The sequence below is a fragment of the Lissotriton helveticus genome, chromosome 1_1 (genome assembly GCF_964261635.1).
Source record: "Lissotriton helveticus chromosome 1_1, aLisHel1.1, whole genome shotgun sequence".
Classification (NCBI taxonomy): Eukaryota; Metazoa; Chordata; class Amphibia; order Caudata; family Salamandridae; genus Lissotriton; species Lissotriton helveticus.
In genome coordinates, this window is record NC_136057.1 from 610,400,565 (window position 1) to 611,535,944 (window position 1,135,380).

General features: G+C 44.8%; 1 protein-coding gene across 2 annotated transcripts; it reads right to left on the reverse strand.

The window, feature by feature from the left end:
- Positions 1-356,767: 356,767 nt before the first annotated feature.
- PKP2 (plakophilin 2) lies at positions 356,768-886,179 on the reverse strand. Of its 2 annotated transcripts, XR_013606919.1 has the most exons (14): positions 885,692-886,179; positions 775,856-775,968; positions 764,899-765,575; positions 676,569-676,704; positions 601,308-601,515; positions 534,625-534,802; positions 446,500-446,617; positions 426,007-426,168; positions 424,923-425,096; positions 410,185-410,338; positions 392,044-392,233; positions 370,793-370,883; positions 357,833-358,090; positions 356,768-357,749 (listed from the first exon to the last, which is right to left on the reverse strand). XR_013606919.1 is itself a non-coding variant. In XM_078674126.1 (13 exons), exons 1-13 carry the CDS (start codon positions 885,906-885,908, stop codon positions 358,022-358,024), a joined length of 2,487 nt encoding a protein of 828 aa, XP_078530252.1. In that variant the 5' UTR covers positions 885,909-886,171; the 3' UTR covers positions 356,768-358,021. The 2 variants fall into 2 exon arrangements, 1 of the variants encoding a protein (XP_078530252.1); XM_078674126.1 differs by having other exon boundaries at positions 356,768-358,090; positions 885,692-886,171.
- Between the last annotated feature and the right edge of the window lie 249,201 nt (positions 886,180-1,135,380).

The window sequence follows — 1,135,380 nt, forward strand, 5'->3', positions numbered from 1 at the left end:
AGTGTGTTTTCTCCATGAATCTGAAGTATTAGCCTCCTTGCCAAAAACGTTGTGGGCCACTTCTGATACGGATGTAGGGCAAATGATAATTCCTCCAGTACGTATTACTGTAAAGGAGGGAGTATCTCTACCACGTGTCCCACAATATAAGATTTCGAGAGAAGGTGAAATTGCTTTGATACACATTGGGAACGATTTGATTTTGGCTGGAGTCGTTGAGGAAGTCCCCTACAATGTTTGCAACAGCCCAATTTTACCGATCCTTAAAAGAGATACAGATGCTAAGGTTTACCGTTTTATTATTGATTTGAGGGAAATCAACAAGATAGTAGTGCCTCAGTACCCGGTGGTGTCTGACATCACCACGTTGCTTACGTTGGTTCCATCGACAGCAACTACTTTTACAGTCATCGATTTGAAGAATGCCTTCTTTTCGATTCCTGTACATCCTGATAGTCGATATCTATTCGGCTTTACATTGAATAATAAATCGTACAGATTTTGTCGAATTCCTCAAGGTTATACAGAAAGTCCTAGCATCTATAGTCAGGCTTTGAAAAGGCAGCTTGATTCCTTTGAATTACAAGATGGAGTGGTTCTTATTCAGTATGTGGATGACATCTTACTGGCTGCAGACACACAAGAACAATGTGAGAAAAGTACCTTTTCCTTGCTTTCCTTCCTAGCCAAAAATAATCATAAGGTTTCAAAGAAAAAGCTGCAATATTGTAGACCCAAGGTGACCTACCTCGGTCATCTTTTGTCTAAGGAGGGCCGTGCATTGACACCAGATCGAATTCAAGCAGTTTTAGATACACCAGTCCCTCGCACTCAGAAAGATGTTCGTGCCTTTATAGGTTTGACGTCTTTTTGTAGGCAATGGATATTGGGTTTTTCACACATTGTTAAACCGTTGTTGGCATTGTTGTCTAAAGATACACCGATCCCCATTGAATGGACGGATGAATGTCAGAATGCTTTTGAACAATTGAGACAAGCTCTTTGTTCTGCACCAGTGTTAGGTACACCTGATTACACGAAGATTTTCACATTATATGTACACGAGAAGGATGGGTGCGCGTTGTCAGTTTTAGTACAGACACACGGAGACAAACAGAGGCCTTGTGCATACTTCTCGGCGGTACTCGACCCTGTGGCTCGAGGATTGCCTGGATGTTTTCGAGCAGTTGCAGCAACAGCAGTAGCGATACGACAAAGTGAGGGAATAGTTTTGTCACACAAATTGTTGGTGTTAGTTCCCCATGCGGTAGATGCGTTATTGAATTAAACGAAAACACAGCATCTAACCAGTGCCCGTCTGACAGGATATGAGTTAACGTTGTTGGCGCCGCACATCACACTAAAACGATGTGCGACACTGAACCCTGCTACTTTACTGCCGGATCCTGTTGCTGAAACTCAGAAGGAAGAACAACATGATTGTGTTTTTCTGACTGAGGAACAGACAAAGGGTCGTATCGATTTACAGGATACACCCTTTCCAGATGTAGATGGGGAACTGTGGGTTGATGGATCGTGCGTGAGGTTACCAGATGGTACGACTTCCGCAGCTTATGCGATCACGACACTTAAGACAGTGGTAGAAGCAGCACGAATACCTCAGAAATCGTCTCAAGCAGCTGAATTGATAGCCTTGACGAAAGCATGTGAGTTAAGTGCTGGACTATGTGTGAACATTTACACGGATAGTCGTTACGCTTTTGGAGTAGTGCATGATTTTGGCCTACTCTGGAAGGAACGAGGATTCTTGACTTCACACGGAGTACACATCATGCATGGAGAATTGGTATGCGATCTCCTGAATGCACTATTATGTCCAAAGAAAGTAGCAATAGTCAAATGCAGTGCACATAAAAAGGTGACGGACAAAATAGGACAAGGCAATGCTTTCGCAGATCGCATTGCGAGAGAGACCGCTATGCTACAAAATAATTCCCCCATGTATGTGGTAAAATCACAAGCCGAGCGGTGGCATGATGCTAGAGAAGAAATACTAGATATACAGAAATCAGCATCTGAGGCAGAGCTTACGAAATAGGCCACTGAAGGAGTATTGGATGATGAGGGTTGCTGGCGCAGTAAAGATATGGAGAGATGGAAACTACCCATGGCCTATTTACAAACAATGGTGCAAATGACACATGGGCTGGCACACATTGGAGCTTTCGCAATTACTAAATTGCTTACACGAGTTTGGGAGAATCCTGAAATTGCTAGCACGGCTAAGAGAGTAGTGCAGACCTGTCTGATATGTTTACAGCACAATCCTGGACAAGGGACTCATACTCCTAAAGGAGGGTTTGTTCCACCTACTGCACCATTCGAAGTACTACAGATGGATTACATCCAGCTGGAACGCTGTAATAATCTCAAGTATGTCCTAGTGGTGGTGTGTGCCTTCAGCAAATGGATTGAGGCTTACCCTACGAAAGACAATACAGCATTGACAACAGCTAAGGTGTTACTCAAAGAGTAATTCCCGCGCTATGGTGTTTGTAAGTTTATGTGGAGTGATAATGGTCCTCATTTTATTGGGAAAGTAGTAGAGTACGTCCTGAAAGGATTGGGAATCAAGCAACGATTCCACGCTGTCTTTCATCCCCAATCAGCAGGTTTGGTAGAAAGATACAATGCGACTTTGAAGCTAAAGCTAGCAAAGATTGTGGCATCCACATCTCTGAAATGGCCGGATGCTTTGCCTCTGGCATTGCTGTCTATTCGATCAGTGCCACATTCTCGATCTGGCCTCACACCCTATGAAGTGGTGTTTGGAAGGCCGATGAATATTTGGGGAGTTCCTAAGCCTCGTTTGATACATGATGTGCCTTGTATAATGATGAACGATTATTTGGCACGATTAACAAATGATTTGCTTTCTATTCATCAACAGGTTCGAGAAGCGCTCCCTGATAACTCCACTGGTGAGGCTCACGATCTTCGTCCTGGCGACTATGTCATGATCCGAGTGTTCGAGCGTTCCAGCAGTTTGGAACCGAGATGGCATGGTCCTGAGCAAGTGCTGCTGGCGACTCGGACTGCTGTGAGAGTCACCAATAAGAAGCGGTGGATACATTCAACGCACTGCCGACGTGTCTCTCCGGATCTGGTGAGCCCTGTGGTGCTATCCGACTACAGAAAGATTTTGGAGGCAGAAAAGAGCCCAGCTGTCACGCCTGATGAATTGGAGGGAGCCTTCCCGGACCACGCTGTTTCTGATGAAGTGAAGTACAATCTACGTCCCAGGAAATAAGATTCCTTTTTGCATTTTTTTAACTGGTTGGTAACCGCTCTGAGGTTTGTGAAACGGAAGCCGGGAATATCAAGGGGGGGGGATCAGTTCTGCCTAGTGTAGCGACACCCGTCTTGAATCCCGGAGAACAAATCAACGGCAGCCTCGGTCCAGAACCATCGTTTTATTTTTTCGTTTAGTGTTGTTCTTGAAGAGGATTGTTTTGTAAACTATGGCATCTCCTTCGATACGAAAAGGGAGAATTCTTGGTGCTGTTTTGTTTGTCTTGACCGTAGTGGTGATCGCAGTATTAGCTTGGACTATAGAACAATTGTTTCCTGCACGAGAACATTTGCTGGCCACCACTCCAAGCCCATCTGAACATTTTCATTTTACTTTGCCTTTTCACGAAGAAAGACATAGGCAGACTTATTTGAATAACAGCTTTATTCAGATTTTGCATCATACTCATAACATGACCAACACGTCCAATTGTTGGGTATGTGGAATGTTGCCCGGACATCAGAAGAGGGGAGGAACTCCACTCATTCCTCTCCCGTTTTCTCATAATGGTTCTTGCCATGCTTGGTATACTCTTCTTTTCACTCTGCGATGGCCAACGAAAGGTGGATTACTTTTTCGATTGAACAAAATATGCTATAACGACAAAGATGGTTATCCACACGCTGAAGGAACTAAATTTGAATGGGAAGAGTATCGTCCGGACAATGTCTCTGCACCTCGTGTATATACGAATCAAAGACTTATAAATGTGACGAGCTTGCATATGATAACAGTTATTGATACAAAAGCAGATCTGTGTATTAGAAATAAAGGTACAATCCCTGTAGGCCGCAGTGAATGTAATATTACACTTACCTTTGATACGCCAACTGGAATTGCATTCGTAGCTTCACGTAACACATATTTCATTTGTGGAAATAAGGGATACCATCGTCTACCATTGGGATGGTTAGGAACGTGTTACATAGCTTTTGTATTACCACCTGTATTTATTGCTCCTCCTATGTACCACAATGATTACGTGCTGTACCATGATTTCGTACTGAACAGAGTTAAACGAACATTAGATCTTGATGAAATCGACCAAACTGATACCACTTTACAACAATATGTAGATTTCAACTTGGGTTTATTTTCATTTGTAGGAGCTGCACTGAATAGCAGGAAGATAAGGCGGCTTACACGTGTGGTGGAAGCTGTCGCTAATGAAACTGCCTCTGCTTTAGGGAATATTACTGAGGAATTGCAAATTACCAGAATTGTAGCGCTCCAGAACCGAATGGTTCTAGATGTGATACTAGCTGACAGGGGCGGAGCATGCCGCATCATCGGAAGTAGTTGTTGCGTGTACGTGCCAGATAACTCACCTTCCGTGTATGATTCTATTACGAAATTACATAAGATAGCTGCTGAGATCCACCCAGAAAATGGAGCATGGACCTTTTCTGGTTGGTTCTGGACCCTCTTTAGTACTTGGGGTTGGAAATTATTAACGATTCTATGTATTTTTATTGGAGTACTATTTTCCCTTTGTTTATGTATTCAATGTGGCCCTACATTATGTTCTGTATGTATCACAGCCTGTATTCCGTCTAAACGAGCTATTGTTAAGCAAGAGAAACTGATCAATGATGAAGTATTGAAAATAATGGCTATTAACATTGATGATGAACATTCTGATTACGTCCATTATGAGGTAGCTTTTGCTAAACGCTAAAAGGGCTGTCTGTTGTGTTTTGGCAGCTCCTGAGTTAGCGTTTAGCACAGCTACACGGTCTTTTCGTTAACTTGACCAAAACGAACGGGGGCCATTTTGAATCCTTCTGGCTTCCATTTTCTATGAACATGCTGCCTCGTGGTCAGTGTGCCCTTTCGTCCTTTCTCGATACCCATGGTCACCTATTCTGCTCGGTAACAGGCTATTTTTAGTACTGGTCAAGCGCACATGCGCACTATGCATCAACTGGTCATTCTTTAGGAATGTTAGCACTAACTGACCAGTGTTATTGAACTCCTCCCATATGCTGGCTGTGTTCCAAAAATGACCTTATATGTACCTAAAATATGTAACTTGTAACCGCCTATCTTTTTATTGCTATTAAACTGTATAAAAGAGGTCGCGCACCGATGTTCGGTGTGCTACTTCTTACATTGCCGAAGGGTGCTGTAGGAATGTATCACCACCCCATGGGGTCTTAATAAACTTGTCTTTTGCCTTTTCCAGTGTCCGTGCCAACTTCTATACTAAGGTGTATGAAAGTTTAGCAGAGTATGTAGGCCTGATTTGAACCCAACACCACACCTGGTGCTGCCGTCCACCTCGCGCTACTCTGCTGTTGTTCCTAGAGTCCCTATGAAAGTATGTTATGTTAAATGAGGCTTCTTAAGCGCGCTAACACCCGAAGGTTTCTTGGCGCTGACTGGAGGGACATGTGAATGAGCGGAGAAAAATTTATTCAGGAAGGGTGAACAAAAAAGTCTTAAGGAGTTTCCTGAACTGAAAAAGGGAGTTGCTGGATTTAATAATCAAAGGGAGGGAATTCCAAAACTTAGGGGCAAGGAAAGCAAAACGACGGCCTCCAAATTTATGAAGTTTAAATTTGGGGGTGACAACCAAGTGATGGGAAGCTGAACGAAGAGAGCGAGCAGGTTGATACAGGGTAATCCGAGATTTCAGGAAAGCCGGACAAGGACAGTGAAGGGATTTGAATACCAGGCAGCCCATCTTAAAGGCCACTCTCTCCTTCACTGGCAACCAATGGAGCCTGCGGAGCAGAGGCCTCGCCGATTGCCACTTAGGGATCTTAAATATGAGGCGGGCTGCCTGGTTTTGTACCACCTGGAGACGATGTAAGAGAAAGCGTGGGAGTGCATGATAAAGGGAATTAGAAAAATCCAGGCGCGATATGACAAGGGACATAACGACCTGACACAGGGCCGCATGAGGAAGTAGGTGCCTGATCTTCCTGATTTTTCGGAGTTGGAACATACACGAAGAAATCGTGGCACCCACTTGGGCCTTGAGTGACAGTTCGGCGTTGATTGTCACCCCCAAACTCCTGACAGACTTGAGAGGTGTCGGGGGGGGGCCCAAGTCGGGAGGCCAAAACTGCGGACCCCAAAAAGCGGCACTGGAACCAGGAAGGAGTAGCTCAGTCTTTCCAGGATTGAGTTTCAATTGATTCTGATTCATCCATTGATGGATATGGATCATAGCGGCGTGGAAGTTGTTAGTCGCCTGAGGAGAATCAAGTGGAAAGACGAGCTGCAAATCGTCAGCATAATTAAAGACGCTGACGTCCCAGTTATGAAGGGAAAAGATTAGAGGGCGCAAATAAAGATTAAATAATAACGGGGAAAGTGAAGAAAAGTATCAGGCTCCCATCCAATCCCCTCTCTTGCGAGCAGTAAAGGGGTTGGCCAGAGTGGGCTGAGAAGATGTACCGCTCAGGTCAGGGAGTCTCTGGGGTTTCTCCAGCCTGGATGCTCAATGCAGCCGGAGTGGAGAAACCTAAGTGGGCATGTGTGTTAGGCCGGCCTCAGACAGCCGGCCAAACACACATGCGCACCTAAAAGTGCACCTGTGCACTCCTCCTCCTCCCTCCCATGCCCCCGGGCCCGCCCCTCCATGCACAAACTGTCTCAGAGCTGGCAAATGAAAAATAAATCAAAACTAAGATATTGTTTTATTTTTCACTTGCTTGCTCCGAGCCAGTGGGGTTACGCTCCTTGGCCATTGTGGAGGAGCCACCCCTGGTAATAGTGTATTACCATACTAAGTAGTTTGTGGTGAAAGCTGTGGAACAGGTGAATGCGGCTAGAGTGATTCAATTTCTAAAAGACATGTTTATGAAAGAAGGAATACCAAAAACCATTGTTTCAGACAATGGAGTGCAATTCGTCTCTAGGGAAATTACTAGTTTTTTAGCTAGGATAGGAATTGTCCATGAAAGGGTAGCTCTTTTCAGGCCACAGGCTAATAGATTGGTAGAAAGAGTGAATAGGTTGATAATGGAGAATATTCAATTGTCCTTGGCTAACTGTCTTCTGTGGAGGAGAGTTAGGAAGGATGATTTGGGCGCATAGGACTGCTCCTTATGCTGTTACAAGATTGTCACCTTTTGCATCTCAGAAAGGAAGCGTACCAAGAAGGAAGTAATGGGGTGAAGGAGTAAAGAGAGGATTGATCGTGAGGAGGAAAGAAAGAAAGTTGAGGAATCACAACGGAAGAATATACAGCATTACAACAGGAGGAATTGTGTCTAGGAATGTCATGTTGAGAAGGGAGATTGGATTGTAGTGAGCGAAGGAAGTTTTGTATGCAAAGGAGATAGTAAATATTTGAATCCATGCAAGGTGAAGGAAATTAGGAGTGTGGTAATTTTGGAAGATGATCCGACGTGGAGCATGGGAGATGTATGTAAGATTAAAAAACTTAAGTAATAATCTTGTGGACATGGAGGGAAATATAATTTATCTGGAGTATATTTGTTCAGTGTACTATTTATGGGTGCTTAGTGCTTATTTTCATTCTATAGTGAGGTATGTTTGATGATGTTTGTTAGCTTGTTATATGACTATAATTCAAATGTTATAAGGAGGGAGATGTGTGGTGATCTGGAGGGTGGGATTCCAGGATGGGTAGAATGTGATGATGTGTGTGGGATGACATCAGGATGGAAGGCCAGGAGGCGTTAAGAAGATGAGGAAGAAGGACCGATTGGTCAGCTGGAGATGCCAATGATTAATGTTAACAAAGAAGTTGAATTAACAGAGGTGTGCGAACCCTGTCTTTACATAAACGCATTGCTGCAACAGACTGATCCACTGCTTTGCTTTGTTGGTTTCTCTAGGCCACAGCTACCAGGGGTGGTTGGCCGTGATCGGGTGAGTAGGCGTTCGGGAACCTAGGGCCCGATTCACAGAACTAACTTAAGACAAAATCCTAAACTTACTACTTTTGGTATTCACAGAAGTTAGGATTTTGTCTTAAGACAGACTTAAGACAGACTTAAGACAAAATCCTAACTTAAGTCTGTCTTAAGTCTGTCTTAAGTTTGTCTTAAGTCTGTCTTAAGACAAAATCCTAACTTCTGTGAATACCAAAAGTAGTAAGTTTAGGATTTTGTCTTAAGTTAGTTCTGTGAATCGGGCCCCTAGTTTGTGTGTATGTGGGGGGCTGGTCTACAGACCTTCAGGTTTCCTGTCGAATAGTTGTTGCTGTGTTATGGGGTTCTGCACTCTCAGGGATTTTTGCTGGGTTGGGAGGGAAAATTTATTTGAGGGTTCTAAAAGATTTAGGTTGAGACATGACAACACAGACACAGCAGTTCATAAATAGCCCCAACAGAGGTGACTTGCCACACTGCCCACTAGTCAATAGAGAAGGGCATCATCCTCTTATACACTCCTTCTCTTGATGGGTACATCATAAGTGGATATTAAGGCCTTCTCTGGACTATCATGGAACGTGAATGGGCAAGGTGACAAGATCAAGAGTGGTCTGGTAACAGTGGTGGCTCGCATAGGGCGTGCTGCAGGGCGGTGAGGCAGGGCGGGGAGGGGCAGGGGGTGGTAGTAAACTCGGACATACGATGGAACATAATAAATACTTTCCACCATTCCATCATATGTCCATGTTTACTACCGCCCCACCCTGCCCCTACCCTGCCCCACCGCCCCGCTGCACGTCTCACCGCCCCGCAACACAACTCACCGCACCGCAGCCTATGCGAGCCGCCACTGTCTGGTAATCCAATACATTAAGCATTTGACCCCAGATGTGATACTCTTTGGAATCTCATACCCGTGTGGGGAGGACTACACGTTACACCCACAAGAGCTCGCGACGGCAGCCACGATCTGTACACGGTACCTAACTTACTTTTACGCATCAGTAACAGAATTAAGTCCCCTGATGAAGGGCGAACACCAGAAATGCATTGGGCTGACAAGAAATATACGTTTGAATACATTATGAATTAATAATGTGAAACATGAAAATCATTGAAAAAGAATAAAAAGACTACGCACGAACCAATTTTAAGAAATCTTTATTAAGCAAATTCAAAGAACGTGTTCTTCGGAGTGCATTGAAGGGACGCTGCTCTCGAGGGAAACAGCGTTAACTTTGCAATTTTACAACCTTCAGAACAGGGGTTTTTACTTCAAAGCCCCACCCAACTTATTAACTGATCTCACCTTTACTCAACTCGAGTGCGATTTCCACACTCCATTTTTTGGACTCTTACAAGAGACTCATTTTAAAGGCAGTGTAAATTCTTGGGTAGAGGTGCCTACACTACACTCGCTCATGTGGGATACATCTCCGGGTCCAGAGGGGTAGCCATCCTGATTAAAGAAAAGCACTGATCTATATACTGAAGCACTGGACAGACATGTTGGGGAGATATGTAGGAGTTCAGGGGCTCTGGGGCAGAACTGAGGTTATGTTGATTAGTGTCTATGCACCTCCCTGTTTACAGACCTTCACTTTGGAAAAGTTTACTGAGTGGTTGCCGGAAGCAAACTCACCACTTCATATTTTGGGAGGATATTTTAACGATGTAATGATGACTGAGAGCAATTGGTCCGGTCCCCGCAGGGCTGGCACACACCCCACCCCCTCTCCCTTTTTGCTGGAACCCTGGGCCTCTCGGGTTTATGGCGGCGTGTCCATCCTTCTGAATGCAAATATTCATACTTCTCAGGTGCACATAAAGCATGTTCTTACATAGATTATATTTTTGCTCCACCTTGAGAAGTGTCCTGATTACCTAGCTTGGGGCCTGTCGGATCACTCCTCTCTGCTGGTGAAGTTGGGACGTACCTCTAAGGGGTGGATGGGCTGGAAACTAAACACATGGGATTTGAGGGATCGGAAGGTAACAGTTGGTTTGAAAGTGGATTCTGAATTATATTTTCCAGAAAAAGAGCACTCAGTCACTTCCAAACTAACACTACGGGAGCCATATACAATGATCCTTTGTGACAGCGCCCAAAAACTCACAGCACATAAGAGGAAGAAAGAAGTGTGAGCCATGGAAGAGGTGGAACATAGCTCTTTTTGGATGTCGAGGATTATCTTGGCCTAGACCCTGACCACTCCACCCTTTGCCACTTAAGCCTTCTACAGGAGGAGTTCAAGACTTTAGCGCAAGAGGAAGCTAAAACTCAGATGTTGGTCTCCCTGCACCGCCTCTACGACATTGGAGACAAAGCTGTTAAAAATCCTGCGTGGCTTGGCAGACAGGAATTAGAAGTCAGATGGGTACACCAGATTAGACTACCCAGGGGTGCTTATGTGAAAACAGATGAAGCGATTGCAGAAGCCTTCGCTCAATATTATGAGAATTTTTATGAGTTTCAGCCGCCCCAGACCCAGCACCAATTACTGAATTCGAAAATCATGCCAACCCTGGATGCTGAGGTGAGCTAGACGCTTGATGCCAAGATCACCCTGACGAATGTACAATCCAAAACCATTGAGACCAAAGGGATTCCCGCTGAATTCTATAAAAGGTTTTCTGGCCAATTGGGACCCCATTTCTTAAATATGTTTCTTGAAGCAAGTAATCGGGGCACTCTCCCTCCAGATCTATGGTGGGTGGTCATAGTGGGTATACCTAAATAGGGCAGGCCCAGAGATTGCTGTAGTTCTTACTGCCCAATCTCACTACTTAATATCGAGGTGAAAATATTGGCCACACTACTACAAGTTATAAATGATTCATAGAGACCAGTTTGTATGCAGTGCCTTGATGCGAATTCACAACTCAAAGTGCTACAATGTAAGGATTGTAACATATGAACTTATGAGCGCACTGATCTATCTACAGAAAAAAATAATTTGTGATCTACAGGTTACACGTTTTGATTTGCAGCAGGCACATTAACTCTCCGTGCTAAATTATGATAAATCAAAGATTTTACCAGATAAAGAACAGATCTTTCCTGAAAGTACCTTTGTCATTGTCTGAAAAACAGGAACATGTGCAGCTAAATAGGTAAGTGAATTATTGAAGTTTAGTCCATATGGTTCGAAGTGAAAATGCCCCAGTGGCCTCAACACCTGCCCTGGCCTCCCAGCGTGGCCTCTCAGCTATTCACACTCTCTTCTCCCCGCCCACCATGGCCTCAGTGTGACTGCCCTGGAGAGGAGAACAGCAAAGGCACTGCTTCTGTGCTGAGCTGCTGCCACCCTCCACAAGCCCCCTGGCCCCACAAGGGCCAAGGTGTGAATAGCGTAACGGTCAGAGCTACATCTGTTTCCTCAGGGAGGCCGTTGCATTCATACCTCCCCCTCCCATCCATCATGGTCGCAGTGTGACGGCCTGGCAGGAAGGAGTGGGGAAAACACTGATTCTGGAGTCTGGACCAAAGACAAGATCGCCCAGCTACAGCCACAAAACCGGCCTCTCAACAATGCCACTGAATGCTCACTCGTTCCAAACACTACCTCTTAGCACAGCACTGTGTACTTGCAACCAAACCAGCCTGCTCATTCCTAGCTTGTATAACAGTGCTTTGAGCTTGTGCACGTGGAGGGGGCTGGGTGGCCAGTAGGACATTTGGGCTGTTGCCCTCCAAGAAACCGGCACACAGCTGTCACTCAGCAGGCCCCGGCTGACTGCCCGCTTTGCCAATCCAACCCTGGAGAAAGGCCTGCTTGGTATGCCTTTAAAACCCCAAATTGAAATGCTAGGTGTGGCTTACGTAGTGCTGCATGAGCCATGTTTGTTCCGCGTGCCCTACAGGTTTCTTTGCCAGGACCGGGCATAAGGCCAGGGCATCGAAACAGAGCCAGATAGGGACCCGCTTCGATGCCCCGCTGAGCACCAGCAGAACCTGGCCCACTTAAAGTCGATATGACAGTACTACTGGAGCTACTGTCGCACAGTGTCTACTGCGGAAAGAGGTGGGCCTTCAATGCTTTCCCAACGTTTAGGTGAATACTTTCTTCCTGGTCGTGCCTGGGGAGGCAGTATTGCAAAGTTCTGCAAGTGGGGCTTGTAAAGTCCTCCCTCCAACTCTGGCGAGTGAATGGAAGAGTAGTGTAGTTTGGTAACACGTGCATTCAGAAGTTTGAAAGGAAGGCCAATTCATTAGAATGGTCGGTTGGAGTTAGAAAGGGCCTTAAAACTATTTTTTTAGAAAGACAGTCTGTGAAAATATTTAATGGCTGGTGACTTTTGCTGACATTAATAAGGTCCACCTACCAAAGGGTGGTGGTGACTCCTGCCAGCAGAACGGCAGGCCATACTAGATACTGCTGCGTCAGTCTGATCCAGCGTGTTACCAGCAACAGGTACTCTAATACCATATACTCTTCTTGGCTCATAAACACACATACACACTACCTGGTAATAAACCGCTGGGGTCAATTGTTTGTACCTCTTTAATCCTTCAAGATTAGTCACTTCTTATTCTTAACTAATCTTTCACTGATCAAAAAGTTATTTCCTCTGGTCAATGGACCAAATTAGTTGAACTAGTTGATGGTGAAATAACATAAATATAATCTTCTTACATTTGATGAAATAACCACAGACTCGGGAAATATTTTGAATCTTTATCTAAATTAATTTCATGTGAACCACTTACAAAGTACAGTACAGCCACCATCACTCATAGGAAGGAAGATTCAATTAATCAATCAATCAAACAAATATATATCATTCTCTGCAATGACGTTGCTCAGAAAGGAGAGGATAGAGAGAAAAGCACATCTGCACATACACGAAAATATAGTTACCAAGGAAGGTGTGAAAATCAGCCCCCTGGCCAAGGAGCTGGGCAGTGTCCCCTGGGAAAGATCAAGCGACAAAGTCTTCAGGACAGGAATCAGGACAGGATAGATGACCTCTCTACCACCGGTGCTTGAGTAGCACCCCTCTCTGTCACTCTCTTCCTCCGCGATCTTCTTCTAAGTAAATTGGCTCAAGATAAAGTAGCTCTACATTCGATTCTTCTTTAGCTTCTCGTGTCACTCCGAAAGCATGCCGAGCTCTGCAGCATTCAGCATCGACCTCTCTCTCTTGGGTAGCATCCCGGTCTCATGCTTACTAACTAGCTAAGAACTACCTCAATTATACTCTACAATATTCATGTACCTCCCAATAATGTTTCAATATCATGAAACTCTTAACTCTGATTGGACAGGCAAGGGGGATGATCATCACACCATGCTTATTTTCCAATTTAATCAATCAGTCCATTGTTTAAAGATCCCACCACTCAATATTTATTCACAACTTTTAATTCCCATCTATATTCACATCACATTAGAAACAAAAGTATAAACTTCTTCCATTTCCCATTCATCCTATAGGTTCTCAAGCTGTTTCCCAGGGTATGTGCCCTTTTTGGCCTTGGACGACGTTCAAGAATCACATTACTTCTTTCAGCTCGGTCATTCACGCATGCGTGAAGAATCAGGTGACCCACAGACATTAGTCTCACACAAGAGGCCCAAGACGCGGACTAGTAAAAGAATCAAAAAGATATATCTTAAATTTGAACATAAATGGTTTCACTGTATACCACCTATCTCTACTCTAATCCTATTAATTTATTTGTACTTTCCCTGCACTAGCCGTAGTAAATAGTGTGTTTTAGTTTCGGCAAAGCAGATGCTGAGCATGTGACCTTTCAGGCAACCATGTTTATCGCATTCGCAAGAAATTCCCTCCAAGCGACAGCTCGTCATACTGCGGAGAAGCAGCTGACGCATGCGCAGTACAGTTTTTCCGTTAGCAGCCATTTTAGAAATACACTTGAGTTACTTATTAGTAATACACATAGGCAAGCTACTCTTTCTTGTATGTATAATGTTGTGCATATTAATTTACACAATACATGGTTAATACAACATTAGAAATTAAACAAGAGGATTATTTCTGAGCAAGTCTCTTTGCTACGAGTCCTTGCTCCATTGAGTCCATTTTACTTGCAGTAAAGACGCTAACAGTGGTGGTCCGAAAGGGAGGAAGGGGGTAATCGGCCTAAGTGATAAAGCAGAAATCTCCTCAAATGTTTTAGTGTGATAAAACACGTGGGCACTGGATAGATGAGGAAAGGGAGGCACAGATGTATCGAGGGCATCAGATTCTGATGGCTGGGGCTGATTTAGTGCAAGAGCCCATGAGGGTTTACCAGCTTCAATAGTGCTGCAACAATGTTCAGGGCGGGGTGGGGTGTGTGGGGGTGCTGCCCATCAACATCATCGCAGTAAAGCATAGAGGTTTGAAAAAACACAACTGACACTTAAACAGCAAACACCCCAAAGGGGCCAAACACCTTTAGCAGTGTGGGAGTGAGGGGGAGGGAGTGGGGACAAATGGTGCATTTTGGAAAACACTTCCACAGATAAATAGCCAAATGTGGGGTGATGTGGTAATGGGTCTCCTACATAGCACATGCTCAGAGAATTAGCTAAGTGTGCCCTGGAGGAGACTCGGGTACCCCGGGACTGGCAATGGAGGTTTGTATTGTTCAGTCTCTGAAACAGTTTGAAGCAAGGAAGCCATGGCGAACTGTGAGGGAAGAGTCGTTTGTTATTGCCACAGGGACTGTGGAAAGATACATGACACGCTGGTGGAGGTCTAATAGTTCAGTCCTCACTATCCGCCTGAATGCACTTCTCTGTAGTTCCAGACACCTTTATATTTCCATTAAAACCTTTTTTGCCAAGATTCATGTCGTTTCAGAAGTTGTCTAATTAGGAAAAACTGTGCCAGAAATAGTAGCAGCCCTGAACATTGTTATGTTAATGTTAAAAAAAGCTTATTGTTGCAGCCAAATCCTGTCATCAGAAGCACTTCGCACTCAGTAAAAACAATGCCCCTGGTGCTGCTCTGCAGTGAGACAATAACCCCGACTACAGGGTGATGGAAGAGGTCTTCTCGGAATCTGGGCCCCAGGCTAAGCAGGCACAGTATTGCGTCAGGAGCACGGCTTGTTGATCGCAGCCATGTCATGCCCCCTGCCTAGGGCTGCGAAATTACTGTGTGTGAGCAGGGCGCCGTGTCCTGCTGTTCCGATGCCCTTTCCTTTTGCACATCATTTACTGGTGGTTTAATGCATCTGTGCCGTGTTACTGTGAGTGCATTTTGCAGCTGACAGTAAAATGGGCAGATATAGCGCTTCTGCACACATTGAGTGGCACTCTGCGCTACATAAGCATCTATGTATGCTGAAAGGCTAACAGCATTGTATGCTAATAATGCACTGCACTTGTCTATTAGTATAAACAGTTGTTAGTTTTGTATTTGCATAAGAGTTAATTGTAAATGAAAACAGGACATAACTAAAAAAAGAAATAATAAATAAGGGCGATTTTCACTTGTGTACCTCGCATAAATTAAAAGTAATGGGGCTTATTTACAAGGCCCTTGCGCCGCCCGTACGTCACTTTTTCCCATGTTAAAAGTGACGCACCGGCGGCGCAAGTGGCTTGTGAATAAGCCCCAATGTGTCTTGGCAAGCTCAGGGATTAGGAGCCAATACTGAGCACATTGCTGGCTCCGCTGAAAATGTCCGTAACGTTTAGTTTGTTAAGCAAACGTTTTATTTATATATTTATCTTTTGTAGAAACCCTTTATCGTGCTGTAGTCGCCCTCCCTTTTTTTGCACACTCTAGTACCCCTATGACAGTATCAATAAATCACTCGCAAAATTCTTCCACTTAGCAGTGAAAGAAAATAAACTAAAACAAAGGGGCATATTACCAACAACTAGCAATAATTATCGCTATGTTGGCTTAGCGGCAATATTTTTATCGCTGAGCTGCGGCGATTTTTATCGCTTAGGAACCTTGCTATTATCAAGGTTTATCTCCTAAGCGATAAAAATCGGCCGAAATGCATGAATATCGCTGAAAAGTCAGCGATATTCATGCATTACCGAGCTAATGCTCCTAGCCATGTTATCCACCTACCATTGGATAACATGGCTAAGAACTGCTCAGGGGCAGGTTTTAGCTTTTGGAGATATTTGCGCTTAGCGCGAATATCTCCAAAAGTTGGCAATAGGAGATAGCGATGTTAGCGACTGTTTCCAGTCGCTAACATCTTGGCACGCCCACTTTGCATGTCATTAGTGATAAATTTCACTGACATGCAAAGCGGGGCCCAAGATGGTCGCTATCTCCTACTTAGCGACAGCTAGGTAATAGGGAGATAATTTTATCTCCGCTTTCTTGGCTTTTAAAGCCAAAAAAGAGGAGATAAACCCCCTTGATAATATGCCCCAGAGATCTCCAGGTTAAAATAAGGGCTACAGTTTGTAAGAATATGCTGCGATATTTGATTGTTTTTGTAAAACATAGAAAATGTATCTGGAAGAAGCAACCTGTGTTCTCTTTATTTGCTAAAACTCCAAGGGTATCTAGGGGCCCTGTAGCACCAATAGGACCCCTAGTCCCAGGTCGCATAGTCAGGGTCTAGAACCCAAAGCACAGAAACTGAGAATTGGTGGCAGAACCATTGTTCTTGAAGGCATGGTCAAAGTGGGCAATTGCCTGGGCCCCCACCTTCCAAGGGACCCCCTGAGGAAGTGAAATGTCTTTATAGTTGACTTTTGTCTCTCTACCCAGTGTCATCTAAGGATTTTTGGGCTCCTGGGCAAGAATTATATGAACTGTTTTTTATGATCCTGTGAAAATGTAATATATAATGTAGTATTGTTTGGCATCTTGCAGTTTTATATTAGCAGGAAATTGATAATAAAATTCCAATTTGTTCTCTACAGAGGCCCCCAAAATAAGTCTTGCCCAGGGCCCCAAAAATCCTTAAGTTGACACTGCTTGCAGGGTTTATAGTTTGAAATGTGCCTTAAATTGATCAAAGAATGTGAGATTTGATCTTACGGGTGCCAGCAAGGTGTTACTACCTTATTTAAGCCGAGGAGGTTTTATGGTTGTCGTTAGAGAACATAAAAACAATTACATCAATGGAGGGATGCAACCAGAGGATGAAGATGGTGATTAAAAAGCAGTGCAAAGAGAAGGTAGTCTACAATAGATGAAACAGGAGGTAAGATGACCACTCAGAGTTTTGACATGAAAGGTTCTGTCCATGTGAGAGCACTGGTCATAAAACAGAGGGGCAGATTTACTTCGGGTTTGCATTGTCATTTTGTAATGCAAGTCGTCGTGGAGAAACGCGATTCCATAACTGGTATTTACTAAGCCACGCAAAGCCAACTTGCTTAGCTCTGTGTGGTTTAGTAAATCTAAAGTAACGCATGACCGCACATTTTGCTGCCTTGCATTGCCTTGCATTTCCTTGCGGCAGATAGATGTTCCATGGGTGTAGTGTGGGCGCTCCCACACATTTACCCACAGTTTTTGACACTATATCAGATTTATTCGGGTATGTAAACCTGGGATTGCACCAACATGGTGTACCTCCCCTACCTCAGTGTAACAAAGAGAAATCTCTTTGTTATTTCCTCTTTGCATGCCTGCTGCATTCAGCAGCACCCACACAAAGGGGAAAATGAATGTCTTTCAGGATTGTTTTTGTGCAGAAAGGTATTCCTTCCTGCACAAAAACAATCCTGCTCTTAACGCAGCCACCTTTGCACAGTGGCACATCCTGCAGCACACATGCAAAGAGGAAGTAGCCTCAAAGGATACTTTTTTTGTGCAGGAAGGTACATAGCCTTTCATGTAATAAAACTTCCTTACCACAACACACACAATCTTGCACTATGGCACCAAAGGGCCTGTTTCGGTGCTAGGCAGCACTAAGCACTCTAGCACAATGAGAGAGCAGAGCTGTGCCATTTAGTCGAGGATTTGGCAGTTCTGCTCTCGTCGGGTGAGCAAAACACGGCACAGACACTCTGATTGCTGCGCTGTGGTGCACCACCAGGCCCTTTGATTTTGTAAGAGACAGACAAGCAGAGCCATCTTCTCCTAACAAGATGTCTGCCACCAGAACTAGACTTTATTGGCATTTGTAGAGAATCTCGGTCAGGACATGGAGCCAGATGTCGATGACTGTTTGTCAGGAGTGAGTGTGTCCCTGTTTGTGGTATCCGCATGGCCAGACGGAAGAACAGCAGGGAGGCGAATAGTGCAAAGCCCTACCCAAAACGGATGGGGAAGACAAAAACTGAGGGGCTTATTTATGAGCCCTTGCGTCACATTTGCGCTGCTGGTGCGTCACTTTCTTGTGACACACCAGCAGGGTAAATAATGCGCCATGGTGCGTCATATTTACAAAGTGATGCATCTATGCAGATGCATCACTTTATAAACCCCTGCGCCACATTCTACCTGCGCCAGATATAATGCATGCAGGGTGGGCATTCTGACGCAAGTAAGCCTCGTAGAAGTGACGCCGTGAGACTTCACTGCGTCACTTCCAGGATGCAAATGCGTCAATATCTTACGCCTGCCTCATAGCAGGCGTAAGATTGATATAGGCACATTTGAAATGGGGCTTGCCCATGTGAAATGAACCATTGTGACACACTCCAGCAATGCGTCAATTTTGCGCCTACAGATACGTCAGAAATACTGACATATCTGTAACTCCTTGCGACATGATGTGTCATACTGTAAACATGACGCATCCAGCATGTCGCAAGGAGGATGCAATGAAAAGTGCTGCATCACTGTTTTCACGCAGCGATGTGTCACTTTTCATAAATGAGGCCCTAAATGTTACATGTGAAAATGCAGACTTTAAAAGTGGGTGGCAGCAAAGCTTATGTGAAAAGCAAAGAGCAATAATTTCAGTTAAAATCTTATGTTGTTTGCAATAACCGTGCTATTCAGAAATGAACACATTTAAGGTTCCTAGAGCTGTAGAGCAATATAATTCCTAGCACCGAAGTTAAAAAAAAAAAAACATTTAGGAATGTTCAACTGTGTTTTGCATGCCTGTGCTACCAGCAGCGGCCACTTGGTGGCAACAGAATGCCATGCATGTTGTTATTTAGCTGAAACATATTGAGCCATACCCCTGCCGATATAATGGCAAGTGAATGACATGTGCCTTTGTTCCATGTACCCGACCATGTACTGTACGGAACTCATTATTCCATGGAACAGGCATAGAAGGCTGTCTGTAGCCAGATGCCTAAAAAAGATAAACATGAAAGCAGCGTTTATCCTCGGAGTGGAAGAAAACATTTGCTCACCACCCTCAAAAGAGTAAAAGCGATTCAGTCAGATGCGTACACCTCTCCCAACACTCTCTGTAAACTATGACAGCAGATTGACAACGATGAGAGAAAAGGAGCCATTTGAAACTGAAGACTAGAATCAAGAGGCTGGAGATGGCGCGTGCTGTGCTCTAATATTCAACTGCCGGTAAATGACAATGTCCTACACGCTCCTGGATCTGAAAGAGTATTAAGTGTAAACAGTTGCACTGCCAAGCCGGACCTAAACGTCCTTATAGGTCAATGAGTGCCCTCCCCCCATCTATGCTGCAGCCAGAGGACAAAAAACATATTCTCTAGTAATCTAAGACACTATAATAGCATTGAAATGGCATGTGTTTGCACCCGACAGCTCAAGCTCATGCAGCTGAATAAACAAACAAAATGATCACAGTTGTGAGGAGGGCAAACACTTTTTTTGTGGAAGCGCACAGCTTCCGCCCAATCAAAACAGGTACTCGAGCTGTGCTGTCAGCCAGACCATAACTAGTACATACGGCGTGCAACAAAAAAAACGTGGCAGTGCCATCTTGTCCAAAAAATACAAGGGATACCTGTGGACTAGGGTGAAAGTGAAAGAACTGCCTGGTTGGCCAAAACTCGAGATGCCCTAATCTGGAAATGCTTGGGGAAAGCGAACTGAAGAAGCAGATAGCTTAGGGTGACCAGATTCTCAAAACAAAAAACAGGGACAGGTCATAGACATAGAAGTAGGACTACGGGTTTTCAGTAACCATCCAACATAAAAGTATGCCTATTTGACAGCTGTTGTAGACATAGAAAAAGGACTGCAATGACAGCTCCCTCCACAGACCGAGATGAAGCATTACAGACAACACATCCGAGGTCTTTTATTGACACCCCTATCCTTTACACAGCAGCATTAGTACTTTTTATTACATTTACACTTTTTAGGACCATACCATATATTTGCCAAAAATCAATAAAACATTACAGGCTAGCAAACACCAGTGCAAAGAGAGCATGCGCGCGCATGATCAACCAGAATAATGAAAAACAGGGACATTTCTGTGTTTAACTGGGACACTGAAAACGGGGACATTTGAGTCACTTGGAGAAAAGTGTCGGGACACGGGGACACTTCTCCAAAAACGGGGACCGTCCTGGGAAAACGGGGACGTCTGGTCACCCTAAGATAGCTGGTGCCCAGCAGTCATAGACACATGTTAGATGCTCCCTGGAAGTTAGGGAAGCCATGTTCAGAAGACTCCTAAACGTAGAGCAAACAGACACAGACATAACGTAATGCAGCACAGCTGCTGCAAAGGTTTAATAAATATGGCCAGATATTTAAGAGAGCCAACAGATGTTGACATTGAAGGGAATGCATGAAAACAATACCATACAGACGCATGATATGGAAATGCTTGTAAGCAGTGGGGATGTGGAATATAGTATGAGCGATGGCAGACACGTGTCTGCCATTTACGTCTGAGACCCCTATTAGAAGTTTCGATGGATTACCAATTTGGGTGAAAATGGAAGTTTCCAGCTTAATCGATACTATATGAAATGCAGTATAGACGTGCCATTGGGGATTTTCTTTGACATATCTTAACCGAATATGTCCATGGAATAATGACCAGAATGTTAGAATTACAAGTGGAAAATTAAGGGCTAACTCTGATTTCTGCGCTTTTTTTTCTGAAGCCTTAGGGGAAAATGTGTTATTGTATATATGAATGCTGCAGTTGTGAACTATGGAATTCCCTCGAATCGATAAATCTGAGGGCAGAAATATGAATGTGGCGTTCTGCAACACTAGGAATGAAAACAGCAGGATTACGGAGATAATTGTTATGGAGCTCTCCTTGTGTATAGAAGGTGCAATGTTTTTTTCTGCTCCCTATGCGTAGGTTCTGCAAAAGATGCCGTGTTACATGAATGGGAAAAAGGGTGATAGCATTGTTTTTCTCTCTCCCTGCACTGATTCACTTTAGGCTGCCTTGCACCTATGTACACTCCATTGTAGAGTACATCAACATGCAAAGTTAGAAATTTGGGAGCATATCAGCAACAGCCGGCGATAATTATCGCCAAGCACTCTTAGCGCAAGGATAATTATCACCGGCTTTGCTGGATTTTATCGCTGAGATAGCACGATATCAGCAACTTTTATCTCAAAAGCGATATAAATTCCAGAGTTAGCTGCAAATTGTGAGATTATCGTTGGAAATCCAGCGATAATCGCACAGCGAAAGGCAATACTTTGCTGATAGGACAGGGTGGACTTAGCCATAGTATCCACCTTCCATTGTAAACAAGGGCTAAGTCAAATTGAGAGCAGGTGTAAGGAAAGTAGCGATAAGCTGGGTTAGCGCTACTTTTCCATCGCTATGCAGGTTAGCGGGAAGTTTGCTGAAAGGGGAAATGTCTGTTTACGACATTCCTCATGTTATTTTGGTGTGGAACGCCCACTTTGCATCTCATTAGAGATGCAAAACTGGGCGTTAAGGGAAAGGGCGCTGAGGCATGGGAACCCGCGTTAGCGTGTCCTTGCTGATAGTGCAATAGAATTATTGCAGCTTTTCGCCCGAAAACAGATGCTAAAGCGGCGATAATTCTATTGCAGCCCCTTGCTGATATGCCTGTTAGGAGAAAAGAAAGCCTTTCTCTAACGATAAACTTGCCTTGAAGAGGCATATTTTTTAGGCCTACCTATGGTGGTAGTGTTAGAATTAGGGGTCTCTAGTTGGCACAGGTAGGTACTTGTGACAAATAGGGACCCTCTCCTCTAGTCAGAGTAAGGGGGATTACACTCCTAAAATAACCCCTGCTCACCCTCTAAGTAGCGTGGCGCGAGCAGTCCAGACTTATTTCAGAGTGCTCCATGTATTTAAGGAAGAGAAAGCACCCACTCATGTTCTATTATCATGATATGAAGTTGGAACTCTAGTTCTCTAGTACAATCCTGTAGGTGCACTGTAAAGGTGTACGGCAGAGGCAGCCCTATTAGAGCTTGAAGCAGCTCCATTATATTGTTCCTCGCTGTGATGCTTTCCATTTAAGGGAAAGTCGAGGATCCAGGCGCGGGTGCCTCGACATACTGTAACCGGAATCCATTTATTGTGTAGTGTAAAAACTTTACGACATTGCGTACCAATTATCGGGAATTATATTAGATATCAGCATTGACATAGGTCCAGTTTGCTTAGACGAGGAATAATAGACGAGTACAGTGGGTGACCGTTTTGTAGCCTGTTCATGCCACAAGCATGCACAGTAGTGTCTAGAGCTAGTTTTGCAGGCAAGGGTGGTAGCCATTATGTGACTGGCGTCACAGAATGATTCTCGGGAAGTTGGTGCGCATGCACTGCCTCCATTTTAGCACCTGCAACGTCAAAGCAGCAGCAGTCTGAAGAGGTTAGGACTGACTCTCCGCTTCCAGTGCCCCATAGTTTCCAAACAAACGACACACCCCATGCACGTGAGAGCACCAGTAGAACTACGTGATAGAAATTAACTCATTTGTGGTTACTACTTATTTTAAACGCCTTCTTACGCAAACGTTTTATAACAGCATTCTGCGGATTTGAAGTGGGCACTTCAATAAAATTGGACAATTGAAGAGATGTAAAGTATAAAAACTGGTAATAAATACAATCACAATTGAAAAAAGTAATTTTAAAGTTCATATAACATTTAAAATATCTGTTTCTGATCGTCAAATCAAAAGGGCAGTGTCTGCAGTGACCCTCCAATATATTCTACCCATAAGAAGTGCAATAAATGCCAGATCGTGCACGGAGTTACATGTAAACTGCCCGTCATTATGTGGTAAGGCTTTCACAGCATGCGTGCTCCCTGATCAGGAGCCGAGCAATCACGTATGCTCCTCTGCATTTCTGTTCTCTTTTTGCAATGTATCACTGCCCAGAATACAATGTGCCCAGGCAATATATTCATGTATCATTGCATGGAACAAAGAACACTGCGTTCACATCTGCCATTCTGTATCGCAGCATGGCATAAAAATAGTTTCTTGTAACTCGCTGCTTGAAAAACAGAACAGTCTCCGGCAATATATTTTATTCTTTGTGATTGTGTGGAATTAATAACAGCACCCATTTCATTCTGCCTTAAAGCATGCAGTAAAGAACATCCAAGACAAGTGTCATTGTGTGAAATACATAAAATAATCCTGTTCTAGCAGCACGTAATAACTCTCCGGACACATTGCCCTATATTGTACTTCTCTGTGGCATCCTAGGTGGTGTGTCTCCTAGATTACAGTATCACTGCACAGTATCTCCCTGTCTCAGTGCATAACTATAGACGATAAACGTGTACTCCCTGCAACTTCGGCGTGTACCCGCAGGGAATAAAGAGCACTCATATAATGCTCCATATAGCACACCCTATTTTAGCTTAGTGCATCACTACACAGGATGAATGGTATCCCATACACCTCCACGAGAACAAGTTATCGTGTGGCAATGATGTTCTTGTGATTAGCTGTTGTATTGTATTGTAAGGGGAATTTGTAAAGCGCGCTAACACCATGGGTTTCTTGGCGCTGGTTGAGTACTGAGGGACCAGAGGGGTTTAGCCGGATTGAGGGAAGAGCCATGTTTTTAGGGATTTACGGAAAAGGGTAAGAGAGTTAGAGATTTTGAGAGAAAGGGGAAAGGAGTTCCAAAGTTTAGGGGCCAGGAATGCGAATCTCCGGCCTCCGGATCTACAAAGTTTGACGGGGGGGATGGAAAGAAGGTGGAGGTGGGAAGATCTCAGATTCCGTGAAGGGCACCTGATAAGGGACCTGATAAGGGTTTTCAAAAAGGCGGGACAGGAGCCAGATAAAGATTTGAAGGTGAGGCAGCCGATCTTGAAGGCCGCCCTCGAGATGACAGGGAGCCAGTGCAGTTTAGAGAGAAGGGGTTTGGCGGATTGCCATTTCGGAATCCCAAGGGCCAGTCTCACCGCTTGATTTTGAACAGATTGTAGTCTGGAGAGAGATGTTTTGGGCAGACCGTGGTAAATAGCGTTCGAAAAATCTAAGCGGGAGAGGACAAGGGCCATGATTACTTGCAGAAGAGCTTCAGGAGTGAGGAGATAGGCCACCTTCCTGATCCTGCGCAGCTGGAACATGCAGGAGGAGACTACTGTCCCCACTTGGGGCCCGAGGGAGAGACCGGAGTCAATAGTGACCCCTAGACTTTTTACCGAGGCCACAGGGGTGGGGGGGGGCCAAGTTCTTTCGGCCAAAAGTGCGGGCCCCAGTAGGTAGAGCTCCTACCAGGAAGAAGGAGCTCCGTCTTTCCTGGATTCAGTTTGCACATGGTACAATGCATGCCCGAGCAGTGATCGGGCGCATCTCGGTAGCTGTCCAGGCTGGCTCTGAGTTGGACCTGTCTTCCATTTGCAGTTAGGCGTGAGGTGGCTACTGCCTTGGGGCCGCAGAAGGGTTTGAGATGGGGGTGCCCCATCATCAGTTTTGGAGATATCTGTTAGGGAGTGAAGGTTTGTCTTTGGCAAGGTGTCTGAATTCACAGCACAAGCACACCCTAGAAGCCCCGCATTGGTGTCAATAGGCCCCTTTACTCAACTGTTTGTTAGGACGAGCCTAGAGTCAACGTGCATGCGCTGCTCTGCGAGGTATGCTGTATTGGAGTATACACTTAAAGCCCCGCCCACTCTCCGCCCATATTTGTCATTGGCTTGTGTCATTGTCCTTCGTAAATGCTGGCTTCTGATTCATATTAGGCTAGTTAGTCCCTCCTTAGTACCGCCTTGTCTTCATTTGTAACCTCCCATGAGGACTGACCCTTTCACTTCGGTTGTTACACTGTACGTCTGTAAGCACTATTTTCTTTAATGAGTTTCTCCTACTGCAGGCACGACATGCTTTTCTGCAACATTTAGCAGGCCACGCGTGCTTTCACTTTCTGAGCAGCCCGGTACAATGGCGGCCACTTTTTTAAATAGCTCTCGGATTTACAAGAGTTTGAGCTATTAGCATTGTAAGTGGCAATGCATTTTATTTATGTGTTAATTAGCAAAACAGATAAATAAAAGGCATTGTCATTTATAAAGCCAATAGCTTAAATTCTCACAAATGCGAGACCTATTGCATTGCAAATGCTTGTTAATCCTATGTCACTGAAGGTAAACCTACAGGCACACTCACCTTTTTAAAGGTTCTGCTGTGCTTAACTCACCCTTGGCATATAACAGGTAGATTTGGAGTGAGGAGTAGCGAGGGAGTAAGACGTTGCGCTGGATGCAAGTGTCCCTGGGAAGCATTCAGTACAGTATAGGGATTACAGCAGTATTCAAAAATACTTTATTCGGTTAAAAACAAAGAATAACCATAAAAGTAGCATGAAAAGGTACAATTTACATGGGTCAGGTGATCATTAGAAAAAGAATAGAAGAAACACATAAAAAGACACCCAAAATAGATACATATGTACAGCATAAGAAGAATTAATTGATTTGGATTGATTTACGACACTTAAGAACATATTTAAAAAATTCAGCAAGAGATGCTACCATAAAAACAGTTTCCATTTTCTGACACTCTAAAAATGCTAAGCGGCATCTAAAAACATTTAACTCTTTGAGAATGGGAATGATAAGTTTTCTTCGATGGAATAAATAAAATTTACAAAAAAATAAAATATGCATATCGGATTGTGGGGAGACATCATCACATGGGCAAAGACATAGTTCTTTCTTCCAACAATTCATCACAGGAAAAGATAATAGCCTAAATAAAATGTTAAATCTGAACCGGGTCAAAAGGAAACGTTCATGATTGGACATATATAATGATAAGTATGGCTGTAATTTCTCTCCGTTTATAATTAATTGGTGAGCAGAAACCGTCTTTTTTTTCACCTCCTCCGTTTGTCTTTTGACCCTGAGGTGGGCAATACATAGATTTTTCAGACCTCTTCTTGATATATGTGCCATTGATGACGGGTCGTTAAAGTATTGGGCACAGTTTAATTCTTCAAAAAAGTTTCTGACATAGCATATCCATTTGAAGTTGTTAATATTGTCCAGTGCAAGAACGTCCTTTAAAATAGCCCGGTTAACCACGCATTCTTCATTTGTCCAAACCCTGTGCCAAAGTAAAATTGGCTGAATCATTATTATGTCAGTCACAAACACCACACCCAGTTCAGCATGACATATATGGGTCGCAGTGCTCTCAGGTACGGACAAAATGTGGCGTAAAAACGTATTTTCCATAATTTGAATTGCACTAACATTCGTATAGCCCCACAGTCCTGAACCATAGGTGGCTACAGATATACAGGTAGCATTATAAATAGTTAAAATTTCCTTTATGGGTTTTTTTCCTAGCTTTTTCATGAAACACTGTAAAGCCATGATAGTTTTGGAAAATAACAGGGTTCTGGCATTAATTGCAGACGTCCATGAGCCATTTTCATGAAACAAAATGCCCAGATATGGGAAAGTAGCAGTCTTCTCTAAGGGATTGGAGTTTATAAAAATTGGCTTCAAATGCCTGGTTGTTCTTGTCCCACAATACATAGACAGTGTTTTGGAGCAATTAATTTTTAAGTCCAAACTAAGCATGAAGCTATTAAAAGATGTAACCAAAGTTTGAAGTGCCATTGGGGTGCGTGCCATCAGGACTGCGTCGTCAGCGTACAGCAGGGCAGGGACGGGCCTTCCCCCCACCATAGGCATGTCCCTGCCCTCCTGCACGAGGCGACGCTCCAAACCATTTGTATATAGCAAAAATAAAAAAGGTGCTAAAACGCACCCTTGGCGTACACCACGACCAATCCCAAAGTGTCTGCTACATTCTCCCTCTTTCCCATACCGGACAGTTGCCGTAGCCCCGGAGTATAATTCTCTCAAGAAGCATATAATAGCAATGTCTACCCCCAATTCAGCCATAATTACCCACAATTTATTGTGTGACACACAATCAAAGGCTGACGATAAGTCAACAAAAGTGAGGTATAGACGTTGTTTTTAACCCTTATATACTTCTGTTGCAAGATAAACAAATGTAAGCCTTGCTCTATAGTCCCTAAACCCCTTTGGAACCCATATTGAAAATCACTTAGCACCCCATTTTCTTCTGCCCAGCTTTGCAACTTAACTAAAACCACTCTCCCAAGAATTTTTACGGAGGAATCCAATAAAGAAATTGGCCTATAACATGTGCAGTTCAGCCTATCGCCTTTCTTAAATATCGGGACTATAATTGATGTAAACCAGGTGGGGATTAAAACTTTTGCCAAGGCTACATTAAAAAGCTGGACTAACAATGGCCCCCATAGTTCAGTATTAGCCTTGTAAAGGTCGGCTGGTATACCATCCGGTCCTGCCGCCTTGCCCCCCTTAGTCGCCTTCAGGCTCACAAGAACCTCAGGTAACGTCACTGCCAATGCTTTAGATGGATGTAGCATAGGGTCATAGCCTGTCTCGGGCACTGAATCAACGGCCCTATAGAGGGAAGAAAAATGAGTAACCCACTCATCTTTTGTAACGGCGATCTCCATGCGTGCTCTTTTATCGTACAGGAGAGGAGTGTTTATGACCCTCCAAAAGGCGGCCGAATCTTTTGATTGTGACGCTAAACATAATTCGTCCCAAGCATCCTTTTTAATCAGGTCCTCCCTCTCCTTCAACACTGTGTTATAATCCCTCCTCAATTCTCTAATTAAAATTACATCCCGTGGTCTTTTGTGAATCGCATGTCTAAGCTTTGTTAAGGCTTTAGTGCATGTTTTGTCAAACCATTTCCTGTTTGACTTTAGGAAAGTTTTTCTTGTGACCCACAAAACCTCCTTAACTGTAGTAGCAATAATATTAAAATGAAGTAAAATTTCATTACTCTCCGCATGTTCATTCAGACAGATCGAGAAGCTATCTGCACATTTACTCATCAATTTGGACAAAAAGTCATACGGGACCACTTTACTCCATTTAAGAGAGTAACCATTTTTGGAACCTAACTTCACATCCTGGGCCATATGCTTAGAAGTTACTACATTATCGGGTGGAACGAATAGGTTCTCCATTAAAAGTACCTGTGGAAAGTGGTCACTCAGAGGTAAATCCATTATCCTAGAGCTAATCAATCTTCCAGCAGAGCTATTTGTACACAAAATAAAATCAATAATAGTTGAAGCCCCCCTTATTCTCACAAATGCGAGACCTATTGCATTGCAAATGCTTGTTAATCCTATGTCACTGAAGGTAAACCTACAGGCACACTCACCTTTTTAAAGGTTCTGCTGTGCTTAACTCACCCTTGGCATATAACAGGTAGATTTGGAGTGAGGAGTAGCGAGGGAGTAAGATGTTGCGCTGGATGCAAGTGTCCCTGGGAAGCATTCAGTACAGTATAGGGATTACAGCAGTACTGTGTAGTACATGTGAGATAAGTGCATGTGCTGAGAATATGTATGCCTGCGAGGAATACATTACGTGAAAGATGTAGTTCTGTACAGTGCATGCTCAATGAAAAGCATGTGCTGGCTGTATGTGTGCTTGCTTGAAGCAGAATACTAAACTGTGCAGTGTTGTGCAGTGCCCACATGGTGAGTGTGTGCGCTGGCAGTGTGCGTTTTTGCAAATAGCACACCCTGGTACAATAGAAAAAAGCTAAAGAAGCAGAACCCCAACGTAAAATTTCAAAGACGCAGACTCTAAATCACATTTGGTGTCTGTAAATGGACTCTAAGAAAAGGAGATAGAGACCCCAAACGTTATCATCTGCCAAGCAGCCAGAGTGGCGGTGTGAGAAGAAGAAGCTCTGCAAGACTCCTGCCTGTGAGCAGGACTGGTGGCAAAGGCCTGCTGGTCTCCCTGCTGGGTGTGGAAAATCACCCACCTGCCCTGGATCTGGAACACCAGCACCTGCCTGCTTGTCAGGAGTAAAAGTCCTCAATCACCAGATTGCGCCCAGTAACCCCTGCGTGCCCAGCGGCTCTCTGAAAGGGGTTCTGACACCATATTTAAACTATAATAGCCTACAGTATAACATTATTTAACAAAGAATAATAAAGTGAAGGATTCCACCAACACCCACACTGATACTGAGTCCTCCCTCCATCAGTACATGGCTGGAACGTGGCAAAGCTACTGAAGCCAACCCCACATTCTTGCTGTGGTACCTCTATGGCAGATAAGACAGTAGGATGTCCTTGTCTCCATCAGGACCAACCTCGCCCTCCTTCAGTTCATGAAACAGTTGAAGGCACGCCTCTTTAAAACAAGCATTGGAAATGCAATAGGTCTCGGATTTATTTGAGTTAGAGCTAATGGCATTGTCAATGGCAATGTCTTTTAGCCATGTGTTATGGAGTGTATGCATGTGGTGTGTAGTGGAATTATGTGGGTTGGATTGGAATTGTAGCAATGGTGACATGCTGCGCTTTAGATGAATATGTTTAAAAGTAAAGTGCACCATACTGCGATTGCTACAATAGTTTATTGTGGATGCGTTAACAATTGATGTGTGCACTGATGGCTGGTGGTGTGTGTGCCTGTAGAAATTGTTCACTGATGGCTGGTGGTGTGTGTGCTTGGTGGAAGCGTGCACTGCCGGCTGGAGGTGTGTGTGCCTGGTGGAAGCGTGCACTGACGGCTGTTGGTGTGTGTGCCTGGTAAAAGCGTGCACAGACGGCTGGTGGTGTGTGTGCCTGGGGAAAGCGTGCACTGACGGCTGGTGGTGAGTGCGCCTGGTGAAAGCAAGCACTGACGGCTGGTGGTGTTTGTGCCCGGTGAAAGCGTGCACTGATGGCTGGTGGTGTTTGTGCCTGGTGAAAGCGTGCACTGACGGCTGGTGGTGTGTGTGTGTGGTTGCGTGTGTGGTGGTGAGTGTGTGGTGGTGAGTGTGTGGTGGTGACAGAGTGGTGTGTGTGTGTGTGGTGTGTGTGGTGTGTGTGTGTGGTGTGTGTGTGTGTGGTGTGTATGTGGTGTGTATGTGGTGTGTGTGTGGTGTGTGTGTGTGTATGTGGTGTGTGTGTGATGTGTGTGTGGTCTTATGTATGTGTGTGTGGTGGACTTAGTTCAAGTGTTCGTACCCTGCACACTCACACACTGCTCACCCTGCACACTCACACACTGTTCACCCTGCACACTCACACACTGTTCACCCTGCACACTCACACACTGCAGTCACTGTCACTCTGCAGTCACTGTCACTCTGCAGTCACTCTGCAGTCACTCTGCAGTCAGTCACTCTGCAGTCACACTCACTCTGCAGTCACTCTGCAGTCACTCTGCAGTCACACTCACTCTGCAGTCACACTCACTCTGCAGTCACTCTGCAGTCACTCTGCAGTCGCACTCACTCTGCACTCACTCTACACTCACTCTGCACTCACTCTGCACTCACTCTGCACTCGCACTCACTCTGCACTTACTCTGCACCTGCACTCACTCTGCACCTGCACTCACTCTGCACCTGCACTCACTCTGCACTCACTCTGCACTCACTCTGCACTCTGCACTCACTATGCACTCTGCACTCACTCACTCTGCACTCTGCACTCACACTCACTCTCACTCTGCACTCACACTCACTCTGCACACTGTTCACCCTGCACTCTCACACACTGTTCACCCTGCACACACACACTGCAGTCACTGTCACTCTGCAGTCACTCTGCAGTCACTGTCACTCTGAAGTCACTCTGCAGTCACTGTCACTCTGCAGTCACTCTGCACTCTGCACTCACTCTGCACTCTGCACTCACTCTGCACTCTGCACTCACACTCACTCTCACTCTGCACTCACACTCACTCTGCACACTGTTCACCCTGCACTCTCACACACTGTTCACCCTGCACACACACACTGCGGTCACTGTCACTCTGCAGTCACTCTGCAGTCACTGTCACTCTGAAGTCACCCTGCAGTCACTCTGCAGTCACTGTCACTCTGCAGTCACTCTGCAGTGACACTCACTCTGCAATCACTCTGCAGTCACACTCACTCTGCAGTCACTCTGCAGTCGCACTCACTCTGCACTCACTCTGCACCTGCACTCACTCTGCACTCACTCTGCACCTGCACTCACTCTACACTCTGCACTCACTCTACACTCGCACTCACTCTGCACTCACTCTGCACTCACTCTGCACTCACTCTGCACCTGCACTCACTCTACACTCTGCACTCACTCTGCACTCACTCTACACTCACTCTACACTCACTCTGCACTCTACACTCACTCTGCACTCTACACTCACTCTGCACTCACTCTGCCCCTGCACTCACTCTGCACTCACTCTGCCCCTGCTCTCACTCTGCACTAACTCTGCCCCTGCACTCACTCTGCACTCACTCTGCACTCACTCTGCACTCACTCTGCACTCTGCACTCACTCTGCACTCTGCACTCACTCACTCTGCATTCTGCACTCACTCTGCACTCACACTCACTCTGCACTCACACTCACTCTGCACTCACTCTGCACTCACACTGCACTCACACTCACTCTGCACTCACACTCACTCGGCACTCTCACTCTGCACTCACACTCTGCACTCACACTCTGCACTCACACTCTGCAGTGTGTGGGTGTCTCCCTGAAAAAGATGGGGAGCCACAGGGAAGAGATAGTGTGTGCTTGTGAGAGCCGAGGGTCCGACGGGTCTGTACAGAGGGCACTGCCAGAACTAAGTATGTCCCAGTACTGTAATACCTGACGCTGCGGCGGGTCAGGATTGGTGTGCATCGGAAGAGCAGAGTGTGCGTCAGTCGTGTAACAGCAGAGGCTGCCAAGGTCTGGGTCGAGGTACTTTGGCACAGTGTGGTGGTGCTGTAACAGATGCTGTGCTAGTCCCGACTGAGATACGTTGGCTGAAGTGAGTGCGCCCTGTATTGCACAGCAGGGGGGGCGGCAGCTCTGCATTAAGACACATTGGCAGAGCTGCGGCGTTCCGGGACTGCTGGAGCCCAGGGTGCGGTCGGTCTGGATTGAGGTGGGTAGGATGCACCTCAGTACAAAAATAGCAGAGGGTCAACAGTTCAGGACTGAGGTACACTGACCGAGTTGTGTGCGCCCCGGACCTAAAAACAGGAGAAAATGGCGCTGTGCACCCCTGTACTGAAAGAGCAGTGTGCATGGCATGTGAGAATTGAGGTACACTGCCGGAGCTATGCTCGCTCCGCAACTGAAATAGCAGAGGATGCGGCAGGTCGGGATTGAGGTGCACTGACAGAGCTGTGCACGCCTGGTACTGAAATAGCAGAGGATGCGGCAGGTCGGGATTGAGGTGCACTGACAGAGCTGTGCACGCCTGGTACTGAAATAGCAGAGGATGCGGCAGGTCGGGATTGAGGTACACTGCCGGAGCTAAGCTCGCTCCGGAACTGAAATAGCAGACGATGTGGCAGGTCGGGATTGAGGTGCACCGACAGCTGTGGTGTGCGCGCCTAGTAATGAAGGAGCAGAGGGAGTGGCTTCCCTGGAATCAGAATTGAGGCCCAATGCCTGAGCTATGGCGCCCCTGTACAATGATAAGGATGCGGGGGGTCAGGATAGAAGCCCACGGAAGAGCAGTCGGAGTTCTCGGTACCTGACACAGCGACGCTTCTTTACACGCAGGGTTAAGGTGCATCTCCGGCGCGCTGGCAATAAGCTCGTGCTCACTCACATGCCTGGTCCGCACAATAGAGTTATCCGAGTGCTCACATCCTGTTAAACTGCTCCCATGTACTTCATAACAACTCGGCATGTACCTCCGATGAAAAACTGAACGCGCGTAGAATCCCCGAACAAACAAGCTTCACAACGCCGGACCACAGATCGCGAAAGCGATCCAATTGTAAAAAAAACAAGAACAAGGAAGCTGCGCGCTGAGCGCTGCAGAATTGTGAACGCGCCCGGCCATCTGGATTCACTAACGGAGGCACCCTGACAGCTCCTAATTATAATTTATGTACTTCTTTGCGCGAGCACGAACGAAATATGCCCAAAATGGCGGAACAAAACTACATTTACCCTATCACTTCAAGCCTATTAAAACGAAAACACAAGGAAGACGAATCACTGGCCAGATGACAGAAAACGCTAAGGAATGTGTGGAATTCCTCTCGCCAAGGCCCTAGGAGATACTTCTTTTTTTTCTTCTAACATTAGGATCTCGAAACTCCTCCCCCACTTACAGTGGGGAGGAGTCCGAGCCCTAAAAAATAAATCATCAGGTTGTGATGCATTAAATAGTCCCCCATGGCCAGAAGAACCCAGGGCCTTCGTTTGGAATCTCTCGCGCCCTGTACAGCGCCGCGCCCCCTTGTGGCTAGGGTTGTAGGCCTGCCCTGATTGTATCTAGAAGGGCTCAGAGCTGGACGCCGAGTGCCCTGCACCGAGGGAGGAGAGAATGAAGCAGCAAAGTGAGGAAGGGAAGGAGGGAGCTAAGAGAGGGAGGATTTGGAGGAAGGGCAGGCTAAGCAAATATTGACTCAGGATTACAGGAGAATGCAAAGTGAACAGAAAAAAAGAGAGTATGGTTTATTTCCATACCTGCTACATCATACATATGCCATTTTTTTAAGTAAACATTTAGGGAATAATTCACAAAGGATTGTTTGTGGAAAGCATGTGTAAAAAAAATGATCTGTGGGTTTGAATTCTAATTCCGGGTCATATCAAACAAGCAAGACACATTCATGCATGCTTACAGGACGGTCTATGAGTGTGAGCAAACGGGACTAGGTGGAAATGTGGGCGCTGCGGGGTGAGGGGTTCTCACCCTAGGAGCGCACCCATATATTTACTCATATATAAGTGAGGCGTAAATGCCTTCCTGTGTTGGGAAAGAAAAGGGTACAATCCTATAATTTGCGAGGTGATAAGAAGTGACTTAAAATGTACCAGAACTTATATATTCCTGTGAATTTTCTGTCGTATAAAGTACCACTGAGGTGCCCAGGGAGGATTCAGAAGGCGTCCGGAAGCATACATACTCTTGATGGGTTCGGAGTTTCACAACCAATTCCTAAACACGCATACATCGCAGGCGTTAGCTCGTCGTACACATGTACACAGTCCTTTAGAAATACAGCAGTAGTGGTGATTTGCTGGGGGTTCAATCGCTGATAAGCATCGTGCCGCCTTCTGTGGGTGCTGCTGACTAAGGAGTGGTCTGTGTCTGATGAGTCAGAGGCCGCTGTTTTGTTTGTAATCTTGTTGATATGGCGCCGGGAGCCGCCAAGAATCCTCCCTCTGGACAGGGGGGCGCTCAGCCCGGACACAAAGCAGGCTCGCTCCATCAAGAGCCCTTGAAGATAACCTTGTGAGGGCGCATTCCTCGCGGCGGCGCTCCGAGCCTCCCCTGATGGGGTGATGCACAGCCGGAGCCCGCTTTTCACCAACCTCAGGGCCTTGGCGTTTAATCGTATCAGTTATTATAGCGAGGCTTGGAATGTAGGAAGAACTTCAGGAAGTTTAACAAGTTTCCCAAACTATGCAACATCCCCAAACCTCTAAGTAGTAGGGTGACCAACTGGCATAGTTGCAAATTCAGGACAGTGAGTTTAAAAATTCAGGACAAAGGGTCAAAATTCAGGACAAAAATTCAGGACAGAAGGTCAAAATTCAGGACAGAAATTTCAGACAAAAGGTACGTTTTCAGACACATCAGAGGAGGTCGTGCAATAGTGTATAAGTAAGTAAATAAACAAGCAACATAAGTACACGTTAAAATAAGTTTATATTAAGTTGAGACATTCGTGAACCTCACCGTTTTGATATATGCACAGCTTTGAGCAACTGTGCAGGTCTTTTTGTGGTATTTCATATGATATTTTGTTAACAGTTTGGAGTTCCTTTGAAGTGTTGTCCCACCCACACTGCAGGGGAGGCAGAGGCCTTTAGCCTTCATTACACCCCTTCACCAAAGACCTCCTTCTGCACAGATTTTCTCACTAACTACCTCCCATGGTGCCCCTCATCTCTATATAGACCTACCCTCTTGTATATGTCATTTATTTTACGATGATGCTCAGCCCAATGTAGAGTGTTATGCGCTTTAGATCACACACTTATTGTTCAGAGACAATGACTGATATAAATATGTAAATCAATATATAGGAAATTGTTACTTAAGACAAGGAGGGCTACAAGGTGCATGAGCCACATGGCAGCCATACTGGTAGGTATATACAGGGCCACTGGAATTATGTGGCAGGGATGGCCAAAGTATGCTGCAGGGTTGACTAAATTATTTGGCAAGAAAAGGGAATTTATGCAGTGGAATGCTGTACATTTTGTCATAGTATTACCATATTAATTTCTAATTTGTGCACATTTTAACACTTTCTGGTCATAGGTTGCACCTCATTAGTACCCATATAACACCCAACTATAGTAATATGCAAAGGAAGGTGACCAGTCAAACTTTACATAGGGCCTTTGCAACACATCACTGCCTTTTTAGTTATTTTTTAACCATTTGAGGAAGAAACTTTTTAAATTAGAATCTTCAGCTATATTCCGCTAATGATGGATTATGTGGCACGGTGCACAGACATAATATCGACTCCAAAATATCGTTTGGACAGAATATCGAGTCAAAAATATCGTTTGGACAAAATATCGACAGGACAGAATATAGACAGCCAAAATATCGTTTTTAAGGTAAGTGAAGTAATATCGACTGTAAATAATATAGAAAGTGAAAATATGTAAGTATATAATATAGATAGTAAAAAAAATCGTTTTTATTTTTAGGGTTCAGGGTCAGTTTTGGGTTTTTGGGTAAAGGGGTATTTTTAGGGTTTATTTATTTATTCAAAGTTTTATATAGCGCGAACAGGATCCTTACAGATATCAGAGCGCTTCACAAAGACAGGGTAGGGGCAGTAGGAGTCAACAGAGATAATGGGAACAGTATAAAAGTCAATAACATGGTAATAACATGGATAATAAAAAAAACATACATAGAACCAATCCATATACAATCAGGTAAGGAAGTAATATAGGACAGCACAAGTCATTGATCCCAATGCAGAGGTGTTCAGGTGGATCAGTAAACCAACGTGTATCATATCTTGGTCGGTAGTAAGAGAGTAGCGTAGTAGTGCCGCCAACAAGTAGAGTGTAGTACCAAGGGAAAGGGTGAGCAGTGATACAAAGCAATGCAGAGTCTCTGAACCAACATCTATAGCGATCAGGAGATCTTGGCCAGAAGGATGGTTTTCACCTCTTTCTTGAAGAGTGCCGTGGAGGAGATCAGCCTGGTTTCAGGAGGGAGCGCATTCCAGATCCTGGGTGCCATTCCTGAGAAGGAGCGCTTGTAGGTTTTCGCTTTCCGGAATCTACGAGGTTTCAGGAGTTTTTGGGTAAAGGGGTATTTTTAGGGTTCAGGGTCAGTTTTCAGTTTTTGGGTAAAGGGGTATTTTTAGGGTTCAGGGTCAGTTTTCAGTTTTTGGGTAAAGGGGTATTTTTAGGGTTTAGGGTCAGTTTTCAGTTTTTGGGTAAAGGGGTATTTTTAGGGTTCAGGGTCAGTTTTGGGTTTTTGGGTACAGGGGTATTTTTAGGGTTCAGGGTCAGTTTTCAGTTTTTGGGTATTATTTTATTATATTTTGTTACTATATATATATGTTTTAATAAATATGAAATAAAAAAATATTTATTTAACTTTCATTAATTATTTAATTATTATAAGTTAATTTAAGTAATTTTAAGTATATTTTAGTAATTAATTATTAATATTAATTTAATTTAACACTGTTTTTAGTAAATACGATATTTTTTACAACTATATTTTTGTAAACGATATTTTTAACTCGATATTTTTGTACTTACCTGTTTGTAGATAGAAACTCGATATTTTGACTGTCGATATTTTGTCAACGATATTTTTGATGGTCGATATTCTGTCCCTCGATATTATTTCAGTGATCCATGTGGCACATGTGGCAAATCCATAATCATGCGGAAACTGTTGAAGCCACACAATCACATAATTCCAGTGACCCTGAAATACAAACTGTGGGTATAACACATAACATAGTGGTTAGGGTTGTCTTTACAATTATTATACAAATAAATACTTTGCTCTGAATGCTACACTTTGTGCTTTACAAGAAGCGCATTATGCCTCTTTGCTTCTTTACGATGAGTCAAAACAGGGATTAGTGAAACATCAGATCTCTCCAAGAGATACATTAATCACCAGAGTTAAATAGACATTGTTGTTATGGCCCAAAAATTGCAGGCGCACAAAGCACTCTGAAGGCTTTGCCTTTCTTCCTGACGGATATTTAAAAATGTAGCTAGGTCCTCCAGCATGGCTTCTCCACAAAAGCAGCATGCTGTGCCCTAGAACTATGCAGAGGATGGCACGCCACATGCTGTAACTACACAAGAGTCCATTGGAAGGCAGAGGCCAAAAAACTAAAATACCCCCGCTTTATATGGCACTAAATAAAGGAGCAAAGTGAGCTATCCCGGTCTTTCCTTTTGAAGTCTGTGAAAATTGTTCCCCTGATGAAAATTTGGAAAAATAATGCAAAAGTATGCTTTTTACAGCAGGAAAGAAACTTGGCCAAAAACTGCATTTACCTATATTGACGTTTGTCTTTTATTCTGTCCATCTTTTCATTTTCTTTCCTCATGTCCTTTCTATCCACCTTTGTTCTCTACTTTCATCTTTACATCCTCCATTTATTTTTCTTTCCATCTTTCTGTCCGTGCATCCTTTCATTTTGTCTCACTCTATCTATTCTTTAAATTCATATTTCATTTTCTTTTCATATTTCCATATTCCACATTAACATTCATTTTGTGTTCCTTTTTTTCCATTTGATCATCCTCTTGTCCTTCCTTCCACTGTTAAATCTAAATCTTTCTCTATCTTTCCAGCTTTCTTACATTATTTGTTTCTATTCTTCTTTCGCTTTCTCACTGCATTTGTCTTGTGCTTCTTTTTGATTTACCAAGAACCAGATACCAGACATTATCATTATTTCTCTTTCTGTCACTGCTTTAGGCTACTTCTGCACCCTCTGCCCCCCCCCACACACACACTTAAGCTGCATCACAGTGATCATTCCTGCTTTTATTTGTTTGTTATTCTGCCCTGAAGCTGATCTGCGAGTCACGGATCAAAGTTAGGAAAGACCATGGAACACTGACCTGACCCCCCCCCCCCTCACCACCCCCTTGCTTCTCCACACCTTTGGCCCATTGTCATTCTTTAGGTGATAATCAGCCACATCAGAATGACAATGGGCCTGGTCAAAGACTGAGCGCCGTCGGGGAGTCGCTGCTGCAGCCTCAGAGAAGTGCGAGCTGGCTCTGATTGTCCCAGGGGAACAACACAGCTGGCTGCCATCCCCAAAATTACGGACAAATGGTGTCCGTGAAAAAAATGCTCACGGACAACGGACAAGCGGCCCATATAAATGGCAGTCCGTGAAATTTACGGACTGTTGGTCACCCTACTAAGTAGTGTATTGCACAAATCAGAGTTGGTGTTTAACGGGGTCATTCCGGACCTCTGGGCAGAACGCCGTGCACACTTCCAGCCCTCGTTTTCATCTAGGGTACAAATGTATGCATTCCCGTCTGGACATAGAATTGGCCTATAAATAGGGTTCTCCCTGTCGTTCAATCTTTCAGTGGAAAGGTCAGCTTACCATCACCAGGTCGATGGAGAAAGACCAACACACCATCGGCCTGGCCGCAGACCCTAGTGCAGACGCCTCGCAGGGAGGTTAGATGGGACAAAGCTGGCTGGCTTTGTTGCCCTGGCGGCGGAGGCAGCACTGCATCTGACAGTGTGATACTACAGTGGGTGCTGCGTGGGGGTGGGGGCGGCAGTGTATTCCTCCCCACAGGCTGTAACAAGGCTGCGAAGTGGGAGAGCACAAAGGAATGGGCAGCGCACCTAGGCTGCTGCAGGGGTCACTAGAGAGAAGACCAGTCCCACCATAAGAGAGAGGAACACACATCACTCGAAACAGAATCCCAGGCTGTGAGTGGGGAGTGCGCCAGGGAGCATGGGTGGCGATAGATAGCCCCAGGGCTGGTGACTGGAACGTTTTCTCTCTCCCCACACTCCCATTTTAGGCTGACCATAAGATACACATTGAGGAATTAGCGTCTCCTCCGCGCCAGAGCGCGCGGAAGGAGTCTCAAATGTTAAATTCCATTGGCCCATTTGTCCCCTACCTCCCCTCCCCCTAAGGTACCCAGGATGCCCCAGGCCACATATGTGCTGGAGCAATGGCTTTACAAAGCTAATGTCACCGTTTTGGTCCCTGGGGGATGGTGTGACATCATGGAGGCAACAGAGTCTGAGAGGTTTGAGGATCTCCCACCCGACCCTTTACAGACGGCATAGGCAGTTGACCCTTGGTGCATGCCATCCTCTGACGGCCCACGCACCAACGATCAAAGACTATTCTTGCCTTCGTTGTGTTCTCTCGCCGGTCATCTCGGAGCAGCAGTGATACATGCACCATCTTAATACACCATGCCTGCCGGCCGATAAAGAGATTCTGGTGTGTGTGCAGTGGACATCTCTAACTGCGTTGCGCGTGGTGTTAATGCTGGGCGCTATATTGACCGTTGTGTGTGGTTGGCCATCCCCTATAATAGCATGTAGTGTTATTGCACCAGTTTTAAAACGCAGATTTACCTTCTTTATTTACCTAAGTCAGTCGTACAACTCTGCTCTATATATGGCTCCGTTTAGAAATGGGGGTCTCTAGTTGGCAGAGGTAGGTACCTTTGTCCAAATAGGTACCCTTTCTTCTAGTAAGGGTAAGGTGGATACACACTTTAGATAACCCCTGCTCACCCCTGGGTAGCTTGGCACAAGCAGACAGGCTTATCCCAATGGCAATATGTAAAGTATTTGTACTCAAAACACGCAGTAATAAAGTTATAACACCACACCAGTTTAGAAAAATAAAGTATCATTATCTATACTCAACAAGACCAAAACGACAAAAATTCAACATATAGGTAATAAGATATGACTTTCGAACTGTTATTGCAAAAATAAAGGTTGTAGAAAACAAATAGCTCCACCTGGGGCTATTACGACGTTGTGACAGCAATAAATCCAAAGTACGGTGCCGCCCGCGAGGAGCGCGGCATCTGACAGGGAGTCACACGGACGCCCAAACAGTACCTTGGAAACAAATTCTATGACGATGCATGGTGTCATGGAGGTGAGGAGTCGGTGCCAAGGTCGAGGCCTGCTCCCAGGCTGCCACAGGAGAGGTGAGGCATGTTATCCATGAGGAGGCGACTTGTCGTGTCCAGGACAGGGGAAGATGGTTGCGTCAGCGGTGAGGCATCGGTTCCGGTGATGATGCAAACTCGGTGAGTTTGTGGCATCACCCTCGGCGGTTATCGGGGCAGCGATAACAGGGTGCAGGTGCTGGTGATGAGAGAGACAGTGCAAGCGCTGGCCTCGGGCACAGCCGATAACTCAAGGCGTTGGCAGGTGTCAAAGGGTGTCGGAGCTGTGGTGCAGGCTGGGCGGTGCGTCGTTCACTTCACCAGTGTTGCCCAGGGCCCAGGTGCAGGTCACGGCATCACAGCGGCATCACTGATGGCGTAGGAGACAGGTTTTCTTACTTCTTTCAAGTTGCATTCAGCTCCTAATAGCAGGAACAACCTCCAGAGGCCTAAAACTGGAATAGGCACCCCCTGGCAGTTCAGAACACTAAGCAATAGAGTTCAGGAGAGCTGGGGTTAAAGTCTTTGTGGCCTTCAGACTTCAGAACAGGTGGCCAGCACACACAGGCCCTTGGAGGTCTTCTTCAAGCAGGTTCAAAGCAAAGTTCCAGTCTTTGTCCTCTCATTGGCAGAAACAGCAACTGCAGGCCAACTCCACACAGCACACAGCAAAGGGCAGTACTCCTCCTCACAGGTCTTCAGCTCTTCTCCTTGGCAAAGGTTCCTCTTAGTCCAGAACTGAAAACTGACACCGAGTTTGCATCATCACCGGAACCGATGCCTCACCGCTGACGCAACCATCTTCCCCTGTCCTGGACACGACAAGTCGCCTCCTCATGGATAACATGCCTCACCTCTCCTGTGGCAGCCTGGGAGCAGGCCTCGACCTTGGCACCGACTCCTCACCTCCATGACACCATGCATCGTCATAGAATTTGTTTCCAAGGTACTGTTTGGGCGTCCGTGTGACTCCCTGTCAGATGCCGCGCTCCTCGCGGTCGGCACCGTACTTTGGATTTATTGCTGTCACAACGTCGTAATAGCCCCAGGTGGAGATATTTGTTTTCTACAACCTTTATTTTTGCAATAACAGTTCGAAAGTCATATCTTATTACCTATATGTTGGATTTTTCTCGTTTTGGTCTTGTTGAGTATAGATAATGATACTTTATTTTTCTAAACTGGTGTGGTGTTATAACTTTATTACTGCGTGTTTTGAGTACAAATACTTGACATATTGCCAAGTTCTGGGGTTTTAGGTCTAATACTTATACCCCATTTTGTCTTTGTTCTCTGTTCAAGGGTCTCTGAGCCCAGTCCCAACCAGTTCTGTCCTCACTGGTGCAGCATGAGCACAGTGGGTGGAGGCAGCATTGTGCAAGGTAGACAGGCCCTATTCAGGTGCAAGGAAATCTCCTCCCACTTCTCTAAATTCAGCCAGGGTCTATTCAGCCCAGCTCTGAGTCATCCAGGCAGGGCCAGGCACACCTCAACCCCCCAGTGGCTGTCTACAGTGAATGCACACCCCCAGTCCCTGTCACTCCAAAACCCAATAACAGGCAGAGGCAAACAGAATGGTTAAACAAGAAAATGCCTACTTTCTAAAAGTAGCATTTTCAAGCACACAATTCAAAAACTATCTTTACTAAAAGATATGTTATTGAATTCTGAGTTCAGAGAGCCTAAACTTTATTTCTCTATCTTGTCCCAGTGGGAAGTTATATTTGTAAGATATTATAAAGCATTTCCAATTCTATCCTATTGGGGAAGATAGCCTTTCAATAGTGAAAAATGAAATTGGCAGTATTTCACTATCGGGACATGGCACACACACCGGTACATGTTCTACCTTTCACATACACTGCACCCTGCCCAGGTGGGTACCTTGGACCTACCATAGGGGTGCCTTACATATGAGAAAAGGGAAGGGTAGGGCCTGGCAAGTGGGTACACTTGCCAAGTCGACATGGCAGTTAACAAACAGCGCACAGACACTGCAGTGGCAGGTCTAAGATACCTTTTCAGAGCTACTCATGTGGGTGGCACAATCAGTGCTGCAGGCCCACTAGTAGCATTTGATTTACAATCCTTGGCACACTCAGTGCACTCTACTAGGGGCTTACCAGTCAATCAAATATGCCAATCATGGAAACACGAATCCATAAACACAATTTATACAGAGATCATGTGCATTTTAGTACTGAATTGCAGTGGTAAAGTGCCCAGAGTCCTATAGCCAATAAGCATAGGTTAGGAAACAATAGGAGGAAGGAGCAAAACGTTTGGGGATAACCTTGCAAAAAGGGCCAAGTCCAACAGTTCCACTATCAGCCATCAAGGCATATCAAAAGTGCATTCTTCAACATTCTGTGGTTTAAGGATTATGTAGAAGGCATCTCAAAAGTCTCTCCTCCAAACCTAATGAGAACATTCTCTTCTGACTGTGATTTGAATTCTCCTCAGTCAATTCCTAGTTGATGGCCCTTCCTTTTGAATCTAGGAGAAGCATTCTTGGTGGCTAGTACATTGCCCTTATGGCTTGGCTAAGTCATTCCTTGTGTGCCTACAAGCTTTAACTCTCCTTTGGCAGTGCTTTCTACTCAAAGGGCTAAATAGACGGATCCAGGCCATGTGAGTCCCAGAGGAGGAAGGACCTTGCCAGATGAAGATAACCCAAGAGAAGATTCAAACAAAACCATGAAGGTGTATTGTAAAATTAAGAATCAATACAGAAAGCAAAAAGATGAGTCGGCAATTCAGTAATTCATAATAAGCAAGAGTATAATATAGCGGGCGTAAGAGCGTCAACCCCCCCCCTTCCAGCAGCAAAAAAGAAAAGAAAAAGAAAACAATAATAAACCGTGGTTTATTATCATTTTATTTTGGGTCCCGGGGTTTTAGGGGCGGGGCCAGGGTGGAATAACAGGCACCCACAGGGAGTGGTATGCACTGTTATCAGTGTGTATGACTGTTTGGCCGGCGCTCTGGGGCTGGTGGAACAGTCATGCGCACTTTGCATGTTCTCCACACAGGCTGCATTACAGCCTGGGTGGAGAATATGCCCAGGCCCCCAATCCCTGGCTGTGCGCCAAAAAACAGCGCTCAGATCATATAATGCTGCATTGCAGCCTTGTGATTGGCTCAGAGGAGCCGCAGTGCTTACCAATCACAGCGCTGCATTGCTGTGATAGGCTATGGGGAGCCTTGGTGCTTCCTGACAGAGCAGAGGGACGACAAGGAGGGACAATGAGAGACTGACGATAAGATACGTTTTTAGGTCGAGCGTAGCGAAGGGACCTCTAGTATACTTTAGTATACTTTGTAAATGGGACAGGGGAGGTGCACGCGCTTTCCCTCTCGGATTTGACCTCGTGGGCGCGCATGTGTGCGAGCGCGACTCTGCCATGCGCTTTGTAAAACGAAACCTAAGAGCCGCGCGACGTGAGCTGTCTACGGTAGAAGCTCACGCGCGCGGCTCTTAGGTTTCGTTTTGACTTGTTTGTTTCCCTGCAGTCTCGATCTGAATATAGGTGTATGATGGGAGCGCCTTCTTGCGCACAGCGCTGCGCGCCGCCTCTGGGCGCTGCAGGACGTACTCTTTCATGGTGTGGCGCCGCTGCACGCTGGCCGGCGCGTTCTTGCTGCGGTGCACGGCCAGCAGCATCTCCGCGTGGATGTCCAGGCTCGTCGGCTTGGGGCTGTAGCGGAATAAGGGCATCGCCGCCCTTGAGATGTCCTGCTCCCGGAGCTCCGATGCCTCCTGCTCTCAGTAACTTAGGACTAGAGCTCCTCTGAATGCCGAGTCCGCCTCAGGAGTCCTCTGCCTCCAAGGGCGGGCTGTGCATAGACTCGGCGCTGCCCAGCGGGGTCAAAGGCGAAGATCCAGGCGTGCCAGTCGGCCCCTCGAACACATGTGGTGCAGGAGCCGGGATGCGACAGGCTTGGGGTCCGCTACAATGTGAGGCTCTCTGTTAGGACGCTAGAAGTTTTATAAAGTGCTGAACAGCTGTTTCCAAACTCTTTCAAATCCTGCAAACAAGGCAGCTGGGTGACAGTGAGATTAAATGATTTGCCCAGGGTCACACAATGCGCTTGGAATCCCTGTCCACGGCCGATGACTGGAGCACAGCCTGCATGCACCGGACCCGAGCCCGCTATGAAGTAAGACTGCTGGCACGGCTACTTATCATGACTGCTCCAGCGGTTGCCATGGCAGCCCCGCACAGACCGGAAAAGCAGCAAATCATAGGAATAGAGGAGCCTTTCAGGAGAGCGAGAGGGAGAAAAAAGTGCCAAAAATGACGCCAGGCTATTTTTGAATGCGAAACATTTTCTGAGGGGAGGAGGGCAAAACTCCAACAGCACATGGCCTGAGAAATCCGTACCAAAGGGAAGGAGCAGGGGGCGGGCGGCGAGCAGTCAATCAGGGGGCGAGCTGCAGAAACCAACTGCACACTGCATTTATACAAGTTAAGAAACTTTAGTCAGGCTCTGCAGCGCTGAAAGTGCAGCAATGGTTTCAGAGTTCAGATCAATACGGACGTCACCTCCTGACCTACGGGGGGGGGGTTGCTTTGTTACCTGCAGATCAGACAAACTCCACCAGAACTCCTGGTCTGACTGGGAAAATGCCTGGAGCCACTGCTACCCAACTTACGCGCTGTTTACCTCAATGACAGGTTAACATCGCATCTGCGACTGGAAGCTGCGACTTCAAGGGGTCTGTGGGCGCCTGCAGTGGTGAGGCGACCCACAGACCTCCTGAAGTCGCATATTCAGTCGAAGATGCGACGTTAACCTGCCATTGAGGTAAACAGCGCGAGGGTTAGCCGATGAACGGGAAACCAGGACATACCACACGCACACAACTAATGACAGATGTCACTTAAGTCACCGACAACCCGCACGGCACTATGTGCTTCACCTCCGACGCAACGGAGACCACCTGAGACAGGAAGGTACAAAGTGGTACGCCCCTCAGGCTAGCAGACCGCAGCAAATCCCGGCCGAGAGCACAGATATACAATTAATAACAAATGCCACGCTGAGGCTCAATTTAGGACCACCATTTATACTATGGACGCAACTTTACGGTTCTTAAAGCAGTTACTGGTCTGACACTGACCGCACTTGACTTCACAGCAGCACGGCAAACTTGAAGCAGGGCCCTGCCGACAAGCCAGGGGATGGCCGGCACTTCTCAGCAGCAGAGCAATACCTTAAACGGGGCCTTGAGGCAGCATGGGCCTTTTGAATTGTTGACCTATTTGAAGGCAGTGGGGGCGTGATGCAGAGCCCTGCTGGGGGGTCAATACAAGGTTAATTAGATCTGTGATATATATGAGAGACTCGCGGGCCCCTCCTCAGATACTGCAGGGGGCACCATGATTTTACGTTACGTCACTGGAGGGCAGGCCAGGTGCTGACAGGCACTTCACAGCAGCACCGCAATACCCGAGACGGGCCCTTGGGGGCAGACAAGGTCCTGGCCTACCCTTCCCATGAGCCGGGCACAACCTGGAACAGGGCCTCGCTGTCAATCATCCCTAACACAATCACACTTTGAATGAGACAGTGCAAGTGCCAGAAGCACCACCATCTACTTTACGGGAAGTGTCTGCCCCTTTCCAGCAACACTGGTGGTTGTTGCACTTACCACAATCTACCTACCTACCTCTGCACACTGCAATATACTAAAGGTACCAGCACTGGCAATCTCCTGGGGCATTGCAATACTCCGAATGGCAAAGTGCAAGCAGCTCTCAGCATCAATACCCTACCCTGGACAGAGCTGAAAACACTCAGAGGGACAATACCAGCGCTTTTCACCCCACATGCAAACTACGGATATTTGTCGACGGCACTCAACATGAGGATCCTAAGTTAATCAGGAGTAACACTTCTCTGCAGTTCTGGAATTGAACATAATGTGAATGAGAAGCACTGCCATACTTAAATGGAACAGTACTGACACCTTTCAGCTGTGCTGCTGTACTTTCAAGGAAACAGTGAGTTACACCTCAGCAGTGCGGCCACACTTGGAAAGGTCAGTGCTGGCACTATTCTTCGTCATCCCAGGAGCACCCTCTCACCAGTGCAGTGCCTTCTATGAGTGGCTCGCTATATATGCAGGTCAGGCCGATGTAACTATCCAAGCTTCTGAAATAATGTAAAGTTCACCTTTACACCACCCTACTCACTCAAGTCAGCTGGTTCATTCTTGGCGATCAGTTTCCGGAAGAGAGTGTTTCAGCCCGCTGTCTAGATTGCCATATTTAGCCGTGGATTTATTGCCATTATAAATTACAATAACTTCTATTTAAGTATTAGTTATTTAAAAAAATTAAACGCCATTGTTATTTGTAATATCAATACATCTAAGTCATGTAAATACAAAACATATTGCATTACAAATGCTATAGGTATCACATTTGCGAAAGTTATAACTATTGACATTGAAAATGACAAAGCTATTAATTTCGCTATTTAAAAAAAAAAACATAAATAAAAACTTTGCCATTTACAATACCAATAGCTCAAACTTTCCTAATGCGAGACCTATTGCATTGCAAATGCTTGTTATTTTTATTTTACTTCCCCTTGGCCCCCCAGCCCCGATCTGTGCCAGCTGTCACTGGTATAATATAATATAAGGTGAACCTCTGTAAGTAAAGAGTTAGAGAGCAAACAGGGCTGCTCGGTTTAGAAAGCAGAACAAGTTGTGAAAGCATCTAAGTACAGTCTGTAAGAAGATTAATATAAAGTCTGCCTACAAAGAATAGATTAAAAGGTCTTGCACACATCCCAAATAGGGCACTTTGTATAGGCTGACAGGGCTTGAAAACCATGCCCTCCACATAATGTGAGGTGGTAAAATGAGCTGTAGTAATATGTTATCTCACACAAACCAATCAACATTTCCGAAATTCTGCCACATAAAGAAGGCTATCCTAAGGGTGTGACTGAATGTTAATATTCGATCATCTCCTTTAACCTACATACAAGTGGAAATGACCATGCATAGTTGAACAATAAACCATTAATATGGTGTTAGACTTTGGCATCTTTTGAGGTGTTTCCCCTGTCTTTTTGATTTCTGACCTCCTGGTTTTGACTCTGTTTTTGCTGGTTTATTGTCTCTGCACACTTTCTTACTGCTGTTCAGTGTTAAAGTGCAAGTGCTCCTGTGGTAAATTGTGTTATGGACTGGTGTTTCCATGATTGGCATATTTGATTTACTAGTAAGTCCCTAGTACAGTGCACTCAGAGTGCCAACGCCTGTAAATCATATGCTACTAGTGGGCATACAGCACCGATTGTGCCACCCACGGAAGTAGCCGTGTAAAGGTAACTCTGACCTGCCACTGCAGAGCCTGCACGCAGTTTGTCACTGCCATGTCGACCTAGTAAGTGCACCCTATTGCCAGGCCCTAATCTTCCCTTTTCTTACACATATGTCACCCCTAACCTAGGCCCAAGCTACCCCTGTGGGCAGGGTGCTGTGTATGTTGAAGGTAGGACATGTACTGGTGTGTGTGACAAGTCCTGTTAGTGAATTACAGTGCATTTCGTTTTTGACTATTGAAAGGCTATCTGTCCCATAAGGTAGAATGGGAGTTTGTTTATAACATCTTATAAATATAACTTCCCATTGGGACAAAATAAGGAAATGGAGATTAGCATGCCTGGACTCAAAATGTAAAAATGCATCTTTTAGTAAAGATGATTTTTATTTTCTGTGTTTGAAAATACCACTTTCAGAAAGTAGGTATTTTCTTCCTTAGCCATCCTGTGTGCCTCTGCTGGGTTTATGGATTGACTGTCAGGCTTTGGAGTGACAGGGGCTGGGATGTGCATTCTCTTTAGACAGCCATTGGGGGGGACAAGGTGTGTCCTGCCTTTCCTGCATGAGTCAGGGCTGGGCTGAATAGACCTGGGCTGCATTTAGAGTAATGGGAGAAGATTTCCTTGCACCTGAATGGACCTGGTCTGCTGTAGACAATGCTGTCTCTGCCTCCTCCTGGGAAGCTGGGCCAGAGAGGACCAAACTGGTTTGGACTAAGCACAGACACTCTCTGCCTGAGAGAACAAAGGAATTTGGAGTATAAATATTGGTGCCAGACCCCAGAACTTTAGAACTCTTTTGGAACCAAGAAGACTGCCAAGAAAGAGAGCTGGAGAAGCTGTGAGGAGGGACTACCACTTTGCTGTGTGCTTTGCTGTGTTGGCCTGCAGTGGATGCTTCTGTCTTGGGCAGTGAAAGGTACAGCTTGCCCCCTGTTCAAGAAGTCTCAGGAATAGCAAATACTTCAAGTTCATCTGTTACCAGCACTGGGGACTGTGTGTTTTGTGCTGCAAAAGAAGAAAAAGCAATCTGATGCCATCCACGATGCCGCTGTTGACCACGTGTCCTGAAGGCACCACAGAGGGCACCACAGAGGGCACCGCCGCACTTTGCACAGCAACCCTGGTCTCACTGACAACGCCACTTGACGCTGCCACCAAGCCGCTGCTTGCACCGCGACCTGTGGGCACCGCTCTCCGCACCGCCTCGCTTCACGCCGCAACCCTGGTATCACCGATGAGGCCGCTCCACATAGACATGGCTGCGTGCACCGTGGTTCGAGGGCACTGCTTGTAAGTTAAACGATGCACATTCATCCTCCTACACTGCAGCCATGGCCTACCGACGCCGGCACCATCAACTCCAGATCGCCAGGTGATGACAGCGCTTCAGCAACGACGCCACCGCTGCTTGCACCGTGACTTGCCTGCACTGCGACAAGCACCGCATCACTTCACACCTCAGCTCTAGTCTCACCGACATCACTGGACGACCGTCACTGAGCCGCCTCCTGCACGGCGACCTGAGGGCACCGCACACTGCACCGCTGCCCCGATGCCTGCCGAATTAAAAAAATTAAAAACGTGACTCTCTCCAAGGCGCTACTCTCTCACCCTATACCTCTCTCAATATATCCTCTACCTTCACTCTCTGACTCATCCCAAACCATATTCTACTAATATTCACTCCAAAATAAACCTTTGTACACTCCCACCCTCCCCCAGCCCCCAATCCTTCCTTGGCTGACCGAAGCCTTATTTTTACTACTTTGATCTCCCAAACAGCCCTTTCTAAATTCTTCCCTCATGTATACCAAACCTAATTTTAGTATTATCATTTCCCTAATCCCTTTCTCCAGACTCTTCTCTCCTCTGTATCTCCTTTTACTTATCCGAAACCTAATCATACTACTATGATCTCCCAAATAACACTTCCTTCTTCTATCCTCTATTATTCTATTCAAACCAACTAACAGATTCACATGACCACGCACAAATGAACACATATTTCCTATACTGTCTGTTTTCTTTATGCCTCAGCGCCAAGAAACCGCCAGGTGTTAGTTGCGCTTTATAAGTTCTTTTTACATTACATTTTACATATACTAACCCACCACTAATCCTTTTTGGGTTGGGGAGTAGTGTGCTACTCGCCGAAAAGCTCTTCAATGCCTCGTCAGCGGTAGTAAGTGCTATATAAATACAATTACAATTATTTTGGACAGGATGCTTCTGCAAGGTAATAAAATATTGCCCAAAATCGCCTCTTAAATTTCGTTGCCGCTATAGTGAAGCCTGCCTACAGCGGTGTTTGTACTAAAGTTTAGGAGGCAGGCAATTTAGTCTGGGAGGCTCTACGAAGTTGGAAGACACCATGTAACATCCCCGGGAGCCTTAAATACAAGTGAATTAATGTGCGGGGCATTGTTGCAGTGCAGTTCTATATATTGCTGTTTTATGAGGTTATACATAAATAAGTAATATAATTAAACAAGAGAACCGAGTAGATACAGGTGTTTTACCAGGAAAGGCAGTAGCGGGAATTAGTCTTGAAACTGAACAATACAAAAAATGTAACGATTGGTAAATGCCAGTTTTTAAAATGTGCTTCGCTTGGCAATTTAATAAGATCGCTGCTGGCGTTCATTGTCAAACAAATTGTAAATCTATAATAAAGTGCAGGGCGTAGCCAGTCTATCGTGGGCACTAGCGCGAGGGAGGGAGTGGGCCCCGCAGCCGCTGCATAGATTTTAAATGACAGCAATAATCAGGGCTCAGTGGGCCTCTCAGGCCTCAAGGTTCCGGTGCCACTGCACCTGATGCACCGACGGAACCTACGCCCCTGTTTTAGAGTTAGGAGCCCTCATGCTATGTCTTCTAAATTGGTGGAACTATAGTGCTCTCAGGACCCTAAATGCTCCGGACCTTCATTGGTGGCATTTTCTAAAGTGGGGGTAAAACCTTCCACAAGATATTAGCAGGCACTGACCCGCTGGTCTGTGCACGGTGGCAGACAGCGGCTGCCAATCAACATCACCACCTTGCCTGCACGTCTTTTCCCCCATTAACGCCCTTATACGTCTCCGTGACTACAGACGGGTTCGCGGATTAGCTGCATTAATATTTTTATTACATAGTTTCCAGGGTTGGCAGGGTAGCACTAAAGGCAGTGGTTATGGCTCACATTACCATTGAGTCACTTTTCTGCCTTACTCTGACGCCTTACTTATTCACTTAGTCATTACTTGAATGTTCCATTTCTATTTATGATGAACACATGGCCTGATGTGACGTGACGTGGACCTTACAAAGAGCATAGAGTGCGACGTACTCCACAGCAATTTGAATTAAGCAACTCAATCGCTAATCCATGTGGTTCTTTTTTGTAAATTTTACGTAGAACCGAGAAAGCTCTGGTTAATTCCAATTTTAAAATTTTTAGGCTAACGTCAATGTCATCCTGCCCTTATCGTACTGCAACTCGTGGAGACAGAATGCCTGGTGACAAATGTTGTTAAATTTCTGAAGTTCTGTATCAGCCAAAGGACTAATTTATAACAGAAATACTGTCATACTTGGTAACATTTTGGTAACTTGCAGAACAGTGCACTGAGGTTATATTGAGCTGTTATGTTTGTACTAGTTGATTCAATGCCTATTAGATTCCCAATGTTAGACTGATGTTCTGATTTGTTACCTTAGCCTCAAACTGTAAAGCGCTCTGATATCCTTCGGGATCAAGTTCGCGCTATATAAAACTTTATAAATAAATAAACAAATAAGGATTAAACCCTCCCACTTTATACCGGTCAACTCACCAGCATTTGTAGGGTGTTAACGCCTTCAGAGACTTTCCTAAATTCGCCCGCTTTTTAAATAGCCAAATAAAACCCCCAAAATGTTAAGTCCCTTTTTTACCTTGATGGCATCACCCTCTGAAACATTAATTCTGATAGCGTCGTCGGGTCAAGCTTACTGTCAATGGAAACGTTCGCTACTTACAAGCCCTTCTATCAGAAGTAGTGATTGCCAACTTTCTTTTTACCTTTGGAAAATGCAAATTATCTCCGAGCTGTTGTAATAGTCATTCTGCTTTGAATGACACAACTTCCAAATATCTATAACCGATTTATTTATGTGATTGCTGTTTCAGATTTATGTTAAAATACCGAATTTCACTGCTTTCTGAATATTTTATTGACCTAGTCCTAAGAATACAGACAAAGCCCGTGCTAAAAACAAAAGTCCTTACCATTAGGCAGCAAATACTGGGAGGAAGGTCGTGTTCCCCTGCATCTGTGCTTTACAAACGGTTGTTTTGAGTCGTTCAATTTTGTGTCTCCTGATTAGGTCGAGCCAAGGCAGCGCATGTGCTGCTCTGCTAGGCATGCTGTATTCAGGTATGGACTTGAAGCTATGCCCACTCTGCGCCCATCTTTTCAATTGGCTCCTGCTACTGTCCTTTCTAAATGGTTGCTTCCGATTCGTTTAGAGGTTTGTTAATCCTGCATTAGGAATGCCTTGCCTGCATTTGTTAACCCCCCATAAGGACCGGACTTTTTACATGTGTTGTGCTACAGTCTGTGAGCAGTATTTTCTTTAATGTCTTTAATCTAGCTCCTTTTGCAGGCACCACAGGCAGTCCCTAACCCACCCTGTTTTCATGACAGAGTGGAGCCCGATCAAGGACGCTGCACTTTATCTTTCAAAAATGCTCCCTGTAAGGAGCAGCACTTCTGCAAATGCAATGCTGCTTAACAAATGCTTTTTATTTTTAAAAGTGCTCCATACCGCGCTTTTACTTTAATGGCATCCGCAACTTTCTGTAGACGAGCCACGTCTTTAAGAAAGGGGCATGGCGAACATCAAAGTAAAAGCCCGGTATGGGGTGCTTTTACAAAAAAAAATGTGTCAACTTGACAAACTATTTTTTATATGTAAAAGCGCCCCATACCGCGCTTTCATTTTAATTGCAGCCGCACACCTTTCTTTACACGAGCAGCATCTAAAGAAAGGGACGTGGCTGCCTTTAAAGTGAAAGTGCCGCATGGGGAGCTTTTACAAAAAAAACATGTTTTGACAACTTAAACAAATGCTTTTTTTTGTAAAAGCGCCCATACCGCACTTTCACTTTAATGGCGGCCGCGCACCTTTCTTTGGATGAAGGTCGTCTAAAGAAAGGGGCTTGGCTGCCAATAAAGTGAAAACGCAGCATAGGGCGCTTTTACAAACAAGCATTTGGAATGCAATAGGTCTCGCATGTGCAAGAGTTTAAGCTATTAGCATTGTAAATGACAATTTCTTTTATTTTTATTTTAAAAAACAAAACATTTATAAAAGGCATTGTCATTTACAATGCCATAGCTCAAACTCGCGTAAATGCGAAACCTATTGCATTGCAAATGCTTGTTCAGTTTACAAGAATAGGATGTTTTCTTTTGGTGTACCATACTTCTATCCCAGATAGGGTTACCACCTGGCCGGTTTTGCATACCGGTTCCAGTGGTACAATGCAGTTTTAATACACAGTTAGTACTTAGCATAATAGCAATTACAGTAGTTGAGGGAATTAGAGGGGATGATTGAAGGAGAAGCAAGGCTCATGGTCAAAAGTTATTTTGTATTTTTGAAACAAGAGTTTCCATCAATATATACATTCTGTACACATAGTGTTGAGGAAAAAAGTGCAAAGTGTCCCAAGTGTTTTTTGTGAGAACCAAGAAATAGTTGAGTGACAGTACGTGAATACATACAAAGTTTCTACTCGGGGTATTTACAGGAAAAAAGGAAAATGACCATAACAATGATGTAAACAATAATTTAAACAATGGCTATCTTCAATTATAGGCACTGTTAGCGTGGTTCATTTCCTATGGCGTCGACGGCGTTTCGACCCGTGGGATCAGGGGTCTCATCAGGACTGAGCGTTATGGGACATCTTATGATCAGTGCGGTGTTCAAAAAACGCAACCCATGCGTGGTGAAGGAACGGTAAAATGTACTTACAGTGGACCCAGCCAGGTACACTGTTGATAGTGATCAGGGTATGTATAGTTGGCGGAGGATGTACGTCGTTACAACGCATGCTTTTACAACGCATGCCTTTACGACGCAAGTTTTACAACGCAAGTCGTTACAATGACTTGCGTTGGGGGGCGCTGGATAGTGAATAGTTTAATTTACTATTCCAACTCCAGTCCCCGTGGATAGTAGGGAAGGTGTTGGATAGTAAATTAAAACTATTCCCTATCCTAGGGCGCCCCCCAGCGCAAGTCGTTGTAAAAGTTGCGTTGTAATGGTTGCATCGTAAAGGTACTTCGTTGTAAAAGTTGCGTTGTAAACGCTGTTCCCCGGTGGCGGATATCCACTCTCGGACTAGGCGGTCGCTGCCGTCCGTATGATGGTCCGTGTCGATGGGAATTTAACAGGGCGATGCCTGGGGGATGATTACCGGCGCACCATCGCGTCTCTCAGTACGTCTGCCTCCGTCTGAGAACTCGGTGTTCTCAGACGGAGGCAGACGTACTGAGAGACGCGATCGTGCGCCAATAATCATCCCCCAGGCCTCGTCCTGTTAAATTCCCACTCGACACGGGCCATCATACGGACGGGACCGACCGCCTAGTCCGAGAGTGGATATCCGCCAACTATACATACCCTGATCACTATCAACAGTGTACCCGGCTGGGTCCACTGCAAGTACATTTTACCGTTCCTTCACCACGCATGGGTTGCGTTTTTTGAACACCGCACTGACCATAAGATGTCCCACAACGCTCAGTCCTGATGAGAACCCTGATCCCACGGGTCGAAACGCCGTCGATGCCATAGGAAAGGAACCATGCTAACAGTTTTTGAAACAAAAGGAGGAGTATCCCCTACAGAATATAAGACGAATAGTCTGGAGGGTAGACTGATTGGCAAAAAAGGAAAAATTTATCCTTTTATTTAAAACCCCTCACTCACCAGCCTAGCGGTGACATGCTTCATCATCGGGGTCCACCCTGGTGGCCTAGCGTCACCAGGGTGTGCTTCGACACCTGAACTACAGTGGAGCGGGTTGTGACTGTAAGTGCAAAAAGAAAATATGTTAAAAATTGTCCTGGTTTAACTCAAAAATATAACTTTATTATAGAGCAACTGAGCAATGTTAAAAATAGTGGCGAGATGTTGGTAGGCAAGTTACGACCGACTCATCTCTATATGTGTTGGTGTGTATTGGTCGACATGTTTCTACCAATGGGCGAGTGCCCGGTTTCTTCAGGACCAAAAAACAGGTAGACGGAAGGTGTGGGCCCCCTAAAAGGCTCACCCTGTCCTGATCCCCTGTTGACCCACAGGCAAATTGCTCGGGGTGTGTGTGCTCAACTGAATAAGTGAGCAGGCAAAAAAATGAAAAAGAGACCTGTGAAGGAAAAGGATAAAAGCAAATTTCAATTATGATCATAATTACTCTCCTGTAACGTCGTGGAGTGTCTCTATATTGTGAGAATACCATGCCATAGAGGTATCAAACCCTCCGGGTGAAGAAAGTGACATCCGAAGATGCTAAGCATATTTATTGATCAATAAGTGCGTGCATAGCTGCATGCGTTATGCTTATCGTTATTATATGCCAACTAGGTGACGCACTCACAGGGTGCGTGCAACACAACAATCGAGTTTGTGGGGCTATGCTATGTCTGAATGATCACCTTAGAGCGCGGAATTAATAGTGGCTATCAGGAAATTGTGCTATGGTAGCGTGCGCATAAGTCGCACGCTACCTTTTCGTTCATTATCGTGAAAATGACCGTAAAAATAAACGTACATGACTGACACACATATAACATTTAGAAGTACACATGGGTTTAGTGGCATGAGTCGAGGCGTACTTAATTAAGAGCTCTGTTGTGCTTCATCGGGCAGGGCGTAGGCTCTTTGCATCAGAAAAACATATTCTGCAATGGCGGAATATATGGAGAGTGAGTTGAGCATTTGTCAGGGAGGGCCGGGGTAGGGGAAAGAGAGGCGCCGTGGGGAGCCGATCCGAGTGGGAATCTCGGATGGGCCAGCGCGTCCGCTTAAAAGGGTGAAGCTCATTTACTTACAGTTGGCCGGCGAAGCGATTACGCTGTAACCTACTGCCATGGTTCCCTGCTCGGCTAGAATTGCCGTTCACTGCTGGCTGTAATAAGAGGCGTCGGCCACTTCCGGGGTGGGTGCGGCTGAGCGCTCGTCAAGGGGCGTGGTTACGTATTGAACACGTCGTCATGACGCTACTGAATGCCTGAATACGGCAAACCCCTTTGAAAAGTGAATGAAAATAAACAAACCCTCGTGCTAGCGTGTGGTAATGATAGAATACTGGAAAACGCGTAACACACAAGGAGTGTTAGACAGAAAAGGAGGCAAATATATAATGGGATTCCAATTTAAGGCAGCGGCCAAAAACCTGTCTAAGAAAAAACATATATAGACAGGGGGTGCCGTCATATGTTTTGACAGGATGGTATAATAGGAGTGACTGGGAGCATGTTACATCGGGAGAGAGGGTAGTACGTCTCTCTGCTGGGTTAGGAAACTACAAGGCAATCTTTGAGTGTCAGGTTAAGGGGCCCATGTCATGGTCCTTGGAGATAGAATGATGAAAGGTTTTAAGGACTTTTAAGGACAGTGGACCATGGGAAATGGTTATTTGAGAACGGTGGCCCATGGAATATTATCGTTAAGGCCCGTCTTGTGGCTGGAAAGTCTGTAGATCCAACGCTGTTCCTTTTCAAACAGGCGTGCTTGGGCATTGGGACCTGGTTGGATTTGTTCGATGACAGTCCATCGCATGTCATTGGGGGTATGGTGTGCTGTTAGAAAATGGTCTGTAAGTCTGGTGTTGTTCTTTTTGCATCTCACTGTGCTTCGATGTTCAGATATTCGCAGTTTTACTTTGCGTGTTGTCATTCCTATGTAAGGAATTCCACAGGTACATTTGATCAGGTATATGACATTGGAACTGTTACAGTTTGTATGTGATCTCTGTTCCCATGTTTTTCCTTGTTCAAGATCCAAGGTTTTTGTGTTGGCAGTGAGGTGGCAGACACTACAGTCCCCGCATCTGGAGTGTCCAGTTACTGGTGGGAGACCCCATATGGCAGTGATAGTAGGGTTGATGTCGTTGGCATTTGTCTTTGGCCGAGTGTTGACCAAGCTGTCTTTCAGGCTGCGCGCCTTTTTGTACGAGAAAATAGGTTTTTCCCATTTGTATTTGCCAGTGCAGAGTATAGACCAGTGTTTACGTATGCTTTTGCTGACCTGGTTTGATACTGCATTGTATGTTGTGACACATGTGAGTGGGACGTCTTCCTTGTTTTTGGGTGTGTGCTCAAGTAGGGCTTCTCGTGGTTGGTTCCTTGCTCGTTTCTGGCATCTGTTGATGATTGTCTGGGGGTAGCCTCGATTAGTGAGTTTAATTGTAAGGTCTTGCGCCTGTTCTTTGTAATCAGATATTTTACTGCAGTTCCTTCTTAATCGTAAGTACTGTCCATATGGCAAGTTTTCCCTGAGGGGGCGGGGGTGGAAGCTGTCAAATCTCAGGAGATTGTTTTTAGCAGTTGGCTTGAAGTGTGTTTTGGTTATCAAGCTCTCATTTTCTTTTTGGATTTCTATGTCCAGGAAGACCATCTTGTTTGTGTCTATGCTGTGTGTAAATCGTAAGTTTGGATCACAGGTGTTCAGCCAAGTGATAAATGACATTAGTGTCTCTTGTGGCCCTTGCCATATGGTGAAGACATCGTCTATGTATCGCCGCCAGAATTTTATGTGAGAACCAAAGGGATTGTTCGCTGACAGGACAAATTTCTTCTCGAAGTCGTAGACGTAGAGCCCCGCTACACTGGGGGCAAAAACACTGCCCATGGAAGTCCCCCCAACTTGGAGGTACAGGGTGCCCTCATATTCGAAGAAGTTCCTTTTTAGGGCAAGGATTGCGCAATTAACAATGAATTCTTTGGGGGTGCGATGGTTCCACTCAGAATTGTCAAGTGTTTGTCTCAGTACCTCAATTGTCGCATCTTGTGGTATGTTGGTATAAAGGCTTTCTATGTCAAAGCTTACCAGAATGTAGTCTTCTTCTACTTTGATGTTTTCCAGAAGAGTTAGTAAGCTTTTTGTGTCCCTCAGGTATGTACTTGTGCCCTGTACGATTGTTTTCAAGAAACAAAATCACAAAATCTAGACAGAGGTTCTAGTAATGATCCTATTCCTGATACGATGGGCCTACCAGGTGGAGGAAGTTTGCCTTTGTGCATCTTGGGTACCACATAGAAATATGGGATCTTGCCCTCAGTTGTGCTCAGATAGTCAGCTTCCTGTTTTGAAATGTCTCCAGCGGTCTCTGCTGTTTCTACCATATTGATAATTTCAATGCGTAGGTCTTCGGTTGGGTCCACTGATAGTGTTTGATAGTTGTTGGTGTCACTCAGTAGGCGTTTGCATTCTGCATCATAGTCACTTTTGTTCATGACCACTAGGCCTCCGCCTTTATCGGCTGGTTTGATTATTATGTTGTCATCGTTTTTCAAATCAGACAGTGCTTGGTTCTCAGCTCTGCTGTTGTTCTTGTACTGGGCATTCTGTGTTAGGGCTTCAATATCATTGAATACCGCCTGTTCAAAGGTGCTGATTTCCACCGGGACACAATGTGGTGGTGGTATGAAGGTTGATCTTGGTCTGAGACCTGTTTCGTTGATGATTTCATTTGGTTCAACCGGGGTATTTTTCTCAAAGAATGCTTTAAGTTTGAGTTTGCGGAAGAAGCCCGCTAGTTCGCAGTGTAATTTGAACTTATCAAGAGCTGCTGTGGGCACAAATCCTAATCCCTTGTTAAGGACCTCGGTTTCTGTACTAGTTAGTGTGCGTGAGGATAAGTTAGTTACTAACTCCTCACATTGCTGGGGCCTGCATTGTTTGCTGCCGACTTGCTCCTGGTGATGCTGCCCATTGTGTCTTCCTCTTCCCAGTGGACGTTGTTCCCTCGTTTGTTGCGTCCTCTTCCGCGCCTGCCTCTGTTCTGAAAAGGAGGACGGAATTGGTTTTGTGGAAAAGGGAATTGTTGGAAGGGTGGTTGCCATCCATACATGGGGAAATGTGGTGGTTGTTGAAAAGGGTTCATTGGGGGATGTTGAAAAGGATGTTGCAGAGGGTGATTGTACTGTGGCCACTGGTAGTGTCCTCTGTATGTCCCTTGCTGTCTTTGTCTTGGTGTCCCGTTGTTAGATCCAGCACTGCTGTTGGAACTGTCAGCAGTTCCAACAGCTTTGACATAGAAAGCCTTTATACCAACATACCACAAGATGCGACAATTGAGGTACTGAGACAAACACTTGACAATTCTGAGTGGAACCATCGCACCCCCAAAGAATTCATTGTTAATTGCGCAATCCTTGCCCTAAAAAGGAACTTCTTCGAATATGAGGGCACCCTGTACCTCCAAGTTGGGGGGACTTCCATGGGCAGTGTTTTTGCCCCCAGTGTAGCGGGGCTCTACGTCTACGACTTCGAGAAGAAATTTGTCCTGTCAGCGAACAATCCCTTTGGTTCTCACATAAAATTCTGGCGGCGATACATAGACGATGTCTTCACCATATGGCAAGGGCCACAAGAGACACTAATGTCATTTATCACTTGGCTGAACACCTGTGATCCAAACTTACGATTTACACACAGCATAGACACAAACAAGATGGTCTTCCTGGACATAGAAATCCAAAAAGAAAATGAGAGCTTGATAACCAAAACACACTTCAAGCCAACTGCTAAAAACAATCTCCTGAGATTTGACAGCTTCCACCCCCGCCCCCTCAGGGAAAACTTGCCATATGGACAGTACTTACGATTAAGAAGGAACTGCAGTAAAATATCTGATTACAAAGAACAGGCGCAAGACCTTACAATTAAACTCACTAATCGAGGCTACCCCCAGACAATCATCAACAGATGCCAGAAACGAGCAAGGAACCAACCACGAGAAGCCCTACTTGAGCACACACCCAAAAACAAGGAAGACGTCCCACTCACATGTGTCACAACATACAATGCAGTATCAAACCAGGTCAGCAAAAGCATACGTAAACACTGGTCTATACTCTGCACTGGCAAATACAAATGGGAAAAACCTCTTTTCTCGTACAAAAAGGCGCGCAGCCTGAAAGACAGCTTGGTCAACACTCGGCCAAAGACAAATGCCAACGACATCAACCCTACTATCACTGCCATATGGGGTCTCCCACCAGTAACTGGACACTCCAGATGCGGGGACTGTAGTGTCTGCCACCTCACTGCCAACACAAAAACCTTGGATCTTGAACAAGGAAAAACATGGGAACAGAGATCACATACAAACTGTAACAGTTCCAATGTCATATACCTGATCAAATGTACCTGTGGAATTCCTTACATAGGAATGACAACACGCAAAGTAAAACTGCGAATATCTGAACATCGAAGCACAGTGAGATGCAAAAAGAACAACACCAGACTTACAGACCATTTTCTAACAGCACACCATACCCCCAATGACATGCGATGGACTGTCATCGAACAAATCCAACCAGGTCCCAATGCCCAAGCACGCCTGTTTGAAAAGGAACAGCGTTGGATCTACAGACTTTCCAGCCACAAGACGGGCCTTAACGATAATATTCCATGGGCCACCGTTCTCAAATAACCATTTCCCATGGTCCACTGTCCTTAAAAGTCCTTAAAACCTTTCATCATTCTACCTCCAAGGACCATGACATGGGCTCCTTAACCTGACACTCAAAGATTGCCTTGTAGTTTCCTAACCCAGCAGAGAGACGTACTACCCTCTCTCCCGATGTAACATGCTCCCAGTCACTCCTATTATACCATCCTGTCAAAACATATGACGGCACCCCCTGTCTATATATGTTTTTTCTTAGACAGGTTTTTGGCCGCTGCCTTAAATTGGAATCCCATTATATATTTGCCTCCTTTTCTGTCTAACACTCCTTGTGTGTTACGCGTTTTCCAGTATTCTATCATTACCACACGCTAGCACGAGGGTTTGTTTATTTTCATTCACTTTTCAAAGGGGTTTGCCGTATTCAGGCATTCAGTAGCGTCATGACGACGTGTTCAATACGTAACCACGCCCCTTGACGAGCGCTCAGCCGCACCCACCCCGGAAGTGGCCGACGCCTCTTATTACAGCCAGCAGTGAACGGCAATTCTAGCCGAGCAGGGAACCATGGCAGTAGGTTACAGCGTAATCGCTTCGCCGGCCAACTGTAAGTAAATGAGCTTCACCCTTTTAAGCGGACGCGCTGGCCCATCCGAGATTCCCACTCGGATCGGCTCCCCACGGCGCCTCTCTTTCCCCTACCCCGGCCCTCCCTGACAAATGCTCAACTCACTCTCTATATATTCCGCCATTGCAGAATATGTTTTTCTGATGCGAAGAGCCTACGCCCTGCCCGATGAAGCACAACAGAGCTCTTAATTAAGTACGCCTCGACTCATGCCACTAAACCCATGTGTACTTCTAAATGTTATATGTGTGTCAGTCATGTACGTTTATTTTTACGGTCATTTTCACGATAATGAACGAAAACTAAGACTTATGCGCACGCTACCATAGCACAATTTCCTGATAGCCACTATTAATTCCGCGCTCTAAGGTGATCATTCAGACATAGCATAGCCCCACAAACTCGATTGTTGTGTTGCACGCACCCTGTGAGTGCGTCACCTAGTTGGCATATAATTACGATAAGCATAACGCATGCAGCTATGCACGCACTTATTGATCAATAAATATGCTTAGCATCTTCGGATGTCACTTTCTTCACCCGGAGGGTTTGATACCTCTATGGCATGGTATTCTCACAATATAGAGACACTCCACGACGTTACAGGAGAGTAATTATGATCATAATTGAAATTTGCTTTTATCCTTTTCCTTCACAGGTCTCTTTTTCATTTTTTTGCCTGCTCACTTATTCAGTTGAGCACACACACCCCGAGCAATTTGCCTGTGGGTCAACAGGGGATCAGGACAGGGTGAGCCTTTTAGGGGGCCCACACCTTCCGTCTACCTGTTTTTTGGTCCTGAAGAAACCGGGCACTCGCCCATTGGTAGAAACATGTCGACCAATACACACCAACACATATAGAGATGAGTCGGTCGTAACTTGCCTACCAACATCTCGCCACTATTTTTAACATTGCTCAGTTGCTCTATAATAAAGTTATATTTTTGAGTTAAACCAGGACAATTTTTAACATATTTTCTTTTTGCACTTACAGTCACAACCCGCTCCACTGTAGTTCAGGTGTCGAAGCACACCCTGGTGACGCTAGGCCACCAGGGTGGACCCCGATGATGAAGCATGTCACCGCTAGGCTGGTGAGTGAGGGGTTTTAAATAAAAGGATACATTTTTCCTTTTTTGCCATTCAGTCTACCCTCCAGACTATTCGTCTTATATTCTGTAGGGGATACTCCTCCTTTTGTTTCAAAAACATTCGTCCTAGGGGAATAGGAGTAATCCTGGTCCCATTTGTTTGTGGACAATCCCTGACTCTCTCCTTTGATTATTACACACCATGCTAACAGTGCCTATGATTGAAGATAGCCATTGTTTAAATTATTGTTTACATCATTGTTATGGTCGTTTTCCTTTTTTCCTGTAAATACCCGAGTAGAAACCCTGTATGTATTCACGTACTGTCACTCAACTATTTCTTGGTTCTCACAAAAAACACTTGGGACACTTTGCACTTTTTTCCTCAACACTATGTGTACAGAATGTATATATTGATGGAAACTCTTGTTTTAAAAATACAAAATAACTTTTGACCATGAGCCTTGCTTCTCCTTCAATCATCCCCTCTAAATCCCTCAACTACTGTAATTGCTATTATGCTATGTAATAACTGTGTATCATAACTGCATTGTACCACTGGAACCGTTCACCCTGGTTCCGTTGTGAGTAGGGTTTCCTTGTTTCTGCTTTGCGGTTTTGTATACCAGCATGACCAGAATATTAAATGCCCTGTACACATTTTTTACATAAATCACCTTTTTTCATCTTCTCAATACAAACTTTAAACACAAATGTTAGAAAAAGACACTTTAAATGTGTGCTACAGCTGTCCTAATGACCACTGCCTGATAATTAAGGTAAACAAAGACAGAAAGACCATGTTAAAAAAAAGAATACAAAGTTCTGCTTAAGACCATGCCTGGGCCTTTTCAGAATCTTTCAGTATTTTTTCTGGGAAAGGTGCCACCCGTAATCCCGGGTGCTCTGGAAGAGTATAGTGCACAGAGATGTTTTAAGATATGGGCAAAGTGGGCAATGGCCCAGGGCCCCCACCTTCCATGGCCCCCCCTCACTCTGCCCATAACTATATCTGAACATCTCTTCTTTTCTCTGCCTACATTCACGTCTGGCCCTCTTTGCCCCATTTCATCTTGATGATTTTTGGGGTCCTCAGAAAGACATGTTTCAACTTTGTGTGTGAAACCCATTTCTGAATGTTTGTTTGGCATCATGTGGGATATAACTAGCACAAATGTGGGAAATAAAATGTAACGCGATTATTGACAGTGGGCCCCACAGTATGTCTTGCATGGGGGCCCCACAAATCCTTAAGACAACACTGATAGTGCTTGATATATCACTCGATTATTAGGCCCCGGGACCACTTTAAGGCGCAGCAGAGCAGACTGGTGCGGCCATCTTGTAAATCCCCATGTGCTGTGGTTGGAAGGAAACCGCTTTTAAATGTTGAGTTTGCAAGCCTTACTTGGGATGCTCATGGTGCCATATAACGAGGTAACGTTTCATATTAGACTTTCTACCTTTGGCCTGCTCCACAATGCTAGATCTGGGGAAGAGGATAAGACCTACCTGTATAAGCCCAGGTAGCTGGTTTAGTAGAGCTTAAACCACGCTTCTTGCATGGTTAATTGACAAATGGAGTACTGTAAGGATTGTTATTTTATTTGAGGCGAGTCTGGGTCGTAACTCTCATCAGATGGAAGCTATCTGGGACATACATATTGTAAGGTGACCCTTTAATGATTTCTTTGGAACCCTCACTCATGTTGGCTTGGTTCTCTTACTGCTGTTCCATACAGATGTCCATGTTCAGATTCTTTGATTGCCACTTTCTCTGGTATCCATCCTTGCTGCTCCAGCTGCAGATTACAGCAGAGTCGAATATCATTTCACAGATGTACCCGCGTTGCCTAGTCAGATGTTGCACACGGCAATACTACTCCAACAATGAGCAGACAAAAACAAATTTGCAATTAAGGTTCAAGGACGCAGTTTCTCAGAAGCATACAGTAAAAGTGTTAGGAATGTACCATATTCTCATATTAGGGACCTGCCAAACAGCTTTACTACTCAGCTCAAATTAGGATGATTACCTTGCAGACCTGATGTGTTCTATTGTGGGGATGTGGCAAGGAACAATAAATATGTTAATAGCGTTGATTCGGTTTACTTGGCTACAACTACTAATGCTTTGCTAGTTAACAAAGCTACCTACATAATTACAGTCTCACTCTTCTCCTCAGCTGCAAGAACTGTGGGTGAGGTGCACATCATGCTAGGTGGACTGATGCACCCACGTAAATAGGCATGGTTGATCTCCTGGGCATTGGTTTGGGTGCCAGCAGGTTTGCTTAGCTTTTCAAGCTCACAGGGATCAATCAATTAACCAAGTAGTACTTGTATAGGTCAGCTAATCACACCGGAGGGTTTCCATGCATTGGATAGACTGAGTACATTTGTGAGTTTGGCGCCAATACTCTCTAGGGATAAATGGGCCATTCACAAGTTTAAGGCAGGGTTGGTTACCTACGATCCTAAATTTATTTGCAGGCATTCCTCTGGCACTCTGCTAGCTCATCTTGCCTGCACTGAAATGTTCAAGTTTTCAACTGCAGTTATGCTGGAAACAGCCTAATATGGGTGCTTGCTTGGGTAGCTGGAATGTCAGGCAAATAGAGATACCTGCTTTCTTTTAAGTATGAAGCTGGTCGACAATGAGTTTCAAAGCAGACAAACTCCCCTCTCTCTCTTTTGCCTCAGAGCCCATTCAAGGAAGCAGAGGGATGGTGGATAGTGAGGGGAACTGGCACAAATTAGGCGATGTCCTACCAGGCACTGGATATTGGCATTGTGAGCTATCACTTATAGCATGCACCTAGATCAAGAATCTTGCCCTGTGCAGGTGTGAAGAGGGTATGCTAGCCCATTGATCATCAAGAACAACACGCATGTCACAAAGTAAAAGGCTTTGTAGTAGAATATATATCAAGAGCTGAGATAGTAAAGAAAAATCAGTTCACAGCATTGCAGGATTGATACTGGGCGAAATATCGAGAGGCCAGCCAGGTCTTGAATGACAGATATTGGCGACAGATTTACTTGAATGGGTACAGAAACTTAGGTATTTACCCATCCAGAATGTGGCAATATTGAACAGTATGACAATTTCTAGAAGTAGATGTTGGTACCTGATCTCTGACCACTATCAATCAATATGTCAATATCAATCAATAAGTATTTGGGGAGCGCGACTATTCACCCGCAAGGGTATCCAGGTGCTATGTTGCTGTGCTCAGTCGAAAAGCCAGGTCTTGAGTCTCTTCCTGAAATCCACCAGAGAGGGTCCTGACCGGAGGTGGAGGAGAAGGCCATCCCAGGACTTGGCGGCCAACTAGGAGAAGGAATGGCCTCCACTGAAACTTCAGCAGATGGGTGGTGTCTGTGCGAGGGAGGCAGGGCGAGGTCTCTGGGGTGTTGGTGGAAGTTCAGGTGGTAGTTGATGTATGCTGGTCCTTTGTTTTGCAGGGCTTTGTAGGCATGTATTAGCATCCTGACTTGGCATCTTTTCTGGACGTGGAACCAGAGGGTTCTTAGGTGGGGGGTGATGTGGGTTCATTTGAGCAGGTTTAGGATGAGTCTGGCCACTGAGTTCTGTATCGTCTGGAGCCTCTTAATGAGGAGTTGGGAGGTGGTTCCTGCGTACAGTGCATTGCCGTAGTCCAGCCTGCTAGTGACTAGGGATTGACTGACTGTTTTCCTGGTGGTGACTGGAAGCCATTTGAAGATCTTTAGGAGCATGCAGAAAGTGTGGAAGCAGGTGGCAGAGACTATGCTGATCTGTCTTTTCATGGTGAGTTTGTTGTCCAGGATAATGCTGAACTCGCAGGTGTAATCTGTTGGTGTGAAAGTAGGCCTGAGTTCTCCGGGCCACCAAGTGTCATTCCACAGGGAGGCTGTTATAAATGAAGATGTAGGGTAGCCAGTAGTATAGTAGGTGAAACAGCATAAGGTTTATTCTCAAGGTAGGAGTCTCTGGGTACAGGTAAAGATGGTAGTAAGGAAATAGGAAGGATGAAATCCATATGAGTGTGTTTCCCTGTACCTCGGTGTGGTGCAGTCTCTTGATGTGTGTGTGGTGGGATACATTGTTGAAAGCTGCTAAGAGGTCGAGGAGGATCAGGGCCACTGATTCTTCCCTGCCTAGGAGAGTGCGGATGTCTTTGGTGTCGGTGAGTGGGGTGGTCTCGGTGCTGTGGTTGATGCGCAAACCGGATTGAGAGGAGTCTAGCAGGCTATTTCTCTCCAGGTGTTTGGTGAGCTGACGGTTGATGACCTGGAGATCCTTGGCAGTGAATATGAGCAGCGAGATGGGATGGTAGTTCTTGAGCTTGCTGGGGTCAACTGAGGATTTCTTGAGAAGGGGCCTGACTTCTGCGTGTTTCCATTCATAGAGGAAGGTGGCTGTGGTGATGGATGTTTTGAGAATTGGCAACTCATTTCCTTGCTTCCAAGGTTGAAGAGACTTTTGCAGCAATGGTCTATGTGTGCTCCGGAGTGGATGGAGTTAATGATGGCTGTTATCATGCACCTGTGGAAGCTGGTCCTCATGGTGGAGGGCTCTTCTGATAACAAGAGAATGAGCTGGGTGTCGGCGGCATATGATTTGATTTTCATCCTGGATGTCAGCCAGGGGGGTCATGTAGGTGTTGAACAGGGTTGGACTGAAGGATGAACCTTGAGGGATGCCACAGATGATTCTTTTGTGTTGGGGGCGTGGCTTGGAGGCCGATGGAGCTGGCTGCATGAGTGCTGAGCTCCGTGATGGTCCCCATGTAATCCTGCAATAGTGAAGCCCTTCGGACCCTGCCCTGGAGCCTGACCGGTGACACATAAGGCGTGGTGTGGGGGCTTCGGGATGTTTTCCTAGCCTGTGGCTAGCAGTGGGAAGGAGGCACAAAATGGCGGCGAAGCTGGCGTGGAGCACCCGAGCCTCAGGCTGAGGCACTATGGAGCCACCTGAAGTTTGAGACGACCACTGCCAGGGCTGATAAGGAGCGGCGGAGAGGGGCCGGACGAGCAACGGAGATTGGCTGCACCCGCGCGGAACGTGCCCTGTGAAATCCAACGCTGCGAGTGACCTGGAGTGGGGCACTCGATGTGTGGAGAGACAGCGGTCTAGGACGGAGCGAGCTCGGTAGCCGGGAGATCCCACTGCGGCCCCCTGCGATCGAGAAACTGCACGGAGGAAAGAAGCTGAGGAGCCCTCCCGCCTTCCTGCCTGTCTCTGTGAGTGGGGTGCGGTTTGTCCCGTGGCCTTGGCTGTGGAGGCGGTTGTGGGGCCGGGGGCGGCTCTGGCCTGCAAGCTGGGGCAGAGGGAGGCGCGGGCCGGGAGCAGAGGCGTTGCGGAGTGGCCGCTTGGAGGTCGACATAAGGGAGCTCCAGTTCCCACATGGACACCACCTGGAGGGGAAGCCCCAACGGTCCGGGAAACACTAGACGGAGGTGCGCAGCAAGTTGCGGGGGTTTAACGCCGCTGCCCTGAGCGAAAGGACCGGCGGGCAGGACAATAGAAGACGACGCACATGACACTACTGTGCAGGAGGAGAGGAAGCACCCTTGCCGGCGATTATTGAGTGGAGGTGCATAGGCTGTTGGGAGCAGAGCTTGGCCTGGCACCAGGAGAGGAGCGCTCACTGAGCGGTGCTGTGGGCAGTGCAGCAAAGTAACCTTGGCTTCCAGGGAGGACCGGGCCATGGCTGTCCCCCCCGACGCTGCAGTCGCCGGGAGCTGATGCCCACTATTGAGGATTGAGGACTGGGGAGAACCGAGTTCGTTAGACACCAATTGTCCTCAGGTTGTGGACGGGAGCGGCTGAATCACACGTTGAGACATTGGGGCTGCTGGGGGTGGTCCTCCCTGGTAGGCAAAGCACCTGAACTCCTGTGAGGCGGAAGCGGGAGGTGGTGTTATTCCAGGGGGCCTGGAAAACAGCGGCGAGCGCATTAACACCCCGTTGGTAATAAGAGACGCTGACCATGGGGAAACCTAGAGGAAAGCAGGGCGGAGCGGCCCAGCCGCTGGAGGGCGAATTGCAATCCCAGGCTGAATCAGAGGGAGCAGAGGAGGCCCAGGACCCTCAGTTGCAAAGACAGTTTGATCGTATACTAGCGGCGATCGCGGATTCACGCACAGCTCTGCAACAGGACATTGCGCAAGTAGCGACGCGGCTGGAGCTACTGAGGGCAGACCACTCTAAGCTAGTGGACAGAATGAAGCAGGTGGAAGTGACATTACAGGAGGTGATGCCGGCCCAAAAGATATTGGAGAGCAAGATGGTGGATGCGCTAGATAGCATTCAAGCATTGGAGAAGCGAGCGGAGGATGCCGAAAGCCGTAATAGGCGAAACAACATTTGTGTGGTGGGCTTACCTGAAAAAGTGGAGGGGTCAGATATGGTGCAGTACCTGGAGCAGTGGTTGAAGACAGTGGTAGCGGCGGAGGGTCTATCTCCCTTCTTCACATTGGAACGCGCACACAGGGTGCCTGCCAAGCCACCGCAGCCTGGACGTCCCCTGCGCCCGGTGGTAGCTAGACTCTTACATTATAAGGACAGGGACTTACTGCTCCAGAGGGCGTGGAAGGATGGGCCGTATCAGGTCGATAATGGTAGAGTGACTATATTCCCGGATTATACACTGGAGATCCAGCGCCGCCGCACTTCATTCCTGTCAGTAAAAAGAGAGCTGAGATCGGAAGACATTCAGTATTCATTACTGTTCCCAGCGAAATTGAAAATAATGCTTGATGGTGGCACTCATTTTCATGACACCCCGGAAGACGCATGGGCGTGGCTGGAAACACAGAGCTGGGACAGATCGGACGGAGCGACGATTGCAGGAGCTCTCTGGAGGGCTGCCCCAGCGCCAATCGCAGCGCCTTCGATGAAGGAGACAAAAAGTGCATAAACCGTCGCAGGCCCAAACTGAGCTGGGAAAACAGGACGCAGTGTCGGCGCTGTCTAGCAGTCAGACTTTGCAGTCACCAGAGAGTACAGACACGGAGAAGGTCAAAACGCAGTCGGACACTGAGACGTCCGAGGTCGGGAGTGTTCGGATGCCGCAGGTCCCCCCAGCCACAGCAGATAGACTCATGGATGAGTGATAGCTCGAACTTCTGGGTGCTGGGGCTGGGGGGCGGCTGAGTGGGTTGTACATGGGTCGCGTATTACACTGTGGTAGAGCGCTGGTAGTGAATGGCGGACAGAGAGGGTGTTCTGGGAAGTGGCCCTGGGGTGGGGAAATGCTTCAATGCATGGTGCTTTGTTACATTGCTGACTGGTGCACGGGTGGGGTAGTAGGCTGTGTTTTATTGGGGGATCACAGCGGAGTTACTATGTAAGTGAGAGCGGTCACCCGTTGGCAATAAGACCCCCCCCCCATTGCCCTTAAGGCATGCCTGTGGTGGCTACTGCTGGGCTTAGGTATGAGGTGTGTGTTAGTATGGTTTGGATGGGGACTAACAGTTTTGTTTTAGGACCTGTTCTTGGGAGGGTGGGGGGTGGGGGAGTTGGGTTCTGGGTTGGGTTCTGGGGTTCACCGGTGTGTTCAATATTGACAGTAAAAGGAAGAAGTGGTTGAATTGTGATAATGGGGGCAGTACCTGATTTGAGATGTATTACGTGGAATGTGCGGGGGCTACATACAATGACAAGGCGCCACACGGTTCATGCATATCTGTTCAGGAGGGGGGTGCACATAGCATTGCTCCAGGAAACACACCTTACTAAATCAGAGGGCTTAGCGCTGCAGTGTAGATGGACGGGACAGGTTTTTACCACATCTTATTTGGCGTTTGCAAGGGGGCATTGATTTGGACCAGGGCCGGGGTCCCCTTTCAGATGCTTAAACAAACAATAGATGGTGAGGGCAGGTTTGTTGCGGTCGAGGGGCGCCTGTATGGCAGGGAGGTAACCTTATGTAGTATTGATGCCCCTAATGTGGATCAGGCGCGATTTCTGGACCGGATGTCTGGTACTCTGGCACAGTTCCTGGCGGGCCCGATAATATTGGGAGGGGATTTTAATTCAATAGCGGATGCGTTCATAGACAGGTCTCACCCCCCTTGCCAGAGTCCCCAGTTCATAGATTGTCCAAGTATAGGCTTGATTGGCAGGCTAGGTGGCATCTGGTAGATGTGTGGAGGTCGCATCACCTGCAAGTTAGGGATTATTCCTATTTCTCAGCACTACACTAGCTTCATGTTCAGCTAGATGCCATTCTGTGCTCCCCATTGGTAGTGTCTTCCATAACCCACTCTGAATATCTCACTAGGACCCTGTCCGACCACAACCCGTTGCTGATCACCTTGCATTGGACGAAGGACAAAGCTGAAATTCCGATTTTGGAAAAAGGGGGTGGTGATGGACAGAGTTTCTGAATGATGCAGAATACTCTTACCAAGTCAATAGATCATGGTTTTAATCCATCACCGTTTTTTAGCTCACTGCACCATTCCAGCTCAGAACCTGGCTATATGCAAATTAGTCTGTTCCTGTCCCAGTGCATGATGGGAACAGGGCAAACCAAACTACCAAGCCAATTCTTATACTGGGAAGGAAACAAGCTTCCGGGGACCGGTTTCTGGCATCACAGCCTTCTTCGGCCCGGCTTGCTTGAATCCTGATGGTGCAATGAGCAAGGGACTCACGTCTGAGTATACCCTCCCACACATAGTGTGGATAAAACCGATTTTGGAAAAAGGGGGTGGTGATGGACAGAGTTTCTGAATGATGCAGAATACTCTTACCAAGTCAATAGATCATGGTTTTAATCCATCACCGTTTTTTAGCTCACTGCACCATTCCAGCTCAGAACCTGGCTATATGCAAATTAGTCTGTTCCTGTCCCAGTGCATGATGGGAACAGGGCAAACCAAACTACCAAGCCAATTCTTATACTGGGAAGGAAACAAGCTTCCGGGGACCGGTTTCTGGCATCACAGCCTTCTTCGGCCCGGCTTGCTTGAATCCTGATGGTGCAATGAGCAAGGGACTCACGTCTGAGTATACCCTCCCACACATAGTGTGGATAAAACCGATTTTGGAAAAAGGGGGTGGTGATGGACAGAGTTTCTGAATGATGCAGAATACTCTTACCAAGTCAATAGATCATGGTTTTAATCCATCACCGTTTTTTAGCTCACTGCACCATTCCAGCTCAGAACCTGGCTATATGCAAATTAGTCTGTTCCTGTCCCAGTGCATGATGGGAACAGGGCAAACCAAACTACCAAGCCAATTCTTATACTGGGAAGGAAACAAGCTTCCGGGGACCGGTTTCTGGCATCACAGCCTTCTTCGGCCCGGCTTGCTTGAATCCTGATGGTGCAATGAGCAAGGGACTCACGTCTGAGTATACCCTCCCACACATAGTGTGGATAAAACCGATTTTGGAAAAAGGGGGTGGTGATGGACAGAGTTTCTGAATGATGCAGAATACTCTTACCAAGTCAATAGATCATGGTTTTAATCCATCACCGTTTTTTAGCTCACTGCACCATTCCAGCTCAGAACCTGGCTATATGCAAATTAGTCTGTTCCTGTCCCAGTGCAAGATGGGAACAGGGCAAACCAAACTACCAAGCCAATTCTTATACTGGGAAGGAAACAAGCTTCCGGGGACCGGTTTCTGGCATCACAGCCTTCTTCGGCCCGGCTTGCTTGAATCCTGATGGTGCAATGAGCAAGGGACTCACGTCTGAGTATACCCTCCCACACATAGTGTGGATAAAACCGATTTTGGAAAAAGGGGGTGGTGATGGACAGAGTTTCTGAATGATGCAGAATACTCTTACCAAGTCAATAGATCATGGTTTTAATCCATCACCGTTTTTTAGCTCACTGCACCATTCCAGCTCAGAACCTGGCTATATGCAAATTAGTCTGTTCCTGTCCCAGTGCATGATGGGAACAGGGCAAACCAAACTACCAAGCCAATTCTTCCCCGGAAGCTTGTTTCCTTCCCAGTATAAGAATTGGCTTGGTAGTTTGGTTTGCCCTGTTCCCATCATGCACTGGGACAGGAACAGACTAATTTGCATATAGCCAGGTTCTGAGCTGGGATGGTGCAGTGAGCTAAAAAACGGTGATGGATTAAAACCATGATCTCTTGACTTGGTAAGAGTATTCTGCATCATTCAGAAGCTCTGTCCATCACCACCCCCCTTTTCCAAAATCGTTTTTATCCACACTATGTGTGGGAGGGTATACTCAGACGTGAGTCCCTTGCTCATTGCACCATCAGGATTCAAGCAAGCCGGGCCGAAGAAGGCTGTGATGCCAGAAACCGGTCCCCGGAAGCTTGTTTCCTTCCCAGTATAAGAATTGGCTTGGTAGTTTGGTTTGCCCTGTTCCCATCATGCACTGGGACAGGAACAGACTAATTTGCATATAGCCAGGTTCTGAGCTGGGATGGTGCAGTGAGCTAAAAAACGGTGATGGATTAAAACCATGATCTCTTGACTTGGTAAGAGTATTCTGCATCATTCAGAAGCTCTGTCCATCACCACCCCCCTTTTCCAAAATCGTTTTTATCCACACTATGTGTGGGAGGGTATACTCAGACGTGAGTCCCTTGCTCATTGCACCATCAGGATTCAAGCAAGCCGGGCCGAAGAAGGCTGTGATGCCAGAAACCGGTCCCCGGAAGCTTGTTTCCTTCCCAGTATAAGAATTGGCTTGGTAGTTTGGTTTGCCCTGTTCCCATCATGCACTGGGACAGGAACAGACTAATTTGCATATAGCCAGGTTCTGAGCTGGGATGGTGCAGTGAGCTAAAAAACGGTGATGGATTAAAACCATGATCTCTTGACTTGGTAAGAGTATTCTGCATCATTCAGAAGCTCTGTCCATCACCACCCCCCTTTTCCAAAATCGTTTTTATCCACACTATGTGTGGGAGGGTATACTCAGACGTGAGTCCCTTGCTCATTGCACCATCAGGATTCAAGCAAGCCGGGCCGAAGAAGGCTGTGATGCCAGAAACCGGTCCCCGGAAGCTTGTTTCCTTCCCAGTATAAGAATTGGCTTGGTAGTTTGGTTTGCCCTGTTCCCATCATGCACTGGGACAGGAACAGACTAATTTGCATATAGCCAGGTTCTGAGCTGGGATGGTGCAGTGAGCTAAAAAACGGTGATGGATTAAAACCATGATCTCTTGACTTGGTAAGAGTATTCTGCATCATTCAGAAGCTCTGTCCATCACCACCCCCCTTTTCCAAAATCGTTTTTATCCACACTATGTGTGGGAGGGTATACTCAGACGTGAGTCCCTTGCTCATTGCACCATCAGGATTCAAGCAAGCCGGGCCGAAGAAGGCTGTGATGCCAGAAACCGGTCCCCGGAAGCTTGTTTCCTTCCCAGTATAAGAATTGGCTTGGTAGTTTGGTTTGCCCTGTTCCCATCATGCACTGGGACAGGAACAGACTAATTTGCATATAGCCAGGTTCTGAGCTGGGATGGTGCAGTGAGCTAAAAAACGGTGATGGATTAAAACCATGATCTCTTGACTTGGTAAGAGTATTCTGCATCATTCAGAAGCTCTGTCCATCACCACCCCCCTTTTCCAAAATCGTTTTTATCCACACTATGTGTGGGAGGGTATACTCAGACGTGAGTCCCTTGCTCATTGCACCATCAGGATTCAAGCAAGCCGGGCCGAAGAAGGCTGTGATGCCAGAAACCGGTCCCCGGAAGCTTGTTTCCTTCCCAGTATAAGAATTGGCTTGGTAGTTTGGTTTGCCCTGTTCCCATCATGCACTGGGACAGGAACAGACTAATTTGCATATAGCCAGGTTCTGAGCTGGGATGGTGCAGTGAGCTAAAAAACGGTGATGGATTAAAACCATGATCTCTTGACTTGGTAAGAGTATTCTGCATCATTCAGAAGCTCTGTCCATCACCACCCCCCTTTTCCAAAATCGTTTTTATCCACACTATGTGTGGGAGGGTATACTCAGACGTGAGTCCCTTGCTCATTGCACCATCAGGATTCAAGCAAGCCGGGCCGAAGAAGGCTGTGATGCCAGAAACCGGTCCCCGGAAGCTTGTTTCCTTCCCAGTATAAGAATTGGCTTGGTAGTTTGGTTTGCCCTGTTCCCATCATGCACTGGGACAGGAACAGACTAATTTGCATATAGCCAGGTTCTGAGCTGGGATGGTGCAGTGAGCTAAAAAACGGTGATGGATTAAAACCATGATCTCTTGACTTGGTAAGAGTATTCTGCATCATTCAGAAGCTCTGTCCATCACCACCCCCCTTTTCCAAAATCGTTTTTATCCACACTATGTGTGGGAGGGTATACTCAGACGTGAGTCCCTTGCTCATTGCACCATCAGGATTCAAGCAAGCCGGGCCGAAGAAGGCTGTGATGCCAGAAACCGGTCCCCGGAAGCTTGTTTCCTTCCCAGTATAAGAATTGGCTTGGTAGTTTGGTTTGCCCTGTTCCCATCATGCACTGGGACAGGAACAGACTAATTTGCATATAGCCAGGTTCTGAGCTGGGATGGTGCAGTGAGCTAAAAAACGGTGATGGATTAAAACCATGATCTCTTGACTTGGTAAGAGTATTCTGCATCATTCAGAAGCTCTGTCCATCACCACCCCCCTTTTCCAAAATCGTTTTTATCCACACTATGTGTGGGAGGGTATACTCAGACGTGAGTCCCTTGCTCATTGCACCATCAGGATTCAAGCAAGCCGGGCCGAAGAAGGCTGTGATGCCAGAAACCGGTCCCCGGAAGCTTGTTTCCTTCCCAGTATAAGAATTGGCTTGGTAGTTTGGTTTGCCCTGTTCCCATCATGCACTGGGACAGGAACAGACTAATTTGCATATAGCCAGGTTCTGAGCTGGGATGGTGCAGTGAGCTAAAAAACGGTGATGGATTAAAACCATGATCTCTTGACTTGGTAAGAGTATTCTGCATCATTCAGAAGCTCTGTCCATCACCACCCCCCTTTTCCAAAATCGTTTTTATCCACACTATGTGTGGGAGGGTATACTCAGACGTGAGTCCCTTGCTCATTGCACCATCAGGATTCAAGCAAGCCGGGCCGAAGAAGGCTGTGATGCCAGAAACCGGTCCCCGGAAGCTTGTTTCCTTCCCAGTATAAGAATTGGCTTGGTAGTTTGGTTTGCCCTGTTCCCATCATGCACTGGGACAGGAACAGACTAATTTGCATATAGCCAGGTTCTGAGCTGGGATGGTGCAGTGAGCTAAAAAACGGTGATGGATTAAAACCATGATCTCTTGACTTGGTAAGAGTATTCTGCATCATTCAGAAGCTCTGTCCATCACCACCCCCCTTTTCCAAAATCGTTTTTATCCACACTATGTGTGGGAGGGTATACTCAGACGTGAGTCCCTTGCTCATTGCACCATCAGGATTCAAGCAAGCCGGGCCGAAGAAGGCTGTGATGCCAGAAACCGGTCCCCGGAAGCTTGTTTCCTTCCCAGTATAAGAATTGGCTTGGTAGTTTGGTTTGCCCTGTTCCCATCATGCACTGGGACAGGAACAGACTAATTTGCATATAGCCAGGTTCTGAGCTGGGATGGTGCAGTGAGCTAAAAAACGGTGATGGATTAAAACCATGATCTCTTGACTTGGTAAGAGTATTCTGCATCATTCAGAAGCTCTGTCCATCACCACCCCCCTTTTCCAAAATCGTTTTTATCCACACTATGTGTGGGAGGGTATACTCAGACGTGAGTCCCTTGCTCATTGCACCATCAGGATTCAAGCAAGCCGGGCCGAAGAAGGCTGTGATGCCAGAAACCGGTCCCCGGAAGCTTGTTTCCTTCCCAGTATAAGAATTGGCTTGGTAGTTTGGTTTGCCCTGTTCCCATCATGCACTGGGACAGGAACAGACTAATTTGCATATAGCCAGGTTCTGAGCTGGGATGGTGCAGTGAGCTAAAAAACGGTGATGGATTAAAACCATGATCTCTTGACTTGGTAAGAGTATTCTGCATCATTCAGAAGCTCTGTCCATCACCACCCCCCTTTTCCAAAATCGTTTTTATCCACACTATGTGTGGGAGGGTATACTCAGACGTGAGTCCCTTGCTCATTGCACCATCAGGATTCAAGCAAGCCGGGCCGAAGAAGGCTGTGATGCCAGAAACCGGTCCCCGGAAGCTTGTTTCCTTCCCAGTATAAGAATTGGCTTGGTAGTTTGGTTTGCCCTGTTCCCATCATGCACTGGGACAGGAACAGACTAATTTGCATATAGCCAGGTTCTGAGCTGGGATGGTGCAGTGAGCTAAAAAACGGTGATGGATTAAAACCATGATCTCTTGACTTGGTAAGAGTATTCTGCATCATTCAGAAGCTCTGTCCATCACCACCCCCCTTTTCCAAAATCGTTTTTATCCACACTATGTGTGGGAGGGTATACTCAGACGTGAGTCCCTTGCTCATTGCACCATCAGGATTCAAGCAAGCCGGGCCGAAGAAGGCTGTGATGCCAGAAACCGGTCCCCGGAAGCTTGTTTCCTTCCCAGTATAAGAATTGGCTTGGTAGTTTGGTTTGCCCTGTTCCCATCATGCACTGGGACAGGAACAGACTAATTTGCATATAGCCAGGTTCTGAGCTGGGATGGTGCAGTGAGCTAAAAAATGGTGATGGATTAAAACCATGATCTCTTGACTTGGTAAGAGTATTCTGCATCATTCAGAAGCTCTGTCCATCACCACCCCCCTTTTCCAAAATCGTTTTTATCCACACTATGTGTGGGAGGGTATACTCAGACGTGAGTCCCTTGCTCATTGCACCATCAGGATTCAAGCAAGCCGGGCCGAAGAAGGCTGTGATGCCAGAAACCGGTCCCCGGAAGCTTGTTTCCTTCCCAGTATAAGAATTGGCTTGGTAGTTTGGTTTGCCCTGTTCCCATCATGCACTGGGACAGGAACAGACTAATTTGCATATAGCCAGGTTCTGAGCTGGGATGGTGCAGTGAGCTAAAAAACGGTGATGGATTAAAACCATGATCTCTTGACTTGGTAAGAGTATTCTGCATCATTCAGAAGCTCTGTCCATCACCACCCCCCTTTTCCAAAATCGTTTTTATCCACACTATGTGTGGGAGGGTATACTCAGACGTGAGTCCCTTGCTCATTGCACCATCAGGATTCAAGCAAGCCGGGCCGAAGAAGGCTGTGATGCCAGAAACCGGTCCCCGGAAGCTTGTTTCCTTCCCAGTATAAGAATTGGCTTGGTAGTTTGGTTTGCCCTGTTCCCATCATGCACTGGGACAGGAACAGACTAATTTGCATATAGCCAGGTTCTGAGCTGGGATGGTGCAGTGAGCTAAAAAACGGTGATGGATTAAAACCATGATCTCTTGACTTGGTAAGAGTATTCTGCATCATTCAGAAGCTCTGTCCATCACCACCCCCCTTTTCCAAAATCGTTTTTATCCACACTATGTGTGGGAGGGTATACTCAGACGTGAGTCCCTTGCTCATTGCACCATCAGGATTCAAGCAAGCCGGGCCGAAGAAGGCTGTGATGCCAGAAACCGGTCCCCGGAAGCTTGTTTCCTTCCCAGTATAAGAATTGGCTTGGTAGTTTGGTTTGCCCTGTTCCCATCATGCACTGGGACAGTAACAGACTAATTTGCATATAGCCAGGTTCTGAGCTGGGATGGTGCAGTGAGCTAAAAAACGGTGATGGATTAAAACCATGATCTCTTGACTTGGTAAGAGTATTCTGCATCATTCAGAAGCTCTGTCCATCACCACCCCCCTTTTCCAAAATCGTTTTTATCCACACTATGTGTGGGAGGGTATACTCAGACGTGAGTCCCTTGCTCATTGCACCATCAGGATTCAAGCAAGCCGGGCCGAAGAAGGCTGTGATGCCAGAAACCGGTCCCCGGAAGCTTGTTTCCTTCCCAGTATAAGAATTGGCTTGGTAGTTTGGTTTGCCCTGTTCCCATCATGCACTGGGACAGGAACAGACTAATTTGCATATAGCCAGGTTCTGAGCTGGGATGGTGCAGTGAGCTAAAAAACGGTGATGGATTAAAACCATGATCTCTTGACTTGGTAAGAGTATTCTGCATCATTCAGAAGCTCTGTCCATCACCACCCCCCTTTTCCAAAATCGTTTTTATCCACACTATGTGTGGGAGGGTATACTCAGACGTGAGTCCCTTGCTCATTGCACCATCAGGATTCAAGCAAGCCGGGCCGAAGAAGGCTGTGATGCCAGAAACCGGTCCCCGGAAGCTTGTTTCCTTCCCAGTATAAGAATTGGCTTGGTAGTTTGGTTTGCCCTGTTCCCATCATGCACTGGGACAGGAACAGACTAATTTGCATATAGCCAGGTTCTGAGCTGGGATGGTGCAGTGAGCTAAAAAACGGTGATGGATTAAAACCATGATCTCTTGACTTGGTAAGAGTATTCTGCATCATTCAGAAGCTCTGTCCATCACCACCCCCCTTTTCCAAAATCGTTTTTATCCACACTATGTGTGGGAGGGTATACTCAGACGTGAGTCCCTTGCTCATTGCACCATCAGGATTCAAGCAAGCCGGGCCGAAGAAGGCTGTGATGCCAGAAACCGGTCCCCGGAAGCTTGTTTCCTTCCCAGTATAAGAATTGGCTTGGTAGTTTGGTTTGCCCTGTTCCCATCATGCACTGGGACAGGAACAGACTAATTTGCATATAGCCAGGTTCTGAGCTGGGATGGTGCAGTGAGCTAAAAAACGGTGATGGATTAAAACCATGATCTCTTGACTTGGTAAGAGTATTCTGCATCATTCAGAAGCTCTGTCCATCACCACCCCCCTTTTCCAAAATCAAAGCTGAAATTCCCACATGGCGATTGCGCCCTGAGACATTAGATGACCCAGTGTTCCGCAGGGAGGTGGAAGAGGGGATAGCACACTACTTTACTGAGAACGCAGGAACTGCTACTACTAGGGCGGTGGAATGGAACGCCTTTAAGGTGGTAGTACGAGGGATATGCATAAGCAAATATGCTGGAGTAAGGAAAACCCTGCTGCAGGACATTGAGAAAGCGGACCGACGATTGAGGTTAGCGGAACAGGCAAGACCAGAGCACCCGGAGCTCCAGAAAGAAGTAATAGAGGCTAAGGAGATGCTGGCCACGGAGGTAGAGTGGCTGCGCTGCTTTGATTACAGGAAGTATACTGAGAAGGCGCATGCAGAAGGCGATAAGGCGGGAACGCTGCTGGCCTGGTTAGCTAATCCTATAACACGGGGCTCCCCGATCTTGGCCTTAGGGGCGGGTGAGGGTACTATGGTCTATACTCAAAGTGGGATTATGCATGAGTTCCGGGAGTATTATGAGAGGCTTTACGAGAGTACATTACGGCGGGCGAGGCTGATATTGAGTCCTTCCTGGAGAGAGTGACACTTCCACAACTAGATGAGGAACAGGCGAAACATTTGGGCCGGAGCATTACGCTTGAGGAGATTAGAAGTGCCATTAAACAGATGACACGGAATAAGACCCCGGGAGTAGATGGGTTACCAGTTGAATTTTATTTGAAATATATAGACATATTGGCACCAAGGCTACTAGAGGTCTATAGTGAGGCGCGGGAATTGGGACAGCTGCCGGGGACGATGCATGAGGCCCTCATTGTCCCATTATTAAAGCTGGGACGTGATAGTACGGACACGGCGGCGTATCGCCCGTTATCAATGCTGTCCACAGACTATAAGATCCTTAGTCGGATCCTGGCGTCGTGCCTGCTGTAGCATATGACTAGCCTGGTACACGAGGATCAGGCTGGGTTTATCCTTACCAGGAATACTGCTACCAATGTGCGAAGACTGCTGAGGGTCTTGGGAGAAGCTTGCGAAGGCTCGCCCATGGCGGCAATCCTCTCTGTGGACATAGAAAAGGCCTTTGATAGCCTAGAATGGATGTATTTGTATAAAACTATGGGGTGCTTTGGGTTGGGCGAGGCGTTTGTGGGGTGGAGAAGGTGCTGTATACCTCGGCAGTGTCAAGAGTAAAAGTAGGGCAAATGATTTCCCCCCGCTATGCGGTAGCCCGTGGGACGCGGCAGGGTTGCCCACTCTCTCTGCTGTTATTTACTTTGGCAATAGAACCTTTGGCAGCGCGGGCTCGGTTGGGACAGTAGTATGGGGGCCTAACTTTTAGAGGGGAACTGCAATACATCTCGTTATACGCAGATGATTTTTTTTTTTTTTTGGCAAATACGGATGACGCATTGACGGGAGCAGTACAACTGTTATCAGACTTTGTGATGGTGTCAGGATTGAGAGTTAATTGGCCTAAAACATGTTTATTCCCAGTGCAGCCAGGGAGGGTAGCACCTAAGATGCCACAGACTGTGGGGTGGGAACCGTCTTGTTTAGCGTACCTCGGAGTACATATCTATCATGGCGTCAGCGATATACTAGAAGGGAATATAGGGAGATGCATACGAGCCCTAAAGGGGAGTATGGCATTTTGGAGTACCCTTCCAATATCAGTGATGGGGAGGATAGCCTTGCTGAAGATGGTGGCACTTCCTCGACTGCTATCCTTTTTAGGTCTCGCCTGTCGATGCGCATGCGCATCGAGCTTGCGAGACTATTGGGGCTTAAACAGTCTTTAACCAACTTGCAAGGAATCGTGGCGATTCCTTGCAGTGCCCGTGAAATTGAAGCTTAATGCGCATGCGCTTAAAAGCGCGTGCACATGCCCCCAGCCGCCTGCCTGCCCCTGCTGCTTTCACACCCTCTCGCCGTCTGTTCCCCCTGCTGCGTCATCAAAGGCTTTCACGGCGGCCGGCCATGCTTTCAGTTTCACTGCCGGCCGGCCGTGTAAAGTGCACTTCAAAGGCCGCTCTCCCTGCTCCGCCCCCTGTAAGTGCTCTTGTTTTACTCGTTTACTTGTTTTTCGAACATTTCTCCCACCCGTCTTCCTTCTCTGTAATCCATCCCGCCCCCTCCAGCTACACGTTCTTTGTTTCCCAGCCTCTTGTTTAACTTATCCCATCCCCTTACTGTTTCTTCTACCCTGTCCCTGTTTTTCCTGCCACCTCCTATACGTGCCACATCCCCCTTCCCCACTACAGAGCGCCCAAAGCAAAGAACCATTTGCCACCCCCTCCCTGCTGCTGCTCTTCCCAGCGCGTGCACTACACCCCCTTCTCCCAACGCTCTCAGCTCCTTGGCGCAGGTCACGGCTGAGCACACAAGCAACAGACCCTCTGTATTGTCCGTTTGATGCTGGCCTCTGGCTTTCCGTCTCACTTGTTATGTTTCATTGCCTGCTTACTCCTGTTTATTTAATCTTTTAAACTATCTACACTTCTAAACTCCTGCTACATTAACGTTTTAAATTACAAATTAAAGCGTGCGCTCTGCCTCAGGCATCTGAGCCGTCCCTACGCTCCCCACCCACCCCCATCCTTCACACCCCCTGCTTCACAGCCATCTGTTCCTCTCTCCCCGTACACAGCCTCTCCGACTTCCCCTCTCTGCTGCCAGCCTTAGGGCCGCCTCTGGGTTCCCATCCTCGGCTCTGCTGGCATCTCGTCTCCTCTTGCTCCCACCGCTCCTTTCCCCCACTCCTTGTTACTTCTGAATTCCCCGATATTACTGCAGCATAAAGGAGGTGTCTGTCACACACAACCATGAAGGGGCTCACTCATTTTTCACTTGTTTAACTTATCCCATCCCCTTACTGTTTCTTCTACCCTGTCCCTGTTTTTCCTGCCACCTCCTATACGTGCCCCATCCCCCTTCCCCACTACAGAGCGCCCAAAGCAAAGAACCATTTGCCACCCCCTCCCTGCTGCTGCTCTTCCCAGCGCGTGCACTACACCCCCTTCTCCCAACGCTCTCAGCTCCTTGGCGCAGGTCACGGCTGAGCACACAAGCAACAGACCCTCTGTATTGTCCGTTTGATGCTGGCCTCTGACTTTCCGTCTCACTTGTTATGTTTCATTGCCTGCTTACTCCTGTTTATTTAATCTTTTAAACTATCTACACTTCTAAACTCCTGCTACATTAACGTTTTAAATTACAAATTAAAGCTTCCCCGTGCGTTTTAACCTCTATAGAATCAGAAAGATTTGCCTGCCTGTTTCTTTTATGTTTTCACCTACCTCTCTGTTTATTAAATATCCTTCTTCCCCACATGGTTTCGCAGGTTTGCTGTTAATATAGTTTTACATCATAAATATTTGCTTTCCCGTCCTGGTTCATTTGTGTCCTCCGGCATAAAACCTTTGTCTGTATGTTTCTCTTTAATTTCCACTGCAGCCAGGTAATTTCTCATGTTTCCTGTTGATTTAAACTTTTACATTATAAACATTGTATTTCCGGTTACATGTCCTCCTCCTCACAATACCAAAGCAGTGCCTGCATCTTTTCTTAACTTTGAAGCCTTTGCTGCATCTTTTGTTATTGTTTTTACTACTCTCTGGGCTCTTCAACCACCAATCTGCGCCTCTTCTGTTTATCACGTCATTTGTGCCCTACATATTCATTAAAGATGGACATACCTGCTATGTCGTACGCCCATTTACTACTAAACATAACACATTATAAATCACAGCCCTTGCCGCCCGGTTTCCACTCCATCCATCCCTCCCCCCACTCCATCATCCCCCCCACTCCATCCATCCATCCCCCCACTCCATCCATCCTCCCACTCCATCCATCCATCCATCCCACTCCATCCATCCATCCATCCATCCATCCATCCCACTCCATCCATCCATCCATCCATCCCACTCCATCCCACTCCATCCATCCATCCATCCATCCATCCATCCCACTCCATCCATCAATCCCCCACTCCATCCATCCCCCACTCCATCCATACATCCCCCCACTCCATCCATCCATCCATTCCCCACTCCATCCATCCATCCCACTTCATCCATCCATCCATCCCACTCCATCCATCCATCCATCCCACTCCATCCATCCATCCATCCATCCATCCCACTCCATCCATCCATCCCCCACTCCATCCATCCATCCCCCACTCCATCCATCCATCCATCCATCCATCCCCCACTCCATCCATCCATCCCCCCACTCCATCCATCCATCCCACTCCATCCATCCATCCCACTCCATCCATCCATCCCCCCACTCCATCCATCCATCCCCCACTCCATCCATCCATCCATCCCCCCACGCAACACCACTCACACATGCAACACCACTCACACACGCAACGCCACTCACACACGCAACGCCACTCACACACGCAACGCCACTCACACACGCAACGCCACTCACACACGCAACGCATCCACGCAACCCCACTCATCCACGCAACCCCACTCATCCACGCAACCCCACTCATCCACGCAACGCCACTCATCCACGCAACGCCACTCATCCACGCAACGCCACTCATCCACGCAACGCCACTCATCCACGCAACGCCACTCATCCACGCAACGCCACTCATCCATTTGCAAAACGAAAAACGTCAAACTCTTCTATTGCGAGACCTATTGCATTTTCAATGCTTGTTTACAACATTGCCTATATGGGTGCCATACTCAGTGTTCGCCAACCTGAAGTTCATGATAGTGGGGTTCATTTGGGGGTCAGGGAGGCGCAGAGTGGCTCTAAAAATATTGATGAGACCAAAGGTGGAGGGTGGATTAGTGGTTCCTCACCTGGAGTTGTATTATATAGCGGCGCAACTACAGGTTCTTACACAGGCGGTGGCCATGGAATTCAGGGGCTCTGACTCCGCAAGAGGTGGTGGAATTCCGAGACATGTCCTGTCCTTTATAGTACTGCAGCAGCGATTGTACCTTAGAGATCTCACCTTGGAAGAGAAGACTCTGAGGTTGTGCTGGAATAGGAGCAAGCGGAGGGCGGGTGTGCAGCACCCTTACGCGCCGGAGATACCTCTGGGGATGCTGACAGCATTACCTCATGGAGGAGACTGGGCATTGTTGTGGGAATGGGAGCAGGCAGGGATCCAAGTGCTGGGCGACTTATATGAGGATGGGGAGCTGTTGACTTATCAGGTATTACAGGAGAGGTTTGATCTCCCCAGGGGAGGTTTTCTGATACATGCAGCCCTAGTGCAAGCAATTCAGAAGCATTGGAAGGGGGGATTGATAGAGCCTAAAATAACGATGGCATGTCAATATGTGGTGATGGCAGTCGGTATGTTTAAAGCAGTTACATGCTTATACTCGAGGATGTTGAATGACGGTTTAGCCCCTCTGGACAAACTGCGCCTAAAATGGGAGGGTAGCATTGGGAACCCCATACCGGAGGACACATGGGGGCACATTCTGCATAGGGCATGGAAATACACTAGAAACGCGCGATTTCAACTGGTGCATATCTTTGTAATACATAGAGCATATTTGATAACTGGTAAGATCATGGAATATTATAATGCTAGCAATGTGATGTGTCCTAGATGCGCTACAGTGGGAGCAGACTTGGAGCATATGTTATGGGGATGCCCAAACTTGGGGAGCTATTGGGGAGAAGTGGGAGACCTATTACATTTAATTACGGGGCACCAATCGGACTTTGATGTGGCTATATGCATACTACACTGGTTCCCTCACACCTCCAAGACGAAGATAACTAGTACGTTTGTAGATATGGGCCTAGTGCTAGCGAAAAGGAAAATTACGATGCGCTGGAAATCAAAAGAGGGTTCCAGTGGTAAGAGGTGGAGGGCTGAGCTGCTTAAGTGGAGTAGTAGTGAGGGAGCTGTTCGCTGCCAGCGGGCGCGACGTCAGAATAATGAAAAGGCGCTGAACGTGGCGAGAGCATGGGAGGAACTGGTTCAGACGCTGATAAGCCAATCAACCGTGGAAGACACGGAATAGAGTGATGGGACGCATAGGGGTAACTGTAAAACCCAGTAAGAGCATCCTGGCCTTTTGTCGACACAAACCTTATCTATGGAATTGTTGCGATTGTATAGAACACACCGGGGGAAGGGAGGGGGGGGAAGGGGAGGGAGTTCTCATTTGTTCATTTGCTTAGATATAATATGTAAACAGTGTTGGTTAGCTGCCGCAATGACGGTGGATTGGTGGTACGCAGTAGCTTCTAATTGTAATACAAGGGGAATACTGAACATGAACGTCACTTAGCAGAATAGTTAATATGTAATTGAACCCATTGATTACTGATTAAAGGGGGCAGGAATGTTTATTGCATGAGATGGAAAATTTCCGATTGCTGCAAAGAAAATCAATAAAGTATGTTTACAAAAAAAATGATTCTTTTGTATTCAGAGGTGAAAAGATACAGGTGCATTCTCTTGGTTCTTCCAGTGAGGAAGAAAGCGATCCATCTGAGGGCGTCTCCTTGGAACCTGATGTGGTGGAGTCTCTTGAGAAGGGTGTGGTGGAATAGGATATTGAATGCTGCTGAGAGTTCAAGTAGGATCAGAGCTGCTGTTTCTCCTCAGTCAAGGAGTGCTCTTATGTTGTCAATTGTGCCTATGAGGGTGGTTTCCGTGCTAAGGTTGGTGAGAAATCCAAACTGGGAGATGTCTTGAAGGTTGTTATTATCCAGGTGTTCCCTGAGTTGGCGGTTGATGACTTTCTCAAGGACTTTGCTGGGAAAGGGTTGCAGAGAGAGGGGACCAACGTTTTTGAGTTTGATGGGGTTGGCGGACGAGTTCTTGAGGAGGGGTTTGACTTCAGCTAGTTTCCATTCCTCTGGGAAGATTGCCATGGTGATGGATGCTTCAAGATGGTGGTGATTTTGTTGCTAATTGTCCTGCTCCTAAAGTTGAAGATGTGGTGTGGGCAGGGGTCCGTCGGTGTTCCTGAGTGGATGGAGTTCATGATGGAGGTAATGGTTTGGGTGGTGAGCTGGTCCCATGTCTTTAACAGGTGGCCTGTGTGGAAATTATGAGGCTGAGGATGTCAGCAGCGGTGGGTTGGGGCTTGAAGATTTTGTAAATGGCAGAGACCTTGTCATGGAAGAAGTACGCCAGGGCGTCGCAGAGTTCCTGGGAGGTGGTGATGATGCTTTCGGAAGCCGAGGGTTTGAGAATTCTCTGACAACGCTAAATAGCTTTTTCCTGTGGTTTGCAACATACTTGATGCGGTTGGAGAGAGCACTCCTTTTCGTCCTTTTCAGGAGTTGGTGGTACTGGTTGAGCAATGTTTTGTAGGATGTTCAGTCTGTGGTGTCCTTTCTGTTATGCCATCTTCTCTCAAGTTGCTAGCAGATGTGTTTAGTCGTTCTAAATTCTGATATGTAGCTGCTGGTCTGTTTAGAGGGTCTCTTAGGTTTACTGGCGACTCGGTGGGCGCAGTCAGTGATCCAGGCAGAACATTTCTTGACAGCTTGCTGTAGGTTGGTTGAGGTGTCTGGTGGGGTTGAGGGTGTTGGTCCATTTTCTCCCTGATAACTTGCTTCAGCTTCAGTGAGAGTTACTGGGCTGTTTGATGGTGGTCCAGGAGCCCCATGATGGTGAAGTGCACAATGGCGTGGTCTAGCCAGGTGAGTTTGGTAATGTGGCTATACTTGACTCTGTCACTGACTGTGAAGATGGGGTTGAGTGTGTATTCTGCGATGTGCGTGGGGTCAGTGACTAGTTGGGTGAGGCAGAGGGTGTTCATTCTTTTGAGGAGGTTGGTGGTGTTGGTGTTTTCAGGGTGGTCAGGGTGAAAGTAGAGGTCTCCGAGGAAGATGTAGTGCCTGGAATTGATGGTGCACAGTGCGATAAGATCAGGGATGGTGTCGCAGAAGCTTGTGAGGAGGCATGGGGTCTGTAGGCGAGTGGGCTTATAATTGTTGTTCAGCCATCAGTGTGGAGTTGGAAGTTGAGATGCTCCATGTACGGGGTGGCAACATCTGTGGTAGTGGTGCAGTGTATGGATTCTTTGTGGATGATAACGATTCCACCTCTGTGCTTGCTGATGCAGTCTTGGTGAGTTATTTTATAGCCATCAGGCATAGCTGGGACAATGTCAGGTGCAGGGTTGAGCCAGTGAGTAAGATGACATTGGGGTAAGGGAGGAGATGGTGCCCCAGATCTCAGTGCCATGCTTGCAGAGAGATTGTGCATTAAGCAGGAGGCAGTGGAGATTTTCTGGGGTGGTAGTGGCCGGCATGGTGGTGGTTGCCACATGAGCTGAGGCTCCAGTGTTGGAGGCAAAGAGGCTGTGCCAGCAGGGAAAAGGCCCTACCATTGAATGAGGTGAGGTGTGGCAGCTGTTGGTGTTGGAGGGTCCAGGGTCCAGAGCTCGGTTGCTGTGAAGCTTCTGGTGGTGGGAGAGCCAGTCTCATGTCCTTTAGGGTAGTCCCATCATGTACATACTGATTATATATATTGTGTCCCATCCACATGACATAACGGTCTTACACAGGTGACCTTTTACCTAGTAGCTTACGTCTGTCTCTCTGACATCAGGCTCCATGGCCAACAGTCAGCTGTGCTTGATCAAATTTGTTTAGAAAAAGCAGGGGATTAGCGAATGTTTTCAAAACATATTAATTCTAGAAACCCCCTGAAAATACCACTTTAGTATAAAAGACCCTCACTCCCCCTTAGACAGACATAGGAGAATTTCCTTCCAAGCTGAGACGAGGCTCTGCCAGCGGATCCTTTGAAAAGCAGAGATCTGACAACCCTTGCGGGGTGCCATCTTGGATGCAGAGATAGGGTCCTTCATTCAGAACCATCAGGTGAGGGGTTATCACTTCCCAGGGAATTCTTGGCTCCGTTAGGTTCCATTAGGACATATCCTAGCACTTATGCAAACATGGTTCACCTACACCTCTAGGTTAGGCACGGTTAGGTTGGCTACGCATTGTAGGAGAACGCCATTGCTATTGTTTTATGTAATATGCTTTTATTCATCTTGTTAGCACTATGTAGAAATGTATCTAATTTTTACAATATTGGTACTAGCAATTACATTTGTCTGCTCCTGTCTTTTGATTGTCGCAGTTACTATGTTTCATACTAGACTGACGCTTGACCAATAAATAATTATTGAACCCATTCCAATCGTCGTTCTATGCATTCTGAGAAAAGCAAGCACGAGTGACTGAGTGAAAGATACAGTGTGGTTTCCACGATACCTAAGGAATCGGGGTTGTCATTTTCAGAGGTTGCCAGAAAGTACATACACCACTGTAAGAATACAGGGGGCTGATAGTGGCACCGTAGAGCTAGCTGGTCTAATGGCTGACTTAGCCTGTGGGGGAGTCCTGAGTCTGTCTGCACACCAAGCCCTCAGTTTAGGTCATCCAAAATGCACAGGTCCTTTGGGGTCCTAGGAACTACACAACACCAGGGTTCCTGGCGCTGGGAGCGGTTCAGATGTGGACGGGCAAAGACAGGCTTCAGTGGCTGTGCTTTCACCTCCATTAAGTAGGTCCTGGGAGAAGGGAGGGGAGCTGAGTGAAGGTGGGCAGGGCTGGCAGAAGGTGGGAAGCATGAGGGAGAAAAGTTGGCGAAAATGGCAGGAAAAACAGGCAGCTTTGGGGTAGCAGCGAAACAAAACAGTACAGCAGAGAACAAATATGACAAAATAGGCAACAGCGAAGTGGACTATGAAGCTAGGTTTTTACAAAGATGCAAATAGAGCACCGTTAGTGGATAATCACAGGAAAGTTATCAATAACAGCAGTGAAAACAGTGTTGCGCAGAGAATACAAAGTAACCAGTTAACAGCAACAAGATAGTTACCTAAATCATGGCTATGCAAAGAAAACAGTAGTGTTAGCAATTACACAGTATTTGAAGAATGTGGCAAAGAAAAACCACACAGTAAGAGGCAAGCGGCATGCAGCAGTGTGTGGGAGCTGGCAGAAGGAACTGCATGCACCAGGCATCAAGGTGCATCATATGAAGAATCATGCCTTTGCAACCAGAGAACAATGGTTTTGGGCTGTTTGCGGAAATGCAGCTGACGTCAGTCAGATTGTGAGGCAGTTGACTGAACAATACTAGGCGAAGGCTATGTGGGTCAACAGTAAATGGTTATCCAAACTGATGAATATGTACTTGGGAATAGATGTATTAATTGACCAATCAAATAGGGGCTTGGACATGGATTAACAGTCTCAAGTAGTGCCATGGTTCATGGTCTGTATCGAAAGTGAGCATGACAAATATATCAAAATGGCCCATATTTATAAAAATATTCACACACTGCAATGCAGCAAGTCATCTGCCCTTTCCTTTTCATGCAATGCATGAAAGGGAAGAAGCAAGACTGTGCTGTATTTACCATTACGCAGCATATTCCTGTCTTTTCCTAGGGATAGTGCACGTTGGCTGCCTAGCCCTAATGCAGGCACCCTTGTGTCATGTTGCAAGGGAGCCTGTGTTGCAGGCAGAACTGTTTTTGTGCAGGAAGGTGCACCTTCTAGCACAACAGCAATCCTTAAAGGCATTTTCCTCTTCCTATGTGTGCTTCAGAATGAGGAAACTACGAGGTAAAATAAATATATTTCCCTTCATTGAGCCTCTGGTGGGGGAGGCGTACCACTCTGATGCATTCCCAGGTCTACCAGTGTTGGTAAATCTGGGAATGTGTCAAAATCTATAAGTGGATGCATGGGAACACCCACGGTCCACCCATTGAACACCTCCCTGCCAAAGAGTAACACAAGGCAGCGATTAGCAATGCCTTGTGTTACTCTAGATCTATCAAGCCACACCTTCTAGGGAGATAAAACTATTACCAGCTCTAATGGGCCACTGCAAAATAAGTTGCACAGAAATCATCCTATGTAAGGAATGGTGTAGGGGGAGGCAAAATTGACCCCTGCAATTGAACTGTCAAAGAGGAGGATTAACCTGACAATGCAATGTCAGCTTCATTACGCAAATTTCCCTGAATCGACAGCAAACCCAACCTGTATAATCAATAAACCTGCAACACAATTCTATCTACAAAAAGTTGTAAGTGTCAATTATTGTATCTTGTGCATGGTGGTGTAAAATCACCTTTGTTCTCACATCCTTCAAGGGCTAGGGGGAAGCAATGCTATGTCCAGGCAACAAGATCCAGTATTTGGGAAGAGGTTCAAGGGGACAACATGAACAGGCACATTCAATTTTATTTTTCTTAATGTGAAAGAATTATATTTCCCAAATCAAAGGCTCAGGTTCTGGAGATATATGGGAACCCATGACCCAGGCAGTTTCTTCCTTCAGGAAACACACCTACTACACAAGGGCCAATTCAGACTGAAACATAGAACACATCCCTCTCAATTTTGTACCTTTGCACTTAAAAAAACTTCAGGGGTTATCATTCTAAGTAAGGGTCATCTGGGAGGTGTTAGACCCAAGGTGATGAGCAACCCGAGGCAGGTTTCTGAGATTACAGATTCAGATACTTCACTAGTCCATGACATTGATAAATATGTACACCTCCAACAGAGTGCAGGACTAAGTTCGGAAGGGTTTCCTCGATAAGGTTACACATACAGAACTATGGAAGGTGATCTGGGGGGGCTAGATGAATATCATGCAGGACCATGACTTAGAAAGGAGTGGGGTTGGCAGGTGTAAGAAAGGGGGTTATATAAGGGATGAGAGTGCCGCTCAAGTAACAAACACAATCTTTGTCCCGGTGAACCACATAAGTCACTAAATAAACCTGTTCTTAACCCTCTGGTAGCATGGCACAAAAGCAGTCAGTCCACTCACTGAGCCTCTGCTGGAGCTTTGTGTTAGCGCAGGCCATGAGGAGACCAGTGTCTGCATGAGGAGCAGGTCCCCGCTGGAGATTTGCGTTGGCACGAGAAACAGGTGCTCGCTGTTTGGCTTGAAGAGCAGGTTGCCATTGTAACTTTGCATTGTGGAGGACATGGTGATTGTTGTTGTTAATATGAGGAGCCCAATTGAATTTGCGAAGATCCCCAAACGTCTGAATTTTCACTTGAAGCACAGTTTTGAAGCAGGAGGAATACACACTGATGCCAGCCAAGGGTCGAAGATCATTGAGGCACCTCTTGGGGGATCAGGACTCACTCCGTCAGGGGCTAGCAGCAGAGCTCAGGCAGGTCCCGGTGGTGCAGGCCAGCTGGGCAATTGCAGGGAATGCCTCTGAAAGGGAGCTGTGTCCCTGTAGCTCAAACAGGCTAGCCAACTGACCATTGGGGTTGTGTCTGGGGATCCAAGGTTCAAGGCAAGCAGAGCCAGTATTCATTCTTCAGTCTGCAGGGCAGTCCTTCTTCAGCTTCTTCTACAGTTCCTGGATGAGAGGTTCTGCGAGTGCTATTCTTATACATAATGGCAAACTGTGGGTGGAGGTTGCCCCCTTTATCTAACCTTCCCCCTTTCCTGGGTTTGGCTCCAATTTGTCTAGGTGGACAAAGAAAGAGAGGCCAAGGTGCCGGCTGCATTTGCCAGTCGCAGGCCAGGGATCTTTAGAAGCCAGAAAGATGGTGGTCACAGGCCCCGGGCTTCTCTTTATTTTAAATTCAGGAAGAGATGAGTACAACTCACCATGTCACCCTATTCTGGAAAGGAATACTCTGCACCACACCCAAGGCTCTTCTGTCCCCATGTCTGGAAGGAATACACATCACACCACCGAAAAGCCATTCACATTCATGTGATACTGGATGCTGGCAGGAAGACCTATTTGGTTTACACAGAAAAATGCTAACTTTATAAAAGTGAAAGAGAAAACTAAGACTCATGTCCTAGACACAAGGTGCACTACTGTTATTCACAGGAATAGTGTAAACCATTTACATTGCATAAGTAAACGGATTTCAATACTAAGGGGTCCATTAGGATGGCGGGGGCAATCCGCTCACCATCCTTCCCTGTATTCCCCCCTGCCATATTAGTATGGCGAGGGGACCACGGCGGAAGAAAACACCGCCCGCCACTTTTCCGCCCCGGTCGCCTTGCGGCCGGGGCGGAAAATGTTTAATATGGTGGCGGTGTCTATTAGACACCGCCAGCCATATTATGATGGCAAGAGTGCAATGCCTTTCCGTGCCGGCAATGCCACCACGGAAAGGCAGGCGGTCTTCGCTCTGGGGGCCCCCAGCGGGCCCCCAGAGTGAAGGTGAGTGGGGGGGTGCACACGGGGGGTACCTGTGGTATCCCCCTTCATTTTCATTTCCAAAGCGGCAGGCACCGCGCGGTGCCTGCCGCTTTGCAAATGAAAATGCTGTGATGTATTGTCAGCATTGTGGCGGGCGGTGCAGAGAGCACCGCCCGCCACAATGCTGAGAATACAGGATGTGCCAGCCACCTTGGCGGGCACATCCTAATGGCACCCCCGGGACCCCCGCCCTTAAAGTGGGTGGTCCTGTTTTCTGATAGGGCCCGCCCGCCATCCTAATGTGCCCATTATATGTCCAAAAACTGAATCCAAGAGCAACAATCACAGTGTGAAAAAGTCCATCATCCAATCATCACTGAGGTGCGGAATGCAGCTCATTGATTTTTACTGTGCAAACACAGGCACATCACAGCAAGAAATTGTTCTGCATGGGCTAGATGGTGATTGAACAGTTCCCACGATAAATAACCAAATCCCATTTCGGGCCGGGACAGTTGCCCTTCGTCAGGGGAACCTACAAACAAATAATTGTTACAATGAATATTCAAAGTTCAATGTTTAACAAAACCAAAAATCAAGAACGGCCAATCAATTCCATGAGTTGGACATCAGAAGACTGAACCAGAGAAAATAAAAACTTATCGTTGAAAACAATGAAGGCATAGTTGCCGAAATGTCAGCCCTCAAAAAACAAAATGCGAAAACACAAAAGAAAAGCTTTAGAAGAGTGAGCCATCACCAGACTGGATGAGTGCGTGGATAAAACAGCTAAAGGCCATGGGTAATGTAAGTGATTCACCTCCGAACCACAAGAGTGTCACAACCTGAGTGTTTAAGGGCATGCCGTGCATGAACACTGAAAGAAAGCAGTGGCGGCTGGTGGAATTTGAACCTGGTGAGGCGTATGAAGAAGGCATCAACGAACGGGTGCGTGCGAGCAAAACGAGCGCGCCCGACGGCAATAAGAGGGGTTCAGGGGGGTTCTCCCCCCGTGAAGAAATTTTTTAAAAATTGCCATTTCTTGGTGCAATTTTCCACACTATGTCTGTGATAAATGGACTGAAAAATCAGTTCTTCTAGGCATTCATAAAAGAAAACTCATACATTATTTCAGAGAATTTCTGTGTTGCCAAGCAAGACTGACTTCTGAAGAGGGCCAGGGTACTAAGCCAGGTTGCACATCCACAAAGAAACACACTTGTAATTTTGTTCCTACCAAAAATGAAGGCTGGCCACTTCCTTTTCTGCATCAGCTATTCAACGTTGATTGCCCAGTAATCTTTATGACATATTAAATAGCTACATGTATAAGAAATATCAATTTGAAACAAACATTTAATTTTTAGGAAGTCAGCAAAAGCTTTGCATTTTTGAGCAAGGCAATTTTGCAAAATAATTAAGTAAATATTGTATTTAAAATAGTTCAAATAGCGCTCTGAAGCCCTTAGGTCTATCAGTATTTTAGAAAACCACTAAATAAAAATAAGTTATGAAATGAGTGTAATATGCATTGCGTAAAATATTAGAAATATCCATTAAAATTCTTTCATTTATTTAAGAAAGAAAGAACAAAAACGTTATATGCATAAGCAGGCTAGGTAAAAACGTTTTACTTTATTTTTAAATACTTTGCATGCCACTCTCAGGCCCTTGTGGCAGTCAGTATAGTAGAAAATGGCTACATAAAAATAAAATATGAAAATAAATAAATGTATATTTTAAGAAATATCCCTTCAAAACCAATATGATATTTGTAAACACATACAAAATTATTTTAAATAATACTATGTAAATTGTTTGAATGCTACTCTCAGGTCCTTGTGCCCTTCAGCCAGCACAGCAGAAAAAGTTAAACAAAAAGAAACTATGGAAATAAATAAATGTACATTTTAAGAACTTTCAAAACCAATATGACATTTTTAAACACAATTGACAAAATAAAAATAATATTTAAATACTTCGCACGTCAATCTCAGGTAGAAGGGTTCCTGTCCCTGTCAGTACAGTAGAAAACGGTTAAATAAAAATAAATTAGGAAAATAACTAAATGTTGTACATAAAAAGACATATACCCTCAAAACACTAACAACAAAAATATTTTAAATAATATTAAAATATGAAAACACATATATATAAATTCACAGATACATAAGCACACATATATAAATACATATCTACTGTACAGGAGTTGTATGAATATTAAATGGAATGAGAACATTTCCAACAGGACTTCCTAATGTTATCAAACAAAACAAACTGAGCTCTAAACACCTGACACTATGATCACACATCAGATTCATATTTTCTATTTATATAGAAAGTTTGCTCGTCGATCTTTAATATGGACAAACTTTTCGATTGTTCTTTTGTTGAATACTGGTATTTCCTTTATTAGCTCTTTTTCCATTGACAGCATAGCCAAAGAATTAAGTCTAGCTTGAGTCATAGTGTTTCGCAAAAACGTTTTTACCCTCTTTAGTGTGGAAAAACATCGCTCAGATTCTGCTGTTGTCATGGGTGTAGTAATGACAACTACTAAGAGCTTTATGGTCTCAGAAAAGGATTTCTCTAAGTTGTTTTCACACAAAAAGCTAAATAAAGCCATGGCACCACCAGTAGTTTGACGGAAGTCTCGTCTTCCATACAGGACCGAAAGTTCTGTACTCAATCTGGCTTTGTCTAACATAGGATAGGCTTCTACCGTTTCTGCGAGTGCCTCAGCTGGGAAAGATTTGTCATGGCTTTCAAAAAGGTCACTTCACAATAGTGTTGCACTTACAAGATGCTTTGTGAAAGCAAAGCGCTCTCTGGCATGGACCACCATAATGTCACAGACTTCTTTTTTTCTTGTGGCAGTGTAGAATCCAAACTGTCAATGGATTCTCGTACTTTGGTGATGCTTCTCACAAAGTCTGTAGTGGCTTTCTGGACAGACACAGTGTCAACGTCTCGCTTTTGCAATTGATTATATAAAATGTCTATCTGGGGCATTATTTGGAAAAAAAGAAACAGAAAGAATATAAACTCTCTATCATCTAATGTTCTACTAAATCCCTTAGCTTCACATATAGTATTCGACTCAAAATCACCACTGTTTGCAATGGTTGACATGCATTCAAGAAAATCTTCTCTGAATTTATAAATTAGCAATATTGCTCGAATATTGAAGTTCCAGCGAGTTGCAGACCCTCTTGGAAGTCTTCTTAAAACTATTTGTTCAAGAATTTCAGTCCTTTTCGGGGAACGTGCAAAAAATGCTGTTATACCACCAATCTCTGAAAAGAAAATTTTAACTCTAGATATTTTGGAGGAAGCCTGTTCCATAATTAGGTTAAGTTGGTGGGAATAGCAGTGAATATAATGTGCATTTGGGTAAACATCCCTGATTTTCCTTTGCACCCCACCTGTTGCACCACCCATGACGCTGGCACCATCGTAGCTTTGAGTAATTACTTTTCCATTAGCACATTGCTCAGGGAAAACAATGTTTAATTCATTAAGAATGGCTGAGGCAATTGTTTCTGCAGATGAGCCTTTTAGATGTGTAAAACAATAAAATCTTTCAGCTACCTTGCAATTTCCATCAATGTAGCGGAAGACCAGAACTGACTGTGTCTTAGTAGAGACATCAGTTGTATCATCAGCTTGGATAGCTACATAATCAGTGGTTTTCAACTGCTGTATAATATAGTCTCATATTGCTTCCAGCATACAGTCTAGCAATTCATTTTGAATAGTTTTAGAAGTGCCTTTAAACACGGTGGCTGTTTTTAAATGTGTTTCCATAGCACTGTCAATGCTGGAGACAAAATCAACAAGGCCCCTGAACACGCCAGGATTTAGAGACTCTTCAGTTTCATCATGGCCTCGTAATGCCAATTCAAAGGCACCACAAAATCGAATACAGTAAATCAATTTTGATAAAAATGTATCGGTTTTATCCACTTCTGCATTATGTTTTCTTACTCCCACAGGGTATGCTTCATTTAATTGCTGTACAATGTTCGATTTTCCAAAAAGAGATAATTTCAACATATTTGTCAAATGGGATTTACAGGAATCATGTTTTTTATTTTTTCAGCCTGATGCTTTAGGTCAGTAACTCCTTTTTTGTCCAGGTAACTTCACCTCCAAAGAGTAAGCATGGGAAACAGAATAAAGCATTTTTAGAAGCGCTACCAGTAAGCCATTCAATCCTATCATACCATGTACTGGTAACGCGACGTGTGTACCCCTTTCCCCTATCTTTTGTAGACTGCTCAATTTTTTTATTTTTATTTTTTTTACATTTTTTATTGAAATAAACAACAAATAACAAAACATAGTTCGCAAGGCAAAATTACAGTAATGGTGATCCTGAGTTCATACGGGAGCAGCTCCGAATAGTACAGTACGCACAGTATGGTTAAAAGCAGTAACGAGGAGGGGGGCAGCGAGGAAACAATGCAATATATATATACAGTCGATACAAAACATTGGGAATGCCAATTAGGGGGACAAGGGAACATCAGAGGTAAAATCATGTGGGGGAGTACATATATTTCCACGATAAGCATTCCACTGTGACCAAATTCTGTTCCACTTTCTGGGCCTGCCCCGAGACAAATACACAGTCTTTTCCCTAAACATGCACCAGTCCATGTTCTCCTTCCACGCCAATACAGTGGGCGGTCTGTGGGAGCCCCATAGCTGTGCACTATCTCTCTTAGCAATCATGTTGCCGAGTGTCGCCCAGCAGATCTGAGCAGCATTATAATCATTCGGTTCCCACACATTCAAGAGACAGCGCCGGGCCTCGGGTAGAAGCGGAACCCCCGTGACCCTCTCCGTAATCGCATGCACTCGGGACCAGAAATCAGCCACCTCGGGACATTCCCACAAAATGTGAAGGAAGGTGCCAATCACACCGCAGCCACGCTTACACAGCCCATCCAAAGAATAGCCCATTCGAACCAGACTCGGACCAGTGACATACACACGATGAAGAAACTTAAGGTGGACGAACCGAAGGCGGGCAGGTATGGCAACCTCTTTAGGCGAGGACAATGCAGATTGCCAGTCCCCGTCGTCCAATTCCAATCCGTCGGCAATCCATAAAGCCCTGAGGTGCACAAGCAGGTCAATTCTAGTATTGATCAGTTTTTTATAGATCAATGAAATTGTACTATCAGGTACATAGCCGTCCAGGATACGGTCCTCGAGAGGCGAGGATTCGGGAATAGCAGTCCCCACAGCAAAGACTGACAGCAGGGCGTGACGTACCTGAGCGTATCTAAAGAATTCCCTGTCTCCAAGCTCATATTCCGTCTTGAGCACCTCAAAGGTCTTCACATTTCCTTTAGACCAGAGGTCACCCACCTTGCTTAGACCAATCATATCCCATTTATCAAAGCCTTTCGTCCGCCACAAATTGCCCAAACCTTCGGAAACATACAATGGAGTGGCACGCGTCAACCTATCACACCATCCCAATGCCGCATTCGCATCGTGCCACACTCTTACAGCGATTTTTGTGGGCCCGGTCAGTGTCCTATGGAGCCCCTTAGAATATAGCGCTCTATTAAAATTCCCACCGGGCAAGAGGTGTTTGTCCATTTCAAAGGCCGGGGTAGGACCGGAAGCGTAAGTTGCGTGGTTGACCGCACTTAGTTGAGAAGCCCAATAGTAACGCTTGATATCTGGGAGGGCAATGCCCCCATCATACCACGGAAGCGTGAGCTTAGACAGAGCAATTCGCGCACGCCCGTCCCAGATCAGCAGCCTCTGCAGGTGCTCCACTTCACTAAAATAACCGGATGGAATGGGGTAAAAAAATTTTTGGAGTGCATATATTAAAATCTGGGCAGCGACATCATTTTGAAAAGAACCGCGCGACCCAGTGGCGACAAAGGCAACTGACGCCATCGTGCAACGTCTAACTTGAGTCGGTGAAGAGGGGGTAGCAAATTGCGTTCATAGCGAACTGCGGGATCCAGAGAAATATAAACCCCCAAGTATTTAAAGCCAGTATCAGCAACTTGAATTGGGAATCTACGAGGCAGTGGAGGAAGTTCACCGGACAAAACGTAGACGCAAGATTTAGTCCAATTAATAATGAGACCAGAGTTTTTCCCGCAGAAGGTCAGAACATCAAAAAGCACATTAAGGGATTTCTGAGGAGATGTGAGGTATAGGAGGATGTCATCCGCGTATAGCGAGATTCGATCCTCAAAGTCGGGAGTCCACCGAATACCTTTCATTGAAGGCTCCCAACGGAGCCACTCCGCCAATGGCTCCAAAGCAAGGGCAAAAAGCAACGGGGACAGTGGGCAACCCTGCCGTTTGCCTCGCCCAAGTGTAAAAATACCAGAGACCTTCCCGTTAACAACCACCTGGGCGAGGGGCTGTTCATAAAGAAGCTTCACCCAGGCGATGAATGTCAGACCAAACCCAAATTTGGAAAGGGCCGCCCACAGATAAGGCCATTCTATAGTATCAAAAGCCATAGTGGCGTTCAAAGAGGCCAAAATGGCCGGCTCAGTAAAGTGTGGAATAAAGCCGGATTGATCCGGATGGATCAAGTCGCTAATCACCGTAATCAACCGATTAGCTAGCAATTTGGCCAGTATTTTGGGTTGGGCATTGAGTGATGAAATGGGCCAATACGAGGAGCAGCGATCGCGCGGCTTACCCTCCTTGTGGATTACAACGATGGTAGTTAGTCGCTGATCGACGGGGAGGGAACCAGAATCGAAAGCCTCAAGAAACATACTCCTCAAGTAGGGCGCCATTTTGTCGGGTCGCAGCTTATATAGTTCAATGGGCAAACCATTGGGACCCATTGCCTTGCCAGAACGGAGGGAACGTATGGCAACAGCGACTTCATCTATCGTAAAAGGCGCATCCAGTAGGTCTCTATCATCAATGTCTCGCAACAACAATTGGGAATCCTCCTCGTCCCTATCACTGACCGAAGCGTACACAGTTCGGAAATGGTCAACAAAGCACTCAACAATACCAGCTGGGTCAGTGACACACTCACCATCCGGCCTTTCAATCACAGGGACGACACAATTCACTCTCTCTTTCTTGTCCAGCCACGCAATCAGTTTACCAGCCTTGTCGCCCAAATCATAAATCCTGCCCTGTTGTTCTCTGTTCATCGCTTTTGCCGCATCGGTCACAAGGGCACTATAATCAGCTTGTTTCAGACTGAGGGAATGCAATTTAGAACGAGTAACATCACCTGCAAGATCACTCTCAAGCACAGTTATGTCGGTTTCGAGGCGTACAAGTTCCTCACATTTAGCCTTCTTAGAAGCAGCAATCAAAGACAAAGAATGTCCATGGATGACCGTCTTGAAGGCCTCCCACAGTGAAATAGAAGAAGAAACAGACCCCACATTTTCATTGAAGTAATGGTCAATAGATTTCAGCAGTTCAGAGCGGGTTTTAGGATTGCGGAGATACCAGGGATTTATGGGAGCCACTCTACCCCCGCCACCCACTCAGCATCAACACAAAGCCACAAGGGGGAGTGATCAGAAATGCCCCTGGGAAGGTGACGAATCTCTCTGATTGAGGATGATTGCGCTGCAGGCATTAAGAAATAATCTAACCTGGAGAGACTACCATGGGCCCCCGAATGAAAGGTGTATTGTAGCTGCGTAGGGTACATCAACCTCCAACTATCTAGAAGGCCAAAGGTTTCCAGCAGGTCAGCCAGCCACAGTTGAGACCTAGCTAAATCCCTAGGAGGGTAGCGATCCAAAGTGCCAGAGACCACAGAGTTAAAGTCCCCACCCAGGATCAGAAGACCCTCAGGGAGCCCCAGTAAGAGCCACCCAAGGTCAATAAAGGTCGACGCCTGCAGGCCCGGAGGGACGTACATTGTGAGTATGGAAAATGTCTTACCCTCCCATCTACCAGTGATCGCAGCATAGCGCCCCCTGTCGTCGAGTATTACCTCATCAATTTCAAGGGGGAGAGAGGACCGGATTAGAATACCCACCCCTCTGGAGCCGGAAGTGAATCCAGAGTGAGCGACTAGTCGGTAGCCACGTCTATTCATAGCCTGGCATGCGTTACCAATTAAATGCGTTTCTTGCAAAAGAACAATATCGGCGGAATGACGTCTAAGGAACTGCAGCACAACCCCTCGTTTTATCCTGTCTCCCAAACCATTGACATTCCAGGACAGCAGTCTCAACTCACCACCTCCCATCCCTAGGATGGAAACAGAGCACACCCCTCATAGGACCCAACGATCGACATGGACGAGAAAACAATACGATGCCTTGTGAACAAAAACAGACACACAAACACCCCCCACCACCCTCCAACGTAAGCCCGTTACAACGCCCCCCACCCTGCACCCCTTCGTACGACTCAAAAGCCACCCCAACTTGCAGTGTGCCTGTCGCCCTATCAGAAAACTAATCTACACAAAGAACCCAGGAGGAGGAAGAGTCCCCTTACACCCCCGCCACCCTCGGGCCAACCTAAAATAGAATGAAAGAACCATTATCCAAACTCAGCTGACAAACAGGTGGAAAGTTCAGACGTCGGGAACCACAATGTCACTCTTGCTCCGGCGAGCCACCGTCGCCGCCGCCGGAGTGTTCAGTTCGATCATCTCTTTTTGGCAAGGAATCAAGCCAGTCACTGACATTGTCCGGATGATCGAAGAAAAACGTTCGTTCCTCATATTCGATCCGAAGTCTGGCTGGAAACAACATGGCGTACTTAAGGTCCAAATCGCGCAGCCGTCGCTTCACTCCCTGAAACCCCATTCTCTGCCGCTGAACCAGTGGAGTAAAGTTAGGATAGAAGTTCACAGTGGTGTTTTCAAATTTCACAGGGCCGCTCTCCCGAGAAGCTCGAAGGTTAGCGTCTCTATCCCGAAAGTGGAAGAGTTTGGCAATAATGGGTCTCGGGGGGGCACCCGGCTTCAACTTCCTGCCCGCAGATCAATGGGCCCGTTCAACCGCAAAGAATTTACTGAGTCCGGCGGGGGCGAGGTGATTCAGGATCAGGTCTTCCACCAAAAGGTCGGTGGCAGCGTCCTCGGGATTTTCCGGAACACCTATGATGCGTACATTATTGCGCCAGGCCCTATTTTCAGAATCCTCAAGCCGACGGGCCATCAAGTCCTGTGAAGAACGCAAGTTGCCGATCTCAGTCTGTATGTCCGTGACATCAGTAGTCAGGCTGGAGGTCTTCAAATACAACGCCTTGACCCTTTCATTAGTCTTCGCCATGTCCTCTCTAATCAGCGTGACATCGACAGCCACCGTATCAATCTTGGAGGCGAGGGCCTCGTACTGTTGTCCCATGGAGGCCTTCATACTGGTGATGGCGCTCATGACGTCCTGAAGCGATACCTCCGTAGGCGCAGCAGGATCCACCATGGGGTCTTCAGGAGTACGGCCAGTGCCACAGGGGGATCCCTTAGGATGGGTGTAGCGATCCATCACATTGGTTCGAGTTTGTCCCCCTCGGAGAGGTGTTTTTGCCTTGCTCTTCTCGGTGTCCGGTCTGGTGGCCATATTGGAAATGGTGCCCCGGAGGGGCCCTCGAGACCTGGTGAAAATGGCCGATCTCAATCAAGCCAAAAGTATACGAAAGTGGGCCAAATTGACGAAAATGCCAACAGGGCTGGAGGCCAGAAGCCCACGGAAGAAGGCACTCAGCAGTAGAGCGAAATCAAGCCGGATCCGGGGTAGATCTGAGAGAATGCCAATCAATCAGAACCCGGAGTAGGAAAGTGAAACTGAAAGTTGAAGTGAGGCTGCCTGGGGGAAGACCCCTCTGGCCGTTGTTGTTCAACTACTCCTCGGCCTGAAGATCAGCAGAGCCCCCGGCCCTGTCCCGGGGCAGGCCGTAAAAGTTTGAGTCGATGAAAAGCGTCTCCCGACGTCCGATTTCAAGTTTGAAAAGAATATTAAGGTCAGCCAAAGGTCGCCTTCAAAAGCCCATCTTCAGAATCAGGATATAGTCAGGATATTTGCGAAGGGCGGCGCGGGTCTAGGGAGCTCTGTGCTCACGCGACCATCTTGGATGCCCGCGAAGCTCCTCCTCGACTGCTCAATTTTAATTTGAGGTTTATCAGCTCCTAATGTTTTCAATTGCAGTTTATCCTCATGTGTCAAACCCAAAAATGGGGTTATGAGTAAACTGTCAACTGTGTTCATTGTGTCCAGCAATATATCAGATTGGAAATAGAAAACCTAGTCTGTTTTTTAAAATTCCCTTGGTTGAAGACACAAAAACGATATTAAGCAAAATACTAAATAAACAACAATATAAATTGTCATGCACACACAAGTAACAGCAATTATTCATCCACATCCATCTTCAGTCTGACAGGAATGCAACTGCAGCAGCACGTACAGCTGTTCCCCAAGCGGTATAGCCTTGTAAATATTTGCAGAATTCCTTCTGGGATCCTGTTAATAATTAAAATATGGTTTGTGCTTCGAGGCTAGGTGCCATTGCATGCACAACACTAGTGGTGATTGAAAAGCTTGAGCATGTCAATTCAGTGATCTGCCTAGAATTTAAAGGGTGTGCTTATAAATTTTGACCTGGCTTTAGATGGCAAATAATACAAAACATATTGAAAAATGTCTTCAAAAGAATGAGAGACTAATTGAGCAATACCCTTTAAAAGGGTTCTAGGCAGATGTCTGATATATCCAGTACTCATCTGTACCCAACACAGCAAAATGAATGCATATTTTTTCAATTAAGAGTTTAACATTGCAGTTAGACCATTTTGATATTCTACACATTGATGAAATTACCTATTTTACACACAAGACAGACTAAAATTACAGCCTATAGACAGTGCTAGTCCTATCAGTGATACTATTACTAAATGGACAACAGTCACAACTGTCACAACACATTAGATCGATTTTATATATCCAACTCACTGTACATACTCTGTGTGCAGTAAAAATATTGTGTGCAAAAAATAGGCTGAAAAACATTGCTGTAAAAAATATTGTCGACTGAAAAAACTAGAATGAAAATAAACAGTGGCCTAAAACATGGTTAAATGCGATGCATTATAGAGCAAAGATGAGTGTACTGGGATCAGGGATAAAAGGCATCCTCCTAAAGTAGACAGGAGCATTTAAAATGAGGTGGGGTAAAGGGGCCGGAGACCAGCAATGCATTTTAATAATTCAAGTATAGTTAGCTTTAAGGGATAGTTAGGAGATTTAAGGGTAGCACTAAGTAGTAGTAGAGGGCTATAATGAATTAGAGTAGTACTTTTTTAAGGAGGAAGAAAGGATAAAATGTATGGGCAGTTTGGGGTTTTAAGGCTTTAGGGGTGGAAAGCATTAAGGGATAGTAAGGGATTATCAGGGCACAGTTAAATAAATGAAAGTGTATAAAAATAAAAGATTTCAAAATCAACATTTTGGGAATTTTCATAGTTCATGATGAAAACCAAAAAAATGATTCCCTTGAACTTTCAACTCGCTACAAGCTCACACTCTCTGAGCTGTTCTGCTAGGATAAGCCAACAGGCAGTCCTCCAGACATAAAGAGCACACAGTTGGCATCCATATACAGCTGAATGTGGACCTTTGCCGTAAATAGAAAACCATGTCCTACCTTGTGGCCTGAGATTAAGGACCACGAAGCTGAGTTTTGATCAATGGCCTGTTACAGCACAGTCAGAACTACCACGTGTCCTCTTTCGATATCTCTCAGTACTGTTCTTGAATGTGATTATATCATGACCAGTTTTAACTCCAATTTCTCATGTGCTAAAAGAATTAAAACAATAATTATTACCAGCCATTACATTGCATTCATGTAATGTTTCAAGCCAATGTGCTTCCTGCACAATAATGTTTTACACAAAACAAATAAAAATAATAAATTCAGGTGTTTTTTAATGGAATGTGCATGAGTGCAAGTGAGCTCCTGGGTCTCTGCAAGCATGGTGATGTATGAAATTTTGTGTAGAGTTGAATGTTTCTACAAAGAAGTGCATGCCCATGTTTAAACATGAATCTATGTGAACGAATGTGTGTGTGTGTTTGAGTATGTGAGCATTGCAGTGAGCACCTGTGCCGCTGGCCCGAACTCTAGAATCCTGTTAAAGTAGTGAGCAGAGTTATGGGAACACCTCATGTGTCTAGATGAGGGATGGTGAGTTAAGGTTTTACACCGGCTACATTCAGCGGGCTAGAGAGTCAGAGGACAGATAAGCCAGTGATCATTTCCAGCAACCAGACCCCAAGGTAGAAAACTTTCAGCACCAAAGCCACTGCCACCTCTAAGTAGCCTATAGTCCATCGCCTTTCTGGAAAACAACAGTTGGCATAGGGCGACCCCTTGGTTCTACTTGGAGCACTCTCTGCCAGCCGGGCCAGGAATTTTTTTTATTCATGACTTGCGTTAACTGAAGAAAGTGTTTTACACTGTGGGAAAGCAGGCAGTTTGGCAAGAGAGTGGTGATTATTTTTTCCAGGCAGTGCTTAAATGTGATTGTGCCAAGAAAATGCTTATCACGACCACGATGCACTTACTGCCAGCGTGCTTGCTGCCTAAATGCAGCTACTCAGAAAAGCATGCAAGGTGGTTAGGGCCCAGGTGTGCTATAGCTTGAATGAATAAAGCATTCTAGTGTGGTGATGCGGACACCAGCACTAGTTTGACCACTAATGAGTGGTACTTGAAAGGACTACAAATGTGAAAAGTGAACGCTCTTCAAAATTTCAAAAAGTGTATCTTTTTAACATTTGAAAGCTTTGACATTATCAAGTCAAATTATAGCACCGCACTAAGACTTCATTAAACATAGAAGGAGGTAGGGGCTGACACCTCCACCTGAATAGGGCTATGCCTATTCCAACACAAATAGCTGTATAACCGCCTGTAGTGTGCCTGGAGCCAGAGAAGAAAGGGCAGGGGCCTTTTGAGGAACAAAGACAGCCGTCTTTTGTTGTCTCCCCCACTTCAAAGACACATTTTGGTATTAGTACTGGACCTCGCTGTGACATCCCCAAATTAGTTCACTTTGGGGTCTGGAGGAGACTCTGCAACTATGAGGTACAACGCTGCTAGGAAGGACTGCCCCTTTGTCACTTGCTTTGCTGTACTGCCTATGCACTCTGCTCAGCTATGTTGGCCTGCTCCCTGCTACCTCTGCAATGAGGGACAACTGGGCCTCTATATCCTACAAGTTCCCAAGAACTTGTTAGCTTTCCTCCTGTTATGGAAAAATCAGGGCTATTTGTATGTTATTGGGCCGAAGATTCACAAGACTGCATCTACTGTGGCTGAACACCAGTCCTGCCTGCCTCTGTACCTCTTACCAACACGAGCTCCATGTGTGAGGCCCACCAACACAGCAGTATGGGGCCACAGACCTGCCTGTGCTCCTGCAGCCATGCCAGAGCCCAACTCCTCTTCCTACCACGTGAACCCCGTGTGCGAGACTGCCGACAACGAAAGCAGTGACTCCAAGCCCCAGGTACTGTCCCGAAGGCCTGTGCAGGCTGACTTCAACCCCCACTGCATTGAAAACCTTTTCGAGGTGGAGGAGGCCGGTGGGCTCATTTGAGGATTACTGTAACTCCCTTAAAGGTTCCTGAGCACTGTGATGAGCTATTAACGTTACTAATACTGGCATAACTATTGATAGACTATTAGATTGTTGTCCTTTAGGCCTGGTTTTAATTACATAAAGATGGTCTATTTTTCTAGAACTAGTGTGGAGTGTTTTGCTTTGTCTTTCACTGTGTTACTTTACTATGCGTTGCAGAAATACTTTACACATTGCCTCTTTGATAAGCCTCCTCTGCGCCAAGCTACCAGACGAGGAGCACAGGTAATCTTGCATCTGAATTAACCTGAGTGGTGGTGGGTACTGCTTGGCTTAGGTGTATACCCTAGCCAAACAAAATCCCCATTTGTAATGGACACATTCAGCAGTGCCTGCTGCTGCCCGTTGCCTGCTATCATTCCGAGCTGGAATGTGCAAGTGGAGGGGGGCAGCAGCTTATCAGATTTCACCTGGGCCCATAACAAAGGCCGAAGTTAAAGGGCTTTCAGGCCTCCTTCTGTTCCAAGGAGATATCTGGAGCCTCAAACCTAAAAGCAAATGCCTCGACCAATGGGAAAAAGCTTCCCTCTTCCTGCTGGACCGCTCAACCGCCTTCAACACCGTTTCCCACCACACCCTCTGCACAAGATTCCACGATGCCAGCATCCGGAACAAAGCCCTGGATGGATCTGCTACTTCCTCACCGGCCGAACACAGAGAGTAAGACTTCCATCATTCAACTGAAACCCCACTGATATCAGCTGCAAAGGGTCTCAAGGCTCCTCCCTGAGCCCCAAGCTCTACAGGCCCCATTTGCAGCCATCGTCAAGAACCACAGACTCAATGTTGTCTCCTACGCCGATAACATCCAGCTGATTCTCTACCTCACAGAAGAACCCACAGCTGCCAAGAGCAACTTCCATAACAGGATAAATGCAATCACCACCAGGATGAAGGACAGCTGCCTCAAGCTTAACTAACTCAAACAAGACTTAAGTCCTCAACCTGGGATCCACCCCCAAGTGTTGCCACCCCCTCTGCCTTGGTTGACTCTTGGGGACACACTGGAAGATTTTATGAAGTAGATGGAGCATGTGGAAATAGGAGGAATAAACAACGTTGATTTGGTGGTTTATTGAGAGAGAGAAGTCCAGGAGGTTGCCAAGGTTTCGCACGTAGTCAGTGGGCGTGTGGGGTGGGGGGGGTTCCAAGTGCTGCAGACCCCCTCTACCTGGGCCACTAAGAGTCAACCAAGGCAGAGGGGGTGTTCATTCAAGCTATTGCACACCTGGGCCCTAACCACCTTGCATGCTTTTCTGAGTAGCTGCATTTAGGCAGCAAGCACGCTGGCAGTAAGTGCATTGTGGTCGTGAAAAGCATTTTCTTGGCACAATCACATTTCGGCACTGCCTGGAAAAAATAATCACCAATCTCTTGCCAAACTGCCTCCTTTCCCACAGTGTAAAACACTTTCTTCAGTTAGTGCAAGTCATAAACAAAAAAAATTCCTGGCCCGGCTGGCAGAGAGTGCTCCACGTAGAACCAAGGGGTCACCCTATGCCAACTGTTGTTTTCCAGAAAGGCGATTGACTATAGGCTACTTAGAGGTGGCAGTGGCCTTGGTGCTGAAAGTTTTCTACCTTGGGGTCTGGTTGCTGGAAATGATCACTGGCTTATCTGTCCTCTCACTCTCTAGCTCCCTGAATGTAGCCGGTGTAAAACCTTAACTCACCATCCCTCATCTAGACACATGAGGTGTTCCCATAACTCTGCTCACTACTTTAACAGGATTCTAGAGTTCGGGCCAGCGGCACAGGTGCTCACTGCAATGCTCACATACTCAAACATACACACACATTCGTTCACATAGATTCATGTTCAAACATGGGCATGCACTTCTTTGCAGAAACATTCAACTCTACACAAAATTTCACACATCACCATGCTTGCAGGGACCCAGGAGCTCACTTGCACTCATGCACATTCCATTAAAAAACACCTGAATTTATTATTTTTATTTGTTTTGTGTAAAACACTATTGTACAGGAAGCACATTGCCTTGAAACATTACATGGATGCAATGTAATTGCTGGTAATAATTATAGTTTTAATTCTTTTAGCACATGAAAAATTGGAGTTAAAACTGGTCGTGATATAATCACATTCAAGATCAGTAATGAGAGATATCGAAAGAGGACACGTGGTAGTTCTGACTCTGCTGTAACAGGACATTGATCAAAACTCAGCTTCGTGGTCCTTAATCTCAGGCCACAAGGTGGGACATGGTTCTCTATTTACGGCAAAGGTCCACATTCAGCTGTATATGGATGTCAACTGTGTGGTCTTTAGGTGTGGAGGACTGCCTGTTGGCTTATCCTAGCAGAACAGTTCAGAGAGTGTGAGCTTGTAGCGAGTTGAAAGTTCAAGGGAATCATTTTTTGTTTTTCATCATGAACTATGAAAATTCCCAAAATGTTGATTTTGAACTCTTTTATTTTGTATACACTTTCATTTATTTAACTGTGGCCTGATAATCCCTTACTATCCCTTAATGCTTTCCACCCCTAAAGCCTTTAAACCCCAAACTGCCCATACATTTTATCATTTCTTCCTGCTTAAAAAAGTACTGCTCTAATTCATTGTAGCCCTCTACTACTACTTAGTGCTACCCTAAAATCTCCTAACTATCCCTTAAAGCTAACTATACTTGAATTATTAAAATGCATTGCTAGTCTCCGGCCCCTTTACCCCACCTCATTTTAAATGCTCGTCTACTTTAGGAGGATGCCTCTTATCCCTGATCCCAGTACACTCATCTTTGCTCTATAATGCATGGCATTTTACCATGTTTTAGGCCACTGTTTATATTCATTCTAGTTTTTTCAGTCGACAATATTTTTTACATCAATGTTTTTCAGCACACAATATTTTTACTGCACACAGAGTATGTACAGCGAGTTGGATATATAAAATCGATCTAATGTGTTGTGACAGTTGTGACTGTTGTCAATTTAGTAATAGGATCACTGATAGGACTAGCACTGTCTATAGGCTGTAATTTTAGTCTGTCTTGTGTGTAAAATAGGTCATTTCATCAATGTGTAGAATATCAAAATGGTCTAACTGCAATGTTGAACTCTTAATTGAAAAAATATGCATTCATTTTGCTGTGTTGGGTACAGATGAGTACTGGATATATCAGAGATCTGACTAGAACCCTTTTAAAGGGTATTGCTCAATTAGTCTCTCATTCTTTTGAAGACATTTTTCAATATGTTTTGTATTATTTGCCATCTAAAGTCAAGTCAAAATTTATAAGTACACCCTTTAAATTCTAGGCAGATCACTGAATTGACATGCTCAAGCTTTTCAATCACCACTGGTGTTGTGCATGCTATGGCACCTAGCCTCGAAGATCAAATTATGAACAGGTTCCCAGGAGGAATTCTGCAAATATTTACAAGGCTATACCGCTTGGGAAACAGCTGTACGTGCTGCTGCAGTTGCATTCCTGTCAGACTGAAGATGGATGTGGATGAATAATTGCTGTTCCTTTTGTGTGCATGACAATTTATATTAGTGTTTATTTAGCATTTTGCGTAATATTGTTTTTGTGTCTTCAACCAAGGGAATTTTAAAAAACAGGCTAGGTTTTCTATTTCCAATCTGATATATTGCTGGACACAATGAACACAGTTGACAGTTTACTCATAATCCCATTTTTGGGTTTGACACATGCAGATAAACTGCAAGTGAAAACATTAGGAGCTGATAAACCTCAAATTAAAATTGAGCAGTCTACAAAAGATAGGGGAAAGGGGCACACACGTCGCTTTACCAGTACATGGTATGATAGGATTGAATGGCTTACTGGTAGCGCTCCTAAAAATGCTTTATTCTATTTCCCATGCTTACTCTTTGGAGGTGAAGTTACCTGGACAAGAACAGGAGTTACTGACCTAAAGCATTTGGCTGAAAAAATAAAAAAACATGATTCCTGTAAATCCCATTTGACAAATATGTTGAAATTATCTCTTTTTGGAAAATCGGACATTGTATAGCAATTAAACGAAGCATACCGTGTGGAAGTAAGAAAACATAATGCAGAAGTGGATAAAAACCGATACATTTTATCAAAATTGATTGACTGTATTCGATTTTGTGGTGCCTTTGAATTGGCATTACGAGGCCATGATGAAACTGAAGAGTCTCTAAATCCTGGCGTGTTCAGGGGCCTTGTTGATTTTGTCTCCAGCGTTGACAGTGCTATGGAAACACATTTAAAAACAGCCACCGTGTTTAAAGGCACTTCTAAAACTATTCAAAATGAATTGCTGGACTGTATGCTGGAAGTAATAAGAGACTATATTATACAGCAGTTGAGAACCACTGATTAAGTAGCTATCCAAGCTGATGATACAACTGATGTCTCTACTAAGACACAGTCAGTTCTGGTCTTCCGCTACATTGATGGAAATTGCAAGGTAGCTGAAAGATTTTTTTGTTTCACACATCTAAAAGACTCATCTGCAGAAACAATTGCCTCAGCCATTCTTAATGAATTAAACATTGTTTTCCCTGAGCAATGTGCTAGAGGAAAAGTAATTGCTCAAAGCTACGATGGTGCCAGCGTCATGCGTGGTGCAACAGGTGGGGTGCAAAAGAAAATCAGGGATGTTTACCCAAATGCACATTATATTCACTGCTATGCCCACCAACTTAACCTAATTATGGAACAGGCTTCCTCCAAAATATCTAGAGTTAAAATTTTCTTTTCAGAGATTGGTGGTATAACAGCATTTTTTGCACGATCCCCGAAAAGGACTGAAATTCTTGAACAAATAGTTTCAAGAAGACTTCCAGGAGGGTCTGCAACTCGCTGGAACTTCAATATTCGAGCAATATTGCTAATTTATAAATTCAGAGAAGATCTTCTTGAATGCACGTTAACCATTGCAAACAGTGGTGATTTTGAGTCGAATACTATATGTGAAGCTAAGGGATTTAGTAGAACATTGATGATAGAGAGTTTATATTCTTTCTGTTTCTTTTTTTCCAAATGTCCCAGGTAGGCATTTTATATAATCAATTGCAAAAGTGAGACTTTGACACTGTGTATGTCCAGAAAGCTACTACAGACTTTGTGACAAGCATCAACAAAGTACGAGAATCCATTGACAGTTTGGATTCTACACTGCCACAAGAATGTACATTTGTAAATTGGAGACTGCAAATAAATACTTTGACCCAAGAAGCAAATGAAGTCTGTGACATTATTGTGGTCCATGCCAGAGAGCGCTTTGCTTTCACAAAGCATCTTGTAAGTGCAACACTATTGCGAAGTGACCTTTTTGAAAGCCATGACAAATCTTTCCCAGCTGAGGCACTCGCAGAAAACGTAGAAGCCTATCCTATGTTAGACAAAGCCAGATTGAGTACAGAACTTCCGGTCCTGTATGGAAGACGAGACGTCCGTCAAACTACTGGTGGTGCCATGGCTTTATTTAGCTTTTTGTGTGAAAACAAGTTAGAGAAATCCTTTTCTGAGACCATAAAGCTCTTAAGAGTTGTCATTACTACACCCATGACAACAGCAGAATCTGAGCGATGTTTTTCCACACTAAAGAGGGTAAAAACGATTTTGCGAAACACTATGACTCAAGCTAGACTTAATGCTTTGGCTATGCTGTCAATGGAAAAAGAGCTAATAAAGGAAATACCAGAATTCAACAAAAGAACAATCGAAAAGTTTGTTCATATTAAAGATCGACGAGCAAACTTTCTATATAAATAGAAAATATGAATCTGATGTGTGATCATAGTTTCAGGTGTTTAGAGCTCAGTTTGTTTTGTTTGACAACATTAGGAAGTCCTATTGGAAATGTTCTCATTTCATTTAATATTTATACAACTCCTGTACAGTTGATATGTATTTATATATGTGTGCTTATGTATCTGTGAATTTATATATATTTGTTTTCATATTTTAATATTATTTAAAATATTTTTGTTGTTAGTGTTTTGAGGGTATATGTCTTTATATGTACAACATTTAGTTATTTTCCTAATTTATTTTTATTTAACCGTTTTCTACTGTACTGACAGGGACAGGAACCCTTCTACCTGAGATTGACATGCAAAGTATTTTAATATTATTTTTATTTTGTCAATTGTGTTTAAAAATATCATATTGGTTTTGAAAGTTCTTAAAATGTACATTCATTTATTTCCATAATTTCTTTTTGTTTAACTTTTTCTGCTGTGCTGGCTGAAGGGCACAAGGACCTGAGAGTGGCATTCAAACAATTTACACAGTATTATTTAAAATAATTTTGTTTGTGTTTACAAATATCATATTGGTTTTGAAGGGATATTTCTTAAAATATACATTTATTTATTTTCATATTTATATTTGTGTAGCCATTTTCTACTATACTGACTGCCACAAGTTCCTGAGAGTGGCATGCAAAGTATTTAAAAATAAAGCAAAACGTTTTTACCTAGCCTGCTTATGCATATAACGTTTTTGTTCTTTCTTTCTTAAATAAATGAAAGATTTTTAATGGATATTTCTTATATTTTAAGCTATGCATATTACACTCATTTCATAACTTATTTTTATTTAGTGGTTTTCTAAAATACTGATAGACCCAAGGGCTTCAGAGTGCTATATGAACTATTTTAAATACAATATTTACTTAATTATTTTGCAAAATTGCCTTGCTCAAAAATGCAAAGCTTTTGCTGACTTCCTAAAAATTAAATGTTTGTTTCAAATTGATATTTCTTATACATGTAGCTATTTAATATGTCATAAAGATTACTGGGCAATCAACGTTAATTAGCTGATGCAGAAAAGGAAGTGGCCAGCCTTCATTTTTGGTATGAACAAAATTACAAGTGTGTTTCTTTGTGGATGTGCAACCTGGATTAGTACCCTGGCCCTCTTCAGAAGTCAGTCTTGCTTGGCAACACAGAAATTCTCTGAAATAATGTATGAGTTTTCTTTTATGAATGCCTAGAAGAACTGATTTTTCAGTCCATTTATCACATAATAGTGCGGAAAATTGCACCAAAAAATGCCTATTTTTAAAAAATGTCTTCACGGGGGGAGAACTCCTCTGAACTCCCCTTATTGCCGTCGGGCTTCGCTCGCTCGCTCCCGTTCGTTGATGCCTACTTCATACGCCTCACCAGGTTCAAATTCCACCAGCCGCCACTGCGGTTGATGCTAGTTGCTGGCTGGCTGTACTTCTCCTTTTGTTGTCCAGCAGCTACTGGTTCAGAGAGAGCTGAAATAGTAAAGCTTTCACTTTCAGGATGAAAGTGAAAGCTCTACTCTGTGCAGCATGTGACACCACGTCACCGGGTCATGAGTTAAGTCTCATGACTCTGTGACATAAATAAAATGCTTACAGCATTTTTTTTTTTAAATAAAGTTAAAATCTTATATACAATAATCATTCAGTGTAATGATTATTGTAATTTAAAAAATGACCTTTCCCAAATGAGTCGTTTTTGAGAGATGGCTGGGGTCAGTTCAGTGCTTAATTTGAGCAGGAGCTTTCAGGTGCTCAGCACCTGCACTTCTTTCACAGGGCCGGGACTACAATTTCTGACCCTGCAGGTGGTGGTCTCAATATTAATTGTTCAAATTAAAAATAAAAAGAATAACATACATTGCATGGTTTCTGGCTGGTAAATGTTCACAGACAGGCCAGCATACGCCTGTCCAGGCAGGCATGATTGTGTATCACCAAGTTAGTGGTGATGTCATCTGCCGATCACAAATCCAAGAAGTCATCGACAAACTATATCTTGCATTCTATTCCCAGAGTCTGCTGCACCATGCCACTTCCTGAGCCTGAGCCCTCCATTGGATAATTGTAGCTGGGGGCTGGCTCAAGACGGAGTTGAGACAAAGAAGCTGCAAGAGCGCATTTGGAACTTAGGAGTGAGAGCTTTTGAGGAAGAATAAACAAACGTAAGTGTGGACTTTCCACTTGCTGTGTAGCCAGAGAAGCTTATCCTGCAGCCCTGCATTGCTGCTATCCTCAACGTGCTGGATGCGCCTGTGGCCCAACACAACTTTTGTGCGCCATGGCGTCACTTGTAGAATCTGTCCGCTGCACCCCAGCATGGTAATTGCTGAGCGTGCATGAGTCCAGTAGGCACCACAGCCATACTTACTGGCATTGGTAGCATTACGGCTGGGGACAATGCCTATGCTGTAGCAGGCAGGGTCACACACAGCAAGCTAAGCAGTGGATGCCAATGCCATCTCCTTCCCTGGACCTACTAATTACAGGCAGCACTAGTAGTGACATCCCCTGCTGTGCTCGAGCAGCTACCTGTTCTGCAAATAACCAAGTTATACTGCACTGACTAATATATGCAAACAAACAATTTTCATTTGGTGTACATTTTGTTTTTGCACTGGGTGTAGGTAAGAAAGTAAAATACATGCCATCTTCCTCTTCTTTAGGAAAGACAACAGGAAAACGCAGAGTTCAAAATAACAGGGACATGTACAAGCTGACAACAGGGGTCTCAGGCGGCAGCAGCAGTGTTATAGATGAGAGAGAGAGCAGGAGTAAAGAGGAGAAAGAAACAACAGGAGAGGAGAGAGATAAGACGGAGCTAAGTAGAAGAAAAGGAGAGCAAATCAGATACAAAGAGAAAGCAGCCATGATGTGAAGAAGAGAGCATTAAGAAGAGAGAAGATAAAATGAAAGGATGTAGTGGACAGGACAGAGGAACAAAAGCAGACAAATTATGAAACGGAGACACAGCTAATCACTGCTAGAAGAGTGATTGTAAAGAGCCAAGATCGAGGGGAGAGAGAGCAGAGCATGGATAAAAGTGAAGAGAAAAAAGGGCAGGGGTAGAATGAATAGAGGGCAAATCAGAAATGCAGGGAATAAGGTAACACACCAGGTGTGGCTAAGATGATAGAAAACAATTAGAGAGGTGAGAAGATAGAATCTTTTTTTTTTTTGTGTCCTCATATATGCCACCAGATGGAATGACTCTAGATGGAAAGTCTCAATTCTGCCAACATAATACCTAACTGTGCGCCCTGGAATACTTTATTATTATGTTGAGCTTTCAAGAGATCTCCCAGAGGTAGGTTCTCTACCAGTCCAACTCCCCTGATCGATGTCTCTGTGCCTTGTCTTGGGGAGGACCGGACCACAAACCCCTGGCATAATCATTGGACGTTTGTTGTCTAACTGTCCGACCATCTTATCAGCGGGGCCCAAATCTTTGCCGCCTCCTCTCCACCACACAAGAGGTCTATTTTACTAATGATCATAATATTTTTTAGGCAGTCTGCAAACCTCGGGGGGGGTTGGGGATTTCCATTCTCTGCAGATCTCTCTCCTGGCAATAACAATCACATAGAATATAAACTGGGTGATACTATCTCTGATATCATATTCCTCTAGCAAACCCATAAAAATCAGTCTGAAGTTACACGTGATTGATCTAGGCAGTACCTCTTCTAAGAAAATACAGACCGATGACCAATAGTTTTTAATCTCTATGCAGTCTGCAAAAATATGTACATCATCTGCCTCTGTATTTTTGCATCTGGGGCAGAAATGTGGTGTTCCCGATATTTTTGCAAGCTTGGAGGGAGTCCAATAGACCCTGTGTGCCGCGTAGAAATGATTTCTTCTGAGGTTGGCGGGTTTTACTATTTTTTTAGATATTGCAAATGAGTCTAATCAAACCTCCGACTGTTTCTCTGGGTCATCTCCTATTATATCCCCCCAGAGTTTCGAGATCTCTTCCTCCTGCCTGTCCTTTGCACCGATTAATAAGTTATACCATGCTGAGACCTCACCCTTCCACCCTTCTTGTCTATTGACTAGCTCTAGGAATTCGCAGCCCACTGTTTCTGACACCCAATTTTGGCTTCCCCACCATGATGATATTTGATAGTATTTAAACCTCGCAAGTGACCCTCCCGTCAGAATATATATAGATGTCCAATCTAATAATTCTTGATTTACCTGGACATCTCCCCATCATTTCAAACCAGCCTCTCTCAATGGAAGGGAGAGTCGATCTCGTAGACATTCAGGTATTCCGGGGGAGTCCCAAATTGGTGCCAGAGAGTTATAGTAGGGGATTTTCCAAATTTTGCAGGCTGTTTGCCATAGTTTTAAGGCTGATAGTAGAATTTTAAGGCGGACTTTTTTATAGAATTTTTGGGCGCCAAATTTAAACAGAAAAAATTCAAGACCCTTAGGAAGGTCAGATAACAAAGCTTGAAACAAACGACCATGTGATGATGAGTCTAACTTATTGGCCAGGAGTCTGAAATTTTTCAACTGAAATGCATAACAGTAAAATAACAAATCTGGGAGAGCTAGTCCTTCTATTTTTAACCCCCTCCTCAATTTCTTCCATGCTATTCTTGGTGACTTAGATGCCCAGATGAATGAGCCATTTTTTCCCTGAAGATTTGAAATGTCTTTATTACAAAATGTTAATGGAATACTATTGAATAGGAAGGTCACTTTGGCTAATATTACCATTTTAATTAAATTGACTCTTCCATAGATACTGAGAGGAAGGTTGGACCATCTCTGAAGAAGTTTAGTTATCTCTTTGACCACGGTCTGCCTAGATATGTTGGGTGTATCTTGTAGTTTCTGAGTAATGTGTATACCTAAATATCTGATCTTTATTTTTGTATCTGGTATAGGAATGGGACTATTCCAAATCATTACATCTGTTTTATTTTTGTTAATACCATAACCTGAGATTGCTCCAAATTCCTCTGCTAGATTGAATAGCTTCGGGATAGCATCTAAAGGGTTAGTAGTGTATAGCAACAGATCATCAGCAAACAATGCTGTCTTCAACTCCAGCCCACCCATATTAAAAGGAATAATTGTTGGGTCAGATCGTATCACTGTCACAAAGGGCTCAATATATAAGTCAAAAAGAAGAGGAGACAGGGGGCAACCCTGCCTCGTCCCTCTTGATATCTCAAACCAATCTGACAGGGCCCCGTTAATTAGAACCTTAGCTCGTGGACGCCCATATAGATTTTTGACAGCCTGAGTAAAGAGTGGTGTAAAGCCAAACCTTGTTAAGGTGTTCCACAGAAACACCCAGTTAACTTGATCAAAGGCTTTCGCGGCGTCTATTGCCACGATGGTGAGTGGCAATCTCTTTGCTTCGGCATAATCAATTGCACCGATGACCTGAAAAGTCAACTCGTTCAATTGTCGTCCTGGGATGAAACCCCTTTGATCAGAGTGAATGACAGTTTTGATAACCTTGGATAGTCTCTCAGACAGAATTCCCGAAAATATTTTAAGGTCCGAATTTAAGAGAGATATGGGTCTGTATGATTCTATGTTCTTTGGGTCCTTGTTTGGTTTTGCTATTAAAGCAATGGTTGCTTCAAACCAGGAAGATGGAATATCTCCTCTTTGATGGTAAATATTATTAAAAAGGGACAGTAGGTGTGAAATAATCACCTCTTCATTATCTTTGTAGATCTCAGTTGGCAGGCCATCAGGGCCTGGGGCTTTGTTCTTACTCATCTTTTTTAGCTGGACTCTAATTTCCCCCTCAGTAATGTCTCTCAACAGGGTCTTTTTATCATCTTCATTCAGTTGAGGTAGAGTCCTTTGATGCCACCACTTCTTCAGATCATCTATTCCAACGTTGATGTTTTCCCGATATAGTTCTTCCATAAATCCTCTTGCTTCCTCCCTGATCTCTTCTTCCTTGGTTAATTGATCTCCAGAAGACCTTTGATTTAGAGTCTCAATGTTATTTCTGGTTCTGTCTGCTCTGGCCTTCCACGCCAAGAGTGCCCCGCACCTCTCTCCATATTCAAAGTTTTTTAATTTACTAGTCTCCCATCTGTCATGTATCTGTTTGTCAGCTCTAGCTTTAAGACTCAACTGTAATCTTTGAAGTTCCTTTTCTAATTCTGGAATCTTCCCCCTTTCCTCCAGGGCTGCATGCTGAAGTTCCTGCTCTTTCTTTTTAAATAGAATCTAGTTCCTTCGTTTCTGTGTCTTTTATCTCTTTTCTTTTTAGCCTCATGTAGTATCCCAGTAAACCTCTTAGGAAGGCCTTAAATGATTCTCAAACAGTCTGCTCTGGTGCCGAGCCCACATTAAATAAGAAAAATTCCCTTATGCTATTTCTGATTTTAACTCCAATGTTATCATCTAAGAGAATAGTTCTATCTAAAGTCCATCTTCGTTCAGTAGCAATATTTTCAAAATTAATGATAAGTTGTACTACTGAATGATCAGAAAGGCCCACTGGAATGTGAGTAACAGATGTCAGGACTGAATCCAAAGAATGATCCATCAAAAATAAGTCAATTCTCGAGAATTGTTTGTATCTTTTACTGTAAAAAGAATATTCTCTAAGGTTGCCGTTCTTTGCTCTCCATGCATCCAACAAATTATGTTCTTTCATTATATTTTTAAGAACAGAGAGGGATTTTTTAGGCAGAATGGGGCAGATTTATGAAGGCCTTGCGCCGCCGGTGCGTCACTTTTAACATGGGAAAAAGTGACGCACTGGCGGCGCAGGGCCTTCATAAATCTGCCCCAATGTATTTTTCTCTGGAGGTACGATCCAATTGGGTATCTAAAATAAGATTGAAGCCCCCCCCCCCAAGAATCAGAGGTGCCCTACTCGAGATTAAGACCCTCTCTAGTTTGCCCAAGAAAGTTTCATTGTCCTCATTCGGGCCATAAAATACAGCAAAAGTATACGGTGAGCCAGTGATTAGAAGTTCAGCTACCAACCACCTCCCAGTCTGGTCTGTGTCCCATCTCTGTACTTTAATGCCTTTGTTTGCTCTAATAATTATTGCAACTCCTCTGGATATTCCCTTTTGCCTTGAGCATAAGATGTCCTGCACCCAGTGCCTTATCTCAAACACCTTTTTACACTCTTTTTCTTCGAGATGGGTCTCCTGAAGTAAATATATACTGGCTTCAAGATTCTTTAGGAAATCACATATTCTCTGTTGTTTCTTGAGGCTTCCTATTCCGTTAAGATTCCAAGAAATAATCTTACTACTTATATGAGGGTTCACTGCCATGGCCAAATTTTACTCGCCCAATTAATCTCTAGGGTACTGTCTGGATGTCTATATACATGTTTATGAGTCTGTATTTGTCTATGTATGTAAATATTAGTTTTAGAGTTTCTACGCATAAATGAGGACTTTTTTCTTTTCCCCTTGGCTTCAAGGAGTCTTGATGAGAAGGAAGATTCTCGGAGGGACTATTAGTTTTGTTACAGCTTGTTAGAGTATCGTTATCTCTATTAACTGGACTCTCTGAGTCTTCTGAAATTCCCTCTGTTAGAGTCTCAGCCAATAGGGAGTACCTGTTAGCCAAGACTGGACCAGGTAAGGAGGGGTGCGCCATACTTTGGGTGGGCCGCCGGACATCTTCCATATTAGCTCCTTCTTCTGAAGAATTCATTTTCTCTAGCACCTTAAAGTAACTTTTGAGAGAGGGAGTACTTTTTTGCGTTGAAATCTGTTGGGGAGGTTTACCACAAATAGCTTTCTTAGAGCTCGTTTTCTTCTTACTTTTATGTGGAATTAAAGGAGAAGGTCTCACATTCTCACCGAGTTCAGCTGAATCTAGAAGCCCCTGCTGTTTTAACTCTTGTTTTGACCTCAACTGATATCTATTCTTAACTACCTCTCCTCGACTTTTAGCCTGCTTACTGTTTGCCCGGTCTTTTCCCTTACACTCTAGGGTTCTAGTGACTTTGGCTGAATATGATTTTACTCGCGTGGAAATATCAGTATGAGGCACAGTATCTGGGCTCCCTTCCCTCTGGTTCAACAAAACTGGCGCTACTATTTCTGTTACAGGTGGAGCTGCCTCCATACGAGCCCCACCCTTTTCAGGAATAACTGAAGTAACTTGAGAGAGGTACCTGCTAATGGAGAAATGCCCCCAACAGACAGGTCCTCTATAGTGTTGCAGTGGAAAAACACTTCTCTTGCGCTGCAAAATATCCCACTTCCAAATACCCCCCTCCTGAATTCCTCCACAGCGTCTTAAATGGGCACTTATCTCAGATATACAGGGGTGTCCTGGAAAGATCCCCGTGTTCGTGGCAGGCACCTCCGCTGTGCTTCCCAGATCCGCTTTTGCTGTTCTCGCCGTTCTCACCGTTTTCACTGCCTCACCTCTCGCGTCCTGCGTCCACCCGTCCCCGCAGCTCACGCCTGCTGCAACCATCCCCTCGCTTCAGGGTCCTAGCGCCGGCCGCCGACCGCTGCTCCCGTTGTTTTCCACCACCTCGATTTTCCTCCTCCGTTAATTACATGTAGATAGAAAAAACAAACCCTCGTTTTCCGCTGGAATGAAGCACGCAATCTTCGCACTATCAGTTCTTACCAGAGGGGTTCTGCCGGGACATCCTATCAGTCAATCTGATGCGCTCGGGTGAAGAGCTCCGCGACAGCCGCTAGCCTGCCGCCGCCATGTTCCTTACATTTCTCAATGTAGAAATCAGAAGATAGAATCTTAGAGCAAAGACATAGGGGACAGAGAACAGATCAAGGTTAAAATATAGAGACTGAGGCAGTGAGAGTGTTGAAAGTGGAGATCACCGGAGGAAGAAGTGAGCTGTGGCCTCCTTGGCAAAATCTTCAGCACCTGCACTTCTTTTTTTACAAATTAAGCACTGGGTCAGTTATGCATGACCCCACCCCCTCCAGTTACGACTGATCAAAGGGTGGGGTAAGGGTGTACTCGTCATCATGCCCCAGCCTTCATGAACACTAGACTTCAATGCAGCCTCGGGCTTACATCGTACCCGTCCGAGGCTGCTGTAAATTTATGACGCTGCCTTGCGTCACTTGTGGGCGGGCCCCAAAAGGGCCATTCTTTATATTCCCGGGCTGGCACCTAGTGTTTACACTCACCGGCAGTCTTTAGCCTTAAATTGTGACACATGCGCAAACCCCACACGCTGCCTCCATTTCCTGCATGGCCTGCCTGCTGCTGCAGTGACGCTCGCTCGAGTGCGTCCTAAACTGCTGGCACTGCAGGCAGGCAGCAGGATGTCAGACGGCCCGGGGCTTTGATCAGCAGTGCGGCTCGGGATTTAAAATGGTAAGTAACATTGCAGTTACTTAGCATTTTAAATCCCTGGCTTGCTCTATGCCGGCTGAGTCGATAGGGAGGGCGGAGCCCCGCCACCCTTGAAAGAAAACCGCAGCTGAAAGAAAGAATGACCCGTGACCGATACCTCCAACGGCGTTGTCGGGAAACAAACAGTCTACCTGTCGGTCACAGTAATCTCAGTGAATGTAAATTCTGTGAAGAACAAGTGAAAACGACGGTGTCAGGAATAGGAAACAGGTTTGCAAGTCCCACAATTAAAATGTAATCCTGAACTGGAGCAGCACAATACGCATGGACCTTGGAACCATGGCAGCCATGAATGTTTCAGGGAGACAGCGCAAGTACTTTAACACTTGTTACCAGGAGTTAAGTGCACAGAATCCTAAAGCCAACAAAAACGATTTCAGCATAAAGAGAGGGGAGTGGAGGCAAAATGTCTGGGGGAATATCAGGCCAAGGCTGTCAGATCTAAAATCAGGGCTGCCATGAAGGTAATGTTCAAAGTTTTGCATGAAGCAAGGGCTATGTAACGTAGTGGAAGGGGACATTGCAGAGATAGCAGTATCAGACCATGCACATTTTGAGGTGATATAGTCCGGGACCTATAGACATGATTGGAGAGAGTCATGGAATGAACATGGGAATGTTCTGAGACTCCAGGTGACAAGGCTGAAATAGTCATCTACATAGAGGAATAATTGTAGCTTGAATAGAAGGGCGACCCTACCATAGACACAATGCTATGGGGCTTGTTTATGGCAATAATAGTAAACCAGGTGAGAGAAAGATAGCTCTCAGGGATCTAACTAGAGGAAATGAAAGCTTTGGAAAAGAAGCTCAATCAACTCGCATTACATGCAGACTGCGAGCAATTCTGAGGGGACAGTTGCTAGAATTCAGGACAAGTAGATCGGAGATGATGTTACTGAAACTGTGGTAGATGAAATGGGAAATGTGGAGACCCAATGCTGGCCAGACCGTCATGAATGCATAGAGTAAAAACCCACAATGGGAGCAATAGTAATCCAGTGGAAGGGGTGGAGGTTGGGCCTTAAGGGAAAGCAAAAAGCAGGACGCTTTTTTCTTTGAATCCCATCCTTCCCTGGGGATTGCATAGAGGCACCCATCATGGGTGGGTGGATTATTGGGGTCATAGATTGAAATGCCTACAGTTGCACCAGTGGAGGCTTCATCCAATGAACAAAGAAGTGGCTAATAGACACCTTCCAAAATGTGATATGCATATCAAGAAAATATAACCAATGTCCAAGCTTAATTTCTGACATATACTCAATTCTCGAAAACAGCCAATGGATGCACAAGATGATGGTCGGAGTTGGCAAAACCTCTGGGAGAGAAGGAGTGGACTTTGCATGGGACATAATCCCATGCAGATTTAGAAGTATCCCATTCAGGGAATCGATTTATAAAAAGTGGAACATTGCACACTGAGGCAAACTGAGCATCATACATACAGAAGGTAAGTATAAAACAAAATTGTTTTGAATGCTGCTGATGTAACTTTGCATGTATGCATGCATGGGGATGTGTGAACGTGCCTGAGAGTATGGATGTATGTGCACATTTGTTTGAATGTGTGGTGGTATGAATAGGTTGTGCGCATCCCAGGTATAATGTTAGCTTTGACATCACACTTTCAACCAATTTAAATACAGGAGGCAGTTGATCAGTTCAGTTTAGCTGTCAGTTGTAATTACAAATGTTTCAACCAACACACCATTTTACTTGTTGACGAATTACATAAAGATTGTTAAAATCCTCTAAAACCAAGTTGCCACAAACAGAAAAGACTTTCTGGCTACAAATTATGCTCTCTGTCCGCCAGCGCGCGGGCCATATATTTATGTGGGTCCTTAAAAAGTAAAATGCTGTATTTCCGAAAGTACTGATAGTCACAACATGATAATTCAATCAGTAGAATGCATCAATCAGGAATTGGGGATAAAATGTTCAAGCTCTAGAGAAATTCTCAAGAAATCACGAACACAAGAATTTAGGGGCATATTATCAAGAAACGGAGTGCTTTATGTTATTGTGTGAACATGGGCTTCTATTAGATTTCTCTACGGCATATTATCAAGCCCATTATCACCGCTTTACCGGCAGTTTCCTGCCGCTAAAGCGGCGATAATCTTAACTCCGTTCTTGATAATATGCCCCCAAGAGATTGTGAAACATTGAAGGTATATACCCCTACCTTCACCATTAGCAGAGGACCACATTTGCAAGCATGCCTCACCGTAATATTGATTAAGAAAAATCCCTGAAGATGCAGCTTGTGTCGTTGCGAAACACATTTTGGTTGAAAATTTTATAATTATGCCAACTGCCCACAATACTGAACAGCTGCTATTTGAAATTAAATTGATTGAAAGTTCTTTGAAATCAAGGCAACTGTTGATTTTTTTTTTACAATAGATTTTATTGAAATTTTACAACAAACGGGGAGGACCCCGGGCATATAAAGATCATGCAAGACATGGATTTCAAACAACAGAAACTGCTGATTTAAGTAGCATTTAAGGAGCAATGTCGCATTGACCCAAGAAAGCCCGCCTCCCGCCCCCCCCACCCGTGCACCGCATTACCCACTAAAAACATTGTATTGGCATAAAAACATATGAGCATATCTCCTAACTGGTCTATCCGCATCTCCAAAAGAGGATTCACTAAATAGTAAGTCTGTCTATCGGGTCTGACTCTACTTGTGGTGATAGTATGGAGAGGTCTATGGCACGATAGGCAGCCCACGCCTTCCAGATCTTCCCATGCTTCCGCGGGCAACCCCGGGCTTGAAACACCACAACTTCAGCCGACATACATTTGTCCAATGTGGATTTCCAGGCCCCCACCCCCGGGGGGGAGAGGACTTGCTCTGTTGCGCTATGTCTCGCTTGGCCAAAGTGAGTCCCAAAAATAGCAAATGTTGTTTGTATATGTTTCCACCAATGTCGTCCGTGCTATGGAGAAGAGTCAGTCGAGGGTCAGCAGGAAGGTCCCATCCCAGCACCCGCCCCAGGCAAGACAACACACGCAACCAAAAATGTTGTAGGGCCGTGCATCCCCAGACAGTGTTCAGAAAAGTGCCGTCGGCAGAGTGTCATCTAAGGCAGGCAGGGGACAGGATAGCTCCCATCTTCCAGAGTCGGAGGCGGGTGTAGTACACCCGGTGTAAGTACTTAAACTGGATTAAACGGTACCTAGAGGACACCGTGGAGCCTCTGGGGCTGGCGAGGGCCTCCGTTCAGTCGTCATCTGAAAGGGTCGGCATATCTGCCTCCCACGCCGCTCTCATCCAATGCAGGTTTGTCTTAGAATGGGTAGTCAATGTCTGGTAAAGTTGACGAATTTTATGTTCCCCGATGTCCCCCATCAACAGCCTACCCTCCAACGGATGGAATTCTGGCAATGTCGTCAGGGCGTGGCGAAGCTGAAGGTATTTGTGAAATTGAGATTTGTGTAAGTCAAACTCCTCCTGCAGCCGTTGGAAGGATTTAAGTGTGGGCCCGTGCATTACATCACCCAGAGTCGAGATTCCTATATCATCCCATCTGCGGAACCCGGGCAGGGCCGCGACCGGCCGGAGGTATGTGCCCCGCCAGAGGGGGTCTCACACGTAAGCATGCTCCACCAACCCAGGGTCCTAGAGGCACTCCGCCATATCTGTATCACTGTGCGGCAGGCCGGGGGAAGGGCCCCCAGAGTAGAATTACTATACAGGAGATCGAGCAGAGGTTGTACCTCGAAAAAGATTCTCTCCACTGCGTACGCCGGGTCGTTATGTGGGTTGTACCACCAGTCATTAATGACGAGCAGCTGGGATGCCCAGTAGTAGGACCGTACATCTGCCGCTGCACTGCCCCCACAGTATGTAGACTGGACGCAGGTCGCCAGAGCCACCCGAACCGCCCCGCCACCCCAGAGGAAGCTATTCAGGAGCGCGTTCACTTGGCGGAACCACGACGCCGGGATTGGATATGGGTAGTTTTGCAGTCTATATAGCAACCTTGGCAGGGACACCATTTTAAAAATCGGGGACCTGTCATAGAGGGACAGGGGAAGATGGGACCATACCGTCGTCTCATCCCGAACCACCGGAAGCAGAGGTGCAATGTTAAGCGACCACGCCACCGTAGGGCATCTGGTAATGTGGACTCCAAGATATCTAAACCCCTCCCGTGCTATGGCCAGCTGCGAGGCCCAGTCTTGACTACCCTGCTCGCCGCAGATAGGAAAGAGTGTTGGCTTGGATGGGTTAGCATGGAGCCCCGTCGTCTCACCAAACACCCGTAGAATTTCTAATACTCTCGGGCCGGTGACCCATGGATCCGAGAAGAAGAAAAGTGCGTCGTCCGCATATAGTGCAATTTTGTCTACACATTCTGGGGACCAAACCAGGCCTCTATAAGTCGCGTCCAGGCGCACCCAAGCCGCGAGCGGCTCGATCGCCAAGGCGAAGAGGAGCAGGGGAAGGGGGCATACCTGCCGCGACCCCCTACGGATATGAAAGGGGTCCGAACGATACCCGGCCACTCGCACAGAGGCCGTTAGGTCCGTGTAGAGTAGTTTAACAAAAGCTCTGAAGGGGGGTCCCAAATTCGCAGCCTCTAATAATTTAAAAAGATACGTCCAACCCAGGAAGTCAAAAGCCTTATCAATATCGGCTAGGAGGACCGCCGCGGGGCGCTCCAACCGGTGGGCTCCGGCTACCGCGTTATGGACCCATCGTATGTTATGTCTAGTGGAGCGTAGCGGCATAAATCCCGACTGGTCCAGGTGGACAAGGTCTAGAATACAAGTGCGGAGGCAATCCGCTAACACCTTCCCCAACAACTTCGGCTCGAAGTTCAGCAGAATATGGGGCGGTATGAGCCAGGGTCTTCCGGTGGGCGACCCGGTTTCAGGAAAATAACAATTTCCGCGTGATGCCAGTCCGGGGGCAAGATCTGCTGCTCGAGCGCCAGATGTAAAGCACCTAGAAGGTGGGGCCCGGCGGTCCCCATATGGGGGCGCAGGAAGTCGCAAGGGAACCCATTGGGACCGGGTGCGCGGCCCAGATGAACATTGGCGAGGGCTGCTTGGAGTTCGGCTAGCGAGATGGGCTTGTCGAGGGCATCCCGCTGCTCGTCCGATAGACGCTTCGGAGGAATATCCACTAGGAAGGGGTCAATGAGCGGATCCGAGAGCTCGTCCCGGGCGCTGTATAATGCTGCATAAAAATCGGCAAAGACCTGCACAACTGCCTCTGGGGAGGAGCACAAGACACCCGAAGATGACGGCAGGACTGGGACCTGTGTCGGGGAAGACCGCGCTTGGCATAGCCTGTGGAGCTTCTGACTGGATTTATCTCCCCACTGATATATCTGGTATTGAGTCGCCAACCAAGCCTCCTTAGCAGAGTGTGTAAGCAACTGGTGTAGCTGCTGCTGAACCTGCAGTAGGTTGCGGCGAGCACCAACGTCGGTCCCCCCCACCACCGAGTCCTGGAGGACACGCTGGCGCTCCTCCAATTCAAGGACCTGCACCAGCCGGCGCCTCTTTTCACCTGTGCGATAGCTAATATCGACTCCACGTAACGTGGGCTTAAACGCTTCCCATAGTGTAACTTGGGATTGAACCGATCCTACATTCGAGGCAAAATAGTCCACCGTAGCACGATACAGTGCCACTTGATACTGGGGATCGTGGAGCAACCAGGATGACATGCGCCAGCGATAGGAAGGGCGACTGGTCTGCAGGCGGAGCTTGAGCTGGGTAGGTGAATGGTCAGATAAACCTCGTGGGAGGATGGATGTGCTGACGACCCTGTATGTGTAGCTATGTGGAAGAAACATATAATCCAACCGCGACAGCGTGGGGTGTACTGAAGACGCGTATGTAAAGCCTGCCTCATAGGGATGGAAGGCCCGCCATGTATCAGTCCAGCCTAAAGCATGTGTCAGGATACTAAGTCTGGAGCTGGGGGGGAGGGGGACCGTCGGTGGCTGTGCCCGCCACCTGTCCAGAGGGCGCATGACATCGTTCCACGTTCCAGTCACCACCAAGGATAGTCAGGCCGACTGGGAGGTCTCCCCACAGCTGCGTCAATCTGTCCACGAATGTCTGACTAAGGGAGGGTGGAGCATAGATGCTCCCCATAGTTATCTGCTCCCCAGCCAAAGTAACAGACACAACCTTGAACGGGCCGCCAGGGTCTAACCACTGTCGAGTGACCTGGAAGGGGACTCTGCGATGGACTAGTATGGCCATACCCCGAGCCCCCCTAGAAAACCCAGAGTGGTAGACCGGATTGTAACCAAACCTGGAGAGGCACGGGGCCTTATTGCCCAATAAATGGGTCTCTTGTAGGAACAAGACATCAGCAGAGTGGCGTTTAGCTTGAGTCAGTACCGCCCCCATCTTAAACTTGTTGAGCAGGCCCCGCACATTCCAGGAAACGATGTTCAGGTCTCCCAGAGGAGTGTCCCTAACAGTGTGCATCATGAGCCCTAGGGGGAACATAGTGTGGATGACCAGTGGAGCATAGGAGATGATGCGGTGCAACTAGCAAACAATAGAACAACAAAACGAACTGCTCAATTCCCCTCTCTCGACCATGAAGCAGGATGAAAGGTCCTCCGCGGGCAGCAACGCCCGAAGCCAGGTGGATAGGAAACCGCCCATCGAGGGCCATTCGCAGCCCTCCGGAAAGCCCACCAGGCGGATGTTGTTGCGGCTGGCCCTCCCTTCCGCGTCATCGGCCCGTGCCGCAAGCTCTTTGGAGACCATGGCCAGCCTATCGACCTTCGTCTGGAGGGCTGATACAGTATCTTCGACCGTGGAGACCCTCGTCTCGGCCTCCGTGATGCGGTCAGCCGCCTTCCTGAGGTCCTGACGGAGAAACGCAACTTCTGACCCCACTGCGCCAACCTGAGCCTCCAGAGTGGTGCGGAATTGCGTGATGGCCTCCAGGAGCGTCACCGTGTCAGAGGAGACACCACCAGCAGCCCCCTTCCCAGCTGGGGCGGCCGTGGCATACTGGTCCATCGTCGGCTGCTTAGGCGGAGCCGCGCAAACGGTGTGCTTGCCCATGGCGGCGCGCTGGATAGTCTCTGGGCAGCCCGGGGGGGGAGCCGGCCGTGGTGCCAAGTGGGGAGGACAGCGTGGCCCGACCCCCACCACAAAGCCAGTCTGAGTGCTCACCAAGATACAATCCGGCAGATGTGACTCCCCGGCTCAATGGCGGCATCACCAAAGTCTGTAAGCAGGCCCGGGGCCCCCTTCCTCGGTGTCTTCAAAAGACCCAGCAGCCACCGTTCCCTTCACCCACCTGCAGTAGGCCTGAGTCCGGCAGCCTCCACGTAGGCCGGCTCAATCACATGGGTCCAGCAGCAGGGGGGGCGCCGCGATGACAGGCCTGGACCGGCCCCCACGATAGGGCCACAGCGGGTCCACCAGCAATCGGGCCTTTGATCCCCGACCCCAATGGTCCAGAGCGCTGGGGGAGAGCCCACAGCCGCGGCGCACTCTGCAGCGACAGCGGATTGGTCCAACCCACACCGCCGCAACATGGTCTCCTCTGTGGGCCGCTCCGTCAAGGCCCGGGCCGGCCTCCGCCGCCAGTCCAGGTAGCGAGGGGGAGGGGCGCCACTGCACCGGGACTGCAGCCGCCTCCCCTGAGACCTGAGCCCTGCCCCGCGACCGGCGGCAGGCGAGCGCCCCTCAGCAGGGGGTGAGGCGTCCCGGCTCAGCCCAACCAGGGCGCGTGGCTCCCTCTCTGCCGCCGCCGCCCCACAGCACAACAATGGCGGCCAACAATGAGCGCGCCGGCAGCCGGAGCGGGCCTCGCCGGACCGTTCACGATACACCGGCCCGCTCCCGGCACAATCGCCGTCTCCGCGACACACAGCGACGCCAGCAGGGACCAGGATCTATGGCGGATGAAGTCTCTGGCGGGAGTGAACAGCGGAGCTCTACAGAGACGCGTCCGCCATGTTCGGCTCCCAAGCCACGCCCGCAACTGTTGATTTAATTGTATTATAGCATAATGACAATGTGATATAAAATATGAATGTGAAGATAAAACCTTTTTGTAATAAACCTTAATGAAATATAATTTTATGGAAATTGTACGTCTATTTGTGACATAAATGCTTTTGTAATAGAAGTACGAGTTAGATTATATTGAGTTCTAAGTATCGTCCTGGTTAGGCACCTGTCTAGTAGAGAGCATATAATGGCAGAGCCACTATTAGCTTTGCCCTAACTTTTCCTTACATAAGCGACCTTCACCAAATGCTGCATGGCAGGATGCTGCTCATCGTTGGAAAAATGCTGGCCCAGGCTTAAATGCAAATTACTGCCATACTGTGAAGACCCACTGCATGATTTAGTGATACACGGGTATGTCGAATCTAGTAGTAGTATATGCCAGCACTGGACTAAAAAAACAAACCGAGGTTTAGGCACAAAACATGTACTTGCTAAAAAGAAAGACATTGTATTTTATAATGTAAATCGTGTTCTAAAATAAAAAATAGAAGCCTTTTCTGGGGGGATTGCTGACTTTTTCAAAATGAGCAGTGTGCTGCTTGATAGCTGCCAGAGCTAGTCTGGGATCCCTACGGCTCTGAAGGGTTTCTAGGCGTCCATCGAGTCGGTTGGGTATGTTTAGCTTTTATGTCTGGTGTATGTCCTCCTAGGGCTCTAAAACCTGAGCACCAAGTGCACCTCTTTAGAGCCTGACGGTAAGGGGTCGAGCAGTCCAAGAGTTACTCTAGGAAGTGGTATGGGGTGGAGGCTCCGATTTTAGTAACTCTCAAAGGGGCATATCATCAAGGGCCTTATCTCCGCTTTTCTGGCTTTAAAAGCCCGAAAAGCGGAGATAATGTTTTCGCCCTATCGCTAAGAGGGTGCTAACATGCATAATCGCATGTTAGCATCCTTTTTTCCTACGCCTCCCTTTGCATCTCTAAAGAGATGCAAAGTAGGCGTTCACTCCTAGAATAACTGGAGAAATGCCACTCATTTCTCCAATTATCAATGGGCATGCTAACAAGCATAGCGATAAGAAAAGTAGCGCTAACCGTGGTTATCGCTACTTTCCTTACGCCTGCTTGTAGTTTGACTTAACCATGATATCCAATGGAAGGTGGATATCATAGTTAAGTCTGCCCTGCCCTGCCCTATCACAAACGTTTCGCCAATCATTGTGCGATTATTGCTGGATTTCCAGCGATAATCGCACAATATGTAGCTATCGCTGATATTTCTAACGCTTTTTAGATAAGCGTCGCTGATAGCGCGCTACCTCAGTGATAGAAACCAGCGATGGCCGGCGATAATTATCCTAGCACTAAGTGCGCTTAGCGATAATTATCACCGGTTCTTGGTGATATGCCCCAAAATCACTTCAAGCAATATAACTTATTTAAAGAAAGCACTTTATTCTATACACATTTGGTAAAATATACTGCACAAATCAAGATAGCATAAGACTTGGTAGAAATACCACTACACTATAGGAACTGACAGATTCGGACTCACAATAGAGTAAGTGATTCCTTGACCTCGAGGTTCAGTCCATCATAAGCTTCCGGGGTCACTGTGTTCTCTTCTACTCCTATAAGAAGTCGCCCACAGATAAGCAGGTGTAGTCGGCAGTCTTTATGCTGGCACTGTTGTTATGCAGTTTGCACCTGAGGGGGGTGCATTGCTGTTTTGCTGTTGTCCAGTCGCAGCTCCATCACTCACCCATCCCGGCTCCTCTCCACTCCTGCAGGACCAAAGAGCAGTCGCCGGGCAAAGCCACGGGTTCATGTGCCATGGAAAACTGCCCCAACAGAACCCCTGCCCAAACCAGAGAAGATCCTTCATGGATGGCTCTGAGTAAGGAGGGTGTCCCAGCAGGCAATGCATCTGCAGTTCACAGGGAGCTGAAACTAACCCTGGAATGGGTCCTTGGCTCAGGTTAACTCTTTACTACTTCAAAGACCATTAACTACTAAGAATACCATGGAACTACCAACATTCGTACATTTCTGTATCCATAAAAGAAGTTCATTTGCTATTTGCAACTACTCATCGAAGGCTAGTTGCACTGAAGCTTTCTTTGCAACTGCTCAGCATTTAAAACCTTTGCTTCCTGAAACTAGATTCACCCTAGAATGAAGACACGAGTAAATAAACAGAGATTGAAAGTAAAAAGAATATGTTGAGAGAAGGTTGCAAGGAGAAAGGAGATAGATGGAAACACGAAATTAATGATTCTCAGCCAGTTGCTTTCTGACAAATATGTGCCAAAGTTTGTTTGCAGTATCCGATTGCATGTGGAAAGTAACATGAATACTGAGTACACCGCCATTTTGTACAGCCTCAAAAGCGAGCAACCAAGTGACTGGACTTCTTAAAATATGACCTTCTAGCTTACGACTGCTTGAGTTAGGATAACGGCAGGAGATATTCTTATTTCTCTTGCCAGTAGCAACACAACCAAAGCGCTCCATGGTTTTAGTATCTCTATGATGTGTGAGACAGGGTTGTTCTTGGCAGCTCCTGAACTGTTGCAGCAGTAGGGTAGCGCGTTTACCTAAGGCGCGGCCAGCAACATCCGTGCACAACAGTGGGGGTTACGCCTTCACATCCCAGCAGGCTTTAATTTTTACCCATAATAAGTTTGTTCTGTGCAAACATTGATGTTGTAAATAGAAAAGTATCAGCCAAAGTTTGATTAATGAAATATTTTATCAGTTAGATGATTTATGTCTTACTACCGTGAACTTGAGAACTGTGCACTGTCTTAGTACAACACTGAGCTGCTTCAGGGCCCTTGTTATGCTAGTTGCAAATGAGAAAATGATCAGATAAATTAAGCTCAAGAAAACATACTGTCTTGTTTGTAGCTTAAACAAACTTCAGCCTGCTCAAGTATTATATGTAAAGTATTTAAAAGAAAGATTTTAAAAACTTTTTTTCATCCTTCTGCAAAACAGGGCACATTGACAAGTACGAAACCTGCTCATCATTACCTAAAGAGAAATGCCCAACTTACCATGTTCCAATATATAGGAATGGACATTTTCCCACTGTCCAAAATAAACAAAATGGGGTTTTATGTTAAATCGGAGTAAGTACTTGTCAAAGTTAGATTTGAAGAGTGCATACCATCAAATTTCACCAGGAACCAAAACAGTCCTTGCCTTTCAAAACGACTGACCTTGTTTTCCAGCTCACTCACCTCGGCTGCGAGTGTGTTTCAGTGAATGATGAATATTATGCTTAAGGAACAGAAACACGTTTTAACCTTCCCACACAATATACTTGTTTTCATTACGGTCCTGAGAGAACCAAATTTGGTACTGAAAGAAGTCTTGGATGGACTAGATTAAATTGTGTGCAGAAAAGTTTATGTTTCTGATGGATACATCTACCCCCAGCTTCCACTCCTTGTGACTACTCCAGCTACCAGAATGGATACAGTGAATTTTATTCAGCCATTCCTCCTAATGTAGGTAGGGGGCACTGTGCGCTCCACATCAGATCCATTACGTCGGGCCCCTACATAGTCAGCACCTCAGTGCACTGATATCCGTTCCTTTCTTTCCGTGCCTTCTTACGCATATGTGATCTTGCTCCCATGAATTCTGTCAGGCTTGACAGACAATTAAAAAAAAAAATCCAGTGTGCAAGGGACATGTCCCTTTCAAAATACCACATAGTTCAAACCTTGAAAAGGCTTTGCCACAAACAAATGCAAGCGCCACAATGTTTGTCTCTGATATTTGGGATCCCCACATGCCTCAGTCTCATGTGACAAATGGGCATGGGTGAATTCGAAGACTATTGACACAAGAAGCCAAGCTCCACATTGCGGGAAATCGTCGAAAGGCATCACAGGTCCGGTCCTACTCAAAGTCAAAGAGGCAGACTCAGTCTCATTCCTGAGGTCATTCATGCGAGCGCTCTTCCTCCAGATCAAAATAACCAGGTAAGTCTAAAAAGAAGAAACATAGGAAGATGAAACACTGCTCCCCTACATCCCACCATGAGGAGTTAACGTGTCCCCCATGGTACTGTCAAGCAGCAGACTCGGTCTCCAACCTTAGAACTGATCCTGGCCCTAATCACAATGCAACCCCAGGTATTTCTCTGGTTGATTGGTGACACTACAAAAGATTCAGACCTTTAGAGAGGCAGCATTGCCCGGTATCCACCCAGATCCTTCTGGAATGCCTTTGGGTCCTACAGATCTGAGGAGGCCTCCAGTTGGTCAACGACACCAGCTGTGCCCCTCGACCCCATTCCCGGGCAAGCCCCAACTCTGGGTACAGTGCCATGCCCAATACCCCTTAAGGAGCCATGACTGATGCCAGAGCCCTGAGTGTTGACACCAGCCTTGAGGACCCCAGAGAGGGTGGAGATAGTCCTGTCGAACAAGCAGATACATCCGCAGCAACCTCCACTGAAGTCACAACCTCTTCACCGCTTAGCCTTTTCAGATTTGGAGAGGCATCCTTTACTCTACAGATTACCTAACCACGATGATGATGGTACTTCACAAATTTATGAAGATGAGAATCTATTTTTGGACCTTTGAGATGCCAGTGGCTTGGATACCTACCCTGACACTGGCATTCATTCACCTACCCCTGGCACATAAATGGAAGAGCCTGCCTCCTTTGCTATGGTCATTCGGAGTAGCAAAAGTCTCAGACCTGCGGTTCAGACAAGCATCCTAACAGTGGTCCTGCAACCTTGGCAGAACTCACAGGAATCCCTTCTGCCTTTTAACAAGGTCTTGTGTTGTTAAATTAAATTAAATTAAATGACACCGGCTCACTCTTTGATAAAGAAAATACATGCATTACATCATGAATGTTTAACAAAGAAAGCTCTTTGTCTGCACGGCTCCATACAGGTCAGGTCCTTTGTTCAAATCACAAACACTCCCCACCTCCTCCAACAACTGTCTTTTACACTTCAACTATAATAAAAACACTCACTGGTCCCCAGTAACAATAACAATGCAAAGAACCAAGTGGCAAATAAAGTTTGCCACATGAACAGCATGGCCCTTTACAGCAAGTTCTCAACAATCATATACGGTCCATGTTTTTAAAGTCAACTGTGTTTTGTTCCCAGTAAAAATGGCCGGATCATCATCAGGACTCAGAGGGTTACAACGAGCCTGAGAGAGAGATTATGAAAGGTAATGCAGTTGCTAAAGGAGGGGGTAACTGGTGAATAGCATCAGGAACAAGGTGAGCGTGGGGAATGGCCGGAGCTTGAAATATGCTGCTAGAGGGCTTCAATCAGCTCGCAGTGGGAGGCACATGTGTGGGCTGGGTCTCAAGGTTGAGTGCCAAATTCCTATACTGGGCTCAAATCAGCCTATAAATGGAGATGCGCTGGTAGCACTGACTGGCTGCATAGAGTCCTTTCGGGACAACGAGTTCTCCAATTTAAAACAAAGACATTTAAGGACCATTTTGCCACATAGCCGTCTCCTTCTTTAAAATGGAACAACATTTCCTTGTCACATCCCCAGTCTTGTTCTCACACAACCACATGCCCTGCTAATGTCTTGCTTAGAGTGTAAGAAACATGTCCTTGCCACATCCGTAGTTTCCTTCATACACAATCACCTAACCTGTTAATACGTTACTTGGTGAGTGTTTAAGCAGCATGCTCTTGACACATACACAATCCTCTCCTACTTGCACACAATCCTCCCCTACTTGCCCAAATCTACTATTCAATAGAGTTCATTTACTCAGCTGTGACTTTGTCTCATAACCTTGGTTGTTGGTAAATTGAATTGATGTACATGCCATATGATGGCACAAATCTCTTCAGAGACAAACTAGACTCTGTTTCAGCCGTTGGGCGAGAATTGCAGCGTAAAGTTTAACATCTGTATTATTGAGGGAGATGGGATGGTAGTCGACACAGTGGGGAGAGGACGGCTGTGACTTTGGAAGGACAACGATAGTGGCCATATTTGTCTAGGACGGGAATGAGGAACCCCTCTCCAGGGCCTCCGCGTACAGGAGAGCGAGGCGGGGTACAGGGGCCTCACATTAAGCTGCGTAGTACTCCTGGGGGAGACCATCCGGGCCGGGAGTCTTACTCGACGAGATGGATGTAATAGCTTCATTATCTCGGCAGGCGAGATTGGGCGGTCCAGGTCGGCTTGGGCAGCAGAGTCCAACTGAGGAAGGAGGGCACCTGTCTCACCCATCAGCTTCCCGAACGTCCGTATCGTGGTCCGTTTGGTGTAAAGTTGGCGGTAGAAGGTGGCGAAAGCGCCGGCCATAGGCATGGGGAGCGCTGCATCACATCCCTGTGATCCAGAATTTCTGGAATGATGCGGCTCGCTCTGGGGTATGTGGCCAGCCTACGTAAGATTGGGCCATTTTTGTCTCCCCACCCACAAGCCACGTCACCATCCGTGGGAGGGGAGTGCTCAAGGCGTAGGGCCTGTGCCCCTAGAGAGGTGATCCGCAACAATTGTGCCTGTTGCTGCTGCTGGACCTGACCTTTGGCGAAGCCACGAATAGTGTCTTTGACTGCCTCCCACAAGGTACCCGGGGAAGGAACCGAACCCGCATTAGTGCCGAAGTAGTGCTTCAGCTCTAGCCCCACAGCTTCTTTAAGATCTTTGTCTTGAAGAAACCAGGCATTCAACTGCCACATTGAGCGGGAGTGAGGGGGAGGAATCCCTGTACTAAGGAGCAACGGGGAATGGTCAGAGATACCTCTTGGTAGTATGCGGATGTCTTGGATTGTGGTGCAGTCCGTGGATGAAATAAAGATTGAATCTATGCGCGCTTGCGTATGATGTGCAGAAGAGGTGTTTGTGAACTGTTTAGCGTGGGGAGGCCAAATGCGCCATGCGTCCCAGAGGCCAAGGGATTCTGCCCAGCTTGTTAATTGTTTCGCCTGCGCCAGCCTGGAAGACGACGGGGTGCGTGTCGTGTCCAGAAGCGGAGAGAAGGCCCGTTAAAGTTGCCCCCAATGACAGCGGGCCCCATGGGAAGGGTGGGCAGCAGGGCGGTAGATTGTCTTAAAGTTGCAGCTAGCATCGAGGGGGGTGAGTATATGGAAACCAGGTTAAGGGGGGTGCCCCCATGAGTACCACAGACGATCACAAGTGTGCCCTGCGGGTCGTGAATAACTTGTGTCAGCACAAATGGAAGGGTGCGCTTCAGTATAATGGCTACTCCAGGTGAGCCTAAAACGTTCGTGTTGCTTGCGTGGAGGACCCCTCCAGAAGAACGGATAATCAGAGCATCGGCTGTAACATTCTAGATAAACATAACGACATACTGAAAGTCCAACAACTGCTACCCCCCCATTGGTGGACATATGTTAGAGTGTAGCTGCGGTGCCATCACAGAGTGGGAGTACGGGAAAGGTCTGAGTCCGCCTGGGCGGACGGTGGAGACCTGCCCATTAAAGTCTCAGAGGAGCGATGCCTCTTGCGGGGCGGAGAGCCCGACCAGCTGGAGGAGTCCCCAGGGTCCTGAGCCAGCGCAATCAGGGACCTGAGCGCAGGTGCCTGTGATTGACGCCCCTTGCGTGACCACGGCCGGCGCCGGCGCTGGCGTCCCGGCGAACCCATCCCCTCCAGTTGCGCCCTTCCATGGTCTGGGGAGGGGGCCCGCTGCTGGCGGAGGGGGCGCTCCTCCGTCAGCCATGTCCACTCCGCCTGGGGTGAATCAGAAAATAGTGTCTTGCCCTGGGAATCAGAGGTCCTTTACATTTTACATTCAGCGCTAGAACCCTCAGGTAAGAAAGCTCTACTGGCAGTCCTGTGTGGCACTGAACATACTGTGACCACCAAGCAGGGTAACTATTGTCATTTGACAACCAAGTGTCCATCCCTCTGTTTTACTTACTTTAAAAAGTACTTAGGTTCATCTGGTTTGCAAATCACTCACACTTTGGATGCAACTTTTGCATCTGCAGGGCTGGCACAATTAGCCCCAGCCGCGGCCCGTGCAGGTAAGAGCGGTGGGGCAGTGAGGTTGGATTGGGGAGGGATTCAACAGATGACCACGAGGGAAAATTAAATAAATAACTAATTTTCCCTCATCGTCGTCTGTCAAAATACCAACCCACCGCTCTTACCTTCATAGGCCGCGGTCGGTTAGCCTGTGCTGCAGTCATCCCTTATACTTCAGTAACCTAGTTATTTTGTAACATGGTTTCTCTGACAGGTTGGTGGGGCTAGTGCTGGGTCAGTCACATGTTTTATGGAAAAGTGGCCTGCAGGGTAACCTAGTCATTTTGTGACATGGTGTCTTAACAGGTAGGCAGGTTCCATCACATATTGGTGGGAGACTAGTCTGGGGGGAAAAGTGGAGAGTTTGCAAAAGATTGATGCAGAGAAAAGGCTGGTTGGGCTGGGTTCGAGTCAGCTACTCATCAGGGAGAGCCAACAGGGCTGTGTCATGACTGCCCCAGCCTTAAGAGGCCTGGAGCTGGTTGCACAATTTCCAATTTTTCCAGTCTGCCTCAGCTGTGGCCATCTTAAAAATAGATTAAGCCACTCCAATTTTTTTATTTAGGGACACAATTTTAGCAGGAAATAGAAAGATCCAGAGCTTGAAAATCCACCTTGTTTGTTTGCGTGTGCAAAGCTCCAGCATTGACTGGCTCTTTGCACTGCAGTACCAACTGACCTGCTCTTTGCACTACAGCAATGATACTCAATGAACTACAGCAGTATACTCCATGGACCAAGGACAAGGGCCCCCTTCGAAAAACTGTTGGTCCGGCAGGTTGAAAATACCGAGATGGAGCAAGAGCCAAAGTGCGTTTGCACTCCACTCTCCTCCCTCCATATTTTAAGAATTCTCCTTCCGCCAGTAACATTAATTCGTGTCTTGATACAGGAGATGGTAAAGATCTGAAGTCTTCTGGCGGGCGCCACGCAAGGTGGTTGGCGATTCTGAAAGGGGGGCAAGGCAAATGAGGACAAAAAAAACTACAGCAATGACAGTCTGTGACACTCAGCCTCGTCCTCACGGCCTTCTCCAACTCGAACAGAACCCCTGGCAACAAACTTAGAAATTAACTTTTCAGCGGGACTAACTGGGTCCCTGTATCTGACACGCGCTCCATCATGGTTGGCCTGAACTTGTGACTTTCTCCCAATCTAGCATGACCACATGACCACAAATGGCACTTTGTGCTTTTAGGCGCTATTTTCACTAACTTTAAATAGCATATCTTTAAATTGCATATCTTCAGTTCTACTGATGGTATTTTTGTAGTTCTGGTATAATTTTATGAAAAAGCACTCTGTTTTTCTAAACTGGGCTGGAATTTTTCTTGTGTTGGGTTTTCACTGTATTACTGTTTGCGTGCAGCATGCTGAATACATATTTTACACATTGCCTCTAAGTTAAGGCAGACTGTTTTTGTGCCTAGAGCCAGAGGGTTAAGCAAAGGTTAATTTAGTGACTTCTGTGGTTCACCTCAACAAGGATTGCAGTTGTTACCTGAGTGAGGCTTCCACCCCTTCACACAATAACCCAATTTCTTACATATGGTAGCAGCAACACTACAGTAGTATATTGTTACAACGAAGGATCCAAACAGACAACACATGTTTCGTTGCGGAAGTGGGGGCTGGCGCTTGTAGCGTGGTGAAAATGGACAGTATATGAAGATCTTGATATGTGAAGATCAATAAATGTTTATTCAAATGTACAAGGATTTGCAAAAGTGCTGAAACTTGTTTCTCACCCTCTGCAACCTGAAGCTCATCTTTCTCAGCCCTGAGCATGACTTCCACAGAAGAATGTGAGGTAGGGCAGCGTATAGTGGAGAGCCTGATTTTATCCTGTTTATAAGAGCCACAAGCTCCTCATTGCGTAAAACTTAGAAAATGGTAATCCTTTCCTTGCCAGCTTTTTCCTGAGTCTCAGGTTTATATGAGGAAGACCAACTGACATTGAAAAAAACATATATGCCCCTGGGGGCAGATTTACAAGCCCCTTGTGCCACTGGTGCGTCACGTTTTGTGATGCACCTGCAGCGCATTTTAGTGCCCCATATTTACAAGGACAGGAAAAGCCACCCTGTGTGACTTTTCCTGTTCTTGTAAATATGGCCCCTTTGCAGCCGAACTTTGTGTGAAAGGGGTGTTCCATGGGTGTTGCTGTGGGTGTTCCCACGCAACACCCATTGAACCAGACACATTTCCAGATTTATGAGAAATCATAACTCTGGAAATACATCTGAATGCTACGCCGAGAGGCACAACGAAGATGTATTGTTTTTTTCCTCTTTCTATGCGTGCTACATTCCGAAGCACACATAGAGAGAGGAAATCACATCACGTGATTGTTTTTAAAACTTTTATTTATGATTTTGAAGAGACAGCAAGAAAAAACAGGAAAGAAACACATGGATAGTTATATGCACCTATGCAACACATAGCTGACATGGCGATATAAAATAAGCACTGTAACAACCAATAATGCAGAGGCACAAAACATAAGAAGACATTGCATCAATTTACATATCGCCAGAAGCTGAAATGGAAAATAACGTCCAAACAGAGCAGTGTAGGTCTCCCCACCGTCATATATTTGGAACAAAATCTGAGGCAACGGCTCGACTTTAAGGCACTGCACATGACCACCATAAGTGACCCACTATTGGTATATGTGCGCTGGACCCTTATTGGGCAACCTTCGGAGGGCTAACAGATGACAGTGCTGGTGCATCATTTTCAGGGGAGGAATCTTTCATTTGTTAAAGGTTCCCAAATATCTTTAGTGTGGGACGCCCTAGGCATGATGCCCCAGTAATTTGCTAGTTGTTCTTGACAATAAGCAACATCTTGAATCCACGTCTTAATGTGTGGGCAGCTGGGAGCACCCCAGTGTATTGCTAAACAACGCAGTGCAAGGATCAGCAACATTGCAGTCAGACGGCGAACCGCAGGCAGGGACTGCTCCACATAGCCCAACAACATTACCAGTGGGGAGCATTCAAGGGGATGGCCCGTAATAACCTGAATAGTATCACACATCTCTCCCCAGTATCGGGAGACCTTTGGACATTCCCATGCTATGTGTAAGAATGCTACTCCCTCTCGTTTGCTCTTCCAACAGGTAGGAATTTAAAGTGTATGAGCCGTAACTTGTAGTTGGGGGACAAATGCTTCATCTGTAAGCAGCAAAATGCCCATTGATCATCCGTGTGCTGGTCTAAGAGATCCGCTCTCCACTGTGCCAATGCCCTCGGGTCCACTCATGGAGTGTGTGCTTGCGTATTCACATAGAGCCTATTGACTCATTTTTTAGGGGACGGTGTGACTAATAGGTGTTCTAGTGGATACAGGGGGCCAGGAGAGGCTGTAAAAGTGGGATGAAGTGCTTTACAGGTGGCCCTGAGTTGGTGATATAGCAGCCATTCCAGAACCGAAGTCCATTCCCCGACCTGATGAACAGCCTGCTCAAAAAAAATGTCATTTAGATAGAGGTCCCTCAGTGTCTTAATGCACATTTTGTGTGCCCTATTAATGGTACCTCTATCTAGCAAAAAAGGGAAATGAGGGTGGAATGCAAGTGGTGTGGAGGGTGCATATAGTAGAGGGGTCTGCGTACGCTTTTGCAAGCCATCCCACGCCCACTGTTTCAACTATGTTGATCTCATTGGAAGTTCTACGGTAAGGCTGATATACGGCCAGGTGCAATGGAGTGGGATCCGCTATATCCTTCTCAGTGGCAACATGGGGCTGGAAAGGGAAAGGGTAGACACAATAATGTAAAAATTGGGCTTGCGCACTCAAAGCATATAGTTCAAAGTCTGGTGCGCCCACACCTCCCCTGGACAGTGGGCGTGTCAGCAGGTCCCAACTAATTCTGGGTTGACCCTCCCCAGCCAAACCATGGAAATTGGTGCAGAATGCAGGGATTTAAAAAAAGCTGTGGGTGAGTGGAACGGGTACATTGACGAATAGATATGATAATTTAGGGAGGACGATCATCTTCAAAATGGCAAAGTTCTGCCAGCCAGTGACAAGGGCAATGCTGTCCAGAATTTAATTTTATCCTCAAACCACGTAGGCAGTCTTCCAAAATGTAAGCGCCAGATGAGCTGTAGGTCTCTGCTGAGCCAAATGCCCAAACATTTAACAGCATCTTCCGCCCACACCAACTGAAAGTCCAATCAGGTGTCCAGCGGGGCATCAGTAAGGGGCAATATGGAAGACTTGGTCCAGTTTTTATTAACACCAGACAAGCCCCCAAAATTGAGCACCTTCCTCAGAACTGGGTTTATTTTTTTTTTTTGTTTTGTTTTTTTTGTTCAAAAACCTTTATTGGAGCAAGCATAGAAAAGTACAAGAATGGGCCTACAACCTCACGGGCTGGCCGCTAATAACAAGGCACAACGCATGAAATAGAAATGTACACCCGTGGTCAGGCACAGCTCAAGCACAAAGCATTACTCTACATATATCACAGAGCAATTTAAATTTTTTATTTTACAAAAAGAAAAACAAACACTAAAAGGCGAATGCACGATAATTAAGGTCAGCCCAAAGAACGGAGGGGACGGTCCACGATCAGGAGAACACACCCAGAGCCCAGAGGCTCCAATCAAGTCGGGAGGGGGGGAGGGGAGCAGCGGGGAGAACCGGAAATATAGAAAAAAAAAAACGTATGGAAAGGTTCCGGGAACGCTCGTCTAGGGAGATAGGACAATCTCAGCAGTGCCTACAAGGGGAGGGGTGCAAATATCCCCACGATAATCATTCCACTGGCCCCAAACCTTCGTCCACGCCCTGGGTCTGCCCCTGGCCACATAAACCGTCTTCTCACGAAACATGGACCAGTCCATGTTGTCTTCCCACTTCGAGACCTCAGGGGGCCTGGAAGCGCCCCAGAGTTGCGCAACATCCCGCTTCGCAATCATGTAACCCAGGGTAGCCCATCTGGTCTGGGCCACAGAGTAGTCAGTGGGCTCCCACACATTCAACAGACATCGTCGAGGCTCCGGCCGCAGGGCCACACCCGTCACAGCAGTCATCACCTCAAGCACAGCAGTCCAGTAAGCCGCTACAACCGGGCACTCCCAAAGGATATGTAAAAAGGTCGCACTCAAACCACAACCACGCTTACATAGCCCATCTGAAGAAAAGCCCATCGTCACCAGACGCGGACCCGTGACATAAACTCGATGAAGAATCTTAAGTTGAACCAAACGGAGACGGGCAGGAATGGCCACCTCCTTGGGAGACGAGAGTGCCGACTGCCAATCCTCGTCGTCCAGCTCCAACCCATCGCCAACCCAAGCCTCCCGAAGTCGGACCAATAAGTCCGCCCGATTATTGATCAATTTCTTGTAAATCAGAGAAATAGTACTATCGGGAAGATGCCCATCAAGGACACCGTCCTCGAGGGGGGAAGATTCAGGCAGGGCCTCATCAGGAACCAAGACTGAGGCGAGGGCGTGCCGGACCTGCAGGTAGCGAAAAAATTCCCTACCACTCAAACCATATTCCGCCTGGAGGGCCTGGAACGACTTCACACAACCGTTCGAGCACACATCACCCACCTTACAAATCCCAATCACATCCCAGCGGTCGAAACCCTTGGTAGACCAAAGTCCGCCCAAACGTTCCGAGGCATAAAGCGGCGTCGCCAACGTCAAGCGATACTCCCACCCCAAACTCACATTAGCAGCTCGCCATACAGTTACTGCGATCTTGGACGGGCCCACAAGATGGCGCCCGGCCGATCGAGAATAAAGCGCTCTAGTAAAGTCCCCACCCGGAAGCTGGAGTCTATCCATCTCGAATGCAGGATTACGACCCGGGGAAAACATCACGTGATTAATGGCAGACAACTGGGAAGCCCAGTAATATCGCTTGATATCGGGGAGCGCCATGCCCCCGTCATACCAAGGGATGGTGAGCTTTGCGAGTGCGATACGCGGACGCCCATCCCATATCAATTGCCGTTGAAGGCTCTCAATCTCTTGGAAATAGGTCTTAGGAATAGCGTCATAGGAGTTTTGGAGCGCGTAAAGGAATCGCGGCAAGGACATCATTTTAAACAGGGCCGCCCTGCAGGGCCGCCCTGCCCAGAGGAGACAAAGGAAGCTTACGCCAACGGGCCACATCCAAGCGCAATCTAAGCAACGGTGGTAGGAGATTACGCTCAAAGCGGAGCGTCGGGTCCAACGTAATAAAAATCCCTAAATACTTGAAACCCGATTGGACCACCTGAATAGGAAGTCTGCTCGGCAAGGGGGGCAAAACACCCGAAAGAACATATACACAGGACTTGGTCCAGTTAATAACAAGGCCCGAGTTGGCTCCAAAGGAAGCAAGAACGTCAAACAGAACAGACAGAGATTTACGCGGGGAGGTGAGATATAAAAGGATATCGTCCGCGTAAAGCGAAACGCGGTCCTCAAAGTCCGGAGACCAGCGGATCCCCTTGAGGGAAGGTTCCCACCGAAGCCAAGCAGCCAATGGTTCCAAGGCGAGAGCAAACAGTAACGGAGACAAGGGGCATCCCTGACGGGTACCCCTACCAAGGGTGAAAGGAGCCGAAACCCTACCATTCACCACCACTTGCGCCAGAGGTTCCGCGTACAGTAACTGGACCCAACCAATAAACTCAGGCCCAAAACCAAATTTCTCAAGAGCCGCCCAAAGATAAGGCCACTCCACCGTGTCGAAGGCCATGGAAGTATGCAACGATGCCAAAATGGCCGGCTCCCTCAGAAGCCCCGCCCTCGCGACCGCGCCGTGAAGACGACGTAGGTTCAGAGCCGTGTTGCGATGCGGGATAAATCCAGATTGATCCGGATGAACCAAGTCACTAATGACCGTCAAGAGACGGGATGCCAGGAGTTTCGCCAATACCTTGGGTTCAACATTTAGCAGGGATATGGGCCTATAGGAGGAACAAAGATCACGTGGTTTACCCTCCTTGGGGATGACAACTGTTGTGGCCAGTCTCTGATCATAAGGGAGAATACCCCGTTCCCGGGACTCCAGAAACATGGCGCGAAGATACGGAGCCACCCTATCGGGACGCAACTTGTACAATTCGATTGGCAACCCGTTCGGGCCCAATGCTTTGCCCGAACGGAGGGAACGGATGGCAGTAGCTATCTCATCAACCGTAAAGGGGGAGTCCAACGCCACACGGTCTAAATCGGAAACAATGGGCAGGGCTATATCACGCAAGAGAAGGCGAGAGTCAACCACATCCCTCAAAGACACAGGGGTATACACCACACGGAAGTAATCGGCAAACCGGTCAACTATTCCAATCGGGTCCATTACACTCACACCACCCGCAGACTGAATCACGGGTACCACACGATTAGCTCTCTCCTTCTTATCCAGCCATGCCAGCAATTTACCCGCTTTGTCACCCACATCATACAAACGTCCCTGTTGCTCCCGAAACATCACTTTGGCGGCATCTGTGACCATGGACTTATAAGCAAATTGTTTCAGACCCAGGGCATGGAGCTTCTCAGGCGTGACACCAGATTCCAAACCCTCCTCCAATGCAGAAATCTCCCCCTCAAGATCAACCACCTCTCTATTCCTCGCTCTCTTAGCCTCAACAATAAGGGAGAGGGCCTGCCCACGAATCACGGTCTTAAAGGCCTCCCATAGGGACACAGCAGAGGAAACCGACCTCTCGTTATCCAGAAAATACGAGTCCAAGGACTTAAGCAAAAGGGTGCGGGTCTCGGGGGAGGTAAGGTACCACGGATTAATGGGGGCCACCCGGCCCACTGCCTCCACCCCAACCTCAAAACGAAGCCAGAGCGGAGAGTGGTCAGAGATACCCCTGGGCAGGTGCACAATCTCACGCACCGCTGGGGACTGAGCCGCAGGCATCAGGAAATAATCCAGCCGAGACAGACTCCCATGGGCCCCAGAGTGAAAGGTGTACTGAAGCTGCGTAGGATGCAAAAGCCTCCAGCAATCCACCAGGCCAAAGGTATCCAAAAATCCACCCAACCACTGCTGAGCCGCCGGGGTATCCCTAGGGGGGTGGCGATCGTGGAGGCCGGAGACTACCGAATTAAAATCACCAGCCAGAAAGAGAGTACTATCAGGGAGGTCCAACAAGACACGGCCCAAATCTGAAAAGGTAGAAGTCTGCAAGCCGGGGGGCACATAAACAGTTAATAAGGAGAGGGCACGGCCTTCATATCGACCCACAAGAACAGCATACCGCCCCCGGTCATCCTGAATAATATCATCAATAGCCAGGGGGAGGGAAGCCCGGATAAGGATACCCACACCCCTGGAACCCGAGGTAAACCCCGAATGTGCTACGAGGCGATAGCCCCACCTATTCATTGCATGACAAACATTGCCTATCAAATGAGTCTCCTGCAGGAAAACAATGTCAGGAGATAAACGTCGTATATATTTCAACACCACACTTCGTTTGATACGATCTCCCAGACCGTTAACGTTCCACGAAACAAATCTCAACCCGCTACCCCCCATCCCACCCGAAAAAGACCAAACCCCCCACCAATGAGCATGACCATAAAAAGCAGTCCAAATACAGAATAAAGTCGCCTTGAACACAAAACACACACACAACGAACTTCCCAACCACCCACCCCCCAAGTAACAAGAAAACACCCCCCACCCTGCACCCCTGCAAAAAGCTAAAAAGCCACCCCAACCTGCAGTGTGCCTGTCGCCCAAGAACCCCTATTCTACACAAAGACCCCGGAGGAGGAAAGGCTCCGTCCCACCCGCCCCCCGATCAAACCAATGACGAGAAAAAGATCATACATCAAAACACATGTGAGGTAGAGGAACATAGGCTTACATCCCTGGAGAAGTTATACAAAACAAGGCATCAGTCAAAGATGAAATGTTCAGCTCTCTACACCACCTTCAGCACCGCCCGGGTGGGCTTCGGACTCAGTCTCAGGAGGTCGATGAGGCAGGGAGTCTAGCCAGTCATTCACAGCATCTGGCCGATCAAAGAAGAAAGTTCGATCATTATACTCCACCCGCAGCCTGGTCGGAAAGAGCATTGCGTAACGCATCCCCCTGTCCCTAAGACGCTTCTTGGCACCACGAAATCCCATACGCTGCTTCTGGACCTGTTGGGAAAAGTCCGGATAAAAGTTCACCGTGGCATTCTCAAAGGCCACCGGGCCCTTCACCCGCGAGGCCTGCAGGATAGCGTCCCGATCTCTATAGTGGAAAAGCTTTGCAACAATAGGTCTCGGCGGGGCGCCTGGCTTGCCCTGGCCCCCCGGAACACGATGTGCGCGCTCCACTGTGAAAAATTTACTAAGGCCAGACGGAGAAAGGTGGTTCTGGATGAGGTCTTCAACCAGGAGATCAACCGAGTGGGGTTCTGGATGCTCCGGCACACCAACCACGCGAACATTACAGCTACGTGCCCTGTTCTCAAAATCCTCCAAGCGCCGGGTCATGAAATCGTTCACCCTACGGAGATTGCCAATCTCCGTCTGAATATCAGAGACGTCCGTCGTGAGGCTGGATGATTTGATATCCAACGACTTCACCTTTTCGTTCGTCTTGGAGAGATCGGCTCGAATCAAATTCACCTCAATTGCCACAGTGTCAAGTTTGTGGGCCAAGGTTTCGTACTGTTGGCCTATGGATTCCCTCATGCCAGAAATGGCGCCCATGATGTCCTGCAAAGAGGGCTCCGTCGACGCATCCACTACTTGGTCGGATGCAATGGGACCGGGCAGGGCAGCTCCGGGGGACCCTTTAGAGTGGGTATAACGATCCATAACATTAGATTGAACCGGACCCCCGCGCAGAGGTGTCTTCGTCTTGCGCGTCTCTCGGTCCCCTCTGCCCGCCATTTTGAAGATGCGTCACGAGTAAAGTCACCAGGTTCGACGGACCGGGCACCAGAAATGGAGGCCCCGGGACCAAAGGACTACAAGAGGGGTATCACCAGAATAGAGGCAGCCCACTCCAGGAACAGTGCAGCCAAGGGCCAGACAACCTACTCGTGTCCCAGCCGCAGCTCTGGCCCGACCCTCTCACCAATGTCCCAGTCTGAGGCAGAAACGAAACCGAAACTTAAGAAGGGGACCCACAAGACCAATCCCCCTGCCGTTGTTGTTCAACTCCAAGACGGCCACCGAACCTCACCCAGTCCCGGGCGCACTTCGAGGGCGGAGCCCAAAAGTTCAATTGAACATAATTCAGGCACCCGATGTCCAAATCAGTTTCTGAAAGGTCCAGGTAGATCAGCCCAACGTCCTCTATATGAATCCTCGCAAAAAATCAGGATTAAAGCAGGATATTAAGCCGGGAGCGGCGGGGGTCCGGGGAGCGCTGTGCTCACGCGGCCATCTCGGATGCCCGCCAAGCTCCTCCTCTCAGAACTGGGTTTAGATTATCATCTGGTCGTCTAACGTACAATGTGATATCGTCTGCATACATGGAAATGGTGCAGTTACGATCAGTAAAAACCAGGCATCGGGTAGAGTGGTGTTGGCGGATTCTGGCAACCAGTGGCTCCATAGCTACCGCAAATAAGAGAGGCGATAAGGGGCATCCCTGCCGGGTTCCACGGCATATAGGGAATGCATGCACTATCAGACCATTGGCCTGGAGATGGGAGGTGGGGTTGGTGTAAGCAATTTGACCAATTTAATAAAATTGGGACTAAACCCAAATCTGCGAAGTAGCGTGAACAGGAAGGGCCATTCCAAAGAATTAAAAACACCATAGTGGCATCTAAAAAGACTGCTACGGCGGGGAGTTTAGAGGCAATTTGGTGGAGTATAGAGAAGAAGGTATGCAGATTATGAGCCGTCGACCTTACCGGTATAAAAGCGGATTGATCCGGATGAGCAATGAGGGGCATCAAAGGCTGTAATCTATTAGCTATTAATTTAGCTAAGATTTTGGCATCCACGTTTAGGAGGGATAGGGGCCTGTAGGAGTCGCAGAGTGTCGCTGGCTTATCGGGTTTCAGCAGGGTAATAATTACGTCCTCTCTCATGGATGGAGGAAGTTCCCCGACTCAGAGATGCTCTTGATAGACATCCAAAACAAGGGGTACAAGAGTGACTGCATATGTTGCAACAGTGTCGTCAGCCCATCAAGCCCAGTGGCCTTCCCAGTAGGGAGGCCTTTACTCACTTGTGTAACATCATCTATGGTGAAGAGATGTCCAGATATTCTCTGTGCATAGGGCTCAGCCAAAGAAGTTCCAGGGAATCTAAATAGTCTGCCTGATCAGGAACTGCGTATCGCTGAGTGGCAGTGTGGAGGGAGGAGTACAATTTGGTTAGGTACTCGTGTGTGGCCACCTGACTGCGAACAGGTGTGGAATCACCGTCATCAAGCTTCACCATAACAGTGGGCGCTGTGCTTTTTTAAAGTAAATTTGCAAGGGTTTTCCCGGGTCTATCACCCTCACCATAGCCCCACACCCGTGCATCCCTGCCAAGAAATCTGGTCTCTCTCTCGGCCGCCTCCTCAAATTCAGATATAGTGCTGCATTTGGAAACCTCACGTGACTGTTTATGTACAGGAAGGTGTCCCTTCCTGCACGTAAACAATCAGTAAAACAATGACATTTTGCAAGTTCTATGTGTGCTAATGCAGCACACATAGAATTTGAAAAACACCATTCTCCCCATGACGCAGGCATTCTTGCACCATGGTGGCAATTTGAATCAGCGACATTCTACAGAGGATGCTTTCCTGGTATTGTAAACACTTAATAGTTGGACCAAGATACTGGAAATTGCTGGTTAACTATCGTATTAGGTAGATTCGAGAACACTGGGCCCAAGAGGTGACCTGTCTTATTTGTAGGGGATCCTACCAATTGCACCAATTGGAAAAACTTCAAATTCATGTAATTAGTTTGAGGGTTTGGTGCACTTTGGATTATCTAAATGGATATTGAGAAGTGGCGCAGAGGAGCGTTGCCCCACTGTGCAAAAAGGAAACATAAAATGACATATCATTATTTTCCTTTTATTTTTCCGATTGCATGCAGCTTGTGTGCAGTGTTGGGCGGGGCCGGGCTGGCCAGGGGAGGAGTGGTTTGCACTCCCAAAGTGCACATGAACTGTTTGGCCAGCCCTCTTGGACCGACCAAAGAGTTAATGCGCACTTAGTCTGTTCCTACCAGGCTGCATTACACAGCCTGGTCAGGGACATGCGCAGGCTCCTTGTTCCAGTCTGAGCGTCATTCCACGGTGCTTAGACCAATCACAAAGCTGCATTGCAGCGATGTGATTGGCTCAGGCGAGCATGTTCGCCGGGTGCTTCCTGCTGCTGCTGCGGTTAGCAGCACTGGAGAGCGGAAGAAGAAGGGGACGAAACTCTTTTGACAAATTAATCACTGACAAGCTTGTAGTTTTGATTACAAATGTTTTTCAAATTATGCACACCACGTAAGGAAGCACAGAAAAGGGGCCAAATCCATATGTGGTTTACTTTGTACACATGCAAACCTTTGCGCTTGAAAGGGGGCCCATAAATTAGTTCTGGACTTTCTTAGAGACACTTTTCAATGGTTCTTTTTAGCAGTATGAAAGTGTAAAGGGGCGATAATCATTAATACACGATCAATTTAGAACACAACTTCCGAATACATAATAACCAGAGGACAATTTAGAAAGTTTAGTTTTGATTTATTACAAAGCCGAAAATAACAGAACATAAACACACCTCAACACAAGGGTATAAAAATACGAAGCAATTAGCATAAAGTCAAATCAACGCATCCCATTCAGATGATGCAATATGAACAAATCTATAAGCTCGAGAAAGAGGATACAGATAATCAAGAAGCAGGAGTCCAAGTTTCCCTGCATTGAAGGTTGGTGAATGAAAAGCATTGAACCTATGCCTACTTTATAGCTAAGATGACATCCCTACATAAGCATGTTGAATGAGGAGGAAAGGTGTCAGAGGTGGAGTTTTCCTAAGTAGTCCCTTCACCGTTGAGATGTGTCAAGCAGCAAAAGAAAGAACTTGTTCTGAGATGCTCCCTCTGGGAAGGCAAGAAGGATGTGGGTCACTTTCCCTAGTTCCAACAATCAGTTATCCACAGGTAGCTTTCCCATGATGGACAGCTTGCACGTATTCCACAATGGGTACAGTCATGAGCGTACTTTTCCACTGTGTTCTCCATGTACATCCTTTGCAACAATTTGTCCTGATTCCCATGTCTTTTCCCATGTGAAACCAACCTTTTCCCTTTATTACCTTTGAGGCATACGATTGTAATCTCTCCTTGCATAGCTGCTAAAGCAAAGACATTACTTTGCCTAAAAGAATGCTTCTCCGCCTGCAATAGTGAGAAAGAACAGCTTCCACAATACACATGAAATTAAGAACATTAATTCTAAAACAAGAGTTTATCAAGGGCTTTCATTTGAGGCCTAGAACAATCACCATGGAGTCAGTTGCATGAGCACAGATTGAATTATTTGTGTTTTGTTCAAACGGATACAATACCAGCATTCTTCAATGCCTCCTAAAACATGATGTGCTTTGTCGGTTCTTGCGACCACTGTAGTCACACATCTCCCTACATGACTGCATCCATATACACGTATCTTGGGAGGGTGAGACTAGAATACAGGCTCGAGAAAACACCGTAATCCCCAAAATCACAGAGCAGAATGGATTTTTAGAAAGCAGGGAACATATTAAAATGCTATTAATTCGAGTCCTGTCCAAGTGCAGAATTTTAGCAACGTCTATTTTTTGCTGAAGCAGAGAATTTGACAAGGCGTGACGACACTGATAAGAATTAGCCTGGAGGTAATACTTTATGGGAGTTAATAAATTGAGGCCTTGCATAAACACTATTACTTACTATGGAGTGTTGGGAATATCCGCTTAACCAGGGTGTTCAGTGCTCTGCAACATATTGTAGAAGTGAAAATGGACATTGTTTATTTTAGATTAAACTGGTTGCAAATAGAATCATGCTCCATTATATTTATTTTAACTTTTGGTCGATCAGCGATTCTGCAGAAAGACCTAACACCTGCTGCTGGAAATATCTGCCCTGCTCCATTCCTAAGAATAAAAGACTTTAGTGTTCGAAAATCGCATTAAAATCAGAGCGGACTTGCAGCTGTGCAGAAATTTGTGTACAATGAGGATCTGGATTGCATTACAAGCAAAGGTGTGGCTGAGCACACTGGATAAACAAGCATTGGCAATGCCAATAGGTCTGACTTTAAAAAGAATGTGAAAGCATGGGAGTGGATATATATTTGTGTGGAAGCAACTAATTGTAGAATAATATTGGTGAAGATTAAAAGGTCAGATGACAGTTTCACTCTCAAGTCAAACCTAAAAATCCATGTAGGTTAATGACTGCCCTCTTCCCATCTGTTCTACTGCCAGAGAAAAACACCATAAATAATCTAGTTATGTAAGATAATTGAATAGCATTACAATGTGTGTGTTCATGAAAGGTCAACCTCAGGCAACTAGAAAAATAAATAAAATGATCATAGCAGTGTATGCGCAAGCACTTTCTTGTGGACATACACAACTTTGCCCCAGTAAAAACACCTACTCCAGGCTACCAAAATATGAGCAGAGCCAAAGCCCCTCTACTGCTGGGCTCCCATAATTGCCTTAAAAAACCTCCTAGATCTTATTGCCGACCTATTATCCCAGAAGTGTTGTCAGAAATGGTATCTGAGGAGATGCAGTTTTTTTCTTTTGAAGCTGGCAGATGAACAACAGAAAGTAGAATGGGCTGTGGAAAATGTATGGCTGGCTCTCAACAGGGGAGAGAGACATTTCAGAAAAGCTCTATAATCTCAATCGGGCCAGCTAGAAAAAGTATCACATAGTCAAGACCCTGCCAGTGGCTGACTCGCAGATGTACTAGACCAACAAAGGGGTCACGCTGCACTTCCAGCGGTAGCACTAAAAAACACAGGCCTTGTGAAGATCCAGTATGGCACAAGAGATGGCATAGTCTCTGGTGGAGCCAATATCTTTGACCACTTCTCATGAGTGAACTTCAGATGGCATGTCAAGCAGCTAACCCCGAGGGCAGATGCCCTATGTTGATATAACAAGTAGCAAACTAGAACAATTAGGGATAGACAATGAAACGTGTCGAATGAGATTGTGACTTTTTTTTTTTTTTTTGTTTGTTTTTTAAAACCTTTATTGTGAAAAGTAGGAGATACATGCGTAAGCCCACAACCATCATGGCCGGCCACAAAGACAGTCAATAAAAACAGGATAACCGTAGATGAATCTACACTCAGGATAGTACAAAATACACCAGACGTGATTGCGGGGTGCGCTACACAGGATATGAGGGTTTCATTTTAAATTTAGAAGAAGAGAGGGGGCTGCAACAACAAGGACTACACACCATACATAAGGGGATACAGTAGAAACAAGGGGGAACCACCCCATTTACCATCAGAGATAGGCTATGAGTTCGGCAAGTATAGAATTTGAGCAGCCGCAGCGGTAAGACTGGACAACAAGCAGTTTTACAGAATCAACATTTCTGGGTGTAAACCCAGAGAGCCCACCCCCAAGAACAGGAAAGAAAAGCTTGTGAAGACACAGAAAAGAAGAAGGTGTGCGACCCAGAGACAGCCAACCCTAGTAAAGAGGAAAGAACCCTCCCAAAGCCGGAAAAGAGCGACAGAGACCATAGAACAAAACAAACTAAAATAACAACCCCCCCCGCATCCTCCACCCCGCACCCCTGTAATGGCTATGGCCAAACCCACTAACAGTGTGCCTGTCGCCCCGGAACTGCCCCACAGTAGGGAAAAATATAAAGAGTGGAGGAGGAGAGAGACAGACTCGCTCCCGGGCATTCAGCGCCCCCAGCCGGCAATCAAAACCTAAACGTACAAGGGGTCATCATTGAGCAAATTGTAGACAGACGGGACTATTGCGAGCGGAGCGGAAGCAGTAATAAGCATGGAACAGGATTGGCTAAAAAAACAGCACATTCCGCCCCCCATATCAGCAACATCCACTATAGCAACCACGTTATGAAAACAATACCCCATGCAGCATAAACCAAAAACAAAAATAAAAAGCAAAGTTACAGCAGACCCTCGGCCTCTCCTCACATAATCATTATAGTCACACAGGATGGGAACCAAAGCAGCAAAAGTCAGATCAGAGTAAACAAGTCGCAAGGGACAAAATCAACCCAGCGCAGCATTAAGGAAGGCAACGTGTCGCGTAACCCTCACCGCCCCCAGCCCAAAAGACGAGGACCCGAAGGAGAGTTAGTCATCCCTGTCCAGTCTTACGTATAGCACCAGATCCAGCAACATTACCAAACTCCAGCAAGTGCGACGGGCAAGACCCAGCTTGAAAACAGACCTCCCACACATCATGCAACGAGGTAACACAGGAGAACAACATGGCAATGTCCAAAAAAGACAGGAGCAGCACCAGGATCTCCGGCAGCAGGTCGCAGGAAAAGGGTCCATAAGTCAGAGGCAGTCCAGCGCCGCTGAACTGTCCAGTGCGTCCAATGGCACGATCATGGAATGTTACGAGGCACGGTGGTTCTGATCCTCCAGCTGCAGTAATGGGCGCCATCTTAAGGCTTCTGGGTGCCGAAGACGGCGTCTCGCCATGTGCTGACGGGTCCGCCGATGTCATTCGTTGCACCGCGAGGGCCACCCCGTCCAACTTGCCCCCCAGTAATCGGGCGCCCTGAACCAAGGTGTCACGGAGGGCAGCTAGGGAAGCCATCAAATCGCCAAGATGTAGATCCGGTCCGTGCCCCCCGTGTATCACGTACCCCTTCTCCATAGTTGCACGGGGCCGAGCAGGGCCGGAGCGGGGCCGCGACACAGGCAGCAAGGCGGCAAGCGGTGTAACCAAGAGCAATTAAAAGGCACCGCCGGGGTTAGTTCAGCTGAGCGGCGGCTCGTTGGAAATTCGGGAGCCTCCCGCCATGAGCGGGACAAAACACTTCTCGGCGGAGAACTATCGAAGACCGTGTCGCACCATCCGTCCACATGGAGGCAGAATGATATGCACGGTCCTCACACTTGCGCACAGTCCGCCAATATGGGCCCGCCAGAAAAACTGCCGCTACACACCACCACGGAGCTGACCGGTCCCTCCAGGTCACCGGCGGCCGCTGTTATGCACTCAGGGACCCGCTTCAGTCCAGCCGAGGCCCCGGTCTCAGGGCCTTCGCGGGCCGCAAACTTCGCCGACCCTAACTCGCCTCCAGAAGCAGGCACGGACCTCGGGGCTTCACCTTCGGGAAGCGGACGCTTTCATGTCCCCGCGCACACCGTCTTGCTGCGGTAGTGCATACAGGATGTGGTCTCGGGATGGGATGGTGATCGGAGTCGAGGGACTAAGCAGCCATTGCGGTTGCCGGCTTGGCTCCTCCTCGAGATTGTGACATTTGACAGAAACTAGAGGGGAGACCCCATGTTCTTTATTTTATACGGTTATGGGTCTTACCAATCAATGGTTGAAGTTCAAATGGATAGGAAGGAAGAAAATCTTTAAAAAAATTAACTAGAGCTATTTTTGAAATCCTTACATGCGGCAGTGCGAAGGTGGGTAAAACAACATAGAAATATCACTGCAGTGGGTGCAGTGAGTGACTGCAACTGCCTGCAAGGGGATGTTTGGGGTGTCCATAGTACCCCTATACCCCCTTCAAGAGGGCTGCTATCAGGGGGTGCACTGACAGTGTGTCACCTTTTAAGTGGCGCACTGTCAGTGTACTTTCTGACAGTTTCTTTGCCTTTGTGACGTGTCTGTAAAAAGGCGGTAGCGCAGAGGCAAAGAGATTCCCTCATTTGCATGAGGCCGCACAACTATGCAAATAAGGGTACAACACTTGGTGAAAGCGCTGGTGCTATACGTGCGTCAACGCTATCTGTATTACAGAAAGGGCCGAACAAGCATCTGCGGCCCCTTCTGTAATACCAACGTGCCCCGGGGGTGTGCAAAGCGGGTGCACATGCACATTGTGCCCCTGGAGCCCTTTCTATAATATGGCCCCTGCTGTTTTCACTGAGGTTCCGGAAGTTAACCATCCTATCTTGAATGACTGAGTAGACACAGCTAACTATCAACTTAAGGGGTGAATAACAGATGCACTTGATCAACTAGCACATTTGATATATCACACTGGCCAAAGAGCCAAACCCTCTGCAGATTGGTTCATTGTGGTGCTACTCAGGATGAAAAAGACCTGTAAGAATTTAGAACGTTTATGGCATAAAAATTTCAATTCCTTCGATAAAGAGAGTTAGCTGATGTCCTTGAATAAATATCATAGAAAAATCAGGGCAACTTGTTGCGATTTCTATGTAAGGAAAATCGAGCAGGCTCAAAAGTCCTCTAGGGAACTCTTCTTAATTGTGAAGTCATTATCTTCTCTGGAGCGAATTTAAGCCTCTATTATTCTCTACGAAGAACGATGCAATAGGATCGTGCAGTTCTTTAATAACGTTTCTTCCATCTACATTACCATTCCTGAAACAGTTGTAGATGCCTCGGGTCTGGAGGTTTGGTTTGAACCGTTCACATATTGGATGGAGCCATCTAGCTTTAACTCTCTAACTACAGTGGAATTGCTTCTACTGCCATCAGCTGTTAAATCAGGTGCTCCATTTGATCCTGCTTTTGCCTACTGTCTTGGATGGAGGGATGGAGTCTATACTACCTGTGCTTTGCAATTTACTTGACAGCTCTTTTGAGCTGGGCCGGGTTCCTCAGAGGTGGAAACATGCCATATAGTTCCTCTCTTAGAAAAGTCCTTATTAGATCCTGCCAAGCAGAAAAAATTAGGTCAATCTCTCTGCTCTCTTTCTTTTCAAATGTGGGAGAGAATTATATAAACCAACAGCTTTCAAGATTTATTGAAGCAAAGAAACTTCTCCATGGAACTTAGTCAGGTTGTCATCCTCAGTATAGCACCGAGTCTGCGCTATTGCTAGCCTCTGAATCCATCCATCAAATTGTTGTTGTGAGCAATACAGCAGCATTGTTAATGCTGGACCTTAGTGTAGCTTTTTATACTGTGTCCCACTGCCTTCTGCTTGAACGGTTGTGGAGGTGCAGAATTGGAGGAAAGGACTTGCTGTGGTTTGCTTCCTTTTTACAGAACTGCACCTTCCAGATGGCACAAAACCCCTTTTCAATCAAGGTATTTCTGCTCTAGCAGGGGGTGCCCCAGAGCTCTACGTTGAGCCCTACTTTGTTCAATCTTGCCATGTGCCCCCTAGATGATATCATAGAGTGTTACAGTTTTAACATAGTATATTACGACAATGATACACAACTTGACATTACTTTGTCTTAGGGTAAAGTCAATACGGCTGCTCTGGAGTTCCTTATCCTGGCTAAGCAACCATCAGAAAGGTTATCTGCCAGGTGGTTGGTGTCACTCGGGCCACTACCTGACCGCAAGCCAAAAGTAAAAAAAACCTTATCTGGTTCAATGCTAAACTATCGTTTGATAGGCAGATAGCCAACCTAGCGGGTAAATGCTTTGGGTCTTGAACGTTCTAAAGAAGATACTGGGAATCCTCTGGTTAGCCACCAGGAAAGCAGTAGTCCAGGCTCTGGTTATGTCCAGCCTGGACTATTGTGATGTCCTATATCAGGGAGTCTCACAATCTAGATTTATGACACTCAGAGAGTGCAGAATGCGGCAGCTCGTTTGCTGCTGACTCTTCTGAGGCCATCACCTATGGGTCCTGCCCTGGCTAAACTGCACTGCCTGCCCTTGAAAAAAAGGTGTCTTTTAAAGCCCTGTGCTACCGTCATAGAATTCTGAATAACAAGGGTCCTCGATATCTGCATTCCTTTGTTAAACCTTATCTTCCTAGCAGAAATCTTATATCTGCAGGTGCTTTTTAAGCCTGCATTCCTATGGTGAAAAATGCCTGCATAGGAGGGTGCTCTATAGCTTTCTGGCCTCTAAGATGTGTAATTCTTTACCTTTATCACTTAGACAAGAAAGATCTGAATCATTATTTTGAAGGAAATTAAACACTTGACTGTTCAGACTGAGCTCAGCGATCAGTTTTTAGTGTGTTTATCTGGTTCTGTTCTGGGAGCGAAACCTTAGTGCAGGGACAGTTTGTTAAGAAGTATCCAGGTGCTTTATAACTTACTTTCTTATTAATATTCGTATTATTATTATTATTATTATTATCTGGGAACTAGGTTAAAGATGAGCCTACTCAGTTGGTGGTACTATAAACTTTCAGGGAGAAAATCCTGTTTCTGGCCCACAGCCACCTGTTAGCTGGTCTTTTTATAAAAGAAAAGACTGAGACAGTTATACTCAAGAATTTTCTCAGGTTAAACAATATTGTAGAAAGTGTGATATTTGACAAACAAATAGCCAGTATCAACCTCATAGAACTCATGTCCATTGCCTATGATTGAAAATGCATTTGAAAGGGTAGGCATAGATATTAAAGCCCCCTTCCCCCTTATTGCACCTCAATGGTAGATTATGGGACATGTTATCCTGAAGCAGTACATTTAAAAACAGCCCAACACCACTAAAACCCTTAATGCGATGATTGACATTTTTCCAAGATAGGGTTTCCTAAAGAAATAATAACCAACCAAGGCACCCCATTTCTTTCATGTCTAATAGCCCAATCTCTTCACAGTTAAGAGATAAAGCTGATCCGTACATCAGCTTATCACCCTCAGACTGGTGGACTTTTGGAAACATAGAACTACACCTTAAAAACCACCGTAAAAAAATACTCAGCTTAGAAGCCCACACACTGGATCATATGCTATTTCAAGCATTATTCGCTATAAGATGTCAAGAACAAAAGACAACAAGACATTCACCCTTTGAATTACTCTTTGGGAGAAAGCCAAGAACTTTGTTCAATGTGGCTGGAGAAGCATGATAGGACATCAGGAATATAGGTGTAGGATCTGGCACACCTCCTTGATGACTGTGTGACTACAGGAGTACCACCTCGTGCCAGACCATGAAGTGATTTACAACCCTTGTTAGGATTGGCTTGCAAAATTAGTGAATGTAGGAAATCCCTGTCTGACCCGGTGCTATTTGCATACACATATCAAGAAGTCAGGATTCATACATAGCCCTGATGAATGCCTATGACTATCAACATGGCACACGAATGGGTAGAAACACATTAGCACATCAAGGATAATAGGGTCATTGTACCCTTAAGCATCTGCATATAATTTATCATTTTATTCATACTTAAGGTACAACATAATAAAGCTAATCCCAGTGGTATATGTTAAGGTATTGTTAACTCTATCTGGATCCCTTTCTAATACAGGCATTAGCTTATCTTAAGAAATCCCTCATACAAGAGGTTTAGTTTAGTTTTTTAAACTTTATTTACCATTTTGGTACATGTCAAAACATTTCAGGATATAAGTTCACTGTCAGCATCAGTGCAATTGAAATAACAATGGAAAATCTCACAGGTTAATATTATACATTGGACACGTCATGTGATTTGCAGTATAAAGGGCTCAGTAAAACACCTAAACACAGTCCCAGAGGCCCCTCCTCAGCCCACACCATGTAGCCACAGTAAGTCAACAGCAGGTCTCCTGGAATATCTGCAATCCCGAGACAAAGAAAATCACATAGTCTAAGAGTTGTGTACATAGAGAAGGTGCTAGGAGGAATACATAGCTAGTAGCAAGATATGTGCAATCGATTACCCCACACCTTCAGAGACTATACCCCGGTCGAGTTGAGTGCTGGTGGCTTGTCGAATAGTTTCCACATAGGACCTGAATGGGCCCCAGATGTCTTTAGGGTGGGAGGAGCTAGGCATTATGCTGCCGTAGACTTCACTGTTAATGTTGCAGTGAGTTATCTCTTACACCGATGACACGCAACTGCTGTTCATGTGCGACAAAGGAGCAAATTTTGATGGGATGGAGACTTAAAGCTGTCTGGCAGAGGTCTTTTCCTGGATGCGGCTTAACCAACTAAAGTGCTACCCGGAAAAATCAGAAATTATCTTTTTTGTTTGCCCTTCCTGTGTGGATTGGAGCATATGGTGGCCCCGCGATATGTCTCCTCCCTCTGCTCCAGTCAGTGTGGTAAAGAACCTGGGAGTTAAACTAGATTCCAATTTAGCGATGAAGACTCAAATTCAGAAATGTCTTCCTCTGCTACCAGTGGATTACTGGAAGACCGTAGTGCAAGCTCTAATCTCATCCAGGCTGGACTACGTGAATGTCCTGTATCTGGGCCTACCAGAATATCTTCTCAATCGGCTGCAGGTGGTTCAGAACGCTGCAGCCAGAGCCATTCTTATGGTAAATCCCAGGATGCATATGACACCCCATCTGAAGGCTTTGCACTGGCTCCCGGTTAGAAAAAGGGTTCAGTTTACGGCCCTCGTGCTGGTCTATCGAGCATTTCATGATACAAGTGCCGCTTATCTAAGAAGAAGGGTCCAACACTATCGTCCTCAACGGGTCTTGAGGTCTTCCGGGCAGGCCCTCATGCTCATCCCCAAGTTTGCCCGCTCTCGGACGGGGGGACGCTCCTTTCAAGTTCTTGCGGCACGTATGTGGAATGATCTGCCATTGTATCTCAGAAAGGCCCATGACCTGTTACTTTTCAGGAAACAGCTAAAAACTTGGCTATTTCAGCAATAACTTTCTGGCAGGCATGGTTGAAGCTCCTACAGTTTCAATCTTTGGCGGTTTAGCGCCGGGACACTCTTTGTGAGTAGCCGTGCGCTTTATTAATACCTATTTTCACTTAATTAGGCTATGTAGCCAGCCGTGCAAAGTGGGAGCTGATCTGCCGTCCCAGTGTATCGCTAGTTCTCTTTTGGCCAACAGCAAACATAGGGATGCAAACCTTCTAACACTTCTGGAGACGTTGACCGTGTAGCCCAGTAACGCCACTTCTGGTATCCGGACGAGGGATAGCTTAATCATGGCGCCTAGTGTGTTGTGTACCTTCTCCCACTAAGACTGGAGTTTGGGACAGGTCCATGTGAGGTGTGCAAAATCTGCATGTGGAGTAGCTCATTTATGGCAATTGTGGGGTCTGGAGGGATCCAGTGTGTGTGCTTTGGCGGGAGTTATGTAAATCCTATGTAAGAACTTAAAATGGAGTAGTTTGTGCCTACTGTTGAGAGAGACTTCCTTTGTGACTATGCAGCACTTAACCCACTGTTTGTCTGTGATGGGGTGGCCTAGGTCAAACTCCCAGTCTTTACGGACCCTGTCCTCGTTTACTGGTCACATCTCAGTGCATGTTTTGTAGAGACTTCAACAGCTGGGCATGCGTAGAGTGAAAGAAATCAGGGGAATTCATGTTAGGGGCGTACACGCACACCAGAGCAGTTCTGTGCCCCATAAGAGATCCCGTGACTATGATGTATCTGCCTTCACTATCCCCCAAAGCCGAGCTGAGGCTAAAGGGGACCCTTTTGTTAGTAAGAATGGCATAAGTTCTAAAGTTGGCAAAATACCTGTGTGCCCCCCCAGCTAGCAGCAAAGTTGTCCGATTACGATTTAGGTAAATGCATCTCCTGGAGGAAGGAAATGTCTACCTTGTGTCCAAGTAGATAATGAACAACATGGCGCTTCTTGCGATTATCATTGAGACCCCTGACATTCCAGGACATCAAGGACAGGGCAGAAGGGCCATCAGTATTACCCAGTTGAGCCATCAGGCTGACGTGGTGAGCATGTAACTTGTACATCACTATGTGCAGATGAGAGCTGTGGCAGTGAACAAACCTGCAAACAATTATAAACATCTATACAATGATGCTTCCACCCCCCTTCCCCACTGCCACCCAACCTCACTACGACAATGGCGAGGCAAAACCAGAACAATAAGTAGAACATAGAGTACCAATTGACTTTACAGTTACGTGAGAAATCCATAAAGCAGTTAATCCGGAACCTCAAGAACAAACGCAAGGTTCACCATGAGGGGTAGCAACACCACATCAGTGGACCAGCTATTTGAAACATAACAGACGGATGAATAACACTATACCCAAGCGGTATTTACAATAAAGAAAAAGGAGGAACGATACATTGTTAGCCAGTGCTGGCACCAGAAAAAAGATCTATGCTGGTGTTGGAGCCGCTGTGCGGGGGTTGGGGGGTAACGCCTCCGGCTGTATCAGTCCTATTGTTGTTTTGTTTGTAAGTGTGGCAGAACTCCTGCACCTCGGTTGGAGAGTCGAAAATGCGAGCCCTGCCATTAACATCAGCCTGGCAGGGTACAACATTCCATATCTCAAACCTAGGTTCCTGAGGGTGGACTTGACACCATTATACTTGTGGCGGACCTCCTGCACCATGGTGGTAAAATTCGGGTAAAAAGATAGTTTGGAGCCTTGCTATGTAGTGTCGCCACGTTCCCTGGTGAGGCGCAGAGCAGTGTCACCGTCTCAAAAGTTCATAGTGCGTGCAATGATGGGTCTAGGAGAGCAACCTGGATTGGGCTGGGTCCCCAGGGTCCAGTGGGCACGCTCTATTACAAAGTCGGGGGTAAAGGAGTCTGTCCCAAACAAGTCAGTCAGGATCGTCTCAACAAAGAGGTCCAGGCGTCCTGTGGCGGTGGTCTCCGGTAATCCCAGGATGCGGATGTTGTTGCGCCTGCTTCGTGCTTCGAGATCTCGTTTTTGATCACAACATCTTTACGGATGCGCTCGACACGCTCCAACCTTTGGAGGGACTGTGCAATGCCATCTTCGATGTCAGAGATGCACACCTCAACCACATCCAGGCGTCTGTCATGGACCTGGATTTTGGCATCCATGCTGGCTAGACTCTTGTGTAGGGCCTCAAACCGCCCATACAGTGACTGGAAGCCAGCTCTCATCTCTTGTAGCAGTGATATGGATGGGGCCGAGGGGTCATCAGAGCAATCTGCACCCAGGGCACTCTCGGCCATGCTGGTGCTTTCCTCAGGAGCCTTATCCGCAAGTTTTTCAAAGGGGAGGGCCTTCTGTTTTGGGTCTTTGCGGCCCAGGCCGCGGCAAAGCAACCCAAGTGGAGCAGTGGAAAGGCAAGCCTTTTGCTGGTTGCTGTAGGAGCGTAGGCCTGAGCACAATGCAATGATCAGGAGCAGTAGAAAGCAGCGTAAGCGTTCAGCGGCCCAACTGCCGATGTCAGAGTGGAGAGAAGTGGGCTTCCAAGGAGTGAAGACAGATGTAAGAGTGTCCAGGAGCGGTGAGGCTGCCAGGCTCAGGTCCCAACTTTTAGAGGTAAAGAGGCCCTACTGAAAGAATGGGGAGTGTCAGTAGCAGGTAGTGTGCAAGGTGTAGGGCAATGCCTCTGAGCAGGCATACATGTAGGCTCATAAACACAATGCCGTGCAGTGGACGGGCCCAGGTCTCCATGTTCCAGGAAGAACCAGGCACCTACAGCAACGTGCAGGGGGCTGGAAGTAGGCGGAAAGCCAAGTGATGTCGATAGAGCTGTGGTCCCAACGCTGGAGGGATGTGGTATTTCGCTGTGAAACAACATGCCGCAGAGGCAGGGTCCTGTGGGTCGTCTGGGCCGCAGGCGCCTAGCAGTGGTCCCGGGGGCTTGTGGATCGTGAGCCACTGCATGGGGCAGCCGAGCGCCGTCTATGCCATCACTGAACACCTCCCCTTCTCCACGCCAACCCGGCTTCCGGGTGGACGCCTCACAAGCTCAACGGCTGGCCCTGTCTCCGCATTGCCACTGGGGTATGGTGGGTGTGAGCACTACGGGTTAGGAGCAGCCAGACACAGCCGTCCTCAGCAGAGCTGGGAACACATAGGGGGGAAAGGGACCGCCGCAGACCCGCGCCAGATGCACTCATCTCAACAGCGGACCCATGATCCAGCCAGGCATTAGTTTTCACGTGTTCTCTTCCATCCGCAGGCTCGCATGGAGGATGAGCCGGACTACGCAGTCAGTCACTCCGCCCCTCGGGCCGCCGAATGCCGGGAATCGCCTCTCCGCTCACAGATGATAGTGTCATGTTCAGTATGAGTGCAGCAAGTCAGTGTTGCCGGCAACAGGGCGATAGCATCAGTGCCCCCCCGGGGATAATGCGTTGAAACTGGAACAGCCGACGGAGCCTCAATTCTCAACGGCCATCTTGGTCGGTGGATTGGCCACGCCCCCCCCATACAAGAGGTTTAGTTTGCCCTGGTAGTACTATCTTACCAGGGTAGGATGAGGTCACCAATTATGTGGGTGAGGCCTCCTCATTAAAATGTACAATGATTTTTCGTCCCTATTTTTTTGTGATAGGATAGTGAAATAAACCTAGCCTCAATGGCCATTCATTGTACCTTTGTAGTGTTAAGGATGAAAGGGATATAAGGAAGCCCCTTTTTGAATATGTCACTAAGCTACAAACAAGATTAGAGTAATTAAGGGAAATTGTAATTGAAAATATGAAAAGAGATAGAGCAGAAATCTGTTTAGAATTGACAAGCTAAATTAAGAACTTTACGACCAGGGGATTTAGTTTGTCTACTGTTGCTCACATTGGAAAATAAAATGCTGAGCCATTGGCAAGGGCCATTTAAAGTAATTAGTCAAGTGACACCAGTAAAGTATAGGGTAGAAGCCAATAGAGTTTATACGGAATTACAGATCTATCATATCAATCTATTAAAAATGGGAAAGAGTTATATACCAAATCTGTCTTTTGTCAGCCTGAATTTGAAAGAGGATGTGCTGATAATCAGTTCGACATTAAGAAAACAGAAGAACTTTTGATACCCTTAAATCGGTACATCACAATTTTTTCTCTTACCCCAGACCAAAATATTATAATAAAGCATAATATAACAACTGAGCATGGCATAATAGTGTGACTAAGACCCTACAGAATTCCTGGGGCAAGAGCGAGTAAAAAATATGTTAGATCAGGGAGTGATTAAGGTCTCCAATAGTTATTGGAGTTCCCCTATAGTCTTAGTAATGAAACCTGATTGTACAATTCGATTTTGCATTGATTTTTGAGAGGTAGAAAGAAATATAAAAATTTGGTACATATCCAGTCCCTAGAATTGACAAGATGATTGTGAAAAAAAATATATCAGCACCCTTGACCTTTGTAAAGGTTATAGCAGTGCCCCTCAATCTAATAGATAAACAGAGGACACTTTCCCTACTCCAAGCGGACAGTTTCAGTTCACTGTCTTACCTTTTGGATTATATGGGGCACGGCAACTTTCCAAAGGATGATAAACATGCTCTTATGACCACATCAAACCTATGCAGACGTATATATTGATGATATTGTCATCTGTAGTTCCATTTGTGGTGAACATTTAACCAATTTTTTAGCCATCTTAGAAACATTGAGCCAAGCTGCGTTGAAAATAATTCCCAAAAAAGCAAGATGGCTTTCTGGCAAGTAACATATCTAGGTTATCTACTTGGGAAAATATATATCAGACTCTAAGAGGAAAATAGAACTGCCAAAATAGGGTACCATGTCCTAAAACAAAGAAAGATCCCAGCCTTTTCAGCATTAGTGAATTATTACCAGAGATTCATTCCCTATCTCTGAAAAAAAATGCTAATACTCTCAGCTTTTGAAAAACCATACGCTTGATATTCAATGAGCCATCTAGACCTTAGAGACAATCATCTACACTGAACCTGTGTTACAGTTGCCTAACTTTAAAAACCCTTTCAGGTAAAAAAAATAGATGCTTCAGGAATTGGGGTGGGAGAAGTTCTCTCAAAAAAAGACTAATGTGGATGAGAAGACCTATCCTATATATTAGCACAAAGCTTTTTCCTAAAGAACAGAATTAATCAGTGGTAGCAGAAGAATGTTTATCCGTAAAATACGCTATTGAGTCTCTAAGGTACTATTTGGAAAGTAGAGAATTCCAGCTATAAGCAGACTACACCCCATTGGAATGGCTGGCTATAAACAAAAACAAATTAAGCTGATGGAGCAAGGTCTCGAAGAAAAGGAGACTTGCTCGCAGCAATTCACTTTTTAACTCACTAACAAGATATTAATAACGTTTTGTGAAAACTAATACGCATTACATGAACATGTGGGAAAGTAAAGCTTGCGTATGCATGTATTAAAGCGAATAACACTGAAGTAGGACTAATACCGCTTCAAAACAGGGACATTTGTTTTGCGCATGCGTCAACTACATCTACATAGAATGACGAAGCAATGCTTGGAGGGAAAATCTTGCGCATGAGCAGAAGCTTCCAAAATGGAGTCTTGGAGGCTCGCATGCAAGGCACCTGCTTATCTGAAATAAAAACAAGCTATTTTACAGATGCTAACGTGGGGAAAAATAATAATAACGAAATGGGATAGGGTAAAGGTGGGTGGTATACAGTGCAAACACTTTATTTGAGAAATTAACATTTGTCTTCTGACTTTTATCATTATTGCGTATTTGGGCCTTTCTCGTATAACTGAACTGAACTAAGTGATGCGATGTCCGCGCATGCTCCTGGGTAGGGAACCATGAAATGGTGACGGAATGTTTTGAATAAGAGCCAAGAGATCATCCGTGGGAACACGACCGTGCAGAGTTCAACTGTGAAGAGTTTTATTCATGAATAAAGTTTATATGTTGCAAAGTAGATACAATTAATATATGGGAATAAAATGAATAAAGAGTAAGAGGATGGGTTTGCGAACAATGACTGAACTGATTTTTTGATCTGTCAGCATGGTGTGATGAAGATCCCCCCCCCTTGTCTGTCCAATCAAATCTCGTATATTCCTGATATTGAAACTATAGTGGGTGGGACATGGAGAAATGAAAGGTATAATTAAGATAGCTTTAGTTAGTTAAAGAGAGCTGGAGAGAAGAGAGCTGAAGAGAAGAGAGCCGGAGAGTAGAGAGGTGGAGAGAAGAGAACTGGAGAGAACGGTGCTGGAGAGAGCAGAGTGGAGCGGAGCAGATGCCTAGAAGAGTGGTGGGAGCTGATTGCAGAACCTGATGTAGATCTTTCTATCCTGATCTAATTGGGTTTGATCCAAAGATTGCGGAAGAAACTTGAGGAGGGAAAGAGCGTTAGAGAGGGGTGCGGCGCAACCGTCTGTATTTTAGAGAGGTGTGGCGCTATGGCCAGGGCGACTGACGCTGGACGCTGGGCATCACAGTTCGATCCCCGGCTCCGGTGGCAGTCATCTGCCGAGCACCATGCGGCTCTGGGCAATAGCTCGCTTAATCTTCCCGATGACTCCTAGCTCCGAGATACCCCTTCAGGGGTGATTTGTGCGCTATACAAGTACTGGATTTTAGAGAGGTCAACAGTCCTCTCCTGATTCCTGTCCTGAAGCCTTTGTCTCCTGAATTATCCTAGGGGACCCCTACCAGCCCTTTGGCCAGGGGGTTGGTCTTCCACACCATTCTTGGTAATTATAATTTTTCGTTATTTTGCTAATGTTCTTAATCTTGACTTTCTATCCTCTCACATTGAGCATTGATTATTGCATGAGTCCGAGGCAAAATGCATTGTGTCTGTTAAATTGAATTTTCTCTCCAATGGATGTTGGTGACTGCACTGTATTGAAATTGCTCACATGCACCTGAAATTTTTAGATACAGATTTTAAACTTACAGTCTGTGGTTGTTTTACTTTAAAAGTACATAAACGTTAAATTGATGTTATATGTCACCATCAACTAGTTCAACTAATCCTAACAGTTTGTAAAAATTATAAACTTTACCCCAACGGTTATCGCACTGTGAGTTTATGGGCCCAGGTGAGTATATGGTAGTGGAGTATCTGTTGTTGTTGAACCACTGGATCAATGCTCTGCCCCGCTCACCAGCGACTACCGACCTTACTTACTCCTAGGTGACCTAAACTTCCACCTAGAAGACAGAACTAACCCCTGCTTCACAGCATTCCTAGAAAGGCTGGGCAACATTGGACTTACCAACTCATCTCAAGACCAACATATTACACAACACTACCAGTGGCAGCATGAAATACAACTTCACTTTGCAACTTACTTGGACCAACACTCCATCGTCCACTTTTAAATCAACACACCACTAGTCAGAACACCCCAAATATCAGTCTACCAGTAGCAGCTGAAGAAAAATCTCAGAAACAGACTGACTTAGCGCCCCTTAGCATGGACCAGCCTAACCCCACAGACAATCTCAACAAGGAAATCACCAATTTCAACAATTGGATTAGGAACAGTGTGGAAATCCTTGCACCCATCAAATCTAACTGGCAAAGTAGATCCAACAAGACACCAAAACGCACTATAACCAGCTAGAAAGGAAATGGAGCGCAAACCACAAAACCGCCAATAGAACCACCTACTAAGCTGCACTCAGACGTTACCACCAGCAACTAAGGGACACCAAGTAAAGAGCACTAGCTGAGCGCATCAAAGGAATCTCCCATAACTGCAAGGTGATCTTCTCAATTGGCAAGGAATTGAACATACCCTCAGCCTCTGTCAACATCACCCCAGCAAGAACTCTGCGACACTCTGACAAACAACTTCCACGGAAAAATTGTAAACATATATAGCAAGTTCACACACCAACCTGACCCTAGCGAACTCATAGCGAACCTACCACTCACCAACCAAGACGGCACCTGACCTAATGGACAAACCTCACCAGAGAGAACACTGCAACAATCACACATACCATTCACTCAGGGGCCCCAATGGATCCATGCCCCCACCACATCTACAACGTGGAAACATCATCAATTTGCACAGCCTTCACTCACATCATCGAAACCTCCATCACGTTCGCCACATTCCCAGATGACTGGAAAACTGCAGAAGTAAACGCCCTCTTCAAGAAACCATTAGCTGACCCAAACCAACTGAGCAACTTCTGACCTATCTCCCTGTTCCCTACCTAGCCAAAGTGATTGAGGAGGCCATCAACAAGCAGCTCTCAACTCACCTCAAGTTTCACCACCTTCTGAATAACACCCAATAAGAATTCAGAAAAAAACAACAGCACCGAAACAGCACTCATCGTGTTCACCGACAACATCTGGACCATCAAGCCCTCATCCTGCTCGACCTGTCCACAGTTTTCGACACTGTCTCAGACAACATTCTCATCAGAAGACTCCACAAAATAGGCTTCCAAAGATCTGAACTCAACTGGATCTGCTCCTTCCTCACGGTAAGAACTCAAAGGGAAACAGTGCCACCATTCACTTTGAAGACCAATAATTTGATCTGCAGTGTCCCCCAGGGATCATCCCTCAGCCTCACCCTATTCAACATATACATGGCACTGCTCACCAACATCATCTGATTCCAAGGTATCACCCTCCTGTGCTACGCTGAAGACACCCAACTCATCCTCTCCCTGATGGATAAGGCAACCACCACCAGGGCCAACATCACCAATTGCACAACCATGGTGGCAAATTGGATGAGAACCAATTGCTTGAAGCTCAATTATGACAATACGGAAGTACTAGTTTTAAGAAACAGGATCTCAGCATGGGACTTAACCGGGTAGCCTTTGTAGCTAGAACCAACACCCATTGACCACACAAGAAATCTGGGGATCATCCCCAGATGATGAGCTCAACATGACATCAGAAGTCAGTGCAGTGAACACCTGCTTTCACATCCGATGCATGCTACCAAAGATCTTCAAGTGGCTGCCTGAGAACACCTGAAGACACATCACACAAAAGCTCATCACAAGCAGGCTTGACTACAGCAATGTTCTCTATGCCAGAATCTCGAAGCAACTCTTACAAAGACTTCAGACCATCCAGAATGCCGCTTCAAGACTCATACTCATAGTGGAGAAGTGTGGCTCACTGGTTAGAGGAGGTAGACCCTGAAGCAGAGGTCAGACCCGGGACCAGGGTTCAATTCCCGACGCGGCAGGGTCTTGAGCCCAAATATCCACGGACTCGATAATTCTCGTTTCGGTGCCTCCTCTAATCATGGGTTCACACTCTGCAGCTCTGGGCATCAGCTTGCTTAATCTCCACTACGGCCCCCCCCGCGGCGGGATGCCTGGCTTACACCTTCGGGATGCCCAGTACGGGTATCTCAGAGAGAAAAAGCCAGAATGGGTTCCCAAGGCAAGCGGCGAGATGCCTACGGGTAATCGAGCGATATATAAGAACGCATAATAATAATAATAATAATAATAATACTCAACCTACCATGCTGCACCAACATACACATAACACCTCCATTGGCTCCCCATTCACAAGCGCAGACAATTCAAACTTTTCACACACACATACAAAGTCTTACACAACACAACACTCATTTTCACCACTCTGCCAGACACTTACGCTCTGCCTCATTTTCACTCGCACACATGCCCAGTATTCTCAAAAGCAGAGCAGTAGGTCACTCATTCTTCTACATTGTACCCAAAACATGCAATGACGTCCCCCAACACATCAGGGCCTCTCCTCACTTATTGATATCTGCAAGAGGCTGAACACCTGGCTCTTCAAATAACTCCCTGGGATCACATGTCTAAACACTGACGGATACCCTCAGGGGTTGTAAGTGCACTCTACAAAGAATCCTAACCTAACCGTAATTGAGGGGTTTTAAGTCTCTAGACTTTCCGGCTTACCACTCATCATTGGAAAGAAAAACATCAGGTTAATGCAGACGTTTGTTCAAGTCATCTACAGGACACACTTCTTCCTGAGTGGAAGAATATAAGGGAAGGGAGATGTGAAAGATATGGGGAGAAACAAACACTTACCAGTCAAAGGCGATCTGCACAGGATAACTCTCTCACCAGCAGCAGTCTTACAGACAAGGAAAGGGCAGTGTAACAGGGAAAAGAGATTAGAAACATAAAAGAGACATGAGGGGGAAAGCAAAAGAGGAATGTTTACAAGAACAACAACTCAAGAAGGACTCAACTCCAAACAGGGCGTTTTGCTTGAGGATGTGCCATGGAAGGAGGAATCTTCAGCAAAGAGAACACCTGAGGAGGAAAAGGCGGAGGAAAACCTATTTCCTAGGCACTATGAGGGAAAACATGAATCTGTCAGAGACCCCTCCCACTCTCTTTTTATAAAACTTCGCCGAAGCAGTGTTTTGTTAAAAGGCAATATGCAAATGTGGGCCATTTTTTTAAGCGTGCCCGGGCCGATTTTTAATCCCAATCCAACCCTGACCACTATGCTGATGTCAGCTCTGCCATCCTCCAGTCATGAACCGGCCGCTCCTGTAGTCAAGTCCAAATATTGCCAGTGGTCCAGGCAGGGTGATCATGATTTTTCTGGTCCATATGGTAATGAGTGTCAAAGTGCGTTGGGTCAGAGATGAAACAGTAATGTAACAATGTAATCTGGCCCATTGGTATTACTACACCAAACCAGAGAATGGGTGACAGTGACTGTAAAATAAATCGAATGCAAAACTCACATTTCAATGAAAGCAGAAAAAAATATAATTCACAAGGATTCTGTAAGTATGCAAAATGTTTCACACTTTCACAGTAAGTGGGTTAAAACACATTTTCTAGCCACTTTCTTCACAATTCACTTCCCCAACAGGCCGATCTTTGCTTCAACTCTACAAAACGTACTATTAAAACACTTTCCTGACCACTACCATTCAAAGGCTATTAAAGTTTTATTTTGGAGCGTATTACAATTGTAGTATGTATATTGTTAATGTAATAACACTAGAATAAAAAACATAGAACGCCGCACTGCCAGTTTAACTCAGAATAAGAAATGACTGGTGACTTTTTGACTCGCTGATAGGTACATGATGAAAGTTATTGAAATTAATGTGACAGTCTAACGACAATGATTCCCTGCTCGAGAGGGCGGACCTGGAGAAAGAGCCTCTCAATGTCACAGGACTACGAGGGCCTTCTGTTCTCGGAAAAAAGGGCCATTATCATCACAGAGGCCACGGGAGGTGCGCATCAATTATAGATGCCTGCAAACAATGAGGGGGAGTTGGTGCGTAATGTGCACACCCAAAATGCGGTTGTATGAAAAGGACAAAGACATAGCACTGCCTTTATTTTCTTTCACACGGTCTTAAAAGCAACTGCGTTGCATGGTTAAACAAAAGCAAAAGCAAGAACTTAAAAGCGTGCGACGTCTACCACAACAAAGCGATATTTCCAACACACTCTGCCAACCACGCTCTCCCTCGCCGTACAGCGTGCTACTCGTCTAAACACGAGTTTCAGAACCTGCAACATGGTATTGTATTGTATTGTATTGTATTGTAATTGCATTTATATAGCGCTTACTACCCCTGACGAGGCGTCGAAGCGCTTTTTCGGCGGGTAGCACGCTACTCCAGGACCCATAGAGGATTAGTGTTGAATTAGTATAGTGAAACATGCAAGTACATTTTAAGTGGTGTATAGGTTAGTCGGTTATTTGGATATGGAATGATAGCAGAAGGATAGAGGAGAACAAAGGTTTGTATTTATTTATCGCTCGATTGTTGACGCACGCTATTCAGGAAGCCTATAATGGATTAATGGTGAATTAATATGGGGAAATATGAGGTAATTTCAGTGGTGGATATTAGTCTGTTACCTGGAGTGAGAAGGATAGCGTAGGGATAAAAGGGGAAGAAAGATTTGCATTCATATAGCACTTGTTACCCCTGATGGGTGTTGAAGCGCTTTTCTGGCGAGTAGCACGCCACTCTGGAACCCATAAAGGATTAGTGTTGAAAATTAGTATAGTATATGAAGTAATTGTATAGTAGATATGTTATTCAGGTATTTGGGCAGTACATTAGTATAGTTGAATATGGGATATGGAATTTGAGAAGTGAACATGTTAGTGTGTTAATTTTGATTGAAAAGGATAGTGGAGGGATAAAAGAGTGAAGGATTTTGTAAAAAAATGTTTAGGTCTTAGCAGTAGGAAGAGGCTTTTGGATGAGTAAAAAGGAGTTTTGGAGGGAAGGAGTCAGAGGGGAGAGTTTAGAAAGGTTTGATTTTAGGGGATTGGTATAGTAAAAAGAGGTGTCAGATGATGCAAGGAGGGGTAGAGCAGGAGAGAGTCCAGAAAGGGTTATTGTGGCGATCATAGTAGTGGTATGGGGTTTGGGATAAATGAGAGAGTGGATGTAGAGGATATATTGATAGATGTATAGGATGAGAGACAGGGTAGTGCATTGAAAGGAGTAGTAGAAAGAAGTTTGAGATGAGTCAGAAGGTTGGGCTAGAAGATATATTGAGCGAAGTATAGGCTGAGAAATAGGCTAGTGCATTGGAAATGCTAAATTAGAAGAAAGTGATAGATATATAGATCCATACGTATATTGAAAGTATATAGATACATAAAGGAAGTAAGTATATTTAGATTACATATATTGATATAGGCACAGGATGAGAAATAGGGTAGTGCATTGGAAATGCTTTTTCAGGAGAAAAGTAACAGACACACAGATCCAAGTACATGGAAGGTACATAGATGCACAATGGAAATATGTACATGTAGCCCAAAGATGATATTTATTTATTGATGAATATTATTATGATTATTATTATTTTTTTATTTTCTCTTAACAACATAGTTATTTTACATGTTTTATAAAGTAATACACAAAGATAGATACATATCTATAGTAAAAACAAATGCTTATATACAGAGGGATATGCTGTAAATTTCTGTTTCCCTATGGTGCTTATGTGGGGAAGAGCCAAATCTTGAGTAGTTTTCTGAAGATAAGGTGGTTGTCGGTGGGTCTTATGTTGGGGGGTAAAGAGTTCCATAGTTTGGCTGCTTAATCAGAGAAGGATGTGCCATCCATGTTTTTTTTCTTGTATGGTGGGATTTTGTGGCGAGATGCTCCTTTAGAGTGGAGGTACCCTTGTTGAATGTGTTTGGTGATTTTATTCCTGATGAAGAGTGGTCCTATTCCATGTATTGCTTTGTGGGTAATACAAAGCAGCTTGAACGTGGATCTTCTGGCAACCGGTAACCAATGCAGGGCTTTCAAGGCAGGGGAGATGTGGTCTTGTGGTTTGATATGCAAGAGTAGTCTGGCAGCCGAGTTCTGAATCCGTTGTAGTTTTTTCATGGTCGTTAAATGTGATCCGTGTTAGAAGCTATTGGCGTAATCGAATTTCGATAGAACAAGGGAGATGGTAGCTTGGACCTTGTGTGGAAATCCCAAATGAGGGAAAATTCGTCGCAGCGTTTTTATAGTAGCAAAGCTTGATCTTGCTAGTTTATCCACTTGGACATTCATCGACAGCTTGGAGTCCATGGTCATTCCGAGGTTTCTTACTTCCTTCGATACTTTAGGCAGTGATCCCAGTTCATCAGGCCTTCCATTTTTGAAGCATTCAATTTGAGATGGCTCCAAGTCATACACTCATCCACAGCTCTGAGACAGCTGAAAATTGGTGATTTTCCAATGTCTTTGGGGCATTCCAGTTGAAGGAGTATTTGCGTGTCATCCGCATAGTTGTAGCACGTGAGGTGAAATTTATTGATCAGTACTGGTAAAGACTTCATGTAGATGTTGAAAATCATGGGCGAGATGATAGAACCTTGAGGGACCCCTGCTTTTGTGGAGTACGGTTTGGACGAGAAAGGTGGGGTGTGGATGACATTAGTTCTGTTTCGAAGGTAGGACGCGATCCAGTCTAGAGCAGTTCCCTCTATGCCGGCTTCATAAAGTCTTTGTTTCAGAGTGTCATGGTCAACCGTGTCAAAGGCAGCTGAGAGGTCCAAGAGGAGTAGCGCAGCAACCCCGTTGCGGTCAACTGTATTCTTTAGGTCATCCCAGATGGCAAGGAGGGCAGATTCAGTGCCTCTTCCTAGACGGAATCCTGCTTTGAAATCTGGAAAGTATGTCATTCTCTTCAATGAATTGTGACATCTGGGCGAACGCTGCTCTTTCTATCAGTTTGCCCAGGAAAGTTCCATTTGTAATGGGTCTGTAGTTTTCAGGGTTCAGCGGGTCCAGGTTTGCATTCTTCAGTAAAGGGCGTATGTATGACTTTTTGAGTTCTTCTGGAACTATTCCAGTAGTTAAGGAATCGTTGATGATTCTTCTTACTGGAATGGCATCAGAGGTTGTTAAAAGAATTGTCTTGAAAATTTGTGGCAAACAGGGGTCAGAAGAGCTGCCGGTAGGCCAGCTTGCTTTGACCAGGACCATAAATTCATCGTGTGAGATGTGTTGGAAGGAATGGAGAGGCTTGATGAGAGCATTCTTGGATAGTTGTTTTGTACAAGGGTTAGTGCTGGTGCTTTGTTTCTGTTTTAAGTACGAGTCCAACGTGTCTGCTTTGTCTGTGTAATATTGAGTAACAGGATGAGTTCCTTCTAGGCAATTTCGTTTTCGAAATTCATTGAGTATTTTATAGAATTCTTTATTTGCACATTTAGCATTTTAGAATTCTGTCTGAATAGTACCTTTTCTTAGCTTTTTTGATAGCCGACTTATATAATCTGTAAACATTTTTAGGTGAAGTTTGTCTTGTTTGGCGTTTGTTTTGAGCCAGGTACGTTACAGCTTTCTAATTTGTTGTTTTATGTCTTTTATTCCTATGTTTCTCCAAGGCGCTTTTTTTCTTTTGTTCTGTTGTGTGGTTTTGAGTGGTATCAGGATGTCAAAAGCTTCCTGTAGCCACTCATATAGATTCTGAACAGAATTTATGGTTTCCAGATTTATACTGGATGTTAGTTGTGTTTCCAAGTGTTTCAAATTGAGTTTGTTCCATGGCCGATAGGTGGATGGATGTAAGGTAGTTTTAGGTGAGTCGCTTAGTGTTGTTTTATGTTGGAAAGCAAGCAAGTGGTGGTCTGACCATGTGACTGGAGTTATAGTTTGAAAGGTAACTAGTTCAGTATTAGCAAAAATGACATCTAGGATATGTCCAGCGGTGTGTGTCGGATTGGGGACAATCTGATGCTGGTTCAATGCGTCTAGGCCGGTGATTATTGTTTTTGGATGGGTCATGTTGGTTTTATCAAACCAAATGTTAAAGTCACCCAGGACGCATAGGTTGGAGTGTATTGTTATCAGGTTTGAAACTGTGTCTAGAAGTGCGTCTGGGAATGTTGCCTTGCTAAGTGGAGGTCTGTAAAGGAGCAGGAAGTTACAGGTGGAAGACGGTGTAGGATTGCATCTTGTTAGAAGAGCCTCACAATTATTTATGGAGATGTTGTCAACTTTAGTGATATGTATTGTTTGCCTGAATACAACAGCTAGACAACCTCCTCTTTTGACTATACGATTTTGGGTGATTATTTGATAGCCTAGAGGAATGGCTTCATGCAGGACTGGAGCCATATCCTCTCCCAACCATGATTCGGTTATGAAAATATGTCTGGTTTTGCATCGGTGAGAAGGTCGTAGATGTGATGCTTGTTTTTAGAGAGGGATCGAGCATTTATTAGTAGACAGTGTAGAGAGTCGCCTTTGGTGATAGTGGGACTTTGTTTTGTAGAAGAGTGATCAGTATTGTGTGGGTGTGTAGCAGGTGTGTTTTTAGTGCTGGTATTAGCTGTATTAGAATAGAAATCCTGTTCTGTATCGTGTTCCTCATCCAGCATGCTAAGAAGACATTTAGATGGGTCTGCATGTGTATGTGTTGGGGATGGTGTTTGAGAGTGAGTTGGAGTGCTGTGTTGCTTTTGTGGTGTAACATTGTTGTGAGGTAGACTTGAGGAAGCAAAGTTGTGAGGTGTGGCATGTAATTGTAATTTATTGTAATTGTAATTTATATCTATATAGCGCATTATCACCAACGGTCTCTAAGCGCTTGCTTTGGGAACCCGTCCTGGTTTTTCCCTGTGAGATAACCCGTACTGGACACCCCCAAGGTGAAAGCCAGGCATCCCGCCGCGGGGGGCCATAGTGGAGATTAAGCAAGCTATTGCCCGGAGTGTGAACCCGTGATTCGAGCAGGCACCGAAGCGAGAATTATCGAGTCCGTGGACATTTTGGGCTCAAGACCCTGCCGCGTCGGGAATTGAACCCTGGTCCCGGGTCTGACCTCTGCTTCATGGTCTGCCTCTTCTAACCATTGAGCCACACTTCTCCATGTTGCTTATATTATTCGCGTGTGTTTAAGGCGGAAGGTGTATGAGTCAGGGGAGGTGCTGCAGCATGTGGGTCATGTCGTAATGTTCTAAATTGTCCAATGGATGAGAGGCGGTTAGAAGAGAGGTGCTGTATTGCTGTATCTGTGTTAGGTGTGGTGGAAGAGTGAAAGCTTGCCGTTGGAGTTTGTTCCTTTTTGTGCTTTGAAAGGTGGGTATATGTATGTATTGTGTGATAGTAAGTATTATGAGGTGTTGCGCTCTGAAGATCTTGTTGTGCTGGTGTGTGTGATATGTTTTGATTTTGAGGTGTAGAAGAAGAAGCTTGCCAATGTATTTTACTAATAAGTAACCTGAGTGAGATACTAAAATGGCAGCTAACTGAAAAACGTTAGTGCCATGCGTCTAATGCATCTACGTAGTATGACGTGCTGTCGATTGGAGGGAATTTCTTGCCCTTGCGCAGTTGCTGACAAAATGGCTGCTTTGAACCTCACAAGCTTGGCATCTGCTTTGCGGAAAACTAAAACAAGTTATTTTACTAATGCTAACGCGGGGAAAGTATTAAAAAGTAAATGGGGTTACAATAGTAATAGATGGTAAACAGTAAAATCATTTATTCTTGAAAATAACATCTGTCTTTCTGACATTATTATTAGTGCGCCTTTGGGCCTCTCAAGTATGACAGAAGTAAGCAGAATCATGTGACTGAAATGTTCATCTGCTCATGCCTATTGAGAGTGAATCCGGAACGATGACTGCAAACTTGAATACAAGCCTAGGCCACAGAGTGTCCTGGCCTGGGAACCAAGTTGTGAAGGGTTCACCAGGATGGCAGAAGCTGTGGAAGCTATTATAAATGTTGCAAAAATAATGTGAATGCGGGTGGGAAAAAAAGTTTGAATAAAGAATTAAGGGGATGGGTTTATTAACAAAGGGCTAACTGAAAAGAGTGAGATGTAAGCCTGGTGTGATGATCACCTCCCCTTGCCTGTCCAATCAGAGTTAGGAGTTTCATGATAGTGAAACATTTTTGGGAGGTACGTTAATATTGTAGGGTATAATTGAGGTAGTTCTTAGTTAGTTAGAGAGATGTTGATGCTGAATGCTGCAGAGGTTGGTATGCTGTTGGCGTGACGAGAGAAGCTAAAGAAGAATCGAATGCAGAGCCAGTTTATATTAAATTCATTTATTTAGAAGAAGATCGCGGAAGAATCTCGAGGAAGAATAGAGTGTCAGAGAGGGTTGCTACCCAAGCGTTGGTGATAGGGAGGTTATCTGTCCTGTCCTGATTCCTGTCCTGAAGCCTTTGGTCGCCAGATCTTCCCTTGGGGACCCTTCCCAGCTCCTTGGCCAGGGGGTTGGTTTTCACACCATACTTGGTAACTATAATTATATGTCTGCTTCTGTGACTATGTCCTTTTCTCTCTATCCTCTCCTTTCCATGCATAGTCATTGCGTAGTACAAATGAATACATTAGATAATTGATTTATTGACTCTTCCTTCCTAATGAATAGACGGAGACTGTTCTGTACTTTGTACGTGGTTCACATGAAAATTATTCTTAGATACAGATTTAAAATACTTTAGACTCTGTGATCATTTAAAATTTGCAAGTGAGTGATTTAAGTAATTTCACCATCAACGAGTTCAACTAATGGTCCATCGAACAGTGGAAATAACGATTTAATTAGTGAAAGATTAGATCAGAACCAGAGGTAACTAATCTTGATATTGGTAATAAATTCATCAAAACATGACCCCAGCGGTTATCGCCTGGTTGTTGTGAATGTGTGTATGGGGCCAGGTGAGTATATGGTGTTAGATTACCTGTTGCTGGTAAGCCGCTGGATAGTTTTCTGGTAGCAGAGCTATGGTTATTATTGACTAGTTTGGTTCTTAGTATTGATTATTGATGTTGATTATTAATTTATGTTAACAAAAGAGTTTGCGTTTTGTTCCATGTTGTCCAGAATTTCCGGAAAAATTGAATAACGGGTGCTAGACTTGGCATCTTTTGGCGTGTTTCCCCTGAGTTGATGCTTTCTGACCTCCCGACTTTGACTCTGTTTTTGCTAGCGTAACGTTTCTGCGCACTTTTCGCACTGCTGATCAGTGGTAAAGTGCAGGTGCTCTCTGTGTCAATTGTGTTATGGATTGGTGTTTCCACGATTGGATATTTGATTTACTTGTTAGTCCCTACTAAAGTGCACTGAGTGTGCCAGGGCCTGTGAATCAAATGCTACTCGTGGGCCTTCAGCACTGGTTGTGCCACCCATGTGGGTAACACTGAAAAAGTACCTCAGACCTGCGATTGCAGGGTCTGCGCGCAGTTTGTAACTGCCTTGTCGACTTGGCCAGTGCATGTGAAAGGTAGGACATGCCCGGGTGTGTGTGGCATGTCCTGATAGTTAATAACAGCCGATTTTGTTTTTCACTATTCCAAGGCTATCTGTTCTCATAGGCCAGAATGGGCAGTTTGCTTATAACATCTTACAATCCTAAACTGACCCAGGGAACAAGGTTGAAATTCGGGTTTAGTATGCCTGAACTCAGAATGTTAAAATACATCTTTTAATGAAGGTGATTTTTACATTCTATGTTTGAAAATACCACTTTTATAAAGTAAGTATTTTCTTGCTCAGTCATCCCGGGTACCTCTGCTGCAATGTGGATTGCCTGTCTGGGTTTCGGATGACAGAAGGCTGGGGAGCCGGAAGGCTCCAGATAGTCAAGGTAGGGTCAGGAAAAGGCTGAATAGACCTGGGCTGCAAAAGGGGAAGGGGGAGGATATTTCCTTGTACCTCAAAAGGCCTGGTCTGCCTCTGACAATGCCGTCTCCACCTCCTGCCAGGAATTCACACCAGAGAAGGCAGAACTGGTTCTGGCTGGGCACTGACACCCTCTGCCTAGAGGATCAAAGGATTTTTGGATACAAATACTGGGGCTCAGACCCCTGAACTTTAGAACTCATCTGGATCAAGAAGACTGCCAAGAAGAAGTGCTGGAGAAGTTGTGAAGAGGAGATAACACTTTGCTGTGTGCGTTGCTGGGATGACCTGCAGCGGCTGCTTCTGTCTTGGGCAGTGAAAGGCCTGGACTGGACTTTCTGAAACCTATTTTGTAAGTCTCTCTAAGGCCTTGAAGTAGAGCTTGCCCCCTGTTCACGAAGTCTCAGGAACAGCAAAGACTTCAAGCTCTTCTGGCCGCAGCACTGGGGACTATGTGTTTTGTGCTGTATCAGAGGAAAAGCAACTCAACAACGTCTACGACGCCGCTGCCGACTCTGTGTCCTGAAGGCACCGCAGAGGGCACTGCCGCACCGTAACCTTGGTCTCACCGACGACGCCTGTCGATGCCACCACCGAGCCACGTCTTGCACCATGACCTGTGGGTACCACACTCCGCACCGCCTCGCTTCACGCCGAAGCCTTGGCACCGCAGAGAGCACAGCCGCAATGCCGCACCGCAAACTTGGTCTTCCCAAGGACGCCTGTTGACACTGCCACCGAGCCGCTGTTCGCACCGCGACCTATGGGCAATGATTTGACAGAATTTGAGGCTGCGGATGTATGAATTGGAACCAAGACCTAGATTAACTCAATGTGAGGCATTAGACGTATGGGAAACTGAGTCATTTGAGGAGACAAATGTAGAAGAGGAAAATTTACAGGATTCTATACAAGACGTATGAATGGGACGCGTGAAGAACAGATGAAACAGTGGAGAAGAGCAATGTTATCAGAAGTAATATATCCAGTACTAGAGGCTGATGAACAAACAGGGAGTAAGTGTAAAAATAAATGTAAACACTTGAATATGACAGGGTATGGAGAATCAGAAGATAAATTATTGGAGGATATTTTAACTAAAAACCTTCCATCGTATCAAGAAGGACCAAATAAAATCACCCCAAGTGCACCAGTATTAGGACCACCTTTAATTCCGCAGGTATTACATGATCGCCAGTTAATAGAGTATTATGTGATAAAGAAAAAGAAGCATTGAATAAAAATAGGGAAGAACTAATACAGAAAATAACTCAACTAAATGTAATTCCTGAAGCATTGACAATACCCGTGCCTATAGGTCCTGTTGTCCATTTGTATGGAGACAAGGTAAATTGTCCAAAGCCACAAGTTGCAGCAATTCCTTTGAATAATCCCAGAAAATAAATTATAATTACTGATGACCAAGCTAGTGAGTGTGATTCCATAATTTCATTAATGGATCTACCCATAAGAGACTCAGTGAGTGAAACTCCAAAGAGAAGTATGCTTAGTAGTTCAAAAGAAGGAAGGTCGGGGACATCTTCAGGAGACAGAACTCCAGAAGACTTAGAAAGATGGGCACCAGGAATAGAAAAACAGAGTTCACCTCCTAATGTGAGAATAGATAGATTAAACACCTACAATGAGGAAGAGTTGTTGTTTATATGCAGAAGTATAACTAGAAGTGCAAGATTGTTTCATGAGAAGTTAACAGAACGTTCATCTGAGATGGGAATAGACTTTGGGAGATCGAAAGTATTACAGAAGCCCTATCGAGTCGATTTTTCTGACAAAGATTTAGAAAATATGAATGTGTCTGGAAGGAAGTTGCAAGAAAAGGAGTTGCTGAATATTTTACAACAAGCATTGGCATAGCAAATCGGTCTTGCCTTTGGGACCTTATAAGTGTGGGAAATAACATGGCGCTTACTGTGGACCAGGACGAAGAGGACACAATTACTGTTCTTAGTCTTTTGAATATTATTTCCCATTGGGGGATACCTGTCCTTTCCTGGTCTATGTTTTTGAAAATATCTTTGAAACTGTACTGTATGTCTGAAATTTTTGGATTTGTGATGTCTCAAATGCAGTTTTGAATGAAAACTCATTCAATTTTGAGAACCTAAACTTGTTCATTGCCAGGGATATTTGGGTCAACACATAGAGTATCTCGCTTTGATTAAAATACAGAAAAAGAAAAGTCACTTTTGAGTGCCGGGATATCTGTATAGAAATATTGTGTCTCACAGTGAATGCTTTGGCAGGACCTGTGGACTTGAGCTGTAGGGTGCATATTTATCCCGAGTGGCACCAATCCCAAATGGTTATTTTTGATATCTAGTGACCTTTGAACATATTACCTTCTGATCTAATCTGATTTCATATGTGCTTGAGGTGCGCCTCCCTTACATTACTACCAGTAAGTTTTGTCTTAAAAAAAAATTCTACTGTGGCATCACATATCAAATAAGTACTGTCAGAGAAACAATTAATTTCACTTTTTTATTTGGTAATCATTTTTTATTTGCTTCCTGTACGCTTGCAGCTGCAATGGTTTAATTATTTTGGGCACAGTGGCACACGTTGGGATACTGGGCTACTTCATATGCTTTCCTTCACAACTTTAACCTTCATATCTATAAAAAAACATTTAATTTTATTAGCATGTCCATAATGTGCCATCCTGGCCTATAGCATCTGAGTGTTGTTCAAATCTGCTAACACGACAATATGTGATACATGGGATTGTATATCAAGTAGAGTAGCCATTAAACTTCATAATATAAATTATAAGATCGAAAACTACAAAACCTCAGGAAAAAACAACAAAACAAGAAGAAAGAAGAAATAATTCCAGATAAAATACAGACAAACGCCCCTTCAGTTGGAGATCCACCAGGAGTGAATTTCAAAGAGAGTTGCCATCTTCAGGAAGGACATGGGGCTCAAATCACTAAGTTATTTGCATGTATGTTTGGCTCATGTATGTAAAGGGCCATTTGTGAAGTGCAAAACCACTTTGGAATTGACAGATGTTGATTCCAAACAAGGTCAGGAGTATATCTCCTTGAGGGTTGAGAAAGTGAAGAAGTACCTCCAAAATGGAGAAAAGTAAAAAAGAAAAGAAAGCGTGTGCATTGCTTGCCATTCCTGTCCATATTAGCTGGTAAGAAAATTGACTTCATAAAGGTTTTCTAGGAAAAACCTCAGAATATGGTAGGTATCCATGTGAACTTTACTTTAAGGCATTGATCTACTGATTTTCAGAGAATCAGGCCTAGAGTATTTTATGCACCTGGAATTTTGGGACCTAGTGACATAAAAAAGTATGACTCCAAAACGTTTTTGTGTGCGAATTGTCCCCATATTTCAAGCACTTCAAAAGGGAAAGACTTCAAAATTCTACAGAATTTTTTTGCAATCTCTGTTGGAGACTTCAGGTCGGGTCACAACGTTTCTGATTTTTTTTTTTTTAAAGGATGCCCGATCTGAATGAATTTTAAGGCCTACCAGACATTGATTTGCTTATACGGAGTCAGCAGGAAGGTCTACAACCTCCACCCCGGGGTATGATGGTGAAAAAGGCTCTTATTACCTATCTTTGCATTGGGATCAATACTCAGCCCCCAAAAGGAGAATCTTGCCTTCCATTATTTAAAAAACCCCAGTCCTCCTGTCTCCAAAGGCTGCACCGGTTAGTCTGACCGGACAATCTGGGATGAATAAGTGTGGCTAAAATGCACAACTCTTTTAGTCAAGTCAAGTCAAGTCAATATTTATATAGCGCGCTACATACCCATAGGGTCTCAAGGCGCTTGAGGAAGGGTGGGGAATTACTTGTCGAATATCCAAGTTTTAAGTTGTTTTCTGAATGCTAGGTGGTTCTGAGTAAGGCGAAGGTGAGTGGGAAGTGAGTTCCAGGTTTTAGCTGCCAGGTAGGAGAAGGATCTGCCTCCCATGGTGGTTTTGTTGATGTGAGGTACAGTGGCAAGGGCTTGGTTGGAGGATCGTAGCTGATGGGAGGGGGTGTAGAAGGACAGTCGTGTGTTGAGGCATTCGGGTCCAAGTTCGTAAAGTGCTTTGTGTGCGTGGGTTAGGAGGCGGAAAGTAATCCTCTTATTTATGGGGAGCCAGTGGAGGTTTTTCAGGTGACCAGAGATGTGTTCTTTACGCGGGATGTCTAGTATGAGCCTGGCTGAAGCGTTCTGGATGCGTTGGAGTTTTTTCTGGAGTTTTGCGGTGGTACCGGCGTGTAGGGTGTTTCCGTAGTCCAGGCGGCTCGTGGCCAGTGCGTGGGTGACCGTTTTTCTAGTTTCGGTGGGGATCCAGCGAAATGTTTTTCTGAGCTTGCGAAGAATGTTGAAGCAAGATGATGAGACGGCGTTGACTTGTCTGTTCATAGAGAGTGAGGAGTCCAGGATGACGCCCAGGTTCCGTGCGTGGTCCGTCGGGATGGGTGCTTTTCCAAGGGCCTCTGGCCACCAAGAGTCATCCCAGGCGGAGGGGGAGGTGCCTAAGATGAGGACTTCTGTTTTATCTGAGTTCAGTTTCAGACGGCTGTGCTTCATCCACTCGGCTACTTCTTTCATTCCTTCGTGTAAGTTGGTTTTGGCGGTGTTAGGGTCTTTGGTGAGTGAGAGGATCAGTTGGGTGTCGTCAGCGTAGGAGATGATGTTGAGATTGTGTTGGCGGGCGATGGCCGCAAGGGGGCTCATGTATACGTTGAAGAGGGTGGGGCTGAGTGACGATCCTTGTGGCACGCCGCAGATGACTTCAGAGGCCTCTGACTTGAATGGTGGGAGGCGGACTCTCTGTGTTCTTCCGGTGAGGAACGAGGTGATCCATTCCAGTGCTTTTCCTTGGATTCCGACGTTTCTGAGGCGCTGTAGAAGGGTGCTATGACAGACTGTGTCGAAGGCAGCGGAGAGGTCGAGGAGGATGAGGGCGACTGTGTCTCCATTGTCCAGTAGAGTTCGAATGTCGTCTGTTGCTGCGATAAGTGCGGTCTCAGTGCTGTGTTTGGCTCGGAAGCCGGACTGTGAGGGGTCGAGGGATTTGTTGGTTTCGAGGAAGGTGGCTAGCTGATTGTTGACAGCTTTCTCAATGACTTTGGCCGGGTATGGAAGAAGCGAGATGGGGCGGTAGTTTTTGAGTTCGGTGGGGTCAGCTGTGGGTTTTTTCAGAAGGGCGCTGAGTTCTGCGTGTTTCCAGCTTTCCGGGAAGGTGGCGGAGTTGAGGGAGCAGTTGATGACATCTCGGAGATGTGGTGCTATGATGGAGTCTGCCTTGTTGAAGATGTGGTGAGGGCATGGGTCAGTTGGGGATCCTGAGTGGATGGAGTTCATCAGGCGGATGGTGTCCTCAGTGGAGATTGGGTTCCAGTCGTTAAGGGTGTTCAAGGGAGGTGAAGGTCCTGCCGAAGGTTGGGTGGGTTGGTCTCCGGGTCGGTTGTCGAAGCTGTTGTGGATGTCAGCAATTTTGTTGTGGAAGAAGGAAGCTAGGGAGTCGCAGAGGGCTTGGGAGGGGGTGATGTCGTTTGAGTTGGCTGATGGGTTGGTAAATTCTTTGACGATGTTGAATAATTCCTTGCTGTTGTGGGCGTTATCTAGTCGGTCTTTGAATGCGGCTTTCTTGGCAGACCGGATTAGTTGGTGGTGTATGCGGGTGGCGTTTTTGAAGGCGTCCCTGGTGCTGGTGTTTGGGTCTTTTTTCCAGGCCTTTTCGAGGGAGCGACAGAGTTTCTTCGATTTCTTAAGATCATCGTTGAACCAGGAGGCGTTTTTGCTGCCTAGTTTGTCGATTAGTCGATCTGTTTTGCCGAAATAAGCCAATCAGATAGATTTAGAGCTCGTATCATTTTGGAAGTGATATGGCGAATGCTTTCTCACGAAATAATCTGTTCATCAGCCAATGAGGACATATTCTGTTATTGCACGCTCATCTGGTTTCGCTGAATGATCTGCTCATCATCCAGTTACAGCATTCTGATATTGCATACTCAGCTGGTTCTGCAAAATGATCTGGTGATCGTCCAACTACAATGCACGTCAGATCATTCCACACTAAACTAGTTTCCAATTTTGGAAAAATATGGAGGTGAAATAAAAAAAGTAAATCAATGTAAACAGAGTAAAGAAAACACATCACAGCAACTATTGAGTTCTAAATAAAATCACAGCAAAATATGTGTGAGAACTGCAAGAACACAAACACTGACAAAAGTAAAAAGGAAATTGGAAACAGCAAATACAAGCAAAGCAGAGGAAAGGACTGCCAGACTGGGAGAGTGGGAGGATTTGGGATGATGCAGTGATCCGAAGGAATAATGGGGGGGCACATAACGCACACTGTACATCCAACAACACAAAAAACCCAACTGTGGCCGCGAAAGTTAACTGTTGTTAGAGAAAGGGGAGCAGGAGGTGAGCTCATGAGTGGTGCGCGGGCGCCTGGGAGAGTCGTCACTTTTTCAAGCACTGCATTCGAGCTCGTGGCACGCACCTGCGCTCTCCCGCAAGGTGTATGCTGCCACAAGCATGAGTGCAGTGCTTGAAAAAGAGCTGAAGGTCTCCTATGCAGAGCATGCACGCTGCCTAGGCGAGACTTAAAAATGGGGAGACATTGACAAATGGAGAGTAAGGTGGTTAAAGAAAAAGGAGGAAGCACAGGCAAAGGAAGCATCTACTGCATATTTATTGATAGAAACAGGGAAAGTAGAAAGATTGTGCCCCATGAGAGAGGTACCTGGTGGAGGATACGTTCATGTTCCATGGAGTCAACAAGATATTTTGTCATTTAGAAACGATTTTCCAAAAATGAGAGAAAAGCCAGGAGAATGGTACAAACATGTTGAAAGATTTTTAAAAGTTTCGAAGGTTCTGTTGAAAGATTTAGATGGTCTGTTTGAAATAGTGGTGCCTGCAGATTTATGGACCGAATGTAAGATCACAGTTGATTGGCCTAGTGAAGAATATCTAAGAGATTCAAACACAGGAGCACCATCGGGTGATGTAATGAAGAAATATCACCAAGTAATCACTTTCTTGAAAGGGAAAATTCCTCCAAAAGAAACAGATTGGTTGAATGATAGATTGAACGCCACAAGAGTCAACTGAATCTGTTCATGCTTATTATGAACGATTGTTACAGGTGTTTAAGCAGTACAGTGGGTTTGAGAACATTGGAGACAAGGATATGGGTCGTTTTGTGTATCGATTTGTTTATGGTTTGAAACCTGAGATTAGTGAAATGATTCAGCAGCATATGCTTTGCTGGCAAAGCAAACACATTGATGACATTTTGAAATATGCCAAATATTGTGGTGATGACATTGAGGCTAGACATAAAAAGTTAAAAGAGAAAATGATGTGGGCACAAATTAAATTGGCAGAACAGCAGGACATCAAATTAAATGGTCAAACGGAAGGTCAGGTAAAGGAACAGAATCACAGTGATAGAGTGGCAAGTGGTGATAAACAAAAGGGACGAATGAATAGAGAAAATGCAAAGAAAAGGTTATCTTGACATGGATGCAGAGAGCTTGCACATTGGAAGAAAGAGTGTAAGAATATTCAGAATAATAATGGCCCAAATCAAAATTTAAATCCACATACGCAGAATGAGGGGTTTATAAGTAAACCGCAGCAGGTAGTTCATCAGCCGTATCAGTTGCTACCCGCCCCTATGCCAAATTTTGTGTCCCAGCAAATGTAGAAGACGGACGCCAGATTTCAAGGAAGTGGTATGAAAAATTCTATGGTTTCACAATATTTTCTGCAGAACAATAACATAGAAAATAGTTATGTGCAATGATGTTGCCTGACGGGGGAGGAAAAGGAATGCGCACTTGGCGCATACTTGCCGGTAGATAAGTCAGGTCCATTTTTTGATGGGAAAGTGGAAGGCAATGATATCACTTTCTTATTAGATACTGGTGCTGCCTATTCTACTGTGAGAACAGCAGACATCCCAAACCTATGCCTCTCGGGAGAATCAATCCAAGTACTAGGAGTTTTAAACTAACAGATTATAAAACCTATGGAGGTGCAAATTGGAACTTTTAAAGATATGCATACATTTGTAGTATGTGATTCTAGTCCTGTGAATTTATTAGGCAAATATCTTCTATGCAAGATGAATTGCACACTTTATTGCACATCTGATGGTGTTGCTATTTAGACTCCAAATGAAGATATGATATACAAAATAATGTTAGCTAAACAAGGCACAGAAATTGATGAGATGTAAAAACAACTGTGAATCCAGAAGTGTGGGACTTTACTAGAAAAGAAATAGGTCTAATGGCAGATGTAGACCCAGTAAAAGTAACTGTAAAAGAAGGTGCAGTTTACCCTAACACCCGACAATACAAAATGAGTCCAGAAATTGAAGCAGGAGTAGCTTCTGAAACTGATCGAATGGTTAAACAAGGCATTTTAAAAGAAATAATGAGTAGCCCTTATAATGCACCTATAATAGGACTTAAACAGCCTAGCAGAAAATACCGGATAGTGCAGGATTTAAGGAAGATCAATACAATTGTAGTAACATGTAGTCATGTAGATCCAAATCCAGCAGTAATTCTATATCTATATACCCTGGAACGCTGGATGGTTTACTGTAGCTCATTTATGCCAGGCCTTTTCTCAATTCCTTTACACCCTGACAGTCAGTATCTGTTTTCTTTGAAATTTGAGGATCATATCTATGTATGGAATTGAGTAGCTCAAGGGCATACCAAAAGTCCATCAATTTTCAATCAGATTTTGAAAAAGTGTCTGGAGAAGCTAGTTATGCCCCGAAGTTTCGTCCTAGTGCAGTATATTGACGACTTACTCGTGGCATCGAAATCTAGAGATGACTGAATTACTGATTCAATCGTATTACTAAATCATTTTGCTAATGGGGGACACAAAGTATCTCCAGAAAAATTGTAATTTTGCCGAACAGAAGTAAAATATTTAGGTCACCAAGTATAAAGAGGAGTGAGGAAAGTGACCTCTGCGAGAATCAGAATAATCAAGAAAGCCATTAATTCAGATGACACGAAAAAGAGTAAAGGATCCAATAATTTGGGACGGTGAAAGTGTAGAGGCATTTGTAAAATTACGAAACTGTTTATGTGAGGCCCAAGCCTTAAGTATGCCTGACTATACATCAGAATTTGAACTATTTTGTTCTGAAAGAGAAGGTTTTGGACTCTCAGTCTTAACACAAAGACACAGACTAAGCCAACGTCCAGTAGTATATTTTTCTGCTACTTTGGATCCTGTGGCTTCAGCATTACCTGGCTGCTTAAAAGCAGCAGTAGATGCTACTTGTATGAGCATAGAACAAAGTGAGTTAATTGTGATGGGACATCTAGTAAAAGTTTATGTTACACATTCAGCCAAGATTCTATTAACAAGAACTCGAACACAGCATCTTACTCCTAGTTGGATGAAAGAATAATTCTGGGAGCAAAAAATGTGACTGTAATTCGGTGTCTCATGGTAAACCCGGCTACACTATTGCCAGACTCAAGATGTGAAGAAGTAAAAGATGAAGTAGAACATGATTGCTTAGATGTGACCGAGATGTGCACTAAGCCCCACCCTGACATACAGGGAGAGACTCTGAAGGAGCCCAGCCATGAACTATTTGTTGATGGCTCCTGTTTAAGGCTTGAGGAGGACTGAGTGCACATTATGCTATATGCAAATTAACTGGAGTTGTAGAAGCATCCTGTTTACCAGGAGTCAAGTCTGCATAAGTAGCCAAATTGATAGCTTTAATAAAAGCATGCAAAATTGGGAAAAGTGGAAAGTGACCATATTTACTGATAGCCAATATGGTTACAGGGTTGTGCACAACTTTGGCCAACATTAGCCTGCAGAGGGTATTTATGACTTCTTCAGGATCCCCTATACGGAATAGGAAATTTGTAAAAGAACTATTGGAAGCAATACAATTGCCAAAAGAACTAGCAGTGGTCAAGTGTGCTGCTCACTGGTCAAGAAATGACTATGTGACAGCTGGTAATAAATATGCTGACCAGATTGCTCAATATTGTGCTAAAACAGCAAGTCAATAAACAGATATGTCATTCTCAGCTATTGAGACATGGTAGGAGGTGAGACAGTTGCAGGATGAAGTGGAAGTGAGTGAAAAAGAAAATTGGATAAAGCAGGGATGTGAAAGGAGGACAGAAGACAACATTGGTACAATCCAAGGCATAGGGTAGTTGCAGAGAGAGATGTTTAATTTGTCAGCAGGTAAATCCAGGCAGAAAAACAAAGGTCAGTTGGGGAAGAATTGGAAAAGCAGAAGGACCTTTCATGAGGTTAAAGCTAGACTTCATATCATTACCTCCATGTAGGGGAATGAAAGACATCCTTGTGATAGTATGTTTGCTCTCAAAGTGGGTGGAAGCACACCCTACTAGGAGAAATGACAGTTGCCAACTAATTCCACGTTTTGGTTTTCCAGTAACTTTGGAATCAGATAGAGGACCTTATTTTCATAATAAAATAATTTGAATAATCTGTGAAGCATTCAACATTGAACAGAAATTGCACTGTGCATACCGCCTAGAGGCTTCTGAAGTGGTAAACAATTGAATGGCACAATCAAATCGAGACTGGCCAAGGTGTGTGCATCCACCTCTATGAGTTGGCCAGATACATTGCCTCTTGTACTGATGGGGCTCAGAAGTATTCCTGACAGAAAAACAGGACTGAGTCCCCATGAGATTATCATGGGAAGAGCAATGAGACAAGCATGTATACAGGACATAAATTGCTGAATATATCTGACTTTCTGGCATAGGATTTTGCAAAGGAGTGGCTGACCTAGTGCATTCTGTCTCTCACCAGATTGGAGAAGATGCAGTGACCAGGCAGCTAGATCAAGCACATGATTTGAATCCAGGAAATTGGGTGGTAGTACAGATTCACACCTGAGAGTCGTACCTAGCACCAAGGTGGGATGAACCACGGCAAGTCATATTGGTCACCATCAGAGCAACAAAGTGTGCAAGTTTGTCAAACTGGATTCATGCCAGTCACACAAAAAGGGTGCAAGCCCCTGATGAAGAAAAACCACAACTGACTCAAACAGTTGGGGAAGCTGAAGGTTGTGCAGTCGAAGAATCTATAGCACAAGGTTCAAGGGAGACTGACAGAGAACAACTGAGCACAAGTCAGGAGAATTGGATACCAGTGGTAAACATACCGGAAGTGCTTATCAAAACAAATAGTAGAACCACATTAGAGGAGCAGGAGATTAGAGAGGACCAGAATGGTATAGAAGAACATGCTCAGAAAAAAAAGAACCAAGAAAATAGTGATCCTGAGCAGGACCAGATAGGGACAGAAGAACATACTCAGGTACACCAATCAAACGAAGAACCTGAGCAGGGTCAATTAGGTATAAAAGAACATGTTCAGGTGGCAGAAGATCAAATTGTAATAAGACCTGAACAGGATCAGTAAGGCAAAGAAGAACAAGTTCGGGAAGAAGAAGAGCAGATTACCCGAACAGGAACAGTAAGAAGAAGAACAAGTTCAGGCAGAAAAAGCTACACAGATAAGACTTGAACAAGGAAAGGTAGAGAGAAACTCTGAAAATGAAGACAATCAATTTGTGCCACAACATAACGAGAATAAAAGAGCTCATGAAAAAGACGAAGAAGGTGTAAGTGCAGTGCAATTTAAACGAGACAGAAAAGGTGATAGTTGGGTAGGGGGGAGTAAAACGGTTGAAATATCACTTGAGGAAAACAACTGAAGATCCAGACAAGTAAATTAGGTTACTAGCCAAACGCAGACTGAGCCGTCAGTTACTACAAATATATGAAGAAGTCCAAAATTGAAGGTTTTTAGGTTTCGCCTCGCCGAAAGGCTGCGCAGCAGACTTTCTGCGTAAGGCGAAAGCTTATGTCTAGAGATGTGTACTCATGTCCCGCCCCTCTGTTCCATTGGCTAGCTCCATAAATGGAGGCTAGCCATTGGAACAGAGATCTGTCCGTCAATTGCGGAGCAGATTCGGGGGCGTTCCGGCCAGTTTTACTCATCCTGCCCCTTTGACAACGTAATGCGGCCGTGGGCAGGGTTTATTTTTTTTTGTCGTCCATGTTTGTTTTGGCCATTCCGCGGCCGACCGCCGCCGGAGGAAGTCCAGGTGAGTGCTTGTTTTCCTTGCCTTCCCGCCCCCCCTCCCGCTGTCCGTGTGCCCGTTCCCCCCCCCTCCTGTCCGTGTGCCCGTGCTTCTTGTTACTAATGTAAGAAATGGCGGGCTGATAACTAGCAGTTGGATCTCGAGTAACAAACTGATCTGTTTTGGTTCGATGTATGAAGTTTTGTCTAGAAACACTCCGTTGGCAGCCTGTTTCAGTGATGTTGAATAACCAGTGAGACTACGCACTATTTACTTATTTGGGGGTGGGGTCCTTTATTTTTCAAATGCAATGGGGTGACATTTTCAATCTGAGCACCTTGGCGCAACAGACCCATGTGCGATAAGGAGAAATGTAAGTTGCTCTGTTTGGGATACCCACCTCTTATGCGCGTATCGATTGCTCTCCCGACTCCCTCTCCCGCCCTTCTCCCCTTTATAGGACGTCGTTCTCACTCCCTCTCTTTTTCACCCTGTCTCTTCCATAGTCTATCGCGCCGTTTTTCACTTGTTTTTCTTCTTTCTCTTGCATTTTCCTCACTCCTGTTCTCTTCTTGTAGTTCCTGTTTTTCTCCACCCTCTCCCCCTTCCTTTATCTCGCCATATGTTATGTTATGTTATGTTATGTTAATTGGGTTCTTCTATAGCGCAACGGCTACTCGCAAAGGAGTGTCCCGGCGCTTTGGCGAAGAGGACCTTTATTGGAAAGAAAACATAACTGGGAATAAAAGACTTCACAATTCATAACTAAAAAGCCAGGTTTTTAATGCCTTTCTAAAAGACATCAGACTAGGAGCCTGTCTAAGATCGAAAGGCAATTCATTCCAGGCACGTGGAGCCAGGTAGTGAAACGAGCGCCCCCCTTGTCGAGTGCGTTTGATGGATGGGACGCACATTTTGAGCAGGGAGGCAGAGCGAAGAGCTCTGCTCGGTTTGTACAGAGCAAGCCGTTTTCTAATATACCTGGGGCCCAGGTCGTGAAGAGCCTTATAGGTTAGAGTCAGGCTCTTGAACAGCACCCTTTTGGCTATAGGGAGCCAGTGCAATTCCTTAAGCAGGTTAGAAGTACTCGCTCGTCTAGGAAGACCATAAATGGCCCGTGCAGCTGAATTTTGCACAACCTGAAGTCTCTTTACCAAATATTTAGGAAGACCTAAATAAAGGGCATTTACATAGTCCAAGCGAGACCCTACCAATGCTTGGACGATAACCCTGCGATGGTTCACGGAAATCAAAGGAAGAAATTTCCTGAGCATCCTCAGGATACCGAAACATTTCCCTGCAAGACTGGCTATTTGGGGTCCAAAAGTCAACTCATTATCTACAATGATACCAAGATTTTTAACCCTGGTGCTAGCATTGGTAGGAGGGAAAAGATCCTGGGGCCACCAACTTTTCCAATTTGGTTCGGAGACACACCCGAAAAAAAGCAGCTCCGATTTATCGGAGTTGCATTTCAGGCCGTGTCTCTTGAACCAATCAAAGACTGCTTCTAAACAGCCTCTGATACGTGTCCCATCGAACATCTCATTCTTGTTCAGGGTGAACAAGAGCTGGGTGTCATCAGCGTAAGACACGATCTGAGCGCCAAACGACTCCGCAACCTCTGCAAGGGGGGCCATAAAGATGTTAAAAAGCAGGGGGCTAAGAATAGACCCCTGAGGGACCCCCACTTCCAGGACTGACATAGCTGCGGAGTGAGGTGGCGCCCAGATCGTTTGCCGGCGGTTGGCTAGAAATGACCTAAGCCAGTTCCACACCGTCCCCCTAAGACCACAATCCCAGAGTCGAATTAGGAGAGTGTCATGGGGAACGGTGTCAAACGCCGCCGACAAGTCTAGCATGACCAACATGGCCTTACCTCCCGAGTCTAAGACCTCTCTAATGGCGGTGGTGACTTCCAGTAAGGCGGTTTCTGTGCTGTAATTCGCACGAAACCCAGATTGAGTACTGTGCAACATGTTGTTATTCTCAATGAAATCTGAGATGGATCGGTGCACATGCCTTTCCGCCACCTTTGCCAGAGCAGGGAGGAGAGAAATAGGCCTATAGTTGGCGTGTATGATGGGATCCAAAGTTGGTTTTTTAATTAGTGGAAGAATAAGAGCACTCTTCCAAGCCTGTGGAACAATGCCAGAATGTTCCATTTCCCCCTCTCTCCAGCCTCTCTACCTCTCACAGGGCCGTTAATGACCCTTGGATATGTTTTGCGGCTTTGTTCTTTCATACAGGCTCATGCACTAACCGGAACGACAGCTGCTTCCTTACACTCCCACCTGTTAATTCCCACAACAGAGTTAGTGAGGAGCTATATAATAAGAGTGTGTGCCAGCGGACTGGGCCACAGGAAGAATACGCGGGGCGCGTCTAGCTGTCATCGGACCGACATTTCACCCGAGTCTGCTGCACTTTCAGTGAAAGGCTGAGATTGTAGATATTGGAGCAGTGAGGAGTTATTGTGAAAGACAATGTGTGTTGTTGTGCACAAAACTATGGAAAGAAGAGACAACATACTATATACGGCGAGTCATATCTGGCTGAGAAATTCCTCCCGGATGACCGAGAGAGGTACTGACGGACAGAGCGGGGCCTCAATTTCCCGAGTAGGTTGCCGGGTGAGGTGAGGTCTTCTCCCACATAAAGCTGGGAAAAGAAAATTTATTTTCTCCTGGATACATTGGGGCTCCAAGGTCCATTGAGATTCTTGTATTGTAAAGTATTACACTTTTTTCCTTCTTTTTTTCACAACACTTTGTACAAATTGCAGTAGCTATTCCACCTTTGGGTCCTGAAGAAAGCAGGACAATTGTTCCATATGGCTGAAACATGTCGACCGTCCTGCACAGCGCCACTTTGTAGTTATTCCTTTCCACTACAGGGCGTGGTTTTAATTTTGACACTTTAACAATCTCCATTAAACATATTTTTTTTTCGAGTAGTCAATTTTATCTTCACCTTCACTAGAGCACTGCACCTCATCTTATTTTGTCCACTCTTCAAGCATTATCTTGGCTAGAGTACCTGTAAATGTTCCATACCCGCACCGTCGCCTGATGGTTTGGGCGGTATTTGGATCAAGCACCAACTCCCACATGACGATACTCCGCCAACAAGGGTGGTCTGATGGGAATTTCTCAGCCAGATATGACTCGCCGTATATAGTATGTTGTCTCTTCTTTCCATAGTTTTCTGCACAACAACACACATTGTTTGACCGGGTACCCCCTTTTGTGTGATTTGTGATGTCAAGTAGGGGAATGGGATACTAGGTCGATAAACTTTCCCCTTGACCCCCTTTATATAGCAATTTTTTTGTGTTATTGTGAAAGAGACATGCAGCCTGGGTCAGGCTGAGTGTGAGCTTTGCCCGGCCCCTCTAAAAAAATTATGTATTTTCCTGCCCAACACAAACTCGAAAGTGAAATAGGGCATAGTGGCAAAACATGATTTACACAGGATCACACAATTTGATCAGTTTATTAGGCTAGGAATGAATTCCATGTCTTCTAGTTTGAAACTTTGCGACTAAATGCACCCGTTGCAAATGCACAGAACCACAGCTACAAATTCTGAACCAGCACCTTTAACCAACTCCCGTCTATAGCATGTACATGCTCCAAAACAAACTGTAATTCTACAATGCCTGAGTATAATTCCCCCCACGATGATTATTTGTTTACAAGTGTGTTTCCTAAAGTCCTCTTTGCTCTGAAGCATGTGAGCACTATAGAAATAACACCAGAGTAATCTTCAATCTTTAGTGCAGTAAACAAACAGTTATTCAACGAAGGATGTGCAATGTTTAGTGCTGTACATATGATAGTTTAAGTGAAGTCATTTTTGCCGAGTGTCTCTGTCTGGTGAGTATTACCTCCTAGCTAAGACTTGTTTTTTGTATCTATCTCTAGCCAGTTTTCATCGTAGTGCAAAATGCTAACTGAAACAGTTGCAATACAAATCGCATTTGCGAAAGATTAAGCTGTTGCCATTGTAAATGACAATGCCATTTATTTATCTGTTTTCAAAACCAACACATAAATAAATAGTTTGTCATTCACAATGCCAATAGCTCAAACTTTTCCAAAGGCGAAACCGTTGCATTGTAAATGCTTGTTAATAATAAATTCAGAGGACCTGAATGGACTCATGTGATTCTTGAAGAATTCAATAATCTAGATTTAAATGAGGAATCTGACGAAGAAATAAATGCTGAACAGATTGACGAAAAGGAAGTAAGGCCCCCTTGAAGTACTTAAAGATTCTAATTCGTAGCTAAAGAAAGAAGAGGAATCTTCTTGAGACAAAATGGCTGAGTTGCAGAAAGACCAAAACGGAGTTGTATGAAGAAATGCTGTAGAGTTTGCATATGTAGTATTTTAGTATGGCTATTTTTAACAATAGCAGTTCCTTATCTCATGATAAAGGATAAGAAGAATGACACAAACACTAATGAAAAGATTGCTAACCAAAAGGGAGATAGAATAGAATTAGAAGCATCAGATGAGATAGATTACATCACACCGTAACAGATAATGACACCTCATTAAATGTATCTACAAAATTGTTGTTTCAGTATGTAGAGACAATGGAGATTAGTGATTGTTATGTTCGTATGAGATTAACTACTTCAGTAGCAGAGGGAGTAACGTACCACCATTTACCTATAACATATGGTATATCATGTAGCATATTGTCAAGTTTGTTTTATAGAACAGGAATACTACAATATTATTTTTCTAATATAGATGTAGTGTTTACAAAAATTCCAATTTGAAAGAATATGAATCCAGTACGCAGTAGTTTAGAAGCACAGTTTATGGGTGAATTTATCCTACCTATGAAGTCATTAGATATAGAAAAGGCACATAAAAACAATCTAACATGCTCATTACGTGTCGAAGAGAAAGTGTTTTTAAATTTAGTTGAAGAGAGGAGACAGGATTTCCAAAGGAAAGCTGCTGAACAGAAACACCATATTCCACCATGGGCTGACAAAGAGGGAATTTATACAGCTGGCAAGGCTCATGCTGCGATGTCCCTAGACTTTGTAAAGACAGGGAAAACATGTCTCCATAGGTTGAAAGACAGATTATAATAACGTATTAATTGGTTCCAGGGAATGTGAACATAACTTCCTAGTTTTGGGAGGTTGGGGATTAAAGGGGGAACTGTTCCAGTATTTCCTGGAGTTTACTGCATGTGTGGAAATAAAGCTTATTATAAGCTGCCTGCACGGGAGCTGGTATTTCGGAATAGTATTTCCGAAAAGTTATCATGTAAAGAGAATCACTGGAAGCAATGAAACACTAATGAACTAACGCAAAGAAAGAGAGCTAGTTTTTCAGAAATAATAGGTGATATATTTAGCGCATTGATATCTTCAGTGGGAGTTGTTCTAAATTCACATAGAATTTGTCAGTTGTCAACAGTGGTTGATCCTCTTTAGACTGATACAGCTGGAGGTTTCTTGATGATTAATACCAAAATGGTTGCAATTGGGTCTATGGTTTTACAAAATCGACTTGCGCTTGACATATTGTGGGCCAAAGTCTGTGAAATGTTGAAAGTACAACATTGTTGCACTTACATACTGGATAAAAGCACCAAAATTAAAGGATATATAAAAAATATTACAAAAATGCATGAAGAATTAAAACAACTGGAGGTTGACAGTATACAGGAATGACTAACGAAAAGCATTACTTCAGTAGGGACTTGGTTTACTAATATAGGGAAAACTTTTCTAGGACAAATAGTTTTTCCTTTAGTGGGTATAGCAATAATAGTTTTGTCAATAATAGTATGGTGTAAGTGTTGCACTAATAAGTTGAAAAGAAAAAGATATGAAATAAATGGAAAGGGAACCAAGAGAAAGTATGACGAGATGCAACTAGAAGAAATGAAGGGAAAGATATATGATAGAATGAAGGGAATGAAGGAAATAAAGAATAAAGATAAAAGCAAAAATGAAGAAGAAAGAGAAAATGAAAAATTTTAAGTTGGCATCTGATTAGGGATGGGTAATTTTGTGATGGCTTTAAAATGCCATTAGAGAGGGGATTGATGGAGCAAGGACTCGTGGAAAAGAGACGCAATACTCGTAACTTTTCACCTTGTATTAACCTTGTAAGTGTGAAAATTAATATACACAACAGATGACAATATAGAAGACGAAGCATGCCTATGTGTTTTACTAATAAGTAACGCGAGTGAGATACTAAAATGGCTACTAACTGAAAAACTTTAGTGCGCATGCGTCTACTGCATCTACGTAGTATGACGTGCTGTCGCTTGGAGAGAATTTCTTGTACTTGCGCAGTTGCTGTCAAAATGGCTGCTTTGAACCTCACATGCTTGGCATCTGCTTTGCTGAAAACTAAAACAAGTTATTTTACTAATGCTAACGCGGGGAAAGTATTAAAAAGTAAATGGGGTTAGAATAGTAATAGGTGGTATACAGTGAAATCATTTATTCTTGAAAATAACATCTGTCTTTCTGACTTTATTATTAGTGCACCTTTGGGCCTCTCAAGTATGACAGAAGTAAGCAGAATCATGTGACTGAAATGTTCATCTGCGCATGCCTATTGAGAGTGAATCCGGAACGATGACTGCAAACTTGAATACAAGCCAAGGCCACTGAGTGTCCTGGCCTGGGAACCAAGTGGTGAAGAGTTCACCAGGATGGCAGAAACTGTGGAAGCTATTATAAATGTTGCAAAAATAATGTGAATGTGGGTGGGAAATAAAGTTTGAATAAAGAATTAAGAGGATGGGTTTATTAACAAAGGGCTAACTGAAAAGAGTGAGATGTTAGCATGGTGTGATGATCACATCCCCTTGCCTGTCCAATCAGAGATAGGAGTTTCATGATAGTGAAACATTTTTGGGAGGTACGTGAATATTGTAGGGTATAATTGAGGTAGTTCTTAGTAAGTTAGAAAGACGTCAATGCTGAATGCTACAGAGGTCGGGATGCTGTTGGAGTGATGAGAGAAGCTGAAGAAGAATCGAATGCAGAGCCACTTCATATTAAATTAATTTAATTAGAAGAAGATCATGGAAGAATATCGAGTAGGAAGAGAGTGTCAGTGAGGGGTGCTACGCAAGCGTCGGTGATAGAGAGGTCATCTGTCCTGTCCTGATTCCTGTCCTGAAGCCTTTGGTCGCCAGATCTTCCCTTGGGGAAGGGGGTTGATTTTCACACCATACTTGGTAACTATAATTATATGTCTGTTTATGTGCCTACGTCCTTTTCTCTCTATCCTCTCCTTCCCATGCATAGTCATTGCGTAGTACAAATGAATGCATAAGATAATTGATTCTTCCTTCCTAATGAATCGACAGAGACTGTTCTGTACTTTATAAGTGGTTCACATGAAAATTATTCTCAGATAACAATTTAAAATACTTCCGACTCTGTGATCATTTAAAATTTGCAAGTGAGTGATTTAAGTCATTTCACCATCAACTAGTTCAACTAATGGTCCATCGAACAGAGTAAAAAACGATTTGATTAGTGAAAGATTAGTTCAGAACCAGAGGTAACTAATCTTGATAATGGTAAGAAATTCATAAAAACATGACCCCAGCGGTTATCGCCAGGTTGTTGTGAATGTGTGTATGGGCCCAGCTGATTATATGGTGTTAGATTACCTGTTGCTGGTAAGTCGCTGGATCAGGACCGCTCTCCTATCTCCTACGCAAAGGATGCTTATTTAGCTCTAGCCACCCCTAATGTGTCTGTGGTGGGCAACTGCACTCATTTTAGATTACGGCTAATTTTTTACCAGCAGACCATAACACAAAGCAAGACAGAAAGAAAGGGGAGAACAAAAAATAGAAAAGCAATACTGCAGGCAAAAAAGAGAATGATAAAAGACCATCAAGAATAAGCAATTTTAGAGTAGAAAACAAAAACGGTTACGGCAACCTTGGCATTCAGCAATAGGACCTTAAAAAAAAGTTTGGGGCTCTGCATTTATGTTTTTACAAACGAGAGACACGACAAACTATGGCCAGTAATCAGAATCTGCATTAGACTACGCTAGCTAATAAGAACTTTGCATACCCTAGACATGAAGGAGCAGCCATATGTAAGTACACATGCTCTTTCATCTCATACATATCATAACTATGAATTACATGCATCTGCCAGACATAAGAGTATTGTAACAACAAAGATAACTTGTGTTATTGTGTAATGATAGAGTACATCTCAAACTTGTCAGCATCGGTGCAGTAGGTAGGTGTGAGAGGGCAAAAAACAAGACCATCCATACCTCAGCCTGGTAACAATTTAGCAAACCTTAACACGGTCATATCCAGCGCTCTCAGATTGCCAGAGATACAAAAAAGCAACTTGCCTTCCTTTCACGGAAAACAGCTCTTCAACATTTAGTGATTGGAAATGGTAAATAAAACACATCATTTAAAATTTTCAGACATCATTTTTTATTGTGGTGTGATCGATTTAGACACTTCTGGAGGAGCAATCAGGATTATGCAAGGCAGTCCTTATTAGAAGTGAAAAATGCAGTTGCAGCATGTGCCCGCCACCCACGCTCCAACCTCATGTGCCAAGAATTAAAGAGAAAGCCTTAACCTTTGAACTAAAACAGGAAAAATATAGAGATGATCCTCTGATGGCTAAAATGAACAACGTGAAAGTGAAAACCCGGTTTCCCAGCTTGACAAAATTGTGGTTCTAGGCTGTCTGCTGTGTTCTATTTAATAGGCTTTGATGCTGCACCATGCATAATAAGAATCTAGACCACATATAGGATGCACTTTACACTTCAATTTCATATGGCTTCTGCCGGCCGGACCAGGCCCGGACTGGCCGTTGTGGGCACCGGGCAATCCCCCGGTCGGCCGCAAGGGTAGGGGCCGGTTTTGGGCCCTGGGGGCCGTTTTTATTGCAGAGCCGGTTTTGCAGCATAGCTGCAAAATCGGCCCTGTAACAAAATCGGCTGAAAAGCGGCCCTGGCAAAGCGCTCGCCCCCCTCCCGCCCGGGGGGCGGGCGGGGCCGGCTAAGCACTTTGCCAGGGCCGGTTTTGGTTCCCAGTCCGGCCCTGGGTCGGACACACTCTTACCTCATGCACCAAGAATTTAAGACACAAACATTAACCATTCATGTGAAATATATAAAATAAAGACATTTTATTTAGTGGCTGGATTGCACAAAGTGAATTTAGAAAACCTGTGTGTTGCCCATGACCTTCATATGCCAGGTGGGGGCTGTGGTGATGATTGAGGGCTGTTGGCCTGGAACAGCATGCAGCTGCAAAGTAGAAGTAACCCATTTCCTGCTGAGGGAGAGCCACGATTCAACTACTCAACAATCCAGGAGGACCCAAGACCTGCCGTCAGATTCAGGGAGGCTCACTGTGTAGGTGAAGGAGCATCTCTATGTAGCATCAAGACTTCTTCTCACCGCCGGGCCACAGATGCTTGCTGGCCACTCCAAACCTCCACTCCAGCAAGGGCAGGTAAGACTGAATACTGGGTCACCAGGCCTCTGGGGCAACTTTCTCTGATAGACACTCTACGGATTGGAGGCACTTTGACTTTCTAAGACTTCTATGAATCTAAGTCACTAGCGGGGCCTAGCTGGAATGTGGCCTCACATAAATGGGGAATAACCATGATCCTTTGCCAGGGAAGTGGGACTTCGAGAGCTGAGACAGGAAAAGCAACTATGCTACCCTTAAAAAGACTGTGTATATTATTTGTACACAAAATACATGGGTGAATGTATGGGAATGCCCATACAGCACCGAAGCGATTCCTATCAGACACACAGTAGGTGTTAGTTTTGTTTGTTTTCTTACAAAGCCACACAAAAACTATCCTATGAGGCGATTTCCTCTTTGTATGTGTGATGCAGCATATATGAAAAGAGGAAATAACAAGGAGAAAAAAGACATTTCTCCTTGTTACGCCAGCCTCAGGTAGACTCACCAGTTTGGTGCAAACATATGTTTACAAGTGTCTGTAAGTATGGGTTTGCATCAGAATACATGGGTGGATGCACGGTGACACCTAAGCACCACCCATGTAACACCTACCTGACGCAAGGAAATGCAAGGCAAGGCAATGTGCTGCCTTGTGTCTGTTTTTTTAAAGTTTATTTTTACAAAGCCACACACATAGGATTTGTATGGCAATGTAGATCCCAAAATAGATTTTGCCTCAGGGATCTGCCAGAAAAGTGACGCAATCCTGACACTAAGGGGTCGATTAGGATCTCGGGCGGAAACGTGTACCGTCCGCCGCGGAAGGTGGCAAGATACTCCGGACCTGTCCGCGTAAAATCCGCAACAGCAATTAGGATAAAACATGCAAAAAACGCAGACCGCGGCGTACGGAGCACACCAATCCCCGTCCGCGGCGGTCGGAGTACACCTGAGTCCGCGGCAGGCGGACGGAACAGAAAGAACACCGACCGCCGCGTACGCACATGACCGCGAATACATCCACTACCCCCGCGATACCTGCGCAATGTCCGTGTCCGCAATTAGGATAACTCCGCAAGTACCCCGGTAGTCACCGCCATCCACGTCCGCAGCGGTACCAATGCACCGAGAATCCGTGCTCCACAGCGGAACGACAACACAAACAACATCCCTACTGTCAAACCAATGCCATACATTGCGACGGAAGTTATCACCACACACACGAAAAAGAACGACCACCCACCGAAAACATCCAAACCAATCACAACACACAATGATCCACCGCCAAGCACCACACAATGCACACCTGGCAACACTCCCACCTAGCACCTGACTGCCAATAACCATTCAGACACGGCCAAGACACACACCATAAAATAACTCCCACCCTCTCCACAAATCCTCTGCATCACTGCATAGCTGCTAGCAGGATACACTACTGAACTGACAGCAAAGACATATATCATTCACACAACCCACACCCAAACACACCCACCACACAAAGACCCACCACACCATTCCTACACACCACACACCTGCACCTCCCCATTCACGCAAACCCACACCCCGAGCACCACACACCATGGCACCAAAAAAAAAACCAAAATTCACTGACACCGAGTTAAAGGTTATGGTAGATGAGATAATCCGTGTCGAACCCCACTTATTCGGGGCCCTAGTGCAGCAGACCAGCATAGCCAGGAGAAACAGCATGTGGGACCGGATAGTCACCAGGGTGAATGCCTCCGGGAGCGTCCCGAGGACGAAGCAGAATATACAGAGGCGGTGGCATGATCTCAAGACCCGAGTGAAATCCATTCGAGCCAAGAACTATCTCCGGGCAAATCACACAGGCGGTGGAACCCCCCCGGAGCCCTTACCCTACACCGAGTGGGAGGACAAGGTGATGACCATCATCCACCCTGAGAGCCTTGATGGACTTTGTGAGGGAGAAGAGGCTGGTAAGTACAAACCAAGCACCACGAGCACAACTACATGGTGTGCCTCACACAACTGTTAAGACACATCTCCCAGACCCCAACCCATGCATGCAGTCCACATACTCACCAACGTCGAAATCACTCCAACAGGCCCCCATGTCCATAGGGATGGTGGTGGGTGGTGGTGGGTGTGAGGGGACGGAACTACAACTCCCAACAGGCCCCCATGTCCATAGGGATGGCGGTGGTGGGTGGTGGTGGGTGTGAGGGGACGGAACTACAACTCCCAACAGGCCCCCATGTCCATAGGGATGGCGGTGGTGGTGGTGGGTGGTGGTGGGTGTGAGGGGACGGAACTACAACTCCCAACAGGCCCCCATGTCCATAGGGATGGCGGTGGTGGTGGTGGGTGGTGGTGGGTGTGAGGGGACGGAACTACAACTCCCAACAGGCCCCCATGTCCATAGGGATGGCGGTGGTGGTGGTGGGTGGTGGTGGGTGTGAGGGGACGGAACTACAACTCCCAACAGGCCCCCATGTCCATAGGGATGGCGGTGGTGGTGGTGGGTGGGGTGAGTACCAGTGCAGACAGAATCGGCAACAAAATGAAAACAACCTGTCAAGTCCACATTACTTATCCTCACATTTCCGTTTTGCAGGTCATCCTAATCTGACAGCTGGAAGCAACACCCGCCCTCCAGACTCGCCACTCACAGAAGTCTCAGGGGACGATTGGGCAGCCACCTCCGGGGCAGAGGATGATCCCGGCACAAGCAGGCAGCCAGGGCCATCTGGTTCCCAGGTCACACCTGCACCAACGACTACGGCCTCTGCCATTGTCACAACACCGGCCACTGTGACCTGCACAGCCACCACCAGCACCACCTCCACCACCACCACTACTACCACCACTTCTGCCCCTGCCACCCTGCCCAACCCACCGGCCAACGCCGTGCCAGCTCCATCCCAGCCACGCAGGGAGAGTGCGAGGCAAGGCAGAGATGCAAGGCCAGATCCGGCAGGCAGGAGCATACGCCAAAGACGACATGAGGATACCAACACACACAATCCTGTGCAACAGTCATTGGAAGCACTGGGCAGGGTGGAGGTAAGCTATCAACGTGGTCAGGCACAGGCAGACCAGGCCCACCAGGACTTTGTTGACAACACTGCTATGTTGGGGGCCATTGAGAGGCGGCTTGGCCAACTAGTGGACATTTTTACCATGACAACCAACATGCGGATGCCATGTACATCCGCCAACACCACCCTCCCCACAACCCCACAAACAACGCCACCGCCACCGCCACCTGCGGCGGATGTGGTACCTGATGCCCCAGCGCAACCAGCTGACTCCGTACCGTCACAAAGACGGAGGGGCCGTCCGAGGCTGGAAGTGGGCGAGAGCAGTGTGGAAGCAGCTGGCACACGCTCCAAGAGGAACCGAAAATGACTATAACAGTACCTGAGCATGCCATTCACCACTATCCGGTCCCCCCAGCCACAGGCCTGCTGTACTAGGCAGACACCACCCTATGTGGTGTCAGCACGGACATTTCATCTGCCATAACCTTCTACTCTCACTCCCCTACCCCTTCACTCATTTGTAAATATGCACCTACACCCATGCACAATTTGTAAATAAATGCCACTTACTCACTCAATCATGTGTTGCCTCCATGTTTATTCACATGAATGCATCAGAAACAGATGTTACTAGGTACAGGTATCCAACTGGTACAGAATCATGGCGCTGCGGGAGTGACCTAGGGAAAATAGAAACCGCAAAGACATGTCAGGAAACATGATCACACTCATCAGAACACACTGCAGTGCAACATTGAACAACCCACACGCATCACAACAGTAATGGATGAGACGACACACATCATGGAGACGTGCATTGGCCAAAAATTAACACACACACACATGCATGCATCACATAGCAGAACACAGAGATGAAGCACACCACAATGCCACAACACCAGCACACATTCACAGGGCATAACCAAGCAGCACAAGAGGAGCACACTCACAATCAAGGGAAGTAGCGATCAATGATCTGGCGCCTCTGGTCCACACCTTCCTCCTCACCACTATCCTCATCAGTTGACATGGGTGGGTCGGGAGGGCGAGGAACTTGCAGTTCATCAGGGTCCAAGAGCAGTTCAATGTTATAGCGCACAGCCAGGTTGTGGAGCATGCAGCACGCTATCACGATCTTGCATACTTTGCCTGGTGAGTAAGGCAGGGCCCCTCCAGTCTTATCCAGGCACCGAAACCTAGACTTGAGCAGGCCAAATGTTCGTTCTACCACTCGACGTGTCCTACCATGGGCATCATTGTATCTCATTTCTCCAGCTGTAGTGGGATTGCGTATGGGACTGAGCAGCCAAGGCCTGTTTGGGTAAGCCGAGTCGCCTGTGTTGGTGGGAGAGAGAGAGAAACATCACAACCTGCATTGTGGGGCACACCATGCCACACAGATATCACTCCTGTCACCACAGCATACTCACCAACAAGCCACGCTTGTGCCGGACGCAGATTAGCCATCAGTTGGGGGACCATGCTGCTCCGCATGATGTGGGCATCATGTGCAGAGCTAGGGAATCTTGCACACACATGTGAGATGAAGTTGTCGGCCTGGCACACCACCTGCACGTTGAGGGAATGGAAGTGTTTCCGATTCCTATACACCTGCTCACGTGCCCGTGGTGCAATGATAGCGATATGCGTGCCATCAATGGAACCCACAACGTGTGGTATACGACCCAGGGCATAGAAGTCAGCTTTGACCGCTGCCAACTCCGCCGCCTGAGGGAAATGTATATAGTCATGCTTGTACAGCATCATGGCTGTCAGTACATCCCGGAGTACCGTGCTGAACATGGCCTGTGACATTCCCCCGGCATCTCCAACTGTGTACTGGAATGTGCCTGTTGCAAAGAAATGGAGTGCCGCCATCACCTTTTGCGTGGGTGTCATGGAACCTGGATAGGTTCTTCGCGGCTGCAGGTGAGGAGACAATAGGGTCACAAGTTCCAACAATCGACGGCGATCCAGCCTGAATTTCCGGATCACCTCCTCGTCCACCATATCCTCCAGCACAGTGTATGGGCGATGGACATTTGGAGCCCTCCTGTGTGGGAGTAGATGGAATGGAAGTCAATTCACATACAACGCATGTGTGTGCAACTCAATCACATGTCAACACCCTCTACCAACATGTAGTATTCAGTGTATGAATGTCATATGTGTGACTCCTCTGATTGTCAGGACAACATGGATTGACGTAGCAACAATGTGCATCCACTAGCAACATGATGTTTAGCAACATGTGCAATGCACAGTGTCTCACCTCAACATTACTGCCAACCAGACATGTGACATGACCCACATGTGTAGGCCCAACATCACATGCACACATGCAAGTACATGCACACATACTAAATTAAACTCCCCCCCACCCCCCCATTTCATGAAGCACCAATGGCAACACCAGTAATGTTGGGCATACGGACATCACATGCATGGGGACACACTGGGCAACACACATGTACAGTACACAACAGAACCCCCACCATAGTCATCATCTGACACATACCACTCACTGACAACTGATTCACAGGTGCCCATACATACGGGATCTACTGTGTACATGTGAGGTACGACAAACTTGTGTAGGGTACTACCCGATGTGGACATGCACACGTGATGGACACTTGTGGCTCACCGATGGACATGGTATAGACACACATGGGATGGAGCATGACATGTGTAGCCACGCAATCACGCACACAACCGTGAGCAGGCAGCTGCAGACAATGGTACAAGGTGCATCATCAGCTAAGATGCAAACATTGACCACGCCATGGCGGTGCACTGCATCCGCTGTTTACGTCTGGGCATACGCGGCCCGCCTTCGACATTCACATTGTCTGCACGTGCACAGACCGTCACGCTCACACACCGGCAAGTGCATGTGCAAGGTTCCGGGACGGATGGTCGATTTGCAACAATGTTGTTTCACTGGCGCCAACATGGCGGGGCACGTGTTCGGCGGGGGACGTGCAGGCCAACACATCCATTAGCTGATGTCAATGCACATGGCAGGTCATGCCCCCCCTTACAGTGCCATTGCATCATCCAGCCTTCACCGGCCGGCCGGCCCTGCCCTGCCCAGGACCGCCCTGCCGGCCATGGCAACCACCGCCATTGCCCGGCCCTTCCACTACCGCCGTGCCAGGCCCTGCCCAGGACCGCCGTGCCGGCCATGGCAACCACCGCCATTGCCCGGCCCTTCCACTACCGCCGTGCCAGGCCCTGCCCAGGACCACCCTGCCGGCCATGGCAACCACCGCCGTTGCACGGACCGCCAGGGAACGCCGGTAGTGGAAGGGCCGTGCAACGGCCGTGGTTGCCATGGCCGGCACGGCGGTCCTGGGCAGGGCCTGGCACGGCGGTAGTGGAAGGGCCGTGCAATGGCGGTGGTTGCCATGGCCGGCACGGCGGTCCTGGGCAGGGCCTGGCACGGCGGTAGTGGAAGGGCCATGCAATGGCGGTGGTTGCCATGGCCGGCAGGGCGGTCCTGGGCAGGGCCTGGCACGGCGGTAGTGGAAGGGCCGGGCAATGGCGGTGGTTGCCATGGCCGGCACGGCGGTCCTGGGCAGGGCAGGGCAGGGCCGGCCGGCCGGCCGGCCGGTGAAGGCTGGATGATGCAATGGCACTGTAAGGGGGGGCATGACCTGCCATGTGCATTGACATCAGCTAATGGATGTGTTGGCCTGCACGTCCCCCGCCGAACACGTGCCCCGCCATGTTGGCGCCAGTGATACAACATTGTTGCAAATCGACCATCCGTCCCGGAACCTTGCACATGCACTTGCCGGTGTGTGAGCGTGACGGTCTGTGCACGTGCAGAAATGGGAGGTGCGAACAAGGGCGGCGTGTGCCCAATAGAATGTACCGTATGCTGTGCAGCTCAACACCAGGGCCAGTCATTGGCCCATTTCCAAACACGCTTCTAGGGCTGCCCAATGGCTGTCGCCGTATGCCACTGACATGGCCACAGGGCCCTATAAATGTGTCATGTGCAATACCACACATTCCACGATCACCACCGACTGCTGCCTGTGACCATCACCTCCAACTGCTGCTGCGGAGCTGACCACCGACTGCTGCCTGTGACCATCACCTCCAACTGCTGCTGCGGAGCTGACCACCGACTGCCGCTCTAGTGCCCTACTCCGTGACCTTGCCATGTCGAGAGGCAAAGAGATCCGGTCTCGTCCCTTCACCGCCGCGGAGCTGGATGTCCTCGTGGACGGTGTGCTCCGCAACTACGGACGCCTGTACGGCGCACCCGGACAGGTGGTAAGTGCAGTGGGGGACAAGTTGGTGTGCATGATGTGTACCATCACACCTGGGCTCTGGGATCTTGGCGGTGTGATGTGGGACCAACGCATGAACCGCAATGTGCATGGCTGCTTGAGAGTAACGTGTTGCCCCAATCTGTGTGACTGGCCAACTGTCCACTAACTTGCACCCTTTTGTCTCCCATCATGGTAGGTCAAGCTGCACCTTCGCAAGAACGTGTGGAGGAGCATTGCACGTGATGTACGAGCAGTGGGGGTGTCCAATAGACGACATACACACTGCCACAAACGCTGGGACGACATTTCCAGGCTGAGCAGGAACGTAGCGGAAGTGACACTAGGGATGATTCCAAGAACGGCACGACTGGCCCGACGCTCAATGACCCCTCTCATGCACCGTATCATAGCTGTGACGCATCCTGCCCTGTCCGAGCGGTTGCGTGTGGATGACCAGCAACGTGGCGGTAAGCATACTGTCATGAATGTTGCTTGTGAGTGCAATGCATGTTATGTTGGCCAGACACATTAGTGACTTCCGTGAATCGTGCGTCTCGTTGCAATGCCATGTTGGTGACATTGGCGCAGTTAAAAGTCACTTTCCGGTGCGGCATATTGAGACGGCACTCGCTAAGCAGTTGAGTGTTGGTGCACATGCTGTAGTGCTCCGTCACCCCATGGCAAGACTGGTGTGCAGATGTAGTTGCTCATGCCCTGTCCGCATGCTGTACATGTCGCACGGACAACGCCACTTATTTCGTGTGAGGATGACTGGTAGGGGTGGCCCGTGTGTAGGTTGGGGGATCGAAGTACATCGTCAGCAATGGCAATAGGGTTTCCGTACCAGTACTGTTCGTGAGTGTGGCTGTGACTTACACCTCTTTTCTGTGAATTTCAGCTTTGGCAGTGGACACTCAGCCACAGACCGAGGAGATGTTTGAAGCCAATGCATCCGGATCAGATGTCGGGCACACGCAGACTGACACAGAAGGGGGCAGCGCCGGAGAGGGGGACAGGACCGTCCCGGAGGACTCGCATGTGGAGACAACATCGTCAACATCTTCCGACAGTGTTGGTGAGTCAGCACTGTTGTCACAGACTGGGAGTGGGCAATCAACACCTTTGGTCGGGACACAGCACACAGGCCCCACCCTGCCGCCAACTGCACCATGTACTGTTCGTGCACGCAGGAGTAGGGGGAGCAGAGTAGCGTTCGGTGCCGGAACCGCTGCCCCGGCCTCCGTGAGCCAAAATGCTCTTTGTGCTGAGGCTGTTGATCTGCTGCAACAGCTGTGTGTGGGGCAGACCAATATGATTAATGCTTTCCAAGACCACGATAGGAAGTTGGGGCAGGTGGTAGCTTTCATGGAAGGTATGCATGGCGATCTGGCTGCTCTACACAGGACAGTGCAGTCATTGGGTAACAGTGTGTCGTCTGCCATTGTACAGTCGCAGGGACTGGGAGCAACTTCTGTTCCACCATCTACAACACTGGATGTCTCAGGGGGGAGTCAATTGTCTGACCAGGACTCGAACACAGGTCATTGCACTAGAAGCAGCGTCAGCCAGCACGTCAAGTCTCGGAGGGCTCAGACACCATCCCCTAGGTCAGCTAAATCTGTTCACAGAGACACCGTCAGAGACAGTGGAGTACAGACACGTGATCCAATAGAGGGTTTGGGTTCAATGGCAACACATGCTGCACAGGCATCCCACACACAAGGTACTCCCAAGGCAAACCTTACTCCCAGTTCCATTGACACTACCTTGGACATGGACAGTGAGAAGAGGAAGGCACCTCATGAGAGCAGGGACACTCCTAGGGGCAGGGAGACTAGGAAGGGAGGAGCCACTCCCAAGGGCAGGGAGACTAGGAAGGAAGGAGCCACTCCCAAGGGCAGGGAGACTAGGAAGGAAGGAGACACTCCCAAGGGCAGGGAGACTAGGAAGGAAGGAGCCACTCCCAAGGGCAGGGAGACTAGGAAGGAAGGAGACACTCCCAAGGGCAGGGAGACTAGGAAGGAAGGAGACACTCCCAAGGGCAGGGAGACTAGGATGGAAGGAGACACTCCCAAGGGCAGGGAGACTAGGAAGGAAGGAGCCACTCCCAAGGGCAGGGAGACTAGGAAGGAAGGAGACACTCCCAAGGGCAGGGAGACTAGGATGGAAGGAGACACTCCCAAGGGCAGGGAGACTAGGAAGGAAGGAGCCACTCCCAAGGGCAGGGAGACTAGGAAGGAAGGAGACACTCCCAAGGGCAGGGAGACTAGGAAGGAAGGAGCCACTCCCAAGGGCAGGGAGACTAGGAAGGAAGGTGCCACTCCCAGGGGCAGGGAGACTAGGAAGGAAGGAGACACTCCCAAGGGCAGGGAGACTAGGAAGGAAGGAGCCACTCCCAAGGGCAGGGAGACTAGGAAGGAAGGAGACACTCCCAAGGGCATGGACAAGGACAGTCACAAGACATACGCACCTAAGAAGAGCACGGACACTCCCAGGGGCAGGGACACACACAGGGAGAAGGTGTGTCCTGGGGATGTGTAGACCAAAGACAAGTCTGCTGCCTGGGACAGGGCACCATCCAGGGAACAGGGAAGATTCACAGACATCATTCCTCCTACGGAAATTGGACATCCAAGGGCAAAGGCATCTCCCATGGACAGTGGTGCTGTCAAGGACAGGCATACATCACCCCTTGATGCACTGCGGTTGCTGTTTTCTGGGAAACGGAATACAGATGTCTCCGCAGTGGAGTCACCCCTTACCTCCACTCCCACCAGGGTCCATCACGAGCGGATGGAGGTTGACCCTGTAGTAGCATCCCCCATGCCACATGTTGCAGAGGCCAGAAGGCAGCCACACAGCAAACGACAAGCTGGCTCAAGCACGTCCCCAGAGAGCATTCCCCCGCCAGCAGATGCACCTCCCATGGTGGGTGATATTTCTACCCAGTCAGGCCCACTTGCCAGTCCTGTCCTGTCCAGGGTGCAGTCACATGTCACCAAGAAACGGAAACACACACCATTGACACATGCCCAACCCGATGTCGGCCAATTGCAACTATCCCCCGCTCCCAGAGCCACCCTGCCTCCTGGCCCATACAGCCCTGTGGCTCATCATTTCAGTGGTCCCAGTGGCGCCGCTGCAGTTGACTCGCATGTGTCAGGTAGTGGCACTGTGTCTGTTGTTTGCTGTCATGCATCATGTAGTGGCACTGTATCAGTTGTGCCTCATCCTGTTTCAGGTGCTGGCAGTCTGTCTGGGTCTGTGGCCCATGTGTCGGTCACTCGGGCTGTGGCTGTGTCTCACACTCCTGTTTCAGGTGCTGGCAGTCTGTCTGGGTCTGTGGCCCATGTGTCGGTCACTCGGGCTGTGGCTGTGTCTCACACTCCTGTTTCAGGTGCTGGCAGTCTGTCTGGGTCTGTGGCCCATGTGTCGGTCACTCGGGCTGTGGCTGTGTCTCACACTCCTGTTTCAGGTGCTGGCAGTCTGTCTGGGTCTGTGGCCCATGTGTCGGTCACTCGGGCTGTGGCTGTGTCTCACACTCCTGTTTCAGGTGCTGGCAGTCTGTCTGGGTCTGTGGCCCATGTGTCAGTCACTCGGGCTGTGGCTGTGTCTCACACTCCTGTTTCAGGTGCTGGCAGTCTGTCTGGGTCTGTGGCCCATGTGTCGGTCACTCGGGCTGTGGCTGTGTCTCACACTCCTGTTTCAGGTGCTGGCAGTCTGTCTGGGTCTGTGGCCCATGTGTCGGTCACTCGGGCTGTGGCTGTGTCTCACACTCCTGTTTCAGGTGCTGGCAGTCTGTCTGGGTCTGTGGCCCACGTGTCGGTTACTCGGGCTGTGGCTGTGTCTCACACTCCTGTTTCAGGTGCTGGCAGTCTGTCCGATGCGGGAACTTCACGCAATCCACCTGATAGTGTAATGTAAGGTGCTGTTGTCTTCACTCACATGTAATTGGACATGGTGTGTGAATTGTCCATTGTACACAGTCTTCCACTGCTGTGGACCTTGTTACGGGTTGTTGGTGATTCGTACTTGTGGTGCCTCAGATACTGCTGTATGCCCTGTGATGTACCTGCTCTGGTTTCCACACTGCCCTGTTGGTGTTCTCATGCTGCTCTATGCCCTGTGATGTACTGCCTCTGATGTACCTGCTCTGGTGTCCACACTGCCCTGTTGCTGTTCTCATACTGCTGTATGCCCTCTGATGTACCTGCTCTGGTGTCCACACTGCCCTGTTGCTGTTCTCATACTGCTGTATGCCCTGTGATGTACCTGCTCTGGTGTCCACACTGCCCTGTTGCTGTTCTCATACTGCTGTATGCCCTGTGATGTACTGCCTCTGATGTACCTGCTCTGGTGTCCACACTGCCCTGTTGCTGTTCTCATACTGCTGTATGCCCTGTGATGTACTGCCTCTGATGTACCTGCTCTGGTGTCCACACTGCCCTGTTGCTGTTCTCATACTGCTGTATGCCCTCTGATGTACCTGCTCTGGTGTCCACACTGCCCTGTTGCTGTTCTCATACTGCTGTATGCCCTGTGATGTACTGCCTCTGATGTACCTGCTCTGGTGTCCACACTGCCCTGTTGCTGTTCTCATGCTGCTGTATGCCCTGTGATGTACTGCCTCTGATGTACCTGCTCTGGTGTCCACACTGCCCTGTTGCTGTTCTCATGCTGCTGTATGCCCTGTGATGTACTGCCTCTGATGTACCTGCTCTGGTGTCCACACTGCCCTGTTGCTGTTCACATGCTGCTGTATGCCCTCTCATGTGCTGCCTATGATGGACCTGTGCCTTGCCATGGACTGTTGGTGCACTTAGCCCCTCTCACGTGCTGCCTCTGATGGACATGTTCTGTGCAATGGACTGTTGATGCACTTAGCCCCTCTCACATGCTGCCTCTGATGGACATGTTCTGTGCAATGGACTGTTGATGCACTTTGCCCCTCTCACGTGCTGCCTCTGATGGACATGTTCTGTGCAATGGACTGTTGATGCACTTAGCCCCTCTCACGTGCTGCCTCTGATGGACCTGCTCTGTACTCCACAATGCCCTGTTGATGCTCTGATACTGCATTCTGCCCTCTCGTTTACTGCCAATGATGTACCTGCTCTGTACTCCACAATGCCCTGTTGATGCTCTGATAATGCATTCTGCCCTCTCGTTTACTGCCAATGATGTACCTGCTCTGTACTGCACAATGCCCTGTTGATGCTCTGATACTGCATTCTGCCCTCTCGTTAACTGCCAATGATGTACCTGCTCTGTACTCCACAATGCCCTGTTGATGCTCTGATACTGCATTCTGCCCTCTCGTTAACTGCCAATGATGTAGCTGCTCTGGTGCCCACTTTGCCCATGCTCACGCATACACTGTGATTATACCCCTATTTTGTACAATAAAGGTAGTCTATCAAGTCTCGTGGTCTGTCGTTGTCATTCCTGCTTGCGTACTACAAATGTGTATTCGTATTTGCTTCTCATCAGTGGTTTCGGTAACAGGACACTCCCCCTCCCTACGTCACGTCCCTTGCTGGTATTCCCCTCCAGGCAGCCAATGGTTTGTACCTTACCTGCGTCGTCGTCCATAGTGGGCCATGACTAGGACGTGGTGGATCGCGAAGAGCATCGGGAAAGCGTGTAGCGCTGGGTCCATGGTGGTGGTCAGCTTGCGGTGGGTATCTCTGCTATGTCACCTATGTTCGCTGTGGGGATTCCGCCGTGTTCAGACAGGTTGTTTTTCCGCTGCGGTTTTATGTGTATTTTCCGCCATCTTGATTTGGGGGACGGTCTTAGACGTCAGTACGTACGGCGGGGCCTCCGGATGTGTTCCGTCCGCCACGTGGTCGTGTGTAGTTCGGCGGCGGTGCGTGCTTTTCCGTCGCGGACGGAAATTTGACACGTTTTCCTATCCTGATATGGCGGACGGAGTATCCGCGGCAGGCGGACACGGAAAAGGCTTTTTCCGCCTACTCCAGGGCCGCGGTGGCTCTTCCATCCGCCATCCTAATGAGCCCCTAAATCTGGGCCTCAACTTATATGATTATTTATTTTTTTAAACTCCCACAAAGAAATTGGCAAAAAGGGTAAAAGTGACAGTAAATCTGTTCTGCTTAATTGGTTGCAAAGTCTGAATATTAATTATCTTATGGGGTTAAGGTATCTGCTGCAGAGCTCTTCGTGTTCCCAGTAAATCTGAGGGAATCGTAATGTTGGTAAGATAACTCAGGTGGTTAAAACATTAGCTGGAAAGATCAGCGTTTTGTCTAGTCCCAGTTTTGACTAAAAGTTGCATAGAGGGTTAATTTGTCTCTTGCAAAGCATATATTGTAACATGCAAATAACAGATTTTTATTTTATGTAGATAGGCAAGTAGGTTACTGCTTTCAACACAGAGATCCTTTTGTTACTTGCAGCTGCATTGTAATCCTTCTAATATAGCACAGTGAACAATGAATGATATGTGACTATATAATGTAAGATTTCATGTACAATGATTTACAAACTTGTATAATTTATTGTCAGTATAATGTGTAGGCTTTTATAAGTAAAGGGATTTTATGTGTATAGTTGGAAGTAGATCCAAAGTGGTACATCTAGTGGTGTATTGCCAGACTAGCGGCTGGATTGTATGACGGGTCAGGCAAAATGTTAGTCCCAAAATGGCCGACACGTTTTCTGATGCCCGATCACGTGGTGCCAGAATGATCATAGAGCATCTAGACGCCGCGGCTGTACTCGGTCAGTTTGTCGAGCACGAGACTGAGTAACACAGTTTTCCCCTATTAAGTTGGCAGCTCTCGAAATAATTAATATATTTGCAATAATACGGACAATTTCGGTGGAGCAATGGTGAACACCATTATAATTTCTGCTTGTTGTATTTACTTTTCATACAAATATTTGCAGATTCATTTGCAGTCTTCACGTGTGAGTATTGTGCGCTTCTGCTTAAATGCTCACATATTGATAATATGATTGAACTTTTGTTCTAACATGCATAGGATATCAAGGGGAGTGTTACTCATGGGCATATATGTGCTTTGTTTATAGACCTAATTAAAAAGTGGCGGAAAGTAAGACAAGTTGACTGTCACAAGTGGTGAATTCAGACCACTCGCTTTGTTATAGCAGAAAAGGCCACTTTATTCAGGATATAAATAATCATAAAATTTCCCAACAGATCATCAATCATGTAACTTTGGCATTTGAATGCAAACCATTTATTTATTTATTTATTTATCTCATTTAATTCAAAATTTGGACTTTATACCGAAACCATCAACTAATCATCAATAACTTCCCCAACATTTTCCTTCCATTTTTTCCCCTCCATTGTTGTGTCTAATTCCCCCTATCTAACTAATAACTAGAGGAGCCCGCTCTAGGCTTCTCTTCCCTGGGGATTTTATGCCGCAGCCATCTGTTTGGGAAACGCATCCTGAAGTGGCAACTAAGATTAGAACTCTTAACTCATGAATGTACCAGCCTTCCAACAAGTACATCATGCGTTTGGTTTTTTTTTGTTGTTTTTTTTTTTAAAAAGGGGTGGGCGGGTGGGATTCTGTTTTTACTGAAAAAACGCACTCTCTATCTACCTACGCCTGCTCTCCTCACTAAAAAACGCCGTCTAATCTGCCCTAACGCTCTCCCTGCCTCGCGCTCCTGGACCCTACCATCTGTGCAAAAATCCGCAGGGGGAGACGTCTCGCGCCGCTCGCCCCTGCGGAGCCATTGCCCATGAATTCAGACCACTCGCTTTGTTATAGCAGAAAAGGCCACTTTATTCAGGATATAAATAATCATAAAATTTCCCAACAGATCATCAATCATGTAACTTTGGCATTTGAACGCAAACCATTTATTTATTTATTTATTTATCTCATTTCATTCAAAATTTGGACTTTATACCGAAACCATCAACTAATCATCAATAACTTCCCCAACATTTTCCTTCCATTTTTTCCCCTCCATTGTTGTGTCTAATTCCCCCTATCTAACTAATAACTAGAGGAGCCCGCTCTAGGCTTCTCTTCCCTGGGGATTTTATGCCACCCAGGAAAACCAACGAGTTTTCCTGTCCCCACCTAAAATAGCACAAACATCTTGTTTATAACTTGGAAGTGCACCAAACGTTGACCTGTAGTTCTTGTGCAAGCACGTCTCTTATTTCCACTAAATAGTAGGCCATGCCTATCTGGGACAGATGGACCCCGTCATCCCGGAAAAGGTGGCTCTCGCTACCCGAGATGCTCTCATGTCGCAAAACCCCAATCTTCATAACTTTACAAAAAACTTGCATGGCTTTATTTAGTTTTCTCCTGGCCTTTTCGACTGCTCCATGGGACCTGGCCTGCCGCCACGATTGTCTGTAAACAAACTCAGTCCAAAACACACGAGTGGTCGGCCAATTTATCCTCAAAACTGTCAAGTCAAGTTGCATTTGCTTGATGAGCGTGAGTCCTGACCTTTTAACCAAGTCATTCTCACCCAGATGTATTACCAGTTGATCCGGGCATCCTCGTACGTGGAACATTTGCGATAGAGTAGGAAACAAATCAACCCACTTCATTCTTCCTTTACCCTTCCATACTAGCTCGTGCGTCGCGCTAGGGATACCCAATGACCGTCCATAAACCTGCTTCTCCGCAAACAGGGCTGCCCACTTTATAAACGAATGTCCCACCATCCAGGTCTGTTTCTTAAACTTCGAATTTGCACCCCGCACTGTACCTGGAATGAAATGAAAATTAGACCCACACAACCTATCAGTTTTTTAAAACAACAGCAAAATCATTTTCTAACATAACGTTTGTAGCTGCTAGATTTCCATCTGCCTGTGCGTTTTAGCACATCCACACCTAAACCCAACCTGCCAGCCTCTGTAGCCGCCCCTATCCGAAAAGAGTGTGTGGCAAAAAACTGCGGGTTTTCCCCCATAAAGGTCAGCGCTTTTCTTAATACCGCTAAGAATTGAGAACTTGTAATCTTCCTCCCAGATTCATGTATGAAAATCGGTCCCCTCTGAAACTTGTCCCCAGAAGCAAAATGAACCCACTCTTGCACCGGGCAACAATCTGCTACCCCACTCTTGCTCAGAAAGACCCACGTCCCTCGGCCTAGCTGATCTGTTTTCGACCTCCTCACCCAAATTCCCAATCTGTGTTCTCTTACCGAAATCTCAGCACTGTGTGGAAAAGTAAATTTTGCCATGTTCTGTGTCCCTACGTGTCCTCCATCTTATGTTATGTGTGCATGATTAAATATGCATATGTATCCCCCATGTTTGATTAAAGACGCAATTACAGTTGTGTCCATCACTAGTATGCCAGTTTCCAGTTCTCGTGAAAGCTACGAGTATCAGGCCTATGTAAAGTTACGTTGCCACGTTTCTCAGTGTGCACGTTATTATATTGTAAAGTCCCCGTTTCTAGGCCTCAAAAGGGCCCGGACACCAGATTCAGCTCCTGTCTTCTGAGTCCTCGCTGAGGAGCGATACAGCCCCCACCTGTATCCTCGACCTTTCACTTACTTCCTGCCTCACAGTGCCCGGCTCAGCCTGGCTCTGCCTCTGAGTCTGCCAAGAGTATGTTATGATTCTAGTTATCAGTCCAGCCCTCCTTCTCTGCATTCCTAAGCTACTGAATCGCATCAATAGTTTCCGTCATTGTCTAGCCTTTACGTCTCCATGTAAGAGAAATACTGCATTTAATGGTCGTTTAATATTCTTCATCACGCACTACATGTAGAGTAATGCATGCTCCAGTCTTAGAGTCCGTTAGCCTTTACCCCGATAACTTTTGGATTCTATCAACATGTTCTCTAAACATCAGATACTAGATACTGTTTAGGTACATGTCGCCCTGACTCTCCAGACTTCAGTCTCTGCTCCTAGCACAGAGTTCATAGCCCCCAGCTTCTCCTAGTAACACGTCATTGTCAGTTTGCGCGCACCATTAGGTTAGAGGTCCCGGCTCCTTAGGTAGCCCCCTCCATGTTTCCGCCCCATTTATGACATATTCTGTTACGTTTGCATCACATGTCTATGTATACGCCCCTGTTACACCCATTTTCACCCTTATCTTTCGCGACTGCTATTGACCACACCCACTGCTCCGCCTACTGTAATTCATTGTAATGTAACTGTTTTAGTATATATATTTGTGCACTGTTATTAAATGTTGTGCCGATTCTGATCCTGCCCCCGGCAGCGCTGCCATCCTGTTCCCGTGCAGGTTGTCCTGTTCCTGTCCTTTATGCTGTATTAAAACCTGCAAACTCCTACTACCTCGAATCTTGACTCTTATTTATTGAGCTATCTGTTATTGCTATGTCCAGTAAAACCTAGATCCGGTATTATTTATTTATATACCACAACTGGATAAACCTGTGTCCTCTCCCACCCCCAAAACTTCCGACACCCTGACAGCCCCAAAGAACATCCAAATCATAGCTAACCTAAAACGCCCCACCTCCCAAAGATCATAACAAATTAAACCTAACTGATCTAACAACTTCTGCAGTAAGTCAAACGTGATGGGAGCTCGCGGCTGCTGAACAACACTTGACCCCCTCTGTACCCCTTTCAACATTCTTCTAACTAATTGGTCCTCAACCGGGTCAAAACCCCAGAACAACTGACCGTAAAATGATAAACCTGACAGTTTTCCTGCTATGGTTGTATGTGACAAACCTTTATCTATGAGAGTCAAAACAAAATCACAGATACTACCTTTGACCTTCCCCACTGACTCAGCTCTGCCCAAACTCTGTGTGTACTGTACAAACTCTTGCCACGCCTGCACATAGCTTCTTCCTGTCGAAGGGGCAATGGACTGCTCGACTATCTGACGTATCCTCACTCCCCTAGGGCCCATATGTTGTGCGGCACTGATGTTTTGTGGAAATCTGCCCCTGGCGCCAGCTCGCGGAACTTCTGCCACTGAAATCGGGAAAGAGCATCAGCGATGGAGTTATTAACCCCTGGGACGTGTTTAGCCTTAAACATCATGTTGAAACTCAGACTTAAAAGCATAAACATCCTCAGTAGTTGCAACACTCTAACATCCTTAGCCTTTTGGTCATTTATCAGTTCACCACTGCCATGTTGTCAACATGAAATAACACTGACCTGTTCTGAAATTCTTTGCCCCACACTAGCAATGCTACAATCAGTGGAAAGAGCTCCAAAAAGGCTATGCTCCTGCCTTGACTCTTCCAATGTACTGGCCAACCCTCTGCACACCACCTGCCTTCCCAGAAGATACCAAAACCATTGGATCCCGCTGCATCTGAGTATATTTGAACTTGCCAAATGAAGTTGTCATCCACAAACTGTAAAGGTACACCATTAAAATTGTCCAGGAAGCACAGCCACACTCGCAAATCTTCCTTGATGTGTTTCGTCACTCGCACTCTGTGGTGTGGGAGATACGCGCCCGATAAAGCCATGCCTAGACGTCGACAAAACGTCCTCCCTGCCCTCACCACCCGGCAAGCAAAGTTCAGATAACCCAACAAACGCTGCACCTGCCTCACTTCAATCTTATTGGTATCCATAATCGTGAGGAGAAAAGCCTTAATTTCACAAATTTTACTCCGTGGTAGGCGCGCATACATCTGTGTGGTATCCAACTCTATGCCCAAAAAGGTTATGACTGTATCCGGTCCCTCGGTCTTGTCTGGTGCTAACGGGACCCCCAAAACTTCGGCCCATCTCTGAAACTGCATCAATGCCTGTTTACATTGCCCAGTGTTTGCTTTTCCTACGAACAGAAAGTCATCTAAGTAGTGACAACTGACACTCTCAGGACACGTGTGGGAAAAAATCCATTGTATGAATGTGCTGAACATTTCAAAAATCGCACAAAAGGCCGCACAGCCCATTGGCAATACCTTGTCGACAAAATAATGTCCTTCAAAGAACATTCCTAATAGTTCAAAGTCAGTAGGGTGAATTGGCATTAAACGAAAAGCAGATTGAATATCACATTTGGCCATTTCAGCTCCCTTGCCCATTTTCGTCACAAGCTCCATTGCCTCATCTACTGTTGTGTAGGATACTGATGTGTCGACTTCTGATATAAAATCATTGACAGATCCCCCCTCTGGCCAGGATAAATGCTGTATCATCCTATATTCTCCAGCAGCTTTCTTGGGAATAACTCCAAGAGGGGAGACCATCAGATTCGGCAAAGGGCAATGCCGGAAAGGGCCCGCTATTCTACCAACTTCGATTTCAGTTGCAAGCTTCTTACGGACCACCTCCGGCAATTCCTTCGCCGAACGTAAATTGTCAGCCCACCTCTGGTGCCTGGGTCCCTGGTATCCCAGTTTAAAACCTTCTTGAAACCCCCAGAACAATCGAGCTGCTGAATCAGTATCAGGATATCTATTCAACCAGGGCACTAAGTTGTTCAATTTAATTGGAGTAGGCGCCTTTCGGGAAAGTATGGAAAGGGGCACCTCTGCCTCTTGTTGCCCAGCCCCCCTGCTCTGGGAACCGCTGCTGGTCACCGCCTCTGTACCCACCGAAACTCCCTGCCGGTGCATTACATTGCGTAAGCGGATGCCGTCCCCCACAATGGGAACAGTCGTGTTTGAAACGGCATAATGGCCTGTTGCACATGCCCCTGTTGTAATTCCAGCAGGCTCCTGTACCTGAAGAGAAACCTCTTCCCCCTGTACCCGCTCCGAATTGAGCGGGACGCCATAGAAAGGGCCGGTATGGGACTGGCAAGCCACTCGCTGTATGCGTCGTAGCTGATGGATGAGATGTGGACATTCATTGAAGCCACAACTCTGAATCCACATCACCCCAAGGCTTTTCTACACAGATGCTAATACGAGCTCTAAATTCCTCATCATAATTCAGCCAAGAGTATCCACCAAAATGTGAATGTGCCTTCCTAACTATGTCCATATATTTGTACAAGGCCACAGATCTTTCAGGATACCTTTCACAGTAGATGCTCGCATAAATCAAGAAAGCTGAGGTCCAGTTCTCAATCGTGCGAGGCACCCTGGGACGTTGCGCCAACTCCCATTCTTCCTCTTTTGACCCCTCTTTGGCCTGTAGATCTCGGTGAAGCAACTTGAATATGTCCACAAACTCGTGATTCCAAATTCGCTGTTTAGTTTTTTCTGATAAGTGGGAACCCAAAGGCATCGCCAGACCCATATAGGGAAGCTTCTGCCTAACATTAACAGTTACTCTTTGATCGGACGCCGCCTCCTTCGTATTCCCTCCCACCACGACCGGTAACTCCTGGGGTAAATCTAGCGTGCCTGTTGCTGCACTGGACGGCAGCTTACCTGGAACTGCCGCGGCACGCGGTACCAAAATCTTTCTGCCCTCTCCTCCCCCCACCGACTCCACCACAGGTAGTTCCCTGACATTCACTCTGTCGCTCCTTCCCTCATCCCACACTGCCCACCATTGATGCTTACCGCATGGTAGCTGTCCTGTCCGCCGCCGTAATTCCATCGGAGCCATCCGCTCTTGATAGTCCCGTGGTGTCACATTTTGAACCGAAGAGTCCGCACTTGACCTCTGGAACAACAAAGAAGAATTCGTTGCCCCCTCCCCAATCCTGACCTCTTTCCCCACATTGCCCCCAACACTTTGTTTTGAATTTACGCTCTTTTTGCTTTTCTTGAAAATCCTAGCCTGACTCCTGGATGCCTGACTAAACTCACCACTCCCTTGAAAACCAGCACTAGTCCCTGGGCAAGCCCCGTCTCCCACCCCCCCATCAAACTGTGACCAAATCAGACTTGAACTCCGCTCTTGAGGCCTATCTGACCGCACAAAATCCGCTCTGGATTCGCTAGAGTAAACTTGATCAAGCTCCCCAGTATACCTTGACACTATAGGGGCAGCCGCATTAACAAATGGCCCATTCAAAGAATTCACCATTTGCGCTTCAACCATGTCGCTCTGTGCTCTCGAGTTAGCCACCTCTCTGTAAACATGGCGCACATCTTGTTTGTCAGTGAACATTGGGCGCTCCACCCAAAGCAACTGACCGTCTCCGCTCTCGCCCCGCGCGCTCTTCCTGTGTGGAATACCATATGGTGAAGGGCGTGCACATGGAAAAACATATCGAGTGTCCCATTGCCCGGCGTCTTGATCCCTAGACAAAAGTCCATGTCCTTGGTCCTGCTCGCATTCTACTTCTGAGTCAGTCTCTTCATAATATTCTTCTTCTACCTCAGAATCACTCACATCCTGAGTCCCCTGACCTGAGCCATCTCGCTGACCTGTCTGATGCCCCACCGCCGAATCCAATGGAGGCTTCCTCGCTCCAGTCTCCACCACTCTTGTCAACCTGGCACTATTCTGAGGTATAGGGATAGGAATCAGCTGAATGAGGGGGGCACTGGTGGGTTGCGTGTCATAAACTATTTCTTCTTCGCTGTCGCTTGAATACGCCACTAAAGAACCCAACCCACCTCTCATGATGAAGTTCTGACTGGCAGAACTCTGCATATAGTCCTTGCCCGTCGCATCCCGCACGGGAAGACAGCTAAAGGGGTGGGAAAGTAATGCCAACCCTTGTTCACCTATTCTGTCTTGCGTAAGGGCCACCTTCTTAATCGCTTTTTCTTTCCCTTTTCTCTTCGGTGCTACCTGTGTACCCTTAGTAGCCGCTCCTGAAGGTACCCCCGCCACCTGCACATTTACCTCAGCTCCAAAGTCACTTGCTGCCTTCTGCCGTGTGAGGGAAGACGCTCTTCGCTCCTCTGTACCCCTTTCCGTCTCCACAGTTCTTAAGGCTGCTTCCGCACCCGCGCTCAAGGGAGCTCTCACCTTCTTCTTCTTGACAGAAGCCGGTTGACAGGCTTCAATGGCAATTTGAACCCCTTTTGCCGCTTGTCTCCGTGGTGGGCGCTTCGGGGGAAGCATTTCCTCAAGTGCTGCTTGTGTCAGCATGTCCTCCCTGCCTTCCTGCTGTATTACCCTTAAGGCAGCTATTAAATTTTCACTCATATCCATTTCTCCCCTTCAACAAAAACCTCCCTTTCTCTCACTAAATACACTATTTTCTACCGTAATATCAATATAAACACTATCTACGCTCACTATTCTGTTTTTACTGAAAAAACGCCCTCTCTATCTACCTACGCCTGCTCTCCTCACTAAAAAACGCCGTCTAATCTGCCCTAACGCTCTCCCTGCCTCGCGCTCCTGGACCCTACCATCTGTGCAAAAATCCGCAGGGGGAGACGTCTCGCGCCGCTCGCCCCTGCGGAGCCATTAGTGATGGTTTCAGTTAGGTAGACATGGAGTCATTGATTGTTGGATGTGGTTGTCTTTTAGGACACTGCGGTTCAGGTCTTAATTACCTGACATTCCTGTGAGTAGCGTTTTTTATGTTTTTACGTCCTTTGTGTGTGCCACCAATGTAATAGGTAGTGTATTTCACCGGTGGCAGTAATAGAAATAAAAATAAAAATACATAAAATACATGAGAATTGGTGATGGATTTTGGTTGAAAGGGCTTTACACTGTTATAACCGGACTGAGTTGTAGGTGGAATGTACTAGTTCTGGTGTCTTCTACACATAGGAACACCTAATTTTCACTTTGGGTGGAGGCAGACGATACATATTTTGTACTCAAGGTTTTTATAAAATATGTTTTATGAATATGTAAATATTGTTTTATGCTAGATTCATGGTGCAACATATGTCCTGAGGATGGTCTCGTGGATTTGATTTACCGTGTATGAGACCGAAACGTCGACGCAACAGCACTTCTTTTGTGTATATAATTACCAGTGAATGCTTATTGAACTGCATTTATACGAATGAATTAATTGCAATAAATGGCTGAGTGTTTATATTCTCCATATATTTTTAAAAAAAGGTGTCAGACACTACTGTATATGTTTTAAATAATGAGGCAGTAGTCATTTGGTTGCCATACATGATGTGATTTATGGATTATTATCCTATGTTCTATTATGAAAAGATATTTAAATATGCTTTGAGATTGAGTCTAAGATAAAAAACAACTGTTTTGATAAAACTTCTTGAGTTCTATGGAATTGTGTTCACTGATGTGACAAATTTAAAACGTTAAACAAAGTTAAATGAATCCTCAAGGATCACTTATGTCCTGTTTCAAAACTAATCAAAGCGCTATATCGCAGTGTTGTCAATGTTTAGGGGAGCCTGGGTGCATACCAATCAAAATGCTGCATTGCAGCATTGTGATTGGTCAGTGGTGGCTGTTGTGCTTCCTGTTCCTCAAGCATAGCAGGAGCAGAGACCCAGCGGCAACATACGATTAATTTTTAATATTAGCCCGCGTGAATCCCCCCACGCACTCACCACCTACTAGCCTGCCGGCTGTCACTGTGTGGCTGTCAATGCAAGAGACAAAATACAGTCATCAGTGATACCTGCTCAACTTTCAAAGTGATAGTGCAGTATGTAAATAACTAACCCAAATTGCACAGTAAGCAAGCAAACATGACTTTACCCTGGGAGGCTGTGTGGTTATCCCGATGCATCTTTGGAAAGGCCCCAATTGTGTATTTTGCAATGCATTTGTCAAATAAAGTGGATAAAAATACAATGGTTTTACATGAGATTGTGATGAGAAAATCATTAAATATTTCAATGCCTTCATAGGGTGGCAAGTCAGCTAACTCTTCATATGGGGGTTGAGATGCTCACTCCCAAAAAACATTGAAAACATTGTGTTAAAACAGTGTTTGTGTTCCATTGTGATTTTCATACATTTTTTGGCAAAATGCGCTATGCTGTGTTAGTTTGAGTTGAAAGGCAAGGCAGAACACAATGTAGCTACAACATCTAATGGCCTGCTTCAGAAAATGCGAATACGTGATGTTAGTGCTGGTAAATTCTGGGTCCTGATTAAAAAAATCTTCAGAATTTTACAAGTTGGGCATCTCCTTAGGCATAAGTGGCCCCTAGAGTGGGCTTTGCAAATATGGTGAACCATAACAAAGTTATATATTTGCATGTACTTACAAATAAGTGCTGCTGTGCAAAATTGGGTTATTGGTTGAGGGCAGAGAGAACTCTTCTCATGCAACAACCACAGGCATTGTCAGGGTGAACCACAAAAGTCACTACATTAACCTGCTCTTAAGCTGCTGGTAGCTAGGAACAAAAGCAGTCAGGCTTAACTTAGAGGTAATGTGTAAAGTATTTATGCAGCACACAAACAGTAAAAGTGAAAACACAACACAAGAAAAACCCCACTCCGATCTAGAATCATAGGGTGAATTTTAATAAAGAAAATGATACCAGAACAACAAAAATCCAATCAGCTGAACCTGAGACATGCAATTTCAAAGATTTAAGTTACTATAGCGCCTAAAAGTACAAAGCACAAACGGAGGGCATCTGGTTGTGCTAGACTGGGACTAAGTCAGAAGTACACGCCGACTGTGATAACAGAGGACCAAGTTTGGCCTGCTAGGAGTTTATGTACCTTATGTCCTTTTTTCTTTTAAACTATGTTTATTCAATTAACATCGAAATCATCTAACACATAAAGAATGTGATTTTCTCAGTCTTCATTCAAGCATTTAAACAAGTCTAATGACTGTAATATATTACATAGGAATGGGCTGCAGTTGGGGATACCCAATCAAGCAAACCATACATGATGGTGCCTCCTCATACCATTGCTTGTGCTGGTCTGAAATAATCGCTGGCGTGTAAAATGGTCCATAATAGAGAAGACTGATGACCATATCCGAAACAAACCCAACCAAAAGAAGATCTCTCCCACCCTCACCGCCCTCCCCACCTCCCTCCCCAAGGTGGGGCATGTAAAACAACAACATAATAACTTCAGTAGTCAGACTCAATACATCTTTCCATTGGACAATATGCAACTTTACTTTGGATGGTGGTGTAGGTCTGCAACAAGACCATGAGTGATGACAGGCCGACAAGGGGATCCCCACACCCTCATATGCGTGTTAATTAAGTTGTCATCAGTTTTGGACAGATTGATCAATAGTGGTGGGGTCTACATCCGTTTCCGCCTCTTATGCCTTCAATAAAAGCGTGAGTGCCTCCCAAGCTCTTGCAGTTTCTAAAGCTTTTTCGATATGTCCGCGACTAGCTGCTTGAGGGCTTGAGGGCACTCGGCCCATTGGAGAAAAACACCCCTCCACCTCTTGAAGCTCAGGCCTCGTTTAGATTTCCAGTGCGCTGTAATCTCTCGCTTGGCTAACACAAGACCCAAGTCTATGAACTTGCTGGTGATCTTGGTTTTGGAGGTGTGAGGGAAACAGTGGAGCAAGCGGGGGCCCGGCGCTTGTTCTACAATCCTCTCGGTGATGTCACAGAGCAGCTCCATCACCTTCCCCCAGTAACTTGTCAGTGTGGGGCAGTCCCAGAGCATATGACGAACATCTGTCCCCTCCTTCCATCGTGGTTAGAGCTCTGTGGTCACATTAAAATATTTGTTAATTTTCGCTGGAGTCAGATACGCCCTATGCAAGATAAAAAATGGAGCGTTTCTAGTGCATTTCCAAGACCTTTCCAACAACTCAGACCACACCTTCTCAGGGATCTCCTTGCCCAAGTCCTCCTCCCACTTCCTTTGCAGGTCCGCCAGTGGAGCGAGCCTCTTTTGAGTAATTCGTCTATATAAACACGTGACTGCCTTGATAGTACCCGCCGCCAATACCACATACTGGCAAACCATGGAAGTCTGCGGCTAAGAAAGACCTTCCCCCCAGTGCTTCTGACTGGCCGCTATGAGGGCCGAATAGAGCAGATAATCCCTGCCAGGTAGATCATGTCGTCCCTCAGAGTCTCGAACGGTATATGGGCACCATCATCATATAGGTCCCCAAAGCGCTGTCAGGCCCAGGTCACTCCACTGGTGCAGTGCTGCCCAGTTACCCCCGTGAGGAAGTATCATACACCTAGTGATTGGGATTTTGGGAGCGTAAGGGCGTGAAATCTGTGCTCTCCTCTGGCTTCTGTTCAAACACAATTGTACCTTATGTCCTTGGTGTGATTTTTTTATGGAGTCGTTTTGTGAGGCTTTATTGTGCTTGGTGTTGCTTCCGATCAAGCTTTTTGCTGTGCGGCAAATCTTTGCATCACTCAAAGCTATCAGCTGTGCAGCGACTCTCTGCAGTGCTTTGGGTTGCTTCATGGTGGTTTTGATAAGCTTTCAGCTGTATGGTGAGATTTGCAGGTGCTTTATGTCGCTCAGCCAACCATGATTGGGTTGTCTTGAGGCAGGTAGCAAGAGTTATAGGACTTCTTACGGCCTGTATTCAAGCAGTTTTCCCAGCTTCTCTTCATTACCGTGCAATGCAGGGATTGAGGACTATGGGGCAGATTTATGATGACTGGCGCATCCCTAGGGATGCGCCAGTCATCCTGCGCCGCTGCTGCTCCGCCACCTGACGCATCTGTGCCGTAAAGGTGGCGCATTGCTGGAGCTGCGTCGCAAGCGCGACGCAGCTCCAGCAAGGCTCGAGGGTGCCCCATCTCCACAATGTTGCGTCAAGACCTACGCCTGCTTCAAGCAGGCGCAGGGTTTTGACGCAGCATTGTCCTGAAAGTGACTGAGTGAAATCTCATAGATTTCACTCAGCCACTTTTAGGAGGCGTTCCTGCGCAGGAAGGCCCCCCCCCTGTGCAGGAACGCCTCCTTATGGCGCAGGGCTTTACAACGTGACGCATCTCCTAGATGCGTCACGTTGTAAATAGGGCGCATTGTTTGCGCCGCCGTTGCGTCAAATAAAGTGACGCTCCGGCGGCGCAAGGCCTTCATAAATCTGCCCCTATGTATTTGAATTAAGGGGTGAGCTATTCTCAGAGAGTGCAGATAGATTCAGAGGCCCAAGAGAAGCTAGCTTGGTGGTTAGAACATCTAGAGGCATGGTATGGGAGAGCAATCTTTGGCCCGAGGATTATAGAATCAGACACCAGCCTTCAGGTTTGGGGTGCCAGGTGTGGCTCCTTGACTACTGGAGGAAAATGGACAGGTCAGGAGAAAGAAATTCATATCAACTACCTAGGGTTGTTGGAAGGTTCATTTGCGGTGAAGAGTTTCACAAAGGACCAGGTCAAATGTTGTGTGCTCTTGAAGATGGACAACATCTTGGCAGTCAGATGTGTAAACAAACTAGGAGGTCCTCATTCAAAGGCCCTAGCAGATTTGGCGAGAGAATTTTGGCATTTTTGTCCGAGCAGAACAATTATGGTTCTGGCTCAGTACTTACCTGGGGTGAGTAATTCCATTGTGGACTGGAACTCTCGACAACTGAAGGACTTTAGCGATTGGAGACTGAACAGACAAATGTTTCTTTCTTTGAACAAGAAATGGGGTCCTTTCGTGCTGGATCTCTTTGCCAACCGTGTAAATGCACAGGTTCGCAGATTTTACAGTTGGAGGCCGGACCCAGCTGCAGAGGTGGTGGACGCATTGATGCAGCCTTGGAACGAGTCTTGTTGTTACGCATTTCCCCCTTTTGCTCTGATTCAGAGGGTCCAGTTGAAGGTCAGAAGGGAAAGGACAGAAATAGTTCTAGTTACCCCATTCTGGACGTCTCAAGTTTGGTATCCAGATGTTTTGGAGATGTTGATTGCTGACCCAGTACTTCTGCCGGTTGTGCCGGACTTGCTAACCAATGCTTCAGGAGATTGTCACGAGATGGTTCTTCAGGGTCATTTAAAGCTAATGACTTGGTTGATTTCGGGAGAGCCTGGCAAATGTCGGGCTTATCTTTGGAAGCTTCAAAGCTCATTATGGAGTCATGCGCACCAGGGACCTCAATGGCCTACAGGTTGGCTTGGGGAAGATGGGTTCATTGGTGTGCTTCGAGGAGTCTGTATCCAATATCACCACCCTTAGTTGAGGTAGTTAACTATTTGTCTGAGGTTTTCCATGATGGTAAATCTTATAGTACCGTTAGTATTCTTCACTTTGCGATGTGGATATTATTTTGAGGGAATTGTCGAGATGGAATGAAAATGAGTTTCTAAATCTAAAAGATCTATCTTTGAAACTAGTTATGTTGTTGTGTTTGATTTCCTTCAGGAGAGTTGCAGATGTGAAGGCTGTAGAGATTACAGGACGTAGATTTGTTTCAGAGGGTGTTTGCTTCACTATTTCCAAAAGGACCGAGACTATGTCCAGAACGATTTTCTATCCTAATTTTGATGACTGTAGAAAGCTTGTGTTGTGAGATGTATACAAAAGGAGGACTGAATGTCTAAGAGGTAGTGCTGAAATGCACCTGGTTATTTCCTTCAGGCCCCCTCATTCGGCAATCTCCCCTCCTATCCTGGCTCGTTGGGTCAAGGAGGTCATGTTTAGAGTAGGGATTGATTTAACTAAGTTTGGTGCACATTCTGCTAGAGGGGCTATGGCCTCTAAAGCCTTTATCCTGGGAGGTGGTTTATCAGCCATCTTAACTGCGGCTGATTGGTGTTCTGATTCTGTGTTTAAGAAATGTTATTTTAAACTTGTGGATTGTCCAGTAGTGAATATTATGGCAAGGCTTTGAACATGCATAATATTGGCCTCCGTGCCTTGCCATAAAATTCAGATTTTCCACAGTCTGGTGGGTAGAAAATCATGATTTTATTAAAGACACGGAGGCCGGTATTTTCCCTCCCTGTTTTTTCCCACCCATTAATGCTTGTTCTTGACTCTTTTCAGGTGGTGACAAGAAGTATTCTGCTTTGAAGAAAGCTCTTTGGTTCATTGAAGTTTATTCCTGGTATTATAGTTTTGACATGGATTGAACTTTTGGACTTGTTCGTGCTTTAAGAAGGAATATGGTTGCTTCTCACAGGATTTTATGCAGATTGGAATGTTAAACATATGTTCTAAACTCTTTACATTGTTTGGTGTTGCTGGTGTGAGTTGGCATTTAAAGAAATATGCATAATATCATCCTCTGTGTCTTTAGTAAAATCATGATTTTCTACCCACCGGACTGTGGAAAATCCAAATTATCCAGCCCTAGATCACTAAACCATTGTAATGGTTTGCAACAAAGAAATCAGATATTCGAATCTAACCATTTTCTAGCAAATCTTCTGATTTCTGGTGTAGTCAATCAGGATAATAAAGTAGAATATTTAATTAACTTTGTATAGCTATTGATTATAGGTATTACAAAGGGTCTAAACAATTTCCCTCTTTTCTTAAAGGATATCAAAAGAGTGTAATATCGGATTCATTTAGGATATTTGGGTGTTTTCAATACTCGAGAAATCGCAGGAATTATTGAGGTGTCATAATCTTAATGATGGAACTGTTGTAGTTTTTGGACTCTTGGCTACAATATCTAACAAAGGCGCCATATAATACAACTGGATATTATAAAGTGCTAGCCCACTTACTTCACTAGGTAAAAAGAGATATTCTAAGGCCAACACAGGATGTCTTTTATTACAAATTTGCATATGGAGAAGTTTACATCTGTGAAAAAGGTTATGTTCAGCTTATTGGGGAGGCAGACATAAAACTAGCTGAAGTATTGACATTTTCACTAGAGCCACAGACCCCATAATATAAATACTGGGAGGAGGTTGCATCAGTTTAATAAGGATAACACTTTTTTAATCAGAGGATTATATTGTAAGGAGTAAAGTGCATTATATTCTTTGATGACAATTATTCCCAGATATCTCTTCAGAAAGTCCATTCATCCAGTTTTAATTGCTTCCTCGACTATATCACTAGAACAATTGAATAGTAATGATTCGTACTTTGATGGTTAATTTTATAGCCGCCTATTGATGAAAATGTCTCTATTTGTTCTACTGCTTTACAGATACTCTCTTGATCAGCTTTAAGATAAAGAGCTATAGCCTTTATGTAATTTTCAGAAATTAATGTAATGGGGAGCAAGTTTTAGGATTCAAGCAGAATGCTATTGCTAAGGTTTCAATGAGGAAGTTGAATCAAATAGGCTACAAAGGGCATCCCTGCTTTGTTCCCGCCAAGGAAGTGTTGATCATTATTCTATATTTAGCCTTTTAAAAAAGGTTAACTACAAACACGAAGTTGGATAGGATATCCAAATAATTCCAAAGTTATGAATATGGATTCCTAATTTACCAAGTTAAAAGTCTTCATGTTACCTAAAAAATAACACTCCTGCTGAAATATTTGTATTTTCTTATAAATATCTATTGCTTCCACCAAATGTTTACATTAGTGTCTAATTGGCTCTCTACAATAAAGCAATTTTGATTCTTGTTTGCTAATGTTGACACCTCTGGCTAATCAAACTGCTACAGCTTTTGCTATAATCAGGGCCTCTGCAACTATGCAGCCACTATGGATCTGCCACATTTGCCACATAATCCATCATCTGCTGCATAATCTGCAGATTTAAACAAAAGAAAATTGTTTTTTGCTCAAAATGTTCAAAAATTACCTAAATTACAGCAACACATGTTCCTGCGCAGTGGACGGCCACTTGCAAAGGTTGACTAGCCAACTTTCTATTACTAATTGCTGTGTTTGGGTGTTAAACTGTGGCCCTGGCTAGAATCTTATAGTCTACATTTAATCCCGTGATTGAGTGATATGAATTCACTTTATTTTCTTTCCTCTGTTTTAAAAAGCGAACACATTTCCCATTAAAAAAGTTGGTGAAGCTGCACCTGCAAATATTGTATTTACAATTGACGTCAGAAAGGTTGCTAATACACAACTGAGCTCTGAAATAAGAATCTGCCTTTTTCAACATTCAGGCAAGCGGGTGAATGGAGTTGCGAAATTGCATTCCTTTGTGGGTGATAAACTCAGTTTTCGCAGTCACTCACATGCCTGGATATATTATGACAGGCTAAAACCAGCATTTTTGCCATACGTACAGACAAAGCGGATGCTGATCCATTTTTGGCCAGTTACAATCACTGGCAAACCAACCGTACTGGAGGTATAGTGGTCCTCCATCATGTATGTGGATCTGAGAAGGAAAATGTCACACATTTGATCTGCATCTGGTCCACTTCAAAAGAAGCGTGAGTTACACTACTTGAAAGGCGCTTTACTGCTGGGGGCATACAAACATGCACGTCGACAATAATAAAATGTCTTGATACGGAGCACCTTCAAATGAAGTGTAACTTGATGAAATTTCTGTCGATACATGATAAGACTGTGCAAAACGAACTCGAATGAACTCTTATGCCTATTCTAACCTGCACTGATCACTTTGAGGTGGAACATGGTCACTGCTGTATTTTATTTGTCAAAATAAACTTTACAAATTGAAGCAACCTTATATATTGGAATGGTTCCCTATGCCAAAACTACCTCCTGTAGAACAGATTGATTGTATCTTTTACCGATCACTTTACGGTAAAACACAGACATTGACATATCTTATTGGCTAATATGAACTGATCACTTAAAGTAGAACATGGCCACTGCTGTATTTTATTGGTTAATATGAACTTTACAAATTGGAGTGACCTTATATATTGGAATGATTCCCTATGCCAAAACTACCTCCAGTAGAACATATTGATTTTATCTTGTACCATTCACTTTAAGGTAAAACACGGACATTGCTGTTTTTATTGGTTAATATGATCCTTTTCCTGTGGCTAATATACTTTGATGATTAAGGATGAATGACTACACTATTGTGCTTTATTAATGAAGCATTCTCTTGAATCAATGTATATGGCTGATTTATAGATCATTATATTTAAATTGAGGTATTTATTACTTTTTTTAAAAATATCTTTTTATTAACATACAGCGACATAATCATACAATTTGGCAGTCATGGCATATGTAAAGACAGTGGAGACAAACACTATTACAAATACAATAGGATTGTTCATTGGGGGTCAAGGATACGGGGCATCATCAAGAACAATATTGCGGGGAGGGGTACAAATATCTTAATGATATGCATTCCAGGGGCCCCTGTTTTGGGGCAATTTACGGGGGCAGCCACGGGCAATGTATACCATCTTTACTCTCTGCATACACCAGTCAAGGTCTCTCTTCCAATCTGCTATTTTGGGTGTGTGTGTGGCTCCCCAGAGTTGTGCAATATTTCTTTTGGCTATTGTGAGGCCGAGTGTGGCCCACTGAGTAGTGAAGGTGTTGAGGTCAGTAGGCTCCCAGATGTTTAGGAGACATCTAAGTGCTTCAGGGCGGAAAGCAATGGACAGAACTTCACTGATCACCTCATGCGCCTTTTGCCAATAGCTTTAGACTAGGTCACAATGCCAGATTATATGCATGTACGTGCCCAGTTGTTTGCATCCCCGTCTACAGTTTCCATCCATTAGTCCCCCATATGTAATAACTGGGGCCCTGTGACATAGACTCTATAAAGGATTTTCAACTGTATTAATCGAAGACGTGCTGGTATTGCGCCTGTTCTGGGTGAGGAGACAGCTATTTGCCAGTCCTCGTCATCAATCTCAATGCCATCTCCCACCCACTTTTTCCACTGCGTGTGAAGAGGATCTGCCATGTTGTTTATGAGTTTTTTATATATGAGGGAAATAGCTTTCTCTGGTAAATATCCGTCAAGGATTCTGTCTTCTAGTGGGGATGCGTCAAGGCGGAGGAGTCCTTAGGCAGGGCTGCCCGCAGGGCATGTTGGATTTGAAAGTATCGAAACCGCTCTGTATCTGCTAGTTCATCCTGGCGTTGGAGTTCAACAAACGACATCACGTCGCCGTTACGCCAAAGATCTTTTATATGCGATATGCCAATTAGCTCCCAATTGTCAAAGCCTTTTGTTTTCCACATGTCGCCCAGTTTTTGAGAATCCCATAGGGGTGTCACTAGTGTAAGCTTCTGGTTCCAGCCGAGCGACTTAATAGCCGAGGGCCAGACGGCGACTGTTTGGTGGGGCCCGTGAGTGGGTGTCTGCCTGGTTTAGAATAAAGTGCCCGATTGTATATGCCTCTGGGTAGGAGCCATCTATCCATGTTAAAACTGGGGTCATCGAGTCGGCCGTAGATGCCGTGATTAATGGCCGCCAGATGAGCGGCCCAGTAGTGTTTTCTGATGTCTGGCAGGCTGATTCCCCCATCATACCAGTTAAGTGTGAGTTTGTGTAAGGCGATGCGTGGTTTTCCGTCCCTTCAACCTCCCAGAAGTGCGCATTAGGGACTCTTTTCTTTTTTTAAATTCATGTAATAATTATTTGCAAGTTTTTTTATTAATTTTGTCACTGTTTTAATTAACCACACAAAGATTCATTTATTCATTTCATCGACAAGGGGGTGAAGTCTTCTGGAAGATGGAATGATTTAGAGATGTCATCTTGGTTCTGACATAGTAAAAAAAAATCAAATATCTCTTGCAGACTCCATATCATCACTAAATGTGGATGACGCAGTACTTTGATGATCACTTGATGAGGTTTGGTTTCACTTGGCCTGTGGTGTGTTTTATCAAATTCTAATTTTTCTGGAAATTTTAAATTCAAAAGGCTAGGTAATAAATTCTCTAGATAATAATTTTATACCTTTCAGGAAATTAAAAATTCCTTGATTATATTGCTTGTTTCGAATTTCTAGCTCTAATAAAGGTTTTCATAGTAAGCATTTTAGTTTCGATGGGCAAGAGACTGTCTGTTTTGGATTTATAATCCTGAATTTTTGATTACATTATCAGAAACCGTCATAGACAAACGTGTCATATCTTTCCGAATATTCTTACGTTCGGAGTCAATATTACCGGTGTTAGAACAGACAGCTTGAAGTTCTTCCAATAAAGTGGCCAACACAGCCAAACAAAATGTACAATCTTTTATTTAACTGGCGGAGGTGATGTTGCCTGTTTCTGCGTATTGATAATAAATGGAGCATATTTAGCTTTCATGTTGATAAAATGCCACAAAAATATAGAACTAATGGAAAAAAAAGTTAGAAATTGTCAAAAATGTACACAGACCAATATAGAGGCAGCTTCAGCAGCTAAAACCAGTTGGAGGAGGATACCAGGTCCAAGCCGTGCCTTTTTCTGTATTTAGCTCTGCCTCTCCTGAGAAGAACTTTGGCAGCAAAGCTGAGGAAAATTAATGCCAGACGAAACAGAACCACCTGCTGCAGAATCACCAATTTAAGGAAGTTACCTGAAGCTCTTTGCTTACCTACTACGGTAGACTGAGCAGGGAGACTTTGAGAAGGCTCTTTTCATTTATGCTTCATGCATAGAAGGAAGAGAAGCATTGTGGAATTGCCCCCATGTTAAGATTAGGTTATAATTTAGGAATAGCCTTCGTGCACTCACCATTTGGTTGTGGACACACCTTTTAAGGACTCCTCCAATTACTAAATGCAAAGCAAGAGGAGTTGTCACTGAAGCCTAACTCAGACACTTATTTTGCTGTCTGCAAAATGTAAGACCAATACCTCCTCAATTCTTTGACACACTGGTTAATAATGCACACCACTTTGTACCCGCATTCACATTGCTTGGACATACACAGCTTCTGTCTGATTTTAATGACTGCGTCACCCAGCTCTACACATGTTGATGTGTTGTTTCTCTTATAAAAGTGTATCATTTCAGATCACATTGTAGGCTTTGGAGCACTTAAAAAGATCCAAAGTCACTTGCAACCAATTGACAAATCATTGAAGCTATGAATAGTGTCCTGGGTGAATTATATACTGCCATCATTGACTCAAGTGCAGAGCTTTCTAGTTGTGCCATGTGTGGTTTACTATTGGGAGCACAGGGCCAACCTTAGACAGTTCACTTAGCCCAGCACACACGAGAAAGATAAAAATGTTTTGGGGATCTTGTACACAGACTCGAGTGCTGTGCACCTCAGCAACCATTGTGAAAGCCAGCAGGTCTGGATTTAATGAGCTAATGCCTGCACAATTAGCATATTCAAGCAAGACACATAGGGGGAGCCAGCAGGATTCGGCAGAGAGGGCTATAGCTGTAAATAAGTTCTGCATGCAGTTCAATGCAAGTACTTAAGGGCAGGTGGAAGGATACACCTCAATAGTCAATAGCAATAGATGAAACTATGAATGTTCCACTGGGTTGGGCCAAGACTTGAAAAACAAATTCTCAAGCCAAAGTCTGAAAGAGTCAAGTTGAAGAAAGCCAAGGTTGAAAGGGACAGACCGAAATCTAACTGTAGGTTTATTGTTAGCAATAGGTGTGCTGCCAAACCCCAGACTTAATGCAATGCTGAACAATTATGCGTGGTGCAGTGGAATCGCTGCTTTTTATCTCTGCTGCAAACTGCTGACTCTGAATGTCTACTCGCAGAAGCTGATGGGGGAGATTTTTGTTTGGGTGCGGTGCTGTGCTCAAAAGAAAATATGTGGCCCGGTGCCAGCAAGTTATTACCAAAGCAGATTATATGTTAGAGAGAATGGCCTGGGAAGGCTCTAATTTTATCTCACTTTCAATCAACCTGTCACACCTCCACTAAAAGCAAACATATACACGGTGGAATTTCTTGATTAACTGCTGCTTTGTCAACTAGACCACGAATGCACATTTTTACAGTTTTCTAAGAGCTTGTTAACATTGCAAGCTTGCCTACAAGTTACACAGTGGATTGTAACTACTTCAAGGGCTGGATACTTCCCCCAATCCATGCTGCACGTGGGGTCTGGGGACAAAGGACCAAATGCATAAAACTTTTCGATGGCTGCAAACTCTATCATTCACTAAATCAGAGGGTTTGGGGGGGCTAAAACAGCTTTTTGGATTTACTTCCCCATTGATCAATTAAGAAAAGCCTTTTTGAATTGGTAAATGGGTTTAGAAATGAAAAATGTATTGCAAGTAGGATGGGATGTGTTCTAAATTGTGATTTGTACCCGGATGCATCAATGGTTTGCAATGGAAATTGTGATCTAAAACCATTGGAAAGTTACTTAATTTTTTTTAAAGCTTAAAAAAAAGTTTCAATTTTGAAATACAAATGCAGTTTTTGTGGTCTGCTTACCCTTGCAGGCCTCCCTACTGTCTTTGTAACCAATCAGAGGGCATCACAATTTGCCGCCCAATCAATATATATCAGGCAAGCCAACTCTGATCCCTTATTTTAAGAATCGTCCTATTAGTACATAGGTAGATTTGCGAAATAAATTACTGGTTGCAAAAAGTTGATGTGGAATTTGCACCTCATTTTTGTGTCCAGTTCTATCTGGCCCATAGTGCTGGAGAAGGAGGGGCTGTGTGCTACAAACATCCTTCAAATACTTGACCTGTTTCACACAGAAAACGTCCATGAAGTTAAAAATGTAAATATCTCTCCATACAGCAGAAAAATCTCTTCAGGATAATGTTTGAGAAGGAGGGATCAATGGCACTGTTCACAACAAATTAACTAAGGGGTGCAGGTAGCAAAATAATAATGGCGAAACAGTGAAATCTCTATTTAAAGGCTCTCTGAAATTAAAAGTCATTAATTTTCAACCATATGTTCTATAAATAGGAAACAATGAGGGTTTAATGGCACTGTCTCATTCACTAAAAAATTATTTAAGTGTGCACCCTGCACTTAGCAAAGTAATAATGGAAAAACACTGAAATCTCTGTGTAAAGCCTATGTGTAATTAACAGTCATCTATTTTCGGTCATATTTTCTATAATTAAGAACAGTTGGTGAAAATCAGCATCTATTAATGAGGAGTTAAAATGCCATCCCATTTAGGAGGGCGCTATTTACTCGGAGTCACTATAGTGCATGATTAGACATGCCCGAGTGCAGAGGAGGCTGAGCCCTGCTGCTGGGGCTTCATGCAGGCTGCCAGGACTGAAGGTGAAAGCTAGGGCCTACTGTTGTAAATGAAGTAATCTGAAGCAGAGGTGAGTACAACATCTTTATTCTGTCATCCACTCTCCGTAACTGACAGGTAGATCAACATTCCAAGGTGAACTCTGGAGGGAAGTACCAAGACAGCGGAGAAGCGGGGGAGAGCGGAAGGTACTAAGTGGGAGAGGAGGGAGAAGGAGAAAAGGGGAGAAGAGCCAGGGGAGAGGGGAGGAAGATTACAACACATCTCCCTATGGACGGAAAAGAGAGGCAAGGATGGCTAGAGGGAGGAAGGGGAAAGAGAGCAAGAGGGCCTAGGAGAGAAAACAGGATAACGATTGAAGAGCATGGGAACCGTAAATCAGGAAGGTGGAGGCCTCAGCTGTAGGAAGTAAGGCAAATTGCATTATGAAGAAGACAACTATGCAAAGAGTATAGAACACAGCAAATCAGGGGGTCATAGCATTGGCAATCGGATCTCTTCCCCTGATGGAAGCAAAAGGGGTAACTCCCACTGTCAAGTTGGAAGAGGTGTGATATGCCCAAATGCTTTCTCTTAACATTTTATCAACATTCATGTTATTGGTACAAGCTAGATGGATGAGATTTCTGACCCAGAGCATTGCCATCTGAATGGGGTCACTGTCTCCTTGGCAGTATACAGTAGATTCCTCCTGCTTGAAACCCAACTCACAGAGGAATGCCTTCATTTCAAAAGAAGAGAACTTGGTATCATTGTTAGTAACTATGCAGGCCGGCACTCCTTCGCATGCAAATGCATCTCTTAAGAAGTAGATAAAGGTTTTTGTCGAGACACAGGAGACCCACTTGTATCTGATCCAGTGAGATGTGTGGTCCATGAGAACCATCAAAAATCTCGTAGGGACTCCAGTTCGTACTGTGGGACAGGTTGTCTCCAATGCCAACTTAGTCCATGGAGTCTTAGGAACTGGTGTGGCATTATCGGAAAGGTTACAATTGTTCGCAGCAGGCCAACTCTTAACAGCATCAGTTCCTGATACAGCATGAACCATCACAGGCATTTCCCTTTCTACAGGGATGTTGGCATTTTGATTAGAATTGATGTGCACCCTTGAAGGAGGTAAGTGACAGGCATTGTTATTTACTCTTTGTCCTAACCCGATGACTAATTCAGAACCATTTTTTTCATCTCTGCTGGTTTCCTTCACCCTTTCAGCTCCGAGAACTTGATCTTTATTGTTGGGGTCAAGTACAAATAGGCATCAGGACTGAAAAAACAATGCAAAACAATGCAAAAAGAAGACCAAGCCACAGAAATATAGACAACTCATATTGCAATAAAGACAAAACAAAATAGAAGCATAATGAATAAAAATTAAAAATAAAGTACAGCACCTAAAACACACAAACTTAACTGAATTATTTCTCCTTCTCAACAGTAAAATTAAAGAAAGTATGAACATATGAAAACAAACAACCCACTAACAAGCAAAAAAACTTGAAACACCCCCAAAAAAGAAATGTAAAAATTGTACATAAATAATAAAAAACTTTTTCTAAAAATGGCATAACTTTTAAAATGCAAACACAAGGCGATGATGGACGGAGCGCTGAAACTTTTCAAACACTCTCTCTCAGTCACAGATCTGGGTTGAATCCATCATCATGCTTTAGCTCACTTCGCCACCCCAGTTCAGACACAGCTATATGCAAATCAGTCTTGGCCCTGTGCCTCATGGAACCAGTCCAGCTCGAACTGCAAGTTCAAGTTGGTGGTAATTAGCGATTTACTTTAAAAAAAAGCACTTTTTTGCTTTTCTTTAAGTGCCATGTGGCACATATTCATGCCCTCACACATGCACATTTCAAGAGTGCAACAGGGTGTCCATTTGGAACCCTGGCATACTTGAAATTGCGCCCACAATTTGCGAGTGCCTCTTGGTGACCGGCAAATTGTGGGAGCAATTTCTATTCATTCCTATGGGCCTCTTGGCCCATAGGAATTGATGGGAAGGTATTCCTTAATTGCGAATCGCAATTTGCGATTCACAATTAAGGAATATTAAGGAATCACAAAAAATATTGAGATTCCTACGTACATGGCATTTTGCCATTCCTTAATAGTGATTCCCTAAAAATCACTTTAAGGAATCGCAAACATGAATTTACCTACATCTGGCCCTATATCTTTTACATTGTCAATTACTTTGGATGCTTTTAATTCGCTGACTCATCACTATCCGTAAACACCATCCATTGTTGACCCCTCACAATCCCCAAACACCATCAATTCCTACCCCTTAAAACCTCTCACCACTCCTACACTACACTCCTTGAGGCCTATAAGCACTCTTTACCACAAATATCCACCATCCCTAAACCATAAAACCACTCACTACCCCTAAGTCTTCCCATTCTTGAACTCTATAAATTCCTTTCCACGCCTAAACCCAACCCATCACATACTTCCTAAAACACCTCAGCACACCCAAACTCCACACATCCCTGAACCCTAAAAAAACATTATCACCATTAAACACCAGTCATCCATGACCCATAAGAACTCATAACCCTATACTACCCATCCCTGTACCCTAAAAATGTATTTTACACATAAAAAACGACCCATCCCTGAATCTTTAATGCCCCTCACCACCCTAAACTCTACCCCTACTGAACCCTAAAAACTCTTCACCACCCCAGCTGCAATCCATAATTGAACCTTAAAATGTCTCACAGCCCTATCTGCCCATCCATGAACCCTAAGACCCCTCAACACCCTTACAATCCACCCATCTATAAAACCTAAGAACACCATACACACCTAACCACTACTCATCCGTGAACCCTATAATCCCCAGACTAACCTTACTTTCCATCCATCTCTGAACCCTAAAACCCACTTTCTATGCACAAACGCCAATTATTGCTGACCACTAAAAAAACCTCATCACCCTAAACATCCCTGAACCCATAAACCCTGTGCTAAACTCTATAGACGTTTAATGTAATTTGGGATTGTTTCTTAAAAATAACTTTCTTTTTAAATGTTTTCTCTAATTTCGGATTATTTTGTATTTCCTTGAAATTCGTTTTCCATTATGATTTGACTTCCTCCAATGTGATTTCTCAGTATTCGTTTTCCATTAATTCACACACATTAGCTGCCCATCGATTCCAAGAGGACAAACGTTTGTGGCTTCAGCATAAATTACCAGATTCTAGACTATGCTTGTTATATTTTTTATTCTTCGTTTTGAATTGTAGTCTTGTTTACACCGACAAAGGTCTTGCTGGGCTTGTGGGGTGTGGGTGGAATGGATGTAGTGGGGACAAGGAACAAAGCTGATGCTTGGTGACTGGGAACCCAGGCAGGAATGGGTTTATATGAAGGGTGGGAAAGACTGATCAGGAGTTATGCAAAGACCATGATTATTATTATGGTTTCTTAATGACTGACCTTAAGATACTAACTCTAACTGCTCAAGGACTAAATGCACTGAAAAATGGGCTAGCAATATTTTGGTTCTCTGAAGCTCACCAGCTTTGTGGAAACTCATTATGTGCTGCATACCTCTCAGTCTGGCTTTAGGGCAGGATTCTCCACGGAATCCACACTGCTGGGTGTCACGGAAAACATCCGTTTACAGGTAGATAGAAGAGAAACTGTGGCACTTATTCTTCTTGATTTAAGTGCCGCATTCGATACTGTTTCTCATACCATCCTTTTAACCACCCTTCAATCTTATGGTATTACTCGACTTGCGCTTAAGTGGCTTTCTAGCTTCCTACTACAAAGAACCTTTCAGGTTTTTTCCTCGACTTCTAGCTCTAAAATCCATGTTTCTCAGTATGGAGTCCTGCAGGGCTCCATACTGAGTCCCCTACTCTTCAATATTTATGTAAGTCCACTGGCAAGAATAGCGGAGCAAGCTGGGCTCACGGTATACTCCTATGCCGATGACACCCAGATTATCTTCTCACTATCGGCCAAAACTAAGCACGATACTTCGGGGCTCGGTGTAGGGCTAACAAGAATTGCTGATTGGATGCATACCAACAAACTTAAGCTAAATGGTGGGAAAACCGAACTTTTTCTGTTCGGTAACAACAAGTCCCTCTGGGGCCCCCAACATTGGCCCTCCCAGATGGGACCGCTCCCACGTCCAGTGCATTCAGCCCACAACTTGGGCTTCATTGTCGATGACCAGCTGACAATGAGGCAACAAGCAGTTAAAGTAGCGTCCATCTGTTTTGTCATTCTTAAGTGGCTTAGGAAAATTCTATGGATGCTTCCTTTGCCCACCCAGAAAACTGTAGTCCATGCCCTTATATCATCTAGATTGGACTATGGGAATGTGTTATGTCTGGGTGCAAGCAAAGAAGTATTACACAGGCTACAAATTGTACAAAATTCTGCTGCCCGACTGCTATGTAAACTTCCTTATAGAACTCCAATTTCTGCCTCATTGCATGATCTTCACTGGCTGCGGATCAACAATCGTGCCAAATTCAAAGCATTGTGCTATATGCACAACATTAATTCTGGCAAAGCACCTCATTACCTAAAGGCCTTGGTTCACCAATATCGCCCTTCCCGCACACTTCAATCCTCCAATCAGCACCAATTTAAAGTTCCAAGGATCAAACGAGTCAGAATGGGTGGACATTCCTTTTCTTGCTTAGCTCCTTCACTCTGGAACTCGCTTCCCTTTCACATACGCACCGAACAACATTATTTCAAATTCCGTAAGGACGTAAAAACTTGGTTGTTTAATCAATAATTTCTTTCTGTTCTGTTCTATTTCCCTAGTTTCTGTTCCTTAGTTCTTGTGTGTTCCCTAGCGCCAGGAAACCTACGGGTAGCTGTTGCGCTGTATAAATCTAATAAATAAATAAATAACTAAAATGGTTACGCGACGATCGTACTGTATAACATGGTCTTATTACAAGCCACCTCTCCTTACATCCTTTTGGTTTGTCAATATCACTCATTCAAAATAAAATAAACTAAGGTTGCATGTGTACTACTGAGGCGAGATCTTTCATTTCATTTGGCTTCTCCTTTACATGGATGGCAGGATGACTGGTATTTGCAGTAATATTCTACACAGAGAAATTACATTCTTTTCTGTATATGGCTCCAACGATACCAAACAAAAATCCTGTCAATCACTATCTGATAGAGACTTTCAGCTGCAGATTCCTTAGCCTTTGAATTTCCCAGGCATCAGTCTGAATCTGGAAACTTTTACTGAGCAATACCCCTTGCGTGTGCCGCCGGGTGACTCCAATCGGCTCCGCATGATCTTGTTGGCAGCTTCGGTTATGACATCAAGGTGCCTATAAACGTGCCATCCAGACACGCGGATGTCAATTCTTTTCTTCACACGCTGATCCGGAGAGAGCTCCCTCTCTGTCGCTTTTTGACAGGTTTTTTCTTGACTTGTGTCGAATTCTGAAATGGTTTCCACTTTGTGTGTGAGGGAAGTCTTAGAGGAAGACAGGTTTCAGGCTGTGTGGTGCCTGCCACCGGATGATGTCGGTAACCGATCCCCAGTTTGTTTGCCTTTGGTGTCTCGAGCACGACCATGACTCAAAGATATGCTCAGACTGCCGGGCCATGGCTCCGAAGGCCTTGAGGGAGGGAGCGAGTGATGAAGCTCCTCACGGCACGGCAGTCACACCGTCGAGCGAGACTTCGCAGAGGTCCCGGTCCGGATCGAAGAAGAGGAGGTCCCGGGACCACTCCCAGAGCCCTAAGTCCTCTTCCTACCACTCAGCGTCTTCGGGACACTTGGGGAAGAGGCATAAGAAGAAGAAGACCGCCAACGAGAGAGATGAGGGGCACCGACACTCTCGGCACGGTTCCGCGGAGCTGGAGCCAGCGTCGATTTCGCGCCTCCCTCCCTTTCCATGAGCCAGAGTGACCCCCACTCAAATAAAATAATGTCATGAGGCCATGCACCATGTATTTGAGTGGGCAGACCCTACTGGTGAGCCCTCGGGCCCCACAGAGTCAGAAGGAGCCCCGTCGGGTTTAACGTAGTCGGCTCTGGCCACGGCACCGGTGGGGCCTCATGGATCCGATCCCGGATCTGGGTCAACACAGGTCGTGCTGACATGACCTCCTTCTGCGTCGGACTCAAAGCCACTGCTGGGTGGATCTGCCATCTGGGAGAGGTGGAGATCAGGGGACACTGGTCTCCGGCGGAGCCGGGGCTCCACATAAATCTGTGGGAGATCTAAGCAATTTGATTGCCATTGAAAGCATGTCTTCCCTCTGTCAAAGGGAAGCTCGTGCAGGTGTTCGCTGACAACACCACCCCCAAGTGATACAGCAACAAGCAGGGCGGAGTAGAGTCATGGACCCTTTGTCGAGAGGCCCTGAGTCTCAGGACATGAATGGAACAATAGGGCACAACCCTGATGGTCCAACACCTGGCAGGTTCTCTGAACGCCAGGGCAGATGAACTCAGCCATTGATGCCTAGCGGATCACGAATGGCGTCTCCAGTCGGAGGTGGCGCAAAGTCTCTTTCAGCAGTGGGGAGAACCTTGGTTAGATTTGTTCACCTCCAAAGAGAACGTGCAGTGTCAGCAGTACTGTGCGCTAGAGTTTCCAATGCGGCTATCGCTCGGCGACGCTTTTTGTTGTGAGTGGAGGTCAGGACTGCTGTACGCCTTTCTGTCTATACCACTCCTGTCCAGGGTTCTGAAGATGATCCGGAATGACTGGGCCCAAGTCATTCTTGTGGCTCCGGACTGGACAAGGAGAATTTGGTATCAAGAGCTTCTGAGAACCGGTCAGGCAGCCCCTTCGGGAGGATATAGAGTCTATACCAGATAATGCTTTACCGAAGGTAAGTAGCTTGTTCATTTCTCCAGATCAAGTTTATTTCTTGAGGTTTACTGATCATAATCGGATACTTTAGTTCTGTCCTGGCTAAGACCTTAGATAGGTCCATCCAGAGATTATCTACTTACTAAAAACCTTGGGTGTAATCAGAAGGTATGAACTGCTTGATGGCTTGGAGTTAACTTCATGATACCGTAAAGGCTATACCTTTTATTTTTGAGTCCTTAAAAAGACATCATACAATTAACTTCTTGTTGATGAATAGACTGGCACATGAAAGGGTGCTATCCATAGGGTTCGGAATCTGTACACTCTCAAGCCACTCACCTGTAATGTTATCTCTGGGCCTCGGGAGCTCATCTCCCAGCTATTCATACTTGGGTGAATAAATGTGATGGCAGTCAGGGGCATTTCCCTCAGATCCACCATAGCAGATGCTATTAGTCTGTATTTCATAGAAAACAACACTGTGGAAACTCCCTCTCACCACAAACTGGGTTGCTGCTTTGACAGGGGAGACCTTATCCCACATACAGATCCATTCCACTGATCAGCAAAACCGAGTCAACAAGAGTTTGAAACACCAATTTGTGCATGTGAACAACAATATAAGATTGATTGCCTTCCTCGCACCTTTTGGTCTCTTTATAAAGCTATAGTTGAACTAGAATAGATTCTAATTAGTGAAACAGCTAAGGAGATGCTATTGACAGGACGGAAGTACTATGATCGTGATGAAGTTCGACAGTCAACTGGCTTTTAAACTGCGGGCTCTCCAGACTTCTAAATACATACAAAAACCGAGAGACCCTGATGGAACTGTAGCGACATTTTGCGTAGGTTTACAGAGTACTACAAAGATTTGTATACTAGGCTCTGAACTCGACAGGCTCAGGATTCCTACTTGTTACAAAACAAACAACCCAAGCTTGGTTGAGAGACTCTCTAAGAATTGGAGGGGCCAATCACCCCTCAAGAGGCAACCGTTGAATTTTGAATTTTGAGGTGTTTGCAATACAAGGGATGCCCCAGAACAAAGAGAAATGCCCAATGGCTTTTCTATGTCTTTATATAAGGCATATAATGCCATTTTGGCAAAGCCTCTGGCTGATTAGTTCAGTTACATGAGAGCGATTTAGAGGGTCATTGGAACTATGCTGGAAGACATTATCAGAGTAAATTTAAAACCAGGGAAGTATCTTTTGAGCTGTGATCCTACTGGTAAATAGACCTTTCTCAACAACATCATCAACATCTTCACCAAAATATTGGTATCTATGCTCAACCAAATATGGCCACAACTGCTCACCTCCGATCAAACTTAAAATCAGGATTTGTTTGTGGCACCACACAAGTGGCAACACTAGATTGCATGTGAACCTCATTAATGCAGCGACTTAGAATAAAACCCCCAATGGGCTTTCTCTCACTTGATGGGGAGAAGCCTCCAAAAGAGTGGACTGACTATTTTTTGAGAGGGTGCTGTTTAAGACTTTGTAGGTCCAATGATGACCTTCTTAAACCTGGCACATTATAAATCATTAATTGCACGTATCAAAAACAGTGGAGAGCTATCACAGAACATCTGACCCACTTGTGGGATGGAGTATGCCTGCTGCCCCTCGCCCTCCCGCTACTTTGTACTCATGTTATAAACCCCAATAGATCTCCATTTCCATTCATCATTCTTACACTGTTAGAACACTGTAGGGTCTGAGTCGCACGAGAAGCATCACAACTCTCCCGGCCCACTGTCCACACTACTCTGACTTTCTGCAAGTGACCAAGATCCCTACAGGGTAAGAGAAGTCCAGGATGCCCAAGAGATGTTTTCATGGATGGAAGCCTGGCTACCATAAATGAATACGAGGCTGGTCATCCCCTATGAGAGGTGATAAGTACACAATTCTTCAGGCTGTTCACTGGGCAGGCTCATGGCAGGGACGCATTCAAAGGGGTACTGAGCTAACCACAGTAAAAATAATATGAAACCAGACCTTTAACCAAAGGAGCATCTCACAACTGTGACAATCCTGGATATCAGACCTGACCCTGTGAATCTATATGACCAAATGGAAGGAGCAGCTGGGTCTGAAGTTGGGGGAGGAAATATGGGAGGTAACATGGAAGAGGGAGGAGAAGGCCTCCAACTGCACAAAATAAAATGTAATGGCAGTTAAGGTGTTATTTGACCACTTTTAGACTTCAGGCCATGTGTGGGTCATCCAACACATGATGGAGGGGCTGCTAAGAGAGAGGTACTATGACTCATTTGGTGGTCTTGTCCACAGGCCAAGGAGTTTTGGGCGGCCCTACTGACTCTTAAGATATCACCAGAATGTCCCTTCTCTTCCAATGGACCCAGTGGTCCTACTACTGGTCCACCCAGGGGAGGACAGAATTTACGCTATGTATTCACTTATGAGATGTCTCCTTGGATAGTTCCTCTTAGCAGTTAGACTACCATTGACCAAGTGTCGGGTTTTTGTCATTTTAATCAAGTCGTCCCAACCTATAATTGTCATGGAGAGGCTCTGCAACTTTGAAAAGGAGACAGAAAAAACCCACCATATAACTCGTCTTCTTGTAGGCAAAATGAACAGAAGTTATTTAAATATAAAAATGAAAAGCATATTTTTATAAACTTTGTCACTGAAGAGAAAGGAACTATTTTTAGGCAAGTGTAAAGTTTGTGGCACAGGCATTCTGGAGTCACTCATAGTGAAGGGAGGTAATGGGTAAAGTGGTCTGACCCTTGCCCCATGCTTTATGCTTTGATGGGCAGAAGCAAAATGTGAATGACAGTTTGAAAGACCGTTTGATGAAAGGCTGTTGATGCAAAAAAACTCTATGTATATACATTATTTATGAATCTTTGGAAAAACAATAGTTTGGGGAGACAGCTAAAGTTGTCCCAAAGGTCAGACCTACAAACAGGGCAAGCGTGCTTTACAAGAAGCAGCATCTCTAATGTACGTGCATACCTTAATCATGGATGCGCTGCTTTGGGATTTCGGTGGGCCATCGTGATTTCCAACAAAAGGATACGGGCAAAAGCTTCCATGTGACTGGGTCTTGTCGTTTCTAGATCTAGCCTAGAAACAGGTTTAGCTGCCTTGCCACTCTCATTCAATAAAAAAAATCCTGCATTCAATAAATATATATATATATATATATATATATTCACTGAAAAAACCATAGGTTTCACACCAGTTATAGTTAGCTGGCAGTTTTACTCGCATAAAACCATTGAAATTCCCACGTTATAGTTAGTTGGACTCACTATAACTTGCGCGTGCAATGCACTGCTGATGACGTCACATATTACATCACTCTTGACATGGTCAGTGACATCACTCATGACATCACTGATGACACCATCCTTGTGACAGAGTGACAGACCTCCTTTCACTGTAATGTAAGCAACCGTAGCGGAGCCATCTAGCCTGACTGCAGGACCTAGTCTCACATCGTTTTTGCCATTATATAAGGTAAGACTTAAGGGGAGCCCTTATGGAGCAAGTTGAAAGCGTATTAAAAGACGAGTATCCTATTATAACAAAATTAATGGGAGGAATTAATTTTTATGCCCACAGCAGACATTATAAAATTTTAAGAGGAATCTACCCGGAAGCCAGTCTTGGCATATACGTCAAGGCAACTACATAGAAGTAAGGACCCCACATGGAGCGCTGCCATTGCATCCCCTAAGGTATGGAAAGGCTCACAGTCAAAAACTCAGAATTAGAATGTATTTAATAAAAAGAGTAGTTGTCAAACATCGTTAGTTTGATCACAAATGTGCCTTTACCCTCCATTGTATACCCAGCATCATTGAACTCGAGAGAGGCAACCTACTAGTGACTGTAGTCAATCGGTGAAGCCCCACAAGACAACATTGGAGAATGAAAGATATCTAGAACTAAGGTATATCGCTACCCAGTGTTGTGCCTATAATGATTAGAACTTCTAAGTAAAAAAGTAAAAAAATAATAATAGACCACTAACATTGGCATTTATATCATCTTTCCGTAGACAACCTTCTAATAACCTGACAGATAAGAGAAGTCAAAACCCAATTGAATTAGGAACGGAACGTCACAGCGCCCAAATCCTTAATCCAGGTAGTAATTTGTAGCACAGCATTATGTGGCTTGGGTAACTTACACACTAGGCATCTAGAGGGTAATGAATATAATTTTTTCCTCCAGGATTAGTCAAAACAGAATAGCGTGAAATTCGAATCTCGCTCCATTTTGATCGTAATTACAGCCTAAGAATCTATCTCCAGAACACAGGTATAGCATATCTTACCTTAATGTTACCATGAAGTAAGCCTCTTTGTCTCAGTAATTATTATTTAAAAATCATAAGATCTAGACTTCCCAGGTATGCTCCCCTAACCTTGCTGCTCATCAACATTAGATTATTATTTTTTCGCCTGCTCTACCCAACTGTCCAATGTTCATATAATTCCCTTTCACTCTTTTCTATATAACCAACAAAATTTCTAGGTTAATCAGCCCGTATACCAACTAAAATCTCAGCTCCCATCTGCAAGCATTAAAAACATGTAAGACTATGGTATTTAAATAACTGTTGTAAATATTGTATATATATGAAGTTGTGGTTTTAAGGATTAATAGATGAGAAAATTGTAAAAGCTTTGTTTTTGTATGTATAGTTTTAGAGATGGCCACACACTAATGTATGAAGTTTAATCCAGCCCAGCAAGTAAAGACCCCATAACAGTGGGATACCATTAGACGTCATAAGTGACATATAGATAAAAAAGAGGAAAAGTATATGTTAGACGTTGTTTGTATTTTGAAAGTTTATATTCGAATCACTAAACATAATATTTTTCATAATTGTAGAATGAAGTTCATGCGGTATTCAAAAATACAGATTTCCTGAGGAAGGCTACAAGCCGAAACGCATTGGAAGGGAATATATGCTGTATTTATAAACTCAAAATCAGAAATTGCCAATTGATGTATATCCATATATAAACTGTTATCTCCGTTGAACTGTTTTTTTTTAACAAAATTGAATCGTAATTTTTAAGATACAAATGTGTGGTTGTTACACAAAGATGAAATGAAAATATATCAACGCACTTTTTTGTACAGAGGAGAAAAAAATAGAGGAAGAAAAATAATAAATATAAATAAATAAATACAAATTTCAAATTACGCTATTTTTGTGTAAGTTAATCTATCAAATAGCAACGTCTAACTTACTTTAGAGTTACTGCACACAAAACCCGGTGTGCATGGTCAAGTTTTCAAATAATCTACATTGGAGGGTGCCAGCTATTTCACTACTTTAGACATTTTTTCGGCATATCACCAGGTTGTATTAAGCGAAGATTCAAGACACCTTACGTCTTTTGTAACTCCTGAGGGTGCTTTCCGCTATTTGAGGATGCCGTTCGGTCTGGCGTCGGCTTCCGCAGTTTTTCAACGCCTCATGGGAAATCTTTTCAAAAACACTGCGGGAGTCGTCTTCTTTCAGGACGACATTCTCATTTATGGCAAGTCTGTGAGTGAACACAATAGCAGAGTAAGAACAGCATTGGCAATTTTAAAAGATTTTGGGTTGACATTGAGAAAAGACAAATGCAGATTTCTCAGGAATAGTGTAGATTACTTAGGTCATCACATCTCAGCCAAAGGGGTAGAACCCAAAATGAAATTGTTAGATGCCATTCAAAATGCACCAGAACCGTCCAACAAAGATCAACTACGTTCCTTTTTAGGACTGATCGAATATTACGCCAAATTTGTCAAAAAATTTTCTGACAGGACTGTGTCTCTGAGAAATCTATTGAAAAAGAATGTTAAATATGTTTGGTCACAAGAATGTGCAAATGATTTTAACTTACTGAAAAATGCCATTGTACAAGCGCGTCCTCTCAAACTTTTTAATATTAATGATCAGAACATTGTAATTACCGATGCCAGCAACGTGGGTCTGGGTGCAGTCCTATCTCAGAAAAGAGCGGATGGTAAAGTAGAAGTAATTGCATTTGCCTCCAGAACCTTACGTGGAGCTGAAAGCACATACTCTACCATCGAGAAAGAGGCGTTAGCTTTATGGTGGGGTGTTCAGCATTTCAGGAACTTCCTCTGGGGTAATCACATAACACTCAAGACAGACCATAAACCCCTGGTTGATCTTTTCACTACGAAAGGTGGTGGGAGGGCCTCTCCTCGCATTGCCAAATGGCAATACAGACTGAGTGAGTTTGATTACCACCTAGAATATGTTCCTGGAATTAGAAACAATGTGGCTGATTGTTTGTCCAGATTGCCTCTTCCTCACGATAAATTAGAGCAGAATGATGAAGATTTGGAAATGGTGTGTGCAGTGAGTTCTGTATCAGAGGTTGGCATCACGTTGTCGGAGAATGAGTGGAAATTAGCTGTGACTGAAGACAAGAATTTGAGTTGTGTAATGAATTACCTGATAAATGGTTGGCCTGATGATAAATCCCTTTCTTCGGATTTGATGCCATTCAGGAGAGTTCGTGATGAATTATCTTTGATTGATGGCGTTTTACGTAGGGCTGGTTTACTAGTAGTTCCGGAAGCTCTTTGTGGAAAAGTTTTGGAATTGGCACACATTGGTCATTTAGGCATTCGAGCTATGAAAAGGAGGGTACGTGAGGATTTTTGGTGGCCTGGAGTAGACAAAGCGATTGAACATTGTGTGCGTGATTGTGGTGCTTGTGTCCTGAGTGACAAATCTCAAGTTACTAGTCCATCTCCTGTGACTCCTGTGCAAGTTAAAGAGCTACCTTGGCATAAATTGGCATTTGATATTGCGGGTCCATTTTACAATCTAGGAGCAACTCCAAAGTATGCATTAGTTTTAATTGACTACATGTCAAAGTGGCCGGAAGTTACATTTGTTGAGTGCATAAATTCTACTAGTGTCATAGAATTTTTCAAAAATGTGTTTTTGAGGGAGGGCGTGCCAGAAGAATTAGTATCGGACAATGGCACTCAGTTAGTGTCGGGTGAAATGCAAACATTTTTAAAGTCTTTTGGGATCAAGCACATTCTCACCTCTTTATATCACCCTTCCAGCAATGGATTAGTTGAGAGACTGAACCGTGTGATTAAGGATCAATTGCAGTTAGCCAATGTCAATGGTTTAAATTGGAAGAAAGTCATCTCTGACATGTTGTGGGCATTGAGAGTCACTCCCCATTCTAGCACAGGAGTCTCACCTTTCACGTTACTCAGAGGTAGAGTGGCTGGGTCAGAATTGAACAAAGATTGGATGGCAAGAAAGAACATTGACAGTACCAAACTCGCTGGAGTGGCTGATGTTAGAGCTTGTACACAAGCCAAATATGCTCAAGGGAGTTGTAGATTGTCTCCTGTACACTCGGGGGACTGGGTTAGGATCAAAAAACCTATACTTATGCAGAAAGGGTTAGCTCGGTTTTCTGCTCCTGTTTTAGTCAAGGAAGTAAAGGATCATGTGGTTGTGCTGGAGAACGGTAAAATTTGGAACAAGTCTTGTGTTTCCATTGTTCCTAAGCATAAAGTTGAATTTGTGAAAAGTAAATTTGGTTTGAAATCTAGTGTTTTACCCACCTCTGACACAAGTTTGTTGCCTACTAGTACTGTTCCTCCAGTTCTGCCCGCTCATGACCCCAGTTCTGTTCCTAATGACATGTTGACTAGACGATTTTCCACCAGACGTAAAAATGTTCCTGGAAAGTTTCGTGATTTTGTGACTTATTGAATTAATGCTTTTATTTCATTTTCAATTTTGGGGAAGGGGTGGGTTAGTTATATCATTTGTTTTTGTCAATTGTTATTAATTGAGGGAAGGGGGATGTGTGGGGATGTACTGTTTTGTAAACATTGTGCACACTGTTTCTTTAAGCACACAGGATTCTCCACGAGCGTCATGGTGCTCGTGGAGTCTCCTGTGTTCTAGTGTTTGGAACTCCTGGACGGCAGTTGCTGCCGGGAGAGCTGTGGACTGGATGACAATAAAGGATCGTGCTTATTACATTAATTAAGTATCGTCTTCTTTTCAAAAGGACAGTAAAAAATGGAGAATGAAGGGTAGTGGCGGAACCGGGATAAATGAAGAACGGTGAAGGAGGGTGAGAAAAGACCAGTTAGTGTAAGTAAAGAGGGGTGAAAGAGGGTGAAAAATTGAATTAGGATAAGACATGGGGAGTGACAAAGAGAAAGGACAAAGAGAGTAAAGGAAACAGTGCCTGAATGGGTTTGAGTGAAACAGCAAAGAAAGGTAATTAATGCAGTGTGTGTGACTTATAGGGATTCAGTGGGTGTAGGTCGGGATATGGGTGTCTAAGGTGTGTCTGTGGGTGTGGGTGTGTGGGGTGTTTTGGTGTGGGTGGAGGTGAGGGTGTGTGAGATATCTGTGAGGGGTGTATGGGTGTGGGGGGTATGTGTGTGGGATGTATGTGTGTGTATGGAATGTGTGTGTGAAGAGTGTGTGTGGGGGTGTGTGTGTATGAGGTGTGTGTGTGGTGTGTGTGTGGGGTGTATGTCAGAGGTGTGTGTATGTGTTGGGAGGGGGATGAGGTGTGTGTGTAGGAGTGAAGTAAATAATTAAGAAAAAGAGAATGAGTGAATAAGTAAAGGAAGGGAACAGAGGGTAAGTGAAGTAAAGAATGGGAACTGAAAGAAGTTGAATATGAGAGGGGAAATAGGGAAAGGGGAGTAAATATGAAGAATAAGTGAGGGAAGCAGAGTAAAGAAACAGGAGTGAGGTTCGTTGAGAAAATATTAGTGAGGTTAAAGCAAAGGGTGATGACAAACTACATTTTTTTAGTCACACTTACCATATAATAAATGTAACTTTAATTACATTTTGTTACTACACTTTGTATCTGTGAAAGAGAGAAGAAAAAATAAGTTATAATTAGTAAAATATGTATTTTAAATTAAAAGATACAAATGAAGAGGTTCAAAAGCATAACAGTGTATTTAGAAATAAAGTAAGAGTGAAGGACATAGAAAGGGAAATAAAGTAAGGTAGAAGGACAAAAAGAGAGAAAAAGAAATAGAAGGAGAGCAAATTAGTAAGAGTAAGGAATATAGATTCACTGACAGAGAGGAAGAGAAGAACAGAGAAATGAACTGAAGGTAAGAAAGATACTAAAACAATGTGAGTAAGCAAAACTAAATCAGGAAACAGTAGTAAGTAAAAAGATAATGACAGACAGAAAAGAGTCTAATTAAGGGTGCATTTAGAAGAATGAGGAATAGAAGATAACTGAGAGTAAGTGAAGAACAGTCATAGAGTGAAGGGATGAAGGGAGAGAGGATAATATACAACGATTGAGGGAAATAGAGTGAGGAAGTTAGTAGACAGACACACTAAGAGAAAAACTGAGTGAGGTGGAGTACAATGAGTGAGAAAAGGAAATGAGTAAGGGAGCAAAAAAAGGAAAGAGAGGAGAAGATGAGTAAAACAGTGGTACTGAGAGAAAATAATTTGGTGATGAAAGTAAAGAGAAGGACATTGAAAGAAAGGAAATGAGGGATAGTAATGGAACCAGAGTAAAAGAAATGGGATGAAGAACGATGAGAGAGGAGCAGTGAAGTTGTTGTAAAAGAAATGATATAAGGTAGATAAACACAAGTGAACATAACACAAGGAGAGTGACGCACTGAGGACATAGAGGTAGTGAACGAAAAATAGAGAGAAGAGGTCAAAAGAAAGGAGCAAACAAAGATAAGCAAGGGAGAGTGGGTGATTTACAGTGATAGAGTGCGACAATACTGCTGAGTGAGTAAACAGGAATTACTAAAGCAACAAAGGAGGAAAATACGGAAAAGGAAAGTAAAGCAGAGAGACTGAAAGCTGAAAAGTTATGCAAGGGAGAGAGGCGATGCAGACAGTTGAAATGAGAATGAGGGGTTGTCAAAGAAGTGGAGTAAAGGAACGGGGGTTACAGAGAGTGAGAGAAAGACATTATAAGTGAGTAAAAAGAGCTGAAAGAGGATGGAAAAAGGAAAGTGAGTGTCAGAGAATGGGAATACAATTTAATTTACACAATCCAAAGTATAGAATAATTTATACAACATGTTACATAGTTTATTTTTGCTGTTCTCAGAATATATTGAATTCCACTTAAAACAGTGAGTTCAAATTACTCATCATATGACAGCGGGAAAAAAAAACACAATCTAAAAGATTTCTTTTTTTTTTTGTTCCTCATCTCAACCATGGCAGGTCCTTCAGTACAGCGGACCAGGAACAGTGTGACTTGAGAAGTAGACATGCTGTCTCAGTGCAGGACTGGTAGGGGTCATCTTTACGGGGATACGCCAGGACCCACAGCAAAGTCAGTTTCACAGTATATCACAGGCCCTTTTATACTCCTGGAATGATGCTTGCCATTAGCCAAATTCCACCATCTACTCATACCACAAATTGACCTTAATTGTAAAGGACAAGCATGAGTGAGCAAAAGGGGTGCGACATGGCTTCGTAATCATTGGAACTGGGGCAAAAAAAAAAAAACCAGTCTTCTATTGAGACCAATCAAATTTAAGCCAGAAAGCTCTTTTTTCTGGTTTGCCACCTCTAGAAAGATCTAATTTCGATATAGAAAGTATGGAGGAACTCCAGTCTTGTAGTGTCGGGGGGGATGCCTCTTTCCAACGCCTACAAATCTCCCGTCGAGCCACCAGGATTGAATAGAACAAGAGGTTGTTATTTGCGCTGCGTTTTTTGTCCGTCACTCCGAAAATTACCAGGCTTAGATCAATATTCACAGTAGTGCCTGTTGAAGATGTTAATTTGTTGCTTATTGATTGCCAATAAGATGTTAAATGTGGGCAATCGTAAAACATATGAGCATCAGAGGCTGCCTCCTGACCACAACGGGGGCAAACTACTGGAATGCCTGATGAAAATTTGGACAACCTCTGAGGAGAATAATAAGCCCTGTGGAGAGTGAAGAGATGGTTTCTTCGCAGCCAGGCTGGTTTAATAATGTCCCATAATATAGTGAAGGATGACTTCCATAATTCTTTTAGATTTACCGCCGGCAACAATGATCCCCATAATTGGTCGGGAAGATGTAACACTCCGTCTATTTCCTCTAAAATTAGGTTATAAAAATGAGAAACCTGTTTTGTTGTTAAGGAAATATCCAGTAAGGAAGATTCTAGTTGACTATTGTCTCCCAATAATTGTTGTGGACGGCGAGTGGAGCCGGATGTTTGTGCAGTCGCCCAGCTAGAGATCTGCAGATATTTAAGTCTAGAGAGATTGGGGCCTACCTTACTCACTAGATGTTCCCAGGAGAGCATTTCCCCCTCAAAAAACAAATCTCCCCAAGTTAAGATCCCAGCATCTTTTAGCGGGCTTGTCAGAGCATCTTTAGTCCACTCCGGTGGAGCCGGAAGATCCCATATGGGAGAGCCGTTAGAGTAATAGCCTATTTTGGTAATGGTTCTAATGTTATACCAAGTTTTTGCCAGGCCTTGCAATGTCTTCAACTTAATTTTCTTAAAGAATTTTGGGTCTCCAAACTTAAATAAGAAACCAGTCTGATTTAAACCTTCACATTTTAGCAGTGTTGAAAACATATGGCCGACTCCCTGATCTGATGGAGTTTTAAATAATATTCGGGCATGTGTCAGCTGAAATGCCCAGGCATAAATTTGAATATCAGGGCCGGCCAAACCCCCCTTCTCCCTATGACGCCTCAACTTATTCCAAGAAATTCTTGCTGTCTTGTTCCTCCATATGAATGAGGTGATGTCACTCTGCATCTTTGTTATCATTTTCTTTTCAAAATATAGTGGCAAACTATTGAAAACAAAGGTCAATTTAGGCAAAATGGACATCTTGACCAGATTAGATCGGCCTAGGAGCGTCAATGGAAGATGTCTCCAAGAGTTCATTAAGTTCCTACAGTCTTTGGCTGCTAATGTAAAATTTGTGTGGGCAATCTGGTTGATATCTTGTAAGATTTTTATACCTAAATATTTCATGTTGTCCCGAGTTTGTGCTGGGGGTGGCGCATTTATACTATTCCATGCCATGATCTCAGTCTTTGTGGCATTAATTTCGTAGCCTGAGATATTGCCGAATTTTTGTGCCAAATTAATAACTGATGGGAACGTTGTGTTAATGTCCGATGTTAAAATCATGAGATCATCAGCATATAAGGCTACTTTTTTTTCCCAGTCTCTATATCTAAATGGAGCAATGTTGATATCTTCGCGGATCGATTGGGCGAAAGGCTCCATATAGATATCAAAAAGTAGGGGTGAAAGCGGACAGCCCTGTCGGGTACCTCTTGTGATGGTAAAAGGCTCAGATAGTCCGCCGTTAACCAAAACCGAGGCTGAAGGTTCATGATATAATAATTCCACAGCCCGGCAAAAAGCTCGCCCCACCCCAAATTTTTCCAAGGCCCTCGACAGGTATTTCCAATTAACCCTGTCGAAAGCCTAGGCGACATCTAAGGTAAGAATAGCTAAGGGCTGTGATGAATTAGTTGCCATGTCAATTGCGCCCATCAAGTCATAAATTAACTCATAGAGTTGGCGGCCCTTAACGAAGCCCTTTTGGTTTGGATGTAATACTGAAGGAGCTACTTGTCCCAAACGTTTGGCTAGTATAGATGCAAAGATTTTATAATCTGCGTTTAAGACTGAAATTGGGCGATATGATCCACAGGCAGTGGCATCTTTACCTGGTTTCAATATTAACGTAATGGAAGCTTTGCTCCATGATGAGGGAGGTAAATCTCCTTCTACCAGTATTTGGTTAAATAGCGTGGTGAGAAAAGGCGCAATATCTGCTGCAATATATTTATATAACTCAGCTGGAAGGCCATCCGGGCCCGCCGCCTTGCCAGATTTACTATTTAATATAGCAAATGCTACCTCCTCTACCAGGATTGGAGTATCCAATGTAGTTGCCTGTTCTTTAGAGAGTACTGGTAGGGAAATTTTGTTGAGCCAATTTGCTACATCAATAGAGGTGATGTTATTATCCTCTCTATAAATAGCCTGAAAAAAATCTTTGAAAACTGACCTTATTTCTGGGTCCGAAGATGCTGTACCAGAATCAGAGATTATAGAGCTGAAGTTATTGCGTGTTTGGTCTGTTCTAGATTTCCAGGCTAATAATTTGCCTGCACCTTCCCCAAATTCAAAATTGGCTAGTTTACTAGCTTCCCACTTCTGCAATATGCGCTGATTCAATACAGAAGCCATTTGCCCTTTAAGTTTTGTTAACTGCTCCTGTTTTGCATGTATAACATGATCTGGGCAATGATTTAAGTTTTCTAAATCTGATTGAGCTTTTAATCAATCAATCAATCAATCATGCCATTTGTATAGCGCACTACTCACCCGGGAGGGTCTCAAGGCGCTTGGGGGGAGGGGTATGCTACTGCTCGAACAGCCAGGTCTTGAGTTGTTTCCTGAAGGCGAGATGGTCCTGGATCAGCTGAAGGTGGATGGGGAGGGAGTTCCAAGTCTTGGCAGCCAGGTAAGAGAAGGATCTTCCTCCGGCGGTGGCTCTTCGGATGCGTGGTACGGCTGCGAGGGCGAGGCTGGGGGACCGTAGCTGGCGGGTGGGCGTGTAGAAGGTCAGGCGGTCGTTGAGGTACTTGGGGCCCAGGTCATGGAGAGACTTGTGTGCGTGGGTGAGGAGCCGGAACGTGATCCTCTTGTCGACGGGGAGCCAGTGCAGGTTCCTCAGGTGGCTGGAGATGTGGCTGCGTCGGGGGACATCCAGGATGAGTCGGGCGGAGGCGTTCTGGATGCGCTGGAGTCTTTTCTGTAGCTTGGCTGTGGTTCCGGCGTAGAGGGCGTTTCCGTAGTCCAGTCGGCTGGTGACGAGTGCCTAGGTGACAGTCTTCCTGGTCTCGGTCGGGATCCAGCGGAAGATCTTGCGAAGCATACGCAGGGTGTTGAAGCACGATGAGGAGACGGCGTTGACTTGTCTGGTCATCGAGAGGGAGGGGTCCAGGATGAAGCCCAGGTTGCGTGCGTGGTCGGTTGGCTTGGGTGCGGTGCCCAGGGCTGGGGGCCACCAGGAGTCGTCCCAGGCGGAGGGCGAAGATCCCAGGATGAGGACTTCCGTCTTGTCCGAGTTCAGTTTCAGGCGGCTGTCCTTCATCCACTCGGCGACGTCTTTCATCCCTTCGTGTAGGCAGGTTCTGGCGGTGTCGGGGTCTCTGGTGAAGGAGAGGATCAGCTGGGTTTCGTCGGCGTAAGAGATGATGTTGAGGTTGTGCTGGTGTGCGATGGCTGCGATAGGTTTCATGTAGATGTTGAAGAGGGTGGGGCTGAGTGAAGATCCTTGCGGGACGCCGCAGATGACTTCGGTGGCCTCGGAGCGAAACGGGGGGAGGCGGACTCTTTGTGTTCTTCCGGCGAGGAACGAGATGATCCACTCCAGTGCCTTCTCTTGGATACCGATGTTGCTGAGGCGCTGGACTAGGGTGCGGTGGCAGACCGTGTCGAACGCAGCGGAGAGGTCCAGGAGGACGAGGGCCACTGTTTCCCCCTTGTCGAGCAGGGTCCGGATGTCGTCCGTGGCTGCGATGAGGGCGGTCTTGGTGCTGTGGTTGGCTCTGAAGCCGGACTGCGAGGGGTCGAGGGATCCGTTCAGCTCGAGGAAGGCGGTCAGCTGTCTGTTGACGATCTTCTCAATGACTTTAGCAGGAAAAGGGAGGAGCGAGATGGGGCGGAAGTTTTTGAGATCGGTGGGGTCCGCTGTAGGTTTCTTCAGGAGGGCGCTGATCTCGGCGTGCTTCCAGCTCTCCGGGAAGGTGGCGGTGTTGAAGGAGGCGTTGATGATGTTCCGGAGTTGGGGTGCGATGGTGGAGTCGGCCTTGTTGAAGACGTGGTGTGGGCAGGGGTCGGTCGGTGATCCGGAGTGGATGGTGTTCATCGTGCGGGCTGTGTCTTCGGTGGTCACCGTGGTCCAGGTGCGAAGGGTGGCGTGGGGGGCGTTGGTTTGACGGTTGGGTGCGTGGGTGGGGCGCCGAAGCTGTTGTGGATGTCGGCGATCTTGCGGTGGAAGAACGAGGCGAGGGAGTCGCAGAGGTCTTGTGACGGAGTGATGTCGTTGGTGCCGGTGCTGGGGTTGGAGAACTCCTTGACGATAGTGAAGAGCTCTTTGCTGTCGTGGGCGTTGTTGTCCAGTCGTTCCTTCAGGGATTTCTTCCTGGTGGTGCAGATGAGCGGGTGGTGCTTGCGGGTAGCGTGTTTGAGGGCGGTCATGTTGTCGGTGGTCCGGTCGAGGAGCCAGGCTTTCTCGAGGGTGCGGCATGTCTTCTTGGAGTCCTTGAGGTCGTCGGTGAACCAGGATGCCTTCTTGCTTCTGGGTCTGCTGGGAGGGTTTTTTTGTGGCGCGAGGTCGTCGGCGCAGGCGGTCAGCCACTGTGTGAAGTTGCGGGCTGCTTCGTTGGGGTCCGTTGTGTTGGCGGGTGGGCTCTGGCTGAGGGAGGTGGTGAGCTGGTCTGCGGTGATCTTGCTCCAATTCCTGTGAGGTACCTGTTGCGGGTGGTGGTGGGTCGTGGATCTTTTGAAGCTGAAGTGGACGCAGCTGTGGTCGGTCCAGTGCAGTCCGGTGGCGTGGCTGAAGGTGATGTACTTGCTGGAAGAGAAGACGGGATCAAGCGTGTGGCCGGCGTAGTGGGTGGGGGTGTTGACCAGTTGCTTGAGTCCGAGGTTGGCCTCTATTAGTGTAACCTCTTTGGTGTATTGTTTCTTACGAAACGAAGTTTTATTTTTAACGATCCCTCTCAGAGAGCATTTATAAGCGTCCCATACTACACTAGAGTGCGCCGACCCTAAAAGATTGTGTTTTAAAAAAAACCTTAGATACTAACAAATGACAAATGTACACTAATCTTTGATTGACTTACTTTTCCTTGAGGCCAAATAGTATATCATGGAGGTCCTTTTTTCGTTGCAAAGTACTCTGCTGTTCACTAAAAAATCCATTTCATCGACTTTCTAGAAGAAAAGCTCCAAGAACATCTGAAATATTTTCATTATTTTCATATACTCCTTTTTTCAGTCATGACTCTTTACTCATTCCTGTACCTTTCCTTTTGGCCAAATAGTGTCAGATGTATGAGTATATTTTCAAATTAATTCTAAGAAACTCTAAAATTACCTTTTTTCCGACGTTCTGAAAGAAAGGCTCATGCAACATTTTCACAATATTTAAGTATTTGTAAAACCATCTCTGACTCACTCATGTTCATCATTTTGTATAATACTAATATCACTTACTATGAGATCCACTTACAGTACCTATATAACAAGTCAATTTTTTATATTACCTGGATCACTTTTACTCAGAATATATTTTTAAACAGCAAAATAACCTTTATTAACTGCTCCCGTCTTCATAGGCCAATTACCTTTACTTAACTTTTGGTTGTAAAAACACTAGGTATGAATTTTTTAAGCCAAAAGGCAAACGTTGTTTGAAAGTCAAATGAGTGTCGTTACAGTGGGTCCAACCTTTACAACTTTTTAAATAGCATGTGTAATGCCCTGATGTTGTAGAAGGACCGTCATGAAAAATAAAAGCTACAGTTGCAAAGGTTCTTCCTGATATTCATAACTGAGATGCCACGAACTTTTTAATAGAAGTTGTCAATTTAGTTCCATCAGGTCTACATCGTTGGAACATTAAAATGACATACTGACCATAATTTTGTAGAAATAATGTGGGCAGCATTGCAGACTTACATTGGGTACACACCATATTGTGATCCGCTGCTTTAACTAGACTATTAAAAGGCACTGTTTTGCAGTCTGGTAAAGTCAAATATATAAATCTTTCAGTGTCTATTCTAGTAGTACTTGATGAAGTACAGTTGTCGCAGTCATGCTGCCATTGATAAGAAAGGCTAAAAAGATTTTTTATATCTACACCTTCATCTTCCAATACATCAAACATATACATTAAAAATTCCTGACAATCCTGCTGAATATTCTGTGAAAATTGATTTTGACCAGAACATATGTCTAGAAGATTTCGAATTTCTGAAACACTTTCTATTTTTGCTCTATCACTGCTACATTTCTCAAACACGGAATTCAACAAACAGAATCTTTGATCCCGATTTTCAACAATCTGTTCTTGTATATTTTGAAGAAAAAAAACAACATTAACCACTACATTAGCATAGCAGTTGACACCAGAACTGTTTTCAAACTGAAATCCAACAACATCTTCAACAGAATCCTTTTTCTTTCTCCTTACAATTACAGTTTCATCTACTTTTTGTCTTTTTGCTACTACCTCACTACAATTATTCTCATTTCTTCTTTTTCGGCCTACCACACGTTTTTCAAACAGAGGATATTGAGGCAAATGTGGAGCATACTCTCTTCTTAACCTATTGTATTATTTAACACAATCTAGATCTGCACAAATCTTTGTTTCATCACACTCAATCAAGTACAATCCTGATAAAGTTCTGACTCGTGATAATGCCACATATGCCATACCCTCTTTAAACACAGAACTTCCAATGTTCACCAAAGCACTATCTACACTTAAACCTTGAGATTTATGAATTGTCACCGCATATGCCAAACAAATAAGAAACTGTTTTCGGCGAACATATAAGTCTTTCACAAGCAAAAATCTAGCTGAACAACGACAAATTTGTTCTATTTCGTCAATGCCATCAAATTTAATTTTTAAAATTTCAATTCCATCTCTATTTTTGTAATTCACAAAACCAACAACATGACCCATTGCTCAATTTACCAGACCTCTTTCAACATTTAAATTCCTTCTCAAAATGATACGACAATTTAAACACACATTCAGAGTCTTTTCAAAACCAGCAGTTTTAGATATAGTCTTCTCTAATGAATCCAATTTTGATTTCAAATTTTCAGACAAAATAATTGTTGCTCCCATATGTTCAATTTTATCTATAGCTTCCAGTTTCACTATCTCTTCATTTTCTAACTTTAACATTTTGTTGCTGAACATGGAACATTCTTTCAGAGTTGGCATCAAACATATGCCAGATTTCTTCTCGTTAATTTTCTTAAAAATATTCTCTGGAAGAATGTTTTCATTTGGGTACAAATTTGAAATTAATCGTCCATGTAAAGCTTCTTTCCCTTGATGACTTACTTTTCCGATTCTTACATCTTGTAGGATATTTTTATAATCTTCATCCTTTGCCTGCCGCATATTTTGAAGCAGTTCTGCATATTTGAAGTTTAACCATATATTAACGTTTCCAATGCTTCCAAGGCACTTCCTGGTATCTTCATGCATGAGCATTTTGAACACAGGTTGTCCTTTCACTGGAGTCAACTGCAGTAGATCTCCAAAAACAATAATATGTTTTCCTCCAAATAAGACATCATAGTCTGTTCTAAGAATCTCTTGCATTCTCAAATGCACAAAAGCAAGCATTATATTTGACACCATGCTTACTTCATCAATGATAAGAAGTTTCATTTTCTTCAGGACTCTCGAAACTTCGGAACACGCATCTCCAGATAGCTTGTGATATTGCAATTTGTTATCATGCTCCACTGGCAGCATCAGTAAACGATGTAAAGTAACCCCTTTAATATTATGTGCTGCCAGCCCAGTTGGAGCGGTAACAACACAAGATAGCGGTGATTCAGTCCTTTTCTGCAGATAAGTTGCAATTGCTTTAATCAGAAAACTTTTTCCAGTTCCTGCTTCTCCACTTATGTACAGTCGGACTGGTTTAAATGATGTACATGAGCACTCTTTTTTCTCATGAGTGAATCCATGTTCAATCTGATCTCTGAATTCGTCATATATCTGTTTCTGCTCAAGGTTTAGTTGTTTCACCAAATCTTCTAAGTTAACTACATCATCTTGAGCGTGTTCCATAGCTCTTTCCACCTCATCCATGGCAGTGGCAGCTTCATTTTGAATAATTGGTCCTCCAAGTGGATCCTGACTCAATGAAGCAGAACTCTGACTATCTTGAGAACTGTCTCTAGCAATCTCTGCAGCAATTGTGGCTTCTTGCTCTATTTCTTCGTTCAACATTTGCAGATAATTTGGAAAAACAGGACATTCTATGGTATCCTTGGTTGCATTAAAAGAATCTTCGTAACAGAGAAAATCACCAAGTAGTTCCTCTTCTGTACGCCATGGCTTAAAGAGTTGCAAAAGAGCTAAATAGTAAAATTCCCTTTTCTCTGGATTTTCGCAACTTAATTTTCGATGATTAATCAAATGGCCTTTTTTCTGTCTCACTAGACATCCTTCACATCCAATGACAGCATATATTCCATTATTGATATCTTCTCTGATGGTTCTCTTATAAATATAGTTTTGCAGAACTTCATACAAACAACTGTTCTCAAGATGACTACTTCTATTTGGATAGTATGTATCCAACATGTTTGTCTTCAAAATATCTGTACTTTCTGGTTCTTTCTCCGCCAAATACTCTATTTCTTGTACAGATTTCAAAACTCGATTTCGTGTTGCAGCAAGACCTAGACTCACCCAAATGATGGTTCTAGATTTGGCATAGAGACTTGCTGATGACAATCGATCAGAACATTCATATGCTCCAATTTCTCGATGCAACAACATCTTCAGACTGTAACTGTATAATTTCTTGCTTAGACTCTTTTCATGTGAAATGTCCTCCCACATTAACTTCAGTTCTGTCTTTTCTTTTTTTGTGATGTAAGACGTCACATATCGAGCCACAGCAATAGAGTTGTCAGCAACAAATTCAATATCCATGTTAGCATTCCACATGGACAAAATCACTGGGTTGTAGTCGTTGATGTACTTGGACTCTTCGTTTCTTTTTAAATTGTATGTATTTTTTGGTGATTTCCTCGTCACAGTATGTCGCAGAGAAGACATCAAATTATTTACTCTTCCTTTAGAAATCACTGGTCGTGGAAAGCTGAAACGACATTTTGTGTAGAACTTGTCCTTGTTTCTGAATTTTCTACGACAGTACTTTCCACAACGATGGGATTGAAAGCGTAAAACTTGTTGCCTTAAACTGTTTTCTTCGGTAGTTTTCGGAACAGCACATGTTGAATACTCTTCAATGAAGCTCATCACTGTCTCATCCGAATCTGTTCCAAATGTGGGTGCATCTTTAATCCACAACAACATATGTATGTGAGGAGCACCTCTCGCTTGATACTCCTTTCTCCAAAAGAAATCCAAAACCTCTCCAAGGGGAGGATTTTTTTTGTTGATAATAAAAGACATCATAGCTTCAAATCTATGATTGAAATATCTGCATACATTCACTGGATCCAAAGAACAAAGTTCTCCAGGTGTTTTGAATTCTATATTTTGTATATTTGCATTTGCCTCTCGTAGAAATTGAAGTAAGTCGTCCCATGCATACTCGGCACAGGTAAGAGTGAGGAACCATGTAGGAGTTCCTAAGTTTCTTAGCATACATTTCAATTCCCCATGACGACGGTACCAATACGCGTTTGTACCACGCTGACATGCCATGAGATTGATTAAATGAGATTCCAAAATATTATCTTGCAGATTCACTTTCTCCATAAAGTTCCTCGCCGAAGCATTTTGCAGATGTGCTCCACTTTTCAGTATATGGTTTACTGCATAAGAAAGCCCAGACAAGTCACTTTCATACAGTAAATGAAACAAATAGGGAATGCATTGACGAAACCTTGGATCTTCAGCATATAATCTTACAGTTCGATATTCAGATGCAGGAATTTGAAGTGGTCGATCGTCATATTGTCCACCTCGACCTGTTGGAAATAGCTGTGGAAAACTACGAGCTTCCAAACTTTCTTCCCATACACTAATGGGACTTCCTTTTGCTGCTTTCATTTGAAACAATTCAATTGCATTCCCCATTACTTCTTTGGAATGCAAAGGATGAACAGTATAATGTTCATATATTTCTTCACTTCTAGACACATCAACTTTTTCGATTTGGCCGCCTGAACAATCACTGTCTTCATCTGCAGCTGTTTCCTCTTCTGCAACACATACATCTTTGTAATACTCATTGTTTTTGACTAAATACAACGTTGCCTTTTTGACTTTCCTAACATCCACTAAATCTTGCCAGATTTTCTTACTCTTTGTCGGAACCCCATTAACTAGAATAACTAAAGGTTCCTCTTCTACTTTTTCTATACCAATTGTATCAATATTCTTTTTGAAATCTAGAGGCAAATAAACAACTCTTCCCTTTAATCCTCTCTGCAAATCTGTAGGAGGCAATTTCCCTATCTTAGGCTCCATGCGAACAATTGCCTGAAAAGGATGGACACATTGAATCAAAATAGACTCATATGTATTTAAATCCATCAATTCACGGGGAATGTCTACCAACTCCAGATTATTATGAACAGCTCTAGCAGGCATTCTGTTTTGATTTAATTTATCATAACAATATTTACAAATACGCTGATCAGAACTCAAATCAAAACAATTCTCCACCCACAAATAAGTTGCAAAATCCTTCCACTCATAATTATTTATCTTTTCACTTTTTACGTATAAATCAACTAATCTAGTTTGATGCTTATAATGACTTTGTCGACAACACACACAAGTAAAATTCGGCCTTTCACTTGATTTCACCTTAAACCTGGTAATTTCCTGCTCAAACTTTTCTGTACTTGAAATCTGTACATTGTCTTCCACATTACCTTGAATTGCTGTGTCAATTTCTACACTGTCCTCTTTTTCACCAAAATAACAAATCTCAATTTCTTCACAAATCTTCTTCACATCTAATTCAGTTCCATGCAAAAGAGCACTGTTTAATTGTTTAAGCTTAAGTGCTGGACTTTTTGCATAATACAACATTCTCACTAATTTCCTCATTTTGGTATGATGCACCGCTAACATCCTAAAATGATGAAAAACACTCTGACAGACTTTTCTAGAAAGACAAGCCAGTGAATGCCCTTGCAAACCTGTGTTTTCTCTCACTCTGCAAGGATCTAAGTCTTGCAACAACTTCACTTTCTCCTTTAGACTTTTCTTTACTATATGTACGTAAGAAATTACAAAACAAATCAATTGATTCCTGTTGCACACTACAAATACGACTACACTTCCAAGTGTACACTGGACCCTTAGTACGTCTCCCTAAAACTTCATCAGTTAACACCTCTTCTGGTTCTCTAGGCACAAGTTTCTCTTTTTCAATCGGACAACCGTCTTTCACTTCATACGCTCGACCGCTGGTGTCAACTGCATGCACTAAATCATTCTCCTGGAAGTAACTCTCCTCATTAAAAAATGGCTCACAACTTGAACTGTGCATCCATTCTCCTGAAAAAACTTTACAAAAATGTGTCCGATTAATTACTCTTTTCATCTACTGTTTGATTTGAAACCATCAATTGTCTTGTTAAGTGTCCTAATTCTATTAATTATTAAAATAAATAATTTTTTCTTAACTTCAAAAGCCTGATCAACAATCTTCTCTACACTTTTCTTTTTCTTATAAAAAGCAGCTCTCTGTTTACCTTTCCTAATGTTTTTTAACAAATTTAAAACCACCCTATTGCGAAACATTCGTTTACGAATGTCTTTAAACTGATTTTGCCTTCTATTCCTATATATATTATTCTCTCCTGCTCCAGTTGTAGGATTCTTTGAGGGTCTCTCCTTTCTTTTCAAATTTACTCTCTCATTCTCTTTTTCTACATGCTGTCCAACTTTTTTTTTGATCTACATATGTTCCATAAGAAAGACTTAGTTGTCTTACCAGGAGCTTTGTTTCTGTTTTTTGAAGTATTTGTTGTTGAAGAGTGCTGTAATTCCGTTGCTGTTTTTGTTTGTAACCGTATTTCATTTTTCCTTCTTCTTTGCCTTGAGGGCATCTTTCCTTACTCTTGAAATCTTGATTTCAATCTGGGTTAAAGAAAAAAATAGCACATTATAGACCACTATTATCAAACAACAAACCAATGACAAAAAGCAAACGGTCTATTCAGGGTTACAGATCAAGTGAGGATTCTCTAAGGGTGCAGAAGAGGTGAGACCTGTATTAAAGAGTGTAGTGGAAGAGAGGTATGTCCACAGGTACAAAGAAAGTGAGACCTGTGTCTAAGAGTGCAGTAGGAGATAAGCTTTATGAAGTCTAGTCCACTGCACTCTTACACACAGACTTCACCACCTATGTTCTCCAGGAAAGGCCTCTCTCCCACTACAGTATTAAACACAGGCCTCACCTCATCTGTCCCTCTGGACATGCCTCACCTCATCTACACAATCTACTTCCTAATCTAAGGTAACACAGGTGACATTATTGTGAAAAGATGAAATATATGTATTTAATCATGCAGACACTATTTATTCCTTCTCAAAAAACTAACAGTCATTGTTTTCCACCAAAATCGTTTTTTAAATAACATTTTAGACACACAGTGCAGGTCCTATGTACAACCATTCAGTGTCCATGACTACAGTGGAGAGGACTAAGCTCCTCTCACCCTTGGACAAGCCTTACCTCATCTCTGTCGTCTGAACAGGCCTCAATGTATTGAGTATAATTGATAGTAAGTAGGTGCAGATGAGGTGACGCATGTCCAAGGGTGTAAATAAGCTGAGGCCTGTCTAAGCATGCCAATTAGTTGAAGTCTATTCAGGGTTGCAGATGAGGTAAGGATTGTCTAGGGGTGCACAAGAGGTATGGCCTCTATTGAAGAGTGTAGTAGAAGAGATCTCTGTCCACGGGTGCAAAGAACTTGAGACCTGTGTCTAAGAGTGCAGTGGGAGATAGGCTTCATGAAGCCTAGTCCACTGCACTCTTAGACACAGGTCTCACCACCTACGCTCTGCAAGAAAAGCCTCTCTTTCACTACAGTCTTGAACACAGGCCTCACCTCCTCTGTCCCTCTGGACATGCCTCACTTCATCTGCACAATCTACTTCCTAATGTGAGGTAACACAGGTAACATGATTGTGAAAAGGTCAATTTTTTTTATGTAATCATGCACACACTATTTATTCTTTCTCAAAAATGTAAAATACATTAATTTGCCCCAAAAATGTTTCAGTAGTGCAATGAAAAGCTTATACATATGACCTTTTGTAGTGTAGTTCCTATTATCCCAATAGGCTCTGCGCATTTGAATAATACCTTCAATAGTATAGGCCTAGACCAGACGTTAACTAGGTCTTCTATTGTCGATATTAGACTTAAAGTTTTGGGTTTGCCAGCTAGCTCAGAGTTCACTAGAAACTTTCTCGAATAGGCAAGGAGGAGTTGAACCTCCCTGGATAGACAAGAAGGGATTTAGTTTCTGACAACCATAGAACATGACAACTTTGCTCTCCCCTAATCAAGAGTGTATCTCTAGAGTCGTGTGAAAACAAAAGACAACTTATTTTACTCAGTCAGTACGTGCATTCTTAGTTTCACCAGATTGTAGAGAAAAGGAAGAGACGGGCGTGTTCAATAAAAGATGGTATTTATTGATCAGTGTTTTTTCTCATACAAGAGAAATGAATCGATATTATCGCAATACTTATGGTTAAGTAAAGTGCATACAATAAAAGCAGAAGTATAAAATAATACTGTAAAAACATTTATATGGTTTCTAAGCCATAAGGTGGTTTAAAATGGATAAAATAGATACATACATATATACATTTGACTAATCGTACTCAACTGGTGTTTCTAACTACGCCTACCCCAGTGTACCTGACCTAAGCCTAATACGTGGGCGGGAATAGAAAGTAGCAGTTTAAGTTAAGTTTGTTTTGCCAAGTGACTGACTCAAGAATTCTCTGCAAGGGGTTATTCAGTTCTGTACCTGGAATCTAGGATGGTTGAGGGATGGTATCTCTCGTCTCTGGTCTCGATATTCCAAGCTGCCTGCGAGGGCTGCTCGGAAGCGCCGGAGCTGGATTTCTCGGCAGGAGAAAGCAGCGTCTCGTTCTCAGCGCGTCAGGAAGGCGGGGCTGCGCCAGCGGGGTCTGCTCTGCTCTGGGCTTCGGCAAGTCTGGCTGCTCCAATCTCGTCACCACCGCGTGTGTTTGCTTAAGGCAATACCGGTAATATTTATACCTGTAAGGTGCCGAGATTGACGTAAGGATGGACATAGATACGTCAATAAGGATGTCATACGAGCTGGTCGTTAGCACATTCTTTTGCTGAAGTTCTCGGTGAAATCAAAACAATGGCCGCAGGGTTTTTCCCAGGTTGTCATAGGTTTGATTTGTTTTGAGAACTCCGTATGCCTTATCAGGGGCTGGAGGAATATTGCTTGTCTAATTAGATGGCAAGCGTTATGACCTAATCAGATAACACGTTCCTGTGCCGTGGTGTGGCTTCATCAGATAACAGTTTCTGCATCATTGGATGGCTGCTAGTTAACTTGTTAACCAGAACAGGGTCAGGAATAGGGGGATCGATACAGAACCTATAGGAATACATCACACTTTTCTCTGTTTTTCAAATTTTAATCTAAAAAAAGATTATGAGGCCTAAGCAAGAGTGCAGATGTGATGAAGCCTGTCCAACAGAGCACAAAAGGTGAGGCTTGTGTCCAAGAGTGCAGTGGGCAGGACTAAACTGGAGTAGTGTGCAAAAAAAAATGCGCCTCATTTATAAAGCCCTGCATCAGTTTTCCACTGCTGATGCGTCACTTTTTGTGACGCATCGGCGGCATAAAACATGTGCCTTGTTGCGCCATATTTAAAAAGTGATGCATGTAGGTAGATGCGTCACTTTTTTAACCTCTGCGCCACATTATACCTCTGTCAGGTGTAATGTACACAGAGGGGTCATTTCTCCGCAGAAAGCCTCGTACTAGTGACGCAGTGAAATCTATCAGATTTCACTGCGTCACTTTTAAGACACTGTTACGTCAAAATCTTGCGCCTGCCTCACAGCAGACATAAGACTGAGACAAACGCTTTCACATGGAGCTTTCCCCATGTGAAAGGATGCATTGCTGGAGTACAAGCATTCCATTTCAGTACTGAAAACTCACTATTTTACAAAATACATTTCCTCTCTCTTGCAAACAATCCTACCAAGCATTACCAAAAAAATGACACAAACCAACAGCAAAGAAGCTCAGTGCGCTTCCTAATCTGAAGTAACACAGGTGACATGATTGTGAAAAGTTCAAATTTTTTTATGTAATCATGCACACACTATTTATTCTTTCTCAAAAATGTAAAAGACATTTATTTGCCCCAAAAATGTTTCAGTAGTGCAATGAAAAGCTTATACATATGACCTTTTCTCTGTTTTTCAAATTTTATTCTAAAAAAAGATTATGAGGCCTAAGCAAGAGTGCCGATGTGATGAAGCCTGTCCAGGGGAGCACAAAAGGTGAGGCTTGTGTCCAAGAGTGCAGTGGACAGGACTAAACTGGAGTAGTGTGCAAAAAAAGATGAACCTCATTTATGAGGCCCTGCGTCAGTTTTGCACTGCTGATGCGTCACTTTTTTTGACGCATCGGCGGCATAAAACATGTGCCTTTTTGCGCCATATTTAAAAAGTGACGCATGTAGGTAGATGCGTCACTTTTTAAACCTCTGCACCACATTATACCTCTGTCAGGTGTAATGTACACAGAGGGGGCATTCCCCCGCAAAAAGCCTCGTAATAGTGACGCAGTGAAATCTATGAGATTTCACTGCGTCACTTTTAGGACACTGTTACGTCAAAATCTTGCACCTGCCTCACAGCAGGCGTAAGACTGAGGCAAACGCTTTCACATGGGGCTTTCCCCATGTGAAAGGATGCATTGCTGGAGTTGCGTCATTTTTGTGACACACTCCAGCAATTTGTCACTTTTGCGCTTACAGATACATCAGAAATACTGACGTATCTATAAGTCCTAGAAACATGATGCATCATACATTAAATATAATGCATCATTGGTGTCACAAGGAGTACACAATTAAAAGTGACGCATCGCTGTTTTCATAAATAACGCTCTCAGTGGGCTTCCTAATCTAAGGTAACACAGGTAACATGATTGTGAAAGCTTCAAATTATTTTATTTAATCATGCACACACTTTTTATTCTTTCTCAAAAATGTAAAAGCTATTAATTTGCCCCAAAATCGATTTTTCAATAACATTTTAGAAACACAGTGCATGTACAATCATTCCATTTCAGTACTGAAAAGTCACTATTTTACAAAATACATTTCCTATCTCTTGCAAACATTCCTACCAAGCATTACCCAAAAAATGAAACAAACGAACAGCAAAGAAACTCAGTCTGCTTCCCAATCTGAGGTAAAACAGGTAACATGTTTGTAAAAGAATCAAATATTTTTATATAATTATGCACACACTATTTATTCCTTCTTAAAAATGTTAAAGCCATGGATTTGCACTAAAATCGTTTTTCAATTACCATTTTAGGAACAGAACACAGGTCCTATGTACAAGCATTCATTTTCACTACTGAAAGCCATTAATTTGCCCTAAAATCGTTTTTTAAATAACATTTTAGAAACAAAGCACAGGTCATATGTACAAGCATTCCAGGTCACTACTGAAACTTCACATTTTTACAAAATACAATTCCTCTTTCCAGCAACAACTTTTTATCAAGCATGGTCAAAAAACATGAAGAAAGTCACATTAAAAAACCACATTTTGCTTCCAAATCTTCTCCATAGAGTATACAAGTCTCTATCTATATTAAATGAATCATAACTCACCTTTACAAATGCTTTAGGAGATTCAGAACAGTGTCAGATACACACACCAATATTTCTTTAGCAGAGCAAAAGGTATGTTCTCCAGGCACTGCAACCATTAATGGCACAGAAAACCTCTGATTCTACACACATATTCCTCATGGTAACCAATCAAAACTCTTCCCTCTCTATTTTCAAATCAACACCCTTCCCCCCCTCAGCCCTTTCTACCTGTTACCATAGCAACTCCCTCCTCACTGAGCTCCCAGGGTTAAAAGTTTATTCTACAATGTTGCAAATCAAATCAGCAAGCATGTTTGACCTCTCAATACACCAGCTTATCCACTGCAATCTTTCTTTAAATGACTTTTTCTTAACCATTCAAATTACTTCTTTCACATAACAGAACCATGCACCCTAACTTTCAGTTTTCAACTATCTGAATCCACCAATCATTGCTTGTGATTCAAGAGCACTGAAACGCCACAGTTTTTTATTTGCAAACTCCTACTGTTCCAACTGCCATTTCATTCCTACACTTCATCTGACTGCACCAGAACCTCCTCTCACCATGTACTCTGTCTGGATTATTGGACATAGCTACATTCACTGGGCTCAAAGGTATGCAGCTACCAGAAATTTTCACAACCTTGATTTACCAAATGTGCACATAAAATGGATTGGCCAAAGAGGATTGAGATGTCATCAATCGATACCATTGGTGAAAACCTTTCTCCATCTGCCACACCCTGACCTTATAATTTTGCACTGTGGTGGAAATGACCTAGGCACTTTGACTGGGGTAGGTCTGGAAATGGTTTTAAAGGACACCTTTGGGCAATTGATGACACTTTTCCACAAACTGCCTTGGTATATTCCAATATATGCCAAAGGCAGAAATGGAAGTGATCCAACCAATTTTGTCCACAGATTGAGAAAGCAAGGAAACATGTGAATAAATCTGTTTCTGCTTACATGAGAGACTATGGAATGGGTTCAATATACAACAACAACTTGCGTTACAACATGCAAGATATCTACAGAGGAGATGGTGTTCACTTCTCAGATGAGGGGAATAGAATATTCCTCCTGAATTTAAGATTGTGCATTGGAACCTACTTGTAGGTACCTAATTCAGCCAGAGAACCCAAAAGGGGTGCGCGTACCGGGCGCTCCCCCCGCGAAAAATTATTATTTTTTTTTTTCCGCCTATATGGGCCTCCTAAGACCCCCTCAGAAAACCTAGAGGGTCAGGGAGTGCCTACCATGCCCCCTTATACCCATTCCCAACGTTGTTTGTCCTCCATTTTCTGTCTCAAATCTACCGAAACACAAAATGGAGGACTCCCGTAGAGCTGCCGGTACGCGTACCGGGGCGCGCACCGGTAAGCGCTTCCAAAAATTGTAAAAGTTAATTTACATAAAAACCACTGGAGACACTTTCACCAAATATAGAATAGGCCATACTACATACCAGTCCCTACCATTTTCCCAAATTTGGTGGAATTCCATTGAGCCATTTGGCCTGTAGCCCTCTCTAAATATCCTGAGGTGAATTACTTGACAAAAACACATCTGAAGTGTTAGAATTTACAACCAATTAAAATGTTACTTTCATTTTCTACTATTATTTCATGACATTTGATTAGTTATGTACATAAATATATATAAAGAAAGAGAGGGAAACACAGCCATTTTGACTACTACTTCCTGAAGTACATTTCAAAAGGATTTTTACTGAGAACTTAAACTTCTTTTTCAAAGGTAAGATGTTATTTTGAAAACTGAAGTATGTTGTGCACTTTAAGTTGATTTGGAAAACATTTTCTGATAGTTATATACTATCCCTCTGTAATAGTTATAGATTGAGATAGGCTTCTCTGTTATAGTTATGGATGGAGTTAGGCTTGTCTTCTATAATTATGAACTTACTTAGGCTTTATGATATACACTTTTTTATATTTCTACTTCCAGCCTGATACCATACACTGTCCAAAGATAACTTCACTGTTAAAAAAATCAAAACTACCTGTCTGAACTTAAACCCAACAGTGCCCTATCTCTACTGATATATTTATTTTTTATGCAAATTACAACAAGAAAATGGAAGGAGAGCAGAATATTTCCTTCAAAATTGTTCTGGAGAACAACGCTGAAAAAGTTATTGAAGACAATGATGACCTAGATTTCATGGATGAATCACGGGACTATGAATTAGTTCAATGTGTAGAAGCAGTAGATTCGCTGATTGAAAATGAGGACATTTCCGACAATGTGTTGTTAGAAGTTCTGTTAAATTTGGAAAAAGAATCAAAAAAATAAATGTATATTTAATAACCAAAAATTGTTCAAGACATTATTCATTTTTATATGTAAATCATAAACTAGTACCAAATTGATTATAATGTAAATTCAGATTTATAGTATACTGTGCAACTTTTTTATGTTACATAGTAATTTTGCTCATAGTTACTTCCTTTCTCCCACTATATTATCTCCAATGTGTATTTTAACATCTCTTTTTCATCTCCTGCCTCCATGTTCTTTCTGCTTTCCTGACAGACTATAATATGGATTCGATATACCACAATAACTTCTGTAACAACATGCAAGATATCTACAGAGGAAACGGTGTACATTAAATTTAAGACTCAGCATTGGTACCTACATGTTGGTACTTAAAACACCCAAACAACACAACAACTCTATGCACAGCTACCCTACCTCTAATCCTTTTAAATTATTATTTTCCTATTTCACTGGGTTTTCCCCGTGGTACGCTCCCCGGCACGCTCCCCGGTGCGCGTACCGGGCGCTCCCCCCGTGAAAATCGGAAAAAAAATAACATTTTTTGTCCCGCGGGACCCTTTTATGGCCCCCACATCAAACCTAGGGGGTCAGGGGGGATGTACCCTACCCCCTTTTGGTCATTTCCTCCTTTGTTTTTTGCCACCTCTTGTATCTCGATCCTACCGAGACACAAGATGGCGGCCACTGCGGACTGTTTTGAATGTTTACAGACACCCGAGAGCCAATCAGCTTTCCGTGCGCAAGTCGCGTAGCGCGCCCGGTGCGCTCCCCGGTACGCGTACCGGGGCGCGCTTATAGATATATATATTTTTTTTAACCTAAATTACTCAAAATCCTCTGGAGCACATATCTTGAGACAAAGCAAAGGCACATCAGGCTACCAGTCCCTACAATTTTGCCAAGTTTGGTGAAACTCCATTCAGCCGTTCGAAATTACCATGGGGAAAACACGTTTTGGGACCCCCCTTTTATCTCGGCCCCCGTTTGACAAATGCCCCCAAACTTTCAGGGAAGGAGCGGAGCGCCGCGAGGCAAAGTTGAGGAAAATTTCAGGCAGATTCGTCCACCGGCGCCAAAGTTATTCCCAATAGAATGTTACGATTTCCCTATGGAAATCAATCCTAACTATAACTACCTACTGGCGACCGCCAGTAGGTAATATATATATATATATATTACCTACTGGCGGTCGCCAGTAGGTATATATAGTTAGGATTTTTTCCCTATGGGATTTTTGAAAATTCTATGTCTAATAACTTTGGCGTTTGTGGACGGAATTGGCTGAAATTTTCAGGAAAATGGAACATTTTGTTTCTGAGCAGCCCCTGAAAATTTTGGGGGGGTTCGTCCAGGGGGGGCCGAGAAAAAAGGGGGGTCCCAAAACGTGTTTTTAACATTGAGTTTTCCATAGGGCGGTTAGCCTCACTTTTAGCCCGAACGGCTGAATGGATTTGCACGAAACTTGGCAAAATTGTAGGGACTGGTAGCCCGATGTGCCTTTTGTAGGTCTCAATATATGTGCTCCAGTGGATTTTGAGAAATTAACGTTTAAAAAAAGATATATATCTGTAAGCGCGCTCTGGGCAGCGCTCCGGTCCGCGGACCTTAAGCGTACCGGAACTTCGCGTAGCTAAGCTGATTGGCTCTCCGGTGTCTGTCAACATTCTAAACAGTCCGGAGCGGCCGCCATCTTGTCTCTCGGTAGGATTGAGAGACAAGAGGAGGCCAAAACAAAGGGGGAAATAACCATAAGGGGGCATACTAGCTCCTCCCTGACCCCCTAGGTTTGATGTGGAGGCTTTAAAGGGGCCCCGCTAAGCAAAAAAAAAAAATTTTTTTTTTATTTTTTTTCGTGGTTAGCGCCCGGTACGCGAACCGGGAAGCGTTCTGGGGAGCGTATCACAATGAAAAATGAATGATAGACTTTTCAAATGCTGTATGTTAATTGATTGTTGGTTTTGTTGATTATTTATTTTTTTTTTTTTAAGTTTTTTTTATTGTGTTTCATAATTTATTAAACTTTCTAACATTTCATTGTCAGAAATTTCATAATCATGGAATATAGATTGTAGTCTCTGAGGTTGTAAAATGTCCTCATTTGCAAGGAGGTTATCTACTGCTTGTACACATTGCAGTAGTTCTTGGTCCCAAGATTCATCCATAAATTCAATCTCATTTGGATCAATGATTTCTGTGTTGGACTCTGGAAGGACAATTTCAAATGAAATGTTTTGTTCACTTTCCATTTTTCCTGAAATTTGCATAAAAAAATATATATTAGTAGAGGTAGGGCACAGTTGGGATTAATTTTAGATAGGCAGTTTTTAACAGAGAATTTATCTTTGGGCAGTGTATAGTATCAGAGTGGAAGTAGGAATATAAAAAAGTGTATCTAAATTTATAAGTACTACAGAGGGATAGTATATAACTAACAGAAAAAGTTTGCCATATTAACTTAAAGTGCTCAATATACTTCAGTTTTAAAAATAACAACTTACCTTTAAAAAGAAGTTGAAGTTATTAATGAAAATTCTAATAGAAATGTACACCAGGAAGTAGTAGTCAAAATGGCTGTGTTTCCTTCTCTTCCTTTATATATATTCGGGTACATAACCAATTAAATGTCAGGTAAAAAAAGTAGAAAATGAAAGTAACATTTTAATTGGTTGTCAATTCCAACACTTCAGATGTGTTTTGTGAAGTAATTTACCTCACGGTATTTAGTGAGTTCTATAGGCTAAATGGCTAAATGGAATTCCAATCAAATTTGTGAAAATGGTAGGGATTGGTATGTAGTATGAGCTAATCTATATTTGGTGAAATTGTCTCAAGTGGCTTTTGTGTGAACTACTTTCCCACCTTTTTTGATGGTGCGCTTCCCAGGAAGCGACCCGGTACGCGAACCGGTGAGCGCCCTGGTACGCGAACCTTAAGCGTAACGGGAGTCCACCATTTTGTGTTTCGGTCGAATTATGATACAAGATGGAGGGCAAATAATGTTCAGAATAGGTAGAAGGGGGCATGGTAGACTTATCTTGACCCCCTAGGTTTTGTGAGGGTGGCTGAGGAGGCCCATATGTGCGAAAAAAAAACATTTTTTTTTAAAATTTCGCGAGGTTAGCTCCCGGTACGCGTACCGGGTAGCGCCCCAGGGAGCGTACTTTGTTGAAAATTAGTAAAAAAAGTTAGAGTAAAATAATAATTGTGAGTGATTAGATGTAGGGTAGCTCTGAGAAGAGCTTTTGGGTTTATGGTACATTTTGGTACTTATAAGTAGGTACCAATGCACATTTTTAAATTCAGAGTGAAAACTCTGTTGCCCTCATCTGAGAAGTGAACTCCATCTCCTCTGTAGATATCTTGCATGTAGTAACGCAAGTTATTGTTGTACAGGGAGCCCATTCCATGGTCTCTCATGTAAGCTGAAACAGATTTGTTTACATGCTTCCTCGACTTCTCAATTTGTGGACAAAATTGGTTTGACCACCTCCATTTCTGTCTTTGGCATATATTTGAATATACCAAGGCAGTCTGAGGAAAAAGTGCCATTAATTGCTCAAAAGGTGTCCTTTAAAAGCATTTCCAGACCTACACCAGTCAAAGTGCCCAAGTCATTACCTCCACAGTGCACAATTAACAGGTCAGGTTTGGGCAAATGCATAAAGGTTTTCACCAATGGTATCAATTGGTGACATTTTAATCCTCTGTGGCCAAACCACTTAATTTCCACATCTTGTAAATTGAGGTTAGGTAAATTCCTGCTTTCAACGTACCTTTGAGCCCAGTGAATATAACTATGACCAACAATCCAGACAGAAAACATGGTGAGAGAAGGTTCTCCTGCAGTCAGATGAAGTGTGGCAATGAAATGGCAGTTGAAAAAATGTGAGTTTGAAATGAAAAAAACTGTGGAGTTTCTGTGTTCATGAAGTAGTAACAGTGATTGGTGGATTTTGATTGATGAAAACAGAAAGTTAGGGTGTAGAGATGTGTTCTTTGAAAGATGTATTTTGAGTGGTCAATAAAAAATCATTAAATGAAAGAAAGCACTGGATATGCAGGTGCACTGAGAGTTCAGAGTTCAATTGCAACATTGTTGTGTGAATTTGCAAACACAGAGTTTCTCCAAGAGGTGGTTGCTATGGAAAATAGGCAGAAAGGGCAGAGGGGGAAGGGTTTTCATTTGAAAAAAAGTGAGGGAAGAGTTTTGATTGGGTGACATGAGAAATATGTGTGAAGAATTACACCATTTCTGTGCTTTTCATAGCTGCAGACTCTGGAGTGCATACCTTTTGCTCTGCTGAAGACAAATTGGTGTGTTTCTGAGACTGTTTTCAAACTCAAAGTATTTGCTAAGGTGAGAAAATATTTCTTTACTTTAGATAGAGAATAGTGTGCTTTAAGGAGAAAATTATGATTTATGTGGCGCAAATTGCTTGTAAATATGCTCTCACATGTGCATGGAAAATTTAGATTTTGAATGTTTGTGTTAAATAGCTATGTTAAAAGTGACCAAACCATGCTGGGAAGGCAATCAAAAAACGCTTTCATGTGTTTTAATGACATTTTAAGTCATTTTCTGATGTGCAGTGTTTAGAAATTATGATTTTAAAATCGTTTTTGGGGAAAAGGAATTGTTTATAAAATCATGACAAGGACATAATGGTGTATGGTTCTTTATAAGGCAATTGACTGTTCCTGATGTTATTTTTCTCATTTTAGTGTAAGACCTTTCTCTGTGGCGCAAATTGCTTGTAAATATGCTCTTACATGTGCATGAAAATTTTAATTATCAATGTTTGTGTTACATAGCCATGATAAAAATGAATCAACAATGCAGGAAAACCAATCAAAAAATGCTTTAATGTGTTTCAATGACATTTTAAGTCATTTTCTCATGTGCAGTTTTTTGAAATTATGATTTGAAAATCGTTTTTGGGAAAAAGGAATTGTTTTTAAATGCATGAGAAGGACATAATGGTGTATGGTTTTTTATAAGGCAATTGACTGTCCCTGATGTTATTTTTGCCATTTTAATGTCAGACCTTTCTTTGTGGCGCAAATTGCTTGTAAATATGCTCCCACCTGTACATGGAAAATTTTGATTTTGAATGTTTATGTTACATAGCCATGTTAAAAGTGACCCTACCATGCAGGAAAGCCAATCAAAAAACGCTTTTATGTGTCTTAAGGACAATTTAAGTAAGGTTATGGATACATTTATGATGACTGGTGCAATGAAGTAGAAATCACTTACTTCATTGGTAGGCATTTACAATAAAATGTTCTCCTCTGTTTTGTTCATCAAGCGTAACTTTAATCTGCAATCCTGAGTAGGCCTCACCTTAAACAAACCTCTGGATAGGCCACATATTATTGTCATCCTGATTTAATCATTTATAATGCTAGGGATAGATTTATGATAGGTGTATACCTCTTTTGTGCCACTTAGAAAACATTCTCCATGGGGAAATGACTTAAAATGTCATTAAGACACATGAATGTTTTTTTTTTTTAAACGTTTGCAAATTTTTTGGGTCACTTTCAACATGGCTATGTGTCTGCAACAGTCAAAATCTAAATTTGCAATGTACAGGTGGGAGCATATTTACAAGGAATGTGCTTCATGGGGAAACGTTTGCAATTTTTTTGGGTCACTTTCAACATGGCTATGTGTCTGAAACAGTGAAAATCTAAATTTGCAATGCACAGGTGGGAGCATATTTACAAGGAATGTGCTTCATGGGGAAAGGTCTTATAATGTAATATGGGAAAAATGACATTAGAGATACTGAAATGCTTTATAGAGAAGCATACACCATTATGTAATTGTCATAATTTTGCAAACCATTACTTTTCCCCAAAAACGATTTTCAAATTATATTTTGAAAACACTGCACATGTGGAAATTACTTAAAATGTCATGTACATATGGTGGTTCATCTGTAACAAGATAAGAAGCTTAGGGATACATTTATGATGACTGGTGCAATAAAGTGGACATTACTTACTTCATTGGTAGGCCTTTACATGTATTATCTCCTCTGTATTCTTCATCAAGCGTAACTTTGATCTGCAACCCTGAGTAGGCCTCACCTTAAACAAAGCTCTGCATAGGCCACACCTTATCGTCATCCTGAATTAATCATTTAAAATGCTAGGGACAGATTTATGATAGGTGTATGCATCTTTTGCGCCACTGTGCGTCACTTTTGTGACGCAGTGGCGGTGCAAAAGATTTGCTATGAGGCGAGAAAATTACAAATTGATGCATTTAGGCAGATGTGTCATGGTGTAAAAAAAACGTGCCACATGAAACCGATGCAGCAGTGGATGTGCCAGTCATTTTGCGCCGCTGTTCCGCCACCCATGGTGTGCTGTATTTACAATGCGGCGCAGCATGGGGCAAAAATGGCACAGATGCGTGACGTATCTGTGCTGTAAAGGTGGCGCATTGCTGGAGTTGTATCGTAAGTGCGATGCAGCTCCAGCAAGGCTCAGGGGTGCCCCATCTATACAATGCTGCGTCAAGACCTATGCAAGCTTCAAGCAGGCGCAGGGTTTTGAAGCAGCTTTCTCCTATCTGATTGTAAATGCGGCACACCATGGGTGGTAAAACAGTGGTGCACATTAACTGGTGCATGCCTGGGGATCTGCCATTTAATATAAATCTGCACTTTAACATTTGAGTATGTGCAGGGAACACAGAGTCGTTGAGGCTTATCCAAGGTTAAGAACAGATGAGTCCTGTTCAGTGAAAAATTAGACATAGGCTTCACCTGCTCAGCATCGCTGGACATGGTTAAATAATAGCTGCAAAATGTTACTCTTGTTAAATAATTTTACTATTATAATCTGTGAGATTTGTCTCTTACTCTGCAACATCTCATTGTTGTTATCTTTCTTTAAAGATAAAGACAACCTCAACATGAGCGACAATCTGCAATCAGTTGATTTTGACCTCATCATTGAACTTGTAATTGAAACATCAGTGGATGTTGATCCATTGGATGATTTAAATCCTGAGGATGAAGAAGAGCGTGATGAGGATGCAGATTTGTCTGAATTATATGATATCGGATGGGAAGCTGACTTGCTTCAGCCTTTGGAATTATAAACATTTATTTTTAAAATTTATAATCAATAAAAAGTAAAAAGGTAAACCGTTTAATTTAAAAATAAAAACACCTTCAAAAACAGGTTATGTGTAGTGTTTTCAATAAAATATTAAAATATGCTCATAAAATTAGATCAGATTCACATATAAAATAGCATAGGTAACATAAATATAAATGTCATTTCTTTTCTGGTATTTCTGTATTGTAAAAATGGCAATGACTAAAAAATCTTCAAAATAAAATGTCAAGTAGTGTGTTATATTTTTGATCACTATTAATGATTTACTGTTTGATAATAATGTTTAATAACATTTTTTAGTATCTTTTTCCTCAGATTCAACTGCAGATCATTTCAAGATGCCTACAAAAATAAGAGAGATGAAGGCTGCAAAACGTCAAAGACAGCAGGAGAAAAAAAAAATGCAGCAGTCCTCTAACAAAAAGATTTCTCAAGCCATGAAGAAAGCACCGGGTAAGAGCTCTAAATATTTCATAAGAAATATTTGTAATAAAAAAAATATTAGTACAGAAAATGTTTCAATCCATAAAATGACAAGTAAATCAAATGGAAAGAAAAGGACAAATGAAAATGTTACTGCTAGAGCAAGAGATAAATCTGTGCATGATAGTAGAAGGAAACAACAGTTTACGGAGATTCGTAAACGAATGTTCCGTAACAGGATAATTGGCAATTTGTTAAAAAATATTAAGAAAGGTCAACAGAAATTAGTTTTTTATAGGAGAAAAAAAAAAGTTGAGAAAGTTATTGATCAGGCTTTTGAAATTAAACGTAAGTTATTTATTTTGATAATCAATAGAATTAGGAAGCTAAACAAGGCAATTTTTGATTTCAAAAGAAATAGTAGATGGAAGAGAATAGTTAATCGTAGTAATTTTTGTGAAGTTTTTTCTGGAGAATGGATACATAGTTCAAGCTGTGAGGCATTTTTTAATGAAGAGAGTTATTTCCAGGATAATGATTTGGTGCATGCAGTTGACATCAGTGGTCGTGCTTATGAAGTGAAAGATGGTTGTCCAGTTGAAAAAGAAAAACTTGTGACAACAGAGGCAGAAGAGTTGTTAGGTAATGAGGTTTTAGGAAGACGTGCTAAGGGTCCTGTGTACACCTGGAAGTGTAGTAGTATTTGCAGTGTGCGACAGGATTCCATCAATTTGCTTTGTGATTTTGTACGGACATTTAACAAGAAAAGTTTGAAGCAGAAAATAAGGTTGTTGCAAGAATTAGATCCTTGCAGAGTGAGAGAAGTGACAGGTTTGCATGGTCATTCACTGGCTTGTCTTTCCAGGAGAGTATGCCAGAGTGTTTTTCATCATTTCAGGATGCTAGCAGTGCATCATAACAAAGTGAGGAAGTTAGTTAGACTGTTGTATTATGCTAAGAGTCCAGCAATTATGCTGAAACAATTATGCGCTGCTCTTTTGCATGGTTCTGAAATAGATGTGAAGAATATATGTGAAGAAATTGAGTTTTGTTACTTTGGAAGTAAAGAGGAGAATGTTGAAATTGAGCAAGAAGTAGAGGGTCATTTGGAAGATAGTGTACAGGTTTCCAGTACAGATAATTTCCAGAGGGAAATTGCGACGTTTGACATGAAATCAAGTGAGAGGCCTAATTTCACTTGTGTGTGTTGTAGACGCACTTATTATAAGAATCAGACTAAGTTAGTGGATTTATATGCAAAAAGTGAAAGGGAAAATAATAGTGAATGGAAGGATTTTGCAACATACTTGATGGTAGAAAATTGTTTTGATTTGGGATTGGATCAACGTGTGTGTACTTATTGTTGTAACAAATTAAAACAAAACCAGATGCCTGCTAGAGCAGTTCATAATAATCTGGAATTGGTTGAGATTCCTTCTGAATTGAAGGATTTAAATACTTATGAATCTATTTTGATTCAAAGTATCCATCCCTTTCAGGCTATTGTAAGAATGGAGCCAAAGACAGGGAAATTGCCTCCATCAGATTTACAGAGAGGATTAAAGGGAAGAGTTGTTTATTTGCCTCTAGATTTGAAGAAAAACATTAACACAATTGGAGTAGAAAAAGTGGAAGAGGAACCTCTGGTTATCTTAGTTAATGGGGTTCCGACAAAGAATAAGAAAATATGGCAAGATTTAGTAGATGTTAGGAAAGTTAAAAAGGCAACATTGTATTTGAAAAAAAATAATAAATACTATAAGAATGTATATGTTGCAGAAGAGGAAGTAAGTGAGGAAGAGGATAGCGATTTGTGTGCTGGTCAAATTGAGAAAGTAGAACCCTCTACTAGTGAGGAAATATATGAACATTATAGTGTTCATCCTTTGCATTCAAAGGAAGTCATGGGGAATGCTATTGAGTTGTTTCAAATGAAACAAGCCAAAGGGAGTCCCATTAGTGTTTGGGAGGAAAGTTTGGAAGCTCGGTGTTTCCCACAGCTTTTTCCAACAGGTCAGGGAGGAAGATATGATGAGCGACCTCATCAAATTCCTGCTTCTGAATACCGGACTTTGCGATTGTATGCAGGAGATGCTAGGTTTCGACAATGCATTCCTTATTTGTTTCATCTCCTGTTTGAAAGTGATCTGTCTGGACTGTCATATGCAGTGAACCACATCTTGAAAAGTGGTATACACATGCAAAACATCTCAGCAAGTGATTTTATGGATAAAGTGAATGTCCAAGATAGTATTTTGGAATCTCACCTGATTAATCTCATGGCGTGTCAGCGTGGTACTAATGAGTACTGGTACCGTCGTCATGGTGATTTAAAATGTATGCTGAGGAACTTAGGTACTCCCACATGGTTCCTCACTCTGAGTTGTGCCGAGTATGGCTGGGAAGACTTACTTCAATTTCTACGAGAGGCAAATGCTAACGTAGAAAACATCGAATTCAAGACACCCGGAGAACTGTGCTCTTTGGATCCAGTCAATGTATGTAGGTACTTCAATCATAGATTTGAAGCTATGATGTCTTTCATCATGAATAAGAAGAATCCACCTCTTGGAGAGGTGTTGGATTTCTTCTGGAGAAAGGAGTACCAAGCAAGAGGAGCTCCTCATATACATATGTTGCTGTGGATCAAGGATGCACCTAAATTTGGAACGGATCCAGAAGACTCAGTGATGAGTTTCATCCAACAGTATTCTACGTGTGCTGTTCCAAACGCAAAGGAGAAGAAAAGCCTAAGAGAAAAAGTTCTGCGTTTCCAAAGCCATCGATGTGGAAAGTACTGCCGTCGTAAATTCCGAAACAAAGACAAGTTCTACACCAAATGTCGTTTCGGCTTCCCACGACCGGTGATTTCTAAAGGAAGAGTAAACAGTTTGATGTCTTCGCTGCGACATAATGTGATGAAGAAATCACCTAAAAACACTTACAATTTGAAGAGGAACGAAGAGTCCAAGTATATCAACGACTACAACCCGGTGATTTTGTCCATGTGGAATGCTAACATGGATATACAGTTTGTGGCTGATAACTGTATGGCTGTGGCTCGGTATGTGACGTCGTATATCACCAAAAAAGAGAAGACAGAATTGAAGGATATGTGGGAGGACATTTCCCATGAAAAGAGCCTCAGCAAGAAGTTGTACAGTTTCAGTCTGAAGATGTTGTCGCATCGAGAAATCGGAGCGTACGAATGTTCTGACCGGTTGTCTTCAGCAAGTCTCTATGCCAAGTCCAGGAGTATCGTTTGGGCGAGTCTTGGTCTTGCTGCAACGCGTAATCGAGTTCTCAAACCTGTGCGGGAAATTGAGTATTTGGCGGAAAAGGAGCCAAACAGTACCGACATTTTGAAGACAAACATGTTGGATACATATTATCCAAATCGAAGCAGTCACCTAGAGAATGTTTGTCTGTATGAGGTTCTGCAAAATTACATGTTCAAGAGGAACATCAAAGAAGATACTGAGAAAGGAGTGTATGCTGTAATAGGAAGTGAGGGATGTCTGGTCAAGCAAAGAAAATGCCACTTGATAAACCATCGAAAATTGAGTGGCGAATCTCCTGAAAAAAAGGAGTTTTTCTATTTAGCACTTTTGCAACTTTTCAAGCCTTGGCGTGCAGAAGAGGAACTGCTTGGAGATTTCCTCTGTTACGAAGACTCTTTCAATGCCGCCAAGGAGACCATAGAATGTCCTGCTTTTCCCAAATATGTAGAAATGTTGAATGCGGAAATTGAGCAGGAAGCAACGATTGCAGCCGAGATTGCCAGAGACAGTTCTCAGGACAGTCAGAGTTCTGCTTCATTGAGTCAGGATCCACTAGGAGGACCTCTTATTGAAAATGAAGCTGCCACTGCTATGAATGAGGTGGAAAGAGCCATGGCACATGCTCAAGAGGATGCGGTTAACTTAGAAGAGTTGGAAAGGCAACTCAACGTTGAGCAGAGGAAAATATATGACGAAGTTACCATGCAAATTGATCATGGATTAAGTCATGATAAGAAAGAGTGCTCATGTACGTCGTTGAAGCCTGTCCGACTGTACGTTAGTGGAGAAGCGGGAACTGGAAAAAGTTTCCTCATTAAAGCAATTTCATGCTATTTGCAGGAAAGGACAGAGTCATCACTGTCTTGTGTTGTCACTGCTCCAACTGGACTGGCAGCACATAATATTAAAGGGATTACTTTACATCGTTTACTGATGCTGCCAGTGGAGCATGACAACAAATTAGAATATCACAAGCTATCTGGAGATGCTTGTTTTGAAGTTTCAAGAATCTTGAGGAAAATGAAACTTCTTATCATTGACGAAGTAAGCATGGTTTCCAATGTCATGCTTGCCTTTGTGCATTTGAGGATGCAAGAAGTTCTCAAAACAGAGTATGATGTGTTATTCGGTGGCAAACACATCATTGTTTTTGGAGATCTTCTGCAGCTGACACCAGTGAAAGGGCAACCTGTGTTCAAAATGCTCACGCATGAAGATACCAGGAAGTGCCTAGGCAGCATTGGCAACGTCAATATATGGTTAAACTTCAATTATGCTGAACTGCATGAAAATATGCGTCAGGCAAAGGATGAAGTTTACAAGACTATTCTACAAGATGTTAGAATTGGAAAAGTGACCGAGCATGGGAAAGAAGCTTTACATGCACGATTACTGACAAATTTATATCCAGAACAAGATGTTGTGCCTGAGAATATTTTTCAGAAAATTACTGATAAGAAATCTGGAATATGTTTGATGCCAACTCTTGCAGAATGTGCAAAATTTAACAACAAAATGTTGCATTTAGAAAAGCAAGAGATTGTGAAAGTGGAAGCTATTGATAGAGTAGAGCATATGGGATCAACAATTATTTTGTCTGAGAATCTGAAAACAAAATTGGATTCATTAGAGAAGAGTATATCTAAAACTGCAGGTTTTGAAAAGACTCTGAATGTGTGCTTGAACTGCCGTATAATTTTAAGAAGGAATTTACATGTTGAAAGAGGTCTGGTAAATGGATCAATGGGTAATGTTGTTGATTTTGTGAAATACAGAAATAGAGATGGAATTGAATTTTTAAAAATTAAATTTGATGGCATTGAGGAAGTACAGCTAATTGCTCGTTGTTCTGCTAGATTTTTGCTTGTAAAAGACTTATATGTTCGCCGTAAGCAGTTCCCTGTTTGCTTGGCATATGCGGTGACAATTCATAAATCGCAAGGTTTAAGTGTAGACACTGCATTGGTGAATATTGGCAGTTCTGTGTTCAAGGAGGGTATGGCATATGTGGCATTGTCACGAGTTAGAACTTTATCGGGATTGTACTTGATTGACTGTGATGTCAGAAACATTTGTGCAGATCTAGATTGTGTTAAGGAATACAATAGGTTAAGAAGAGAGTATGCGCCACATTTGCCTCAGTTTCCTTTGTTTGAGAAACGTCTGGTAGGCCGGAAACGAAGAAATGAGAACAATACTGGAGAGGTTGTAGCAAAAAGACAAAAAGTGAATGAACCTAAAATTACAAGCAGAAACAAAGAGGATTCTGTTGAAGATGTTGTTGGTTTTCAGTTTGAAAACAGTTCTGGTGTCAACTGCTATGCTAATGTAGTAATTAATGTTTTGTTTTCTCTAAAAAATGTAAAAGAAGAGATTGTGGTCAATTCTGATCAAAGATTTTGCAGTTTGTTAAATTCTGTGTTAGAGAAATGTACCACTGATAGAAGAAACATAGAAAGTGTGTCTGAAATTAGAAATCTGTTAGATAGATGTTCAGGCCAAACACAATTCTCTCAAAATATTCAGCAAGATTGTCAGGAGTTTTTAATGTATATGCTTCATGTATTACATGCTGAAGGTGTAGATGTAGATCAGCTGTTTGGGCTTTCTTATCAATGGCAGCATGACTGCGAGAACTGTATGGTATCAAGTACTACTAGTGTAGACTCAGAAAGATTTGTATATTTAACTTTGCCAGACAGTAAATCAGTCTCCTTTAATAAGCTAGTAAAAGGAGCTAATCACAACATGGAGTGTAGCCAATGTAAATCTGAAATGATGTCCACATTATTTATACGAACATATGGCCAGTACATCATTTTAATGTTCCAACGATGTAGGCCTGATGGAACAAAATTGACAACTTTAATAAAAAATTTTGTAGCTTCGCAGTTGTCAATATCAGGAAGGACTTTTGTAACTACAGCAATTATATATCATGACGGCCCTTCAATATCATCAGGACATTACACAGCTTATTTAAAGTCTAGAAATGGCTGGTCATTCTGTAATGATTCTGTTGTAATTTTCAAAAAAAAATTGCCGTATGACCTTAAAAACTCTTACCTGGTGTTTTTAAAACCAAAATTTTAGGAAAATATTCTCGGGATATGATCTGTGGAATTTCAAGAAGTTCTAATGGCTCCTACACAATTTGGCCTTGAGGATAAGTGTAGTTCAGAGACATAACTTCTAATCATAGGATTGGACATCATGGACATGTATGTGCAGTTTAAATGAGTTCAGAAAAACTGTTTCTTTTCATAAGCTAATTAAAGCAGCCAATCAAAACATGGAGTAGAGGGAATGTAAGTCTGCAATGCTGTATACTGTTTTACATTACTTTGTGATTAAAAGTGATGTAGAGAATTAAATAATTGTAGTACTCATAGAGGTAGTGTAAGTCTGCTTCATATTAAGCAGTATCAGTGTCATACGAAATGTAGAACATGACTGAGCAAGAAGGGGAAGATATTACTATTCCAGGATTGTGAAAATGATCTTCAACATTTTAATTCTGAAAGTTGCGGGAATACCAAATGATGGGATTGGCTAACAAGAAATCCAAGAGTTATACATGGCTCTGACAAAATTTGGCCTTGTGGAATCTTGTGGTAGAGAGCAAGAAGTCATTTATTGTATGTAACATGTTTTTAAAAACGATGGAGATTTTCTTTCAGAAACTGGTGGGCTGAAAGTAATAACAGCACAAAAGAGTATAAGCTATTCATAGGACATCCTTGGACGTCATGGAAAGTAAGTTAACTTTAAGGAGTTCTGATTTTTGATTTCTGATCTTGTATGGGTTTTTTAAACACAATCATTTTGATTGTGTTTTTTTTTCCCCGCTGTTACATGATGAATACCTTCAAGTCACTGTTTTTAGTGAATTTTGATACATTCTGAGAACAGCAAAAATAAACCATTTAACATGTATAATTAATTCTGTAATGTTTCCATTTATGATGTATATGTAGAACTGTGTAGAAGGCATGGAGAAGGTGAGGCTTCTGTAAGTGTCAAAGTTGTTGCATGCAGTGCTGCACTTCTGCGTATTCTTTGATATGCTAGACTACATCTGCACAATGAGATACCTAAGCAAAGGAAACAGAAGTGATGTGATTGTGAAATGAGCAAAATAAATTGCATGTATTTCAATTACATCACCTGTGTTTCCTATCATTACGAATCACATTGTGCAGATCAAGTTTAGGTCTGTCCAGGGAAACATAGGAGGTTTGGACTTTGTTGAACATTGCAGTGGACATGACTCACTTCATTGGTAGACCTTCACATGTATTATGTCTTCTATTCTCTTCAACAACTCGAAATTTCATCTGCAACCCTGAGTAGGCCTCACCTGAAACAAAACTCTGGATAGTAGACATCTTATTGGCATCCTGAAGCAATTATTTTAAATTTTAGTGTCTTGCGACACTTTTCTGAGACAACAGCAATGCAAAAGATGCACCATGTTTTAAGATAGGTCTCACTTCATCTCCATCAAGATAGTGTTACTTTAAAATGTATATCTTTAGGACTGTGTAGCTTCTGTAAGTGTCAAAGTTATTGAAAAACTGTTTGTCCTTCAATCTTTGCCCTTGTCTTTTGTAATTTTTCAATACATGTTTTTATATTTTTCAAATGTTTGTTCTCTCTTTCACAGATTGAAAGTATAAAAATAAAAAGTGAGGAATTTAACGACAATTATAAGGTAAGTATTTTGTACTCTTTTCGTTACATTTCTATCACATTGAACTACTATTAGTTCCACTGCTTCATTTCTTTAATCCTCAGTTTCCTGCCTTTGCTACTTCCCTCATTCCTTTCTCTATTACCTACTTACTCAACTCCTTCCACTTTTTTTCTCAGTCCCTCTCTTCTCATAGTTCCTCACTCTTGTTCACTCACTCCGTCTCTATTACTCTTAGTGTCTTAGACTGATCACTGTATCACTATTTGTTCATAATGCTTTCTCTGTGTAGTTGAAGCACACTAAGGGTCATATTATGAATGCAGCCAATAAAATTATTGCTCTTTTTATTGGCAGAAAACTGGTGCAAAAGCGGCTTTAGCGGCAGTTTTCTGCCGCAAAAGCAGCTTTAGCGACACATTTCTGCCTATAAAAGCTGCAAAACTTTTATTGCCTATGTTGATAATATGCCCCTATGTTATTTACATTAGGGCTATATTGTCCAGTATAACAATCAAAATTGCTCTCCAAAGACACCAGGCAAAGCAGACGCTCCCTCAAACAGATCACCAAGCGCAATTTACCCTACTTACAATCTAGCCTGTTCTCTGTCGAGACTTTAGCAATCTTTAGAGCACAAGATAAGATTTTTTTACATGGAAGAGCCATACGTATTGCAATTCTACTTAAGAAACAAGCATTGGCATAGACAATAGGTCTTGCCTTTGGGACCTTATACGTGTTTAGCCATGCAACAGTTGATGTTGCTGCACCAAGGATATTATGCTGCATAACTAAAGACTTAGAAGGTCCAAAAGTCGATACCTATTGGCTATGCCAATGCTTGTTTTTCTTTCAATTCGTTATCTATTTTGTTTTTCACAATTATACCATCTTCTGTCTGTTCTTTGGTAAATAGATCTATTAAATAGTATCTCTTCTTTACTCCCTATAGCTGTCTTTCTTGAAACATCACTCTCTGTTTACTTTCCTTATACTTACTCTTTTTTTTAAAAAAGTTTTTTTTTTGGTTAGCTCCCGGTACGCGTACCGGGAAGCTAAACCGGAAGCGAACCAAAAGAAATAGAGCTTGCCAGAGTGCTAAACATTCTAGCAATTTTTTTGGAAAGGGAAGGTAGTTCTGAAAAGAACTTTTTTTTTTATATTTTTGTTGTTTTATATTTTTTTTGTATTTTTTGAACATTTTTTGTTTTTTTTTGTATTTTTTGAACGATTTTATATTTTTTTTGGGTTTTTTTGGGGGGGGGGAACAACAAAAAACAGGCGTTGAAAAGGGCTCAACAGGAGCAAAAAAAAATTACTGGGGGCGGTTAGGGCAATTATGATTGTCATAAGCCAGGTTGATAGCATTAATACTCATGTTACCACATGATATCAACGCACCACAGTGCATACAAGTATGTTTCATGTGCCCAAAATTCTCTTGGATGTTTGGCACAGTTTCCCGTGCCTCTGCTGGTGTCAATGATATTGACGATGTTGACCTGGCCACAGGAGTTGCTGTTGGGTTTTGTTCCATATCCCGTATTTCCGCCCGGCTGTAATTAAGTGGATGCTTCCTGGTCATGTGCCGATGCATGGTATAGTTCCCATAGCTATACTTTTTATCAGTCCCTCTTGATAATTTCTCTTTGCAGATGAGGCAGGTCACATACCTCGCATTCACTTTCTTTTGCCCTGGAGGGATTGAATAAAACTGCCAGATGAAACTGGCTTTCCTATGGGAAACCCGGGGCACCTCTTCCAAGAACTGTGGTTCTTCTCTCTCCTCTTCCTCTAGGTCTTCCTCTTCCTCCTCTGTGTTGGTGATCACCTGGGGAGGTGGTCCTCTCTTCCCATGAGGAGGTGGAGGTGGTGGTGGGGGTGCACCAGCTGAAGCAAGTACTGAAGTCATTTCTCAAGTATTAATAAAGGTCTTCCTCTCACAATGATGAAAGTCAGAGTGAGGAAAGAAGGAGGGGTTTTCATCATTTGGAAAAAACAATACTTCTCAACCAATGAAAAGTGTTATTTTTAGGTCACCTGACCTAGCCTTCCATAATTATGAAACTAAAAGTGAAATGAACCAATGAAAAGCTTTATTAACAAGTCACATGACTCTAACTTTCATGTTACGCGCTGCGGAACGCTCCCCGGTTAGCTTCCGGTTCGCTGCGCTTCGCGCCTCGGTCCGCGCCCGGGGACACTTCCGGGTGCGCTAACGCAGTACGTCACAAGACGCATTTCGCGGCAACGCGATACGTCGCGCTTTCGCGCCGCGGATCGCTTCCGGGGAGTTGCGTTTCGCGCCTCGGTCCGCGCCCCGGGGCACTTCCGGGTGCGCTAACGCCGTACGTCATAAGACGCATTACGCGGCAACGCGATACCGTAACTATGTTGATTTGTTACCGGTTCGCGGACCGGATCGCGGAATCGAATTGAGCTAACGGGAAGCTTCCCGGTTCGCGGACCGGGAGCGAAACAAAAAAAATATTAAAAAAAAATTATTAATAAACATATAAAATATATTTTTGGATTTAAAGAAGAATACATTTTACAGCTATAGATATTAGCTTTTAAAAAACCAATGAAATTCACTGAAAAAACCATAGGTTATAGACCATATATAGTTAGGAATTAGCATTTACAAAACCTTGAAAATTCACTGAAAAAACCATAGGTTATAGACCATATATAGTTAGGAATTAGCATTTAGAAAACCTTATTTTACTCACACAAAACCATTGAAATTCCATATATAGTTAGTTGCACTAACTATATATCGCGCACCCGCAATCCACTGCTGATGATGTCACATATTACATCATTCATGACATGGTCAGTGACATCACTGATGACATCACTGATGACATCTCAAATGACATCACTGATGACATCACTGATGACATCTCATTTGACATCAATGACCACATCACTGATGATATCATTCATGTGACAATACAATGCATCTCCTCACATTTTAATATAACCTCTGTTTCACCCAGTGTTAAAAAGAGAGTATAATTTTTGAAACCATTGACACACCAATACTAGTTACTACATACGCACTCACTGATTGCTACGTCTACACACACCTTCACTCATTCACCCATACAATCATTCATACATACAATCACTCATCTTTACAACACTATCATATGCACTCATACACCTATACAGACACTCACAGTCTGCCACTCATCCATGGAGTTACTCACACACCTAGTCAGTCCTGTAAAGAATCAATGACACTTCCATTTTCTTGTCTATACAGTTAAACATAGAGCACCTTACATTTTCAAACATATACTAACACATACTTACCTTCTTATACAATCATTGATACAAGTACAGATTGATCTGCACAGAGTCACACACCTCCCAGCTAGCCACACACACACTCAGTCTCCCATATAAATACTTGGGCAATCAATCAATAACCCATATAGTTACTCATATAGCTACTGATCAACACATGCAGCAGTTTACAGAACAACAGACATAATGATGCACAAATTAAGACAGTTTAGTCACTAACCCATGCAGTCAGTGAGACACATTTAATCACTCACTCATACAGTCAGTCATGCACCTACTAAATCCTTCGTCCAGACACTTACACATCCACTCATTCTTCAATATGTAAGACATATTTAAACTTTATAGAAACAAAAAATCACTGGATGTTGTTATCAGTGATGTCATCAGTGATGTCATTTGAGATGTCATCAGTGATGTCATCAGTGATGTCACTGACCATGTCATGAATGATGTAATATGTGACATCATCAGCAGTGGATTGCGGGTGCGCGATATATAGTTAGTGCAACTAACTATATATGGAATTTCAATGGTTTTGTGTGAGTAAAATAAGGTTTTCTAAATGCTAATTCCTAACTATATATGGTCTATAACCTATGGTTTTTTCAGTGAATATGTATATATATATATAAATATAGAGAGAGAGAGAGAGAGAGAGAGAGAGAGGGTTTGAGTCCGTCCTCTTCATCCATTGGACTCTTCAACTACCATTCACGTTTTGCTTCAGTCCATCACAGAATGGAAAATGGTCAATTATCCAGCCCACTTCAGTAATAGATTCTCTTAACTGCGATTGACAGCATTTTTCCTAATCACATGCACATCTGTCTGATAGGAAGTGCACTTCAGTACCCGGGTTGGTGGCCCAATAGCTAATGTTGCCATTGTATTTTTTCTTTCCATTCTTTATCTTTTTCTATTTTTATAGTCACCAGTGGGTGTTTAAACAGTGTCTTCAGATTGCACTAATTCAAAGTCCAATTGTACATTTTCTTTGCCTTAACAAGAATATTTGTTTCCTTTTGTGTGTAAAAAGGTTTCTAAATATGTACTCCTACGTGCTAGCAAGTACTCACACTGAAACTTATATGGAACTGTATTTGTTTCTAATCATGGTTATTGCAATCATATGGCTATTGTGTTTCGAGTCAGCATTTTTTACGGTTTAGCCATCAAAAAAATAAAATGCTTTACCCTTGCACCAGCTTACCGCAGCCAGACCTTTTGGCATTGCAAATGCTTGCTTTTACTGGGGCGGACCAAGGAGACCTTGCAACAAAAACAAGGAGCAAGAAAATGTCAATAGTTTACAATGCATAAAACATTTGCAAGCAGGTGTATAAATAAATTCTCAATAAGGAAATCCAAAAATGTAAAATGTAATTCAGAAATTGGATAGGGAAATACAAGAACTGGAAAACAGTCTACTAATGAAAGGGAGCTAAGGCTCGCCAAAAAATGCTGAAAGAAGGAAGCATCTTACACATTATTTTAGTAAAATCAAAATGCCATGACACCAGACCTGAAAACGGGATGTATGACGTTACAACGCATACTTTTATTATTATTTTATTTATTTAAGGTTTTTGTAGAGCGCGTAGTAACCCGTGAGCATCCCAACGCTAGAACCTGGAGAATCAAGAGGGAGCAGCAGCGGAGGAAGAGGGAGATCATGGAAAAAGGAGGGTTTTTAAAGTTTTCCTGAAATGGAGAATGTTTGGTTCGGTTCTTAGTTTGCGCGGGAGACTATTCCAGTGCTTTGCAGTGTTTACCGAGAAGCGGCGGCCTCCAGACCTGGCTTTTTTCACTCTGTGGACCGTGATGAAGTTCTGTTGGTTTGACCAGAGTGACCTGGTAGCTGCGTATGGAATAATGACATTTTTGAGAATTGGAGGACCTTTGTTGTGAAGGAGTTTATGAGCCAGGCAGAGGGCCTTGAAAACCACCCTCTCTCTGACTGGAAGCCAGTGAAGTTGCTTCAAGGCTGGTTTTGCTGATGATCTTGCTGGGGTGTTAGTTAGAAGCCGGGCAGCGGCGTTCTGGATTCTCTGTAAGGTGTTGAATGTGGCTTCCGGGGCTCCCAAGTAGATTGCGTTGCTGTAATCCAGCCTGGACAGAATGAGGCCCTGGATCAGCAGTTTCCGGGAGATAGGGGGTAACAGGGGGAGCACCTTCCTGCAAGCTCTGAGGAGTCCAAAGCATATTCCCGCCGTTTTCTTTGCCTGGACTCTGAAGGTCAGATCTTTCTCGAGCCATACACCCAGGCTTTTAACTTCGTTTTTGGGAGAAGGGGCCAACGCGGTCTGTTCAATGAGCAGATTTGGTGACCGGGAGTGTGGGCATTTACGATATCGGCGCCGTTGTTAGAAGTAAGCCATTTTTCTGTGAGAAACAGAATGTCAATGGCGTAGTCTAGAATTATGAGGTTTAACTCGTTGGCGTGTTTGACAAGCGATCTGCAGTTGAGGAGGCCGAGTTGAAGGCTACGGTGTTCTGTCTCCGCGCAGGGCGGGTTGCAGAGACTGCAGCGGATGAAGGAGTCATCTCCCGTATAAGTGTAATTACAGGAGGGGAGTTTATGCGGGTTCAGAGCCAGTAGCATATCTCGGGTATAAGTAGGGCAGCGCCTTGGCAAAATGGGCATAGTGACCGGGCCTGGGGCCGTCCAGGCCCAGACGGGCTTGCCTTAGGCGCGCTGACGGCGCGCCCGCTGCGCCTGTCCGCTGCGCGTACGAGGAATGCACATATTTTATACTGGAGTTAGGGCATGGTCTTTTCAGGTGGGCGTGGCCTGAGTACAGGCTTGCTCGCAAATGGCGGCGATGTCAATTTCCTATCCCGTGGGAGCGTTCAGCTCGGCTGCACGGGTGTGATAGAGTGAGGGAAAGTGCCCCAATATAAGAACAAGTGAGAAGTAAGTGCGCAAATTATTAAAATCAATTTACATACACAATTTTTAAAATATCGTTTCCAAGGACGAAGCTCCCGGCTGTGCCTCAGGAGTACAGGTTCTCTAATGGGCTGGAAGTCAGTTCTTTAAGTAGGCGGGGGCGTGGCCTTTTCAGGTGGGCGTGGCCTGAGTACAGGCTTGCTCGCAAATGGCTGCGATGTCAATTTCCTATCCCGTGGCAGCGTTCAGCTCGGCTGCACGGGTGTGATAGAGTGAGGGAAAGTGCCTCAATATAAAGAACAAGTGAGAAGTAAGTGCGCAAATTATTAAAATCAATTTACATACACAATTTTTAAAATATCGTTTCCACGGACGAAGCTCCCGGCTATGCCTCAGGAGTACAGGTTCTCTAATGGGCTGGAAGTCAGTTCTTTAAGTAGGCGGGGGGCGTGGCCTTTTCAGGTGGGCGTGGCCTGAGTACAGGCTTGCTCGCAAATGGCGGCGATGTCAATTTCCTATCCCGTGGCAGCGTTCAGCTCGGCTGCACGGGTGTGATAGAGTGAGGGAAAGTGCCCCAATATAAGAACAAGTGAGAAGTAAGTGGGCAAATTATTAAAATCAATTTACATACACAATTTTTAAAATATCGTTTCCACGGACGAAGCTCCCGGCTGTGCCTCAGGAGTACAGGTTCTCTAATGGGCTGGAAGTCAGTTCTTTAAGTAGGCGGGGGCGTGGCCTTTTCAGGTGGGCGTGGCCTGAGTACAGGCTGGCTCGCAAATGGCGGCGATGTCAATTTCCGATCCCGTGGCAGCGTTCAGCTCGGCTGCACGGGTGTGATAGAGTGAGGGAAAGTGCCCCAATATAAAGAACAAGTGAGAAGTAAGTGCGCAAGTTTACATCGCATGCCTTTACAACGCGGTATTTACAACGAATACCATTACAACGCATAGTGCTTTGGGGCGCTGGATAGTGAATAGTTTAATTTACTATTCCAACTCCAGTCCCCGTGGACACTAGGGAAGGTGTTGGACAGTAAATTAAACGTATTCCCTATCCTAGAGCGCCCCCTAGCGCAATGCGTTATAATGGTTTGTGTTGTAAAAGTTGCGTCGTAAAGGCACTGCGTGGTAAAAGTTGCGTTGTAAAGGATGTTTCCCCTGAAAACGTGAAGGGCATCCCTTGGATTTGAACCTCATAGCTTTAGATTGCATGTTGGCATTAGAAGCATGCTCGTTAATGCACTGGGACTTGATGAACATCCACCAGTATGCACTGAATGTTCCCAGAGAACCATGCTAATGTACAAGGACGGTCCCTGATATGGTCTCTGGTCTCACATACTGTGCAACTCTATCGGGCACCGCATCTCCAGTGGTGAAGAGGACACAGTTCCTGCTTTCAAGGTGCCGGTTTAAGATTTTTTCAGCATCCGCCTCTAGAGCGCCAGACAGAGAAATACACAAGGGTGAGGGCAGGAAGTGAAATGTACTAAGATACACTGTAAATGTCCTTGCCTTGGTTCTGGAGACTGCTCTCTGGTTGATTTCATGACTTCCTGCAGCAGGTTCACTACAAGGGAATAGAGGGAGAATGGAGACCTGTCTGCAGCAAAGTAACAGGTGATTTATGAAGGCAGGTATGACGAGGCAGCCTGTCAGATCTGATGCTGCAAGGAAGCCTTCAGTCATTGCTGGTGTCAAGACCTTAAACAATCATTGGAAGGGAAGTCTGCCTGGAGCAGAGCAGATCCGGAGGAAAGTTTGCCCCACAGCGAAAGGAACCACCAATATCTACATATGTGATTTAGGGCTGTCTCAACACAATGTGGTAATTTTTATGGTCCTAGGGGCCTCATGACATCTGCTGTGGTGGATTAAGTTCTGGAGAAATTTGCTGTTTTTCATGCGGTTAGCCTTTCTGTGTGAATTGTTCCTCTATCATGTATCAGTGCTTTCAGGGAAAAAGAGGCGTGAGCTACCATTACCGTTTGATGTGCTTCCATGTGGTAAAGCCGTATTTGGCAGGTGCACCTCAATACATTTATCCATGTTGCTATTTCTGCAGGACTGTACGGTAATGCTCATGTAAAGTTTAGCTGGGCGGCGCCAAGCATGGGAGATCGCTGCAAGTGCACATGAGCGAGCCTGTCTGTCATCTGGTATCTGGCTCCTTTTCTCAGCTGGTGTGCAGAGCGTTGTTGAACCATTGTCAAGGTTTATGTTGTGAGGTAGTTAGTTGAGGAATACCCTGTGGATATGTTCCATGTACTTGTCTAGGCAAAGGTAATGTGGTGATGCAAACGAGATTAAGGGGATTATTACGAGTACGGCGGTCCCGGTCTGACCACCACCACCCCTGCGGGCCTGCCCGTCATATTCAGCGTGTGGCAGTCGCACTGCCACAGAACCGCCGCCTCCGATGGCATCCAGGATCCTGCCGCAGTGGTGGTGTGTGTGAAGCTGCAGGAATATCATGGCAGTGCCATTGCCAACACAGCTGAGCATATTCAGAGTTGCATTTCCACCCCCCATTTCACGGTGGTGAGCCCGCCATGAAAAGAGTGACGGACATGGAAGTTAAGTGGCCCTAACAAGGCCCCCGGAGAATTTGCCCATGGGGGTGCATACGGGGGGCACATGTTGTGCTGCCCTATATTTGCACCTGTGTTTCTGCATTGCGTGGCCTGCACAACACGGTGCTTGCCACACCGTGCCAGGACGTGCAGTAGGCGCTGTCACGGAGGTGGTCTGCTTGTTAGGCTCTACTATGAGCCTAACAGACGACCACCATGATAACGCCAACGTACCGCCTGCCCACACTGGATTAAACTCGGAATCGGCTAAGCGAGTGCTTGGTGGTCCTCCTGAGAGCGCAGCAGTGGTGGTCCTACAGGAGGACAGCCAAACTTGTAATCAGTCCATAAGACTCTTTTTCAATGTTCAGAACTGAAGAAGGACTGATGGTTTTTGTTGCTATAGTTAGTAGAACTACCAACTGCTTCATTGAAGGATGAATTTACACTGCTGTGGGACACTCTTGTCCTATTGTTCCTTTACTGTTGTTTAAGGGAACATATTTTGATTTGTGTTGTCAGAAACCTAGGAACAAAATAAAGGGATGACAATATGAGCAGTGAAGTACTGAAAGGGAGACAATGCTTTCAGATGTAGTACATGGAGTGTCGCAACAGTGAGTGTGCTATCAGTATCCACCCAACACATTCCAGGGTCAAGCAGCGGACAGGAGGTAATAAAGTTCATGTTCGATGTGCCCACTGTGCATTATCACTTTGTTTACATGCTGTCTCTTGGACTCAAATATAATTATTAACAAAAGTATATAAGCTTACCATAAAACTGGCAGAGCTTATATTTCAATTAAAAATCTTTGATGTAGATTGTTGTGCATAAAAATAATTTCTAGAAAAATACATGACAAGTATTATAAATGTGTGTACTCTGTCTAGATCATACGCCAAGGAAACATTTAGTCAAATGCCTAATGTGTTTCTTTTAGTAGGTAGGCCCTTTTTCATTTTGGCCTCTGTGTTCACCATATAGTCCTTCCAACATGACTAATACATTACACCTCGTGCATTGCAACGCAAGTACTCAAACAGAAGGAGGCTGGAGTTGTTATGGATCTGCACTGATCACAGGAATGATTGTCAATCTTTCAAAACAATGAGTGAAAGGTGTTGACCCAAATGACTGACGTATATTTAGCAAGGACCCCCTGAGTATATGGATCTTATAATTCCTAGGTCAGGGAAATTAATACATTTGAAAAGCAACAACCTAGGCAACTAATATTTGGAACACAGTAATAATAAGAGAAATGAACAATTGGCTAAGGCTGGCTATAAGACTTGAATTTTTTATTAAGCAGTTACAAAATTGGCAAATCATTAGCATAACACAATCTTAAGGTTAAAATTTCACACAACACATTATTTAAAAAAAAAATGTTATACACGAATAAATGAAGACACAAGTTAAAATTATGTTTATCTATAGTAGATAGGTGGCGAAATGGGTCTCTACGCGCGTTTCGGCGGCCAGCGCCTTCTTCCTGGAGTAGCCACACAATTTCTATAAAGTGAAAATATATATAGATTACATATTTGTAAAATTACAAAATGACATAGTTATACAGTTTTAAAAAAAAATCTAACATCAAGAATTTTAATTTCTGCAGCCAGTTAGTCCAGTTTCTAGTTTACAGATTATAAAACAATTTAATTTCCATTGTTCATCTTTATCCTTGTCATTTCCTTACGGTAATCTGTCTCAGTCCAAAAAGACACATGTCTTTAAAAGGAGATTAAAAAAGGGGGATAGGGGGACTTGGCAGTAATTGGCATATTAAAGGTACGTACAGCGATATCTGTAGGTTTGCCATTTCTGTAGTTATGGGAGAATCAATGATGATAAGACAATTTATAGCAGCAAAAATGGGGAAAAAAAGGATCTTTTAAGGGCTTGCTATATGTGATGTTTGATAAAAAAACAAATACATGAAAAAGTCAATACTTTAATTTTTGAGGAGAACTCAGTCTTTTAGTTTTTCAGCTATTGCTGTCTGAAAGTTTTCTCTTATCTTGATATATTTGTCTAAGGTACTTACTAGGAGGGTCTATTTTGAACACTGGTTAAATCGATTTTCTGTTTCTTGTTTGATTCTTTTTGGGTCAAGTATTGCAGGAGCTTAGGTAGGAGAGATCATACTTATTATTAGTTTTTATTCTAGATTAGAAAACTAGACACATATATTTTTAACCGTTTTTTACCTGGTTAATTAGAGGGTGAGTAAGAAATTCCCGCCGGCCGGAGCCCTTTGTATAGAACAGTGCTGGATAATATCAAAAGGTCGAATTCTTCCCAAATGGTTTCTGGATGTCTATTTTTTAGGGAGAATATAAAACCAAAAATATATCTGTTTTTCTTATTCCCAGTAGTGGTTTCAGTTAGATGCGATTTCTCATAGGATGACAAATTTGGATTATAATCATCATTTTGTCTAAACTCGATATGGTCTTACCTATTGGTTCAGATACTATTATTTTCAATTTCTTGAGCCCAGTTTGCGATCTATGATGTGATCTGTTAAAAGATGAGCTGTTTTGAATGGCTTCCTAATAGTCCAAAAAGAAGGGGGGGGAAGGCAAGAATTAGATCCATATTTTACATTTTTTGCTCAAGCGATTTCGAATAGAGGTAACAAAATACCTATGATTCTACTAGTCTTACCAAATGAAGCGGAGTCTTATATTCCGAAGGTATAGATGGTGCGAAAAAGATTTTCAAGCATTGTACATGGGGGGGTAATATTAAAAGATCTCCCTGCCTGTGGATATAAAGAAAGAGGAGTATTAAGTTCCATTTAAAAAAAGGGGGTGATTCTAATTCTGGTGTATAGCGATTTGTTTGGTCTAGTGTCTTACCTCAGGATAGTCGGCAGGGCTCACTATGTCCGGCGGCGGGATGGTCCGTCTGGCAATACAAACGCGGGAAATGATGATTGATTGCACGTTAGTGAATCGTGTCTATATACTCTTGTTAATTAGTGTGGATTATCCACACCTATTTTATATTTCTGATTAACTAGTCTAACACGACAATTTCGGGGGGAGGTTTCCAGCGTAAACAAGTAATGGCGGAATTATCGCGTGTGCTTCAATGATTGGCGGTAGAGCGCTTGCGTTGTTAGTGCTTGCAAGTGAAAAAAGACTACGTTTTGTAGTTTTAGTTAGTTGATTCTTTTTCATTGGTCTGTCATCGTATACAATTCTACGGTGGAGGTCGGGCGCTTGCATTGTCTGCGCCTACAAGTGAAGAAAGACTTTAATTCTATAGTTTACAGTTGGTTTTTTCTTTGTGGCAGTCGGGCACTTGCATTGTCTGCGCTTGCGAGGGAAGAGAGACCCGCGAAAAAGATACATTTTATTAGATGGGTTGAAATTATTAAATTATTGACGGCTACTCATTTCGTTAAGAAACAAAGGGGGGGGGGAAATAATATTTATATACTCTTTTAATCATATTTGTTTGTAGATAACGGAGTTTTTAATATTTTTATTATTTTTGGAATATTGTCATACCTAGATGGTTGTTACATCAATATTTCATTCTACTTATTAAAGGCATTGTGATTTCGGACAGAACATGATTATATTTATAAGTGGGTTAAATATGCGCATATATTTATTTCTATAAAAAGGAATTTTCTGCAGATTGCATGTTCCCACGGAATTTCATTATTCAATCCTTGGCGAAAAGTATTAAAAACAAAAATCCAAAAGACTTCCCTTTTCTTTCGGATAGCTGTACCACCTTTGGAGTCTGGGGTATGAATTTTTTCTAAAATTCTCCATTTAAAGTCATCAGCACAGTGACCCTTCTCCATAAAGTGCTTTACCATTGGGCAAGCAATCTTTTTGGTTCTTATAGCTGAGCGATGTTCGCTCAAGCGTGTCTGAATCATACGTGAGGTTTCTCCTACATATCCTAAGAGGCAAGGACATTGTATGAAGTAAACCACATTGCGTCAGGCGCAATTGTACGAACCTGAATGATTTTGATAGGCAAGCTGCAATAATGAGAACCAAATTTATCGATAGAGGCTATCCCCATCGTCTAGTGAGAGATTCTTACAAACGAGCACGGTATTATGACCGAGACTGTCTCCTAAGAACTAAATCATCAAAACCTAATGACCAAATAGTCTGTATAACAAAACACTCGACTATAAACGAAAAAGTAAAACAGGTTATAAATTCGAACTGGCATATACTAAATAGCAACTGCTCCAGTGAACAAAAATTGATGAAGCCCCTCTTTGCACACAAGAGAAACAAAAACATAAAAGAATTCATTGTTCACTCCCGCTTTAAAAACAGCATGAATAAAGAAAATTTCAGTCAAAGATCAATCTTAACAAACAATCCAGTCAAAGGGACCTTTCCATGTTCCTCATGTAATTCATGTGGAAATATTTTGCGAGGTGAAGAATTTGAACACAATGACCACAAAACAAGAGCAAAGGAAATGTGGAATTGCAAATCAACCAATGTGGTTTACTTCATACAATGTCCTTGCCTCTTAGGATATGTAGGAGAAACCTCACGTATGATTCAGACACGCTTGAGCGAACATCGCTCAGCTATAAGAACCAAAAAGATTGCTTGCCCAATGGTAAAGCACTTTATGGAGAAGGGTCACTGTGCTGATGACTTTAAATGGAGAATTTTAGAAAAAATTCATACCCCAGACTCCAAAGGTGGTACAGCTATCCGAAAGAAAAGGGAAGTCTTTTGGATTTTTGTTTTTAATACTTTTCGCCAAGGATTGAATAATGAAATTCCGTGGGAAGATGCAATCTGCTGAAAATTCCTTTTTATAGAAATAAATATATGCGCATATTTAACCCACTTATAAATATAATCATGTTCTGTCCGAAATCGCAATGCCTTTAATAAGTAGAATGAAATATTGATGTAACAACCATCTAGGTATGACAATATTCCAAAAATAATAAAAATATTAAAAACTCCGTTATCTACAAACAAATATGATTAAAAGAGTATATAAATATTATTTCCCCCCCCCCTTTGTTTCTTAACGAAATGAGTAGCCGTCAATAATTTAATAATTTCAACCCATCTAATAAAATGTATCTTTTTCGCGGGTCTCTCTTCCCTCGCAAGCGCAGACAATGCAAGTGCCCGACTGCCACAAAGAAAAAACCAACTGTAAACTATAGAATTAAAGTCTTTCTTCACTTGTAGGCGCAGACAATGCAAGCGCCCGACCTCCACCGTAGAATTGTATACGATGACAGACCAATGAAAAAGAATCAACTAACTAAAACTACAAAACTTAGTCTTTTTTCACTTGCAAGCACTAACAACGCAAGCGCTCTACCGCCAATCATTGAAGCACACGCGATAATTCCGCCATTACTTGTTTACGCTGGAAACCTCCCCCCGAAATTGTCGTGTTAGACTAGTTAATCAGAAATATAAAATAGGTGTGGATAATCCACACTAATTAACAAGAGTATATAGACACGATTCACTAACGTGCAATCAATCATCATTTCCCGCGTTTGTATTGCCAGACGGACCATCCCGCCGCCGGACATAGTGAGCCCTGCTGACTATCCTGAGGTAAGACACTAGACCAAACAAATCGCTATACACCAGAATTAGAATCCCCCCTTTTTTTAAATGGAACTTAATACTCCTCTTTCTTTATATCCACAGGCAGGGAGATCTTTTAATATTACCCCCCCCATGTACAATGCTTGAAAATCTTTTTCGCACCATCTATACCTTCGGAATATAAGACTCCGCTTCATTTGGTAAGACTAGTAGAATCATAGGTATTTTGTTACCTCTATTCGAAATCGCTTGAGCAAAAAATGTAAAATATGGATCTAATTCTTGCCTTCCCCCCCCTTCTTTTTGGACTATTAGGAAGCCATTCAAAACAGCTCATCTTTTAACAGATCACATCATAGATCGCAAACTGGGCTCAAGAAATTGAAAATAATAGTATCTGAACCAATAGGTAAGACCATATCGAGTTTAGACAAAATGATGATTATAATCCAAATTTGTCATCCTATGAGAAATCGCATCTAACTGAAACCACTACTGGGAATAAGAAAAACAGATATATTTTTGGTTTTATATTCTCCCTAAAAAATAGACATCCAGAAACCATTTGGGAAGAATTCGACCTTTTGATATTATCCAGCACTGTTCTATACAAAGGGCTCCAGCCGGCGGGAATTTCTTACTCACCCTCTAATTAACCAGGTAAAAAACGGTTAAAAATATATGTGTCTAGTTTTCTAATCTAGAATAAAAACTAATAATAAGTATGATCTCTCCTACCTAAGCTCCTGCAATACTTGACCCAAAAAGAATCAAACAAGAAACAGAAAATCGATTTAACCAGTGTTCAAAATAGACCCTCCTAGTAAGTACCTTAGACAAATATATCAAGATAAGAGAAAACTTTCAGACAGCAATAGCTGAAAAACTAAAAGACTGAGTTCTCCTCAAAAATTAAAGTATTGACTTTTTCATGTATTTGTTTTTTTATCAAACATCACATATAGCAAGCCCTTAAAAGATCCTTATTTTCCCCATTTTTGCTGCTATAAATTGTCTTATCATCATTGATTCTCCCATAACTACAGAAATGGCAAACCTACAGATATCGCTGTACGTACCTTTAATATGCCAATTACTGCCAAGTCCCCCTATCCCCCTTTTTTAATCTCCTTTTAAAGACATGTGTCTTTTTGGACTGAGACAGATTACCGTAAGGAAATGACAAGGATAAAGATGAACAATGGAAATTAAATTGTTTTATAATCTGTAAACTAGAAACTGGACTAACTGGCTGCAGAAATTAAAATTCTTGATGTTAGATTTTTTTTAAAACTGTATAACTATGTCATTTTGTAATTTTACAAATATGTAATCTATATATATTTTCACTTTATAGAAATTGTGTGGCTACTCCAGGAAGAAGGCGCTGGCCGCCGAAACGCGCGTAGAGACCCATTTCGCCACCTATCTACTATAGATAAACATAATTTTAACTTGTGTCTTCATTTATTTGTGTATAACATTTTTTTTAAAAATAATGTGTTGTGTGAAATTTTAACCTTAAGATTGTGTTATGCTAATGATTTGCCAATTTTGTAACTGCTTAATAAAAAATTCAAGTCTTATAGCCAGCCTTAGCCAATTGTTCATTTCTCTTATTATTACTGTGTTCCAAATATTAGTTGCCTAGGTTGTTGCTTTTCAAATGTATTAATTTCCCTGACCTAGGAATTATAAGATCCATATACTCAGGGGGTCCTTGCTAAATATACGTCAATTTTCCCACAGCTTGTCTGTGCAGGGCTGTTCTATAAATAGAATCTATTATATCTAGTTCTCCTTTTGTCATTTCCTTGCCTCTTTTCTGCCATTTATCCATCAATACACTCAGATTCCTATCTATTACTAAAATGGCTCTCCAAAAAACCTTTGGGTTCACGGATGAAGAATTTGAAACACTCGTAGTAACATCATCCTCTTTTGGTACTACCACCACAAATTCCAATCGACATAATGACGATACCAAAAAATTAGTAGAACTAAAAAAGAAACTTAAAAGAATTGAAGCGCATGGAGAATTCATGCTGGCCTATTTACGGTTAGGTATCATCCCCATGGGTCTCCGAGTTAGAAACATCCCTGGTCTCTTTGTTCACTACAAAGCATTTCTAGACAAATGGAGCAGAATTGCTAGTAGATGTTCAAGGGACTTGATGATGCTCATCGTCGAGACCGCCAAAGAACTAGCAGCGGAAGTAAGATCAGAAGTAGAAGACCTAGAAGATAAGATCAAAAAAATGGGAAATATAGAGGAAGCTTTAAAGAAGATTGATGAATGCAATAAAGAATTAGAATCGTTTACTAGCTATCTAGAAAAAAGGAAAAATGACAAGTTATTGAAAGATAAAAGGTTTGCCACCATTGAAAACACTTACCCTTATCTGAGACCGGATTTTTATCAACAGAATCATTACACTACTGAAACTACGGACCAACAGCAACAAAAACAACGTGTAAATACATTTTCAGAAACCTCTGACTCTGAAAATGAAAACAATGAGGGTTACTACGAACCAGATCCCATTTACAATCAAGCACCTAACAGAGGAAACCGTAGACAACCTTTTTTAGGGAACCGAGGGGGTGCTCGGGACGCCCCCGAGTTCACTTCCAAGGTCAATCGAGAGGGAACTATCAACCACAGCACCATCACCAACAGGAAGAACCGCAATTTGTCCGCGAGACCAGAAGCAGACAATATTGGAAACAAGGAATGTGATTCCAATCTTTAATCTAACGAAATTAGAGTTAGATGAATACAGTACCAACTTGTTATCCAAAGGATTGTCCTATGTCCCACACTCTAAACTCAATTTATTTGAGTTGTATTGTGATATAATCTCCTTCTTCCGCAAAATTCGGTTAAAAAAGTTTTTTGCTCTAAACATTACATCAGATGAAGAACATCCCTCCATAAAACCCCTCTGTCTCCCATCTACATTCAGCCCGGGCCTTGAGCAACTGGGGCCTGAAGTAGCTACCTTTGAGCTAGTGGTTCTGAAAAAATTAGATCAAGCCATAAGGTTTATCCCTAAACCAATTTATAATTTAGAAAAGGAAGAACACCAAGCCCTAACATCCTTTCAACTAATAAAGATTTAACTTTCAAGGGGTGCGATAAAGGAGGTGGCATAGTGATTATTGACACATCCCAATATGAAATCAATATGCTCAAAATGCTAGATGACCCAACATTTTATGTCCCCATGAGATCTTACTCTTTGATAAATCTATCTAGGAAAATGATGTCCCTAACCCAAACTGCCCTGGAAGACGGATTTATTAATGTCAAAGAATTTGACTTTCTAAACCACAATCAGGGGAAAACCGCTTGTATTTATGGTCTTCCCAAAATACATAAACATGCCCGCAACCCCCCTTACCGTCCCATTGTCTCCACCATAGGTACTGCAACTGAACCACTTTCTAAATACGTGGACAATTATCTGCGTCCATTTATCCCTAAAATTGATTCGTACATACGTGACACAGGCAATATGATACAGAAAATTGAAGGAATTGCCTTTAACTGCAATAATGAACTATTAGTCACAATGGACGTAGAGTCCCTATATAGCAATATTCCTTTGACTGATGCCATGAGAACCACTAGTTGGTTTATTGATTTACATAAAATTCCATGCCCCAAAGATTTCTTGCTTGCCTGACTAGAAATCGTACTAACAGAAAATGTATTTGAATTCGGGACCCATATTTACCGCCAGATCAAAGGAGTAAGCATGGGCGCCTCAGTAGCCCCATCGATAGCCAAAATCTTTATGGCGGCCTTCGAGAAAGAATTCATCCAGAATGAGATTGCCCCCTTTTTTGAGTCTGTCTCCCATTGGTCCAGATACATTGATGACATCTTTTTTGTCTGGACCGATGGGAGAGAAAATCTGGAGGAATTCCTCCAATGGATAAATGCAGCCAACCCTAACCTCCACTTTACTTCCCACATTAGTAATGAGAAAGTGGAATTTTTGGACATCGAAATTATAAATGATGCAGGCACTCTAAAAGTAGATCTCCACATAAAACCTACAGCAAGGAATACACTACTACATTATCGTAGCTTCCACCCAAGATCGCAAAAAAACAGTATTCCCTTTTCCCAGTTCTTGCGCGTCAGGCGCAATTGTACGAACCTGAATGATTTTGATAGGCAAGCTGCAATAATGAGAACCAAATTTATCGATAGAGGCTATCCCCATCGTCTAGTGAGAGATTCTTACAAACGAGCACGGTATTATGACCGAGACTGTCTCCTAAGAACTAAATCATCAAAACCTAATGACCAAATAGTCTGTATAACAAAACACTCGACTATAAACGAAAAAGTAAAACAGGTTATAAATTCGAACTGGCATATACTAAATAGCAACTGCTCCAGTGAACAAAAATTGATGAAGCCCCTCTTTGCACACAAGAGAAACAAAAACATAAAAGAATTCATTGTTCACTCCCGCTTTAAAAACAGCATGAATAAAGAAAATTTCAGTCAAAGATCAATCTTAACAAACAATCCAGTCAAAGGGACCTTTCCATGTTCCTCATGTAATTCATGTGGAAATATTTTGCGAGGTGAAGAATTTGAACACAATGACCACAAAACAAGAGCAAAGGAAATGTGGAATTGCAAATCAACCAATGTGGTTTACTTCATACAATGTCCTTGCCTCTTAGGATATGTAGGAGAAACCTCACGTATGATTCAGACACGCTTGAGCGAACATCGCTCAGCTATAAGAACCAAAAAGATTGCTTGCCCAATGGTAAAGCACTTTATGGAGAAGGGTCACTGTGCTGATGACTTTAAATGGAGAATTTTAGAAAAAATTCATACCCCAGACTCCAAAGGTGGTACAGCTATCCGAAAGAAAAGGGAAGTCTTTTGGATTTTTGTTTTTAATACTTTTCGCCAAGGATTGAATAATGAAATTCCGTGGGAACATGCAATCTGCTGAAAATTCCTTTTTATAGAAATAAATATATGCGCATATTTAACCCACTTATAAATATAATCATGTTCTGTCCGAAATCGCAATGCCTTTAATAAGTAGAATGAAATATTGATGTAACAACCATCTAGGTATGACAATATTCCAAAAATAATAAAAATATTAAAAACTCCGTTATCTACAAACAAATATGATTAAAAGAGTATATAAATATTATTTCCCCCCCCTTTGTTTCTTAACGAAATGAGTAGCCGTCAATAATTTAATAATTTCAACCCATCTAATAAAATGTATCTTTTTCGCGGGTCTCTCTTCCCTCGCAAGCGCAGACAATGCAAGTGCCCGACTGCCACAAAGAAAAAACCAACTGTAAACTATAGAATTAAAGTCTTTCTTCACTTGTAGGCGCAGACAATGCAAGCGCCCGACCTCCACCGTAGAATTGTATACGATGACAGACCAATGAAAAAGAATCAACTAACTAAAACTACAAAACTTAGTCTTTTTTCACTTGCACGCACTAACAACGCAAGCGCTCTACCGCCAATCATTGAAGCACACGCGATAATTCCGCCATTACTTGTTTACGCTGGAAACCTCCCCCCGAAATTGTCGTGTTAGACTAGTTAATCAGAAATATAAAATAGGTGTGGATAATCCACACTAATTAACAAGAGTATATAGACACGATTCACTAACGTGCAATCAATCATCATTTCCCGCGTTTGTATTGCCAGACGGACCATCCCGCCGCCGGACATAGTGAGCCCTGCTGACTATCCTGAGGTAAGACACTAGACCAAACAAATCGCTATACACCAGAATTAGAATCCCCCCTTTTTTTAAATGGAACTTAATACTCCTCTTTCTTTATATCCACAGGCAGGGAGATCTTTTAATATTACCCCCCCATGTACAATGCTTGAAAATCTTTTTCGCACCATCTATACCTTCGGAATATAAGACTCCGCTTCATTTGGTAAGACTAGTAGAATCATAGGTATTTTGTTACCTCTATTCGAAATCGCTTGAGCAAAAAATGTAAAATATGGATCTAATTCTTGCCTTCCCCCCCCTTCTTTTTGGACTATTAGGAAGCCATTCAAAACAGCTCATCTTTTAACAGATCACATCATAGATCGCAAACTGGGCTCAAGAAATTGAAAATAATAGTATCTGAACCAATAGGTAAGACCATATCGAGTTTAGACAAAATGATGATTATAATCCAAATTTGTCATCCTATGAGAAATCGCATCTAACTGAAACCACTACTGGGAATAAGAAAAACAGATATATTTTTGGTTTTATATTCTCCCTAAAAAATAGACATCCAGAAACCATTTGGGAAGAATTCGACCTTTTGATATTATCCAGCACTGTTCTATACAAAGGGCTCCAGCCGGCGGGAATTTCTTACTCACCCTCTAATTAACCAGGTAAAAAACGGTTAAAAATATATGTGTCTAGTTTTCTAATCTAGAATAAAAACTAATAATAAGTATGATCTCTCCTACCTAAGCTCCTGCAATACTTGACCCAAAAAGAATCAAACAAGAAACAGAAAATCGATTTAACCAGTGTTCAAAATAGACCCTCCTAGTAAGTACCTTAGACAAATATATCAAGATAAGAGAAAACTTTCAGACAGCAATAGCTGAAAAACTAAAAGACTGAGTTCTCCTCAAAAATTAAAGTATTGACTTTTTCCTGTATTTGTTTTTTTATCAAACATCACATATAGCAAGCCCTTAAAAGATCCTTATTTTCCCCATTTTTGCTGCTATAAATTGTCTTATCATCATTGATTCTCCCATAACTACAGAAATGGCAAACCTACAGATATCGCTGTACGTACCTTTAATATGCCAATTACTGCCAAGTCCCCCTATCCCCCTTTTTTAATCTCCTTTTAAAGACATGTGTCTTTTTGGACTGAGACAGATTACCGTAAGGAAATGACAAGGATAAAGATGAACAATGGAAATTAAATTGTTTTATAATCTGTAAACTAGAAACTGGACTAACTGGCTGCAGAAATTAAAATTCTTGATGTTAGATTTTTTTTAAAACTGTATAACTATGTCATTTTGTAATTTTACAAATATGTAATCTATATATATTTTCACTTTATAGAAATTGTGTGGCTACTCCAGGAAGAAGGCGCTGGCCGCCGAAACGCGCGTAGAAACCCATTTCGCCACCTATCTACTATAGATAAACATAATTTTGACTTGTGTCTTCATTTATTCGTGTATAACATTTTTTTTTAAAATAATGTGTTGTGTGAAATTTTAACCTTAAGATTGTGTTATGCTAATGATTTGCCAATTTTGTAACTGCTTAATAAAAAATTCAAGTCTTATAGCCAGCCTTAGCCAATTGTTCATTTCTCTTATTATTACTGTGTTCCAAATATTAGTTGCCTAGGTTGTTGCTTTTCAAATGTTGACCCAAATGACAACCGCTGAAAATGACTGACCCATCTCCCACTCTACATATTGGAAGAAATGTCTTGAACACAGCTGAACTGTAAAGCCAAATCACAAAAGGGAGTGGTTGAGCGGAGGGATTGGATTATGTTCTTGCTGGACCCAAAGTCAGCAGTTCCTTGTTCAAAGTAAGGAATGGCTTGAAAGATGCAAAGGCTTCAGTCATGACCTCCAAAGTGTCCAGGTGATATTCTGGTCTAGAGCTGGTAAAAAAAAGTCTCACATCCAAAGTGCTCTTTTCAGAGATGCAGATGTTTGTGCAGGCTATCTTCGATTCATTGTATCAACTGTAGTGAAGAAAGTGCAGGAGGCGTCCATTACCCGGATCGCAAAATGATAAACAAGAAAAGCACTTGGAGGTTGAGGTAATTTGCTTAAAACAGGAGATCAACTGGACAGGAAGCAGAGAACGATACAGAGAACTTCAACTAACAGCCATCTAATTTCTTGAACATTAGTTAACTGACTATTGGTATTGTTAAGTGGCATTTGTATAGCGCGTAATCACCAACGGTCTCTTAGCGCCTATGAGAGAATAGCCAAACCCCACCAGCAGTTACCCGTCAGTGCGCCTCACTAGTCGGAGCACATCTTGTCCCCAAACCTGTGTGAACAACAGAGTCTTACGCTTTTTCCTAAATGCAAGGAGAGAGGATTCCCTACGCAGAATTTCCGGTAGCTTGTTCTACAGTTGGGGGATCAGGATTGAAAAAAGCACGTCTGCCCAAGGTTCCTTTATCAAACCGTGGGCAGGACAACAGGCATGCCTCAGATGAGCGAAGGTCAAGTCCTGGCCCGTAGCTCCTTAGGCGATCTTTGATGTATCCCAGTGCCTGCCTAAAGAGAGCTTAATGTGAAATGCAGAGAACCTTAAACCTGGACCACTGCTTCATTGGGAGCCGGTGCAGTTCCTGAAGAAGTAGTGTAGCATGTGAACGTCTTGGGAGCTTGAAAATCAATCTGCCACATCGTTTATTACTACTTGCAGCTTACCTAACAGCTTATCTGGTAGCCCCGTGTATAGAGCATTGCCATAGTCCAATCGTGATATGATTAGTGCTTTCACCGCAGTGCGCAGGGTTGAGAATGATAGGAGGGATGCCAGTTTCCTAAGTTGTCTCAAAAGGCCCACACAGGTTCCTACCATAGTGGACACTTGATTTGACAGTGAAAGCTCAGCATGTAATTTAATGCCTAAGCTCTTCACAACAAAGACCGGCATGGATGTAATACCCAACTTTAGTGGCCAGAAGAGATTAGACCAGGGGCTGCCACCCGTGGTAATGGCTAATACCTCTGTTTTGTCAGGGTTAACTTAGAGCGAATTGGGGGTCATCAAGTTTACTGTATACCTAAGGATGTACACAGGATTGTGTTTGGACAGAGCTGTCGATCCGAAGGATCAGTTGAGTGTCATCTGCATAGTTAAACACTTGACAGTCCACTTGAGCCTAGGCTGCCACCAATGGCTGGAGATATATGTTGAAAAGAAGTGGGGACAGAGCAGAGGTCTGTGGGACTCCGCAAGACTGTGCACCTTTACTGGACACACAGTCCCTTTGCTGAATCCTTTGTGACCGATCCTTCAGGAAGGAGGAGATCCATTGATGCGCCACACCACATATTCCCAACTTCTGATTTCAAGCCAACAGTTGCCCATGATTCACAGAGTCAAAAACAGCTGTTAGGTCTAGCAGAATCAATGCACATGGTTTCTTCTTGTTGGCCGCAAACCTGAGCTCATCTAACACCAATAGCATCACCAACTATGTATGGTGGTGGGCCCTAAAGCCCACCTGCCGCACCAGAAGTAGCTGGTGTTTCTCGATAAATAGTAAGACTACATGAAAGGTAGATGTGAAATCTTGCTGACAGGAGTTGTAGTGAATTAAGGAGGATGTAGGAGAGTAGGATCTGCTTACTATGGTTACCCCCATTTTTTGCTGATGTTTCACTGTTTTTTGACTTTAGTCTGACTGGGGCCCTGCTATTCAGGACCCCAGCCTAGCTGCTTTCTCTCTAAATTGATTGCATGTACTTTAGGTACACTCCAGTTTGGTTACCGGGGTACCCCTTTGAGCCCCTAGTATATGGTACACTGGGTTTTAAGGGCATAGGTACCCCAGAGGCCTACCAGGAGCTGCAGCATGTATTATGCCACCCCTGGGAAGCCTTCCAAAATAACACCACAGGACTGCTACTGCAGCCTGGGTAAGGTGGTGCATGCACCCCTTACTAAGATATAGGTTACCTATATCTACCTTTAAATCACTGCACATAGAAACCTATCAGTCACCCCTATGGAATGCCTTATCAATCCTGCTTGGTTTCGTGTGAGAGGGTGCGCATGTATGAGCAGGACCACTCTGCAGCCTTCGGAATCTATTCTCTGGGGCTGTTCTGTCATGCAGCCAGACGATATACGCTTAAGTGCATTATAGCCTTCCCGCTAAATGCTAACTTTGGAATGGCTGCATGGAAACATGTCGTGTTTGGTGTCAAACACTTTGGAATCCTACCCCCGCCAGTCCTGGCAGCAGGGGTAGAATTCCACCCTTCGAGAGGGAGAGACATGTACACACCGGTATACCCGGTACTAGTTTAAAAGTGCCCTGGCATCACAAAATGGATGCTGCAGCCACAGATACAAGTCTGGCCTCCTGCTGCTGACTGAAACTCCGACAGGGGAGGCCTGGACAATAGGTTTCCTGTCACAGGGAGGAGTAACCACCTCCCAGACAGGCTTTAGTGTATTGGGGCTGGGTTGGTGTACTTTGAGAGTACTTTGAAGTCTGCACTGGGGGCACATTTGGTGTCCCTGTGAATAGCCCAGTTCAAACTAGTTCCCAGCTACCAGCCCCAGCCCTAGGGTAAAACTGGACAAAGGAAATGGGTGTAGCCACCCCACTTTCCAGACCCTCCCATAGGTGGGTCCCCACAGTATGTCCAACTCCTTTCTTAGGTATAAGTAGGGAACCCCTGGCAACAGGATTTTAGATTACACCTGGACAAAACTCTGAAACTGAATCCTGGAACTTTAACGCTCTACTAAAGACTAGAGGACAGAAGAATCTCCCTTGGGGTCAAGGAGTGACTCTCCTGCTTGGCAAGCACCAACAAAGCATTTGGCGGTCTGCATCTCCAAAGCTCCCGCTGGACTCTGGAGTATTTGCAGCCCAGGAAGAGGGTTTCCAGACTTCTCAGTGGTCAACCCTAGTTCCCATCAAAGCTGAGACCCGCAGCCCTCGTGAGTGATGTGGAACTAGAACTCCTGGACACCGTGCACAATTGCAAGTGCATTGATTTCTCGACGTCTCTTGAAGTTGTGCTTTGGGTTACTTGTATCCCAAGTCCCAAGTACCATCTGCACCAAAGATTGTGGGCCTACACTCCACGAGTGTTCCGTGAGCCCGCTTCTTGCATTTCCGTTTGAGGCTCCTTTGCGATCCCTGGTCTGTTGACTGGTGGGTCCCTGAGAAGTCCAACTCTGATTTTCCTTGGGCTTCCCTGGATGCTCCAGATGTGCCCGACTCTCCACCACGTGGTGAGTCCCTCGGAACTTGCTGGTCCACACAAAGCATTTCTTTGATTCCTGCGTGGGTTGCTGTTGCCAAGGCTTGTTGGGTCAAATCTGGGCACCTACACCGCAGCACTTGACATCCTTTGTGGGGCAGCTCGTTTCCAGATCCTGGTCATCGTCGATGCCTCCTGGTCCTCGTAGCTGAAGAGTCAAGCTTCACCTCTTTCACCTGAAATCACCCAACATCGGTGGGCATTCGACTGTCGTGCCCCTGGTCACTGGTAAGTGACCTAGACTCTGTCGCCTCTGCTTTCAGGTTCTTCACATCTTCGATCCAGGCTTGGATCACACCAGACACTTTCCACTTTGACGGCAGCAGCACTTTGAAGCAGATCGCCGTTGAAAACGACGACGATTCCCGACACCAAAAGACACCTATGCACCCAGCTTCTCTGGGTGAGGTAACTTGAGTACTCCGGTGCTCCCGTGGGTGTTGGCCCTAGAACCCCTTAAGTCTAAAAGGGTTTGCTCAAAGTCCTCCTCCAAGTGTCCTTTATCTTTAAATTTCTAACCGTGACTTTCCCCATAGAAGCTAACGGCATCTCGTGGCTGTGTTCTCACACTACATGCGTCCTCTGTGGGTTCCCTGTGTCATTACCTTGGGTGGTTCATGGAGGGACACGCGATTCTACAGGCTCTAAGCCCTGTGTCTAGTCAAGTCGTAGTTCTTATACCACTTTCTTAATATATGGTTTGGTACGCCCCTAGGGCTCAACGTATATTGTGCTAATTTACTGTGTGATATTAAGTGTACCTTATGTGTTTTGACCTCTAGCCTCATAAAGAGACTAGTAGAGTGTGTTTGGAATAAATACATATATTTTATATATATATATCTGGTGTAGTTCTTTCATTTGGTCATTCAAGAGATTATAGACTGGTAAAACAACTGCTTTACATTCCTTCAAGACTTAGCCTGAAGGCAGCTCTTCATAGCTACCACTAGGTTAGCTTTCAATAAAGGTTGTCTTTAACCTACCACCTCTAAGGGGTTGTTTGGACTGATACAAGGTGCACACACTAACTAGTGGACAGCATATGCCAGGCCAACTTCTCACAGAGGACATGACAGCTGTTTGGAAAATTGCTAGATATGTATACCTGCCATTACCAGAGCTGAAAAAAATCTATGGGTCCAAAAAACATTTGAGTGAAGATTATGCATTGTCAAGAGACAAAGGGGGACTGCCTAATGTCATTCTCGATATTTAAATTAATTGAATAACAGACACAGTGCTTTGGCCTCAGCCTTGTTAGAAGTTAAATCACTTGCTTTAGGATCAATGTTTATGATTTTAGAATTGATCCATATGAAGGGACCCTCCCTTCTTTCTAGCGAAATAGCAAAGTGGCACAGAAAGCAGGAGGTTCACTATGCCCATTTGGAATCAACAAGGTTTGTGAGCGGCGTCACCATTTCAATAGGTCTGAGGTGTCAGAACAAATAAACAAGCTAAATTTCCTTTTTGAGAATAGGATAAAGCACCATTTTAAGATCAATTATTGAGGTGGATGCCGCTTGGTGTGATATGGAAGATCATAGACATTCCGAAATCAGCTAACTGCAAACAGTTTTATCTAGTGCTTGGATTCTGACCAATGATTTTGTGCTAACATCTTTTGCATTAGACAAAATTACATGCCAAGGCTGTTTTCTGTCACCAATTTTATTTTATGTTCTGAAATCTTTACGGTATTGAGTGACAAATGATCCTCTGGGCGAGGGAGTCAATGTAAACAATATAGACAACATAGTGTTTGCTCATGAAAATAAGGCTCTTCTACTGCCAACAAACCCAGGGATATCAATGAGACACACTTTACACATTGTTAAGAACTGTAGATTAAAAACTGAAAATAAACTCAATGTGTCTAAAACAGACAGTTTCTATTCTCAAATTATTATTATTATTTTTTTTTTACAGTTTTGCTTAGGGCATTATTATAAACTGGAGACCAAAGGGGATAACATATTTTGGATGACTTATTCTACAAGACCCTAGCCAAGAGTATTCATTACTTTCCATGAAACCTTATAATTAATTAACCCCTTGCCTGCTTGTGACGGAACCGTTCCGTCACAAGCCCCGGGTGAGCTGTGCTTGTGACGGAACGGTTCCGTCACGGCCCGCACGCCGCACCTGCGCGGTGCAAATTCAGTGCCTGCGCTGAGCGTTCTATTGGGCGGGCGGGGCCGTGACGGAACCGTTCCGTCACAAGCACAGCTCACCCGAGGCTCGTGACGGAGCGGTTCCGTCACGAGCACGGGAGCGCCGCGCGGCCGCCCCGCCCCCTTAGCACTGCGGCGGAATAGCCGCCGCAGTGAAGGAGTTAAAGCTTTCTGTGAGCAATGCTCAAGTGTAAACTTTGTGCCATGGGGAGTTATCATGATCATTAATTCTTATATTTTCGTATTAATTTGAGCATATTCCATGTACATCACAAAAAAAGATTAAACACATTTATAACATTTGTGTTGCGCTTTATTGGGATGGGGGTTGCAAAATAAAATTCTCCTATACATTTCGAAAAGGGACAAGAAAGAAGGTGGATCTGTTTTTTTAGATCTTTATTACAAGAAAGTTGCTTTCAACTGTGAGACTGGCTTCTTTCCTTAGAAAGTTTAATGAAAGGATTGAAAAGAGGTTGAAGCCGCAAAGCCCTTGAATATTATCGTTATTTTAAATTCTGAAAGATAATTTTGGAAAGACGTTCACCGATGCATTTCTGAAAACTAAATCAAAAGGAAGTTTATAAATCCTCTGCTCTTTTGGGAAACACTCCTATAAGGTATAAAGGTTAGTCAGTTTTGGTCTTCTTGCATTCAAGCAAAAATCACTTGTCTAAGTCAAATCTGGAAAAATGGATCTATGATGTACTTTCACTAGTTCATAATTAAGTATAACATCAAAAAGAGCCAAAAAACATATAAAACTTTATGCAAAGTATGAGCCATAATCTATTGTCAAAGATAATCACTCAGCCAAAAATGCATTTGCTTCTCAGACTCCTCAAAATAGAAAATGTCACCCTCAAAATATAATGAGGTATATGAAATATAATTGACTGTCAACATTATTTTCTGAATTATAAAACTGAAATTAGTGTGCCTTTCATGGAATCCTTTTTCGGAAATATACCCAACCTATATATAAACACTCACCCCTAGATAAAGTCAACAGGCCCACTTTTTATATTTTGGTGTTGTGACTCTTTGACAAAGTGAGTAAGCTTGCCTGAGTGTGGCCATGACCTGCAAGACCAAATGCACACTCTACATGCCAAAAGGCTGAGTGCTGCAAGAGGTAGGGCTCTCGCAGGGTAAGGTAGGGTGCTAGCATGGGGTTAGCTGCACGTGTGGGGTTTGATAAGGGCCTGGCCTTTCGTTTGGTAATACAATATTATTTTATGTTTAAAAAGAAAAAAAACGAGAAATTTACTGGAAAAAACAAAAGTTAATGTGATGTTAGAGTTTGGAATTGTAACTATATCTTACTTTACATTAAAAAAACTTTAGAAATTCACTGAAAGAAATAAAGGTTAAAGTGACGTTATAGTTTGATGAACATTTCAGTGACATGTAACGTTTTAAAACAAAAAAAACATTGAAATTCACCAGTTATTGTTATCTCAAGTAGCTATAGCTTGTACCATAAAGTAACTATATCGTGAAGATTACATTTCCTGTGAAAAGCCTTTTTTTTGTTCGCTTATAAATTTGACGAGGTTTAATGAATCTACACAAAGCTTTAACATCAAGTAGCATAAATCACAAAGTATCCACCTGTCAAGTTTGGTGCGGAGCTGTCTAACAAAGGAATATAAAAGTGAGTATAAAAGTTTTATTGTTAACTGCTATAGAAAACATTGCTCTCCACTACAGGAAAAAACACTCAATCTAATTACACCTTGGCAGGAATCCAGAACGTTTCTCAGAGTTATGTCTTTACTTGGTATATAGATGTATTCAATAGGTTTCGAAAACTTCACATTATCATAAGTGTTGGACAGGCTAAGGTTTAAAATGAAAAAGAGTTTCATATATATCTTGTGCAGGTAATTTGTGAACTACAGCTCAAACTGTTCTCAAGCCTGAAAAAATAAAGAAACCCCAATGTAGGAAGGAGCATTTACTCACTTACTGTTACGTGTTAGTATAAGTTTTGGGTGGTCGTGAGCAGTGCATTGTGTGGGCAAGTTAAGGTTTTCATTTGGGGGTGGGTGGGTGCGAGATATGGTTTGCTCTGTTAAAAAAACACTGCCAATTTTGTGGGGGGGGGTGGGGTGGGGGGTTGTTTTATTTCATAGCCATAGCTTCACTTTTCTGTGTTTTTAGATGAATAGATAGGACCCATGATGTGTAGCTGTGGAATATGGTCCTGTATTGCCCTCCAATGATTCTGGGGACATAAACAACTAAGAGGCCAATGGCGACAGTGCATTTGTAGTTCTGATTGGGTCAGATTTTCCAAAGGTATTTTTTGTATTGCTAACAATTGTCATGTCGTTTGATGAATCTGCACAAAACTTTCCAACCAAAAGGTACTTCATGGCAAGTTCAGTGCAGATAGATTAAGGATTATTTGCTCCGCTATACACAAAAATTGCTCTACAGAATAACATCAAACTTGGCATGTTAGTCCAACTTTACTCACTAGAGTGTTATTGCTTGATTTGGTGTAAATCCGTTCAGAAGTTTCAGAAATTATCATTTAAAAAGCGTTTCAGTCTGGACATTAAGAGGTTATATTTTACAGCTCTCTGTATCATTAATCAATGATTCCTCCATGGTAGATTTGCCAATTAAATTAAAAAAATAAAGGCATGCCATTACACGAGGGAGCTTTTTTCCAATAGTTCGTTGACTGGTATTTATATTTATGATTCTGCCACTCCCTGATGGGCTGGTTGTCACAGAACAATTTCTGATAATACAGTACTTACCCCACAGAGTACACTGAGCATTGTGTTGGCGAAAACTAAAAACCAAAAATGGCATAAGGAGCAGGATGATCCTACTTTGGCCCATAGGAACTCCCCTGGCATTACGATCAATATTAAAAACTAGTACAGAATTTGCACATCCAGCCCAAAAAAAAAAAAAAAAATGAGTGGCACTAAAGCTGTGGGTGGTCAACAGCCACAATGTACAGCCTTTGGCGGTGTACAATGGGGGGATGGCCTCCTGTGGTGTATTTGGTGCAGGTTCTGAGCGAAGGGCAAGCCATGTGGCCAAACCCTGCTATGCGCAACAGGGGGATGGTCAAATACAGCAGGTCGGGTACAGAGCCTGGCTGATGACTAGTGGTTGTTTTTGTTGGCTCTCCACTATCCCTGGGCTTCCCAAGAAGTATAATTTCTCCATCCTTCCCATGAAAAGTGACTCTTGCTTAGAACAAGCATTGTCAAACCAATATGTCTTGCCTACTCAATAAATATTGCCAATGTATTTTAGCCATATTGTACACCAGTGTGGCTGCTGTTCAGCATGGCTAAACGTTGGTAGCATAAAGGGGAGTGGCAGGAAGGGTAGTGGCATAGAGTGAGGGGGGTAGAATGGAGGGGTGTAGACTGGAGGGGCGTTAAGTAAAGTGAAGCTGAAAGTTGTGAAGTGGCAAAGAGTGGAGTAGTGTGTCAGACTGGAGTGACATAGAACAGAAATAGATTAGAGTAAAGAGTAGAGTGGATTGGAGTGGCATAGTGTCGTAAAGTGGAATGAAGAGGCACAGAGTGGAGAGGCACCGAGTGGCGAGGCATCGAGTGGAGAGGCATCAACTGGAGGGGCATCGATTGGAGGGGCAAAGAGTGGAGGGGCAACGAGCGGAGGGGCAAAGAGAGAAGGGGCAAAGAGTGGAGGGGCAAAGAGGGGAGGGGCAAAGAGCGGAGGGGCATTCAGTGGAGTGGCACAGAGTAGAGTGACGCGGAGTAGAGTGACGCAGAGTGGAGTAGAGTGATGCAGAGTGGGTTAGAGTGAAAAAGTGGAGGGGCGTGGAGGGGCATAGAGAGGAGGGTCATTGAGTGTCATGGGGTGCTGTGGTGTGGCATAGAGTAGTGTGGCATTGAGTGGAGTGATGTAAAGTAGGGTAGAGTATCAGACTGGAGTGACATACATTAACGCAGAGGGGAGTGGAGGGGAGAAGAGCATCGTGGTTTAGACTGGAGTGGAGGGCCATAGAGTGGATTAAAGTGCTGTAGAATGTAGTTAAGGGTTGTAGAGTGGAGTGAAGTGCTATAGATTGGAGTTTAGTGGTGAAGAGTGGTGTGGCATAGAGTGTCAGAGTTGTGTTGTTAAATAGAGTGTCATACAGTGGAGTGGCGTAGAAATGCATGGAGTGGCGTAGAAATGCATGGAGTGGCATAGAGGTGCATAGAGTGGAGTGGTGTGGCGTAGATTGGAGTGTTGTAGAGTGTTAGAGTGGAGTTGAGTGTCAATGAGGGTTGTAGAGTGCAGGGGCTTAGAGTAGAGTATCATGAAGTTGAGTGTTGTGGAGTGGCGTAGGGGAAAGTGAAGTAGAGTGGCATTGAATGTCTTATATGGCACAGCATACAGGGGATTAGAGTGTTATAGTGTGTCGTGGAGTAGAGTGCTGTAGAATGGACTGGGGTAGAGTGACAGAGTGGAGTTGCGTAGAGTGGAGTATGGTAGTAGCGCACTGCCATTACAGACAACACATTTTCAATTTAAATGCCCATTACATTTGCAAATACATACAGTGTTTCTGGTCAAACTATAAAGAACACAAACGATAATGTGTGGAAATGGCATCACAAAGTGCGTTGATTTGTTTTGATCATATTAAAATATCTGTTTCCACCACACTTCAGAATTACAAAACAAACGTGCTTCATTTGAGCTTTCCTAATTCTGAAATAATCTGAACTATTTGCATAGTTGATTTACAGACATTTACATTACATTGTTTTGGGCTAGAAGAAAATAACATGCTACAGCCTTCTCTTCTCATAGTGGTACCTAGCAGGCTTGCCACATAAATCCTCTCACTTTGAAGTCACAGAATGAAAAGTAAGCAGCAAGCTCCTTGGAAGACAGAGCCTGACATTTGAGCTCTGTGTTTGAATGTACAGCAAATGTAACAAGATAAGAACAAAATGTAAAGGCCTGTTTATGGAACGGGAGCACTTGTTGAAGAATACACAGAGCAATGATGAACAGGCTATAATCCACGGGAGGGACAAGGACATGCTGGACAGCCTAAAACAAATAACACTAGCAAATAGAAAACAAGAAAATGTGAGTTATAAACCACAAAGCCAATGGTTAGCACTGGGCGGAATGCATTCTTAGAGAAGCTTTCAGAATGAACCCAAGATGTCTCTGTGGTAGGCTTCGACCTAAAAATGGCTGTTATTTAAACCTTTGTGACTAGCAAGCTTAACTGTTTTCCCATGACATGCTCCATGGCCATCTTTCATGATGCTTGAGCTTTCACAAACACTAGCCCGCATTCCAATGTGTAATTTACAGGCATGATGTGCCTGGTTTCATCTGGCCTGAATATCTTGTAAATAAAATATATGTCCCTTGTCACCTTAAGTCATCTGCCCAAATCCCTGCCTTTTGGAAAAACTAATTACGTATACTCTGGCTATTTATGGGATATTGGTTAAGCACAATGGTCGAAGTGGGTGGAATCGGCAGGGCACGGCGTGCCCCTACTTCTCTAATTTCATCGATTCAGTTCCCCATCTTTCTTATTTTGAACATGCCTCTCGGGCAGAAGTAATCGCCAAGGCTGATAGTTAAGGCTCGGCTTTGGGGGACTGGCAGAATGGGCAGCGAAGGAAAAGGACTCTCTTTTCCTTTGTGCCCAAAGAAGACAAGGATAGTGTCCAGTTCTCCTGCCATTGCCAGCTTCTGCCCCCTCTCTTTGTCCCCCCTCTTCCCTCTTTTTCTGTCTGGCTCCTCATTTAGTGAAAACCGAGACTTCAAGAAATGGGTATTACCCTCTCTTTCCTACTTTCATTTATTTGCTCCCTTGAGAAATGGATCCAAAAAAGAAAAACACTTTTGCTGGAAAAGTTGTCTTTTTTTAAGTGCAGCCTTGGGGTGGAACAAAATAAAACATTCCAAATATAACTAACTGACTAACTAAAGCAAGACAGAGTGGTTGCAAGGCGTGGAATGGGGCATCCCCATAAGCGACGGAATACATACAGTGTCCCTATATGCGGACGACCTGTTATTATATATACGAGATCTTCATGCTGTGCCACTGGAGATATCGGGTCTGTTCTGCAGAATTGAGGCGGCATCGGGCCTCAGGGCAAACTGGGCCAAATCAGGCGCTTACTCTTTCTGTGAGGGCGTGGCAGCAGCTGATATAATTGTTGAAAAGAGTACCAGAAACAGAAGCTGAAAGGTCTTCTTTATTTGCGGCCTCCACTACGCCACCAAGACAAAGGAAACTTCTTCACATAAACTGTTCACTCTCAGTCTTCCACTCCCCAACGTTCTAAGGTGGCCTTCAGGGACAGGGAACATTCCAACAGGGGGAGAAGTGAAGGGGGGTAGAAGGAAGGTACCAAGAGGAAGACGACAATTACAGAGGAGCAAATACCTATAGTAAGTGTAGATATTTCCATGTACAGTCTTCATATGAAAATTACCAAGCTGCATAATCTGCACGGAATAATCCTGGGATTATAACACATCTTCCCTCCTAACAAAACAAGAGCAACTCAGAGTATACAGGTATACCAACATAGTTAATACATATTGTAGTCCTTATGCCAGTTAGGTGTACTGGTAACCCTCTTGCTGTGCACTCTCAAATTGGTGGTTCCCAGAGGGTTCCTCTGTACAGGAGCCCTGGTATCATGGTATCTTGCCAACCGGTCCATGCTCCAATTTTGTCCATTCTCTAAAGTCACAGTGTTATTCTTTACCTCTACAATTCTTTCGGGCTTTAAATATTTGGGCTCATAGTTGCCAGTGAGATTAGGCCTCTTCACCACCACCAACTCTCCTACTGCCCAATTTTGTGACTTGCATCCATGTTTCACATCATACCGTTCTTTATATCTGGCCTGGTGGGATTCTACCTTGTCTTTACCCTCTTCAAACGAGTGAGAAGAAAATTCTCCCCCACCCATCCAAGAAGGGAAGAATTTAGTACTAGGTTTCCTCCTTCTGAGAGAGCAAAAAGGAGATATGCCAGTTACTGTGTTGGGTGTAGTGTGATATGCCCATAACAACTCGCTAATCGATCTTTCTACAGGGACATTGTTGGCACACGCTAACTGGATGTTTTCCTTAATCATTCTATTCACTCTTTCGATCATTCCATTTGCCCGTGGGCAGTACAATGCTGTTTTGAGATGTGTAATGTTGAGCTTCTCCAAGAATTCAGACATAGCTCATGACGTGAGCTGTACTCCATTGTCCGTAACTAATGCGGAGGGAATACCTTCGTTAGAGAATGTGTTGCTCAAGAATTCGATTAAAGATTCGGTAGTGATTACATTGGCCAGTTTTGTCACCACCCAGTGTGAATGGAAGTCTGTTAAAGTGAAGATAAATCGCTTGTTCATACCTGGTCTGTTGATAGGGCCTATGATATCCAAAGCAAGTTTATCCCATGGTTTACTTGGGATTGACACAGGGGATAATGGAGCCTTCTGAATATGTTTTGACTTGTCATTGTTTGCGCAAGCATGACAGTTCTTCACCTTACTCTCCACCCACGAATCCATACCTGGAAACCAGTAGTGCTCCCTGAGTCTATTCTTTGTAAGGCTTCTTCCCAAGTGTCCTTCATGGACAAGATCAATCAGTTTATCAATTAAGTCTTTTGGGGGTATTATTTTGTCCTTCCTCCAGAGCAAATCCTCATGAAGACTAATCTCTTGCTTTACTTCCCAGAATGTACTCAACTCTTCGTCAACATCCTTGCGATTCTCTGGCCACCCATTTATAGTTAGCTCCTTCAACCTGCTGATGGTTTGATCATTGTTCATACCTTCTGCCCACTCCTCCTTGCTAATGGTGGTAGAATGTACCTGCAAAATGGGGAATTCTGAAACTTCAAATTGCTCCACCTTGTCTAAGGGTGCTCTTGAAAGAAAGTCCGCAGCATTATTGTGTTCACCTGCCACAAACTCAACTTTGAAAATGAAACTTTCCAATCCTAACACCCATTTGGCAATCCTGGGTGTACAACTGGATGCCCCCTTTGAACTGAAAATGTACACTAAAGGTTTGTGATCCGTGCGAATGGTGAACTTAATGCCCCAAAGGTAAAACTTAAAGTGTCTCACGGCCCAGAAACAGGCTAGTGCTTCCTTTTCTATTACCGAATAGTTTTTCTCTGCACGGCTTAAGGTGCGAGATGCGAAATCAACTATTCTTTCTCTGCCTGCGATGAACTGGGACAGAGTAGCGCCTAGCCCTTTATTACTGTCGTCCGTGGTCAGGATGGTTTTCCTTGAAGGATCAAAATTACACAAATATGGGGCATTAAGATCGCTGACTTAATGGCCTCAAAAGCACTCTGGTGTTTTTCTAACCACTTGAACTGGGAATGATTCTTGGTGAGATCTCTAAGTTCTCCAGCAATGTCTGCAAAGTTTTTAGCATACTTTGCCATGTACTCAGCAAGCCCTAGGAAAGACAGTAATTCTTGCTTGTTTGTGGGAGCTTGAGCTTTCTCGATGGCCTCCAAAAGGCTAAGTTTAGGTCGAAAACCCTCTTTGGATATTGAGTGCCCCAAGTAATCTACAGACTCGACTCCAATTCTGCACTTTTTCTCGTCGAGAGTGAGCCCTGCTTCTTTGAATTTTCCAAGAACAGATCTTAGATGTGTATCATGTTCCTCATTTGTGGCACCATATATTAAAACTTCATCTTGGAAGCATATCGTATGAGGAATCCCTTCCAAGATGTGTTTCATGATCTTTTGAAATACCGCTGCCGCGGATGCCAGACCAAATGGCATACGGAGGAACATGAAGAAACCTAAAGGAGTGGTAAAGGTCGTAAGTTCCCTCGACTCTGGATGGAGCTCCACCTGGTGGTAGGCGCTCGATAAGTCCAGAACACTAAAGCAACACGCCTCACCCATGGTGCTTAATGCTTCATGAATGTGAGGAAGGGGAAATCTTTCCACTATAATGTTGTCATTGAGGTCTCTGAGATCAATGCATAATCTTATCCCATTTTTATCGGCCTTCTTTGCTATGACCACTGGAGAAACCCATGCAGTACAGTCTACAGGAAGGATGACTCCTAGCTTTTGCAGTCTGTCCAGCTCTTTGCTCAGGGGTTCACTCATGAAGTGTGGTATTGGCCTAGTTTTATGGGTGATAGGTTTGGCATTGGCCTTGAGTTTGATCTTGTGCTGGAAATTTTTGAGGAGACCTAACCCTGAAGAAAATACCTCAGGAAAATGTTTAACCCAATTATCTCTGGAACTATGTGAGTCCATGGAAAGGACTTGTTCTAGGCCATTGGGATTAAGTATTATGCTCAGTTCTTTTTGGTGCTGCCACCCCAGAAGGTTTGACCCTTCCTCCACAATATATATCTTGCCTAGGATGGTACGCTCTTTAAAGGTGATGTGAGAATTCATCATTCCTTTGACAGGGATGGGTTCTTTGGTATAGCTACTGGGATTGATATCCACCCCCAGCAAGTCTTTTTCATCACACACATTAATGTTCTTAAAATCCGAGATATTCATAAAAGTAAATGGCGAACAAGAGTCCGCGTACATTTTTACCTTCTCGCCCTCAATACTGACTTCACATTGGGGATAATCTATGTGTTTGACTACTTCTGACTCTCTTATTTAGAATACAATTGTATTAATGGATTGTAACGTACTCTCTTGAGAACTAGAAGTGGGAGAATACCTTGAACTAGAACTAGGGCAGACCCTAGTCAAATGGCCTTTTGTATTAGATTTCTTACAAATTGCTGAAATGGCCGGACACGTTGGGTTATTCGCTAGATGGTTATTACTGCCACAACGGTAACACTTTTTTTTTTTTTTTTTTTTAAAACCTTTATTTGGACAAAAAGGATATACAAATACGGGCCTACAACCAGTCAGGCCGGCCACTAATACGAGAGGGCAAGCAATAAATCCAGGATGACAGTGTACGGAATAAAACGCAGTAAATCGCAATCATTACAGCATCAAAAAAAGGGGGGGGGGAGCACAGACGGCCAGCAAAAAGGAGCAATGAAGGTTAATTTTATAAATATACAAAAAGGAATATCGCAGGCTCGACTACAACACAAGACGTTACCGGGTTCCCAGAGCGAGTCATTGACAACAATAAAGCTAAAGGGTGACAATGTGGGAGAATGGTGTAGCAACGCACATCAGGGTAAGAGCAAATATCGGTAAATCAAAGCCATAATTAGTTTCACTCGTCTCATTCAGACCCACCACCCATGAGCATATTAGAGACCAAAACAGGAACCGGAATATTGACATCGTAAGGAAAACTAACCCGCCATATTGACCTTAAGGAAAGGAAAGAAAAGAAGAAAAACAGAGCTAAAGGAGGAGAACACCGCGTTGATACCAGTACCCCACAGCAGAAACACTTAAGGATTGGGAACATTGATAATAAGGAGGGCGGGAGAGTCGCGTTCAAAATGCAGCATAGCCCCATAGAGGAAGCAGCGGGTATGCAAACCCCACCCACAGAGCCCATGGGAGACAGGGACAGACGCGGCACCCCTATAAAGAGACACAAAAGGGCCGTAGAACTAAAAAGGAAGACAACGAAAAAGTCCCAACCCACCCATCCCACCCAGCACCCCTGCAGAAGGCTACGGCCTACCCCCCCCAGCAGCGTGCCTGTCGCCCTAAACCGAACCCGAAATGTAGTAAAGACAAAAGAAAAAAGGAATGAAAGACGAAAACAAGAAACATAAAGACAAGGAGGAAATAGGAGGGGGGAGTAAAGGATCAATTAACAATACGTTCGGCCCCAATCCTCCGCCCAACCATACAAACGTAACATTTTAAAACCAAAGCGACACATTCTCAAGAATCGTAAAACACACTAGGGGGTCACCCACAACGCCATGAGTACGGGCCGGTCCGCCGCTAAGCTGTACCCCGGCGATCCGCCGGGAATAAGTTGTCTCACCCAGGCCTTTCTTAGTGACCACCACCACCCACCACATAGCGGCAGGAAATAGGCAACTCAGTATGATGACAGCACTCGAATGAAAGGATATTGGACAAAGGTGTAGATCAGGGAGGTCCATCAACAGGCAAGAGAACAGAAGTCCGGGTATATAATTCAAGTGTCCCAGGAAAATTAACCCGAGCCACAGAACACAGGAGTTCAGTCTCGCCATCTGAAAAAAACGGAGCTCCCCCGCAGCACAGGACAACGACCCCACCGAAGCAGAGATAGACAATAGTCCACCATGTTCATTGGGTGCTCGGACAGGAACAGGCCCGAGCCCGGGGTCCAAGTCTCCAAACTCCAAACAGTGAGTCACCAAAGGGTCCAGTGCCACCGGAGTGCAGACCTGTCGATAAGCGGCGACAGTAATCTTCGTCGCGACCAGGGGGGGCGAGGTAGCGGCTCCATCGAAACAAGAGGATACCGTGAATAGCCGTCCATCTAAGATGGCGGCGGACCGCACAAATTCCCCCGGGGCACCGGGGATCAAGGCCGCATGCAGGGATCGCAAGGCGTTGATAACATCACCGATAGTAGGCTCAAGCTCACACAGCAAGGTCTCCGTGCCGTCCAACATCTCAGGTCCACCGATTTGGGGATATCCACAGCCCAGGTCGTCAGCCGCCATTTTGTAATTCCGGCCGCGACACCACTCTCTACGGCTCTCGAAGCCGGCACACAGATGCGGATCACCTCCGGCACACAAAGGGAAAAAATGAAGGGGGGGGGGACCCCGCTAATGGCAGCCTTGGTGCAGAAAGGAGAGCCGCCAAAGTCGGGGGTCCGCCGCACTAACACCTGCGCGGTCTACTAACAGAGTCCGGGCGCATGGCTCCAGGAGGGATGGACGGGACAGTGGCGGGGGGCGTCCCCTCACACGATTAGTCCTCGGAGCGCCGCACCCCGCACCAGCACCACTGCCGCCGCGGCAGGCCCGGGCCGTATGCACCGGGCTACTCGCACAACTGCCCTTCGCTGTCAGGCGCCTCTCTCGGCCGGGGCTATCATCGACACCACCGCCAGGCTGAGTCCAGTAGGCGAGGCCCCGGTCCCGACTCCATGGAGGCCCCGTTCTCTCCGGGGGCAGAACTTCGGAATCACTGCACGCAGGAGCCTCCAAATCAAACGGTGAGTACGAGCAATAATTCACGCATCTTTATCCACTCGAGTGTGTCGTCTTAGGGCAGGATATGAAGCAGGATATGTGTTGCAGGCCGGATGGGTAACACTTGAGTTTGCTGGTTGCAGTAGCTTTGGATTTGTCATCCTTGGAGAGTTTCTCTCCTCTGATTTTCAATACTTCTCCCTCCTCCAAGGTTTCCTCAATTTCCGATACTAAGTTGCTTTCTGCGTTAAGTTGCTCACCATGAAGGGATTTAGGTCTTATCTCTTTCATGCACATTGCCGTGTATTCAATTGACTTAGCTATTTCGATAGCTTCATGTAAATAAGGTTGCTTTTGGAGTAACTTCTCTTGTATTCTGCCATTACTAGTGCATCTTACGATTTGATCCCTTATGAGGGAATCATTGAGGTCCCCAAATTGGCAAAGAACACTTAGACCCCTCAACACTGCAACATAGCTAGCAATACTTTCGTTCTTTCCCTGGACTCTACTAAAAAAATTGTGACGTTCTAGAACAATGTTAACCTTATCCCCAAAATGGATTCCCAGTTTAATCAAAGACACTTCGTATACATTCGATGCCTCCTCCAAGTCTGGTTCTGGTAAAGTGTCAAAAACCTTCCTACCCTGGGTGCCTAGGTTGTGGAGGAGGACATGTTGTCTTCTGAAAGCACTGAATTTCTCTCCCCCGATAGCATTAAGATATGATTAAAAAATTCTCACCCATTCTTTCCACGGGAGGTTGGGTTCCCCACATTCATTTAAAAAGGTGTAGGTTGTGACATATTCATTGCAGCCATATTGGTAGTAAAAACAAATAGTACAGACCTCCCCACAATAATAGCTCATTCTTGTAAGGCAGAAAATGTGCCCCAGAAAACATATGTCACACAAATAACAGGGAATTATAAGCATCGGAGTGCACGTCACCACATATAGAGCCAGAACAAAGCTAATCACAGGTAATTCAATAAAACTGCCCCTCTAGAAACACTCCACATATACCATGAAAAGCTGTCAAACGTTTGCGGGGATGATGCTGTGCAAACAATATTAAACCCTGTGCAATATAATCTTAGGTGCTGGTTGTCACTAGGAAAGCTGTGCCTGTCAGCGCAATGGAAGCAGGCATCTGATGCGACCTTGAAGCTGTGCCTATCAGCGTAATGGAAGCAAGCACCTTATGACCTCCTAAGGATGATACCCAAAGCGATTCCCCTTGCACCGGAACAAGGCTGAAAATGACAAGACAGGCTGTGCCTGTCAGCGCGATGTGGTGAAATGCTTAGTTCTTCAGAAATTTTCACGCACCAGGCACCCGTGCTGAAGTGGCCGAGATGGAAGAATACTACAAGACAGGCTGTGCCTGTCAGCACGAGGTGAATAGATTGCCAGAACAAGGATACGCTGCCCTCCAGCGCGTAGAACGCGACAGCGCACTCTCTCCTCAGCTGGCAGCACGATGTCGGAAAACAGCTGAAATCAAGGATAGGATATGCTGCCCTCTAGCGTGTGATTCACAACAGCGCAACTCTCTCCTCAGCTGGCGGCAAAATGAATCTCTTCAGCTGTCGAGCATAGCTGTGAAGACGCCAGGGGATGTCCCACGCTTTGTTATGGAACTTCGCAGAGCATTTGAAAATGACGTTCACAGAGCAATGAAATAATTCACTCTCCAATGCGCCGCATTAAAACGGATAGTCCCCTCGGTCCATGCGGAACCGAACTAAAGACCAAACCGCTTGGGAGATTGAAGAAGAAGAACTCCCTTAATTAGCTGACTTAAGAGAGGAGTAGTATAAATTATGATAATGGCATACACCGCAACAAAAGTCGCACTCCTCAGCACTTCTAAAATTTCAATCCGCAGATCAATGGCGCCGTATTCACACTGAGCCTCTATCGAATAACTCTGAAGAAGTCGAATTTAAGCCCTTAAATTCACCGAAGGTTCTGATGGAAATCAGAATGACAATACCTTCACCTTGCGGACCACAAGGTTTTTTCTAATTCGGTGGATGATACAAGAGGAAGTCCCACATCTGGAACTATATTATTTAGCGGCGCAATTACAGTGGGTGGCGAAGTGGTTGAGCGGCAAAAATCTGGCGGACACAGCAACCGGAGACACAATCTGGACAATGGCCCAGATCCGCGGATTGTTTCATCCGCTAGGTAAGGCTCCCCGCCCGTCACAAATACACGTCGAGCTGGCCCACAGATGTTTCAGAAGAAGCCTTCACCTCACAAAAGACATACTCCCATATGCCCTGGTACTACCGCTTCTTGGGATGCCCAGAGGCAGAGTTCCTATAACAGACACGACATTGGCGCCATGGGTTACAGCAGGTGTGGAGACACTTGGGGACTTGAACGCAGACAGTGCCTTACTACCTTTCGCGACACTGCCGGTAGAAAATGGGCTACCAGCGGGCCAGTTTCTTCTACAAGCAGCCATTATGCGAACATTCACACAAAGTGGGGCGACATGACCAACGAGACACCAACATATCAGTTATTGCAGTACTTGCATGTAATGGGGGAGGGATCGCACGTGATACACCGGGTGGTGCACGCCCTGCTCACACATGTCCTGAAACCATTATAGAGACTCCGCACATATTGAACAGAAGACAGAGGCCGTCCCTGGATGGATAAGGAGTGGGAGCGCGTCGCAGCTAGTGCCACATATGTACCACTCGCGATTCAAACTTATATATTACATTGGGCGTATCTTTCACCAGACAAAATTAATAAATATTTTAACGTCAACACTTCCGAATTCCCTAGGTGCCGTCTCCTGGGCGCTGATTTATTACACATGCTGAGGTCTTGTCCCCTGCTTCTCCCCTACTGGTGCGCGATATTGGAAACACTTGCCAACTGCACGAATAATGAGATGGCATCCTCAACGTGGGAGGTCTGCATTCTGGGGCTCTATAAGAGAACCAATACCAATGGAGCAGGCTCCAGGTTTGGCGACCTGGGCCTCATTACAGCGAAGCGCCTTATAACTAAGAGGTGGAAACACAAGGACCCGCTAGATGCATCGCACTGGGAAAAATCCTTTGAGGTATGGGCGCGGGCGGAGGGTACCACACTACACAGGGAAGAAACGGCTGTGTTGCGAAAGTATTCCATTGCGCAGGCGTGGGACAAAATATTGAGAAATCTCACACACTCGGACACCACGCTGCAGGCACCCCCGATGCAACAGGCAGGACCTGACTAAGGAGCCACATGGTTGCCGACACTGTGTTGTTTCCACATGCCACCCCAACTGCAATCGCTGGGCTGAGCAGGTACCTCACATTCCCCCCAAACAGTGGAAAAAAAAAAATAATAATAATGCCACACGAAAAGCAGCTCATACAGCGTGTCTCCTCCACAACCACGTAATCATGCAGAAAAATACAGTAGCAGCCCCCACACCATACTCCAACACCAGCCCGGCAGCGACCTCGCCCGGAAGATAACCTAGACACTTGATGCATGCACCCTCGGTAATTAGATGTCTCACTTTTTGTTTTGAATTATATTTATAATTTTTATAATGTGGTTCAACTGTTATAAAAATATAATATCTAATGCACGGACTGGACATTGGAACGTACATTGATCTACTTACTAATGACACATTATGTAATGCAATTCCTGAGTTGGACCCCATTGTGAAATGTGTTTCCCTGTATGAATCGATGTTCTTATGCACCACCATAGCTGCCATGATGGGGCGTACTTGGCTCCTTTACCCTGGCCCTCCAATGGAGATAACAGATAGTTTGGGCCGTAGGAGCCCAAAGAGTACTGTATACATATATGCGACCCCACACCCCAGAAATGGCTGACACTGAAACAATATGCAGGAAATGTTATGATTTATGTGCATAGTGTTATGCAACAAGTGATATTGTTGCCGTACTGATATGTATAGAAGTGTGTGGACTAATGTACCTGTAATGAAAAATGCAATAAAGATATTTTTTAAAAAAAGAAAGAGTGGTTGAAAGATGGTCAGATTGATTTATTCACACATAAACACATAAGCGCCACTTTATAGTGTTTGCCAGTGAAGCGCTACTTGTGTTTTCTCGTCTCTCTTTGAACAACATTGTTTTCCCTGGGTGGGATAGTGCAACATTCCTAGAGGTACTGAATTGGAAAATAAAATGTGTACATCGGCTGTGTGTTCACCAGTATGGTCTTTTTAAACCATACTGCTTACGGTTTGTAAGGATATAAGCAATGGGCATTGAAACGGGTCCCTTCTGGGCCCTGTAGTCATGGCCTTAACTTTTCAGGCAAAAGCACTCACTAAATTCTGAATAAAGAGTGTAAAAGGGAAAAGGTAACCATGTTGTCTCTGCTTACATTTCACATGATTTACTTAATCTTTCATTTCCTATGAGTGTTTGCTTTTTCTAGGATGTTGTTAATTTTTTTTTTAGGCAGTATATTGCTCTTGTCTAGTGCGTAATTTGAATTGCATCACATCCAGTTGTTTATAGCGGGTCAGTGCAGTGCAAGTTTCTCTTAGAGGGGCAGTATGGTGTTCAGTGGGGGAGAGGATGTGGCACAATGGTCAGAGCTGCTGAATTTGGAACTGGGAACCAGGTTCAGCCTTCATGACCAGTCCCCCAGACCACTCCCTTTGAGGGAGCATATTATCATGCTAGACCTTAGAAGACCCTGCAAGTCTTAAAAGCCATGGGGTCTTAACACCAGCAGGTGGACCCTAGCAGTGGCAAGTGTGGGTTAACCTTGAAGGCCTATCCACCCCAATCCATGAAGTTCACCTCCAGTCTTGCGGACAGGATTATGAAGCAGCATACCATAGAGTGACAGTGTCTCGGTCACTGAGGTCGTAGGACCCTTGAGCAGGGTGGCTCTAGGGCAGTGTGACCGCACCGGGCACTGACTTCAGGTGGGGCCGTTTTGTTTGTAAGTATAATATGGTTTTAAAAGCACTTGCTGCCTTCTTCCTGGCCTCCAACAATTTTCGGCAACAATAAAAATGCCATGATAACTCCAGTGATTAATGTTCTTAGTAGAGAGAGATGGTGTTTTGTCTAGTGGAAGTTTTGACTCATGGAAAGGAAGCGCAGAGGGTTAATGTGCCCGCTGCTAAGAACATGTACCATGCAGATCACAAAGTGCATATAATGTAAATAGGTCAGTGGGTTAATGCTTTTGTCAGAGAGACACTATTGTTAATTGCAGTTAATAATTTAAATTCCTAACATAGAACAGTGATCTATTAACTGTCATGTAAGAACTGCATGCAAACTGCAAGGTTTAAATGTAAGCATTATGTTTTCTTCCCCAGTCTTTGATTATCCTAATGTTGCAAAACATGGTTAATTGGGGTAGAAATCAATTCTGATTATCAAAGAGAACCCCCAACCATGGTATTACGTTTTAAATTCTGAGTTTGTGTTTCTCCAGACCAATCACTATTAAACTATGCTGCCTACTAGTATGGTTGCCATGTGTCTCCTATACCTTGTAGTCCTTTGTCTTATGTAACATTTCCTATACAGTGATTTACACACGTATGATTGATTGTCTCTGTGTAATATATGTGATGTAAAGTGCTCTGACACCCTACACTTGTATTAGTGGTGCTGTACATTTTCTGAGACTTTATTATTTTTACATTGTACACATGCTAACAGTCTCTGCAGAGATTTTTCCTTATTAGTACCAGTGGAACATAACTGCAGCAGGGAAGATACCTACATTGTGAGAAAGGTGACCAGTCAACCTTTGCAAAGGGCCCTCCACTTCACAGCAGCACAAGCCACATGTTTAGTAACTTTTGATATGTTTGAGCTATAAACAATTTATTAGTTAAAATTGTCAGATTATGCAGCAGATGATGTATTATGTTACAAATATGGCAGATTAAATCTGCATTGTGTGTCTTCAATGGAGCATTAAAGACATCCCTTTGGGCACACCTAGTTCTCCTCCATAAGAAAAAGAGGATTCCACACTCTTTGTATCTTTGAATTCTGTGTGTGTTTATTTGTTATTTATTTTGTTCCATTGATGTTTTACAGTTTCTTTGTAAACATACTGATTCAGTTCAATCATTCTTCATATTCAAATCAGCGACAAAATTACAATTCTATCCAATGCATTTCGGGCGTATTTATATCGCCCTTCATCAGGGAATCAACACTGTAAATTAAAAATAATAACAATCATGAGTTACGGTACGTTACGGTCGTGTTCAGCTATATCTACTGTTCACTGCATGCATAAGTGTCTAGATAACTTCACCTCAGTCACCTTATTTGCCCGTGCTACCTATTATCCTACTTAAGTGTATCCACTTACATGTCGCTGTAATCAACCTTGTAATGGGTCACTGTAACCAAAAATCCAAATAACAAAAATCAATAAAGTTTCTTCCAACGTCGGTTGAACTTAGCGCTATTATCAACTCACAAAAGTGCAATAACGTCTTCTTTACGAAACTGACCTGGTTCGTACTAACTCGGCGTTCTTCACCCTGCTCAACTTTCCTCCATTCTAGCCGGTTACTATGGTAACGAATAAACCGCTCTTCTATAGGCTAAGGCTCCGGTCATATGATCACGGACCTCGCCGATATTCTACACTTTGAACTGAAATGACAGGCTAAGTGTTGGTCTCCTCGCCGGTATGTGTCCATTGAAGACACAAAATGCAGATTTAATCAGGCGCCCAGGGACGTTGGCCGCCACCCAAGGAGCACCCAAACCGAAAAAACACAACTGTTGAACTTATAGCTGTGCACTTACCCCTTCCCCACGTATTTATACAAATATGGCAGAGCCATAATTATGTGGAAAACATTTGCAAACTAGGATATTTTGCCATTCATGTTTGAACTGCTCTTGTGGAAAAAAGGAGAAGTGCTGATGACAGAAACTCCGTGGCTGGGAGACAAATGGCTTGTGATTCCATTTTTAAGAATATTTGGGCCATTCAGTGATTGGAAACGTATCCCACTTTGTAAATGTATTTTAATGTCAATAACTTATATTAAACCTTAAATAAACATGTGTATCCACTGGTTAAATTAAATGACGTAATAAGCTGTAACCGGTTAGTGAAATGGGAAACACATACTACAAATTGGGATATTTCGCTCTTTCTGCCACACCTCTGACTCGGCCCACTGACCCAATCCACAGGTTATTTCCATCCTCTGATTCTCCGCCCACAGTTCCACTACTTTTTTCCCCCACTTCGACCACTGATTAAGCAGCATTTGTACTGGGGTTGTGCACCAGCCTGCCAATCACCGATTACTCCAATACAAGCCAGGCCAGCGGAAGCATATGTGGGAACACTGCCCATTCTGACCCTTAACATGAAGTTTGCATTGAAACTTTTATTTATATAAAATAAAAAAGCGACTCTGTACATAAACTCATATGCATTAACCCGGTGCATTGTCTTGCATAACGCGCACATATATGAATTGAGTTGTTTCTGTAAACGTGTCCGTAGATTAAGCTGGTGACAGTCTGTATATAGAAATATGTTTGCAATTTTACAAAGCATATGTGTGTCCTGCAAGGCACGAGTCCTAAAAAAAGAAGTGGGGGGGGACGCTGTCACCGGAAGTGACATCACGACAGGAAGTGACGTCACGAAAGGTGCTTGAACCATCAGGCTCATTGTCTGGGGGAGAAGTGTGAGTGCATGAGACTGTGTAGGTGGAGTGTCGGTGTGCATTGTGTGAGGTGAAGTGTGCATCAGATTGTGTCTAGACACAGTGTGAGTGTGCATTGTGTGTGTGGGTGAAGTGTGCATCAGATTGTGTCTAGCCACAGTGTCAGTGTGCATGCAAGTGATTGTGTCTAGGCAGAGTATGAGTGCATCAGATTCTGCCCAGTTGAAGTGTGAGTGTGCATGAGATTGTATCCAGGTGGAGTGTCACTGTGCCTGAGAACGATTGTGTCTGGGGTGCCAGTGACCATGAAATTGTGTCCAGGCGAAGTGCCAATGTTCAGAGATTGTGCCTAAGCGGAGTGTGTGTGTGTGCATGAGATTGTGTCAAGGCGAAGTGTAAGTGCTCATATATTGTGTCCAGGCCGAGTGTGTGTGTGCATGAGAGATTGTATCTAGGCAGCGTGTGAGTGTGCATGAGAGATTGCATCTAGGAGGCGTGTGAGTGTGCATGAGATTGTGTCCAGGCGGAGTGCGAGTGTGCATGAGAACGATTGTGTCTGGGGTGCCAGTGTGCATGAAATTGTGTCCAGGCGAAGTGTGAGTGTACAGAGATTGTGCCTAGGCAGAGTGTGGGTGTGCATTATTAGTGTGCATGAGATTGTGTTGAGGCGGAGTGTGAGTGAGACTGTATTCTGGCGGTGTCTGAGTGAGATTGTATCCAGGAGGCGTGTGAGTGTGCATGAGATTGAACCCAGACTGTCTGGCCTCGCGGCGGAGCCGGGCCTGCTGCGGTGAGTTCTCGGAGCTGAGCGCCCCCCAACGCTGCAGGCAAGATGCACCCCTGCATCTGAAAGGGCCCTCGCGCTGAGAACAGCGTGCCCGCTTTGTTGTGATCTCGCTTATGCATAGTGACCTGCACAAAAGCCCATACGGGGCCTGATGTGCCAGTCGTCATCTTCGAACAGAATAGTGTGAACTCGCGTGAAGAGAGGCGCCCCAACCCCACACTGTCAAGCATATAGACTCTTTCCACTTCAATGGTTTAGGGGCCATTGACCCGTAAGCTCACCCCTTAGATGCGATTGCATCCGAGAAGCCAGTGCGTGAGCAGCGTGAGCTCCGATTTCGTCCTTGGAGAGGCCAAAGAGTGAAGTCCAGCTGTTTGGCAGGGGCCAGGGGGGACGTCGTCCCCACTGGTAAAATAAGTGGGGGGACGCCGTCCACCCGCCTGGTACCCCGACTCGAGCCCTGGTGTCCTGAAGAGACATTTCTGGGCGCAATGGGTTGTGTTACAAGATAAGACACCAGGCAGGGAAGTGTTAATGTCGAAAGCCGAACGCGTGTTCCACATCTGACGAGTGCTCCACTCAGACTGCACTGCAAACAGGCAGGTTTGTGGGCGGGAAACAGGCGCCCTCAGACCGGAAAAACCGGCTAGTCCAACGTAAGTAAATAGTTTGCAGTCTTGTCGCCGTGCCAACGAAAAACTTGGGTAACATACTGAATTTCAGATCGAGATTAATCCCGGAGAGACAACTCACGGTCTGTATTTGCATAACTAAAACAAAATGGTTTTATAGGAAATCAGGTCCGTAGTAAAAAGGCCAACTGACTGCAGTAGTCGCAAAATGCTACATAATTTCAGTCACTCAAAAACACGTTCTGAAAATTCACAGAGCAGAAAGCCTACTTCCTCAGAACGTCAATGCAGATTTATGACAAAGCGTCCGCAGTCATGTCAAAATCCACCGTAAATCTCACAGCACGATTATCGTGACCTCTTTTCCGAACGACATCTTAAACACAAGGCTGTGGAATGACAATGAGCCTCATTAGGAGAGAACTTCCTTTGATGTGGGCCCCTACCTGCAAGCCACACTAAACAGGTGTTAATAGCAGGATTTCTAAAAAGCAGACCTGCCCCTGCTGACAGTGCAAGCCTGCAGCCTGGACAGCCGTGCCTGGTTCTGCTGTCTCGAGAGCCTGCTACTGGGCCTCCCGCTTTTTTTGGAGTTTCATTTACACAACCGGCAGAGCAGGCCGCAGCCAGCAACTGTCTTTAACTTTGAACATCAACATTCTTACATTCTACCAGATGTCACAGTTGTTGTGGCAGCATAATGCTATCAGTAGTGAGTTCACAATCCAACAAGATTCGTCACCCATCAATCTCCCCCTGGTGGCAAACAGGTTCAGGGAGTTTTGCAATAACTCTACTGCTTGACAAGTAGCGCCATGGCTATCAGACAATGCCGGCACCTCCCCAGATGTACATTATGAGCCATATGTGGTGTCACCTGGTGTTCTGACGTCAGTTCTCGTCCTCTCCTACCTGCCGTACTTAAAGGCAGATCTAGCAAGCCTGCGGAAGTGAAAGCACTGCAGTGCATTAACCATACTCTGCTCTGTGTTGTTAGTACTATACCTCCTAAGAATGCAGAGGCGGGGGACCTGCAAGTAGACAAGAGTACCCACCAGAAACATCATTGCTGATGGTTAGGTATGGCCTCTTTTGATGAATACTTTTATCTTCATATTCCTCACCCCATGAATCTATGACTAGAGTAGTGATGCATGGAGGAGGCCTGAGGACTCATTCAGACATTGTTAGAAGTTGGGTTTCTGGGTGGCAGAGGTATGCACCGTGTCCAAGCAGGAACCTCAATCATAGTCAGGGAAAGTATAGTGCACACTAAAAGTTTACCTGTGCTCACTCTGGTAGCTTGGCGCAGAGCAATTACGCTAAACTAATGAAGCAATGTGTAAAGTATTTGTGCACACACACACACATAGTAACACAGTGAAAACACCACAAAAGTACTCCACGCCAGTTAAAAAAAATAGACAATATGTTTGAGTAATACTAGACCAAAATGACAAAAATCCATCATACACAAGTCAAGATATGAATTTTACAAGATTAAATCAAAATTCAGTGCTTAGAAATCAATAGCTCCAACTGGGGCTATCATGCCAAGCTTGAGCGGGGCAAATCCCAAAGTTCAGTTCGACCGTGACGGAGCGCGGGCCAAATTCAGGAGTCACGCAGACTCGCTGACAGTACTACGATGCATCAGTTCCGATGTTGGGCAAAGTCGAGGTTGACTTGTCGATCTGAAGAGTGCTGTGCATCGGTTCCGAGACGCATATGTCGAACTGCTGAGCTAAAAGCGATGCATCAATTAAAAGCCACGCCAGGACGGGAATGAGTTGGGGTCGGGGACGGTCATCTCAGACATCGGTGATGCACTGTATAAGAATCATGCAACAGCGGTGATTTGGAGGCGCTGCATCAGCAAAGTTGGGGCTGCGTTGTAAGTCGAGGTCGTTGGGTTGCACTCGGCGAGCACCAGCAGGTGTTGATTTTGCAGGGAATGCGCCAGTAATAAACGACGCTTCGGTGTCAATACATAGGTTTCGTGGGTTGCAGCACCAAACACTCACTTCCAGGGACCCAGAACTGGTTTGAGCACCACCTGGCAGAGCAGGACTCGCAGCAGAGGAGCCCAGGCAGAGCAGGACTCGCAGCAGAGGAGCCCAGGTGCTGGTAGCAAGATAGATGCAGGTGAAGTTTTTAATATCACGGAGACTTCAGAAACAGGAGGCAAGCCCTTACAGAACTTTTAGAGATGTAGACAGTCAAGTTCAGTCCTTTCACTCTCAGGCAAGAAGAATCAGGTCAACACAGCAAACCAAGATGCAAAGTGGCAGTCGCTTCTGGCAGCACAACAGCAGACCAGAAGTGTTGTGAGTATAAGGTGTCAGAGGTCCAATACTTCTACCTATTCAGCCTTTAAAGTAGGGAAACTCCAAAGAAAGGTCTCTGTAGTTAACAAGAGAACAAGAGCCTGCTTTTCTTTGCCCTGGCTCCAGTTACCACAGGGGGGGTTCAACTCTTTGTGTGGGAACATGCACAGCCCTATTCAGGTGCAGATGTCAGCTCCTCCCCCTCAATATAGCTTAGGAAGACCCATCAGCCTGGTGATAGGCTATCAGGATATGCAGAGAGTACCTCCGCTCCCTTTGTATTTGACTGTCAAGAGGGAATGCACAACGCCCAGTGTCACCCAACCCAGACATATATTCCAAGGCAGACAGAGGCACAGAATGGTTAAAGTAAGAAAATGCAAACTTTCTAAAAGTGACATTTTCAGAACTGCAATTTAAAAAACAACTTTACTTAAAGATATGTTTTAAAATTTTAATTACAGAGACACCAAACTTTCTCCTCCAATCTTTACCCAATTAGAAGTTACACTTATAAAGTGTTGCAGCGCCAACTCCAATGCTAACCTATGGGCGAGATAGTCCTTGCTGTAGTGAAAACCAATGTAGCAGTTTTTCACTACCAGGACATGTAAAACTCAAAGGTACATGTCCTACCTTTTAAATATGCTGTGCCATCAAGTTCACTAACTTTGGACTAGGCCCAGGAAGCTGATTAGAAGCTCCAAAACAATAACAAACCATTCCAGTAAAGTAGCCACTGACATGATCCGGAAGTAGCAGAATCACCATCTGCGCCATCTCTCAAAGAACATGGGTGTAACAGTCAACAAGCAAGTAACACTACAAACATATAAAGCTATAATACCCCAGGAGAACATTTTCATGCTTACCACATTAAACCACTTATATGTCACTTTCAAGAGGTTAGATGAGGACAAAGGTGTAGAGAAGACATCAACCTTGTGATTCAATGGTGGTAGCCATACAGCATTGTTAGGCTTTAATAAGACAAACAAATCAGGGACACCAGGCGCTAGGCAGAAACACCAACAGTGGATTCCGAATAACTTAAGGACCTTCAATGCCATGTTAATGGCCGGTAAGGGCTCCAACAAGGACGCCTTGTCTAGAAAATTTCAGATAACAAGCTGGCCATGGGCAGAAGAAAATTCAAGACTTCCTGTGTATTGCTTAAAGTATCATGAATTAAAGAAATGTCATTCGAAGGGAGACCCATTCAGCTTAACCCCAGCTGTGAAAGGTCTGGGAAAAACCCCACTGTGACTTCAAAGAGCACATAAGGCCTCAATATCATCCACGACCTCTACCATCCTATCCAAAGCCAAAATGGATGAAGCCGGAAATACACACGAGTGAGCTGAGTGCCTAGTACTCCGAAACTAAGAAAGTGGGGTGTGAAAAGCTACATCCCCAGGAGCAAGCCTAAAGACTTCGACTCAGGCCAACAGGTCAGGCAACACCAGAGAGGACAGATGAGGGCCTGCGCTTGCATCGGTCAGAGAGCCATCATCGCCTTAGAAAATGAAAGCTGCCAAGGCTTTCAGTGGCAGGGTGGAGTGCATCTGGGCCGGGATGTAACTGACAAGGTGGTTAAAGAGGACTTGTGCCACAATTGGAGCCGAGGTATTCATTTTACCAAGACAAGAGAACCCAAATGGTGATCGGAGATCTAGGGTACGAACTGTTTTAAGGAACAATGGTCCTTAACGGAAGAGCTTTTGAGACAAAACATATGAAAATAGAAATGCAATAATATCAACTTTTGGCTGTCTTAATGGACATGATCAATTAATGTAAAAAGTAAAAGAAAACATACAAGTGGGAACATAAATATAACAGGCAAACAAAAAACTGTGGCCGACAAATTGCAACAATTAGGCCACCAAGGACAAGGAATACATTAGCGCATCTTAGCACATATTAATAAACAATATACAGTTATTTCAGGGTGCGAGAAGTTGACAACGTTTCGATCCCTTTAAGTAAATGCGAGGATCATCTTCAGGACAAGAAAACAGATGCCTGAGGGGATTGCCTATCGAACAAGGTTCTAAAAGGGGGCGGAATAAGAAAAAGAACGAAGAAAGGAAGAAAAGGAAAAAAGGGGAAGGTTAAGAAGGATGTATATACTGTACATTACTCGCTAAGGTAGTAATAAGCAGTAGGTGAAGCATGCTACCGTGCTTGCTTGAGTGACAATTACAATTCCGGCGTGAGATGTGGAGCATGCTTCAATATCCATTAAGGAAGTGATTGGTGATCGGTGGTGGTTAAGGGAAGCTGGAGTGTTTAGGCTTATAATGGGTGGTGGTCATAAGATGCATTTTACCTATGACTGAATTGGATGTGGGGATTAGAGCAAGGATGCCGGGTCCTGGCAATAGGACCAGTCATGGAAAGCCATCAGAGGACATAGACTCCTCGAATCACCTGGATGCACTATTGGAGAATAATATTAGGTATATTAAGATGGAGCTACCCTATTGCTCGATGCAATACAACTCAAAAGTCGGAGTGACAAAATATTTACATACCACGGGGCTGCAGGGGTGTGGTTCACAGGGATGAGGAGGAGGGACGCTGATGTGCCAGAATATTCCATATGGGCATGGGAAGGATAAGATCAGTCGGAGGCAGACGCTGATAATGCAGCTGCAGAAGGAAATGTAATTACCACATCAAAGAGGGGGCACGAGCTACACTGGAGCTATGGTCCCATATGCATGTGGCTATCTTTCCTTGAAGGACAGAAATTTTCAGTCCGAGACCGGCAATAGAAGCAATTTGTGGCACGATGGAAGCGGTTTATGGCGTGAGGGCATTGAACCATTAAACGGGAAACCGAGTGATGAGAATGACGTGGTAGTGGTGCGGGGATTGGATGTAGTGCACAGAGGAGTGTGATGTGTGTTTAGGAAAAAGGGAGCAGCCATATTGGAGCATGCTTAGATAGAAAAAGAGGAGGAAGGGGGAAAACCATAAAAAGTTATAATTTAGCATTTTTGTAATTACATCAAGGAATTTGTTCTGTGAACATATTAGTTGCATATTCATCAGGGAGATCCATCTAGCGACTTTTTGAGAAGGGACCCACGTCACCGCTTGCTGTGCTCCTGGGGTGCTTGCTGCCGCTTTGCCCACTGCCTGGTGCTCCTTGTGCTGCCTGCCGTCTCCCCCGCCGCCGCTGCCTACAAACATCTAAGGTGCGGCAACTGTGCGGGGAGACTACCTGGCCCAGAAGCCCCAGCAGAAACATCGTGGGACACGCCCCCTTCGCGCCAGGTGGCGCTTTAAAAATCAGGCTGACCTTCGGGGGAGCGGGAGATCCATCTAGCGACTTTTTGAGGAGGGACCCACGTCGCCGCTTGCTGTGCGCTCCGTGGGTGCTTGCTGCCGCTCAGCCCACTGCCTGGTGCTCCTTGTGCTGCCTGCCGTCTCCCCCGCCGCCGCTGCCTACAAACATCTAAGGCGCGGCCGCTGTGCGGGGAGACTACCTGGCCCAGAAGCCCCAGCAGAAACATCGTGGGACACGCCCCCTTCGCGCCAGGTGGCGCTTTAAAAATCAGGCTGACCTTCGGGGGAGCGGGAGAGCCATCTAGCGACTTTTTGAGGAGGGACCCACGTCGCCGCTTGAGCACGGTGCTCCTGGGGTGCTTGCTGCCGCTCTGCCCACTGCCTGGTGCTCCTTGTGCTGCCTGCCGTCTCCCCCGCTGCCTACAAACAACTAAGGCACGGCCGCTGTGCAGGGAGACTACCTAGCCCAGAAGCCCCAGCAGAAACATCGTGGGACCCGCCCCCATGGCGCCAGGTGGCGCTTTAAAAATCAGGCTGACCTTCCGCTTCGCAGGACGCGCGCGGGCGGCGCCGGGAGAAGCCCGGGACAAGGGCGGGACCATCTATGGCCATCAGGGGCCAGAGGAGGCCGGGCTGGGCCACCCCCTTGGACTTGTTTTTTCAGGTACCACTGTGTGACTTTGATCCGTATAGAGACTAATTCGCTTACAACATATTTTGGGATTTTGCATAATACCTGATAAAGCGATTGATAGGTGCTTTGTGGGATGGGCAAAAACTGATTAATTCTGTTGATAGCTCTTGCCCCTTTAAGTATTATCTTACTGGCTCTGTATTCAGCTAAGTGGGAGGCAGGAAATAGTGTAGATTACTGCCTAACCACCATGGCTACTAAACTGAAAACTCGCTCTAATAAGGACAAATCGGGAACCCCCCTTACATCCACCAAAACAGGGACTGACCCCAACAATATAGTAGGCCATAAAGCAATACCAACAGCTATTGACCTAATGCAGAAGAAGGCCATTGGGGCTGTTGCTGGGGAGATAGAGCGCACTGAGAGAAGCCTATTAATGACACCAACAACTATCCCCCTTACACCCACACAAACTGGGGGTTTAAACTCATGCGAGTTATCATACAATGGCAGTCCGGACAACTCACTTGAGGTGGTCCCTTGTGCCCAACCAGTAATAGATGTTAGGGTAGAGACAGACAGGGCCGAAATGAGAATACCCAGAAATAGAAGTAAAAAACGGGGTCATAAGAACACACATCCCAGTAAAGTGAATCAACCTACTAGGGGCGACAAGGTAAAAGAAACAGAGGGTGAAGTAGTGATAATCGAAGCCCCATGTCCTTCAATCCCCCCAGGGTGGCTGGATCCTGTAATTGCAGACCTCCAAAAACACCTGGAGGCGTTCATAGTCAGTCAAATAAAACCATTAGTTAGCAAATTAGACAAAATTGCTAACGAATTGCATAGACAGGGTAAGATAAAGGAGACCACAAACTCTAACTTAAATGGTAATGCTTCCTTACTAGTAGCTCCCTTAGTACAGCAACCCCCAGCTAACAATAATTGTGTAAGCAATGAACAGTGTACTATTGTACATGTTCACGCAGTGCCCAAAGCTGCGGCTGAGAAGTATGCAACTAGACGGGAACAATGGTAGAGATAAAACTCAGGGGCAGACAAATGTAATTCAAAAACAAATAGGGAACCCTGCAATCTCCAAGCAGACAGATTCCTATCAGTCAGGTAGGGAGTGAAATGATAGATTTCAGGGTCCTTTACCATGTGTAAATCTACCCCCGGAAGCGAGCCCTTTTGTTGTCATCTTTGCCGGGGTTCCTGAACTCAGAACGAGGCAGAGAGAGTCGCATCTGGAACTCAAAAATAAAATCATTAACTGGTTGAATATCCATAGGCCACTGCAAGGGGAGGAGCAGGGGAAAATTTTGCATGTTAGGAGGGTAAATTGGGTTGGCGGTAGAAGGAAGGATATAGAAGGAAATTGCATTATCGCAAACTTCAGGAACCCGAACCTAGTGGAGTATATACTGGATAATTATAATAGGAATGCTACCAGTACTATAAGAACCATGCCACTAGGGTATTTCTATCCAAGCAAATTTGTTACATACCCCCTAAATTTCACACAGGGTAGAAAGGGCAAAGTAACAGATGGATACTGGGCAAGGAAAAATGAATACTCTGGCCTGCTTATATTATATTAAACCAGGGTGGTTTGCAATGGACAAATAGGTTTAGTCCCCTACAATCCCTGGATGAGAACGAATGACTATCCCTATCAGGGAGCTATCAGGAGGGTATGGATAGAAGGGCACTCATGGTTGGTAGCGAACAAGGATCTCAAAGTAGTCAACAGGGGAAGGGGACTGTAGTACTCCCTCCAAGTCAGGACAGGGGTGAACAGCGGGCTGGTAGCGAACAAGGATCTCAAAACAGCCAACAGGGGAGGGGGCTGGTAGAACTCCCATTAAATCAGAACAGGGGAGAACAGGGGGTTATGCTATTGAGGAAGGACGAATGTAGGTTAAATGCTCAGAGCATTAATGTCGTGAAGGTGCCAGGGGGAAGGCTGAATATAATGTCCTGGAACATAGCAGGCTTAGCCGGAAAATTGGAAAATGTAGACTGGAGAAATCACTTACGTGGTTTTCATATACTAGCATTCCAGGAGACTTGGGCAGACGAATCCTCTCCCTACCAAATAGAGGGCTACAAGTGTTTTTTCGTCCCAGCACAAGAAAGTAGAGCGGGTAGGGCGAAGGGTGGGCTAGCATTGTATGTTGATCTTAACCTAGAAGCAAGATGGTCACTACCATCTTGGACGTCACATACCCTTCAAGCAGTAACATTCCAAGGAAGAGGGCTGAGGTTACAGCTGTTTAATATTTATAACTCAGGACCAACAAATGGGAATTATGCTGTTTTGCGGGAACTAGATGGAAGACTCACCCAAGACGCTGAACAAAGAAAGGGGGGTGAACCAATTGTGTTACTGATGGGAGACTTAAACTGCCACCTTTGCCCTACTTTGCTCCCTGTAACTGTAGATTGGGCCGCTTGTCTGGCCAAGAATGGGCCACATTTTGGACACAGCACTGAGGGCACAATACTAACCACATTAATTGAAACTCATACAATAGCACACACAATCGACCTGATAGACCCGGGGGTAGAGGGCACGCTTATTCCAACATTTAAAGGAAGAGGTTGTTCCTCCATCATAGACTTTATGTTGATATCCACTTTTGCTAAAAATCGAATTATAGAGGCCAGAACGGAATGGAGCACTTTCAGTGACCATAATCCCCTAATTTTAGAACTAATATATAATGGCCTCTTATATATGAACAAACAAGCGGACATAAGTCTGAGGCCAACCGATCAGGGGAGGCGACTAAAGTGGGCGAAAATTAATTCCCAGGAGTTTTATATAACATTAATTGAAAAAGGCAAAAAACTGGTTGAAAACTGCTTAGACCCTCTAATAGTAGATGCTGAGCTAATCGAGACATTTGGGTCGCTGACCAAACTGGCCCAGAAAGCCTATTACGCAACCACGGTGGTTTGACACAAGTTGCTCAAGAGCATTAAGGAATTTAACCCGTTCCATGCTGATGACGGAACCGCTCCGTCATCAGCTGCGGGTGCGCTGTGCTGATGACGGAGCGGTTCCGTCATGGCCCGCTCGCCGCTCATGCGCGGCGCGAATTCCGCGCCTGCGCTGAGCGTTCTATTGAGCGGGGCGGGCCATGACGGAACCGCTCCGTCACAAGCACAGCCCAACCGCGGCTGGTGACGGAGCGGTTCCGTCACCAGCATGCGGCTGCCGCGCGGCCGCCCCGCCCCCTTAGCACTGCGGCGGAATAGCCACCGCAGTGAAGGGATTAAAAGCAAGCCTTAAAGCAAACCCTAGGGATAAGGTAGAAGTGGTCAATTGTAGACAAACCTACAAAATTATGGTAAAAGAGAGGAAGGCTACCTTACAAGCGGAAGTTTGGGCTGATTTAAGAGAGGCAGGAGAAAATAGGGATTTCACAGAATTCTGGAGGATTATTAATAGGCCCTGTTTTCAGGATAGTACCCCGGTGATTAGCACTAATATCCTCCCGGAACAATGGGTTACTCACTTTGAGGGTCTCTATAACCACTCTAAGGAGACAATCCAAGATAGGGGCTGGAATGGTATCCGGAGTTCGGATATAGATTTTTCATTAAAAGAGATAACCAATGCAATTCAAGGTCTTACACCGAACAAAGCCCCAGGGCCCGATGGCGCGCCCCCAGATTTATACAGAAGTAACACGGATTTGTTGGCGCCAATCCTGACGAGGGTCCTAAATGCGGCAATCAGATCTGGTCTCCCACGATCTTGGTCTACCGCACTGAAAGTCCCTATTTTCAAGAAAAGGAATAGGGACAATCCTCAATGCTACAGACCGATATCATTAATTGACGTCTCAGCCAAAATTCTTGATCGAGTGATATTGAATCGGCTGATGGCTTGGACAGAGGAGCACCATATTATAGCCGATACACAGTATGGGTTTAGAACGGGTAAATCGACCAGTGATCAATGTCTCAATTTGTATTTATTAGTTGCTAAGTACACCAAAGCAAGTAATGGCACTGTTTACATGGGATTCATGGATTTGGCTGCGGCCTTTGACAATGTGAACAGGAACAAACTATGGGCCATGATGTACTAGGGCCACATGCATCAAGGAAAAAACCATGCGCAAATTGGTTGCAACCGGTATTTTTGCATTTGGGATGCATCAACCCAAATGAAAAAAATCACAAATTGCGATTGCATTTAAGGAATCGCAAATTGCGATGCCTTGAATGCAATGCAAGATGCCATTTAAAATACCGATTTCACTATTAGGGTCCAATAATTATCGGGATTATACCTGATGGTAATTAGTGAAAAATGCACTAAAGTGCATTTTTCAAAGTTCCAGGTTACACACACATGCCAGGGCCTTTTGGGGCTGTGATACTAGTGTGAAATTGCATTGTATGAAGGTCATGATATACAACATTCTGAATGCTACCACAGTAGAACATTTCATTAGCATCACCCATAAGGTTATGCTAATAGGTACAAATTGTAAGAGGCATGGTGAGCAGGTAGGAGGCACTAGCATAGAAACCATTTTGTAATTTCAGGTTAGATAAGGGTAGTCTAGTCTTCAGTGCGGTTTAGACCGGGGTCTAGTCTTCAGTGCGGTTTAGACCGGTATATAGACTCTTCGTCCGAAGAATCCATTTCAGTTCCCCCTTGTCAAGGATTTTTTAAATGTCTGCTCCTCTTAGTGGTGGTTTGACCACGTTGATGACTTCATAATCAACAGGTAGGGAGGAGGATTTCTGGTCCATTCAGTTCCCCAGTCTCAATAATCAAATAATCATGTGGCAGAATGGACACTTGTAACTATATAAACATAAGTTAGCTTGAATCACCTTCATAAACGCTATGTTAATTGTGCGGTGTATATCTTTTTTCCGCCCCACATACGCGTTAAGGCATTATCATTGGGTGTCCAAATTTGTGCTGTATGCCAGCCTCAACCCGAGGCAACCTCTGGTTTAGATAGTAGTGTCCAGAAACAGAGGGGCACCCCCAAAGAGAAAGAGGTAAAGGGAGTTGTGTCTAAAAACAAAATTCCACCAAAAAAATCTTTAATATAAAAAGGTGGGGTTTTGTAATTAAAAAATGGTGGGTATAGCTAGGGATCAAGTTAATGGATCTCTTTATACTACATGGTTGATAAGGTCGACATGTTTCTGCTCCATTCCACTCAGCCGGGTCTACGGAGCATTCGTCAGGACAGACAAGACAAACAACAATGTTAATTACTTACACAACTTGTGGAGTATTCATTAGTGTTAATTTTAACACTTAATTTCTAGCTTGCTCAGGTTTCCTGGTTATGGAAAACTTGCCGCTTCAACAGGGGTGTTGGGACTCTGGTCCCGAGCCGCATGTGGAACGGACTCCGCGTCTTGTGCTGGCTCTGCCCCCGTTGATGACTTGCCAGTGGATATCGTCTTCTGTGTGTCCTTTTACTGAGAAGTGATCCACGAGCGGAGCACCTGGAACCTTACAGCTAATTCGGCTTCGGTGCTGGCAAATAAGGATTTTCACTTTTTGAGAAGTTTGGCCAATGTCGATCATATTACACCGACATATGATGGCATAAATCACATTGAAAGTATTACAATTAGAGAATTGTTCAAGAGAAGTTCTAATAGCATTAAATACAAATTCCTTACCTGCAATAGTATATTGACATACGGCACAGTTGCTACATTTTGAGTGGCCAATTAGGGGGGCCCAGAGGTCATTTAGTATTTGTGTCGTTTTCTAGAGGGGGGGAAGCTAGCTCTGACCAGATGAGCCTTAATGTTTTTATTTTTGCAAAATGCAAAAAGTGGTCATTCCAAGTTGTACTCAACGGCATTAAGGACTGGCCAGTGTTTGAGAATACTTTGCTTTACTATGTTGGATATGGGGGAGAGAGTAGTGACACAGACTATTCGGTTTTGTGTGTCCTTAGTTTTAGGTATAAGAAGGCTTTCACGTGGACAGTACCAGGCTCTCTTAATAGATCTCCGCACTAACTTACGTAGGTATCCTCTGGCCTGTAATTTATCTGTTAAGGTGTTGGCTTCATGGAAGTAGTCTTCCTTAAATGTGCAGTTTCTCCTAACACGGAGCAATTGTGAGGATGGGAGCGAGTCACGTAGGGCGCGAGGATGGTGGCTGTCATGAAGTAGTAAAGTGCTCCTTTCTGTAGGCTTCCTGTACAGTGCAGTAAAAAGTTCACCCTCTGTATGTCTAATCATTAGGTCGAAAAAGGAGATTTCCTTCTTGCTGTGTGTTAATGTGAATCGTATGCCGTTACTGTTAGTATTAAGCCATTCAAGAAATTCAACAATGAAGCCTGATCACCCTGCCAGATGAGAAAAATATTATTGATATATCGCTTCCAGGTTAGTAAGTTGTTCTGGTGTGGATTTGCAGCAGTCAGTATTTTGGTAGTCTCTAAATCGTCCATGTAATGTACTGCACAATTTGGGGGGAAAACTGCGGTCATTGATGTGCCCTTGATCTGCGAGTAGAATTGGTCATTGAAAAGAAAAAAGTTATTGGCGAGACATAGGGTTAATAGTTGTAAGATGAAAGAAGTAGGAACGCTGTGTGGGTGTATTCTACTGTCGAGTATAATCTCAATGACTGTCAAACCTTCTATTTGGGGATGTTAGTATAGAGCGATTCTACGTCCAAGGTGCATAAAGTGTCTGTATGTGGGGTAAATGGGTGGTGTTCCAATTGGTTTATGTAATCCATACTATCCCTGATGTAACAATGAGTCTTGGGTACAAAGTCTTTTATAAAGAAATGTACATATTGCCCAAGGGGTTCCAAAACCAGAGAATATGGAGCATCCAGGGGGAGTCTCAGTGTTTTTGTGAAGTTTGGGAAGGGTTTAGGGGACAGGTGTTCTAGGCGAACCAAGAAATCATTCTGTGTGAGATAGCCTGTAGTTTTGCCCGCTTCTGTAATATTCAAGATGATTTCACAAATTTTGTTATTTGGATCTCTCATAAGTTTTAGATAGTGATCCGTGTTGGACAATTGTCTGAGAATCTCAGTTTTGTATGGATCAATGTGTTGGATCCCTATCCCACCGCCTTTAACGGCTGGATTGATAACCACGGTGTGATTGGCTTTAAGGCTGTCCAATGCCTGCTTTTCTTGTAGTTGTGGATTGTAGGGAATGAAAGTCAGTGTGTTATAAAGTGTCAATTTCTTTGAGAACCAATTTCTCAAAGGTGTGTATCTCTGTAGGTAAACATCCGTGTGGGCAGGTTAATGGGGGCATGGGGGCATAGGGCCAGATGTAGGTAATTTTTATTTACCGACCTCTTAAATACCGAGTCACACCGACTCGGTATTTAAGAGGTCGGAAAATAAAAATACCGAGATGTAGGTAATTGCAGATGTGCAATTACCGAATCGGAAACAGTCGGTAATTTCCGATGTGGTAAATACCGACCAGTTAATGCCCATGCATTCCTATGGGCTTTGAAGCCCATAGGATTGATTGGGCATATACCGGTCGGTATTTACCACATCGGATAATACCGACTGTCACAAGGGTGCAGGGGGTGTCACTTTGACACCCTCTGGCACCCCCAAAAGAGGCTCGGGTGCCATGTGGCAGGCATACCTGCCCTAAGGGCAGGTCTGCCTGTCATATGGCATAGGTGTGCATGCACACATGTGCATGCACACCAGAAACGGTATTTTACCATCAAGTAGTATTTGATGGTAAAATACCGATGTGGTACTGCTTGTGGGACTCAGAAGAGTCCCACCTACATACCAATTGTCCGGAATCAGTAATGATACCGACTCGGTATTTTACATACTCGGTAAATTTACCTACCGGTAAATTTACCGAGTCTGTAAATTACAGGGACCTACATGTCAAATTGCTTTTACCGGGTGGTAACGGCCGAACTCGGCCGTTACCACCCGGTAAAAGCCTACCTACATCTGGCCCATAATGAGGTGTTTGCACTACTCTGAATACTCGGTGTATCCTGGAAAAAAATTGTAACCTGATATTATGGAAAAAGAGTAATAGTTCTGTTTGAAGTTACAGAAAGTTGGACGGAGTGTCAGGACAAATGAGAGGCCTTTACTAAGTAAGGAGTCTTCATTCTCAGAGAGGAAGTATGTGGATAGGTTAAAAATTGGTACAGTCTGTGCAGTACTCATGGTTCTGTTTCTATTGGAGGATATTACCATTTGTAATACTTCTGTTGTGTTTGTCGGCCCCCTGGTGTGCTGTACCCTTGTTGTGGTCATCCTCTTCCTTGTGGAGGTGGTTGTGCCTGGCCTCCCTCTAAAAAATTCTGATTGTGTGTGTTGGTGGATGTGCTGGGACCGTCGCAATGGTCTGAGGTATCGGACGAGTCTCCTGAAGTGTCTGAAAACCCCAATCGTTTTTTTTTCTTATTATATCGTCCCAAGGGGTGTCTGAAAATGAGGTTGGTATAAGTCCTGTTGGTGTAAAAGTCGTTCTTCAGGTATGGGTATGTTTTTTCTACTGTATAGCAACGGATGTCTCTCTTTACTTTTACATTGGAGCCATTGCCAAGGGTCATAAAGTGGGGACAAGGGTCAGATTAGGTGATTGGAACCAACAGGACCTGGACAGTGGCAATCCTTGTATGGGCATGTGATGACCCCGAAAACTCTTTGGAGCCTCTTGGCTTATGACAGGGAGGAAGAAGACGTCTGAGCTCTATCAGCAGAGTCTAAGTGAATGCCTCCATTTGAGAAGGGTCAGCACCAGGTTCTTGAAAAGCCTCCAGTAGATCTGGCAGCACTAGGCATAGTTCCAGAACAGAGTAGGGGACAGATACTAGGTCATTACACATGCGGGCAGGGTCAGATTCTGAAAATCGAAAGTCAAAGTCAGAATCGAGGCAGGACCTTGAACAGATTACCTGCCCTAAGGTTGAGATCAATGTCAGACAGGAGGAACACCTCTGAATCAGATTAAAGTAAAATCTCTGGAAAGCTGTGCCCTTGACAGACAGAATAAGTGCTCAAATGTATCTTTGGGCCAAGATCTAGACCGACATTGTGTCCTACGGCGTCCACGCTAGTCACCTTGGTCCACTTTAGAAGCACCCTCTGCCCACTGGAGTCAGAAAAGAAAGAAGACTTACCAATAGGGTCCACGGTGGCACAAATCACTGGAATAAGACACTAGGGGCCAGATGTAGGAGGCCATTTACCGGCCGGTAACGGCCGATTTCGGCCATTACCGACCGGTAAATGGGTTTTTGGGATGTAGGGGCATCTTTTTACAGATTCGGTAAATTTACCGAATTGGTAAATTTACTGATTCTGTAAAATACCGAATCGGTAATTTTACCGATTCAGTAAAACCAAGATGTAGGTTGCACTGTTTACAGTGCTACAGGCCTTCAGAATTCGGTATTTTACCACACAATCCTATTGTGTGGTAAAATACCGAATTCAGGTGTGCATGCACATCTGTGCATGCACACCTATGCCATGTGACAGACAAACATGCCCTTAGGGCATGTCTGTGTGCCCCATGGCGCACATGCCTGTTTTTGGGGTGCTAGAGGGTGTCAAAGTGACACCCCCTGCACCCTTGCTGGAATCGGTATTTACCGAATCGGTAAATACCGATTCGGTAATGCCCATTGATTCCTATGGGCTTCAATGCCCATAGGAATCAATGGGCATTACCGAATCGGTATTTACAGAATCGGTAAATACCGAATCTTAACGATTCGGTATTTACCGATTCTGTGTTACCTACATCACCCCCCCTCCATTTTACCACTTCTTAAATACCGAATCGGTAAAATTCGGTATTTAAGAAGTGGTATAATGAAATTACCTACATCTAGCCCCCAGACAGTGACCAACAAGAGTGTCAGGCAGGACCAAAGCACTTCAAAGCTTGAAAATCAGAAGAAAATTCTAGAGAACAGCACATCAGATCAGGGTCGTAGAGCATGGAAAAAAGGGAACTGACATCAGAGTACCGGCCATATATGGCTTCATGACATCACATCTGATCAAATGTCGGAGTCATGCTGAGCCATGGCATTACCTACGATCTTAGGAGAGCCACTACAAAACAGGGGAGCCTGCCAGCTATGGGGACTGTGGGAGCAGGCAAACCCCGCTGAGATATAGCAATGCCACCAGCATGAGTACCCCAACATGTATACATGACGGCAGAATTGTGTTAAACCAGAGCAATGAACCTTGGAACATGAAAGTTGGTGCGGACACTCTGCCACATTCTATTTTTCCTGTGGGGCTTACAGCTGATGCTTCCCTGCTCAAGTGAAGAAACCGCTGCTGCAGCAAAATGTCCTGTTCCAGTCTGGCAACTGGGGAATATTCATAATTAGAAGAGTCTGCAGTTAGAAGCATCCATGAGAAATAACAGGCTCTAGATGCCTTCATAGTCAAAAATATTTTAGTATCATCAATGTTGCTGCTTTAGTGTGCGCTTGTTTATAATACACCTATATTATTCAACATTTATATACATTTTACATAAAATTTAAATGAGTTTCCGGAAGAGCGTAGGGACAATTTCATATCTCTGCTGATCAAATGCAGCTGTGCTTTCTCCTGTCCAGCATTTAAAGCACATTTTCAGAAGCAATTAATATGCCCACCATTTATAGAGAAATTAAAAAGGCTCAATGGTTTAATTAAAGCATAGCTCTGTATAAACTGCTTGCCATTGAATTAATCTTAATTTGAACTAAAGATAGTCTGATCTAATCATCTGATAAACAGGTGTGTCTGGAATTTCATTCATGACGGACGAAGGGACAAGAGTCCTTGGTAGTCAAAAAGGTAAAACTACAGGTAGTACAGCGACTGGAATTACTTTGTACTCAAGTCTGGCATCCGTCATTTCTTTGAGGATATAGGTTTGGGTCACTTTTGGGAGGTTAAAGATACATAGGCTGGAGAAAATGATAACAACTTTTATAATTCTGGTCGTTAACTGGGAAACATATTTTGCGTTCAATTTTTGGTGGGAACGATGGGAATGAAGGCTTGAAGTACAGCAGTCATTACTGGGTCCGGTACTAAACAATTTAAGGGTACTCTGATTATAGGTGTCAAGGGAACACTCATCCCTTGAACAAGTCTTTCGATCACCCGTACTCTGATGCTGATGGGATACAGACACTGGTGAACGGATCAAACGTTGAAGGCTGTTCATCAGTTATTTTATATGTCGAAGTTGTCATCATGAATGAGAGTCAGAGTATGATGGTGGAAGTGCTATTAGGCGCTGATGCTGAAAAGGCTCAACGTTCACATGAGCAGGAGCTGCGTATTTAAGGAAAACAGTGAAGGCAACAATGTTTGCAATGCATTATTAGCAATTTATCGACCTTTCCAGCTGAGTCTCTGAACCCACACTTTGCATTCCGAGCACACAAGTGATAAAGATGGGAACAAACTCAAGTCGGTTATTCCCAATGTTCATGACATTGGCTTTAGATATCGCTTTGAACATGGCATCTTGCGTGAGCGTCCTAGAATGAACATGTATTGCACGTCAGGTTTTTTATGACTTCGTGCGCTTGGGTACTCAAACTTTAGCTGCGGTAGAGCATTGCTGTAACCACAGGACGCGTTAGTAACTCCACCTATTGATAACAATACAAAACATTATTTTGTTCAGCACTTGGGCGAGGAACTCCCTACAGGCTCACTCAGTGAAGCATAACAAGAACTATATTTCACCCATTTTACATCACATTTTTACAAATACAAGAACCGTCCTAATCACAATGTCTCATACATTTTATCTCTGTTTGCAAGCTACAAAGAAAGACACCGTGTTAATAAAATGTTTTATTGCTTCTTTAAAACAGTGGATATGAAATTACATTACAGCAAAATGTCAATTTTATAAAGATGCAGAGAAGAAATCATTACATTACTCGTGCACATTTGTTACACACCAAACACTCCTGCTTGTACTTTTTACTCATCTGTTAATTCGTTATTTTTTTGCTGGGTAGCGAAACAAACTTTCTGGTTAAATATGCAGGCCCCAAAATGTCTACAGCAAGCCACACAGGTATAAAACAACTGCTTTTGTGCCCTGCTTACAAAGCTTAGTGAGACTGCTGCCATAAGGTAAGTTGTGTTAAGGAGCGTAGCGGGAAGTGAAGAGTGGTACAGTTTTGTTATCACTTTCTACAGGAAAATACAATTTCCCAAGCACATTGGCAAAGCGTCTACAGCTGCATCCAGTTATGAGGCCTAAGATGTTGCGCCATCTTGAGTGAGTACATCACTTCAGACCTCTTGTGAGGTGGCTGTATTCCTGCACATGGCTATTCCACACTAGCACTTTCCGCTCAATCCTATTTGGTAGCACGGCCATTCGCATGTAACTGTGATTTAAACATGTGCAGCTTGACTACATTACAGATATTCCATTGCTGCCCTAAATTATACAATCCTTAACATTCACAGCTTTTAAAGCTAGAGTGGCAACACTAATGTAAAGGAACTATGCATCGCTACAGAACGGAGCATAGCAACCAGTGCTACCTTTTTAAAACCTACCTACGCTTGTTGTTGAAGGCCTGGGTGTGCACAGCTAGTTGCCTTCCCATTAGATCTACCTCCCTCTTTCACTTGTGGAGGCAGATAGAGCGCCACCTTTCTTTTGACTGCTTTGAGTGTACAACAAAGGGTTGTTTGACATACATTGGAATGAATAACCAGGGGTGAATTGCAGGGCCTTTTAGTGTTGATGGCGATGCCAATATCACATTAGGCAAACCTGTAATGTTTGTGCTGGGACGCTCTGCGAGGCTGCTGCACCCGGGAGTGGGCTGGAGACCGTAAGGCAGTCTCCGCGGACTAGCAGTAGGGCCTTCTTCAGAAAACAGAGAGAGTTAGTAACAAAGTGCTGTTAGGTAGGAACGCTGGACATTATTTTAAAAGTGCAGATGAACACAGGAAATGCAAAAGGTTTCATCAAGTTTGCTAGTAAAAAAAGTGAGTCTGATAAGAAGCCTTAAAAAGTCTTTGTTGGACACACTGGTGTCCATTTTATGACGCAGAACACATCTTTCCTCAGTCTTTAAGTGAGTTGTAGGCTCTTGATGTCCGGCTGTTGACAAAGTCTGTCTTCTTAAACTGAGCCTGTAGGTAAACACAAATTAGAAAGAAGGATGACTAAAAACGAATGCAACTTTACAACTTCTGCTAACACAGACCACCTCCAGTATCTGGCTTGGTTGGAATGAAACCCTGTCTTTTGAAGGTTTTGCATTTCCATTATACTCGTGATTCCCTTCCACCCTCCATGCTGATAAACACATTGTATGGGTTAAAGAACTCGGGAAGACCTCACACATCATCAAAATGAATCGAAATGGGTGAGAGACTTCACAGCAACTCTGCTGTTAATTACATTATAACGTGGGAAATATGGCAGACAATGCAAGTCACATAAAATGGCATTACGTCTGTGTGATAAAGTTCCAAACAGTCGAATCCCAGACTGGTGAGACCAGAGAGACAAAACTTCAGTTTGGAGTACGTGCACAATGACAAAATGCAAATTTAATTTAAAGCTGGTGAATTTTGCTAAAATGTGCAAGACAACCGGATATCAAATTTAGGGTACAGTGGGACATATGAAACCACACCCATTCGCCTAAAATTTTAATAAAAACATACATTTCCGAAAGGTAAATTATAAATAAAGAAAAGTGGTAAAGGGAGAGCTAGAACAGGGTAAAGAAACAGAAGGGTTGCATTAATCTCTTCCATTTTTGAAATGCAAGAAGCTTTATAACAGCCTAAACCGTATCAGATTTGTTCTCAATAGAGCAATGGATGAGATACCAACCTGCCCTCCTTTGCTTGGTTAAGAGCTAAGACTGATCGTCGCATGATTATTGAATTAAGATATTATCAATGCAGACACTATTTACTTCCATTACGAAGGCAAACAGTAAAATATGCTTATTCCCCGACTGCACACTAGCAGTCCAGAACTAGCAAAACCCTTCCAGTGAAGTGCAAACTCAGAAATATGTGGGTTCGCTAAATGCTGCTATTTCCAGCCAAATTTAAGAAAATAGATGGTGATAAAAGCACATTTTTCACAGCAGCAAAAGAGGCAAGGGTATGGGGCAGATCTAAGGAGAACTGCTGGTGGAGACCAGAATTATCACACAAAGACCTTTTCAAGTAAGCAGATCAAACTAAATATCTGCCAAAAATCACAAACAATCTAATGGCACAAATTATGGCATTTCTCACATTGAACATTTGGACATTGGTAAAGCAATCAAGTAGTATCAGATTTACTGCTCTTTGAGAAGGAGGGCAGTGGATGTGGCCTTTTTGCAAGAGACACAGATGAGGTAGAAGAAGAGAAACTGACAAGTACATGGAAAGGGCAACTAGTTCACATAAGGTACTGTAAATATACAAGTGGGTCCTTATATTGATATCTCCAAGGACACCTTTCGCAGCAAACAAAGCTACTGTCGATGTACTGGGAAGTTAAGTCTTAAAGGAAAGAGAAGCTGAATAGTAGGGATACGAAGCAGATATGGCATGAATTTTGAGCCATGGTTAAATTACTGTTATGTACAGCATGAGTACACACTGGGCACCTTATTTCTGAACCACGGCGGGTGAGGAAAGGCATCAGACAAGCGACACCCTTTGTCCCTTCTACTTGCTTTGGCTATGAATCTGTGGCATGCACGATATGAGAATAAGGCATGCCCGGTTCATATTTGGTTTCTTTGAAATTGTAATGAAAAATCCTCTCTCATGGTTTAGGAGGATTTTAAATTACAATTTTGAAAATGCCACTATTAGAAATGTGTAATTTTTGTGCTTTAGCTATACAATGCCTGCAGCCTGTCTCTGGGTCACATGACTGGGTGTAGCTGACAGTTGAGCTTTGTGTATTCCTCCTAGACTACCACACACATCAAAGGCAGGATGGGAGGGTGGAGATAGGCCCTACTTACACTTGAATAATCAGTGTCCGGCCTCCTCATAAAGGGCGTTATAGCCTCTGTAGTTAGTCTGTAGTCAGGACAGGAAAGGCAGGAAGCCTGTGGACTTCAAAGAGAAACCTCGATTTCAAAGAAGCCTCAGGTATAAATATTGGACCACAGACACTAGCTCTTACATACACTTCTGAACCTGTGAATGCTCTGCCAGGAAGAAGGACTACTGTGCTGCTGAAAGGACTGCCACTCTGCTGGAACACTGCCCTCTTGCATGGGTGAGAAGAACTGCACCTGCATCTGTTGAACCCAGGACTGCAGAATGATTTCAAGGGCTAGTTGGCAGATGTCCTGACAAGAGCCTTAGGGACAGAAGGCTCCCACAACCTTCAACCCAGCATCTGGACTCTGCCCTCGGTGAGCCCCACCAGCCATGTTGTGCCACCCCAGTCCTGGGCCCTTGGAATTGGGCATGAAGGTGCTCTGCCAACCCATCTGTGGATCCAGCAGTACGGACGCATCACCTCTGGTGTGCGCCGTGATCCTGAGCAGAACGGATGCATCCTATTCTGCAAGTATTTCCAGCCACAAGGCTTGAGCATTGACCTCGCAGCCGGCATCAGAGTCGCCACCGTGCATGGCTTACCAGACACAGACCCTTGCATTGTAAATCTTTCATTGAAGGTAGCCTCTATGACTACGCAGGTAGTCACATCGTAGCCTTGTATCTCTTTGGAACTAATGCATTGCCTCCACTGTGCAACACATCCTTGATGCCAAAATTCACATCTCAGGCTCTTGTCAATGGGATTCTTGATGGCCATGCAGGACCTTGCATCACAGCTTCGCTGCTCCTCGGAACTGACGGATCACCTCACTGCACGACACATCCTCATTGTGGGACCTCACAACAATCCCCAACCAGGTTTTAAGGTACTCTTGTTCAGCAGGCCTAACTGGATCCCTGTAGCCCGCACATGCTTCATCGTGGTAGGCCTGAACTTGTGACTCTGTCCCGGTCTGGTGCAACCAGATATCCATGGTTGGTGCTTTGTGCTTCTTGGCACTATTCTCAGGGAACCCTTTAGAATTGCATATGCCAGTTCAACTGATTGGATTGTTGTTGTTTTGGTCTCATTTTATTTATTAAAATGCACTCTATTTTCTAAATTGTGTGGGATTTTTTTCTTGTGTTGCATTTTCACTTCATAAATACTTTACACTTTGCATCTAAGTTATGCCTGACTGCTCTTTACCAAGCCAGCACAGGTTAATTTGGAGTTTTTTTGTGCCTCACCCTGACAAGGATTGTGACTGCTGGTTCATTAGAGGTTACGCCACCCTCAAACAGTAACGCAATTTCTTAAAATAACATATGTATTAAAAATAGGCTGTGGACGAAATTACTGTATTGGACAACATGTGAAGGAGAAGAGATGTTTCAGTGTGAAGAACTATAAACTTGGACGAGCTTATGCTGAAATTAGTGTAGAGAAACTCTGACGATAAACCATCAAAGACTCAGAGAACTACCCACACATAACTACCAAAGAACAGGAAACCACAGCTGAAATTGGCCAAAGCTTGTAAGCCTGAAACTCAGACAACTAGTAATGACAGAGATACAAACTTATGTTTGTCACTGACCAGATAGACAACACAAAATATCAGTTCTGACATGAATCACAAAACTGTAATCCATAGAAAGGTGACCATATGGGAAACACACCTAGATCACTACTGCAGGAAGAACAAGAGCGCTTATGCTGCAGGAACAAAACAGGTTAAAAATATTTTCCCGAACCGTAATAGTTTGTTAAGTTATGTGCATATGATTTAGAAATTGACAAACCAAATTACAATCTTAGGGACATGGCTGAATAAGACTATATTACATTAAAAAAATAAATGGATCAGCACAGATAAATGGTTTAAATGTAAAGAATAAAAATATATATATTTTTTAAACTCCATGTTAATATATAGGCCTTTAATTTATCTCTGGACATGCTTTTATTTTCAAGAAGGGCTTGGGTTGGCTTCTCTAGTAGTGACTTTACCCTTCAATGTGACCACTGTCCCCTGTAGTGCATGACAATTTATAATAAGAAATTAAGTCATTTCTTAATAATTTTCAAGGGTCTCAATCTAGTCCGTTTTTATATGCCAAATCCTTCCATTTGTATGCTAAAGATCCTTTGGTCTAAGGAAATGAGACTTCTCACCCTCTCTCTAGTGTTTCTGGGAGGAGTCCGCCATTCTGAGTGGCCCATTTTATAGGTTTGACTCCGAGACGTGGCCAGTGCGCTCCCCTCAATGCTGATTTGAGTGTGCAGTGCCTTCTATAGGTCTGCTGAGTGTGCTATGTGCTGTTCTCTAGCAACACACAGCCAACTGGTTTCTCATGCTCCTTGGACCCGTTCTCCTCCAAGTTGGGTGTGCATGTTCTCTACTTTGCTCAGATCACTCCACCAACAACCTCTCTCTTCATCCCCGACTAAGGAGTTCACGCTCTGTGGACCTAAACAATGGCAATATCCTCCACCACTCATCTATCCCCCACCCCCATCTTGGCCATGCCAACGATTGTCTCTCTTAAAAGAACACAAACAAAGCCACACTAATGAGGCCAGCCAATAACTCCGACCTGGTCCATGCAAATTCAGTTTTAACCAGATCGTTCAAATGACATGGAAGGCTGCCGATTACTCAGAATCAAACAATCCACGTGACATGTGGGCTGAAAAATATGTTTAATATGGAAATATATTTTAAGGTAGCACTCTACTCAAATCACATGGTTTAAACTTACCTACTTAATTTCCTAATGCCTCCATACGTCTAAGCTAAAATTAGGGCTTTGCCAATGTGACATTGTCTAAGAGCGGTTAATCAGCATGTGTCAGATAATCTATGTTTTCTGCTTGACCTAGAAGCTTTTTCACCCAGACGGTAACCACTTGTGATCTGCTACCACCACACACCCACAGAGCACTAGCTCCGTTGATTTTTTTTTTATTTATAGAAGTTCTTTTGTTCTATAAATTGTATCGATTTTTCATAAGAAATCACATACAAGCATTCCAATATTGCAGAAGCTCTGTGATACATACAGAGACTGTACAACCTAAGAAATCATAAGATATGGAATTGGAGAAACAGATGCTTGGATAAGCTTTGTAAGTAACAGCCATCTTCAAGATAATATACATGAATGCAGACACGGTGATCATGGTAGATGTAGTTGCAGCAACTGGAAACATAACGAAGTAGAACTCTATGGAGCTGTACAAGACAGTGTAATGGAAACTCTGTGTGGCAGAGTGTCTGAGATTGCTATTGTAAGAAAGTATCACAGAGCAACATAGATTATAAAGGGCGGTAGAAGACTGAGGATGGGAAACGGAGTGAAGGGACGTGAAGTGGGATCTCTGAGTATTAAGCTTGAGATAATGTGAGAAAGTGTCAAAGCTCTGAAGATTGATACTAGTAGGTGTATGGGCATCATCTTATCGGATTCCACAAACTTGCCTAGGGATCACTAGACTTCACTAGAGATTTGAGGATAAAACTGGTGTGTAGATTGAGAGCCATGGGCTCCTCTAAAAAATGTAACCCAGGCCTACTATGTGTGAAAGCAGAGATAGATAAACTATTGCCATTCAGACAGGATCACTTTCACATCAAATTACCAGAAGGAGGTCATTGCGAGCCATGTCAATGGTTTTAAGGCCAAGTTAGTCTTTGCGGTCCAGGCACCCAACACCACCATTGGAAAGTCTACATTTATTTAAGTATCAAAAATAGCTGAGAGATGGGTTTGAATTGGAGCCTAGTAGTGATCGAGAAGTGGACATTGAAAGAACATGTGTTGGTAAGAACCAAACACCTTGTCACAATACCAACCGGAGTTCTTCTCTTGCAGATTTAGTTTATGTAGTCTACCTGGGTCCCAGTGTAGTAAGTTCATTGTGAAGAACTTTGGAGGAGAGAAGGAGATATTTTATTGCACAGAGAGAGTTTGCTAATATTCAACTATCAACTATCCTCTGAGATATGGTCAACGACTTCAGAATCAAAGTGGCTAGGCCATTTGACATATAAAATCGTAGACTTTGTTTGGGGGTGATTTGTCAGGGTTTTGTAGATCTTGGAGGCAGCTTTACAATGATTTTCAGGAAAGAATAAAAGTCCAAGTTAGAAAGGTCATACAGTTGTGCTAAGCGTGAGAAGAGCTGTGGAGATTTATTATCCGTGTATAAATCCCTAACTTGATGAATACCCTTAGAGGCCCATATGGTGGGAATGTTCCTAGCAACATCAGCGTATGTTTTGGGATTGTACCAGAATGAGGCTAGTCTAGATTCGTGGGTGGAGTTCGGCTTATGCCTATTTAATATATTTAGTGCAGCCAAGGTATCTGAATAAATAGTCTGAGACTGAGGGGCTTTACATTTTGACATTGTGACTATGGAAGATAGGCATAAGGGAGAGCAAACAGCACGTTCTATTTCTACCCATCGGGGAGGGTTTAGGGAATTTGGGAGAAGCCAGTACCCCTCCTGTGATGCTAGAAATGCTTACTGATAGAGGCTCCAATTTGGGAGACTGCATCCCCCGTAGACAAAACTTTTCCAAAGAGACTTATAGGAAACCTCTCTCTTTTGTTGCTCCACAGAAATTTAGAGCTTAATCGGTCAATCTCCTGAGAGAAGGAGGGAGATAGTTTCATCGGTAGCATAGCAGTAACATAGTTCATGATTGGAGTTATCATCATCTTGAGTGTTTGGAGCTAACCATGTGATATACTTGAGAGACCTGGTTGATAGGTCTTTAACTTTGGAAATAGTCTGAGCTTAGTTTTAATGTATGCTTCAGCTAAATCTTTGCAGAACCAAATTCCTAGGTATTTGAGATGTTTGGGCTGCCACTTAAGACCAGAGTCGCCTACATGTGAGGAAAAGCATATAGGGGTCAGGGGAAAGACCTCGATGTTCTCCTTATATAAAGTGTACCCAGAAACCCTTGAAAACTCGTGGAAAATGTTGGTGATAGTTGCAACTACCTTCTCAATAAGAAAATAAGAATATCATTTGAGTAAGCTGCACTTCTATAAGACCTGGCGCCGAATTTAAGCCCTTTTATTTCAGAGGATGTATTGAGAAGTATAAGTAAGGGATCAATGGAAAGTCAAAATAGGAGCGGGAAAAGGGGGAAGCTCTGTCTTGTACCTTGCTAAAGAAGATAGAGGTGGCACCGTTAATTCTAATATTAGCCTTGGGGTTGGCATAAAGGGCAATAATCATGTTAATAAATGACTTGCTGAGATTATGTGATTCAAGGACTGCTTAAAGAAAAGGTCTGGAGACTTAAATGAACACCTTTTCGGCGTCCAGACTGATCGGCGCTGCCGGAGAGAGAGAGAGACTGTCTTTTTCGATGATATGGCAAAAAGTGCGAGCCTCCCTTTGACAGATCCCGTTTGGGAATTATAAATCAGCTTAGGGATAGACAGGTCCAATCTTTTGGCAAGAATTTTGTCAAAGATTTTTGCTTCAATATTTAATAATGAAATTGGGCGGAATATTTTGTTTCAGAGTGGTCCTTATCCTACTTGGAGATATCGGCAATTGTGGCCTCAGAAGCCCTACCAGTCACCTTGCCAGTGAGCGCAAAGTGATCCAGGGTATTTTTAACATGTGTAATGATCGAGTGTGTAAATATTTTATAAAAGCTGATGGAAAACCCACCCGGACCAGGAGCCTTTCCAAAATGGATCGATTTTATTGCTTTAATAACCTCGCCAGAAGTAAAAGGTGCATTAAGGCGTGAGTGTATTGGACAAAGCTTTTCCTGCTCTGTTACGAAAAATAAGATGTTTAGACGTTTGGGACTGAATAAAAAGATGAGCTCTCTTACTAACAACGGTATTATATATATAGTTTATTTGCTTAATGTCCTTTAGTAAGGATTTGTCACCCAAATGTCTGAAGTCTTCTTCCTTTTGATTTCAATGCCTACGGACTGTAAGGATTCTTTGATGGGCTGTTTTGTTTGCCATATGCTTAATTAATTGACCCCTCGTGACACTTTTAAACATGTCCCAAATTGTCACAGGGGAAGAAACTTTGTTTTAGTTGTCCCTGAAGAAAAATTAAATTTCTTTCCATAGTTCCTCAACGTCTGTCTCATTATTGAGGATAGCGGAGTTTAACCGCCATTTTCTATTTTCTCTTTTAAATAGGTGATTTAGAATGCATAGGGAACTAGAGGCATGGTCTGAGACGAGCATGGGGTGAATTTGCGCATCAGAAGTGACTTTAAGAAGTGAGGCATCTACCAGGAGATAGTCTATATGAGAGAAGGTTGAGTGGGGAGGCGAAAAGAATGTAAAGTCATCACCCCCCTTTCGATTTTGCAATCTCCATGCACCTAGGAGTCGATGTGAAGAGCACAAGATTGATCATCTGTTTCTAGGCCCTGGGGGTTCTGAAACTGAAGGTAGCAAGTCTATACAAAATTGGATCCATTGGCAGGTTAAAATCTTCTCCACAATTAGCTTTGCCTCATGTGGAATTTCCATTTCGTTTTTTATTTATTAAGAGAGAGACAAAATATCAGTTCATCAATGTTGAAAGTGGAAAAAGTCACCACATACAGATCCTGTCGAAACCCAGCCTTTTCTCACCAGTAGCACCTCTTTACAGCCTATCGGCGTTTCTTGCAGTAGGACTAGATCGGCCACTACACTTTTACAATAGTCAAGAATTTTGGACCTCTTTACTGGGTAGTTTGGTCCATTGACACTAAGGGAGATTACATTTAAAGAGGGCCTTGGTAAAGGAGTCTGGTCTCTGATATGTTATCTGGTGTGTTGAGCCCTAGAACAGATATCATGTATATTAGGGAGTATACATTTTGTAGTATCATCATCCCACCTGATCGGGAGTTAGGAAAGAGCAGGGCTGGGAGGAAACCCGGGGGAAAAAACGAAATGCCATGTAAGGTACCACCGTGCCCGGGTTATGCGAATCACTGCTATGGACCCTACCCACCAGGGTAAGTCTGTAAGAGACAGAATGTACGAGTAACCGTAGTGAAGCATGAGAGAGGCAGGGCGAAACCGGCAACATGAGCAGGATGGATGTAGAGTACAAGAGCAGAAAAGTTAGTAAGCGTATGAATGTGGAAAGTGGGAATTAGTTCTAGTCTTGTGAAAAAGAGCAATATGGCCATATAGTTGAACATAATAAAAAGCAACAGAAGAAAACCTAACTTGAACAGGCCCCAATCAGATCTGGAATACTGCATGAAACAAACTGACTGTAAGCGCCATGGAAACAAACATTAGACATCATACCAGGCATCGTAGACGGAGAAACGGCAGATATGATAAGACATGATATGGTATGATATGAAAGAAGAACAACAAAGTCTATATTGGAGATCAACTGAAATAGCCTCACCACATCCAGCAATGTTAGTTAAAGTTGTCATAATAACATTATGGATGTTAATGAGTGGAACTGCTACTTTTGGGGTGAGTGAGCTTAGTTCATTACTAAGCTTGCAAAACCAAGCATGTGCTGCCCAACCCTTAGTCAAAAATTCAAGCATCCCTGTACACTCAAATGTAAGGAAGTGATCTGAGGGTCAGAAGATGAGAGACCTATTTAGCGGTCATCCCAAGGCGTTGAGAGTGTTCATAGACTACCACAGCAGTCACAAACAAAAATTAGAACCAAATTAGAACAGTTCAAATATCATTCCTACTTTACTGACCTTAGTGTAGGACAGTTTGTAAACCAAAGAAGTCCACATCGTCTCAAAGAAACATCGGGAAATATCACAACAAAGTAGGAGGAGTAGGAGGAATGTCTAAGGAATTAATGAAGACCATCTACGAGACTATAAGTACAAGTTCCTAGAGACCATGCTGATATTAATGTAACACCTCCGACAGCAGCACCAACCATAATACAAGCAGACCAAGCAGGAAAAGGATATCCCTCCTTAGCAGGGAGAAAAGGAAGTGCAAAGGAGGTGACAATGCAATACTGGAGTTGTCTAAGGTTGTCAGGCAGAAGGCAGACTGGTTGCAGTATCCAAAGGACAGTCCGAGTCCATTCGCGACTCCAATTTCTTATCCAGAAAGGACAAAACGTCCGCAGGTTCTGAAAAGAATCTCAGTGATTAAACGAGAAAAGGAACTTTGAAAAGCCCGAAAAAGAAGGGGATCTCCATGGCAGTCAGTCTTTGTCGAGGGCCACAAAACCTTTACGACAGATAAAGGTGTCCCTCGCACAGTCCTGAGATTGAGATTTTATGATCCTGCCATTTAATCATTTTGATCCTCCTCATTTGTACGAGGATTTGTCCTGTGTGTTGATGATGTAGTGGTTTGAAGAGGAGATGTCTCAAAGTGGAGATGTTTGTTGGTCTTAAGGGTGGCACCCTAAAGGCTTGTTCGATCTCAAAGTCTTTGGAAAAGGAGAGTTGAAGAACATCTGGGATTGATGTAATTAAGAAGTTGGCCACAGAATCAGCTGAGGTTTCAATACCCTCTGGGAGAACAAAAATACAAAGATTGATACTCAGGCTGCAGTCCTCCTGGTCTCCAAGATTTCTTCTCAGAGTGGATAGGGAGCACTCAAGGCATTGTACCTGTTTGGCTCGGACAATGGTGAAGTCCTCAACAGTACTTATTATTGTCTCTGAATTAGATATTCTTATTGTGAGGTATTGGCAAAGCCTGGCTACATCTACCTGGAGCAGATCTGTTGGTCTTGGTGCTCAACGCAATGTCATGTACCAAGTTCAGTTTCAGTAGAATAGCCTCCAGGGTAGAGGAGGAATCAGGGCTCCCTTTCATAGGTGACTCAAGGATCAGTGATGAGTGTTTGGTGGGCTTTAAGGCCACCTTGGAATCTCTCTTGTTAATGTGCCCTTCCTGAGTTCCACCATCCTGTGGTATTGGGGTGTAGAGGCCTTCTAGAAAAAACAGATAGGCAGAGCTATGATTGAGCTGAGTGAGGTCCCTTTAGTCCCACACCACCCACCTAGCAGCAAACCAGGTACAATGCAGACGAAGGTGTTACCTCACCTTCAGGCAAAATGTCACTGCACCATCGAGTGTAGTCAAAGACGTTTGTGTTGGGAAAGCTCCCTTTATTTCCTTCCCCTTAGCCCACAGGATATGGGTGGGTATGCGCCCTCCAACAGTGAGTAATTCACAAGATAGCCAGAAAGGTGATAAGCGTAAGGACCAGAGACTGTCAAGGTGGTGGGTGGATGTACGGAGCCTTGGTGGGCAGAACGTGTTGACCTGGACCTATAAAACAACCCCAGTTCCAGGCTTGGATACGTCAAATGTACCGAATTCATGTAGTTGCCGTCACCCTGTGGCTATTCTGACAGCCCTTCTGTGAGGCAAAAGGGGAAAGCCGGACTCCTTCAATCGACTATGTGGTAGTAATATGACAAGAGAAAGCAAATCTGGTAGTGAGACAGGGAGAAAGTGCAACTAATTTGGCCCGCAGTACATACTGCGGATCAGACCAGGTGTCTCAGGTATGCATCATCACTATCTTAGGTATCAGGTATGTTAGTGCCTAACGTGTAGAGTCACCATTTGAATAGATATCCTGGGCAAATTAAGGAGAGTCCGGAGATTATTAGGCGCACACTACCCAGCAGCCATAGATTTTGGAGGGTGATGCAAATGATCCCAGGTCAGAAGCAGGCATGAGCCGTGGCGCCGTACCTGAGGGCCTCAAGGTCAGGCAAGGAGAGACTGGCAGTAAAATGCCACTTGCCTGGATGCCTGTGGTCAAATGCGGTCTAGGCTATGTACTGCTGTACCATTTGGGATCCACAAGATATTCCTCACATCAGTCCCCTCACATTGCTCAGTAAGTCGGAGGGGCACTGAGGAGACACCAGGACGCCACCATTTTGGCACTCAGATAATTTTATAACACCCAGTCACGTGAATTGACACAAAGTCACTCAGTCACTGGAGTTGCCAGCAACACTTGCACATAGTGGTCCTCAGGCATGTCAGGCTCTCCCCCTAGATTAACACCCATTTTGCTGCATAAGCATGCTTGGGACCTCGGGCAGAGCTGGGAAAAACTGGTCGAGAAATGTCACAAATATGACCACCTTGATTCAAGCGCTTTCACCAGCGTTCACCACAAAATATTAATTGGCCGCAGGGTTAGAGATGAATAAGGTTTGTTCGCTGATCCATTAGAGTCCCACACGTATCCTCACATTGGTTGCCAAGCCATGCCCCCTCAGCTCTGTTGACTTCTAACCACAAAGTCAAGACTTGGCTTAATGATCACTTCTCTTGCAGCAGCTGAAAATAGCACCCAATGCAGCACAGCTGATGCCCTGCTGCTTCTGAACTCAAGCCACTCTTGGGTTCCTTCATTTTTAGTCCATGGTCAGACAACTACTGCTTTCAAAATTAAAGCTTCTTCCCTGCAGTATGAGAGGCCGCTCACCCAGATGGACGGGAAGCTGGTGCGTCATGGCGGCACATGTTGCCAAAAGCATGAGGCTGTTCACCACAGCGCCCTTATAGGCAACATGCATCAGTAAAAGAAGCCTGGCATCACTAGTTATATGTCAAGAAATTATTAAACGTGGAAATGGCATTTTTTCTTGCGACTATCTGTAATGACATCTCAGTCATTGTAATAAAAAGGAATTCACATGTCTTCAGAGGGAAATTAATCTTCGAAATATTGTGTTACATTACCAGCAAGCTCTGAAATTGCAATGAAAGCCGGACATGTTAGTAATATATTTCAGAACAATCATAAGGTACATTCACTGACTTAAGTGCACACCTTCTTACCTTTTTATAGGCACTATGAAGTTCACTGTGATGCCACATAGAGTAAAGGACAACTAAAGCTGCTTTTCCAGCTTTCGTTGATAGAGTTCCCCTACAACAGAAATAACCATTCTTAATATCTATTAAGACATTTAACAGTGTATTAAAAAACATTACTTCCCCAATGAAATAATCAAATAAAAAAATAGGCACTATGAAGTTCACTGTGATGCCACATAGAGTAAAGGACAACTAAAGCTGCTTTTCCAGCTTTCGTTGATAGAGTTCCCCTACAACAGAAATAACCATTCTTAATATCTATTAAGACATTTAACAGTGTATTAAAAAACATTACTTCCCCAATGAAATAATCAAATAAAAAAACAGCAGACCTATGAATCGTTCCTAAATTAAGGTGTCTATTCTTGGATGCAAGTGTGCAATGACAATGCTGCACAGCCAAATAGCCCAGAGATTTGTGTGCAACCAAAAGAGGGCGTTTTTAAGGGCGTCTGACAAATTCTAGCCTAATACTGTTTTAGAAATGCAGTCTAAATAGGGCTTTATGTAAAAGGTGGACTCCTCTGCAGTGCAGTGCCATAGTGATGGGGCCTCGAAGGCTCGGCCTGCTTAAGAACTGTCAGTTGGTGGTAATTTGCGATTTCTTATGCCAAATCTGCACAACTTAGGTGGTTTCTACATCGCATTTAAGGAATCCCAATTTGCGATTCCTTAAATTTAATTGCAAAATAGGGAATCGCAATTTTGCGAATCTCTAATTTGTGATGCCCTTTTGGGATGATACATCCCAAAAGGCCTTTTCCTGTTTGCAAACGGGCCAATCCTGAGAATCGGGCCGTTTGCGAACGGGAAAAGGGCTTGATACATATGCCCCTAAATGCTTTACCCACCAAGACCCAAAATCCACCAGTCTTAACCCCGTTGAGGAACAGAGTGAGCTGAATATTGCTTTTTACTTAGTCTAGGAAAGCGCAAGCAGTCGATTGGGAGGCGTCAAATTGCCAGGGTTTCTTCTACAACTGTCCCTTCAACAGAGAAACATATCAAAGCATCAGAGGATGATGCTTATCTACTGGGGTCTATCAGTCTCCGAAGACCTCAAAGAGAACAGCCTGCCAAGTTTCAATCTATCCCAACATTTGTGCTATGGCTATCAGGGCAGTGCAGTCAGCTGGAGGAAGAGATCTCAATTTCCACACCACAACTCGGCATACTGCTACCTAGTAGATATCTTCCAGGTCACTGTCATCTACTGATGAGGGTCACATTAAGAGCCACACTACTTTCTGCTTGTCATTTGTGAGGTTACCACCCACTACCCTGGTGTGAGATGTAGGCTTTGCTCCAGACTCTGTATGCCCTGGGTTTCCCTCAGCTTTACCTAAGTGAAATGGGCAGCTTTTATATTTCTCTAATATACTCGGATAAAGCAGTGGTTCATTTAGAAAACCTTTTTGGCAGAATCTGTTCTGCTCCTGTTTGCCAGCAGTTGACTGTATATTAGCGGACTTTTTTTCAGTACATAAATACATTTCACAAAACAATGAAGACACCACTCACCCATACACAACATTTCACTGGAAAACACACAGTTACTCTCTACAGACTACATTTGTGTGAACTTTGCATAAAACAGAAAAAGAGCTGATCATTTATTTACATGTAAAGTTGATTCCACATAAATATCTCCTAGGAAAGTGACCCACCCAAAGTGGTCAGTGCCGTATGTGGAGGTCAGTGGTGGTTTTTAATGAGATGGGACACTCATACAAAGTAATTTAGTACCAGCAAAATGCAAGAGCTGTAATGTATTTTGGCACAGGAGTGTGTGCTCGGAGGAGTTACTTATAGACTCTCCCATCCCCGACGGATTGTGATCTGGATGCACAGTGATGCTTAAATTATGTGAAACCTATGCAGTCTCAAACAATCATGAAGTGTTAAAGAGAAATATGTGTTGCTGTCAGCAGAACATTTATACAATGAAAAATGGTATAAAGGAAACAATACAAAATAATGTACGAGTAGAGCACATTTAATTACCATCTACACAGTTATTATTATTCTAAAAGAATGTATCAAAATCTATTTGTAGCACACACAAACAATAGCACCTAATCAATGAGGAAGACAACAAATGACATATCACAATATTCTATACATCAACAAAAAACAAACAAAAATACATATCACAATAACCCTAGAAAATTATTCTCACTAGTGTCCCCCTATACGTTTGGGCAAACCACTTAGAGGTAGTCGGAGTGAAACACCTAAGGCTTGTAGACTAGTTGACCTAGCTCTAGTGTAACACTACACAATTCAACAGATCAATATAGTTCCCATGACTCCTCCTAAGAAGCGTCGACGTGACCACGTTTCAGCCTGTTCTTCTTAGGCCTCCTCAGGACAGGGGTTATACATTCCTATTCCAAAAGGCCGGGATACAGGGTTGTAAAACAACGCATATATGTTTCAGCACTCAGGATACAATTACCTCCCTCTCTGTGAGATGGAGCAGCACTTTGGCGGCCGTGGGTAACAGAGGCAAAGCGAGGAGATTTGGGCATACCCCTGTTGATTATGGTCGGCTGTCAGCAGAACTGGCAATGTTACAAAGTATGGTTGATTTATTATGAGCATGTCATTAGATTATTGACAGCTGATAATGGAACAAGTAATGTTTCGTGGACAATAATTGGTCATATCCACCAGTCTATCTCCCTGTCGGGGTTCCATCTGGCCACAAGCCCAGCAATAGGATGAAAAGGAACTTGGCTAACAGAGTACTGTAAGAAATTAGCCAAGCTGGAGCAATTCAGTAGAAGCCTGGGCAGAATTATTTATATTTCTCATCAATTATCAAATGGGGCCGCAAATCATATCGCTATATTTTCCACAAAAGTAAGGATGGTTTGGTGAATTATTTTTTCAGTTGTATATGGTATTTTTGCAGTTTCACCCACGTCAGTTGTAGCTACAATTCTCCAGCATAGTTATCCTTCATTGACTGATGTTTGTGAATCGCACGCTGGAAATATTCCTGGTCATCGGTCTCTGGAAACGTGCTCCCAGCCCGATGAGGGAAAATAATTCAGGCCCCTGAACCAATAAAACATACAATGCTGGATCAAAAGGTTAGGTCGCTGTGACTACATTTCTCTACTGTTGCCAGCCACAACAGTCTAATATATAGTTGGTTAAGAGTAAATCACCCCAAGAGAACATCCACATGAAGTTATATTGAAACGTTGCCCTACACCAAGGGTACACGCATGACAAAATTTCTGATGCCATCAATCTCTACACCCATATCGCAATGCTCCAGCTCATATAGCTGATAAATATTTTGAAACCTCAATGTACAGCGAGCTAAGCTGTAGATCAACAGCATGTCTGATGTACACCAATATTGTTCATTAGACACACCTCCTGCACCATCATAATTACAACATGGCTCCAAGGAATATTGCTGCTGAAGCATCTGCTAACTCAATGGAACAGCCATTCAAGCTATTCCGACATCTACTGTCTCTCAACAATCCAAGTATCAACCAAACAGAGACGAGAACATAAACCTACCACACACGCAAACACAATGACATCAAAGACACATCCTGGGCACACGATGTCTTGAAACAAACACCTGAAGCATACAGATGTATACCCATACACTCCAGCATAAGTAAATACATGGGAATACCCTCTGGCCCATGTATCAATGCATATAATACTTCTGACAAATTCATCACTAAACAACTTCACTTTTCTTGGCCAATATAAATTATAACTCACCTGCCAACAATATAAAACACCACTTAATACATTATCCAAAGTGAATATGCTACTTACCAGTATGCATCTGTTCTTGGCATGTAGGGCTGCTGACATTCATATCTATAGCATAGATCGCCGCCTAGTGTTGGGTCCGGATGATTGCACATTGTTGTCCTGGAAGAGTCTTCGAAGTATCACGAGATAGGTGGCTCCTCCCCTGGACTACAGTGCGCATGGGCATCGACTCCATCCCCAGATTGTTTTTAGCCATTGTGGCAAAGATGGAGTGTAACAGTGTAAGCGATGGCCATGCTTAAGAGTGAATGCAAGAAAAGTCTGCAGCCGCTACGGGCGCCGGGGAGGAGGGCGGGCGATATGAATGTCAGCAGCCCTACATGCCAAGAACAGATGCATACTGGTAAGTAGCATATTCAGTTCGAGGCATGTGGCTGCTGAATTCATATCTATAGCATAGAATACATAGCAGTCCCTCCATTAACGGCGGCCGCCCGTGCCAGCTGCAGAAGTCTGAAAAAGTGTTTTAAGAACAGCCTGTCCTACAGCTGCCTGCTGTTTGGAATGCACATCTACACAGTAATGTTTAGTAAACGTATGTGGTGTAGACCATGTGGCTGCTCTACAAATGTCTTCCAAAGGAATATTACCTAGGAATGCCATGGATGCCCCCAACCTGCGTGTGGAGTGTGCCCTGGGGGGACCGTTAAAGTGCACTTAGCTTTCTGATAGCAAATCTGAATACATTTAACGATCCACCTGGCTATTCCTGCTTTGGAAATGGGGTTGCCTTTGTGCTGGGCTGAGAAGGCAACAAAGAGTTGTTGTGTCTTTCTAAAATTTTTGGTCCTGTCAATGTAGTACATTAACGCCCTTTTGACATCAAGAGTGTGGAGCATTCGTTCAGCCACTGATTCAGGGTTTGGAAAGAATGCGGGCAGTTCGATGGTTTGATTGATGTGAAACTGCGACACCACCTTAGGAAGAAACTTGGGGTTAGTGCGCAGCACCACCCTGTTGGAATGAATTTGTATAAATGGCTCTTGAATTGTGAGCGCTTGCAGCTCACTAACACGTCTGAGAGACGTGATGGCAATGAGAAAAGCCACTTTCCATGTCAAGAACTGAATTTCACATGAGTGTAGTGTTGTATAGCTCCTATATATCCATATTTCGTGTTAAGTTAGCATAGGTACATTTCAGATTTAAACGCCATTTTTCCTTTCTTGCAACTTCTGCACACGACCCTCATTTGTTGACTTAGCTTTCAACCTAGTAGTTTGCCGTGGTGAATGTGAGAATAATATGTTATTGCTCTGATATCTGCTTTGTTTAATAAAACATGTCTGCACGGAGAGTGCTGAAGTTTCAGGAGCAACACGATATGGAATTGTTATGAGGTCTGATCTCCACGCCTTCATAGTCATAACACAAGTGCAGCCTTTGCCAACTTGGGCTTGAGGCGGGATTGATATTGCTTTGCAGGAGAATAGTTAACACACACTTGATGCGGTGCACATGCAGAGAGAGCTGGTGTATGCTGATGTGATTCCTTCATGCTAGGACACTAAGGTATGGGCCCGCCCTAAAACAACCCAAAGAGACCTTCTTAGATAATAATATAATATATGTGTTAGGGAGGGTGAGATATAAGTGTTGTTAACTCTTATTCATTACAGCATGTTAACATGCTGTCACCATTCGCTTTTTATGTCTTAGTAACTATGCTGATAATTTTGCTACTGATAATAAGTATACTTGTATTATCAAAGATACTGCGCCTGAGAAGACGGCATTAGTAAATAAACATTTCAAATGCACATGTGTCTTCTTTACTCCATGTTCTGGTTTGTAATGATAATATAACGAAAGAGTGTTCATGAGTCCCACGTACCCTGAGGTACTGTAAGTTCATGTTCTGGTTTGTCTAAACATTGGGTGTTTGATATGTCCAATGAGACACTGTAGCTAGCTCGGTAAGGGGTGAGTTGGTTGCTAAGGTAAGTTTTGGGACACCCTAATTTGCCGAGGTTCCACTCCTCTGTGCACAGTTCTGTGTGAGTACAGAAACCCTGCAACATGGCGCCCAACGGTTTCGGTGGTCTTATATCATGACACTCGAGTAGTTTATCGTTCATGCCTTAACCCCTTCACGTCCGTTTCCGGAAAACGGGGTGTCGGTGAAACCTACCTATTTTTTGAAATAGGTCTTTATTCAAGCTTGATTCTTTCTTAAACGGTTTCTTTGAATTACTACCCAGTTGTGCTACAAAGTATTCTTTGTGTTTTCTTATTTCCAATTCTGTAATGGCGGCAGCGGTGGCTATTGCGCAGCATAGTCGCGTAGCGGTACGCAACCATCTTCAGACGTACCAAGTCCCAGTAGATGGGATGGCTGTGATTTTCGTGGTATGTGCAGATCCGGCGTTTCCTTACGAGTTGTTTTACTCTTGGGTTACGTTTCCGGCTGTGGACGCTAATTCTGGTTTGTTCCACTCCTACACCGCCTCGGATGTCCCAGCTGAATATACGCCGTACAGGGCATTGGAAATACCTATTGATCATTGGCAGCATCGAGTTTGGTTTGATGGCGCCCTCCCCCACTCTATGTCCCCTGCGGGTTAGGTCCACTCTCAATTCCAGGTACTAATTGGCCTGCGTTGGGTGGCTTTACCCCGCACCCGAATCACGGGGCTTGCACCCTGGCTGAAATTCGCAGGCTGCATGTAGTTTCCATTTCCGTGATTCGTGCTTTAGTGCAATACATTGGTCGACATCTTCCTGGTGGTCCCCAGGGGGGTGCGGCCGCTCCCATGGAACGAGGCGGTATGCGTCTCAATCCAGTGATGGTAAATTCGGTTTTTGGTGCGCGTCCTGTTGACAACGATGACTTCCCATTCTGGCTAGCAGAGAAGTTTGATCAACTGGAGGCGGTTTTTCCGAATTCTACTCCTGCTGATAAACATAGAATGTTAACGATTACTCTACCGAAGGATATTACTCCTGAACTTGCTGACTGTGACAGCTGGGGAAAAACATTTGCGGCAGTTTATACAAGGTGCTTCGGCACCCCGTCTATGACTGCCCTGCCTGAAATCGTTAGACGTGTTCAGAATGATCACGGTCCAGAGGCAGCGGTTGAATTGGGTATGCGCCTGTGTGGTTCTTTTGAGATTGTAAGTGATCTCATTCTCTCCAATGTTAAAGGAGATGCAGTTAACTTTCAGGTGTCGAATGCTTTGGCTGCTCTGCCCGATGCCGACAAACCCCGCCAGTTAGCAAAAATTGTGGTGGCCGCTTATAAAACGATTGGCCGCACAAGTAGGGGTCTGAAATATTTTCCAGTGAAGGAGAAAAAACAACCACAGGGACAATCTGCAGTGACAGATGCCCAGCCCAAGTCCAAGAAACAAAATTGGCCTAAAAAACAGACACAGGGGAAGCAGACAACGCAGACTCAGGGTACTTTTCCTGCAATACAAGCTCCTGCGCCACCCGAAAAAGTTTATGATTTGCGCGACCGCGCGATGATTAAATCGCCTGATCGTTTTCAGGGTTCTGATCAACGCTCTCCTCGTTCCTTTCAGGACACATCGGCCCCGAAGACCGGTGGAGGAGGGGGTGGACGTGGACGTGGTGGCCAACAAGGACGTGGCCAGTCCCGCCAGACGGACGGCGCAGTGAAGCAGGAGGATTCTACGCCTAGGCGTCCGCAGTTTGCGAAAAAGAAAGTCGCAGCCTTAACAGCGCATCGATATGCCACAGATAGTGAGAACGCGGCTTCGGAATCTGACGTGGGCTCTGACCTTGCTGGACAGCGCGGCGGAGATAACCATAGTCAGAGAGGCGCTGCGTCCACTACTGAGGGTGACAGCGACTGATGTCTACGTTGTGATAGAAACAGCGGATACGAGACTTGCTCCCCCTGAAAGACTATATGAAATTGTCCTGTTAATTGAAGGTGACATACAGCGTACCGTTAAAGGTGTATTTTGGGAGAATCTGTCTTCTACATATGATATTTTACTATCGGAGGCTGACTGGCCCCCACCTTTTGTGCTCGCGGCGCCGCGAGGGGAGGAGGTAATCCTACCCAGTTTCGCGAACACTGTCTCGAAAGAGCATGCGCAGCATTTTGCAGAAGAGTGGGCTCGGGCTCTCGCGCCGGCTCTGTACCGTAACCAATGTGGTTGGGATAAATTGTCGCCTTGCCACGAAATTCCGTTGCGGTCTCAGCCGCAGCCTCAACCTCAATATCCCATTCGGCGTGAAGCAAAATCTTCCGTCGCGGAAATCCTTGAACAATTGGAATATCAGGGAGTTATTGAAACGTGTGTGTCACCGATGAATAATCCCCTTTTTACTGTGAATAAACCTGACGGATCATATCGTTTGGTTTTGGATTACCGGCATTTAAACTCGCATTGCCGTAGCTGTGCAGTACAGAATACACACGGCTCTGCCCTAGTGGATAGTCTCGTGCGTAAGCGTTTCAAGACAACGCTTGACATATCCAATGGTTTTTATGCCCACAGATTGGACAGCTTTAGCTCCCAATGGACCAGTTTTACAAGCGCTGGAGTCCAAAAGCAATTCCGGCGTCTTCCAATGGGCTACAAGAATAGTCCTGGTGTTTTTACCGCTCGAATTGTCTCTATTCTGGAGGCACTCGACCCTGATGCTTTTTCATATGTGGATGACATATATCTCACAGACGACGATATTTGGGAGCATCTGTGTCGAGTAAATTCTCTTGTTTGCAACTTCGCAGACATGGGTTACAAATTCAACTTTGCAAAATCGCACATTGCTGAACACACAGTGTTGTTTTTGGGCTATGAGCTCAACAATGAAGGTAGAGGTTTGGCTCCTCACTTCTTGGAGAAGTGCGCACATTTGCGCGCACCAACAACTCTGAAAAAATTACAATCCTTACTGGGCTTTTTGAATTTCGGCAGAACTTACATTCCGGAATATGCCCAGCGTATCAAGCCTTTGTATGCTTTGATACAACCAACTTTCTCAAAATCTTGCTGGCTGCCTGAGCATTCAGCCATTTTGCAATCCTTGCAGGCTGATCTGCTCGCTTCTAAATATTTACTGACTCGTGATAACCACACCAACCTGGTCATAAGAATAATTCCTGGGACGGTGGGTTTCACTTACCTCACTTTTAATGAAGGTGACACAGTACCTATTGCTTACAAGTCACACTTGTACACCTCGGCTGAGATGCGGTTTCCCACCATAGAAAAGGTTTTAACTGCTGTACAGATGGCTATTCTAAAAGAACGAGCTCTGTCACAGGGGAAACGCATGCTAGTGGTAACACCCTGTCCTCATTTGGAGGCAGTCACGAAAGCCAGTGTACCAAATTCAAAAGCTTTGCACCCTCGGTGGATTCAGTGGGCTGCGTCATTGTCATCCTCGGATGTCATGTTTATTTTTGACGCTTCCTTACGGTCGCAGGAGTTCTTGCAGTATGAATTCGTTCACCCTGCTCCTCTGGCGATGCGACCTTTGGAGGACTTCCATTGCATCATTTACACTGATGGGTCGGCGCAGGTTGCGCATGGCTCTAAACATGCCTACGTTTCCGCTTGCGCCATTGTGGTCGGTGCTATGTTGAATGATGAGTTCATTTCCAGGGAAGTGCACACGATGCCCCTGGGAGATTGCACCGCACAATTGGCAGAGCTTCGTGCTCTATTACTAGCGTTAGAGTACGCAGATCCAAGTGTTACTACTCTAATTGTAAGTGATTCTTACTACTGTGTCCAGTCTTACAATGAAAACTTGTTCTTTTGGATTCAAAATGATTTTCATGATTCCAAGGGTAGCACAATAAAACATAAAAAGATCTGGGTTCGAGTGGCAGAGCTTAAGGCTGTGTTGCCACTCGTTTATGTGATTCATACTCTCGGTCATCAGCGCGTGGGAGTTCACGCTGTTGGCAACTCGCTTGCTGATGAAGCAGCGAAATCAGCAGTATCTACATACTTAGTTGCAGCAGTTACTAGGTCGAAAACCAAGATTGATAGCGACATCTTGGCAGCGATTGCTGCCTCTGAGAAGGGAAGTAAACATCCTTCGGGATTCCCTTCGAAGTATAATTACCACTTAAGTCCCGAAAAGGTTCCTTTTGTGACAATTCCCGATGTTGGGGAACGGCTGATTCCCAACTCGGATCGCAGAACAGACTTGATTACAGCGGCTCATGAAGGTGTGGCGTCTGCGCATGCGGGCGTCTCAGCCACTGTAACGCAACTACAACAACGTTTCTGGTGGCGGGGACTGTACAAACAGACGCGTGATTATGTCCTTCTTTGTGACATATGCCAGCAGATTAAACCTTCAACTGCTACGCGTCCGCCTCAGACTCAGTTGTACATTTCTAATAAACCACTAGGCTGTGTTTATTTAGATCACTGCGGTCCATTTTCATCTGATACTGCGTATAAATACATCTTAGTAGCAGTTGACTCATGCACACGCTTTGTGTGGTTATGGCCTCATCGCAGCGCTGATTCCCGGACTGTCATCAGAGATTTGCGTATCTTTATAGGGATTTTTGCCTGTGGTACCTTCCATTCGGATCAGGGTCCGGCTTTCGCCTCTAAGGCGTATAAGGATGCCATGACTTCGATGGGGGTCCAAGTCAAGTTTTCGTCACCCTACAGACCCGAGGGTAATAGTGTAGTTGAACGAATGAACCGTGATTTAAAGCAATCTTTGACAGCCCGAGTTATAGGCACTGGCAGAAATTGGCTGGCTCACCTCTATGGCGTGCAGCGTGCTCTTAATAATCTCCCTAGAAGGTCTCTGGGTGGGCGGACCCCATACGAAATGCTCTTTGGCATCAAGATGTTCGTCCCTGACCTTGACGGTCTAGACTCGGTGGTTCGCGCCACTTGCTTTGACGCAGATGAACATTGCAATGTTTTACAGAATCTACAAAAGACGAGAGACACTCTTGCAAAGGAACATTTGCCCTCCACATCGGATGATGCGTTGCAGATCCCGGTAGTTGGCTGGCTACCCCAAGTTGGAGAACTGGTTCGAGAGAAGATCGACAACAAGAAAGAGTTTGGTCCCTCCTATCGCGCTCCGGTCCCAGTGCTTGGAGTGAAGGGCACAAGAACAGTCATTTTACCACCACTTCCAGGTCGTAAGGAAAACAGGTTTATTTCTATTGACAATGTCAAGATACACAGAGTGGCCGATTCTTCTTAGCATGACACCGGCTGTTTCCTGTCCTTCCATTGTGAGAAATTCAATTATGCCCACTGCTTCTAATAATGAACCTGAGGTGGCCATCGAATTACCTGCTGTTTCCACTCCATTATTGAATACTTTACCAGGAACTAACCTTGATGAGACAGACTATACATACCCCACTGATTTGTCCATGCCTGACCTGCAAGCTCGTTTAGCCACGGAATCAAGATTTTCATTTGACTCTGCTTCCCTTGCCTCGAAAAAACCATCTAAAATTGCATTATATGCTAGCCTGTTTAAAAAACATTTTTTGATACCTCCTTGGATATACATTTGGCTGGCCCTTTTTTCAGTTTACCTTTTTATGTCAATTGGTTTTGTGTTTTATTTTTTTCGGATTATGAATGGACACTATGTCGAGGAGAGAACTTGCATTACTCATTTGAATGGAACTTTGGCCCCACTTTCCTCTTCACATTCTACACACAGATTAAAAAGAGACTTGACTTTGGTTAACATCACAGCGTGGCCTGTTCTGGATGGAATCGCGTGGGATGCAGTTCGTTTTCAGATTCATGGCCCAACGGAAGTCGTTAATGTTCCTAATGTACTAAGAGTTAATATGGGGGATGTGGTGAAACAAAACATTCGTTCTGATGATTGGGATGTTAATGCTGTGGAAAGTTTGTTTTCTGATTTGAGATATTATGCTGCTTTTGATGCTGAGGATTTATATTTAGAATCTGCTAATTATGGTGAATTGTTCTGTTACCAACATTATGGCAATCACTTCTTACACAAGACATCTTCCCGAAGGGATGCGGTTAATTTTACTCAGTGGGAACATTGCCCAGCACCAACACAAGGGAGTTCAGAAACGTTTCTTAAAAAGTATACTTATTTCACTGACTTTAATCAGTCCAATCCCGAGTCCTTTTATTTTAAATTTCAAAAACAGCCACTGTCCAAGGTTCGACTTACAAATACAAAATTGTTATATTCAAAGGCCTTCCTGGATCAATTAGTTTCTGGAGGGTATGAGTTATGGAAGGATACCATAGACCTTAAATCAGTTTGGGGCTCAAGGGCCTGGCAGGTACAAGGCACTGAGGCTTTGCACCGTGCATGTCTCATCCCAAATCATATGTGGTTTTTAAATGAAACCATTTCCCAGACCACGTGCTTTGGATTGGCTACATCTAAAAGGTTAAACACCCCGTCTTTCCCGGAGTTGGAGGAATATGAGAATTGGAGTAATTTTACTAAATTGTCCATTAGAGAAATACAGGCTCTGCTTCTGAATTCCTCCTTTAACATTTCCAGTATGAACCCCAAGGGTTGGCTGCTTTGGCACCGTGGTGCTGATTCTTGCCAAAAGAGATTTTTAAATATGACTGACGGTTTTAGGGCTGTTAGATCTGATCCCCGTTTTGATTTGAGTCATACTGTCACCTCTTACTCTGTGGGCAAGTTGTGTCAATCATGGCTGAAACATTCAACTTTACCTGCGGTTAAGTATCACCTTTCCAAACTGAATGCAGACGTGGATTTGAATGATTTCATTAAGGGCCCAGCTAGTGGCAGGTCGAAACGCTGGTTATATGGTGTTTACAATGAAATTTGGAAACTCTCACAAATTGAGGCTGCTTCACGCCTTAGGGCTATTGATCAGGCAAATCTTGAGAAAGTTCTTGCAGTTGTTGACAATAGCATTAACGTGCTTTCCTCTAGAATTTACACATTAGATAATATTGTGTCGTCTGTTGTTGATATTGTGCATGATGAAGTGTCTGTATTATACCATGGTCAAAATCAATTACGTTCAATCATGCAGTTTGCATGGACACTACAGACTCTAAAAATGGGTAAAGTTCCCTGGGGATACATGAACGTTTCCTCTTTATTTGCACCGTTTAATTTGACAGACAAACAACGCTTGCTTTCAATGCGTGATGCTTCCTTTTCTATGCTCCATATTGAAAGATTGGAATCTTTGCCTTTTTCTGTGGCAGAGACCACTGCTGCTACGTGGCTTATCCACGGTTTAATAACGCTGCCTTTTGCTTTATATAAGTTTTCAATTTGTATGAAATATGTGCCAATAGGTCGTTTTGAACCCTTAGGTAGCGGTTTTCTTCATGAGGTCTGGTCACTCCCATATACATACAGATGTTTCAAGGATGAACAAGAGGTTTATCTAACAGGGGATGAGTGTACTGAGACGCCAGATCATTCTTTAATGTGTAGACACATACAGTTACACGGTTCATGTAACAAGGACAGACCGAATATGGCTTGCGTTTTACAGGGCACGCCAGTTCCTGCTATCATCCCCACGTTTAAATTGTTAGAGAATGGTAGTTATTTAATGCTCAATAATGAAAACTGTTGTGGTTTAATTAAAGGTATAGCTTTCATGGTAACAGTTAGTGAGCGAGTTATTTGCTGCAGAAATGTTCTTTATCCTCCCACACGTGAACATAGGGAGTCTTCCATTTGGCCACAGATACCGACCTTGGGAGCAGAATTCAGCGGCATGGCTAGAATAAGAGCTCTATTGTCCCAGAAAGAGGTGGCCTTGAGCTCGGCCCGTGAAACTTTCGTGCTTCACATTGCTAACACCCGCACGGAGGTTCAGGCTCTTTTAAACACTGATTTGCCCTTGCATTTCGGAGCTATGGTCCGTTCTATCTTTAACGCATCCTCCACAACGGGCCTAGCACATTTTTTTAAAGTTGTTAGCGGTGGTCTCGTGACTTCCTTTGAGAAGATTTTTGGAGTCATCCCTGCTTTCTTCCATTCTATTTTTTCGTCCTTATTTGGAGGGTTCCCGTTTTTACTTGCTTTAGCGGCAGGCGCATTGGTGGTTTTCTGCCTTTTTAAATATGGATGCCCTTCCTGTGCAAGACCACGCACAGCTACTACTGACGCGGTTTCGCAACCGCATGCTTGATTATTATGGCACACTGCCGTTGGCGACTCTAAGCACGGCGTTTGGATTATCTTTTCGGTTCTCCTATTTCACCTGTGTCCAGCCTGTATTTCGCTGCCTGACCTGTGATTTCCTTTGGGCCATTGATTTGTGTCTCTGCGGACCAGCATCTTCTGACGTCGATTTTGATCAACTGATGAGTCCTATCATTGCTCACGAGTTGGTTTGTTCTGACGAAAGAATTATGGCCTTGGCGGTGGCACATGGACTAATGGGTCCCTGGGATGTGTTGTCGGCAGCGCGAAATTTCTTGGAACAAAGTTTTCTTGAAAACCCACCGAGCTGTCCTCTGATGGTTATAGAGGATCCGGTGCTGGAAGATCACGTATGTTCCTTTCATCTTTTAAACTGGATGGCTGAACTGTTTTCGGATGAGGACAGTGACTTCCTCCTTGAGGCTGTTGCAGCTTACTTTTCATATACGGTCTTATCATAGACACTGCCTCAGATTGGCATGCTGATTGATAGCATTTCCTTGATTTTATTGACTTTTGGTCAAGACATTTTTTTTTGCTTGCCTATTGGCTTGAGCCACATTATATTTGTGGGCTATTTTTTAGCATTAGTTTTTATAATTGAATTTTTATTCATGCTCGTTTATAAATGGATTCTGCTCTCATGTGATGGCACTTCTGTTACCTTATTTAGTCCGTTCTCGGATCATGGGGGGGTGTTGTATAGCTCCTATATATCCATATTTCGTGTTAAGTTAGCATAGGTACATTTCAGATTTAAACGCCATTTTTCCTTTCTTGCAACTTCTGCACACGACCCTCATTTGTTGACTTAGCTTTCAACCTAGTAGTTTGCCGTGGTGAATGTGAGAATAATATGTTATTGCTCTGATATCTGCTTTGTTTAATAAAACATGTCTGCACGGAGAGTGCTGAAGTTTCAGGAGCAACACGATATGGAATTGTTATGAGGTCTGATCTCCACGCCTTCATAGTCATAACACAAGTGCAGCCTTTGCCAACTTGGGCTTGAGGCGGGATTGATATTGCTTTGCAGGAGAATAGTTAACACACACTTGATGCGGTGCACATGCAGAGAGAGCTGGTGTATGCTGATGTGATTCCTTCATGCTAGGACACTAAGGTATGGGCCCGCCCTAAAACAACCCAAAGAGACCTTCTTAGATAATAATATAATATATGTGTTAGGGAGGGTGAGATATAAGTGTTGTTAACTCTTATTCATTACAGCATGTTAACATGCTGTCACCATTCGCTTTTTATGTCTTAGTAACTATGCTGATAATTTTGCTACTGATAATAAGTATACTTGTATTATCAAAGATACTGCGCCTGAGAAGACGGCATTAGTAAATAAACATTTCAAATGCACATGTGTCTTCTTTACTCCATGTTCTGGTTTGTAATGATAATATAACGAAAGAGTGTTCATGAGTCCCACGTACCCTGAGGTACTGTAAGTTCATGTTCTGGTTTGTCTAAACATTGGGTGTTTGATATGTCCAATGAGACACTGTAGCTAGCTCGGTAAGGGGTGAGTTGGTTGCTAAGGTAAGTTTTGGGACACCCTAATTTGCCGAGGTTCCACTCCTCTGTGCACAGTTCTGTGTGAGTACAGAAACCCTGCAACAGTAGAGGCTCAAACAGGGGACCCATCAATCTGGTGAGGACCACATTGAGGTTCCACACAGGAGCTGGCGGGGTCCTGGGAGGAATGACCCGCTTCAGCCCTTCTAGGAAGGCTTTAATGGCAGGCACCCTGAAAACAGAGAGGTGCTGCCTGTTCTGGAGATAAGCCGCTATGGCGGATAAGTGTATCCGAATGGAAGCATATGCCAGATTGCATTTGTAAAGATGTAACAAATAGCAGATGATATGAGGAATGGATGCATCTAGCGGGTTGATGTTGTGTTCAGTACAGTAAACGACAAACCGCTTCCATTTTGCCGCATAGCAGGCCCTAGTGGTGGGCTTCCTTGCCTCCCATATGATGTCCATGCATTCAGGGGGCAAATCAAGGTAGCCAAACTCTAAGACCTCAGGAGCCAGATCGCCAGATTTAGCTGTTGCGGATCTGGATGCTGAATGTCGCCATGGTTCTGCGTCAAGAGCCTGGGTGTGAGGTGCAGCCTTTGATGCGGTACCACGGAGAGTTCTAGAAACGTGGTGTACCATGGTTGGCGTGCCCATGTCGGAGCAACCAGGATGAGAGTCATCGAGTGTTGCTTTAGCTTCCGAGCCACCAGCGGTATGAGGGGCGCTGGGGGAAAAGCGTACGCAAATCTGCCTGACCAGTTCATCCATATCGCATTGCCCTGCGACTGTGGGTGCGGGAACTTGGCGGCAAAGCTTTGGCATTTTGCGTTTTCCCTTGTGGCAAACAGGTCTATCTCTGGATGACCCCATTGCTGGAAGTACGGGCGGAGTACCGATGGGTGTATCTCCCACTCGTGCATTTGATGGCTGTGTCTGCTGAGCAGATCCGCCATCTGATTGTCCTTGCCCGGGAGGTGTTCCGCCATGAGGAAGATGTTCCTCTAAATGGCCCACTTCCACATGCTCTGAGCCAGATGAGACAACTGTGGAGAGTGTGTACCTCCCTGCTTTTGAATATAGTACATGGCTGTCATGTTGTCCGTCCAGATCAACACGACTTTGTTGCACAGATGTACTTTGAAGGACTTGAGTGCCATGAAGATTGCCATCAGTTCTAGGTAGTTGATGTGCATCTTCCTTTGCTGCGTCGTCCATAGTCCCTGCACCGTGTAGTGGAGCACATGAGCTCCCCATCCCTGGAGAGATGCGTCTGTTGTTAGGATAATCTGTGGCACAGGCTCCTGGAACGGTCGGCCCTTGCAAAGGTTGTGTGGGTTCCACCAATGCAGAGAGTCGTATGCCCGACCGGTCACCAACACTAGGTCTTTCAACTGTCCTTGAGCCTGAGTCCACTGATGTGCCAAGCATTCTTGGAGCGGACGCATATGCAACCGAGCGTGCGGGACTATGAAGATGCAGGAGGCCATCATGCCTATTAGCTGCATGAACACTCTTGCTGGGAGTGAGTGTTGCGGTCTGAACTTCCGGAGTAGCGACTGGATGTTGTTGATCCTCACTGGGTTTGGCTGAGCCGTGGCTGCCAGAGTATTTATCGTCGCGCCCAAATACTGCCGCACATGGGCTGGCTGAAGGTGCGACTTTGGATAGTTTAGTGAAAACCCCAGACTGTGAAGGAGGTGAATGGTGTGGGACATGTCTGCGGCGCACTGCTGGGCCGACTTCGCTTGAACCAGCCAGTCGTCCAGATAAGGGTAGACATGTATGCTTTGTCTCCTGAGGTGCGCTGCCACTGTCGCCAGACATTTCGTGAACACTCTGGGGGCGGTGGTCACTCCGAAAGGGAGGACCTTGAACTGGTAATGCCGGTTCTGGATGGTGAACCTGAGGTATTTCCTGTGGGATGGATGGAGTGGTATGTGAAAGTAAGCATCCTTGAGGTCCAAGGTTGCGAGGAAATCTCCCTGGTTTAACAACGGAAGAACCTGCTGCAGTGTTAACATGTGGAAGTGTTCTGAAAGAATGTACTGGTTCAGAGGGCGTAGGTCCAGAATCGGTCTGAGTGAACCGTCTTTCTTTGGGATTAAGAAGTACAGGGAATAAACCCCTGTGCCTTCCTCCCCCAGTGGCACAAGCTCTATTGCGCCTTTTTGCAGCATCGCAAGAACCTCCTGCTGCAATAAGTGCAAATGCTCTGCTGACATAGGACGGTGTTTTGGGGGCATGTTGGGTGGAGTGGACGTTAGCTCCAAACAATAGCCGAACTGGATAAGTTTCCTGACCCACCTGTCTGTGGTGATGGACTTCCAGACCTGCAGGAACTGCTGGAGTCTCCCCCCGACAGGTGTTGGATGGTCGGGGGCAGTGACAGAGAGTCACTGTTTGTTGGTGGCAGAGGAACGGGAACTGTTGTTGCCTCTGCCTCTGCCCTTGGAGCTGTTTCCCCGGTATCCTCCTCTACTCTGCTTGGTGTATGAGGATTGCGCCCCACCTTTGTTGAACTGTGCCTGTTGTGACATTTGGCCTCTGTTAACACCTCGATTGCCTGAGCGACGAAAAGTGTTCCCTCGAAACTGTTGGGACTGGAGAGCCCCCATGGACTTGGCAGTTTCAGTATCTTTCTTAATTTTTTCCAGGGTGGTATCCACCTCTGGACCAAATAACCTGTCTGGGTTCACCGGCTGGTTGAGGATGGTAGTCTGTATCTCTGGCTTGAACCCGGAGATTCAGAGCCATGCCTGTCGCCTCAACATTACACTAGTGTTGATTGCTCTCGCTGCTGTGTCCGCAACGTCCAGCGCACACTTGATAGCAGCGTTGGAGATGAGCTTTCCCTCCTGGATAAGCATTTCAGCTCCCTCTTTAAACTGGTCTGGAAGGTGTTGCAACAGCTGCTCTAGGGTGTCATACTGTGCCCTATCGTATATGGCCAACAGTGCCTGCGTGTTTGAGATGCGCCAGATGTTGGCCGCCTGAGCTGCTACTCTCTTTCCCGATGCCTCCAGCACTTTCGACTCTTTGTCTGGGGGAGGAGCTTCACCCGTGGTTTGGGAGTTCGCCCTCTTGCGGGCATTAGAGACCACCAAAGAGTCCAGAGGCAACTGGCCCCTAATGTAGGTTGGGTCGCCAGGTGCCGGTCTGTATTTTTTCTCTATTCTAGGGTTGACAACCCTTGATCTCATGGGTTCCTTGAAAATGTCTGCTGCATGCTTAAGGACCCCTTTTAGCATCGGAAGAGTCTTGACAGTTTTTTCATCAGTGGAGAAAGTGTCAAAAAGAAAGTCAACCTCCACAGGGTCAGCATGCATTTCCACTTTATCGTTTGCATCTGCTCTTTCAATTAAGGCATTAAATGCCGCAGAATCTTCAGTGGGAGACGTTTTCACGTTATAAACCTGGGGGTCATTGACTGTTTGCTGGTCCCCTTGATCACCTGTGTCCATCCTTGAGTCCTGTTGCTCATCAGGCTCAGTGTTGGAAGGAAAGTTGTACTCCTCATCCTGCTCCTCTTCATCTCCATCAGAGTAAGTGGGTGAAGGCGTTGCACTCCTCCGAGGCTGTGGAAGAATCTGTTCAACCAGTACTGGTGTGTCTGGCGCAGGCTTTTTGCGCTTTAGAGGAATTGTGAATGACTCCAAAGGCTGTGATGTTATTTTCCTCTTGTAAAGCGTGAGCTTCCCGGTGTCGGCATCGATGAAATGCTCCGACCCTTCTTCCAACAAAGGTTGTCGATGACTCAAACTCCCACCCGGGCGAGTTGGCTTCGACACTTCAGAGGCCTTGGGCACCGACCGTGGTGCGAAGGCCTTCGGCGCCACCTTAGGCGGTAACGTGTAGAGGATCGGCATCGAAGTCTTCTTCGGTGGGGCAGACGGCTTCGGCGCGGAAGGCGTTTCCGGTTCCGATGCTGAAGCCTTTTTTCCCGAATTCGCTTGAGGGAGTCCGAGACCTGCTTCGTAAAGGAAGCGGACGGTTTCGTCGACCCGACCGACGACCTTGGGCCGCCCCCAGGGGAAGACCCGAGCGTGGACGACTGTTGTTTGTCTGCTCGAGGCGCAGGAGGAGCCGTGACCGGTGCGCTTCGACCTCCGTCCACGGCCGCAGTCGTTGACGCCGACGGCTTCGGAACGGCAGCCTTGACATTAGGCGTTGGGAGTCCAGACTTTGGCTCGGCGCCATTGGGTGACGGTGTCTCGACGGGCCGTTTGCTTTTCGGCACGACAGACCCGCCTGACGTAGGCTGGACAGCTTGCTTGGATTTTGGCTCGACCGCCTTGCCTGAAGTCGACTCGACGGCCTTCTTCGAGCTCTGCTCCTTGACCACCTTCGGCACCTCTGCCTGGTCGACAGCCTTCTGGGGCTTCGAGGTCTCCGACGACGAAGGTGTCGATGTTGGAGCAGACGTTTTCGGTTTCGATGGCGTCCCGGCCATCTTTGTTTTCGTCGACACCGATGGTTTCAGTTTCGGTTTCGATTTAGGTAATGGCGGCTCCGCTGAGGTGTCCGTAGCCGGGCAGGAAGGCGGGGCCGTGGATTTTGGTGTAAGGTCTTGGGTAAGGCCGTATGGCGATCCCTCGACCTGAGCCTTTGTAAGAGTACGAACGGGGCATAGCTCATCCTCCGAGCTATCTTCCATGGCCCCATATGCTCCGTCGTCATCCCCTACCTCCTCGACGACGTCCTCCAGGTCTTGGCCTTCGACGTCCGCTTCGTAGTCGGACACGACGTCCACCGATGGAGGTGAAATCTGCAGTTGAAGCTCTTGCTCGTCTGCTTCCGCGTCGTCGGAGATGTCCACCGGTGCTGGAGCCGATCGTTGGGCCTCGAGGCGCGCCACGCGCCGCGTCTTGATCGTTTTCTTCGATCGAAATCTGGAACAGGCCATACAGTTGGCCTCGTTGTGGTCCGGCGACAGGCACTTGTTGCACACGGGATGGACGTCAATGTGTGGGTACTTGGAGCCACACACGGGACAGTACTTGAACGGACTCCGTTCCATGCCGTGGAAGTCTTGCTGCGTCGACTGGGCATCGATCACCGAAGAGCCAAACGACTCCCCGGATATCCGACTCGACGAGTTGGAGTAAAGTCGGGACCGAACGCAAACAATACAGACGGTTCAGAGAAGGCCTTTTGGCCTTGAGAAAGTTCTATAACGATTCCGAGCAGGAGTTGTCGAAATCACATCCGAACCCAATGGCGGAAAAAAACAATCTGGGGATGGAGTCGATGCCCATGCGCACTGTAGTCCAGGGGAGGAGCCACCTATCTAGTGATACTTCGAAGACTCTTCCAGGACAACAATGTGCAATCATCCGGACCCAACACTAGGCGGCGATCTATGCTATAGATATGAATTCAGCAGCCCACGTGCCTCGAACACTTCATTAGCCCCAGTTAACGAGAATCTTGGCACTGTAAAGGGTGTCCACATTCCTTAAGTGTTCAGGACCATAAATATGGCGGGCATGGGCTATAAAAATGTGCTTGACTAGATTTTTTTTTTAACAATGCTTAGGACCTGAAACGTGTCAGAGACTTGACGTGTCTGTTGGCTCTCGTTTTTTGTTTCTTTGTTAATGCGATATGTTAAAAACTAAAGAAAAAACAATGTATTCCAAGAATTCAAATACGAGTAAAAATAACATTGCTAAAAGTAATTCTTTTTTATATATCTGAAGCGTCGTATCATTTCTTTTAGTCTATTCCTCCCTACCTACCCTTCGCTGATGCTTATGTTGAAGATCTTTCTTAGGCCTCCGCTGTCGAGAAGAGTTCGAGCACTCTGGGAGCTGTTCTGGATCAAATTGTTGATTGTGTAGCAGATTGAAGCTGTTGTGTCATTGGCAATGTTGGAATCGGGAGCAGATTCGGGTAGTAAAGTGACCAAATCAGGTAATATGTTTTTGGCTGAAAAAAAGGAAAACAAAGTTTAAAATTGTAGTTTTTCTCTTTATATGCATCCTGGAATGCTCACATCCATGACACTTAGCCCATGATTTAATCAGCAGTTCAGACTAGACTATCTGTCCCAGTATAGATTGAGTCCAAACTGAGATACATACATGACTGACATTAATAACTGTTTCACAAGTGTTGTACTCCCACCAAAGCAATTCTGATAGACAATTTGCTTTAAAAACGTTCAGAATGTTATTCTAGACTTATAAAAGCATCCTGGTTCAAAATATTTTATAGTGCAATGGGTTTAGAATGACAGCAAACAGTAGGCCTGCAAAAGTACTGACCTCTTCAAACACTGTTCGTGATATTGCATAATACTGTCCAAACTGCGACTTGCGCATACTCATCTCGTGGCTCAGTGGACTAATGCATCTACGGATAGGACTTGTGTTAAAATCTTAGCAGGGCCCCCCATCCTCCCATGGTCAATAAAATGCGTAATATTCAGTTCGGTCATAATAAACATTTGTTCTTCAGCACCAAATACCCTTCTGTGATAGCAAGCACTTTACAAATGTACGTTATTTTAAGAACAAGCATTGGCATTTGCAACAGGTTCGGCCTATAACAAAGCGCCGCTGCAGTCACTGGTTAGTTTAGTCACTCAATAACTCATTATACATAACTCTGTCAATCATCCTTTTAGTCATTATTCCATTCTTCTATCCACTCACTCATTCTTGCATTTATGCCCTCACCCACCCACAATAAAATAAGAACACAAACTCAACAAGATTATGAAAGATGAATTAAAAGAAGAAAAAAGAAAACAATGTAACAGCCTACATGTAGTGAACATATGCTAGCAACAAAGTATGTGAAGCATCAAACATAGCAGTGAATGGCATCTTGGAATGATATTGTGCATGTTTATCACTGTTTTAATGTTGTGACATGGCTGCAACATTTAACAGCAACGTGTGGCGATCTTGGATCGGTACAGTGATGATGCCCAACGCACAGTAAGTTTCCAAGTTGGCTGCCTGGTACACATTGGACTAGACAGACATCTTGGAATTGCACTGTGAATAGTACATAGTATATCATGGTTGTACCACTCCAAAACGCCAGACATGTTGCTTCTCAACATCTTCGAACAGTAAACGATTATACAATTCCATGAGGCCTGCCTGGCTCGCACGGAATGCAGTGCACTGCAGATGAAATAAGCACAAAGCAAGCAAGAAGCTGCTTTACAAAAAAATAAAACAAGCACTGGAAAAGCCAATGGGTCTCGCCTTGACAAGCCTGCAACACATTTTAAATCTCCTTTTTTGCAAATGTGCGCAATAGACACTTAAGGTGCAAGAGAAATACCAAGTAAAAATACCACCATCTGAAGGTGATGAGCAGGTGTATTTACTATTTTCTTCTTAAAAGGGCAGAAAGTGGCATCTCAAAAGTAAACAAAATGCAAATATGTAATCACTGGAGAGGCTGGCCTACCAGCCCTAATACCGACATGAACTACTTATTAAGTGAATGTGCAAACAGCTGTTGCTCACAGTGAAGACAGGCAGTGGCTGAAGTGGGCTGATTCACTGCCACATGCTATACACTCTGGTGGGAGTAAGCAAATGTAAATGTCACTTAGGGCAGTGACAGCTGATCAAATTATCTCGGTCATATATATGTATGTATTTTTATTATGAGTTTTCTTAGAAAACAAGAGGTGGTGAAGACAGATAAAGCTGTTGCTAGGCAAGAGCTAACAATAAAGGAAAGAAATGAAAGGGGGCCTAAACTGGAAATGGAATGGCCAACCAGCCTTGGCCCTGAAACACACTAATTTTCAGACAGATCTGCATGTGATAATGTAAAATGACATCCCTCATGGGCTATGGAGCCAATGGAAGAGTGGGATGACCTGTTGCCGCGTGCTATATGCTGCCATGGGTGGAGGCAGAATGTCAATAAAACTCATACAGATCAACAGCTGAAGGGGCAACCCAACGCACAAATAGGTATGTCCTTCGCATGCATTTAAAAAAAAAAAACTCAAGTGTTTCGCAGACTGCGAAAACTGTCAGGTCAGATTAAAAAAGTAATTAAGTACATACACAGATAACTACGCAATAAACTATAAATATGAACAGAATTATTGTTGACGAAATAATATACATCCCCCACTGAGAGGTTCTGCCAAGTATTATCACAATGTAAATCTATAACTTCTAGTGTATGTCAGAGGGGGTAACCAATACCAAGGCCTTGCGTACTATGGTAATCTGTGAGATTCCATGTAATAGTATACCTTTTTCATGCTTTACTACAGTGTGATATGATTTCACCCTTAAAGGCTTATTGGTCTTAATATATGTTTTTCACCTTAAATAAGTCAGCCTTACTGCCTTTGTCATTATTTTCATAAGAAACAAACAACACATTTGGCATACGACATAACTTTTTCCAACCAACCTATCAGGGCTACACCCTTTACCATTGCCCTGCCACCATAAACTACCATCATGCATACCTCCTGAGAACACATAACAAGGATTATCAAAGTGCAACATTTCTAAATTAACTGCCATTCTTAAAGGATTATTACCATTAACATATGTTTTTCACTATAGATAAGTCAGTTCTACTGCCTTTGTCATGTTTTATAAAAAAACAGTTGAATCCTACACCATTGGACATAGCTCTTCAAATGAATGGCATATAGCCTATATCAACATCCTAGAATATTGACTGGCCAAAATAACCAATTGAGGCGTAAAGTTTTGAACATAAACTTCCCCACAAGGCAACAAACAAGCACACGGTCATACATTTTCAAATATGTACACAATTACAGTTGGCAAAATAACACACCACTACTCCTACGAGGTTCTAACAAGGATTTCCACAGTGCACCTCTTCCACCCCCTAGGGTTTGCCAGGGAAGGGAGGCAGCACCAAAACACTCATCTGTGGGGGTCCATATAGCACAAACCATGTCTACAGTCTTTAACACAGAGATGAATATTAATGCACTCCTCTTGGCTTTAATATATGATGTTCTCAATCAATGTGTATGGTCTATTGCTTTGTTGTAGTTTTTCTTAATAAACAGGACAGAACAATGGCATCTGATATAACATTAACCCCTTCTGTGCTCCTGTTGGCCAACGAAGCCCCGCCCACCCTTTAGAACGCCCATACCGCGGCGGAAAAACCGCCACGGTTAAGGCCAATGAACCCATCAGGCTCACCGCCTTGATCTCCAAACCCAATTCATTCCTTCTGTACTAGTCATAAGCTTTCCAACAAGGCACAAGGTTTTCTAAAAACATTCTTCTTCCTCCCAATCAAAACCTTGGAGAGACGAAGAGCAACATGTGGGCAGAGTCTTAACTCTTCTCTCAGGATTGCTTCTCAAAGCTCTCTTTTCCGTGATCACATAAGAACAAGACAGACCTTAAATGCAATGTTTCTCCTACTGCTGTTGCTGGGATTCTGTTGTAGTTATTTCCAGATTCCGAAAAGGGTAGAGACCTAATTGTTGTTTAATTAAGAACGTTAATCAACTAAATGTGAAAATGTGTAAGTGTAACTCAGCATCCAGCACCTTGGAGTGTCCTGCAATTGCCATGGATTTGGGTGTTAATTTTGCACGCCCCTGGTGAAACCAGGGGCCCAATTAACACTGGGGGAGTGGAATTACCAAGGATTCCGAGCTGAACCCTTAATAGTCCCTGAGAAATGAGAAAATATCAGGGGAATTAGTAGGTCCCTGGTAATTCCTTAAGCTTGACTGCATTCTCCCCAAGAGCCTTTGGCTGTCTCCAGAGGAACATTTATATATCTATTGTGCAACCATAAATCTATTAACACTAATGGGGCCACTAACTCCCCTACACAGGTTCATTATCACAAGCTCAACTAGACAATTTTTATGCAAAACTGATACACTAATAGCTGCCAAGCTACTTGTTTGCGACACCCTCGGCCATGGCTTCACAGCCAGCTGTACTTACATGGTGGTAATTGTATGCCATGTTATAAAACAAAAAGTGGAAAACGATTGATGAATAAAAGCTCAGGGCCGGCTGCATTTGTCACATGTGAGATCAACATCAACCATTTTATCAAGCTTGCAGACTAAATGTCAGTGCTCAAAACCAACAAAGTCCATAAAACAGATGCTCATATGCCTGAAATTTCTGTTACAGACGATGGGCCCAGAAAATTAAGTACTTACCTATGAAGTTCAATCTTCAATTAAACAATATGTTTAGAATGCTTAAACACAAAAAGTAGTAACACGCATTGGTACACCATTCTTCAGAAGATCAACGTGAGGTGCCACAAATAACATTACTCCTCAGCTTCAGGTGTTCCCATTGCGAAGAAACACATTCCTAGTGACCAAGAGATGGACACGTGAAACATGGGGACACCCCCTGATGAGGAGAAATATTTATCCGAGGTCTCTCCTGGGAAGATCTCTTGATGAATCCATACTCCACAACTGATTGCTAGGAAGTAACTTCACAGCAGGGGAGATATTACGCTGAATTATTGGGAAACAAACTTGTCCTATCAGACTGATGCACAAAGTGTGCTTTGGTCTTCAAATTGCGTCACTGTGGTGGTGTTTGGAGAAATTAGGGGGAATGGACAAGATGGTGGTGCTATGGATTCCACAATGGACATAGGCCAGTACTGGATCTGCTTCCCAAAGTATAAAGTCCAGAACAGTAACAGACATCACTGAACGCTACTGGACGGATATAGTATTGGTGTGGACTGCGAAGCCAGCTTTTCGCATAGAAGCATCGGTTATAAACCTCTTATTTTCCAGTTTGTAATAAACACAATGTCAATCCTCTCCTCGCATCACAAATACAATTTTGTTTACAAAAGACTCTAATGAACCTGTGGAAAAAATGAATATTAATCTATAGCTTCACACGACTATCCAGTGCCATCTTAAGCACAATGCAAAGGTAAACGTGGGTAAACACGTCATGGTGGCCACTACGACTAAGATATCAGCAAGGAAAATGTGCTGGCCATTACTCAAGTGACCTCCAAAAAACAAAATATACCCTTAATACAATTCTTCAAGTTTGTTTTTCCCTTGAGGTCAATTAAGTCTTTTGTGACGGTGGACAATGCCACCTCTCATTTAAATCATTATAGAGTTGTCTTGTGACAGTCGTATAATAAAAATTACTGCATTCCAGGCGAACAGATAAAGCTGGTTTGGTCTTACCAAGTAAAGCACCCGACTGAAAGGGTTACCATTTATGCTAGCCTTCAGAAAATATCAGAAAATTAAATGAGGCTAGAGAGTGCTGGCAGGCAAAGTGCCTCAACTCCCTTGCTGTAAGTCTTTCCAGCTCCTGGCACAACTTCCACCACAGCTGCCGGAAAGCCAACTCTGCCTGAAGGCGCATACATGTAGCTGTAGATGTGGGCACCCGCACTGTGGATGTTGTGACCATGTGAAGAGTTGTTTGTGCACATACTTTCTCAGCGATGGATAACTTAAAGGAAGCCTACGTCTGTTCTGTGCTCCCATGAGAGGGAGATATGCACATTTAAGCTGGTACTCCTGATTAATTTAGTAAATAAGGAGCAATAACATCTCTGCAGCTGCAAGAATAGAAATTCTAGCAAAGTAGAGGGAAATAGGAAAGACCTGTGGCTGTATCCGGGATATGGCGCACTTACCCACTCTGGGACATTCCCTCGTGCAAATGAGGATAACATGCCATTGGGATTGCACTGGGGCACATGTAAAGTTTACACAGTCAGTAGCGACTGGTGTGCGGGCCGAGTGGCAGAGCGAGGGTATGACGACAGACGATGAAGGAAACAGAAACAAAAAGTGGAAAAAATAACTTACCTATCCTAGGGCCAATCCTGAGGCTGCTCTCAAACTTGAAAACAGCACCAAGATTTGGCCTGAGCGCACTGAATTTGAACTCCTAGAGAGACTGGGAGCCTGTACTTACTGTCTCCAATCCGGCAACACAGCTCGGAGACAGCTCAGTGCCCATGTCAGTTTGGCCGTCCTTAGACGGCTGGCCAAACCAACATGCACAATGATAGCAGTGCTCACCGCTCCCTTTCGTGACTGCCCCACTATGGTCCAGCCCCCAAGACTGGATCCAGCCCTTAGAACTTAAAAACTAAAACAATAACTAAACTGTTTTATTATAGTTTTATTTTTCAAGTTTTAAGGCTGGCGGGAGGGGGTGATACTCCTCCGCCATAGCGGAGAAGCCGCCACTGGGCACAATCCTTAGTACAGAAAGGGCTTCTCAAGTGTCTGCGGTCCTTTCTGTAACATCAAAGTACTCCAGGTACAGGAAATGGATGCACATGCCCATTGCACCGCCTGGGCAGCTGTAAAACAACCCCAGGTATTTTATGAGTGGACTCGTGGTGCAATAGAGGCAATGTGTTTAGGCTTGAAGGAGCAGTTTAGAAACAAATTAGAGGAACGGAAAATGGGAGTGTTTGTTATTTTAGAATGAGACTAAAGGTGTACGCAGAAGAGTATAGGTGTCTTCAGATGGGCTGTGTTGCTTATTCAGTATTTTACCCTAGGTGGAGTGCATGAGAAACTCTACGTCAGTACAAGAGATACTAATTATTAGAGAATAAAGAGGAGTACCCACAATGTTAGACACAGTCCGGTATCGCCACAGAGCTTCACTTACAGCTACCTTCTTGAGATAGAATCATAGTAACTTTTGAAGCAAAACAGGGTTTTCGAAGCTTAAAGAAATAAAAGGCTTAGGGGAGATCAGAAACATTCAAAGAACTTTGTTGGTGTTCTGCATGGATTAACGTGCACTAATTAAAATCAATCCTTTAACATGCTCACATCACTCATTTGGGTTGTTCATTCTGGTATTCAAGAGGAAATAGTTACTTATAACAAAACATTGTTAGCAACACTGCCTTTGTCAAATGTTAGAGAGGAAAATAATTTGAATTTGGTGTCAAGGTGTGGGAGCTTGAAGGGTCTAGCTAACATCAACCGGTGATATTATATACACATGCCTATGCTTATTAAACACACATTCTTACATAAATATATATATATATATATGCTTAAAGACTTTGCTGTAGAAATGGCAAAAGACTGTGTCCTTTTCTATCTCAGTGTGGATAGCACTTTGCTAATCCTATGCTTAAAGACTGATAGAAAAACTGACATTTGAGGTGAGCAGATCTAGAGTGTCACTGGTGTTGAGAGTGCTCTAACAGGATCTGCTTTCCACCTAAACTTGAGAACTACCCAGAGTTCTCTCCTTTTTTTTGCATAATTTATGCGTCACTCTATGCCTGGAAGGGATATATATGTGTGTGTTTATATATATATATATATACTAGCAGCCCGTCCCGACGTTGCCCGGGTATGAAATAGAATGTGTGTAATGTGTGTATTCAGATACGGTCATTCGCGTGTTCCCCCGCTTGAGGCCCAGCTGCAGCCCTGGTTCATGTTAGCAGGCGCATGTAATTGGTGTAGTGATCCGCCGCCTGAGCCCGGCTACAGCCCTGGCTGATGTTAGCAGGTGCGTGTAATTTGGTTGAATGTGATAGTTCAGTAACAGCGCGCATGAGAGGCTGCAGTAATTGTCACCACAGACATGCTCAGTCGGGTGTGCCCCCGCTTGAGGGCCAGCGGCGACCGTCTAACAATTAGAATTGTGTGAGTCTTGAATGATTGTTTCCCGCTGTTCTTATTTTTTTATGACCCACACCGACGCTCTTCGGTCCAGAGTGCTTTTTAGACGCACCCAGGCCAAGTCACACACTGCGTTCGGCCCTTTCAGACGCACCCAGGCCAAGGCACACACTGCATTCGGCACCCCCAGTATGTGTGAGACAACGGGCAGTCCCCCAAGGGAGTCTTGCGAATGGTTACTTACCACGCTTCGAGGTGAACGCCTTTGTGACGCCCCCAGCACACGGCCACAGCAGACGATCTGATTAATGTACGACCCAGATGGCATGAAGTGCAGAACGTAGCACATGCCCCCAGCGTTTATCACGCCCCCAGCGTGCCCCTTGATGCGGCGCAATTGCGTAATTGGCGCTTCACATGGCATGAAGGGTGGACACACGCCCACAGCGCGGACACACGCCCACAGCATTTGTCACAGCCCCAGCGTGCCCCTTGATGCGGCGCTATTACGACTCACATGGCATGAAGGGCGGAACGTACCACACGCCCCCAGCGTTTGTCACGCCCCCAGCACACGCCCACAGCAAAACGCAGACATGCCCACAAGGGACTACTTTGCTGGCACGGTTCTTTTACCTTTTAAATGTATATGGTGGCCGTCTGCATAGCCTATGTCCTTCTGCTGCAACTGCCCTTTCCAACGCTGTATTGGGTGTTGTGATTGGTGCTGTGGTTACTGAGATTACCCGCCTCAAAGGTTTGGGCTCTCTCTTTATAATATTAGTATGGATATGGATATGGATATGGATATATATATATATATATATATATATATATATATATATATATATATATGTATTTCAAGTAGGTCACCAGCCTTTGCTAGGTGTGTGAATATGTAATAGATTCACAGTGCTAAGCCGAGCATTTTTTGTGGTTAGCTTAATTTAGCTGTAGTCTTGTGAAAGGCAAACGTTAAATAAGGATCTATGTCTCCGGCATGGCATGCACATGTTAGATCTGAACTCTCACTATGTACTTTACATTTTCAAATAAAGGAAAATAGCTCCAGAGTTATAGACTATTTTTTGTTCTCTGCTGTTTCCTATAACTTACGTAAATATATTGATAGCTGTGTATTAATATGTAATTGCTTGATGTGAAGACTAATAGAAAAGAAGCAGAAAATCAGACAATATTGCTTAAAGTGTTAAAAGCATATCTGGGCTGATTGAAAAAATCATAGCTTTCTGCCACTGATTTACATACTCCAAAGGAGTCCACTTCGGAAATATGCTTAGGTTGTATACTTTAAGGTACCCCTCTGCTCTCACACCTGGGGTTTAGGAATTCCACTCTTAACTGAACCTTTTGCAAACATTTGCTACACTTACCATGGCAGAAATTCTTATAACTGAGGCGTAAGGATAGGCTAAAAATGATGGAATGATAACTGGATCTCGCTGTAGATTATACAAACATTTAATTGACAAATATTTGAAAGAGAACATTTCATAATGACTTGATAAATACATGTAAAAATAGATATAAGATGAAGGCTTTTTATCCTTGCAAATTGTATCTACTGAAATGGCAGGTATTGAAATAATGGTAAGAGTGGCAATTTGATATTAGTAAAAAATTGACAGTAGTGATTTTATAGGAGCAGTTAAATAAATTTTCATTGCACGTCTGCAGACAGCAACTCACACTTTACTCCATTAGAATCAACTTCTCGGTCTAGCTTCAACTCAAATCCATAGCTTTCTTTTTACACACTTAAATTCATTTAAAAACTTTCAACTGGATTAAAAAGTATTGAGTCAAATATTTTAATCTGAGACAAAAAACTGTAACTATTGAGTCACTGGCTCTTTTGGCACTGAAATTAACCTCAATCCCTCAGTCTACCTTCTTATCTTCTTTAGCAGTCACACAGCAGTCTTCTGTTTTATCAGCGGAAAGGAATATCCGCACTGGTCTCAGAATAGCTTAACACAGAACAGAATTCCTTGAGCTTAACATATTTTACAAATCAAAACAGAACAGATATTTTCAATAACTATCAAGTTGCCCCAAACAGTAACAATCAAACCTACATCATACAGTAAGTATACATCCAATACAACAGAGCTACGCTATATAACAATACTAACTACTATGAAATACAACACACAAAATATCCAACCAATATATTAGACACAAGAACTCACAAACATTCAATAGAGTTCATATATGCCAGGTGTTTGGGTATCTGCCTGCTGACAACAGTAGACACTCACCCAATACCTTAAACACCAACCAACAACAAAACATGTTTAAAGAACACTTAAGATCAACAGAACACAGTCCATGTAGGCCAGTAGACTAATATCATGTGCTATGTCCAGTTCCCAAACTTCGGTAACATGCCATCAAAAGAAGAGTAAGGAAGGCATGCTCCAGGAGAGGCACAAACATAAGAACAGGGAATGCAATCCATTAAATAAGATGTGAACACATGAGATTGACAAAGCCAACCAACAGTACACAATGGGCATCTCTAAGCCACCTGCACATTTTTGGTGAAGCCCAGAATTGTTGTAAGGATCCCAAAGCCAGAATCTATTCTGAACCCATTATAATAGCCTGTCTGTCTTTGACCCCTACTTTGCATGCTATTATCTATTGCGCAACTTGTGAAAGTGCCAAATCATCCCAAAAATGACATTGCTAACACTTAAGGCGACATAAGACTGTTAAAGTTCTTGGACATCCACATCTCAAAGTTGGACAGTGACTGTTCAAAATAAACATGTAGCATGCATTGATACATTTTTATATGGTTCATACTGTTCTCATGGTTCCTGATATAGAGTAAACGTCAGTGGTGAACCTTATAAAAACTCCATAAAGTGACCACTGAAACAGACAGACCTTCGTCCCAGGTTATTGCAAGAGGTCCTGCCGGACTGCCGGAATGCTGCAGCATCCATTCCTATGTTCAGAACTGATATCTAGCCAATGCTAAGAAGTGAGGGGCTGAGCCCAGCTGATATGCATTTTGTTTTTAAGGGAACAGTCTCTACCACCGAAATCTGATAATCACAGCCCCTCTGCTGTGAACAGGCATGCAGTGTGGTAAATCCCATGAAAACTGTAAGGGAAACCAACTACGTCATACTCTCATAGTGTAGTGCACAGAAGTAGTCTTTAGGGTGTTGGGATGCGGGGAACATTCCAAATGTATTCCAAATGTTCATATTATTCTTTCTATTAGTGGCATGCACTAGTACAGTTTTAATTATATTTGTGTGGTTATTACTCATGTATTAAATAACAGGATGAGAGTGCTGAAATAAAATGTTTTTAAACAGGGTCTTTTCCTTAGTGCAGTACTTGTGTGTGATATTCTAAAGAACAAAACCGGGTTTGAATTACCACTGCATCTTTGACCCTTTTATGGGACTGTTAGTAACCCAGAAAGCACAGACAACATAATAACAAGCATGTTAAGTGTGGTTGGGTGGGACTTTCATGCTCAAGCCTTGGTGCACTGAACTAAGTTTAGGCACATGTGAGAGGGAAAAGCAAACTTTGTAGAACTAGGCCAGTTCCCTAGTTTACGCTTCGAAATAAGTCTTTCCCAACCAGAGAGCGAATACTGATTGGCAGACGAGACCGAAAAAAGAAGCCAGGCACCAGTCTCTGCTGAAATCCTCAAAATCAGTGCTTGAAGACTTCTGCTTCCGGTAGTAGTGTAAGACAATTGTAGTAGCACAGTGCCTGTTGTGCAAGTACAAATTACATACCATTAACATGAGGAGCTATGTATGGGAAGATCTATTTTTTAAATAAGAATGTAGAAACAGAAAAGAGATCCAAGAAAATCTGACACCAAGAGCCCAGCGTGGTCATCAAACAGAAACACTGTTTAAGTGGAGTTCTCCCTTAACCATTCATTCTGCACCAAATTACTGGTAACCCTCAGGCAGGCATAGAAAATTGTCAAGTATCCATTTGTAGCCGTTATCACGATCTGTGTATTATTACTATATAAACAGAAAAAAGAGCTACTTGTCACAGATAAAAGTTGGCAAAAAAGCATGGCCCTTAAGGGTCTCAATAAAAAAGCACAGACTAACGCGAGATGAGTACAACTCAACTGTTCGGCTTATATAGGTAATAAAACAAGCCACCACAAATCCTGATCTTGAACCGGATAATCTGCTGATATGCAACAAGAGAAAATGGTTGAGTCTATCCGGAAGAGTCAACACACAGATATCAGTGTCAACTGAAATAATGTAAGTGAATCATTTGGAATGAGGAATGATTTGATCTCTCTTCTCCCCTGTCAGGCAGAAGGCATGTAAATGATTTCAGTCCTAGATGGCAGCCAAGAGTCAAGGTTCCGGCATGTGCTTATCTAGTGATTTTCCTGACAGGAGCAAAAGTACCTACGTTTAACATTACAGTTTTTTAAAGATAACAATTATATCTTTAAACATATTTCAAGTGAATATGAAAAACAAATATTAGTATAATCGACGCAAAGCCCAGTAAATTTACATTTTCATCTCTCACCATTTAGGTGTAGTCACAGTTCCACTCAAATAGTACAAATATAAAGACTCCTTAGAAGTTAACAAGGATTACATTTGACAATGTAGAATTCTTATTCCGTTTTGCTTCCTTTTTTCAGCCTGTCCAGTCTTGTTTCTGCTGAGATAAGTTCCACTGTTTGATATCCAGTTCCCCATTTTCTGATATAAACATCAAGGCACAATACATGATTGATTTGAGAAGCATCACTTTGTCAGAAACAATTACATGGCTGGAAGTGGTTTTCTTTACTTTTTCTAGCAAACCCAATTACTGTATACTATGGCTGCTGTACATAGGTTATTTGGGAATTAAAAAGTATATCTATGTCATCCAAGCAAGATGGATCAACAAAGGTCTGAGACACATCAGAACTCTCCTAGAGACAACTTCAAATCATACAGCAAGGAATTCAGTCTGGTGAGTTCAGCTTTCTTCCAGTGTCCAGAATGCAATCATTTCAAATTTTATTCTAAAAAGAAAAAAACATCTCCAAAAATCTGATCAGAAAACACGTCAGCCCATCTAAAAGTCACACTAACAAAGCATTTAAAAACATGAATTAAAACTGCAAGTATCACTTCTGTTGGAAGCATATTTCATTCACAGTATAGCGTACTCTGCACAAAAAAACATTCAGAAATTAACTTGCTCTTTTAATGGCTATTTTTAACTGCAGATTCCTCATTTGTGAATAGATGCAAAAGCAGTACCTGCCAAGGTAGTGGGTTCATGGAATGGCTCAAACCAGAAAATATTGCAGGAATGAAAGGGCAAAGTGCCTTTCCCGATGCACCTGGCTAGCAAGACAGTAGTGCATTGTGAACGTATTTAGTGACACGGATGTCGCGGCCTGACAGATGTCCAAAACGAGCACTTCATGTGCCAATACATTGATAGCAGCCTTGGCTCTGTTCAAATGAGCCCTGAAGCCACCTGTGGGTGCTTTTGCTTTTTGGGCTCTGTGAGGAGGAGAGAGGAATCAGCCCGAGACAGGGAGTTTTGTAGGTTGAAAGTTAAGCCAGTTTAAGAATGGTGATCTGGATTGATGACTACCCCTGTAAAAATATTCCCCTACTGCTTGACACAGAGTTTCCTAGAAAGGCAGAGAAATGAGCAATAAAAGGATAGGATCCAAAAGTCAGCCCGCATGGATTTTTGTAAGAAAAAGTTTATGATAGCAAACAAAAAATACAGTATAAAAAGAAAAGTGTAACAGAGCTACATAATGTCCTTCTGTGAGTTTTTAAACCCCAGGGGAAGCCCCAGGGGTAGCCCTAAAACTAGCTAAACAAACTTATTAAACTGATCTCTATTATGATCAGTGTCCATGGAAATTCAAGTTGGGTGGGTCCAAATAACACAGTTGTATTGCAATAAAAGAAAATTATATATATGTTGATGTCTTCCCAATTTGATTATTACATTTAGATGGAAAGCTGAAACTTGGGTCAGAAATGATACATTCACCAATGAACATGAAGCAGCAATTAGTCTTACCCATGAACAATACTAGAAAGGAGTATATGGATTGTCATTTTAATTTAATGAATAATGTAGCATCGGAATGTATTTCATTTTAGTACAAAGGGGGGAAGACAGCACTGATGTGCCGATACCTTCATAAGATTACATTATGGACAATAGGCTGTAAGACAATTAAGAATGTCTGGAGTGGAGCTAGAAACACCAAAGTTATTTTCAGTCTGGTAAATAAAGATCATCATACTATGAACGCGGTATTGGAACAAAAACAAATACGTTTTTGTAGTCACTGATGTTTTACCACATGCCAAGTCTGAATGAGTCTTCTGAAAACAGTTCAACATCGTCAATATCACTGCACTCACTACTTGACAAGGCCACCTAACCAACAAGCCAAAACATTCGGTTGCCTTTGCAGTTCTCTCAAAAACAACCGAAGAGCTTGCTTGCGCAATAAAGCTCTATACGGTGTTATAGGTCATCAGCATCCATTATCATTAACGTCGGCAAGCATCCATTGGGAACAGGCAACTGCTGGGAGTACACGTGGTAAGACATCCCATTACTAATCAAAGAGCCCAAAAGAAAAGCTAAGCAAGCCAAGTTGAAAAGCAGACTCTGCACACACTGGTTGGCACACTGGCATCAACAAGTTGTTTGCTACCTTGATAAGTAATTGGAGAGTAAGAAAATGTACTAACTGCGACATCTATAACTATAATAGACCCAGACCATCTGAGAATTTAACAGACAGTTATCACTTTTCTATTTAGATTCACAGGCAGGTGAAGGAACAAAAAGGCAGAATCAGGAACGCTAAGGTGGATGAAGGTAAGGGGATGTAGAGAAAGAGAGAGACACAGAGAAATGGTTGTTTTCTACTTGAGGATTTATTTAAAATGTATGGACAATACCTTGGACACTATTTGCTGAAACAGTGTGATGTAGTGTAGATAGGTGCACAGAGAACTCCTCTTTATGGCAAAGGTTCTGGTGCTTGACGGTTCACATTAACATTAGAAAACAATTAAAATGGCTGACAAATTAACTTTATCAAGTAGAGTTGAATCCTAAGTAATTACCATATACTTTGTATGCTATGCCCCTACAATATCAATCAATCAATCACATAATTTGTATAGGGCGCTACTCACCCGGTGGGTCTCAAGGCGCTGTGGGGGGGGGGGTCCGTTACTGCTCGAAAAGCCAGCTCTTGAGTTGATTCCTGAAGGAGAGGTGGTCCTGGGTCAGTAGGAGGTGGATGGGGAGGGAGTTCCATGTCTTGTCTGCCAGGTAGGAGAAGGATCTTCCTCCGGCGGTGGCTCTGCGGATGCGTGGTATGGCGGCGAGGGCGAGGCTGGTCGATCGTAGCTGGCGGGTGGGCGTGTAGAAAGTCAGGCGGTTGTTGAGGTACTTGGGGCCCAGGTCATGGAGAGCCTTGTGTGCATGGGTGAGGAGTCAGTGCAGGTCTCTCAGGTGGCCGGAGATGTGGCAGTGTCGGGGGATGTCCAGGACGAGTCGTGCGGCACTGTTCTGGATGCGTTGGAGTCTTTTCTGTAGTTTGGCTGTGGTTCCAGCGTAGAGGGTGTTTCCGTAGTCCAGTCGGCTGGTGACGAGTGCCTGGGTGACCGTCTTTCTGGTTCCGGGGGGGATCCATCGGAAGATCTTACGGAGCATGCGCAGGGTGTTGAAGCATGATGACGAGACGGTGTTGACTTGTCTGGTCATCGAGAGGGAGGAGTCTAGGATGAAGCCTAGGTTGCGTGCGTGGTCCGTTGGCTTGGGAGTGGTGCCCAGGGCATGGGGCCACCAGGAGTCGTCCCAGGCGGAGGGCGATGATCCCAGGATGAGGACTTCCGTCTTGTCTGAGTTCAGTTTCAAGCGGCTGTTCTTCATCCACTCGGCGACGTCTTTCATCCCTTCGTGTAGGCTGATTCTGGCCGTGGCGGGGTCGTTTGTGAGGGAGAGGATCAGCTGGGTGTCGTCGGCGTAGGAGATGATGTTGAGGTTGTGTTTGCGTGCGATGGCTGCGAGAGGGCTCATGTAGACATTGAAGAGGGTTGGGCTGAGTGATGATCCTTGTGGTACGCCGCAGATTACTTCGGTGGCCTCGGATCTGAACGGGGGGAGGTGGACTCTCTGGGTTCTTCCAGCGAGGAACGAGATGATCCACTCCAGTGCCTTCTCTTGGATTCCGATGTTGCTGAGGCGCTGCACTAGGGTGCGGTGGCAGACAGTGTCGAATGCTGCAGAGAGGTCCAGGAGGATGAGGGCCGCTGTGTCCCCGTTGTCGAGCAGGGATCTGTTGTCGTCAGTGGCTGCGATGAGGGCGGTTTGGGTGCTGTGGTTGGCTCGGAAACTGGACTGTGAGGAGTCGAGGGATCCGTTCGTCTTGAGGAAGGCGGCAAGCTGTCTGTTGACGGTCTTCTCGATTACTTTGGCAGGAAAGGGGAGGAGCGAGATGGGGCGGAAGTTCTTAAGGTCGGTGAGGTCCGCTGTTGGTTTCTTCAGGAGGGCGCTGAGCTCGGCGTGCTTCCAGCTCTCCGGGAAGGTGGCGGTGTTGAAGGAGGCGTTGATGATGTCCCGGAGTTGGGGTGCGATGATGGAGTCGGCCTTGTTGAAGACGTGGTGGGGGCAGGGGCCGGTTGGTGATCCGGAGTGGATGGTGTTCATCGTGCGGGCGGTGTCTTCGGTGCTGACCGGGATCCAGGCGCCGAGGGTGGTGGTGGGGGATGTTGGTTCGGTGGTAGGGTACGTGGTTGGTGTACCGAAGCTGTTGTGTATGTCGGCGATCTTGCGGTGGAAGAACGAGGCGAGTGAGTCGCAGAGGTCTTGAGAGGGAGTGATGTCGTTGTTTCCGGCGCTGGGGTTGGAGAACACTTTGACGATGCTGAGTTGTACAGAAAAAATTCTAAAGGAGCCACTTTTCTTCGACAAAGATGACTCTGGTGGCATAGCTCTGTTCTCCCTCAGGACTGTAGATCATTATGGCTGGCAGGCCCCGGTTGATGCTGGTATGATAGTTAATGTTATAATTTCCTGTTCTTAACTGTGTATTACAATGGTTACTATAGACACCTATATATATATATGATTATACATATATTGTTTGCAGCACATGGTATCAGTTAACATTGAAAAATATCACGACCAGAACGAGTGAATGCCAGTGGAGGTCGGATCTTGCATACCTGGCTAAGATGTCAAGAAGCGTCTACAGAGGGTCTGCTCCTGGTTCTTGTACTCTCAGCTGGTTAATGTTGCTCCTACAGAGCATGGGTGTAACTTGCAGGTCACAGACTCAATCAAAGTACAGTTTAATTCAAGGATAATGCACCTACATTTTCCAATTTAATTCTGCTATATCGGTGAGACTACTGAAGATACACTCATTTGTAAATTGTGGCACTGACAATGCTTAAAACTGAAATCAAAACTGGGAGTCTAGATAACATTACAAATGTTACATTGAAGACAGTTGGAATTTTATACTACATGAAAATGCTAATCACAGGTTAGAAATTTACAATTCTTGCAGTCCAATGTAAATTATTCCCTTTGCTAAAAGCTTGGTGAATACAAGTTTCAATTCAACACAGACTGAAGATGACGTGTCCCACAGTTACTTCTGGTTTCCTCCGTATTTGTCAAGCTTAAATTTACCATAGTTTACTATAAGAATCTAAAAGTGTCCAGTCTTCCACAAGGAAACATTCAGTCTTCTAAGTTGCCTGGCCAATGCATTTAATTTGTTTGCTATAATACGCACCTAGAACATTGTATGTGCGAGAGTGTTTATGTCTCATATAATGAAAACCCAGCTACAAAGCAAGAAGATGCTGTATACAGCAGGGGTTTAAAGTTCGTAGTGTCAGTAAGTGATTGAAGGGTCTGAGATACAGCATTAAGGGAAGGGTCTTACAGTAGTGGTTTAGGTTTAGATGGGAGGTTGGTGATTGAAGCTGCATATTTTATGTCATCAGTATTTCCTCAGATTAAGCAAAACTTCTGATTATCCGAATAAACTCAAATTACAATATGTGTCATAAGGGCAAATACTGAACATTATCTCCTATATCGAAAGGTTATAAAGGTCAGAGCTTATTCATTGAACATTAATAACGACTGTAATATGAGGTGATAACCACTACAACATACAGACAAACATTTTAACAAAGGTTTATCATCTTACCAATTTCACTTTGGAGAGAAATGTTGCGAGACAAGTTGCGGAGCATTGACACGGTTGTTCTTCTTACACTGGGGTTGCTTGAGTGCAGTATGTTTCTTATGTGTTGAAGACCATTTTCTTTTTGAACAACCATCTGTGCGACTGCAAAAGGCATCTGTCAAAAGATTTCAGACAGGTTATTTTAGCGCAGATTGAAAGCTATATACTGCGGCATTCCCTATGATATCTCTATAGGCATCATTTAGAGATGCCATAAGAATGTGAAATCTGCTCTCATTCATTTTATCTTCTGAGTAGGCCTACGGAAGGGAGGTGAGTGCGGGGAACCTTAATGATCTTTAACTAGGGATAAGTGCTCCTAATGATACAACATTTTTTTCAGTGTCTCCATCTCAACGAGTGATAACCACCTGAAAGTCATCAGAAACTTGGCCTACAATATAAGACCATATGAAATAAATCTTAGTCTTTCGAACTTCTACCTACAAAAGAAGCATGCTGCAGTAATCTGTGACCGTAACTAGCATCTCAGTCACTGGAGGGTAATGGCCTCTGGACATCAGTCATTCTCCTGCAATGTTCCCTCTAATTATTTTTCTTGTTTTTTCTTTTTGTGCATCTTTGCTTCCTGTTTGATTGTGTCACGGCAGCGGCGCATGTCAGGAGCAGCCTAGGTGGTGAATTGGTTAGTCAGGCAGATGAGATGCTAGTCATGATGGTTTGTAGATGATGCTGCTGGTTTTGAAGGTGGTGTGAGCTTGCAAGAGGCGCTGTGGAGCTCTGTCAGGGAGCGATGCTGTAGTTTTCTTTACACCCTTAGTGAGTCATGATCTAGGATGCAGGGTTCCCAAATGGGGGAGAATGCAGAGTCTGTTAGACAATGGGTCAGTACATTTTATGGGAGAAATGGTTTCACTTTCTTCAATTCAGAAAGTTACTATCAGGCAATCTTGGTTTTCAAGCTGATTTGTTTTGTGAGGGTGAGAATTCATGGTAAATCAGAGTGATTTGGTATTGGTGAAAGATGGGAGATTCATGTAGCTGAGCCAGGTTTTGACTACATGTTGCTTGAAGAGTAGTTGGAATTCCTTTTTGACTGAGAAAGCTTCTAACAGTGTCCTCATAAAAAAAGCCACCATCCCATATAGTGGGGCTCTTGGTTTATCTGGAAGTCTTGCAATAACCTTGGACCATGAAGATTGAAAGCTGGTTGCCATTATTGCTTCTCCAGACCAGAACCTTCACAATCCACCAAATATTGCAACCTTCCTCTAGAGATTTTTTCATCTAAAATTCCAAATACCTCATACTTATTTTCTGAATTCAGATCTAGAGGCATGAGACAGGAAGCAAGGTGTGCCTTCACAGATCAAGGTTCTATTTTTTTTAAACATGAAAAACTGGGAGTACTTTTACATACTGAGGCAACTTCAACCTAACAATAACTGGAATCACAATATGTTCTATCACAAATGGGCCCACAAACTTGGATGACAGTTTAGAAGATTTTTTCAAATGCTAATTTTGTGCAAGTAATCATACTTTCCACCTCATACTTTCCACCTACAACATAAGGAGGTGCAGGACTTTCTTTTGATCAGCGTAAGATTAAAAATCCTCTTTAGCTTTTTCTACAGTTTCTTGTGCAGATTTCTGAAAGTCAAATATCTTAGTGACATGTTCTTGACATTAAGGAACTCAGGTAGGTGCAGACTGATGGAGAGGACATATACTAGGATGATGGCCATACATGTATACGAATTGACAGCTGAGCTCTCCTTGATTGCAAGACTCCTAGCACAAACACTCCTGGGCTACATGTTTGTATATTCTATAGAGAGGTAAGTGGCATCTCCATTCCCACTTCCTGACAGGTTGTTCTCATAGTCTCATCTAGAACCGTGAAGAATCTCTCTTTTGTAGCAACCTGGTCTAATTTCAGATTACTGCGAATTTACTTTACTTATTACAAATGAAATCCACTCCTGACAAACCCCAAAGTCAAGCTTTTAATTCTTGCACTTGGAATAATATACATGCAGATGTAGCAGATACAATGCCTTCCCTCTCTGAAAATTTGGATGACTGCACTTGGAAATACCCCGAATAGATCAATTTAGCTCTATCGCCGTGCCTCTTAAAACTTTGAATTTACGGAGAGGTAAGCTCTCAGTCCCATGGTTAACTAGGAATCTTAGGTTTCAGAAGCAAGCCTGCAGTAGACAAGAAAGACTATGGAGAGAAGATTATAATAAGGCAACAAAAGGGAAATACAAGTCCTGCCAGTCCGGAAGGTTCATCCCAATTAACTTTACCTGAGGAATGCCCTAAATTGTCAATTCCTCACCTTTATTGGTAAAGCAAGTGGCCACAGTTATCGCAGCCACTACATCGGGTTCACCCATGGACCCTTGTCCTCTGACAATCATTTACTTGGCTGCAGAAACTGTGTTCACTTGCTTGACTAGTATCTTTAATGATATGCTGGAATCAGGACATTTTCCTACTCTATGGAAGGAGGCATCCATCCTCCCAATCTAAATTCCAAAGACCCAAATAACTATTGGCCTATTTCCTGTCTACCACTACATGCAAAGGTAACAGAAAAGGCTATGAACCAGCAAACAACTCAATTTGTTTCTGAGTAACAGCTGCTAGCTACCACACAATTTGGGGATAGAAGCGGGCATAAAACTGCAACAGCTTTGCTTAAAACCACCGAAGAGATTACATCAATAATTGATGGTGCCGGCATTGCTGTGCTTGTACTCCTTCATTTATAGGTAGCCTTTGATACGGTCAATCACAAGATCTTAAGCGACCGGCTCTGGGCTGTCCCTATCGAGGGGTCGGCTCTAAAACTGCTCAAGTCTTTTCTATCTGTTAGAAAACAAGTGGCAGCCCTCGATCCTTTTTTGTCAGAATCTTTCTGTCTGCCATGTGGGGTCCCGCAGGGATCCGCGCTCAGCCCTCACCCTCTTTAATGTCTACGTTAAACGTTTGGCCAGACTGATAAGATCATTTGGGATGGATCTTACCTCGTATGCTGACAATGCCCAAATCGTGGTAGCAATGTCTTCTCCCAAAAGCCTATCAGGTGCTAATTTCCATGACTGTATGGTAGCAATTTGCAAATGGCAGAACCTTAACTGAACCTAAACTGTTTAAAATTCAAATCTGGGACAACAGAGGTCATCCAGTTTGGAAACAACCATTCTCTTGGTGGTCAGAGGAAATGAGGGCCCTGCCCACCCCAGCGAGTAAGGTTAGGAACTTAGGAGTGGTAATGGACAATACATTGACATTTGGGTTGCAGGTCAATGCAGTCATGTCCTCGGCTTTCCTCATTCTAAGGATGCTCAGAAGGGTTTTTCCTTTCATCCCCACCAGATCCCAAAACACTTTGATCACTGCATTTGTCTTATCCAAAAAACCCTACTGCAATGCCTTGCATCTCAACATGCAGCATCAACACCTTAATAGGCTTCAGGTCTTACAAAATGCGACTGCCTGAATGTTGACTGGGATTCCCAAACACAAATCGGTCTCAGGCGCATTTTAAGATCTTCATTGGCTGTCTGTTAGGCAGCGCATTAAATTCAAAGCCCTTGGTCTTGCCTGCAAGGCTCTTCATGGAGCTGGCCCAAATTTCCTGAAACTTCAGGTGGTATAGTCTAGGAAGAAATCTTAAGTTCCACGGGTGCCCAGATATTGGAGGTACATAGGTTCAAACAAACTAACTGGGGAGGAATAAGCTCTGTGAATACTGCGGCTAATGAATGGAACCTACTCCCCCCATGTCAGGACTATGTTGAACTTGCTTATGTTTAAGAAGGCACAACAAACCTGGCTTTTTCCCAAGTAGAACTTAGAATGGGGCTCATATTTTTCTCACTCAGAGCTAATGCCTTTACACCTTCAAGTAATTGTTTGCGTGCAATAAGTCACCAGAACATAACACATATTTGAATTTAAAAACACCAGGTCTATTACATTTTTTCATTTTAGCTGTTATTTCATCTTGCTCTACTTTGACATTACTTTCATTTTTCTTAACAAAACCTTGAAGTAGATCTACTTACATTTTAAAGAGAGGGGTTTATAAACATATGTTATTTTTTCTCCTTCATAGAGCCACTTTACCAGTTACTATTGCTATTTTTAAAGTATGCAGATGCTGGCTTTTTTAAAGACACAACACTGTTGAAAAACTCCAAAAGAAGCAGAAAAACGGGGATGTTTTGTAAACAACGTCAATACTATCAGCTAAATGAATAACAAACAGGAGACAAAATGGAGTTAAGAACTCAAGACAAAGGGTCGGTACATGAGAGCTTCTTTAGTCTAACAGGCTTTTTTTTTTTCATTTTATGAAAAAAACATAACATTGTTGTAAACGTTTCCCATACAGATGATAATCTGCCATAATTACTCGCATTTACATCCTTGAAAAGGCATAATTTTCTTCAGATGGTACGAAAAGTTCTGATACACAAGTGACAGACAATATTCACTTAGCAAAGAAGGAATCCGGTGTTATGTCTTCAGACTCAACTGTGCACGCAAAAAGATTCACTCCGATGATAAATTTCTCCTGTCAAGAAATGGAACCTAGCTTAATTTCTTATGCATCAATTTTAACAAGAACGTTGAAAAAATAACACGCAGAGGAAGGCTGGTGTGGCGGGGTTAATTCTAGATTGAAACTTCTTGAGATTCCACATGTACAGTAACTCCTCTGATATTTATAAACTACTGGTCCTTGGCACCTTTAGACCCTAACAAGGTAATCAGCTCGATAGGTATGACAAGCCGCGATAAAAAATCAACAATGAATGCAGTCTGAAAGGTTTTTCGAGCCATCTGATCATAGTACACCCTGACATTAACGTATTTTTGGATGCTTTGATTGTTATTAAATAATTTTCTTAAAGGATACTTAACATTAATTGAAAAAATATTATTGTCCTTTGCAATTCTGAACATTTCTACTCTGCACCCGCACTTCCCGAGGTGCTCCTTTTTAGGTCTCGCCTACACAGCGCGCATGCGCTGCATAGGAGTCCTTTAGCCGTCGCTCTGTTCTTTTTGGAAGCACATACTTGTGCTTGTGGTACCATCCAACTTGCAGGAGCGCGCAGACGTGCGCCACAAGTACGAGTATGTGCTTCCAAGAAGAGCAGACTGCGCGCTCACGCACACACCACTCCCGCGTCCCCCTTAGGCACAAATGTTACCTGTGAGACAGCGCTACGCAGACAAGCGCATTCCTTATTTTTTTTTCTCTAACTTTAAGCGCAAGGCGCGCTTGCTTGTTTTGCAGGGATAGAACTATGGTTTCTAACCCTTTGTGTTACCTTAATGGACCCTCGTACCAGCCATTGATTACCCCCAAATCTAGGAGCGGTTATATTCAGCTGCAAGGCCCGCTTCATCAGGTGATGTGTTTTTTTGTTGTTGTTGCAGTAGTAAGCTTCAGGTAAGAACCAGTGTTACGCGATGCATATGATCTGTATCCTTATTTGAGATGCATAAAATCTCAGCTTGAAGCACTTTGCGAAATGACAGCTAGCGAATGCATCAGATGATGAATCTCGCACAACCTTTGCATAATCGGAATCGCGAAGCCTCAGAATTACGAGGTGGTGGTGTCCTTTCTGCATTCAGCCTTAAGATAAAGTTGGATCTCAATTTCTGTATTTTATCTCTTGTTTGTTAAATTAGGTACTTTTATCTGTTGAGATTGAGACCTTTACTGCGTATGTATGTATTTTGTTGTGTTGCTGGAACTAAGAAGGGAGCTTCAAAATATTCACCATCGAGCCGATAGGAATACGACCCATGTGAGATGTCCATAACTTGCAATGGGTGTGTTCATTTGTGGAATTATTTCTTGGGTACAACATTAAGGCTGTTTTGATTTAATGGAATATGCTTACCCATGCGTGTGATATTCGCCTTTAAATCCGTTTGGTTTCCTATTTAATCTTGCCTACTTGTACTTGAAAGCAAAGCACGCCCCCGCCCCTTTTTAGTTTTCATGTTGTACGGTAGGTCAAGGAACTCCATCTTTACGTGTGCTCCACCAGTTCATGACACGTTTGCCTTATAAATCATGCACAATATAATTTCTTTTCTAAGTAGGTACTGTATAGTTGGTTGTTTGAGACAATGCTTGTATTGGTAAAACATTGTTTTTTGTCCCCGGTGTGTCTATGGGTGTGTTTTTCACTTTATGGCAACTTCCCCTCCTACATGTCTCCTTACACTTCGAATTAATTTATCATTTGTTCGGTGTGCTCTTCTATTCACTGAATTGGTCCCGTGCTGTGAACTAGCTTCAACAAGGCCACGCTGTATTTTGTAAACACTTTTTTGCCACGTTATGGCTGTCTGGGCAGCAGAGAGCAGGCTTGGGAGGCGTGTGGGCAGCTTTGCCATACATAGCACACCGACCAAGCTCCGATTTTATTTTTAAACAGTTTTTCTGAGGCAAAGACTCGAACCCTGTTTTCCAGGTCCAAAGTCGGCAGCTCTGGAGGTTACGCCACATCCTCCCTTGCTGAGTGTAGGTGTCAGTGTTGGTGAATTTAGACAACGAAACAAGTGACTGGGCTGTTCCTAAAGGAGGGGAAGAAGGAAAGGGGAGGATAAGGTCACCAGGGAAGGGGCTAGTGCTCAAATGGAGAACCACCCCTGGGTATCCAATTTGTTGGATATAATGGCCTCACACACCCTTGCGAGTGTCATGCGTCATCATCGGCAATGCTCCTCGTTGGGCAGGCGGTGTGATGCCCAACGGGCTCACCTCAAAGAGGGGCTCTTTATCGGAGATCTTTTATCCAACTGCCTATTGGTGAAGTGGGGGTGAGGGGCCAGGACAGAGTAGATAGTGTGGGTGAGAGTAAAATGTGGCTCAAGGTACCGGAAAACAATTTTATTCTGGTGGTCCTCTGCCACAAGTAAAATCAAGGATAGCCGGTACTCATGGGAACTATGGTTTCCCAGAGTGATCCAGGGCTAAAGTGCAAAAGGCGTGGTCAACATGTTTCTCGCTTCTAGTGCATTGACTGCGATTCTTCAGGACCTAGTGGGAAACTACAATCTACAAAACATGATCTAATTAGTATCTGTTTAAATAAAGCACATTAGTTGTACTACCTGTATGACACTGCTCCTGCCTAAGGGTCAGGGTAAAGGGATGTCAGCAGTACCCGGTGGATCTGGCATCGGGCGTGAAGCCATAAAGATTAGGGTTTCATCTGCCTGTGCCAGGGACAGTTAAGCCTACCCATCTCACCGGGTCCGGATAGTGTTGGTGAATTCTCTACTGGCCCCATCCCTCTTTGCCAAACCTCAGTGCTTTGCCCCTATCCATCATCACCTTTGTGCCTTCTGCAGCAGACAGGTGCTGTCTACTCCCGGCCCTATCTCTCACACTCTGTGCTGGAGGCAGCATTGGGTTAATATTATTTATATTCCTCTCTTTCACAGCGAAGAGAGAGAGGAGGAGGTGGAAAGAGGGGAAGTAATGAGTGCCAAGTGGCCTCTTGTCACGTGTCTCCTTAAGCAATCATGGCTCTTACTTTGGAGAAAATATATACATAGACCCTCAATTTCCCCATACTTTTGCACAATCTAGTTATATGAGTCAATAGTGGTTCGTGTACTCAGCCCCACAAATTAAATTATGTTCGGGCCAGTGGTGTGTTGACTCACTCATATGACATGTTGATGGAGCGGGGGTGAATGTGCTTCCGCCATGCTCTGGACGATGGTGAATGTAAAAGTGCTACCACGCTATTATAAGGTGGCCTTCTACTTAATATCCTCTGTCATATTCGGTGTGAGGCATGATGGTCCCTCGACATACTCTGGGTATTGGGCTACATCTCAGCCATCTGTGCTCATGGGATATCTGTTCGCCCACTCTCTTGGTTGTGGTGATATGGCGTATTTACTTTGTGCTAGTGGAGAGTACATCACTTTTATAGGGTGTGGTTTAGAGATGAGCATAGTCCTGCGTGCTGAGGTTTACAGGAATGTGCAAATCCCCCTCCACCATCCGTCACTGGTGACAACAGTGAAAATGTCCTTTCCTGGCATTTTGGGAGATGTGCGTTTCCCTTCACTTGCGTTACCAATGTGCACCATCATTCTCTCTCAACATTCTTGGGTGGATGTGTTCACCCTTAACCCCTGGGCATGCTCATGGTGATAGAGAAATGTGTCCCCTTGACATCTGCTCAGGATCATCGGTTGTTTATCTGTTATGGTGAATGGTTGCGGGTGCTAGATCTGCACATGTGCATGGTGTTTGAGCTATGTGTTCCTCACCTTCCAGTGTAATGCGGTTGACGATTATCTTGTGGGCATATTCCTTGTGATGGAGATGTGCATTTCTCCTACAGACAAGCTGATAATGATGGACATGCATATCTCCCACCCACACTTTACATGCTCATGGCAGGAGTGTTCACCGTGTGGTCTGCTGTAAATCCAATTTCTTCCTGTAAAGCTCGGGGGAATTTGGAAACAAGGTGAGAGATGGCATCTACCCTGGTGTGGCCCAAACTCTTCCGGCTGATTTATCTCGGAGGGAACATCTGCCCCATAGGTCTGTTGTGTTCGGGCTGGGAAATGCCCCATGGAGAATGGGTCGTGTATTGCCTCAGTAGCAAATCTGAGGTGAAAAATCCCACCCCACCTTGTCCTCTGTTGAGGTTTGCGTGTTTTTTCGAAGGCACCTTTTTTAATGAAATGGCTTTGTCAACATTATGCTTACCTACACAACTGTTTTTTCATTTGTTTAATAAAACATACTACTGTACTTCATTTCCTTTCATACGTATGCTACTGTAATTTATTTTGTTTCTTTGAAAAAAACCTGCAACATGCCAATCTATGAAGGAACAGCTGGATGCCGATGTTTTTGACAAGATACATTAAATATACAGTAGCATTTATTTTCCAATAGCCCACAATATATCCAAGTAAAAAGCAATATGCTTCCAATATATTTGTTATGCTACACACAAGTCATTAGTCACGCGGTCATTTGCCAAATGCCCACTCGTGTGCATTGCAGGACCTTAACCAACAGAAGTTTATGCTAAAAATATGTTAAAACAGACACAGCACACACAGGTGCTGGTAATGTAAAGGAGTGGTTTTTAAAAACTACACAAGGAAAACACAGTTCTTTGCTACATCCAAAATTGGTATACGTTGCTCTTAGCACCATCTCTGTCCCTCAGCCTTATAAAGTTGATAAATTAAAAATGGCACACATTTTATTAAAACATTAAGGTGTCTGTATCGTTTTAATCCACATTAACAAGGTCTTCAATCATTGGATACATCAAACGCTGTCTTTTCTACATGGGCATATCTGTACACTTGGGTGGCATAGCTTAAAAACATTGCCAAGGCCAATAGCTCTAGCTGAACACTTATAAGGTCCCAAAGGCGAGACCTATTGGCTATGCCAATGCTTGTTTACTTTTAGCCATGCACTCTCAAAGAGTGCCTGTGTCTGTAGTCCATCTGCCCTCCCCTGCCGTCAGTGCTTTCCTGACTCCCTCCCCCTGTCTGGTCTTGCCCAAACTTCTCTTCCCCACTCCCTCTTGGGTTGCATGCCTCCAGCATCAATTTTCTTTGTGCTCTCCCATCCTCCTGTCTACGTTCCTTGTCTTCCATCAACTCCCTACCCACCCCATTCTGTTGATTGTCTGTCCTGGCCTACTACCCCCTCCGACTGTCCACCCACCCATCCATCCATCTTCGGGCCCTCTTGCTGAGCTATATGGCGTTGTTAATGTTTTTAGATATGTTGAACAGCAGTGCAGGCTGCAGTGTAACATGGATTTAGGTCAACCAAAACAAAAAATCACTATGAAACGAACAATGCCGCCCCCTGCCATAGCAATTTGTTTTTATTTCCTTTATGTCAACAGCATCCTGTGCTGCTGTGCAACACAACATTTCTAAACAACACTGACAACACCAATTGGTCTCAGATAGGCAAAATCTATTGGCTTTGCCAATGCTTGTTTTAACTTGGGTTCTCTCATTGAATTCCTGGATTGCGGCTCTCTCATTCATAGCAACTAGTGGATAGCTAGCACAGTATGAAGTCTTTGCCAATGGCCAATTCTTTAAGTAAAACAAAAAATAGATAAGTTGCACTTGAAGAGAGAAAATCGTTAGAAAATAGTGTTGCACTGGAAGTTTAAGATTTCGCACACACATGTCCAAATGTAAAACAAAATGATAACTGAGCCTTATTGCTCAAGGAATTAAATGTGATTTATCTGTCCTCTCAAAAATGGGCCTGAGCTGACCGCGAACTTGCATGCGAGTAACGGGCAGTTAACTGTTAATACCTGGACTGGAATAATGTATCAATTATGCTTTTAGCACCAGCCCTCTTGATCGCAGGCAAAGCACACACATGCACACACACATGAAGCCACCTTTCTGCTTGTTGTCCCGCGTCATTTGCACTTAGTTAGAAATATAGAAAAGCAACACTGGCCAATGCTAGCATTCATACTAGCTCAATCAATCTCAGACATCCAGACGATGCTAACGTAAATCTTTGTACACTGTTGCAATTCGAACAAACTAGAATACCTTATTGTGGGTTACCACAAATCCTTCCTAGACAAATATCTCAATTGCACTCATCTCCCCAAAAATCATTAGTCATGCAACTCCTTGGTAAAAAAAGATATTTTAAAGTGGAAAATCCCAAGCCGAAATAAAAGGTTTAGTTATGAGAAAGGGCTCTAATTTGCTTGAAACAGATTGCAGCAGAATGAAAAGAGGCCTGAAGCTTCCCTCAGTCCCACTGAGTCTTCACCTGAGTCATACATTGGACTGCAGAGTGAGACTTCAGACTAGAACCAAGGCTTGATAGACCAAGCAAATGGAGAGGCCCTCCGAACAGCAAACCGGGTCTAACTATACTCTATGGTTGTATGGTGGAATGAGGAACCTAAGGAGATGGACGTTATTAATTGTTCTGGTTTGACGAAGTAGTCTGTTTTTGCTGTGTCACATGTCCAGGTGGCAGACAAAAGTGCATGGTCTTACTTGGTCATGGCAATTAAAAAAAACAAAAGCAGAAAAATAAAACCCTGCATCTGCGTCGCATTGAGGGACTTATTTTTTCAGTGGCTGAAGTCTTGGGAGGATTTTCACAGCTTTGAAACTCTGGAAGAGACATATATCCAGTAAGCATGTTCGCCTGCCCAATGCCACCTCTGTGTAAGGACCCCCACACGTGACTTCATGGTCTGGTTGAATTGGGAAGGGTGGATGCTTCTTCAAAGCTCTCCCTCTCTTGCACTATGGCGCCTCTGGTGGCAGTGTGTGGAAGCTCAACCACTATGGATTCGAAGGAGCAGGGAAGAGCATTATTAGAGTCTGCAACTCACAATGTGAAAGACAATGGACAGGGCCATCTCCTCTGCGTTCTCTAACTGAGAATCCTGCACAAGATAAGCTGACTCTCCTACAACCTTTTCTATGTTTAAGGCCCCCTGCTGAATACTAAAACTCTCCAGCTGCAAGGAAGTATTGTTCACTTCAATAAAACTCAAGACCCCAAACCGCTGTTCATACTCCACCTTTATTCAGCCCAGACTAATTGTAGCACCTTTAACAAAAGTAGGCAGAGTCATAACCGGTGGATGATAAGTGGTCTATACGGAGGACCATATCCTAAGGGGGCGATGCAATTACCGATGAGCTACTGAACCGCTTGCACATTAGTTCCCCATCCTTGGCATTATTTTTTTTATCTCTTCAGTGTTGCAGAGGCACATAACCTACATATCAACCCAGTTTTGATGCTTAGGATACTGCTAATGTCAAGACTGAAAAGAGTTCAGAAGCAAGGATGCACAACAGATTAAAATCGGTGATCACCATGGATTAAAAGAGGAGAATTCTGTGGGAAGTTTAGTGAATTTGATTGTGTCTTTTCAAGCGAAATCTGCATCTACTGCAGACATTATGGTGGGATGTAAAGTGTCTCATCTTAGTTCATGTATTTTTATTCTAATAACGATTTGCACTCTGGGACTGTGTTTGTTTTGTACTTTATAGCTGTTGGACCGTCAATGCTTAGGGTCTGATTAAAAGTTTGGCAGTCCATGGGAGGGTGTGGCAGACGACAAAATAGGCAAAATAACATTTAAAAAAAAGCAGAACACTTACCTTGCGCTTAAGGTAAGTGGTTTTATTTCTTTTTTTATTTTATTTTCCCTTTTCCCTCATCTTTCAACTCCCCCCCAGCCCTGCCTTGTAACTGCTCCACCGCTCTTCCCTGCACAAATGGTCCTACAGTACTACTGTAGTACAAGTATGGCTGTCAGACCTTTGGAGTACAGGCGCAACCGCTAGGGATCAGCGATGCCAGTGGACAGCGCGGCAGTCTGAGGCCACAATATGCTTGGTGGTGTCGCTGCAGGACCAAGCATATTATGAGTTTCCTCACTGCCCTCTTTTCATGGCATTGAACCTGCCATGAAAAGGGTGGCGGCGAAGAAACTTAGGGGGCCGTACAAGGCCTGCTGGTGCCTCGGTGCACAGAGGTGCTTTAAAGGGGGGCACAGTCTTTATGCACCCCCAGTACCAGCACAGCATGGACTTTATAATCCATGTAGTGCTGGAATGCGCTGTGGCTGTCCCATGGCGCTGCCTTTCTAAGGCACTCCTATGAGCCGCCACAGGACCATAATTTGGCAAGCGGTCAGAGGTGGAGTTTGACAATGTGGGAGCGAGGCGTGTCATGCCACCCTGCTGCCACACCACCAAACTCATAATAAGGTCCTTAGTTCATGGGTCTTAATCTGCACTGCCCACATTGATCCCACTCTCATTGCCACAATCCAATGTATCATATTTATTTCGCATGTATACCACTATATACATTGCAAGTGACCTCATCAACAATCACAAGTGTGGCCACCGAGGTTAAAGGTTAATTTACTTATAAAGTCAAAACAGCTACCAAGCTGTTTTCTGAGAACGCTGCTCTCCTTTCAGTGAATGCTAAGGCTCGAGTCCTCAAAATGGGGCAAATGGGTTTTGTACACCAAGTCTTTCATTAGTCAGATATGAACACGAGTAAAAAGTCGGAAACCCCACAAACTTATCGTCTTTTTAGTCACTCAGTTCTGTCTCTACACACTGATCACACTACAAAGAAGTGTAGGAAGGATGCTAAGAGCCCTGTTGCAATCACGGAAAATGACCCCTTTGACTGCTGTTGGAGTAGTAGAATATAGATATTATCAGGGTTCAATGGGCCCATTAAGGTTCTGGGCCCTGGTGTCACGGCTCTGGTGCACCATTGTTAGCTACGCCCCTAACACTACACAGGTCTTATGTAGTTCCCTCAAATACAGACCATTTACTGCCATCTATCGTTACCTTTTGCCTGAATAAGTAACCCTGCCAGTGAAGGCCTGATCAGGCTCCACCCCTTTCGATCCACAATGGCTCATTCTTATCATGCACCGAAGTTACAACGCAGACACAATGAAGACACCTTAACACGGCTTGATATGAACTTGGCACAACTTCCTCTCTACACATTTGAACCATTGTGCATTCTTGGCAAAGGTACCAAGGAGTTCATCCTGGGTGAAAACTGAAACACATGACTCAAGCACCTGTCAAAAGGAGTTTGCGAAACCCTTGGCACAGGATTCTCCTCTAGTACTATGAACGCCTACCTTCCCAATGTAAACTCAGCTACTGACCGTAATACACTCCTGCCCATGTTTGCTTTTCCCATACAGCTAATGCCTGTCACCTCATTTATCTGTATTCCTATACGCAATACTTAATTTGTGCAATAAGTTTGGATGTTTTTCTCAGTAGCCTACGGCCGGTGCTGCCAAATGTCGTCATTGCTGAATGTGAAGATGTCTTTATTCCACCTAATGCTTCTTTATCGATCACTGGACAATCTATGTCTCTCTCTCTCTCAGTCGTGCAGTTTCTTTTTCATCCCTGCTTTTTACCTTTCCCATTTTCATCCTCATTTATTTCCGCTTTTCTGTCTCTCTCTCTCTTTTGTTCTGGGTCAAAGTCAGATGATTGAAACAAGTGGCAGTCCCTAAAAATTAATGCTGGTGGGCTTCACCTGCAACCACCAGTTCATAATATGCCCTAACTGTAACTACCTGTAAGGAGTACATGTTTTGATTGGGCAGAGGTTGTGTGCTTCCCCAAAAAATGCTCGCCCTCCACACAATTGTGCTAGTTTTGTTTCTTTATCCAGCTGCCTAAGGTTGAAGTTTCAGAGGCACACACGACATTGTCAAGGTGTTAAAGTTTCTTTGATAACTAGATCAGTTTTACTATGGCAGCAGCACAGATGGGAGAAGGGCGGTGATAAGCCTATGTGGATTTTTAGGTCTGGCTTGACAGTGCAACTGTCACTTGACCTTTTAACCTGCACTAATATTATTCTACAGTACTTTGCTTACACACAATTGCATATCTTTCCAATGCTATATATTTGTAAACACTTCAAATTAGCACATAACATTCTTTTAAAGCCAGACTTCTTGGCATTGCCAATTCTGGTCTTTTATTACAGAGCTCTCCCACCTTTAACTCTTGAGACCGTAGACTGTCAGTCACATTTGTACAGATATCAGTACCAAAAATCCAGTTCCACAACAAAACACTGAAGATATACTGCGGCCTTCACTTACCGGACCGCTGCCCGCAGTAAGGTTCTGGAGGGCACCCAGTGATGCTTCCTGGGTATAGGTCCGGCTGCTTTTGGCGATCAAGGAGAGGTACATTCGCATGACAATGGAGTGCCACAGCCATTCCACCCCCTTAGGGTTGCTCTTTTCTTCTGGTAAAGGAGTATCCGTCAGCGTCTATCAAAAGTGCATGTACAGTAGACAATTAGAAACTTAATTCCACATAAACTAATACATCAGATCTTTAACTATCAGCGAGGGTACAGAATTAGGAACAATGCTCAATACAAATATGCGAGCTGTAGCTCAAAATAACCAACAGGCAAGATAGGGGTAGAGTATGAGTTGAGTGCATCACGCCTGCAGCATCCTACACACACACACACAGTCTACACACTAAAAAGCTGCTGGTTAAAAGAGCGGATCTACAGAATGGTGTCCTCAGGATAATCAGGAATCGAGAATACAGTGAAGTAAAACCCACACAATAGTCAGATAATAGATAAGGTACTGATTGAGAGAAGAACATTAGGTTCAAAGCCTGACAAGGTGCTGCTTATCAATTTTACTTTAGAGGGACCCAACGACCGGTTTAAGATGCACTTCATATTTTGTGACTTCCCAAACCCTGCTAATATTACTAGTAAAAGCAATTCGAGATCTGCTGGCAACCACAAAGAAAGCTTAGTGGGTCGAGCACTCGCAGCACAAGTCTGTGATCAACCTGTAGGTCTCCGATTAGAATTGCAGCAGGCCAACCTTTGGAAGTTGAGAACATGAGTACCATTGAGATCTTTGATAAGGAAATTATCTAGTCTGTGAAGCATAGTTTTTTTTTATGTTCATGACTACCTTATCGCTACACTCACTATAGGATAACAACATTCTTCCTCAAACTCACTTAAGTCTGGTCTTTGCGGCCTTTCACCGATATTTTACACTAGTTACTTCCAGAACAAGCCTGCTTTGAAATAAATTTACCTCTAGGATTAAATATTTTACAAAACATGCAATACCGGTTTGGTTTGCAAAATGCTGCCTCAGTGACAAACCCAGCACAATACAGAATAGTGCCAGTAAGACCTACCTCTTTAATCTTTCCGCTTCGCCCTCCAAAGCAGCCCACGTTGGTTCCGCTTTCGGAGATGTTCCTACGCTGCATGTAGATGTTCTCGGCGTAGGAGCTGGGGAGCTCGGTCTCGAGCTGGTAGGAGAGGTTATGCAGGATACACACGCAGTTCTCTGTAGACTGGAGACAACATAGGTGCATGTTACGAAAGCGAGGACCAAGTCTGCGGTCAAAATATTAGCAATATGGCAATACCAACTGGAATAGGTATTGATAAAACTTTTTGAGACACAAATCACCTGCTAAGGAACAACGGTATGGGTGCGAAATAAAATATACACAAGACTTAATCATCCGTCTGAATCACTGGGTTTGGACTCCTATGTGTGACTTTAAATGCTAACTGGCCTGAGCACATTGGACGATTTTGTATTTATGTGGAACTGTATAGTGGGAAAGGAGACAGAAAGTTACTCAGTACTGTACTCTTGAGGCTGAGAACAGCACTAGCTTGGAATGAACACCATAAACCTATTCATGCCACCCAGGGATGGGATCTCATTCTTAAGAACTATGTGGTTATGTCAGGAAGATTATAGGTTTGACAATTCACTAATACCTTCATGCCTGGCAGGCTGAGTGAGGCCTGGCAACATGACAAATTACAAAGGGTTATCCTTTCTATCGAGAGCGTTTAAAGTCATGTACGTATCACTGGATATTTGGCACTATGTTTACATTTAAAAAAAAAATCAAAATATACACCCGTTTTATGATAATGCTCATCAAAACTCAATCATCCTAAGCACTGATTAGAAAGGGGTAAAAGGCACCCCAACTTCTATTATACGGTTCTCATTTTCAGAATTCACAATAGACAAATGCACATATTTCACTTTCGCTCCCCACACCCCAGCAACCAGAAGTGACTTGTGAAGGCGGTAGGCGGGTGCCACCAAGGGCCCTGTCCTTCTGGGTCACGCTACACATTACAAGTAGATTTGTTGCAAACTCTTGATTTGCAGCGTCACCTAAATAAGTGACCACCTTTATTGTTGATGGAAAACCCAACCCTGCAGTACAATTTGCAAGTTTGAAATAATAATCAAGTTCCTCACTAAAATGGACCAAAAAGTATTGCAATTGCTGTACATGGTGTGCAATGGTGTGCCAGACATTTTATGAAAGTTAACTGGACCCCTTTAGCTGTAGATTGCTGTGATTGGACATTTAAATAAGAGGTGACAGAGGTGCCCTGATACTGAGTTATCTCAATTTGAAGGGCACAGGGAAGGCCTCTTAACGCAGCAGCTGCAGGAAATGTAATTCAGACAGGAGAGAAAGATTCCTTCTTTGTCATGATTGTTTAGGTCAGGCTAGACAGAGCAGCTGTCTAGAAACCTAGTTCTACCTATTTTAAAAAATATATACATAGAGTGGGCTGTGGCTTTACCTAATGCTATTCGCTATTTGCGCATCATTCGACATTCTAGAAGCAACATCATTATATTAATAATAATCCACATTTGTAAAGCGCAAACAATCACCCGTAAGGGTCTCTAGGCGCTGGGGGCCGTCGGGAAGATTAAGCGAGCTATTGCCCAGAGTCACATGGTGCTGGGCTAACCTGCCGCCGGAGCCGGGGATCGAACAGTGATCCCCAGATTCCGGAGTCAGTCGCCCTGGCCGCGGTGCTACACCTCTCCCCATTGGAATGGTTGAGGAACTATTTTATCACTGAAAAGTAAGCCAACATTACACTGTTAGTAAAGCTCAATACTTATGTCCTATATGCATTCTACAAAGAAAGTGTAATACATCCACCTTTTCTGTATCGTCAACCTTTCTTTTTCTGTACCCTATTTTTGCTGGTTTTAGGGCCCTGCACACTGTGGTGGTGATTTCCAGTTCCACAGACCATATGTGCTGGCTGTGAAATGATACCAACAAATATCGTTTATCCCAATTAGTCTATCTAAGTTTCCAGTAAGACCATGGTAGATGGGGCGGAAAATGCACCCATGATAGGAGAGTTAACTGTTATATGTAGGCTGCTGTGTCCATTTACACTGCACACGTGACAAAAATATATGACTTGCAGGAGCGGCACTGTGCTCTGACTAGACTGTAGTTTAAAAGAAGTTACACAGGGAAAGAGAAGTGCCTTTTGCATGTAGAAAAACATCTGCATTTGTATATTTTAGTAGCTCATCCCTTAACTGTACCTTGTAAGCCCATATGGCGGGGTCATTCGGATCTTAAGATTTACATAATAAATATTTTAAATTGTGCACCTACACAGTGACTGAATGACCAAAAACTGTTTTCAGTGTTTAATTTTGTAAAAATACAATTTGTGCTGCCTGAGCCAAAAGTGGCTTAGAACCAGTTTTGCCACTCATTTCACCTCCAGAGGCGAAATACACTTTCATGGCTTGAGTTAACAGCTGTGCCCTCAAGCTAACAATGACTTGGCGTCTCTGCTCAGGAAGAAAGAGGTGTTCAACAACAAACTAGTCATTAGCACATATTAACCATCTGGGAAGTGGACAAATACAGTTGGCAGAACAAAGGATGAACTTAGCATTTAATGTTTTTACTTGAAGACCCCAAACACCCAGGGCTCTTTGAGGCTTCCAGGCTCCAACCTCAGCAGGAGAGAGAACTTGACCTAAGTGGAGAGGTTACTTCATATAAAATGGGGAATGGTTTAGTGAAAGGCAGAGACTTTTCTGGTGGAAGACAGCTTAATTATCTAGGATTTAGGGCTTCTGTGAATTTTTACAGTGGACAAAAAATCACTACTGCAAACTAAGGTAAGCGTAGTCAGAAACAGTAGACCGGTTAGGGTGGGAAATATTCTTAAATCACTAGCTAGGCACAGGATAAGACTGCCATCTCACCATCACCTCCTTAGAACAGTCCTAGACCTCTTAATACTATGTAAGAAGAAAGCCTTACTGAAAGAAATAAGACTCATGGATCCAATAGCACTCAGGAATTGAAACTGTGCTCAAAGGAACATGTGATATACTGTTTGCCCGTCCCTTGGACACAAAAAGCATACGAACGCCTGATACTAAGAGTGCCCAGCTCACCACAGAAGACTGGACCTTACAGGAGCCCTGGCTGGACACAGGCACAATAGAAGCCTGTGCTTGGACCTGAGCGCTGCAGCAGTGACCAAGAGGAACAGTCCTACCTCTGGAGTACTGTGTCAAGGTGCCGAGGCTTACCCAGGGAAGTCACACCTGGACGGCTGGTAGGAGCTCTTGTTAAGAGCTCCTAGTGCTTGGGATCCAACTTGTGGATTTATCCCTGTTAGCACCAACTCTTCAGGGAATTCAACAACCACAAGTAACTGGATCGTACTCTTACCTGAATGACTGATGTCTGGAGCCTGCTGAGAGTCCCGCGGTCACCCAGGAAGCTGTGATCATCGGAGGAGCCCGCATCCCCACCAGTGGAGACTGCGACGGATGGCTGGAGCCTGCTGAGGATCTTGTTTTCACCTGGGAGACCATGGCCTGGAATCTTCCCCACCCCCTCCTAAATGCTGCGGGACATCGATGAGCTTGTGCCTGCTGGGGAGCTGCTCTGGCCATCGGAGGTGTCTGGCTCGTTTGCGGTCACCCCCACCGGACTGCTGATGACTGTCTTCGCCTGGAGTGATCGTGCCGTTGCCAGAGTTGGGTGGCTAGTGTGGAGCCCTGGGGCAGACTGGGCAGTTCTTCACGGAGCGATCTGGGATTACACGCGGCATCTGTGGGGCTCCCGACCTGTTCCCTTGGTTGTTGCACGGCACTCCGCAGTGCCTCACGGAGCGTCCTGAAGCAACACACGATGGCAGCTTTTGAGGCGGGCTGGGCTCCTGACCCGACGTGCCCCCCTGGCTGTTACACGGCCGCCCCTGCTCCCACCGGTTGTTACACGGCAGCCCCTGCTCCCATCGGCGACGATGGTGTCCTGGCCCTCGGCTGCACGCCGCCTGCAACGATGTTCCTGACACTTGCAGCACAGATCTGACCTCTGCTCATGCTTCCGCTCCTGGTCATCTTCTTCTTCTCCTCGCGTCTCTCATGAAGCCCCCCTGTACCTCCCGAGATCGTCGTGAGCAGACCCGCAGATCGTCCCAGAAGACATTGCACACAACGTTGTTCCCCATGATGAGTGTAATAAACTGCCGAGAAAACCAGCACATTTGATGCACAGGACTATGGCAAGGTACTGTTTCTGCTCCGCTTTTAATTTCAGATTTTCAACAATTTACCCCTCTGAGATCTGTTGCCCAAAATGGCTGGGGTCATATATCTGCAACAATAAACAGCCTCCATTTCTACCAGACCCTCACAAAGCTTAAAACTTTGCCTGGCACTGCGATCCTCAAAATAGACATAGGACTCCCCACTCCCCACTCAGCAAGCTAGAAACTGGACTTCCTCGGTCTGCCCGGGATTGGAAAGTGAAACTGGTCTCAAAACATAATATCAAAAAAGGACTACAATACTTGTCTCTATCTCCCCAACTTGGTGGCCATCTTAGACTAGTCAATCCTCTTTACTTTACCATGCCTAAGGAAGCGGCCATCTTAGACTAGTCACATTCTCTACTCCTCTTTTTGCGTAACCACCTTACTCACACTTACCATAGCTCTTTATCTACACCTACCCACACAACCTCCTTCACCTACCTACACCTCTACTCCCAACATGGAACCCACAGGCAAGCACACATATAAAATTAATTACCCCCCCCGAGCTCTCAAAAAAAACCGCCAAACGTTTTAAACACAACTTCCTGAAGTCCCACCCTGAAACCCCCTTTGTAGACACCTACTTCTCACTAAACAATGGAGCCAAGGGCACCGATATCATCTTATACACTACACATAGAGCACAATGGAGAAAAGCGTTCCTCACCTTACTCACTATCTCCGCCACCAGGAAATCCGCCCATGGCTTAACACTGTCCACCACACCATCCCAACTCTTCCCAGCTAAAGCAACCATCACCATCTACAACAATGGCATTATCTTAATTCAATCCACAGACAGGAACCTTGACCTATTCGACAACTTGTTCCCCACTTTTAAAGAATATATCTCCAACCCTCAGACTCCAATTCATCTGGCCTCCAATCCTAACAACCTTGACTCCACAGCGCCTCCTACCACTAACACACACCTCCCCCCTCCCCCCAGTACTCTACTCCATCACCCACCCGCTACAGTCACCTCACATCCCTCAATTACAGGCGTAGATCACTCCTCTTCTTACATCCTCCCCACCCCCACCCCCTCTACCCCCCAACATAACACTCCCCTCCCACTTCCAACTAGACTCTCAGAACACCCCACCTCCCTTAACTGCACTCCCACTCCCCACAACAGGACCTTCTCCCATCCCATCTCCCCCCATTCCCAGTCCCCACTACCTCACCTGCACCCCCGCCACCCCTAGCCCTCACCCATTCATCAACTTCTCCCCCCCCCCATTCTCAGTCTCCACTACCTCACCTGCACCCTGGACACCCCTAGCCCTCACTCATCCATCAACCTGTCCCCCCCACTCTCAGTCCCCACTACCTCACCTGCACCCCCGCAACCCCCAGCCTACACTCATCCCTCAACTTCCCTCCCCCTCCTACCACTTACTCCCGGCACAATAACACCAACCCCCTACTAATCCTCTCACACCCCTCCCCCCAACTTTCCTACCCCTCTTACCACCAACACCCTCACCTATACCACTAACCTCCTCCCTAACTCAACCACACCCTTCCCCCCAACCTCCCTACCTTCCGAACACCAACCCACCCACTAATATCACCAAACCCTGCAATAACACCACACCCCTCCCCCCTCTACAGTAACCTAGACACTCACTCACCTTTAGTGCCCATCCCCAACCCCTTTCCCAATCCCATGCTGGACATGATTATGTCCACCCTCCTCCAAATCAAAGAAGATCTCCACACCCTCAAAGAGTTACTCTTCACACAACGCAGACACCCCCTACCCACCACCACTTCCCCCTAACAAATCCCCCACCCATCCTACTCACCCTCTATCACAAAACTCCCCACACTGGACCTCAATCCCCGCTCACAATCCCACCAACCGCTCCCGACGCACCATCAATCCACTTTCCCTTCCTCTCTGCCGCATTCGATACCGTTCCTCACGAGCTCCTCCTCGCCAGGCTGTCTGCTATTGGCATTGGTGGCGGTGCCCTGGCCTGGTTGTCCTCATTTTTAGCAGACAGAACACAACAGGTCTGGATGCCGCCTCATGCCTCACAGCCCACACCGCTCCTCACTGGGGTTCCACAGGGACCCACTCTTAGTCCCCTACTGTTCAACATTTATATCACTCCCCTGATGTACCTAGCGGAACAGTACGGGGCTAAGATTATAGGGTATGCGGATGATACAGAGCTGTTGTTTACCTGGCCTGATGATCATCTGGATACTTCTGTAGTCCAGCTATGTTTGTCCTCAGTCTTTCGCTGGCTAACTATGGCGCAGCTGAAATGTAATGAGGACAAATCCGAGGTCCTCCTTTATGGTTCTTTCCCTTCCGACTTTAAAAACTCGCTGTGGCCCCCGAATATTCCCTGCCCTAAGGTGATGGGTGACCCCGCTAAAAATCTTGGCATATGGCTTGGAGAGGACCTAAGATTCGAGGACCACATAAAGAAACTTTCGGGGACATGCTTTGCTACTCTACGCAGATTTTTTCCATTGCTTCCTAGAGAAGCAAGGGAGACAGTTGCCCGAGCTCTCATTCTAGCAAGGCTGGACTATGCGAACGCCCTGTTTAGCGGCATCCCCGCCTACCTGGTTAAACGTTTGCAGGTGATCCAGAACGCCGCTGTCCGTCTTTTATTTAATGTCCTGAGATGGCAGAGCGTTCGCTCCCAGCTGTGTAGCCTCCATTGGCTGCCAGTGTCACATCGCATCTTGTTTAAATCTTTAGTACTCGCGTTTAGAGCAACTCATGATCAAGGACCTGCCTACCTGAAGAAGAGATTCGCTCTCTACGCCCCCTCACGAGCCCTCGGATCATCTTCTCTATTCAGGATGACTCTTCCTCGCTTTAAGCGAACTAGACTAGGGGGCCAGTCCATAGCTGTTGTGGCTGCCCGAGCTTGGAATGCTCTTCCCCTCCATCTGCGTTCCACTCAAAGCATAGCCCAGTTTAAGAAAAACCTCAAAACCCATTTATTTAGGAGTGTGACATAAGTTGATTTCCGTTTGTCTTTTCTCTGCTTTTCCCATCGCGCCAGGACACTCTCAAGTAACAGAGCGCGCTATAAAATGGTTTATACATACATACATACATACGCACCCTCCTCCGCTCATATGACCCAGTTCCCCCAAACCACTTAGCTACCACACACCTCTCCATCCCCACGATTCACTCTAACCCCCTTAGGCACCCCACACAAAACAACAACAGAGGCTCCGTCCCAAATAACCTTAAGAAAGTCCCCCTCACTCTAGAACCCTCTACCACCCTCTGCACCCCCAGGCTCAAATGCATACTTCTCAACTGCAGATCGGCCCCTAGACACTCCTCCGACATCGCTGATCTCATCAAAACACTGGACCTTGATCTAACCATTCTGACTGAAACCTGGTTAACTGAATCTTCTACACCTATCATGGATATTCTAGTTCCCCCCAACTACCACATCATTAGACTTGACAGGTCCAGCACGACAGGCGGTGGAATCGCATGTATTTATAGGAGCAACCTCTCAGTTACTAGAGTCACCTCCCCCCCACTTTCCTCCTGTGAATACATCTGCCTCGATGTCATCAGCGAGAGCAAACCTGTATGCTCTCTACACGTCATCTACCACCCACCTGGGGACAACCTCATCTTCACCCAACAACTCATGGACACAATCTCAACCAATTCCGGACGGCAAAACACTCAAATTTTCCGTGGTGACTTCAATCTCCATTGGAACGATCACAATGACGCGGTGGTAAATAGTCTCAAAAACTATCTCAACGCTCTTGACCTCACCCAAATCTGCAACAGCCGGACCCACGATAAAGTCTCTATCCTCGACCTTATCATCTCCAAAGAGAACTCTACCCAGCTTGGGTCAATCCAACCCTGTGACTGGTCAGACCACCACATTATCACATTCTTCATCAATGAAAAAGTTAAACTTAACCCAGTTCAAGCCACCAAATCCAAGGTCTGGAAAAGGGACCTGAAGAAACTCAACCCAAACTCTTTACCTTCCCACAGCTGCAATCTCCTCCTTCCCCTTACCGGCGCTCTTGACGTTCAATCTTTTACAGACCACTACCTCAACTCTATGACCTCAATAATCAATGAGGCCGCCCCCTTGCAATTGAAAAGTGTCTCCACTAAGAACTTCAACCCATGGTACGATGGTAGACTCAACGAAGATAGACGGGCCATGCGAATGGCAGAGCGCACCTGGAGATCAGCCCCTTCGGCTCTACACCTTAAAACTCTGAAGAAAAAGAGAAACACCTACTTCAGGGAAATCAAGCGCACAAAATCAGATTTGTTCAGCCTCCAGCTCAACAAAGCAAAAAACCGGCCTAGAAAACTGTTTGAACTAATCAAAACACAATCCAAGGAACAACCCCAACAATCACATAGCACAATAGGCGATATACCATCCTGTGAAGACTTCTCTGCTTTCTTTAATCTTAAGACTGATAACATAAGGAGCGATCTCCGCAATGACTTAAGTCTTTACTCCAACCCCCACAGCGTAACACCCACTGAACCAAAAAACAATGCTGCATGGTCATCCTTTGGGAAAAATATCAATTACCAACCACACCCTTCTCTAAATCCTCACATTTTATGAAAAAACAAACCAGTTTTACTCCTAGGTTTATTGGGTATATCTTATTCGTACCCTTTTATTCTATTTTTTCATTTTCTTCAAAATGTTCATGTATGAAAAGAACACTAGACATTTTTACCATTTACACATAAATACAAAACATTATTCATCAACACATATATATATACACAATATACAGTTTTTCACTTTTTATACACAAACCCTTTTCTATCTGTGCTTAACAAAGTAACGCTCAGTTCCAAATTAAATAGACCGCATATAAATGCTAACAACGAAACTATTTATGAAATAGACCACAAATAAATGAATTGGTCTATAAATCAGTTAATGTCTGCCACAGGAGCCATACGTCGTCGATGTAGCGGTACCACTGTTTTATGTGTTCACTGTATGGATTATTATTATCAATGAACTTTCTTTCGTACTCTGCCATATACAATATGGCCATTTCTGGGGCATAAGGGCATCCCATAGCAGTCCCTTTTGTTTTCATAAAGAATTGCTCATTGAATCTAAAATAATTCTTTCTCAGGGCAACCTCAGCTAGCTTTAGAATAAATATAGTGGGTACTCGGTGCGGTCTCTCCCGGGCCTCTAGGTACAGTTCTATTACCTCCAGTGCTTCATCCTGGGAAATCTGAGTATATAAGGACGTGACGTCCATTGTTACTAGTAATTGTAAGGTCGAATCAAATTCAGTTTCCTCTACTTTAACTAAAAAGTCCATAGTATCTTTCAAGTAGGACTTTACCGTGCTGACAAAAGGTTTTAGAAAAAAATCAACATATTTAGCAAGTGGCTCTAAACAGGAATCGCACCCAGACACGATAGGGTGTCCTGGGGGTTCGCTCAGGTTTTTATGGATTTTAGGGAGAAAATATAGGATCGGGGTTCTTGGAAATTTCTTAATCAAATACTCTCCCTCCTTGGGGCTCACAAATCCGCTTTCCATCCCTAGCTTGACTATATCAGATATCATGCCCTGTTTACTCTTTACAGGGTCCTCTTCAAGCATCCTGTACCACACTCTGTTTTCAACCTGTGACCGGGCTTCTGCTATATATTTATCCCTAGGCCAAAGAACGACCGCACCACCTTTGTCGGCCTGTTTGATCACACGCGTTAGAGAAGATAAGTGATAAACAATAGTGCATTAAAACAAACTTTTGCTTTGTACACATTTTCTAGATAATTACAAAAGACAGAGCCCTGAAGAGAACCTGAGGACTGAAGTCAGCTGGTACGAAACGCGTCGGCACATAAAATAGACATTAACTGATTTATAGACCAATGAATTTATTTGTGGTCTATTTCATAAATAGTTTTGTTGTTACCATTTATATGCGGTCTATTTAATTTGCAACTGAGCGTTACTTTGTTAAGCACAGATAGAAAAGGGTTTGTGTATATAAAGTGAAAAACTGTATATTGTGTATATATATGTGTTGTTGAATAATGTTTTGTATTTATGTGTAAATGGTAAAAATGTCTAGTGTTCTTTTCATACATGAACATTTTGAAGAAAATGAAAAAATAGAATAAAAGGGTACGAATAAGATATACCCAATAAACCTAGGAGTAACACTGGTTTGTTTTTCCTCAAATGTGAGGATTTAGAGAATTGTGTAGTTGGTACTTGATATTTTTACGAGTATATTTATGGTCCAACCAACTACATGTCCCAGGACCTAACTCTGTCAAACTGCTCAGCACATTGAAACCTTCTAATCACCTCACAGACCCCCTTCCTGCCAACGCTGTAAAGGACTTCATCCCATTACTCCTCCCACTCTGGACCAAAATTATTAACAGTTCACTTCAACAAGGACTCATCCCCGACTCCCTCAAAGTTGGACAGGTCACACCTATACTCAAGAAACCGACAGCTGACCCTACTGACCTAAACAATTACCGTCCTATTACCAATATTCCCATCCTTGCCAAACTGTTGGAAAAATGCGTACAACTCCAATTGACAAAACACATTGATCAATTTGACCTCCTCAACCCTCATCAATCAGGCTTCCGAGCAGGGAACAGTACTGAAACTGCTATGACACACATAACTGATGACGCACTCCAAATCCTAGATCAAAACGATACCTGCCTCCTCATCCTTCTTGATCTCTCCTCAGCATTTGACACAGTCAAACACGAGAACCTACTTGAGTTGTTAAACACCAGAATGGGTCTATCTGGGACTGTTCTCAAGTGGTTCACCTCCTTTCTGCACAACCGGTCTCAGAAATTCAAGAGCAACAACTTGATGTCCCCACCAGTGCCTGTAACATTAGGCGTCCCACAAGGATCTTCTCTATCCCCAACATTGTTCAACCTGGTCATGGAACCTCTCACCACCTTGTTACAAGCATCTAATGTACACTTTCACATGTACGCCTACGACACCCAACTATATCTCAAATTACAATCCCCCAAAGACATCAAACTTCTGAACTCAACCCTCAGAAACACCCAATCATGGCTTGCCGATAATCACCTCAAACTCAATGCTCTGAAAACTGAGTTCCTTCTGATCTCACCTCCCACGAAAATCTCCACCACGCAAACTTGGCTTAAGCACCTAACTGCACTCAATGTCCAACGTACCATCGTGGACTCAGCAAAATCTTTAGGCATAACACTTGACGCCAATCTCAACATGCAGCAGCATATCAGCAAGGCAACTAAGGGAGCTAATTTCTAAATCAATACCCTGAGGAAACTTAAACCCTTCCTCCCAGCCAAGGACTTCCAAACTGCAGTACAGGCCCTAGTCATTCTTTGCTTAGACTACGGTAGCGTCGCCCTCTGCGGACTCCCCCTATCTACAACTGCATCCCTGAGAGCCTCTTTGAACGCTGCAGCGAGACTTATCACAGGATCGAAAAACACTCACATATTTCCCCTGACCTAAAATCCTTGAACTGGCTACCTTTTGAAGCCAGAATACATCTGAAAATTGCCTGCATGACACACAGAGCTGTACACCACAACTCACCCGGCTACCTCACTCAGAAGCTGACAATATCTGGTGGCTCAAGAACCACTAGAAGTACAAAGAATCTTCTTCTGAAACCTCGTAGATTCCGGAAGGAAAAAACATAAACGCTCCTTTTCAGGAATGGTACCCAGGATTTGGAATTCACTCCCTCCAGAAACCAGGCTTATCTCCTCCACTACATTTTTTAAGAAAGAAGTAAAAGCTATCCTCATGGCTAAATTCACCTGAACTTTTACTTTGGAACTGTTTAAGACTCTGCACCTATTTGTACTATTCGTTTTTCTGATTGTCGATTTGTATTATTGGTTTAGCTGATTGACTATGCTCCCCCATGTACCTACCCTATTATGCTACTCATTTATTACCTACAACTATTCTTTGCTCAAAAGTCTGTTAATCACTCTCTTGTTTTCTTACCCCTTGTTTTTGTAAAGCGCTCTGATATCTGCAAAGATCTTGTTCGCGCTATATAAAACTTTCAAAATAAAAATAAAATAAATAAACATATACAAGAAACCCAGGTTAGTCCTACTTTGAGCTGTTTTCCACACTAAAAACAGGTTCAGTGTTGTATAAAATGTATCTGACCTTATGGAGCCGTACAAAGCAAAAGCATGAAAGACTGCCCCGTTGAAGGATTTTGAGAAACAAAAAGTGACTAAGGGCCTTAGATGTCAGCCAATGGAATACTCCATCACAAACTTGATGAATATCCCGTCCTCTGTATTACGATCTCCATAGGATAAAATGGGATCATAATATGGCAGACGGGATAGCCGTCACGTCTGTGATGGAGTATTCCCCTCCTCCAAGATCTAAATCAGGTCCCAAGTCCAATGGTATATTCTAGAACCATGGAGCGGTGGTAAATGCATATCAGTTACGAGGAGCCCTCGGTGGCTATGAAATCCAGGCTTGTCCTGCTCAGAGCTTTTGGTGCCAAAACTACGGGCTTCAGCGGGAGGTTGATAACAACATTCCTGACTTTAAGGGACACTCGCTGGCTATTTGTGTAGTCTCTGGTTTTGAGAGTGACTGAGTAAAGTCAGCCACATTTTCCCGAGGCACGTAATTTCACATCTTTTATCGGATGTATGACGGTACAACGCGTACCGTCACAACGCATCCCTTTACCACGCATCCCTTACAACGCAAGTCGTTACCACGACTTGCGTTGGGGGTGCGGATTTCGAATAGTATAATTTACTATTCTAACACCAGTCCCCGTGGACCCTAGGGAAGGTGTTGGGATAGTAAATGTACTATTTTTAATCCTTTAGCGCCCTCCAGCGCAAGTCGTGGTAACGACTTGCGTTGTAAGGGATGCGTGCTAAAGGTACCGCGTTGTAAAAACTTCGCGGTAAACGATGTTTACCCTTTTATCTTATTATGAATTTTTATTTTATTTACTTATAGAGCACCCAATTCAACCCCTAAGAGGTATCTCCGCGCTGTAGGGAGTAATAGCTCTTCTCTGGTACGGTCTGTCTTTTTACTCCTTTGTGGGACTCGATTGTTGGTGGTGCGTGTAACTTGAACTAGTATCGCTACATTAGTTCATTGTTTTGAGGTTCACATTAATTGAAACCACCATCACCAATTTATGCAGATGGGAACCTAAAGATCCTTACACGTTCAGGGCTCTTAAGGAGGACAAGACAGCCTGCTTCCTAACAAAAGGAGTGGCCTTCTTTTGCTGTTAGATACACGCAAACCACCAACATTTAGAATTACAGAAATCTGACCATGCAAAGCACAACAGCAACAACTGAAAACAAGACCATGCAGGCAGAAAAAAGAAGTGAAAATCTTCTCTATAGGACAAAAGGTACCGGTGTCACAAGTGGGTCCATCTGAAGGAATAAACCAAGTCTTTATATGTGCATCTATACAAGCAGAAATCATCTGACCCTAGCAGTACAGTACACCGGTCCTCGGTAGCTTGTTTCCGGTCCAGGGAAGGCATGGCTTGGCAGTTCGGGCTGGACTGTTCCCATGAGGCACGGGGTCAGACTGATTTGCATATGGCCATGTCTGAACTGGGGTGGCAGAGTGGGCTAAAGAATGGTGATGGATTAAACCCAGATCAGTTGACTGGGGGTGAGTGCTTGTATTGTCAACGCTCCGTCCATCATTTCCTTTGGTTTTTCTAAATTCTAATTCAGTACCAACTCTTGTGATAACATGGGCTAATAAGTATTGTAGGATTCAGAATTAGCGAATATTCTAAGTTGTTTATAAAATGATAATTCCTGCTTTGTTTTGCAACACCATATGCTTAATGAAAAGCAAAACTACACATAAGAGGTGTAAAGTAGAAGGCTAGTAGAAAATAACTCACTAAATATATTATGAACATGATCAAAGCTCTTGGGATTAATAATTTCTGGATTTCCTTTTAAACATAGTCTGATTTCTGCTTTGGTTTTTTTCGTCCTGGCAGCACCACTAACCCCGTCAGGAAGAACTGAACAGACCATTAATTGATTATCTTTCTGCCCTTCTTAATTAACTGTTAGGATTTTCTTAAATCCTAAATTGAAACTTTTTCCTCATGATTTTTCTAACAATAAGGATACCAATATGCTGGTCGATAAATGTACTTAGCTACCAGTCATGTCTTGAAAGTATTTCTAAAAATGTCAACCCAAAAATGTGATCAGTTCAGAAGAACATCTCTGGAGAAGCCAACTCTGCCAATCAGGGATTTGACATGGATTCTTACCTGGTGCTGTTGTTGCCGCTGTGAAGCAAATAAGAAATTGCACTTATCTTTCCCACACATTTTTCGTCCCACAAATATCAATTCTGCTACAAATGGACTAAAGATGTACCTCTATAGAGTAAAACATCTTCTGTTAATCCGGTCACACCAAGAGTGGTCACACCCAAACTCCCTCCATTAATTAGTCAAATTGATCTCCTCTACTCAACAATGCATAATATATGCTCAGAAACTGAATGCAAGATTACCCACATTTCCTGTCCAAATATCAAACTCTGCTATTTACCTGACTGAATATATTTTGAAGCTATATACTGAGGTACATAAACAAGGTTGAGTGGGGAGCCTTTTATATACTAGTTCCACAGTTATAGAATGTTCCTCCTTTCATCCCTTGCGTCAACAAGAAAAGGAAGCTCTGTAGGAAGCAGTTTCAGTTTAGGCCCGGGCAAAACGCAAATTACGCCAGCTTAATTGGTGTCATTCTGGGAATCCTGCATTAAACTTGTTATGCGAGATTCCTGAAATTATGCCAAGTCATGTAATTATTCGAAATATAGCATAGGATAAAGAGAATGACCAAAAAGAGAGTGTCTGGCAGTTGTATTTTTAGTGCAAAATACATCCTATCATCCAACACATTTTGTACTCAAATATAGTGCCAGGCGCCATATTTGCATTTTGCTTGATTACACATAATGTTCCAGAAATCTTGTGTAATCGTGTAAAATCAAATTACGTGAATTTTGCACAACCCTATTTAAGATACGGTGGGTGCCACAAGAGCTTGTCCTTGGAAGACCAAACAACAATATTTAAAATTTCACGGCTGCTCGCTTGCTAGAGAACATGCAAATCAACATTTTAGAAAGAGTCCAATTTTTTCAGTGGTGGCGACTCTTGTAATGGCACAGATAAAAATCATGGCATGTTAGAATGTTGTATAGCGGAATCTCCAGAAGTTTAATAGAGTAGATTCAGCTGTGTCCACTCAGAAACATAACAATGACTGTCGGACTCTTCCTAATGCATAGCTTGTAAAATGACGAGCTTAATAAATGGTGGTGTGCACAGATGTAAGAGGAACCCTGAAACTGCACCACAATATGGCAGCCTAAAGGGGAACTGCCTCCTGCTCCGAGCTCTGATGCTTTAGGTAGGAGGAAAGGGTGAAGGGGTTGCTGCGTAGGCCAATAGGAGCAGCTGGGGCTGGCTGTGGACCCATGATGGCCAGGCAAGGTGATGGATTGGAATGTTGCAGCCATCCTGATATGTAGTGGGGCAGTGTTGGCAGAGGGGATGGAGACTCAAAAGTGCCCTACAACAGAGGACTCCAGAGCATTGAGATCAAATTAGGAGGCTCTATACACGACATGCAGCTGAAGCTGGAATATATAACCAAGATCGGGAAGGTGGCAGTTCTGAAGCAGAAAGGGAGTACTGAATGGGGTTTGCTGATTGCACTGACCTCTCCACAAGGCCCACGCTAGTTGCTGGAGTGAGGCCATTATTGTGCAGTTGATCCAGATTGAAGCCGGAGGGCTTTGCTTACTGTGCAGGCCTTCTTTGATGGTCCTTCTCCATCAGGAGCAGGATGAGTGCTGCCATCCCATGGAACATCCATCTCGAGCCTCAGGTTAACTCTGGTGGACTTCAATCTGGGGACAAATGGCATCCAGTGGAGACTCTTATTCCACCTCATCATGATCTGTGGTTCTTGTGCCTTCCATCCAGTGGCAGAAAGGTGAGGCATCACGAGGCCCAGAACCATTGCACTCCACAAGCTGAACAGTGGAGGCTAGAATTTGGCGAATCGGCTGGTGCCCCACATGTGGTGGGGTCACTTGACCCCGACTACAGCTTTTCTTGTTTGGATTTGTAACCATGAGGGGTGTCTAACTTAAATCTACTGGATTAAATGAGAAGGTAGGTGGAGTGCTGGTCGAAGAGGTAGACAGACCACCCACAGTGGTTGTGGAGCAGGGGCAGATTGTGTGTTGAGCTGCAGGGAAGGGTCGAAAGTATGCATGTAAGCCTCTTCGCCAAACAAGTTATTTGTAAGAAAAAGACCGGGAGTGCGTGCATGGGGGACGGGAAGCATTTTAAATGTGTGTAGTTGTTATGAGCTGTGTGTGCGTTAGGGGGTAGCAGCGGAGGAGGGACAAGAGGCTGTCGAGAAGGGGCAGATTGTGTGTTGAGCTGCAGGGAAGGGGGTCTGTGAGGTGTGGCGAAGTGGTGTGAGCTGTGTGCGCATTGGGGGAGCAGCGGAGGAGGGAGGAGAGGCTGTGGAGCAGGGGCAGATTGTGTGTTGAGCTGCAGGGAAGGGGTCTGTGAGGTGTGGCAAAGTGGTGTGAGCTGTGTGTGCGTTAACGGGTAGCAGCTGAGGAGGGACAAGAGGCTGTGGAGTAGGGGCAGATTGTGTGTTGAGCTACAGGGAAGGGGGTCTATGAGGTGTGGCGAAGTGGTGTGAGCTGTGTGTGCATTAGGGGGGAGCAGCGGAGGAGGGACGATAGGCTGTGGAGCAGGGGCAGATTGTGTGTTGAGCTGCAGGGAAGGGGTCTGTGAGGTGTGGCAAAGTGGTGTGAGCTGTGTGTGCGTTAGTGGGTAGCAGCTGAGGAGGGACAAGAGGCTGTGGAGTAGGGGCAGATTGTGTGTTGAGCTACAGGGAAGGGAGTCTGTGAGGTGTGGCGAAGTGGTGTGAGCTGTGTGTGCATTAGGGGGGAGCAGCGGAGGAGGGAGGATAGGCTGTGGAGCAGGGGCAGATTGTGTGTTGAGCTGCAGGGAAGGGTCGAAAGTATGCATGTAAGCCTCTTAGCTAAACAAGTTAATTGAGAAAAAAAAAAGCCCGGGAGTGAGTGTGCGCGTGCAGGACGGGAAGCCTTTTAAATCTGAGTAGTTGTTATGAGCTGTGTGTGCATTAGGGGGTAGCAGCGGAGGAGGGACAAAAGGCTGTGGAGCAGGGGCTTATTGTGTGTTGAGCTGCAGGGAAGGGGGTCTGTGAGGTGTGGCAAAGTGGTGTGAGCTGTGTGTAAGGGGGTCAGTGAGGTGTGGCGGAGTGGTGTGAGCTGTGTGTGCGTTAGGGGGAGCAGCGGAGGAGGGACGAGAGGCTGTGGAGCAGAGGCAGATTGTGTGTTGAGCTGCAGGGAAGGGAGTCTGTGAGGTGTGGCAAAGTGGTGTGAGCTGTGTGTAAGGGGGTCAGTGAGGTGTGGCGAAGTGGTCTGAGCTGTGTGTGCGTTAGGGGGGAGCACCGGAGGAGAGACTAGAGGCTGTGGAGCATGGGCAGATTGTGTGTTGAGCTGCAGGGAAGGGGGTCTGTGAGGTGTGGCGAAGTGGAGTGAGCTGTGTGTGCGTTAGGGGGTAGCAGCAGAGGAGGTATGAGAGGCTGTGGAGCAGGGTCAGATTGTGTGTTGAGCTGCAGGGAAGGGGGTCTGTGAGGTGTGGCGAAGTGGTGTGAGCTGTGTGTGCATTAACAGGGAGCCTCTTAGCCAAACAAGTTAACTGCAAAAAAAAAAAAGCCCAGGAGTGAGGGCGTGCAGGACGGGAAGCCTTTTAAATCTGTGTAGTTGTTATGAGCTGTGTGTGACGGGTAATAATGACCACGCCAACTGGAACCACCAACATAATGAGAAGAGTGAACACAACGCCCAAACTGGATTGCTTGCTGCTGTTCGCTTCCAGCAGCTCACGGGTCTGTAACCCTTCCCATGACCTCTCCTTTGTTAGGTGAACCCCTTCTGAAAACAAGCTCTCGTGCTGTGGAGTGCGGGAGCGCATTCCTTTGAAGTCTGAATGGGCGGATTCCTATGAAGTCTGATGCCGAGGCTCAGACAAATGGTGGTGTGCGAGCGGCTTCCTTTGAAGTCTGATGCTGATGCATGGTGTGGGATGTGGCTGGCGATGATGTGCACGCGCCTGCCTCACATGAACTATACGCAATCCGCAGTTTGGTAGACTTTTTGAACCGCTTACTATAGTCTCGCCTATTCAATCCCTAACGGGATAGAATAGGCGAGACCTAAAAAGGGGGTGGTCTCCCAGTTTATTACTAGTCACAAGTCTGGATTGGTGCTGCTTCTGGAAATGCATCTGCTAGACAAATACCAGTAGGGAGGGAGTTATATTCGAAGAGGGTGTAGCATTTTTTTTCTGCGGATAAGCCTTTAATTTACTGTAGAGTGGAAGTCAACAGACTCCAATTGATGTTCATGCTTTTGGACCTGTGGGTCAATCAGTGTCATTGAAGCTAGGGGCACAGGAGGTGCTGCAGCACTACAAGATAAGCTTGAAGAAGTCTGTCTGAACAGTAACAATGAAGAAGAATTTGCATGATAGTCTTGCAGCATGTCAAGCAATTTCAAAAACAGGAGTGTTGAACATCAAACTTTTGACCAGCGGCTGATAATTCTTTGAACATCGTGTTTCCTTTCTCTTAATCAAAAATGAAGATATTTGGGTGATATGAGGAGGGTGTGAAAGGAGAAAGCATGAGTATGTCAATGTTTTATAGCACACATGCAAATATGACTAACTGCTTGAATTCTAAACTGATCTTTTCAAGGAGTTCAAAAATAGCAGCATAAATGTATTTATTTATAAGACAAATTCAGGTTTTCCACGACAAAATTTGTGCTGATTAAAGTACGCATTTAAGCAATTACACGATTCCCGATCCAAGCACACATTTCCGGACAATAACCAACACTCCACATTGCAGCCATATATTTGTTAAATGGTGCTCCAAAATGTAATATTAGACCTTGCTCTACAGCCCCCACACAAAATGGGAATCCTGCGTTATGAGTGGCCCTTTAAAACCCCTGTTATTTCCATGTCTTGGAATTACAGTACCTGGTGTCGGGGCAATTTGGATATGGGGAAATAAAGGGTTTCATATGGAATAACATAAGGGTTTCCAACCTGATCACTACAGGTGGTCTGCGAGAATTTCTGGCAGGAGCCAAAACCAGTGACAAAGACATAAATTATGATTCTAGTGTGCATACTAACAGGCCCATCGGAATTTATAGGGCTCATATACAGAGGATCTTGCTCTTTATGAAGCATTTAGATTTTTCACAATCCTGTCTTTTTTTTGGTGGACTTCACTGGCCGGCCCCCTCCCTTTCAAAACTGTTCCATCACCACTGAGGTCCGTCAATGGACAGGTAGGACCAGATAATGGGGAGGAGTGACAACCTGGGAAGGAGGCATATGACTCAAAGAGGTTTAGTGGATTTTCAAAGGAGGTATACAGCACAAACTTAATGTATTTAATATTTCGCTTTTAAACTAGAACGTGAGGTGGTGGGGCGAATGTGAATTTTTTAATTTTTTATAAATGTTTTTATTGGCTTTTTTACAATACAGAACCATAACTGGCATGTCACGTAAGAACAACAACCCCCACCATACATCTCCCGCCTCCTCCCCCCTCCCACAAAATCACACTTCCATCCTCCTTTGCACCCGGCTTAACATTGCATCACCAAGGACCCCAGGATACCAAATCACCGGCCTCAATAAATCCGCCCCCCAACCCAGCAGCCAAGCTCCCCTCCTTCTCCGATTCACAGTCCTCCGTCCAGTCCATGGTTATGGCGCCATTTTCCCCACACTCAATGAAACTTTTTAGGGCACCCCCTTGCCTTATACGTAACACTCTCTGCTCCCATGTACAGGTCCATAACCCTTCTCCACTCATCGAGCCCTGGCAGGGTGGGGGCCCCCCATGTTTTCGCCAGAATATGTGAATTGTTGGTTCCGTCCTGCATCAGTACCTTAGTGTGAGCCCAGGCCCTTGACTAGTCACCAGGGCCCTTGGCTAGTCACCAGGGCCCTTGGCTAGTCACCAGGGCCCTTGACTAGTCCCCAGAGCGCCTGGTAAGCAGTCTCCAGCGGGTGTATACAGTGCGAGGCATACCTTGTCGTCAGGCTTGTAATCTGCAACGGTTCCTCGGACATAATGCACAAGGGAGTCGATCAGTCCGTCGCATTCTCGCATTTGCTTCCTCCCCTCGGGGCCTGCAGAGCTCATATTTCTGAAAGGCAACAATTACAAGAGTTGACAAATTGCTGTCTTTTAACGTCTCCTCTTTAGATGCAAGTGGTGTCCTGCCTCCTTCCTCTTCTGACAGAAAACGCAGAAAATTGATGTATGTGCATGTACATACATACCACGCCCACATCACACCAACTTTAAGCATTTCTTAAAACTCTTTGCTTACTTTTACACAAGCAAACACACACGGTACACACAGCAACACAACATAATTGATATGTGTTTATATTGTACAACGTACTGAAAAAAAGAGAAACAAAAGACTTTTTCTATTCATAACCGGCCAGGTTCTCAATTATTTGCTTTGGACAAAGTGTCGTGGGATGCTTTGCAGAAGTGCATGCACAGACGCATATTCAGTCTTTCAGGCTTCAGCCACTGCCACATGCTGTGATCCAGGCAGGCCTCGTTATACAGGAGCTCACTCAGACTAACTTCTTGGTACGATCTGGCAAACGTGCGCTCTATGAGGCACCTCCACTTGTTCTCGCTTTAGAAAAATAACATCTTGGAATTGTGTTGAAATGAGCTCCAAAGTAGCGAACGTAAGTCGACTTCTTCAGTAGTAAAACAGGTAGGAAGGAGTATTAAAAGCACTAACAGCCTGATTCATCAAAGACCCGTTTTGCGAGTATTTAATAGCGATTCATAAGGAATCGCTATTAAGGACTTGCAAAACGGGATTCATGTAGGAATTGGAATAAATATTGCGATTCCTACATGTTCCTTATTTGCGAGTAGCAAATTGCTAATCGCAAATAAGGAATAACTCCCCATGCATTCCTATGGGCCTACAGGCCCATAGGAATGAATGGGGAGTTATTCCTTATTTGCGATTAGCAATTAGCTAATCGCAAATAAGAATGCGATTTCAAGGGTGCAGGGGTGTCCAAAGGACACCCTGTAGCACCCCTGAAATGTAATCTACATTGGTGTTGCGCACACACATGTCCAAAGGACATGTGTGTGTGTAGCATGCAACTTAGAAAAATGCATTTAAATGCATTTTTCTAAGTTTTTGCTATTTACCACGAGGTCTGACCTCTCGGTAAATAGCGGCCCAAAATTGTGATTTCGCAATTTTAAAATGATTCATGAATTGCATTTAAGGAATCTCAAATAGAGATTCCTTAAATGCAATTCTTCGCAAATGTGCGAATTCTTTAATAGCGAATTTTGCATTTGGGATGATGAATCCCAAATGCAAAAATTGCACTCGCAAAAGGCAAGATTCTGAGAATCTTGCCCTTTGCGAGTGCAATTTAGCTTAATGAATCAGGCTGTATGTGCTCTAGTAGTGGGAAATACGCAAATTTGACACATTGCACCCAAAATCTAGAAATAAAAAATACAGCAACATTCATCTTCTCAAACTTAAAAAATCAGAGATTGAGGTTACCTGGGAAACAAGTTCTCCATTTCCCCAACTTTAAATCTGACAGGCGAGGAAGATAGCTTTCCATACATTTTGAGATTACCAGATCAAATATGAGAGGTATTTAATTTCAGATGGAGACTTAATCCTCTATTCTCGGTCCCATGTATTGCACGTAGAATGTAGCAAGGTGATGCTAAATGTGGTGTCCTAAACGACAAATGTACATGTCATATCTTGTTGGATTGACTTCTGTTTATAGCTTTGTGGCGCTAATGTTACAGTGTTTCACTTATCATCAGTGAGTCTTCTGGTCGGCACACGTTATTTGTAGCAGCTTTCAGCTGTTTCTTCACTTCAGTTCACCAACCTGAAATTGTATCCTACTTTTATTGTTTACTAGTCTATGGTCTTAATAAACATTATCACTTTTCTATATAGAACAACTCCACTGCCAACCAATGCATGAACAGCCCATAAACTGTTGCAACAGGCACAGAGGAGGCAAGGCTGGAGTTGCTATTAGACATAGAAAAATAACACTAATGTCAATAAAAAAAGTATTAAAATTTTTGTTTACACTGAACTGTCTACTTACACCTTTATTTTTACCTCCATGCTGTTTTTTAGCTTGTCTCTTCTTCTCTACTGTTCCTGTATTAAAGTCATTTCATTTGAAAAGCTTTATTTCGGTACATTGACCATAAAAGCCTATGAATGTCCACAGTTCATAAAAAGTTGGATAAAAACCTTAGTAAAAACATTAATACAGTTCTTCCATTCAATCACCGTACACATGAGCAATGGCCATTAAGTGCAAGTGCAAATAATTTGTGCAATTGTTGGAACAAAACCAAATAATTTGTGCAATTGTTGGAACAAAACCATACTAGAGACCCACACACATATAATAAAACAACTTATTAAAACAGAATCTAAGGCTTCATTGTTAATAAAATTACAATTACATTTATCCAATCATGGGACATAATTAATAAATCTTATTTTATTTCTAAAAAAGAGTAAGGGCCATATACTGGGTTCAACCATTAGGGATCGGGCTCCAAAAACTTCCTTCTCATGCACCACATGGAGAATAAATAATGAGAGACTCAATAGACAATTGGGGGGTGCAACTCAGTTTTGAGTAGTCTAAAAGCCTCATTAAAGTGTCTTGTGCCCATATTCTTACATACTTGCACTAACCAGCGTCGCCTAGGTGTCCTGTAAGAGTGGCAGTGGAAGAAAACATGCACCTCCGTTTCCTCCACTTCACCACAGGCAGGGCATTCAATCGCATCATGGACCCCCCAGTTTTTAACAAACGAACGAAGCGGGAGGCACCCATATCTAAATTGTAAAAACAATTTTTTGGCCAACGCTGGTTAAATACTATCCAAAATGGTATCGGCCCAATAGGTACTTTTAACTGTAAGAAAAGCATTAGTCAGCCGACCAGTTGAACCGTTACTCATCAGATTGGACAGCCAATGTTCCCTGTAAGCCTCAACCAGGGCCTTCCTAGTAATGGATTGTGACACAATTCGAGGCTCGCCCCACAAATCCACCCGTCCCAGTTCCACACATAGCAACTTTGAATGTCTCAACCAGGGTATTTTACCCGCCCCGTTCAGCCCCAATATCTCAGTTAATTCCTCTCTATACGGGGCTAACTCGGGAGTGCTCCATAGGCGTCTCCATAAGGTTAACGGTCTTAGTGCAGCTTCCTCACAAATGGACAAACAGCCTGATTCATCTAGCTAAATTGCACTCGCAAAGGGCAAGATTCTCAGAATCTTGCCTTTTGCGAGTGCAATATTTGCATTTGGGATTCATCATCCCAAATGCAAAATTCTCTATTAAAGAATTCGCACATTTGCGAAGAATTGCATTTAAGGAATCTCTATTTGAGATTCCTTAAATGCAATTCATGAATCATTTTAAAATTGCGAAATCACAATTTTGGGCCGCTATTTACCGAGAGGTCAGACCTCGTGGTAAATAGCAAAAACTTAGAAAAATGCATTTAAATGCATTTTTCTAAGTTGCATGTTACACAAACACATGTCCTTTGGACATGTGTGTGCGCAACACCAATGTAGATTACATTTCAGGGGTGCTACAGGGTGTCCTTTGGACACCCCTGCACCCTTGAAATCGCATCCTTATTTGCGATTAGCTAATTGCTAATCGCAAATAAGGAATAACTCCCCATGCATTCCTATGGCCCTATAGGCCCATAGGAATGCATGGGGAGTTATTCCTTATTTGCGATTAGCAATTTGCTACTCGCAAATAAGGAACATGTAGGAATCGCAATCTTTTTTGCAATTCCTACATGAATCCCGTTTTGCAAGTCCTTAATAGCGATTCCTTATGAATCGCTATTAAAGACTCACAAAACGGGTCTTTGATGAATCAGGCTGCTAATTCCCAGATCCATTCTCAATGGAATTAGGGGTGTACTTATTGGGAGGCTAAAGAGCTGTCTAATGAACGCATTCTCTGTGCGTTCTAGAGTTAATGGCGCACAATGCCCCCAAATTTCTGCACCATATAGTGCGGCACTTCTTGCCTGTGCCCTATAGGCTTCCATAGGCGGAAGAACCTGCTTTTGTGTTGCTTTTTTAAAGAATTTTTGGATGCCTCCGGAAACCTGGGTTAATTTCAAGTTGGCCTTGCTGGTCTGCACTCCCCAATCCATTTTCTCTGTCAGAGTAATACCAAGGTAATCAAACACTACAACTCTTTCCAGAGGTTGACCCTTCAGGGTCGGGTCATTACGTGAACTTTTGCCCCCATTAAATTCCATAAACTTTGTCTTTTGGAGATTAATCTCCAAGCCCCGATGTTTGCAGAAGGCATCGAAATCAAGAGTCCTCTGGATGCCCATAGGGGACTTTGCGAGCAATAATGTGTCGTCTGCAAACATCAGGGCAGGTACACTGCGCCCTGCAAGCTTGGGGGCATCAATATTGGAGCCCTTATTCAAATGATCTATGAGCCAGTTAACAAACAGGGAAAAGAGGGTTGGGCAAGAACACATCCCTGACGAACTCCTCGTTCTACTGGGATGGGGGAAGTTAAATTGCCATATTTGCCGTATCTAATTTGTGCATAATTACCCTCATGCAAACGAGCAAACATATGGCAGAGATATTCCGGGACCCCCATCTCTAAGAGAATCAACCACAGCTTCTCCCTGGGGACCAAGTCAAATGCAGATTTCAGATCTACAAAGATCAGGTACAGAGTACCACCCTCGATACTCACGATCTTCCAGTGAATCATTTGTAGTCTGAAAATCTGATCGACTGTCGAGACCCGTGCTCTAAAGCCTGCTTGGAGGCGTGTTAAGATGTATTAAAGTAAAATGAGGAGATAATAGGAATTTCTGATAGGGGCTCATCCTCCTAGTTACATATACCTAAATAAATGGAGCCCTACTCTATGGTATATGCTAAACCTTCTACATAGGCTTCTTCACGTTGGAATTGGAGCACTAGTTGGTTTATACCAGATGACGGATAAATAGGAGATGGATGGATTTTTTTATGTAAATTTAAATATGCTTGCCTGGTAGGAAAACTATGCTTTATTCCGTCTTCCAGATGGTAGGATTAAAAGGGAAGAAAATAGAAAGTAAGTGTGGTTTTGATGACCCTTCTTTCTACATGGTCCACATGTTTCAAGCCACCCATCCCCGTGGCTATTTTCAGGACCAGGGATTAACTCTCTGATTTAACTACTGATCAGAACTTTTTGACTCACTAAATATGCCAATCAAAAAGCATGACTGAGTGGCCATCTTTCATCCCACCTTTCCGGTTCATTGACCCTCGTACACTTTTGCTTTTTTCGACCCCCCTCTGCGCACCTTTATGCATCTCACTCTATCTCTTGCCAGTCTCTACTAACTCAAAAATAATCTCCAATTCCAGTTGCTAATGGCAACTCACCATTCCACATCTCGCTCCTATCCCCTTCAGGGGTCTTCATTGCTTCTACAAACTCTTTCCATTCTTTCTCTAATCCAGTCTCCATCCATTTCACTTACACTCAAACCACAAACTATATCTATCTTCAGCGACTCTAACACTGTACAGCACTTGATTGTTTTCAAACTAACTAAGAGCTTTATAAATACACCTACACATACATATCGAGCAAGTCTCAGGTCATACTGCTGATAACATAGATCGGGTGGGTAATGAACTTGCAGCATAGTTTGTGTGTAATTTCTGGTCACAGGTAACATTTGTTATAAAAACGTTAGAGGCGTCATAGGCCTGTTGCAGAGCACAGCCTGCTGAATTACATGCTTTTGTATCCTAGTAAAACAGCCCAGTCACTCAAGAATACATGCATTTCGGTTGCTACACATACTCATAAAAACAATAATAAAACGATAAAATAAAAAAATCAACTTCATATAATTAATTCTGCAAAACATTATAAATCAATACATTCCTTCTCTACAGCACAAAAATTCAATTTCAGGACAAAAATCCAATACGCATCTTGTAATGTATGGTGACAGGATAGAATAACTCACCCAATTCTTAATTTATCTGGGCCATCAAGAACTTCCCTACAGCAGGTCTAGCCAAGGGCACTAACAAGAGAAAGAAGCTAGTACTGGCTTAGCTAATAGGTGTGTCATAGGCAGCTGATATTTTGACTTTACCAATTCTTACTTTTTTTGTGTGAATGGTTTTCATCCATCCAACAGGAGACAAGAAAAAAAGGGGGGTCCCCATGCATTTTCCTAAGACTATTTTCCAGACAGGGCTACAACGAAAACTGCTGAACGGAATTGAACCAAATTCAGCAGAAGCTAGATCTTGGTCTGCAGATCGTGCTTTTTATGATTTAGTCAAAATCCATTCAATAGTTTTTGAGATATTAAGGGTAAAATATAATTTTGTATTTCGGCCGTTGGGCTAGCGAGTCTTGCAAGCGTCCCACTAGAGTGCACATTTAAAAAAATGGAGGCCTAATGGGTCAAGAGGCCCGCTTTTCCTGTGAGCCTTTATGCTCCCGCAAGCGTGAGGGGCTCCGATGAGTCTAGCGAGAGAGAGCACTCTGAATGAATGGCTGTGGAATTGTAGAAATTAGATGGCTGCTATTACTGTTAAAAATTGGAGCTGTACTGGAAATGAAGCAAAAAAGCTATATAAGAGAGCAGCAGAAAGGCATGCTGGCCCCTAACATTTAGAGTGGTGGTTCTAAGGGATACCTACTGTGAAGAAAGTTAGTTTATAGAGAAGGTGGTTCTCAATACACTCTGCTACTAGAAATGCATATTGTAGTGCTTGTGCTACCGGTACAACAAAGGATATGGTTCAAGGCAATGACGATTGCACACAAAGCGATGATAACATCTGGACCTATCATATTGCAACCCCTGTTCCAACCCTATCAGACCCCGAGGACCTTAAGGTCCAGCAGTAAAAATCTTCTTATGGTACCCAGGATAAAAAGAACCCGCTCAGGTGGCAGACGATTTTCCCTACAAACATCAAAATTCTGGAACCAGCTTCCCGACTCCTTGCGGATGGAAGCGAATTATCTGAAGTTTAGAAAACTGCTGAAAACATATCTGTTTTCATAATTCGATGAGGACTGACTGGGTTTGTCTGAAGCGCTGGGATGCTTACGGGTAGCCATGCGCTATATAAATGCGTAGTCATTCATTCATTGTTATTGGGAGGAAGTGTGTAAGACATAAGTACTGTGAAGAGTAGAAAGTTATTTTGTTAAACAAATGTTACAATCTAGCGAGACTCTCGCGTGATCGTGAAAAGTAGGAAGGAGTAGGTGATGTTTGAATACACTCTGGTATGCACACTTGTTACTGTAGGAAGAGTCATAGTGGAGATGGTGTTTATCAGAGTCTACTGTTCACGTCCATCGTTTTGGGAGAGTTGTGAGTAGAGTTAAGGCTCTGCCGACACTCTACAATGCATACCGATATCCCAAAAGCAAGGTCTCAACGGAGAGGCCAGCCCCTCCTCACACACTACTACGCACACCCTTCACAGTCCTTCCCCACACCCTACTATACACACCCTTCACCTGAGAGAGGGGTCTGAAATAAGAGGCCAGTTCCTTCCCACCCTCTACTATGCACACATGTCATCTGAGAGAGAGGTCTGAAAGGAGAGGCCAATCCCTCCCCACAACTACTATATACACCTATTATCTGAAAGGGAGGTCTCAAAGGAGAGGTAAATCCAACCAAACCCCCTACTACGCAGACCTGTCATCTGAGAGCGAGATCTCAAAGGAGAGGCCAGTTGCTTCCCATACACCCTACTATGCACACCAGTCATCGGAGAGGTCTCGAAGGAGAGTTCAGTCCATTCACACACCCTACTTTTTACAGCTGTCATCTAAGAGAGTGTTTTGAAAGGAATGTAGAGTCATTCCCAACACCCTACTATGCACACTTATCTTCTGAGAGAGGGGTCTGAAAGGAGGGACCAGTTCCTGCCTACTAGACGCACCCGTGATCTGAGAGACAGGATTGAAAGGAGATGCCAATCCCTGTGAACACCCTACTATATACACCTGTCATCAGAAAGAAAGGTCTCAAAGGACAGGCCAGTCCATCCAAACATCCTACTAACTAAACCGGTCATCTGAGAGAGAGGTCTGAAAGGAGAGGCCAGTCCCTCCCCACTGACTTCTATGCACACACTTCATCTGAGAGACAGGTCCCGAAAGGAGAGGCCAGTTACTGCCCACTCCCTACTAAGCACACCAGTGATCCGAGAGACAGGTCTGAAAGGAGAGGCCAATCCCTCCCACGCCTTATGAGTACACCTCTCACCTAAAAGAGAGGTCTCAAAGAAGAGGCCAGTCCATTCAAACACCCTACTACGCAAACCTGTCATTTGAGAGAGAGGTGTAAAAAGAGAGGTCAGTCTCTACCAAGTCACTACTACGCATATCTGTCATTTGAAAGAGAGGTTTGAAAGGAGAGGTAAGTCCTTCCACTCATTCTACTATGCACACTCACCATCTGAAAGAAACGCCTCAAAGGAGAGTCTAATCCATCTACACACCCTACTAAGCACATCCGTCATTTGAGAGAGAGGTCTCAAAGGAGGGGTCAGTCTATCTGCACACCCTACTACTCACACTTGTCATGTGCGAAAGATGTCTCAAAGGAGAGGCTAGTCCTTACCCACTCACTACTATGCACACCCATCATCTGAGAGAGAGTCCCGAGCGGAGAGGCCAGTCATGCCCCACACCTTACTTTGCATACAAGGGAGGGGTCTGAGCAGAGAGCCCCATCCCTCCCAACACCCTACTTTGCATACCTGTCTTCCGAGAGAGAGAGAAGTTTACAAGGAGAGGGTGGTCCGTCCTCACACCCCAGTACGCACACCCATTATGCAAGAGAGGTTTGTCCTTTGAAAGCATAGTCCTTTCCAGATACTATTTCCCTACAATACTGTTGCGATCTCTTGAGAGTTTCACACGAGTGGAATGCAAGCTTCAGGGAGTGTAACTTGCTGCATGAGGATCTTTTCAATCTAGTGTACGTCTCGTGAGACCCGCAAGGAAAATTACTGGGCCTGACACCAGGTGTTTTAGGATCCCGCTAAATCATATAGGGAGAAGTAGAAAAAAAAGGCCAAAGGTGAGACATTAGTTAACATTCTTATCACATGGTTGAAGAAATGCAGTGATTTGAATGGCTGCAGAGGCAGATTTAGCTCAGATTTATTTATTTTATTTATTTATTCATAAAGTTTTATATAGCGCAAACAAGATCCAGAAGGATATCAGAGCGCTTCACAAAAGGATGGAAGGAAGGACATAAATGCAATAGCGACATCAAGTAAGAATACAAAACAGGAATAATCGCATAATATAAACAAGCATTTGCAATGCAATAAGGCTCTCATTTGCGAGACTTTGAGCTCCTGGCATTGTAAATGACACACCTTTATCTATGTGTTGGTTTTGAAAACATATAAATATAAGGCATTGTCATTTACAATGCCAATAGCTTAAAATTTCACAAATGCGAGACCGATTGCATTGCAAAAGCTTGTTCCTCTGAGATTTCAGTGATGCTTCTAAACGTTCACTGTTGATCATTACTACATCATGCTTTCTGATTTAAATATGTAACAGGATAGTAAATTAAATAATCTTGTGTGATAGTTGGCCTGCATTTCGTCTGTGACACATTTTTGCTTTATATGGTAAAAAGTTATGGTATTTTAGAAGATTTAAACTTGCGTGCACTCTCTATTTTCACCTGTGTCTCACTTATGCAACTACCCTTCATTAAATGAATTACCTCGGAGCCAATGCAGAGATTGAGGGCAGTGGTGAATTCGCATTTATTCTCTGCGCACATTAGTGTACAATTTTGTGAGGTGTGCAAAGAAGGTGTTTTGCAGTTTTAGCCAGCCCGAACCCGAAGTTATTAGAGAGCTTTACATGAACACCAGTTACATTACCCAAGGACACGTTTATTTTTGGTAGGCACAATGAGATTAAGTAATTTGCCCAGAATCACAGGATGTTGAGCCGACGCAGAGACTCGAACCTGGTTCCACAGTTCCAAAGTCGGCAGGTCTGGCTGTAATGCCACATCCTCTCCCCAGAAGCTGCCTGATAGGCCCAGCTGTTATCCGCTAATGTGATCTAGCCATGGAAACAGTAGTTCCATCATACCAGAAGTCCTTTGAGACAAGACAGAAATGGCCAAATGGGTAGCTTTTCATTTATCAATTTTGGGGGTTGATAAAGTGCTGCTTGTTGCCTTGCGGGTACTTCGAAGCACTACCGTGTGAAGCAAGCAGTCTGTGTGACACAGATCATTAGTGTGTGGGGTGGACCCACATTCTTCATTCGTGACCTCTTCAGTGCTTGGGCATCCGTAGAAAACCATTGTGAATAGTTTGATTCTCAGACGCTTACTGAAGTGTGTCTAGTGCTGCGTTGCCCTTGATGTTTTGTTCAAGGCGCTCTTCAGCCATGGACCCTGCTTAGGAGTCACAGATCATGAAAACAGGTATTTTCTACCACTGATTTTGGGCGGGCGAGTAGGGAAAACTCCTGCCCCCGCTGTATCTCCCAGATTCAAGGGTTGAACCAAGAAGCTAAAAGCGCCTCCTTCCTTCACTTTTTTAAGAGGCGCCTCGATACATTCGTAGTACACAATATTAGTTGGCGGGCGAGCACCTTGCCAGGACTCACAAGTGAAACCAGCTTGTACATTTCTGATTTCTCTTTTTATAATGTGTACTATCGAGTCAATAGATATTTTACTCTGAATCCCTGCTGGTTGACCAGGTTATTGCGCATAAGAAAGTGATGCAAAGCAGTGCTTTCAAAAGGAAAATACTGTAGTACTCTATGCCTTGGGATTGGGCCGCGCGACGTGAGCTGTCTACGGTAGAAGCTCACGCGCGCGAGCCAATCCCAAGGCGCGCGTCGCAATCCGCCCCTCTGCAGACTCCCCCTGCATTCCACGAGGCGCGCGTCGTGATCCGGCTTTGTCTGCCATGCAAAAGCGCACGCGCCCAACGTTATCCTATGGGACAACGCTGCACGCGCGGCCAGGTCTTGTATCCACATTCCAACTCGTTGTCGGCTGAGCCGACAGCTATAGTGCTCTCTGCGAGAGCGCGCTTTTCGCAGCGAGCCTTAAAAAGGGAGAGGGAACCCTTGTAGTAGCCAAGGGATTAGGGTACTATTGAGAAGTAAAAAACAAATGATCCCTTGGATTATGCAATGAGCTAATAATACTAAGCTCAACTCACATCTGAGTCATACCTTTAGAAAATTACAGTTCTACAGTTAACACAATAGACTCCCACAAACCGTTATTCACATTAATATTCTGACACTCAAAGATTATCACAAAAAAATCACTTTTTATTTAAAAAGCCTTTATATACATTACAATATTTTATAAAAATCATCGCACATAAATTCATCTACAACATACCTTGTTCAAAAACCACACAATGCCTTTAGTACAATCAAAAAACAAAACATAACAAAGAGAGAGAGAAGTTTTTAGACAATATACTTTGTCTTTCTTAAAACATATTCAATGGAACAATTCAATAACTAGGCCTGGATACCCTATTTCTTTTGGTATCTACAGATCCAATTATTTCCATGGATTATGTATCCAGTGCGTCGACGCGTTTCGATGGCTTGTGTAAATATTCTATCTTTTTCAAGACAACACATTTTGCAAGTCTCTCTGTAAAACCTTGTGTTATTGCCCCTGTTAACAACCTTCTTATTTATGGAAAGACTTCTAGGTATACATAATCATTCCTCCGTCTACGGATTCCTTTAGTATAAACTTTTGTTTATACATACATCGTATTTAACTGTCCTGATTATTCAGATGCATATAGCCTTAAAATTCCACTCAGGATTAGATGACTGGTACGGCGCTGCTTATTTCTAATATAACGATCTTTTTGCTTTTATATGACCTCCGTTATGTATCAGAAAGGTCTCTTCGATTTAGACGCTACTGTCGCCTTTTAATTAAAAAGCGAGGGGCCATCAATCCTATGCCTCCTCAATCTTGATATGCTCTAATTTGCAGAAAGTCCATGCCGTAACGAGTCTAACTTTGGTGGCAAGCATTTAGCACAATGCATATCCTAAAATCATGCATTGGAAGGGGCTCTTATATATTATAACGAAGACAAAGGAAGTATGGTGAAATACAATATTTGCCCAAGATCACATAGCTTAGATAAGCCGGAAAGGTGGGACTCCTCCCAAGCCCTCTACATGAGCCATAGGCAGTCAACTGCCTCGGCTTTCAATGGCCTACCCACCACAGGTCATAAATAATTGATGTTGCTCGAGTCCCACACAACAGAAAACAATTTCAACTTATTCATTTTTTGTGGACTTTAAAGTAGAAAAATACTTTCCCTTATACTATGAGGATTCCGTTTGGGGAACAGGAGCACTAACTTCATTACGTTATTTTATTCTCCACGAGAAAAGGGCCAGAATTTACTGATCAGTACCAATCACAAATCCCCTAAGTACTTGCCAGTTCATGTTTTGAGGTGCAGAGGAGGATGGGTCAACAGAGAAGCAAAAGAAGCCTGCTCGTAGAGTGCAACTGAGCACAATGGGCTGAAATGATTCACATGCAGGCAGTGAGCAATGCAGTTAGTTAGGATGGTCCCTCCTACTAACATTGCTGAGGTCTAATAAAGCTGTGCTTCGGTGTCTCTCATCTGGCTGTGGCACCCTTTCTCTAAAATGCTATACTTGTGTGTGCTTTATAAATACCCATACATACATACCCAGTTGGTTTCCTTGTATGCTTCTCCAACTCTACGGTGGTATATACACTTATAAGTTCGTTTTCTAGAACATGCTCCGAGGCAAACAATTCCCTAAGGAGATGCAGGAAGCATGCTGTAAATGATGGGGGGGTACATTCTAAAGTCCTGTGCACCCATACACTTTCTTGACTTGGCCTCTTATTTCTGAAAAATATCAAAGATGCTCAATACTCACTACCTGACAACTGCAGGAAGTGTCCTTGGTGCTTTGGAGGAGAAGGAAGTCTGAGTTGTGCTCACCAGATGTTACTTAATTTGGAGCTGAAAGACATTGGTGTTTTCAGCTGCATTTAAGAAACAGCTTCATGTTCAGGTATTTGAGAATTTAGTTTCTGAACTTTGTTGAGAAGTGTCAGCGAGTGCACTACTGTTGACAAACTTACTATACGCAATGCTAACTGAGTAAAAACGGGTTTGTAAAGGTGTAGAATTATCAATATAGCTATTGAGCGGTAGACATTAGAATGTAGAGAAATATAAGCAAGTATTTTAAACTGAATTAAAACATTAGCTGTTCAATCTGTATATAGTTGTAAGTAAAAGAGGCAGTGTTTCGCAAATTATAAAGCAAAGAATCTGCAATCTGTTAACACAAATCTTAGTCGTTTAGGAACCTTGTTGTACACATAATTTACCAGTATGAGGCCTTTGAGTAGAGATATTGCTATTTGCAGAGTAAACCACTATGCTCACTGCTAGTAAAGGTGTGTCAAGAGGAATGTGTTACTTTATAAACTTTTATGAAACCAGGATTGATGGCATGTTATAATTTAATTGATAAACAAACAAAGCACTGTTTGAGGGTATGGAATTTTTTTTAGGAGAAAGGAATAACAATTTGGTGGTGTACTAGATATAATTATGTGATTATGGGTGAAGAATATAGAAACGTTTAGAGAATTTAGAGATGTATCACCGTTATGAATTAAATAGGAGTACCTAACTTAAATGTTTTGGTTATTTTGTCTTTTTTTTAAGGAGGCAAATGAAGAACACAGATTGTGAAGAAAAAAAACTTGCCCTGTGCAGCTGTACTTGTCTCGAACAACAAAAAATATCTGCTTACATGAGCAGTAAAAAAGAGCCATTTTAAGTGAAGGAGGATTATTGTCTTGTTCAGCAGTAAGTACTGAGCAGGCACTCTGTATCCAAGGTGAAAGGATGTGGAATCACATGAAGAGCTCTCCAGTTCAGCAGCACAAGCTAACTTTGCCCAAGATATCCTTTGAGAATGTATGAATGATAAATACTTCCACATTCATGTAATGTATACACTGCTTCTTTCTACTTTCCTGGCTGTACTTCTCTTCACAAAGTTTAAACATGTGAAAAATTGCTGAGACTATTTTGCCACCTAGCCTCATTTGGAAAATGTATGAAACTGAACATTCTTTGGCAGGCTGAGGTGGCTGAAAGAGAGCAAGCCAAGAAGTTCATCCAATACCAAAATACAATAGACAAAAAGGATGCAGTGTTTTATGCTACAAAATATATAAGTTAGTAAAGTTGGTTGTTTTGTTTGTATTATAGTTGTTGATATAGTTTGTTAATATAGTTGTAGTTTAGTTTTGTAATGTGGTTAAAATGTTTTTGTAATAAAGTTTAAAGTTACTTCCGATTTGTTTGCTTAATAGTTGTTATAGATATGAATATTATACAGTATCGTAATGTTGACTAAAACTGGCAGCTCCACTTCAGGGGGTGTAGAAGTGCTTCTGTTTGTATACATATCTATACAGTACTGTGCACATCTTTTATGCTACAGAGTGAAAGAGATGCCCCCCTTTTAGATAAGTGCAAAAGGAACAAATGTTAGAGGGAATGCTGAACAATGTACACATTCACCTCAAATCACAAAGATCTGGGTTTAATCCACTGTTCTTTTGCTCACCACGTCACCCCAATTTGGACCCAGCCATATGCAAATCCGTCTCAACGCTGTTCCCCATGGGAGCAGTCCAGCCCCAAGTCAGGTCCTCCATGGATCAAAACAAGCATCCTGGGACCGGGTTCGGGGCATCTCCCCTCATCAGCCAGGCTAGCTTGAATCCAGTGGCACAGTGAGCACGGGATCCATATCTGGGCATACCCTTCCCACTTAGGGCGACAAATGCAAAAGGAACAAATGATGGACGGAATGCTGAACAATGCACACATTGCATTGGGAGCAGTACAGCCCAAACTCCCTAGCCAGATCCTCACTGGACTGAAACAAGCATTTAATTTGTATCTGCCTTGGCCTCTTGAGGGAAAGACAGAGACTTGTACGACATCTGGTCAATCAAAGAAAAATTCACATACATATGTGGTAACATTTCTGAAACTGGCTATACATAAATTAATGGCATCATTATTGTGTATAGATTACTTGTGGCTTTAAAAGCCATAGCTATTGGAAGGAAATATATTTGAGGAGTTATCTTAATTTATGGAAAACATTTAGAATACTTGTTTTTAGTGCTAGTAACTAAGCATGGTGAACTATTTGAAGTTGGAGCATCCACTTTTTTCATGTGGACATCAAGAACAAACTCAAGTGTCTGCCTACAAAATAGGTGCATTGCAGTATACAGTACAGAATGTCTAAAATCTTAATGCTAATTTGGTGGAAGTTATTTTGTTGTATGGTCAGGGGGTACTTCTTTATAAACGTCTGATCCAATTTGCTGCCTGTGCTTTTCTAGGTGCTCCACCTGGGGCTGTGCCCCCAGTGCAGGCTGCACACGGTGGTGGTCTTGCGATTAAGCCCTGTTATTATTAATTTGGTGATGGGCAAAGGTCCTGCAAATTGTGAGGACTTGCTGTTTTGGATTACTCCGAAACTTGAGCAGCTTGTGCAGTTTTCCCTCTTACGGGTCCTGTAGAGAAGCACAGGATCCTTTCTATGTGTTTGCTTAGTGGTCTAATTCCTCCTTTGGCCGACTGCAACACCTGGGGGATGGTGTTTGCCTCAGTATATACACTTTGTAATGGCATCCCCTTGATGAGCTCTCTTTCGAGCGTTCTTAAACAGGTACAGGATGAACATGGGACAGGTCTGGGAATCCCCTAGATCTGGGGATGAAATTATTGGGCATTTTTCTTGAGTCTATGGAATGATTCTTTCTAATGTTAAAGGTGAAGCAGTGGCTTTGATGGTTTGTCAATGCCTTTTGGCGGTGCCTGACCTTGATAGGAAATGTAAGTTGCCAATTATTATTGCTGATGTTTATACGTCATTGGGACACAATAATTTGGGGGTTAGACCTTCTCCTCAGTCTGAAGGTAAGCCCCCTCTTGCAAAGGAGGAACGTCCAGTCTTTCCTAAGACATGGGCCAAAAAGTACCAGCAACAGAACACCGGATGCTTCTGAATGTAGATATGATTAACGTGATCGCTCCAAGATTAAAACTCCTGAGAGGTTTCAGGTTCTTGATCCTCTTGATCCTCATTCTCCTCGTTCCTTTCAGGAATTGTCTGATCAACAGTACGACAGAGATGGGCGGCAAGATCACAAACAAGTCGAGTCCGCGCAACTTAAATGGCACCCAAAGCACTTTTTTGACGTAAAAGTCAAGAGAGAGACACCACCACCATATAGAGCCCCATTCTAGAAGACAAAAGTTGCGGCGTTGACTGCGAAATATGCCCCAGATGGTGAGAACCCTCCTCCTGGACAGGAGTTTTTCAGTGACTCTCCTCGACAGCGCGGCTGAAGTTACCGTACTGCGCCAGACACTCCACCCGTTTCTGGAGGTGAAAGCAACTGATACCCGATATCACTGTTGAAACTGTATAGACATTCAGATTGAAGGTGACATTAACGCACCTTAAATGTTATTTTTTGGGACAACTTGACATCTTCTTATGACTTTTTATTGGAGTAAGTGGATTGCCACCTCTCCTTTGTTCTTGCTTGTCCTCGATGTGAGGATGTGTTAATTCCTTCCTTTTGGCATTACGTCTCCAATGAGACTAAGAATGTCAATGCTTCGGAGTGGGCCCTTGCCTTAGCTCCTGCCTTATATCACAACCAGGCTTGTTGGAATAAGGATTTTCTTTCACATGCTGTGCCTGTTCGCTCTATTCCTCACCTACAGCCTCAATTCCCAATTAAACGCGACGCAAAGACGTCCGTTAAAGAGATTCTGACTCAATTGGAGTATCAGGGTGTAATAGAAACCTGTGTACCTGCGATGAATAACTCTCTCTTTCCGATTTTAAAACCTGATGGTTCATATCACATAGTTTTGGATTATAGACATTTGAATGGTCAGACCCTTACTTATGCAGTGCAAAACACGCTTAGTACAACATTGATCAATAATATTGTGCGTTAAAGATTTTAAACTACTTTGGATATTTCCAATGGCGTTTTTAGTCACATCCTGGCTCCTGAGAGCTGGGACTTGTCCACATTCAACATCCTCGGCAGTCAGAGGCACTACGCGAGATTTCCTATGGGGTATAAGAATAGCCCCAGTGTTTGAGGCACATATTGTGCCACCATTGAATGAAATTGACCCTGATGCATTTTCTTATGTCAATGACATACACCCGACAGACGATGAATTGAATCCTCATCTTGCGCGAGTGAATCAGATCATTACACGATTTGCTGCTCTAGGCTACAAATTTTGAGAAATCACATATTGCGTTTCTGGACGTACTCTTTCTTGGTTATGAATTAAACAATGAGGGTAGGGATTTAGCCCCCCATTTTTTGGAGAAGTGTGCTCAATTGCAACCTACATTACCCTAAAAAAATTGCTGTTGCAGATAGTTTTGTTTTAATAAGTTCGTCACGATTTACATTTCTGACGATGCTCAGTGTATCAAATCTCTTTATGCTTTGATACAACCCTCCTTTTCTACTTCCTCTTGGCGTCCAGAACATACCGCAGTGCTGCATGCTTTGCAGTCTGAATCAGTTGCCACACAGTATTTAGAAACTAGATTAAATCCTACAAATGTGGTCATCCAGATTCTGCCCGAAGTGATAGGTTTCACACTTATGTGACTTTTAATGAGGGTAACACAGTCCCAATCGCTTATAAATCGCATCTGTATACTACTGCAGGATTGCATTTCTCTTCTACTAAAAATATTCTCACCTCTGTGCAGATGGCTGCTCTGAAAGAATGCCCTCTGGCACAAGGTAAACGCATATTTGTCGTTTCTCCTGTGTCCGTTCTGGAGGCGGTCATGAGAGCCAGTGTCCCTAATTCTAAAAGCTCTTCCTCTGCATTGGATTCAATGGGCAACGTCTTTGGCATCGGCTGATGTCAGTTTTGTTTTTGACCCTTCTTTGCAAACACAAGAATATCTCCAGTATGAATATGTTCACATTCTTCCATTCTTCCTCTAGATGAGTACAAATGTCTCATTTACACTCATGTTCAGCTCAACCTGCCATTGGTTCAAAGCGGTCTTATTCAGCAGCTTGCGCTATTGTCGAAGGTACAATGAGAAATGTAGTTTTTACATCCACCTTGGTGCACACGCAATCTCTTGGTGACTGCACGGCCATGTCGGCTGTGTTACGTTCACTCCTTTTAGCTCTTGAATATGCTGATCCTGAATTACTCACCCTTGCTGTGTGTGATTCTTTTTATTGTGTACAGTCTTTTAATGACTATTTGTTTTTTGGAAACAAAACTATTTTCAGGATTTTAAAGGTAGCACAATAAAGCAAAAAAAATAAAAAGCTTTGGGTTCGGGTGGCGGCCCTTAAGCAACGCTTGCCCCTGCCACTTATTATCCATACAATGGGACATCAACGTGTAGAAGCGCACACTGTTGATAATTTATTGGCTGATGAGGTAGCCAATGCTGCAGTAGCCACAATTAGAGTAGCCGCTGTTACATGTTCTATGACTAAAGTTGACAATGACATTTTGGCGGCTATTGCCGTGACTTGGGAGGGCACTCTTTTTCCACAGGGGTTTCCTTCTCGCTATACTTATCAGTTGACTGCTGACAAATAATCTTTTGTTTCTATTCCTACTGTTGGCAATCACTTGATTCCCAACCTTGACCATAGACACTCCCTTATAGTGGCCGCCCATGAAGGCATGGCTTCTACTCACGCTGGTGTTGCAGTTACTGTTTCTCTTTTACAACAACGCTGTCGGTGGCGCGGTTTATACCAGCAAGCTCGCAGATATTGTGATGTCTGTCAACAGATTACAAGTTCCACTGTGTTGCAGCCACAACAAACGCATCTGTTTATTTCTAATCATCCTTTTGACTGTATTTACCTTGATCACTGCTGTCCTTTGACATCCAACACTTCCTTCAAATCCATTTTGGTTGCAGTGGATTCTTGCACTAGGTTCCACTGGGTTTGACCACAATGCTCTGCTGACTCTTGTACTGTTATAAAGGATTTGAATGTCTGTGTCGGGACTTATGCCTGTGATGCTTTCCATTCAGGCCAAGGTCCGGCTTTTGCCTTTAAGGATTACAGTTATTCGATCAAGTTTATGGGAGTGCAGGTGCATTTCTAGTCTTCATATAGGCCCGAAGGCAACTCTGTTGTGGAGAAGATGAAACGTTACTTACAGCAATCTTTAACTGCAAGGGTATTAGGTACGGGCTGTGGCTGGTCAACTCACCCAATGGCATTCAACATGCTCTTAATAATCTCCCAAGAAGAAATCTAGGTAGGTGGTTCCTGTACGAAATGCTTTTTGGTATCAAGATGTTTGTTCCAGACCTTGAAGGTCTAGATGTTGTGGCGGCTGCAGCAACATTTGGCAACATTTGACATGGACTACCACTGTGGCTTTTTACAGGAGCTACAAAAGTGTTGTGATATACTGCCAAAATCTTATTTGCATTGACTTCGCCTGAAGTAGCAGCAGTTCTGATTCCTGTTTCAGACTGGCTCCCTAAAGTTGGTGAAAATCTGGCAATCAAGAAAGAATTCGGTCCCTCCTACCGTGCTTCTGTTCCAGTGATTGGTCTTCAGGGTACCCACACTGTGATTTTACTTCCTCTACCTGGAAACAAAGAAAATTGTGTTGTTTCAACTGAACATGTCAAGCTACACCATATGGCCAATACTAAATAGTATGCCTCTGGGTGTTCCAGGACTGGATATTCCTTTACAGCCTGTGTGCTCCATTCTTTCTGATTCTCCCCGGCTGCCGGTGGGGGATATTAAGCCTTCAATTGAACGGATATCTGTTTTACCTTCTACACCCACCACAATGGAAATCGTTTATTCTGATCCACACCTTGAGTCCCCTACGGGAGTACAAGCCTCAAATTCAAATCCAGATTGCCAGCCTCGGTTATTTCAGCTGAGATCTTCTGGTTACTATACTGATCAAGATAATTTTTCTTCAGACAATTCTTCATTGTCTTCAGTTTTATCTACACCACCAATGAGGATTTGTGTGATCATATCTTGGTTAAAACGCACTTATCTGCTTTGACCTTGGACATATGTCTGGATCGTGTTTTCCATGGTACTTTTGTTCAGAAGGATTGGATTCATGACGGTTTGTTTCCTCTTGATTAACGGCCACTACCTCCCGTAATGTTGTGCTGCAGAACTTGTTGACGGTGTGTTGGCCCCACATTCATCCTCACATAAAATGAAAAGAGACCAGTCCCTTGTTAACATTTCAGCTGTCCCAGTTACTGATGGGATTGTATGGGCTAAAGTACCATTCGATGTATTAGGTCCTAAAGAGACCCTACAGATTCCATATGTATTAAGTGTTTTTATGGGTGATGTGATAATACCTGCCTTGCAATCAGATGATTGGGATGTAAATGCTGTGAATTCGATGTTTTACGAATTACAATATTACACTGTTTTTGATACTGAGGATTTATATTTGAATTCTGCTAACTATGCTGATTTGTTCTGCTATCAACAGTATGGTCATCATTTTCTGCACAGATAAAGTGGACAACCTCTCCACTTTAACTATACTCAATGGGAACATTGCCCGACTCCATCTCAAGTTAGTTCCAACACACAATAGATGAAGTACACTTATTTTAGCAGGTTTAAACTTTCAGATCTGGTCTCATATTATTTTTATCGGCTTCCAATCTTAAAAAAAAATACATGCTTACTCATACCAAGTTAATTTATGCATCCCATGTTATTGACAACTCAGCACTAAAAGGATACGTTAATTGGAAAGGCAATATCGATTTGAAATCAATATCGGGTACTATGTCCTGGCAGGTCCAAAGTATTGAATCTTTATTCCGTGCATGTCTGATACCAGCTCAAATAACTGTTCTCAATGACACGGTCCAACTGACTACTTGTCTGGGGTTAGCTAAGATTAAAGAATTAAATGCTCCCCCTATTCCGTCCTTGGCCCGGTTTGATGATTGGCAATCTTATACCAAGTATACTGCAGACCAACTAAATAGTATGCTACAAAATGGTACATTTAATTCCACTGCAATGTCTCCATCCAGATAGTCATTATGGCCTCTGAACACAAACGTTTGCCATTCTCATTTCGTGAACTACTACAGGGTTTACATAAAATAGACCTGATTCACGTTACCCATTTTTCAACACTGTTATCACTTATTCTGTAGTTAAATTTTCAATATACTGCCTGCATGAAACACTTCCCTATAGGTAGATATGAACTCTCTTGGGAGCAGTTACATACATGAGTTGTGGTCCCTGCCTTTTACATATCATTGTAAACGGGCTGAAAGAGCAGTTTTTCTCACGGGAGAAATGTGCAATTACACTGCTGGCCATTCACTTGTGAGTCAAGAAGTAAAAATCCATAGCACCTGTAATGTTTTTGCCCCTAATCTGGCCTGTTATTTGAAGGTAACTCCAGTTCCCACAAATATTTCCACCCTCACATTGCATTCAAATGGCAGTTATCTTGTTCTAAATAATGATGACTGCTGTGGTCTGCAGGTAGCAATCCCATACTTAGTGTCTGTTTCCCAGTTAGTTAATTGTTGCAACAACGTCCTGTTTCCTCCTACACATGAGAGTGTAGATAGTGAGTTGTGGCCTTCCATTTCAACACTGAAAGCAGATTTCAATAAACTAAGCAGACTCAAAGTGCTAGTGTTTAAACAAGAAGTGACTATCACTTGAGTACGCAAGAACTTCAAGTTGCAGGTGGCAAGAACATGTAGTGAAATACAATCATTACTGAACACAAATCTCCTCTTGCATTTCGGAGAATTGATACATCAAATATTTAGTGCATCTGATACCATGGGCCTGGCGCACTTTTTAAACTCATGGGCTCCGGCCCCATGACTTCTTTTCAAATTATTTTTGGAGTAATTTCAGCTTTTATACATTCTATTTTTTCCAGCATAATTGGTGGGTTCACCCTGCTGCTCATTTTGATTTGCGGCATCATCGTGCTGTTTGTTCTATTCTGCAATGACTACTCTATCTTTGGTCCTGCCCGAACAGTCATTGCAGCAGCTGTACAGTTAGTAAATGCAAAAAAAATTTGGAATGGTGTCTCTAGATGCTGAGTTTCGTCTGACTTTCCAATATGCTTACTTCGCTGTGGGCAATCTGTGTCTCATTGCATCCGGTGCCCATTGTAGTGGGCCATAGATATCTGCCCGGCTACCCCATTTCATCCTTCTCTGGATTTCAAACTATTCATGGGTCCTTTAGTGGCCCATAACCAGGACTGTTCCTTGCGTATGTGGCTTGTATACAACCAAACGTTGAGGCAAGTGAAAGGAGGTGGTCTCTGTGCAACTGCACAGCGTCTCTGGGATCTCAGTTTCATCAAAGTCCACACAGGTGTTCCTTGGATGGTTCTATCTACAACTGGAAAAAAGGTGCATATTTGCGCCTTTGACCTGCTTAATTGGATGGTAGCTATTTTCAATTTGGAAGGCTTGGATATCTTACTGGAATAGGTTTCCGTCCATTTGGCATCTTACATCTTGGGTCCTGGCAAAACGCTGTAATTGGATATATTTGTGTGCACTAAACGTTCCATCACATTTGGCAATAATATTTTGCAGGTGTTCTTGATCTACGATTGCTTGTGCGTTTTAGTCCTTCTTATCATCTGATTTCTGTCGTCATTTAGTGCTACGACACTGACCAAGGTGAGGGTGTCATAAGTCCTGTGCAGGCCCATTGTCCTTTTCATTATGTTAGCATGAGCACATGGCAGGCTGACCTCTAGTTTGGGCATGTTACTCTACAGACATATATTTGCTTTGTGCCACACAGAACACGCTGTTGTTTTGAGTTCTGTTCTTTCCTGGGATTTAGTCTGAACATGTAGACAAGGTCGAACGACGATGCCCCTTGTTATTTTGTTCTGTTCAGGCCCTAGCACCTAGGCAAAATATGAAATGCAGCTGTTATTTGGGAACACATGTCTATGTCATAGAGGTATGTACAGATAAGTAAGACACACATGGAGATGGACCTTTCCAGGGAAAAGATTGTGACAGCACCTGAGATGCAGAACTTTCATCTCTGTATACTGATGTACGGCATCTGCTGTTAACGCCTAGAGATCTTCTGATATATAATCATGTTGCTTATGTAGAAGGGGAGGGAGGTTACGTTACAATGGCGTATATAATGACAGCTCCATTTATGATTTACTGACAACTTGCTTTGCTAACCATAGTTATGTTAGACATTTTCCTACTTGTTGTGGAACGTATACTGCATACTAGAGCAGACTTTATTGTGCACTAGTACGTGTGTGAGAGCAAAAGGGGTGTCCAGCAACCACGTATCCTGAGAGGGTAGGGAGCGGAATCTAATCAATTGTTCTTCTCTGAGTGAGTAGGAGGTCAAGTGAGACAATAGCTACTCAGTCCCGGGCTCATGGGTTCTCAGGTGGTAGGATGACTCAGTCCATGCCTACCTAGGTTCCATAATCCCAAGCATAGTTCTGTGACTTCGCAGAATCCCTGCAACATTGCTGTCAAGAAAAGCTACATTGTCGCTGTCACCACAACACATATTTTCCTCACAAAATAAACAGCTGGGGATCAGCAGCTTTGAAGGTATTGTTTTGGGCGAGGGCGGGGCAACTTAAAGAAAACCACTTGTGACTTCAAGAATCATGCAACTTGTCACGTCAGGCAGCATCGGCCTTCTGTGAGCTGCAGCACGTCCCGGCCTACAAATATGCATTGCCTGGCAACCTAGCAGCCCACTGGAAGCAGCTGTGTGCATTGCCTGGCACTTTCCTGCACCGTGTCTCAAAGAGCCAAAGTACCAACGCGCAGCTTAAAAGACTAATGCTTCCTTGCAGCATGTCCTAAAGCCTTTCACAACAGCATTTGGTTGACTTTCCACCTAAATTGCATGCACCATAAAAGAAACTTATGGAGGTATATTTCCCACTTTTACCCACACAATTAATTTGAAAATTGTTATCTTCAAACATAAGCAAATTTGAAACCCAACACAGCAGATACTAACCATGGAGGGAATATTGATGCCCATATTATTTCTTAATGCGCCTGGTGAACCTGTTACAACGTGGCAGGCTGTTGGTGGGATATATTCACTGCTTCTCGTAAACTGCCAATGTTAAAACATTGTTTGTGCACAGAAGGGCATAGTATCTTTAAACATCTACCACCATTACCAGAGGAAGATGACGAAGAATCAGACAGTTATGATTATGAAGTGGATATCAAAAAGTTGGTTTGAACTGTGGAAAAAGAAGAAATGAAGTGGTGGAGTTCACATTTTTACAAAGTCTCAAGTGCTTGGGGAATCTATAGATAATTTCACAGCAGCATTACAGAAGTTGGCATCAATGTGCAACTACAAAGGTTTCGTGGATGAGATGTTGAATGATCAACTGGTACAGAAGATTGCTGACAAACGCTTGCAAGAAAAACGTTTGAACACAGAAAACTTAACTTTACAAACGCAATAAACATAACAAAAAGAGTGGAAAATACTGAAAAAGCACTTACATAAATGATGTTGAGCAATGTAACAAAAGTGGACGTAGTACAAGCAAACACCTACAATACAGCTACTTCCCCAAAAAGAAGCAGCTGTTCCTGTACAAAATAAACTGGCAGGGGAGTGAGGAACATTTCTCACGTTATAAATGTCGGTTGAAAGGGCACATAGCTACAGATCCCAGTTGTCCTGCAATTGATCAGGTGTGCAGAAAGTGCATGATGGATGGACACTTTGCTCGGGGCTGCAAACGGAAGGGAAGTATCCTTTTTTAAAGTCAAGGGGGTCTGTCCACATGGTTGGTGGAAGTAATTCAGAGAGTCCTACAGAGCAATTTTTGTTACAGTTCAGTGAAGTTGGGATTTCCAGAGATAAGTTGATCCTTGTTACACCGTCAAGACTGATGGAGTTGAAGTACATGTAATGACTAAATTGGGTGCTCATTATACCTTTATTGGTGACACATATCTTGGTAAATTTCCTGATCCTAAGTTATTTTAATCAGACATCAAACTTGTCGCACACGGAAGAAACCTATTGAGTTTGTGGGGCACCTTAAGGGTTCATTAGAATTCCAAGGTGTTGAAATGTATTCCAATATGTACATCACCAAGGATGGGTCATGTTTGCTAGGGTGGCCACAACAGAGAGATTTACTGATGGCGCTAGACCCTAATTATCCAGATCAAGTGTTGGGAGCATTAGCTGATGTTAATTTGATGCTTAATACTGTGTGTCAAGAAAGATTTCATATAGTGTTCAAAAGTGACTTAAGGCTGCTCAAGGATTTCACACACAAAATTGTGTTGAAGTAAGGCGTTTTTCCCAAGGTGCACAAACCTCGTAGTGTGCTTTTGATTATAAGGGAGCCACAAAGAACTGAATTATGAAAACTATGTGAAACAGATATCATCGAAGAACTTGAGGCTTCCGAATAATTGTCTCCATTGGTCTTGGCTAAGAAACTGAATGGAGACTTCAGGTTGTGCGTTGATCAATGCGACCTTAACAAAGCTATCTGGAAGGATAGATATCTTCTTCCCAACATAGGTGATATGCTGACAATGGTCCATGGGGCAAAAAAACTTTCAACTTTGGATTTGCTGTCCGCATATCATCAAATTGCTTTACATTCTGACTCAAGGCATCTTTTTATTTACGAGTTTTATTTATACAGCGCGAACCTGACCCAAAGGTATCGGGCATCAGAGCGCTTTGCATGAGCACCAGTTGCCTTCCAGAAGGACATTCATTTTCGTAAGCCACAGGGAGATGGAGTGATTTGCCTAGAATCTCAGGATGTTAAGTGTCATTGCGGAGACTTGAACCCGGTTCCCCAGATTTGAGGTCGACTGCCCTAGCCGTTAGACCACATCCTCTCCCTTACATCTTTTGTCACCCCTGAAGGGGCATTCAGATTCAAATGTATGCTCTTTGGGCTGGCATCAGCTTTGACACTAGTCCAAAGGGTAAAGCAGCAACTATTCAAGGGACAAAGCTATGTAATATACTTCCAAGATGATATTTTAGTTTTTGGGGAAAGTGAGGAAAAACATAATGAAGGTATATCCAATATGTAGTAAATTTTACAGGAAAAAGGGTTGACCATTAAGTTGGAAAAATGTAAGATCAACGTGAGGGGAGCAGAGTATCTTGGGGACTGGTTAGATCAAAGGGGGTTATCGCCAAAGCTGAAGCTAGTGAAGGTCATTGAGGATGCCCCATCGCTATGGAACAAAGATTAGTTGAGGCCTTTTTACGATTGGCTGAATATGATTCACAGTTCATTCATATGTTTGAAGACAAAACAGAGAGCATGCACATATTAATGTTGAAAAATGGCAAGTTTGACTAGTGCACTGAAAATGAGCGGAAGTTTGTGCAGTTGAAAAAAGAAATTGCATCTGCTCCAGCACTCAAACCTTTTGGCATGCGTAATAAGAACATTGTGTGCATAGATGCCAGTGCTGTAGCTTTGGGTGCAGTGTTATTGCAACTAAGACAGGATAATGACATCATCACAATTGCTAATGAATCAAGACCATTAAAGGGTGTGGGTCGGATTGAGGGAGAAGCTTTGGCATGTCGGTGGCGGGTGAATAATTTGAAAACTTTTGCATCGGGAACAGATTTGTGGTTTGTAATGATAACTGTCCCTTAGTGGAAATTTTTAACAGTAAACAAACTTGCCAAGCTTTGTCCAGAATTTTGCATTTGGTGTTTTGAGAATGTTGAAGCTTTCATATAGAATGGAGTATGTGACTGTCAGAAAAATTTGGTGACTGACTGTTTATCAAGGTTGCCTGTGACTGACCATGTTGACAAAGATGACCGTGAAGGCGAAGGGCTTATTGCAAACAATCATTATCACTGAAGGACATATTTCTCATGAAGAGTGGGTGCAAACTGTAAAAGATGAAGTATTGCAGAAGGTCATGAAGTATATGACTGCTGGGTGGAAGGTTACCTACAGGAAAGACTTTGGATAAAGTGGAATCGTTCCGAATCCAAGCACTAAATTGTCGGTGGTAGGCGATGTATTGTTGAGGGGAGAGTTGTTGGTGGTGCCGGAGGCAATGAGGAGGCGTATTTTTTTGTTGGCTCATGAGGGACATAGTGGTATGAGTGTGACTTAGCGGAGAGCCAGGAGTCAAATACTGGTGGCCATGGATGGATAGGGATGTAGAAAGAGTAGTGAGAGGCTGCTTGTCGGTGTGCGGACTGCAAAATCGCAGAGAATGGTGGAATATCCAACCATAGAAGTTGAGAAAATGGACGCTCTGTGGAAGACAATTAGTCTAGACATTTCCAGGCCCTATAATGTGCAAGGTTCTGACCCAAAGTACAATACGGTATCACTGACTACCATTCAAGGGGGCTGTGGTTAAATTTACTAATCAGGTGACTACACAAGACGTGATAAAGTTTTTGGAGTACCTATGGGAAAGAGAGAGTATACCAGAAACCATAGGGACGGACCACGGAGTACAGTTTGTGTTTCAAGCCATGACAGATTTTTTTAAGGTTGAATGGAGTGGAACAAATACAATTGTCTGTTTATTACCCCCACAGCAATGGACTTTGAGAGATGGAATAGAACTCTTGAAGACGGCACACAGATGGCTTTGCCTCATGATGGACAGTGGAGAAATTGGTGTGGGTGCATCACACCACACTCAATAGTGTCCCCAGTAAGGTGCCTTTCGATGCCCTGAGAGTGAGAAGGGCTAGAACATGGCTGTTAACGGATGTGGAAAGGAGGAAATGGAGCATCGAAGAGTCTGGAGTGTCACATAGTGATGTCATGGAAAAATTTGCAGAGGGTGATTTGAGGCAAAACTGTACCAACACTCCAACTGAATCTAATTTCTAATACGGACATAAGATTTTTTTATGCAAACTTGAAAATGTGCTAGTTTTTTTTTTTTTATATTGACACAGTTTAGGCTGACTCCATAAGTAGGCCAGATGCAGCACTGGCTACTGGTGGGTCTTTAATTGAGCTGGTTACATAGGCATGTCTCTCACATTATTCTTCAATGTTTTTCTACAGACTCTACCGTTAAGCTCCTTAAGTTCATGCGCCCTGAATCTCTTTTTTTAACACAAACTTTATGGAGTTTTTCCCAAGCATACATTCGCATATTTCATGACATTGCCCATACATAATTGTGTGAGTGCGGTCCATATTGCAAGCTTTACAGAATGTGTCTTGACATGAATATTCACTTCTTCATAATAGTGCTCACAGTTTTATATCCTAGGTCGTCCGTGTTACCTTTGCACCCTTCCTGTATATGCAAGGTTCTGTGGTTTTAAATGAGCAATGCTTATATCCATTAAACACAATACAACCCCCTTGTATCCCTCCCCCGCCCACCGTGCCGTTAACTAACTAGGAACACAGCTGATATTCATTCAAGCATACCAACTAGTACACTTTTATATTTGTGGTACTTAACATCAGAGCAGGTTGCACAGTACACATTTCTACAGTACATTTTAAGTAAACACATGTGTAATTTTCTGTTCTCCATCCCGTTTACTTTTCAACTTGTGGGATTACCCCGGTGATGCACTTCAACAGCATGAGTGACTAGTGGCGATATCTATGTTACTACAACTAGATTGTCTTCCGCCACCTGAGTGGGCCCATCCCACGCTTTGAATGCCTCACACATCATATGCCAGGCCATCGCTATGGGTATTTTCCTCTGCCTTCACTGTTCCTCCCTGCGTATCGCAGCGCTTTCGACTAGGCTCCACTTCACAACGCCCTCCTTCCATGACTCTATTTTTGGTGGCCTTGCTTCTAGTAATGAGCCTCTTTGCTAGTATTAGTGCAAGGTTTGCAAAAAGTGCCTACACTTTATACCCCTTTGACTTTGGATATACCCCTAAAATACAGCTCTTTGCCATATTCCAGGTCTGCCCGCCAACCACATCTGCTAATACCTGCGCTATCTGCATCCAGTAGTGTGTGGGTGCTGGGCATGCCCATAGCATATGTACAAACCCTGCATCTCGGGCAGTTTGATGATGCTGTTGGGAAATTTTTGTGGATTCTGTGTGGAGTTAGTTATGCCCTTCGCATGTTTACGTATTGGATAAATTTAAATCACACATTATGTGACACTGTTTTCGGGTAGGCTAGGAGTGTCGTCCATTCTCTATCCGTCAGTTCTATTTCCATGTCTGCCTCCCACTTCTCAGGCAACGTTCCCAAAGGAGAATCCTGTGTTTCTTTAATGCCCGTGTACAGCCATGTAATCAAATGCCTACTGCTCCCCATTAAATTCTGCATGCAGACTAGTCTATTTGTTGGCAGTTCATGCCAATCGGGGGCTCATTTCCTTCTCACATAGTGCGATAACCCTGCATGGAATAGGAATAGAGTGTCCGGCAACCCATTAGCACTGTCAAGTAAAGCAAAGTTTTTTCCCAATGGGAGATCAAATGATCTAAGATTCAAACAATTACCTCACTCAGTCTGAGTCACTCACTCAACTATTTATTAGTTGAGTGAGTGACTCAGACTGAGTAAGGTAATTGTTTGAATCTTAGATCATTTGATCTCCCATTGGGAAAAAACTTTGCTTTACTTGACAGTATATTGGTGCTCTATTTCCCCTTGGGTGATACTGAGCCCCTCTCTTTGGTTTAAAACCCATTAGCACTTACAAAGTCTGCATGCGACATCAGTTTAGCCTCCTGGAACATCGCCCCAACTGTTGTTATTCCTCAATCTTCCAAACCCGCCAGTTGTCCCTGCATGATGGTTCCCATTGGTATGGGCATTCCCATAAGAGGAGTATTCGGCGCGTAAATTAGACATGGCTTTGTATACTTTACAGCATATGTCCAATATTTCAATGCTAACTGCAATAACGGGGAGTCTGTGTTATTGAGTGGGTGTGATCTATACAATTTGCATGCAATTTACCCTATGCCAGCATTCTCGGTGTGTATTTGATTTCCTTCAGATTTCGGCCTGATAGCCAGTATGAGAGCCATTGAAACTGGCTCGCCATACAGTAGGCCCTAAAGTCGGGATCTCCCATTCCTTCCTCCACTGTTGATAGTTGCAACTTCTTGAGCGCCACCCTACGCCCTCCTGCACCCCACACTAGCTCTATCAGCACTGAATCTAGTACCTTGAACACTTTCATGGGGATTAGTAAAGGGATCGTTGTAAAATACCCTTTGCAGCATAACCATCTTTGCAATAGCCAAGCGGCCCGTGGCTTATAGTGGTAGTGTTATCCAGAATGCTATTTGTGATCGTAATGAGGCTATTGCACACTGTACATTACCGTCTAGCATGTCTTGCTGCGTTTCGTGTATGTGCACTCCCAGGTACTTAAATGTGTTCTGAGACTTTTGTATCCTACTGTCCTCGAAATCGAGGGTGTGCGGTGCATCGGACTGCTTGAAGAAGAAAGCTACCGATTTAACGAAATTGATGAGGAGCCACGCCACTCTACCAAACTCTGCGACAAGTGCTACAGCCTCAGGAAGCCTGCTGTATAAATCTCTAGCGTACAATATTATGTCATCGGCATATAATGATGCAGCCTGCATCATCGCTTCAACAGGTATTCCCCAGTCGTGTGCCGGCCCGTGCAGTTTATGCCCTAGTGGTTCCAACGCTAGTATAAAAAGCATAGGGGATATCGGGCATTGATGTCTTGGCCTCTGTTAATCTTGTACTCACTAGAAATATGCTTGCCCGACCTTACCCAGGCCGTTGCCGACGCATAAGCAGCCGGATCCAGTTTAGACATTCAACTGGTATATTATATAGTCCTAATGCCACTAGCATATTCTCCCAACTCAACGTGTCAAACGCCTGTCTCATGTCCAAAGACCGATAGCCCGACGTTGGGTATTGGTCCAGGGGGACCCACATTACTTGATATAGCCTCCTCACATTATGCGCTGTACTCCTTCACGGTACAAACCTGCATTGGTCTTTAAGTAACAACTTATTGAGGTATGGCCTTAAACGTGGCGCTAAAATCTTGCTCAATATGTAGTTTTCGGTGTTTAAAAGTGTGCTATACTATCGGTGGCATCCCGCCCTGGCTTTAGCAACGATTCTACCAGTGACGATTTTTTTATCTGGGGAAGAGAACCTTCCTCCAAGGCCGCTTCATACAGCTTACATAACTGAGATGCTAACACTTTGGCATATGCCGCGTAGAACTCTGTGAGCAGACCATCTAATCCAGGGGTCTTCATCCGAGGAAGGTCACAAATAGCCACCTGAATTTCTTCCGTAGTGATCAGCGACATTAAGTCATCTTTGTCTTCTTCATCCAGCTGTGGTAAGTTCATACCGCAAAGGAATTCCCCAATTTCCTGCCTACTTGATTGAGCAATTGTGTGTCTTTTACTTGATCGCTCAGGCGCACTATACAGGTGCCTGTAATATTTTCGAAACGCCACATTTATCTTTAGTTGGGTATCTGCCACATCTCCAAGTGGGGAGTGAATCTTAGTTATAGGTGTGGCTTGGGGCTGGTTCCGTATGATAGAAGCTAACAGGGTACCAGGTTTATCCGCCTCTACATGCGTTCTCTGTACATACGTCTTATAGTCTACCACTCTTAACCTCTCCAGCAGATCAGCGTGCTCTATCCTGGCATGTTGCAGTTTGTCCGCCTTATTTGGGGTCTCGGCAGCTGCTTTCTCTAATGGTCCTAACTGCCCTTCCACTTCGGTCAGTCTGCACTATTTCTTGTCTAGCTCCCACCATAGCCCCAATAGTGGTGCCTCTCAGCACCACCTTGAAAGCTTCCCCTTCAATTAACAGGGATGAAGCAGTGCCAGCATTCAGGGAAAAATAGTCATCAATAGTGTTGGACATTTCTGCTTTTAAAGCTCCGTCCTCTAGTAGTTGAGGATTCAATCTCCAAGTCAGCACAGGTGTGGGGACATGTCCCCAGTCCAGCACCAACTCCATTGGACTGTGATCAGAAAGCGTTTTACCAAAATACACCATGTCTAAGACCTGCAGGAGAATGGCATGGGAACAGAGAATATGGTCTATTCTGGTGTGCACTGCGTAAACCGGAGAATAGAAAGAGTATTCACGCGCCGTTGCCTTCTTACTCCGCCATACTTCCAGAAGTTCCCATCCATCTACCCACTCCACAAGTGTCTTAGCTTGCCTCATTGCCAATGCTCCGTGAAGTGGCGGATGCGACCTGTCTAGGCGCATGTCGATACCGCATTGTAGTCCCCACCCAATATCCAGGGGCAGTGCGGTGCTTAGTCGCTGCAGGAACCCTTCTTGCTCCATATTTGGTGCATATACACTTCCTAATACTAGTGTCTGACCATCCATCTCCCCTTGTAATAGCACATACCTGCCCTCAGAATCTACTCTCTGCTCGAGCATTTTGAACGGGACCCCAGCTTGTAGCCATACTGCGGCACCTCTTGCAAATGCCGAGTATGTAGTGCTATATAGCTGATCCCTCCACTTTTCTCGTAGTTTGCTTGCATCAGTAAAATTCAAATGTGTCTCCTGGAGGAGAACTATACAGCTGCCCGAGGCCACCCGGTGGCCATCAAGAGGGCGGCACCTTAGTCGCCGGGGGGCTCCCCCACGCCCCCTTGCATGCAGGTACTCCCTCCTCCCTCGGGCAGAAGGGGTCCAGCAGGGAACGGGGCTGGCCCAGTGACGTGCTTCGGGGGGGCGGCAGGCCGGGCGAGGGGTACTTAAGTCCCCCTCGCCAGGTTCAGGCCTCTTTGCCGCCCCTCGCCACGGACAGACTATCCACTTGGACGCACTTCGCGTTGTAGTGTCCTCGTGGGGACACACTGGACTCGCACGGCCGCTGCCTCGCGGGTCACGCTGTCTGGTGGTTGATCCTGTGCTCGGCCGTTGCGGTGTCAGTCTTGGCGTGCTGATTCAAAGGAGGTGGGGGTCTGCTGCCTTTCGAGGACGACGGGCCTCTGGGAGCGGCCAGCTCTGGAGCATCTGTGGCACGGTGAGTGCATTTGTGCCGGACTGGCATCACCCCCGCCCCCACCCCCTTGCCCAGCCTTCCCGGTGGTTTTGCACCTAGGGCAGGGCGGTGAGCCGCCTGAAAAGGGGTCGAGTTTGGTCAGTCCTCGCCTGGTCCACGGGGTCCCCTTCGCCACCCCACCTGGCCCCCGAGCTGATCTATTTGGTGCGGGGGTTTGGGGAGCGATTGCGGTAACTAGCAACCCCGGCTTTCTCGCTCACTAGGGGGGAAGCTTGGCCGTTACCCCCTCCGCTCTGGGGGGGGAGGACGACAGGGGCCTATGGGGCATCGCCACGTGGCGGGCCTCGACGTTGAGACTTTCCACAAGCTCGGTGCCTATACGGGGTGGCGTGTCTGGTAGCCAGTACACTAACCAGTGGGCTCCTACATCCTGTCTGCGCGCGCGTCATGGCCTTAGGTTCGGAGTGCGGCAGCGCCACTGACCCCGGTGACCCATCGAAGCATCATTGAGCTGGGTTCGAATAGCGTCTTACCTAAGGGTGTACACGCTTTAGAGATTTATATTACTCGCTCTCTGTGTTATTAGGGCGGCAGCTCGGGGATTTAGAGGGGTTGGCGTGCCCTGCGCCGCAGCATGGGGGACGGAGCCTGGGGCCGCCTTCGTCTCTGCGCATCCCAGCCGGGATACTAGTAACTGTGCTGTGGTAATTTTAAGGGCGGTGGTAAGGCGAGCAGCGGTACTGCCAGCAGCGGCAGCTTCTGTTAGCCTCTGTGCCCCATCCACGGGTAGCCCTGAGAGAGAATCATCGCCCATGCACGAGGCACTTCCAAGGGATACATCGCTCCGCCCCCAACACTGCGGGCGCCATCCGGCTACCATAGATCACCGTCTCCCGCCCCCCGGGGCACGTTGAAGCGGTTGGGCATATGCTCCCCTCCCCCCCCTTTGCTGTGTGAGTTACGGCCGGTCCTTGCTCCTGCTCAGAGGATCGCGCTGCAGTCCCTGCTTTAGTGGCTTTAAGTGGGAGCTTTAATAGAATACATGTAGACCACAGTCTTCCCAAAGCCAACAACCTTGACATGCGCAGGTTTGTTGGTCTGGCTGGATCATATATCTGGATGCAAGGACAGAACACAGCTAATACTAGTTGGGCGGTCACTAGGCTTAGCACGGATTGTTTTGGCACAACCTAAGCCATAATCCTTAATTACGCCAGCCATGCCCATTTAGGAGACTACACCGGTTTAAATCCCAACTGAAATCCTGGACTGGATGTAATAGGGGTGTGCGCCCACGTCAGGCAGGGACGCTAGGCCCAAGCTCACCGCACCGCACACGAGCATGTTACAGCGACCCAGCCGGGGCCCACCGCGAGGTGACAAGGCTCGCATCAGACGCTTGTAGCAGATGGCTGAGAGCTACAACGGTGTGTACATGGGTGCTGTGAGGGGTGCGCTGGGCCACATCATCGCGCAATTTCACACCGCCAGTGACTTATGTAACCCGGGTGTTCAGTTTCCTCCACCTCGATTTGGGTAATTTGTAGGGAATATTTCACCTGCTTCACGATCACGGATCATGGGGTCAGATCCGAGCAGCTTTCCAGCCCTGTTTTAATTCTCCCAGTCTACATCCGAAGTATGTAAACCTACTAGGACAAGCTAGAGAGGCCAGGTAGGCCACGAAAACTGGAATATGATTGTGTCATTCAGTTATTGTGCAACACCTGACCAAACACGGCTCGGGTATCGCTGAGCTGCGATTCCCGAGCCGTGGTCCAACAAGCTGACTAACTTACAAACCAGGGGTAGTTAGCAGTTGTTTCAAGAAAGCAATTTAATTAACAGGCAAGCTTTAAAATTCTGGTGACCCTACTTCCAATGCTAGTGGACGAATAGGTAATCCCTTTTCGGGGCCTCGGCCCGCTGGGTGCGACAAGCGTCGGAATGCAGACGAAGGGTTTGAAGCCCATTCCATACAAGGGGGGGCCAATAGGCCCCCACGCAAGCATGGCGGGGCCCGGCCCCTCCCACACCCCGTCCCTTTCGGGGCCGCTTGCCCCGCGCCCTCGCCCCGGAAGTACTGGTGTGCTTCCGGGGCGAGGGGGCGGGGTCGCGGCGGCGAAAGGGTTAAAAGCCTGGGGAGCGCGGGAAGCGGCCTCTTTGTGCCCGCGCTCCCAGGCTTGCTCCTCGCCCCACCGTGGGGCCGTGTAATTTTCTTCGTTTATTTTTCAGGTTTCAGCCCCGAGGACTGTTTCGTGCGGAGGACGGCGGGTGTCTGGCGTTATCGACACGGAGAGGCAGCGATCGGGGGAGCCTGACCAACGGAGGACAGCGTGTGGGTTCCGCGATCTAGGACAGCGTCTGGGCGGCTCAGTGAAAAAAGAAATCTGCCGGGATCAGCTGTGAAGACACCCTGAGGCGCAACGTCGAGCGGAGGGGTTTCGGAGAAAAGAAACATTTGAGAGACGAGGTATTTTGCGGGGCGGGCGGCCGGTCACCTACTGAACGGTGAGAGAGGGCCAGGTGGCAAGAAGGTGCACATTAGATTGCCTGTAAGTGATCCGGAATATCTGTTCAGTGCTTGCGCGCCTTGTTAACGACTAGTCAAGTGAGGCGGGTGAGCGCGGTTAGTTCATACACACTTGCGGGGTTGCGCACTAAATTGAAATATATCTGAGTCTTGCGTGCCTGTTAGTGTAATTGTGTAGGTCTGAGCTCTCGAGGGGGGGAAACGCGATCGATGGGCATAATCCGCTTTGTGTAAAGATGACGGTTTGACGCTGGATTTAAACGCGAAGCGAAGCAGGGACAGCTAGGGCACACAGTGGATGGGAGACCAAAGTAGGACCGGTTAAAGGAAGACGTTTTTGCACGTTAATAAAGGGTGTGTTATGGGGGTTTCAGTGAATGCTCCTCAGTTGTAACAGATGATATCTACAGTGTTATGTTTGGGGCTATTTGATGTTTAGTGGCCTCTAATAAATTACAGGTGTAAGGAGGATATACCACCTTTGAATGTGGCGGGAAATGTGTCAATGCTAGCAAATGTTACAACGAGCAATATTTAAAGTGTTTTGGTAACATTTAACTAATTTTGTGGCATTCTACTGAATTATAGGTGAAAGGACAGTTTAAATAAGTAATTCCAAGTTTATTATTTACGATCAAATAGTTGGATCTCTGAGGGGTGACGGACTTACAAGGCACCCTGAATATTCTCATTTCTGCATTGTTTATAAGGTATTGTTGTTCTTCGCAGGTTAATAGGTAAACCACCCTGGAATTTGCATTTTGTTTACTGGTATAGGGTCTTATCTATTACATGCACCCACTATTGGAAGTGTAACGTACTTTCTTTTTCAGGACTGCAAGACTAGGTTGTGGTCTTCATACCTCAGCACAGGCGCCTTCAATTGGGTCAGGTATTCCAGCTCGTGCACCTTCAACTGGGTCAGGTAGGGAGCACGGTGTGCTCATAAAAATGTCTCAAAGAAGGGGTCGTGGGAATGCAAATGTTGGTTTAATGTTCCAAAAAATGATGCGCAGAATGTCTGCAATGGATAAGCGACTAGGGAAGTTTGATAAATTGGATAGGACTGTAGCAGAATTGGGAGCTAAGGTGGATGCCCAGGCTGGGCCATCTGGTAGACCTAAGAGTACGATAGTACCGCCCAAGCCAAGGGGGGAATTTGTGGCACCACCCAGGCGGCCAAGAAATAAGAGGGTGGGTGGTCGCCCACAGAGTCCCACGCCCGTTATACCGCCTGCTGCACCTACCCCGCCACCTCAGATCCCGGTGGGCATCCCGGCACCGGTGCCCCAGCTGCCAGTGGCAGTGCCAGCCGTGTCAGTCATTCCGGTGGCGGCACCGGTGCCGCCTGTGGCTCCACCACACGCCCCGGTGCCCTCGGGGGCGGCCCCTACTCCCATCCCCGCGTCGGGGCCAATGCCATTAGACCTGGCAGCCCAGGTGGCGGCTGTCCTCCCGTGGTTAGGGGGGGGTGCGTTGCCGGTCAATACGGCCCTCACAACAGAGCAGCAAACATTAGTGACTCAGATATTGTTGGCTAGTGGTAGGGGCGCCACACCGCCTGCACCGGTTTCTCCCCAAACAGGTCCAGCGAATGATGGAGGCGGTGCCAAGACCGCGGAGGCAACGTTACCCAACAATAATGGTAAGGAGATAGCCCTGCCTATGCTGGGCGAAGGAACATTACCCTCTAGGGGAGAGTGCTTAGCACAGCATGTGTCACAAAGTGTAAAGGAAATGATATGGGCTGACAAGTATGTGAATATTTTTTCATTGCTGATAGATAACAGGGAATGGGAATATGCAAAATCACAGAAGGATATGTTGTTGCCCAGTGAATGGAGAGCGAAGTTGTACAAATTTAGGGTGGAAGAAAACCTCATCAACTGGGTGAGGGCTTTTGCAGTGTACGGCGCAGTAATGGGCGAACGCTTTAAGGGAATGCAACCAGCCATGAACTGCTATCAGAGTAGAATAACAATGTTCCATGAGAATCATGCAGGGGATGTATGGAAGGAATATGATGTCGCTTTCAGAAAATCCAAAGAATTTGATAAGACTTTGTCATGGGACAAGGTGGATTCTATCTCATGGCACAATCAATTCGAGAAGGGTCAGGGAGCAAGCACTAGCGCAACTGCGAATAGAGGTTATTCCCCCAGGCCGCAGCAGCCGTTCCAACAGCCCTTTCGATCAGCACCAGGTGGGGAGACGGGCCAAAAACAGAGAGCAAATGGAGGGGCGAAGGGGGTATGTTGGGACTTCAACAGGCGGACATGCCACAGGGCACCAGGTACCTGTAAGTTCAGGCACGCGTGCAACGTATGTGGGCACCCTTCCCACCCAGAAACGGCATGCCGAAATAAAAACAGTGGTTCAGGAAACAGGGGTAGGAAGAAACCTGAGTAGTAAGATCCACCCCATAATAGCGCATTCACCCATTCAGTTGTCAGCTATGATCCCCTGGCTGAACAGATACCCGAATCACACTTCTGCTAGGTTATTACAAGAGGGTTTCACACATGGTTTCCGAATTCCTGCTGGGGGGTATGTCGGGACGCCACAGTGCAGAAATCAGCTTGCAGTTCTTGCCAATCCAACACTGGTGTCGACAAAAATAGGTAAAGAGGTGCGTTTAGGTAGGGTGGCGGGACCGTTTCATGTCATTCCCACGCAGAATTTTGTGTGCTCTCCTTTGGGGGTGGTGCCTAAGAAGGAGAAAGGGGAATTTAGGCTCATCCACAACTTGTCCGCACCTAGGGGTACATCATTGAATGATGCTATTGATGATGCAGTTTGCAGTGTGAAGTATGCGTCCTTCGATCAGGCAGCGGACATGCTGAGGAGTTTGGGCGCGGGAATACTGATGGCTAAATCAGACATTGAGTCAGCCTTTAGATTACTCCCGGTTCACCCAGAGGACCAGCACCTTCTAGGTTTCTCATTCAAAGGGAAGTACTACATGGATAAGTGTATGCCCATGGGTTGTTCAATTTCATGTGCATATTTTGAACAGTTCAGCTCTTTTCTGGAATGGGCATTAAGACAGCGTACGGGTCACCAGTGGGTTATGCACTACCTGGATGATTTTCTTTTTCTGGGTCCGGCGGGTTCACGGGAGTGTGCGTCAGCATTGCAGGAATTTTGCGTGCTCATGCGCTCTTTCGGGGTCCCGTTGGCGCAGGGGAAGACAGTTGGACCAGTAACATGCCTCGAATTTTTAGGCATTGAGCTGGATTCGGTAGAGGGTTGTTTTAGACTACCAGAGGAGAAGATCCAAAAATTCAAACAGACACTAGGACTGTGCTTGCAAGCGAAGAAAGTGAATTTAGGACTGTTGCAGCAGACAGTGGGGCAGTTAAATTTTGCATTAAGAGTAATTCCCGTGGCACGCCCCTTTTCACGCTCAATTGCACAGGCCATGAGGGGTCTTCGTGAAAAACATCACCGGACATGGCTATCTGCTGAGGTGCACCAGGACATGCGGATATGGATGGCATTCCTGGCGGATTTCAATGGCAGAGTGCTGTGGGGTGCACCCACGGTGTCCTCGGCGGACCTTGGTTTATGGACCGATGCGGCAGGCAGTGTTGGTTTTGGTGCCATCCCTGGCAAGAAGTGGGTGGCTCAGAAGTGGCCCGCCTGGTGGGAGGAGAGCGGGCTGACGGTGAACATTGGTTTCCTCGAGCTCTTCCCAATCTGGGTGGCACTGAAAGTCTGGCCCGAGGAGTTGGCCAATAGATCGGTAATATTCTGGTCAGACAATATGACAGTGGTCGAATGCATCAACCAGCAAGCTGCAAGGTGTCCATTCATTTTACGCCTGATCAAAGAGATTGTGCTGTGTTGCATGACAGGGAATGTACTTTTCAGAGCGAAGCATGTCCCAGGGGTGTTAAACAATGCAGCTGATGCCCTTTCTCGCTTTAAGATGCAGGTGTTCAGGGATCACTTGCCGGAGGCGGAGACAACGCCGGCCCACTTCCCGGCGACTCTTTGGCAAATTGGTGCCCCCAACTACATGACCTCGTGGCAGCCAGCCTAGCACCCAAGACCAGGACGGCATACGAAGGGGCGTTCAGGTCTTACTGTCACTTTCTGGGACAGGGCTGGGAGAGTAGGTGGACTATGGAGGCTAGCTTCAATGGGTACTTGGGCAGCTTACACAGGGAAGGGCGCACGGTGGCGACAGCCAACAGGCACAAGGCCGCTATCTCCTTTTTCGCACGTGCAAAAGGGGGCAGGGACCCTACGAACAGCTTCCAGGCCCAGAAGGCATTGAAAGGATGGCGGCGCATGCAGCCCCCCTCCACAGATTCTAGGAAACCTATAGGTTTTGAACGTCTATCAGCAGTTCTCCTTGCGCTACCAGACACATGTAGCTCTACGTCTGAGGTGGGCCTCTTTAAAGCTGCTTTCTCTTTAGCTTTTTATGGGGCATTCAGGGTGGGTGAACTGGTGGCGGCCAACAAAGGTGATAGGATAGGCGGCCTTCAGCTGCGGGATATCAGCATAAAGGGCGACATTATGTGGATCAGCATCAGGAAATCTAAAACTGATCAGGAAGCTAGGGGCCAAAGCCTGGCGTTACATCGTGCAAGGAACAATCCTTGCTGCCCGGTGACACATGTTGAGGAACTGATAAGACAGCGGGCGCAGGAGTGTGTGGGGTCACTGCTAATGCATGGGGATGGGACTCCTTTGACCAGATTTCAGTTCCAGAGGGTACTAGCCATGAGTATGGCAAGAGCTGGTTATAACCACAAAGAGTTTGGGACGCACTCCTTCCGGATAGGGGCAGCCACGGAAGCAACAGCCAGGGGTTTGACCACAACTAGTGTGCAAAGGATTGGGAGATGGTCCTCAAGCGCTTATAAACGCTACGTGCGGTTGCACATGTTGTGAGAGCTGCCGCCATGTTGAGTATTTCTAATACCTGCTGTTTTTCTGGTTATTTACAGTTTCACGGGCCTGTGACGCAGGACGGAAACTATCCACGGATCATCAAGGCAACTTATCTTCATCATGGAGGAACCAGGAGGACAGACAGAAGACAGTGGTCATCTGGGTAGTGGGGCATTCATATGTCAAGCGTGCTAACCAAATTTTTCTTGCAGGATCAGGCAAACAGAGGGTGGAGAGTAGGGGGTGCACGGTCTCCTTCCATGGCAGGGGGGGGGCTCCGCCTCAATCAGTTCAGGGACTATATGTCGGACTTACTAGCACGACATACTACACCTCCCTCGGCGGTGATCCTTCATTTAGGGGGGAATGATCTGGCAGGTCTGGGTAGAAGGGTCCTCCTGGAAGAAATTATATCAGCAGCGGGTTGGCTAGCGAAGCGGTTACCAGGTAGTGTTGTAGTATGGTCACAACTTATACCAAGGATGCAATGGAGAGGGGGAAACTCAGTCAGCGCGTTGAATAGCTCGTTAAAGAGGGTCAACAACAAGCTGGACAAGTTATTTAGAACTCCGGTCTTACAGACCATTCCTCATGGTTGCATCTGGGGGGAGCACTTCTACCTGCGGGACGGGGTTCACTTAACAGAGGAGGGGAATGCCCTTTTTATAAGAAACATCCTGGCATGGGTGGAAGTTTTTGCAGGGAGAGTATGATCTTTGTAGAAGGGGTGTGTTCTGGGGGGGGGGCCAGATAGTCGGTTAACTACCTGGCCTGTGGCGGTAAGGTCATTAATCGGTGAGCAGCATTTTAAGGTCCTTACGGGGGGGCGGACCCATTCACGAAAGGGGCCGCCCGCGGGAGGGGCCATTGGTCTCTCTCAGAACTTCAGGGGCAGGATATGATATCCAGTAATTTAAAGGGTGCGGGGGAGGGAGTCTACGCTTTCCTCAGGCTGGTAGCCACCCCTCACAACACTATGACGTCACTAAGGTGCGCGAGTGTCTGGGCCCTCCTGTTATGGTTAAATGGAGTTCAGGGAGCGCACGTGGGTGTAACGTGCCCTGGGTTGCGCATGCGCATCTTCAACGTGAGAGCGCAGCTGTAAAAGGATCTGACACCGGTTGGCGACCTTGCCGTAGGACTTTATTAAAAATATTAGAATGCAGTTTAATTTTCAGGATGATTAGATTACGTTAGGAAACACGCTGTACTAGCTATTTGTTAAGGTTAGCCCGTCATACCATGTCGAAACGGATGTCAATCTAATCTTCTGAAAAGTGTGCATTTTAATAATTGTCAGAAATGTTTATTTGATTAAATTTTTTGATTTGTTTTTATATTTTAATAAATACGGCCAGGGGGGGCCCTGTACCCCCCCTTGACTTCCAAAGACCCCCATGTGTTGTCTGGTTGAATTGGGTAATTCAGTCAGTGTTAAAGGGGGGAGGTGGCCGGCAGTCCAAGACCATGATACAAGGGGGGCCAATAGGCCCCCACGCAAGCATGGCGGGGCCCGGCCCCTCCCACACCCCGTCCCTTTCGGGGCCGCTTGCCCCGCGCCCTCGCCCCGGAAGTACTGGTGTGCTTCCGGGGCGAGGGGGCGGGGTCGCGGCGGCGAAAGGGTTAAAAGCCTGGGGAGCGCGGGAAGCGGCCTCTTTGTGCCCGCGCTCCCAGGCTTGCTCCTCGCCCCACCGTGGGGCCGTGTAATTTTCCCCACCCTCCATCCCTTGCTAGCAGACTTTGGGGCCTGGCAAATGGTAACTATCAGGTTTGTCAATGTGCCGGACTATAGGTGTAGGGGGCTTGATCAAGTAGGCCTTGAATTTCCTGTTTACTGAAAGGTAGAACAGATGTAAATATTTTGTGCAGTGCCGTGATATTTAACTAATTCTCTCCTTAGGCCTTTTTTCCCGCTTACAGGAGTATCTGTATATGTATATGTTTTGTGCTTTGCTGTGTATTAACAATTTTTCTCCTTAGGCCTTTTTTCCTTTTAGAATAGCAATGTCGTATTTATTATGTGTGTCTGGCGGTAAGGTCATTAATCGGTGAGCAGCATTTTAAGGTCCTTACGGGGGGGCGGACCCATTCACGAAAGGGGCCGCCCGCGGGAGGGGCCATTGGTCTCTCTCAGAACTTCAGGGGCAGGATATGATGTCCAGTAATTTAAAGGGTGCGGGGGAGGGAGTCTACGCTTTCCTCAGGCTGGTAGCCACCCCTCACAACACTATGACGTCACTAAGGTGCGCGAGTGTCTGGGCCCTCCTGTTATGGTTAAATGGAGTTCAGGGAGCGCACGTGGGTGTAACGTGCCCTGGGTTGCGCATGCGCATCTTCAACGTGAGAGCGCAGCTGTAAAAGGATCTGACACCGGTTGGCGACCTTGCCGTAGGACTTTATTAAAAATATTAGAATGCAGTTTAATTTTCAGGATGATTAGATTACGTTAGGAAACACGCTGTACTAGCTATTTGTTAAGGTTAGCCCGTCATACCATGTCGAAACGGATGTCAATCTAATCTTCTGAAAAGTGTGCATTTTAATAATTGTCAGAAATGTTTATTTGATTAAAATTTTTGATTTGTTTTTATATTTTAATAAATACGGCCAGGGGGGGGGCCTGTACCCCCCCTTGACTTCCAAAGACCCCCATGTGTTGTCTGGTTGAATTGGGTAATTCAGTCAGTGTTAAAGGGGGGAGGTGGCCGGCAGTCCAAGACCATGCTACCACCTGCCACATACCCCGGGACCGTTTTGGCTTAGGAGACGGGGGCGGTTGGCGAAGCCCATTCCACCTTGGCTCGTCTGTCCTGATAAGTTACCTGTTTAAAAAAAAAAAAAAAAAAAACTGGGACGCCGATCCACTGCGGGCTTGAGTTTTTCCTCCACATGGGGTCCCTGGTGTCTGTGCACAGCCTCCAATGACGTCCTTGTTACCCAGCACCAGCGTGCCATGCGGTTTACGTCTCGGGCCCACACTCCAGGCGCCAGTGTGCCACAGTGCTGTCCCCGCCGCCAGGAACTCGGGGGCGCTGAAAGCACTTTGCTGACAGCGTGATGAGTCAGCCAGCTGCAAACATTTGGTCCACGGGAACCACTGCTTTCGGCAAGTTACAAAGCTGGGCGCCTTTGCTTGCCTCGGCTTCCTGCCTCGGGGTGTGTGGCTTGCGTACGAGCCCCACCGGGCCATCATGAGGAGGCTTGACGTAAATGTACTTATGCGTTTTTGTATAGCGCGGACTTTACCCGAAGGCGTCAGGCGCTTCACAATAGGAACAGAGCTGTACACGAGGAGAACATTACACGTGAACAGATTACTAGAGCAGACGTTAAGTTACAGGAGGTAAAAGACAAGTGTGAGCAAACCAAGCATATGAGGTAGCAAAAAGTGCACAGGAGAGAAACAAAAGAAAAAAGAAAAAAAAAGAAAAAAAAATGACAAGTGGGCAGGTTACAAGAGAAAACAAAGTACAAGGTATAATAGTGCAATATATGCTAGACACTCAGGCACAAGATGAAACGCTACGTAGGCAATGGTGGCACTGGTGCAAGCATCAAAGGCAAACAAAATGTGAGAGGTAGCAAACTGTGTGACAAAGGAAAAGTGACGTGTGCATGTTACAAAGGAGTACCAAACACAAGTACAACGTCGATATTGCAAGCTATTGCAAAACATGTATAGTTAAGAATGTATTAAGCCTAGCGGATGGCCCTGCCTATTTTGCAAGATTCACAGTGGAGAGCAGCGGCGGGAGCCCCACCGTGACCTCAGCATACTTTCCGTCTAATGGTGTGCCGGTGATCAGCATAGCCACATGGGCAGGCAGTCACTTTGCCGGCTCCATTTCCGCATCCCCTTTTTAATGCCTCTCGTCTAGAATTCGTGAGAGATGCAGACACCCAAGGTTACAAGGATATGCACTATATTGGAATTTTGAGGTATGTTCAGAAGGGATAAGCCGCCTCATATCGCAACAGCACTAGGCGCTCGAGTGTGGCTAGTGTTTCGACTTGAAGTGCAGTGATTAGTGTTTTGGGAGTTTTCTGTGAAACCGTTTGAACACTTTGCTAGCATGTCATAGGAGAAAAGGACAATTTGAATAATGCATAGTGTAACGAAAGAGTGAATGCAGGTCATACCGCGACCAAACAGGTAGATTCACTGGATGATGTAATTTTATTATGGTGTGATTAGGAATCATTTTCATGGGTCTCTCCTGACAGCTGCTGGCCAAGGTACAATTCTACATTCAGGTCAGCTTGCTTAAGGATATTGGGGCAGATAATGTGTGCAGTTGCATGGCTAACATTGTGTTGGCTTCCTAGACTGTGCGGGCAATGCACTCCTGGTAAGGCTGGGAAATCACTTATTCTCTGCGGGGTTCTATGCGTCATCACCATAGGGCTTGGCCCAGGGCACATTAGACTTCTCTCTATTGACAGGATAATGAGCAATTGCTATTGAGACTGGAGACGCAGAAGCTGTCATACGAGTGTCCAGCACCATTAGCAGCCAAGAAGTTAGGGGGTAAGCCGGTGCTCCCCCCCCCCCCAAAAAAAAACAAAAAAACAAAAACAAAGGTAAACTCAGCAGGGCAGCTTACAATGGATACAGGTATAACAGAATTCTCACGGCAGGTAGGATGTTTTTTGCTGCATCGCGAGCGACATTGTCTGCACCGCGCTCAAGTGGGAAGTTGAAATATTAGTTACATCCCCTGTGCTGCTTAATTCCTTATGCAACTAGCAACTTTGACTAAGCCATCAACCCGGTAATGTCCTGTACGATTTTCTGGTAGGAGCATACATCCGCATTGATAGTAACTGCAAAAGACCAGTCAGGAGGCCCACTACCTAGAGACAGTTGAGTCCCGTCAAGCACAAGGGGCCTTGGTGCAGGTACCCCAGGGTGGTGTCGAGGTTAGGTTACACAAGGTTTTATTGTTGCAAGCACACAAATGGGGACCCGGGGTGAGTTACTCTGGGGTGGCCACGAGGTGTCTGGATCTGAAAAGGAAAGCACGTTCCCTGGTTAGAACCAGCAGGAAGGGGGGCATCTAAGTCACAAAATAAACATACAAATAATCCAATGCAAGGCATTCATTTTATTTGATAGAAGTACCTGGGCACTCGCAATGGGCCACTGACAGTACCTGTGGGTAAAGGCAGCAATTAAGGCTTTCTGACCCCCCCCCCCACATCATCCAAACGAGGCCATCATGGGCAACGGCCACGTGACTCATTTTCCACAAGTATTTGCAATAAGGGGCTGGGGCAGTGATGTGGGTTGGCCATCCAGGGCGGGGCCTGCACAGACTTAAACTGGGGGGCAGTTCAGACTCCCTACTGACACAACAGTGTGACCACTAACGCATGCATTTAATGTTGGTTCCGTGTACTCATCACTCAGGGACGCAACTACACTGGTGGTAGTACCATCAATTACCCTGGGTAGGACCCAATTGGGGCCTCCTGCTGGGTTCTGCTTGGCTGTATGTACACGGGACTGAGTACCGGCATATGAAGGGTGTGTGTTATATCATGCCATCTACCAGTGTATTCGGCTTGATACCGCTTATGTGTACATTTGCCGGGTGCCCCAGTGCAAGTGAGGTGTGATGCATCAGGCAAGCAGCAAGCTAGAACTGTATGATGTGGCTAATGTGTACATGTACCTGTGTGCCGTGACCAAGAGATTTGTGTTATTCAGGCTAGTGGTATGCTAACACTGCATGAGGTGATCAGTATGTACATGCGACCTTGTATTCAGTCCTAGGACATGTGCGTTACACCAGCCAAGCAAATGCTACTGCATAGTGTGGACAATATGTACACACAACTGTTTGCTGGTGTACAGGGGAGGCGCAGTACCCAGGCCACCAGCGTACACTCAAGGTATGATGTGGCCAAACTACATGTGGGATTGAGTGCCCATCTTGTTCCTTTTATTACGAGCCCTCGAGTTAAGGAGTGCACTAGCACGGCTCACTCGCATACCAGTGCAATAGTCTTCCAATTGTGTACCACATATAGGTTTGTCGATGGCATCAATTCTTTTGGCAAGCTTTTCGCATCTGTAGCATAGTGTCAATTTAGAAAGGGGTAACATAATCCTGGTTGGTATTCTCATCTTTTTACTGCACACCAGTAATTCCTCTTTTCAAAGTGTGTTTGAGGTCGCTGATAGGTATGATAGGCCCAGCGCTCCTTTATGTAAAGATGCTTATGGTGACCATCAGTAAACGTGGCTGACGCCCAGCCCCTCCAAGATAATTATTTCTGAGTTCTCTTTCCAGCCGTTGATCATTCCCTTGAGCAATTTTATATTGGGAGTCTTCTAGGGACCACTTCTTTAGGTAATTTTTGGCTGTACAGGCTCAGGCTGTGGTTTCAAAATCCTCCACTTGTAAGTGAACTAAGTTTAACACTGCAGGCTGTAGACTCTGCATTCCACTGAGTGGCAGCAGGTGCTCCCAAACTGATGGCACAGCAGTTGGGCTGCCTTTCAGATTCCAGAGCCTTGGATAAACAGACAGACAACGTCAGTATTCTGTCATGTGACCTTTTCTTCTCATAGGTTAAGTTAACACAGTGCAGGTCCCGGGCTTGTTCATACAACAAGTTTTTAACTGCACCCCTTGGTTAAGGCCCCAGGAGATTGACTTATGCATGGGGTTAATTTGGATCCTATTAGCGAAGGGTAAGATCTGGAATTTGCTTAATTATCCTAATTTTAGCACAGCCTAGACTGACTTCCATACAGTCAATCCTTCACCATGACAGCACAGTCAAGCTGTTACCCTATGGAACTGAGTCATACAGATTAGCTACCTAGCTTCCTGGGCCAGGCTGCACTATGGAGTATCGCAGTGATGGTAGGATAGCTTAGCACACTGTGTGATGGGGCATGCTTTTCTACTTTTCTAAGAGTAGTCTTTTGCATCAAGTTGCTATTTTTCCCAAGCACATGTCCTGGCAGGCCCCACTTGTGCAACCGCGGCGTTCGGCCCCCTTCTCTCCTCACTTCTCCAGCCTTTAAGCAGCGCTTTGGCTTTTTCCGGATTGGTTGAGGGGGGGCGTGGCTTCTAATGGATGTTTTTCTCTACAATACAGGACCAAAGTTGGAGAACTGCCCTACCCTTGGGGGGGCCAACGGAACCACCTTCCGGTGTAAGGTTAGCTCATTGGGGGCAGCCCGCCAGGGTTTGGGTCTGTCGTTGGTTCCCCACAGGTGTCATTAGGTCCATGGGGTGAGGTAAACAGGTTACACCCCTGGGAGTATTACTGTGTAGTTCACGGCCCGGAGCTCAGAGGTAGCTCCTGTACTATATTCCTATGTGTGCTCTTATAGTACATTCTAGGTGTCTGGTCTTGTGCTGCTTGACTGCATTATTGGGTCTGTTGTCGGTAAGCAGCGTTGTCTGGGGCCAAGCATGCTGACTCAGGTAGCCTCACTATGAGTAACGGAGTGTGAGGCGTCCTTGCCCGAGCAGACGGGAGGCCAGCCTGGACCTGTATATCCCCTGGGACACCACGCGGTCTTCTCCTAGGTGTACACGGAGGTTCATTTAATGCTGGTTACTCCTGTCTTTTTAGCTATTGGTATTGCTCCTATCAGCTTTTTGTAGCCCTTTCTGCTGTGCGATAAATTCCTGGCCACCTTAAATTATACATTTTCCATACTCGCCGTCAGGGCGTATTGCCGGTGGCGCTCATTTGGGAAGTGGCCCTCACACTTTCCCAGCCTTTGCGGGGGTTCTGATTGTTCAGTCTGGTAACTTTTCACCCCCTTTGCTTGTTTCACTCAGAGGGGGGGGTGGCCTTGCTCAGTGTGTTTCTTTTAGGAATTGGACGCTCGGCGTCACGAACACGTTCACGGGTGGCTTGGCCCCCCCTGGCCTGTGTCGGAACAGCCTCTTGTGTATACGGGAGTATCCTTAGATTCTCAGGGAGCCCCTCCCAATGTGAGCTGTTGGCCTGATGTGCGTTGTCTCCACTTCCTGGAGGCATCTTGTACCAGTCTAAGCAATCTCTTAAGTGGGTGGTTTTAAGTCAACTTCAGGCAAGCTGTCTGTGAGGTAGCATGGACTAAGCAGTCTACACGGGAGAGGTGTGGTGCCGCGGCCAGGGTGACTGACTCCGGAATCTGGGGATCATGGTTCGATCCCCGGGACTGGGGGCAGATTAACCCAGCACCATGTGACTCTGGGCAATAGCTTGCTTAATCTCCCCGAAGGCGCCTAGAGACCCTAACGGGTGATGGTTGGTGTCCAGGCGAAAATCAAGTGAGCATGTGGAGCCTGCTGTTTTTTCCTTTAGATCCTGTTATATCTAATGGAGGTACACCTCACTAGTTAATTGTCATCATACTTTCGTATTTTCCTTACAATAATCACCTGTATTCGTTGAGTATAGAAGCACAAGCGTTTAAACTAAAGCACAGTGTACGCCAGCCTCACCCTGAAGCAGTGGTGTCTGGGCCTCGGCCTGCGATAATGTCTGTTTACAGGAATCAGTCAAGCTTTGTGAGCTGTTTATGTGTACGAGGCTCGAGCCAGCAGGAGTACATGACGCCCCCGGCTCCCGTGTCTGACAGATATCTTGGGCTTTCTATGCCGTTTTCCTTGGAATAAGTGAGATGCCTGTGCAGGCATTCACGTTTAAAATGTAGGTTATGCTGCATATCTCTGTCATGTTAGAGATGTGTACGATGCTTTGCAGGAGAGAGGCTGCAGGTAGGAAGGAGCATAGGGGATGGGGGGCCCGGGCGGCGGCGGTAGCCACCGGTCGTGCTGTGGCGGAGTTACAGGGTGATCCGGAAGCAGAGAGGTGCAGCGGTGTACCTCAGCAGGCACATAGGGGTGCCAGAGCCTAACACCTGGACTTCATGGGAGGTCCGGGTACACGTGTCGGCACCTCAGTAGTCCTTCGGGCGGTTGTGGGCCTGTACAACCGGGGGTTGCCTAGTTGCGCTCCGCCCCTTGGGCGTGAGTCTAGTTAATTAACATATGGGGCAGCACACAGGTGGTTCCACATTGTGCTGCCCGGCTCATCAGGCGGGCAGGTGGCGAGAATGCGGCCTGCCCTTGGATTACCCGTAAGATAACCCATCTTGATTACATATGTTGTATGTAATAAATCCTGCAGCATTTTCTTTCCAACCAAACACTGTGTCCTGTGTATTATTCATGTTTGTAGGGTATCCATGTGTGGGGTGGGGGGTCCTGTTGCCATGAGGGGACTATGCAGCTGCCCGAGGCCACCCGGTGGCCATCAAGAGGGCGGCACCTTAGTCGCCGGGGGGCTCCCCCCCGCCCCCTTGCATGCAGGTACTCCCTCCTCCCTCGGGCAGGAGGGGTCCAGCAGGCAACGGGTCTGGCCCAGTGACGTGCTTCGGGGGGGCGGCAGGCCGGGCGAGGGGTACTTAAGTCCCCCTCGCCAGGTTCAGGCCTCTTTGCCGCCCCTCGCCACGGACAGACTATCCACTTGGACGCACTTCCCCTCCCTACCTCTTACCCGTGCGCCAACTGGGGGTGGGGTGGTTTGAACTTTATAATATTGTCATTTTTCGTTGCAGGCGGAGTTACAGGGTGATCCGGAAGCAGAGAGGTGCAGCGGTGTACCTCAGCAGGCACATAGGGGTGCAGAGCCTAACACCTGGACTTCATGGGAGGTCCAGGTACACGTGTCGGCACCTCAGTAGTCCTTCGGGCGGTTGTGGGCCTGTACAACCGGGGGTTGCCTAGTTGCGCTCCGCCCCTCGGGGCGTGAGTCTAGTTAATTAACATATGGGGCAGCACACAGGTGGTTCCACATTGTGCTGCCCGGCTCATCAGGCGGGCAGGTGGCGAGAATGCGGCCTGCCCTTGGATTACCCGTAAGATAACCCATCTTGATTACATATGTTGTATGTAATAAATCCTGCAGCATTTTCTTTCCAACCAAACACTGTGTCCTGTGTATTATTCATGTTTGTAGGGTATCCATGTGTGGGGTCCTGTTGCCATGAGGGGACTATGTGTGCCTTGCGCCTGCTCAGCTGTGAGTGTATGCAATATCTCTTGTGTAGTGAGCCCATGCCACATCCATTCCACGTGAGAAATGTATATGATGCTCTTGACGTCATTAACCTTTCTTGAGCTTTGTGTAGCTTTTATGCACGCCCAGTCTCTGCGTTTCTGGCACAATCTGTTTTGTTTCCAATTGAGTTCCCCTGTAACTGCATTTACTAAAACTAGAACTACCCCAATTCGCGGTCCAACCCTAGAACTGTGCTCGACCATACTGCTGCTAAAAACAAGAGCAGCTTTAACTTACATTCTGCTTTCGCTAGGGGGGAAGATAATCCAGCCGCGGACCATCTCGGCCCTTGCCGTACACTCCGCACCGTGCTAAGCTGCCACATTGCAAGGATTACACAATAATATCTTAATGCATAAATCTGAACGACATACCTACTTCAAAAGATAGAAAGAGAATATAGAAAAAGAGGCTAAGGGGAAATATTCGGTTCACCTCCTGGGCCCGGGGCACACACTCCAGCATTACATATATTATACATTTCTGAGCATCCGTGCGATACAGTTACCAACTGTTGCCAGCACCCTCAGCACTCCTTCCTGTTTCAGTCCATAATGATTCTGGTCTTCGACTGAGTGGACTCTCCTACATTTTCGCCTGTATTCGGCCGCCGTTTCCCATGTCTATCCTGCCAATGCGGTCAGTCCTCAAAGTCCCTGGCAGCCTGCAGCGTCAAAGAGGGAAACCGTGGCTGGCTAGTTTCTGAGTCCGTTGCTGGTGCACTCTCTTAAGATGATTCCTGCCTGCTGGCTTCTCCAGTCGTTCTCCATGCTGCTGCTGCTGCTCTCAGCGCCGCCCTCTTGCTCTCAATCTTCTGTTCAAAAGAAGGCGCACATTTGGCCCCTGTCTTCTGCTGCCCTGTATTCCTTGGACCTGAGCGCATGCGCCGTTGGCTCTGCCTCAGAGGCAGTCGGTGTTCTTCTAATATCGCCAGATTCGGAACATTGATCTAAATCCATTGCCACACTGCCTCTACATCTTCAAACAAATGACTTGCATTGTCATGCATTATTTTCAATGTGGCTGGAAATATCAGCGTGTAGCGCAGGTTGAGCTGTTGTAGATGCTGCTTAACTCCAAAAAAAGCTTCCCGTTGTCTTTGCACCTGCATTGTGTAGTCCGGGAACAAGGAGATCCTGGAATTTTCGCAAAGGAGTGGTGCTTTTTCTCGTGCCTGGCGGAGGAGTGTGTCCCTATCCCTGTAGTTCAGGATTTTTGCTACTATCGGCCGCAGTGGCATCCTAGGGGCCCTCGCCCCCGTTGGTACTCTGTGTGCCCTCTCCACACTAAACATTTCTGTTAGTACCTGAGGCGCAACTTCAGTGCGCAGCGAGTTTTCAATTATTCGTGTGGGGTCCCGGCCTTTCGCCAGGGTAAAAAATATCTGATAGGGTTGTTGCGTGGGTCTGTACCCTTTCCACCAGTTTTTTGTGGTCTGCACGAAGTAAACTCACATCTATTGTAAGGGTGCCCAATTTTTGTTACAACACAGTTCTGGATTCGTATATTTCCTGCAGTATGATGTCTAATTTGTTTGCGGGCTGCTCCGCCTGAAACAGGGTGTCTGGGATTACCTCCTGCATATTTGGAGAGTCGTGCAGTGGGTTGGAGCTCATTTTCCCCAGTGAGACCAGGTCCACCTGCTTTCCTTTTGGCCTCCCCATGCCGGCTGTTTCACCATCCACCAAGTCTCTGCAGTATTGTATCGCTACTACTAGGGTCCCCAGCACTTCCTGCACTCTTCTTTACTTAGTGAGCCTCTAGAGCTGACCCCACCTGGCACTGCTGGCATCCACGCCGTGTCTGACCCGTTGCTCCGTTGCGCCAGTCTCCACACCTGGGCCACTTCAGCTAGAGATTTCCACATACACTTGCAGTCTAGGCCACCATTTTGTTTTAGCCCCCCCCTCGGTCTGAGGCCTGCTCTCTCCCCAGCAGCTCCGCCTCTGATGCCCTGTGCCCCTGTTGGTGCTTGTTGCTGCACTTGCCCCCTTTTTTGTTGTTGTGCTCGTATTTTTAGCATTTTTTGTTTTGTGCCCATTTGTGCATTCGTTCTGTGCCTTGTGCCCATTGTGGTCATATTTCTAGCATTGTTTTGTGCCCATTTGTGCATTCGTTCTGTGCCTCGTGCCTCTGCTGGTGCTCATTGCTGCACTTACCCCCATTTTCTTGTGCTCGTATATTTAGCATTTGTCTGTTTTGTGCCCTTTTTGTACATTCACATTTCAGGGCCTGTGCCCATCCGTTTTGTTTTTGGTGCCTGCCTTGGTTTTCCACCCATTCCTGCTGCTGCCTCTGCCCCCGTGACCACTCCCCCCTGACCGACCCCGCTCCCGCCTCCCAGTTGCTTCACCCGCTAGTTAATGGCGGCCGCTGGCGCGCCAAAGGCCTAAGGCAAGCCCGGCTGTGCCTGACCGCGACCAGAAAGGGGCGAGCGCCAGGAACCCTGGATCTACGAGCCCTCACCGCTACAACTCCACAGCTCTCCACACACTCAACCCTGGAAGAAACAATGACTGCCAAAGATCTTCACCGAACACCACCCATGGCCAGTTCTCCTGTCAATACTGCCGACGATCCTTCACCATCGACAGCGCTCCCACGACCGCCAAACCCTCCCCGGACGCCCGCACTCCTGAAGCACTGACATGCATCCTCCTCAATGTGTGCTCCCTACACAGACACGCCATTGAGATCTGGGACCTGCTCGACACACTCTCGCCCGACATCACCTTCTTCACAGAAACTTGGACCAACGCCACCTCCGCCCCCGACATCGCCACTCCCATCCCCGACGGATATAAGATCCAGAGAATGGACCGGCCCTACCGCCAGGAGGAGGGCTCGCCATCGTACACAAGAGCTTCCTCCGACTTTCCACCTCAAACACGAGTGATCCCCTCTCCAATGCAGAACACCTCTACTTCCAATTCCAGACCAGCCCTAGGACCACACTGTGTGGCACCTTCACCTAGAGAACCTACGGACCCTACACCTTTCCGCAACCAGCATTGCCGACCTCGTTGCATCCCACGCCATCACCTCAATGAACTACATCCTCATCGGAGAGCTGAACTTCCACCTCTACATCTGCAGCGACCCCCACTCCACCGCCCTCCTTGACAACCTCGGACTGAAGCAGCTTGTCACCACCCCACCCATAGAGCCGGACACACTCTCGACCCCATCTTCGCAGGAGGGACAAACATCCACTTCAGGCACACCAGGCAGCCCCTCTGGATGGACCACCACTGCGGCCACTTTACTTTCAACACCACCGCACCCAAACTCGCCCCACGCCCACCACGATGGAACTGGAGCAAGATCACAGAGGAACACCTCAACACTGCCCTTCTCCAAGACCCACAATCCCTCCGCCACGACCGACGCCAACTCCGCAACCATAGAACTTCACCGCTGGATCTACAGCTGCGCAGACAAGCTTGCACCCCTCCTCCACTACGGCAAACAACGCCCCCCAAAGGCCGCCTGATTCACCACCGACCTCCAAGAAGCCAGGCACTCCTGCAGATGCCTTGAGAAAATGAGGCGGAATAGGAAAACCACCGACGACCAGAACAACTACAGGAATGCCCTGAACGAATACCACCAGTGCATAAGAGCCACCAAGCAAACCTTCATAAAAAAAATCCACACCAATGCAACTAACGCTAAAGAACTCTTCAACGTCATACAGCAGCTCACCAAACCCCCCCAGCCAAGTCACGGAAGTCACACCATCCAAGGACCTCAGCAACAAGCTCAGCTCCTACTTCCACCTGAAAATCAAGGCCCCTACGACAACTTCAGTGAACAGACTCCAGATACCAGCTACCATCCTCCTCTCCTCCACCGACAACCAGCCCACCATCACCTGCTGGAAACGGGCTACCACCGAAGACGCCACCATGACCATGAAGAACACCCACGCAGGAGCCCATACGGATCCCTGCCCACCACACATCTACCACAGAGCCACCGCCACCATAGCCCCCGAACTATGCTGAAACATTAACTCCTCCTTCGAATCCGGCATCTTCCCCGACGACTGTAAGCGGGCAGAGGTCAAGCCCCTCCTCAAGAAGCCCTCGGCCGACCCGACGGACCTGAAAAACTACCGGCCCATCTCTCTTCTCCCCTTCGCGTCCAAAGTCACCGAGAGATTCGTAAACGCCCAGCTGACCGCCTTCATCGAAGACAACGCCATCCTAGACCCCTCCCAGTCTGGATTCCGCAGCAACCACAGCACCGAGACCGCCCTCTTCACCACCTCCGATGGCATCCGCATGCTACTCAACCAGGGCCACACTGCGGCCCTCATCCTACTAGACCTCTCTGCAGCCTTCGACACCATCTCACATCGCACTCTCGAAACCAGACTCCATGACGCCGGGATACGAGGAACCACCCTTAACTGGATCAGATTCTTTCTCTCTGGCAGAACCCAGAGGGTCAGACTCCCCTCCCTTCCTCTCCGAACCCACAGAGATCAACTGCTGAGTACCCCAAGGATCCTCGCTCAGCCCCACGCTCTTCATCATCTACATGGCCCCCCTTGCCGCCATCGTCAGACAGCATGGGCTCAGCATAGTTCATACGCATATGACACCGAGCTCATCCTCTCCCTCACAAAGAACCCCGAAGACACCAGATGCTGCTTCCAGGAAGGAATGAAGGGCATCGCGGCCTGGATGAACAACAGCTGCCTGAAGCTCAACTTGGAGAAGACAGAGGTCCTTGTCCTCGGACCCTCCACCACCGCCTGGGACAACACCTGGTGGCCCGCCACCCGCTGGAGCTCGCCTACCCCATCAGACAACGCACGGAACCTCTGCATCATCCTTGACTCCTCCCTCACCATGACCCGCCAGATCAACTCCGTTGCCTCCACCAGCTTCAACTGCCTCTGCATCCACCGCAAGACCTTCAAATGGATCCCCCCCGAATGCAGAAAGACCGTCACCCACGCACTTATAATTAGCAGACTAGACTACGGCAACTCTCTCTACACCGGAATCAACAAAACGCTCCTACACAAGCTCCAAACCATCCAGAACACCGCAGCCAGACTCGTCCTCAGAAGCTCACGCCACAAACACATGGCCCAACACCTACAAGACATCCATTGGATCCCCGTCGAGAAGAGACTAACCTTCAAACTACTCACCCACGCCCACAAATCCATCCACAACATCAGACTCAAATACCACAACGAGAGAGTCTCCTTCCAAGTACCCAAAAGGAACTTCTGCCCACTGAACTGGCACTGGCCGAAACCCCACACATCCACAGAAAGAGAGCAGGCGGAAGAGTCTTCTCCTACGTCGCAGCAAAGGCCTGGAACGAGCTCCCTGTCAACATCAGACGCTCCCCAACCCTGAAAATATTCAGGAAGAACCTCAAGACCTTGCTCTTGGACTGAGCCGGAGCTACACCCTCCACACAGAGTCTTGAGACCCTCATAGGTGAGTAGCGCGCTTTATAAAACCCTGCTTGATTGAGCCCTGAATGAATTACATTGATGCTGCTCTGCTACCTGGGACTTGCAGGTCGGTCTCCTTGAATCTTCGCGGCCCCTACACCTGAGCTTTCACCTGTAAGTACTACGCAGTCCACAGTGCCTGGCTCTTTGTTGCACCATCTACACTCCAGCTCCTCTTCCTCAACAGCCCAATTTAGTGCCCTACTATGCCTGGGACGCAAGCCCTATCAGACATACCAGTTATCTAGGCTGGCCGCAGGAGCAGGAAATGTCTGTTCCGCGCCAGCATCGCTGACCCACCGCTCCTGGAGTGGGTTTGGGGCATTCCGCAACACAGTATGTTTTCCCCCGTGTTAAGTAAAGGACGCTGAACTTGAGTTGATTCAAGATTTATTCCATATTGAGAACAACGTCAGAGTAAGCCTCCTTCAGTCCTTCTACCTGGCTAACCGCAGAGAAGAATGCCGGTTGTCAGGAAGAACGACCGAAGAACGGAATCTACAATTAAAAACAAGTAGAAATACACATACATTCCTTGTGAGGTTGCACGAGGTATAAATTAATTTCCTTACAGTTCCTTTTTGCATGCGATTGTAAGCTTTTAATCCAGCTGGGCCAATAGAATACAAGAAAAGTGTTTTTTTTCTATCTGCTGACATTTTATTGTCCAAGTCAATAGCTTTAATAAAATTTAAAAAATAGGCTTTCCATTCCAACCATTTAATGGAGGGTTCAATTTCAGAAGACCAAAAAGGTTAAGGAGGTTGAATGGTAAAACTCGGTTGTGTTGCAATATTGAAATATGATAAGCACAAACAACGAAAATAGGAAAGAAATAAAATATATAAAAGCAGAAACTGTACTATTTTAAGTAAATAAAAACAGTACTATTGCAAAATGCTGAAAAAATAGGTGAAGGAAGTCTTACTGAAATGATGGGGAGATCGGAGAAATGATTGGAAGAAATGATCGAATAAATGCGGCTTCCTGAGATGAAATTGACAATGTGTTTTCTTGTGTGAGCTTACAATGTTTCCGAGATTCAAAATGGCATCACGTAGTTACCCCCGTATGTGTACGTGACCTCTAATGACGGAGTACGCAGTGACAGAAGCGCGTTGAGGCACAATGACGCTGGCGATTCCAGTTGAGCTTGGAGATTCTATCGGCTCGCTCCGAAATCCAATTTTGAAGAATGCTCGGTTCCAAAAAGGTGAAAAAAATGACAATAAAAACAAAATTTTGCGCAGAATCTCACCACGACGATGAACACTTGTAGTAAACAACAGTAATCCACAGGATCGAAGCCAAAGAAAGTAAATATGAAAAATGTGAATTCCATAAAAAAATCAGAAATCCATGAAAAAGATGTTCATGGGTTCTGGATATCATTGTTCAAATCGTCGCCAATTTTGTTAAGTAAAGGACGCTGAACTTGAGTTGATTCAAGATTTATTCCATATTGAAAACAACGACAGAGTAAGCCTCCTTCAGTCCTTCTCCCTGGCTAACCTCAGACAAGAATGCCGGTTGTCAGGAAGAACGACTGAAGAACGGAATCTACAATCAAAACTAAATAGTAAGTAGAAATACACATACATTCCTTGTGCGGTTGCACGAGGTATACAATTCATTTCCTCGTGCAACTCATTTAAAGGGAACACAACACCCCGATCTTAGTTGGGACCACTACATGCTGCCTCTTCTGGTCACAGCCCGTGGTGCCACGCCCCCACTCCTTCCAGCACCAGGTGGGGCCCTCTATTGTGCATTTCTCGGGTTCGTATGCAGCGTCCCGGGAAGGGAGGCACTCCGCTGTCCTCGCCACAGTCCGTTGTTGCTTGGTGCACTATTACAGGAGGATCAGCCAGCTACACCTCCATGCCGCCGAGCACAGATTTGCTGAGCACGCTATATTTCCACTGGTGTGTGCAGGCCCCAATCCGCGACCTCGCATAAATTACTTGCCAGCCGCCGGACCCGCTCCCACTTATCTGTGCTTCTGGCATGTGAGTCTGCACATGTGCGATCTCAGCTCACTTCTTTGGGCCACAGCTACACATCCGCTTCCACAGCGGCATGGATGCTCAGCTCAGGCCCTATAGCAGATTTATGGGGGTTTGCGATCCCCGGCCCGGGAGAGCTCGATTCAGGCGTCCGCCATCTTCTGCGGTTGGCCACGCCCCCATGCGCTCTGAATCTCCACTTGATCCTTGTCCCCTGCATCATATTTTGAGGCACGCAATTGATATTATTCCGACTAAGACTAGTGCAATCTTTCCCTTTACTCTGCTGTCATCCTTGAATACTGGAAGAAAGCACAGGTGGTGCCTCTGCTTAAGAAAAAAAGTCTACCGATCCCAGTAGGTTCGTGAATTTTGGTCCCATTTATTTACTTCCACTTCCTACCAAATTCTTCACTTCTACTGCTTTGAACAGAAAAGATCTGCATTTTCAAGTTTGGATGCCTTTTTCACAGAGCGGTTCATGGCTCTGCCCCAAGTATCTTTGTCAGAAGCCTCATTTGTATGAGCCTTCACAAAATCTTTTTTCTTCTCAATTGTTGCTTTCTGTGCCCAAAATCTGTAGGACCAGGACAAGAGGCAGATCCTTTTCCTACCTTGCTTCCTTGCCTGGAATCATCATACCTTCTTTTACGGCTAGAAAGATATTATCCATGTATCAGCAAGCTGTTTAAAAAGTTCCTTTTTTCCCTTTCACAGAAACACTAGATTTCTACTGATTCCTTTTTAGCACAAGAACACCATTCGGTCTACAAGTGCATATTATTGTTACGGTTACATTATTGTTAGGATTTTGTAAAGCTTTGAAGTCCTTTCTGTTTTGCTATCATCCTTTGGGAGAGAATGTTGTATTCTACGCCTCACTGTCTTTCCTTTAGCACCATAAAGCTTGTTAGGCAACAAATTACCTTCAAATACATTTACCAAAATACAAGGAATTGAAACTTTACAGCTGACTACTATGGTAGTGGACTCAAGCATAAGTATATATAAACTAGCAGCCCGTCCCGACCTTGTCCGGGAGCATTCAGGCTTCCCCTACCCCTGCCTCCCCCGACATTGCCCAGCAGCCGGTGCCCCCGCCCGCCCCGTCCCCCGCCTGCCCGACCCCCGCCTGCCCCGACCCCCGCCTGCCCCAACATTGCCTTTCCTCAGCCGATCTGTTTTCCCACCTGGCCCGACCCCCGCCTGTCCTGAGTCAATGGAGGTCGGACAGTAGTACGTGCCAAATGTTCCACCCGTCACCTTGTTAGTCCCCGTCCCCCGCCAGCCCCGACCCCCGCTTGCCCCGACATTGCCTTTCCTCAGCTGATCGGTTTTCCCGCCTGGCCCGACCCCCGTCTGTCCTGAGTCAATGGAGGTCGGACAGTAGTACGTGCAAAATGTTCCACCCGTCACCTTGTTAGTCCCCGTTCCCCGCCTGCCCCGACCCCCGCCTGCCCCGATATTGCCTTTCCTCAGCCGATCTGTTCTGTTGTAACTCCCCGTGGACAGTAGTACGTGCAAAATGTTTCACCCGTCACCTTGTTAGTCCCAGTCTCCCGCCTGCCCCGACATTGCCTTTCCTCAGCCGATCTGTTCTGTTGTAATCTGTTCTGTTGTAACTCCCCGTCCCCCGCCTGGCCCGACACCCGCCTGCCCCGACATTGTCCCCGGAGTCTTACCTCAGCCGCCGCTCCTCAGTTCACCGCTCCTCGCCGCTCTGCTCCTCACCGCCAGTCCGCCGCCGCTCCTCCTCCGCGCCATGCTCCTCACCGCCAGTCCGCCGCCGCTCCTCCTCCGCGCCATGTCCGCCTCTCCGCTGCTCGCACCGCCGCTGGCCTGTCCACTGCTCTTCACGTCACCGCTCCTCCCCCGCGCCATGTCCGCCGCTCCTAGGACGCCGCTCCTCCCCGTGCTCCTGACGTGAGCACGCACGTCGCGGCCGGCGCTACTTTGGAGGGACTACTTTTTTTTGTAATATAAATTTTGTAAATAACGTTTATTTTTTATATTTATATAGCCTATAACCATCTACACACCCTGACGATTTCAACGGTGTATCGGGTGTGTAGATTGGCACCGTGGTTCCCGAGTTTACCTGCCTCAAAGACTGAAAGTTCTTACTTTATTATAGTAGTATAGATGTGAGATTATGAGGAAACTCAGGGAGAGAAGAAAGCTTTCCAATTTCTAGCTAGAAAGCCGCCCCGGAAATCTTTTCAAAGGAATACAAATTAATAGGCACCAAGAAAAAGGTAGATGTTTCTAGTGATTTAAAGGGAGCATGAAGTACTGTTCTAGGGATTTTTTGATGCTGTTGATGAGGACGTATAAAACCTATACTTCAAAACTTGATTTACTTGTCTTCCCTCACAATTGGGTGACCCATTTCCCTAAACTAAATAACCACCAACCTTGTTTTGTATCCCAACAATAACCTATGCACCAAAACAAATTGGTTCTTTGTGACCCCACACCACCCATCCTCTTTTGCACTTGTGGAAGTTATAAATCCCTGAACGTTCATAACAGTATAGGTCCTGGTACAGAATGAGTGCCAATAAATATATTTAGATTGGAATTTGATCTATGTGGCACCTTTTTGCTCTTTTGATAATATTTTAATCCCAATCTTCTGGAAAGTTGCTGAGGTGGGAACAATATTTTAAAAAGCAGATCAAAGTCCTTCAAGAAAAGACAGACCCATCCCTTTTATTGATGCTCCAGCAAAAAGATTTTTGAACAACAATAACTTCTGAAATGCTTAGGACTAGATCTGAGATGAGGTATGGAGGGTACACAAGGATTTTACTGTCATTTAAATATGTGAAACAAGAGTGATTTCAGGACAACAGTGCATGCCCTAACCGTCTCTTATTTGGATGGAATAAAGCTCTGCTCAAGAGTCTCTTTGGTAGCATAGACTGATACCACTCTGGTATCTTTGAAATGCTGAAGGGTCTGGAGAAGTTCACAACCCCATAAAATGAAGGAACTACTACTAGCTTCTGTTACAAACAAACTCTGGTATCTTTGAAATGCTGAAGGGTCTGGAGAAGTTCACAACCCCATAAAATGAAGGAACTACTACTAGCTTCTGTTACAAACAAACATCACCTTTAAGGTTATAAGAAATGGCATCCCGGCATATCTGGCATACGGAATAATATCTTGGGAGTCCAGAGACAACTTGGGAGTCATCACAGAGTCAGACAGAGATGAAGAAATGCAAGCAGAAAAAGATCATAAGGTAAACATAAGGTAAACATGTCTCTCCACACACCTAATCTGGAACAACATCTGGCCCTGCACCAGAATTGCTCCTACATTTCTGCAATTCAGAATGTAACTGAAACCCCAGTTTTTCAAAGAGTACTACCTCCAAAGCAATATGGCCCATATTCAACTTGTTCCAGGGTAAACACTCATGAATGATATCCCTGAGCTAAAACCCTCAGTTCAGCCTTCCTTTGCCCTCAATCTAGGATCACACTAAATAACTAGCTCGCCATATACTGTCATACATACATGCTACCAGAAGGGGGAATAATACATGGAGTTTGTGAACCCGAAGGCAGTCTTCAGTTTTGTATATTACATTGTGGCAAAGGGACTATGAAAGCATCCACTGTCTCACCTGTGACAGGCTTATTGGCTTCATCCCATTAAGATAATAAGGGCAAGATATGATATTGCGGAGGAACATGGCAACCGCAGCGTGATCGGTCGTGGGCTCGCTCCCTAGGACTCCTAATGGCTGACTAGGATATTGATTACCTGTTTGCTAAATGGAAGAACCTCCCTTTGACCATCTATGGGAGGGTAAATCTTGTGAAAATGTCTGTGTTTCCAAAATTGACATATTTTTAATGCAATCCCGTTAACTTTCCCCTCAAAAAATATAAGTAGAATTCAGGGGAAAACACGTAGTTTTATTTTTTTGGCCAGAAAAATGCTAGGATGTCATGGAAAAAGCTCAGGAGGAAGCTCCTCAAAGGTGGGTTGGCCCTCCCTGACATTAACTGGTATTTGATGGCCTTTCAATTTAAAGGTATTAGGATGCTATTGACTAGTCCTGAGGAAACTGCCTGGGGTAGAGTACTTGGGGAAATAGTGTTGGTTGAGGGAGGTAGTAGGCAAGGAGGGTTTTTGTATAAATTTGGTGAACCAAGGTTTTTTAAACGGGTCCGGCTAACGGTCTTGAAATAAGCTTTGTCCAACTGGTATAAGATCAGGCGTATATGGGGCATAGGTTATTTTTCCGACTTCGCCCCAATTTGGGACTCCCCTGGGACCCCACCTTGCATGTGTGATAGCTTGGCGATACCGATTAAAAGTTCGGGGCTGGTGAGGTGGTTGGATCTGGTAGACTCAGAGGGAATCCTTCCCGTGGGAAGTCTTGCAAGCCAAGATAGGCCCCCTTTTTTCAAGGTTCAAATATCTCCAATTAAGATCTTGGTATGAGTCAGAAGTAGGTGACATCTCTGGGAGCTGGGAATTAGAGCAGTTATTGCAAGACCCCCGGCCGAGGAAGAAAGAGATATCTCTTTGGTATGAAAGAATCCAAGAAGCAGAGGAAGCTAAGGTCCTTTCCCTAACATCAGTTTGGAACCAAACGTCACTCGCCCCTCATATTGAGGAATCTTTTGAATCATCACTCAAGACACTGTATAACTATATAAAGACTGCCTGCAGAAAAATATTTTTTTGTGATCAATAGGCTATATTACACCCCATTTATTACATGCAGGAGCTCAGGGGATTAAAGTAACAGGTCGTCCCCCTCTCTATACGTGTCACAATGATAGACCTGTTACTTTAGGTGATACAATTGTCCTTGGTCAGCCCCTCCTATATCTCCGTTAGGATGGGAACATTGCCATCTATACAGGCTAGTGTTTCTAGACCAGATTCACCACTTTAAAAAAAGAGAAAGAGAACGCTGTTAACCCATCTATCTCTACCTATCTCTACCTCACCTGCCACCCACTTCTAGTGAGTAACACCCAGGAAGGGGGGTTTAGACAAATTAGTTAGATGAGGAGAAAGGTGAGAAAAACGTGTGGAAAAGAGTGGTGTCGCCTCACGGGAGTAACACCATGGAGGCTCTGCAGGAAGGTACTCGCCTGCCGCCTAGGTTCTCATCATCAGCCTCCACCACTCGGAACAGAAATTGTGGGGTGTAAAAGAGAAAGAATAAGTGAAGGTGCTAGGGTAGTTAAAAAATGAGCTAATACTCGCTGGCCGTCTCTGTTTTATTCTTGGCTGCCAGTATGCTCATTATTACACCCCAGCCAATATTGCAAAATTTGCCCCTGACCCGCCGCCAAGCTGCACAAGATGCGTTCTCGTCAATGCCAATGATACACACTTTTTTTTTTTTCAATGCCCGGAACCAACTATTTTTTGGAAAAATGTGGGAGACACGTTATCATCCATTTTTTAAATTGACATAGAAGTAGATCTGCACCTGGTGATTTTTGGTAAGAACGATTTCACCAGTGGGGTGCTGCCACAGAAACAAATGGGCCTCCTGCTATACTTAGTGCTCCTGGCAAGGAGAGAGATTTGTATTAATGGAAGGCCACCATTCCTCCGGGTAGGGAAGATTGGCTTAAAGCCGTTCTTAACATGGCACGTTTAGAACAAGATACTGGGGAGAATAATCCACCAGTATTTGGCTGCCCCGGATAGGATGGGCACGGCAAAGGCACCTGATTAACTAATGAGTAATAGATCAAAATGGCTCTATCCCCAAAGTCCTATGATTACACCAGTCCTCAAACACGTGAGGAAGGCCTGAGGGCCTAGACGGACGCAGTGAGCCGCAGTATGTCCCCCAGAAGCGGAAAAATCAGCTTGTCAAACCTGTGAAAGTCTTTGGTGAGATGAGGACAAAAAAAAAAAAAAGAAGAAAAGAATATATGATATTGCTGCAGTAGTAAAACCATATTTCTCAACTGAAGTTGTGTATGAAAGACCTGCATTCTCACATCAATGCTATGATATATTGCCACAAGAAACCTTCCTATTTTATGTTTGACAGATGATACACTGTTATTAGCTTGGCTGGAAAAAAGTGCATGTGCTCCAAGACAAATGTCATAATCAATGCTGCAAAAAGTTTCAGGTCAATGGGTCCTAGTATTGACTAACGTGAATTACTACAAACAGCAATGATACATTGGTGATGGTCTTTTGAACTGTCATTTCTTTGTTTAATTTTAGTTTTGATTATCTTAGCATCTAATGTAGTAGTTCTGGTCCTCATCCACAAGATGCTTAAAATTAAGGCTTTCGTAGGTCAGACCTCAGGAGGAATCAAAAGATTCAACCACCACTTTGTGGCCTTTAAGTCTCGGCTGTATGAGCAGTTTATGACAATAAGGGAGTTATCTAGAGTTTAGTGAGAGGGGAGCATCACTGTAAGTTGACAGTTCTTTTACCCCCACCACACACTTTTGAAAATGTATTTAGGGGACCGCTGATTTACTGCTGGTAGAGCTATGTTGGCTCCACTGGTTGTCAACAGAACACCCCTACAGGCCACAGGGTTCCAGCCTTTCAGGTTCCTGCATGGCGGTCTTATTTAGACCAGTTTTCCTTCTAGTGTATATTTTCCTTGCCTGGGAACACACTTTTGTAGCTTTCTCAGAAAAATAATCAAAAACGGTTGAATATGCCCAAGAAAGAGAAACAGCCTTTACAACACTTCTCGAACCATGCTGTGCCTTTACAACGCGGTCCGACCCACAAATGCGTCTTTACAACACATTCTTTTACTTCGCAAGCCATTGCAATGATTTGCCTTAGGGAAAGCATTGTTGGACTGATATTGGATTTTAAGTGCAAAACTTTCCCTACTGTTGCATGGACTGGAGTTGGAATAGTAAATTATACTATTCACAGTCCAGCACTTCCTCTAAGGGAAGCCATTGTAACGGCTTGTGTGGTAAAGGAGTGCGTTGTAAAGACGCATTTGTGGTTGGGGCCCGCATTGTAAAGACATGCGTGGTAAAGGAATTCATGGTTCCAACATACTTTCAGCAAAAGAAACGTAACCCTGCTTGTCATTCATCAACAAAAATGCTGAGAGAAATAGTAGATGCCCCTGGTTTTTAAGGTCAAGCCTACAGCGCGCATGAGCTGTCTGCAAGACCTGCTGTCATCAATGATAGCCCTCTATTCCCGCCTGCTACTTACCATTGGTTCAACTCCTGCGTAGTTTTTCTTTGTTGCCTTCTCACTGGTACAGACAGCAATACCTCACTTACGCTGTTCAACAGGCGAGAACCGGCTAAGTAGTGTTGTTATGTTTGCCGTGATTTTCTGTTGTTTTAACAGAACTATTTATTTTTTTATTATACCTTTCTGCCCATTGTTTTCAGTATGTTATTGCACATGTCATTGCCAAGGCTTCAAAAAACTGCAACTAAACAAATGTTCTCTTCACCTGTGACGTTCAACTGGACAGTTTTTAAGGCTATGGTAATATTTTATCTGCCCTAGAGGTCTGTTTTAGCAATTATTTAGACTAGCTCCCAATGATAAAAACCTAGAAGTTCTCTGACATTGTGACTGTGGCGTGTTTTAAAACCATGTTGGGTGTTATGATGGTTACTCACTCATAGTGAGTACTTTGCCTTATGCAAAGAGGCAAATTAAACATGCAAAAGGTGTTTCGTGTCAAACATTGATCCTCACGGAGCGCTAAAATTACTTTACTCCACTTCCCTTTTAATGTATGCAAAGAAAGCATGTCTTGGGCTGAACAGCACAAAAAACATAAGTCTTGGTGCACAGCCAGATCTACTAAACTTGCGTGATCCGGTTTTTGCATCAAACTCAAGCGTCAAGTGAAACAAACTGCAAGCAAGGCGTCAAGCACTACATCGCCTGATAAGCGTATGTTCAACATACGTGCTTTAACCTAAAACCTGCATTTTTACATGTATGACTACTGTGCTATTGTCTGCACATTGGAATTTAAACTGTAGGGTGTACTTTGCATACAAATCATATGCTCATTGATTGTGCAGCCGATGCCTATAACTTCAAAGGAAATGTTTTTGATTCGTCCGATATAGAGCAGCCATTTGTGGCAAACGATAGTCACTGCTCCACCTCGACTTCGGTTTCCGATTTTACAAGTTATGCTATGGTATGGAGAGAGCCGTTTGTCTGTTAAGAAAGGAGACTAAACAGAGAACAATGTTTCAATAATTATATTTTCAGTTGTCAGAAGGTTCTGGACTTCGAGAGAATGTTTTAGAGCTGAAATTTCATTGATAGACCCTATAAAATATATTGTGGGAATGCAAAATGATAGATCAGTAGGCCATTCTGTGAATGGGAACAATAAGTAATTACATGCTACTGTCAAAAATATAATTGAATGTGGATTCAATTTAATAATGAATATCAGGGCAACCCCTATTACCCACACACAGAAAAGAGCACAATTGTGTGCATTTGTTATAGTAACATCTGCTGGGGGATTTGGACTTAGCCACACCATCATGGAATGCTCTTGTGGTTGGAAAGTGAGAGTAGCAATCAGACTGGTCAGCAATGAATAGCAAGGCTGCAGGTGCACATTAAACTAGCCTCACTGTTGTACTTTCTTGAGTTTTTATTGGAGCGCAAACTGTTATTTAGATGCCCCAGTACAACCAGAACGAATGACAGAAAGAAGCCTGAGAAGTGTAGAAACCAATGGTAACCTAATAATTGTCTTCAATTGACCAAATACCAAGGAAAATGTATCTTTGCCAATCAAAGGTCTGAAAGTCGTGAACAGATGTACAGAGAATTCTGATCATATGTCTTTATGCACCAACTAGAAATACGAGGTAGGTCTCCCTATATACAGTTTTAGTCCTTGTGCAGACAATCTGTGCAGGAATTTGCTACTGAGCAGTGGTTTGAAAAGGTCTATTCTTAGAACCCCTACATCACCTGCAAGCCGATGGTTAAGCTGACTCAGGTTAAATAGCAAAAAACGTGGGCATGGAAGCAAAGAGTGATGGAAAGCCTCATGGATGCTGATGGAGTGCAACATCCAAAGGCACATGGATGTTGGCTGCGCACCTAATGCCAGTCAAACTGATGACATAATTGACCACGTCAAAAAGGTACCGAGTCCTGGGCCAGTACAAAGAGTGGCAGTAAACTATTGTCATATGATTTATTTTAAAACAAGCTGTGACATATACCCCAACCTTGCCAGAGTCATTGCTTGTTGAACCACTGTCAGGAGAGCTTATAAACCCCAGAAAGCAGGTAACAGTATGCATTTTGTATGATGCACGCATTTGGCAGCATGGATAGTTCACGCTACCACTTCTGCTTGTGGTCTCAGCTGACACACCTGACTCTGGAGTCTGCCTCCACCTCAGCTGGGTGTCTGCACAGGGAGAGCAGAGGTTATACAGGTGGTATTCCGGCGAGCATCGCATTGTGCAAGCATACACATTTGAATCGGAACTCCCTGCCAAGCACCCCACGGGGAATATATTAGCAATTAGCACCACACACAACTACCAAGTTCCATGAATCAGCGAGACCAGTTGACATTAGCAGTGTCAGGACAGAGTAGCCAACGGAATTTGTGTAAGTTCCAACTTAAGCATGGGGTGTGGAGAAATGGACTTAGAGAGCTGTTGAAGTAAAATAAATAAAAAACAAAGCCATCTTTTCAAGATTTTGATTTGCAGCTTCTACTTTTAGAATTATTTTGCTTAAAAACGATCAAAATTGGCACGTCAAAAGAACTATGTATCACACAATCCTCTCTCTCAGGAAAGTCTGTAATATAGTTCTTGTTAATTTACGTATAGAGATAGATCATGATTGTTACCATTGCTTTAAGATACCAACTGTGGGATTCCTCTTTAACATATGGGAATCTCGACAGTATTAACACATATGGTTTTGTCTGTTTGCATCCTCGTTGGGTAACACAAACCTCCCTCCATAAAACTTTGTTTGTCCAAACTGCTGGCTCCTGAATCTGAGCCAAGATGCCTCCTCATTAAATACAAAGAATTACCCTGTTTCACACCAACGACACAATGAATGCATTGCTGATTGCTTAATTATGTCGCAAAGCACTTAAAGTGGAGTGAAGCGCTTATCAGTTCGGAGTTTTAGTAGCAGATGACCCAAAGACAAACACCACCACTCCTATCTTAATAAACAAATACCCTCCTTTTAGCGTGCAGATGTAACCGACATAAAAATGTTAACATGGATTTCTGAATAAATTAAGTTTGGCGCACAGAATATACGAAGCATCGCCACCTCCCAAGGGCGGGGGTAAAGAATGCACTGGTCCAGATAGAGGACGATCCCAGTATGTTAAACGTTTATGTAACAAGCATTTGCAATGCAATAGGTCTCGCATTAGGAAAGTTTGAGCTATTGGTATTGTAAATGACACATTTTTTATTTATGTGTTTGTTTTGAAAATAGCGAAATTAATAGCTTTGTCATTTATAATGCCAATAGTTTTAACTTTCGCAAATGTGACATCTTTAGCATTTGTAATGCAATATGTGTTGTATTTACATGACTTAGATGTATTGATATTACAAATAACAATGGCTTTTATTTTTTAAAATAATTAATACTTAAATAAAAGTTATTGTAATTTATAATGGCACTAGCTTAAATTTTTGTAAATAACTTTTGGGAAGATTATGTTTATTGTATTTTATTGTGACGAAAATCCAAGAACAGAAGTGAAATATTAACTTTTTTTTGGTGACATTTGTAATAAAGCTTGAAACATTGAGAGAACATATTTGAACCAGTTGTTGCGTACCAGACTTCAACATCAGCCAATCGCGTTGACAAAGAGGTTTCAACGAAAGGAGGGATTCCAGCTAGTCATAAATCTGTAAAATACCTATTTTAAGTGGCTTTGAAAACGTAATACTCGTTTTCGGGTCAGTAAAGACCGCGATGGCCATCCCTCCATGAGGTCACGAGGGGAGCTGGCAAGAGGCGCTACAAAAAGGGACATTGTCGGGCGTGCCACGGCCAGATTTGTGGAATTCGGCTGACAGGAAATAAGCCTAAGACAGGAAGCAAAGCGTGGTGCAATTGTCACGATACTAAGGGTCCATTGCGCGCTGGACGTCGGCAGGGTCAGAACTTAGGGCACCTACCAATACCTTGCAATGGAAACAGTCTTAGCACTCCCGCTCTTCAAGTCCGGACATGAAAAGAATGGGAAGAGCCCTCTTTTTCAACGGGGAAGGCAGATAGAACCTATGAACCGCCCCCCACCCCGCCCCCGGCAGCGAATCCAGCTGAGAGGAGAGGCGGCCCGCTGTGACCGCGGCGGCTGGGACAGTGCACGCACAGCTAGTAGCTAGAAGGAGGCGTGCTCGCGACAGGCTGGGGAGCGCGCGCACAGGTTCCAGGCAGCCACAGAGGCCTGGCGCGCACCGCCTCCCTGTGCCGTGTCGCGCGTCGTGGGTCTCGTCCCCCTTTCCTCTTCCGTTTGGAAGACTCCGCTCCTAGTAGTGCCCCCCGCCCAGTGTGTGAACCGCGGGCCTGTTTCCTACGCTGGGGGCCTGCAACTGCCGCTCCCTGCGATGTTGGCGGAGGCTGGCAGGGATGCGCCCCCGGTCTGGGGGAAGCTGCCGGTTTAGCAGCCACTCTCGCCACCTTCTTCCCCAGCGGGAGATGATTCTATCGGTCCTTCCCCTGAAGCCGGGCCCGCCTTCCCACCACTGCCTCCTCCACCCGGAGCCTCCGGAGCTGCAGAGGAGCCTGACTCTCTAGACGGGCCGCAGTACGAGGAGGAAGAGGTGGAGATTCCGCTGACCGCTCCGGCGCCTAACCAGTAAGTACCGATTCGGGGGTATGGCAGATCTCCTGGTGCATGGGGCGGGGGTGTGTGTCTGTGTGTGCATGCAGGGGGGGGTAGGGGGCGGCGGCGTGTGTAAGCGTGCGTGTCTGTGTGTGTGCGTGTCTGTATGCGTGTGTGTGTGGGGGGGGCTCTATGTGTGCGTGCGTGCATGTGTGTGCGCGCGTGTGTGTACCTGCCTGTATGTGCATGTGTGTGTTTGTGCACTTCTGGGAATCTGAGGCAGGGGACGGGCACGGCGCCGGCCTGGGCGTGCGCGCCCACGAGGTGAAGTCGACGCTCGTGCCCGGCCCCTGTCTCAGATTCCCAGGAGACGGCTGACAATAGTTGTCGAGCTAGACATGCTTCGCATGTGGTCTAGCTCGACCTAAAAAGCGACCTCTGCATGTGTATTTCCACAATAAATCGAGTTGATTTGGGGAATGCTATTCTACAGACACCTAGCTCAAAGTTTCCTATTAGAGGAAAATAAAATAATTAAACTAAAAGTGATGAAGAGTACTCAGTGCTATCTAATCTGTATCTGAAAAGATTTTTTTTCTCTCTTTCTCTCTCTCTCTGTCACCTGTCATGAGTTGGAACCTACATAGCTAATTGGAAGGCAAAGAGGACGCTGTATGCCGAAGTAAGGAGTAAAAGAAATGCCAATATGTGGGCAACATGTCGTTCATTCAAATGACTTTATTCAATTCATTAGAATCATAAACGTTTACACAATGAAACATCTATAAACAATAAAATAATTAGCACATGTACCCTTCCATAGATCTTAATAAACCAGCAAAATTAATCAACTTTAAAATTATCATAGCTATCCCAACCTCAGTTTGTACAATTGACTAAATAGAAAATTCTTAGTAAAATGAGTAAAATTAGATTCATTTTCATGCTTCATAACGTTTCCTTATTATAAATGCAGTTATAATAAAACTAAGTACTGCGCTAGAAATTACAGCCATAGATAGTGACCTTAAATAGGCATAGCCCTCTTGATAAGAGCAGGGCCTAATAACATTCAATATAGGTTTAATAAAACTTGTTCTAGGGTACTGGTACAGGGAACAGAACACCATAAAATGCATTGTACTCTGTTTGGCCAGGTTATTACAAGGACAGGGGGCTAGTCTCTCACACCAGCCAGCCTGTTTGGGATAGGCCACAAAAAAATGCAGTGTTCCCAGTCGAAATCTGGTCAACAGAAAACGCGATTGTACATGCAAAGTAAAAGACAAATAAAATTGCTGGGGACCTAATGCCCCATCATCTAACGTTCCCCTGCCCTGGTCAGACATCCTTAATTCACTCTGGTATGCATTTTTCATAATCATTTTCATATTGGACTCAATAGTATCTCGGTTATTATGACATTCCTCTAGGCCAATCTTATAAAAAGTATCCCTAACATAACGCAGCCAAGGGAGTGACATTGCATTATCCAGGTTCATACAATCTTTAAGGATACTCCTAGTGAATGTCAAAGTCTCTGAAGACCAGATTTTTGCCCATAGGATAAGGGGTGCAATGTTTATCCTATCTTTCACGTATTCCAGGCCCACCTCTGAGTGACAAAATGAGGTTGAAGTACTACTCGGAATCATTAAAAGCCTTTTTAAAAATGTGTTCTCTAAAACCTGAATCTGATAACTCTTATGATAACCCCATACCCCGGCACCAAAAGTAGCTACAGATAAACATTTGGATTTATATAAAATTATCACTTCTGTAACCGGTTTATGTCCCAATTTACGTGCAAAACAGCCCCCTCTGTTATTCTACTGGTAGCCACTCTGTTATTCTACTGGTCTGTTGGGTCCTTGTCATAACATTACCTAAATAGGTAAAATTGAGCACCTTCTCAATGATTTTTCTATTCACAATGAACTTCCTAGTCTTAGTTTTTTCCAGACCACAAACAATAATACATGATATGCCATAATTTACTTTGAGGTCCAGTCCTAACATAAAATCAGTGAAGGCCTAACATAAAATCAGGGCCTTTGTAAACTATTGGCCATCAGGATCATTAATACCGTATCATCGGCATAGGCCAACAGAGGGACCGGTCTACCTCCTACTCTTGGAAAATCCAGTTGCTGTTTAGTCAAGAATGACTCTAGACCATTAGTATATACAAGAAATAGGAAGGGGCCAGGATACAACCCTGGCGTACCCCTTCCGTGGAGGCAATGTCCTGGTCTTCTCACCTCCTGGTCCAAAGCGCACAGCCACAGTGGTGGATTCCTGTAGCCTGCGTAATAGGGAAATAAGGGGCTCTTCAAAGCCCATTTCCCCCATCATTGTCCATAGCTTTCCCCTACAGACAGTGTCAAATTCGCTGGACAGGTCCATGAAGGCCAGGTGAATCTAGACCCCCCCTGGCCTTCATGTACTTGCCCATAATCAGGGACAGGTTAAGACACTGTTCATTTGTGCCCATCCCCTTACTAAAACCATATTGGGTATCGGCTATTCATCGGAAGCATTATCCCATGACTCCAAACGTGCTAGAATCACCCTCCCCATAACCTTACATGTGGCATCTATTGGGGAAATTGGCCGGAAACATGTGGGATAATTCCTATTTCCTTTTTTAAAAATGGGTACCACAACTGCTTCCTTCCATGAAGATGGAGTTTGACCGAGTATTGCCGCCTTAAAAACATTCAACAGCAAGGGTGCCCACAGGTGAAGATTACTTTTGATCAAATCTAAGGGTACCCCATCTGGACCTGGCACTTTCTGAGATATACCCTTATGTACTGCATCTTCCACCTCACTCACGGAAATACTTTGGCTTAATTCATTTTTATTTATTTTTTTATTGTTTTTATTGCAGAATTATGGACAAAACACCGGGAAAAATCAACCATCATCACCACCTCCATACAAGGTACCACACTTTCTCAGGGTTGTACACAGCCCATCAGCCCACATCCCGGAGGCCGGGCGGCGCAAGTTCAATGTCCAACAAAAGGTCTCCTAGTATGTTACAGAGGGGTTTCTGGTCAACAACTTAATGATGCATCTGCATTTTGTGTCCCCTCAACAACTTCCCCTCTCCCCCTAGACATCCCCTGGAGGAGCCGTGCCCACCATGCGAGCAGCACATGGACCCACTGGATCTGTGGAGCAGGGTCCCGCTAGTACACTAATATGACGACTCACCATGTTCCCTACCTGTCACTACCTGCGTTCCAGCCCTACCAGGGTAGTCAAAGAACTCCCCTATTTCACCCCTCCCCCTAACTGCTGCTGATGTGGGTTGTGATCGTGGGTATTGGACAGAATGGCGGGCCATCAATAATGATTAAGTGTTCGTGCTTCTGGTCTCATGGAACGCAGTCTCCAAAAGTCTCTCCTCCTCATCATCTGTTAAATAATCACACAAGGCTTGCACAATCGTCTCCCAAGCCCTAGCCGTCTCCAGGCCCCTCTCATTCCCCATTCTGGCGGCCTGCCGCATCCTCAGTACACTCTCGCACCTCGACCATTTCACCAACTCATTCGTCCACCTCCTCACCGCAGGGCCTTCCTTGGTTTTCCAGCGCCATGTAATCTCCCTCTGGGCCAACATGAGCCCCAGATCAATGAATTTGCTTGTGACTTTCGTTTTTGACGTGTGCGGAAACCAAAGTAATAGGCATGCTGCCATGTCAAATTCCACTTCCCTGTCCGTGACCGCGTTCAGAAGGGCGCCCACCTCGGACCAGTATGTACCCAGCTTTGGGCAGTCCCACACCATGTGATCCAGTTCAACCTCCGGTGCCGAGCACCTCGGGCATGCCGCGTCTTGCACTTGAAAGTGCCGGCGGAGCTTCCCCGGGGTCAGATAAGCTCTGTGCAAGAGGAAAAAATGTACCTGTTGGAACCTAGCATTCCTGCTACCCTTCCATGTCCGTGCTACAATGTGGCCCCACTCTGCATCTGGAATAGGCTTGCCTATACTGTCCTCCCATCTGGTCTTCAGCGCCGTGAGCGGTTCCAGCCCCTCGTGCAACATCCGCGATTGGAGACAGGTCACCGCCTTGATCGTACCCGCGGCCATCACCACTTACTGACAGGCCATGGTCGTGTCCGGCTCCGTCAGTCCCACCTTCCAGTGTTTTTGCATCGCTGCAGATATCGCCGCATGCAGGAGATAACCCCCATCCGGGAGGCCAAATTGCTCCTGCAGCACCGCAAACGGGGCCATCACTCCCTCCGCAAACAGATCCCCCACAACATGTAGTCCCAAATCCTCCCATTCCATCAGTGGAGACCAATCTCCCCCGTGCGGCAGCGCCGTCAGCATCCCGAGAGGGATCTCCGGGGCATAAGGTCGCTCCGCCCGTACCCACTTCAGGCTCCTATTCCAGCACAGCCGGAGGGTTTTTTCCTCTAAGGTGAGCTCACTTAATGCCATCCTCTGTTGCATAACAATATAGGAGAGGACGTGCCTCTGGATACCCATCCCCCGGATCCGATCAGGGCCCCTAAATTCCCTAGCGACATTCTGTGTCAGAACCTGGAGCTGGGCTGCTAGGTAGTAAGGTTCGAAATCCGGCACTGCCATCCCTCCCTCGAGTTTGGGTCTAGTCATGGTGTGCAGCGCCACCCTACGTCTGCCATGCCCCCAGAGGAACTCAATAATCATCGACCTCAGGTCCCGAAAGATCCGTTGTGGGATCCAGATAGGCAAGGTTCTGAATTAATACAGCAGTCGCGGGAGAGCCACCATTTTTAACAATGCCACTCTACCCTGCACCGACAAAGGGAGAGAGGCCCAGAAGGACATGCAGCCACGTAAGCCCCTGACACACCGCCCTACATTGCCCTCCAGGAGGCTCGCCGCATCATGATAGATCCGGACTCCCAGGTACGTAAAGCATCTGTCTGCCCAGATGACGTTTACCGCAAGAGGAGGGCGCTGGACATCCGCTCGCAGCGGGAAAACACAAGTCTTGGCCCAGTTCACCTTAAGTCCCGACAAACCGCCGAAGGAGGAGAGCAGCCCCATGGCCCCACATAAAGCCACCTCCGTGTCCTCCAAATACAGCAACAGGTCGTCAGCATACAACGAGATGTAATGAGTACTCCCGCCATAACGGATTCCGATAAATGAATCCCCCATCCTGGCCCGTGCCGCTAGTGGTTCCATCGCAAGGGCGAACAGAAGTGGAGAGAGCGAGCATCCCTGCCTAGTCCCTCTGCGCACTGGATAAGCGGATGAAATGAGTGACCCCAATCGCACTCTAGCGGTGGCAGAGGAATAGAGAACTTTCGTCCATCGCGCAAACCCCCCACCTAGTACGAACTTCTCCAGTACCCCATCTAGGTAACACCATTCAAGGCTGTCAAAAGCCTTCTCAATATCCACCGACAAGACAGCCGACGCACTGTCCGGGCTCAAGGCCCCCTGCAGTATACGGATCAGCCTACGTGTGTTAATGGCCGTGTGTCTAGTAGGGATGAACCCTGCTTGGTCATCGTGTACCAACATGGTCATATGAGGTAGCAGTCTGGTGGCCAAAATACGTCTCAAGATCTTGTAGTCCACCGTCAGCATAGAGAGGGGTCTGTACGACGTCACCTCCAGCGCATCCCTACCCGGCTTCAGAAGCGGAACCACCAGCGCCTCCCTCATGGAGACGGGGAGGTGCCCCAGAGCCATCGCCTCCGAGTACACCGCCAGTAACCTGGGCGCCAATACATCAACGTACTTTGCATAAAACTCAATTGGTAGGCCATCCACCCCTGGTGTCTTGTTTCTGGCCATCTGCTTAATAGCTCCTCGGATCTCCATTAAAGAGATCGGGCCACCCAAATCCTTCGCTGTCCCCTCATCTAGCACCGGGAGCTGTACCGTGCATAAATAGTTACTTATGTCGGAGGGCCCTGCCTCCAACTGAGTATCATAGAGGCCCGTATAATACGACTGAAAGCGCTGCAATATGGCCGTTGGAGAATGGACCACCTCCCCCGTGTCGGTTCTGATACACATAATCGGGCCACTCCTTGGTGCTGGGTTTGCAAGTTTCGCTAGCAGTGTGCCCACCTTATCCCTCTCCGCATGGACTTTGGTGAGGTATAGCTTATAGTCATAGCACCGCAGTCTCTCCGTTTCTCTCGCCATCACCTCCCTCGCTTCCAGCAGTCGACCCTGTAGATCTGGTCGTTCAGGCCTACACCTCTCAATGTCTCTCAGCACACATTCCGCCTTCTCCAGATCTGCTAGGACAGTCGTCCGTACATTCGAGAAGCCGCCCATGCACACACCTCTCACCACCACTTTCATTGCATCCCACTCTATCGATCTCGTGGCGGTCGAGCCCTCGTTCTCATTGAAATAAAGCGCTATACCCTGGTTGACCCTGTCACCAAACACCAAGTCCTCTAGAGTTTCCGGCCGTAGCCTCCATGTCGGAATCGCAGACCTCGCCCTCTGTACTTTGGCTTAATTCATGAGCAGTTTTAAAATTAATGACTATCTCATTCCTTTGCTCTTGTATTGTTATTCCCCGTGGATGAAATATTTTTAAGAAATGGGCTTTCCACACCTCGCCTGTTATGGTCGAATCAATGGCCCTTGCATCATTAGAGAAAAGCGGGCGGTTTATAATCTCCCCCAAGCTCTTTGAGTCCTTGAGGGTGCTAGCTTTCTCTAACTCCTCCCATGCTATACTTCTTAATTCATTTTTGCTACTGTTAATAGCTTGTTTATAAAACTATCTCGCTATTTTTACCTCAACCTTATTTCGGGGGACTACTTGCAGAGCTTTCCTAAGATTTATTTGCACCCTGGAATACTCTGCATTAAACCACCTAATTTCTGGGATATCCAGGTTCCCAATTGACTTATTAGTTTTTTAGCCACATCGGCACAGATAAATTCAAAGGACTGTATGACTATGTTAGAGGTGGGGGGGGAGTCGACAGTTAAGCAAGTCATAAATGTACCTACATTTTCTTTAACAAAATGGCTTCCTCAAATTGCTTTGAGTCCACTAGATTCCATTTAAGCCAAACTCCTTGATTATGATATTTTAACAGGCACGCATCCCCCATTGCTTTCTGTGCTGTAACATTCATAGAGAGAATCAGAGGATTATGGTCACTTACAGGGTTTGGTTCAACTGCGAAACTATCAACCAACCATGTATATGTACTAGTAATTACTATAAAATCAATTGTGCTCACCCACAGGAGTAAAAGAAATGCCAATATGTGGGCAACTTATTAGAATTGTGTGCCACAGATTGCGTAATAATAGGGCACACAATGATGAGGCCACGTATGCATGATAGGTGCTGACAATATATGGGACTGCTCGTTCTTTCGCAGTTACTTTCCTCTGATTATTACCTCTGAGTGCACCAAAGTACACATTCTTAGCGCACTGCCTGCTTATGTTTGCATACTTAAACAGTCTCTCAAAGCTCTCTGAAGTGGGCGAAAGGCGACATGCTATATATAAACTGCAATTCATTACATTAATGGATAAATACAACATTAAAGTGGAGCTCGGGGAGAGACAGAGATGCAAAACTGTAAACACGAGGAGCAGCCAGAGCAGAAAGCAAACATCCTGCTAACAAACAAGATTGCTTAACTTATATACGTTGTTTCGGATAGCTGGACTGCGTGTGCAAGGAATAAATGCTAATTATCTAAATAATGAAGACCAATATATGCTAAAATATTAATGAGTTTCCACAATCACAGAAATCAAAGGAACTGACCGGAAGTGCTTCCACATCTATCACATGGATATATGTGACAGATGTGATATTCATACAACACTTCGATAGGAAAGCTGTTCACAAAACTATTGTGCAAAAATTATGTGCAGGCTTGTCTAATGTCTAATTTGTTGCTGATACATGAGTCCTAAAGGACATCCGGAGGCCATTTACTGTTTGACCTCCATGTTGTTAGATTAGACATTAGAGTCTTCTTGTTGGCAATACATACCATGCAGCCCTCTGCTAAATAACTTTACCACCTTATTCCTCTACCCACCCCAAACCCTAAAAACACCCTTACCACCCGATATCCCTACCCACCCCTAAACCCACCCTTACAACCCAATACCATTACTACTCATAAACCCTAAAAATACCCTTACCACCCTAAGCCCCTACCCACCCTAAACCCTAAAATACCCTTATCACCCTATACCCTACCAAATCCTAAACCCTACAAACACCCTTACAAACCATTGCCCTTACCCATCCCATAACTCTAAAAATGGAGGATGGGGTCCCCAGGGCCATCAATGGCTCAGGGGGAAGTCGAGCGCCCTCTTCCCATTTGTTATTGCGGCCGGGCCATGGGAAATGGGGTCCGTGGGGCCAAAATGTTGCCTTAGATGGTCTGCAAAATTGCAGCAAAAAAAAATAAAAGAAATAATATTGATATGGCCCGAGATGGGTTCCGTGGGACCCCACTACCATTTATTTTGGGGGGTTTCTAGGGATTTGGGGCAAGTCCCGAAATAGCTGCCACTGAGATCTCAGCATGAGATCTGTTGGATCGATGAACTCTCCGCATCCCTAGATTTACATAAATCTTTTTTTAATTACTTAAAAAACACCGAACAGGTTTATACCAAATGTGTAATTCCGTTCAGTGGTTCGGGCTGTAGCTGTGCCTAAAATCCCTATGGGACATTGCATGGGGAAAAAACGTGTTTTAGGACCTCAGCCCTGTCTTGACGAATCAACCCGAAACTTTCCAGACAGCAGCTGAAGAGACTGACACACAGGTTTTAAAAATGTTGTGAAGCTTTGTCAAATGCACCAAAGTTATTAGCAAAAACACAAAATGCTTTTCCTATGGAACTCAGAGAACCACTCTCACACCAACTCACAGTCCCACACAGGAACTCATACACCTACTCACACAGCCACACACACACCCATACAACCACTTACACACCCATTCACAGACCCATACAACAACTTACACACCTGCTCACAAACCCATATAGAAAAAACACTGGCACACTCATTCAGCCACTCACACACCACTCATACACACACAGCCACTTATCCACCCACCCACTCACAGAACCACTAACACTCCGATACAACCACTCACACACCTACTCACACACCCATACAGCCACTTACACACCCATTCACAGATCCAGAAAACCACTCACACACCACACAGGGACAAGACAGCTACTCACACACCCACACCATCACTCTCACATCCAGTCACACACTCACACAGCCACTAACACACCCGCCCACACACCCATATGGCCCTTCACACATCCATACAGTTACTTCACGGCTACTCACACACCCACACACAGGCAGTGATACAGTAATATAAATTGGAATAACATTTGTTTGTATTGAAAGTGTTGTTTTGTATTGAATGTGTGGCTTTGGTTGGGAATCCCCTGCAACTTAGCTGACAGAACCCTCTTTTGGCAGAGGATCCAAGACAGATCCAAATTTAAAAAAAAAAAGGATTTAGAAACAAGAAGAACCCGTTTTTGCTAAAAGGGTTGGCTCTGAAAAGAGACTTTGTGTTTATGGTGTATAGATAATAAATACAATAGTTGCTCATAATCACCAATGACACAATAGTATCAGCAGCACAGTGACCTCATTAGCTTAATATAATTAGGGGATCAGTAGCCAACTTAACCTTCACAAACACAACAATAATATGTGCAAAGGGCGAGGTGGTCCCCTTCGCGCAGCTGCAGGCAACATACCAGTTGGCAGGGACGGAATATGTGAGAAAGTGGCTCTCTATATACCGGACAATAAGGCAGTACAGTGTGTATAGAGTCCACAAACCCCAAAGGTATAACAGAGGTTTAAGTCAGAACTGACCTTACTCTCCAAAGTGGTAGCTTGGTCGAGCAGTAAGGCAGTACCAGAGGACAGTGTGAAGCATTTGTTGTACACACTCAGTAAGCAAAAGGTTTCACACACTCAAGAACTGAACTCCAGGCCAATTGTTATTATATCCTCAGATATAGTTGTTTTATTTTTAGAACCAACAGTTATAAAAATATACTTTTCGAGGTACGAGTACTCTCATGTAAATGCATTGCAGAGGAGCACTAAGTTTGTACACACAATAATTACAGGATACTTAATAAGCAATACAGTTCTGAAACACACTCTAGCATTGAGCTCAATGGGTTTTTCATAGGAAAGTACAGTTGATTACTTTATGGATTACTTTGGTAGTTCCAGGTCTAGATCTTAGATTCAGTCCTGGGGTCTAAGCTGAAACCAGACTATCAAAAACGTTTTAGTTACTGTGATGAATTTTCCTGAATATAAAGCTATTTCAAAAGTTCACACTTAGAAACTTTTCAAGGTGATTCTGACAATGTTATCTAATGGGAGGAAATTCAGGTTACAGGTAAAGTACGATCGCGTTACTTTTGTAACCCAGCACTTGTCTCCTAGGGCCAGCACTGGGGGCTTAACTCAAAACAGGTAGGTAATTGCGTTTCAGTATTTTGTACGATTTTTAAAGAATATTTGCAGTTTTCAAAAGTAGACACTTAGAAGAAATTTCATAGAAAAGCAGACAATGGGTTCCTGTGGAGAAAATACAGGTTACTAGTAAACCCGCTAGGGATTACTTTTGCGGTTCAGTACTAGGCAAGTGAAGTGAAGTGGTGTGGCTCACTGGTTAGAGGCGGCAGACCCGTAAGCAGAGGACGGCCCGGGACCAGGGTTCGATTCCCGACGCGGCAGGGTCGTGGACCAGGGTCAGCGGGCTCGATAATTCTCGCCTCGGTGCCTACTCCAGTCAGGGACCACACTCGGCAACTCTGGGCATTAGCTTGCCTCATCTTCACAACGGCCCCCCAGACCGCCGGGGATGCTTGGTCGCACCTTAGAGATACCCATTAGGGACCATCTCTCAGGGTGAGCCAGGACGGGTTCCCCAGCGGTCGAAGCGCGGAGATACTCCTCCGGGAGTTGATTCTAGCGCTATAAACCCACAATTAAATTAAATTAAATTAGGCTGAAAGGTACAGTACTGGCTTCTCTCTTGATCACAGGTGAGTGTTTTCGAATTCGGACTTTGGCTGATTTTATAGGAATATTTTCAGTTTTCAAAACTTCACACTTCGAAAATTTTCGAGTCAAAATGGGTCAATGTTATCCAATGGCAGGTAAGTGAATTACCGGTTTCCAGGTGAGTACTTGATTGGTGAAGTTAGGGTTCTGGGCGTAGACTCCTGAGTCAGGTGAGTACAGTTAGTTCAGTCCCAGCGGCACAGGGGCGGCCGGGTGCAGAGGTAGGTAGGCCCAATGTTATCCAATGAGGGAAAGGGGGCCTTCGGTGGGTGGCTGCTGGCTAGCAGCCCACGCGGCTCTGGGAGCTGGGCTCCTGGTCACTTGCTCTGGGCACGGGGGGTGGAAGTAGGATAGGGCAGAGAGGTCACAGCCAGCGGCACTCGGGCGGCTGGTGCAGGGTGCTTTTGAGCCGCCGGGCGCTCAATGTTATCCAATGAGGATCTTGAAAAAGGAACAAAGGCTGCAGGCTCAGGGACGGTGACTCTCCAGGGGCGACCAGCACTTCGAGAGGTAAGTTGGGATGATGGAGCACAGGTAGGTACCCCAAAGGGAGGCACAGGGGGCCGCGGGGCGCCGGGTGCAGGGGTGTCTTTGGGGTTCGGAAAAGCTTACCCTCGGCTGGTCGCGGTTGGGGTGGCCCCTGGTTCTGAGTCTGCAGGCGTCGGCTGGTTCGTCAAGGAGGGTCTTTGGGCACTGGACTTCGGGTCCCAGTCGCCGGGGGGACGTCCTCGTGGTCTTGGTTCGGGTGGGCCGGGCCTGGGCTCGGCTGGTGCAGAGTGGGCTGGTCCGGAACTTCCTGGTGAGCACCAGGTGGGGTGTTGCAGCAGACCCTCTGCTGATGGGAGTCCAAATCTTCGAGAGGGTCAAGGCAGGCAGGTCCTCTGGGTGTCCCAAGGTTGCTGTCCACAGAGGTCGACGGGATTAGGCAGGAGCAGGTTCCAGAATCAACAGGCCGGTAGGGCTGGGGCCAAGTCAGTTGTTGTTGTCCTGTTGTTAGCAGCTGCGTGGCGCGTCTTCTTCTTCTTGATCTTCTTTCTTCTTTTGATATCGGGATCTGAGGAAGGAAGGTTCAGGGAGCCCCTCAATACTAAATGTAGGGGCATTACAGGTAGGGCAAGGGCAGGGACCAATGGGTCCCTGTCCTGGGGTGAGGACACCCCCTAGCCTGCTCCTCTCCTGTGGGAGGGGGGCAGGAGCCTAGCTGGGATTGGGCAGGGCTCCCCATCTACTAGATGGCCGGAGCCCGGGGTCGTGCTGCACCTCGCCTCCTCCACCTGAGGGGTGGAGTTAGCAAAGGTTGGCACACCCTCCTTCCTGGCGTAGTTTTTTCCGCCAGTCTTCCCGCCAGAGTGGGGGTAGAACGGGTGGGGGGCCAGTTGCTGGGTACAGCAAATGGTCTGGAGAAGCTCTCAGAGGTGGTATGCCTTTGAAGCTTACCCCTGTCCATCCTGGGGGAGGAGACATATCACCTCGCCCAGGATGTGCATTGTTGCAGGCCCAGGAGAGCGGGGGGCCCTCCACCCAGGGGTCCAGCAACACGTCTGCTGTGTGGCAGCCTCTGCAGCCACTCAGCCCAGACTTGGATTGTAGGTTCGGGTTTTGGAGGGCATCTCTAAGATGCCCTCTCGTGCATTTTACATTAAATACCACACTGGCATCAGTGCGGGCTTAATGTGCTGAGAAGTTTGGTATCAAACTTGTCAGTCTTCAGTGTAGCCATTATGGTGCTGTGGAGTTCGTAATGACAACCTCCCAGCACCATATACTCTTAAATGGCATCACTGCACCAGGAATGGCCCTGGGTACTGTAGGGGCACAGGGCTCATGCACCTGTGCCCTCACCTCTGGCATAGGGCACCCAGCTAGAGGGGTGACTGAAGTATGTCAGGGCAGTGGGTTCTGTGGGCATGGCACAAAGGGATGTGTGCCATGTCGACTCTTGTTTTAGTTCTGTACTTAGGCACTCAGCCTGCAAAAGCAGTGTGTGGGTGCCAGGGTACAGGGCCCCTGAGGGTGGCACAATAAGTGCTGCAGCCCTCAGGGGTCTTCTCTGATCACCATGCCCTGGGTACCTAGGGTACCATTTGCTAGGGCTGACAGGTGGCCAGAGGTGCCAATTGGGTATTTTGTTTCAGCATAGCTTTTCTTTTTAGGGAAGGAACACAGGCCCTGGGTACCTGATTGGCAGGGACCCAGGGCACACTCAGTCAAAGCACATCAGCAGTTCAGAAAAAAGTGGGGGCATACTAAGGCAAGAAAGATGGCACTTTCTCACAGAACAGTATCGGTTTATGGAAATACAGCACGCACTGACGGCGGCCATTCCTAAGGGAACTGACTTACCCGAGTCCTCCCCACTTGAGGATCGTTTATTGACGGACCAACTAACCAAAAAGGCTATATCATTAACATATTGAAAGCTGGTTAGCAACCAGAAAGATCCCACAACTACCCTAAAGGAGAAATGGGAGGAGGAGGTAGGGGAAATGGACGACCAGGACTGGCAGGAGGCACTGGCGTCCCCACGGGAGGTGGCAACCCCATCCAGATTAAAGCTTGTGCAACTTAAAATACTACACAGATCATACTAAACAAGAGCCACACTACATAAAATAGGAAGGGCGGACACACCGCTCTGCTTGCGGGGTTGTGGTCTCCAGGGTACCTTCTATCACACCATATGGGAATGTCATTACTCAATACTGGAGGGTGGTTATGGCCATGATCTCCCAGGTATCTGGATGCGACTTCCCCCCCGAACCACGGAGATGCCTGCCTAATGTGTGAGAACCCAATGATCTTAACCACGCAGAGCAAAGCTGGGCAACCCTGGGTATCACACTCGCGAAGAGGAATATTGCGCGACACTGGGGGACTCCGTCGATCCCCTCCCACCAGCAGTGGTGTTGCGACCTAGATGGGGCCATGGTCGCGTAAAAGAAGGTCTTTATTAATAGGGGCTGCCCCCGGAAATGGCAGCGTGTCTGGGGAAAGTGGAACACGTTTAAGGGCAACATTTGTGCCCCCCCACACGAAGACTCGGATCCGGACTTGAGAGACTAAAAAAAATTCGGCAATGTTTGTATCAGGGGACAATATCTCAGTGGAGGGGGAGGTTTCAAACTTATAAGTTGATGTGATGGTTTTAAAGATATGCTTTAATACATGTATTATGGTGTTACCTTGTGTGCTATGTCAACAACTGTACTTGTCATAATAGTGACCAACTTGACTCGATGTGTACTTTACAATAAAAATGTTTTTAAAAAAAATAATAATAATATGTGCAAAAATCAGTCACATGTAAACGTTCCTAGTAAGCAAGTGTGCTTGATGTGTGCCAGTGTTTGTTGGTGCTCGACACGGCACTTAATTGTTAACACTGGCATTTACCACATGGGGGCACTGTCTGTCTATTTTTGTACCAAGCAGTTTAACATTTAAATACACATTTAAAAATAACTGTAGAGCATCCTGATCATTACTACTGTTTTGGGAGCTGGAATCATCCAAATTGTCACATGTAATATTTAGTATGGAGTGTTTATACTGGCATGTGGCAGAAATGGCAGTTCTAGTTGGTAGTGCAACCTGCAGTGGTCTCCTGAGCAACACTTTGGGCCCTGGCACTTTTTCATTCACAAATTAAGCACTGCAGCAAGACAAGGCAGCTGCCCTCTCTAGACTAGATTATGGTAATTCTATTCTCAATGGTATTCCCCTTACTCTGCTTAAAAATATATTTTACACTGCTTCCAATCGGATCACTCTGAACAAATTACTGCCACACTGATCCCATTTAGCGGGCTCGCCACTAAGGATAGATCGACCTACAAAAATGCATGATTACTGGATGTAAAACTCTGTGTACTTTACCCATGCTAGCCAATGGTAAAGTGCATATTCCCCCCCTTTCAAACAATGTCGAAGTGCCATTCTCATAATAGTATATTTAACTTGCCTATATGTCCCTATTATAAGATACAAAATTTACCCATGGTCCGAAAGTTAAATGTAACTCGTGGACTGCAACACCTACTGTGCCATCCAATACAGTGACAGTGTAAAACATGGCTTCAGGCCTACCAATGTAGACTGATTACACTGCAATTAGAAAGGCCAACACAAACTCTTTAAACAGGTCAAAACCATCCTTTTAAATATTAATAAGTTATTAGTTAATAATAATTAATACATAAATACTACTATTAATAAGGAAAATAAACTTTTAGAAAGTTATCTTTTTCCTGCATGGAGGTTTTAAAGGTTTAATTTCTATTTTCTCACTCACTTCTGTCGGTCAATAATTAGCATCTGGAGAGGTGTGAAAAAGATGTGAAGAGCTTTCCAGAAGCAACAGGCTGACCTGAATGGGCAGAGAAGACTCCTCTAAACCTGACAGAATATGCAGGATGGTGGCTGTGAGCTTACTTTTTGATATTACAGTGTCAAATCCTACTTGACAGGTCTGTTGGTTTTTACAAATAACACTGGGGAGCGCACTTGAAAGGAAGAGAAAAAGGATACCAAAGCAATTCTTGTGTATCCCAATATTTTGTGGGTCGTGAAAGTCCAAGCAATATATGAAGATGCCTTTTAATTCTGTATTGATCTTGTAAAATTTGCTGCATTTTAAAGACAGAGGTCAAATGTCAGGCTATGTCTTCTGGAAAATAGCTAGTTATGTTTTTTAACAGGAGGATTGATGTTTACAAACTCCTCTCACTTTGCAGATAGAAAACAAATTGTAAAGTTAATTATGTGGCAGTCTTTCTGTGTACAGAGAGTGTTAAAAGGAAAGTCAGTAGGGTGTCATGTTATGTAACACACAACAAAATGTAAATACCTGTAAATAAACGCTACACATTCAGCAGTAGGACAGCAAAAACAATTAAGCATATTTATGTGTTATTCTCAAGTGTGATGGAAACAAAGATCTGAATAGGATCAAAACAAATCAAAATACTTTCCTAGGTGAAGCACAAATGATGCTTATTAACTGGAACATGATTTCCACCCATCTTCTCACTAGTGTGAAATATAGTTTTAGAAGTTAAAACTGTATGTCCATGAAAATGTAGTTGCCATTTCAATAGAAAATGTGCTGTCTGTAATTGACTGTGTGACCGTGCACTACCATACAACGCTTTAGTTATATAAAAAAAATGGAAAAGTCTTGCTCATGTCCATTAAAGCTAGGTGGGTTGCAAAAGTTTGTATTTCTAAAAAGTGGGTCGTGGTTTTAAAACGTTTGGGAAGCACTGCTGTAGCCACTCTCTGGTTGCTGAAGGACCTGCTTTGCCCCACCTGACTTTCGTTTCTTTTTTTCTACAAAACACTGGGGTGTACTTAAAAGAAAGGTGAACAGGATGATACAACAATTGTTGTGTATTCACTGTCTGGTTACTGGAAAACACTGCTTTGTTCGAACAGATTTCTTTCTCTGGGTTTATTTGGGGTTGCATTGACTGCCCCAAGCTGGTTTTCAGTGTTAGATGTGCGAGGACACTAAGACTACCATAGTACACTCTACACACATAGTGTACACACACACACACCTCAGAGCCCAAGTTTAATGTAGCAGAAGAATTGCCCAAAGTGGGTAGGGTGGACCCCAGGAACTTTTAACCCTTTGGTTAGGGTGTACCCAGGAGTCATTCCCATCCCTTAGTTTGATCCAGACAAAAATGTGGCAGCTCAAGGCACACACTTCAGAACACTCCTGGACCAGAAGAAGAACATAAGAGGACTAGATCTGCTAACTGTGACCTGAGAGGAGCCCTGAAGGACTGGGCCTGCTCCCTCTTGTACTTAGGTCAAAGTAGTGGACTCCCTTAATCATAAGGCTAACCTCTTGTTAAAGCTATAGGTACACAAAAAACTACAAGAGACCTTTCTTGAAACTATCCAGCTGACCAGTGGTGACTGGACCCTGGTGTTTAGTTTCTACCTGGCGCCCTATGAGTTTCTAAGGGGGCCTTAGAAGTGTACTCGTGGGGTGGATTGGGATGTAAAGGACTAAAGTCAGAAGGTAAAATCTTTGACCAGGACAAACCTGGTTAGTGTATGTGACCCATGCTCCATAGTGGATGGCGCCAAACTGTGCATCTGATGGTGAGCACTGACCATTACACTGACCATTATTAGCACATTATGCTTCTTGGCTCTGTTCCTTCTTACAATTTAAAAAACGTCATAACTCCAGTACCTCATATAAGAATGTCCTTTTGATGTACTTTGGTTTAAATTGTATTCTATTTTCTATTTCGGTTTGGGATTTAAATGTTTTTGCATTTCAACTGTATTAGTCTTTTTGTACATTTTAGTACTGCATAAATGTTTCACCCATCGCCCTAAGTTAAGTTTGCTTGCTCTGTGCCATAGCACCAGTGGGTTAAGCTCAGGTTAATTTAGTGACTTTGAAGGTTGACTTTGACAAGGACTGTGAATATTACTTGGGGCGGGTACATTAAACTCACAAATAATAATCCATTAAATATTTTTACAGCTGGCAACTGGTCTTGAGAGCCCTGCCACTATCTGAAACTCACAAGGGCAATTCTCGTTATTTGCTTCGTTATGAAACTTCTCAACTCTTTCACATTCTATTGCAGAAGTTACATTTAAAACACCTTGTGAAGTGGGATGGAGGCTATCAATTTAAAGTTAACAAAAATGACGATCATTTGTTATTTAAAGTTAGCAAAACAGAAAATACATATTTGAGTGTTTATATCTGATCTAAGATGGAATGAGTGTTAGAATATTTTTTGGGCCAGGATAAGCAATTACACTTGTGTCCTTTTGAACTGCAAAATAAATTGCTGTGCATTTATCACACCGGTCAGTAAACTTTGAAAGGAATGCTCTGCATAATCAATTATACATTTGAATGATGATGGTCATACGAGAAAGAATTAAGGCTCACCTAAGGCACCCTGTGGCATTATAAAATATGTCTGGATCAGATAACGCATCAATCTTCGGATAGTCCCCTTCCGTCCATCCTGAATACGGAATGATAATGTTCTCTGTCACAGTCTGGAGAGCATCCCTGATCAACATACTCTTTAATTGGTCGTTAGAAGAAAGGTTCCACAACAAGCCTAAAATACATTGTAAAAAAAAAAAAGAAGACAATGAAGGTGATAATACTCTTGAAGATGTGACTTTAAGGTAAGTGTGAATAAAGAAGTGATTCACTATAATCTGATTGCCAATCTTTAAACAATCCGGATAAATGACAAATAAACATACAGTTTGCTACTACAGGAACTGCCAACCAGGGTTTGAGAATTTGTAGACAAAGTCTGCACATTTAGTAATCTGCCCAAAACACCAAAATGTCAATGAGTGGGTCAGCTTTGCAGATCTCAGTGCTGGTCTGCACTTTGCTTTTGCAGCCCAGTTCAGACAAGCCACCTATACATCTCTTATCATGGCCAGTGTCCTTTAACACTGACAGTGACCAATGGTCAGAAACACCTGACTGTCTTGGGTCTGCCCTTACCAAGTAGCGGGAATGTTTTCATGGAGTTGTGGATTTCAGAACAGAAAAAACATATACATTCCTCACCAAACAAACCAGGAAGGTCATAATTCATAGAAAAGCTCTAACTCTAAAAGCAGTGATAGGTTGTTTTCACAGTGATTCTTCTCTAGTGCAGCATTAGTATAGTCCCACCACCTACCAACAAGTTCGTAGTGCACAAAACTCACAATGCATGCAATATTCCAAGTAAACATATTAGCTCAGTTACTGTATTCACTTGTTGTTACTAAGCTCAAAACTGGACACCATTGTGTGCTTGAAAACATCAACACATATTTTACTGTTGAAAACAGGGCTGAACAGCATGTGTGGTCAAAAATACGGGGCTGGGCCTATCAGGGAATGGAGTAAGACGTGCTCCATTTGACCTCGAGGTCCCCGTCATCCTTACTGCATCATTCCTAGCACCGGGGTGGCCATTCTGAGGCTCTTGCCGTAATGGGACATTGGTGGCCCCGTTCTGCATTTGGGGGAACGGTTTTACCCCAAGATCGACGCCCTGGCATCAGCACTGCAGCCCCCTGATCAGGGCCACGCCTGCTCGGTGCCGCCATTTTGTACAGCTGGGTCCCATATTCTGCAGTATGGGAGACGGAGGTCCATGACTGCTCTAACCGGAGCCTTCCGTTATCGCTCTAGAGAAGCTGAGCACAGCTGATGCGGGAGCTCTGAGTAATCTGCCACTCACCTACTCTTGGGCTCCCGCAAGTATTGCAGCCGGCCCCTCAGCGAAGCCTGTAGCTGCAGAGCAGCCATTCTGAGGAGGCTGACTCTGCGACTCGCTGGAGTGGAGCCCGTGCTGCAGCGCCTTACCTGGCAGGGATGACCTGCGGCAAGGGCACATTGCCACAACCTGCTTTTGGAGGCTTGGTGATTGGTCTTGTAGCTCAGCGGCTGCTGCGCACTAGAAAATTTGCAGGAGTGAGGGAACCCATAAATCCCTCTCTCACAATGCCCAAGTGCCCCGATGAGAGCTCTATGGGCCAGGTGCTGTGGCCCATCTTCTTGCGCTGCCATTCCATACAAGCGCCACATTGAGAGGGGGCCTTGAGTAGTACCGATCCAGCTTGCTCCTGTACATACCACCACGAAACCCTCAGTGTGACCTGAGCCCCGGGGGGAGGGTGGGGGGTGTCATTTGGTGTAGAGAAACATTGCCGCTTGCTGGAGCAGAGCCCCAGGTGCAGCGCCTTGCCAGATGGGAGAGACAGCGGTGAGAGTACAACACCTCAGCTTTAATCAGCTGAATTGTGACCGGCTTGGGGAGCCTGTGTATGACTATTACCACGGAGCTCTGCAGTTCCACTGCGCTGGCTCTGATTTCTGCACCACAGCTTTCTCCAGGACAGCAAGTGGTGGTGCATGCATTAGCTAGTCGTCAATTCCCCAATGGCAGCTCAGACGGCGCAGTGCCATAATGGAGTGGATGAGCATAATTGGTTCTGTTTCTGCCTGTGGGCACAATTCTGCAGAGTGGCTCAAATTGACTACCCTTGTGTGGTAAGTGGACATTGGGAGCTGGCGACGGGGTCTCTTCTGTTTCCTTTTATCCCCTCCGGCTACCCCCCTGCCCAGCACAGTGTCCCTGGGGTATCTGCATGGCAGCTCTCCCTGGCTGACTTTGAGCCTGGGCGCCTCCGACTGGGACCTGCGCAGCGCCTAGTGAGCCCGAACACTGAGACTTGCCTCTGAGGTGCTGTCCATTTTTAGACTCCTCTTACCCTCGGCAGGAGGACATGCTCCTCTGCCAGCTTAAGGCCTGCATTGGACTTTTCCTCCTTTTATTGCCACGGGCCATGAGCACTTAGGAACTGAGACCCAGAGAATGGTCTGGATTGTGAGGCACTTTCTGTGGGGACGGTGTTGAATGTTGAGAGGACACCCTCAGGAGTGGTGCCTTTGGTGACCGATGGACCTGCTTGGAGAAGGTATACCGTGTAGGTTCCGTTCTGCACCTAGCTCCCACTGGACACCCTAGGCTGTGAGGGGACTGCGTCTCCATGGTCAGGAGGTCTGCACTGGCTGCTTCAAATCTTTCTGCTTGGACTGTAGGGGGAAATGATATCCTACTCCTCTGCATTATGTTGGCCCTGTGAGTGCTGCGCAAAAATCACATTCCTTACTAGTGGGGCACATACGCAGCTGGGCTGGTTACGTGGCATCTGATTTGGACTACATCGGGAGTGACGCCCCAAGTCTATCTCAAATCTCAGCATTTTTTGCCTCTGTGTTTAAGCACCATGCAGCATCGCAAATCAACTATAGACATTTTGGTGACCTCCATATGGAACAGGACCTTTACAGTGGACTCGGAGACACCAGCTCCTCCTTGTGCACCCATGCCTGGAAGCTCGTCCACAGTACCTATTTCACAGGACTACATGGATCATTTCCTGTACCAGATCCGATCCGAAAGTGGATCCCTCAAGGCAGAATTCAAATCCTGCATCAAGGACATTCGGCGTGATATCTCTGAGATGAACCTGGAACGAGCAATGGATGCCTGTTCAGAGGATCAGGAGATGTTGTGGCATCAAGTGGCGGCACATGAAAATCAACAAATAGAGCTGCAAACTAAGCAAGAGGACCTAGAGAACAGGAGTCAATGAAACATTTGCATCAGGGGTGTCCCCAAAGGAGCAGAAGAAAATTACACACCGTTCACCGCTAAACTCCTGCAAATGATATGAGGGGATATGGAGGTCCCCCCTCCAGTCTTGGATAGGCCCCAAAGGGTGGCTTCTGCTCCTGGGCATTCTACTGCCATCCCTGCCATCCTTTTATGTGTCCACTTTTTTACAGAGAAATAAGCTATTCTGGGAGACTCCAAAGGCAAGGCTGATCTGGTGTTGCATGGCCACACAATTAAGCTTTTCCAAGGCCTGTCTCCAGTCACTCTGCTCCAATGACGTAACTTCAAGCCGATCACTGATAAACAGACAGATGGACATTCAATATCAATGGGGACACCCCTTTGCCCTGCTGTTCAACTGGGATGGTAAGCGTAGAGCCATGCGTTCTTTGACGTAGGAGAAGCATCTGCTGGGGCTCGCAATCGACATCCTGGATAAAGATCCATCACTGTCTCACATATCTCATAAAGAAGACCTGAGCCTTGCCTGGACCATGGTAAAGCCACATCCCACAGACAAGAGGCAATGTCTCAGGAAACTAAACATGATCAGTCAACATCTTCAAAGCCTGAAAAAGGACCCCGAAAAGGCCACATCCACTTCTGGCTCCATGTAGTGCAGAGAATATAGGACTCTGGGACATGTACCTCCCCTCTCTTGGGGACCCTTGCGAATCCTACGGCCTTGGACAGTGGATGCATAGTGCTGCAGGGGCCTAGGGCTTGTTCTGACTATTCCCATGTATTTGGCCGGAGACTACTCCAAATGGCTAGCTCCACACAATTCGGACCCCAGGAGTGTGACTCCTCAAGAAATAATTGGGCATGTCTGAGCCAATTTCCGTGGGAATCAGGTGACTGTGTTGGGCCTGGTTGGTTCACTGAATATGGTTTGATCTGGTTGATTTCCTTCCTTAGGTCGATTCTAAGGACTGTGGTCTGCGCATTCTTCAGGATGTATAGTGTATATCAACATTTCTCTGACGTGGGCTCCTGCCCAGCCCGCCCTCCATGCTCCATGACGGCAATTTAGTTACGCTATCCATGGTGCTGGGGGGAGCAGCTCCAATCAGGGCCCCTACCTGTCCCCCTGACCTCACCTCCCTATGTTTCCCATGAAATACTAACTCACATAGTACTTACTGATGACACTGGCAATGGGCAGTACATTGTTCTTTAAATATCTGAGGCCTCAACTCGTCCTATAAGCAAAAACAGGTATGGGGCTAAATATTGCAAGAAGACAAACCTTCTGGGGGCTGACACCCACCGGTTGGCCACCCAAAATATTAATTGCGATATTGGACCTACGCATCTACTTAAACAATGGAGGTGGGCATTCTGTTCAAAGTGGGCTTTCACTCCATTGTATTGAAGGTGGTGAGGGACAGAGAGGGTCGCTTTCTGATGTTCACATGCATAGGGACAAAGTGCACTTCTCATTATCTATCCCCACAACCATGCAAAAAATCTCCATCTACGGCGCATATTCAATCAATCAATCAAATAGTACTTTTAGAGCACTGCTTATCAACCATGAGGGTATCCAGGTGCTGGGTTGCTGGGCTTAGTCGAAGAGCCAGGTCTTGAGTTTCTTCTAGAAATCAGCCAGTGAGGGTGATGTTCGGAGGGGGAGAGTGTTCCAGGACTTGGCAGTGAGGTGGGAGAAGGAGCGTCCTCCTCTGTGGCTATGGCAGATGCGTGGTGTTTGTGCCAGGGCGAGGGAGATGGAGCAATGTTCCGGGAGGGTTGGTGGTAGCTCAGGTGGTGGTTCATGTATGCTGGTCCTTGGTCATGGGGGGTTTTGTAGGCGTGTGTCAGTAGCTTGAATTGGCATCTTTTTTAAACGGGGCGCCAGTGGATTTTCCTCAAGTGCTGGGTGATGTGGGTCCGTTTGGTAGGTTTACAGCTTTCTCATAAGTTCAATGGTGGTTCCTGCATACAGTGCATTGCCGTAATCCAGACAGCTGGTGATTAGGGCTTGCGTTGCTGTTTTCTGGTGCTTGTGGGGAGCCATTTGAAGATTCTTTGGAGTGTATGATAGCAGGCCAAGGAGAATGTGTTGATCTGCCGTCTCATAGCAAGTTTGCTGTCCAGGATGATGGGGAGGTTGTAAGTGTAGTCTTTTGGTGTGTGGGTGGGTTCGAGTTCCACGGGCCACCAGGTGCCGTTCCAGAGGGAGATATGGTTGCCAAAGATTAGTACTTCACTCTTGTCCATGATGAGTTTGAGGTAGTTGTCCCTCATCCACGCTGTGACGTTCTTCACATAGTTGTGACAGTTGGTCCTCGTTGTGGAGGAGTCTCCTGAGAGTAAAAGGATGCGCTGGGTGTCGGCATGGGATATGATGTTGATGTTGTGAGTTCTGACGATGTCAGCTAGTGGTGTCATGTAGATTTTGAAGAGGGTGGGGCTGAGAGATGAGCTTTGGGGGACACCGCAAAAGGAGCTCTTGGTTTGCGAGCTGAAGGAGGAAAATGGATACTCTTTGTGCGTCCCGTGAGGATGATGCAATCAATTTGAGCGAGTCTCCTTTGATTTTGATCTGGTTCAGTCTCTTGATGAGTGTGTGGCAGGAAACGCAGTCTAAGGCAGCGGAAAGGCCGAGAAGGATCAGGGCGGCAGATTCTCCTCTATCAAATAGGGTGCGGATGTTGTCTGTAGCAGCGATCTCAGTGCTGTGGTTGTTTCCAGGTGTTTGGTGAGCTCACGGTTAAAGGGCTTCTCCAAGACTTTAGTGGGAAACCAAAGCAGCGAGTAGGGGCATTAGTTCTGGATACTGCTGGGGTTGGCAGAGGGCTTCTTGACCTCGGCATGTTTCCATGTGTCTGGAAAGATGGCGGTGGCAATGGATGTGTTGAGGATGGTGGCTGATTTTGTTGCTTCCTAGGTTGAAGAGGAAGTGGGGGCATGGGACGGTGGGTGCCCTTGAGGGGATGGAGTTCAGTATGGCTGTGGTATCTGGTGTGGTTAGCTGTTCCCATACGGTGAGATGCTGGTCGGGGGAGGCTGCCATCAGAATGGGGAGGCTAAGGAGGTCGGTGGGTTGGGGCTTGAAGTTCCTGTAGATGGTGGATATCTTGTTGTGGAAGTGGTTTGCCAGAGCGTCACAAAGTTCCTGTGAGGGAGGGATCATGCTTTCGGTGGCTGTTTGGCAGCCAAACTCTCTGGAGATGGTGAAGAGTTTTTTGGTGTGGTTGGCACTAGCCTGGATGCGGTCTGCAAGGGCTTCCTTTTTTTCATCTTAGAGTTGTCCGTGGTATTTGTTGAGGGCTGAATTGAAGGTGGCTTGGTCTGTATCGTCTCTGTTGAAGCCCCATATTCTTTCTATTTGTTTACGGTTGCATTTCATTCTGCCGAGCTCTGGTGTGTACCAGCTCGCTTTTCTGGTGGATATGTAACATGTGGCTGGTTTGAGGGGGCATCTTGGTCGGTGACATTGGTGATCCAGGTATTTAAGTTCTCTAATGCCTCTTTCAGGTTGATTGCGGCATCAGGCTTGATAGTGTTGAGGGCATCCGTCCACTGGTTCTGTGTCACTTTGCCCCAGCTGTGGAAAAGGGTGCTGGGAAGGATGGAGGTAGTGCAAGGTGGTCCTGTGGTGGTAAAGTGGAAGATAGGGTGGTTGGTCCAGATGAGTTCCCTGGTATGGCTGTGTCTGGACGTGAAGATAGGGTCTAGTGTGTGTCCTCCGCTGTGTGTGGGGTCTTTGAACAGATGGTGAGGCCGATGTTGTCCATTCGTACCAGGAAATTGGTGGAGGTAGAGTCTGTGGGGTCGTCCAGGTGGAAGCTAAGTTCCAAGGAAGATGTAGTGCTTGGATTCGATGGCAATTGGGGCAATGAAGTCTGTGATTGTGTTGCAAAGGCCAGTTAGTGGACCTGGCCATTTGTAGGCCAGGGTGGCTTTGATATTTGTTTTGTCATCAGTGTGGGGTTGGAAATTCAGGCATTCCATGATAAGCATGGTTTTGTCTTCGGTGGTGGTGCAGCGAATTGATTCTTTGTGGATGATGACGATGCCACCTCTGTGTTTGTTGATGCAGTCAAGGTGTTTCACCTTGTAGCAATTGGGTGTCGCGATGGCCGACGAGGGGTGTGATGAATGTCATGTTGGGGCTGAGGGTAGAGATTGTGTCCCAGACTTTGTTGGTGGGTTGCAGAGTGATCCGGTGTTAATCAGGAGGCATCTGCGTGGTTCCGGGGTAGTATAAGTCGGCAGAGTGGGAAAAGTGATGGTTTCTGCGAGTACAGGCAGTCCTGGACTGCAGCTAAACCGACATTGATGGCATGTGAATGGTCCTGCTGTGTAGCGAGGAAAGTGAGACAGCAGTTGTTGCGCCATCAGGGGTACAGGGCTCAGAGCTCAGTGGTGGAGTAACTGTGGGTGGCCAGGGGCCAGGATTCCTGACACTGGGCCCAGTCCAGACGCAGAAGGGCTTGCCTTTGGCACACCTGCACTACAGCCTACATTTAGTAGGTCCTGGGAGGATCGCTGGGGAGTCGGCGGAGGGAAAACTGCAAGCGAGCGGGCGATAGCCTGTCCACAGGAAACTAGGGCAGAACCTAAGGGCTGCGACTGGCAGCAGAGAGGCTATAAGCTGGCTGTCAGGCTGAGTACCTAGGCTATCTCTCAGGGCACAAGTAGTCTAGCAGCTGCTTACAAGAACACTTAGCGGGGGTGGAGGGAGATAGGCGGTGATTGTAGGCGGTGATTTTAATCCAGTATGGGATCCTGACCTAGACCATAGCAGAGTCACATTTCAGGCCACAGGAGCTATGTCTGCCCAACTGAAGAGGGACATCACAGAACTGGGACTAGTGGACGATTAGCGGTATAAACATCCAGACTACTCATTCTAGTCACGTTCATGCATCCTATTCGGGGTGAGTGAGGGCTCTTGCTCCTAACTGGAGCTATTCCTTCTTTACCACATCTTCCTCTTATGAACATCTGGCTTTCTCTACTAGATCTCGCCAACCCTTCACTTTCCCTGAATTCCACTCAGGAACAGCATACCCTTCTCTCTTCATATGGTTCGGATAGTGACAGGGAAATAGAGTTTCTGTATATACACCTCGGACTCAGGTGGCACTCCAAGTTTTCCATTGGCATGCTTGAAAGACTTCATATAGCACGATTACCCTCGGCCACAGGTCAGAGAGTGGGAGTGACATTACAGAGCTTTTGTGGGATTTTTGTGGTGGTTAGTGATTAATTCACAAAGTGGCAAGCAGAAACGGACACATTTTAGGGCAGTCTGGAAAGTGAGGTGGTCCTGTAATGTCCTGATATGAGTTGCTAAACTATTAAACCGCAGTGTTTTTGGACAGACAACGAAGAATCTTAAGATTTATGGAAACAATGAACCTCAAACCAGAAGTCGAATTTCGAATTCACCTTAAACGTGCTACTTTCACAGCAGGAACCTTGATCCGAACTGCGATAGTGTCCAGTGTGTAATATAGACTGCTTTGCATGCAATTATCAACTGACCCGAAGTCATTAGAGTGATTTAAGAGGTGAAATGATGTGGGGCGTTAATGTGGAAAGTAGAGAGGATTCAACCATTGCCCATAAGTGAGCAGCATGACTCCAAGGTTCCTCATTGAGTCATTCAGGATGGGTGGGGAGCTCAGCTCCATGGCTCAAGATGGAATTCACTGGGAAGATGGCCAGTTGCAGCGAGTAAGAACTGCAGTCTAAACGATCTTTATTCTCAGTGACGTGGTATCAGTTATGAACTGAAAGAATACAAAGTCCAAGATCTGAGACATGCACATTTGCCACACTTCAGAATGATCTGAGAGTCATCAGAATAGGTACGGCAAGTAAGGCTTTAAGGATGAATTTTGGGAGGAAGGGGGCTGAGATGTGCCTTAAAAAGGAAGGGAAGATAGTGAAACTCTAATAGATCCGAGAAGAGGAAAGGTGAGATTTGGTGAGGAAAGGTGAAACTAGGTGAGGAAATCTTGCTCAAAGAGCAACACAACGATCCAAGGCCCTGTGTGTGATGAATGGATGATGCATATGGACAATCCACACAGGCCCACAAGACTGGGCTCCATTCTGGCCAGTGGGGGGTTCTGAGGCCATTCGTTGTGGTTAATGACTCCTTCCTGTGATGAGGTCATAAAATCTATTTGGGGATCTGAAAGGAAGCTGTTCTATTCAATACACCGCAACAGTCAATCAATCAATCAAGGCATTTATATAGCGCGCTACTCACCCAGAGGGTCTCAAGGCGCTTGGGGGAGGGGGGTCCGCTACTGCTCGAACAGCCAGGTCTTGAGCTGCTTCCTGAAGGCGAGGTGGTCCTGGGTGAGGCGGAGGTGGGTGGGGAGGGAGTTCCACGTCTTGGCGGCCAGGAAGGAGAAGGACCTTCCTCCCGTGGTGGCTCTTCGGATGCGGGGGACGGTGGCGAGGGCGTGGCTGGTCGATCGGGGCTGGCGGGTGGGAGTGTAGAAGTTGAGGCGGTTGTTGAGGTATCTTGGGCCTTGGTTGTGCAGGGCTTTGTGTGCGTGGGTGAGGAGTCGGAACGTGATTCTCTTGTTGATCGGGATCCAGTGCAGGTCTCTCAGGTGTCCGGAGATGTGGTTGTGTCGGGGGATGTCCAGGATGAGTCTTGCTGAGGCGTTCTGGATCCGCTGGAGTCTCTTCTGGAGTTTGGCAGTGGTTCCGGCGTAGAGGGAGTTGCCGTAGTCCAGTCGGCTGGTGACGAGGGCCTGGGTGACCGTCTTCCTAGTCTCGGTGGGGATCCACCTGAAGATCTTGCGTAGCATGCGCAGGATGTTGAAGCATGACGAGGAGACGGCGTTGACTTGTCTGGCCATGGAGAGGGAGGAGTCCAGGATGAAGCCCAGGTTTCGTGCGTGGTCCGTTGGTTTGGGTGCGCTGCCCAGGGCAGGGGGCCACCAGGAGTCGTCCCAGGCGGAGGGCGACGATCCCAGGATGAGGACTTCCGTCTTGTCAGCGTTCAGTTTCAGGCGGCTGTTCATCATCCACTCGGCTACGTCTTTCATCCCTTCGTGTAGGTTGGCTCTGGCGGTGGCGGGGTTGTTGGTGAGGGAGAGGATCAGCTGGGTGTCGTCGGAGTAAGAGATGATGTTGAGGTTGTGCTGGCGTGCGATGGCCGCAAGGGGGCTCATGTAGACATTGAAGAGGGTGGGGCTGAGCGATGAACCTTGGGGGACTCCGCAGATGACTTCGGTGGCCTCTGATTTGAACGGGGGGAGGCAGACTCTCTGTGTTCTTCCGGCGAGGAAGGATGTGATCCATTCTAGTGCCTTCTCTTGGATTCCGACATTGCTGAGGCGCTGTACTAGGGTGCGGTGGAAGACAGTGTCGAATGCTGCGGAGAGGTCCAGGAGGATGAGGGCCGCTGTTTCAGCGTTGTCGAGCAGGGCTCGGATGTCGTCGGTGGCGGCAATGAGGGCAGTCTCGGTGCTGTGGTTGGCCCGGAAGCCAGACTGCGAGGGGTCGAGGGATCCATTCGTCTCGAGGAAGGCGGCCAGCTGCTTGTTGACGGTCTTCTCGATGACTTTGGCCGGAAACGGGAGGAGTGAGATGGGGCGGTAGTTTTTGAGTTCGGTGGGGTCCGCTGATGGTTTCTTCAGTAGAGCGCTGAGTTCGGCGTGCTTCCAGCTCTTCGGGAAGGTTGCGGTGGCGAAGGAGGTGTTGATGATGTCTCGTAGGTGGGGCGCGATGATGGAGTCGGCCTTGTTGAAGAAGTGGTGAGGGCAGGGGTTGGTTGGAGATCCGGAGTGGATGGAGTTCATCGTGCGAAGGGTTTCTTCGATGTTGATCGGGGTCCAGGCGTGGAGGGTGGCGGTGCGGTCGTGGGGAGCGTTGACTGTGTGCTGAAGCTGTTGTGTATATCTGCGATCTTGTTGTGGAAGTAGGAGGCGAGGGAGTTGCAGAGGTCTTGCGATGGGGTGATGTTGTTGTTTCCGGCGCTGGGGTTGGAGAGCTCTTTGACGATTTTGAAGAGTTCTTTGCTGTTGTGTGCGTTGTTGTCTAGTCGCTCCTTGAATGCGGTTTTCTTGGTGGTGTGGATCAGTTGGTGGTGTTTCCGGGTGGCGAGCTTGAGGGTGGTCATGTTGTCTGGTGTTGGGTCTCTGCGCCAGGATCTCTCGAGGGTTCGGCAGTTCTTCTTGGAGCTCTTGAGTTCGTCGGTGAACCATGGTGCTTTCTTACTGCCGGGTCTGCTGGGCGGGGTCCTCAGTGGGGCGAGGTCGTCTGCGCAGTTGCTGATCCACCTCGTGAGGTTGTTGGCGGCCTGGCTGGGGTTCGCTGAGCTGGCGGGGGGGTCCTGGCTCAGGGATGCGACGAGCTGGTCGGCTGTGATCTTGTTCCAGCTTCTGCGTGCCACCTGTTGCGGGTGGTGGTGGGTCATGGTTCTTTTGAAGCTGAAGTGGACGCAGCTGTGGTCCGTCCAGTGGAGTCCGGTGGCGTGGCTGAAGGTGATGTCCTTGCTGGAGGAGAAGACGGGGTCGAGCGTGTGTCCGGCGTAGTGGGTGGGGGTGGTCACCAGCTGCTTGAGACCGAGGTTGGCGAGGTTGTCCAGTAGGGTGGTGGTGTTGCGGTCGTTGTTGTTCTCCAGGTGGAAGTTGAGGTCCCCGAGGAGGATGTAGTCAACGGAGGGGAGGACGTGCGGGCTGATGAAGTTGGCGATGTCTTCGCTGAATTGTGTGCGTGGTCCCGGGGGTCTGTAGATGAGGGTGCCTCTGAGGGTGGTCTTGGGGTCGGTGTGGATCTGGAAGTGCAGGTGCTCGGCGGCTCTGAGGGTGTCGTCAATGTTGGTCGTGATGCGGATGGTGTTCCTGTGGATGAAGGCGATGCCTCCTCCGGTCTGATTGGCGCGGTCCCTCCGGGTGATCTTGTATCCGTCCGGGATGGCAATGGCGATGTCGGGTGCTGAGGAGGCGTTCATCCAGGTTTCCGTGAGGAAGGCGACGTCTGGTGATGTTGTGTCGAGCAGGTTACAGAGTTCCACGGCGTGTCTGTGGACGGAGCGGGTGTTGAGCAGGATGCACTTTAGGTGGTTGCTGCTGGTTTTCGGCTTGGCGAGTGCGGGTGCCGTGCAGGTCCGGACGCAGGTGAACTTGCAGGAGTGGCAGCTGAAGGGTCCGTATGTGCGTCTCGGGGTGGCTCGGTAGCATCCAGGGATCCGGCCGGTGTTGAGTGCGTTGAGGGCGGCGGCATCGTAGGTCTGTTGGGTCGTCTTGCCTCGGCGGGGGCCAGGGGTCCTGGCGCTGGGCGCGGGCCAGGCGCGGACGGGCGCAGACGGGCTTGCCTTTGGCGCACAATCGGGGCACCCGCTGCGCTTCAACGCTGCGCGTGCGTGGGGGCGTCATAAGAAGGGAGCCGGGAGGGAGGGTCCGCTGGGTGGCGGGAGTGGGGGGCCAATCGGCTGGCGGGGGCGGGGCCGCAGGTAGGCAGCGGCAGGAAAGGTGAGTGCGGGCGGCTCAGCGGCGGCTGGGTCTCCTGCAGCGGCAGGCAGGCAGGCAGTGGTGACAGGCAGTCAGGCAGAAGCAGGAGGAGCGTGGGGGCGACCCGGCCAGAAGGCACAGTTTAAGGGTGCCTGGCCTTATAGTCGATCATACACGCATGCACCATACATTAATTTTGTTTTTAAATCACACTTACCTGCAGCTCTGCCTCAGATGTCCCAGGAGGTTTGGGACTTCTGCCTTTCCTCACTGGCTGCCCTTAGGTCAGCCAATGAGGGAAGGCAGCTGTCCCAACCTGTCAGAGTGGAATGGGGTTACAAGACTGCTGACTCCAACACAGTCTGTGAGGAGGTGTCAAGGATGGACACTCGGCCCTGGACACTTTAGGGCTTAAAACTGAAGCACCCAGGTCCGAGGCAAGGAGTGACGTTCCATCTGCCAAGAAGGAGAGGGCCTCGAGGACCTTCGCTGAGCTGAGGAGGACACGCCCACAGGAGTTGCAAAGGTGGATCCCAGATGTGCTGATATGCCAGGCATTGTGCTCCCTCCTCCTTTGTGATTGGCTCCTTGCTGGGTTATTGGGCTGACGAGCTCTGGGATGCACCTGTACTCTGTGAGTGATTCTAAATCTGAGAAGACTGAACAGCAACACAAGCACCCCCAAATGTCACTTGTTACTCGCACCTGAAGAAGGACAACAATTCTGAAACACGTGTCTACAGATACACAGCACTGGCTGCACCAGCAATGCTGAATACTAAAGACTTGCAGCTGAAGTGAGTGTTACTGTGCACTGTACCACAATGCATCTGGGTTACCTGTGTGCTAGTATGCGAGGCAGGGTGCTCCCTGCTCCATTTGTAATTGGCTCCTTGCTGAGTTATTTCTAGTGCTCAGCACCAGCACTTAATTGTCAACACCGGCACTTATGGCAGTGTGCCACATGATGGCGCTGTCTAATATTAAAATGAGCAATACACCAGTAATTTATTAATTCAATATACATTTTAAAAAAAGACTAATACCTGCCATCAATCCATCCTTGTATTGTTGGACAGCTGGAATAGTCCGCATGGTTATTAGTTGTGTTGGTATTGTCACTGGCAGGGGCAATGTGTGATGCAAGCTGCAGTGGCCGCCTGGCGATGGCCTGGACACCTACTGTTTTACAAATTAAGCACTGGCCGATGCACCTGTACTCTGGGAGTGGTACTAAAACATTGTGAGCAATATTACCAGCCTCCGCAAATTTCGCTTCTTACTCTCCATTGAAGGACAACAATCCTGAAACGAAAGACTTACAACTAAATTGAGTGTTATCATGCACTGTATTTACCACAATGCATCTGGGCTAATTGAGTGCTGGTATGCCAGGCAGTGTTCTCCCTCCTCCTTTTGTGATTGGCTCCCTACAGAAGTAAGCATGCATGTTTCCAAAACAGCCTGAATAATTTATTGTACAAGCATTTTCCACAGTCAGTGGCGTAGCAAAGGTGCCAGGGCCCAAAGGCAAGCAAGGGAAGTGACTACCCCCGGACTGCCGGTGTCGTAGTACAATACAGTAGCAATCAGTGACATATGGGCCCTGGTGTCACTGTACCTGCTGCAACATTGATAATAACTACGTCACTCCTGACCACAATGTTGTAGCTCAGTGGGGCTGCAAAGTACTTCAAATAGAACAGTTTCTATTCTGGGAAGAGCACTCAAAACACTAGGTGCTGTGCACAGAGCATTATCGAGTAGATACAGATTTATTGAATGAAGGCTTTCATTTGTGGGAGTGGGCGGGGAATAGAACGTACATTTGCATTCTTTGGAAGGTACAGTTTTTTTTTCAAAACATTGTACATATTTAGAAAAGGAGACGTGGGCGGCACCACCTGGAACCACAATGGTGTTGCCCACCTTATCTCTAAATGTAAATAGAGCAAGATTCCGTTTACTGATAAAATAAGACAGACACTCCCCCAACTACCAACTAATTTCTCTTAATGCAGACCGCAAACACCTTTGGCAAGACTCAGGATAAACATCTGGATGATCAGACGTCATTATTTTCTCCTGGTGAGGCCCCCGTTTACTTACAATATCATCACCGCATCTACAACCCAGCCTGAATGCGCTGTTTTTTTATCTTTTATATTGTGATGTTTCGGTTGAGCATTTCAATGCAAGAGTGAAATATTGCTTTGAGATTGGTGATTAACAAAAAGGACAGTGATAGTGCTGTGTCAAGAATAGAAAATGTTCTGGGCGCCAATGGTTGGAAATGGAATTTTATGCATGCACCCTAAAATAGGGAGGACTGGACTAGGTTCTCCTCCGCATCAACGCGAACTCCCGGTGACCTGGAGACTGCTGTCCTCAGAGGAAGAATGCTATTCCTGCCAGCCAGCATTGCGATCGCGGCATTTTTGGGGAAAATAGAGGAGGATGCTAAAACCCTTAAATGAAAAGCACTGGACAAAGAGCTATCGAGGGCCATTGTTAGTGCTGACAGGCTCGGAACGCGAGGCTCTAGCTTTCATTGTGCCTTGTATCTAGGGTGACGCGCCTTGCATTCTGAGACGCCCACGAGGTATCATAAATTTACGGTTTGGGCAGTAATGTAATTCACAACTGTACGGTTGTGCCTGTGCCCCTCGCAAAAACCGATTCCCGCGCATTTTACTGGGGTTTATGTCTTTATGACAAGTTCTCCTTTGTCCTAACATTTTCCCCATCACTGTTCATGCTGAATGGTGCTGGACATTGGGCTAACGCTCAGCCCCAGGTTATTTTTGTAGTCATCCACACTTCCCTTAAACTTAAACAGACACAGACGGGGGTCAAGAGGTCGCATTTTTCTTCGATAAGACGGCCCAGTGTCGTCGAAGTGCTTCCTTCGGTGGGAGTCTGTTTTGACGTCGGATTCCGACGCCCTGATGAGAAATAGGCTGCTTACTTCCTCAGTGATGGGAGAGCTCGTGACGGCGCGGCCTAGACCGTTTTTTGCAGGTCCAGGGCACGTCAGGTCGGCGGACTGAGGCCTGGGCTGGGATAAAATATATAATAAATCAGTCTCTGAATGCTAATGTTAGCTAGCACGGGTTCTCCTGGGCCGGGTAAAGTTGGAACCGGTTTTTGTTAAGAATAGCTATGCTAAGCATCATTAATTAGGTGTCTGTACGTGTTTACATTCCCCGGGCTTCACCTCCTCTCCTCCCCCTCACCACAAGGGCTCTGCTGTGCACAGACCGAACAGCTATCAACGACAACGGCTGTATAAAACATCTAGTGAAATGCGAAACACCCGTCCTACTACAATAATCACTGCTGGAACCCGGGTCAGAGACCACTACACAGCACACACCGACCCCTGCCTATTCCGACCTACCCTGTGCTTCTTCACTCTCTATCCTCTCTTTCTAAGCCACCAGGGGAGTGGGGCCACGCGAGAGACAATCAAACAGGTGGGGCAAAGCCTCTCTATTTTTTATTTATTTATTTATTTATGCATTTTTATATAGCGCGGACTTTACCCGAAGGCGTCAGAGCGCTTCACATTAGGAACAGAAATGAAACATAATGAGAAACATTACAAAAGAACAGATTGCAAAAACATACGTTACTTACATAAGGTAAAAGTGACAATTGTGAGCAAACAAAATACATGAGGTAGTAAAAACTGTGAGCAACCAAAATACATGAGGTAGTAAAGGTAATAGTGACAATCGTGAGCAAACAAAATACTTGAGTAAAAATTGTGAGCAACCAACATACATGAGGTAGTAAAGGTAATAGTGACAATCGTGAGCAAACAAAATACTTGAGTAAAAATTGTGAGCAACCAAAATACATGAGGTAGTCAAAAGTGCACAAGAGGAAATGAAAGTGACAAGTGTGCAGTTATAAGAGATAAAAAGAGTATAATAAGAGGTATAGTCCTGCAATAGGTGCTAGACACTCAGGCTCAGGAACAAGCGTTACGTGGGCAAGGTGGCACTTGTGCAAGTATCAAAGGTAAAGACATGTGAGAGGTAGCAGCCGTGTGTTGCAAGGGCAGAGTGGTGTGTGCATGTTACAAAAGGGCACCGAACACCAGTACATGTAAAATACTGCAAAAAGGCAGACCCTCCAATCACAGGCATACACTGGGAAGGCACTTCCATGGTCATGGAAAGTAGAAATTATCAGTAGTGGGAAGTCTTCCTCACAAATAGCAAGAGGACGTGAGCTACTTTTGGAGGTGTCTCTGGAGGAGGAGAACTTTGAGGTCCCTTTTGAAGGCCTGGGAGGAGGCGGTGGTCCGGAGCTGAGGTGGAAAGGAGTTCCAGATTCTCACTGCGTTGCCTGAAAAGGATTGGGCCATTGTTCTTTCCTTCTTGAAAGTGGGAGGTTCAAGCAGTAGATTCTCCGCATTGCGTGAACGTCTAGAGCCACCAGAGAGTTTCAGTTTATTCGCTAGGTAGCTGGGAGATGAGGAGTGCAAGGCTTTGTGGTTAATGCACGCAGTCTTGTAGATAGCTCTAGCCTCGAAGGGAAGCCAGCGGAGGGTGGATAACATCGGTGTGATATGATCGCTTCTTTTGGCCCCATAAATGAAACGAGCTGCTGAATGGAAGACAGATTTAAGTGGGGACAGGTGAGATTTGGGGAGGCCAGTAAGTAGAGAATTGCAGTAGTCTAGTCTAGAGAGGACCAGCGATTGCACCAGGGTTATAAGGTCCTGCTCCGGGAAGAAGCGACGGATTCCCCAAAGAAGGCGCAGTTGGTAGCGAGCAGATTTTGCAATAGAATTGATGTGGGGAGTTAGATTGAGTTTTTTGTCTAGAATGACACCAAGGGATTTTGCACTGTCGACAATGATGGGTTTATTGTTTAGTAGATTCATCTGATCCATCCATGATTGAACCGGGGGAGGAGAGAGTGAGGAGGAGAAGAGGAGGAATTCAGTTTTGGAGGGATTCAGAATCAATTGATGAGTTGACATCCAGTTTTGAATGGAGTCAAGAGTAGATCTTAGGATGGAGAGATCATGAGTGGAGGCAACCTTGAGGTAGAGTTGAGTGTCGTCTGCATAGAGATGATAGTGGATCCCAGATTTGCTTAGGAGGTTTCCCAGTGGTTCTAAGTAGAGATTGAACAATGTTGGTGCTAGTATCGAGCCTTGGGGAACACCTTGACCCACCGCCACAGGAGAAGAGAGACTGTTCGCTATTTTGATCATTTGAGATCTGTCAGAGAGGAAGGATGCAAACCACTTAAGCACAGTGCCCTCCATGCCCATTCTCTGTTGAAGAATATTGAGGAGGGTGTTGTGATTAACAGTGTCGAAGGCTGCGGAAAGGTCAAGGAGAATTAGCAGACAGGACCCCCCTGAGTCGAGTATCCTCAGCGCATCATCAACCACTTGCAGAAGGGCTGTTTCAGTGCTGCAGTTTTGGATGAAGCCGGACTGACAATTGTCAAGAAGATCATTGTCCTTGATATGACGAGAGAGTTGTTTTGCTACACATCTTTCTGTGATCTTCGCAAGAAAGGGAAGGTTAGTGATGGGGCGGAAGTTGTTGAGGTCATTCGCATCAGCAGTGGGCTTTTTAAGCAGAGGGGTGACCTGCCCAGTTTTGAAGGAGACAGGAAGGGAGCCTTGCCAGAGGGAGAGGTTGATCAGGGTAGTCCAATAGGAAAGGGAATGGGTGTAGAAGTCAAAGGCAATGGCACTGGGGATAGGGTCAAGAGAATGGTTGGAGGGCTTTGTTTCCCGTATGCACTTGAGAAGGGCATCTTCAGATATGGGGTCAAAGCTCTGCCAGATGGCTAAGGATTTGCGCTCCTCTGGAGGTGTAGGATGAGCAACCTGATCCACAAGTGCTTTCACTTTTCCATCGAAGAAAACAGCGAAATCCGCTGCTCTCTTTGAAGAATCCTCCACCTTGGAGGTTGGGGGAGAGCAGCTCGGAGTCTTGATGAGATCGAAAAGTTTTTTGGGTCTATTTTTGGCGGAGTCAAGGAGGGTTTTGAAGTGCGTCGCTTTCTCAAGGAAGATGTGTTTGTGGTACTTGCATCTTGCTGTGCGAAGCATGGCTAAATTGTCATTGGAGGGCAATTGTCTCCATTGCTTCTCCAGGAATCTTAGCTGCTTCCTTTCATCATAAAGGGATTTGTTGAACCAAGGTGCTGAGGGAGTGGGCCGTATCCTTTTGCTTTTGAGTGGAGCGACGTTATTAATTTCAGCTGCAAGAACTGTGAGGCATTGGGAGGTGAGATCGTCAACAGCTATGTTCGGGTCTAGTCTTGGAAGGGATAGCAAGGCTGATTCACAGAGGGGACCGATATCAATGTTTTTGGCATCACGGAACCAGGAGATGGCCCTCTTGGGTTGGCCAAGAGTTATAGAGTGTGAAAGTTGAAGGGAGAATGGGATGAGGTGGTGGTCAGACCAGTCTACATGAATTGGGGTAGTAGTAGAAAGCATGCCTGCTTTAGAGATAACAAGGTCCAGGATTGCGCCTTTGGAGTGGGTTGACTCGGTGCAGTGTTGGATAAGATCATTTGCAGAGAGGAAAGTGGCCAGTGAGTTCGCAGAGGAGTCATGCGGTGCGCCCCAGTGGAGATTGAAGTCACCCACGATGGTCTGATTGTCACTTTGAGAGTATTGGTCGCTGATGAAGTCTTTGAGATCTTCTATAAATGAAGAGCCACTACGAGGCGGGTGGTAAATGATATGGAATCTGAGCGGTGAACGGTGTTGCAATTGAAGTTCAAGAGAAAGGCATTCAAAGGTGTGGGGGGAGCTGATAGGAGACGCCTTAAGTTGGAGGGCGTTTCTGAAGATGACTGCAACACCTCCCCCCGTGTTTTCAGTTCTGTCATTCCTAAATATGGAGTAACCTGTGGGTATTAGGAGATCAAAAATAGCGTGAGAGGTATCTTTGAACCAGGTCTCTGTCAGGAAGAGCATGTCAAGATTGTGATGGGTGATGGTGTCGGAGATTTCAAGTTTGTGTTTTACTGCAGATCTGCAGTTGTGAAGCATACAGCGCAGCTCTGTCAAGACTGTTTTGGTGACGGGGGCTCTTGGGCTCTGAAGAGTGATCGGGATATTGTACATTTGCGGGGGTGCTCGGGAGGGTTTAGGTGGACGCTTTGTTCTGACAGAGGTGATGGTCGGAATAGTGTAGACAGTGGGGTTGCTAGGGTATGCCTGTTGAAGAAGGGTGGCGTTCAGGGGCTTGTGCGAGTTAACGACGTTTGCAGACGAAAGGTTGAGCTTGGCTGTGTTGGGGTGAGGGGGCGAGGTGCAACTCCGGGGAAGTTGGGAGGGAGTAGAGGTGCATGGAGGGGTGGAGATCTTAGAGCATAGAAGTGAAATGGCAACTGTAAGCTGGGAGATGGAGGTGATCAGGGAGCCTAGCGTATTTTCCAGTGAGAAAGAGGTAGAACAAGGAAGGTTGGGTGGCTCGATTGAAATAAGGGGGGGTGGAATTGGTGGTGGACGGCAGGGAGAGGTGGGGGGACAGGAGGTGAGTCGGGGGTGGCGTTCACAGGTGGGGAAAGGTGGAGGTTGGGAGCGGGAGTAGGTGAATTGGGGGTTAAGGGAGAGTTGTCATTGTTGGTGTTGCCAGAGGGAGAGGAATTAAGGATAAATTTAGAGGGAGAAAGGTGCGAAACACGTCGGTAGGGAAGAAGGAGGGGGGAGGCCTGTGTGGCGTCATGGGCATGTCGGACGTTTGGGAGGGAAAGAGGAGCAGTGATTGCGAAGGTTCTGTCCGTTAGGAGAGGTAGCCGTGAGGGAACTGTCATCTGGCCGAGTGCGGGGGGTTGAGAGAGAGGGAAATTGAGGAGGGGAAGTGGTTCTGCTGGGCCTGAGGAAGGGAGATGGAAGGGGTTACTAGGAGGGGAAAGGGGGTAGTGCGGCAGAACTGGAGGAGTAGGAGGGAGGAGAGAGATGCAGTGGGAATGTGGCAAAAGCGGGGTGAGTGACGAGGGGATGAAGGGTTGGAGAGGAGGGATGGAAGGAGGGCTAAGGGGAGCATAGGGAAAGTTAATTGGGGGAGAGTGCTGGAGGAGAGATGGACTAAAGAGGGGGGTGATGGGAAGAAGTATGGGGAGGAAAAGAAGGGGGTGATGGGAAGAAGTATGGGGGAGGAGGAGAGATTGGAGTACCGTGATAGTGCAGATGGGACGAGGAGCGTGTTAGCTAGTGGTAGGGCTGAAGTAATTTGGGAGGGTATATACTGTGGGGGGGGAGGAATAGGAGATGAGGTAGTTAGGGGGGGAGAGGGAAGAGGGCCGACCTGCGCTTCTCGAGAGTGCAGCCAACTGGAGTGAGGTGGGGTCGGCGGAGGAAAGAGGGAGTAATGGGTGGAGTTGGAAGGAGAGTCAAAGGGAAGCCCGGTTGCAGGGAGGGGGAGTAAGGAGGGGAAGAGGTGGTCAAAGAGTGAGAGACAGGAGTCTTTGCCTTGGATCATGACAGTACCGTTGTTATAGAGTGAGATAGTGAGGTAGCCATTGAAGCACCCAGAGGGGGAAATTTTAAGTTGTTTCCCATCTGGGATAGAGGAGGAGGAGGTGACGTTAAGGGAATTGTAAAAACTGTTGGACCAAGAGGGGGTGTCGCGAGTGAAGAAGATTAAGTCGTTTTTGAGCCTCCCAAGACGACCATTGTAAACTTGATCCACAAAAAGGGAGTCTGGGAAACGTTCAATAGTGTTATGCTTCAGTCGTTTTATTGTAGCTTTAGACTGGTCGGGAGGATAATTGATTTTGTAGCAATTGGCTCCAGACTTAACTCGAGAGGTGGCCATGTTGAGAAGATGAGGCGAAGGAAGGTGGGAGAAAGATGAGAGGGGTGTTACTGGGAGAGCGGTAGTGAGGAGAAATAAGAGGGCAAAAAGGGGGCGCATACTCCGGGTTAATGTGCCGTCAGGCTGTAGAAAGGCCTAAACGAAGCAGCTGGCACTACTTGCTGCGCAGCTGTAAAAGGCCTAAACGGTGCAGCTGGCACTACTTGCTGCGCAGCTGTAAAAGGCCTAAACGGTGCAGCTGGCACTATTTGCTGCGCAGCTGTAAAAGTGTAGAAATAAATACCACACAATTAAAGAGCTGTGACCTCAGTTGATACTCAGAGAGCAGCCTTTGTTATTACTTGCTGATAGGGTGATAAGGATCTTACCCCTTTCTTACATCGTATTGGAGGGAGTAGCTGAGCATTACCGGGAAGAGTTCCGATTGTTGAGCGCCATCTTGGGGGCAGGCAAGGAGGAGATCGGCTGGGATCTCTTCTCCTCGGCTTATCTCAGGTCACAGTCTATGCCCCACAGTTTGCAGCTCGATTGGTTATCCCTGTAAGTCCTGTGGAGGGAGGATGTGTGCTTTAATCCCCTCTATCTCCAAGGCAGATAGGGATAACAGAGATGTTTTTTCAGTGCGGTGTCCCGACTTGGGCGCCATTTGGGGGTCAGGCAGAATGGTGTTCGTCTGGGTCCGTGTTGGTTCGGTTGCTTTGTCCCATTTCTGACCTCGTTCTGCTCTTGGTGCTGGGTCCAGGGCGATGCGGGGGCCTCCGCCGTCCTTAGTGGGGATCTCGTAGGGCCCTCAGCAGGAGATTTCGCGCTAAATGCCAAAAGCCCGTCCTGTCCCGGGCGCCGCCATCTTAGGGTCAGGCAGCTGGGGGAAACAGATGTCGCTGGGTGGCCCCCGCCCGCCGGCATGCGATACCTCCTCACCGCTATCGTGAACGGGAGCAGCAGTCTTTCTTCCGGTCCCAGCGGTCCCAGCGTCCGGTCTATCCTCTCTTTCTAAGCCACCAGGGGAGTGGGGCCACGCGAGAGACAATCAAACAGGTGGGGCAAAGCCGAGAGAAGCCACAAGAGGAAAAGCGGACGACTGGACCTCCCCCCCCCCCCGGGGCGTTTTTGTTTCTCTTCTTTCTTCTTAGTTACTCCCCATGTATATCCTTTGCACCATGTAAATATAATTTTCAAGAAAAAATTACTGAAATAAAAAGAAGCCACTCTGCAATCCAGCGGGTCTTAAGCATTAAATGTACAGATGCAACCGAGCAAGTCTAAAGCTTTCAATGCACACGTGCAACCCAGCGGACGTAAACCATTCAGTGCACACAAGCGCAGCACAAACAAGAACAGTGCTACAGAGAGCAGTGTCAGGGTTTAAAACTTCTGCCAGGTGCCCCAGCACAATGCACGTCTCAATGAAAGCTTTTCAAAGCCTAGACAAACTTAAGTAAATACTAACATATCCGAGGAGTTCTTCGCAAGCCTGTGCTTGTGCAGGGACCCCACAGAGGCAGGCGAATCAACAAATTAACAGGTCGAGCCGAACAAGAACCGAGCCAAGGCTCCGGCTGAATTTCAATGGTTTTGTATGAGTGAAATCTGAGCCTAACTAAAACGTCCCTGTAACCTTTGGTTTTTTAGTGTATATATATCTATCTATATCCATATATTCCATATATTCCAACACAATCCTTCTGAACAGAGGGACAAACGGGTCACAATCCCATAGTTTTTGCACTTTTTGTTTTATTTTCTTACATTCTCATTTGCATGGCTATAGGAGAGATCAACGCGTTTCGGTATATACAGTTACCTTGTTCACGATCAACTGACTGTTTGTCACCGCCTAATACATATATTCAAACAGTCATTACCTCATTTCCTGTTTGATGATTCAAGCACCCTATTGCATACTGGGAGATGTAGTTTTTTAAATGTTGTACATGCATTTAAAATTCTTGGGATAATGCTTATAACTGAACAATTATTTAAAACAATTTAAACGCCATGATTATTTTTGACAAGATCTAAAAGTCCCTTTTATGAATTAACATTTTTGTTAGTATGGTGCACAATCAATTCTATATCTATATATCTATATATCTAGATATATATCTATATATCTAGATATAGATATGGATATATAGAAATATATATATTTAGGGTGACCCGTGATAGGGATTTGTTGTCTATTAACAACTTTGAACCAGTTTGATGAATGTGTGCAAAACTTTGCAGACCTGCTGCCACCGTTTCATTTTGGGAGGCCTGAAAGTTTTTGAGTGTTTGGCCAAGGGCTTACAGAGAAAAAAGGGGGATCCTTAAACATGGTTGATATTCAATGCATTTTCCATTAAACTTTGTATTTTGTGTAGAGTGAAAACCGTCAGCCTGATTTTTATGACATATGACAGTATTACATAATAGGGGGAGCATAGGAATCAGTTGTGGTAGTGCAGGTAAATAGAGTACGCATTTTTTAAGTTGTAAGGTGTTTCAACCTAGTGGTATCTTGTATCACAATACTGCTTAAAGCACCCTGAAAGCCAAAAAAATAAACTAGACTGCATAGGTTAAGTTTCAGATTTCCTACATGAACAACTGAAAAAGCCATTTATGATTACATGCTAATGGAAACCTATAAACATATACATTACGAATAGAATTGCATACCAAATTTATGACTTGGTGCAAAGATTGTTTCACGGTGCAAATAGGGTGGTAGAACTATACCATCTAATAATAGACCTATTAGCCTTATCAATAACCTGCTGAAGGTGTTTTGTCGTCAGTTACTCAACAGACTAAAAGAGTGGATGAAAGAAGCGAAGATGTTATCTCCGTTCCAAGCAGGTTTTCACCCTAGAATAAGTACTATCAACCAGGTCTTCAGTTTGAATAATGTCAGGAAATATCTGGAGCGCTATCATGATAACCTTTACATGGCATTTGTGGACCTGCAGTCTGCTTACAATTTAGTCCCCAGACAGCAACTTTGGTCTACCTTGGCGAAAGTGGGCAGTGATCCTGGGTTATTAGATGTCCTTATTAGACTTCATGACAAGAACTCTGAAGTAAGGAGGGGGCCAAGAGGGAGCTCAAGGACCGTATACCCATTGAAAGCGAAGCCTGCCAGGGATGTGTGCTAGCCAGACCTTGTTTTCACTTTATATAAATGGTGTGGTAATTTTTTCAAATACCTGGACCCACGATTCACCTAGGTTGGGGGGGCACTTTTACCCAGACTTTATTGTTCAGAGATGACACCCTGCTGCTTTCTCGTACTCTGATTTGGCTACAAAATATGCTAAGTAAATTTGTCTATTACTGTGATATTCGAGGCCTGGAAGTAAACATCAGCAAGACAAAAGTAATGGTGTTTAAAACTCAGACCATTAAAAAAAAAAAAAATGTATGGAGTTTTATATAGCACAAACTTGACCTGAAGGTATCCGATCGCTTTACACAAGCACCAGTTGCATTACATCGTTACATGAGGACACATTCATTTTTGTTAGGCACAGGGAGATTAAGTGATCTGTCCAGAATCACAGGATGTTGCATGTCCTTGCCAAGACTCGAATCGGGTTCCCCAGATTTGAGGTCGACCACACTAGCCATTAGGCCACATCCTCTCGGAGGGGCTTCATTTAAGGGGGGGGACGACAACTTGCACACAATTTGGATTATTTGGGAGTCAGGCTTGATAAACTAGTTAACTGGAAGACCAAAATAATGAAATCTGAAATGTCTCTATTGCATAGTGCGTCTGCAGTCATTGGGTCAGATTCACAAAGGTAAACTTAGATGTTTGGTCTTAACTTCGACCAAAAGTCTAAGTTTATGATTTAGGGAATTCACAAAGGGCATTTACGAGTAGTATCTTTATGTCCGCACCTGGTGTTGAGCTCTACCCCGAGTGCAGACAAAGATAGTACTCATATTGTAAATGCCCTTTTTGAATTGATCATAATATTTAATTTTTACAATGACCCATCTTCCAGTCTTATCCGCCCTACTTTCCATTACTACCAACTGAGGGTTGACTTTTATCAGAATTGCCACCCCCCCTTATAGTGAGTTGCTGCTCGGTACATACCATGTTTTGTACCCATCTCCTGCTTTTAAATACCTCTCTCATCTCATCACCAGTTAGATGTGTCTCTTAAAGTAGAATGATTTGAGCAGAAATGTCTTTTAGATATTGTAGGATCCTCTCACGCCTATGACACACCCCAAGTCCATTCACATTCCATGATAGAAATTCTAGCAATGGCATCTGATTTGCCGTAATTGTTTTCCCCTCTTTTGTTTTTGTGGCTAAACTACTACCTGGGTTTCGATGTATATAGCGGACTTCATTCACGACGCGTGATCCCCTGCCATCCCCACCCTTTGGGAAACCCTCCTATTCCTTCTTGATGGCCTAGGCCTAAGGAGGCCCTGATTTTGGTGAAACTTTATAGTCTACATAACCCCCCCAAAGTTAATAAAGTACCGCTAAAAACCCTTATCTCAACATGTCACCACTATACACCTCACGGATATAGGAAAAAAAACACACACACCTATAATACTCCCGCTCCTTATATTGATCTCAGAAATTCTTCTACCTCCTCTACCTTACGAAAAGACTGATGGTGCGATATATGGAGAGAGAAAAAGGGATCCCTAAAGAGTTTTACTTTTAATAATAAAAAATATCAGCACCAATCCATAATAGATTTGTTTTTAATTGACCAAAATATAAAAAAACAGGTTTGTGATGTAAATCATGTAGGAGCACACTTGTCTGACCACTCTGCAATAACGTTGACCTTGGCCCCTTTGACCGTAGCAACACAACGGAGATGGACTATGGATCGTTCCATATTGTCTGACGACGATGTGATGAACAAACTAGGCTTAGAGTCTCAGGATTTTTTTTACGCAATAATCTGGGCAGCGCCTCGATAGGGATTGTCTGGGACACTTACAAGGCCTTCTTGAGGGGTAAAATTACATAATTTCAGCTGTATAAAATAAACAGCGGAAGGCAGAAATTCTAAGCATAGAAAATAAAATTCAGAGTTTGGAACATAAAATACAATGCAATGAAGTAGATTATGTGGTGGGGCAATTATCGATTCAAACTCTTAAGACAAATCTGTTGGTGGTAGTAGAAAGGTGGTTGCAAGAAAGATGGCAAGCCAGCAAATTGGCCCACTTTAACTATGGGGAAGGTTGTGGCAAGTTACTTGCATGGAAGAGTGATGAGGCCAGGAGTTTTATAAAGTAACTTAATTATGGTAATGCTGGATGTTCAACTACAGTGGGGTCTAGCATATAGGATACTTTGTTAAAATATTATGAGGAAGTATATACAAAGGATCTATGTACGACAAGGAAGGAAGTTTTAGATTGCTAGATCAAAAATTACCTCATAAAGTATCCGAACTCTATCAGGTCGTCATTAATAGCACGATAACTGAACAAGAAATAGAAAATGCCATTAAAGTTGGGAAATCTCGTAAGGCAGCATGCCCCGATGGTCTTCCAATGGAGGTTTATAAGAAGTTGGGTAAATATTTAATGCCAGCTATCAGTATGCTATTCACAGCTATCTGAGAAAATGGAGAAAAGATCCCTCCTTCATGGAATGGAGCTATCGTGATCCTGAGTCTTAAACCCGATAAACAACCAGACTGCTGTTATTCATACAGACCTATCTCTCTGCCAAATTCGGATTATAAGATCTATTCGAAGATATTAGCAGACAGATTGAATGGGGTGGTGGGAGCTCTCCTTCATGAAGATCAAAAAGGGTTTGTGCTCGAAGGAGTATTAAGGATCTAACTTATAGCATTATTGGTGCTACTGACCTAGCTTCTGCGGACAAGGAGCCATTAGCCGTCATCACAGTTGACGCGACTAAAGCGTTCGACCGAGTAAACTGGTCTTATTTACAAGAAGTAGTGAGACTATCAAATTTGGGAGGAAATTTTTGTAGGGCAATAAAGCAGTTAAATAAAAACCCCATGGCAAAAATACTAATAAATGGGAGGTTATTTGAAAAGTTTAACATCTTTACAGGGACGAGACAGGGGTGCCCACTGTCCCGACTACACTGAACCCTTGGCAGAAAAAATTAGGAAACATGGGGAGATAGTTCCTTTTCAAGCCAGGGGTTGGCAAAAGAAAGTGGGAGTGTATGCGGATGATTTGGTGGTGTATACATCAAATCTCAGCCGAGCACTACCATTAGTTTATGAGATGGCGGCAGGTTTTGAGAAGATCTCAGGCTACGAAATAAACCAAGGCAAAACGGTCATAATGGTTTAGAATATTATTACACAAGAGAGTTGTGTTAAAAAGGAAATGAGGTACCTGGGCATCAAAATCACTGAGAAAATAGAAACAAATTCCCCAAACCAATTTTCAGAAGACCAATAAGGAAATTGGGAAATTGTTGTTGGGGTGGTCTCACTTGCCATTATCCATCTATGGGAGAGTCAATATCATCAAAATGACAATTCTCCCAAAAATTATCTTCCTACTCCAGAATATTCCAATGGCATTTAAGGATGAGTGGCTTAAAAAAACTCAGTCTAAAATAACCAGTTTTATTTGGGCCTCTAAAGGGTTGCGTATTTAGTGGAAAAAAACTGAGACGACAATATGAGAATGGGTGCTTAAGGCTGCCAGACCTATCTCATTATGCCTGGGTCTTTCTATTAAAAGGAGGGAAAGGATTGTTTAAGGTGCCAGATGACTCAAAAATAGGAAAGATATATATAGCAATGCTAAAGGGTGTAAAAGGGGGAGAATATGGTTTTTTTCATAAATATGGAGACCCGCGTTTTAAAAAACAAATACTTCTGAAAACCCTACAGAGCTTAGCAATAACATGGTACAAAGTCAGGAGAGAGTTAAAAATCAACTACTATAGTGGGATGGCAGCAATATTTGACTCTCCTGGATCTCCGGTATGGTCGAAGGACTGTCTGGCGCGTTCATTAAATAACGCAGGAATTACTTGAGTCAATTGATAATGAATGGAGCCTTAGTACCTTGGGAAGAGTGCCAAATATTGTTTAATGGCCAACTGTTGAAATTTAAGTATCTTCAAATGATGAGTTGGAGTCTCACAGATGGCCATGGAGCAGGACTGCCTAATAAACTGGAAGAAAGGCTGGTAGCTGGCGTAAAAAGAGTTGGCGAACGGATATTGGTTGTTATTGGAGATGGTGGATGGGGATTTCAACTTGCCATTGGTGCTGTGGGAGAAGAGCTTGCCAGGAGAGCAGATCCAAGATTCATGGCAAGTATCTTGCGACATGTTATACTCCACAGTACGACCAGCAAATTTAAGGCGGAACCACCTCTTTTGTCCCCATAGGGTATATTGGACTCCATATAAATTATCTAAACTGGGGAATGGAGCAGTGTCAAGATGTCCCAAATGTGATAAGGAGAAAGGCGATGATACTCACATGTTTATAGGTTGTCCCGTGATTCAAGGTTTTTGGTCTGATGTGAGTAATAAAATCTTCTCAATACTTGGTGAAGCGCTCCAGGTAAGCGAATCGTTTGCTTTTTTTGGGCTCCCAAATAATTATGAATCTATGTTAAAAATACTGAAAAACTGATATTTTACGTAATACTACTTGCTCGCAGGGAAATCTGTAAAAAAATGGGTCAAAGTCACTCCCCCTAGTAAACTAGAATGGTGGGCCTCAATAAATTATACTAATACATTAGATAGACTACATAAATGCAAGCGTAATGCTTTTTGGCTTCCCTATGAGAATTGGGCACAGGCATCAATCAACGAGTCCAATGATTAGGCCTATATACCATATTGCTAAAATACTCTGGCGCTTGCCGACGGATGACAGGGCAGAATAGGCACCGATGGTTGAGTACAGATGGCAAGATGTAGAGTGTACCATACCAGGACTCTTTAAGATCACTAGAGGTCGCCATTTTGGAAGTGATCAAGGAGTAAACTCCTGTGTACCTGGGCAATGAGGACAAAAAAATAAGAAAAAACCCCCCAAAAAAACACCACTCTATGCCAGTCCACTCTACGCTATTACAATGTATGAACCTCCACTCTACGCCACTCAACTGTGTACCACTCCGCCATACGCTACTCCAGTATATACTGTTCCACTCTTCATCATTTCACTGTATTCCACTCGACTCTCCGCTATTCCACTGTATGCCACTCCAATGTACGCTACTCCACTCTATGCCACCACAGTGTATGGCACTCCACTCTATGCCACATCATTGTACACTATACAATTGAACCCCACTCCAATGTAAACCACTCCACTGTGTGCTATTACACGCTACCATCACCACTGTACACCAGTCTACATTATTTGCCACTCTACTGTACGTTACTTCACTATGCACTACTTTACACTATGCCACTCCGATCTACCCCACTCCATTCTATGCTATTCCATTGGATGCTACTCCACTGTTCGCCACTCCATTGTATGCTATTATATTCTACCCCATTTCAGTGTACACCACTCCAGTATACACCACTTCACTATAATCCCACTGCACTATACACTATTAAACTTTACATCTTTCCACTGTACGCTTCTACACTATACCCTATTACGCTCTACGCCACTCTACTGTATGCTACTCCACTCTATGTCAATCCATTGTACTCTACTCACAACACTCCATGCCACTCTAAAAGACTCTACTCCAGTCTATCCCTGTACACTCCACTATCCAAATTTGCACTCAACTCTATGCCTGTGCACTCTACTGCATTATACTCTACACCACTCTGCAACAGTTACCAACACTGTACGATACAGCTCTCCACCTTACTATACGAGGCGCAACTCCAATTTCTAACAGTTTCCATAACTTTGTGCTATGCCACTTCAATGTCTGCCACACCACTCTTAGTTAATCCACTGTACCCTGCTCCACTTTACTCTACTCCATTGTGCACCACTCACTCTTTGATATTCAACTCTATGCCACTCCACTCTCTTTTAAACTTCACGGTACAGTATTCTACTGTATACTACTCCACTTTACTGTAATCAACTTTACGCCACTACAGTGTATGCCACTCAATTCTACATCACTCAATTGTTTGACAGTCTACTCCACTCTATATAACTCCACTCTATAAAAGTCTATAAAAGTCTATCACACTTTATGGCACTCTACGACATTCTACTCCACTCTCTCCATGTACACTCCACTGTCCAACTCTATACTCCAATCTATACCCGTATACTCCAATCCACAACTCTCTATTCCACTATACATCACTTTTCTATACGACACAGCACGTCACTCTACTGTGCGAGATCTCATTCCAATTTATAACAATTTACCACCTATGCAATGCCAATACACTCCTCTCCATGCAACTCTACTCTACGACACACCAATACACTTGATTGTACTTAATTCCACACTACGTTACATGACTCCACAGGGCGCTACTCCACTGTACGAGACCTTACCTCACTCTACACTACAAAAAAAACAATCCACTCTACGCAGCTCCATTGTTTCACACACTATTGTACACTATGCTACTCCACTCTACTACACTGTATGCCACTCTGACACTTGACACCTGTGTGTACCCCTTCACTGTACAATACTGTATGTCACTGTGAAACACTCTACTCCACTCTGCAATACTCTAGTCCACTACACAAAACTGTATGCCACTCTTTGTATGCCACTGCACCTCACTTTACTCTACTCTGACAGAGTACTCTACTCTACCACTCCACTGTACGCCACTTCAAGTCACTCAATGCCATTGTGCTCCATAACACTGTATGGCAATCCACATTACCACACTCTACAACACTGTACTGTACTGTCCACCACTTCACTCTACAAAAATCAACTAAACTGGATGCCACTCTAATCTATTGTAGTTTACATAACTTTATAATACTGTACGACACCCCACTAAACCTACTGTACAACAAGGTAGTCCAATTTAAGACACCTTACTCGACTGTATGCTAACCCACTCCACTATAGTTTGACACACAACTCCACTCTATGACAGGTTACTCCTCTCTACACTACCCCACTTAAGTGTACTCCACTATACTCCCCTGTACAACACTCTTCTCTACTGTATGCAACGCCACTCTACAACACTGTACTACACTGTATGACACTCAACTATATGCCAATCAACTTCCCTCTATGATTCCCTCTATGATACACTACTCCACTATCTACGATATGCCACTCCACAACACTCTGCTGCACTCTATGCCTCTCTACAGCATTATACTCGAAGACACTCCACCACATTAGATTTCATTACATTTCTATCAATGACATGCCAATGTACAACACTCAGCTCTGCTGATTGAGATGCCACTACACTGTAAAACACACTGCTCCCCTCTACGATACTCCACGATATTCCATGCCGCTCCCCTGTATAAGACTTTACTAAACTACAGACTACACCACTCCACTCTACTCCACTCTATTCCACTCTACAATACTCAACTCTATGACTCTAGATTCTATGACACTCGCCTTTACCATACTGTACTTCACTCCACTTTTCAAAACTGGAATCAATGGCGCCCTACACTGCGATTTGAAACACATTAAAAAAACATTATTATACAATGAAAAAAACCCATTAAGGATCATTTGTAGTTAGAAATACCTTATATATTATTTTCATACAAACCCAACTTAAAATACACAAACATTAAAAATTGTAAAGTAATAATTATAATTTCAATTTATAATTTATACAACACCTTGAAATTACTATACGTTGTGTACCTTCGAACACAATCTTGTCACCTCACTAACTAATAATAACTCATGCCTTTTTTAAGCACTGTTTATACCCTTGCATACTACACGCCTTATAACATGTAAAATCATAACATTCATGACAGCACTTATAACTTCTCAAATGACATTATTGGTCACAACAGCGTGCATTGTAGAGTGGGATGGCGTAGTTAGTGTTGGCTGGTTAGCGAGCTGAAAAATTTGTGAAACAAGGTCTGCTACTTATAATAATTTGAAGGTGGTGGCTAAGTTGTAAATGAAAGTTATAACTATAACTTTAGAATGTTTTAAGTTTGTATTGTTTAAACTTGGTTTGTATAGTGAAAATAAGTTTTTCCTAACTATAACTACGTTTTAACCTTTCCTCATTAAAAAAAGATATATATTTCACCAAATGCCACTATTATGAACGTCGATCATTTTTCAGATCGGAGAGCCTCTTTTGGCGTGCAAGAGGCTGCACTCAATTAACATTTCCAGCAACAATGCTCCAATAGGAACATTCAAGAGCACACAGCGAATTCCAAAGACCTTTTATTGTGCCAAGCAGAAGCGTTTCAGCGACAATTCGCCTTTTTCAATGCTTGCCTCCAACAAGGGTCTTATATTATAGCTCTTCCATATATGTAACAAAATGCACTCCCATTGGTTACCAGGTCTTATAACCATACAATTGCAGGATAGGAAATGTCGCTCACGATGACTGCAAGTTCCACATGCATCTCGAGTACTTGAGCTACTAAACAAGCATTTAAGGGTATGATACTTTTGATGTGATAATTGAGGCTGATCGAGGGGGTGAGAGAATATTACAACATTTTAAGACAAATTCGCTCATGAACTAATAACCCGGGGCCGGCTCTTGTTATCTCCCTAGGTACCCACCCTCAGGGGATAGCTGTCTGATTTTACTTTGCGGGAGCTGTGACAGCTCCTGCCAAGCGAAAGCAAAAACAAACTCCACTCCCAGCAAGCAAGAGCTGACTCCCGCTTGCTGGGAGTGGCGTTCTTATCTTTTCCCTGCCCGCTTGACAGATGAAAGGATTGCTACCACATAGAGGGAACAGCATTTATTTAAAAAAAACAAACAAAAAAAAAACATCCGGTGTATGATTGTTAGAACTGGGGGTCTCAGTTGGCTGAGGTAGGTACCTTAGTCCAAATAGGGACCCTTGCTTCTAGTCAGGAAAAGGAGGGACACACTATTAGATAACCCCTGCTCACCCCCTGGTAGCTTGGCACGAGCAGCCAGGCTTATCTCTAAGGTAAAGGGGTAAAGTATTTGCAACCACAATCCCAGTAACACAGCAAATGGACACCACACTGATTTCATAAAAATAATGATATCTTTATAAAAAAGGAATATGATGAGACCAAACAATAGAAATCCAACATATGCGTATTCGTAATATTTCGCTTTGCCGGTTATTAGGCCAGCAATCACTTGAAGGTTCTTGCGGTATTAATGAGCAATTCACGATCTCTAATGCAGTCCTAATGCAATGCTAAGCAGTTAGTCATGTAGTACTAAGACAGTCCTTAATGCAAGAATCAGGCAGTTCGTAATGCAAGAATAATGCGGTTCGTAATGCAAGAATCAGGCAGCGCGTCTAACGCGTGCAGCGGGAGAGAGCTCGGAGCACGCCTGTACTCCTCCTGCACGCCTCCCTAGGCCCCACACGCTTGCGGCTCCCGACCGGAGTGTGGAAAAGTAAATTTTGCCATGTTCTGTGTCCCTACGTGTCATCCATCATATGTTATGTGTGCATGATTAAATATGCATATGCATTCCCCATGTCCGATTAATGACGCAATTACAGTTGTGTCCACCTCTAGTATGCTAGTTTCCAGTCCTCGTGAATAATACGAATATCAGGCCTATGTAAAGCTACGTTGCCACGTTTCTCAGTGTGCACGTTATTCTATTATAAAGTCCCCGTTTCTAGGCCTCAAAAGGGCCTGGACACCAGATTCAGCTCCTGTCTCCTGAAGCCTCGCTGAGGAGGGATACAGCCCCCACCTGTATCCTCGACCCTTCACTTACTTCCTGTCTCGCAGTGCCCGGCCCAGCCTGGCTCAGTCTCTGAGTCTGCCAAGAATATGTTATGATTCCAGTTATCAGTTCAGTCCTCCTTCTCTGCATTCCTAAGCTACTGAACTGCATCAATAGTTTCCGTCATTGTCTAGCCTTCACGTCTCCACGTTAGAGAAATACTGCATTCAATGGTCATTTAATATTCTTCATCACGCACTACATGTAGAATAATGCATGGTCCAGTCTCAGAATCAAGTTAGCCTTTCCCCTCCTGACTTCTAGTTTATATCAACATGTTCCCTAAACATCAGATACTAGATAGGGTTTAGGTACATGTCGCTCCGACCCTCCAGACTTCAGTCTCTGCTCCTAGCACAGAGTTCATAGCCCCCAGCTTCTCCTAGTGATACGTCATTGCTAGTTTGCGCGCACCATCAGGTTAGAGGTCCCGGCTCCTCAGGTAGCCCCCTCCATGGTTTCCGCCCCATTCATGACATATTCTGTTACGTTTGCATCACATGTCTATGTATACGCCCTATTACACCCAGTTACACCTACTTTCGCCCTTATCTTTCGCGACTGCTACGCGTCACACCTACTGCTCCACCCACTGCTACGCCCACTGCAATGTAATGCTATGTGTTTTGCGTTATGTATATATACTCATGTATTGTTATTAAAAGTCAGCGCGCTCATCCCAGATCCAGCCCCAGCAGCTGCTGGGCCCTGCCATCCTATTCTTATGCAGGTTGTCCTGTTCCTGTCCTTTATGCTGTAATAAACCTGCGAAACTCCTACTACCTCGAATCTTGACTCTTATTTATTGAGCTATCTGTTATTCATTTATACATTCAAAAATAGGGTATTATTTATTTATTTACCACATAATGGCGCCCGAACAGGGACTTGCCCTTTCCCCACGCGTCGGTGAAGCCACGCCGACCCCCTGACCCTCTGCAGTCGTGACGGAACTCTTCTGCGCACCGGCAGATATTTCTGCTTCAAGTATCCCTCAGGCCCACGGAGGAGACGGAGGAGGCGGTCCAGCATCCAAACGAGACGGTGGAGGAACGCGGCGAGTCCCGACCAGAGCCCAAGCCGAGAGTCCAAGGTCTGAGGTATCCGGAGGCCCACCCGTAACTGAAGTCCGAAGTTCGTCGTCCGTCGTCGTAGCAGTCCAGTCCAGTCCGAGGCCTTCCGTTCTTGCTGCCCGGTGAGTACCGTTACTGGGGTAGTATCTAGACAGGGTCAATCTAATTGACTCTGGTCCGTGGGTTGGTGGTACACAGACCCACAAACGAAGTGTCCACTTCGGTGGATGCGGGTCCTGACGTGTCTCTTTATGAGACCGGTAAGTTTCGTACTGTTTCAGCAGTGCATCTAGTTCCTGTTCTAGTCAGTTCTGTTCTCGAGAAAATTCATGTATTCTGTGTTCCGTATTCCAGGTAGTACTCTGTTCGAACTGTTATTTTTAAATGTTCTTCATGTATTTTAATGTCGTGGTATGAATGGGGAATAAGTATCGTGTTTATTGTGTATTGTATTGTGTCTAAATTATAGTTCAGTCATGCCGCTCTTTTCGAAATTACGTCAGTTAAAAACCAGAAAGGGTCTGCTGGAAGCAGCAGTTCCAGTTCCGCCTAGGGACAGTCCAGGTCATTTTATGTATCAGAAGCATGGCATAAGCGCCATATTGTATCTAGATTTATGGGTAGAGTATACCAAACAGTTAGAAGAAAAGTATAGATGGCCCGTATCAGGTACATGGGATGCCGAATGCATCATGCGAGTAGAAGAGGCATTATGGAAAAAGAAAGCCAGACAATCACAGAAAGATGCCATTGAGTTATGGCGCAAAGAAGCTCATAAAAGAACCGAAAAAGAAATCAGAAAGTCAGAATTAAGTAGAGAATCCCAAGAGCGAGCTCAAGAAAAAGAATTAATCGAGATAGGTGAACAAGTCAAAACTGAACAGAGAGACAGACAGAGGAATGCCCTTATTAAGGGTATGTATCCTCTTCTTGCCGAGGGCTTGCCAAAAGCGACCCCGGAGGCATCCAGTAATTTCCCGCCACCATTAGTTCCAACCAAGCTACGTCACAAACCGACCGCAGCTGATATTTTTATTTCGTCCTATCTGGACGACACAGTCCCTGAATATGCAGATCCTGTTCGCGCTCCGCCAGTCCCTGTAAATCAGGCACATCCTGCTCCTCCAGACACCGGGGCACCCCATGCAGTACCTGCTACGGTACCCCCGGTCCAGCCAGCATTTCAATTTCCCGCTCCGCCACGAAGAATATCAGTCGATGATTCTAGTCTAGGGGCCGCAGGAGGAGGTCCTCCTCAAACCCCGCCGCCACGCAAGCGTTTATCAGCACTCGAATTACATGCTCAAGCATCACAGCGTACTCCCAAGAGTAATAAGTCTGTTGCAGAAATCAGGCAAGCCCTTGGCGAATGTGCCTATGACCCAGTCCCAGGCGAGAATAATATGGTTTTATATTCAGTACGCGTAAGGAGGGTGACCGAGTATCTAGTCACCCTACCAAACATGAAAGAAGATCTAGACAGAATATATCGTTTCATCCGTACAGGGGATGATCCAGAAAGTATTAGTGATGCCATGTCTCAAAGGAAAGCTGAGATCCAGCGTATGATATTAAAGTTTTTAATTAACTGTCTAATAAGAGAACAAGATTACCCGTCTAAAGATCAGGCCGAAATGAAAATCCTGACAAAGTGGAGTGATAATATAGCCGAGGGTAAGCACAATACCATTAGTGCCATGGAGAGTATGTACAAGAAAATCCGTAGAGAAATAATAAAGATACACGAACAACGTAAAGCAGCACAAGTAAGCGAGAAAGAAAGTAACTCTGATACTGAAGAGGTAGAGGACGAGAATCCCGCCAGAATAGCGTATGTAGGAAAATCTAGATTTCCAGATCGCCATTTACGCCTAGAACACAAGCCAATTTTCCATCATTCAGCACCAGAACAAGGTTCCCTAGAACAAGTGTTCCAAGCTACCGATCACATTCTAAAATCACGAATTGGTTACAGTGAGTTAAGTACCATGCATGAACAGGAACTAGCCCGATCAGCAGTCCGATGGATTACTGATTCTACCACTTTTCCAGACGAAATAGTGGCACAGATGTTTCTAAAATTGCCCCCAGCCGAGCAGCGACTGGTGGGTATGTATATGATCCAGCACCTCATTACTTTGTATGAGGGTCAGCATTCCGATCCAGGTCCGTTACACGATATCCTGAACGAGTTACTCCAGTATAGATGGAGAGGTCTAGGTACCGACTTAATTAGTGTCATTCTAGAGCAGCGCCACAAATATAGAACGTTTCTGAACCCGCATTTTGTTCATGTCTCACCCCCAGAAAGTAAACCATTTTACATGGAAAGACAGAACCCGTTACGAGAAGTGCATCCAGTTAAGACAGAGGACGGTGAAATGCAACGAGTGTTTGTTTACACCCCGATTATAAAGATGGAACTCCTCGAAATGAAGAAATTAATTCCCTGTCATGACAAAGATCCAGCAGGGTTCCATAGAGAATTAAAAGACATGCTCCGTATGGGAGAATACACTTACCCAGATATCATTAAAATGTTAAAGGTCCTGTTGCCCGCAGGGGTGTATGAAAAGCTAAAGGAAAAAGAATGGGAGGTGGGAGAGAAAAAGATCGATTGGGCAGTTCTAGAAGCTGAAGACAAGTCACGTGTACCAGGTACCGGTCTAGGAGAGAAATGTAAAGAATTACCAGAATTATTGATTCAAGTTTTACCCAGATTATTGACAACTAGAAAAGAAGACTGGGATGCAATCTCAGCCTGTAAACAGAAACAAGAGGAAGATATTAGTGATTTTTATTCTAGGTTTGAAAAATGCTTTAGCATCAATAGTGGCCTCAAGACAAGTAGTGAGTCATACCCTCACCTTTTTGTTACTAAATTAGTCGAGAATTCAAGCCCACAAATTAAAAATCGAGTTCTGAAAGTCGAAAGTACCTGGCAAGCTAATACCCCGTCCCAGATGCTCCAGATGCTCCAGTACCACCAGAATAGAATCAGGGAAGAGCAAGAACACGAGAGAAAACGTATGAAAGACACGAAAATGAAAGTACTAGTTGCACAATCCGTTCCTCAAGACAGTCAGAAGAGGGGTCCGAATCAAGTCAGTCATCCTGCAGCTCCCGTTAAAGGGAACTGCAACTATTGTAAACAGCCAGGTCATTTTATAAACGAGTGTGCAGTTCTGAAACACAACATAGCTACCGGTAAAACAAAAGAAAGACCACGTCCGCCTAGACAAGAGCAAGTTTCACAGACTCCTCAGCCACAGAATGCACAACAGACAGTTACAGTACCGCAGCCTATCGCTGCAACACAGCATGTTACATCGCAGATGTACCAGTATGCACAGTCTGAGTATCCAGAGTACCAGCAGTATTCATGAAACAGCCTAGAGAGGGAGGTAGGCTTGCCTCTCATCGAGATACCTGTAGATCAAGAAGGTCCCTATGTTCACAGTCAAGTATTAGGGAAAGACAGAAAGTTTTTGATTGATACAGGGGCAAGTAGGACCACAATTAGTCACGCCGAAGTTCCAGGGGCTCCGCTCTCAGGCTCAAGAAATGTTTCCCTTGGATTTTCAGGAAAACCTATCGTAAATGAGATTTCAAAGCCAGTTACTCTAGAAGTAGGTCCATTGTCCCGTACTACTGATCTGTTACTTACTAAGTCATGTCCAGAAAACCTATTGGGCATTAAAACACTGAAAGAGTTAGGGGCAGTTATATGCTGTTCCCCAGAGGGAATACGATTGTTCCTACGTGACTTTAAGGGTCACTATGTATTACGAGATTTTGATCCAAGATTGTCTAATGTTCCGCAGCATTTATGGGCGCAAGGTCCAACTGATGTAGGGTACATGCAAATCACACCCCATCGTGTGACTCTCAAACCAGGTGTAGTGTTACCACGAATCAGACAGTACAGATTGCCACCCGAGGCTGTAGCAGCCTTATCCAAAATTATTGACGAGCTCATCGCTCAAGGAGTGGTTGTAGAAACTGACTCCAACATATGCAATTCTCCGATCATTCCAGTCATGAAACGTACTGATCCAAATGCACCCCCAGTATATCGATTAGTGATCGACCTACGAGAACTTAATAAATGTATTATTCCTCAGTACCCAGTTGTCCCAGACATCGCTTCCCTATTGACAGCCATTGATTCCGAAGCCACGTTCTTCACTGTCATAGACCTCAAGAACGCATTTTTCAGTGTTCCTATTCATCCAGACAGCCAGTTCCTTTTCGGATTCTGTTTAAATGGAAGGAGCTATATGTTCACACGCGCTCCTCAAGGTTTCACAGAAAGTCCTAGTATTTACAGTCAAGCACTCAAGAGACAACTAGATAACGTTCACATGCCAACTGACACTGCCCTGCTCCAGTATGTCGATGATCTACTGATCACAGCCCGTTCTGAACGTGCTTGCGAGCGAGCATCCCTTACAGTTCTGTATTTCCTAGCCGAGATGGGGCACAAGGTGTCCCCTTCTAAACTTCAATTCTGTGTCCAGCAAGTGGTCTACTTAGGACACTTACTGTCCAAGAGGGGTAGGCAGTTGACACCAGACCGTATCCAGTTGATAGCGAGTCTTCCTCAGCCCAAGACCCAGAAGGAGGTACGTGCCTTTATCGGCCTTACTTCTTATTGCCGACAATGGATTCCTCAGTATGCATTTCTAGCCAAGCCACTGATACAGTTAACGACACAGGAGGCAGCCGTATCGACTGTCCTCCCTTGGACATCTGAACATACACTTAGTTTCAATGAGTTAAAGAAAGCCCTATGCCAAGCTCCAGTTCTAGCCACACCGAACTACAGTAAGCCTTTTACACTTTTCGTTACTGAACGTGAAGGTACAGCATTATCTGTTCTCACACAAGATCAAGCAGGACAATACAAGCCATGTGCTTATTTTTCTAGCACATTAGATCCAGTCGCCCAGGCTTTGCCTGCGTGCCTCAAGTCAGTTGCAGCCACAGCACTAGCTATTAGGCAAAGTGATTCCATAGTTTTAGGACACTCCCTGACAGTACAGGTTCCACACTCAGTAGAAGTTCTTCTGAACCGAACACAAACCCAGCACTTGACAATTGCACGTTTAACAGGTTATGAATTGACACTGTTCCAGCCACACATAGAAATCAGACGCTGCAACATTTTAAATCCTGCTACACTGTTACCATCAGTTACTTCGAATCCTGACCCACATGACTGTGTGGAAGTAGTTAACATTACGACAAAGCCAAGACAAGATCTGACAGATATTCCGTTACCAGATCCCGACCTGACACTTTATGTGGATGGTTCATGCATGAGAACAAGTACAGGAGATCTAGTCGCCGCGTATGCAGTGACTACTGACACTGAAGTTATTGAAACACACCGTATTGACACTCTGTCCGCTCAAGCAGCAGAGCTAGTTGCTCTGACACAAGCCTGTATACACGCCAAGAACCTGAAAGTTAATATTTACACAGATTCACGCTACGCATTTGGAGTCGTACACGACTTTGGAGTGCTCTGGCAGGAGAGAGGTTTCATGACTTCTCATGGAACCAAGATTCAGCATGGTCTCCTTATTCAAGCTCTATTAGATGCAATACATTTACCGACATCCATTGCTATCATGAAGTGCAAGGCACACACGAAAGTCACTGACATTATTTCCCAGGGTAACGATCTAGCAGATCGCACAGCCAAGCTTACAGCACAGACTCCAGACATTCAAGTTAATCCGACACAGACACATACTCCAGATCCGACTACATGTATGACAGTTAAGGACCCTACACAAGATGTCATAGATATCCAGTTACATGCTACTCCCGATGAAATCAAGAAATGGTCCGAACAAGGAGGGGTCCAGACAGATCAAGGATGGGTAACGAAGGGTAGAACCGCATGGTTTCTCCCCGACTCTATGGTTCAAGTCATTATTAATACCGCACATAGTCCAGCACATTTAGGAGAAAAAGCTATGTTCGACAGTATCCAGAACATTTGGTTCAACAAGCATTTACGAGCTGCAGCCAAGCAGAAAGTCCGTACCTGTATGATATGTTGTCAGTTTAATCCAGGTAAAAGTGTCCCGGTGGAACAAGGTGGATTCCAGCCCCCTGACCACCCTTTTGAAGTCCTCCAGATGGATTATATTCAGATGGAGCGATGTCGAGGTTTCAAGTATGTCCTTGTAGTTGTATGCGCTTTGTCCAGGTGGACAGAAGCATATCCAGTCCCAGATTACACAGCCGCGACCACTGCCAAGCAGTTGGTTCATGAGTTTTTCCCTCGTTATGGACTCTCTAGAGTCGTATATTCTGATAACGGCCAGCCATTCTCATCTGAACTCATGAAGCATGTTTCCCTTTTGCTAGGGTACCAGTGGAAGTTCCATTGTGTACGCCATCCTGAAGCAGCCGGTCTCGTTGAGAGACATAACCAGACTCTGAAAATCCGTATTGCAAAAGTGTGTAAAGAAAAAGGTGTGGACTGGCTAGTAGCTCTGCCAGTCGCTTTATTTTATATGCGCATGGTCGCACATTCCAGATCAGGTCTGTCCCCGTACGAGGTCGTATTCGGCCGCCCCCCTAATATGTGGGGTACTCCTAGACCCCGAAGTATTACCGATGTTTCAAGTAATATGCTGACAGATTACCTAGCTTCCTTGATGTCTGCCCTCAACTCATGTCGTTCACAGGTTGCTGCCGCATTTCCAGACAATACCGAGGTGGCACCGCACGAAATCGTTCCAGGATCCATGGTGATGGTCCGCAACTTTGACAGATCAAGTCCGCTGGAGCCTCGATGGAAAGAGCCCCGACAGGTCCTCCTCACTACCCGTACAGCCGTGAAGTTGGAAGGACGCAAAGGCTGGGTACACCTTTCTCATATTAAACTTTTTAATGGACTGAAACCCGCCTTAAAGAACATTTCCCAGGATTCAAAGGATTGCCAGAATATTGTTCTCAAGGACTGTCCCGCAAATGACATTGTTACAACCCCTCCCCTGTTAGAGAAAACTCCGCAGCAGGAGTATAAGTTAAAACTACGGTCTAGTAAATTAAGTCAGTCAGTTTGATTGTCTAAGTCCTCCCCTAGGTGAAACGGTTAGACTGTTTCTGACATGTATAAAATAGACCCCCATAGTGAGAGAGTTAGTCAAAACTCAATCCGATGTATCGTTTTTCTATGTTTCATATTGTTTTCCAGCATTATGATTTCCTGCACCAGTTATGCATTTTACCTATGTTTCCCAGTTTCACATGTAAATAAGTCTTCCAATGTTACAGCAGAGCACACGTTTAGTGATCTGCCTCCTCATGAACTCTCTTACCGTCTCGCTATGCGTAATAACTCCTTTATCCGCATGTTACATTACTCACACCAGACCAGCAATGCCACTAATTGTTGGGTATGTGGTCGACTCCCCCCTTTCCAGACGCCGAAGGGAGTTCTGCCACTCTTTCCTTATCCTTTTTCACATAATGGTTCGTGTGGAGCGTGGTCCACGTTAACGTCATCCTCAACAGATATGTCTTTTCTTAACAGTACATGTTTCCCAGACAAGCAAGGTCTCCCCCACCGAACAGGTTTAGATCTAGAAAATGAAGTGTATAATTTAGGTAACTATTCGTCGAATTTCATGGTCCTGAATGTTCAATCTGATACTACTCCAGACTTACCTGCTATTTCAGTACTGCCAGTCAAAGGCGAATTATGTGTCCGAAATAATGGTTCCATACATGTAGGACATAGTGATTGTACTACTGTTGTCAAGTATAGTGACAGTGGGAAATCTATTTTCAAAGCTTCACGTCATTCATATTTTATTTGTGGTCAAACCGCATATATTCGTCTGCCCCTCGATTGGGAGGGAACCTGTTACATTGCCTTCCTACTGCCACCAGTTTTCCTAGCCCCACCTGATTATCATAGAAATACACATCTAGTACACATTAGACATAGAAGGGAGTCCCCAATTGTCGATTATACTGAAACTACTCTAGAACAATATACCGATTTCAATAAAGGTTTCTTCTTCTTTATAGGACCTATCCAGAATAGTAAACTGATCCGTAGGTTAACCAGAACCCTCGAAGCTGTAGTAAATGAGACTGCCTCTGCTCTAGGTAATTTAACTGAAGAGCAATCTGCTATGAGATTTGTCGTTTTACAGAATCGTCTCGTCCTTGACGTCATACTGGCCGATAGGGGCGGGGCCTGTAGAGTCATCGGATCTAGTTGCTGCATTTTCATTCCAAATAACGCGCCGTCTGTTTATTCAGCTATAACCAGACTCCATAAAATTGCCCATCTGATACACCAAGATCCAGGCACCTGGACATGGTCCGGTTGGTTCTGGAATATAATTTCCGCCTGGGGATGGAAAGTCTTGTCCTTTCTAGGTATAGCAGTAGCGATCATATTCAGCTGCTGCCTCTGTATACAATGTGGCCCTGCGATTTGCGGCATGTGTGCTACATCCTGTATTCCTAGTATAACTCCTAGTCCCAAGTCCTGTTCTAAATCCCGTTCTAAGAGAATTCGAAATGAACAAATGATACTGTATGAAATGATAGATGGTATCATGAATATTGATGTTTCCTGATGGAAACGTAGTGACAAGGAGGGAATGTGGAAAAGTAAATTTTGCCATGTTCTGTGTCCCTACGTGTCATCCATCATATGTTATGTGTGCATGATTAAATATGCATATGCATTCCCCATGTCCGATTAATGACGCAATTACAGTTGTGTCCACCTCTAGTATGCTAGTTTCCAGTCCTCGTGAATAATACGAATATCAGGCCTATGTAAAGCTACGTTGCCACGTTTCTCAGTGTGCACGTTATTCTATTATAAAGTCCCCGTTTCTAGGCCTCAAAAGGGCCTGGACACCAGATTCAGCTCCTGTCTCCTGAAGCCTCGCTGAGGAGGGATACAGCCCCCACCTGTATCCTCGACCCTTCACTTACTTCCTGTCTCACAGTGCCCGGCCCAGCCTGGCTCAGTCTCTGAGTCTGCCAAGAATATGTTATGATTCCAGTTATCAGTTCAGTCCTCCTTCTCTGCATTCCTAAGCTACTGAACTGCATCAATAGTTTCCGTCATTGTCTAGCCTTCACGTCTCCACGTTAGAGAAATACTGCATTCAATGGTCATTTAATATTCTTCATCACGCACTACATGTAGAATAATGCATGGTCCAGTCTCAGAATCAAGTTAGCCTTTCCCCTCCTGACTTCTAGTTTATATCAACATGTTCCCTAAACATCAGATACTAGATAGGGTTTAGGTACATGTCGCTCCGACCCTCCAGACTTCAGTCTCTGCTCCTAGCACAGAGTTCATAGCCCCCAGCTTCTCCTAGTGATACGTCATTGCTAGTTTGCGCGCACCATCAGGTTAGAGGTCCCGGCTCCTCAGGTAGCCCCCTCCATGGTTTCCGCCCCATTCATGACATATTCTGTTACGTTTGCATCACATGTCTATGTATACGCCCTATTACACCCAGTTACACCTACTTTCGCCCTTATCTTTCGCGACTGCTACGCGTCACACCTACTGCTCCACCCACTGCTACGCCCACTGCAATGTAATGCTATGTGTTTTGCGTTATGTATATATACTCATGTATTGTTATTAAAAGTCAGCGCGCTCATCCCAGATCCAGCCCCAGCAGCTGCTGGGCCCTGCCATCCTATTCTTATGCAGGTTGTCCTGTTCCTGTCCTTTATGCTGTAATAAACCTGCGAAACTCCTACTACCTCGAATCTTGACTCTTATTTATTGAGCTATCTGTTATTCATTTATACATTCAAAAATAGGGTATTATTTATTTATTTACCACAGGAGTCCAAGCCTTACCTGGGGGGGGTATGTATGTCATTACGACGCGGTGTTTACACCGCGCTACCATTACAACGCAGTTATCACAATGCAAGTCGTTACAACGACTTGCGCTGTAGGCGCTGGACTTAGGAATAGTATGATTTACAGTAGGGAAGGTGTTGGAATAGTAAATCATACTATTCCTTAGTATATTGCGCCATCCAGCACAAGTCGTTGCTGGGCGATCCCGATCACGTTGCAGCTCTGTTGCTAGACGACGCTGTAGCCGGACGGGTTACGGCGCTGCCTTCTCCTTCATTGACAGTCTTGGGCAGAATCCTTTTGCATTACTATCCCTTTCACCTTGTAGCTTCCTTAGCTTCCAGAAATCCTTTAGCACGTTGTGGCTCAGGCCGGCAATCTTTCCTCACAGCCTCTGTTACCATGACGGCTCGGGCCACAGACAACAATGCAGCAGCGTGGACGAGGTTTCACGCTGTGGGGGCAATGCAGTCACGGGGTACCTCTTAAACAGCACCACGGACCACACTGCAGTCTCAGGCGTGCAAAGAGCACACGCACACAGCGTCGCTGAGACGCACTTAGAAACTTTTATGTTCCCGAGTTTCCAAAACAGGGGACCAGCTCTCCTCGGGCCCTTGGATACAAATTACTTCAGGACACAACACACAGCAAAGTCCTCTCAAGCAGGGGGAAACAACACACAGCAAAGTCCCTTGTCCTCTCCTTAGTCACATCAGCAAACTGCAGGCAAGCCCCAGAACACCAGCAAGGGCAGTCCTTCTCTTCAGTCTCTTCAGCTGTTCTTCTTTGGCAGAGTTTCCTCTTGATCACAAAGTAGTTTCAATCCTTTTTCAGTATGGATTTCAGTCTTGAGTTTAGGGGTTTCAGCTCTTAAATTCATACCCCTAAATGCCTTTGAAGTCTTTGTGTTCAGGGGGCTCTGACCCCGATCCAAACCAGACCTTGGTGTCTTCCTGCCAGTGCACACCCTCTTCCTATGATAGTCAGGGTCTGGGCCCAGATGCTCAGCAGGAGGTGGAGCCACCCTTCGGTGGCAGCAACACAGCCCTAGCAGGAGGTGGAGCCATCCTTCGGTGGCAGCAGCACAGCCCTCTTCACATCCAGGGGGCTACTCCTCCCCCACATCTAATGCAGGCCAGCCTGTTGCTGTCTCACCTACTCCTCCCTGGGATCAGAACACTTCCCAGACCCTGTCACATCCAAACCCAGACAGGCAATACACAACCAGGCAGAGGCACACAGGATGGTTTAAGACAAGAAACCAGCCATTTCTAAAAGCGTGGTTTCTAAACACACAATTCAAAAACCATCTTCACAAAAAGATGTGTGACTAAATTATGAGTTCAGGCACACTACACTCCATCTCTTCATCTTATGCCTATGGGAAGATATGCTGGAAACATGGGACACAGCATTCCCCATTCTGTCCTATGGGCAAGATGGCCTTTCAACAGTGAAAACAGAATTTGGCAGTATTTCCCTGTCAGGACATGGTACACACCTCAATACATGTCCTACCTTTCACATACACTGCACCCTGCCAAGGGGGGTACCATGGGCCTACTATATTGGTGTCTGATGTGCATAAAAAGGGAAGATCAGGCCTGGCAAGTGGGTGCACTTGCCAGGACAACAAGGCAGTTAAACTGCACTCAGGCACTGCAGAGGCAGGCCTGAGATCTCGTCTTAGGGCTACTTGTGTGGGTGGCACAATTAGTGCTGCAGGCCCACTAGTAGCATTCGCATTACCAGCCCTGGCACACATAGTGCACATTACTAGTAAGGCAAACATACCAATTATAGACAACCAATTACCATAACACTTTATACAGGGAGCACTTGCACTTAGACACTGATCAGCAGTGGCAAAGTGCCCAAAGCATCTAAGTCGGCAAACTAATGTCAGAAAAAGGTCTAGGAGGAAGGCAAAAAGTTTAAGGAACTTTAGCCAAAAAGGGCCAAGTCCAACAATGATACATGCCATTTTATGACAGATAAGTGGGAAACTTAAAAAAAACTAAAAAAACAGGGGAATGTATTTTCCCCATTGACTTCTATTGATGCATAATTGGGAGTGAGATAAAATACTACAATATCGTCTGTAACATTTACATTTTGAAATGCACTTTGCATACTGAGATGTAAAATAAGACCAGAAAGCCCCTAAGCACCCTCGCTGTTATACAGACCCATGTATCAGAATTAAGTGTAATTCAATTTTCTTCTGCCAAATTATGAATACACAATGCTTACAAAAAGATAATATCAGACTTTTTCATACAAGTATACACCACTGCCAGAATTCAGAACCTTATCAATGAGTAATCTTTATATGGAAGATTGTGCAACCTTGCCCAAAGCTCAGGTTCTTTCATCATTAATGCCTCCGGGATCCAATCAAGGACCTGACCATGGAACTCCTATGCCATTTCTATTAGCTTAATTTCCTCAGATATATTTGGAAGCATATACAAAGTATCCCTTTTAGACAAGATGTGCCTGCATAAATATACTGTGCTCATTTTATTTTGAATATTAATGTAGGCAGAAAATTGCTCAGAAGTTGGTAAAGACATGGACATTTTATGTTGACAGGCTTTCAAAGCAACTCACCAGAGATCTGTTGAATTCTATGTTTTTATGGACTGCGCTAGATTTCACCACTCCATCATTGTTTTTGAGCCTAACACTCATTTAATTGTTCACATATTTTCTTTTTTTTTTTCAATTAGAGACTTCCTTACAAAGGAGGGTGCCACATATTATAGTTGTGTCAATTGATTTAGTTAACATCTGAATACAAGCTCCATGGGTACATTAACCATACCTTCTTTCTACCTTTTATATCTACTTTGATATGCACATTAACAGATACATTAGACTTCATTAGCATAAAGTATTTGAACCATAGTATATAACTTTAATTTACATAGTGTCTCAATTTAATCCTGAATGCTTTCAAAATTGCAACTTTTCCACGTGTCCTTTACAATTTAGAACAGTTATTAGATCAATACATTTCTCTTTTATGTAAGTTACAGTCTATATTGGGCAAGAGTATAAACCAGTAATATGCTATTGCATGTTATCATCAGTAATAGGTGATGAAGAAATCTTAAACTAGTTTATCCCCAAATTAAGAATTCATGATCATTTAATCTAGTCTTGACTTGGATAACGAGCCGGTAAGGGAATGCTTGCCAGATGCATCTTTGCTAAGTTTCCTATTGCAAATCACATGAAATAATCATGCCAATACACCACTATCATGCCTTGTGTGAATTTTAGCGATGGCTGGCTCAGAATTTAGTTGTCCTTGACTTCAAAGGAAGAAATTCTGTTGGAGTCCAATAAACATATTATATCTGTTCCCATATCGATTATTGCACAAGGTGTATTAAAATCCTAAAATAGCAGTATTCTAGTTACATATTTTAAAACCCGGGTTAAACCTTTAATATGTCATTCATGGAAGATTTAAAGTTTTATCAAGTGGATAGCCAAACCCAAAACTTCCATTGCAGCTAATAGGAAATTGCCATAGGACTATAGATAACTAGAACGGGTATAGCCTGGGGTTTATGTTTTGTCCTTAATTATTCTTTTTGTAAAATTTCCATTCATGTGGGGAGGGCTCAGGGGGGGCACGGTGGGGCTTCCGGACGGATGCTACACCCCTGGCGATGCAGCCAGGTAACCTCCAAGGTTGGTGGGGGGTGGGGCGTGGGGTGTCGGGGGTGGGGGGGGCGGGTCTTGGGGTGGGGGGGAGAATGGGAGAACAGGAATGACAGACAGGTTATCAAAATCTATGTCAAAAAAGAATAGGGAAACGCACGCAGGGTTTAGAGGAAATTTAAAGGAAGGGGTTAACAGCTTTGGCACTCTTACAACGGCAGTATGGCCAGGATAAAAATAATATCTTTAAATATATGTGGACTGAACGATCTTAAAAAGAGACAAACAGTGGCAATTGGCCTACAAAACTGGGGAGCAAATATTGTATGCATGCAAGAGACTCATATCGAAGCAGGACAGAGCCATATTTTGAATGCACTAGGGTATACATAGGTGTGTGCTACCTCACAAGGGGCTAAGACACGGGGGGTCGCCATCTTGGCTAAAGGGAGTGGGTATGTTTTTAGTAAATCCAAAACTGACAAATTTGGCCGCTGGGCTATCACCGAATGCAACTATCAAACAGGCCAGAAAATGACAATCTGTGCTATTTATGGGAGTAACTTAGACGATCCTGGGGTCATTGACGAGGTCTCCAACGAACTTTCACACTGGTTTCTTCCGCTCCTGGTTTGGGGGGATCTCAACATAAATCTCCCATCCAATTGGTCTCTGAAAGATGACTGGGTTTATAAAGGGCGAAAACCAAAGGTATTTCGTGCTATCAAGAATCTATGTTTAGCACATGGGCTTGTGGACAGCTGGCAGACTTCCAATACTAATAGTAGTGATTTAGGCTACACTTATTACTCTAATCCACACCGTACACACGCCAGATTAGACTATATGTTTATATCAAACTCGCTTAGTCAGGACTGTCAAACTGTGAAATTGCCAAGTGTATTATCAGATCATAATCCCCTTTTTTGTACTTCGAGTACTCCAAGAACTATGGGCCGATCTCCTTGCTGCCTTTCCCCGCTAAGATAGTTGAGCGTTTGGTGAGCAACACCCTCTCCAACCATCTCGAACGCCATCTATTATTGGATGGGGACCAATTTGGTTTTCGGCCTGCTCACGGGACCGAAACGGCCCTCATCACCGCTATGGACGAGCTTCAAAGGCGTGCAGACAGAAGACAGGCAGCATTCCTGATCCTGCTCGACATGTCTGCCGCCTTTGATACGGTGAACCATAAGATCCTAATGCAGCGGTTGTGGGAGGCAGGAGTGAGAGACACCGCGCTGCTCTGGTTCCACTCTTTTTTGAAGGAAAGGCAGCAGGCAGTCTCTGTGCCACCGTTCCAGTCAGCCTATTCCCTGGTATCACATGGAGTCCCTCAGGGCTCTGCTATCAACCCCATTCTTTTTAATATTTATCTTAGACCTCTGATCTCTCTTATCAAAAGCTTTGGCATTAAAATCGTGAATTACGCTGACGACGCGCAGATGATTCTCTCCCTGGAAGGCGAGGACTCTACTTCCTTGGAGGTTCTACATAATTGTCTGCGTGAAACGTCTAGGTGGCTGAAGGATAATTCCCTTCAGTTTAATGCAGGAAAGACGGAGGTGCTTTTTACTGCTGGTACTAGGATTCCTCAACCAGGGCCGGCCCTAGGCATGTGCAAAGTGTGCACCTGCACAGGGCCGCCAAACCCCAGGGGCCGCCACGAGCCAGGACTGCCAAGTATCACGCATCTTAATTTCGTCCCTCTGCTGTGCCAGCCCCCCTAATTTCCTGCCAATTGACAGCTCCTGGGCCCCAGGAGCTGCTGCCGATCTGTGGAAGTTTGATTGTCCTCCCAGTGACCTCGACTCTTAAGGGCAGCCACGGCAGCAGGATGGTGTAGCACAGAGTTGTGACACTCTCAGCTTTGCTTTCCTCAAAGTGCAGGGGCCTCCTTTTCCGAAAGTTTTAAGCTGGTTCGAGTTCTAAGGTAGGAAACATGTTTTCTTTAATAATAGAGTATTGCTTGTTGAAGCTGTTGTCTTGAAGTTGTGGTGCAGGGTCCCCTAAGTGTTCAGTTAGTTTGTTTTCACTTTTATTGCAGTCAGTGGAGAGGCTCGTTCTTTCTTTCTATTTGTAAGTGGTTGCAGCCATTGCTGGAACCGATTACTTTAGTTTTACAGGTGATGTGTTTTCACAAATAATAAAAAACACCTTCTGCTGAATCCCCGTCAGCTGTATCCCTGCGTAGTACTGAATGCAGCCTACTCGGAGAAATGACCCGGGAATTTCAGGGCCATGGGTCCCGCCAGGAGAGTATCACTGGGCGGCCCCTCACTGAACTTTAGGACAGCGGCAGCCCAATCATTGTGTGGGGGCCATGGGCCGGGCGGCAATTAGTCCTGGAATCACAGCCTCACCTGAGCTCAGCCTGCCGCAGCCTGCAGTGCTGCAGCCAGCCCTAGCCGGCTGGAGTGGGGTGCTGCCTAGAAGTGCCACCCATCTGCAGCCTCCGAACACACAAACCTTAGGACTCATCTGCGACCAGGCAGTGGCCCAAGTAGGTATCATGTCGATATTTCTGGTCCAGGTGCTCCATTTCCCTTATGCTCAATTATTGCCCACTATGATGCCCATTAACTGTTTATTGCCCTCGCTGGTGGTGCCATATTATTGTCGTGTCTGGTTACCCTCACAGACGCCTCGCCATTGTTCTCTTTTAGGCCTTATTAGCCCCTGTGATGACATTATAGCCCCTCTGATTCGCTCCTCTGCCCTCTCGATGCGCTATTACTACCCAATCTGAAGCACCACTTTTATTCTCTCAGGCGCCCGTTATTGTTTTATGTAGTTGGCTGTTATTCCTGCCACTGATGCTCCGTTATTGACACCTGAGGCCCTATCATTGTCTTTACTGATGCCATGTTACGCCCCCTGATGCCCTCTTAATGCCCCCTCTGAGGCAGTATTATTGCCCTGTTCAAAGTAGTATGATTTCCTTATGTATTGTCCTGTTATTTACCCTTTCCATGGTCTATTATTGTCCAGCCATCCAGAGATGACCTCTGTCTGCCTTCTACTCTCGGCACAGCACTTCCCAGAAAAGAAGATGCCTTGCCTTCTGCTGCCTGCATAGAGTCCCCCCCTCAGAGATGACCCCTTGCCATCTACGCCTTGCATGGCATGGTGTGCCCAATGGGGGTGATGCTCTGAAGACTATCAAATTTTGTGCACTTGATCCTCTTCAGATTAATGCAGTGGGCGTGTGTGGATAAATCTACCTGGCTGGTGGGAATATAATGATGCTCTCCAGTTGACAAAAAGGGCACCTTGGCAGATCTTTCGAGTGAGTGTTGCCGGGGACTGCGTGGTAATGGCATTTTGTTTGCTTTGATACTTGCACAAGTGCCACCATTGCCTTTGCCTACGAACGTAACGTTTTTCTTGTGCTCGAGTGTCTACCATATATTGCTGTATTATACCTCCTCTAATTATACTTTGTTTTCTCTCGAGCAGGCTTCACTTTAAAATAGTTTATTGCAGGGGATTAGACTGTAGACACCTAGATCTTTGTTTACCCAACAAATTCCAAAGCATTGTAGCTGTAAGATAACTTTGGTGGTGAATACACTTGCTGGCGACTGGTGAGATCTGTGTGCAGATTAGTTACAGGTCGGCCTCAGTCACTCATACAAAGTATAAAGAGACAGAGTTAAATGTGAGGTCCCAGCTGCAAAGTGAAGCATGCACCATGCAGGTCACAGATGCGCCCAGTCCCTCATGTTGTGTGTCACAATGCCCTCCTCCTCCTAAATTGTATCATTCTGAGACGAATTCGGAAGGGTAGGAGCAGCCGCAGGTACTGGTCAATCATCTAACGACTTTTCTGGACGTATTATTAAAACACCTTCCTGAGCTCCGCCCCGTCCGGGGCCCCCTCTTCCGGGGCCCCCACCTACGCTCCCTGCACAGGGCCACCATGAGCCTAGAGCCGGCCCTGCCTCAACCTTTTCCATCTAATTTTTGGCCCCCGGAAACCAGGACTTCGGTACGGCCAGTGGAATCTGTTCGGAATCTAGGGGTGATGCTGGACCAGAGGCTTAGCATGGAGACGCATGTTCAAAAAACATCTGCCTGCTGCTTTGCCATCCTTCGCTCTCTAAGGAAAGTCCTGCCCCTCCTACCCACTTATGCCCGTGCGCAAGTGGTTAGATGCATCATCCTTAGCAGGCTGGACTATTGTAACGCCCTCCTGCTTGGGTCCCCTGAGTTCCTGCTGGATTGTCTCCAGAGGGTCCAATCAGCGGCTGCTAAACTGGCCCTGGGGCTTCCGAGAAGTTCTCATGGAGCATCCGCATTGGCAAAGTTGCATTGGCTTCCTATAAGGCAGAGGATCCAGTTTAAGGCCCTCTGTATAGTGTTTAGGGCTCTCCATGGAGCTGGCCCAGCTCCTTTGCAGTCTAAATTTGCCTGGTATTCCCCTACTAGACAGCTTCGATCCTCTGACGCTAAACTGGTAGTTGTTTCCAGATTCAGGAAGGTTAGAGCCGGTGGCAGATCCTTTGAAGTGACTGCCGCCAGACTATGGAACACTCTTCCAATCGAGATTAGGCATATTGGTGAACTCCTCCCGTTCAGAAGGAGGATAAAAACTTGGCTATTCCCCTGCTAGTCCGCTTCCCTCTGGTCTCTTTTATCTCTTAGCGCCAGGATGCCTGCAATGGTGACAGTTGCGCTTTATAAATGCTTAAAATAAAATAAAATAATAAATAATTTAACTACTAGATTGGCTAAACTAGAACCAACACCTTGGACATTTGAAAAAGCCTTATTGAATGACTCCCAATATTGTCTCCATATGAAAGATTGGATCCCCAAATTTCTAGTTGAGAATATTAACAGCACCTCAATAGAAATTGTATGGGACGCTTTAAAAGCCGGGATTCATGGCGAGACCATGCTATTCTCACTCAGATCAAACAAGCAGGAGAAGGAGGAGATACGGAGGTTACAGGATAAACTCACGATAGCAGAAGTAGATCTTGTTAGAGCTACCAGCGATGGTGATCCAACTGGGGATATCTCGTGCAGCTTAGCCCAAGTAGCAGTTACTAAAGCAGCAATTACTAATATCTTTACAGACAAAGCAATTCGGAAAGCCACTGCACGAAAAGAACTAGTATATGAAGTAAACGAACAAGTGGGTCATCAACTAGCGGTGCGAATGCGGCAACAAACATAATTAGGGAGATTAAAGATCCAGTGGCAGGACAACTAAAAGACCCAGAATTAATCAGGGAAGCCTTTTGTCGGTTTTATACAGAACTATACTCTGAAGATGGCAGTGGGGACATAGCCGAAATGGAAAGGTACCTAAAGAACTGTGAAAGTAGCAGCCTTGAGGAAAACGTACAACAGGCTCTAGAGGAAACTCCTAGTATGGAGGAGATGCTAACAACTGTCAAGAATCTCCCGAAAGGGAAGGCAACAGGACTTGATAGTATCCCCTAAGAGTTCTATAATACATTTATAGATCAAATCAAGCATATACTGATTAACTTGATTATTCATATCTTCTCTGGGGGTCAACCACCTAGTTCCTGGTCCAGGGCTAAAATTGTGATCTTTGCCAAAAAAGGGAAGCCCCATGAACTCTTGGGGTCGTATCGCCCCATAACTCTTATAAACACCGATTCCAAAATATATTCAAAAATATTGGCAAACCGGGTAGCACCAATTATACAAAAAGTAGTTGCCAGTAGCCAACATGGTTTTGTTCCCGGGAGGTCAACAATAAATCATATGCAGAGGGTTATCACGCTTTTTGATGGAACAGGAACTGCAGGAGACCCTATGGTCCTAATCCTTCTGGATGCAGAGAAGGCCTTTGATAGGGTCTCCTGGCAGTTTCTCTGGAAAGCAATGGCAATGATGGGATTTCAAACAGGGTTTATTCAGGCTACACAAAAAATGTATGTTAATCCTAAGGCTGTAGTGTCTGTTAATGGAAGCTTAACTAAGGAATTTCTTATATGCAGAGGTACTCGCCAGGGCTGCCCTTGCTCGCCATTGCTCTTTGCAATATACATAGACTCTTTTATTCGCTACCTGGAAAAAAATGACAACATTGCACCTATCATATCACAGGGACACACTACAAAAACGTTAGCATATGCGGACGATATTGCTATAGTCACCCCAGATCCTGTAGGTGCAATGCTGAACATCGAAGCCGAGGCGGTGAAATTTGGACTTGTCTCTGGCTATGCACTCAATCAGGGGAAGACACAAATTGTTTTAAATCAAAAGATTGTGATGGACGACCCTAGAGTAGTAAAGGGAGCAACTTACCTGGGGGTTATCATCTCCTCAAACCTGGAGGAAGTTGTGGATATTGATGTCAAACCAATGCTGAACTCAATGCATAAGGACTTACGACGCCTAGATAACCTTCACCTGTCCATCATTGGGAGAGCAAACGCAATCACAATGGTGTTTTTTCCAAAAATATTATACTTATTTAGGGCAATTTGTTTGGAATTCTCTAACCAGTGGCTTACCTCAATTGAACGTACATTCTCTAGATTTATATGGGCATATGCACAACCCCGGCGGGCATATAAATATCTCACCCTTCCTAAAGATAAAGGTGGGCTAGCTCTTCCTAATCTGAGAAGATATTACTGGTCATGTGTATTACTTTATAGTAAGGAACTACTACAAGAGGGGGATAACACAGAAGATCATACAGTATCGATTTCCCAGCTGCTTGTTGGAAATTCTAGCAATGTCTATCTATTGAGGCATATTCATGACAGTTATCACAAGAAGGTCAAATTTAAGACTCTCTATAGCTGTTTTAAAGTCTGGAAGGCCGTAAGAGAAGCATTTGGAATAGGACAAATCTCACATTACACACCGATATGGAACAATCCAATTCTTCCACCAATGGTTTTCAAGGACAATCGTGTAAGCAAATGGCATAGAACAGGAATTATACAATTAGGGGACATGTTTACAACACAGGGGATTAATTCTTTTGAAGATTTGAAGGAAGAATACAGCTTAGATTGGTGGGATTTCTTTCAATACCCCCAAATCAGGGATTTTTTAACTCGCAAACCGGGGGCCAGGACATTGGGGGAAGAATCTACTCTAGTAGAGATGATCATACACTCTAAAAATCATACTATCGGTGGAGTTTATGAGTTGCTGTTGACCATATTCCCGGACGACCTAGAGAAAACATCAATGAAGTGGCAAAGCAAACTTGAGATTTCAAACAAAGGCTTTCTACACACCTATCAGCTAGCTCAAACTATTCTGATTTCCACTAAACTTCAGGCACAATTCTACAAAACTTTTTTTTTCTTTATTATACACCTGACACGATTGCAAAATGGGGAACCGGCAAAGGGACCTGTTGCCCGAGATGCAACTCACCTAAAGCCGATTCCATACATATCTTTGCCTCTGACCCTGGGTTAATTTCTTTAAAGCAATACATAGAGAGGTTCTTATCAACCGTTCTTCATAGAGAGGTGACTTTGTCAAAAGAGGCAATGGTACTTGGGGCAGACGAAGCAGATAACATTGAAAGTGGCCAAGAGTTCATATTTGTAGCGATGGCTGTCCTGCGGTTATGCCTAGCTTCCGCTTGGCTCGACCCGTTAGCGCCCTCTTTCCAGCAGTGGTTAGCTAGGCTATTGGCGGTACATAATATTGAGTTATCCATTTATCAACGGAAAGGTAACTAGCGGCGCAAAAGGGGTATGAAAATCTGGACTCCTCTTACACAATGGCGGGATTCACAATCATAATCTAATGTACCTACAAGGCTGTAATGTATATAGGACTTTGCTTTTAAGTTTGGTTTATGTAATGATGGGTTAAACAAAAAGGAAAAAAACAATGTAATGCTCATGACGTTAATGTGCGTATGCCTACCTGTCCGTCATACGGGGGATTGAGGGGGGTGGAATAAATGTAAAACCATGAATAAAAACATTCAAACAAAAAAAAAAAAAAAAGGAAATTGCCAATCCCAAAACACCCATTGCTACTAATGGAAGGCAAGTCCCTATGATTTAATCTTGGAAATCAAGCACCTCTCTCCTATTTGCTAATGTAATCTGCTTTTTCTCTCCTTTTGTTGTATTAAGAGAAAGTCTGATGCTTATGGTTGGGTAGTTAAATGTTATACCACTGCACAGATTGCTTATTGTATTCTATATTTGCATATTAAAACGTTGCTGCTATTTTTATTATTGTGACCTTTTATCCCATTCTATGTAATTAATATACATTTTCAACTATCAAATAATATTTTTTGTATTATGAAAATGTATAGCTCCAGCTTTATTTTAACAAGAAATGTATTGTATTTCTGTGCTTTTCCCAAATGTAAAGCAGAAGCACCCCTGACTTTACATTGCTTGTTAAAAGAAGCTCACAAAAAGAAGAATGTGAGAACTAATTACTTGCTTAATGTGCCTGTTCAGTATTTGCAACTTTAATATTTTTTACTACAGAACATTTCTTTTTACATTCTTTGTATACTTTAAAACACTTAATAATGTGTTCAATACTTAAACCACAAGAGATATGGTTCGAATGATTGACAGATTTATTTTTAAATAATAAAAGTAATGATCTCAGAATTCTCTGAATAGCTTCAAGAGTATGTGTCACATAGGAAGGCTTTTGTACAGGCTTCGCTATTTATGACCTATGCTGCGAAGATTCAGCTTGCAATACTATCTCTTGAGTATGATCATGTAAAGTAAAAGCCACAAGGAGAGAAGCGGAGGCAATTGGACAACAATAAATCCTTATTATAAAACTCTCCAAACTATTAGATTTAGAGGGGCCATTTAGTGAAGTGGTAAAAAACTGTTCTCTTAACCCAGTTCCACATTACTAACAATCTCCAGTAATACACATTGTAGATTAATACTTGGTTTGATGAGTTTTAAGACCTATTGGGACTTTCTTCATCAGTTGGTCCCTTTAAACTGTAGCAATTTTGTGTATGACAACCTTATTGACAAATATAGCTGGTAAATGAACCTGGATGGTGCAGGGGGATTTATGACAGTCAACTGATTTGAATGTTACAAATAAACTTCTTTCTATTTTTTTATGTAGTTAGTTATCAGGATTGAGCCAGATACATTTTCATTTTCACCCTTCACGTAAGATTATATTTTAACGATGAAACTTTTAATTCACTCATGATCGCTCTATGAGATTTACCCATGTTTACTGTCCTAGACCTCAGTTTCCTAATTGTCATCCATCAGTATCGATGAGGCGTGCAGAGGCGTTCTGTATGCGTTGTACTTGTTTCTGGAGTTTGGCCGAGGTTCCCGCGTAGAGGGCATTGCCGTAGTCCAGTCTGCTGCTGACAAGGGCCTGGGTGACCATCCTTCTGGTTCCGGTGAGGATCCATCTGTAGATCTTGCGGAGCATGTAGAGGGTGTTGAAACAGGAGGAGAAGATGGTGTTGACTTGATGGGTCATTGACAGTGATGAGTCCAGGATGAACCCCAGATTGCGTGTGTGGTCGGTGGCCGTCGGTGCAGCTCCTAGCGTGGCCGCCGTCGGTGCATCTCCTAGCCACCAGGAGTCGTCCCAAGCGGAGTGGCGATGAGGACCTCCGTCTTGTCAGAGTTCAGTTTCAGGCGGCTGTTCTTCATCCATTCGGCGACGGCCTTCATTCCTTCGAGGAGGTTGGTTTTGGCGGTGGTGAGGCTTTGGTGAGGGAGAGGTTCAGCTGTGTGTTATTGGAGTATGAGATGATGTTGAGGTTGTGCGATCGGACGATGTTGGCGAGCGGTGCCATGTAGACGTTGCAGAGTGTCGGGCTGAGGGACGATCCTTGGGGTACGCCGTATATGATGTTGGTGTCTTTAGATCGGAATAGAGTGAGGCGGACACTCTTGGGTTCTGCCGGTGAGGAAGGAGGTGGTCCAGTCCAGGGCTTTGTCGTGAATCCCTGCGTTGTGGAGGCGTGTGCGAAGGCTGTGGTGGCAGACGGTGTCGAAGGCAGCCGAAAGCTCCAGGAGGATGAGGGCTGTGGTATCTCCATTGTCCAGCAGGGTCCTGATGTCGTCAGAGGCAGATATGAGGGCTGTTTCAGTGCTGTGATTGCTGCGGAATCCAGATTGGGACTGGTCCAGGGTGCTGTTCTCTTTGAGGAAGGAGATCAGTTGCCTGTTGACAATCTTCTCGATGACTTTCACCGGGAACGTGAGTAGGGAGATGGGCCGGAAGTTCTTGAGGTCCTTAGGGTCTGCCTTGGGTCTCTTGAGTAAGGCGTTGATATCGGTGTGCTTCCAGCTCTCCGTGAAGGTGGCGGTCTCAAAGGAGTTGTTCATGATCTTGCGGAGATGGGGTGCGATGGTGGAGCTTGCTTTGTTTAAGATGTGGTGGGGCAGGGGTCTGACAGTGATATGTAACCTCGGCGAGGGGACAGGGTGGCTCCCCAACTAGTGCATAAAAGCAAGCACTCAGGTCCCCTCACCAAAGTCCAATTGGGACGGGTTCCTATGACTAAGTCGTAAAGACCCCATTCTAAGGCCTCCAGCCGAGGATCAAAATCATTTTGTGCTTTGTGGTTCCAATCGCAGTACCCCCAAAAACCAGTAGCCTCCAGCCAATGGAGGCCTCCTTTCAGTTCCAAAATGAAGCTGTCCTCCAGTGTCATGAGCAAGGATTCCCATACGCTCAGGATAGTGAAGATCCCATGACCTCCACTGCAAAAGATTCAACAGATGGCGAAGCGCCGCACGTCACTGAGTCAGTCAGGAGGCGAGGACAGCCCAAACAACCAACTGTCCCAGCCCATCACCTCCAGTTAGACGAATTTAGAAGAGTTCTGGCCTCACAGTGGACTCTCATTTTAGCAATATTCCTCCTCCTCCTTTCCCCTCAAAGTTTTTCAAACATCTCAAAGTCTGCTCGTCGGGTCATATCTGTGAGAAGTTGGCCTGGTATATTGCACCAGTCCAAACGACCCTCATTGATGGCAGGTTTAAAGACAACCTATATAGAAAGCTACCCCAGGGGTAGCTGTGGAGAGCAGCCTTCAGGCTAAGTTTTGAAGGGATGTAAAGCAGCTTGTTTTACCAGTCTATAATCTCGTGAATGACCAAATGAAAGGAGAACCACACCAGGTATATTTATAAATTATATATGTGTTTATTCTAAACACATCCCTCTAGTCTCTTTATGAGGCTAGAGGCAAATGTACATTCAGCAAACTTATTTAGCACCCAGTAAATTAGCACAATATATGATTAGTCATAAACTAAGAAAGTGGTTTAAGAACCACGACTGACATAGATGCAAGGTAGTGACACAGGGACCCACGGGGGACGCATGCAGTGTCTAAACACAGCCGCGAATCACAATTAACTTCTATGGGGAAAGTCGCAGTTGGAAAATTACAGATAAAGGACACTTAGAAGAGGACTTGGAGCAAACCCCTTTAGAACTAGGCAGTTCTAGAGTCAATACCCACGGGACCACCGGAGTACTCGAGTTACCTCACCGAGGGAAGCCGGGTGCATGGGTGTCTTTTGGTGTCAGGTTTCGTCGTCGTTTTCAATGGCGAGCTGCTGAAAAGTGCTGCAGGCGACCAAGTCGAAAGTGTCCGCGTGGATCCAAGGGTGGATCGAAGATCTAATGAACCTGAAAGCAGAGGGGACAGAGTCTGTGTCACTAGTCAGTGACCAGGAAGGCGATGAGAAGATGCCAACCAATGTCGGGTGATTTTAGGTGAAGAAGGTGAAGCTTGACTCTTCAGCCACGAGGACCAGGAGGCGTCGAGAATGACCCGGAGATGGATTTGAGCTGTCCCACAAAGGATGTCGAGTGTTGCGGTGTCGGTTTCTGGATTGGACCCAACAAGCCTTGGCAACAGCAACCCATGCAGAAAGCAAAGATTGGCTTTGGTGCAGACTAGCAAGGTGTGAGGGACTCACCCTTTGGAGAGGAGTCATGGCAGATCTGGAGCAACCAGGAAAGCCCAAGAAACAGAAGAGTTATCTTCGTGGGGACCCACCAGTCTACGGACCAGAGATCGCGAAGGAGCCTCGAGCGAAAATGATAGAAGGGGGACAACAGAACACTCGTGGAGTGGAGGCCCACAATCTTCGGTGCAAATGGTGCTTGGGGCTTGGACTACAAGTAGCCCAATACACAACTTCGGGAAAGCTCGGGAAGTTGATGCACTAGCAAATGTGCAGAGTGTCTAAGGGTTCCGGTTCCACGTCACTCATGTGGGCTGCGGATCTCAGCTTTGCTGGGATCTCGGGTGGCCTCGGAGAAGTCAGGAAGTCTGGGTCCTGTGTCACAAATCCGTCGGGATCCAGCGGGAGCCTTGGAAATACACACCGGCAAGATGCTTCTTTGGTGCCTGTTTGAACAGGGGAGTCACTCCTTGGTCCAAAGGGAGATTCTTCCGTCTTCTAGTCGAAATAGAATGTCAAAGTTCCAGGATATATGTTGTAGAGTTTCGTCCAGGGTAATGTAAAGTCCTAAGGACTGTCTTCCTATACTTATACTAAGTTTAGGGGTTGGACTTACTCTAGGGTACCACCTTTGGGAGGACCCAGGGTGGGGTTGGTTACACCCTTTTCCCTTTGTCCAGTTTCGTGCCAAAGCAGGGGCTGAGTGCCCCTGCAACTGGTTTGAACTGGGATATGCACAGGGACACCAAGTGTGCCCCCAGCACTGTCTGAAAAGCATTCTCTGAATGCACCCAACCAGCCCCAATACAGAAAAACCTGTCTGGGAGGGGGTTGCAGCTCCCTATGACAGGAAACCTATTGTCCATGCCTCCCCTGCCAGAGTTTCGTCCAGCAGCAGGAGGCCAGATTCGTGTCTGTGGCTGCAGCATCCATTTTGTGATGCTGGGGTTCTTTTAAACTATTACCGGTTAAGTAAGTGTGTACATGTCTTCTCCAAGGATTCCAAAGTGTTTGACACCAAACACGACATATTTGCATTAAGCCATTCCAAAGTTAGCATTTACCGTGAGGTTATAATGCACCACCCTACCAAAGCTGCAGCAGCAGACCTGTGGTGCCATTTTGGAAGGCTTCCCAGGGGTGGCATAATACATTCTTCAGCCCCTGGTAGGCCTCTGTGGTACCTATGCCATTAGTAGCTAAGGTACCATATACTAGGGACTCATAAGGGTAACCCAGTAACCAATCTGGAGTGTACCTAATGTACATGCAATCAATTTAGAGAGGAAGCAGCTAGGCTGGGGTCCTGGTTAGCAGGGTCCCAGCCAGACTAATGTCGAAAAACAGTGAAACACCAGCAAAAAGTGGGGGTGACCATAGTAAGCAGATCCTACTCTGCTACAATATCCCTCCAAACAACGGAAGTAGTGTGTCCACGGTTAGAAGTCCCTGGCCACAGCAGGCCCAAAGAACCTGGATAAAATTTAGTCAGGAGAGGGAGGTGCCGGGAAAAAGAGTCTGCGAAAGTCCATGACAGCTCCATGTGAGATGCACCAGAATATGCTCACCACCGTATCTGGCCTAGCGATCAGCTAACACACAAGGCCTTATACACACTTGCTGGGGAGGCAATAAGCCCAATCTCAGACACTGCCACATCAGAACCACATTGGGGCCACGGAACAGCTCTCTGACCCCCTCCAGTACACTACAATGGAGACAGAAAATCACACGAAAACCAAGGAAAAAGCCCAAAAGACCAGTAAAAAGAAGCCCATAGCTAGCCCAGAAAGGACCCTCAAGAAAAATTGCATAGTCAAGGCACCTGGCGCCATTAGGGAGGGTCCCACTGCAGCCGTGTGCTGACACTGGAGGGGTATATACACGTGACCTGAGGGCACGTTGTGATTGCCAACAACACCCAGTTACAGCATGCTCCGTCTTTATACATCGCCCTGCACACATATATATCAAAAGCACCCCCCTCACACACACTAGGGAAGTTAGAATATTGGAAGTCTGACGACACCCATAAAACACTAGTTAAATAATCCAGATCGTCCACAAGCTTACAAAGACCACCCCTTAAAAAACGTTTATATAGGATTTTAGACACTAAAACAGAGTTACTGTGAAACATTAGTCACACCTCTGTGGCTTTACCTCGGTAGGAGAAGAATGCACGAGGTATGGTCTGCAGTATCTCGCTGCCAGGAAAGGCTCAAATTGTTTGGCTTGAAAATAATAGAAAAGCCGATTTACTCCAGATACGGGGTCTTGAGAGGGGACATTGTTAGCCCTCATGCAAGATGATCTGTCCTTGAAATCTGGAAAGAAATTCCAGTATCCAGAGGCAGTTTAATATTCGGTAGAAACTCACTGCCTATGTGCCATATGCTTCTATACAGAACACATGGGGTAAGGAGATGTGGTTATACAGCTTAATGCTTTACTTTGGGTCCACGTGACTAAATTGGAAGGCATTAGCACAAAGAAATAAGGATGTGTCTCTTTATAGTAATGATCCTAACTTTTGTATAGCATCTAATACCCCATGTTTTTACTCTGAACGCTGTAAATTGCAGTTATTACTGTTACCCTATGTAATAGTGTTCCATTTGTCATCATTAAAGGAATAAAAGTATACGTTGGCCTTACTGACATTCAAACTCATGACCTGTAGGTCACACCAAATGTCTCAGCAGAAGTTAGTCCCAATCGTTTAAGTCACTGAGTGCCATCTTGTGAAACCTGTAAGAGGTGCTTGGGCTCCCAGATGTCGTTGTTGCGAACTATCTGATGGTTAAGTATAACAAGCATTTGCAATGCAATAGGTCTCGCATTTGCGAGAGTTTAAGCTATTGGCATTGTAAATGACAATGCCTTTTATTTATTGGTTTCATAAATAAAAGACATTTACAATGCCAATAGCTCAAACTCTCGGCAAATGCAAGACCTATTGCATTGCAAATGCTTGTTTTAACTAGCCATGCAGTCTCTCCCTCGATGTTAGGTGAGTGTAGATTTTGTGGTTAGTTTTTGTGCTTGTCTTTATTTTTTATGCATATTAAAATTTACAGTGTCAGGATCCCTCAGTCTCCTGTATCCTGTTTTGGGTGTGCATACAGATCCATCATGCATCTCTTTCACAATGCTAATGACTACTTTCAATATCTCTTTGGCACAATCTAGTTTGATGGTGAGGGGCCTAGATTTTGTTATACTTTGAAACGGACTTTGAATGTTTGTGATGTTCTCTCTCTTTCAGGTACACACTTATTATTAAGTGGGTCCAGAGTCGCATTTATAATGATCAGCCACTTAGTGTTTGGTGTGTTCATTTCTATCTCACACACAGCTGCTTCAGTCATAATTAATGGGCAGTACGTCACATGTCCCAATACCTAATTTTGTACCTGCTTCGATTGTTTGTTTATGTCTGTGATAATTGCTCTCAGGGTTACTGAGACTCCCGCATGGAGCTTTCGCTTCGCTGCAGCTCTAGCCTGTACCGATATTTTCTCCTTTGATTCTCCACCTAGAAATTCTATCAGCACTTTCTAGTGTATTCTGAGGGTATTCTAGGGGGAGACCATCTCCCCGCTCGCTGCCGTATTTACTGCCTGAATTCTCAGACTAGGGATTTGACTGGCCTTTATTGTGTTGCCACCATCTCTGCCTCCACCCTCTCAATTTACTGGTTTCTGTTTCCAGGTAAGGACTTCTTTCCTGCAGTATATACCCCACATTTGTATGTGTGTGTATTTGCGCCTGTTTTTGAGTGTTGAGCTTATATTTAAGAGCAGGTGTTCGTGTTTTGTGGCTGGTGAATGCCTTGTGTATTTTTGTGTGTGTGTGCGCACAATGTTATAGGTGTGTGCATTGTGTGTTCTTCTGTATGTTTTATTGTCAATGCTGTGCTAAATGAGAGTGTTGCATTTTTGTCTGCCGTGCTAGATATATATTTTGGGAGTGTTGTGCTATGTGTGTCGATGTAATTCTTATGTCTTCCTGCGTGTGCGCTTCTGTGTTATATGCCGTTACTACAAGTACTTGTGTAGTATCAGTATTTTGTATTCTTCTCTTTGCTCTTTCATGCTTAATTTTAGACCAGGGTGTAATTTATACCTGTGTGTGTTTATTGTATTGTATTGTAATTGCATTTATACAGCGCTTACTACCCTTGACGAGGGGTCGAAGCGTTTTTCGGCAAGTAGCACTTATGTGTGCTTGATCTACTAGATGACTATATGATATACTCTTGAGTATGTGTTTGTTGCAGATCTGCAAAATTAGTGTATTGTTCACTCGTGGGCGCGTTGTTGCCAGTGATATACTAGTTGTGTGGAATGCTGATTCTAATATGTTGCTTTCCTTCTTGTAGTGCTTTACATGCGTGATTTGTGTTTTTATTCCTGCTATTAACTGTTTTTGTTATTGAGCTTGCACCATTGTGCAACTGTGTGTTCTTATTCTGCTCGTTTTTGTGCGATGCCCTAAATGCCTGCATACTCGTGTGTGTGTGTGTGGATACACGATTGTGTGCTGGATGTAAATGTCGTATTTCTTGTGTGCGTGTGCACTGTGGGATGTGCTGGCTGCAATATCTGATGTATTTTTTAATTGTCGCTTGGTGTGTGTGTGTGTGTGTGTGTGTGTGTGTGAGCGATGTTTGTGATTGGCTAAAAATCTATATTATGTCTGTCATGCCAGATGCACGCGCCCTCCATGCACACTCACCCCTCCTTCCCACTCCGCCGAGGGCAAAGTTACTTGAAGGCTTCCAGAGCTGAGGAGGGGCACCTGGCGGGAAGGCTGAAACTCAGTGCATCGGGGAACCTCAGCTCTGCGCAAGTACCAGGGAAATAAAAAGTTAACAAGCATCGATCTCTTGTTTCTAATTAGAAACAAACGGCCCCATGAAGATAAGAAAGTGCTTTGCGACATAAGTTGGCAGGGTATGCTCAGACGTGAGTCCCTTGCCCACTTTGCCACTGGATTCAAGCAAGCCGGGCTGAAGACGGCTGAAATGCAAGAAACCGGTCCTCGGAAGCTTGTTTCCGGTCCAGGGAAGGCATGGCTTGGCAGTTCGGGCTGGACTGTTCACATGAGGCACAGGGTCAGACTGATTTGCATATGGCCATGTCTGAACTGGGGTGGCAGAGGGGGCTAAAGAACGGTGATGAATTAAACTCAGATCTGTTGACTGGGCGTGAGTGTTTGATTGGTTCAGATGCTCTGTCCATCACCACCACCCCCCTTTTGTACCACTTTGCGACAGCAGCAAAGCAGGCGACCCAGTCCAGATCCGAGTCGAAAGGGCATCTACAAAAACACCCTCATTTACAATGACAGGCCACCGTTTAGCAGTACCGGTGACACCAGCCATTGGAAATGATGGGCAGGGCTTCGAGTCCCTTTCTGAAAACCCCTCATCCACAAAATCTCTCGCTGAGCGAGCAGCGCATAGTGCTGCAATGCCAGGCGAGACCTAAAAAAGCAATAAAGTTTCGAAATTCTTATTCAGTGCCCAAGAACAAAATAAGGTTGAATTCGAAGAAACAAAGCTAAGTGTATTTAATCAATTTTGGGATGCTTTGTTTTTAAACATTTCGAACAATCATTTCTGACGAAAAAACACTGAGTAGAGGATAATTGCCATTAGGGGATCAGAGATCATTGTACAGCTAACTCCCCTCCCCCTCCAGTCAAGTAATATTCGCTGGGATGGATGTTAACCCTTTGTTGACAACTTGCACGCACCAGTGATCTGCTTCTTGGTCTCCAGGTCCCGGGTCTGCTTCAGGAGTCGCAGCAGCACTGGGATCCCCTTCAGCTCGCAGACCTCCAGCTTGTTGTCGTTGTCTTCAAAGACCAGGTTTCGCAGCGCGGAGCAGGCTGCCCGCTGGATGTCCTCGTTCTCGCTGTTCAGGAGCTGCAGAAGCTTCGGAATCCCACCGAGACAATACACCTAAGAACGAAAAACAACAGGCGAAATGTCACTCTAGCAGCTTCTTGAATCAAGGCTGCTTTTGTGCCACAGACTGAGGGGCCCAAAGATTCATTTCACATTAACTCATTTCAATAGGATTGCAAGTTATCTGTAGTGTTATGAAGAGTTGAACGATGTCATATAAGCACTGGGCAGCGCAGATCATTCCAGTTCAGTTCGGACCTAAAGGTGTGAAAATAGACGTAAATGCCCTGTGGAGACCCCTAGGCAGTCGAAATTGCCCCCTCACATCACAAATTATCTCCTAATACATTTTTAATTTTACCAACCAACAGTTTAATAAACCAATTTTATTAAACTAAACTAACTATTAACAATTATTAATGTTATTAAACAAAAATTAATTGGAAACAGTTTAAGAAAGCTTGATTGTAATTTCCTTTCAATATCAGATCAATATTATTTTGATCATTTGTCATGGGGCCCTTAAAAGGAGTGGGGCCCATCGGCCGGTGCCTACTTTCCATTTTTGGTAATTAGGAACTGCGTAAATGTAGCTGGCACTGGTGACGTGGGTGACCTGAATCAAAGAATGGCTACGCAGTATGCAGTAATCTAAAGTATGCAAAAGAGAGAGGAGCACTGTGTGGACCCCAAAAGTAAGGCGCGAGCTCGCTGCAGCCCGCCCTGAACACACATGAATAGCTATACATTTTGAGTTCCATCAGCTTGTGCCATCTCACATAGGCTCCAAAAATGCCCTGGAGCTGAAGGTCACGGCATGAATAATGAGGCCTGCTACAGGAACTCAATGTTTCCACTCAGCAGCACGTGAACAAGGATAAAGGGTGATGTCATCTGGCACTTGCTCTGGCTGACCGGGTGAACAGGAATATTTGGCAGGCCCTGTTTTTAATAATCCTACAGCAACCATGAAATGAAGGGTACACGCGAGCCAAGCCGACAGCACATCATGAATTCGGAAATCAAAATATTAATTAACGCATAACAGCAGAACATTGTTGGAATGCATGCCCAAGACTGTGAAATACAGCTCATCGGTTCACAGCAATGCAGAAACAAAATAGTTTCTAGTGCGCGATTGCCCGCCCCGCACCCACGTGCCCTTCTCTGGCAGGTGTCTCAGTGTATGGCGCACTCACTAGTCCCTAGCTGCAGTCTAAAGATCAAAAACTGCCTCAAAATTGACGTTTTGCAGACGCTCAAATTCTGAAAAGTATAGCCGAGCATCTTGTCTTTCCTTAAACACAAACCATGAAGTTTCTAGCCCGTGACCGCGACAACGACCTTGAAAAGAGCCTTTTCATCAGCCCCACTGCACACAACTTTCCTAGTGGAAATTGGATTTGAGTCGACTTACTTCTGTTCTGGGGTCCTCATCCTTTGGGACTTACAGAAGACCCCGATCTCGCCATTCGCGTTTAAGAATAGTAAATTAGTCTGAAAAGTTTATTAGAGAAATTAACAGCAGCACCACGACCACCTCATTTAGAGATGGCAGCTCTAAAATGTATAGACTCTGAGCCTGCAGCTGCCTGTATACAATACAATGAGAAACAAAGGCTGCACTCAGCGAAGAACTGTTGAGAGGCACTCATGAGCCACCTGTTTTGGCACTTGCCAAACATTCACCTCACTGACATCTAATGCACCGCTAAATGATGCTCTTTCCTAAACCCACTTACCACATTCCATCACCATTGCCCCCACACAAGACACCTGGCCAGATTCTGGAGCGCAGCATCACCGACCTAGGCTACTGCATCCGTAGAGTAGGAGCTGTGATGTAATGTGAATGACACTTTAGCTGACACTTACAACCTGAATGTGCAGCACCCTTGCCACGTCAGAGTGCTTGCGAAAGTGCAGTGCCTGCTTGCTGCCTAATGTTCGCATGCTGACAGAAAGAAGCGGTTAGCACAGAAGTCACTTGAAAACGGTCAACCTGTGAGGCGCAGGTAGGTACATTCTGCACAGCACGTTTGCAACTATCAGGACATTTCTCTAGAGAGAGCTGAGCTCAGAGACAATGCCGGTCTTTGCTGCAAGTTTGGTGATTGTCCCTGGAAACACAGGGGCCAGGCAATACTGCAAGTTCATTCACTGTCCCGTAACTGCTCTTTGGGCTTAGACTTTCAGGGGGTAGCAAGGCCTCGCACGTCCATGCTTAGTCTTAGAGCGCGCATGGTGTAGAAATACTAGTTTAGTTGGCACAATTATTACTAAAAAATGTGATGCCAAGGGGTGTTTTTTGTACAATACCTTGGACTGGTTACATTAAGGACATATGCGCAGTAACTGTAAGTGGCTGTATGTCATACTTCATTGCTCTGGAAGATACTGCAGTTACTCTGTTTTGTGCTGTAGTGATACTATACACATCTGTGACAAAGAAACAGTTTTAAAGAGGAGGGCAGCTTCTAAAGCCACCTGCAGTGTCGGGCTATGAAGGGCACATACTTGATAAGTATTACATTACTGTTAACAAAGAGAACCTTGCAAATGCTCATATCCCAGCGTTGTGGGGCCTGTGCTGAAGGCACCATCATAGGAAGCAGCAGCTGTCCTCCCTCTCTCGGGCTCTCTCAAAGAGGAAGAGCAGAAGCAGGAGAGGAGTTAGGGATGTCTCTTCAGAGGTTGTAGTTTATAAGTGGATGAGAAGGCTCTTGGCCCATCATGCTCTCTCATGGCATATGAAACAGACGTATTCGTCAATGCAGAAGCACATGGGCCATTAGCACCACTCGCCACGTTTCCTGGACAGGTCAGGCTGGTCTGAAGCCTTGACAGGCTATCTCAAGCTCCTACAGCAAACTAAAGATCACTGGACTCTGTTCCAAAGGAAGGCAGATTCTCTCTGCTGTATATTCTATCTCCTCTCTCGCTCAGGTTGCTGCAGCAGTCTTCACCTGACTATTGGAGGATGTTCACTATTTCTCCTGGGGAGATAGACACATTTCTGCCTCTTGTTCCAGCCTCCCCACTCACTTGAGCCGCCATTTTCCAAGAAAAACCGTGATCAATGGAAAAGCCAAAGGAGTCAGTTTATAACCAATACATATGGTTGAGCCAATAATTACAAAGTGTATTGCCTTGAGGCATGCCACGGATACACTGCAGCCAGCCATCAAGAGGACTGCTATTCCCAGTCCATGTAATGGAAACAATATGACCTTTAGCTAATCTGATACAGTTCCTGGTCCCTGCTTCATCAGCATAACTAGACAAATGATGTGGGGGAGTGGCAGGCAGCCCACCCCTTTGTCTAAGATGTAAAGCTCTGGTCATGCTTTTGGTCGTCGTCTATTTACATGCTGCTTCTCTCAGGCATAGGCTGACCTGCTGGCATTGGCTTGGTGCAAGTAAAGTTCACACACGATCCTTCCTTCTTCGAGGTGAATGTGTTTCAACTACTACACATGCACTTTGTTTTAGAATGTTTTCAGCCAGAAGGGAGGGAATGTAAGTAAACAGTGGTGCAGGTGGACAGAGAAAAGGGGACAGGCACTCCCACTCGTCAAATGTTATGAAGCATCCCACAACCTCATGGGCTACACAAACCCCAAGGAAACCCTTACTACAGGTTCCCGCGTCTCATGTACCAAGGCCCCACTTGTGCACCGTGAGATCCTGTACAATTAGCTTGAGAATGCTTCACCAAACTAGGAATCCAGTGCCTTGGTAGGTAACACAGTTTCAATTAGAAAACAGGAGGTTTACTGCTACAGAAAGGGCGCAATGCAACAGGTGTTTCCAAAGAGAAATGTGTGAAATATTTATGTGAAGCAAAACAAAGGCCAATACTGAACCTATTATTAGACGTATCAAAGAAAAACCTCTATGAATGAAACATATCGGTCCGTGTTTTACTAACGTCACTAGTTGTTTATTTAACACTAGTTATGCATTTTATTTTTGATATTTGTTTGAACACTTTTTTGCATGTACAAACATTTACAGAAATCAAAAAGCACTAAAAATTTACATATTTACACATATCTATACACATCACATCCTACCTAAATCATTCATACTCCTCTCACACCTATATACAAGAAAAACAACAGTGTGGACCCCTGTCAAAAAATATCTACAAGTTTCTAAACCAAATAGAACAAATTGAACTAATTTTGCAACTATTTAAATTGAATGCAAAGGAAATGACTTCATTGTTTATCAAATTGGATTCTAATGGTGTTCATTAAAGTTTGACAAAGAGTCCTGTCCGAATTAAGTCAAGTCAGGTCGACGCGTTTCAAACTCCTGTATTTATGGAGTTCTCATCAGGACCAATACGTTTTCTACAAAGGAAAGCCCAAACAACAAATTAATAGACACTCCGGGAATTACACTAAATAATAATACAAATAAGCCGCCAGTCGAAAGAAACAGCCATACCTTTACGTTACGGTCTAACCACATAGACCAAGAAACGGGATAGCAATCTTCAATAACGTGGTCACACTGAACAGAGAAAAAGACACAACATAACCCTGTAGCTAATGTGAACCCAGGGGGGTGAATCATAATATATAACAATTAGGCAGACACTAACCTTTTGGATGAGAGAAGCTGTGCACCTAAAATGGGGCAGAAAGGGAATATTCACTAGAATTGCATGAATGGAGGCACAGCAAAGAAGTCAAAACCGGATTCTGTGCTTACCCGGCAGTGGGCGGTTTCGTGGATAACCCCAGTCGCTTGTGTTCAATTAAATTTGTAGCCTGCAAGACGAAGGGTCAGCTATTTAGAAAACAGCGGGTCGAAGCCTGCCGGGAAGGGGACGGGGAAGCTGTGAGGCTTACCGTTTCTCGAGTGCATCAGTCGCGTAAACGCCGATCGGCAAAAATGTGCGAGGATGCAGAGTCCTTCTGCAGTGTTTACTGAGAAAGGGGGCGATCACGTGATCGGGATGACCACTCTGTTTTTTCACAAAACGTTATTGCCATTGTTGGAGCAAAAAGAATTATTGCCGTGAACATGTTGAATGGGGAATTGAGAAGCGGAGTTCCGATCATGATTTATGGATGGAAATATGGCAGTCACTCAGGGATGTATTTTAAATATTTCTGAGATTTCATTTAAGCCAGAGGTGGCAGTGTCGTATTTCATTATAAGCAGGGCTTCTCTCTGGCTTAGTCTTGCCTCAATGTCTCCACCTCTTAGGTCATTTTCAATTTTCGAAATAACAGTCCATTTCAATTCATCCTCTTGATGTTGTTTTGTCTGCCAATGTAAAACAAGTGGAGCATTTGGCGTCTGAGTCCTTATACGCGATTTATGCTGCGTAATTCGATGTTGTGCTTCCTGAGTAGTTTTCCCTATATAAAGTTTCGGACAAGGGCAAATAATTCGATAAATGATGTTTTTGGTTTGGCAATTAGTGAAGGTTTCATGCTTCCAATGGATACCATTGAACGTGAAAAGGGATCCTTCAATGGTTTGTGGGCAACATGTGCAATTGCCACACTTATGATGGCCTGCCACTGGGGGTAAACCTAACATACCTCTCAGGGATGGTTTTGGAGTGGTAGGTAGCGCTGCCCTAACAATGTGATTGGCCAAGCTCTTTTCTTTCCTAAATGCGAAAAGAGGGAGCGTGGAAAAATCATTGTGAAGATGTTGCCCACAAACCATTGAAGGATCCCTTTTCACGTTTGGCTATTTGGTTTAGAAACTTGTAGATATTTTTTGACAGGGGTCCACACTGTTGTTTTTCTTGTATATAGGTGTGAGAGGAGTATGAATGATTTAGGTAGGATGTGTTGTGTATAGATATGTGTAAATATGTAAATTTTTAGTGCTTTTTGATTTCTGTAAATGTTTGTACATGCAAAAAAGTGTTAAAAAAAATATCAAAAATAAAATGCATAACTAGTGTTAAATAAATAAACAACTAGTGACGTTAGTAAAACACGGACCGATATGTTTCATTCATAGAGGTTTTTCTTTGATACGTCTAATAATAGGTTCAGTATTGGCCTTTGTTTTGCTTTTCTTGTATCTTCGGCTTAGCCTTACTGCTTAGAAGCCAAAACCCAGTTTTGTTATTTCTTGAAATATTTATGTAGCATCACAACAACATTATTATTTATTTATTTAGAGAGTTTTATAAGCACGAATAAGACCCAAGGGTATCAGAACGCTGTACAGAGAGAAACTCCCATACCGTTACAACACAGACAACAACCCGTTAGATTTAATTAAAGGAAAAACTGTACACTGTCCGATACCACCCTGGGTGAGGAGACAACTACCTTGCTATGGTGGTATGAATACAGTGTGAGAGCTTCCGGTCTCCTGTGTTCAAACAATCTGGCCTGATCCTGAAATGGAGAGCCCATGGAAGGAATTTATTAAATAAGATGATTTTGACTTCTTTCTTGAAGGCAGAGGCTGAGAAATTTGCAAGTGCTTCAGGAAGAAGAGAGTTCTAAGTTTTAGGGGCCGACCTGTAGAAGGTGCGGTGATGGGGCTTTATTTTTTCTGAATCTTGGAGGTACTAGCAGGAGGGAGCTCATACACCTAAGGGATCCGTTGCTTCCTGATATTATGGGCATCTGTGCAAGATATAAGGGTGCCTTGTGGTGTAGGGCTTTGTGCATCTAGCAGGTTATCTTCAGCTGGATGTTAGCTTTCATCATTGGTAGCAGTAGTCCCCCCTCTCTCTCTCAGTGTCTCTCTCTATATGTCCGTCTCAGAGGAAAAGCAGATGCAGCTCCTGATGTAGGGGAGAAGCCTTGAAAGATCACATTGAGTTAGGGATTAGTTAGTGAAGAGATTTAAGAGATGTGGTTGAAATCTCTGAATTAATCTTGCGGCTGCGTTGAGGGTCAACTTAATTGGAGCCGTCCTTGCTTTCAGGAAACCTGTTAAAGTTGGACTCCTGTATTCCAGTCCGGAGATGACTAAGGACAGTACACCCTATCACAAAATCTGGAGGTGGTGTATAAGGCTTTACCTGCCTGAGGAGATGAATTTGAATAGAAGCTCCTCTTGTGGATGCACGGATGTGTGCTTGCATGTTGAGATTCTCATCCAGCGTTATCCCGAGGGACTGTGTTGACTCGATGATAGCAGGTTCGCAATTGAGGGTATTAAGGTGGGAAATCCATTCTTCAGCTGTTGGTAAGCTGTGTGACAGTTATATGAGTACGCATTCATTCTGTTTTCAGGGCCTTCAATTTGAGGTGGTTCTGTGATAGCCAGAATGGAGTTTTCAGAAGTGTGTCATTAAGTCTTATGATGTCTTCTGGGAAGGAAATATTTAGGTAATGTCGTCAGAGTACATGTGATAAGATAGGTCTGCTTGTTTGAGGGTCTGCCATATTAGGAAAATAATGCAAATCACAGGCCTTCTAAGTAAAGAGAAGTACAATTTAAAATATTAAAACAAGTTCAAGAAAAGTAAAATTGGACCAGGGGGAATCAAGCAATGTTCATTTTGAAGAAAATTTCAACAAATTCCCTTGTGAACAATGCTGGGTAAAAGTCAATATCAGAAGAAGGGGATTAATAAAAGAGCCCCCTGGAGGCCCCTCTTGCAGTAACAATTAAAAGACTTTATCAGCATTGTTCTGTATCACGGAGACCAGAAGGATAGGGGCAGAATCAGTTAATTTTCAGTCAGGTACACTCAATTGCTTCTCGGCTTCTGGGGTAATGGACTCAGCTAAAGTCCAAGTCAGCTAAAGTCCAAGCGATTAGACCTACTGAGTTCTTCTTTAAAGGTGTCCCTAGGCTTAGTGATCTCACAGAAGAGGGGGGAGGTCATGGCATAAAGTTGCATGCACCCTTCCACCACCCACACCTCTTCCATCTCAAGTGCATATAATGAGAAAGGTACTTCAGCTTGGGATCAATCTTGCTCCAGCCTGGGCTTGAACACACTCCAATCTCTGGTCAGCTAATTCCTCAGCCAAATCCTCTTCTTGGTCTTCATGTCAATTGGAGTACTAGGCCTGGTGGTCAACCCCTTGAGAAGCACTTGCAGATCTTGGGTGCAAATGGAAGTACGATCCAAGGCCTTGGTCAGTTCCCAAGTAGATATAGTCAGTAGTTTCTCCCTCTACTTAACTTCTCCTAGTGCAGCTGCATATTGAGTTCCTTGTGGTTGGAAGCTTTTCTTATAGGGGCCAAATGCCAGTGAATGAGTTCTAAATTCCCATCTAGGATATATCCTATTAAAATCAGGAAAACGTCCCTACCTGCCATGTCATGTCACTTCACAGATTTACACAGGCAGAGCCAGTATACAGTATCCCTTTTTGGGAGCAAGCACAAGCAACGAGGGGGCAGGACAGCAAGCACAACCAACGAGGGGAGGGGGGGGGCAGGAGAGCAAGCACAACCAACGAGGGGGGGCAGGAGAGCAAGCACAACCAACGAGGGGGGGGCAGGAGAGCAAGCACAACCAACGAGGGGGGGGCAGGAGAGCAAGCACAACCAACGAGGGGGGGCAGGAGAGCAAGCACAAACAACGAGGGGGGGCAGGAGAGCAAGCACAACCAACAACAGCGAGGGGGCAGGGGAGCAAGCACAGCGAGGGGGCAGGGGAGCAAGCACAGGGAGGAGGGCCGGAAAGCAAGCACAACGAGGGGCAGACGCACAACAGAGGGGACAGACGCACAATGATGCACATATCCCTTGTTAGGTATACACCGAGTAGGCTGGTGGTAGCATCTTTAATTCACAGCGCTACAAAGCGCTTGAAGCTGTGAAGCAGCCACGTGAAGACGCGAACGCCGTAGAAACGAACATTCACGTAACTCCAATGAGGGAGCCAGCTTTTATTAGTAGTATTTCAAAAGTCACCCAGGCTCGCTGGAGCCCAGATAAGTCCCCACTGCGCTGTCTCAGGTGAGACGCCCGGGGGGTCCTCCTTCGGTCTTTGAACCGTGAAGGTGCAGAGATCTCTCCCGGTGCTGGGAGTACACTACAAGGCTGAAAGGGCACGAGGTGCCAGCGTCCTGATAGATGTATTTATACCTGCTTATCGGAAGTGGGAGGAATGCGAGCGACACTCGCTGTGCTGCTCCTTAAGAGATGTTCCCACCGGACACCGGCCATGGGGGGGCTGGAGGCCTCATCACAGGGGGAGGAAATAGCCGAGACTGGAGGAGGAGTTCACCTTGACATCTAGCAGGGCCGTCCGAGCCCTTATAAAAAGGCAGCCGAGAGGGCTCGCGCACTGCACTCAGCGCGGCATTGAGCCTGTTTCCTGCACGACCGGCCTCAGGTACACAGATGATGAAAGTCCCGGCGCTCCTCCTGGCGCTGCTCTGCAGCCTGTAATCTCAGGAAACCAGTGCGGAAGGTAAGGTGCGCGCTGCTCTGTATTCAGGGTATGTAACTCTTAGAAATGAAGTGACACATTCTAGGTGCTATCATTTTAGTTCGTCTTTCCCTTATCCTGCGTCATCTGGCCATGACTCGAATAGTCTGCTTTCAGAAGTTTATAGGACATCACGTTTGACAGAAGTTGGCGGGTGCTGCTACCGAGTCCAGTCTGCCTATTTTCGGAAGAAGTCATATCATAATAGAATTCAGTCATGAGGTCAGTTATCGATCTGGTAAAGAGGAAAAGGGAAGTAAATGAAGTGAAATGTGAACGGCGAATTCCAGGTATCCGAGGGCAACGAGGTGGCAGGACAGCAAGCACGAGGTGGCAGGCGAGCACAAGCAACGAGGGGGGGCAGGAGAGCAAGCACAACCAACGAGGGGGGGGGCAGGAGAGCAAGCACAACCAACGAGGAGGGGGCAGGAGAGCAAGCACAACCAGCGAGGGGGGGCAGGAGAGCAAGCACAACCAGCGAAGGGGGGGCAGGAGAGCAAGCACAACCAACAAGGGGGGGGCAGGAGAGCAAGCACAACGCAAGAAAAGCGAGCACTCACCAGAGGACTCGGCAGCTTCTCGACTTCTTCCGGTGGCGGTCGGGCAGAAATGGTGTCAGAAAAGCGCCGCCATTTACGCATTCGGGGGCATGGTTTTTGTTGTTGAGTGATGGATGACGTCACGGAGTTAAAACTGCAAAAAACACGCCCCTGAATCCGAAAAAGACGGGGCTTGAAAGGAGTGACGCCCCTCTCCTCCAATGGCTGGCCTCCGTTTAGGTAGCCAGCCCATGGAGAAGAGGTGCGGGTTCAGCGGACGTCGCGTGCACTACCTCGGTAGTGCTGCGCACATCCGTTGAATGTCGCGGCCCGCCCGCACAGTAGAACATTCCGCACTAGCGCGGAACGTTCAGCGCAGGCAAGGGGTTAAATACAGATTTGTAAAGTCAATATTTCTTCTCTATGTGGGAGAGGTTAATATTGACGCCGTTAGACTAACAGCTTTGTCGAGTTCTTCTTTTCAATGGTGAAAAAACACGACCTGAAAATGCAAAAGTTGTGAACCTAATGGCAGAGGTGAACTATGGAAGAGTGCTAAGTAAGCAGGAGATACCACTACTGGCAAAAGGAAGCATGGGGGGGGGGACAGGTGTCAAAGTTTTATTTGACCAAAGCCTCATTCTTTGTTAAGAAAAATGGCGGATGACAATTCTCGGTCTGTGAAATTGTCTTGCACCAGTGTAACTATACCTGAGACTCAAGAGCAAGGAATGAAAGCAAGGGCTGCTTTGAGGTTTTCCTGAGAATGTGAAGGGGGGTACCTATCATAAATAGAGCAGAAGCTGTAGCAGTGGCTCGGGGGGCAGGATGTGAAGGGGAAACTGAACCTCATTCATGTCTATCTTTCACTACTCAACTTGGGGAATGAGAGCCAATTTTCCTTGCTTGCCTTAAGGCCCATTGCACTCTTTGTACGTCACCGTGAATGTGATCACTGAATACAAATTTATGGCACAGAGAAATTCTCTACAATGCAAAACATTATGTCTCTGTTAGGTTGACAGATTTATAGTATAACAACGTAATTTGGCTTACGAAGTTACATTTTTGGCACATAGAAATAGTCTAAGAGCGTGCAGTAACCTTTTCCACCACACAATGCATAAACATGGAGAGCACTGGACAAAGGAATATCATTGTTCCAGCAATTAATTAGCTAGACAGCGCATATTAAAGGAAAAAACAATAACAGGTGGAATTTTTCCTTGACTCTTGCAATGTTCTGCCTGTTTGTTTTTTTTAGAAAAGGTTTGGAATAGTCAACAATCAGAACATAGCTCGAGGCTGGAAGTCCTTTAACCCCTTCGATGCTGATGACGGAGCGGTTCCGTCATCAGCATCGGTTGGGCTGTGCTGATGACGGAACCGTTCCGTCATCAGTACAGCCCTGGGGGGGGGGGCGCTGGCGCTCCCCCCCCCCTGTGCAGTGATCTTGTGTTTTTTTGCAGGGGTGGCAGCGGAAGACTTTCCGCTGCCACCCCCTGGCCCCCCCCACGCTTCCTGGTGACGTCAGCGCGCACAGCGCGCGCCGACGTCATCAGGAAGCGCTGGACGCGCTGGAAGCCATTTCTTTCCAGCGCGTCCAGCAAAGAGGTGCGGGTTTTGTGCTCCGGTGGGGCGGGGGGGCGGTTTTCGGTGCCTTGAGGAATCGGGGGGAAGGAAACTGTGTTTCCTCTCCCCTGATGTCCCAATGCAGGGCATTCCTGGTGCACGATCGCGCACAGCGTCGCGATCGTGCACCAGGAATGCCCCACTAGACACCAGGGATTCTGTTTGTGATTGTTTATTTGTGCAGGAAGCGACCCCTTGGGCAAGGGTCGCTTCCTTTTGGGGCCATATTATTTTTCAGACTTTTCTGCCCCCCCTGGGGCAGATCGGCCTTTTTTTTGGCCGATCTGCACCAAGGGGGGGCAGAAAAGCCCACTAGACACCAGGGATTGATTTTTATTTATAAAGGAAGCGGCCCCTTGTGCAAGGGTCGCTTCCTTAGGGGGATAAAATAATTTTCAGACTTTTCTGCCCCCCCTGGGGCAGATCGGCCGTTTTTTCGGCCGATCTGCACCCAGGGGGAGCAGAAAAGCCCACTAGTCACCAGGGATTTGTTTTTTATTTGAAAAGGAAGCGACCCCTTGGGGAAGGGTCGCTTCCTAGTGGCCCTAATATTTTTTTAGACTTTTCTGCCCCCCCCCCCTGGGGGCAGATCGGCCGTTTTTTTGGGCCGCATCTGGACCCAGGGGGGGCAGAAAAGCCCACTAGACACCAGGGATTGATTTATATTTATAAAGGAAGCGACCCCTTGGGCAAGTGTCGCTTCCTTAGAGGGATGTAATATTTTTCAGATTTTTCTGCCCCCCCTGGGGCAGATCGGCGTTTTTTTGGCTGATCTGCACCCAGGGGGGGCAGAAAAGCCCACTAGTCACCAGGGATTTGTTTGGATTTGAAAATGAAGCGACCCCTTGGGGAAGGGTCGCTTCCTAGTGGCCCTAATTTTTTTATAGACTTTTCTGCCCCCCCTGGGGGCAGATTGGCTGTTTTTTTTTACCGTTTCTGGACCCGGGGGGGAATAGAAAAGCTCACTAGACTCCAGGGTTATTTTTTTTATAGGGAGCGACCCCTTGGCCAAGGAATGCTTTCTTGGGCCCATTTGTTTTCAGTATGTTCTGCCGTGTCTTTATTTGGCCTCTCTGCCCTCCGTAGGGTTGCTTCCAGGGGGCCCACGTTTATAATGATTTATAATCTTCCCCACTTGGGGACATACACCCCATTTGTGACATACCCTGTGACATAGCCTGTTGTAATGTGTGTTGTTTTTGTTTCTTCTAATGTGTATTGTTTTTTTTTCTCTTTAGATTGTTGCAGTGTGCGGTTCTGTTACTGGTGGTTCTGTTGTTCTGCTGTTTCTGTAGTTGCATGTGTTTGGGAAGAGACCTTTTTTTTGTTCAATTGTAATGTAATTGTTTATTTTGCAAAGTGTGTAGTAATACGAGTATGTTTTGTTTCTGTTTGTTGTGATTGTAAAACATGACTGCATTTGTTTTTGATGTGTCCTTCTGTAGATGTAAGTTTTTTTTTCTTCTTTCTAGTGGGATATCGTTGCCTATTTGCTGTGTCTTTGCAGAGTAGGTGCTGGTGAGTGTAGTTGTGTCTTGTAAGTGAATTGTATATTTTTTCTAAATATAGTTTTTTGTGAAAAAGTCTTACATTTTTTATCTTACTTTGCGCAGTGTTGGGGTTGTTGAGTTGTTTGTGCAGACTCCTTTATTTGTAAGGATAATGGCTAGCCGCCGGATTACTGCTCAGCAAGTTGTTGGAATGCTTTTTGATTCTTCCTCTGACCATGGTCCAGAGTCTGAGTCTGATTCTGAGCCAGAGGTGGGAGGTGAAGATTCAGGTAGTGAGTTTTCTCTACACATGGCTTCATCTGATGATGAAGACACTTTGAGTGCTGATGAAGCTACTTTTGGTGTGGATGATGTGCCTGTGGTTGGGGAGGACATTGCTGTGGTTGTGGTTGGGGAGGACATTGTTGTGCCTGTGGTTGCGGAGGACATTGCTGTGCCAATAGTGCGGCAAGAGACATCTGGGCTGCAGCCTGTGGCTGCTAGACTTCCAGTTGGTGTAGTGAGACAAGAGGCAGCTGGGCGGCGGCCTGCGGCTGCAAGACTTGACGATGAAAGTTCTGACCTCCGGGTTGCACCAGGCATGGTGCAGCCGGCATTGCCTGAATTTACTGGTGTTCCAGGGTGTAGGGTGAACACTGAAAACTTTTTGCCTATTGATTTTTTCAAGTTGTTTATGGATGATGTGTTTTTGGCAGAGATTGTAGAGCAGACTAATTTGTATGCTGAAAATTTTTTGAGGGTGAACAGTGCCAGCCTTAAGCCCCACGCTAGAGCTACCCGGTGGACTCCCACAAATTTGGAGGAGATGAAAAAGTTTTTGGGTTTAACTTTTTTGATGGGCTTGCTTAGGAAACCATCAATGGCTTCATATTGGTCTACTAGTCCCTTGATGGCAACAGCTATATTTCCGGCAGTCATGAGTCGTGATAGGTATTTGCTTCTGTTGCGGATGATGCATTTTGTTGACAATAGTCTTGCTTTGCCACGAGATCACCCAGATTTTGACCGTCTTTTCAAGATTCGGCCTGTCATTGATCATTTGGTTGATCGATTTTCTGAGATCTTTTATCCTGGGAAAGAAATTGCAGTGGATGAGTCTTTGCTGTTGTTCAAGGGCCGCTTGGTATTTCGGCAATACATTCCTAGTAAGAGGGCACGCTTTGGAATCAAACTGTATATGCTGTGTGACAGTGAGACTGGATATGTCTCTAATTTCAGGGTGTACATTGGTAAGGAATCCAGGATTAACCCCCTGGTTGTCCGTCGACTTTTGGAGTGACTGAGAAAATTGTGTGGGAACTTGGTCGTGGATTGTTTAACAAAGGCCATCATTTGTATGTCGATAACTTCTACACTGGTGTGCGGTTGTTCAGGGAATTGGCCAAAGTGGACACTGTTGCTTGTGGCACAATCCGCTCAAACCGTAAAGGTTTCCCAAAAGAACTTGTTTGTCGAAAGCTTGCTCGGGGACAGTGCAGTGCATTGCGTTGTGAGGAGCTTCTAGCTGTGAAGTTTTCAGACAGGAGAGATGTCTACATGTTGACTACAATACATGATGAAAGCACTGAACCGGTGACTGTTTGGGGTCAGGTTGCAGAAGTGCGCAAACCTGTGTGCATACTGCACTACAATAAGTACATGGGTGGTGTTGACAGAGTAGATCAGAGGTTGGAACCATATGCTGCTCTTCGTAAGGCTTACATTTGATACAAGAAGTTGGCTATCCATCTTTTCCACTTGGCAACCTTTAATGCTTTTGTTGTGTTCCAGAAATCTTGTCCCCAGTCAAAGATGACTTTTGTAAAGTTTCAGGAGTCTGTAATAGGCAGCCTTGTTTTAGTGGAACAGGCAAGTGTTCCTAGAGTTGGAGTGGTGGAGGATGTTGCCAGATTGAAAGATCGCCACTTTCCTGATACAATTCCTCCTACAACCTCAAAAGACTTTCCCAGTCGGAGATGTAGAGTCTGTTGGCGAAGAGGTTTGCGGAAGGAGGTTCGCATGTACTGCCCCGACTGCCCTTCAAACCCCGGGCTGTGTGTACCTGCTTGTTTTAGATTGTACCACACGCAAAAGAATTTTTGGGAGTATCAATGAGTGGTAAAGTGAACTGGTTGGTCTTTATTCTGTAAAACTTATTGTTCAGTTTCAAAGTTTGTATTTGTGTAGTCTTTTTAGATTTAGTTGTCGAGTTAGTAGATTTGTATCAATTTGCAATTTGTTTTTGTTTCTCTTTTATTTAAAAAAAAACTAAAGTATGATGTTGGTTTGCGTGCAGTGTCCATTGTCTGACTGTGTGCATGGTTTGGCTCTTGGCTGCCGGTGTCTGTGGACTGGTGCTTGTCTGGCGGTGTCTGCGGACTGGTGCTTGACTGGCGGTGTGCGTGGTCTGGTGTTTGGTTGGCGGTGTGCGTGCTCTTGCGCTTGCCTGGTGTTGTGTTTGGATTTGTCTTTGGCTGGTGGTGTTCATGGAGTTGTGCTTGGCTGGTGGTGTGTGTTGAGTGGCGCTTGGCTGGTCGTGTGTGTGGAGTGGCGCTTGGCTGGTCGTGTGTGTGGAGTGGCGCTTGGCTGGTCGTGTGTGTGGAGTGGCGCTTGGCTGGTGGTGTGCGTGGAGTGGTACTTGGCTGTCTGTGCACGGAGTGGTGCTTGGCTGGTGTTGTGTTTGTGGAGTGGTGCTTGGCTGGTGTTGAGTTTGTGGAGTGGTGCTTGGCTGGTGGTGTGTGTGGAGGGGCGCTTGGCTGGTGGTGTGCATGGAGTGGTACTTGGCTGTCTGTGCACGGAGTGGTGCTTGGCTGGCGGTGTGTGTGGAGTGGCGCTTGGCTGGACGGTGTGCGTGGAGTGGTACTTGGCTGTCTGTGCACGGAGTGGTGCTTGGCTGGTGTTGAGTTTGTGGAGTGGCGCTTGGCTGGTGGTGTGCGTGGAGTGATGCTTGGCTGGTGGTGTGTGTGGAGTGGTACTTGGCTGTCGGTGTGCGCTGAGTGGTGTTTGGCTGGCGGTGTGCATGGTCTGGTGCTTGGATGGTGGTGTGGGTGGACTGGCGCTCGGCAGGCGGTGTGTGAGTAGTTACTTTCTGTTGGTCACTACACACACTGCTAGTTGAGGGACACTCCACACAGTCCATCATTTTGTGTAGTTGCAGTGTCAGAAATGTGGGCGTGTGAAAGTGATGGGCCCTTGAATGGCACTGTTTGCTGGTGTGAGTGTTTAAATGTGATGGGTCCGCGGCTGGTGGTGTGAATGTTTTGTATGTGTCACGCGTACGAAAGGTGTATGAATGGCCTGTAAAGAGGTTGGTGCCTTGACGTGGCTTTACAGCTCACGAGCTGTGAGTCAGTGGTTCAGTTTATCATACTTTCAATTGTACGCAGTGTATTTCATTTTTGATGAAATTACTTGCGTATCCAATTGTATGTACTGAATCATCACTCACCCTCGTGCCAAATCCAACCAGTATGTGTGTGTGCTTGCGGATTAGATGGGTGTGCAGTAATAATTGTTTTTTTTCTCTTTCTGCAGTAGGGTGTACCTTGTCCCTTATTGTGATTGTTATGTGTTGCTTTTCCATTCGGATGGTGTCAATGGTCTGGTTTGTATCAGGTATGAAAGGTGCGTGAATGGCCTGTAAAACGGTTGGTGCCTTGTCGTGGCTTTATAGCTCACGAGTTGCGAGTCACTGGTTCGGTTTTTATGCATTTATTTATTGACAGAGCATTTCATTTTTTTGAAATATCTTGTTAATAAAATTTTATGTACTGAACCATCACTCGCCCTCGTGCCAAATCCAACCTGTATGTGTGTGTCTTTGAGGAATAGATAGCCGTGCTTGAATGTTTGACTTTGGAGTAACTCTGTTAAGGTGAGGTATCATTTTACTCGGGAGAACAAGGGGAACGCAGGGTGGTAGGACATTTTTGCCGGCACGGCGATCCCACGCCAAAAAGTTTGGAAAAGTGCTATTTTTACCTAATTTTGAGGTTTGCAAGGAGTTCTGGGTAGGAAAACATTGGGGGACCCACGCATGCCATACCTCCCTGGACTCTCCCGGGTGTCTAGTTTTCAGAACTGTTTGTGTTTGCTACTTTCCAAAGAATACCACCCAGCCCCGGGCCAAAAACTCAGGTGCCCCCCCCCCAAAAATCAAAGTTATATTGCTTCAGGGTATTTTAAATTCACCACCGTACGATTTGGACCTTTTCCTGTTGCAGCCACTATGGCTACCCATGCAAGTGAGGTACCATTTTTATCGGGAGACCTGGGGGAACGCTGGGTGGGAGGTAATTTGTGTGAGCCCAGTGATGCCACGCTTTCCCACACTATAACGTGTGAAAAAATTGATTATTTTCTGCTAAAATTGAGGTTTGCAAGGGATTCTGGGTAAAGGAACGTTGGAGTATCCACGCAAGCCATAACTCCTTGGAAGCCCCCGGGTGTCTACTTTTCAGATATGTGTGGGTTTGGTAGGTTTCCATAGATGGCTGTCTCGCATGGGGCCAGAAACCCAGGTAACCCCTCTTGCAAAAGCTGGTGAATTTGACAATGGTGACAATGTCAAGTCCACTAGCTTTTGCAAGAGGGGTTACCTGGGTTTTTGGCCCCGTGCGAGACAGTCATCTAGGGAAACCTACCAAACCCACACATTTCTGAAAAGTGGACACCCGGGGGCTTCCAAGGAGGTATGGCTTGCGTGGATCCTCCAACGTTCCTTTACCCAGAATCCCTTGCAAACCTCATTTTTCGCTGGAAAAAAATCAGTTTTTTCACACGTTTTAGTGTGGGAAAGCGTGGCATCACTGGGCTCACACAAATTACCTCCCACCCAGCGTTCCCCAAGGTCTCCCGATAAAAATGGTACCTCACTTGCGTGGGTAGGCATAGTGGCTGCTTTAGGAAAAGGCCCAATTCTTACTGTGTAGACCAAAACATTTCCTTTAGCCAAACAATCTTATTTTTTGAGGGGGTCACCTGAGCGTTTGGCCCGGGGCTTGGCGGGCATCTTTGCAAACTACCAAACCCAAACAGTTCTGAGAACTAGACACCCGGGGGAGTCCAGGGAGGTATGGCATGCATGGGTCCCCCAATGTTTTCCTACCCAGAAACCCCAGCAAACCTTAAATTTTGGTCAAAAAACCCACTTTTCCGTACTTTTTTGGGTGGAATCTCGCTGCCGGCACAAATGTCCTACCACCCAGCGTTTCCCTTGTTCTCCCGAGTAAAATGATACCTCACTTGTGTGGGTGGGCCCAAGGCATGTGACTCAGGCTGGGGGGCTTAATTTGTAAAACTTAAATACTACTAAATACTACTTTTTTCAAAATTCATTTTGGCGTGTTCTGCTTTGGGGCACCCACACAAGTGAGGTATCCTTTTACTCGGGAGAACAAGGGGAACGCTGGGTGGTAGGACATTTTTGCCGGCACGGCGATCCCACGCCAAAAAGTTTGGAAAAGTGCTATTTTTACCTAATTTTAAGGTTTGCAAGGAGTTCTGGGTAGGAAAACATTGGGGGACCCACGCATGCCATACCTCCCTGGACTCCCCCGGGTGTCTAGTTTTCAGAACTGTTTTGGTTTGCTACTTTGCAAAGAATACCACCGAGCCCCGGGCCACAAACTCAGATGCCCCCCCCCCAAAATCAAGGTAGTTTTGCAATAGGGTAATGTAAATTCACCACCGTACGATTTGAACCGTTTCCTGTTGCAGCCACTATGTCTATCCACGCAAGTGAGGTACCATTTTTTTCAGGAGACCTAGGGGAACGCTGGGTGGGTGGAATTTTGTGGATCCACGCAGATTCCAGAACTTTCCACCACAGAAATGTGACGAAAATGTGTTTTTTTGGTCAAATATTTCGGTTTGCAAGGGATTCTGGGTAACAGAACCTGGGGGGAGGCAGTCGAGTCACCCCATCCTGAATTCCCCTGGGTGTCTAGTTTTCAAAAATGTATAGGTTTGCTAGGTTTCCCTAGGTGCTGGCAGAGCTACGGCGCAAAAACAAAAGGTAGTCTTTTTGGCCAAAACGTGCTAGATTTCACTGGGAAATTGAGGTGCGACCACGTTGCACTTTGTGCCGTTTCCTGTCGTAGGCACAAGGTCGACCTACACAAGTGAGGTACCGTTTTTATCGGGAGACCTGGGGGAACGCTGGGTGGGTGGAAATTTGTTGATCCACGCAGATTCCAGAACTTTCCACCACAGAAATGTGAGGAAAATGTGTTTTTTTGGTCAAATTTTTAGGTTTGCAAGGGATTCTGGGTAACAAAACCTGGGGGTAGGCAGACAAGTCACCCCATCCTAAATTCCCCTGGGTGTCTTGTTTTCAAAAATGTATAGGTTTGCTAGGTTTCCCTAGGTGCTGGCAGAGCTACGGCGCAAAAACAAAAGGTAGTCTTTTTGGACAAAACGTGCTTGATTTCACTGGGAAATTGAGGTGCAGCCATGTTGCGTATTGCGCTGTTTCATGTCGCAGCCACTATGCCTACCCACGCAAGTGAGGTACCATTTTTTTCGGGAGACCTGGGGGCAAGCTGGGTGTGTGGAAATTTGTTGATCCACGCAGATTCCAGAACTTTCCACCAAAGAAATGTGAGGAAAATGTGTTTTTTTTGTCAGATTTTTATGTTTGCAAGGGATTCTGGGTAACAAAACCTGGGGGTAGACAGACGAGTCACCCCATCCTGAATTCCCCTGGGTGTTTACTTTTCAAAAATGTATAGGTTTGCTAGGTTTCCCTAGGTGCCGGCTGAGCTAGGGCTCAAAAACAAAAGGTAGTCTCTTTGTCCAAAGAGCGCAAGATTTCACTGGGAAATTGAGGTGCGACCACGTTGCACTTTGTGCCGTTTCCTGTCGTAGGCACAAGGCCGACCCACACAAGTGAGGTACCGTTTTTATCGGGAGACCTGGGGGAATGCTGGGTGCGTGGAAATTTGTTGATCTACGCAGATTCCAGAACTTTCCACCACAGAAATGTGAGGAAAATGTGTTTTTTTTGTCAAAATCTTAGCTTTGCAAGGGATTCTGGGTAACAAAACCTGGTGGTAGGCAGTTGAGTCACCCCATCCTGAATTCCCCTGGGTGTTTACTTTTCAAAAATGTATAGGTTTGCTAGGTTTCCCTAGGTGCCGGCAGAGCTAGGGTGCAAAAACTACAGGTAGGCACTTTGCCAAAAAAGGGTCAATTTGTAACTGCAAAATTTAGGTGTGACCACGTTGCATTTTGCGCCGTTTCCTGTCGCAGGCACAAGGCCGACCCACACAAGTGAGGTACCGTTTTTATCGGGACACTTGGGGTAATTCAGATTTGTAAATCAACTGTTATTACCAATTGAGCTTTCATGCATTTCTCCCTTTCAATGAAAGACATTGTGTAAAAATAAAATCTTTTTGAAAAATGACCAATAATTCTCATGCTAGTATGAGTATTCCCAATTTTGAAAATGTGCAATTATATACTGTTTCTTAACTCTATAATTTGTACCCAATTCAGAAATACATAGGTGGCTTTCATACAGATTATTCCATGTATACATTTTCCAAGACAAAGTGCTCTATACCCAGTAAATGAAAAAATACCATTGCAAGTTGCTGCTCAGTTTTTGGATCTGGGTTCGTCGGGTTCTTGGTGAAACTACAAGTCCTATATATCCCCACAACCAGGAAGGTCTAACGGATGTAACGGTATATTGCTTTCCAAGAGCTGTCAAAATTAGAAAAAGTTATAGGTGAAAACGTTGAGACAAAAGGCTGTTTTTTTCAACACATTTTCAATTATTCCAATATCTAACTGTTAGTTTCTATAACGAAACCTTCATGGATTTAGACAAATGACCCCTTTCTGAATTCAGAATGTTGTCTACTTTTCGGAAATGTAAAGCTTTCCAGGATCCATTATTGCTTTCAAACTCATTTCTACCATTAACTGGAAGGAGGTGGAAAGCTCTAAAAATAGCAAAAATAGGCTATGTCCCAGAAAAATGCCAAAACTGAGTGAAAAATTTCGGTTCTCTGACAAAAGACTGTCATTCCCTAAAAGCTGAGAAAATGGAGATTTCAGCCCCACAAACCCTTTTTTGATACCCTTTTCAGGGAAAAACCCAGAGGCTTTCATTTGCAGCCCGTTTTTCCCATTTTTCTGAAAAAAACAAAAAAATCACTATATTTTGGTTAATTTCTGGAACCCCTCCAAGGGAATCCACAAACCCTGGGCGCCTTTAGAATCTACATGATGTTGGAAGAAAAGGACGCAAATTTGGCGTGGATACCTTATGTGGTCAAAAAGTTACAAGGGCCTAAGCGCGCACTACTCCAAAACGCCAAAAAAAGCCTTAGCACAGGAGGGGAAAAGGCCTAGCAGCGAAGGGGTTAAAATCAATTTAGTCCAAAACCAACCCTACATGATCATCATCTGGTTGCAGTCCATGAGGTTCTGTTTATTTATAAGCGTTTATCTCCCATTATTATGAATTTTATAGTTTATTAAGTTTTCTAAATAAAACACATAATGCTGTGTGGCATATTTCTAGAGACAAATGCTCAGGATTCAAAAAGTGATGTGATGTACTCCAACTGAGGCATTTAAAAGTGAAAATGCAGCCTATCTCAGGCCCGACGCGAAGAGAGTTCAGCATTCTTATACATAATATAATGTTTCTTTGGTTATCCACAGGCGATATTAGCATTATCACTGATGTCCCGATGAAGCACTCAATCTAAATTTTAAGCCAAATAACTGAGGCTCACGAAAATACACTTGTCTTTGGCTTTTACTGCATATGTTGCAACCAGTACGTAAACTACCAGAGTTCCCTTACTTACCTATGGTGTCCGGATTGCCCTTTAAATACTTCAGCAGTAAGGGTGCTGGGAGAGGGATGATTGTTTTTTAAAGAGAACCCCAACTTGGCATAGAGCCTTGTAATAAAAGAACGCTGGAACTTTTTTGGTTCCCACTGTACAGCGTAGGCATGTGATGTAAGTGTTGGACGGATGAGTTGTAGGTAGGCTTAGAATGTTGAGTTCGGACTTGCATGCAGCGGAATAAAGACGTGTAAAATGACTCTCTGTGTGTGACATACTTATTGGCAAGTGACTAGGCTGGCAGGACACTACCCATTCGGGTGGACTGTTCCCATGGGGAACAGGGTCAAGGCTGATTTCCATATGGCTGGGTCCGAGCTGGAATGGCGTGGCAAGCAAAATAACAATGGATTAAACCCAGATCTCGAACTGGGGATGAATGTTTAACAATGTTCAACAATCCGTCCATCATGTTTTTGTGTTGCATTTTCACCCTAAGTGGGAAGGGTATGCCCAGACGTGGGCCCAGTGCTCGCTATGTCACTGGTTTCAAGCTAGCCTGGCTAATGAGAGGTGATGTCCCGAAACCCATCCCAGGATACTTGTTTGCCGGTCCAGGGAGGACCTGGCCTGGCAGCTCGGGCTGGACTTTTCTCATGGGGAACAGGGTCAAGGTTGATTTGCATATGGCTGGTTCCAAACTGGAATGGCGTGGCAAGCAAAATGATGATGGATTAAACCCAGATCTGTGAATGGGTGTGAATGTTTAACAATGTTCAATATTTCGTCCATCTTTTTGCATTGCATTTTATTTTGAGAAAGCGGGAAATGTAGTGTCTCGTAATAAAAGAACGCTGGAACTATTTTGGTTCCAACTGTATACCATAAGCCTGTGCCAAAAGTGTTGGAGGGATGAATTGAAGGAAGGCTAAGAATGTTGAGTTCTGACTTAGACGTGTAAAATTACTCTCTGTGTGTGCGGTACTTATTGACAAATGCCTAGACTGGCAAGATGCTACACTTGGTTTTCGATTTTATCATCCTTTCATGACTTCCCTTGTAAAAGGAAGATTACCGTAGAAATAATCTTTGTAGCTCTCAGGAAAACCAGAGCCTGTTCTATCTGAGGTGGTACAAGAGATGCATCCTATCTTTAGGCAACATTTTTGGTGTTAATATAGAGTGTCAGTGGGGTAGAAGCATGATGATTTATCAGTCACAAGAGTACCTTCCGCTTCGCATCAAAACTAAATTGGTCCACAGCTGCAGAGATTGATATTCCAGTAAAAACCTCTGTCACTGGACTAACGTTGTGACAGTATTGTATTCCTGAGGCTAAGGGGATTGAAATAGTTCATTAATTTCTCCAGCACTGCACCACTCCCTTGGCTCTGACAGTCAAGTAAGGTTGCCTTTTACCTTTGTAAGTGTGAACACAGTTTCTCGTTCACTGAGATGCTGGAAAAGCCAGGTGCTTGCTTTTGAATATGTACTGGTGTAAGTTTCCTGGTATCAGTTACTAGCATGAAAATCCTTGCTCTCATGATTTTACTACAATGAGTACTTCATTTGAAAAATACCAGCCATGAAGGCTAACATCGAGCAATTAGTATCTCTTCTGTAAAGGGGTAAGATTCCTGTTAGAACTTGCAGGCAGCCTCAGAGTGGGATCAAGGACAGCGCCTGTGCAGTCTTCAGCCTTTCCAGCAGGCAGTGGCAGTGCAAGCATTCAGCTCTTTCTCCATCTTGGACTTCATGGAGGTGAAGCTTGTGAACCCTTGTGGATTGGCGTGCCCACATCACTGAGCAGGTGCTGGCAGGATGGGGGCCTTGTCTACATACATAACCAGAACTTCCAAGATTAAACAAGGTACACAAAGATCCTCTCTCTTCTTAAACTTCACTGCACTTAAAAAAGGACTCATTTACTCAGGGGTGGCTCCTCCATGTGGGCGGAGGAGCATCGCCCCACTGCTTTCTCGCAGTGTGAGAAGCAGAAACATAAAATGTTATTATAAATACCATTTTATGTTTCTGCTTCTCGCACTGTGAGAAAGCAGAAGTGTTTTGGTTGATGGAGCGGCGAGCGGGTGGGCGGTTCTGCTGTAGGGCAGGGGAAGAGTGGTTGCCCACTACTGAGGGCGCTGACTGTTTGGTCAGCCCTCTGGGGCCGACCAAACCAGTCATGCGTACTCTGTCTTTTCTCCATATAGGCTACATGGAGAAAATGGCCTTCCCATAGACACCTGGCTGGTCTGCGTCGTGACCAATCACAACGCTGTCATTGCAGCGTTGTGATTGGCTTAGGGGAGGGGAGGGAGGCATCCTGCTTCCAGGAAAGGAGCAGACACGATGCGGGACCGGCCTGGCGAAGGTAAGTTAACTTTTTTATTTTTATTTTAAATTAAACCTCCTCCCTCCCGCGCAACTCCCACCCCCCCACCAGGACAAATGCAGGTGGCGACTGCATTCACTCGCTCCAATACAGTTTTCACCCTGTCAGATAATGAGCAAAAAGGGTGGCAGGAGCATTCTCTCTCCTATGTTGCTCATGTCTGTCAGCCATGGGATAACAGTGGCGGCAGAAGGAAGTGCCATGCCAAGCTGCTGATTACAAAATGAGAGCTAGCAGGCAGAATAGGCTTGATTCACTAAGTGCATTTTTGCATTTAATAGTACTAGAGCTACACTACTATGGGGCTGCAAATTGCAACCTACAAACCTATGCTTTGAGACCTCCACCTCTCTTATCTATTCTATGTAGCGATCTCAGCCATGTGTGTGGAATTCTCCATATACACAAGCTTTTAGTAGTAATTGATGGGAAGGACAACGGGTAATGGCAGAAAAATAGAAAATAATGACCCCTAGGGAAGGAGTTTAGAGAACTAAGGAGGGATTTAGGGAGGGGAAGGAGGGTTTTAGGGAGAGATCGGCTATTACAAATACACAACCACAAAGGAGTTAATCACAAGCTACACATCTAAAGTTACTACAGCCATAAAGTATCCAAAGCTGTAGTAAAAGTTCTCCCGCTTCGGAGTAAGTCACGCACCACACATAGTTACACTGCAACAAACGCCTACAGAAAATAATGGAGTCAGGGGCCTAATGTATACCATAACACCATGGGAAATACTCATAAATACATGGAATTTTTCTGACTTTTAAAGTAAATATGTATTTTAGTGTTAAAACGTTAGAGTACATTAAATTGTAAATTCATAATTTTAACATTTATAATGTACAAAGGTTATATTTTAATTAATCTGTTAAAGGGCTGTGAATTCTTATTTTATTAGTTTTAAGTTAAAATTAGTTATTTAATATGAATTTACAATTTTATTTGACATTAAAATATTTGCAATTTATAAGTTTTAATAAATGCTGACAAGATGAGTAGTTCTGTCATCTTTACACACACACCTAGACACACTACTTACAGTGAACACATAGTAATCTGTGCCAAGTTTTAATTATTGGGCCTGTTCACAAGCTAATTTGTTGTTTAGATATAATTGGCACTATCTCATTCAAACTGTATCCATAACATGTGCTCCAGGCACCGCCCGATATGTACCATCGAACTCAATAAAATGTGTTATTAAAAATATATATATATTGGCAAGATTAAGATGGCATTCATAAAAAGATTATGTTAAAGGGTGAGCTGTTACAAATTTACTTGAAAAGCAGTGCATGGGTGAATAGGAGATGTAGTCAGCACCAGAAGTTGGAAGGCAGTATAAAACAGGGTTAAGTTCAGTAGCCTTAATTACAAAATACTTCAATGACTTTTTTAACAGGGGAAAAGTTTATCACCATGTACGCATTGTATTAACAGAGCTGCATATTTACTTCATTTCAGTGTGAGGTCCTATAACTCTATATTTGTATATCTGGAAATGTTCACTTGCTGCTGCATGCCGACGAGGTTGGAATGAAATGTGTAACCTGATGTTGCCATAGAGACACACTAGGCATCTGGAGGGTGGGCCTAGTTACAGGCACAGGCTCTGCCAGCACACAGATACAGGTGATGAATTATAATGAAGGAATGGAAGAAGATGTGGGAACTCAGTTAGGCATCACCTTGTCCAATGGGAAGCCAGTATGCTGACCTGTCAGGAGAGTACATACCTTACATGCAGTACTAAGAGTCTGAAGCTGGGGAGTTTTTTTTTTGTTGCTCCAGTCAAAAGGACATCTGCAGTTTGACTATTGTATTGCAGCATTTCCATAGCGCTTTGCTACCTTTTGTTGAGGCTCCAACTGGTCGAGTAGGTGGTTGGTTACAGTCTTCCAGGGCATGGATGAAGACCAGGTGTTGGTTGAAGAGTCATTTTTTTGTATTGAGAAGTTGGCATGGCATATGCTGTCCACTAGTTATAGTGGGCACCTTGCACCAGTCCAAACAACTCTTTAGAGGTGATAGGTTAAAGACAACCTTTATTGAAAGCTATCCCAGTAGTAGCTATGGAGAGCAGCCTTCGGGCTAAGTCTTGAAGAAATGTATAACAGTTGTTTTACCAGTCTATAATCTCTTGAATGACCAAATGGAGGGAGAACCACACCAGGTATGTATATAAAATATATGTATTTATTCTAAACACACCCTACTAATCTCTTTATGAGGCTCGAGGTAAAAGCACATAAGTTACACTTAATAGCACACAGTGAATTAGCACAATATACGTTCATCCCTAGGGGCGTACCAAACCATATATTAAGAAAGTGGTATGAGAACTGTGATGATGCTATATTTATTTGTTATATATCTTTAAATTGTTGGAACTTCCTTCTCCTGATATTCTAGTCTCATGTGAGATTCTGGAATATTTGAAGGTTCCTGAAGTCAGTTGATGATTGATCCTGAAGCTGAGGTTTTAATTAAAGCCTTCTCTTCATGTATATCTGTTCCTGATTTATTATTACATTTGAGTGGAAGACACTACATTCTTTGGCGACGATCGGGTGAACCCTGAACCATACCTCAACACAAGAAAAGAAAAGAAGAGAAGAACGACTCTCCTGCTCCTCCAGCGGCAGAATTCTAATGAAAGGAAGCGAAGTCTTCCCAGCTGCAGTTTTTAAGGAAAAGAATAACTTTTGGTGGGGAGTTTGGTGGGCGGAAATAACTAAAAGTATTAATAATTGGACATTGAGTTTAATTAACGATTGTCTCTCGCGCTGTTTGGCACTTGTGCTGTTTGACTCTCGCGCTTGACACTCACGCTGTCTGACTCTCGCGCCTTGTCTTGAGAAGAGAAAACAAAAGTAAACAGCTGACACGCGTTAACAGCTGACTCGCGCTGAGTTCTTCGCGCACTGTTGAAAAAAGCAGACGCGTGAACTGTCACGTGAACATCTGATATCTGAATGCGAAGAAGAACGCTTAAGATAATTCTTCGCTCTGTTTCAGAATTAAGATACATCGCTCTGAAATGGAACAAAAACGCTGAACATGATGAAGAACGCTTGAAGTAATACTTCGTTCTATTTCGGAATTATAGAAAACAAACACTTCACTCTGAAATAGAATAAAAACGATACACTCTAAGCCTATTATTTCATCATAAAGCATTTCTCTGGTTCATTATTTCAGTACAAACCAGAATATTGAACTTTATAATTTGTAAGCAAATAAGCAAATCTACCAGTCTACAAGGAGGAGGATAAGAAAAGTATATAAACAAAGGAAATAAAATGCAGAATGTTACACAACCCGCTTTCTTTTTAAATACCCCAGGAGAACCAAATATAAAATGGAAGAAATGGAAAACATTTTTTGCAAACTATGCAAGGGTATGTGGAACTAATTTAAGTGCAGAAAGGAAGCTTGCTCTTCTTCTTCATTGCTTAGGGGGAAGGCCAAGACGTCTTAGAATATCTTCCTGATTTATCTGCTGGAGAACAACGTAATTTGAATGAATACGAAATTGCTATTGCACAACTTGATAAACATTATCTCCCGAGAGTCAGTACCATTATGGAACGTTATCATTTTGGACTAAGAGAACAGAAAAAGGATGAGACAGTGGAAGAATAGGTTTCTTCATTGAGGAAATTAGCATCCTCATGCAATTTTGGTCTGACTCTGGATGAACGAATAAGAGATCAATTTGTACTTAGGTGTGCACATGATGAGATAAGGAAAGAACTGTGGTTAAAAGATGAACCACCCCTTGAGGAGGTTTTGGGAATAGCAAAACAAGTAGAACATATGACCAAGTGTGTTGGAGAGTTGAAGAAAGAAAAAGAAAAAGGATCTCTTAATGAAAAAAAGGAAGAAACAAAGATTGAAGAAGTTGTTTGTCAAGTGAAGAAAAATGAAAAAAGTGATACACAAAGCAATTTTGATAAGGAAAATGCAAGATCAAATTTGACAAGTCAGAATTTATTTACAAGTGCAAATAACAAATTTGCCTGTTTTAGATGTGGACAGATAGGTCATTTAGCGAATTCACCAATGTGTCCAGCTTTGAGAATTATATGTAACTCGTGTGGGAAGAAGGGTCACTATGCTAAATTTTGTAGGACAAGAGTATTTAAGCCTGACATGAGTAAAAAAAGATGGAGTCAGTCACAGCCACAAGTTAGAACCATTACGTTTGAAATTAATTGTGAAGTGGCTGATCATCCTACACATTTGGTAAAAGTAGAAAATGTGATGATTAATTTTAAATTTGATTCATGCTCTCGCATTACATTGATTGATGAAGAGTTGTTTAATACACACTTTATTGGGAAAGTAAAACTGATGAGATCTGACTTAAGACCGCTTGGATATGGTAATAAACCAATTAAAATGATTGGTTGTTTTATGGCTGAGATAGAACTTGGGAATAGAATAATTGTAGGTAAGATCTATGTTGCAAAGAAGGGTGATACTTTACTGGGTTGGGTACATCAGGGTCAACTTGGTGTGACTTTAAATCCAAATGCCAATCCTCAAGTTCAAATTCAACAAGTAAATATGAATGAAATAAAAGAGAATGAAATAGACTTGGGTGGAGATCTAACAAGTACATTTCCTAAAGTGTTCAAGGAAGGTTTGGGTTGCTTGAAAGGTTATAAACATCATATTAAATTAAAGGAGAATGCGGTACCGGTTGTAGCAAAAGTAAGAAGGATACCTTTAATGGAGCAAGGAAAAGTGAAAGAAGAAATAGACAAGTTATTAAAGAATGGTGTGATTGAGCAGATAGAGGCTACTGAATGGTTGGCTCCTGTAGTGGTTGTTAAGAAACCAACTGTTGAGATTAGACTTTGTATTGATCTCAGATCATTAAATAAAGAGGTGGTAGTTGACAGGTTTCCTCTACCAAATATTGATGAAATGGTGAGTACGTTGGAGGGAGCTAGGTTCTTCACCACTTTGGATCTTGCTTCAGCGTACCATCAAGTAGTGTTAGATGAATCCTCTCAGGATCTAACGGCATTTATCACTCCCATGGGTACATATAGATATAAGAGAATGCCTTTTGGTCTTGTGTCTGCAGCTTCTGTATTTCAAAGGATAATGGCAAAGATTTTGAAGGGGTTATCTGGAGTGAGATGTTATCAGGATGACTTATTGATTTATGGGAACAGTGTTCAAGAACATTATATGCGTGTGTGTGCAGTTTTGAAACGTTTGGAAGATGCAGGCATGACACTTAAGAAAAGTAAGTGTAAGTTTGGAGTAAAAGAAGTAAATTACTTGGGTCACAGAATAACTGGTCAAGGAATTTTTCCGAAAAAGGAGCTTGTAGACACCATTAACAAGGTAAAAGAACCAGAGAACAAGGAAGAATTAATTTCCTTTCTTGGTATGGTGGAGTTTTATGGCAAATTTATTTGTAATTTTGCAGATAAAACTCAATCTTTGAGAAGGTTGACGTCAAGAAGTGTTGAGTATTAATGGACGGATGAGTGTAAAAAGGAATTTGATGATATTAAGAGTGAGTTGAATAAAGCACCCTCTCTTCAAGCATTTGTGCCAGGTTTACCTACAATTTTATTTACAGATGCCAGTGAAAAAGGACTTGGTGCTGTTCTGGTTCAGAGGAGGAATGGAAAAGATTTTTTAATTTGTTGTTCTTCAAGGTGTTTAAGAGGTTCCGAATTCAATTATTCTGTAATAGAAAAAGAATCTCTTGCTATATATTGGGCATTGAAGAAATTAAAAAATTTAATTTGGGGCACGAAGGTACTTATTTATTCAGATCATAAACCTTTGAAAGAAGTTTTTGATAAAAAAAGGTCTAGATTCTATTTCCTCGAGAATAAGGAGATGGATTGTTTCTTTACAAGAGTTTAATTTTGTTATTGATTATATTCCGGGAATTTCAAACAAATCAGCTGATTGTTTGTCAAGAATGGTGGGTAAAGAAAATTTTGACAATGAAGATGATTTTGATGTGTCTGATGATTCCTTAAGTGTTTGTGAGATAACAGAGGGAGCTGTTGAAGAGAAAGAATGGAGAGAAGAGTTGTAAAAAGATGCAGATATTAAAAAAGTTATACTTTCTCTAAGTAATAACTCTCGCTTAGACAAACCTTGGGCGTTAATTTCAGATGAGCTCTCAATGAATTCTGGATTTTTAACTCGTGGTACAAAGCTAGTTCCACCTTTGGGTATTAGAAAGAAGTTATTATCTCATGCACATTCAGGACATCTTGGTATTGTCAAGACTAAAGAGATTTTACGCATGCAGTTTTGGTGGCCAGGAATGGATCTAGAGATTGAGAGACTTGTGAGGGATTGTCCTGAGTGCTGTGCTAGTGATAAAATATTGAAGACGAAACAGATGCCTATGGTGAAGAGACTACTACCAAAACATCCTTGGGACGAGTTGGCTATAGACATAGTTGGTCCCTTATCAGGTGTAAGTGATACACCTTATCTTTTGGTGTTTTGGGATTTATATTCTAGGTGGATTGAGGTATGTGCTGTTAGGGAGATTACTTCGGAGGAGGTAATCAAATTTCTAGATGCCATTTTTAAGAAGGAGAGTTTTCCAAATAGTCTTCTTTCAGATAATGGGCCTCAATTTTGTTCAAGGCAATTTGAGGAGTATATCAGTAAGTGTGGAATAATACATAAGAGATGTTCATTATATCATCCTGAAACAAATGGTGCAGTTGAGAGAGTCAATAAAACTTTGAAAGAGGCTATACAGCTAGCTAGATCATCAGGATTAAATTGGAAAACTATTCTACAAGAAAGAATTAATGCCTACCGTTATGCACCTCATTCAACAACTGGGAGATCACCTTTTGAATTGTTTAAAGGGAGGGCTCCCAACACTTGGTTGTGTCCTGGGTGGATGGACCTCAACAAAGGTTTGGTTGATAATGGAATTGGTGAGTGGCGTTGGAAGGAAGAAAGAAAACTAGATGAAAGAAAACTGTATTTTGATAAAAGAAAGTGTGTGGTTGATCAGAAGATTTTTGTGGGTGATTTGGTTCGGATAAAAGCTCCTGTTGGTTGCAGAACCTGGTCAAAGTATACCAATGTGAGAGCAGTGGTGAAAGTTTTTAAGAATGCAATTAAAACTGAGGATGGAAGAATATGGAATAGGAGTAGAGTAGTTGTAGTTAAGTCAAGATTTCCTTTTCAAGATGTTTCGGGGGGAAGAGTAGGGCTACATCATCCAATTTTCAATAGTACTAATTTATCTTCTTCTTCCCTTAGGAGTCAAAGAGTACGCAGGCCTCCTATTTATTTGAGGGATTATTCTTTATGAGTCTTTTCTTGTTTTTCTGTTTATTTGTGAAATTATTCATTGATTGTTCTTTTCTCCTCTTGTTCTCTTGTTAAAATTCATTGCTTTATGTTTTCTCCTTAAGAAGGGAGATGTGTGATGATGCTATCTTTATTTGTTATATATCTTTAAATTGTTGGAACTTCCTTCTCCTGATATTCTAGTCTCATGTGAGATTCTGGAATATTTGAAGGTTCCTGAAGTCAGTTGATGATTGATCCTGTGGCTGAGGTTTTAATTAAAGCCTTCTCTTCATGTATATCTGTTCCTGATTTATTATTACATTTGAGTGGAAGACACTACAAGAACCACGACTTGACCAGACACAAGGCCTCGTGCCTATAGAATCACTGGGCGCACAAGGAACCACCCAAGGTAGTGACACAGGGGACCCATGGGGGACGCGTGTAGTGTGAGAACACAGCCACGATTCACCGTTCGCTTCTATAGGGAAAGCCGCGGTTGGAAATTTAAAGATTAAGGACACTTTGGAGAGGACTTTGAGCAAACCCCTTTAGACTTAAGGGGTTGTAGGGCCAACACCTACGGGAGCAGCGGAGCACTCGAGTTACCTCACCAAGGGAAGCCAGGTCCATAGGTGTCTTTTGGTGTCGGGAATCAACGTAGTTTTCATTGGCAATCTGCTGTAAAGTGCTGCTGCCGTTGAAGTGGAAAGTGTCCGGGGTGATCCAAGCCTGGATCGAAGATGAGAAGAACCTGAAAGCAGAGGGGACAGAGTCTGGGTCACTAGCCAGTGACCAGGGGCACGATAGTTGAATGCCCACTGATGTCGGGTGATTTCAGGTGAAAGAGGTGAAGCTTGACTCTTCAGCCACAAGGACCAGGAGGTGTCTACGACAACCAGGAGCTGGAATCGACCTGTCCCACAAGGACCAGGAGGTGTCTACGACAACCAGGAGCTGGAATCGACCTGTCCCACAAAGGATGTCAAGTGCTGCAGTGTCGGTGCCCGGATTGGACCCAACAAGCCTTGGCAACAGCAACCCATGCAGAAAGTAAAGAAATGCTTCAGTGTGGACCAGCAAAGTCCGAGGGACTCACCACACTATGGGGAGTCAGGGCACGTCTGGAGCAACCAGGAAAGCCCAAGGAATATCAGAGTTGCCTTTGCAGGGACCCACCATTCGACGGACCTGGGATCGCAAAGGAGCCTCCAGCTGAAAAGCAAGAAGCGGGCTCACGGAACACTCATGGAGTGTTGGCCCACATACTTGGGCGCAAAAGGTGCTCGCGGCTTGGGCTACAAGTAACCCAAAAGCACAACTTCAAGAGATGTCGAGAATTCAATGCAATTGCAAATGTGCAGGGTGTCCAGGAGTTACAGTTCCACTTCACTCACGAGGGCTGCGGGTCTATGCTTTGCTGGGAATTCGGGTCGGCCTCTGAGAAGTCTGGAAATCCTCTTCCTGGGCTGCAGATACTTCGGAGTCCGGCGGGAGCTACGGAGATGCAGACTGGCAAATGCTTTGTTGGTGCCTGCCAAGCAGGAGAGTCACTACTTGACCCCAAGTAAGATTCTTCTGTCCTCTAATCTTGAGTAGAGCGTGAAAGATCCAGGATTCAGTTTCAGAGTTTCATCCATGTGTAATCCAAAGTCCTGTTGCCAGGGGTTCCTTACTTATACCTAAGAAAGGGGTTGGACATACTCTGGGGACCCACCTATGGGAGGATCTGGAAAGAGGGGTGGCTACACCCATTTCCTTTGTCCAGTTTCGCGCCAGAGCAGGGACTGGTAGCCCCTGCAACCGGTTTGAACTGGACTATGCACAGGGACACCAAATGTGCTCCCAGTGCAGACTTCGAAGTACTAAGAGTCTGAAGCTGGGGAGGTTTTTTTTTGTTGCTTCAGTTGAAAGGACATCTGCAGTCTGACTATTGTATTGCATCATTTCCATAGCGCTTTGCTATCTTTTGTCGAGGCTCCAACTGGTCGAGTAGATGGTTGGTTACAGTCTTCCAGGGCATGGATGAAGACCAGGTGTTGGTTGAAGAGTCATTCATTTGTGTTGAGTCTTGGTGTTGTTTGCATGCCTGGGAGAGTGTTGCAACTTGCTATGAGAGGGTGCAGCATCGCCTTATGCATAGTGCGTAAAGCAAAGGGAAAGTGAGTGACAGATTCACAGGCAGAGTATACAACCCAGCCATAACAGATGGTGCGAGCATTTAAGACTTTGTTGATATTCTGAATTTAAGATTGCTAAAGATGATTATTATTTCCTATAACAGTGTATACCAGGCTTCCATGTCTGGACAAGTAACAGGTGCCCTTGTGGTTTTGATAGTAGTACATCCAAGTGTGATACGGGTTCAACCCTTATGGACCGAGTTAAGCCACCAGTAAAACACTTCTGAATACACCCAGAAGCAACAGAGGTCCAAACATCTGAAGGCACTATTGACCACCAATAATACCATCCGTTGAATCGAACGTGGAACCTTGAGGCCCAGATGCTATGAGACACAGTTTAGACACAGTAATATTTAAAATGCTTACCACAGTGTAATCCTGGTATGGCCAACAACAAATTCCCTTTTTTTCCAGACACTACCTTTGTAGTTCAACTAAGGACACCTGTGGGATGATGTTTTTAGTGCAACAGAAAAGGGAGTGATGGTAAGGTTAGAGATGAGGACAGTGGTATTGGAGATGGTAGAGAGTTTCTGGCACACACCCTTCCCAGGTTCTAATAGGCCAAATCAGAAGAGAATCAGAAGGAAGACCCCCATCACCATCAGCCCATCACATGACTGTCCGGTCTGGGTGCTCAAGGAAGCAATGTTAAGCTGGATATATGAGTAGTCATATTGACCGAAACAGCACCAGCAGGTAAGTCCTACATGGTACTCTAAGAGTCTTATAAGAACTATGGAGAGATACAAAAATCTTGTACATTGCATCTATAAGAAGCATCACCAGGGCCTATGGCAGAGAACACAAAATACATGCCTTCCAATACAGGAATGTGGGCCATTGGAAAACAGGCTGAATCTAAAACACTACTATGTTGGGAAGTCTTACTGACCTTCCCTCAATGCATGAGGAAGAAGGGATGTCAGAAAGACATTGCCCACCTACAGGTGGTCTAGTCATTTTCGAGAGATGTTAAAACTTGAATGGAGTCAGGAGTCTACGAGGGAGGGATACAAATGAATGACGATAACTGAAGTGTTCATTAACGAAGAAGTTAGCTCAGGAACAGAACTGACACTAGCTATACAATGTCAAATATATGAATAGTTTGTGACAACAGTATTAGCAACAGATTGTGGCTGCCCGCGGCCCCCGCAGGGGGCCACCTCGGAGGGCGGCCACCCCTTAGTGCCATTTAGGCGCCTCCCCATTCGCTTCTGCTGGACTCCAGGAGGAGTCCCCTTACAGGGCACGCTGGAGACATCTTGTCTGGCGTGCCGGGGGATGGGAAGGGGTATTTAGGCCTCCCCCGCCATTGTTGGGCCTCTTTGCTGCCTGACATGCCGTCTTGAAGGTCGTGTTGCCCGTCATTTTGTCGTCGCTGTGCCCAGGCCCGAGAGTGCGTTCAGCTCGACGGTGAGTGCAGCTCAGCTAACCCCCCCCCCCCCGCCCCTGGGCAGTACCAGGTTGCACAGGGGCCATGGCACGTCCGGCCATGGGGGGGAGGGCGAGAGCTCAACGGTGGCACTTTCGCCCCCCATTTTGAATGGTGTATGTTACTGGGGGCAGTGCGGGACTTTTGCGGGTCGAGTTTTCAGGGAGGCAGGGGACACCGGTCCTGTGATGGCCTCGAGCCAGCCGCAGCTTCATTCGGTGGTGCGGGCAAAGCGGCAGCACCACCCCGGCATCTGCCGCAAGGGCGGGTCATTTTGGCGGGGTTTTGCAGAGTTGGTGGGAAGTCGGGATGCAACCCCCCTCCCAATATACACGGCCTGCAGTCGCTAAGTGGGTTTCTTGCGTGGCAAGCACAGGTGGGTACCATCGTCGTGGGTACCATCGCCAATGTGCACGTCAATTGCCCCCCCCCCACGAACAGGTATGGGTTGTGCGAGTGGTGTGGCCCTTCTCGGACCGTGGCCGCGTGGTGTGGTGTTGCCGCTGCACGCGGCGCCCGGTTGGCCCGGTTTTGGTGTTCCGTGACTGGTGCTGTTGTAGAGTGCGCCACTTTGTTGGGGAACGATACCGGGACCCTGAATGCCCCGTGATTTCAAAGTCGGGCTTTGTTGCCTCCTGATGCGCAGTAGTGCGTTACCAGCAGGCGGGAGCATGTAGTAGGTTTAGCCTGTGCCTCTCGTCCAGCCCCAACCCCAGTAACATCCCCGCCACCCCCCCTTCATCAAGGGGCGGGGGGTGCAATATTCGGGGGGGAGGGAGTCGATCCATGGTAGTTGGGATTACCACCGGTACACTTGGAAGACCATGGGTAGTCCGGCGGGGTGAACGGCACAGGTCCGGGCCAACGCCGCGGGCCCGATAGTTAATACATGTTGGTCCCTGTAGTGGGCGGGCGGCCTCCTTTGCCCTTGTGGGTGAGGGGGAGCTGCCGTGGCCATGGAGGGTCGCAGTCTTGCCCCCGGTTATTTAAATGGCAGGGCGCTCGAGGTCCCGATGCTGTTCCCCCCTCACAACGCGGAACACGTCGAGGACACGGGGCACACTGGCTCGGGCTTTGTTGCATATTAATGCTGCGGTGTGGCGTTTGCTGGCGCCGGGAGCATTTTTTTATCCGTTTGGCCTGTGCCTCTCTATCAACCCCCCCCCCTTGGTGAGTGTTGGACCCGGTCCTTTGGGCAGGTTTACCCCGTGACTTTTTGCTTTTTCCTAGCCTGTTTTTGGAACCTGGATTGGTGATTTTAGGCCTCTGCGCACTTTGTCACTGTGGTACAGTGTAAAGTGCGTGTGCTTTCTGTGTATGGATGGTGAGTGACCTGCCCTCCCATAGGAATGACTGGGAAATATGTATGCCCATGGTAGATTCCTGATGCGTGGGGAGTGCAGGGGCGAGTTTGATATGTATGAACTCGTGAGAATGAATGCTGCAGAATGGTGTATGCAGCATGGCTGTGTGTAGTCTAGAAGCGCCACTTTTAGAAGTTGGCATAATTGTGTAGTGAGTCTGCTAGCACGTGATTGGCTGATGGGCCTGGCCCAGGCATGCCTGGGCCTGTTGGTAGATGGACTGTCTGGTTTGAGTAGAACAGGGTCTGCAGGGTCTGCAAGGCCCCGGAGGAGGGGGTAGATGACAGGCCCCTCTGCTGTCAGGGATGGGAGGAAAGAGCGTCTGGTGGTGCCGGGCTGTGCCTGCCGCCCACCCTGCTGGCTCTCCATCCTGGCGGCCCACTGTCACCTCTGGCCCTGAAGCTGTCAGGGAGACGTAAACCAGAAACATTCCAGTACTCAGGGCCCCTTGCACGAAAGCTTCAAAGTACTTCAAAGGCATTTCTGTGTATAAGAAGGGACGGTGTCTCCTTCCAAAGTTTTCTTGTTATCTGGACTTGAATCGACCAGGGGTGGGTGCTGCCCAGCTCCTGGATGCCTGGACTCCTGGGGGACCCCTCTGCCTTGCTGGGCTGATGGGGGGACTTTGCTTGCCCCCTGGGAATCTCTGGGACTGTGTTGCAGCATGGAGGAGCTGCATTTGCTTGCAGGAAGCGCTGTGCTTCCCCCTGAGCGCCTGGGAGCGCTCTGCCTGATTTCTAGCGCCGTAGAGCGCTTTATTTGAATTATAGCGCTGTGGGTCGTCATTTAGCGCTGGGAGCGCTTTATTTACATTGCGAGTGCCCACCTCGCTTATCTGTCCTTGTCTTTCGGCTGCCCGCGCCGATATCTTCAATGCCTGCCCGCCTGCCTGTCTGAATCGGGCCGCCGCGCTGCCCGCGGCGACCCGGAAGTGGTTGACCGGCCGGCCAATCCTGTGGCGGCCGGCCGGAAGTCCCGCCCCGCGGTCCGCGTGAGGAAGATGAGGAGGCGAGGGGGAAGATGGCGCTGCATGGCGGCGGGTCGGCCGGGCTCCCGTGAGCTGAGGGAGCCCGGCGGCATCTGAGGAGAAGTGCCGGGTGATCACCGCCGGGCCCGAGACGAGGAGAAGCTGCGTGGCCGCTGCTGGGGGCTCCCGGGTGTCAAGGGAGCCCCGGCGAGGGAGAGGAAGGCCAGCGCGAGGCTCCCCGAATGGAGGGAGAGCCTCGAGTGCAGAGAGCAGCTGAGCTTGCAGGCGGGGCTCCGTGGTGGAAGAGGAGCCCTGCGCTGCCCAGAAGAAGAAGAAGCCGCCCGGAGGAGCCCCGCACAGGAGAGCCCGGTGAGTTGAAGGGCTGGGGGGCTCCGTGTGGGCCGGGTGAGACGGGGGCAGTGCTGTTGCTGCTCCGTGAGGGAGCAGAGGGAGTTTTGTGGCGTCGGGGCACATTACCGGTGCCCGCCCCCCCCCGTGGGCTGCTAGCATGTAGGGCGGCCCCAAATGGCAGCGGGCCGCCCCACCGAAGAGGGCATTGTTGGTGTTGAGCCCTGAGAGAGGCTCGTGGGGGCATTTTGGTCTGTTTGGAGCCCGAGGGGCTCCCTGCCGCATTTCTTTTGCTCGAGGCCCCCGTGAGGGACTCCAACGACCCCCGCAGTTTGAGAGAGCCTGTGTGGCTCAGAGGGGCCATATTTTGTTGAGAGCCTGAGAGCTCCACCGTTTGGGGACCTGTGGTGTCCAGAGCCTGTGTGGCTTCAGCGTGGCGCAGTTTGCGCCTGAGGGCTAGTGAGAGCCCTGTCGCAGTTCTGCATCCCAGCTGCCCAGCAATTAGTGGGCGGCTGCACCGTTTAGGCGCAATTTCAAGGGAGTCCCTGTGTGGGACAGAGAGGGCACAGTGGTGCCCGGCCTTCACAGCTGCGCAGCACTTAGTGCCAGCTGCAACGTTTAGGCCCTTGCGAGTGTTCCCAGGGGCCCAGCAAGTAGTGGGCCCCTGCATCGTTTAGGCCCCTGACATTGAGACTCAGGGCGTTCTAGCCCCAACAAGGCCAGTTGGCCTAGGGACTGCCACTGATGGTGGCTTATGTAGGTTTTGCGCAATTGTATGGTTCTTGCACCTCTGAATGTGATTTCTTGCATCATGTCTTATTCCTGCACCTCTGAATGTTTTTAGACATCATGTGACTATTGCGCTACTGTATTATTCTGATACCTCTGAAGGTAATTTTACTGCATCATGTGCTTTATTCTTCACACCTCTGAATGCTTTAGGCCTCATGTGTTTCTCTTTATTACTCCTCTGAATGTGTTCATGCATCATGGGTAAGGTGTTCTGGTTTATACCCCTAAATGTGTTTATTCTTAGGCGGTTGTCTTTTCTACTCCTCTGAATGTAGGTTTATTGCATCATGAGTAATGTATTCTTTCTTAGACCCCTAAATGCTGTGTGATACTTAGGTGGTTCTTCTTTCTTAGTACAGGTGGTCCTAGTAAGGTCCTGGTCCCCTGCGTGACAGTCTCCCAAGGAGTTTAGGGTTGCGTAGGTGGTACTTACCTGTTCCCAGTAGTTACTGGATGGGATCTATAACTGTTACTTTGTGTTACAGTGAAGTTTATATACTTTTATTCTAATTTCTGACAAGTATTTCTATATCTGCAAAGTGTTGATTCAGACAGTGGCCCATGTGGCCCTGTCTTGTAAATAATCCCTTGTGAATATTGCCGTGCCCGTTGGCACAATGTACATGTGTAATTTCTATCTGATATGTTTTGACAATACAAAAGTTATTTTAATATAACCTTGTGTGGAGTCTCTTTTGTGGTGTACCTAGTATGTTGTTGCTGTTGTGCGCTGACGCAAATGCTTTACACATCGCCTCCGAGTTTAGCCTAGACTGCTCGCGCCATGCTACCTAGAGGGTGAGCAGGGGTTATCTTGGCGTGTGACTTCCTTGCCCTGACTGGAATGGTGGTTTCTGCCTGGCTTTGGCATAAGCCTTAGCCTACCAGAAATAGCCGGTTTCCAACATTGGTGGGTCAGCGGTGCGGATTTGGACTTGCGTTTGCCCAGTGCCATAGCGACAACTGGCTACATTACAAAAACTCTGCGTTTTTCAGATAGTCACATATTTGGGATTATTGTTTTGATTTTTTTTCCCCTCAAAAGTGTCATTTTCAGATGGTGTTCCTGCGCTTTATGTTTAGTGGCAGATGAGAGACAATGACAGGGCGGGACGCCAGTAGATAGGGGAGGTTCCCATTGGGTAGGAATCCCTTGCTGGGTCCAGTGTCCAATCCCTATTCCTGTCCCTGTGTGGGTAGATGGAAGAGAGGGAGGGTGGAGGAGAAATTGCTTGCTCAGGAGGGTGGTTATTCCCTGAGTGTAGTGTGTGTGTCTGGATTCCCCAGTATGGTAGGATCCAGTGGTGGCAGCTTAAATGTGTCCAGTGCGTGAATTCCCATTCCCAGTTCCCAGAGTATGGTGCCTGGTGCTCAGTAAGAGAGTGACAGGTTGAGAGTCAGAGGCAGTGAGGAACTGTCTCACCAGTCTGGAGGGGGAGTGTGTGGATGAGTGGTGTCTTGAACTGGAGGAGTTCGTGTGAGTTTTTTTTAAGGAGCTTGCACGTGAGGTGTACCTCTGGTGGTGTGCAGGAGATCCTGCCGAGGCATTGGACAAGAAGGTGGATGTCTGGCGTTGTGCTGGATGTCGTGCAGAGACATTAGAAAGTGATTCTAAAAGTAGTGGCTTGTGTATCTGATGATCCTGTGTAGGTGAAGAGGTTCATGTGTAGCCCAGCTATGTCCCATTAGGATGGTAGGGGTGTAGGGGCTCACGTCCTGTCTCAGTGGAGGCGGAGTGAGTGTGGGACGGTGTGTCCCACGTTGGCCCGAAACCCTGTCTCGGGGCCTGGAGGGTTCCCTAAGGGAGCGCCAGGTCAGGGGCCTAGGCTGTACTTACAAGTCATTTGAAGAGGATCTTCCTGTGTCTAGAGGACGGGGAGTTTCTGTAACCAGAACTCCGGCGGTCCTAGTGTTGGGCTGTACCGCTCCTAAGTGGAGGGTGCAGAAGTCCTGGTTCGCTGGGCATTTGACCGTCTAGAGTGCTTGACCATTTGTGGGGCCTCTGGAGGTCATTCCCCGAGGGGAGGGGAGGCCAGGTTCAGGTTCAGCCTGACCTGGAAGGAAGGGCATCTGTAGTCAGTGTCCTGACCGGTTGTTGGCTTCCAGGGGTACCGCTCCAAGGTGGGAGGGTGCAGAACTCTGGAGGGGGGTGCAGAGGGACGGTGTCCTTACTTCTGACCCCGGGGGGAGGAAAGTGTGTTGCTGATACGCCGCTGGCGTGTGCTCTGTCTAGCCTGGAACATACTGAGAATCACACTGTGATAGGGAGTACTGGAGGAAAGTGTGTTGCTGATACGCTGCTGGCGTGTGCTCTGTCTAGCCTGGAACATACTGAGAATCACCCTGTGATAGGGAGTACTGGAGGAAAGTGTGTTGCTGATACGCTGCTGGCGTGTGCTCTGTCTAGCCTGGAACATACTGAGAATCACCCTGTGATAGGGAGTACTGGAGGAGAGTGTGTCGCTGCTACGCCGCTGGCGTGTGCTCTGTCTAGCCTGAGACATACTGTGCCTGTGATAGTGGAACTGGAAGGGGGTGCAGAAGGACGGTGTACTTCTGACCCCGGTGCAACTTAAGGGTGTAAATCCTAGGTTGGGAGATTAGGAAACTTCTAGGTCAAGAGGAGTCCCTACTAAAGTGGATCAACTGAAGAGACTGAGGAGGCGGCCCTTGCTGTGTGTTCGGGGGCCCACCTGCAGTTTGTTGTTTCCACTAAGGTAGACGAAAGGGGGCTTTGCTGTGTGCTGTGTCCCCCCACCTGCTTGAAGAGGGACTGTGCTGTGTGCTTTGTACCTCAGAAGTGGAATCGTTTCCAGGTGATAGACCAGTGACGGAGTGAGGTCCTGATCTGGTAGGAGAGTTGTGTTCTGGTGAGTGCTTCGCTGTGAGGGTTATTCCTTCACCATGACTGGAAGCAAGGGTCCCTACTTGGTCTAAGGTACTTACCTCTGCCAACATGAGACCCCCAGTTCTAACATTGATGGAGTAGAGGTAGGGTGGGGCATGCTTGCCCGTGACCTCTAGTCAGCCGAGGGTGTGGTCCCTAGGTTGTAGGATCAGTGGTAGTGTAGCTACCCTGAGAGAGAGAGTGGAGATTGGCTATTGTGTGCCAGGGGCTTCTGCCCCCACTCTGTGGATTGGTTAGGACCTGTGATGTTTGTATGGCCTCGGGCCTGGTCCTGGCTGTGGAGGACTAGTGTGTACCAGTGGGGTATCCTAGTTGTGTCAGAGAGCTTTTGTTGAGGGAAATCCCTGTGGGTTCCGAGTGGCGAAAAACTGTAAGGTGGCCCTGCCCTGCAGGCCCGTCTCCGTGGTTTTGTCGCCCAAAGCATTGAAGACCATCAGTGTAGTGATTGGTCTACCCTGCGTTTTGGCTGGAAGGGGGATGTGTTGGACCCGGTCCTTTGGGCAGGTTTACCCCGTGACTTTTTGCTTTTTCCTAGCCTGTTTTTGGAACCTGGATTGGTGATTTTAGGCCTCTGCGCACTTTGTCACTGTGGTACAGTGTAAAGTGCGTGTGCTTTCTGTGTATGGATGGTGAGTGACCTGCCCTCCCATAGGAATGACTGGGAAATATGTATGCCCATGGTAGATTCCTGATGCGTGGGGAGTGCAGGGGCGAGTTTGATATGTATGAACTCGTGAGAATGAATGCTGCAGAATGGTGTATGCAGCATGGCTGTGTGTAGTCTAGAAGCGCCACTTTTAGAAGTTGGCATAATTGTGTAGTGAGTCTGCTAGCACGTGATTGGCTGATGGGCCTGGCCCAGGCATGCCTGGGCCTGTTGGTAGATGGACTGTCTGGTTTGAGTAGAACAGGGTCTGCAGGGTCTGCAAGGCCCCGGAGGAGGGGGTAGATGACAGGCCCCTCTGCTGTCAGGGATGGGAGGAAAGAGCGTCTGGTGGTGCCGGGCTGTGCCTGCCGCCCACCCTGCTGGCTCTCCATCCTGGCGGCCCACTGTCACCTCTGGCCCTGAAGCTGTCAGGGAGACGTAAACCAGAAACATTCCAGTACTCAGGGCCCCTTGCACGAAAGCTTCAAAGTACTTCAAAGGCATTTCTGTGTATAAGAAGGGACGGTGTCTCCTTCCAAAGTTTTCTTGTTATCTGGACTTGAATCGACCAGGGGTGGGTGCTGCCCAGCTCCTGGATGCCTGGACTCCTGGGGGACCCCTCTGCCTTGCTGGGCTGATGGGGGGACTTTGCTTGCCCCCTGGGAATCTCTGGGACTGTGTTGCAGCATGGAGGAGCTGCATTTGCTTGCAGGAAGCGCTGTGCTTCCCCCTGAGCGCCTGGGAGCGCTCTGCCTGATTTCTAGCGCCGTAGAGCGCTTTATTTGAATTATAGCGCTGTGGGTCGTCATTTAGCGCTGGGAGCGCTTTATTTACATTGCGAGTGCCCACCTCGCTTATCTGTCCTTGTCTTTCGGCTGCCCGCGCCGATATCTTCAATGCCTGCCCGCCTGCCTGTCTGAATCGGGCCGCCGCGCTGCCCGCGGCGACCCGGAAGTGGTTGACCGGCCGGCCAATCCTGTGGCGGCCGGCCGGAAGTCCCGCCCCGCGGTCCGCGTGAGGAAGATGAGGAGGCGAGGGGGAAGATGGCGCTGCATGGCGGCGGGTCGGCCGGGCTCCCGTGAGCTGAGGGAGCCCGGCGGCATCTGAGGAGAAGTGCCGGGTGATCACCGCCGGGCCCGAGACGAGGAGAAGCTGCGTGGCCGCTGCTGGGGGCTCCCGGGTGTCAAGGGAGCCCCGGCGAGGGAGAGGAAGGCCAGCGCGAGGCTCCCCGAATGGAGGGAGAGCCTCGAGTGCAGAGAGCAGCTGAGCTTGCAGGCGGGGCTCCGTGGTGGAAGAGGAGCCCTGCGCTGCCCAGAAGAAGAAGAAGCCGCCCGGAGGAGCCCCGCACAGGAGAGCCCGGTGAGTTGAAGGGCTGGGGGGCTCCGTGTGGGCCGGGTGAGACGGGGGCAGTGCTGTTGCTGCTCCGTGAGGGAGCAGAGGGAGTTTTGTGGCGTCGGGGCACATTCCCGGTGCCCGCCCCCCCCCGTGGGCTGCTAGCATGTAGGGCGGCCCCAAATGGCAGCGGGCCGCCCCACCGAAGAGGGCATTGTTGGTGTTGAGCCCTGAGAGAGGCTCGTGGGGGCATTTTGGTCTGTTTGGAGCCCGAGGGGCTCCCTGCCGCATTTCTTTTGCTCGAGGCCCCCGTGAGGGACTCCAACGACCCCCGCAGTTTGAGAGAGCCTGTGTGGCTCAGAGGGGCCATATTTTGTTGAGAGCCTGAGAGCTCCACCGTTTGGGGACCTGTGGTGTCCAGAGCCTGTGTGGCTTCAGCGTGGCGCAGTTTGCGCCTGAGGGCTAGTGAGAGCCCTGTCGCAGTTCTGCATCCCAGCTGCCCAGCAATTAGTGGGCGGCTGCACCGTTTAGGCGCAATTTCAAGGGAGTCCCTGTGTGGGACAGAGAGGGCACAGTGGTGCCCGGCCTTCACAGCTGCGCAGCACTTAGTGCCAGCTGCAACGTTTAGGCCCTTGCGAGTGTTCCCAGGGGCCCAGCAAGTAGTGGGCCCCTGCATCGTTTAGGCCCCTGACATTGAGACTCAGGGCGTTCTAGCCCCAACAAGGCCAGTTGGCCTAGGGACTGCCACTGATGGTGGCTTATGTAGGTTTTGCGCAATTGTATGGTTCTTGCACCTCTGAATGTGATTTCTTGCATCATGTCTTATTCCTGCACCTCTGAATGTTTTTAGACATCATGTGACTATTGCGCTACTGTATTATTCTGATACCTCTGAAGGTAATTTTACTGCATCATGTGCTTTATTCTTCACACCTCTGAATGCTTTAGGCCTCATGTGTTTCTCTTTATTACTCCTCTGAATGTGTTCATGCATCATGGGTAAGGTGTTCTGGTTTATACCCCTAAATGTGTTTATTCTTAGGCGGTTGTCTTTTCTACTCCTCTGAATGTAGGTTTATTGCATCATGAGTAATGTATTCTTTCTTAGACCCCTAAATGCTGTGTGATACTTAGGTGGTTCTTCTTTCTTAGTACAGGTGGTCCTAGTAAGGTCCTGGTCCCCTGCGTGACAGTCTCCCAAGGAGTTTAGGGTTGCGTAGGTGGTACTTACCTGTTCCCAGTAGTTACTGGATGGGATCTATAACTGTTACTTTGTGTTACAGTGAAGTTTATATACTTTTATTCTAATTTCTGACAAGTATTTCTATATCTGCAAAGTGTTGATTCAGACAGTGGCCCATGTGGCCCTGTCTTGTAAATAATCCCTTGTGAATATTGCCGTGCCCGTTGGCACAATGTACATGTGTAATTTCTATCTGATATGTTTTGACAATACAAAAGTTATTTTAATATAACCTTGTGTGGAGTCTCTTTTGTGGTGTACCTAGTATGTTGTTGCTGTTGTGCGCTGACGCAAATGCTTTACACATCGCCTCCGAGTTTAGCCTAGACTGCTCGCGCCATGCTACCTAGAGGGTGAGCAGGGGTTATCTTGGCGTGTGACTTCCTTGCCCTGACTGGAATGGTGGTTTCTGCCTGGCTTTGGCATAAGCCTTAGCCTACCAGAAATAGCCGGTTTCCAACAGTGAGCAGTTGCAAGTCCGCCCCGCCCCCCCAGTCCAGAAGGTCAGGGTGATTTCCCCCCCATGAGCAGCAGTGCCAGCGGTCACCTCGGCTGGCCCGTCAACACCAGTCACAGTTAGCGACACGAACTCTGAGAAATTTGGTAAGATGATGGACTCCATGTTGAGCATCTTAGATGACTTTAAATCACGATAAGTAGACATAGTACGTACTCCCACACCTGTGGCCGAGGCTAATAAAGGGGGGAGTGCACCATCCATTGTGCAAGTGTGGGGAGAAGCGGCTGGCATTGCGTGTGTCCCGCAATTACCGGGCTCAAGGGCCGATGGGGCAGCAGCAAGGTCTCAGCAGGGGTGCACAGCGCAGTTAGCTGCAGAGCGGGATCGTATGGAGTTCCAAGCCGGTAGCGGCAACACAACCACAAGCGTGCTATTAGTGCCTGCACCCACTGCATAGCGATCAGCTACCCCTCCCTCCCCCAGTCCCGGTCCATCTGGCATACCTGCCCCACTGTCAAGTAAATCCTTAGATGCTCCCAAGCCGGCGGTACCGACAGAGGCAGGCAAGGTAGACACAGAATCAACAGTGCCGCTCGTCACAGTAGCAGCACTCAAATCGGGTCGCTGCTCTCTGGCCTGGGAGGTACCACTTGCGGCAAAGGAAGGTATCTGGAGGAGGGAATTTGTGGACATCTTTACCCTGCTCATGCATGGTGTAAATAAAGGGTCAAGACACTAGGCAAATGAGGGGGGGGGGAAGGACGAAGATAAAAAGGTCAAATTCCATATTGGCCAGAGAAAACAATTAAGAATTGGGGGGATGCCTTTGTTATATTGGCAGCAGTGGTGTCTGAGAAATTTCCAGAGCAGGCCCCCGCCATGTGGCAGTACTCTCGCGTAATCCATGAAGAGGCTGAAACAACAGGGGGCATCGGGTGGTACAACTACGATCGTGAATTCCGAAAGAGAATGGCAATGTGTCCAGATATGAGCTGAGATTCTGGTCTGACAACATGGCGGTGGTACAGGCCATCAATGGACAGACAGCCAAATGCCCTCTGGTGTTGTGTCTGTTGAGGGAGCTGGTCGGGGTCTGCTTGCACTGTAATGTAGAATTTAGAGCAAGACACATCGAGGAGATCAAGAATGTAGCAGCTGACTCTCTCTCTCGATTTCAGTGGCTTCGTTTCCGGGAGGTCTAGCCGCGAGCGAGAGCGACGATGAACCCCTTCCCTGCGCAGCTCTGGCGTCTGCTGCAATGGAACAAGAACTAAGAGTGATGGGCAAACGTTCTCTCGCACCTGGGACCAGGAAGAGATACAGGAATCAGCTTGCCACTTTCCAGAAGATTTCACTGACTCTAGGCCAAGCAGAGCATCCATTAGAGCAACGGGTGCAGGGCTTTGTGCTATGGGCTAAGAAGCAGACAAAGAGTATTTCATGGGTGCGGGGTCATTTGTCAGCACTAACCCATGACGCCAAGTTGTGAGGAGAGCAGGACCCCACTAATTCTTTTTTGATCAGGGCAGCTTTAAAAGGGTGGGCCAGAGAAGAAGTCAGAGGCCCAGATACCAGGGTGCCCATTGACTTTCACATCCTCCAAGACATTCTGGACGTTGTGGAACAGGTTACCCTCTCGCAGTTTGAGGCTAGACTCTTTACAGCAGCTTTCTGTCTCGCATTCTTCGGGGCATTCAGAATTAACAAACTGGTGGCTAGGGCAAAAACTGACCAGTCGGGGACGCATTATGCAGCCACGATGTGAAAGTGTCAGACAAACTGGTGATTCACCTCAGAAGGTCTAAAACTGACAACGCTGGGAAGGGGATGGACATAGTCCTAATGCCACTGGGGGACCCAAGATACTGCCCCGTCGCCAGAGTCTAAGAATACTTGGCAGTCGGTCCCAATGTCCCGGGTTACTTCCTCATACATGTGGATCAGGTACCTCTCTCTAAGTTCCAAATAGACAAGGTCATGGGTGCTTGCCTCAGGTGGGCTGGCCTTGCCCGCTCAGACAAGAAGCATTTAAGTCACTCATTTAGGATTGGGGCGGCTACTGCAGCATTTAAGGCGGGCATGGGGCAGGAAGGCATCAAGAAAGTGGGACGCGGGGAATCCATCTGTTTTAAGCGCTATATTCGTCCTTGAGTGGGATGCTTAATACGTGTTGAACTGGTGCTCCGCCCCCGGCTAGAAGGGGCAATTGTAAATAATTTGTTTGCAGTGTAATACAGTTACTTTTTCATACAGCATGTGTATTATAAGTGTGCAGTGAAGCTGATCAGCATAACTAGTGGTGCATTTTTCAAGCACAAAAGATTATTATTTTACCAGGATTCAAAGTGGGGGTGATCGGCCACTCGTTCATCGCCAGACTGGCCAAGTGGGCCGTGCAAAGGAAGTGGATGCAAAAGTTCCCACACACCAAGTTTGAGTGGTGGGGTTTCCCCGGCATGAGGTGGGCCAGCCTATTGAACAGACTAGAATAGGGCATGGCTGGGCGGGGAGGTTTTACCAACGTTTTGATCATCCACTTGGGAGGCAACGATCTCACCTCAATGGACAGGGGCGCTCTCCTACAGGCTATGAAGACAGACTTGGGGGAGATCAGCAAACGCATGGGCCAATGCGAGCTTTTTTGGTTGGAAATAGTGCCACGCTTGTCTTGGCACGGGCCAAGTCTAATGAAGCTGTGGAGCATTCACGCAAAAGGGTTAACAGCGCAATGCGCAAGTTCACAGACCAAAGAGGTTTTGGGTTTATCAGACATGAGCTGATACAAATGATGGCGAGAGGCTATTTCGATGCCGATATGGTTCACTTGTCACAGGTTGGAATGGACCTGATCCTCTTGGACATGCAAGAGACACTGGAAGGATCCGGTTGCAAGTGAGTTAAGTGCTGTTTGATTGGTGGGGGGCTCAGTAGGCGATGGGTGCTGCCTCCAGAGCTGTGGCGGAGTTACAGGGCGATCTGGAAGCAGTCTGGGTACAGAAGGATACCTCTGCAAGAGCACGATAAAGGGTGCCAGAGCCAAATCCCAAGAGCCTCAGGGGAGGGTCCTGGAACAATGACGTTGGCGTCCCGTTAGTCCTTCGGGCGGTTGTGGGCCTGAACAACGGGGGGCTTGCCTTGCTATGCTCCGCCCTGAAAGGGGCGTGAGTAATAAGGGAGCAATGTGTCACGTGATCCAGTAAGGGGATCACCCCTATAAGGGTAGCGCTGATTGGGTTTCCACAGTGCTTGGCTCATCAGGCGGGCAGGGTAGCATAGGTTAGTACGGCTACCTGCCCTTGGATCGCCCGTAAGATAACACACCATAGTTTGCATACTGTTGTATGGAATAAACCTGCAGCCATATTTTCTCCAATCAAAAAAGTTGTGTGGTGTATTTATTTATGCATGCCTTTTCTACTTTGGTGCGGGCGGGGGGTCATCCTGCGCCGATAAACGAACTATGGTTCGAGATAATGCCCAACAGGAATCCTAAACATTGATACTGTGGGAGCTGTAAATAAATGCTTCTTTTTCCAATTGTGAGATGCTCTGGAGCTCCTTAGACACACGAATGAGGAACCTTTACGCTGTCGGGCCAAATCAACCCAGCTGAACCCTTTTGTACCCCGGTACAATGTGCTTGCTCTTCTTGCAGACTGAGATGCGTCTATACAAGGAAAAAAAACGATCTGACCGACTGCCATAAGGGTGCATCCTATGTATGTACAGTTGGCATATTTAAGCGAATAAAATTGAGAAGTAATGGCGACCCCGAGTCAACAGTTTGCCTTAGGAAGACCCAAGCATCCGCATCTTACAAAAAAAACACACTGTGCATAGGACAGAGTAATCGGCGGAACCAGAGGGCATAAGCAGGCTGCAGCCACATGTTCATGTCACGTGGGGTCAGAGTGCTGAAGAGCGTAAGCACGACCGTCATTTTGAAGTATTTAGTGATAAAGCGGCGGCGAAAAGGAGGGTACGTAGGCTCGCGGCAGGTGACGTAGACTTCAAACTGGGGGAGATGGTTTATGAGCGGGTTCTGCATCCACTGAGTCCATGAATCCGTGGGCCACACGCTGGCATGGAGCTACGTGGAAATTCATCTGAAAAGGGGCACATAATACCTACCACCCTGGAAGCATAATCTCAATTTAAACGTGTAATGGTAGTATCCACGGTACTTCAAATAAACTGTTAGCATGTGTAAACCTTAAATTAACACGTTGCCTTTTGCTTTAGGAACCAGATGACGTATCGCCTGGGAAAATACGCACTTATCTGTTCAACCATAAATTACATACTTGGTGCGTTTACCACAATATCCTTAAAATTACCATTAAGATGTCATAAGAACGGAGGGCAGGTGACTGTGTAAAGGGCTACTTCCAACTTCTTAACCTACGGTTACATTTGCACGGTTATCAGTAAAACCAAAATCCTTTAATTGAGCTTTTCACAAAACACATTCCATTGCTCGTCCGGTGGGTTGTCATAGCAGCCCTGTGCACCAAGCGTAGAAAGTAAGCCAAAACAAGAGCTTAGCACAAATTACCCACCAGGGCCCTGCAAGTCGAAGCAAGGCTAGCGGCATCTGCTGCTTCTTAAATTGCAAACTTAGCCCAGCAACCTGCCCGAGCTAGGTCAACAAAAAGCTGAGGTTTGCCCTTTTGGACACGCGAGACACCAGGCAGAACACCGCCAAAAACCCCTACTGCCAGACTCCCATCCCTTGCAGGGGTGAGAGGTGAACTGCAAGACAGAGTGCTACATTAAATATACTTTCATGCATCAGTTACACTTTATGGACAAGCAAACATCTATTCTATCTCACAGAACCAAATATAACCATCACATGTAAGACCAAACAAAAGAGGCGGCTGGGGACAAAAAACACACGCTATTCCATATGAAAGAAAATGAAAACAGAATTCGGTCATTTCAGTATGAACAAGTAATTGTTAAAAATAGAACGTGAAAGAGGAATGCAGTGAACTTTCCTCTTTATCGCTAAAAATGACCCAAATGCACCATAACATTGCCAGTGAGGCTTTGAATCGCTTGAAAACCCGAATATTGCCCCAACGACTTTTGGAAAGGCCCACGGATACTGACGTCACCCACTCCACGCTTGCCTGTTTCACAACCCTTCAACATATTCCAGTGAGCTGTGAAAAGGCCGCTGGCATCTTGATTATAAATGTTCAATGAGCTCTGGAGACAAGAGCCATCCTGCACAACAATTAGTGCTTCGATTTATGTAGCTTTCAAAGATAACAAATGTGATACAGTTAGCAAATATCCGAAAGAGAGACAGAGAAATCAAAACACAAAAAGTGTTTTTATGTATACCTGTATCATAGCTCTAGACATTACGAAGTTGATTGACTGAAACTGTGCAAAACCACTCTACTCCAAGAACTTCCCAGAGTTTTTACAATGTTATTTGCCTTGAATTTTAAATGTAATATTTCTGGACCATGAAGTCCCAAGATGAAATGGGGGCCATTGTTCATGAGACTGAGAAATATGCAAGTATTTGGATGAGGACAAAAATAGGCCTCCCTTTCGCATACCAATCAATCACTTAGAGATTTAAAAATCGTGGCAAATCATCTGTGATGGTCTAAAGTGGCTAATTGCTTGATGGTCATCTGCTCATTCGAACAGTCGGGTCTTGAGTCTTTTCCTGAATTGCTGGAGCGAAGAGGTGGTCCTGAGGTGCTGGAGCAGGTCGTTCCAAGCTTTGGCTGTCAGGTGAGAGAGGGATTGTCCCCCGCTGTTACTACAATGGATCTGGGGGTGTTTGCGATGGAGGCTCTGGCGGATCGTAGTTGTCTGGTCTGGTCAGTCGGTGGAAAGTTATGCATTTGTTGATGTTTGTTGGTCCTTTGTTGTCCAGGGCTTTGTAGGCGTGCATCAACATCTTGAACTGGCAGCTCTTCTGGATCGGGAGCCAGTGTAGCTTCTTGAGGTCGGTGTAATGTGGGTACGTCTGGTGAGGCCAAGTAAAGTCCTGTTGTCACAGACTTTTGTATTGTCTTTAGTATTGTCAGTAGGCAGGTGGTGATTCCACCAAAGAGTTTGTTCACATAGTGCATCCTGCTGTTACTAGGCCTGCATGACGGTCCTTCTGGTGTTCATAGGGATCTACCTTAACATCCTGCAGAGCATGCGAAGTGTGTAGAAGCAGGCGGATGAGACTGCGTTAACCTGTTTCTGCATTTACTTTATGTACAAATATAATCACGCCCAGGCATTCCCAATCACTTACTTCATTACTGGGTGCATGTAACTGGGGATCTGCCAATATGCCAATCTTTAGGTCCCTTCAGATAAAGAGTCACTCCATAAATCAGTCCAGCCATGTGATTGGTTGTCAGCCCATTCAGAAGTACTGAAAATACTGATGATGTCTGCGTAAATAGCAGCCAGGGTGTCACCCTAAAATGCATGCACAAATGAAAAATATGCATTCGTAATCTAGTGAGGGGAAAACAGCAGGGAAGCCAATACTACTGCAGCATGATGGAGGGTTACCGCCTGCATCGTTAAGTTGGAAAGCTGCAGCCATGAAAGATGATGCACTTTCTGATGAAGCACATAGTTGCCACCCAATGGAATGCTGGGGAACCAACATTTGGGTTGAGCCAAAGCACTTTTCTCAGTAGTATTTAGAAACACTATTTTCTGTTTATCGCATAAGGCCCAGAGACAGCTGCACTGTAAAGCCAAAAGTAAAAATATATCTTGGAGGGATAGTCTGGAAGGCAGCTGGGGTGGAGGCAAAATCAGAGTCCATTGCAGCTATACCGCTAATTTCTGATATGAGGGATGTTGGCTCCCTCGGTAGAGCTGTGGAAACTCACAATCAACTGGCTGCCGAACTAGTGGATGTGTTCTGCTCTGTAGGTAGGAATAAACCCCTACGGGCAAGGACACATCCCTGGTACGATGTACACTGCAGGAAGGCAAAAAAAGATCTGCTTTTAGTAGTCAAAGCCAAAGATAGAGCAGCCATTAAGAAATCCCGACAGCTTTATAAAAAGGCAATAGCACGGGGAAAGAGGGACTGGGAGGAGAACTTGTGGATGGAGCTTAGATCCACACTTAGTCATAAGGACTCTAAGTCATTCTGGGCCATTGTCAGCTCGGGTGTGAGTGGTGGTGGTCCTGCTCTTGCCCCGAACATAGCTCCCTCAGTGTGGGAGGCACACTATGGATCACTATATGCAAATGTTGAGCTAGAGATTAGTTCCCTTCCATGTGGTGAATTCCCTAAGGAGGATGGATTGGTGGGGTTGATGGACGTGGCCCTGAGGAAAGATATGGCTCCCCCCTTGCTGGTTCCCCCGGGCTCCGACCATGAGCATCGATTGGCGGGGACCCTGGGCGACCAGCGGCGGCGGGAGTCACTGGGTGGCGGGGACCTGTCCCACCTTGATTGGCATGAGGCCATCACTCTGAAGGAGGTTAAGACAGCAATAGCAAGGCTACCCCCCAATAAGGCCCCCGGCCTGGACAAACTGCCTGGGGATTTATTTCGCTCCCAACCGAAAATATGGGCACCATACTTGGTAGTCCTATTGAATGAGATCTTAGCGGGGACTGAACCACCAGATACCTGGCTTGGAGCGGAGATCGTTCCGATCTTTAAGAAAGGATGCCCATTAACACCCTCTAACTATAGGCCCATTAGTCTTATAGACACAACACAAAAACTAATGGGCAGGATCATCTTGGACAGGATCCAGTGGTGGATGGAGGAAAATGCAATACTGACCACACTCCAAGCTGGATTTAATGCGGGTATCTCTACACTGGATCAAATATACCGGTTGCAGGTTTTATTTTGGAAAACGGCTAGTGTAGAGGGTGGCAGCCTCTACCTTGTCTTTGTTGACTTGCGAGCCGCCTTCGGCCTTGTGCCTAGGGTAAAGCTGTGGAAGGTCCTGGCAGACCTGGGTCTCCCACTCTACTTATTGTCTATTTTGATCAGACTATACACTGGCAACTATGCCCAAGTAAGGTGCGGGAGGCACGGAGACCTGTCAGGACGTTTCCCGGTCTCGAAGGGAGTTCGCCAGGGGTGCGTTCTGGCACCAACATTATTTTGTCTATACATCAATGGTCTTATTGATCACTTAACTGGTGTAATAGACAATGACGCCCCTAGGTTGGCCACTGGGAGACTGCCCGTTCTGATGTTTCTGGACGATACTCTGCTGTTGTCCAAAACATCATTGGGCATTCTGCGAATTGTGGACGGTTTTGCATCGTTCTGTGCCTCTCGTGGATTAGAGATAAACTTGGACAAGACCAAGTTTATGATTTTTAATCCACCGAAACAGACCCGCCCAAACCCTAAGCTTAATGGCACCCCCCTCGAGAGGGTTAAGACCTTTGTCTACCTGGGCATTACCCGGACAGAGAATTTTGATTGGGGCTCCCAAATTTCTAAATCAGCTCTCAAACTATCCCAAGTAACTGGGGGTATAAGTAAATTCCACAGAGCATGACTTTAAGCCGGCAGCTCCGGTCCTTGAAATATATCGACTCCAAGCTAGAGTGGCCACAACCTATGGTGCTGAATTATGGGGTCATAAAAACGTATCCAATCTTTTGAGAGTGGAGCACAATTTTATGAGGAACTTGGTGGGATTACCACAAAGTACGCCACTCATCCCTCTACGACTGGATTTGGGGCTGGAGTCAATTCAAGAATTGGTAGCCGCACGGCCTATGCTCTATTGGAAAAGGCTGTGGTCAGTTCCTGAACTGGCCCCTTATAGAGCGGAATTCTCGGAGGTTTGGACTCTTCTCAAATGTAAAAATATCCCATGGCTGCTTCATAGCAGGGCTATTTGCACACAGATTGGTCTGCCAGAGCTCTGGGAAACCCCCGAGCTGTGTTGCCCGGGGATATCAAAATCGGATTTACAAACTTAGTTGAGGTGGCAGAACTCACTAGCCCTCCAGAGTTCAACAACCTTGGGTAGGCTGTCAGTAGAGTTCCTCCTAGTAAAAATGGACTCACGATTTGAGGAATTCTTAGATGTAATACAACCTCCACTTGCGAGGAAATTATACACTCAGCTAAGACATGGCAGCCTACCACTTAGGGCATTTGCTTGTAAATGGGCAAACCCGGATAAGGAGGTCTGTCCGGCATGTAACTATAAACGTGAAGATGTCCCTCATGTAATGTTCTTTTGCCCTGCATATGTAATGATAAGGAAGTGTTGGCTAACCCAGTTATGTAGGAACCTTGGGTTTAGAAATTTTACATAGGCATGTCGGGTTTTAACTTATGATACCCCCTCCCCCCCAATAGTTTTCGCCGTATCCTGTTTCTTTTTTGTTATGTGGCGTAGAAGGAAAGCCTTTGTATGATATATTCGATCAACTATGAATTTTATACCTTTTGGTCCTTGATAACTGCCGAGTTTAATCTTTTTTTATATTCAAAATTGACCTGTTCATTATTTATTGTCTTAATGATTTGTGCTTGTATGTATTTTTATGGTCTTTGACCGAAATAAAGTTATCAAATGAATGAAAAACAATTAAACAAGCATTGCCAAAGCCAATAGTTCTGGCACTGGTATGTTGGTGAAAAGTGGTTCCTTTATGCTCACAATAAAAACATCTACATTTTGTAAACATTCCCGGATACAGCTGGTTTACCCGCGATATTTTTTAAAGAATAAACTTTTCATTTGTGTAATGCACTTATTATTTCCGCAGAAGACAATAATAACATACCACATAACCAGGCATTCAAATCGTAGGCAGATATAACGTCACTTAAAAACTTTACACCAGACTTAAAGGGTTGCCAACAAAACCAATTGCCAGCATTTAAAGTTAATATAGCGAACAACTAAAGGAAGTAGCATACTTTTAACCAAGGTTTCACAAAGCATGAGCAAGATGTCCACACCTGTCTAAAGTAATTGCTTTCCTTTCTCTTCAGCTGCAATCACTCAAATTGAAGGGTGTCAATGGGTAAAGTGTACCGATCCGTTGACACATGCTGTATGCTGTGAGGGGCGGAAGCAAAGTGTGGGTGACACTTTAATAGCCAAATGGATGGAGGCCTCTATGTGAGCATATTATGTATGATTTTTTTGGGGAAAAATAAGAGTCTGTCTAGACACCTCACGCCAAAACAAATTTAAAAAAATGAAGGCAAAGCCTAAAAAGTTTGCTCCTGTCAAGTTCAAGTTTTGATTTCAAGATTAAGAACGTGTACGAGATCCACAAGACAGAACAAAAATACAAGCATCACTAATAAAAAAAGAAATAGCAGCAATAGCATGAATATATTAGATGTTTGAATAAAAAATAACATGCTCGTTCAATTTATTTCATTAGAAGGTGCGCAACATCAGAACAGTAACAGATACATTTAGCAACTTATTGTGTACAAATATAAAACTCACATAAAACATTTAGGGCTAGATGTAGGTAAATCATTTTTAGAATTGGTAAATCTGATGTAGGTAAATTTTCGGTATTTTTTACTGAATCGGTAAGATTCGGTAATTACCGAATCGGTATTTACACACATACATGCCCTAATGGCATGTATGTGTGCAACATGGCACACAAGCCCTAATCAGGGGTGCAACAGGGTGTTAAAGTGACACCCTTCCACCCTTGAATTATTTGGTATTTACCAAATCGGTAATTACCGATTCGTTAATTGACATTCATTCCTATGGGCCTCCAGGCCCATAGGAATAAATGGCAATTACCGAATCGGTAAATACCGATTTGGTAATTACCGAATCTTACAGATTCGGTAAAAAATACAGAAAATTTACCTACATCAGATTTACCGATTCTAAAATACAGAATCGGTAAAATTCAGTATTTTAGAATTGGTAAAAATGATTTACCTACATCTAGCCCTTAGAGCATGTATGAGTGCCACATGGCACAGGTGTACATGCACCGATTTGCATATACACAGATATTCGTTATTTACCACCAACTAATAGTTGGTGGTAAATAACGAATCCTTAAAGCCCTGTGGCACTGTTTACAGTGCCACCTACATCTCAAAATACAGATTCGGTAATTTTACAGAATCGGTAAATTTACCGAATTGGTAAAATTACCGAATCTGTATTTTAAGATGCCCTACATCTCAGTATCCAAATACCGGTCGGTAACGGCCGAAAATCTGTATTTTCGGCCGTTACCGACCGGTATTTGGATACCTACATCTGGTCCTTAATTGGGAGTGAAAAATAATAAGTTAAGGGCTTCAGCGGTAGTTCGAACATAATATTTTTAAAACGTGGCTCTCAAAAATTTATTGACGATAAAAATGCAGAGCAGGGCGAATGGGTAAAACATATTTTAAGAAGCTTGCTCCAGTCACAGGAAGTAGGTGTAACCCTTTAAAATGTGGTAGGAGGACGAACAAGTAAGACGCATATTAACTATTCAAGATGTGGTAACCAGTATAGCAATACAGGCGCCTGTATTGCTATACTGGTTACCACATCTTGAATAGTGCTTATTTCAAACATGAATAGAGATAAAAAAGCAGAAGAATTGTTTAGCAACCTTGTTGCAGGTGGTTTGATTGGTGCAGCGCTGGGTACATCCCAGAATGTTAAGAAAGAGGGTCTTGGAGCGAAGTTTGTGAAACTTGAGTCACTTAAGAGAACAAATTAAAAAAGTGGTGGGATGCTGCAACATTGAAACAATACCTCGCCCTCAATAGGATACCTCGTGGGTTGAGGTCACAGATCATACCTACGTATGAAGATCTAGAACCTGATTTATACATTACTTGGGAGAAGGAATTGAATGCTAGTTCTAGGAATTTAATTAACATTTTGATAGAAAATGCTGAGAGGAAGATTGCGAAACTCCTTATTGAAATACAGAAGGTGGAGGATGAGATTAAAGAACTCAACCTTCCGGAAGCAACTGTGAAAAATGATACAATTCTGGATGAAAAATTGAATGAATTACAGGCAGATATAAAGAGGAGGAAGGCCAGGAAACTTAAGCGCGACGAGAATGATTACAGATCAGGTTGCGTGTTTACATTTGCTAAACGCTTTGATTACTTGATGACCAAGGAACTAGGGTCAAAACAGAAGAGCAGTGTACCCTCGAGTAGTGATGTAGATGCATCTTCCAGTAACTTATCGAGTAGTGAAAATGAGGATTTGACTGAACCTATTACTGTACTTAATTTGGAGAATAATTTTTTACAGGAAGTGCGGAGATTGAGGATAGGAAATCGAGATACGGGAAGCAGGAATCGAGAATTAGGTGTAAAAAGACCAGGAGAGGGAAGAGAGGAAGAGAGGAAGGGGAAGAACCAGGAGAGAGACCAGGGATGAGAACCAGATCATGGAATAAACAATAAGATTGGAGGAATCACTTACAAATGAAATTGAGATCATTAACCAGTCATCTTTAGAATTGTCAGAAACAATGATAACATTACTGAAGAAGGTAATGGGGTTCTGCCCAACGGCACCAGCTGATTGGTACATGACTAAAATTGATTTGCGTAAATTTGTGAGACGGTTGAAACTCAAGAAGTTCTTTGCAAATGTACCAGAGAAGGTTAGACATTTGGAAATAAAAGATGTGAGTAACTTAACCATGCAAGAGATCAAAGATACTCAATTACTGGGGGCATGGCATGGCTGTGAAGCGGAATGGCCGCACATTAGAGCGGCTCCGCCGGCCGGGTAATTAATCAGGAATTAATCCGTTAACCAGGCGTCGTTTCCTGAGCCCAAAAGTTTGGTACAGTCTACGGCGGTGTCAGGAGGCAGAAAACAACCCGCAGCAGACAGCTGAGTGCCGCGGCGAAAGATCCGGATCTAACTGAGGCCTGGACTTCCGAGCCGCGCCCCCGATTTTGGTGTTCCCCCGGGAGCCTACTCGTGGACCCGGCAGGTGTGGGTCAGGGCCTGTCGGCTGCAGCTGGACGGCCCACAAGCATAGCAGAGCGAGACCATATGTCTGAAAAAGCCAGCCGAAGTTGCCGAGAGGGCTACCGGAGCCAGCCGGACACCGCGAAAAATCCTGACGAGGGGGATGGCTGCCGGTGTCTGAAAGCGGAGGTACGCGAGGCAAACTATTTCTACAACGGAGCAGGGGCTATCAGGCATGGAGGGAGATAAGTGCTGACCTGGTCCTGCTGAGTTAAAAGCGGTTGAGCAGGGACAGAGACATACTGGTCCCTGCGAGACGTGGGGACCCCATCGAGGCCTTAAGAGAAGTGGAGCCACCATTTTAGTTAAACTGTCGGCGGGCTGTTTGCGGAGCATTGTGCTCATTGCACCGGACATCTGCCTCGCAGCTGGGTGTTGCCTGAGTGCTGGGGCACTACTGAACTCATCCCCCCCGCAGCTGCAGGATAGATCGGGAGGGAGGCGATGCACTTACTCAGGCCAGTTGTTGGAGGGTGGAGAGGATGTTGCTCATGGGGCAACTCACGCAGCAGGGTGCAAACTGTGGAATGCCCTGGGTCACGCTCACCTCCCCATAACGGTATGGACACGAACGAAGGCTACCACCATGAGGTGCGGTGAGGCCCTGGTGGAGGAAGAAACTGCCCAGTTATAACGGGACGTGCACCAGTGGTGTGGTGGGTGACTGGAGCGCGACACTGCATGGTCGAACAGTGACACATACATTTAGTGCATAGCCTGCACGAGAGTGGGGGAGGCCCAAGGGATCGCTGAAGCGCGGGTGGTGCGAAGAGCCACAGTGTGGTTGGGGTATATGTGCCTGGTCTGGTGGGGCACACTGTTTCACAGTCACGGCATAATACCACGCTTGCAGCATAAGTTTACCGGCACATCAGCAGGCGCGATAGTGACTCGTGCGCCTTCCGCGTGACTGCAAGTGAGCGGCGCCGAGGATGGGGAAGCCAGACACTAGACAACCACAGCTAAATTTTGAGAAAAAGACAGCAAAGGGTCCCGAAACAGACAATGGCTCACAGGGTCAATCGGGGGATCCCTTAACATCTCAGTCGCCACCTGAGGATATTCGTGAAATGTTTAAAGATGTGAAATCCAGTCTACAAGCCATAGATGCCAAGATGGACACCCTGGCCACAAGAATGGACGGGATAACGCAGAGAATGGACAAGCAGGAAGGCCGTGTGAGCGTGTTCGAAACCAGAGTGACCGATACGTAGGAAGGACAGACGGAGATGGATAAGAAGCTAAGGAGCATGGACGGGATCTTCTACGCCATACAGCAGAAGAACGAGGATTTGGAAGCTAGGTCGCGACGCAACAACATACGTATCACCGGAATTGCGGAAACTACGAACATTCCAGACATGGAGAAGTACATAGAAAAAATGATGTCGGACCTTTTTGGGCAACAACTGTCAGCCATGTTTCTGGTTGAGAGAGCACATCACACGTTGGGCCCGCGGCCACGGCCGGGAGCGCCGGCGCGCCCAGTACTTGCGCGTATCCTGAACTACAGAGATCGTGACACTATATTGCGTCTGGCAAGGGAGAGAGGTGAAATTCAGTACGATGGGAACCACTTAGCACTGTATCTGGACTTTACACTCCAGGTTCAATCTGCGCGCAGAGAATTCATTACTGCCCCAAAAAAAATTCAGCAGATCGGCACCAAGTACTCCTTGATATACCCAGCCAAGCTGAGGGTCTAAGGGCCGGGGAAACCCACTTTCTTCACTGATGCAAAAGCAGCGCTCACATACGCTAAACACCTGGCCAAAGACCACAAACGACAGGAAGAGACAGAGAACCGGATTGCTGACAACAATCTCAGTGATAATGATTCAACAAGGGGAGCCAGCTATCCGGGCGCACAGATAAGTACTGTATATTGGAAGTAAACCTTACTCGGGCTGTCACTGGGGGGAGGGTTAGCATGTGGATGGTAAAGACTGATGGAACTGTGATTTTTTAAGATTCATTATCGAAGTAGACGTAAGCAATTTGGTACATGTCTGCAGATGTTCATTTGGGAGTCTGGATGAGAGTGCTGTTCTCCCGGCCACCCTGCCAAAAGTGCAGGGGTGTATGGACGGCTGACCCATGTACCCCACTGGGATGATTCCCACGAGTTCACTACTGTGGACCTTTTGTTTGCAGTTCGGAGGGGTATGGGAGGGTGTATCACAACCTGTTTGGGGGGTTGGTGTGGCAGGTTGGGGAGGGGGGTATTGTTTTTCTTACTCGTGTTTGTTCTGCCTCATATTGTATTGTTATATCTACAACTGGTGTGAAGGTACATTATTGGAGGGACCACGTTTCCCCATGGCTCCGATGGCTGGTTTTTGTGGACACAGCGCAATAGACTGAAACTTGGGTACTCATACACAAGATTCTAGAATAAATTCACTGAAATGCATGTCCTGGAATATAAGGGGTCTCACTGATCACAGGAAGGTGAGAGTGGTCCAATCCTATCTGCTGAGGCATGGGGTGGATGTCTGCCTTCTCCAAGAAACGCATCTACCCGCAACGGCGGCCTGCACTCTTAGGAACAATAGATGGGGTGAGATACTGGTGTCAGGCTATTCGACATACTCTAAAGGAGTAGCCATTCTTATACGTAGAGGACTAGAGTGGAAGACGCATCAGACAATAGTGGACCGTGAGGGCAGATTTGTTATCATACAGGGCACGTTATACGACACCCCCACAGTGATAGTTAATATATATGGCCCGAACACACACAGCTCGGAATTCTTTCAGTCACTCAGTCACAAGATACTAGCGCTCAGACCAATGGCAATCCTATGGGGAGGGGATTTTAATGTAGCTTTATACCACACGTTAGATAGGGAGGGAATGACGCGAGATCATCACCCTAGAGCCGCGCAGACATTATCCGACATTATACAAGACCTTCACCTGGTAGATTCATGGAGGGCATTGCATCCCACAGCCAGAGAGGGCATGTGCATCACACACCATAGGAGCTCGTGGTCGAGAATAGACTACTGGCTTGTATCGAAAGATATTCATACTTGGGTGACTGATGTAACACATTACCCTCGCACCTTGATGGACCACGCACCCACTGTCGTGACACTGCGTATTCCTGAGCAGTCCTTTGCCTGGCGGTTCCCGTCAAATGCACTCTTAGATCAGGTTTTTAGAAAAAATTTGAGGGAAAAGATAGAAGAATACTTTACGCTAAATGAGGTTTCAGTGGACTCACCTGGGACGCTCTGGGAAGCTTTTAAAGTGGTTACTAGAGGGAATTGCATAGCGTTAAAAACTGGAGTTATAAGGGAGAGGTGGCCAGGACACCACGGGACATCTTGGCTACCATGTCCAGATATTATCAGCACTTGTACACGTCCAACACACGCCCGGAGACAGACATAACAGACTACTTAGACACGGTGGCTCTAGCTTGGTTTAACGATGGGGCCCGGTATATATATTAACTTGCCGATCACAGTTGAGGATATTCGGCAGGTAATTAGCAGCATGCGGTCTGGCAAAGCCCTGGGGCAGATGGCCTGACGGCTGCTTTCTAAAACGAAAACACAGACATATTGGCCCCTCGATTATTGCAGGTTTACCAATGGAGTCGGGCGAGCTACCCCCTACCCTGAGAGCAGCAATGATCATAACTTTGCTAAAACCTCACAACGATCCTACCTCTCCTGACTCCTACAGGCCCTTATCACTAATCAATCTAGACGCCAAGATATATGCATAGTTACTGGCAAATAGGTTACAACCAATGCTCCCACAGATAGCACTTCTGGACCAGTCCGGCTTCATACCAGGGAGGTCAACGTCACACAATCTGCGCACGCTGTTTCGAGTCTTGAATTACCTGGCTCCTCATGTTCAGGCAGTGGCGCCGTTACTAGACGCAACCAAGGCCTTTGATTCACTGGAATGGAAATTCCTATTCAAATTGTTGGCTCGTATGGGTCTTAGCCCGGCCTTTATTCAGCAGATTCACATCTTATATTCTAACCCGGTGGCACGGGTGCGGGTCAACAGACAGGTGTCGGATCCTTTTGATATTACCCGTGGCACGAGACAGGGATGTCCTCTGTCGCCATTGCTTTTCGCCATTGCGACTGAGCCTCTGGCGGCAAGGCTACGCCAACACCACACGCACAGAAGTATAGGATTTACATCCAGAGGTCTTTTAATCTCCATGTACGCTGATGACATGACTATTTATATGACCAATCCCAAGGATAACTTTGACGTTATAATGAGGGAATTGATCAGATACGGGGGTCTAACTGGGATCCAAATTAACTGGACCAAATCTACGATACTAGCACTCACGGAAGAGACAGACCCTTTCACGACAGAATACTCCATTGAATGGGTGGAGTCGGAGACACGATATTTAGGATAATTATAAGTAGATCCACGCAGGACTTGTGGTTGGCTAATTATGGGAGAGTTATAGATTGGATTGAGACCAAGGTTCAAAGATGGAAACAATTCCCCCTGTCACTGCTAGGACGTATAGCAATCACAAAAATGGTCCTGCTTCCTAAATTGTTATATTTATTTGTTAATATACCAATGCCGCTTACTGTGCATTTTTTCCGATGACTCAGGACGGCCGTGCTTGAGCTGGTATGGGCTGGCAGACAGCCGCGTGTTGCCTGGAACTTGTTGACGATACCCTTCGTACAGGGGGGACTGGCTGCCCCTGACTTCGAACTCTATGCGTACAGCGCACAGGCGCAGTTTCTACATTTTTGGCAGCACCCAACACCGTTCCAACCGCATGTAGCGACAGAGATAGATAGAGCAGCACCAATCCCAGACTTATAAGCAACCGCAGCAGGAAATTGATACGGTAGAAGTGACAAGATGGGCATGGCGTAGAATAGCGAAACGAGCAGGAATAAAGGAACTGTATGCCCCATCCATGCCATTGGGAGGAAATCCACTGTTGACTCCACTTACAGATAAGGCAACTACTCAGCAGGCGGAAGCGAACGGGCTGGTGGCAGGCAGGGATCAATTTCCAGAAGCCACATTCTTGACACTACAAGATATGTGCAAAGAGCAGACACCTACAGCGTTGGACGCATTATTATTTTATCAGCTTAGGGCAGCATGTAAGGCGCGGTACGCCGGATTCCCCCAGGAATCGCAGACTCTCCCAGCACTGGAGAATATCCTATCTAATCCCTCTCCCAAGAAACTGATCACACGCATATATAATGACACGCAAAAAACGTCCCCCATAGCATCATACACCTCGAAGGCAGAATGGGAAAATTACATTGGAACACCAATCACGGAGAAGCAATGGACCTATTGTTGCTCTCAGCTAGAGTACCTATTGCCGAATTACAGGCTTCGGCTAATACATTTTAACTTTTTACATAGTGTACAGCACGTCGGTGCAGATGCATCGAATGGACCTTTCGGCAGACGCGAGATGCTGGCGATGCGGACATCAGGATGCTACATTTATACACCTGGCATGGTCCTACAGTCCGATAGCTCGATATTGGGTAGAGGTAGTCAGGCACAATAGAGACATCACCGACGCTCCGATAGCGCTCACGCCGCTGGTTGCACTGTTGGGTTGTGTCCCAGAGATCCCGTGTGAAAATCGTAAGCTGGTGTCAATGCTATTATTATTGGCCAAGCGTCAGGTGGCGGTTCACTGGAAAAAAGCCAGACCACCTGCAGTTAAAGGCTGGCTGCACTCAGTCACTTATTGCAAGGACCACCTGACAGGATATTGGGAACTGTTGCCCACCCGATCCCGTCCAGTGGATATTTGGGGGCCATACATAGCGTGGTTGGAGGCGGGGGGTGTGGACCGTTGTCTAGCAGAGGCTGTCTGAACCATGTATTCTGATGGAGGTCGAGATGTGCAGGTTGTTGGGGGAATTTGCAACCCAAAGTCTCGATAAAGTAACCGTTGGACCTAGAGAGTGCAAAATGTTATACAGGATAAATATACTAGCTATCTATTGGAAAAACACCAGATACACAGATGTAGAATCGTATGTCACATTTTGAGCAGCTGAAGGCAGACGAGAGTTTGGGGGGGGGGGTGTCTAGGGAAAAGCTCAATTGTGGACAGGATGGTACAAGAATGACGCATTTGATATTCTCCATATTTCTTTACCTACATGTCATTGCTGTAGTACTTTCATTATGATTGAATGTCAAATCAAGATTGCTGCCAGGCCCCCGGGTTGTCGGTAATTAAGCTGTGTGTTAGATAGCAATTGTTTATCTTATCCGCAGCCGGCCCCCGGGTTGTAGGCGCATGACTGCTGTGTATCACCTTACAAATGCAATAAACTCATTTAAAACCAAAAAAAAAAAAGATACTCAATTACTGCTTTCATTGACAGAAAAAGAGGATGGCCCAGTTACAGTGTCTAAATTGTTAGATGAATTCGAGGTGAATCGCTTCCAGAGTGAGGGCAGTGGGTTACGCTTGAAGTCGAAATGGACACCACAATTAGCGACAGGTAGCATTATTGATGCATTCTACAGAGCAGTCAACTATGATTTGGACAAGATTATTGAGAAAACATGTAAGGATAAACCTATGAGAGGTGATAACTTGAGTAAGGGTGAGAGAGCAGCTCTGAAAGAACTGTGTAGTAACAAGGAGATTAGTATACGTATGGCGGATAAAGGGGGCAAAATCGTAGTTATGGACACCAAAGCATATAATGATGAGGTTTATACACAACTCAATAATGAGCAGTATTATGAACAATTAACAGGTAACCCACTGGAAGCACTGACTAGAGATATTAATCAACAGTTTAAGACTTGGTATGACCAGACGTTACTGGATTATGATGAATACATGTACTTGTTGGTTGTTGCACCTAGGGCGCCTTGCATGTGCACCTTGCCGAAGGTGCACAAGTGTAGAGACAGACCACCGGGAAGACCCATTATCTCGGGCATCGGTGGCCCAACAGAGAGGCTGTCTCAATTTGTTGAAATTATTTTGAGGCTGCATGTACACAACTTACCATCATCTATTTAAGACACCAAGCATGTACTCAATATCATGAGTGACATGAACTGGGAGGCTAGGAGGATTATGGTGACACTAGACGTGGTGTCATTGTACACGAATATTGACCATCGACTGGGGGTGCATGCTATCGATTACTTTTTGAGTAGGAGACCAGTAGAGTATTACGAGCATACACAGATGATTCTTAAGATGTCAGAAATTGTATTAAAGAATAATGTGTTTTTATTCAATGGTAACTGGTTCAAACAACGCCTTCGTACTGCTATGGGCTCCAGATTCACTCCGCTTTTGCCAACCTATTTATGGGATGGTTCGAGGTGGAGTGGATCTGGGGCCCTAGGGGGCGTCAATGGATTGAACACATAAACTACTGGGGTCGTTTTATAGACGAATGTCTATTAATCTGGACAGGATCTGTGGGTGAATTGAAAGGTTTTTTTGATTATCTTAATGACAATTAACTGAATTTGAAGTTTACAACACAATATGATGAGGATCACATAACATTCCTAGACATAGAGCTATTTGTGGATGACAACAAATTATGCAGTAGGATGTATAGGAAGGCTACAAGTTGCAACGCATTACTACATGCTAGCAGTTGTCACCCGAGCAGCCAAGTCAATGCAATACCTTACGGCGAAATGGTACGTGCCAGGAGGAATTGTAGTAATGAGTGTGACTTCGAATATAACCTGAGAGATATGTCACGCAGGTTCTTGGTGCGGGGCTATGAGAGGAGGGTGATTGATAAGGCAGTTACTAGAGCTAGGAGCCTTAAACGTATAAAGACTTTGGAAATTAAGAAGCCTGGTACCAAGAACCGTGAGGAAGATACTATATAGGTAATTAGCAACTACAGTTCTGATAGTGAGAGACTATAGTCTATCCTCAGGAATCATTGGTATTTACTTCGAACAGATAATGATCTATTGCCTTACCTCACAGTTAAACCTGGCTTGACATTTAGGAGAGGGCTGACATTGGCTAATCTAGTGAATCCTAGCTACCCTAATAAACCTGAACAAGTGACATGGTTGAAGAACAGATTGAAAGGTTTTTACAAATGTGGAAGGTGTAGCTCATGTAGATGGGCTATGAATAAAGTTACCACCTTTAATTACAATGAGGCTGGGAACCATACTATAAACATGTTTATAAACTATGACACAACATATGTGATATATGTAATAGTATGTTCCTGCCAAATGATTTATGTGGGTAGTACAATCAGGAGGCTCAGGGACAGGATGATGGACCACTTCAGAGCCTTGAAAAGTGGGGATACACGCTACTCTATTGCATGTCATGCTATACGTAATCATGAGAATAGAGACGAGCATGTTTTTAGCTTTCACGGTATTGATCATGTGAGGCAAGACCCTAGAGGGGGCAATAGGCAACTACGACTGAGGAGGCACAAGGTTCTTTGGCTGATGAAACTTAGAGCTGTGGAACGGGGTCTGAACAGACAATGAATTTCAGTATTTTCTAGGTCAGGATTGATGTCTCCTTGGCTATGTACAGTCCTGCTGTGTTCTTTATGTTATGAGATCTATCTAATATTATGCAAAGTAGGAGATGCTTATGATGACTAGTGAGGTACAAGCTAGTTTCTGTTGTGTCTGTTATGTATTAACTATGTGAATGCTGGCTGCAGAATTTGTTTCCTGTTGATACTTTTGCAAGGAATGAGTTATTGATGACTATGTATTGGAAAGGAATGTTAATCTTATCAAATTTACTGATGATGCGTATTAATCTTTCTGCTATCTTTTCCTTTCTACTTCCCTTGTCCTAACAATACTTTTTATATTGGGGGCACTATTGATGGAGAATGTACTTTTTTACTGAATTATAGCATATGGTGTTAGTTGCCTAATGTGAGTGTGTTTTGAGAAATGTAGTTATTAAGGAGGACCTTACATTTCCTAACTGGCAGAACGGGCATCTACACGTTGTGGCTGAGATTAATTACACTTGCATGATCAATGGTTTACCTGTCCTTTATAATATGTATCCCATGGTATGGTGCATGTGGGGGCAAGAATAGTGTCCCGAATTTGGTGACTTGGTAACGGTGGCGGCATTGTATTAGAGTATCTGTAACTGACGATATCACTGTGTGCTTATTTTAACCTGTGCAATTTTGGACTAAGTAAATTTGTGACGCACATTGTGTAAATACATCATGTGTATACAAATAATAGTTTGGTTGAATTCTGTACTGGTTATCGCGATACATTGTGCATAGTGAAGGAGATTTATTAAGTTTTATCTTGATAACTGTATCGGTATATTTATGCATAATATTATTGTGAGAAGAGACATTATTGAGCAGCAAGGCGTATTAAATCGGTAACTATGTGACGCTTAGGGCTGATACGCTGGGAACTACAGAACGATGCTTGGTTCTGGTAAAAACGGGTATTGCGGGATTCAGTGTTTGGGACACTGTGTATTTATTTACTTATTTACCTCTACCCACTACAATGGGTTTTGAGGTTCTTTTACATTGGATGGCAGCTCCAGGTGTGACCTACTTGATTTAGAATTATTTTGGGGAATTGTTGCGCATCCAACCACAACATAGAACTAGTCTAAGATGGCGCCCACGTAGAAATCGTATAAATAGCCATTTAAAGATGGCGCCTACGTGGAACGCCGGAGACGTTAGCGGGACACTGCTACGGAGCGGAGGTGAGTTCTAAGCACGGGGGTACTGATATGGGGGCTTTAGTACTCTATGAGTCCTCATACGTATTGTTTAATGATTTCAGAACAAGTACTCGTGAAGTTTCAGGGTTGATTATTGGGTGCTGAGCGACATGATGAGAATTTGAAGCAGTAGCATAGCTGAGACTTTTTTGGAGGTGAGTGTGATGTTGATACAAAGGGGAGTATGGATTGTAATAACGTTACAATGGGAGTTACAATGTTACATTATTTCGTGATATTTCAGGTGACTTATTGCCATCTTTTGCTGAGAATTACAGAGAAATTGCAAAGTCTATTGGAATTTTGCTAAATATTGATATTTAGGTGCGCGAATAATGTACATGGTTGAATTATTACGATAACTGATTTCTTGATTCAGCTGCAAGGTTAGTTGGTGGTTCTGTGCGGTTAATGGTGCCTGATTTCTTGCATCTAGTTACTGCTTGTTGCATATGTTTACTACGGTAATATGTTACTTTAAGATTATGGTGGCCTTGTTCACAACAGGCACATAACCAAAGAATAGATTAGTAATTACTGTTCACCTTACAGAGTTTTTAGTACTTAAACAGAATTGTTGATAATAAGATGATAAGTACCTTCACTTATATTTTCACAGTGACCATTGTTTTGACTTGAGGAAAACTGTTATCGTTATGATTTGAACTGAATTACCAATGTGAGGAAACATTGTATTATCAAGATTTAAACAAGGTTGGCAGTGGCCTCTGGAATTAGTGATGTAGAACTCACTTTATGATACACTATTTAGGTGATATCTTGTTGAAAAACTTGGCTCTATCCCTCTATTCTAAATACACTGGTTGGCTTGTGGGTGTATACTTACTTTTGATCTTTAATTATGATGTTGTGTTAAACGTTGCTATTTACTTATATACTGTTATTTGGGTTGCAGCCCTGAAGAAGTCAATTGCTATATACTGGCAAGACGAAACACGTGTTGGCTGTGCTTATTTCTTTTTGGAACTGGCTGCGCTTATTTCTTTGAATTGGAACTGAGTTTTTTGGGTTTGGAATTTTTGGAATTAATAAATCCATCCTGGAATTTGTGCCGACTGAACCTATGATTGAAGAAATACTTTTTTCATTTATAACGTATTACTGACTGTGGAGTGCTCGGAGGAACTTTTCTGTTTCAATTAAGATGCATATTGAGTTCTTAGTTCTAAAGTCACTGATACTCAACACTCCCATGTTTGTCACATGCATGACGAAACTGCTGTTCCCCATTTGTGGACGACAGGAGCGAGTGGAATAGCTTTTAAGAGTTGGGTTGTCAGATTGGACGGAAGGTGTGAGGGAATGGATGCAGAGCATGAGAGGCGATATCGGGTGTGGATGGGGACGGAGGGTGGGGTGTGAAGGGTGGGAGTGGGACAAGGGAGCTAGGGAATCAACGAGGGGGCGACAGGAGATAACGGTTGAGAAAGTACAAAAGTGGTGAGAAAGCAGATAGCAGCAATACAGCAAACAAGGAGGCAACGAGAAAGTATATAAATGGGAAACATACAGGAGAAGAGAACAGATGAGACGAAAGAGAGGTTGGAGCTAAAATGTTGGACTGACAGATGATGTGCTGAGAGCAAATTGGGTGGGTCAAAAATAAATTACTGAGCAGTCTGCAAATGAATGCATCAAATATGAAAAAAAGACTTGCTACTGTTGTTTTATAATATATACAATGATTTTACTGGTATTCATGTACTATGAAATTGCCGGCTTCTGCATAGCTGCCAAGGTTTCAGATTGCCCAAGTGTGACATTTTCATATTTCAGTGTAATTATGAGTGACATTTCAATGACTTGAGTGACACCTTCGCGCAAGCAAAATCAAGCAATTAAGACGAGGGAAGAATATATAAATATTAGAAATTACACACATTTGAGCAACGAGAAACTCTAAGATCTTAAAACTGCTGCAATTGACCTATGGCTTTACTGTTACTCAATAATGGTGACTGCTGTAATTTCTACTGTAATGCTGTTTGTCTATCATATATGGCCCAACACCATTGTGTAGTATCAATCATTTATATGCCTTATATCATCTATTTAATTCCTAAAGCACTCTAACATCTTTCGGTCCCTCTCTTACAAACAGTTCATTTGCTTTATAGTTCTGCTCATTCCAATGTAGGGTGTCAGGGCACTTCACATCAGCCACACATTATACCAACACGATGACTCTTTCGTGGGTACCCCAGTCTAGCAAATGTTATTCGTAGCACATCTCCCCTGACAGCAGCTGAAGTGTTTAATAGGTAGTTCATCCATCAAGCAAGCAATAGTGTGGGGTGAAACTGAAGTGCTTTGCAGTGTTCACAAACACTCTGTCAGGTGTACTGCAAGAAATTGAGCACAAATATATAATTAACAACTGGAGGCTCAGGCCAGCAGGATATTCTAAATTGAAAAAATCCCGCAGTGTCACCTGTGATCTTAGTACTAACATAGGCTGTAGTGTAGTTCCTATATTCTCAATAGGCTCTGCGCATTGGAATAATATATCCTATAGATGTGACGTAGGACTTTGGTCGACGTGGTCTCTATCGAATATATTAAAATTAATTGTGAGTGCCAGCTAGCTCGGAGGTCACTAGAAACATTCTCAAATAAACAAGAAGGGATTCGTTTCTGACAACCACATAAACATGACAACTTTGTTTCCCCAAGATAAAACTGATCTTCAGAGTCGTGGAACCAATAGATAGATATTTTACCCAATCATTCGTGCATGCTTAGTTTCACCAGAGGTGCAGAGAAATAGAGAGAGACGGGCGTTTTCAATAAAAGTATTTATTTCTCATGCAGAAGAAATGAACTGCTACAATCTTAATACTGGCTGTAAAGTATAATGCATACAGCAAGAAGAGTATTATAAAATAATACTGTAAAAGCATGATATGGTTTCTAAGCCATAAAATTCTTACATAAATAAAGACTAAAAGTACTCAACTGGTGCTTCTAAAATACACCTACCCCGATGTACCTAACCTAAGTCTAGTATGAGGGAAGAAGTAAGTGTGCTGTAGCATAACTTTAGTATTCTTTTGCCAAGAATCTATCCAAGATTTCTCTTGGGTCTAATCAGCTCCGTACCTTGGTTTTAGAAAGAAGGATGTCTGGTATCTCTCTGTCTCCAGACTCGATTTCCCAACAGCCCGCAAGGGGAGCTTGGAAACACTGGAGCTGGATTTCTCGGCAAGAGAAAAGACGTCTCTCTCAGTGCGTCTGCTGGAGGGTCGGCTTCCTTCGGCACTTGCTATAGCGAGATGCGTCGGGCAAGTAGATAGTCGAACTGTTTCAAACCACCGTGTGTTTGCTATGGCAAGTGTGGGCATATTTATACCTTGCAGGTGCTGACTTTCACGTAAAGTTGGACATAATAACGTCATCAAAGAGTCGTAGTTCTTTGAAAACTCCATGAGTTCTTGGACAAATCAATATTCAAGCAAGGGGAAGTCCCTAACTGCTGAAGCCGAGTTTTCCAAGAAATCGTTGTGGCTTTTCAGAACTAGTGGAAGTAGCCATGCCGTATTTGGACTGGATCGGTCATGTCTAAATATGGTTATGATTTCTATGCCTATATAAGGACAAGGTGATTTATGCCTATATAAGGGCATGAATCGGGAAAATTACACCAGGGTCCTTAAATGCTATACAATAAGCCCAGCGCTGACTGCAGGCTGCAGCTGCCTGACCATGAGCTGCCATTCTTTGTGTAAATCACACAGGCTGGTGGCACTTACTTGGGCTATAGTTGCAGAGTCTGGAGGAGTGTGGTGGGCGGCGCTCTAACAATTGCTGGACACATGACGCCGTCTTTCTGTAAGGCAGTGGCTGCAGGCTCACTTAGGCCGCAAACTAGCACTGCGCCCCGCGTAATTTGGGTTTGCCGGCCGGCTGCCTCAATTATAGTTACCCTCCAGGCTGGCAGGCCAGTGAGTCCCTGAGGCTGGGCCGTCCAGTGACACGCAGACACTGTCCTGGCAGCCACTGCAACCCGGGTGGGTCACTCATTCCTCTCGGGCTCCCTCAGGTCTGCCATTATTGAATTGAGGGCCGGGATTAAGTAAAACGGCTGATAGCGCACGGCATCACCGGTGCGAGCTGTGCTTGCGGCAGGCAGCGCAACGCTGCAAGCTCCATATTTGAATACATTTGTGGAGCCGCGAAAAACACTCGGAATCTGGCACTTTCGCTTACAAACTCCCCGGACCGGCTAGGCAGCAGGATGTGACGTCCCCCACGAGCCGGCCTCAAGCACATAACATGATTGGCCGGCTGCTCCGCAGGGATTCAAGGTGGTGATAAATTGTATCAGTGTGAGTTACCCTGCGAGCAGCCTTAATTAATAGCTCAACAGCAAGCCTGTGAGAGCAGTGGGGGCACGGTGCGCTGCCACACTAAACAGTTTTAACAGCCAGCCAGTACTTCAATGGCCGCTGTGAGACACATGCATTTTGCGTGACAACGCATTTCAGTGCGGTGATGCGGAACACCACACTGAAATGCGCTAGAGTTACACCTGATGCGTGATACTTGGCAGACCTGCTTCTGAAATTTGATTGGCGCCTTTAATTTTCGGCTTGCAAAGTCACTGGTTCCTAGAGCAAAACTGTAGCCTGAAGCCCAGATTTTATAAAGAAGGCATGAGCGGCAATACAGAAATGTATTTTTTTTAAAAAAATTTATTGAAAATATATAGGCTCTGTATTCGAAGTTGTGCTCCTTGAAAAGTTAACCTCCAACCCCATAAAGACATTTATTTTATACTTCTCTATTTAAAAAAAAATATATTGATTTTATTGACAGGTCTGTACCAAATGCCTGTGCACACGTTATTGTAGACCGCAGAACCAGTACTGCGAAATTTAGATTCATGAAAATTCAAGCAAAACACTACTACTAACACACAAATAAGTGAAACAATAGCAGAACACTATGGGTATCTTGTGTCCTTTGTGTTTATTGGAGATCAATTGCCCAGCCAACATGTGTTTTGACAAGGTGCAAACCCACAACTTCTTCAGGGCTCTATGGCGAATAACTGAAATGAATCGATCACTCCGCCTGTTGTACTCCCGTCCCGGTTGGCATAGGATTGTAATGGATTCCCAAGGTAAAATCAAACAAAAAAGGACTGGTCAATAAACGGTCCAATGTCACTCAATGCAGTGTGACGAGTAATTTCAGCACACAAAAGTAAATGAGCCGAGTTGGGCTCAGTCCAGGGTGAGTAACCCTCCTGGTGATGAGTGGAACGGCAGCCGAGTGTGCTGCTGAATCTCCCGACCCACGGCGAAAACCGGAAGTGACTGTTGGCTGGGCACAAAAAACGAGGGAAAAACGAGTGGAACAGAGGGCAGAAAGGCACAAAAACAAGGGAAAAACAAGTGGAACAGAGGGCAGAAAGGCACAAAAAACGAGTGGAACAAGAGGGCTGAAAGGCACAAAAAACAAGGAGAACAGAAGGCAAAAGGGGCACAAAAACGAGTGGCGCAGAGGCAAAATACAAAATACAGAAATATAGGGGCAGCTAAGAACAGAAGGGAAAACCGGGCGGAGACATGGGGCAGCGAGGGGTACAGAAGGAAAGACCGGGCAGAGAGAGCACGGGGACAGCGAGGGGAACAGAGGGAGAAAAAGGGGCACGGACCACGTACAGGCAGTGGGGGAAGACAGACAACAGCAGTCACAGACACAACAATGAAAATACAGGCAATACAATAAAAGCAATAAAGGCACATGTGTATAGGTTACCGTTACTTGGCAGGCAGGTAAAAATAGATGCAGCCAGGATCAGCAGTAGGATTTTCGTGCTGCTGTCTGATTGCTCACTTTCCACAAGCCCTTGGGCGAATTATGTGTGCTGTCAAGCTTTCATACTCCGACATATCAAGCTCTTATTCTGTGTAGCCTTTGCAGTTTGTTGTTGGCAAGGGAGGGGGCAGTGGGCATCGTAACAGGAAAGGGTCATGTCAGGTACCACGCGAGGCCTCTCTGAAATATGCCTTAACTGCACTGCTCACCCCTTGGTGGTAAAATGTTGAATGCTGCTGTCTGTGACTAAAGATTATGTCTAACAAGGGTTTATGGTAATTGGCATAGCATTGTTCCATGATCTCCCTGAAACAATATGCCTCCTGTGCAGATACCTTCCTGTCATCTCTTGCACTTCCATGATGAACTCCTAATATAGACCTTGAATTTGCTCCGTACACTGGACTCATCGCTTTGTGCACTATCTTGTTAGAATTTTCACAATATTCGTTGCTCCTTGGGGCATGTCTTTATTATAAAATGCTTCATAATTGTATAATATTTGAGACCTTCTTAAACTGTGAATAGGTAAAAATGCTAATAATTCACAATCATTCAACATGTTGCTGTAAGGAAGGGTCACCACTCCAAGGGTCTCGAATGAGAATGTAGAGGTGCAGCTATGGCTGAGAGCAGGAGACTTATACCACTAAATAATACACTGCTGTATGCATACATGTCCATGCCAATAGATCCAATTCAGGCTGTCCCCCTCTTGAAATTGCCTCTGCTTCAAAATGTGTTTTTAAAAAGAAATTCAAATTGTACAAATTGCTTTGGGGTCCCCGGCTTCCAGTAGTGATTCAGTGGGGGTCCTCAGGAGTCAAAAGTTTGGGACCACTGGCATACAGCACAAATCCAAACCCTTCCCTTGCATCCAGGAATCAGGTCTGTTTATTTGGTAAGGACTAGGGCTCTAAACAAATGAAATTGTGCTTTGCACAGAAGCCTTTAAATAACAAACTGTGCATAGACATGAATACTCATACAGGACTGCACTTCCTAAATTGAAACTACTCCATTGGTCGCTGGACTATTGTTTTGATTGTGCAGCACAGTGCATGCATCGACTTCAATTGTTTTTACACTGAACCTGACTTTAGAGAGGGAACTAATGTGTTTTCATGCATGTGTAGAAAGATAATCGACATTTGTTCAGGTGACCTAGCAATTAGCTAAAAAGCACTGATAAAAGTCACATGGTGTACTCAAAGAAGAGTCCTAAAGCATAACAAAGACTAAACAATGTTATCTTTTCTTTCTTCAAAAAGCTTCTCACCCACCTTTCTTCTGGACTCTGCTTTTTGGAAACTCTCGTGCTGTATGTAGTTGGCCGCAGTGGTGATCCAATAAGATGAAGACGATTCATTGTCCAACAAGCCAACTGCCCGCTCCAGAGTCATGTCCACTTCTGAACTCCTAAAGCACCCAAGGTAAGAAAAACAGGTTATTTGCCTTTGTTAAATTCTAGGAAAATATTTATAATTGGTAATGCAGGTAACCATTGGTAGCATTGGTAGAGCATCCTAGGTAAGGGGGTTGGCAGCTCATTCCTGCAAGGTTTAAAAATGGATATTCTCCACATTTAATGAGCCTCGGATTCTATGACGTTCAAAACAAGTATGTGATCAGTTTAGGATGCAAACCATGGCATGGATCTATGCATACCAAAACACGGGCTACATGCTCCTGGAAACGTGACAATTCAAATGCATCAATAAACATTCAAATAAAATGCTGGCTCTATGATGCATTAGATGCACAGTTTTTAAATCCATTCAAAGGTACTCCTGGTATTTACGTACCTGAAGCGTAGCTAGCAGGTGGAACCAAAGGAATGAGTGGTTGGTTGCAAGGTTCCAACTCTCTAAGATAATTTACTTTTTAAATCAAAATAGGTGACTTCCACAATGTATGACATACTTAGTGTTGCAGGCTCTCATTCCAAAAAGTAGTTTTGCACACATAAGATAAATTTACGTGTGCAAAAAGTTGATTTTGCAGGTTTAAGTTGTGTATCCAGATTCACAGAACAGGATTTGTTGTGTTTTTATTCTAGAAAATGTAATTTCGGTCTGCAATCTATAACGATGTATGTGTGCGCATGGGTTATATTAGGTGTTATTGAAGAGGTGGACTTCGGATCACTGCTGAAATTCAATGTCATTTGGGGAAGCTAGGTTGGAGTTCCAGTTCCTGAGAGCATAGCTAGACAATGAGTAGAGTTGGAATATGGGTGTTGCTGTGGTAGGGCTAAGGAGACGGTCACTGAGGAAATGATGGATAAGTAACCATCAGCCTGATTCATCAAGCCGAAATCGGCTCGCAAAGAGCCAGATTCTGAGAATCTGGCCCTTTGCGAGCGCTATTTTTGCATTTGGGATTCATCATCCCAAATGCAAAAATCGGTAATAGCGATTTCGCTATTTTGCGAGGAATTACATTTAAGGAATCTCTATTTGAGATTCCTTAAATGCAATTCATCATCCATTTAAAAATGGCGAATTCGCAATTTCGGCCCGCTATTTACCGCGAGGTCAAACCTCGTGGTAAATAGCGAAAACTTAGAAAAATGCTTTTAAAAGCATTTTTCTAAGTTGCATGTTGCACACACACATGTCCTTTGGACATGTGTGTGCGCAACACCTGTTTCAATTTGCATTTAAGGGGTGCTACAGGGTGTCCTTTGGACACCCCTGGCACCCTTTAAATCGCTATCTTATTTGCGATTAGCAAATTGCTAATCGCAAATAAGGAATACTCCCCATTCATTCCTATGGGCCTTTTGGCCCATAGGAATGAATGGGGAGTTATTCCTTATTTGCGATTAGCAATTTGCTAATCGCAAATAAGGAATGTGTAGGAATCGCATTTCTTTATGCAATTTCTTCATGAATCCCGTTGTTTTGCAAGTCCTTAATAGCGATTCGTTATGAATCGCTATTAGGGGCTCGCAAAACGGGAGAATGATGAATCAGGCTGATAGTCGGCATTCACAACCTGGAAATGCAGTCCTTTTGCCATAAACATCTGGAATAAATGGCATAGTAGATGTAAAACACAGAGACAACTTAATATTTCATCAATGTGTGTGAGAAAAGGGTTCCATTACATGTACAAATATTTGCTTCCTTTGGAGGTAAAAGAACAAAAGAAACGTCCACCTTTAAAATCCCCATAAAATGGTACATTTATGGTGATGGAAAATTCAGTCTCAGACTAGGTATATACCAGGCACAGGCACTGAAGTCTATTTTAGCTATATTTCCATGTGCAGGTGCTGGGTGATTCACAAAATTGTGAGCAACAAAAAATGCATAAGCATACGAATACAGCTATTACTCCTGTGAATTCCATAGTATGAGTACATTCAAGGGAGATATGTTTTTTTTTACTCTTCAAGAATCTTACTATTGCGAATCAGTCTTTTCTGATTTAGAAACGTTTAAATTAAAGCTGTAAATATTATGAAACACAAACATATCTGTGATATGAAAGGCTGTAAAAGAGTGCCAATGTCCTAGAGAAAAGTGCCGTTGACAAAGAGTGGGCCCTAATAATCTTTGTCACTATGGTATAAAGAGAATCTGCCTGGCCTGAGATTTTAATATAGTGCACCTTTCTGCTAGGGCTACTTATATATAAAAGGCCCTATAGGAATTTGCATAGGGCATCACATCTTTCACCATACTTAACACCAACACCACCACAGCAGGGATAGAGCAGAAAGCATGAAGAAGGGGGAAGAAGCGAAAACCCGAATCAAGCCTGTGGTGCTAATGTACACTGATACAACAGGTTGCTGCCAATATCCATCTTCAAAAATACTGTGGGTATTTCTTGCACTTTATGCTATATTAAGAACACAATAGTGCCTCCAAGAAGCTCAGAAACACTAGTGATAGCAGAGCTTCTTTCTTGAGTATAAATACAGGTAACGTATACCCCCAGGCTGCTGAAACACGGTAATATAATACCTGTGATTCTGTAATCCCGGTGTAAAAGGCAGGAACTAATTTCTTTATAATCAGTGACTTGTGACGCACCAAGTCGCAGATTATAAAGAAAAGACATCAGAACTCTACTATCATAAGATTATTACAGTCAAATTCTGACATCACAATGCCTGGTGCCAGAGCCAGCAGCCGAGGTGAAAGGCAGGTAAGGTCACAGAGCATAATTGGTGTAGATGTTTAAAGTAACAAACGGAAGGTTGCTTTTCTTTCTTATCTACTTCAATAGCTTACAATGACAAGCATAGAGAATGTAAATGTAAATGTAAATGTACAGGAATTTATATAGCGCAAATCACCAAGCGGTTTCTAAGCGCTTGCTTAGGGAACCCGTCCTGGTATTCCCCTGTGAGGTACCCCGGCAGGGTATCCGCAAGGTGAAAGCCAGGCATCCCGCCGCGAGGGGCCGTTGTGGAGATTAAGCAAGCTATTGCCCAGAGTCGCAGAGTGTGAACCCGTGAATCGAGTAGGCACCGGAGCGAGAATTGTCGAGTCCATGGACATTTTAGGACTCAAGACCCCGCCGAGCCGGGAATTGAACCCTGGTCCCGGGCTGACCTCTGCTTCCAGGTCTGCCTCCTCTAACCAGTGAGCCACACTTCTCTTTGCACTCCTTAGATAGAGAAAAGCTAAAATCTTTCTGTATGTTTCTACACATCCGAACTATTGCAGCTTTTTTTTTTAACTGCCTTATATTGAACTGTTTCTAATAGCTGTTTGCAACACATATCACAAAGGCTTTTGATGTGTTAATTTTGCACTAAAGGTTTTTATTTGTATTCCTCGTGTTTGCAAACATGCTCACTCTTTAATATGAAAGAGCTATGCAACAAAGTTTAAAGTGTTTTTTTGGAAAGGTGATGGTCAGTATCTCTCTGTATGCCATTTTTCGCATGGCCCTGCATCCCCTCTCATCCTATTCCTTTACCTCATGTTTTTTCTCTCTATTCCTTGTATCCATTCATACGGATTCATTACCCCTGGTTCCCAATGGAACTACAGTAGTTCGAACATCTCTCAGAACTTGATATTTTACAGAAGGTTTTTCCATGGAATTGTGATTATAATCACTATTCTTCCATCTATACTTCGTAGAAGTAGGTATCCCTCCCTCTGTTTCTCTCTGTCCTCACCCCATAATGACATATAGCCTGATTCATATTCTTATATTCCTCTCATACTCACTTTATTGCACAACTCTATTTATTTACCACACACATTCCTCACCACCTTTTCTTCCAAAGGTATCATCATTATTTATAAATACTCACTTCCTGCATGTGGTTTACTTGATCCTATGCAAACACATTTCACTCCTCAGACTGCTATCTTAGTTATCCCTAGACTTTTGTTCTATTGTTTTTCTATATTAATGCAATATGTTTCCATATTTCAGACCAGTACTTAAAGTCTGTTGTGAGCCCCTTGTATTTGAATACGTAATTGAATAAGTCCAGACTGGATGGCGGCTGCCACCAATCTAAACGTGCCCTGATGAAGGTTGCACTACTGTTTTCCACAGATTTGTAACTTCTGAAACGCTCGTCCGGCATTTCTACATATATCCTTGTCTCACAAAATACAATTACCAAATTTTCTCTACTGCATTATAACTATTATAACAACATGAAATAATCTCTGACTATTTGACATATTCGTATTTGATGTCTTTGATATGTACATTTTCTTAAGCATGATTGTGTGTGATTGTTTTCTCCTTAATTAGTGATGTAGTTAGTCTTGATTTTGGCTTTCGTTGTTCTTATATGTTTTATTTGTCTTTCAATGTATATGGCGCTCACAAATCTTATGTATATATTTTTGCTAAAAACGACTATTTTATATATTTAAAGACTAATAAATTATACTGGTCTGACGTATGGTTCCCTATTATAAACATATGGTTTCTATATTTAGATTGTGGAGAAGTTTATGTTGAATGTGGTTGGTAGTATCCCTCCCTGGATTCTTCTCCAAACTTATCTAGTTACTCAGGGACCGTCACTGTGGGTGATGGTGTGACCATGTATCATAGTTTAAAGTATCCCCAGGCATGCATGATAAGGATATTGCAAGTCACCTCATACTTCCATAACCTTATAGAGGCACTCGGCCGTCGGCGTCACTTCTCTGTAAGTTATAGAACTCCTCCGTGACTTGCAATGTCCTTATAATGTACAGAAGGGGTTATTTTATCAATTATATTATAAATACAAGTCTCACTACTTGGCAGAAAACAGCAAAACAAATGGTCTCACAAGGTGTGACCTTCTTGCTTCAAGCACAGCTTAGTGCTTTCATGCAAATGTTTAGATAGATAAATACGATAGCAATGTACATTCTGATGTATGCACACATAGCAGCGGCAGTACCAATAAATGCAATATTGATGTATGCTATAATCAATGCACACACAATGATGTTAATACCTGTAAATTCAATTTTGGTGTACACCTTAACTTATGCATGCATAATGATGTCAGTCTTAGTAAATGCAATGTTGATGTACAATGTAACAACCATTCATATAATCATGAGAATATCAGCGAATATGATATCAATGCCCACCATTTTACACGTGCACATACTCATGAACTTGTATCACTGCTGTTGGATTCCTCCGAGAAGACCTCCCCATCAATTTCCAATCAGAGATACGTGGTCAGAAAAGCCATGCGACCCAAATCCAAGCCTATCGTTTGGTAGGTCAGAGGTGGGGTTACACTTAGCCTAAAGAAAAAGGCACACCCAGGGAAAACCCTGATTGATCCCACAGATGGGTAGTTACACAACAAACAGGACCAAGGAAGTTGCCCCCAATAAAACCAGTTTGGCCGAAGGTGCGCATTCCCAAAATACCACAAAGTTAGATGCAACATGTAGTTATGAACACTCAGCCAATCAGGACTCAACATGTACACCGCACGGGGTGATCACGCACTCACCACACTGGACATATGGACATGCACACATTGGCCCAAAATAGCTCTCCAGAGAGCCATCTTTGTCCCCCTTATCAAATGGTTACACTTGTTGTTTATGACAATGATGCTTTTCAAAGAATATCGAAATGTTTTATTGTACCCATAAAATGTATATCTGTGCAGCCAAAACTTCTGTACTCCAAGACTATCTTTAAAGCGCCTATGTTTATACTCTCCCGGCAACTGCATTTAGTTAAACCAACTTGTTCATGTTTTGCCAAACTCCTCTTGTCTTTTCATTTACTAAAGGTAAATTCATATTTGAACAACACAATTATTGAGCACATTTAGGTATGCTTTGCATTTATGGCAGGCAGGACATTGTTCAAAATAGGAAAAAATGGCAGCTGGCTATGGTTAAAGCAGGAATACAAATGTGAGTAAATTACCCAGGCAAATAACCTAAACCAACTAACACATGAAAAAGTAAATCAGTACGTATTTAGAGAATGACACTACAACATTGCATGTATATCTAAAGATACAAATTTAATAACATAATATTTGATAAAATTGATGCATAATTATACAAAAAGGATAAAAAGATTTTTTAGTAGCATATAACCATATGCATATTTTCAAACAGGTAAATAGATCATTTAATATAAAAAGTTAGATGGTTTCCTGCTTTTTTGTCAACGCGTTTCGACACTTTTGTGCCTTCCTCAGGACTGTACCATCACACTATTCTAAGCAAAGGAACCGCCGAAGCGACAGATAACGCTGTAACGCCGTTGTATACGGTCCGCTCTGGAGAGTAATAACGCAGAGCGCCCGACTTTTATGACATCTCGCAGCTATCAACGAAGCGGGACCGGGATAATGAAAGTCCATTCTGAATACAAGAACCAAGACACCGCTGATAACTTTTGAAACTATCACCCGATGCTAGTGTTTGGAAGTCGCTAACAAACCATAACAGATTAACTACTGGTGGGCGACGTATAGACACCTTTTCATGAGACTATAAACACAGCTTATGAACAGACGCTAACAAGGCAGATTTGGCAACACGGGCAAGGTGCTAAGAAGTAGCCCAATATATTAAGGAATTTGTTCGAGTCGTCTATGTTAATACTCTATCAATTCTGAGCGCCAGTCTATAATCAGGTTGTTAATACTCATACTGACCTAGATGGCAATTTGATCCCTATCTTCTTTGCAACGAATCTGTTCCTTTGCTTAGAATAGTGTGATGGTACAGTCCTGAGGAAGGCACAAAAGTGTCGAAACGCGTTGACAAAAAAGCAGGAAACCATCTAACTTTTTATATTAAATGATCTATTTACCTGTTTGAAAATATGCATATGGTTATATGCTACTAAAAAATCTTTTTATCCTTTTTGTATAATTATGCATCAATTTGATCAAATATTATGTTATTAAATTTGTATCTTTAGATATACATGCAATGTTGTAGTGTCATTCTCTAAATACGTACTGATTTACTTTTTCATGTGTTAGTTGGTTTAGGTTATTTGCCTGGGTAATTTACTCACATTTGTTCTATGCCCTGACCCAGGAAATGTATCCGTATCAGAGGGTCCTTTGTTACTTCACATTAATAAAGCAGGAATACATTCATTAATCGTTTCACCTCTTTAAATCTTAAATCTTTAAGGCAGGGCATATGCAGGACATGGAAGCTTTTGTTTAAACATATATTATTACATAACTCAATGGTGCTCATTTAGGTTGCATGGAAAATATGTGGTAATATTGCATACTTCACTTTTGGCCCTCTTCACTTCTGCTACCCAGCTGTTTAAAATGACACAGTAGACTATCACAGGTATTGCCAAACACAGCTTCAAGGCTTCACCTCTCCCAACTAACATCAGAACTACCAACCAGTCACTGTGGAAATGGCAGTGAGTGATACCAAGATGCTTACTGAATACCTTGTTACATTTGGAAAATACTTTCAAATGTATCTGTAAGTGAACAATCTACATTCTTCCAAGATGTGTACACTCTGAAAAACATGTATCCTCTTGACATACAAATTTACTCATACAGGATCTGGAAAACGTCAGTGCCCTTTGTATCTTGGCCCTTTACAACTGTGCCTTTAAATAGAATTCTAGTGAGCTCACAAGGAAACTGTTGACAACTCACTCGTACAATGACATAATATTTGGTTAACTAGTGAATAGAATTCTTAAGTGAGCAATCTACAGCTTGACAAACATGGAAGCCATATACTAATGGAGGTGATATTTCAATAAGACAATGAAACAACATTTAGCACTTTACAGTGCATACATTGTTCCAAAGTGATGTCTAGATAAAAAGAAACAGACAATGGCAAATTCAATAGGTCTCGCCTTTAGTCCTATTGGCTCTGCCAATGATTTTTTAACAATGGTGTGAAGCATGGCTAAAAACGTTTACACAAAACAAAAACGCTATGACTTTTCCACCCTCATCATTTCGTAGGGATGCTCAACACATATGCATGAAAATACAACATGGTGTGACTGCTTTTATTTTCTTTTATTTACCAATCAAACTAGGAAAAGTAAGCAGTGCAAAAGCATTTTATTTTTAGGTGTGGGTGGAGGAAGCGACACAAAAGGCACAGGTGGGGAAGAAAGTAATATAGGGGTGAAGCAATACAGGGGGCATAAGCACACAGAGGATGGGGTGGAAGGAACACCTAGGCTGGCGGAAGCAAGACAGACGTTAGAGAGGAACATGGAGTGTGGAGGTAAAGTGAAGAATATGGGCTACAGAAAAGCATATGGAGGTGTTGGGGAGAAGCACAAGTGTGTGGGAAACTAACATGGGGAGAAGCACACGAGGACGAGCACAACAGGAGGGGGCAGGGAAAAGAACATGGGTGAGAGAGAGCGACACCAAGCATGGCAGGGAGGTGGAGAAGAGCAGTACGCGAGGAAGACAGCTGGAGAACACATACTATAAAGAATTACGTAGAGCTCTAAAAGTGAGCAGTGGAAGGACACAAGTAATGCATTCAATCTCCAGGGGAGAGACAAGCAGAAGAGGAAGTAAAGCCCACACAAGCGGACAAAAAGCAGGCAAATGAGAGTGATAATAAAGCCAACAAATGGCAAGTAATAGGCGGACTCTAGGCCCACTCTCAGCTAACAATATGTATTTTCACCAAGAGACAGCTTGCGCGGTCTGGGAGGCAATATCTAAAAACAGATGTAATAAGCACATTTAATTGTGTTCCACACATTTTCAAAATTATGTACAACATCTGCTTCAAAAAACATTTGAGGGACTTGTGGAAGTTTGCACCTCTTATTCAACTGCTTAATTTCTGCACTGTTTAAGACTCCCACGGAATCAACATAGGTACTTTAACACTATGGGCGCTCCTGGTTTTCTGTAGATCTCATACAAGTCTGTATTTCATATACAGCCACAACGGAGTCCTCAGAATTAACTTTTCATTGAATGGTATTTATATAGCACAAACCTGGCTAAAACAGCCTGCTGAACAAACAAAAATGGGGGAAAAGAACTGGACAACAAAAGCTCTGTAAAAAATTGAGAAAAGAGAAAGTAAAATCATGGATGATGTAGGAGAGGAAAACAAGAAAAAATAAGACCATGTAAGGGTTAAGGAATAGAACATTTTAAAAAGGAAATGAAATACTCAACAAGGACTGGTAAAGCCAATATGTCTAGTGTTGGCCACCATCCTTTTGACTTTGTCAATGCTAGTTTTGTTTAGGCATGGTTTTTGCACACTAGTGAGGGGACGCTTCCGGGTCCTCATTAATCTAAAATAAAAATGCAAATTAGTCCTTGGCACTTAAGGAAACTAATTTGCTTTTATATGTGTTGCTTGTTAAATGGTATAAGTCCGTCAATTACATTTACTTTAGTCCATGGCCGAAGTGGGCTGACCCATTGGTTGTCCATTGCTAGCTGAAAGTATTATACATGTCATTGTAGTAAAACCAAAGGTGATAGCTTACACCAGACCTAAAAAAGCCAAAGTAAAGAGAAGGGCGTACAGATGGCTCCCAGACACTATTTTAAAAGTAACAAAATGAGGGTTGAAAATGAGGTACCTCAAGTAAATAAATAAAAAATTGACATACAGTAACGATCTTAATTCATCAAAGCTAATACATAATCTATATAAAAATAAGAACCTGATATTAATTAGTGCACAAGACTATTCTCCTGAGATGAATCCCAAAATAACTAATTTTCCTGATAAATTAACATGGAATGTAGTCACATCACTGCACAGCCTGAAAAACATAACTGCCTAATGGTTTCAGAGGCTCCTCTCCTGTCAATCAGCTAACCCAAAAGAGCCAGACAAGGCTTCAGTTGATTTTAGTTATTTCCTATCGACCGCTTTACCGCTTGCCCAAAAAACTACTGTGTAGAGCAGCACTAATTATTAAGGGCTTTGGGTCAGCCTATTGCTGAACGTTGATTGGCTTTCTTGTTACTTTTCTTCCTTCTTACTCAATGTCTATCTTTCCATTTCTTGTGTTTGTCCCTCTACTGGAGCACAGTTTATATACTCCTTTTGCAAGTATGTTTTTGTTCTCTCCCTTGTGTGCTGCTTCCCCTGTCATCGCCACTGCTCTTTGTGTTGCTCCCTCGCTCCCCAACTTGTAAGTAGATTCCTCCAACACCCTCTGACCCTCATTGTACCTGTAGACGGCTGCTCTGCTAAATTACCTCAATCCTGATCTGCCTTCACATGGGCACAGACACGCAGTGCACTGCAAAAATGTTTCCGGACCTGCGACAAAAATCAGATAAAACCCCCTAAGGCAGGAAGCTAAACGTAACACACATATATCAATTTATATAGTTCCTCATACTCTTAATAGTCTATTTCTAAAACCTAGTACTTTAGATGATAAGGTAACTGAGCCACACGGAGGTTACGTTACCTGCTCAAGATCACACACTGTGCTGAGGAAGGGACGCATGACTTAAAATAACATAAATCAATCAGAAAAAGTGTACATTTGTGGTGGGGGAAGTCAATGGTTTATTATATGATTATTTGAATTTCACCTCTATGTCTATTTTGTTTCTTTCTCGTTTATAGTTTGTTATTTCCTCAACGATCTGCACAACGCCTTCTACCTTTGGCTACACCTTTTTTTATATAAACTACATCAATAAAAACATAACATGTGTGTGTGTTTATGTCATGTGTGTGTCTGTAAATGTCTTTGGGGCGCACTGTATGCTGCTGCCTGCATTTCTGTCTGCATTACATGTGCCTGAATGTGGTTTAGGTGTCAGCAAGCCCAATCTGACAATTGCAGTATGGACTAAGGCAGAGGCGATGCATGGGTTGACACTGGCACATTTATTTTTTAAATGCGGAGGTCTGAGGGGGAATAAAAACAAAGTGATTTAAATGTATATAAGAGATAAGGGATCAAGCCAAATGTAATAGCCGGCTAGAGAATAGAAAGTCATGGTTCCAAGAAAGAGCACAGGAAAATGAGTGGAGAAGAGAGAATGGAGGCGAATAGACAGAGCGATAAAGAGGGAAACGAAGAGAGGATAGATGGACAATCAGATAAATGAAGATAGAGATAAGAGTGAAGTTTATATACTATTTAATTAATATCAAGTTTTGACTACTAAAACTGGCCCAAAGAGATTTTGAATTAACACATCTGCATTCATTTTTTAAACATTTCCCTGCCAGAAAATTGTCCAACACCTCTGACAAAGTGCATTTTAGTATCCTATCATGTGCTGCCCAATATTGTTAGCCCCACTTCGCAAATTTCTAACTAACAGAACTTTCTAAATACTCTGCTGCAAGCACTTGTTGGTCCTGTTCCCTAAAAGGAGTGGTAGCCCTGCTGGGAAATGTTAGTACTGTCCATAAAAAAGTAGATACTCTCTTTTCTGAATTGCTGGTTTGAATATGATTGTAATGGGATAGATGTCTTAACTTTATTTTTAAATAGGCAATAGTATTACATTGTGAAGCCTTATCCACGTTCCTGATAAATTCTCAGAGTCAACATTTTGCATTGAGAGAGAGAGAGAATATAGCTATCCATATGTCCAAGAAAGATCAGCCCCACTTGTGCTAAAGAAATAAAGGTACTCTTTTCAGTAGGTAGGAGGACACTTTTCCTCATTCTAATTGCTAGGGGCTGTGCCAGTTTAGGCAAACTTTCTGTACATGCAGAAGAAGGGGGGTCAGCCTAGCATGAAGGCAGAGACTAGACTCACTGTGGCACTAACAATCAATTCTGAGGCAGGGGCAGGAGTAATGCCTCGCTAACTTCTGTTCCTATGAATGGAGAAGTCGGTGCTATCAGCCTGAGCACAGTCCACATACCCCCAGTTGTTTACCCCTACTCTGACTACTTGTCATGCAGTTGGCAGACTGCTCTAGACCTCACTGTGCAGCCCTTGCTGCAACTACTGCTATGCGTATGTGGTAGGCCTGCCCATGTCTGTCCCTGTGTTTTTATTTGTTTTACTTTATAGGAGAGCATGTCAGCTCTAATTTACCACCACGCCTGCTCTTTTCACTAAATGTGCTTTCATACATCTTTTATATATATTTTTTTATTTTACTGTTTCAAGATGGGCATCCACTATCACAGTCTTAAAACTCATATGTTACCAAAGCGGCCTACTCATCGCCAGGAAAGAACTGCAGAGACAATAAAATGCAGTGGTGCTGGAAAGATTTCTAGAGTAGGGGTGCTGGCTATTGACATTACCCGAATTATGTGCCTTGATTGTGCGGCTGATATACATTTCGAAATATTTGTACTTTGCTTTGCAAAGTAAACAAAACCTCTGCAATACTGGGCCGCCTCCTTTCACCTGTACCCCAGCAAAAGTAACACAAGTAAAAAATGTCCATAATACCCTAAACATGCAAAGAAACGAATATTAAATACAACTCTCCATGTTAAAACGAATTAGCAGCACTTTGTCACACAAACTTACTTGTCATGAGAAAATTTGTCCTTACTTCAGGACAAATAAAGGCCTCTTCATTGCTTAGTCTGCATCTAAACTCCACCAAGGATTTACGTGGGTGCTGCACCCCACGCACAACCCTATCTCCAGCCCCACTGGTAAAACGGGTGGAGGCTTTGCTGGCGAATGCCACAAAAACAACCCAAAGAGGCCATCCTGGGAATGGGTAAAGGGGGCTTTGCATATGGACTTTTGCTATACCCCAGCCAGCTATTCAATTTTGAGCAGCACAAATGAACTAATTCTACTTGTCTCCCACATCAGAGGCCCATTTACTGAGAAGTAATGCACTAATTGTATGTTAAAAAAGATTTTGGCACCAAAGAGATCCAGGACCTTATGCACGCAAGCATAAATCTACATTGTTACAACTCACAAGTGATTTGAAATATTGATATAATGTAGTGCGTAAAAAGCATAGAGTAGTTTTCATCACTTGAAATCGTTCAAGAACACAAAAATATTTAAAGCACCCGAGAGGCATTTATGGTATGATTTAACGAGGCAACACAAAGCAGTTTTAAAAACAAATTTAGGAAAATTAACAAATCATTCCTTCTAACACAATATTCACACACCAATTGTATTATTTACATCAGTCCTGCTGACCTGGAAGAATATTGCCCATAACTGTCTTTCATATATAAATATCAACCTTTCCTTCTGCTGTGCAATGTATATGGTTTCATGGGACTTACCTCCAAGGCAAACATCATATGGAATGCAATGCACCACAAAATGCTGATGCCACTCTTGAGTGATAATGGTTGGAGCCGGTTCACAGTGCAAAAGCACCCACCACAGCAGATTCTGATTTGGTAAAGTAGTATACCAGCTTTTCAGCCGGATTTTCTCTCTATATTCTTTGCTATTTATAAAGCCTTTCCCACAATTTTTTTCTGCAGGTCAGGTGCTCATAAGCTTTTCACCTCTGATTTTGTTGACAGTCTAACGGACTGTATTATATATCCCTCCCTCGTCCTGTAGGTCTCATTCAGTATCTCACGGTGTCCCTCTGTCCCTGTCTTTCTATTCCTCCCCATCTCATTCCAACAAAGGGTGCCCTTCTTCAACTATTTTAGACCTCTATCCTTCCTTCCTTCATGTATGCATTGTTCATTCTCTTTATCCATCCATCTATTCACCCCTCTCTATGCAACTAACAATCCATCCGTCCATCCATCCATATGTAGACCCACACACCCATTGATTCACCCATAACCCTCCTATCCTTCTCTTCATACATTCATCCATCCATCCCTCTGTTCTTCCCTCCATCCTCATTTTCTTTCTTCATAGATTGTTTCATTTGCTCCCTCTACTTCATAATAAAAATTCCTTGCAGTGGTATTAACCCCTTGCGTGCTGCGGACGGCCCCCGACCATCACACGTCACGATGGGCGTGTATGGAGGACGGCCGTGTGCCCGCCCACTCTTCATATCGCCCACACAGCGGCAAAAAGTTGCACAGCGCGCAAGGGGTTCAGGACCCACTTTTTAGAGACCAGTGTCTTGATAAGTGGTACACCCCGTCTACCTCATCAAGCTGCTAATGTGAGGTTCATAACCAATGTTCCCTCTAATTTTTGTCCTCTGTGTGCAGCAGTGTAAGGTCTCTGTGCGCTGCAACCAAGACTATTTCTGCCAGGAACCAGACCGCGCGTGGGGGTGCAGCACCAAATATCACTCCAAACTTTTGCTTAAAAAAGTGAAAAGACGGTGCATTTCCACACATGCAGCGCCACATGAATGGTCTTAAAGCAGGTTTTCAATTTAGATACACATGACATGAATTGGTTACACAGGAAAGTACACTTAGGGTTCAGAAAAACCCAGGACTCCAATGGTGGTACCGTAATACGATTTTACTAAAGATCCTCAACTCGAGCACCGTTCCAAGGGTGGGGAAATGTTAGGCGCCTATACAAGAGCACATATATACACAATTACATAACATATTTACAATTTGATGTTCAAGCTACGGAGTAATGTCTGGATAGCCGTTCAGAGATAGTTTGTGAAATGTGCTGACTATATGGGTACAAACAGGAATCAGTATTCCACATTATGTGCATGCTCAACACTCTTAGAACTGTTAGAAGAAAGCTTCTTAAATCAGCCTTCTTACAACAGCAAGTTTGCACTTATAGGCCAGCCATAATTTGTTGGCTCAGTGGAGATTCCATTGCCCTGGCACACCAGGGGACAAAATATCTTTACCTGGTACAAACATTGTTCAGCAGTCAGGGCCACAAGAACACATCTCTTTACACACCAAACACCCAAGATTGTCCAAGACTCAAAACCTAATAGCGGTGGCAACCAAGATTGGTTCGACGTGACTTGCACCGTTAGCATCATCTGCACCCGCATAAGCACCTTTGCATTTTAATAAATCCATTAGGAATCTAATTATGCAGGTGTTAATGCCCAACTGGCACAAGAAGCAAGCATAGGCAATTCTAATGTTGGTACATGCAAATTGACATGCACTAGGGTACTGGCACTTTTTATATAGCTGTTGGCTTTTACCATTAGAAATGTTAAACTAATTTGCACAATAATTTTTAAATCAAGTCTTCCTGCGTTTTTTTATATTGAAATGGTTTTAATTAATCATCACTAAAATATGTTACTGTTACTGTTTTTATTTTCTTAGACTGGAAGACAGGAGCCAAATGAATCATGCTTTTAAAGGCAAGGCGTCAGATTATGCTGAATCACTGGAAGCCAGTGCAATTTTTTCAATAATACAGTGGTGTATGCTTCTTGGGTGTTGAAAAGTCTTGCTGCATCATTCAGTGTGGTCTGGAGAATTCAAACCTCATTCCTAGATAGATCTTGGTCCAGTGTGCTAGCATAATCTAATCTTAAAATGATTACTGCCATTATAATCAGGTTACATGCTTCAAATTAGAGAATTGGTAGAATGTTTTTCAGCGTTCTTTTGAGCAACACACATTTGGATGCTACCATGCTTCTCTGTGGTTTTAGTTTGATATTGGAGTTCACCATGACTCCTGGGCATCCTACCAATGCTTTTAGTAAGGTAGCCAGTCCCTTTCTGAGAGGCATTACGATTGGGCGCACAAGGAGATGTGTTGTTGAGGAGGACAATTTGGTTCTTGTCCGTATTAAGTTTTAACTGCTTACCATTGATCCAAGTGACTATGAAGCACATTGTGTCTGAAATTCTATGCAGTAGGAGCAGATAATCATTAGTGTAGTTGCAGATCCTACAATTCCTGTGTTAAGGTTTTGACATATATGTTGAACAGGGGTGGCGATAGACAAGATTTCTGGGGAACCCCACATTCTAGTCTAGCAATTCTTGCTTGTAGTTGGCTAACTGGATTGCTGTAGAGCATCCAAATAGGAAGAATTGTAGCCAGTTTAGTGTAGCCCCTGGAATCCTGTCTTTTCCAGACGGATTACCATGATCTCATGGTGTACAGTGTCGAAGGCAGAAGACAGGTTCAGGAGAGAGCCAAGGCAGGAGTTATTCATCCCATATTTAGTCTTTGACTACTGATAGGATAACTGCCTCTTCACTGTGCAAAGGGTGGAAGCCTGCATGTTCAGGCATTCAACAGAACTTCTTTTGTATCAGGTAACAGAGACACTCATCTGTGAGCAGAAACCATTCCTTGCATATACAAATGTTCTAATTTATAGCAGTGTCCATCACAGTTGCATGAAGCAACAGAATCCTTGATATGAGAGTCTGCAATGAGGTCTGGCGTAGACAGCAAAGCACACTCACAGGTGGGATGAGCATACAGCATGTGTACCATCTTGAATGCATGAACTTGGTTAATCTGTCCGTAACCCCTAAAGAACCTCAATTATTGAAATTGGGAAAGTATCCCTCCCACAATGAAAACAATTTTTATTAGGTGCTCTTTAGTCATTCAAAATAGTTTTTTTTGTTGAATACCCTAAAACCCAGCTGATAAATATCATACATTAATTCTTTCAAAAATAGTAATAAGGCTAAAAGAATGACTATATCAGTCCATTCAAAGGTGATATTCATTCATTACTTCCAATAAAATGTGATCTAATCTTAGGTGCCACTGTTATAAATGTAGATACTACAAAAGTATCACTGGAGAATTCATCAGTAACAAAATTAAAAAGTTGGTCTCCAGCAATGATGTCCCATAAGCAATAGTACTTTAATTAAAGCTGTTCTCATAGAGAATTAAAAACAACTTACAAAAATATTAGAAAGTGCATAAAAGACTGAACCGAGAGTTCATCATAGAGAAAAAGTGTGCATATTTCTCTACATCTATATGTTTAGGATGACTCAGCATTTCTACAGAAGACCACGTTTAAAAGAAGCTAACAGATTTATTTGTAATGGATTAATAGGGGTGTAAAATGTACATATTTTTATTCTGCAGGAAAATATTGTGGGTCACAATCAGCCCAGTACCCACGCACAATTAAGAAAAAAAAACAGTCTCAAACACAGCGTGTGCTAAAGCACACGTCGTGTTTGAGACACTGTTTTTCTTTTCATTACAGTACACTGCTGCGGGGCGGATTGTGGGCCTTTAAGTTAGTATTCATGTTAATTGGGTGCACACAGGTGCTGCAATTAACATGAATAAAAACTCAAAGGGTCACAATCAGCCCCGTCGATGTGCACAATTAGGAAAAGAAAAGCAGTCTCTCAAGTACAGCGTGTGCTAAAGCACACGTCGTGTTTGAAACACTGTTTTTCTTTTCATTACAGTACACTGCTGCTGGATGATTGTGGGCCTTTAAGTTAGTATTTATGTTAATTGCAGCGCACACGGGCTCTGTAATTAACATTAATACTAACTCAAAGGGTCACAATCAGCCCCGTAGCTGTGCACAATTAGGAAAAGAAAAGCAGAGTCTCAAACACAGCGTCTCGAACACAGCGTGTGCGCGGGGCTGATTGTGGGCCTTGAGTTAGTATTCATGTCAATTAACGTGAGCTTTCGCATCGTCTCTCCATTCACCCCACCCCCCTACTTCTCACTCAAACATGCATGCCTTATTGCAAAAGATTCCAACACAACACACACAAACAAACCCATGGGTGCAGGTGCTAACAAAATTTTGGGCTGATCCACCTACCCCAAATTGAATGTATCTGTGCCTTAATTCAGTAGTGAACATCTAGAATCAGCCTGCATGACCCAGTGTGTAGTAATTGTATAGCTATTCAATCTTTGGCAGCACAGCACCCAGGATAATGTACTGCATGGGCCAGGGCTTTAAGTGGGCCGGGTATGTCCGGGTCTGAGCACCGGCAGTTATTTTCAGGGGGCCTCAAAAAGAGTCTCTATCGGGCCCTATTTTCGGGCCTCGCAAAGGTAGTCAGTTTTCTTTTTTTTTCTTGGACTGCACTGAGAGCATGCACATCGATGTGTGCATGCTCATTCTGCTCACTACTGAGTAGAGGTGGTCAAGGCATGACGTCATGCCAGGTGAGCCGCGTTGTAGGAGGAAGGGTATTCCTTTAAAGAGAGCCATTTCTCTCAGGATTTCCCTTCTCTTTTTGCAGCGCAGGAGCAACATCGTCCTGGTGTCAGCCTTGACATCGTGGGGTGATTAGGAGTGAGACGACCACAAGCAGCCTGCTCCAGCATGACCCTGCTCTGACCTCTCATACTGAGCTTCAAGGCTGCAGTGTAATCCAGCAACAAGTGAAGCATGTTTTTGCCCTCGCTCTCAGGTTGAAAAAAAAAATCATAACTGCAGCAGTACCACCCTTCACTGCCTTTGATGTAACTTCAAGGAGACTCCTTCTATTTCATTCAGACTCCTCATTTCAGAAATAGGCATTTTCAATAATATATACAAAAAGCCATAGTTGTTGCTTATTTACCTTATGCAGCTAACAAACAATGACAAAGGCAATAGTCTGGCTTGTTGTAGGGTGTAATATTCCTTGTTGTATTAAATATATGGATGCAATGACAGAAGCAGCAAAATACCAGTGGGGCGGCACACTATGCTAAGCACAGATTTTTAGCTTGCATGTTTTATACCAAGCTCCTAATTACATTGGACCCGCCCCTTTGATAGACAACCCAGTTTTTTTTTTATCCCACTTAAAGCCCGTGAATGGCTAAACAATTATAAGGTCCAAAAGGCAAGACCTACTGGCTATGCTAATGCTTGTTTAGATCCAATCATCTAGAGCACGCACTAAGAGCTTCGAACCTCAGACAGTAATATGATAACCTTTGAAAAACACACCTTCGGGTTATCTTGGCTTTCAGACTCTCCTAGGAAATCGTGGTGACCTCATCAGATAAGGCATCTTTGAAGCAGCCATTCAGGTTCAACACAAACAAACTCCATCCAGAATGTGTCTACGCGGCCACAGACGGTAGCGAGAAAGGACACCTTCGGAGCTTTACATTGGGGATTTTATGATGACTGACAGGTGGTTAAACTTTATGGGTGTGAGCCGCCCATAAAGGCTGCCTGACGATTTCACTTTTACAAAACGACTTATCAAACAAGCCTCCCTGTATTTAACATGACTGTTTCCTGAAACGTTCACTTTTCAGTGGAACAGGGTGTGTGTGCTCACAGGTAATAAAAAGAGAAGATTACGCTGCCGAGAAATGGATTTTATTGCTCCAAGCTGTGTGTCACCTAAAGAGTTGGTTACAGTGAGTTACAGACTGGCCTATGGGGACTGCTGAACTAGACTTGTGCCCTCTGGGAAAGGCACATGCAAGATTATTTCCCAGTATTATAAAAGTTGAGGAGTTCTGCAGAATCTTCCTCTGAGCGGCAGAATTGATCTTTGTTGCTCACATGAGTTCTTGATCGAACCTAGAGGTGCAATCACTAAGATGGCCGCCACCGCTCTTCATAGCTGCCAAGGTTTCGAATTGCTATGTGTGACATTTTTATAATTTCAGTGTAATTATGAGTGACATTTTATCAACTATGAGTGACACTTTCTAAGGAGCAAAATCAAGGAATGAGACGAGGGAAACATATAAACATCATTAATTACACCCATTTGAGCAAAGAAACTCTAAGAAGATCTTAGAATTACTGTAAAGCACCAGAAATGGAAGAGCTTTTTTTAAACCTGGAGATCCAGCAACTGCCAACTGAGGAGGCCAGTCACACTACAGGAGTCTCTGGGGTTTGCAAGTCACAGTCTACATAGGAGGCCTGGAAATTATAATGTCTCTAAGTTTACATAGGACAGAAGAGCGCACAGAGAAGGAACAGAGGATACATCCTGACATTTAAAAAGGTTATACAGGATGTCAATAGGCTAAGTACTTTAGTTTAACTCCTTCGCTGCGGCGGCAATTCCGCTGCAGCGCTAGGGGGAAGGGGGGCCCGAGCGGCGCTCGCATGCTTGTGACGGAGCCGCTCCGTCACGAGCCGCGGTTGAGCTGTGCTCATGACGGAGCGGTTCCGTCACGGCCCCGCCCGCTCAATAGAACGCGCCGCGCAGGCGCAAAATCAGCGCCGCGCAGGCGCGGCGGCAGGGCCATGACGGAACCGCTCCGTCATGAGCACAGCTCAGCCGATGCTCATGACGGAGCGGCTCCGTCATGAGCATGGGAGGGGTTAAGGTGGGGCTCAGGGCCCTCCTGTGGGTTGTGTAGAAGTATCAGGGAGCGAGGCATGGGCCTGCTTGATGTACAAAGGAGTTCCACAGACACCCACAGCCAGTGTAAGTGCAAGTGCACACAAAATGGATAGGGTTCACTGAGTGACACTGTAAGGTGTACAATCATGGAGGCCCAGGGAGCTGCCTATTCACCCTCTGGACTGCGTTCTGCTGTCTGTGCTTCATTAGGCTAGTGCTAACAAGTAAAGAAACGTTCACGCAGACAGTGGTCGAGGTTTAGTGACAGAGTAGTAGTTAATTAACTCATGTCAGTGGCGCAGCAGCGCCTGCCCAGTGGCGGAGATTCTAATTAGAAACTAAGTAAGTAGAAACTAGTATAAACTAAGTTAAAACTTACTTGAACAACCGTCAATGCCGGTCAAGGTCTTCTCTGTCAGTAAGCCTGACACCAGCGTCACGAGGTGACGGGGTCACGGCGGGCACACTCACTGGCACAGCACCTGATGACCGGCGGCTGCACCACTAGTCACTCTGCTGGTAGTCAGAATCCGTGCAGGCAGCTCCCCCGATCATGACAGTCATCAGCGCCGCGGGCAGCCCGGTGGGTCATGATCATCGTAATCCGGAGTTTTTGCATTCGATAGTACAGTCCAGCGACTGCCTGGTGGGTTATGAGCAGCGCCAGTCAGCAGCAGCTGAGGCAGCACTGCTGTAGCGACGACGCGAGCGCACTTCCACTGACTCCGTCGGGCGAAACCCCCGCCGCGGCGAGTGAGGTCACATCCGGATTTTGGGCAGGCCCCGGCGCCCTTGAACCGGGCACGAGTGTGGGCTGTGAGTGTGTCAGTCACTGTCAGTGACTGACTCCTGTCTCGCTGTGCCGTGGAATACTTGCAGGCCCCGGCTGAGTGAGGCCGCAACATTGTAGCACTGCACCACTCAGTGACTCAGCCTGAGCTGAGGAGCAGCTGCAGACAACATGATGGCTAACTGTTTATGAGCCATGGCTGTTCGGGCAAGTCTGCTGGGAAACAGCAGAGGCAGTGCGCTAGCAACGTTTTAAATGTGTGACAAAGCATTTCAGTGCGGTGAGTGCGCTGAAATGCGTTGGTGTCACACATGATACCTGGCAGGACTGGCTCTTCTGGGATGAGCTTTTAAACTACTGCGTTTCTCCAGGGTGCAGGGACATCTTAAGGATTTTGTGATGCCCGGGCCAAATGTATTTTGTGGGGCCTTGTCCAGAACATGGTAATCCAATTTCAGCTCCTTCATGCCCTCTTTGGACAGGGCCCTGCCAGTGCGTGGGCAAAGGCTAATATTCGGGGATAGTGACCTGAGTTTTCAATATTGTATCACAGCAGCAGCTCACGAATATTACTGCAAATAATCTCTGCGACACCCTCCCATTCGTCATATGTAAGGTCCTTTTCCGATCGAAAAGAAACTTTTTTAATGCATTTTTCTTGAAACATAAACACAACATTTGTCAATAAAATATATGAAATAGACTCTAACACATCAGCCACATTAAAATAAATTAAAGGAAACCAGCATTAAAATAATCGGTTTAAGAATTATTTAAAGTCATCAGGGCAAGACTCTCTGCAGAACAGAGCTGGCTCTATCAGGGGCCCCCTGAAAGGTGTAAGACCCTGGGCCAGAGCCGAGAGCCCATGCCTTCAAAACGTCTCTGCCTGGGTGTAGTGTTCTCAAAATGGGAAGCCCGTGAACAGGCAGTGGCATTCTTTTCTCGAGGAGGGATAAACGTAAGCTCTTCTTCAGCATTTCAGGAATGCATTCCTCACGCGAGTTACACCATGATGCTACCTCCAACCAATTACAGGACAGCAGACCGGTTTACGGAGATAAAGCTTAGAAATTCGGCAAAAGAGCGCGACGAAGTGATGTAGCTCCTCTTATCAAAAATAATATTCACGTTTTGTTTGACTTACACTGATCCAGCACACACAATATGCAATCCAAAATGCATTAACATTTTCGGCCACAATCAGGGTTATTGCATCTTGTAATGTTTTGGTTTTTAGGGGCTTGCTTTAAACACTGTGGGAAAAATATTCCTTGAAGATTTAATGACCTGCCAAAAAATATGCTTTTAAAAACGAATAAAAGGTCAAAGGTAAGGGAATGTGTATGGTAAGGTGAAGGATCTTCAATCAATCAATCAATCAAGCATTTATATAGCGCGCTACTCACCCGGAGGGTCTCAAGGCGCTGGGGGGTGGGGGGTCCGCTACTGCTCGAACAGCCAGGTCTTGAGCTGCTTCCTGAAGGCGAGGTGGTCTTGGGTCAGGCGGAGGCGGGTCGGAAGGGAGTTCCAAGTCTTGGCGGCCAGGTAGGAGAAGGACCTTCCTCCTGTGGTGGCTCTTCGGATGCGGGGGACGGCGGCGAGGGCGTGGCTGGTCGATCGAAGCTGGCGTTTGGGAGCGTAGAAGTTGAGGCGGCTGTTGAGGTATCCTGGGCCTTGGTTGTGTAGGGCTTTGTGTGCGTGGGTGAGGAGCCGGAAGGTGATTCTCTTGTTGACCGGGAGCCAGTGCAGGTCTCTCAGGTGTCCGGAGATGTGGCTGCGGCGGGGGATGTCCAGGATGAGTCGTGCTGAGGTGTTCTGGATCCTCTGGAGTCTCTTCTGGAGTTTGGCGTTGGTTCCGGCGTAGAGGGAGTTGCCGTAGTCCAGCCGGCTGGTGACGAGGGCCTGGGTGACCGTCTTCCTGGTCTCGGAGGGGATCCATCGGAAGATCTTGCGTAGCATGCGCAGGATGTTGAAGCACGATGAGGAGACGGCGTTGACTTGTCTGGTCATGGAGAGGGAGGAGTCCAGGATGAAGCCCAGGTTGCGTGCGTGGTCTGTTGGTTTGGGTGCGCTGCCCAGGGCGGGGGGCCACCAGGAGTTGTCCCAGGCGGAGGGTGAGGATCCTAGGATGAGGACTTCCGTCTTGTCTGAGTTCAGTTTCAGGCGGCTGTTCGACATCCATTTGGCCACGTCTGTCATCCCTTCGTGCAGGTTGGCTCTGGCGGTGGTGGGGTCGTTGGTGAGGGAGAGGATCAGCTGGGTGTCGTCGGCGTAGGAGATGATGTTGAGGTTGTGCTGGCGTGCGATGGCTGCGAGGGGGCTCATGTAGACGTTGAAGAGTGTTGGGCTGAGCGAGGAGCCTTGAGGAACGCCGCAGATGACTTCGGTGGCCTCCGATCTGAACGGGGGGAGGCGGACTCTCTGTGTCCTTCCGGCGAGGTAGGAGATGATCCACTCCAGTGCCTTCTCCTGGATTCCGACGTTGCTGAGGCGCTGTACTAGGGTACGGTGGCAGACGGTGTCGAAGGCCGCAGAGAGGTCCAGGAGGATGAGGGCCGCCGTTTCTCCGTTGTCGAGCAGGGCTCGGATGTCATCGGTAGCTGCGATCAGGGCGGTCTCGGTGCTGTGGTTGGCCCGGAAGCCAGACTGCGAGAGATCGAGTGAGCCGTTCGTCTCGAGGAAGGTGGCCAGTTGCTTGTTGACGGTCTTCTCGATGACTTTAGCCGGAAACGGGAGCAGCGAGATGGGGCGGTAGTTCTTGAGGTCGGTGGGGTCGGCTGATGGTTTCTTGAGTAGAGCGCTGAGTTTGGCATGCTTCCAGCTCTCCGGGAAGGTGGCGGTGTCGAAGGAGGTGTTGATGATGTCCCGCAGGTGGGGTGCGATGACAGTGTCGGCCTTGTTGAAGACGTGGTGAGGGCAGGGGTCTGTCGGAGATCCGGAGTTCATCGTGCGGATGGTGTCTTCGGTGCTGATCGGAGTCCAGGCGCGGAGGGTGGTGGTGGGGGGCGGTGGTTCGGTCGTGGCGTGCGTCGGTTGAGTGCTGAAGCTGTTGTGGATGTCCACGATCTTGTTGTGGAAGTAGGAGGCGAGGGAGTTGCAGAGGTCTTGCGAAGGGGTTATGTCGTTGTTTCCGGCGTTGGGGTTGGAGAGCTCTTTCACGATGTTGAAGAGTTCCTTGCTGTTGAGTGCGTTGTTGTCCACTCGTTCCTTGAATGCGGTTTTCTTGGTGGCGTGGAACAGTTGGTGGTGTTTTCGGGTGGCGAGCTTGAGGGCAGTCATGTTGTCCGGTGTTGGGTGTCTGCGCCAGGTTTTCTCGAGTGCTCTGCAGTTCTTCTTGGAGCTCTTGAGTTCGTCGTTGAACCATGGGGCTTTCTTGCTGCCGGGTCTGCTCGGTGGGGTCTTCAGAGGGGCGAGGTCGTCTGCGCAGTCGCTGATCCATTTCGTGAGGTTGGTGGCCGCTTGGCTGGGGTTCGTTGTGCTGGTGGGAGGCTTCTTGCTCAGGGAAGACGCGAGCTGGTCGGCTGTGATCTTGTTCCAGCTTCTGCGGGGAACCTGTTGTTGGTGATGGTGGAGCGTGGTCCTTTTGAAGCTGAAGTGGACGCAGCTGTGGTCCGTCCAGTGGAGTCCCGTGGCGTGGCTGAAGGCGATGTCCTTGCTGGATGAGAAGACGGGGTCGAGTGTGTGTCCGGCGTAGTGGGTGGGGATGTTGACCAGCTGCTTGAGTCCGAGGTTGGCGAGGTTGTCCAGCAGGGTGGTGGTGTTGCGGTCGTTGTTGTTCTCCAGGTGGAAGTTGAGGTCCCCTAGGAGGATGTAGTTAGCAGAGAGGAGTGCGTGCGGGCGGATGAAGTCGGCGATGTCTTCGCTGAATTGTGTGCGTGGTCCCGGGGGTCTGTAGATGAGGGTGCCTCTGAGGGTAGTCTTGGGGTTGATGTGGATCTGGAAGTGCAGGTGTTCGGCAGGTGCGAGGGTGTCGTCGGTGTTGGTCGTGATGCGGATGGTGTTCCTGTGGATGATGGCGATGCCTCCTCCTGTCTGGTTGACGCGGTCCCTCCGGATGATCTTGTAGCCGTCCGGAATGGTGATGGCGATGTCGGGCGATCTTCCAGCTATTGGACCCTGGCTGCCCAAGAATTTGCACCCGTGGGGACGATAAGCAGTTCAGAGAAGTCCAATAAAGTGTTGGCATTAGGTAAGCAGGCTAAATAGGACGGTGTATCCGCAAGCTAGCGTTCGCAAACCCAGGATGGCAATACAATCTAGTACGGCTAGTAAGCGCTCTGGTGTATTACTCTAGCTACTGAGATGTGACAATGCTTTCAAGGTCCACCAAGTACACTCACTCAACACGCTTTCCTACAATACTCCCACACATCAATGCAACCCGCGCACATTAATACATAGAACTCTCTCTTAGCAACCACTGCCAAATGCCAATTAGAAAAGAACTTGCCATGTTTACGTATGGGCTGTACCCTCTCCCACACAACCAACGCAAGTTAGGCACACTCGTCGGGTACACAATGGTGTACATAGAACTTTTCCGGTTGCATCAACGTACCATATCACATCACATGTTCCAAGACCGTACACTTACCCAAAAACATCCACTAGGAATAGCTGTACCATCACGCTAAGAAAGATACTGCCACCGCTGTATGGCAATTTATAATATCGGCATCCCAGGGCCATGCAGCATTGCACACTACAGAGAAATTAGGAAAGGCAGACGTGCAGTACACTAATACTAGTGGAGCAGAGTAATTTTGAATCCACCTTTAAACGTCACAGATAGATGACATAAAGGTGCAGTTAGCACGTTTCCTGTGTGGCCTAACAACATTAATAAAAAAGGTGTTGCACTTGACATTATTACTGAAGTGTATTCACTGTAGAATTAGAGAATTTATACATAACACTGTGTGCCTTAACTGTATTAAATGAGATATTCTTTGGAGACTTGATGATTAACCATACTCGACTATTTAGAATGTGTTTACTCTAGACACGACAAGGATTTATGTAATGTGTGCATTGGATTTATATAATGTGTTCATTAATGTTTCATGTATATTTCATTTAAAATGTAGCTCTTAGCCATACTTACACATGTGTATTAAAGATTTTACTTTATGCCACACATAATATGAATCTAATTTACTGACAAGTTTTATCCATGTATTTTTTAAAGTGCACACGTATATTAATGGTGAACCATTGATTTAATATTCTAAAATTGCCCTTACTAGGCATGTTTTCCATTCTTCATAAAATACTATTTTCCATTTCAACTTGCAGGTGCGTTCACAAACATTGTTAGTTTGGGAACAGATACAACACTACTAGCAATAGAGATAGAGCCTGAGAAGAGGACCTTGACAAAAGGAAAATTGAGAGCCAGAGTGTTAACTGAAGAGTCCTCTCAGCAATGTTACAAAATTGCTTGGTTGAACAAGAACAATGTAGTTCCTATGTTCAGTGTGGAACATTTCGTAAATGTTGCAGCTTAAAACGCGAGAATGGAAAGGGACAATGGAACCTCTGATGATGTGAACTGAGGCTTGGTACCTGAGTGAATTTGGTGCAATTAACTCAAGTTTACTCTGTCTGAGTTCCTACCACTTTTCCTTGGACTTTGAGAGGTTTAGACCTCTATGCTTATTCTCTTTGACTCTTGTGGAGTGTGGCTTTGGCTAACACTCAAACTCCCCTGACCCAGGAAGACTCTTGACCAGAGATTCTGCAATGCTGACACCTTTCCTCATTTCTTTTACTTTCCGTATTTCCTTACTTGCACGGATTTCCCATGGTTTTCCTAATTTTTCTGCAGTTCCCTGAATTTTAAGATTCCTTAGATTATTGAACCATCCACTTAGTTTGGACTTGAACGTAGATGATCCAAAATGTTACTCATGTATGGAAGAGAGGACCAGAAACTCTTCTCGGAGCGCAATATCTTGCTATTGATCTTTTGTATTGCTGTGACTGAATTCCTTCGCTTGCATAGACTTTGCATAGACAAGTACACGAAGGCCAAAGGAGGGAGGTTATATATGGCCTTCATGGACTTGTCAGTGGCCTTTGATTGTGTGTCCCACCCTAGACTGTGGCTGATGATGGAAGGTATGGGGATTGACCCGCTGATTATCAGCTTCATTCGTCAGTTGTATGCCAATGCCACTGCATCTGTGCGGTATGGCAGAAATGGGGAGTGCACGCGGTCATTCAAGATTCAGAAGGGAGTCAGGCAGGGCTGTGTCCTCGCCCCGTTTCTTTTTTTCCATCTATACCAACAGGGTGGAAGCGACCCTGTATGGCCTCGCCCTAGATGTCCCAAAATTTGACATCTCCCTCCCATTTCTGGCATACGCTGATGAAGCGGTTTTAATCGCCAGGACTGAGATAGCCCATCAAAGTCTTATATCCGTGCATGCGTCATTTATGGCCTCATTAAACCTCAGGGTGAACAAATCTAAATCATTCATTATTATAGCGGTAGGTCCTAGAAGCGTTAAAACACTATATTTCCATCTGGCCTAAAAAAAAATTGAGGTAGTTGATTCTTTCCCATACCTGGGGATCCTGTTTGATAACAAGCAATCCTGGAACAAACTAGTGGCAGCAAGGGCCCTGGGTATGGAAAGAGGAACCCAAGCCATAAAGGGCTTTGCTAAAAAATTAGGCGCTAGCCTTCTAAATAACATAAAAACATATACCTAGCTAAAACTAAGGCAGTGGAAACCTATGGGGCCGGAGTGTGGGGAATGGCCCAAATCGATCAACTGCAGAAAGTGGAAGACACCTTTTTTAGGACCAGGGTCTTGTTACCACCGTCCACATCTAATTACATTCTGCACCTAGAATTTAGCCTCCCATATCTGTCTGACTTTATCAGAATGGCACATATCCTGTTATGGCTCTTGATTTGGTGAAGGGCCACCGTCAATCTAACCCAACGTATAATCGGTGATTGCCTGGGGCTCGAGGGCCATAGCAGGATTGGTTGGCTCAGATGTGTGCAGACTGAATTGAATGCAATCGCGATCGAAGACCTCTTTAGAAACCCAACAGCCTGTATTAAGGTCCCTAAACAGAAATTAATTAACCTTTTTTTGCTGAAGGCCAACCATGACCGCTGAGAAAAGAACAGGCATTCCCAGGTGCTTGCAGTCTATGATCAAATTCCACAAAGATCAGAGTACGGCTACTGTTACCTTTCTTCCGTAACAGTAGCCCAACACAAATTTATTCTGCTGCACTTCCGCCTGAATTTAATTCCATTGATGTTGGGGGTCCCAAAGAAGAGGTACAAGTACGCAGATCTAGAGCCCTGTCCCTGTGATAACTGTTCACCACAGTCTGACCTACATTTGGTCTTTTTTGGTAAGTTTTATCTTAACGAAAAAAAAAGGTTCCTCCTCCCAATTTTAAGGCAGAAACATTTCTTGCAATGAGTGGCACTGCATTTTCTGAAAGCTCTCTCAAACCCCCCTGTCTGCTATCTTGTAGCCTCCTTGTTAAGGGTCTGTTGTGTGGTAAATTAAATTTACTTATTACCTCATTTCTGAATTTCTATGCTTAATAAATCATAATTTCTTGTCAATGCAAAGCGAGGAGTCCGTGGTGCTCAAATGAAGGAGGAGGAGACCAATAACTCGAGTTAAGGGGAGCGCTTCCAGCGCCAAGCGGGCACAGGAGCAATCTCTCAAGTCCCTCTCTTGAAGTGGGTGTCTTTATTTTCAACAGCAGGACATTTATACAGTCTTGGTCATGAGGCAAAATAGAGGAACAAACAGGTCATGGCAGATAGAGGAACAAAAATTAGCAAGAGGAGCAGATTGTGAAGAAATGGGGGCGTGTCTTAGGCTTCGTGAGGGGACTTGCGATGTGAAATAGTCTGACAGTTGGAAGGGGGAAGCTTCCTCATTTGGGGTTTGTGCTCGTGCTTCATGTCAAAAAGAGAAACTATCTTGTGTAAAACAGAGACCATCTGCTCTCTGGCTTGCAGTAACTATTTCTTAAAACAGGAACTATCTGCTGGTTCTGGGAATTGGCTGAAACACAGGAAGGGGTGGTCAATGAACTAAGATGCCAGGTGCAGGGTGTCTTACAGTTAAGAACAGGAACTATCTGCTGCTGGTTCCCAGAATTGGCAGAACCACAGAAATGTGTGTGTTCACAGTGTACAACCTTGTGCTTCCTCTATTAGTTGGTGTGGTTTCAGGGCCTAACCTCGTGCTTCCTCTTTCAGTTGGGGGTGGTCACAGGGCAGTTGGTGTGACAGGCTGAGTTACCAACAATGGACAGGATGTGGCTGAGTCTCTGGCACAACTGGGGGAAGGCACACAGACAGGCTTCTTGGAATTGGCTCGACCACAAGGAGCAGGGGGTTGTGCAAGATTCAATGGGGATGTGAAGGACAGTTTTCAGACAAATTGCTGAGAGCATGTCACACACAAAATGGGTGTTTGTCTGAGAAAAATGGCTGTCAGGCAGAAACAGGGAAATGATGGGGCACAATTGTCAATTTTATTTCCACATTCCCTCCTTGCCCCAGAGTGTACCTACATTATATCTCAATTTGCATGAGATCATTTATACATTCTTGTAACATGATTCTTTCCCTTTCTCTCTGCTGGACAAGAGGTTTAGGAATGCAGTTTGCAGCGCATAGACCGCACAGGGCAGGGCCACATTGGATGCAAAGGCATCATCCAGTTATTATCAAGAATATTATACCTGCTGCTGACAGCAGTTGCCATCCCCAGGACGATCTGACATGGGGCACTAGGAGGTCTCGGTGGTAAGTGGATGGGGCCACAAAGACAGGGGGTAACAGGAATGCTATATAGCAAGTTCCCCCCAGTTCAAGGGCAGCTGCACATAGGCCGTTAGGCCACAGATGAAATAAGTATGGTGAGATGCTAGAAATGAGGACTTTCCTCTGTCTTCAAAACTTATAGTGGTATGACAGTCACTGTGTCCTAATGGAACAGAGCCATTTTTCTGGATGCACAGGTGTCCTTTTACTGGTGAGACCGAGATGGAAGGGGGACCAACATTCTTTTTAGGTTTGGTATTTAACATCTTGTAGGACATGGTCATGTTCCCTTGCTTGTATTCTTCACTTTCTAGGACTGTACCGGTCGCCTGAGGATCTCCCTCCTTATTAGGGTAACAGGCAGTATTGAGTACCTTGTTTAAATCCCCCCAAGGCCACCCATTCTTGCATGAATTATTTCCGTCAGGGCAGGAGGTGGGGGTAGTATCGTCAGCTGTTATTAGGGCGAACCAGGCTTCACAAGTTCCATTATAAGAGAATGGGAAAGGAAAAAGAGGCATCCCTCCCTTTTTCTGATGAGGTGGGATGCGGCCACATATCCAACAATTGGTGCTATTACTGGCCTGCTGAGTGTGGTGTAGCATCTGTATGAAGGTATTGTTTCGCAAGGCTAGTCTATGGGCTTGTTCATGAGGGGGTAGGTCGTGATAGGTGTGTTCCTGAGTGCTGTTGGGTGTATGAGAGGTGTGTTGTGTTGGAGGAAAAACAGTGTGGAGAATCCAACCAAGACACGTCACAACTGCCACGAGGAAAAATAATACTGTCAAACATATAATAGGACCATTGTGTCTTTTTCTAGAGTTCATTTTTTTCTTTCTCCCACATAGTCAAGGTGTTAAAATCCATTCCCATGCTCCAACCGCTTCACCACTGGACCGACGCCCAATGGACTTAATTAGCCAGAGTCCGAATGGCAGACCTTAACTTTGATTTGTAATCCTGTTGTGGGGTTAGTTCCAAAGGCAATAAAGATTGTTCAGTCACAATGTCTGTGGGATTGGCAGGGCCATCAGCAACAGTGTCTTTTTGTCCAAAATGTTTCCGGCAGTGGCTTGCGGGGAGCCAGCCCTTCCTGCCCTCGACCTTCACTGCTGTCCGTGTTGTTAGTAGTACGAGTCTTGGCTTCTTCCACCTGGGCTGGAGGGGGCTGGTCCGGTCGAAGTTCCACACGAGGACCCAGTCCCCGGGTCGGATGGCGTGTTCTTCCGGGTTGGTTTTGTCAGGGAAGGTGGCAGCAACCTGAGAACGACAAGATTGGAGTGCAGACATCAAGGAAGCCAGGTAGTCAGTCAGCATAGTACTGTCAACATCAGTTATTCTTTTAGGCCTTGGCGTACCCCACATATTTGGTGGTCTGCCAAAGACCACTTCATATGGAGATAAGCCAGTTCTGGAATGGGCTACCATACGCATGTAAAAGAGGGCAACCGGTAAGGCTACCATCCAGTCCACGCCTTTGTCAGTGCATATCTTGGCCAATTTTGTCTTCAAAGTTTGGTTGTGTCTTTCTACTAGACCTGCTGCCTGAGGATGTCTTACACAGTGAAACTTCCAAGTGTACCCTAACAGAAGAGACACTTGCTTCATGAGTTCAGAGGAAAAAGGTTGGCCGTTATCTGAGTAGATGACACGGGGCAACCCATACCTCGGGAAAAACTCTCTAACTAATTGTTTAGCAGTTGTCGTTGCAGTGTAATCTGGGACGGGATAGGCTTCTGTCCATCTGATCAGAGCACACACTACAACTAGTACATACTTGTGACCTCTACATCTCTCCATCTGGATATAGTCCATCTGGAGAACTTCAAATGGATGGTCAGGGGGTTGGAATCCTCCCTGTTCCACCTTTGTGCCTTTTCCTGGGTTGAACTGATTACAAATCATGCACGTTTTAACTTTTTGTTTGGCTGCAGTTCTCAAATGTTTGTTGTGCCATATATTCTGTATGCTGACTAACATTGCTTTTTCTCCCAGATGCGCTGGTCCATGTATGGTGTTTACCATAACCTGTACCATGGCATCCGGTAGAAACCATACTGCTCTTTCAGGTGTCATCCAGCCTTGATCTGTAAGGACCCCTCCTTTTTCCTTCCATTCTAGCAGTTCCTGTGGTGTGGCGTGACTTTGGACATCCTGGATGTCAGAAAAGGGGTCTCGTATTGTATATTGGCGGTGTGGTATACTTAATTCTGTGTTTGCTGCTAACTTGGCTGCACTGTCTGCAGAATCATTTCCTTTTGATATTTCATCTGTTCCTTTTGTGTGCGCTTTACATTTTAGCACTGCGATTTTCTCTGTTAACTGACTGGCCTCTAAGAGGGCAGTATTGAGTGTAGCATGCTGTATTCTGGACCCATGTGATGTGAGAAATCCTCATCCACCACTAGTCTGTAGACAGGTGGTGTTCCTGGTTCCACTTTTTTATGAACTGGTAAAACAGGGGAATTGCAAATGTTAGAAGTTGTTTCCTTAATCACACCTGACTGTATTAGGTCCTGAATAATTAACATTAATGCTTGTTCAGCCTGAGGTGGAATTTTGTATTCCCTTATACGTGGTAGTTGGGCTCCCTCTTTCAGTGTAACCTTGTGAGGTGTTATTTCCATACATCCTACTGTGGTGGAATCAGTGGCCCACAGGGTGTGTGGCAAATCTTTCAAACGCTCATCTAATTCTCTACTTGTGTAGTGGCCCTTGAAATCTCGCAGAAATAGTCTGACATCTGTAGGTGAGCAAACAATGACAGCTCCTAATTCTTTCAATGTTTTTATACCAAGCAAGTTTTCTGGACATGATTTTGTCAATATAAGATCTGTAGTTGTCATGAGGGGACCAACCTGCAAGGGCAGTGGCTTTGACGTGACGTTTGTCACAGGTTGTCCCGAGAAACCCAGAGAAATACTTTTTGAACCCGAGAGAGGAGCCTCTGGGACCTCTTGATGGCTTATTGTTGTTTTACTGGCCCCAGTGTCTAGTAGAAACTTCCTATCCTCCCCAAGAAGTCGGACCTCTATAAATGGACCTGTCTGATCTACTGGAATGGGGATTAGGGGCAGTTTGTCATCTTCTCTCTCTGGGCAACATCATGAGAAATCTGGGTAATATTCAGTGTAGGCGCTGTCTATAATATTCATTTGGGCCATTTGTGTTGTCAGTGGAACTGAAGGTGTTGAACTGTCTAGGGAACCATTCTGTTTTGGCTGATATGGGCGTGGCTGTGTCTTACCAGTAGCCAAATTGTGCTTTAAGACAGGGCAGTCTTTAACGAAGTGTCCCATCTTTTTGCAATAATTACAAGTGCTTTTTATATTTGTCTGGCTACTTGGTGTCTGTTGACGCTGGGGTGCAGTTTGGGCTACTAATGCTTTCATCTTTGTGTCTTTCATGCGTTTCTTATCATTTTCTTCTTCATCCCTAATGCGATTCTGGTGATATTGTAGCATTTGTAACACCTGTTGAGGTGTATGTGCTTGCCAGGTACTTTCTACTTTTAGTACTCTGTCCTTAATGGCTGGCAAGGCGTTATCTACTAATTTGGAAACAAACAGATGCGGGTAAGCTTCACGTGTCGGCGTAAGGCCGCTATTTACCGCAAAACATTTTTCAAGTCTGGTGTAATAATCTCCTATGTCTTCTCCATGTTTCTGTTTGCAGGAGGAAATGGCATCCCAGTCCTCCTTTTTCACTGTTAGTAACTGTGGTAGCACCTTTAAAATAGTGCCAGGAAGTGCTTTTAGTCTGTCTCCTATACCTTGACCTGCTACTCTAGTATTTTCGTCATTCTGAAGTTCAGTCCATCTAATGTGTTCACCTGCTACTTCCCAATCTTTTTCTCTTAGTTTGTCATATATACCTGATGGCAACAATAATTTCAGAATTGCTGTGATATCAGAAAGAGTATATGTTCCCATCATTAATACATCTCCTAATTCCTTAAAGAATCCAGCAGGATCCTTTGAGTGGGAGGGAACCATCTCTTTCATCCTTAGTAACTCAAGTTTTGTCAAGGGTACATAAATGAAGACGCGTTGTAGCGCTCCATTTGTGTCAGCTCTGGGGTGGACCTCTCTCATGGGGAACTGGCGTGTTTGAGGGAGTCTATTAGTTGATCCACACGTATTATGGGGAGATCTATATCCAGTCACTTTCTGGTATTTCTGTCTGAAATCTATAAATGTGTTGAGAAAAACTGAACTATTGTGGAGGAACATGTTATCAGCGCAGTCAGACAGAAAATCTTCGAGTCTTGGATCATGTTTAAAATGAGTGTCATTGAGTGTGATGAGATGTTGTACCATGTAGAGATTGCTACTCTTTGATGTGAGCGTGGTAATGCTAGAAAAAGTTGGGCTATGAGATCATTGTCATATATCTTATATTGAGAGAAGGCAGAGGGTGTTGAATTACTGGAACCTCATATGGAGGTGGAGTATCTAAGAGGAAATTGGTGAAAGTACCCTCTGGTAGTGGGGCTGTAGGCTGTGCTGATGCAATGTTAATGTTTTCAGGTGCAGATGGCAATGCAGGATAAAAACCAGTAGAAATGGCTGATTGTTCCCTTTTATTCCTTTCACTAACTACTTCTTTCCCTATTTCTTGTAACTGTTCTTTCTTGGCCTGCTCTGACATTCTCTTACCCTTTTCAACTTTATGCAATTCCTTCTGTTGCCTCCTATGGGCTTCTTTTCTCCATAACTCTACTGAGTCACTCTGTGACTGGCGGACTCTCTTTTTCTTCCATAACTGTTCCTCTAATTTTATAATACATTCCATGTCAAAAGTACCATTTTCAGGCCATCTATATCTGTGTTCTAGGTCTTTAGTATAATCCACCCATAAATCACAATAAATAAGTGCACCGACACCATGTTTTGCATACATGAAGTGTCCTGGAGTATCCCGAGGAGGAAGGGGAATTTCCTTCTCAAGAATACTCCTTTTGGTTGCCATCTTACGGTTTTTCGAGAAAATAGGCATGATGGCAAGACTTTCAAAGATTTTAGAAGTGAGAAAAACACAAACAGAACAAATATCTTTACCGTACCCACGAAAGAGGTGAGTCCGTCTTTTACACTAGTTTAGTAGTCCTCACAAAATAAGTGAGAAACACACAAAAACATGTATCTTTACCGTGCCCACAAGGTAGTGAGTCCGTCTTTTATACTAGTTTTAGTAGTCCTCACCAAAGATAGGTGAGAAACCAACAAAACGCGTATCTTTACCGCCCCCACAAAAGCTGTGGGTTCGTCTTTATACTTTTCAGCAGTACTCACCGAAAAATAACTGGAAGGCCTCTTGAAGATTTTGGAAAAACGCGGCGCGCAGTTTCAAGGTGGGATTTGTAGAACCTCGGACTCGTCTGCTTCGCAGGTTGGGCTTTGGTTCAGGACGTTCCGCTATTTCCTCACCGCCTCGTGCGGATGCTGGGCCGCAGTCGGTCCCCCTCTTCGCCTCGAGGGAGTTAGCAGGAATTCCCCGCGTTGTGCACTTTTGAAGTCCGTCAACGGTCAGGAGGGGACAGTACCGGGTCCAATATCGCCGGCGCGTGGGGGAAAGGGAATGTCCCTGTTCCGGGCGCCAATTAATGTGGTAAATTAAATTTACTTATTACCTCATTTCTGAATTTCTATGCTTAATAAATCATAATTTCTTGTCAATGCAAAGCGAGGAGTCCGTGGTGCTCAAATGAAGGAGGAGGAGACCAATAACTCGAGTTAAGGGGAGCGCTTCCAGCGCCAAGCGGGCACAGGAGCAATCTCTCAAGTCCCTCTCTTGAAGTGGGTGTCTTTATTTTCAACAGCAGGACATTTATACAGTCTTGGTCATGAGGCAAAATAGAGGAACAAACAGGTCATGGCAGATAGAGGAACAAAAATTAGCAAGAGGAGCAGATTGTGAAGAAATGGGGGCGTGTCTTAGGCTTCGTGAGGGGACTTGCGATGTGAAATAGTCTGACAGTTGGAAGGGGGAGGCTTCCTCATTTGGGGTTTGTGCTCGTGCTTCATGTCAAAAAGAGGAACTATCTTGTGTAAAACAGAGACCATCTGCTCTCTGGCTTGCAGTAACTATTTCTTAAAACAGGAACTATCTGCTGGTTCTGGGAATTGGCTGAAACACAGGAAGGGGTGGTCAATGAACTAAGATGCCAGGTGCAGGGTGTCTTACAGTTAAGAACAGGAACTATCTGCTGCTGGTTCCCAGAATTGGCAGAACCACAGAAATGTGTGTGTTCATAGTGTACAACCTTGTGCTTCCTCTATTAGTTGGTGTGGTTTCAGGGCCTAACCTCGTGCTTCCTCTTTCAGTTGGGGGTGGTCACAGGGCAGTTGGTGTGACAGGCTGAGTTACCAACAATGGACAGGATGTGGCTGAGTCTCTGGCACAACTGGGGGAAGGCACACAGACAGGCTTCTTGGAATTGGCTCGACCACAAGGAGCAGGGGGTTGTGCAAGATTCAATGGGGATGTGAAGGACAGTTTTCAGACAAATTGCTGAGAGCATGTCACACACAAAATGGGTGTTTGTCTGAGAAAAATGGCTGTCAGGCAGAAACAGGGAAATGATGGGGCACAATTGTCAATTTTATTTCCACAGTTGGGGGAATAGAAGGGCCAGGGATTTACTATGATGAATTAAGACTCTTAATCTTCACAAATTAAATTGTACAGCCGATTTTGGTTTTAATAACAAATTTTAAAAGTTTAATAAGGTTTTAAAAATGATTCATGCTTTTTTACTAAATGAGTTTTAATGTGATTTAATCGATGAATTTGTGCTTTTATGAGGTGTCTGTACGTAGATCGAACAAGATAAAAAAAAAAAGACTGAATTCCTTGTTTGTCTCACACTAGTACACATAAACTTGCAGATGGTACAGCATGCCGCTGCTAGGCTAGTTCTAGGCTGGGCGAGAAGATCCTCAGCCTCGGCTGCGCTAGACGCACTACACTGGCTCCCAATACAAAAGCGCATTCTGTTCAAAGTTCTGACAATCTCTTTCAAAGCTTTTCATCATCAAGGCCCAGACTATTTACAAAAATATTTTAAACAATACCATCCTGCACGTGAACTAAAATCATCTTCATCAAATCTGCTTACTGTCCCAAAGTTCAGGCTGATGACGAAGGGTGGAAAATCCGTATCTGTGATTGGTACGAAAGCATGGAACAAACTACCCCAATCTCTCCGGGCAACCAACACAGAACTAAGTTTCAGGAAACAACTAAAAACATGGATTTACTCATTACCAGACACAGTATGTAAAACCTTAATATGACCCTTTCCAGTTTCTTGAACAATCTAGACATTGTCATCTGCTAGATACAGGAAGTCTCAGCGCCAAGCTACTCTTCGGAGTGATAGTGCGCTATACAAGAACTCAGTCACATCACATCACATCACTTATTGAGGAGGTAGGGTTTCCAAGTTGTTATTCTGTATTTTTATAGCATAGTGCTAAGATTTGTGTACCTTAACGCGATTGCTTATTTGTAATAAACCTTCTTAACTATAGTCACTGAATCCTGGTCCTTGTTGTGTAGCCAATTGGGTTACACTGTAAATTGAAATTGATTGATGTAATGTTCACGCCCATCACCTCTCAGGCAGGAAAGATCAGGCCCCTTGAAGAACGAATGGTAAGAGGGTTTGCTAAGAGCTCTGGATCAAATAGTTCCATAAAATAAGTTCGTTATCACTGGACTTACTACATCATTTAGTGTGTTTTCCTGAACACACACATTAATATAATCAAATTATGCAATGACTGAAGCACTCGCAGCAAGCATTCTCCTTACATAGAACAAAAGAAGCAAACCTTTAATTTAGGAAGGAATAAGTGAATCTATAGCCAAAGCTGGGAGTTTTAAGCATGTCACTGTGGTGTACGAGGGGACAAAAAGTTATTTTAGAGAAACATACATGACTCACCAAGTTTGATGAGTTCCTCCTCCTGGTTTCACAGTGATCAGCCACTGGAGGAGAACAAGCAGTGGCAAAGCCAATAGGTCTTGTCTATTCAAGAGCTATTGGCTTTGTCAATGTGTTTTAGCCATGTTGTGCACAGATTGGGTGTTGTTCAGCATGGCTAAAGGTTAGTTGAGTAATGTGGCGAAGAGAGGAGTAGTGCGGAGCAGAGTGCCGTGGAGCAGAGTGCCGTGGAGCAGAGCGTTGTGGAATTGGGTGCAGGGTCATAGAGTGTAATTTTTTTTTAGAGTAGTGCAGAGTAGAGTGGTGTGGCATAGAGTAGAGGGAGTGGCATAGAGTTGTAGAGTGAAGTGGAGTGGCACAGAGTGGAGTGGCATATAGTGGCACAGAGAGGAGTTGAATATCTTAGAGCAGAGTGGCGTAGAGTGTCAGAGTAGAGTGGCGTAGGATGGAGTAGAGCAGTAGAGTGGAGTAAAGTAGTGTAACAGAGTGGAGGAGTGTATTATGGAGTAAAGTGTTGCAGAATTGAGTAGAGTGGAGTGCCATATAGTGGGGTAGAGTATAGAAAAGTGTCAGAAAGGCGTGGAATGGAGTAATGTGGCATGGAGTGTTATAAAGTGGAGTGTTGTAGAGTGAAGTGTGATGGAGTGGAGTTGTGGTTTAGAGTAACAGAGTGGAGTGGCTTAGAGTAGAGAGGCATAGAGTAGTTGGGGAGTGGGGTAGGGTGGAGTGGCATAGTGTGGAGTATGCATAGTGTGGAGTATGCATAGTGTGGCAGCACACTGCCATTACAGCCAACACATTTTCAAATGAAATGACAATTACATATGTACACACAGTTTTACTGATAAAACCCACATCATTCACATGATAGTGTGCGGAAATGGCATCACCTACCTGTACTGATTTGTTTTGATAGTATTAAAATATTTGTTTCCACCACACTACTGAATTCCCCAAAAATCTGGTTCATTTCTGCTTTCACAACTCTGATATATTCTGAAATATTTGCACAGTTAATTTAAAGACATTTACAGTTTGTTGTGTGCTAGAAAAGAAACTTTTCTTTCCCAGCCCCGAAAAGATTGTCACATAAAATCTCTCACTTTGAAATAAGAGGAAAAAAAAGTAAACACCAAGCTCCCTCGGAAGAGAGAGCCTGACATTTGGCCTCAGACTTTGAACACACAGCATATGCGAGAACATAGGAACAAAATTTAAAGGTCTGTTTACAGAAAGCGAGGGCTCATGGAAGCATACAAAAGCAGTGGTGAACAGGTTTTGTTTCACAGGAGTGACCAAGACATGCTGGACAGCCTAAAACAAATAAATCCAGCAAATAGAAAGACAGAAAATGTGAATTACAAATCACAAAGCCAATGGCAAGCAATGGGGGAATGCATTCCCAAGGACGCTTTCAGACGGCCCACAAGATGTATTTTCACAAGGTAGGAGTCGACCCAACAAGATGTCTTTTCGCAACCATACAGCTGCAGGTCTGCTAGGCTTCAACATAAACAAGCATTGGCATAGCCAATGGGTCTCGCCTTTGGGACCTTATAAGTGTTTAATTATCCAGCACAATATCCTTGATTCAACAATATCAAGTGCTGCATGGTAAACACTTATAAGGTCCCAAAGGCGAGACCTATTGGCTATGCCAATGCTTGTTTTGAGTGAGTGGCACGTGCAGGTATGCCACTGTGAGGAAGAGATGCTGCAATCCCTTTCCAGGAGCCCCTGTGACATTGCGCCTCTTCAAAATGTATCTTGGGTCTAGTGTAATACTTCTAGCCCCTATTCCCATCTTCTTGCACCCAATGCATCCTTAAGTGTCCCATGACACTCCTATTACCCCTGCCCTTCAGTGACACTTTACCGGTCATGGGTGGTGGTGGTGGTAGTGGTGGAGGTGAATGTGGTGGTGGTGGACGTGGTGTGGTGGATGTGGTGGTGGTGGACGTGGTATTGTTGGGGGATGTGGTGGTGGTGGATGTGGGGGTGGTGGACGTGGTGGTGGATGAGGGGGGGTGGACGTGGTGGTAGATGTGGTGGTGGACGTGGTGGACATGGTGGTGGATGTGGTAGAGGTAGTGGTTGCAGATGGAGGTGGTGGTGTACGTGGTGGTGGATGTGGTGGTGGTGGACATGGTGGTGGTGGACATGGTGGTGGTGGACGTGGTGGTGGACATGGTGGTGGACATGGTGGTGGACATGGTGGTGGATGTGGTGGACGTGGTGGTGGTGGACGTGGTAGTGCATGTGGTGGTGGTGGATGTGGTGGTGGTGGTGAATGAGGTAGTGGTGGATGTGGTGGTGGATGTGGTGGTGGTGGACACGGTGGTGGTGGATGTGGTGATGGTGGATGTGGTGATGGTGGATTTGGTGGTGGTGGATTTGGTGGTGGACATGGTGGTGGTGGACGCGGTGGACGCGGTGGTGGTGGACACGGTGGTGGTGGACGCGGTGGTGGTGGACGCGGTGGTGGTAGACGCGGTGGTGGTGGATGTGGTGGTGGACGTGGTGGTGGACGTGGTGGTGGACGTGGTGGTGGAGGACGTGGTGGTGGTGGAGGGTGTGGTGGTGGTGGAGGGTGTGGTGGTGGAGGTGGACGTGGACGTGGAGGTAGTGGTGGAGAACGTGGTGGACGTGGTGGTGGAGGTCGTGGTGGTGGACCTGGTGGTGGTGGATGTGGTGGTGGCGGATGTTGTGGTGGTGGACGTGGTGGTGGAGGACATGGTGGTGGTGGACGTGGTGGTGGTGGACGTGGTGGTGGTGGACATGGTGGTGGTGGACATAGTGGTGGTGGTGGTGGACGTTGTGGTGGTGGACGTGGTGGTGGACGTGCTGGTGGTGGATGTGGTGGTGGTGGACGTGGTGGTGGCGGATGTGGTGGACGTGGTAGTGGTGGACGTGGAGGACGTGCTGGTGGATGTGGTGGTGGTAGATGTGGTGGTGGTGGACATGGTAGGGGACGTGGTGGTGGATGTGGTGGTGGATATGGTGGATATGGTGGAGGTGGTGGAGGTGCTGGTGGAGGTGCCTGGTGGACATGGAGGTGGATGTGGTGGTGGTGGTGGTGGACGTGGTGGTGGACGTGGTGGTGGACGTGCTGGTGGTGGACATGGTGGTGGTGGACATGGTGGTGGTGGACATGGTGGTGGTGGACATGGTGGTGGTGGACATGGTGGTGGTGGACATGGTGGATGTGGTGGTGGACGTGGTGGTGGACGTGGTGGTGGTTGACGTGGTGGTGGTGGACATGGTGGTGGTGGTGGTGGATGTGGTGGTGGTGGACGTGGTGATGGATGTGGGGGTGGTGGATGTGGTGGTGGTGGATGTGGTGGTGGTGGACGTGGTGGTGGTGGACGTGGTGGTGGATGTGGTGGACGTGGTGGAGGTGGACATGGTGGTGGTGGACATGGTGGTGGTGGACATGGTGGTGGTGGACATGGTGGTGGTGGACATGGTGGTGGTGGACATGGTGGATGTGGTGGTGGACGTGGTGGTGGACGTGGTGGTGGTTGACGTGGTGGTGGTGGACATGGTGGTGGTGGTGGTGGATGTGGTGGTGGTGGATGTGGTGGTGGTGGACGTGGTGGTGGATGCGGGGGTGGTGGATGTGGTGGTGGTGGACGTGGTGGTGGTGGACGTGGTGGTGGTGGACGTGGTGGTGGTGGACATGGTGGTGGACATGGTGGTTGCGGATGGAGCTGGTGGTGTATGTGGTGGTGGTGGTGGACGTGGTGGTAGACGTGATGGTGGTGGATGTGGTGGTGGTGGACGGGTGGTGGTGGATGTGGTGGTGGCGGACATGGTGGTGGACATGGTGGAGGTGGATGTGGTGCTAGATGTGGTGGTGGTGGACGTGGTGGGGTGGACATGCTGGTGGTGGATGTGGTGGTCGTGGATAGGGTGGAGGTGGTGGTAGAAGTGGTGGATGTGGTGGTGGAGGTCGTGGTAGTGAACGTGGTGGATATGGTGGTGGTGGTGGAGGACATGGTGGTGGTGGACATGGTGGACGTGGTGGAAGTGGTGGTGGTCGACATGGTGGTGGACGTGGTGGTGGTGGATGTGGTGGACATGGTGGTGGAGGTGGTGGAAGTGGTGGTGGTGGTGGACGGGTGGTGGTGGAGGTGGACGTGGTGGGGGTGGACATGCTGGTGGTGGATGTGGTGGTCGTGGATGGGGTGGAGGTAGAAGTGGTGGATGTGGTGGTGGAGGTCGTGGTAGTGAACGTGGTGGATATGGTGGTGGTGGTGGAGGACATGGTGGTGGTGGACATGGTGGACGTGGTGGAAGTGGTGGTGGTCGACATGGTGGTGGACGTGGTGGTGGTGGATGTGGTGGACATGGTGGTGGAGGTGGTGGAAGTGGTGGTGGTGGTGGTGGACGTGATGGTGGATGTGGTGGTGATGGACATGGTGCTGGTGGTAGTGGTGGATGTGGTTGAGGTAGACGTTGTGGCAGTGGTGGATGTGGTGGTGGACGGTGTGGTGGTGGACGTGGTAGACGTGTATGTGGTGGTGGATGTGGTGGTGGTGGTGGACATGGTGGTGGTGGTGGACATGGTGCTGGGTGGTGTGGAACATGGTGGTGGTGTTGGACATAGTGGTGGTGTTGGAAATGGTGGCGTTGGACGTGGTGGTGGTTGTGGTGATGATGGTGGGGGACATGGTGGTGGTGGTGGACATGGTGGTGGTGGAGGATGTGGTGGACCTGGTGGACGTGGTGGTAGACGTGGAGGTGGACATGGTGGTGGTAGTGGTCAACTATTGGGTATTTATTTATTTTATTTATTTATTTATGCATTTTTATATAGCGCGGACTTTACCCGAAGGTGTCAGAGCGCTTCACAAAAGGAATAGAAATGAAACATAATGAGAAACATTACAAAAGAACAGGTAGGAGGGTGCTGGCAGAATGCGGAAGGAGAGGAGGATCTTGAAGGGGGCACATGGGAGAGCAGAAAGAGGCCAAATATTAGAAACAAAAAACGGTAGATAGAACACAAAACAGATTTAATAGGGTGGTTCCTTCTTATAGCGCATGTGAATGTTCCTTAGCACCCCCTTTTTAGTAAACAGGGGGACCATGGGGAGATTAATATATTAATCACGCATGATGATCGCGTGCGGAATCTAGTGTTACAACATTTAGTAATCTAAATGTCAACAACTTAGGTACAAGGCTACATCTTACAGGAGGTGAGGGAAGACCACCAAATTTCACTTTTCAAGCACTCGCACTTGTGCTTGTGGCGGCATCCACCTTACAGGAGCGAGCAGCGGTACACTGCTCACTTCTGCCAGGTAGATGCCGCCACAAGCACAAATGCGTGTGCTTAAAAAGTGAAGAGCGATTGTTAAAGGCCCTCTTCCACTGCAGCGCATGCGAGCTGCTTAGGTGAGACCTAAAATGTAGTCACCGTGTATAACACAACAGGCAATCTCAGCACGATCACTAAGGCATAGTTGTGCCTATACCTGCATGCCAAACAAGACCATCTCACTCACCAAACTGCACCCTTCAATAAATAGTAACATGCACTGGCCATGCCAATCGGTCTGGCCATATTAGTGTATTATGAAAATATGATAGTAATAATACAAAACGTTCGATATACTGTTTTAAATAAATGACTGACAGTGCTTTAGTAATTTGGGCTTTGTGACAATTTTCCCCCACATATTGAAGAGTCTTGCATTTACAACTGTAGACCCAGCTTGTGCAATTTTCATGTATTTTTACACAAGTGCATGCTTTATAATTAGGCTGTCCGGTTTTAGGTTTAAACCTATAATAAATGATAAAACCCCACTGAAAGGGAAATAGCACTCACCAGTGTAAACATATAAACACTGAAAAAACACCTGCACAACCACAAAATAAATGCCATTTAAAGAAAAGAAAAGGAGAGTGAAAGACAATTTTTTTTCTTCCTGAAGGGGCCAATACAATGTAACTTTGTTATACAAGCTAGCAGCACGAAAGAATGGACTAACATTATTCTGCTTGGGTTTTGTTGTTTAGAGATGTCACTAAAATATTGTTTTGTCTTCCTTTTGCTTTTTTCATTTTTGCGATCTTTGGTCTAAAGATGCAGGGTTTAATAGCATGTTTTAGGTCTTGTTTAATTATTTTATAAACTGTAGTAATCCGGAAATGTCAGAATCATATTTGATATTTTGACTGCGTTTGATTCTTTCACGGATAGGTAAACTGGCTGGTTTCATAAGAATCTTTCCCAATATGTGCCATCACATTTACCCCTCGGAGAGTGGGGAAAAACCCTTGCTACATCAGCCCCCAGATTCTAGTGAGACAGTATTGATATTAGGTGAATTGCCAACACCTCAGGCTTTAAACATTCAAAGCAAGGTATAGTAGCAAGTATATGTGAAAAGAGTGCTATCACCAAGCATCTGGGTTAGTGGTGAAAACATGACACCAGACTTTTGGAAAACATGGAATGCAGTGTCACTTGGAATGCTGCTGCAAAAAGGTTCTTTCCACGTTCAACAAACATTGGAGTGATATTGTTTGTATTTGCAGTGTTTCAGCTTCATATATAAAAAGCTTCATATATGAAAAGGTTGTGTGATGACCTGTCAAAATCAATATCTGAGCTGAAGTGCTTCCCTGTAAGAGATCATTGCGACTTATTAGATGGTATCCTAAAAACATATTTACAATCTTCAGAGTTAACGAAGAATGCTATTGACTTTTTAGTCCATTCTGGCGCACTGTTTTGTTATGCACGGGAACAAAAACGCAAATATTTCTCATTTTGCGCTTCGTGTGGCATCAAAGAAAGCCATCCCACTTTTTTTGCTTAGCTGATGGTTCTCAGTCCAAGTGGATGTGAATGCTATATAATCCATGTGGCAATCGTTTAGAGAATTTTTGCTTAGTGATGATGCCAAAGGCAAGAAATGTGAGGACCTTTGGTTGCATATTGTTAGTGATGTGAAAAAAGTACACTGTACATCATTCTTAGATTTTTACAGGAAAACATAACTGCTGTAGTGGACATAATAAAAAAACTAGAGTCTGAAAAAGCCCTTGTCCGCCAAGTGTTCAGCAAAATTGGTGTAATATGAAACATCTCCTTGAGAGTAGGCTGGGCGACACCTTTAGTGACTTTGGAACTGCAACGTGTTCCATGTTAGAGTGCTTGCCACTTGGTAAGCAAAGCAATGTTCAAGAGCAATTCAAGAACTTTTATTTTACAATGTAGGAGAAATGGCTTACAATGATGCATAGAAATGTCCCTTCATCAACCATGGCCTCACTGTGGTACTCTGTACAAGTTCTAGATCCCTTCCATAGAGGGTAATTTTCACTGTAATTTCAAAAGTGCTGCTTCATTTTTGACTGCTTCAATAACTCTGAGGGCAAAAGCGCCCAGTTCAACGCAAATGTTGCAGAACCTGCCCAGAGAATCTCAATCTTCAAGTTCCCCGGTATTGGCACAGTAAGCTGTCAGTGCCCACAGTTAGCAAATTGTGTTCTGGCTATTTTGACATTGCCAGTCTCAAGTGCCAATGTTGAGAGGGGCTTTTCACAGAGGTTTACATGGAAAGGAAAGAGTGAGCGCACATGACCAAAGACTCACTGAAGTAGTATTGTATGGTGTACTACAATAAGTTTGATTTGGAAATATATGTGTACCTCATATACACTGAACGTACACTGTCTATATACCATGCACTATCAGCGCAGAAAGCAAGCAATAATAAAAGCAGAACCTTCCATAAACACCTGGAAAACACTGTTTCGGTTGTTTTTAATGGCACGAAAATGTTTAACCACTGAACCATTGTTTAAGGTATTGAAATCACTTGAAAACACTGAAAAAACCCCACCAGATTTTAGCAAAAATAGAAACTGAAAACAGGAAAGCCTATTTATAATATAATATAGCATAATACAAATCATAAATTAAAACATAGTCGCTGTTGACTAAATTTTAGTCTGAGATGGATTTGTAACAGCAATTGATACAATCAGTCAAGGTGACCTGAATGCATAGAGTCCTAGGTCAACAAAAACAAGTTCAGTAGAAAGTAGAGAGTAAAAAGCAAAAATTCTGGGGAGGACCTTGCTGAAGGGGCCAACTCCAACAACAGCTATTTAAATTATGAGGTGAATACCACTGATATGTGATAGACTACACAAAATCATAGCAATGAACTTGATTCACTGATGTATATTTCAATGTGCATACACTACACTCCGAAAAATTGAACAACAACAATGGAATCATTCACTGACTGCAGATTAGATGATTTCTTCATTTTAAAATATCACCTTATTTACCCTTGAAGTTACAGACAGCTCCCATCCCCCTCAACTCCTCTTAAGAGTTACAGACAACCTACCTTACCCTCACCCCGTCTGACTCCCTGGTTACCTAACAATCTTCCTTGTCCAAAGTTGCCCTTTGCTCTCGTAAAGAACATAAAATTACTACAAAACGACGATAAAATTAGTGCACATTAAAAACGCTTCTATAGTCAATGTTCTTTATTTATCTCACTTTAGACTATTTTTGAAGGCAAAGGCCCTGATTACGATCAGTGTGTAAACCCCTGTTTAGCCATGGGTTGAATTATCAGTTTGGCTATATTTAACACATACGATAAATAACATACTCCGTGGTATTGTTACCGATGAATAACATACCCTGTGGCATCGTTACCAATAAATAAAGTAACACGTGGTATCATTATTTTATCATCTGTGATAAATCACGCCTAAACTCGTAATCAGGGCCATATTCTGTGCACATTGCCTGGAAATATTGACTTGAGTGGCATTGTTTTTTAAAGTATTCAGACAAAAGCTTGTGCATCAATTACTTTGCTTAGAAAACGAGCAAAACATTGTGCAAAGCAATAAATAAAATAAAAGCTGCATCACTTTAATACTTTGTTTCGAAAATAGCGTGCTGCTTAGCAGAAAGCGCTTCGTCAGGGGTAGTAAGCACTACATAAATTCAGGTAATACATTCACATGCTTGCTAAAATAGCATTTTGGTGAACAAATTTTCACATAATCCCACTTGGTGCTGATCACTAGGACAGCTACCTGTTAATTGTGTGGAGTTGGTTAGTAAGGCAGTTGTCCGATGCCCTAGGTAGTAAAAAGACCAACCTTGTTCCGGATGCGGGATCCGCTTTGCCGCTGGGCACAGGTACCCCAATGGTGCCTACTGCCGAGTTGTCTTGGTATCTCTCCATGGCTCTGCCCTCGCACTCTCCGAAGCCGGAGTCAGATGAAAAGGTAACTACAAGTGGACAAGGGTTCAGCTCCCACCCTGTCTGAGCCACGCATGTGTCATTGGAATGCTTTTCCAACTCTGCACTGCACCGAGGACAGGAAGAGAACAGCCATGGTAGCAAATCCGTGGAGCTCAAAATTCCAACAGACAAGCGGGAAGAGGAAAGAGGAAAGGACGGGCTCAAAAGAACAAGCATTGGCCATGCCGCGCATGACCCGCAGACAGAGAACTCCTGTTAACATGCCACTCAAGTCAACAACTTAAAATCACTAACTAAATATGCATTGAGTATACTTGCCTTTGTTTGCAGCTCGGCTAAGGTGAAGGCAGCGGGAGTGTCCGGGAGCTTTTATTTGTTTAATTAAATTGGAGGAAGCAGCCAGGGGTGGGAGGACTTGTGGGGGGTGGGAGGCATGGGGAGTAAGTGAAGTGAAATCAGCGCCGGCGAGCAGAGGGCTAGCACAGAGGCAGACTTTTGGCGTGCATGCGCACAATGTAATTGTAAAGCATCGCGCGCATGCGAGAGGGACAGGTCAGGAAAAAGAAAGTGCGATTGCAGGCAGCCAATCACAGTGATAAAAAAAGCATTTACAAATGCAATAAGACTCGTATTTACGCGAGCCCTATTGCATTTGTAAATAATAATGCGGGCGTCCAAGTAGGCAGGAACGGGAGTGGGTGGGGCGGTGGTGGTGGGCAGAGAAGGCATGGACTCTGGGGGGGAACAGGGGAAGGCAGGGGAACAAAAAACGTTTTAAAGTAAAGGGGCTGATAGCTATGGAAGAAGAAAAATGACGACATGGTCGTCAAGAGGCGGGACTAACTTGCCGATAACCAATCAGAACGCAGCATTAAAGATTTCGACCAATGAAAAAGATAGGTAAAGCTAGGAGGAAAGTGGGCTGAGCTTCCCCTGCTATACTGTATACAGCATCTCTCGACGAGACAGCGCATGAGCTGCCTAGCCGAGACCTAAAAAGTTGAGCATTCTATTATGAAACTGGCTTGTTTCAGCTCTGAGATTTGTGATTCCAGTGGGTTAAAAATATATGAGTGAATGGAGGCATTGCATGTGCATGAGGAAGAGAAGGTGCAGCAGAATGACAATGAGCAATGGCAGAACAAACTATACATACAAGTTGCATATGAGCATTCTCTGTGCTTGTATGCAAATGTATGTTTGAATGCAAATGATCTCACCTCTCCTGGAGAGGGTTGGAATGGGAAAGGCACCAGCGAGACTGGATAAAGTCTGGTATCGCTTAACGGGCCTCGTTGCTGGGCACCATAGGGTATACACTGATAGCACTGCCATGCATAGGGAGTCCTTTGTCCCATAGCATGAGTACTAGGACCTCACAATTGTGTCCACTGAACCCTATGTGCTATATTTAAAATACCACCATATGAAGGCATGCAAATTGCTGACGTCTAAAAATGTGTGGACAATCCAAGTTTCTACTTTGGACCCCAGCCTTACCTCCTTCCAGTCCAGGAATTTTAGCATGCAAACAAGAAAAGGTAATTGCCTCAATTTTATATGGTCATAACCCTATGAAAACGAGGAAACATCCACACATACAGGTGTGCAAGCTGTATTAACAGGCAAGTATTCTACATTAAGGAGTTCGACTGGGAATCTTTCTGCATTTGTATTCGCTGGAAGGAGCATGAACTAGGGGTTTAAGGTTTTGTGTTAGAAAATTTTGAGATGTTTTAGATGGCAGTGACTTGATTAGCACCCACTAAACTTCGGACAATCGATTTTGGTGATGGAAGTCCGGCACAAGAGACCACATAATTTTAACATCAGAGTTTCTAGGCTAGGAAGACTAGTGATACTCCTCAAACGTTTTCTTGGTTTGCAACAACCCTTTTCCATTTTTGTTACAAGTAAATGTGGCTCGGGGTTTATAAATGTCCTAGTGGTAAATTCCCACCCGCTCACTTATAATGTAGTACATGGACCTCTTAGTGGGTTTTCGCTACTGTATTTCCGTGTCATCAGAAGATTTCCAGAGTCCCAGCTCTTGGCTGAGCCACGGAGTGAAGTGTGATTGCTAAACTATTATACATAGCTGTATGATGTAAACAGTTACCTTATTCAGCGTGTTATCAAATTATCTAGCAGTATGGACAGATTGACAGGTCGAAATACTTTCAAAACCAAACGATACTATACAACCTATAAAAATACTGGGATTCTTGTCTAGGACAGTCTCTTCTCTTGCAGGGCCAGCCACTCTCCTTCCTTCTCTGAACAGGCAAACAAGCTTCTAGGTGCTAGACCGCAAAGTGCAGGTTTCAGGTGAAGTCCCCTCACATCTAGTAGGATGGCTGTCATTCAGACACCAGCCCTAGTCACACAGCAGTCGTTTGACTACTCTGAGGAGCACTCTTCCTTGGTCAAGAAGAACTTGAAAGTGGAACAAAGTGGGGTGCCTTTATACACACTTTCCAGACAGGGAATGTGGATCCACTATCTAGCGCTCCATGAGCGGGTTAAGTTAGTTCCCTTTCAAATATCATTCTCAGTCTGCTGCCCAGATACAATCTTTGTGCATATTGATGTTTCTTACGGCAGGCAGCAATGAGACGGACTCCAAGCAAGAGTATCCAAAACATGGGGGCAGTGAAATATAAGATCTCGGCACTTGGCTGTCATCATCCTTCCTGAAGCATTAATCTAGTTCAGACAAAAGGGACGAGCCTACCTGGAAACTTCATCACCTTGAGAAACAGAAAATACAGTCCCATCTCATATCACTACCATCTACCAGTGGACTTTCCCAACTGGCATTTGGTTGCCTTGATGGTCAGGTTTACTCCTTTATCCTGACCAACACCTGTTCTAGGTTCCTCAGGAGGCCCTATATGTACTGCTAAAGATGGCAATGTTGTCAAGGTATGCCAACCGTAACTCACCAGCCTGATAGGTGAGTCGCTAGGCACTGAAAAGCGGCAGGAATATGTTTAAGTCCGAAAGGCATTACCCTAAATGAGCACATTCCCTCTGGCAGAGTAAAAGCAGCCTTCTCTTTTTGCACTAGGTGCGAAAGCAACCTGCCAATAACCACCGGTCAGATGAAAAATCCTTAGGAAATGGGCAGCACCCAACCAGTTCATTTGCATATCCGCTCTGGGTATAGGATGTGCATCAGTCGCCTCATTGTGGATCTTGAAGTACACACAAAAGTGCATGTCTGTGAATCCATGCCCAGGCACCAATGGTACATAACGGACCTAGGGATTACAGGATCGCGCAATCACCCTCAACATCTTAGCAACCTTTGGCTCAATGCACTCTTGAACTTAGACATTGAGTAAAACCTTGCTCTTCACTGGCTAGCTAACTCCTGTATTAATGTTATATACAGACATGTGTCAACCGGGAGTCACCACAAAGAGACCGGAAAATAGTCCCAGTATCTCTCCATACTTTCTTTGCTGCTCTGGAGTCAGTTCAGGGGCAAGTTGACTCCCATTCATAGCACAAACCTTCTCACCATTGTGCAACAGTTCAGGGAGTAGTTCACTATCTTTCTCAGCCTTGTCTGTCACTGCCGGGATGTTCACTTTAAAATCCTTCCAGAGGTAAGGCTTGAGCTGGTTCTCATGGATCACCCTCTTCGGGTCCCTTGTGGCACCAGAGTAGTTTACTTCAAAAACCTTCTGTACTACTTTGTATGGTCCACACCACTTATCCTCCACAGCTCTTGGACAAATGATATTCAACACCAACATCTCCTGACCCTCGTGGTCAGCATCACTTTCTGCTCATACAACTTTATCAGCTCTTGTTTTTTCTGAAGGTTTTGTTTCACTTGGCTTATGTATTGCACCATTATTGTCCTGAGGCCAATTACACCATGTACTACATCCTGCTCAGGTGACTATGAAGATCATGAACAACCTTTGCTCACTACGGCTAGTGGGCCACACACAAGGCACACAAACAGAAGTTTAAAGGCACTGAACCAAGCTTCTGTGAAATGTCTCTATAGGTTAACAAGAGGCAAAGAAGGAGAGCCCAAAAGCTTCTGAGGTACTTTGGCAGATTTTTATCATGCTCGTAAGGGTTTTGTTAAACCTTTCCACCAACCAACCGATTTGTGGTTGGTATGCAGTGGGGAAGTGTAAGAGAAAGAAAGGTTTGTTTCTCGAGAAGAAATCACAGTTTTAGAAAATTCAACCCTCGAAATGACCCCTATGAGGGCCTTAGCTACTACCTTCACAGTCATGCTCCCCAGAGGTTAACTGGTGGCGTGATCCGTAAAACCGAAATATACTTGTTGCCTGATGTTGCTGGCTGGGGAATTCAAATGGACCAATGTCACTCCCCAACCACTTGAATGCATTGCTTACTACTAGCAGGGTCACTAACGGTGCCTTGATCTTACCCCCTAACTTACCACTTAGATGGCAAGTAGGACATGTTCTGCAGAACTTTTCTGTGTCTTCTCATAGCTCTGGACGCTGGGACTTTTTATGCCCAAGTGTCCTGATAAGGGTACTTTAAGGTCAGTGACACAGACAAATTTCTGTGCATTAGCGGAAATACTAGCTTCTACCTAGCTACTCGATTCAAGGAATACCTACACAGCAGTCAATTTTCTCAGGCAACATAATGCATTTTAACCACTCTCTTGCTGACCTGTTACTGGGCTACCTTCTAAAGTACCACATGTGTAGAGCACAGTATATTAGGGACTGTATTCATTGCATATGTCCTATATCGGTAAGAGAGAGTAACAGCAAGGGGATGTAGCACCTGAGAATTGTAACTCAGATTACAAAGGTGTAATTGTAATCCAATGAAATTGCGTAGATTTGAGTTCTGCTGCGAAATTAAAGTATTTGATCTCAAAGATACGCACTGGGCTGGACAACACATTATTGTGTCTGCTGTTGACTGCTGCATTTTTGAACTCCTTCTCCCCACACTACCTCCATGAGAAGCCACTGAATGGCCACCCTCACTACCATAAGAGTCAGATGTGGAAATGGTTGTACTTGGCCAAGTTTGACAAAGCACAGTAGTTGTTCACAATCATTATCCTTAGAGGTTCCGTAGTTGATTATCCGGTGGCACTGTCCATCACAAGCAAGGTATAATTGTTGCCTGATGCCGTGAGGAAAGAGGAGTCCAAATAGACAAATAATGTAAATGCCCACACTCACAAAAAGAACACGGACTACTAGCAGCAGCATCAACGGGCCATGGACTTACCTCCCAACTTATCACTCAATAGACCGGTTCTACAGGTTCTCTGTTTCTTTGCAACCCTGGCCGGTAAAACAAAGAGTCCAATGTAAGATGCTTCTTTTTTTAACCCAAGTTTTCTGCTAAAGGCACCTCATGTGTCAGTAACAGGAAATTCCAGTGCACTAGGTGAACCACTAAAATCTTGCTATCACCTGGCGCAGAGTTCACTGGCTCACTATATAGCAGTCCATCCTTCCAGGTAACATTCTGCCTTCTGATTGCTTCCTTTCTGAGCTGTTGAAGGACTTCCTTCTGAAGCTCCGTAAGTGTAGGGCGCTCAACTTGTGCCTGACTGAATTCCTCACAGATAGGTTTCTAACAACTTACACACCTTGCAGTTCTGGTAACAACTCAGACTTCAAAACCTGGTCGACTTCTGATGTCTCAGCCTCCTCTCGCTCTGGAACATGGGCAATAAACGCCAGGGCCTATGCCTTCTTAGAGTCTTGCCCTGATCCTCTCACTACTTTTCTCTGGTCCTTACACATCTGGCATGGTCCCAGTCTCTTCCTGAGGCTAAAGTAAAGTGTTGTAACCTGTTGCTAGACATGTAATTATCATAATTGCATAACGGTATGAACCCTCCACCCTTCCCCTCCCTTAGAGTGGTTTCTCCGACTCGGCAATGCTCGAGATGAGCTCACCTTAGAACTTTGATGTGAGGCTGTTGTGCTTGAGGCCAGAAGGAAATAAACTGCTCTTTTCAATTCCTGTGTCCGCAGTTATTTCTAACAATTTGGCGACGAGGCTGCGCAGGGGGCAGCTTCTGGTCCTTCCCCTGTTTCTTCACATAAAGCTAACGTTCTGGCCAACACAGCTGACATTGTCCAAGTAATATAGGCTTCTGGTCCTGGTACTAAACCAGGAGGAATCAAATCACTGCCCAAGAGATATCCAGAACCTTGCTTCTCTCTCTACACTGACAAAGGCTGAGCTGCCATTGATTTCTACCTTACCTCAAGCAACCAAGTACTCCATGTCATCCCAAATGGCTACCACATGTGTGCCACTAGCACCAGAGAGAATCTCCCCGGGTTTGAGATACTTCTTCTGAGCTCTAGTTCTGTAAGCACATGTATGCCTGAGGGCAGGAGCATTCCTCCATTTTGATACCAACTTCCAACACAAACCACATGATATCTGGTTAGTGGGCTCTGCAAATCATCCTGTGTGCCTTCATGTCTCTCATTCCCTGGCACAGGCTAAGCCTAGATGTTTACTAGCAAGTTGCTTGCCACAGTCCGGGTAAGGCGATGGATGTGCTTACACCTTCGCAGTGCGAACTCTTTGTTGCCAGTCCACCAAGGCAGCCTTTCTAGATGGCATTACAAGATGAATGTGGGTATTTTCAGTAGTGCCAGACTCAACAGCAGAATCCCATTTTGTTAGCTGGGAGCAGGCACTTAGCAGATGAAGTTTCAGCCTCCTAGTTGAATTCTCTAGTGGTGATAATCTTCAGGCAGTGACAGTTGCTGGGCAGATTGAGCTCTCTACTTGGCAAAGGCATAGTCCTTGGCTCCTCGCCACTAGCAACAGAACCAGGTGATCAAACCCACTGTAAGGTGCCGTTTCTAGTAGGGTTCACTTAAGGAAATGCAGAGAGAGGCTGGGGACCAATTCACAGAACGGGCCTCCTAGAACACTTTCTTGGGCCCTGGGTTGGGCCTCTTCCCCTACACAGTCTATCCTCCTGCAGAACCAGACACACTCCTTCACTCTCTCAGCAGTCACACAGGCTTCAAAGCTATTAAGCAGACCCTGGGCTCTGAAAACAGACAATGTTGACTTCAGTGCTGCACTTTTACCTCTGGGAGACTGGCTATCTGGCTCAAATCCACCCTGGTTACATAGCAGCAATATGAGACTCTGTGGAGTACCCCCTTTCATGGTTAAGAATAACTTGGGACTGGAACTAAATTGGTGCTGTGGATCACACATGTTCTAGATTTGGATCTATGTTCTCAAACTTCAGAACTTGCTATGATTTGGTTTTCTTCCAAGTGTCCTTGGTCTGCTCTCCAGATGCAGTCTTTGTGTAAAGTAATGCTTCTCAGAGTTGAGAGCACAAGGGTTGGCTCCAAGCAGGAGCCTTTACAACATGGCCACGATTAAGTATCCATTTTCGGCACCTGGCTGCCATAGGCCTTTTTTTAACACCTTGGCTGTAACGCGAATTCCGGCGTGGTGCTGGACATTCCATTCTTGGGCGTGGTTCGGACGGCTCCCGGCAGTCATGAGCACTGAAGGGGTTAAGCAGTAATCAGAAAGGGACTAAAGGGCAGCCTTACCCTAGTAACTTCCTCACCCTAAACAACAAAAACTTCAGTAGCGCAACTCATCCCTCCGATCTACCAAATGACAGTCCACGGAAAGAACTAATCAGCAGTCCCTTGCTAACAAAGTTTTCTAAACTTCTCAAGGCAACCCTGTCTCCACCCTCCAGCCACAGGAATGTAGGTAGTATATTTCCACAGTCTGAGCAGCTCTCCCCATCATCCTTCTTGTGCCATGCTACACTCAAAGGCATTCACAATTGATCCCACTACCTTTAGTACTCAGACCCCCACATAAAGAGTCCTGCTACCATACATGTGTCATATGTTTACTGTACAGACACATTTGACTTGCACAGGGGATGTCCGTGCTAGGTTCTGGGTATCGCTTGAAGGGTGTGTTCCCTGTTGTGCATCACCCTATGCCCCATAACTGTATATTACCCAGGTGACCCTGATACACAACACCCATTGCTCACAGTAATGTAGAACAATGAGTGCTGTCATCATGCTCAAATTCCAGTCTCTTGTAAGATATATAACAGTCGGTATTTCGCTGGGATGCAACACCCACTGCACCCTAAGCCATATCTCCCAGTGCTCCCCTCGAACTGTATCCAGAGTACACACCTAGGAACTATCCCCTGTACTCTCTTTGTAAGCATCACCCTATAACCCCCTAAATGTCCCCTACTGCACATCTCCTATTACTTTTGCCTGCTGCCCAGAGTTATTTACTAAGGCGAATATGTGTGCATCAACCGATACATATTTGGTCGTATGTGAGAATGGGAACATGTATATCTGATGGACGTAATGAAAACTGGTAGCTGCAGGTGTTCTGATCATTGTGTATATATGCATTCGCTATATTTGCATGTGAGGTTGAATAGTGTGTGAATATAAAGCCACTGAACAAAAATTCAAACCTACTGGCATTGTCAAAGCTTGTTTATTTTACAATGCCTATTTCGGTTTACCTTGTTCACCTTAAGAACTTTACAAGAGTGGCATCAGTAGGTCACACTCTCACTGATACAGGTAAAATGATCCGATCACACAAACAAATACACAAAACACGGTATGCACCACCGCTTTACGTGCTACTCCCAGGACAGAGACACTCGTCCACTTTCTACAATGAGGGCAGGCTTGGGGCACCCCTCCAGGCCTCAAGACTGGTACTGGAACTCGCACTGTCAGGGTGAGGTCCAGGCCTCTGCATACATGGGAGTATACAGTCACTCCATGGGCAAAAATAAAAGCCAGGGCACCAAATTCACATGCAGTCGGGTATTCAGGGAAGGGAAACAATCTACTTATGGAGGGGCATGCTCATCCTGACGGATCTCCTTTCTGCAGCTATCACTTCCCCTTAAAACTGGAGTAGAACTCCTGGTGCCACCCATGAGGTGACTCTTTGGGTGTATGCATAAAGTGGTAGATATGCCTGCCCCCATCACTTCTACAGCCCTTTTTCCTCGTCTGCCATCAAGCACAAAAATGCAATCTCAGTCCCCTGCCGTTCTAACCATCACAATACTTTTTAGATAAATATTGAACTCTCTAACATTTCAGGTGAGAACTTGAATACCTTTCCCCATGTTGCTCTTGTTATTATATTGTCCTCCTCAACTGTCCTTCTCTCTACATGGGTGTGCCACCATGTTTCCAGTGGTCAAACATCTTCTCTTTTTTCTGTTTATTCCAATGAAGTGTTGTCTTGTGCCAGTAGAGAATCAAAATTACGTTTCCTCCTCTGGGCAACATTCTCCCACTCCCTATAAATTTAAATTAACTTAGAGCTTCATCTACAACCTACAAAGTATTCCCAGCTTCGTCTCTGAACTCCTATTCTCCAAACCCCACACCCCTGACTAGCCTGTCTTTGAAATTAACTTACTGCCACAATGTGTGGGGGTGGTTCACTTTCCATCCCCAGCTGACTGTCAGACAGATTACAGGCATGCCCGGCTCAGGTCCAGGAATGTATACACCCCAGCTATACAATATTTGTCCTCTATCTTTTGTGCATATTAATTGCGCTGTCCTAAGCCAGTTATCCATATCTGATAGTTCCCACCCTCTGCTGGTCTTTCTGCACTGCACATATATTTATCATTATTCAATGTTTTATTTCCAGTTCCCTATTTGTATTAAATTAGCTGCAGGATTGTAAACAACTGTGCCTTCAGATCAAGCACTCCACTCTATTTAATTCCCATAGCATCTCAGCACCTCCATTCTGGGCTGCTGCCATTTTCTTTGTATCCATTCATTAATTTCCCTTTCCATATTCTCTCTCCCTTTATCATTTTAAATATGAGTGAAGAAGTGAGCTGCGAAATACCACCCACCGAAAACAAACAAAACAAGCCTTTACAATACAATAGGTCTCACAACAGCGAGATTTTGAGCTACTGGCACTGTAAATGGCAATGCCGTTTATAATATTAAAAGGCCTTGCCATTTATAATAAATCTCACACACAAAGTGGTCACAAAGAAGTATACACTACCCAAATTGAAACGTACTGCTCCAAAGTAGAATCTCAATTCACACTGTGTATGGGGTAGAAAAGAAGGAATTATATAGGTGGATGTGGGGCACTGCTTGTGTCTGTACAAGAACCCTCACTTACCCTAGGGTTACATGCTTCATCATAGGCTCCCCTCCGCACACTGGGACCGCAAGGTTTCTACAACTTTTCCTTAGGAAAAGAGCAGGGTTGTTTTATAACACAGATAGTACTACTACCTATAGAGGAAGAGTGAGGGGCCAACGTGCTAAAGCAAGTGTTTTAAAGCTATCTCATGAAGGGCGAAACAACTTTATTCCAAAGCCCTAATGGATAGAAGCTAAAAGCATAGTGTGATAGGGATATGAATGTTACTCAGTATTATGGTCAACATGTTTCTGCTGTGTATGAATGTAAGTTCAAGGCATTCTTCAGGACCAGGATTGTCAGTCACTCTGTTGTATATAATGTGTGCAAAAATAAGTAATATGAAAATCACTTTTATATAATTAGGCCATACAAACACTTGACCAGCTGTACTTATTAGCACCAAATTCTTGAGCGGGCCAGATGGCACTGTAAAAACAAGATAAGAAATATGAAATGGAATTTCACAATCGTCGTGCAACACCAGTGTCTACCACCACCACTACCAAACATGTATTAGGTGCTTCCAGTGAGCATCTACTTGTGCCTTACCATAATTACGTAGGTAAGGTCCGACTCAACCGTCAGCAGACTCTCTCCACAAGTAGAGCTCTAAACAGGCATACACAAACAGATTATCTAAAGGAATGAAAATGCAAAGCAAAACATCTTATGCTTTGCATAGTGTGCCACTGCCTCCATACTTGAGAACTGCTCATGTATCTCTGTAATGACATAGTTAGGTATGGAAATAGGAGGAAATATAAAGGAGATGTGAGAGCCAAGTAAATAATGGTCCCGACTGGCTGACCTTTACATACCAGGGTAGAACCACCCCATTGGGAGTAACTAGAGTGGATCTCGAACGTATACCATCATGTTAATCTGTTTACCAACATTGTGTTAAGCCTTGTGAGCTCCAGTGATGTCGAGTGCAACACCACATTATGACCATGTCACATTCATTACAAAGATCAAGTTCCTTACAGAAATGATTATTCATAGTGAAGAATAACGTTTGTTACAAAAAATGAAGTTCATTACAGCAAACATCGGTCATTACACAAAATCGGGGTCCAAGGCCATGGGTGGCAAAAGTATACAGGGTAAAGTTTGCGGAATTGTATCCATCTCCTCGCAAGGCCCCATTGGCCCCATTAAGTCAAGCTGACCCCTACATCGTGGCAGCCATTACATGCATTGCTAATGATAAAGTGGTTGGACGTTATGTGGAGTAGAGTCTCCTCCCCCCACCACAGTGTAGGTATTATCCTGTCCTTGAAGCATTGACACATACAGTCGAGAAACCCTCAAACCCGTGAGGTGTTAGCAACCTCAATTAGAAAAATCTAAATTCAGTCACTTGACAGAGACAGTCAAGAATGTGATTAATAAAAACTGGCACATCTTGAATAAGGGCGATAAACATTGTGGGAAACCTCTCTTTGCCTTAAAACGTAGTAGTAATCTTGGCAACATGTTGGTTCATACAAGACCACGTCGCCCTCACACTTCTGATACCACACGAACACTATGGACAGGGGAGCCTGTCAGAGGCCATTTTCCTTGTGGGACTTGTGTTGCGTGTCATTCCACCCAGTTCACAAAACAGTTAGATTTGTGTTTGAAACCCCCATGGGTCTTATCTAGAATTGGTATTCTATGAATTTGTTTTTCCATTAAATCAAATACAACTTGAGGAGCTGCACAAGATTAAGGATGGTGCGGTACTGGTTGTATTTGGGCATGGCCATCAGTCACACAGGCCAGGCTGCAAGCCTCAGCTGTTGCAGTAGGGGGGTGGGGTTGGCAAGAGGGAACATTATTGGTTGACTTTGATGTTTAAATCTGCTCAGCATAGGAGGAGTCCCCATTCCAGAGCTAATATTTATCCAATCAAAATGACTCGGCATGTTCAATGGTGTTGTAGTTATTTTTTCATGTTATCAATTATTTGTGTATTTCTTCTTAAATGATATACAACATGAAGATCGAAGCAAACGTATTCTCTTTCGCTCATGAGGAAGGGGAGGAACTAAATGCATGGAACTGTCCAATGGGCCACGCTACAGACTGGCATTCATAAAAATGAAAGAGCAATAAACGGGGCTGGCCTGAACGGGGGTATGTTGGTCGTGCTGAACCAAAGACCCAAATGATATATTCCTAAAAAATAAATATCACAGATGCTTTTTTGGGAGGGAACATTTTTAAGGATCGGTTATTGCGTTCCTGTGTGCTAGTGGTTGACGTGGCCTTCCCAAAACCACTAACACAAAGGAACCATCAGAAAAAATGATTAACCTCAAACTTCCCAGAAGCCAGAGAGCACGAAGCCATCAGTCTGATGCAAGCTGCATGACTTCTCAAGGCCGGGTTCCTGACACATTGCTTCTAAATAAAAAGATTTATTTCAGCTTTATGATGCAAGGTCCATGCTTATCTAAGCCTCGAGAAAGCCGCATATCACATCCGGTCCAATTGCTTCTCATCAAGGAATGGATTATAGAATTTACAATGCTTTACTTGCAGAGGAACAGTTTGATACACGATTCATCAACTGTAGAAAAAGAACTATTAATTTGTTTCACAATTCCTGAGCAAAGTAAACACATAGTTTATCAGGAAAATGTTGCGGCAGAAAAATATACATGGTTGTCGAGAACCTATTACAAGACCAGTCAAGAAGCAACAACATCAACAAACCAGTAACAATTTTTAAAAGTAGAAATTTAGAACAAGGAAACAGATGGGAGACCCGGCCTACGCGCTGCATTGCTGTTGACTGTGAAAACCAACTTGGCGGATTCCAGTTGTATCATTTCCTTTAGTATATACTCATTATAACCACCTGCCTTAAAGAAACCTCTCAGACAAAAAAACACGCCTTGAAGCATGCAGGTTGACCATAAGGCACTTTAATGTATACCAGCAACTTCCATCTCTATCCTGGCTACCTTACTGCCTGTTCAAAGACCATTTACTTAAAATGCTGCACCAATTTGCTAGCCCTTGCATTAAGTAATTCTATATTGTCATTAATTCGTTCGAGAGGTACATTCTGTGACTTCACAGTATTCTCCAGATATGGTCTAGAAACGGTAAGGGGCCGCAGATGACATAGGAGTCGACTTTGGGGTAATACATTCTAAATCCGGTTCTGGCATGAGACTGTACATCGTGTGATTCTGGGCAAATCACGTATTCTCCTGGTGTCTGAAATTCTAGATATACAAGAAACGTAATGCAATTGGAAATATGTGAAATATGTCGTGAAATGCAAATCCGCACATCATGTACTGCACTCTAGTCAGTGCTAGTTAAATGTCAATGCATACATATCTGGCAAATAATATAGAGCTCTTCACTATCGGGGCTCATCTACATAAATATTGTTTTCCAATTGTTAACACCTATTCATCTCATGTGCCTTGAAAAATAAGGGGAAAAGATGATGTCCGAGAAATACTGAGCACCACAGCTCTGTACAGGCCAATCAAACCTCAAGCCTGGTTGGCTCTGCCACTACAACGCTATGTTTTAAGACTAAGGGAACTAACGTTCTGATTTAAGATGAAAGATATTGCATGTTAGCAATTATCCATAATCATGTTTGAGCACTTTGCATTAAAAGCAAAATTTTCAAATGCGTTAACAGGCCACAAAATGTAAAGACCAAGTTACATTTTGAGCATTTTTTGAGTAACATGAGTCACATTCTCCTGGGTGGGTTTCTTCAGTGCTGGCATACATGCCCGACTCTCCAATCTATGGGCAAATATCTCAGAAACCAGTCTCTCTGCACCACAAAAAACCCTCAGTAACAGCCGCACATTTTGGGCAGGTCACATTTGCACAGCAGACTACATTCACTGTTATATGATGGATGCACATCATGCCTTCTAATAGAGGAACCATTTTGACTCTATTGATTATGGGGTCGTTGAGCTGCATAGGCTCCGGTGAGCGCTTAACTGTTTTTACTTTTTTCTGCACACCACACTTGGCTAACCAAAATGAAGATCACAAAAGTTCACCCATGGCCGTGTTCTATAAGTAGGCCATCCCAACAGGGCCTGTCCTATCATTGTGTAACTTCTAAATGGAATATCCTTAATGAACGAAGAATAACTTCAGCATCAAAAAACAAACATTGGGTAACTCAAGCAGTTCCGTAAAATAACACAACTGTACGAGATACACTTGAGAAATTATAAATGTACACAAATTCCAAATATGTAATAAGTAAATTGCCCAGCAGCCTCCCAGAACATTCGATTTGCTGTTCAAGGAAGAAATGGAACGAAAGCAGCCATCTTAATGTTCACTATGCCAACAACACGAAAGACACTGGCATGCAATGTCTGACCCCAGGAGCAGGGAGTCCAAAGATCCCAGAGTGCAGCTAGGGACAACAAGCAGCCCATGGCAGAGCTGTGGAAGATTTTAGGTTGGGTATTCACAGCAAACACGACAAGCAAGGGGATTCTTTATTGTGAACAACCCAGCACATGGACTTGAACTAGAAACCTTTAAGTGGAACAAACTGCTTGCAAGAAATCAAATAAAGAACTTGGAACGAATGAAACATGATTCACGTTTCCCCGGCATTTGGGAAGCTGCAGTTTACAACAATTACTGGCAAACCCAAAGGGTCTCGCTTTTTATTAGTGGGAGTGGATAACAGACAGATACCGATAAGTGGTCACCCCGCTGGAAATAAACATTTTACTGAAAGAATTAAAGGCATGAGGTTTCTAGAGAATGAGTGCACCAATACAGTGCTGTTGGTAACAGGTATTGCCTATCTAAATGGTACTCATGGATTTACTACCAGGCATTAATTAAAGTACTTTGACAGTGTTCACATGTGTAGTCTATGGCACTGGCGTCCTACCATTATAAAGTCATTAAAGACCCCAAACCGACCATCATACACAGTCTAAGGTAAAATCTACTTTTTCTATCAGTCATAAATGTCCTTTTATCATTTTAGCATATACAATGAATGGCATGGGTGACCTTCCATATGGCCATGCCCTTAACAATGCCAGCCACATAGTCTCTGTGGCACAAATGTGTAAACACTGCCAATCATTGTGATGCCCTCACACTGCCCAGCACATGGCAGCTAAGCTGTAGGGTGCCCATTAATTACCACTGACAGTGATGCCCTGAAGATTCATTTTACGCCTCTGTCCCATATCTGGCACAGAACTCAATTTTGCTACTCCCAGCTCTTTTTCCATTGAACTCTTACTTGTGCCTTTGAGCAACACCTGGTCATGGCTCGTAATCTTGGAGCAGTGCAATCCATGTCCGCGAGGGAAGGAGAAACACAAACATGCACAGAAGGAAATAAAATATATCTTTGAGCAAAAAATTTAAAAAAATTAAAAAAGAATTTATATATATACACACACACACACACAAATAAAATCATACATCTGTGAGCGGCACACCACATGAGATGTTTAAGCCTTCAAATACAGCAATGGATGATATTCCTTTGGCAAGCGAGAAGCCCTTGAGCAAGACTCCACTTACTTTTCCTTTCTCTCACCATTAAGAACCTGAGATGGCAGTAGAAGTGCATTAAAACAAGCAGCGACGGAGGTGATTTGGTATGGGCAAGCGGCGATCTGGGAGGGGTGGTAGGGGTGGGAAAGCAGTGTTGTAGGAGGGTGTGTGGAGACAGCTGAAGGTGCCGCGCTGGGGCAGGAGCAACATACCACATGTACTGGGCTCATAACAGAGTGACTGAAAGAAAAGAAGAAAAAAAAAAAGAGTCCCTAAGAACAACCCTTAAAGACGCATACATAGATATATGGGAAGTTAGGTACTGCTCTGTGGGAGGATACAAATGACTACAAGGTGGGACAAAGGAAAAAGGATTAACGACTAGTGAGGAAACTTTTTTGATGAACACTCTAAGTTACCAATAAAAAGCCAATGGGCAGGCTGTGAATACAGCGTGTCTCGAAGGACACTGCATGCACACTGCCTAAGCTCCAACTAAAAAATGGCTGCAACACCCTCCAGGATTTTAGGCTCTGAATTGATGGCTTTACATCGATCTCTGCAGCAGATGAATAAACCCACTGAGGCATTTTAATTGTACACCATATTGAATCACAATAAGGCCACACAGAGCAGTCAGACTTCCCTAAGTTTGCAAGAAGCAATATGTCTTTGAGCAAATACCACATTTCACTGGGACTTTATATTGGGGTGGAGGGTAAACACCAACCCTAGCCAAAATGTTTAAATCAACCCTGCTCTCTTCCACATCTCTCTTTCCCTTTCTCTGTCTATGAATCCATTTCCTTCTCTCCTCCCCTCTCCCTCCATGACTGCTCTCTTTTGTCTGAACTTCCCCTGATGTGCCTGATGAAAATAACAGGGAGCTGGAGAAAGTGACAGTGAAGCCAGTACTGACCCTGTTCCTTCACAAACCTACCTCCAATGGCTCTAGCCCTTGGGCAAGTACCTGATGCAATAAACTGCAAATGTGGCCACGTGTTTGACCCACAGTTCCAATGGCTTAAATTATCGACATTTAAACAAGGAGGAAATTCAGCAATTCCGGTTCACAATAAAAGGCATGGCCAAATGAAAACGCAGGGATCTGAAGGCTCCAGACCTACTTTTACCTAACTTACACAAAGGCATTGGCACCAAAATGTAAAATTTAACAAGGAGAAAGGGCCTTCTTCCCTTTCATTGCTTTAGAGGCTATATTAGTGTGCTTCCCAAAGCTGTCATGAACCAAATGATGTGGAATCTTGTAGACCTAGGTCAATGCTTAAAATAGTATTTTAAAATCTATGCCCAAACTTAGCTATTCTACTTTGACTCACTCTGGTGCGACGTATAATACATTTCGATCATAACACGTAACATTAAAAGCCCTTCTTTCAGTCTGGAGTTCGAGGACAAAGGAAATGCTGCTCTCACGGTTTATGGATGTGTCTTAAAGTCAAAAAACGTGGGACTGCACTAGTCACACCAGCGCTCTCTCAGAGGTGCTTGCCTTTAGAAAGAGGCATAATCCGCATACATAGGCAACCTCTTATTCCCCTGATGTAAATAAAATGCATTCCTGAAGGCCATTCAGATAAACGTTTGTTATGACAATATTCGCTCTGTTATCTTGGGATGGGAAGTTTCACCTGGAATGGAACATGCAAAACACAAAAGGCCTATTTGAGAGGTTTCTTCTGGGGTAGTTTAATCCTACTCAGACTTGACAAATGCCAGAAAGCTCGGTGCCAAGTACTGATGACTGAATTTTGCCACAACTGGATATTAGCGAATCTATGTGGGCAGCTCAAGTGGAGGCTTTGTAAGGATCTGGTATGATAGACAGATGTGGACAGGATGTAGGGATTTTCAGCCACACATATTCGTGGAATGCCCGCAAGGAATGGACCTTCACAAAAAAAATACACGACTGGAGGTCTTCACTGCAGTTGCTGCAGACAAGGGCTACGATGGGCAAGTTGTTGGGAATTTTAAAGCAAAATGTGAAATGAGATGTCATATTAAAACAAGCATTTACAATACAATAGGTCTCACCTTCGCAAAAGTTAGAGCTATTGGCATTGTAAATGACAAACTTTTTTATTTATGTGTTGGTTTTTGAAAACAGATAAATAAATGGCATTGTCATTTACAATGCCAATAGCTTAATCTCTCGCAAATGCGAGAGCTATTGCATTTGCAATGCAATAGGTCTCATATTTACGCGAGTTTGAGCTATTGACATTACGAATAACAATGCGTTTTATTTATGTTTCAAAAACCAAAACATAAATAAAAGGTCTCTCACACTGCTGTCTTTCACACACTGCTGTCTCTCACACACTGTCTCTTACACACACTGCTGTCTCTCTTACACACACTGCTGTCTCTCTTACACACACTGCTGTCTCTCTCACACACTGCTGTCTCTCTCACACAGCTGTCTATCTCACATTTCTGTCTCTCACATTGCTGTCGCTCTCACACCATGCTCTCCCTAGAACACACACACTGCTGTCCCTCACACTGCTGTCTCTCATACACACTGCTGTCTTTCTCACACAGCTGTCTCTCTCACATTTCTGTCTCTCACATTGCTGTCGCTCTCACACCATGCTCTCCCTAGAACACACACACTGCTGTCCCTCACACTGCTGTCTCTCTCACACACACTGCTGTTTTTCACACACTGCTGTCTTTCTTACACACAATGCTGTTTCTCACACTGCTGTCTCTCATACACACTGTTGTCTCTCACACTGCAGGTGTGGGATGTGGGTTTCCAGCTCATGTCTGGAGGGTGGGCGCTGCTGCGTTTCATGGCTATTTTTTTTTACATACTCCCCAGGGCATTAGTGGTAGCTTCAGGAGCTTTTGTTTTGGGGGGAGGAATGTTGGGGGTTAGATCTCAGCCCTAAGCCCCGACCCCTCTTCATGAACTTGTGCCCTCATGCCTCGTAAACGCAATTGGATTATGATTTTGTCCCTTCATAGACACATCCCCTATAAGATCCTCCCCCGAAACCCACTCCCCCCATTGTGAAATGTATCTGCAAGTTGGCATGCCTGGGCAGTAATTTTGTGGCAGTCAATGGATCACTGCAAAAATGCAGCGTACAATTCATTCATTTTCTAGTCCGCTGCAGGCAGAAAATGGATCATGCAAAAACTGAGATTTTGCACCTGATTCACATTTGCATACTACGGCTAAGAAAAAGAAAATACTTGTCCACACAAACTGAGCCACACACACCACAGAGCCACACACACACACACAAAGCAACACACACCCACACACACAGAGCTACACACACACACACACACAGAGCCACAAACACACACCGAGCCACACACACAGAGCCACACACAGAGCCACACACAGACAGAGCCACACACAGACAGAGCCACACACACAGAGCCGCATACACAAAGTCACACACACACAGCCACACACACACAGCCACACACACAGAGTCACACACACAGAGTCACACACACAGAGTCACACACACAGAGTCACACACACAGAGCTACACACACACACAGAGCCACACACACACACACACAGAGCCACACACAAACAGAGCCACACACACACACAGAGAGAGCCACACACACACACTGAGCCGTTGGCGCCCTCCCCAGAATAATCAGTATGTGGACTAACAGGACAACTGTGCTTCCACTGCAATAAGAACAGTCCCAGACTGGTGGCAGTCCTCCTGGTGAGACATACCTTGCGGGCCGGCACTGGCAGCATGGTGGAGAGCGGAGGAAGGGATCCAGGCAAGGCTCGCTACCCGCATACCCGGCCCCATAAAGAGATGCGGGCGGGGGGGCTCCACGGCATGGTACACGTAACATCGTACCTACAACAAGTCAGCACTTTGTAATCTTGGCTGCACGTGGCTGCATCATTTAGACAAGTATTTTACAAAGTAAATGCATGTGCTACACAAACATTAATTTCCGATATTTAGGGAATTTGAATATCAAGCAATCTCAGAGCAGTCACAGGCCCGTTTGTGGATAATTAAGTGCTGGCTCACAATGAGAAGCCGCTCACTAAGCCGTTGCTGCAAGATTCATTTCCTCAGTGGTGAGATTACGCTCCTAGTCTAATTAGACCTCGGCGAAATGTAATTCACGCAAAAGTAATCTCATGTAATTTCACATTATATTATTATACGAAAGGCCCGAGATTACACCATTACACCTCGCAATTGACATTTCGTTTAGGTAAACACCTTATGGAGAAGGACGTTAACAAGGCGAGCTAATCCAATGTGAACAGCTAGTGTTTACCATTACTGGCAACTTGTGCTATTTTTTCCCAGTAAAATGTGTCCTTGCGAAACGGATAAAAGGACACATTTCACGATTAAAAAACACAAGCCAAATAGCAGAACGGCATTTTCCATACTAATGTATAATTCTGACCATTTCACATTATTTCCGCAAAGAATGCTATACGAGTTTCGCCCAGGCTTAGTACCGATACCACCCCAAACTATGATTTAGCAATAATGGCGTCATTGTTCGAGACATGGGGGTCAGCTAGAAACAACTAATGCCTAACGTAGGTCGCAGTACTACAGTCTGGTCACTTCTAATCAACCTGTGTGAAGAGCACTTCAAATAACCTGCTTCTAGGCTCTTGCGCATTCGAAACAGATTAAAAAAACAGAAGACTAAAAAGAGGTGTTTTCATAGGGGAGGTGGGTCTCCGAGAAGAGATACCACCTGCGCTGCCCAGCCCTGGTTTAAGAACCGGAGGCCCATGTTGACTGAGTTTACGCACCAGGAACATGTCCCTCACTGGAAAGCTTCTAAGGACCCTCCAAAAACCGACCCTCCTGCTCCCATAACAGTCGTTCAAAGGAGGTGTGTGGAAAGCGGCCCGCAGGTCCCGAGTTCTGCTCACGTCTGGGAGCTTGGCAGAGTTCAGGAGAAGGCGAAGGGGAAAGCGGGCTAGATTCTCACAGGCACTTTCCATGCAGGGAGGATGGCACAGCCCGGAGCAGTCAGGCCTCACTTTGGGCTGCCTGCAGACCGGTCCACAGAGGCAGGTGGTTAGTCCTAAGCACTGAGGCTCGTCAGCAGGCTGAACTAACCACAGCACTTGAGCGGGGCCCTTACCAACCTTGGGCTAAGCCCAGGTGCACTCCCTTCGGACACGTGAGGAGGGCGCCTCTCAGATGGACCGCAGCCTCCAGCCTCAAGACGAGGGGTAAGGTTGTGCCAAGGGTAGACCCTTCCTAGGAGTGGCAGCTCTCGCTATACAGACGAGTCTTCGGCTTTCTTCCTTCTTGCAAGCCTAAGAACCTCGCCCTGTACACCAGACCATTAATTGCAAAGGTATTGAGCACAGATGGTTTTGGGAAGCAGCCGAGTTGTGGAAACTTGCAGAACTCTCTGTTCCGGGACGGGACGGGGGGGGTGTTGAGTTCAGTGCAGCGGCCTCACGCCTCCCGTTGCTCATGGTTTAACAGCCCCGCATTGTCTTTAATTCCTTGCACTGTTTAGCAAGAGACTGGCAGGGTCACAAATCTTACAAGCTAAAGCCTTGCACAGTGGGGGCGATTGTCTGACACGGATTACAGGTGCAGAGTCGTTTAGAGACTTAAACAAAGAAACAAGCTGTCGCCACGCCAATGCGTGCTGTGTTATAAGCTGTACAGCAAAAAAAAGAGGGGGGGCGAGAAGAAGAGGCAAAGAAGGGGAGGGAGAGATTGCGCCAGAGCTGGTCTTTATGGGGCCATGTGTTTGAAACACATGGGCCCATAAAGATAAGATTCCTTTTGCGAAGGGAGTAAGTCAAGTGAGCCAGTCCAAGTAGGACGGCTCAAAGAGAGAAAAGAATACGTCAGATAGAGCTCTTTCACAATTGCTGGCCACCTTTTACAATCAACAGTGACCCGGGCCAATGGGAAAGAGGGGAGGGGCTTAAAACTCGTTACTGAAACCTCCTCATAACACTAAATCTCGCCAGCGAGACTGGGCATGTGCGCAGCTCTAGGCTTCAACCTAAAAAAACATTGTGAAGTGAATAAAGATATCTGAAATAGTGACTGGACAGCTGTAGCTGTATACTGGTAATTTGCCACGTTCCAAACCAGCATTGTCAAACCATTAAATCTAGCTCGAATATGCACACAAAGCTGGACTGGGATTGTGCATGGGTCCATCTCCCTTCAAATGCACATTCAAACCAGACCCTCTGTGTTTGCAAATGGTTGCTAATGTTTGAAAAGTTTAGGAAAGAAATTCGAAATTGTTTTCATAGTGTTCTGATGCCTTTCACGTGCCTCCTTTTTCTATCCAAAACCACCAAGGACAACATTGTATTCCTGGGCAATGTTACCCAAGGTCAGACTGCAACAACTCTTTTGCTACTTACACAGGGTCTGGTGCGCCCCGTCCTTCAAACTCATTTCTGCTTCTGCGCCACTTTAAGTCAGAGTTTAGGAAATACAGAAAAGAGTTGTAGACCTTGCAATGCAGACGATATTGTAACGTTGGTGCCTGCAATAATGTGCACGATACTGGTTGTGGGTTTATTAAGTATTTATTAATCAAGTAATTAATATTACTGAGGAGCGCCGGCCGGCGCTTCCGATCATTGCCTTGTCTCGGCGCGCACTGGGGGTGCGCACGCAGCTCGCCAACATGGCCGCCGCACGTCACGTCTACGTGACGTGCATAAACTAGAATGCGCACGCTACATATCTCCCCCTTTTTATCAAACTTTACTGAGTCACTTACAGTTCATTGTCCAATTCAAAATCTCGATATCTGGAAGGTCTTACCACCTGCCTTCCACTCCTTGTGACCCTGACTGGGTTCTCCATTGTCTCTTGGCTCTGCATCTCATGGCCTACTGCTCCTTCACTCACAGCTCCCTCTTCATTCGTGCTTCTCTCCAACCTGTCCCATTCTATTCCTTGACTTCCGTTTTCTTCTTCCTCTTCACTTTCCGTTCCGGCTCTCACTCCGCCTTGCTGCTCAGCGGCATCTTGACTCCTCTCCACGTCCGAACCTTCCTTGTCTTCCCAGTCGGTTCCCTGTTGCTCCCAGCCCAAAACCTTGTTGCACCTGGCCATGCGGTCCTGGGACCACACGTTCCCATCGCTTAATAGGGCCGCTCGATCATACACTTCCACCACTTGCATCGGCTTGCTGTACTTGCTGTCTCCTTTCTTCTGTAGGGTGGCCAACTTTACTCTTACCCACTCTCCTTTCTCCAGGCCTGTACCTTTGACATTCCTTCGTTTGTTGTAGTGGTTGCTGTAAATTGTCTGCGCTCTTTCCAGGTTGGCCCGCACCACTGCAGGGGACCATTCACTGGTGATGAGCTTTTCCTTCCAAATCCTGTTGTCGTGCGTGAATGGTTCACGTCCTCTCAATATTTGGAATGGGCTATACCCCGTGCCCGTGGGGGTTATTCTGTAGGTCCAGACCATGTTCTCTAGCGCCTTCTCCCAGTTCTGTTCACTTGATATGGCTGCTTGTATGGCTCCCATCACTACCCTGTTAAATCTCTCCACTAAACAGTTACCGGCCGGATGGTAGATTGACGTATGTTTGACAGTGATGCCATTTCTTTGCATGAACTTGTTCCACTTTTCTGACGTGAACTGGGGTCCATTGTCACTCAAGATCGATTTTGGTATTCTTCCCTTGTGAAAGTCTCTGACAAAAACTTAATGATGTTCTCAGTGTCCATGGACTCATCTACTCTCAACTCCGGCCACTTTGAGTATCGATCCATGAGCACACACACATATTTCTGAGAGGCATTTCAGCTATACACCCCTATAAGGAACCTAAGATCAGCAGCTAGCTGTTTACTATCTGTGCCCCGAACAAGAACCTCCACTTGGGGAGATAGACGATTCTTGGTAGCAACTCCCAGACTGTGGAACTCTCTCCCTTCACATATCAAAACTGCCCCCACTCTTATCTGTTTTCGTAGGGCTTTGAAGACTTGGCTCTTTAACCAATAAGTTTGTGTGCTGATTACTGTTTCCTAAAGCATCATACTGCGCCTAGACACCCTCGGGTATTAGCTGCGCATTAAAAATTCCATAAATAAATAAATAAATCTAGGACCGGTCCCAAAATGTCTATGGATAGTTCTTCCCACGGATTTGAAGGAGGGTCAAACTTCCCTATCGCTGGCCTCAAAGGTTTTAATGTCTTGTCCGCCCGTTGACATTGTGGACATTCTCTGACATGCCTTTCAGCCCTTATGTCCATGCCTGGCCACCAGTAATTTTGTTTTGCTCTTGCCTTGAGTTTCCCTATGCCCAGGTGTCCCTCATGTAGCAAGTCCACAAGTTTTGAGGTGAGGTTCCTTGGGGGGATCACCTTATCTCCCCTGTACATGAAGACCCCTTTGTCTCCTATCGATAGTTCTTCCCGCACTTCAAAGTACGGCTTGAGGCTCGCCCTCACATTTCTTTTGTCCAGCCATCCTTGTACAATGTGCCCTTTCACTTCCTTCATGTCGAGGTCCTCTTCGTATGACTCTGTCCATTCTTGTAGACTGATTAGTTTCTCTTGGTCTTCTATAAGAGCTACCAACTCCCCACGGCCGGCAGGGTCTTCCTCTCCCAGCTCCATGGCAGCTGCCCTGCTCAGGTAATCCGCTACTCGGTTCCGGTTCCCGGGAATGTACTCCACGTCGTACCTGAACTCGAGTAACTTTAGAGACATTTTGGATATCCTGGGAGTGGCACTGGCGTGTCCGCTCGACGTTAGCACCTTCACCAACGGCTTGTGATCTGTTTTGAGTAGAAAGCGTGTTCCCCACAGAAATTGCCGGAATCTCGCCATGGTCCATACGACCGCCAGCATCTCCTTCTCAATCACACTGTATTTGCTCTCCGTATCTGTCAATGCTCTGGATGCAAAGCTGATGGTCTCCATTTCCCCTCTTCCTCTGTCTTGCATGAGTACAGCGCCCAGGCCCTTGTCGCTGGCATCTGTCGTCAGTACGGTGGTGCCTTGTGGGTCGTAACCTTTGAGGGGAACAGCTCCTGTAACATCCTTTTTGATAGTTTCGAACTCTGCTTGGGCTTCTGGTGTCCACTGGAACACTGTGCTTTCCCTGGTCAACAGCCTCAAGTTGTGGGTCTTGGAAGCAAAGTGTACCACAAACTTGCTGTAGTACTCCGCCATCCCCAGGAACGACCTGACCTCTTCCTTGTTCTTGGGCGGCGGTGCTTCAGCGATGGCTTTAACGTTTTCCAACTTGGGGGTAACACCCTGTTGTCCAATCTCGTGTCCTAGGTACGTTACCGACTGCAGTCCCAACCGACACTTCGTCCACTCCGCCGTAAGGCCTTTGTTCTCTAGTGTTTTCAACACTTTTCCCAGCTTCTGATCGTGATCCTGCTTGTCTCGCCCCATCACCAGGATGTCATCCTGGAAATACTGGACGTCCTTGCAGTCTCTGAATAGTTGGTGCATCATTTTCTGGAAGACTGCAGCCGCCGAGGCCAGCCCAAAAGGCATTCGACAGAACTGGTAACATCCAAACGGAGTGATGAAGGATGTGAGACGTTTGCTGTCCGGGTGAAGTGCGATTTGGTGATAGGCCGAGGTCAAGTCGATAGTGGAGTACCACTGTACCCCCCTGGTCTTGGCCAACATCTCTTCAATTCTGGGGAGGGGAAATTTCTCCACAACAATATTCTTATTCAGTTCTCTCAGATCCACACAGAGCCGGACCTTCCCATTTGGCTTCATTACGACCACCAAAGGCGCCAACCATTCTGCACAGGTTATCGGCTCTATTATTCCCTTCTTTTCCAACTCCTGGAGTTCACTCTGGACTGCTTCTCTTACCGCAATCGGCACATTCCTCACTTTGTGAGCTACCGGGATGGCCCCTTCCTTGAGCACGATCTTGTGTTGGAAGTTTTCCATCCGTCCCACCGTGCCTCCAAACACTTTCGGGTAGTTCTCCTTCCACTTGTTCAGGTCCGGCCATTCCTCTTGCTCTGTGAGTAATATTTGCTCCTTTCCTCCTGGATCCAGTTTTATTCCTAGGTCGCCCTGGTCTAGCCATCCCAGGACCGAGGGTCCCTTTTCTGCGATGTACAGCTTGCACCATGCTGACCGGCCCCTGAATTCGAACAATAGGCGGCGGAACCCCACCATTGGAATGCGGTCGCCATTGTACGCGACCGGTCGAATGTCTAGCTTTTCCAACTCCGGTCCCAACTTGGGTCTGAACGTTTCTTCCCACACTGCCCGTTGGATGATGGTAAAGGGGGATCCTGTTTCTGCCACCACAGTGATGGTGATTCCACCCATAGACATGTCCAGAATGGGTTTTGTGGATTTCCCCCCTTCTACGCTCATTACCTGGTCGTATATGCATAGGACAGTGACCACCTCTTCCTCTGCAACCTCCTCCAGATCTTCTTCGCCTTGATCGACGCATTTCACCGTTTCCTTGGGATGTTTCTTCCTACACACCTTCTCATAGTGGCCTAAGATACCACAGTGTAGTTGGCACGGAACGCGGGACATCTTCTATCGCGTGCGTCGTGGGACCAACTGCCGCATCTGTAGCATGATTTCTTGCCGTCATTGCCTGTTTGCTTCCCTTGCCATCTGCTGGTTCCTTTGGTTGCTGGGTCTTTGCCTCTCTGGTCTTTACGGTGGTCTCCCTCTTGTATCCTGTTCACCATCGTTGGGGTGGTTACATCTTTCTTGGTTGCCACAGCGCACCTCCTTGCGAGTTCCGCCCTTTTTACGATGACCATTACATCTTTGAGTGTGGTGTCGCCGCTCGCCCACAACTTGTCTTGGACATTTGTGCTCGTAGTGTGCATCACGATCTGGTCCTTTATGAATTCGTCCTCCCACAGTGCGTATTTACACGGGGCCGCCAGCTTCCTCAAGGCCCCTACGTATTCCTCTATGGTTTCTCCAGCCCGTTGTTTCCTTTGCTGGAAGTTAAACCTGTCCACTGACACACAGATGGTGGGACGGTACCGTTCATCCAGATCTTCCAATGCATGGGCATAGACATCCTTATCCGTGTCCTCTCTCTTCTTGGGCACCAGACTCTTGTAAATCCTGAGGCCCTCCGGTCCCAGGTTCAGCAACAGGATACGTTTCTTTCTTTGGGGGGTGAATGTTTCTTCATTTTCATCCTCCAGGACCCCTATGAAATTATCGATATATTCTTTCCAATCTTCCCACTTCATCAGGGGGTCCCCATGTTTCGGTAGGAATTGCACTGGTGCAATTGCATAGCCTGCCGGTGTGCTCATTCTCACCTCCCTGATCGCTGTCGCTTTGACGTCCTTGCTGGTGGGGCTCCCTGGGGCGCTGTCCTTCTCTTCTGTATTGGCGCCCTCCTGGGGACTCCTAGTGCTGGTCCCCACTTCCTCCCCTTTGGTAGCCAGCGCTGTTCCTACCTTCCGCGGTGTGGTGGGAAGGTCTGCACGGTGGTTTATCTTCTGCGGGGTGCGGTGCTGCCTGTCCGGCCACTTCGCCGCCCCTCCGGTGGTTGTGGCTCTGCCACGCTCCTCAACCTGTCGTTCCTTGGTGGGCTCAGCCGTGCCCCCTTGTGCTCTCCTCAATCTGGCCTTGTGGGGCTGCTCGACGCTGTGTTCAGGTGGTCAGGGAGTTGCCTACCCTGCTGCTGCCCACGTGGTGGAGGGTTCGATTGTTCCTCTACTGAATTGGCCAGCTGGAGCCTCCCGTCCTCGTCGCCACTGTAACGTTGGTGCCTGCAATAATGTGCACGATACTGGTTGTGGGTTTATTAAGTATTTATTAATCAAGTAATTAATATTACTGAGGAGCGCCGGCCGGCGCTTCCGATCATTGCCTTGTCTCTGCGCGCACTGGGGGTGCGCGCGCAGCTCGCCAACATGGCCGCCGCACGTCACGTCTACGTGACGTGCATAAACTAGAATGCGCACGCTACAGATATTCCGAACAGGGAATACCATGTCCCTCCACTTCCTAATTTCAAAGGTTACTGTATCTCTCGTCCTCTCTGGGGTGATCAAAAGCAATCGAGTAACAGTGTGACCATTGTACAGAAACAGCAAAATGAATCAAAGTCCCATGGGTAAGCATGTTCTCTCACCAGCTGCATAAACCCATAAAACCCACATTCAACATTCTGCTGCTATGTGTTATCATTTGAGAAGGAGACATCTAGAAACAGGGGCCTTGAAATTACGGTTATTAAGACACATTTTCAAACTGAAATGCATGCAGCGTTTATACTTGGAAAAACAAAGAATGCGGTCAGTGCGAAGCTCAATCTAGAGATGGGGTGAACAAAAAACAAAAACTAAGAGTTTCATACTTATTTCTATAGTGGCTGCTTTGACACTTCGATAGAAATTCCCTCTTGAAAGATTTCCCGGAGTTTGGACGATCACTGAAAACAAATGTCACCTTGTCATTACCACTCTGCTAATCAATGACAAATGGGGCCTGCATGCATAAGATGCCCATATTTCAGTGACGAAGTGTCACAAACAAGGAAAAGATCCGAAAAGCGTCAGACTGACACGACTTTATTGTGTCGAACTATGGCCCAGCAGCACCAGATTCATTGTGTTGCATTTACACATCCAATTGAAATTTAAATAATGGTTATTCAGAAAGTCTGGGAGGAATCCTGCCCTCTTAGACCTATGTTGGACCACTGTCAACGATCTGGATGTAATCAATATTTGACAAGTTCACTGACTTGGATGCGCTGCGCACTGTTCACACTATTCTTTACTCAAAACTTAACCTATAATTATGATCCATCAGAACAATTATTTTTAATCAATCACATTTTTTGTCGCAATCATTATTCCAACATACATAATATATGCGCCATTATATCCAATATGAATCTTATTTCAAATGGTGTCCTGCTAAGTTGGATATATATATATATATATATATATATATATATATATATATATATATATATTTATTTTCGCTGAAAAAAACATAGGTTTCAGGTGCGTTCTAGTTAGAAATTAGCATTTAGAAATTCACTGAAAAAACCATAGGTTTCAGGCATGTTATAGTTAGCTGGACATTTCACTCGTACAAAACCAGTGAAATTCGGCCGTTATAGTTGATATAGGTGGCGGTCCCCAGGGCTGCGGAGGCCCCAGCAATGTAATTATTGGATTGTCCCCGGAACCTGGCCCACCCGGGGGCTCATTATATATGATAGATCAGATGGCTACAACAAGAGAGTAATCTTACACATACCCTGAGACCATGTGCATGAATCAGAACAGGAACAACTGATGCTAGACAACATACCGAGAACTGCTGTCACTTTAGTAAAGAAAAACCAAGGAGTAAGAGACGACATTCCAGATGTGTCCTCCACCCCCGGGCTCACCACGAGGACAGTGATCCAGACAGCATGACGTGTAGCGTCTGCCAGAGGAGTGAGTAAGACTGTTGAGAAGCTGCTCCCACTAGTTGCTGTTGTAATGCCTGACACAGTGTGCTAGAGTGAGCATTGTTGAAACAGCTATGGACAGTGTGCAGTGCCTCGCAGTCCTGAGGAGGGGGGCTGTTGGGGACGTTTGGGGAATTCAAGTGGCGAGGCTCTCCGAAGGTCAGGCAGGAAAAAGAGGGTCAAACCAAGAGCAGGAATAAGAAGGGAGTCAGTTAACCCACACAAAGGTAGAAAACGATTGCCTAAAATGATGAAGCATGACATTAGTCATTAGAGTAACACAGGACACGGGGTGAGCGCTGCAGAATTAAAATAAAGTCATCACTTGAGATGTGAGCGGACTTAAAATATGCATCCAAAAGATAGAGTGCAATCCAAGCGAGGAGAGGGGCTCAGATAGCTTTTCTCAAAGAGACTTACCTCACTCAACGAGTCCTTTTGCAGAAACGATGGAGGGGACAGATATAGTCCGCTCATTGTTTAGCATATGCTAGAGGAGTAGTGAAATGGGTACATCCTGTGGTACTATTTCCAGCAACCACAACTTTTACAAATAACAAGTGCTACACAGTATACAGTGGTAGATTAGATAAGAGAAATCTAGATTTGATCAACTTTTATGCCCCTAATTTTGACAAATTCACCTTTAACAGGTTATCAAAATTTCTTGCAGGTCCGACGCACTAGCCTTTAATTATTGGGGAAGGTGGAGGTGGTGGGAGACTAACTAGAGTGAGTTAGATCTTATCCCCTCTTACCGATGTTGACTACGATAAGGACAGACAGAGTGCTCACTATTTGCATGACCTAGCGAAACTTGATAGACTCATGGAGAGTACTGCACCCAATCACCAGAGAACATGCCCACCATCCAGTGTTACGTGACATGCATATGGGACAAGGTAGAGAAGGAGGCATACATATCAAGAGGACTGTAATAGGAGGACATTATATTAAAACTGCAGTGTGGGTCAGATCCACACTGATAAAGATACAGAGAAACAAGAGAGGGTGGTGCATTCAATTGAGGGGTTGAGATGCTTCGACTCCAAGGCATATCACCAAAACACATTATGAACAAGACAAAGAATGAGGACTACTAACTTGGCTGGTGAACCCAGAGAAGAAAGGATCACTTTTATTGGATGTCTAAAATAATCACGTAGAATACTATATGGAACTTGATATTGGCCGGACTACCAACTCTGCCCAATAAAGACAGACATTAGGAGAGGTCATTACTGAGCAAGAATTCAGGGTTACAATTAAAGGCATGGCAAAAGGAGAAAGCTGGGATCTCTCGGCTCCTAGTCTAATTTTACACAACTTTCACAGAGATACTGGTACCAAAGTTAAATGAGATGTAAAATGCAGCACGGAGAGAAGGCTTTCTTCCCGCCATTGTTAGAGAGGCTATATCAGTGTCTCTCTCAAAACTGGCAAGAAACCCTATGGATGTGGAATCCTATAGACTCATGTCAGTACTGAACAAGGATTACCAAATGCTACACAAAATCTTAGACATTAGACTTTTACCTCTAGTGCAATGACTAATACACTGAGATCAGAGTCAGGATGCACTGATGCATTTAACATTAGAAAACTAGTCCAAAAATTGTAGATTACCAATAACCCTCAGCCTTTGGGCCTCAGTACTGTCTACTGATACACACAAAGCTTTTGAGACTGCAAATATCTACATGCAGTCCTGCGACGCATGGGCTTTGCAAAACATTTATAAAGCGGACCATGTAGTGCCGGATTAAACCCTCTGGAGGTCCCTAGGCAGTTGAAATTTCAGGGCACCCATCGCAAATTAGATCTTAATACAATTTTAATTTTACCAGCCAACAATTTTAATAAACCAATTTTATTACACACAACTAAACATTAATATTTATTAATGTTAGTAAACCAAAATTAATTAGAAACAATTTAAGAAAGCTTGATTGTAAATTTCTTTCAAGACCAAATCAATATTATTTTGATCAATTGACGGGTGGCCCCCTAAAAGGAGTGGGCCCCATAGGCTGGTGCCCACTTTGTCTATTTGCTAATCCGGAACTGAGACCATGCTTCTCTAAACTAATCCCACTTTGAGAATTCGAATAGGACTGGATATCTCAATAGTCCACTGAGTGGGAAGAGCGACACCGCAACATGCCTATTCTTCTCATTATTTGTCACAGCTGCCGAACCACTAACAAACCATTAAGAAAGGACACAATAATCTAGGGCATATCCACTATATATCATTGATTGCTATTATTCTTACTGTGGCTGACACAGATGCGGCAAGAGCGATCCTGGCTCTGGAAAGGTATGGAGAGATCTCCAAGCTAGAGGTATACTGAAACAAGTCTAGTGCTTTTCCCCTTCATTAAACCCTAGAACATAGCGAAATGCCTCCAGCAGGAAACAGGTTTTGAGCTGGGAGCTGGACTCTATGAGTTCTTTAGGAGTACAGATTTAGCACACAGATACTGATCTGAAGGACAGGAATATCAGGAAGGTGGTGGCTGCAATAAGGGTGACTGTGAACTTCCTGGGGACACTGCCCCTTTCGATGATGAGAAGTTTGCCCTCTCGAAAATGGTGGCTCTGCTGCAGCAATTAGATTACTTTGCCACTATACCGATCAGATTCCAGAGGAAAAAGTCTTTCATGAACTAGGCACCAAATTGATGGAAATTATCTTTTGGGTGGCTGAGGAGATGTTAGGAATATTAGCAAACCACCTCAAACATGGAAAGAGCGGCCTGGCAGTACCCGACTGAGCTGTATTACCTGGTGGCAGAAGTACAGTGTACAATTGGTGGGGGAGGAGGGGGTCTGATGGCTAGACAACCACATGAATAATGTAAAAAGGTGGTGGTGCAGCGAACATACATTCCTAGAATTAATTAAAACATTACTCAAACCCAAAAAACAGACAGCAGTATCCCCAAGCCTGCACCTGACATTCAAGCATTATTGGCTCACAGTTTACAAAGAACCCAAGCAAAAGTGCCCCTGGTCCTGAATTGCCAGTAAAGGGATTGCAGGCCCTAAAACATGATGAAGACTGGAGAAGATTGCAGACATTAGTGGAGAAAGGTGGAGCCCTCTATGGATGAACACTCAGGTAATTACTAGACCCAGTAAGAGACAACGAGATAACTAAAAGCTACTTCCTGCTATATGGAGCCGTTAGTTCTGGCACCAAGAAGGAATGGAAGATTGGCCGAAATAAAATACCAGCGCAAAGAGGGGCTGCAAACAGTATGCGCCATAAATGGGAGAATACAAGGAATAAACATACTGTTACATGCCCAGCTGGACTAGTCCAAGGGCCAGTTAAGCAATCTAAATGGAAGAAGGTTAGGAGGGTAAAACTGCCAGACTGGAAAAGAGCAACATAGGAAGGCCGAAGTGAGAACTACAGAAAGATGAGAGAGAAATGCCCCAAACTCCCTGAGAAGACCCAGGATTATATATATGGATCGCACACAGCCATTTAACTCGATGAAAAACGAAAGAGAAGTTAATGTCGGAAAGATGCTAAAACTGAAAGATGTAAAGAGTGACAAGACGATTAACACTGTACGTATACCTGTATTTGAATACAAAACAATTAACATTGTGTTCGTAAAAAATGTCAGAGACACAGATGCACCAACAAATCTAGATAACACACTCTCATTCTTTCTCAATTTTCAAGAAATACCAATTAAATGTCACCCTTAGCCCTCGACATCATCGTCATTAAATTGAAAATTCAATATCCTTTGCTGCTATCCACGTCCTTGCTCACCAGTGTCAGAGAAACTTGCGACCCACAGCCTGATTGCCCAGCAGAGACAATGGAACTATGTTTTAAGAAGGATAACACGAATTCTGCCCAATCAAATGTTGTATTCCAGGTGATCAAGTTGTGGGTGGAGCCAAAACCCCTCTCTTCCTAGGGCTACTAACAGCTCTTTTCCTGATAATCACACATGGCCATGTAACAGATGCGCTGTCATGCCGACCTAAAATGTAAATGAAAAGTCTCAAAATGTCAAATGGTCCAAACCAGTGGACTCTGGCACTGCCCCATTATCATACTGTATCATAGTCCAGATGAACTGTGTGAGGGCGAAACACTACATTTATGTGGGTGAGAGCAGTGTGGTGACAGGACCGACCACTGTAGGGAATCTGGGCTTTTTTTGCGACTAAATAAATGATGGGAAGGTGCACAGTAAAATCAGGGGCGAGGCAGCGAGTTAGTAGAGAAGAGTACTGTAAAAGCAGTCAGGAAGTAAGAATGAGTGATGCGTAGCAGAGCAGGACAAGAAGAGCTGGACTCTGTAGATGTTGTGAAGAAGGTGGAAGGAATGTGGGCACAAAGGTGATACCAAATGCTGGCCGTCTCACAAAATACAAAAGAAAACACTGTGCTGGCGAGACATGGTCAAAGGACTGAGACATCACGGCTGATTAGAAAAGAAACGGCTGTTGACATTTTCTTTCAGAGCCCTCTGCAGGCAGCCAATCATGTCCCTTTGAAGGGCAAGGGCAGGAAGGGACAAGGGTCTCATTAAAATCTGCAGACTTTAAAGAAATGGATGCGGAAGGAAGAGCAATAGACTGCAATTTTCAGTAAAGAAAAGGACGAGAGTGAAAGGTGAGCGACACCAACACCATCAATCAATGAAGGCAGAGGCAGACCTGCATGACCCTTCTATCCAGGCCTGTGTAACATGCACAGAATCACCAGACAGAAGTAGCGTGTGGGGCAAGTTAATTAATATTTCCAATGTGCTTCAATAATGCGTTTTCGAACGGCACTATATTGTTTCCCATCGAGACACACATGCTAAAAATGGGCATCCTTTTGCTCAAACATTTTTGCCCTCCATTTATTTCTACACTGAAGACATGCTAAGCCTATAACAAAAGTCCTTTTTATGGTAAACAAAAGAGAAAGAGAAACACAATCGCAAGACACATTGCAATTAACACTCGCCTAATGTTCGTGCCCCAGTGAAACAAGCATTTGCAATGCAATAGGTCTCGCATTTGCGAGAGTTTAAACTATTGCCATTGTAAATGACAATGCCTTTTAATTATATTTTTAAAAAACAACACCTAAATAAAAGGCATTGTCATTTACAATGCCAATAGGTTAAACTCTCGCAAATGCGTGACCTAATGCATTGCAAATGGTTGTAAAAGCGCCCCATGCCCTGCTTTCACTTTAATGGCGGCTGCGCCCCTTTGGTTAGAAGAGTCGCATCTAAAGAAGGGTGCGTGGCCGCCATTAAAGTGAAAGCGCAGTATGGGGTACTTTTACTTATAAAAAGCATTTGTTTATCAAGCTGACACATGTATTGTTTTTGTAAAAGTACCCTGGCTCGACCTAAAACTATTTAGTAGGCTGAATTCTTATTTTGCTAAATTAGATCACGCAGCTGGAGAGAACAAAGGCATCCTTTGTCTACACGTTCCACAGAAGCATCAATATTTGCTAAATGAGGTCAGCAGGCAGTAAAAGAAAATTACATTGTCAGAAAAATTTGAGTCTGTAATATGGCTAATTGCGCTCGCGCTAATTAACGCGGCGTCTCCACATAAATAAAGCACGGACACTTCTCTGTTAGTTTGCGTGCCTCTGACTGCCGTTGTCAGCCACGCCTCCTTTATTTATAGTTCTGGCGCATGACGTCATACGCCAGCGCTGACGGGCCCCGGGCGGCGCGGGTAGACTGAACCGGCGCCCCAGGACACTACATTCCTTCTAACCTTTATTAAACAAAACGTTCATTTAAACATAATGGAAAACTGTGGATCTATTACCAGTCTCTCGTTCAGTGCCCATGGATCATCATACCAGGAAGTCCGCCAGCTGGGAGGATGGGGCAGGATTTCTCCGCAAACTGTACCTGGACTGCTCCCCGCGGAACAAAGGTATCGGCGGAGTGGCCCCCTGAGATGGACCACTCTCCCGGCCGGAGAGTCTGAGAGGCTCCTCTCTGGAGTCAGGGGTGGCAATGAATGGTTTTGGTCCGTCAGGTCCTCTTCTTCGTGGATGTACGGTTCAGGTGACTCCAGTCTATCATCACTCCTGTGGGGACTGTCGGTCGCTCCGATGAGGTCAGATCCTTGAGGAGGTGGCGTACCTGGGTGTACCTTTTTGAAGAAGGAGATATTGCGAGTGACAGTTTTGGTGCCTCTTTGAGCCGTCACCATAGTGCCGGTTCGGCGGAGGACAGTCCACGGCTTGTGTTCGAACAGAAGCCGGAACTTGCTCCCGGGATATCGGTCCTTAACGTAGACTTGGTCTCTTGCTTGTATTTCAGATTCTTTGGCTCCCCGCTTGCGACTGGCTTGGTCGTTGGAGTGAGTCCGATTGGCTAGTGTCTTCTCTGCATCTATTTGGGCTGGGGTCCAGGTGGGGTGACTCGGGATGGTGTCGCTGATCACTCGGCCCATTGTCGCCGGTCCAGGCGCTGCTTCCGTAGTGAGGTGCGGGGTCAACCGGTATTCTCGCAGAAAACCATAAATGGCCCTCTCTATCGGCGATCCGTCCGCATGTGCAATGCGTATCGCTTTGTTTAGCGTGCGCATGAATCTCTCTACTTCCCCATTGGCTTGGGGCCAGCGCGGGGTCACCTTTCGGTGATGGATCCCCCAGCTCTTCATCTAGTCGGCAAATTCCTGTCCTTGAAAAGGGGGGCCATTATCTGTCTTGACAACCTCAAAGATACCATGTGTGGCTATTGTCTTCTCGAATTTGGTGATCACCTCCATGGCCGTCTGATTTTCAACGATCTCTACTTCAGGATATTTCGTGAAGTCGTCGATTATCACCAAAGCGTAGCGTCCATCAGGAAGGTGCCCGAAGTCTGCGCTCACGCACTCCCACGGCCTCCGAGGGTTGTCTTCCGTAATGACTGGATGAGGCCGATCTGGCTGTCCTGCGGCCTGGCACCAGGAGCACGTCCTGACTGTCTGCTCTACCATCGCGTCCATTCCAGGAAACCATACCTTGGCTCTTAACCGGCTCTTGGTTTTCACCATCCCCTGGTGTCCTCTATGAGCCAGTTCTACTGCCCGTTGTGTCAGGCTGGCTGGCATGACTAGTCTTGGTCCCCGTAGAAGGCATCCTTGACTGTCCACGGACAGTTCTTCCTTCACTCTCATGAGGGACTCGAGTGTTAGTCTGGCTTGTTGTGTCCTTCTGCTCAAAATGGCTTGAATGGGGCGCCAGTTGTTTGATCTGATGGCGTCGGCCGCCAGCTGGAGGCACTCGTCATTGTGGGTGGCTTCTATGATTGTCTTCAGGCTTATCGGTAGGGGTCTCGACCTTTCTAGCACCATCCGAACATATTCCTCGGTATCCTCTGCATCTTCTTTCTCTGCCCTGGTTGCCGCTCGGGGGTGTCTTGAAAGGTAGTCTGCTGGATTCGTCGATCCAGGTTTGTACTCCACCCTGTAGTCATACCCTTGCAGTTGAAGGATCCACTTCTCAATCCTCGGTGGCGGTTTTGATACTGATCCTTGGAACAGGGGTATGAGAGGCTTGTGGTCTGTGGATACCGTGAAGGCATGGCCGTACACATAGACATGAAAGTGCCGGCAAGCCCAGTGAATTGCGATTGCCTCCCGCTCTACTTGAGAATACCTCTGTTCAGTGTCCGTTAGGGAGCGGCTGGCATAGGCGATGGGTGCCCATTCTCCGTTTCCTTGAAGTTGGGTAAGTACGGCTCCCAGCCCGTAGGGGCTAGCATCCACAGCGATGTTGGTGGGCTTGCAGGGGTCAAAGTATGACAGTGTAGTGTCTGCTGACAGGGTGGCTTTTGTGGCTTTGAATACCTGCTCCTGCTCCTGGCCCCATTGCCACGTGGTGGTGGATTTTGTCAGTTCTCACAGGGGCTTGGTGATGTTCGATAAATCGGGTACGAAATGGCCACAAAAGTTCACCATGCCCAGGAAGCTTCTCACCTCCGAGATGTTAGAGGGGGCTGGGGCTTCTTGGACGTCCTTCACCTTATCGGGATCTGGTGCTATTCCTTGGTCAGAGAAGGTGTATCCAAAGAAGCTGATCTTGTTTTGCAAGAACTGACATTATTCGCGGTGTAGGGTTAGACCCGAGTCCTTGATTCTCTGAAGGACTCCTCTCAGTCTCTGGTGATGTTCTTCTACTGAAGATGCATACATTAACAGATCATCGCTCACATTTAGGACTCCAGGTAGTCCACTGAGCACCTCTCGAATGATATTTTGGAATACCTCCGCGGCACTAGAGATTCCGAAGTTTAGGCGTCGGTATCGCCGGAGGCCTACGTGCATGGAGAAAGTGGTTATGTAGCAGGAATCCGGGTGGAGTGGTAGTTGATGATACCCGGAGCGGAGGTCTACTTTTGAGAACCATCGGGCCCCGTTCAGCTCCCCCAGAATGTCATCTATGGTGGGAGTTAGATGTCGTTCTCTCTTCACCGCTGCATTCGGGAGGCGCATATCCACACAGATGCGGACTTGCCCGGGCTGCTTCGGCTTGGAGCTACCACGATTGGAGACACCCATGGGGTGGGCCCGCTGACCTTTTCAATGATGCCTTGTCTCTCCAACGCCTCCAGCTCTTCCTCTACTTTTTTCTGTAGATGGAATGCTATGTGCCTGTGCCTCAGTGCCACTGGTTGGACCGATGGGTCGATGTGGAGGGAGACTTCTTTCCCTTTCAGGCATCCGATGCCTTTGAAGACTTCCCCGAATTCTTCCATTATTGAGTCCAATTCCTCTTCTAGCACGGCCATGGCGAATGATATCAGCCTCAGTTTCTCCGCGGATTGCTCGCTGATTAGCATACCACCGCCTTCCTTTGTCACATATACTGTGGTGGGTACTTTCAGATCTTGGTGTTGTAGTTCTGTCTTGAAACACCCTATTAGGGGGATAGGTGTTTTCTGTCCGTACGCGAACACTCTGATGCGGGCTTCACGTAGGGGAGGCTGGATATTTAGCTGGTTGTATACATTGGCGGCCATCAACTCAATGGATGCGCCTGTGTCTATAGTGGCTCTTACTTCTTGTTGATGGATCTTGATGCAGCACTTCGGGAGACGTCGCTTTTTTATTTGTGGTTGGTCGATTGCGAACACGTAATGAACCGGGTAATCACCCGTGTCGTCATCCATATCTTCGCTGTCTCGATCTTCCTGCACCACATGTGCCGCTTCCCTCTTGGCCTTCGTGGATCTGCAGACCGCCGCAAAGTGGTTCATCCACCCACATGCGCTGCACTTTTTTCCTTTCGCTGGGCAGTCTTGCATGCGGTGTGGCTGGCCTCCGCAGTACCCGCACTCTTTTCGCTTGTCCGGTGGTTTCTTGTTCGTGTATTGCCACGTTTTTGGCCTTACGACATTCGCCTTCTCTGCCACGTTGACCTGTTCCGTCTTGATGGGTCGGTGAAGGGCTGCTTCCATGTGGGAGGCTCTGGCCTGCGACAGTTCTTTTGAGCGCCCAAGCTTGAGGATGTCTGCTAGTGGCTTGCCGTCTTCTTGGAGTATGGCGACCCTGAGTTTGGAAGAGTAGCACCCTTGAATGATTTGACCTCTGATTTCTTATTGTTCGTCGCGGAATCCACACGTGCTCGCTAGCTCTTTCAACCTCCCGTGAAATGCATCTAGTGACTCCTCCGCATCCTGCTTAGCTTGGCCGAATATGAATCTCTCGTAGTCTTTGCTCGCCATAGGCTCAAAGTGCGTATTCAGAGCATTGAGGAGTGTGACATACGTTTTTGGCATGGCTTCCACAAGGGTTTTGTAGATTCTGTGGATATCTTTACCTCCCAGGTGGAGAAGCAGGGCCCTGCGTCTTTCCCTGGCGGTGCCCGCCCCTACGAAGTAGATTTGCAGGCGATCTGTCCAGTCTTTCCATCGTGGGGCTAGCGATGACGGGGACCCGTCCACTATAAACGGCTCGATGGCGGGAATTGACGCCATTTTGGGGTGTGCGGAAAACTCCTCGCCGCAGCACGTGCTTTGCTGCCTCTCTGATGTGCTATTTTATGCTGCTTCAAGCGTCAGAATGACGTGGGGGCTCCCCTCTGGCTGGCTTTCTTCCCCTTCTTCCTCCCGGTTTGCTTATCTGGCTGCACAGATTTGTGCTCAGTTGCAGAGCCACGTGGCACCTGGGCATGTGCCCACTCACCCTCCTCCTTGCAGGACGTCGGTCCGGTCTCTTTGACCAGTTGGTGGTGCAGGTCCACGGGGCTTCAGTACGTGGAGGCACTGCTCTAAGTGGCAGGGGGCTTGAGCTTGTTTAAACCCTTCCATCTCTCCTGAAAGGCACCAGCTGGGATTTTGGGGAGACACCTTTGTCCAGCCTTGTGGATCCGGGGGTATTCTCCTGTGCAGAGGCCTAGCACGTGGTGGCAGCGTGGGCCTTACGAGGGTCGGGACACTGGGGGTGTGTCAGCAGCCGAGGGAGGCCTTCACAGCACAGCATGGGCTCTTTGTTGCCCTCGTCTCCAGTGTATTTATAGTTCTGGCGCATGACGTCATACGCCAGCGCCAGCTGACGTGCCCCGGGCGGCGCGGGTAGACTGAACCGCTACTCGGCGCCCCAGGACACTACAGAGTCCAGAAATGCAATAATTAAAAAAAAAAATCATTGGTTTAATTAGAAACAAAAAGAAAGGGCATTTTTCCCCCACCCAAACTGAAAAACGTTTTGTGGCAGTCATGTTTCCAGTCAAAATGCATGCATTAACAGCAAACTGTATATTTTTCGATCGCCCATTAATTTTTATTTTAAAGGGAAAATCTAGTTTACCATGTCCCTCTTAGATAAAATCTAATAAAGGACATCGCACTAAAGAGTGAAATTCCTGCACAAACAGGGCACTTCCTGTACAGCTCTTCACATATTTACTATAATGTATTTATTAATGGGTTAAAAGGGGCTTCTGACATTCCAATTCTTTAAGAACAACAAAAAACAGCTCAATGTTACATTTTGGATGCATAAGAACATAAGACTACAGATATGAAGACATCTATATGATGAAATGCTCACCGGCTAGGAAGACACTGCATATTCTCCCTGAAAGAACAACTTTAAGACTGGTGAAGTGTGGGTTTTGAAGCGTAATGGGAGCTGGATCACAGCATACCCTCTGACTCCAAGTTGTTAAATTAGATTTATATTTGGGAGCATTGGGGAATGAGGCATGGAACATATAGTCAAATGCTTCTGTTTTCCTAATGGCTCAGTGGCAATTCTCTGCAGCCTGCATAACACATTGGGGTTGTTTTACTTTCCTTAAGTCATAATACAAAAGACAAGCTATGGTGGTGAGGTGGAGACAGATTCTGCGATAGGAGAGGACTTTATTAAATTGTCATAATAGTTGAAGCCAAACAATACTGAAAAGGGAAGGCGAGAGAAGGACAGAAGATAATCCCCTCTACACTATCTCTTGTAGAACAAAGGATACAGTGTGGATAGGAGGTGCTACAATGTGCCTAAATGTTCGGTCGGCCAGTTTTGCTGCAGGTAAAAATAAAACCATATATATATTTTTTTTTTTAAATACAAGAATCAGTATTGCTTTTTCCCTGATATAATGCACTAAACCTTTAGTTAATATGTTTTGTTAGCGTTTCAGCAACAGTGGCTCTTACTTTTGTGTCCTAAGAGGTACAGGTGGTGTGGTGCTTTGCTGCGAGCAGGACCACTGTATACACTGTGCTTGAATTCCACAAAATGACCAGGAAAGGAGATAAAGTGAAGCTGTAGATTGGAGATGCTTTGGATGCAACTGCGGATTTATTCTTTACAAGTTTATTTATTCACAAGATTTAGTGGCGCACGGGAAATTACAAGGAGGTTCACGCTCTTCATTGTAGCTGTCCAAAGTAAACTATATATACATTTTTTAGCATTTTCTTTCGTTATCTTTTTACTTCATACCAATAATAAACATATATAACCAACCAAAATCATTATCACTTGCAAAGATCCAATTCTTACCCTACTTGAGATCCACTCTGTCCAACCCCTTTGGGTGTCACAAGAACGCCACTTCCACTTGCTGCTGCCGTGGCTGCCGTTATGATGGTTTTCTTTACACCCGTCTCCACACCTCCACTTGCCAAAGAAGCATGCTGAGAAGAATCATGATCAACATATGTGGTTTTCACTGTATTCTGGTTCCAGGTAGACCTCACATATTGTTGGCTAGGCACAGCTGGTGTTTGTGGCATGATTTTTGCCTGTCCCACTGCACCAGTAGAAGGAATGTAGTGTTCTTTTTCAAGTAAGCTGCTCATACTGCGGCTATTTCCAGCTGCTTGATAAACAAGTCCAATGGGGCTAGCGGGAAGGCTGCCAACAAGAAAAGAGTTCTGCGTAGACCCAACACGGAATTGCCTTTTGTATGCACTATGCTGTCCATGCTGTAAATTAAGACCAGCAATATCAGAACGGGCATATCGCGGGGCGCTCATGGTCTTCCTACTTTCTAGGAATTTCTGGCTTGCTGACAGAGTGCCTCTATAACCATTTTCAGCCACAATGGGGTAACGCTCAGGTGAAATCTCTCGTCTAATTAAAGGCTGGCCTTGAGATTTGCCCTCCAGTGACCTGTATACACTATGTAAAGTTGTTCCTCCTGCAAAGCCATTTCCATATCCTGGGAAACTGTATTCCTGTAAAAATAAAAGGCAATGTTAAACAATGTCTAACAATATAGGTATGCTGCATGCACATGAATAGGTTTCTCTAACTACTCATTTTCAAGCCTTGGCACAATTGCAATTCCGTGATAACTGTGACATGACTCTCTTTAGAAGAGCAATTTTCAACACTGAACTCAATTAAAAAATATTAAAGACTGAAAACCACTTATAATGTATGCTGGTTTGCCGGTACATGTGCACTTTGGGTTCTGTTTTTACACAGTTTTATAACTACACATTAATTAATCAGCACCCCCAAAGGATTATGGTTGAGCCACACTTTACATTGAAAAGTGATGTATTGATTTGCTTAGAACTTTGCACCCTTAGCCCCCTGCCCCATCGATGGATCTGCACCAAGATTTGCACTTGCGTAGCCTACTCAATTAAGGTCCTGCATGCTAAATCTATTTAAGTTCCGTCCAGTGGACTAGTAATTCAAAGGGAGGTTGGGGTTGAGGTGTCACCTTTGAAAGTTGTCAGCCAACCTTTTGCTTTGCCAGTGACTGTTGCCCATGCTGAATGGTGTTGACTAGAACATAAACAGAAAATCCAACCCCAGGGTCATGCGCATGCGGCACAACGCATTAGTTTTACTTAAAAAAACCAATTAAGGCTGTGGTTGGCTCAAAGCCCAGATAGTGTGCACAGGTGGGTGGCTGCAGGGCCTGGCCAAAGGCCAAGCCTTGAAGCTAACCCACTCTGCCCAGGGCCGTGCGCAGGGCAGAACGAGTAGGTGGAAGGTGGATGCAGTAAATCATAAACAGAAATTCACTAAGAAATTCACAGTTAAAGGTTAATAATGGTTCAACGACCACAAATCTGAAAAAACCCTGAAATTCTCCAGTTATGGTATGCACCACTAAACTTACTCCATAAATCACTCAGTAAACCACTTTGCCAATACCATGTGAAAATAAACTCTCTACCACCGTAGGTAGTTATCAGCCAATCTGAAGAGCTGAAGGTATCACACATACCTTTAGGCTGAGTGCACATGCTCTTTGCTGTGATTAGGCACGACATCTACGCATTTCCTTCACCTGCCCATGGAAAGTGCTTGGTTATTTTCTCACACTGAATATCACTCAGCAGGCAGACTACAAATTGATTGACCAGTGCAAATAACAAACACTATATTTTACTGGGAGTCTGGATTTGTTTCCTAGGCCATTGTTCCAGCTCAAACTCAATATCCTGCCTTGTTGTGCTTCAAGTTTCATGCAAGATTACCTAGAGCTCAATCGATTAGCAGCCTGAAAACAAGTACCTGGTGTTTTGTTTGCCATATCCAATCAAAGTGCTCATCGGGTAGTTAACTAAGGATCTGTCAATATATGGCAAGAGCTATACCATACAAAGTCACTTAGGTGTATAATCACATACCAAAACTTCACATCTTGAACAAAAATGTTTACTGAGGCCTCAGTTGTTTTCACATGTAAAAGAGCGTGTTCAGAGGGGTGTTATTTGTGTTACAGCACACAACAGTACTAAGTCTCAAAGTCTGCCCCACCTACTTTCTATTGTTCCTTCCCCAGGACATACAAAAATCATACATTTCATTGTGAATTTCCCTAAATCTCAAGGGTTCAACACCATATTAAATGTTATAACTCTCCTGATAAAACTACCCCAGTTCGTTCTGACTAGGGACATCCTATGTTTTAAACTACATTGACCACTGACCTGAGCAACACATTGCCATCTCTCATCATGTAAGCCCAATGGAGTCACATGCCTAAAAGGAGATTTGTATTACAATGGTTTCCCATTAATGATGGACAATCTCACAAATCCACAATGATGACAGGTTGGGGCAGTGAGAGTCATGCAGGTATAACAAGCTGTACTCAAATATATCTAGTGTTCCAAGATGTTTGCAAACTAGGCCCATGAGCTCAACAACACTGCCTCGCAGTATTTATTTTTCCACATTCCCTTCTGCTTAAAGCAGATTTCTTTACCACAAGCTTCCACTTGACCTTTTTGATGTTTCTATGTTTTGTTCACTTCCTTTATTTTGACCATTTATGTACAAATCTTTTTGGGATGATGAATAGTCATACCAAGGTATACCTATGGGAAAAGTGGTTAAAAGTATGAGTGGAAATTCAGATTTTAACATAATATTGCCAATTCTGGATGATCCTCTGTGCTGTCTTCATTGGGGGAAGACCTTGGAATAAGAGACAATAACTGAAGTTTACCCAAAAAATAATTGTATAAACTTAAAATCACAATTTCGATGGAGATGCACTGGTTAACTACATTTGACACACACAGAGACTGACAGACAGACCAAATTAATACATTTCTTGGAAAACAGTTACATTATTTAATGCAACAGATTACTTCAAATTGGTTGGATGTGATTTGGCCTGATTAGTATGCATCCAATAATGATGTACATGGCTTCCTATAAATATTCCCTATTTATATGTGTGGTTGCAGTAGTGGATTATGCCATTAGTCATGCCATCATTTTCTTCCCTAAACACAAAAAAACACGGTACCTGGACTAGCTTAAACCTATTATGTAAAGGGAAAACCAAGGTCTTACGTTTGATTTATGCAGTCGCACACTTCAACAAGGTACATATAGACAGGCTTAAAATATTAAGAAAAACTATTGCTAAGTACTAAAATTTACAATCTTTGTTTTTACAATATATGCATATGCTCCCTTCTTACGCACTTCCTCCAGCTCCACTAGGATATTAAAGACCAACCTTTTCCGATCAACATATGTCAAGTCCTCCACCTTCCTTTAAATTGTGACCCTATCATCAGTGTGCACAACTAGTGGGTCAGATGCCCAAAATTGGCCACATTTACAACTGCTCAGCCTATACCCTTGGTAAACTCTTCAACTTGGAAAACCACCAGAGATGTTCTTGAACAGGCCAGTAGGGATTTACAAAATCTGTAATTAATAAAACATACCAAAACAAGACTTTAGGGGCCATGACATCATAGAAAAATAAACGAATAGGGGCTAATGGCCATGAAGTAACCAGAAAAGGCTATGTGAGCAAAATAGAAGAATCTAGACATCAAAAAGCAGAATCTTCAGAATGATAACCCTAAACCTTAAACCTTGACATTGCTGCTATGTGTTTTGTGTGTCTGAAATAAAGGAATGGTTAGTTAATAAAAAGAATCATATCAAATTAAAAGTGATCCATAATTAACGTGTAGAAAATTACTCGTTCATTCAATCAATTTTCTTCTCAACTATTCTGTATACCTCTGCCATTGAGTTTTCTTTTTTGCCTACACACCCACACACCCCATCCCTCAACCATTCAAAATGATAAGTGGCCACAACTGTCATAGGAAAGGTAGTTGGGCATGCACAGATAACACCCGAAATCTAACAGACTAAGAGTACCTGAATTACTACATTTAATAACCTAGTCTTCATTTTGTTTATATTTCCAAGTCCACGAAGAATGTTGGCTACCTAACCTACCCTACTGGCTGCACAATGACAAAAACCTTAAAGCCAAACTGAGTTACAAAGAACAAATCAGTAAAATATCATGACATACACTCAAAAGGTAACCGTAGGAGCAGTTGCTATGGCTTTAGTGAAATGTGTAGTGGATCTTTATATTTTGATATCTTTCCCAATTTTTGTTAACAAAAAGATACATTTTCCAAACTCAAAGTTAATTACAGACTGAAAGCAAAGAGACTATTCAGACATTGAATACTACCGGTTCAGTAATCCGTACCATAAGAAGTGAACCAAGATTAACTTTAAAAGTCCACATTTCAAAGAGCTACTGTACTTCAAGTTACAAGCAGAACTTATTGACAAATGAGGTTTCTGCATGTACATTAAATTATTTAATTTAATTTAGCAGCAATACATAAATATTTCTACAAGACATTTTAACTTGAAGCGAAGACCGCAATACTTGCAAGCACCACTGAAAGTGTGCAAAGGAATTTTGATTATATTGACATATAAACTGAACTTGTATGTTTTAACAGAAAGGAACTGTGACTTTAATACAGATTGAACTGAACCAAACTGAAATGCATCCCTTATTGTGTTTATCATACGGGTTTCACAGCACATGGTCAGTTACTGAAGGGGTAAGGGTACATAATATCTTACTGTGTATATCACCATATTTTCACTAATGTTCACCTAGGATCATACACAAAAAGAAACACCATTTCATTTTTTTCCACTCAGAGGTCCAAAAAGTGGTATAAAGGAGGAACATTGAAAGGATTACTGACGCAAAGATAAATGGCTGCAAATCTTTCGATACCCACATTAATAATTCTTCCTCACCTCCTCAAAATAATCTTTTTTTTTTCACAGATTTATCGTTCCTAGTTCCTCATTTGAAACAATTGTGTAATCTCCTTCCTCATCTGGACTTTCCAAATCTACTTTTCTCCTACTAAAGGGAGTATTAGAATGTGCATCCATGCTAGCCATGGGTCTACAAGTTCTCCCACTTCACAGATATTCCGAAAGAATTAAACTCTCTAAAAATAAACCCTCGCTTCATTCTAAAAACTGGCCCATAACAAATTAAAAAAACTATTCAATTAACCCTTAAGCCATTTTATAAATTCCCACCTGTTAACAGCCCAGCCAGTGGAATGCTTAGTTCATAAAACAAAAAATAAGCCAGAGAACATTTCTGAGGTATGACAAAAATTCAAAGTAATTCAAAAAATAATCTTCGTTCCTAAATGATGTCCATGTTTTACACGTAAAATAAAATTTTCCAGTTATGCACTTGCCTTTTATTTCATAACTAAGCCATTTTCCAAAATGATCTTATCCATAAAGAAAAAAGTGAAATTCCGCAATTGTCATGCCCTTTACATGTTTCATGAGATATTACTTCATAAGGAAATAACAGGTTGAGAAACACTGTGAGGTTTAAAAGTTTTTATTAACCGCATTCGCGCTGCGGCGAATTTCGCGCTACGCGGCTTTTTTCAAAAAGCCGAGTTACATGCCGAGCTCAGCTCGTCATCAGCGTGCGGGCGGCGCAACTGATGACGAGCTGAGCTCGTCATCAGTGCCGAATGGGTTAAATTTTACAACAGAGTTACTTCACAACAACCTAACGGGCTGGTGAAGAGAAATGTGTAGGAAAAGAGAATTTAGACTCAAAGGGCCTGATTGAGAAAAGTAACTAACACTTTTGAGTAATTTACACTTTTGAGTAACTTTACTACTTTTTGGATATTCACAAAATGAGTGTAAATGTACTCCAAAAGTGTAAGATCCATTTCGCTATCAAACTGAAGGTCCTGGTGGTTATTCACAAACTGCAACTGTAAGAGTGAATTAAACATGTAAATTACTCAAAAGTGTAAAATATGTTTGTGAATAGCCCTTGCCGTTTACACTGGTGCTCGACCAGCCTCATCCTCCACGAAAATGTTTCTTACAATTATTTAATACTTGGAGAAAACATACATAATATTTTTCCACTTTCCCAAGCAGAACAGTAAAATTCTGACAACTCGCAGTAGGAGGAGGGTGGGAACATTTTCTTTTGGGAATGTATAATCTTATCCATGCCTGACCTGCTAATTGAGTCTCCTACCTATTAAATTTCCCTGAAACCATGTTGCATTTTAAATAGAACTTTATCAAGATTGTCTATGGACCTATACAATTCCAATATGTATGTATATATTTGCAGTATTTTGTGGTTAACTATTGAAGTCATTGTGAACCCTGGCAAGTGTATTCTATTTCTCTGCTGCTATGAGATAAACAAACTTTTGGGAAATGTACAACTTGAAAGCGGATTAAAAAGCTATGCAAGTTTCATGTGTGTGAAGCAGCTACTCCTTTATGAGAGCATCAGGCATTGTCACCCTATATGTGCCCCCACCTGCTCCTGATTTTAATATAAATAAAGCTACAGTTTTCCGGCTGCGGGTGCTGTGCATTTTGATTTTTTTAATTCGCCACAAGCGGAGCCAGGTTGCATAGTGATGATTGGATGAGGGTGGGCTTAAAAATAGAATGACCGCTCACCTCCTGGTCGACGACACCCACTTAGAAGTGCACTTCAAGTTGGCCAACTGCCTTTCAGCGACCAGCCCGACATGCGCACTAGAGGCCTATCACCGTCTGTGGACAGTGAGAGGAGAGGGATGGGCAGCCACAGGTTCCTGCGCTCAGAATGAGAGCTGGGTCCACATACCCGATCCAATCCTGGCACTGCTCTCAGCAAGGGAGCAGCGTCTGGATTAGCCAGGACTTGCAGCTAAGGGCATTGCAAAGGAGTTCGTGGAGAGAGTTGTGGTGGCTCTGGCCTTATCAAAAGCAGATAATAAACTCAAAGGATGCCCATCCATTGTGCTTAACACTCGTTATAGTCTATGTTGGGCCATGTTTAAAATTTCATATACAGCGGCGCTGAAAAATCACCTGTAATCTTATTTTGGAAACAGCTTATGCTCAGTGCTTAATTTGTAAAATAAGAACTGCTGGTGCTCAACTTTTTTATCTGGCGTAGCAGGCACAATACTACTATTTGACATTTCCACACAGCTGCTACTCTGAAATGGTGCTCAGTGTCTGTGCCCCAAGACTGGGACCCTGGCATCACAGTCACTGCGCAAGTCATCACACGATTTGTGTGGGTGTCTGTGACACCCAGGGGACCCACACTAGTGCTGTTCAGTGCGGTGAAATAAACAGATTCGGATTCTTGCCCACTGTGCCCTTCAGCTGAGCCTGCCTAGAGTCGTGCATGAAGGAACACGTCTGTGTCATGATTGTGCACCCCCTTCATATAACAGGAGGTCGTTCAAGGCTTGCCAGAGGCTTTTGTGGAGCTCAGGTCAACAATGTGATGCGGGGCCACTTCCATGGTTATGCAGCAGATCCTTGTGGCTGGTAAAGGTATCTCCCTTATTGTGAATATATCACTAAAGCAGCTAAGCCTGTTATACAAACAAATGTATCACTAGTAGAGCGCCCCCTGAAAAGAGCGGGACCTATGCAAAATAACCCTTAGCTTGACCCCTCCACAACCCCCCCCCCCCCAGACCGCCACCGCAGTGTCCATGGTACGTTCCACTCATGTGAGATCATAACAGGTGTCATGTTGGGAGAATTCTTTGATTGTACAGTACTTTTGAGCGGTGGTGTGATGTATAGTTGGCAGTTGTGCTTCCCTGATGATGGCAGTGGCTGGTGGCTACTTTTCTTTCTCAGTCATTAGGGAAAGGTCACTTGCACGGACCCCAAAAACACAACCAAGCACTGTGTAGATTTAAAACAAGAAACCGAGATCCGTAAGCAGCCACCAAGAAGAAACCAAGCACCGTGGGCAGCTCCAACAAGCACATAGGCTCTGTGAAATTCAGGCTGAAGAGCAACCAAGGATCATCAGGTCATCAAGCAGTTTGTCCACCAACAAAACAGACACTGCATGGCATGCCAGTCACTGCGCACAGGCACAGCACCAACAGGGAGAGGGGCTGTGCACAGAGCCTTCAGACAGCTAAGCACTGTACCCCCACCCCCCTTTAGAGAACACATTTAGTGTAGAGCCAGGGGCGCAACTAGGTCTTAACTTCGGGGGTGGCTAACATAGCAAATAAGGGGCGTGGCTAAAGGTAATCAAGGGGGGCGGAGCTAAAATGGCAGACAATCAGGATCAGGTAATGCTCAGGCCAACCTGAGAAACAGAAGTGGCGATTCCGCATTACAAAACTGCACCCTGGTATTCATCATGCACCGCATGGAGACGCTTTCCACAGAGGCTCAAAGCAAAGACAACACTCTTCCAACCACACAAGCATAAGGTGTAACCTGCTACCCGCATGGACAAGTGCTTCAGCATCGCACATAGGGGTAGTAAGTGCTCTACAAATTCACCATTTCTAGATGTCTAGACGTGCGTTTGGGTAAAATCAACATCATTGTTCAGTCAATGCAATTTGGCACAGAGGGCGGTGTGACCATTTTGGAAAGATGTTTCAGCTTTGTCTGCTTCTTAATAAAAGGGCTGTTGTAACTTTACGTCATGCAGGCTATCTGGACGTATATGAAGTCCAATTAACTGAGGGGTGTGTGGGGGAGGTAGAGGATTCATCCCTGTATCTCCTTGCAACTTTTACAGATTTCCCTTAGAAGTGTTCTTTTGCATAGGAGTATTTGTATGTTAAAATAAATACTAGTAAGGTAAATCGTTGCCACTTTATTGCTCTAGTTCCTCTCAAATCTCTGGGGGTAGCTTTCTGCTTTGATGTTAATAAACCACCTGTCATAGAACCACTTGAGGAAATACATTAGTGATTTTTTGTTGGTCTTATGACACAATGTAATGCCACTGAATGGTAAAAGGCATTTACCAGTTGTTGAGTGCATTTACATAAATTGTTTCTTGGTTTTAGGAGAAGCAATTCCATCCAAAAGTTTGCTTGGACACCTTGCCTAATCATATTCAATTTTTTTAAGCGTAATGTTAAATAAAGATGGCCACCTTTTATTCTGGGTTTCAATGCATTCCCAATTCCCATCTGCCTCCTGCCTAGAAGCTTTTTAATAGCTCAGTTTGCCAAATTTTCTTGCCTTTTCTTTCTATGTTTAATCGATATAGTTGTCAAATTGATTTCAGAAACGTCAAAAGTCTAAACATGTAGTTGGGGAAAACTTAAGTGTGTTTGTAACATATTCTCTTAAGTTTACTTCTGGATAGTATTTGTGCTCATAAAACCAAAGCCCATACCTTTCTGAGGGGCATTATTTTTTTTATCGGCGGCGCATAACTCATCTGAACTGAAAAACGATACTTGCTTCAACATCTTAGCCTCCTTTCTAACAAATGTATATTTGGTTGAGATTCATTCAGTAGGACGCCTGTGTCATATGTGGGTAAGGAAGTGTAACCTCCCACCCCTATCCCACGACTTGCATTCTTTCAGCAACTGTTGCACCCTGTCCATTATATTTTTTTAGTCTGCGGAAATAATTGGGATGGTACTTGAAATGTCATATTACCATCTACAATATGTCGTCCTATAACCTCTTATCTATATGTTTAGGTACGCACTACTTCCAGTAAAAGGCGCACTAAATAGTGTAGTCTGTAGCCTTAAGAATTGTTGCTCTGGCCAGAGATGAAACCCCTTTATTAAGCAACCTTTGCTATTAAGAACCTGAACACAAGGGAATGTTTATTTTTAGAACAAAATATATTCAGCATCATCAAGCAAATTTGACCTGTTTAACTTGAAGCAGAATACTGCATAATTTCCTTATTCACGTAATTCCTATTGCCTATTTACTACGAGACAGCTTTCAGGACATTCACGATTCTGGGTAGTCAAATTTTTTTTCTTTCCACTGTCACGTTAAAACCTTCACACCTCCCAGCAAATAAAGTCTCGCTTCACGCCATCAGACTGGGTTTACAGTGCCCCAGAGAATACCAATCCCACTTTAAATAATCAGCAGAGGTGTGTGGGTGGAGGCGACTACAGGAGGCAGGCGGGCAACTAGAGTCAAATTTCGGGGGGGGGGGGGCTAATTCTTCCAGTCGTAACCAGAGTGGATGTAAGAAGGGCTAAACACATAACAAAAGCCTCATTTACATTTAAATGGTCTTTTACAGACCTGTGAAGTACTCTGGTGGGGCTGCAATTAAAACGTCGCCAGCCGCGAAGCTGTGTCAGCCCGGGCTGACACACATGACGGGGGGGGCTGAAGCCCGGTGAGCCCAATGGGTGTTGCGCGCCTGTGTAGAGCACAACAGGAATCGACAATATAAACAGTAACTAAATCACCGACATGCAGTACATTAACATTTTAACTTTACACCGATAATGTAATGCATATCAGCAATTTAGTTACTGATTATTGCATGCAAGCGTTTTATTTCACTTTGCTTGGGTCAGCAGTCGCACCTTTTTGACCCACTGAGGCACTGTGCGAAACTCGCACGGCATTCTGGCCTCAACTACAATGCTCTGAGTCATGGCTCGTTATAAACTCTGTTATAAGACTCAGAGCTTTGACACTGAGCTGAAAGGCACTGCTGGTTTCTCTCAGTGGAAGTTTGCTCGCCGCACCCCTTTATATTATCGCCAGCCGCCACTGTGTGTGTGCACATTAGCAAACGTTCTGCAAATATAAATCTATGCAAAGAGTTGCATTGGGATTTTTTCCTTCAATTTTGCGTTAGTATATTTTGTGGTTTTATGTTAGTACTTTCACAAATGTTAGTAACAACTGTTCTCACCTTCGTACTGCTGTATGAATTCCAACCCTGTGATGGAAAAGTCCTGTAGTCTTGCTCGATCAGGTTCTGTGAATAGACATGCTCGGGAACACTACATGATCGCTCAACGTGCCCTGCAATGACAAAACAAGTCATGAATGATGTGGCACAATGTCAAATATCGAAATAATACATACAATTATAAATTGTAACGCGCTACATGAGGTGAAAGGCCAGCCGATTACTAGGGCTTTTTCTATAGCATGCAATAGTACTAGGCAGGCATGTGAAGAGTTGGCAAAAAGTATACTTTGATTACAGGTACATTTTAAGGACAGGGTTCCCTTTTCCATAGGTATTTCAAGTTAGGAATATGCTACTTACCAGTATGCATCTGTTCTTGGCATGTAGGGCTGCTGACATTTATATCTATGCATAGATCGCCACCTAGTGTTGGGTCCGGATGATTGCACATTGTTGTCCTGGAAGAGTCTTCGAAGTATCACGAGATAAGTGGCTCATCCCTGGACTACAGTGCGCATGGGCATCCCCTCCATGGTCAGATTGTTTTTCGCCATTGTGGCAGAGATGGAGTGTGATAGAGTAAGTGATGACCATGCATGAGAGTAATTATGTGAATTCTGAATGCTACAGCTGCGACAGGCACCGGGGAGGAGGGCGGGCGATATAAATGTCAGCAGCCCTACATGCCAAGAACAGATGCAAACTGGTAAGTAGCATATTCCGTTCGAGGCATGTGGGCTGCTGAATTTATATCTATGCATATAATAAATAGTAGTACCCTCCTTAGCGGCGGTTGCCCGTGCCAGCTGCAGCAGTCTGAAAAAGAGTTTTGAGAACAGCCTGACCTACAGCAGCTTGCTGTTTGGAGTGGACATCCACGCAGTAGTGCTTGGTGAATGTGTGTATGTTGGTCCATGTGGCTGCTCTACATATGTCCTCTAGGGGGATGTTACCTAGGAAAGCCATGGATGCCCCCAACTTGCTTGTTTAATGAGCTCTTGGGGGTATTGTTAACGTGCGTTTAGCCTTTTGATAACAGATCTGGATGCATTAAACAATCCATCTGGCTATACCTGATTTAGAAATTGGGTTGCCCTTGTGCTGTGGAGAGAAGGCAACAAACAGTTGTTTTGTTTTTCTGAAATCTTTAGTCCTGTCTATGTAGTACAGGAGAGCCCTTTTTACATCTAGTGTGTGCAGTGCTCTGTCTGCCACTGAATCAGGATTTGGGAAGAACACAGGTAGTTCAATAGTTTGGTTAATGTGGAACTGTGACACTACCTTGGGCATAAATTTAGGGTTGGTGCGCAGCACAACCCTGTTAGCATGTATTTGAATGAAAGGTTCTTGAATAGTGAGGGCTTGCAGCTCGCTAACTCGTCTTAGCGACGTAATAGCCACCAGAAAAGCCACTTTCCATGTGAGAAATTGTATCTCACAAGAGTGAAGTGGCTCAAATGGTGGGCCCATGAGCCTGGTGAGGACGATGTTGAGGTTCCAGACAGGCGAAGGCGGGTGTCTTGGAGGAATTACCCTTTTCAGTCCCTCCATAAAAGCTTTAATGGCTGGCCCTCTGAAAAGGGATAGGTGCTGTCTATTTTGAAGATAAGCTGCCATTGCTGCTAAATGTATCCTGATGGAACTATACGCTAGATTACACTTGTATAGGTGCAGCAAGTAACTTATGAGATTTTGCGTGGAAGCATCCAGCGAATTTATGTTATTATTGGAGCAATAGATAACAAAGCGCTTCCATTTGGCCGCGTAGCAGGCCCTTGTGGTAGGACGCCTAGCCTCCTTTATGATGTCCATGCAGTCAGGGGGCAGGTTTAAGTAGCCAAAGTCTATGACTTCAGGAGCCATATCGCCAGGCTAAACTGTTGCGGATCGGGGTGCTGAATGTCTCCATGGTTCTGAGTGAGGAGACTGGGCGTGAGCCGTAGGCGTTCGTGGGGAACCACGGAAAGTTCTAGGAACGTGGTGTACCACGCTTGCCTTGCCCACGTTGGAGCAACCAGGATGAGCGTCATTGAGTGTTGCCTCAGGTTGCGTGCCACTAGCGGAATGAGTGGAGCTGGAGGAAAGGCGTACGCAAATCTGTTCGACCAGTTCATCCATATCGCATTGCCCTCAGACTGCGGGTGTGGGAACCTGGCGGCGAAGGTGCGGCATTTTGCATTTTCGTGTGTGGCGAATAGGTCTATCTCTGGATGACCCCACCGACGGAAGTATGGTTGGAGCACTGAGGGATGTATCTCCCACTCGTGCATCTGATGGCTGTGTCTGCTGAGCAAGTCCGCCATCTGGTTGTCCTTCCCTGGGAGGTGTTCCACCATGAGGAACATGTTCCTTTGAATGGCCCACTTCCACATGCATTGTGCTAGGTGTGACAGTTGTGGAGAGTGTCCCCCCCCCTTGCTTTTGGATGTAATACATTGCAGTCATGTTGTCCGTCCGGATCAACACGACTTTGTTGCAGAGATGCAACTTGAATGCCTTCAGTGCCATGAAGATTGCCATCAGTTCTAGTAAGTTGATATGCATCTTCTGCTGTTGCGGTGTCCATAGTCCCTGCACTGTGTAATGGAGGACATGCGCTCCCCAGCCCTGGAGAGATGCGTCCGTTGTCAGTACTATTTGTGGTAGAGGCTCTTGGAACGGTCGTCCCCTGCAAAGGTTTTGTGTGTTTCACCAATGCAGAGAGTTGTATGCACGACCGGTCACCAACACTAGGTCTTTTAGCTGTCCTTGAGCCTGGTTCCACTGGCGTGCTTAGCACTCCTGAAGCGGACGCATGTGTAGCCTTGCGTGAGGGACTATAAAGATGCAGGAGGCCATCATGCCTATCAGCTGCATGAACACCTGCGCCGGGAGTGAGTGATGTGGCCTGAATCTCTGAATCAGCAGTTGCATGCTGTTGACTCTCGCTGAGTTCGGGCGCGCCGTGGCAGCGAGCGTGTTTATTTCCGCGCCTAGGTACTGCTGTACATGTGCGGGTTGAAGATGGGACTTTTGGTAATTGAGCGAAAATCCCAGACTGTGTAGGAGGTGCATTGTGCGGGACATGTGGTTGGCACACTGCTGGGCTGACTTTTCTTGTACTAGCCAGCCGTCCAGATACGGATAGACATGGATATGTTGTCTCTGAAGGTGCGCGGCCACTGTCGCTAAACACTTTGTAAACACTCTGGGGGCTGTAGTGACCCCGAAAGGCAGGACCTTGAACTGGTAATGCTGGTTGTTGATGGTGAACCTGAGGTATTTCCTGTGACTGGGGTGAATGGGAATGTGGAAATAGGCATCCTTTAGATCTAGGGTTGCCAAGAAATCTCGTTGACTGAGCAACGGCAGAACTTGCTGTAAAGTGAGCATGTGAAAGTGTTCTGATAGGATATATTGGTTTAGGGGCCTGAGGTCTAGAATGGGCCTGAGGGATCCATCCTTTTTTGGGATTAAGAAGTACAGAGAGTACACCCCTGTTCCCTGTTGTTCTACAGGCACAAGCTCTATGGCCCCTTTTTGCAGCATGGATATGACTTCTTGCTGCAATAAGTGCATGTGCTCTGCGGACATAGGACGGTGCCTTGGGGGTATGTTGGGTGGAGTGGAGGTTAGTTCTAGACAATAACCGTGTCGTATAAGTTGTCTCACCCACCTGTCCGTGGTTATGCTTTCCCAGACTGGCAGGAACTGCTGGAGTCTCCCCCCAACCGGTGTTATATGGGCGGGGGGCAGTGACAAGACGTCACTGCTTGTTAGTGGCGGAGGATCTGGCATTATTATTTCCACGTCCCCTGCCTTTGGTACTGTTTCCACAATATCCACCCCTATTGTTCTTGTTATAGGTGGTTTGTGTGCCTCCCTTGCTGTACTGGGCTTGTTGTGACGCTTGTCCTCTTGAGGCTCCCCTGTTACCGGAGCGACGAAAGGAACCGCCCCTGAACTGCTGAGACTGCAGAGCCCCCATGGATTTCGCAGTTTCAGTGTCCTTTTTAATCTTTTCCAGAGTGGTGTCTACTTCTGGACCAAACAGGAAGTTGGGGTTTACTGGTTGATTGAGCAGGGTAGTCTGGGTTTCCGACTTAAATCCAGAGATGCGGAGCCAGGCATGCCTCCTTAGCATAACGCTAGTGTTTATGGCCCTAGCTGCTGTGTCGGCTGCATCTAACGCGCACTTAATGGATGCGTTGGAAATTAACTTTCCCTCCTGTATAAGCATTTCTGCTCCCTCCTTATAAGTATCTGGTAGGTGTTGCAGTAGCTGCTCTAAAGTGTCGTAGTGTGCCCTGTCATGTCTTGCTATCAGGGCTTGTGTATTGGAGATTCTCCAAATATTAGCAGCCTGAGCAGCCACACGTTTTCCAGAGGCCTCCAAGATTTTGGATTCCTTGTCAGGAGGAGGAGCATCACCCGTTGTTTGCGAGTTGGCTCTCTTGCGAGCATTAGCCACCACCAAAGAATCCAGTGGGAGTTGGCCCTTGATGTAGGTAGGGTCCACGGGCGCAGGCCGGTACTTCCGTTCAATTCTCGGGTTTATCACCCGTGCTTTAGTGGGCTCTTTAAAAATGTCACTTGCATGTTTGAGCACACCTTTGAGCATAGGTAGAGTTTTTATAGATTTTTCAGATGTGGAGAATGTATCAAAAAGGAAGTCTTCCTCCACGGGGTCAGCGTGCATGTCCACGTCATGGTTATGTGCCGCTTTTTAAATGAGCGCGTTGAACGCAGCAGTGTCTTCAGTAGGCGAAGTTTTGACCACATATGACTGAATGTCAGAGGTGGTGTGTGGTTCATCAGGGTCAACAGTGTCAGCCCATGGCTGGGACTCATCTTGATCTGTGTCCATGGGGTAGTTAAACTGCTCTTCATTGTCCTCTTCCCCCACGTCTTCAGTGACTGTTGTGGGTGAGTAGGAATAGCCTTGCCCATATGTATGTATGGGTTCAAAAAGAATTGGAGAGGTGGTGGAGTCTCTCTTTTTCTTTAGTGGTATTTTGTGAGGCTCCATAGGTGTTTCAGGTCTGATTTTCCGTTTGTAAACGGTGAGCCTGCCTGATTCGGAGTCGATGTATAACTTCGACTGCTCGTCGTAGCTTGGTGGCTGGAACTGCACGTCTTCGGTCCGAGGCTGGGCGGGTGCAGCTACTGATGTTGCCTTGGCCGAGTCTGTAGCCTTTTGGGGTTGCACAGCCTTAGGTCTAGCCGTTGGGGGCAGGCCGTTTGATAGGCACCAAAGGCATCGGTGACGGACCAAGGCTTCGACTTCGATCCGACCGACTCCGACTGTTCCGCGTGGCTGTGCGTTTTCGTCGCCTCGACGCGTTGCTGCGGAGCAGGGACGCCTGTGATGGTGGAGGAGGATTGTTCCTTCGAGCCGATATGTTTTTCGGCTCGAAGGCCTTGACCAGTTGCGGCTTCTGGATCTTCGGATCGACGGCCTTTTGGGCCTTGAGTCCTTTGGAAGAGGCGCCATCTTTGGAGCCGTGCCTCGACGTCGACGTGAGCGTGACGTGTTTAACAGCAGACACAGGCTTTGTCGCTCCGATCTTCGGCTCGACGCCCCCTGTCGACTCCGAGGGGTCGAGCACTTGTTTTGACTTGGACGGCTCCGAAGTCTTCGAGCCGACGGTTGTAGCCAACACTTTCGGTTTCGATTTTGGGTCTTTTGCTTTTGGTTTCGATTTTTCCACTGAGAGTGGTCGATCTACCGATGGCTCTTTTAAAATGTTCTTAGTCGGGCCTGGAAGCGGGACTAGAGAACGTTGTCGAAGATCTTGGCTAAGGCCTTCCGGCGATGCCTCGACCTGAGCCGTGGAAGTGTTTGTATGGGGCCCCTCTACTGCGGTTGGGCCTAGCTCCTCGCTTGAGTCGTCGTCGACGGCTCCGAGAGGTTGTGCGTCGTCTCCTACCTCGATGATGTCTTCATCATGGACGTAGAGTTGTTCCTCATCCTCGTTGTAGGTGGAGTCTGGCTCCGACGCGGAGTCCGAGTGTTCCGGTTCGTCGTCTTGTACATTTTCGTCGTCGTCACCACCGTAGATGTTTTCTGGGTCTGGTGCCGATTCACGCGCCGACTGTCGTGCCGCGCGTCGAAGACGGAGAGTTTTCTTCGACCTGAACTTCGAACAGGCCATGCAACTGGCCTCGTCGTGATCCGGTGATAGACATTTGTTGCACACTGGGTGCACATCGATGTGGGGATATTTAGAGTTGCAGACGGGGCAGCGCTTGAAGGGGCTCCGTTCCATCGTCGATCGTCGACGGGCCTTTGGCGTCGAAGACTAAAAAGTCTTCCGAAGTCGAGTTCAAAGAACAGGAAAGCTGAAAGGCACCGAACGAAAGACAATACCGACGCCCCTAAGGCCTTTTGGCCCCGAAAAAGAATAACTAGTATAATTTCCGAACGTGAGTCAAGAAGTACATTCGAACCCAATGGCGGAAAAAAACAATCTGAGCATGGAGGGGATGCCCATGCGCACTGCAGTCCAGGGAGGAGCCACCTATCTTGTGATACTTCGAAGACTCTTCCAGGACAACAATGTGCAGTCATCCGGACCCAACACTAGGCGGCGATCTATGCATAGATATAAATTCAGCAGCCCACATGCCTCGAACACATGTTTTTAATGTGGTAATCAAATTTCAGCACCAACAAGCAATTTCAGCACCATTGTTAACGAGCAATTGGAATGCCAACAGGTCTTGCTTCTTAAAATATGTAATGGCAAAACTACTAGGCCTGCTATATTGTTAGGAAAAGTGCTTGGTAATACTTTGGTGACTCTGTATGTGCTGCTAGCAGCTCCCCTTTAAAGACACTGCGATAGTGAAGCAATCTATAGGTCTACAACAATATTGAAGGTGGGAGTAGAGCTCATTTATTAACCAGACTGCATTGGCAGAGCTAATCTGTACCCTCAAAGACGTGTGTTATAAAAGGTCAGAAAACAACGCTTGCATTATAGCGATGGATGTAAAAACCACAAACAACAAAATATTGTACAAAAAAATAACCAGTATTCTCGGTGCCGAAAGAAAACGTATGTGAATGCACGGCTTTACATTGTGGATAAGGGTGATTAGTGAACAGTCTTAGCTGATTTTATAGACAAACACTTTTCCTAAGCAAAAAAGCTTCACGTTGCTTCTTCAGTTTAACGGTAGGGCTACTTGAGCAACATTACCAAAGGGAACTAAAGTACCCATCCTTAAAATGCCATGACCTTGACGGACAGGCCATTTCAGGAATCGGAAACCATGACAAACCTATAAAACCTTTGAAAGCCAGTGGCTGAAGTGAGCTGCCTATACCATGCTCTCTCAAATATTTATATTTACTTTTGCACAATAATTGTAACATAAGGTTTTCCAAGTAAATCTGTGAAGACAACATATAAATTAGAGGAAACAAACTAGTCACCGACAACAACAACAGTTCAGCTTTTAGATCTTCTAAATTCACATGCTGTGTATGGGAGGCACATTTATCACTGCAATTTAGGTAGGCATTTGTAAGGAGTGGAGGAGGATTCAAACGCTCTCGCCATTTCGGATTGGTGACCCAGAAGAGGTCATAAAACCACATTGGGACCACAAATGCCCAAAGTCATGAACGACACCAAAGCCGTACTGACTATCATTGAAAACCATCACTCTTTTTTATATGCATGTCATTTCTTGTTTACGGTTGTAGTGTGCCCTGCAAGGGTAAAAAAGAGGGTAAAATCTTCAATAAATATATATATATTTTTTAAAGAAAATCATCACTCTTCGCTGGTCTGAAACACATCAGGTCCTTTTGTGCTGAAAACACTCTCTGAAGCCAAAAGGCTTCGACCACACCTGCGACAGTGCAGACTGCATAAGCTGCTTTTAAATTTCCAACATGGTCATGTAAACAGGAGCCATCAACAAACACATGATCAGATTCGGGTAGAGGCACATCTTTTATGTTTGTTAGATCTTGGCTTCCTGCATAGCTCAGTAACATCTAGGCATCATGTTCAGCTTCATCACCCACAGTCTTGTTTTCAAGCAAGGGGTAAAAAGGTGGCAGGATTCTGAATAGTACACCTCCTAAGGGTGCCGTTCTCAGCCCCCAGGATGATTTGCTAATACCTGGTGAGCCATCTTTTGATATGGTGCTGTGTTCAAGTATGGGTTAGCAACCCCACCACTAAGTGGCGTACAATGACTGTAAATGGGTGACCCATAACTATACTTTCACAATATTCAAGAGTCACACAGGTGTAAGCAACAGCTTTTAGGCAACCAGGCAGCTACAGGATCAAATATGGTAGAAAAATAGGCCACTGGTCCTCGAGAACTGTCATGAATTTGGGAAAGCACAGAGAGCAGCACTCGCTTTCTTTCACTGCAAAACAAAGCAAACCATTTATTATACTCATGCATTCCTGAGGCTGGGGAACAGCAGAAGCATTCTCGCAGCTCTGAGAAGGCATGCATGCAGCGGTCAGCCCAGGGTACCTGATCTGACATGTCTTTGTGTGTCAACCTCTGGAGAGGTTTGGCCATGAGAGAAAAGTTGAGAATTCACTGTCTACAGTAGCCCACCATTCACATAAACATTTGGACTTCCTTCTGGGTAGTTGTCAATTCATTTTCATAATTGAGACGATCCTCTCTTGTGACACCTCCAGTGCCCCTTTCTCAATGTGGTGTTGTAGGTACAGGACTTCTTTCTGGCAGAACTGCAATTTGGTTGGGGACACTTAATGTCCATTCTCAACTAAGTGGTATAGCAAAGCTATTGTGTCATGTTTGCATGCCTCTTGCATATGCCACACCACCAACAGGTCGTTGATATATTGGACTAGTACTGAGTGCTGAGGCTTCACTAGAGATTCTAAATTCTTCTTGAACATCGGATTGAAAACTGAGGGGCTCTCCGTATACCCTTGAGGGACACTGCTCCATGCCAAGACATGGCTGCTGGAACGGAAAGAAGGGAAACCGACTATCCTCATGCAATGGAATAAAGAAAAAAGCTTGACACAAAAATGAGTGACAGAACCAATGGGCCTCACATAGATTCTGAAAACAATATCACAGCAGGAATCGGTACTGCAGGACAAGGACCCACTACTGAATTTACCTTTTGCAGATCCCGAATTATGTGGTACTTGTCAATGGGTTTCTACAAATCCATGATGGCTGGGTAACATGGACTCCCCATAATCTCCCTCAGAATGCTTTGTTCAATCATTGAGTCAATCACAGGAGTAATCACAGCTACAGTTTTGGGGGTCAAATTGTATTGTGGGATTCTTGGAAACTCCGCGTTTAGCTTCACAATGATGCGGACTGGTTTAACGCCTTCGATAAGTCCAATATCTTTACCTGAAAAGTCCCAGATTTCAGACAGCACGGTCTCTCTCAGTTCAAGGGATAAATCATCTTTGGTCAGTAAAGGGTACGTTCCCATGTCTGATATCTGTATAGCAAGCTTGAAGTAAATAACCTTATTGTGAGTGGGGTATTGTAAATGGAACAATTTACTTTACATAGGAGGTCTCGTCCCAGTATATTGACAGGACTCAAATTACACACCACAAATCGGTGATGATCTTCAAAAGACCCTATTTTGAAAGGTAACACTTCTGAAACTGGGCTAGTCAATTGTTTATTGGCAACTCTTACAATTGGGATTATTTCTTCTTAGAGGAGTAGGTTGTGAACCTCTGCTGTTCTCAGAGTAGAGTGGGTAGCACCAGCATGGTCAAGGAATGAGTATTCCTATTTACTGTTGAACGGTACAAAAATGTAATCTGTTAAAGTTAGCCTCTACTCCTCATCCATTTTGTCTACCAGCCCCCATTTTGGTGTTTCTATGGGGACTTTTATAAAGTCAGAAGTTAAGTGTTCACTGAAAGCTGGATGAACTCATAATGCTTGCATGTCAGAGTAAGCAGCCCTGCCCTGCCGAAGGGCCTACGTGCACAGATGTCTAATCTGTTAGCCCACCAACACCAGTAACCTCCCTTGCCTATCTGCAAAGTGAGGTGGGTAGGGGTTTATCAGGATTCCACAGTTCAGCATGTAAGCATTGTGTAGGGGTTGCGTAAGCGGTTGTGTGAGCGTTATGTAAAAATGCCATAAGAGGGTTATGTAAATTGTGATGTAACCATGACAAAGGTTTTTTTTGGTGAAATCCTATGGCACCCAAAATGTATAAAAGGCAGGTCTTGGATGGTTCTAGTTTCTTCCCTCTCAGGCACTTGCAGTGTCTGTATGACAGAGCCATCTCATGTGATATAATAAACCTGTGTTTTGTTCCACTCCAGTGTTGATCCTCATTTTGTGAACCCGAAGACTAAAGGGTGTCCCTGCGCCAGTGAGACTGATAGGAATCTCACTTCTACAATTGGCGCCCAACGTAGGGGCCGCATTGAAGGACACGGCTTGATCAGAAGGAGATCATTTTGACAGGACCGAAACACTAAGGGGCGCCCCGCAAACTGAGACTTGCTCTCGCGACCAAGGTGGTTTTCAGCTTATCGACCTGACCTTTGTAGCGGCTGTGTGTCTCAACTAGGGCTCTTTGGTTGGCATTTTGGAGGTGATCTATTGATCAGTAGATCGGCAGGTGGGAGTTGGAGTACGGCGATCAGGTAGGATCGAATTGGGTGTCTTTTTTGGGTCTTGCAAATGTCCGACAGGTAATATGAGAATTTTTTCTTATCTTTTGGTTGTGGTATAAGAGTTACTTAACGCTATTGTTAAGAAGTATTTGGTAAACACGCCTGTTTTGAGCATGCTTTGTGCATTATGGGGTTGTTGCAACACAAATAGTATTCTAGAAGAAAGACAGCGAGCGCCTCTAAAAGGCACTCTGAATTATGAAATGTACATTAAATATGGTATTTCTTCCATACAGTTTAGTACATAATGGAACAAATATACAAAGGCAGATGCCAGTTTACAGTGGCCACTTAAATGGTAACTTTGAATTAAATAAACTGCAATATGTAGAAGAGCAGCTCTTTAAGAGAAAAAGTAGGCAGAGTATATTTGATGCTATAGGGTTAAAGGGAAAACAAATTAAACAGATTAAAGAAGAAAAGGATAGGAATACATTTGAAGAACAGACTATTGTACAGAAAATTAAAGAATTACAATTAAAAGCACAAGAAGAGCGTATAAAGTGATGAGAGAAGCGTTAGACTTTAAATGCAAAGAGTATATATGGCCAGGGTACTCCCTGGTTGCCTGAAGGCCCTGGCAGCAATGGTAATTTCAATCAGACATTCAGTAGGACTTGTACTGGATCATAAATTGACGTTTTTTGTTCCCCATTCAGTTTATGTATTATTAAATCAGACTAAGCACTTTGTTAGCACCACACAGTACACTCAAACGCTGCCTGACCTTGAATCCAGCTACTTTGTTGCCATTGCCTTCTGAACAAGCTTAGTGATATATATGACTGTATGTTTACCACTGAAGAACAAACAAAGGATCGAGTGGACCTGACTGACATGCCCCAGCCTGATGTTCAGGGTGAATTGTATGGATCTTGTTTTAAGCTACCCGATGGCACCACAACTGCAGCTTATGCTATTATCACACTGCATACAAATGTGGAGATAGCATGGAGAGTTAGTTCAAAATTTGCTGACTGCATTAACACTACCAAAGCGAGTGTCTATTGTTAAGTGTAGTGCGCACCAGAAGTTGTTAATTATCAGATTCCTCATGAGGATGTACATTTTAAAATGGCCTAACAAGAGACTGCTATGGCAGAAACGACAGTTGAAAAATTACATTATGATTTTAAAGAAATAATAAACACAGAAGTAAGGGAGTTCACAGAGAAAGATGTCAGATTAATAAAACATGCAGGACGTCTTATTCAAATTAGAACTAGATGACGTGTTCAAGAACACCATCAGTTGCAGAAATCTTACTAATAATTGGCGATAAACTGACTAAAGGATTTTTTGATGGAATTGATTGGAAGTTTATGTAATTTTCAAATCACGGGTTCAGAGAAACTAAATGAAAAGAACAGAATAATGCAGGAGAGTAGAAGTATAACTTTTCTAGGTTGTCCTATGGCACTGAATCCAACCAGTATATTTTTTCACATTCCATGTGCTGAAGAATGGCTTACTGTTATTGATTTTTGTCAAGTTAATGTCACAGTGCTATTGCATGAGAATAGTCAGGAATACTGTCAAAAAGAAGATGAATGTCTGGGACACACAATTGGAAAAGGAGCTAGAAAGGATTCACCAGAGAGAGTGGAAATAATACACCAAATGAATCCACCTCAAATTCAGAAAGAAGTCAGGATGTTTTTTTGGAAATGTTTGGCTGCTGTAGTGAGTGGTTACCAAACTTTTCCCTAGTGGCTAAGCCTTTCCTGAAGCTGACACACAAGGATGTGTCTGATCCGCGTCCATTGGACAACAATTGCACAAAAGCATTCCTAGAGTTGAAAGAAAAAACGTGTCCCGCCCTGGCACTAGGAATGCAAGTTTATTTAAACGAGAATACACCAATTTGCAGTGAGAGGGAGGGCTGTGCTCTCTTAGTGCCTGTTCAGAAACATGAATGTGTTCAAAGGTCTGTGATGTATTTTCCAATGACCCTTGACCCCAACCTCACAGAAATGCCAATCTGCCTTAATTTAGTAGCTATCGTAAATGTCAGTCACAAAAAACTGAGAAAAAAATGACTGCCTTTGTAAAGTTGTTTTGGGATAATAATATGACTAAGAAATGTCTGAATGCAAATGTATTCAGCTTACAGCCAACAAATCAAATTGCTTGTAATGAAACTGAATCTGAATGTCTAGGTGTCATGAAACTATGTATAAAGCCAAAGTTAGACTTTACGGATGAACGTCTGATTGAGCCCAACAATGTCCATTTTGTAGATTGGCCAGGTTTGAAAGGTAACAATGACAGATTAGGATCAGCACATGCTGCGCTCCCTATATGTTACCTTGTCAAAGCTTCATGGTTTTCAGTAGTTACATCAGCCCAAAATTCGAAATTGATTGCCCTTACCATAACATGCAGTATGACTGCTCAAATGGGAGTCATTATTGTCATGGGTGAGATAAATGTTAATTCAGTTGTACAATATTGTGTCCTGTTAGCATATACATTCAATGGAATTTTCACAGGTACATTTGAAAAGGATACTGTTTATTTAATGCTGACACTTGTAAAGAACTAAAAGAGGTACCAGAAAATATTTTATAAGCAAAACAACAAGGTTGTATCAGAACAGAAAATTAGAAAAATGACAACTGTATAGTAGCAAATGTGTTATTGCAAAAACTGATGCCCAGGTATAGATTGCCAGTTTCTCTGAAATAAGATCATGATGAGGTCTTAAAGATGATGTGTGCAGAACCACAGAGTGGACAAAGATTGGATTGTAGCTATCTGCCCGAAGCTTCAAGCACAGTATAGCAACACAAAGACAGCACAGAGTTACACTTTGCAAACGTCTGTGTTTTAGCATCACTGAAGTGGTATGACTATGTACATGAAAATGTATCCAAAAATCACTGATGAAAAGACTAGCCATTGCTGTGAAGGTCTGGCTGGTGTGGAGAGTGCAGTTTCTCACCAGATTGCAGCGGCTACACAAGGTCTGCATAATGGTTGGTGCCAAAACGTTGATCAGAGAGATGCTGTGAAATGGAAAGGCCTGTTCTAAATGATCCTGGCAAAGACTGTTGTGAAATGTGGTGGCCTTCTAAATTGGGTGAATGTCTCTCACACACTATGGTCCTGTGTCCCACTGATAAAACAGCTCCTCTTCAAGAAAAGATGCCAGCAGTGGTCAAAAGCCAACAGAAGAGGGTCAGTCAAGCTGTAAGGGAACACACAAGCAGCACTAAAGCAAACTGCACTGGAAAAGCAAAAAGTGAAAACTGACTCAGATGAAAGCGGTGTCAAAGAGATGAATGAGTCAGGTACAACCTCTGAAGGAAAAATTAGTGATGTGGGCCTACGAGTGGAGGAAGAAAAAAGCTGGCTGAAAGAGTATCCAAAGTGTCTGCAGTGGTCCCTTGACAAATCATTTGCACACATAGCTGAAAAGTCTGAAACTGATCAAAGTGAAAATAAAAGTGAAAAGCTTGGATTGGAAACGTGCAAAAGATTGGTGCTCTATCAGAGTATCTCAGCACCTCAGTGGTCAAATTGCATGAAAAAAAAATACAAAATGCCACATTGAAGGAACTGTGTAAATGCAAAGTTTGAACTGTATGAGCCACCCTGATGACAAGCTAATTACAAAGAGTCAAGAGCTGAAGAGAATAGAATCTTTGAATAGAAAGAAGAAGATTTGTGGTGCAGAAAACTGTGGATACTATCCTTGTGTACATTACTTTGCTCTGCCTAGAGTTGGAAATAGAATCTGAACTTTCAACCAGTTGAACCAGAAATATTTCTTGAAAAAAAAGCAATCTATTTAACGATCCTTCAGGCTGTAGGGGATGAACTTGTGGACGATCTTTCTTGAATAATTACTATATTTACTTTCTTTTTCATTACTATGGTTTTATTTGAACTACAAGTCTCAACGATTTTTGTTTTATTTAGTTTGGCTTTGATTGAGGTGAAAACGCTGTTTGATTGTTTCGAATGTCTGTTTTCTTTCTGAAATTCACCATTGACTGATCTATGCATTGGACATAAACTATAGACATTTTTTAAAAATAACTTTTTTGTGCAGCATTTTTAAGAGACAATACAGTTAAAGACATTGTTGATTTTTGGATGCCAAACATGGAGCAAGAACGCCCGGATATTCTACACCCTACGTCGAGAGAGACTAAACATAAATGAACATTCATTTGTTTGGCAGCAAGTTTATCTGGTGTTACGAGTATTTGTGTAATAGCTTGGTTCCTACATGTGAAATTTCCGATGCATATTCCTGTATGCCCAATATCTACACCTGAACATTATTATTTTACTCTTTCACTGTTAGATGAAAAACATAGATTTTCTTACCAGAACAATTAGTTTATTTAAATGTTGCATTATACGCATAGTATTGCTAATATTTTTGATTATTGGGTTTGTGGATTGTTGCCTACACACCAGGAAAAAGGGGTAACGCCTCTCATACCACTCCCATTCTCCCACAATGGCTCTTGCACGGCTTGGCTTGGAGTTTTATGGGCAGTACATATTAGTAAGATGTTTACCCTTGATACAGGAGGTTTTAATAAAGAGATAAATATAGCATGTTATCCAGATGATGATGGTAACCCACAGGCAAAAGGAACAGATTTAGAAGTGGAGGAATATGGTGGTCATGGTGATTATATCACTAAATATTTTAACTTGTTCTCTATTATGCTTTCTATACTCATGAAGTTTTATGTATCTGGAATATATATTTGTATTATTTAATTAGACAAAATGTCTTTAGTAGAGCCTAAAAGGAGGGACTGTTGAACGGTAAAAAAATGTATTTTGTTAAAGTTAGCCTCTACTCCTGTTCCATTTTGTCTACCAGCCCCCTTTTTGTGTTTCTGCGAGGACTTTCATAAAGTCAGAAGTTACGTGTTCACTGAAAGCTGGTTGTACTGATAATGCTTGCGTGTCAGAGTAAGCAGCCCTGCCCTGTCGAAGGGCCTACGTGCACAGATGCGGGAGAGGTGTGGCGCCGCGGCCAGGGCGACTGACGCTGGAATCTGGGGATCAGGGTTCGATCCCCGGGTCCGGCGGCAGGTTAGCCCAGCACCATGCAACTCTGGGCAATAGCTTGCTTAATCTTCCCGACGGCCCCCAGCGCCTAGAGACCCTAACGGGTGATTGTGCGCTATACAAATGTGGATCATTATTATAGGGAAGAGGTGTGGCGCCGCGGTCAGGGCGACTGACGCTGGAATCTGGGGACCACGGTTCGATCCCCGGCTCCGGCGGCAGGTTAGCCCAGCACCATGTGACTCTGGGCAATAGCTCGCTTAATCTTCCCGACGGCCCCCAGCGCCTAGAGACCCTTACGGGTGATTGTGCGCTTCACAAATGTGGACTTTATGTCTAATCTGTTAGCCCACCAACGCCTGTAACCTCCCTTGCCTATCTACAAAGTGATGTGGGTAGGGGTTTATCAGGATTCCACAGTTCAACATGTAAGCATTGTATAAGGGGTTGCGTAAGGTGTTGTGTAACAATGCCATAAGAGGGTTGCATAAGGTGTTGTGTAAAAATGCCATAAAAGGGTTATGTAAAATGTGATGTAATCATGCCAAAGGGTTTTTTGGTGAAATCCTATGGTACCCAAAATGTATGAAAGGCAGGTCTTAGATTGTTCTAGTTTGTTCCCTCTCAGGCACTTGCAGTGTCTGTATGACGGAGCCATCTTATGAGATGTAATAAACCTGTGTTTTGTTCCACTCCAGTGTTAAGCCTCATTTTCTGAACCCGTAGACTAAAGGGTGTCCCTTCACCAGTGAGACTGATAGGAATCTCACTTCTACATTACCTCACCATCCACGTATGGACCACTCTGGTGTTCCTCCAAGGTTGTGCCAAGCATGCAATCCTCCTCCACTCGAATGTCCCGTCATTGTGACAGGTCTGAGTTCAAATCATCCATTCGAAGCATAAGAAATTGTTGGTACATGTTTTGATTCACAAAGGGATTTGTGTTTGCATTGGGGACAGGATTCATATTGAAGCGCTGAACATTTGCATTCTGCTGTGGCATCGGGGTTTGAGGAACTTGCATCACTAGGGCTTGGGGTACATTGGGACGCTGAACTCTGTCTCTGTTGTAGCTGAACCATGTTATTTCCCTGAGACTGCACAAATCCACCATTCTGAACCTAATTTGCATTTACCACGTTTCCAGTATTAAATAGATATTCACACTTCTTATGACCCAACTTGCCGTAAATGTGGCAAGGGTTAGTTCTCTTCAAAGTTGGCACATCAACACCTTTTCCCAGATCAGTAGGCACAACACATCCCCTACTCTGTGACAAAAATCATTCCTGCTGAAAACCATTAAAACCTTGCATCACAGGGACCTGCTGATATCCTACCTGCAAGAGACCTGGACTATAAATATATGGCTGATTCTCACCTGTCTGTGTCTCGAATAAGGTATCCATATTGTTCTATAAAACCTTGGATATCATCAAAAATCTCTCAACCCGTCGGTACCATTCTACTGGATTCTCACTCAATTTCGGGAAGTCATTTGTGAAGGCTGTAGGATCAACCCTACTCCATAACATGTGTACATACCCTCCACCAGGCACCTCTCTTATGGGAAGCCTATGTACATTTTCATCGCCCTCCTCTATTCCAGATGGAGGCATTTGTATCCTGAATTTCCTTGCCTCCTTTTTTCTTTGTCCACCTCACTCCATTTCTATACATTGGGTATCAATTCCCTGAGCTGTAATTTCATTCCAGGTGGAAGCATGTTTGCAATATCTTGGACGATAAACCTTAACCTGTAGCCACACTATAAGAATTTGAATCTCTGCATGTCAATCCCATGTTTCTGAGCTAGTTCTGCGAGTCTGTCATGAGCTTGACCTGCATGCCTAGTGATGTCCTCAGACAGGAATACCAGCTCTTCATTTTGATAAACCTCTAAACAAATCGAACTATGAGTTCCAACTAACAGTTCTTCCAAGTCAATGTTTCATTTAGCCACACCCATGCCTTTCTCTCTCAGGAGTTTGAGCAGTAGTTCCTCCATTCGTTACATGATTTCCACTCCTTGTTGATGCTTCTGAGCCAATCATCAAATTCTCGGCAGAAGACCTGGCTGTTCTGTCGGGGTATTCAGAATTATTTCTCCACTGTAGGCACCACTGCTAAAGACAGGCAGTAAATGCAAAAACAATAAATCAGAAGCGGATGTTCCCGTAGGTATCTCTGTCCTGGGGGATTGTAATTTCTCATTGGTGGGGCAGTCGAATTGGGCGTGAAAAAGGGTGACTGTCTCTGAGGAAACCTTCTGGACCCAGTCAATCACAGCCTAATTTGCAGTAGAGGTTGCACCTGGAACACCTGAAGTGTTTGCTTCACTCTGAACCATAGGAGCCTGGGGAACTGGTCTTTGTACTGGGCCTGTCAAATTGTCAGTTACAACAGTTGTCCCTGTAGGAACAGCCAAAGTATAAGTAGTGTTTTTTCTTTCTCCTGGCTTATGCAAAGGGACTACGGAACCTATAGTGACTGGAACAGTCCGAGAATCTGGGGCATTAAGAGCACGTGACATGGAAGAATCTGTTGTCACAGAATTTTCTCCCAATAAATTTAGTTTCACGCTGAATGGCACAGAAGGCACTTCGAAGGTTCCACCAACAAGGAAAATACTCGGTCCAACAACTGGTGTCTCATTATATGGAGGTGGCCGATTTAACAATATTTGGGTCAGAAAATCCTAATCCAATTCACTGCTACTAGCTTCAGGACAATTCTCGTTCTCTTCTGTCTCTACTTTATGTTTCTTACCCTGCCCTTCCCCTTCAGTTGTCAGTATAGGATATAACCAGGTTCCCTCAATTTTGACAACCCTCCATGTTTCCTGTTGTGCATCCCACAAGTGCATACTGCTGTCTTAACTCTCCCCGATACCTCTCTCTCTTTAAGATGTGCCACATGTTCCCCAGGATTAAGTGTTTCATTTTGGGGAGATCTAAGATGCTGTTTCAGTTCGCACAATTTCCTCCTCAAACTCTCAATAGTTCTCATATTGAATGTTCCGAACGGGGAAACTGCAATGCACCATCTTTCTCTGTGATCTTTTGCCATTGTGCAAGCCAAAGGTATGTGGGAAAGTTCTTATCTGTCACCATAATGCAACCTGGTGTACCTTCAGGTGGTATCTCCTCTCATTCTCTAATGGACACAATCACATCTCCCCATACCATGTGTTTCATAGCTTTAAAAACATTTTGTTTAATCCAATATACTGTTCACAAAAGACTTTCCGTTGGAACCAGGAAATGAATATCTCCCACTATTCTCTTGTTCGGTGATCACAATCAATACCAGTTTGTCTCTCTATGACGTATGCAACCAATCACAGTGCAGCTTACACCAACCAATCTATACCAACGCAGCACACTGTAACGCCAACCTCACAGCAGCTCACCCTCCTTTACAATTTTCTCAAGCGCATTTTCTAAACAATCCACTCAACAAATGCAAGCGTTTTCAACAACTAAGTATGTCTGCTCTACTAATGAAATGAAAGATTATTTATACACAAAAGAGCAAATTCCGATCTATTCTAACATTCACCTCAAATTAAACCTCGAACAGTGGAGTTTCGCTCAGATTGATACAGTTTTTCTCTGTGCACAGAGCTCAACTATACCAACCACTTCTCACAACCACACAAAGATCAAGTTCCTAACTTAAAGATGTTGTTGATGACATCTAAAGACAAACACCACAACACAGCAGACAACTACACCCCGTGTTTCTACACTGAGATCCACTACGTAGGTTTATATTCCGGAGTCTTAGGCCATGATGGACCCGATAACTACTTCAAATTCTAGGCATCAAGTGCCACACATACATCAACTTAATTCAGCTCAGCATAACATACAGTCACTGCAAACCACTGCAATTTAAGCATAAGCAATTGCAACTTGCAACCCTATTTATACTCACTCTTCTCCAATGCTACAAGTCGTCTCTGCATAGGCGATATTCCATCAATTCTCCGACCAAACTAAGGATATTTGGGCTGGGCTTGGGAAATTTCTAGAGCAGACACCCTAACTATCTCAGATCAGTGGACAAAACCATCCTTTGCTACCAGATTTGACCCAGCATTTCTAGGCCCAACGGCATCAGGGGGTTTGGTCTCCTCTGGAGATGGATCACTAAATCACTTACTTGCTCTCTATCTTGGTCCTCCAATGGATCATTTTTACGTCGTACTGAAGGGAAAGGGAGTTAGCATCACTTTTCTGATCAATGTTCAATTCGATTACATTGCAAACAATTTGGCTACACAATGAGGACCAGGAATCGGTAGCCAGGTATAAGGGTGTTTATTATAAATTAGTAATCAGATTCAAGTACATGACACTCTCAAGACCATAATGTATTAGCACAAAACAGGCAGGCCCAGCCTGAAATGAAGGCAGACTAGAATTACACAAACAAGAAGTTCTATCACTGCAATCCAAACAATAACATAAGAATTTGATGCTCGGAAAACAATCTTAAACTGTCTTTTCTTTGCATTAGCAATCTAATTCTTCCAAGCACAGAAATACTCACAGTTCAAGATTCAAATAGCTCTATAGAAAATAATAGGAATAAGGCGTAAAAGTAGCAACAACACAAGCAGTAGCATTACACAAAATCAATCAGGAGTCTTCAATTAGTTGGAAAGAAGAGTCAGTCTAAATAAGTCTAAAGAGACACCAGCTCCAAGAGAATGTTAGTATCCAACAAGGTGATTATAATCCTCAAGTTCGTGGGACAACACCTCCTTTGGTTGCACCATTAATAGAAGTCCATTGTCCGCAGTAGTCATACATTGCTGACTGCAACAGTAGAGAAAAATCCTACACTGGACATGGGTACACCGCCTTGGTTACACACTCTGACTAGAGCACAATAGTCTTTTATTCAGCCACAGGTTTCTCATGTGTGCGTGGTTGTATTCCTTTCCCAGACATGCATCTATTGCTGTTACAAGAAATGTATTTATTCAGACTAACAATCCGCGAGAACACCAGCAAAAAGAGCAAGTCAGCAAAATAGGGGAGCACAGTGAATTATACAGTGAATAAAGGGCTTTTGAGAACAGTGCTTACTTAAAACATTAATCAATGATGCACATTTAAAATGCCTGTGCACATTTAAACATATAAGAATATAATACCTTTCAAGTACTTTAGTTCATATTGCATGGATCACACAATAGCAAGTGTGCCCAGGTGTTACATTGAAAGGACATACATGTAACATTAATGCATACATTGAATACACATTATTGTTTGACCTATACTAATATCCTTCACACATAAGGATCATTTAAAGCTAAGTAAAATATCCCTACCAGTTACACAGACGATATAGCACCCCTTTATGAATTGTGTGTAAGGCTACAGCAAGAAGTAGCAATGAAGTAAAGAGGATGGTTTAAAGCAAACTACACATTACTAACATTTATCCATGCAATATATCACACATTCAATCATCCATGCAATATATCACACATTAGAATCATGAATCTTGTAGTTGCAATGAAGATTATATGTTTTACTACTACATGTCAGTAATTTTATTAATCACATCAACAAATTATTTTCTACTTCATTTATATTAAACGCATCTTTTATTTTAGTGATTACGCGTTCCAAGTTAGATCTCAAATATATTTCTTTCGACATTAGTAAACAGTCTGAGAACTATAAATTCTACATTCTGAAACAGCTGTGTCAGATGCAACTGGTGCACGGATCATTGTGACATGTAGGAGTCAAAGTGCACATTCATTTCATGTGCCAGGTATAATTTCTAACTAAGGTTTTAGACAACACTATTGCAACACAAGCCATTACATGCATATTGGAATGGAAAATTAATCTACTCCAGCGCCCCCCCACCCCCGACAGAAAGTCGGAGTAAAAGTTTGCATTGCAACGGCATGCGATGTAGTGGCATGTGTTGTAACGTCACCTGTTCTTTGCGGTTCATACATTTGACGCGTTTGGTTTACTGGGAGAGGCGTGGATGAGGTCTCAGATGAAGATAGGTAGGGGGTTAAACTGGCCCTCAGAGGTCAGCTCTTTGATGCTTTGGGAAGTTTCAGGCTCCTTGTTGTCTGCAATGTGGGGTTAGCCCTGGGGACTTCCTTCATACTATATGGACATGGTCAAGCCTTGCAGTGATTCTGATGGGGCAAACTGACCGTTCCCGGGGGACCGCTGAGCTGAACTTGCATCTCAAGATGACCATGCTCCATACAACATCTGGTACTACAGCATGCCCTATCTATTTTTGACCAATTCTGTGGGGAGTATGGCTTAGAAGTTAACGTGAATAAAACTAAGCTTATGGTTTTTAATCCTCATCGAAGTTTTAGACCAAAATTTGCCATGAATGGTCGCCATCTAGAGGTAGTTAATGCCTTTATGTACCTGGGGATACATGTGTCAAACGACCTTAGATGGTCCCAACATATAGACATTGCAGTATTAAGGCACAGACAATCAGTAGGTGCCCTTGGCTCAGAGCATAGAAAATCCCTGACTAAACCAATAAAACCAGCACTCAAGGTGTATGAGGCCAAAGCCCTCGGCTCTGCACTTTATGGCGCTGAGCTGTGGGGCTTTGAGAAACTCCTGTCACTTCAAATTTCGGAAAATAATTTTTTCCGGCTTATTACTGGCCTCTCCAAGAGTACTCCCTTGCTGCCACTTAGGTACGATCTGGGCAGGAAGGCTGTTGTAGACTTGGCCAGGCTTCGTCCACTTCTATATTGGCGTAGGCTCTGGACTACACCTGAACTTTCTCACTATGCTGAGGGATTTTTAGACATCATTAAAACAGATGTGTTCCACAAAGTTGGATGGTTGAATGAACTTAGAAAATGCTGGGTGATCTCAGTCTTCAAATGCTATGGGAAAACCCAGAGGTTGCCTCACTCCCACCAAAAAAAGTTCTAAAAGAAATCTATTGGGAGAGGGTGGCCGCTCGGAATTGGAGTAGTACTAGCACAGCGACTATGGCTGGAGGATTTCTAGAAGTAAAGCCCAATCCCAGCCTAGAATTCTATTGGGACGCTATAACTATAGAGAGAGATAGGAAGCTCCTCTTCCAGATTAGAGTAGGTGCCCTTCCCCTTAGATCTCTGACAGGCAGGTGGGGAGCTTCATCTATCAGCAATTGCCCTGCTTGTGGAGCATACAAGGAAACAATTGGTCATTTTTTATTTTCTTGCACGGCCTATACAGAACCAAGACGCATCTGGTTAACCCCAATGTGTAAGAACTTAGGTACTACTAGCAGTGCTGTAGCTCTAAGAATTATACGCACTAGCACTTTACTGCTATAATAATAGCCACTGCCAAATATCTTGGATGGGCATGGACTATTAGACAAAAGTCTTTAGGCCATTGATTATGTTTTCTATGTCAGCTATTATTAATCTGGCAAATATTGTATTAAAAGAGTATCTGTATTTTATCTGTAAATTCTTGCTATGTAATAACATTTAGGTTTTTTTATTTGTCTGTTTGTAAAATAAGTTTTACTTTTAACAAAATCGCTTTTTTAAATGTTTTTATTGGAGATTGTATATGCTTTTATGAGTGAACCTCGAATAAAGCAATTTTTGACTTTGACTTTGGTATTTTGAATTGCACTATATAATTGTACTGAATGATTTCATATTGAGCAAAAATACAAGAAAAGGTAATGGACAGTGCTGTAGTTCACATTACATAATGCCCTTTGCTTCGGTACAGGGGAATAATTTGGTAAGGCATTTTCTTAAGACTGTATCCGAGTATACAGAGGTTCTTGTTTAAGGCTATCATTTCAAAGGTATTCACAGTTCAATTCAAAATAGTGAATCTCTTGCCCCAGTATTAGCTGGGCAGCAATTCCAGTTAAGCTTTAACACTTACGGCAATGGATGCTTGGCAAGCAACACTATGGGTCCAAATATTTCTCAACAAGCATTGCAAAGCCAATAGGCCTGCTGTTGGCTGTCTGCCTTTTGGACTGTATACGCTTGTTTTGTCATCATTTTTATACGCTGGTATCCGGTATCATCAACATCAATACGGCATAAAAACACAGATTCCACTACTAGTGCCACTGCACTATCCCCAAGCAACTCTTACATCCATGTGCAACTCTGCATCCTTGGGTCACTCAATCCAGCGTGCAGAAGGGCTCCCACTCATCACCTATCAAGCACCTGTACAACGCCATCAATGAATCCCCCAAAATTAAGGCTCGCCTGCCCCTGTGAATAATACAGCTGTCCCAAACCTATCCTGAACCTTACTCCCTTCTTTTAAAATTGGCCTTGTAAACACCTGAGCAGCACACCAGACATCCACAATCTCCTATCTGCATGCAACTGACATATAGCTGACCTCAATGAAACAGACTTTGGAAACAGAACACTCAGCTCCTTGTTCTTGATGGTCTGCTACTTATGGATTACAAAATTACACTGAAGAACAGAGAAGGGAAACAAGAGTGAGGGTAGTCATACCATACAATACCAGGATGTCTTGCCTCACACTTCCTGGCATTACATTCTCATCCTGTCAGCACAGAGTGACCTGTTGCACCACTAACCAAAACAGATTATTCATTGTAGCAGTGATTTACAACTCCCACCCTGGTCACAACCTCTCTTTCCTGTTGCATCAATTCCTCCACCGACAGACCCAAGCCTATGGAATTTGGATTATGAGAAACTTCAATTTGTTGGTGGAAAGACCCAATGCAAAATATACCACTGACATTCAACAACGTGCAGGCCCTCTACTTCACCCAAATGGTTGGTGGTCCAGCACACACAGCCTGACATGGACCTCATAGACAAATAAAACCATAAGATAGCAAAACTAGCCAGGCAAACCCAAGCAGCATTAGACCATCCATTTGTGTCCATGAACAAAGCCTCTAATCCAACTATACCCAGCTCCAATTGCACCATTCCCATCTACATCAGAAACTTCAAAAACATAAACAAAGAGGTATTTAAGTCAACCTACAATGCTACAGAAACAACAGCCCACATTACCTGACCTGGAAATGCTGCTGGACTTCTGTCAAAACCAGGATAATCCAGGCGGGTGTCAAATACAGCAATAATTGCTTCTGCTGAGACATTTAGGCGCTGAAATGCAAAATGTGAAATCTGGAAAAGAAATGGCATATTTCACAGCCCTTAGAGAAGAAAATCCACTATAAAAGACAGAGAAGAGGCTACCACACAGCCATCAAGAGTAAAAAATGCCAATTTCGATAAACTCATCCAGAAGGCATCCCATCAAATCGTTTGTTAGTAAAACATCTGTTGCCTGAAAAGTCCTGGCCACTTACCAATTTATCAATGGCATGGCCACTTACCCAACCTATCTCCAATCTCTTCAGTTGCAAAATCATGCTACTGGTGATAGAGGTGCTGAGACACTTCAGGATTATGTTGAATTTAACAACCTGCTCCATGGCCAATAGTCAGTATTACATCCCACAAAAGGCCCAGAAAAAGCTGTGGTGCATAGGAGTTAAGAGCTTTTTGTCTTGGATGAGGACTAAACAACTGCACTGATACTCCTTGTGCACCACCTCTGAGACTGAAGACCAGATAATCAAACTCTGAACACTCAAACAGCGAGCAATGGTTGTGTCCAGTTACGGGTCCCAAGCTCACTGTGCGATAAACATCAAGCTGCATCCCATTGAAGAGGCGGACACCGGTCTGGGTTGCTTGTATTCCCTTCTCGAGGAGGCCTTGACTGGCAGTTTGGGATTGACCAATCCCATGAGAAGCAGGGTCAGTGCTGATTTACATAAGGGCGGTTTCTATCTAGAGTGGCTATGCTGGATGAAAAACAAAAGATCAGATTGCTGTCCCGTGTAATTGCTAGTAGCGGAGAATAATTCAAGCGTTCTATTCATCACCCTGTTTGTTGTAGTCAAACAATAAGAAGGCTTATCTGGAACCATACTGAAATGGGTTAATTCATTTTGCTGCAATCACAACCAAAAAGTCAGAACAGGATCATCTGAACTCTTCACATATCATGTGACTCATGGTGTATCTCAAGGACGAGCCCAAGCCCTTTCATGTTTTCTTTTCAACACATAAATATGCCTATTGGCTCAGCTTCTAGAATAGCAGCAGGCAAACCTCCCATTATATGTTGATAATTTAAAAATCCACTTTTACTTGAATAATGTGCCAGAGAATCCAATGAACAATACCCTAGTGGCTGGATCACATGTTCTACTGTATGAGAGTGACACCATAACCAACATCTTAGTGGTCAGAGTCATTTTCATTTGCTTGGCCATCAAGTCTTGGAATCCGGCACTCCTCTTTCCCTAAAGTAAGGAATCTGGGGATTCTCACTGATGCTCACACCCTCTTTTTCTCCCAAAGAAAAAATATATGGTCCCTCATTTGAAAAACCCTCGCATTCATTCACATGAACACAGAGTTGAACCGATGCATGCCCTCATCAAAAGCATGCCTTGTCTCCATTATCCTCTACTTTGGCGTCTCTAAAACGCTTTTTGTCATGCTCGAAAAACTTCAATACCAGCAGAACCTAGCAGCCAAAACGTTGCCTTAATCTATGCAAGCTCCAATGGGCTCCCTGTCATGCTCAAGTTTAAGTACTTACAGAATCTGGCTCTATACTACCTCCATTTAGAGTCACTTGTGTAATATCCATCGAATTCAAAGGGATGAACCAAGGACAAAGAACAGTGTGCATACACCGACCTAGACTCTGGAATGCCCTCAGCCAAAACTGAGATCCAACCCCAAGTACATATGGTTTATAATATGGGAATTTTTCAAACCTACATAAAAATGAACTCAACACAGAATGGGAGAGGTGACAAAGACACAGAACATGGTTAATCACCCATTCATCTAGACTCTAAATCACCGCCGCCCAGTTACTCTATTGTACCTTGAAATCACCAACATTTACATAAATATCCTGTATGCCACATCTGAGCAACCGAATCTGTTTAATTAGAGCTTGCTCCTTTCCATTGACGTACAGTCAGTAGCTAAATCCAATCCAAAGTCCTGTGCATTCAGCCACAGCATTTTACTATGAGGCATTTTTGAATTTCTTAATGTGATTGGAACACCCTTGCTGTATGCTCTAATGACACGATTCTAGCAGTACAACACTCATATCAACCATAAAATGGAGGCAGTGCTTATGCTAATCACTGTAAATTCATAACACTTTTTAAATGGACACAAGAGCCAACTTGTACTTTCTTGCCAACTCAATAGATTGCTCTTCCTTCAACTGTAAGGTGCACATCTGCTCCTGGACATGCAACACAGTGATGTACTAAATAACATTGTACATAACAAAGGTAACTGAGGCACCAGCGATTTAGGAAGAGAAGAAATTATAGAACAGCAGCACTGAACTTGGAACATCTGGATATAGCATCGAATGTCTTGACATAAAATGGTATAGGTTATGTCCCCAAGAGACCCAAGACCCAAGACCTCGATTTATTCTTTGACGGACATTACACCATCTAAGAGGGCCCCTTTAATCAAATGTAGGTAGAGAACAACAGGGGAAAAGAACATTCTAATCAAACAAAAATCTTCTACCTGTATCGTTCACAGGGCGCTTTGAATCGCAGAATTTATAAACACCTCAGAAGCTGACCTACTGACAGAAGCATGCCACAATTGGGGTATCAATGCACATCAAAATTTATTAATAATCAGTTCACATTATTGCATTATTAAATACACAATTAATATCAATGAGACATGTCCCAACAAATAATCGCTCAGCCATTCAGACAACCAAACGCATACCACACATACTCACACGTCCTAAACATCAGTAATCCAGCTATACACTAAATACCACATAAAGGGCCATATGTAGGTAATCTCTATTTACCAATTCTTACATAGCGAATTTTACCGATTCGGTATTTAAGAATCGGTAAATAGTATGTAGGTAAAAATTCTGTAGATTTTACCGAATCGGTAATATTCGGTATTTAAGAATCGGTATTTAACGATTCGGTAATTCCCATTCATTCCTATGGGACTCCAGGCCCATAGGAATGAATGGGAAGCCATTCACCATTAACGATTCGGTAAATACCGAATCGGTAATAGGTGGAACATATTCAAGGGTGGCAGGGTGCTCCATTGACACCCTTTTTCACCCCTGAATCGTGCATGTGTGCACATGTGGCAGACATACATGCCCGAAGGGCATGTATGTCTGCCACATGGCACTTTTAAAAAAGCACAAAATTGCTTTTTTAAAAGGTTTTCAATATTTACCACCAACTTCTAGTTGGTGGTAAATTACCGAATCCTTCAATCAAAAATGCACTCACATGAGTGCTCCCTACATAGGATTTTAGGATTCGGTAATTTACCGATTCGGTATTTTAAGGAATCGGTAATTTACTGAATCCTTAAATTACCGAATCGGTAAATTACAGAATCCTAAAATCAAGCCACCTACATTACAAAAAGCGAAATACCGATCGGTAACGGCAAATTTATTGATTTTCGGCCATTACCGACCTGTATTAAGCTACCTACATATGGCCCAAAGTATAGTGACAAATGGACCAAAATTGATAATTAAAATTGACATTAATAAGAAATATTCTAGAAAATTCATTTGTTGCACAAAAATAACCATGAAATTCAAATCAACATAGTGGACCAGATACAGAGATTTGATCGTCAGCTTATTATGGTCCACAAGAATGTTTCCTCGCATGGTTATTTTTGTGCTACAAATGGATTGTATTTTCTAAAATTGTTCTTATTAATGTCAATTTTAATTGTCAATTTTGGTCCACTGACCCTTCAGCTGTGCTAACGTCTGAATGGGACCACCAAAATGGGTGCTTCAAGGCATCAAATTAAACACTACATTAAACACGACTGGATGTCAATTTTAAGGAAATGCAACATTTAGTAAGTTGCCACTCTGTTGCCCGGTTTTTCAGGTGGCCTGCTACAATTGCTGGCCACCAGAGCGCATTCTGCCCTCCTGGGGAGACGTGTGAATTATACTCCCCAGCAGTAGGGCAATAGAGGCCTGCCGCAGAGTGAGGTGTTTCGTCCTACTCGCAGGAAGCCACACAGGGTGCTGGCCTAAAAGACGAGCTTCAAAGGCAACCACACTCGAGTGTGGCTGCCCCTTTGTTCAGGTAGATAGGATGGCAACAGGAACAGAGGAGGGCAACCAGCTGTAGTCCACAGATACGGTCCGTGACCATGTGTCAATATGAACTCAATTCAGTGCTAAACAATAGGTGCTGTGTAGAGAATCTACAGCACTGTAACTGGATAACTGAACACAACAAAAATTATTGTTATATATACTTTATGCATATACTAGTTTCCTTTTATGCTTGCCTATGTCAAAAGACCACACATGAAGAAAGTGCCACAATGTGAAATGAGTTATCAAAATAACATTTATTATAGATTAGACAAAAATTACTTTTTCAATTTTCAATAGTCATAGGTTGCGTGGGAAAAAAGGGGGGTATTGTAGGATAGTGGTGGTAGGTAGTGAAAAGTGCAAATCAAGAAGAGAAAGAAAAACATTAAGATATTCAAACCACACTGGTAACTGAGACCAGACTATGAGGACCTGTCCATGTTATCACTTTCATTTACATGTATTCTGTAAATTGTGGTGTGCCTTCAATGCATTTTTACATGATAAATGTAAGGAGGGTGTTGGTACAGGTTGTATTTAGAGGGGCAGCGTCGACGTTTCGACTCGGCTGATGGAAGGCGGGAACTTTGGGGCCTCAGCTGCGAGTCTTCATCAGGACAGAGGGTTGCAACCTATGATGGAGAATACTGGGTTAGAAGGGGCGCTGTGTATGTGTGTGGTAATTAGTAGTAGGGCAGGTCATGCTTACTAACCTAAACCTGGTACCAAGCCTGGCTACACAGGTGGGAGATCCATAAATGTTTCCAGGGCCCAAAGGCGACAAAGGGAAACAACGTTCTAGGTCAATTAATTAGACATCCATCACTGAATCTGTGATTCATCCGTGAGGAAACAACTTCCTAAAATGTATTAAAACTAAGTGTCAATAGAGGCATCAGCAGAGTAATGGTCAAGGAGCAAGCAACAAATACATCCAAACTTGTACGCAAAATCTCTACAGCACCCTCCGTGACTGTCGCTGGATTGAGGGTGGTGAGAAGGATACAAAACACCCATAGTGAGTCTAAATGGCCACCTGTGTGTGTCAGCCGGGGCGTAGGCTTCCCGTTCACTCGATATAAACGCTGAGTGTAAGCGTAGCCCCCAAAGAGTATTAGCCGGGGAAAAGCCTTCCCATGTACTCGATGTGACTGCTTAGTTCCAGTGTATACTATCAGACAGCCTTCAATTTACCCTCGAAAAACACTAATGCAAGAATGCGGCATGTCCTTATAGCTAGACCTTCAACATGAACCCGGGGGATGGTACAGTTAAAGTTAAGTTAAATCAGGATGCTACCCGCAATAAACCAGTAGCGGCGTGGCTGATACGGGCAAAATACCTGTGGTGAAGTCGCTCAGCGGTAACTCATCCTGCTCGGTAGTCAAATGCGGCAAGGAATGAACGCCGGACGGCGCCGGTTTAAAAGGACGCACACTCTCACGTATGCAACGTGCCCGTTGCCGTTTTCAGAGCCCCGAAGCTCCGATTGACTCCCGGTACCTAGACCGATGGGAGCGATAACAGAGAGGGGTAGCTGCTCCTCCACGTCATTCTCTGGGATATATTAACAGTGGGGGGCCGCCACAAGGGCAGGTGTATGTACAGAAGTGTAAGGATTAAAATATATTCAGCCAATATTTACAAATTGCAGCATGAATGTTGTGTGATACAGTTATATACATATATACATAATGATACAAGTTCTCCGTAATCGAAATGGTCATAGAACCACAATTGAAGAGGACAATTCTGCAATACTTGTAGATAATCTCGCAGCGATGGAAATTATCCAGTAAACCACAAATGGTAGAGACAATTTACACAATCCATATTCAAAATGTTACAGTGATGGAATGTAGACCTATAAGCACGAATGAGGAAGACAATAATGCAATACATCTTGGCTATGCATATAATGAAGGGCGACCCCATACTGTCTTTACAGGCACAATAATGTAATACATCTTGGCTATGCATATAATGAAGGGCGACTCCATGCTGTCTTTACAGGCACCTTATACATAGCATACCTAGTTATGAAGGTCAGGGATGGCCCATGTTGTGCGATTGCCGGGACTACTGTGATATTTAATCATATACATATCTGTGTGCTGATAACGTCCTAGTGATAGGGACCTAATCATGATAGAGCACTACACATGCGCTGACTAGAGGGTACGTGAAGCAGTCCTACACTAGCGAATACCTATACCCAAGACAAGTTGTGAAACCAAGGTATGTTGGAGAACCATATGCATGTAAATTAGAGGAGCTACAATTGGTATGGCAACCAACTAACTAGGGCCCTCAAGGGAACCTCTATTAGGATATACGTAGACTATTGAAAAAGTAATTTTTGTCTAATCTATAATAAATATGTTACTTTGATAACTCATTTCACATTGTGGCGCTTTCTTCATGTGTGCTCTTTTGACATAGGGATGCATAAAAGGAAACTAGTATATGCATAATGTATATATAAAAATAATTTTTGTTGTGTTCAGTTATCCAGTAACAGTGCTGTAGATTCTCTACACAGCACCTATTGTTTAGCATTGAATTGAGTTCATTAAAAAACTCATGGTCACGGACCATTTTTTCATTCCCGTACTGTGCCCAGGTCTGCCTTGATCTATTGGGTTACCCGATTATTATAGAATGGTTATCTTGTGCAGGCACGCCTGCGAGGGTGTTCTGTAAATATTCCTATAAACGGTTTGTGGATCTATGTTAGCACTGTATATACATTTTTCACTTTTTTTCCTTCACCATTGTATTTTGAAATGTCTGAAAAAGAAACATTGGCCTACAGTGATGATTACATTGCCAAGTTACTAGAAGGGCAACTAGGGTCTAGCTTTCTAGACACAGCCACGTACGGCTTAGATGCCTCACTTAATGAGAAAATAAACAAATTAGAAAGTCTTGAGAAAAAATTAATTCGTACTAGACTACACGGACATGGGCTAACAAAATACCTTCAAGCTAACACCATCCCCGTAGGACTACAGGTTCGCAATGAACCTGCAATATTTATAGATAATCCCAAATTCAAAGAAAACTTCAGTTTCATCTCGAACAACTGCAGTAGGCACTGGATGGTGCTAGGGGTTGAAACAGCCCTTGAGGAAATCAAACGGTTGTTGAAAGAAATCACGGATCTGAGGAAAGAGATTTTTGAGGATAAAGCCCTTACAAATGCAAAAGAAGCTCTAGAGCGATTAGACTGGACTCTGAAGGATTTTGAGACTTTCACACAAGCAAATAAACTAGAGAAACAAGCACGTGATATACAACAATACGATAAATTAACAACATATCTATACCTTCAGGAAGGGTACCACAAACAAGACACACAAGGAAGATACATAAGCAGAGGAAGGGGAGGTTATAGAAGATTTAACAACTTTTCTAATTCCTCATTCAGTAACAGTTCGGATAGTGAAACCGAGAGACCAGGGACAAGCACAGGTACATACACACCTGGACACAACGAGCAACAAACCCCTTTTTTAGACCGAGCACAATGGTCGGAATACAGGGGAAGGGGACGACCCTGTGTTCACCCCAGGAGAATGACCGAACCAACATGGAACAGGGGCAGGGGCAGAGGGAGGAAGCAAGTACATTTCCCACCAGAGATACACGGGGAAATCAGAACACGTCGGCAACATTACCAGTGGTAGGACAACAGGCCCCCAATCCCATAGTGAATATCTCGGGATACACACTCAACCTTGATGAGGAGACCATCCTACAGAAAGGGCTCTCCTTTGTCCCCACCAACCTACCAGACAGTTTCAACTTAAAACTTGAACTCCACCAATTTTTAAATAGGTGAGATTGAAGTACCATTTCATGAAGATACCATTCAATCCTACATTGACTAGCACCGGACTCAGACCCCCTTCCACTTTTAACCCTCCAGCCCATATGATGTCCCATAAAATCATGGCATTCGAACAAGTTGTAATGAGGGATGTGATGCATCTGGTGGAAAGAAAGGAATACATTAACGTTAACATTTCAAAAAACGAACTCTCTGCCCTCTCCTCACTCAGAATAGCTCTGAAATTGTGACAAAACCGGCAGACAAGGGGGGAGCAATAGTAGTCCAAATTACCTCTGACTACAGACAGGAAATCCCTAACCAACTAGGAGTAGTGCAAAACTATAGGATCCTGACCACAGACCCCAGTAATGAGGTTGCACGTCTCATCAAAGAGGCAACAAGTGTAGGACTACAAGAAGGCTTTTTGAGCAAACATGAACATGACTTCCTTGACAATCAGCAACCCCGTATGCCCACTATATATACTTTGCCGAAAATCCATAAACGTATGGAAAATCCACCTGGCAGACCAATCATATCAGGATGTGGCTCACTTTTAGAACCACTATGCAAATTCATTAATCACTTCCTCAAGCCTATTGCCATTGACACTGTTACCTACCTCAGGGACACTATGGAAGCTATTAATTTAGTTGACAACCTTCCATTTGACACCAATAATGAACTATTGGTCACAATGGACATCGCCTCGTTATACACGAGTATTTCCCAGGAGGAGGCCCTGGATGTGATCAAACTGGCCCTTGAGAAACGTCCTAAACCCGCGAGAATCCCTAATGAATTTATTCTCACATTATTGGAGATTGCTATGAGCAAAAACTTTATGTTTCAGGACAGGTATTACTACCAGACCAAAGGCGTGGCCATGGGGGCGAGCTTTGCCCCAAATCTGGCCATTATTTTCATGGACACTTACGAACAAAGATATGTACTTAACGTCCATAACCCACATAGGAATAACATCACTATGTGGCGGAGGTACATCGATGATGTGCTGATGCTATGGCGAGGGACTACAACACAACTCAATACCTTCCATGGTTGGCTCAATAGCCAATCTACCGATATACAATTCTGACTGGACTATAGCGTTGAGAAAATAAATTTCCTTGACATTACCATCAAAGTAGAAGAGGAGAAACTACACACAACACTCTATAGGAAAGCTAGTGAACGGAACACACTCCTTAGATACTCAAGTCACCACCCCGAAGCTTAAGAGACAACCTGCTGTATGGCCAATTTTTAAGGGTTAGACGTAATTGCTCTAAGAGGGAAGATTATTTTTCTGAATCCACTGACCTGCTCAATAGATTAAAAGATAGAGGATACCCCACTAGGCTCCTGAAGAAGGCCCAAAAAAGAGCGTGGTATAACCACAGGGAATTTCTTCTTACGCATAAGGACAAGCAGAACACTACTCAAGAAAGGCTCACATGTGTCACGACATTCTGTACCAAAAGCAACCAAATCAAGAAAACGATCAATAAACATTGGCACATGGTTGCAGATGAACTTAACATGTCTGACCCCCCTTTGCATGCATTTCGCAAAGGTAAAAGCTGGAACACACTGGTCAAATCACTTCTTCCATCGAAGATAACGAATGCCCAGACACACCTCTGGAACATTCCCCCATCAAGGGGCATTACAAATGCGGGGGTTGCAAGGCCTGTTCCCTGACAAAAGAAATACAATCATTTACCTAAAATGACTACACATATACCCATAAAGAACACACCAACTGTAACTCCTCCGGAGTTATATATGCAATTCAATGTCCCTGTGATTTTCTATACATAGGCCAGACAACACAAAAGGTCAAGTGTAGGATCCTGGAACATTGCAGCAAAATAAGATGCGCCACACAAGGGACACCCCTTGTGGAACACTTCACTAAATTTGGACATACTGCAGACAGCTTAAGATGGTGGGTCATCGATTGCAGGTACACACCAACCCTAGAGGAGGATGCCTTTCTCACAATCTAAACTATCGCGAATGCAAGTGGATTCACATCTTCAACACAATACACAAGGGATTAAACGAATATGAGGAAATCGCCCGACAAGCAGCAAATCTACGTATCTCCAAATACAGGTTCCGTTGAGGGCCCTAGTTAGTTGATTGCCATACCAATTGAACCTCCTCTAATTTACATGCATATGGTTCTCCACCATACCTTGGTTTCACAACTAGTCTTGTTATTCGTAGGGTATTCGCTAGTGTAGGTCTGCTTTACGTACCCTCTAGTAAGCGCATGTGTAGTGCTCTATCATGATTAGAGCCCTATCACTAGGATGTTATCACACACAGATATGTATACGATTAAATATCACAGTAGTCCCGGCAATCACACAACATGGGCCATCCCTGACCTTCATAACTGGGTATGCTATGTATAAGGTGCCTGTAAAGACAGCATGGGGTCGCCCTTCATTATATGCATAGCCAAGATGTATTACATTATTGTACCTGTAAAGACAGTATGGGGTCACCCTTCATTATATGCATAGCCAAGATATATTACATTATTGTCTTCCTCATTCGTGCTTATAGGTCTACATTCCATTACTGTAACATTTTAAATATGGATTGTGTAAATTGTCTCTACCATTCGTGGTTTACTGTCTAATTTCCATCGCTGCGAGATTATCTACATGTATTGCAGAATTGTCCTCTTCAATTGTGGTTCTATGACCATTTCCGATTACGGAGAACTTGTATCATTATGTATATATGTATATAACTGTATCACACAAAATTCATGCTGCAATTTGTAAATATTGGTTGAATATATTTTAATCCTTACACTTCTGTACATACACCTGCCCTTGTGGCGGCCCCCCACTGTTAATAAATCCCTGGGAATGACGTGGAGGAGCGGCTCCCCTCTCTGTTATCGCTCCCATCGGTCTAGGTACCGGGAGTCAATCGGAGCTTCGGGGCTCTGAAAACGGCAATGTGCATGTTGCATACATGCGAGCGTGCGTCCTTTTAAACTGGCGCCGTCCGGCGTTCATTCCTTGCCGCATTTGACTACCGAGCAGGATGAGTTACCGCTGAGCGACTTCACCACAGGTATTTTGCCCGTATCAGCCACGCCGCTACTGGTTTATTGCGGGTAGCATCCTGATTTAACTTAACTTTAACTGTACCATCCCCCGGGTTCATGTTGAAGGTCTAGCTATAAGGACATGCCGCATTCTTGCATTAGTGTTTTTCGAGGGTAAATTGAAGGCTGTCTGATAGTATACACTGGAACTAAGCAGTCACATTGAGTACATGGGAAGGCTTTTCCCCGGCTAATACTCTTTGGGGGCTACGCTTACACTCAGCGTTTATATCGAGTGAACGGGAAGCCTACGCCCCGGCTGGCACACATAGGTGGCCATTTAGACTCACTATGGGTGTTCTGTATCCTTATCACCACCCTCAATCCAGCGACAGTCACGGAGGGTGCTGTAGAGATTTTGCGTACAAGTTTGGATGTATTTGTTGCTTGCTCCTTGACCATTACTCCGCTGATGCCTCTATTGACACTTAGTTTTAATACATTTTAGGAAGTTGTTTGCTCACGGATGAATCACAGGTTCAGTGATGGATGTCTAATTAATTGACCTAGAACGTTGTTTCCCTTTGTCGCCTTTGGGCCCTGGAAACATTTATGGATCTCCCACCTGTGTAGCCAGGCTTGGTACCAGGTTTAGGTTAGTAAGCATGACCTGCCCTACTACTAATTACCACACACATACACAGCGCCCCTTCTAACCCAGTATTCTCCATCATAGGTTGCAACCCTCTGTCATGATGATTACTCGCAGCCCCAAAGTTCCCGCCTTGCATCAGCCGAGTCGAAACGTCAACGCTGCCCCTCTAAATACAACCTGTACCAACACCCTCCTTACTTTATCATGTAAAAATGCATTGAATGCACACCACAATTTACAGAATACATGTAAATGAAAGTGATAACGTGGACAGGTCCTCATGGTCTGGTCTCAGTTACCAGTGTGGTTTGAATATCTTAATGTTTTTCTTTATCTTCTTGATTTGCACTTTTCACTACCTACCACCACTATCCTACTATACCCCCCTTTTTTCACGCGCAACCTATGACTATTGAAAATTGAAAAAGTAATTTTTGTCTAATCTATAATAAATATGTTATTTTGATAACTCATTTCACATTGTGGCGCTTTCTTCATGTGTGGTCTTTTGACATAGGCATGCATAAAAGGAAACTAGTATATGCATAAAGTATATATAACAATAATTTTTGTTGTGTTCAGTTATCCAGTAACAGTGCTGTAGATTCTCTACACAGCGATACAAAAGGGGATGATGGACGGAGCGTTTGGGCAAATTAAACACTCACCCCCAGTCAACTGATCTGGGTTTAATCCATCACCATTCTTTAGCCCACTCAGCCACCCCAGTTCAGACATGGCTATATGCAAATCAGTCTGACCCATGTGCCTCATGGGAACAGTCCAACCCGAACTGCCAAGCCATGTCTTCCCTGGACCGGAAACAAGCATCCTGGGACCGGTTTCGGATTCATAATCCTCATCAGCCAGGCTATCTTGAATCCAGTGGCCAAGTGAGCAAGGGACTCACGTCTGAGCATACCCTGCCACACTTAGGGCGAACAAAGCGATACAAAAGGGGATGATGGACGGAGCGTTTGAGCAAATCAAACACTCACCCCCAGTCAACTGATCTGGGTTTAATCCATCACCATTCTTTAGCCCACTCAGCCACCCCAGTTCAGACATGGCTATATGCAAATCAGTCTGACCCTGTGCCTCATGGGAACAGTCCAGCCCGAACTGCCAAGCCATGTCTTCCCTGGACCGGTCCTCGGAAGCTTGTTTCCGGTCCAGGGGAGGCATGGCTTGGCAGTTCGGGCTGGACTGTTCCCATGAGGCACAGGGTCAGACTGATTTGCATATAGCCATATCTGAACTGGGGTGGCAGAGTGGGCTAAAGAACGGTGATGGATCAAACCCAGATCTTTTGACTGGGTGTGAGTGTTTGATTGGTTCAGATGCTCCGTCCATCACCACCCCCTTTTGTACTGCTTTGGCCGCCATAAGTGTGGCAGGGTATGCTCAGACGTGAGTCCCTTGCTCACTTTGCCACTGGATTCAAGGAAGCCGGGCTGAAGACGGCTGTAATGCCAGTACCCGGTCCTCGGAAGCTTGTTTCCGGTCCAGGGAAGGCATGGCTTGGCAGTTCGGGCTGGACTGTTCCCATGAGGCACAGGGTCAGACTGATTTGCATATAGCCATGTCTGAACTGGGGTGGCTGAGTGGGCTAAAGAATGGTGATGGATCAAACCCAGATCTTTTGACTGGGTGTGAGTGTTTGATTGGTTCAGATGCTCCGTCCATCACCACTCCCTTTTGTAGATTCTCTACACAGCACCTATTGTTTAGCATTGAATTGAGTTCATTATAAACACATGGTCATGGTCAATTTTTTCATTCCCGTACTGGGCCCAGGTTCGCCTTGATCTATTGGGTTACCCCATTATTTTAGAATGGTAGTCCACAGATAGCCACAACCTCTAGGTTTGTCTACCAATCTCCTCACACCGAGTGAGGGGTTCAGACATCATGAGAGATGACAAAATAGTGCACTCTGGGATTGCTATAATGCCACACATAGCCAGAAGTAATCTCAAGTCAGAAGGGAACCTGGTAGCCGATTGGCTAGCGACCGCTCCATTCCCCCCGGGCACTTTCTGGGCATAAATATGGCACCCTGAACCTAAGATCACATATGGGCTTGAGAGAGGACCATAGGACTTCTCTGCGGATCCCTGGACCTGTCAAGAGAGGCTGCACCAACTGCTGGACTGCACCTGCTGCACCTTGGAGTAACATAGCGGACTGTGCTTCCTCCAGAGCCCTAGTCCTAAAAGGTGAACTTAAAGAGTGAGTCAGCAAACTCCCTATTCCAGCTCCTGGGCTATGAAAGCTGAAGTGCCCGTTCTGGCTGGTTGGTAGCTGGATCCACAAACTGCAGCTGACCCCCCCCAACATGCAGCCAAGAAGATCCCCTTTGATACTCAAAAATTGCACAGTCTACCGGTTCCAGGAGAGTCATCAGAATGCAGGTTGGTCACCAACAAAGGACACTAGTCCTCACGAAAGGATACAGCTTCATCTGTTGTGATTGGGGACAAGTAGCACTGCAGTTGCTGGGATTTTGCTGGCTCAAAGAGGAATTTGAGAGATGCCTACTCCTGTGAACCAAGTTGCTCCACTTCATTCATGGACCAAAGAATAACCCCAAGTAAGCGCCCGTCGACTGCACAGCATCTAAAGAATCCTTCAGCATCCTGTATCCTCAACATTAGGATGACTCCATTGAAGTCTATGGTGGTCCCTGCATAAAGCGTGGAAATGGACTTGAGACTATTCTGGTGACCAGGTAAGTGTCCAAATACTCCTTAATGGAACCCCTAACCCTCTCATTAGAATTGGTTGCCCTGTACGGGTCGGAGTAGTCAAATAGAACTCTTTTAAACTTTAAAAAAGTTTCCAAACATTCTGGCCATCAATGCTTGTTTGCGTTTTGTATTAAACCACTGATATTTACATTTTACTTGAAATTTATAACTCTGAAACCCTCTGGTGGGTTTTGTTCGTTTTGGTGTCTAAAAATACATTCATTAAAATATAATCTACTTTTATGAATTGGTGTCTGATTTCTTTTGTGTTGTCCTACTTTCTCATTCTGTTGTGTGGGGTATCAAAATGCTCAAAGCCACAGCTGCCAATGCTTGGGCAAGAGGTTTTACAAATGAGCCTGACTAGACTCAAGACAGAGTTGATGAGTGTATTACACAGTGAGGTCTCACAACCACACCATATAATACGCCACAATCCGCAGAGTATCTTTTCTGTGATAATCCTAGTTAGCACATTTAGGAACATTTTATATTATTTTGCCAACTAGAATTATTACATACTTATAATTTTATGAATGCACACTTTATAGTTGCTTTGGTAGGACGAAATAGGGATTTTGGCAATTGGAAAGCATCAGCTTTCACTAGTTTAGTGTCACATATAACTCCCTTTTGACTCTTCTATGCTGTAAATGTTGGGCATACGTATCTCATTTAGCTGTAGTATCAGGACTAGATATTCTAACATGCATTTATTGGAATACTGCAAAGAAGTAATACGAGTTCCGAGGGGGATACGACATGCACAGATGGTATACCATTTCCCAACCCTTCGAATATATAGTTAGCCAACATTGGCTCCAAACAATAGGAGAACAAGTACTACACTCAGTTAACAAGTTGAGGTGCCCAAGGCCCTTTGCCACCCTCAGCTGCCACCTGCATATTCTGTCACACCAGATCCACACCCAGTAGATGTACAGGATCTGTACTTAAATAGGAGGAACCCCTTAAGATCATCTCAACTCCTAATAGAAATCAACTTTGTGACACTGTCATTCTTTTCACCCCGGTTGCACTAACGTAATCCAGAACTCACCATCACCCTACATACAGTGCAAATATTGAGGAGCCCTATTTCATTCATGAGTGACCAACATGGCCTGGACATTAAGACATTTATACGGTGTTCCAGGTTTGTCATTTTGGGATTTAATTAATACTGACGTGCAGGGCCGGCTCTAGGGCGGTGCGATCGGTGCCACCGCACCAGGCGTTGACTTGAGGTGGTGGCGCCCTGTTTGAAAATATATTATAGTTTGAAATCCACCTGCTATGGAGTTCCTTGCCTCCAGCTATTTTCAGACATCAATAAAAATGTCAAAATAACTCTGGTGATTAATGCTCTTCTTGGAGAGAGATGGAGTTTTGTCTAGTGAAAGTTTGACTCCTCGTAAGGTAGCTCAGAGGGTTAATATAGCTGCTACTAAGAACATGTGCCATGCAGATCAAAAAGTGCATATAATGTTAATAGGTCAAAGGGTTACAGCTTTTGTCAGAGAGATCTTTTTGTTACTTGCAGTATACAAGTTAAAATCCTAATTAGAACAATGAGCTATTAACTGTCATCAAAGAGCTGAATGCAAACTGCAAGGTGTATATTAGACCTACCTGTTTTTTTACTAGATTTTTCCTTAACTTAATATTGTAAACATTGTTCATTTGGGTGGAAATAATTATTATTATTAAAGAGAACACCTAACAATTAGTGTTATGTTTTAAATTCTGAATGTGTGTTTTTCCATACCAAGGACTCTTAAACTATACTGCCTACCAGTATGGATGGCATGTAATCCTCGGTCTTATGTAACATTCCCTTTACACTTATTTACACGTGTGATTCTGTCTGTTAAATATGTGTATGATGTAAAGTGCTCTGACACCTCACACTGGTATGAGTGGCGCTATAAAACTAAATTAATCAGAGAGACTGGTTGTGGAATCTTGAGGAGCACTGTTAAATAGTGGTAGTGAGGGAATCAGTGGTAGCGGTGGTCATGGCGGCGCCAACAAACATTGGGGCACAGGGCGCCACCAGTGCTAAAGCCGGCCCTGCTGACGTGTTAACAACTAGATTGCAGGAAGAGGCAAAAAGAGAAGACTAACACTGAGCAGCTAGAAAATAATAGCTACTTGCTGCTAGGTGATGTCTTTTTCTGAATCCATTCTTTTTTCTGGTCGGAAAGGGGGTTGGACTTTGATTGTTGCTGGGCATCTATGTGCTGGGCTGAGCGAGGTCTTCTTCGTCATGGAAGCACAAACTACACCAGTGATATCACAGTGGAGGGTGTGTTACATTACAATGGCAAGTACAGGCGATCTTGTTATATTCGATATCAGTACCCTAATATAGGTCCAGGGAACATCGTACACTTTACCTACATCATGTCCCGTCATTTCATATGAACGAGCCTTATAAGGACATAACTCTAAATAAGGAAAGACTGCCTTGTATGGACATAACGCCTTATAAGGTCTTTAGCCTTTTATGGATCTAAACCTTTCACCTAGTTCATGACGAAGGTGGGTTCTGCCCGATCGATACCGCTAAGACGTCATCCTTAGCACATATGAATAATTAATGAGTACACTCTCCAGGAGGTACACTTCACCTCTCCCATCAACGCACAAGGTTTAATCCCCAAACGCCATCCTCATACTGAACACTGGGTAACACACGCACATAGACTGTATAAATACAGCACCTCTTGCTATCAGTAAGGAGGAGGGAACCAAGACTTCAAGGCCGACACACTGCCCAGAGACGCTGCGGCTCCGGCATGACATTGCTCCAGCTGAAAGTGGTCTAACCATCCCTTGTGGGATGTCCAACTCGAGACCAGGACGGAGTCCCACACTCTCACTATTCAGGTATGGGGGTAGGACTGAATCCTAGCGGGATTCTTGGCTCTTAGATTCTAGGCTATTAGGCTCTTAGGCTCATTAGCTCTTTCGCACCTACTCACATGCTAGGTACACTTAGGTACATCTAGTCAGGCATCTTAGAAGTATGCACTATATTTTATAAATGCATTCTATATTCATGTATAGGTTCATGACTGTTTCAAAATGGTAGAACAATACTATTTCTTCTTATTCACTGTACTGCTGGCTCTATATTTCTGTTACTGGATTTTAGTCGTAACAGCGCAGCGCACTTATTCTACATGAGAAGAACTACTGTACAATAAATTCTTATTGAAAACATGTTTGACTGTTTCTGTATCTCTCTGAGAGCAAAAACAAGCAAGCACGAGTGACTGGGTGAAAAGTAATATATTTTTTCCACAAGTCTGAGGTTATTGTGTTCTAAAGTTGCACAAACTATTCTCTCTGAGAACAGGAGATTCTAGTGGCACTGCGAGCTAGCTAATGCGAACCATAGGTTAATATATGTGGCGGGGGTATACACAGAGTCAGTCTGCCACCAGATCCACAGTATATGTTATCCGTAATCGTCGTAGGTCCTGCATGGGACTACACTACAATCTGTTGGGGCCTTTATTTCTATGCCCAGGGTGGAGTTAATGGAGCTTCATTCATTTAAATTGTCCAGGTCAGGCCGGTGTAAACCATGTACACGTCGGTGGCAACCATTGCAGGGTATCTCGAGGGGAGAGGCAGATCGGAGACTCAGAAAGTAGGACATGTGCGTTTTTTCAATTCTGCAGCTTAGCATTACATTCTGAAGGCCGCATTGTGGAGATAAAGAGGAATATGCTCTTTTTGAGTGCAGAATCATAGGCAGGAGAAAAAGTGGATCCACAATGGAACCAAGCATTGGCAAAGCCAATGGGTCTCGCCTATGTGGGATCTATTGGCTTTGTCAATGTTTTCTTTAGTGGTGTGCTGTGGTATGGTATACTATGCAATGGCCTGTCATTCTACAGAATAGTATGGCATGGCCTGTCATTCTATAGTATGGTATGTACAGTCATTCTGTAGTATGGTACGGTATGGTATAGCGTGTCATTCCGTGGCATGGTGTTGACTGTTATTTCATGGTATGGTTTGGTCTATCATTGTATAGTATGGGATGACCTGTCATTTTATTGCATGTTATGGTATGGCCTGTCATTGTATGGTATGGTACAGACCATCATTGTATGGTGTGGTATGCCTTGTCATTCTACAGTATAGTGTGCTACTGCCTGGCGTATAGTAAGGCACAGCTTGTCATTGTATGGGATGGTATAATATGTTATGGCCTGTCACAGTACAGTATGGTATGGCCTGCCATTGTATAGTATGGTATGGTATGGTATGGCAGGTCATTGTATAGTATGTTATAGGCTGTCATTGTATTGTAGTGTATAACATGGTATGGAATGGTATGGCCTGTCATTGCAGAGTTTTTATGGTATTTTATGGCCTGATGTTTTATAGTACAGTATGGACTGTCTTTGTATGGTATGGTACGGGCTGTCATTGTATGATACGGTATGGCCTGTCATTGCATATTATAGCATGGTACGGCCTGTCATTGTATACTATGGTATGGTCTGGTCTGTCATTGTAGAGTTTAGTATGGTATGGTATGGTAGGTCATTGTAGAATATAGTATGGTATAGTATGGCCATTCATGGTATAGTATAGTAAGGATGGTATAGCCTGCTATAGTACGGTATAATAGAGTTTAGTGTGGTACGGTATGCTCGGTCATTGTATTGTATAGTATGTTATGCTATGGCCTATTATTGTATGGTATGGTATGGCCTGTCTTTGTATAGTATCTTACGGCTATCATTGTAAGGAAAGTTATGGTATGGTATGTGATTGTATAGCATGTTATGTCATTGTATACTATGACAAGGCCTGTTATTGTAGAGTTTAGTATGGTATGATATGGCCCGTCATTGTGTAGTATGGTATGGTATGGCTTGCAGTTGTATAGTATAGTATGGTATGATATGGCCTGTCATTGTAGAGTTTAGTATGGTATGGCCTGTCATTGTAACGTTTGGTATGTTATTGTATGGTATGGCATAGTAGAGTTTAGTACAGTATGGTATGATCTTTTATAGTATGGTACGGTTTGTCATTGTATGGTATGGTGTGGCCTGTCATTGGATAGTATGTCTCAGTAAGACCTAAATAAAAGTCAAGATGATGTCTGAGACAGGTCAAGCTCTGAATTACAGGATTAACTGAATGCTCTGGCTTCAACAGACAAATATCAAGTGGGAAAGAAAAAAGCTTGCATTGGCATCGGATGATATTCTATGTTTGATGGATTTAGTATCAGCCCCAGTACAGTCATACTGTATTGAATTATTGGCCACTATTTAGCTGTGTATCTGTCAGAGCTCGAGTGTCCATTTAAGCATAGGTGAGCTAGAGCTGAGCCAGGGTTTTCTGTGGCTGTGGGCTAATGGTGAACAAAAAAAATAATAATAATAAAACCATTTGTAGAGCGCCTGGTTACATTCAAAACAGTGTGTCCCCGCGCTGTGGATACAATCCGCCCCAGAGAGCCCACCACTGAAAAGAGCAATTAAGACTGTGACAGGCTAAGCACATGCTCTCATATGCAAGGGAAGAGATGGGTCTTTAACTTTAGGCGAAACTTCATCTCAGATGGTTCCATTCGTAGTTCAATGGGGAGTTTGTTCCAGTGACTAGCCGCCAGATAACAAAATGATCGGCCTCCCATCTTGCCCTAAAGATGCAGGGCACTGTGAACAACATACTCCCTAATGACCTGAGATTTCGTTTAGGGCGGTGAATGGTTAGGAGCTTTTTCAAATAGGACGGTCCTTTCTCATGGGCTATGCGATGGGAGATGCATAATACTTTAAATAAAATACGCTCTCTGATGGGTAGCCAGTGTAACTTCGCTAAAGCTTGCTTCCCTGATGCTGTTCTCGGCAGATTCAGCACCAAACGTGCAGCCGCATTTTGGACTCTTTGTAGCTGCTTTAGCCCCTTCTGACTAAGACCAATAAACAGAGCATTTCCATAGTCTAAGTGTGGGGTAACAAATGCGTGAATCAAGGATTTCCTAGTACTGATGGGAAGGAGATCTAGTACCTTCCGTAAGGTTTTGAGAATTGCATAACACCTGCCTGTCACTTTTGTGATATGCTTCCCAAACGAAAGATCTGAATCTAACAGCTTGAACAACGGTGGGATGGGGTGAAAACAAATCAAGCCAGGCTCATTAATAAACAGCAAATAATAGTACATGTCCAATGTATTATTTTTTAACAGCTCTGGTTTCTCATGACTTAATAAAAACGTGCTGCAATTGGCTTTGAGGAACTTCTCTGTGGGTGCTTTTCTCTCGTTGCTTCTCACTGGGATGCTCAGAGGATGTCCATTAGAGTTGCTTCATGGCTGTTCATTGTTTCATCAGCTGGGTTTTTGCATCAAGACAAAATCTATTCTTGTGTAATTTTATATAGTGCAAACTCGATCCCAAAGAATAGTCATTAAGAGATTTGTACAGAATCATAGGATGTTGAGCTGACACAAAGACTCCAACCTGGTTCCCTAGCTCAATTGTTGTCAGCTTTGGCTATAACATCACATCTGTCCCTAATGAAATACAAATATGAAAATAAAGAGAATCTTTGCAAGTGAGTTTGTGATTTTATCATGGTGGCGCAGCAATTGTGATTACTTTGCAGAGCTGTGATGTGCTGTGAATGTTAAGCTGAAAAACAGCATTTATGGGCAATGAGACCGACTAAATCCACTACAGATCCCTCTGGAGAGTGTTGAGAGGTTAACTATTTTTGGCAAGATGCCGCTGAAAAAGCCCTGTTTGAATAAGGCACATTCAGACAGCCTACAGTCCACTGCAATAAAATGTCATTGTTGAAAAGTTACATACCTGTCCAGGTAGGAAACTTGGCAACAGAAAAGACAAGCTGTTGGAAACTGGGAACTGAGAGGTGACCATGGGGATGGCAGATGAGAACTGTGGATGGAGCACCCCCCTTATACGACAGTGTCTCGTGCCACTCATTTTCATCCTAGTTCACGCGCTTTGACAATCTTCACAGACACTTTGAGTGATGCTGTTACACAACCTGATCTTCCCGTCAAAACACACCCTCTTGAAAGGACTCACTGCGATCAGCTTAGAACAGCTGAGAAACCAGATGGAAGGTGGAGGGTAGAAGAAATAGTACCTCAATCACAGCCGACGCCAACTGGTTGAGTTTGATTCATCTGTCCTTGGTCCCTGCTCCAAAGAGGTCAAAGGAAGGGATGCTTGGCCTTCGCTGACCAGTTAGAACGCAGCAAAGAGGACTGAATCTGGAGCCAGCAAATGGTAAGCAATGGGCAGGCTGCCAGACTTTTATTTAACACAACAGTGTCTTATATGCGCTCGCAGGTTAGGCCCTAAAAAGGAACTTGCTAGGACATGAAAGAAGACAGGTCTACAATCTCCTGGCGACCTGGCTAGCTAAAAAAAACATAATAATCTGCCTGTGACTTGTACACTTATAGTACCCTCATGCGCACTAGATTGACATTTTCAGGAGCAGAGAAGGATCCAGTGAAAAGTGTGAAATAAAAGGATCAGGCTGCGAGTGACTAACTTCTTTTTTGAGAAAATGCAAGGTAAAGCAGGTGCACGAGCGACGAGACATGTGCGGTACAAGGACTCCAGGCGCTACAATCTATTTTAGTTAAAGTTGGACGAGCCTCTGAAAACACGAGTCAAGCATGAATGGGATGTCTGGCTGACCTCGAGGTGTTTTTGACATCTCAAAGCCAAGACAAATCAAGTCCTCACAGAAGGCAATGTAAACCTACTGGCTACTCCTGCTGGCCATGATGCACGGGAGTATCTGGTTCGAATCCCGGTCTCCCCTTTCAGAATCTTGTGAATTACAGCAAATCTCCATGAGCAAAAATAAATAAAAATCTGTAACATAATATGCGTTTGTTGTGAAGTTTACTTATGTTCCTGGCAAAGTACACACTATGTAAAACTGTCAAAAGTTTAATTTGGATTCTACCTCTTACCTGCTCTCCTCTCAGCCTCAAAACATCAAGACAAAGCATTAACCGTTGATGTCAAAAAGTGAAACCCACCTAGCAGCTGATTCAGAGTGTGAAACGTTAAAATCTGGGGTCAATCCCGGCTTCCCTGTGTGAAACAACTGTGTGCTTCTAGCCTATTATGTTGCTCCCTCTATAATAAGAGTATAGGACACACCTAGGGTACACAGGATCCCTGACATGCCTTTAAATTCACAAATAGCATTATCATTAAGGCAATGGCAGAGGTGTTTTTCAGTTCATAGTTAAATACTCAATTAGAAAAAATAATGACCAAACAATCTGATGGACTGATGTGATATGCTGCTAAGTGGTAAAGAAATGCCTTTTTTTTATTTCGAAGAGACGTTCTCATATTCTAACATGATATTTATTGCATGATTTACATTTCAAATATTTTCACGGCTTGGCTAGTGCACAGGCTCTTAGAACCTAACCTGACCCTTGGCTCGGCTCACCCTGTTAATTTGCTGGTTCATCCAGCTCAATTTTTATTCATTGCTTATTTATGAAAGGCTATGTAACTCAGTGCGAGGTTAGGAGATGCCTCCATGACTTGGTCTACTAGAGAGCAGTGGTGCAATCCTGCCAAGTACCACACATAAGGCGTTAGACTAACGCATTTCATTGTGTTGGTCCGCATCAATGCCATGAAATGTAGTGTCAGGCATTTATTGTGTCTAAACTGTCTGCAGGAGCGCTGCAATTTAGCACCTCCACTGGCTGCCAAAGCTCTTAGCTTGGGCTCTGGCTCAGCTGACGGCAGGCTTGGGGGCTGGCTCAGCTCACTGCTGGCTACAATGTTTCACACAATACCGCACATTCACTGAGGTCACCTCATGAGTCTGTCCCATGGTTCAATATGCCCAATCACCATAAACGCCGTGGGCGGGGTGGTTGCACGGATTAGTTTCAGCTCTTTTGCACCTTGAGCACTTTGGGCCTCCCAATGCAGCTCGCAACACGTGGCCAGGCCAGCGTAATGATTCATCCGTTGATGCCTGCAGTCCAGTGCAGCCAGTTCTGCCAATGCCACGAGAGTCAGAGAGGAGTGTCCGATCTAGACTGTGGCCGCGGCGCAGCCCCAGACTGTACCAGGGTAATCGTCGCAGAGCTGGCCCGTACCGTCAATGACCATGCTCGCAGCTGACACAGTAAGTGTAGTGTCACGCTGCTGTTTGTTCTCGTCTTCCTAATGTAATTTACTTTTAGGAGTGCTTCATTCAGCCTGCCTACAGTTACAGATAGCAGCTCTGCTCGCAGTCAGTCTGTCTGCATAGAGTTTAATTCAGCCGCACACGTAAGGTCAGTGCAGCAGCAGAACATAAAGAGAATACTCGACTTCTGCGTGTTAAATGAATGCAATACTCTGTGCTATTGGGGCTAGAAGGATAAAGGGTCGAGCCAGTCTTGATGGTCTCGAACTTACGATGTAAAGGTCACACATGCATGTCCGTGAAGAGACTGTACGCGTCCTCGATGCTTAACACCTTGGGAGCTTTGTAAATAGACCTCCCCAGTGCTGCGCTGTCCATTATCCAGTGCTGAAATAGACGTCCAGCGGTCGCACGCAGCACTGGGGAGGTAGTGCCCGTGACGACCGCTGGCCGACGGCAGCACTTAAAGGGTTAATTATCGCGCACATCAAGCCGAGCCCACCTCTGTGAGTGAGTGTACCTTAATGTCTAACAGGTCTTGACCGGCAGTCAGTTTGGCTAGGGGCGGGGTCTTTATTTGTCCGACCTTGGCCCGGTTAATATCCTGCTGCGCTGCGTTGGCCCAATACATCTTGAGCAGTTCCATTTCACTAATTCGACCCGAAGATATTGCAAGGCTGCTTTGTGACAAGGTAAAGGGACAGCCTCTCCTTACCTGCACAGGTCTGCCCAGTAGGAGTTGCAGCGAAGACATCACAATGGCGACGACTGTGGTAACCATGGCTACCCCCCCAGGATCGTGTCCTCTTCGGAGTCTCCCTTCTCTTCAATCCACTGAACAATCCTTCTCTCCCTCACATGGGTCTTGGGGTCGCCTTACACAGCACTTGGAAGGTGGTTAGAACTGCAGTCAGTACCCTCCCAGCCCCATATTTCCTACTGGCCACGAACGTTTGCAGCAGCACGCTCACAGATCTCAACCGATAGCCCCCAGGTCCTGCAGAGCTCATGGGTGTATGGTCTGCCTAAGCAAGCGTTAGCACGAAAATTGTGCACTAAAGCTGAGCCTGATCGGAGAACTCCAGTCATCAAAATCGGTCACTCACCGGCCAGGTCAGTGACAAAATCCGTCATCAGGAGCGGGATAGTGGTGGAAACAGAGAGTGGGGCATACAATGGTGGATAATGCCTCCCCTCTAGGCTGGGAACCAGCCCATGGCATGTTTAAATTAATATCCAATGCTCAATCACTGCCTATGTACACTGCACAGGAATGTGTGTGTTTTGATTAACAAAGACAAATGACCTATAGGTACCTCAGACCCCCATACCAAGGCACATGTGGGATTGCAACAACATCACATTGCAATCAGCATCTTGAACTATGTCCCTCAGGATAGGTGAAGTTGGGACACTGGGTCCAGTATTCATCATTGAGTATGCTCCACAAATGACCTATGTTTCAGAAGGACTGATGCATTAATGACAAGTGACGCAAATGAGTTCATTAACCCTTGTCAGCCATTCTCCCAGGTGAGGGTCCAGGGCTGCCTGCCTATAGCTGACAAGATTTCAGACTGCTATGAGTGACATTTTCATAATTTCATCGTAATTATGCGTCAGCCACCGCAGTCCTCTGCACCAGTGTTAAGATCTTCTGAGAGTTTCTCGTTGCTCAAATGGGTCTAATTTCTGACATTTATATGATTGCTTGAGTTTTTGTTCGCAAAAAAGTGTCACACGTACTCTTTGAAATGCCACTCATAATTTCATTGAAATTATGAAAATATTACACATAGCAATCTGAAGCTTGGCAGCTATGGTGGTGTGTGTGTTTTTTTGCCCAGTGGCTGGTATTATTTGGACATTTTGCTTCAGCTGTGCTGTTTTAAGTACCATGGTACCTAGGCAAACAACACAATCACCAGGATGTCCTCTTCCTTGGTCTTCGACTTAAGTTTTATCTGTTTTTTTCTGTTGAAAATGTCTTTATGGGTTTGCAGTGCTCATTTCTTTTTCACTAACTATGCTATGTAGAAGAATGATAGGCTGAGCCAGGCCCACATGGTGTAGGAACATCTGATCACCCACACGTCTCTACAGTAAGCTCATTACCACATTGAGCTACCTTTCTGGTGGCCCCTAGTGGTGGGGAAATACTATCCCTCTGAAAAGCCATGGGGTTATTTCCAGCAGTGCTTTGGGCAAGTAGCAGTTGGCTCAATAGACTCGTTTTATTTGGGCCCTCTGTACTGTGTCTCTCTTTTCAACATTCAGAGATATGCATATTTAAACATAGTCAGACCAATTATATATTATGCCGTCCAGAGTTTTCAACTTGCTTTGAAAGTTATCTTGACTTATGTGCTTCCAAATTATTTATTTAGTCAGCTTTTTTCCAAAATTATTTACAAAATGTATGCTGTAAATTCCACTATTTCAATTTTTTCCACAAAACAATTCTTGTGGGAGGAAAACATTCCCAATATACCCACTCTTGCAGTTCGGATTTGCTTGCTAATGATACTGGGGTGTAGAATATCCCCGGTGGGGGGGGGGGGGGTGAGGGGGGGAGGTGTGGTGTGGTGTGGTGTGGTGTGGTGTGTGTGTGTGTGTGTGTCCCCTGTCTCAATCAAAAAGCAATTGATGTAGCTCTGGATGCATTCCATACTTCTTAATTAGGGATATTAAAGTTACAGGTTTCTTCTATGTTCAATGATTCTCAGAACTCTGGCTCATGTTGGGAGAGACACTGCCTCATGTGTAATGGAGACTTTGCTCTGGCCAGCTTAAACTCTCAAGAGGTGGATGATTACAGGTTTCCAGGTCTTCAGGAGGCACGCTGTCAGTCATGAGAGATTCTCGGGCACCATCAACTCAATTAAATTATCGATCAGCCTAAACAAGTTTGGTTGGTTTGATGCCTGGCACAACAATGTGTTCCTGTGTCTGCCTCTCTAGTGGGCTAGTATAATTATTGGGTCACTTTTTAATTGAAGATAACGCTCATCAGACTATAGTTTAAAAAAGCAGCAATTCAGGCCCAAAATGATTCAAAGGCAAATATGTTGTAGTCACAAAAGTGTCAAAGCCATTCATTCAAAAGGCCTGCATAGACCTAGGGATTCATCAGTTTGAAGCATCTGGATGCTTTTGGACCTCTTAGGTCAGTGGTCTCATAATGAGGTACACTAGAAAGCTTCTCAGATAGTTGCACTCAGGATGTTTTAGAGTTGTTTCACCTGTGGTGGTTCCTATTCAAGCCATGAGGCATTCACAAATGTCAACTACTGTTTTTTGACTTATTGTGTGTGTATTATGAGACACTATTTGGGGATGTGTCAGTGTGGTGTGTGAACTGCCACATTTAGACCTACAACTTCAGAGTTGTTCATCTGCTTTGAGGTACCTTTCCTTCTGCTCTCCTTCCTTATGGGATTAGTTAAACTCGGATGGACTGTAGGTGAGATGGGGAGTGAACTACAGACATCGAGGACTCGTTTGCTACCTGCTAGACTGCGGGCTACAGAAAACAATGTAGGAAGCAGACTGGTGTTGAGGTCACTTTTACCACTTTAATCACATGTCGCACAAAATGTACCTGTCATGCTCTAAACCCGATGCTATAACGCCTACAATCTTCAACAGAACGTACAATACTCTTCATTAACACGATTTAAGAGAACTTCTCTCCCTCACATGGGTCTTGGGGTCGCCTTACACAGCACTTGGAAGGTGGTTAGAACTGCAGTCAGTACCCTCCCAGCCCCATATTTCCTACTGGCCACGAACGTTTGCAGCAGCACGCTCACAGATCTCAACCGATAGCCCCCAGGTCCTGCAGAGCTCATGGGTCTATGGTCTGCCTAAGCAAGCGTTAGCACGAAAATTGTGCACTAAAGCTGAGCCCGATCGGAGAACTCCAGTCATCAAAATCGGTCACTCACCGGCCAGGTCAGTGACAAAATCCGTCATCGGGAGCGGGATAGTGGTGGAAACAGAGAGTGGGGCATACAATGGTGGATAATGCCTCCCCTCTAGGCTGGGAACCAGCCCATGGCATGTTTAAATTAATATCCAATGCTCAATCACTGCCTATGTACACTGCACAGGAATGTGTGTGTTTTGATTAACAAAGACAAATGACCTATAGGTACCTCAGACCCCCATACCAAGGCACATGTGGGATTGCAACAACATCACATTGCAATCAGCATCTTGAACTATGTCCCTCAGGATAGGTGAAGTTGGGACACTGGGTCCAGTATTCATCATTGAGTATGCTCCACAAATGACCTATGTTTCAGAAGGACTGATGCATTAATGACAAGTGACGCAAATGAGTTCATTAACCCTTGTCAGCCATTCTCCCAGGTGAGGGTCCAGGGCTGCCTGCCTATAGCTGACAAGATTTCAGACTGCTATGAGTGACATTTTCATAATTTCATCGTAATTATGCGTCAGCCACCGCAGTCCTCTGCACCAGTGTTAAGATCTTCTGAGAGTTTCTCGTTGCTCAAATGGGTCTAATTTCTGACATTTATATGATTGCTTGAGTTTTTGTTCGCAAAAAAGTGTCACACGTACTCTTTGAAATGCCACTCATAATTTCATTGAAATTATGAAAATATTACACATAGCAATCTGAAGCTTGGCAGCTATGGTGGTGTGTGTGTTTTTTTGCCCAGTGGCTGGTATTATTTGGACATTTTGCTTCAGCTGTGCTGTTTTAAGTACCATGGTACCTAGGCAAACAACACAATCACCAGGATGTCCTCTTCCTTGGTCTTCGACTTAAGTTTTATCTGTTTTTTTCTGTTGAAAATGTCTTTATGGGTTTGCAGTGCTCATTTCTTTTTCACTAACTATGCTATGTAGAAGAATGATAGGCTGAGCCAGGCCCACATGGTGTAGGAACATCTGATCACCCACACGTCTCTACAGTAAGCTCATTACCACATTGAGCTACCTTTCTGGTGGCCCCTAGTGGTGGGGAAATACTATCCCTCTGAAAAGCCATGGGGTTATTTCCAGCAGTGCTTTGGGCAAGTAGCAGTTGGCTCAATAGACTCGTTTTATTTGGGCCCTCTGTACTGTGTCTCTCTTTTCAACATTCAGAGATATGCATATTTAAACATAGTCAGACCAATTATATATTATGCCGTCCAGAGTTTTCAACTTGCTTTGAAAGTTATCTTGACTTATGTGCTTCCAAATTATTTATTTAGTCAGCTTTTTTCCAAAATTATTTACAAAATGTATGCTGTAAATTCCACTATTTCAATTTTTTCCACAAAACAATTCTTGTGGGAGGAAAACATTCCCAATATACCCACTCTTGCAGTTCGGATTTGCTTGCTAATGATACTGGGGTGTAGAATGGCGTTGGAGGCTTTCTTTTTTGAGAGACAACCTGTGTCTGTTTCTTCTTAGTAATTTTTTACATCAGTAATGCGTAACTTTTTTTCTTTGTTGTTTTGCATGTAGAAAAGAGGGTCAGGTGCCCTAATATTGGTCAAAATATCTTTAATGGCATTTCATTCTTCATTCACTTGAGTGGGCATGATTCTGCAATAGACCGAACTTGGTAAGAAAATGTTGAGACACGGATAAAAACAACACTTAATACTGTTTTTCCTATAATGTTAAAAATACAAACCTATGGCCTGGAAATACTTTCCTAAACAAGAGGAATTGTTTCAAATAAAGAAACCGAAGAATCTTGAGACATAATGTCACTCTTCACGGCGCACTGCTTGGCGGTCATGACCCGGTCCACTACGCTTGATTTCAAGCAAGCCTTCTACAATCAGCCTCACACTGGGCTCTGCGTTCCAGCAGGGCACCCCACAGATCCGAGCCACGTCACGCTGGGCAGCATCTTACAGAATAAGCACAACCTCTGTTTGTCTTCTGAAATGCTTTGCAGACTAGTGACTAGAGCTCATGTTTTCCACGCTTTCTTACCCCACCACAAACGAACATACATCATCGTGCAACAATGTCCTTTTATCACATGAAACTGGAAATGAGATCAGTTGACTGCGCCTTCTTGGCATACACATTAATGTCACAACACTCGTTATGTGATCGATGCGTCTGTCCCATTTGTATGGGCAAGGTTTTTGAGTGGTTTTCCAGGTACCAACTCTATACAATCATGTAAGTCAAGCTGTCGGTATCCTCTGTTTGCGACTCGCGATGCGTTTTTCGCAAAGCAACGTGCTTTGCAAGGGTGAAACCCAAAGAACCAGGCCCAAAGTAATTCTGCTAAATGCACGTTTTTGCAGTTCAAAATGTCAACAGTGTAAATCATTGAGAATCGGCAGTAAAAAGGTAGAGATGCCCAGATGGCCATCATCTCTGCATTTGTAGCAAGTCCTACAAATTCAGAGAATGCACCTTGAGCATCAATATTACTGGGGAAAAGTTCTGTGAGTGCTTGCCACGGCCCTTTACATCGGACTGGACTGGAGGGACGCAGCTGGCCCAGCGCAAAGGTTATAACGGGTCACGTTGCAGACGCTGTGCAAGGGAGCGCTGTAGTGCCGCACAGCCAAGAAATTGAGGGAAAGGGTGTAGCTTAACGGTTAGGGCGGCCGACTTTGAAGCTGGGGAATCAAGTTCGACTCTGGCCGGAGGCTCAAACATCCTGTGATGTGAGCAAATCACTTCATATCCCTGTTCCTACAAAAGAAATTGTCTGTCTGTAATGCAACGGTTGTCCATGTAAAGTGCTCTGATACCTTCGGGTCAAGTTCGTGCTATATAAAACTGTAAAAAAAAAAAATGATATATATATATATATATATATATATATATATATTCAGGCTCACAACGCGTAGTCAGCACGGCTACGCAATGCACTCTCCCTGACAAAAGGATCGATCCCACTCCTTCTTGTGCGTTTTCAAAGTTTGTTTAATCCATCATGTGCAGCATCGTGACAATAAACAACGAAAACAACCCAACGCGTTTCGGCGAATATATTGTCGTCAATGGACTTGCCGAATTGTGTCCATTGACGACAATATATTTTTTTACTATATTTTTTTACGATATACTATGCCACTATATTATTTCTCAGGTCAGCATTTTGTATCCTTTTCATATGGGGGCACGCATTGAATATGTCAAACACCCTTAGGAATACTATTTGCGTTGATCCTATAATTAGGTGTTACATTTATATGTGCTAAAATTATGCTTTGTAAACAGAATTCATGTTTATATGCAATATTCCATGCCTGATAATAGTTGACAGGACTGTCTTCATGTATTTGATTTAAACTAAGATGTAGGATCCATCAGTTACATGTTATTTACTCCACTCTAAGATGGCCGCGAAATAGGGGTTGAAAGTCCTTTGTTTATTTTGAGCACATATCACGTGTGAACTTTATTTAACGTTTGGAATACTGACAATGTAATTACCCGTGACCAAGGCGAAGGTTCGCCGAAACGCGTTGGGTTGTTTTCGTTGTTTATTGTCACGATGCTGCACATGATGGATTAAACAAACTTTGAAAACGCACAAGAAGGAGTGGGATCGATCCTTTTGTCAGGGAGAGTGCATTGCGTAGCCGTGCTGACTACGCGTTGTGAGCCTGAATGTTTTCAGGGTAACCTTTGCCCCTGGATTGCACCGCTGTTTTTGGTGTCCCGGTGACTGCGAAGGAAGTGGAACTGCATAAACTTTTGCCGCCGGTTGACCGCGTTTGACTTTGTCACAGTTGGGTGAGCAGTAACGGATTTGGGGAAGCCTTTCACCGGACGTGTGTCGGAAAGAAAACTCTCTCTGCTGTGAGCCGCTTTCCTGCGAAGGGATGCTTGCACTCTGATACGGGACGTGGCAACGCGGTGGGTGAGTTTATTTCTACCTATTTTCTGACACAGATGTGTGAAAGCGCTGAGAAAATCACCAGTATTACGTTTTCGCGTCTGCGAGAAAGAATTGCATGATCGCTTTTAAACTGCTCAGCACCACTGATCGGAACTCTCCGTTTGACTAGTCCATTTCAAACGCAACTTTCCCGCGCACGTTTTTCAGTTGATGTTCATACTGATTCTCGGTGCTGTGGGTCCCTGACAGATCCTTTAAACTAAATAAGTACGCTGTGCTATTTTCAAATACTTGGAAGACTGTGCATGCAGGAGGGGGAAGCCCCCGCGTGAACAAATAAACAATGAATGATGATGCAGAAGCACGTAGGAGATTGCGGGCACAAACGATGTTTGTGTCAAACGCGAGTGGGTCTTCCAGCTTTGATCCTGCTCCATCTGGTAAAGTGACACTGAATAAATACCAAAGACTAGAAAAACTAATACGAAAAGAGATATCACGATGGTGGGAGGCAATTACCCTAGAAAAATACCGAGAGGAAAAGAGAATCCCTAGGGGCTTGAGGATTCTAATTGCCCCCTCACATGAGGAACCAGATATTGAGCTGGCAGGAGAGTGGGCTGAAAATTTAATGGACTGCTCTAATCGGATGCTATCGATTCTGATCAAACATGCATGGAAAGACAGAATGGCGTTGCTGAAAATGATTGCCGAGCTCAAGGAAGAATTAATAAAGGAAGATACTAATGAAAATTTCACAAAGAAAATGGAAGAAATCAACAAAAAAATGACTAAACATGAGGATGAAATTGTGGCAAAAAAAGAGAGAAAATTTCTTAGAGATAAAATCGACTATCAGGATGGTCGGATCTTTACTTTTAGCCGCAAGTATGACAATATAAAAAGGAAAGGTGTACAAGCCAATATTGATGCTTTAAGTGCGGCAACAGGATTATCAGAAGAGGAGGTAGTGGAAAGTGACGTATCAGAAGATGGCCAGGTTCTGGCAACCAAAAACGTAACCAAAAGCACCAACAAGGCTCAAAATTTTTGGGAGGAATTCAAGATGATGAATCAAACATCACAACAACAAAATTGGCAAATAGACAGAGGACGGGGGCAAGGAAGGGGATACAGAGGAAAAGGCAGAGGAAGAGGAAATCCTGGAGGAAGTACTCCAAAGACCAACAGCCAATCAGGAGGGGCGGCTGGAACAAGTGGAAACACAACAACCCCAGTGGGAGTGGAAACACGGGGTCAGAAAAAAACAAAAGGAAAATGAATCGACGGAACGTGGTAAATTTATCCTCTCATATACTGTCTGATGTTGAAAATGATGTTCTACAATTTGGTCTTTCTTTTTGCCCTTCGGCTAATTTTAATTACTCCCAGGAACGAATAGACTTGTTTAAGTTTACTAGAAAACTTAGGTTACAAAAATGGAATAAACTCAAGGTCAAGAACATGGCCAGTAATGTTTCAAGTATAGAGCCAGCACAAGAGACCATTGATGAAGTCATTACCTTAATTGCCATGCAAGACTTGGAGTTGGGCACGCCAGCTAATACTCCACGTGATGCAATATCGATGGGTTTTAAGACAGATCTGAATTATCCTAATTCATTTAAGCCCAAATCCACATTCAATCCCACACTACCAGCATGTGGCATTGATACTTTTGAAACCTTGGTCATCAATGACTTCAAGACTATGGCTAAGAAAAAACATTGGTCTAATGACAATTTAAGTAAGCAGGAAAGATTAGCTGTGAAGTCACTAGAGGGTGACACTTCTATTGTTATTCGCCAATCTGACAAAGGGGGTAATGTTGTTTTAATGAATGTGGCTGATTATATCAAGGAGGGAATTAGACAATTGAATATGAAAGAGTGTTATGAAGTTTCATCCCTACAGGCAATTGAGAAGAGTAACAGTACCTATCATGAGATGCTTAACGTTTGGCGTTCGAGTGGTATTATTGAATGGGACGAATATTCGTTCCTATTGAACCGCCACCCTAAAGTAGCAGTACTGTACTTATTGCCAAAACTCCACAAAGATTCCAGCAATCCCCCGGGCAGGCCAATAGTGTCTTCGATTGGTTCTCTCTTAGAGAATACGTCAAGGTATATTGATTTCTTTTTGAGACCCTTTGTTGAAGTAGTTCCATCTTATCTCAAAGACAGCAGAGATTTTATAAGAAAATTGTCTGACTTTATCTGGCAGGACAACTACATACTCATTTCCCTTGATGTTTGTAGCCTCTACACATCTATCAGGCATGATGATGGTATCAAGGCATGTCGGAAATTCCTGAACTCCAGATCAATTTCGTTTCTAAACCATACTGAAATGATCATCATGATGATGAGATTTTGTCTGGAGAACAATTTCTTTGTCTTTAATGAGAAGCATTATAGACAGAGACAAGGTACGGCGATGGGAACTTGCTTTGCTCCCAGCTTTGCTAATCTATTCATGGCAAGCTGGGAGCAACAAGTAGAGGGGACCAATGTTCCCTCTAATATTTTTCCTCTGTGTGCGGCAGTGTAAGGTCTATGTGAGCCGCAACCAAGGCTATGTGCGCCAGTAACCAGACCGCGCGTGTGGGTGCAGCGCCAAATATCACTCCAAACTTGCTTAAAAAAGTGAAGAGACGGTGCATTTTCTCACAAACAGATCCAAGTGAATGTTGTTAAGGCAGGTTTGAAACCGTCCCACATGTCAATTTGAAACCTTGGCAGCTACATTGCTGCAGCCAAGGAAGACCGAGAGGAGTGAGAGACACTGGTGCAGTGGCAGCCTCAACAGCCCCACCGCTAAGCAGCCCTTTAGCCCCGCTACGTGCCGCGTCTTTGGCAGTGCTCATCTCCCGTCGCCTATACAGTCCTGCATTAAATTCAGGAACTGCACCGGAGAACGAATACTGCAGTGCCACGGGAGACGGAGCTGCGGAGCCTGCTGTCTGAGGTACATCACACAAGTTTGTCTGATGTCCCCCTTCATCCCCCTGACATTCCCCCTTTGTTTGTGTGCCCCCCCCTTCTTACCTCAGGCGCTTACCAGACTGCCGGCTTGTATTATGGTGCTCATTGGGTGCTGGCAGGAGGTGTGTATTCAAGCTTGTGTGCAAATATGGCAAAACAGGCATGCGGCTATTGCAGAGTGCCCCGCTAATTGCACAGTGTGATATGGCTAATGATTTGGAGATCGCGGCATGGTTATGACTGCCTGTGAGTTGTGGGACTCATTGTCCATCCTCTACGACACTGGGGCGGGCTGGGGACCGGAGGTAAACCTGAATTGCTGCAGCTGCAGTGGCTCAGGCCTGAGCCTGCCAGTACCTTCAGCCTCCTGGCCAGCCTTGGCAGAGTCTGCATCACTGCCTCCAATGGAGCGGCACCACCACCTCAGTCTGAATTGACTCCCATCTGCGGCCGCGGCCTAATTAAATTAAAGTATTTAGCCTTTAAGTGGCAGAGCACAATCAGGCAGCTGCAGGCTGCGTTGCCTCCTGGTGCTCAGAAGGTGACAAAGGTGGCTCAACTGGCACCCCGTAATGTGTGTAACTAACTGAGTGTTTCATGTTGTTGGTGCCTCTCTGACATTGGTTCCCTGTTGGCAGGTAACTCACATTTCGTCAGAGAGGCCCAGACCCTAAGCTCTACTGATTTTGCTGGGCAGGAGGGACCCACCACAAAGGCTGACAATCTCTGTTTGGCAAAGGCTGGAAGCACAAGCCTCAAAACAACACACAACTGAGAAAAAAACAGCTCCTGAACATGTGTGAAACGCCTTGATTTAATATATTCCAAAGGAGCTCTCTGATATTTTTATGATTCTAAGTATATGACTTAGGCCCAGATGCAGCAAGCTAGAATCCGCTCGCAAAGGGGCCGATTCTCAAAATCTGCCCCTTTGAGACCGGTATTTTTGCATTTGGGATGCATCATCCCAAATGCAAAAATCGCAAATTAGGAAATCGCAAAATTGCGATTACTTGCATTTAAGGAATCTCAAATTGAGATTCCTTAAATGCAATGCATTAAAGTTTAAAAAATAGCGATTTCGCTAATAGGGCTCGCAAATTACCATGAAGTTGAACTTCATGGTAATTTGCTAAAACTTTGAAAAATGCACTAAAGTGCATTTTTCAAAGTTTCATGTTGCACACACACATGGCCTAAGGCCATGTGTGTGTGCAACATATGTGCACAGATCAATTTTAGGGGTGCAACAGGGTGTCCTTTGGACACCCCTGCACCCTTGAAATCGCGTTCTAATTTGCGATTCGCTAATTGCGATTCGCAAATTGAGAATGTCTTCCCATTCATTCCTATGGGCTTATAGGCCCATAGAAATGAATGGGGAGGTATTCCTTAATTGCGAGTCGCAATTTGCGAGTCGCAATTAAGGAATTTTAAGAAATCGCTATTTTTTTTGTGATTTCTTCATGCATTGCATTTTGCTATTCCTTGATAGCGAATAGTTATTTTTCTCTATTAAGGAATAGCAAAATGGGTTCTTGATGCATCTGGGGTGATGCATCTGGGGGTTATTGGCATGCCTCTGATAAATGGAAGTCAGTAAACAATTATTCCTAACGTTGTGCACCAGTTGATTCAGAGTTTCCCAATCCTTAAATGAATGTAATTTTTCATATTTATATGTTTCTCTCATCTTCATAGCTTGATTTTGCTTGTTAGAAAGTAGCACTCATACTGGTTAACATGTCGCTCATAATTACTCTGAAATTATGAAAATGTCACACATGGCAATCTGAAACCTGAGCAGCTATGTGGTTTGCCCTTCAGCAGATGCACCTGGAAGCAAATTTTTATTTATGGTTTATTTTTATTTGAAGAGTTTTATATAGCGCTAGCTAGACCCGGGGGTATCAGAGCGCTTTACATGAGTTTAAACACTGTTACAAAGTTACATTAGTTACAAAAGCTTGGCATAGAATAAGGAAAAAACTGTGTTGCACAATTACATCCGTTGCTTTAGCATTAAATAACATAGAAAACAAGATCAATGGGGCATAGAGGGTAATGGGGGAAAAAAGTAAAGGGGATTGAATGCAGGTCGGGTCTCAGCAGACCGGCCAAGGAAGGAAGACTACAGGGGACACCAGAAAGTCAGAGTCAACAAACCGGTAGGGTTATTTGTGATTAACCACATCCAGAGCTGGAATTCCTCAGTGCCTCAGGTCGCACACAATTAGAAATGGAAGGGGTCTGCGGGAGGGGGCGAAAAAGGTGCTAAACCATGATCAACAAGAAGAGAGGGGTGAAAGGTGTCAAAAGGAGGTTGATTTAGGGCAATGGTAAATACTGCGTTTGTAGGCTTCCTGCATTTCTTATCATAAAATAGCGCAGATGTGGAGTGCCTTTGTTAACGTTTTCATGTTAATGGCAGCGTCCATGAGCTGCAATTAACACGAAAACTTAAAAAAAAAAAAAAGAAAGGCACAGAATCAGACCCCACAACCCGCTCTATTAAGACAAGAAATGTAGCAAGTCTACAAACACAGCGTTTGCTTTTAGGTGAGTCTAAAAGCACACGCTGTGTTTGGTGCTGCATTTCTTTTGATCTCCAGAGTGTGGCTGCAGGGCATATTGTGTGCTTTTGTTTAAAGCATTCATGTTAATCGCAGCTCGTGATGGGCTCTGCGATTAACACGAATGCTTTAAACAAAAGCAGACAATGAGGAGGGAGCACTTGCTAAATGCCTCTTCCTCGGCATGTTAGAAATTCCTGTTTTTCGCGCTACTTCGGTAGCGCGAATGCTCTCGCAGATGTGTGTGCGCGCCACAGACACAGCAGTGCGCGCTCGGGGGCACTGATATGCGCCAGCGCCCAGCCGCGCAGCTTCCAGGGAACACTGGAGGGGACCCACCCGATGTATCGTGGCCATGTGAAATTGTGGCTACGGTACATCGATGACTTGTTCATTATCTGGGATGGATCACAACAGGAGGCAGTAAGTTTCATTGAGGATTTGAACAAGAATGATCTGAACATCAGGCTAGAGGGTCAAATGAGTACTGAGATGATGGTGTTCCTAGACCTGCGTGTCAAGGTTTGTGATGGTAAACTCTCAACCAACCTTTACCGCAAAGAAACCGCTGGTAATACTCTATTACACGCGGATAGTGGACACCCTAAAGCCTTAATAAAAAGTATTCCTTTCGGTGAGTTTCTCCGGGCTCGGAGAAACTGCAGCACAGACCAGGACTTCTGGACTGAGAGTGAATGCATGAGGGACCGTTTCACTGAAAGAGGCTACCAATCCTCGGTCATAGAAGCAGCAGTGAATAAAGCCAGTGCGATCAGTCACTCTTCCTTACTGACTTCCAAGAATGATTTGAGACTTGAAAGAAAAACAGAGGTGATAAGATTCATATCTACCTACCATGTGAGATCTTGGGAAGTACAAAAGAGTCTTAATCGTCATTGGAATGTCCTTAAAACTGAACCTACTTTAACGAATGTTCTGGGTGATAACCCGAACATGACTTATAGGAAGGCTCATTCCTTGAAAGACAAACTGAGTAGGAATGATGTAAGCAGTATTACCAGTAAGGGTACAGATGTCCAAGGATTTTATACCTGCATGAAATGTAAGGCGTGCAGGTACAGCAACAATGTCAAGAAAGTCTTCTTCCCTATAGAAGCTGTTGAAAGAACTATTAACAAACATCTCACATGTTTATCAGAATATTGTGTTTATGTACTAACATGTCCCTGCTCCAGGAAGTACGTGGGAAGCACTATGTTCCCAGCCAAAAAACGTGTCCTGGAGCACATGAGATCAATTGACAAAGACCAAACCTCTCCAATTGCTCGCCACTTTGAGGAACAGCATAAGAGCAACAGGAACTTGCTGACATTTTTTGTGATTGACAAGCTTCCTGTTATGAAAAGAGGGGGTGACAAAATTCGGAAACTCAGACAACTGGAGAGTAGATACATTATCGAATTAGATACCCTGATGCCGAATGGGCTTAATTCTGAGGAGGAAATGAAATGGCATTTGGGGGAATAAGAACTTTATCTCAACATTGTCTAATTATGTGATATCTTTTACTCTATTCAGGACATAATAGTATGCTAACACTATAGAATGTTTTAATGTGTAAATATGTAATAGCCTGCATTTGAATACGTGCTTTTCTGCAACTTTTTAACTGATTCTATTTTGATTTCATGTTATGCACTTATTTTCAGTTATTATTAAGACTTTACAATAACCCAGCTAGGGCCTATAAGAGATTGATTTTGCATACGAATTCTGATTGGTCCATTTTTTTATTTTTATCTCAGGTAATGGAAGTACACTGAAGCACAGGAAGAAACCTCACTTGGGTGTTGACTGGTGATTTGTATGCTGACTTAAGAATTAGCTCTCACTTGGGACGCTAAACTTGCTATAATTGCATAGGCGGATTAAGTATATCATTAGAGTTGCATAAAATAGAATCTCACTTGGGATCATGCACTTGCCGAATTGTGTCCATTGACGACAATATATTTTTTTACTATATTTTTTTACGATATACTATGCCACTATATTATTTCTCAGGTCAGCATTTTGTATCCTTTTCATATGGGGGCACGCATTGAATATGTCAAACACCCTTAGGAATACTATTTGCGTTGATCCTATAATTAGGTGTTACATTTATATGTGCTAAAATTATGCTTTGTAAACAGAATTCATGTTTATATGCAATATTCCATGCCTGATAATAGTTGACAGGACTGTCTTCATGTATTTGATTTAAACTAAGATGTAGGATCCATCAGTTACATGTTATTTACTCCACTCTAAGATGGCCGCGAAATAGGGGTTGAAAGTCCTTTGTTTATTTTGAGCACATATCACGTGTGAACTTTATTTAACGTTTGGAATACTGACAATGTAATTACCCGTGACCAAGGCGAAGGTTCGCCGAAACGCGTTGGGTTGTTTTCGTTGTTTATTGTCACGATGCTGCACATGATGGATTAAACAAACTTTGAAAACGCACAAGAAGGAGTGGGATCGATCCTTTTGTCAGGGAGAGTGCATTGCGTAGCTGTGCTGACTACGCGTTGTGAGCCTGAATGTTTTCAGGGTAACCTTTGCCCCTGGATTGCACCGCTGTTTTTGGTGTCCCGGTGACTGCGAAGGAAGTGGAACTGTATATATATATATATATATATATATATATATATATATATATATATATATATATATATATCTGGCCCCGGAAAGCAGGTTTTCCTTGTACTTTATTCTTTATTGTAAGAGAAAACAAACATGTGTGCACCCAAGTAATTCATAGCTCAGGTCCACCTTAACTGCACTACTATTCTGACAGACACCAAGATAATGCTTAGCACATCTGCTTCATTTCCTTCGAACTGTGGTGCACTTTTGCCACTTTCTGCCTGCACTGGTCCTTCAGCTACAGACTTTCAGTTGTGAAGATAGGTGGCTGATACAGCGTGGTACCCGGTGCATGGTCATTTCTTAATCACACCCAGTGATTTCAATGTGGCAGAAACTGCCAGGTTAGGACAGGTAGAACAAAGGAGGCAGAAGCACAGTTCTTGACCATGGGGGCTAAAAGGTGCACCATTACGGCCATGTAAGCGGGTAGAGGAAGCTGTACCCCTGAAGTGGGCGAGAACATGCACTGGGTGAATACATACTCTGAGGTTTGAAATTCATTGAGTACAATAACTACCTCTACTTAAAAATCCTGCCCTTCAAAATTAGGCCCAAATGTAGATTTGGGTGTTCTCAGCACCAACCTCCATAGGACCTGACATTTACCAGCCATTTTTGCCCAGTACATATCACCAGGGTTTAACAGTCAATTTGTACCTTGGTCATATTTTGGGGGTGCAACCTTCACAACACATGGCAGCTGCCAGGTACATTGTATAAATATTGATTATTTGTAGAAAAATTTGTATTACCTCTGCAGACTGTGGCTCAAACAAGATTGTCAGGGCAAAGCTCGGTATCTATAATCTTTGCGGAAAAATTCCAATCACTCATTGATTCTTTTTGTGGGTTTTTTATGGTGGTGTTGTCACCCTATCTGTGTTGGTGAGTGAACAGAACAGCCAACACGTGTTTCACCCCTTTACAGGGCCATCCGGCCTGGGGCTTCTTCAGGGCTGTATACACATTATATAGTACATAGAGAAAAAAAACAGGAGTGGTGGGTAACCCGTGACAGGAGGTGAAGAGAAAAAGCACCGTGTTGTTAGTAGGTAAGAGAGAAAGACACGGGAAAAGCGGATTTAATAGTTAAGATTAGAAGAGTGCAAAGGATTGATGTCAGGAAGGAGCACATAACGGACGAATAATTTTGGTAGTGGTGTGTGGAGTTCCAAAGTAAGATTTGAGAGGATATTCATGTTTTCAAGAAAAGACATACAAGGTTAGAGAAAAAATGGGTGTAATAGTCGAGTTTAAGGTAACCAATATGCTTTGAAACCCAAGGGACGGTGGAGACAGTACTATCGTCCATGTGGGATATAAATATGGTTTGATACATTCATCAAGAATAACATTTGTGGAGAGGGTAATTAAATGTACTCAACTCAGAAACTGTCTTGCATCTATTCCTTTATACCATTTGTTATTGTATAAAACTACATCCCATGCCCAGGTATAAAAGGGCAATTTGGGTATACCCCTGTCGACTTTGACCTGTTCTTTAACACTTTGTTAAGTGTGAGCTTTGTTTTTTCAAAAATGGTATCAATATTGATTATTTGTAGAAAAAATGGTATTACCTCTACAAACTGTGGCACCTGGCCGGTGAAGGATATTATTTATGAAAAAATCCTTATTTTTTTGTGTGCACACTGAAGTGGCAATTGAGAAATGTCTGAACCTTATATGGTAAGTGTTATATAGTGTATGTAACACGAGATAGCACGAGATGTGCTCGTGTCTATCTCGTGTATGTAATTGTTGTTGGTGCACATGCTGCTGCATCTTTTGAAAGTGGGAGTTGGAAAAGTGTCATAACGTGCTTGACATGATCGGGAGAGCAGTGCCTTCAATAAACTCCTAAGAAACTTCATCCTGGCCCTGGTATCCTTTCTACACTGGCGACGAGGGTAAAAGGAATGATGGTGATCTTCAACCGATCTTCTAAAAAGGCTTTCAACTAATTATACGTAAAAAAAAAAAAAAAATAAAAAATAATTTTTTTTTGGAGCCTTTCAAATCGAAGACTACGACGCTCGTTATTCACCATAAAGGAGTGCGGAGACCTACGAGTCAAATTTCAACCTTTTACAAGGTATTTCAATTAAAACTGTACCTTGTAATTCTTAGCGCGAGGTTCCCGACGACTGCGAGCCTGCTGCGCGAGGTCTTCGGTTATACTTCCAATTCCTTTCGAAATAGACGCATGGGCGACAAGCGTATGACGTCAAACGCTTGATAAACAAGCTCCACTTCTCTTAAAAAGAACGTGAAAACTACGGCGGCCATTTTGGAAAGGTGAATTTATCGATCTTTCCAATTCCTTCGTTTTTATTCAACTTTACATTTGAAGGAATACAGAAAATAAAGGCTTTAAAACGGTGAAACATCGGAACAAGGTATCTTCTTGGATGTTAGTTTCTTTTGATCAATTTTATCAAACTTTAATCAAATACTGATAATAATAATAAACAATTGATTACACTACTATATTAAACAATGAGTGGCATTGTTCCTCCTCCTTCATTTTTGGCAAATAAGGGTGATCCACCTATGGACTGGGAAATATGGGAACCAGTTTTTTTAGCCTATGTGGAAGTTTTGGAAGGGACAGAATGTGAAGCCGAGAGGAAACTCTCACTTTTAAAGCACTGTCTTGGGGGAATTGGTTTAAAAGAATTCCTCACTCTTCCTGCTTTAACCAATCCTGGCGATAAAAATGTGTATGACCGTGCAGCAGAACAATTAAAGATAAGATTTGGAAAAAAAAAAAAACGTTGTTATGGAAAGATTTATTTTCTATTCTCGTAAACAACTTGCGGATGAATCAATTGAAGATTTTGTATCATCACTCAGATCACTTGCTGTCACTTGCGACTTCGAACACATAACTTACGAACAAGTATTGAGAGACCAAATACTAATGAGAACAAATAATAAAAAAGTTCAAGAAAGACTTTGGACAACATCAGATATGTCCTTAAATGCAGCAATTGACATTGCAAGGTCAATTGAACACTCCGAGAAATTCGTTAAAGAAATAAGAGGAAATGAAAAAGGAGATGTTTTCAGTGTTTCCAAAGATGGGGAAAAACTTAAGAAAACTTTTGTTCAGAAGCACGATTCTTATAATAACAAGAATGATTCCAGATTTAAATATAAAAAAAATGAAAAAAAGAACGCTCAATGGGTTTGTTTCAGATGTGGAAGTTCGAACCACTTAGCAAATTCCAAATCTTGCTCAGCACTTGATAAAATATGCTTAAAATGTAATAAGAAAGGGCATTTAACAAGATTTTGCAAATCTACCACTAGAAAAGTGAATATTGTTCAAGATGTGGATGAGTATGAATTACAAAATGAGAATGATATCAACACTGTTATAAATATTTGTGGTAATGAAGGTGTAAGTAAGTTTCCATCTTGTGAAGTGATCATAGATGGAAAGATGATAAATATATTTGTTGACACTTGTGCATGGTATACCCTACTAGGCTTAGACATTGTAGAAAAGAATTGGCCAAACAAAAATTTACTCGAATCTGACATCTCACCAGGAGGATATACAGGACACAAAATTGATTTAGTTGGTTTTTTTGGGGGAAAAATCACTTTTGCAAGTGAGTCTACTTATGGAAAAATGTATGTTGCAAAGTCTGGACAATCCTTATTAGGATGGCCACACCAAGATCAACTGGGTATTAAGATAGACCCTAGAGCCAATCCTCCTGTATATTCCATTATAGGTACTAATGATTCTGACAAGGATCTAATGCTTGATAAGTTGAAATCTGAATTTTCAAATGTATTTAGTGGAAAACTTGGTCAATATCAGGGTTTTAAACACACTATTAAGCTTAATGATGGTGTGATACCTGTTCGACACAAGGTCAGAAATGTCCCTCTGACATATAGAGATAAACTTAAAATTTTACTCAAGGATTTATGTGACAAAGACATAATTGAGCCCATCGAGTCATCACCTTGGGTTTCTCCGATTGTTATTTCAGTTAAATCCAACAACGAATTGAGATTATGTGTAGACCTACGCAGCTTAAATAACTCCATTTGGATTGATGCCCATCCCTTGCCAAATCTCCATGAGATGGTCTCAACATTAGGAGGTGCTAAGTTTTTTTCATGCATCGATTTAGCAAGCGCCTACCACCAAGTAGTTTTGGACGATGAATCCAAAAACCTGACGGCCTTTATTACCCCTGAAGGTCTTTTCAGATATAAACGTATGCCTTTTGGGTTGGCTAGTGCTGCCTCGGTTTTTCAAAGGCTTATGAAAGAGACACTTGATGGGTTGACAGGGGCAATCGCCTTTCAAGACGATATACTTGTTTTTGGGAAAAATGTTGAAGAACATGATAATAATTTAAGAAATGTGATATCTGCACTGTCAGTTAAAGGTCTTACCCTGCGTCTTGATAAATGTAAAATCAGAGAAAAGGAGGTAGAATACCTAGGACATTCCATCAGTGGTGCTGGTATTAAACCAAAGCAGAAGCACATTGAGAGCATTATTAAGGCTCCTGTGCCAATTTCAAAGGAACAATTAATAGCATTTTTAGGGCTAATGGAGTTTTATGCTAAATTTATTCCCAATTTTTCATCAAAAGTAGATATTTTTAGACCTCTTTTAAAGAAAAATGCAAGATTTACATGGTCTGATATGATGACTGAAGCATTTCAAAGTCTCAAATCTTTTATTGTGAATGCACCATGCTTGAAACCTTTTGTTGTAGGGAAAAGGTGTACCATTATGGTTGACGCAAGTAGCACAGGGCTAGGTTCTGTTCTCATGCAGAATGATTGTGGGAAAGAATGGATAATTGCCTATGCTTCAAGAGCGTTGAAGGATGCTGAAAAACATTATTCAGTGATCGAGAGAGAGTTATTGGCTTCAGTTTGGGCAGCTGAACATTTTAAAACATTTTTGTGGGGGACAAAATTCACAATAAAAACTGACCACAAGCCTCTAATCTATATGATGGCACCTGGTGGAGGCCGTACCATGTCAGCTCGCCTAACTAGACTAGCTTCCAGATTGCAAACTTTCCAATTTGAAATGATGTACATAAAAGGGAAAACTAATATTCATGCAGATTGCATGTCCAGACTGCATTCCTTTGGTGATGTGTCTGGTGACGATGATGAGTGTGAGGTTGCTTTTACTGCTCAAGACGTTTTGATGGTATATGGGGAAAAATTTGATTTAAGTAAGGAAGCCTGGACAAGAGAAATGGAAAGAAGCACTGAATTAACTGAAGTTAAGAACTACATCCTGCAAGGGTGGCCGGAGCAAAGGAATTTTTCAGGTGAAATGATGAGTTATGCTAAGGTGCAAGATGAGTTAGCAATTGAAAATGGCTTGCTTATGAGAGGTGATAAGTTTATTCCCCCTTCTTCATTGAGGAATACCATTATTAGTATTGCTCATGAAGGACATTTGGGGATCTCGTTTACTAGGAGGCGATTAAAAGATATTAAAAGACTGAAACAGAGGACTACCTCTTAGTGGTCTGTCCAGAATTGTATGGAAGACACTAGTGAGAATAATTTGTTAGGGTTATTGAGTTATATATGTATGTTTTTTGGTTTATGTATAGAACGTTGTGATATATGTCATTTCTGTGTCTATTTCATTGATTAGGTGCCATCGTCCATGTGGGATATAAATATGGTTTGATGCATTCATCAAGAATAAAATAATTGTGGAGAGAGTAATAAACGTACTCTACTCAGAAAACTGTCTTGCATCTATTCCTTTATACCATGTTATTGTATAAAAAAGGTACATTAATGTCAGCATGATTTAAATTCCAATCCCCGAGGAAAGAAGGGTTGTTTATTTGTCACACTTGAAATCAGAGCCTACGTGTAATGTGTGGTAAACATTTCAATACACGTGGGAATTGTATCAACTATTACCACTGACTTTCAGGATTCCAATTTAAACCGAAATCATTTGCAAATTTGTTTAACCCAAAAATACTGCCACCACAAAGGAAACATAAATACATCAATCATGATGCTCAAGGTTCAAGAGGGTATTTAAAGAAAAGTGTGCTTGTTTACTAGGACATAGTGGGAGTGAAAACACATATAGAGAAGGGTTTAGAGCACGTGGAGCAAGGCTGCAAGGAATGGAGAGCGAAACTACTGAAGTATACTGAAGTATACTGAATTAGATCATACTTCGACTGCTAAAACATTTAAGGAAATTATAAGAAATGCACTCAAACACAGGGCAGGTTAACTGTATGCATAATATGCAAATATACAGCCAAGGGTAATCCTCACAATTTTTGAAACCTATAGCCAACAGAGCACAAATTCACACTTAGCAAATAAAAGAATATTGCTAGAGGTAAAATTTACAACTGAGCGATAAAAATATCTCAAACTAAAAATACATTTCACTTTTAAGTTTTAACTTTGCTAGTAATGTTTTTATCTCCAGAAGCACTTGCAATTTAGCATTTCGCTGCCAGGCAGTATCTACCCCTTTTACATTGGGTGTATTACCACCAGCCGTCATAACCAGTTTCCACCAGTTTTATTCGTATCACCATTTACACTAGAAGGCCCAAGGAGTCATTCATTTTTGTTCAAACCTTTGCTCAAAAAGCTTTTAATCTGTGTAAAACTTAACAACATATGCACCTTTTTAAGATGTGCAAGATCAGCATGAATTATAGAACGGAATCTTTACATTTTACATAGAAGTAAGGTGATGTAAACCTCTTTTGCACAGAAAAACATATTTGAGTGGTACTGACAGCCCCTAAATCTATTTAGAAATAGAAATGAGACTTCCTCGAAAGGAAAATGGCCACCATAGTGATAAAAAAGAGAAAAGAAAAGAATAGAAGCAAAATGGCTGAAGATACAACCCGGCCCATTGCATTTATGGACCTTGCCCTCTCATCACGTCTCCTTAGAATTCTGTAAATGTAAATGTAAATGTAGGTGTACTTATATAGCGCAAACCTGTCACCCAAAGGGCATCCTGGCGCTTGCTTATGACATGATTTTTTAAAATACTTCATAACTGTACTGATTCATGCATAACTTGGGTTTGAATTCTGGTCCAAACTCAAAAGCATGGTCAGTGCTGCATTTTGATTGATATACATCTAATCAGTTTGTCCTTTCTGACGATAGAACTTCATTAAATTGTGTTTTGGAGACTATTTTACCATAATGTAATGTAAATACTGTAATTCAGATGTTTCCTAAATGATATCCCCTCATTGAATCCCGTTGAGACGTTGTTGCAGGTTACTATAATTACCCATGTCTCAACTGGGACTACAAGCATCTCCTATAGTTGTTAACAAGTATCACATGTGCACAGCATTTGGAAAAAAAGAAAACATAATTAATGTAAAAAAACAGACTACAAGAGAGGGCAAGGTCCATAAATGTAATGGCCTCAGATTTATTTCCAGCTGTTTTGATTCTATTCTTTTCTCATTTTTTGTACGAGTATGGCGGCTGTTTTTCTATCGAGGAAGTCCCCTTTCAATTTCTATGCTGTACGGCAGCGTGGTAGCCTAGCAACTGCTTATAAATGCTCTCATTATGGTGTGGAAGTAGAACACCAAGAGCATGCTGCCTAGCTTGTTGCCTGACAGGACAAAAGAGATCTACCCCTAGTCTACTTATTCTTGTACCTTCCTACAAGAGCAAGAACGGAACAGAGTAATAAAGTGGTCACGTAGTTATTTAATCCCAAGTGGGTCCTGCAGAGTCATGTAGGTAGATGCCTCCGGTGTCGTAATGGATTTAAAGAAGAATTACTTGTTTGATAGACAATACTCAATATCAGATGACATGGATTTTCTATTTTTGTGGGTGATTTTTGAGCGCTTACTTATGTGTGGTTTTCAGTTTTATTTATATGTGGTTCCTGGGCAGTAGGATCCTATGAGGTCAAGTGCCATCTTTTCTCTACTCGTAGAATCATTATCACTTGTGTGGTCACTTAGGCAAAATACTGCTCTTTCTGGAGGTGTTCATTAATATCGGATTATGTTGATGGCCATTTGACTGTGTCATAAACAATGAGTTACATCATTGGGAAATTTGAACAAGTTATAAGAAATATATAGCTTACTGTATGAACTTATGTGTAGAAAAGCGTTAGTGCTTGATTAAGCTTTGTTTCATTTACCAGCATTATTCGTGCCAATAGGAAGTGTTTTTAATTTGTACGTTTTCAGTTAGTATGAATATACTATTTACTTACGAATATTTTTGTAGCCCTGAAGAAGTCCTGAGTGGATGAAACTCATTGACTTTGGTTACAATCAAATTTGGATTTTATAAGAAGATTGGGAAAATCAAGAATGGATTTTGACTCACATTTTAGACTATTCCTTATCTCTTTCTTACAAGGATGAATGTCGGGCACTGCTTAATTTGATGTGATTTATGATGTATTCAGATTATTGCTATATATTTAGAAGAATGATCAATTTGAGTGCAGAGTAATATTTTATTTGCTCTTACTAAAATCTTACAGTCTTAGGTTCACAAGGAGATTGGTATCTTCAAATTCATTTTTTTGAAAGTGAAGCCACAAAGCCAGTCCATATACTGTATATGTGATCATTTCAAACAGCAGATGTCTACGCTATGATTGACAATCAAAGCACCAATATGGACAAAATCTATGGGTGCTCATGTCAACATCCTCAAATACTCTCAGAAGCCAGAGCATGGTAAAATGGGCACACTTCTTTCAATAATTCCATTTACATATTTTACACAGATCACCAGTATTCTGGCAATAATGAATATTCCCACAAAAGACAAACCCAGATCTCTTCAGTCACACAGTATAATCATCAGATATAGCTCGAGCGTATTAAACTGCAGAGGGGTCTAGTTTAATTGATACAAAATCTTATTTTCACCCGTTATTAAAAGTGCCCTTGTGATGCGAGTGTCTCCCAAAACTGTGATTACACATTGTGCAGCTTGTTCAACATTTTGTCAATGCACATTTTACCAGGAAAAACCGGAGGAAATCTGTGCAAGATTAAGGACCTGTAATGGAGGAAAAACATGCAGGATTCACTGTGCAAACACTGATTTCTGTTATACTCCAAACCTCAGTGTTCCTGTGGGTACAACTTGTACTGGTGCAGCACTGTTGCACTCTGTAATTAAAGTAGCAAGCGGCACTGGTACTACTGTGTATAATTGTACACATACCGTATGCCCACTGTAATGGTAACGAGGGCCCTTATGTCTGTATTTCCTTACGCTTCTCTTACAGGCTTACGAGCGGTCTCACACTTCAAGTACTGAAAATTGACAAAGCAACTCAAGTTCCCTTCAGGATTTTGCTTGGTTGGTCCACGGTGTCCTTGCCCCCGTAGCTCCAAGGCTGTATTAAACATACTATAGACCATTTGCATTATTCTCTTTGGGATTACTAACATCATATACAGTCACGCAGAGTGCCCAGAAGCTCACTCAAGAGTTTGAGAAGGCCATGCCTTAGTCTATCATGAAACAAGCATTTGCAATGCAATAGGTCTCGCATTAGAAAGGTTTGAGCTATTGGTATTGTAATTGACACTTTTTTTATTTATGTTTTGTTTTTGAAAATAGCGAAATTAATAGTTTTGTCATTTACAATACCAATATTGATAACGTTTGCAAATGTGACACCTATAGCATTTGTAATGCAATATGTGTTGTATTTACGGGACTTACATGTATTAGTATTACAATATCCGAATGTTTTCCATGGCAGACAGGAAGCCAGGCAACCTGTGTTGGGATGGGGGCGGGGCCGCAAACAGGAAGCAGACTGGAGCCTACCCCTGCGCTCCTGTTTGTGAAGCCAGCCGGAAGATTTGCCTGTGAGCTAGCGAGGCTCCCGTGCTCGTGGAGAATCCCGCCTGCTGCAGAGGGAGAGAGGGACACGCCGAAAGAGCCCGGTGAGTGGGGGGAAGATGTGTGCGTGTCTGTGTGTGTGTGCACGCGTGTCTGTGTGTGTGCGAGTGTGTCTGCATTTCATTTCTAATTGAGCGCGTTAACCGAAAGCGAAAGCGCGCCCACACAGCAAGCAGCCAGGAGCAAAAGCGCGCTCACAAGGGCAAATCTGAGACACAAAAAGCGCGTGGCCGACTCGTGTCTCACATTCCCAGAAGTCTGCAACATAAGTTGTCGAGCTTGGACGCATGCTTTGCATGCTTTTCCAGCTCGACCTAAAAAATAACTAAAGGTGTGATTTCACCCTGACATGCATAACTTTTACCACGTGGAAACACATCAGTTAGACAAGAAACAGCCGAGTACAGCAAAGCCCCCTTTTAAACCACCCTTGAAAAGTGACATTCTAACCCTTAATATTAGACATAATATGTTTAGTATTTAATATAGGGTAGATCAAATTTTCACCAACAGCTTGTGTAATTTATGCACTACATTACAAAGAGTTTCTATTTGTTTTATTTTTTTATGTTTCCCCAGTAACACAAAGTGAAGGACAACCAAGAAAATAAGTGCTTTCATGGTGCCATCATTTGGGGGAAATTGTGCATTTCTTTACAATTCGCAGCATGCTCTGCTACCAAACGCAGCCCCACATTAAAAGCAGCAACCCTACTATGCTCTTACACAAGACTGAGGACATCATGACTGGGCCTTACATCGGGTGAGCTACACCAAAATGTATGGGCAACATTTCCCAGTGTTTCATTAACATTATACCGACAGAGGAGCATGGGACCTGCAATACACATCAGTACCAAGGCCAGCTGCAAAACATAACAGTAAAGTATTTCTACAGAACTTATAAAGCACTTCCTGTGGGACAACATGTTCTGCACGCTAACCTAGTCAGAAAGGATTATCTGCTTAGGATCCAGAAGAACTACAGATTGGCCAGATTATGAAACATGATAAAACTTCAAATAAACGGATAACCTGATCTCACAAACGTCACCGCTTCATAAGCCATCATGGTCATTCAGGTTGCCCTGCATCCTGACAAAGGACCGATCAAGCACTCCAGAAATTCTCGTCAGCCTTCAATCCACACATATGCACCTGTAAACTTACATCCCTCGTCTCGTTTTGAACTCAAAGTCCTGAACTGCAGCCGCTGAAGAGATCGCATCCAATATAGCCTTCATAACATCATTGTGGGACCCCCTTTTTTTCTATGCTCCAGGACAGTCAGTGGATACTGGACAGCATTGATGGTACTGTTGTTAACCACTGGTAAACCAAGCCTTAGGGTACCATTGGACATCATCTGGATAAAGAGCCAGATGTACAAAAGGTTTTCGCAGTCACAAATCCACCAATTGAGTAAAATACAGGTTTTGCGACTGGAAAAACACTTTTGCAACTTTATTGTAGTCAGGACAGAGGAAGAATACATGAAGTTCAGTTTCCGCAACATTTCTGCACACCGGACACCCTACGTAGTGCCTGCCCATTTGTTGGAAAATGAGCGCAGGGGCAGTGACCCATGCCTGAATTGGACATACAGTTTCTTTGCTAGGGCTGGCTGTAGTTCACCTAGAGAAAAAGCTCTACACTGAAGGGTCTTTTAATTCTCTTAAAGGTTACTGTTATAGAACCTAGTGCGGAGTATCCATGAAGGAGAGCAAGAGTTCCTTCCTTGTTGTTGCGGGACAAGACACTTCTGGGTTGCTCCACATGCCCATTCTTCCTTTGCTGGTGAGTGTGTCCATGATGTACATAAGCCAGGTTAATTTTCCTGCTCAGGGCAGACCCATTACCTCCTTTAACTCGGACCTGTATGCAACTAGTTCCGGAGTAGCCCATATATGGCGCCAGAAGGTTAGCGGTCTGAGACCTAATTCTTCTGCAATCGTTCTAACACCTAGATCCAACCGTTGAGGAACAAGTGGGGTGCTGGGTTGGGGGGAGTGGAGTTCAAGTATCTGCCTAATAAAGTTGTTTTCAATCTTGGTTATATTTTTCGTTGGACAGTGCCCCAGTGAGACATGGGTCCCGTGCTCGCCACCAGATTCAAGCTAGCCTGGCTGATGAAGGGTGATGCCCCGAAACCGGTGATACCAAAGGGGATGATGGATGGAGCGTTTGAGCAAATCAAACACTCACCCCCCAGTCAACTGATCTGGGTTTAGTCCATCATCATTCTTTAGCTCACTCCACCACCCCAGTTCAGACATAGCCATATGCAAATCAGTCTGACCCTGTGCCTCATGGGAACAGTCCAGTCTGAACTGCCAGCCATGTCTTCCCTGGACCGGAAACAAGCATCCTGGGACCGGTTTCTGGCTAATCAGCCGTCATCATCCAGGCTAGCTTGAATCCAGTGGAAAAGTGAGCAAGGAACCCAAGCCTGGGCATACCCTGCCAACTTAGTGCGAACAAAGCGATACCAAAGGGGATGATGGATGGAGTGTTCGAACAAATCAAACACTCACCCCCAGTCAACTGATCTGGGTTTAGTCCGTCATCATTCTTTAGCTCACTCCACCACCCTACCTTGTGTTTGCCCCAAAACTGGTCCCAGGATGCTTGTTACTGGTCCAGGGAGGACCTGGCCTGGCAGTTCAGGCTGGACTGTTCCCATGGGGGAACAGGGTCAAGACTGATTTGCATATGGCTGGGTCTAAACTGGAATGCTGTGGCGTGCAAAAAAACGATGGATTTAACACAGATCTGTGACTGAGGGTGGGTGTTTGATTAATTCTGCATTCCGTCCATCATCTGTTCTTTTTGCATTTTCTAATTCTAACAGGTAAATTCAGGGGTAAATGCTGCATTGCATTGCATAGATTTCAAACTCCCCATCTACCCAAGTCATTCAGGTCTTTTGATAATAATCACGGGTCCCACCCTCTTTTCACAACAGAGGAGTTGTTCCACTTCAAGAGAATCCTGCTGCCCTCCGCAATCATTATTTCATACCTACTGCCATGCTGTATATACAGGATTTAGCTGCTAATGCCCCTGCTGCCTACAGATGCCATTATGTTCTGGAGAATTGGTGCCGCAAAGACTGGTTGTTCTAGTTGACTCCTCGTGTTGTCTACCCCAACTTGCTCTGAGGCAGAACCACTCAGGAGCAACTGTAAAACAGCACGAGCCTTATCCCAAAACACCAAATGAAATAATAGAACGCCAACTCAGTTTAGTTGATTCACCATGTGGCTTCTTCCGGTTATATGGGTGTGCCTAGGTGGGATCAACCTACCCACCGAGGTCCATGGATCCTTATTAGCCACACCCCAAAGTCTAGGGCGAAAGCGCGCACTGTTTCTTACAATTAAATTGTGTATTTCTTGAAACAGTCCAGATGCCTGTCGGCCTCTTTAGAGGCCAAAGGTCGACATATGTCTGGGCTACATCCAGAAATAAAGTGTTTCAATTTAAAGCTGGCAGAGTGGGAGAGTATTACCCCCAAACTAGGCATAAGAAACAGGGTTAATAAAATAATACATATACATTCCAAAAAGATACGTCAAATTACTTTACCTCAGAAACCATACTGAAATTTCCAGAACCAAAAAGAGTGCAATCTTAAATGTGCTCTAATAAATTGAACCCAGGTAACCATTTTCCCAGTTAATACCGCAGGCGTTGTAATACATGCGCAAAATATCCACCTCCTAGTGAAAACAGATTACCTTCACCTTTATGTTTTTACTTTTGCACTGCACCAAACACCGCCCAGAGGCTGCTTCAGTGTGTTCACAACCTGCTATGACAGGTGCCAGTGATACTATAAACATGCAGTCTTTTTAACCGCAATAACAGCAGCAGTTTTGGCAGCCAGATGGAACTGACGTTCCCTCACTATAGACACCGCTTACTGATGTAGGCCAGCCTTCATGTTTTATATTTTTATTTCAAGATGTTTTATTGATTTTTATACAAAAACACATTCGTAAATCTGTTACAGGGTACAATGTTTGAGGCCCTTTAGAAAAAAAGCAGCGCCTATTCTTGTTAAACAGCAATAGGTTTCTTTAGCTGGACCAAGGCAAGAATAACACATCCTGGCCCTCACAGAATGCACATTTCCATCAGGGTCAAAGCGCAGCGCAAGGTCGGTGAAAAAGTCTAGGTCCTTGACAGCAGTGTGCAGAAAGTTGAACTCATGTAAAGCTCATTTGTGCATAGGAATGTGCTGGCTATGTCTAAAGTATCATATACTACATTTTAAGTCCACATATTTGTCTCCCTTTCATCCTCGGCACAAACTTAGGTTTGTTCATTAGCTTTTGCGGCAAGTCTCGGTCAATAACCCAAAGAAAGGAATGTGAAATAAGTATTGGCAAACAAACATTCCTGGCTTGCATTTTGATTCCCGCGTAAAACATTACAAACTGCCAGCAGCAGCGTAAAAGCAAAACAAACAAAGGTTGGCAAAGGCAATGGGTCTTACATTGGCTGACAGCATTTATCTGTGCCAATTCTAGGCTTGTTTCTTCATTGCTTTTGTAAAACAGTATTGTTGGGACAGCTGCTAGGGCCATCGCCGATATATATTTTTTAAAGATAATTAAAAAAAGGAAAAATACCTTGCCTAAAACCAAAAATATTTTTGGGATCTTAAAAAGTTTACGTTGCTATTGTAGTCAGTACCATAAAGGAAACTACTTTATGTGCGGATGTGCTCCTTGTGAAAGAAGAGAATGCTCTCAATCCCAGCAAAATTAACCAATGGCTGAAGTGGGCTGGCCTACTGACCCATGCATATGCTGTAGTGGGAGGAAAAACTGTGAATGACAATGAAACGGGTGATTAAGTCAGCTGATTGAAAACCCCTATAAGAAAGCTAATTATATATGTATATATATATTATTTTACTAAAATCAAAGGTCTTGACTAATGCCAGACCTAAACAAGCATTAGAAATGCAATCGGGCTCGGATTTATTTGAGTTTGAGCTAATGGCATTGTAAATGCCAATGTATTGCTGCTATATGTTATGGAGTGTGTTCATGTGGTGTGTACTGCCAGTGATCTCCTTGTGAGTGTAAGAAGCTTGCACTGCTGCTGCCTGTGATGTCCTACTCACTACTCTACTCTACTCACTACTCTGCACTCACTACTCACTACTCTACTCTCACTACTCTACTCTCACTACTCTACTCTCACTACTCTACGCTCACTACTCTACGCTCACTACTCTACGCTCACTACTCTACGCTCACTACTCTACGCTCACTACTCTACTCTCACTACTCTACTCTCACTACTCTACTCTCACTACTCTACTCTCACTACTCTGTACTCACTACTCTGTACTCACTACTCTCTACTCACTACTCTACTCACTACTCTACTCACTACTCTACTCACTACTCTGCACTCACTACTCACTACTCTACTCACTACTCACTACTCTACTCACTACTCTGCTCACTACTCACTACTCTACTCACTACTCTGCTCACTACTCTACTCACTACTCACTACTCTACTCACTACTCTACTCACTACTCGCTACTCTACTCACTACTCTACTCTCACTACTCTACTCTACTCACTACTCTACTCCCTACTCACTACTCACTACTCTACTCACTACTCTACTCCCTACTCACTACTCACTACTCACTACTCTACTCTCACTACTCTACTCTCACTACTCTACGCTCACTACTCTACGCTCACTACTCTACGCTCACTACTCTACGCTCACTACTCTACGCTCACTACTCTACGCTCACTACTCTACGCTCACTACTCTACTCTCACTACTCTCTACTCACTACTCACTACTCTCTACTCACTACTCTACTCACTACTCTACTCACTACTCTACTCACTACTCTACTCACTACTCTGCACTCACTACTCACTACTCTACTCACTACTCACTACTCTACTCACTACTCTGCTCACTACTCACTACTCTACTCACTACTCTGCTCACTACTCTACTCACTACTCACTACTCTACTCACTACTCTACTCACTACTCGCTACTCTACTCGCTACTCTACTCACTACTCTACTCACTACTCTACTCTCACTACTCTACTCTACTCACTACTCTACTCCCTACTCACTACTCACTACTCTACTCACTACTCTACTCCCTACTCACTACTCACTACTCTACTCACTACTCTACTCCCTACTCACTACTCACTACTCTACTCACTACTCTACTCCCTACTCACTACTCACTACTCACTACTCTATGCTCACTACTCTACTCTCACTACTCTACGCTCACTACTCTACGCTCACTACTCTACGCTCACTACTCTACGCTCACTACTCTACGCTCACTACTCTACGCTCACTACTCTACGCTCACTACTCTACGCTCACTACTCTACTCACTACTCTACTCACTACTCTACTCACTACTCTGCACTCACTACTCACTACTCTACTCACTACTCACTACTCTACTCACTACTCTACTCTGCTCACTACTCACTACTCTACTCACTACTCTGCTCACTACTCTACTCACTACTCACTACTCTACTCACTGCTCTACTCACTACTCGCTACTCTACTCGCTACTCTACTCACTACTCTACTCACTACTCTACTCTCACTACTCTACTCTACTCACTACTCTACTCCCTACTCACTACTCACTACTCTACTCACTACTCTACTCCCTACTCACTACTCACTACTCACTACTCACTACTCACTACTCTGCACTCACTACTCTGCACTCACTACTCTGCACTCACTACTCTGCACTCACTACTCTGCACTCACTACTCTGCACTCACTACTCTGCACACTACTCTACTCACTACTCTGCACTCACTACTCTACTCACTACTCTACTCACTACTCTACTCACTACTCTACTCACTACTCTGCACTCACTACTCTACTCTACTCACTACTCTGCACTCACTACTCACTACTCTGCTCACTACTCTGCTCACTACTCACTACTCTACTCACTACTCTACTCACTACTCTACTCACTACTCTACTCACTACTCTGCACTCACTACTCACTACTCTACTCACTACTCACTACTCTACTCACTACTCTGCTCACTACTCACTACTCTACTCACTACTCTACTCTGCTCACTACTCTACTCACTACTCACTACTCTACTCACTACTCTACTCACTACTCTACTCACTACTCGCTACTCTACTCGCTACTCTACTCTCACTACTCTACTCTCACTACTCTACTCTCCTCACTACTCTACTCCCTACTCACTACTCACTACTCTACTCACTACTCTACTCCCTACTCACTACTCACTACTCACTACTCACTACTCACTACTCACTACTCACTACTCACTACTCACTACTCTGCACTCACTACTCTGCACTCACTACTCTGCACTCACTACTCTGCACTCACTACTCTGCACTCACTACTCTGCACTCACTACTCTGCACTCACTACTCTGCACTCACTACTCTGCACTCACTACTCTGCACTCACTACTCTGCACTCACTACTCTACTCACTACTCTACTCACTACTCTACTCACTACTCTACTCACTACTCTGCACTCACTACTCTACTCTACTCACTACTCTGCACTCACTACTCACTACTCTACTCACTACTCTACTCACTACTCACTACTCTACTCACTACTCTACTCACTACTCTACTCACTACTCTGCACTCACTACTCTACTCTACTCACTACTCTGCACTCACTACTCACTACTCTACTCACTACTCTACTCACTACTCTACTCACTACTCTACTCACTACTCTACTCACTACTCTACTCACTACTCACTACTCTACTCACTACTCTACTCTACTCTAGTGAGTGCAGAGTAGTGAGTAGAGTAGTGAGTAGAGTAGTGAGTAGAGTAGTGAGTAGAGTAGTGAGTAGAGTAGTGAGTAGAGTAGTGAGTAGAGTAGTGAGTAGAGTAGTGAGTAGAGTAGTGAGTAGAGTAGTGAGTAGAGTAGTGAGTAGAGTAGTGAGTAGTGAGTGCACTCACTACTCTGCACTCACTACTCTGCACTCACTACTCTGCACTCACTACTCTGCACTCACTACTCTGCACTCACTACTCTGCACTCACTACTCTGCACTCACTACTCTGCACTCACTACTCACTACTCTGCACTCACTACTCTGCACTCACTACTCACTACTCTACTCACTACTCACTACTCTACTCACTACTCACTACTCTACTCACTACTCTACTCACTACTCACTACTTTCTACTCACTACTCACTACTTTCTACTCACTACTCACTACTCTACTCACTACTCTACTCACTACTCTACTACACTACTCACTACTCTGCACTCACTACTCTTCACTCACTACTCTGCACTCACTACTCTGCACTCACTACTCTGCACTCACTACTCTGCACTCACTACTCTGCACTCACTACTCTGCACTCACTACTCTACTCACTACTCTACTCACTACTCTGCACTCACTACTCTACTCACTACTCTGCACTCACTACTCTACTCACTACTCTGCACTCACTACTCTGCACTCACTACTCTGCACTCACTACTCTGCACTCACTACTCTGCACTCACTACTCTGCACTCACTACTCTGCACTCACTACTCTGCACTCACTACTCTGCACTCACTACTCTGCACTCACTACTCTGCACTCACTACTCTGCACTCACTACTCTACTCACTACTCTGCACTCACTACTCACTACTCACTACTCACTACTCACTACTCACTACTCACTACTCACTACTCTGCACTCACTACTCTACTCACTACTCACTACTCTGCACTCACTACTCTGCACTCACTACTCTACTCACTACTCTACTACACTACTCACTACTCTGCACTCACTACTCTGCACTCACTACTCTGCACTCACTACTCTGCACTCACTACTCTGCACTCACTACTCTGCACTCACTACTCACTACTCTGCACTCACTACTCACTACTCTGCACTCACTACTCTGCACTCACTACTCTGCACTCACTACTCTGCACTCACTACTCTGCACTCACTACTCTGCACTCACTACTCTGCACTCACTACTCTGCACTCACTACTCTGCACTCACTACTCTGCACTCACTACTCTGCACTCACTACTCTGCACTCACTACTCTACTCACTACTCACTACTCTGCACTCACTACTCTACTCACTACTCACTACTCTGCACTCACTACTCTACTCACTACTCACTACACTACTCACTACTGCACTCACTACTCTGCACTCACTACTCTGCACTCACTACTCTGCACTCACTACTCTGCACTCACTACTCTGCACTCACTACTCACTACTCTGCTCTCACTACTCACTACTCTGCACTCACTACTCACTACTCTGCACTCACTACTCACTACTCTGCACTCACTACTCTGCACTCACTACTCACTACTCTACTCACTACTCACTACTCTACTCACTACTCACTACTCTACTCACTACTCTACTCACTACTCACTACTTTCTACTCACTACTCACTACTTTCTACTCACTACTCACTACTTTCTACTCACTACTCTACTCACTACTCTACTCACTACTCTACTCACTACTCTACTCACTACTCTACTCACTAAAAAACATACGTCCTTAAAAGTGTGCAATGCAGAGTGGAACGATACAAGTACAGAGACAATGTTCCAGGACAGACACAAAATGGATAAGGCAAGCCACCGAATTTTAAGCAAAAAAATTAGTGTGGCAGGACCAATGATTAGCAGTGTGTGTGATTCAAGCCCAATATGTGCTTGGTAAGCCCACAATTTGTCTCGCAACAGACAATGCATGTACCTTCTAATAGGCACAACCAAAAAAGTATTCCCCAATAAATAGAAAACCATTGTGGTATGAAATAATTATCCCTATTTCATTCAGCTAAGAAGCATGCTCAATATATGTCACTGATCTGTCAGACAAAACTATTTGAGGGCTTTCAGTCCATCCTGTTGTTCTTTGACTGTATGTAAAACACATACATCCGAAGTGAGCAGAACACAACCAACACATACTAGCAAACACTTCAACCTCCCAATACCATCATCTGATTGTTTTAAATATGAGGATACTGAAGTGACATAAGGCATCAGAAATCTATTGAGATAAATAAACATATTTTCTGTGATCCCGCTTTTATACTCACATTGGTACTGCCTCTTAGTTTCATCTGGTCTTATGTATGTTGGCTAAGACATATGTTGAGGGACCCTAGTTCTTCTCAACTTTGCGACTAGATAATGAAACTTCCAATGGATCAAACAGGAAAACACCTGAAACTAAAAGTAGTTGTTCCCCAACGTGAATTAACACACTCACAGCATTTACCGTTTGTCTATACCTTCCTCTTGTAGTAAAATCCGCCTACAGTGGGCTGCAATAGACTGTTTTCTTTGCAGGTTTTCATAAGGAATGAATTCTCACTAATACACTTTACAGTGTGGTTTACTTAGTGCTGCCTACTTAATTATGTGCATAAAGCGGTATTCCTAATTTCTATTCAGTTTCGGGTTTACTTGATGTTTACCACACAGGGACTTTAGAAGAATGTCTTTTGAACTAGAAACAGTCTGACAGAACGGTAATGTACATTACATGTTCATTACATACATGTCTCCCTAGGATCCACTTTAAGTTTCATGTCATCAGAGTTTGAAAAGAGATACAACTCGTGTATGATTGTTGCACTCTGGGCACCCTCTTGGAAACGACTGCTGCTTTGACAACACTGGGGTGTAAATATGAATCTGCATGAAGAGTGAAACTAAATCTGAATACGAGGTGGAAGGGTCAATATTGTCTTCCTTTTTAATTACATTTAAATCATGTTTAGGGCGATTGTTTTCAACTACAGGCAAAACACCTGCACACAGTCCATATTGGTAACTGTTTCACTCTGTGTTTTACAACTCTCGGAAAAGGAAACAAAGAGAGAAGAAAAACTGAGCGTGAAAATAAAATAAGTACATTGAAGAAGCTATGGCCACAGAAATATGTTTTTCCAGGGGCACTGGGTGCTGCATGAATGGCAGTGCAAGTGTTTTTCCTATCAAAAGACATGTGTTGCATACATGATGAGCAGGAGACAGAGGCGGTAGATCAGGCCACAGCAATGCAAGCTTCTCTGACATAGAGAACAAATAGGACACTGGTATCAACAGTACAGGCTTCCTTCACACGGCACTGGCAGCCAGTTCAAGCTTCCCTCACACAAACAGAACCTTTATCCTATCAAAGCACATGCAAATCTGCACCCACCTATCCAGTGCTTAATTTAAGCGGGTGGTTGCTGGTGGGGGGCTTTGGCACTTATGTTTGGGGACTACACTTATTTTTCCTCATCAAACTTTTACCACAGCAAGAGAGGGAAAAACAGAAACAGGAAAGAAAGAGGAAGAGAAAGGTGGGGGTGGGGGGGGGGGAGTCACAGAGGGACGTAGCAGGAGCCAGAAAGAGTGAGTTAAAGGGGAGGGAGTGCCTGGCAGTGGATTAAAGAGTCGTGAGGTGGTTTGAAGACTACACAGCCTTGGTGTGTGGCCTGTCAACATTAAATAGCGCCGGCTGGGCTTCTGAGGGCGGCTTTGGGCACTAGCACTCATTCTTCTACAAATTAAGCACTGCTCCAGATGACTTATGGGACAGGCAGTTCCTTTGAAAGCTTTGCTAAAGTCCAGAGAAAGGTCAATCTAAGGCAGATGCGGCTGAGATGCAGTCACAGGCAGACTAGGTACAGGAAATATAGATAACTTTAGTGCCAGTACAAAGAACTGGTGCAGTACTGGCATCAGCGCCAGCTTCACACACAAGCACAAACACACACTAAAGTAGAGCTGACCCCCTGAGGACAACACGCAGCCAACGCTGCTTCGGATTAGATGCGCTGCTCGCATTTTAACACCTGACAGTCGCGCTCCAGGGGGCATGCATCAGACCGGATCACTTCGAGCCAGTGGTGATGGAACGAGTTCCAGGGTGGATCAGCGTTGCATCTCCCAAGTCAAGGGGATTGTGTCTGTGAAACATCCAAGGTCACACAGGGAGCAAATGAGCCACGCGGCCGCCGATCCGCAGGAGAGTGAGCGTAGATTACATGTGCCATGTGGCTGGCGGTGCATGTTGGAGCGCACTGTCACACGTGTATTAATAACGCACGGTGTCGTATGTACCGCACTGGCTTTTTCAGACAGCACATTTTCCATTGACAGGGCAACTAAATTTGAAAAGAAATGCAGTTTTCACAGGTGCGCAGATAACACTGTGTGGAAATCGGGCAGGCAGGCAGGAAGACAGGGAGACATGCTAGCAGGGAGGGATGCAAACTGACAAGTCGATAAGCAAAATGTCATGGTGAGCACCTTTCAAACACTGTAGACATGCCATAATACGCAAGCATGCTGCAGAGAACGCTGCTGTTTTTTTGCGGAATTGACCACTTGCAACGGACTACCAACACCCCCCTCGCTACAGTAAATCCAAGAGGAGAGAGATATGTTACCTATAAGGACCCGGGCTTGGTGCGCGTCGATCCACATGTACAGAGAGTCCTCGTGCTGCCCGGCCTGGGAGGGCTCCGCCAGCCACAGGAGGGCCGTGCAGAGAAGGAGGGCAGCTGCCGGGGCAATGCTGCTGCAGCGCGCTCTGCCTGCGTCCTCTGCGGGGTGCCTGGTCCTTGTCTGGCTCCGGTACTTTGTTTGACTGTGTCTTCTTGGCGCTGTTGTCCGCCCGTCGGTTCATAGCCAAACGTGTTTGCGCGTGGAGCAAAGTAATTCACTTTATGCTAAAGGACACAGTCGCAGTGTGAATCTCTTCGCGCTTATGAAATCTGAAGCCTGTGTGCACGTGAGGAGGACGTGCGCCCGACAAACACACTGCTCTATGGTGAACGCGCGCACACCATCTGGAATGCATTACACGGCCACCCTGACAGCTCCTAATTAAGATTAATGCACTGCCGAGCACGTAACCGCAGGAAAAATGCCCAAAATGGCGCCCGAAAATTACAACTGCCCAATAGCATCAAGACTACTAAAAATACATCACCGCGAACACCAATCACCATTCAGATAATAAAAAAATTAAGGAATGTGTCTTTCCCGAGCCCTTAACACACTTTTTTTTCTTTCTGTACTAATAGGATCTCGGCGCTCCGCCCCGAGCCCTAAAAAGGTCGCTTTTTGTATACAACACATCTACAGGATAATAAATGTAACATACAAGATTCAGAGTACATTTATAATGATAAAATAGCCTTTGATCCTCTGCTATGCAAGTGGAGGTAGAATAAAATACCAAACAAGCAAGAGGTGAAAGTACTTCTCTGGGTGGAGCCAAAACACACACACACACACTCTCCCTCTCATATATATATATATATATATATATATATATATATATATATATATATATATATATATATATATATATATATATATATATATATATATATATATATATATATATATATATATATATATATATATATATATATATATATATGAAACCACAATAACCACAATGCACGAAGCAGACGCCCAATGGGCGGTACAATTATTTGTATTTAAACTTCCAGCTGGAGATGCCCGAAACGCGTAGGACACAGATGGCGAAGTAATAGGCTGTGCGGGTGCCTTTGTCAATGCGCTGCCTGACAGAAAATAAAAGAATACAACACCGCATTGGGGCCTCCAAGTTCTGGTGCTTTACATTTGGAAAATATAGCGGCCTGCCTTGGTCGCGGAGAGCCCAGACCGCGGATGAGCGGGTCCAGTGCTGCCACGAATGCAGCATGAATGGAGCGGCGTTGTTTCTGTTAGGAGAAAGAAACAGCTCATTGACATTTGACGAACTTGCAAGGTGCCCAGTGGGGAAATAAGAACTTTGAAAGGGAGTAGCAGCGGCAATCCTACCGAAGGTATAGTGCTATGAAACCACAATAACCACAATGCACGAAGCAGACGCCCAATGGGCGGGACAATTATTTGTATTTAAACTTCCTGCTGGCTGCCTTCCCGATATGCCATTACCCTGGAAGAAGGGCGGGGAGACGCCCGAAACGCGTAGGACACAGATGGCGAAGTAATAGGCTGTGCGGGTGCCTTTGTCAATGCGCTGCCTGACAGAAAATAAAAGAATACAACACCGCATTGGGGCCTCCAAGTTCGGGGGCTTTACATTTGGAATATATATATTTATATATATATATATATATATATATATATATATATATATATATATATATATATATATATATATATATATATATATATATATATATAAAACAAAAATGGTACTAATAAGTAAGCTGACAGCAGCGTGGCAAGTCAAAACTAAAAATGACAGTTACGCACAATGAATTAAAGGGTGCAGTGAAATAACAGATTATCTATACTTGAATTCACATTAACTATGGGTAAACGTCACAGGACTTAAATTGGTTTATTTTACTGGATTCAACCCATTCGTTTTTACCCTTAAGTAAACTAGTCCACGTTTACTGTAGCTTTTACAATCACAACACTTCACTTGGAGTTTGTTTAAGCTCATGCAGACTGCACAGAATCATCTTTAAATAACCACTTTCAACCTTTGCCTTTTTCCAGAAAAGTCGCTTCAATAATAAACAGATTCACCAAACAGACACTGGTAACGTTTAGTACACAAAGCACTTCCAACAAACAGGTAGCTAGTCTCTACTTTCTCCTCATCCTAATCTGGGGCAGAACACAGGCCCATTGCATCAACTAGGGCGCAAGGGGGCCCAACACCATTCAGAGGAGTGACCCCTTCAATGGGCCCAAAGGCAAACAATGTCTGGGATATGGGAGACTCAGAGGCCCCATTTCACAGTCTGTAGGGGGCTATCATTTTGTGTTTCGTTTAGATTTGCCGTAGCACACACATGGCGACATCCAGGGAACACATCGATCTGAGTCACTGAAGGCCTCTGTCTTTAAAAGCTATCTCTGTGTTTCTACATGCGTTAGCTGTGTGATTATTGATCATACTGCAATTTCTTATTAACCTTGCCTGGCCACGGAGGTAGCTTAGGCGCACAGGTAAAACATGAATCATTTTTCCCTTTCCTCCTCGCGAGGAATGCATACGACCAGGGGTCTCCAATAAGTAGCTCGTGAGCTACTGTTATCTCACCAGCACTCCTGAAGTGGCTCTCAGATGTTTTGTGCGCATTAAAGACAGCACTGCTCACAACCAGACCCTTGGAGTGGCAGCCAGACAAAGCAATGGCAGGGCCTCATGATAACACACAAACACACAGTGAATCAGTCAATGGCGTCTGACACATAACCATCTGTCTCCACTCTCAATCTATCTAATTCACAAGGTGATTAGTCATGTGTTGAAAGCCCTAATCTATCATTTACACCATGCGTGTGAACAAAGGGCCATGAAAGGAGAGTACCAGCTGAAGCCCGTAATGTAATGTTACATATGTGAGCTCTATTTTACAGTGACAGAATGTACCTCCAGAGAACTTTCCGTGAGCAGAAGTATCTGGCTGTAGAACTCTGTACACTTTGCTCATTTTAAAAAATGGGAGAATGGTTAGAACTCTAATAGGCGATAAGGCCCTAGGACATGGTACATGGTGTACCAAAGGAATGTAAGGTAAATTTCGTTAATGGACAGCAAGTGCCCATTGTGCCATCCGCTACAGTAGCAGTGAAAACATTGCTTCAGGCCTAGCTTTCTAGCCTGACTGTAGCAGTGTATAAAACTGCAGTTCATACGGTTAAAATAAAATCTGTTGAAAGGTCAAAACCTTCTTTTTAATTATTAATATGTCGCCACTATGTAGGCATTGTAGCCTACTATGCCGGGTGCATTGTATTCAAAAGATGGACATGTAGAAATTTAGCCTCAGCGTGTCCTTCCAGTGACTAGCCCCCAGAAACTATTTTCACTGTGGCAGGGCTAACCGTCCTATGTAGAAAATAATCAGAATGTGAAATAAAATAATAATACTATACGTCTCAGGAAGAGAAACAGCTAGCAAAATAATTAAACAACTATTTTTTTATATATATTTAACATCCAATTCAATGGTGAAGTTGTATTTTAATCAATATTAAGAAAAGTAACTTTTAGAAAGTTGACATTTCCTTGTCTGAAATTCCTGGAGGCTAATTTGCACTGGCTCTCTACTTTTTCTCAACCTGTAAGTAGCCTTAAATAGTTGTGAATAGGTGAGAAATGTTTCCCAGAAGCAAGCAATGGACACAGATGGCTTCTCTGAACCCCACTGAATATTTAGGGTGAGGACTCAGGGCATCCTTTTTGACTCTACAGTGTCAAATGTTGCTCGACACTTTGAACACTCTTGAAAGGGAAGAAGACAGGATGCCAAGATAATTCTTGTGGTTCCACTGTCTGGCTGCTGAAGGACTCTGCTTTTGCCCTATGTACTTCTGTCTCTTGGTTTACATATAACCCTTTGGGCACACTGGAAAGAGATCGAGCAGGATATCAGGACAATTTTGTGGGTCCACTGTCTGATTGCTGAAAGACTCAGCTTTTGTCAAACCAGATTTCTAGCTGTGTTTATTGTGGATACAGTGGCGGCCTCAAAATGGATTTTAGTTTTAGGTGTGGGAGGACACTAGAATTACCATAGCACACTTCCGATATGCATCCCCAGCCCTTAGAGCCCAATTTTAGTGTGGCCAAAGACTTTCACCATCTTGAAAATGCCCAAAGTTCTTAGGGTTGGCCCCTGGAACTTTTACCCCATCGTTAGGGAATTCCCCAGGAGTCACTGCCATGGACTAGTTCGTACCAGACATTAACGTAGCACCTCCAGGTCACCACTGCAGAACACTTCCTGCACTTGTGGAAGATTAGAGGATGACTGGATCAGCTGTCTAAGACCTTAGAAGAGCCCAAAAGGATTGGAGCTACTCTATCTTGTATCAAGGACACAATTTGTGGCCATGAGTGTTATAAAGCTGACCACCTGTTCAAGCTAAAGGAATACATGCTACACAAAGCCTTTTCTTGGAAGTACGCTGCTGACCAGTGGCTACTAAGCCTGGACTGGACCCTGCAGTTGGCCTCTGCCTGACAACCTCCGAGTCTCTGTGTCCCCCCTGATTAGGCACTGGAGGCTTTAAATGTGTACTTCTGTGGTGGAGGGGGGCATAACGGACTAAAGTCAGAAGCTAAAATCTTTGACCAAGACGAACAAGGTTGGTGTTTCCGAGCCGTGCTGCATCGTGGTCAGCCTCAGATTGCACTAAGCTCCCATTCTAACGCGACCATTGACTATCAATGGTGCTGTGCTTTTTGGTGCTATTTGTATTTAAAAAAACTTTACAAATTCATGTCTCTGGTTCCCCTTACTAAATGTATGTCATTTTCTTTATTAGATTTAACTATTTTTAGAATTCAGTTTAGGATTCTTTTTGCTTGGCATTTAGACTTTATTACAATTTTGGCACTGGAAAAATACTCTACACATTGCCCTATCTTGAGCCTGTCTGCTCTGTGGCATGGCTCCAGGACGCTGAGCTCACGTTAATTTAATGACTTTGACGGTTCACCCTCACAAGGATTGTGATTATTCCTGGACATAGGTGGTCACCTACACCAAACAATAATACAAATAGACACATGAAATACTAGTTAATAAAACTGAATTGAATTAAAGTTCTGCAACCCAGAGGCATACGTTACATATTTTAGTATTTGCAGATTTCTTAGTAAATCAATCCCTTGATGAAGCCATGCTTTGTTTTGTTACTTTTGAGAGATTTGTACAGGGTGCATTTTGCTAACCCCCAAATCGAGGAGAGGAGGAGCACACACATAGGCGCAGCAGCAGAGATCGCATCACGTATCACTCTGTCCCATCTTTAGGGCTTTAGATACCAAGGCCATATCGCAGTGGAGTATGATCCTGGTCACCCCTCACAGTGAATTCCCTCTCACCACAGTTTGGTAAGAGCGAAGCCCGTTATTTTTTTCACTTAGGTTCTGATGAATGCCGCGGACCCTACTGGGCCATCTAGCAGAAACATGTCAACCCTATTGACATTGGTGGGGGGACAATAACATCCAGCACACCGATTACCCTATTTTTAAACACCATATGGATGCCAGCAATATTAAATTTACTTTGACATCCATAATGGCTTTTTAAACTCACTTTTTTCTGTAAGGGCCCCCACTTAGTTTAGAAGTGCATCCCTGTCGTCAGGTGCATGCCCGCCCTCTATCAAACCAAGTTTTTAGAGGGTGAGGACTGGCCTTTGATGAAGCATGACACCAGGTGATGTGTGAGACCAGTCCTTCACTTTTTGTGAGTTGCCTGCACTCACGAACCTAGAAACATTTGCACTTAGATCACCCCACTGGGAGCAGCTCTGTTGTGTTTATGCATTTTGCTAATAGCTTGCTTCATGTTGCTATCTTCTGCTTACTGAATGAGGGGGCACTGTGCTACCATGCATAGGTGTAACTGTTGAAAGGAATTTTTGTAGTCATTCACTCTTTGCTACTGGCCCCCACAGCATACAGCATACAGCCACTCTAGCTACTTTCCCTACTTTGAGTGATGGAAGTTTGATTTTGCACGTGTGCGCACCTGACTCCAAAGTAATGCACTTCAATGGCCCAATCTTTCCACATTTGCCAATTCCACATTTTCATTTCCCAAACCATCACCTTCAATCTGAAATACTGGCTGCTTAGATATAGCAACACTGTCACCAAGACAGCACTGACCTCATCAATCACGATTCTCAAGCACACCAATCGCTAGTACCTCTGGGATGTTAACCCGTTTAAGTGCGGGCGTTCCACGGAGTGGGTGGGGCCGCGTCGGCCGTTGGCCGTTCGCAGCACAAGCGAGGTAGTGCTAGCGACGGCCAATGGGAGCGCGGAAGGGGTTAACCTCCCAGTAAACCAAAGCATCAGGAGCATGCTGTCTGCACTCATTGACCTCTTACCTCACTTTATCAGCAGATTGGCTAAGTGAGTTGAACACTCACCACTGACAAATGTGGTGACCTAAAGGTCACATGTTCCTGTTGTAGAAAGGGAGGCTGTCTTCCATCCTTCAAATGTCAGTAAAATGTGTAATGAATGAACATTGCTACTTACAGTGCTTAGACATGGCAGAAGTGATGTATAATGTCATAAATAAAAAAACGTTATCCTCCCCTCTCTTGTGGCAACCACCAATGAAGACAAATTCCTCCTCTTGACCATCCAGAAATCCCTCACTAGTGAAGCACTCATACCATTCTTTAATGTAATCAGCACTGTTCTCACACAAAGCTACTTCTGGAAAGCCATTAAAAGTGGGTGAATACTCCCACTACTAAAAAAGGCTAGTATATACAAATTTGGTGACATCTAACTTCGAAAGAAGATAGTTGCTAATTATCTCCTACACCACTATACAGCTTTAAATTAGGTTACTGAACTGCCTGTTTTGCATACCGAACAGCTCATTGAAGGCAAGGGTTAGCACCTGCCTTCTAATCTTACTTTGCCAGAACTCTTGTAAACTGTTGACCAATGATCCCTAATCAACAGCCTCTCAACATGTATGGGTTTCAGCAGTTCAATATATTGTGGCTCAGGCCTGATCTCTTGTGTCACTCGCATCTCATTTAGATAGGATCCTAAAGGTATGAAAAACTACTTCGGACTTGCAGTGCACCACAAAGAGCTATTCAACCTTTTAACAGAATTGCTTGGTTCTTCCTCAAAAACGACTAAATCAAGATTCACCAATATAGGGATGACACTCAAGTGTTCCTGAAAGTCGCCAAACATTAACCACCTCAAAAAATGCCTCAGCCCGGGGGCCAGTAGGTGTTATTAGACGGAGGTGTGCTTTGACGAACATATGACTACAAGCCCCTCTACCCCGGCAGACCATGACGCATAGTATTGCCAAAAGCATAAATACTACGAGTTAAAGACTAAACTGTATGTATTTTGAATTGGGTGCTCACACATTAGGTGTACATCCTCACTTTATTATAGGTTTTCACAAGGAGTGGCACGCATGGAGCTGGTCCCCGTGTGGTCCTGAAGAAGAGGTTTAGGGGATTCCTTGAAACATGTCGACCGAAAATTAGGGACTGTATACACATAACAGTTATATCTTTTCCCTACTATTTAACCCCTTTTTATCCTTAACAACTAGGAGCGATAATAAAATATTAGCTCACTAGCTACGTATTTTTAACATCACTTTCACCACCCCAAGAACACTGCACTACACATTTCTTCACAAAAAAGTGCTCCTACGTAGTTCTGCAGTCGCAGCACGCCCCAAGCAGCAGCTGTTTGGGATGGCCCCAATGATTAAGCATGTCACCTAGGGGCAACACTGGGTGAGTGAGGAGACTCAAGAAAATAATTTTCTTTTCTTTGGATATGGGTCTTGTTTTTTTGCACATTCAGCGGAATCCCCATTCCCTTGGGTAGGTTTTTTGAATATGACATTTACAGATTTTTTTGTGAAATACATTAGTCCAATACACAATAGGTGCAAACTCAAAGGACAAATAAACTAACAATATTAGTAGTTTGTGGTGCTTTGGAAAGCTATCCTCATATCCTAGGGATGCTCCAGGCACACTCCGCTCCACTAAATGGGAGACAAATGCAGGCAATTTCTCATAGTAGACTCCAGGAAGGGCAGATCGAAACTCCGTAGACTACATATTAATAAATGAAATATATATATATATATGCACATATACACACACATATTTATATATTTATGTTTATTATTATTATTATTATTAACACACAATGCTATCTGCCACAGTGGTGCCATTTCGGTAAATAACTAGCATCTGATGACCGATATTCAGTTTACAGACCCAGGGAGGGAGGACGGTTGTGCCAGCATGCTGGGAATTGGATTAATCATGCCTGTAAGTGCCAGAAGACAATGTCTTAGTGACAGACATCATGCTCAGACAATTATCTACCAGCAAGAGGCCAGGTACATCACAATGAGAATTAGCGGAGGTAACAGGAAAGTGGGTGGGAGGTGTTCCGAGGAAGGAAAACGCTGACCCCCTATACGGAGTTTTTTTACAGAGTAGGGATTTTTGATATACTTTACTGCTATAACTAACCAGAAGGTGTGAAAGAAGAAACAAGGCTAGCATATTCTACCACAATCTATGATGGAGCTCTTGAGACAATGAAGTGCGTGCACAGAATTCTCAACGAAACCCTAGACAGACTCACAGCTTGTAATGTTTGAATTCCCCTCTTCAGAAGACAGGACTTGAACATAAAATGTTGGTTTTGTGCAATTTTGGGCTGATCTAAAGTTTTTCGATTTGAAGATGTGTGTTTAGAAACTCCAGATACACTTATCTTAGGCTTAGTTGTGAAATGTACAACAGCAGAAGCTTGTTGACTCTACTTAAAAGTAGTGTTGGCTGAATACATACTACATGCTCTTCAAAAGTCTAAAATGCAGGTCCGTGTTGGCTCGAAAATGGAATTCAAATGTTTAAACACACATTTAAGTATTGCTTGGCAATTCTATCATAACATCATGGCATGACAGCTCAAAGGGCAGGTGAGCAGACCCAGGTTGCAATTTAGAATTCCAGACGACTGAGCCAGTTCTTTCAGCTACCTGACATTTAGAAAGCTTATCAACTCTACATAAGATGTATTGATACATCTAGGACACCCGTAGGCACAATAAAACGAGCGTGCTTACTTTGAAGCAGATATCCTAGTTCATCATTATAGAAGACTACAAAATAATGTTAAACCATCCCTGCGTCTCAAGTTACAACCCAACATCAATGGATGATACTGCCCTATTCACTTTTCAGCACATAAGTTCCAAACCTAAACTCTTGCTGCATGTATAAAACTCAACAGATTTAAGGTATACACTCTTAAACTTGCAATTTTTGTTTTCAGCCTATTAACTTCTCTATTTTCTTTTTATTTCGTGACCACGAACCCATGTGGACCATCAAGACCACAATGATACAAATTCTAGTGTTTCGTCAGGCGATTCCTCACACTGAACCGTATGCTGCAGCTGAGATAAAGAGCACACCATACGAGACTCCCTTTCGGTCTTTAAATTATTTTGGGAAACCTGGAGGATTGTGGCAGTGTAGTTTGTGTTTGAGGATACAGCTTTTCTGTTTTACTTCAGGGGTAAGGTCAAATGCCCCTCCCATAATCTAGAACTATACTGACAATACTGTGAGTGTTCAGTGAAAACATCACAGCGAAACTGTGCCCCTACTAAAAGAGCTGATTGCCTGCAATCTGGAATTTTTACCATAGAGCAACAGCTCTCGACACCATCTGCTTTCATTTCCGAAATGCATATATGGGTTTGTTTTCAGCGGTCTCACTTAAGGATACAAAAAACTTCCCAGTTCACCAAAATGCTCCATGTGGTCCATAACCTGTGCTACCGTTTAACGTCCAACAAGGAATAACCAATCATGAATAATCAATTCAAAGAGATGCCTACTTCTGGATCAGTAATCTTCTTTACCACTGCTAAATCGTGTAAGGCAATTGCACTACAAGGATGTTTGTATAAGAGGAGAGAACCCAAAGAAGACTCAACTACCCTGATAATCGTAAACTTGAACCCTAACCCTTTAGCGTTTTTGTTTTTTTCTTTTTTATTATTCCAAGGGGTGACATCAAAAAGTTATTGCACTTTAAATATGAAGGGGAAAAAAGAAAAGAAAAAATATATACACACTGAAAAAAACTAAAAGGTTGCAGGGACATTATGGTTTGGCTCAGATTTCACTCGTACAAAATCATTGAAATTCAGCAGTCCTAGTTACCTGAGCTAACTATAACTTACGCCCCCGCAATGTATTGCTTTTGGCCTCACATATTAGATTACTTATGACATCTCAAATTCCATCAGCTCACATGAAGTGCGTTCAGCCTTTACCTTGTTTAACATGGAATACTACTTGCACTCCAAAAAAACGTTGAAAACGGTGCACCACATAACTTTCAACATGCTGAACTACACTTGCCTCCATGGCTTATGCTATTTTCATTCTACGCACCCACATGTGTGCACACAGAATTAGGCTGTATATGACTATAGGGCCTTTACAAACAAACCTTTTTTTAATTATGTAAGGGCTTATGGAGTAATGTGAATATCAGATACACGGATGACATCATTTAAAGTGTTATCTGTGATGTTATCATTGTCATTTAACATGTCATGAGTGATGTAACATGTGAGTTTATAAGCAGTGCATTACATGGGGAAACATTAGAACATCCTGCAACAGTTTTTCCTGTGTTGCAACACTGTTCTTGGGTGGGGAGGTTGACAACTTAAACAAAGGGGGCCCCTGGAAACTGATATGGTAGAGAGAATCAGGGGAAATAAGCAAGCTACTCAAAACAGAAGTTCTCCACCGCATTAAATTAAATAAGCTACAAGTCGCTAATATGTAAACACCCAGGAAGTTGGCCAAAGGACTAAGGCATGTCAATTTAGAAACATATCATGTATTAATAATTAATTTACAATAATTAATTATAAATAAAGCAAACATATTGCATCCCACGCCACATTCACTCACACATTCACACCAACAGATTCATACTCTTGCATACCAGAAAGTCCTAAAAATCAGGAGTCCAAACATACTCGCACCAACAAAGGCAAAAATAAGGACAAATAGACCAATTTGTACAGGTGACAATGACAATGGTGATAATCTATGGGTAGATAAATCCTCTATCTTTTGAATGGCGCCAAGTATATCCACGGCCATCTAATTAAATTTAGGTTATGGTAGTAGCCACACGCATAGATCGTAAATTTGAAATGGTCCATAAAGTAGTGACAACGCCAACGTGCGTTTCGGTATTCGACCTAGTGTGGGTTTCACATTCCTCAGGGCAGGTGAATCCGAGGAAGTGGCTGTTGGACGAGACTGAGACTGCCATCAGGCTAAAGCACACTCAGTTTGAAAAAGGGAAAAATCGGGGTCGTTGTTGGATAACTATCTAAAAACCTAGATAAAAGACGATGTTCAAAGTAATGAGAAAGTCTTCAGTTTCATACTATAATTGTACGACATAAGCAGGAGACGACGGTCCTCCGCACAATTCCACGAGGGCGAGGCTCCGCCTTGAAAGCAACAAGGAACGATAGAGCAGGGTCCAGTCAGGCCGCCAGTTCAGTGGCGCTCTAAAGGAGTAAAGCGCTGCAATTTAGTAAAAAAGCCAGAACCTTCGTCTCAAATGTGGAGCCAGGGGCAGCAGTGGGCGAGGAGCACCACTCGGTCGAGATAAAATCCAGGCGTCGGGTCGAGGAAGCATATGGACCACACGTCACAGTGGAATGAACATAGGTGGGAAGAGAAGGATGTAGTTGCACCTACTATGTAGTGGGAGAATCTAGCTTAGCTTGTGAGCTTCTCTGAAGTGGATTAGAGTGATAGAGGTGAAGACAGTGGAAAGATGGTGAGGAGTAGGTGTGAAAGAGCATCTCCGGAGAGAGTTTTGATAAAACACAAAGGTAAAACATATCCAACGTAGATAGATGGCTTTTAGGGAGTTGAGGATGTTGGCGAGCTCTGCGAGAGACAGGGGACCGAAGGATGACTATTTCAAGATGGTACGCAGAGGGTGGGGCCCAAGGTGAGAAAATGGCTTGTGGTCGATATTTTGTTAGATCTTAAGTATTGTTTCACGGAAGAGGTTTATGTCACTGCATTAAAATGTTTACGAACTGTGGGCCATAAGGGTCAGGCAGGGGCTGGAGCAGCCTGTGATTGTCTTGAAGTGTTCTGCTTCTGTGACAGCATTGCATTTGCTGATAATGAGGAGTTGTATACATGTAGGTTGGTGCGACTACATTAATATCCTTATAGAGAACAAGCACTTTACATTCAAAATTTCAAATGTAGAGTGCGTCAGTGTGACTCTCTGCTGTGACTATGGTGAACCATATCATCTCCTGCCTCATCAACACTGCACTCTCCTTGCTGTGGAATTTGCCTTCCTCTAGAGGCCTTCCTGTGGCAGAATCCTTCCTGAGGAGGCGAGAGGGCTCAGGGTGTAAAAACACGAGGGCAGGTCAAAGGGACAGAGTTATCCGCATCAGGAAAAGCTGCAGACTGCTACGAAAGGCAAGACTGGCAGAACATGGCAGTGTGGGCAACATTTAACAACCTTCATAAGGCAAATGCCACTACCACCATCATACATACAAACCGGCAGTCGGAGGGTGTGAAGTGTGTTTATTGCCTCTACAAATCTAACTGGATACTTCCATACTGACCAAAGCCCACAGCGTAAGCACACAGAAAAGGAGAGAAGAAACACGAAGGAGAGGATGGAGAAGGGGAATTCAATTCCCCATGTGTTAATCATGTGTAACCCGCGATAGGATGGCCCTGCTCAGCCAGCTGAGATCAACGAGGAACGAGTTTTAAAAAGGCATAAAAAAAAAAACACATACCACTTCAGCCTTTAGGGTACTGGCTGAGGTCTGCTCTTCTGTTTGTGCTGCTGATGCTGAGCACAAGGACACTCCTGGAGGAGCTGTGCGCTATATAAATAATGTTCATCGTTCATTCATTCATAGAGCAGAAGCTGACACCAAACCACTGCAGGGAAGGTGGAGCAACCAATAGGTGCAGGGGCGCTGGCTTCGAGCACGACCACTGTCTCACAGAGGCAGAGCCTTCCAAGAATGGGGGTGAAGGAAAGAATTATCTAGGACAGTCAAACCCAAACACACGCAGAAAGGGTTAATCAAACTGGAAAGCAGCATCGGGGAGAGACCTCGTGAGAAAGGCAGAGGGCAGACATGCTGGGAAGAGGAGGGTCCAGTGACCCTTTGACATTCTACGTTGCAGGTGTGCTCGCTCCATCTCACCAACACCGCCCTACACATCTCCCCCATCACCCCATCACCCCCCCTCCCCCCTTCCCCCCGAGTGAGAGGCAAGGGAGTGAGGACAAACCCTATTAAATTAGATGCCTCGAAACAATGCACTAATGCGAAAGCTTCTCATAGATACTAAAGTGCCAAGGGCCAGAAAGCACTACAGTCATTCAGTGGAACGGTATCTGAACCAAAAGCAGCAGCGCCCGCCCGCACATCCTGGCAAAGGAAAGCCAGCTTCTCCTCAACAGATAAAAGCACAGCTTGATAAGGGATAAACAAAACCTCCTTTGACAACCCTCTGCACTTCCCTAAAACAAACACCCACACCACTCAGCCCGTCCAGTCCCCGGAGATGTGAATCACACTCGGGAGCCGTCTAAATTTGGCTGAGCGAGCAAGTTAAGACCATTTCAGAAATATTTCTCGCAGCGGTACGTACACAAGGCGTGGCGCCGACAGGAGGTTTACTTTCAAAGGGGAGGACGTAGCCAATCGCTGCTAGCTCCAAACTTGGCACTGGCTGGGTCTCACGCAGGTGCATATGGGTGTTTTATGTACACAAATCAGAACATATCTGGACGATCAGTACGTAACGCTTAATGATGTGATAAAAATAGGGACATTCTCAAACGTTCTGCTATGAGAAAATTACACTTCAAACTATAGAAGAACAGGTAAAACTACGAAAACAATACGTTATACGTCACATCCGTTTATAAATTAGCCACAGCCGATGCCAGGTGCAGAATTCTAATAGCAAGATCTACTAAGATTGTTGCTCATCGACGCATTACGATCTAATTTTAAAGGTGTCAGGGCAAACCCTAGTTCGTGTATATTTGATTACAAAAAATGTTTAACTAGATGCAGTAACACGAAGCTGTACAGTAAAGAGTAAAAACAAAATGCGTACGAAAATTTTACAAGGAACAAAAACTCAATCAGCAAGTCACAAATGTCACCCGTGAAAGGCATACAGGTCAATTTGTAGAAAGAAGCAAAGATAAAATAGATTAAAACCAACAACTTGGTGTTTTAAACAGGCTCGGTTTAAAACATAGGCGGTACGTTTTTTCTCTCCAAAAAGGACATCTTCCACAATAAGCTCCAGGAGAACAGATTTCCATAAAGAAAATCAACACTCGAAAAAGAAGGTTTGAGTCCGTTAGCGAACTACGGGTCATACCCGTCTTTGGGTATCTTGTCCTTTGCAGTCTTGTGGGCATTATTATGTCTGTGAATGTGGGTTTATTGGATGGTGAGACTCAGTTACAACTGATTTTCACTACAATGGATTTTCACTACAATGTTTTTTCATACGTCAATCTGCAGCGGCTGCTCCACTACAGAGGAAAACCGTCGACCCACAGCTTTTCAGCAGTGTAAAAAAGGAAAAATAAAAAAAGAACTCACTGTTATTATCATTTTATTTTTGCTTGCTGAAGCCAGTTTTGGGCTGGGGCTTGGCTGTCATCACAGCCAGCAGGGAGAGGTGTGGTATGTGCACTTAAATGTGCATGACAGTTTGGAAAGCTGTCTTGGGCCATCCAAACAGTCATTCGCACTTAGCATGTTTTCATCCAGGCTCTAATGCACAGCCTGGGTGGAGAACATGCCCAGGCTTCCACTCCTCGCCTGAGCGCCGAACCATGGCACTCAGATCAATCTCAACGCTTCTGTTATGGCGACAGCAGTGTCATGATTGGCTTAGGGGAGCCTGTGCGCTTCAGGGAAGAGACGCGAAGACAGATGACAGAGGAAGACGGCGGCCATGGAAAGGTACATACATTTTTATTTTATATCTCACATTCCCCCCCCTCTGCCACCGCCGTTATGTATCAGCCTCCACTGAAGTTAATGGAGCAGATCTTGAAATCATGGACGTCAGTCAACTCACCAAAATGTCAGGTGTAGTAGAAGTGCCCCTTGACCTTCACTTTCACTCACACACACACACATGCTTGCACACACATCCACAGTCTCTCACATAAACACACTCTCACCAGCAAGCAAGCACACAAATTATATTTTAAATCATTTTTTACCTACCTCAGCTGCCAAGGAAGCACCATAATACAGCTAACTGTACCCCATTTTTTATATTAATAGTGAATAATCTAATATTGTTGGCTATTATCTAAGGACTAGTCTTTTCTTTTCAGAAGAACTCTCTTGAAAGCAGGTCTTTGACAGAGCTTGTACGTCAGAGATTTTTCATCGAGAATGCGGTGTACCTCATGGCTCATCTTTGCACGCTACTCTATTTAAGGTTTATAAGAGGCCACTTGCAGAGATCATTCATCCATTTGGGATATCGATGGTGCCTTACACAGATGACCCTCAACTATTGCAGGTTGGATGAACAGCTCTTGTCTCCTTGAATGGAGGAAAAATAGAGCTCATGTTGCTAGGCAACAACTTATCACCTTCATTTAATTTGAACTGACCAAGTAGTCTATCTCCTCTCCTATCCCAAAAACCACTATAAAGAGCCTTGGCTGGACGGACCAATCCATGAACTTTAATACCCAAGCGGTCAACCATCTGTTTTGACCTATTAAGGATGCTTTGAAAAATTCTTCCTCTCCTTCCTCGTGAAGAGGATGGTGGTCCAAGCTATTTTTGTTTCTCACATGGACTACGGCAACTCTTTATACTTGGGTGCCCTAAAGACCATAATATGAAATCTGCGGGTGATCCAGAACTCCAATGCCCGGCTGCTGTACAATCTACCAAGACATTAATCCGCCCAACAAGCAAAGAAGTTATTTATATACATTGGCTTCCTGTGGCAGAGAGGATCAAGTTCAAATCATCTTGTATCGCCCACAGGGCACTCCTTGATAAAAGGCCCAAGATCTCACGTACTTTAGTATCCCTCTACCTTCCCTGTAGAATTCTGCGCTCCTCTATGGCCCATCTAGTCAAAGTTCCTAGGATCAGATTGGCAAAATTTGGAGCCCGCTCTTTTCCCTGCAACGCGGCTAAACTTTGGAATGGCCTTTTGCTTTCTCTTAGATCAGCTAAAATAGAACTTTCCTTCTGAAAATGTTTAAAGACTTGGCTCTTCCAGACCGGATCCCTCGAACCTGGTTGTGCCGCACTACCAGCGCTGGAATGAGGAAGGGTAGCCATGCGCTATATAAGTGCAGTTTAGAATAATTCGTTTATTAACACATTGACAAAAAAGAAAAACAAGGAAAGTGGCGCCCCAACCAACGTCCATAAGGACAACCCGCTCTGTGTTTAAGGCACTAATTTTGCCACCTGAGGCCAGGGGCTCCAAGGAGCAAGCCAGGGGTTGCAGTTTTGACCCCTGGTGGGCCCTAAAGCTTCAAACCACGCACCTATCTATGCAGCATTGTCAATCGGTAATCAATCTTGTGTTTCCAAACAACCTAATTGGTATCCTGCCAGAGTCTTTCTAGCGCAGTATTTGTGAATCTTCAGTTTCTCACCTGGGCTATACTGTTTATGATCTAGGTGCCAATTGAAATATTCTACCCCAGACTTTTGTTTCCTCACATTCGTGTAGTTGAACCAGGTCCGCTCCTATCTTGTACAGATTCTTCTGGTCCTTGCTTTCAGAAAGCAGGAGGGGATGGGGTGGTGCAAAGTGGTACTGGGACAGTGCTAGAAGCCATGTTCCTTTTTTATGTCATCTACATCTGCATTCTGAGAGAAAGTGATCTGTCCTGAATCACAGTTGTCAGCAGGTGCCGAGCCTGGATTAGAACCCAGGCTTCTGTGACTTAGGGGTTAGTAAAGAAGTCACTAGCGCTCACCCCTACCATCCAGGTACAACAGAATAGTGTACTTAATAAACAAGCATTTGCAATGCAATAGGTCTCGCATTAGGAAAGTTTGAGCTATTGGTATTGTAAATGACAAATATTTTATTTAGGTGTTGGTTTTGAAAATAGCGAAACTAATAGCTTTGTCATTTACAATGCTAATAGTTTTAATTTTCGCAAATGTGACACCTATAGCATTTGTAATGCAATATGTGTAGTATTTACGGGACTTCGATGTATTGATTTTACAAATAACTTGTGAGAGGCCTCTATGGTATGGGGACGTACTGATGGCAGACTTGCTGAAGGCACACAGCTGTGAAATATTCTATGTTTAATTTTTTAGTGTTACCGTAATTTTTAGGTCTTGTGCCTCACATAATGAGATTGAGGGAATGACAGGAAATATTGGGGGTTCTCGTCTGAATCCTCCTAAACCACTATCTAGGCACATGGGGCTAGAGCAGCAAGGCAACCAACAGCATCCACCTAAGGAAACCTTACACTGATATGGAGGAACCCAATGCTCTGTGTCCCGCCCTATATGTAAGTTTTAAGTCTTTTTTTTAATTGTAAGATTGGGCCTTAGATGGTCAGCGGGCTCCCTGTCCTTACAGGGAGCACTTATTATTGTTAGTGGAGTTTGGGAGCCTATGCAAGAATTAAAAATCTCGGAGACACTTACGTAGGCATCACTTTACTGTTAAAGGGTTTAGAAGATGATTATAACCAGATAAATTACGATGCCTAGGGGTGTCAATTATCCTTGCATCCGCTTGGTCCACATGTTTGAGCCTAACTTGCTAAGTCTTTAACTGGGATCACTGACTTTCGTCAGTATAAGGATAACTAGTATCCGACTTCACTGGCTAATTGCATTCACTCAAGGTCAGCAAGCATTCATACAATACCCGATTTGAGAAATCAGCTGGAATTGTGCTCCTGCTCTGTGATTTTTTTTAAGGTCCTGCAGTATACATAATGACATTGGTACATATATCAGGAGAGACAGAACAAGAAATAAAACAAATCACGAGAGGGAAGTTTCTAATTGTTACATGCCTCATTTTGCAGATCACACGTGAATGGAAAACACTGCAAACAGGCATTTGATTCAGGCCAGGCTGACCCGCTGTTCCTCTGCTGCACATGCTGCTCGCTGTTCTGCCCGTCAGTGCCAATCATAGGTGCCAGGGCCTCTCACGCCGGGGAAATCTCCTCTCCGCCTCACGGAGCACACACACAGTTGCGCCTCTTTCTCTGCACCGCCCGCCGCTCACGCTGGCTGTGACTTGCTCGCGACATTGTCCTTGCTGAGCGTACCTGAGGCGCGGCCACGCACTTGGTGGAGTCTGACGGACGCACCTCCTCAGACAGTCATTCTTCTTCAGCGGGCTCTTCTCTGGCCGGCACTCAGCAACCTGTGCATTGGCCTTCCTGGGCACCCTTCTCACGTTTGATCCGACAATCACAGCGGAGCAACGCCACCAACCACACCGCAAATTCACGGTATGCACTGCCTTGCACGCGGTGGCGTCTGACCGCCCTCGTCGCGAATGTTGTGGGATGGTCAATGTTGGGTATGTATGGCGTGCCTAGGGATCGAGAGGCCGATACTAGGGTCAGTAGAATAAATGGGAAAACCACTCCAGAGCTCTGCGTACCGTCAGCCACGAGCGCTAACATCACCATTTGTTTATACCCCCTGGTCTGCGCCCAGCCCTGGAGGGTGAATGTGTTAAAAACAATCGTAGTGGCCAGGTGGCTCACAACGCCTCCGAATTCCGCACAGCTTTAGGTGGGCCGGATGCTGCTGGTGCCGAGCAACGGCAGTTCTAACAAGTCCATACCTCAATGTGAACATCGACGCCGGCCTGCGACCAGGAAGTCAGGCAGGCCGGCCGCGACAACCGGAAACAGGAAGTAGGAGGGCGGGAGCCTACCCCGCCTCCCACGGAAGAGCCGCGATTGTTTGGAGCACCGGAGCAGGCAGGAGCCTACCCTGCGCCCCGGTGCCAAAGGAGGGAGGAAGAGTCCTGCTGCCGATGAGCGAGCCGCCGCACGAAGGAAGCCGGTGAGTGGGGCTTCGCCTTGTTGCTGAGCTGCGAGGGCGGGGGGCATGTGTGTGCGCGCGCGTGCGGCAGCGGGGGGCTGTGTATGTGTGTGAGCGTGTGTGTATGTGTCTTCGAGTCTGTGTGTATGCGTGTGTGTGTGACTGTGGGGGGGTGAGGGGGTGTATGTGAGCGAGTGTCTGGCTGTCTGTGTATATGCGCACGCATGTTCACGGCGCGGCGCGGGACGGAACGTGCGCGTTCGCGCACCCAAATCTGCCAGCAAAAGCTCGTAACACTTTCTTGTCCTTCATTCCCCCGAGTCAGCTAGCTATAGTTCTCCACCTGGACGCATCCTTCAGATGCGTATTTCCAGGCTCGACCTAAAAGCTATAGTTCTCCACCTGGACGCATCCTTCAGATGCGTATTTCCAGGCTCGACCTAAAAAGTATTCAATTAAGAGTTGAGCTCAATATATCTTGAACCCATTGAATCAGCGGCCTGTATGTAGTATTTGCATAACATACTGCAATAAAGAGGTCAAAGCTTCGGCATTTCAATGACTATAGATTTAGAGACAAAACAGAAGTACATTAAATCATATGTTGAAAGGGGAGTAATGTTCAATGGTGCAAACAGGAAGAAGCTTCATTTGGAAGTCTCAATCAATTCTTTGAGAAAACAGGTTCAAGATGCAAATGTTGGCAACCCTCTAGATTAAGGGTGAAACAATGACAACTGTGTGTCAATTTTAATTCACATCTTTCCAGGAACACTTGACAATATTGCAGCATTAAGCTGAGCAAACAGACTTGTATGCAATAAGCTCCTATAATGCTTTAAAGCAACACTGTTCGACTAGGTCAGGTCCTGAAATATTTAAAGATGGCGGTATAATATTGTACACAAAAGAATATCCTAGAAACTTTGTTCACATTAGTCATTTTCATCAGTATTAGGGGGAGCGCCTGCCTTCCAGTATATTAAGAACAGTTTCCGGTTCTCGAATTTTGTGTGATAGCCTAATGCATTCTGGGAGTTGTAGCCTTGTCTTGCTTCCACTCAACTAATCAGACGAACATACCTGAAATTAATCATGTCGAGGTGAAAAGTTCAAGACTGAGACTGTCCATAATGACATGGAGTCAAATGATCATCCTAAATGGTATACCGCAGACTTTTAAAACGAAAGTAGATAATCCATCTTGCAACAAAATTTAATTATAAACCTCAATTTTCCCTCATTTGTACCACTACAGAAATGCTGGTAAAAAGTGCTCGATTTTGCATTTCCCACATGTGAACAACACTTTAATTGGGATAGAGGACAGGCTAATACCACTGTGGCTAACATGATGCCCTGGTGTCTATATCCAAATGATAATATTGGACTATTATTTTTTGTACAAAGAAAAAAAACGTTCCAAGACCTAGAATTTGAAGATTGTAGACTGACCAAGACGGTACCAAATGTTACTTTGCACAAAAGATAGTTTATATATGGGAGCAGACTGTCTGCTAGATACACCCATGGTGTCCCTCTTTCCTACCTGAGCCTGAACTAAAGAGCATGTGGTCCCCATTTTAACCCTTTCTTACTGAATACTACTCCCAAAGGGAGCCATTTATTTTAATCCATTCACTGATGCTTTGTGACTTCTGCATTTTCCACAACTATGTATTATTATGTTTGCTCCAATACCATAACCCCCATCCCACCTCACTGTCCCAGCAAAACGTCTGGCTCCAGGACTTTCTTTCGGAGGCAATTTCTTCCTATTCTGATTGTACTCCCTTAAAATAGGGATGGCTCTTTTATCCTAAGGAAATGGTAGTCTAGGCTGAAGGTTATTCGTAATGTGAATTTTAATTTCTTGCTTCAGAAACCATTATGTACACTATTACGTTGGATATAACTTAGGCTGAATTTTTTATCCCCAAAAACTAAGCACTGACTAATAATCGATGCACTTGTGTTAGTTGGTCCATGGAGCTCTTCGTGCCATGCTCGCCTAGTAAGCCCTGCACTGCCTGACTTTGCTATTTGGAGGGTCAACTGGTAAAGCGGTGTACTTGGTGCTAAGTTTTGGTCTTAACAGTATGACCCGGATTACGAGTTGGCCGGTTTATTCCGACTCGTGCATAAACCCATGTTTAAGCACAGGTTTGAATTACAAGTCATTAAATGCATCCGATAATTATCGGATGCGTTAAATAACTCAACCATCCTTAAATTTCGGAAGGCAAAACCTGACCAAATATAAACAGGGGAAAACCATACGGTAATTACTGTATCATGCAGATTTTGGTCAAAAGTTACATTATACAGCACTAATAATATTAGGAGCTGTCAATGCGTTTCATTGAACATAAGCAGCTCTCAGTACAGAAAAGGTTGGAGACCCCTGTAGATTTGGTGCGTTAAACACCAAAATCTGAATTTTACTCCCCAACAACTTGTAATGGATGGTATTTATCACACTCAATAAATAACGTACCCATTGGTAGTGTTATTTATCATGTGCGATAAATATCACCTATACTCGTAAGCAGGACCCAAGGGTAAACCCCAGTACACAGTGGTATAAGGTTCCGACTGTAGGCTTCCCAACTAGAAATCATTATTTTCAGCTCTGTTGGTGCAGTTGGTTCAGCTGAAATAAACCACTAATACAACACTCATAATTCATGTAGCCCTCTGGTGACCTTACCACTATATGTCTCAAAGCAGGGTCTCCTCATGCTGAAGAAGTCATAAGTCGCAGTTTTGCTCATCGCGCGATGCAGCGAATGTAACTTTGAGCGCACATTGTTTGCTCGCGGGCATGACCCAGGGGCAATAGGAGACGCGTGTGTACTAAACACATGCAAATTCTGTCAAACTCGTTCCAACGGAAAAAAAACTTTGTTTGAAAACGTCCAATTTGCATCAGGAAACGACCGAGCCACTGCTGATAAAAAGCGTCCTTATTAACCAAACAGATACAAAACATCAAGTGTGAATCCATCACAACTGTGGTTCTCAGGACAGGGCTGCTGGCCACGGCTCTAATGGCAACAATTCAAACGTTGTTTATTTTACAAGCAATTACCTGCAGATAACAGTGTAACCGGGCGGGGTATAATTTCTACCTAGGGTCTCAATAGTACAGGAGACGCCCGCAACAGCCTCTACAATGGCTATTTCTGCTAATCAATCATTTGGAACAGAGAAAGGGAAGCTATACACAGTTGAACTGCGCAGGTGTACAGCAGGGTGGCAGGTCCCCTGTAAAATAAACTAAAAAGACAGGAAAACAAATATCAAAAGAATCCTACAAAATTAAAATCCCCAGTGGCAGGAGAACAAGTGATAACCGTGGAAAACTGGTGCAGGAGTCAGACGTGATATGTGCTGTGGCCCCGATACTGGCATCTGAATGTGTATATATAACACAGATACGAGCAGACAGGTAATAGGTGCGGGCTGCCCACTCGCACCCTTTGTTCCTCCTGTAACTTGATGACGGAGGAGTGCCCCGCGTGGGGTGAGGGGAGCTGGGCACGCAGCGCGAGGGCGCGTCCATCAGCTGGCACCTGTTGCAGGCAGCCCGGGGACCGCACTCACCTCTGGGCAGCGAGTTCTTGTTCTTTTTCCTCGCCATGGTCTGCTGGACCTGCTGCCGGATCCGCAGGCTCTTGTCCCCGTCCTGCCTGCCCGAGTACTGCAGCCTGTCCTCGGAGGGCAGGGCCAGGGTGGAGCTGTCCAGGTCCATGAAGTTCTGCTGCCCCAGCACCGTGCGGATGTAGCCGAAGTCGGCTCCCGGCGAGACTGGGGCCGCCATGGCTCAGCTCTGCGCCGCTTCCCCGTGTCCTCAGGCAGCGGCTCTACCTGTTCCGTCAGCCCGGCTGGCAGGAAGCAGGAGCCGGCGGTCACCGTCAAGCACAGCCCCCTGGAGCCGCCTCTCCTCCATGCAGAGGCAGACCCGCCGAGAGAGACAGGGAAGTACCCGAGGTCGGAGGCGCAGTGGTTCCCACCAGGGCCAGGCCGCCTGGAGAGCCGCTGGCAGTGGCAGGCAGTGAAAGCAGCAGAGCCCGGGGCAGGGGGAGGGCGGAGGTGCGACCGGGGCGGGACGGGCGGAGGCGGGGCCCGGCGAGACCTCACCTTTATTTACAACTGACTCTGGAAGACGTCCCGAAGCTGACAGCGGCGGGCCTGGAGCCGCGCAGTCTGGTACCCTTTCCCCCGAGTTAGGGCCCGTCTGCTTTGTGGATGCTAACTTCGCTATACTGCAGCGTGCATCCTATGAAATAAATGCATTTATTGCACCTGGTGGGTCTGCCCGCAATTGTCTCCCACGTTTTTTTTTTATGGCAAACACTTACTATCTTTAAAAAAATCGTTGCTTCATTACATACTAGCAGACCGTCCCGACGTTGTCCGGGTATAAATTGCTGCCGGCCAGTAGTATATTGTTTTGTAGGATTTCGTTTTGATAGCATTTCTTATCTGTGACAGGCCTGTGAAACGCTCCGATTCACAGTGCACTGCTGATGCACTTAAGAGTGCGGGTTCAGTAGTGTGTGAACTCGAGTTTCCCTACTTTATTTTTCCTTGCAATATTATATAGCGCGAACTCGACAACATGGCATGAGCACAATTTACATTACAGAAGAACACATTCATTTGTGGTAGGCACAAGGAGACAAAGCGATTTGCCTGGAATCACAGGATGCCGAGATTCGAACGTAGCTCCCCAGCTCTAAAGTTCGCAATTCTAGAACTTGTGGCGGGAGGTGTGTCTAAAAGTGTATGTCGGTGCTGGCCATCAATGAGAGAGTTGCAAAGGGGGGGTTGACCCATGGACGTCACTGGGACCTGGGTAGTTAATGCACTGAGAAAGAGGGGCCCCAGTAAGTACACACAAGATTATTAATAAAATGACAATCAAAATATATACACATACGGGTCAATCAGCTAACACTGTTTTTATTACAATGAAGCTGAGCCAAAATTATTTGGTAACAATTGATGTACACAATTCATAAATTCTTTAAATTTCCGTGCCCTGGGAAGGGGGAAGGAAGTGTACAGTGAGTATAGTGGGTATAGGGAGGGATAAGTGACATAAACACAAGGGCCAAAAGGGCCACACAATATTATATACACAAGTATTTCCCTTCCCAGGGCACGGAAATTTAAAGAATTTATGAATTTTGTACATCAATTGTTACCAACTAATTTTGGCTCAGCTTCATTGTAATAAAAACAGTGTTAGCTGATTGACTCGTATGTGTATATATTTTGATTGTCATTTTATTAATAATCTTGTGTGTACTTACTGGGGCCCCTCTTTCTCAGTGCATCAATGAGAGAGACCTGTGCATTTTTCAAATCGGTGGTGAAAAAATATGAGTATGTTGCTGGAGATGTGGGCCGCCGTGCCATCAATGTACTTACCGGGGGAGTGTTAACACCCATTATTCTGTAACTTTCTTTCCCCATACCATCACTCCGTATACTTTCATTACGCAAGTACCATGACTCCGCAATGCCATTATAACACATGGCATTACATTTTATATGCTTTTACCACACATACATTAACAACGAAATCCGTTGTAAATGTATGATTGGTAAAAGCATGTTTTTTAAAATGTTTGGATAAGGTAAGTATGGGTGTAGAGGTATATGTTTTGGGGTACTGAGGTATGTCTTTTGGGGTGTTTGGGTATTTTAAGGGTTCAGATATAGTTTTGGGTTATGGGGTAGAGGGGTAGTTTTAGGGTTTAGGGATAGGTATGGTTTTGGGGTACAGGGGTATTTTTAGGGTTCAGGGCTAGGTTTGGGTTTTGGGGTATAGGGGTATTTTAAGAGTTCAGGGCTAGGTTTGGGGTTTGGGGTACAGGGTATTTTTAGGGTTCAGGGCTAGGTTTGGGTTTTGGGGTACAGGGGTATTTTAGGGTTCACGGGGAGGTTTGGGTTTTGGGGTACAGGGTTATTTTAATGGTTCAGGGCTAGGTTTGGGTTTTGGGGTACAGGGGTATTTTTAGGGTTCAGGGGTAGATTTGGTTTTTGGGGTACAGAGGTATTTTAAGGCTTCAGGGGTAGATTTGGGTTTTGGGGTACAGGGGTATTTTAGGGTTCAGGGCTAGGTTTGGGTTTTGGGGTACAGGGGTATTTTTAGGGTTCAGGGCTAGGTTTGGGTTTTGGGGTACAGGGGTATTTTAGGGTTCAGGGGTAGGTTTGGGTTTTGGGGTACAGGGTTATTTTTATGGTTCAGGGCTAGATTTGGGTTTTGGGGTACAGGGGTATTTTTAGGGTTCAGGGGTAGATTTGGGTTTTGGGGTACAGGGGTATTTTAGGGTTATGGGGTAGGTTTGGGTTTTGGGGTACAGGGGTATTTTTAGGGTTCAGGGCTAGGTTTGGGTTTTGGGGTACAGGGGTAGGTTTGGGTTTTGAGGTACATGGGTATTTATAGGGTTCAGGGCTAGGCTTGGGTTTTGGGGTACAGGGGTATTTTTAGGGTTTAGGGATAGGTTTGGGGTACAGGGTATATTTATAGGGTTAAGATGGGTTAGTGTTTAAGGGTGTTGGAGTATTTTAAGGAGTATGGGTGGGTTATGATTATGGGGTACAGGGGTATTTAAAGGGAGCAGGGTGGACACCCGGAGCTGGAATGTACAGAACCTGGGAAGAAAAAACAATGAAATATTGGGCACAACGCTTGCCTTTTTTTCCCGTAATCCCGCGCCCCGCACACACCCACGCCCCCAGCACACGCCCACAGCACACGATGTGAGACATGGCATGAAGGGCAGAACGTACCACACGCCCCCAGCGTTTGTCACGCCCCCAGCAAACGCCTACAACACAACGCAGACATGCCCACAAGGGACTACTTTGCTGGCACGTTTTTTTACCTTTTAAATGTATATGGTGGGTGTCTGCATAGCCTATGTCCTTCTGCTGCAACTGCCCTTTCCAACACTGTATTGGGTGTTGTGTTGGTGCCGTGGTTCCTGAGATTACCCGCCTCAAAGGTTTGGGCTCTCTCTTTATTATATTAGTATAGAAGAGTGGGAGAGTGAGGCCGCCCGTAATCTGCGACTGCAAGCAGAGTCGATTGGGTACAAAATGAGGCCCTGGCACGCCACAAAAAAAGTGGCCCACGCTTACGGATCGCGACCTTCTGCAAACCTTTGCATGGTTAGTGCTAATTTTAGGCGTACATTGTGGTGAATAACGGATTTTTAGGCTGTGGGGCAAGTAACATTGGAAGGAACTGAAAACGTCATTATTTAATGTGGCTGACGCTCATCTTCAGGTCCATGAATCTCCCTTCGCCTGGGCTCGTCCTCCGATCCCCGAGTCAGCTCCCTGCCCTCAGGTCTTACAGCTCCTACTGGGGATTCTCGTTGCACACTGACCTACGGGTCCCTGAAGGATCATGTTCAGCCTTGGCTCTGACTTCTGTCCATTCTCATAGGCCTGCATGCCCCGCTCACCCTAAGACACTTAGGTTCTTGCTCATCTTTAGTTGGCCCTAAAACTACTCCCTCTCCATCAGAGCCCTTAAACACATTTCAAATCTATCCTCCAATGAGGTTCCTGCTCACACCCACATTCCTGAGGCTCCTTAAGGCATGGGCGTGGGCGATTTGAGGCATGCACAAAGTGGGCTCTGGCCCAGGGCCCCAGCCCCCTGATAGGGCCAGCTCTGTTCTGCAGAGAGTCTTGCCCCGATGACCTTGAATAGTTTTTAAACAGATGGTTTTAAATACCGTTTTCCACAAATTAATTTTAATGTGTGTGATTTGTGAGAATATATAACAGACATTTTGAAGAAAAATGTGTTTATATTTCATGCAACATCCATCAAAAAAGTTTCTTTTATATGCAGGACCTCACATATGAGAAATGGGAGGGTGTCACAGAGATTATTTGCAGTAATATTAGTGAGATGCTGCTGTGTTACAATTGTTACCATTGTGCCTGTGGGCTGCCAGTGACTTGGCCAAAGAAGACATGAAAGGGGCTGAAATTGGATCATGAATTCAAAGCTGTTCTGAACAGGGCCCCCTAAAATACAATTGGCCCGGGGCCCCCAAAATGCTTAAGATGTCCCTACCTACTCACATAGAGAACCCAAGAGACTTCTTTTCCCTTTCAGGTGCCCTTTCAATTGTGTTCACTCCAGGGTGAATTGGAATCCTGCTCATCCTCAAGTCCACTTAGAACCCCGTTGACCCTTAGGTCCTGTATCCCTCACTCTGACCCAGAAGCGTCTGCTCACCCTCAAGTCAGTGGAAGCCATGCTCACCAGGGGATTCACTGAGGCTTCTGTATACAGTTGGCTCCCCTGGTGCTCTGCACACACTTAGCCCTACAGACTCCTACTCTCACTAAGGTGACCCGAAAAAGCCATTTTCAATTTATGTCCTTGAGGATTCGCTAATACTCAGGTTTACAAGGCTCCAGCCACAATCTTAGTTGCCAGAGGTTTTCTCTATCCGTCAATTCCAAGCAACTCCTGCTTACCTCACTTAACCTCAACTCCCCTAACACCCAGCACCCTAAGATCTTGACTGAAATGAATTATGGTCATCAGCGGAAAGGGGGTTTACGGTTCTATGAGTTTGTAACAGATTTTCAGGAACCAGAGGGACTTGACCTTGTATGCACGCCAAGAACTGAGTAAAATAATATTTGAATATGGAAAGGCAGAATGCATTAAAAAAGTAAAAACATATGGAGTGCCACCACAGAGGTTTCTAAATTCAAAAATAAATTGATTCCCACTTACAAGAAGCAGCCTACTCACCACAAGACATCAAGTAGTAGTAGCCCACCTTCTGCAGTGTAAGTGTTGATCTATTAAAACACCTTCTGTATGTGTCTTAAGGTAAACACACCATTATTTGGAGGCTCAAAATATATATATATATATTTTTTTTTTACATGTCCTTGCTTCAAACCCAAAACTTTCAGCTCATCATGTATCTCGCCGGAGTATTTCATTCAGTCATGGATTTTACTTCGTATTCTGACACTTGTAGTTTGTTTGTTCACTATAAATGAAGAACTACATGTACTCAAATTCAAAGGTTAAAAATAGAACTACTCATACCTGACATGGGAAAACTAGAGAGCCGTGTGACCTTCTGTATTGAAAATCCACCATTGTGGCACTTGCCCTGTCTCAAGATTGTGTTGCCAGAGTGTTTATGTAGTGTTAAATGCCACCTATGGACTGCTTCGGAGGGATTAGGATAAGAATGTATACACAAGATGACAGTAATGGAATTCCAAAAAACGTGGGCAGTCACTTTATATCTATAGTTCATCAAAAGGTATGATACGAGTGGTGAGGTTATGAGTTTACATAAACAGCGGCTTGCAAATAGCCATATTGACATCAACCTATTGGACCTTCCTCATGTGTGGCACCATCAGTCAACTTAGCTTTATAACTGACAACAGTTTGTATACTTATATTTTATATTTATATTTTTACGGTCATACTGCTGACTTTAATATAGAAATACAAGTTCCATAATGCAACCTGCTGTCAATGAAATGCCAAAACTTTCATGCTGTGTCATATACGACATGGGACAATTTAGCAGCTCAGGATGCCATGAAAATAACACCAATCTTGATTTTTTTTTTGTGATGGGTCTATACACATTTGTTCAATTTTCTTTTTTAAAAAGCCATCTGGCCCTATCTGAACTGCTCCTGTAGGAGTGCTAACAGAGAGTGCCCTCCCAGTGAAAATATGAAGGTGTTCAACACAACATCTTGTGATTCTTGGCAATTCACTTAATGTACCCCTCCCCACCGGCTACAAAAACATGAATGTTCTTGTGTAATGTAACCTGTGCTCATGTGAATCATTCTAATACCTTTAGTTCGAATCCCCGCTAATTAAAACTGTAAATACATACATAAATATAAGCCTCAGGATAAAAGTAGAACTTTCTCATTTGTCCCCAGCACTTCCCTTTGAGAGATAACATTGACTGCTCAATGAAGCATTACCATGGGAGGCCTCCTTGTAATGCCCTGGGGCTGGAGCAGAAGGAGGCACACCACATGCTGTGCCCATTCAGGCTGGCCCATTGTTATTCTGCATGTGATAAGGGGTTGGTCGACAGTCTGTGCTAGGCCAGGAAGGGGCTGCTGTGGCCTCTATAGCTCAGAAGAGCAGCACAAGCAGGCCCCAACCCTGACAATAGTTCTCGGGAAAAAAACAGCCCACATCTGACTTTGGGCATTGATTTGGGCACCAGATGAATGCCTGCCTAGTGCCTTCTCAATCTGAGCCTGTCTGGAAGCTAACTCGCCCATGAGATGTTGTGGACCGTAGACCTGTATTGAAGTATAGTATAGGTGCCTATTCACAAACTGCTTTTTGTAGTATGTTTTGCACTATAAAATGCTGTTCACAAACAATAGTGCGGAGTTTCCGCCTCCGCCTCTCCTATCCTTGTCTGTGTGAATATCTCCGTCCAGAGTGTGGAGACTCCTCACATCAGACCTTGCAATTCACAGAGTACCACCATGTGTCACACAATATCGTCTCTCTTTTACTTTTAGTTAAATCTGTAAATCCCTTTTGATTATTAATATGCAATAAAACAAAATTGATTTGTTTACTTTAGGTGGACAATTTCTTTTAAAATTTAACCTTGAAAAAACAATATTACAGTCATTTAATATATTTTAAATAATTGAACTTTTATGTTAAAATTTACTTGATAGGCCTGTTGCATTTTTGGCTTATATAAGTAACATAATTATTTTCAAATTATTTACATTAATGTGTTAAATAAAAAATACTTTAGCAAACTTTTCTTAGATGAAAAAACATTTTTTTTCTTCCCTATACTAAATTATGTAAAAGATTAATTTCTACCTAAAGCAAAGAACATGATTAGTTTTATTATGCATGAAAAAAGTATTAAACATGAGGTTTAATTAGAAGTAATTTACTCATCTTTAACAGAATTTACTGTTACATTTATTTTTAAATGCAAAAAGTTATATTGTATTTTACTTTACTTTTTACCTTTTTTAAGGCAGTATGCCATAAAATTAAACAAATTAAATTGCATGACATGAATTACACCCCATGAAATATTCAAAAGCAAATAAATACTGTATACTTACAACAGGATAAAAGGGGGTAAAATAATAAATACATAAGTTTAAAATAAGCAGACATTTAGAGATACATATTTTGCCTAAACCTCCATATTGCAAATAAGAAGCTGGATACAGTGAAAACCAAACTTTGCGTAACATCCGATTTTAAAATTCGAAAAGCGATTAGATGATGATCCCTGATACCTAGAAGCAGACAAACGGGAATAATACACTTTTTCCTGCTTTTGACATAAGCAGGCCCAGGAAACAGAAAATGCACTTCTGACTTATTATCTGTCCCACAACAAGGGCAGGTGAATCATGTAGGGCTCTGTTTACTCACCAATTTCCCAGTAAAATAGGCTACCAGTACTGCGCTGTATCTAAACTGCATGTACAACGTTTGTGCTAAAAGAGCCTCAAATTCAACTAAAAACTGTTCCAAGCTGTAGTCTACCTTGATTATAAGGAAAGAGCCGGTTAGGGAGCCACATGAGGAGAATGCCAGCATTTGGTCCATTTTGTATTGCCGGTACCTCCTCTGTAACAGACTGTCATAGCAGCCCCCAGTTATTTCACAGTTATTCAAGAAGGAAATCAAATCATTACATAAAGGGAAAAGAGTGTGGGGGAAGGACACAGCCCTGCCTTTACCCCCGATCCACAGGAAAGGGGTTCGTCAGTTTACCCAAGGATCTACAGGAGACTTGGGCAAAATTATTACAGTGTAATCTAATTAATAAAGTCATTAGGTCAGCAGGAACGCCCATATCAGCTACACCCTGCCATAGGTTTGGACGGGTACTAAATCAAATGCCAAACGTAGGTTGATGAATAAAATGTATAGACTGCTTTTTTTTAGGACCACCATCTCCCAGAATATTAATGGAACCGAAAGACCTGGTCCACTGTACATTATACCCTCCTTGAATCCTGCCAGGTGGGGTGACATAATTTCTTTTTCTCCCATCCATAGTTGTAACCAATCAAGGAATATACTACAAAAAATGTTTGAGGAGCAGTCAATTAGAGTGATGGAACTGTAATTACGAGGATCAGAAGGAGAACCCCTTTAATGAATGGGGATTATCTGGGCCCGTCCCCAAGTCGGAGGAATTGGTGCTCCTCCCTGGATATTGCTAAATAATAGTAGAAGATATGGACCCCAAACATCTATTTCACTCTTGTACAGGTCCCATGGTATTTTATTTAATACTGGGGCTTTATTTGAGGCTATCCTAGCAATTGGCACTCTTACATCCTCAAGGGACATTGGGTTAAAAGTCATTCCATGTAAGAATCCTCCCCCTTCCACCATAGGTTGGATGCTCTCTATCCTTTCCTGGGAGGAATCTACATCCATTTTCAAAAAGTAGAGGGAGGAAAAATGTGTGACCCTGTTAGCTGCCAACACATTCCGTGTTTCAGAGCAGATATCGCCACTACATCCTATCGAGACCAAATTCCAGAAGGTGTGGAGGTCCCCTTCCCTGGTGGCAGCCAGCATATCCTCCCACCGCTCTTCTTCCCATTCCCGTTTAGCTATTCTGGTGGCCTGCTTATAAGATACCCTTTAGGCTTCAATTCACACCTTATCTTGTTTCCCGATTGCAAGTAATAGTGCATACCTACAACGCTCTATTGTACCAAGCCTGTGGTGGCCGCTTCCCATGGGACTTTTTTGACGTAACAAAAAAGATGTCCTTTAACTTAATAGACAGATTGTTATGGATTGTACAAATTGTATTTCTCTCTATATCCTGACCCAAACCACTCTCTACCAGCAGCGGTGCATCCATTGGGGCGTAGGGGCATAGCCCCACTAAGCCTGGTGGACGCACCTGCGCTGCGTGACACACTGAGAGCACCGATAAATTAAATAAAGCGCCGCTGCAATCCACTTGCGGGATACACCCGATGGAATAGGGAGTGCCCAGGGGGTGGGGCTGGTGGTCTGAAGCTTGAGTGACACTGCAGTCAGAGAGTCTGCATGATCCGGCCACTGAGCACAGCGCATGAGGAATTCCGGGCTGAGACTAGCCCGAGCATGCGCTTTAGCGTGCAGCTGTTCCCATTATACAGGCTGAAGGGACCGAAGGGGCCAGGGGGTGCAACTTTAGCCGGGCCCCGTCATTTGAAAGGTGCCAGGGCGAGGAGTCTGCGGGCCCCCCTAGCCAATCCTGGTGCTTATGGAGCGCCAGGATTGGCTGGTCCACCACGCCAAGGACAAGGCTCAGCACTTTATCAATCATGGCCAATCACTGTGACTTCAGCATGTGAAGTCATTCAGTGATTGGCCATTCGGGGACGTGCGCGCCGTGTAAGTTTCCAGTCGGGTAGGGGGTGGGGCTGCCTCTCTGACATGTCTCCTGCGTGTAGGCCAGGCAGCACCAGGACACAGCACTTCCGTCCGACACTTAGAGTCTAGACTCACTTGTTGACTCGACTCGAGTAGTCGTCACAACAGCCTGAGTCACAACACTGTGACACTGCTCAGAGAGGTTCAAGTATCGTCAATCGAATGGACTCATCGACTGAAATTTTCGAAGGAATACTAAAAGTAGGTGCAGCCGGTCGGGTCGCGCTTGGGGGCAGGGCAGGACTGTGTTTAGGGGGCTGAAGGAAGGGTAGTCGCGCTGTGCTGATTGCGCGGTATTACCCCGCTGGCATTGCCGGAGTTCCGAGTGGCCGGTAGCTGTGCAGGTCAGTGATGGCTGCTTTTGTTAGTTTTGGCTGCCTGCAGGCCTTGCTGGGTCTTGTGCACAGGTCGGTGATTTCGCCGATATTACACCAAAGTGGCGGCTGTTTGGGGGCACTTTGAAAGGTTGTGCAGCATTTTGTTTTATTTGCTCTGCTCTACGTTTAAATGCACAATCGACATCACCCGTACCTTGCAAAACATAATTAGAGCGTATTACTTTTGCAAGGTACGGGTGATGTCGATTGTGCATTTAAACGTAGAGCATAGCAAATAAAACAAAATGCTGCACAACCTTTCAAAGTGCCCCCAAACAGCCGCCACTTTGGTGTAATATCGGCGAAATCACCGACCTGTGCACAAGACCCAGCAAGGCCTGCGTATTACGCTCTAATTATGTTTTGCAAGGTACGGGTGATGTCGATTGTGCATTTAAACGTAGAGCATAGCAAATAAAACAAAATGCTGCACAACCTTTCAAAGTGCCCCCACAGCGTATGCTATCGCAGGCGGCAGGTTTCACACCTCAGCGGTCGGAGGGTGCAGGCTGGGAGGGCAACTGACCTACTTACTTTAAGTGGTGCAGGGCACCGTGGCCTAGACTGCAGAACAGGGGCAATACAATTAATGAATGGACCCAGTAAAGTGGTGGCTTGGCCTGGAGGCTCCCGAGATGTTTTTCTTTTTGTACAGTAGCAAGTTTAGCTGCACCTTACTGATCACCTTGTCTGGCAGTAACTAGACCAATTATTCATTAATAGCTGCACGGAGACAGCTTGTGTCCCGAACAGGGTGCCAAGTCAGTCAGGGTCTATGGCAGTTTACGGCACCCTTTCACCCTCCAGGGACGCCTGCACAGGGCTCTGGATTAATAAGGCCTCTTGGTGCTATAGCATACAGAGATAGTTTTATAAAGTGTCAGTCCAAACGCCTGGGGGTAGCAGAAGTAACATCATGCACGCTTTGATCCCAAATAATGCCACATGGCTAACCTGTTTTACCACTGTTACCTTTTGAGTGCGGAAACAGGAAAAAAAAGAGTTCTAGAGAGGAAAATGGAAAGTGAGACAATGGGAAGGAGGGAAAAAGCAAGAAAGAGGAGAAAAGGGGAGAAGAAAGGAAAGAAAGAACATGAACCACACGTTCACAAAATTGTAGTTTATGAGGATTATCTGTGAGCTACTGCTTTTTACTAGGTAAGTGCCCTTCCATTTCTAGCACTTTACAGCAGTTTTAAGATCTGAGTTTTTCGTTGCCCAAGTGAGTTTAATGTCTGTTATTTATATGTTTTGCACTTCTTCATTGCTTGATTTTGCTTGCGAGAAAGTGTCACTCATAGTCGTTGAATGTCACTCATAATTACACTGCAATTGTGAAAATGTCACACATAAGTAATCAGAACCCTTGGCAGCTATGATGACATGATGTGATGATGAGGCCTCAGGCAGGCCACAGTGCGGGTGGCTGGTGGAGTGTGCGGCGATGTGCTTTGTAGGCATTTTAAATTACAGCACTGCGCTTACGGCGGGATTTGTGTGGAATTCGCCTCGGGCACAGAAAGTTGAAAACGATTTTTCAGAAAATATACAGAATTCTTTGAGCTTTATGCAGCCGCGTTTTAAGTTTCTAACGAAATGCCCACAAGTCCAATCTTCCCCCTGAAAGAAAGGATATGAACATTTAGCTCTGCCTCGCAGTCATGTTATGCGCGGTTTTATTTTTCTGACTCATTACCACTTGGAGTACTAATTGTCACATGTAAAGGCAGACTGATTCCGGAACGCTGTAGACTGGGGACGGTTTTGTTTGTGTCGCAGCTGCCATAGATTAAGGTTCAACTGCCTTTCTATGGTAATGGCGGAGCAGCTGTTTAGGCCCCAGTCCTTGCAGTTTTACTTGTTGAAGCAGTATGTGACCGCGTGTTTGCGGAATATTTCCACTGTGGGCACGGCCGATCGTAGTTCATTTGTTGCAGGAATATGTCCCTGCCTTGTGGGTGAGAGAAGTCTCTTCGTGTGACTGAGACTGGTAGGCCCTGTCCTAAGGATGGCTCTATTGAGTGGACACTAATAGAGGTTAAGGGTGCATCATGAATACTAAGTAAAGCCAAATTCAGTGTGTCGAGATATTCTGTCTGTTGTGCTATACGCTGCGCATATCCTAAGCCAGTCTGTGTGTGAACTGTAGCTGCCCAATTGTAAAGTGAACCATTAAATATGTTCACATATATATATATATATATATACACAGTATTGCGTCAGTTGAGTCTTGTTTCCAAGGCACAGTGAGCTGCAGAACAAAATGCAGGTCAATCTGTGCTTAATCTCCAGCTGGTTGTTCCAGTTCAGCTATGTGCAAATTACAAAGACCGAGGGCTGCACAAAATAACTAGCCTGGCCAAACAGCATTTGGGCATGTTTTCCTATTCTGAGTGGTTCGATACATGTACTCGCACGCAGTATTTAACAACAAAACTTTTGCCACATGGAATACCTGCCTAAATTTGTTCTACGAGGTTTGCATCTCATAAAGGTGGAAAACCCGTGTTTTAGTGCATTTTTGCCTTTCCTGTGTGCTGAAGGTGGAATGTGTTAGTAAAATCGTACCCAGTGGTCCTGTATTTCCCCGAGTGCTTTTACAACACCCACAAATTTCAGTCTTTGCTATGAAAACCAGGGCAGGGGATATATAATTATAATTATAACAACATTACTTTTGACTATTGAATCAGACGTCGTTAGAGTGCTGCGTTCTTAGTTCTTCACACTGCACTTGTTGCTTTGCCCAAGACACCTGCTAGGTTTCAAACATTGTATTTGGGGATTTACTTATGAGAGGAAGCCACAGCTGTGGTGTGAAGGGGTTGGTATGTTCGCTTATCGCTGCAGAGTGGAATAGGTTTTGTGGTTTTCAGTGCATGAGGCTTGTACCCTCATTAAATGTCTCATTATCTTAAGAGACACAATTCCAAAGGGCTGTGACAAGGGTTCGAGTTCTCCAGCTATGAGTGTATCCGAGTTCACCCACCATGAGGCTTGTACAGCAAATGCACTTGGCTGTCTTACTGAATTGATTTTAAATTGTACTGAATTTAATATATACAATTACTTAAAATCGTTATGAATGTTTTACAGCAATAACAGGAATGGAAACAATGATAACAATTGAAAAATCATCAATGTAATTGACATTCTATAAATTAGCTAAAAAGAACAATCATAAAATGAATTTGCCAAAATCTTGGTATGCAGTTCTTAAATCCATCATGCCCCCTTTTCTTCCAAACAGAACGTGTCAAAGCCATCAATCAATGTGTCAAAGCCATCAATCAATGTGTCAAAGCCATCAATTCCCTATTTCCATGGAGTATCTTATGTGAGCAGGACGACTGACCACTGATGCAAGCGCCTGGCTCTTCTGGGTCAGAGGAAATTTGCTGGACATCTATTTCATGCAGTGCGACCATTTCATATTCACAATGTCCCCTCAGATAATGGCGAGAACCGATGTCTCGTGAAGTGTGCACGTGCCTGCACCCCTAGCTGCGCCTTTCCCAGCAAGCTGGGGGTCAACAACCTGCTTCAGACTGCGCAACCCATTCCAACATGGTTGGCTTTCCCCGAACAGCCGGGCATTGTTGTTGTTACTGGGCCTCTCTGGTGGTATACGCTTTGTGCACTCAGTCCTGGTGGGTGACAGTGTGTGTACCAAAACCCTGGTGGCAGACACTGTATGAACTAAGGTTCCGGTGGCTGACACTGAATAAGCTAAGATCCCTGATGGCTGACGCTGTATAAACTAAAATCACGGTGGCTGACACTATGTGCACCATTAACACCACAGGAACTGATTGTGTGCGCCTGAAGGCCCTGGTGCAGACGCTATCTGGAGCAGAACCTCTGTGCGCTAGGACTGTAGGATAGACGCTGTGTACACTACACTCCTGCTACACTCATGACTCATATGCAACAATTGCAAGAGCAAATACATGATGCTCGTTTAATACAAATGAGAGCTTAATTTAAGCGCAGTTTCTTTGAAATGGAGTTAGTTACCTTAATTGACACAAACGGTGCCTTTTGGTGGTGCTGTACATATATTTCTCTTGTAAAATGTGAAAGTCACTGACAACTTAACATGGGGGACTGACAACCGACAGTTCACCCTGGCAGACGCCCTCTCTCAGCAAAGTCAGCAGCTGAATACAATCCACACATCTACCCACCCGCACAAAGACTAAGTTGTCTCATATCTGATGTGGGACATTGGGCCTGGTTTTGTAGTACAGAGCACTTAGAATGCTGGTGCCTGTTAATTCTGACTTTACTTAAAAATGCACAACTCCAAGCACCAGAATCAAAGGGACATGAGCCAGTATCAAGCTATGAACATTTTGCACATGACTTGCACAACAGGAAAGTTCTGTACGCTAGTCTGTTTTTTGAATATTTTTAAAAAGTATGCCCTAAAAATGTCTACCTGGAATAATATCCACATAATTTCTTAATTTACGTGATCGAAACCTTACAGTCTGTAGAAATAACTCAGACTTCTGTGCATAGCCCTTAACCCTAAAATGAAACACTTGCTGATGACATTGTGCTGGTGTCTTGTACTACTTTATCTACAAACATAAAAGACAGTCTATGTATCTAGTGGGTTTCAAAAATGAAATGAGCACAGCTTTCTGGCTGCCAAACATCCTCAGGGAGAATTTATTGAACCCCGGTTGGAGCAAATGATGTAAAGTCAGTGAGTGACTGCTTTTGTCAGAGAGATCCTTTTGTTACTTGCAGTTTCAAAGTAAAAATCCTAACATACAACAGTGGACTATTAACTGTCATCTAAGAGCTGGATGCAAACTGCAAGGACAAGATTGGAGCGTTATGTTTTTTCCCCACAGTCTTTGTTTGATTACCCTACTGTTTCAAAAATAAATTGTTATCTTTTCATTTTCAGCACCTGACAACCTAAAACATTACCGCATTTTGGGGCCAGTTCTCAGCAAACAAGAAGAGGACCACAGCCTCCTTTGCTGCTCTTTCACCCCGGCTACCACCCAGCAAACACCAGTGATAAAGGTAAGCAAACTGATGCTATATTTTTTTACATGGGAGTTAGGCTGTGCAACTTCTTCTACTCTTAGAGCTGAGATTTCCATGAAAGTCTTGTAGTCTGAATTCAACACCTGAGCATAATAGGACAGAATGTATGAAGCTCTGTGGTTATACTGAATAAGCAGCTACCTATGTTATGCCATCTATTAATGTAATAACTGCACTTTCACAATTGCTTTATTAACCTTCCTGCTTTCTCAAATTTGCTTGAAAATGCACGATTTTTCTTCAAAAATTTCTTGGGGGGGAATCCCCCCAAACCCGCCTTTTGGTTTTCGGGCAAGCTCGCTGCGCTCGCTCGCAACGGTGCAGTATGCAATCACTTTGCGCCCTACCACTTTCAAATCTCACCCACCGCCCTTGCTCTCTACATTTAAAAGATCTATAATCCATCGGCTACCAGGGAATAGATGTCCCAAACCCACGTCTCCAAGTTCATTATACTAGCCCACTTTACTCTGTGCATGTTACTTGTCACATGCAGCCTATAATCAAGGGGAGCTTCAATACCAGTGATCTTACCAAGTGCAGGAAGGTTAGCCTCCAGAAGTAATGCATTGTGATCATTATCAAATCGCTGTACAACCAAAAAACAATTCATCAGTGGCTAAGCCCTTACATCCATTAGACTATAGTCAATGAGACTCATCCCTGGGGAACAGTTAAATGTGTGTATCCCTTTGGTGTCGGACCTTGATCTCCCATTCACAGCTTGCATACCCATGTTCAAGTTAAAGCATTCATTTGTAATGACAAAGTTGACTATTTCTTTTGCTTTGTATTTTATAATTAAAGTAAAAATAGGTACTATTTTTATATTTTTAACATTAAAGTAAATGTATTAATATTTTTACCTATTTAAATTAATTTATTTTAACATTATTTATTATAGGGTTTACATTTAAGTCCCCGCAGCAATTTCTTTTATGGGGGGGTGTTGCACTTGTTTTTTTTTTAGTAGTAACTTACACGTGTAAGTTATGCTCCACCCCCTTTTATCAAGGGGTGGAGACATGGGGTAAGTCTACAGTTTTGAATAACTTTACACTTAGATTTTGTGAATATCAAAAGTAGGTACGTTACTCAAAAATGTAAGAGTACATTTACGTGTGTATATTACTCACTAAAGTACTGTTGGTAACTTCACCCAGCTCTTTGATATTGGCATGGTCACCTGACTAGGGATGTCTATGAAGGGATCGGTATTGGGAAGTGTAGGAGAGAACAGTGAGAGGAGGCTGCAGTGACACATCCTCATGACGAAGTTACGACCATCCAGCAGTATACAGGGTAATTGTCAGGACAGAAATTTGAGTGCATGTTAGGTCGAAAGTTTGTTGACAAATACACCACAAAGACATTTCTGAATATGAAATTTAATACAAAGTTTAATGGAACATCTCTGCAACATTTGCATAGAAATTATTGTTGAGAAAACTGTGCATGGAGAGGCGCCAGTTACAGTTACCTTAAGGCACAAGTTATAGTTAACTATAACTGATGAAATTCCGTGGTTTTGTACGTTTAAAATGTTAGGTTGTCACTGAAATTTGCACCTAACTACATTACTTTAACTTTTAGTGTTATATATACACCAGTTGACACTGGGTAGATAGAGTTAGGTCAGTGTTTGCCTAGGAACTCCCTTTTTAGGTCTCGCCTACGACGAACGCGCTAAAAGCGCGTTCTCGCAAGCGAGAACTATAGCCGTCGTCTCAGCAGTCTGAGACCGACAAAGGGATACAAGACCTGCGCAGCGTTTTTCCATAGGATAACGTTGTGCGCGCGGCCAGGTCTTGTCTCCACGGCATCGCAGGGCAGACAGGATCGCGTCGCGCGCCTCTCTGGAATGCAGGGGAGTCTGCAGAGAGGTGCGCGGCGCTGATAAAAGCTTCCATGAGCGGGCCCCTCCTTCCTGTTGCGTTACCCGCAGGCCGACATCTCGCCAACATCTGTTTTCAATTAGGAAAACAGATCGCTCGTTTTCTTCAAGGGAATGTTAGCTATTCATTACTAGTCTCAAAAGTACTGCAATGTTTTACAACTGCATTTCTATTCAGCCATATAATTTCAATCCCATTAACAGAGGGCTCTATTACAAGAGTATACTGTGGCAGTTGACAGGTAGGGTTAGAACACCTCATGTCTGGTACATTAAAACGTTTTGTAATGTTGAACGTTTGCTACCAATGTAAAAGTTGCAACTAATGTCTGTAATATCACTCCATACTGTAGAGATCCACGAGTGACCAATGGCCTCTTCAAATTTTCTCTTAATGATTCTGACAAGGGACTATGCAACACCTGTGAAAAATATTTGCGAAATTTTAAGCTATTGGCATTGTAAATGACAATGCCTTTCATTTATACGTTTTGAAAATCAACACATAAATAAAAGGTTTGTTATTTACAATGCCAGTAGCTCAAAGTTTTGCAAATGTGAGACCTATTGCATTGTAAATGTTTGTTTGGTTTGCTAATACATTTGGTGCAGTTGGACAACATCTTCACAAAACTTTCCTAATGATTCTCATTTTTGACTAGTTTCTTCATGGAAAATATTGAGGCGATCCATCTAGCAGGGGTGAGAAAAAAAGGGAGGATCCAAAATGCAAACTCCACATGCATTTTTCACAGACTTCTTTAAGAAGGGCTGTCGCAAAAACTGCGTTACGGAATTACACCAAATTTGGCAGGAAGTTATATCTTGGTCAGCAGATTGTGCTTTTTGTAATTTTTAGTAGATTTTGAGAATATAAGTTTAAAAAATAATTGTATATCTGGACAGTTGGGTCAGCGAGAGCTCGAGAAACTCTGGCGGGAGTGCCAATTTGAAAATAGAGTGTTCAGATTGACATTGTGAGCTTTATTTTAGTCCCCTGTTCTGAAGTGAAAAACCAAAAGTTATAGAAGAGCTCAAGATAGGATACCCTGACCCCTTCGCCACATGGGGGTGGGTAGACCCAGTAGAACCACCACTGGGGCCAAAAACGTAAAAAATTGGCAAAAGTTGCTATGATCCTGTGGGAATCCCACGGGATAAAAAAACAAAATAATGGCTGGCCAGCATTACTTAATTATAAGCTCCGGGGAGCCCACCTCTGGGGCCATATTCAACAAGGGGAGGGGTGCCAACTGGCCCCCCTCCCCAAGCCATTAAAAGCCCCTAGGAGGCCACCCCAGGGCCGAAATAGGGAAAAAAGGGGAGGGGGCCCCACCCCCTCCCATCTCCAAAGCATTGTCTCCCGGGGCTGAAATTTGTATATAATGGGAGAGGGGGCCATGTAGCCCTCCTCCCAAGACTTCCAAGCCTCCAGAGGACCCAGAGACCACATCCCCCGTGGCCAATTTCACTAATAAACGGGAGGGGGCTTGCAGCCCCCCTCCTCAAGCCATGACAGGTTCCAGGGAACCCACACCCAGGGTCGAAATGATGGTATATTGGGAGGGGCAGCACAGCCCCCCTTCTGGAGCAATCAGTGGCCCTGGGGACCCCACCCTGGGGCCAACATTTCTAAAAACAGGGATAGGGGCTGCACAGCCCCCTTCCCTGAGCCATGACAGGCCCCAGGGAGCCCACATCAGGGAATAAATGTTCAAAACTGGGAGGGGGTCGCACTGTCCCCTTCCCAAAGCCTCTAAAATCCAAAAGAGCCCTCCCTGGGGACAAAATTACTGACAATTTGAGAGGGGGGGTTTGCGCTGCCCATCTCGCTACACCATTAGTGGCCCCAGGAACCCTATCCATCAGGGCCGGCTCACATTCTGTGTTTGGGGGTGCCCATCTCTGGGACATAGTGGTTTTCCTGTCTGTGCTGGCTTGGGCAGCAAAACCTGTGTTTGCACTCACTTGGCAGGAGCATTTTTAAATCTCTCCAAGCGGGAGCAAGCACAAAATCTGTTCCCAACCAGCGGGAGCATTGAAAATGCTGCTGCCAGCTGGGAGCAGATTTTTGATCTGTTTTTCTGTCTGTGCTGATTCGACAGGGAAACAGATCAAAATATTGCTCCCGCCCAGAGGGAGCTGCATTAGTAGCTGCTCCCTCCAGCCGGGAGCAATGCCGGTTCCCCCTGCATGCGGGAAGACGAGTTGGCCTGTTGGGGCCGAGGTGGTCTCTCTGTGGCCTCCAATGGGTACATGATGAATACCCATGGTAGGTACCAGGGCACTCACATTAAGTAATGAGGCTCCCAGGGGATGGGATCTCTGGGGCTGATAAAGACTTGGGGAAAAGGGGAACGTTTCACCCTCCCCTTTAATTAAAAAGAGACTCTGAGGATGGGCGTCCCCAGGGCCTAATAAGTCTCAGGAGGGGGGCACATGGCCCCCATTTCATAAAAAGGGCAATATTCACCTAACTATAACTTTACTTTAACCTTTGTTTTTTTATATATATAGTTTGAAAGACAGAGAGGGACTATATCAGGATGGCTGCTGTGAGATTTGAAGGGTAGAGACTGCTGCAAATGGCTTACCTCTGGTTCTCCGACTTGACCTCCACCAAATCATTAGTGAGACGTTAGTGTGCATGTTCTTCATGCGTGATCAAGCCTGATCCTAGCCCAGATCAAGTTATTATTTTTTCTCCTCTTTTGCATAGGAGCAGTCTTCCAGTTTGCCAGTGTAGGTTGGTGGGTTGCTCACTTCTTTCTTTTTTGATACTTGAATGTGGCCTTCTTTGCAAATACACCGGCTGGCCCCATTGGTGGTAGAGTGTCTTTTTGATCAAGACAGTGGTGCTTTTGTTTATTAGATCCATTCTAATGTCACCCAGTGGTAGTTGTCAATCCTCTTCCACTTCTCAAGTAGCAAAATAATCATGCCACCTACTTTACCTTATAGATATGTGCTGCAGCTGACTGCCATAAGGAGCGGTTGGGCTAGTGTGAATACTGATGTGTATTGTGCTTCTCGTTGCCTGGGCCACATGTGGGCCATCAACCCAACTGCAAGCATACATCAAGGGGCCGATTATGATGTTGTTCATAAACTCTTCCGACAGAATCAAATCGGTTTCATAATCGTTTCCAGCCAAATCGATTTCTGCGAGTCCAACCGACCGATTACAATGTTTCCCAACATCATCCGGTTGGACTCCCAGTGACTTCAATGGGAGCCTGTGTTCTGAACGAGAACACGGGCTCCCATTGAAACAAGCATTGGCATAGCCAATAGGTCTCGCTTTTGGGACTGTATAAGTACTTAGTTATGCAGCACAATATCCTTGGTGCAACGACATTAACTGTTGCATGGTTAAACACTTATAAGGTCCCAAAGACGAGACCTATTGGCTATGCCAATGCTTGTTATGTGATGCTGTCGCCCATCACTGAGCAAACTGCTAAGCGTCAGTAAAGTATTTCAGTGCTAGTGCTTACTTACAATTTGATGATAATAAAGGGTTCCTCATTTGCAAAATATAGACGAGAGCTGCTCTCCATCTATACATCCCTCACCGTAGATAATTACACTCCAGGCACAGATAGATATGCACCATGCTGCCTTCTACACAGCGACAAGCATGCGCAAGGGTGAGCGAGAAGGGGAAGATGTTTGACAGACCATGTACTTATTGAGATTTTTAAATGAATGCATTTAAGCACAGACAAACATAGCCCATCGCATTGGCCTGCCGACCCTTTAACTATTTGCAGGAAGTGTCCCTGGCGCACTTAGGGCTGACAATAAGCCAGCCTGTTATCAGGCCAATAACAGAGCCAAGAGGCTGCAGACTAAATAGGGGGCAGGCAGGGTGTCCCGAACTCAAAGGCAGATAAGGGCCGGCTTCCGAGGCTGTCCTGATCAGAGTTAAAGGTTGGTGATGGAAAATCAGCCTCTGCTCCCAAGTCATTGTTATCTTTCTGGGTTATTTAGAAGTCTGGCCAGCCTTTGAATGCACTAAATAAAACAAAAAAACAACTTCCTCCGTTTGGAATAGCTAGAAGTGCCCTGGGAGAACATGTTGTTTTGGGCTTCTTGGGGCCAAATGGGCTCTGTGTGTGGAGTGTCCTCCTGAAGCCTTTTATACTGACATTTACTGCACTCTGTGTGGAGTAAATCTAGCTCACTAAAAGCTCCTGGAACCGAGAGCATGGTAGTTGATGAATGGAAGCATCGTAAACATAAACAAGAGATAAGAGGAGACTGGAAATGGGGGAGGAGGCAAACGAGAGAAAAAGAAATGCAGAAAACGTGACAATGGGAGAGTTGAGACACGCTGATGCGGTGTAAAGGGAAAACATTTGCAAGGAAAGGTGGAATTTTTAACGGGCATCAGAAGCAAAAAAAAAGACGCTGCGAGGCAAAGAGAGAAAGGGACGCAGGACAGATAGAGAAAAGAAGAAACGGGTAAAACAAGACGGAGGGCATTGCTGTGGGGAGGGGGGAGGAGAAATGTGACACGGCGGGCAGGGGCGGGGGCTGAGCGGGGAGAGCTGCATGAGGGTGTGAAGCAGCAGGGGCCTGAGACGCGGCCGCCTTTGATGTGGTAATGCGAGGCAGGCAGGCAGGCGGCTGGTGGCATTGTGCACGCGCTTTTTAGGGCTTGCGCTTGCGCAATGACCTAAAAAGCACATACACTGCAAGAAATCGCCAGTGGAATTGCCAGTTAGGTAAACTCTCGATAAGCCCCTATATATTTCGCTCCCGCTAAATGCGCATGCGCATTGAGATAGGTCGCTCGACCTAAAAAAGGGGTGGTTGGGGAAAACATTGCACCCCATGGTGCTGGCCACACTCTGCATGGTTGTAAGGAGGGGGTCCCATGGGTACCTCCACCAGCCCCACCCGGAGGCCTCGGAGTGAAGGGGGACCTGCTACGGGCCCCCAAAGTCAGTTTCAGACAGCCGTTTTGTGTTGGGCAAAACAATTTGGAACGGCTGTCAGAATCGGCCATTGTAATCGCTTGGCCAGAAACTGTGTCCATAGAGCTGTACGATTCGGCTCCGAACGACTTGGGCTGTCCGAATGCCATTCAGAAAGCCCTAACGGTTTCCCTGCATCGTAATCGGTTGCTCGGAAAAGTATCCGCTTCGGTCGGAAACATAGGGTATGATTCGGAGAATCTGAATCCCATTCAGAGCCTTTGCGAATGCCATTGTTATCGGCCCCTCAGGCATTGGAGGGCCTGAGAGCAGATTGCTTGGCAGAAGGATTGGCTGGTGTCTGCCTGCGGCATGTGAGACATGGCAGCACTCAAGGCTGTGAAGCAAATGCAGGAGGTAAGATGGCATCATCATAGGTGGTTGTGGCCACTCAGACCCATGAATAGGGCAGTGGTTGCAGAGCTAGTGGTGTCTAGAAGGTGGGACAGGTTTTATCGCATCAATTCTCCTGCCCTGCAGAGCAGAAATGATGATTCTGGCCAGTGGTGCAGAATGTGGTGCAGGTGCTGCTGTTTGTGTAATGACTGGCCCAGGCTGTTACTTTTTACACCCAGTGCTTGTGGTAGTTATCTTCACTGAGCAAAAGAAAGGCAGAACCTCAGGCACCTCACCTTCCTTCAGGGGCAAAACCAGGCTGTCTGTTGCTAATGTGGGTATTGCTTCTGGACAATTCTGGAGGCAGTTTCATACTTGCTTTCCCTACTCCCTCCCTTCCTATTGTTGTATGTTGCCCCTGCCCCTCCCCCTCTCGTTGTTGTTGCTTGCCCGCCTCGTTCCCCCTTCCTGTCATTGTTAATTATCCCCTCCAACCATAATAAAGTGTTATTTAATTTGTTTTGCCATTTTACACAGAAGCGCTGCTGCTGTACAACATCACTGAAAAACATTAACAAAGCCAATAACTCTCGTGCACAGTCGAGTCCTATTGGCTTTACAAATGCTCTTGCCTAAATATTTAATTTCACCAAAACCTTTTTTCTTCATTATTGCGCATGAAAGCCCTTTCAATTATGTGAGTTCAGAATACAGCACATGCTGGGGCATAGTGCTTTTTTACATGACTTTCAACCATGCAGAACAGCAGCCACAGCAAAAGACACTCAATTGATGGACGGAATGCAGAACAAATCAAAACATTCAGCCCCACAGTCAAGAAATCTGGGTTAAATCCATCATTCTTTTGCTCACCATGCCACCCCAGTTTAGACCTGCCCATATGCAGATCAATCTTGACCCTGTGCCTCATGGGAACAGTCCAGCCTGAACTGCCAAGCCAGGTCCTCCCTGGACTGGAAACAAGCATCTTAGGGCCGGTTTTGGGATTTCACCACTCTTCAGCCAGGTTAGCTTGATTCCAGTGGCACAATGAGCCCAGGACCCACGCCTGAGCATATCTGACGCACTTAGGGTGAGAAAACAAAAGACACACAATTGATGGATGGAATGCAGAACAAATCAAAACATTCAACCCCAGTCAAGAGATCTGGGTTAAACCCATCATTCTTTTGCTCACCATGCCATCCCAGTTTAGACCTGGCCATATGCAGATCAGTCTTGACCTTGTGCCTCATGGGAAGAGTCCAGCCCGAACTGCCAAGCCAGGTCCTCCCTGGACCAGAAACAAGCATCCTAGGACCGATTTCGGTGTTTCACCTCTCTTCAGCCAGGATAGCTTGATTCCAGTAGCACAGTGAGCCCAACACCACATCTGGGCATACCTGGCGCACTTAGGGCTAGAAAGCTAAAGACAAACAATTGATGGACGGAATACAGAACAAATCAAAACATGCACCCCCAGTCAAGAAATCTGGGTTAAATCCATCATTCTTTTACTCACCATGCCACCCCAGTTTAGACCTGGCTGTATGCAGATCAGTCTTGACCCTATGCCTCATGGGAACAGTACGGCCAAGCCAGGTCCTCCCTGGACCGAAAACAAGCATCCTAGGACCGGTTTTGGGGTTTCACCCTTCTTCAGCCAGGATAGCTTGATTCCAGTGGCACAGGGAGCCCAGGATCCACGTCTGGGCATACCTGGCGCACTTAGGGCGAGAAAGCAGCCAAGCTGCTATTCAACATGGCTAACATACATTAACGTTGACATAGCCAATAGCTCTCGATGGCTAAGACCTATAGGCTTTGCCAGTGCTTTTGAATTAAACTTTTCACCCCAACCATTGTGATATATTCAGCCACAGCTTCTAGCCACTGCATTCCTGAGATGGCACCCACAAAGTCTTCCATGCCACACCGCACATGCACAACATTTTTGTCAAAAATCCTGCCATCTCTTAGTGTCACATGACTCATAAGGGAAATGGGGGCTTCTGCTGTGGTTAAGTGGACACGCAGCATCATGGTGAGGTAGGGGCTGCGCCGGGGGCGTAGCTTGGTCAGTAAGATTGGGAGGGTGTGAGCATCAGATTTCCCGCCCATCACGCTGGCATATAACGTTAAAATACTTTATATAACCCCGGGGATGTGAGAAGGCTCCGGTGGTGGCGGTGGTGTGGCCCGGGCCCCATGAACGTTTCCCTAGTTTTGTGGCAATGAACTCTGGAGCCGGGCCCACTGAGTGATCTGGGCAACCTTGTTGAGTGGTGCTGTGGGGGCTGGGTTTGGCCCCCCTGTTTCTATTGCCTGGCTGCTGAGGAGTTTCACTGGGCCGACGCCTGTGGGGCTTTGCATCATTTTGAAGGGCCCTCTGGCCTATGGAAGGCCCCCCCCGATTGCTTTCTCCCCCCAATGTGCAACAGTTAATTGTGGGGCGCGCTGTCTTGCCCCTCCCCTGTCCGCTCAAGACCTCAGCGGCGTTCCTCGGCTTGGGGGCATTGACAGAGAGGCCAGACTTGGTGGATCACACGTGAGCTGCCGCCTGCGTTAAATTATTTGTGCGACTTGATAGGAGGCCCGGCGAGACTTTGTGCTGACCTGGTGGTACCCCTCTCCTCGTGAAGATCCCTTCTACTGCTGCGAGGTATTGGAGAGCAGTGCTTGATAGATTGCGTCTATACTTTAAAGGACAGTGCGTTGGCACCTGGCGGCCTAGAGAATGGCAACAGGGGGAAGGGGCTCCAGAGGCACTGCTCAGAGGCAGCTGTCGAAATTTGCATGGACCAAGGGCGGAGATAAAGGTGACTCCCAAAGGTCGGACAAGGGAGCGCCGGAGGAGACCCGAACAGCCGAACAGGAACCTACGCTTCACGACGTCTTGGCGGCTATCGGTGGAATGCGCACCTCCGTGGACTCAGTCACAGTAGAAGTGTCCCTGCTCCGAGGGGACTTCAAACAGATGAACGAGAAAGTACAGGAGCTCAAGATAGCGACGACGGCACTTCGAGATGACACTTCAGAACTTCAACGTCAAATGGAGGAAATGGAGAAGCGGCAGGTCAGAATGGCGCAACAACTGGACGATTATGAAGGGAGAGCCTGCCGAAACAACATCCGGATCTTGGGCGTTCCGGAAAAAACGGAGGAGCCCGCGGCTGATCTCTATGTGGAGGACCTAGTCACTAAACACCTAAAGCCCAAGGCGCTATCTAGTTACTTTTCCATAGAGCGGGCACACAGGGTGCCAGGCGGCCGGCCCAAGCCTGGGGCCCCACCACGACCGATCATCGCCAGGGTCTTTAATTTCAGAGATAGGGACAGTATTCTGCAATGTTCCAGATCTGGCAAGCCACTTAAAATTGATAACTATGAAGTGTCCTTTTTCCCCGACTTCACGGCCAGAGTCCAGGCGCAGAGGAGGAGTTTCCAAGCAGTCAAGGGGGAGCTGCGCAGTAGAGATATGAAGTACGCGATGCTCTTCTCGGCCAAGTTGAGAGTGGAATGGGATGGCAAGCCCTGGTTCTTCGATTCACCGGATGCGGCCTGGGGATGGCTGGAGGGCTGGACTACTGTTGAAGGCCGGAGGGGTAATCGTCGCGACAGAGGGGGACGATGGAACGATGGTGACCCCCGACATGATGGTGGAAGGAGCTACAACAGAACCGAGTGGCCTAGACGAACAAGAGTGAAACGGCCCCCCAGTTGACTGCAGGACATGCCAGTTTGGCCTTACACAAGTAGAATACAAGGGGGGAAAGTGAGGGAATTTGCTTATACAAGATCCCTAGGCGGGGGTTAGCTTTCTAGTATTAACGGGATGTAATGTGGTTAATTTATTGAGTGCCTCGACATGTTATGATACTTAGTAAGGGCGTCTCTCAGTTTTTTGGCAGTGATTTATTGTTGACGATTTAGAATGCCAATGAATGGGGGACTCGGTTCCCCTTTGCGATTAAGCATGGTTGGGAGGGGTAAAGGCACTCTGCCATTTTGGGGGGTGGGTCGTTCTACATCCACAGGCAGGGGAGCAGGGAGGAGGGTGAGTGGGAGTGGGGGGTAGTTCCTCGAGGGTTGTAGGTAGGGTGTTTAGTAGGTTAGAGTGTTGTGGGGCGGGAATGTAAGGGTTTTTTGAGTTTTGTTTCAAGTTTCAATTTGGGGCTGCGATTGCTGGCTAAGATTGGCGAGATGTGTGATGATGAGAATGGTTTAGAAAACTGCGGTAATGGTGGCGGAACACCCGGAATTGATTTCTACTGATGATTCTGTTAGCGCCCCCTCCATGACCCCGGTGTCCCCTATGACCGTAATTACTTGGAATGTACATGGGCTGGGAGATAAGATTAAACGGGGATTTAATGCAATATATAAGACGCGCTGCACCGGCTATAGCATTACTTCAAGAAACACACCTGGTGGGGCCGACTTGTAAAGCACTAGACCGATGGGGATACAAAATGGTAGCGCATTCAGAATCTTCCACGGGCTCCAGAAGGGTCGGTATCTTAGTGCGGAAACGATTCCCCTTAATTGTGCATCAGGTTTGGACAGAGACCCTTGGGAGATTTGCTGCCGTCACGTGTCAATGGGAGGGAAAGCGGTTTAATATTGTCTCAGTGTACGCTCCCCTGCCCTCCACTCTGTGACCTTTCCGGCTCTTAGCGCATTTTTATTGGATTTACCAGAAGGTGAACTTATTGTGGGGAGGGACTTCAATGCAGTAGTGAATGGAGAACTGGACCGCCATCCAAGCAGGATGATAGGGGCGGTAACACTCATATGAATGGGTTCCTGGATGCACTGGGGCTTATTGATGGATGGAGATACAAACACCCCGGGGAACGTGGTTATACTTTTCAGTCGGGGGCACATGGTAGTCCTTCATGCATTGACCATTTCATTGTCTCTGCGGACAGTCTCCCCTATTTGACTGACACAGAGATACGGCCAAGGGGTATCTCCGATCACTCGCCGGTTAGTTTAACCTATACCTCTCACATAAAAGTGCGTAAGCGAATTTTTCCCATTTCACCGGGTTATTTACAGATCCCTGCGATTAGAAAGGATATTGTTACAGTCACAAAGCAATACTTTCAGGATAATTCGGGTTCAGTACAGTCCCCCAGCGTACTGTGGGAGGCCTTCAAGACGGTACTGCGAGGGCAAGCAATTTCTTCCATTACAGGGTACAGGCGGGCGCTGAAGGGCGACCTAGAGGCTCTTGAGGCGGATCTAATGGAGCTTCAGAAGCTGCATGAGACTGACCCTACTGTAGAGACAGCACATAATTTATGCCTCAAACAATGCGAGCTAACTGAACTACAAAAGACGCAAGTCAAGTTACGACTTCAAACCACTAGGCACACTATTTACGAAGAGGGTGATAAGACTGGTAGACAGCTGGCATGGCTAGATAAGAAATAAACGGCACAAAGGACGATTGCGCAACTTCGTACCTCGTCAGACGAAATAGTCACGTCTCCGTCAGACATTACAGACACTTTAGCTGATTACTACGAAAAGGTCGACACATCTACCTCACACATAACAACGGAGGAGGCCCAGACTTACATTAAAGACATAAAAATGACCGCCTTATCGGATGAGGAAGCACTGCTTCTGGAATCCGATTTTACAAAGGACGAAGTACTGGCGGCAGTCCACTTTGCAATGATGGCGGAGAGGGCTGTGTACCTGAATCGGAAGTGTCCGCGGAAGTGGGTCCGAATATGGGGCGCATGGAACAAATACAGGGGCAATTTGTGCGAACCACCGGTGCTGGGCAGTGAGGATGATTCAGAGTGAGGGTGGCAGGAACAGATGGAGCCTTGACATTGTTTTGGGTGATTTCGCTATCATGGTTGTATGTATACTTATCAGCTACATTCTCAATTTACATGTCTCTAATGCTGATCACTGCCTATATATTGTAAGATCATTGTATGCCCTATGGTTTTGTTCATAAAATAATAAAAATGTTTAAAAAAAAATACTTTATATAACAAGCAGGGTGCATGAGTGAGACTTAAGAGGCAGTGGAAAGAGAGAGGAATACATATTAATAGGAGCACTAAATGAAACAAACATAATATTTTGTAACATTTTTTTTTACTGGCTTTCAGAACAGAGATGAAAGAGCGTGCATGTGTGTTTTTGTCAGTATATGTATGCAAAAATCCCAGGTGAAATCCGACGGACACCTCACCATACACGACTGAAAGCACCTATACTCAACTATTCTTTGGAAAATACCTTTATTAGGGGGGGGTGGAGTAACACCCCAAACACCGCCCCTCTCCCTCCCCCCTTCCTGAAGGAACGCCCCTGCAGTGCGCGTCAAGCGAGCGGGAGGTTCTCTCTGTGGAATAGTCACTGGAGAGAGCATCTGCGGCTCAAGTTTATATGAGATGTCTTGCCCATGGCATGGCCCATTGGATGATAACTACTACTAAGGCTGCGATACAAGAAGCATGAGTTGAGGCAAACAAAACTGTACCTCATGTGAAGTGGAAAGGGCTAGAAACCTTGTGATGAAGGGGCGCTGGCTTGTAGTTTAGCGGACTTTCCGTAGGTTCGTTTACTGCCTTGTAAGTAGAAATGTTGAAACATCATTGACTGGCAGGATTCGCTAAATTATGTAATAAGGGGGCATATGTAGGTAAATCCTTTTTTGCGATTCGGAAAATGCGATTTTTGGCGAATCGCAATTTCAGAATCGCAAACTCGGATGTAGGTAAAAAATCGCTATTTATTACCGATTCTCAAAAAAACGCAGAATTTTTGTGCGATTCCTTATTAGTGAATTCGCTAATAAGGAATCGCAAAAACGGGAAAGAGCAATTCAGGTGCTGAATGATGACATCACAACCAGGAAGTGTGAGTCTCCATGCTGCACCTGATTGCCTGCACCTGTCCCAGAGTCAGTTGCTGGCTGAGAGACAGAGAGGAGGGAGAGTGTAATTGACTCTGACTTTGAAAGTGAGCAAAATGGAATCAGAGGCTGCTGAAAAGCAAGGTGGTGAGAAGCAGGCAGATGAACATAGCAGAAAAAGGAAACAGAAATTTTCTGAGAGGGAGTTGGAGGTATTAACAGAGGTGGTGGTGAGGCAACATGACCTCCTGTTTGGAAAAGCCTCACTTCGTGTGCCTGAAGCCAGAAAAAGAAAAATTTGGTCAGACATACAGGAAAAGGTAAATGCAATTGGCGTCACCCATCGTACCACCGAGGACCTCAGGAAGCGGTGGTACGATATGAGGCAGAGATCCAAGGAGAGGGTGGCCACGAGTTTGGCAGAAGCCAAAGCAACTGGAGGTGGGAGCTCCACTACACCTGAATCGACGCCCCTGGAGGAGTTGGTGGAGACAACCCTCAGGCCTGAGGCAGTGACGGGCGTGGCCGACCTGGACATCTCTGAAACCAGAGACACCACAGAAGGTAAGATGCATGCCAAAATCACTCAATGCATTCCCATCCCACCCAGACACCAAAATCCACATGCATGAATAGGAATCCGGTCCATGTTTTTAGGATTAACCAGTAAGGCATAATGGGAAATGTAGTCCTATCTAATGTAAATAGGGGCAGATACACATACAAAGGGTACATAGGGAACAGTTCCAATAGCAATATGCGAAGTACACAAAATAGACAAGCAGACATGTTAATAGTATTGTCAAAAACGTTATTAAATTCAAGTGACACACAACTCATGTGTGCTATTTTTTGGCAGATGGACCAACAACACAGGACACTGTTGCAGCAGTGGGGGAGACAGCTTCAGCAGAGAACCAGACAGGGCAGGACAGCCAGGGTACCACACGTGACACACCTCCTGCGCAAAGCAAACAGTGCAAAATAGTACCTGCATAGATAGAAATGCCATCTGGGTCCACAGATGCAGAAGATGAAACACACGCTGAAGGATCACTAAGCACAGCTCAGGACAGATCCCAAACACCCACATACAACACGACTGGCAGTGGAGCCAGACAGAGGGCATGGGCCAACACCTCCAGTGCCTCAACAGGTACTGATTCTGTTTTTGCTGGGCTGGAGGGCCAAATGTTACATGTGATGCGCCTGTAAAGCAAGGGCATATCGTCAATACAGCGTCAGCTGGCTCAACACAATCGGCACATGTCAGAGGTGAGAGTTAGCATCGCAGCAATAGCAACAGCAACAGAGGCAAATCTAAATGAAGTAAGGATTGCTAGGCAGGCCCAGTGCAGGGACCAATAACGCTTAAACACACGGCTGGACCAATTTGCAAGGGCTGTGAGTCACCAATCAACAGCCATATCCATGCTTGCAAGAAGAACTGTGAGCATGCAGCATGAAATGGCACACTGCTGTCAGGATGTTGCCAAAAGCCTTGTGCAGGTAACCCATGCATTAGATCAGCTGCGGGCTGCTGTTACTGGGGGGATTGTTACGCCAGGTAGCATATGCACTGATGGGCAATCCAGCAGAAGCACACCTACTCCACCAATACCAGCAGAAAGGCATAGGAGTGGCCGTTAGGGCAGAGATGTGGACAACAACACTGAAACCACTGAACAGGCTAACGGTGGTGCATCAGGGCGTTCACACTGTAGGTGAAGGGGCGGAATGGACAATGGTATGTTGTGAAGCAACACATCCCATGAGGACATACGTCTTGCTGACGGGGAGCCAGTGCAGGTCCTTCAGGTGGCCAGAGATGTGGCTGTGTCGAGGGATGTTCAGGATGAGACGGGCGGAGGCGTTCTGGATGCGTTGGAGTCTTTTCTGTGTCTTGGCTGTGGTTCCGGCGTAGAGGGCGTTTCCGTAGTCGAGTCGGCTGGTGACGAGTGCCTGGGTGACCGTCTTCCTGGTCTCGGTCGGGATCCATCGGAAGTAAACTTTTTTTGGAACAACACCATTGGTCATTGTGGTTTTTTCTCTTACCTAGAAGTAGTTCTGTGTGATGCCATCATGTCTCATGCGCCCAGCAGCTGCCCCAGCTCCTCCTGCACGTCTGCGTTGGGGGGCTGGTTCCTCCTCATCGGATGTATTGGAGTCAGTCAGATTCACTGGGGTGCCCTTCTTGATAGCAATATTGTGTAGCATGGCGCATGCCACCACTATCTTGCAACACATCTCCGGGCTGTACTGTAGAGTGCCTCCACTCTTGTGGAGGCAGCGGTAACAGCTTTTGAGGATTCCAAAGGTTCTCTCGATGGTGGCTCTTGTGGCTCTGTGGGCAGTGTTGTATCTCCGCTCAGCAGCTGTAGTTGGATATAGGTAGGGGGTGAGAATGTAATCACACACAGCATATGCACTGTCTCCTGCATGGAAGAAGAATGGTGATGTTTAGTGAGGTGCTGAAAGTTGAAACATTTCATACTACTGTTTGTGTGTGCCATGAAATTACCTAGCAGGTATCCCTCTCCAAAATCGCCATTTGTAAGTCTGCGACGTAAAGCACAGTGTCTAAAAATGAAGGAATCATGGGTGCTTCCTGGAAATTTTGATACGATATCGGTGATGAGATTTTTTGCATTGCAGACTACCTGGATGTTAATTGAATGGTATTATTTTCTGTTTCTAAAAACATACTCATCGTGTGATGGGGGGGGACAGTGCGACATGTGTTCCGCCTACACAGCCAATCACGTGGGGGATTTGGGCAATTTGATAAAAATCCTGTTTGGTTTGGTCAAGCTCCTGTTGTGTGTCTGGAAATGTTATGTGGTTATGCATCCTCTGCATCATAGCATTGAGGAAAGCATGGAAGAAACGTGAAAGAGCGCTCTGGGACACCCCTCCCACTGCGGCAATTACCCCCTGGAAACTCCCTGACGCAAGGAGGTGCAGTGAGCACAACACCAGTATGTGTGTAGGAATGGTGTGGGCCCTGTATGTGGGGTGCTCAAGCATGGGTGTCAGCTCCTCTATCAGCTCAAGAATACTGTCTGGATGCAGCCTGTAGTGCACATGGATGTCCTCCTCAGTACGTTGGAAGAGGGTGATGCGTGTCCTGTAGATCCTCTCCTGGCGTCTGCTTCTCTCTTCAGCCTGTCGGATGCGCAGCCTCCTGGCTATAACATAAAGCCCAGCCATTGTGAGAAACCACTGATGCATCATGGGCCACTTTAAATAGGCTGCACCTGGTTACCACCTGGCCAGAGTTGGTGGTAATTGAGAAGTGCAAATTTGCGATTTTCGGAAATTCGCTATTTGTTTTTTTTTACCTACATTGGAAATTGCGAATTCGCTTTTTGCGTGACGGTATTTGCGATTTTTGCAATAACTGATATGCAGCTTGCGAATTCTCATATTTATTCGCAGAATCCATTTATAGCAAAATTGCTAATCACAAATTTTGCGATTAGCAATTTTGCATGGATCATTTCTTACCTACATAGCAACACACACTTTTGCGTTCGCAAACACCAGTAATTCTGCAAATTACGGCGTTTGCGAATCGCAAAAGCCTACCTACATATGCCCCAAAGTGCTCCTGCATATGGTGTAGCCTCCCTCCCCCCCCCCGTCAGCCAACAGCACCCGACTCAGAACGTTCATGCCAAAGTTCTACATGACCAGGTGTTCTATGGTAGAATCTACACTCATGGCAATGTTTCTTCAATATGAAGTTGCAACAGATAGATATATATTCTAAATTGAAGGATACCAGGGTACATTAAATTTGCACCAAAAATATTAAAGTTCTGTACTCCCACCTGCATTTGCTAGTTAGATTGGCATTAAAATGAAAAAGCATTTAATGATTATTGTATAAAGAGTTTGTGCGGTCGTGACAGAAGTACTCCCAGACCCATTTTTCACTTGTTTTATATTGCTTATCTATCCACAAGTAATTACGTCAAAGTGTATAAATGTAGACTAACCTCAGGAATTTCTTAAATCTCCAAGATCCTGAAGCTGTTGGGTGTTGTGGATGTGTGCAGGAACAATCTTGTACTAGTAAAGTCTGTCTGGCTCATTGCCCTCGACCGCCCACCCATACAGCCTGTAATTCTGCAATAGTAATGGCTTCTAGTATGCATGTATTTATTCGGAAACACACACTCCCCCACTATTGCACTAGCTTCATCTTTGCTTTTCAAAATACAGTGTATTTTTAGAGTGCAAGTATGGCACCATGCTATTTTGTTTACAAATTATGTTCCCAGGGCAGGAGGAACTCTGAGAAACCAAAGTCTGAGTAACATTCAGGTGGATTTTTGGAAGCGCATGAGACTTTATCTTCCTTCTTACAGTTCTCCTCACACGGAAGGTCAACAACTTCAGACACCTCTGATGCTCCTACAACATAGGGGAAGGGTTGCACGAGCTGACTAACCTATATCATACTTTTCAGTGTGGAGTTCATAACCGACTAAGAACACTGACTAACATCCAAGCAGACAGACAGACAGACACAGGCACTGAAGAAGGGTCACAGCATGTCTTTCCACGGACTACAAGCTCAATATCAACACATAATCAATCAGTCCGGAGTTTATATAGCACAGCTACTCACCCATTAGGGTCTCAAGCTGCTGGGGGGGCTTGTGATCCGGCTGGGCGTGGAGTTTCAGTCGAAAATACCACCATTGACCATTTCTCTATGGTCTAAGGTACAGGGATAGACCTGGTGCTTTCTTCTGCCAATGACTGCAAACTTTGCCACCATTCTCACCTAACCAGCCACATTGCTGTGAAGACTGGAAATTACACAACGACCGATTGTTCTCTATTGGACATATCAGTAGCATAGACAACTTCCTTCTCTCATCAAATAAAAGACCAGGACCAAGAGAACCTCCCCTTTGCAGATTATGCTATACTTCCTTCAACGTCTACCCCCACTCTTCAGTAATCTCTCCCAGAGGGAGTTCTCAAATCTTAGCATCATGTTGTCCCATTGGGGTGGGGTAAAAGGTGTGATCAATGTTCAGTGGGATCTGGGAAGGTCACACCAACCTCAACCAGGTACACTGAGCATGCTCACCACAGACTTGACTGCTAGGTAGAGAATCCCCTCCCGAAGACTGAGCATGACATGTAGTTTCTGGCCACCACCTCCTGCAAGTCCCCTATTTTGTTATCTCAGCGGACGTTTGATTGTCAGCCCCAGAATGGAGGATGGATGTAAAACTCAGAGAAGCCTCAGATAATTCCACAATCTGTTCACTCAAGTGAGACACACCCGCACACACACGCATATGCATCTAACTGCTGAGTCCCTCGCTTTCTCACTATCTAACCGTAATTTATAGCCAAAGCTCCCTACTCCAACTATTTAAATATTTCATACACACACTAAGGAATGGATTGATCCTTTGCAAAGGGGAGAAAAATAAACCACCTTTAATAGAAAAGACTCTGACAGTTGCAGAAAATTGATTACCTGCCCCAACCCAGCTGGGCAGAGGTCTAACATGACAAAGACAAAAATGGAGAAAGACCTAGGATGGTAGTGTAAGAAGAATGGAAAAGTTAATGATGACCATCTTTTGCGTGGTGTACCCCCAGATTTTTGCCTTAACTTTTTTGCTGGCTGTAGAACTCTGTGCACTTTACCCATGCTAACTAGAGGTGAAGTGTCTGTAATCTCTCTTTCAACATAAAAGAATTGACATACATCTGCTCTGTCTGACTCACAAATCCCTGATCTGCAAATGCTTGAGATATTTACAGGCGAAACTCTGCTTTTTTGTCCAGAAAGAAATTTATGACAAAAAAATAAACAACTTTGTCTGCTTTGTATCCGTACATTAAAATACAGTGGGCGGACCTTTTCTCAGCTTGGCCGCCTGCCATTAGAATAGGCTGCCGCTGTACATTCGTTCTTGCACTGACTTCACTGGTTTTAAAAAACATCTAAAAACGTGGTTAATCTAATTTGCCGCCTTTCCATCTGACTTTTGTTACAGCTCCCACATGCCCTTTTGGGGGCGAGTTGTTAGCTCTATATTAAGTATCAAATAACATAACATAACACATTAGTCATAGATATAAGCCACTAATATGGGTCTGCAAGTTAAATGTCATCAGTGGGCTTCAGCACCCATAGTGCCACCCACTACAGTGACAGTGCTAACATGACTGCAGGCCTACCATTTGTTTTAAAACTACAGATTCGGCCTGTCAAAATAACCTGTTTTGGAAGAACTAAATCCTCATTTTAAATATTAATAGGCCACCCTAAGTAAGCTTTACTGCCCATAAGCCAGGATGCATGGTAATTAAAAGTAGAACATGTAGACTTTTAATGAGAATGGCCCCTTTACAATGGGACCTCGGCCCAATGGATCCCTGCTTGGGATCGCCACAGGAGAATGTGGCAACAGTCTCTATGCCCCCCTTGGGGGTAGATGGGAGTATTTACCCACAATCTGTCCCAAAGGTGGCTGAAAGCCCCCTAGACACCAGAAATTGTGTTAAAGTAAAAATATTGAGGTGAGGCTGTCCACCATGGGCCTGTCTATGCCCCCAAACCAAGTAAATGAGGCTACAGCCCAACTGTTCCTCGGGAGGGAGGGGGGCATATAGCCAACTATAGACCAGGTAATGTTTATTTATTTTAAATAAGGGTTTGTGGATGCCCAGCATGGGCATGGCCATGCCCCCACTCCAAGTAAATGGGACAACAATCTTTTTGCACCAGGGGGCAGATGGGAGTAATTATCCAAGATCTGCCCCTCCATGGAGGCAGAAAGCACACTAGATGCCAGGGATATTTTTTTCAGTGCAGGTGTGGGGGTTACCCAGTAGGGGCAAGGCCATGCCCCCACCCTGAGTAAATGGGACAAACGTTTTTCTGCTCCTACATGGGGAGCAGATAGGATAATTACACCTGATCTGTCCCACAGAAGAGGGCAGAAAGCCTACTAGATACCAGGGATTTTTTTAAATAAAAATATATGGGTTCGGGCTGCCCAGTATAGGCATGGCCATGCCTCCACCTCAAGTAAATGGGGCAATAGTCTTCCGGGCCCCCCTGGGCGGCAGATGGGGTAAGTACCCCAGATCTGCTACAAGGGATGGCAGAAAGCCCACATCATGCCAGGGAAAGTTTTTTTAAATATAGGTGTTGGGGCTATGCCCCCACCCCAACAGTCTTTCTGCCCCCCTTTGGGGGGAAATGGTGGTGATTATGCCTGATCTGCTCCCCAAAGGGGGCAGAAAGCCCACTAGACACTAGGGACAGTTTCAATTATATGGGGGGGGAGCATACCCCCTTGGGCATGGACCTGTGCTCCTCCACCCTGGGGCCAAATAGACTTTCTACTCCACCTGGGAGATAGATAGGATATTTACCCCAAATCTGCCACCTTCCATCATGGGCAGAAACACCACTAAACACCAGGGATTTCAAAATGGCACTAAAACAAACACAACGATGGGGTGGCTTGTCTTGTGCCATACCTCTGCTCTAGTAGTGGGGTTAATAGTGTCTTTCTGCCCTTCTGGGGCAGATAGGAGCCTTGTCCCAATCGGGTGGGGGGTTGCCCCAAAGGTTCCCCCCAGAAGGGGTAGAAAATCCACGTGACTCCAGGGATTTTACCTTTGGAGCAAAAAAAAGTAGTTCGGGTGTTGCGCTCTGGCATTGGCAACAGCCCACCCAAAAAAGTTCAAACTGGCCTTTTTCTCACCGAGTGGCAGACAGGAGGCGTCCCCCCCAATTTTCCCCTTGGGAATAGAGAGCCCACTGTATTGCAGTTATATATATGTTTTGATAAAAAAATTGAGTGAGCCACAAATTTCCTACCATAGAGCATTACTCTAAATCTCCAGATATACTCACCCTACAGAAGTGGATATTGAATGTATTCATACAGCTACACTACAACCCGGAATAAATGACAAAACAATCACCTCCATCCTTTCAAGGCCAAATCATCTGTATTGTATGTCTGTAGAAATGTATAAACAACTTACAGTGACCACATTCAAGAGAAACAGATCATCGTTTTTAAAGGTAATGTCTGGCAGATTGCATCACTAACGCAACAACCAATGTGGATATTTTATACCTTTGTCTAATCCACATTTCTATGTATAAATTCTTCTAACTTTTTCCTTTTATCTTTATTATGGCATTTTGGTTAAAGTCTAGAAAATGTACCCATTTTGGCTATGCTAGTCCCATTATGAACTCTTTTGAGCACACATACCGATATTCCAAGTCCAAGCTATCAAGTTCCTTCTCATGAATCATGCTGATGGTGGAATAGGATGCTGCATTTGATTGTCCACCAAAGCACAGTATTGTCTGTAATCCCATTTAGCATCTCAGTGCCTGCTACTGGTAAGGCTGAATATAAGCTCCCTCAAGTAATTTAAATGCTTGTCTTGTTCTAGACTGAGACTGACCATTCAAGCACATACACCAATGTAATTATATTTGAAATCATGATTTCTCTATACCTGTTTCTTTAATATTTTGCTTAGATGATAGTGGACTGCTGCAAAACCCATGCATCATTTCTCCTTGATCACTGCGTTGTTCAACTTTGCAAAATATCGTCAAGTCTTATCCACTTCCCAGGATGTCTAATTTTATTTATCTGATGATTGGTTTCATAAAGCTAATCTTTTCTCTTTTAGGTCGTGGCTCAATTATGATTTATCTTGCACTGTCTAATTCATAATATAAAAACTCCTCAAGGTACAAATCTGAAAGTCGAACAAATAATACATGTGGATTCAACTATGTTTTTGTTTGGGAAGAAGTCATGTATTTTGTGCCTCACATTTACATAGCTAGCTTCATCTGCCAGTACTTTCTTTTGCATATTACAAACACGTGTTGCACCAGCCTGAACAATAACGCAATAGTAGGATAACTATCAATGTATTAAAATTTTTCTTTATCGACCATCATATCAATTTTATAATCAGAATTACAAATGTGTGAGCAATGGAAAGACGCCTGATGCAATTACATTGAGATCTTCTCATGTCCACCTGCCTATACTCAGACTCACTCTCTGTAGTAGTCCGAACCCTTTACCATTGTATTACAATTGAGATTATGGCAGGATAAACTATGCAAGCTGCTGCTACATCTTTATAAACATAAATAAGCCTCCAAAATAGCAATTGTTGACAACTCCGATGATAGCATTTACATTTCTTTATAGATACCCACACACAATATATCATAACATATTTGAATATCGAGCACCCGGCCCTAACCCTCAGCACCTTCCCTGGTATTGAAATTTTGTATCACCAATTAAGAGCAAACTTCTTATTGAACTTGTCATTGAATTAATTTAATAATTGTCCAAAACTGTATCCCGGGTGTAATAAGATTGCTTTCATTGCCACTGTACATGGTTTTCATCTGAAACCCAGCAGCAATAAACATCTAGACCATGCCCTTGAATTTTAGTAGCTTAGTCATTATCTTCCTTGGCAGCCTCTGCAGGGGAGTCCAGTGCACTCCATCCACCGCAAAATACTTACCTTACTGCTGATCGAGGAAGAATGAACGCAAATTGCAGAAATAGATCCTTTCTTAGAAATCTTTAGTCTGCTGCTGTCTTCCAGAACCTGAATCCAAATTGCATCTCTTTTATGCAAATATTTCTGGTCTTTGGGTGTCATTGCTTGTCTCCTGTTCTATTTTACTCTCTTTACACCGCTAATTAGAGTATCCTCCATAATTGAGGGCCTCTGCTCACTCTTGTCTCGCCGAATAAGAGATATTTATGGATAATATATCTGACTTCTTTAAAAACAGCCTGCTTCCTTTAACTGGAACTCAGGCTGATGTGTGGTACCAAAATGACCGTACCTGCTACCTAGTTATTCTTCACATATTAATCCACTCACTGTAGAAGCATGAACAGCACGTACCCAAAAAATTATGACTAACACCTACAATTTAACAGGTTTGATTTATGCCTACATTTTAGATCTACAGCCAAACTATCTGGGTCTGATTTAAAAAAGCACCACTAGGCAAGGCTCTGTAACTGGTCATTTGACTTCGCCCTTGGATAGTAACTCCTTAGAGATGCCCTCCAACTGGCATCGGATTGCTTCTGTATGAGAAGTGTAATCCCTGGATTAGAAGGCGAGCAATCAGTACCCCAGTTTATTGGTGTAGTCTGCTAGCTCCTGCCACGGGCGTCCACTTGGGCCCTGTTTCCATTGGCAATAGGCTCTGCATCATTTAGCGCCTCTCCCCCTATTAACCTCCATACATTGGTGAACATGGGTACAGATCCATAACCCAGCCCCAATCACTCCCAGCTGAACACGCCACACCTCTCTCGCAGTCAGGCCTTCTGAGCCTCCTCAGCAGTGCAGAAAGTGCTGTATTGAATAAGAGCAACAGATACTCCTGGAAACATCACACGCCCGGTCATCTTGTTACAGTACCATTGTCTGGTGCACACCACCACTTTACACTCCTTTCATTTAATGTGCTTTGGAACATGAAGATGCCATTAAGGAAACAATGTATAATTCAAAACAAATCACTTTATCCCCGGGCTTCAAATTCTAAATAGTTGCTATGTAGTTATCAAAGCCGGAATGTATAGTCTGCTATTTAGTAGTGTCTGGATTACCACTTCTCAATCCTACAGCACCTGCCCATTTTCTCTCCTCTGCATTCCCCGGTGGGCTGGAGCCATTGGAAACTTCCTTTTTAAGGCAGGGGACCACCCATGGTGACTCTGCCACTTTCTCCAGCTTCCCCAGGTAATTACAGGAGGTAGGGTGGCGAGAGGGGGACTTCAGGCGAGAGACAAAGAGAGAGAGAGAGATAGAGAGAACGAGAGTGTACAGAGAGCGATAATAGAGAGAGACAAGGAGAGAGTGCTGAGAGAAGATGAAAGGAATAAGGGTAGTTTGAAACATTTTTCCCAAAGCTGTGGTCCCTCGCCATCCCTAAACCCAGCTGCAGTTGGACTGCAGTCTCCATCCTGTACATGAACAGCGCTTCTTGCAGGGGTATTTCTGCTAAAATCCAAATGCTTCATGTGAAACCAGTCCCTTGCTCTTGAGAGCTAGATTCATGTTTATAATATAACTAAACAAAGCATACACAGTACTTTGCATTATGACAGCGCTTCAAGGACCATAATTACGAACAAAATGGAATGCATGTAAATTGCGATTTCCTAATAGCGATTCCTGCAAAGTCGCATCGCCATTAGGAAATCGCAAATCAGGAAATCGCTAATTTGCGATTTCCTAAGAGGAAACGCACAACTTACACATATGGACCTAAATTTCTTAAATCTTAAAAACAAGAGTGCTGAATGGATATTAATCTTATTGTGTGATACATGCCCATCCTGAACTAGACATATGCCCTCCACCACCGTCCGATACTAAACCTTGGCTGTGCAACTCAACTTCTCCCCCAGAGTCAATACTTGCAAAGGATTTTCAGTGAGTTTGCAGTTTTCTGGTACAGCTACAATACTTATAACTGGGCTTGTTATCTGCCCTGCACAGCTTCGGACAACTGGCCCTTTTGCCCCTTTCCCTTGTCATAGGGTTCTTTGCAAGCGCCTGCAGCGCCAGTGCTCGTATCAGCCCAGGGATGGGGCTCTGGCTGTGGGACCTGCAGCATGTTCAGCCCACCCTGTCTGCAGCACAACCCTGGAAGTGAGTGTCTTAGCACAAGCCGGCACCACTTCCTGCTGACCACTTCCATGTCCTATTGGCTCCAGAATCCTGTGTGTCACTACTAAACCCCCAGCCAAGCAGCTCTCCACAGACTGCTTCATTACTGGAGCCCTCTTTGAGTCTCCCCTGTTAATCCTCACCAGAAGAACTTGCCACTCTAAAGTCAGCATTGCAGAAAACGTGGAAAAAAAGACAGAGACAGGTGATGGAATGCCACACACACTGTCCAGGATTGCCCCCTGAATTTCCTTTTGTGCTCGGATCTTTGTAGTGTTTTACATGTATCTTTGTACTGTTATGCATATTTGACTTGTATTGTGTCTCCTCAGATGCTTTATCTCATTTCTATACTCTTTTTGTTGTGCTCAGAGATTGTGATTGTGAACCGAGAAGAGATGTCTGATCTGGATGAAGATGTGGAGGATTCACCCGTAGAAAACAATTCAATGTGACATCATTGGGCAATGAAACCTGGCTTGGAGAGAGCAGTATAAGAAAGTTCAATAGGTTGTGGATGATCCTGATGAATTTTCGGTGCTTTTTTGATGTTTGCACTTGGGTACCATCATGTCTGATTCGATGGTATTAGCTTTCCCTCAATTCCCATTTCACAATTAAGAAATGCTATGTACATGCGGGTAGGAAATCGCAAATAGGAAATCCCTATTTGCAATTTCCTATTTTTTGACTCACAAAATGCTATTTCTACTGGGTGGGAATCGCGTTTTGTGACACCGCTTATGCCTTCCATGAATAGCAAAAGGCAATTTAGCATTTCTTAACAGCCCAAAATAGCGATTCGGACCATTAGGAATAGAAATGGTAAATTGGTTCCTACATATGGGCCCATGGGCCATATGTATCATCAAACTATTTTGCATTTCCTAAATAGCGAATTTTAAGGAATCGCTATTTAGGAATTGCAAAATGGTATCTATGAAAATAATCACTTTTTATTTGCGATTCCTTAAGCTTCCTTATTTGCGAATTCGCACTTTGTGAATTCGCAATTAAGGAATAATTTCCAATGCATTCCTATGGGCCAGGAGGCCCATAGGAATGAATGCAAAATAATTCTCAAATTGCGAATTCGCAATTTGCTAATCGCAATTTGAGAATTATTGCAAGGGTGCAGGGGTGTCTCAAAGACACCCTGCTGCACCCCTGAAAAGAACATGTGTGTGCATATGGCGCACATACATGCCCTATGGGCATGTGTGTGCATCACATGCCACCTTTAAAAATGCCAAATTGTGCATTTCTGGAAGAATTCGCAAGTTACCATCAACTAAAAGTTGGTGGTAATTTGCGAATTCCTAAACAAAATTTGCAAGCCAAAATTGCTACATACATAGCATTTAAGGAATCGCAAATTTGCGATTCCCTAAATGCTATGGAAAAATAAGGAATGGCACAAGTTTGCAATTCCTGAATTTGGGAATGTTTCATACATTCCAAAACATGCAAAACGGCCGTTTGCGAGTCGCAAAGGCCGAAATTCTGCGAATTTCGGCCTTTGCGTTTCAAAAACGGCTTGATACATATGGCCCCATGTCTCTTATAAATTAGCAAACAGACCTCAGTTTCGTTACCCAACCATGAGGGATGACGTCTTTCTGCAGAGCAGCTTTAAACAATATGACTACATCTTAAGTCTTGCAACATCACCAGTAGCATAACACAAAATGATTTGGCGACCCCACAGAATGTATTTCGGGCCCCCAAGTCTCTCATATCTTACAGATATTTGTGAGTGGATCAGTGCTTTAACTGATAATATAGAAGTGCAGGTACTCACTGGTTAGAGTACCCGTTTGCTACCGGGAAGTGCTGGTACTCTCCCATTAAATGTATTGCAGTAGTGCTAAGAAATGCAGATACTGTACCTCTCAAATTTAAGAAGTGCATGTACTCTGTAACGGACAGTACCTGCCCATTTAGAGCCCTATTGTGGAAGGAGGGTGGATGGGGGACCCCGAAGGGTCTGCTACATCTGATGTTTAAGGGGATGTGAGAAGCGATATAATGCATCAGCATAATGTTACCAACAAAAGTTGGGGTTGGGGGCTGGTTTGCATAGGTCCTGCTGTCTGTCAATTCTAAATGGCACAGTGTTCCCACATCTGACTGGGATTATGTGATGCGAGAACATCAGTCCCATTTTACGGGGCCCAGAAACGCAGCCAAGTGATTTCCACTGACAGTTTCCATCTGATCAGTGCGGGTGGAAAATGTCTGTCAAAAAAGCTGATGAATTGGGAAAAATCTGCGGTTCTTGACCCGATTCCGGGCCTACACCTCATTGTGGTTTGGAGATACCAGATGGAATCGTCAATTCTGACCCCGCATCTGTCTATGCAGTTATTTGTTTTTCTTGTAATGAGACGTAAGGGCCTTATTATGAGTTTGGCAGTCAACCCACTTTGGCAATGCAACAACTGCCGCACCGTTGGTCAGACCACCCTTTTACAAGTATGGTGGGTGAACCTCCATAGGACCACTGCTGCCGCTGGTGATCCACGATCCCTGGAGGTCTTGTAGCGGTCTGTGGCCCCCCAATATGCTGGTGGTGCCGCTGCTGCATCGCCAAGCATATTAGAATTGTCCTCAGCTCCATAGTTTTCATGACGGTGAGCCTGACATGAAAAATGTGAGTTGTGAGGGGGCCCCCTGTTGCCTCTGCGCCAGTGGATGCATGCAGGGGGGCGCATGGTATGCCCACCTGTATGAATGCACCCCCAGTTCCTGCAGGCCATGGACTTTACAATCCATGCCCTCCAGGAATGTGAAATGGCGTTCCCATTGTGGTGCCTTGCTAAGGCTCAGGTATGAGCCTTAGCACTGCACTGCCGCGGACTAGCCCCCCACAGAAGAGCCCAACCTGGATTCCGGTCGGAATCTGGTGGGCGGTCTCAATATGGCTTTGGTGGTGGGCAGTGGGGCGCTGGCATGGCGGCCCGCTGCCACACTGCCAAAGTCATAATAAGGCCCTTGGTCTTTGGATCCAACATTAATCAGCGCTTTCTGGCCTTTCTCACTGCACCGCATGTTCATTCCTGACATCTGGACCTTACCTTCTCCCGTGCCTCCAGCCTTTCGAGAACCAGTCCAAGACTGTCTCTCTACTCAGAGTCCTTCTCGGGCCTCCGGGACAGTTTACGTGCATCGTGCAATTTTGGGGAGAAATGCAGCTGTTTCTTAAAGCAAAGTTGCATCCATTTTCATAAAGAGTATTCACTTTTGAGGATATCAGCGTGCTGGTAGTCACAGATTGACACCTCAGACCACTACTTATTAGACTGCGAATATAGGAGCCCATTAGGATGGCATCCCGACGTAAAATGGGACTGCCCGCCATAAGGGCGGCTGTCCTGTGGGGGCCATTAGGATGCGCCGGCCACACAGGCGGGCGCATCCCGCATTTTTAACATTGCGGCGGGCGGTGCTTTCAGCATCGCCCGCCGCAATGCTAAAAATGCACATTGTGCACTTCAATGCACAACGTGACAAGCACCGCGTGGTGCCTACCTCGTTGTACAGTGAAGTGCAGAGGGGTACCATAGGTACCCCCCATGTGCACCCCCTACCCCCTGAAGTCCCTGGGGGCCCGCAACGGGCCCCCACAAGACATTCCCGCATGCCTGCCATGGCAAAGCATGTCCCCGCACACACCCACATATGGATGTCGATGTCTGTTACCACCATATGAAACCCTTTCCCGCCCGGTCAACTCCTTGACCGGGTGGAAAAGCGGTGGACGGTCTTTCCGTCCGCCGTAGTCCCCCCCGCCATAATAATATGGCGGGGGGGAAATGGGTGGAAGGCAGGGAAGGATGTCGGGCGGATCGCCAGCGCCCGCATGGCGGTGGCGATCCGCCCGACATCCTAATGGGGGCCATAGTTCGGACAATTTATAGCCACACAATAGGACTTCATCTGGTTTTAGGTATGGTGGTTTTCCCCTGTGCACTCGCTATTTTTAAGGAACGCCTTTGTGCTCTAACATAGGGCTAATTGCACATGCAATTCAGAGGCCAGCAGCTGGATAATTTCCATAACAAGTAGACGGGCGGGGCACATAACACCTTGCTTCCATCCTTTGGAAATAACAAATACAGCGCCTACTGTTCATGTAGGTAGCAGATGTCTAAAGTATGATTTTGCAGGCTTGTATTGAACGACTTTCACTAATGATATATATATATTTTTCATTTACTAAGAATTCACCACCAAGCCTCACGGCAAAAAAGATGCTAGCCAGCGCCTTTATATACATTTTATACGCAGATTTAGAACAGGAACAATTATTAGGGGCAGAGGCAAATTTCTGTACCTTTGTTTAGACTTTCGCAATTAGTTTCCAAGGTTTTCTCTCGGGTGAAGCTGGTGAGATAAACAGGTATGAATATAGTAATTTAGCTCTGAAAAAGTTAAGCTCATTTTTGCAAAAAGTAACCACCTGCGCTTTAATTGCTGGGGAAAACAAAGACGAGGAAACAGCTGCATGCAAAATCACAGTGTGTCCTCGCCTCCTATTCTCGTAAGTGGTACCCGCTGTTCCGGAATAGGTGCCATCTTTAAACATATTTACAGAGCCTGCAGGATACTAGGAAGAGATGGGGCGGGCGTTCAGCAGGCGTTTGAAGTTCACGTAAATTATAAGAACTCAGCACGTCTCAGCGGAGTCATTTTACCAAGAGAAGTGCGAGGCAAAAACTTCGAGGCCCAACGGAAGTGTAGAATTTGCAAACGGGAATTGAGGTGCACGGTATCAGTCATAGGCTTCAGTCATTGTCAGTGACGGAAGCAGTGCTTAATTTGGGTCGGTGGTGATGGGGTTGGGGGCTATGGTAGTGTCCGGATGATGGTGGGGGTGGGGGGCTTGGGGGGGAGAGGTGGAGATTCACTGACACTTGTTTTTGGGAACCGTCACTTATTTTTCCATAACAGATAATTACCGAGTGCCAGAGAGGGACAAACACACTGATCTAAAAGATGGAGGAAGAGGAAGACAGCAAAACCATCACAAATAAAACAAGCATTTGCAATGCAATAGGTCTCGCAGTTGTGAGAGTTTGCGCTATTGGCATTGCCTTTTATTCACTTGTTGCTTTTCACAACATAAATAAAAGGCATTGGCATTTACAATGCCAATAGCGCAAACTCTCACAACTGCGAGACCTATTGCATTGCAAATGCTTGTTTTCAACTGCTACAGCATAAAATATAAATATATATATATTTATAGATGCACACAATAAAGTGAGTTTCCTGGAAGCTGCATGCAGACGGACTATTCAAATTTTCACAACCATCGAAAACCCTATGATGCAAAGCAGCAGGAATGAGCCACAGAAGAAATGCGAGCAGGGCTGAGAGTCAACAGACACCAGGCACAGGAAAACGACGGTTAGGGGAGCCAGTTCATACGATGCAACCCTTACTTTGACATGCATGTGCAGCACAAGGGTCCCGCAGCAGCATGCTCAGTCTGAAACTGAAGAGATTCGCAGGTTCGGCTAAAAAAGGTGCAGTTGAAAATGATTTTCAGAATGTGGTGAAAGTAACGAGCTGTCTGCCAGGTTCATAGGCCTGAAGAAGAGAACTGGCATAACCTTAGCTGCCATCTGCTCCAGGTAGGGTCACAAGATATTGCTAATTATAACTGGACCTAAAAGTTGGGGAAGATGCAGGCAGAAGCAATCACCCCCTTGTACACTGTTGCCAACCCTCTGACAGCCCTGTAGCACGAACAGGGAGAGTTTGGTAACCCAGGGAAGAAACCTGGTCTGAGAATGGGATAGTTATATTAGGAGATTGCTTTCAGGAAGGGAAATGACATTGATTGGTACTCTATAAGAAGAATGTGGACTGCAGGTCAATCAGTTTCTGATCTCTGCAGGAATCACCAGAACCAAACATGAGACATGGGGGAGACACAACAGGGAACCTCAGACACACGAGGTCAAACGAGGGCAGACGTAGAAAGGTCACCTGGATACAGAGTCCTCCTCTTGATGAGCAACAATAAATGCCAAGCGCTAAGATTGGACTGGGTGGGCTTTCTGGATGGACACACTGGGGCAGGAACTGAACAACGCTGAATGGAAGGCGACTCTGGTAACAAGCAAAACAGAAAGCAGCTCCACATCCAGGCAGGGGAGGAGACCAGGGATGGCGAGGGCTGCCCGCGCATGCGCCGTACCTGTAACTTTTGGATCACTGAAAGAATATCGACTACCAAAATATCGACTACCCAAAATATCGAGGAAAAAATATCTACAGCAAAAATATCGAGTTTGTATGTACAAACAGGTAAGTACAAAAATATCGAGTACAAAATATCGTTTACAAAAATTTCGTTGTAAAAAATATCGTATTTACTAAAAACAGTGTTAAATTAAATTAATATTAATAATTAATTACTAAAATATACTTAAAATTACTTAAATTAACTTATAATAATTAAATAATTAATGAAAGTTAAATAAATATTTTTTTATTTCATATTTATTAAACATATATATATAGTAATAAAATATAATAAAATAATACCCAAAAACTGAAAACTGACCCTGAACCCTAAAAATACCCCTTTACCCAAAAACTGAAAACTGACTCTGAACCCTAAAAATACCCCTTTACCCAAAAACTGAAAACTGACCCTGAACCCTAAAAATACCCCTTTACCCAAAAACTGAAAACTGACCCTGAACCCTAAAAATACCCCTTTACCCAAAAACTGAAAACTGACCCTGAACCCTAAAAATACCCCTTTACCCAAAAACTGAAAACTGACCCTGAACCCTAAAAATACCCCTTTACCCAAAAACTGAAAACTGACCCTGAACCCTAAAAATACCCCTTTACCCAAAAACCCAAAACTGACTCTGAACCCTAAAAATACCCCTTTACCCAAAAACCCAAAACTGACCCTGAACCCTAAAAATAAAAACAATTTATTTTACTATCTATAGTATATACTTACATATTTTCACTTTCTATATTATTTACAGTCGATATTACTGCACTTACCTTAAAAACGATATTTTGGCTGTCGATATTCTGTCCAGTCGATATTTTGTCCAAACGATATTTTTTCCTCGATATTCTGTCCAAACGATATTTTGGAGTCGATATTATGTCTGTGCACCGTAACTTTTGTGTGTCCTGCGGCTCATGCCCAGTGGCGGCGCGTGCAGCTGGTGCAGGCAGCTCCTGTCCCCTTCCGGAGCTCCCATGGTGAAGAGGGATCCTTGGCGCCAGAGAGTAAGTGGGGGAGCTCATGTCCTGGGTCCCAGGAGGGGGCCCGTGTGAAGAGCAGCAGATAGCAGTGCGGGGCTCCCATGACTGAGGAGAGAGCCCCGCGTCGTGCTGGCAGAACTACAGAGGAGCTGGAGTGCTTCGGAAGTCCTAAAAAGCAGGAATCTATGAGTGTGAAAAAAGAGGCAGGGAGTAACTAGTAATGAGTTACAGACTACCAGCCTAGGCACTAGCGGTCGGTGGTGGGAGTGCTGCCGGGCGATGATGTCGGGTTGGGGAGGGAAAGGTTGGTGGGTAGTAAACTACGGAATACGGCAAAATACAGGTATGTAAACATTCTGAAGTTTACTACCCCCCCATCCTGACCCTCCCCCGCCCCAAGTCACCACCCGGCAACACTCCCACCACTGACCGCTACTGAGCCTGGGTACTTGGCGCGCCAACAATTAATTGCACCAGCCTGGCGTTCTGAGCAGAGCTTCTGGCACCAGCACTCTTTCTTTCACCAACTAAGCACAGGTTCGAAGAGTGAAGTACTTGATAAAAGCCTCTCCTGCCCCAGACAGGGACTACTGGAAGGTGCCATTCTGAATGGTATACTGACCAGGGACCGTTGACCGTCCAACACCCGACTCACGTAAGGCATGAGGCAGGAAAAGTCAAGGAATAATACTTAAACCTGTGATGATACATTTTCAGACAGAGGAACAATCATGTGACTTTTATTAACATCCACTTAGAAGCTGAAGCTGGACCGCACTGTGCAAGTACGAGATAATGTAAAGTAACAAGAGTAAAGTACAGATGTGTGATGGGTTCTGGCTATGAATACAGGGATGGGGGTCTGCAAGGGACAATGAGGGCCGTCCCGGCCATCCCGTCCTTTTGAGGGCATGACTATGTCACTCATTTTCCCTGGCTAGATCCACCTTGCTTCCGACAGGGAAAATTAGAAATGGGCCCCATAGTACACAGGGATACCAGACCATTTACTTTCAAACTCCTGCTTTTGGATTGTGTATTCTATGACAAAAAATATCTTTCTAGTTGGTGCTTTAAACTCGGTGCCTTCTCTGCAAATGTCACTGTTGTTAAGGAAGTCCCCACAATGGTGGCTTCCTTCACAGCAGAGAGATGACTACCAGGATCTCTAAATATGGCGGATGAGCATCCGACAGATTGACAGAGCTCATGACCGTCCCTCCCAGTGGGATGCCCCCCAAAGCCTTAATGCTTTAAGGTTTGATCGGCTGTACTCAGTTCTGCCTGGTCAGCATAGGAATGTTCTCCATTGCCCTGGTAGGAATATAGCATGCTACAACAAATGCAAATACATTGCGTTCCGTAACAACGCAGTCGTTACAATGACTGCGTTGTTACAACGCGATGCCATTACTACGCAAGTCATTACATCGACTTGCAGTAGATGGTGCTGTAACATTAGGAATGTATAATTTACTATTCCAACTTCAGCCTAAGCAACAGTAGGGAAGGTGATGGAATAGTACATTTTACTATTCCTTATGTTAGAGCGCCATCAACTACAAGTCGATGTAATGACTTGCGTAGTAATGGCATTGCGTTGTAACGTTGTAAAGGCATCGCGGTCTAATGGCCACGATGTAAAGGTTGTTTCCCGGTCAATGCACATGCAAAGCAAAGCCTTTTGTTTTTCAAAAATAAACCCCCAAAGTGGGCATTTGCTATTGAAAAACAAAAAAAAATGTTGCTGACACCTTGGGAGTTTCCTCTCAGTGTATCACGATCATTTATTTGTGGTCTCTCGGGGTCTGTCAGGATGTTTCTCGTGACCCAGAACAGGAAAATAAGATATCAGAATGTCTGCTGCAATTGGGGTACATTCTGAGGTATTTTGACTTAGCTTGCAATGTCAGTTGGGCCATCTCTCAAAGATTTCCGCCAGTGGAGGATTCACTTTCGCAAACATGGGGAAGATGGGGAGCTGTGAGTTCGACATATAGGGCCCTCCTCCAAACTTTAAATTGTGCCTCTAGTTATCAGATTGTAGAGTCAAAAAACAGTTACTAAAAATTTGAAATCCATAGAAAATACAAATGAAAAACTACGTTTAAAGTACATGAATGTGACATGGCAACAGCAAAATGTGATATCAACCAACTTCAGGACTCTTTCAAAATGCAAAAGAGAAAGAAAACGAATGGAGACATGCTCAGGAAGGTGAACTCATTGTTGTGAAAAGATGACCTACATGCCTTTGATACTAACACATACAAGTCAGATGACTCCTTTCCATGCTTTCTGGCAAACTCTCTGCATAGCCTACAGTAGATCCTCTGTGAGATATATAAGGTGTACCGCAAAATACTGATTTATGAATCATACTTTCCAGAATACAACCTTTAATTCAAGTTAGACTACATTTGTAACTCTGCTGTGCTGATAAAGGGCATTTTGGTCCTCATATTGTTGTGTCCATGAACTTTATGGCCCTCATTACAAATGGCTTTTTAAATTGTCATTACTTCCCGGCTCCATAATGACCTTGACTGGGTGTCCTCGTAATTTCTGGGGTGGGGAAATAATGGGTACTTCATGTTTTGAGGGGAGAACATGTATGAATCAGTATTCCCATACCACTTCCCAGATATTTTCCACAGATTAGATTCAAGCAGCCTAAATCTCTGAGTGGAAAACCAGAACCTACATAACTCCTGGTATAGGGCCCATCTTAAGTTACGGGCAAAGTTGAGGCCTATATCTGCTTTTAGTTTTTCCCAATTCTGGTTCGATTGTCTTGACTCTGTGAGACAGTGCCCCGATTTTTGTAACTCTGCTGTTCTGGCGACCTTCTCACATCAAGTCTGAGCTCATGAGTTTGATCAACCACATCAATGGCTTCTCTTGTTAGAAGTTTTAATGAGGGCTATGTCCCTGGGAAGACAAATTTCCTGGGTCACTCCATCCTTTTTGGGTTTCTGCTACATCATTTAAATAGCTTTAATTCCCTTTTAAGTCTTTTGCTTAGGTATTTTATTTAAGTGATTTAACCTCTGGTGTTTTTGGAGTTTTTTTCACACTTACAGAAGACAGTGCAGTCCATTATTTTCTCAGGACACATCACATATCACATAGTTTCATGTAACTTTACATTCACATTTTAAGTCTCATAATTTTCTCCATAAAATATTTTACTAACAAGTGCATGGCTTTGATAATCACTTAATATGTCAATAGTGCCAACGACACGCACCGAGAACAGTATTAATGCATAACATATTTTGCCATGTAATTAGCAACCTAATCCATTTCAAGTTATATGCCCAAGAGGAATTAGAGGGAAGATCACAGTTTCAGTGGTTTATGCCCTTGCATTCCTTTGCAATATCCAAACATCTTTAGCCCACATCCACGATTTCCTATTTACAAAAGTTCAACCAATAAGAGAAAAGCCTGAGTGCAAACACAAATTATGGAGTCGTGTGTCTAGCGGAAACATCCTTTCAACATTTCCATTTATTTATGAATAAAAGCTTCCATAATTCTGTGTTTCTACAATCTTGTGTGTTAATATGACTATTTTTTGGTGATTTTCAATTCTGAGTTTAAATTACCTGCCACAAAGAATACAGTCTGAAAACTGCATATGATCTTATCTGACACATATTCTAGTTTCTACAATCTGACTTGAATTTAAATTGCCATGGGAAGTAAACATTTCATATATAAAGTTGAATAAAAACAAGAGCATCTGACATTTATTTAAATGACTGAAAATCTAGTATCAGTATACTTTGCACGCCTCTAAACAAATCTTCCTCTGAAATGTCAGAAATCCTCTGATGCTCTTTTATTTATTTGCCTTAATTTCTACAGTAGAGAAGCCCTGATGATATCGTGTGCAGCGGAGCCACTTCTACTGAAACTTTAGGCCAATACACATATAATTTTGAGAGTAATATTTATCTAACACATGTTTCTGCTGACCATTTTTAAGCTAAATAGATTGGAATAATTCGTTGCAACACTTACACTATATACCCAGTGAGTGAAATAGCTATGAATCTTCAGACTACAAGAGATCAATTCATACTTTTCATACATTAAAATAAGGGCCTTCAATGTTTGACCTAATATCTTATTAACCACTTCGACGCTAATGACAAAGCCAGCTCGTCATGGGCGTTACCTGCCCTGCGCTCATGACGAGCTGGCTTTGTCACAAACAAGCCATTTGCTCCTCTTTCAGCGCAGGGCAGGTAAACGCGGTAGCGCTGAAGGTGTTAAGCTGTCATATCAGTAGCTGTTCCTTGTGGAAATCAAAGATAAGCACAAGGTAGCACTCAAAAAATCACATAGACACTTAAATTCATAATCATAATTGCACAGCTATTGTAGCAAAATTCAAAATATGTATTTCTTCTCCATTTGGTCCATTGATTAAAAGACACCGATATGTACTGTATTCAACTCTATTCTTCGAAAATGAATTCTCAGCTCAGCCAACGCGTTTCACCATTTCAAGTTAATATCTGCCAACAATCATCTCAACAGTACGAGCATAATTCTCAAGCATTATTGTACAATCTCAGTGCTGAGTTTACAATTTGTATAGTAAATTAGCGCTGGACAAATTAAAACGATGTGGCTGAGAACACATCTCCACAATATGCCAGTCACAGTCTATACACCTCTGGTCTGAAAAGCATACTCATGCTCATGTATTACAATGGAGCCAAAACAAAGGTTGGTAAATTGAGTACCGTTAAGTGGAGTAATAGTAACAACTGTTGCCAGAAGTACTTAGAAATAGTGGAAATAAGTATATAAACAAAAGGCAATATTGTTGAAGAGGGTTGAGATGTAGACAAATGTACAACAAATGTACAACAAAGAGTAATGACCTACCTAACCAAAGCAGGATTTGCCAGGTCATCCAGCTTCTCCATGGTGTGCATGATTCAAATCCTATTCCTAAATTCTTTTTCTTATTTGTACACAACATTAGACGTTTTGCCAAAGCAATCAAGAAATATTGTTTCAAAGATGTTAGAAACAGACTTTATATTAGCTAAACGTTCTTAATTCATTTGCTTTCCCCCCCCCCGTCCTTCTTGTAGATTGGAATTAGACTACTCACCATGACTGTGGAACTTATTGTTTCCCTGACAGTCTCATATAAATAGAGGGTTAAATTAGTAAATACTTTGTGGGATAAACTTTTACCAGTGTGTTCACCAAACCATCAAGACCAACTAAATAAAATGACTTACAAACAGAAGATTTACCAAATTCTAGTAGTTAAAAACAAACTCAATATGTGATATAAAATAATTGAAAGTTGCATCTTCTTTCTTTGTGGAGAACGTTCATGTTGTTTACCTATATATTCCATCCACACTGGTGTATAAATTGGAAGATCATCACACCCAAAGAGCAGATTCATGCCCATTTACTAATGGTAATTCGTTATTTAAGAATGGTAAATGTTATTAAAACAATATCGTAAGTTCTTTATTGGAAAATAAACACTAATCAATCATGACCAAAGTCCCGTGGGGAATTCGCTATTCATGGTTTAAACTAATCATTAAATAGGTGCACAGGCAGAATATCGAGTTTTAAATGTCGACAAACACAAATATCGAGTTGGAAATGTGATGCAGAAATATCAACAGCAAGAATATTGTGGTCAAGAATATCAACTTGGAGGTAAGAAATATTGTTTTTGAAAATATCGAAGTCATTATTACCGTTTTCAAAAAAATAGTTGTTTAAAATATCGATGTTTTAATGAGTGTTTTGTATTTCAAAAGTATAGGAACTATTTTTTTGTATAAGTATTGCTTTTTTTAGTAGTTAATATTTTTATTGTAAATACAGTTTGCATTTTTTAGTTCTGTAGTGGGTTGTGGGTTTATAGGCGAATAGGGTGGGAAGTAATTTAATTATAATGAATGTATTAATATTTTTTATTTCTTAACATTTATCTAATTTACATTTTATAGTGTTAATTGTGGGAATTAATTTATTATTAGTTATTTATTATTTGGTTGTTAATTATTAATTAATTAATAATTTTAGGAGTGGTTTGTGGGTTTATAGGTGAATAGGGTGGGAAGAAATTGTATTATAATACATTTATTAATATTTTGTATTAATGTTTATTTGATTTATATTTTATATGTGTTAGTTGTTGGAATTAATGTATTATTAATAATTCACAAATTGGTAATTAATTATGTTAATTGTGTTATGTATTTTATGTGGGTGGTGGGGTTTAAAGGGGAATAGGGTGGGAAGTAATTTATTTATAATTAATATTTACTTGTTAATTAATGCTAATTAATTAATTAAAATGTAAATATGGCAATTGTGTCTATAATTTTAGGTGTGAGTTGTGGGGTTTATAATGGTAAAGGGTGGGAAGTAATGTATTTTAAATTAATTATTAAGTTGTTGCTAATTGATATTGATATATTAATGGTAAATTAGTTATGAAAATTGTGGAATGATTTTTAGGTGTGGGTTGTGGTGGTTATTGGTGTAGAGTGTGGAAAGTTATTTATGTTTAATTATTAATAATTATATGATCGTTAATATTAATCAATCAATCAATAAATATTTAAGGTAATTGTTTATTTTGTGTGTAGGTTTCGGTTCTATAGGGGTAATGTTTGAGAAGTAAATTAACTTGTATCTGTTTTCATTTGTTTTTTTAATTAATTATATTTCTTTAATAATTGATCATTATTTATGTTGATTATGGAGGTAATTTCTTTTTTTTAAATCTAGATGTGTGGTGTGGATTGTGTGGTGTTTTAGGGTAGGAAATAAAAAAGATTACATTTATGTGATAATTAATGTTTGATTATGAATAATTCCTATTAAAAATAGTTATTTGTATAAAAATTGTTTTAAAATAAAAAAATAATCTTTCTTGGTATTTGTTAGATCTTTTTAACATTATAATATGTTTTTGACTTTCGTCAATTTTTTATTTTTATATGTTTTCTTTTTTTGTTTTTTAAAATCTTTTGTGCTGTAGTTGATATTTTGTTTGGTTTTAATTTTGAACTGACTCCAATGGGAATATTAATTTTTACCCCTCTGCTAACCAACACTTTCCTTACTGTTGCACTCGCTGGAGTGGAAATAGTAACTTTTACCCCTCCGCTATCCAACACTTTCCCTACTGTTGCACTCACTGGAGCGGGAATAGTAATTTTACCCCTCCTCTATCCAACACTTTTCCTACTGTTGCACTCACTGGAGTGGGAATAGTATTTTTTACCCCTCCGCTATCCAACATTTTCCCTACTGATGCACTCACTGGAGTGGAAATATTAAGTTTTACCCCTCCGCTATCCAACACTTTCCCTACTGTTGCACTCACTGGAGTGGGAATAGTACGTTTTACCTCTCCGCTATCAAACAGTTTCCCTACTGTTGCACCCATTGGAGTGGGAATAGTAATTTCTACTCCTGTGCTATCCAACATTTTCCCTACTGTTGCACTCACTGGAGTGAGAATATTAAGTTTACCCCTCCGCTATCCAACACGTTCCCTACTGTTGTACTCACTGAAGTGGGAATAATAACTTTTACCCCTCCGCTATCTAACACTTTTCCTACTGTTGCACTCACTAGAGTGGGAATAGTAGTTTTTACCCCTCCGCTATCCAACATTTTCCCTACAGTTGCACTCACTGGAGTGTGAATATTAAGTTTAACCCATCCGCTATCCAACACTTTCCCTACTGTTGCACTCAATGGAGTGCAAAATGTAAGTTTAAAGACTATTAAATATTTAAATGTTTTAATTTATAATATAATGTGTTTTATTAGATTGTATATTATAGGTGTATGTATATATATATATATATATATACATACACGAACTCACCTGAAGGGACGGGCTGCTGCAGTTATGGGGACTCAGGGAGATTCCCGCTATTTCTTGGACCTACGTTCGACCCACCTCACCTGGAGCTGGCTGCAACCTACAGTTACCCCACTTCCCCACGCCACCAGCCTCGCAGCGCCAGGACAGTGCCTGCTGGGACTTGGAGTCCATTGAATTTTGACATGTGCTCCTATTGGTGTGACGACATCATTAGGGGGAGGGGACACGCACCAGCAAGTATTTTACACAGGATGAGCACTATGGGGTCGTATACTTTACAGCACAGGGCACTGAAGAAGGCGAGTGTGCCGAAATGCATCTGCCGTTGCTGGGGTGTGTGAAATAAAGGGTTCCTGCACTGCTTTCCCCTGTGGCCTCTGATCTTTTCCTCGTGAAGGGATTTCTTCGGACATGTTATTGCGCTTGCCAGTTGCGCAATCCAGATGGCCCTGCAGCGTCAAGAGCCACGGAATATAGATTGGCATCATGCTGCTCGCAGCAGTTGGACACTGAGGAATCAGTAATTCCGTTGGCCGCCAAGAACGACAGGACGTCGTGTGTGGACAGAGGTATTCTACTTCGAGGGGGCACACAGTCTCGCATTTGACCGCCCTCACACACGAACTCACCTGAAGGGACGGGCTGCTGCAGTTATGGGGACTCAGGGAGATTCCCGCTATTTCTTGGACCTACGTTCGACCCACCTCACCTGGAGCTGGCTGCAACCTACAGTTACCCCACTTCCCCACGCCACCAGCCTCGCAGCGCCAGGACAGTGCCTGCTGGGACTTGGAGTCCATTGAATTTTGACATGTGCTCCTATTGGTGTGACGACATCATTAGGGGGAGGGGACACGCACCAGCAAGTATTTTACACAGGATGAGCACTATGGGGTCGTATACTTTACAGCACAGGGCACTGAAGAAGGCGAGTGTGCCGAAATGCATCTGCCGTTGCTGGGGTGTGTGAAATAAAGGGTTCCTGCACTGCTTTCCCCTGTGGCCTCTGATCTTTTCCTCGTGAAGGGATTTCTTCGGACATGTTATTGCGCTTGCCAGTTGCGCAATCCAGATGGCCCTGCAGCGTCAAGAGCCACGGAATATAGATTGGCATCATGCTGCTCGCAGCAGTTGGACACTGAGGAATCAGTAATTCCGTTGGCCGCCAAGAACGACAGGACGTCGTGTGTGGACAGAGGTATTCTACTTCGAGGGGGCACACAGTCTCGCATTTGACCGCCCTCACACACGAACTCACCTGAAGGGACGGGCTGCTGCAGTTATGGGGACTCAGGGAGATTCCCGCTATTTCTTGGACCTACGTTCGACCCACCTCACCTGGAGCTGGCTGCAACCTACAGTTACCCCACTTCCCCACGCCACCAGCCTCGCAGCGCCAGGACAGTGCCTGCTGGGACTTGGAGTCCATTGAATTTTGACATGTGCTCCTATTGGTGTGACGACATCATTAGGGGGAGGGGACACGCACCAGCAAGTATTTTACACAGGATGAGCACTATGGGGTCGTATACTTTACAGCACAGGGCACTGAAGAAGGCGAGTGTGCCGAAATGCATCTGCCGTTGCTGGGGTGTGTGAAATAAAGGGTTCCTGCACTGCTTTCCCCTGTGGCCTCTGATCTTTTCCTCGTGAAGGGATTTCTTCGGATATATATATATATATATATTTATTTATTTGTAAATTTTTATATATTTATAAAATTTAAAATTACGTTAAAATTAAAAGTTTATTTGTTTTAAATTAAATATATATTACATTTTATATATGTATGTCTACATTTTCTTGAATTAAATGTATTTCTTATATTTGTCAAAATGTATATTAAATCCATTTTTGTAAGTAATTTTTTTATTTAATATATTTAACATTATTTTTTTACTTACATACATGTTTTTTATCTTTTGTACATCGATATTTTTTACATCGATATTTTTCCTCTGAATATTTTTACACTTACCATTATAAATATAGGATGTCTATATCTTTTTACATCAATATTTATGACTCGATATTTGTCTATGGGGATATTTTGGGCGTCTATATTCTATAAGTGAATCCAATAAACAGTGCTAGCAGAACTATAAGTGACAGAATTTGCAGTCCAAGCAGTCGAGAAACATTTTATTTAAGAGAGCACCAGCCTTATTTTCTACGCCAAGAGCAATGCTGAGTGCTTATAAGAGTCTGCCCACGTTCACAAAAGGAATGAGCGTGCCTTGTGCCGCCAACCAATTTGTTGCTGGATGCCATAAACAACTAATGGCTGACGGTTCTCGATGCCTGGAATACCCAGGCATCTCTATACTGGAGGTCACCCAGCATTTAACAGTTCCTCATTGACAGACTTCATTGCAACAGCTATGTAATACCGCACAGTGCTGCAGAGTGCACTCAGTGCAAGGTAATTCTATGTTGGTCCCGGAGGCTCAGATTATGCTTCTCTTCTTTACTGCAAAACTTACAGCAGCCAATAAAAACACAGTAAAACACAAACTACATTTCCCAGAAGTCCATCAACCAATCAGGGCCCACCCAACCCTATATTACAGATAAATCCATGAGGAATCCACCTTTTTCTTTGCTGCTGTATCCAAAGCTAAGTATTTCTTATCCATTATTACTCTATTTAGTACTCGTTTCATGATGCATGCCTAATGTTTCAGGTTTAAAAATGTTTGTATTTCTTTTATTGGTGATTCTGTGCAACGTGCTCAGTGCTCTTCTGCTCGCCCAGCGTGCCTTCCACTTTTACCCCGGATGCCGGTCTGCGGGCTGCAGTCCTCTTTCAATGCAACTCAGCAGCCTAGCCTCCACCCCCTCACGACTTCGTCTCAGTTGTAGGAACAGAGTGGAGTCATCGGAACCCTTGCCAGCGTGCTATCAACCTCTTTGGCCCTGTGAACTATTTTAGTAATATAATAATATTTGGAACTACAGCCTTGTGGGGATTTGCTGCTGATCTTTGGCCAATCCACAGTATTGAGGTACTTCCTACACCCTAATTACAGCTGGTACACTCCCTCTCCTCTACCCCTTATATTTCTGGGGTGCACACTTTCTTATTGCTTATACTCAGCTATGGATCAATCCGGCACTCAGACCCCTGGTGAGCCTCATAATGTGGAGAAGTTCAGATGGGGGAGGAACTAGCTGAGGCATTAGACTCATCAGTCCAACACTCAGTGAACAAGTACCTTGCTCTTGCTCTTCAACCCTTCACTCACCAGCCTCGCATGATTACAAAGTGTGTCCCTAGTATACCTCCTCTGATCCCACCCCACCTCTTCGAGCCCTCTACAAGCCCCTCCTGGGAGCCCCTTCACACCCAAGGGGCTAAATATCCCCACATAGACTCTTTTGCTCATCTCTCTCAATCCTTTTTGATTGATCACATTTACAGCACCCCCATTGGCTCTGTCCCCCATTCCACTCCTCTCTCTACTCCTCCTCCCCAGGATGGCAACACCCAAGCCGACCCTTCCCCTCCCCGGTTGACAATTCCATCTGGGCCAAGAGGAGTCCTACCACTCCCTCACAAGATTTGTCCCAGTCTGATCTCCTTGACTTTCACCCAAAGGATATTATTCACCCCAGATCTAATGACTGGACCCCAAGAAGTCGCTGCATGTAAATGTAAATGTAGTTGAGCTTATATAGCGCACAGCTACCCGCAGTGGGTTTCCCGGCGCTTGCTTAGGGAACCCGTCCTGGTATTCCCCTGTGAGATATCAGGGTATCCACAAGGTGAAATTCAGGCATCCCGCCGCGAGGGGCCGTTGTGGAGATTAAGCAAGCTATTGCCCAGAGTCGCAGAGTGTGAACCCGTGAGTCGAGGAGGCACCCGGGCGAGAATTATCGAGTCCGTGGAATTTTTTTAGCCCAAGACCCGCCGAGGCGGGGAATTGAACCCTGGTCCAGGACCGATCTCAGCTTCCGGGTCTGCTGCCTCTAACCCCTGAGCCACACTTCTCCTATGCAAAGGATTCGACAAGGAGGTAAGAGTCAGAATCAGGACAGAATTCTAACAACATGAATACCTTTCTTAAAAAGTTTTCTAAAATGCAAAAAAGGCGGTACTACCAGGATCACTTACGAGAGGTCCTTGGGACGCTGGCAAAGATCCAAGAAAAGGTGGTTGAGGCAATGGAAATGGGGAGTCCTATTGATCCCGAGGTGTTGTGGGGGTGGGCTCAACATGCAATGTGCCAGGTGGGCAATGCTAATTGTGCCATATCTACAGAGTTCAGGAATCCAATACTTATCCATATAGACCCCAAACTTTCAGAATTGGCCTCCGCGGAAGCTGGGCCTGTCTCCAGCTTCCTCATTTTTGGTGATCCTTTCCTCAAGGACCTGGGCAAATTTGTTAATACTTTCACAACCTTGCACAAGGCCGAATCTTCTCTGAAAAGAGTCTTTCATTTTAATCTTTTTGCCAGGGCTGGGGGTTTCCGAGGTCACTCGTCCGGCCACACCTTACTCAGAGGCCTCCAACGTGGTTTTGATGATCACAGGGGTAACTCCTGGCAGGATTACAGAGATTGCAGCACCTTCTACCTCTCCCGCTTACACAGAGCCAGGCACAGGAAGGGCGTCTCTCGATCTGGAAGGCATGGTGAAGCACTTTTGTCAATTACAGTTAAGCCTAACTTCTCCCTCTCGGGTATCCTTGGGGTGTCAGATTTGTCTCTTTCTAATTGAGCTCAGATAACTCAAGATGCTTGGGTCCTCCAGACTGTGCAGGGTTATCAGATAGAGTTTTATGGGACCCCGGATCAACGAATCTTGGCATGTCCTCTATCTTTTTCCCTTCCAGACCAGGTGGTCATAGACAAGGAGATTCCTTGTGTTTCAGTATCCTAGTGGGTTTTGCGGTACCATCTTCTTAGTTCCTAAGCGGGACAGGGGCACAGGCTGGTGCTCAAACACAGGGACTTCAACAACAGGGATTCTTATCACCATTTCAAAATGGAGGACATTTACCTCCTCAGAGAAGGCAGCTGGATGGTCTGGCGTGACCTGAAGGACGCCTACCTCACGGTCCCAATTTTCCCTCCTCACCACTGATATCTACAGTTCCAATGGTGTAATGCCTAATTCGAGTATTCAGCTCTACCTTTCGGTCTATCTTCCGCCCTTAATGAAACCCGTGGTAGAATATTTATGAGTTCAAGGGGTGTGTCTTTTAATTTGTCTGGATGACCTCCTTATTTTGGACCAGACGAAGGAGCTCCTTCTGCCACACTTGACCATGACCATAATTTGTCTCCGACAGTTGGGTTTCAGCCTGAATTCAGAGAAGTCTTGGTTGATCCCTTCACCATCTATAGAATTCTTGGGTTTCAAGATACATACAGTGATGGGGCAATCATTATTGCCACATCAGAAGGTCATTGATGTCAATAGGGAATGAAATTCTCTTCTATCCAAGGAGGCGGTATCTGATCTATCAAAGGATTTTACCCATTCTGTGTCAGTGTTTAAATGTTATAGTGCACATTGGCCAAGATTGCTATGAGCCAGCCATTTGATCAATCAGTGAAAGAGTTACAAATTGCCAAAACATCACATAATATTATCAGATTCTCTACAGTGTATTACATATTTACATCAGACCTAAAACATGATTCTAAACCCTGCACCTATAATGCGAGCACACAAAACTGCATGAAACAAAAAGGAGAAGAAGCAGTATTTTAGTGACATTTTTAACCAACAAAACTCAAGCAGAATAATGTTAGAACAGTCTTTCTTGCTGCTACCTTGTATAGCAAAGTTAACTTGTGTTGGCCCCTTCAGAAAGAAATTAAAATGACTAATTCTATCTCACTTTCTTTTCTTTGAATGTCATTTTAGTTGCTGGTTGTGCAGAGTTTTATCACTGTTTATATATTTATACTGATGAGGTCTGTTTACCTTTCGGTGTAGTTTTATCATTTATTATAGGTTTAAACCTAAAACAGAATAGTTTAATTATAACCTTTGCTATTCATTTTCCGGGAAACACTTTTGAGCTATGCTTCAGTGTTCAAATAAGTTAATTTATATCTGTTTAATATTTCTCCATGCATTCTGTTTTTCTCTGGAGTATTCATGACATACACAGAATGAATAGCAGGATCCTTCACATATATTTAAGGTACAATTAAGGTAGAAGCAGTGAAACACATCCCTCTCTCTTTCTCTGTGCCTCTCTTTTACGTAAAAGGACAAGAAGCAGTGATAAGCTTCCCTCACGCAAATACAGTTTGTGAGAGGTATCAAAAGTGCAACCTTACCTCACGACGAAGTACAGTATGGACAACAGCAGTATATATTTCACATTTTCCCTCACACACAGAGAGTAGGTACAGCTGTAATAATTGCAGTGAATACATCATACAGACACATACTTATACACGCATGTGGAGACAGCCATATATACCAGGAATACTTGTACAAGTGCCTCTCACAACCAGAACAGCTGAAAGACTGTCAGCAAAAAGTTCTCTTGTAACATAATTAATTGAGATGAAAACTTGGATTACCTGGAATAAAATGGATTAAAATTGGAGTCATTTGGTGTAATTTGGTGTATTTGTGATACGCCGCTGGCATTTTCGCAGTGCATCCGAGTTTGGAGTGCATTCACTCTTCAACTTCTTCACATTTAGTAAGCACGAGGCTCCAGGGCAAGCCACGGTCGTGCTGCACGCAACTACTTTTGAATTATGGATGAATTTGCTGGAAATTTAAAACACACGGGAGTGCACTTGTCTGAACTCTTGTTGTATGATATAACTCTGTCCTAAAACAAGTGGCACCCATGATTACTGGAGATGACATTATGTTACAATGTTACATGAAGTGAACAATACAAACACCATCTATCCTTCTGCAACGGCAGTTTAAGAAAAATGATAACAGCAAGTTGGACTTTACAGTGTTAAATAACGTCTTAGTACTATCAATAATATTGTGTGCAATTCCATATTTGACACACATTGGAGTTTGATTTTGATTTTTTAATTGATGTTGGATGTATACAACCAAGGGAGGGTCGGGTATATGAGAAGAAAGTTTAAACAAGAGTTGAATGCAAATTAAGGACGACGGGCACATTTCAAATCCACAGAATTAACAGTGGTTAATATATTGCACTATGGGAGTTGTAGGTGTGTAAGTAGCGAGGTGTAACAGCCTGTTAACGTCATTGGTTAACAAAGAGGGGAGGAGCACGTAGAGAACCAGTTTAAAAATGAGGACGTTAGAAGTTAAAGTAATGTTGGATTGTGAAAACGAGAGATCGCAATAACAAAGATAAGAACGTATGAAGGGAGGATGGTTCTAGAAGGCTGCTCGCAGTTGAAAGTTTAGATCGTGGGGGTGTACAAACGGGGTGTTGCAATTGAAATGTGTAACTATTGAAAAGGGGTAAAACAATTTGAGCTCAACTTGAGGCGAGTCTTGTTTAAACGAGAGGTCGTAGCACATTACAATGCGCATAGTGGGAAAACGTTAATTAGAAAGTTGGAGTAATTTGACACGGTCAGGCTGCATGCAACTACTTTGGAGTTATGGATGAATTTGCTGAAAATTTAAAACACACGGGAGTGCACTTGTCTGAACTCTTGTTGTATTAAAAACACTGACATACTACAATCATTACTTTCTCACTCTGCACCACAGCAAGATTGCTATAACATTCGCTTTGCAAAATACTCTCTATTTACAGTCAGAGAAAGAAGAGTAAACAACAATTTCCATATTAGAAGAATAAGCAGCAATTAGTGAGATGATATATCATGACAATTGATATCTGTCTTTGAATGTACAGCAAATGGGACAAGACCAAAATAAGATTTAAAGGCTTTTATATTGCTCATCCACATTTTGAACTCCAGTTTGGATATTTTGAGGATGCTACAGCACTACCCACACCCCTAATTTTAGTGCCTATGGCATGGATAGCCATTGTTTAAGCCTCTTGTTGACAGTAGAGGTGAAGTACACATTGGGGTCACCTCCGCTAAGGCAGAAGATCATCACTCCACTGCTTATACTGCAAGCAGAATAAATAAAAAAAAATAATAGCATCCGTTATTATCATTTTGTTTTCTGTATTCAGCTTGCAGCTGAAGCCAGGGGGCAGGGCTGGGCTCCCTGCGTCACAGGGGGAGGAGTGGTGGCAGCACCTAAAGTGCGCATGTTGGTTTGGCTGATCATCTCATCATGCGCACTCTGCACATTCCCCACGCAGGCGTGGAGTACATGCACAGCCTGCCAGCCAAAGTTTGAGTGCTGTACCACGGTGCTCAGACCAATCACAACTAAGACAGCATGGTTGGTCAGGGGACTCTGGGAGTCTGTGTGCTTCCTGCGGAAGAAGGATGGAGGAATAAGAGGCGGTGGCCGGCGGTATAGGTAAGTGCTTTTAAAAAAAAATCTTTTCCCAAACCCTCCCTCCGTCCCCCACTCCTGCCCCACCAACCCTGTTCGGTAGCAGCTGATACTGGCAGTACAAGCAGCATCAATGCCAGTATTCCTTATCAGCAGCTTTCCTTTGCAAATACAAATGATACACAAAAGACAGAGCAGTCTTCAGTTGTTTGGGATAGCTATCACTGGTGCAGCAGATGAAGTGACATCTGGACCAGGGGTCTGAGAGGCCCACAGCAACCCCATAAAAGCAGTGTGTTACTACTTATCTGCTGGCAAAGATGCCGTATTGGGGCCTATTTTCTTCCTTATGTTAGGATGCATTGCACTCTTGCTACCTCTCTGTTCATACAGACACAAACAGGCTTATCAGGGACACCACATGAACAAGTGTTGGACACTTAACAATGCAGATACGACATAGGCATTGCAACATCCTACACATGTACACGGAATAGACACAGTGGCGGTGGGCTTGAACTGAGAGTGGCGATGCGGGTGAAAAAAATAAGAATAAAATAAAATCACGTATCTTCCTTAGTGGCACGGCGTCCTCCTCCCTCGGGTGTCTTCAGGAAACTCCTGATGCAGGGAAATGCACTACCAAAAACCTGGCGCTACTTTCATAGAATGAAAGCAGCGCCAGGATTGGATAGAGCAGCCTCGCTCAGCACTACTAGGAGTACTGGAGGCCTGCGCTTGCTCTAACCCAGCTGAGCTAGAGAACTTTAAAAAGTTAATGTCGGGCTGGCCGTCTCAAGATGGCTGGCCAAAGAGACATGCACATTTTAAAGTGCCCAGCTCCCTGCTGCTGCCAGTCGGCAGTGCTGGCCCCGCCCCGTCCTGACACTTAGGGCCCCATTAGGATGGCAGTTGGAAAACCACCCCGACCGCCATGGAGGCTGGAAACAACTGCCCGCCGGTACTGCAGATAAACCGGCGGTCAAATTAGGAACAACCGCCAAAAAAGACAGACCGCGGCGGTAGCGGGCCAACAAAAAACGCCCTACGCGGGCGGTGACATCCAAAAAACGACAGCGGCGGTTGGAAACGCAGTGGAAAAGCTACAACACGCCGCAAGCAAAGCAGAGACACCGCTCGGGAAATTAGTATATCCCCGATGGTCCCGCATTATGTACCACTGTTTCCGACCACCGCGGTAGCAAACAGCAGTGAATGGGAGAGCCAGCGGGAGAGCTGCAGCATGGCCACCACAGCGGACATTCCTCATAAAACTTGGCGGACGATGCAAAAACACCACAACAAAGGCAAACCTTGCACACACAAAATTTATTTAGCCATGCCCCCAAATACAAAAAACACTTCCAAATGAAATAAATAAATCAGTGCCAAGCAAAAACATACATTTTCCAGGGCAACTCCCACAACACACCTGACAGCAAAACCCCATTATGACACACCCACACAGCTGAGTATAAAACCAGCCCCTTCACTGACCACAATCCTTTGCAACACTCCAGAAGAGAAGGGCACACACCAGACCTGAGAGGAGAGGCAAGACAACACAGAACACCCACCACCACCATCACACCAGCACCAACAATCCCTGAGCACATAACACAACTCACACAAAAACACCACACCCCTGCACTCACAAACACTCCAAACACCACACACCATGGCATCACAGAAAATGCCCAAATTCACAGAGAGTGAGTAGACAGTCATGGTCAATGAATTATTCAGAGTGGAACCACAACTGTTTGGTAGCCTGGTCCAACAGACTCCATTAGCCAGAAGGACACACATGTGGGAAAGGATAGTACAAAAGGTCAATGCAGAAGGGACCACCCCGCAATCCAAGAAGGAGATCATGAAGCGGTGGCATGATCTCAAGAGGGTTGTCAAAGAGAGGAGGAGCAAGAACTGGGAGCTGGCTAACCGGACTGGCAGTGGCCCTCCCATCCCACTGAAAACATTCACACCATGGGAGGAGAAGGTGCTTGCCATACTGCATCCTGAGAGTCTCACAGGAGTATCCAGGGGAGTGGAGGCTGGTAAGTACAAACAAATGTTAACCAACACACCGATATGTACTGTCTTGCACAAACAAAAACCCACACCACCCAAGACAAATCCCACTACACACCCACAAATACCTGTCTCACAGATCCAACCTTCACCCACTCCCATTTACCCTAAACATAGCCAACAATATTACCATGGGAGCATGAGCACAGGCAGCCTGTACCACTACTCCCACCATACTCCCTGGTCCACACCCCAGCAGGAAAGAGTATTCCCCCACCCACAAGCAGTTGGAAGCCATTGCAGTGTTCACCCTCACCTAACAGGTAGGTAGCCATCTTGCTTTTGGAGGCCTGTTTGGGGTAGGTAGCCATCTTGCCTTAGAGGCCTGTATTTGGAGGAAGGCCTGAACTCCTACTCCCACCATGCCCCCTGTCCCACACCCCAGAAAGATGGAGTCCTTCCCCCACACCACCCAGGAGCACATGGAAGCCATTGCATTCTTCACCCGCACCTTACAGGTAGGTAGCCATCTTGCTTGGGAGGCCTGTTTGGGGGAGGAAGGCCAGTACAACTACTCCCGCCATGCCCTCTGTCCTACACCCCAGCAGGATGTGGCAGCCATTGCATCACCCTCATCAAACGTACAGGTAGATAGCCATCTTGCTTGGGAGGCTTGTATGTGGGAGGGAGGCCTGCACTACTACTCCCACCATGCCCAATGTCCCACACCCCAGCAGCATGGAGCCCTCCCTCCCACTCACAAGCATGTGGCAGGCATTGCATCACCCTCATCAAACTTACAGGTAGGTAGCCTTCTTGCTTGGGGGGCCTGTTTGGGGAGGGAGCTCTGTCCCACTACTCCCACCATGCCTTCTGTCCCACACCCCAGCAGGATGGAGCACCCCATCCCTCCCAGGAGCCCCTGGAAGCCATTGCATTGTCCACCCTCACCTTACAGGTAGGTAGCCATCTTGCTTGGGAGGCTTGTTTGTGGGAGCGAGGCCTGCACTACTACTTCCACCATGCCCTCTGTCCCACACCCCAGCAGCATGGAGCACCCCATCCCTCCCAGGAGCCCCTGGAAGCCATTGCATTGTCCACCCTCACCTTACAGGTAGGTAGCCATTGCTTGGGAGGCTTGTTTGTGGGAGGGAGGCCTGCACTACTACTTCCACCATGCCCTCTGTCCCACACCCCAGCAGCATGGAGCACCCCATGCCTCCCAGGAGCACTTGGAAGCCATTGCATTGTCCACCCTCACCTTACAGGTAGGCAGCCATCTTGCTTGGGAGGCCTGTATGGGGGAGGGTGGCCCGCACTCCTACTACCACAATGCCCTCTGGCCCACACCTGAGCAGGATAGAGCACTCCTCCTCCCAGGAGCACTTGGAAGCCATTGCATTGTCCACCCTCACCTTACAGGTAGGTAGCCATCTTGCTTGGGAGGCCTGTACCACTACTCCCACCATGCCCCCTGTCCCACACCCCAGCATGATAGAGCACTCCCACCCACAAGCATATGGCAGCCATTGCATCACCCTCATCAAACTTACAGGAAGGTAGCCATCTTCCCTGGGAGGCATGTATGTGGGAGGGAAGCCCATACTCCTACTCCCACCATGCCTCTGTCCCATACCTGAGCAGGATAGAGCCCTCCCACTCCCAGGAGCACTTGGAAGCCATTACATTGTCCACCCTCACCTTACAGGTAGGTAGCCATCTTGCTTGGGAGGCCTGTATGGGGGAGGGACACCTGCACTCCTACTCCCACCATGCCATCTGTCCCACACCCCAGCATGATAGAGCACTCCCTCCCACCCACAAGCATGTGGCAGCCATTGCAGTGTTCACCTTCACCTAAAATTTAGCCATGCCCCCCAAATACACAAAACACTTCCAAATGAAATAAATCAATAAGTGCCAAACAAAAACATACATTTTCAAGGACAACTCCCACAACACACCTGGCAGCAAAACCCCATTACGACACACCCACAAAGCTGAGTATAAAACCAGCCCCTTCACTGACTACAATCCTTTGTAACACTCCAGAATAGAAGGGCACACACCAGACCTGACAGGAGAGGCAAGACAACACAGAACACCCACCACCACCACCACCATCACACCAGCACCAACAGGTAGGTAGCCATCTTGCCTGGGAGGCCTGTTTGGGGGAGGGAGGCATGTAGCACTACTCCCACCATGCCCCCTGTCTCACACCCAAGCAGCATGGAGCACTCCCTCCCTCCCAGTACACCAAACAAACTTACGGGTAGGTAGCCATCTTCACTGTGAGGCCTGTATGTGGAGGGAGGCCTGTACTCCTACTCTCACCATGCCCCCTGTCCCACACCCCAGCAAGATGGAGTCCTCTCCCACATAACCCAGGAGCACATGGAAGCCATTGCATTCATCCCCTTCACATTACAGGTAGGTAGCCATCTTGCTTGGGAGGCCTGTTTGGGGAAGGGAGGCCTGTACCACTACTCCCACCATGCCCTCTGTACCACACCCCAGCAGGATGGAACCCTCCCTCCCACCCACAAGCATGTGGCAGCCATTGCATAACCCTCATCAAACTTACAGGTAGGTAGCCATCTTGCTTGGGAGGCTTGTATGTGGGAGGGAGGCCTGCACTACTACTCATACCATGCCCTCTGTCCCACACCCCAGCAGGATGGAGCACCCCATCCCTCCCAGGAGTCCCTGGAATCCATTGCATTGTCCACCCTCACCTTACAGGTAGGTAGCCATCTTGCTTGGGAGGCCTGTATGGGGGAGGGAGGCCCACACTCCTGCTCCCACCATGCCCTCTGTCCCACACCTGAGCAGGATAGAGCCCTCCCCCTCCCAGGAGCACTTGGAAGCCATTGCATTGTTCACCACCCACACCCCAGCAAGATGGAGTCTTCCCCCACACCACCCAGGAGCACATGGAAGCCATTGCATTCATCCCCTTCACATTACAGGAAGGTAGCCATGTTGCTTGGGAGGCCTGTTTGGGGAAGGGAGGTCTGTACCACTACTCCCACCATGCCCTCTGTCCCACACCCCAGCAGGATGGAACCCTCCCTCCCACCCACAAGCATGAGGCAGCCATTGCATAACCCTCATCAAATTTACAGGTAGGTAGCCATCTTGCTTGGGAGGCTTGTATGTGGGAGGGAGGCCTGCACTACTACTCATACCATGCCCTCTGTCCCACACCCCAGCAGGATGGAGCACCCCATCCCTCCCAGGAGTCCCTGGAAGCCATTGCATTGTCCACCCTCACCTTACAGGTAGGTAGCCATCTTGCTTGGGAGGCCTGTATGGGGAGGGAGGCCCACACTCCTGCTCCCACCATGCCCTCTGTCCCACACCTGAGCAGGATAGAGCCCTCCCCCTCCCAGGAGCACTTGGAAGCCATTGCATTGTTCACCAAACAAACTTACAGGTAGGTAGCCATCTTCACTGGGCTGGCTGTTTGTGGGTGGGAGACCTGCATCACTACACACAGCACCAATTGCATGCAATGCATCAATACCTGACATGTACAAGTAATTGATGTACCTCTGCACCATGTAATGAGGCACAGTATTGCACTTAATAAAAATAGTGAAGATCTCCCAATTGTGTAGTGTACAGACAGTGGATGACACGCAGCTAACAGAATACTTGTACAGTGCCCAACACTGACCATTCCCCATCTAATCCACAGGTGATGAAGAACTCACTGCTGAGGACAACAACAATGACCAGCAGAGCCAGTCTCCACCCCCAGTCCATGGACTCTCGGATGTAGACTCCCAGGATACTTCGGACGATGAGCTCCAGGCCGGCCCATCTGGTGTGCCAGGGAGCAAAAGGTCCCAGGCCCCCATCCTCCCCACCACCACGTCTGCTGCAACCACAACTGCACAGCAGACCCCTGCAGTCACAGCCTGTGCCTCCACCGCCGCCATCTCTACCTCCACCGTCACCACCAGGGCCACCTGCGGCACCCTCCCTGTCCCAGGGGATGACCAAACCACACCAACAACTGGACGCAGGGAGAGTGTGCGGGAAACCACAGTGGTGAGGCAACAAGTCCGTGGCAGCAGGGCAGGGGGGAGGGCCAGGGTTATCCCCAGACCTCAGGAGGTTGGCACACCATCCCTGGACCACTTTGACAGAGTCATCGGGGCCTACGAACAAGTCCAGGGACAAAGTGGCCGGTCTGACGAACTATTGCTTGAGTTCATCCTGCTGATGAGGTCCATCGACACACGCATTGGACAAATGGTGGACCTCATGGGCCAGCAAGTGCCATTACTGAGGGACAGGCCTGCGTCCCAAACAACACCTCTGCCCCCCCTCTGTTGTGCTGCAGGATGACAGTGCACCATTCTCCCCTGCGGCCACGGAGAGGGGTGAGTCCTCAGACGCCGCTGGCCATGCAGCAGGATCCCCCCAACCAAACAACCAAGGGGGCGTCCAAAGAAGAGCTTGGGAGTCTCTGGAGGCAAAGCACCAGCCAAACGCCAGCCACATAGCCAGCCCTGATGACAACCCTCTTCCCCACTGCATTGACTGTTTGGACTGTCCTTCCTCACACTGCCTTGTCAATGGCACCTGTCTGTTGGACTGGGTCACCACATCCATGTGGTGTCTACTCTTACATCTCATTTACCATGACTGTCAACTCACTGCTCCATCCCCACCGTCATGTAAATCTGCCCACACCCCTCACATGTCAACTTTGTAAATAAAATACCTTACACACTTCAATTGGTGCAGCTTTGTCTTTAGTGCAATATTTACAGTGTTCAAAATATCCATGATGTATCCAAAATATGTACAGTAGGTAGACCTGGATATTTTTGAGGCACCTAGGGAGACACAACAGAACAACAGTCACTGGCGTGAGTGTGGCATCACAGACATAACACTACACCAACCATCTACATAAGTCAACTGGCAGACAACACAATGTGCAACAAGTGTCAACAAACAGAGTTCAGTATGCGTTCGCAGGTGAAATGTCACTGCCACATTTCCACACACAGGTGACTCTACATGTGCCATTTCTGTACCAACCCCACATAGCCCTTCACGACAACAGCAATCACACCAGACAATGTACAATTTATACCTCGTGATCCACCTTCAAGTGAAGTAGCGGGTGATGAGCTGTTGACGCATGTCATCTCCTCCCTCCTCTCCACTGTCCACATCACTGTCCTCAGGTCCCTGAACAGGCGGGGGCCTTGGGTTCTCACCATCATCCAGGAGCAGGGGAATCCCCTTGTGAATGGCCATGTTGTGGAGCATACAGAATGCCACAATGATCTTGAAGACCTTTCCAGGCGAGTCCGACAGTGCACCTCCAGTCATGTCAAGGTCGCGGAATCTTGACTTGAGCAGGCCAAAAGTCCGCTCAATGACACGACGGATCCTGCCATGGGCCTCATTGTACCTGATGTCAGCCGGGGTCCTGGGATTCCGTATTGGGCTCAGCAGCCATGTACTGCTGGGATATGCAGAGTCACCTGTGAATGACAAACACACATTGCAATGTTGCACAGGCAGAGGGGCAGCAGGTCACACACACAGCATGCCATTTCACTAGGCATACTCAACCACAATCCAAGCACACTCGGGAAGCAGATTTGCCATCATCCGGGGCACAATGCTGTTCCTCACGATGTAGGAGTCATGGGCTGAGCCGGGGAATATGGCACACACATACGATATGGTCATGTCCGCAAGGCACACCACCTGCACATTGATAGAGTGATAATGTTTTCGATTCCTAAAAATGTGCTCACTCGCCTGCGGTGGCAGCAGACCAACATGGGTGCAATCGATGGCAACAACAACATGGGGGATGTTCCCAAGTGGATAGAAGTCTCCCTTCACAACAGCCTATTCTGCTCCCCTGGGGAAATGTATGTATCTATCCTTATAGATCATCATGGCTGCAAGTACATCCCTCCGCACCAGGCTGAACATGGGTTGCGACATTCCTGCAGCACTGGCCTCAGGCTCCTGGAAGCAAAAAAATGGAGGGCTGCCATCCCTTTGTACATTGGTGTGAAAGCTGTTGGGTAGTGGCGAAAAGGCGGCAGGTGGGGCTCCAACAGATCACAAAGGGTCTTCAAGGTGGGTCTGTCGAGGCGGAATTTGCGAATGATCACAACATCCTCCATGTCCTCCAGCAGTGTCAAGGGACGCAGGAGATTAGGTCTCCTCCTAGTTGAGAAGAAAATGGACACATGTCAATGACAACCTTCATGAGATGCCCACAGCACATCCCGTCAAGAATGTCACGGAAAAACAAAGACTGCCATGTGAAATGCGTGACACTCCAGGTTACATGGGTGTACATTTGAGACACACAGAGGGCACACCTCTCCATTTACCATACACAAGTGACTCAAACAACACATAGGTCAATGTGAATGCACACATACTGAACCCCACATTTCACATGTGCACGCCTTGTAGCGCACCATCCAGCCAATGTGTGTAAAATTAACATGACTGTCTCATACTCATCTGCTGTACCTCTCACACCTCAATGCATCATGTAAACTTGGCACACATCCACAACACAATGATCACAGTAGGCGGCAAACTGTCATTTGTGTGCATGATCAGATATGAAAGCACAAGTAAGTAACAACACCATACAGTGAGACGAGCCTTGGCAAGGTCAGCAATGACCCACAACACATTGATTGGTTACACATTGTTGAGTCCACTACAACACTGTCACGCATCATCAACCATCAAATGTATAATTGATATGGCAGGGACCACAGACTAATGTACATCACACATAGCCAACTAAGTCATGTGCGTCCACCTGTGGATTTGATGGAATAAAGGCATTGCGTGCACGATGATGTGCCCTTAACCATATTGCTGCTGTGTACTGTAGAAGTGTTCACGATGGACATTGCCATTGCATGTGTCCCAAATTGCGGTAGCTACCGCCTGGCTCCGGCGGTGTGACACCAGCACCACCCCCTTCACAAGTGCGGTAGTCATTGGCATGGAGACATGGGTAGATGGAGGTGGGCATGCTCCACCACCCAAATCGTGGTAGCTACTGCCTGGCCCCGGCGGTGTGACACCAGCACCACCCCCATCACAAGTGCGGTAGTCATTGTCATGGAGACATGGGTAGATGGCGGTGGGCATGCTCCGCACCCAAATCGCGTTAGCTACCACCTGGCCTCAAAGGTGGGACACCAGCACCACCCCCTTCACAAGTGCGGTAGTCATTGGTATGGAGACATAGGTAGATGGCGGTGGGCATGCTCTGCCACCCAAATCACGGTAGCTACCGCCTGGCCACGGCGGTATGACACCAGCACCACCCCCTTTACAAGTGCGGTAGTCATTGGCGTGGGTAGATGGCGGTGGGCATGCTCCGCCGCCCAAATCGTGGTAGCTACCACCTGGCCACGGCAGTGTGACACCCCCATGGAGCATTGCCTACAGCCAATGGGAGCGATGATTGTGGTGGCAGGATGCAGTTTTGAAAATCGCGGAAGGCGTGCTCTGCCACCGCGGAGGTGGTCATTGGATGGGTTTGAAAGATGCACCATCGCGGTAGCGCACACCGGGCCCCTGCGGTGCATCACACCAATGGAGCATTGCCTACAGCCAATGGGAGCGATGATTGCGGTGGCAGGATGCAGTTTTGAAAATCGCGGAAGGCGTGCTCCGCCACCGTGGAGGCGGTCATTGGATGGGTTTGAAAAAGGCAGACCTGAACAACCAATTGTTGCAGCTTGGCACCTAATAAACGATCCCAGGGGGCTATAAATCTGTGGGAGTGAGCCTCACATTTCCACTGCTCACAGAGCGTGCTGCCTTGGACCCTCTCCTGCTGCTGCCTCCAGAGCGTGCTGCCTGGGACCCTCTCCTGCTGCTGCCTCCAGAGCGTGCTGCTTGGGACCCTCTCCTGCTGCTGCCTCCAGAGCCTACTGCCTGGGATCCCTCACCACCCACTTCTACCACAGGTGTTCCATGTCCACAGGAATGGCAAGGACAGAGAAGATACGTGCCAGTCCATTCACAAGCGAGGAGCTGGAGGTCCTTGTAGATGAGGTGCTGGCACAGTACCCGAGGCTGTATGGTGCACCCAATGTTGTGATAAGTCATCGTAAAGGGAGGAGTATGGCAGGGGGGTCAGAGATGTAGTTGTACTGCTGCAGTATATGCCTGAGTGTGTATGGTTGTGTCATACACTGACAAACATGCTGTCTCCAGGGCGAGGGAAAGAGGGTGTCTCAATGTCACGGGTTACCCTGCCTCCAGGTGTATGTCTCAGTGGAGTGTGCTACATTGTCAGCCATACAGAGCCACAGGATGTTGGAAATGCAGGTGCCAGGACAGTAATTGCTTGGGTGATTGTCTCTGTGTGCCCCTGTTGTCCGACTCAGCGTGAACCCAGAGACTATGCCCAGCAACCAAGACGAAATGACATCGCTGTACTTACTGTGGCCTTACTCTTGTTCATTCACACTGAATAAAGATATGCACCATCTCAGCCCTGTATAATTGCACAAGACCACACTTGTGTAGATGGCTATTTTGTTGGTGAGTCCATGTACCCCAGTGCCACACACATTACATACACATATGTTCACAGGACATGCTCATTGAATGCTGCCCAGTCATGCACACAGTGAGTCTACACACAGACACAGCTAGATATGTGATGTATGTAGTGGCCAGACGTGCATAGAACTGGAGATGTGTGCAAGCCACTGAGGGGGTTCAGTGCAGTCATCCTGCATGTGTGTGAGATTATCAGGGACCCTGTACACCCTCATAAATGCATGCAATCACATTCTGTTTGGCCCATGCAGAGTGCCCTTGTGAGGTGTACCCTAGTTTGGGATGGATGGAGATTACAATTGGTAACGAGTCTGTGTCTTGCTACTGTACTGATAGATGTTGGTCCATGACACTGTCTCACTGATCATTTCCCGTTCTCCTCTCCCACGCCTGCAGCTCAAGGTACACCAGCAAAGGACCGCGTGGAGGGCCATTGCAGCAAAGGTGCGATCCCTGGGGGTTTCCAACCGGCGATGCACCAACTGCCACAAGAGGTGGGATGACATCAGCCGGCTGGCTAAGAACGTGGCAGAGATGACATTGGGGCTGCTACCACGCACTGGGCGTTTGGCACGGCGCAACATGACACCACTGATGGGCCACATATTGGCAGTGACTCATCCTCATGCACGTCTGAAGGAGCACCGGCAGCAAGGCAGGGGTGATTATTTGGGAGGGTGACTTTGCCTGGGAGCGGATACATGTGTACAGGGCCTGTGGCAGTGGTGGCCCATGTGATGTTCGTGGGGTGGTGCTGTGCTGTGTCATGTGAGTGGCTGCTGGGATGGGTGCCAGTGTCATGCATCGGCCCAAACTGCCTTTACAAGGGTGAGCTTCCCTGCTGTGCTTTCCCATTGCCAGATGTGTTGGCATCTACATGGTTATTCAGCATTGGGATGGTGTGGGGAATCTATTAGGGGTGAACAGCAGTGTCCACTATCTGAGTGTGACTGCATGTATGCCTACTTTGCATGCACCATAATCGGTGAGGTACACACATCAGACAAGAATCAGCCCCAGAGTACCACATGGTCTTTGGTATGGCCTACGTGCCAATGTGGACTGTCATGTCCTAATAGGTGTGTGTGTGTTGTCCCCTCCTGTTCCCTCAAGGTCTGTCAGGGGTAATAAGTGGTGTCCCCACATCATGTCCCTAGGTGTGGGCAGAGCAAGTTGTATGTCTGGTACACTTCATCCACGGGCAGGGTGTTGTGCTGTGTGGCCTCCACATGGCAGATATTCAGGGTTACAGGCACTGTTGTGGTCTATGTAGTTGCAATGTGATTGCAGGGTGTGGTGGTCACCATGTAGATTTGGGAATCTCCTGTACTGCATTGATTGGTTTGCTTTGTCCTGATATTGACACTAACACAACCCTGCATCTCTCTCTCATGTAGAATTGACAGTGGACATGGAGGAACAGGAGCCAGAAACCAGTGGTGCCGAGGGTAGCACTACAGCTGCACCGGAGGCCAGTGACACAGAGCCCACCAGCGCATCTGAGGGGACCGGAGTATGCAGGAGGAATCCCTACCTGAGACACAGAGTACAACATCATCTGATGCCAGCAGGGATGCATCCATGTTGGAAGGCACAGGGAATGGGGACTCTGCATCATCTACTACCACACAGCGGCCAGTGCCCACCCTCCCATCCACTTCCTCTGGTGCTGCCCGTGTTGTGGAAAAGTAAATTTTGCCATGTTCTGTGTCCCTACGTGCCATCCATCATATGTTATATGTGCATGATTAATATGCATATGTTATTCCCCATGTTTGATTACAGACGCAATTATAGTTGTGTCCACCTCTAGTATGCCAGTTTCCAGTTCTCGTGAATAATACGAGTATCAGGCCTATGTAAAGTTACGTTGCCACGTTTCTCAGTGTGCACGTTATTCCGTTGTAAAGTCCCCGTTTCTAGGCCTCAAAAGGGCCCGGACACCAGATTCAGCTCCTGTCTCCTGAACCCTCGCTGAGGAACGATACAGCCCCCACCTGTATCCTCGACCCTTCACTTACTTCCTGCCTCACAGTGCCCGGTTCGCATCAATAGTTACCGTCATAGTCTAGCTTTTACGTCTCCATGTAAGAGAAATACTGCATTTAATGGTCATTTAATATTCTTCATCACGCACTACATGTAGAATAATGCATGCTCCAGTCTTAGAGTCTGTTAGCTTTTCCCCTCCTGACTTCTAGTTTATATCAACATGTTCCCTAAACATCAGATACTAGATAGGGTTTAGGTACATGTCGCCCTGACTCTCCAGACTTCAGTCTCTGCTCCTAGCACAGAGTTCATAGCCCCCAGCTTCTCCTAGTGATACGTCATTGCCAGTTTGCGCGCACCATCAGGTTAGAGGTCCCGGCTCCTCAGGTAGCCCCCTCCATGGTTTCCGCCCCATTCATGACATATTCTGTTACGTTTGCATCACATGTCTATGTATACGCCGTGTTACACCTCTTTTCACCCTTATCTTTCGCGACTGCTACGCGTCACGCCTATTGCTCCACCCACTGCTACGCCTATTGCAATGTAATGCTATGTGCTTGCGCTATGTATATATGCTCATGTACTGTTATTAAAAAGTTATCCTTCCTAGCCTTCTTGTCCAGATCCTGGCAGCGCTGCCAGGGCTTACCATTCTGTTCCCGTGCAGGTTGTCCTGTTCCTGTCCTTTATGCTGTATTAAACCTGCAAAACTCCTACTACCTCGAATCTTGACTCTTATTTATTGAGCTATCTGTCAATCATTTGTGCATTCAAAAAGAGAGGTATTATTTATTTGTTTACCACATAATGGCGCCCGAATAGGGACTTGCCCTTTCCCCACGCGTCGGTGAAGCCACACCGACCCCCTGACCCTCTGCAGTCGTGACGGAACTCTTCTGCGCACCGGCAGATATTTCTGCTTCAAGTATCCCTCAGGCCCACGGAGGAGACGGAGGAGGCGGTCCAGCATCCAGACGAGACGGTGGAGGAACGCGGCGAGTCCCGACCAGAGCCCAAGCCGAGAGTCCAAGGTCCGAGGTATCCGGAGGTCCACCCGTAACTGAAGTCCGAAGTTCGTCGTCCGTCGTCGTAGCAGTCCAGTCCAGTCAGAGGCCTTCCGTTCTTGCTGCCCGGTGAGTACCGTTACTGGGGTAGTATCTAGACAGGGTCAATCTGATTGACTCTGGTCCGTGGGTTGGTGGTACACAGACCCACAAACGAAGTGTCCACTTCGGTGGATGCGGGTCCTGACGTGTCTCTTTATGAGACCGGTAAGTTTCGTACTGTTTCAGCAGTGCATCTAGTTTCTGTTCCAGTCAGTTCTGTTCTCGAGAAAATTCATGTATTCTGTGTTCCGTATTCCAGGTAGTATTCTGTTCGAACTGTTATTTTAAATGTTCTTCATGTATTTTAATGTCGTGGTATGAATGGGGAATAAGTATCGTGTTCATTGTGTATTGTATTGTGTCTAGATTACAGTCCAGTCATGCCCTTGTTTTCTAAGTTACGTCAGTTAAAAACTAGAAAGGGTCTGCTGGAAGCAGCAGTTCCAGTTCCGCCTAGGGACAGTCCAGGTCATTTTATGTATCAGAAGCATGGCATAAGTGCCATATTATATCTAGATTTATGGGTAGAGTATACCAAAGAGTTAGAGGAACGGGTGGCGAACTAGAACGAGTGTTTGTTTACACTCCGATTACAAAGATGGAACTCCTAGAGATGAAAAAATTAATTCCCTGCCACGATAAAGATCCAGCAGGGTTCCACCGAGAATTAAAAGACATGCTCCGTATGGGAGAATACACGTATCCAGATATAATTAAAATGTTAAAGGTTCTGTTGCCCGCAGGGGTGTATGAAAAGCTCAAGGAAAAAGAATGGGAGGTGGGAGAGAAAAAGATCGATTGGGCAGTTCTAGAAGCTGAAGATAAGGCACGAGTACCAGGTACCGGTCTTGGAGCGAAATGTAAAGAATTACCTGAATTATTGATTCAAGTTTTACCCAGATTGTTAACAACGAAAAAGGAAGACTGGGATGCAATCTCAGCCTGTAAACAGAAACAAGACGAAGACATTAGTGATTTTTATTCTAGATTTGAGAAATGTTTTAGCATCAACAGTGGCCTCAAGACAAGTAGTGAGTCATACCCTCACCTTTTTGTTACTAAATTAGTCGAGAATTCAAGTCCACAAATTAAGAATCGAGTTTTGAAAGTCGAAAGTACCTGGCAAGCTAATACCCCGTCCCAGATGTTACAGATGCTCCAATACCACCAGAATAGAATCAGAGAAGAGCAAGAACACGAGAGAAAACGTATGAAAGACACGAAAATGAAAGTACTAGTTGCACAATCTGTTCCTCAAGACAGTCAGAAGAGGGGTCCGAATCAAGCCAGTCATCCTGCAGCTCCCGTTAAAGGGAACTGCAATTATTGTAAACAGCCAGGTCATTTTATAAACGAGTGTGCAGTTCTGAAACACAACATAGCTACCGGTAAGTTTAAGTTTAAGTTTAAGTTTAAGTTTAAAATATTTATTAAGCGCAACATACACCTAGGCGGTTTCTTGGCGCTAAAGTAAAAGGCAATCAACTGAGCGAGAACAGTAACTAAGACAGCAGCTGGAAAAGTAGTCAGATAACTAGGGATGAGCCTGAGGAAATAAGAAAGTCTTCAGGGCTTTGCGGAAGGCGGAATAGTCAGTGAGGGACCTAAGAGAGAAAGGGAGAGAGTTCCAGAACATGGGGGCAAGAGTGGAAAATTTTGTGCCACCCTGTTTCTTTTTCCGGTAGCGGGGCACAGCTAGAAGAAGTTGTGCCGAAGAGCGGAGGTCTCTGCCAGGGACATAGGCCTTGATGGCCGAAGATATAAATAGAGGGGCCAGGCCAGTCCTGGCCTGGAACGCCATGCAGCCTAGTTTAAATAAGGCACGTTCCCGCACCGGAAGCCAATGAAGGGTCTTCAGGAGGGGAGAGGTGTGGTGGAATTTAGGAAGACCGAAGGCAAGGCGGGCAGCCTGGTTTTGCACTAATTGCAATTTCCGGAGGCTGTACTGAGGGATGCCATTGTACAGAATGTTCCCGTAGTCCAGGCGGGACAGGACCAGTGCGGACAGAATGAGCTTAAGTGCAGGGAAAGAAAAGAAACGAGAGATAGAACGAATGATACGAAGAGTAAGAAAGCAAGAAGAAACCACAGAGCCAATCTGGGAGTGCATAGTGAGTTGGTTGTTTAACTTGATACCAAGAGTCTTAACAGAGGAAACAGGGATGGGAGGAGAACCAAAAGAAGGGGGCCAGAAAAGAGAGTTCCAGGGACTGGAGCAACCACCCGTCACCACAAGCTCCGTTTTATCGGGATTGAGTTTCAGGTGGTTGAAATTCATCCAGTCCCTGATGAAAGATAGAGTAGATTGGAAATTTGAGATAGAGTCAGGAGTAGGAGAAAGATTAAAGATGAGCTGGAGGTCATCGGCATAGTTATATACCGAGACCTCCAGTTGCTGTAGAGCAAAGATGAGCGGAGCGATATAAAGATTAAAGAGTAAAGGAGAGAGAGAAGAACCCTGGGGAACACCGCACTGGACCTGGCAGGGGGTAGATGAAAACTCCCCAAGATGGACCGCCTGGGTCCGGTCCCTCAGAAAGGACGAGAGCCAGATGAGGGCTGATCCTCCTATGCCCGCCGCCTTGACACGGGAAAGCAAGATGGAGTGATCCACCGTGTCAAAAGCGGCGGACAAATCAAGAAGGACCAGCGCCTGAGATCTACCGGCGTCCATACCCTCTCTGAGGGTATCTGATACTGACACCACCACTGACTCTGTCGAGTGCCTAGGCCGAAATCCCGCCTGACATGGAGCCAACCTCCCATTCTCCTCGGCAAAGGAGCTGAGTGCAGATGTAACGTGCCGCTCCAGCACCTTCGCCAGAAAAGGGAGAAGGGAGATGGGGCGATAGTTAGCCATCACAGAGGGGTCGGCTCCCGGCTTCTTCAGTATAGGGACGATAGAGGCGGCTTTTAGCGGTGGAGTAACAACCCCTCGCGCCAGTGAATCATTAAGAAAGCCCAGAGGGGGCGCCGGGCAGGCAGTATAAATCTGCCGCAAGATGTGAGCCGGGCATATATCGAATGGGGAGCCGGACTTGACTTTAGAGAGGAGGGACAAAAAGAGTTCTTCAGAAAGAAGAGGAAAAGAATTAAAGGTAGCTGGGGGCAGGTAAGAGGGGGAGTCGACAAAAGAAGGAGAAGAGGGGGGAATATTAGATTTAATTGTCGTGATTTTATCAACAAAATAGAGATTCAATGAATCGCAGAGTATCTGGGAGGGAGGGGGCTTGAGTGTAGTCCGGTCGGAGAACGCCAAATCGTGGGTAATGGTGAAGATTTCCTTAGGTTGATTCACGGCAGCTAGAATTTTCGCCGAGAAGTATGCTTTCTTGGCCTCCGTAATTTTTTGTTTATAGGTCCCCAGGAGGTGGACATAGCGGGCCCTGGTGTTCGGGGAATAATCCAGTCTCCATTTGCGTTCAGCCCTGCGCAGCATAAGCTTCTGTTCCTTCAGCTCGGTGTTGAACCACCGATTGGCGTCTTTAGGGCGCCTAATCGAGGTACGCCGAAGAGGAGCTAAACGATCGCTTCCTTCCGTAAGCCATAAATCAATGGCTTTTGCTTGGGCTGCGGAATCAAGTCCCGATAGAAGGGGAAGAGAGGCCCGGAGTGCGGTCGAGAGATCGGACAGGTTGACCTTACCCCAGTTGCGGGCCCAAGAGTTTTTAGTGTGAATGGGGGTCTTAACCAATGAGAGACTAAGGGAGAACGAAATTATAAAGTGATCAGACCAAGTGCAGGGGGCGACGACCAACGTGGAGAGGGAACAGTTAAGAGACCAAACCTGGTCAAGGATGTGCCCGTGAATGTGAGTAGGGGAGTGGACAAAGTAAATAAAATTGAGAGAGAGAAGGGTTTCTGAAAATTCCTTAGATGACACACACTCCTTAGGGTCCGAAGGCCAATAATTAAAGTCCCCGAGGACTAACACCGAGGCATAATTGACCGCCAGGGTGCCAAGTAAGTCTTGAAAAGCAGGGAGAAAGGAAGGAGTAGATTGAGGAGGACGATAAACTAGCACTATGGCTATATGGGGGGAGAGAGAGGAAGAGCGGGCCACCAGATAATCGATTCCGCCCAGGGAGGGAGAAGGGAGGACTTGAAACTGGAGGTCAGAGCGGGCGATAAAAGCAACGCCTCCACCCGCTTTCCCGCCAGGGCGGTCTACGCGGATGGCGTAATAAGTCGAAGGAAGGGTAGCAAGTAGGGAGGGGAGGGAAGCTTCAGTAAACCACGTTTCCGTCAACAATAGAAGGTCGGGTTTGTCAGTGTCTAGAAGAGTGGAGAGTTCATGGTAATGTTTGACGGCAAATCTCGTGTTGAGTAGTGTGATAGATAAAGGGGGAAGATACGAGTCACAGGTAGTAGGTGGGGCGGGGGACGGCAGTGACAGGAGAGGGGGAGGGCAACCCGATGGGCAGGCATGACAGGGGGAGTTACAGCCCAGCAGTGCAATCCGGTGGATGGAACGGGGATCGAGGGGCCAATGGCCCCGCAATCGAAGCAAAGCCGCGGAAGAATATTGGATGCAAGAGCCAGGGGTAGTGGCCCCCTGCCCCGGACTGCCGCGGATGGGCGCAGACGGGCTTAACTCTGGCGCAACTCCGGCGCGCCTACGTCGCGCCCGCTGCGCTCGTCCGCTGCGCTGACGCATGAGGAGCGTCTATATAGGCAGTGACGCGGTAGGGGAGGAGTCAGGGGGCGGGGTGGGGTAAAGCTAAAAACAAGTATGCCGGTCACCGCTCTGAATCAGCGGGACGGTGATGGAATCCAGGCGAGCTGCTAGCAATCAGCAGAGAGATAGAATTAAAAGGAGTCAAAATATCAAACCAGCGCTCAGCGCGATGCCTTCCGCCCTCTGCCACAGGGCTTGGACAGCGCGCGAGGCGAGGGGGCGGAGCCTATATAGGCAGTGACGCGGTAGGGGAGGAGTCAGGGGGCGGGGTGGGGTAAAGCTAAAAACAAGTATGCCGGTCACCGCTCTGAATCAGCGGGATGGTGATGGAATCCAGGCGAGCTGCTAGCAATCAGCAGAGAGATAGAATTAAAAAGGAGTCAAAATATCAAACCAGCGCTCAGCGCGATGCCTTCCGCCCTCTGCCACAGGGCTTGGACAGCGCGCGAGGCGAGGGGGCGGAGCCTATATAGGCAGTGACGCGGTAGGGGAGGAGTCAGGGGGCGGGGTGGGGTAAAGCTAAAAACAAGTATGCCGGTCACCGCTCTGAATCAGCGGGACGGTGATGGAATCCAGGCGAGCTGCTAGCAATCAGCAGAGAGATAGAATTAAAAGGAGTCAAAATATCAAACCAGCGCTCAGCGCGATGCCTTCCGCCCTCTGCCACAGGGCTTGGACAGCGCGCGAGGCGAAGGGGCGGAGCCTATATAGGCAGTGACGCGATAGGGGAGGAGTCAGGGGGCGGGGTGGGGTAAAGCTAAAAACAAGTATGCCGGTCACCGCTCTGAATCAGCGGGACGGTGATGGAATCCAGGCGAGCTGCTAGCAATCAGCAGAGAGATAGAATTAAAAGGAGTCAAAATATCAAACCAGCGCTCAGCGCGATGCCTTCCGCCCTCTGCCACAGGGCTTGGACAGCGCGCGAGGCGAGGGGGCGGAGCCTATATAGGCAGTGACGCGGTAGGGGAGGAGTCAGGGGGAGGGGTGGGGTAAAGCTAAAAACAAGTATGCCGGTCACCGCTCTGAATCAGCGGGACGGTGATGGAATCCAGGCGAGCTGCTAGCAATCAGCAGAGAGATAGAATTAAAAAGGAGTCAAAATATCAAACCAGCGCTCAGCGCGATGCCTTCCGCCCTCTGCCACAGGGCTTGGACAGCGCGCGAGGCGAGGGGGCGGAGCCTATATAGGCAGTGACGCGGTAGGGGAGGAGTCAGGGGGCGGGGTGGGGTAAAGCTAAAAACAAGTATGCCGGTCACCGCTCTGAATCAGCGGGACGGTGATGGAATCCAGGCGAGCTGCTAGCAATCAGCAGAGAGATAGAATTAAAAGGAGTCAAAATATCAAACCAGCGCTCAGCGCGATGCCTTCCGCCCTCTGCCACAGACTAAAGACTAAAGAAAGACCACGTCCGCCTAGACAAGAACAAGTTTCACAGACTCCTCAGCCACAGAATACACAACAGACAGTTACAGCACCGCAGCCTATTGCTGCAACACAGCATGTTACACAGCAAATGTATCAGTATGCACAGTCCGAGTATCCAGAGTACCAGCAGTATTCATGAAACAGCCTAGAGAGGGAGGTAGGCTTGCCTCTCATCGAGATACCTGTAGATCAAGAAGGTCCCTATGTTCACAGTCAAGTATTAGGGAAAGACAGAAAGTTTTTGATTGATACGGGGGCAAGTAGGACCACAATTAGTCACGCCGAAGTTCCAGGGGCTCCGCTCTCAGGCTCAAGAAATGTTTCCCTTGGATTTTCAGGAAAACCTATAGTAAATGAAATATCAAAGCCAGTTTCTCTAGAAGTAGGTCCATTGTCCCGTACCACTGATCTGTTACTTACTAAGTCATGTCCAGAAAACCTATTAGGCATTAAAACACTGAAAGAGTTAGGTGCAGTTATATGCTGTTCCCCAGAGGGAATACGTCTGTTCCTACGTGACTTTAAGGGTCACTATGTATTACGAGATTTTGATCCCAGATTGTCTAATGTTCCGCAGCATTTATGGGCGCAAGGTCCAACTGATGTAGGGTACATGCAAATCACACCCCATCGTGTGACTCTCAAGCCAGGTGTAGTGTTACCACGAATCAGACAGTACAGATTGCCACCTGAGGCTGTAGCAGCCTTATCCAAAATTATTGACGAGCTCATCGCTCAAGGAGTAGTTGTAGAAACTGACTCCAATGTATGCAATTCTCCGATCATTCCAGTCATGAAACGGACTGATCCAAATGCACCCCCAGTATATCGATTAGTGATTGACCTACGAGAACTTAATAAATGTATTATTCCTCAGTACCCAGTCGTTCCAGATATCTCTTCCCTATTGACAGCCATTGATTCCGAAGCCACGTTCTTTACTGTAATCGACCTCAAGAACGCATTTTTCAGTGTTCCCATTCATCCAGACAGCCAGTTTCTTTTCGGATTCTGTTTAAATGGAAGGAGCTATATGTTCACACGAGCTCCTCAAGGTTTCACAGAAAGTCCTAGTATTTACAGTCAAGCACTTAAGAGACAGCTTGATAATGTTCACATGCCAACTGACACTGCCCTGCTCCAGTATGTCGATGATCTACTGATCACAGCCCGTTCTGAACGTGACTGCGAGCGAGCGTCACTGACGGTTCTGTATTTCCTAGCCGAGATGGGGCACAAGGTGTCCCCTTCGAAGCTTCAATTCTGTGTCCAGCAAGTGGTATACTTAGGACACTTACTGTCCAAGAGGGGTAGGCAGTTGACACCAGACCGTATCCAGTTAATAGCGAGTCTTCCTCAGCCCAAGACCCAGAAGGAGGTACGTGCTTTTATCGGCCTTACTTCTTATTGTAGACAATGGATTCCTCAGTATGCATTTCTAGCCAAACCACTGATACAGTTAACGACACAGGAGGCAGCCGTACCGACTGTCCTCCCTTGGACATCTGAACACACACTTAGCTTCAATGAGTTAAAGAAAGCTTTATGCCAAGCTCCAGTTCTAGCCACACCAAACTACAGTAAGCCTTTTACACTTTTCGTCACAGAACGTGAAGGTACAGCATTATCTGTTCTCACACAAGATCAAGCAGGACAATACAAGCCATGTGCTTATTTTTCGAGCACATTAGATCCTGTAGCCCAGGCTCTGCCTGCGTGCCTCAAGTCAGTTGCAGCCACAGCACTAGCTATCAGACAAAGTGATTCCATAGTATTAGGACACTCCCTGACAGTACAAGTTCCACACTCCGTGGAAGTTCTTTTAAACCGAACACAGACTCAGCACTTGACAATTGCACGTTTAACAGGTTATGAATTGACACTGTTCCAGCCACACATAGAAATCAGACGCTGCAACATCCTGAACCCTGCTACACTGTTACCATCAGTTACTTTAAGTCCGGACACACACGACTGTGTGGAAGTAGTTAATATTACGACAAAGCCAAGACAAGATCTGACAGATATTCCGTTACCAGATCCCGACCTGACACTTTATGTGGATGGTTCATGTATGAGAACAAGTACAGGAGAACTAGTCGCCGCGTATGCAGTGACTACTGATACTGAAGTTATTGAGACACACCGTATTGACACTCTGTCCGCTCAAGCAGCAGAGCTAGTTGCTCTGACTCAAGCCTGCATACACGCCAGGAACCTGAAGGTTAATATTTACACAGATTCCCGCTACGCATTTGGAGTCGTACACGACTTTGGAGTGCTCTGGCAGGAGAGAGGTTTCATGACTTCTCATGGAACCAAGATTCAGCATGGTCTCCTTATTCAAGCTCTGTTAGATGCCATACATTTACCGACATCCATTGCTATCATGAAATGCAAAGCACATACGAAAGTTACTGACACTATTTCCCAGGGTAACGATCTAGCAGATCGCACAGCCAAGCTTACAGCACAGACTCCAGACATTCCAGTTAACAAGACACATACTCCAGATCCGACTACATGTATGACAGTTAAGGACCCTACTCAGGATGTCATAGATATCCAGTTACATGCTACTCCCGATGAAATCAAGAAATGGTCCGAACAAGGAGGGGTCCAGACGGATCAAGGATGGGTGACGAAGGGTAAAACCACATGGTTTCTCCCCGACTCTATGGTTCAAGTCATTATCAATACCGCACATAGTCCAGCACATTTAGGGGAAAAAGCAATGTTAGACAGTATCCAGAACATTTGGTTCAACAAGCATCTACGAGCTGCAGCCAAGCAGAAAGTCCGTACCTGTATGATATGTTGTCAGTTTAATCCAGGTAAAAGTGTCCCGGTGGAACAAGGTGGATTCCAGCCCCCTGACCACCCTTTTGAAGTCCTCCAGATGGATTATATTCAGATGGAGCGATGTCGAGGTTTCAAGTATGTCCTTGTAGTTGTATGCGCTTTGTCCAGGTGGACAGAAGCATATCCAGTCCCAGATTACACAGCCATGACCACTGCCAAGCAGTTGGTTCGTGAATTCTTCCCCCGTTACGGACTCCCTAGGGTCGTATATTCTGATAACGGCCAGCCATTCTCATCAGAGTTAATGAAGCACGTTTCCCTTTTGTTAGGATACCAGTGGAAGTTCCATTGTGTACGCCATCCTGAAGCAGCAGGTCTCGTAGAGAGACATAACCAGACCCTGAAAATTCGCATCGCCAAAGTATGTAAAGAGAAAGGTGTGGACTGGCTAGTAGCTCTGCCAGTCGCTTTGTTCTACATGCGCATGGTCGCACATTCCAGATCAGGTCTGTCCCCGTATGAGGTCGTTTTCGGCCGCCCCCCTAACATGTGGGGTACTCCTAGACCCCGAAGTATTACCGATGTTTCAAGTAATATGCTGACAGATTACCTAGCTTCCTTGATGTCTGCCCTCAACTCTTGTCGTTCACAGGTTGCCGCCACATTTCCAGACAATACCGAGGTGGCACCGCATGAAATCGTTCCCGGATCCATGGTCTTGGTTCGCAATTTTGACCGCTCAAGTCCGCTGGAGCCACGCTGGAAGGAGCCCCGACAGGTCCTCCTCGCCACCCGTACAGCCGTGAAGTTGGAGGGTCGCAAAGGCTGGGTGCACCTTTCGCATGTAAAGAAATTTTATGGACTGAAACCCGTCTCAAAGAACATTTCCCAGGATTTGAAGGATTGCCAAAGTACTATTCTCAAGGACTGTCCCGCAAAGAACAATGATACTGCACCCTCCCCGTTAGAGAAAACTCCGCAACAGGAGTATAAGTTGAAACTCCGGTCTAGTAAAATAAGTCAGCCAGTTTGATTGTCTAAGTCCTCCCCTAGGTGAAACGGTTAGACTGTTTCTGACATGTATAAAATAGACCCCCATAGTGAGAGAGTTAGTCAAAACTCAATCCGATGTATCGTTTTTCTAAGTTTCATATTATTTCTCAGCATTATGATTTCCTGCACCAGTTATGCATTTTATCTGTATTTTCCAGTTTCTCATGTAAATAAGTCTTCTAATGTTACAGTAGAACACACGTTTAGTGATCTGCCTCCTCATGAACTCTCTTACCGCCTCGCTATGCGTAATAATACTTTTATCCGCATGTTACATCATTCACACCAGACCAGCAATGCCACTAATTGTTGGGTATGTGGCCGACTCCCCCCTTTCCAGATACCGAAGGGAGTTCTGCCACTCTTTCCTTATCCGTTTTCACATAATGGTTCGTGTGGAGCATGGTCCACGTTAACGTCATCCTCAACAGATATGTCTTTTCTTAACAGTACATGTTTTCCAGACAAGCAAGGTCTTCCCCACAGAACAGGGTTAGATCTAGAAAATGAAGTGTACAATTTAGGTAATTATTCTTCGAATTTCATGGTCCTGAATGTTCAGTCTGATACTACTCCAGACTTACCTGCTATTTCAGTACTACCAGTCAAAGGCGAATTATGTGTCCGAAATAATGGTTCCGTACATGTAGGACATAGTGATTGTACTACTATTGTCAAGTATAGTGACAGTGGGAAATCTATTTTCAAAGTTTCACGTCATTCATATTTTATTTGTGGTCAAACCGCATATGTTCGTCTGCCCCTCGATTGGGAGGGAACCTGTTACATTGCCTTCCTACTGCCACCAGTTTTCCTAGCCCCATCTGATTATCATAGAAACACACATCTAGTACACATTAGACATAGAAGGGAGATCGAGTCCCCAATTGTCGATTATACTGAAACTGCTCTAGAACAGTATACAGATTTCAATAGAGGTTTCTTCTTCTTTATAGGACCTATCCAGAATAGTAAGCTAATCCGCAGGTTAACCAGAACCCTTGAAGCTGTAGTAAATGAGACTGCCTCTGCTCTAGGTAACTTAACCGAAGAGCAATCTGCTATGAGATTTGTAGTTTTGCAAAATCGTCTCGTCCTTGACGTCATACTGGCCGATAGGGGCGGGGCCTGTAGAGTCATCGGATCTAGTTGCTGCATTTTCATTCCAAATAACGCGCCGTCTGTTTATTCAGCTATAACCAGACTCCATAAAATTGCCCATCTGTTACATCAAAATCCAGGCACCTGGACATGGTCCGGTTGGCTCTGGAGTATAATTTCCGCCTGGGGATGGAAAGTCTTGTCCTTTCTAGGTATTGCAGTAGCGATTATATTCAGCTGCTGCCTCTGTATACAATGTGGCCCTGCGATTTGCGGCATTTGTGCTACATCATGTATTCCTAGTCCCAAGCCCCGTTCTAAATCCCGTTCCAAGAAAATTCGAGACGAGCAAATGATACTGTATGAAATGATAGATGGTATCATGAATATTGATGTTTCCTGATGGAAACGTAGTGACAAGGAGGGAATGTGGAAAAGTAAATTTTGCCATGTTCTGTGTCCCTACGTGTCATCCATCATATGTTATATGTGCATGATTAATATGCATATGTTATTCCCCATGTTTGATTACAGACGCAATTATAGTTGTGTCCACCTCTAGTATGCCAGTTTCCAGTTCTCGTGAATAATACGAGTATCAGGCCTATGTAAAGTTACGTTGCCACGTTTCTCAGTGTGCACGTTATTCCATTGTAAAGTCCCCGTTTCTAGGCCTCAAAAGGGCCCGGACACCAGATTCAGCTCCTGTCTCCGGAACCCTCGCTGAGGAACGATACAGCCCCCACCTGTATCCTCGACCCTTCACTTACTTCCTGCCTCACAGTGCCCGGTTCGCATCAATAGTTACCGTCGTAGTCTAGCTTTTACGTCTCCATGTAAGAGAAATACTGCATTTAATGGTCATTTAATATTCTTCATCACGCACTACATGTAGAATAATGCATGCTCCAGTCTTAGAGTCTGTTAGCTTTTCCCCTCCTGACTTCTAGTTTATATCAACATGTTCCCTAAACATCAGATACTAGATAGGGTTTAGGTACATGTCGCCCTGACTCTCCAGACTTCAGTCTCTGCTCTTAGCACAGAGTTCATAGCCCCCAGCTTCTCCTAGTGATACGTCATTGCCAGTTTGCGCGCACCATCAGGTTAGAGGTCCCGGCTCCTCAGGTAGCCCCCTCCATGGTTTCCGCCCCATTCATGACATATTCTGTTACGTTTGCATCACATGTCTATGTATACGCCCTGTTACACCTCTTTTCACCCTTATCTTTCGCGACTGCTACGCGTCACGCCTATTGCTCCACCCACTGCTACGCCTATTGCAATGTAATGCTATGTGCTTGCGCTATGTATATATGCTCATGTACTGTTATTAAAAAGTTATCCTTCCTAGCCTTCTTGTCCAGATCCTGGCAGCGCTGCCAGGGCTTACCATTCTGTTCCCGTGCAGGTTGTCCTGTTCCTGTCCTTTATGCTGTATTAAACCTGCAAAACTCCTACTACCTCGAATCTTGACTCTTATTTATTGAGCTATCTGTCAATCATTTGTGCATTCAAAAAGAGAGGTATTATTTATTTGTTTACCACAGTGTCCGTGTCAGTAAGAGGGGACGGGTTAGATTCACACCTGGCACCACTGAGCCTGCATCTGTCCCCCCTGCTGCCCTCAGTGCTGAGTCTGTAGAGCTTCTGCGCCAGCTTTGTGTGGGCCAGACAACCCTGCTCAATGCCTTCAGTGACCATGACAAAAAATTAGGCCAGGTGGTTGCCTACATGGAGGGCATACACTCTGACGCGGGTGGGCTACACCGTACAGTCCAGGCTTTGTCGCCTTCAACAGGCACGTACTCCCATTTATGCTCCAGTGCCTTTGTCCACCCCCCAGTCAGTGGCCACATCAGATGATAGTGACCACGGTTCCCAGTCACGATACAGCACAAGAAGCACCCAGCAGAAGCAACCCAAGCGGTTCCGCCCACAGATACCATCCCCACAGAAGAGCAGAGTCAGTCCAGAATGCAAAGACATGAGCCCGTCAGGGAAGAGCAAGGCAGAAAAAGCTGGGAAGCAGGCATCAGGCTCCCATGCCTCAGAGGCATCACTAGCGAAAGACTCTCCAAGCCCTAAAACTTCACGCAGAGCTAGGCGCGCAGTGTCTATGCCCACTGAGGGGGTGTTGTCTGGCAAGAGTACACCTAGGAAGGGCTCAGGGCACCATTTCCCCACCACATCAACTCCAATTCCAAGCCCAGTGAAGCAGGTGAAGGGGTGCACTGTAGGGGCTACCCCGACAAACAGGCAAAGGAGGGCACTGTAGGGGGGACACATGGCAAACATGGGAAGGTGGTCCAGAGGCGTAGCCAGACAAAGCGTCCAGCAGGATCTAGCACATCACCAGAGGGAGAGCCAGTGTCTCCACCTGAAGCAGCTCTGTTGGTGTGTGTGCCTGTTGTGTCCACACCAGTTCCCATTAACCCCAGTACAGGAAAGCCATTTCGCATTCCCAAGAAGTGGAAAAGCACCCCTCCAAGGTACACAGACAAAATATCGAAAATAAAATATCGGAAAGACAAAATATCGAAGTTTAAATATCGAGATACAAAAATATCGAAGGTAAGTAATATCGACAGTCTAAATATCGATATTGGCATGATATCAGTAATATCGAAGTTGTAAATATCGTTGTTAATAATATCGAAATTAATAACTTTGATGTTACTAATATCAAGTTTTAAATAAATTTAGTGTATATTATATTGTATTTATTATGTTTTATTATTTATTTTTAATGTTATTTTATTAAATATTGTCTTTTACTACTGTAGCGGGTTGTGGGTTTATAGGGGAATAGGGTGGGAAGTAATTTAATTATGTTAAATTAATTATTAATTAGTAGGAATTATTAATTAATTAATTGAGAATTAATTTTTAATTATTTTTAATTAATTTATTAATAGATAAATATGTTCTGTAGCGGGTTATGGGTTTATAGGGGAATAGGGTGGGAAGTAATTTAATAATAATTAATTAATTGATATATGTTTGTACATATTTTAATTAATAATTAATTGGTCATTAATTTCTATTAATTAGTTAATTAATTATTATAATTTTTACATATTTATAATTATTAATTAGTTGGTAATTAATTATTATTAATTATTTAATTACATTAATTATAGTAATTTTTTTATATATAATTTATTGTTATTCTTAATTAATTAATTGTGCAAAATAATATTAATTATTAAATTAAATTAATTACAGCAAATGTGCTAATATATTTACTTTATTGTTATTGTTAATTAATAATTAATTGGTAATTAAATAATATTAATTAATTTTGGGTACAGGGGTATTTTTAGGGTTCAGGGTCAGTTTTCAGTTCATGGGTACAGGGGTATTTTTAGGGTTCAGGGTCAGTTTTCAGTTCATGGGTAAAGGGGTATTTTTAGGGTTCAGGGTCAGTTTTCAGTTCATGGGTAAAGGGGTATTTTTAGGGTTCAGGGTCAGTTTTCAGTTTTTGGGTAAAGGGGTATTTTTAGGGTTCTGGGTCAGTTTTCAGTTCATGGGTAAAGGGGTATTTTTAGGGTTCAGGGTCAGTTTTCAGTTCATGGGTAAAGGGGTATTTTTAGGGTTCAGGGTCAGTTTTCAGTTTTTGGGTAAAGGGGTATTTTTAGGGTTCTGGGTCAGTTTTCAGTTCATGGGTAAAGGGGTATTTTTAGGGTTCAGGGTCAGTTTTCAGTTCATGGGTGAAGGGGTATTTTTAGGGTTCAGGGTCAGTTTTGGGTTTTTGGGTAAAGGGGTATTTTTAGGGTTCAGGGTCAGTTTTGGGTTTTTGGGGTACAGTCGTACAGGGTAAAAATAAAATTAATTTAAATTAAATCAATTAAATGAAATTAAAAAATATAAAATTACATTACATTATTAAGTTTTTAATTTATTTTAAATGTATATGTATTAGTTTTAAATTTTTAATTATGTTTTAATATTTTTATTTAATATTTGTAACATTATATGTATTTTATAATTATTTTTACATTATTATTAATACATTTAAAAAAACGATATTTTTAAATACGATATTTTTGTACTACGATATTATTTTTTCGATATTTTTGTACTTACCTTGTTAGGGATAGGATTCCTATATTTTTGACTTCAATATTTTTGTCCCGATATTTTTGTATTTCGATATTTTTGATTTCGATATTTTGTCAGACATTCCCCCTCCAACCTCTCCCACCCACACTGTGTCACAGGTCTGCATGACTCCGCCTCCACATGCCACTACCCCACCTGGTCCAAATAGCCCTCCAGCTTGCAAAGCCACTGTTATGTTATGTTAAAAGTTTTCTAAAGCGCACAGCTGCCCCAGCAAAGGGGCGTCCCGGCGCTATCAGATCTACAGGTACAACAGTCCAGAGAGGTTAAAGCACAGAACAGTCAGACCTATATCCTACACTGGGGAAAAAAGGAAAGTTTTGATGGCTTTCCGGAAAGCGAGCAGGTCATCCATGCCCCGGATCTGTACTGGCAAAGAATTCCATAGCTTGGCAGCCAGATGACCAAACAAGCGTCCTCCTGCTCGGCAGCGTTTGAACCGCGGTACAGTCGCCATATGCTGTCCGAGTGAACGCAGCTGTCGGTGAGGAACATACGGGCTCAAAAGATGACGCAAAAGCGCCGGGCTGCCAGCTTTTAAAATCTTAAAGGATAGGCAGAGAGCTTTAAACTGGATCCGCTTGTCAATCGGAAGCCAGTGCAGCCCTTGAATTTTAGCCCCAACCGAGCAGTAGCGGGGGAGACCTATCAGAGTTCTGGCTGCAGAGTTTTGAACTCGTTGTAATCGCCGTATCTCTGCTTTGTTAGCCCCTAGAAGCAGAGAGCTAGCATAGTCTAGATGGGAGAGTATAGTAGACTGCACAATAAGCTGTCGTACTACAGGATCGAAGAATTTTATGAGAGGTTTAAGACCCCTTAACAGTCCTGTACAAGTAGCAGCAGTTATCTTAGTATGGGGCTGGAAGCTAAGCGTGGAATCCATCCAGACCCCCAGGTTCTTCACCACTGACTTAGGCCTGGGCATAGGCCCAAGAGGTGCTGGCCACCAATGTTCATTCCAAAGGCCAGCATTCTTACCTACCAGCATAACCTCAGTTTTGCTCACGCTTAGTTGTAAATAATTTTCTGCCATCCATTAAGCTACTGCTGTCATCCCGTCTCTGAATCTGGTGGCCGCTAATGATGGTCCCTCAGCTAAGGTGATAACAAGCTGGGTGTCGTCTGCATAGGACACCATTGTAAGGTCCCATTTCTTAGCGACAGCAGCCAGGGGCTGTACATAGAGGTTAAACAGAGACTGGCTCAATGCTGAGCCCTGTGGGACCCCATGTCCGATGGAGTGGAATTAAGAGAGGAACGGAGGGGCCAACACTCGGAAAGAGATGTCTGTCAGGAATGACCTGAACCACTCTAGGGCAGTACCGGTGACCCCTGCTGCCTCCAAAGGATGGAGAAGGATGCCATGTGACACCGTATCAAAGGAAGCGCTGAGATCCAGCAGAATCAGCGCTGCACTTTGACCGGCATCCAGGATGGCCCGAAGATGTTCTGTGGTAGCTAGCAGGGCCGTTTCCATGCTATGGCCAGATCGAAAACCGTTCTGTGACGGGTCCAGAATGTTATGGGAGCTCAGGAATTGGGATAAAGTGTTGTTAACATGGGTTTCTGCAGTCTTGGCCACCTAAGGAAGAAATGAAATTGGCCTACAATTCTCAGGTTTGGAGGGGTCCAGCGAAGGCTTCTTGATAATAGGAGATACCCAGGCCTGTTTCCAGGCCCCTGGAACGGTAGCCGTGGAGAAGGATAGGTTTAGTATTTGGCATAGCGGCTGCCGAAAAAGCGGAAGTGATTCAATAAATTGGGGCGGCCTCATAGGATCAGAGGGGGAGCCAGATTTAATTCTACCACCCAATCTGGTAAATTCCTCCTCAGAAATCTCCAGAATATCTGATAGCATGGGGGAAGACTCAGCTCTAGCCGATGACAAGGTAACAACAGGAGCCACATGTGAAAAAGATTGATAGATCTTTTGAACTTTTTCCACGAAAAAGATCGCAAGCTCCTCACAATGTTGTGTGGATACAATGCTAGGTAGACCCGCTTTAGTACTCCTAAGCTCTTTAACGATTTTAAATATGAATTTCATCGGATTAGCACTAAGCTTTATTTCCTTCGCATAGAAAGCCGCACGAGCAGCACAGATCGCTTTGTGATAAAGCTTGACTTTAGACATATAAATTGTTTTGTCTCCGTCAATGTAGTCCCTTCTCCAGGCACGTTCCGCTTTCTTGCAATCTTTCCTAAGGGTTCTCAGAGACTCATTGTACCAAGGACTCGAGTTGGAAACGCGCCCCGTGTTCCATTTTACCGGAATAAAGGTATCCAGGCCCTTTAATATCCAGTCACAAAACGCGGTATAAGCCAACTCAGGGTTTGTCATGTCTCCTAGGGGATTGGCCATAAGGAAGGCATGAAAGTCTTCAAGTCTGAGTTTATGCCATGGGCATTTAAGGACCGGGTTATCAGTGTCTAGTCTATAAGGGTCTGTAATAGGTAACCTTATTTCAATCAAGAAATGGTCGGTCCATCCCATGGGTCTAGGCTTCACTATGCTTATAGCTGGGATGTTGGAGAAGACCGGGTCTAATATATGTCCGGCTATATGCGTGGCATCAGACACTAATTGCTCCAGCTGCAGCGCACCCAGATCCACCATCAAATTACATATGGCACTCTCCTGAAGCAGGTCAAAGTGGAGATTGAGATCACCCAAGATCGTGAAATCGGCAGATCCTACAACCAGGTCACTCGCCGTATCCAGCAATGCCTCTATGAACTTAGTGGTTGGCCCCCGGGGGCGGTAGATAAACAATCCAGAGGAGGTGAAGTGTGCACTTATAGCTACCCTAAAACGGGCGCATTCGCATTCCCTGATGCTCTCCTTAGTAAAAGAGCAGGGGTACTGAGATTTATGAATTATCGCAATGCCCCCACCCCTAGAAACCCTATTTATGGCACTGATCGAATAGCCCGAGGGGAGGGTGAAGGATATAACTGTCATATCGTCCTTTAGCCAAGTTTCACATACAAAAAGAATATCCGGGGACTCCTCAGCGATAAAATCATGAATTTCCATATGGTGCTTGACAAGTGATCTCACGTTTAGTTGGAATATTTTCAGCTGGACAGAATAGGTTTGTTTCGCTGTCACTTGAGCGAGCCCAGGGGCGGGTGTGCAAAAATTACAATTAGGGCATTTTAATCCTGATTCTCCCATGAAAGAGGTTAGCTTACCACATACCCCAACACCTGGATTCAGTGATAAGAGAGTCTCTTGTTGGGGGGGCGTGGCCAACAGCATGCCGTGCTAGACGTGTGGCCCGGGAGCTCCCGGCTGACGAGACCAGAATCCGACATAAAATACTGCCATGACACACCAAATCGTCTGGAAACGTGTAGCGGGTAGCCTGGAGGCAACCGTGCAGGGCGGAAGGAGGTTTCAGTGACTCCGCAGCCGTAAAAATGAAGTTTGGCCGGCGGCCGGGTGGTGACCCAGAGAGGCAATATGGCGGCCCCGCGGTGAGAGCTGTGACCTGGAGGCTGAGGAGAGCGACACAGGACCTGTGCACATGACCCTGGGAAGGCGCAGACCGGTGGAGCATAGAGTACGGGATACTGCACCAAGAAACGGTGATCCCCGGTCGCGCGAGGTGCCAGAGCCCGGACGTACTTACACAAGATGGCGGACTGACCTGGTTGTCGAGCCAGCGGCACGGAGGACTCTCGAGGCACCAACTGGGGGCACGAATCCAGACAACGGCGAGCGAAACTCCTGGAGCGGCCACTGGTAGGAAAAACGAGTGAAAGTGAAGATCCCCCGAAGCACGAAGATCCCACACTGAGTGCCGGTGCCCGGAAATCCTTCACCAAGAGGGCGGATTGACCCGGCGGCCGAGACAGACGGCGCGGAGGACTGTGGAGGTGGCGCCCGGAGGTACAGATCCCGACCACAGTGTGAGGGACACCCAGTGAGGCGCTAAAAGAACAGCGAGAGAAGGTGAGGAGCCACCTGCAGCCCGGAAAATACTGCACTAAGATGGCGGCCATATCACTTTGCCGGTAATCAGGCACCCATAGAGTGAGGGTCTGCACCGGCCTGGATCCAGTTCGACCCGGAGGGAGCCCGCAGGGAAGAGGGAGACCCCGCAGTATCCGAAGCTGAGGCGGCTGGTCGCCGACCCCCACGTGCCCGCCACTATTGGGGTAGCGAGGGGCGGAGGAGTGAGGGGACCGACAACAGCGCCACACACGCTCCACAAGGAGAATCCGAAGGTAAGGTCTGACGAGACCTGGAAATAGTAACGCCAGGACCGGAGAGACACTGGGCTGCCGGTGACTGAAGGAGAAGGTGGAGGCCCAGACCTCCACTTAGAGAGACATAGAGGCCACTGATGAGGGGATAGACCACGAGCCACCACCTGAGACTGAGCAAAAGGCTATAAATCAGGCCCCCAAGTGAAGGGAGCCCTGCACCATTGGACGGGGTAGAGGCCCTGGGCTCAAGCCGGTCCACGAAGGAGACATACTCGAGACAATACTACAGCGGAACGGCTGAACATCGCCGCACCCCCACACATCCTCAAGAGACAGACGCCGGAACACAGACATCTGATAGTCGGGATCCACACACATGGGGAAAGCGAATGTCACGGAAGCCACTACTGAAGGGAGGCACGAGGCAGCATAACCTCTCAGCGAGCACCAGTAGGACAGTGAGACCGGTGGCGAACGAAACGGACTGCGCCAACGGGTGTAATAGCCGGGGCACGCTTGGGGGACATCAACGATCACTGGCAGTGAAAGAAACGCTCAGGGGGAGGTAACTGGAGGAAATACCGGGCTTCCCCTGGTGCAGGTGGGACTAGAGAGAAGATCCTCACTATGCCACTAACATTGTGGGACGTACACTGCTATAAACTTGTAATGCTGATCCAGAACAGCAAATATGGGGAAAAAAGATCCACTACCCAGACCACCGAAACAGGGCCCTATGGACAATTTTACGGCGCCACGGCAGGCCAAGGAGAACTCAGACACATCATCAGAAGGGCCCATAGACACAGGGATACTACTCGCAGCGATTCAGACGTCAAGAACGGACATTCAAGAATCACGGGCGGCACTGGAAGTCAAAATCGGCGAGGTGGGATCTGAGGTCACACTCCTGCGCCAGGATTTCAGGAACCACTCGGCCAGAGTGACGGAGACGGAATCACGCATCGGAGAAGCTGAGGACTCGATCACCACGATCCGGAAAGACATGGCAGAGCTCCAAGCATCACACAGACAGCTGCTGTGGAAGGTAGATGATGCCGAAAACAGGGCACGTCGTAACAACCTATGATTTGTAGGATTTAGAGAAGGAATTGAGGGGAACAACATGTCGGCGTTCCTACACACATGGCTCAAGGAAACCTTCCCAGGGGCACAATTCTCGACATGCTTCGTAATCGAAAGGGCCCACAGAGCATTGCTGGCGAAACCTCCAGAGGGTGCGAGACCTAGGCCGGTGATCGCACGTTTCCTCAACTTTGCAGATAGAGACTTGATATTGAGGGAAGCGAGGAAGATAGGAGACATCCGGCTGGAAAACACTAATATCATGATCTTCCCGGATTATAGTCAGGAGGTACAGAAGCAGAGACGCTCCTTTGACTCGGTAAAGGCCAAACTCAGATCCATGAACATTACCTACATGCTGCTCTTCCCGGCAAAACTCAAAGTCATCTATAAGGAAAAAGCAATCTTCTTTAACCACCCTGAAGAGGCATGCCAGTGGCTCGAGGAGAGACCGATCTTAAATGGCGGGGAAGCAGCAGGACGCGAGGAAATGGAAAAAGCCGTGAGGGAAAAGTCACAATGGGGACTGCCTAAACAGCAAAGAAGGAAATCCAGAAGGATACACTCTCGCACCACAGGAACCCCGTACCAAGCACGCGCATCTGCGGGAGGTAGGAGGGGGAGATCGGAGTCCCCGGGGGCCTCTGGCACAGCTGACCCACGACTCCGGGGGGGCTCGAAAACAGACATGCTCGGAGGGTGACGACGAAGAAGAAGTAGAACTCAGAGACTCGGAAGCCGAGGGAGATGAACTGGACAACCATCAGAGCTCTGTTCACCCCCTTGTGACTGTGATACGTAACCTGGAGCAGGAGAACTTCGACAGGAATAGCGGGGCAGAAACGGCTACACAAGATTCGCACTCTTGAACACTGTTGAAGTGGACTAATGGAGACGTCGGCCGGGGCACACGGCGGCACGCAAGTTGTCACTACCCCTTTGTTTCTTTTATTCTTATTTTTTGGGTATTTGTTGACAGTTTTAAGTCTTCTTTGAGTTTCAGATTTTGATTGAAGTTACGTCTGGGCGCACAACCCGGATAAACTGCTATACTACATCCTGCCGAGGCGGGAACAGTGAGGCATAACTGAATAGAGGGAGGGAGAGGGTGGGCGACAGACCGACTCCTACTGAAAGCTCGGTCCTCTGAGGGGATGAGCCTGGATGGGGAGGGAGGTGGGGAGGGGGGGTGACAGGGGGGGGAAGAATTCAACAAGTTGGGGTTGGGGGGGAGGCAGGGGGGGACAGCCACAATCATACGAGCTGCAGCACCACTATTGGCACCTATCTCAGACATCTACAGAACATGAGAGTCACTCCACACCATGGCAGGTACACTAACTAAACCACGACAGGAAGGCAGGGGGGTATCAATCCTCACATGGAATGTAAACGGCCTGGGTTCCAGAATAAAGAGGGGACTGGTGAACGCATATATTTGGAGGGTGGCTCCAGACTTTGTTCTCCTGCAAGAGACACACCTTAGAGGTGAGAAATGTGCATTTATAGCGAGAGGGAGATATGCGGTCCTGGCACACGCGGGGTACACGACAGATTCAAGGGGAGTAGCTATACTGATCAATAAATCATTTCCGTTTAACACAACACGTACATGGAGCGACCCACAGGGCACATATGCAGGAGTGCAGGGAGTATGGAGGAGGCAAACCTACACAGTGATCTCGGTATATGCTCCACCGAAACTTCAGGCACGCACATTCAAGGCTATCACTTCCATCCTCCTAGAGACGGCAGACACAATACAAATAGTGGGGGGAGACTTTAACAACGTAATGTCTGAAGTGCTAGATCGCACAGGGCCAACACGTAGGAGAGGGGCACGAACAGCGCTGTCCCAGCTCATGGCTAATCTGGGTCTCACGGACATATGGCAATGGCGACACCCTACCCAAGATATTTACAACAAGGGGTGGTGAGGGACAGAGTCTCTGAATTAAGCAGAATACTCTCACCCAGTCAAGAGATCAGGGCTAGATCCAACACTGTTTTTTAGCTCATTGCACCATCCCAGTTTCAGAACCTAGCTGTATGCAAATTAGTCTGTCCCTGGCCCAGTGCATCATGGGAACAGGGCAGACCAGACTACAAAAGCCAATTCTTACACTGGGAAGGAAACAAGCTTCCGGGGACCGGTTTCTGGCATTACAGCCGTCTTCGGCCCGGCTTGCTTGAATCCTGATGGTGCAATGAGCAAGGGACTCATGTCTGAGTATACCCTTCCACGCTTAGGGTGGACAAAAATATTTACAACAAGGGGTGGTGATGGACAGAGTCTCTGAATTAAGCAGAGTACTCTCACCCAGTCAAGAGATCAGGGCTAGATCCAACACCATTTTTTAGCTCATTGCACCATCCCAGTTTCAGAACCTGGCTGTATGCAAATTAGTCTGTCCCTGGCCCAGTGCATCATGGGAACAGGGCAGACCGGACTACAAAAGCCAATTCTTACACATGGAGCAGCCATACTTGCCGAAGCCGAGAGCAGAAGCAGACCCCGCTGGCAGCAGCCCCGCCTTCCTGACGCGCTGAGAGACGCGCTGCTATCTCAAGCCGAGAGACCCAGCACCGGCGCTTCCGGGTAGCCCTCGCAGGCAGCCTGGAATATCGAGAGCAGAGAAAGAGATACCATTCCTCATTCATCCTAAATTCCAGGTACAGAACTGAATAACCCCTCACAGAGAATTCTTTAGTTATTCACTTGGCAAAAACAAACTTAACTTAAACTGTAACTTTCTATTCCCGCCCACGCATTAGACTTAGGTCAGGTACACGGGGTAGGCGTATTTAGAAACACCAGTTGAGTACGTTTAGTCAAATGTATATGTGTATGTAAATATATTTTAATCATTTTAAACATCATATGGCTCAGAAACCATATCAATGTTTTTACAGTATTATTTTATACTATTGCTTCTAATGTATGCACTTTACTTAACTATAAGTATTGCAATAATATCGATCCATTTCTCTTGTACGAGAAAAGAGACTGATCAATAAATAACATCTTTTATTGAACACGCCCGTCTCTTCCTTTTCTCTACATTCTGATGAGACTAAGAATGCACGTACTGACTGAGTAAAATAATTGCCTTGTGCTCACACGACTCTCGAGATTGACTCTTGATTAGGGGAGAGCAAAGTTGTCATGTTCTATGGTTGTCAGAAACTAAATCCCTTCTTGTCTAATCAGGGAAGTTAATCCTTCCTTGAACATTCGAGAAAGTTTCTAGCGAACTCTGAGCTTAGCTGGCAAACCCAAAAATTAAGTCTAGTATCGACAGTAGTAGACCTAGTTAACGTCTGGTCTAGGCCTTTACTGCTGTAGGTACTATTCCAATGCGCAGAGCCTATTGGGAAAATAGGAGCTACACTACAGGAGGGTATTCTAAGACAATTGCTAGACAAACAATGGGAATATAGAGAGATAGTCTCTAACGAGGCACGGACACAATCGCTGGCAACCCTCCATCGTTTGTACGACGTGGGTGACAAATCGGGTAAGCTCCTAGCTTGGTTAAGCAGGAAGGAGAGGGCAGCAAGGTGGGTGGAACAGATTAGACAGATGGAAGGCGACCTGGTGAGTACTGAACAGGAGATAGCCGATGCTTTTGCATCTCATTATGAATGCTTCTATGCGGCAAGAGACCTCGGGACGGACGAAGGGGCACTACAGTACATGGGAGGGGTGGATTTACCTACACTGGCAGCCAAAACCAGCTCGGCGCTGGAGGCGGAAATCACACTCGATGAGATCTCGGATGCCATAAACAAACTAAAAACGGGGAAGACACCGGGGCCAAACGGGTTCTCTGCGGAATTCTTTAAACGCACATCGGATCTGTTGACGCGCCACCTCAAAGCCTTATATACTGATTCTTACCAGGAAGGACGCCTCCCACCGGACCTCGCATTGGCCACCATTGTCCCGATTTACAAAAAGGACAAGCCCAAGGACGAGTGTGCCTCGTACCGCCCCATCTCACTCCTTAACATGGAGGTGAAGATTTTGGCAACGGTCTTGGCGGCCCGCCTGAGATCGGTGATTCCAGATCTCATACACTCGGACCAGTCCGGATTCCTACCAGACAGAGCGACTAAGCTAAACCTTAGACGCACACACAATTGGCTTCAAGAAGTTAAAGATAGAGAGGAACCCCACTGGTTTCTATCCTTAGACGCGGAAAAAGCATTCGATGCAGTACACTGGCCCTTTCTCGTGGCAGCGCTGCAACGGTTCGGCCTGGGCCCAACATTCCAGGGTTGGATAAAGCTACTGTATACGGCTCCGAAAGCCCATGTCCGGGTAAATGGCCGGCTATCCCGAGAGTTCCAGGTGTCCAGGGGAACGAGACAGGGGCGCCCACTGTCCCCCCTCCTATTCACGCTAACTATCGAAGTCCTGGCGGCCAGGATTAGACAGAACCCAGACATTAGCGGCTTCTCGTGGGACACGCCAGGGGGAACACAAGAAAAAATATCATTATATGCCGATGATGTGCTACTGTACATAACCGAACCCGAGAGCTCGGTCCCGGAGCTGTTCAGGGAGTTGGAAGGCTTTGGAGCAAGGGCGGGTCACACCATTAACTGGAATAAATCAGTCCTCTATGACCCACAGGGGGCCGACAAGTGGGGGATCTTGCCTGAACAACTGCTCACCACCACAGAGGGGTTTCAATACCTGGGTGTGTATGTCACTCTGGACAGGGCGCTTTCATTCAGCAGAAATGTGGAGCGAGTCATGACCGACGCAATGGAGGACATGAACAGATGGAGGCAACTGCCGCTCACCCTACTAGGCAGGACAGCAATGTATAAAATGATCACCCTCCCCAAGTTCCTCTATGCACTTCAAAATGAGTATTACCCACTCCCGGCTACCGCACTACCCAAAATACATGCAGACCTACGTTCATTCCTGTGGTTGGGGAAACAGCCACAAATTGCCCTCCAGACACTCCAACGGCACCAGTACAGTGGGGGGATCTCATTACCCAATCTAGAGGCGTATTACTGGGCGGAACACCTGACACCCATAAATGATTGGATTCACGCCCCGGCCGAACGCCCGACATATGCACTGGAACGGCACAAGCTGTCACCCCATAATGTACTCTAGTACCTATACGGGGGAAAGGTGCGGAGGTCGCTCCTACCGGCAACAACGATCACGCTGCGGGCCTGGACACGAGCCACGAAACGCATGGGATGGGAGGGGAGACCGACACGACAGACGCCGTTATGGCACTGCCAATGGCTGACGGAAATAAAAAAACTGAAGGGATTCCAAAGGTGGGACGACATAGGTATCTCACATATTGGGGATGTGATATGCAGGGGAGAATTGAAATCGTTTAACATGCTACAGGTGGAATTTGGATTACATCGCTCACAACTTTTTAAACACACCCAGTTGGCACATGCATGGAGAGCCCAAAATATCACACTCACGGACATACCGGAATACGCCCCACTAGAAGGTAGACTCCTTCAGGAACAGATAGTACATCAGGTGGTCTCCCTCACATATAAGACACTAACAAACAACATGCTAGGTGACTTAATAAAACTGAGAGGAATCTGGGAGGCGGAAGTGGGGGAGATGGAAGATTTAGATTGGGAGATAGTCCTGATGCACCCCCGGGAGGTAGTGATCAAGTCAAGGCTGCGGCTCATTCAGTTGAATGTGCTCCACAGGACATACTTCGATAGGGTACGTCTCCTCAAAACGGGGAAAATAACAGACCCCACGTGTCTCAGATGTCGGCAACAGCAAGGGGTTTAGATCTCTACATGGTGGCAGAAAGGGTGACATACAAGGCCAGAGGTTGCCCCAAGAAGTTCCGGAAAGTGTGGGCAAAATGGAGACAATACCATGGTCTTGAGGGGGGGCAGTAAGGTGGGGTAGGCCGATCATCGAGGGCAAAAGAAAGGATTGAAACGGAAAATGTTCCCGCAAAGACATAGATAGGGGAGGTGAGCAGCATTCAGGGGATACCAAAGAGATGAGCAATGTATTGTTCTATAGGGTGATGTCGGGAGGGGGGAGGTGGAGCAGTGTGAGACTCCGACTATGGGGTTGGGGAATCAAACATTAAGGTGCTCAGAAATGTATGATGTGGCAATTTACATGTTGGGGAATGTTGTCTCAGTTATACAGAGCACAGTTGGGGGGGATGGGGGGATTAAATTCTAAAATGCAGGGATCTGACATGACATGGAAAGCCCGAAATGATGACTACTTAAAATGTTTCGGTGATTGATCAAGGTTGCGCCGCCCGACCTCCGGGATGTGGGCTGAAGGGCCGTGATAAATGATATAACCTATGTATGGGCACAGGGGGTTGAATGGAAATAATGTTCCTGGGCTGGTGAGATCCGTGTACTTCCTGCTACCAAAAATAAAGTAAAAAAAAAACAAAAACAATTCCCCCCCCAAAAAAAAGAGAGTCTCTTGTCCATAATAGAGAGGATCACTCAGTATTTGCCCAGCGGTTTGTGGCGAGAGGCGATGTCCAGGCGCAGACGGTCGCAGATGGGCTTTCCTTTGGCGCGCATTCGGCGCGCCATCGTTGCGCCCGCCCGCTGCGTGAACGATTGATAGTGGCCATTTATAGGGGCGGGAAGGGGGTGGGAGTGTCGCAACCCTGAAACCCCCCCAAAATGGCGGCTTACCCCATAATCAGTCCCGCGACAGCACCTAATCGGCTGCGAGGGCTCAGGGTGAAGATGCGGTGAGTAGCAACAGATGAAGGTGCACAACACAGTTATTTAAAAGCACAATGTTAAAAATACAAGTACAATGTCTATCTTTCCCGGCTGCGCCTCAGGAAAGTGTCCACTGATAGCCCTACATCACCTGGGCCTCTGTCTCCCCAGTGAAGTGGTCCTGCTGTCCCGCACACACAGCCAGCTCCAAGTCTGCCTGACAGCCAAGAGTGAGTGTTACTCCCCCTCATAAACCTGTCTCTCATACAGGTGTGCTAGTCCTGCCCATTGTTTACAACCTTGGTGTGTTGATGGCCATGGAAGGGTACAGTCATACACACTCACTGTGAAGTTTCTCACATCCTGACACTGCACTTCTCCCTGGCCACTGGCCTTGTCATTCACTGCTGTTCTGGCCTTGCCTGTGCAGCTTCTCATGTCCTGACTCTGCACTTCTCCGTGCACACTGGCCTTCCTGTTCTGGCCTTGCCTCTGCAGCCTCTCATGTCCTGACTCTGCGCTTCTCCCTCGCCACTGGCCTTGTCATTCGCTGCTGTTCAAGCCTTGCAGCTACTCATGTCCTGACTCTGAACTTTGCCATGCCCACTGGCCTTGTCATTCACTGCTGTTCTGGCCTTGCCTGTGCAGCTTCTCATGTCCTGACTCTGCACTTCTCCCTGGCCACTGGCCTTGTCATTCGCTGCTGTTCTAGCCTTGCAGCTACTCATGTCCTGACTCTGAACTTTGCCATGCCCACTGGCCTTGTCATTCACTGCTATTCTGGCCTTGCCTGTGCAGCTTCTCATGTCCTGACTCTGCACTTTGCCATGCCCACTGGCCTTGTCATTCACTGCTGTTCTGGCCTTGCTTGTGCAGCTTCTCATGTCCTGACTCTGCACTTCTCCCTGGCCACTGGTCGTGTCATTCACTGCGGTTCTGGCCTTGCCTGTGCAGCTTCGCATGTCCTGACTCTGCACTTCTCCCTCCACACTGGCCTTCCTGTTCTGGCCTTGCCTGTGCAGCTTTTCATATCCCGACTCTGCACTTCTCCCTGGCCACTGGCCTTTTCATTCACTGCTGTTCTGGCCTTGCCTGTGCTGCTTCTCATGTCCTGACTCTGCACTTCTCCTTGGCTACTGGCCTTGTCATTCAATGCTGTTCTGGCCTTGCCTGTGCAGCTTCTCATGTCCTGACTCTGCACTTCTCCCTGCACACTGGCCCTGTTGCTCTGCTGTGTTGTACTCTCATCTGTGCAGCCTCTCATGTACCTGCTGTGCCACCTGCCCTGGACACTGGCCCTGTTGTTGTGCTGTGTTGGATTCTCCCCTGTGCCATGGACACTGCCACAGTTGCTCTGCTGTATTGTACTCTAACCTGTGCCATGGACACCGGCCCTGTTGCTCGGCTGTGTTGTACTCTCACCAGTGCAGCCTCTCATGTACCTGCTGTGCCACCTGCCCTGAGCACTGGCTCTGTTGCTCTGCTGTGTTGGACTCTCACCTGTGCCATGGACACTGGCCCTGTTGCTCTGCTGTGTTGTACTCTCACCTGTGCCATGGACACTGGCCATGTTGCTCTGCTGTGTTGTACTCTCCCTTATGCAGCCTCTCGTGTACCTGCTGTGCCATCTGCCCTGGACACTGGCCCTGTTGCTCTGCTGTGTTGGACTCTCCCCTGCGCCATGGACACTGGCCCTGTTGCTCTGCTGTTTTGTACTCTCATCAGTGCCATCGACACTGGCCCTGTTGCTCTGCTGGGTTGTACTCTCACCTGTGCAGCCTCTCATGTACCTGCTGCACCACATGCCCTGCACACAGGCCCTGTTGCTCTGCTGTGTTGGACTCTCACCTGTGCCATGGACACTGGCTCTGTTGCTCTGCTGGGTTGTATTCTCACCTGTGCCATGGGCACTGGCCCCGTTGGTCTGCTAGGTTGTACTCTCACCTGTGCAGCCTCTCATGTACCTGCTGTGGCATCTGCCCTGGACACTGTCCCTGTTGCTCTGCTGGGTTGTAATCTCACCTGTGCCATGGACACTGGCCCTGTTGCTGTGCTGGGTTGTACTCTCACCTGTGCAGCCTCTCGTGTACCGGCTGTGCCACCTACCCTGGTCACTGGCCCTGTTGCTCTGTGGTGTTGTACTCTCCCCTGTGCAGCCTCTCATGTACTTGCCGTGCCACCTGCCCTGGACACTGGCCTTCCTTTTTGGAGTTTGCCTGTGCAGATTATCTTGCATATGATCAGCATTTTGTGCCTTGCTCTTGTCTATGGTTGTTCTACTGTCACATCTGTGCAATATGTGAATAAAGACAGTTACTCCTGTTGTCTGTTTTGTCAGTGTCCTTGCTGATTAAAGTTATTTTGGTGTGTGCATTTAGTTGCCTGTGCCCCATGCTCTATGTGTCACTTCAACATTGCCAAGATCTTTGCCCGCATCACATTTTTATACAGGGGTGACAGGGTCTTCAGGCCATTCAGACACTGATACTAGTGTTATCTGTGATGCCTCTTTTACCTGTCATGCAGTTCTCTTTTTAGTGGTTTGCTATTGTTGGGTACATTGTTCACATGTCAGGTTGGGGTACACTGCCAGCACAGGGTGTGATGCTGTGCACAGGTTTGCATGCAGGCTGGGCACTGTCATGTTGTATGTGTGTTATTCCTTTATGCATGCCCAACTGTGTATGTGTATGGTCAACCTGTGTTGGCCCTTAGTCCTGGTTCCATGGCCTACATGAGATGTGTGCTTTTGGGTAGTCAAGAGGTATGCAGTGTGAAGGGTGTGACTTTGTAGTGGGTGTGGATGTGTCTGTGCCCCTGGATTGTGAAAGACACACATGTGTCACCCAGGAGTTATGTGCCTGTTGTTTGTATTGTTGTGCCCTGAGGATATGGTTTTATGCACATGTGTGAGTTGTCTGTTGTGCACTGTGCAGTGTGTTGGTGTGTCCGTGCTGTTCTGTGTGACTCCTCCTTGCTTTGGTCAATTATGAGTGTGAAAAGTGTGTGACTTGCACATCAGTGTTGTGTTTGTTTGATCATCAATGTGTTTTGAGTGTGTTTGTGTGGACTGTGTGGCCCTGCTGCTCCACACTGCCATTGTGGTTGTGTTTTTCGTGCATTGCATGCACATGGTGCCTTTTCTCCTCCTGTGTGGCATGGTGTGTGTGGTGTGATGCCATCCCCTATGTGTACCACTTATGGCTACCCATTGTGAGTCTGCACTCCCTCTTTTTGTGTATGGTACACCCCTTCCATGTTTACTACTGACAAGCAAGTGAGTTCACTTTGATGTCAGCTGTACCCTTGGTTTACATGTGTGTGTGCCTCCCCATCACTTCATTTGTGACACTGTGCTTTGTAGTGCAGTTCTTGGGCCAGGGTAAATGTTCAACTCTGGACATTGCCCCAATGGTTTATGTGTGGTGTTCTTGTGCTATTAATCAGTGAGGATTACTCATGTGCACTTCAGCTGTGTGTGCTGCCCAGTGCTCTGGTCAAGATGGTTCTGCTCTTGTGTCCCAGAGTGGTGCATCAGTTGTTGTTGTGTTGGATGTATGTGTGTTGGCTGTGGTATTGCTTCACGTCCTGGGTGTGCTGTTGTGTTTGTGCTGTGCTGATTAGTGTTGTGTGTTGAGTTGTCTCAGTCATGTCTGTGTGTGACTGTTCTGATTGTTGTGCACACACTGCTTGTTGTGCATACAGTGCTGTGTGTATGTGGCCTTGGCATGGCCTGTTGTGCACCCCCTGATGTCCTGTGGTGTTTGTTCATTTTTGATTTCATGTGCATCGGTGGTTGGTTTCATGTGGCAGTATAGTTCTGTGCTGGCGATCTTCTTGGGTGATTTGTGGTATGTTGTGTGTGTTTTGTTTCTGTGTGATGAGTTTGTGTACTCCTGTTGTGTCTGTGCTCCCATTGCCTTTCCACAGTTTGGCTGACAGGGTATGTCTGTTTCTGATGTGGTTCTGTGTGTGTTCCTGTAGTGTTTGTGTGTGGTTTTTGGGCAGGCATCTGTTCAGGCATCCCTCTGTGTGTGTTCTGTTTATGGCTACGCCCAGGGTGTGTGTTTGTTTGTGTGTGTATATGCTGGCAAGTATTGGCAGCCTTCAGTGTGTGAGACACTGGTGTTGTGTGTTCGTTGTCAGCCACTCCTGCAGGGGCTGTCTCCCTGGTTGTTTGTTGTGTGGTGCAGGGTGTGAATTGTGCTTGCTTGTTGCTGTGCTTGTTGCTGTGCATGGGGGTGCCCAGGATGGGCACCTGGCCTGTGACTTGATGGGGTGTGCTGATGTGTGGCTGGGGGAGGTGTGTTCCTGTGGTCTTTTTGCCCTGCCCATGCCTTGTAATGGCCCTGTCTTCTGCAGTGTGTGCATGTGTTGACCGCTGCGGTGACGTGACCGGGACCAGGACCGGGACGTTGCTGCAGGTTCGCTGTCGATGTGTGTCCCGGATGCAGTGGGGTGACATGGTGGCAGGTGGGTCATGTGTGGGTGCCCTTGTGGATGTGATGTTGCTCCCATCAGGGTGTCTGTTATGGTTTTGGACCCTGTGTCAGCGCGTGTGTTGTGTGTTGTATTTGTGTATTTGCGTACCTGCGGCGGCGTCCGCGGCGGCCCATTAGATGATAGTGCTGTAGCAGGTACAGCACCGGAAACACATGTAGAGCTGGGTCCATGGCGGTCGTGAACGAGTGGTGTGGACAGGGCCTCTGCTATCGCGCTCAGCTGTCAAATTTCCGCCGTCTCTGGTTGGGCGGTGTCTCTGCTGAGGTGAGTCTGCTTGTTTGGGCCATCCGAATTTGTGGAGCGAAGCGGATGTCATTCTGCACGACGGTGAGTCTCCATTGGCTCCCACCACCGCGGTGGCAGGCGCACTTTGATGATGGTGCGCGTCGCTCCGCGGTGGATTTGAACTGACCTATGTTTTGCTATACTAATATGGCGGACGCGAGGACCGCTGCTCGCCGGCAGAAAAAGGCTTTTTTCCACCCCGCCAGCACCGCGGTGGTGCCACCGCCCGCCATCCTAATGGACCCCTTAGTTCCGAATGGGTTGCTGAAAAATAAACAGTAATAAATACACTTTATTACTGTTTTATTTTTCAACTCTAGGACTCTTGGGCTTGCGGGTCGATGCTCCTCTGCGCAAATGGAGGAGCCGCCCCTGAAGGCAGAGCTGTCCTCACACACACAATAGACATGAGCAGCACATGGTACTCTCATCGAGAAAACAGGCACACCATGGCCAACTCATGAACAAGTGTAGGCATTGCAACATCCTACACATGTACACTGAATAGAAAGAGCTGTCCTCACACACACAATCGCATGTTACCCTCATCCAGAGAACAGTCCCAGCATGTCCAGCACTCCTGCAAGCTGCTTTCACACAGCGGAACAGGTACAACACAGACAGCAGCATTGCTAGCTAGTGCCTCAAATACCAGGCATCACAAGCATGACATGTCTGTATAACCTCAAACAGAAAGCAACATCATGGGTAGTAGCACTGCACACAAATGCACCAGCACTCAACCTCAAGCACAGCACACGCTTCCACATACACATACGTGCACATGCATGATTCATCCATTCACACGAAAGTGTCCAACATGGCCAGCAGTAGCGCACGTTTTCCTCCCACCCACATATTAGGTACAGAATTACCAGCAGTAGCACACACTTCCCTCTCCTGAGATAAACAGGTAAAAGGTGGGCAGCTGCAATGTAATGTACATTTCCCTCACACACAAAGGACAAGCACAGCACCAGCTTCAGCTTCAGCTTCCTCAACCCAGTCCGTTCTTAGTCTCCAGTTATTCTACCTGTAAAAAAGCATCAACAGAGGTTGGAATGAGCACAATGAAGAGTTTGATCCTTAATTACATGTAAATATGTGGATCCCAGGGGAAAAATTGACTACATTTTCTGAGATTTTATATATCTATATTAGAGATAACCGTGATACAACCAAAACACATTTAAACAAAACTGAAAGCACTTAAAAGGCAGAACCTTAGTGCATCAGCACATCATTTCTCAACTAAAACTATGCCAAGAAGCAAGACAGTACTCCACCCGTATTTATCTTGGGTGGGGGCCGGTAGGAGACAGAAATAAGGCAAGAAAAACAAAAACAGATCTGAGGAAACCTTCTTTTAAAGCAGGAGATAACATGTACTTACGTCCTTAACTAATGCAATATAAAAAGAATATAATACAGCAAAGGGAAAGGCGTGCCAGCATTTCAGAACCAGTAAAGTGTATTACGGATAATATTATGCAGACTTAATTAAATCCAACAATATTGAAAAAGATATGCTGCTTTAGCCCTAATCTGAAATGCAAACATTTACATTGTATCAGATCTCCATCTTCAGAGGGAGCATGACATGAAGAAGTCATTGACTTGTTTTCACTCCCTCTATCCCTTATCTACTAAATAATGTGTTTAATTCCAATAAAACTCACTTGCCATTTAGTGAAGTAATAACTCTGACATCCACCGATTCTGCATTGCACCAGAAGTGCTAAAGGCAGATGTAATGCATGCTTTGGGCTGGTTGGATTTTTACCTTGCATAAACACCCATGTTGTTGGTATTATTCAATTCTTGGGGACAAGGGACCATACAATTGAACAGGCAGGCACCGCACTGAAGCTTCCCTTATGTGGATGTTCCTTTAAAGAGCCCTGCCACGGGACAACCATCTTAATGAACTTAAAGTGATTATCATCACGTGAATTAAAATGTCCGGCCCCTGAGATTGCGAGACGGCACAAGGATCCCTCGTTCCATGTATTGCTCAATGCCTGAAATGAGGAATTCTTGTCTTGCAGGGCGTTTTCTCTTGCATTTCTCTCTTTTTACAATATATCGGATGTGCAAGTGCACACTTACTGGCAAAAGAGGGCATTTCGTCCGGTCCTACATTTAACCCTTGTGGTCTCTAGTGGTTGTCAAAGTAAAGCAAATAATTGCAGTTTGATGGACTGGTGTGAAAAGTCTTCAATAGGGAATGTGCCAATGGCTCAGATTTCAAGGGATAATGCTTATGTTAGCATCTATTCTGTCGTATTTTTGTAAAGCATGCGTGCTAATGCATTTGGGATTACAGGAGAAGTAGTACTGGTTATTTGTTATTTTTTGTAGCACCGAATTGCAATGAATGAGGGAGAAACTGATGCAATTAAATCTGTGTAACAGTTCTGAGCCTAACACGGATCCGATTGCATTGATTGATTATTAGCTGGCCCCATTCATTTCGCCTATGTCCCTAGCTAGTGTCAAACCCAGCATGTTTTATGAAACTGTTTTGTCATGGATAGAATACGGGGAACCCATTAAAAACCACAGCAACACTAACTTTCTATAGAGTTACATCTGATTTATTTATTGAACGATCATAGTGTTATCAAGGAAAAACTACTCAAACAAAATGTATCTATATCTATTCAAATACTGTGATATAGGTGTTTATTGACACCTATAAATATAGTAATAGTCTTCCACTAGAAATTGTTTTTCCTTTTGTAGTGTTAATTTCCTTTCAGGATGTTAATATATCGGTCTTAGCTAACAACAAAGGGGGGAACCTGGGGTGGACGATATTTAACGGGGTCCAGTGTACGTGTCCGAATCACTAGTAGCAAGAAGAAGTATAAAGTTCCCCGGTAGGACTAGGTCAAAGGCGTGTGTGTAAGAGATAAAGTGGAAAGAAAGAATTTCAAGAGGGAGGAAAGGAAAGGGAAATTTCCCTCTTGGGAACTAGAACCCTCACACACCCAGCAAGCTAGGTGTCATGCTTCATCATATGGGTCCTGCTCCTCGTCAGACTGGCGTTGCAATGTCTGACGGGCACCCTCAAGGGGGCTCTTTAGCGGAGATCTTTTGTTCCAGCCATATGGTGCATGCGTGTGAGAGGACAGAAAAATGTGTAGTCGTGGTGAAGTGAATTAAAAACGGTGAGTAAGTCCACAACGAACTTTAATAGTGTGGCTCACCCCCTTGTTTAAAATGGTGGGAGGGGAGATAGAAACCACAGAATTTGTGGCGAAATACCTACATCCCTCAAATCAGGTCGACATGTTTCATGCTTATCTAGCAATTCCTCAGGACCTTGGTGGCAAGTACTACACAGTGAAGATAAAAATATTAGTAATACAACCTTGAGTCTTAAGGTCTGTAGTGGAGCAGGCCAACCGGTCCTGCTTTGAATGGCGCTACCTATGGAAAAGGGGAGAACATATATGCAGAAGGATCAGAATAGGTCTCCTGTGGAAACTGGGTGCGCTCTTCCACATTCAACAAGCACACACTGGGAGATTAAAAACACGGTCTATTATGAAGAAAGGATTATCAAACTGCTTACCCTAAGTGTTTCCCTAGGGGCCCCCGCAGTCTGCTCCTCTGGGACCTGCACAGGTGGTCAGGCACCTAGGAGAAAACAAGGGGGGGGGGGGGGAGGTTTGGAACACTTAAGAAATGAGCCGGTTTCAGGTTGTGAGAACCGCCACTTGCAAACGGGCTGGTCCAGCCTATCACACTCACTGGTGTCTGTAGTTCACTGTTTTTAGAACGATAGCAGTGGCCGGAAAAGCCAGGTTAATTACGGGTGGGCCCCACCGGGTGTGAGGGTGCCGACAGAGGAGACACCGTGCTTCATCCGCCGCGTCAAGTGCTCGGCCCTCTCTAGCCAAGAGAGCGCACGAGTACGAGGGCAGAACAAACCAATGTCTCCCCTGAGATCTATCACCCGTCACAGGAGTACCATCACCGTCGTCAGCCTGGATCTGTCAACGTGCCCCGTGATTGCCGGTAACAGCGTATACAGGTGGGCCAGGGTGGAATGGCACAAAACAGTCATGACTGTTATCGTGAGGATTGATCGTTAATGATTCGGGGCAGATCTGAAGTGAAACACTTACCCAAGCTTTGTGCGGTCTCTGCCTGCAACCTACCCCCGCGCGTTTTCCGTACGGGATCCGGAGCGACTGGTAGCAGATCGCAGTTTGGTAAAGCGTTTTAGTACCAAGCACTTCCGTGATCCGGCGGGTTCAGCGGGGGGGGGGCGTGGTCACGCGGTTGGTATCCGCGCATGCGCGAAGGCGGATGAAATGTCGCTAGTGTCGGTCTGGTTTGGCTGGCGGCATGGACTGTCGGCCATGTTGGGGGTGTAGATAACAAATATGTAACTGATCGTTGGTCAACCAGTCTCGAGGGTAAGGAAACCCAAACAATAGTTGTTTGTATTTTATGATGTATAATTAAATCATCTGTCTGTAGACAGTCATTTATAGTACTCAGGTTGGTAGAAGATACTAAATTAGTAGCAGACAATGGTCAGGCTAATGATCTATTTGGCAAGGGAGGACTATGGGACGGCATCATTGAGGCCAACTGTATCTAGACTCAAACGGTGTACCCACCTCTGTTCAGTCCTGAACAGGCCCTGTTTGGTGATACCGGGGTGGCATTCTAGAACCAACCAACGGATGCTTTCGGGTGTGTGTCCCCGTTGGGTGTAGTGTTGGTACAGTTTAGTGTGCGTCTTCATGCATCTTATGTTACTTTTATGTTCTTGAATGCGCAGTTTAACTTGCCTCATCGTCATCCCTATGTAATGTAAGTCACAGGGACAAGTGAGTAGGTAAATGCATTTAGCGCTATTGCAATTGGTGTGTTTTCGTAGACGCCAGACAAAGGTATTGGACAGGTGGATCTCTTTGGTAACACTCGTCTGTGGGCACACCGTACATCCCCCACAGGGAAAATGGCCCTCTACTGGTGGAAGATCCCATAAAGTACTCTGGTTATTAGTGTTCAGTTTTTTGGGTCTAGTGTGGATGAGAGCGTCCTTTAGGTTAGAGGTGCGTTTGAACGCAAATCTGGGGCGTGGAATGTCTAAATCACCGGAGTTGATAATGCTCCAATGTTTATTGATTCTTTGTTTTATGAAGGTAGAGTTTTTTGAAAAAGAGGTCACGCAGGTGATCACGTCTTCTGATCCCTTCACTCGATCCTCCAATAGGGCTTCTCTAGGATTGTTTGTCGTCCTTTTATAGGAGTTTTTGATCAACCTGGTAGGGTAGCCCCTGTCTTGCAATTTGTGCTGTAGGACTTTTGCTTCCTGTTTGAAATCACTAGTCCTAGTGCAGTTTCTACGGACCCTGAGGAATTGTCCAAAGGGGAGATTATCCCTCAGGGCCCTTGGGTGGTAACTGTCATAAAGAAGCAGGCTGTTTCTGTCTGTATTTTTTCGATAAAGTGTGGTCGCCAAACCATCAGCCTCTAGATTAATCCTCAGATCAAGGAAGGGGATGGATGTCTCGGAAATTGTTCCTGTGAATTTCAGGTAAGGATTTTGTCCTTTGATCCAGGTACAGAAAGTTTCGCATGATAACCTGTCTCCCTTCCAGAAAATGAGGATGTTGTCAATGAAGCGGCGCCAAAGTGTTATATTGCCCAGAAAGGGATTTTGTGGTGCTCTGATAACTCTCTCCTCAAATGTTGCCATATAGATACAGGCCAGGCTCGGAGCAAAAGTCGAACCCATTGAGGTCCCCTGTATCTGGTGGTAGAATTGTGTGCCATATTGGAAGAAGTTCTCGGTCAGGGCTATGGTGGAGCATGCCATGATAAAAGAGATTGGTGTCGGGGAACTCCACTCCTCTTGCTGCAGAGCGGCCTCCACGGCTTCAAGTGTGGCCTGTTGTGGAATATTTGTGTATAGTGCTTCCACGTCCAGTGTAAGGAGCAGGTCTACTCCCTCCCTCCCTTCAATGTTGTCAATGAGCCGGAGCACATCCCTAGTATCATTCCCTGTAGATTGCTCCTGTGGTCCATGATGACATTTAGGCTCTTGGATCAGTGCTTATGTAAAAAAAGAACCCTGTAACCAACCCCAGAGAGGAGCTTCTGTAGAAAAGTACCCTGTGACCATCCCCTGCTCCTTCGTCCTCCAAGGACCGGAGAATATCGATAAACCTTTCAGCACAGGAAGATTCTTTAAGAAAGAGGAGAGCGAAAACCATAAATTAGCGCACTAACCCGCAAAGGAAGCCTGCTTTCTGGAGTTGCTTTTCTCTTGTCTTGTTTCTATCTGCAAAGCACAAAGACGGCCTATCCATGCTAGCCCTTGGTCTTTTACTGTGGTAAGAAGCTTGCTCAGATATATATAGCCAGTCTGATTGGTTGGCACCAAATGCTTGAAGACTTCAGTTAGCCCAGTTGACAAGAGGCTCCTGGGATAATGCTATGAACTGAGGACACTAGAAGGAACAACCCTCAAGCACTTTTTTTTAGAATTCCTAACAATCCAACTTCCCTGGCCTTGTGCCTAGTTGTGAATAACAAGCTGCATGTTTTGTGTCTCCAGTAGATTTGTACCCAGTTTGAAATTCTGCCTATGATTCTCTTGCTGCCTACGATCTTCTGCCTGGAAGGCCTTCCCAAGGAAACACCCCTTGAGTTGTAGGCGATCGGAGGAGCAGCACACTGCAACGTGAAGTCCTCCTTGTATGTATGTATATATGTATGTATGTTTGTTTACCTGTTTCCCTTGTATGCATGTTAGATATGTATGTATGCAAAAATGAAGCAGAGAACTCTGGGTAGTTCTCAAGTTTAGGTCGAAAGCAGCTCCTGTACAGAGCACTCTCAACACCAGCGACACTCTAGATCTGCTCACCTCAAATGTCTGCTTTTCTATCAAAGTCTTTAAGCATAGAACTAGCACAGTGCTGTCCGTGCTGAGCTGTAAAATGACAAAACCCATTTACCACTCCAGGCACAATATTACAGCTTTGAATTGGTAAAATACCAACCAAGTCAACCTGAAATTAGTAAAAGCAACCTCTAACGCAGTGTTTCGCTCTACTTAGAGCTCTTCAGAGAGGGATAGCTTTGTCCAGACAGAAGGGAGCACCCTGTATAAGTAAAAACAATACCCTTTCAGGCATAGAGTGACACGTAAATTATGCAAAAAAAAAGCAAAGAACTCTGGGTAGTTCTCAAGTTTAGGTGGAAAGCAGCTCCTGTACAGAGCGCTCTCAACACCAGCAACACTCTAGATCTGCTCACCTCAAATGTCTGCTTTTCTATCAAAGTCTTTAATCATAGGATGTACGTATGTATGCCATTTTTGTATAGCGCAAACCTAGCTAAAAGGCAGTGAAGGACTGTACAGCTTTAAAGGCAATCAACTAATGCGTGTAGCAAAAGGGAGTTCCGGGAACAGAAGTGCACTGTTATTGCATAGTGACCTAGTGTTCTTTAAAGAGGTGACTCTTCATCCCATTCCTAAATTAGAGTAGGGCTGTGGCAGTGCTGATGGACGCAGTGATGTTCCATATCTGGGAACAGGTAATCGAGGCCTCGAAGGACATGTCAATTTACCACTGATTTTCAGAGAAATAAATGTTTTCTCCCATCCCTTAATCAGGCCTTTTGTGTGTTAAGTGCATTACTTCTCTGACGTAATTGGAAATTCTTTACTTTATTGGTTTAGTTTCATGCTGCAGGTGTGTGACATTTCTAGTAGCCAGCGATTGAGGTAGTTAATCCCCATACTGGCACCGCGTTCCTCATCATTCTGACATTTTCTGTATAGGGTTTCGGCGCTGTTTTCTTTTAGATTTCTGTTGAGGTGGAAGGCAAACCAGAGGAAAGCTATACTTCTCCACAAATGAAAAGACTGCAGCTGTCATTCGATTAGATTGTTCATACTGACACAATACTGTGTTACAGATGGTCAAACACGTTGCAACATTGTTTTCCATTGGTGATGGATTCTGAGGAGAGCAGGAATGTTTCTGGGCACTGCACAACCCTCTGTGGAATGACACTCTTGCTTGCCTGGCCAGGTACGATGTTAAATTCAGGAGAAACAGAAGTGAACGTGCCACGCTGCCAGCAGGTATGACTATTGCCCAGTTGTGACAGGAGAACCTCACAGCTCCTCTGCTCCCTGCGGTGATGTCGCTGGTTTACTAGTATTTTGCAGCTGGGATGTAGGCGCTGTAAATGGCTAGAAATTTGAGCCTGTTCTAAGGATGAGTGTACATAGTGTTTGTCACTCACCACACATCTTCCATCTTTTCCTTTTTTTTTTTTTTTTGAAAAAGATGGTACATAAATGGACAAATTTCAACAATTATTACATACATGATAAGAATCTGATAAATATTTGATATATTTACATACATTTTCGAATACTTCTTATTAGCGGGAACGAGGAAAAATAAATAGATAAATAGGGTTAGAAATCAGTTTCGATTAATTGGAGACGAACAAAGTTTTTATCCATTTCTATCTGTTCTCCAATTAGTTACAGGAGCCCATAGGCGTATACCCTCCTTACGCTGCCTCATGCCTTTATATTCATAGAGGCAGGATTCAATGTTATGAATTCCTAGAAATCTCGAGAGCCACATCTGAAAGGATGGAGGGTTCGTATCTTTCCACGCCGCAGAAATTAAAATTCTAAGTACAGCAACAGATAAAAACATTAGATTTCTTTCAGCCTCGCCTAACCCCAACTTAGAGTCTGTACCCAGTAAAATTAAAGTAGGGGATAGGTCGATGGACTGACCTAGCAGCCCCTCCATAAATTTCATTATTTCTTTTTTAACATTTTCCAACTGTTAGCAGGAAGAAAACATATGTATAATGTCAGCCTGACTTTCATTACATCTGGGACAATTATCATTTTCGCTTAGACGCCAGGAAAATATCTTCGTGGGTGTATGATAAAGATTAAAAATAGTCTTGTAGTGTTGTGCGCGAAGGTTTGATGCCCGGAATATTTTTTTATTCAATACGAGAGCGAGATCGAGGTCGACTTCAGAATCTCCTAATTTTGTCGCCCAGTTAGACTCAACCTTCTCAATATCATCCGGGACTTGGTCCAATAAGCAATTATATAAAATCCTAATCTTCCTACAACCTCTGTTTAATGACTCAATCAGTGGAAAAACGGTCGTATTTGAAATCTCTGGCCTAACTTCCTTAATTGCCCTGGTAACTTGACCATAAACCAACCATTGACTGTCTGGAATACCAAATCTTTCCTGCAACATTTCGAACCCCAGAATTTCACCCTCTTCTATTACATCTCCCAAGGATCTAAGCCCCAACCTTTTCCACATCAACAAATTATTATCATTTTTTAGTTGAGGAAAGAGAGATGAATTATACAATTACAGATAGGAATTGATTTTCGGGATATTAAACATTTTCATAATTGCTTTCCGGGCATTCCATGCGCCAATCAGTGTCTTCAATCTTGTTTTTTTATAAAAGCTTCGTTCCAATTCACACTGAAATACATTTATATTCTTTTCACCCAATAGCATCCTATATATCTGGGGCGGACATTGTTGATCTACAAACCCAGGTGTTATATCAGGTACAGATGTAGATTGAAATAGAGTAGTCATTTGGGTTAGCAAGCAGGCCCAATGATATAGCTTTAAATTCGGCAATCCCATCCCACCCCTTTCTCTGGGCAGTGCCATTAAGTTTGTAGAACGCCTTACCCTGCCGTATTGCCATATAAATCTGATAAACATAGATTCAAGTTGTTTCATGATCCTGTCCTCTATTGCTAAAGGGATGGCCCGAAATAAGTAGAGAACTCTAGGGAACATAGACATTTTAACTGCATTTACCCTTCCTATTAATGAGAGGTGTAGCACATCTATTCTTTTTAATTCCTTCTCAATATCCTTAATAAGTGGCAGATAATTCTTGCTTACAATTTTCTCAACATTGGCATTAATTTTTACCCCTAAATATATGGCAGAGTCGACGAATCTATAGTCAGTTTTGGCTATATTTTTAGAACAAATAACCTGCGTTTTTGTATCATATAGAAGATAGCCTGACTCTTCCCCAAACAGTTTAGCCATCTGAATTAGAATAGGAAGAGTTTGTTGTGGATTATTTGTTAACACTGCAAGATCGTCAGCGTAGGCCAGTATTTTACTTGAATAACCATTGCATATCACTGGAGCTATCTCTGGGCAGTCGAGAATACACTGTATATCTTCCAACTTTTCCATGGTTTCCTTGGGTGCCATTGTGGTTTAGGGTTCTCTAGAGACTTAGGTCATTTTGTCTTCTTCTGCCTTGGCCTCCTTTGTTTGTCTCCTCAATGTGCAGGGTGCACACCATGGTCTTTACCTCCTTCTGAGCAGCATAACATGATAGGCCTCCCATGGAGATTTCTTTCACCTCTAGTATTGTTGAGAGACACATTCTAATAAGTATAATATTTCTCCGGCTCCTACAGATCGCCTATGCTTTCTGAGCAGCATGTGAAATGCAATACTGGCAACTTAAGGAGGCAGCCAAAGAGCATACCCATGCTCTGTGAGCCTAATTTTGAGTCCAGATTGTGATGCTCAAGCACCCTTCTCCACACTGGAGCTGAGAATGCATTGACTTTGTATATTGCGGAAGAGGAACCATACCTTCGTCTCTTAAACTTTGGTAGCCAAATATGCCTTCCTATATTCTAACTTCAAATAACATCCAATATTTTGATTTAATCTTGCACGCTCCCTAGCGACGGCAACCACAGATTGTCTCTTAGTAACGAACATCAAGTGCAGGTCTGTTTCTTTTTCAACTGTATTCCAAGATAAACATATGAAACAAAAATCTCCAACTTTGTGAAACTCAAATACCTACTATAAGTAGGAAACGACCTTTGCTGCGTATTGTGCACTGTGGACACCCCTGCCCAGAACCTGTTTTTTATCATTGGAAAAATTGTATATTGGTCCGTCCATTCCAGCAGATAATGCTTCCCACTGGTTTGCCTTCCACATCAACAGAAATCTAAAAGAAAACAGTGGTAAAACCCTATACATAAAATGTCAGAATGATGAGGAACGCTGTGCCAGCATGGGGATTAAATACCTCAATCGCTGGCTACTCAAAATGTCACACACCTGCAGCATGAAACTAAACCAATAAAGTAAAGAATTTCCAACTACATAGGAGCAGTAATGCACTTAACGCACAAAAGGTGTGATTTAGGGATGGAAGAAAACATTTATTTCCATGAAAATCAGTGGTAAGTTGACATGTCCTTCGAGATCTCGATTACCTGTTTCCCTTGTATGTATGTATATATGTATGTATGTTTGATTACATGTTTCCCTTGAAAGTATGTACATATATATGTATGTATGTATGTATGTATGTATGTATGTATGTATGTATGTATGTATGTATGTATGTATGCAAAAAAGAAGCAGAGAAATCTGGGTAGTTCTCAAATTTAGGTGGAAAGCAGCTCCTGTATAGAGCACTCTCAACACCAGTGACAATCTAGATCTGCTCACCTCAAATGTCTGCTTTACTATCAAAGTCTTTAAGCATAGGATTAGCACAGTGCGATCCACGCAGAGATAGAAAGGGACAAAGTATTTTTCCATTTCTACAGCAAAGTCTTTAAGCATAGAAATAGCACAGTGCTGTCCACGCCGAGCTGTAAAATGATAAAAGGCATTTACTACTCCAGGCACAGTATTACAGCTTTGACTTGGTAAAATACCAACCAAGCCAACCTGAAATGAGTAAAAGCAACCTCTGACACAGTGTTTCACTCTACTTAGAGCTCTTCAGAGAGGTATAGCTTTGTCCAGACACAAGGGAGCACCCAGTATAAGTCAAAACAATATCCTTTCAGGCATAGAGTCACACATAAATTATGCAAAAAAGAAGCAAAGAACTCTGGGTAGTTCTCATGTTTAGGTGGAAAGCAGCTCCTGTATGGAGCACTCTCAAGACCAGCACTCTCAAGACCAGCGGCACTCTAGATCTGCTCTCCCCAAATGGCTGCTTTTCTATCAAAGTCTTTAAGCATAGGATGTATGTATGTATGTATGTCGATTTAGTATAGCACAAACCTAGCCAAAGGGCAGTGAAGCACTGTACAGTTTTAAAGGCAATCAACTAATACTTGTAGCAGTAGGGAGTTCTGGGAGCAGAAGTGCACTGTTATTGCATTGTGATGTAGTGTCCTTTAAAGAGATGACTCTTCAACCCTTTCCTAAATTAAGGTAGGGCTGTGACAATGCTGATGGATGCAGTGACATTGTTCCATATATTGAGTGCCTTGATGGGGGAGGCTTCATGCCTTGTTTATTGTTCTTTCTTACACTACTTTGTCTACAGCCTTATGGTGTCCTGACTACAGAGGCTCCAAGAGACACCAGTGATGATGAGTTTTTTAGCCATTTATGCATGGTGCAGTTTGTGATTCCGTTCTAAATGATGCAGCTATTTTTGAGGATGGTGCAGTAGGGCCAGCTTTAGGGTGGTGTGACCGGTGCAGTCACACTTTAGGCTGCCTTATGAAATAACTTATGGGTTTAAAAGACCCTGCTGCAGTTTTGTGTCTCATCGTCATTTTTGGAGCAATCATAAAAATGTAAAAGTAAGACTGGTGTTTAATTTTCCCACTATTGAGAGATCAGAGTTTTATCTAGTGGAAGTTTTGACTCAAAATACAGGAATATATAGGGTCAACACGCCTGATCTAAATAACGTGCACCATGCAGATCACAGACTTGTGTTTTAAATAGATAGCTCAATAAGTTACTGCTTTTATCACAGAGATCATTTTGTTATGTGCAGTTCATTAGTCACAAACCAAATATAGCACATTGACCATTGAACTGGCAATAAAGAGCTGCATGAAAACTATTAGATATAGGTTAAGACTTTATGATTTTTCCCCAGTCTCTATTTATCCCAATGTTGCTAAAAAAAGGGTTTGTTTGGGTAAAAATACATTCTTATTAGTAAAGCTAACCCCAACTAGCGTGTTACTTTTAAATCCTGAGCTTGTGCTTCTCCAGATCATGCAGTACGAAAATATAATGCTGTATGGATGACAAATAACTCCTACACATTGTAGTCCTCTTTGTCTTATGTGACATTTCCTATACACTGATTTATGACATATGATTCACTGTCTCTTTATAATCAGACCCTCCAGGATTTCGCGATTTGAAAACAAATAGCAAAATCAGCAGTTTTGTAAAAAGCCTTTACTTTTCAAAAGTCCCCCCGAAATTCCTAAATTTGACAAAAAAATAAATACGTTTCCCTGTGACCCCGTGTGTACTGTGGACGGCGGACCAAAAACGTCATAAAAGTGAATGCCCCCCTGGGCATCCGGGGGCATTCGTGTATATCAAGTTTTGGGCCTGCCACCCACAGGGCATGCAGCGGAACCATGGGGCATTTAAAAAAAAAAATTATCAGGGGGCATTTATCTTTATCAAGTTTCAGGCTCAGCAGCAGACCCTAAGCTTGATAAATATAAACCCCCACTGGGCTCTCCCCACACCCATGGATGGGGGTCCCTAATCGTATAAAAGTATTGCCCCTAGGGCCCGCCCCTTACCCCAGGGGGTCTTATCATTAAAAAAATTAATAATGCCACTATGGCCTGCCGCGTGCCCTAATCATTTAAGACAATGAATTCTCCCAGGGCCCGCAAGGTGGGTATTTTTTTTTATGATTAGGGCCCGCCGCCCAAGGGCCATGCGGTGGGCCCTGGGGTCATTTATTTTTTCTTAAATTACACAGTAATATGCTGCACAAATGCTGCAAAATTAGCACATTTGTGCAGCAAAATGTGCTTGCCCATGCCGTAATATCCTGAGAGTCTGTATAATTTGGCTGTGACATAAAGTGCCTTGACACCCTACAATGGTATAATTTGCATATAAAACAGATAAAATACATGTGAGAGAGGTGCTCTGGATAGACGAGGGGCGCCATTGGAAGAGGGTATTGAGGCAGTCTGTGAAGAAGCAGGTCATTAAGGGTGAAAGGCTCCAACAGAGGTTTTGCACCGGGTACCACCAATGCTGAAACTGGTCCAGTGGTGTGGGGCGATAAGAGGAGCCAGTGTAGTTCTATGAGGGTCACGGTGATCATAGTTCTTCAGGCCCTGAATGAGATGTGCTATTGAGGGTTGGAATCTCTTACGAGGCATCATTATGGAGTCTGGAAGGCTGTGGAGCAGGGTGCTGCCCCCATTCATGATTTATTTCTTTGTAAAGTGCAGTCACCTAGTGACATCATGGTGCTAGAATTACCAAAGCTAAAACATTCAAATAAAGAGGGAGAGAGGACACTAAAGAACCAATAGACTAGAAGAACAAGTATGTTTTAAGCTTGCTCCTAAAATAGTTAGATTTCTGCCATTGATCGACAGGAACAGTGTTTCTGAGCTTTGGATCCAGACTCCTACAAGATCTCTCATCACAGAGGTCCTTGTTGTTGCATGGGATTTCAGCCCGAGGAGAGATCTAGTGGAGGTGAGAACGCAAAACAAATTAGACAAATACCTTTTTACTGATCGATAGGAGGCTGCTGCTCAAAGAAAAATACTTTGAATTGAATCATTTGTTTAATGGGTGGCTGGAGGCATGAGTGAGATCCAGCTGACACATGGTCAGACAATTACCATTTACCAGCTGTACGGCCTTGTTTCGGATCCCCTGTAATTTCCTGATCTGTGTCTCCAGGATCCCAAAGTATATGCATTACCATAATCTAAGGGGGTAAGATCAGAGTTCCAACCACGGTGGTACGCTTCTCATGGGGAGTACAGGCAGTATCTTTGTCGTAGCACAAATAAATAAACGAGAGGTGGACCACAACTTCTGAACCTGGTGGTTGAAGGTCCGCCCTTGATCAAACCACGCGCAAAGATTCTGTAGTAGCTGGACCTGGAAGGCCACAGCCTGCCAGATCAGAGTGGTGCACCTATAGTCAGTACTGCGTTTATTACCATTTATCTGCAGGAAATTAAAAGCTACCCAGAGCTGAATGGTGGTGAGGGAGGACTTGTAACTCAAGACGTTGTCAGAAGACAGATTTTCAAAACTCAGAAGGAGCTGCATATCATCTGCATCAGATGGGCATTGGAGGCCACAGTCTTCTGATCAGTTTCCCAAGAGGCTGAGCATAGCTGTTAAACATAATGGAAGAAAGAGCAGAACTTTGGGGAACCACAGAGCATTCAGGCCTGTTTGAGAACATGCTACTACATGGGTCCGGCCACTATAAATGTGAAGAACAAGTCGAGGGCCTTATCAGCCAACACAATTCCTGAAGGAGGGTTGCATACAATGGCATTGCTAACCGGGTAACAAGCTGCCAAAGAAACTAATATCAGAAGGTCAGCTAGAAGGTTAAAATCCCTGTGTTTAGTGCTGTGTCTCACATGAAGACATACTCCTTTAATTCCAGCGGGGGCTGTATCACCTTTTAACAGTCCCATCAGATTTGCAAGGTCTGTGCTTCGAACTGCAGGCCTGGAATCTAACCTGGAGACAGACACAGATGAACCTCTGGTTGACCTTCCTGGTTAAAATGAGGAGTTACAGGGTGAATCAGGATCAGAACTACCGATTCCCATGGCGATGCATCAGGTCCGTGGTACCCTCAGGGCTTCACACGTAATCCCTGCTAACAGGCAGGCTCCAGGGTCCCACTAAATGAGGCCCAATGTATGATTGTTACTGACGGGTCCGTATCATGAGGAATCAACACAGTCATGCTGTTGCATCCCGGTGGTAGCTCATGTATTCTTGCAGCGAGGTGCCCTCCAGTGGAAATTCCATGTTTATGGGAAATTACCACTACTTTTTAGGGAGAGCTTAATTTACCCTGACCAGGAGGCTACTGCAGCTTGCACCACCTATTGCCCCTGTCTTCGCTGCCAATGACATAACCAAAGCAATTCTCTCTCCTGCTTGTGTCCGCTGCCTCTCCTGTCTCACCTCAACATGCCTGAGTCTTGGACCTAGGTCACACTTCACCTCCCATGGTAATCTATGCATCACTACCTCAAGGAAAACTGTGCCTCTACTCTCCTCACCCTTGCTTCCCCCCTGCTCAACTACCTCAGAACTTTTATGTACACTATCGTACACTTTTTTGATTTATTGTCAATATACATGGACATTTGCACTTTTGTAACTCTGCTGCTGCTATTTTGTTTACGTATCTCACTGCATAATTTTTCATTCTTTCTGTTTACCGTTACATATTTTTATTTTCTCTCTGTGTGCCTCGTGTTATCGTTGTCGTACTTACTCTGTAAATTGCTAAGTTGTCATGAACGTAGGTTCCAAGATGTCATGTCTGTTCACTACCTCGGGAAATTCTGTGCCTCTACTCTCCCTTCCCTGGAAACTCCCTACCGTAGGTACCTCAGAACTTCCTGTGTTCATTTATCCTACTGTCTTTTGGATTCTTCCTGTGACAATGTTGCTTTGTATCTTTATTGTCGCTTTTTGTACCTAGGGTTCTTACTGCTATTGTGTTTATTTATCCCATTGTATTCTGTTTACTTTTTTTTACTGTTACTATATATCTCTATCTACTGTCTATGTATTGCATGTTATTGTTGTGCTTACTCTGTAAAACATGCTGATTACCTTCAGGTCACGTTTACGCTATATTAAACTCACAAATAAGTGCGACAGTTCAGATTATTAGAGGACCCTAAAACTAAAGGAATGGCTGAGGAGGTAGGTCTTAGTAATTATTAATGGATATTGTATTCATAAACAACAGTTGTTCTGCACATCCCTAAATTAGATGAGCAGCACCACCCTGTGGCAGACGTCATACCTGTGGTGTTGACAATTAAGTGCCGGTGCAGAGCACCGGAAACCACCTTCAAATTAAGCACTGTTTTAGGAGGAATAAATGTCATAACCCTTCTTTAATACCGGACATAACACTTTGATTGAGGGGTATTTATAACTGCTCTTTCAACTGCATTTACAACAAATGCCACGGTGCTGATGAAGCCTGTGCCCGTATTCCTGAGGACAGAGGTTACATCAGAGACACAGGTGTTCACGCACCTCTGGCCAAAACATGATAGGAATAAACCTTTTATTCTGGTTCGCCACTGTAAAGGTTAAGCCCAAATTCAAAGTGGCAGCTTCTTTCACTCTGCTATGCTTACATTATGTGCACGCTTGGGCAAACATGAGAAGTTTGGATTATGTTACTCAAAAGATCTATATATGTAGATTTTGTGGTTTAGATACTAATATACTTTGTATGCCTTTGTCTGTCATTTGAAAGGCGGTGGAATGTTTAATTAAATAATGTTTCAAAAAGCAGGGCATGATGACGTAGAAGGATACGCCGTGTCTGGTATTTCAAGAATACACTGATAAAATCTGTGTGAGTTTTGTGAATATTCTCTAAATATATTATCTTTAAAATGTGAACAAAGGTCTGAAAGAAAGGTGATTAAACGTTGTTATATTTCCGTTTCAATTCAGCGCATCCTCTTGCAGAAACAATTTGGTTGTATGTTTACTTTTGTGTTCAATTGCAGAACAATGGCATGAATACATTTTATTGTAGCATATCTACTAATACATCACAGCAGTGTTTAATTTGTAATAAAATATGTGCCAGGGCTCTCTTCAGGAGGCCACTGCAGCTACAACCACCCATTGCCTTGCCAGTGCTGCCTACATCAATACTTATGCAACTACCAGCCGTAAAACTCCTACAAGTGTGAATATTTAGGCAATTCCAGGCCACCAAAGCTATAAGAATGGCGGTCTTGGGTGTCAAGAATGAATAGTTTTTAATGTTTATTGACTCAATAAACAGTTGTTCGTCTGCTTATCTCTAAATTACAGAGACAGCGCCACCTTGTGGCAGACCATCATAAGCACTGGTGTTCACAATTAAGTGCTGCTGCCAAGCACCGGAAACCACTGACTCAAATTAATCACTGCATCACAGTCACACACTGTTTTGGGACGTTAATGCTCATTGCCAGACAGCTAACAAGCTACATCGCGAGGGAGTGTGTAGTTGACAGACAGTTGCATTTGATGTGGTCTTATGTTGGAACCGTTTTGGTGTCCTTCATTAGTGACCGGGGAAGTGCTTGTTTCTTGTCTTGGGGCACTGCTCCTAGTGGTGTGCTGTTGGAGGAGAATATGTAAAGGATAGGTGCACAAACTATAATTATAATTATTAACTGATGGTTGTATTTACTCTGTAGGTCCTGTTTTGTGTTTCATGGTTTCTGATTTGCTGGAAGTAGGGATCTACCTGGGTAGTCTGTGCTATAGGTCATCCAGGTAAGAAGGAGAGAACAGGCGAACTACAACATAAAGTCAACTATGCTGTGTTAACTTAGCCAGAAGGGCAGAGGAAAGCAGTGTGTGTCTAAACCGAAAGAAAGGTATTATTCAGAAAAGGCCCGGTAATCCATAAGGCAAACTGAGCAAGGTAGAGATACTGTCAAATTAGTAAAATGGCGCCAAATGATCATGAGTGAGGTCTCTTAATGGAAGCAGTAGCCATGCACACTCTTAGAGGAAGGGATACTGCCTTCTGCTTTACAAATATATCCTAATTGTAAGGATAAACGTGGAAGAGCAATCAGCATTGGCAACCTGAGTCAAAGATAAACAAGTGGAACCCAACATTTGGCACAGGGATTGGCGCCTCAAGCCCCCCTCAGGCTTCTGAAGACTTGCAGAGGTTGACACGCACCAATCAGGGTAGCCTAGTCAGGTCCTGACACCGATCCATGCCAGACTTCCACCCTGCACATGCAAGGATGAAAGATGCAACACTTGGTACGTTGCTGCTCCGTGAGCACAATAATGGATAGAACTGCACTCAGTTCTTAATTTGAGCTGGTGTTTTCCAGTGTTTGGCACCAGCAATTAATTGTCAACACTGGAACTTATGAGAGCTGCCACATGGTGGTGCTTTTTGCATAATTTAGAGATGAGCAGAAGAGCAGTTGTTTATTAATTCAGTATACATTAAAAACAACGAATACCTACACTCTAAGCCAATTTTATAGCTATAGGGGGCCTGAAATAGCTAGAATTGTCGCACTCGTAACCAGTGTGCTGGTTAGTACTTGTGTAAGTACTGTCAGTGGCAGCGCTGGCAGTGGCAGTGGGTGGTGCGTGATGTGCCAGCCACCTGATGAAGGCCCTGGCACTTTTTGTTTTTACCAATTGAGCACTGCTTGCACTATGTTACTTACGTTCTCACTCCTCTATTCAAGGCTAACACATTTCTTCATCCCAGAGACCCTTGCTTTTTTCAGTTTACAGGTGAAGGCACTCCATATTCTTCTAGAACTTGCTCCCAGACTGCATTCACTTTTAATATTAGAAGGGAATTACATTTCAAGGTAAAACTGAATACGCTGTTAAAGGAGGAGACTTGCCTGTCTTCCATTTTTTGGGCAGGACAGCACCACAGTATAGATTTGGTCATTTTAATTTTGTTCAGTCTTAGCTCTGCTTTTCTCAGACCTGTGAGGTTTTAAATATGTCCCCCAAGTTTACTGTAATTCCAGTCCTTCTGACTAGTCTTTTGCCACTCTACTGTATATCTCCGCTAACTCTGTTGCAAGAGCTAGCAAGAAGAATTTGATCCACAGAGTAGCCAAACAGAGATCATTTCCTTCTCTAGATAGCTCCTGATTCAGCCTTTGTGAATGTTGGCTCTAGCTAGAAAAGCGTGCTGATTTAGTGCACGAGGTACTACATTTCACACCATTGCCATTTGGTTTACACAATGCCCCCCTATGTTAAACACCAACACCATATCAGTAATCACATTGCCCTGGTCTGTGAAGCACCATTGTCACGCCTGAAGTCACATTGCCTAGGTATATACACCACCATTTCTAGGCCAGGAAAGACTAGTCAAGTCAAGTCAAATGATCTTTATTCTGAATAAAAACATCCATAAAAGTGCATACAAATGCAATTATAAAAACATTACAGTACAATGATAATATGACAGCTGGAAAGAAAAAGGCATAAGCCAATTAATCTTATTTTACATTTACACACAAAAATGTCCCTCCTATTTTAAAAACAACAACATTTTACACAATTAAAAGCTGTTTTCTAACAAACAGAGATAAAAAGATAAAAAGATGGATGGAGGAAATAGCAGCGATGTTTAATTTGATCCTCGTCAGTCATGTGCAAAAGAGCGAATAAAACCCAATGTACAAAGAGCGCATTTATAAAGTGCATAGAAATATAGTGTGCAGATATTATACGTCAATACATAAGGTGGCTCGTGAACGAACGGCCGCTTTAAGAAAACAGCTCACTCTGAATATTACTTCATCAGATTCCAATGATAAAAAAGTTCTCAGTGCTTTTCTAAAGCAAGTCAACTTATGTTTTCTACAGTAAGACATCAAATAATGAGCAGAATTTTTTTTATAAAAACCGCAGAAAAACAAAAAGTGCAAAAGGCTCTGTTTCATATTTTGGTTACATGGACAGTACAGTGTTTCTAGATGTTTATTGTAACCCAAAGGAAAATTTAACAGATTTACTATGTTCCCGTCACGGAAGCGAAACAGCAAGCTTCTGTTCCATCTGCCAAGGTGTAAACGTAGATATCTGGCGGGAGGGCCTGGGTGTTTGATTTGTAAATCAGAATAACCCATGTATTTTATTACAGTACACTTTGACAGATTTTTCCTTTCCCGCTCTTCTCTATACATATGATACAATGCCCTTTGAATGATAGTCTTGTGGGAATGATTTATCAAAGTAGGTGAGGTAAACAATTGACCATATCCTATGCTATCAAGGCAGTCTTTAACAGCTTTTAACCAGGGTATATAGTGTGCCCTGTCACATTTTAGGCAGTCGAAAATTATATCACGGGTCAAAATGGCAGCCGGGTTAATCCATAATTTTAGCCAAAAGAGTGCTGGTCTTGATTTTACAAAGTCTTCTATATATGAGATGTTTAATTCGTTGTGACATATATATTGAGGTGAACAAATGACCCCTCCCAGCACCTTTCGACAGAACCTGTTTTCTTCGGTTTGGAGATGAGTACAATTTGTGTAACCCCAAACCTCGGCGCCATAAGTACCAATTGGGATGCATTGGGTTTGATACATTTTTACTAGTGGTGTAATCACATCAGCGTGGGAGGGTTGTCGCAAAGATGTGACACAATTTATAGCTTTACCCAACTTGTTCCTGGCATGAGCAACGTGTGGTTGCCATGAACCTGAGCTTGAAAAAAGCAACCCCAGATAGGGAAAAGTACAAGTACTTTTCAAGACATTTGACCCTGATTTAATCTCAGCAATTTTATGTTTTTTAGGGCCACAGCTCATAACAAATGATTTTTTTAAATTAGTGGTCAAACCTAGGTCTGCCATGAAATGGACAAAGCCTGATGTTAAAATACGGAGTGCCCTTGGTGTGCGGCCCATTAGGACCGCATCATCAGCATAAAGGAGGGTAGGTATAGGGACTCCATTTACATAGGGTACATCTTTTGTTAAGGTACTCAGAGAGGAGCTCAAATCATTGATATAAAGGATAAAAAGGAGGGGGGCCAGCACACATCCCTGTCTGACCCCCCTACCAATGTTGATATCGTTCGAGACTTCGCCAGATTGATTGATACGCACACGAGCTCTAAGATCACTATGTAAAAAAGCTAAAAAGTTCACCAAATAATCATCCAAACCATAATTTAAAAGGGTGGACCATAAACGAGAACGATTTACAAAATCAAAAGCCGAACTTAAGTCCATAAAACCAAAATATAAAGGAGTTTTTTTAGCAATATTATATTTTGCCATGATCAAACTCAAGTTCAGGCATTGTTCCACCGTGCCAACATTACTGCGAAAACCAAGCTGGCTGGGGTGTAGAATCTTACTCTCCTCCGCCCAAGATGTAATCCTTTTAAAAATGACCCTTCCCAAGACTTTCAAGGTATTATCGATTAACGATATAGGACGGTAACACCCCGGGTCCAGCCTGTCACCTTTTTTAAAAATTGGCACGATGGTACTGCAAGACCATGTTTCTGGCAATCGTTCATTCGTTAAGTTATTAAAAACATTACATAACAATGGGGCCCAAAAGTTAAGTTCACACTTTAGCTGGTCAATTGAGAGCCCATCGGGGCCGGGCGCTTTATTTCCTGCACTTTCAACTATGGCATCCTCGACCTCAGACACGGAGATGTTAAGGGTGCTTATTTGGGGGGAGGGTAAAGCAGGGTTGTCAGGTGTAGCATACATTTTGGCAAAGTGTTCAACCCAAGTGGGTCCAGTGATGTTACAGCTAATTGCCGTTAAATTCGACCCTATAGATCTTAGGTTCTTTACCTCCCTCCAGAACCCGGTGGTGTCCTTCAATTCGGCCGAGCGTGCCAAGGAATCCCAGAGAGTCTTAACCAGTTCATTAGTTTTATTTCGTAGGGTGGATTTATACTCTGTTCTGAGTAACCTTATTTGAGGTATATCTCTGGGTTCAGATTTTAATGCGGCCCTTAACTTCCTATTTGCTTTAGAGCAAGAGGCATCAAACCATCTAGGTGTTACCTCAGATGTCCTCAAAGCAGGTCTGGAGATCTCACTTTTTATTGCAGAGCAAAGTTCACTAAATGAATTGATAATATTATTGCCCCCATGGTCATCGCTGGTGAGGCAGATTCCAATCAGGGCTGGGTGTTTTTTGATGACTTTTGCCAGAATTTCCCTGTTGTTCACGCCCCTCCACGCTACCCTCAGTTTATCAGTTGAAACTTCCAAGTTCCTTGCGCCTATTTCAGTTTGTGGGCATTTGCCCCTTGGAAGTAGTATGTGAATTACAATTGGGAGATGGTCACTATAAACTTTACACACAACCTCGGCATTCATTAAAACATTGGCGACAGTAGATGAAACAAATACATAATCAATCGTAGTGCCACTGCCATGACCAATAAAGGTGGGAAACGGGGCAGTGCTGGTTTCCATACCGGCATGCTCCGTGCAATTTACAAGTTCTCTTCCTGCTAGGAGGTTTGATAATTCTATACCTCTTCTGCAGGGGGGATTTCTAGAATGTAAATGTGCATTAAAGTCCCCTCCTATACAAATGCCATCGAATTTCCCATATTTCTGTCCATCCATGATTTCGTCAATAAATTCAAATAAAAGAATAAAATTACAATTTGGTTGGGACAAAAAATCATTATTATAAAAATTGATCAAACATAGCCTTATCCTATTGATGTATGCCAATGCCATGAAACTTGGGCTGTTAGTTTGAAGTAGATCAATTTTTACTTCTGCAGATATTTTAACCCAGATGGAAAGGCCCCCGCTGGGGCGGCCTAAGGGGGGGGCCAAGACAGTCATGTTATGGCAACAATACCCCTCAAATAACAGGTCATCGGTACACCAGGTTTCTTGGAACATTAATACATCGTGGGAGGAGACCCAATCCATCCAATATGTAATTTCCATCTTGGCCTTCAGGCCAGCAATGTTCCAGCTGAGTATTAACAGGTTATTATCAGGCCTCGAGCAAGGGACCTGATCAGTTGTTAAAGAAGGTACAGTTGTAATTTGCCCCTGTGATTCACATGGTGTTTCGAATGGGAAGGTTTCAGATGTTAATGGGGGTGCCTCAAAAGATGTTTCCACTGTGTAGTCAGAAGCTGGACACGTAGAAGCAGGTACTTCAATAGTGGGAGACAGTCAATCCAGTGTACCCAAATCGTGGAGTGGTAAAAACCTGTTTTGTAATGGAAACACAGGTGGGGGCTGCATCATTCTGTGTGGGGGGCGATAAAAATAATTTAATGGGAGTGGAGTCACCGCAGTAGATGGGCCATGATGGACAGAGTTCTTGCTTAACAAAGACTTCACAGTACCAGGATTCCTAAAATTGACTATGATGCAGTCCCCATTAATGTTTTTATAAAGAGGACCAACCCATGTTACTCGACGTGTAGATATAATTTCGTTAGAAACATCATAGCCAACCCCCTTGTGCTTGGTTAGCCAGTCGATGCATTTATTGTGCAATTGCACCCACGACTCTCCTTGCCCTTCCCTGAGGGGTGGAATCCCAGCCAGAACTAAAACGTAAGGACACGCCTCAGGTGGTAAATGTAAGGCAGGGCCTTGATGTTTAAGAGGCCTGGTGTCTTCATTTGAGGTCTTATTGTAGCGCTGGTTTGGGTTTGAAGGGGCATTCTGCGTTGTTTTACCTATAACGGAATTACTTTTATGGTTGTTTTTAGGTGCACTACTGACAGTAGAGGGCAATGGAAGTTTACTTAAAGGATCAGGGGAGTTACTTTTCCCTAAGCTGGTGGTCGCCACAGATGGCACAATTGGCACAGTTGTTGGCACAGTTGTTGGCGGACCATTCACAGCTTCTGATACCTTAACCCTATTTTCTGTCGGCAGATTGCCGTTTGTTGTATGATTTCTGCTAGTGAGTGCACGGGTGGTAGATTCCAGGTCTTTTAGCAGACGTTCACCTCTTAATTTATCCAGTGACACTGTCCCTTTTCTTTTGGCATCATCATTTTTAATTAAATTTTCCAGTCTGTCAAGTCTCTTAAAAATGTTATTAAATTGTTTGATCATTTGACCTTCAAGTTGCTTAAAGATTGTGTCCGCAATGGTCTCAATAAGATTTCCCTCAGATTTAGAATGCAAACTATTTACAGCAAAAGAATCCGTCTGAGTGGAAATAGTCATTGAATTTAGACCATCGTTATTTATGACAACGACATCATCCAGATGGGGTTGAACATGCTCGGTAGCTATGTGTTGTTTCTGTTTCTTCCCCCTATTCCACATACTTTGAGGTGTTGGTTGGTTTACAGTCCTGGGGGGCTGCTTCCTTTTATTATATGGTAATTTTGCTGGGCCTCTTTTGCGCTTAGCACCTGTATTCTCAGTGGTCTCAGTGGTTGTTGATAAAGGGGTAAGGTCCGGGACTGCAACTGAGACTGTGTAGGTGATAGTATTTTCATCCTCAACAACTATTGGCACATTTACAGCAACCGATTGTTGTTTCTCCACAGTTATTTCGGGAAAAATGTGCATGTTACCACTATGATTTTCAGTTACAGCTGGTAAGTTAGTGGTAGACGAACCCATAGAGAACCTCCTCTCAGTTTCGACAATCTCGTTAAATGCAGTGTCTATTAATGCCTCAAAAGACGTAATTAGGGAAACAGAGTTTTCAACGTCCTGAGTGGCTGTGTTTATAGTTTTGGTAACAGCATTACGTTTGGCCATGATTACAGCCAACTGACCAAGAGGAGTCTCACCTTTGAGGAGGGGCGTTAGAGATGTGGCCCGCCCGACCACTGTTGACCTCTGAGGGCCTCAGAGGGCCCGCCCTTTGCCCGGGCTTAGCCTGGGCGCTCCCGCGCGCGACTCGCGGGGCGAGAGGCATTCCTCTCTTTTCATGCGCCTCCGGGCTCAGAGATGGCGTCAGGGACGCGACTCAGCCGCCGGGGCACCTGGGAGGTGTAGTCTGGGCCCCCGGTGGATGCAGGCTCAATGGCGGTGCAAGCGCGGCGGCCGTTCCCCTCACGGCGTCTCACTCGCGCTGCACAGCAGAAGAAAGGTGAGGGCAGGAGGAAAGTACAGCAGCCGTTCCCCTCACGGCAGGTAAGCAGTGGTTCTGGCGTCCCTCAGAGCGCTCGGCGCTCCTCTCTTTTCATGCGCCTCCGGGCGCAGAGATGGCGTCAGGGACGCAACTCAGCCGCCGGGGCACCTGGGAGGTGTAGTCTGGGCCCCCGGTGGATGCAGGCTCAATGGCGGTGCAAGCGCGGCGGCCGTTCCCCTCACGGCGTCTCACTCGCGCTGCACAGCAGAAGAAAGGTGAGGGCAGGAGGAAAGTACAGCAGCCGTTCCCCTCACGGCAGGTAAGCAGTGGTTCTGGCGTCCCTCAGAGCGCTCGGCGCTCCTCTCTTTTCATGCGCCTCCGGGCGCAGAGATGGCGTCAGGGACGCGACTCAGCCGCCGGGGCACCTGGGAGGTGTAGTCTGGGCCCCCGGTGGATGCAGGCTCAATGGCGGTGCAAGCGCGGCGGACGTTCCCCTCACGGCATCTCACTCGCACTGCACAGCAGAAGAAAGGTGAGGGCAGGAGGAAAGTACAGCAGCCGTTCCCCTCACGGCAGGTAAGCAGTGGTTCTGGCGTCCCGAAAGACTAGTTTTAGTGCAAGTACCCTTGCCAACATGTAATCCATCCTCTTCTTACCCTCCTTCTCAGCGGGGCCAGCACCCCAACAGATATCAGGGACTGTCAGGCAGGAGCTGCACACACTAGGAATGCAGTAGCTGTTCGCTCTCGACTGGCCTAAGTAACAACTGTTCCACCTGCTGCTGCAGAGAAAGACAAAAGCCCACGCATCCGTTTGACTGTGGGATCTGCGTTTTTGGTCTTCGGTGTGAGGTAGAGCATACCTTCAACCACACCACCCCACTTCTGCACTAGCGACACACTGAGGAATAGGCACATGCATGAAAGGACTGCTTTGATAGTCTATTGTTTTTCCATACTTTGTAAACGGTGAGTCTTAAATCTGGAAGGTTAGCAAGCCACTCAGTCGGGGCTGAACACTGCAAGGGGCTGCAGTAAGATTAGGCCATGGCAGTCCATCCAGATGTGAGAGCCCCTCCTCCCCCTTACCTGCACTCTACTGGGGAATCATTGTAGCAAACAGAACAATTATAATAGTTAACCTGTGCTTGTAGTAACGTCAGATGAGCACCGATTCCATGGCAAAGACATCTGCACTATGTAGGACTCCTACAATGATTTTGTCATCAGGGCCATATTATATATAGTGCCCAGAGGGTGCAACAGGCAGGAGTGGTGGCTTTTTGCACTTTGCGGACCATGGTATTATAGAAGGGGCCACAGACATTTGTGCGCCCCCTGGCGCAATATGAATCACTCCAGCACACATCTTGCACTGCCACAATCACAAGTGGACATTCCCTCATGTTCATAGGGCGTGTGCCATTAACATGAGAGAACTCTTTGCCTTTTTGCCTATGCCATATTACAGACTTTGGTGCAAGGTCAAAGAAGCTGTCAGAACCCGCACTGAGTGAGCACCACATTTGCAGACAGTCAGTGTGCTCCCTTAAGGATGTCTCTTTTAACGGGACATGGGTGTCCCAGGGAGCATCACCCAGGCCTCTTTCTGCAGGCAGGTTTGGTCACACCCTGCCTGCTTCCCATTCAAAGTGAGGCGAAATCCCTGCCTGTAGTGAAAGGCCGCTATAAACAGCTGGTCCACCATTCACTAATGTGTGCTCACCCGGGCTGTTCCTTTACCTGCATACTGGGGGTGTACCATTGTTTTAGGCACTGTTACAGACATTTTACGGATCACTCTATTACTAAACAGTGTATATAACTGTTTATACTGTCCACAAATCCATTGTTAATACTATGTTCTTGTGTTTTAAATACAGAAGATAACTGAACTGGTTTACTATTGTTGGTAGGTGTTCGAAATGTTGGTTTCTGGTTGGCAGAGTATACACCCAGTCCAAATAGGAGCCACAATCCTAGTCAGGGTAAGTCAGATACACAACCTAAATTAACCTGTGCTCAGCAACTGGTAGCTTGGCACAGAGCAGTCAGGTTTAACTTAAAAGGCAATGTGCAAAGTGTCTGTGCACACTTATTTACAGTAACACAGTGGAAAAAACGCATAAAGCCTCAAGCCCAGGGTAGAAAAATAGTGAATGTTTATCTGAGTTCAACAAGACCAAAACAACCAACATTCAATACGTAGAACTTGAGATATACAATTTTAAATTACATGTGAAAACAGTGTTTAGAAGTCAATAGTTTTTAAAATGTTACTTAAGGTTGTATGGGACCGGTACAAATCTAAAGTTTAGGCCTACCACGATGGGTTACTGAGGTTCACACATGCCAATTTGAAGACCAATCTCACCGTGTGAGAAGGGGGTGGAGCCTCGTGCCGAGATGTACCTAGCAGGCACTTTTGAACCACACCGCGCCCCCAAGCCCCCTCCTTCCACAAAAACATTGCAGATGCTGGTGCCAAGGGGGTGTTTTCACATCCCTTAATGGACAGCGGCAGTTCAACGCCTCATAAAACGAGTTGAAAAACCACTATTTACAGTGGTTTTCAGCTTGTTTTCCTTGCCACTGTGTGATATCAGCTCCTCACTGGGAGACCGTGTGATGGGAGACCGATATCCTGTGTCACACTGTGGCACCGTGTTTGTTGGCAGGTATGGAGGTATGATCAAATGGTTGCAAAAGCTCTGGGGTAAAACCCTGGGTAAAGGCAGAACTACAAATCGACTTACATAGACAGCAGGTATTTGGAGGCACAAGAGGCCTGTGGGCTAACTCAGCCTTCCACCCTTCTCCGGTAAGTTTAGTACAACTTGATCCAGCAACATGAATACCTGTTGTTTTCATTGCTTAGTAAATCGAGAGGTGAAAGAAATGGTGCAGGAGGAGGATAGCTTTTAAGTGGTGCAGATATCATAGGTGCATCAGGTGCATTGGCTCTGGATGCCACAGGTGCTGGGGGTCTGTTTAACCTCAAAAATAGCTGCTTTTTCTAAACAAAAAAGCTATGTGGTCCAGTATGCAATACTTGCATTAAAGCCTATTGCACCCGACTATGCTACTGTAGTTTTTCATTTTTTCCAAAAGGTAAGAAGCGTGGGGAGCAGCCTCAGTCAAAGGGGTGTATCATTTAAGAGATTGAGGTGTGGCAGCCGGTTCACTCAGAGGGCCTTTCTCTTTTCCTTTCCTTCGGGATGTCAAGTTTCTTAAAGTTGCACCACAGGTATTATGGGTGTGGCCAGAGAGGGAATGTTTTTCACCAAAGTGATCCGGCTTATTGATGTCAACGGCCTTCTAGATTGTACTGAGTTATTTCATGATGATATGTGCTGCACGGGGGGCAGTGAATTTGCAATAGGGTGTGGGTAATATGGTTGTATATGGGTTGGCTGCTAATGGACTGTGAGAAAGAATGTAAAAGTATTCTATTACTTCTAATTCTCAAACAAGAAGATATATGGCAGAAATTAGAATTACAGAAGCTTTAGTGTTGTTGTATGGCGTTTTAGGATCGGGGTGAATTTTCCAGATTCATGCCCTTATATAGGTACAATTCACACTGCCCTAATATAGGCATATACATTATTCCCTTATTTAGACATAGCCCATGCAGACCAAATACAGGCAAGGCTACTTCCACCCGTACCAACATGTCACAACGATTTCTTGGAAAATTGGCTTAAGCAGTCAGGGACCTTCCCTTGCTTGAATATTGATTTGTCCGAGAACTCATGTACTTTACAAAGAACTACTATTCCCTTGGGGTTCTTTCCTGACATTATTATGCCCAACTTTATGTCAAACTAGACACCTTCAAGGTATAAATATGCCTTCACTTGCTCTAGCTCGAAGCAGTTCGACTATCTACTTGCCCGACGCAAGTGCCGAAGGAAGTCGACCCTCCAGCTGATGCACTGATCGAGAGGCTGCATTTCTCTCGGCGAGAATCCAGCTCCAGTGTTTCTAAGCTCCCCTTGCGGGGTGTTGGGAAATCGAGTCCCGAGACTGAGATACCAGACGTCCTTCATTCTAAACTAAAGGTGTGGAGCTGATTAGAACCTAGAGAACCCTTGGATGGATTCTTGGCAAAGAAAAACTAAACCTATGCTACACCACACTTACTCCTTCCCGTGTACTAGACTTAGGTTAGGTACATTGGGGTAGGCATATTTTAGAAGCACCAGTTGAGTACTTTTAGCCCTTGTTATTTATGTATGTATTTATATATGGTTTAGAAACCCTACAATGCTCTTACGATATTATTTTATAATATTGTTCTCGCTGTACGCATTATACTTTGCAGTCTGCATTAAGATTGAAGCAGTTCACTTTACTTTCATGAGAAAGAAGACTGTTCAATAAAACCTTTTTATTGAAAATGCCCAGCTCGCTATTTCTCGGCACCTCTGTAGAAAATAAACATGCACGAGTGACTGAGTGAAATACTTATCTATTGGTCCGTGACTCTAGAGATACTTTTCTTATTCTTGGGAAACAAAGTTGTCATGTTAATGTAGTTGTCAGAAACTAATCCCTTCTTGTGAATTCGAGAAAGTTTCTAGTGGCCTCTGAGCTAGCTGGCATTCACTATTAAGTTTAATATATTCGATAGAGACCTAGTCGACCTTAGTCCTACGTCTAATCTATAGGATATATTATTCCAATGCGCAGAGCCTATTGGGAATATAGGAACTACACTACATGGCTCCCAATGTTTTGTAAGGCACTAATTTAATGCTAGATATTAATGTAACTCAGTCATGCTTTTCTCAGAGACCCCTCTTTTCCCGTAAAATACTCCAATAGACGTCTGGAGTGGGTAAAAGGATAAAATATCCGCCACAACTGAGTAGGACAAAAATCCTATGTATTAGTTTTTGGTTTGTTCAACGTTGAAGGATACACTGTTCCAAAATATTGTGCACCTTATCTTTGTTTCCTTGAAACTTGCTCTGCAACTTTCATTAAACAATGTCGAATAACGGCAACAACACTGAGAAAGGTGGAGCTGCAGCAGCTGCAGCCCTACCAGGCTTAGACGTTACAGGTTTCCAACAAGATGACCTGGATGCTATAATCATCCCAGAAAACTTAAGGAAAACGGTCACTATAAAACCTATAGCAAATGGCCTATCATCAAGAGGTGGTAGGGTAATTTTTGCTATTGAGGCACACGAATATCGGCAGACAGAGGTATTCATTGATTATCTTCCCTGAAGCAAATCCAGTAACACATGTGTTTCACTTCTACAAAGTAGAGGAACATCCAACGGAATACGTTCCTTTCGAGGATATTGAAATTCCACTAACTTACCAAGAGCATGCACTCTGGTTTAAAGGCACCCTACACCATCAAAATCACATTACCAGGCTCGGTCCACTAGGTAGACCAGGAGCAACATGGCCGGTACTAGCCAGCTATACAACACCTCCTGACATTGAAGAAATGTCAGGTGAGGAACTATTAGTTCCTCACCTCATAAAAATACATAGACAATTGGTTCAATATGTTATGCGGACTCTAACAGTCCAACCTCTTATAAGGATTCCACAACACACCCCTTACCAGGGGAACACAAATAAAATCACACCACAGACTATACAATCAGTCATTGGTAAATTACCTGCAAAAAGGGAACAAATTCCATTCTGGATAGCTCAAAAAATTACTCAAATCGAGGCAGTATTTCCTGATACTACCCCTCATGAGAAACACAGGATTTTAACAATCTGTTTACCGATGGGGATCACACCACACCTGGAAGACTGCGACACTTGGGGTACAGTCTTTGCTGGAATCTACACAAAAACACATGGTGTTCCGTCTATGGCGGTAATACCAGATGTCCTGAAACAGATTCAAAATGAATACGGGGCAGAGCCTGCTTTAAATATAGGTATGAAATTACTGAAAGATTTTAAACAGGTCTAAATAATAATATTAGCTATATTAAAGGTGAAGCAGCATCTGTGGTGATCCGCCAAAAGTTAAGAGAATTTGATGTAACTGAGCAACCTCAAGAACTAGCCAGAATAATCGAAAAATCCTATGAAGAACTATGTAGAGACAGTTTGGGTGGTAAACCAGTAAAACCCCAGCTGACTGAAAGTCCTGAAAAGGTCTTTATTAAAAACACTCTCAGTATTCCTAAAAAGAAGTGGGAGAACACTAAACAAACTTCTAAAGAGAAGCGTTCTCAATCCCGAGGTAGGTCTCCTCAAAAGGAGCCCTCTGAAAAGAGGTATAACCTCAGGAATAGGGATAATTTGAGAAAACCTGTTAGATATTAAGATACTGATACACGTTCCTCTCGTATCTTTCAGACTTCTTCACAGCAATCGGAAAGAAGAGGACGATCAGAACAAAAGGAAGAACACGTGAAGTCCAAAGAAGATCAACACGTTCCAAAAAATAAGAAAACTAAATTCACCCAAAAAAAGGTAGCAGGTCTAAAAATCAGACATGCCGAGGATCTTGAGGACAGAACTCAAGAACGGGGAGTGGGCTCAGACAATGTTAGACAGCGCAGCAGAAGTAACCGTAGCTCGCAAGATCTTGAAGGATCATCTGGAGACAGTGGACTTGAATGAGTACATCCAAGTTGAAACTGCTGATACCAGGGTTAGTGTCCCACACAAGTTATATGAAGTAACACTCCGGATGGAAGTGGACATTACTAGAAAAATAGGAGCACTCTTTTGGGTGAAGCTCTCTAAGGGTTATGACATTCTTCTAGCTGAACAAGACTGGCCACCCGAATTTGTCAGGGAGTGCCCACATGGCGAAGACATCATTATGCCTGCCTTCTCCAACCATATTCCAATTCATAAAAAATACACATATGCCAGGAAATGTAGGATGGAATGAGGATTCTCCTCCACATAAAATCCAGTTAAAAACTCAAAAACTCAACCAACTGCACAGTATCCTGTTAAGCAAGAAGCTAAAAAACAAGTCAGGGAGATCTTAGATCAACTTGAATACCAAGGGGGGATTGAAACATGCACCTGGTCAATGAACAATCCTTTGTTTCCCGTATCCAAACCAGACAATACATATCATCTAGTTTTGGATTACAGACATTTAAACTCCTGTGGCAAAACTTTTGCAGTACAAAATGCACACAGTGAGGCACTAATGAATAACATTGTGCGTAAAAAATATAAAACTACATTAGATATTTCTAACGGTTTCTTCTGTCAAAATACTGCACCAGAAAGCAGGTATTTGACCGCTTTCTCAAGTATGGGGACACAGCGTCAATTCTGTCCTGAATAATAGTCCATGGTTATTTTCAGCCAGAGTAACAGAGTTACTACAAATGTATGATGATGAAGCATTATCATATCTTGATGACATCTATCTAACAGACGATGACTTGGACAGGAACTTGAACAGGCTGAACACCATAATACTTGGCTTCACCTCTGAAGGGTATAAATTCAATTTCAAGAAATCAAGAATTGACCACCTCAACGTCCTTTTCCTGGTATATGAATTATCAAGTGAAGTCAAAAGCCTGGCAGCAAACTTTCTAGAGAAATATGCGCTGCTCCAATTTTCAAAAATGCTGAAAACTTACAGTCAATTCTAGGTTTCCTAAATTTTGGAAGAACTTAAATTCTAAATTACGCAGAAAGGGTTAGACCTCTCTACAAATTAATCAAACCAGATTTCAAACAAATTAATTGGACTCACAAACACACAGAAATTTTGCGTTCAGTGCAAACAGACATGTTAGCAACCACACATTTACAAACACACGTAAATATACGCAACGTAGTAATCCGAATCATTCCAGGAAGATGCAGATTTTTAACCTTTAATGAAGGGGAAAAAGTACCAATTGCATATAAATCACACTTGTACACACAAGCAGAAATGAAATTCACTTCTACAGAAAAACTGCAGTAGCAAAAGAGAGAGCCCTCGCATAGGGAAAACGCATAATGGTTGTTACTCCTGTCCCTGCTTTAGAAGCAGTGACAAAAGCGAGCATTTCAAATGCAAAGGCTTTACATCCAAGATGGATAAAATGGGTTAATTCTCTTGCTGCAACAGACATTGAATACGTTTTTGATCCATATTTGAAAACACAAGAATTTGTTCAATACGAACAAGAATGTCCTCTGCCAATTGAGATTCTGCCTCTTGAACAGTATGAATGCATAATTTATACTGACGGATCAGCACAACCCCCAATTGGGGGTAAACAAGCTTATAGTGCTGTGTGTGCGATTGTTAAAGGTCGGTGGCGCGATGGTAAATTCTGACCGATGGTCACAAAAACACAATCTCTCGGAGATTGTACAGCTCAGCGAGCTGAACTACAGGCTTTCAAGATGGCACTCGAAAATACAGATCGCGAATTCCCCACACTTATAGTGTGCGATTCCTATTATTGTGTTCAATCTTATAATGAATACTTGCCGAACTGGATTGAAAATGGTTTCAAAGATGCGAAAGATGGCACAATCAAGCATAAATTGCTTTGGGAACAAGAAGTTCAGTTTTGAAAAGAACTACAAAAAGCTGACGTGATCCATACACTGAGTCATCAACATGATGGCGTTCACGTTGCAGGGAATTCATTGGCTGATGAAGCCACGAAGGCAGCTGTGCAAACGGCTTTCGTAGCTGCAATCACTCGTTAAAAAACAAAAATAGACAGCAAAATAATGCAAGCTGTCAATGCTTCAAGCAAAGACAGTGGTAAAACATTACCAAAAGGCTTTCCACTCAAATACTCATATATAACTGATGCAAATAATGTTCCGTTTGCTCGAATCCTTGGAGTGGTGGATAGAGTAATTCCAAACATGGAACATAGATTAGGACTAATTTTAGCAGCACATGAAGGGATCGCCTCTGCGCACGCAGGTGTTTCTGCTACAGTATCATTATTAAAGCAGCGATAGTGGTTGCCGCGCATGAGGAAACAGACCAGAAACTATGCTTTGGAATGTGAAATCTGGCAAAAGATGAAAGTCTCTACAGTGAAACGTCCTGTGCAGACGCCCCTGTTAATTTCAGATAAACCATTAGCATGTGCTTATCTGGACCACTGGGGTCCCTTACAATGGGATTGTAACTATAAATATATCATGGTCGCAGTGGATTTGTGCTCAAGATTCATTTGGATGTGGCCCCAGCGCTCGGCTGATGCCCGAACTGTTATAAAACATTTGCGAGACTTTATCGGCACATACATAGTCGGCACGCTACATTCTGACCAGGGTCCTGCATTTAGCTCAAAAGCTTACAAGCAGGCCATGGCAAATCTGGGCATTGCATTGCGGTATTCTAGTCCATTCCATCCTGAGGGAAATTCGGTTGTGGAGAGAAAAAAACGGGACATAAAGCAGTCGATTACAGCCAGGGTACTAGGCTCGGATGCCGGGTGGGTCAAACATCTAATAAGTGCCCAACGTAGTCTTAACAATCTGCCAAGAAGTTCTCTAGGGGGAATCACTCCATATGAAATCCTTTTTGGAACTAGTATGATTGTCCAGGACCTTGATCATCACACTTCAGTGGTAGAACGAAAACCTTTTGATATCAAAGACCGTTTGGATGTTTTGCAGGACTTAAATGAAACAAGAAAAAGTCAAAGCAACGTATTCCTGAAGCCAACAACCACTGAAGAGAAACCACCCGTCCCAGCAAGGCCTGCCTGGATTCCAAAGATTGGGGATCTAGTCAAAGAAAAGATCGCGGACAAGAAGGAATTTGGGCCTTCATTCAGACAACCAGTACCTGTTTTAGCAATTCGCGGATCAAGAACAGTACTACTGCCGCCCCTTGCTAGAAGAAAGGAGAACAGGTCCGTATCCATCGACCTGGTAAAACCACGGCATGTAGCCGATCATAAGTAGTAGGCCAAGTGGGCTCCAAAGATGTAGCAGACGCCCGAACCTTGCTACAATCCAAGAGGTTCAGACTGAGAGACTGATAACATTTGAAGACTCTGCAGCACAGAACAAAGGAATATGAAACAAAGTCATGGAACTTGTGCCTCTTGAGACCCAAATAACAGTTCGTCAAAAAACACATGTCTACAATGATATAGCATCCGAGTATACTGATATGACAAGTGATCAAGTGATTCCAGCGATTTCATAGAATCCGGAAGCAATCCCTACAATTGACAGAACTGCCTCTGGCTACTTCATTAACTTTGATACGTTTTCCGAGGATCCTAGTGAACCTGAAACGCCGCCAGCTAAAAAAACTTCCGGAAAACAAATAACAGATCTCTTTCGACAACTGGAAAATACATATCTGGTGGATTATCTTAGGTGTACTTTTTCTTCTACTTTGCTTGACTCTGGTATTTACTTTGGGAATGCTGATCAATGGAAAATATAGTACAAAGGTCACAGTAAGAAAGAACATCAACTTACTCCTCAAGCCACACAAATCATCCCATCGTGAACAAAGAGACGTGTCAGCAGTAAACATCACAGCAATTCCTATACCAGGTGGTATAGCTTGGTCCGGCGGAGCTGTTGAAAATTCCATACGAATTCAAGGTTTACTTGAGTGACTTTGTTTCACCCAGCACCTTTTCTGATGATTTGGACTTTGAGAGTGTTAATAATATGATGCCAGACTTAGAAATGTCTGTAAAATGTACAAATCATGAATACTTAGAAGGTTCATCATATTATGAACAAATGTACTGTTATAATGACTATGGTCATCATTTCTTACATAGATCTGCAAACCCTAGAAATGTTTTTACTTATAACCAATGGGAACATTGTCCAACGCCACCAAAAGGTAGCTCAAAAACATTTTATGACAAATTTCCATACTTTTCAGGTTTTAATGTTTCCAATCCAGAAACAGATCCTGATAGGAAAAAATGGTTAATCTGGCCCACAGACACAAACAACTGTCAAGATAGATTCCTGAATAAGACACAAGGGTTCACATTCACCAGGCTAGATCCAAGATATGTCCAGAGACAACATCCAGAGATAGTAACATCATACAGTGTGGGAAAACTGTGCCTTGAGTGGCTACAAAAATCTACACTGAAGGAAGTAAAACAACACTTATCTTTACTTAAAGATGGCGTTGATTGCAGGGACTTCTTACAAGGACCTGCGAAACCACGTCATAAACGTTTTATATACGCCGGTATCTATGCCATGTATAATGAAGCATGGAAAACAATGCAAGCAGAGACTGCAGAACGGATACGAGAAATTGATTGTATTCATTTAGAGAAATCTCTCTATGTAGTTGACAATGGGTTAACGACTCTGTCACTCAGAATATATTCTTTGGACAGCAAAGTATCCTCTGCTATTGACATAATGGAACAGGACTTGGTCATGTTACAGCATGGTCAGTCACAATTTTGATCTATAATGCTTTTGGGCTGGACGTTGCAAAACCTTCGTTCTGGATATGTGCCATGGCATCTAATCAACACCACGTCATTGTATTCTGAGTTTAACCTTACAGATTAACAAATCACTTTGGCACAGAGAGGGGCAGACTATACGGTGCTGAGCATTGAAAAACTGGAAAGATTACCATTAACTGTTTCTGAGAAGCCTGCGACAGAATGGATAATACCTGGTACAATCACTCTGCCTGTGATGATTTTCCATTTTCAGTATTGTTTAAAACATATACCAGCGGGTGTATATGAAAGGTTGGGTAAAGAATACATCAAGACATCCTGGGATTTATCTTATACTCACAAATGTTGGAGTGGGGGAAAAGAAGTGTTTCTTAGTGGTACGAATTGTGAAAACACACTAAGTGGTTCACTCTTATGTCAGGGTTTTAACTGCCTGCGATGGTTCTTCGAACAATTTATCCTGCCACCTGCAATGTTCTCCAGCTGCAGTGATAGATCCAATTTTTAGGCAGCTTTCTAATGGAAGTTAAATTATGTTGAATGATCAAAGCTGTTGTGGCATGTTGCCAGGAACCCCCTATCTCGTTACTGTGTCAGCCAAGTCTCTTGCTGTATGCAAGTATTGTTTCCTAAAACTAAGTCAGACGGGGAGTTGCCATTATGGCCTTCACTGAACATCTCTTCTATTCGAATTGATACTTTAAGCAGACTAAAAGCCATTCTATTACAAAAAACTGTGCCACTGACCTCGGCTAAAGAGACGTATGATCTGCAGGTTGCAAGGACCTCTGCAGAGATACATACCCTTTTATCGATAAACTGCCCTATACATTTCTCAGAAATATTAGGTCGTATCTTAAACATGTCTGATACGATTGGTATTGTACATGTATTTAAGACGATTTATATGGAACTGTTAGCACCCTTTGAAGCAGTCCTAGGCATATTTCCAAACTTCGTGCACTCTGTGTTTGGCGGCCTGCCTCTCGTTTTGGGTCTCGTAGCAGGAATACTATTTTTACTCATTCTGCTCCGATGTGGCAAGCCAAGTCACCATCGACACCCAGACCACCTTGGAGAAAACCCTACTGGCAATGAAGTGTCGTGAGCGCATGATACAAATTCTGGGCTTGGCTCGTTTAAGAGATCTAAATACCACATGGTTTCTATCATTCCAACCAATCTGGCAAGATTGCATCTTACCTCTTCTACAATGCCTGCTATGTGGAGAAGATTGTGTGCTAGACATCTGTCTGACACTCCCATCAGTCCTGCCAACGGAAGTTGATACTTTGCTTGAACCAGTAACGGCTCATGCACTGTGTTGTCCCCAGTGGCTACCAATCCTGATGACGGCATTCATTGAGACCTCACAGACGCAAACTGCAGATGGTGAGAAACGTGGGACAACAGACACACAGGTACCATCTACTTGGAACATTGCTAATGCGGCTGACGCTGACGGCGATGCTTCTCATCTATGTGCAATTGATCTGCTTAACGAGGTAGTCCAACTTTCACCTACAGTAGTAGACAAATTCTTTACCAGCTTAGAAGATTTGATGTTTTCTCCAAACAATGACACTGATTTTTGAAGTTAGCACACAGTGTTCTGTGTGACTCTGAATTCAACCTTCACTTTTCAAAAACAAACTTCTAACTTTGGAACTCTATTTTTCTATGATTTGACTTCTTTCCAAAATTGAACTTTTTTTTGGGCACAAAGTAATCTGCTTAAAGTAGAACTATTCCTGGAGAAGAAGAATTCTTTGAATAATTCCAAGGGAGAATATTTGACCTTGTCCACAACCAAACAATTTATATATTCTGTAATGGAATGGTCTCAACCTTTTTTTTCTGTATTTAAGAGCCATTTCATAAATTTATTTTCATGATTCATTCGGATAGCGTTTTCTAAATATCATCTATATGCTTTGAATGAAACATTGCTTTTATATGCGTACAGCACAAATGCTTTTTTTGTGTACAACCATTTCGATTGCATTTTTATGTATTTTGGGTGGGGTTTTTACACATCATGTTTTAGATATGTTTTATGTGTTTAGAACTTAGTAATATCATACATAATAAAGTGGAGTAGGTGTTGTATGTTGTTTTAAGATCCGAGTGAATTTTCCCGATTCATGCCCTTATATAGGTACAATTCACACTGCCCTAATATAGGCATAGAAATCATTCCCTTATTTAGACATAGCCCATACAGACCAAATACAGACATGGCTACTTCCACCCATTCCAAAAAGTTACAACGATTTCTTGGAAAATCGACTTAAGCAGTCAGGGACCTTCCCTTGCTTGAATATTGATTTGTCCAAGAACTCATGTACTTTACAAAGAACTACTATTCCCTTGGAGTTCTTTCCTGAAGATATTATGCCCGACTTTACGTCAAACTAAACACCTTCAAGGTATAAATATGTCTTCACTTGCTCTAGCAAGACACGATGGTTTGGAGCAGTTTGACTATCTACTTGCCCGACGCAGCTCGCTACAGCAAGTGCCGAAGGAAGCCGACCCTCCAGCTGATGCACTGATCGAGAGGCTGCATTTCTCTCGGCGAGAATCCAGCTCCAGTGTTTCCAAGCTCCCCTTGCGAGGTGTTGGGAAATCGAGTCCCAAGACTGAGATACCAGACCTCCTTCATTCTAAACTAAAGGTATGAAGCTGATTAGAACGTAGAGAAACCTTGGATAGATTCTTGGCAAAGAAAAACTAAACCTATGCTACACCACACTTACTCCTCCCCGCGTACTAGACTTAGGTTGGGTACATTGGGATAGGCGTATTTCAGAAGCACCAGTTGAGTACTTTTAGCCCTTGTTATTTATGTATGTAGTTATATATGGTTTAGAAACCATACAATGATCTTACAGTATAATTTTATAATATTGTTCTCGCGATACGCATTATATTTTGCAGTCTGCATTACAATTGTAGCAGTTCACTTTACTTGCATGAGAAAAAAGACTGTTCAATAAAACCTTTTTATTCAAAAAGCCTGTCTCTCTATTTCTCGGCACTTCTGTAGAAAAGAAGCATGCACGAGTGACTGAGTGAAATACTTATCTATTGTTTCCGCGACTCTAGAGATACTTTTCTTATTCTTGGGAAACAAAGTTGTCATGTTTATGCAGTTGTCAGAAAATAATCCCGTCTTGTGAATTCGAGAACGTTTCTAGTGACCTCTGAGCTAGCTGGCATTCACTATTAAGTTTAATATATTCGATAGAGACCTAGTGGACCTCAGTCCTACGTCTAATCTATAGGATATATTATTCCAATGTACAGAGCCTATTGAAAATATAGGAACTAAACTACAGTGTGACCACAGTTACAACCACTTCGTCCTCCTAACCCACGCTCAATGAGAAATCCTGACGACTCAGCGGTGCAAAATTAAGATGATATCACTAACACCCCATTGGAACAGAAAGTCCCTGGCATGGTGATGGAGGTAAACCCCTACCTACAGTGACCCTGCTGCAACAATATCTGGATTCCTGTTACTGATTTTTGGTCTTGACTGAGACCTGTCTCACAGTAATGTAGTTTGTTGAGTCTGAGAGGGGTGTACCAAGTGCTACCCTTATGAAGGTAGGGGTTTCTGCCCTTAGTTAAGTTATACCAGCACAATGGTGGCAGCATACCCATGTCTGTGTTCCGTACAATTAGTATTGTGAACCTGCCTTTTTACCTGTGTCACAGGAGTGGGATCTATTGGCCCACTTGTTTAAAGTTCAGTGCTGTGTACTTAAGTCTCCTTTGGCCTGCATGGATTGTGTAACGAGCCGAACTGTGGTTGATACTTGCATGTTAGTGCTGACTTGCATGTGTGCCTGAGGATGGTACATAAGTTCGAGACCTTTGGGTTCCATTTCGGGAGCCCAGGGCTTGGAAAGGCTCGAGAAGTGAGTAACGCATCTGCTAGTCAGTAGATGTGGATTGCTGACAATCCTTAGGGCTGAGTGTGACACACACACAGAAAGGGGAGGAGCAGAACATCCTCTATGCACACCAATGGGCTCATTGATTCCAGAACGAGTACATGGTCAGTTGGGCCTGGGCTAATTTTAGGGAGATAGTGAGAGTGATAAGGTTGGCATTACCAGGGAATCTGAAAGAGAGGATGGGTTCATTCTTTGAATCTTTATGGACATATTTCAGTGGAGGCTGACAGCCAGAGGAGATCCCCCGTTACTCTCTTGGCATGGGTTTTGGGTTACTCAGAATTGGAGCCCCTCTTACTTTGGTAGACTGTCTCTTTGACAAAGTTCAGTGCAGAGGACAGAGCACTTGAAAGGAGCTTACACCCGCAACATGAATTTCAAAGGCCAGACACTAAATCACATGTGTGTCTGGTTTAGGACTATAAAGGTGGCCCATACTTAGTTGAAGAGTGCCGTCTCATCAGGAGAGGTAAGATTGCCAATACTTCTTGCTGCTGGAACTAGGACTGAGGAGTAGGGTATGCCAGTCTCCCATCTGGGTGAGAGGCCATCACCCAGGAGCCAACAACACTCACCCTGTGACATGATCACTAGCCTTATGCTGGCTGCCAAGACCAGCATGCCTGTGATGAGGGGGAGAGAGCCTGGAGGGATCGATGCCCAGTGAGGATCCTGGTGAGTGTATCCCAGTGAGCAGATTGTGAGGCACCAAGTCCAATTAGGCCCAGTGTTGTGAGAGAGCAGTCCTCTCTGTTCTGGAAGTTGGCAACCAGGATCAGGGCTGAAGTGAAGTTGCCCAGTAGCACTGATCTTGTTGAGGCATTTGACCATGTCCATGACCTTGGGTGCCCGAAGGAGGGCCACTGGAATGGTTGGGGTCAACTAAGAATGCGGGCTGTTGTCCGTGTCTGTGACATCCGATCATTGAGGCTGTGGGGGTCGTCAGCCTGAGGATCTGACCTGATTGGGGCAACCACCCATATCTGTGATCCAGTATGTCAGGATGTGCCACTAAGATTGCTGGGGCCATCAGAATGTCGGAAGAGTCCCCAAAACCTGAGGAGCAACTGAGAAACAAGTCCAGAGCTGCCGGCAGGAATGCCACTGCTTCACCAACTTTCTGGCAGGAACTGTGAGGAAGACAGAGCTGCTGCACCTGGAAACTGTTGCCCTAGTGCACTGATCCTGTCGACTGTGAGAAGGGGGTGGTGTGAGTTGCTCTGTGTTAAGTGCACAAGATAGAATTAGCATGGCTCCTGGACTCTAGTCTTCGGATGGCCATGGTTGGGATAAGGTAGAAGCAAGGTCATAGGCCCATTTGAGACATGTTAGAGCTTGGCAGTACACTGCAGGAAGAGCTAAAAAACGTGAAGTTCACATGTAGATCTTGATGCATGTTGCTTGTGTCGGATTTCCTTAAAAAAACACAGAAGACAAGAGGCGTTTGGCAAAACAGGAACAGTTTGTTTAATTAAACAGTTTGTCCGGGAGAACTAGATCTGAGGACGGTCTCAATTTACATTGAGTTTCTGCTCTCGTTATATAGAATATGACAACACACAATAAAGGTTTCTGGCGTACCATACATCGTGAGGAATTTTGCTTGCTGCATCTAGAGTCATAAATTACTGGTGAATGGTTGCTACAGGATGTCCAGCATGGGGAGCACTTGATCACTATGGGCGTTATGCCCTGATTGGCTATGTGTTCCTAACTCACGTGGCATCTGACTTTATGGTGTTTTAGGAGTTCGTGTACTCCATCCGGCCATTTGTACTTTACAGGGACAATCTCCTATCTGTGGATTTGATCAAGAGTTTCTTGCCCGAGTGCCTGCCAGCTATGCACCTTCCCACCTATGACACATCAATCAGTTATCCAAGGCCTTGGTTGCAGGGTCTGCTTGACTACATACTTGCATGTCGAGGTAGATGTGGAGTTCAGAATGGGTGATTCTATTAATAAGGATGACTGTTGATTCTTATAATTAAATGCATCGATATCCATATTAACATGCACATCACTAATGCAGGCAGCACCTGGAGTCAGCAACTAGAATTCACCCGAAATGCATAATATAGCATGGAGGAGGATGTGGACAGAGATGAGAAGAGGGGGGAGTACTACTCTGACAAGCGCTAGAGCACTAGGCTTCGAGAGACTGCTGTGTGGATTATTTCACGTGCTGTGCTTAGAGTGTCTGATTAATCCTGCCTTTTACACAAGCGCGATCAATATTGAACTGGGCACTCATCTTATTGGGGTCACTGGCGGGTATTTTGATGTTATGAGCTCTGACATACCTTGAGCCTACCTCCAATTGAAGAGCCTTGGACTGCTCGACCTGCACTATCACTGATGAGCAAGCCCTGAAGGGGTAGTTCTTGGCCCATTCACTGATGACCAATAGAAGGTCGGGCCCAGGGAATCAGGAGTCAAAGGCCACAACTCCCATGTTTTGACTTAGTAATTCCTGCTTGCTCCGGGACCCTTTGAAAGGGTTTCTGACACTTCTTTACACCTCGGCACTGCGAGATGAGACCAGCACACGAGAGAGCAAGAGAGAACAAAATAGGATGAAGGGGAAAAGACACTGGATCTCTGGATTCAGCTTTTAGGATTAAAGGACATTACTACATGCACGTCATTGCAAAAACAAGCATATACGTTTTCTAAACTTACACCTTTCTCCTTCTTCTGTGAAGTTAGTGCTCTTACCAGTAAACAGAGAAAAGACAGTGAAGTCCAGAGTTTTTCCAAAAGGAGATCCAACTGTAGAAGAAGTTACAGCAAACAGGAAATTTGAAAATTCAGAACACTAAAGCGGAATTTATTAGTACCTGAAATCTGATGAAAGGTGGCACATGAAGGATAAAACCAACGAAGGTGAAGAAAGTTCAAGGCCACGCGTAGACCAGGAAATGAGCAATAATACAAGCCACTGTGCAGGACTCAACCGCTGTTGACTTAGAAGTGCTCTACAGCAAGCATCCCATGCTGGGTGCTATTCTGCTGTGAGAATCTTGAGTTCCTATCAATGTGTTCATGTTTTAACTCCTCGAGGTGCACCTGTTCTGGCTGGCTAAACAAATGCATGAACCCGAAAGATAGCGGTATCTAGCCACAAAGCCCACAAAACACGTCAGAAAGGATGCTCCAAATGCCAGCCCCCACCAAGCTTGTGTCAGAGAAACATGAAGGGCTGGTGAGTTAAACACTCGGAAAACGGTGAAAGAAAACAACACTGCTCAGTAAACATCTACTGCAGCAGAAAGCAATGCTTCCCTGCTCCCTCCTTGCACTTAGACAGCTCAAAGATTGCTGCCTATGTGATTGCAGCTCGGTAGTCCAGAGGAATAATGTACAAGATTCCACAGGTAGTGCTGCTAGTGATCCAGCGGGCTATAGAAAATATATCATAAACTATGCTACCCAATTTCATAACCTATAAACAAAAATTCTAAACTATACATGGACCCATTTATGAACCTGATATATTTTTGGGCCTACTGAATCAGGTGGTCAGAATAAATCTATATACACATTATTTACAAACTATAAACATTTTATACATTTGCAGAAAGAATATTGTCATTAGAATAAAACCCAACCATTTAAACGACCACCATAGGCGACGTGATCTAGCTAAAGGTAACCTATACTTCTAAATAACCAAGACCAGCTTGTTTGTCAAAAGTAAGATTTTATTTTCTAGATTATGGTATATAAGTTGTAAGTTTTATAAATGAATTTTATTAGCAATAAAGCAAGCATGATGGTAAGAATTAAGAAAAATACAGTTTAAGCAATTGAATCAGTTTAAAGAAATTATATAAAGTTTAGCATTTCTAAAACCTATTTCCCTAACTGAGCTAAATAGACAGAAATTAAAGTAAAGTTCTTTGAGGATTCTTACGTGCTCCACGCAAAGTCCAGCAGCACATCACCCTCATCGGAAAGTCAGAAAGCAGCAGCCAGCCCAACCCTAAGGGCATGACTTTTTATACCTTTCTACGCTAACTAAACTAGCGAAGGAAAATTTTCAGAAATACTCGACGTCCCATTGGCTGAGAGTGACAAGTGACATGTCACCCGATTCTTAAAAAGTTCCACAAAATCATGTCTTACAAAGACCATTGTCTCTTCCACGTGAAGCCAGAGGCTTCCTGCGATTGCAACTTTGTTTTAAGTCATCCTCGCAGCTTCCATAGTCTTACAGTGCAACTTCCGCGGATGCCAAGTTAAGGACTGACAAAAAGTTCACTTTCGACCTTGGCCATGTCCGATAGAATGATGTCAGCTCATCAGTTTTTGCTTTGTGAATGCATCTTCAATAAACGTTTTAATTCAGAATGGGCGTCTCGTGACTTTCTGCAGAATTATAGGTCAGCTTTTATTTTGCGGCTCAAATAGCTAGGCCTCAAAAGCAGGCAACTTATGATTTCTAGTATAAAACAAACACAAGAAAAGTATTAATGTAAGAAATAAAGTATATTCTGTATCCACCCCATGGTTTACTAAATAATTAACCCACCCGATTAATCAAAATGTTACCTAGCCATTGCAAACAAATAAAGCAGCGTTTATATTTACCAGTCTCCGTTTTTCAATGAGACCCATATGCACCTAGAATAGTAGAAATGACATCACACAGACAAGGAAAAGCAAAACAAGCACATGCTTATTTTAAATATGCAGCAGTTAGTAATGACAAAAACGAAAACAATAAATTATTTTATTATTTTGCACGAACAAAAAGATGCAACATTTATGCACGTTTATGAGCACACATGTTAGTCCCCCCACGTGTAAAGTTTAATCTAGGTTGTATTAGCACGACATATCACAAATCATTAATAATTTTATTCATGTTATGGAAATGTGACTTTGCGAGTTTAAACAAAATTTTGTTTTCTATCTCGCTCCATCAACTCCCTCATCTGGTGATTAACAAATCACCACACCAGCACTCAAAATTTTGGTAAATTTATTTTATAAGAAATCGATTCAAATTCATTGTATTAGTAAACCTAAAAGTCTGTTTCAGCATAATCCTTGCAATTAACATGACGCTCTCTATGTAACTCCTGCAACTCAATCTCCCTTTCCTCTTCTTTTCTGAGTTTATAAATTCTTTTCTTTTCTCTCAAATGCTTCTTTCTTTTATGCAACAGACATCCTACTTTAGTCAAAATAAAAATGAATATAATTATAATCAAAGGTGCCAGAATCTTGCCAAGAATTGAACTTCCGATATTATGAAACCAGTTTTTAATTGCTTGAAACCTATTTGAAAGTTTCCCAGTAAAATCTTCTTCTTCTAAAGGAATTATTTCAGAATGCATTTGTGTAATATTCTTAATATACATTTCAATATTTTTACTTTCATCCGGTATATATGTACAGCAATGTTGGACATGTAAAATGCCACAGACTCCTCCCTCCTTTGCTAGGAGTATGTCTAAAGCAAGACGGTCTTGAATTACCATGGATCTAATTGCAATAACTTCAACATTCACTAATTGAAATCCATCAGCAGTGTCAGTTGATAATCTATCAACTATAGTGGACAATTTTCTGATTCTCCCTGCATTTAGGGTTATACCAACAAAAGGTATTACAGCTTGGAAAATATCTCCCAGAACCTCAGTAAAAGTTTCTCTTTTAGCTCTATTTACATAATTATGAATTTTAAATAATCCTTCTGAATCTCTGTCAACATGAAACACTTTAGGAAAAACAATTCCCACATAACAAGTTCCATACCAATGGTCTGGAAGGTTGTAGTAGGCTTTGTCACCACAGACAAAATAAATTCCAGGAAAGATAGGATCTTTTCCACCTTTAAATCCCCAACCTCCCATAATCTGATAAGTATCTTCACAGTTGCTTGCACCTACAAAATAATTATCAAAAAGTGTGTTATCTCTTCTAATGCAAAGCTTTCCACTAACAGGTTTGTCTATGTGAATTGCAATATTTTCAAGCATTTTGCCATTTAGTTTCTCATCCTCTTTTTGCCAGAATGATGACTTAGTCTGCTTGACTAATTCATTTCTCTTATAAATTGCTCTTCTCTCCTCAACCATATTCAAAAATTTCTTCCCTTCAGCACTTAATTTACATGTTAGATTATTCTTGTAAGCATATTCATAAGTGAGTTCGTTAGTAACAAGGAAATATTCTCTCAATTGTTTAGCTTTCTTATGCTTATTTAAAGCATTATCAATCTTGACATTAGCAAAAATCTCATCATAATTTGAATAGTAATATTCTAAACGACCAGTTTGATAAAATAAACTAGTTAATACACTACATGTAACAGCATAAGTGAGAGGAAGCATATTATATGTTACTCCCTCAGAAACAGAAGCGGGCAACTTAACGCACACATAACAATCCTTTGCATCCATTACCTTTACATATTCACTCAAAAGCTTTGTGAAAGTATTGCTTGAAAAATCACCTATTGATTTATCTTGATGAATGTTAGGCTGATGATCAATTACTTTTGCAGATGCACTATGTTTAGTTTGGCTAACCAGAGCTTTGCTTGTTATGTTAACTTTGTGTAATTCTCTATTCATTTCTAAAGGTATAATCACAGCTAGTACCAACCAGAGCAGTACTAAAATGAGCAGACACACCAGAGTCATCTTACAGCATCTTTTAAAAACAGAGCATTTTGAAGTGCTCTCCTTAATGTAAGGCATTTTTAGGTTAGTTTTAGCCTCAAAAATAAAATAAAAAATAAATTTTAAAATTTATATACACCCCCCTTTTAAAATATTTTTCTTTTTATAACCCTAAACAAGATTTCTTCGACCTATGTCATACATAAGTTTTTCTTCTACTAGACAGTTTTTCTTCGACCTTGTGTCAACTAACAGGATTTCTTCAGCCTTATGCCAATTTAATAATTTGTACTTCAATCATTGTCACTAATTTCTTGGATTTCGTTTTCTTCTTCACTACTATCATATATGTCTATAACAGGTGGAATCACTAAGTAAGTCCACTCAGGAGACTTGTATTTCTGGTTTGGTCTAATTATTCTCTTCCCTTTTCTTGATATCACTTCTATTTTCCTTCCAACTCCAACCTCTTTTCCAGGACTCTTTTGACTACTGATTTCTTCAACTTGTTCTATTGGTTTTTTAATCAATCTCACTCTCAATCTTCCACCAGGCCAGTAGTCTGCTTTTCTCACGTACTTTTTCTTTGGTTCAGAATTATTCGATTCAGATTTCCAAGTCCTTTTCTTTCTGCTTTCACTTCCACCTTCCACGTCACTTTCTTCAGTTTCGTAGTCTGAAATTTCAATTGACTCAGGAACTTCTCTATTCGGCAATTTCACTCCTTCAGGAACTTCACTTTGTCTTCCATCACTGGTACTCGGTAATTCGTTCTCCTCCTCTTCCTCAATTACCTCTAGCTTCCCAGATTTCGGAATTTTGTTCCTTACTTCAGAGCTTGTTCTCTGCCTTTCGATACTCTCCTGGTCTGAAACTTCTTTTGGTTCAGCTTCTTTGTCTTCAATATAGACAACCGAATCCTCAGTTATCTTTCCTTTTAACAGATTCTCTTCACCTTCAGAATCTATTTCAATTATTTCTAAGTCTTTTCTTGTCAGTTTTCCATTCACTGGCACAGTTTCCAGATGTCGACTTTCTTGTCGATCTTCAGAATCTGGAATTACTTCACCTTCTGATCTGTCTTCTGCTTCAGAATCAGAGTCATCTGTGGTATCACTTTCAACATCAGAACTCTCAGGAGTTGGTATTGGAATAGTATGACTTGGATGAATCCAGCGCTTCAATCCTCTGCACTTTACAGCATTAGTAGTGATCAAGATTACCTGCCTAGGTTTCTGCCATCTAGGAGATAGACAATTCCTCCTCCGATGTACTTTCGTTCTGACCCAGTCTCCAGGTCTCAGATCATGTGTCAAAACTTTGTCATTTGATTGTGCTTCAGTTCCCACCTGATTAGACACAGAAGTTACCATATCAGATAACCTTTTACAGTAATCCAAAATTGCACTGTCATTTATGCTCAACAGTTTACCTACAGGTACAAAAGCTTGCCTCATAACTCTTCCCATCAAAATTTCATGAGGACTCAAACCTGTCTTTTTATCTGGTGTACTTCTTATTGACATCAAAACAAGTGGAAGAGCATCAGTCCACTTAACTCCTGTCTCTAGACACATTTTTCCAATTCTGTTTTTGATAGTTCCATTTATTTGTTCAACTACACCTGATGCCTCTGGTCTGTATGCACAGTGTATTTTCTGCTCAATACTCATAGCTTCGCAAATTAATTTCAACAGTTTGTTATCAAAATGACTTCCTCCATCACTCTCAATAGTGACTGGAAAACCGTACCTTGGGATGATTTCTCTGAGCATTAGTTTTGCTACTGTAATTGAATCACAATGTCGTGTAGGAAAAGCCTCTACCCACCTTGAGAACAAGCATACAATTACAAGTACATATTTCAAACAGTTGTGTAAGGGCATTTCAATGAAATCTATTTGTAACCTGGTGAAGGGACCACCCTCTCGACCAATTATTCCTGTCCCCACCACTGATTTTCTGTTTGGATTCATTTGTTGGCATGACAAACACCTTTGACAAAAAGATTCTGCAATGGTTCTAAATTTGGTATTGAACCATGTTTCTTTAAACAGTCTGACCATAGAATCTCTTCCTAAATGTGCAGGACCATGATATAATCTGGCCATGTCAGAAATCATGCAATTTGGTAAAACCACTCTCCCATCTTTGTAAACCCACACTCCATCTTCATCACGTTGTCTACAATCTGATCTTAACCACTGGTCTTTTTCTTCATCATCTGCTTCGTTTTGTAAATCTCTAATCTCATTCCATGTTTCTACAATAGTTGTTAGCATTAATGAATTTGAATCAGTTTCTGTACTTCTATTCCGATTATAAGAATAATTTTTCCTTGCGCAGTACTTTGCTGTTTCATCTGCGAAGGCATTTCCTTTGGAAATATAATCAGTCCCTCTAGTGTGTGCTGCACACTTGACTATGGCAATTTCTTTTGGCAATTGTATTGCTTCAATTAATCTTCTAATGAAAACTGCATTTTTAATTGGTGATCCTGTTGATGTCATGTATCCTCTCTGTGACCAGAGTTGTCCATAATCATGCACAACTCCGTACCCATACTGACTATCAGTAATAATGGTAACTCTTATATCTTTTGATATTTCACATGCACGAATTAAAGCAATCAATTCAGCTACTTGAGCTGAACGAACTCCTTCAAGACATGATGCTTCTTTAATGTTTTCGACTGTACAAACTGAGTATGAAGCTTTCAAGACACCACCTTCGGATCTTAAGCATGAGCCATCTACAAAGTAGACAAAATCCGATTCAGGCAAAGGTCTGTCTTTGATGTCTTTTCTTGGTTTTGTGCAGAATTCCATGACATCTAAACATTCATGTTCTGTCTCAATGTCATTAACGATTTCTGAATCAGGCAGTAATGTAGAAGGATTTAGATTCAAACATCTTGAAATCGAAACATTATCTGCTCCCAGTATGATTTTCTCATACTTTGTCAATCTGCTACTTGTTAAATGTTGAGTCTTACCTCTTGTCAGTAATATTTCAACTGAATGAGGCACAAAAACTTTTACAGGAAATCCCATAATGATTCCTTCACTTTGTTCAAGACTGATACTTGTAGCTGCAACTGCTTTTAAACAACCTGGTAATGCTTTTGCAATTGGATCAAGAACTGCAGAAAAATATGCAATAGGTTTCTTTAGGTTTCCATGTCTCTGAATTAACACAGATAATGCACATCCTTCTCTCTCACTGCAATACAGTTCAAAATCTTTCTCATAATTTGGCATACCCAAAGCAGGAGCTTGGCATAAGCTCTTTTTCAGGTTCTCAAAAGATTCCATCTCAACATCATTGAGAATAATTGGATCTTTTACATCTGATTTGGTCAGTCTTTGTAGTGGTTTCGCAATTACTGAAAATCCACTTATCCATTGTCGACAGTAACCAACCATTCCCAGGAACATTCTGACCTGTCTTTGTGTTCTTGGCGGTAACATTGCTTGAATCATTTTTATTCTCTCTATTGTTACTTGTCTTTTTCCCTTTGCAATTCTGTGACCAAGATATTTCACTTCCTGTTTGCAAAACTGTAATTTTGCTGGGGACACTTTATGTCCTTCTTCTGCAAGGCGATTTAACAGAATTATTGTGTCTGTTACACAATTTTCTCTTGTCTTTGCAGCTATTAACAAATCATCAATATACTGCACCAACGTAGACCTACCTGGTAAGTCTAAATCTTCTAATGATCTTTTTAACAGTTCGTTAAAGATTGAAGGACTTTCTGTATAGCCCTGAGGGATTCTTGTCCATCCAAGGGTCTTACCTTGGAATCTGAAAGCAAAGATTTCATAACTGTCTGGGTGTAGAGGAACAGTAAAGAATGCATTGCAAAGGTCAATGACTGTGTACCATTCAGCATCATATGGAATCTGAAATAGAATCACTGCTGGATTTGGAACCACAGGACAACATGGAATAACAATTTGATTAACCTTTCTCAAATCTTGTACAATCCTAAATGTTCCGTTAGCCTTTTTAACTCCCATAATTGGTGAATTACAAGAGCTACTCTTCATTTCTTCCAATACACCTTGCTTGATTAATTTTTCAATTACAGGTGTAATACCTTCAATTGTCTCAGTTTTCATTTTATATTGTGGAGTGTTTGGAAATTCTATTCCCTGCTTCAATGCAATTTTAACAGGATCTACGTTTTTCATCAGACCCATCTCATTCCCAGTAAAATCCCATATTTCAGATTTCACTGTTTCTTTTAGCTCTTCAGGTAAATCCTTTTCTTCAAATGCAGGAAACAATTTTGTTTCTTCTGCTTCCATCATCATCATTGTCATTCTGTACAAACCATCTTCCTCCATTGTTTGTAATTCAACTCCTTCAGGAGAACAATATATTCTGCAATTCATTTTACATAGGATGTCCCTACCTAATAGATTTACTGGACTACTATTGCAAACCACAAATCTGTGTTTGTCTCTGTAATTTCCAATTTCAACTGGTACTGGATCAGTTAAGTCTGTTTTAATTTGCTGATTACTTACTCCAACAACTTGGATGGTATCCCCAGAGAGAGGTAGGTTTTCAATTTCCACTGATCTAACAGTAGAACGGGTAGCACCAGTGTCCACTAGAAAAGTGATGTCTACATCATTAACTTTCCCGTTTACATAAGGACCAGACTGGTCAACCTCAAGAGTGGCTCCAACAACACACTCTTCCTCCTCTCTCGGGCACCGTCAGCAATAATCATCAGAATCACTGTCTTGGCTTTCTGTTAATAAAAATTGTTGTGAAGCATTTTGCATTTGAACCCTTTGCTGCTTTTGCTGTTTTTGTGGTTTTATTACCTGTTCACATCCCTGAAATCCCACGTTTGGATTATATTTTTGAACTCCCCCACAATTCGGAAAAGGTGGTTGTGGCAACTGGTCCTGTCGATTATTCACCTGTTGTTGTTGCTGTTGTTGTAATTGTCGCTGAATATTAAATTCATTTAACCCCTGTTGCATCTGTAGCTGTTGCTGCACGTTAACACCATTCTGCATCTGTGGATTCAATAAGGGATTCTTTAAGTTTCTAGGAGGATGAGGACACTCGTCCCTCCAATGTCCAATTTCGCCACAATTAAAACAAGGTAATCTTTGTTTCAGCTCTTCTATCTTTGGGCTAAATTTCTTTTGGAAATTATTACCTTTAAACTTTCCTTGTATCTGGTTCGTATTTCCAGTTTGAACAAAATTAGTGTTCTTATTTCCCATGCTGGCAATCTGTTGCTCAGCCACTTTTACCTGTGCCCACATGGCTTTCTCCTTTAGCTTCTTCTGTTTTACTTCTAATTCATCGCTACAATATTTTGCTTTTCTCAGAATATCATCAATAGATAGTGCTTGCCATCCGACAATACTAGTTCTGATCATTTCTCCAATTTCAGGCTTTAGTCCATAAACAAATCTATAGATAAAATGACTCATGTCTTTCTCATCTAATTTTTCATAACCACTGTATTGTTTAAAGATTAACAGCAGTCTTTCATAAAAAGAATGAACTGATTCTTTTGTTTCCTGCTCTGTTCTTTCTATTTTAACCCAATCAACTTCTTTGGGTGGAATTTTGTTTTTCATCCAAACAATTACTTTCTCATAAAAATCCATTACAAGTGGATTTGGGGCACCTGTTTCTTTAATTCGCTCAGGTTCTGTTTTTGGCCAACTAATAGAAATTTTACATTCTGTCCAAAGATCAGATGGAACAACAATGTCAAAAAATCCATCCAAATCAATCCACAGAACTTTTGACACTTTGATAAATCTATCGACTTGCCTGTACCACTCAACAGGTTTCTCTCTTAATTTTGGAAAGTCATTTGTGAATAACAGAATGTCCTGTCTCGACCATGGGACATGAACATATCCTCCACCTGCAACTTCTCTCATTGGAAATTGTTTTGACATTCTTTCTAATCTTTCATCTTCCTTTCTTTTGGTCCATTTAACTCTCCATTTGTTCAGTTCTCCTAGCTTTTTGATATAGACAATCAAATCTTTAATGTGAACTATTCTTCCCATTGAGTTCAAACTCTCAATGTCGCTTTCTGAGAAATCTAATCTGTAATGTTTTGCAAAATTCTTTTGTTTACTCACATCGATTTCAAGTTCTGCAGCTAGATCCTCTAATTGATCATATTTATTTTTCGTTTTCCACTGAATACTTTTGCAAATGAATAATAGTTCATCATCCCGATAGTAATTTAAACTATCTGGGCCAATTGTTCCAATTATTAATTCTTCTATATTTGCTTTTAATTTGGCCACATCAAGCTTTGGTGTAGTTACCCTGACTTCAGGACTTCCTACATCTGACATAGCACCCATTGGTGTTTTTGGAGATAAATCCTCATTAAAGGTTAAATCAGGCATTCTCGATCTAGAAGTGTTTAATTCAGTCAAGTCTGAATAAAATTTTTCAGCAGGCTTTTGAATTTCTGTATTTAAAGGAATATTTAATCCAGTTTTGTTTGTATTTCTTTGTTCAAATACAGGCTGAACAGGACCTATTGTTACTGGAACTGTAACAGCTTCCATGCCTTTTGTCATTCTTTTGATTAATTCTTCTTTAGACCTTAAGTATTCATTATAATCATCATCCTCAACATTTCTTGTCTCTCTTGTATAATCTTTTGGAGGTTCCCTTGCTCTTGGAGTCATTGAAAAATGTCTACCCTCATTTCGAGCATTCTCAAATTCTGGTCTTCTAGGAGTTTCAGTGATTTCACAATTATTTGGATAAAGTTTAGGAGCTTCGCTAATTGGAGGTGCACTCGGTGAAGTTTCAGTAGAAACCACCGGAGTAGACCATGATCTAGAAGGTCTCAAAGGCTGATTAGACTGTTTATTTTTAGCAGTTGTATATATTTCTTCCATAATTGCATCCTCAGATTCACTTTCCATAGATTTTCCTGTAGGAGAACCCATTACCATTTCATGAATTAAATACAATCCTTCACTCATGTTTCCCTGTCTCCACATTCGTAATCTATCTTCATGAGTTTCTCTTTTCCATGATGGATTTTTAGAAGGTCTTTTAATTCCACTAGCTTCTCTTTGTAACTGATACATCTCATCTTCCCACTCAACTAAAGCTTCAAATTGAGTTGGTCTCGGTTTTGGAACAAGAGCATTCATTTTTTCTCGTAAGTTTCTTAAAACTCTTACATTAAATGAACCATCATCAGGCCAAGCCAAAACACCATCGTTTTTAGTATAACGCTTCCAACTGTCGAACCATAAGACAGTATGATATCCGTATTCACCTTCCATGTACGCTGCAGGTGTTTTATACTTATGAAGTAGTTTACCACCTCGCGTTTCGATTTTCTTGTCAGGTGAAAATAAATTCTTAAATTTCTGAAATAATGTTGTCTTTTTCTCAACATGTTTAAAATGATAACTCATTTTCAAAAGTAAAATTTATTTCACAAAATCGTTCGTAAAATTTTTCCGGGATGTTCCGCAAAACAACCAATCCGTGCGCGAAACACACCAACAAGCCAATGGCAGTTGAGCTACGTCAGTTTCCTGCTCAACCAATAATTTTGGAGATTTTCCTAAGGACCAATCAGCTCACAGGCCGTCAGAGACTCAGGAGCCAATCAGAATACAGCTTGTGACGTAGGTCACCCAATCCCAGCGCGGCTCTGTGACGTACACAGCAGCTGCGGTTTCTCGTTTCTCACTCCTGGCGCTTACCCCTCCTTGACAAAATCTTTTCACAGCGCCATTTTAAGAACACTTTTCAGTGTAAATTAATTCTTAACAATGACTTATAAAGACAACATCTGTTCGTTTCACTAATTAGGATAGTTTACATACATTCAAGTATCCACACTTCGGAATAGACGGCGCTATTCACACTAAGGATAATATTCAATTGTCAGTAGAGTAACCTTACCCCACCCTTCTAGCAAGTATAATTATGAACTCGCTTTGCTCTGAACCCACCGCGAAGTGAAAGTTCTAAGAGTTCCACTTGAACATAAAATACAACTCAAACTCGCACTTTTACACGGAAAATTCCCTAAATTCAAACACACACGAAATCCGTACAGGACTCTCACCTGTTTATAGAAATCATGCACCGTTAGTAAAATAACGACGTTATCCGTACAGGGCTCTCACCTGTTTATAGATATGAAACATGTACCCGTACAGGACTCTAACCTGTTTATAGATAATCATGCACCGACGTTAAATTTTACCCTTCACTCAAGCTTGGATATAACTATTACTCTCATCACAGTGAGTTTTATGGAAGGCGCTTTGTCCCTATTCTCATGCTGCTTTGATTTCTTAGAAATTCCTCACTATACAAGATTCAGACCTAGCCCTAAAACTGTGCTGCTCGGCGACAACACTATGGTACACGGCGATACCTCTTGTGATACTCGGCGATATCACTACAAACGAACAGATGGCTTGCGTGACTAATTTCTCGCCACACAATCTATACCGGTATAGCTTACAGATAGGCACGAAAAACGAACTTAACGAGTGTTAAAACATTGATCCTATTTTCATACCATGACGCAATCCTTAGCAACCAACATGTTACCTTGGTTACCGCTTAGCAACCATCAATTTCTGCTACCAGATAATTGATCCAGCGGGCTATAGAAAATATATCATAAACTATGCTACCCAATTTCATAACCTATAAACAAAAATTCTAAACTATACATGGACCCATTTATGAACCTGATATATTTTTGGGCCTACTGAATCAGGTGGTCAGAATAAATCTATATACACATTATTTACAAACTATAAACATTTTATACATTTGCAGAAAGAATATTGTCATTAGAATAAAACCCAACCATTTAAACGACCACCATAGGCGACGTGATCTAGCTAAAGGTAACCTATACTTCTAAATAACCAAGACCAGCTTGTTTGTCAAAAGTAAGATTTTATTTTCTAGATTATGGTATATAAGTTGTAAGTTTTATAAATGAATTTTATTAGCAATAAAGCAAGCATGATGGTAAGAATTAAGAAAAATACAGTTTAAGCAATTGAATCAGTTTAAAGAAATTATATAAAGTTTAGCATTTCTAAAACCTATTTCCCTAACTGAGCTAAATAGACAGAAATTAAAGTAAAGTTCTTTGAGGATTCTTACGTGCTCCACGCAAAGTCCAGCAGCACATCACCCTCATCGGAAAGTCAGAAAGCAGCAGCCAGCCCAACCCTAAGGGCATGACTTTTTATACCTTTCTACGCTAACTAAACTAGCGAAGGAAAATTTTCAGAAATACTCGACGTCCCATTGGCTGAGAGTGACAAGTGACATGTCACCCGATTCTTAAAAAGTTCCACAAAATCATGTCTTACAAAGACCATTGTCTCTTCCACGTGAAGCCAGAGGCTTCCTGCGATTGCAACTTTGTTTTAAGTCATCCTCGCAGCTTCCATAGTCTTACAGTGCAACTTCCGCGGATGCCAAGTTAAGGACTGACAAAAAGTTCACTTTCGACCTTGGCCATGTCCGATAGAATGATGTCAGCTCATCAGTTTTTGCTTTGTGAATGCATCTTCAATAAACGTTTTAATTCAGAATGGGCGTCTCGTGACTTTCTGCAGAATTATAGGTCAGCTTTTATTTTGCGGCTCAAATAGCTAGGCCTCAAAAGCAGGCAACTTATGATTTCTAGTATAAAACAAACACAAGAAAAGTATTAATGTAAGAAATAAAGTATATTCTGTATCCACCCCATGGTTTACTAAATAATTAACCCACCCGATTAATCAAAATGTTACCTAGCCATTGCAAACAAATAAAGCAGCGTTTATATTTACCAGTCTCCGTTTTTCAATGAGACCCATATGCACCTAGAATAGTAGAAATGACATCACACAGACAAGGAAAAGCAAAACAAGCACATGCTTATTTTAAATATGCAGCAGTTAGTAATGACAAAAACGAAAACAATAAATTATTTTATTATTTTGCACGAACAAAAAGATGCAACATTTATGCACGTTTATGAGCACACATGTTAGTCCCCCCACGTGTAAAGTTTAATCTAGGTTGTATTAGCACGACATATCACAAATCATTAATAATTTTATTCATGTTATGGAAATGTGACTTTGCGAGTTTAAACAAAATTTTGTTTTCTATCTCGCTCCATCACTAGCAATATAAAACTGCAACATCTGGTTCACCGAGGCACGGTATGAAAAATAATACCTCTGTAAATCCATGACATACTGAACAGCAATAATTTAGTCACTAACAAGACCTCAACAGACCCAGCCCACGACCTTAGGAGGACAGAAGCACTTTTGTCCAACCGGCCAGCTTTCCAAAAGCCAAGCGCTGTCTTTGTGCCAGTTAAAGAAGGAAGATCTCAGAAGTCTTGTGAGAAAACTCATCTGTGGAATTATCTTTGTATCTCAGGCAAGAAATTCTTCTCCCTCAATACTCTGAACTACTGCTTGGATTTATTAGACGGAAAAAAATGAACCAGGTCGATATAACCTAGTCGTGTGACACCTTCATCCAGTACTGGTCTTTTAGGTAACTATGCAAAATTAAAAAGTAACATTTTGCGAAACCACAGGTTTCAGAGTCCAAATTGCCGTTGCCTAAAAATCAATACTATTTACAACAAGGGGTGGTGATGGACAGAGTCTCTGAATTAAGCAGAATACTCTCACCCAGTCAAGAGATCAGGGCTAGATCCAACACCGTTTTTTAGCTCATTGCACCATCCCAGTTTCAGAACCTGGCTGTATGCAAATTAGTCTGTCCCTGGCCCAGTGCATCATGGGAACAGGGCAGACCAGACTACAAAAGCCAATTCTTACACTGGGAAGGAAACAAGCTTCCGGGGACCGGTTTCTGGCATTTCAGCCTTCTTCGGCCCGGCTTGCTTGAATCCTGATGGTGCAATGAGCAAGGGACTCACATCTGAGTATACCCTTCCACGCTTAGGGTGGACAAAAATATTTACAACAAGGGGTGGTGATGGACAGAGTCTCTGAATTAAGCAGAATACTCTCACCCAGTCAAGAGATCAGGGCTAGATCCAACACCGTTTTTTAGCTCATTGCACCATCCCAGTTTCAGAACCTGGCTGTATGCAAATTAGTCTGTCCCTGGCCCAGTGCATCATGGGAACAGGGCAGACCAGACTACAAAAGCCAATTCTTACACTGGGAAGGAAACAAGCTTCCGGGACCGGTTTCTGGCATTTCAGCCTTCTGGGTCCACTTAGGACATGGAAATTGCACCCGTAACAAAATTGAAAATTAGGTAGACAAAGCACTGGTTCAGATCAGTATTGCTACTTTGCCATTAAAGTCTGCGGGCCTCATTTATGAGGCTGTGCGTCACTTTTACGCCGCCAGTGCGTAAAAAATGTGCCTTGTTGCACCATATTTACAAAGTGACGCATCTAGGTAGATGCGTCACTTTATAAACCCCTGCGCTCCATTATACCTACGCCAGGTATAATATATGAAGGGGGGTGTTCTGATGCAAGACAGGGTCATAGAAGTGACGCAGTGAAATCTATAAGATTTCACTGCGCCACTTCTAGGACACAAATGCGTCAATTTCTTATGCCTGCCTCACAGCAGGCGTAAGACTGACGCAGGCCCTTTCACATGGGGCTTGCCCCATGTGAAAGGACACATTGCTGGAGTTGCGTCACTTTTGTGACACATTCCAGCAATGCGTCACTTTTGCGCCATACAGATACGTCAGAAATACTGACGTATCTGTAACTCCTTACGCCATGATGTGTCATGGCGCATAAATATGATGCATCATTGGTCTCGCAAGGAGGGTGCAGTGAAAAGTGACGCATCACTGTTTTCAAGCAGCAATGCGTCACTTTTCATAAATGAGGCCCTGCATATCTTAGGCACCATAGCCTGAGGGGGTGGGAGAGATAGTGATGAGAGCCCACATTTGCAACCACTCAGCAGTTTCTAACTATTTACTCTTAACAGCAGCAAAATGCTTCTGCAGACTTCCCTCTCCCACTTCAGTTTGGTCTTAAAGTTCAGGACATATTTAGCCATGCTGCCCATATGGGACATTCTCAGGCACGCCTGGCTTTTTTAGCCAACTGCCAGTTCTTGCAGTAGTAAAAGCAAAACTAAAACTCCAAGAAAGCCACTTCCTGTTGGATCAACCCAAAATCCAGTACTAACTGACGGTATCACCCAGCATGGAAACTCGGAAACTTAGACATTTAAAGCCGAGGCCTATTGGCTTTGCCAAAGCTTGTTATGTCCTATCATCTGCTTCTTCCGCGGAAGCACAATCTATTTGAACAAATGAATGCAAAAAAGCAGGGATGGACAGGAATTCAGTGCATAACAGGACCAGTGCCGCCTTCTGACCTCCTCGGCTGCTAACCTAAGCACCTTAACTTATTCCAACACCGTTGCTCCAAATGTGAATATTTGAGCAGCACCAGGTCACATTATTTAAACAAGCTGTTTGTCGTTGGGTATTCTCAAGATTTGCGTCGGGGGCTGGGGCGCAGCCAGTTACACGTGTTCTTGAAAGATTATTTGTGGAGTTGGCAGCATATTGGCTTCCTTTCTCACTTAAAATAAGTAAATGTTCGGCCTATTTTTTTTTTTTTGCGGTTACCAGAATGATTTCCAGTGCATATTGTAAAAGCTGTGCAGAATTTCATTAATTGCACATTAGCGCCATCTCCTTTCTACAGTTGGTATTTCAATTCAATTGTTCAGTAGCATGAAGTGAATGACAAAGAAAGACTACTTCTGGAAATATTCACGTTATCCGTGCAGCACTAGCGCCCCCTAAAGAAATGTGCATTCATTTTCAGGTTGGATTCTGAAAGGTGCGCTATATAAGGTGCATCGAGCCTTGTCAGTTCCATTATTTAATAACTGGAACTGTTTAAATGGGTAATTAGAAAAAAAAGCCTTTTGATTTCCTCACTGATGCACTCATTCTGCACAACGCTGGATGGCTAGTAGATACATTATGTGGTAAAAAGTAACATCTATTAGCATCCTGTATGAAAATCTTCAGATTGGTATAATCAACTGGAATGTTTCGATCACTTACTCTAATTAGTGATGCATGCCTCCCGTCTGGGCTCTGTGACGTGGTCATAAAGCAGACGGACACTGTGGACGACATTATTTGCCTGTGTTGAGTGAGGTTATAAGGGCGGTGTTAATACACTAAGGGACTCATTACGATGGCAGGTGGACCTGGGTCCGCCCAACATCATAGGACCGCCCGTCAGTCATGCAGTGGTCCCACCACTGGAATTACGATGCGCCCATCCCAGTGATTTTACTTTACGGACAGTGCTGCTGGCTGCAGCACCGTCTGCAATGTTAAAATGTCTTGCAGTTTATTTCTCTGCACTATGTGGCAGGCACCACACAGTGCCTCCCACGCAATGCAGGTAAATGCAGGGGGGTCCATGGTACCCCCCCCCGTGCAGTAACACCTCCCCCCAAGACAAGGGGGGCCCGAAACGGGCCCCCAAACCCAATCCCCGCCATCCTTTCCATGGCGGTTTCCCTGCCATGGAAACATCTATTAACATCCTGTATGAAAATCTTGAGATTGGTTTAGTAAACTGGAATGCTTTGAACACTTACTCTAACTAGTGATGCATGCATCTCGTTCAGGCTCTGTGACGTGGTTATAAAGCGGACTGACACTGAGGACGACATTATTTGCCTGTGCTGAGTGAGGTTATAAGGGCGGTGTTCATACACTAAGGGGCTCATTATGATGGCGGGCGAACCTGGGTCCATCCACAATCTTGGGACCGCCCGCCAGTCATGCAGCGGTCCCACCACTGAAATTGTTCGATTGGCTGTGGCGGAAGCGTGGTGGGCGGTCTTTCCACCCGCCACGCTTGCAGAACTATTCCCCGCCACTGTAATGTGGCAGGAGGAAATTGGCAATCAGATGGCCCGCCACCACACGGCTGACGGTGGCAGGCCTTCCGCCATCCTAATGACCCCCTAATTGTCCATACGCTGGCTGCCATTATCAACTTTTAATCGTCCTCCTCACTTTATGTTAATTCAGCAGCAGCTCGGATTTGCACTCTTAACACTCAGAATAGTTGGCAACAATGTTTAATAGACTCTCCCTCACATCTTATACTGGAATCAAGGTTCAGCTTACAGCACATACATACAGTGGCCTAAATTAGTGCTCTGGTGCTGATTTTTTAAATCGCATTTCTGACAGGAATAGAAAAAATGGTTTACCCACAGAAGTAGTGGGCAGAGAAATGCAGCACACATTTAGGGGCAATTACGATGCAGCGAGAAAGGCTCCGACTCACAGTCAGAGTCTTTCTGGGCCGCATCTCGGTGCACTTTCCGACCTCCTCATTACAATGCTGGCCCTCAGAAACTAAACTGGCCATTCATTCCAGCTGGCTTCCGACGGGCTCAAGGAGCCCATCGGCCTATCAGAGGTTGGCCTGTAATCCCAAAGGGTGGTCTTTCCGCTCTTGAGATTCCAATACTTGGTCTCAGGCAGGCATTTCAGGTGGGGCTTTCCGACATGAAAAGCCTGTCGCAGAGTGAGTATGGAGCCCCCTAGCAGGACCCCCTTGTATGCATGGACTCTGGTTGGGGGCCAATCCCTGCACCCCGTGACAGGCACCTTAACACCACCTTCCATTTACCTCTGGGAGCATGCACTACGTAATACATGCTCCCACAGGGAAATGTCGGAATGTGACTGAACAGTGTTTGGTCATTTCCATATCAGGAGATCAGGACCGCCGGCCAGAGGTCGTCGGTCCCAGTGCCGAGGACGGTGTCGGGCAGAGGTGAGTCTGCCCAACATCATATTAGGCCCCATTGTACACAGAAACAAACATAGGGAGAAGAAGCTAAAATAAGAATGCCATTAAGACATTATTCTTTACTAAATATATTAGTTATCCAACTTCAGCCAGTCCCTTAAATTGCCCTTGATAAGTCCAACCCTTAAGTTCAATACATTTATGCAAAGAGACCCATGAACAGATACTGTCACATAAAGTTCCTTTAATGAATTGTTAATTTCTTTCTTTGCTGAATTGCAGCAGCGAGGTTGGTTGTAGAAGAGTTCACAAGCTGTCTCTGAAAAACCATTGCAAGTGTTGCAGGTACAGCAGGAGTTGGTGATTCCATGCCTTCAGACTGTCAATCTGCATGATATAGGGTCCTTAATATAATATGTGCTTCACTATAAAGAAACTCTATTTTTTAAAATCTATTCCTTAACATGCCACAGGGTCACATGGCTCTCATTAGCGAGGCAGAGCAGTCATAAGGGCCACCAGCTAACAGGATTCGGTTCTCTTTACAAACTGATCTTTAGAGCAAAACGTAGAGAAGTGCTGAATTTCTGATTACTGGTAGCAACAAGAAGCATACGTCTAAAATCCTGACCCTAGTCTAATACTGTGTAAAAATTCCAGAAGACCATATTAAAAGCCCGGATATTTTTACCTTTGTTGGGGCCTGAGGCCAGCTGAATAGGACCTGGTCTCAATAAACTCCATAAAATGATATTCCCTTCTCTCCCAGTGCTGCCTTTGTTAATATGGTACTGGTTTGATGCTACTTCACTAATCTGACACTTTTTATTTATTTATTTTATTTTGAAGGTGACCCTTGCGGGTATCAGAGCGCTTTACAAGAGAGGTAGAAAAACAAAGGAGACAATGTACAAGGAAAGATAGTAATTTAGAAATAAAGTCTTATGTTCCAGCTGGTTGTTCTAAGAGTCATCATCAATATTTAAGTAAGTTTCTACATGAGAAGAGATTTGACTTCTTTTTTGAAGTAGGCAGTTGAGGGGTTAAGTCTGGTTTCTGGGGGTAGTGCATTCCAAATCCTTGGAGCCATACCAGAGAAGGCGGGGTTATATGTTTTCTTCTTGGCAAATCTTTGAGGCTTTAGAAGAAGGTTGCTGGCACTCCTGGATGATCTGTTTCCACATTAGGGCTCCAGTTTCTGGGCCAGATAACTGGGTGTGTTGTTATGGATGGCTTTATGCGTCATGCAGGCAATTTTTAAATGAATTCTTGCTTCGAAGGGTAGCCAATTGAGCACTTTGAAGTCCGGGGAGATGTGGCTATTTCTTTTGGAGCCTGTGATGAGCCTGGCCGCTGAGTTGAGTAATACTCTTAAGGGGGCAGTTGTAGATCTAGGGAGTCCACAGAGAGTTGCACCACCATAATCTAGTCTGGGAATTACTAGTGCTTGAACTGCCAGCTTGAAGTTGTTTACTGGGAGGAAGGGTTGTAATTTTTTCAGTGTGCTCATCTGAAAGTTTGCTCCTTTTCCTGCGGCACTGATGTGTTTTTGCATGTTTAGGTTACTGTTCAGACTTACTCCCAAAGACTTTGCTGAATCTATTATATGAGGTTGGCAGTTGAACACTGTAAGTTGTTTAAGCCATTCGTGTATGTTGGATGGTTGATTGGGTGGGGTGATTAGTAAGAATTCAGTTTTGAGGGCGTTAAGTTTGAGGTGGTTTTCAGTCAACCATGCCTGAGTATTTTTTAAAGTTAGAACGAGAGATTTGATGTCATCTGGAGAATTTATCTTTAGGTATAATTGCGTGTCGTCTGCGTACATGTGAAAGTGGATATTTGATGAGTCGACAATGTCAGTGAGCAACTCCATAAATAGATTAAACAGTGTAGGTGAAAGGGAGGATCCCTGCGGCACTCCTAAAGTGACAGGGACGGTCGTGGACAGAGATTGGTTGACCTTGGTCCTTTGAGATCTATTCAGAAGGAAAGAGGTGAACCAATTTAGAACTGACCCCGATAGGCCTATTCTGTATTGCAGGGTATCTAGAAGATTATCATGTTTGACGGTGTCAAAGGCCGAAGATAAATCAAGCAGGATGAGTAGGCAGGTTTTGTTCCGGTCTAGGATTCTTAGAGCATCATCTACTATGTGGGTCATAGCCGATTCAGTACTATGTCCTGCCCGGAACCCAGATTGGAATTTATTGAGCAGGTGGAAGTTGGTGATGTGGTTGTCTAACTGGCTGAGCACACATTTTTCTAGTAATTTAGCCAGAGATGGGATGTTGGAAATTGGTCGGTAGTTATTTAGGTCTGTGGGGTCAGCTGTTGTTTTCTTTAGGATGGGGGAGACTTGTCCTGATTTGAGAATTTCAGGAATAGTTCCTTGGACTAAGGAGGCATTGATAATCTTTGTCCAAAGTGGTAGTAGCGCCGGTATGAGATCTTTGAGGTAGTTTGCAGCAAGAGGGTCTGAGCAGTGGTTGGAGGGAATAAGGGACGTGAGTGCTTTTAAAATAGAATCTTTGCTATAGGTTGTGAATGTGGCCCAGGAGGCATTATTTAAGAGGGCGAGTTTAGATGCGCCGGTAATTGAGGTTGCTAGCATGTGGAATGATGAGTCCTTCAGAGTGTTAAAATGGTCCATGGAGGCCTTAAGGAGGTCTGTTTTCAGGAGTTCTGTTTTTTTCGTGAAAAAGGAGGAAAATTCTTCACAGCTGGGTGGCGTTCCTTGACCAACCTGAGGAGGGCGAGCTGCACCCCTAGATTGAGTTTTGACTAGTTCAAATAGTTTTTTGGGTCGGCTCTTGGCTTGATCTAGTTGATTTTTGAAAAAGTTTGCTTTAGAATGTCTGATCTTTCTATAGTAAGTGTTTCTGATGGATCGGAGCAGATTGAGATGATCCGTGGAAGGTGATGACCTCCAGCGCTTTTAGCTAATCTAAGGGATCGTCTGTCCGCGTTGAGTTTGCCGTCATACCGCGGTTTAGAATCTTTTGTGGAGATCCTCTTCAATTGTAGAGGCGCGGTTGTGTCTGAGAACTAGGACATGGATTTAAAGTAGTGTTGTGTCAAAGCTTGAACATCAGTTAGGACTTTCGGGGAGCAGTAGGTTGACACTGGCGGATGTGGATAGGTCTGTTTTTTGTTTTTTTTAGAATCCTCTTCAATATTTTAGGTCTTGAGGGTTGTGCTGAGCGTATTTTAACTGATTCTTCGATTAAGAAGGTGATGGCATGGTGATCGGACCAGTCACATGGAAGGATTGTGCTAAGCTGGATAGCTTCTGGGTTGGCAATAACCAAGTCAAGGGTTGAACATTTGATATGTGTGGGGCTATTGCAGATTTTGGTGAGGTCTAGGCCGGAAAGGAATGTTTTGAGGCTATTTACTGCCGGGTCGTTGGGGTCATTCCAGTGCAGACTGAAATCGCCAAGGAATATTTGGGTATTATGTTGACCAGTGTGAGTGGTCACAATATCCATAAATTGCTCAATGAAGGTGGTTTTGTCACCTGGCGGGTGGTAGAATATGTGCAATGAGCAGATTGGTTTGTTATTACTTGTGATATCTAAGAAGAGGTATTCACAAGAGGATAGATCCGGTGAAGTTGAGCTGTTCACTGAAAGACTGTTCCGGTGAATGCAGGTAATACCGCTTTCTAGTCTATCAGGTCTATCTAGTCTGATGATGTCACGATCGGGGGGAACCAGAATGGCTAGGTTCGGCGTGGAAAACTCATTCAGCCATGTTTCGGTTAGAAATAGGTCCGATTCATGGGTGACTATTAGGTCAGCTATGTCAGCTGCGTGTTTTGATCTACAATTAAGTAGAATGCATTTGAGACGCGGCTTCGTGGTACTAGGAGGTTCCAGTGTTAATGGTACTTGCGTCAGATTCTCCAGGGTTACCTCTATTGTTATGAATAGGGCCTCTGTGTGTCATGTGATGGATGGTTTCGAATTGGGAGGGTTTATTAGGATTGGACGGGTCAGCTGTGGTTTGGCTGGGTGTGGGAGGATCGTAAGAAAGGAGTAGGGAGTGTAAACCATTGGCCGTTAGACTATTTTTCCTACGGAACGGTCGGGTTGTGGAGTTGTGGTTAGGTACTCTTTTCCAACTTGGAGGTGGATGCTTGGGGGATCGTAAATGCCTCTGATGCTGGAGTGTGGGGCTGTTGCTGTGAGGGTTCCAGTTCTTATCATCGGCATGTCCACTAATCTTATTTTGCTGCCAGATCAAGTTCCGTAGCTTTTGGAGGTCATCTTTAATAAATTGTAATGAGAGAAGGATTTCATCTAGTCTAGTGTCTAGTGTAGAAGGCGTATTAATTGTTTGGTCAACGGGTAGGGTAGGGGTGGATGGGTTTGTGGTGTAGATTGTAGGGGGCAAAGATATGAGTCAGGTCTATAAGTAAGGCTGTCCGGGGAGGGGGGAGTAGGCAAAGAAGGAGGGGGAGAGGTATGTGTCGGACAGGTGTGCGTCAAGATTAGGTGCCATGTATGGGTTTGAGTTGTAGATGGGAGGGCTGCGAAGGTCTGGGTCTTCGTAGTGTGATCTAACTGTAAGGCTGTCCGGGGAGGAGGAGAGGGGAATAGCCAAAAGGGGAGAGGTATCTATCAGAGGGGTGTGTGACGATATGAGGGGCACGGGCGGGTTCCTAATATACGGGGGTCGATTTTGAGGGATGGTAATTGATTGGATACTAGGATAGGGTTTGTGTGTGTGATTATCAAAAACAGGGATGTCTCCTGGCGTTGAGGTGGGGGTATGGAAGGATAGGTTCGTAGAAAAATGTCCAGGGGTAGTAATCAGCGTGGACATGGGGTGCGTGATCGGCATGGACATGGGGGGCATTATGGAAATATAGGTATCTGTGGCGGGGAAAGGTATTAAGGACTTTATCTTTGATGAGAGGGAAGATGTTGTCAAGTAGGATTAGGTTTCGGTCGGATGATTGCATGAGAATGATCCCATTATGGGAAATGGTGATTGTAGCTGATGCATTGTATAGCGGGGTGGGGCTGATCGCGATCTTGAGACCGTGTGCTGTTTTCCTGGATGTGGCAACAGAAAACAGGGTGTTATAAGCTTTCCTCCATAGAGCTCTCCTCTTTGTGTAAAAAATGTCATTGGATAAAGTGCCCTTATTTGTAGAATAGTAGGGGTCTGATATTGGGTTTCGGGATATGTTTTTAGCAGCGAATGTTTGAAACGTTTGGCTGCTTTTTTGAGAGGTTGGGGGTATTTGATGTTATAAGTATGTTGACCTGCGTGCTCCATCGTGCTAATGGCTCTTAAAGGAGGGGTAGACAGGTGGAGTGAGTGCACTAATGGTGGAAGGGTGATGTGCGGCGTAAGGGATGGATAATGAGGGGTTGTATGATGAGTCTTGAGAAGAAGCCTCTCTTGTGCGGTTAGGGATGTGAAAAGTTAAGTACCATGATAGGGAGAGAGGAGACGTGAAAGGAAGAACGGTGAAAGGTAGTGGGTATGGTGGGGAAGTGTGAGTTGAGAGGTCGTGCCTATTGGTTAAACCGGATGTAATTAGGTGGGGTGCTGTAATGAGTTATATATATATACATATTTCCTTTTACAAGGATAGTCCAGTGTCTGCTCGGGAGCAGCCCATTCCTATGTAAATTAAAGCCAGTTCAAGATGGCCGCTGGATTTGTAGAGTAGTTCTGGAGGACTGTTAAGTAGGCCTATCATTCTTTTTGAGAATTAAATAATTTTGAGGGTGCAGTCCTATGTCTCTTTCCATAAGCACTGAATTGGGGTGGTCTTTTTTCCCTTTCCGTGGATGGTCTTGATGAGATTAGTCCATTCACTCTTTCTACGTGCCGATTAGCCTGCAAAGGGGATCTGGCGAAAGTTATTTAAATGGGTTTCAAAATGGAGACCCTGTAATGCCCCAGTAAGACAAGAGATAAGTGAGTGGCACTCCACAAGTCCACAAATTGGGCAAAGCAGAAGCAGACAAAAGGAACCATGACATCATGGCTAGAACTGCGGGCAATGCAATCACTGCTGATGTCAAGTTCTACTCGGGAGGCAGTACATGCAGGCAGACTGCTCCCGTGTTGGTTGTTTGCGTCAGGGGCATGTCCTCCCCACCTTCGAGCCCCATCTAAAAAGTCAAGAAGTCTTAGTTGGGACCAGAGAAAGACGAGTGTTGACACTGCATGTGGGGGCAAACTGAACCGTCCCCAAGCTTCCCCAAGCTTCAGCTGTTGAGAGGTGGTCCGATAATGAGGGCGCTCCCACTGATAGCTTTCGTGCCTGCCTCCCCTACGAGTATAGAACTCGCGTGAGACGTCCGTGTCTGCCCAGAGCTGGTTAAAAACGATCTCCCGTCTCTGGTGTATTCGAGAGAACACAGCCCTCCTCACCTCTCAACGAGACTGCTCCGGTCGCCCTGTTCTGCAAGGAGAGGTCCGGATCCAGTGATGCACGGGCTGCTCCGCGTCCGTACAGCTCCTTTGCTACGATGAGAAGACCTTCCACAGGGGTGAGTGGTCCTGAACGGTCCATTTACGTTCTGTTCTGTTCCTGTTATCTTCATGATATCCGGGCTGGGCTGGAGGCTAATAGGGATATATGAGCATTTTTTTTATCCCTAGCCTCGGAGCTCCCCTTTTCGAGCTCCTCACCCCTCGGCCATTTTGTAAGAATGTTGGGGCTGATTACTAGTTTGGCGGTGTGTGAGCGAGACCACCACACCACTGCCCCACTACCACACTTCAAACCTGTGTGTGCACCTCCCTCCAGATTACCACTTTTACAGTCACTGGGGGGCGGTTCTTTGGCGGTCCAATGGAATAAGCACTGCAATGGGAACGTCAAAGGATATACCTGCACCCATGGCCCTGACGCAGCAGGGGGCCCTGTAGGGCCCTCTTTGTTTCCTATCTGTTACAGTTTTCATGTAGTAGGAACCGCCAGGAAAACTGTCATGGAGAGGAAACTCGTAATATGCTTGGCTCTGGTGCGGCACAGCATACAGCATATGGTGGCCTCAAGACCTCTGCTCCACCGCTACCGCCAAAAGTTCATAGATTTGGCATTGAGATTTTCCACTGTTAAATCAGAAAGTATCTGTTCACATTCAAAAATTATGATTGATAAATATTTTATGCTCACATCTTGAGACTAAGGGGTCCATTAGGATGGCGGGCGGATTGCCCCGCCAGGCTGGCGGTAGCCACCGCCAGCCTGGTGGGGGCAATCCACCCGCCATCCTCCCCTGCATTCCCCCCCGCCATATTAGAATGGCAGGGGAATCACGGCGGAGCAAAACACCGCCCGCCACTTTTCCGCCCCGGTTGCATTGCGGCCGGGGCGGAAAATGATTAATATGGTGGCGGTGTCTATGAGACACCGCCAGCCATATTACATTGGCAATAGTGCAATGCCTTTCCGTGGCGGCAATGCCGCCACGGAAAGGCATGCGGTGTTAACTCTGAGGGCCCCCTGTGGGCCCCCAGAGTGAAGGCCCAAGGGGGGGTACCTGTGGTACCCCCCTGCATTTGCATAATCAAAGCGGCAGGCACCGCGCGGTGCCTGCGGCTTTGTGTATGTAAATGATGCAAAGCATTTTCGGTATTGTGGGGGGCGGAGCAGAGAGCTCCGCCCGCCACAATACTATCAATACAGGATGTGCCCGCCACTGTGGCGGGCACATCCTAATGGTGCATGCGGGACCCCGCCCTTAGGGCGGGCGGTCCCAATTTCCGATAGGATGGCGGGCGGGTAAAGCCCGCCCGCCATCCTATTGAGCCCCTAAGTGATCAACATCTACATTACAAGCCGCATCTGAAAGGAAAAATTCTAATTGCGGACTCCAGTTCACCTATGATAATCTGCTCTTTGTGGTTTTAATAGTATTCCTACATTCCTACAGAATGGGTGGATGGGAGTGGGAGTGGTCTGAAAGGGGTCACTTTCACTGCATTTTGTACTTTTCATGAGCTAGCAGAACCCTGTGAGTCCTCTTGCCAAAGTAGGCATCCTGTATGAATTCAAAGGTCTGAGATTAGTGTCAATAAAGTGGTCTTGCTCTGGGAGAGAGAACTCTCAAACCTTGGTTTGGCTAGGGTATTGTATATGAGAGCTCCCTAATTAGATGTCCTTTCTCATATGGTTTAGCTTGCATGATTATGTGGTAAACAGGGTAAAGGAATACAAAGTAGGGACCAATAGGAACTGGTTCAGGAACACCTCTCAGTACAATTCTTTGAGTAACATGGTGTGGTACCTGAACATAGACTCTAAAATATAATTTGACCATAATATCATGGTCACAATATTGAGGGAAAATATATTTTATTTGTATTTTGTTTTTGTTATTAATATTTTAAATGGGGTAATTATTTTCATTTGCTTTTTGTTTGAGTGTTTTTTGGGGGATTGAATGGATAGTATTTAATTTAAAAATATATTTTATGGATAATTATCATTAATTTATTATTTAAATTATTTTAAATATTAGAAGTTCGAGTTCATTGGGTGATAGGTTAGATAATGTTTTTGTAATGTATGTTGTTTACCAGCTTTATTAAATAAATATATTAAATTGAACTCATCATTATTGTAATAAAAAAACTAGACGCAAACAAATAATATTTGGGGTCGTTTTATTATATTTAAAGAAATTATTCTTTAATGGTAAACTTTTTTATTAAATTTGCATACATTTTTAATTCACCAATTCTATTTTCAAATTATTGAAAATACTTGACAATGGTTGTTTCTATACCAAAATGAATATAAATACGTAATTTAGATGTAGTAAAATATATTTTCTATTAAAAGGTTTGAAAAATATATGGCTGCTATTATATTTTCTTGAATATATTATACAGTTAGGATGCTCTAGCAATCACAACAAAACAAACTATGATTGCAAGACCAGAATTCCAATAGTAAATTTGGCCTAGTTCGCCAATATATACAGTTTTCAGAGTGTAAGCAGGAATGCAGTTACAATATTTAATTTTCATCCTCGACATATCTACCAACATATGTACCTTCTTCAATTTGGAGTTAAAATACCAAATCTGACCCCTCCGCCAATATATGAGCGCTTTACATAATGTTTCTTTGAACACATGTCATGAATAGTAACTCTGACTCCCTCCACCCCAACAATGTAAACACTTATTCAATGTTAGTGTAAATGGGATTCAAAGAGTAAATTCGACCCTGTGACACACAAATTTCCCAGTGTAAGTGGGTCTGGCATTAGAATAGTAAATCTCCCCCTCCATATATGCATTTTCACCTATATTTGTGACATGGAGTTAGAATAGCAAACCTGACCTTCACTCAACTTAAACACTTTTCCCTTTGTAATTTGGGCTGGAGTTAAAATATTGGATCTGGCCCATCCACCACAATATATGCACGTTCCCCAATGTCTGAAGACCAGAAGTTACAATAGTAAATGTGACCTTCCCCCAATTTCTGCACTTTCTCCAATGTTTGTGGGCCTAGAGTTAGAATGCTTAATCTGTCCCACACCCAAATGTATGCAAATGTATTCCCTTTGCCCACAGTTGTTGGACAGGAATTAGAACAGCACATGTAAACACCTAAATATATGCACTTTTCCTAATCTATGTGACAGTCAGAAGAGTTAGTCTGAACCCACTTTAAAATTTTGCACTTTCTATTATTTATATTTGAATGGAGTTAGAATAGTAAATCTTATTCTCACCTACATTTTGTAATATAGATTGTAAGTATTTACTATATATTTTATTATATATTATACAGATTTGTTTTACTTTGTTCAATGTTTTTGGTTGTATTTAAATTATATATATATATGTTTATATTTAAAAACATGACAATTTATTACAACAATATTTTAAAGAATTATAGTATAATACTTTAAGGATGTATGTCTATATATACATGCTTTTTTATCAATGTAAACATTTTTATCAATTACATATGTTTATTGTATGGGTGATTTCTTTTAATATGTATTAATTGAATCAAATAAATATGTATTTTTATAAAAAAGTATTTAATGTATATAGCAAACTAAAATAAATGTGTGTTATATATTAACATCTTTTGCCATTAACCACATTATTTTTGAATATTTTAAACATTTTGAAAACAAATCCAACATTCAAGTATTTTTTAAAGTTACTATTGAAAAAAGGTATATTTCATTTTTATCAAAATAACTGAGCTTTTATTTTAAATTAGCGGCCTGTGGGCTAAAATGGCCAAACATACATAAACGTTTGAAGCTCTGAGTTCCTATAAAGCTTATTCTTAAAAGTCCTGGCAGCAACAATATCACCCAAGCTCAGTAATTCTTGTATGGATAACGTGTGGCGAATCTTGGTCTTCTGAGACCTGGTATATGTGAATTTTCTGCTTCCTTCAGGTGAGTATCTTGGCATAGGCCCTATTTAGAGTGGGCAGCATTTTCTTGTCTGTGACTGTTTGGTAATATCATTTTTTTAAAATATTGTTGTATGTATTATTGTTTAATTTAATATAGTTATATTGAATAATGTTTTTGCAATTTAATTTATATCAGTTAACATATTATTTATTTTAGGTGTTTTTAGCATTACAATGTTTTATATTTTTTAGTACAGTTTGTAAATTCTAATGCATAATTTGTTTTTGTACATTTAATCCCATAACTGCTTCGAACGTTCTGCGCCAGTTGGGAACGTTCTAAAATACGGGCGGGGCCGCTTCGGCCAACGGACGTGCGCAGCACTACCCAGGTAGTGCTGGCGACAGCCGTTGGCAAACACCCTCAGCGAACGGGTTAATTAGCAGTTTATAATTTAGCAATGCGTTATTAGAATTGTAGGGGAATAGAATGAGAAGTTATTTAAATATTATTGTTTTGTATTTTAAATTAATTATGTATGTTAATTATATATTCCATTGGTAATTATGTAATTGTTTAATTGCTTGTTTTTTAATTAATTATTTAAGCATATTTTGTTATTATTAATAAGTAATTTTGACATACTATAAGTAGTTACTAATTTATAATTAGTGCTCCTGATATTTATTTAAATTGGATTTCGAATAATAAATTTGACCTATTTAAAGTCAAGCACTTTTGCTAGTGTTGCTTATGTTTGATTATGTTTGATTAATTAATTCTTTCTTTATAATATGATTTATAAAAAGAATAGCCATTATTCATTTAAAGTTTATATTCCGATATTTGTTATATTCTTTAATTAAGTGTGATATGTTTTTGTTATTATATTTGTTAATTTTGAATATTAAGTTATTGTAAATATAGTCAATTTAATGTTTTAAGATTGTTGAAATATTGTTTTTACTTTTTGTAATGCATATATATTTTGTCTAGATATTTAATTTACAGTATTAATTACAACTATTTCATACATTAATTGTAACTATTAAATTGTTTCATACATATTCTCTTTATATATGTTTGGTAATTGTTACTTTAAAGTTAATTTTTATACTTTTAATGTAGTGTTTTTAAAATAGTTGAATTGTATTTATATTTGTTAAAAAAAAAATATATATATATATATATATACTTATAGCTCCCAAAGGTGTCCCACTTCAAAAGACACTCTGGACACACTATGTGTCCAGAGTGTCTTTTGAAGTGGGACACCTTTGGGAGCTATATTTACACGTGCATTGCCGTTTGCACGAAGGATGCACCCGCCCCAAGCAGTTCAGCAGGCAAGCGGCGTTTGTGATGGAATATATATATACTTATATATATTTTCATTCTACATTACTAAGTTATACTTTTTAGTTCTATTATTGTCTTATTTTTTTCACTATATTCTGTTTCACAATACTTTTGACTGAATATTTTGGTAGCTTACATCCAAAGTATGGAAACTCGATATCTTTGTAGATGATATTTTTGAAACAATATTCTGATGTCATAATACTGTTGTTCTTGATTTGTTGTCATACAACTAAGGGCCTCATTATTATGTCGGTCGGAAAGCATTCTGACCGACACCTTGGAACCGTTTCCGACCAACTTGGATTCGGTTAGTCCGACCTACTGATTATGATGGTTCCGAACACCGTTCAGACGGACTCTCCTTGACTTCAATGGGAGCCTGTGTCAAACTGACAACACAGGCTCCCGTTGAAGAAACAAGTGGTTGCAGATAACCTTACACCCTGATGCCTGCCTCAATGTGCATGGGTGCAAAGAGGGGTCCCTAAACAACCTTCTAACTGTAGACCAATGTCTCTCCTACCCCTGTTTGGTAAAGTAATGGAATCACTGGTCAACAACCAACTGTCTACATTTTTAGAAAGCAACAACTTGTTAGACCCATCTCAATCAGGGTTCCGTATTTTCCTTAGCACCAAAACTGCCTTGCTAGTGATAGTCGACAACTACAACTCGACGCGAGACAATCTGCCATCCTCATTCTACTTGACCTGTCGGCTGCCATTGACACCCTCTCACATGGCATCCTTTTGAAGTGCTTACCGGAGTTTGGTGTCGAGGGCCCACACTGAAATTGCGTAAGAGCTAACTGATGAGCCGGTCTTCCAATGTCCAAATAGGAGGTCATTCCTCCAAAAGCCAGACGATTGACAAGGGAGTCCCCCAACTATCAATTCTAAGCCCCACTGGCATTAACCTATATGTGTCGCCCTTGGCTAAGATAATCAGAGCCCATTGTTTTAAAATAGTGTCGTACGCCGATGACACGCGATTACTAATCACCCTCGGACCTGATCCCACCGACACCCAACACAGATTCAAACACTGCATGACAACCGTAAATGACTGGATGACAAATAACCACCTATTACTCAACGCGAGTAAAACAGGAATCATGCTCTTTGGTGATGCACAGAAAGTATGGACCTCTGACTGGTGGCCATCCTCTTTGGGACCCTGCGCAAGACAGCAGCCCGCAATCGTGGAGTGATAATAGATTATAAACTCTCCATGGCAGACTACGTTGACTCCGTGGTTCGCACCAGCTACGGTCTAATGTGCAATCTTAGGAAAATTTTCAAATGTATTCCCCTTCCATCTTGCATGACCCTCGTACAGGGACTAATCATTAGTCGCCTGGACTATGGAAATGCGCTACTTGCATCCATAAATGAAAAGCATCTGACAAAGCTTCAGGTTCTGCAGAATACTGCGGCAAGGCTGGTCTTAAACCTCCACCCCCGCTCTCTATCGACACCCAGTCTGAAGACCCTCCACTGGCTCCCTATCAGAAAGAGGATCAACTTCAAACTCTGCTGTTTGGTACACAAAACACTAAACAGTAAAGGGCCACAATATCTAGCAAAGAAACTTATAAAACACCAGCCAGTTAGAAACCTCCGTCCACCAGTAAACAATTTATAACTGTACCCAAGGTCTGCACAGTAAGGAATGGTTGCATATCCTTTTCCAATATTGCTCCTGAAATATGGAACACATTGCCTCTACATCTTCGCTTGGAAGCCCATCACAAAAAATTCTGCAAAGTCATCAAAACCTGGCTATTTTAGATCTTTGCCCCACCTCTTCTGGTTCTCTGAATATCAGCTAGCGCTATGAGACCTATGGGTTATATATGCGCTTAACAAATACCAAATACATACAAATACATACCTACATGGGTACCCCAATTGGCCCCAAAGTCAGTTTCCTACAGCCGGTCTGTATCAGACAACACGATTTGGAAAGGCTGTCCAAATCCGACATTGTAATACGTTGACCGGAAACACGGTCCATAGAGCTGTACTATTCGGCTCCGACCGACTCTCAGTCTCTAACTATCGGTCAGAACCGAATCAGTCAGACTGAACAGTTACCTTCCATCGGAATTGGTCAGTCTGATATGTTTCAGAGTTGGTCTGAAACATGGGTTCCGACTGCCATTCAGAGCCTTTCTGACTGACATCTTAAAGAGGCCCTAAGTTTGAGAATATACCTGGTTCAACAATAAAGTTTGATGGAATACCTTGTTCAATTTATGGAACCCCTGTTTTGCACTTATGTGTTGTTGATTTCTCCAATGCATGGAATGAGGCAGTTACCTTCCCGCTCACATTTATTAATGTCTGTTTTATCATACAGAAATTACACCATATGCATGAAAATTAACCTCATAGGCATAAAATGAGTCTTTAAGATTAACATGAAACACTGTAATATGAGTTCTATGAAAGTTAGTTTTATTTTCTAGGGCCAGTGATATATGTCATGCACCTAAACTCCAGGAGCCTGTATTAGAAATTGCACTGGATCATTGTATGTTGTGATTGGTGGTAAATATATGTGGAGGCCAATGGTACTTTTGTAACTGTACACAATAGGACTCAAAACAACAGTTTCAATTCCTTCAACCGTGTGCCTGGAGATGTGACATTTTTTCTCTATTTGGGGTCTTACGGCCAGATGTACTAAGCTTTTTCACTGTTGCAAACACTCCAATTGAGCATTTGTGGCAATAAACACGATTTTTCCTATGCACAAATTACATTTTGGGATTTGGAAATGTTTTCCAACTCCTAAAATTGGATCAAAAATAGTGACAAATTTGGTACATGTTTTTGTTGTAGACATCCCTTCTATATATTGAGTCAGTATGCTATGCGTAAATGTTTTGTGACCTGAATCCAGTTGCAAAACATTGAAAAGCCACAGAAACCTCAAAGCAGATGGTAACCCATTCCCAAAAGGAAAGTAGTCCCCTTGGAAATTATTGCCCTGTGTAAATTAAAACAGTGTTTGTTGAAGAGAAGGCTGTGGTCTAGGGAACCACTGTCAACTCTTAAACTTAAAAAATATAACATTTTCATTTTAAACACAGTCCTGTTTCCTTTAAGGAACAGGGCTACATATAAATAAGCAACCATTATTTAAAAGTAGTCACAGATATGGTGGTCTGATGATCGAAGCAGGCCATCATCGCTATGATGGCCTTCAATTGGAGTAAATCTCAATTGACCACCTATCACATTAATTTTCATGAGGTATGTCAAATTGAAAACCACTGCAGTTTGTACTTTTACAACCTGGCCTATTAATATGTAGACTGGTTTTTAAAAATCTTCACTGGCAGCATACATTTTGTGACGAGATTTTTGTACATATGGCACGAAGAGAATAGTGTCAAATAAGCAGTAAGCAGCCCGAGGCTAAACACATTTGGGACCAGTTACAGAGATGAGAATTAGATTATAGACAATCAATACCATTTTGAAATTATTTAGCTTAATTTAAATCTTCTGTTATCATCAAATGGGGTTCTATGAGCTTATTTACTGTTGATTTAGATCTTGTACTCTACCTCCCAAACACATTGTTACAATTGGCAATCAGAGCTATTAAGGACTCAGACTGGCTGATTTCTTATTGGTATTCAAATAAATGACCATGTGCTAAAAGTCATTGATATGTTATAAAATGCTGATTTGTCCAGTTGTGGCTGCTGGCGGGGAGAGCCAGGCTGAATCCTTTTTGGGATTCTAAGTTACCTAGGCTGTGTTGTAGAGGAGCAGAATATAGCTCCAGTGAGCTGTGTTACTGTGAGGCAATTATTCATGAATGATAAGTGCTATTGACTCTGATTGTGAATGATTTTTAAAGAAATTATGTCATTGCATTTGTAGAATGCATCAGTAAATATGACCCGTCTGAAGAATGTATTATACTCAAGAAATGACATTCGGGCCTAATTACGACTATTGGCGGAGCACCGCTGTGCCACCGCTCTGCCGAAGGTCACTGCCGCCGGCCCACCAGATTACGACCAATTTGGAAGTCTGGTGGGTGTGCGGAATGGCGGTCCCACTGTGGTGCATCTTTCAAAGGCGGCAGTGCCTTTGAAAGAGGCACCGCAGTGTGAACCCCATATGGAGTGCCTGTATGGCATGGACTCGAAAGTCCATGCCTTTCAGGAACCTGGTGTATGTTCACAGGGAGCACATTTTGTGCCCCCTACATCCATCCTCAAGTTGAGGGGGCACCTCCATGAACCCACTGGTGACCCTGAAACTTGTAATATGCATCGCGGTGCCGCAGTGGCAGCACCTAGGATAGGATAGGATTACATTTATGGAGCACGCTTATACCTGAGGGTGTCAAGGCTCTAAGCAGACACAGACAAGACGCGGAGCTGAAAGTGCATCAAAAGCCACTTATGATGTAAAGAGACAGGTTTCCAAATGTTTTCTGAAAACCACGTTGGAAATAAAGGTGGGCAGGGAGCTTGGCGGCCGCTACCGAGAATGAGGGCCACCCCATCTAGTCCTGCGAAATCGGGGAGTCCCAAGTTTTTTCTGCACGGAAGATCTCAGGAGCCTCACTGGGGTTTACCATTGGAAGATGGTTTTCAGGTGTGATGTACCTTTGCTATGCATGGCCTTGAATACTAGACTCAGCGCCTTATTGCAAATATGCTTCCTGATGGGGAGTCAATGCAAGGAGTGGTTCCTGTTAAAGATTGCAGGGATCGCTGTTAGCATGAGCTAAAAACAATTTTGTACTTGGCAGCCATCTTAGTTAGCCATATGCTTGCCATGTGCTTTCTCCCTCTTCCAGAGTCTTGCACATGCTCAGAAAGGCCTAGCTATTAGAATGCACCTGCTTCTAGTATAGAACATCAGGCTATTCTTGCTGATGTAAGGAGAAATGCCTCTCCTCCCACTTTGTTGAGGAAGCAAATTTTGTATAGCCATATTAGTCAGTAAACATGCTTACATGTGCCAGGACCGCCCCTTGATTTTATGCTGACTATGTAAACCAATGCATATATAAGGCCACTGTTCTCTGTACTCCTTAGAATGCCTCCTACAGTGGCCTGAGGGTATTGTGTGACGTAGTCTCCCTCATCTGCATCTGAGATTAATAAATGCATTATTTTTATATTACAGTTTCTGTGCCAATCTCTTCTTTGTTGGTTAAAAAGACCAGGTGTATCAGTGAACCCCTTAGGAGGTTTACATTTCTTCAAATGGCACCAGAATAGGGACCTCCTCAGAGAAGCGGCTATCCAAGGCAGTGGTCTTGACAGGAGACAGGAATTTACTGAGGAGGAAAGGACAGGACTCTACTAAGGAGGTATTCTGCGCACTGAGATTCTCTGTCTCTGCAGCCCAGTATATTTCTGGTCTTCCTGATTTGATCCTCCAAATGTTTACCGCTCCTGACTGAGAACCTTTTTGGCGTGAGTATTCTAAAAACGACCGTTAGGTAATTCAGAACTTGGCAGTGAGAGGTTGGAGATTTGTGTTTAGAAAAGTCATCGAAATGGGATTTGCTTTGGTTCGGCCAAAGATTTTGGACTTTGGAAATACATGAATTGCAATTTGTGTAGGCAGGTAATGAGGAGATTTTTCTCTAACTTTTTTAAAACTTGAACGGCACACATTGAGTAAAATGCTACTTTGCGAATAATATTGTATATGCTGCAATATTTTCGGCATGCCTGTTTCAAGCGCACATCGAAGAATGTGTTGCTTTCTTGGAGGTACCATAATGGAATTTGAACGGAATCAGAAGCTCCACTAGAGGGGATACCTAAAAAGGTTTAGGTCTAAAAAACGTATTTCTTCCATGGTGACTCAGTATGCCATGGAATTAAATTATGTACATAAAAAAGTATCCTGGTCTTTGTACTTAGTAAAGATATGCAGAGCGATTTTTGAGTGTTCTGCCAGCCAAAACTGGCAAATTTGGTGTATTTTGGCTTCTTGAAAATGGAAAAGTCTCTGGGCTGTTTTGGTACAGTTTTTTTTGGGACTACTTTTGAGAAGCTCTTCTTGTAAATATGACTTACAATTAGTATTTACAAATGGTTTGGTTTAAGTACAGTCTGTGGGCTGTCTTTTGTTTCTGTCCTGAGTGTTGATTTGAGGGTTAAATGTGTGTTTAAATGTATATGTGGGTTGTGCTTTGACATAGGTGGTACTTGTGTGAGTAAGTAGCGATTGCGTTCTTTGTGCAAGAATGGCTAGCCTTAAGCGCGCTGTATTGTGTGTTCTGAGTATATGACCCCCTTCTGAAAATGACTGGAAGGAGCTCATTGTGTTTTTTTTTGTCATCATTCTGTAATGCAAAATATCATTAAATAAAATACATTAAAAAAAACAGAAATGAATTATATAACATATGCTAAATAGCTGCACGCTACCGTTAAAATTGACAAAGTAAAACATTATACATGTGTGCAAATTACCACAATGCTACAGATAAAATTTGAATTCAAATTCAATAGGATTAAAATACGCCTCATACAGAGGAAGAAAAACAAAATTGTGTGTTTTGCTATAATTATGACTAAAATTCAAAATGTTACAGCTTTTTCCTTAGATACATTGTATTAGACATTAACAGGCATTCATATCATCTGAGTGAATTGGTTGTTGCTGAACTAAATACGACATTACAGAACAATAGATTTGTGCTTGCTTGAAAGGCATGAGAATTTGACACCTGCTGGTCACAGCAAAAGCTGCATAAATAGCACATGGCTATTCATGACTGCAGGCCACAGAGGGGAAAATACTGAAGGCAACTAGATTTTAAGTCAGTGTAGACCTGGTATAAAGGCCTGCATGATTTTAAAAGTTAAAAAAGACAGTTTCATTATTTAGGATAATAGAGAAAAGATTAGAAGGGATTTCCTTTCTTAATGCCTTTTTACATAAGCACATCTGTGGTTTTGATGTTAAATAATAATTGTCCTTTAAAAAGTGACGCAGATTTTTCATATTTCAAGTAAGGCTTATGTGCTTAGGGTTATAAATGAATGCGTTTAAATAAGATAGGGAACAAATGAGGCTTGCTTTTCATATGTGCAATCATCAAAAGGGTTGGTGTTAATAAAAAAAAGAAAAGGGGAATTTTGATTATATGAAAAATGCTTATTAAAAATAAGTGCACTAAAACGTTTTTTATCTCTATACTGCCTAATTATCATACTGTGAACTCATAGCATCAAAGTTGAATTTAAGCGACACTCTATCACAATGCGGGGTGGAACTAAAAGGTGAAATGTCACTTTACACAGGGGTACAAACTCATTTTTATAAGGGTGTACCTTATACGTTTCTGATCCCCCATTCCTGGGATATGTAGGAAACACTCTGGGGATGATAAATATGCCAAAACATTGTAGGTTATTCATTTTTAAGTGCCCCTAACATCATAGTCGAAATTGGGCAAAATTCACTGCTTAAAAGCAGTTCTGCCACTCATAGCAGTTTTCAAACTGATCTTAGGCTTCAGTAAAGGCAAACATGTAAGTATAGAATGAATAGCTCACCACTATACTGCTAGAAAAGCACACCGCTCACTTCTTACAAATGTAAAAAAATATAAAAACCCAGCAAAAGTTATTAAGCGTACCTCTAGTTTACTGGAAAACAGGAATGGAATAGGACTGCCTTTCAGCTGTGATTCTTCATAGTTGCTTTGAATTGGAAAAAACGCATGGAAAGCCTTGCACAAAATAGGACAGCTAGTAAGGGTTAAAGGTCGAGTTCTGCATTTAGCAGCCTAGCAGAGCTCAGAGCAAGGTTTGCTTAGACACTTCGACCTTTGAAACTTTTTGAAAGAAAAGATGACAGTGCAGGGAGAGAAAGAGAAGTTTGGCTTACTATTTTTGGCAAAAGCAAGTTTTTGTGCACTCATATGAACAGAAGGAAATATAATGTTATATGTGGGCTCTGATTAAGAGAATAGCTCTGCCATGTATATAGCACTAATGCTTTTAGTTTGAATATTACTGTGCAAGGGCTGAGACAAGGAGGCAATGGGATTTGGTTTGAATTCATGCGCCCTCTTGTTACAACTAGTAGAATTGCTAAAGGAATTGGTGGTTGGTTATTAATGTTTTCTAGCTAGCTACATGTGCTATTTACCTCCTACAAGTGTATTTGTGGCCAGCTGCCACAAATAGAAGTAGATAGTGTTGACAGAAGTGAAACCTGTTTCAGGTTTTCCTACTGTCGAAATAGGGTAAGGAGGTTAGCTCATCTACAAATTAAGGGTAGGCAAATTTATGTTTTCTCTCTCTCTTTCAGATTTTTTTTTAGAGTGTCTAAGCTGTCTAGGAAACAGCCATGAAACATTTAATTGGCTATTGAGTAATACTGTTTTAAAATTATTAGCATTAATAACATGAATATATAAATATGCTATGTTACTGCCCATCCTGTCTGATGAAATTATGAAAGGATGAGTAGTGTAGATTGCTGTTCCCTTATTTGACATTTAAGGGGAACTAGATGTGGGTAGTTTTTGTTCTAACATTCTCAGGTGATGACACCATTATTATTAGCTATTCTGTGTAAATAAACTAACAGTCCTTATTAGAGCTGATGTTGCATAGTTTGGAACGTGAAAAGTAGAATGCACGAAAGACGCCCATGTGATCCTCAGCAATTATTTTTTGAAAAGAAAATATTGTTTTATAGGAGTTTGTTTGTCACAACATGTTCTGCTGGAGAAATGTATGTATCCGCTATGTTGAAGTTTTTTTTTAGTTCTTTATGTAATAAGAATACCTGTTAAATTATCAGTTTTAGATTTTCCTGCTGCACCTATAACATGAGAGCAGGGTCCCAAGCGTACAATTTAGGTGTTTTTATTAAGAAGACATATTTGTAGAAGTGTCTGCAGTCCTGTACAAGTAATGTAAAGTCTATGAATAAAAGTGTAGAACATTTCCTTTTTTCTTGAGGGTCTTCAGATAGATAATATAGGAATAAACAAATGTAAGGATTTGGAGTATGTCTGTTTTGTTTCTCTCTTTTGATAAGAATTTAGTAAATGAACACAGACTCCCTTGGCTGTTTCAAATAGAGTAATAGGTCCTGGGTTTTTACTCTCAGATAGAAGAAGTGGTTCTTGGGTGCCATGCTAATATATGGGGCGTTCCAAGACTAGGAAGTATTCTGAGTCTATCCTCTCTGTTGATAGATTATTTGTATGCCTTGTCTAAAGACCTTTTGTTCTGTCCACCAATAGATATTTGCTGCCTTACAACCATTGCCAGAGGGCCCCGGACATCAGATCCAGCCTAGGGAGTAAACACCAGTCCAGCTTGAAGCCAAGGTTATGGTAACCAGCTCAGGCGTTCCTGGCAACAAGGACCTCAGTGAAGGCGGAAGCACTGGGATGTGAAGTGTGTACCCCTGCCACTGTCTTGGGTGAAAGACGGGGTCACAAATACGAAAGGAGAAATCGTGGATTACTTAAGGACCTTAAGTAAGCTACAACCTTGTCATAGAAATCTTGAGAAGGATTCAGCAACTGTATACTCGGTGGCTCACAAATTTCCTTTATAATTTTAAGCATCATACTGGAGAAGTTGTCAGCCGACTTAATCTTATCAGGCTTGGAAAATAGCTTGTTTATATTTCTGAAGCAGGAATTTCTGCTTTCCTTTCTCACTGGGGCAGAGGCTAGCACTCTGTTAGAAATGGGATTTTTGGCAGACTAGGGCATGTTGGTGTGGGTAGTAGTACTGTTGTATATAAGGAGACAGGCGTTTTTATGATGGGCTATTGACTGGTGTATCTCCAACCCTGTATAGTATGAAACGGGTGGCTGCTGTTAAAAGAATATGACATGAGATACCCAAGTCGTATGAAATAAATTGATTGCCCTAGGTCTAGGTCATTTTTGTATTTGTAACGTATTGAGTGGAGGGCGACCTGGACCTATTTTTCCCTCTAAGCTCCAAATTTTGTGTGCATACTAGGTACGGCGGCTCAGCCGTGAGAGCAGCCAATTAGTGTCTCCCGGTAAAACTTTGTTTTATGTTTAAAATCACATATCGTGTTTTCACTCTACGTGTAGTAATTGTGGCGGCCGCACACCACGCACAATCATTTTACAATCATTTTAGAAACAGATAATGGATAAAAACTGTCTGGCATTACAGAGGAACAAATTGACGCAATTCTAGCGGGACCATCATTATTCTCAATCCCTTAGGTGGAAAAAGCTCAGTGAGAGAAGAATGGGACAAACTAAGTAATCTGAAGAAGAAACACATTAGAATTGCCCTGCATGGGGCATTAATGTCAGAGTATTACAAAGAGGGAGCAGCACCAGCCAGCTTATTAGTTAGGATTGAACCTAGGATATTTCTTGATGATAAAAAGTTCCGCCTAGACTGGAGCTACATTGCGAATAAGTGCACAAGAGATTGGTTAATCCTTATAATCAGTACGGCTCAACGGTTGAGCGAGGAAGTTCTAAAAGAGATTATAGAACTGGAAGAAAGTATAAAGCGTGACGATACCCTTACAGACGTAAAGGACCACTTGAGTAAAATACAGGGTGTCCTAGAAGAATATAAAAACTATATGGTAACCCAAAAAATCAAGGGGTTAGAGCGAAACCTGCAAAGATTTACACATGAATGGGCTTTCCCATATGTGAATGACTCTTATTATCAATCAAGTCAGGAACAACAGTCCTCTGTAGGACAAAGAAGAGGTCGTGGTCCAAGACAACAACAGCAAAGGCGCACTCCATCGAATTGGACATTCGATAATACATCGAGTGAAGACGAACAAGAACAAGGACAACAAGCAAACAGAGTAAGGTTCAATCCACAAGACAGCAACACTACGGACCTTGGAGTACTCCTACGCTCTTTTTTAGAACAGGGCCAAGGGGGGACCAGAGGAACAGGCCAACAAGGACGGGGGAGAGGACGAGGCAATCGCCCCCCACCACAATGGCAAACTTACTCACCGCGACTGACCCGAAGCAGGGGGAGGAACCCACTCGGATGAGCATTGTCGTCAATCTCTCAGACTACCAACTGTCCACAAATGAAGAGTGTGTCCTGAACAAGGGTTTGGGATTTGTCCTGACACCGAACCATGATGCTTTTAAATGTAGAATGGAATTGCACGAAACCATAAGAAAAATCAAACTTAAAAAATTCTTCGTGAAACAACCATTTGAAGAAAAAACAGGTTTCTATACCAATTTAAAAAAACCATCCACATTTTGTCCCTCAAGTGGAACTGTTGGATCAGAGGTAGCAGTATTTAAGTCGAAGGTTCTACAAGATATTGAAGCTTTGGAAACCGATGAAAATAATAAAAAAGTGTTCAAGAACATGTCTAAATGTGATTGGGATGCTGTTCGTTCTCTACAAACTAATGCTAACATCACAATTAAAAGTGCCGATAAAGGCGGGTCAATAGTGGTATTGAACACCAAGGACTACGAAACTGAAGTGCTCCGACTACTGAGTGTACGTGCCAACTACCAACCACTTAGAAGAGATCGGACTCCAGAATTACTGGGTATAATTAAAGACCTAGACAGTAAAGCAAAAGAACAAAAGAGGATAACATCTAAGGAGGCGGAGTTCCTTGTGAATACCAACCCCAGGACTCCGGCCTTCTACATTTTACCGAAAATACACAAGCCGACCCGACCGCCCCCGGGTTGGCCTATTGTGTCAGGAATACAATCGGTATTAGAACCACTGTCTCAGTATGCTGACTATTTTCTCCGGGAGTCTGTAATAACACAAAGATCTTTCGTGAAAGATACGATGGACATTCTCAACGTACTGAATGATATGACGTTTGACCCTCTAACAGAAATGTTAGTTACTATCGATATCGAGTCTTTATACTCGTGCATCCCTCAAGATGCCACTCTCGTGGCTGCAGCACGAGCATTAGCTAAACAAGAATGGTTTATGATGCCCCTCAGAGCTTCGTTCTTCAATGCATAGAACTGGCGTTAACCAGAAATTTTTTCTGTTATAAAGACGATATGTTCCTTCAAACAACTTGCACCTATATGGGCGCAACCATGGCGCCAAGCTTGGCCTGTATTTATGTTGGCCAGTTCGAAGAGCACGTCATCGACTCTAACATCAATCCTTTCAAAGGCCGCATACGCCTTTGGAAGAGATATATCGATGACGTGCTCTGTGTCTGGACAGGAGATGAAAGATCTCTCCTTGACTTTCTAAATTGGCTGAACACACAAGATCAGAGCCTTCGTTTTACCTGGACTTACAGCAACAGTAGGGCTGTATATCTGGATCTAGATATTGAAGCCACAGAGAACGTTTTGAAAACCTGTGTTCATCAAAAACCCACCGACAGAAACTCCCTATTATCATACAAGTCATACCATCCGAGGGCTTTGAGGGATAATCTGCCAGTGGGCCAGTTTCTTAGATACCGCAGAAACTGTTCATCTACTGCAGACTATAATGAACAATCTATAACTCTGAGTGAGAAATTGAAGGCTAGAGACTATCCACCAAGAGTGGTCAAACAGGCGAGAAAAAGAGCTCTGAACACGCCCAGGAGTGTGTTGCTGGAGTCCAATAGGAGGGAAAGAGAAGAGTGTATTCCTGTCATTATGACATTTGACCCCCTTGCGACAAAAGTGCGTCAATCGATCAGGAAACACTGGGCATTATTATCGAACAACGATTTTAAGATGCCTCCCCCACGTTTCTCCTTCAAAAGAGCCTGCAACTTGAAAGACAAGCTGGTGCACACAAGGGAAAAACAACATACTGAAGGTAGTGAGAGCAACATCCCCAAGGGCCATTATCCATGCGCAACTTGTTCTGTATGTTCCCTGACTGAAAAAACACTGAGCATTACACTTCAATTTGGCAAAACGTGGTGGTTGGGCCAGTTCAGCAATTGCAATACCACCAATGTGGTTTATAGACTCCAATGCGAATGTGGCCTGCAATATATCGGTTTAACCACACGAAAAATAAAACTGCGAATACAGGAGCACCTAAGTACAATCAGAGTGGGAAAATTGACGACAAAACTTGTCCAGCATTGCCACAGGAACAAACATACGTTTACATGGGTGGTATTGGAGAAAGTCAAAGGAGATCCACAAACAATTGAAAGAATACTAACAACAAAAGAAGGAAGATGGATATATAATGAGAAAAGTGAAGAAAGAGGGTTGAATGAACTCCTCGAATGGAATAAGCTACGTTGATCTCCCCTGTGATGTTCTGTATCTGTGAGGGTATTGCGCGAACTATACATCAAGCAGCATGCTCTTGTGCACGTTTTATCTGATGGTGCAGTATGTGATTATAATGATAACATATCAGTGGTAAATCAAACATATGAGTAACATCTGGGTATATCAGACAAAACTATATGGACAGGACTATACGAACCTTTCAAATAAAAATAACATATAGTGAGGGATACATAGAACTTAATACACTGATATTACTAGCACCTAGATATAGTAGAACTCCGGTATGGTAGGACAAGATTATATGAACCCCACTCGTATCCTTGAAAAACTTTACATATGGTAGCAGGGGATTTAGCTACGATCTTGGTAACCAGCAATCGGGGCCCCGATTGTACCAGTGTTATTAATATCGGCTAGCTCTAATTGCAAACAGGGTGAAAGCCGTGCGAAGTATTTTTTGGGAAACCAAGGAAACGGATACCGTGATCCCGCGATACTGGCCGAGAGTTGCATCCCCTGGAATGATAAGCAATGGGATTACTCCCAATCCAATATGGCCACTTGTTATCGCGAGAGCATGGGAACCAATCAGGTTTCGTAGTATGTAAACAGTGAACGAACAACCGGCATTTCGCTCGAGGGATGATAGAAAGCCGGCGATCCTCCGTTTGGCGGTAATATACTTGAAAAGCACGTAGGGAAGAGCTTTAGAAGTGCAGGTCTGTAGAAACTATTTTTAATAGCGTATTTGAACATGACTGCGATGTTTTACAGTGATTCATCGCGCAAGGAGAGACCACGTGAACTCACGATTGGAGTTCTCTGGATTTTGTTTTAAACACCTCTCGGCTGGTAGGAGACACATCTGCTGAGTGAGGGTAAATATGATAATGGCTGTGCTTGTGGTGCGGTTTGGCAATATGATTGCACACGTTAAGGCTAGATGAGTGACACACATGTATGGTTTTTCTTTACAACAGTATCTACAACCCTGGTGTCCTAAGCAGTGGCGAATAAAGATATGCCCTGAAGAAATTGCCTGATAGACACTAATGCAATGAAACATGTTGGCAAGTAGATAGTGGCTCTATAATGAGTAGCCATTTTCACTTTTTTAAATTGAGAGCATTTAGCATATTAGAACAAGAATAATTTTGTCTGTTCATGCTTTATGCGTTTTTATATATGTGGTATTATTTCACTATATGTTTGTGTTGTCTGTATTGTTCCACTGCACTCACCACTATTAACATTTTTGGTTGGACACGTTTCCGTTTAGCGCGATAGCACCGATGATGATAACAGGGCCATCCTGGTGAGTACCAGCCAGGGGTCCCATTGGTGGTGCGCCCGTGAGGTGTTTTCACGCTTGCTCACATTTTTTCTACACATGTTGGTGTGGGTATTAGTACTGTTGTATATAAGGAGACAGGCGTTTTTATGATGGGCTATTGACTGGTGTATCCCCAACCCTGTATAGTATGAAACGGGTGGCTGCTGTTAAAAGAATATGACATGAGATACCCAAGTCGTATGAAATAAATTGATTGCCCTAGGTCTAGGTCATTTTTGTATTTGTAACGTATTGAGTGGAGGGCGACCTGGACCTATTTTTCCCTCTAAGCTCCAAATTTTGTGTGCAGACTAGGGCATGTGCCAAAGCCAGGCAGAGACCACCAATCTAGTCAGGAGGCAGTGCTCGTCACAGTGCTGCCAGGTCACTGTGTTGCCAGGTCACTGTGCAAGCAGCGGCGTCATCGTTGCTGAAGCGCTGCTGTCCACTGACAAACTGGAGTCGATGGCGCCGGCATCGGTAGGCCAAGGCTATGGTGTGGTGCGAGATGAAGGAGGTGCATCGTGTAACTTTATGAGCGGTACCATCGAACCACGGTGCAAGCAGCAGTGTCAATTTCGGTATGGAGTGGCATCTTCGGAAAGGCCAAGGCATCGTCGTGAAGTGAGGCGGTGCAGAGTGTGGAGCCCACAGGTCGCGGTGTGAGCAGCGGCTCAGTGGTGGCATAAGCAGGCATCGTCGGTGAGACCAGGGTCACGTTGTGGCGTTGCGGCGTTGCAGCGGTGCCCTCTGTGGTGCCAAGGCATCATCCTGAAGCAAGGTGGTGCAGAGTGCGGTGCCCACAGGTCGCTGTGCGAGCAGCGGCTCGGTGGTGGCATCAGCAGGTATTGTCGGTGAGACCAGGGTCGCGGTGCGGCATTGCGGCGGTGCCGTCGGCGGTGTCTTCAGGACACGGAGTTGGCAGTGGCGCCTTAAATGTCGTCGGGTTGCTTTTCTTCTGTTGCAGCACAAACACACAGTCCACAGTGCTGAGGGCAGAAGAGCTTGAAGTCTTTGCTGTTCCTAAAACTTCTTGAACCGGGGGCAAGCTCTACCTCAAGCCCTTGGAGAAACTCACAAAAGTAGATTGCAGAAAGTTCAGTCCAGTCCTTTCACTGCCCAAGACAGAAACAGCCACTGCAGGCCAACACAGCAAAGCACACAGCAAAGTGGTAGTTCCTCCTCACAGCTTCTCCAGTCCTTCTTCTTGACAGTCTTCTTGATCCAAAAGAGTTCTAAAGTTCAGGGGTCGGGGCACCAGCTTTTGTATCCAAAAATACTTTGATCATCTAGGCAGAGGCTGTCTGTGCTCCGCCAGAACCAGTTCTGCCTTCTCTGGTGTGATTTCCTGGCAGGGTTGGAGACGGCATTGTCAGAGGCAGACCAGGCCCTTTGAGGTGCGAGTAAAGCTCCTCTCTCTTCCCCGATCGCAGCCTAGGTCTATTCAGACCTTTCCTGACTTACCTAGACTATCGGGAGCCACCCTTGCTTCCTAGCCATCTGTCGTCCAAAACCCAGACAGGAAATCCACATTCCAGCAGAGGCACACGGGATGACTGAGCAAGAAAACACCTGCTTCCTAAAAGTGGTATTTTCAAACACAGAATGTAAAACTCACCTTTACTAAAAGATGCATTGTTAGATTTTGAGTTCAGGCATACTAAATTTTATTTTCCCACCTAGTTCCCAGGGCCAGTTATGTTTATAAGATGTTATAAACAAACTTCCCATTCTGTCCTATGGGGAACAGGTAACCTTGCAATAGTGAAAAACGAAATGTGCTGTAATTCAGTTCAGACACATGGGGAGCGCGTTTGGTTACACGCTCCACACCCAGGTGCACTGCTTGTGTGGATGCCATATCCAATCTAAATTTCAACCATTCGACCTCTTCACAGATAATTCAAATTTTTCATTAATGTTCGTCACTCTGTTAACATCGTAATCATCCAGTCCACATATTTATCGCTCTGCATTTCGGAAACTTCTCATACTTCCATGTGTCCATCCAGACTTCTTTCGGAAATAAGATCCTAGTACACTGATTCAGAGCAGCATTCTTTTATTTCATTCCAGACCCAATGCATTTCGGGCTAAAATCCAGCCCTTCGTCAGGGGTAACTGTAAACGGACAATTTATAAATAATATCAATATTTGTTTAAAAATCTTATTATAAAGAAACATTTCAAGTGCAAGCTATCTGGCATTCAGTGTTCAGCAGTGTCAATATAAATTTACAAAGCACATAATTTCCCCAGTCTATGAATCCGATTTAAACTATTAATTTAGTTTAGTTTAGTTGACCCTTCACCCGCCAAAACAGTTTACTTTGTAGCCCCTAGTGCGTTCACTTTATCAGGCGTTGAGAAAAAATGTAACCAACAATGCGTCCGAATACGATTCTGAACAAATGCGGTTTAATTCAAAGCGTACTGTTTCCCTTGTTATGCATTTCACCCTCATGGCAGAACTGCGATATGTTAGCTTTCCTCTTACACAAACTTGCTTATCATCCTTACGTAATTCAGTTCAGTTCATAAGTCTTTATTTCGGTAAAATAAACCATAAAAGACCGCACAGAATTATACACAATAAAACATTAAAAAATCCACAAAATACATGAACTACATAATACACAGTAAGAGAAAAACATGTAGACTTTCAGACTAACTAGTACTGTAAATATTTAACTCTTTTAAGCCAAGACCAACCTAAAAATTTAGCAACTCATATGGCCACTGCAGAAGATGTGACTATCCTTAACAACCTTAAGGCGTCATCAGCCCCTCTAGTCTTAAGCATTTGACAGATAGGTTTTAACCATTTTTTCCATGGGGCGGCATATACAGGGCATACAAAAAAGAAATGACCCAATGTTTCCTTCTGATCTTGACACCATGGGCAAGAGTTCCCTACACCCCCCCTCCATTTGTTAGTGAACGATCTCAGGGGTAACGTTCCTGCTCTAAATTGGTGGAAAAGTTTTCTGTCATTGCTCTTTGTTATGGTATCCCAGTAGCTCTCCAAGACTGTATCCACTTTATGGCTCAAAAATCTGCCAGAGAGGGTAGATGAGCTATGTTCCGTGATCAGCCTGCTTATGTAAGCGGCCCAAAACTGATCTTTAAAATCCTTTTTCCCAGGAAATTCATTAATCCTAGGATCGGACCATAATTGGGGAAGGCCCATATCTAACAAGGTGGATTTGACCACTTTAAACCAGGGGAGGTTGCCGCTACCCACTGTTCGTCTGAGGTCTTCTATGCCCTTAGCAAAGACAGCCAATTCTGGAGTTACCCATATTCTCCTCCATAGTGATATAATTCTCAGTTTGGCTGGTTCCTCTATAGGATAGCAACCCAGGTCCAACATTAAAGGAAGCATAGGGGTCGATTGAGGGAGACCCACCAAGTTCTGTAAAAATTTATTTTGTATTTTCTCCAGTTGGGACAAATTTGCATAACCCCATAGGTCCGCTCCGTAAACGATCGCCATTCTAATCTTAGTATTATATATTTTGAGTGCTGTGCTCACTCTCTTTGTTAGAGAGGATCTCTGCTCCTTGACCAGTGTCCCACTCAACTGTGAAAATTTTAATGACGATACGTCCAACTGAGCAGACCATCTTAATCTGTGGTCTAAGACCACCCCCAGGTAAGTCATCTCATTTACCTGTTCCAAGTTTACCCCATTAAGATTAACTTGTCCCAATCTTGGTCTATTTTTGGTAAAAACCATAAACTTGGTTTTGCTTGAGTTGACCTGCAAATCATTGGCATCACAAAATTCTATAAATTTACTAAGTGCCGATTGTAGCCCCTTTTGAGTTTTTGAAAGTAAAAGCGTATTGGCCGCAAAAATTAGAAGCGGAACCTTCATACCACCTAAACTGGGGGCATCTGTAGGAGTGTCCCGAAAATAATCTACAACTCTATAAATAAAAAGAAGAAAGAGGGTGGGGGCAAGGACAAATCCTTGACGGACACCTCGGGTCACTGGGAACTTTTTAGTGACTTGGCCCTGCATTCCCCATCGAACCTGTGCATAGTTCTTTTCGTGGAGTCTTATGATTAGGTCCGATAGGTCCTTTGGCAGACCCATTTGTGACAAAGCCTCCCACAGTTTGGGTCTTGGGACCAAGTCGAAGGTGGATTTTAGGTCCACGAACGCTGCATAAATCACACCTTCATTTAGGACTACAACCTTCCAAAAGATTAATAAGAATCTTAGAATCTGATCTATTGTACTTACACAAGGCCTAAAACCGGCCTGCAGTGGAGATAGTATTGACCTTTCGTCCATCCAGGCTGTAATCTTAAATAACGCCATCCGGGAGATGATCTTTTGGATGGCGTCTATAAGGCTGATTGGGCGGTAATTTGTAGGCAGGGAGCGATCCCCTTTTTTAAAAATTGGAAGGATTTCCGCCCCCTGCCAGGAGTCGGGTATCGGGGCACCATCTACCACAGCATTAGCTATCTTCAAAATATAAGGAACCCAAACTGCCTGATCAGATTTAAAAAGATCTGAGGGAACACAGTCTATACCTGGTGCTTTCCCACCTTTAGTCTGACTTAAAGCCAACTCCACATCTAGACGGTCAAAGAGGGGATCATGATTCAGGGTTTTCAGCGGGCCCTCCCATAAGCATGCAACGTAATCAACCAGAGGACCCGAATTGCTAAATTGAGCCCCAAAATAAGCAACCCATCCATCTTCGGCTACATGATTGGAAGGAAGTTGTGATTCTTGGGAATTTCCCCATTTGAGAACATGCCAAAACCTCGATTGGTTGGAGGATATGCTTGCCTCATAGAGGTCCTGCCAATGTTTATCGTCCCAAGCCGACTTGGCCTCTCTCTGACACTTTTTATATACCTGCCTGAGCTTCCGAATAGTGGCACTATCGTGCATTTTAAGTGCTGCGAGTAAGTCGGAATGGGCTTTACGACATGTTTGGTTGTACCACCTTCCCCCACCCAATAATAATCAGGTTTTTTTCCCAAAATTTATATTTGTAGTTGAGAAAAGAGATTTCAAAAAGAGGAAGAGATTGTCGTGTAGCCCACAAATGTCAACTAAGTCGGTCGATGTCTCCATGGCGGCCAGAACCTCCACAACTTTCCGTGAAATTAGACTTAGGGTCGCTGGATCCTCGGCTACTCTACTCCACTGTACCCTTCTTCTGTTATTCTCCAGAAATACATCTGCTGTAACACAATAGTGGGGAGCTCCCAACCGGTGATTGCTGTCAAGAGCTAGGCTGAGTACTAAGGGATTGTGGTCACTCTCGGGACGGTCCTCCACCATCATATCGACCAGAGAGGACCAGTATTCCACCTTAATAAGAATGTAATCGATCCTACTCGACCTATGGCCATTATCAAAAGTGTGCTTCCCCTGTTTGTCTGATGGGGTACGCCCGTTCACAGCTCTCAGTCCCCATTCGAGGCAGAACCGCAGCCAGTAGAGGGATGCTTCTGTCCCTTTCTTAATGGGTGATAGTTCTAGGGACGGAATTAGCCAGAGTTTATCCTCTTCTACCTGGAAGTCCATCTCTCTTCCAGAAAACGTCTCAAAGGTGCAACTTAAATCACCTGCTAAAATAACAAACGGTTCCCTTCCAATATGATTAAAAATAAGCTCCAAATCATTTAATATACCAATTGGGCTACGTCCACCCCTAGCATAGACGTTTATGATGACTATCGTCTGAGATCCTGGTTTAGCAAGCTTGAGCACGAGGATATCAGGATTAGTAGTGGACACCTCTGTTATATAATAGTCCAAAGTCTGTCTTAGCCAGACGCATAAGCCCCCTGAGGGTCTGCCCACTCCAGACCTACGAGCTGGTTTATAAAAATTTAAGAACCCTGATAGAAAAATAGGTTTGATTGCCCAGGTCTCTTGAAAAATCAGAATTGTCCTGGTTATTCGCCAACTCCACCCACTCCTCAATTTGAAGCTTGCTACGCAGGCCAGCTATGTTCCACGAAATAAGTCTCATGGGTGTTTGATAATTTGCCAAGCCCGACCCAGCGGAAACATTCATACAAGGTGATACAAGGTGACCCCCCCTTTGATTTGGAATATCCTGTGAAGGTACATCATCTCTCCTGGGGTAAAAACAGATTTTATCAGTTGCAGCCGCACCGCGAGCTACCAGCTCAGGTTCCTGGCTTCTATTATGAGTCCCTCCATGAAGGCCAATCTCCTTATTTCCAACCTCTAAAGCCATTACATCCTGAACCTCAACCTCAGCAGAATCCAAACTCGCGTCCCAACCCCCACCAGAAAAATCAAACTTCCCATTCCCACTATGAGATGGCATTTCTTTCAATACTTCATCATAAGATGGAACTATATCTGGGGTAACAAAAATACCCGTACAATCTTGGTTAACCTCTAAATCGAGGAGTGGCAAAACAAGTCATTCGTTTAAGTCCACCCCGAATTAGGTTCGTACAGGTTATACAACGGGATGTTCCAGTACTCGTTATAATTGGTATAATTGGAGTGATTATTTGGTGTAGGGAAGTGGCTAGGAGGATGACGGCGTAGAGGAAAGGGGAAAGGAATATTTAGATTATTAACAGGGCGAGAGAAGAGTGGTGTACAGTTGGCCAAATTTAAAGAGTTGGAGTTTCTGCCAGTTCTGGAGTAGGCAGGGCCTCTGGGTAAAAATAACTTAGGTTTCGAGTTGAGACACCTCCTTCATTTTTTCCTGGATACCAATCACTAATATGTGATACGACTCTGTGGTCCTTAAAATTAACGATCACAACGTCTCCATCAATATCTTTAGGGCGAGGGCCCACCCAATTACATCTTCTTACAGAGATTATATCTCCATTTAAGTGGGCAGGAAGGGGTCTGTTAGTTCTCAACCAAAAGATAACTTTATTTTTCAGGTTTGCATTGTGTTCGAGATTTCCATTCGAAATCGGGGGGACACCTGTTAATAGGATCTCTCAGGACATGCCAAACACACCAGGGCATGTCCTACCTTTTACATACACTGCACCCTGCTCACAGGGGTACTCTGGGCCTACCTTAGGGGTGCCAAACATGTTAAAAAAGGGAAGGTTAGGGACTGGCCAGTGTGTGCACGGGCCAAGTCGTTACAAACTGCGTGCAGACTCTGCAATGGCAAGTCTGAGGTACCTTTTCCGGGCTACTCACGTGGGTGGCACACTCCGTGCTGGAGGCCCATGCATAGAATTGGATTCCCAGGCCCTGGCACACTCAATGTACTTTACTAGAGGCTGACAAGAAAACCAAACAGTCAATTATGGAAACACTAATCAATACCACAATTTACACAGAGAGCATATGCACTTTAGCACTGATTAGCAGTGGTAAAGTGCCCGGTGTCCTAGAACCAACACAAACAGGTCAGGAAAAGATAGGAAGAAGAATCAAAAAGTTTTGGGATAGCCCTGCAAAAAGGGCCATTTCTAACACACGCCATTTCCGCTCTTGCCTGCGACATTACCGACGAAGGAACGTAAGCTCTTCCGAAAACCAAGGGGCGAGAGTTTGGTTCTTTTAATGACACCATTTTTGTAGGGGGGGACAATGTCTAGGGCCTCATTGATCCATTCACAACAACCCACTGATGTGGGAGGGAGTATATTGTTCCTACCATCGCAAACTGTGGTCAAAGCTGACTCACAGTTTTCGGCTGTGATTTTACCCAAACCCTTACAACGTTTATGCCTCGGGGAGGTCCTTAGCACCCCAAGTATGGCACGATAGAAGAACCTTAAATGTAATATTTTAATTTAACCTGCATATTACATAGCCTCTCACCGCCGCAGCACCTCCAGGGAATGGCCGTTCACTGGTGGAGCAGGCAGTCCAATTGTAGTCCGATGCCCTAAGTCATAATAGGGTTTTCAGCCAGCCGCGGGCCGTGGAGGGAGTTACGGTGGGGCAGGGAGGCGGGGAGGGGGAGACGCAGGGTGGACGGTGCAAAAAAACGGCATATGGATAATTGTAGGTAAGTACACAATTTAATTAATAAAACGAATTTCGTAGCGTGCACTGCATCGCATTTTGCCAGTATGCCGGGAAAAAAACAAGTATGTCGGGAAAACTACGCACAATAATGTCCTCGCGCCAGCGTCCAAGGTAAACAAACTTGTGTTGAGCAAAAACCTGAAGGGTATGGATTGGCGGAGATCAGCTGTGTTACATGCACAGCGTAACCAGATGGTGGCATGTGAGGGTATCACCCGGTGCGGTCCGCACCCCCGCACCTCCCCTAGTGATGCCACTGCTTCAGGATAGGGGGATTACACTCCTTAATAACCCCTGTTCACCCCCTTAGTAGCTTGGCACGAGCAGACAGGCTGTTAAGCATTTGTGCATATACACAGTAATACAGTGAAAACACTACAGATGGACACAACACAGGTTGGGCCTCCAGTCCGATGTAAAGGGCCGTGGCAAGCACTCTCAGAACTTTTTCCCAGTAATATTCAAGGTGCATTCTCTGAATTTGTAGGACTTGCTACAAATGCAGAGATGATGGCCATCGGGCCTCTCTACCTTTTTACTGCCGATTCTCAATGAATTACACTGTTGACATTTTGACCTGCAAAAACGTGCATTTAGCAGAATCACTTTGGGCCTGGTTCTTTGGGGTTCACCCTTGCAAAGTACGTTGCTTTGCGAAAAACATACACCGGGAGTCGCAAACAGGATACGGTTAGATCTGGGGATCTCTAGTTGGCAATGGTTATCACCTTTGTCCAAATAGGGACCCTTACTTCTAAGTCAGGACAAGGGGATTACTCTCTTTAATAACCCCTGTTCACCCCCTTAGTAGCTTGGCACGAGCAGACAGGCTTATCTCAGAGGCAGTGTGTTAAGCATTTGTGCATATACACAGTAATACAGTGAAAACACTACAGATGGACACAACACAGGTTTTATAAAAATAAGTATTCTTTATATAGACTTAAAAACACAAGACCACAAACCACAAAAATCCACAATACTACACTTAAGATTACTTAAAAGATGATTAAAGTCTCTTAGTTCAAGTTGTTGGTAAATGCGACAAAGTTCTCAACAAAGTACCTGGATGCGTAACTCAAAGTGAACAAAAGGCTTGCAAAAGGGGAGATGCGTCGGTTCTGTGACCCGAGAGAACGGTTGCGTCCTTCCTCAATGCTTGCGCAGAGTAGGGGACTCGTCGTGAGCCCTACCGGCGCGGAGGTGATGCGTAGATTCTCGGCCTGCCGGCCCGCTGCGGTGCGCAAGATGGCGCCTCGATGCAATGCGATGATCTGGTTGCGATGCGAGAAGATGGCACCCTTGATGCGGCGATGCGATGACCATGCAATGACGCCCTGGCAGCCTTGCGACGACTCTGTACTTTGGAGGGAGCCGCGACAGGCCCTGCGACATGCTTCTCCGGTGATGCGCTGGCGACTCTCTCAATGGCGTCACGCTTCTCCGGTAATGCAACAGCAGGCAGCTGCGATGAACACACGCTTCCAGGGAGATGCGACGAAGGCACGCTTCTCTGCCGTAGCGATGATTTCAGCTGCGGCGGCAACACGTTTCCTCTCGATGCGTCGCGCTTCCAGCTCCCAGTGGCACGTAAGTGACTGGAATCAGAATTCCCAGCAAGGAAATTCAGGAGGGAGCTGGAGGTGAAGTCTTTTGTCCCTGAGACTTCCGCAGGAGGCAAGCACAGTTCAAGCATTTGGAGAATATTCTGTAGATGAAATTCCTTGCAAAGTTCCTTCTCCTTTCCCTTGGCAATGAAGCAACCGCTGCAGGTCAACCCAGCAAACAGCAGACTGACAGAGGGGCAGTACAACTCCTGCAGCTTCCTTGGTGCTTCTCCTTGGCAGAAAGGTTTCTTGTTCCAGAAGTGATCTAATTTCTTGGGATCAGGTTCCCAATATTTATACACCAAAATCCTTTGTTCTCTGAAGGCAGAGAGGCCTCTGCTTAGACCAAACCAGTTCCTGAGCACTTTGTTTATATGACTCTCTTCTTCCTTTCACAGTGCAGGGCAGAGACATCAGCCGCCCCACAGGAGGTGGAGGCAGCACAGGGGAGGGAAGATACAGCTCTGGAGCACTCTGTTGACGTGATTCCTCCTCTCCTTTCACAGTGCAGGGCAGAGACATCAGACAAGCCACAGAAGGTGGAGGCAGCATTGTAGAGGAAAGGCCCAGCCCTATTCAGGTCGCAGGTGCAACTCCTCCCTCCCATTTAGAGGCAGATCTCTCTATTCACCACTGAGCTGCCCCAGCCTGTCTCCTGGAATCCCCTAGCCCTGTCACTCACAAACCCAGACAAGGAATACACAACCCAGCAGAGGCAGGCTCAAAGGGTTAGGCAAGCAAATATCTACTTTCTAAAAGTGGTGTTTGCAAACACACAATATTAAAATAAACTTTACTAAAAGATGTACTTTAATATTCTGAGTTCAGGCATACTAAATTCGAATTTCTACCGTGTTCCCTGAGCCAGTTAGTATTATAAAAATGTAATAATCTAACTGCTCATTCTGGCCTATGAGAACAGGTAGCCTTCAAAAGTGAAAAATGAAAATGGCTGTAATTCACTATTAGAACATGCTACAAACATCAGAGCATGTCCTACCTTATACATACAATGCACCCTGCCCTTGGGCCTACCATAGGGTGTCTAATATGAAGCAAAGAGAAGGTTTAGGGACTGGCAAGTGGGTGCACTTGACCAAGTCGACATGGCAGTGCTAGACTGCACATAGGCCTTCCAATGGCTAGCCTGAGGCACAATTTACAAGCTGCTTCTGTGGGTGGCACAACCAGTGCTGCAAGCCCACCAGCAGCATTTGATTTGCAAGCCCTGGGCACACATGGTGCACTGTACTAGGGGCTGACAGGTAAATCAAATAACCCAATTATGGAGTAACCAATTAGTACCTTAATTTAACATAGGGAGCACTTGCACTGTGGCACTGATTTGCAGTGGCACAGTGCCCAAAGCATAAATCCAGCAAAAACATATCAAAACAGAGGAGGCAATCGCGCCAATGATTCCAGGTCTGACACCCACTATTTGTTCATAACAAACCGTCCTAATTACAAGTCAGAGCTGGCAAGAGATCTGTAATGGTTTGAGATTAATGGCATAGTTCTAAATTTGTTGAGTGTACATGGGTTGTGACGTTGGATGTTTGGAAGAGTGATCACATTGATAGGAAGAAGATGTCGTTTGTTGGTGACTACTGAGTTTAAGGTGTCATTCTGGGTTAGTGCTCTCTAAGAACTGATATTTACTCAGGGTGGATACATTATATGAAGGTTGATAGGATGTGTGGTTCTTTTTTGGCTAAGAACTTGGCTTGATTTTAATCCACTCTCACTTTTTCATGTGAATTACACTGGAATTGGTGGCAAAGCGAGGTGCATGTGCGAGCCAGAGTCAGTGGATTGTGCCGATAGGGGCAACCAGAAGCAGCCCCATCACAAGAAATATATTGGGACAGAAACCGTTTTGTTAATTAAGCAATGTTTGTGACTGTTTCTGCAAATATCAGTTTTGTCATTCTTTCTCTTGTTCTGCTACTGTCATCTAGTTTGAGATTTTCTATTTTCAATAATTTGTCTACTTGCGTGAACTTGTGCTATGCCCTAGTAATAGTCAATGTATAAATTATTAAAATAAAGGGTATAGAAGCTTCAACTGTATGAACCTGTAAAATGTTATGGACCAAATCAATATACTTTAATAAAATAAATGAAGGTTATTTTAGCAGGTGAAATGCTAGTATTATGCTTTTTTTTTATTTTAATGCTTCTCAAAGTACGCCCGTAGTACTATGTGTTGGCCACAATTAATGAACATAATGTAAAAGTTGCTCGTATCCTCAAAATGTTGATGGTCACATGTCCACAAAAATAGCAGAGACATGTTAGTCACTGTCCATACATACATGATAGCAAACACATTACTACACACCACAACATCTCATGGCACACCATATTTATTCTAACTTTTACTGCTCATCGAATCGCACTTATTGTAATGTAGTAAGAACATATACCTGCAATAATAGCCATGGCATGTACAGCTTTGTTGATTCTATTTATTTCAGTAGCAGTCAAGTCTCTCACATTTAGTATGATATTATAAAACCTGTAGGCATGAACATCTGGTGTCAAATTATCGTAATAGCAAAAATGCGTGACCTACTGGGCTTTTCTACAAATATCTTTTCTCTTCTCAAGATCATTGCACATCATCGCACACTCATGACATAACCTGCTGGGTTTTTTCTTCCCCTTTAAAGTGATCTTTAATGAGCAACATCTGCCATATGTTAGCACAGGTGGAACCTTCGGGTGATCCCTATTCCATAACTGCTCACATACATTGCGTTTACTTCTGAAATGTGTTGCTAATTATTTCGCATAGCACTATTTGGGAAGTGAAAAGTACTCTTGTTGATGTCACTGCAATGTCAGCTTATAAACATTATGAAAAAGAAACGTGCGCTACAGCGTTGGTCTACGTCGCCTTCCTTAAAAGACAAAGTAGATCTATGGCTTGAGATCAAATTGTGAATGTTAAATGGGAAGGGTGGCTCAGCCGTCTTGTCAAGTTTAAGAGTGGTGACATCGTGGACCTCATCCTTGCTGACAACAGACTGTTGTTGAAATGATATAGAATGCCCTTCCGTATAATTGTGGTAGCGCTCAATGCACGTAGAAACTGTAAATCAAGTAATCAAACTCCCATGAATGTCAACTTCTGTAGGGAAGTTTAATGCTTTGTTTGTCACAATTTCTCCTTCATATGAAACGTCTTGCATTTCAAATAGTATAAACTCCCCGATGTATTTCGGGTCTTGCCCTTCATTAGGGGGAATTTGCTAGAAAAAACAGATACACAAGCTATACCCTAGGAGCTCATGGATGCATCACCAAATTATACAGTCACATGCTAAACATAAATGCACATTTTATATGTCGTTGTCTAATCACTGTAACAAGCGTGATACATTACTACTGAAATTAGTACAAAATCGGTGATCAAAAAACAAGGTCAAAAATAACCTGTGCCATAGCAAGAAATCATATGAACATGAAGCTATTTGAAATATGAGACGTATCATATGAAGGAGAAATTGTGACAAACAAAGCATTAAACTTCCCTACAGAAGTTGACATTCATGGGAGTGTTTGATTACTTGATTTACAGTTTCTACGCGCATTGAGCGCTACCACAGTGTGCTTGAGTGAGCTCGTCCTTTCCCTGTAGGAGGGCGATATTGGCTGACTTTAGTATTTACACCTCAGTGGATCAAGAGGTGGGGCTCACTAGCACCTAAATAACTCATACGGAATAATTTATATTGACATTGGTTACATCACGGAGTGCGACCATTCATTTGCTTCCGTAGAATTGGATAGCTAGAGTTAGATTTTCTCTCATCCATGTAGAGAAAAGTTCATAAGTCTTCAAGGGACCATTCGCCATCAGAAAATCCAGAAGCGGATGAAGACATGAAGTAGATGCTAAGTCGACAATAAAAGTAGAGGCCTCTTGGTTTTTTTATACTACAAAAGGTCTTATGACATGGTGGCAGAACCAGGGTTGGCACTACCCCCAGTGTATAACATCATTACCCTTAACCGGGAGACAAGAGGCAGCGGTGTGGCACTTGTGTTTAAATTATGCTACACTTGCACATTTGTCAAGGAAGATGTACCAGGCTGTGAATGTGGTTGATTCGGGATCTCTTTTAACTCTAATTATACAATGTCCAGCCTATTGGTGTATCGCCCTCCAGGCCCCTCGAAGGAGTGTAGGGGTGCACTGGTTAATACAGTAGGTTCACTGGTTGTAAGATGTGCTAACTTCTCTGTCATTGGTGACTTAAACATGCATCTCGACAACCTCCACAACCTAGAAGCAGCTAATTTTTTAGCAGACCTAGCAGCCTGCTAGTTACACCAACTGGTACATGGCCCTACCCATTCTGCTGGACACCTTCTTGACCCTGTCTTCTCCAACCTCCTATGCCGTTCTGTCTCAAATCCTACCCCGATATGCTGGTCGGATCACTATCTGATCCCAATGTCACTGTCCGGGGTCGTGCCCTCTCGAAAATCATCCCAGAAATTTTTACTCCGGCACTCCTGGCATAAGCTACATTTTGATCACTTTAACTCTATCCTTTTTTCGAGTATGCCTAGTTGCCTGGAAGACCCAGACGCCACCAGTGAAGCACTGCTAGATTGGCTACAACGTCCTCTGGATGACTTAATCCATGCCAAACAATGGAGATGTGGGAGTACTAAAACGAAACCATGGAATAATACCAACCTCTCCAATATGCGTAAAGCATGCAAGCGAATTGCAGAGGGCGTGGAGGTGAGATTTGGATCCCTTATTGAAGAACTGCTATCAGTCAGCCATTAAGAACTATCATAGGGCTGTTCAGAAGGCAAGGGCAGCATATTATGCTGAGGACATCAAAAACAGTCACAACCCTTCTAAAATGATTTTTTCTATTCTTAAGAACCTTAAAAATGCTGGGGCACGGGTGACATCAGCCATCAAGTCCGATAAACATTGTGAGGACCTTGCCACCTTCTTTATAAACAAGGTGGATAACATCTACAAAACATTCTCTCAGGCCAGTACGGGCCCTGAGCCTGGGGCTGTGCCCCCTGCCCCTCATACTTTAACCACCTTTCCACCACTCTCCGAGGATGTGCTACGTGCACTCTGCTGTAAGAATAAATCTGGCTCCCCGGCTGACCCTTTGAAGCCTGACCAGTTGATAAGATTGCTCCCTGTGCTATTAACACCTCTTGGCAAGGTCAGCAACATGTCCTTGTCAATGGCCAAGGTTCCTAGGTCATGGAAGCAGGCCAGGGTAATGCCACTTTTAAAGAAGCCCACCCTTGATCCTACAAAACCTGAGAATTTTCGCATTATCTCCCTACTTCCTTGGTCCACTAAGAACTCAGAAGCCTATGTCAACTTTATCTTGTCAGGCTACTTGGAGGACAATAACATACTGGATTCCTCCCAGTGCGGGTTTTGCCCGGGTCTGAGCACAGAGTCAGCCCTCCTAACTGCGACTGAACAACTAAGAGCAGCACTGGATGAGGGACGCACTTCGGCACTAATTCCATTAGATCTTAGTGCCGCATTTGATAGGTCTCTCATCAGATTTTGATACAGAGGTTGAAGGAAGCTGGCATAATGGGTCCCTCCCTGGACTGATTTATCTCCTTTCTTTCGGAGAGGACCTTTCTGGTGTCGGCCCCTCCCTTCGCCTCCAGACCCCATTCTATCAAACAAGGAGTGCCACAGGGCTCAGCGTTGAGTCCGGCGCTTTTCAACCTGTATGTTCAGCCCCTAGCTGAGGTGGCCAAGAGGAAAGGGCTGACTATAGTGTCATCCGCCGATGACACTCAACTAGTTGTCGCCCTCTCCGACTGTCTGAACGACGCTGCTAAATTCCAGAGTGGTTTAGCGGACGTTGCAGGGTGGATGACCGCCAACTGTCTCCAGCTCAATGCCAGCAAGTCTGTGGTCTTGCTGGTTGGGAAAGACCAGGAGCCGTGGAGTGAACAGTGGTGTTCCCCCACCCTGGGCCCAGCACCCACCCCTAAACAGGTGGTGAAGAACCTTGGGGTCTGGGTGGACTCAGCCTTGAGTTTTCAAACCCAGACTAAAAAGGTAGCAGCAACATGTTTTGGCATTCTGTGTGGACTGAAACCCCTGCTGGGTTTCTTTGCCCCTTTCATCCGACAGATGATTGTCCATACATCCGTGCTGTCAAGATTGGACTATGCCAGCGCGTTATATCTGGGGGCCAATAAGAAGGAGATTTTTAGATTGCAGAGAGTCCAGAATGTGGCTGGCAGAACTCTTCTGGGCCTGCCTCGCCGCTGCTCCACCTCCACTGTCATTCGTCAGCTTCATTGGCTGCCAGTGGCAAAATGGGTGGAGTTTAAGTCTCTCGGTTTGCGTTTAGGATCTTGAATTCCCCAGCTCCTGGCATTCTGACTGACTTGCTCTCCGTCTACGCCCCTTCCCGCCATCTTCGTTCAGCAGGTCAACACCTTGCAGTTGTACCTTGGGTTAAGAGGGCCTGCGCCGGTGGGCGCTCTTTTCGCATTCTAGCAGCTAAGCTGTGGAACGCCCTGCCTGTCTACATCCGCAGTATTGACAATTACATGACATTCCAGAGGGCCCTGAAAACGTATCTTTTCCTAGCCCTCTAGGGGTGCTCGTCTCTCAGGCTTTTCTTCTGCTTGGTTTTTTTGTGTGGAATCTTTGCTGTTAGTTGACTCTCTGCTCTAGCGCCGGGACGCCCCTTTGCTGGGGCATCTGTTGCGCTTTATAAATCAGCCTAACTTAACTAACTTAACTTAACTTAACTTTTCAATCAGGGAACCGAATATCCCATTGTTTAAGACTTTTTTTTAAACTTGTTTTGGTGCTCATATTAGGGTATTTACATCACTGTGAGACACTCCCTCCAACTTAAGGGCCTATTATCATGGCGGGCGGATTACCACTGCCCTACCATCGGTGGCAATCAGCCCTCCTAAACACCCCGTCGGACGGCCATTTACCCCCGCCACATTAGCATGGCGGGGAGTACCACAGCGGACGGGAAGACTATCCGCTTCCTTTCTGCCGGCAGGCAATCGTCATGATTGCCTGCCGGGCGGAAGAGGCCCATAATATGGTGGCGGTGCCTTGCAGGCACCGCCATCCATATTATGATGTTGGCGGTGGAATGCCTTTCCATGGTGGAGACTCCGCTATGGAAAGGCATGCATAGTTCACTTTGGGGGCCCGATGTGGGCCCCCGGGGATGGTGGGGGGTGGTAGGCTGCACTTGGGGGTACGTATGGTACCCCCTACATTAGCATACACAAAGTGGCAAGCACCACATGGTGCCTGTCAGTACCGCAAGGTGCCTGTCACGTTGTGCATGCCAATGCACAACATGCACATTCAACATTGTGGCGGGTGCTGCTTACAGCACCGCCCGCCACAATGTAGAATATGCGGGATGCGACCACCAGGGTGGTGGTCGCATCCTAATTGGCGGTGCGGGACCGCCGCACCACTGGCGACTAGTCCCAGCCACCATCCTAATGGGGGTCTTATGGTCCGGTTCCGATGCGGTGTAGAAATCTTCCCGACTAAAGGGTTTGAGAAAGGTTTCCAACCAATTCGGATCGGGAGAGTCCAACCGCCCGAGTATGATGCATCCGGGTGCTTCCAGATACGATTTGTTTGGACTCCCATTGACTTCAATCAGTAAGTACTGACCGAATGCATATGCTCCCATTGAGTAAAGTGGTGGCAGGGGAAAATCGGGCACCGTGTGGTGGCCACCCACTGGTGCCTGCCACACTGTGCATGGCTGGGAAGGGGGAATTCATGGGTCCGATTGGGAAGGCTGCAGGTGCAGGAGGGCCTGCTACGGGCCCCCACAGTCTGATACCGACTGCCAATTCAAGCCGGACGGCACGATTCGGAAAGGCTGTCCGTATCCAACATCGTACTCGGTTGTTCGAAAACGCAGCCAGTAGAGATGTATGATTCTTCTTCGTACGGAGCGGTCATTCCAAATGCCGTCGGTTTCGGATTGGAATATTCCTAACGCCTAACCGCCATCGTACTTGGTCAGTCGGAAACCTTTCCAAATCGGTCGGAAAGACTCATTCCAAATCCGATTTGGATGGAGCAAATGCCGTTAGGAAGCCTTCCTAACTGCATCGGAATCGGGCCCTTAGATGTTAATGATTGACGTTCCGATTTTTACATAGAGTATCAGGATTGACCCTGAGTAGAATAGTCTTTCGCTTAGCATAATTATCCCTCTTTTATCTTGTTGAGTAAATACAAATGATTGCTGAATCTCTCTGAGTGTTACCATATTTCCTCTTTTCACGAAACATGGGCATTGGAATTTTAGTTCAAATGTGGCTTGATTATTTATTTACCTTGAAAAGAGGCGTTTGGCAAAACAGGAACAGTTGGTTTAAATAAACACTTCGGCTGGGAGCACAGTTACAAAAGCGGGTCTGGGTACTGTCTCAAAGTACAATAAATCTTAATGGTTTTTATAAATTTATTTGGGAATCATAAAGTACTTCAGTCGATCCTCTTTTGGTAAAAGAATGTTGGCCTTGTCTGTGGAGTCATAAATAAGGCCCCTGATAACAAATGCAGGTGGGCCTTGAGCTTGCTTGGACACAACGGGGGCCAGTGGGTTATATGTCGATATGTTTGGCATGCGGGGCGCGTGATGACTGCATGTACTGTGTGTCCTGTGTGCTGATTGGCTGTGTGTATCTAATTTCATGTGGCATCTAACTTAATAGTGTTTTCGAAATGCCCACACCCCTCTGGCCATGTGTGCTTTATTGAGGCCAATCTCCCATGATCATGGTGGTGTCGTTGTGCTTATCTGGGGGACTGGCCTGAGTATCCTGTTCGCGCATTAGTCTGCCAACTATGTGCATCCCCACCTTTGACCTGTCATCCAGTAAGCTCCGCCCTATGTCTTAGAGGCTGCCGGACCACGTTTTTTTGAGTCTCGGTTAATGGAGAGATCATGATGGGTGAATTTGATAATAGTGATGCGATTTCGTAGTTATGTGCGAATGTATCAATACAAACATTGGCATCAATTTTAACAACATTAACATTCCTCCCGCTAGTTGAATTTTCAACCACAAATATCTAACCAGTACTTCATGACAGTCTCATTATTGGGGGCTTGTTGCTCTTCAGTTTTGACTATTACTACTTCCCTAGTTACTTGCATTCTACCCAATTTGAGGACTGCGTTTTTACAGCAGGAAACCCCAATTGCAGGAAACCACATAAAAACAATAGATATAGGAACACGGGCAACAATGAGGTGCTAAGTGCGGTCAGCCAGGGGGCGAGCCAGGAGAACCAGTTCATATACCACTCCTGTTCAGTGACACCTCCCTCCTCACACATGTCTCTTTGTAAATGGTGCAAGGTTTAGATGGCAAGAGTCAAAGTACCGTTCTCCAGGTAATTGCCTGGGATAAACATGCAGCAGGATGCACCAATCTTTGCACCTACCCTTCCCTCCATTGTGGTCATTAAGTCCAACACATATTGATGTTACATCACTATGAGTCGAATGGCGCTCAGTTCTTCCTTGATTGCATTAAGGCCAAGCTCAATGTTGTTCAACATCTTGAGCATCTCCCACCTTGTTATTTGAACCAGTGAGCGTTCACTTTCATCTGCATGGTACAGAAGGGTATGGACCCTCCCGCGTTTACTTTTGTGTCAGAAAACAGTCTCAATTCTTCCGGAATATCCCTGTACAGAGGCCAACCAAAATAATAAGCACTTCTTTTATTCTCGAGCCTGATGCAAAAAAGTTATCTTCTTCATTAGCGGATGTTGGTGCAACTCTGACAGATCTTCTCTGGGAATACCCAGGGTTGAGTTGTGTGGTGATGAGGGGACAGAGGCTATCCAATCCGTGGCAAACTCGCCTCATTGCCATTACTTATCCATCAGTGTGGAGGTGCCAAATTACATGTGCAGTATTGTGTCTCAGTTAATATTTGCTCCTAGTGGTGATTCCTTTGCCTCTGAAACATAAGTCATTCAGTGTAAGTTTCTGTGCAATTAGGAGTTGCCCTTCCCTTCTAACCACGTATATCTATTCACCTCAGTATCCTGAATTTCCTGACTCGAGGTATCTATACTGTTGTTCAACCCTCCCCTCCAAGACTCATTTCCCCTCATATCATTGAGGTGGGATGGTCCTACACTGGAATCCCATGTCTGGGGTCCATTTGTTATTAAAGAAGAGAGCCCCATATATGCTAAAGGCCACCCTGGGAACAGAGATGGAAGCTTGAGCAGATGTGTTTGTGCATTGATGTGGTGGTTTTGCTACCTCCAAGAATCTCTTCTCTGTAAGGTACAATGCTGTGGGATTGGTCTGGTACCGGGTCAGATTCACTTTTACTCTATGGGGTTCTACTCTGTTGGGTTGTATTTTGGTCCTAATCCTACATAGGTATAGATGGAGAAGGCATTTTGCTTTTTCTGAGTCTACCTCTTGGGACAAGTAAAGCCTGTTTGTGCCCACTGCATGTGGTGTCATCGAACAGTCTTAACATGACCTGGCTGATGTCTTGGAGCCAACGGCGGTCATGTGCTGATACCATGTGTTGTGTAAGAGGAAGCTGTGTAGGGTGGAATGCTAGTGTTTGGTTCAGTGTAATTATAAGTGATGTGGCATTGGTCCCTACGCAGGCACAGTGATATCTTTGAGGTGAACTCCATTTGACTAGGCAGTTCTTTGGTGATAAATGGATGTGGCAACACCCATAGCAAACAGAGTGTATAAAGAAGTTCAACAATACATAACTTACTGAGCATTGCAGGTCTTGGGATGAATCCAGGGGAGATATCTTTAGTCCTCTGGTGATTGGGGCTTACTGATTTAAAAGTTTGAAACAAAAAGTTCAAAATACAGTTCGAAGTTCTCAATTCGCACAGTGTAGAACTCGTCGAGGTGTCGATGTGGCCCTTGAAAAAGTGGTGCACTTAGATATTTGATTGCCAACCTGTTGAACAGGAGCTACGTTCATTGGTTAATTCAGAAAACAGTGCATTATTGCATGTGCCATTGTCAATCATTTTCTTCAGACTTCCTGTGCTTTTCTTTAGGGGTGTGTTCTTCAAAGTCCATTCAGGTTTTATGAGGCACCGGAAGGGAGCACCAGTTGGAGTATCTATTTTGGATAGTTTACGTTAAAAGGCGGATATTATTTACGGAACGCATCAGCTTATTATAAGTTGTTAGGCCTCCCTCCTCTCCGTACCTAACTTGGTAGTTAGACTGATAAATCATCTTTACTGGGTGATCTCGTGACCATTTCCGGATAAAGTAAATTCAGTTAGGTTCCATGGGCATTGCCAGCCCTTCTCTCTTAGAGAGAGCATGGGGGTGTTATCGGTGCAGGTGGTGTCTTTCGGCCTACACATGTGTGGAGACAATGTGTAATGAGGGTGTGTGTCGCTTAGTTGAGCATTGTTGGTGGTTGCAACATGCCCTGAGGTCACATGTGTACCCCGCTAGTCCCTGGACTGTGGCATGCTACTTGACCATCGTGACGCTCGATGTTTGGCCACGCCCTTTTCAGAAGATTTCTTTTGGGCTTCTTCTTGTTTGTCTTATGGGTGCCTCCCTAGATCTGTTATCTCAATTGTCATGATCTGGAGGGCTCAGAGAGCTGTTCTGCGGCCCCCATGTGCCTCTGATATTGCGATGTCTGAGATTGTGCTAGTGGCTCTCCAGATGGTGTGTGTAAGGTCTTGTGTGTTGGCTGATTGCTATGCCTGATATAGGTTGAGCACATTCTTGTGTTCTAATCTCACATGCTTGCAGACTCCCTTTTCCCCCACATCCCCCTCTCTCTCAGGCCACGTCTTTCCCAGGGTATTTGGACCTGCGGCTCCCAGCTGTTGCCAGGGACCCATAACCAGCGACATGCTTCTTTTGTTATTCTGGAGGAGCATGACCCGGTGAACAGGCTTTGAATACTTGAAAAATGTCAATTTGCTGTGTTCTTCTCAAAATATGAGATTCATATCTGCGCTCCATCCAGCAAGGACAGTAATTTTGTCCTTAGCCCTTCTTTATCCATCTGAGCCCTCTGACCCTGCTCGCAGGCAGGTCGGTCCCCACGCCACCACACGGCCGCCAGCTGCCTCGTACCTGCTTCCTGCCGCCCGCCTGTTTTCCTGCCGTTTCCCGCTCCTTCCGCTGCTGCGTCCCTGCGGCCCCGCTCCCCTGCTCTCCATTGGCCACCCCGCTCCCGCCTCCCAGCTGCTCCTCCCTCCCTCTCCCCCTTTTATGGAGGCCACGCAGCGAGCGCACGCAGCGGGCACGCCGCTGGCGTGCCGAAGGCGCGCCAAAGGCAAGCCCGTCTGCGCCCGTCTGTGCCTGGACCGTGCCCAGCACTAGAACCCCTGGACCCCGCGAACGCCACAACACCAGACTCCGCTACGACGCAAGCACCCTCTACGCACTCAAAGCCGGCCAAAACCACATCTGCTTCCAAGCCGCCCCGAAACGGACTCACGGACCTTTCTTCTGCCACACCTCCAGCTTCACCTGCGACAGAGCCACCAAACCTCCAAGGACTGGACCCAACCACCTCTGCTGCATACTCCTCAGCACCCACTCTGCACGCAAACACGCTGCCTAGCTCAGAGATCTGCTCGACACCTCTCCCCCAGACGTGGCCTTCCTGACCGAGACCTGGTGGAACGACTCCTCGGCGCCCGGCATCGCCATAGCCATCCCGGACGGCTACAAGATCACCCGCAGGGATCGAGCCAACGGAATTGGAGGAGGAATAGCCATCATCCACAAGCCCACCCTCAAGGTCGGCAACCACGCAGACGACACCCTCAACACCGCCGAACACCTGCACTTCCAGATCCACACCGACCCCAACACCACCCTCAGAGGAACACTCATCTACAGACCCCACGGACCCCGAGCTCAATTCAGCGACTCCATCGCCGACCTCTATATGTAAAAAACAAGGACCCCCTGATAAGGATACAGTTCCTGGGTCAGGGCAAACAATTTATGGTAAGTATAAAACCCAGGCAACCCACACAGACTGGCAAAGTTAGAGAACAGGACAATAATGAATAATAATAAAAAAGCACTGAAATATTATAGAGAATACAATTTAATAAATTTGATAAAATAGTGTCATGAAACAGTTCATTGACATGATGGTAAATTAAAAGACAATAAAAATATCATTTTCAATAGATATGTCATTGGTACATATAATTTATATTAATGATGATCTCACTGATACAAGGGAAGGATGGTTTTCGTCGTGACACTATTTTATCAAATTTATTAAATTGTATTCTCTATAATATTTCAGTGCTTTTTCATTATTATTCATAATTGTCCTGTTCTCTAACTTTGCCAGTCTGTGTGGGTTGCCTGGGTTTTATCCATCGCCGACCTCGCCAGCACCCACGCACTCGCTTCCACGGACTACATCCTCCTCGGGGACCTGAATTTCCACCTCGAGAACAAATAACAACGCCAACTCGGCCACCCTGATCGCCAACCTCGCCAACCTCGGCCTCAGACAACTCGTCGCCGCACCCACCCACGCCGCTGGCCACATGCTGGACCCCGTCTTCTCCACACGCACCCACGTCACCTTCGACCACACCACCTAACTCCACTGGACCGATCACCGCTGCATCCATTTCACCTTCAATAAACCAACCACGCACCACCGCACCCAACAGCTACCTCACCACTGCTGAACTAAGTCACCGAAGACCAGCTGATCACCACCCTTGCTCAAAACCCACCCACCGACCCCACCAACCCAGACACCGCAGCCCGCAACCTCAGACAGTGGATCTACGACTGCACCAACACCCTCGCCCCACTCAAGAAACCCTCCAACAACTACGCCAGAAAGAGAGCCACCTGGTTCACCGACGAGCTGCAGACCTCCAAACGCGCATGCTGGAAACTGGAGAAGATATTACTCCACGAACGCACTCCGGACAACCACGAAGCCCACAAGGACGCCACCCGCGGACATCACCACCTCATCAGATTAGCCAAGAGATCCTCCTTCAAAGACCGCCTGGATAACAACGCACACAACAGCAAAGAGCTTTTCAGCATCGTAAAGGAACTCTCCAACCCCTGCGCCAACGCCAACGGCATATCGCCCTCACAAGAACTGTGCAACTCACTGGCCATCTTCTTCAACCGCAAGATCGCTGACATCCATGACAGCTTCAACATCATGACCGCCCGACTACGCCAGAGCCCACCTCCTTTGTGAACACCACCAGCGCCAACTGCCTGACCTCCTGGTCCAACGACAACGAGAAACGCAAGGTCATGAACTCCATCCACTCAGGATCTCCGTCAGACCTGTGCCCACACCACATATTCAACAAAGCAGATGCTGCCATCGCATCCCAACTACAAAAGGTCATCAAAATCTCCTTAGAAACAGCGATATTCCTGGAAAGCTGGAAACATGCCGAAATCAACACCCTCCTCAAGAAGCCCAAGGCGGACCCCAAGGACCTCAAGAACTTCCCACCCATCTCCCTGCTCCCGTTCCCATCGAAGGTCATCGAGAAAATCGTCAACATGCAACTGGCCTGCCACCTGGAAGACAACAACATCTTGGACCCGTCCCAGTCCGGGTTTAGACGGAACCCGGCACCGAGACAGCCCTCATCACCGCTACAGACGACATCAGGCGCCAACTAGACAACGGCGAAACATCAGCCCTCATCCTCTTGGACCTGTCAGCGCCTTCAACACGGTCTGCCATCGCACTCTAAAGACATGCCTCCTAGAAGCTGGAATCCAAGAGAAGGCCCTTGACTGGACCACGTCGTTCCTCTCCGGCAGAACCCAGAGCATCCGCCTCCCACCCTTCCGATCCGAGGCCACCGACATCATCTGCGGCATCCCCCAGGGCTCATACCTCAGCCCGACGCTGTTCAACGTCTACATGGCCCCCCTCGCACAAGTGGCCCGCCAACACGACCTCAATATCATCTCCTATGCTGTCGACACCCAGCTCATCCTCAACCTCACCAAGGACCCGCACACTGCCAAAACCAACCTCCACGAGGGAATGAAGGCCGTCGCCGACTGGATGAGGAACAGCCGTCTGAAGCTGAACTCGGACAAGACGGAGGTACTCATCCTCGGACCCACCCCCTCAGCCTGGGACGACTCCTGGTGGCCGACCACACTGGGAACAGCACCGACACCCACCGACCATGTACGCAACCTAGGATTCATCCTCGACTCCTCCCTCTCCATGTCTAAACAGGTCAACGCCATCTCCTCCTCCTGCTACAACACCCTCCGCATGCTCCACAGGGTCTACAAGTGGATCCTGACTGAAACAAGAAGAAGAACGGTGACACAGGCCCTTGTCAGCAGCAGACTGGACTACGGCAACACACTCTACGCAGGAATCCCAGCCAAACACCTACGACGACTACAACGCATCCAAAACGCCTCCGCCCGTCAACATTCCCCGCCGCAGCCACACCACCCCCCACCTGAGAGACCTACACTGGCTCCCCGTCGACAAGAGGATCACCTTCAAGCTCCTCACCCACGCACACAAAGCACTTCACAATGCCGGACCAGCCTACCTGAACAGCAGACTCAGCTTCTACACCCCCACCCGCCAGCACCGCTCCACCAGCCTTGCCCTCACCGCTGTTCCCCGCATCCAACGAACAACCTCCGGTGTCAGATCCTACTCCTACCTCGCCGCCAAGACCTGGAACACACTCCCTACCCACCTACGGCAGACTCAAGACCTACTCGCCTTCAGCGGACTCCTCAAGACCTGGCTCTTCGAGCAATAGCGGCCTCCCTTCCCTCAGTGCCTTTAGACCCTCACGGGTTAGTAGCGCACTTTACAAGTACTCTGATTGATTGATTGATTGATGGCACATAGCTGGTCCCTGACGTGCCCTTCTGTAGTGATGGGTACATTTTGGCTTCGGGTAGCTCTGCTGGTCTCTCCCTAACACGGCTTTCTCATCTTCTTAAGCAATCCTGCATGTAGGGCGAGTTTCACTTGGAATCTCCCTCTCCATGCTGGATGCATCTTCTGCAATGGCCATGTCAATAATCAAGTTATATTTGGAAACATCTTACATTTTTTAGTTGTCACTAAACAGCTGCTTTTTGTAGGGTGCTGGCTCTTTATAGGATATAACAAAATGAGATATATCGTGCAAAGAGTCCATTGGTTGGGGAATGCTCTAGCAATCACAAGGTGCTCTTGTATGGGGTAGTGCAGTTGAGCAGTTTTAGGCTTATCAGAGAGGAGTGTAAGACATCAGCAAATACACAGAGGAGGATATTCTTAAGAATGTGTGATAATCATCGCCAAAATCAGTTAACGTAAAGTTCCATATCGCCGTCCATCGTGGGAAAATAACTCTGTGTTAAGGTCGTATTCACAACAAGGCGATAACATGCAATAGTCTCCCGATAACACGTCAAATGTCCGCAATAAAGTCACCGGGATGGCGATAAAAATCCCCAAAAAGTTGCGATGGGCCCAACCGCGATAAAAAATCAGCGGTAAGCTGCGCCAGGCCTGCAATTCACACACGTCAGGTGGGAAATATCACTATAAAAGTAGATAAAAAAACATACAAACAGAAGCAAAACAACTGCGTAGCACAATGGAGGTAGCCGGAGCAAGTACAGAGGACAACCAGAACCCCACAGGCCCCCCCGGAGGCCCAGGTTGGGACCTCGGGGTCAGGGAAGGGCAAGGACAATAAGAAGAGGAATACGTGGTTCAGTCTGCAGGAAAACAGGATCCTGATAACGGAGGTGATAGAACACCATCAACCACTGTTCGTCACCTCCACTGTGTCATTGGCAACAAAAAATGGAATATGGCAGTCCATCATGGACAAGGTGGATGCAGTCAGAGTGCTGAAGAGGACAATGGAAGAAGTCAAGAAGCGCTGGAATGATGTGAAGTGCAAAACCAAGCAGAAACTCACCAACAACCAGGAGGCAGCAATGCAGACTGGAGGGGGTAATCCAGCGCCACAGGAGGAGCTGGATGAGATGGAAAAAATGGTGTCCACAGTCATTAGTGGGGTGACAGTGGCAGGAGTTAGGGGACCAGAGACTGCTCAACATGACCTGACACAACAGCAAAAGGGTGAGTAAAGACCAGGGACTGGGGGGATGGGGGATATGGGCACAATGGCACACATGCACAATTAAGTAGAGCACAGTACACACCCACAATGACTCTTGAGCATATCTCTGATCCCCTTGGCACACTGTAGCACACCTAGAAACAGCAAGTAGGCCCAGTTGACTATGTGCCTAGAGGGGGCCCTTCCCACACACCAACAATCTTACAACCAACCCATACACATGTGTTAAACCCAGCAAAGCGGCGTGTCTGTGAGTAACACTGACAATGCAAGTGACACTGCATGAGGAATAGCATTGCTGCAGTCAATATATCATGAAATGTTGCACGCCACGACACTGAGGTGGCTGAGTGTGGACCACATCCGTAAAGGAGCAGGTCACACTCTGACACATCCACATGTAAAAACAACCCCTGACGTCAACAATACATCTGCGGACAAACCATGCCCCAGACTCCCAACACCCACCAAGAGCCCAATATACCAAGTCTGAAACATATCAGCACTGTATAAGCACAGAAGTTAAAGGCACACCACATGACAGGGATAAGGGGCAGCAATATCAGAGCTACAGGGGTGACTCTCCCAAAATGCAGCACACACACACAACATGCAGAGCACATCAACATTGACAACAATGTGGTACAAACCACAACACGTCCACAACAAACAGAGGACACAACTGGTGCCGCTTATGTGTAGATACTGGCCAAGCACATTTGGCACATCAGGGAAATGTGAGTTGCTAATGTACAAGTACAAAAACACATCTGTGATGTTGTTGAAATGTCCACTGTCCCGCATCAAATAGGCAGCTCCCCCCAAACAGTCAAAATGCACCATGTCATGCAGTCTGTATGGAAACATGTACAATGCGTCAACATACATGTGAACACAATGTTAAACTGCATCTCCCCTTCACATTGCAGAGGGAAAACCAACACCTCCTGCAGAGCAGACCGAACCTCTCTTCTCTGATGATGAAGAGGACCACCACACCTTCGACACCGATGCCCTCCAAGAGTTAATTGACAGCTACGTCAACCCACCTCCAGGAGCAGGGCAGCCCAGCTGTATTGATGCGACCCCACCTGAGACAAGGACAACTGTCTAGTCAGGGTGGCTCCAGCAATGCCACCCGGGAGTTGGGCCACATGCGGAGGATCTTGGAGAACATGGAGCGGACGCAGGCGGAAAGAGGGGCTGCCACGGCTGCACACCAGCGAGAGGCAGCTGGGTTCCTCAATGCCCTGCAGACTCTCCTCATGGCATTGCTGCCACAAGGCCTGGCGCAGATGAATGCTGCTGCTACCACTCCATCCACATCTTCGCCCCCTGAAGTGTCCACCTCCCTCCCCTGAGGTATCACTGCCAATCAGGACTGGAGACAGCTACATGTCCCAGGTCTTCCCTGTAGTGATCTGCTGATCACAGTCTAGTTGTCAGCATGCCACAGCCACTCCCTCATGGCTGGGTTACACCCACACCACACCTATTGAGCACATGCGTCACAGGACGTATGACCCTGCCAATAAAAAGGGCCTGTTGCACGTGCTGGATGCCATTTCCACTCTTTATCTGGGTGTAGCCGTGTGGTTATTATTTATGCATGAGGGCCTAGGGCCCTATCACATCACACTCCCCACTGCCGGAGGTGACATGATGGCGTCCGCACCACTCAATCATAAAGGGTCCATGACTTGCGTTGCACAGACTTGGTGGCACCGGATACACTGCGGCTGGCCTGTAGTCCACAGGGGGGAAAGTCAAGGTGGGCTTTGAGTATGGAGGATCCACTGTTGGCCCACTTCAGCTAGGGCTAAGTGACTTGGGTGCAGTAGTACTTTCCAGCATCAGGTTTCTGCGGTCTTGGTGCCTCACAGCTCAGTCTTTGGTACCTGGATGATGCAGGGTAACAGGTCTGCTATCCCAAGGGAATTCTTGCTTCCTGGGTGAAGTACTGAAGGGCTTTTTAGGCTTTGAGGATACATCGGCTGCAGGACAAGTTGACGTTTAGCGCAATTGTTGAAGGCAGCAGACAGGCCAGCATGGTTGGCACCAAGTGAGTTGCTGAATCTTCTTTTCCTGCTCTTTGCGACTCTTCACATCTGTCTTCTTCTTTCAGGTCAACAGGATCTGATTTTCTGGTGCCAGGCATTCCCCTAAATACTGAAATTAGGGGCGTTAGTAGTGCTGGACTAAGAACGCAAATCAGCCCTGGAAATTCTATTGGACCAGCCCCGTGTGTGTTTGGGGAAAGGGGTGGACGAGGGTGGAAGTGTGAAGCACTGCTGCTTAACTATATTGGACCCCAGCACTGCTGTTTTTGTAAGTGGGGGGCAATATTGCAGCACTGCTGCAAAACCAGCCCCACTGCTCCAAAACCGCCCCTCACCCTTCCAGCCTCCCAGGGAAATGCACGATGGCCGTTGCGGCCAGTCCAGCCGTAGCCGTTAGGGGAGTTTAGGGTAGAAGACAATGGGCTATCTACCCTTGGGGTCACTAAGCCCTCTATATGACATCTTCAAACTGGGAGGCCAGTCGGGCTGAGCCAACAGGGGAGATCAGGCCTCACGATGCATGGGGACATGAGGACACCTTTGGTCCTCTTTTGCATGGGCTACGGGTGATGGGTGCAGAGATGTCCTTCGCATTGGGTTTTGGTCACCGGGAACAGTTGCATTAGAGGGGCCCTATTATCAGAGGCTACAGGTGGCGCCGGGAAGTCCACAGGGGGGAGAGCTGAAGTGGGCTTCAAGTCTGGAGGATTTGGGGACCACATTGGCACTGTTGGCCCACTTCAGCTCGGGCTAGGTGGCTTGGGTGCAGTGGTACTTTTCGGTGTCGGATTTCCGCAGTCTTGAAACCTCACAGGTCAGTCTTTGGTACCTGCAGGATGCAGGGGAATAGGTCCACTGTCCCACAGGAGTTCTTGCTCCCTGGATGATGTAATGGAGTGTCTCTCAGGCTTTGAGGACACAGCAGCTGCAGGACAAGTTGGGTTTTGGCACAATTTTTAAAGCCTGCAGGCAGGCCGCTATGATTGGTGCCAAGTCAGTTACTGGATTTTCTGTTCTTGCTCTTTGCGACTCTTTACGTCCCTCCTCTTCTTTCAGGTCAGCAGGATCTGATTTTACTGAGCCAGGGGCTCCCCTAACTACTGAAGTTAGGGGAGTGTAGGGTAGTAGCCATTCGGTCACCTACCATTGGAGACACTGCGCCCCCTATATGACCACTTTCTGTGGGAAGTGGGCATAACCCTGTCCCAGACCTCCTAAGTTTACCATCATCAAGACTGCCAACCCTGAAAAGTGGTGTCCACTTCAAGTAGCCCACCTTAAGTGTGGAACTGGCCTGGGGGTGCGCACGCCTACCTGGCCAGCTAATTTTCCAGATGCCAAAGGGCTCTGGACAAAGAGGGTTGGTTTCCTTTCCTATGAGGGAAGCATGACTCACATATCAATGGAGGTGTCTTCTTTGAGGCTCTCCCTACCTGCTAATCAGGAGGTAATACTGTGGGAGGGGGTGTGAATACCATCTACCCGAGCAGCAGGAGCGGCCTGTGGGTGCTCCTACCGAGCAGACTTTGTTTCTGACCTCCTGAGAGCAGAGGTCCTCACCCTTGGTGGTTAGAAACTTGTCTCTGGTTACAGGCTGATGTAACCCAGCCAGTCAGTGAACCAGTGGCTGGTAGGATTTTAGGGGGCACCTCTAGAGTGCCCTCTGTGTGCATGAATGAATAAGTCCAACACTGGCATCAACGTGGCGTTCATTAATACGCGATTTTTGATACCAAACATCCCTATTTTCAGTGAAGCCATCATGTAGCGGGGGAACTCATTTTCAAAAAGTGTGCAGCACATGCATTCAAAATGGCTTACCTGTTCACTTGTACTGGCCGCAATAGGGCTGACCAGCATAGGGGTATATCTGCTCATGCAGTTATGTCCCACATGTAGTACAGTGCACCTTGCCCTGAGGTTGTTTGCCTGCCGTAGGGGTGACTTACCAATACTCCATTCAATGTCTGTGGTCATTGCACTTCGTGGTAAAGGCATGATTGGTAAAGGTATATGTGTGGGCCCTAAAATCTACCCAAACCCCAAGCCCTAAAATTACCCAGAGCCGAAAAAAGTAACCTGACCCCCCAGCCCTGAAACGACCCCATTCCACAGCCCTAAAAAGTACCCCGTCCTCTCTCAAGACCTAAAAAACTAACCTGATCACATCTGACCCCTAAAAACTACATCAACCCCTAAAATGTACCCAAACCCCCTAAGCCCTAAAAACTACTCGACCCCCAGCCCTAAAAACGACCCAACCCCCAGCTTTAAAAACTACCCTCCAACCCCCCCAAAACCGGCCCCAGCCCACTGCATCCTCTCCCGAACCTTCCTGTTCCTGGGCCTGCCCCTTTCAGCATCTAGACCACACGTATGCCTTAACCACGCATATGCATGGTTAACCCCTTCAGTGCTCATGACGGAATGATTCCGTCATGAGATCTTGTGGAAGTGTGTTCCTGATGAAACAATTCCGTCATGAGCACACCTGCTGCAAACAACAGAGGATTTCCTATTTTTCTTTTTTGCCTTAGAAGGTGGGGAAGAGCTTCCCCAACCTACCAAGGCATATTTTTGGTTTTCCTTGTAATGACGATCCATGGTGCGCTGTCATCAGTACAACGAAAAAGAAATTGAAACCTAGTCGCAATTTCACAGTTTTCGTGCTCGTGGGGCTATCTCAGCCCCCGAACACCGAAACACATGGGAGCAGGCACGGCCCGTGCCGGGCGTTATACTGAGGCGGTGACGTCAAGCAGGGGAGGGTCAGCGTGGGGGGGTTGTAAAATGCGGGATATGGACCATTAGAGGTAAGTACCTATAAAATAAAATAAAACGAATTTCGTTGCCCACACTGCATCACATTTGGCGAAACTCCCCTTTCCAATTGTACCCTTCCCTAGAGGATCCTTGCTTGGTGATTGCCCCAGAAGGGAAATCCCCAAGCAGCGATCCCCCCACCAGGGAGGGGGAGTGGCCCCTTTGACAAGGGCTTTGCTCCCCCCATTGTAGTCTGCCACAACCAGTCTTTCTGCCCCTACTAGGGCGCATATGGGGGCAGTAGACCCCAATCTGACCCCCCTGGGGGGGCAGAAAGCACCTTAGATGCCCGGGTTCTTTTTTTATAGACGAGGGGTGGGGGCTGCCTATAATGGGCATGCCAATGTAAAAATAATTCAAAAGACGTTCTGCCCCCCCTCCTCCCCCCAGGAGGCAGATGGGGCAATAGCCCCTGATCTGTACATCGGGGGCAGAAAGCCCTCTAGGCACCAGGTATTTTCTTTTTATATACGTTGGGGTTGGGGCTGCCCAGAATGGGCATACCAATGACCCCACCCCCTAAAAAATAATCACAGTCTTTCTTTTCCCCTTGGGGGTATACAGACGCAATAGTGCCCGATCTCTCCCCCCAACCCCTCCCTGGGCACTGACCTTTTTTTCGCAGTGTGCCTAGCTGTGGATTTCTGGCCCTAAAGCACCCGGCACATAGTTAAACCTAGCAAACCGGTAGATCAATGAAAACTAGACACCAAGGGGAATCCAGAATGGGGTGTCTTGTGCGCCTCTCACCAGATTCTGTTACCCAGAATTCCTTGCAAACCTCAAACTTTGTAAAAAAAACTACATTTTTCTCAAATTCCTGATGGAAAGTTCTGTAATCTGCGTGGATCCACAAACTTTCACCCACCCCGATTTCCCCAAAGTATTCTGATAAAAATGGTACCTCACTTGTGTCGGTAGGCCTTTTGCCCGCGACAGGAAATGGCCCAAAACACAACATGGACACACCACATTTTTACAATAAAGACTGACCTTTATTTTAGAAAGTGCCTAGCTGTGGATTTTAAACCCTAGCTCTGCCAGCACCTAGGGAACCAGGTTCTGTTACCCAGAATCTCTTGCAAACCTCAAATATTGCACAAGAAAATATATTCTGGGTATCAGAACCTGGTCAAAGCCAGTCAAGTTACCGCCTTGCTGGATTCCTCTAGGTGTCTACTTTTAAAAAATGTGTAGGTTTGCTAGCTTTCTTTAGGTGCCGGCAGAGCTAGGGTTCAAAATCAACAACTAGCCACTTTGAAAAAAATGGTCTGTTTTCACTGTAAACATGTGGTGTGTCCATGTTGCATTTTGGCCTGTTTCCTACCGCGTGCACTAGGCCTACCCACACAAGTGAGGTATCATTTCTATCAGAAGACTTTGAGTAATGCAGGCTGGGTAGAATTGTGTAGATCCGCACAGATTCCAGAACTTTCCATCACAGAAATGTGAGGAAAATGTGTTTTTTGTGACAATGTTTGAAGTTTGCAAGGGATTTGGGGTAATAGAACCTGGATTCCCCTGGGTGTCATATTTAAAAAAATGTATCAATCAATCAATCAGAGTACTTGTAAAGCGCGCTACTTACCCGTGAGGGTCTGAAGGCGCTGAGGAGAGGGGGTGCCACTACTGCTCGAAGAGCCAGGTCTTGAGGAGTCTTCTGAAGGCGAGTAGGTCTTGGTTCTGCCGTAGGTGGGTAGGGAGGGTGTTCCAGGTCTTGGCGGCGAGGTAGGAAAAGGATCTACCACCAGAGGTTGTTCGTTCGATGCGGGGGACAGCAGCGAGGGCGAGGCTGGCGGAGCGGAGCTGGCGGGTGAGGGTGTAGAAACTGAGACTGCTGTTCAGGTAGGCTGGTCCGGCGTTGTGGAGTGCTTTGTGTGTGTGGGTGAGGAGCTTGAAGGTGATCCTATTGTCGACGGGGAGCCAGTGTAGGTCTCTCAGGAGGGGGGTGATGTGGCTGCGGCGGGGGACGTTGACTATCAGTCGGCGAAGGCGTTTTGGATGCGTTGTAGTCGTCGTAGGTGTTTGGCTGGGATTCCTGCGTAGAGTGCATTGCTGTAGTCCAGTCTGCTGCTGACGAGGGCCTGTGTCACCGTTTTTCTTGTTTCGGTTGGGATCCACTTGTAGATCCTGCAGAGCATGCGGAGGGTGTTGTAGTAGGAGGAGGAGACGGTGTTGACCTGTTTAGACATGGAGAGGGAGGAGTCGAGGATGAATCCTAGGTTGCGTGCATGGTCGGTGGCTGTCCCCAGTGTGGTCGGCCACCAGGAGTTGGCCCAGGCTGAGGGGGTGGGTCCGAGGATGAGTTCCTCCGTCTTGTCTGAGTTCAGCTTCAGACGGCTGTTCCTCATCCAGTTGGCGATGGCCTTCATTCCCTCGTGGAGGTTGGTTTTGGCGGTGTGCAGGTCCTTGGTGAGGGAGAGGTTGAGCTGGGTGTCGTCAGCATAGGAGATGATATTGAGGTCGTGTTGGTGGGCCACTTGTGCGAGGGGGCCATGTAGACGTTGAACAGCGTCGGGCTGAGAGATGAGCCCTGGGGGACGCTGCAGATGATCACGGTGGCCTCGGATCGGAAGGGTGGGAGGCGGATGCTCTGGGTTCTGCCGGACAGGAAGGACGTGGTCCAGTCAAGGGCCTTCTCTTGAATTCCGGCTTCTGGGAGGCGTGTCTTTACAGTGCGATGGCAGACCGTGTCGAAGGCGGCTAACAGGTTCAGGAGGATGAGGGCTGATGTTTCGCCGTTGTCTAGTTGATGCCTGATGTCGTCTGTGGCGGCGATGATGGCTGTCTTGGTGCTGTGGTTTCGTCTGAACCCATACTGGGACGGGTCCAAGATGTTGTTGTCTTCCAGGTGGCAGGCCACTTGCATGTTGACGATTTTCTCAATGACCTTTGCCGGGAACGGGAGCAGGGAGATGGGCCGGAAGTTCTTGAGGTCCTTGGGGTCCGCCTTGGGCTTCTTGGGGCGGGCGTTGATTTTGGCGTGTTTCCAGCTTTCCGGGAATGTCGCTGTTTCGAAGGAGATGTTGATGACGTTCCGTAGTTGGGGTGCGATGGCAGCGTCTGCTTTGTTGAATACATGGTGTGGGCACGAGTCTGACGGAGATCCTGAGTGGATGGAGTTCATGACCTTGCGTGTCTCGTCGTCGTTGATGTTGGACCAGGAGGTCAGGCGGTTGGCGCTGGAGGTGTTCACAGGGGAGGTGGAGTCTGGCGTAGTTGGGTGGTCATGGTGTTGAAGCTGTCATGGATGTCAGCGATCTTGCGGTGGAAGAAGATGTCCAGTGAGTTGCACAGTTCTTGTGAGGGCGGTATGTCGTTGGCATTGGCGCAGGGGTTGGAGAGTTCCTTTACGATGCTGAAAAGCTCTTAGCTCTTGTGTGCGTTGTTATCCAGGAGGTCTTTGAAGGAGGATCTCTTGGCTAATCTGATGAGGTGGTGATGTCTGCGGGTGGCGTCCTTGTGGGCTGCGTGGTTGTCCGGAGAGCATTCGTGGAGCCATATCTTCTCCAGTTTCCGGCATGCACGTTTGGAGGTCTGCAGCTCATCTGTGAACCAGGTGGCACTCTTGCTTGCGTGGTTGTTGGTGGGTTTCTTGAGTGGGGCAAGGGTGTTAGTGCAGTCGTCGATCCACTGTCTGAGGTTGTTGGCTGCGGTGTCTTGGTTGGTGGGCTGGGTGGGTGGGTTTTGGGTGAGGGTGGTGATCAGCTGGTCTTCGGTGACTTTGCTCCTGCAGCGGCGAGGTAGCTGTTGGGTGTGGTGGTGCCTGGTTAGTTTATTGAAGGTGAAATGGATGCAGCGGTGGTCAGTCCAGTGATGTTCGGTGGTGTGGTCGAAGGTGACGTGGGTGCCTGTGGAGAAGACGGGGTCCAGCGTGCGGCCAGCGGCGGGGGTGGGTGCGGTGATGAGTTGTCTGAGGCAGAGGTTGGCAAGGTTGTTGATCAGGGTCAGTGCGTGGGTGCTGGCGAGGTCGGCGATGGTGTCGCTGAATTGAGCTTAGGGTCCGGGGGGTCTGTAGATGAGTGTTCCTCTAAGGGTGGTGTTGGGGTCGGTGTGGATCCGGAAGTGCAGGTGTTCGGCAGTGTTGAGGGTGTCGTCTGCATGGGTGGTGACCTTGAGGGTGGACTTGTGGATGATGGCTATTCCTCCTCCGATTCTGTTGGCGCGATCCCTGCGGGTGATCTTGTAGCCATCCGGGATGGCTATGGCGATGACCGGTAAGGAAGGCCACGTCTGGGGCAGAGGTGTCGAGCAGATCCCAGAGCTTGACGGCGTGTTTGCATGCGGAGCGGGTATTGAGGAGTATGCAGCGGAGGTGGTTGGGTCCTGTCCTTGGAAGTTTGGTGGCTCTGTCGCAGGTGAAGCTGCAGGTGTGGCAGGAGAAAGGTCCGTGAGTCCGTTTCGGAGCGGCTTGGAAGCAGGTGTGGTTTCGGCCGGCATTGAGTGCGTAGAGGGTGCTGGTGTTGTAGCGGAGTCTGGTGTTGTGGCACTCGCGGGGTCCAGTTGTTCTGGCGCTGGGCGCGGTCCAGGCACGGACGGGCGCAGACGGGCTTGCCTTTGGTGCACCTTTGACACGCCAGCAGCGCGGCCGCTGCGCGGCCTACATAAGACGGGGATAGGGAGGGAAGAGCAGCTGGGAGGCGGGAACGGGGTGGCCAATGGGGAGCAGGGGGGTGGGTCGCAGGGACGCAGCGGCGGGAAGGAGCGGGAAACGCCGGGAAAACACGCGGGAGGCAGGGAGCAGGTACGAGGCAGCTGGCAGCTGTGTGGTGGCGTGGGGAGTGACCTGCCTGTGAGCAGGGTCAGAGGTTGCTCCTACGCCACTGCGTGGCCTCCTTAAGAGGGGGAGTGGGAGGGAGGAGCAGCTGGGAGGCAGGAGCGGGGTGGCCAAAGGGGAGCAGGGGGGCGGGGCCGCAGGGACGCAGTGGCGGGAAGGAGCGGGAAACCGCAGGAAAACATGCGGGCGGCAGGGAGCAGGTATGAGGCAGCTGGCGGCCGTGTGGTGGCGTGGGGAGAGACCTGCCTGCGAGCAGGGTCAGGGTCAGTTTTACTAGGTTTCTTTACTAGGTTTCTTTGGGTGCCGGCAGAGCTAGGGTTCAAAATCTACAGCTAGGCACTATGCAAAAAAAGGGTACGTTTTCACTGTAAAAATGTGGTGCCTCCACGTTGTGTTTTGGGCCATTTCCTGTCGCGGGCACTAGGCCTACCCACACAAGTGAGGTACTATTTCTATCGGAAGACTTTGGGGAATGCGGGGTGGATGGAAGTTTGTGGTTCCTCGCAGGTTCCAGAACTTTCAAGCTCAGAAATGTGAGGAAAAGGTGTTTTTTGTTTTACAAAGTGTGATGTTTATAACGTTTCCGTAGGTGCCGACTGAGGTAGGGTTCAAAATCCACAGCTAGGCACTTTGCAAAAAAATGTCTGTTTTCACTCAAAAAATGTGAAGTGTCCACGTTGCGTTTTGGGCTTTTTCGTGTCGTAGGCACTAGGCCTAACCACACAAATAAGGTACCATTTTTATAGGGAGACTTAGAGGAACACAGGATTGTAGAGCAACTGTTATTACCTGTTGACTTTTGATTGATTTCTGCCTTCCAAATGGAAGACAATGTGTTAAAAAGAAGTCACTTTGAAAAACGTCTTATTATAATTCACATGCTAGTATGGGTACCCACAATTTCGGAGATGTATAAATAGCTACTGTTTCTAAACTCTATAATTTGTTCCCATTTCGGAAATACATAGGTGTCTTTGATACCTATTTTTCACTTTTTGTATTTTACCAAAAGAATTGCTATATACTCCGTACACAATGAAAAACAATTGTAAGACGCTCCTCAGTTATTGGCTCTGCGTTCCTCAGGTTCTTGGTGAACTTACAAGTCCTATATAGCCCCACAAACCAGAAGGGTCAAGCGGATGTAACAGTATAGTACTTTAAAAAATCTGTCATACTTGGATGAAGTTACAGGTAAAAACATTGGCACACATGGCTGTCTTTTCTCAACTCATTTTCAATTTTTCTTATTTTCAACTGTTAGTTTCTATAAAAAAACTTGCAGGATCTACACAAATGACCCCTTTCTAAATTCAGATCGTTGTCTACTTTTCTGAAATGTATAGCTTGCCAGGATCAATTATTGCTTTCATACCCTTTTCTACCACTAACTGGAAGGAGGTTGAAAGTTAAAAAAATAGCAAAAATAGACAATGTCCCAGTAAAATGCCAAAACTGTATAAAAAATGTTGGTTTTCTGACAAAAATCTGTCAGTCCCTCAAAGCTGGGAAGATGGTGATTTCACCACTAGATATCCTTTCTTGATACCATTTGCAGGGAAAAACAGATGCTTTCTTCTGCAGCACCTTTTTCCATTTTTCAAAAAACAAAACAAAATATAGCTGTATTTTGGCTAATTTCTGGGTTCCCCTCCAGGGGAATCAACCAACCCTCTATCTCTTTAGAATCCACATTATGTTGGAAGAAAAGGATGCAAATTTGGCATAGATCCCATATGCGGTCAAAAAGTTACAGGGGCCTATGCGCGAACTACCCCAAATAGCTAAAAAAAAAAAGGCTTAGCACAGGGGGGGGGGAAGGCCTAGCAGCGAAAGGGTTAAGGCATGTTTGTGGTTAAGGGAATCATGATTGTGCTTGCAGGGAAATGGCATATGTGGTTTATTCTATGTTGTAAAGGGAATTTACTCTACCTTTGTGGCTATATTTGTCAGTTCATAGTCCAACTCAAACACTGGCACATCAGCAGAAAATTCACCAAGATGCTGTCTAAACAGCAACATTTCTATAACATGAAATTAATATCACTAACAGTGCACAATGATGAAATTACTAGTTTCTTCAAAGAGGATTTAGGTTAATGGGTAAAGGTCCTGAAGAGCAGACACTTTAAAGCTGATAGTCTCAGATGCATTCATGAAAGTCTCCACTTCCACTACCATACCCAAAGTGAAAATGTATTTGCTGATTAATTGGTCCAACAGTAAGGTCGATCAGCAGATGCCCATTCAGTTCTTATATTAGCGGTAAACAACCTTACTTTCTACAGCTGGGATACTCAAAGTACGGCCCAAGAACCGCTTGCGCCCCTCCTCACCGTCACATCATGCCTGCTGAATAACAACACTGGGCTGGTGTAATTACTTGACGTTAAATAAACGGTTAAGTGTTTATTTACACCTCCAGGAAGAAAAAGAGAAGAAGCAAATGTGTCCTGAAAAACTGACTTTGCAAAACATTTAATTTTAAGATATCTATCACCAAACACAAAATCACCAATATGATAAAAGCCTATTCAAAATTCATGAAAGTGATACAAATTCATAAATGTGTATTTCATTAACATGCTGATTTCACCTTAGTACATCAGTGCATTAAGAATCATTTTTTAAAAGTGATAGTTTTAAAAAATGGACATAGAAATGTTCATGTCTCCCCCCCGACCCTGACAACATTGCCAATTGTTAACCAAGAGACAAATCAATTGTCATGTGGACCCCTCTGGGTTGCCTGGATTATTATACATGAACAACATTTTAGTTTATTTAGTCAAAGACAAGGAAATATTTTGTACAACGTCCATCCAGAACTCATGTATTTCAAGGTGCTCTTATGTGATGATGAAGAAAAAGGGAGGCACAGTGAAATAATAAAATTGCCTAGGATCGCACAATTTGGTCAAATGGTGAAGCCAGGATTGATCACAAGTCTTCTGGTTTCCGATTGTGCAATTCTATTTCATTCTAATTCAATAATCAAGTTGCTTCCTTTTTAATCTTCACTCTCCCAAGATAGCATTTGCAGGCAGACAAGGCTTACCCTAAGAAGCGGTAAAGGGATAGCGGCTCAGATACAGCATATCACAATATTGTCAAATGTATGACTCTACTAGAGACATGGGGCTTAATTTAGAGGGCAGTATGGATTGAAACCCTCAAAATACTCCATTACCACATCATGTGCATGCTTCACTTCCACTGTGCCCAGCTTGCCCCTTTCTCCGCAAACACACTCTTCCACCCTGTTGGCATCAATGAGGCCATTGGGCACACCACAGACCACACTTTCTGGACCATGGGAAGATGTTTTTGAGTACCCATGTTCTCCAGCATAGTTAATATTTCAAGTGTTTGATCACTCAGGCAATGGTGCTACTTTTCCAGAACAGAAATGAAATATGCTGAAGTGTTTCTCATCGCTCAGAACTGGGTGGATATAAGGTATTTGAGTTTGAATGCAACAAAATGGAGATCCTGCTTTTTGGCAGACTATTGGCTAAAAAACCTGAGTTTTGGAACTTACTCCTTTTAGAATGGCAATGATGATGGAGTAAAGTCCCAAATCCTGGAGTTTTTTCTTATGAGAGATGCAATTGATTGTCAAGTAACACATGGCACAGCACTCTACAGTCTCAAGCTTCTGCATAAAACGTACTGACTTCTATATCCGGGAAATCAATTTACTACTTTCAGAATGGTTATTGGCTCAAACATTGAATAAAACGAATGTTACTAAGATGCGCCAGTTGCAGAAATATGTACCCAGCCTATGGAAGCTGAATTGGCTCCTGATAGCCATTTAAATGTAATATAAGACTCTGACACAAACCTTTAATTCATTCTTTGTAATTGCAGCTGGTTATCTGAATCAGCACTTTGCATTGTACTCTCCTAGGATAGGCTTGTGTGAGTGGGACAAAATTCTCCTGGTTCCTCAAAAAAACATGTCAGGAAAAGCAGGGGAGAAGCACTATGTATCTATTGATCGAACCCTGTGGAACTCTTTCCTTGAAGGTGTGAGATTGATATATAAGCTCCTTTGTTTTAGGAAGGCGTTTAAGACAAGTCTGTTTGGGAAACCTTCTTAACTAGCTTCAGCTCCTAGATGCCATTGTCAGTGGTGTATTGTAAAATAATGCCCCCCCTGCAGATTACATGATGCCCAGGTCATTCATGTAATGCAAAATGACGCCTCCCTGCTGAATACAAATCAAATCAACCAATGAAATCAAAATATCTTTATTCAGTTTTACATAAAAAACATAAAAGTACACATTAAAACATACAATTATTATCTTGCATTAAAAATTAATACAATTTTGTACTTAAAAGACACAATAATTGTCTCAATGCCCTCCCCTGGTGGCTAATCAGAGTTAGCTTGAGTATTGTAACACAGGCAGTATGGTTCCATTAGTAGAGGCCTACTTTGTGGCCCACCATATCAATGGATGGGTTACCGGTTGCTATGCTTTGGTTATTCTGGGTGTTTCATACCTAGTAATTTGATGGTACCACCATGGAGGTTAAAAAAAACATTAAAAACAATTCATCCTTTAAAAGCTTTATAAAATTGCCCCCACCAGTAGTCACGATCTCACACATTTTTAAATAGAATTCATGATTCTGCTGGATTGGACAGCAGTGCAAAGAAAGCAAATTAAAGCAGCGCATATTTCATCATCTGAGAGACCTTGTAATACGAGAATAGTTTGGGAACTACATCCTATATTTCTTGCTCTCATCAGTGAAGCCAAAAAATGTTTTGTATATAACGTGTAAAATTTACAAAAGAAAAGGAAGTTCATCATGGACTGGGTGGCACAGTCACTACACGGGCATGCTATTGCGTCTAGATTGGACTGATAGCCTGTTGGGAAACAGAGTTGATATTTTACTGTGTCTGCCCTAAACCTAAATAATAGGGTATGCTCCCAGATCCTCATGGGTTTCTGTATGTAACTAACTGGTATTACCTCTGAGTTCCAGGTGAGATATTTATCATTCATTACTTTCCGTGACTCCTCCGCGACCCTCTTGTTATGTAATTGTGCTAATAGCATTATTGACCCTTCCCTTTTAGTAATGGATGCACATGAAGTGGGGTTGAAAAAGCGTGTGGTAAACCAATCTCATAGAGGGAACCTGTCACATAGGCCAGCCATGGGATGGACATGCCTTTGTCACATTTCAGGCAATCACTAAATATGGCCCTAGTTAATGGAGCATCCTAATTCCGCTAGATAGAAAAGGTGTTTTCGTATGAGGTCGCTCAAGTAGGAAAGCCCAAGTTCACTGTGGCAGATGAGATTTGTAGAGGATCCTTGTATGGTCAGCAGTCTCTTACAAAAGTTATTTTCCTCACTTTTGTATTGGTGAACAATCAGCATGACCCTAGACCCCAGCCCCATAAGAAGCTGTTGGGGAGCATTGCACAGTGTAAATTTGCAGTCCGGGGTCTGAGGCCAACCCCTGGGTGGCCGTGGTAGGCTAAGGAGTGAACCCGAAGATCTAGCTAAATTTGTCCTACTTTGCTAGACGTGTGGTGCCCAGGATCCTGTATGAGAACGTTTTTGTGCTCACCAGAACGTTTTGACAGACAGCTATTTTAAAAACAAAGCATCTTTTAGTCCCACAAGCCATTATGTAAGATTTACCAAAGTTCGTTAGGAGGTCCAAATTTGACATGACCTCCACAAAAGTGTTGACTAACTTTCTTATTGCTATTGGGGTACGGGCCATTAAAACTGCGTCATCTGCATACAGAAGTGCAGGGAGTGGTATACCATTTACCTTTGGGACGTCTAGGGTACTAGCTACCAACTTAGTACTCAGATCGTTTATGTAAAGAATAAATAATAATGGTGCGAGCACACAACATTGCCACATTTCACGATGTGTCCTGATGATGTCTGACAATTCACCTTTTTGGCCATGACGTACCCTGGAGGAGGTATTAGCATGAATCGCGGCAAGTATGTGGACAAGGGTCACTTCCATTCCGATACCAAGGAAATGCTGCCAAAGCTTGTTTTGATTTACACAATCGAAGGCCATGGATAAATCCATGAATCCCAGGTAAAGGTGGGACTGTTTGGCCACCATATACTTGCCAATTATCAGATTTAGATTCAAGCATTGCTCCACTGTGCCAATACCAGCCCGAAAGCCATATTGGCATTCATCCAAAATTATGTTTTCACATACCCAATCTGAAATCCTAATATATATAACACCGGCCAATATTTTGGCCGGTATATCGATTAAAGAGATTGGGCGATAGCAATAAGGCTTAGCCCGGTCCCCTTTTTTAAAAATAGGAACTATGGAGGAGTCCACCCAAGAGCTTGATATTGTGAAGATGTTATGTTACTAAAAACGCTTGTAATCAGAGGAGCCCTTAGTGACGGTTGCATTTTATTAAATCAATGGGGACTCCTTCAGGCCCCGGTGATTTGCTGCCAGCGTTCTGTGCCATTGCTATGCTTACTTCGTTAAAAGTAAAATTACAGATTTAAAATAAAAAAGAGGGTTGGTCTGATGAAAAAAAGGATTTCACAGGGTTATCCGAATATATTTTCGTGAAGTGATCCACTCTCTATGTGACGGCTGATGGTGGTCGTCGGCTGATCAAAAGCATGCATACTTGCTACTGCTCTCCAAAATGAATTACTGTCATTAGTGTGGGCCATGTCAGATAGAACCGTCCACTGCTGGGAGATCACCTCGTTTCTTCTATAACAGACCACGTTTTTATAGTTTCTCCTCATACGGGTAATCCTTCATGATCTTTAGGGTTCCTACACAGGGCTCTACGTGGTGACGGGTTGGCAAGTGAACATGTGTGATCAAACCACCGGGGGATGGGTGCCATTGGCCTAAGAGGCTTGCTAAGAGTTGTTTTAATCTTCTCACTCAGGTCCACGAAGGCACTAACTACCTTGCCCTGCTCCTTGTGCACTTCTAAACAGGCCATTGCGAGGGCAGTGTTCTCTACAATTATCTTTTCCAGAAGTTGTTAAGGGTCAGCCAATTTACAACATACTATCATATTATTGGAGGATGGGCATATTTGACTGCAGTCTCTTGCAAATACAGTGCTTTCTCTGAATTGGTTTGGTATTAAGAGGAGTAATTTATACTATTAGTCAGGTTTCAGGAGATGAATATATAATCTATGATCGTTGCACAATTTCTGCCTTTGAACATTGGGATCCTTATACTATCCCTACTTGGCTAGCTCTAAAGCATTGTGCATATCTGAAAGATCTAATGATGCCTTTAGCTCTTTACCCCCTGTATCCCCTCCCACATCAGTCAATGTGTTGGAACCATTGCTTTTAATTGGTAGTTTGGCGTGGAAGTCCACTGCCAAACAGATGTATAACTGGAACCCTGCATTTACCTTTTTCTCCACTAGAGTAGAGATATAATCAAATACAGCTTGGAAGTTTTTATTAGGGTTACTATGAAAATCATTATTATAGAAGTTCACTTTATGTAAATCCATCCCCCCCTCCCCCCCTGTGTACTACTGCTTGAAAGTGTCCATCCTTTACCTCGAAGGCTTCTGTTCTTCCTTTGATTGATAGATTTACCCAGATTGATAACCCCCTGGATGGTCTTCCTGAGTTAGATGATACTGCTAGGGGTAGGAAAGCAAGCAAAACCACCATAAACAATAGGGGTTGTTTCCCATGTTTCCTGCAATAACAAGATATCACATAGGTATTTATAAATTACTGCCACTCTAGGAGTAAGATCTTTGAACGAATAGCAGCAATATTCCAACTTTAAATTAACAATGGGCGTGGATTGCTAAGAACCTGGGAGGATTTCAGGTTCCTCAAGGTGCAGCGAGTTTGAGAACAATGTTGAAAAGTCTGGGGCCAGCTCTGTCTCTGTGGGCGAGGCAACACGATTTTCTGAATTCACAGTCTTTAGACTAGCAGTCAGGATGCGTGGGTGTATGTCCACCGGGACGATCGACCTTATTAGAGTCAGCCAGGAGTGTGTATATGTTACTGCTTGATAAGCTCCAAGAAAACTCTTGATGGGAAACGCATGAGGAAATAGAAGGTGCCATTTGAGAAGGTCTATAGAAGTACCCGAGTGGGAGTGTAGCAATAGCTGATTTTGGAAGAAACCATCAGGACTTTTAGCCGAGCACATGTTCTACTGTTGTTGGGCGACGAAAGTTCACTACAATGCAGTTGCCAGGGATATCCTAGGGGGAAGTCCCAACCCAGTTTATTCATCTGACCATTAAAATGTATTTTTCATCCGCCTGCTTAAAATTCCTGTTAGCCCCAAGCCAATGTACAAATTGTTCCATGTCTGCTCCCATGTCTCTGTTTGATCGTCCTTCAGAAAGGGCACCCCGGCCATTAACACAACCTGGGAGAAGGTGCAAGGTAGTGGTAGAGGAGGTTCCTTCCTGTACTTTAGAGTTCTTTGTAGATGCACTGGGTCACTGGGAGATTGGCAGCATGTTCTTATTCACTGTGTAGTCAGCCCTCCCCTTACTTGTGGTGGCCATGGCAACGTTGGTTTTATTCTTGCACCGTCAAGTTTCTGCTGTGTTTGCTGTGTCTTTTTATTTAAGTCCTGCCGTAAAGTCTTTGCTGCATTGCTAGGGTCTGTGGAATCATCATTGACCTTCCCTCGAGTCAGCATGCTACTAGTGTCGGCCGCAGGCAGATGATTTGGAGCTAGACACCCTGAGCCTCCTGATGGAGGTGGTATTGCTAGGGGTTGTACTAGCCTTGCCAGGCTTTTTTCGATGTTAAATAGGTGCTCTTTTATAGGGTTTAAATGCTTTTCCCAAAATTCTTTAAGTGAGCGTAATATTGAGTCTGTTGTTAATGGGTCCACCACCCTTCCGTGTGTGCTCTCAGTCAAATGTGGCTTTGAGTGTGTCCTGTTGTTAGGCTTTCTCTTCCTCTTTTCTGCTGGCTCAGGCTTTAAGATGCGGCCGCTGGCTATCTCATCCCTGCAGAATACAATGAGGGGCCCTGTGTTTCCTGTATCCTACATATATTAATTGACCTTTGATTGATTGGGGGCTTCCTGCAGAGTTGGGGGGACACTTGCGCCATAGGGGCTGCAGTGACCTGCGTTACCCCCCTAGCCCATGTGGATTTCTCGCACTATACACATTTGCTGTAAGTGTTGCACTGTCAGTCTCATGCTCAAAATCAAAATGTGTTTTGCAGATATACTTTAAAATTAAATTGCACTAATGTATACAAAAAGTGATGAAAATGTTCGAATTAATCTCACCCACTAGTAATTACTCGGGCCACATTCCAGATCATTGTTATTTTGCACACCATGTCATCTCAGTTTAGACTCAGCTACAGTCTTAAACCTGCTCCAATGGAAACAGCCCAGCACAAACTGCAAAGCTAGGTCTTCCCTGGGCCAGAACCCAAGCAACCTAGGACTGATTTCGCCCTCGTTCAGGCTCATCAAACAGGCATAGCTTTGTTGCAGTGACACAGTGTGCACGGGACCCACGTAAATGGAATACTTGCTCCACTTAGGGCAACACACTAAAATACACAAAAAGTGATAGATGGAATGCTTGAATTAATCTTATGCTGGACTGTTCCCATGAGGAGCTGGGTCAAGACTGATTTGCCTATGACTGGGTCCAAACTGAGGGGGGCATGTTGGGGGAATAGTGATGGACTGGGATGTGGACTGAGACGTTGCCATTGGCTGAGATTTTCAAACATTCCATCCAGCACTGTGTTGCTTTAGCATTTGATGCTCTAAGTGCGCTGGGAATGGCCAACGTGGGCCCCAGGCTCACTGTGCAACTGGAACCAAGGTATAGCTGGCTGAAAAGCCCTAATTAGGAAGATTAGTCTCAGGTCCTACCCACACTGCGGGCCACCTTTTGGATGGTCTTTTTTCTAACCATTTATCACTCAGGATGGGAGATGTTCTCCCCTTGACGTGGACTGACCATTCTGCAGTTCTTTTTAATTTTCTACTAAAATATAGTCTTTCTTTAGTTAATAATCGATCATCCGTCGATCATTTTAAAGCTTGGAAAAGCATTGATACTCTTGCTTAGCAATCATCACTATTGACCTCGTTGCCATGTACTGTGACTGATCCGGAGCTGGGAGCTATTAACTATACGAACTGGATTCAGAATACAGTTAATGTTCCTTTAAAGAAACAATCTATCAACAGGGCTTCTAGGTTCGCACCCTGGTACAATGATATTCTTAGACAGGAATAGCAAAAATGTAGACGTCAGGAACGTAGATGGAGACGAGACTACGATCCAGACCAAAAATCATGCTACAAAATTATGATGTCTAAATATAAACAACTCGTCGTCATGGAAAAAAGTAAATTTTATAGTGCCCAAATCGATCTTGCGCACGATTCTGTGAAACAACTCTTTCAGGTAGTCACGCGTCTCTCTGGCCAAGCCACATCTATACCCATCACAGCTACTCAAGAACTCTGTGATTCTTTGGCGGACCATTTTCAAAGTAAAGTGACTGACATTTACACCCAATTCAAGGCACATACTATTAGTACTGGACACTCACTTTCCTCTCCTAGGGATCGTGAGGACTTGGGTTGGTCAAGCTCTACCTCGCCTGATTCAACCTCACATCCTTCTTTTCGGAATTTTACTCCAGTCTCGTCAGAACTGGTATCACACTTATTATGTACTACCAATTCTGGCTCGCCGGAAGATCCATGTCCCCCTTCCATTCTCAAGATGTTTCCAGATATTATAGGTCTTAAACTTACTGAGATATTCAATGTCATGTTTTTTTCGAATATCTTTCCTTCTGTCTGGAAGAAAGTGATTATTAAACCTCCTAATAAGAAGAGTTCCTTAGACCCCTCTAAAGTTGTTAACTATAGACCAATAGCCTGTCTACCTCTCCCTGCCAAAATTGTGGAAAAGATCATGAATACCCAGATTTCGGACTATATCAATCACAATAATTGTTTGGATAGTTCTCAATTTGGATTTCGAAAGGGTCATGGGACGGAAACTGCACTTATTAAAGCTACAGATGAAATCAGGATGACACTTGATGGGGGAGGATCAGCAGTGCTTATTCTTTTGGACCTGTCCGCCGCGTTTGACACGGTCGATCATTCCATCTTGATCAACCGTGTCTCAGCGGTGGGGATTACACATGGTGCCAGAAATCTTATTTCCTCTTTCCTTGCTGACCGAGTGCAATCCGTCACTTTTGGCAATTTTATTTCACCATCTTTCACTCTCCCCTGTGGTGTCCCCCAGGGATCCTCGCTAAGTCCGACACTATTTAACATCTATGTGTCGGACTTGGCGAGGGTCATTAAATCCCATCACCTGGCGGTGACATCCTATGCTGACGACACTCAGATTGTGTTGGCCATTAATAAAAACGGAGACAAAGTGGCCTCCAATTTCAATTTAGGAATGCTAGCAATAAGTGATTGGATGTCCACAAATTGCCTTAAACTTAACTCCGATAAAACGGAGGTTATGGTGCTTGGTAATCTCTCCCCAGCTTGGTCACCCATTTGGTGGCCTGCTGCTCTTGGACCACCTCCGTCCCCAGTGGTCAAGGCAAAAAATCTGGGGGTTGTTTTAGACAATAAACTTTCCCTTATGCACCATGCTAATGCGGTGGTGTCATCCTCATTTTATACTATGAGAATGATCACAAAACTCCTTCCTTATCTCCCCACGAGTATGGCCAGGACACTGGTCAGTGCACTAGTGATATCTCGCATTGACTACTGTAATGGACTCTTTGTGAATGCTCAGGAGGGAGTCCTTAAAAAACTACAGTCTGTGCAAAATGCTGCGGCCAGATTGATTACTGGGACCCCTAAGTTTACACCTATTTCCAGCACTATTGAACAGCTTCACTGGTTGCCAGTAAGGAAAAGGACTACATTTAAGGCACTCTGTATTGCCTATAAATCAATTAATTCCCTGGGACCTGCTTTTCTAAAGGATGCTTTTTGTCCTTACACCCCGATGAGAGCCCTCCGTTCATCCACAGCATGTCTTGTACAGGTCCCAAGGACAAAGAAAGTCTCATGGGGTGACAGGTCCTTTATAGTGACTGCCAGCAAACTTTGGAATAGCCTTCCGTGCCAAATTAAAACCTGCACCTCTCTTCTTTCTTTTCGCAAGCAGATCAAAACATGGCTTTTAAACAGTAATCATTTTATGGACAGCATAGTGGACCTACAGCGCCGAGACACCCACCGGTATTTGTGCGCTTAATAAATTTTCCCCCAAAAATAAAAAAATAAAATAAGAAGCCATTTCTGGGTTGCTTGTGATCTGGTTCAGGAAGGACCTGTCCTGGCAGTTCAGGCTGGACTGTATCCATTGGAGCACTGACAAGAGTGATTTGCATAGGGTTGGGTCCAAACTGAGTTAACATGGTGGGCAAAAGATGACGGTTTGGGATACGGCCCAAGTGATTATCAGTGGCTGAGATTAATTCAAACCTTCCATCTATCACCTTGGTGCATTTTGCATTCGCTGCTCAAAGTGGGCTGGGTGTAACTAGACGTGGGTCCTGGGCTCGCAGTGCCATTGTAACAAAGCTATAACTGGCTGAAGAGCCCTATTTAGGGCAAAAACGCTCCTGGGTTGCTTATGTTCCGGTTCAGGGAGAACCTGTTCTGGCAGTTCAATCTGGACTGTACCCATAGGAGCAGGGTCAAGACTGATTTTCATTTGGCTGGGTCCAATGTGAGGTGGCTTGATGGGTGAAAAGCGATGGATTGGGATGCAGCCCTGAAAGCCAGGGGCTGAGAATAATTCAAGCATTCCATCCGTCACTTTGTTGTATTTTTATTTGACTCCCTGAGTGCGCCAGATATGTCCAGAAGTGGGCTCTGGGCTCACTGTGTCACTGGAACCAAGCTGCGCCTGGCTGAAGACCCCTAATAAGGGTATACCTGATCCTGGGTTGCTTGTGTTCTGGTTCAGAGAGGACCTGTCCTGACAGTTTGGGCTGGACTGTTGCCATGAGGAGCAGGTTCAAGATTGGCTGGGTCAAAACTGAGGTGGGCGAAAAATGATGAATTGGGATGCAGCCCGAGCGATTGCCAGTGGCTGAGATTAATTCAAGCATTCAACCCATCAACTTGTTATTTTTTTATTAAAATTAAATTGCAACTGTATATAATTTAGTACTAATGAATAATGCTTCGCTAATGTCAGATCTATATTTCATCTATGTCCTTTAGAAAAACAATTCCACACATTTGAGGTGTGTCTACTGAAGTTTGCCCACCCCACATGGAACGAAACACCAACCTTTGCTTGATACAATAGAATTCGTTCGGGAAGCCCCATAAGTGCTGTTAAAACTTTTAAACACATTGGCCTTATTTATTCGGGACTTATTAACAGTTTAAAAAACGAACATTGTCTATTCAAAAACTTTGTTTGGATACTTGATAACTTGAGGGCACGGAAATCGCTCGATAAACGTAGGATGACTGAAAATGACAAATGTAAACGAAATAGAACGGTTTCAAAACGATAGTTACTTATAAAAGAAATGTAGTCATCGTGAAAGCCGTATAAGGGCACGAGTGGCATCACAGGATTTAGAGTAAAGCAACAACGTCCCTATCACATTTCCTGGTTAAAGGACATTTAAAAAAAAATGTGTTTTATATATGTGTTTTGATTTGATATATACAACAATGTACTGTATTGAATAAATCATGTATTTTTAGAAGCTTATCTTGTTTTGCAATAAGTTTGTTATACAAAAAAAAATGTCTGTTATTCGTGGATATTATGCTTTTGACATTGTGATACTAATGTTCTTGTCTGAGCTCTGATAAACACAACACTATCCTACTGTAAGGTCTTTTGTATTAACTCTGTGATAGGGACATTGTTGCTTTACTTTATTTCCCCCTGTCCCGTATTGGATAGA

What these genes read in the sequence shown, in the direction of transcription:
- PKP2 (XM_078674126.1), bottom strand. Translation starts at nt 885,908, where the DNA reads ATGGCGGCCCCAGTCTCGCCGGGAGCCGACTTCGGCTACATCCGCACG. An exon ending in ATTCATACAGCAGTACGAAG is followed by an intron (nt 765,576 to 775,855) that starts GTGAGAACAGTT and finishes TTATTTTTACAG; the next exon opens with GAATACAGTTTCCCAGGATA. An exon ending in GACCAAGAAGCAGATCACTG is followed by an intron (nt 534,803 to 601,307) that starts GTGCGTGCAAGT and finishes AATGTATTTTAG; the next exon opens with GCTTGTTGTGGAACCTTTCT.